At 39.8% G+C, this 1,134,115-nt stretch overlaps 15 protein-coding genes across 84 annotated transcripts; 8 read left to right on the top strand and 7 right to left on the bottom strand.

The window, feature by feature from the left end:
- Window positions 1-43,635: 43,635 nt before the first annotated feature.
- On the bottom strand, window positions 43,636-62,198 carry RRM2B (ribonucleotide reductase regulatory TP53 inducible subunit M2B). Its single transcript, XM_055800983.1, has 9 exons — window positions 62,066-62,198; window positions 57,358-57,513; window positions 55,659-55,775; window positions 54,563-54,696; window positions 53,421-53,515; window positions 50,913-51,046; window positions 47,636-47,740; window positions 46,414-46,527; window positions 43,636-45,933 (listed from the first exon to the last, which is right to left on the bottom strand). Exons 1-9 carry the CDS (start codon window positions 62,117-62,119, stop codon window positions 45,781-45,783), a joined length of 1,062 nt encoding a protein of 353 aa, XP_055656958.1. The 5' UTR covers window positions 62,120-62,198; the 3' UTR covers window positions 43,636-45,780.
- A 6,893-nt stretch (window positions 62,199-69,091) lies between these two features.
- On the bottom strand, window positions 69,092-158,450 carry UBR5 (ubiquitin protein ligase E3 component n-recognin 5). Of its 13 annotated transcripts, none has more exons than XM_055800963.1 (60): window positions 158,109-158,450; window positions 138,778-138,822; window positions 138,196-138,277; window positions 137,937-138,013; window positions 137,017-137,136; window positions 133,749-133,938; window positions 131,451-131,610; window positions 124,582-124,731; window positions 122,390-122,601; window positions 117,727-117,843; window positions 117,537-117,647; window positions 116,583-116,737; window positions 114,546-114,663; window positions 113,503-113,687; window positions 112,601-112,710; window positions 110,932-111,044; window positions 105,673-105,816; window positions 105,467-105,578; window positions 105,107-105,261; window positions 104,011-104,208; window positions 102,669-102,879; window positions 101,994-102,038; window positions 98,582-98,708; window positions 96,937-97,088; window positions 96,461-96,556; window positions 95,901-96,024; window positions 95,473-95,570; window positions 94,454-94,602; window positions 93,943-94,034; window positions 92,847-92,993; window positions 92,633-92,751; window positions 92,426-92,552; window positions 92,196-92,325; window positions 91,807-91,967; window positions 91,023-91,262; window positions 90,674-90,797; window positions 89,836-89,947; window positions 88,598-88,729; window positions 87,455-87,716; window positions 86,836-87,100; window positions 84,432-84,643; window positions 83,781-84,011; window positions 81,865-81,938; window positions 81,107-81,279; window positions 80,894-81,007; window positions 80,116-80,336; window positions 79,396-79,516; window positions 79,177-79,284; window positions 78,675-78,918; window positions 78,007-78,118; window positions 77,325-77,469; window positions 76,864-76,994; window positions 76,529-76,589; window positions 76,037-76,212; window positions 75,545-75,629; window positions 74,091-74,246; window positions 73,589-73,702; window positions 72,068-72,212; window positions 71,417-71,502; window positions 69,092-70,279 (listed from the first exon to the last, which is right to left on the bottom strand). In XM_055800963.1, exons 1-60 carry the CDS (start codon window positions 158,168-158,170, stop codon window positions 70,067-70,069), a joined length of 8,451 nt encoding a protein of 2,816 aa, XP_055656938.1. In that variant the 5' UTR covers window positions 158,171-158,450; the 3' UTR covers window positions 69,092-70,066. The 13 variants fall into 13 exon arrangements, with proteins under 13 accessions (XP_055656938.1, XP_055656941.1, XP_055656940.1 ...); XM_055800966.1 differs by having other exon boundaries at window positions 77,325-77,460; XM_055800965.1 differs by having other exon boundaries at window positions 79,186-79,284.
- Window positions 158,451-158,475: 25 nt separating this feature from the next.
- Window positions 158,476-321,310, top strand: ATP6V1C1 (ATPase H+ transporting V1 subunit C1). 3 transcript variants are annotated; one of them, XM_055800980.1, is made up of 14 exons: window positions 158,476-158,491; window positions 298,024-298,056; window positions 303,365-303,547; window positions 305,972-306,039; window positions 307,212-307,297; window positions 308,278-308,372; window positions 313,071-313,162; window positions 314,233-314,331; window positions 315,830-315,898; window positions 317,280-317,372; window positions 317,461-317,554; window positions 318,056-318,153; window positions 319,357-319,483; window positions 320,696-321,310. In XM_055800980.1, exons 3-14 carry the CDS (start codon window positions 303,416-303,418, stop codon window positions 320,789-320,791), a joined length of 1,149 nt encoding a protein of 382 aa, XP_055656955.1. In that variant the 5' UTR covers window positions 158,476-158,491; window positions 298,024-298,056; window positions 303,365-303,415; the 3' UTR covers window positions 320,792-321,310. The 3 variants fall into 3 exon arrangements, with proteins under 3 accessions (XP_055656955.1, XP_055656954.1, XP_055656956.1); XM_055800981.1 differs by lacking the exon at window positions 158,476-158,491 and adding an exon at window positions 299,240-299,385 and having other exon boundaries at window positions 298,037-298,056; XM_055800979.1 differs by lacking the exon at window positions 158,476-158,491 and having other exon boundaries at window positions 297,947-298,056.
- On the top strand, window positions 183,564-186,333 carry ODF1 (outer dense fiber of sperm tails 1). The gene is made up of 2 exons (XM_005231035.2): window positions 183,564-183,805; window positions 186,021-186,333. The coding sequence occupies exons 1-2, from the start codon at window positions 183,564-183,566 to the stop codon at window positions 186,331-186,333; spliced, it is 555 nt and encodes a 184-aa protein (XP_005231092.2).
- Window positions 212,702-237,093, bottom strand: KLF10 (KLF transcription factor 10). Of its 3 annotated transcripts, none has more exons than XM_005230981.4 (4): window positions 236,674-237,093; window positions 216,086-216,325; window positions 215,106-215,982; window positions 212,702-214,190 (listed from the first exon to the last, which is right to left on the bottom strand). In XM_005230981.4, exons 2-4 carry the CDS (start codon window positions 216,314-216,316, stop codon window positions 213,931-213,933), a joined length of 1,368 nt encoding a protein of 455 aa, XP_005231038.2. In that variant the 5' UTR covers window positions 216,317-216,325; window positions 236,674-237,093; the 3' UTR covers window positions 212,702-213,930. The 3 variants fall into 3 exon arrangements, with proteins under 3 accessions (XP_005231038.2, XP_055656952.1, XP_055656953.1); XM_055800977.1 differs by lacking the exon at window positions 236,674-237,093 and adding an exon at window positions 218,288-218,423; XM_055800978.1 differs by lacking the exon at window positions 236,674-237,093 and adding an exon at window positions 218,122-218,240.
- AZIN1 (antizyme inhibitor 1) lies at window positions 239,918-265,705 on the bottom strand. 2 transcript variants are annotated; one of them, NM_001291600.1, is given in 12 exon segments: window positions 239,918-240,590; window positions 241,192-241,406; window positions 241,575-241,693; window positions 242,266-242,431; window positions 243,522-243,596; window positions 244,606-244,687; window positions 246,595-246,729; window positions 250,252-250,424; window positions 250,711-250,884; window positions 252,947-253,144; window positions 259,620-259,757; window positions 265,586-265,705. In NM_001291600.1, coding segments are annotated over 10 exon segments (1,353 nt in total). In that variant the 5' UTR covers window positions 253,049-253,144; window positions 259,620-259,757; window positions 265,586-265,705; the 3' UTR covers window positions 239,918-240,478.
- An 18,658-nt stretch (window positions 321,311-339,968) lies between the features above and the next one.
- On the top strand, window positions 339,969-369,205 carry BAALC (BAALC binder of MAP3K1 and KLF4). The gene is made up of 3 exons (XM_055800984.1): window positions 339,969-340,134; window positions 361,404-361,573; window positions 365,117-369,205. Exons 1-3 carry the CDS (start codon window positions 339,969-339,971, stop codon window positions 365,219-365,221), a joined length of 441 nt encoding a protein of 146 aa, XP_055656959.1. The 3' UTR covers window positions 365,222-369,205.
- Window positions 369,206-385,591: 16,386 nt separating this feature from the next.
- FZD6 (frizzled class receptor 6) lies at window positions 385,592-420,589 on the top strand. Of its 3 annotated transcripts, none has more exons than XM_055799851.1 (7): window positions 385,592-385,703; window positions 386,347-386,744; window positions 408,330-408,526; window positions 410,943-411,960; window positions 414,023-414,171; window positions 415,440-415,868; window positions 416,376-418,426. In XM_055799851.1, the coding sequence occupies exons 2-7, from the start codon at window positions 386,565-386,567 to the stop codon at window positions 416,530-416,532; spliced, it is 2,130 nt and encodes a 709-aa protein (XP_055655826.1). In that variant the 5' UTR covers window positions 385,592-385,703; window positions 386,347-386,564; the 3' UTR covers window positions 416,533-418,426. The 3 variants fall into 3 exon arrangements, with proteins under 3 accessions (XP_055655826.1, XP_055655827.1, XP_055655825.1); XM_055799852.1 differs by lacking the exons at window positions 385,592-385,703; window positions 416,376-418,426 and adding exons at window positions 385,999-386,154; window positions 419,919-420,589; XM_055799850.1 differs by lacking the exon at window positions 385,592-385,703 and adding an exon at window positions 386,000-386,154.
- Window positions 420,590-427,875: 7,286 nt separating this feature from the next.
- On the top strand, window positions 427,876-434,640 carry CTHRC1 (collagen triple helix repeat containing 1). Its single transcript, XM_055798700.1, has 4 exons — window positions 427,876-428,294; window positions 431,280-431,501; window positions 432,777-432,993; window positions 434,191-434,640. The coding sequence occupies exons 1-4, from the start codon at window positions 428,148-428,150 to the stop codon at window positions 434,331-434,333; spliced, it is 729 nt and encodes a 242-aa protein (XP_055654675.1). The 5' UTR covers window positions 427,876-428,147; the 3' UTR covers window positions 434,334-434,640.
- A 647-nt stretch (window positions 434,641-435,287) lies between these two features.
- On the bottom strand, window positions 435,288-452,581 carry SLC25A32 (solute carrier family 25 member 32). Its single transcript, XM_055798699.1, has 7 exons — window positions 452,331-452,581; window positions 448,990-449,140; window positions 447,821-447,906; window positions 446,562-446,722; window positions 440,375-440,488; window positions 439,664-439,809; window positions 435,288-438,042 (listed from the first exon to the last, which is right to left on the bottom strand). The coding sequence occupies exons 1-7, from the start codon at window positions 452,497-452,499 to the stop codon at window positions 437,907-437,909; spliced, it is 963 nt and encodes a 320-aa protein (XP_055654674.1). The 5' UTR covers window positions 452,500-452,581; the 3' UTR covers window positions 435,288-437,906.
- Window positions 452,582-452,695: 114 nt separating this feature from the next.
- On the top strand, window positions 452,696-479,079 carry DCAF13 (DDB1 and CUL4 associated factor 13). The gene is made up of 11 exons (XM_055798698.1): window positions 452,696-452,855; window positions 454,694-454,893; window positions 456,217-456,324; window positions 458,092-458,178; window positions 459,051-459,206; window positions 459,919-459,996; window positions 463,895-463,977; window positions 465,902-466,066; window positions 469,248-469,383; window positions 477,112-477,275; window positions 478,145-479,079. The coding sequence occupies exons 1-11, from the start codon at window positions 452,786-452,788 to the stop codon at window positions 478,230-478,232; spliced, it is 1,335 nt and encodes a 444-aa protein (XP_055654673.1). The 5' UTR covers window positions 452,696-452,785; the 3' UTR covers window positions 478,233-479,079.
- A 20,442-nt stretch (window positions 479,080-499,521) lies between these two features.
- Window positions 499,522-983,382, top strand: RIMS2 (regulating synaptic membrane exocytosis 2). 50 transcript variants are annotated; one of them, XM_055800436.1, is made up of 43 exons: window positions 499,522-500,115; window positions 563,426-563,458; window positions 563,856-563,942; window positions 591,999-592,209; window positions 622,985-623,295; window positions 701,449-702,374; window positions 751,938-752,146; window positions 753,493-753,612; window positions 755,447-755,546; window positions 756,324-756,447; window positions 761,506-761,552; window positions 762,722-762,834; window positions 770,652-770,699; window positions 778,878-779,008; window positions 781,125-781,296; window positions 781,837-781,990; window positions 790,044-790,070; window positions 797,317-797,385; window positions 811,494-811,650; window positions 815,944-816,060; window positions 826,712-826,777; window positions 827,361-827,468; window positions 831,196-831,261; window positions 833,690-833,752; window positions 838,255-838,329; window positions 840,768-840,839; window positions 842,336-842,515; window positions 843,659-843,768; window positions 844,616-844,648; window positions 850,750-850,803; window positions 852,449-852,493; window positions 862,403-862,492; window positions 872,439-872,468; window positions 881,910-881,942; window positions 886,989-887,089; window positions 907,125-907,297; window positions 908,331-908,594; window positions 926,812-927,053; window positions 976,527-976,668; window positions 978,007-978,119; window positions 978,838-978,939; window positions 979,857-979,996; window positions 980,438-983,382. In XM_055800436.1, the coding sequence occupies exons 1-43, from the start codon at window positions 499,946-499,948 to the stop codon at window positions 980,654-980,656; spliced, it is 5,847 nt and encodes a 1,948-aa protein (XP_055656411.1). In that variant the 5' UTR covers window positions 499,522-499,945; the 3' UTR covers window positions 980,657-983,382. The 50 variants fall into 50 exon arrangements, with proteins under 50 accessions (XP_055656411.1, XP_055656408.1, XP_055656422.1 ...); XM_055800433.1 differs by having other exon boundaries at window positions 881,907-881,942; XM_055800447.1 differs by having other exon boundaries at window positions 872,436-872,468; window positions 886,989-887,044.
- Window positions 983,383-1,019,811: 36,429 nt separating this feature from the next.
- On the top strand, window positions 1,019,812-1,038,043 carry DCSTAMP (dendrocyte expressed seven transmembrane protein). 2 transcript variants are annotated; one of them, XM_027777615.2, is made up of 4 exons: window positions 1,019,812-1,021,455; window positions 1,027,227-1,028,286; window positions 1,033,138-1,033,458; window positions 1,034,165-1,038,043. In XM_027777615.2, exons 2-4 carry the CDS (start codon window positions 1,027,264-1,027,266, stop codon window positions 1,034,246-1,034,248), a joined length of 1,428 nt encoding a protein of 475 aa, XP_027633416.1. In that variant the 5' UTR covers window positions 1,019,812-1,021,455; window positions 1,027,227-1,027,263; the 3' UTR covers window positions 1,034,249-1,038,043. The 2 variants fall into 2 exon arrangements, with proteins under 2 accessions (XP_027633416.1, XP_005231033.1); XM_005230976.3 differs by lacking the exon at window positions 1,019,812-1,021,455 and having other exon boundaries at window positions 1,021,462-1,028,286.
- Window positions 1,038,044-1,040,533: 2,490 nt separating this feature from the next.
- Window positions 1,040,534-1,075,865, bottom strand: DPYS (dihydropyrimidinase). Its single transcript, XM_005230975.3, has 10 exons — window positions 1,075,473-1,075,865; window positions 1,071,438-1,071,596; window positions 1,069,182-1,069,361; window positions 1,067,846-1,068,035; window positions 1,061,124-1,061,280; window positions 1,060,003-1,060,144; window positions 1,057,895-1,058,037; window positions 1,047,681-1,047,888; window positions 1,044,886-1,044,991; window positions 1,040,534-1,043,398 (listed from the first exon to the last, which is right to left on the bottom strand). The coding sequence occupies exons 1-9, from the start codon at window positions 1,075,740-1,075,742 to the stop codon at window positions 1,044,917-1,044,919; spliced, it is 1,524 nt and encodes a 507-aa protein (XP_005231032.2). The 5' UTR covers window positions 1,075,743-1,075,865; the 3' UTR covers window positions 1,040,534-1,043,398; window positions 1,044,886-1,044,916.
- An 8,970-nt stretch (window positions 1,075,866-1,084,835) lies between these two features.
- On the bottom strand, window positions 1,084,836-1,133,694 carry LRP12 (LDL receptor related protein 12). Its single transcript, XM_055799466.1, has 7 exons — window positions 1,133,314-1,133,694; window positions 1,106,020-1,106,076; window positions 1,098,613-1,098,748; window positions 1,096,920-1,097,122; window positions 1,091,140-1,092,241; window positions 1,090,184-1,090,316; window positions 1,084,836-1,088,054 (listed from the first exon to the last, which is right to left on the bottom strand). The coding sequence occupies exons 1-7, from the start codon at window positions 1,133,390-1,133,392 to the stop codon at window positions 1,087,191-1,087,193; spliced, it is 2,574 nt and encodes an 857-aa protein (XP_055655441.1). The 5' UTR covers window positions 1,133,393-1,133,694; the 3' UTR covers window positions 1,084,836-1,087,190.
- Between the last annotated feature and the right edge of the window lie 421 nt (window positions 1,133,695-1,134,115).

The following is a 1,134,115-nucleotide window of genomic DNA, read 5'->3' as shown; positions in this document are numbered from 1 at the left end:
GGTCTCCACATCTATTTTTCTTTAGAGAACAGACTTTATAGCCACAGGGCTAAGAGAAACTTGTCAGTAAGCCATTTTCATTGTCATGTGTCAAGGAGAGCTATTTAAAGCATTAAAAGGAGTGGACATTAGAGAGAGGTGCTCACCCCCTGCTCTGTACAAATGGCAAGGTTGTACAGACACGGTCTCTCCTGCCTGCTGCCGAGATCAGAGGGTTTTCATAAAGCATTTTCTAATGAAGCTTTCAGAACAGCCCCCAGAGCCTGCTGCTTGAGACAGGCAAGGACACCAGCACAGCACAAACCTGCTAAAAAGGGACATTTCGATCCACAGAAAATCCAACTTATTAGCAGGTCTACCTCAACACATACTGTAATTTAAAGGCCATTATTGCACTATTTAATAGGCTTTCAGCTAGTCACAGTAGAAATCAGTTCTTGAGACAGATTTCTCATTTGGAAATAAACATAATTCATTAGAGAAGCCTCCTCTGGATATGTATTTGTACAAAGCCTGGGCTGAAATGTCAGTGTGAATGCAGCGCTGTTCAGTAGGAAACTCTATTTACCAGTTATTCAGAAGAGTTTGGTCTGAAGAGACTGTATATACAAATGTGTTAGGCATTTCTGGCAACCCTCCTTTGAGTGATTTCTTCATGACTTCTTATTCTAAACTGGAAATTTGTAAAAGATAGCAAGGCAAAAGTCTCAAAGGATGTTTAAAATGTATGCAGAAGTGGATGGCTCAAGCCCCTCCACGTTAGCAGAAGGCACAGCAGACGTCCCTCATCATGACTGGCACATCATGTCAGGATCAGGATCTGAACATTGTCCATCTGTTTTGTCAGCCAGGGACCTGGGAAGGAAAAAGCCTAGTCTGTAAGGAAAGGATTTCCACTCTTCCAGATCCCATCGCCATGGGATGGGCTGTAGAAGACTCCCAGTCAGCATAGACCATCTCCAGCCACATGGCCATGGCCAATTCTCTCTGCAAGTACCACTCAGGTGACCTTGCACAGCTAATGACATATGGATAAAGAAAATGACCCAGGAGGAGGAAATGTAGAATTTCTGAGAGTAAAGGAAATTATTATTTGGCTCACCAAATAACCGTTGACCCTTTTTGCAGGCTTTTTCACATCCTGTGTTCCAGACAAACAAGACGTATGTACCACCAGATCTTACACATGCATGCACTTGGCAAATCCCATGTTGCATCCCAGCCTGCAAGGTACCTTCATGTGCCACAGGCATGAGCAAAGCTGTCCACCAAGTCAACAGCCACATCAGAATGTGAGAAATTTGTGGCATGGCCCTATAGCTAAGGGTGGCAAGATCCTCCCTTTTGGTCTCCTTTGTGCATATGTCACCAAGACACCATCCTGCTGGAGTTTTTCACACCACTTGGAGATTCTTGGTGCCTATCAAGCCCTCAAATAAAATCTGTGGCCACTCGTGTGACATGGGCTTTCACACCATCCTGGCCATCTGCACCGTACCATGGGCATCTCACACATCCAGAAGTATGTGATGTCAGCCAAACTGCAGCCCAGGGCACTTCATTTCAGGCCCCTGCAAGCTTTGCCTCCTATCTTTCACTGTTGTATCTCTATTGCAAAGGCAATGTTTGACTTTATGTTACTAAATGAGAGTGATCTCCACCAGCACAAGCATGGGTCAGGGTTGTTCGACAAAACTGTTTGGTTTTCAGGGGTACTCTGACATTTCACCAAGGCTTTGTTTTCCTTTTGTTGTGAATGGAAACTAAAATGCAGGAATAACAGGCTCTGAATGAAAGAAAAATACATCTGTCACTCATGTTCCTCTCCTTGCAGGATGGAAAACCCTCAGAGCCCGTCGCTGCTGGGTGGGGAGCAGTCCTTCTCCCATCTGCCTCCCAGGTTGCTGCACCCAGCTGTGTGGAGACCTCCTGGGGCCACCCTGCACTTACAGGGCGTGCAGGGCTCTGAACACCCACAGAAATGTGTGGGATTTTGGGGTGGCTTGTGCATCCACATGCTTGTCTGAGGAGGCACAAATGGGTTTTAATATTCTTCCACGCTGCAGGCTGGAGGAGGCAGGTATGGAAGGGGAGAAGGAGCACTCTGCAGAGGTCCCCTCCTTTCAGCAGTTTACTTTATGCCCATTGTCGCTAATGCAGTTGTTTTCCTCCAGAATCTAGGATGCAGAATAAAGACTTACGAGGATAAAAATCCCATTTTCAAAGCTATGGCAGAGGCAGTCACTTTTCAGAGAACTCTCTGCACTGCAGAGACAGTTCTGGGCAAGCCAGCTACCCTCTGGGGCTTCTAGCTGGTGGGCCACGTGGAGCTAGGCTGTAAGGAGACACTGCTCCTTTGATCCCAGTGAGGGATGCTCTCCCTTGCACTCCAGCTGAGCTTGGTCCACAGTGCCCCAAGCCCCGCAGCAGCCCACCAGCAGTATGAGAGAACTTCCCAGGCCCTGCTGGAGACCCCTGAGGATGCATTCATGGGGGGGCCTCACTTCTGATCTTGCCCTGTCAGAAGGAGAGAAATAGCTGTCATTTAAAAATAGAAATAAAGTTTCTACAAGGCCAGGGCACACATCTCCCATTTGCTTGTTTAAATTACTTCCAGCTGAAGAGGCAGTCCCCCCCGACAGCTCTTGAGTGATAGGAACTTCATGCTGAGAAGGCCATGTGAGCTTTGGCAGTGTTCAAAAAGATGCTTTAAAACTAACACAGATCTACTGTCTCATAGGAACAGCCTGAGGCGCTCCCTTTGCAAAGGGAAAAATGTGTCGTGACAGGGCTACCGTGCACGTTTACAATACTAATGCTGCTCAAAGAGAGCGCAAAGCATATGCATGCGTATGAGGAATCCGATTCATCTGCCAAGTACTGCCATAATCTTCATCGGATCACATGTTGATCAGCCAGTTGCGGTCTTCAGAAGGGACTATCCCATACGTTAGAGATGCTGCGTACAGCAAAGGCTGGCAAAATCAAAACAATCAGTGAAACAACTGCCTTCCTAAATTTACATTAACTGAACTGCAGTCTTAACAGTAATTTTTCCAGCTTCACCAGACCACACTGTTTGCAGTCGAGTGCTGCCGAGCTCTGATCCAGAGACACCTTGCTCATCCAGTACCTTCAGTCCAATGCATTGTTGCATCATTAGAAGAATCTGAGAAATAGGGGAGATCCAGCTTTAGAAGCGCACATCTGTGTAGCACACTAGCAGCACCTCTATCCTTAATAAAATTTCAAGAATGTGTCCTTGAGGCCCGCAAGAACTACAAAAGGAGTTCAAGTTTCCTTCAGCTAATGTACCAAGGTGTACATATGATCTGGGAGATTATTGATACAGTAACTTTCATCTGCACATCACGTTAATAACCCACCATAACATGTGATCTCAGAAATCCCCTGAGAAAAAAAATTCAGTCTGCTCTGGGTAGCACCTCATCCACTTTCGATATTGTACGACAATAATAGTCTGAAAACACATTTTACACAGTTATTTTTAAGACTAAGTCTCAACAATTAGGTTTTACTTTTATCAGCAAGCCCTAGGCTTTAGTAAAATATTATCATCCTTAGTAAGTAGCTGTGTACGCACTTATTTTACCAGTTCAATTATGCCAGTTACTAAGATAAAATGAATATAGTTACTGAGAAAACATATTTAGATTTTCAATTTTTTGCAGGGTCAAGAAACCTTCTCAATGTTCTTATGAATAAGCCATTGATTTTATTGACTACAACATATTTTGATAGCTTTCATCCACAAACTGGTAAGAAAGATTTTTAGACATCAGGAACAGTTCTCCTAAACTAACCGTTTTGCTAAATGTCAGAGAGAGCATAATTGTCACTGGAAAACAGCTCTTCAAAAGCGACACCACATTATTAGCTCTCACACTGACCTGTACTGGTTGTTGGATGAAAATTCCTCTCACACTGAAATACCCTTGACCCTGTGCAAGGGTGGTAGGCAACATGAAACTAGACTAGTTCTTCTACCTATGTTTCACCATTTGCTTGGATACAAAATCCTCTGTTATCAGTTTCCCTGAAAATCACTCTTAGCAGTAGATTAATGTTGTGGGAAAGTAAAGAATTAATTTACTTACTTCAGTTTGAAGACTGACAAAACATTTTCTAGGGTTGGAAACACATGTATTCATCTGCAGGACTTCCTCATTTTCCCCCAGGCCTACGCACCTTTCACTCTTTAGGCAAGACCCTCATCTTAGAGTGGTCACAGCTTCAGGAGACACCCTGATGTACCAGTTTTCCCCCTGGGTTTCTGGCTAGGTTCAAGCCTTTCCCACTCCCCTGAGAATTTCTTGTGATGCAATAACAACTCAATGCACCATCAGCATTACCTACTTTAAATTATTCTTTCCAGTGTTCAGTGTTACTGGCAGCCTCCTCCTGTCTTCAACTATTGCTCTCTGTTCAGCATGCAAAGATGGAGCCACCACTTGGCCAGAAAATAAAAATTTCTAATAACTGTTCCAACACATCACTTTACACAAGTTATCCATCCATTGTGAGGAAACACTCCCTGCCCTTTGTCACAGTCGGGTCCAAAATTGTGGGCGCCCTGTTGCATTTCATTCAGCCGTAAGCACTGGCAATCGCAGCTCACACAAAAAACATGCAGAAGAATGATGCCAATGATTCATTACCAGTAAGAAAAAGAGCCCAAGCAGGCTGCTGGCCAAAGAGCAGGGAGCAGGGAGCACAGATTGGAGAGGCAGCCCCTACTCCTGCTGCTGAGGGCTGTACAAGTGAACCTCATCATCTGTGGTGCACATCATCAGACACAAAGTAAGATCACTGCTCAGCATCGCACAGCTAAGGTGGGGTGCAGCTGGGAACAGAGGCTAGACCTCTCAGCATGCCATATCTGTGCTACCAACCTGGTTTACGTCACAGATTAGCCAAACGCTTACTGCTCTCTGTACGTTACCGGCCCACTGTACGGTTTGGCATTCAAAAAAAGAACAGCGTATCAATGGTGTGAGGACAAAACCACATTATATATATCTGCCAGTTATAAAGATCCATCTTGTGAAATGTTGGATGTCCGTAATTTGCACAATATTCAACTGGATCCACGGAAGTTCAGCATCTCCCTTTAAGGAAGTAATAAACCATGAAATAAATACGTAAGTAGACAAACACAATGTGTTAGCTGGTGTCCCAGCTGCTGGTGTCCCACTTAATGCCAGATGATGTTCTGAATCTATTCCCCAGTTCTAGTACAGTAACATGCATGTGCTGCAGAATGGTGCATGTCAAAGTGGGAATTCGGGCCTTTTACCAAACCAGGGTGCTTTTTCCAAACATTGTCTGAAAAAATCAGATTCTATTATAAGGACAGGAACTGCAGGAAGAAAGCATTTTCATTGATGGCTTGTTTACATATAGGATTTTCTCCATGAGATATGCTCAGGTAAAAAAAAATAATTGTGCTTCTGTAGTAACTATTGTGTAAGAAATAGTTTCTTGAACGGATTCTTAAAGAGAGGTGTAAAAGCACAAATGGAGATAACTAACACCACAGCTCTGAGACATGAAGCCATTAACCCCAGCAGGGCACTGAGTGCTGCCCAAAGTCATCATCGTTAACTATTTCATTGTCGGCCACTGGATGAAATACAAAGGGAGTGAAATATCATTTTGATGTCAAAAATAGATGATGTTTGAGAAAGTGAACCACAGTGTGTTACCAGATGCTTGGAGCTGAAACTCAGTTGAGAGGGGAGCACAGACCCTGAGAAGTCCAGCAGTATGCACGTTCTGCTGTCTTGAACTGCAAGAAGCATGCTGAGTTCAGGGAATCTGAGAAGGTGCTTCTGCTCGTTTTCACAGCTCAAATTACCTCTGTGATTTAACACATACTGCACAGTACAGGTGTGTCACCAAGTGCCACTTCAGCCAGAGTTAAAACTTGGACCATGAAAGAGTTTATTTCTCACTACATACTAAATTTCTCCAGTTAAAAGCTTATAAGAAAATTTGTAGGTCTTTGGCTCCAAGAACAGCTACAGATATGGTACATACAAACCCTTCCTGACTGCAGCACTCTGATTCCTGTGAACTCCTGTCCATCATTAAGGAACAAAAAGCCCCCAGACTACAGTTTTCACAATTCTTTATTGATTTAATAGGAGAAATAAATGGTTTTGGTAGGTGCCTTAGGAAGAAGAGCTGAATGATGATGGAGTGACAGCTCTGTGGATTAACAAGAAAGTCACCCAAAGGAGAATTGAAATAAGTTATTGAATGCATTGCCCTTTGCTCCTTCCTATCATCTTTCAGTTCTGATCAAGTGTTGCACAGAAGAGCATCCCTAACGTTCATAATCTAAATTTGATTGTTGAGTACATGCATCAAATTGATTCTGCTGTACAGAAAAGAAAGCAACGGCCTCCAGGCAGGCTTCCCGCTGGGGTATAAATGGAGCTCAGCTGCATCCTGGTTTGTCTCGGTGTCACAGGGCAAGTGGAGAGGTGGCACATCACCACCACCCCCACGCACAGACTCCTGCCATCCCTGCTCTGAGGGAGCGACCCTGACAGTCAGGCAAGATGCTCTGTTCTTCCCAGAAACACTTTTCACATTTCCTGCCAGCTGGACACCGTGCCATATGAACGGGCTGTAGAGGTTGAACTAGTCACCACCTGTAGAGTCTTCTGTCGCTTAAAAATAACACATGCTCAGGCAGAAATTGCTCTTCAGCTTCCTGGGGTGTAATTTTCTTCTGCTTGAACTATGTATTCAGACAGGTATAATTCTGATCAGAGTCTCAATTTTAGGTAAGCTATTCATCAGGTTCCTTCTCTAATTCCTTTTCTTACACTTCAGTGAGGAACAGTGATTTGATTTTTTTTCCCATGTTATGTCTATTAATAATATTTTCCTCTCAACCTCTCTACGCCATGATCACATACACATGCTTTGCAAAAGCCTGGTAACAGGACATCTATTCTCTGCCATGGGGACACACTACCAAACAGAAAAGGAAGCTTTCCCTTGCATTTCCAGTTTTGCACTAAAAACCTTCAAAAAACATTCAGAAATAATCATTTTCCTTTTCTCTTTTGTGTTCAGCAGTGTCAAAACAACAACTATATGTGTGGGGCAGTGGAGCTTTGTGACAGCAAACAGGCAGAAAATAGTATTGGGGGCCCTTTAAACTGAAAAGCCCCATCCCCATCAGGACTGTTTTGAGAGTCTCTTGGCAGGTACTGTAGCTTAAAATACTCCGTATAGGAAGATGTCAATTAACTTTTCAAAAAAGATACAGCCTTGCAGGCACTCTTTGTCATTGCCAGCCAAGGATGGCTCCCTGCATGGCCTGGGGGACTGCAGGCAAGGAAGCAAGCTGCCTGCAAGTGCTCAGGAGTGCCAGAGCAAAGGCAGGGAGCCAGGCGGTTGGCATTCCCCACAGCCAGAGCACATCTCTCCTGGCTGCTCCACCCTGCTGTGTGACACTGGGAGGCACCAGAGCAGAGATCAAACCAGTGGATGCTTCTCAATCCACTGGTCTTGAGATGTGGGAAAAGCATGAGGGAGTGGGAGGCAGGAGAAAGATGGGAAAGAAGAGAGGGACTGATGACTTCATTTCTTCTTTCTCCAGATACGTTCTTTACAAACAGGAGTGGGGAAGCAGAAGTGCAACAGCAGCAAACACCTTAGAGACCTCGGTGCTGAGTGAAGTTAAATTGTCAAGAAAACAGGGAAATGAGGAAAACTAGGTGGCTGGGAAGGTATAGCTGGGAAGCAGAAGAAAAGAGATGTTTGGTGTGAAGACAGAGGGGTTTGTGACACTGAGCCCTGCCTGTCCCACAGCTGCCTGGGCTCTGGCTTCTGTTACACCCAGGGATGTAGTTGTGCATGGTACCAGACTGGAGGCCATGAGAGACAGACCTTGTTGGTTTATTTCACATTTAATGGGGAGGTGGGGGGTGGGGGTGGTGGTGATGGTGTGATCCTTTTTTTTTTTAGAAATATGTTCCTCCAGCACAGGAAAACAAAGAATTTGTCAGAGCTCTGGGCCAGCGAGTAGCTGAGCTTTGCTGTTAGCTCTGCTTTCTGCGTTCCTGCCTACAGCTGTTAGTGCTACGCTGCTGTTACGTTACTCATACACTGGCAGGTGCAGAGGCTGAACATGGAAATAGAGAAGCTAGGAAAGAAAATTATTTTCAAGGTGGCTTCAAAAATATTTTTATCATTCTCATATAGAAACTTCCTCATCATTGGAAAGAAAGAATCACATTTTAGAAAACAGTAAGGTACAGTTCAGAGGTCCATACACAGATACTTAGATAATATGCAGCATAACTTATTTTAGAATCCAGCCAGTATCTACTCTAGGAAATAACAGCTGAATACAAAAGTTATGTGTGACTGGATACAATCACTACCTATAGGCAGCCATTGATATTTTTAGTAGTAACTAATGAAAGTCTACCCTTGATGCTATCACATTGAACAGTGTTCTTACCTAGCCTCAGAGGCACGAGGACCACAGCTGTCAGGATGCTGCCAAGGCAATTTGCTTGATGCAGAGTGAATGTTACACGCCTGCGTGCACAAGCACACATGCACCCAGAAGAGCTCGCTGGGAACCCAGGCTTAGATGCAATTAGGAACAGGAGCGAGTTTGCTTGAAATATATTTATTTTGATTAAAGGCTTTCAGTTTTAACATATCTCCATTTCTTTTTTTATCATATGATCTCACAGATCACGCTACTGGTCCATCTAGTCCATTAGCCTTTCTCCAGTAAGAGGTCAACATCAGATATGATCTCTCAAAGGGCCGGTTAGGGATACCCTGTCAAAAGGGGCACTGCCAGAGCTGCAGCAGCCACTACAAGGACAAGAAATGCAAGAGCCTAGAATGAATTACATGCAGGTACCTTCATGCACACGTGTCAAAACAGGGCAGCATTTACTATGATTTCATAACAGCTATTCAAGGAAATAGTCCAAGCTTCATTTAAGAAGAAAACAAGAGAGCAAAGGGATACACTGGGACTTTTCTCCTCCTTTCCACTTCCCTCCTGCTCTATTCTGAACACTGTACATAAACCTGCATAAACAAACTACACTTTTCATCAGCAATGCAATGCTACAAACACGCAACCATATTGGGACCTGCGTGTCTCATCATTTTTTTGCATTGCTCCATTCCTGTTCATGAAGGTTGGGTGCAGTTTGCCTCTCCTCGTGACCTGTTTTTCCATGCACTCTGACTATGCCCTTCTAGCACAACTCACAGTTGAAAAGTTCCATTTGTTCCCACAGAAATTTCTCCAGCCTTTTAAATCATTTTCACCATCTCCATTGCCAACACTTGAAAGTTTTTGGTGTATTTTTTCACAAGGATTACCAGAACTGAAAGAAGTATTCCAGATCAAGGTTTTCCATTAATTTATGGGTTGGTATGGTAATCTGGAGATTTTTGTTCACTCTTCAGCCCAGCATTTTGCTTACTTTTTAATATATCTTTTTTTCTTTCTTCATTAAGAGCTAGATCAGATCCAGTCCTATTAGTGGGACTATTTATAAACTACAGAAGTGACTTGGTAATTCCTACTGATTTGTAGTCCTACCTATGTGCCTGCCCCCTCTCATGGTCTGTAACTTCTGGGACAGTAGTATTTCACCTATCCAAAGCCTAAGCTAGCACACCATTGCCTACCCCTTCATGACTGTTATTGTTGAGATGGAGTGGAGGTAAGAAGCCACAATAATCTTTTTTGGGACAGTCAAACTGTCAGATTGTCCTTCCTCCCAGAAGAAGTCCTACATCTATTTGCCCTACCTTCTCCTTTCAGCAGAATACCACAGTCAGCCATGAACACCCAAACCCTGAACACAAAAATGACAAACTCAGCAGTGTAAGTGATTTATAGCTAGTTTCTGTTACCTTCAGAAGACAGGACAGGTCGCATTTGGAGTGCAGCCTCTTTCACTGCCTCCTGCAGCTGCTTCTGCTTAAGAAATTTTGTGAGGAAACACTCCTTGTATGGACTTTGTCATCCCATGCTGATTTTGTGGTGCTAAGGTATTACAGTGATGGGCACCTCAGAAATAAATCAAAAATTATTATTTCAGAGTAAGAAATTATAGAAAGACTATTAAACCAACTGCTGAAAGTACCGCACGACAAAAGCATTTCTACTAACAGCTCTTTTCTGCACTGCAGTTCACGCGCTATGGTGACTGCACTTCTCCCCCTTCTCCAGGCTGTCCTACGGACTCGGGAGTTGCTGGCTACGCCTCAGCACCTTAAGTAATGAGTTGGGCAGCTGAACACCCCTTGACTGTACCGGTAACTCCTACTCAGTTGAGGCAGAGGGTGGCACTGCCTGTGCTGGAACTCCTGTTGACTGGTCAAAGGAGGGAAGAAGAATGGAAATAATCAGTTATTCCCTGACAGCCCTGGAATGTTCCTCCTACCAGATCATTGTCCGAGTGGTAACCGAGTGGAACAATATGTTGTTCCTGGAATTTTTGGGAAAATTAATATCTCAGGTTGCAGTTGGGATAGAAATTTACTGATGACTAAGGCCTTCATCTCACAGTCTTATAAGCAGAGGTCCTTAAGTGAGACCCTTTTGAGCTCTTCTTGGACCACAGTGGGCTGCGACCAGCATCTCCCTCTGAGTGGGATATCACTCAGGGCTCGCAGACCACCAAGCCTTGGATACTAGGGGGACCATCAAGGAAAGCTGATGATGGGCCCTGGGCTGATTCCTCTGCTCCTCAAGGCTCAACCCTTCACCCACTGAGGAATGCAAAAGCATAAGATGCATTTCACTGAACTCAAGAGCAAACTTTTAGCAGGTATACCTTTGCTGCAATATATACTGCAGGCTCGAAGTAGTTAGGTTAGTTATATAATTTTGTGATTTAAAGCAAATGGATTTGCTGCTAAAATCTTACAAAATGTGAATAAACTTTCTTTTTTTCTCTCTGTCTCTCTCTACCCTTCAGATCTAATCTGTTGTCCAAGTCTGAGACTGGGAACAGATCCAGCTGCATCTAAACTGTGTGAGAGTTTAGAAAACAAGGGGGTCTATTCTGAACCTCATGACTCAGCAGAAGGGTCTCCCTTATTCTTTACTCCACTTTCTATATCACCCCCTTTATAAACTGTTGACCAAGACTGAGACTAAGATTGGATCCAGCCACACCTAAACCCTGTGAGAGTTTAGAAAGCAAGGGGGTCTACTCTAAACCTCATGACTCAACGGGAGGATCTCTTTTACCCTTTCATACCCTTTGATCTTATTAAACTGTTTCTACCTCTATTCTAATTTGATTTCAACTTGATTTATCTCTGTGCATTTACTCCATGTGATAAGTAATAGAGTGAAACTTGCCATCAAATCTTGTGTAGTCACATTCCCACATATTCCTATTAAATCTGCTTCACTTCAAGTCTTTGGTGGTAATTCTTTAGGAGACTGGACCCAACCACTCTTTTTGTGACACTTGCACACTGGAGGGAGAAGTTTCATGTTGAAAGACATGGCAAATTGATCAAGATAAGAGCACTGAAATGAAATTGCCTTCAAAGTTACAATTTTTTGAAAACCTACCTATATTAACAAAGACTTCTGAGCAATAGGAAAGACACATAAAAAGTGCATTATAAACATTTAGAAAGTATATTACTTTTCTTCTGTTAAAATGTTGCTAGAAACTGAAAAATAAAATAACCTTTAATAATTCAGCTTTCAATTTGCCAGATTTTAGAACACAAAATATCATAAACATGGTGATCTTTGCAGATACAGGCAAGTTAACGCTAAACCATCAAAATTAATAGATATTTCTCTTTAATAACATTTTTGCTTAACTGATGTTTTGGTGGGATTTGCAGGTAATGTTTTGTGCTATAAAACGCCCACTAATTACCAAGGGCCTAAGCCTTCTCCAAAATAATCAGCAAGATCCAGAGACCAGCAAGAAAAAGACTTGGAGTGCCATTTTCATATGTCAGAAAATAATCCCATGTGTCTGGGAGTTCAGTAACCTGCAGCTACCTCTGGGAGGGAGGATTTGACATATAAAGATATTGAGACATAAAACTTGTAGAAATCCTGAAGTGCTTCACCTTCCTTTAGAGACTATACTGGGAAGATCTGAGCTGTCAAGGTAAAATTTGAAACTTTTCCTACATTTAAATTGGAGCAGACAGGACTTGCAACATCAGGAATATTGAGATGCTGGGATTCCAGCACAAATGAAGAAACTCCAGGTGTTTTTGCTAGGAAATCACTAGAAGGAATTATTGCAGCTTTATGAAATTTTATAGTAAAGCTGAAAATATTTCTTATGTTATTGAGCAACTTTGGTAAAGTGCTAAATGCCTTGAAAACTTATTAAAGTGATGGCACTTTTGACTTCTTAGTATGTCTCAGGATCACTTCATACTTTAGCCTAAAACTACAAAGTAGCTTTCGCAAAAAACAGCTGGAGCAATACCAAAGACAGTTCCTATAGCAAGAGTTCAGTCGAAGATTTGATGGAAAACAGTGGGAACAGGTGAAATCTCATATTCAAATCTACCATTATTTCCTCGGAACAAACAGATCTAAAAGCTCTGTATCAAGTAGCAGATAGTAGCAGTTATAATCAGGAAAAAAAATTATCTCAAAACCACCTGCTTCTACTAAGATGTTAAAAAATCAAATGCATACATCAGTCTGGATTAGCCACACACCACTAGGGACTGGGTTGAAATACTAACGAAGACAGCATCCCCTGGCTTTGATTTAGGTAGCCCTTTCAAGTTTAAAGCCAGTCTATCCACAGGTTTTAGTAAGAACTACTGCCGCATGCCAAAATTACCAGTTTCCTTGTCTTCACCGTTACCAGCCACCTTCACTGCGGTGCAGAAACAAGAAACCCTGTTTCAGTGGCAGGCCGAATTCATGAGCAGATTGAAATATTCTTGTAGATCCTGCTTCTAGATTTGCCCAGAAGCCAATGAACATTTTCTGGTGAGCTCTGCAGTTTCCTATCAGCAGTTGAGTTCTACTGAAATTCCCACCAAGGCTTCCTGTGCACTCCATCTGAAACTGTGACCAGAAGGGAAAAGACCACAAGGCACTGACACAGGTTTATATGAAACAACATTTCATCTTTAACAGTCAGGATAAGGTATAAGAAAGATCTTCAAAGTGTAGAGGTCAAGACAGGTAGGGAAAAAGTCAAGAAAACCAGGAATAGGAGGAAGAAGCTACCCTGCACAGCAGGCAGACCAGTTTGCAGGTGTCTTCCTCAGAGGAACACACATCTCCAAGACATCTTCATGGGCCTCAAACTGTGCTGCTGAATATTTCTGCATGTCTCCAGTAGAAATATCTTGCTGCTTGACTTCTCTCTCCAAATGCATCCAACATGCTGTCCAGTAAAACTGTGACTTACTGGCTTTTTTATATAAACAACATCAGAGTTATGCTTTCATTTTTCTGTTTGTCTGAAGAGCCCAGAGCAGCCTATTCTCTCCTGCAGGTGGGACCCCTCCCAAGCCATCCTCCACCATTCTTCCTCCCTGCATCTTCCATCTGCCTCCCACAGCCTCTTCTCCCCCCTCAGTCTGTCTCTTGGCAGTAAATCATTCACCATGTCGACCCATGAAACCACCTTGTAAAGGGTGAGCAGAGCTGGCAGTACTGCCATACTGGAAGAAGTGCTGATTAGTGCCATCACCTCCTGCGGACAGCAGTGGAGACGCTGGAAGAAGTGGTGCTGCCGTGCACTGGTGTGGGGCATCGGGCGCTTTGTTTCCCGATTTTTGAACTTTCTGATGTGGTGCCCTGAGCAGCCCCTGCAGCGGGGAAAGTGGCTGACGGTCCACAAGCTACCACACGCACACAGAGAGACAGAGCTTTCATTATGTTGCAGTAGGATGTTTCTATAAAACCAATGGTCAACGACCAGTTCCCTAAAATGCACCAGAGGAGATGCACATGGGAACTGGTTAAGCAAGCATGGCAGGGGCAGCCAGTAACAGATCACCCAACGTGTGAAAACCAGGACAACAGCAACCAAAAAAACCCAAAGAACAAGCAGATGAAGGAAAGAGGAGAACACCAAGAAACTGAGTGAAATGAAAGACACCAAGGCAAAAAAACCAAATGTTAATCTACTAGAGGAAGGTTAGGAGAAAAAGAGGAGACAATACATGACTAGAAGAGGTTGACAACAAATTGCCAGGGACAAACAGAAAAGAGTAGAAAGACTGAGGGATAGGGAGCAAGGAAGAACGTAGGAGAAAGTAATGAGTGGGCGAGTGTGTGGTGCAGAGAGAAAACAGCCTGAATATAGTAACCAAGGACCAAAACAATGTGAGAATTGGTGCTCCAGCTGGGATAATCTCAGCTCTGCCAGAGACTGGATGAACTGTTGGGGGGGGAGGGAGAGTAGGGGAAAAAAAAATAAAAAAATAATATAGACAAGTTGGTCTTATTCTGTCTCAGGGCATTGTAGCCTTGAGAAACATTTCCAAGCAAAAATTATGTGGAGTGTAGGAGAGGAATATCTTACATTTACAAAATCATGACACATGCTGTGAGCCAGGCAGTACAATAAGCAGCTTATCTGAGTAGACATCAGCCTGTTTAACATCTGTGCTTCGCTGGGACTTTAGATCCCAATGAAAATGGGAACTGAGTCTGTACTGGCCAATGCAGTGCAAAACACTCTGATTTCATTAACTGCTGCTTTTTCAGTTGCCCAACAGCATTGAGCCTCCAGCAAGTATAATCTTCCTCACAGAGAGATTCAAGGAAATGCACCAACTCAACAGAAATTACAGTCCAGGTGCCCTGAATCTGGGGGCTGCTCCAGCAGTTAAATTGCAGTGTTTGGCAGCTCCTCAAAACAGCTAGAGTTTAGTATGTCTTCCATGGCATGAAAATCTCTCACAGTAGAAAAGTTTTGTGGACACAGGAGAACCTTGAAAAATGTTAGCACCTAATATTAGACACAGCACAACTGCATCCCAAGACAACGAGTGAGGATCAGGAAGCCAGCCAGGAGGTTGGCCTGTTCCAAGAGCAATATGTAGGCAAGGGTCTTTTCCATCAATCTCCACCCTGGTCCATATCACACTTGTTCCTCAATATCAAACACGTCTTCCATGCAGTGGATGGAAGGGGTCCATAGCTGCATGACCAAGTGGTGGGTGCAAAGCTGAGGTTTGGTGACAAGGCCAGGTAGCCAGGCAAGTAGCAGGACTGGGCAGCAGGGAGGGGGATGTCAGGGCATGGGCTGTGGGGCAGTGGCAAGAATCTGGCCATGATGCTGCACCTTCAGAGCCCAGCATGTCACATGCTAGTAGTGATTTCCAAAAAACGTGTCTGTGGCAGAGGATGGTTTGGTCTTGCTTGATCTTTGCAGCTCTCCCTTTGGACCAGGGCACAGTGGGCCACTGCATGAGGGCAGAGCCTGATAATGCCAACAGGAGTTCTGGCATTTGCAGTGGTGCCAGTGGGAAACGAGTCTGGATATTGGTCTGTTACAGACCTCTGCTACACCAGTTCTTGGCCTAGGAAGGCTACCTGTTTCTGCTGACCCCCACGGAGGATATGCTGGAGTTGCCCTGTGTTAGGAGCTGTATTTTCAGAGCTCTGGGTCTTCCAGGCAGATGAGACAGGCCTGCACATCTTGTTTGCTTATCAAATGCATTACCCAAGAGTTACTCATCAGGGTGTGGATTTCAGATAATTTTTTTGCAAGATCTGATGGCTCCAAGTTATTTATGTGAAGTTCTGTCTGTGTCAGCTGTACTGTGTCTTTTTCTTTTTTCTTCTTTCCCCTATCCAATCCCCGAGATGGATGTATCTGCCTCAGAGCAGTGAGCAGGGCTGTTTTTTCCCACAGCACTCTTGTTGTTACATGCACAACAGAGTCCGAAGAGAATAGACATCTCTAGAAGACATATCCTAAGTCAAGCTCTCCTCAATCTACAGCAGCTCAGATAGTAAGCTGCTGATGATCAGTCCAATCAGCCATGGCCAATAGGAAGACTTCAAACGGGAAAAGGTGCAAGAAAAAGGCTACCAGAATTGTCAGAGGAGATTAAGAGAGGTGTCCTTGCTCAGCCTAACTGAGTAAAAGCTTGAGAGTTGACAGGATAGCTTTTTATAAATATCCCCGGAGGAAGGGGAATACCAGAGAATGAAAAAAACTACTGAAACTGGAAGACAGCTTTGGCAGAAGAAAAAATGGTTATAAATTGGCCACAAATACATCTAGGTTGGAAACTGTGTTATTAACCAGTGGAGAGTTGAGGATCTGGGACCAGCAAGACTGTGAGCAGCGGCCTGAGGCAAAGCACCTAATCTCACGGCCCGCATGGTTAGGAATACCCCTTCTGTCCTTAATCCATCCCAACAATTTAAATGCAAGGAAATCAGGAGGGGGAAGATGAAGCTCTCCCTCTAAGTCAGCTGGGGAAAAAAGCAACAATCTTCAAACAATATAAATTAATCTCTGATAAATGGCATGCACTGACAGCTCCTCTGTCACAAGGCAGAACTGAAGGAGGCTGTGACCATCTGCTCTTCATGCCCATGGGAGCATGAAAAGGCATGAGATGCAGACGTTTCCCCAGTGGGCACTGCTGTACAAAAAAAACCAGCCTGAGCCACATGAGATGGTCAGGCATCTTCCACGCACATTCAAAGCAAAACAGAAACAGCTCTGGAAAATCTGCATGTGAAGTGGAAGGCAGTTAACTCTCCTTTTACTCACAGTGCAAAGTCTCTGAAACAGAAAACAGCTGTGAGACACCCACAATAACCCTGGCAGACACGGCTGTCATTTGCCAAGTTGCACACAGGTTAGCACAGCGTGGCCACACCACTGCGATGAGCCCTTGAGTCGGCCAGAACCTCAGGACACACTGCCTCACCTGCGCTTTAAAACAGGCACACCAAAATGCCTCTGACATCTGGCAGGATGACTCAACATGAAACAAAATAATAAACTAGAACCAGGCAAACAGTTGCTGTCTGTAAACAAAAACCAACAACAAACAAACCCCCATAATCGCTGTAAGTAAGATGGTTGAGTAAGACCAGAATACAGATCTCCCCCAGCCCATTCTGGCCTCAATGAGGAAGTACCCTGTTTCCTGACCATCAGCTTTTTAGTCCACACGGTCCCCTAAGAAGGTCCCCTCCTATTCATCATCTCAGAGGCCAAACTGTGGGTCTGTTCTTCCCCCAAGTCCCCCAGTCCATCCACACGTTTTGGGTCCCCTGTTCACTGGCTCTCCCTCCTCCTCTCTACCCCATTGTAAACTCCCCATGCTACTCCCAGCTGGGCCACCACTTCCCATCCCCAGGCATGGAAACTTGACCTATTCAACCAGGTTGCGGTAAATAGACACTCCTCTCTGCTGCCCTGCCATGCCTTTTTTAATAAAACGTGTGGTACACGGTGTCCACAGGTAGGTATGAACATTCCTAACCTGTTTGTCACTCATTTACTAACACAAGAACTTCTCCCTCAGGCACATACTCTTCCTAAATCAAAGCAACTGAAAGGATAATGTCAAATAATATGACTGCAGATCCATAACTTGTTTGGCATCTGTAGTGCTTAAATATTTTTTTTCACATTTACATTCATAATTTAAGAATTGACTATTCTTGCAAAGTCTTTTTTTCACCCAAGAATAATAATCTTACATGAAGATACTCATTACTGCTTCCAATCCTTCTGCCAACTGCTCTTGAACTTGCCTTCATCCTTTGTAAATATTTGAAGGGCAGCTATCTCTTTGTAAACAAAACACTAGGCTTTCCCTGTTTGCCTTGGCTAGGGTAACTGTGTTTATGAATGTAGCTAAATTTTGCTTTATGATTATAAAACACCCTCAATATTCATCTTGCTGCTAATAAAACACTTTTTTTTTTTTTACTGGGAAGCACAACAGAAAGACAATGACAAAAGCTCCAAAGTAGCATCCTTTCATGGAATCAGAGAATCATAGAACCATGTAGGCTGGAAAAGACATTTAAGATCATCAGGTCCAACCATTAACCTGGCACTGCCAAGTCCTCCACTAAATCACATCCCTTAGTGCCACATCTACACATTTTTTAAATACCTCCCTCCAGGGATGGTGACTCAACCACCTCCATGGGAAGCCTGTTCCAGTGTTTCACCACACTACCAGTGAAGAAATTTTTCATAATATCCAGTCCAATCCCTGGTGCAACTGGAAGCCATTTCCTCTTCTCCTACCACTTGTTTCTTGGGAGAAGAGACCAACACCCACCTTGCTACAATCTGCTTTCAGGTAGTTGTACAGAGCAATAAGATGCCCCCCCTGAGCCTCCTCCTCTCCAGACTAAACCACCCCAGTTGCCTCAGCTGCTCCTCACAAGACCTGTGCTCCAGACCCTTCACCAGCCCCGTTGCCCTTCTCTGGACACGCTCCAGCACCTCAATGTCCCTTTTGTAGTGACGGGCCCAAAACTGAAGGCAGGATTCAAGGTGTGGCCTCACCAGTGTTGAGTACAAGGGGACAATCACTGCCCTGGTCCTGCTGGCCACACTCTTTCTGATACAAGCCAGGATGCCATTGACCAAATTCTTGGCCACTGCTGGCTCATGTTCAGCCAGCTGTCAACCAGCACCCCCAGGTCCTTTTCCCCCAGGTAGCTTCCCAACCACTCTCCCCCAGCCTGCAGCGCTGCCTGGGGCTGCTGTGACCCAAGTGCAGGATGTTGAACCTCATACAATTGGCCTCAGCCCATTGGTAGATGTTTGTGATGTGACTGTCTCTGCAACTCTGTCTGATAATATTGAACTGTTGTCATTTCATCTATTTTAATATTTTTTACAACTAATAGGGCACTGAATTTTGCTTTCCAAGGTTGTAGAAACATCCAGAATTAATACAAACAAGCTTTTAACATTTAGTATCTTCACTACAAAGAGCAGTAGAGACGGGTCCCACCAGTTCTCTATAGAGAAGAGACATGGCAGCCTGATGGAATGTTTTTTCTGAAGGACTTTGCAATGTGGTAAATGTGGAGGCTGAGCAGATGAAACAGCTGCATTGTGTAGCTCACAGCAGACATCCTACAGTATTCAAGGATGTTTCATGGAACTTCTGATCCTTTTCAGACACCAGCTTGTCTACACAGCCTGAGTGACCACAGCTGGAGGAGCACAGGATGGTCACATGGGCTGGGAGCTGTGGGGCTTGGCATGGGGCTCCACAGTTTGGGATGCACCAGCCTGAACCCACGAACTTTCCTGCCCTGAAAAACCCAAACATGGGCACACTATTTGGGTCCCTCATGTTCCTTCCCCCCACAGGGAAAGGCTGTGTTTCTCCCAGAAAGCAGAGCAAAACCATCAGCCTGGTCCACATGGAGACAGCAGATACAGTGCATACAGTCCATGATACTCAGCCCTTCGTGCCATATGGCAAGGTAAATGGGGAAATGCCATGGGTTCCACTCAGGGTTGGATTTAGAATGCTTTGACAAAGCAGATCAAGCCTGACGTAGGTCTCTTGATTTCATCAGTTGTCTGCAGACAGCAGTCACTGCATAGCGATGTTGTAAATAGCATGAAAATGTCTGATCGACCACAATAGCTGTTGGAGCAGCCAGGGGAGTGAAGGAAGAACACATGTAAGCTTTCAAACCCTGCTTTTAAGACAGATTCCCCCTTTGTGCAAGGCTCTCTGGAATGTGGATGGGGGGTTATAAATCAAGAGTCACCATCTCAGTTTGGCAAGATATATTGTGACCTTTCAGTTGGCATAATCTCCGCCAACTTCAGGATTACATGGACCTTGGGATGCTGGTTGACAGCCAGCTGAACATGGGCCAGTAGTGGCCAAGAAGTTGGCCAAGAAGGCCAACAGCATCCTGACTTGTATCAGAAAGTGTGGCCAGCAGGACCAGAGCAGTGATTGTCCCCCCCATACTTGGCACTGGTGAGGCCACACCTCAAATCCTGTCTTCAGTTTTGGGCCTGTCACTACAAAAGGGACATTGAGGTGCTGGAGCGTATCCAGAGAAGGGCAACGAAGCTGGTGAAGAGTCTGGAGTGCAAATCTTGTGAGGAGCAGCTGAGGGACCTGGGGTGGTTTAGTCTGGAGAGGAGGAGGTTCAGGAGGAACCTCATTGCTCTCTGCAGCTGCCTGAGAGGAGGCTGTAGGCAGGTGGGGGTTGGTCTCCTCTCCCAGGTAACGAGCAACAGGATAAGAGGAAACAGCCTCAAGTTACACCAGAGGAGGCTTAGACTGGATATTATGAAAAATTTCTTCACTGAGAGGGTGGTCAAGCATTGGAACAGGCTATTCAGTAAGGGGGTGTGTAGAGTAATGAAGCTGAGTTATTTAACAATACACAGCTATGGGCTGGCTTCAGGGGCGGTGGGTTGGCTGATGTGGATAAGGTGCAGCTGTGGCTGGTTCCTGCTAAGTAGTTAAATAGCTCTAAGGGGTATGGAAGAGGAGTAGTTAATGAAGAGAGACTTAGGAGAAGCAGAGGGAGGAGAGAAGAGAGTGCCCTGGATGGAGGAGTGACAAGGAGAAGGATGCAGCAGAGGCAAGAAGCAGGATGGACTGGCCTGAAGAGTATGAAGAAACAGCATGAACAGTAGATGAAGGGTTGAAGCCTTGTGGGGGATTGGTGGCCGTGCTGGGGCAAGGTGTGCTAACTATTTATTGAGGTTAACCTGGTGTGGGATGGTAAAAGCCTTGTTGCAGCCAGCTAGTTTTAAGAGTGCTGCAGCAGGGTGTAGTCACCATCCCTGGAGGTGTTTAAAAAGTACATAGATGTGGTGCTTAGTGACATGGTTTAGTGATGCACTTGACAGGCATGGGTTGGACTTGATGATATTAAAGGTCTTTTCCAACCTAAATGATCCTGATTTCTTGAAAGATGCCTCTCTGAGTATCTATGTATCTGTGGACAAGATCATAACAAGAGTGTCAGTGATAGATCCAAGTTTGTTCACATGAGCTCCTGCCAGCCTCTGAAGTATAACTACTGCAACTACATAGAGGTTCCTCCTAAAACATCATCAAAACCTGGCTGACTTTTATGATTATCAACATATCTACAGAGAGAGGAACCCAATTTATCTCCAGATGCGTACTCAGTAAGATGTAGTGCATCTGCATATTATTTACAGCTGAATATTCCAGGGCTGCTGTGTGGATATGTGATAACCTTATGAAAAGCCTCAAGCTGACTAACCAAAATACGGAGAGGCGTGATTCAAATGTGGAATTTAGCATCTGTGCTTCTCTTGGTAGAAGCTTACCTCTGGGAGCAATCCTTTCCCTGCAGAGCCCCTGTGCCAGGGCCATCACTTCTGAACTTCTCCCCATGGCAGAACACCTCTGTTTCATTTCTGAACCGAGTTGTGATTCTATGATGGTTTTTTTTGATAGTGTATTGTATGGAGTGAGACAGAAAAGGCTTCCTTGGAAACCAACATCAGATTATTAACACAGTCAGCTGGATAACTTTTTAGGGCCTTTCTGTGTCCTTTAACAGTGTTCTGCTGCTGTGGATTTGGCTTGTTTGATCAGAGGCTACAAAACACTAGTGTTTCAAATGGACCTGCTATTTTCAGCTGTTAGTGCACCTATCAGTCTTTGCATTTACCCTGCCTTCCACCCTCACCAAATTCAGTAACATCTGCAGCTGACACCCACTGGGCTCTGCAGCCACTTCTTGGGCAGCATTCCACTGAAAATGCTGAATGGAAAATGTCCTTGTAAATATTTTAAAAGGGGGGGAAAAAAGTAGAGTCTGTGAAAACAGGTGTGGAATGATAAAGCATTTTTTTTTTTTCTGAAACACTACAGTTATAATTAATTTGTAAGTGCATGGAACAGTCAACATTAGGAGCTACTTTTGCCTGGAATCAACAGTTCTGGAATTACTTTTCTTAGTTCCACTCAATCTTTTCTAGAAACTGAATGCATATGAGCTAAAGAAAAAAAAAAAAAACTCATACACAGTACAGCAGCCATTAAATTTTATTATAGTAGCTTTGAGTCATTACCATCTAGGGAAGGGGAGATGCTTAATCTAAGAACTGAAATTAATTTGTTTTATATTGTCCTTCAAACTGGAAAACTACTTTGGAGTACCAAGATTATTATCACATTCCCAGAGCGCATATAAATGTCACTTTCTGAAAGTCAAAGTTGGAACTGTAAACCACAAAAATCCAATATTGCTACCACAACTTTTATTACAGCCACATATCTTTATATTTTAGCTATTACTGTTACACTATTAGTTTGTTACTTCCTAAATATCTGCGGTGTGTTCAGGATACAAAAGAAGATGAGGTGTCTGTCTTGGGGGGGGGTGGTGTATATGTTTAGACAGATAATAAATCACACTGGGAATAGAAAGGAAGTATATTTAAATCTTGTGACGAGGGGAAAGACTGCCCTGATGTATTTTAGCTGTTCTATTATAAGCCACATGGTATAAACACTATTTTGGGATAAAAGCTAACAGGGGGAATTATTCCAGAATGCCTTTGAGAAATGGTTATTCATACACAAGCAGCATGTCAGCTCACTTCTGCAAGCTGCCTGTCAGTGTCTGTGTGTATCTGTGTATAAGAAAGGAGAATGAGACTTCTTTATTGGCCTGGGACATCCAGAGAGAATAGAAACTGAGACTGGGAGCCAACACCTGAACTCAAAAGGCCATTAATGTTCTGCATGTTCTTTGGCTGAAAGCTGATACATAAATATTTTTAATTCTGATTCCAAATATCAAGGCTCATATGTGATGACAGGAGAATTAAAATAAGACTTTGAGCTTAAAGCATAGAAATGTCACAAGGGCTTTAAAAGCGCTGTTCCTTGTTGCGAGACAGGTAACAGTTAAATGTTTTTTTCGTGTAGTGATTAAGACTTCTCTCTGTCACCCGTCTTTATGTAATCCTACTGCTACACAGTGGTGGGCTGATAGCACAGAAGCATGTGTAATCATTGCTACAATGCTGGGAAAGTGAATCTGAAGTGTGTGGGAAGAAGTGCTATGGAAAGCGTATCACACAGACAAACCAAAGAAGGCAGTGTGGGGAGGTAGAGATGGGCTAATGCCACCAGTGCCCCAAGAATTCCAAAATGTGCTGGAGAAATCCTATCCCAGCTTCTGCAGCACGGGAAGGATGAGATGATGCTGCAAAGGGCACATCTTCATGGTTAGTAACTGCTTCTGCTTTTAATAACAGCTACTATGTTAAGCAAAAGGAAAGTAAATTGCAAGTAATTTGCGTTAGGCTGGAGTTAGGAGAAAACTTTCAGCTACCCAGACAGAGTTATATAAGGCTTCGGGAGTTTTTTTCAGATCACTTGCCAGCTCTAGAAAACAAGTATTATTTGGAAAGGCCTTACTAGCCCTCACTATTAAGTTGATGGCTTCAGATCCCAGGACGACGGTGCCATACAACCCGTGCATCTCCTAAGGGTGCTGCCCAAGCACTCATCCCCCAAATTAGTGGAAGGGGATGTGAATGGATGATTGTTCCACCCACTTCAGGTGGCACAGGCTTTAGTTGTACGACAGCCCCACACAGGTCCCCTACCAGTTTCATTGCTCTCATGCAGCAAAGCTCTCCTCCTGTGTGTCACCTGCCATTTTCAACCCCCAGGAGCACACCAAGGGGCATCCTCATAAAGCTTTGACACATCCATCAGGGAGGTTTGCAGGATCACATTTGCTGTGTGGACAGAGGTCCTCCTGCCCATGCCCATCCCCATCCGCATGTCCATATCCTTCCTCCATTCTCCCAGCCCTGCTGCACAGCTGTTTCAGGCTCCAGCAGGGAAAGGCTTCACCTGCAAGGATGATGTTGTCATAGCACTGGAACATTTTTGAGCTGGCAAGGCAGCTATATGGTTGTCCTCACTTCCCACTCTTCTAAACCTTCTCTCTGACTTTTTTTTTTCTACCTTAGAGTCAAAGTGCAGCTGATTTCTCAATGAGACCCTGTGAGGAGGGAAGCCATGGCCAAGGCAAGCAGGTCTGGCCCATTCCCAGCCTGAGTTCTGGTGAGGTGGACATGACCCACAGCCCTTGTGTCCATCCCAACACCCCATGCACAGAGACTTCCCCTCCATGTTCAGCTACAAGAACTGCCTCTCTGCTTCTTCTGCTCCTGCATGTAGCCTGGGTGAGGCAGCTTTCCAGTGGGGCTGGGGAGACCTGCCAGCAGCGCTGCAGAGAGCAACGTGACCAAGCAACACTTTACATTTGGAGCTAGATCTGACTTCTAAAGGCTTTTGTTGCTGCGTATGGTGTATTCAGCAGACTTCAAACCACCATGGAAACGTCTGTGGCTGCTTTTCGTGCCTCCTTCTCATGCCAGCTTGTTGAAGGCCAAATAATATCATAAATTCAAGGAAGGTAATAAGCTTCTGAAAATGCTATGGCATAAAATGTAAATACTACTAACATTTCCCCTATTAAACTATAGTTTTTGCTGTGTATGTCTAAGCATTTGGAGATCTGGTTCTGACCAATGTCATGAAGTTCTTACTATGGAAATTGCTGGGCTGGGGAGTGCCTGTCCGTAGGTTGTGCGGGATGTCTCCACCAGGAACAACATCAGGTCTTTGAGCTCAGCCGCTGCTTACTGAAGGTAGATCACCTTGGGAAAATCAAGCTGGAAGAAGGCAGGGGACAGCAGGAAAGCACAAAAATAAACCTCAAAATAAAAGAGATTCAAGAACAGGGTGAGAGTAGGAGAGGAAAGTAGGGAGGCTGAGGAAGAGGCTTGCGGCACAGAAAAGAGAAAGCAAATCATGATCTGCTTGGGTACCTACCCAGAGACAGAGGGACTTCCAAGGCAAGGGCAAGGCGTACGTGTGGGCCACTGTACTGGGGAGGGTGTCTTGCTCTGGGTGCTCAACATGCTCTGTCTCCCCAGAAAATCAGCCTCCAGGGGTTCAGAAACTCTGCATGAAACCGCTTCATCTGCTTACACTTAGCCTGACTGCAAAATCCGTTTGAGTGGGGATTTGTCTTTCTTCGTTACCCTTTTACCTCCTTTTAGGACTGAGCTTCCAGGAGGGGAGGACACCAGGCTAACAATGAAGGGGTGTTAATCTTGATGAAATCCTATTAAAGGGAGAGAGAGAATGTGGTCATAGAGTGGCCTGGCTGTGGGCCCTACACAGGTAGAAACTGCATGTATTGCCATCAGCCTAGAGTGGATTTATGTTCCCGCATCTGAGGTTTGCAATTTTTTTCCCTGTTCACTGCAACACCCTCAAAAAAAAAAAAAAAAAAAAGAAAAAAAGAGAGAGAGAGAATGAGTGTTTATGCTCTTTGATGTGAACAATTCTCTCTGGCTAAAGGTCAGTGCTGCGAGCAATGGTAACTCCAGAGAGGTGCTGAGCACCGTATGCAGGACTAGTCTGTGAGCAAGCATGCTATGTTAGCTGTCAGGCTCCAACAGCAGCACCCTGGTCCTCCAGGCCAAGTCTAAGCCTTCTTCATTAGCCTTAGCTTTAGCTTTTTTTGAAAATATAAAAGTATGTCTTGATCCAGAGGCTTGCAATATTTCTGAGGGTGTTTTCATCCGTAGACCCTTAGAGCAAGAGTTCAGGCGTTAGTATGACTTCATGGGAAAACTCTCCCTTGGGTCTGTTCCCTTGGTGTTAATTATAACTGGAACTCATTTCTCTGCTAAGCTTGAAGTTATACTTTAAGCAAGAAAGGTTTGTAGGTAAGTAGAGAAAACCATTAACAGATCCAGGAGCTACAGAACATGCAGCCTTTTTTTACATATGGAGTGGGCCATGTGGGGGCAAGTCACTGTTGCAGCATAAGCACCCAAACCATGCATGAAAATTAAATGGAAAAACTGCAGGTTTATTGAGAAAAAGAGAGACAAGAAGAGGCCTACAGTTTTGGGGTGGAGCCCTATCTTCTCCCCACTCCTCTCATGCTGGGTGTGCTCTGGGTGGAAAGATGGAGGAGTCGGTGGCACTGCACAACCTGTGTTGCCCTTCAGCCCCTGTCCCACTGCACTTCCACCAGTCCCCGAAGAAGTCACAGGAGGAGGGTGCTGGAAAGAAAAGAATGAGTCTGAGGATACAGAGAACTAATAGTACAGGAAAATCCTGGAAAGCACGAGGTAAATACTTACCGCAAAGCACGGAGTTGCCTCCCACTCTCAGCGACTGCATCTCACATTGTATTGTCTTTAATCATTACTCAGGAGCTGTGACATGCAGTAATCCACTTCTTCAGCTTCATTTAGGGCTTACATGACACAGTCTTATCAAAATAGAACTATCGGGACTGCAAAACAAACACTTAATTAAAGCTGAGTGTTTCTAATTAAATCCAGCAGGATGAACACATTACAATGAATGTCATTTCCAATAGTGTCCCTAGAAATGACAAAACAAAGTGGCTGTGAGGAGCACACCCCACGGAGCACCACCACACATGTTCACGTGGTGGTTTCCGTGAAAGACATCTCCAGAAGCTGCTGGCAAACCACATGCAGCCTGGCCTCCTGGAGCAGCATCCCCGAGCCACCGCCACAGCGGGGTGGCACTTGTCACAGCCAGCACTCTTTTGCAAGAGAAACTGGATGAAGCAAAAGAGGAAGCAAGGGGAAACGATCTGGGGATGCTTTTCAGCTCCAGCTGAATTCAATGAGAGTATTTGCATGTCGGTGGGACTCCAGTCCAGCTCGTAATCAGAGGCATTTTGGTAGAAGTGGCAAGGGACTGCAGTTAAGGTTACCCGAGTGTTCTTGTGTGAGCACCTAATTACCAGTCACACTTTGCTTTCTGAAAGGTTTGACCTTCTAGGCTGTACTTTAGGGCCACACCAGGCACAAAAGTTTATCTTGCATGAAAACTTGGGTCAAGGACAGGGAAATTATTTGCCCTTACAGAAATTCCATGAACTTTTCTGAGCTGTTTCATGACTCATTTGAGTGTCTCTAACACACTGATTTCTTTAGGATTTAAGAGTCAGTAAGGTTTTAAAATCAAAGAGCAAGGTACTAGGAATGCAGTTAAAAAAAACTGTTGCTGAAAAACAAACAAAAATATAACAGGGTGGTCCCAAAACCTGCTTTCAAGTGATGATTCTTGCTGCTAAACCTAACCATACCTGGCTGTGGCAGCCTTGCACACCAGAAGTGCATTGCACTCTCCACAACCACCACTTTCCATGTTTGGTAAATTAAATGTCTACAGCCTGTACTAGGGAAGAATGCAAAAACATGAGTTAAACAAGCCTAAACAAGCACTGAGCTGAACCATACATAGCTTGTTCTCAGGAAATAGGAGTGTGTCCATAGGCTAGAATAGCTGATGCTGAAGAGATGGGAACAAAGGCAGGCCTTTGGGGGAATTCCTTCAGAAATCCTTTCAGGAAAATACCTGAAATCATGTTTTTTTTTTAAAAAAAATAATACTAAAATCTGGTTCTGTTTGTCAGGAACCAAAGGCTGAGCCAGCTTTAGGAGGAATGAGTTAATGGTGAGTAGCAGCTGGTAGCAGCAGGGTGGTAATTTTTGTGTGAAACAGCCTAAATGCCCTCACACCCCCAACAGCATCTCAATAGAAGGCACTGGAAGCTGCCTCCCCAGCAAATCACGGATTTTGGAGAAAACCAGCCCAAGGTGCCAGGTGCTCCCCTGGTCTTAAGACATTTGTAACTATAGAGAAACTTGTTCTGGGCAGTTTGAATTCCAGATGCTTTTTGCCCTCTCTCCCTGTTGAATTTTTGTCTTTTTCACTGTTTCAGGGGGAAATGCCTCATCTTTTTCCCCTGTGCCAAGGCTTCTTCTGGTAGTGACCAACAGAAATTAGGTCTCAGCTACCATGGCTGGAGCAGGCGATGCAGAGCACTGCTGATGCTAATAGGAGGAGCCAGTGTCTTGAGCAATGCCATCTTTGACATTTATCGCTACAACTTGTGGCTTGTGATGTACCGCATACTGACGGGCACAGCTGGAGGACTGGGAAGGACTGCTGAGGCAGTGGGGTTTTCCACCACAACCCGTGGGGAAAGGCAAGAGCACCAAGGCTGGTCAGCTTAATCAGAATACTCTTCAAAGATAAAAAATCACAGTGGCAAAAAGTTAACTTCTTAACATGATTTCTGCATTCCTGGCAAGGAAAGAAAAGGGTTTTAGAATGGTATGAAGGAAGGTTTGTACTAGACCAGCTAACAGTGAGGCACTGGACTTCACTGTCTGGAGTGATGGTGAGATCCAGCACTGGAAGGTGGGTTATCCTGCCAGGAACAGGCTTGACTATCATGTCAGGATAGATAGAAGTATGATTCAACCTGCCTTGGCCAACAGGAATAACTGGGGTGATCTCTTGAGGTCCCTAGCAATCCTATTCTTCCATGCCTAGCAATTGTTATCTCCTTCTGCCCTTTTTGCCTAAATAATGACAACCCTACTCAGCACTGTTCATCGGCCCATCACTCCAGCCTGTCCAGATCCCTCTGCAGAGCCTCCTGCCCTCCAGCAGATCAACACTCCCCCCAGCTTGGTGTCACCTGCAAACTTACTGAGGGTGCCCTCGATCCCCTTGTCCAGATCATTGATAAAGGTATTAAACAGAACTGGCCCCAGCACTGAGCCCTGGGGAAGGGCACTTGTGACCAGCCACTGGCTGCATGTAACTCCATTCACCACCACTCTTTGGGCTCAGCCGTCCAGCTTGTAACCCAGCACAGAGTGCACCCACAGAAGCCATGACCAGCCAGTTTCTCCAGGAGAATGCTGTGGGAGAGTGTCAAAGGCTTCAGTAAAGTCCAGGTAGTAAACATTCACAGCCTTTCCCTCATCCACTAAGTGCATGACCTTGTCACAGAAGACCTTACATGACCTTGTCATCAGGTCAGTCCAGCAGGACCTGCCTTTCATAACCCCATGCTGGCTGGGCCTGATCCCCTGGTTGTCCTGCACATGCCATGTGATGGCGCACAGGATGACCTGCTCCATAACCTTCCCTGGCACTGAGGTCAGGCTGACAGGCCTGCAGCTTCCTGAATCCTCCTTCCGGCCCTTCTTGTAAATGGGTGCCATATTGCTTGACCTCCAGCCAACCTCTCTGGTTAGCCAGGACTGTCGATAAATGATGGAGAGCGTCTCAGTCAGCACTTCCACCAGCTTCCTCAGCACCCTTGGGTGGATCCCACCCGGACCCCATAGACTTGTGTGTGTCCAAGTGGTGCAGCAGGCCACTGACCATTTCCCCTTGGGTTATGGTGGCTTCATTTGGCTCCTTGTCCCTGTCTTCCAGCCCAGGGGGCTGGGTACCCAGAGAACAACTGGTCTTGCTATTGAAGACTGAGACAAAGAAATCATTAAGCACCTCTGCCTTTTCCTCATTCTCCCTCGCATCCAATAAAAGTTACAGATAATCCTTGGCCCTCCTTTTGTTTCTAATGTATTTGTAAAAACTTTTTTTGTTATCTTTTATGGCAGTGGCCAGCCTGAGTTCTAGCTGGGCTTTCGCTTACCTAATCTTCACCCTGCATTGATGCTGTATTTGTACTGCAGAAAAGTCTTGCAGCAAGATATTTATAGGAAGTCCCTATGCAGAAGAATACTCTTATGCACTGGAAACAGATTGCAATGCAGAGTAAAACTAAACATGGAGAAATAGTCTTTATTCATATATCCTATAGCATAAACACCCACAAAGCTGTCAAATGAGGCCAAACCATTTTTTGTTTTTGATAATCAGTGGGCAGCAATGCTATGAATCCCTACCAGGAAGACAGGGTTTGACCCACAGTGGGGCCTGGGGTCAGCATGGGATGAGCCTGGTGGGAACAGGGCTACTTTCAACAGTTCCCATGATCCTCTCCCCAAAACATGTTGATCCATGATCTTTAACAGCCATGGCAAGCCTGGGGAAGCAGTAATGCATTTTGGCATCCCCCTGACATGCCCTCACAGACTCACAGAGTGGTTGAGGTGGGAAGGGACCACTGGAGGTCACCTGGTCCAAGCCCCCCTCCTCAGCCAGGGCCACCCAGACCAGGCTGCCCTGCACCTTGTCCAGTTGAGCTCTTGTTTCTCGTGTCTTTATTAATAAAACGTAATTTTTGGTTAAGTCTGAGTATGGTGCTAAACCAACAAAAACATCTGGGGAAGATGTGTGGTGATGAAGATTTAACAAGATTAAAAAGAAAATGCCATAAATATTTTTTCTTAGCCTGGTCATATGGGACACACCAGAAAACATCTGATAGGCTGTAAATTAAACAAAAAAGGCATAAACACATTTGCAAATATATAAAATATGAGGAAGGGGGGGGGAAGGAATGCCTTAAATAACATTCAAACCTGACTTTCATTAAGCAGCAACTGAAAACACCATTTTTCCAACACTGCAAGAGTTTGGCCTCAGTTTTCCTCAAATGGGTTTGGGCATTGTTTGCCCTTTACCTTGCTCCAGACTGCTCTCTTGCAGACCAACAGGCTACAGCTTTATTTGGAAATCAAAAGAGTGTCGAGACATTTTCCTGAGGGATGGCTTGTGCTCACTGCCTGGGATGTTATATTGTTTTAAGAGTCCCGGGCAGAGTCTCAGCCCAAACCAAGTGATGCTTTCCCAGACAAGCCCCACAGGCTGGGAGGTAGCGCTGCTCTGGCAGGTGCTGCAGATGCAGCCCCACTCTGGGGGTGAGACGCTGACAGTGCAGGTCCGGGCTGCCCCATGCCACTTGATCTTAAAGCAGTTAACGGCCATGGGCATGTTTAATTTACTAGCATAGATGTGGCCTGAAGGTCTAAGCTGGGGTGGGTGAGCTTCACAAAGACAACAGGAATCACACAGCAACACAGTGAAAAACATTAATCATGGGGATGAGAAAGGTGGGAATTTCTGTGCTTATTTATCCTGAGTAGTTAATCACAGCACGTTACTAGAAAATCAAATGTGTCTTTCAAGACAAAAGGGTTCATGTAATAAGCAGGGTTTGTGGGACATCATGGGAAGCAAACCTTAAAGGCTTCAAAACACACGTTCTTTGTGCCACAAAGACTTGGTGTGCAAATTATTTGCTTTGTGCTGGTGTATTTGAAGAGCTTCCCAACGGCTGTGGGGAAGGGCTGTTAGCAGACCCCATGTGGTAGCCATGTACCTTGGCTCCCAGCAAAAGAGCTCCAGCTTCACACCGCCACCCTGCAGCATCAACAGCTGGCCTGTGCTCTATGAGTGCAAGCCAGCAATGTAGCCAAAACCAAAATTTGACTCACTGTATAATTTCCTTTAGGAGGTACAAACCTGCTTTTAATGAAAATTTAATGTTCTGTGACTCATAACTCCATTGATGTTTATAGAAATCTTCATGGCGGTGACATTTATTACCAAAGTAACAGGTACAACCTTGGTTATTTAGAGCCAGCTAGAATTATCTTAATGAGTCCTCTTGGTTATTTAAAGCCAGTTAGAATTATCTTAATGAGTCCTCTTGTTAGGAGTTCTTGAATAATCTTATCTTCTCTATACAACAAGAGCAGTTCACACTTAGAGATGAAAATAGGTCTCAATCAACCCACAAATTCCAATTACAGACTTTATGGGTTTGGACATTGCCTCGAGACTAAGCTATTGAATATTTTATTAGCAAATTGCAGTGATAACCCTACAACTGTGTTCAAAATTATTTCCTTTTATGTATTTATTTCCCACCATGTTATTTCCTTCAAAATACAAGGTGTAATTTTCTCTTCTCTTTCACAGTGTGTTATTTTAGTCCAAAACTGTTTATCTTTCTTTATGTCTATTTGCACCTCAAAAGATTACTGAAAACAATCCCCCCCTTCTTTTCTTTTTCTTTTTTTTTTCTTTCCTTTTTTTTTTTTTTTTTTCAAATAGTAATTGACAAAGAATAGCTTTAGTTTAATACAATCGTAGAATTACTAGTTTTGGGCAAGACAGCATTAGCAATGTTCTTATCCAGTAGAGTTGTTACCGACCCAGTGGAAATGTGACAAAACCAGGGAAGCTCAGATTTAATCCTATGAATTGCGTCTAAAACCCTCCTTACTGAACCTCTCCACATTTCCTGTGGGGAACTCACAGTCAGACCAACACTGAACTGTTGAATCATATTTCTCGACACTTCTAAAGAACCTGGATCTCTTTGCCCTGTTTTACCCAATATTTCAACTAACACAGTTTTACTTAAAAATACCCTTTTTTATTCTGTTGGTAAGATATTTCAGAAACAACTTAGGTGAAAGTAGTAATAAAAATCAACATTTTTGCTCAGGTTAACTAAAGGATTTTCCTTTTGGCATAAGTTCTTTTAAAAATAAGCAAAAATTCTGTGGCTTTTCAAGAAAGATGCTGAAGGGAATTATTTCATACTTTGCTTGTCCCATGGTTTGCATAATATGTTTTTACAATAACTCAAAAAAGGGAACTCATGGAAGATGAACCACAACAACTTTGATATTTGTTTCACATGAGTAGAAAATTTATTTGAAGTCTGATGGGAAATTAAATTATGGATGTTAATGCAATTCTATCTTGTTATCTAGTACACATGGTTCTTCGAAGCTTAATCAAATACAAGTATTGAATTTTTAAAAATGGATGCTATTTATTAACAAATAAATAGAGATTTTGCTTTAAGTTGCAGTGGCTTTGCTATTTTAAAACCTGCCATGAAAAGAACTATAGCTCTTTAATGCACTTATTTTGTTTTACCATCAGGTATTTTCAAATGGCTTGGTCTAGGTAAATAGCAATGAGGATGACCCTAAAAGCAGAACTAAACTGTCATATCCCCAGCCTAAAGGCAGTAATGACATGACCAGCTGAGACAGCCAATCCCTCACTTTTAGACTCCTCTTTTAGACAAGAACTTTCACTTATCTGAGACCCTTTTCAATTTACCAAAGTAAATACACTCCTGCAAACATCCCAACAACATCAGAACTTCTGTGCATGCCCATGCTGTCCTCCTAGAGCTTGCTTTACCAGTTAGCAATATTAGGAGGAGGGAGTGGGACTGGGAAGGAAAAGGGACATGCAGCAATAGGAAAGACATTGTTTGGAAAGAGGATATTTTGGAGGAAAAGGTGGTACGCTGAGACTGTAATAAGAACCCTCCAAGAATTCAAATACATAACTATAACACTACAGTTTTGTAAAATGACCCTGTAGTAATGCATGTGATCTTTTAAAAAAGCCTTGGATTGAATTTTGTTAATTGAATGGAAGCTCTGCATGGAAGAAATAAAACCCTTCCAGTAACAGCCCCAGCATCCATGGCCTTCTCCCGCAGCTTACACTGGTGTAACAAGAGGTAGTCAGGTATAGCTGATGTCATTTAGATGCATTTTTTTTTCTCCTTCTACAGCACACTAACATCTCTACCTTCCAGGGTGCGAGGACTTGCAGATTTTCCCAAAGATGTGACTGACTGAAATAGGGATCACTAACCCATCGCCTGCAAAGGATGTCCCAGCTCCCCTCCCAGTCCCAAAGGAGGAATCCAAAACACAGGAGCCCCTGAAGCCACTGTGCAAAAATGTAGGGAAGAAGATCAAGAGCCATTCCTAATACCAGAGTGTGATACACACTCAGCAAGAGAAAGATCAGGTACATAGTGGGCTTCCTGGTGCTGAAGTCCATGCGAACTAAAAGTAAGTTCCCTGAGCACTTCTCACTGTGCAGAGGCAGATCTTTCCCAAGTGGTGGGTCAAACAGACCAGGTAAGGCAGTTATGACAGAGCTAATGAACTGAGACATGCAGCAGGTAACAGGAGAGAGAGGCATAGCCTTGAATGACCCAGGTTAGGTTTGTACTTCAAAAAGAGATTTCAGGTTGCCTCTTTTTTTTTTTTTTTTTTACCCTTTCTTTCTTTCTTGAGAAGCATCCTTTGCTTTGCATGGCAGAGAGGACAAACCATCTCCTGAACTATTACCTACCTCCCAAGCAAAGCCATGAGACATGGAATAGAAAGACTTCCTCCAGGAACAGCTCCCTAAGAGTCATGAGACTGTATTCAAGATCTGGTGTTCCTCAGAAGCAACCTGCAGCTGGGGATCTGTCAAGTGGTTGCTGAAAGCTCAGCTGTGACAGCCTTGGAATTGTCATCATAAACCATTTCTGTTTCTGGAGGTTCTTCATTATGAACTGGTACATTTTAACGCCAGATGTTCATCATCTGCTCTGTTTTCCAGTATGACTTTGGACCAAAACTGCACCCAGGAGGTCTCAAATCGAGTCCAATACCTTGCGGTTGAACCCGAGTTGCTCTTCAGGAAGCCACCTCCACAGGTTTAAAGACAAGATTTGGTGCTGAGCCAATGTCAGACATGTAGGATGTAGATCCCTATGCATATAGGGGATGAAACAACTTCCAGCACTGTCCTGCAGCCACCTGCAGTGTTTAACCATCAGCATCCTCCCCGGCACGCATACGGCCCCTGCTAGCCACATCAGCCCCTTCCCTGCTGGTGCTCTGGTACAGCCCAGGGACCAGTCTGGAGTAGAGCCTGCTGCTGGGGGAGACTGGCAAACCCTACCGCCACAGTTTGTGGGGGTGGAGGAGAGAAGATTGCAGCCATACGGGCACAAGCTGTGCTGTCTCATGCCCACAGAAGAACAGGAGGAGAACGAGCATGCTAGACAAATGATGGCAACACAGTGGCTACAGAGCAACCACCACCGCAGTTACCTGTTACACCCAACACCTGCAGCTCCTACCCAGCAGTGCTCGGGGACCTTTCATGATTCATTTCTGGAGCTTTTGGCGCAAAAAGTGAATGACTGAACTGCTCCCTCGTGCCACTTTCAGGGATGGCAAAAGTTCACCCAGGGGACCCCAAGGACTCTAGAAGACCCCAAAACACAACAGCTGCTTCTTTCTTCTGGCTTCAGTGCTGAACATCACGGGTCTTTCAGCAAACCCAGGGGATTTATAGGTTCAAACCTGCTGTGCATCCACAAATGTCCCACTCTCCATCACCTTTTTGGAGGACTCCTTACCCTGGGGCTACAGTCCTGTACACCACACATTGTGCAAGGTTGCAGTCTGGATGTCACCCAGAAGTTCAGGAGAAGAATATCGTGTATCCCAAGGGAACAATGTTGCTAATGAAGTGCAACTTTCCCCTGATTTCCTGGCATTACAAGTTCCATGAATTTTTTTCATCAGTGGGCTTGATTTACAGCAAGAGTCTAAACTCGTGTGGCTGACACTCTACGGGTTTGGAAGAGAGCTGTGCAGATGTGAGGAAGGTGTAAATTAAAGTAGATCACATCAAGATTATTCTAATTTACCTCTTCTGGTGCTTGCAGAGTTGGCTTCCGCTGCAGCTTCTGCCTCAAGCACCCCAGCCCATAAAGTACACTAATTAGGCTCCTAATGCCAGTTTCATGTTAATAAGGAGGTAGAAACACAAACGCAGTTTGGGTGCGTTACTGTACAACTCTGCTCATCGGAGAGGGTCAGCACTACCTGACAGCCCACTGCCCCTGCAAAGCAAAAAGGTGTGTGTGAAATGCCCCAGTGCAATGGCACTGGCACCCACCTGCTTCCTCAGCAGACTGCCTCTGGACAGAAAGCGAGTGCTTTTCTTCTAGGGAGAGTGCTTTTCTTCTAGGGAATAATTCAGTGGCCCCAAAACAAGAAGGGAGTGGACAGCACCCACCCCAGGGGCCATCAGATGGAGGGGCTGGTTTCCATCCAGGGCAGCAGCAGGGAGCACTGCTCAAAGGGGTGAAGGGAGGGAAGGAGATGTCAGGTTTCTTGGTGCCGTTTCCCTCCTGTGGACACAACTCTTCACTGGCTGTGCCAGCCCTTGAGCAGGAGGAGCTGCCAGCACCCCGGAGCAGCTGGTGGCCACCTCCGCATGGGAGGGTGCTGCATTGGGCAGGCCAGCATCCCCGGGGAAAAATAACCTGTCAATCACTAAGGGAGAGTCACTGGAGATGCTCCTGCTATGTAGGAGTAGATGCCAGAGAACAGCTGAGCAGGGGGCTGGGGTTTATTTTTAATTTTGCAAAGTAAATTTGCCTTCCGCATGATCCTCTCATTCTTCCTCTCACGGCACACGTAAATAGAAAGACAGTCAATGGCACGCACAGGTCCCAGCAGACTGAGCCACAGCGCAGAGCTGCTGCAGAGCTCAGTGCTTGCTGTGGCTGTCTCACAGGCACGCCTGCGCTTCCCACAGACATCTCCTTCTCCTTACACCCCTCTAGAAACACGGCAGGGTAAGCGCCCGTAATGGAGCCCACTGGGTAAACCCACAGGCACTTTCCAGCCTGGGCTGCTCACCTCTCCGTGCGGGTCAGTGCTGGCACCCGGGCTCGCTTAGCAGTGCCCCGTTAATCGAACACACAGTCCTGGACCACCGCATGTTTGTCCATGGAGGAAAACCCCGGGCTGCAAAAACCCTTCTCAGGTGGAATCATGTTTTACTCCTGGAAAGTTTATTGGCAAATGTACAAGAATTCTCAAATGCACTTTATGAAGCTGTAAACGCTCCCTGCCATGCAATGGCCCCGGGAGATGACGTGGGTGAGGTTTACTGCAAGCCTTTTAACCGAAGGAGCCCTGGGCTATGGCGCAGGCTGCTCCAAGGGGGGCTGTAGGGGAGGGTAGCTGCAAGCACAGGGTGGCTGAGCTCCTTCCTACAAACATCACCAGCTGCCTCCAGCCCAAGCCTGAGGAGCTGGCAGCCGGCCTGCCCTGCAGAGATGGACAGATCCCAGGAGACACTTGCTGCCTCTGAACCAAAATCTCTCATCTTCTTGTGGTCTTCTGTTCCCACCTTTCATTGCAAGAATCTGAGAGTTGTCATAAAACCACAACAGCTGGTGCTGACAATTAATTCACTTTAGAGAAGGTCTTCAAGGTGGCTGCTGGGGAAGAAATTAATGCTGTTTAAGCCAGTCTTTGTCAGCTCCCAACCTGCTAGCAGGCACCAGGCTGTAAAGATGTACTGCTGCCAGGTTCTGCTTGCAGGGCTGGATCCCACCAGCACAGCACTGCTCGGGGGCCAGCATGCTGTGCTGGTGGCTTGCAACTGCATGGATTTCTGGGTGGGTTTTTTTTGTTTTGTTGTTTGTTTTTTTTTTAATGGGTGTTTGTTTTGGTGTAGTCTGAAACACTGCTGGCCCTCAGGAAATGTAAATACTTGCCCAGGATGGTACAAACCCCACCTCCATCCTAACTTATTCTCCACTTCACCTGTGTATAGGTATTATTTTATGCAGAAAGAGCAAAGAATGGGACTTTATAGCTGCATATCGCACCAAAGCCACAGTTCCTTCCTCTTACCCATTGGGTATTGACTGGGTCAAATGTTTCCAGTGGCTCTGCATGATGCTCACCAGCATCCTGGGTGAGGGTCTGCCTTCCCATCTTTGAGGTCTACCGGAAGTGCTTCCCACCCCAGCCACGGCCATCCTGCACAAGCAGCATTCACATTGAACATCACTGATGCACATGCAACTGTCATAAACTTCCGTTTTTCAGCCCCACAAGCCAGAGTAAATGGAGAAAAAATAATAATAATAATAAAAAATCCCTCTCCTACTCCTGGGCAAAAATTGGCCTTTTTGTGAGGCTGAAGTGAGAATAACCAGAGTCTGTTAATTGGGACCTACAGTCAGCTGTAACAGGGAAATAAATTAGCAGCCATGACACAAAGGAAACAGAAATGGCAGCAATTGCTCTCAGTTTTATGGGGTTTGGGTAAGACCATTTGAGATTAAAATACAATCAGCATGTGCTAACCACTGCCCCTTACATCTAATGGATGTGGGAGAGAAAGATTTGCTTATTCAGGTATCATACCACAAAGTACAGCAGCTCCAAGAGTACATGTAGATTAATATTAAGTGGCAGAAGAGATTTAACACACCTGTTCGGAACCTCATGTTTTTAAAGCATGTAAATCTAATGGGCCCAAGGTGAATAAAACCAGACAGCAGAAAAAAATGGAAAAAATCAAGACAGAATTAAAAGTACAATTATTTTTTAGCTAGAATTCCTATCCAGTGATTTTCTGTTGCAAACAGACATTGCAATAGGCCCCATCCTACTGTGAAAACATCTGCATTTATCTCAGCAGCTGCACACAGCGTTTCCCCATGAGTTTTGTCTAGCCTCAGCAGCCTATCAAAGCCATAAAACATCCTGCCTGTGCCAGATGTAGGATGCGCATCCCAGCGATGTGACCGCTGCCTTATAGCTCAGGAGGACCGGGGGGGGGGGGGGGTGGGCAAGGAGGAAGGCTCAACACCTCTGCCTAGCCACAGGGCTTGTGGCATCAGCTGGCTGCTATCCTTTCAAAAGTGGCTCCAAAGGCAGGAGACATCTTTGCTTCACCCTCAAACTCTGCTCAACATGGGAGAAGCTGGGAAAACGTTTTTGGACCTTACACCTTGCGCATCTAACAAGGGAAGTCAAGCAGACTGGTCCAGCTGCACGGAAGGGGTTTTTAATAACAGGAATCTTGGAGAAACAAACAAAGAAATGCTTTTTCCAAGGTGTTCCTCCAAAAATGTGGCACATACAGTAGTGGCTGCAGGACAGAGTACTGCAGGCCCCCCTCCACATGTGGTGCCATTAGCCTGCGGAGGGATGAATAAACAGGAGACGGAGGGTACTGCAAGGAGTGAGGCAGCTCTACCGGGGCTTGTCGTAACACCCATCTCCGAAGCAGGCAATTACACACGCTATGAAGTCATTCAATAAACACATTCAGTTCTGCAGTCAGCCTAATAGGCTGTAATTTAACTCTATTTCACTTCAATTGAAAGAAAAAATAAATCAATAACTGATAGACAAGCCTCTTCTCAAGTGGCAGAAATGCTTGTTATTGTAGCTCTAAACCAGTACTCCCTTGCACCGTGGCTTTTATCATGCTGTGCTGCCCCGGGATCCCACAGCCAAGATCTGAACAGCCTTTACTCACTAACCTGGCTTAAATTCGTTAACAGAAACTCTTCTCCATAGGCAGAAGGAACTCGCCAGCTGAGATATATTCCAAAGAACCCCCCTTGCTTTCCTGGAGCCTCATTTAAAGTCCATTCTAGCCTACAGCTGCAGCAGCCCAGATTTCCTCCTACCTGCGGAGCTGCGATGTCTGAGAGAAAGGCAAGTGTGGGGGGAGCTTCCGTGCATCAGAAGGTGGCTGAGATGTCCCTGGACCCAGCTCTGGTCTGGAGTAGCTGCTGTACAGCTGCCTCTCCCGTCCTGCTCTATGCCACGAGGAACAGGACACTTCAAAGCAAGTCTGTGCTTGGAAGAAGTTATCTCAGTAGCAAATAAACCAGGAACGTCCCACAGAAATGTTTTTAAATGTTAGCAACCTAGTAATGAAACACTCAGTTTGGTACAGAATCTTATTTTTTCCAAAGCTGTAAATGATCTCTTTCAGAATCCTGCGTCCACACGGAGTTGCCCACATGCACTGGCCCTGCTTCAGGGAACAAGGGTCTCGCCACCAAGTGGGAGCTCAGAGCAGGGAGCCATGGCCCTTTGCTATCGTCACTGCCAAGTCCAGAGTGGCAACAGCCATTGGGGGGCTGAGACTCTTGGGGCTCAGGCTCCCCCCAGGTCTGCTCTGGGCTCCTTGGATTTAGCACTGGCAGTAACTTTTCTCAGTGCTAGTGATTTTCCACGCCCTCAAAGGTGCTTCTGCCATAACTTCCAATTGAGCAGATGGTACCACTAGTATTATTATTCAGTACTGTTAGTGAATATTTATTCATCAATATTTGTGCTGTTCACCATTGGGTTCAGTTCCCCAGAGTCGGGGTGATGGAGCCATCAGGAAAGCAACTGCAGAACATGAGTGACCACACAAGTCCGTGTATGATGATGGGTTTTGTCGCACAATTGCTGGCACCTAAGCAATGAGGAGTGAACCAGCTGTCACTCCCACTGTCATCAGCACATCTTTTGCCTGTCATACTTTTTCTACCTGAGGCACATCACTGGCCTCAGAAGCCCCCAGCCCTTCCCTGGGTGGTCCCAGTCTCTTAGCAGGTGGCAGATGTGCCACCTCAGTCTGCCTTCAACTCCCCATTCCAAACCGCCTGTGCAAGCAGCAGCACAGCCCACCCTGCTCTGCGGGTGCCCCACGGCGGGGGCCAGCATGGGTGACCACCACCAGCCAGCCCTGGGCGGGCCCTTTGGTAACAGACCTGCAGACATGGCACAGGCGGAGAGCCCGAACAACCCCCTGCATCGCAAGGTCACTGGCTGCGGAAAGGGTTCTTGCATTTCCTTATAAAACAACCCGAGTATCATCGCTTCTGAACCACATCCGTGAGCTAAGGAACGACGATGGGCAGCCAAAGTTTCCCTGCAGCTCAGGTTCAGGTTAGGATGCGGTGCCAGAGGCTTTCCCCAGATGAGTGAAAACTATTTGCACATTGAGACTTGTTCTTAACGCTTCTGCTGGATCTGCCAACTGACGAGAAAAAAAATAACCCACCAACTACCTTGCCATTCACCCAGAGCCTGCAGTGTGAATTTGGGAGCCTCCTTGTTAAAAGGAATAATTTATGGATGACCTGAAACAGGACCTTGCTTGGGGGGCTTGAAATAAAGCCCCCCAAAACCACACCAGCCACATGAACGTGCAGCCTACTCCAAGCCCAGGCTAGGGCGAGCAAGCGTGCTTCTTGTCAGCATCTGCCCCGGTTTCTCAGACCCTGCTTCACCACAGACCTTTCATCTGGTGCTGGTGCTGCACACAGGGCTCAGCAAGAGCCGAGCCCAAGCCAGGCAGGGCTTCAGCCTGAGCTGCAGCTGAAAGGTCACGGCATCACCACGCCAGCCATCACGCAGAGTGGGCAGAGAAGCAACCGTGCAGAGCTGCTTACGGTGTCCCAGCAGCTTCATTTCTCTGTGTAGCCACTGAGTGGGAGTTGTGGGATGACATTTAGGAGGGGCTTGTAGTGACAGGCTTTGAGCAGAACATAGCAAGCCATCCAGCAGTCACTGTGCCTGGCACAGATTTTTTCTGACATTCATTGGGCACCAGAGGAACAGGAGCCAAAGTTGGTCCCTGCTGGTGAGGTCATGGAAGCATCCAAAAAACCATCTTTTCATTAATCTCTCGATCCCTTTTCATCATCTGTTGTGAAGATCTCCTCCTGCCTCTGCAGCGAGAGGCACTCGCTAAAAGAACAGGCACCACCGAGGCCCAAAGGTGACCTGTCCCCAATAGCAGGAGTCAACACCTCACCCCGATGCCAGGCTGGTCCATGCAGCTTGCTGTGGCAGCTCACCTCCTTGTACTGCAAGCTTACTAGAGACGCTGCAGCAGTTACCTGGGGACATTCCCAGAGTAACACTACCCAAACTGCGTACTATAACAAAAAAAAAAAAAAAGGGATTGATGATATGGATTTGTGTCTACAAACCCACCAGCAGCCACACTACAGCCAGCACTGTGCTAAATGGTGCAGGCAAAGCAGCAGCAGTGCCGGGGGAAGGACATTTCCCAGGTAAGCCCTTCAAGCAGATTTGGGAAGAAGACTCTGCAGTGCAGGAGACCCCAGTCAGCACAGCTCCAACAAGGAGCTGCGATATTGGCAGCAACTGCTGCCTGTCATAGAAATCCCATGTCTGTCACTTTTATTTCATTAGAAGGGTCAAAATGCAACAGGGAATTCCCAAACCCATCCACACGGCTACACTGAACCATCTACAATTCTTCAAAGCAGGTGTGTGCGCTCCACACTGGCTGAACACGGCCATTCCTGAGATTTACCTGTATTTTAAGCTGATAAAACCCGCGCTTAAGATTTTGGTTAGAGGGCTTGGGGGCAGCCTTGGTTCCTAGAGCCAGATTACGTACGATGGGATGGGAGAAGAAGCCTCTGGCTGTGCCACTGCTGTCACCCGTGCCCAGGCAGCGAGGAGCAGGGCAGGCAGCAGCCAGCAAACCAGGAATAGCAGCAACAGCAGTGTCCACCTTCACCTTCTGCTCCACGGAGAGGGTTTGCTGAAACATGACATTTAAAGGCTTCCCCCTCAACTCTGCTTTTGCGTACGTGTATGCGTACGTCTACGTGTACCAGACGCGTACATCGGGATGCACGTACACGAAGTTTATAGATGCACGTGTGTATTTCTGCAGAGCACAGCGCGCAGAGCGGTCCCCCGTCGCACAAGCCTCCTCCTGGCAAACACATCCAGGGCCACACGTAATATTAACACACCAGCATCTCCAGTGACCGTTTCTCTCCCAGAAGGAGCTCTAGAGAATGCAGCGACAGAAACTTTGGTATTAGCTGACTCAAGGGCTCCACCAGGAGGTAAACCAGCCCGGATCACCCCTTCGGAAGGGCTGGAAGGAAGGTGCTGCTGGGGCAAGCTGGGCAGGGAGGCCAGACTTGCTGCGGAGCCACGTTCAAAGGCTAGGGCAAGGAACTGACGTGGTGCAGAGCCAGCCCGCCAGGGCTCCGGCTGCGCTGCCACGCACACCATGTCCTCATCTGCTGCAAAAATCTTACCAGTCCAGCAACACGGTCTCCAGGCTGTCAAAAAACAGCAAGAGCTTGCTAATTGTCCTGCCTTCGCCCCCTTTGCTTTCCCAGCAAGGGCTGGGCTCACGACGGGCAGGCAGGGCTGGGAGCACGCTGTCGCTTGCGGCTGCTGCTCATCAAGCCCTGGGCTTTGCTACAATCCATGTGTCCGCTGAAATGAGAACCCCGGGAGCTACGGCGGCCGTTTTGGATGTGAAAAGGTGGGATTCTACCCGTGAGCCTCAGCTTCCCTTGCAGCCCCCAGAGACATGTATCTGCTCACCTGACCATTGAAGACATGTCCGCCTCCCATGAGACAAACCACCCCGAAGCACCTTCTCTGTCCTGCTGGCTATAATGCGAGTCGTGCACCAGCCTCGCACTCCAACCCAGAACACACAGACTATACATTGACAGGATGCACCGCACCTTCTCTCCCACGCAGCCCCATCAAGCCTTTTTAAGCGTGATGAACCACATCATGAGACACGCAGAGCCAGACCCAGCTTGCCCACCAGAGCGCTCGGAGGCACATGGGTTCTGCCCAAGACCCAGCACTGATGGAAGAGGAAGCAACCTTCTGCCCTTCCTGCCTGTCACCAGGAGGCACAAAGGGGAGCAGGGACCAGACTTTTGACCTGACACCCCTGAGCGCACAGGTGCCATCAGGTGTGAACCTCTGCCAGCTTGGACCCAGCTGGCCAGCGCTTGGCTGCTATGTCCAGGCACAGTCAGGGTGCCTGACCCAAGGGCACAATGCCCTTGATATATCAGATACCATCCCATCAAAATCGCGTTTCTGGAGTGTCTCTTCTTTGAATCGAAGGGTCTCCCAAGAGATACACCCTTGAGCCAGAAAATTCCAGAAGGAAAATACATTTGCTTGCTCCCTAGACGGCAAATCCCATTCCCAGGAACAAGAAACAGCAAGTCGAGCGCTCACAAAGTGCAAGACAGCGTATGGAGTACTCGTAACTTTCTCCCACAACCCAAAAGCTGTGAACAGCAACTTACTCCAGCACGGCCCAATTTTATCATTTCAGATTTCCCAAGAAAGCATGTCACTAGCAAAGGCATGCTCCTCTCCACTTTCAAGTTTTATTGAAACTACATATTTTACACACAAATGGAGTGGGAGCTGTTGTACCAGACTTTGGTATCTCATATACATTTACAGAACCTGAGCACATAGCAGTTTCATATTTGGATATTCTCTATACTCTCATCTTAATTCACAACAGTCAAACAAAATGCATTTTTAGTACTTCTAGTGACATAAAAATAGGTTCCATTCTTCCAACAACAGACCCATTTACAACATTTTCTCCTTCTCCCCCATCAACAAAGTATTTCCAAAAGGCGTTGGATTTTTCTGAGTCCATAGTTTCCTTGCAGTTGCAGGATGTTAGTGAGGGACACCAGCTTCAGCTTTTCTCTGTATTCTCCAGGCTCCCTCTACCCCTCCCAAGTACCATGTGTCAAATGATGCAGGCTCTTCTCTAGGAAACAAAAAACCAGCTGTCCTGCTTCCATGCTCATTACATACAACCTTTCACTGAGACCAAACAAAAAGAGTCCATTTTGCTGCTTATTTTTTACACCAGAACAATTGTTCACTAGGAACTATGCGAAGGCAGCGGACCTATTTGATGGAACAAGGGTACTGAGGGCTATGCCTGATCTGGGCTAGCAGGGAAATATCACTTATACCACCCCATCACTGATAACCCTGGGCTGTCGGTTCCATCTCATGCCAAGCATACTGAAAGCAGCACAAGATGTCTGCAACAATAAAGAAAGACTGATACAAATCGCTAAACATTATGAAAAAATGCTTGGGTTTAACAAAGCAGAACTCTTTGTCTAGCTGATGTACACTCACTTTGCCTTTGAAAAAATTGAGCACATCTATTTGCAAATAAAATTCACCTACAAGTGAATAGTATCCCTTCCATCGCAAGTACCACTGCAGTACGTCAGCCATTTTTCAATCGCTCCATTCTCTGCATTGACAACAAAAAAAGTTTTTTTTTAAAAAAAAGCTTTCTGGCACACATTGGAACACACCAAAATCCAAACAGCAGTCCCTTTGTAAGATGCTGCTAATCCATACTACTTTGTTTTTGAAAGGTACAATACCTTCCTCCAGAAGCTCTTCTGTGACAATGGTTTCAATGGCTCACATGAAACACACAACCTGAAGCACCTCCATACGTTACCAGTGCTTCCTTACAGCCCAAGTAGTACGTTTGTAGCACCTCAAGGGATAACCCCTTGGAATGATAGGCCTGCTCACCCTATCAACACACAAGTGAAACTGAGAATGAGAGAATCACCCAGCACAACAGAGGGAAGAGAGGAAACACCCAGAGCTGGCTGTTCCAGTGTCCGATGCCGATCGCAACTCAGCGCAACTACAGACTACTTAATAAGGCACTTGTTCAGAGAAGCAGGGACAAACAGGCAGCACAAGCCAAAGAACTACAGGATGTCTTTCTTCTCCAGTACTAACAGGCTTGCCTTTTCAAGGACCATTCAAAGCCACTAACCTGCTCAACAGCAGCTGTAAGACAAAAATTGTATTTGCTTTAAACCCCTACCAACAGCCATCAGTTTTGCAACTAGAGTAAAAACGTTTTCAGACAGAACCCAGGTTCATGGGCAGATCAAACTGTATCCCTGGGTTTAATAAGATATTGAAGTTCAAACCTTATTAATGTCTTCCCACACTCACTTATTACCCTATCTGCAGCAGGACGAAAGAGAACAGCTTTTACTCTAGACCAAATCTATAGCCATGAAAATAGACTGTGAAGATAATTTATAGCAACATATATACATAGAGTGTTACCTCATCTGGTTTTTAGATTAAAATACTCTAACATGAGGTAAATACGTAGCTTGCTTTCTTAAAACAAAATCTTGAAAAAGTAGTAGTATCCAGGTCATTTTTAAAGACAGCAATCACAGCAACTGAGTCAAGGGAATCTTAAAAAGGCCATAATTTTAAAAAGAAGTCATATAAATTTTTTAAAAAGGACACACACCCCCCCCTTTTTTTTTTTTTAAATGACATGGAGAGAAACATATTTACTCCTCAAACAACATGAAAACCCAGGAAACAAATTCCAGCAGACTCCCATTCCAGGACAGGAAATGAAGACAACTTCACAGCAGAAAGTGAGATGAGAAGAGGGAAACAGTCACCATTTTTTGCCAAGTTATCAAAAATCTGCATCCAGAGTGAAGACATTGTCCATTGTTTCTGCCATAACAGCAAAACGCTGATATTCTGAAACCCGCTTCTCAAAGAAATTTGTTTTTCCTTCCAGAGAAATATTCTCCATGAAATCAAAAGGGTTTTCTGCATGAAAGACCTAAGGAAGGGAAACACTATTAGACCGGTGTTCTGATAGGGGAACACTGCTTTAAAAAACCCCAACAAACAGAACAGTCAAACCCTTTCAAACTAGATCATCCCTTGCTGTAACGTGCTGTAGAATCTATGGACAACTATCCAAGCAAATTCAGTCCTGTCACTCCCCAGGAGTTCGGTCCATAGTGAAGTTCACCCACGCAAGGTGCTTATTATCCTTCGAGCACCTCAGCACTTGAGCACAGCATTAAGTTTCCCATTACAAACTTGCAGAGCAACTGAAGGGAAACAATGGCCTAAATTGTTCTTGCTCTTTCAAATAGTGAAGCGTATGTATTAATACTGTGGTTTCGGCTGTCACTCAAAGAAAGTGCAAGCGCTAAATAAGACCTGCTCCCAGGCACATTAAGCACTGCTCTGTGCTGACAGCTTTCCTGGGCTGTCCTGGCAGGCCAGCATTTTGGACGATTGCACCTCTTACCTTTGAGAACCCAAGTTCCATAAGTAACCGGTCCGCAACAAATTCAATATATTGTTTCATCAAAGTGCAGTTCATTCCAATCAGACCTACAGGTAACGCCTCTGTTAGAAACTCCTAGAAGTTAAAATACAGACGACATTTAGAGAAATGAAATTTAAGAAGGGAAAAGGAGAGAAGATGCCTGTGCTTCACAGTAACACATTTATGATATTCCAGGCTCCCCAGGCAGTTGTCTGAATAAATAACTTGCATCACTAAAATCAACAAGTGTCTTCTTTTTTCAGTAGTTGTTTCTATCTTCCTTTATTTTTAGCATGTTTTTCTGGAAAAGGCACGAGAATTTTTATTACTGTCCCTCTCACCTGCCTTTCCCTACACCCCTGGAACATCCCAAGTTTCAATGTAAGCCTGAGCTTCAACTTCAATAAAACCGACAGACCATACTAGTGGGAGCAGGAACAGATCCGGAAACCTCCAGTTTTCCTCGGGTTCCAGCCATTATAGAATGACAGACCAGAGAGGACAGTGATATATATATGAGTGCTGAACCCAGCCATGTGTATGTTTAGGCACCGATGCAATACCAGACAGCATTGTAAGGCAAAGCTGGGGCATTCATCATCATCACAGTAGCTAGATGACAGCAGAAAAGAAAGAGTAAACTGCAATCCTGCCAAACACTCAGCAGTGCAGAAACTTGTATTTGCAGATGGGTGGTAGCACTTCACGTGAAAGAACCTGACAGCAGCCTCAGAAAAAGTCAGAGCCCAGCATGGTACACGTGGCCAGAACAGACCCTGTCTTCTCCAGAGGACAAGCAGGGATGTGTACACAGCAGGGAGATACAACAATCCTGAAAGGACAGAGGTAAACAAACTCTTCCGTAAGAGACAGCTGTGGTTGGACTAGGCAATTGCCGTAGGTCCCTTCCAACTGGAACTATTCCATTCTGTACTAAAGATGGTCTTTCCTCTTTTCCATTATTAAGGACGAAATCAGCTGCCAGCTTCAGCTTCTCCCAGTTGCTCAACATCTGAATCAGAAAGTCCCTCACTCTTATTGTAACCATTATAGAAGAGGGCCAGGATGGTATAATGCATCAGGGATCCAGGCCTGAGTCAAGTATCAAATATGGAATCTCAAAAGTTAGAAATTAATTTGTTGATTTCTGCACATAAGACTGGTCCTGTGCTGCCCATGGTGCTGTCACAGCTGGGCTTACCTGCTCAATTTCAACCGCATTAACAATGATCTCACGGACCCGTTCTTCTGATGGTCTGTTCACTAAATAATGGAACATTAGGCAAGCAAAATCACAGTGCAGACCCTGAAACAACAAAGAACAACGGAAAAAAAAGTAATTTTTTTCCCTCCTCCACATAGTTTGCACTTACGCTGGGGCAGCCTCATTCAGGTTGAAGCTTCCTAGCCTCCTGCTTCTTTGACAGTCTTAATGTTACCACGTGTAGCAGGCATTTAATTTACAGCCCAATTAGTAAGATCTGAAATCCAACACATGCCACCTACGCCAAAATAATGCTCAGCATACATATTTCTTCAGGTACATATTTTTGAGAGCTGCTTTACTGTGAGGGATCCCACAAAGAACCCTGCTGGGTCCCTACCTCTCAGAGATGGATTTGCAGAAAGAGTCCTACGTCAAGACCTGCAAAACTACCTGCTAGTTAACAGACTGTTTACCTGCTCTCTGCTTTGAGATTTCTGTACAGAAATACTTGTTTCGAGTTCTTTTAGTAGCATTTCTTCCCTTGCTTGTCCTCACAGAATTTTCAGAAAGGAAGATTCAGATTAGAGTCACAAAATCCAAGACCAACAAGTTCTTTCTCCACACAACGTGCAGTTACCGCAAGGAATGTGCCGCCACAACATTCATAGGGTTTTGACGCTTCAGGCTACGGTGCCCCAACTCAACCCACCTTTACATTTCACCTAGCTATCCTGTACAGAGCCCAGAAAATTGTGTTCTTTCCCAAGATTTCCAGAAAAACCTCCAGTCTGGATAACTGGATAACATCGCATCAGATGAGCGATCCCTCACAGTCCAAGGGGGGGTACCACACAGCTGCTCCAAGAGGTGCCTCAGTCGCTACTTGAGCTTGCCTGGCTACAGCTTGAGCCTCTGGTTTCAGCCATAGCCAGCGCTGCTAGACTAAAGGAACACGGTGCTACCATCTCTCCTCTCAACAGCAAGGTGGTAATTACAGTCTACAAGCACCATGAGGGCACACCCAGAGTGGTAACCCATCAGAAGGATTTGGCAGACTATGGGCTACGAGTGCTATTGTTAACGAGGGTCAAAACAAAAACCAAGCAGCAAAATCTTTTTCAGAAAGGCTACAAAGTGTTTGTAGTGATTCAGGTCATGAAACAGCCCTGAAATAACATAACTGGGGGAATACTCCCCCTCTAGGGACAGCATTAGCTGCCTGCTGCAGGGCTTCCTGCGGTCCTGTCCAGGGCACCAGCACCAGCACAATGCAGGACATGCCTGGCTTCTCACCCAAACCAGTATGCTCCGTTGACTGGTGCTCCCAGCGGCTTTGCACCTTTAAGAATCAGAGATGCACCAGCTCAAAGAACAGCCTGGGAACAGAGCCTGCAGCTCAAAAAACATATTGAGCATTAACCACTTATCTGATCAGATGCATCAGAAAACAGTTCATGTAGTTTTCCACTGTGGATTCTTTTTACTGCCACTGCTTTTGTAACAGCATTTCCTGGTTTGCAATGCAGGTGCTGTGTGCACCAAGCCTTACCCTTCATAACAGCTCTGCAGTTGGAATTACGCCAGCGGAGCTCAAGAAAAATTCAGTCTTTTGGTGCTCAGCTCTGCAGAGAAGTACAGTTACAGTGCTGTATAGAGGAACTATATAGAAATGATCCTTCTAACAAACAAATACCTCCTCACTCAAATGGATCAGTTCATGATGACTCAGAAACAGGAGACACAAAGAAGGTCAAGGCTGAAGAGCTGTTTGGTTTTGCTTACTGATCATATCACTTTCTTCAAAAGTGTCTTTTAAATTAAAGGCATCTTGTAAGATGTCTCCTTTCAAAACAGTTTATCAAATCCATGGAAATTACTTCCATTATGATAAAGCTCTTGATTCTTTTAGACCAAGTCTGTTAAGTTCAAACCACTGGCATGTTTATACTGTACACAAAACTGGTCTTTCCACTTTTTCAGCACTGACAGCACCATAAGTTGTGCGATGCCTTAAAGACAGGCCCCAACTGTAAGCAACCGCTGCCAGCTGGCAGGCAGCAGCACAGGAAGCAGTGAGAAGAAAAGGGCACTTGTCAGCACGTGGCCTGCCACATTCAGTGTGCTGACACACAGCCCCTTAGACACATCACATCTTCAGCTAAGAAGCACTCCCCTCCAAGGCAGCTCTGCAGCTGCCCCTCCCAGGAGATTCTATCGCTGCACAGGAACACCAGAACATGGAGGGGAGCGCTACCTGCTGCTACTGCAGCAGCCCACCACAGCTGGCTAGACGGCAGATGCAGAAGGCCGTCTGCAAGCTCTGGGACCCACAACTAGGGGCAGATGGGGAGAGGTACAGGAGACCACTTGAACTCGACTGCAGCAGCTAAGGCAGAGAGCAAGGCCGAGTCACGTCCTAGCTAGGTCCTTGCCCAAGCCAGCCCCCACTGCAGCAGGAGACTATGCAATCCCACACCAGTCCTTAAGACAGCCAGGCCTTTGCCTCCCTTCACAGCACAGGAAAAGAAACATCCCCTTCAATCCAAAAAGTCCACCCTTTTGATCATACTATGCATTGAGGTACTGCTAACAGTTCTGTTTACTCCCTTTAAAAACAGGGGGACACAGCAGCACCTAAGACTGTAAGTTCATTAGTAACATTTAACTAGAGGTCTCCTTCTTTCCCCTTTTCACAAATATTCTGGGAATAGCCTGCTCCCTCGCAGGACTCCAATCTTCATACATGTCAGTAGTTACAGCTCCTCCGTCAGGCTGCAGGAACAGGGTCAGGCACTGCTCTGGAGAAAGTACCTCTCTTCTCTGTGCTGCCTGGCAGGTGATGTTAAAGCAGTCACAGAAGGATTACTGCAGGAGAAGCTCTAGAGAGCATGGCCTGCAGTTACCTGGCAGGTAACCAGGACCTCTGTCCTACCAGGACAGTGGACCTTCCCTGGAAAACCCTACTGCTGACGCTGGCTAGCAGAGAACCTACTCAGACTACTACAGCCTCCTTGGCCTCCACCACTGTCAACATTAAAAAGGCTCCGTTGTACCCAGATACACATCCATCCCCTGCTCACTGCTGGATTCTCTTTTTCACTGGTTCCTACCCAAATACTGCCTTCGGCTCTCTTTGCCCTTGCTTCAACCCTCCCTGCCACCAGAGGTGGGCCACTCTGGCAAGACTATGGGATCTTAGTGAATATAATGCTGCCCTTCCCCTGGAAACTCACTTTCCTTCCCAGACAGTATGTAGAACATGACAAATTACCTCATCTCTGCTAATAAGTTCATTGGAGAAAGTCAGTCCAGGCATCAGGCCCCTTTTCTTCAGCCAAAATATAGCAGCAAAGGAACCCGAAAAGAAGATGCCTTCAACTGCAGCAAAGGCAACCACTCTCTCACCTGTTTAACATAACACATTTTCAGTTAGACACAAAATAGCGTATTGCTCATCAGGAAGATGCACTGTTTGCAGCAGACAGACCAATGCTGGAGAGGAGTAAACCCCTTTGCAGCACCAGGTGCCGTATCTGACCGCATCTTTTGGCACATCCTGAGGCATACAGGGTATACACATGTAACAGCACTTAACCACAGGCAACCCCAGCAGAACTGAAGAACCAGGGCACCCACTGAAACTGTCACAGGTCAGAAGGGAAAGAATGTAACTGTCCAAAGTGGCCATGACATTGGTAGTCCTTCATCGCCTTCTCCTAAAAGGCAGGAAAATGGCTGTATGACTAATAGACAAAACTGAGAGAAGAGTCAGCCTTCTATAAATTAAACAGAAAATCCTACACCTGAATTTCTGCTTGTTGAGAATCTACACAAAACCATATTCTTGCAAGAGTGGAAGACCACAGACCATAATTCATCAAGAAGAAAACAACAATTTGTGATATCCCACCTTTCATCAAGGGAAAACACAGCATTATTGGTCCCAGTTCTCCTTACTCTCGACAGGAATGTATTTCTTCAGACTGCAAGACCATCTGACTGCTTGGTAAAGACACATCATTAGATGTGCTCTATTTTAAACAGCTTCAAAAAATCCATGAGTATATTCTAACACAAAAACCTTTTGCATTAAGTGCTGGTGCCTTCTTCCAGTGAGAACTGCATAGAATTTTGTTTAAAAAATAAAATAACCCCAAAAAAGCCAAATGTCCCACGTCCTCTATGGGATGCAAATGCCATCTGCTGGTTCATCTGAAGAAATTCAAGTTAGAAAAAAAAGCGTGAAGAGTGACACGATCTTAGTAACTTCTATGACGCTTCTAGGGGAATAATTTGTCTGGCAACACTAAAGATCTCTTATGTTACTTCTAGAGAGGACTGGAGGAAGGCTGCTCATACAAAATAGATTTAATGAAGCACAAGACTGAATATTGACACAGTTTTTACTATATTCCACCTGACTAGCTATAATACAAATGAATGCTGAAACAAAAATTACCCACCAGCAGCACCACATAACGTGAGCACACGCTGGGAGGCTGAGACTCCACAGAACAGATACAGCAATATGGCAATTGAACTTTCAGCATGAGAGACCACCCAAAGCTGTGGAGACCCACTTGCAGGCCAGGTCCCCAAGCTGGAAGGAAACACCAAGCAAACAAGCCAGCCAGCCACTTTCATATATCGTATCTCATAATCTGGAAGACCTGGCCCCCTCAAATGTTTTAGACTTCAGAAGTTTTCTCAATAAGATGAAAATCCAGAAGAGCAGAAATATACTTTACAAAAATGTGGATAGGATGCATGAAGTTGGGGACCAGGGGGTGGAGGGGATATTGTTTTTTGGGTTTGGGAACCTTCTGATTCTTGGCATATCCCACACTGCTGGAAGCCAAATGAAAGAGATGAAGATGAGGCTCCACACACAAGAAGCAAAGGCAGACTGGGAGAAAGTGGGATGTTCCAGGACAGGAGAATCTACAGCTACAAAAAGAACCTCGCTCAAACAAGAGCTGTGAACAACAAATACTGCAAAATAATGATATTCAGGTTTATTTTGTTCATCTCGCTGAGTCTTTCCATCTCCTATGCTTTCTCTAAGTATAGAGGATATTTGGTTTAGAAAATTCACCAGAGTCTGACCATTATTCATTTCAGCTACAACACACCCTTCAGAGTCAACATCGTAAGCTGCATGCAAAACCCTGGAAAGGACACCCTGCACCACACTGATAGAAGCTGAGCCAGTGTCACAGCTCTGAAATGAGGTACAAAAGCTAGAAACCTGGTCCCAAGAGCAAATCAGAAACACCAGAGACAAACGATTCTCGAACCCTTTTTTGCTCAGGCTCAGTCATGCTGTTACAAAAAAAGGGCTAACATCACACAGGAATTTGTCTGTGTGAACATGAACACAGGAAAAGCCTGAACTTGCAAGACTCCAGCTGCCCAGTTCTGAGCACCAGAGTACAAAATAGGAGGCAACTGGGTGAAAAAAACCTGTAACTCCTAGAAAACAAGGTCTACAAGCAAAAACTGAAGAAACTAGGCTTATTTGGTATAAAGAAAAAAAAAGACAGAGAAACCCAAAGCATTTTTCATAACATGATTCTAGTGAGCACTGTCATTACTACATCACTTTAGCTGAAGATAAAAACACGCATGCTCACCAGAAGTTACTTCCAGTTCTTTAGTTAAACCAGAGACCCACACGCCACATCTGTGGAGAATTTCATTTCATGTCCCAGGGATGCAGCTCACTCCCAGAGGGTTAGCTTGTGACATGTGCAACACAAGTTTTTAAGAAGCTACGCACCAAAAGTGGATTCTCTGTCTTCAATCCACTTCAGAGCCCAGTCTGCTTTCTTCTTGACACAAGGCATTGTTTCAATAGCATTAAATAAGAAATCCCTATAGAAGAAAACAAAGAGAAAACATCAAAATAATAAGAAGGGATTTATGTATATATCTGCTCTGGTTGTCCCCACTGGCTCCACCAGGCAGAGGCACCCATTACACTAGACTCTGAACTAACCCAAGTAAGAAACCATTCCCACCCAAAAGGGGTGATGGTCTCCAATAACAAGGACACAGGGAGGCAGATGGGCAGTAAGCAACAAACCCAAGGTCTCAGTGGAGGTGAGCTGCAGATAGGAAGTGAACTGAAATGTCCCACCCCAGGAGTGCCCACCCATCAGACCATGCTGCCTCTCAAGACTCCAAGCCAGATGGCAGCCACTTCCTAGACACCGAGCTAAACCTCATCCTGCCCAGCTCCACAAAAGGAACCAGATAATTCCCACGGGCACAGGCTCTGTTCCTGTGCTAAACACCTGAAAGGAAATCTTGCATTCCTCCTACTATCACCACGCAGGATGCCACCATGGGCAACCAAGCTCTGCCTGACCATCACCACGGTGGACCCTCTAAGGGAAAGTGCTTCTTTTCAAACGTACTACTATTGAAACCAGGAAGTTCTCCAGACAACAAAAGTGATGGGGCTTTCCAGAGAACCCAGTATTTCAAAAAAAAGCAGTTCAAGTTGTATGAAAAAGCACCGACAACAAAAAAGCTGAAAGGATGCAATATATTGATTACATAAGTTAGAAACACCTGTTGGATCATGAGCACTCAGTTCCCCAAGGCAAACCCTTTGCTGATGTCAGAACAAGCACCTCAGGAGCAAAATAACCATAAGGAGCTTGTCCCAACCTTTAAGAGCATTTCACATTGCCTGCACTTCCTGTACTCAAAGATCCACACAAACATTAATGACACTCCCACGCATGTCTGTTGGTCAGTAATAGTCCTCTCCATCCTGGGGGTCAGGCAGGCAGGCCTTGAAAGCTTTAAGGAACTACCCCCAACTCCCCCAGTAAGTCAGGATGAAAGAGAAGACAGCTGCTGCTGCCCAACAGTGGTGCCACTGGACTAGGTGACAGATTTCTAGAGGTTTACCTTTTCTCAGGGTCTTTGATGTAGGTGTCTATCAGCAGGCTGTACATCTCTGAGTGAACGTTCTCAATGAGAATCTGAAAGCCATAGAAACAACGTGCTTCTGGGATCTGCACCTCCTGACTGAAACGTGCCACCTATCAAAACCAGAAAGCACAGCAATGAGTACAGTAAAACCAGTCCTGCGTGACAGTACTCTAAGCTTAGCAGGAGAGACAATCAACCTCTACCACAGAGAAAGGATGGGAGCAGTTCAGCCCTGCTTTACTCACAGGTCTGTCAACAGGACAGGTGTGGTGCAGAAGAAAATAAAGCAAGCTAGCTATAATAAGTAAACACACCTGCTGTGCATATTGGATAGAGAGCTGCAGTGAAACATGAGGGCACACATACACAGGACAACAGCAAAATATTGCAATAGTAAACACTTCGTACTGAACAAAGCCTCAGACTTTTTGTTCATCGTTAAAAAAAATAAAACACTATGACATAAGATGTGTTTCTGCAATATATGCACATGAACTACGACATATTCTGCATGTTACAGACATTCAAGATCTAAACGGGGCATTTGCAGTCAGATACCACTGATAAGCTGTGATGAGACATTCTGCAGCCCAGAACTGATTTCAGCAGAAAGATTTCCCCACCTTTTTAGCAGCACCCACTTGCAGCCCTAAAAGATTCTAGGACGCTGTTCAGTGAGAGTAAGATAGATTTTACCAAAATGAAGATGACAGAGCATGGCACAGCATAACCCTTCCCTACTTCTCATCTAACACAAGTATGGGAAGAAGTGTAAGGTTCTATTAAGTCACTGAGAAATGCAGATCAACACAGCCAGGCAGAAGGGTGAACTTAAAAACTGTGTCCAAGAGTGATGTGATTTGGAGTCTCACTGACCACAGTAAACCAAATTTAACTCAGGCACTGGTCCCAGAACAACTTGCTTACTCCCCTGAGCAAAGGTGAAATGATGGGAAGAAAAAAAAAAGTACACAATTAATAAACTTATGCATTAATGTGAGAAGACCCAAAAGAAAAGCCAGTAAGCCAATAAAATGAGTAAGTATTCAAGCCCTCTGTAAAGCCTTCTCACCAGGTTTTCATTTACAATTCCATCACTGGCTGCAAAAAATGCCAGAACATGAGAGATAAAGTATTTTTCATCTGCTTTCAGCTTGTTCCAGTGAGGAAGGTCCTTTGACAAATCAACCTAATGAAAAGAAAAAAGAACGTTATTGGCCTTTTGAGTTTGTCATTCTGTAAGAACAGAAGCAGCCCAGTCAAGTAACTAAGGCAGAGTTCTGGCATTTGCTCTCAGATCTTTATATGTAGAGGATTTAAATACGCGTGACTGTAAAAGACAGCAGACACACCACAGTACTGACGTCTCCCTCTACAACAGTAACATCAACGTGCTTGCTTTGCAGTTTACACTATTGTAATTTGGAATAAAAATCAGTGTCTATTGAATTATGAGAAAATGAGATTTTGAGAAGCGTTTGTATCTTCCTGTCATGAGCACAAACACACACCAGCAAGCAGAGCTCACTCTGAGACACTTAAACTCTACTTGAAATAAATGCTGGTACTCCAAGGAACTTGTACCCAGGTGTGCCAAAAGAAGGACCGAGGGGACATTTGCCTTTGGCAGATGTTTGCCCTCCATCCTGCCAAAGAACGTGCCAGGGTGAACACTGCAACTGCTCTCGTCTGCCAGACTGAACTCTAGCCACAGTAGAAAACCACAACCTCCCTCTCATAGGTCTTTTTTGTTTCTTTGGAGGGATTTCTGAACTGCAGCAGCAGTTAAGTAGGGCCAGATGTGAAAAATACAAAGGCAATACATAATTACATATGCATATATGCGTGTGTGTATATAAACACACAAACCAGTTCTACAGTTAACTTTCCAGTTCATTTGGAAATGCACTGACAGATGGCAGGACAGTGTAAGAAGGAACCAGTAACATGGTAAAAGGGCGATGCTGGTAAGGCAGGATTTAAATGCCGTTTCTTAACAGTTTAAACCAATCTCTACTGCAACAGGGCACAAGTCTCCCAGGCAGGCAATGGAATAGCATTTTCACGGAGAGTTGCGCCTCACCATTCCAGGATGCTTTCTGGTCTATTTAGACCCTGCCAGCGCTTGCAGCTCACTCCTCTGCAATGGCAGGTCACTGCTCACAAATGAGCAAAGACTGCAGAAGCTTCAAGTTGGAACAACGAGCTCCGCTGGCAGGTAACCTCTCCAGATCACTGCAGCACTCAGAAGCCTCTGCTGCTGCAAACGTAGTGACCTGAGGACTGCTGAGGTCTGGCTAACCAGCAGCCTCGGGGCAAACCTTACAGCCTGCGTTATAACACAGGGCAAGCATCTAACCAGGGAAATCAGGAGTCACTTAGAAGCATTTTTAGAAAATACCCGATTACCACCAACTTTCTGGAAATTAAGTGCCTAACATTAAAGAACAGCATTCACGTGAAATTTCCCAGGGCATCTTACACAGTCGAGGAGTTAGTTGCAGATACAGAGCAGGGTACGAGCTATCTGTCCACAAATCAGAGCTATCTAACTTAGGCTCCCTCTATAGCCAGAGAAGCGCCCCAGGATGCAATTCCAGCTTGCCCTAAACCAGCTCCGCCGAATTGCCCTATGGAAGCAGCTTTCCTCATGTTTGATGCAACTAACTCCAACCCTTACAACACAGAAGCCACCACCAGCAGAGCTAGGAAGGAAGCCCCAGGACCCCGGTCTGAGTGCCTTGTGCCAACCCACCGGCCCCAGGGCTCACCTCTTCTGCTGTCCAAAAGGAGGCCTGCGCCTGTTTATACATTTTCCAGATGTCTGGGTACTGGATGGGGAAGATGACGAACCGGCGGGGATTTTTCCTGAGGAGAGGCTCCTCATCAGGGTCCAAGCCATTTTCAGGCACGCTTGGAGAGGAGCTCTGAAGATAAAGCACAGTTCTGGTTAACGTTGCCATTACTTACTCCTCCTCTTCCCCATATCCCAAAGATGTGGTCCAAAAGCCACCCATGTCACTCAGGCACTCACCTGCCCACCCCGGGTGGATGCTCTACTCATCCCTGGGATACCTGCGCCCTCACCCTCCATCTGTGCTCCCACTGCTGGGGTGGCAGCACTACCCGTCTGCCCAGCTTCACCCAGTGCTGCTAACACCAGCCGCCCCTCCCAGCTGTGCCAGCACCAGGAAGCGCCCGACACCTGCACGCTGCAGAGAAAGCCCTTCCCACCCCAAGGAGAAAATCTGCCCCGGGAGACGACATCAGTCACCGCAGCACTGCACCCGGGGAGATAGGTGAGAGGTCACCGCACACTGCTGCCAGCCAGCATCCAGCACAGCTCTGCGAGGCTTACCACCCAGGTTACCTCCAAATCCAGCCACCTGGGCCTGGATGGACTTTCTTAAAAATGCCAAGAGATCACAGCAACTAATCCTGTTGGGTGGAAGAATAGCCCTGTGCCTCAGTGAGCCTCTGTGTGGATGTTCATGTGTGCAATCCTGTGGTGGGCAGAAGGCAGCCTGCACATCAGCACAGCTCCAGAGGCTGCTCTGGAGACTGTCCCTTGAGCGCCGATATGAAGCTCTGTGCCTCTCTTTCCAACAACAGGCAGCAGAAAAATCCCTGCCTGGTGTCACCCATCCCCACGCCGCTTCCTCTGTCAGGGCTTCCAGAGAATGCCTGTGTACAGCTCTTCCCCAAGAGAGTTATCAGCCCACCCGAGGTGGGGATGGCTGGTGTTTAGGACAAAGTCAGTGAACAGCAGCATGGAGAGGGCATTCTGTGAGTAGGGCCTTCATGTCACCTCCAGCCGGGGACATCTGCTCCTAGGATCAACACCAGACAGCAATCCTGCCAGGCACATCACCAAGCACCTACTGAAGACAACCATTGTGAAGAGCTGTCAGGACAGCACATAACAACCTCTCCAGAAGGCCTGGTGACTCACACTGATCAAAAGTTTAGCCAGCAGGACACCTTTCTGGGTCAGTTCTGAGATCCTGCTGACAGTGCCGTAGAGGATAACTAACCACAGGCAGTGTATGAGGTACTATATATAATGCAGCAGGGAAGGGGAGCAAAAGGTTTTAAATACCGTTGCTACCGCGCTCCTAGGAGGTGCCAAAGTCCCTTCCCTACCCAGTCTGCTTGTAGCCACTCACACAGTAAAAAGTAATCTTTTACTTCAGTTTGGGAAATACCCTCAAACAAATAATTCTGCTCACGTTTAACAAACGCACACACATGTACACTGGATAGCTGGCCTATGTACCACAGATACACAAAGCAAACACACCAGGAAGCACCTTCTGGGTTACAATTTTACCACTTTATTATATTTTTAAGTATTATGCAAGTACATCAGATTTCCCAGCATCATCTTACGGAGTCTCTGCTGAAGGCCACGAGAGCGCAAAACCTTTTGCATTTGCCAGGATGCAGAGATGGTTGCAGTAAACCATTGGAAGTGCCGCAGAGAGTCTCGGCCCGGTGTGTATGGCACCCTGCCTTAACACGCACCTTCTCCAGGCCTGCCATGCAGCTAGCCCCTCCGTCTGCTTCTGCACCAGCCATCATCCTTGGAAAAGGAACCACTGCAGAAGTCTTCCTCGTTAGCCCAGCATTTTCTTCCTATGCTACCTGAGGACTATCCCCAAGTGTTTATATCAGCAGTTACTAACTTCAGCCTTGCTGTTCCCAAGTCGTTGAAAAGCCAGCAGGCAGGGCCCATAACACCAGGAGATAACTTGAAAAGTACTTCTGGCGTACCAAAGTGAAGTGGAGCACAGGAAAAGCCAAGTTCCAGTATGGCAGGAAAACCAGAGACCAGCACAGAGACAAGGAGCATTTATCATTTTTCCAATGGCCTTTAACAGCTGCCACGCTGCAGACCACAGAGAGAGGGATCATCACACCAGAAATACTGTCTGCACACAGTGAGACAGAAATGCAAGAGAAGAAAAGGTCTGTGACACAGTGTGTACACTCTGGGAAGCCCTGATGGCAGGACAGCAGAAGGATAGCTTCCTGGAGCTAAACACTCCGAGTGATGGCATGACCTCGAAGAGGACTACCACACAGTTCTGGAAAATGGTACAAGTTTTTTTTAAAAAATAGGTGGCTTTTTTAAATGTTAATAAAGGAAGGGTCGGCCCACAGAAACTACACCATACTGGAATCTTCTCCTCAACCTATCTCCCACCTCCCCTAAGCCCTTCTGGGGTAGAGAGGAGTTTCACAAGCAGGCTTGATTTCTTAGTTGACAACCAGACAGCTGCTGGCCCCAAGACAGTCCAGTCTCTCCATTTTGGCTTCCATCCCTCTTAGCAAAAGTTTTATCAAAAGCAATACTCGTTACCTTTCCTGTTTGTTAACGCAGTACATGTCTTGGTACAACTCAGCTGAAAATTCATGGAAGATACTACTCCAATTCAATTTGGGATGTACAGCACATTCGGAGTGCTGCCAGGGCTTCAGAACAGCCACCACCTTGTGCTGAAGGACACAATGCATTCCCAGCCCTGCCTTCCTGGCCCCGGGGGGCACTGGCAGAGGTACGGGAAGCTGGAGAAGGTAACAGTCACTAGGGCAATACACCTCCCGCTTTCAGTCTGCACCCTGGATCTTTTCCCTGATCCTATGATGGTTCACAGAACGGTCAACACTCATCATCATAACGAATAGTGTCCAGTTTGTAATGCAAATGTGCTACTTGCCGTTCAGACAAGCACGGAAGAGCTGAAGCTAGCAGGCACAGCCCAACCTCTGCTCTAGCAGAGTCGGCCAGAGCAGACTGCCCAGGACCATGTCCCGCTGAGGTTTCAATATCTCCAAGGATGGAGATCATGCAACCTCTATGAGCAACCTGTGCCAGCATTTCACCACCTCGACGAAAACCAGAGTGTTTTCTTACATGCAAATGGAACCTTCTGTGTTTCAATGTATGCCTATTTCCTCTGGTGCCATTATGGAGCACTACTGAGAAAACCCTGGCTGCATCTCCTTTATTCCTTCCATCAGGTGTTTACACACACTGATGAGATCTTCCAGAGCCTTCTGTTCTCCAGGTTGAGCAGTCTCGGCACTCGTGGCTTCTCTTCATGTGACAGATGCTCCAGTCTCCTAATCATCAGCCCTTTGCAAGATGCACTCCAGTATATCATACCCCAGTTATTCTGCAACTGTTAAACTCTTCTGGTGGTGACAATTAATTCAACGGACAACAAAGACTGCCTGGTGGTACTGAAGCTCTTTCCATTAATTTTAAATTCAGCAAACTAGGAAACAATTAACATATATACACAGGTACAACCACCATCGCACAGCAACAGCTGTTGGCCTATGCGTGCAAGTATCTCAGTTATATGCCCTTTATCAGTTGTTGCCAGAGAAAAAGCTCAAGGCCCATCACGATATGTATCCATAAGCCCTCTCACACCCAGGCAAGAGGTGGCTCTGAGGCAGCCCAGGGCGGTGCAGACCATGCCAGCGGTGAGGCTGGTTAGATAGCCGGCACCCCGGGAAGAGGCAGCACCCCATCGCACAGCACGACGCTGCTGGTTCCTTACGCTCAGGATGCACAGGATGGCCGTTTGCCTCCGGCAGGCCAGAACGAGCTTCACAGTGGGTACAGCATTCTGCTGTTCACAGGGGGGAACGTTTTCTGGGATTTTTTAGGTTTGTATCTAACACAGCACAGCCCAGTTTCTGGAAACTTGAGTACTGCTGAGACACAAAGGTTCGGGAAGACCACGTGGGGCTCTGTGCCATGAAGATCCGCCACCCTCCCACACCCCTGCCTGCCTTGGCAGGGTCGCGCCGGGGAGAAGCCCCAGGAGGGAGCTCAGGCACCCCCCGGGGCCGGGCTCCCCTGGTCGCGGCTGGGCAGCCAGCCCCCGCAGCACCCAGGCCTGCCCCGCGGGGGGCTGCGGGCACCGGCCCCGGGCAGGCAAAGCCCGGCGCTGCCCAGGCCCCCCCCCCGGCGCCGGGGCCCGAAGCCCGGCCGGCCGCTTTTACTCGCCACACGCACGTTCCAGTGGCCTCCGCGGCGCCGGTGCCCGAGGGCTGCGACCCGCCCAAGCCCTTGCGGGGCAAGGACGTGAGGGCGACCCTGCGCCCTTCCCAGGGCCGTCACGGGCGCCACACGGAGCCGCACCAGCAGGTCCTCAGGGCGGGCGGGGGTGAAGCCAGCGCGGCCGGGTCCCCCCGGTGGCAGCCCCGCGCTCCCCGGGGAGGCCTGGCCCGGCGGGGAGGCGGCAGCAGCTGCCGACAGCCGGGCGGCACAGGAGGCCGCGGCGCCGGCGGCCCGGACAGGGCCCCGGACAGGCAGGTGGCGCAAGGCCTGGGACGCGGCGCGCAGGGCTGGGCTGCCGCCGCCCCGCTGCCCCCCAGAGCCGCCCGCACGCCCACACCTCCCCCGGGCGGCGGCGGCTGCGCGCCCGGGACACCCGCCGCAGGGCCCGGCCCCGGCCTTACCCGCCCCGGCCCGGCCGCCTCCTGCAGGACCGCTGGCCCCCGCCGCTCGCCCATGGCCGGCGGCGACTGGGCCGCGGGAGGGCGGCGGCGGGCGAAGGGGAACGGCCGCGGCCGCTCCTCCCCCCGGGCGGGCGGGCGGGGCGGGGACCCCGCGCCGGTGGGCCCAGGGCGGGGAGGGGCCCGGCGGCACCGGGCGTGCGGCGGCACCGGGGCCAGAAGCAGGTGCCCGGGGCCGCCCGCCGGGCCGGGGGCAAGCGGCGTACGCAGGTCTGTGCCCGCTTGCCCTGGGCTCGGCCCCCGCCGCTGCCGGGGCGGAGGCAGACAGAAGGTTGCGGGAGGTGGAGCACTGGGTGCAACCGGTGGGCTTACTGTGTAAGGAAAACAAAAAAACCCAAACCCAAAGAATGAAAGAAAGAAGCAACGACCCCAAAGTAAGGAGAAAATCCTGGACAAGCCTCTGAGAGGCGATACCGGAGGCTGCGTGGGTGGGGGTAACTGTTTGGCCGCAGACACCTGCTGAGGCAGCAGCTGTCACAGAGAGGTAACCTGAAGTTGGCATGGCCGCGTACACATGGGCACTCAAAGTGTACAAAAAAGAGCAACCTATGTAAGGAAAAAAAAGTTTTTTAATCCACCCTGAGCTAACAGAATACCCTTCGGTAATTGCCTTGCACACATACCCAGCTGCTGTGACCGGAGGTGCTTGCGTGGGTCTGCAAGCACTATAATTGTGTGTGGCAGTACCATGGACCTTGGTTTCTGTCCCTTCTTGCAAGTGGGCAGATTTCATCCAGAGCTGGAAAACGCCAGAGTTCAGTGGTTTCCTTTTCCTTCCTGGTCCCAAAGCTGCCCAGGCCCTTGGGCCCCTTTCCTGCAGGCGTGCGGATCATTTACCAAAACAAACAGTCCACAGGAAGAAAAGATAGTAAAATCCCACCCCATGGGTGCAGCCCGGTTTGTCATGAAGACCCACAATCAAAGACACAAACCTAGAAGCAAACACCAGTGAGCAAGAACTAGAAGTTTATGAGTACCAAGACAGTCAGACAGGACTGAGCTATTCTTTAGAGGCCAAGACAAATGCCCAGAGCCCAGCATGGTCCCATCAGGAGGAGGATGACAAGCTGGAGTCCTGGTGTTCCTCAGCAGAGACGAGTCCAGGGACACCGTGCACCGTCCCTGCAACTGCTGCCTAGTGCTCCCCTCTCCAAGTACCGGCCAAACATCTCCAACCACCCTGCAGCCAGAGAAGGTACGTGGTGCACAGGTAGCAGCTTCAAGGGATCCTGGTATCCTTTTACGGAACGGGAAGCTTCATTTTTGTTAGTTCTCTATCATTTTCAGGTTTTTTTTTTTCTTAAAGGCACCTGGTTGCCACAGTGTGACTGAGACCTCCCCTCTCCCCATTTCCCAAGCGTGGGAAGTGGGAGCCGGGCCAGCTGGGCTCCTCCAGACTGTATCTGCATCCTGTGGCCTCTTTACACCAGTGAGAGGAGCTCACGCCTCACTGGGGCAGGGGGTAAGTAAAGTTCAGGGGCGAGATCTGTGCAGCACAGGTGACCGTGTTGGTGCCAAGCATGAGAACAGCTTTGGTTTTCTTACAGCGAGTTTTCTAAGGAGCAGAAACACACGCCTAAGCAGCACGTTACTAAACAGCACACCAGAAACACACAAACAGTAAACGAGAAAAGGCAGTTTTACGCTAACATCTGCTGTTACCTGACCTCTGCTGAGTCAGCCTTTAAGTTTTATTACCCAGAGATACCCATACAAGTTTCTTAATAATCACATCCAACAACAGGTCCACTTGTTGGCATACCGAGTACCAGGGATTCCAGTTTTTTGCCCATAACATAGGATTATAGGAACACAGATTGATGTAGAGCAAACCCAACTGAACCATTAGCACTGACAAATTTTATTGGTGTGTGCAGTGCAGAGCATGCTGATGGTTTAAGAGGGAGATGCATGACTTTCTGTGCCAAAAACAAGCAGCAAAACTTAAGCATACTAGTCGTATTAAATACCATTGACCTGCCTATCAGTTGTCTTAGCTGCCTAACCTGGTATTTCTGGCTGCTGTTTCAAAATTCCCCAAATAAGGGATTGGTCTGCTGAGTATTTGACAAGTTTTAAGAACTACCACAGATTAATATAATTAGCAATAGAAAAGAGTTCCAGTATTTGGGGATAACTTCTTGAAGTCACACCTGCGCTTTTACAGATGCACAGTGAACATCTACTTACATGATGCCTAAAGATTAATATACAAAGGAAAAATACTGCAAAGGACACATACCACAAGGATTAAGAAAACACCAGTTGGCTCTTCTTACGCCTCCGCAAAAATCTGCCAACTTCTTTGTTTTATATAAACTAATTACATCATGTACATAACATAATACAGATGAAATACAGAAAAGCACTTGTGGAACTGTAAAATAGGTTACAAGCAGAATAAACATACATGTGAAATACAACATTATGCACAGTTTTGCAAGATTTCGGATTACTCAGCTGTACCTGTGATGCTCTATTTAGAACAAGCTCCCCGATGGGTGGTGGACGCTATATTCATTCCTTAGCGCCTAACTGCCTGGTGGCGTGGCAGCCCTCCTGCCCTGGTCCCCACAGCCCCTCACCTGCATTCACTCACAACAAACCTATGCGCTAGGAGCTGGGGAGGTGTTTCTGCGTGGGGGCGGACTCTGATCTGCAGGATCACGTCACATCCACTGTCATGTCCCAAAAGCGTGGTGGCACTGCCTGGAGGTGCAGGGCACTCCACAGCGGGGAGACCCGTGGCAAGGCAGCACGCCAGAACGGGCGTTCCTGCATGATGGCCTATGGCTTCACAACAGCGCTCTCGCTCTGCTAACTGCAATTAACGGAGATGCAGCAAGCACCACGCACCTTTAGCACACTGTTGGACAGACCCAGACCTTACAGGCTTACTACTAGCACAGTTTAGCATTCCCGAAACTTGCTCTGTCCAATGGAATAATCCACTCAAAAAAACCCTATTAAAAATAAGAAAAGCCAGTCCACATTCTCCTTTGGAAAGACATGAATGAGAACAATCTGGAAGTTCATGCTATATTTAGTAGTTCTAAAAATAATAAAAGCAATCAACGCCCCTGTAATCTATGCTAGCAACAATTAGAATTTTTTGGGTAAAGTACTCTTTCATGACAAGGCCAAGTAAGTTCAAAGTATGCCCCAAAATTTTATCTACTAAGGCATCCAATATGCAGTTAACACAGCTTGAACAAGAATGCCTCTTCCCTCCCTCCCCCAGAAGACATTGCTTACTTTGGGAATACTTAGCTACCTTTTAAAAATGCTTTATAAATACTGTATTTTAGATGAGAAATGCCATTTCAGGTAAATTGCAAGATTTTCATTTTTACAGTGAAATCTGCTTTTTCAGCTTAAAACTGTTCACTGTATGAAAATCAATTTGTGAACAATTTCATTATGTCCAAAACAACTACCTTCTTAAAAGCGTCTCCTTGCAGGGAAACCTTATCACAGGTTGTGGCAGCTACCTGTTTTCCAAAAGGTTCACACGACGATAGTATTTAAACCTACGCATCAGTGTTACCTGCCATCGTTACTGGACAAGGGATACTGACAAGTTTCACCATTACTGAAAAAAGTCCTGAAACGCTTGGGACTGCTTCTTGCTATACTAAATGGTGTATTGCTATTATATTTAATGACAAAAAATACCTTTATATTAAGAAAGCCACTGACAAAGAGGGGGAAAAAAGTCTCACTTACAGGGTTGTGTTTCAAGCAGGACATGAAGTTATCCTCTTAAAGACAACTCCACAGAAATCCTTACAAGATACAATGAAAACCCCTCTGTGCTTCTTGGTCCAGCAAATCTGCTCAATGACAAGATACTCAAACGGCTGCAAATAAAACCCACAGAACCAATTTCCAAGGAGAAAAGGACCCATTGGTGCTCCTGATGATGCTAGGAAGTCCTGCTGGGCAATGACTACGCTTTGATGGAGGCCAGATTCCAGCTGTGAAGTCTGCTTGCATCCTCCCCACACAGACCACATGGGAACTTGCAGCGCTGCGAATTCAAGATAGTTGCTGAAGCTTTTGCATGACCAATTCACCTACACATTTCTATCTATGTGTGGACATTCAGACCTCGGGATAAGCAAATGCCACACCCACTGAAATCCAATTAATCCAGACTTGTGGAATTTTCTATTTGATTTTGGCAGACCCGTTACTAAAAAGGCAAACTGAAGAGTTTAGAAAAAAGGTCAAATCATATGAAGCTTGAAAAGAGAACGGGAATCAAAGCTACTAAGCTAGGTGTCTGTAGTTAGCCCTAGAGAGAGGAAGCCAGAAAAATGGAAGCGTCAATGAAACAGAGTACAAAGAAAAAGCTCAGAATGGCTTTTACAGATTCGCACACAAAGACATGTTCCACAGGTTGTAAGGGCAGTATAAAAGGGAGTTAAGGAGAACAGCAGTAAGCTTCCTCTGATGAGGTTACTACTGAACAACCTGTCACGTGGTGTTAAGAATGATGAAGAGATGTACTGGATTAGGGCTCCCTGTGAGAAGCAGAACCGCAAACGAGGTGGCTGGCAGTGACCAGGGTACACGTCCCACCTGCAGGCCAGCTACTGAGGAAAGGCTCACAACCTGCTCTCTACACACTGCTCTCACCCGTGGAAGTAAACTTCCGAAAAAGAGCAGGACTGTATACAGTTGTGCAAATTATATGAAGATATGCGTAGGTTAAGAGATTAGGAAGATTTCCTTTCCTCTGCCTCCCTGAGTAACTGCTGCTGTACAAGAAGGGTGTTGCCTCGGAGTCACAGATTTGCCAGTTTGCAGCTTCTCCACTGCATGTTATCTCACGACCAAATGACTAACTTGCAGGAAAGAGGAGTCACTCCCAAACCAAAGAGATGGGAAAGGCCACTTGATGACAAGTCCATACAATTTTTCAGTTCTGGAAAACTAACAAAGCTGGTGCAAGCGATGTCCCTTCTGTGTTGGACACAGTTAGCGAAGGAATAGGAACTGGTGCCGAGAATTAGCCATAGCAGTTAGCACTAAGGTGTTGGTTTTCCCTAGATTCAGGATAGGAACTAGTCTAGTAGTTGGTGATAACGTTTTATTAGTAGCTACCTTTATCTCCTATTTCAGCAGTTACGAACAGCTAAGAGTTTAGACTATTAAAAAATGTAAACAGTACAGAATTTTCCTTTAACTAGTTTCTCTACCACATCTTGAAAGTGAACTAACAGAAGGGCTTAAGTCAAAGGGAGATGAGGTGTATGATTTTAATAAACATTTTTCTTATTAAAATCTTGATATAGTTTAAATATACCATACAGAGGAAAAAAGCTATTTATAAAGCTACATACACATTTCAAGTCAATGACGACAGCATAAATCATTCTAGATTCCCTCTCCACTTACCAGAATGCCTTGTGTGTGTATATATGGTGAGCTACTGTGAGTTATCTGCATATTTTTGTCTAGCTATACATTACAGGACTTAAAAAAATGTTTAAGCTATATACAGAAATATATATACATATAACATATATTTATATGTTATACATACACATACACTTATATACATATACACACAATACATATATATATATATATATACACACAGTACTTTACATTTATATATGGCCTTTCATCCAAGGGCCTTGGATACTTTTTAATACATCAAGTCTCACAAAGCTTTGTGAGGCTGGGAGCTTTATTTTACAGACTGTAGATTTGATGCCTATTCTTAACAGTTTCTTTTGTTGCTTTCTACTAACTTCACACATTTCAGTTAGAGGCATTTTTGGTAATGGAAATAATAACACCAGTTAGAAATCCAGGCATAAGGTATATGTTGTTTTGTACCTTTATAACTATCCTCCTCAGTATGTAAGAACAGCCGTAACAGTATAAATTTTCTCTATACCAATACACCTATTACTAGACTTGTGTAGCCGTACTGCTTTTCGTTTTCATTGATACTAGCATAGAAAATCTGTTACAGTTTTGAATTTAAGCTACACTGGAGGTCACAGCAGGAAATCCTGAATAGGCTCCAATCCTTGTACATTGAAACTATCCTTTTCTAGGATGATTGATTTAGGAAGTGTTAGTACATGCGTAAGTACATCTGTTTACTTGATTCATTTGCAGTTTAACTACACAAGCCTGAAACAGTCAGCCTTACTTAGAAAACATGATTTTCAGCAACAATTTGGCAGCTGGTGATCAGAATTTCCTATCTCAACTGCCCTCCATAACTCTAGCAACTAAATAAATGATGAAGACAGAGGCTTTTTTGAAAATCACCTGTAGGTAACTTCCAGACATCCTCAGCTAGCTGACAGAAAGGAAAACCCAGTAGAGCTCTGGCAAAGGTGAACTCCACTCTGATTTGACGGAACATTACTTTAGCTCTTCCCAACAAAAGGAAGGGAAAAAATAAATAAAATCACTAACATGGGTTGGAGAAGCAAGAAAGCGGGAGAACATCACCACCACAAAAGCTCTTAACCTTCACTACTTCAGTCTGCTAAGCTTTCAGAAATTTCTTTTGACAGAGAAAAAGTAGCTCCTTCCTTTATTCATCACTTTCTAACCCTAAAAAAATCTCTTGAGCATTCGGGAAAACAAGTCCTAAGTTATGGTCAAAGACTGCCCTCCCCAAAATCAACCAACCACTTCAAAAGTGAACATACAGTAGAACCCACTACAATGCAGTTTGAGAATTTTATTCTAACCTAATTACCTTGAGGTTTTTCAGAACAAGCCACTTTCCCTTCAAACCAATTCTGTGAAAAGAAGGGGTTGCCTGGCCTGTTTCATTCAGGATTCTCTGCTAACTGTAAAATGTGGGCTGAATGTCTTCTACAGGTCAATTTTTCAGTTACAAAATTCAGATTTTTTATGAAGAACTATATTTAGTGTATGCTGTTAGCTGAAGTATAAATGGCTAAATAAATAAAAACTATCGTTTCTTCAGTATGACTTGGTATTTCGTCTGTAATTTCTTTATTAAAAAACTGTAACAAGATACTTAAAAAAAGGCTAGATACAAAAGAAGTTAAGCTGCTCACGAACATTAAAGTTTTCCAAAATGTATCTTCAATAATCATGATCTTATAAACATTTTACAGTTACCAGAAAGTGCCCAGGCTGAGTTTACATAGTTAGATAACGTAGTACAAGTGTCAGGTTAGAACTGGTAGTGGAACAATCTCCTGACTGTCTGTTCACTGAAACAGGGATACAAAAATGTTGATTGTGAACTATGAAATACTGTGCATTGGCCTCATCATATGTACAAAAAAACCCCAAAAAACCACCAAACAAAAAAACCCCCTAAAGGTACAGATTACATGCAAAATATTAGTGATGGTATCTGATGTGCCAGAGTTCAATGCAATCAGAACAAAAATCGCAATGAAAGTGGTTTCATAAGTGAACGATCCCAACTCTGGGATCTGAGCTGTCAGGAACTTTTTACAAGTTCAATATACATGACACACAACTGCAGCCAACCACAAATTAAACACCATAAAAAAAAGTTAAAATAAAACACAGAACATACTTAATTCTTTATTTTGAAATTCCCTACTCCCTCTATACAAGAACCTTTGCTGAAACACTTTCCACAAAGGCAGCAGTGAATTTTCAGAACATTTTACATATTTTCCCTCAGCAAAAAGATAAATCACAGTGTAAATTATATTGTTCTGCTGTCATCTTTGGCTGGGGTTAGGCAAAGGAGTTAATGACTAGCAAACTGTTGCAATCAGATATTGCCAGTGCTCCTTAGGCCTTTACATTACAAATTTAGTACAGGAATGTTTGCATTTAAATCTTTAAAGTACCACCAGGGGTATGACAGCATTAACTTTCATAAACTTTTATAGACAAATGGAAAAATCTACAAAACTTAGCTAGTAATATTACACAGCAATACACACTTTTTATACTCTACACAAAACCAAAATTCTTGGTCTTAATGGCGAGTAACAATTTCTGTTTCAAAATCTGCTTAGAGGAATAGAGTGGGACATAAAGGCGAGAAATGCAAGTGTTTGCTGTAGGAAGATGTTGGTCATCTGGTGGTCTTATTGTGATTGATGGCATAGGCTGGAATCCCTCCTCACTGGCAGGCAATGATGGACTTGAGGTCCAAAAGTAAACCTGAAAAAAGAAGACCGCATTTAAAATTTTGCTGTACAAGGCTAAAATTAATACTGCCTACATGTTGTGCAAGGACAGCTTACAGAAGAACTGCACAGTTGCAGCAAGTTTAATAACACCATCTTCTGTTCAATATGCCAACTAAATTCAGTAGTCACACTATGTGCTTTTGTAGCGGCTTCCTCCTCTTTCCTCAACTGCTCATTATATTATATACTTCCATTAAAGCTGATGAAAGCATCACTCAAAATAACCCTGTATTGACAAATCCTCAGTAAATGAAGCATCCCCAAATCCATCTGGGAAGACGGTGACTGCTATCAATACGAAATGCATCAGAAATCTCTCAAAAACCAGTTAGTGACTACAGAATATAGTACTTGTACAGACAAAAGGCAGCAACAGAGAATATTTTGGTTTATTGTCTCAAATGTGCAATACTGACTTGCAGAGCAGTCACTACCAAAGTGTAACCACAGACATTCCTCAACAAATGTGCTCTAGATTTTCCGCTTTTCAGATTAGTCCTTGTTTCCTTTTAACAAACTGCAAAGGAAAGATAGTACCTTAAGTAGCAGGAAGTCAGAAGCACATAGTTTTCAGAAGCGTACAACCAATACAATTTACAGGCAAGTCTTCCAAAAATGAATCCCCCTGAACAGTATCTTGTTCTTTCATGCTTCTCATCAGCTATTCGTAAAGGCCTTTGAGGAGGAGATAGTATCACTACTGACACCTTACAGAGAGGACACAGGTGTTGCCCTCAGGATACAAAGAAGTCAGAGAGAGTAGGTGATCCACAGGAGGAAAACTAAACCTCAAATCCCTACTAGCCCACACCACAGGTGACCAGTTACTCAGCTGAAGAATAACTGTGCAGAGGCTGTAACGGTGCTTCCATAAGAAACCTGTGAATACGGGTAATGACACAGCATGCTTACTTTCCATTGCAAGAAGGTCTAGGATTCACGTGTGACGTTTCCAGAACTAGAAGCCTAATCAAACCCTACTACCCTGCTCTGCTACCATAACTCTTCGCAAACAAAAGTCTCTACAGATAGATACAGTTAAAAACAGTAATGATGCCAAAGTTATTTCAGTTCTTCTGCACATTTCCACTGGGAATGGACAACTTACTAGATCTTGTCTTTCTGTCATACTCATCTTCTCAACTATGGACCAAAACCAACGCTTGAACTGCAAAAGCTTCTCAGCATTTTCTCCTGTGTGAAATGAAAAAGACACATCATTTCACTGGTACACTGGAAGAGAGAGATCTGGTTTAGATGTACTAAGTTGGATCTCTGCTACAATCTCATTCATAAACTCCTGATATTGGAGACACAAGTAATTTCAAAACTAATACACGTATTTTTGAATGTAAAGGCCAACTCTGACATACCTCAGTACAACTCCCACCCCCTCTGTCCCAAAAATCCTAACAGCAGCTAAATATAGTTTAAAAAATATTTAAAGAAATATTAGACTGCATCCATCACATGTATAGTTCTAAATTTAGGTCAGAACCTTCAGAAGAAAAGATATGCTATTAACAATACCATCCTTTCATTTAACATCAAGTAACAGGGAAGTTGGAAAATGTGCTCCCCCCACCAAACTGAAGGCAAAGATTTTTAGAAGTATGTAAAAAACATAGTACTAGTTTTATTAGGACTTTCAGCCAAATTTTAAGAGGTAGTTTAAGTTTAATGGTGGTAACTACTCCATACACAACAAACAGTGTTAAACTATCCCTGCAACTCTGTTTATGAATAAGTTATTTCATACCTGACTCATCATTGAAAGAGGTAAAGCTGATGAGCATCTGCACATTTACTTCACCACAGCCATTCACCAAAAGTCTGAAATCTTCTGCTGTCAAATCTTCTAATGAATTCTTTGGAAGTACATCCAGGAGACCTTTCCTCATTGCCTTAAGTTAAAACCACAAGATTCACATTATAGCCACATCACTTCCAGACTGATTTTAAATGCATTACTGAAAAGTTCCATGTGAAATCCCCTATTAACTCAAAATTCATTATTCTCCTAGCTGTTCTCTTCTTTCAAAGTTTTACCACCTGAGATGCAAATTCTCCCAAAAAAATGCACCAATCTGTTAAACCCTACCTACTATTGCAAAAGAAAGCAGTAACAGTTTGAACTAGTATTTCACCAGGAGCAGAAGCAAATTAATTCTCTAATGCTAAAAAGATCAGGTATTTTGCTGAGTTACGCTGAATTATGAAAAACACATCTTGCATATTACTTTTACTTTTCTTCCTCAGACACTCACATGCCAACTCTGCTTTAAAAATGTTATACACACACACCCCCTTTATACAAATAATTAATATCCTGAAAAGCTTGGAAATGCCATATTCAAATGGACATATATGAATACATTTGTTTTAGTAAATGCCGAAATGAATTACAAATGTCATGGTTTTCAACTCTTAAAGTAAAAAAGAGACAAACTATTAATGTAGGCAGACACTGAGATCAAATCACTGAATTCCAGGAACACGTTTCTGTGGGACCGTTGGACCTAAACTGCACAGTCCGCTAGCTATCTCAGAAGTGCAGCAGGAAACAGTCAGCAGAAATGACCAAATTTGAATGTAGTATCATATGACAGAGTGTAAGTGGTTCCAAGTACTGGACCCTCATTAACTGTTCACAAAAATATATTATTCCATAACTTTTAAAATAAAAAAGTGCTTCAAAAATCACATTTTTAAAAATGTATTTTTATAGTCAATTGTTAGGTTTCTTGCCAGGCTAGTAAAACAACACCACCACTGCATGTTTTGTAACTGATTTTTCCTTTTGAAACAAGGAGAGAAGCCAGAAGTCCAAGGTGATTTATGTAAATAATTTGAAATTTCTTTTCAGTCTTTATTTAGAAGGCTAAACAAATCTATAACAAATTATTAGAATGAAGTAGCTGCTAAACACAAGCAAAAATTCCCAGGAGCATATGTACCACTTGAGCAAGAAATTAACATACATGTTTAACCAGTGAGCTCAAGTTTAGAAGAAATGATCTTTCATTCTATAAAAAAAAAGAGAAATTGCTCGAAGTATTCAGTCTTCACAGTACTGCACTAACAGCTACACAATTAAACACTTTAGAAAAATGCAATATATTAATCTAGCTGTCAAGATTTCAGAACAAATCTCATTAGCAATACCATAATGAGGAAAAGAATTAACTGACTGAAATCTTACAGATTTTTTATGCTTTTGTTTTTGGTTTGTTTGTATTTTGTTTTGTTTTTTTTACAAACTCTCCACCAAAAGACTTACATGTAGAGGCTGTTCTGCTACTACCAACATTCGGTGTTCTGCATATTTCCGGACATACTCATATACATTCTGAGGAGTGACGGGTATATTTACACCGTTGGAAATAAGTTCAACCTACAGGAAAGTAACAAGGACAATTTAAGGGGTTGAGGGGGGAGGGAAGGGAAGGAAAAAAGAAAATGAGATTTTTACAACAGCCACAGTATGCTGCACAGTCATTTATTGCTTAACATATCTCTAAAACCAAGCAAAACTTACTACTACAGGTTAGCTTTAAGGACTCCCTAGGACTGACTACGCTACCAAGTTATGGTAGGGCTGACATCACCTTCAAGAAAAAAACCCCACACTTCACTGTCTAAGGAAAACACTGTATTTGAATCTAGGAAGGGTAAAACATCATAATCCACGCTCTTCTCAGATGACAGGAGATGCGTGCACTACAACATACATAAACTGTCGAATTCTGAAACTACAGAGCCACAGGTGTAGCTGTGCTTACCTGTCCTCCACCCTCCTCCTTACACAAGTCTATTGCGAAGGCCAAGTCCATGGCTGCGAACACTGCATCGGCATCTGTACTCTGGGAAGCGAGGATAAGTTGCCGAAGGCTTTCATACATAACAGGATCAAAAAAAGCAAAGTCATGCCAGTTCACCTATTAAAAAAAGATAGATGTTTGAAACTAGATGTTGGAAACATACCAGTTGTTTAAGAATATATTAAAAATTACACGATCCTTGCCTAACCTATGCGCTGGCATGCAGCAGTGCATAACCCATGTAACAAAGCATACAAACACCTGGAAATGCAGGCAGTCCAACTCCTGTTTGACAAAAGCCTGCTTTTGAAGGTACTTTAAAATACCCAACTGAAGCGCATTAGCAGAATTTAAAGACGGACCTGTAAAGCCTTTCCTGCTATTAAGGGCACAGAGGTTATAAAGAAAATGTATAGTGGTTTTCTTTAAATTCTTCCACATATCACCTGGATCAGAGATTTGATGGAGGTTGGCTGAAGTTGGAAACAATTTGCATTAGTGCTCCAAAATGTTCCCCTCCACTAAGTCCATTTAAATGCCTGATGCCCCGATAGCCGCACACCAGTATCCGACAATTCAAATACCAATGTTTACTTGCTGCTTTCTACAGTTCCTTGATTCTTTGTTCTTTATCAGCCTGGAGAGAAATCTACTAACTGAACTAAACCTAATATTCTTTGATGTATCCAACATTTAACTGGAAAGAATACTTATTCAAGAAGAAAAATATGAAGAAAAGAACTAGAAGGGAATCTCTCTTGGAAGACATCAGGGGATATCTGGAGGCGTGTCTTTCTGCCATTAACCCTTTTTCATTAAATATCCTATGTACGCTGGATAACTGATTATGTGATCAACTTTGTTTTTAAGGAAATTTGGTTTAAGCTTGCTGCATCAGACAGAACTTTACAATGCTACTGACAAATGTGTGAAATGTGCAGTACATAATTAATGTTTACTGGGGCGGGGAAATATTTTTGCTAAAGTAGGTGATCATCAACCTGAATTAAATTATACCTGAGAAAACAATTTAATTACAGTTCAATTCAGTGAGTTCTCTCAGGTATCCAGGAAAATGCTGTTTGGTAAGCCGAGATGCTATAGCCTAGTACTATCCAACACCTGAGTCTTCAGGAAGACAAAAAGAGGAGACAACAAGCTGTTCTGAAGAGTCAAAGGCTAACCTATTACAAACCATTCCATCTTAGTCAAATACTTGACTTCTAGTGCATATACTCAGCTCAAATTCTAGGTAGTGAAAAAATGAATACTTCTCAAATTCAATTTAAAGGCATCCTTACAATTCTAATATCAACTCTGCTAGTCAGTACATGCACCTTGGGGGAAAAACAGCAGTTTTTAAAGATAAGATTTCATGTAATTGAAGGAGATTAAAATTTCTGTGTTCAACTTACCTTTCTGCCAAGCAGAACTTTGATTACGTGTCTATTTAATGTGATGGGACATAGTTCATTCTGCAACAAGCACAATCCTAGGATTCTGAAAATAAATGTTCGGGGTTTGTTTTGGTATGACAGAAATTACATTGGAGATCCTTCAGCAAACTCACATTTAAAAAGTCAAAATATTCTAAGCATCAAGCTGCAGCTAGCTTTGCAGTCCTATAAATCCCCAAAAGAAAAACATGGACATACAGAATTTTAAAAAATACTTCCTGCAGTATAGAACTTCCAGATTGTGAAAAAATGATAAAAATAAAAATGTAAGGGGAAAATAAATCTCCAGTTGACATGTGCAAATCCCCCACTATTTAGCTCCAGGTGAGAAATACTGATCAGAAAAGTAGTAAGGGAAGTTTTTGAAGTTTGGATCATTGGTACTCTCCCTGGTATTTTGTATATTTGTTTTTAACATTTTTTCAGACTAGAAAGTTAACAGCAGCATACCTGCCAATGTTCCTGAAACAATTCAGCCTTGCTTCTGTGTTTTTACCAGGTCTTGGTGTATAAAACCCTCGTTTTCCAGGTTGGTAGAAGAGTGGTGCATTATCATCCCCATCATCTGTATCATCTAATTCCATATCTACTACACTGCGGCTGGAACCATGTCGCTTTCTATTTTCCTGTTTTGGAAGCAAGAACAGCAATTAACAAACTTACTTCTAGTAGCTAACACATATCAACAAGCTATTTGGTGACAGACCCAAAGATTCAGGTTCCATTGGTTAAGAATGACCATGATATTGCATAATGGGAACATCTTAAACTTTTGAGTAATTACTGCTAAATCTTTTCAAAAGAAAAAAAAGGTAGCTTCACAAGATAATTAAATGGAACTTTGTCTTGCATGATAAAGGAAGGCTCCGGTTGCTTAGGCTTTTAAAATTAACCAATACAGCTGGATCTTAAGTAAATTTGATTTGTGCAACAGTTCGTTACCTGCACTTTATCTGAAGAGTCTAGCAATCCAAGATCCAATATACTGTCAGCACCATTCTCCCTTGACAAGGGGGGGGGGGGGGGGATGGGGTGTGAAAAAAAAAGAGAAAAAAAAAGAAAAAAAGGACAGATTTAATTTCACACAAAGAAACTGTCACATTCTGAAACTAGAAAGATTAGATTAAAAAAAAGTCAACAAGTCTCTTACCCAAAGAAAAATATCTAGAATAAAGCAAGGAATAAGTTGCATGTATCAGAGTTAGATGTAGCACATTACAAGTGCTTTGGCCACAAAAATAAGTTTTCATTTCTTATCTGAATCCTTGATACTTTACCTGCCATGTGCAATAATGAGTTCCATTGCTTCATCAACTCTTGCTCTAAGGGAATCTTCACTAGCTAGTAACAGAAGCAGCTGAGCAGGGGACAATTCCAACAACATTCCTGTGATTTTACTTGCAAATGCCTGGGGATAAAGAATGGTATGTCTTACTATTCTCCGCCAGTTCTCTCATTTTCAAATATGGTTTTATGAAAGTTTTAGTATTTCAAATACAGAATGGTTTTATGAAAGTTTTAGTATTTCAAATACAGAATGCATTACAAGATATCTCCTAAACTAAATGACAAATCACACAAATAAAATCTTAAGAAAATGCCAAAGAATATAAAAACAGACATACATCTTCAAATATTTTCAGTTATGTAAAACAATGATGGACAAGGAAGTTAATTGTTAAATTAAAAGATTACAAGAACAGCGTATCATTAAGTGTATAACATAGATAAGTCTTACTGGTTGCATTGCTTGCACTCGAGGGTAGAGCCTTTCTCCAAGGGCTTGTCTGTGTGCTGGAAGAGGGTCAGGGTCATCGCTAGGATTTCCTTCTGATGCCGGTCTAAAAGGCCGTGTGTCAATGGAAAGCTGTCTTCTAAAGTCCCTTAAGAAAATTAAAGCAGTGTGTACTCATTTCAGAGGAAATATGCAAATATCTCCCGGAACAGTATAATTTGCACACAGATTCAGAATAGCATTAGCTTTTATGCTGGAATAGTAGTGTTGCTCATAGCTGCTTGGAGAGAATGATTTAGAAACAGAGAATCAAAATGATCCAGAGATTTTAATACTACTAGTATTTTGGATACAGCAGTAGCCAAAGACATGCCACCAAAGGCAACGTTGTTTCTAAAATACCTCACAATTTTATTCCAGTACACAAGTTTTTATTATTCTTTTAGGAGGAGAGATTGATGGCATATGGTTGAGACATAATCTATCAATGCTAAAGTAAGCATAATTATTCTTTACAGAATTAAAATATATTTTGAATTTCAAGAAATCACCCTGTAAATTTCTCCTGAAAGTGAAAAAGACAGACACCTTTAATTTGAGGAAGTAAAAATACCTTTCCTGAAGATAACCAAGGCAATTATTCTATTTGATGAAGTATCTCTACAAATTAAAATACATCACTTACCTATCCCTATCTCTCCGAGAACCAGCTCGTAAGCCACTACTTCTCCGCATTTCTCTCTCTCGCTCCCTTTCCCGATCTCTCTCTCCCCTATTTCGCAATCTCTGCATCAGACCTGAAGGAGGAAAAACCTCATAAGCTTAAACATCTTTCTATTTCTCTCTCCTACCTAAGTTTCAGTGCAAGGAAGACAGTTTTGGAAGATAGCTTGAAAGGCATTGATGAGACAGAACCACTCCACTTAAAAGTAGTGACTTGGCACTCGCCCAAACTTAAGAAAGGAACCTGAAGTGTTTGTACCAACTTATAAATGCCATAATACCTCAAGAGCTTATATATACTTTCAAAAACATTAAAATGTATTTGTGATAAGCCAGATGGAACAGTCGTATTAAAATGTGTAAGCTCTTGCTAGTTAAAATCATGACAATTATTACCTACTAGAGAGAAAAATGCTCAAAAAAGCTAAGAGCATCTACAGCATACCCATTTCGCAAAAAACAAGAGCTTCGCGTTTCTGCTATTTCCTTGCCTCAGAGAAGTAACATGCACCATTTTCACTGCTCTCGTGCTGAGCTAATGAGAAATCTCTGAGACAATACCAAGTATTTCAATGTAAAAAAGCATCCCAAGCTTTTATGAACGTTGATTAACTGCTGTGCATCACTTACTTGTATGGGTACCCTTGTTGGCATTCTGAATACAATCTAGATTTGGCAGTTTCTCATTTGACAGAAAAGCCTGTGCAATAGCAGTATAAAAGCTCCGTGCTACACCGCTGCCTTCTCCTGGCTCATCCTTAAAAGTAACTTTTACTCTGTGTACAGCCATCGGAGTGGTAGCACACCTGCGACCAAAATGATTGTTGAGCTGCCTCATGGTCTGCTGAATCAGAAGATCTCTGTCTCGGTCCACCTAGTGAAAACACCAAAAAGTTTTCTTTACCAATCATCATACAGAGACTTTCTGCTTCATGAGAAGTTTATGGACACTTCCACATAGACTCAGAAAATACCAATAAGACTGTGAAAAACTACAAAATAACTGCAACACAGTTCACAAAGCAAGGTTTAAGACATCTGCTTGCAGACTCTGAAATACAACTTCTACCAAGCTACCGCAACGTGTGATAACTCAACTATTAATGAAAACAAATTCAGAAGATAAACTAACATTTTTTACCTCCAACGTTAAATCCCTGGATTGCTGGTTTCTTAGTTTTTCCATCTCCCTGCGGAATTTTGATTCCTTTACTTCAAAGCCACCTAATTCAGTCAAGATCTTAAAAAAAGCAAAACAAAACAAAACACAAAAAACCCCAAAATCAGAATAATGAGGGAGGTTCACAATTTAGTTGTAAGAGGAACTGTCCTTACACTGGGAAATACATACCGATCCAGGCTCTGCCCCAACATCTTCCATGAATACTCTACCAAACAACTCTAAAGAAAGGCGCCAACGTCCCAGTAACATGTCATGAGATATAACCATGCCCATGAAGCTACACTGTGGCCTGACAGAAGGGAAAAAATGACAGACAAGCAAAATTAAGTTAGATTTCAGACACATTTTGTGTACTTCTGCTTTTTCTTACCCTGTGCCTTCAAGTAAGTTCTTTATTTCTGATAAACAAAACAGTATAGTAAGTTTGTGGACAAAAGCACACAAAGGTGCTTAGTTTCAGCTGAAGCAAGTCTTGCTTCTGAAGAGAAACTACTCTCAAAGCATGTAATTCACTGCCACGTGGAATTCACTGTTATTGATCTCCCTTCAATTAAGACCTTAATTTTTTTTTAAAAAAAGCTGTAATTCAAAGTGAGGGCAGTTAAATCCCTAACCGCATAAAGCATGGTCAGCATCACCTGACACAGATGGCAAGCTGTCACTTCCAATTTTTAAACTTAGCTACCCAGGACATCATAGTAGGTCTGTAGCAAGACATCAGGACTTGCTGTGCATTCAGCTGTTCATTTTAAAAACTATCAAAACACAAACCAAAAATTCAAACTGAAGTAAGCTACCCATTTTAATTTCAGAAGACTTTTTCAGAGTCCCAAGTATCCTTTTATCAACTCAGTAATACTTCATAGGGTCATTTTTAACTCAAACTACCTGAAAGATGTGAGAGGTGGCCCTTCACTTTCTGTCAATCCTATTTCTGCCAACAAGCTGCTTTTCAGTTGTGCTGCAAGATCATGAGCTGAAGGCCCTGGCTTTGAACTCTCAGATTCTTCCGTAGGCACGTTTTGTTCCTCCCCTTCCTTCTTCTGCCGATTTTGCATGCTCATAACATTTTTTAAGTTGGCTGCGTAAGACATTTTAGTTGGAAGAACCTAAACAAGGAGAAGTAAAATTTAAATGCACTTTCAAAGCAGTCCAGAAGGCTTTTTCAGGAGATTATATAAATATACGTAATTTTTAAACCACACAAAAGTGAGCACTGTAATTGACCTGTTAAACACAGTAACTTCAATCATTTCAACAACTATGAAACACCATTTTCCCACTTTATGTTTGCATTTCATATGCTTGACATTTAATGCTTAGTTGGTAGGCAAGTCAAATCTACTGGGCTACAAGGAGATTTAATTCTTTTTATCACAATTACATAATTGGCATTTCAAAATTAACTGGGGATTGTACTGCAGCCTTTAAAAATATTGCCTAAAATCTGCTATAACCAGTAATCATAAAAGATCCTATGTTTAAAAAAACTTATTAAGTATATTTTTCATTAGAAAGTCCCAAGTTTTCACTTACTAGGCTTTTAAGTTGTTATACTGAAAGCTACTCAAAATTCTCTGTGAAAACATTAGAGTACCTTTTTAAAGAATGAAGGTACTAGCTTAAGTTACCCTGTAATTTAAAATAATAAAACCTTTAAACCTACCTCAAGGCAGTTTCTATCCACTGTAACTTCCATTAAGCATTTCCCACTGTTGGCAGAAGATGAATACAGACCCTGACTTGGTCGGCCAAACAGATCTTCTTTGCGAGCATTTGGCTGAAAATTAACAAAAGCATTCTGGGTAAATAATATACTTCAGTTAGAAACAAAAAAGCAAACTGCAATTTTCTTCCAGAACACCATCTCTGATGTCACCTGTAATAGATGGGGCTGGTCTGCCAGGGGGATGGCCTCTGCCAGAGGAACCTCAAAAGGATTGGGTGGAATGCAGCCAAGGAACGTCATAGAGTCTGACCGTCTGAAAAATGGATGGTTTTGGCCAGTCTCTGCTGGTAGGGAGTCATCGTCTTTGTCGTTGAGTGTAGCACCTAAATATCAGAAAATATTTCGATTCAATTTTCACAGTTATAAAAGCAAAGGATTTAAAATACCGAAAATTAATATGCTTCCCTCTTAGCTATCTGACTGGAGGAGTATCTCTGCAAATGTAATACTTCTACAGGGTACTTCCACAAATCTCATCTTTTTATTGCGTTTTTAGTCATCGCTTTTATTCTTTTTACTGTAACTAACTTTACTGAACATGCAATCCTACACTATATGTACTTAGCATAGAATATAGATTCTACCATTTTCAGGAGCAGTTTAACCAATAAAAAAACCAGTTTAATTCCAATTAAAATTTTAAATACTGTCATTGTGTTGAATAGTAAGTAAAGGCACAAATGCTACAGTTTAGAGAGAGTGACACAAAAAGAGCTCCAAAATGAGAACAGGCAATGGCAGAAGACATTTGGTAAATTAACAATGCTAAGAAAATCTTACTAAACCCCAATTTTAATGCAACATATACAAGTAGCAAAATTTATTCAAAGTCTCAGCTAGCTGAAGGGGAAAAAACAGTAAGAAAGTGTTGTATTTTGGAATACTATAAAGTGTTTCTGTGTACTAACTTTGATTGGTGTCATCATCATTTTCATGTTCTGAATCTTCATTGTCAAGACCCAGTTCCAAAAGTTCTCGAGTTCTTTGGGGGGGAAGAGAGGCATAATAAAAAAAAGAGTCAATCCTTTTGAAGAAAACATTAGGCAAAGCATTTACATCTGTAGCAATTGATAAAAGCAAGAGTATCATCAGTAAGTGTACTTGAGAGCTATACATAGAACTCATTCACTCTAAAATATAAGTACTGTAGAGGAGTACTCTACATACTCACTCACTACATTACTCACAGTTACCTTTACAGCCATTTGGCCATCTATCAAGTTTGATCTAAAAAGCCACAGCTTCAGACAGTGATGGGTATGCTTGTTTTTAAAGACTGTCAATATAAAAACCCGAGGAACCCTGCATTAGTGGAAGAAACACGTAAATGAATGCTATTCTAGAATTTACTGGTGTAGAATATGCTTAGTCCTATAAAAATTATGTCACTGATCACACATCAGAAGGTAAATTATTTTCTTAATATGTAGCTTGCAGACCTCACTGTATTATAAAAAGGATCGAGAACTTTGACTAGTATTCTTTTCTGGCTGTTTGTGCATGTTCTGAAACTAGACGAAGACTGGTAAAATTTCATTTCATACAGGCTACTGAAATACCATTTAACAGAAGCAAGTGACTGTTTGAATTTGAACCACTCATGTTTAATGGAAAAGGTCTAGGCCTTCTAGGTTTATAAGCATTTAATGGGAATTTTGCAATTCTTTGATGAAGAGTCATTTGACAGATTTCAGTATGTGAATTCAGATGTGATCAGTATGTGAATATGAATGACAGATTCCAGAAGTATGTTACTGCCTGGAAGAGGCTTAAAGTCACAGCAATAACTACTCAAGTCAGCTGGCACAAAAGCTCCATCAGTTACTGTACTAAATCATCCCTACTTGTGAGAAAACTACTGTTGACGACAACATCCTCTGGTATACATTTTGAGGTCATAACAAGCCTTACATTACACCAAGATATATTGAACATAACATTCAAACTAGAGCAGCAGTCCAGCATATATCTAAAATATCAATACCTTGTATTTTCCAGTTACTACATTTGTAGAGAAAAGGATGTAAAAAAGTTGAGCTCAGCCTGCAACATCGAAAATTAGGAGCAGGAAGGGGCAAAGATTTACATTCATTTAACTGTTGACTAGGCCTGTTCAGGCACATTACCTCAAAACTTAGTAAGAAATGGGAACAGATGGTGTAGACTACCAAATGTGGATATTTCTACGATCATCAATGGCCATTTCAAATCAAAGAACATTTCTAAAAAAAAAAATCTTAGAACATTTTAAAAAGTAATAAATGCATCTTGTAAAATGCTATACTATAAGTAGCAGGGATTTTCAATTTAGGGACATTTTCAGGTATTGATTTCCCTATGTGCTTTAAATCATCAGGTAAGTCTCAAATACCCACAACCAAATGGAAAATAGAACTATTAAGCCCATCATACCACCCTGACATTTTCTCCCATGTCATTCTAAGGAAGATCCCACAGAATTCTAAACAAGTTGTTATCATGTTAAACGTGAGGAGCAGACTGCATTTTTCAACTGAGAAATTGTCCCGAGTACATCTTTTAGAGGCACGGCCATGGAGTTAAAAATCAAACTTAACTTTCAGTGGTAAGAAAACCTTTTACAGCAATCAGCATGAAATGATTTGAACCGCAACAGGCTTATCAATCAAACATACATACATTATATACCATTATCTGTATTATTTTTATAATATGAATCTTACTACACAGATATACAGATACATGCATATATTTATATGAGTTTCTGAGTAACAATGCCAATGACAAACAAAAGGGCATACACCACTTCTGCAAAGTTTTTGTTTCTATGAGTCAGCCTCAATACCTTTTGCGTTCCAGCTGAGGAGTATCCAATGTTGTCTGTTGATTCATTGCTTTAATCCAATAAATAAGGGCTTGAAAAACATATGCTACGTGCTTTAGTGAACAGACATCTAGAACAGGAAGGACATCTGAGTGCTCATCATTGTGAGAACGCATCAGCGACAGTGCGTAGTTCAGGAAATCACCACGTGCTGACATCATTCCCTGACGGGCACTGAGTAAAGTGGCACGTCTAGTGAAAGGATTGAGTAGAGAGATTAGGCACCACAGCAGAATGCATCCTTTACACATTAGTCTCTGTGTTTGAAACATGGATGTAAAAATAAAAAAGACCCAAACAAACAACAAAAACACCAAAAAACCACCACCACCCAGAAAAAACACCAGTGTGATGGTAACAGTAACAATCAGTTTTATGCTTTCCTGTAAGTAGCTCAGGTGCAGTATATTATAGAGACTTAATGCTCAAGGATGAATCTAGTACATCAGAATAAACCAAACAGCGGCAGCAACACATAAAGCCAACTTAAACCAAACTAGTAACTACACTGCTGCATTATAAAATTAGATTCCTAAAATGTCAACGAACGAGAAGAGGTGACTGTAAAACTGGTAATTCATATTGCATGTAGCAATCAAATGATTTTCATACCTTCTTCCTTCAAGGGTTCTTAAGCTGGCTTCCTCACGGGCTGTCATCCTTTCCCTTCTGGCTGAGTTCTGAGAAGCATGGAGAGGATGATTTGGATGTCCAGGATCACCAGCAGATGCTAACGCAGAACCGTAACGCAGTTGTGCTTCTGTAGAGTCCATGATACTAACCATCCAATTCCAAGTAGGAATAAGCTTTTCCTCTACATAATTCTTTAGAAAACAAGATTTAATGAGTTTTGCAATCAGTAGAACTAGAGGATAAGAATGCAACCTCAACATAAGCCTCCACCATGGATTTTACAGTTACACCTGCTTCCCTACAAAGAGCCTGTAAAACCACATTCAAGAATGACCAACAGTCAGTTTCCAAAAGCTCTACTGACACTGCTGATTTACTGTAGGGGTATGCAGCTCTCGTCACTTAATACCTTGGCGTCTGTAAAGCATTCTTACCATCCCTCTCTCCCTTTTGGGCACCTCTTCCACTCCTCACCTTATGACCACCCCACACCACCCAGGTGTGCACATCTTGGAGATTTTGGTCCAACTCTTGACTTTCTAGTAGTTTTAACAGCCCTCAACCTGCTGTGGCATTCACCAGCCAGATCTTTCACCATTCTTCACCCCTTGCAACTTACTCAGTGAAGATGACAAAGGTAAGACCTGCACAGAGAACTATGCCTGCATACAAACATCTCCTCCTGGTCCAGTCTTCTCTTCACCTGTTCCCAATGCTGGCTCTGGAGCCTGCTTTTCTTGCCATGTGCTAACTCCGCTGATCTGTTGTTGTGGTTTTTTTTTATCCAACACCCGTCTGTTTTCTTCATTCGTTTACATTCGGGTCTTCAAAAACCTCCCTCACTCTTCAAATGTTCTTGTACCCACTAAACTAACAAAATGCTGTCTCAACCCCATGTCTTTATCCAAACAAAATCTCTACTGCCAAGCTTTCGCATACCAATACAAATCTCTTGCTACCTCAGCTGGACAGCTCTCCTGTGCACTCACCTGGCAAAAACGTGAGCTTTGCAAAACTTCTCTACTCAGCAAAGAGAGTATTTTCCCACTAAGAATCTCCTGAACAGAACTTAATTTCAGCCTCCTTCATAATAAAACTACGTTCTCTTATTTCTTTCCCTGCATATTTCCCCCAGCGTTCAATCCCATAATACTCTTTGTAATGTTCCTCTCCCAAATCAGAAGCCTTTTTCTTCCACTACACTGTGAAAATACAGTCATACAAATACTTTGTAGCTCAATTACAAATAAATACATTGCCATCCATTTTTCACATCCCAGGACGCAGTACTAACAGAAAACAGCATCGCTTGATTTCTTGAGCTCCCCAAAGCAGTGGTATTATTCTGACAGTTGATTTTTGTACAAAATACAGTACAGATCATTTCACTCTATATACTATGCCCACATACATGCAAGTTGATACATACTTTCTGAACACACTGAAGTTCCTCCTGTGTTGTTAAATCTCTGAAACTTCTTTCTATACATGCCAGATACCAGTCTTCCCTTTCACATATTTTCCTCTAAAAATGCATTTTACATATACTTTCAAAACCCAACAGTCAAGAGCACTGTACCCAAAAATACACACATAAGAGGGAAAGGATGATCACGTCCTTGAAAGAAGGGACAGTGAACAGTACATTTACCTGTACAAGTCTTTTATCTCATTTAATTATTTGGCCCTTAATGATTTTCTTCTTTTATAGACTCAACAGCTCATGTCAGAAAGAATAGAGCAAAAGATTTCTAGTAGAGATCACTAGTATCTCCAAACGAGTCAATCCTGACTCAACTACTCATTAGACACCAATCAAACTTGGATGAAAAAAAAAAAAAATCAACAGAAATTCCTTTTTTGAAATAATACATATATATGAAATATGAACAATTTAATGGAATTAATAACCATAGCTACATCAGCCTATTACTGTCTCTCATATGAGGAGAGGCTGAGAGAGCTGGGACAGTCTGGACTCAAGAAAAACTCAGGAGGATCTTAACAGTGTGTACAAATACCTGATAAAAAGGTATAAAGTATATAGAACCAGATTCTTCTCAGTGACACCCAGTACATGCACAAGAGGCAACAGGCACAAACTGTAATACTTGGAAAGTCCATTTAAATTCAAGAAAAAACTTTTTTACTATGAGAGTATTCAAACAATTAACAGGTTTCCCAGAGCAGTTGTGGAGTATCCTTGAGGATACTCAAAACCTAAGTAGACACAGTCCCGAGCAGCCTCCTGATGACCCTTGCAGGGAACGTGGACTAGATAATCTTCAAAGGTCACTTTCAACCTCAACAATTCTATGATTTCACTTAAAGAAACCAATTTTATTGAAATTATCTTTCTCCACAGAGATTTGGATGTTCTTACCTGCAAGTTAACTGCATCTTGGTAAGTCAGTTTCACTGCAGCTGGGATCTGGGAGTATACTAAATGATTGTACTTCGGAATTAGGCCCATCAGATCAGATATCTGCCGTATCACAATACTGTATGCTCTTGCCAAACTGCTTGCAGATGTTAAATAGCTGCTTGCATTGCTGGCTTCAAGTGCCGCAGCAGCTGCTGCAGCACTTGTACTGATGGTACCGCTCCGACGTAGGTTTGATGGATCAATGTAAATCAAGCCCGCTGAACTTGCTAAACATGAAAGAAAGTATGACGTTAATGAATGTATTTAACCTTTGCTATATATTTTCTGTATTGACCAATATGAACATTTCCAGAAATAAGCTTGTAAATATTACGGACATCACAACTGTAACTAGCAACAAATTACTACCTACAGTAAGCATACTCATGTCTTCTTAAGAACTACAACAGATCCTTCCTTTTTTTAAATTCAAAACCAGAACTGGAACAGTCAAGATAGGTCAGCACTGTCCTTCTAAGACAAACAGATAAGGCTTCATCCTTATGAGAACAAATAAAAACAGAGGAAGGAACAAAAGCAGAGTTAACTGACATTCATGCATGTAGTTTACTCAGACTTGCCTGCTGGGGCTGATGTACTAGAAGGAGCAGTGCTAGCAGTCCTCTGGTTTTGGGTATTACGTACAGCCCATTGCATGGAACGGGGAGCCTGGGCAGCACCATTGGCATGTGAGCTATTGGTGGTTCGTTCCAGAGGCTCATCAAGCATGAAGGTCTCCTGCTCTATGTCATCACTCTGACTGCTGCTGCTATCAGAGTCACTGGAATCATTTGACTGAGAATCATCTTCAGAAAAAAATGCTGGAACACTGCTAGCTCCTGTTGAGGAAAATAAGCAATACAAGTAACTGAAAACTGCATGTCTATGCACGTTCCCATGTATCACATCAGCATTGTGAACTTCTTCCATGAGAAGAAACCACATGCACTAAAAAGGTTCAAGGACCCCTACCAAAAATATTCAGTTGTCCTTATAAGATACTGCTAATTTTCCATAGGTATCATGAAAAGGCAGTAAGATTACTTAAACTTCAGAAGATAAACAAAGAAATAAATTTATTTTAAAATTCTTCACTGATTCTGCCCCCAGGCAATACATTCTAAAAAGTATGCTTCCAAACTGGACAGTAGAGCAGTCACTTTCAAAAAGCCTTAAAATGATTGGCCAGATTTTGTATTTTGTTTTAAACCATATTTAACTTCTACACTAAAAAAATGAATGAAAACATTTCATTTCATTTCACTTCCCAATCTCTGGCTAACACATACAGAAGCTCCATAAGAGCAAAAAAGACAGGCCACATCTCAGCGCACCTCCTTGTCCAAAAAGTCTGCACCAGACCTTACAACTACAGGCAAATTAAAAGCAAAGGAAAAACAGGAAACGTGTGGAAGGCAGAGGTGGGCGGGGAAAAAGCTGGGTGAAGAGAATATAAAACAAAGAAAGTGAAAATAAGATTACAAGGGAAAGGTACTTGTTAAAAATGTCATAACTAGGTAATTGTCACTCTGTCCAATCTAGTTGTGAAGTAAGTAATTTCTCCAATATATTTCTGGAGTGCTGGATGCAGTCCAGATCCAAAACCACTTCTGCCGCTGTTAAAGCCATATATAATCACTAACACATTTCTTTTTCAAGTACAACTTAATCCTAATATCTAAATTTAAACAGCTATTAAACACAAGATGATGTGGTGTACCTGCTTCTGACCCAGCAGTAGCTGCAGTGACAACACTTCTGCGCCCACTAGCATTGTCCTGATTACTGTGGTTACTCTCACTGTCGCTTTCTGTTTCAGCAGCAGCTAGCAAATCCAACTCCATATCACTGCCTATAAAACCAATATACAAAACACCTCATGTTTAGAAAGAAAAATAGAATGACTGTAGTGACTCATGTAAGACACATTCAACAAAACCCAGAGCCTCTTACTATAGCAGAAGTTAATGGATATGCAGGGAGAGGTCACAAAAGCAGTGCAAACGTGCAGCAATACTTGGAGCATATTTTCTTATTTTCCAGCAATTAGCAGCCTCTGGGCCTCTCACTCTGTACTGCACATATACATTCAAAAAACACACTGAAAATTAAGACTTTAAGGATTCAGAATTAGTCAGTCAAGCCAAAAGACTCCACAACTCCTCATACACATGTATCAGGACAATTAACCATATGCTGTTTCAAACAAACATCTAAGGAATACCTGAAAAAAATCTAATTAAAAAATACAGACTTTGTTTTACGTTTTGGTAATTAAATGTTCTGAATACACAGCAAGTGAATAAAGAGATTTCCTGTACTGTAAATGAGTTGACTAGAAACACAAGGCACAGTCGGAAAGAGAAGATAATTTTTTCTCATCATAGCTTTGGGCCACCTAATCCCAAACTAACTAATAAAAGTCATATTAATGGCAAGAATTTTCATACATAATAGATTGATTTTGTCTACAAAGTATTGAATCATAGTTAACATTTTGTGATTGGTTTAAAACCTAGCTCATCATGATTCAGATCCCTTTTGAGGATGACCACTATTCTGTCATTAGCCATACACGAGCTAGGCTATTTTCTTAGTCCTTCGAGTAGTTTATGTCAGCAACATTTTACAGCGGCAAATACAAAAGGCAAAAAACCCAAGCATGTAATAACATTTGGATTGTTTGGGTTCTTTTTATCCTTTGGTACCTTAGTATTTTCTCTTCATTCAGAAAGAGAAAAATAATTTTAAAAAAGGATCATGTACTTGCCTACTATGAGTTACCTATAATTTTACTCATCTCCTTTTGTAAGATGCATAGTCCAAAACCCTTGGATTTCTCTCTACTCACACAAGTCTCCCAAATCATTATCACTGGTGACTCCAAAGATGCCTTTTGTTTTTGATGCACAGTTTGCTCATCCAAGCAGTAATGCGCATAATGTGCATTATACTTACCATCTTCATCATGCTCATCATGCTGTCCTTCTGCTTCAGCATTTTCTTCACCATGTTCTTCCTGTTCATCATGATGGTCTTCTTCACCAGCTACCCCCTCAACCACCTCAACCTGGAAAAAGCACTGTAATTTTATGCTAGAATATCTTCCATATCAGAAATAATCTACATATTTTCAAAAACACAGTGCAAAATTTAAATAAAAAACTTAGAAACAAAAAACCCCACATCTAAGGAAGATGACCTCACAATTGACGTGAACAGAAAATGAACTTACAGCCACAGTAGTTGTATGTGGTTGTACAGTCCACAGTGCTTGGGGGGGTGGGGATCAGGCCCACAAATAAACCACAGCTTTGGACATTAGATTTCAATGCTGAAAGGGTAAACTTGACTATAAACCCTAGAATTAGTATCCAAATATTGAAGAGCTCCCATGTTGGTAAAAGACCCTCTAGTTCTCTAATAGAACCTACATAATAGCAACCATATGCTGAAAGACTTAAAAACTTTTTTAAAAGGCAATTATAATGCAGTGTATGCTTATATATAAAGGAAATGACAGATGTATTTATTAATATTCTAAATCATACTTTAGTTTAGTCTATTTTTATTAATTTATTAATTTTAAACAACTAAATAATGCTGAATACAAAACAACTACAAAGCTCTTAAAAACAAAATACTTATGGCTTGGTAGGACTTTGTAACTACTCAGTATTTTTTGCAAATCAGAGGTCTTGATGCATAGCTTTTTGGTTCAGACGTTAAAGCACACGCTAATTCATTAGGTGCCGTACTGAGAAGAAAAAAAAAATACAAAGAAAGAACCCCTGACCTCTTCCACATCTGCTGAAACAATATCATCTTGTTCTTCATCCCTGCCACGAACTGGTTGTGACTGGCTGATTCGTCTTTGCTGGGGATTCCTTATGATGTAGGATGACTGAGATTGACTAGAACTTAACAGGAAAAAAAACAAACAACAAAACATTTGGATCTTTGGACATCACTATAAACCTGAATTACTGAAGAAATTTGTCAGTAGGAAAGTACTTCCAAAATGCTTGGCCAGAATAAGAAGCCTCACCACACTTCCGTTAATGAAAAGCTAACAAAAACCCAAAACAAAACCACCTTTAACAAGTCTTTGAAAATAACGAATGGTGAGCTTTAGGATATTTTACCTGCTAGACTGGTCTGATGATGGTCTGGGTGGTAGAGGCTCCACAGAAAATAGTTCCTCGCTTCCCTGCATAGCATCTATACTAGTGCTAGCAAGAGTAAAGGGTGCTGTAGGACGTGCAATTCCCATCCTGACTGGAATAATTAGAGATTCTGCTACATTGCACAACTCTTCAACAGCATAGGGCAATAATGCCTGGAACACACGTTTACATTTTCCAATTGGCTGTGGAATAAAATTGCTAGGAAAAAAAATATGGAAAAACATAGGTCAAGTATGGCTTTTTTCCCCTGAAAAAAAAAATTATGGTGATACCTTTTTTTTTCCTCCAAAGAGTCAAGACAATTATCTTTAACGGATACATATATTCACGTGTACCACTACAATATGCACAGCTACTCAAGTAATTTAAAAACATTTGTCATTCAATAATTTGAGACTAAGGCTGGATATCTAAATTTATTACTGACACACAACCACAGATTCTAATTTTAACATGTTAAAAACACCTCTACTTACAAAATTCTTAACATTTTAAACAAAGATTCAGCATGAACATTTAAGTTTAACAAGCACTGTATTAAAAAGCCACATGACATAACAGCAGCTATGGTGCAATCTTGAGGTTTGCACCTTTCCACACAATGCTGCCTACAGACTGCAAATTAATTCAGATGTTTCTGCCTATTGTTGATCTGTATCAACTCATTTAACAAGAGAATACATTTTTAAATTAAAAAACCCAAACCACCACAACCACCACATGCACACCCCCCACCACTTACTTTTTCTTTTTGGAGGAAGCCATTTCCACACTAAGAATGACAAACACTCTTGCCACAGAACGCAGGAACCTCATTGTAACAGCAATAGCTTCTTCTCTGCGTCCTGATGTATACTTGTTTTGTAATTCCTTCACCAGAGTACCCAGCAAAGTATCCAAGAGCTGTAGAAACAGGTCATTAACAACCCAATAGTGTTGTGTAATTTCCAGGCATGAAACAAGACAGATTAAGATTCAAAGGGAGACCAGAGCCATAACAGTATAAATTCACAAAACCGCAAGTAACTTGAAGATACGTGCAAATTAGTCTCCAAGCGTTATCACCCGAGATACGCTATAGCATCACATTATTCAGAAAAATCTATACAGAACACAGCTAAGAGGGCTTACCAGAATGTCTGCCGTACACTTGACAATAAGGCAGTGTGTAAAACAGTCCAAGCGAATAGTACCACTTTGCTGATTAAGGTAAACTTGCTCTTCAGGCAGAAGATGGCCTATCCTACTGCTTGCACTAAGACTTGGAAAAAACAAAAAGGAAGGAAATAAATTTTATATAAGTCAGCAGGTCTCAAATACCAGATCAAATTTTATATTGACAACTGTGGGTAAATACACACGGGTCTTTATTTTCCTGGGAGCCAAACATAATCATGGACTTCAGGGCATTCCAGTCCTGCAAAACACGTTCCAAAGCAAGCTGGGCAAAACGAGGAGGTTCTAGATCATGATCAGGCATATCAGAATCTAAAGAGACAAAAAAACAATATAAGAAAGAGGCACTGAAATATGGAATCTGCCATCTATTTCACTGAAACAGCTCTTACCCTCAGGATTTGCAGTTTTACGATTACGATCTTCCCTAATTCTAGGTGGTCTGTACTGGCAGTGTTCCACAGTTTGCCTGGCAACTGTCTGTACTAAAAACAGTAGCAGATGTTCTCCCCTGTAATGAAAAATTGATTAGTGGAGACATGACATACCACATATTTAAAAATAATAAAAATTATTCTCCCCTAGTCATTACAACTGTGTGCTTGCCTGCTATTTGGCATGGTAACGAGATTTGTGGTAGTAAGCAGGCGGTAAAGGAGATCAAGGCGAGCAGACTTTTGTCCAGCAATTAATGTTTTACACTTGCACTTTTCCCAGCAATCACAGTATGCTGTTGGAGATGTTCGTTTGAGCCTACAAGAAATAGAAAAAGTGAGCTGCAACACTGTTCAGTAATATACTAAATACCTTCTATGCAGGCTGAGGGCATTAGTGTACACATTAAGATTCCTGCTAGAGTTTTTTGTTTATTATAGTAGCAAGATGCCAAAACCCAGTGTCAAAGAGAAATGCAGAGTTTATTTATGTGGCAACACTTTACATTTGCTGTTCTTATCTCCTACACTCATTTTAAAACAGCAGTTTCACTACAGAGCTTTTCATAATGCCTTAGTAAAACTCATCCAATACCATTTACTCTTTCCCAAAATAGCCTCCAGCCAAGAAAGTTAAGTTGGAAATCCTCACAACATGCAGTAAAATCTCAGTAATTTTTACAATGCTGGAGAATATCTTTGTATCTGTTAGCTTATTATAGCTAGGATATTAATGCTGCAACTTTTATGCCCTGTAACAGCAGCACAAAACATCTGCAACTTCAAAGCTTTGCCCAAGCTGATCATAGACTTCTTGACTATTCATTTGACTGCTTGCCCACTTTTCCCTTTATTACAGTTGACCTTAGAGATTAATATGCTACACTTCTTTCTGGAAGTTTATGAGAATGATCTGTCATCAGGATTCACTGGCTTCAGAAAACCCCTGGAGGTACCCAAAATGAAAACATGGTATTGTTTAGATCTATTATTCTTAGAATATTAACTTCTTTGAGGGTGTCAGAATTACTAATTTACTCTGAATTCCACAAAATGAGAAGTACAAGGCCGCTTCAGGTTACTCTTTCAATTCTGACCCTTAAACGCTACAGAGCAGCAGAGGAAGATTTTAAAGTACTTTATTAAATCTTCTGTTCTCTAATAACTGAACGCTTCAACCAAGGAAAAAAAAAAACTATTAACTGTCAGTAAACAAATGAGACCACAAAATACTGATTTAATTCTAAGAAACAGGACACAATACTTACTTGCAGTCATGTCCTTTGTGACAGACCCTTGCACATTCTGTGCAACAACAAAGAGATTCCAACAGGCCACATGTTCGGCATTCAAATATATCCTAAAAAAATTACCAAAAATATTACGCATAGTTTTCTCTCTATGGCACTTGCAATCTCACAGCACTTCAGGTTACAATAAAACCTTGTTCAAAACGATGCCTTCACTTAGAAGTAATTAAATTCTAGAAAGCGAAACTTTGTTTTAGTTAGAATATTCAGTGTTTTCAGAGAGCTGTTTCCATCAGTATTTTTGCCAAAGCTAGCCAGAGGGGAAAAGGCACACCCATAAACAGCCACATTCTGACCAACACAGCCAGCTTTGACAGTACAAAGCAAACAGGGGAGCAGTAACCATACCAGACTTAAAATTTACAGTCATTAAAACAATGCAACTTTAATAATTAGATTAGTAGACTAACACAATACATGGTTGAAACACATTCCTATTTACTTAAAGAAAAAAAAAAGCGCGCCTTACTTGGTTAATATGTTCTGCGCCAGTCCACGTAAAACTGCATGTATCATTACAACACAAAACATACAAAGGAGAGTCATCTGGATTTGTACCAGAAGGACAAACCATTCCCATAAACACATCATCTTCTTTTTCACTGGAAGTTGCTTCAGCTAAAAGAACAATAGAATGTCAGTGTTAAAAACAACCCCTCAAGAAACAACAAAACCCCACCAACAGAATCCATACTTAACAGATGTTTTTCATTACAAAATTCCATACAGAGTCAGAAGTTTGAATGAAGTCTCTGTCACAGTTTTTCAAAAAAGCTTTCCACTTGTCACATTACACGTATTTCTTAAAGAAGCTGCTGCAAATTCCTGACTGAAAAATACAACCACCAACTCCTTCCCAGTTTTAAATTCACAGATATTCTAATCAATTCAGTGGACCACCATTTTGAAAAAATAAAAAAATAATTTATGGGCAATATTCTTACAAGGAATACACAGCCCTATAGACCTTGTTACACCACATGTCTCATCTGCTTAAGTTTCTAGTTAAGTTCAACTTCACATATTTCTAAAATAGTTAAATACCACCATCGAAAGAGTCATAAAACGTGTATAGGAGTCTCTTCAGAAACGGGATCTAGACTGGTATACTGCTTTATCACATAGGGTTTTTTTCTAATTCAAAGAAGTTCCAGGTGATACCACTGTGCTACTGAAAAATAGTACCTCAACGCACTGATGTTTATAAAGCAATGAAATACTGAAAAGACCATAAAGAACACAAAACCAATAAAACTCACAGAAGCCTATCATAATATATACACCACAAAAGAGGAAGATACTCCATAAAAGCAAGACTTCCAAAACATGCAGTAATAAACAGTATTTTGGAAAAAGGTGTTTACCATCATCACCAGTTGCTAAAGCACATGTAATTTCACACACACAAGAAAGCACTGTTAATAATGAATCTGCACACATGCCAAACTTCAGAAAGAAATCACATGATAATTACTGAAACTGGTGTACCTTTAGCAATTTTCTGTGCAGTTTCTAGAATTGTAATTGCAGCAGGATATGCCCGGCCACTAACTGCTGACATAAATGGTGTCATGCCTCTTGCATCCCTAGGGAAAAAAACAACAGAAAAGTTAAAATACACTAAAATTTTTTGTTGTAACAGCAGGGGTAGGAAACAAATATATGAAAACTTAGCACTGCTAACCTTGTGCAATCAGAAAAACCACAGAACAAACAAGGACTCTTCTATTTGTTTTACTTCTGTGAAATAGACCTAATTTTAAGGGACGTCAGGACACAAATACAGCCAATATTCTAACATTCTCCATTTTAACTAATGCATCTTTATATAATCTTTACGAAAAGGCTTCTATGTAGTCAATTTCAGGTGATACAATATTACAAAGGATAGTGAGAATTCATACAAAAATCCTTACTTAGCTGACAGCAATTCTCGAAGGTAAGGTTGTAAAACAACACTATCACATAGCAATTTCAGTATGAAATGAGCATTTGCCTTCCGATCCTTTGATTCCACTACAGATGGTTCAGTAGAAGGACCTGTAATAAAGAAAAAAAATTGCAGAGAAACAGTTTTTCCTCAAAAAATGACTAGTTATTAAAGCAAGTAATTCAGTATTTCACTGGGGTGATTAATCAGTAGCTTGACTATTCAGTGGTTTGCTCATTTCAACAATGTTTTACTGAAGTATTGTAAATTTCAGTTCCAAATTACATTCTGAAATACAGGAAGGAATCCCAATTTCATACTGATTACCGTATTTTTACATATTTGTCATTCCCCAGGTAAAAATATTTTTTACATAAAAGACAGCATGGCGCTTCATTTACTTTCTGCACACTTCTGAAATTCTGCTTCAATCCAATCTTCATCTGATCGGAGGCATTTTCATATGCAGAAAGTCTGTGCAAGCAGAGGCAGCTTTTGAGATCATTTTCCTTCTAAAGCATAATCAGATAAGCAATATGTCCTCACCTGGTATTGTGGAGGTGCTAGGTCCTTGGCTGGTGCCAGTCGCTGCTGTGGTAAGAGATCCCACAGCGGGGGCCAGGATAAAATCAATGTCACCATCTTTCAGTAAACAGAACAGCAGGATGTATATCAATACATAAAAACATCCCTAACAACATGCTCTTTCTGCAATGTCTAACACACTGCAGGTTTTCTGTACTTAGCTGGTACTCTTTCCTACAAATGGGCACATTCCTAGATTAGTAATGTAACTCAACGTTACAAAACACACACTTCACAGAAGTTTGACACCAGCATTAGGAAGACACATACTGGATTTAGAAACAGCTGTTAAGCCTTCAGTAAACTCTTAAAGCTACCTCAATGACATTAGGTATTTCAGTCTCATGCCGAAATCTAAATGGTTCACATGAAAAGTTGTTGGTTCCTTCATTAAATCTCTAATTCTACAGTCTAATATGACACATGAACAGACTTACCCGGATCCATTGCAGGAGGATCTGGAACCCAGCTGGGAGGAGCTATTGGTGGAGAAACTGGGTCCTGGTGATCACTTGATGAAGCACCAGCTTCATGTCTGCCCAGTCCAGCAGCTCTCAAGGATCTTCTCATCATTTCCCTTAATCTCAAACTGAATACAAAACGAAGGTAAAAATACTATCTCATTTTCATTTAAGTAGAACATTTTAGAGCAGAATTTCACACTGAAAAAGGAAACCAAACTCTTTATCATCTCCATTTTTCTTCAGCATAAAGAATGAGCAAAGAGGTGGTTTCCATTCCTGTATCCCATTTTGCTGCAACAGAATATAACAGCCTTGGAAGAAAAGTCAGCCAGCAATGTATAAAGACAGGTTTGAGCCCAGAATGTAACCCTAGTCATCACAGTACTGCCTCTTGCAGGAAGCAGCAGCTAATGGACATTACCGCCACTATCTGACATTCCTTCTACCCCAAACTCATTGCCAGGGGTGTTAAGCTTGTGCAAGGATTTGCTCTTGTTGCAGCTGTTTTCTGTTTTTTAAAATCTAACTGCAAGAAGAAATCAATGGAAAAATAAAAATAGGGCTTAAAAAAACTTCTTTTTGAAAATAGTTATTTCTTTGAAGTTATTTAATGTGAAAGTAAATGTGAGAGTACTACTTTACAGGGTGCAGTCAGTAAAAAATTTCAAGAAATTCTGTATCATCTTAAGAGAGAAAGGTGGTAGACCCAGTGTGATTCAAACAAAAGAGGTGCAAATGTAAAGGTAGTTTTGGGTTTTTTTAAATGCACAAGTTCCTCTTGTAAGTAACGTCTCCTGCAAAATATGGGAGGGAATCTTCAACCCCTACCCTTATCTCCCACATCAAAAAGATCACAGTGATGAGGACTGTAGCTTGGGAAGGATGAAGACATGATTTCACGTCAGTTGCTTTGACTACAGAGCTGAGTAATAAAATTGTACTATGCTCTCATCCATAGTGCTGTGAACTGACTAGAAGTCAGTACAGATACTGTCAAATTCCCTTGACATGAGCACCACTCAATTACCATCATGGAAAGAGGAAAAACATAAATGTCATCAGAAATCAGGATTCTGTCACCATCACGAACCTATCCTTTACAGCCACCGTGATAAAAAGGACTCCCACTGTAACAATGATTGCTTAGGATAGGAAGAATCAATTTGAGTTCCTCCTCACTGGTGTTACGTTGATCTCAGTATTATTGATCTGTGCAAGTGATAATTTCCCTCAGAAATGCTGTTAAAACAGCAAGCCTGACCACTATTACAGTATGTCTGCAATACTTAATTCTCCTTGGTAAAGACTGCTAAAGCTTATCCTCAAATCCCCTTTCCCCACAAGGAGGAGCATTTCTACTTTACAACCCATGAGACAATGTCCCAACCCCAGAAAGCAGAATTAGTTTAGAAATATCCCAACATTAGTTCTTATACCAGAAAAGGCTTCAAAAAGACCACCAGAGCTCTAGTATGGTGTTTGAAGAAGTCAAATCTGGCTTTAAACTAGCAATAGAGCCCATTGTTAAACTAGACTGAAGGAACAAATTAGTAAGAGATTGGTAATTAATATGTAAATCGGCATACAGAAAAGAGGAGGAAAGCATTAGTAAATCTACCTTCTGCTGCTTGATGATCCTGCCCGATTTCCGGGACCGTTACTCGACACAACAGAGATTGCGTTTGCAATAGCTTCAACAGCCGAGAGCCTTTCAGCGAATGTATTCCTTTCAGAGCGCTCTGCTTCTGAAAAATTAAGAAAAGTGTTACTGCCCAAATTTCACTTGGGAAAATTATAAGGAAGAAGTATGAAGTATGAAATGTCACTAATCATAAAATGTTCCCTGCACTTTTTTTAGTAAGATTTAGAGGGACACAGTAGGTTCATACAGAAATTTTTATTTTGGATGAGCTTAACCATGATTCTGACTGGGTTTGGTTTCTAAAAGGCCATCAAGGAAGGAAATCCAAGGCACCCAAATTGCAGAACAAGCTTTCACAGATTTCAGTATAATCAAAAGACAAGGATCTGTCGCGTAGCTCATTCCAGACGTTTGCTGAGTCAAGGCTTCAAAAGTAATGACAATGAAAAAAACCCCAGCACACTTCAAAATGAGCAGCTATGAACAATGCAAAATTCTGGGTTTGTAAGATACATGCTCTCCTTATGAGCATGCTCAGGAAAACTGCATTATAATAAGATAGCACAAGTAGTTTACATCAGAAAGAATAAGCATTTGTTCTAACATCTAAAACCCTAAGCACCATAACACCTAAAGGTCCTAGTCATAACGAGGACTGAACTGTGCCAAGTGCTATACAGAATATAAAAAAATTGCCTAGTTGCACAGTTACAGTACAACTTGAGGCAACCATCTGAATCAAAGACTTAGTGTAGATTTATCTATCCACAAGACAATAAACAGATAAAGCAGTGAAGTCAGCTGTACAAGGTTTGCACAGAGCAACAGTCATGGCTTCTTTAGGAGCTACTGAAAATTAAAGATTACATAGACACTACACAGCAAATTAGGAATCACTACAGTCATGGATCCAGAAAGAACTGAAAGAGAAGCCACTTTCAGCATGATACAGGTCAGGCCAGAGGCAATTTTCCTTTTAACACAGTGAAAGACAAATTTTAGCACAAATTAGAAGGAAAAGGTGTATTTCTGGAAAAAGAAAAAAAATAATCCATAAAGTGAGTCTGATCATTCTTACAGGACATGTCTAAAAGCTGCTATGGCTAGTGCTCACTTTCCATTTAAAGGCTTTTCAAACTGACAGCCACCACTCTTTGCATGCATAGTTTCTCCACTGACAATACTAACACTCGGATAATTCCTTCTGGGTTTTTTTTCTCCCCAAACAAGAACGTACTATTAATACCTTTAACTTTTGAGTTCATAGAATAAGGTAATTCAGTGGTCTCCGTCAGCTTCTATAGTATGCTACTTTTTAGATCTTTCCACTTATCACTACCTGAAGTGGCAAAGATCTTAGATTTTGCTTGTTCTCAAGCATGTGCAGGTTTCTCAGACAAAAGTCACCTAGTGCCTACAGCAGAGAACTACCAAATACTTAACAGAATATTACTTTTGTGCCCCTAGTTCTATACTAGTTGACCTGCAGTTGTAAACAAATTGCCATTGTATTGGGCTGTACTCGTTTCTAAGGTCCACTAGTTCTCTTAACTCATGATCCATCTCATAGTACTTCTGGACCCCTCACACAGGGGGTCACAGATCTTGAAAGCAATCAACTGTTCTCTGCAACAGAGAAGTTTCACCTATCCCTCGTCCCACTGTAAACTGTAACTGAATTTTCACTGCTCCACTTAAGAAGTCAGTATTATTTTTTGGAGATCCATCAACTGTAAATGTGCTGGTTCCAAGGGTAATTTGTGGTTCTGTTGTCTAATGAAACTTGCCCTTATTCTCTAGAAAAAAAACCTCAGTTTGCATGTGTTCAATAAAGTTATCTGAAATTGAGTATCGTAATTCTTTAATGATTTTACACGCCTTAGACATTTCTTTTGGACCTGTCTTGGAATTCCAAGATCCGTTCCACTGGCAAGGCTGAGGAGATATCAAATCACAGAGACACAGAGCAGCCTTCTCCCAGCCCTGCAGGTCTCGAGCCACTTTTCCTGCAGCTCATTTATCCAACACGAGGCACAGGATCTGACAACAAAAAAAGCTTATCCCTGCCCTCAATATTCCCTTTGCAGCAGGAGGAAACCATACATAGAAGGGCAAAGAAACTCAGACAGGTACTAGCTGGGAAAGGGCACTATGTTCTGTAATTGTTAAAGAACATTGTATCTGGAGTCTTGAATTGAAACCTTTACTCCTAAATCAAACTTCTTTTACAGTTCAACAGAACACTGTATAACTTACAGACAATAACATCAGTCACCACTGCCCTCCAGATGATGCACAGAAAACAAGCTTGTCCTAATATCCATCGCTAACAGTAACAGTGGAAGGTGAATGTGATTTGAATCTAAAGATATGAATTCCCTTCTAAAACAATTGTTGCGAAGGGAAAGAGAGAGGCAGAGGGGTGTTAAAAGTGTATCAGGTTCACGTTTTTTGTTTTTCAGAAAGGTAAATTACATCCAAATGAAGTTACTGAAAAAATGTCAAGGTTGCAAAGACAAGCACTCAAATTAGGAAAAGTCAGATTAAGTTTGCCCATGCATCCTTATTTCAGCCTCCTTGTGTGCTTATAGTAAAACAATCTTCAGTTACGCAACTGGGTTTTGTTTATTTGTTTTGGGGTTTTTTGTCCCCCACCCCACCCCGCAACAAGACCCCTGCCTCAATCAGTGCACAGGATGGACGACACACTGAAGATGAAGGGTTGCACAATGAGCAAGCTGTTTATGCCTTGTTTGCTCCAACATTTGGAAGGCGTGTAATAGGGCAGCAACAGCTTGGCAAGGAATGGGGGGAGCATTGTCTTGTGTTTAATGTCACTGAACATCACTTTGGAGAAATGGAATCTATTTCTGCCACATCTAACAGCACACAGAACTTTGTGAAGCAAGTTTTTACAGATGATCATGATACATTCTAATAGTTTCTGGACACCTAAAAGGTGCCTGACTCACAGAAATAATTAACATTCACAGAACAACTGAAACTACTATTAATCCAGCTGTAGACTAAAGTGTTTTGAGATAACACCTAATCCAAAAACTGAGATCAGACCCTAGACTTCTCAAACAGAACCCTCAAAATTAGTTAATAGCTTTGAATACAGAAAAACTTCAAGCTGTAATACTTTAAGCTATAGTAAAACTTCAAGCAAGAGATGAGAAAGCTGCAGCGTTACCCCCATTTTATAAATAGGGATACAATGAACAATTAAGGTCTATATATGACTAAAATTCAATGACAGCACCATACAAAAACCCCACGAGGAAGTTCATTCATTATTCAGTGCAGGGTTTGTATGGTGTGCAATAAGTAAGGAATGGGGCCACACACTGGATGATGAGGATAAAAAGAAATATTGCATAGCTACCCATTCGGTGAGCACCGTCCATCTTGTGCACTGAATGAGGTAGTCCTGTGGAAAAAATAGTATGACGGTGTAATTAAAGACCATTTAACAACGCATACCCATGTATAGCACACGGGTAAACTTAATTCTGGCATTTCCTAATTTTTGAGTGCTTGACTTAGCAACCTTGTTCTGTTAACATACTTTTTACATAACAGTATTTAATAGACATTTTTAAATGGTGTCAGTAACTGGCGTTAACAGAAGGTCATTCTTTCACATTTCTTAATACACGTCAACTGCAACTAGCATTTCTTACTGCAGGCATTCACATATACTGTAACACTTGAAAAATACTAAGTACCATTTCTTTTGTAAGTTTATAGTGATATAATCGGGATACTAGTGACAAAAAGCTGGAAAATACTTGTTTTCATCTAAAATTAGCATGTGGATGGGAAAACTTTGTCTTTTATAATCAATAAAAACAGGTTAGTATTCTAATTATTGCATTCTTATAAATCCTTATAAGATTAACAAAAACGTTGTCTTAGCACCTTTGAAAGGCTAGGACACATTTTAGGTGCTAAATTTTAAGATACCCATATATGAACAATGCAGCCTTTATTTCAAATGCTCTTCAAAATACATAAAAAGTTTACTTTCAAAGTATTTTCATTATACTGTTGAGCTCACCCTCTTCCTCTTTTGTTTCTTTGTTGCTGGTTGGAAAGCACACAGACACACAAGCATGCAGAATATTGCGGTTTCCATCGCATCTATGGCCAAGGAACGTCTGCAGCATTTGTGGATTCTGATCCAAGACAACTGCTTGTTCAAGATTCATCAGGTATTGTCTGCAAGCCTCATAGTCACATCGAAGTATGTGCTGCATTAAAGTTTGTTTCTGTACTCAAAAGAATACAATATTTTAACAGTTTAAAACACAAAAGGCAAGACATACAAGTTTCCCAAGTACTTATAGTTTTCCATTTCTGAAATTAATAGGTCTAAATCTAGGATGTTGGCTGGAAGTCAGTGCAGGAACTATTGAGAATATACATTACCTCAATTATAGCACTGTTAAAAACAGAAAACAGCATGCATTCAGGCACAGACAAGGTAAAGGAAAGGCTTAAATAGCAGAAGCTATCAGGCTCACAGAAGTATGCCTCTGACTTCATAGCTGGGTTCTTAAGAGATTATTTCATGGCTGCATGTAACACGGGAAAAGTGGTACAACTGAAAAAAACTAAGGGGTCTACATTAACTAGCTCTTACATATTTGTTTTAAACAAACTATATACATACTGCAAAGTGAAAGAACAGAAGCTGTTGAAAGTCTGGGAGGCTCATCTCTGATATAACAAGGTTTTCAAGAGTGATGGAATAGTCCACTGTGAAATCAACCTCAGTCTAACAGGTACACAATACCTCCTGGTGGCAGCACAGCACACAGCAGATCTAACTAAACTGCACCAAACCGCTGATAGGTCTATACAAGTATGATACATAAATTCACACCAGAACTATTCATACAGCACCACAGATGAGTACAGAACTCTACAGGCAATTCAAGTGGGAGAAAAAAAAAAAAAAACAACCCAAAACCCCAAAGCCTTTGCTTGACTTGATTTCCTAACTTATGGTCCAAATATTTTTTTAAAAAAATGTAAGACAATAAACTATTGCATTCACAAGAAAACAAGTTGCTGGATCCCTCAAAAAAACTGTGCAACCAAAAAAAAAAAAAAAGTACACTGGTAGTAGACATCAAATAATAAGTTTTAACAGTAATGCCAAAAAATATTAGTTAAAAGCCTGATTACAGAAGCCATGCACCCCCAAAATGGATCTTAATTTTACTACGTAAATTTGTTTGTGCTTTCATGTTTCTACAAGAATTTTCTGTTGAAATTAGTTTCTTTGAAATAGTTAAAATACAAAATGGTATTTAAACACAAAGCTGCTTTAAGCATTACTTTATGAAAGCAAGAGAAAAAAAGCACGTAACTCTGTAGTAAAGAAAATATCTTACCTCAACAGCCATAATAATAATAGCAGCTTTCTTTTTGATGGTCGAGTTAGCAGGAAGATTTGTTAAGGAATGAACACCCATTCCAAGACTACTAATAGGTGGAAGATCAAGCCAGTCAGGGTCTCGTATCCCACCCATACAATCTTTTGCCATTGGATAGATTGTACCATTTCCATCTCTAAGAATAATAGGAGATTCCTACAATTGGGGGGAAAAAGTTTTATCATTAAGCCTCCACAATTTATCCTTCCCAAAAGGTCTAGTTCTGCTTGACTGCCAACAACACTTTACCTAAAATTCCCATTTATGCCATTGTCCCCTATCATTACAAGTGGCACAGCACAACAGATTCCCTTTCTCAGATGCCTGAAATGTACTTAACATAGTAAATACTAATAAAAGCATCTTCTTTATGGTATACACGCATCACAAAAGATTATCAAGGAAACAGAGAACCTGTACTTTAAGCTTACTTAAATGCTCCAAGTATGCTTGGATATATGGAAACAAAACATTCAAATTCAGGTCTTTTGCCAAAAGACCTTCAACTATCCTAAGTGAAGTAAAACAGTTACTAAAATGGCTTAGGTAGTTTTTCTCAGCCCTCCTCATGGATGCCTGCACAATGTAATCAAGCTGTATAATCACATAAGATAAAATAAGATACTTAACGTTGGATAGTAGAAAGAGTTGCGTAAAACCTTAATGTATCATTTTCAGTATCCAATACAGATTTATTTTTTTTGTTAACATATCCATTCTCACGAGCGGATTTTCATCTGATCTAATTCCAAAATATAGCTGGATAACAAGTTTACACTAACAGGAACTACTCTGCCAAGTTTTTTTTCATCCTTTTTTACTTTTCGTTCAAGGTAGAATTTGAGTAAGATTATAAAAAGTGCTTAAGCAAGTTAAGATTGCTATTCCTCTTGCACCTTCAAAATACTAATGGTAGCAACAAGTCTTTCACAACCTACTGGAAGAACTATTTCTTTGCCAGTCTTTGGAAAAGCCTTACAAAAGGCTGTACAATCCCATTCAAAGATGCTGGAAGTGCAGTGAAGTTAGATGATTGAGATACAAAACCACGAACCTGTCCAGCTGTAAAAATAGCAACACTTCTCTCATTCTGACCCAGGAATGCAATGCTGCTAGTAGGGAAATTATTCTCTTGTTCAGCCTTTCCTGTGGCAAGGTCAAATATGCAGTACCGAACCCAGTTGCCAGTTTTCAGAACAGCATGCACCCCTTCAAAGATACAGAAGAAAAAGGTTAATGTCTTTTACTGATGGCATCCAGTAAAAAGAACCTCTGACTATAGCACTTTTAAGGAATTACTAATATCAGCTGAAAGAACTGTACATATTAGTTTGACAGTAGTTGCTTTCCACTAGGAAGAGAGTGAGGTAATAAAGGATCCAACAGAGCATCTTGCAGTGTACGCCCTACTTACCTTTTGAATCTACATTTACTGCTAGGATCTCTGTTTTTTCAGGAATACACAGCTTTTTAGGTGTCCTTTGAAAACAGTCAGGAACTTTTGGAGTGCCACCAGTTTTTACAACCTGAAACGTATGTAAAAGTTTAAGATGCAATTAAGCATACAGTGCTGACATTTCAAAACACTGATAGTTCTCTCGATGTTTCACAAAGACATACCTGCAATTCATCTATTCTGAGCAGCCTACAGTCTTGGAGAAGAGAAGAAGGATCAGGATCTGAATTAGAAGCGCTCTGACAGTTTGCATTACTGGAGGTGCCTGGAAATTTCACAGCAACATAAGCACCGTCCACTTTTAGCACCTACAAGCAAAACACATTACAATCTTACCAAAAGCTTTGAACAGAAACTGTTTAGGTTGATTTGCTTCAAAATAAACCAGATCTTTATCAGGAAAAGAAAAAAGTTCAAAATAATTGGCAATTAAATTCTACAGCCCTTGGTCATCAGCCTTGCTCTTTTGCTAAAATTACTGAAATCTTAAAAACCTAGATTTCTTAACGGTGCCATAGGCATCCTGAATTACATCAAAGGTCCCTCCATTTCAGCATCCTATGTCCAAGACAAACCAACGCCGACTAGAGTAGCTCCTACTGATATTTCCCTGGTACCCTTCCAGCTTCCACCCACTACAAACAGCAGGACAACCTCACATTTAATAGCCTAGATAGACTCTTGTCTTACTCATTTGTCCAATCACTTTTGGAAATAAACACTATTCCTGTGGCAATGAGTTCTAAACATTAGCTAACAACTCAACACAAAAAAACCCCAACAAACCAAAATAAACCAAAACAAAACCAAAAAAAACCCCACAAAAACCCAACTACACTGAGCCTCTTACTTCTTTAAGTGCCCGTCAGCTCTTGTACTTTTTTTTCTTCGGCCCCATCTAAGTTTTTAAAGCCTCTGTTGCAAAGTCTTAAGTGGTCACTCCTCAAGATGACTGCGCACAATGCAAAAATGAAGCGTTGGTTTAACAGGTCTACTACCTGTTCCTCACACTCGATAAAGTTCTCTGCTCAGTCCCTTAGGACCGAAGGATACAAACAAGGCTATCCAGACATATGCCATGACTTCATGGATCTGTGTCCCTCTCTGCCCCTCAAGGAAATGGAAGTTACTGAACCCCACACTGACAGAGGCATTTCCGAGACTGTAAGCCTCTCTCCAGATGCTGCTATTAGAACCATCAAAACAGGTTTCCTTGATACAGAAACATCCTATGCCACCACCGAACAGCAAGGCCCTTTGACTTTCCAAAAAGAAAACAAAGCTAAGAGGGAAGGGAGCAGAGGAAAGGATGGACAATGTTTTAATTTTGAGTAAAAATAAGATCTAGATCGCTGTATGCTCTCAGTCTTGATCAAAACCAGACACAAGCAACCACCAATCTTGATTAGGCCCTAACTTCTCAATAGTTTCTACACAGAAAGCACTTACAAAGCAGTATTAAAGATCTAGATGTAATCAACTTAATAAAAAAAATCTCTCAAATTTTCAAGATATTGTAGGTAATAAAAATCCAGCCATTTCTATGTTTCCCAGTTGCTCTAGGGCTAGATGCAGCCTATCAACAATGCTAGAGAAAACAACAAATATGAAAGTCTTAGCTTTTTTTTTTTTTTTTGTAACAAAGATTACTGTGGATAGTCAGAGCACTTGCTCCCCATATGCTCACACTTCACTTTAACAGCAGAATTCCTAGTTCTAATAGTAGAGCATCACTGATGGCTGTAATACTACCACCCAAAAATTTCAAAATTCAGATCTAGTCAAAATATTCATGAATATTAACTTCGATTTAGACTATACAAATACAGATTTCTATTGAGACTTGCAAGACAACACTAGAAAAAATTGTGATTTGGTCAAAAAAAAATTAATCAAGGTACATTTAGATGTTTTTCAGGTAATCAGACTAACTTGTACGCCTGAAATCACATGCTGATGTTTCAACCACAGCTTTTAGTCTGACTACATGTAGAGTTTTATTTTTTTAATGACTGAATGTTGCTACAAAAACTGCAAATTTGGGCTGCTTGTGAAAACAGAAGATTCTAAATGGTCAGCGTCTAGGAGGGTGTATAAAATTTTGTTTATGAACTTTCAGATTTATAATCTAGCCAACAGGGGAAAGAAACACACCTTAAGAAAAGGTGAAATCCCCAAATATTTAACATATCCTGTCTCCATAACTGAAAGTTTTCTTCCACATGCTTTCTGTCTGCTCTTAGTGTTATCACCTACATCACTTTTTACTTATATCACTTTTTTTTTTGTGTTCAAAGAAATGCTGATAGTTTTTAAGGTGCTGGAACTCTGGTGACTCTTTCAGAGTCCGCACGCCAAATACTATTTTATTTCCCATTCTGTGGTTGGAGAAGAAAATCATGTATCTTAAAAACTGGAAAATATTTTTATTAAGATGTGGTTGAGAAGAAATTCAGCTCTTCAAAGGGTAACTAAAATGCAGGTCTTCAGTTAAAGAGTTACTACTATAGTTATTGGCTATAGTAGTTACACAGAAAAAAAATAAAACTATCCATTGATGTAACAAGCAACTAGGAGCTTGACTGAAACATTTGATTGCAATTGTACACGGAAAGCTCCAAAGCACAGATGTGGTATAATGGCCTGGCACTCAACAAGATAAATAAACATCAACATCAAGCTTAAGTGACTGAATGAAATAATACAATGCAAAGTACAAGTTAAGGAACAAACTACTCAATCCAAATTTATGTTTCACAAAACCACTAGTACTTGATAAGCTTTCTGGGCACACAAACTGAAAAAGTGGCAACACACAGAAGTCTCACCCCAATTGAGGATAACCTTGATGAACAGTTTGGGGAGGCCTTGGACATTGCTAACGGAAAGCCTCAGACCAAAACAAACCATGGCTGCCAGAGAAAAAAGCACCTTCAACCCAGGTTCCCTACCCTTTTGTTCTAACAGTGGTTCCAGATACCATCTAAGCCACTCCAGAAGAGGAGATCCCGAAGCTAATGTGGGTAAGCAGAGTATCCCAAGTTGCACGGGGTGGGCAAAACCAGCTTCTAACCGTCTGATGTGAGTGAGCAGTAACAAAGGGTTATTTCAGCCTGTATCTCTTCTAAACTACACTGAAAGAAGACTGTGAGATTTCTCACCAATGCAGACAACAGAAGAGACAAGTGCCAGGCTTACTCATTCCATCAGGTAGATAATCTTACAGTCATTACCTCTCCTTCATCTAATGATGGACTTAAATTGAAATAAGGTTGGAAGATAACATATTCCAAGGAGAAAGACTACAAAGTCCAAGGGTGCAAGTAGATTTACGCTTTCTTAATTTCTTCCAAGACTGCCCACCCAAAGTAAGAACTTTCCCACTCTTGCCACACCCCCTGGTCATTTGTTGCTGCGGCACCATATGCAATCCACATTTACAAAGTAGCATGGTAAAAGGCTGGTTGTATGATCTACTGCTATCAGAATAATTACAGTCATCTTAGATCTCAGCACTCAGGGGTGGACTGCTAGTCTATCAAGATCAGTAAGAGCCTGGGGAGAAACAGGCATGTTAGAACTTGACACCATCTACCTGCCCACCGTTCCAAGGACAGAACGTAACAGTGGTCTTTGAAGGATTTTAACCAAGCAATTTTTGGAGACGTCAAAGTTGTTGTGTACATCCAAAAGTACAGGAACACATCTTTTGAAAAACAAAATTATTTCAGGAACACAGGCTGAGCATCAGTAAATCTGGGCCCCTATGCCATTTCTAAATTCCACCCCCTGAAGCCTAAGTGAACAATTATTTTTTTGTGTGTAAAACAAAGAATTATCTATTTAAAAGGTGGCAAACATTTTGATAGAAACTCATGGCTATCACTTTATTAATCTCATTCTAAAGAATGTAAATGTTCAAAATTTCAGATGCTCTTACAGGTAAAAGGACAGAAACCAGGTTTTTGTTCCTCTTACTACAGAAATAAATCATTACGTAAGGCAAGATTTTTGTCTTCACAGATCAACTCTAAAGATAAAGTGTTACAAAACTGTAAGAGGAAAAAAGTGAACAACCATACACATCACTGCAAAAGGACAGCATGCTTTACGAAGAAGAGAAAAAAGCATCTTTGCCATAAATGACTGATACAGAATAGACTCAGCACCAATAACTCTATTCAGAAGACAGCCCACTGACTGGTTTTAGCACCTCAGTGAAAATACCAAATACAAAAATTAAGGCTTTTCTCTATTTATTATAGCAGTTCTTCTTGATGCAGTGTGAAAAGACAGACACCTTTACAACTGTATATATACACAGTAAAACAGTCTCTGTCCTGAACATCTTTGGATCTAAAACAGGAAGGACAGAGAAGGACAATAGGGGCTTTCCCAAAGCTCATATGACATGCAAACAATGGTTTCAGCAACTTCAACTAGATCTTGAAACCTCATTTATAGAAACTGAAGTGTTTCCATGAATTAAGTTGCTCCATACTCCCTTTTGCAAAAATGACCTGAACTTGATAATCAAAACTCATTGTGGGTCTCCTTCTTTCCAAGATACCATTCAAGGCAAATCTTCCACTCCTGCACAAGTAAACCCACTAGGTCGTAACCATTAGGTTAGAAGGAAAACAACTCTGACTAATTCCAACTGCCTTCTGTTGGACTGTTCCTCTTCTGGTAACTGGTTTGGGTTTTTTTTCTATGAATCAAGTAGAAAGCAATTCAACCTTTTCATTTTGTGGAAAACCTTTACCTGTTGCTCTTATTTTTGAAAAGCATAGAGACAGAGAACTGTCTAGATGACCTAATCCCTCCTAACATCACACAACAATGTGAAAGAAGAAATGCACCATTTTCTTCTACAGCACTCTTAGTCAGAGCAAACATTTACTAGAGAGAAAATGAACAACTTACAAGGACCAAACAGATTTTTTGCAGTAATAAATCAAACAACTTTGGAGTTGTATTAATGAAGCATGTCATTTCTAATCAAAACATTTCTGTTCTCTGGTTGCCACAACATTAGATTCACCCGAACATTCAGCTGATGTGTATGTAGAAGTCAGTCAACACATGTAACTCTTCCCAATCCCATTGGACATGTGGGAGCTATTGCTCAACTCACCAAAAATAATCTCCCAGATAAAACCACATCTGCTTTTCTTAATACTGTGGTTCAACCTTAAGTACCAGAATGTTATTTTTTAAGATTCATCACGTTGTATTCGCAACACATTCAGTCTGTTACTACCACTGTGTTAAGGACAAATAAAAACGCAACAGAAGTCATACTAGTCAGAAACATTCTCAAGCATCCCCAAAACCATGACTCTTAATAGTCAGCTTATCTAAAAGAAAAACTTTTTTTCTTCCCTCCCCAAAGTTGGTGGGACAGTGTACTTCAGACAAACCTTGCCAACAGGAACATTCTTAACATCTTCCACGAACACAACTTCCCTCAGAGACCACTGCTCTTCATTCACTTTCTCCTCCTCTTTTGGGGCAGGAGTAGATCGTCGTCGCTCTGTGACAAAAAAGTTATCATCAAAAAAAAGGGCCTGAAATATTTAATCAAAGCATCAAAATGCAATGTTCAGTAAACACCAAACCTTTCCCACCAGAAAGATTATCAACAATCAACAAGACGTTAACAAGAATCTGACTTTAAAAAAGTCAGAGCTACCCAACAGCATACCATACCACCTTCATGTTTTTTCTATGAAATTAGCACTCATAAAGCCTATCTGATCAACAAAGCAATTTTTAGGGACATTTGAGCAAAATAATTACAATACAAGAAATTGTTTTGGCAGGGCTCAGATAGCCATGCTGTAAGTACAAAGGCTGACATTGTATGACCCCTCATTCAGCCCTGCTACAAGTACTTTTTATCACCCTTATGAAAAGTCTGCTTGCCCACTACATACGGATTTTTTGGTAAACATCTAGAAGAGTAGCAAATGAGACAGAAAATAGCTATATGGGCTAATAGTAATTGCAATACAGTTAGATTCGCTGCAAAGACGTTATCTGAATCGTTACTATAGTACATTCAGGATCAAATCTAAATACATAATATGGCTAAATTAACACTGACAAGAACCTTTAATGTCCTGAACTGAGTATATAGTATAAATAATAATACCAACATATTTAAAGAAAGAAGCAGAGAACTGCTAAGCTAACTGTGAAGTTAACTTCAAGCAGTTAAAAATCTCAAGAAAAATTACAGTCAGTAAGAAATTACAGTTGAAAAAACTGCAAAAGAGAAGAAATAAGTAGCAAAAGATTCTACTAGTGAAAGTAGACAGTAGTGCAGACTGGAGCATACAGGATTCTCGCTCACTGAATGAGGCCATCTAATTCTCTAGACACTTCTTAAAACTGCAGTATGTGAACAATTAGAAGAAACAGGAGTGGAGAAGAGATTTCTTCAAATGATGGCATTGTAATTAACCCTTTATGAATGCATGGGGTTTAAACACAGAAAAAAATGCTTAAGAGGTCAGTTACATGAATTTTCATGCAGCCTTTTAGGTTTGTAAGTACAACTTGTACTACAAAGCTTCTCTCACTGCTTTTGTATGTTAATATTAAGAACGTCTAGTTTTAGACATTTAATATAATAGATCATGAACTACTGCTTTATGCTCTGAAGTTCAACTGCAAGGAAGCTGTGCGACAACAGCTTAATCTTAAAAGGAATTTTCCAAAACAACTTCAACTTCTGGTCTGTAATGAAACTCGCTGTCACGCTGCAATTAAACATAAACAACTTTATCTTCAGACTCCCTCTTGTTCACCTCCTGAAAGATACTTTTAATTCTGAGAACTGTGATATGCTTGCACAGATTTACCTTACAGCAAGTAGTCACTGCTTATACTAATACATTTTAAATGTAACACTGACAATTCACTGCTTATCTGAAGACTATTACAAAAGCCTTTACATATATTGAAGTTCAGACTGAAAGACGGAAACAGATTCTGAAGTTAGTAGAGAATCTTTCTAAGAACTGCCTTCTACAAAAACTTAATTACACAAATATTTCAGCTTACTATGAGCTACACATTACTTACTATATGGCATTGATGCACTGCTTGCTATTGAAGATGCATCACTACAAGTGGAAGCTGGGGATGGTGGAGGACCCATCTCAGTTTTCACTGGTTCCTGTTTGCTTTCAGGTCTAGAACAAAAGGTATTACTTAGAATGAATAAAGAAAAAGGCAAAATCTTTCTGTGACAATGGACAAAGTGTCAGTGTGTCCCAGTCATGTTCCTTTAATAATACTTTAATGAAGTAACTCCATACTTGCATACAACCATCCTAACTGACAAGGCTATATAACTGATGTTGGGAATGGTGCTATGCTGCTTAATCAGGGATTAGCTTTACAATATTAATTGAGCATAGATACAATATTACAGTAAACAAACATCCTTAGATGTACTTAATTTGGAAGGAAGAATTATTAGCTTTATACAGTAACCTGAAACTCTAAAACTGCTAAGCTGTCTCAAGTTTTTCTTGAAACTGCAAATACGTTTTAAAACATTTAAATGGCTATTGTCAACCCAACGCTATTTTTTTTCCCAAAAACTCTGGAGGGGCTGAAACAGCTGTCTCAGTGCCATGAAGAAGGGCCTGAAAACAGTTCCATAACAAAACCATTTTCAGTTATTCAAATATAACATCTTGGAAGCTTTATGAAACACTACAAGATGGTCTTCATTTAATATTCCTTCTGCATTTCACATTTCCATAGTGGTTTCATGGCACTGAGATGCCTTTCCAGCCGCGAGCTTTTCTGCACATTTAGCAAAGTTTACAAGCAAGCTAGAATCTTATAAAGATGGCAAAAATTTCAAACTGATAAAAACCTGACCTTCCTCCTTTTCAATTTTTAATCAATCACCAACTCAAGAGATCAGCAAATAAATGTTTTGTGTGTATTTCATGCATGTTCTCAACACTTACTTTGCCTCAGTAGTTTTGCTAGCTTTCTCCATGTTTTTCAAGCTCTCGGGTGACCGAAGCTGAAACCGACAGCTGTCATTCATGTTCCAAACAGATTCCATTAACACACCCACTTTAGGAATTCCAGCACTGATTGAAAAAGCAACTGCTCCAGCATGATAGAGGGGGTTATTTCTTAAACACACCTACAGACAGAAATATTTATTTCTATGAGAACAATGGATTATACCAATGGAAATCATATATGCATGCATTTTCTTGGTGACACATGCAATAGTCAAAAAAACAAGAAAACGTATGGAACTAGATGAAGAGGAAAGTCAGCATGATGTACTATACACACTTTGCTAGGAAAAAAAGGGGCTGTTGTGGAATTCACAGCTGAAAGCAACAGCTTTAGCAGTGAAACTGTTTAATATATAGTATTTAGCTGCTCAACCACAAAAGTACAAAGCACAAATTCAGTACAAAGATTTATTCCTGAACCGATCAGAATGGATTGGGAACCAAAAGAAACATGCTCCCTGGGAAGGAGCTGTTTTGTCTCATACTAGTTCTAATACTAATTCACAAAAAGAATCTTACACCTCTGTATCAGCTATTAACCTTTTCCGTAAAGAGGCTTCAAACCAAAAGGCCTATCCCACTGCATAAATAAATCAAACCCAGACTTTAATATTGCAGGCACTTAAATGCCAAATCATTTACAAAGCTATGTACCCTATTCAGAATCGCATTTCTATACTTACTTTCTCTCAAATACAGAATCGGTAGGTAAGTTAAAACAGAAATACTTTGTATGAGTACAGCTTGTTCCTCCATGTTTGCAGCAATAACCACACTTGTGAAACATCACCACTGCTAACAGGGCACATCAATTTACAGTCATAAAATTAAAATACGGTATTTTAATTCCATATTATTGATACAACTTTTGTGCATAACAATAACAGAACCTAATTTATTTTGGTTTTTTTTTAAGTGCAGACTGTAAGCTCATCACATAGCACTGTAAAAATGACACTTGTGACAGTTGCACTTGCCTGGGTTCCAACGGTTATGTTTGGCATAGAGGAGATACCAGCACTAGACTTCGGCTTTTTATTTTTTGCTCTAGCCTTTTCTAGCATTTTTTTCCTTTGGCTGAAAGGAACTACACCCCTGTGGAAAAAAAAGGCATCTTGTTTTAAAAACAGGCTATGAAAGAAATGCTTTTTTTATAACTTTGAACAGTTTATTCCTTCTGCTTAATGTAGTCATGATCAAACATGCAAGTCTGTGCCACCTTCTCCAAAATCTCAAACCACCGTAGAAATGACATTTTTTTCTATATTCAGTCCCACTTCCCAAATCTCAAATGGTCAATTTATTAGGAGGAGGAGGAAGAGGGAGAGCATCTAAAATATGTCATGCCAAATGGCATTCCTCCTTGTCCAACATGCTGCTGGCTCTGTATTGCTCCAGTCACAGCTTTCAGGTTGCAGATTATCCCCTCTGAACTCGAGAATATTTTTCCCATGAGTGGTGATAATTTCCAGAACTTTCAGTCATTAAGGAACAGGATAAACTTTTTTTTTATTTTTAAATTCCAAAAGCTTCACTTTCTCTCTGGGGACATGGTTGAAGGAGTCTAGGACTCTTACAACAGACTTAAGCTGCAAAAAGGTGAAAAAAGAACATTTCTTTTGTAATTGGATCCATTCAGTTTAGCTGAAAATAACACCTACGTACACAGTTAAGCATGCTTATTATTTTGACACTTCATGTTTTAGTCAGTGGCCTATACAGTTAGATGCTTTTATTTGAAAGTCTCCTTCATATTAAGTAAACCATGAAAAGCATTGGTCCTGTGCAACACTGGAAACTGAAATCCTGTCTAGTGTACTGTACTACAGACCACTGTACCTAAGGATTATCAATAGTAACAGGAACGTCTGTCTACACCAAACTGTGCTGCTGACATTTAACCTCTCTCAGAAAGGACATGTTGGTTAATAAATACATTACTTTCAAAGATCACATATAAATGCTAATAAGCCTTTTTATATATTGCACCAATTCTAAAATTAGTAAAGATGGCAGGTTCTAGTAGCCAGGTATCTCCAATGTTATGGCTTATTAGTTTCCATACTAAGACTAATCACTCTATGTGTCACGGTATGTCACCTGTGACATAACAAAACGGCCAAGAATCTGAGCGCTGTAATTTTGAGATTTGGGACTAAAATAAAATATATCTGTGTAAGTTTACAAGCCTAGTTACAATTGTACTTAAATATTTTTCAGAGTTATTAGAATTTAATGAGAAAGCTGTTTCACAGAACCAATTTTCAATGCTCTGATTTCCAACTCATCATCAAGTATTTAACTTGAGTTTTGGGCCTGATGTATAATGCAGTGACTACTGACACACTAACAAAAATAATGCATACTGACAAAGCATTAGTAATATTCAATGAATTCACTCAAATCAGAAATTAATTTCAGAGCTCTTTTGGGAGTGTTACTTTTGAGGGTTTGGTGAGGGGGTCTGTGTTTTTTAAACATAGGCTTCTTAATTATCAGATTGTTAGCTAAAATATTTTAATTAACATTTCATATTTTACAATGTTTAGAAGTGTTATATTTTAACAAGCTCCAGAGGGAGCATCTGATGTTATTTCTCTTCTTTAAGATCTGGACCACAAACTAATAGACCAAATTTTCTAACAGAGCCTAACAGAGTAATATGGACATCATACATGGGCAAGTTTGTTCTGTATTTATAATCTGAAAAAGGCCTGAAAGGCATAAAAAAAGTTATTCTCTCATACTGTGTAGTACTGATATACCTGAATGCTAAAGCATTTATACAGACCTCCTAAAAGAATAACCTTACTCTCTTAAAGATGTTATAATTGGATCCAAAAGCTTTAGGCATTAAAGAGAATAAATATACTTTTAAAAGGGAACCTAAGCTCAAGTGCAGAGTTACAGAACTCAGAACAACTGTGGATCGGTAGTTTTGCAATGTTTCTCGGAGCCAAGCATGTGAAGATAGTGGATCTGCACTGATGTACATAAACACACTATTTACTTACCACCAATATAAGTTGTTCTCTAGTTGAGCACACGTATACAGAGCACAGCAATGTAAAGAAACAATTCTTTCTCCCTGAAGCTCTGAGTATGTCTGTGCAGTGTGTTCTAATTTAGAAGCTACGGAGCTTAAAGTTTCATCTACCCATGTAGCAACCTAAGGAAGAAGAAATCAACAGAGAAGGTATGGGGGGAAAAAAGGAAAGAAAAGTTGCACCTTAGTTGCACCCTTTAATGTAATATTTACTGGTTTTGAAAGAAAAAACACCACCACCAAAACAAACAAAAAAAACAACCACAGAACAAAAAACCAATGATTCCCTTTGGGATTTTATCTCCTACCACCTTTTCTTTCCCCAGAGAAGAGCTTTTCAGGATTTTTTTTCCCCCATCTATTTTCAGTCCCCAACAAAACAAAAGAAGTTAAAAAAAAAAAAAACAAAAAACAACAGAAGTGTCATTAACAGTACTTCAAAAAGTGCACATACTTTACCAAATCAGTTTCAAGTTTACTCTTAACTGGACAGAAAAGTGTATTTAGATAGCTTGCTTTACAGCACTGGAAGCTTCACAGCCCTTTAGTTCTTCTAGTAAATATATACAGAACATTAAGGATCTTCTCTATGCTTAAACCAGTGTCAGTTTCTACTGTTACAGCAAAAAGCCAAGTATTTCAGATAATCAGGTAAAACATAGATCTTTTCACTGTTTCAGCTGTAAATCAGCCAGATTGCAAAAAGGTTAAAAATAAAATAAAATAAAATAAATTTTTTACAAAACACCAGTTGGGTTTCTGTTCTTTTTTTACATCTGTATAGAGGAAAAGTAGAATGAACAAATGAGTTAAGTACTTTCTACTACTGATGAAGCTGAAGAATCAACTTGTCTGTAATATACTACAATTAACTGAGCAAATCCATCTTTGCCAAACTCAGCAACCAGCACACATCTCATACCTTGTTATTTTCAGTGGCAACAGTTGCTCTAATACTATTTGCAGAAAGGAGCACTATCTTTTCATTGGTTAATCCCAAGAACATGGCTCGTGGATGATGTAGCGAAGGATTCTTTGGAAACAAAAAAATATTTCAGATATTCAAAGCATATAAATCATAGCGAAGGCAAGCATTTAAAGATGTAGAGTACCTGTGCATTTCTGTAAGGCTCTGATTCACTCCACTTCCATTGATAGAGTTCTCCTTTACTGCTAACAGCCACGAGCTCAGAATACAGAGCTCCAATAGAAATAAACTTTGTTCCATCCTACAAATACAGAAATATGAAGTCTAAGAAAGCAATATTATAAATACATATGTATCAATACATAAATGCAAAAAAAAAAAAATCAAGTTTTTTTCAGCACTGCCATGAACGTTGAACTTGAAAATACAGATATAACCAGCTTGTCTCAAGCTCAGCATGCTCACACACACACACACACAAAGAGTGCATTATTGCTTCTGACAGAGTGAGGTAAGAAATAAATAAATATTATTTTCCTGAAGTGTAGCAATAATATATACACGGCATTTAACTTGGACAGTTTATTAACAGCTCCCACAATATTTTAAGAACACAACACTACTCATAGAATTAAAACCAGGAAGGTCTCTTGACATCTGACAAAGTTTCCCTCCAAAATTCTTGTGTTTTGAAATGAACAAAAACCAAACATAATTCCATTATTCCATTCCTACATATACTCATAAAGGTATCTTCCAACTACCCAAGAAATCAATTATCAAATTCACTGCCTCAGCAATGAAGCAATTCTTATCTTTCACTTCTGAAGGCAAACAACTACAAGATTAATTTAAAAAAAAAACTCCAACAAAACCTCATCATGCTACATGACATATTAATGCAGCTGTATGACCTGATAACGCTGGAAAAGCTTCTAATTATGGGTTATTCTTCCCGCCTCCCCCTGCCCCTTCTCCTTTTTAACATTTTACCAAAACTCATACGGCATCTCTCTGCTACTCTGATCCTACAACTTTTCTCAATTGCTTCACCCTGGCCCTCACAGGCCTGTTTTCCCCCCTCTTAGATTTGGTTGTGTATCAATGTTGCAGCAACTACAGAACAGTTACACTCTCACTTTTCCCAATCTCATATACCATCTGACCACTTCCCCCTTGCATTGTAATCCATCTCAAACTACAGACCTTTTTTTTCAGTGACTTCACAAAACATTTGCTTCTGTTTACTGCAAAACATTTGTAAGGCCCATTCATCCACTGCTCCTCACCAAGTGCAGCTATAGGACACCCATGCTCTTTCTAAACTTGTTACTGGTAACAACTAAAAGTTCACTTAAGTGAGAACACAGCTTTTAAAGAACTAAAAAACAAATACTACAAAATCAAATGCTGTCTTCTATAGCTACAAATCTGAAAGACAGGTAGGTACACGACAACTGGTCTCTGTAGCAGACATCTCCCAGATCAGTATCTCCAGCTTCCTCTCAGAATAGAATATGCCACATTTGACCAATTCAACCATTGGAGGGGAAACTGAATTCTCTCTCAGACCATTAAAGCCCACCAGCCAGTACATATACCTGTTCCTAAAATTAGGAGCTTTTTTTTTCAGCTCCAGAAGCTTAGAAGGGGCAACATTTTAGTTTCATATATCTGGATCCACGCTATTTTTTTACTATTTTCATGCCCAGAAGTGCACACTTCAAAAGGTGTGAGTGTGTCCTTGAGTAACACAGGATTCAGTACATCTCTTACCAATAGCTCAAAATGTTTTAACAGTATTTTGGGAAAGAAGAGAACGAAGGCAGCAGGAAGGGACAGAAGCAATCACAAGTAATTCTCTTTTATACACTGATAATGGAATGTAGGATTACTTAAATCATAACAGAATTATTTTGCTCTGGAGGGCATCTACCAACACAGCGCAGAAGTAGCACGAATGCTAATCTGTGTCATGATTAATACTTGTCGTTGTGTAAATATTGCATATTTTGAGAAAGAACTGCCATCAGAACCTACTGTGGTCTAATGAGATGCATGCCTACTTCATCAGCATAAATGAATCTCCAGAAGTTATCTGGCCTAATGCCTTGAAGTTAAGTATGGAAAGCAATTAATTTTTGCTCCAAGACAGTATCATGATTTTTAATCTTGCTAATATGTTTTACAACTTTTTGTAAACAGTTTCATACCACAAGCTCGACACTAGAGACCTGCCATTCAAAATTTTTCTCTTCCTTCCATCAAAATACTAGCAATTGCGATCTAAATGATACAGGACCAACACTAGACACACCTCCATGAGGCCATTCAAAAGGCTAACGGCACAAAGATGCACAAATGACATGACAGCTCTGGTTCTGCAACCAGCATGTAATGTGTTCAGCTATAAATTCCGACTTCAGATCAGAGAAATTACACACTCAAAGACTATGCAGATTACTGACAAAATCTTATTATCTCAATAGCTAAACAGAACACACCTATTTGAACAAAGTAAAGACTCAGTTTGCGCCTAACTACAGTCTAGCAGGAAAAAAACGAGCCGTACTTGACATACTACAGAGTGGCTCTGACACACATGGCAGAGTAGATTGATAGTACTACAGTCCAACAAGATTTGAACTATCAGAAGAATTCGTTCATTGACTTGAATTCTTGAGCAGTTGATTTGACTTATTTGGAGAAAACTCAGTATCTATGCAACATGCCTCAACATCATTAGTCTCAAATTACAGGTGAAACCGATGCATTTGGAAACACTATCAGCTTCCCAAAGTTCCATCCTTTCCTCTCAGATTGGTACTTTACCTCCCATAAATGCAAGTTTATCCTCATTGGGGACTACTATAGCTCTGTCTCAAATGCTGAATGTCAAAATCATGAAAAATGAAGGAAAAATACTTGCAAACAAGATTGGTTATTCTGTAGCGATTCCTCGTGTTCTTTAATCTCCTCCCTAGCTTACTGTCTTTTCCATTAACATTTCAAGATCTCCTCTCCAATTTTCAAAATGGAAACAACATCCGAACTGGCCTCTCAGCTAAATCATCTCCCTCAGGATTCACCCTGAAGAATTTCTGTTGGAAAATACCACCAACAAAACTTCAGAGTGGGGCTACAGCAAGAAAGATGCAGAACAATTTTCTGATGAATGTTCAGCTGAAGGACAGGATGAAAAGTTTAATTGCTTTTGGATAAAGATAAAAGGCCTTTCCAGTAAGACACCTTCATTTAACTAGAAGCAAGGGTTTATATGAGTGCATATGCAAGCAGGTATCTTGGAAGAAGTTCAATATATTTAAACTGGACAAGCATTGAATTACGTATCACAACAAGTTAATGCCATCCAAAAGATGCCCAATAAAAGACTGCAATAATTGTTCTAGGGTAGGGTCTGATGAGTTTGTAAATAACAAAAAAAAAAAATCCAGAAAAGAAAAAACCCACCTAATTTAGTAATTAAGTTTCAGGGCCTGAGAGAAGAAGGGGATTAACAGGAAAAACATTCCTGAAGTAGTAAAAAAACCAAAACAAAACAAAAACCACAAATGTAATGGCCATAACAATGTTACAGAAACACAGCTGTGGAAATAAAAAAGATAAGACAGCATTACACATCTAAACTACATTTATTCTTTGATGCTAAAACCCCTGAAATCTCACCCAAGCTAAATGACTCTCTCATTCTACCATTATGACAAAGGAAAGCGGACATAAGCCACTAATTTTCACTGACACAGGAGTTCAATGTTACTGGCTGAAAAAATTCACATCACACTTTAGACATAAAAGTTCTAGTTGGGAGAGCAACTATTAGACAAACATTGTTTTTAGAAATCTTCATTTCTCAGTTTGAATGCCTGAATGAAGATGATAGCAGCTAAAGGCAAGCTGCTGTAAGCAGAAATAAGTCTCTAAATTTGCATCCCTCTTCAAGCTCCCTATCTATATTTAGCCTGAAAGGAAAAAACAAAAACATACAGAAATAAAGCATGACATATCAAAATAACTACCGCACAGATACTGCAGACAGACAGAAATGGAAACACTAGAAAGACACCCCCAAGTCCATGAAATTTACCAATTCCATTCCTGGGAAGTTTTTTTAGTTGGTTAGGGTTTGGTTTGGTTTGGTTTTTTAAAGTCATTTCCCAAAGCATCTAGGTAATTAATAAAGAAAACGACTATAGATACCCAGTTAGCAACATATAGCCGGTGTCCCTGCTATTCTTATATCTCATGTGGGAATTCCTTCTTGTCTTGAAAATGGAATTAGGGTTACAAAGAAAACCAGCTAATCAAAGCCAAAAGGGATTCTGAAGGAGCAACCAATACTCATTTAAATTATTGGTCAACTCAAAATGTAATGGCAAATACATGTCAACTTTCACTGTTGCTGCTTAAAAGCCCAATCTACTCAAACTGAAAGTATCTCTGGGAATAATAATGTTAATCAGAAAAAGGTCTCCTTGATGAAGGATAGTTTAAATTGTTTCATGACTTCCCTATTGCCTATTAAATGCTTTGAGCACCTAAGTAAAAGAAGAAGAAAAACAAAAACCCCCATGATGGTATGATCTAGAGCAGTGCCTTCAAAACACATGGAGAAGAAAATTAAAACAGTAATAACTGAAGCACAGCTATAAGGGTGTAACTAGTTATTTGTAATTTTCTTCAGTGCATAATAAAGAATATGCTTTGTTATATTATCTCACATACACTGAAATGTGATATTCAAAAAGCAAACACAAAGTATTTATTTCGAGAAAATAAACACACCTATTACACAGCATGCAAATAAAATAGTAAAAAAACTTCCATACCTTATCTGGCCACCACTGCAAATCTTCTCCTAAAGAAACAGGACTTTGAACAGGTGTATTCTTCTTGTCCAGGTTTGGTTCCCCTTCCTTACTTGTAGAGCCTCTTTCATTATCAAATGAGGCTCCATCAAGCCACCTTCGTTCACGCAAACGTAAAACGGACTCACGTTCACGCAACAGCTCAGAGTCTCTCTCTAAGGGAAGAAGGAGAACTGGTATGCAATTGGGTCACACCAGTGGGATAAAAGTAAGCCACTCTCTAGTAAAGACCCTTCAGGATGCAACTAACAGCAGTTAAAAAAATCTACTCACACAGATAAAAAATAAAGTCCTGACATGCAACATTCAACATATTAACCCTTTCAAGCATACATACTTTAGAATTACTAAACATAAAAATAAGCCAGAAATAAAGAAGTCTTACAGTTTTGTGCACTACAAAAAAGTGCTAAAGCATTTTCACTTACATCGTAAGAGGCCAAATACATTTAACATTGCAATTTAAAATTTTATAGTACAATATTCAGAGTTTTGCAGTATCGTTTTATCAAAGTAGTAACAACAACAACAACAAAAAGAACATAAAGATTAAAGTCTATAGAGTCTGTTAGATATCTTTATGCAAGCCAAAAAAGAGTATTTATTAGAGAGTTTCATAACAACTTTCCCAAAAACCCCAGTAACTGGAAAAGGTTAAAGAAAGCAAGCATTAAAAAAAGGCCTTGTATATGTTTGATAATCCAACCCCTTTTGTTTAAAGCAATATTCCATAGGACTGGATTTATTAAATTAAAGTGTATCTGTTTTGAGTAGATCAAATGAAAACTTTTTCAAGAGTCAGACAAGTTTTAAAAAGGATCCTTGTAGGAAAATGTTCCTTACCAAAATGCTTCCCCTCCAATTGGCCTACAAACTGTCTAAAGCCAGTACTCTGCAGTTCGCTCATGCAGATAAATTTTTTAAATCAGGTAATCAAACTAACTTTCCAAGAGTCAACTATGCATGGAAAATAAGGAATATAAAATTCGTGGTAACGTCTTATATAGAATAACCTTAGAAAAGGAAAAAAAAGGAGTAATTTAGAAGGAGTTACGTCAGATGCTGAATATTCGTACATGCACATAATGCATTTAACCTATTAAGTACTTCACTTATGCTCACAAAAATCAACTGGAATTGTATGTATGAGATGACCACAATATAGAATAGTTTCAAGAAATTATGCCAAGTCTTGGGTCTTTTGCTGTATTAGACAAATGGGAACCTTTTTACATAAGCCAAACAAGACAGCTTGTCCTACTGATGTATTTCGTAAAGTACTGCACTTACTTCCTATCAAACATCACACTGACCCTTGACTAACAGTTTTGTAACAGGAACTTATGTGTTCAGCAATTAATATACTAAAACATGTTCATGAAAGGCAACAAAACTGTACTGAACAAACAATCACAGCAGAGGTTGGATTAACAGTTTGGAAATACTCTAGGCATTTGCGCAACAGCTTCAAAAAGATAGGAAATTGCTGCGTGGTCTGTTACAAATCTTTTAAGTGTAATACACTGGGGGGGGGGAGGGGAGGGGGAAGTAAAATGCCTTAACACTGCTCAAGGAAGTTTTTTTATCAGCTGCCAATAGTTCTCCTTATCCAACTACAAAAATGCTTCCAAAAAGGTAAAATTTACATTTCTTGTCCCTCCTTAGTATTTTAAGTTCCCCATACCATAAAGGTAACTTCTGTCATGGAACAATTAAGGAAATGTGAAGAAGAGTGAACAAAGAGCAACCCAAAAGAAAGGAGGAAAAAAAAATTAAGAATGCTGCATGTCATCAATTGTTACTCATTTTTGAGCCAAATTAAATATTTGTAATGCAATTTATGTATTAGTAGGTACTTACACTACAGTTTAAAACAAACTTAACATGCAAAAATTTTATAACACCTTGAAACACCAATGATCAACAATGAGATTTAAAATACATGATTATCAAGGCTCTTGCAGAACTTACCTGCTAATATTCAGAATTCATTAATAATTTTGATGAGTAACAGTCTATTTGTCTACTCTACATTTGAAAACATATCACAGTCTACTTTCACATTAAATCAGAATCTCAAGCACCAGTATGTACTACCACTAACTTTTTCCACAGCAAACTACTTATTACAAAGAAAAAATGTGCAAAATTACCTCTGGATGAGCCTAGCCTGGAAAGTGATGAGCGCCGAAAGGATGGATAACCAAAGTAACTAATATCTTCTGAAAACATAGCATCAGCATCAATAATGACACTTGGGTGAGCAGAATGTATGTCAGCATCCAGAAGAGACATAAGATCCTCTATAAGAGGAGACAAGGGTCTTAAGTGAATAATCAGCTACTTAAAACATCAGCTAGAGAGACCATCAACTAAACAAATATCAAAGCAAAAAAATCCTATCTATTAATTGAATTTCTGCTCTTCAGATTCACCAGTGCAAACTCATGTGCCTCCTATGCAACCACATTTACAATCAAGCTTGGTAGACTAATGAACAAAACCAGTTTCCCTACAAGAACTGCTGCTCTGTCACTTACCTAACTACATTTCCCAAACAAGACTTGCCCAAAACACGTTTTTCTGTAACCCAGAAATTCAAACTTTAGCCTGTAACTTGAAAGAACTAAGTGCTAGCATAAGATAGATACATATACATACATGTGCACACACGGTCATGCACGTAATGCAGAACTCCAAAGATGACTTTGAATTAAGGGAGGGCTGATGGTGAAAGCTACCCTTCACAAACCCACATCTTTGATGTCAAAGAATGTACATTTCTCCACGGAACATTTCTTTCACAGAATGACATACTGGTTTAATTCACAGGCTAGTAGCTTGCAGCTCTCAGTACAAAGCTTTAAATGACAGCTACATTAAGAACAACATTTATCTGGAAAAAGCATCATTTTTAAAGCCATGCAGTTTAAAAAAAACCAACCAAACACCAAAACAATGACACTTAAATACCGTGACTGCACTAGCTTCTCTGTTAGAAAACTTGAGTTTCTCTGAAGTACTGATCATTGTTGAAGTATAAAACAATCTCCTTCTATTTACTAAACTATAGCTACTACCCACACACACAAGAGGCTACTGAAAATTCACCTAATTTATTGAAGTCCAGCAACATGGACTGACAAGATGACTAAACTTGACTAGCATCTTGCTGCTACAGAGACAGTCCTACTTTTCTCCTTGGTCCCTGTGGCAGGCACCTCCTTCAGGCAAAGTGGGATTTCTGAATCTACAAAGTAGCGCATTCATCTGGCTTGAAACGGTACTTCATAGGGTACAGAAGTAAGGTGGGAAGCAATCTTCAGACTGACTTTACTGGGTAGTCGAACAGAGCCCCAAAGGTGGTGCCTCACCATCTGCAACAAAACAGACTGAACCCTACTGCTGCCAAAAGAGACAGTTCTGCCCCATCCCAAATTTGCAAGCAAATGTGACTAAAAAAATCAGGCTCCCCAAATGAGGTTTCAGCTAACCCATGCAGGCACACAAACCTCACCACCATGCAAGGGAATGTGAAGATAGCTCTTTCTGGCAGCAGGACCACCTCATCCTGCTTAAACCACTTGTGAAGCTAACACAAGGCTATACACAAGAATCCCTTCAGGAAACACAAGAGTAGCACATACAATTACACCACATCCAATTCTCAGCCTCTATGTCATCGTAGGCATAAAACAAAATGGTGGCTAGAAATCAAGGTTTGAAGTTAAATTAAAGCATTCTTAACAGTAGGAACTGATTATTGTGGGTCTTTTTCTCAGTGTCTGGAATGAAAGGCAGAGGGGATGGCGGGACAGACTGACACACAAAGGAGAGGATATACAAAAACTGAAAAGAAACCAGAAGTCCACACTTACAGCCAGTATCAATTCACTTAACAGTTGCATTTATTCAAACTGTTACTCAGATACATGCACATCAGAATATTCATCGTTAAACTTCTAAACTCTCACCTCCAGGAAATGTAATACACACCAGTTACTACCAGCTGTCCCCAGAAAAACAGCACTGTAACTAGTGAGTGCTGTGGCTTTCAAAGCAAGCAAAGACCTGCACAAACACTTTCTACATTAAGTAAGTAATCCATTCAAGTGTATTCTGAAAGCTTCTGAAAGCACAGCATTTGGGACTCAATGGTTCACGCAGTACGTTTTAGGAAGTCATACTTTACAGACTGCTTGGAAATCCTAGTGAAAAAAAAAAAAAATCTGACTTTTAGTAAGACAGAGCCTGTTTGCCAAACTTCAGATCAGAGTTGCTTTATCCTGCCTGCTACTTCACTGTTTTCCGCTGGCTTTCTGCAATGGTAAAGCAGCAGTACACCTCACCTTAAGAGTGTCAACTTCCAAGTATCAGACTTCCAGAGCTGGAAACACAGCTCAGACTCTGTTCTATCTCCCAATATTCACATGCTGCTGCTCTTCTTCCCTCCTCCCGCACCCACGACAACCATCTCTTCCTAGGTAAATGCCAACCTCTCTACAGTCTAGCAACTCGTTCTCATTTTTTGGGGTCACTATCCAGCCGAAAACTGCAAAAAAAATTGATCTCTTTTTAGGAACAGGACAGGCCAGTACAGAAAAGAACTCTCCAGCCTCATTCAAAACAGACAGTATGTTTTTTTCAAGGTAAACTAAGCCAGAAATTCTCTTGACAGAAAATATATACTAACTTGTCACACACACACCACCTTGCACCATGCTAGGCGTGCTGAGTTTAGTTGTGTTTCCAAAAAGGAAAGTAAAAATTCAAGCCATCAGACTTAAAAACCAAAACTATGTTGTTTTGGCTAAACGTGCATTAAGGTGAGTGAGGAAATTAAGCCTTTTCTTACTTTCTTATTTCAGCTTCAAATCAGATTTTAATTTTATTCCAATATTTCTGCAAGAGACCCCCCTTCTTTCATTTCCCATACCAGCAAACAAAGGTGCTAAAACCAGTAAGGATAGAAGCCAAATCCTCTCCCCTTCAAACATCACTGTAATTTTTTTTTAGTGCTGTGAAAACACAGATACCACAAGGCTACATCCAGTTTAAAAATCCAGGGGAAAAAAAAAAAACATTCTCTATGACTTTATTTTCCTGTTCTTCAGAAAAATCCCATGGGATGGTATCGTTAATCTCTTGTGCTGTGTTAGACCAGAATCAGACCACACCCTTCGTATTTAGATGTGATAATTCTCATCAACCTATTTAGGTAAGAAAATACCTACGATTCGCTTGTAAATACCCTTGAAAATATCCCAACACGGGGCAGACAGGGGGAGACACCAACAAACACACACACATACACACACACACTAAAAAAACCCAACTATTTTCAGTATGCACATAAGCACCAATTCAAGTACTGAGAAAATTTTTATTTTCAATAGCTCTATGCATGGCATAATCACTGGATTCATTAACTGAAGGTGTTGCCTAGATCACTTCCCATCTCTAGCTGAGCACACATTAAGCCTTTTCCCTTAAGAGAGCAATCGTAAGTTCTCTCCCTCTTCTCAGCTGCATATTTTTATTAAATAATCAAGAATTCAATGTCTTCAGTATCTCCACCTCTTTCAAGTTCAGATTAAATGGGCACAACTCTGACAGTGAAGGGAGAGAAACATGTATGTTGGTTTCCTAGGGAACCAAACTGAAACAGAACTCCAGAATTCATTTCTTGAATTGATTCAGGTTTTTGGGCAAAATATTACCCAACCTGAAGTTCATCTTAAAAAAAAAAAAAAAAGCAGCGCACCAACAAAAGCACAGAAAAACCATACACCTAATTGCTTTCCCTAAAAAGCAAGCCACTGAACTATCCTACACCATGCTCCGGTTCACATCTCCTCTCACTTCAAGCCAATACAATTAAGTACTGCTGCAACCAGCTTGTCTCTCTTCTCTACTTAAAAAAAAAAAAATATTTTTAAACAAGCTTATCTCAATTCCAGCATCTAAGGCAATCTGGATGTTTGCAAACCCACATTTCGCAAATCCCACTAGCAAGAGCCCACTGTATCATGCAGAACTTAACTGAGCAAACATGCACACGTCTCAACTATACAAACAACAATTTTAAGTTATACAGAATCTCTATACAGAAGATTAACACAACATAAAATCCAGAAGCAGCCTCTAATACTAGTTGATATGAGCTGGAAAATTAATCCACAGACATTCAAGTCTTTTCTATGCTCAATGATCTTGTTCTGTGTAGTTTTTACCTTGATTATTTTCCTTATGTACTTGTTATACATCAAATGAAACCACATTCCTGCCTGCTAATTATCATAAAACAAAAGAAACGGGACTAGATTAGAGAAGTCAAAATCAAAATACGTAAGGGTCCAAAAATAAATTTCTAAGAGAGACTTACTGAAGGCAATCTGCACAGAAAAGTAAAGTTCTGCTCTTCACTTGACATTTTGCAAAATTTAGGAAAAACAGAGACGTGGGTTTTGTTTCCTTAAAAAAATTCAGATGCATAACCTTTACAATACTAACTGGAATTATCACAACTGATACATTCATGAAACTATGATGTATTGAACAAGAATTTATTAATTTCACAGTGGTTGGAAAGTACCTTAACTTTTTAAATTTTATTTTTACTTTTAAAATCACATGTACTTTACTCTCAGTGATTCTAAAAAAGCTTCTCTGTCTTGGAAGGCTTAGAGGAGTAACCCCTAAATTTAAGGGCCACAAAGCACTACTCATGCAGAAAGGAGAAAGTAAAACTTAGCATATGCTTATAATCAAAATGTTCTGAGGCAAAAGCATTCTTATCATTTACTTTTTTTGTGCTTGGAAGGAACAAAATCAAAAAGGTTTGAAGTATAATTTGACATAATTAAAAAAAAAAAAGAAGGAAAAAAAAAAGGTAGAAGTTCTTTATCTTTCAGAATAATTCATAAAAACCTGACGAAGAATTGAATACATATAGCATTTATCAGTTATCTAGTGTTCTCTTTTATGAATTCTGATGCTACAGTTCCAAAAGAGCATCCAGAGGCAAGATGATAGGTGAAAGAAGAGTGGTGCAAAGCTTCTAGAGCAAAAGACTTTTAAAAAAAAGGTTCTACATAGTTCTGAAGGACAGAATGTTGGTATTTTTCCAGAGATCTATAGGCAATTTCTCTGGCCATCAGGTTTTCCTGAAAACTAGCCTGCATGGTTATAGGACACAAGCAAGGACTGGCAATTTTTACTATTTAATGTACCAATAGTAGAATCATGACAGCACTGACTAGTGCTCAGCTAGACTTTTCCTACTGCTTTGATCACATTCAGATATCAAATTAATTATTTTCTATGCAACAAACTTATTTTTGCCCATAAAACTGAAATGAGACAGAGACGGCTTAGCATGTTCCACAAATTGTGAACTACATCTTTAACGACTGGAGTTAAAACATATCAAGTTCATTTCAGTTGTCATTTCCACATCTTTTTCAACAAGAACTGGGGAAGAGTTATACAGTTTCTCTGGGGAAAAAAATACTGGTATTAGGAGGTTGCAATCCCTTATATCTATAATTAGTCTAAACAGGGGAAAAGCTTTACAAATTAAGCCAATGACAAAACTGTTTGCTGGACAGCTAGTGAAGACAGCAAAACTACATTCTACTTTAACCTATCTAAAATACAAAAGACTCACAGACTGCAGCGCTGGCACCTTCAAATAAAAGTTACCAGTCATGGGTTGTCAGGCAACCCCCATTAACTGATCCTTACGATCTCAAGAGCTATTAGGAGAATAGTTAATACTGTAGAAAGCTGGTTAGTATGGTTAAAAAGAACTGCTGTAAATCATTACTAACAGTGATTTATCTTCTGAAGGCCAGTTCTGGAGGAATGCATTTAGGTATGCTTAAAGTAAGAACTCCTGCTTTGAATACTTGGAAAAAGCTAGAAGAATTTACTTTCTCCAATGCATCTGTCTAATGCTATTGAGCTGATCATTAAAAAACGAGACTCAGATTAAGGATTTTTCACCCCTTTCACCAGAGGATTCTCGATTCTACAGCAAAATAAAGAAGCTTGACAGATGCAACTAAAACTACAAGAGGCAAAATGAAACACAAAGCCTTTGCTGCAGAACAAAAAAACCCACTTTTGTCTAATCACATGATTGACAAGATAAAGATGGAGGAAGCCCATGAACCTTCCTGGTGAACCAGATGAGCAGAAAAAAAACCCCATTTATTAGAAAAATATCAAAATGTCATTTTGACACACAGAAAGAAAAGCTAATATGTAGTCAGAGTTTAGATGTGTTCTTTTCATGCAGTGCACCTAACACAGACATCAGATTTGGCTGCTGTGTTTTCAAATATGTTTGCTCAGCAAGAAAAGACTACCTAAATTATTTAGCCAATGCAAAAGATGACTTAAAGTCTTTTATAAAAAGCAATTGTGTGGGACAGACAATATTTCAGAATTAACTGGGCTTCCATTACAGCATTTTACCAGTGCAGCCAGAATACTACAGCATCTGAAGGGAACTTGAGATGAAGAATAAATTCTCAATCTAACTGTAACAACTGTAAGCTGTTTTGCCTTTATTTGAGGCATTTTGATTAAAAAAGCTTTACAACTTTTGGTCTAAAAACTCCTGAAACTTAAAAGAGTATATGCTAGTAGTAAAAACCATGCAAGCCCCTAGAAGGTTTTAGAATTAGCTTTTATAAGCAAGCCATACAGCAGTCTCAGCATCTCACTGAGCAGCAAATACAGACATTAAGTAATGCTGATGTTACAAACCCTGGGATCCTAAAAAAATAACTTTCATGCCACCCATGAACAGGGTCAACAGTTATTCTTCAATGCCTAACCTAATCCCTCAAGGCGTCCCAGTGAACCTTTGTTTGTATGTGTTTAGACTTTGCTCCTATAAGCAAGATCTGTCTTCACTGCCTACCTTGCACAGCACAGAGCACACTGTCAGTGCTTAAATACAAAAAAATAAGCACATATTGGCAATTTCTTATCAAAAGCTGCAGATACAGACCTCCAGGAAGATACGATTCACTTGCTGTGTCATCCCCATCATCTCCATCTTCATCATCACGACTCAACAAATTATTTACAGCAAGGTTTACATCAAGATTTGTTCGCTGAAGTTCCCGAATAATAATACTTCTGGACTTTCCTTGTAAAACGACTTGTGCCTGTAAGAGCAGAGTGTATTTGGTTATTTTCAGCTCACCAACCACCATTCATAAGAATGTTTAATTCTAAAATAAGTAATAAAATAGAAAAGTCAATCACAGTACATACAGACAAAGGTTCACATAGATTTTCCACAGTATCTTGTACTAGACAGTCAGCCTTCTCTCAGTTCACATTAGGCCACTAAATTCCAACTTGGGTGCTGAATTTCCTAATGGAATCTTAGAATCTAATTCCTGAAATGCTTAATACTGTCATTAAAAGATAAGAAAATCTGGTTTTGAGCACGTTCCACATGTTTCTATAAAAGTGTTTAAACTTACTGTGTCAATCAACAGTTTTGCAACCAACTGTTGTTCCAAAACTACACCTCAATCCCTGTCTTTCTGACACTGGTTTCTCTTTCCACTACCCTGCAACATGTAACCACCTTACTTCCTTGTCTTCCTCATCATTTTGTTTCTACAGGTTTATCTTCAGCAGTTTCTGCAACAAAACATTCTGCATTTGCAGAAAAAACCTTTCCAAATGTTAAACAGATGCAATGAATTTACAAAAACCAGAAGTATTCTGTCTATTCCATTAAGCCTACAACTTGGAGCATTTTGTTCTTCCAGACAGACCACCCTCTACTGAATGCCAGAGAAGGTCGAGAGTTCTGGAAGATGACAAACTGTGTGAAGAAGGTAAGAAACCAGTACTGAATGTTTTCATAACACAGTAAAAATGAGACACCAATTAATGTTGTCCGTTGACACGCAAAAGAAAGGGACATTTTAACAGCACACAAAAGGTAAACTTTTTGTCATAATATTCTATGCCAGAAGTTTACAGATTGTCAAGACACAATAGAATCTATACTACACAGACCATCTGTGAAGCTCTGTTCTATCGATCTGCTTTAGAGTTACCCCAAAAACATTACCCTAAAATGGTACCTTCTGTTTTAAAGTATGCTATTAAAAAAACAACAACAAAACAAAAAAACATGCAAAAGAACTTTGCTTCCCTTGCTGTGATAAGTCATCACCAACAAACCATACACTAAGAGTACAGAACTGAACTCTCTGAACCAAGGGATATTAGTCTGGTTTTCTATTTCATGTAAAATATCAAGGACATCAGTAAACACAAAAAATCCTGGAGGTGAACAACCCCACCACTCCACAGTCGGAAGAGACAAGAGGTCATCTAACCAAACCACCTTCTGAAAGCAAAGCTAACTTCAGAGTAACCAACACCTCCAGTATCTTACCTCTGTGATGGCAGAAGCTCCCAGCTTTTACTGCGTTTTGAATTCAAAAAGGAACTAGAAACCAGCCTGTTACTCGTGTGTCTGTAGATACCTTGCCTGCTAGCTCCTATCTTGTGCCAGTCATGATACAGGCCATTCAAAGTATGCAGGCAGATTATCTTTGGCCTAGCAACTGACAGCTGTATTCCAAATGTAGACCAGCAACTTGTTTTGAACTAATAATTAAAATGCATTAACTATTCACATAATTTGAATGTATTCCTTTCTTCAATCATGGAGAAAAAGTCCTAACAAACTCCACTTAAATCACACAATGCAAAGTCCATCAGTTTATTCAGGCTTTAGTGCATTAAGAGGCAAAAGCAGAGCAATTTATACCCAACATTCATCAGTTACAAATTAAGTAGAGGTGTCTGTGAAGAAAAAATTAGTGTTTTGAAGTATATTTAATGTCTTCCATTTAAATCTAAAATGGATCGCTTCTTATCAAAGAAAAAAAAAAGTCAACCTGCCCCTCTTCCTTATACTCCTTCAAGAAACTTAACTTTATTAGCTACGTGCTTAATATGATTCTAAAGTACCTTTTTTCTCTCACCAAATCTTCCATCTGCAAATGAACAATGCATGACATTCCTCATCTAGATTAAACACATACCTCATCTTAGTAGAAGTTTGGGAAACAAAACTTCTAGAATCCAAAAAAGTCTATCATGCACACTACGCATTTAAGAATAAAAGCAATTCAACTAGAGAAAGTCAATCTTTTCAATTATATGCCATTACTCCTTGAAGAAAATGAACTACTATTACAACACATTCCTGTTCACATGCTATGAGAAGCTCTCCAGGTTTTTGGCAACAAGCGGTTTCCAGCTCACATACCTGTGAAATGAGTTCCTCTGGAATGACTGATGCTGGAATCACTGGTTGTGGTTGACTCCCCAGCAGCCCAGATCCTCTATCACGTCCTGTGCGTATAACTCTGGTCTGCCTTCGAGAATCTCGAGCTCCAGCAGATGATCTACCAGAAGATCCTCCTCCACTTCCACCAACCCCTGAACTCCAGCGACTTCTAAAAAATTTAGATTTTTTTTTTATATATATTACAGCATACTTCAAGAGCTAAGTCTTTAGTTTTATTAATAACAACTTGTAGACAGTTCCTGAAAAATACTGCAGATTGACTTCATAGACAAACAGTATGAAAGTATCTCTCAAAACCAGTAAGAACAAGAGCAGCAGGCAATTGCTAAAGTTCTGAATTACACAAAAGGATTACAAAACAGGACTCCAAGTGGACATTGCACACTTTCCTACTCATATAGTTGTGTGGGTGTATACATACATAAATACGTGCACGCACCAATTCCCAGAGTTTCTAAAAGCAACAGTATCAGAAGCATAACATCTAACACTCAACTGTTAACTTCCTACTATAAAAGCACATATGCAGCAGCTTCACGGTCAGTGATCTCTGTTTGACAGAGGGTCTTCTAAACTTTCAGAGACTTGATTTACATTAAGAAATTTCTTAAGATTACACTGGAAAAATCAAGTAATCTACTGCAAAATAAATCTTACACTAGATAATTCTCTGATCCTCATAGATGGTCTTCAAGAGATACTCTACTCTGGACCTACTCCTATCGGAGCAATCAACATCAACTGTATACATTGCAAAAACATGCCTAGAACAGTTTCTTCATTTCTATGGTCAGTACCAAAACAAGGGACTAAAAAGGCAGTGATATGTAGAAACAGACAACTCACCACCTTTACAGCCTTCCACTAATGTTAACACAACAGAACTGTGTCAACTGAATCTATTTGCACGTAAGACTAGATACTGCAGTTGTCATGAAAGGCTAAAAGACTCTAGTTTGTTCTTCAAGGTTAACTACACTTCCTTGTACAAATCTACCTTAAATGACACTGGACGTGGTATTATTGCTATCAGTATTAGCAGAACTTTCCTGCTCTCAACCACCCTAAACCTCAATTTCCCTTCAAGAAGAAAAACACTTCAAGTAAAAAGAAAACAGAGCATGTTCTCTGAAACAGTATCTAATAAATTCATGGCAAAAGTATACCACATGTAGTTATAAAATCTAATTGAGTAACAATATTTACCTAACATTTTATGGTTTAAGATGATGACTAAGATACTTTTTCTGTTGTTGCTGGTTGGTTGGGTTTGTTTTTTCTCCTGACAAGACCATGCATTCACAGAATAACTCAAGTTTCTGCCTAAGACGAGGCCCTATCACAGAGGCCATCTACATTTTCAGGATTCTAGCCAGCAACCACACAGACAATGACAAGATAAAATACAATTCAAGAATGGCTTTGAGAAAAGTCTTGTCTCATGAGTTAGAAAAAGAGCCCTAAAAAAAAAAATAATACTGAAAAGGGAGGGGGGGAACAAACCCGAACGAAAGAATGTGACATTTTAAATAAGACAGTTAATCTCTTTCTAAAGGTGGGAAGGGGGCTGAGGGGAAGTCAAATTCTTCCTACACAACAATTCTCAATTCAACTCTCAGCAGGGAAGATGTGGGTTTAAAGAAAAGGTTACATATTAGACTTCAATACTTATTACAGAAGCGTTTTCCACTTCAAGTTATGAACTATCAACCACAGACTTAAGACATTAACAGTTAAAACCATTTCTATTCATATAATAATTTAAATAGTCCAAGTGTGTCCTAACTTGGTCCTGTTATAGAGAAAAAAAAAATCATAAGGGCACAGGGCACAGCTATTCCTTAATAGCAGTCTAAACCTAGAGTAAGTATTAATACAGAACGGAACTCTTTCTGCTCGCCTACTTGTTTTCCAGATCTCTCCACTGCCCACCAGCATGCTAGAAATTTTCTAAATCCAGTGATCTAATCCAAGGGCTTCAACAGTTTGAATGTTTTTTAGACTCAAGTTTATTAAGTATTCCCTTAATTTAACAGAACAGTTACAATGTCTACTGCTGCCCTACTAGTTCAGTTGACCTTCAACCACCTAGTTCTGAAACATGCTAGGGAAGAAATTAGGAATTCTTCAGGGTTGATCTCCTAAGCACATTGGTTCAACCAATTTTAATTGGTTATGCTCATGTAAAAATTACAAGGGGGGGCAGGGGAGAAGTCTTACACTTGTCTTACACTTTCCATAGTAACTTTTTAAACGTGACAATACCAGTTTGCCTTTAAAGTTTATCACGTGGATTTTAGGTTCAGATGCACAAAGTTTTCACAGAAAGCTGGGGGGGGGGGGGGGGGGGGGGAAGGGGTGGGTAAGGGGGTGGATTATCTTTCATGCAACTAAGCCCCAGCTGAAATTGGTTTGTTTGGTAACAAACTACAAAAATACTTTTGTGCAAAAGCTGTAGCTCCTCCCTCTTAACAAATCGTTCAGATGCAGAAACCACAGTTTGTAAATGCAATTCTCCTTATTACATTTAGTAACCTTAGGAAGCAGCACCGTTCAACAAGTCTTACAAAAGCATATAATGAAGAGGTCGCTGTAATTAGGTAATAAAGATTAGTTTACATTGCTATATAAAGGGACACCATCAACTTCAAAGCTAATGATAAAAAACCTGAATCTGTTTAGTACATTTAGCACACAGTACTATTTTAAAGGTTCTGAGTGACAACCTCTTCCAAATGTTCCCTTCCTATTACTATGTATAAGATCCCAACTAACAAAACAACTCTCATTACTTGGGGCAGAGGAGAGGAAGGCACAATAAAACTGAGCACACAAAGGTCTGCAAACATAAATAATGAAGACTTTTCCTGCATAAATGCACTCACTTTATGCTGCTAGCCTATCATGGTTTAAATTGATAGTGTCCCTCTAAAAAATTGCTTTTCAAAATCAAGGAACTAAAAAATGTTCAAAAAAAAGACAACACGGCCAAAACCAAGTTATTCTTCTCATACATACGAAGAACGCTCCACATCCTAGGTACTGAAGGGTCACTTGAATATCTGTTACTTTAACCAAATCAAAGGTTTTTTTAGTATACCCTGCCTACACAACTGCTGTAATTATACGTTCCCTTATACATACTGCATACAATTTATATATGTGTATACACATATACTCAAATATGGAACAAACAGATTGCAGCCTCAATCCTATCAAAACTTACCCAAGGGTGTTGCCTGCCAGTCTGCCCAGAGTTTCAGAACCAGACAGAAACCATGGGGAGTCACTAGTCCTGCCTGGCCTGGATGTCCTTCCTGCCCCTGAGCCACTGCTCAACTTTGAACTGAAAGTAAAAGATGGTAAATCAGTCACAAAACAATCCCAAATGGGTTACGAACAAAACCTGGAATCCCAGGTCTAAATTCTCAGGGACTTAGTCTGGTAACATACCAGCTTAAGCAACACCCTTGGGGAATATTCCAAACTAATCTAACTGTATATTAAGAGGTACACTGGAAAAAGAAAGTGGAAAGCATGCCTAGTAGATCTTACGTGTGTCAGCAATCCATAACAACACAGTTGCAAATACATATTAAGCTAATTAGCAAAGTGAGTTAGCCACTGCGCTACATTTTCAGTTAGTGTATAGGCACAAATTGTATCACCAGGTGTTCTATCTGAAAACCTGAGCCTGAGTATGCTACTTTGACATTAAGAGCAGTTTACATTCAAATATGAACCATTAAATAGTCCTATTAAGGGGGACTTACCTGGACTGAAGACAACAGGTCTAGAAAGTGGGCCTCTCCAGATGGGACTACTTTTAGAATCGATTCTACATGAAGCTTAACAATTTAACACAGTTTCTTTCACAAGGATTATTTTTGGTGGGGTTTGTTTCTTGACATTAAAGAGATCCTGTCTCACTTCTTTTGGAATCACATCTATGATTTAATCCTACACCAGTTTGTCAAGCTAGGCTGTTTGGCTGCATCACCATGACCATTATGTATCTACTCAAAGTACCCATTCCAAAGACAATCTAGTTTAAAAACAAACAAAAAAAACCAAAACCAAAAAAAGCAGCAAAGCCGCTTATCCAGTTCAAAAGAATGATTTAATATGAAGGAAAGCATTTCTTACCCATCATTATTATCAGGTTTACCCAATTCCAATCTGTCTGGTTGAACTGAAAACCCAATCCTGCAGACTCTACCATCCTATATTTAAAACAAGAAAACCAAGTGTCCAAAATTGAAATGTAAGACAAGGCACAGAAAAAATAATATAAACAAAAACAAGTCTTCAGTTACTGAAGAATGCTCATCAACTTGTTGTTAGAAGAACTAGTATTAACTGTATGGTTTCAAGTTTGTTATCTGAGCAGATTTAAGTAATTTACCTCAAGAAGAAATGCAGCATGATTTGGTCCCACCACACACTGTTTAATAGTGGCCTGTTCCAATACATTCAAAGGGGGGTGGCTAAAAACAAAAAGTAAGCATGTATAACATCATTAAACTTTCAAAGCCTGAAAAAAAATAAAGAACAAGTGGTATACGGGAGGAACAATGCGCAGTGACAGTTACCGATATAAAAACATACAAGAATGACTAACCATGTGCATTAGTTGAAGCAACTATGATGTATTTCTGGTCATTAAACACAGGAAATGTAGAACAAAACCTTAAATGGTAGTAAGAGTTTTCATTTAATTTGATCAGCAATAAACAACAGGGGTTATAATTCAAATTAAGAAGCCATTTCATAAGAAAGAGAGTATTTAATAATATATTTATCACAATTGAAAACCTAACATTTTCTTCCTAATCTAAGAAATGTGTTACCTGAAGCATTTCTGAACTTCAGTATTAGTACTGTTGAGGCTTCCTAAGGCTGTATCTACAGTGCAATCATTTGCTTCTTGTTATTAGAAATACTGTACTTTCCTAAATAATTTACAGCAGCATGCAATATGCCTTACCTGTTTAAATTATATTTGTTCAGCTTTTCCGAAACTTCTCTTAATCTGAAACAGTAAGAAATGAAGCTGTTGTTTGAAAGACAACATCCACAATACACAACATCCACTTAAGGAGAATATTTATGACTTTATGGGAACAACTTACCACCGCATTTAATAAAGCTCGATATAAATACTACTTGGTGTTGGGAGTCATGTAAGAAGTGAATGGTGTTCAGCTTCAGATCAGGTTTTTGGGTTGGAGGTTTGGCTTTAGAGGTTTTTTACTTTAGGGTTTTACCCTTCCATCTACTATCTTGCCACAAAACCCATGTTTTCTTGCATTTCTATGCATTTTGCCAGTGACTACCAAGAAGCACTACTCCTGCTTTGTTACCACCATTGACAACTTTATACACAAAATAGGCAGATGAAGCAATGAGCCTTCACTGCAGATACACTTGTGTTTCCTCATATAAGCTTGAATACAGTATCCCAGAGCAGACAGGAGTATCATTTTCTAGGAAATCCAAGTATGTGGCACATCAGAGCCAAAGATATAATAGTAAGTTGCCCAAAACAGAAAAGACAGGGGAAACAGATGCACAAAAGCCAGGGTGAAAAGGGACGTACAATTAAACTTTGACTAGTAGAAGAAACAGTTCTAAGAAACTTCACTATATATAGGGTTATGCAAAGCATCACCTTTACTAAAAGGGAAAGAACTTTTCCAAAAGTACTTCCATCTCACTTTTGCAGCCACACCAAATGGTACATAAGAATCCAAAAAAGGGCCAACCCACAGACCACTCCTGCTTAAAGCATATGGTGCCAAAAGTGGAAACCAACACAGTAATTTCTAAGGTAATTCCTAATCCATTTAGAAAAGATCCTCTCCAGCCAGTAAAGATACTCTCATAGTATAAGGTAGGCATTTCAGTTAAAACTTGAGCTCCTTTCTTCCCACAGATGACAAGAAAGCCAAAAAAGCCCCTAAAAAGCTTCAAATGTTACTTGGAATATTCGCATTATATCAAGATATAAAATCAAGATGAAACCTGTAAAAATAATGCAAGGTCTTCCTAATTAAGAAAAAAAAATCCCAACTTTGGTACCATGTTCATCCTAACACTCTACAAATCTCCTCCATACACAGCAACACTTTTCTAAACCTATCAAAAAGACGTGCACTCCAGCACTGTTCTCTGTCTGAATCCACGTCTCCAAATCCTTTCTTTTTACTCGCTTCACTTCAGTTTCTACACACAGACTGCTATGGACAACAGACTTCAGTTACTTGCAAACCCTGAGCATGAGAAAGAATACAGATCAGAGGTCCAAACAGCTAAGTCTTAACGTTATCAACAGAGTTTCACTCTAAAGCACTTGTCTTGAGGGAAAAAGGGAAAGAAAGAAAGATATATGTCTGTTTGAGAAACAAGGTAATCTACACTGATAGAAGTAACTTTCAAACACAAGAAGAAAGGACCACAGCGAAAGGAAAGCTGGAAGAAAGTGAACATGCTTAGAATTGCCTTTTGCTATCCAAGCCAGGCTGCTGGTTTGTAAGTAGACAATTTCACACTCCCGATTTCCAGCCACAGCTACTTCACACAGTCCAAGAGTACATACATAGATAAGGTTTCTGTGAAGACAACCCACAAAAGGGAAAAAGAACACAAACTTCACATGCAATCTGCATGAAAGGTACCCCACAAGAGTGAACTACAGTGGGAGAATGTGGAATGAACCCTGAAGATTAATGGCATACACTCCACAGCTTACCAGATGGTTTTATAAAGCAAGTGGGGATCTGCTGCATAATATATGACAAGTTACACATCTCTGAAGTTTCATGTCTTAAGTATATCACCTAACAGTTTCCCACAGGAATCCTGAGCAGTTTCCCATTAACATTTCTGCTCCTGGCAAGCATGAGTAATAATTACAGAATAGGAAAGTTCTACCTTTAAGTTCATTGCACCGCCTATATGAAAACCTGACAACAAGTGAAGTAGCACTTCATTGGAGACAGTTACTAGACTAGTCTACGAGCAACATTTAAAGCTTCCTTATCTGAGCTTTGTGTCGCAAAAGCTGAGTGCTACCGAAGAAATAGACATTTTTCAATTTAAAAAAAAAAAAAAAAATCTTTGTTATTTGTAAGAAAAAAAAAGTAGTGATAGGGAAAAAACATGCACAGAAAAATAAGACTTGCATACTCAGTGAATCTATTAGCAATATCAATCTCAAAACAGTACGTCTGTCTGCAGCAAGCATACATCAAAAGAGCTCTAACATTATTGAAAAGAGGCTGCTGTCATTTAAGGGGAGAGAGCAAAGAAGGATATAAGTGATGATGCTGAAAGTAAAACACTCTCCTACAGAAATAATTTTTTTTAAAAAAAGTAAAAACTATCTCACTCCCTGAGAGTTGCATCTCATATGTAACTGCTATAATAGTAAAATTACCATGTACTGCCTAATAAGCTTAGAGATCCGTGAGGACTTAAATTTGATGCAGACCACCACTCAGTGAAAAAGGAGTAGTTCCCAAGTGCCACATCCCTGCTGGGTTGCTGGCTTCATCCCCACTCCTCACCATCCCGTGTGCTGCCACCAGCATTTGTGCAAATGCCAGCCACAAAACTAAACCAGGAGGAAAACAAGAGTAAAGCAGAAAGATGTGTTTGTACATTCTATATGGAGAGTAAGTCTGTGCAAATAAAACTCTAAGTAATTACCTGCAGCAAAAACATTTCTTGCAGCAATCTAAGCCTTTCTACTTGCACACTTGCATGGTATTGTACTACCAACTCTCTAAAGGAAAAATAGAAAAGGCGTATTTAAGATCAGGTTAATTTTCAATATGATTCAATAATGTCAACTGATGGTACACTGGAGGAAGAAGTACAGGCAGAGATGATTTAATCAGCTCTAAGGAAGGTCAATACTTCTACTGAGGCCTTTCTGTGGTAAAACAAACTTCTGATATGAATGCCTGGACAGGCTGAGCTTTGAAAAAATTCTCATTAAAGGCAATTTCAAAGGATGAAGGTAGAAGCAACATGTATTTTGCTGGAGAAACACACTAGCTTGCCACACTCAGACAAAAAGTTTAGCAGTGATGGCTCGCGTGTTAAGACACACATTCTTTAAATATCCCCATCAAAATTCATCCAAAAACAGCTGTGAGGAAAACAAAAAATCAGTTTGTCCAAGCCATGTACAGATTGCTTTGATTTTAAGTTTTGCAGCTACAGTTTCTAGCCTCTCCAAACTGATCAGAATAGAAAGGAATTACGCTCACACTAAGCAACTGAAGAGGCTCCAGGTCAGGACTGCAGGAGCTCAGACTTCAAAAGCGACGCTTTTATTCATCACAAGATACTACCTCTCTCAAAGTACATTTCTATTTCCAGAGCACTTTATCAGAGGACCTAACCTTCCAGCACATCTTGTTTTATAAAACCAAATTAGGCTCAAAAATGCAAGAAAGCTACAAAAAAAAATCCATTTCAAAATACTAAGTATTTAATAGAAAAACTGGGCTTTGGTACATTTTAAAGTAACTTTACCCTACTTAAATAAATGCTTAAATCCACATAAGCAGAATTTTGTTTTACAATCTGGGCTTTTACCCAATTTGCAAGAATAAAAATTTTCTGGTTTTAAGTAGGCAGGCTGTTCTGAGAAATTTTTTTTTTTTTTTGTTACACACTATAGACTTCTGTAATACATATTCACCATGCTCAGTTCCCTGCAGCAGTCCTACCTTGCTAGTAATCCTGCAGGAATATTCATCCTTCCAAGTATTTCCATCATGCCAGCAACAGATCACAGAGCAACAAACAAACCATGAGACAAAGAGAACTTTCTTACTGCTATAAGATTTCAGAATAATTCAATGAATGTATGCGCATCCTTCTCCTCATGTGTTTAAAAACTAACAATTACAAAAATAAAGAAAAAAAAACAACCACACCTACATCATCTACACTCAGAGAACACCAGGAAGACTTTTCCAAGCAGGCGAGTGACATGAAAAGCATAGCACACTGTAAATTGAAATCTCATGTATCAAAACTTACATTTTCCCCTCAAAAACTTACTTGCTGTTGAGCAGAAACTGTATTTACAGGTGCTAATATCTAAGATGACATTTGGCAGCTTTGATCAAATAACAGTACATCTAGCACATTTATTTCTAAGTATTAAACCAATTTCTGCCATCTCAGAGATAAATTTCCGTAACAACATGAAGAAAGCTACTTTTCATTTTTCTCTGCAACTGTAGATTTTAAAATGTCAGCTAGGTGTTTAAAGAACACACAGTAAAAATCACTGAAATTAAGCAATCCAAACAAAGGATTTAACCACAGAGATGTAAAACAAAATGTTCGCGTGTTGCATGTCTCCAAAAGAAAGGAAGTCTTTCTGTACTCAGCAAGAAACACTACAAAGTCACAGACACAACAGTCAGAAGATTCTCTTGGATTTTTTCTGAGTTTGTTCCTTTACAGCCTTAAAAAGTTATTTGTACACTTTGAAAGTAAAACACAAGACAGAGGCCCCACCACAAGAGCTTTCCTCACATCAGCACCACATGGTGATTTTACAAGTTGCAGAAGATGAAAAGGAAAGGTACATTTTCCAAAAAAACAGCTTGCTATGATAAGCAACTTGGAGTAGGGAAATTAAAAATTAAGCTAATTTAGCCTTGGCAGATTCTTCTAATTATCAGGCCCCTTTAAGACAACTTAGTATGTCAACGAAGTCTATAAGCCAACAAAACTATGAGACCTTCACACCAGAGCAGAAAGAAGTGTACAGGAACCAATACAATGCTTTTCTAAGGGAAGACTAGCAATAAGCAGATATCCAACAGGGGGAAAAAAACTCACCAACTCAAGCCCTAGAAAACAGTATTGACGCACCTATCAACACTTTAAAAGTAAATACAACCCTCATCTCCCTCCCTCAGCTGAGACCCTGAAGTGCTCTGAGCACAGCCAGCCAGCCCCAAGGAGGCAGCTACGTGACCAACTAACAGGTTTTAGCCCAGCAGAGCTGCACAGCCTCCAGATCAAAGCCCTCTCACACTGGCCTATCTTGAATCACGTGGAAACGAATTCCTGTGCCTGTCTATCAGCGTCATGAAAACAGTCTCAGAAGTGCATAAGACAGACACCAATGAGAAGCTTGAGCAAATATGTTATCTTCATGTTCTGATCCCAGGATGTCTTCGACACCATTATTGACATGAAGTCACATCCAGCTATCTTCCATGCCATAATACAGCATACAAAAGGATCCTGTCCCAAACACCTTTCTCCTAATGGAATAAATGAAGAAATAGAGGTGAAAAACCACCTTCCCACCAATGAGTTGGAGAAAAGGGGTGTGGGCATGAGGGAGTAGGTGGAAAAGAGGAGATTAGAGTGTGCTTTAAGTCAATCTGGGTAGTAAGAAGGGAGTATTCATTAAAAAAAAAAATGCTACAGTACCACACAAAAAAAGCAAGTAGTAAGATTATCTGCATAAAATACAAAGTAATGCACATAAGAAAAAAAAAAATCCCAAGTGCAAGTACAAAATGACAGCCTGCAAGGTAACTAACAGTTCTCAGCAGTGGCGTGGAACTATGTTTAGACTGGAATACACAGATCACTGAAACAAGATGACAAAGTCATTGCTCCACTCAGTCAGTTATCAGGTGTACCGTGGCTTACACGGTGTCCTCTCCCCATTCTAAGAAATACAAATTAGGACTATTCGGCTATTACACACTAACCAATACCTACTGCTCAGGAAATCCCCGAGCTGCAAATTCTTTGATGCTAGAAAAGCATCACTGTATGTTTGCTCTATCCTAACATTCTTCTGCTGTCATCTAGCACTAGTCACTGCCACAAACAGGACGAAAACAAGATAGACCTCTTGCCTGACTGTAACAGCTACTCTTATGTTTCATGGTATCAACCAACATGGGTTTATAGAATATGGCTCCCAAACTTTATTTTCCATTTTGTAAAGATTGTCAGTTTGGTTGATAAAGGTAGTTCTGACTGTTTAATAGTCCTCTGTGGAACAATGGTAACACTGTGCTGAATTAGTAAGCACTAGTAGAAAGCTAATATGGCATGCGTCAAACAAACTATAATCTCTTGAAGATAGTTCTCTGCAGTGTTCTGCACTGAAAAGTCCTCAGGTAATACAATGGTTGCAGAAAGTAAATTCCTTTAAAGCAGACCGTTATTATCTCATGATCTAACAACACTGGTATAGATAATGACCTATATCTAAAGTTAGGTACAAGCTAGACCACAACAAGGTTGAAGCAGGAGAAGAAAAACTAACAAAGATAGGATAGTGGCAATGACATCAGGTTAAAGATAGATACCCACCAACATCTAATATTCAGGATTAAAACACATTTAAATACAATTAAAGCATATACTGCAGAAGCAGGCAAAATGACTTGACCACCTTCTTCACCCTGCATAAAGCGTAAGCACGTATTTCAGTTCTAGTTTTAAGAAAGCAAGGCAGATTTCATATCACTGTATAGGAGAACGAGGAGAAAGCAGTGGACACTGTCTACCTAGACTTCAGCAAGGCTTTTGACACTGTCTCCCAAAGATCCTCACAGAAAGCTCAAGAAGTATATATGCGTGAGCAGACAGTGAGGTGAACTGAAAACTGGCTGAACAGCTGGGCCCAGAGAGTGGTGATCAGTGGCATAAAGTCTAGCTGGAGGCCAGTGACCAGCAGTGTACCCCAGGGGTCAATACCAGGTCCAGTCCTGTTCAACACCTTCATTAATGTTCTGCATGATGGGGCAGAGTGTACCCCCAGCAAGCTCGCTGATGACACCAATCTGGGAGGAGCAGCGGGTATGCCAGAGGTTCACGCCGCCATCCAGAGAACAGCAACTTCACGACACTTAACAAGGGGAACAGCAAAGTCCTGTACCTGGAGAGGAACGATCCCATGCATCAGTACATGCTGGGGATGGCCCAGCTGGAAAGCAGCTCTGCAGAAAAGGACCTGGGAGTCCTGTCGGACGCCAAGCTGAACACGAGCCACCACGCCTTGCAGTGAAGAAGGCAAATAGTATCCCAGGCTGCATTAGACAAAACTTTCCCAGCAGGCTGAGAGAGGCAATCCCTCTCTTTTTTCAGCACTGGTGAGGCCACCCCTGGAGTTCTGTGCCCTGTTCTGGGCTCCCCAGTACAAGAGAAACATGGACACACTGGCCATAAAGATGATTAAGGAACTGGAGCATCTCTCGTATGAGGAGAGACTGAGACAGCTGGGACTGTTCAGTCTGGGGAAGAGAAGGCTCCACAAGGATCTTATCAACATATATAGACACCTAAAGGGAGAGCGCAAAGAGGACACAGTCATGCTGTACCCAGTAGTGCCCAGGGACCAGGCTAGAGGCATGGGCACACACCGCAATGCAGGAAACTTTTTTTTACTGTGAGGGTGACGGAGCACTGGCACAGGTTGCCCAGGGAGGCTGTGGAGTTCCTGTCCTTGGGAGTTATTTAAAAGCCATCTGAATACAGTCATGGGCAACCAGCTATAAATGGCCCAGCTGAGCATGAGAGTTGGACCAGATGACATCCAGAGATGCCTTCCAACCTCAGCCATCCTGTGATTCTGAGGGCTTTTTGCCTTCAGGATGTGATCTCCACACATTTCACTTGGAAGCACATCAACAAAAAAACCCATTTTTTGCCATTGAAAACATAGGAGCTCATGTTTTGCTATAGAATCCCTGTAAGGGCAGTGGCTTTAGAAAAGAAGTTACGCCAAGGAGTCAGGGAAGTGTCTGAGAAGTAGTATTTAGACCCTGAGCAAAAATATTTGCAGGTACTAAATTATCCAGATGGAAGTACTCTCCTTTTCTAGCAGGAACAGCAAGACCAGGGGACAGCCACCTGTAGGGCTTGTGAAACACAGCATTAAGTTTGCCAGAACCAGATGCCTCTGATTAACGATGAATTTCTAGGCAGGCTGGCTGACTGGTTCCTCTAGTTCAAAATCTACTTAAATGATAAATCTGAAGAAAGGGTGTAAGTGACACTGAAAACATCACCTTCTGAATAATACTTAAAAAAACCTCCAAAACCAAAAAACAAAACCCACAGTGCAAAGCACAAGCATAAGCCAGCTCAAGAGGAATACAAGGTCAATCACACTTTTTAAACAAGCAAACACCCAACCCCTGTCCTAAAATAGTTATGACGCAGCATGGCACCCCTTTTCTGAAAAAAAAAATTGTAATGAAAAGTCTGAATACAAACAGAAAGAAACCACAAATGGTATGATCCTGACAGGACCAGCCCACAGCAGTTACAGCACACCTATATATGTCATTTTGCACAATATCCAGAAGATTTGTTAGTACAGTAGACCTACAGCCACAGGTTGCATAAACGCCTAGTGGCATTTCTGCGGAAAAAAAGAAAAATATACTACAGGAGAACAAGTCAGCCTCAACCTGATGTTATTCTATGACAGCAGACTTCCAAAAATATGGGTCACAGATTCAGGCAATACAGGACAGGAATCTGTTCTCTGGTGTAGAATGCATCAAGCCATCATTCTGTGTTCCCAGATTCTGTTCAACTGCACAAAGTCCTTGTAGCTGCAAAAAAAAAAAATCTGTTTAACATTTAGCAGAAGGCTATTCCTTCAGCCAAAAGACCACTAAAAGCTAAACAATTGGATCAACCAACTCAGTTGGGTGTGAGTTATGAATCTTAAAATCTTTAAGCTATTTAGCCACCTATCATTATATTCTACTGTGATAGCAAATGCAGATAATGGGAATTTAGAACCCCATGGTTGTCTTCAAGGATACTTCAAAAACACTCACATAAAATAATATGAGCCAGTATTACTGTGTTGATCAACATATGAATGCTAGCTACCAAAATGCAGCTAGCAAGCTGTACACTTGTTTGGCTAGAAGAAGTGGCACTTAAAAGGCCACATTTAGACAAATGGAAAAAAAAATCCTATTTTTTACCATCAGAGCATTGCTGTAGTGATTCCACACAAAAATAAAATAAAAAAACCACACACAAAAAAACCCAACCCTGCTATCAAAATAAAAATCCAGTCATTGTAAAATCTTAAAGCCTTTTTGTGTTCCACAATGATAGATTGTTAAAGCTCCTTCAAGAGTTTATTACAAGCCACCATGGAGGCTGTCTTATTTACCAGCACACCAGCTTAAAGCCAGGAGAGTCAGATTCTGGTCTCAGCTGAGGCTACTGTGGGAACTCAAAGCATAATCTCTCCATCATTTTCCCTTTCGTTCTTGCTATAAGCTTTTGGAAGCCACAACCACTATGGGCAATGCTGGAAAATGGCCTTTGATCAGAGCATTCAAATGCTACAAAAATATTTTTAAGAGTAAGGACCGTCACATTATTAAGTAATTTTTGTCTTGGGTGGAGAAAAGCAACAGTGTATTTTGTACAAGTGCACAAACAAGACAATTCTAATTGCTTTGCATTAAACTCCATCATGCTTATTCACATGCTGAATTAGTTTTAGCAATAGGGAAAGATCATACAGCATGTCCAGTCCTTTCTTTGCCAATTCCTTCAATTTCAAGGCTTGAAGTCTTAAACAAAAACTCGGTATCACAGTATCACCTGCATTTCACTTTTTCAAACTTCTTAAAAACTGCCTTTTAAATACCATGGACTCCTCTCCTCACACTGCACTGTATACTACTAAACATACATCTTCAAAACCTTCCTCTCAGACACTGCATCTCTGATTTAGATAGGAACGGAACGAGGCCTGGCATAGAGAGTAGTAGAGAGCAAGCACCATGGCAGAAAAAAAGCAGCCAAAACACTTTGTCAGATGTGCACTGCAGGCAAAATAACTCAAAAGAAAACCCAGCTTTTGAGGTGCACAGCTCATCACAATACTTTTTTCCATTGCCTAGAAACAGATTCTCTCTTTTCCATCTGTCTGTACCACAGCAACGAAACTCCAGGTGCCTCCTCCTCAGCATAACTGGTATTTTGGTTCCTCTACAAGAATTTATGAAGCAGCACCTTGCATACCTCCTGCTTCACATTTTGGCTACAGTCATACTACTTCAGGTAACAAACTTGCCAGATATTCTGCACCATGAGAAAGAAACAAAGCTTTGGCTATTAGAGCCTGTTATTCCCCGACTCCGTCCCATTAAGAGCACTGCATACATTCTGCCTACCCAATCTGCTCCACAATGACAAGATGGTATGATGGTATGATTTGTATCATTGGAATGTTTTATTAAGTACCTTCCTTGCTCTAGAGACAGATACATTTTGCCAGAACATTGTCTAAATAATGCCTTTAAAAGGGGGGTGGGGGGGTGGGGTGGCGCGGGGAAGAGAAAGAAGGAAAACTGCTGTTACTAAAGCATTAAGTATGGTCAAACAAAGAAAAAGAAAAGGAGTTTCACCAACCTAAGAGATTTTCATTAAAGGTCAGGCAACAATAACTCAGTTATATTAAAAGGAAAAACAATATAAAATGGATTAAAAGCCATAAATTCTCTGCAGAAGAAGACAACTTCCTATTTACTAGAAAGGGGGAAAAAAAGCAGCTCTGGTCATTTTCAGGCTGGATAGAGAACAGCAAAACTTCATACCATAAATGAAAGAATAAACACTGAGAGACACATTTAAGAAAATCAATTTTGCAAGATGAATGAGAAATTAAAATGATACAACACTTATTGAAGGAAGTGATAAAGCCAAATTACTTCAAATGACAACAGAGTAAGGCCTACAGCTCTCATTCAACTGCATTCACATGGGTAAATACGTATTTTCCAGCTAAGTTTTTGGTAAAAACTCTATAGCAGAAACATTTATCCATATTAAAGTAAATGCCAGATTCCATGCTGGAAACTATATAGTGAAATAATTTTTAGTAGAATCAAGAGATCCCAATCAAGATCAACCTCATTTTATTGGAACTACCTATGTATATAAAGAGAGAATCTATCCCAAAGGTGAAAAAGTGAGAGTCTGAGGAAACTTAATGGAAAAGAGAATGAAGCATACTGAAAGACTGTAAGAGATTTTTAAAATGCTGTTTTAACACAGGCTTGGCTTAAACTAGTCAACTACTACTTCTTACTCTACAACTTACTTAGAAACTTTTTTTACTTTGTATAAGTAAGGTAGTAGTTGTTAAAAATTGCATCCAGCTTAACTAGAGATGATGGCAAACACACTGCAGAAAGTCAGAAACTGTGCTCTGTGCACAGAGCTTGGTGGTATTTCTGGGCTATTTTCTAATGACCAGGAAAACTACAGCTGCATGGGTACAGTCACCCTGGAATACTCAAGATATTCCCACTGTGCACAATACTGATTACTTAAGAGTAAAAAGCAAAAAAACCAACCTAACAAAAACACACCCTCTTGAGTGTGTGTGTGTGTGGAGGGAGCGTGCTGAAGACAAATTCGTAAGATTGCTGAAGTCTCCAGCAGCCTTCGTGCTTTCATCTGTTGAGGTTACACTGTTGTCACAAATTAAATTGGCAGACCTCACAGCTGGCAATAAAAACAACAACAGTGAGAAGTTCCAACACAGTTAATGTACAAAATAGTACCAATCATGTGAATGTTTTCAAAATTTCTTATTCTGCATTCTTTAATGAACACCATGTAAAATGAAATCAGAAACATAAGAGACCCCAAGCTATTATGGGGCATCCTTTCTGATAAAAGGTAGTAACCAGTTTAATCAAGAAAAGCTGTCCAAAACAAAACTGAAGAAAAGACACATTTAATCTCCATTGTGGATGTAAACAGTTGGAGAAGTCTCTAAGAAACATCTTACAGAGTAACACCACCAGACTCGGGATTACAAAAGTCTAGCCAGTGAAACAAACCACACAATGCTATGTTAAAAAATCATTTTTAGAACTGCCACAAAATAATCATGCTGGGGTGTTACAAAAGGGTGGCAAGCAAATATTCAAAACTTTTCTGTACCCACACGGATCAGTACTGTAGAACACATTGCACTTTAAAGCACAGTAGCTAAGATTTCCTGAAAGACAAGGTGAAGCACATTTACCATAAGAAATTCCCCTGACAAGCGCTGGCAGTAGCAGTGAGACTTGTGAGATGAAGACAAAATTTTCAAAGACAGCAAATTCTATAGTTACATCGCTCCTCAACTGGAACCTAACTGGCAGTTTTACATAAATGAAGATGACCTCTGTGCTCACCTTACGCCCTTCTACTCAGTTTTACAGTATTTTTGGAGTGTTTAGAATAGGCAAACTTCATACCTTTGCATCAGAGAGGTGGTACGTGTTCTCTCTCAAATGTAACCAAAAGCTCTTTAAATTAAAACGGTATAGTTAATTTGCTTTGGAGGGGAAGGGTAAGAGAAAAAGGAAGCAGTGTGGGTTGACTGCTTTTTTTAAGCACAGAAAGGCTTCAAAAAGTAGAGCACAGAGTTTATTGTCAAAACAGTTTTATGTCAGAAAAAGAGAAGAATTAAGGATACTGAAACCTGGATAATTATTGCTGTAGAGGACTAACCATCCTCATTTAAACTGACAAGCCTACAGATTTGGACAAAATACACGTACACCTTGAAAATTACATTTGCACACTTATTTCAGTATTCTTTCTCCTAATTGTTCCTCCCAATTTAAAATCCTCTAGCTTCTACAACTAGGACCTGTCCCCATGTTTTCCCTGGGGCATATACAGGTGCCAACTACTGCAGTCTTCTATGTGAAATTATTACTAACAGCCAAATGCTTACTGGACCTCATTGAATTAGAGCTTAAAAAAAAAAGTTTGTGCAACTGAAAATCACAAGTAGTTTTTGTTATCAGTGTATACAGTTTTCTTCTGCATAAGTGGCTGTTGAGCTGATGCAGGGAAAGACAAAAACCAGCTGGGAGCTATAGGGAGCATCTTGCAAACTTAACGACCTAGACTGCTGTTAGTGTAATCACTACACTAAAAGCTACCTTGAAATCCCTTCTCCTTCTTTATGGAATTTTCAAATACATACTATTGTCTAATTCATTTAAGTCACAGTTAACCATGCCATAACTGTAAAAAGGCAGCCACAACACACTGCAAAGCTTGCCATGCTTAGGTAGATCCTTGGGTTTTTTTCCTCAGTGTTAAGTAATTTTTCACATTGATGTAATTGTGTAGGAACAGTTATCTACTTAAACTTTAGAGAGCTTAAGAAAAAAGCATCATACCCTTTACATCTATTTTATGGTTTAATTACATATGTTTAACAAACATCTTTTTACAAAAGTCTCCTCTAAATGGCAACTAGAACATTTAATAAATATGTACTATATAAAAATCACCTTAAAAGTATACTATTGATCATAGATTTTACCAGAATTAGCACATAATGTTGCTGACTGATACCTTACTGTTCTTAAAATCAGAAAAAGCTGGTTTCTGACAGCTCTGACTTGCATTGCCAACCTTAAAATACAGCTAATAGTATCTTCCTCCATTAATCTTACTTTTATCATTGGTCTAACAACAGATATGCTCAAACCTCATAGATAATTTGAGAAGGAAAAAAGGCAGCATTTGTGCCCCAATTACCATTTTACTAAATTCCTTGTGACAGGTCGCAACTACTCTCAGCCCAGATCGCATTCACAGTACAGTTTCACATTACAGTAGCCAAAATAAACTTGCTGCTCTCAAAATGGAAGGAACTCAACCCTGCTTCCTCTTCCCTGTTCTTCACTCCCAACTCACCCTCCTGCAGCACTTTTTAAACCCCCTCCCTTTTTTATCCATCTACTCAGATGCTCACCCAACCAGGAGATAAACCATTTCAGTTTCCTAATCCATAAAACTCCATTTATTTCACTTTGCCAGGGTTAATTTGCTAAAATTATATAGAGCTAAGTCAGTTTACTGTGTAATCAGGCACTTAATAGTGCAAAAGTCAGTGCAAGGTAAGAAGTAAGAATAACAAACCTCCCCTTCCAGACGAGAGCAACCAGTTACAACATCTCAGTAAAGTTTCAGCATGAACATTCATGGACAATTACATATGTAATCTCTAAAAAGCAGTGTCTGGGGTGTAGCAAAAAATTATAACCAGAAAAGGAACCTGGCAGAGCAAAGTCCAAAAAGACCTAAACTGTTGGCCTGTGTATAAGTAACCTTTCACATTCAACCAGATACGAAATTACGCTTATGTGTATGCTTAGCTTCCCAAATTATCATCCTTAAACAATACTGAAATAAAGATAAAAACCTTAATGCACTGCTGCTCAATGTACAAATCCTATAATGGCCCGCCTGTATAACCACAGTGGTGGTGCAAACCTTCTGATACAGCTAAAACTTTTTATTTTTAAAAAGTGTTTCAAACTAGGAGTCTGACAATAATAATAATGCCATGATAGTCATCCCATTCCCTCACTCTCTTCTAAAAGAAGTCAATTTAAATTTTGTTATGGTTTCAGGAAATGAATCCTAAGAAGTCAACACTTCTCCCATTACTAAAGTCCCATCAAGCAACTGTAACTCAGGCAATTAAAATACTACATCAGCAATGGTTTCTCTGTAACTAAACCATCTATTCCTGTTTGAGGCAGGCTAACTTCACTTTTGCTAAAGTAGATTAGGCAATTGTTTAAAGTGCACCAAAATAAATCACTTGAGCTAAAAGAAGTACTGTACTATCTGCACACAATTTGCAGGTTTTCTATCTAAGAACAAGTTCATCAATCCCTTCTTTCCCCCAGCTTTGAGCAGCAATGCAGATTACATGTAACAGCAGGGAAGTTCATGCTCAGGCTGCCCTCCTCTCCGCAAGAGGACAGGTACTCTCCCAGCATGCCTGCGGACTCGGAGAGGGAGTTCAGGGCTAAACACTTGCATTAGCAGGAGCCAGCTCTCCCTCTCCTTGCATGGCTCCCACAGACATGTGGGGCCGGGACACCAGTTCCACATCGCTGCTGACTCCTTTCACAGAATAACACCACACCCTGCGCCAGCTCCTTCCAGCAACATCTGCTTGGGATTTTTACCAGATTTGTTCATCAGTAAATGCAACAGGGAGGGTAAGAAAATCTGCCAGAGTAGCAGCCCACATATCCACTGATCACTTGCCTATTACCTTGAAATGATGTTTTCATGTACATAAGCCACGAGATAGCAAGAACATACACTTTTAGTCTGTGTCTAGGTACTTTTTCCACATAAATTGATTACCAGAAGGTGTAAACAATGCAGGAAATTTAAAGTACACTAGCTAATTTCTCAGTTCAGGCATGGCCTAAAGTAAGAAATATTTGAGTAACAGAGAGAAGTATTTAATATATCATTAAGGAAACCAAACTCACGTAAAATTGAGATAATCCTTTCCTCCCTCGAAGCTGACTGTACGTAAATACGTGCTGAAGCTTCGAACGAACTTTTCTCAGTCACAATACTTGTTTCAAAAAGCTTACTGTGGGAAAACTTACTACATACCATGTCTTAACACTCATCCTAAATTCAGAATACCCTTCATTTAACCAAGTTCATTATGTCTCATCTTCAAGAAAAGAGAAAAACAGCATATTAACATTGTGTCGATGACCACTTCAGAAACAACATCTTACCCTATGCTAGGACTTAAATGGCTTAGCTGACAAGAAATTTCTTAGTATACGGTAAAAACAAAGGCAAAGCCTTGAGATGAACCCTGTCCCTGCAGGTTAGTTCACGTACGGAAAGCCATTCCTGTAAGGTGAAAGACTCCCCTTCTTGTTCTACTGAGCAGCAAGTTAAACTGCTCCTGTGAGGTTTCATAATAGCCAAGAAATGGTTATTTGTCATGGTTACACCCACTTCCTAACACAACACAAAGTAAAAAATATATTAAGAAGAATTTACTAAGACTAACTTATCTATGAAATTGTGTGTCAAACTTCCTTCAGAAAGCACAAAGTCTCCAACCCTGAAACATGCATGAAACAGGTGGATAATCAACGAAATACATCTAATACCCACTGCAAGAGAAGCTGGGCATCTCTTTTTCAAAGATTAAAGCCATTGATTATTTACATCCCAAATAGTTTATGGAACTGTTTCTCAAACTGCAAGCCATACCTAATTTTTCTCCCATTAAAACTTACCATATTCAGTTCACAGAGAACAAATTGCTTAGAAGAAAAATTCCAAGTTACCTATCTTCCTAATTACCAGAAAAAGCTTACCTACCATCAATTTCAAAAAATGAATCCTAATACAACTGCAAAACTAAACATAACCTTGTCCTCTACAAGCTTTGCGTGCAGCTAGCTTCCAGACATCTCAGTGAATACCATGAACAAGCCAACACTGCTTCAAATTATTTGAGAGAGGTCTAATAACTACCATCAAGGTACAGTATGAACTAGTGGTTTAGAAAACACTAGTTAAGAAGTACTTTCAGATGATGAGTAGGCATGCTCAGGAACCAACTATTTGCGGTTCTACAGTTACTTTTTCCTTTTTTTCTTCAAAGCTTTTTACCATTCTCCAAGTTGCTGCATGAATAAGAGGTATAACAAATTCCACAGAAAATCAAACTGTAAAACAGAATGACACAAACTGCACCAACCAAACCGAAAAAAACCTACTTCCTTGAATTCCCGAGACTGCTTAGGAACAGAGCAATACTTCAGAAGTATGCTTTCCAAACACATTTCACCCTCTTCACACATCTATGCTGATTATTAAAGCATAACTTATCAACTTATCACAAAAATATGAAACTGTCCTGTATTCTGAACACACAACGATTGCACCAAGACATCCCTCATGTTTAAAGATGCGATTATTCCTTACAGAACATGGATCCATTACTGAAAGAAATACTATCGATCACGTTCTACGTACGCTACATATGAAAGCATACAATGCAGAATTAGGGTCCCAAAATCGGAATTTGAGAAGGAATTGTCATTCAGAAGGCTGACAGAAAAAAAAACCTAACTTGGGCTACTGAGCACTGTCTGCAGCACAAATTCCAAAAAGCCTGTAAAGTGTGAGAAGGGAAAGAAACACCACAGAGAAATGAGATGTTCCAAGTTCCTAACTTCTATAAGCATGTATATGAGAATTTATTAACCTATCTAGATCATGATCTACATTGACAAAACAGTAATAAGCAGCAATGCTGCTGATAAAATTGAACTGGCGTTTCCAGCATATATGTGTGTGCTTCAACCCTATTTATGAATCATTCTGATTTCACTGCATTACAAGTTCTGATACACAGCTACCGCGTTTCTAGTAAAATTATATTTATGAAATAGAAATTTATGACTTGCAGCTCTGATCAAGGAGCCACTTGTTTTTTCAGAATAAGTCACAACTTAATAGCACTTGTGCAGCTCTCTCCATATATTAATTACACGTTATGAAGCTTCCTGTATCAAACAGAAGTTGTAAGAACTGCTTCTGTGGTAAGAAGGGAGAAAGGAAAAAAAAAAAACCCAACCTTAAAAAAAAAAATTAGGAAGCGTTATGAAGACTGAAGGGACATTATATTTAACATCAGTAAGTCAACAAAACAGGTGATGATAAAGAAAAAATCAGATGAGCTCTCTCACTCCAAACAAAGTGTGATAATTACATGCTAAATGTTTTCTAAGGACCTATCAACATAAAAAAAAAAAAAAAAAGAAAAACAAAAACCACTGGGGTCCTTTCAAGTTCAAAGTGCTAGATCTTACCCTAAATCAAAACAGTACAATGAAGAAGCAGAACTCCTAGTACAGCATCACCTCTCAGTTTGACACTCTAAAGAGAGATGATGTATGCCAAACTTGAACGTATTACTGTGGAGAAAGCCACTCAATCCCTTAGGAACTGGTAGGCCTCCTAGGAAACAGGAACCTGTTGTAAAATGTATTATCAGCTTAATGGGGGGGGGGGGGGGGGGACGACGGACGGACACTCCACACTAACACAGTTCAGGTTTCAGACCTATTTTATCATCAGGAGTTTCTTTTCCCTGTTTAAGGGCACAGATGATGTAGTTTGGCAGAAATGTTATCTTTACAATGACCTATTTTCCTCATCATAAGTCCTGAAACCTCAGCTGTGTTTTAACAGAGGCATCTCAGCAAAGACTGGTCTAGGAAAAGTGATGGAACTACAAGTAGTGAAGCGAGCTGGACCCTCACCTATTCTGAAACCTGGTAAGATCAAAACCAGAACAATCTAACTAAGCACCCATACTTTTGAAGGTTTATAAATACTATTTATAAAAATCAAGTAGTATTTTGTCTGTAGTGTAAAAAATAATAATGTAGGTTTCTATCCAGTGACGATTAAAGATCTTGATTTATTCACACATAAATCTCTAAGAAATTAAAAACAAGGAGGTACACATTTCTTAAGAATTTCCATATAAAAGAGCGCGAGTGAAATTGACAAGCTGTAAGGCGTACCATTATTAATTGCTACAGAAGACACAGGTGACAGCCACAGAGAGCGCCGTCACGCACGCGTCAAGCAGCGAAGAAAATTCGGGTCGGGGGTTGATTTTCCCCCAAGCATTCCACTTTCTCCCCAGCCCGCAGTGCCTCCCCCCCAGCCCAACACAAACTTGGCCGCCAGGTCACCAAGCAGGCGGCACAGCTGCCCCGGCTGTCACTCCCGCCCCGGCCCAGCCGCGCGGAACCGGCGGCCCGGAGACGGGCCCCGCCGGGGTCCGGCAGCAGGCGGGCGCGGCGGAGCGCACCGGCGGTACGTGCGCCGGTAACACCCCGCGCAGCGCTCCTTTATCCTCGCTCCCGTCATTCCCTCACACGCACCGCGATCCCCCATCCGCATTGTCTGCCTCGCTCCATCTCTGATTAATATGGACACGTTTCTCGCTCCTCCTCGTCCCCGGCCGGGGATCCTCGGGAGCCCACTTCCTCCGCCAGGCGCCGGGACTCCCCCGGCAGGCCGCAGTCCCCGCGGGGCCGCGCAGGGGCGGCGGGCCCGCGGCGAAGGTCACGGTCCCCCACCCCCGCGCCCTCGGGGGCCAAAGTTTACGGCGGCGGCTGCCCGGAGGGGCCGGCTGCGTGCGGCGCGGCCCGCACCGCTCCTCGACGCCGGCCTCTGCCGGGGGAAAGCGCCGGGGCCCTGCGGCACGGCGGCCGGGGTGCCGGCGGCGGGGGGGGGGGTGCCGGAACGTCCCCGGCGGCCGGTACTGCCCGCTCCCCCGGGGCGCCCCCGCCGCGCCGCGCTCCGGCCGCTCCCCTCACCCACAGGGGGCCGAGCCCCGGCGGGCCGGCCCCTCCCCTCCGCCCCCCCGCCGCACGGCCTGCCCCTCACCGGTCATTGAGCTGGTCCTCGGTGCCCGGCAGCGGGTGCACCACGAAGTGGATCGAGGTCATGTTCCACGCCGCCGCTCAGCCCCCCCCGGCGAAGGGAGGCGGGCGGGCGGGGGCCGGGCACACAATGGGGGCGGGGGGGGCGGCGGGGGAGGGGGCGCGCGGCCTCCGTCCCTCCCCCGGGGCCGCTCAGGGCCACCGGTGGAGCTCTCGGCTGGCCCGCCGCGGCGCGCGGCGCGAGGAAGCAGGAACCCGCCGCAACGGCGCTGGCAGGAGGCTCAGCCCGCGCCGCACTCACGCACGCGCCGCCATCTTAACTTCCAGCGGGCCCTTCTCCCTCCCTCCGTGCGCCGCGCCGGGGAGGGCGGGGCGGCGGCGCGCGGCCGCGGTGTAAGCTTTGCGCTGACTGGCGCGCGCGCCGCCGCGCGGCGCCTCTTCACTAAGCGCGCCGCCGATTGGTCAGGGAGGCCTGGCGGAACGCGGTGACGTCATGCGCGAGCGGCGTAAAAGGCCACGTGCCCGGAGAGTGACGCCTTGTCGGGCGGGGGCGGGGCGGTTCGGGCGCGGGGCTCCCTGAGGCAGCGGACGGAGCCGTTCCCTTCCCTTCCCTGGCGGCCGAGCTCGGCGGAAGCGTGGCGGCACCGTTTCCCCTCCCGTCAGCCGGGCTCTGAGGGGGCTGGCCCGGCACGGCACGGCCCAGCGCCGCTTTCCTGGGCACAGGCCGCAGCGCCGCGGCCTTGCTGAGCGCCTCCCCGGCACCCGCGGGGGCTGCGCGCGCCGGGCCGTGCCCCGTGAGCGGCGCGTGGCTCGGCTCGCTGCCCGGCGCCCTGCGGGGGGGGCACGGCCGGTGGGGGGAGGGGGGGTGTGTGTGGCCGCCCCTGCCCGCAGGGCTGTTCCGCGGCGGGGGGGGTGTGCGACAGGGCTCTCCCCGCCGCCGCACGGTGCTGCAAAGCTGCTGCCCTGTACCGACTCGCTAAAGCCGGCTGCTCGCTTTGTGGTTCCTACTTACGAGTAGCGCCGCTTCCCCCCCCAACAGCCGGAGTTTCCCACCCTTTCCCTGCGAGGCGGGTGGTGGATCGCGGTAAAAACTTCGTTCCCGAGCCAGTGAAGTACTCGATGGAGCTCTGGCTGCGCACCCTCCCTCTGGACAGGGTTCAACTCGAGCGTTCCAGGAGAGTGCACCTTGCAAATGGAGTTGTTTTTAACAAATCAACATCTCGATTTGCTGAAAGTTGTGTAACAAAGTCAACAAAACAGCTATTAGTTTCTCTAGAAACTAACACCTTAGCCGGGATTCTACCAAGCTTTGATTTTTTTTTTTTTTTTTACTAGGGTTTGCAGCCTGCTCTTGCTTGTTTTCAGGAAATCAGAAATTTAGAAAACGGTCTTGTAATTTTTCAGTATGTGAGGAACACTAGCAATCACATCATAATGGTATAAAAAAAATTCTAGAATCTATTTCTGTAAGTTAAATTTATTTTCTGAGATTTAATTTATAGAAGTCATAGTTTGTTCCTCCACTACCAAATCTAAGGAATTTTGCAACTTGCTCATCTTCTATTCCTCTTTCTTCCCTGGCTCCTTCTCCACTACAGCTGAAAGGAGCTAATTCAAGAATTAGCTGATGTAGCTTCTTGCAGCCAAAAGATCTGGGGGTGTGTATTTTTTTAAGTGCAACTATCATTAACAGGAAATGCAATAAAGAGAAGAAATACTCAGTTGATGTGTTCTAGCTTTCTCATTCTCACTGTTTCCCCAAATGTTCTGTTATCAAGTGACAGTGATATTCAAGTGGATTCAAAAGCACAAATAAGTAATTTAGCTTATCCTAGAAGGAAAATCCCAATAGTTTTCTGGAAATACACAAGACATGGAGAAGGACTGGTTCTGTTTGATAGTGAGTCAGTGCAGTAGCTGTGCTTTTAACAATGTGTAGATCCATGATGGACCCTTTTTTTTCCTCTTAGGACAGAGCTAAGTCTTTGGAGTATTTAGGTCTGCATTTGATTGTCCCGAAATTTGTTAGTTTTCTCCTGCTTTGTCTGTGGGTTTTGTTGTTTTGCTTTTTTTTTTTTTTTTTTAATATCAGTCTTCATGCTTTTCCTGAAAACATTTGTGGTGTTTATTGCAATAAGAGATTTTTCTAAGCTGTCTTGACCTCAGTCATCTTATCAGAATCACTAGTGTGTTTTGATAATCACCTGAAAAACCATGCACCTCAATTTTACTGTTGTTTCCCAGACAAAAAATTAGTGTTTGCCTTTGACAGTCATTCCTCTTTTCCATTGAACTGTAGGAGGATGGGCCACATGAACTCCTGCAGTAGGTCTTGTTGCATCCCTGGGAATGCTTTCAAGAATTTTTGGTAGGGTTTGGGAAGCTCCAGATATTTGTTTGCTCTTGGGATCAAGATCTAGTCCTCCAAAGTGTTTACATTTCCAAATAACAGACTTGTTCAGTGGAGTTCTCTTAGGGGCCAGGCATAAGGAAGGGTTTTCTATTACTCTCTTCCTTCTGCCCTTCACGTGCAAGCTTTAGAGGTTAATGGGTTATGGAAACCTGTTGGATAAAAGACAGGAAAAGAGCTGGAAAAGCCCAAAGAGGGCTCATGTCTGTTAGGGCTCAGCATTCTGCTGCTGGCATTTCCAAGTAATCCTTTTCTGTAGCTTTATTTACATTATGACTGAACCCCAGTTTTAGCCATTGCCTATGGCTGTGTCAATGCAAACACTCAGCATAAGCAAAAAAGAAAAAAAAAATGGATTCTACTGGAACTTGCACTTGCAGCCAGAATAAACTTAAGTAGTGCGAATGTCAGCTTTTGTTCGCACAAAGAGTTTATGCTGCTGTCTAGAATGGCAGGTAATCCTAAGTGTAGATGAGAGGGCAAAAACCCAAGCTGACGATATTGTTAATCTGACAGGTGTTTGTAGCACGGTGGAAGTTCCAGCATGCTGTCGGAAGCACCCACACTTCTCGAACAAGAATGCAAGGCTGCATCTTACCGGTTGACTTTTGGAGTACCAGTAAGTGGTAACGCATCGAATGCCTGCGTTGTCCGCTCATGAAGGTAACAGAGTTTGATGGTCCTTTCATTACCTGAACTGACTCCAAATAGAATTGCTTGCTCATAGTAGAACCTCTCGTTCTTACACCCCCTGTTTTTTAAGAACTTAAAAATAAAACTTTTCCTAAGTTTTGTAGATTGACTAAGCCTGTTGGATGACAACATCCAATACCGAAATGGTATTTAAAAATCCATATTTACCAAGTCATGAAAAAAATCAAGAACTGAACTAGATTTTTGTTCTTTACAAAATATATCTTAAAGACAGGACTTCTGTCTTGGCCTGAGAAATTTACTTCCCTGTGTTGCACAGCTCCTCGGTGTATAGATGGTGCTATTTTCAGGCCTAGTGATAAAGCAGCAGCTTCCTTATGAAGGTGCAGCTATAAATACACCAACACCCAACTAGCCAAACAAGTTCCTTGCTGGTATACTTGTCTGTGCGAGAGTTTTTGCCAGCTTGGAAATACCATATAAAATAACTGCTGTGGGATCATTGCTGTTGTGTCTGAAATTAAGTTGTGATGAGAGTCAGCATTTCCTGAAGTTTTCAGACTGGTAGAAGCGCATGGGTTGGAAGGAACCTCTGGAGGGCATCTCCTCCAGCCTCCTGCTCCACAAATGGCCAGTTCAGTAGACCAGGTACTTTCCCATCAGAAACAGCTTCTGAATCACATGCACCAGGACAGACTTACTCCTGACTGCTCGCTAAACTCCCTGGGCAGCTGCAGGCCTGGTGCTTTGCACAGAAGACTTAGTCCCCAAAGGGATGGGAGGGTTAAAGTAGGTGGACTATAAGGGACTTTGCTCTGTAAACAGTGCAAGCAGATGCTGGCAGGTGCAGCGGGGCCTGTGGCTGATGGGGCATGATGAAGTCAGGGAGGAGGCCCTGAGCAGGAGTAAAGGCTTCAGGCAGCTAAGAAGAGCCCCAGTATGTGCTTTCCAGGCTGTTAACTCCAGATGTCGACAGAGATGACATAAAGCTGGCAGCAGAAGATTGTATTTTGCTGTGGAAGAAATGAGGCCAGCATTCCTGGAAATGTCAACAAGAATGTTGTGCACAAAACTGCAGCTTCTAGATTATTCCCAAGGCTGCACAGAAGTTCCTATAGCAAGCAACAAAGTACGTTGCAAAGGAAGAAATTTTGTTTCCAGCACCTTGTGCCACAAACTCAAGCCAAGTTCCTTGGCTGCCTCTTGCTCTCCCTCTGTCTAGGTGCAGCGTAAGAGCAGTTTGGGGCTGGGAACGTCAGGTTTCTAAACCACAGTGGTGTGTTTTGCAACTCAAGTACCTGCATAGTTTGCAAGTTAATACTAGAAATCAGTTCCAGCTGAGGAGGGCTGCGCTGCCAGCCATTTGCTTTCTGCTGTCCTGGGCTATGTTTTGTCATGCTCATCTCCCACATTGTCATAGCCTGATTTTTTTTTTTAATGCATTGCTTATTTATGACAGCTGAAACTTCATCTTGATAACAGGTATTAAGTGTTTATAATCCTTTATTTTCTAACTTGCACCTGGCTGTCAAGTGAAGAGGTTGCTGTAATAGAAAAATAATTTGTCTTGTGTGCGAAATGATTATGGTCTTTAAGAAGTATAGTTTAAGGACACAAAAGAGCAGGGAGCTTAATAAGGTTCAGAACTGATGAAAACTTGTTTCCCATGGATTTTTTTCTTGCAGTGGGTTCTTTGGTGTCTAGTGGTGCACCATTTCTGTCTGCCCTATGGATTCTCCAGCAACTAAAAAAGGTTGAGCTCTGCTGCAGTCTTTCCCTTAGGTGCAGTACTAATCAGTTCTCCTGCCTCCTTTCTGATGCTCGGGTCAATTAAGCTAACAGATCTCTGAGACCAGAACCTTGTGTCAAAATGTGGCCCAAAGAGACTCAAATGTTCAGAAGTTAATATGGTAAGCTAGACACTGACACACAGCCTGCTGATACAACACTCGCTACCGCACACGGACTGAAATACACCTGTTTAAAATAAGGCAGTACTGCAGGTGAAGGACTCCTGGGCTAGAAATAAGGATTCTGCGTCTGTTTCTCCTTTCTTTAGTGTGAAGTCAGGGTACTTGCTTCTCTTTAGGGGACTTGGCACAGTTATGTCTGGGACCAAGGTGAGATCTCTGCCAAGTACTCATTGGAGTTTGTACATCCACCAGTATCTGGCAGACTGAGGTTTTGTTTTGATAGATCCCTCACTTGACATTGCTCCTCACCTTACTTGCATCCTTCTCCAGCTCCCACAGAGACACTTCTGAACACCTCTTCCTTCTGACTAGGCATTCAGGACATCTCTTCTTGTCCAGGCCCAACCACAAAGTTTACGCAATGGCTTTTGTATGTGTAGACCAGACCTGTCTGCTGACAAATGCAGCTGGGTGCCACAGGAAGAGCTCAGCAGGCATCCTGGGCATGGTGCAGGAGCTGAACATCTTGGGAACAGAGGCTGTGGACAGCCGCTTTGTGCGACTGTCCCTGGAAGGCAGCACGGGCAGAGCTCATATGGACAGTGTACGTCATGGGTCTATCTCTGAGGCTTTGTGTTGGCTGTGTCACCTGGGCAGGTGCCCCTGTGCAGGCAGCTGAAAGGCAGCGTGGTGCTCATTTACATCAGAGTGGCTTCTGTAAGCTTATGGTAGGGAAAGACAGAATTTGTTTGAACTTCAGCAACCTAAAAGGCGGGCATGTGACCCTAGCAGGTCATCTGGGTTCCCTGTGGATTGCCTTCTCCTGCTCATGTGACTGCAGGCTGCCAAGGGAGTCTGGATGATTAACTGGGACAGAAAAGGGGTTTTATTTCCCTGTTAGTTCCATTTGATTGGTTTAGTTACTCTTGCCTTAACCGTATTTACCTTCAAAGGTGGCAGTTTCAAAAAAAAATCACCTGTATAAATTGTGAGGGTGAACTGCATTCCCAGCAATACTTCTGTATGGCCTTGATTCATGTACTGCTTCTGAAATCGTTGCAGAGTAAATTTGTTTCTGACAGGGAAAGAAGTGGAGACCTTCCAGGGCAAAAGCAAATGAATTGTTCCATGGACTCCGATGGGACCAAGATTTACCTTTCGGTGTAGTAGCCTACTTTATAGCTGCTGTTCCTCTGCCATTAAATAGCCACCTGTCGTGGACGGATATTTATAATATAGAAAGAAATAGTAGGTAGTTGTTGCATTTGTGTTTAATTCCACTCGAAAAATTGTTGAAATTTTAAAAGTTGAAGAGGAGCCAACTGTAACATAAAGCAATGGGTGCTGAGTGCCCAAGAATCTGCAGTGCTGCAATTTGAGGGGATTTGTGTTGGCCAGCTCTAGGTGTGCCTCACAGACTGAACATCCACAGCTTCCCGCTCTTTGGGAGCACAGGTTTCCATTTGGTTTCACCAAAAGGAGGCCAGGTTGTGTGGTCTCAGGCTGCTCTGCAACGTGACCTGGAGGGTGGTGAGAGGGAGACGAGTTTTGAGCCCAAACTGCCGATTTAAATGACAACCTAGGCACACAGAGAGAAAACTGAGCTGCCCATGAGACAGCTCTGAAGCAGCTTCCATTTACAGCTGGCATTTTAAGCAAACCAGAGGCTGTGTCATTTGAGAAGTGCTGTTCAGGAGAAATTTGGCCTGTGCAGAATGAGTGTACGCAGAGGCTGCAAATTCACCATCTCTTCTAAAACAGCTATTCCACATTTCAGCAGCCAGAGGCTCCTGCCATGGGCAAGCAGGCATGGTTTCAAACACAGCTCCCTGCGAGTGAAAGCATTCTCATCTCTTGGACCACCCCATTCCCTTTAAATAATGGACTTTGCTTTCAGGAAAGATCTCACCATTCTGCTAAAAAACTTACGAGATTTTTTTTCTTCTTTGTTTTTCCCTCCTTAAATCACTGAGGACATTTACATACAACAGAACAGCCGTTCTTTAACTGTTCCTCCATGTCATTGTAGTGTATTCCCAAGCTGAGAACATAATTGCAGCAGGTCATCACAACCAGTCACAGAAGAGATAAAATGTCAAAAAAAATAGATGTTGACTTCATGCAAGAAGAGGCAGCTCTAACAGATGGGAGTCCCATGAAAGAAAGTTTTAGGAATTTTATGCTGCTGGAGATTCAGTGCTGAAAAGGAAAAAAGTAAAAAGAAAAGTGCAGTGGGGGCAGTGGTCAGTAGGAGATGCAGTACACAGAGACCTGTGTTGGGAACTGTTTTGCCAGTTCACATTTAGCTTCAGTGAAACTAATGGAGGAAAGAAAATATGAATAAATAGTTTGGAATGTTTTTTTTTCCGTGCTTTGTAAGAGGAAAGGGACTTTGATGGATGAACATTTTATTGTAACAGCAGTTACAGCACTTGTCTGTTGTATGTGTTGGTGCATGTATTTATATAGATAGGTAGGTAGTTTACGTGCAACTGCAGGCAGATTTGCAAATACAGAATTACTGGCTACTAACTGAACTTACAGGTAGTTCCACTTGCAATGAATGTTGCCTACTGCTACAAACCGAGGTGAACTGCGGTGTTTGTAAATTTATCAGCCTTTAATTATTCGGGCTGAATGTTTAATGCGGCGTATCTGCCTTTGTCTAATTTTTAACAGAAGTATCAAGCAAAAGGTTTAGCTATTACAAAAGGTGATGATAGAAAAAGATGGCCTTTAATCATATTTGAAACATTTTATTGAAAACTGTCATGCCACTAGAGTCTGAAGGAGGGCAGTCGGTGTATTATCACTTGCAGGAAACGCCAACGTTCACCTGAATTTGGGTTATGAGCACTGGGCAAAATTAAAACTGAATTAAACATGCCAGGTAGAAACTTGTTAGCATTTGACAGGTCTGTTCGCTCAAGATTACATACCTACACTTGTTCTTTTCCCCATACAGCTTGTACAAGCTACCTAGACCCAGCTAGATTTGCCTGAAGGTTTCCCTTATGCGGTGCCTTCCAGCTGGCAGAGGAGGGGGCAATGAGCCCTTCTTCTGCCCCTTGGCTACTCCTCTGCACAGAGCGCCTGCTGGGCACAAGTGGGAGATGTCTCCTCTGTCACCTAGCTTTTGGGACTGCAAAGTCAAGAGCAAAAGTGCATTGTTTTGGGATGCCCCATCTAGAAATGCTGTAAATTTTTGATGCAGAAATTACAGGTCTCTGCCTGAGGAGTGTACTGAAGTTTACAGTATGTAAGGCACTGGGGTGGGAGTTCAGATAGGCTTCAGTCATAACAACAGGTGAGTTTACTGTTAAATGCGTATCTTATCCGTTTGGCTTCCTATTTCCTATGATTTATTCTGCTGCTCTGATAAACTATGATTTAAAACACACTGACATGCCAGTTCAAGCTAATAGCCCCTTCTCCTACACTGAAACACATCACAGCAAGTGGAAGATGCTGTGCTTTATATCTGTCTCCCAGGATGAGGGAGAGAAGAGCTGAGGGCTGTGGGGCTCAGCCCGCAAAGACCGACACGACACGCTGTCAGCTGAACTTGCGGTGGGAATCAGGTCCAGACAAGAGATCCCTGAATTTAGGTGTCTTATCGCCCACTTCAGTCAGTGGAGGCTTAGTTATGGTAATCAGTGGAGATGGGGCGTGATTCAGCTGATGAAATGTAGGTGTCTGTCCTCTGGTGAGCTGAATCCCTCATTGCAGTGGGAGGTGGGACACTGAGCTCATGCTGGCGTGTCGACACCCCTGGGTACAGTCTCCAGCTGCTGGCATTGTGTCTCCAGTTTAACGAGAGGGGCTGGCTGCACCCCCCTCGCAAAGGCTGGAGCTGCTGAGCCCACCGACTGCTCTCAGCCTGTGTAGGGCATGCTTCAGCCCCGCTGTGCGGGGTGGCTGGGCACATCAGACCTTATTTAGGGTAGTCAAAATGGCACCGGGAAAGAACACCCAAGGCTCTGCAATAAAGAAACAACATCAATCTGTTAAAATTATTTTTACAACCTCAATTGACGAGTTCAGACAAATAGACTTAAGCGAGCCTTCTCAGTATATGAAATGTTAGTATCTACCACTTATTTTTTCAAGCTATGTTTTAGATTTTGTTTTCGACACAAAAGAGTCATATAAAATTATGCAAATGAGCTGCCAAACGCAAGGCATTATGCAGATTTGTGGAGGCAGGCAGCAGAGTGTTAACCCTTGGTGCTGCAGCTTGCTGCGGAGGGAGCGCTGCCACAGCAGCTCCGTGGGAATTCCTTTCAGCCCTTGCACTCTTTAATTGCAACGCTCCTGCGGCAGGGCCCGAGGTGTGAGGCTAACCCTCCTGCACACACCCCCTTACCAAATGGGTTTAAGTTGACAGTGGAGGTGTATTTGCTGCGGTGTTCACCTCACTGTCCTGCCTGGCATCTCAGAAAAGACAAGCATCGTGGCTGTCATCCGCTGTTTCATACAGGTTGTTTGCAGATTACTTGAAGTAACTGTCATGGGAGAAATATCGAATTGCTTTTCAAATGTCAGCAGTGTGGTAACACTTTAAAAACAATTGAGATTGTCAGCTAGAAGTCCTCCTAGCTTGCTGGGCTGGCTGGTGAACACAAGGTACGGTAGCAGCCTTGACTTTCTGGAGAGAAAGGCTATTAAAAGAGCTCCATGTTGTGCTGATTTGTGGGTTCAATAGCTCATTATCCCATCCAGCTATAAAGGTGGTGGGAATAACTCTCATCCAGGAACAGATGGGTTTTGATAGAAATCCAAGGCCTGATCTGCTCTGGAAGTTTGCCCTGATCTCTGCAGCCGATGCCAACAGCTGACATAGCCACATCAGTGCAAGCACTAGTGCTGAGCAAGAAATCCATGGGTTATGGCAGGGCAGTATGGCAAATGGCAGGAGCTGGCAAATCCCCAGCTCACACAAGGGTGTAAGAGCAGCTAATCTCTGATGGAGGTGCCTGATGCTGAGTTAAAATAGTCTTGGTGGCAGCCAAGCCTGGAGAGGGAGAGAGTTCATGTAGGGTGGTTTTGGAAGGGCTGGGTTTGTGCCTCAGGTGGGATGCCAAGCCCCGTGAATACGGGGTTTGTTCAGCATCAGCAGGGACAGATCCTGCTGAGGGCAGGAAGGAGTCTGGCTGCAGCACAGGGGGACTCGGTTCCACATTTCCTCCTGCACTTCAGTTGCTCATGGTTCTCTCTAAGAGAGCTCGCAGAACAGCACAGGTGCCAAGGAAAACACCAAGGCACTTGGCATTCACATTCCAGTTGCTAAATGAGGGGAGGGGAGTCATTTTTTCCCCTCTGCTATCTTTGAAGATATGTGTGTTTGTGTAGTGGATGACTTCAGTAACAAATAATGCTCTAGGAGATTGGGATAATCTGGGTTTCTCTCCTGCATCCCCTTATACCCAAAGTCTTTTGAGTTTGCTCCGCTTACCAAATTGCTCCCTCGCTTCCTTTCTAGTTAAGGGTGTCATTTCAAGCTGACTGAGCCAGTACAAAATACTGAATAAACACTGCAGTGTGTTCAAACCTGGATGCTATCAGTGAATTTACAGACTTAAAACCTATGGCCAATTTTAAACTGGATACACATGCATGCGCACGAAGGTTAGCACAGTTTAGCTACTTTGGTTTTGCTTGTTTTTAAGAGCATTTTTGGCTCAAAAATGTGATGTCTGTCATGTATTTGGAAAGAGTTGTCCAAAGCACATGATCAACATCTGTTGGTTTCGGATACGCCAGAGGAGCTTAGCAAGCCTAATAGATGCAGAGATCAGAGAAGCCATTGCTCCTGTGTATTCGTTTTTTAAAGATGGAATTGGAGTTTTCTTATTGCTCAGCAATTTGAGCAATGAGCTGGTGATTTGATTAGTGAAAAAAAAGCAAGAAACCCACCTACATTTGTTCAGGTCTCTGTTAGTTTTGGAGGGAGTAGCTAAAAAGGATATAAATCAGACACTGCTGCTGTACTGCACTTGCCTTGCCAGCTTAAAAGAACTAAACTAGTTTAAATAGGCAGAAGTACTGTTTTATAATGGCCCACATCCCAAAACAAATCTAAGCACAAAGACCGTGGAAGGAAGTTGCTAGGAAACCTCTACAGTGTGCTGGAGAAGTTTTGCAGCGCAGGCACCTGTAAGAGAGTCATCACCACCTGCCAGCCTGAGCATTTCCCAAAAACTGTGGTACAAAATGGTAGTTCACATTCATTTCCATAAATGAAGTATCAGGAAATGCCTCACAGCTCATTTGAAATCAGTGCAGCTTCAGGGGACTGTAAGTCATTCCCAGAACCATTCCTGAAGATGCGACACCAAGGTCCTGTCCGCACTAGCCATGAAGCCCTGACTTCTGTGTTATGCAAGGTCTGGCCAGGCTGCTTTGCTAGCACGTGCCTGCGGTCATCTTAATTAGGTTCTTAGCAAAGATCTTTGCTTCCGTGGGCTCTAACCTTGCCCATGCTGAGATTTCAGTAAGGTAACTAGATTTCAATAAGGTAACTTTAAGTAAGATTAACCCTCTGGAGGCAGGGTCACCGAGTCTCATCTCTTTTGCACTTAGAGGGTGGGTTTTGCCAGCAGATTTTGTGCGGGCATGCTGCCACGCAGGTAGTTTTTCTGCATGGGGATGTTCCAGAAAGTGAATCAAACGAAAATGTTAAAGCTGCAGGTCCACAATGTCAACATGCACACATTAAAGCCCCCATTTCTGTACCAAGTAGTCATAATTATGACATTTGAATTCTCTTAACACTCATTTCTTTCCTATGGCTACTTCATAGCTGAACGCATCCATTTAAACCTGTTTCTATGAGGAAACTGGTAGCTGAAAGGTTGGGGAATTGTCAAGGACACATTTTTCATTCATCACGAAGTCATCTGTCAGTGCAGCTCGTGACTGGGATAAGAGAGATGAAGGCATCAGGTATTGCTGGGATTACTTGTCTGTACACTGCCTTAGTAGCTTTTCCCAAAAATGGGTGATGTGGGGCATGGTGGTGGAGTGGTGGCTGCCGTGGGCACGATGAGCAGAGCAAGCTGGCCATGGTTTAAGAGTCTTCATGAAATTCCCTATGTGTGGCAAGCCCCTGATGGTGCAGCACTGGCACATTCCTGCCTGCCACCACCACTCCTTGCTATGTCATAAAAGCCTGCCCAGCACGTGCCCCACTCCCCCCTGCCCACCAGTCAAGATGACTCGTCATGGCTAAAAGCCATTAGCACTCAGAAGGTGGACCCTGGGATCTCCACCCCTCCAAAGATAAGCCATAAGGAGAAACCAGGAATGCATATTAAGCCTGAGGATGCTCCTTTGAAGAAAGATTTGTTTTAAAACAGAGGGGTTTGTTACATGGTAAAGGAGGCATTCAGGAGATGCAACGCTGATATGCGATGCTGATGTGTGAAATGTGGCTGTTACAGGATTTTCCATTCTGGTTTATCTAGTCCCTTGACACATAAAAAAAGGAAAGATCCAGATCTTCAGTTTAACTTGAAAAAAAGCTCTTAGGAAATCCTTTTTTACACAGCATATAATTAATGTATGGTATCAACCCTGGACATTCCTGACAGGTTTGAACTAGCTCTGCGCTCGATGGTCTAGCAGTGTTCGTTAGCTGTGTCCCGTGTCATGCTGTGGGAGGAGGGGCTCCAAAACATTCTGTAGTGGCAGAAACTCAGTTGTTAATTTAAAGAAAAGCCTTTTCTTCCGATATAGTTTCTGGAACAAGAAAACTGTGCAAGAGCTATAACAACATCTGGAGCTTTCCTGGTTCAGAGCAGGTTTTCTGCGTTTCAGAGATATACGTACATGCACAGAAGGCATTCCCAGTGCTGTTACTGGCGTAAGGTTACATCCAAAGACTCACAGTTCCCATGCTTTGGGGCTCAGAAAGCAGCACCCGCCTCACCTGCTCTTACCACGGTGATGCCCACACCTGAGCTATTTCCCTGCACCTTCCTTGGGGCCGGTGGGGAGAAACAGGGACCCAACAGACTCAGCTGTACAGCTGCTGGTGGGATTAACCATGCCCTAGGTGAACCTCTCTTCTCCACAGGCAGAGGAAATTTGGAGGGGAGTGGGTGTGTTTGCTGTAGGGGTCTGAAATGAAGTGAGCGAAGCCCACCAAGGTGCGTGCTGACGGCAGCCATCGGCCATCTGGCTGTGCCCCCTCCCAAGGCAGCGCTGCCCTGGCTGCTCGGTGCTGAAGCAGTCACCTCTGGCAGCCGTTCATCCTGCCCCTCTGACAGGCACAGCTTCCCTGAAGTGAGGATGTGCGTCTCCCATGAATCATCTCCTCAGCTGCTGACTGAGGTCCTTTGGACCTCTCACATCAGGACATGCTGTGGCAGCACCGTATCTCCAGCTGGAAATGAGCAAGGGTCTTCTCCAAAGCCTCCAACACAGGCAGGGCTGTTGCAGGCAGGGTGCCAGAGCAAACCCTTGCTCATCGCAGCAACATCCATGTGCATAGGTAATTGCCTCTTCCAAAGCAGCAACTCTCACAGACCTGAGCCTGGGAGGTGCAGAGCATCTCCCACTCTGCCTGACACGTGTGGGCCGTCTCAGAGATCAGTGCTTCTAAAATACGGTGTGATCGTGATCATTCATCAAAGCACAGGCTGAATTTTAAACTCTTCAGTAATACGAGAAGTTACTGTCTGACCTGTCTCACACCCTAACGGTGCTGCCAAAGGAGGAAGGAAAGAACTGAAATTTGACGCAGTGGCATACGGAGGGACTCGGAATTCATCTGAAATGAAGATGATGAGAACAACGGTTTTGTCTGGTCTTTGATCCCTTTCACAAATAACATCTCTGGATGTGGTTAGAGAGGGCTCATGCTGTGAGCTGGGCTTTTTGTAGTCACCTCTGACTGGGAAGTTCTTGTCAGTTGGATTTGTGCGTTTTTCCAGTTTATTTTGTAATACAATCAAATTACCGCTTCCACATCATGAGAGATACTTCACGGGTTTCTTGGGAGAGGACACCAAGTTCAAGGCTAATTTTTTTCCTCTCAAAGAATTTTTCCAGTTTTCATTCCTAAACAATTTAATTTGATAATTACCCACAGAGGATGAAATTAATTTCAAACAAATCTTGGGCAACAACTTCACAGAGACATCTTGTGTTCTTCCTCCTCCGCATGCAGCTGCGGTTCAGTGACATGTTTACCTGTGCTACCATCCCTGCTCTGAAGCTCCAGCCCCCTTTGGTAAGAGCCATTGCGGCTTCATGTAGCCTGGAGAAGTTTAGTTGTAGCTTCAGAACTGGCTTCTTTTGAGGTTGATTCCATTCTTGTGCCCAGGTGTTCCCCAAACTGGAAGCCAACCATGGAAAAGAGAAAAAAATACACTGAAAGGAAAATCCCTAAGCTGAGGAGCTTCATGTTTCATAATACCTAAATGGTGGAAGCATCTCTTGTAGAGTGACATGTCAGGATGTACCTGATGTCCAGGTGGAGGTTCAGATCCCTGTGACTGGCCCTAAGCTAGTCTTTCCTCACGCACACCACTGTTGCTAGAACTGCAGAAACAAACTACCAGACACTCTTCAGTTTTAACCACCAGGTTATTTACATCTGCTTTGAGGATACACTAGATAAAACTTTGAGGCCCTGGGATAGACTCACTGGAGTGACACAGGCTGACACAGCTCCCGTTTCACCACTGCAAAAGGTGGCCCATGCTTGGTGTCATGAGGTAGGACCTGTGCAGCTGCATGGCTCATCCTTCTGGGCCACAGTCATTGCTGCACCTTGCTGGTAGATCTTTGTTGCAAACAAGAACTGCTCATCCTTCTTTAAACAGGGAACAAAAACTGGAGAAAAAAGGCAAAATTAGGGTTGGAGTTTTCTTGTCATCACCAGAGCCCATGCCTTTTTCCATTCGTGCAGAGACAAGCTGTCACAGAAATGATGGGAGGCTGGTGGTGAGAACTGACTGCCAGAGAAGGACATCGTTTGTAATCCAGAGTGTCCAGATGATGTTGGTGAGTGGTACAGATTTATTTGGTAACTCATCTCTCATTAAAACTGACAGATTTTTTTCTTCCTAGCAGGATGGATGAGAGTGGAAATATTTCACATAGTCACTGATTTCACTGACATATGACAATTAAGAAGCACTTTAAATCTTTTTCAATTTGATATGAATCCCGTAAAATAATAAAACGCCAGCATCTAAACAAAGATCTTCAATAAACTTGGTTTTGAGATTTCTATTATGTTCCAGTTTGGAATGAAAGGAAACTGAAATAACCAGCTTTCCCAGGGAAGCGTGACTTCTGAGATTTGCACAGCTCTAAGCATCCTTGCATAAGCCTTCAGGAGCCCAGTGATCCCTGCTGACAGGCAAGGCTCCTCCTGTGCTCAGGGATGCTGCAGCTGGTCCAGCACACCTGCCACAGAGGGAATTCTCATTCATATCCTATCAGATGCTCAGGGTCGTCTCCCAGGTGGCAGCACCAATTGCCAACACCACATTTTGGGGAGGTACTTTCTTAAGTATGTGGATGGAAATGGAGAGGTCTTCACCAGTTTTCAGGTAACCTGGGCACATCCCTGATGAGTGGGTAGGCCTTGCCTTCATCCTGCAGAGGAGCAAACAAAAGGTGGCCTTGGCACATACAAACTATTTTCTGTTGAAGTGAACACGGGTGTTGGAGAAATAAAAGTCCCCGTTAAGAAGAGTTCTCTCTTACATGGCATTAGCACATTGATTTCTACTCCTGCAGCAAAGCTGAGTTTCATTTACAGAGGACTGTCCTGAACAGAAGCAGATGCCAGACTATTAACTAACAACATAAAGTGCCCTTTTTTATAGCAAATAACATTTTGTTCTTTATTTACATTTAGGTAGACAAGATACCTAAAATGGAAGAACGAGACCCAGCAAATACACTTTGTGCTGAACTGTGCAGGCACAGACGGCTCTTAGCACTTGTTTTTAGATGAGAGTTTATACCCCCGAGGTGAGTTGTGCGCTCCTGGGCAATACCCACCTCTCTCAGTCGTTCACCTGAGAGCTGGAAAGCACGGACAGCAACCATCTTCAGCTGCTCCACAATTTACATCTCTTCTGGGTGCCAGACTCACCCATTTGCTGAGCTGTTTGAACTAAATGGGAGTAGTAGGAATGCAGTAATGTTGGCTAAAAACAAAAGCTGAAGCAAGGGCATTTTCAGAGCAGCTTTAGGGCCTGAAGACTACTGCAGTCCTCCTGTTTGGGCTATGGAAGGGTGATGTGGGTACCTGGAAATGACTCTGTGACAGAGAGAAGACATTCCAATTTATCAGCAGGCTGCTCTCTTTAAGCATTGCAGCAGCTTTCAGATATTACCTTTGGGAAGAGTAGACTGGCTTGATGGTGGGAGAGAGGAGCTCTTCCATAGCGTCACCCCCTCGGAATCTGCGTGATGGCAAGCAGCTGTGGCAAGCGTGTCTTCCGAGCGCTCTGCACCGCCCCATCAGTGCAGGAGCATGGGCAGGGGCGGCACTGCCAGGCTATTGCAGATGTCGTCGCACGAGAGGAGCAGCGAGCAGGCAGAAAGCCAGAGCTGGTGGGGAGACGCTGGGACATTTTGGGGTCAGAAGAGGCTCTAGAAAGCACAAGCTTAGTGAGTGAGCATGACTGACATGCCGTGACAAGTACACCATGGGCTATTGCTCTCCAAGGTGTAGTGCTGCGGGGTGTTTCAGTCAAGATCCTGTGTACACATGGGATAAAGCATCTTTAGCAACTATGCTGGATACCGTGGTGCCTTGAAACATGCTGGGGAAAGATCTGTCACTGCTTTAATTGTATTAAAACACGCAGAGCTGGAGTGAATAATACCATGAGCAGGCCAGTAATTAATTAACTGGTTTGCTGTACAAGGGAAGGGTAACACTAATTTTCTTCCATCTGGCCTGTGTAGACCAGACCTTGTTAGGAAGAAGAACATTTATTCATTTTGGTGTAAGACAGCATGGCCCTGCTCTCAGGTCCTTGCTGCTATGTGCCAGTGGGAGAGCAGAAGTGGAAGAGAGCCTGGGATGTTGTGGGAAGCATTATCTGAAAGGAAGACAACTTAGGACAGCACTAGGAAAACAAGGAAAAGAAAACTCTTTTAAAGTTGACGAAGCATCAGTGTGTCTGAGCAGCAGAGTGAGAAGCGAGTCAGTGTAGAATATTCAACGAATCATTTAAAATTGAATTGAGGGAACTCAGCTGCTCCATTATGAGTTTCAAGCGGAGAAAGAATTCCTTGAGGAAAGACGTAAAAAGCAGGTTTTGATGTAACATGAATATTTTTCCCATGAAGGTTAAAGAGAGTTAAATAAGTTGGTGAAACCGAGAAGATATCAAAGGATTGTCTCATTTACATAAACAGGGTGCTGAGAATCCAGAAATACCATCCCAAGGAGTTAATTCTACAGGTTGGTGTGGGAAGTCAGTGCCACTCCAGAGAGCAGGAGGCTGAGCTGGAGCCTGACACCCTGGGTCTGCTCCAAACCTTTCGGCAATACTTGGCTGGACACATAGGTGCGTAGTTACATGGCTAATTAATTCTGTTCCATATGGAAATTAGGAGAGGGGAAAATGATCGTTATTATCCATTTGAGAACATGTTTACCTGATTTCAGTGTGTGCCTGCAGTGCTCTGTATGAAATTGCACTCTCAGTCAAACGTCTGTCTTTCTGTACCAGAGTTAGTCCAGACTGCGCTTAAAGTGATATCCTTACACCACACTTAATGACGTGGTGGGGGCGTTAAAAGATTCTAGCTGATAACTGTAAATCAGTATGTCAGACACTGACAAAACCTGCTAGGTCTGAAAATATATTGGCCAAACTCTGAACAGATCAATACTTGCTGTACTCGGTCTGTTCTTGCTCAAAAGCAACCAAAAGAGGCTTTGAAAGAACAAGCTAATTCCAGGCATTCTCTTTGGAAGGGCAGGGAAGGCAGCAGTGCTTCCAGCCCTTAGGGTTAGATTTTGGGGGTTGGGGTTTTAGGTTTGTGGGTTTTTTGCAGGTTTCGTTTGGAGTATCTTAAAGTCCCCCTCCATAATCTCCCCTGACAAGGTAGACTCTGAGTGGAGGTGTCCCTGGCTCTGTGCTGAGGACAGGGAGGGGCAGTGACCCCTGGCAGTAAGCGGTGGCCTGAAGGACATCTTCCAGTTGCCATCCCTCCACTCTGGTTTTCAATTTAAAAGAAATTCAATTTAAAATTCAATTTAAAATAAAAGTTCTCAGCTTCACGGGTGTCAGGAAGCTCTTCCACAGCTAGGAATGCTCAAGGGCTCAGAAGCAACAAGCCAAAGAACTTAGGCTGGTTTTGACTTCACCGTGTTGGAATGTTGTTGCCTTTAACGTCACTGTGGGAGTGAGTTCAGGACAATGTGTGAGACTGACAAGGGCCAGATCAGAGATGGATGCTGTGGTATATGCACTCCTTCCTCCTCCTCCTCCCATCGGGTTAGATCTGACTGTGCAAGGTCCCTAGGAGTGCAGCAAACTCGAAGCCAGAGGATGTCCTGTTCCACTGATAAAAGACAACTTCATAACAGCATTTGCAAGTGAAGTTTGATCGTGGACTCACTTCCTTGACAGCCCCAAATATGTTTGATTGCCTGATCTTAGAAGAAGTCAAAATTCACCTTGACTTCCCTGGGCAGGGACCTGATTAAGCTGAAGCTTGCATCACACCACAGCGGTTTTACCCTGGTAAATCCTCATGTCCCAGTAACACGCAGCATCCACGTATCAGCGTGTTGGCAGCAACTCACACACTGCATTTACAGCACCGGGTGACTTGCAGTGAAGGAGCAATGCTAAAACCCCTCTTTGCTAGGTGGGTTACTGAGACTACCCCACCAGCAGCCGGAGGAACACACCGAGGGGCAGAAGTCCTTCCTTCCCCTCGGGAAATGGAGCTGAGCTGGTTCTTGAGATGACAGACAGCACACCTTCAAGGCAGAGTTGACCTGTGCTCAAAGCAATTCCCATCCATCCACCTACCTTCTCGGCCATTTTTGGTGCCCCTTTCAAGTGGAGCCAGCCAGGCAGACCCACATAAACCTGGGTGCCACTTCCCCGTGCCTGAGAAGTCACTAGCTCCGCAACGGTGATGTCAGCCAAGTCAGCTGCACGTGGTTACTCCTCCAAGGCCTGCCTGTAATTACCCCCCCATGCCCAGAAGGGCAGGCAAGTTCTCCCACAGCTTGAAGGAAATAATTACAGAGCAGCTCACCTTCCTGCAGCACAGAGCTCTTCCTGATACATCCCAGAGGCACCAGCAGCATTACTCATGGTGGGTGACGTTTCCCAGCGTGATTCTCACACCCTAGCTCCACCTTCCCGCCTGCTCCCATCTGGAGCTGGTCAAGCCCAGGACAGCACGTCAGTGCTGGGGAGGAAGGGGAGGAGTGGACCTGGCTCTGGCTGTGGGAAGCAGCCCATCAAGAAATGCCTGTTTAGCACAAGGCAGACTAGCTTGCCTCAGGAGTGAGCTGCTTCTGTAGATTAAATGGCTCCTTGTGAGTCAGGAGCCCAACCCTTTATTGCAGAGTTGCATATTTTCAGAAATGGCTGAAAAAGTAGCAGGCATTTTGGAGAAGCTGTTTCACGCTGGTGTGGCCCCACTTCCCATTTACTCGGCTGGTTCCTGTGCCACCTCCACAGCTCACTAGCTCCGTACACGGAGCAGCTGGAGGTGGCCCAGCGTGGTGCTGACCTGGATGAAGTGATCTCCCACCCTGATCCTCCCCTGATAAGGGAGTGAAAGGCTAAGGCTGGTGATCTCTCGTGCCAGCTTTGCTGAAGAGATGCCTTCTTAGCAGCTCCACCCAAAATACTCTTCATTCTCCTAACCTGGAGATGCCTTGAGTCACCCTCGTTGCCCTGCAGGAACAGATGCAGGTCTCTGGTGGAGACCCAGCAGCCTCAGAAAGTCTCTTTACCTGTTTATGTTGATACCTTAAGGCACAGTACCTGCCTCCAGGGGGTCGACCTCACATCCACGCCAGTTGTCCTTGTCTGGTGATATGTGGTGGTAGCACACAGCTGAGGCACTGCCCTCACTCCAGCCCATGGGTAGGCAGGAAGAAACTGGGGAGAGAGACCTTCATCCCTCACCTGCCTCTAATCCTGCTCTGTGGAAAGAGGTGAACCCCCTCCCCGTGATGGAGTCTGTGGCTACCACCTCTCTCAAAAGGCACCATGCAGGTGCTTCTTGTTTGAGCAGTCAAGCACAACAAACACTGTGGTGAGTGGAGTAGCCTCTAGCCTGCTGTCACCCCAGAGGCTCATGGAAGAGCCTGTGGCCCTGCGAGCTCATGCCCGCTCAATGACAAGCCCAGCACATGGGCTTGGCAGGCTTTTTGGGGCTGGGGGTGTTGGAGTTTGACTGACTGATGAGTTGTTTAAGGTACCCTTAGGTGTCTCACCGGTCGCCTACTCATGGTGACGCTGCAGAATATGCCAGGTACAGTGTGATCTTTTCAGAGAGAAGCAAGACCATGAGAGAAGGCTGGGAGAAAAGGCAGAGAGAAGGTAGAGGGAGGCAAGACCCACATTCTGGATGGTTTGGAGTGTTTAGCAAAAAACGACAGGTAGTTTATGGGTCACCTACACACTTCTCTCCAGCCTATTGAGGTACGTCAAGCCAGGGCTCAGAAGGACTCGCTAGTATCTCCATTTATCACAGGGTCCCAGACTGCTGATTTGGCATCTCTAAGGAAAAAACTTGCTCCATCCAGTCTGCTGCTGTTGTGGTATCAATATCAAGTCACACATTTCCCCCCCAAAAGAGTGGTTGGTGATAAACCTTATCTTTATGGTTTACCCACCTGGGCAGGTTGCTCACATCCCAACCTGTCCCCCCTTTCTCTTACTGTACTAGGAGCAGGTGACATCAGTAATTCAGGGATTTTTTACTGCTAACATTTGCTGGTTTGTATGTACCAGGTTGAGGTGGGACCTGACTCCTTTGAACCAATGAGGCTGTGGGGTTTTCTGTAACACCAGCACTCAAGGGGAGTGAAAGACTGGAAAGGGATACCAGGCAACCCATCCGCTGCCATCATTTGCCAGGAAAGTTCAGTCTTTCTCCTCTGAATGCTTTTGAGGTCCCTTTCCTGAAAATGACAGCCACAGACAGTAAACTCTATGGGGACAGTACTGGAAACGATCATGTAGGACTGAGAATGCTGAAACTACATTTATAATACTTGGCTGCTGTCATCTGCGGGCAGTGGTAAATGCCAGAAAGAGGTAGCAGCTGCCTTCCAAAAGTGTTTTCAAGCACGTATGATCAAGGGAGACGCTTGTCACAGGCAAAGCAAGTGCACACTTCTGCTCAACCCCTAGGAAGTCACAGTAAGGATTATCACCATGTAGATCTTTATAGCAAGACCATAAAGCATACAGTGAAAAATAACTATTGTTTTCTAGTCTAGCCGCCATCCATCCCTTACAAGTGCAAAGTGAATGATTTGCCTGGGGAAGACCGAAGACTTAAAGTGTGGGGGTTTTACCTAAAAACAGCATTAGAAGCATGAAAAAAGCACAATGCCAGCATAAAATTCTTGCTTAGCTGCGGCAGTAAAGGGAAACAAGGCTACAAATTGCTTTTAAAGCCATGTATTTCCTTTTGGTTTAAAAACTACAGCCTGGTTTTCAGAGCATTAAAAAAATGCCCTGCCTGCACGTAGGTTTTTATTATTTTTAAACACTGATTGCAAATATAAGTGCAGATATGCAGCTGGTGTGACAGTGCCCTTGGGAATGAGCAGCTCCACATGCAAGTGTTATGGGAAGTCTCTGTAAACCCAGTGTTGCTACCCCTGGGTTGATTCCACAGAGGGCACTCGCTGGCACGGTGCTTTATCCTACCGCAGGATTCCCTGGCAGGTTTCAGGACACAGTAAGACAAGGAAAAGCACACGCTGTTCCCAAAGCAGGGTCACCACGTGCCAGGAGTGGTGCCGCACGCTGCGCATCAGCCTGTGCTGGTGGGATGGGACAGGGGGCAGAGGGGCAGAGCAGCAGAGCAGCAAATCGCTGCTTGGCTGATTAATATCCACAGGCACCTACTTATCCGAGCGGAATGTGGGGTGATGCCTTCTGATTTTATTTTGGATGCAGGTCCCTCTGGTCGGTGCTCAGGGTAGTAGGCCATGCTGTTGCTCTCCAGGTCTGGGAACAAACTCCCTGTGTGATCATGCCTGGGGGAAAAGCTCACATCCCCTGGCGTAAAGATGCATCCCAAAGGATGAAGCATCCTGTGAGCACCCCTGCCTGCAAAGCCTCCCCGCTCTCCAGTGAGGTGCATGGTGAATCCCCAAACCCCCTGATTTCATGCACCAGGGAGGTTTAACTTCAAATTGTTTTCAACCCGTTACTTTTCCTGTGGAAATTTTATTTTGACACACGTCCTAGTGTTCAGCATCTTTGCTGCATAACGGCTCCTGGGGTCCATACGCCCAGGGCTCTGACAGGGAGATTTAGCTCGATGCTCTGTTCGAGCGGTCTGCTCCAGATCTTGTCTCTTCGGATGGGACTTGGCAAACAAAACTTCCTCTGTGAAATAAAGGATTCAGACTCTCACCATGCAAGAGAGACCTCCTGAAAGACTCTTTCATGTGGAACCAAAGAGACTAGAAAGTGTCAGAGTTTTAAAGACAAAATACTGCTGTCAGAAAGGTATACAGACTTCATACAGGAGGGACCCTTCACGTGTTGACAGCCTTTGAATTCAGCTTTTAAATAAAAAATTTGTCTTCATACTGAAAAAGTGATGCCTTTTATGAGTAAGAAAGCAGCCTTTTTTTTTTTTTTTTGGTCATGAAACTACCATTCAATAAAAAATAAGCTGGCTGCTTTGATTTATTTGAAAAGCTAAACTCATATTTCACCTTGGGAAAACAACACATCACCCAGCTCACCAGTTTGCAGATGCCTGAGAGACCAGGGTGTTGGTGCTGCCGAGGCTGGGATCAGCTTTTGTGTCACAGGCCAGTCTGCAGGAATACGGTTTGTGTCTTGGGCTACAGCACTTAGCAGAGATGATGGGACAGAAGCTGATGGTGGGTATTATTGCTGGGAATTGGGGTATTTGTAAGTATGTATTAGGCATTTGACTTTTAACAAAGGTTTTTCATTGCTAGTATGTGTAAATGTAATTTGTTATGTAAAGTTATCTGCATGTGTTAATTTATTCTTGCATGTAACATACCAATGTTTGAGTGTAAGCGGTATCCAACAGGAAGCCTCACGTGGTCTTGTGCAACCTGGGATGTCACCTGTTTCCCTTTGTGGTCCTTGGGGTCCCCTCTTGCACTCCCTGCTTAGCCGCCGGCAGGTCCGGCTCCCTTCAGGCAGGCATCCCTGCGGGAACAGCCCCTGGCGCCAGCTTGGCTTTACCTCCCTTGATGCTTCAGGGGATATTTTCTTGTCTTGGACTACTTGGGCTTTTGGATACGGAGAATAATTGTGGAAGGCATTTCCTCCATGGGAAGGTGCCAGCAGGGTGGAGCAGCTCCCGGGTTCCCAAGGGGTCTTCTCCTGCTCTCTTAAATGCACAGGGACTACTCATTCTCACTGGTACTTGATCCACTGCAAGCCTTAAAGACCAGATTTCCCCCAAATACAAAGCACTCCCCACTCCTGTAGTCTTCTCTTAGTTTTTCTGGCAGTACTAAACCCAGGAGATTTTGGTGCCAACGCTGCCTGCGATTAAAGTACACCACAAGCACCTTTCAGGGAGCCAGGCAAATCCCTCCATGCCATGAGCATCACTAACACTGAAACCTATGCATGTCATCCTCAAGAAAAACTGATACAACAGCCTGACAGGACACGATGGCGTCAGGAGTCCTCAAAACAGGAGCTGATGACTCGAGCACCCCTGCCCAAGCTCACTGAGCAAGCAAGCAACAGATCCCAGCAGACAAAGGATCTGCAAAGGTAAAGCTGTCAGCTCAGATAAGTGCTTGCAGCGGTGCCCTGTGTACGGCACGTGCCCTGTGTCCTCTGTAAAATAATTGCAGGATGCAGCATCCTTTTTGCTGTCTTCCATCATCTGAAATCCTCATGTTGTCTATTCCTGCCAAGGCAGCACCTTGTTCTGATGCATGAGCAAGAGAAAGCTGTGGAGTAACATCTGTAAGGTGGGGAGCAAAGACCTGGGTCTGCTTTTCTTAGTGTCTTGTTTGCTTAACATGGTGTGAGAGCAGGGACATAAATATTTTTGAATTTGCATGTTCTGAAAATGTTCCCAGAAGTACCTTAACTGCAGATGACTGTAAGGGATGCAAAGAGAACTTTCCATTTCTGGACATCTTTAACCATTTGCTGTGTCTTTCCCATAAAAAAATAAAAAAAAAAAAGTAACAAGCACAGGGAGAAGTTCCTGATGGGGACAGCAGGTTTGCATTCACATCTGAAACTTGTTGCCACTGGAGAAAACCCTGTGAGAAGAGAGCCAGCAGGATGGGGAGGCAGGGTGCTCTGCCAGGGAGAAGTTGTGCGGGAGCTGTGGTGAGCACCTTGCCTTTCCCTGGCACTCACTGGGGGAACTGGGGGTGCTCCCTGGGGTGCCAGCACCCCGCAGACCATCCTGATGTGTATTCGGGCCAAGGCTTCTGGTCACCTTTGCCTAACACCATGGCAGTCCGTGCTGGGCATCAGCCAACAACGTGTGTAGGCATCGCGCATCCAACACCTCATGCAAAGCACTTGCAGGAAGAGGGAAAATGTAAAGAGCAACTGTAGGTCTCCTTGATTTACATCTTTTCTTCGAGGCTGTGGTGAACAGCAGCAAAGGCAGTGAGGAGGGGGAAGGCTGCAGAGGGCTGTGGTTTGCAGCAGGTTGCCAGCAGCCCCCTGCTGGGTCTATGTTTCCCTTCTCCCAAGGCAGTGGTGGTCAGGCCCTGGGAATGGGAATCCCCACGAGTTTCAAGAGGAGACCAAGCTTGAAAACCTGAGTGGAGACGTGGACTTTATTGATGGGGATTTCTGCCTGGGAGCGGGGAGGGGTGGCTTGCATTCCCTCTGTGCTGGTGTGCCGGGGCAGGAGAGCAGGGGACGGTGTGAGCAGCCGTGCTGAAGGAGTGTTGTGCTTGAAACTGCACCCAGGTCATGCTCCTGATGGCCCATGGCTCCACCGCCCAGCCATTGCACACATACCCCCCATGCCCCAAGCCCCCCGGCGTGTGCCCCTGCCACAGGCTGCCCTGGTCCCTGGGTGGGAGCTGCAGCTGTGCACGGACCTGGGCTGCGCTTCCCATGGCGACTGGAGCTGTGACGTGTCAGCAGACCCATGATGTCACAAGGTGCCAGCTGGAAGGCTGCAAGGGCACCTGCGGCTCTGCTCACACACTCGTCTCCAGACAAAACTCTCAAGGCAGTTTCCCCCTCCCCCCCCCGCCACAAGCACAGGCTGCCACGGACGCTTCTGCCCTGATGCGCTTTGCTATATGAAGATGTCGCACAATTGCCTTTTGGAAAAGGTCAAGCAGGATTTGAGGCATGTGGAGAGAGAGATAAAGAGGCAGATGGAGCTGCTGGGGCAGTACCTGCAGCAGCTCCACAAGTTGCTCCCTGTGCCCTCCCCATGCAGCCCGGTGCTGTGCTCCTGCTGCTCGCGCCAGCGCGATCCTCGCCCCTGGGAGAGAGGGTCCCTCACAGCAAGGCTGGACATGGAGCGAGAACTGAGCAGGTAACAGATATTTGCCTGCTTTCTACGGGCATCGGCACCCTTTAAGGCAGGATGGAGGGAGGGTTAGCATCGGCATCAGGAGCAAAAGTGGAAGCGGAGAAGCAGGAAAGGAGACAAATAGCCGTTTCTGGAGAAATGAGTTGAAAGGGGAATGGGAAGGCACGGCTTGTGCAGCCAGGCAGCCCGAGAGGAGCCATGCAGGCAGCTCCTGTGCCAGAAAGGGTTTGGGCCATGGCATTGTGATACTAACCATCTCACAAATTGTGTCTACAGTAAAGTACACAACTAGATCCAAAGCTGTTCAGCTGTGGAACAAAGTCCATCTTCAACATCAATTCAGTTTAAGTCTGGTAAACATGTACTTGCCTTCATCAGTAGCCAAAATGTTCCTGTATGCAGCTGGGTGCAGCACTGATGCACCACAGACATGTGTCCATACTTTCATACCTTATACAGTAGGAGGAATAGGTGTCAGGATTCCTACATCTCTATTTTGACCACTGGTGTGATGATTTTATTTTGTTCATGGAGTTCAGGTTGGACTCTAGTTGACACAAACCCCAAAGGTAGCCCCTACAGGAAGGGAGCTGTCGAATGATAAAATCTTAACATTAAGGCACAGCCAAATGCTGAGAGACCCCAAGGGCTAAGAAGTCCCTTGGCCATCAGCAGCGGTGGGAGTCTTTTGCTGCATTTGAGGCATTGGTATTTTCACCCCAAACTCAAGATTCTGTTTGAGTTCTCTTGTGTTGCGCCTGGAGATGATGAGGTCTTCACCCTGGCAACTGTGACGCTTTCATTACCCACAGAGCAGCAAGTACCATCACACAGCTTGCCATGTCTGTGTCACCTGCTGCGTGCAGCAGCATTAGAGGGAAAAGGAAAACAAGCTTGACCCCCCGAGTTAATTTTACACTGACTTCAACAAAACCGAAAGTTGCTGTGAGGTTACTTTAAACTTACCCAGCAGCTGCAGCTCATGCAGGGCTGTTGAGCAGTGAATTTCAGATCCCAGGTGTTACAGGACTGGTGTCTGTGTCCAGATTTTCACCAGCACATCGGGATCCAGAGCTGGGCAGGCACAGCATCCACTTGCAGAATCATTGCACAACAAAATCCCAGTGAAGAAATGGAAATTCGGTCTCAGTGGAAGCTGGGGGTCTCAGGATGGGCCATGGGATGCCAAGGCATGCTCTCTCTGAGTGCCAGGCTCCCCAGCACTGCCACACTCGGGACAACTTACTGGTTGGAACACAAGTCCATGTCACTGCCATCTGAAACCACAGCAGGATTTCAGCCCATCACAGGGGGAAATTCAGGCACCCCCTTCCCACAGAAAACACTGGGAAGGATCAGCTTTCATAAGAACATTTATTCTCCTCCAACCAGCAATATGAAAAAAGGCTAAAGGGGCAGGTAGAAGAGCCAGCTCACACAGACAACGCACTCCAAAACCACCACACCAGGTTGAATCATTGCGAGCTTTAAGTAGAATTGCCGGGATGGGTGTACCTTGCTAACGAACCACTCACCACTCATTAGGGATTTCTCCCCTTTGTGGTCATGCCCGTTCCCTCATTGTTGCCCTATTTCCTTTCCCATCATTCCCATCATCTCTTTGATTTGGTGCCTTGTGCCCAGTTTAACTGTTTTAACTGAGGTGACCCTTCCATTGCCTGCTTTACAAATCGTCTGAATAAAGGCCAACCTCCTGGGTGAGTAGAGTCACTGTTTGACAGAATCAGAAACCATTTTAATGGCTCAGGGAGGCTCCAGTCCACCTCTGCAGGAACTTTTTAGATTTTTTTGCCAGATGTGTCTCCTATCCACCGATTGCTTTAAACAAAACTCCTAACCGGAAAATGTGATGTATTGTAACTATCCATTTAGAATGTAGGGCAAGGTGTAAGATGGGCACACACGGCTTTGTGGGCATATGTACATGTGGAAGAGGAGTGCTGGCTTCTCTGTATTTAGGTGAAAGAACTTTTCAGCTCCACGATTAGCCCATCTCAAGAGGGGACACTGAAATAGTCCTGGCTACTGTGGTGTGCAGGTGGGAGCTCCTTCTGATGGCGCAGACACCACCTCAAGTGCTGTGCATCAGCATGAGGATGGATCCAATAGTTTCCTATATACTTCTCTTGTCCTTAAGATGGTCCACCCATTCATCTGTGAGTTGGACTGAAAGACTGTCATCTGATTTTTATTCCAGAATGCGAAGAAGTCTTAACGGGATGTCAAACTCTTCCCATGATCACAAGTTTTTGGCTTTGATGGATGTGAAGGATTTTGACTCCAAGGAAGTCACTGTAACAGTAAGAGATGGGAAGGTGAAGGTGTTAGCGGAGCACAAGGAGGAACGCACCACTGCAAGAGCAAAGGAGTATAACTACAGAAGCATCACAAAGGAAATCAGCCTGCCGCCAGGGGTGAGGGAGGACGAGGTAACCTACTCACTGGGACCCAATGGCACTGTGAAGATCGCAGCGGCACACAAGCGCTGCCCTTATCTCCTGAGCTGCTGAGCCACAGCCAGGAGCAGCAGCCAGGCACAGTCATTCCTCTGCTGCATCCCTCCTACCCGTCCGCTTTAGGTCTAACGGTGTGCCAGCAGGTCTTCAGGCCTCTTCCAGAATGAAAGACAGCACTCTGAGCAGATGTGTGTGAGCCTCATTTCGAAGGGGTTCGGTGGGCAAAAAGGGGGATGCCAGCAGGAAAATGCAAAGCTGGTTTGGGGCATGCTTGGCTTGGTCGCTTGCCTGGGTACCAAAGGCACAGCTGGAGGCCACGTGGTTCAGGGTGGCTGTCACTGTGGTGTACGGTATCATGGATTTTTGAGCCTGGAAGGTACCACTTAAAATCAGGCACATTTCTGTAAAGGAACTTCCCTCAGTCCCGCCACTTCTATTTGAGCTGTAGGATATTTCTGGGAAGAAAACCTTGATAATAAACACCTCCAGGGGAGGAGCCTCCTCCCAAAAAAACCCAAGCTGTGCCATTTGTCCCTTTGGTTTGGCTCTTGCAGAGGCTGCCCAGCTGAGGTCAAAGGACAGAGATGTTTGGACTAATGCAGCGGGCTTACCAGCTGAGGAGAGAATGACTAAAACATTTCCTGCTATAGGAATCAATAGCTCCAAATGAATAAGAAAACTTTTCTCAGTTGGAAGAGGAGAATTGTCAATATAATTTCTTCCAAGTAATAATATAGAAAAATTTAAGGTCCAGAGTGGGACCTCACATAGCCACAGCCCTTGCTCTCCCTGAGCACAGGTATCAGCAGGATGGGGGTGGCACCAAGGGACAAGGAACAGCCTTGCAGGGAGGTTGCATTTGCTGCCCTGGCCTCAGCGCTTGGGCATGCACTCCTGCAGGAAGCAGCATTCGCTTTGACTGCAGAAAGGCACATAAAAAGACAATATGCCCGATGCCTGCTTTTGCAAGCTGCCTGTGCCAGCCATCTCTCCAGCAAGCACTGCATGGTTGAGGCTTCGTGAGCCCCTGGGGCTGGAGGGAGGAAGGTTGCCCCCTCTTTTTTGCAGTGCACTCCCCCACAGCAGATTTTTCTGGTGGGGAACCTCATGCTTTAGGTTGAGCTGGCACAGAAACAAACCTCCAACATTAATCTGTCAGTGGAGAGGGTGGATGGCCTGCGGGCTGGTGTCGCGCAGGTGTGCTGCCCACTTGAAGCCCCTCAGAGTGGGGTGTCGTCCCCTGCCATTAGCCTGGCTGAGAAACACAGTTGTTTACTGTCAAACGGGGGGACATGGCTCCCATGGGACCCCCACACTGCTGGGGCAACACACCTCCAGCAGCCAAGGGGTCCCCGGTGCCAAGGGCTCCCACCCTCTACTGCAGCAGGGATATTACCCTGGAAACACACCTGAAGGAAACAAAGCCTGTCCTTTATTTTGAGCCTGCAAACAGCCAGCCTTACTTTTGTGTGAAGGTGGTGAATCAGGGGGGATGGGTTACAAAGCATTGAGTCAATGGCTGGGAGCGCCATGACTGGGGAGACCCCCAGCTCTGCTGCCCCCTGCTCCTCCCGGCTGGAGACATACTCCAGCAAGGAGCAAAGCCATCCCTGCTCATGCATTCAAAAGGCTCAGAGCAGTCTTCTGCATCGATTTGATGCCATTTAGACCAGGCTGGCAAAGTCAGCAGCACCTCGGCCTCCTGTTGAGCGAACACAGCCCCCTGGGGCAGCCCACTGCAAGCATCTCCCCAAAACCAGCACCACTGTAAAACCACTCCTGCAGTAAAACGTCCCAGCAAGATGTTGAGGATCAGTTTGACTTGACCGTAACCAGCTCGGTAATTTAACTTTGGTGCAAGAAATGAGCTGCTTCTGGCATGTTTTCAGCATCCAGCTAACGCTTAAAAAATAGCTGATAATAAATTTTAAGCTTTATGGACTTGACGTGTAGCTGGGTCAGTATAGAACCATACAACCATGGGGTGGTTTGGGTTGGAAGGAACTTCTAAAGGTCATCTAGTCCAACCCCTTGCCAGGTGCAGGGACATCTTTCACTAGACCAGGTTGCTCAGAGCCTCATCCAGCCTGGCCTGGAACACTGCCAGGGATGGGGCATCCACAGCTTCTCTGGGCAACCTGTGCCAGTGCCTCACCAACCTTGTCGTAAAAATTTTCTTCCTTATGTCCATTCTAAATCTACCCTCTCACAGTTTAAAACCCCTTGTCCTGTCCGTACAGGCCTTGGTAAAAAGTCTCTCTCCATCTTTCTTATAGTCTCTTTTATATACGGAAAGGCTGCCCATGCACAGGTAGCCTGATTCTGCTGATGTTGGTCGAGGATGTGTAGAAATAAACCACACCTCAACTAGGAGGCTGCAAGGGAGCCTCCCATGAGAGCAAGCACTGGGATGGGGACTGGGGATGCCACGGACCCCTGGGGAACACCATCTTCTTACAAAACAGCCCATAGAGTAGTAAAACCGGAGCCCCTTTGGGATGTAGTCTTGGCACTTTGTAACTATTTCTACAGAAGCTGTCTAAGCGTGCGGAAAAGAAAACACATTTCAACACCTCCCATCTACCCGTGACTTCAGACTTGCAGAATATACCGAGTCCCGCAGCGATCTCAGGGCTGGCTATGGCTGCTCTTATCCTTATTGCTCATCCTTAACACATGCTCTTCACACTTTGTTCCTAAGTTAGGCTCCTAACACCAAATTACACTCCCGAGTAACAAGGCTATTGATGGATATGACTTCATTCCCAGATTTCAAGACCAGAAGGCACTGCCAGATCATCTGGCCTAATCTCACGTTGTCTTATACCACAAACAAACTGCCCGAAGCCCGACTTCCAGGAAGGTGCCTAGTCTTTATTTGAAGACTTCAGCAGACTCTCTGTATTTTGCTCCAGTTGGTTATTTTCTTATAATTAAATGTCATGCCTTGTTACTAACACAAGATTGTCTGGCATCATCAGTTCTCTTTTTATTTTTTCTCTCTGCCAGATGACAAAAGCCCTCAGAGGCGGACTTCGTAGTGATTCAGTAGCAGCTATGAACTGTTCCTACATTGTCAGCAAGTCCCTTTTCAATCTTGGAATTCTGAAGTTTCTCACTCTAAGACCCAATGTACAACTCTTTACTATTTTTAGCTTGTTCTTGCCCTCTTTTTCAAGTTTTCGGTGCCCTTGGAGAAGGTGGCCATTGGGACTGGCTGCAGTAATTCCCTCTCCCCCCCTCAACATGGTACTGAGGTAGAAACACAGCATTGGGTCTTTTGTCATCTTCCCAAGATGAGGTTCTGCTGGCTGGCCACGCCACGCTCAGCCCCCCAGCTTGCTGCAGGGTCCCCCTGTGGCCTCTCCTCCTTCTCCTCACGCTGCAGACACGGGGAGGTTGGCATGGCAGTCCAGGGGACATGAACAAACATTCACGGTGAAGTATGCTTCGGTTATTAAAGTACAATTTAGGAAAAACTGGGGGTTTTTTTCCTTATGTTTGTATTTTTCCTTACAGGAATGAGCTACAAAGAGCCATTTTTTGCTAATGATTAGGACTCCTAGTGTTTACATTCAAAGAGGATTTGAAGGCTGAGGGGGCACATCTTAGGGGGAATTCTGGAGAAAATTCCTAATTAATTTTATATCCTGTCAAATGCTAGTCTGGGCTGGTAGGAGCAACTTTAGGACCTTTTCTGTAATAGAAGCAAATCACTCAGATAGTCACTTAGCTTTGTGACTACCTCCATGCTGCAAATACCTTGGGACATACCTGAACACGTTCTCAAAATCTGTACCTGCCACATAGTGCTTAACTGAGAGTTTGCTAAGTGAAAATACCTTTGGAAAACCACCATTAATGCAACACGCCACACCCACACATCAGCATCTCCCATAAAATAAATTCCTTTGCCACTAGGTGGCAGATATTTTTTTTATTTATTTATTTATTTATTTATTTATTTATTTATTTATTTATTTTAAAATTTACCACTGTAACTTTTCTTAAAAGCAAACCCGATGAAGATGGTGTTACAAGGCTGGTATGAGGCTGGCACGCACTGCAGCTAGTATTTTTGTTTGCAATGCTAACAGCAAATGAGACGGGCAAGAGAGCGCTGTGGCTTGTGATGTTGGGCATGCAGGAGACCTCGTGACAGACCACCACCACGTTAGGTCTCTGCACTGGATTACGTTGACCTTTGATCCTGCAGCTCTTCGCCCTGGAACACAGCTCCTGGATAAGGCAAGTTTCATTTGCTTCCTACCGCAGCTATTACCCAATAGGGGCTTCCAGGGGTTAATGTATACTGCAGCACATTGTTGCAATCAATCATTTTGGGGGCTGATTTGGAGCATCCTCGTGTAGCAGATACCCTCTCTGAATTTCCTGACATGAGGAAGGTGCCCCAGAGGGTGACTTGGCTCTGTAGTTAAAACTGTTAGCGCGTTCTTGAACTCTAGCCTTACTGGGCATTTATAAATAGCCAGAGCCCTAGGAATTTGTAACAGGAGGTCATATGAGGATGCTAGCTCCAGACCTCTCTTCAGTTACAGATTTCTATGGGTTTTCCTACAGCCAGGCAGTGCTCTTCAGGCTTAGTTTGTGTAGAAATGTAGTTTCTCTCCTCATTATTGCAAAACTGGGGAGAGCAGTACCTTAGTGGGAAGGTGCAAAGCAGTTGGTCCCAGCTGTCACCTCGCGGCACCCCGGTGTGCTGCTGCTCCCAAGCAACGGTCCTGCCCTGGCAGAGGGTGGTAGCCAGCATGGCAGAGCTGCTCCTGCAAAGGAGCAAATTATCGCCCGTTGCAGGGGCCAGCCCCATGCCTACGCCTCGGTTCCTCGTCCTCCGAGCAGCGGCACGGCAAGGCTTTGGGACTGGTGCAGCTGCCTTCCACACGGGGTGAGAAACTTCATCCATCCGTTTTATTTGTGCTTAAAGTTATATTTAACCATTGTCCCTACTAAGCTGTTGGCACTCCAGACTCTTAGATAAACTTTCCAAGCCTGTTTTCTGTCATCTCCCCTGGAGAAAGCACTAAGAGTTTAGAAGACAGAGCAGGACCCCTGGCTTCAAGCCTGCCTCTCTACCAAAGACTTGGTGGATTTCTTGTCATTCTGCACCCTGCACTTGTCACCTCATTAATAATCCTGCACTGAATTTAGGTTAGGAGTAAGCTGATCCTTCCAGCGTGACCATCAAGGAGCTGCCACCTCCACGTGCGAGCGTGGGCGCTGGCCCTTGCTCTTCCTCTTTCCCCCTGCAGGTCCCTTCCCTAGTCCCTTGAATAAAAGGTTATTTTTCCATCTCTGCCTGCCTTCTAACTCTCCCTATCATCCCGTTTGTCCTCCTCCACTTCAGCTACCATAGGTTGGGCCTTTCTTTTGGCGAGTGATGTGTGAGGTTTTCTTCTCTTGAAAAATGGAGCCAAAATCCCAGTCTAGGTGAAAAACGCTTGGCTGCCCCTGAGGTTATCTTCCTGCTTGCTCTATTATATGTAGGTGGTGTGAAATCATACCCATGTAATTGTCCTTCTCAGTTTCAACATTAATTACAAATAATACGTGGTCTCTCAGCTCTTTGGCCCCTTGTGCTGGTCCCTAACTTGGGGCGTTGCATGTAGTCTTGAAAGGCCTACAAGCAAGAATAATGCTATAATTAAAAAAACTGTAAACCATTAATTGAATTGCAGGGAAAATCATCATTCCCCGCACCTCACTAGAACAGATTTTAACTTGCCGGTAAAATAAAATGCAAACTCTTTTTATGTTTGTTTGTGGGTTGTTTTGGGTTTTTTTGCATAGCTTTGTGCATCCATGCCTGCATGTGCAGAAAAGCCTGCAAAAGGGAGAACGGCCAGGGCTCTGCCTCACGGTCACACGAGTGGATGTGGCACTTTAAAACATACGAAAAGAGAAAACAAAATCTGCCCCCCACTGAGGTCTGAGCCCCCAAGCCCAGGTGGGTCCTGGGTCTGGGCTGAGCTCAAGGGCTCGCAGCAGCTGGCACACATGGCCAGTGGTGATGGTGCTCACTCCATCCCTTCGCACCTCCCCCTGCCCCAGGCTTGTCATCGGGGGGGTCACCAGCTGCCCCGTGCCCCATGTTTGTGGGGCATAGGGTTGTCTGCCTGCAGACACAGAGCTAGGAACACCACCCAGAGCATACAGACTGTGGCCTGATAAGCAGTTTGAGGAGAATTTGAGCCAAAAGTTATGTCAATGGGGAGGCAGAGAGAGCAGGAGAGCTTGCCAGCATGCTCACAGCCCAGCGACGAGCAGCCTCACAGCAGGCAAAGTGCTGCAGCCCTGCGGGAGCCGGTGCTTTGGGCTGCCACTGGGACAGACCCCTGCCAGAGCCCAGCACTCGCCAGCAACGAGGGAAGGCTCTGTGCTCAGTGGGGGAACACAAGAGGGATGGAGAAGAGGGGGGACTGGGGCCAAGCAGGTGCACTGAAGATGCGAAAGCCTGAGCAGAGTCCTTGTCAAAGCATCTCCAAGGTGCTGCAGAGGCTGTTGCCTCCTGCTCCGGCCAGGCAGCCATGTCCCATGCTGAGCAGCAATTCCCACTGCTGTGTGTGTGCCTTGGCTTCTTCCTCTCTTTGGTTACCTGCTAGAAGTGTTTAAATATAAGGAGAACATACAGGATGCAGTAGAGGTGACAAGTGTAACAGATGTGAAGTTTGAGAGCAAGTTGGGAGTAAGGAGCACATGCAGATAAATCATTAAAATCAAAGAGCATCCTTTGGTGGAGAGGCAGCAGAAGAGAACAATTGAAAACAGCATGTTAAGTAGCAGGCAATAAAACCCGAACATAGTGCCAGTCGTGCAGCCTTGCTGAGGTTTTACTGACTGCAGAAAACAGTAAGGCTGCAGGACAATAGAAACGAGAGGGAATCAATAACAATGCCAGCACTCGGGGCCTACTCGTGGCAAGCCCTGATCACTTTATGTTCCCGGGACATCACCTGTGCACAGCAGAACTGCACCATTACTGTGAACACCTGCAAAGTTAATCCCCTTGGAGTAACGGAGAGATACTTATACCCCCAGGAGTGAGTGCCACTGCTCAGAGCCAGGTGCACGCTGAGTACAGAGAAGCCCGTGGTGACAGGGCTGTGAGCATCCACGTCGGCAGGGCCAGGCAGGGTGTTTTGGCCACAGCATGCTCAGAACCATGCTCACACCACCTGTGGTCCATCACAGCTCGTGATGGAAACTCCTTCACTGTGCTTTCAGGTGCTCCACTGAATAGCAAAGCATGTGGAAAACTCTGTCATCTTGGGGAAAGTGTGAACAACTCACCAGCCCCAATGAGGTCCCCATCCCTCCTTGGCTACTCTGCTCGGTGTGCCTAGAGAGCCGGGCACTTAGCTCCAAATCCAGGGCTATCACCCGTAGAGATTTATGGATATTAATGCAGCAGCGTAATGTGATCCTCACCCCAATATTTAAAAATAGCCCAAGGGACTGGCCCACACAACCTCCAAGCCTTCCAGACTAGATCGGGTGCCCGATTAGCACAATGATATTTTCAGCATGGTGCAGCTGACTTCCTGGTAATATGGTGGCCGCCTTCTAGGATGGGTATGCAAAGTGTGCACCAAGAATGACGCTCCACATTAGATTAAAGCACCAAAATAAAACAGAGGAAGCCCTCACTGTTTACTCCCTAGAGTAGTTGCTAAAGGACTAGGAGCAATGCCTGTACTGTAGTAGTAGTCAACCATTTACATGTACTTTCCCTGGAAAACAGAGGTAAAGCCAGTCACGACGTGGCAAAGGCTTGCTGCACACACAAAGGGAGAGGCGGTAAATAGGTCGGTAAACACTGTCCAGGGAGGGGTCCCTGGGGCTGGGCATCGCACCGGTTCTGAACAGAGCTTTGTGCAGGCTGCCCATGGTCCCTGGGGGCAGCGGTCCCACTGCTGGCAGTTTGCACCCTGCCTTCATGGGAGCTCCTAGAAACTGATACTCATCCTCCTGGCTCCCAGGCACAGACAGTGCAGGGATGCTCATCCAGCACTTTCCAGGCTTTGCAACTCAGTGTTGCCGAGCTTCTTCAGTGCTGGCCCACGCAAGGACGTTAGTGATGAGAAGAGCAAGTTTCCTGCTCCCGGGTACCCACTTTGTGTGGCTGCAGGTCGGGTACCACACTGGGAGCCCACTTAGCCTCTCCTCCCGGGGTGCCTGCTGCCTGCTGCAAAGTGGAATAAACTACCTCAATCCCACCACACACACGCAGAGCCCTTGCACAGAGGAGCTAGTGAGTGCAAACATGCCCCTGTGTTCAGGGGGCATTTTCCAAACCCCAGATGAATTCTTAAAGAGGTGCTCCATCACCCTGGCAGCAAACAGAGAGGACTGAGCCAGAAACTGATGCAGTCCTCGATGTAAGCACGTGCTTGTGGGAACCACAGCCCACGGTGTGTGACCGTGTGTGGGATGCAGCTAGATGTTTTGTCGCTCTTACTTTATTTTGCTTAAACCCTGGAATTGTATGGGAGGTCTGGGAGAAAACATATAGCCATGGCTTGCCAGGGCTTGGGTGCCATGCGCTGTTGGGAAGCAGGAAAGCCAGTGCAACAGAGCCTGGCTTCAGCCAGAGGCTCACTCTGGTAAGTTTTACATATGAGATAAATTCTGGTTTGAAAGAGACTTAAAAATTAATTCGTGGAGGTCTGTGTTGCCAGGGAGCAGAAGGATGCGTTGCCTCTTGGTGTGTCAGTTAGCAGCAGGCAGCTCTGCAGGCAGCACAACCAAAACTTGCCCTCTGACAGCCTACATGAAAGGAATTTATTGGTCACAGCCTGTCCCCAGGGTGTTGGTGACCCTGGAACAAAAGCTGCACCTTGTCTGCAGACAGATTACTGTGGCTCCTGCTGCATGCCAGGCAGCACCCCGGACCTGCCACGTCCAGCAGCTGGAGGCAGAAGTCACCCAGGAGGAGGAGTGGTGACACCCAGGCTATGCACAGACATGGGACAGTGCTGGGACCTTTCTGTTTTTCTGACCTTCGGGGATGTTTTAATGCTAGGACAAGGGTAAGGTTAACCAACTCTGTCAGAAAAAAACAACAGTTTCAGATCAGAATTCCCATAGAAAAGCCAAGCATGGGCTTGAGGACATTAGAGTCCTTGTGTCAGGAGGTGCTGCATCCTCAGACTGCCTGAGGACCATGTTAAGTACCTTATTTTTTCAACAGAAGGCTTATTTGTCTGAGACTCAGCATGGTGTGGTACAGAGAGTGCTCAAATCTGTATTTCACCTGAGGAAGAAAGGCCATGAATGAAATATTAAAGGAGCAAAAAGCAGAGGTTCCAAACAACTTCAGAAGGAATCAGGGTGAGGGACAAATTTAAAGCAAGAACATTAAATTACATGTTAGGAGGAGAGCTGGTTTTGGAGCAATACAAACAGGGAACGAGTGTGCAGGGAGATCCCAGCAAGGACGGCACCAACAGCCTGCCCCCGGCACAGGAGAGGCATGGGCGGTGGGACACATCTGCAAGCAAACCCAGGCTGCACCAAAAATACTTCACTCCTTTGGCAATCTCTCCTCACTAGAGCATGGCAAGACCCCACATTTTTGGCCAGCCACCCATTTCCAGGGGTGAGAACGTGTTCCAGGGGCCTCTTCAGTCCCTGGTGGAAAAGGCAGTGGCCTGTGGGCAGACCACAGAGCCATGCGAAGGCAGGCGGCGAGTGCCCAGAACATGCTACCAACAGCTTCGGTGGGATGTCCCCCTGCTGCTGCTGTGTCACAGCAGTAGTGGACTCCGCCCACCAAATACCGGAGTTGAGCACAAGATTTAGCTCGGTTCAAGGATAACCAGCTGAGATGCGATGGTCTGAAATGCAGCGTAACCAATTAGGTGACCTGATGGTTCCTGCTAGTCTGAAAGGCTCGTTAGCTTCTCCTGAACGTACATTCACCCTGGGCAGTCCCGCTGCAGGGCGTAGGAAGGAGCTTGTATCCATCCCCTGCCAACAACAGTAGCTCAAGTCCCAGCATGGTTCATTTACTGTAAGGGAATTCAGTCTTTCTGTCTGTCTTTCAAATCAGATATAAGCGAAATTACTAGTTAAACACTTATCTTCTTGCGCAACAGATATCTCCACACAAGAAAGCTCAATCAGCTCTCAACTCCTAAATCACCTCAGCGCATCTTGTAGCCCCCTGTGAAAGCCTCTGGTTTCTCTAGGGCTTGCATTCCAGCCCCTGAGCTCTTTTCTTCCAGCGATATTGGGTCATTGTGGGGAACCGGTGTTTTGGAGACATGTAAATCTGAGGCTTGGGATCTGTGCAGGAGCGTCTCCTGATGACACCCCGGAGATCTGGCTTCACCCTGGGGCCAGCTTGGAAGAGAAACGCTCTGCGGCACCTTTCCTTCTCGTCTGCTTTTTTTCCCCTCAGGGAGACCCAGGCTTTCCACTTAAATTCAGGTGGCTCTCTAGACCTCAGCTTATTTTTTCTGATCTATTAACAGCTTTTGTACCCATCGACCTCTTGCACTTCCAATTTACAGATGAAGAGCAGTTCGCTTCCAACACTTCATGTGGGTAGACCCATGAGATCTGGCAGAAACGGCAGCTCATCTCTTATATTCATTACGCTGGAGCAGAGTATCACAAATAACAAATAGGGAGATGAGCTTACCTCTAATAATCTAACGTTTTTAGAATATTCCTTTGATTATTACAGAGGGAAGGATAACTAAATGTGTTTGAACAGACAGAGGCCCTCTCCCTTGCCTAGCATTAGCATCAATCTCTCTGACATTATTTGTGTTAGTTTTCTCCTGGGTATAGAGGTTTAACTGGATTTCAAATGTTATCAGGAAGACTCAAAAGGTAAAGGCCAGATATTTTTGTGCTTGCTGGCTGGAATGGTTTTTATTCCATCTCCTTGACTGTGATTACAAAGACACTCCTTGCTCCTTGAAAAGTGTTAAATTCACAACTGCCCACAAAACCATAAAAAAGTAATTTATTGCACATCGCTGAACACCCTCAAGAGGCCTGAAGTAACATTAGCATTTTTATAGGAAGTGCTGGTATACCCTTTTGCACATACCCTACTTGTTCTTTTGTTGCTACGTAATGTTTATGAAAGGCACATCAAAGAAAGAAAAGCACCCCATAAAAGAGCCAAAGCCAGCTAGCAGTCTCCAGCAGGATGCAGTGGGCCACACCGACTTTCACATCAGCTGCCATGAGACATTTTAGCTCTGTTAAGTGCTGAGTACTAAAGGCACGTGATTACATCCATGCTGGCTGCATGGGGCTGGTTACACCTGACCAGAGAAGCCTTGACGCACGTCACATCTTGCTGGAGTAGTGACACCAGGTAGTGGCAACAGGAGAAGCGACTCAGCCCGTCAGCAGGCTCTCCAGTAGGTTTTAAAACACATGTGTTTCAGCTGAAATAAAGGTGGCCATCACCAGTGTCACTGACTGGGCAAATAATCTTAAAATATCCAAATAAAGGGAAATAAAGGACAAAAGCAAGCTGCATAGGTTTGTGCTTTCTGCCAGCCACACCCGTAAATCCCACAGTATTTCAAATTTAAAACACCAAGATAGCTGGGCTTTTAAATTCTTCCATCCCCAAAGAGGTAGTAAGAGAGTTTTGTATGAGCTAATATAGATGGTGCAGACTGAAAGTCACTTGGCATTGGAGCAAAGCAAGAGGATTGCTTAATTTTTGGCTGAGGTTCTCAGGAGTTGTAAAAGTTACATTAGCAAATGGATTTGTTACTTTATCAGCTGACGTTCCCTCTGATCAAGCTTCTTCTTTTACTCTTCCCCTATTTTTCACTTGTTTATTTTAGGGCATCCACTCCTGCTACAGAAAGGCAGCAGGTGCCGTGTGTGAACTACTCTTGGCACAGAGAAGCCAGCTTAGAACTTGGATATGGGTATATTTGCAGAGAAGGAACATACATTTGCAGCAGCACAAGATGATATTCTGCTTAGTCTATGGGCCTAAAAGGAAAAAATAGTTGTCCTTTGCCTGGACCACCTGGCTCCCATTTTTTGCATTGAAGAATTGAAGAGAGCCAGCTTTTGCAGCAGGCTGAATGTGGCCGTCCGCAGTGCAGGGAAGTGCTCGTTCAGCAAGCTGCGGGCATCCGTGTATCACGGAGCACCAAGTTCACCTTGAGCTTCATCACCGACTCCAGTGTTTGCTAAGAAGCACTGCGGTTTGTGGTGCTCCGCTCCCAGCTCTGCTGTCCCAGGTTTTCAAGATGGCTGGGACAGAGCTGAAATTCCCAGAGAGGCTGCTTCGGCCAGACTCTGCCAAGTGCTGACCATCATCAGCTAAAGTAATTTTCTCTCCAAAGCTCTGCTGTAGGTGCTGGCAGGGCCTTTTCTGCAGCAACACCTCAGTTAACACACAGAGAGGAGACTGCAGATTTGGTCCCAGGCCACCTTCTGCGCTAAAAGGACCAGCCTTGTAGCCCATGTCTTTCGGGGAAGCCCACCAGGCAACAGCTGGCAGCGGGCAAGCCCAGAGCACTTCTTCTCCCTGGCAGGAAGGGCAGAGCTGGGCAAGTAAAGCCCCGCAGCAGGGAATGGACAAAGTACTCCCGACTGCAGCCTTTGGGCAAGGATCCCACCTGTGTTTGCCATGTAGGAGCACCTACACCAGATGCAGAGCTTTCGTCGGGAGGGCTCACTGCCATCCTCCAGAGCTGGCCTTCCCAGGTATGCGGTGACCAATGCAAACAGGAGAGTGCAAGCATGTCTTCTTCACTGCCACTCCAGCAGCTCTGGCGTTTACCCAGGCAGTGCGATCCATGGGCTGGGGTCCAGGTGTGCACAGAGGAACATCCCGGGCTCTGTCCCCAGGCACGCTGCAGCTGTCCCCCATGCTCTGCTCAGCGCTGACCCAGCCCAGACATCTCAAATTCCAGCTGCTCAACACTGGGGCCAATTGTCTCCCCGCACCAGTTCCTGCTGAAGGCATCATAGGATAGAATGATATGGAATGGTATCATATGGAATGATATCATATGGAACGATAGAATGGTTTGGACTGAAAGGGTTGGAACGGACCTTAAAGATCTCCTAGTTCCAACCCCCCTGCCATGGGCAGGGACACCTTCCACTACACCAGGTTGCTCAAAGCCCCATCCAGCCTGGCCTGGAGCACTGCCAGGGATGGGGCATCCACAGCTGCTCTGGGCAATCTGTGCCAGGGGCTCACCACCCTCAGGCTCAGCATCAGGAGCTGCAGACAGCAAGTGGGGTGACCTGGGTTGTACATTAAGAGAGGTACAGCCCTCGCTGTGGGGCTCTGTATTGCCCTGGAGGTACCCACCTCCCCCATGGGCTGCTTCAGTCACTGAACTACCCTCCTGCTGCTTATGTGCTGGCTTAAATTTGTTCCATCAGTGCAACAGCAGGGAAATCAGTGTCATCGGGGGGTGTGAAGGTCTGCCTTTTCATCTTTTACTAGCACAGACTTTACTAGAGAATTAACTCTGTGAACTCAGGCATCCATATAATTATCAGTGCTCTTCATGCCTTTGGGAGTCAACCATAGCTCAAAAACTTCCTCTATAACAAACTTTCTTAAAGGCTCTGGTTGTATTTATGATCCCCCAAATGCCCTTGGAAACTCCACAAGAATGATAAGAATCAGGCCGGAGGCTTTTTGTCAGCTTTAACTAATGAAAAACCCACTTCATGAAATAGAGTGACCTTCTTTCCAAAGTACCATGGCCGTGTCCCAGGCACCAAGGTCTAAGTATGGGTGAGTTCACAGTTTATGGCTCCATTTTCAAATTAGTATATTCATATTCAGAAAAGTGGTGTGGGTTTTTTTTTTTTAAAGAAGAAATTCTCAGACCAGCTACAGGGACTGAAAAATAAACCTCCCAGGCTTCTCAGTAGAGCAATATTATTTTTTTTTTTAGCTTGCCACTGAGTTGCCTCAAGTACTGCCATCAGCACAGGAGCCACTCAGAATTTAATCAGATCAGTCCAATCTGCTAAGAATTGCTATTTGCCTTTCTAATGTCAGAATAAAAATTAATACAAGGAGTTTTTCTCTTGATTTTCTTCTGAATTGCAAAACAGGCCATCACATGGCAAACCGAAGGGGAGGAGGGAGGCTGCCTCACTTCAGGCATCCTGCTCTGAGCTGCAGGAGGGCTGAGCACTGCAGGGAGCCCCTTTCTCAGCAAGACATGACAAATGCTGTTTTGTCTCACCACAGTGGCTCATGGGGACTAATGTGCAGGCAGAGGCAGTTGCAGCAAAGATGGGGAGTGAAGCCTTGGCAGCACAGCCTGTTACCTGCCTTGCACAGATGCTGTGTGTTACAAAAGCCCCTCTCAGCCCCAGCCACTTTTTGCTTAATTTTAGGATTACTGGGGGTGTGTGATATAAATTGGATTACCTGGAGGGGGTGGGGGAAGAAAAGAAAGAGAAATTGAAGACATTGCCAAGATGCAACTACTCCCAGCTGTGGGTTCTGCAGGACCTGCCTCAAAGCTGGGAGGCAGGAGGTGGTAGGTGATGTTAGAGGAGCCCCAGGCAATGGCTTTCCCAGCTCAGCAACAGCAGAAGTGAAGCTGCTTCGCCTGCCTTTGCTGTTCTCTGCTTCCTGCTTGACAGGCATCTTCAGCCCTTCTTCCCCATCGCTCCCTATGCCGAGGATCTCCCTATGCAGATGTTCCTGTCAAAAGGTCTTAGATCCCCGCTGGAAGAGTTCATGCCCCTGGTTTCATAACTTTGAAAGGGGAAAAAGGAAGAGCAGCTACAAGAAAAACAACCTCTGCACAATGATTCTTCCCTACGTTCCTTTCCAGAGCGCGTGATGGACAGGAGCGGGGATGGCACTGACCTGCAGCCCGGCATTGCGGCGCCAGCCCTTGCCCCCTCCGAACACGGCCAGCATGACAACTGAGGCTGCAGGGCTGCCAAGCTGGAGAGGGTGCAGCTCTTGCCCTGGCCCGTCTCTCTCTCGGGCTCTTTCCCAGGGGTCTGAGTCAACTAGAGGAATGTGTGGGAGATGCCAACATGCTGAAGTAGAGCAGAGTAAGAAAACAGCAAAAGGAAAACAATATTTGGCTCTATTTTTTTTCAGGAAGCTCATTAAAAATGCTGTAATTAGAGAAGGAAGCAGAGTTACAGCTGAATTCGTGATTTCTACAGTTTTTAAGCTTTGCATAGTCCTAGCGAACCGTATTTTCGAACCCCGTGAACCACCGCTCCAAAATATCAGCATGCCTGGAGACATCCCCTCCTCTACCCTATACCTTGCACTCCTCGGGGTTGTTGGAATCCCTGTGCCCCTGCCTCACACTCTTGTCTTCCTCCATCCCCCCCTTCGGGGCAGCAAGCCTCCTGCACTGCGGTTAGTACCCTAGCGCCCGCGCAGCCTCCCCATCCCCAGCAGCTCCCTGTGGACCTTTTCCTCCTGTAACTCCATTTGCCCCACCACCACGGTGGCTGGAGCAGCTGCTGAGCTGGGGCTGGGAGCTGCTGCACCCGGCCACCACCACGCACCACCCACCACACACCACCCAGTGCCCACCACACGCCACAGACGTTGCCCAGCAGGACACTGTTGAAGTGGTCCTTCTGCACACCCTTTCCCTGGCTGCTGCCTCCTTCCAGGAGGCCTCCCACATGGCACAACCCTGGGCAGTCCCGGTGGCACAACCCTCAGTGGTCCCCGTGGCATGCTGTGTGACCCAAAGCATGGGGGCTACGTTGGGGACAAAGCCCACAAGGTAGTGAGGGGACCTGAGAGCTGCTGCCCCGTGTTACTGCCGCTGGCAAGGAGCCACAGCTGCAGCCATGAACTCATCGCCATCTCCCAGGGCAAAGAGTTCAGGCTCCAATCACCACATTCATAGCCGTGGTTAACACAAGCATGGTCTCTTTTAACCCTGCATTAAAAATAGCAAATTGCCTGAAGCCCTGCCCGCAAAGGCAGATTTTTGAAGCCTTAGAAGATACTTCATGTGTCCTACATTGTCATGTAGAAAAGCTGTCCCTTTCAGGAGCCTCTCAGCAAGCAGCTGTGGAAGTGCTTGCTCAGAATAAAATAACAGAAATAAACTATTTTGGACATTCTTAAAAAAAAAAAAAAAAGGTGGGGGAACAGACTGGTGTATGTTTTTCTCCGAAACACTGAAATACAAGCTGGCTCAGTCAATCCTGGCTCTGGTGTGCTGGTATTACAAGAAGGTAGAGCTGAAGGGAACACCACCTTTAGTCTAAGTGGTGAGTGGGAAGAATAAAATGGATTTCATTTTCTTCCTGTGGATTTAGGGTTTTCTGAGATTCCCTTAGAAATTTGATGTAATGAAAATGGCATGGCGTGGTTGAATTTCTGACCCTTGGCCAGCCAGGAGGCAAACCAAGGCCAGAGAGCCGGGTGAGCCCAGCCAGCTCCCAGGTGGCACATCCTGGGCTGCTTTGGAAATCCCTCCTTCAGACGACTGCTCATTTTAATGCACCAATGTCTCAGGTAGCAAATGCCCAGATCTGAAACCCGCTGGCATGAGTTCTGGGCGAGAGGGGTGCCTGCTGCCTGGTGGGAGCCAGAAGGGTGCCAGAGCAAGGGGGACTTTCTGGAGGAGGTTTTTGCACCAACTACGGTCCTAGCAAAAGCCACAAATTCTTTTTGCAGTTTCAGGTCACATCCAGTAAATTCAGGCTGTTCATTTTGCTGCATCCAACATATCCCTGGGGCTCCCCCAGGGCCCAGGACCCCATTTCATACCTCCTCTGCAATTAAACATCTGCTTAGAAAGCAAGTGACACTGCAGAGCTACATTTGTGTCTGCAAGAGTGAGGTTTATGCTGGGTGCAGTATCGTAAGGGGGATGTTGCCCTGGGAAATATCAGTGTTTGTCAAAACTTTAGAATCCAACCCAGCGTATCGAAGCATCCCGCTTCCTCTTGCACAGCGCACCTGCAACGCTGGAGTCGAATTAAAGCGGTGGCTCGCTGACTGAGAAGGGGACAAGGAATGAAATTTGCTAGATCAACACTGAAGAGACAGAGAAATAGGCAGCAGAGAGGAAAACAGGGAGTATTAATGTGTAAGCAAAAAGTACCAGGAAAAAATGGGCCAAAAAGCAAAAGAGTTAATTAATAGCAACATTTTATTCGACTTCGGTGACGCTAAGAGAGAGTCCTGTGGCTTCAAACCCAGCACTGAAATTACATGGCAATCGGTGCTCAGGGCTGTAAAGAGTTCCTGTTACATGGGTGTTAATTATGCTAATCAGCAGCAGGGCACTGCCTTGGTCTTAGTGACCAGTGCAGGTGGGTGAGAGGGTGTCCCCATTCCTCCGCTCTCCCTGCGTGGCTTTCTCCCCCTCCCCAAGCTCCCCTGTGAGGTGCTTTAGTGCAGAGGGTCCATGTGGGGAGGGCAAAGCGCAGCTCCCTCCTCCCCATCCCCACACCCAGGAGAGGAAGAACCAGGGAAGTGAGAACTGCCCTGCGCCCTTGAGCTCCGGTGATGCTCGGTCCTCCTGGCTCTCCTCCAAAACGGCAGTGATCAGCCCTGCCAAGCAGGTCTAGCTTGGCTGTCAGTGAGAACTTATACACCAAAGGCTCAGAGCTCAAGGCAGGTGAGACTCCAGGAGAAAGAAACCCCAAATCATTGCCAGTCAGACACCGACACTGACGCCTGGCTCCAAAGTGCAGACTTACCCACCACAGGCTGTCCTGCCCGGCACCGAAGTGAAGCAGTGGGTAGCAAGACTTCTGAAACCTCGTCTGAAGATGCCAGACCCAGCAAGCCCTGCTAAGCCTCGATGGGACAAGGCAGTGCCTTCCCAGGAGCTCCCAGCCGCCACAGCCTGCATACCTCAATGGCACTACCTCAGCAAAAGCAGTGGTTTATTTTATAGACTACTTAAGCCAACCAATGACATTAGCAGCGCGCAGAAATAAAGCAGATTGATTCCTTATTGCAGGGAGGATTTTTATTTGATGGAGGAAAACAACACCTTTCAGGACAATTAGAAGTTTGCTTTAGTGTTGGAATGGCTTTTAACTGTAGGCTTCAGTGCTTTCAGGGAGCAGGGCCTGGATTTCCTAGATACATGTGATGGAGCCAAGACAGCACCCTGTTATGCTGCTGAGGAATTCTCCCCAGCAGCAGTGTTGCAAAACTAAATCCATTAACACTTCATTGCAAAGTTTCTGTTGATGGTGGTGGTAAAAGCCACTGAAATACCCTGGCAGGAATGCCTTTTTTTTTCTTTTCTTCTTACTTATTGCCATGGTTTAACTCCAGCCAGCAACTAAGTACCACACAGCCACTTGCTCACTGCCCCCTGGGACCCCCAGCAGAATATATAATAATAACATAATTCCAGTGGCAATAATAATAACAACAATAATAATAATGATAATGGTAATAATAATGATGAAAAGGAGAGAGAAAGAGAGAGGAATAAAACCCAAAAGGAAAAAGCCCCAAGTGATGCCCAATACAGTTGCTCATCACCCGCTGACCGACGCCCAGCCAGTCCCCCAGCAGCGATCGGCAGCCCCCGGCCAAGTCCCCCCAGTTCATATACTGAGCATGAGTTCTATGGTACAGAACATCCCTGTGGCTAGTTTGGGTCAGCTGTCCTGGCTCTGCTCCCTCCTGGCTTCTGGTGCACCCGCTCACTGGCAGAGCATGGGGAACGGAAAAGTCCTTGATGCAGAGCAAGCACTACTCAGCAACAACTGAAACACCAGTGTGTTCTCACACTAAATCCAAAACACAGCACTGCACCAGCTACTAGGAAGAAAATTAACTCTATTCCAGACAAAACCAAGATACCTGCTAAAACCAACAATAATTTAAGCACATACAAATTGGGTGCCCCCCCCCTTTTTTTTTTCTCTTAAAGGCCAAGGGTAACAAAGGCAGCCAGCTATCTTAACTTTAGGAAACAATACTAACTGATTTAGTTTCCTCAAGTGAGGAATCACTTTGATTTCCCTCCTGAAACACACTGATTTGGGTGATTTCTTAAAAAAAGTAGTAGCTGAGGAGCTGTCACCCAGCTCACACTATTTACTCACCAAACCACTGTCCATTCAAAGCCTGAAACAGCATGCAAATAGTAGTGAGCATTTTTTCATATGGTGTCTACTTATTCAAGAGGCATTATTACTTAAACGTTTGAGATCCATTCTCCCTCTTCCCCAGATCCAGTGCTTTATGAAACTAGAGACTAATAAATTCCTAAACACATCAAATTTCATTAGGTGTACAGGTATCCTGCAAACTGGGACATGTGCCAAACATCAGCACCATCTCTTCTCATCATCTCATCTCTACGATGAGAGCTGTGAGCACTGAATCAAGGCACCAGCACATAGTCTGTGTCTAAAGTGCTAAAAAAGCTCATCACCTTCCAATCCATGTGCCCTGTCTAAGCACCTGTGTAACCATGCCGTGACATGGTTTTGTGACAAGCTTTTGGGTTTTGACCCAGCGTCAGAAGCAGGGACAGTGTGAGCACAGGGCAGGGGTGTGAGGGCAGAGCTGTGCTGGCCACCCGAAGGACTCCAGCCACAGACCCCCCCGCACCGAAAGCAACAGGCACTGGTGCAGTCTGACCCCATCCAACAGACATCGACCATGTTCTGCAGGTGGGACATTCAAGACCTCAGGTACTCTTTGCCTTCTTGGCAAGGAGCCCTTTGCTCCATGCCTGCCCAACTGCATCCCAGAGCAGTTACAATTATCCAGAATTTAACTGTCAAAAGCCAGGGAGATGCACGAATACCTGCTGTGTGAGCAGGCCACGGCACATTGCTCATGTGTCCTCTTGGAGACAGCTCTGGCAGTGTTCAGTGGAAGTGGAGCTTTTGTTGCTTTCCGCTGCCCAAGCCCAGCCTCAGGCAGTGGTATCTCCAGCCTGTGGAACCACTAGGCCAGTCTGCACGCTCAGCAGTGCCCTTGCCAGCCATGCCCAGGCCTCACCATTATTGCCAAATAGCTTTTCTCGTTTGCTTGTTTCCCTGCGGCACCGCCACCTCCCTCGTTGCGGTACGGTGGTGTGAGAGCCGAGAGCCGGAGGGGCTGAGCGGTGGAGAGGTTTCCTGCTGGCAGCCCAGGACCTCCCGACAGAGGAGCCGGTGGGGAGCGCGGTGGAGGAAGCCCGGCAGCCCCACGCCTGCGCCGCCGGCAGTGGCTCACACGGCGGAACCTGACCGTACCGGCGATGAGCCGCCTTGGTGCAGGCAGCCAACCCTCGTGCCGTGCCAGCGAAGAGCTGGGGCTGGCTTACCTCCCCTCCTGGCACCCAGAGCCAGTGCCAAGGCAATAAATGACGGGGCCGTGCCCCCCGGGGGGAGCTGCAAAGGCCAGGCCAGGGGCGAGTGGCTGGCAGGCTCCATGGTGCATGCTGCTCTCTGCAATGTCAATGAATCCTTTCTGAAAAAGCGTGCACACCCCTCTGGCGCTTCCCTGCTCCCTCCTGGGAGGTTTGCTGCCTGGTGCCTGGGAATACACAACCCCCCAAGAGAAGCTGGAGTCACCTTCCAGATCTATCTGCATCTAAAATATATTTCCTTTCTTTCTTTTACATTTTATAAATAGTCCAGCCTTCCTGCAGCTTTTTTCCTGGTCTGGTGACTCATCCACGACTCATCATACTTGTTGCTTCACTTAAATAGGGTATTGAAATGTCTTTTGCATAAATGAAAAAAAAAAAAAAAAAAAGATCCCCCCCAGCTGCAGATTAGCAACTAACCACTCCAGATGTTCTCCTATGGAAAGACCTGAAATCATTCCTGCTGTGACATGGCTGGGAGGGTTATTAAGACACAAGCGACGCTATCTAGGCTAGATATCTGTAAGGGCTCACCCTTTCCACCCGCTCCGTTCCCCTCTGGGTACTTTCAGACAGTAAAAATTTCTTTTTCCTTCTTTGTTCAATGATGAGTATTTTTGACCCATGTGCTGGGCTGAGAATTTCACAGGGATGCCACAGTTTCCCTTTTATTTCAGAAAACAGCAAGACTCTTTTACCAGTATGGTTTCCAGCGGAAGGGGATGGAGGTGACCACACTGCCTTCCTGAGCAGCCGCAAGTTTGCTGGCAGTGTGGGAAGCTCACAGGTCACCTCAGCCACCGCCGAGCAAGGAGGTGAGGTCCCAGAGACACTGACATCTCCCAGGCTTCATGAGAAGAAGAGACCCAAACTTCAGCTGAGCAGGGCTGGGGGCTCGGCGAGTGCCGATGCTGGTGGGGAAGGCAAGCCCTTGGGTCAGGGTTGGTAAGGGACGTGGCTGGGCAGGGGGACAGCTCCAATGCAGGGTTCAAGCTGCTCCAGTGCCCCCGCCGAAGGCTCCCACATAGCGGGGCTGCTTCGGGTTCCCCATTTCCCAAGCTCTGTTCTGGAAGGCCAGTGTGGAGCCAGGAGCAGCGGGATGCAGGGCAATGAGGGGATGGGGTGCCAGGGTGACCACTACCTGCCAGGTCAAGGTCTGTGATGCCAGTGGGAAGCACATGGCCTAATTCCCAGTGGTGGGAGCTCCCTAAACCTGTTTCCCTAATTCCCAGGGGCAGGAGCAGCTCTGATGTCCTTGCCCACCACGCTCCTCGGGCCAGCGCTCCGTGCCGCTGCTGCACCGAAGGGAATCCCTTTGGCTAAGCTTGCCCTCACTTCTGCCTTGGCACTCCCTCCCCCCCGAGTCAGGATTACCCGAGGAATACTGATTACAGCTGATCAAGAGTCATGTCTTCGTTAAGCTGATTGCACAGTTTGTTCGAAGGTGGCTACTCTGTCCTTTAGCCGTGCTGCAGCTTCTGACCGCCTTTCTATTTAGTGACTGTTCCTGCGATGTGCTGCGGCTGGCGGCGTGACATCCTGGCTGACAGGCGGTCGGGGGAGCTGCTTTATTTGCTTCATGAGGGTTTCATTAACTTTTTGACCACCCTGTGTTGTAGGCCATTAATGTGCTCTCTGTACTCTATATTTTCTTTGATACCACTCAAGTTGCACGCGATACTCTCTTTCTCTTCTCATTCTGGGGAGGTGGAGGCTGAACTTCCCAGCTGCCTGCCAGGCAATTAAACATTAAAATCTGTTTCCCAAGTAGAAGCGTTCAAACTGCCTGAGGTTGCTGTTCACCGTAAGTTCCCCATGCGAGTCCCCTAGCGATCGCTGCAAAAATCCCAGCCCTCACAATTAAACAATGACAACTGTATGGAATTCAGCCCGGATGGCATTAATGAAATGAGATGATTGCGAAGGTTTTAAAAAAATAAAAATAGACTTGACAAATGTCAGTTCCTCCTGCATGTGTTGGAAGCAGTCAGGAGATGAGCTGGGCAGAGAGGAGACACTATGTGACTCAACTCTTCAGAGCCATTTAGGTTTTGCTGAGGCCCTGGGGAATTTTTAGCTGAGGCAAAGTGTGCTTGTGCCACGCCGCAGCTATCAGTGCATGGGCAGTCTGCGCGACTGCTGCATCGGTTTCTTCGGGAAGTTGTTGCCATGCGAGTATCTTGACATCTACCAAGACCTTCCGAGTAGTTGAAGCAACAGTAACAGCAGAATTATTCTCACCAGACAATTACTTTGACTTTCAGCGTAGAATACACAAGCAGTTACGAAGTTTCATCAAAACTGTGGTATCCTAGCAAAGATTCTTAATTATTTAATGCATTTTTTATGATTATTACCTGATTTTTATTACAGCACAGCAAGTGCATGAGCGAGTTTAGCCCCTGTCTTGTCGTGAATATAACAAGATGGCCAAAGATGTGTTTTGCTCTAGTTTTCTATTGTGGTTTAACCCCAGCCGGCAACTAAGCAGCACACAGCTGCTCACTCACTGCCCCCCAGCCCCACCGTGGGATGAGGAGGAGAATCAGAAAAAAGGTAAAACCCGTGGGTTGAGATAAGAACAATGTAATAATTGAAATATTATACTACTAGTAATAATAATGATGATGAAAAAGGAGACAACATATAGAGAGAAATACAACTCAAGAAAGGCAAATGTTGCCCAATACAGTTGCTCAGCACCTGCTGACCGACGCCCAGCCAGTCCCCCAGCAGCGATCGGCAGCCCCCGGCCAGCTACCCCCAGTTTATATACTGAACATGAGTTCTATGGTATGGAACATCCCTGTGGCTAGTTTGGGTCAGCTGTCCTGGCTCTGCTCCCTCCTGGCTTCTGGTGCACCCACTCACTGGCAGAGCATGGGGAACGGAAAAGTTTTTGACTTAGGGTAAGCTTTACTTAGCAACAACTGAAACACCAGTGTGTTATCAACATTGTTCTCATACTAAATCCAAAACACAGCACTGCACCAGCTACTAGGAAGAAAATTAACTCTGTCTCAGCCAAAACCAGGTCATTTTCTTATTGCCAAACTATCACATTTCCTTTTGGTAACAACAGAAGGCGTTCCAGATCCCCATATCCCTAGAAAAGGCATGGAAGCTCCATGTGACATGCTCGATTACATTACAAGACATATTCCAAAACCATCTGTTCTAGCTGAATATCACCCCCCTGACTACATGCTCCAGGAGGAGCAAAGATTTTTGCAGAAAATCTCTGACACAGAACAGGGAGTCCGAGCCCATAATGCACATATTCATTCATTCATCGTTTCTCTTGACCTAATTTTGTGCTCTAACTTTTCTGACAGCTTGCGAGTGTTTCCTTGGTGATCTAAGTTTGTTGCCAAAGCAGACAAATGATTCATCTATTTACAGTAAAAGCGGGGAGCTGCCAGGGGAATACCTGATGCCTCTGTGCAGTATGCAAGCCAGGCCCGCTGATGACAAAGCCCTTCCTCTCGGCTCTTCGGGCATGTGCCATGTCTCCGTTGTGGCACCTACCCTGGCACCAAGGCTGTATGGACCCTCTGCCAGGATCAGGGACCGGTTGGTTAAGGGTGTCTTGAAATAGCACCACTGGATGGTAAAGCTCAGGAGGAAAACCTCAGCAAGCCAAGCTCTCCAGGCAGGACAGGTAGACAGGCTGCCCTAGTTCTTGTCTCAGCTGCGTCTGTGGCTCCAGACAAGCTGCCCCAGATCAGGACCCCTCTTCTTTTAAAATACATATTAGTTCATTCATAGAGCATCTAAGCCTCCCACAAATACTCCAGCTGTAATGGAAATTATTATTCCCCAAACCACAAGGGAAAATGCTTGCTTTTTCCAGCCTTCTCTCTGTCCTCTCCAAAGAGATTAAAAATCCCCGAGCACTGGCAAAGGCACACTTAGGGCATGAGCAAGGTGCCCCGGCACCGCAGTGTCCCCCCCCCCACATAGCTGATCTGGCCTGGTTTAGGAAGGGGGTGGGATAACCAGACCCTGAGCCCCTCAAGACATGCTGCTCAGACCTACCCAGGGCAGGCAGGCACCCTCTGCCCCCCAGACGGTCCCCCACCTCCCCCAGCATCCACTGACTGAGCAGGCGTACCAAGCCTGGGATTACATCTGGATGCCATGGCTCACTCCCTCCTTTCCCAGCGTAACTTGTTGGGAGATCCCAGTCGCTCTCCCTTGCCTGCTGGGATGGGGAATGTCTTTTGCTCCAACTCACGTAATTGATGTCACCACTGCAGCGTCCTTTTTTTTGTGTGCGCATCACTTTGGAGATCAGCACTAAGCAGCAAGATGAAGGGTTTATAGATACTTCTGAAATCTGCTTCCAAGAAATCTATGCTGATCTCATGGATTCCTTTGGATCGGCTCCCTGGAGCGGGGTTCTGCACAGGAAAGGAGGGCAGTGGCTGCCCTGGCAAGCCCCACCACAGCCATCACCCACCAGTGTTGGCATCCAAGTACTAACCATGGGGGTTTGCTCAGAGTATTTTGGTTTGCAACCCCCGAACAGCTGGTTTAATTTCCAGTTGGCTTCTGTGGTTAAGCTTTAAAAAATGGCACACGAGGTAAATTTACAATTACGGCTCTGCCTTCGGCTGGAACCAGTCAGACATGCACTTCTTACTGTTAAATTCTGTATTTAGAGTGAGAAGCCGTATTTTATTTAGCTCCCAGCAATGCCAGAAACAGGCTTTCCTCTGCAGCCTCCCCAGTGGTGCCGGCAGCGGGTGCTCTCAAGGCATGCCCCACGCACACCTCTAGAGCTGGAGCTCACACAAAAAGCACTAACAGCTGCATTTTCTTCAGAAAGCACCGGCAGCGGAGGTGGTGGCGGTGCAGAAACTCCCTTTCTTCCCCTTGTGTTGCACAGCAGCCTGAGACCGCTTGCCTGGGAAATCTGATTTAAGTTCAGCTCCCTGCTGAGCTAGCGGGGGTTCAGAGCCCATCCATGCACTGCAGAGGAGAGCCATGGCCAGCTTGGTGTGGGCACGGTAATGATGCGGCGTGGCACTTTCTTTATGCCCCACATCACAGAACTGGATTTAAGGTTCAGTATGCCAGGCAGAGCTGGTGAGGGGACCTGGCTTCCTAGCCCAATGGCTAGTTGCAGACGTGGAAGGTTTTCAGACCCAGAGCTGTCGCAATGTTTTACCTTATGCCCATGAAACGTAAAATACCTTGAAGCAAGATGGCGGGGCAGGACTCACACTGCTGGGGAAGCATCTCTTTTGCGTTGGGCTGCAATGGCATATTCCCCCCAGGAACAAGCAGAAAGGGCAGTGACTCAGGTTTTCCCTGCACAGGGCACTGTGTCAAACAGGATAAGGTAAGGGAGTGCCCCTGCCTAGAACGCCCCGCAGGGAAGGGCAGTGGGGGGCAGTGAGTCAACAGCCCCACGGTTGTGAAATGTGGGGATCCCTGCAGGCAGGGGAGTCAGAGCAGGAGGCCGAAGAGCCCCACGGGAGCGGTACTAAGTGGCCATCCCCTGCACGCAGGCAGGCAGCAGAAAGCAGAGAAACTGTGCTGGGAAGGTAAACCCTCACCTCCCTGCCCTCTTTCCTGGGGGGGGCTCCCACAGGAGACAGCTCTAATGGGGCGGGCAAGCCTGGAGAAGAGTGACAGTAAGCGCACATCTCTGCCAGTGCTGCTGCGGTCTGGCTGGCCCTGGGCAATGCCACGCTGCGGGGCGGCAGCTACCACCTCCACCTGATGGAAAGCGGGGCAGGGTTCCATCCTGGGGGAGACAGCACAGTTCCATCACCAACAGAAAGGAGTATTTTTCACCAGTGTTATAACGTCCCACATAAGCACATTTAGTTTTGGGTGCCTGAAGAAAAGGAAGGGAATGAAGAGCAAGGAGAAAAAAAGAAAACCAAAACAAAAAGCACAACGAAACAGACCTTTAGGGTAGTAATTGCAGGCTTGAAATTCCGCTCCTGTGGGCCTTACAGAGCTTAAATATCAAAAGTTAAGAGATAGCTTTTCATTGGTCAGGACCCGTTAATGACTATATTCTGTTTTGAGGTTATTTTCCTTGAAAAAGGGGTAAGTTCTGTTACGAATTTAAAAACAAGAGGTCTGCATTAAAGAAAATTGATTTTATTGTAAACAAAGTATAAAGTACAACATAACAAGTGTGCAAATCTTTAAAGTAGTCACAAAAAGCATATCTAAAACACTATTTAAAAACTGTTCACTTTCTGGTATGTGTCCTCAACATAATATGGTAAAATAGAAATAGTGAAAGTTGATGCATGATTTGTCACAAAAGCTACAGTTTAAATTCTAGGCTGGTGTCTTTACTGCCTCATTTTACTCTTTGAGTCACAACTTTCTAATTTAATACAATACATAATATATCCATTTCATTTTTAGTATAAACCATCTTTAGTATAAACATGATCAAGAAGCCCAAGACTCCTGGGTTTCTTCCTTAATCAACCCGAATAGTTTACAGTTACAATGTTTCTCTTAAAAGTGCACTGTATCAGTTCATGAAAAATGCAGTGGTACATACTTTGTGTGAAGGTATAAAGGAAACCATAAGCAACACAAAAGCAGAAGCATCATGATGCCCAATTGTAATAATCACAAAGCTTGCCAAAGAAGCTGGAAAAATATTACAAAGCTGATGAGGATTCAGAAAAGTGCCTACCCTCCAGCTGCCCATGCGGTGCCCCTGAATGCCCACCCCAAGCCCCCCTGGACAGCAGTATAAAGCTGGGTGTGTTACACACCCCCAAGCAGGAGGACAGGTCTAAGATCTCCAGGAGCCTGGCACCACATCATTGCTTATGACAGGGCCAGAGAACGGACAGGAGGAAAAGATTCCTACCAAGAAAAGGTGGCAGAAGTAAGAAAACCCATTTAGATTATCTTATGCGAGTGCGTCCTGGGCTGTCAAGGCTGTGCCCGTACATTGCTGTCTTCCTGGTCTGTGCTGTACTGAAGACTGACAACTGAAAGTTAAAAACGGAGTTGGTCTCTAGTGTCAGCAGCGAACCTTCAGTAACACTTACATGTGACTGATCTAGAGCATATAGGAATAATTTTCAAAACTCAAAACTGGCACCATATGCGCTGCTTTAGACCCTTCTCTCTTCTTACCAGTGCAAAAAACACTCGCTATTCCAGTCAGCCACCAGTTCTCCCTGCAACATTTTCTGTGACGGAGCACAGACTGCCTTTGCTTCCCTGCTGCATGCCATCAGCAGCCGGCGTGGGGGAACCGCAGACCAGGAGCAAAAGCCTTTTTTCAGCTGGCATATCCCAGCAACAACAGTTAATCCCACTGTCTTCAGAGTAAGTTCTTTCACTGTGCGATTGCAGATGTTGGCGGCACAGCAATATCGTTTAACTTGCTCACTTCCATTTGCCAGTTTGGTAACTTCTTAGCCGATAAGTGGCGACGTGCGTGCTTCGTTAAGTGGTCGCTCCTCATGAACCGCCGCTCACACATTGGGCAGGCAAATTTCTTCTCCCCAGTATGCGTTCTGCGATGGCGAGACAGTTCATCAGACCGTGCAAACCTTCTCTCACAGCCTTTCCAACTACAACTAAATGGCTTCTCTCCTAAGAGAAAAAAAATGACAAAGAAAAATACCCCATGAGTACTAAATGAGCAACAAACACCACTGCCTTGACTGGCAGGATCTGACTTCTTTAAAGAAAAGTTTCTGTTACGATGGTTGAGCCAAAAGTCTACACAACTATTGTTTTTGTATGTATGAAATGTGAAAAATCGTTCATATGCCGCTATGTAAACATGTGGATTTGCTACCCTCAAGGCTAAGTAGTACAAATGGTTAACAATTCTCTGGAACCAAATAGTTTGAAATGTTCTTTACCTCCCAGACAGTCGATTTTAACTCTCAGCTCCCCATGAACTGCAGATTACAACAACTTAGCATGCCCAAAACTACCCTCTGAAATGCAACCTGCAATAATGTTTTATGTAACAGTACTCTGGTAGCGCACTGTGAGCCTGCGTGGAAACAGATGTGGCTCTTCCTGCTACTGCGATTAAAAGCTGAGGCACAGAGAAGTTACTCACTAAAATAACTGAGGTAGGAATAGTTCGGAGTGGATCCTTGTATTCTTTCATAAAAGAATCTCATAAGTTTTACCCACTTCTAACGAAGGCATCCTTGAGGCAAAGCCTAATAAGGCGTCTTTAACTCTGGAAAAGCATACTCTAAATTGGGCAAGGCCTTGCTTCCACACTAGTTAAGGAGTATTACTGAATGCCTTCTGACATGAAGCAAGTCCAGCACAAACAAACTGCTGAGTCAACTTCCCCTCCGGGAGATTTCCTGTCAGCAATCGGGCAGTATTATAACGCGTGCTGAAAAAAACCCACCCAGTATTTCATTGCTGCCCCACAATTTGTTCCATGAACAAATCCATTAATCGCTAGAACCTTAACAAGTTGTGTATACAGTTGCAATTTTCTACATTAATTTTTAACATCCAGCTACAGTGACCAACCTGTGTGTGTTCTGACATGAGCCTTCAAATGGGAGCTCTTGAAGTAAGTTTTCCCACATCCTGGGTAGCTGCAAATGTGACTTCTTATTCTTGAAGAATCAGCTGGAGGAGTGGTTTTTGCTGCAGAAGGGACAAAGCCAGGAGCAGGGGCAATGGGAGAGAGTCTCGTGCCATTTGGACTAATCATGGGAGCCTTTGTGCTCTGCACAACTGGCTGGGGCACAACAAACATGACAGCACCTTTAGGAACTTGGGTGCCCATGAAGACCATGGGCTGACAGAGAGCCGGCTGCTGGCTTGGCGTGGCGTTGGGCACTACAGCCGTCACAACATTGTTGTTTGCAGGTAATGGGACCATCTGACAAATCACTGGCACGGGGGGGGCTCCGCTGCCTGGGGCAGGGCACGGCGGTGCCACTGCCACTGCCTGCTGTGCTGATCCAGGGACAGGCTGATGCCTGCTGACTGAGGGCTTTCTCAAGGGCAGTGGACCAACAGCTGGTTCTGCAGATTTTCCTTCTGCCACCGGCAGTTCACCGCTCTCATCGTTGGCTCTGCTCGGCACCACAGCAGAACACACCAAATGTTCTGCTTCAGCGTTTTGTTTATCATTTGTTTCCGTTGAAACACTGTCCTGGTATTTCAGCACGCTGGCTGTTCTCACTGGGCAGGTTTTGTGATTACAAAGCTGGGCATCAGCTGTGTGGCGAATAACACTTGTCGCTTGAGCTTTCAGAGGCCCGGCTGCTGGAGGCCTCTCCACCTCTCTCCGAGGTGCAGCAAGAGAAGGCCTGGCAGCCTCGACCAGGGACTTGCCGACTGGATGGACCACCTGTGACATCTCAAAGTCGGAAGGGCTGTAGGGCGGGGTCAGGCACTGTATGAGGACAGAGACACAGTTAAGGGGGAGCGTGTTAACAACACATTGCCACACTAATGGTTAAAAACAAGCATGCACACGTACAAATTCAAAAACTTACAAATGCTGGTATCACATTAAAGTCTGCTGCTCCAGGAAGCAAAGTCTCATCACTCTCTTCTGACATATCAGATGCTGGAGTTACAGGTCTCATTTCTGCATGTTTTTTGAAGTCTGATTTCCAGTTGCAACTCATAGAAATAAGGGCTTCTACAGCTTCGTAATCGCTTTTTTCAGGAGTATTGTTCCAGAAATACCTAGTATCTCTCTGTTCCTCAGTCATCATCTCCATTTCACACTCCTGTTTTGGTTAGAAGGAAAAAAGGAAACTTTAAACCTGATGCCAAGTATGAATACTTTGCAGTTAATTATAAGAAGGCATTGTAAGAACCAAAGTGCAAGATAAATACAGTTGGTCGCGTTGGGGTATGCCTGTATTTTCCTGCCCTCTTTCTTATTTATATAATCTTTTAGTGAAATTGTTAGTGGGGAAATATGGACATCTGGTGCAGGTTATATATTTTCTTGAGACAACAGAACTCCTCCCCAGACCCTAAGCAACAGTTTAAGTTATTCCATATTGCAAGTGTTGCGTCCGAAAGCTTAACAAAAATCCTCACACACACACCCCGGCCACAAAAAAGGGAAGAACACAAGACTTCCTCCTCCATTCCAGCCTCCTTCCAGTTTTGGTTTAAACACTGCCCTCAGTATTGTGCTTATTTTGACACGAGAAAGGACTGTATTGGGACTGATGCACATCTTCAAAAGGTGTTAGCTACCAAAAATGTTCCAGAAAATACTCAAAAGGTGTCTCTCACACAGGTGTGCACGCAAGGGAAATCACCCACTTGGACGACTGGAATGTGTATTGGCTATCAGACGGATGCCCACGCGGAACCGGCCCCCGCAGAGAGCCGCCTAAGCCGCGCGCTCCACCGTCACCTGCCACAGCCCTGGGATTCTGAGGGACGGCGCCCGCCGCCGCGGGCCACTTCCCCCGCCCCGCCCCACCGGGATGGTGCGGGTGGAGAAGCCGCGTCCCCCAGCAGCTGCATTCACGGGTAAGACGAATCTTTTTACTGAGACCAGGCCACCCCCGGGCGCCGGGCCGGCAGAGCAGCCCCGGCCGTCACCAGCAGCCCGGCGGCGGCGGCGGCGGCCTGAGGGGGTGGGCGGGGCGCAGGGGCGGGGCGTAGGGGCGGGGCCTGCCCCCGGCAGTTGGGCGCGCGCCACCTTCACCTCAGCGCAACCCGCCGGCGCTCCCCGCCGCCCGCCCCCCCGCGCCCCGCCCCCGCCCCCGCCCCCGCCCTCCTCTATTGGCTCCCCGCGCCGCGCCAGCGCCCATTGGCCGGCGCCGATCGGGGCGCGGCCGGGGGCGGGGGCATGTGAACAAAGCGTGATCGGCGCCCGCTCGGCGGCGGTGTGGGTATTGCCGCGCGCCGACCTTTCACCCAGTTCCCCGCCAGCCCGCCCCGCCCGCAGGAAGGCAGCCCCTCCCCGGCAGAGCCGCGCCCCGCCTCCCCAGGGCCGGGCGGGGGAAAGCCCGACCGGGGCCGCGCCGCCTCGCCTCGCCTCGCAGCGGGCGGGGGCCGGGCGAGGGTCAGCGGCGCCACACCCGGCGCCTCCCTCCTCGCCGCGGGGGAAGGGAAACGGCGTCCCCGCGGGGAGCGGGTCCGCGGCTCGGCTCCGCCAGCGCCCGCGGTGTGCGTGGGGGACGGCTGGCTCTCCCCCGCTTCCCGGCCCCCGCACCGCCCACCCCGTCCTGGCGGCGGGCCTTGCCTGACCCCGCCGCGCCGGGATCCCCCGGCTGCTTCCTTCCCCCTCCTGCCGCCACCGCCCGGCACATGCGGCCGCGGAGCCGGCCGCTCCCCTGCGCGGGGCGCGCCCGGGCACGCACACACAGAGGCTGGCCGGCGGTGCCAACGGGTTGCCGGCAGCTCCTCTCCCTCCCCTCCCGCGGCTCTCCGCGCCCGCCTGCCCCCCGGGTGCTGTCCCCCGGCTCCCTTTCCCTCGCCCGCTGCCCCCGCCGCGACTCCCCCCTCCTCCAGCCACCGCCTCGGTCCGATCCCCTGCCCGTGCCGCTGTCCGCTGTACCTCCTCTCGCCCGCACCGCCGGCCGCCCCCCGGCGTCCCTCGGGATCCCCCTGTCGCGCCGTTCCCACCGCTCCGCACACCCCAGGGGTGCTACAGTCGCCTTCGCCGCACCCTCCCCCCCCCACCGCGGGGTCCGCAGGCCCGCCGGGAGGGGCCGGACACTCACCGGTGGCGGGAGCCGAGGCTGACCAGAGCCCGCGCCGCCGCCGCTCTCCGCCCGCTGTCTTTATTTTCCTCTTTTTGTTCGCCGCTCCCCATTCAGGTGGCAGCTCCCCCGGCCCCGCGCGAGGAGGGGGGCAAGGGGGTGGGCGGGGCTCCTGGCCGCTCGCCGCCAATCACCGGCAAAGGTGTGTGAGGCGCCCACCAATGGACGCCCGGCGCCCGCGCGTGATCGGCGGCTGCCCCGCGGCGTGGCCAGTGTGTCAGCGCGGCGTGTGCGCGGCCCGCGGTAAGTCCCCGCCGCCGCCGGCTGAGTCAGGGCCGCCCCCTCCCCCCCCCTCCATGTCCCCCCCGCGGGTGGGAGCGGCGGGGGCGGCCCGGCGCTTCCTCGCGCATGAGGTCACGCGGCGCGGGGGGAGCAGCCTCCCCGGCGCGGCCCCCGCCCATCCGCCCGCTCCCCGCCGCGCCGAGGTGAAGCGGGGCCGTGGGCGGGTGGCGAGGGGGACGGCCCGGCCCGGCCGCTCCTGGGGCCCTTCAGGGCGGAGGGAGCTCGGTGGCTGGGCGCGCACGGGTGCCCGCGGCCGTGTCCCGGAGTCACCCCTGGCCCCCGCCGGGTGGAGGCCGCGCGTGTGGGGGGTTGCTGCCACGCGTCGGGATCCGCCCGGGTGTGCAGGCCGCAGCCGGCCGGGGCGGCCCTTGAAGGCCCGGCAGGGCCCTGGCCCGCTCCCGAGCGCTGCCGGCGTCAGGGGGAGAGCTCCGAGGGAAGCCCCGGCCCCGCGGGGCCTGCAGGCGGGTCGGCGCCGCAGGCCCGGGCGCGTCGCGGCTGGGCGGTGTGCCGCTGGAGAGCAGCCAGGCCCCTGGGCTCCTTCGCCCGGCTTCCCGGCAGCCGCCGCCCGGCTGGCCTGGGCAACCGCCGCCGGTTAGCGGGGTCGCAGCCGGGTACGTTACGCTGCAGTCTGCGGCGCTCCAGAGGGGCCAGAGCTGTTTGGTACGTTCTGCTCGGTGCAGAGCGTAAGGCGGATTCTTTTTCCTGTCAGAAAGCTGTAATAAAAGCAGAAAAGGTGGCTGCGACTGTCAGAAGTGGGATCCCGAGCCAGGCTGCAGATGTTGAGCGCTGCTTGTGCCAGAGTGCTGTTCTGCTCTAGAAATACTGTTGATACTTTGTTAGGGTTTGGTCCCATTTCTCCTATTTATTCAGCTTCACTTTAGAGATCTCTCCTCTTCCTCCTGTGCAGTGCAGCCTCATTTGCTCAGAGCATTTTTCTTTATGTTTTCCTTCTTCTAAGATACAACTGTCCCCTTTTCAATGGTGTCAAGGTCTAGTCTTTTGTTCTGCTTAATTCTTCCCCTTGTCAGGCGATCCCAACTGATAGAAGGGGTCTGACAGGAGGCTATGCCCTCCTGTAACTTGCCTGGAAGTCTCCCAGAACGCTCAATTATGTCTGAAAGTGGAAAAAAATGCTGCAAGAATAGAAATCAAGCAGTTTCTTCAGTCTGAAGAAAGAATGAGAATATAACAGTTGCAAAACACGAGCACAGAGTAAAATATAATTTAAAACAATCCTTAGTTCAAAGACTTGTGTATTGATAGGGGAGTGGTAATTCTATTCTCAGGAAGTCACTTTTTTTCTGATATCACTTTAATTCTGGCATTTCCACCAATGCATTGTACAGCTGGAATTGCTGTTAATTGGCTTCACACTGGTACCCCTTACAAATCTGGTGGTGGGGTGCGCTCTCCTGCTGTGCCCCCCTGCACCAGGCTGCCTCTTTCCTCACTGCTGCAGCTTCCGCAGTTGTCACGTCTGAGAAAATGTGCCGATTGATGGCGGGAAATCTGCATCTCCCATCTTCTGTTTCTGTTATGTAACCTGAGTATGCCTGCCTTTTGGCCAGATTTTATAAGATCCCTGCAGGGAAACTGATTGGCTTGACTGCCTTATTTAGAGGAAATTCCCAAAAGAGAATGCACTTCAGGATGAAATCCAGATCCTTTTCACTAGTAGCAGCAAACAGTTGTTTACAGATTAATCCACTGAATCCCACACCTCTGGGTGTCTTACCAGGAGAAAATGTGTTTACTGCGTGTTTCCCACTGAAATCAACAGGAAAAAATGTTGATTAAATGGTTGCTTGACTCCCGGAACATGCTCTCCTTTGCCAAAAGGTGCTACCGTCACGCGAAGCACGGCTGGGGAGAGACTTCTTGGCTCGTAAGTGCATCTGTCTGCATCCGCTTGGGCTGAAAGAAAGCTTGCGGAACTCATACACAATAGCTCTTGGTGAAGTTCTGTGTTTTCCGTTCATGGCAGGTTCTGTCATGTTTTTTTGTGCTTGAAATTGTTTTTATTTAAAATGTTTTGAAATAGCTTTTGAAGTGTATTATTGCCCTAAAAATACATTTGCAAAACTTGCACCAGCTTTGCAGTTTAGCCCTACATGATAAATTCACCTGCAAAACTTACAGCTTCTTTCTGTCTGTACATCGGCAGAAAATGAGGCAGATTTTTGTCACTTTTTTTCACCCTTACACGTGTGTAATGCATATACACAAAAGTTCTACTGATACAGTGAGAGCTTTAGTGTTAAAAATCCAGTTGCCAATGTGAACTAAAGGTCTGTAACGTGAAATAGTGTTACTGGTTTTAGTTTGCTTGCCATGGGAGGATGTTGGAGGTATGTGCTGGACTACTTGTGGAAGATAAGGTGATTCTGCAGTAATTTTCTAGGAAGTAGTAAACCGCTTTTTGGGGAAAACACAATATAAAATGGGAAGATGAAGAAATTAGTATAGCGACGTTTGAGCTGGATCACATGCCTTTTAGGTTTGTCGTAAGGGTAGTTTTTAGGGGACGCTGAGTGAGACTGTTGTAAATACTTTGGAGTTTTGGCTGTATCTCTCTCAGTTTATACAACATGAAGTAGGATGCAGCCCAACAGAGACAGGTACTTCTGGACTCAACTGTGAGAAAATAATGAAGGGCTGACTTGCAATATCAGCTCCCGCTTCAGGTGGCCTGTTCTGTTTTGTTCTTTTCCTGCTCTTACTTCTCCCTCCTCCTGTCCTTGCTTTACCTCCTTGTCCACACTCACTTTGGCTTCTCAGTAACACCTCTTGGCTCTTTGCCTTTGTTGCTGTGGGTCCTGCAGGATCACCCTTGCGGCACCCCTTCCAGTGGTCGTTCCCCACTAGCCCTCACGGCTCGCCTTTCGCAGTTGTCAATCTCATGTGCCCTTAGCACACACACCACTGATTAATATTTAATACTTCTTAATCCACCTTCCTTCCCATGACATCCATACTGCTTTTGCTACATGAAAACCTTTCCCTGTGGCTATTCCCAGTGCGCCTGCCAGAGCCTGCTCCGCACCACCTACGGCCATTCATACCCGGCCGCCCCCTCACCATTTCTGGATCCTTCCTATTGGTTTCTCCCATCCAACACCTCCAGCCACTCCAACCCAGGTGCTCCCAGCTCTGCCTCCCCAGCTGCCATCTTTCTTTCCTGCATTTAACCAGCTCCTTTCAACTGTAATTTTCAGAGCAACCTTCTGCAGCTGCTCTTCTCTTCAGTCTGCTCTCCTGGTCACCCAGGAAGCCTTCTGCTCGTTCTCCCTCCACCTGTTAGAGTCCCTTGTCACCCCTGGGGTTTGTCCCCACCGTGCTAGTGCTTGTCTGTTGCTGCCACTGTCCAGGTGCACAGGACCTTCTGGCCCGGCACATTTTGCCTTACACGCTGACCAGCTGCCATCAAAGTGCACAGAATGGCTGGGACCGGACTGGGAGGTCAAAATTCTTCCTACATTTCACCTTTTCAGGGCCTTTGAGCCAGATCTTCAGATGAGGTCTGGTGCTGATTGTGGTATTTGACAGGGAGTATGGGCTCTAGAAGAGACTGCCTGGTGGCCTGCGAATGACAGGCATGCAGCTGCGATGAGGACTTTGTGTGAGAGGGGCTTTGCTGTGCCTGTCCTCCACAGGCAGGCTTGACTCATCTCAGCGGTGTGTCCTGTAGCAGCATTGCTAGCAGCTGGCCTTGGCCTGGGAAGGAAGCAGTCCTTGGAAGTGGGGAGACTTAACTGCTCCTTGACTCCCATACCCCACAGGAGCCTGGTGTCCTCTCACAGACCTTCAGCCCCTTCTGCGTGCACAGCCAGGAGCCGTGCATCTGTGCTGAACTGCTGTACCCTCCCTTCTCTTCTCCCCCAGCACTGACATAGCCTGCCCTGTGCTCTGCCTGTGAACTGCAGGGCAGAACTGTCAAAACCACCCCTCCCAAAAATAATCTCTGCTTCAGAGGCTGGAAAATGTGACGGCTCATTTTCATATGCAGAGCAATGCAGTGGGTGTTTGAAAGCAGCTGAGGCTGAGGGGGTGGCCAGGGAAAGGCAGCTCTGCAATGGCAGGAAAGTGGCAGCCGGGGAACATGAGAGGAAGGACGGAAGGAGGGGAGCAAACCGAGAATGAGGAGGGGGTGGAAGGAGGGCCGGAGGCAGCAGACGGTGAATTCAGGGCAAGAGAGGATTGTGCAGTGTGGAGTTGTTCTCTTTTCCTTGGCACACCTACTACTGCTCGCCTTCATTTATTAATAATTGGAAAAGTGTCTCTGCTGCTACAGACAGCAGTTGCAGAGCTTTATATATCAGATAACTGGGGTGGTGGAGCATGTAATTGGCAACAAGGCAGCTTGTCTCCTTTTTTGTCTCCTCTTAAGTTCTTTTCCCTTCTTCTTCATATTCCATTTTCCTTACACCTCCCAACCTTAGGAAAAAGCTGCTTTGTCCTGGTTCTGCAATTGCTTATTAGAATACCAGGTGAAAATAAGAACTTTCTTGTCATTAAGACTTCAGTGTATGGATTTTAGTTTGCTTTAGCAGTCTGATTGCCAGACAGAGCAAGCCCTGTTTGGCTGGAAGCACCATGTTCCTCCCCAGCCCTACATGATACTAACCCCAGTTTCTGCGTATGTGCATTTTACACAGTATTGCTCACAGCCCTTTTTCTCTGGAGCATTTGTGGCTGTTCCTGAGTCACCACAGTTCCAGTCCTGCCGTGCCTGCTCAGCATCGTTCAATGGAAAGCTTCAGAGGCTGTTAGCCGCGCTGATGTTTGCACTGCTGCTATAGGGGACAGCCTGGCAAGGGGAAAAAACCCCTCAAACACCCCTAATGAAGCCTAGGACAAGGAAGAGAAACTTCTTTTTGGCAAGTGATCAGTTCTCAGTGAAACTGATTTTCTCTGGCAACCACTGAAAGCAGCTAAAGCATCACTGTCAGTTCACATGTATTTTCCATTCAATTTCCCAGAGAAGCTGGGGATGTGGTTTTCTGCTGCCCAGGAGAAAATGGACATGTCTGGGTTTTTCGTTGGGAAAATGTTTAGGATTTTGACTTTTAAGCACTTGTGGGTTATTTACGTATGCCTATTACACTGTATCTTAAGTTTAAATTTCCCAGAAAACCACTTATCCAGCCTGCAGGTCATATTCTTCTGATGTGGAAAGCTAAATTGTCATGGGATTGAGAAGATAAATTAGGGAAGAGAATTGGCAACATGGCTGTTAAGTCACTGGCCAGCTGTGCGACTGCAGTCCTGTCCAGCAGTCTTAAGGATGAGGCTAAGTCAGGGGAAACTCCAGTCTCCTGAATTTCACCCTGCTCTTAAGAAACAGCTCTGTTATCTGTGGCTTATCACAGCTTTGGCATGCAGAATTAGAAGGCGTTTTAAGTTGCTCCTTTATCCTAAACTCTTGGCTTCTCCATATTAATAAGCAAGAGCCGTTTTCCACTTCTTGTAATGGGACCTCAAGGGGTACTTTTAACCTCAGGTGTTAGGTGTATACCTGTTTCACAGAAAATGGTGGGATAGATTTTAGAGCAGAAAGAACCTAGGTGAATAAATGATTGCCTCGGTTTCCACCGAAGATTGTGAGAGTGTTTCTGTTCAGTTCTTTCCGTGCAGGATCAGGTTATATGCCAACCAGAACTTTCCTGGGGTCCTATGGCTGCTACAGGAACTCAGTTCACTGGACAGGATGATGGTACCAGCTACAGTCCTGCTTCCCATCTGTCGTTTTGGAAGGTCAGCCAGAACAAGTGTCTGGTCAGTGCAAACCAGCGAAGTCACATACTCACTGCATGTCTTAGTCCAAGCAATCCTGGGAATCTTCTATAGTGGAAATGAAGAGTTAATATCGGAATGATTTGTTGATTCTTTCCATGTGGATCACGGATCATGCTTCCTATTCCACTTCCCGTGGTGTGACCATGTGTTTATTTTTGTTTAGTATCTTGAGTGGTCTTTCTCCACTTCTGCGATGCTGGTGATTTTGTTGATACCTCTAGTAAAAGGCAACATTGTTGGGTCCTACGTGTGATGTGGAGATAAGCCATTTCACAAGAACATGGATACCTCTGGAGAGCTGTGGAAGAGTATGGCAAAGTGGCATTGTTTATTTGCAGACAGAGCTTGGAAAATACCAGAAAACGCTTTCAGCTTGTGAGGGTGACATATGGGTCTGTATGTTCCATCACTTTGAATGGTGCATTTAATATATTCAGCATTTTCCCAGTGTCATGATTTATTTAACTATTTAGTATAAAACCAAACTGATCAATTTGAATTTCTGCTAAACTGTCATCCAGTAAGATGAGAAGGAGATAGCCTCTAAGCATTGTAGAATGAGCTTGTATAGCTTACAAAGCCATCTGTGTGTGCTATGGTCAGATAAATGTTTTTCCCAGCAGAAGCATTAGAAACACATTTTTGTGCTTTTTCATGCCAAAACAGAATTTACTTACTACACAATGACTTAGTGGCTGCTGCATTTCAAGGGTTCTTCTGATGGGCTAACCTTGGAGGTGCTAAGGAGATGAGATGGTGGTGTGGCCAGGGCATCTCTTGTGACATACCAATATGGACGGTATAGAAGTCAGCAGGGACAGCTTTGCCTTTCCTCCTTACACAGGTAATGGTATTTCTACACCTGCCATTATAGGTATTTTGATAGAAGTCACGTGAATGAAGGTCCTTCTTTTCTTTAAACCTATCTACCTTTAATAATTTTTGAACTATTGGCTAGTTTCAGCCATGAGATGGAGATGTTAGTAACTTCTGCAGTCCTAATTAGTTGATGCTAATACTTGATCCCAACCCTACTGCATATTTCTCTTAGTTCATATTCAAGCAAGCAAATAGTCTCTGCACAGGAAAATGCAGGTGCAAAAATGCGTGTAGCATGTCCCGCATGCACCACAGACTAAACTGCATCCTGTTCGGTTCCCTGCACCCAATATGCTCCGCCCATATGTGTTGGCTGGTCTTCAGCTCTCCCATATCCCGCTGCCGTCTCTTGCCAGATGCCTGGCTCACATACCATGCCCGTGGCATCATGGTATGAAACACCACTGGCATGTCGTTAAGCAATCTACTTGCTATTAGTAATTGATTTCATTTTTTTCCCCCTTAAGATGTCACAGGAACTAAGGGCAGAGGGCACACTTGAAGAATATGTGGAGGTCAAGGCCTTGTGTTTCATTTAAAGAGACATCGTAAGATTTGCAACTTTGCTGCTCAGATAGTCCCTTGGCAGCAATATAATGATTGAGCAATACTACTTTAAATTTTTAAAACAAGAGTCTATGTGAAAGCCAGCTTTGGTGCTGGTCAATGCGAGTATCTCCACTGTGATCTCAGATCTTTGTGAGGGGCTACAGAGGAGATCCCTGTTCACTCTTCAAATGCACAATGTGCAGAGATGGTGTTGGCTTTGTCAGAGACCACAGGGGGGGCACCCCCATCAGTGGGGTTGCCTTCGTGAACAGAAAAACTTGCCTGAAGATTTCCATCAGGTGTGCCAAAGCCCTGGGCTTTGCAGATCCCTGTGCGGTGGTTTAGCTGGAGATCGTGCAGGTTATGCAATGTGCAGCCCATCCCAACCACCTGCATGGCAGCAGGGTGCTGGCATCTCACCGCTCCCTGAATTCTCTGTGTGGCTCACTTTGCTCTTGCAGCTCAGTTTTGGGGACATGCACCTCATTCCCACAGGTCCCCATGGGAGATACATACTCTGATCTTGCAGCTCACTGTTGGAGAGAGTAATTTCTGTCCCGCAGCTCGTCCTTGGAGACACACTGCACCTTGGTCACACAGTCATTCACTCTACAGGAGCTGCAGTAACAAGGAGAGGGATACTGTGGGCCCTCTTTGAGGTGACATGCAGAGCGGCACCTGGACCTCAAGGAAGCTCCTCTAGAAGAGGGCACTGGCTTGTCCATAGTAGACAGGGCATGCTTTACTGATAGAATCTGCGGTGCAGACTGAGCCTGTGTAGCTGGTTATGGTACCCACGACTCTGCAAGTGATTGCCAGCCTCCAAAGGGTGGTGGTGATTCTCTGGCTGGTTGAGATGGTGACCCAGTGAGTGATGTGCCAGAGTTAAAGAGCTGGCAGGCAGGCAAGCAACTTTGTAAAGACCTCCTCGAGCTGAATCTTCCTGTGACTTCTGTCTCCCTGGTCCAAGATCTCCCCTCCATGAGGGGAAGAAGGGATGGTGGTTCAGGTCAGTGCCTGGAAGGGTCGATCTATAGGCACATTTCTCTTGCAAAACAGCCATGGAGGGCTGTGGAGGGTGGCCTGTGCGAGTGAGTGCGCTGGCGTGGGAGACTGAGGAGGCCTGGGGGGTGGGAAGTGTACTGGCATGCTCCCGCTTAACCGCTCCAAAGGACCCTTGTTGTGAGCAGCTGGGAAGCGAGCCGGTTTGCACTGTTTGACCCTGGGCCCAAGGTTGTTCACGGGTTCAAATAGCAAAGTGAATATAAATGTACCCAGAGTCACTATGGGTGGAGTTCATCTAAGATTAGGTGCTTATAACACAAGCATCTGTTTTTATAGTTCTTTTTATAGACAGTGGAGCGCTAGTAAATATAAACCACAGGGTTCAGGCATGTTTCATTTTTCCCTGATGTGGGATGAATTGCACTCTGAGTTCTGTTGACTCCATCCCCTGTGCCGATAACGGGAGCCTGGGCAGCTGCCACAGGTGGGTGAAATCTACAAAGTAGGTGAAGTGAGGCGAGGTGGATCCCACCGTGAGTGTCTGCAAGGCCAGCGAGAGCCATCAGCTGGGCAGAAGAGAGTTTCATGGAGGGGCAGACTGAGCGAGCTCAGGCCTGCCTGTTTGCTGGTTGCTTGGCATGCAGGCATTCACGTGCATGGCTGCAGCTCAGACACAGCACAGACAGCCCTTTGCTGCCAGAAGGCTTGGGTAAAAACTGGGAAGAGAGGAGATACTGTGACGGGAACTCAAATGCAGGAGAAGTTGAGGAAGCTTGAGGGTCTTGCAAGGGCACAAAGGAAGTGGAGAAGAAGGGATACTTTAGATTTTGAGATGAGGACGGTTTCAGGCCCTGTAGGGAGCCAGGCTCTCCCAGAGCAGCTGCCCCAGGGGACAGTCTGGTTGCCTCTGTCCTATGTCAGAAGCTTCCATTCTCCCCCATTCCCCCTAGATGTGTTACACAGCGTGGCAGCTGACTGTCACCATCTCTCAGAGGTTTTCTCTGCTGAGGGGCAGTGGCTGCTTTTTAGAAATGTACTTGTCCACCATGAATCTCTCCTTAGGCCCCTGGTCTGTCTTTTTGGGTGTAGCCATAAGACTGGGGTCAAAAGCTTTGTGATCCCTGTGGATTTCAGAGCTGATTCAGAAGTGTAGCTTGTATTTAAAAATAATTTTTAAAAGTCAGGAGAAGGCTTGCATATAACTAGCTCCATTCCCCCAGGAGAGAATCTACAGTCATTTCTTACTACTTCCAGAAATGTAAGGTTTTGTGAAATGTTTTTTTCCTGTTGCTGGGTTAACTTGAGGTGGGTTTTGCAGGTAAGCTCTGTTTCTACACTGAGGAATGGCTGAAGTTTGGCTGTCGCGTTCATTTTCAGCACTTCAGAACTTCCATGAAGCCTTTTCACAGATGCTGTTGAAAAGTAACCATCTGTTCTGCACTAGTGGCAGGATAAAATGATTCTTGCAAAATACTGTTTTGTCTCTCTTGGTTTAGGGACCAAAAATGCAGATATTGGTCAAAAAAGAAAGAGAGTGTGATTCTGCAGTTGTCAATCCCAGTGCAGGGAACTGTTCTGAGCAAGGACTGAGAGGCAGAATGTGAAAAAGAGATCCCTACCAGAAGAAAGCTTGCATCCAGTTGTTGGTTTCAAAAAGCACTCCTGAAGACCTTCTTCATTTATTTGATGGCACTGGTTGTAAAAGAAACACTGGTTGATGTTGTAACATCTGTGTTTGTTTTGCAGCTGAAACAGTTTTAACTATCAGAAAACAGCTACATCCTGCTCTGCACAGTCAAGATCATGCGCTTACCAGGAACCATCTTCAGAGCCCTTCTGAAAAAGGACGTTTCCAGCATCCATGTGAGTGTGGGTGGAGGAGAAAGCAGTGAGTGAGGGTTCGTGGGTTCTTGTGCCCACAAAAGGCTTTATCAGCTAAGATGGGTCACATTTTCCACACTTCTATTCTGTCTGTGTATTCAGCCTTCTGCTGCAGGAACCTGGATGCACAGGTGGTAGATGCCATCCTCATGGGTCCTGTCCACGATCAGTGAGCACTGGCTGGGACCAGTGCTGGAACATGAGTACAGACAAAAGGAGGAAGGTGGAAGCCCTTTGGCTTCCTTTGTTCTCAGGAAACTTTGATGTTAACCAGAAATCCATGTCAACCTCATGAGACCGTCTACATTATAAGCTGTAATGTATAGTTCTCTGGAGCAGCTAACATCCGTAAGAATTCTCCAGAAAGCTTTGCCTGCCCCTTGGTCGGGCAAAGGACTTTAGGTCCCTAGAAGTGGGAAGTGCTAGGAACTCCTAAAGCTGGTGTGACACCCCCTTCTTCTCCACCCCAGTGTTTTCTTCCCTGTGTGAGCTGTGTTGTCACATATCGTCAGTCTGTCACAGTTTAGGTCTGTTTCCTTACATGCAGTGAATTAAAGGCTCAGATTTCATTTAAGAGCAACTAGATGTGTTGTGAATGCTTGCAGTCATAGTGAAATCAGTGATGTACCATCCTGGGCAGCATACCTATGGAAGACAAAGCTGAGGCACATGCGTGCGTGTATGTGAAATAAGACTCTGTCTGGAAAGCATCTGTTAAACTAAAGAAAGACAGTGTAGCAACCCATGCTGAAGGAAGCTTTATGCAATTACAATGGCACAGATGATACAGCAAAGCCATGGTTTTTAGGAGCAGACCTATGAGTGCCCCTGCATGCGCAGGCCTGTCTCCCCTCTTTGGGATGACTATTAATAGCACGGGGCCCAGCCAGCCCAAACTCAAATGGTGTGTGGGTCTGTTTGGTTACTTCAGGGCTGTTTGGCAACTCTGGGTAAATGCCCTTAAATAATCTTGCTGACACTGTGTGTCAGAGAGCTTGAGGGTTTAGAAACTTTTGGGTCAGATCTGCTCTCGTTAAATAAACAATGAGTATTGATTAGATCATATGACAGACCAACCAAGCAGTATTTCAAATATTGCAGCTCATTGGAGTTCGTTTTTATGTATTTCTATACTGAGGATCCTTTGAAATAATTCCTTTGGTGAAAGAAATACAAAGTCTTTTACTCATGCAACTCTGTATACTTTTATATGCCTGGCCCTGTGCACGCGGATAGGAGGATTTTCAAGGCTGCTTAAAGGATTTGGATGCTCACTTTGTTTGGTTTAGTTGGAGACTTGAATCCCTTAGGCAGATTTGAAAATCTCAGCCATAATTCTTTGCTTATTTTAGTACATCAGGGCAAGACCTTTTCCCTGTGAAAATAATTTCTAAGTACTCCTTTCTTGCTGCCATAAAATAAAAATAAGTGGAATTAAGTGGAATTTTAAGAAGTGTTTGTTTCTCTAGACATGTCCATTTATCTTACTCGTTTGCTCTTTGTTTACTGAGGAGGTTCTTAAGTCACAGTCTGTCTAGATTTCACAGTGAGTAGAGTAGCAAAGAGCTTGTCAGATTTAAACATACAGATTTATAAAGGCCTTTTATTATTGTTGATGATACAGCTTAAATGTCCTGGAAAGGTTTTCTTATCTTAAATTTCTCAGCAGTACAGCTATGTATCTGGCCTCAAATGTATGTCAGGAAAACACCATATGGCCCTGCCAAATGCAATACCTGCGTGCGTTCACACACATGTATTGGTTTGCAGCAGTGGGAAAAAAGCAAGGAGTGAAATATGTAAACAGAGTTTAGTAGGTGAAAGGCTGCAGGGGCCGCGTGTGCTCGGTTTATGTGGGTCCCAGGCGGGAAGCTCTCATGTTGCACAGACAGTTTTGTTCCGGCAGGAAGAGGAGAGCACAGCCTGTCTCCGTGTTGCTTCACAAGGCAGCTTGTTACGCGAATCCCCGTGTCTGGCAAGGTGCTGTATATCATCCTGGTGCCCTCCCAGCTGCTCTGCTGCAAGTAAACCCTTGGCCCCCACCTCAGAGGAGGCCAGTGCAAGCAAGGGGCTTCTCTTCACATCTCCCAGTTGTTACCCATGTGGAAGCAGCTGTGGTCAGGTGGACACCAGCCTCCTTGCCTGGTTAGCGGGGTCACACAGCATGGTTTTGGGCTGCGCAGTGTCAGCGTTGCCTTTCTGAGCTGCTTGGGTGATGGAGGGGGTGAGCAGATGGACTGCAGTATGCTGGAGCAGGCCCAAATGTGAGGAGAACAAACCCATCCTCAGACCTGACTTGGATTTTCTTGCCTCTTTTAATATTGGGTTTAACTTCTGGTTTAGGGTGACATTTTCCAGTTTTACTCCCACCAAGGAGGGGGTTTCCTTGGGAGTAACACACTGAAATAAAGAACTCTTTGGAATTTGGTTTTACTCAAGAGTGAGCAAGGGACTGGCTATGCTCTAGGGTCGCATGAAGGAAGATGCGAATGAAAGGGTTTAGACAGGTTTTTAAACGTTACTTTGCCTTCCCTGCGAGTGTTGAAATGCCATGGACCCCGGATTTTATTTTGCTTGCAAGTGCTGGAAGTGGTGCAGGTGTTTGGAAATGCTTACAGATCATTGGTCCCCAGCAGTTAATCAAAGGCACTTTTTTCCCCCCCATTTCCTCTCTGGCTTCAAGAAGAGCTGACAGGTCAGACTTCAAGCCCTAGAAGGACCGGGCACCCCACAGCTCTCTCTGCGACGCAAAATGCTGAGTACCAGCATGGAGTGAGTATCTGCCACGTGCCTGAAGCACCAGCACCTTCTCCTATGTTTGTATCCTATAACCTTGGGGTTTTTTAATTATAGCCTGGCACGTGGCCCTGGTGACCGAAGCAGAGCCTGTGGCTGTCCCAGATGTCTGTGGTACCTGCGTGGGTGTAAGCCCCTCCAGGACTTGGCGGCCAGGCTGAGGATGTGCTCCCTTTGCATGCTCCCAAACACCCTCTGGTTCGACTCTGGTTGATCAGGAGCAGCCACAGAGTGTGCTGGAGGCGTCAGCCCCTTCCCAGGGCCCTGCTCCCTCGGTGCCCGCCGCAGGAGCACCCCCACTGTCTGCCGGGGGCATGGGGAGTGGCGGGCAGCTCCTCTCCACTCCGAGTGGGAAGGTCTCTGCTGTGGGCTGGAAGCAGTGAGAGCAGACGCAGGGAGTGACAACGTGGTGGCTGCATCCATCATCCTTCAGGAGCGCCTGCAGAGACGGTTGCTCATCCACAACTCGTGCCAGCTCCAGAGAGGCCCGAGATGGGAGAACCACCATGTCACCCTCTGCTTTTGCTCTTTCTCTGTGGGTACAGGATAGCCTGTGAACCACAGCAAAAGGGCCTTTAGGAAATCTACTGTGAAACCCCATGATCACTGATTTTTAAAAAAACCACAAAAGCTAGAATCATTTAATAGGCCTGTTTGTGCTCATCCACAAACAATATACAGACAGTGTAAAAACTTTACATTAATTGTGAACTAGGTACCAAGCCAAACACTATGCTTTCAGCTGGAGCATCACAGTTCTGCTTTTATCAGTTTGCTCAACTGGGCAAGAAAGCTTAGTACAGAAGGTGAATTTCTTTGAAAAAAATAACAATCATCTACTTAATGCTGAAATGTCTTCTGACTTGCTGTCAGGACCTTCAGCTAGTTTGAGCTTGGCTTTTTCCAGACCAGGCTGCTTTATATGTCGTGGCACATGTCCTCAACTTCACCCTTCCATTGTATGCCTTATCTGAAACCCTGCTCCTGGGACTTGCAGTTGTTCGTTCAACATTCAAAATTAAACGATCTCATTTGAGTGCATAATCAGTGGGATGCTGGGAGCTGTACTGGGTAAAGAAATGACTGGTTTATCAAAAGTCTGTCTTGGGGACATGCTGCAGCAGTGTCCCAAAGCCCAGCATTATGTGTGTGTGTAAAATATAGGTACAGAGAGCTTGCAAGACCAAGTGTTTTAAGGTGAAGTTGCTACGGTATGAGACAAACCCCAGAAGCTCGAAGGGACACTGTCAGTCTGAGTTTGGGGGATCTTAAGTAGACAATGGAAAGGTAAAAAAAGTTCACACATAGAAAGAAAATGTCACGTCATATGGGAACGAGCAGCTGAAGCTCAGCCCGCAGCACGGGAAGCCTGCCCCAGCTCCTGGGAAATCCTGGCACTGCCAGGGGAAGGTGCCAGAACGGACTGCTAGAGGCTGCGGCGTGGTGGTGAGCACCAGTGGCCCTGTCCGCTGTCCCCACCCTTCTCCTCTCCCCTGCCACCCGTGGCACATGCAGAGCGGTGTCCTGCAGAGCTGAGCCCTGCCCTGGCAAGCGCACGGCTCCGGCCAGCGCGGAGTGTGCCTGTGCCTCGGCGGCTCTGCGTGCTGCTGGGCCGCGGCCAAGTGCAGGGCTCCAGCGTGCAGGCCGTCTGCGTTCTTCACGAGGAGGCTTGTGGGCACCATCTCTTCACGGGTGCTTTAGCCTTGTGTGAGCACGTGTTAGGACGCTTGGCAGGTGAGACAGAGTTCCCTCCTCTGAAACTTCCCCAACTCCAGCATCCTCCAGGGTTTTACATCGGGGCAGTTGTTTTTTCCTGCCAGAGCTGCATCTGACATAACTGGTCTGCAGGTGTAACAGAGGTTCGACGCTCTGAGCTGGGGGAGCGGGGGGGAGGGGGGGGCGGTGTTGCCTCATGGTTGCCAGTGACTGCTTGGGTCAGGAGCAGCTTTGCGTGGCTGTGCAGGGCTGGTACCCAGAGCCACAGCCCTGCGTGCTTGCAGCCAGGTGAGTGGCACCAGCGGATCCAGTCCTGAGCACTGGGGTCTGGAGCCAGACCTGTGCGTGGACGGTGGGCAGCGAGGGCACTGTTGGACTTTACGTGCCTGCCCTTCCGTAGCCGGGCTGTGGATGACTCCTCTCAGCCCGTTAGCAGCCTTGTTTGAGGTTTGAGATGGTCGAACCCCACAGATATGCCCAAGCATTCAGGGCCCCGGGCTCAGGGGACAGGAGCTGCACCCCAGCCGTGCAGGTGGAGCAGCAGCAGCTCACGGAGGCGGGTGCAGATGGCGCCGCCGTGGGTGCAGCGGGGCCAGGGCCGCGGGCTGCCCACCGCCGCTGGGGCAAGGGTCCAGCCCTCCGGCAGCACTGGCAATGGGAGAGCCCCTGCTCCAGGGAGATTGCAAAATGGATTTGGCAGGAACAGAGGAACAGCATGCCAAAATGCGCTAAGCTAAACCAGCTTTGCTCTGCGGATATTTTTCTTTTTTTCCTCACAAGCCACCAAATGAAATGCTGCTTTGGGAGCGGAGCTGTAGCTGGGAATCCTGTTCTGTTCCTGCCTTTCCCCCTGCCCGTGGCAGCCCAGACCTTCCTCACTCTCGCAGGATCCCACCAGGCCCGGCAGCTGCTGCAGCAGCACCACAGAAAAACGGCTCTGTGGCTCCACAGCACTCGGCTCGCTGGCCCCAAGGGATGAACGGCTGGGACTGCCCTGGGAGAGTGGCTGGGCCTGTGCCCCAAGCCTGGCACGCTCCAGCCCAAGGGGCCTCTCCCCCATGGGGCTGCCGGGTTAGCGGGGACCCCCTAAGGCCGCCTGAAGGGTGTTTTAAAAGCAAACATTGCAAAGAATTCTCTGGCCTTCCTCTAGCTAGCAGGGGGAAAAAAACACCCATACACTGGAAATCTATTCTGGTCTCGCATGCATCTCAAGTGGAAAATTTCAGCTGAAGTGCTGTAGGTTGGCGGGGTTAGGGGAGGTGAGCGAGGCCGGCTGCGCAGCAGGGAGGGATGGCTCGGCTCAGTGGCGCGGGCGCCCGTGCCTGCCACGCGGGCAGGGCTGGCTTGGGCAGCAGCTGCCGGCAACGCCAGCCAGTGTCTCTGGCGGGGAGCGAAAGGCAACATGAACCCGGGGGGAGCACGGGGGACACGGCAGCCTTCAAATGGCGTGGCAGCCACCGCCTCCGCCGTACCTCCCAGCCCAGAGAAACCTGTCCCTGGTTATCCGGGTGCTGAGGGATGTCTTTCCTCCTTGTCCTCGCCGTCCCCCAGCTGCAGCCACTCATGGCAGTGCAGCGGGCGGAGGGCATGTGGCAGGAGGCTCATCGGTGCAGTGGCCCGCGGGGCCAAGTCCCCGGCCCGCAGGAATGACATGGAGCGTGTTGCCGCCAGCATTGCGCCCACGCGGGCAGCCTGGCCCTGCCGGCAGCACCGGCCTTGGAACGGTACCAGTGCAGCCGGGCTCGGGTGGGCAGCCTGCGGGATGGCCACTGCCAAGGGGACATGGGCCACCACCAAGGGGAAATGGCCACCAGCGAGGGGGCACGGGCCACCGCCGAGGGGATGAGGGTGGCTGCGGGCACCTCGGGGTCAAGGACAGCTGGGGAAGGAGGGGGCTTTGCTTCCTCGGCCTTCCCCGTCATGCTGGTGTCCCAGGGCCACGCGCCTCGGCTGGGAACTCGCTGTCGAGGTGTTTGTGGTTAGAAAGTTGTAGTAATTTGTGGAAATGTTCATGTGGGCGTGCGAGACTTTGTGTCCCCCAGCCCCGTGCTCCAGAGGCCGTGTCCCACGGCCGCCCTCCGGCTGGTGCCATCGCGGGCCGGCCAGGCCCCCTGCCCCGCGGACAGGACGGGTTTGGAGCCTCGGGCACCTCGGGACTCAGAAGCCGGCCCTGCCCACCCCCGGGCCGGCGCGGCCCCAGCCGGTCAAAGCAGGTGCCGGGCGGTGGCCAGCGGCACGGCCCCAGCCGCGGAGGGGGCGGGCGGCGCGTGGCGGGATCCAGGACCGCGGGGAGAGGCCCGGGAGGTGCCTGGTCCGGCCGCCGGCCCCGGGCAAGGCCAGCCATCAGGCCCCGCCGGGCTGCCCACGGCTTCATCCCGCTGGGGCTGGGAAAGCCTCGGGGCGGCGGCGGGCGGCCGGGCCGTGTCCCCGCGCTCCGGGGCCCAGGGAGCGGGTCGGAACGGTACGTGGCGGCTGCCGCGGCGGGGCCCGGAGCTGGGGGCGGGGCCCGGAGCGGGGGGCGGGGCCCGGAGCGGGGGGCGGGGCCCGGAGCGGGGGGCGGGGCCCGGAGCGGGGGGCGGGGCCCGGAGCGGGGGGCGGGGCCGCGCGGCTCCTCCATGGCTGCCGGGCACCGCGCGCGCCCGCAGCGCCGCCGCCGGGGCCGCGACTCGCACCGGGGCGCCGGGCTGGCGCGGGGAGGCCCGGGGCGCGGGCGGGGCGGGGGGCGGCCGGTGTGCGGGGGGTGCGGGCACACACCCTCGGCCCCGCCGCCGACCCCCCACCGGGCCGAGAGCCCCCAGCTCGGCCCTGATGCCCCCTCCCCCGTGCCGCGGTTTCAGATGCGGCAACGCCTACGGGAGGGCTCGCCGGGTAACTCGGGGTTTTTTTTAAAGGGGGTTCACGATGGGGGGAGCGCGTCGGCCCACGGCGCTGTGGCCCCCGCCCCTGCTGAGCACGCACCGCTGCTGCCCGGCGCAGCCCTCGGCCAGCGCCGCACCCGCCTGCCCCCGCCGCTGCTGCTGCGCCCTGCGCCGCCCGGCCCCGCCGCCGCTGCACCTCACTGCGGGGGTTCCCGTTTCAGAAGCGTGATAAACTTGTGACACAAATACCGGAGCATTTTTCTTAACGGTACAGAGAAGGGTCATGCTCAGAGCTTGTGTAGTTGAGCAAAACGTGCAAGCCCGCCCTAAAATCATGCAGGTACTCACCAAACCACGCTATACATTCTTGAGCCTGAGAGAGTTTTCCCTTCCATTTTTGACCAACCATCTCCCCTTACATTGAAGGAGGGCAGTAGCACACATGCCATTACATGATGTGCGTTTGACAGAGGTTGTGGTCTGCACTGCTGCCTACTGCAGCGCTTCAGTCAGAGAACATTAAAATAAAGTATTATATCCCACAGAATTTACAGGGGGAACGGCAACATTTAGCAAATGACCTACCTGTAACCGGCGGCTGCTGGCGCTCAGAGCGGGGACGATGAGAAGCCGCTGGTGGGACTGAGGGCTCCTGCTGCTGCCTCCCCAAAAGCTGCTCTTTTCTGACTCAGGCTGACAAACGCAATTAGCTTTGTCCTGCGTAGCTGACAGGTTAATCCTACTAATGCCTCTAATTCAGATTAAAGACTGTGCAGTTGCAAAGAGATTTAAACATAAAAATATAAAATGAGAAAAAGCTCATTATTCCAAGGATAAGGACTGTAACAAGGAGGGGGTCCACAGCGCTGTTACTGCTCCCCTGCCTTTCCCAGGTAACACAGAGCACAGAGGTGCCTGTGTTCATCAGGTTTTTGGGAATAGCCCCGCAATCCTGGATTAAAAAGACCTTCACCCGCCTTCCCTCGGTAGCTGCAGCACTCTCAGCAGCGGGAAGCGGTGCCTGTCGGGCACGGGCCGCAGGCAGCATCGGAACATGCCGCTCCCTAACCAGCAAGTACTTGAAACGCACAGCTCTCATCAGGTCCTACAGCAATAAACAGTAGCAGATTGCTGTAGGGAATTAGATGCTGCTCCTTACTTGAAATTTAGAATTTTAATAAAAGGAGAAAATAAAGAGTTCAGAGAGCGAGCAAGAAGCCTGCAGTTCAGCATAGTGCTTCAATTGTAAGGAAAAATTAAATGTGTGTCATCTAACACTTTCCCGCAGCACATGAACTTTCAGCTACAGTCAGACCAGTTAAGACAAACCATCCCTTGTCCACACCCACTTTTTTCTCCCAGTTCCTTGTAGTGTGAGGCAGGCAGCCGGCAGGGCAGCAGGGCACCTGCCCTCAGGGGCAGGGCAGAGCACGGCTGTGCCCCTCCCTTGAGCAGCAGAGCCAGGGCCCTGCTGCCGTTGAGGCTTCTCTCCAGGGCTGGTGGCTTTCAGCTGCTGCCCAGTGCCTGGGCAAAGCCCCGAGCCCACCCCCCACCCCTCGCGCACAAGGAGGCCAAAGGCATCGTGCCCCGTGGTCTCTGTGGGAGTCAGAGCGCAAAGAAAGCCCCTCTGCAAGACTGAGCTAGACCAGAGCACGGCAGTTACCCACCATCAGGGACTAGAAGCAGGTGGGTTTTTTATCCAAGAGGCAAGTTAGAGCTACAAGCCCGATTTTTTCACTGCACGCTTTTAAAAGCATGTGCTTCTGTTTAGTTTTGAAATTTTTAATTATTTTAAAATAAGACCGGAGTTCAAACTTACATAAGCTTACTCTGAAACGCATTAACAGGCTGCTCCTCCGCCTCCCAAAAGCAGCAATGAAGAGTATACATGAAGAGGCAACACGTCCGGTGGCGGATCCAGGGCACCCACGTTTATTTTGAGCCAGGGTCAGGTTAGCCAGTTGTGCAGCTGCTTAGACACACAATGAGAAGGTAGAATCATCTGCACCTGTTCCCAAGGAATAACTGGCAGCACCAGTAACAGCATCGGCTCGGGCTGCGGCCCCAGCTCTTCCCTGGGAAGCGGTATGCAGTCTGCAGGGCTGGAGCAGGGAAGCACTGCAGGCCAGAGCAGGTGGGATGTGTTCGGCGTGCACCATGAGTAATTGCATTACACACTGAAACACAGCACGTATCAGTATCAAAGAAATCCCAGCTACGGCAGCTAGCCGTGCCAGCAGGGCTACAAGAGCAGTGGTCTCAATCAACAGAAGAGTTGCAGATCCACACTGAGCATGACAGAGCTACTTTAGTTTCTATATAGTACTTGGAATCATTCAGCTTCTACATAAGAGTAAAATTCTGAACTGCAATTACAATATAAATAGTAACACTCAGCAAATCAAATTGAAACATATACTGTGTTCAAACTCCAGGTTGTTTTTAATGGCAAACTCTCTTCAAGTACAATGAATATTTCTGCTCTGACCACTGTACCGTTTATAGAGGACTTTTTTTCAACTGATCTGTAAGTTAACATAAAACTCTCCCTAAGGCTGCATAACCGATTTCTGTTAAATTACCTTACGCAACTGTAATTTCTATTTAATCAAAAAACCATGCAGCAATCTATGTTTTGTCTAGAGAAAGACCTCAACTGGTAGACTCAGGTGTGTATCACTTCTTGAAACATGGGGATGGCTAGTAACTTTAAGTTTAAAAAAAATTAATCTTTACTCCCTTTCCTACTTCCACATTTAATTCCAGTAATAAATATTCCTTAGACTGTCTTCAAAACATAAGCCATTTTATACTTCCTTTAGGGGCCTGTAAAACTGTTCTCATAAGTCAAATAGAGACTTTTCCTTACTTTCAAGTAGAAGCTGATCAAGTTTTATAAAATTTGTTTTACAGAGCCAGAAGTTATGATTTCCTACCAGGCAGCACTCATGTAAAATACACTAACAAACCAAAGGGTAGAAATTTTACCTCCAACTAAAAGGTTAAAGTGTCCCCTTTGACTGCAGGATCCAGAACTTAATGCACCATTTCGAAGCCCTGACACCCCTCTCCTCCTTCCCCCGGTTTTGAAGCAGAGGAAGTTAGAATGAGAAAGTAAGAACAGGACCAAGAAACCAAAAGGTTCCAGTAACATAATAAAGAAATCCTCTGAACAATTTCAGCAGTTCCAGTTACTCAATATAGATGGCATATGTACTTCTAGGAGTGTGCTTTACCTTTAGGTTGTGGATATATTTAAATATAAGTCCAGCATGAGAAAGCATTGAGGTTTCTGAAGACTTGTGTAGCCCTTCTCTTCAGTCAGCACTATACAGAACTAGCTCAAGTCAAAAGTTAAACTCTTCAATAAATGCCATTTAAAAAAAAAAACAAAACACACAACCCAAAAAAACAACCCCAAAAGCTAAAGGTTCTGTGGCAACTTGCAGAGCTGGACTAACCCATGCTGCCTCAGGGGCACTACATGCACACTAGCCAAAGGACTATCTCTCTCTTCCATGCACATCCCTATCTATTGCAGTTTGCTGTTTGGTGTCAAGAGCTGAATCTAAGGTCATACCCCCCCCCCCAAAAAAAACCCCACAAACCAAACCAAAACCACACTCACACCACACCACAAATTGCCTTTTAGCCTTTCAGAAACTTCTATGACTTGCACTTCATATAGGTTTATCAACCTTTTTATGGGTTAACACAAAGCTGAAATAACGGGCTAGAGAAAAGGCAGCTTCTTGAAACACCCATGTATACATCTATTTTATAGCTACCTCTTCTGCCTAGCCCCTCCCAAAGTTAGCCTGAAAAACAGTAAAATCTACACAAAGTTTTATTGCAATCATACAAGGGATACATCAAGGGTCAAATACAACAAATACTATGATGCAATTTTACATTTATTAAACTACAGTTCAAAGCACAAATTTACACATTCTAAATACACTAAACATCTAATGAAGTCACACTGGTCTCCCACTGACATTTGATATATCTGGGCGAAAGACAATAACTTTACAAGACTTTTCTAACAGGAATCCTTAGTATAAAAACTGTGTACTTGTATGTAAACTGTTGAAGAACCCAAGTGATGGGTTTCCATCTCCACTAAGTCATCCATTTTGTTGCATATTTAAACGCTCAGGGGTTGAATGAACTTGATTTTAAATTTGGACACCATTATCTAACCCTCCCACCCCCCGGTGAATTGTAGCTGTAGCTTGTTTTGCCTGGTCCCCATTAGCTATTACTATTTTTTCAAGTTTTGAAGAGAATGAATTGAATTCAAGATTGTTCCATTTCTTCCACACTGGAATGTTGACCAGACAAACTACAGACTTGCAACTGCAGGTCTAAATGAAGCGTTAATGCCTGTTTAAGCTGCAGTGGAAAAGCGGTCTTCTGGGCTCAGCTGAATGCAAGAAGGCACAAAGAAGAAGTTCTTCATCAATGTGTCTGAAGCAATTCCAGCATCTTGCATCTCATCCCTGCGGCACAGAAGGATGAGAGTTGTAAGAAGGTGCTTTTATGTACCAGTTCACATCAGAAACCAGCCTGGAATACAGCATTTGAAGCCTACTGCTCCTGGACAGGCCAGCCCCAGCCTCAGCGGAGGGGAGGATGATCAGCTATGCAAGCACTTGACAGACACAGAAAGGCCGTGACTCCGCTGGCAGAACTGCAGGGCCCTGGCTACCTCGCTATTGGAACAGGCTACCCAGCTCTCAGCACCACAACAGCACTGCCACCGTTGCAGTGAGCTGCAGTTACTCCTATTGGGAAAGCTCAAAGGTTGATGGTCAAACAGCAAAAGGCCTTGCAACTACCGCTGAACTCTGTCAACGCGAGGTATTTTGCTTTCCTTTGTCAGCCTTAAAGCATAGGAGGCATTTTGTCACAGCTCTCACTTTAGTCTTAGCAAAGTCAGACAACAGTAACAAAACCAAACCCACAAACTAAAAAGGCACATTCTTGCCCTCAGTTGCATCTTCCTGTATTTGCCATCAAATGCAATTTCTATTTGGCTGTAAGTGTATGCTCTTGAGGGAAGCGAAAACAATCTTGCCACTATCAAGAGAATTTTCTTACCAGTCACTGAAAGACATCATGTAGTAAATCAGTGGCCTCTGATAGTCGTTAAAGGTAGACTGTTCACCTAAGGTACCAGAACCCATATTATCAAAGATCAGCCAATCTCCAACGCTCAACTCGGGAAGAAGACAGTTTTCCACAATTTGATCAAGCTCATCACAGGATGGACCCCAAAGGCTGCTTGCGAACAGAGGCTCATCTTCCTTGTATTTCTATATGGAAATGATCCAGGTAATTCAGGCTTCAGTTTATTGAATAAGAAACTTTTCAAATATACATAAGGATAATTTTATAGATAATACAGTTATATGAAGTGTTAAATATATATAAAAAATATAAGGATAATTAAGGACTATCCCTGAAGATTTAGAAGTACTCACCTTGTGAACCTCTGGGATAGTATTCAGTTTCTCAGACAATTTAGTTGCAAAAGAACCATAAACACCATCGTTTATGTAATATGTAAATACTGGTTCATCATTATTCCTGGTTTGCTCCACTGGAATAAAAATAAAAAAAAAAAGTTGTCTGGCATGCATCTTTTTTTGGTCATAAGTAGTCCTTTTGCAACCTAACTCATCAACTGCGTTCTCCTGACAAGGGTGTTCCACATATACCAGAATTGGAGAATTACGCGCAGAGTAATACGTATGAGACCAGATTACAAATTCAGTTGTAACATTAAGTGTGAGGCTTAGCAAAATTAATACTTCCAGTACTAATCACTGTTAAGAATATAAATCCAATTTCTACTTCAACAGAAAAGCAGCTCGCTCTGTGAGTTTTTTTATGTTCTTCTAATACAGAACCATCCAAAACACCTTCCATAAAGCACCCTATATAGGTTTCACCATTGAGAAGTCAAACCTAGTAAGGAAACAAGAAGTACCACATAAATGTAACAAAAAAGGGAGGTACACAGGTAACATCTGGTCAGAACCCAAACGGTGGATTACAATGCTAGCGTAACAGAATGCATTAAATATATGTGAGACAAACTAGCTCATCGTGATTAAGGGAGCAGTTATCAGTACAGATTCATAACATGTAAAAGATAAATACGACTCTTACCTCCAGAAGGAAGTAGTTTATCATACTCAACAGTCTTCTTCGCAATGATGTTAACTGCTAGTGTAAATGCAGATGAAACATAGTAACATCCAGGCTCTGCAATCACATTAACACCAGATTCCTTAGGGAAGTAGACATCCAGCAATGGCCTGATGACATGATTAACCTACGAAGTTGAAGCCAGAGGCAAGACCAATGAAACTCAGCTTATGTACGTATCAGATGCACACACACACTTTCAGTCAGCAACAGTTCTAGTAAGCACACCAAAAACTACTGTTCATCTATTGTCTGACAAGTGCTCTTACCAAATGTCCAAAATTCACAAAAGTGTTTAAGAAAATAGGTCATTCTGCTAAGCACTGAAGACCGAGTACCATGAGTCCAAGCACGACACAGTCCCTCCTCCCAAAGTTCAAGTTGTGGTACCACTCAAGACTGCACAAGTAGTTTCAAACTTGCACAACAGATAACAAAGCTAGGTATGAATCCAGAAGAACAAGGAAAGGACCTTTTTGTGATCAGTTCCAAATACTGTTGTATTAGAAACAGAATGAATTATTCAATACTGATGCTCAAATCTTAAGCCAAATACTTAAGATTAACAAGTATTTTATTTTGAAGAAGTAGCAGAACAGTTAGAACTAAGAAAAGCCCTGATTGCTGTTAGAAACTTTTCACTGAATCACTTTCAACGTCCTACATTCAAGGAGTTTGTCTTTATGACAACATACAGTGTAAACAGGTTATTCTGTTTTATGTGCCACTGCATACTAAAGAGCCCATTTAGGCCAAAACAAAGACTTGCCAAAGCAAAGATAAAAGCAAGACTTCTAGTCTTCAGTTCTAAAACAAAGTACTGGAAACTTTCATACAGTAGCAACATGGCTTATGATCAAAAGTATGCTAAGCAATCCTGGCCCAAACCATGCAACAGAATAACCAGTCGGACAACAACAGCCAACTGCCAAAAACATTTAACTAGTGGTGTTAAAGCGGATTAGGATAGTAATTTAATCTGTGACGTCCCGAAGTCAGTATTCACCCAATATGAGCAGTATTAAAGAAAAATAATTATCACCTCAAGGACTGATTACAGTACCCATGATACAGAAAACAAACCCAACTCTTTGGATGTTATGAATTAGCCTAACATGAAATTTAGAATAGGTTTCAGCTATCAGTATTAGTTGCAGTTTGAAGGTTACACTTCAACTTAAGTCATAATTAGTTTCAACTTCCCATGTATTGCATACCTCTTCCAGCTGAAGTTCTGAACCTGTGAAGCCCCCACCAATATCCAACATGTTCATCTTAAAGCCAAATTCTTCCTAAAATGCACAGGCAGAATGTAAGTACACAGACAAGTGTAACTAAAAGCATCTTTTGTTCCTCCTTACTGCGGTTCTTTTCTATGTACTTCATACTTTTGAGCATATTTAGCAGCAGACATCTAGTGAGGGAGTAACAGCATTGTAAAAGTTAGTATAGCTCCATTAAACCTGGTAGTAATAGCATTGTGATGTCAACAGAAGCTGGTTACACAATTCTTAAGTCCCACAGCAACATCAACTCCTATCTCGTGGGATACATTACATTCAGTGGTTCCTGAACAGGGCAGCGCATTCTCTCAAAACGAAGTTTTAGGAATTCACGGATATATATATAATGCAAGTCTTTCAGATAGTGCTTATGTGACAAGACTGCTACAATGAATTTGCACAATGGTCAGTGAGAATTTCAGTTCTGTTGTCCTCAGGCGGTACCAGTGACAGTCAGTGCTCTAACTGCTGTAATCAGAGTAAAAAGCCCCACAGTCTTTATTTAGTTTGTGAGCTTCTCGTTTACAGGAAGACAGTTAGAGAAAGGAATTTTGCAATTATGAGAGATACACATAGAACATGTGAGATTCACAACAGTCATCTGAGGCATCCAACAAATCCATTCCTCTTCATCCAAATTTGGATATCCCCCACCACAACAGGACACTTATTTCTTACAATGCTTAGTTAATCGCAGAGATCACATCATCAAATTAGTGGTTGCATCACAATAAATGCCAGCATACAAATGCTTAGTATTTTAATATGAAAAAGTGTCAGCTGGGTATTTGCAGGACTGAGCAGTGGGACAGTATTCACCAACCTTTGTCCACAATTAGTATTATAAAGTTTGTTTTACCTCTACCACGCATCTCACAATGGAGTGTTTAGACCCTTACTGGAAGTTCCATTTCCTGCCATGCTATGTTTTGGAAATTATCTCACTGGCTTGTTAGTGTAATCAGAGTAGAATGGATTCTCTACTGTAGCAACTGCATGTGTGTATACATCTACTTACAGCCATGTCAAACACACACCGAGCATCAGATATAGCATGAATGTACGTTTGCAGTTCCTTGCAAGAGCCTGAAACATGAAATCTGAAAGAAATAAAAATACAGTTAATACGCTGGACTGTGTGGCTTTCAGACCAAGCAAACTGTTCCACCACCTAGAACGGCAATGGAAGCAATTCATTCCCAAGTGGCTCAAGACAAGCTTGCATGATAATACAGTAACTACGCAGAGAATAAGCTCGGTTGATGATTGCCTTCTATTCCACTGGTTTTTCACTTGAGGCTGTCTTGCCTTTAACACCAAGAATGTCCTACAATATTCTCATCTTTAAGAAATGACAGATTACTGAACCTTTCAGTCTTCACTATCGAAGTGGTTAAAATTTGTTCTTCAGTGGGTGCCAATGCTACACATTACATATACAGTACACCCTCCTGTATACTGTCTCCCCTCTCAACCTTCTTTGTATTGCCTTGCCCGTATACCCTCTTCTCCTGGGCCATCCAATTTTCTCCTCATAACTAGGGCTGTACTATGCACACCATCTCCTCTCTCCAACATTTGGGAGAGGATGAGGAGAGGTGTGTCCCACTGCTACCCTGTTCTGAGGCCTGTTCACCCCCAGGCCAGGTCTTAAGTTTCACAGCAAAGCCAAACAGGCTGGTGAGCAGGCCATCAGAAGCAGAGAAGTACTGATGCCTCCTGCAAGGTCCTGAATCCCCTCTGGTTCCTCATCCAAAAGTACTGCCATAATACTGGTAGTAACTGAGGTGCCAAAACAGGCACAAACATCCCCATGGACTTCCTAAAGACTAGTATGGTCTGTTGGTTCTGGACAGACCATACACACACCCCCCTGAGCCATGATGCTCTCTACACCAAATCTACTCTAAGGAATGCCATCTTGAGGCAAAAGTCATTTTTTAAACTTACTCGCATGAATCCACATGTGGATTTTTTTAAATTCTTTTTGGTTTTATAAAGAAAAAGCATAAAAGCTGTGTGATTTTTGTAAGTCAGTTTAGACATCATATAAAAGAGGTACATTTTCTCAGTAGTAGTAGTATCATAAATTTTAAATATGTTTGTCATTTATAATGATTATAGTACATTTATGCTTTAATTTGACATCAATTTCAAACAGATTTACATCAAAGCAATTGTGGTTTAAATCCCCACAATCTGGCTTCCATTTAAAATATTTTACTGTCTTGGCACACCCTCTTACTTGTTTGGTTGCTTTCTTAAAACATTCATGAGTGAGTATGTGGTACATTAGTAGCTGAAGGTAGACAGAACAAAGACATGTGCATGCATTTTTCCTCTATATAGTAAAAATCTTTGTTAAATTTCAAATTAAAATACCACAGCTCATTTGGCAGCTCTCAGAACACTGGGATTCATTCCTACCTCCTACAAGCAAAAAAACTTACCCCAGTATTTTGTCTTGATGTGATCAGAGTGACATAGGACCCAACTCTTAGAAAATCCAACCCAATGTTCATCTTGCTCAAAGTCTGCCCAAGCTATTCCATGCTATACTAGTACTTATCTGTTACGCCATTTATTGCTGGACAAATACAAATGAAGTTACCATGGAAGTTCAAGAGTACAGTTAGAAAATAGAAAAGGCTTTTAAACTTTGCTTTCATGCTTACAGAAGGATTTCTGATACTCTATTTCAAATTGCTCCGTCTGTAATAGTTAATTTGTCTCAATAGTTTTTGCTTTTATATTAGTACTTTGCTTGCAAGCAAAAACTCACAATCCAGAAGTTGGGGTTTGGTGTTTGTTGGGGTTTTTTTTGGGTTTTTTGTTGGGTTTTTGTGGGGTTTGTTTGTTTTTGTGTGGGGTTTTTTTTTGGTGTGTTTTTATTTTTTAGAAAACCTCTAAAATAGTACCGAAGGGGGAAAAATTCTTCTCTATTCTACATCTTGAATACATCATGCAGACATCTACTCAGCCAGCAGAGAACAATAAAGTTACTCACTTGACACCAACTATTTGGACTCCCAACTCCTTAGCACATTCCATGAGATGCCTACAGTTCTTCATGGTGGTGCCAAACTTCATATTCATCTCCTCATCAGCAGTAATGTCTTCTGTGGCAATGTGCAGTAAGAGCCTAAGAGAAGGGGAAGATGATTGGGGCAGTTGGTTTACATCATCAGCACATGTGAAGCCTGAAGACTGTCAGAAGTGTGTTGATTATGTTGTCAGTACTCCTGCTCCATCGATGGATGAGTCAAGTGAACCTAATAAAAACAATCCTGTACAGAGAAAAAACTAGCAATTAGGGGCTAAAACATGGAGCCAACAAGGACAAGGGATTTCGAAATGCAGCAACTGAGACTCTTTTGTAGCAGCAAGAGTCTGCTGAGTGCTGTAATGAAAGAGAATGTTACCTTCTAATAAAGTATACTTCCTCATAAATCCATTAAGACTGTAATATGCTTTTCCCACCTCTGTTCTCCTTTCTAGCTAAAAGGAGAGCATGGAGATTCCCCTTCAGTCAGTCATGTACCAGACTTCATTCAACTCAGCATCTGGAGAACACCAGGCTGACACATTAAAAGCACACCCTGGCCACATCCCTCCACCTCCCCTCCTGGCTAAGCATGGGGACTGGTGATGGAGTAGGGTGTCAGCCCGCTCCCTGTCCCTTCCAGGACACCTGTGGGGCAGGGAGGCAATGAGTACCATCTCTTACAGTCTTATGCAGCGAGACGGCTTCCTCTCTCTGATCAAAGCCTCATTCTGGACAGGTCTGGCAAACTGCCATGCCAGTGTTGACAGTTTTTTTACATTAAAGTAACACTTGAGTGGCAAAGATATGTTCACACCAAAAAACCTCACTCCTTCCCCACACCACAATAAGATTTAATTAATTAGCCGTGTGGCAAACTACAGAGAAATTGTGTCATGACATACAGGCAGCCTGCACAGAGCACGTTACATTTAAACTCTCTATCTTGGTTAACTAAGCGGAATGAAGTAGTTCTTCTTTAAGACAAGCAATAAGCAAAACTTAGCCTAGCCACTACAAAAATACATGCTGGCCTAACAGCTACTTTAAGTTCTAAAAGCCCTTTCCAGATGTCTCATGATTCTTTTTTTTTTTTTTTTTAAATGTATTTTGTAAAGAGAAAAAAATTCTGAAATTCTCACTCAGGTTGCCTAGCAATCCATGTTAATTTCAATTTACACCACTCCACCTTGAGAAACTGACTAGCCTCTCATTTCCTGCTTCTCCACTAGCTCTGTTCAAGGAATCTGTAGCCAAACAGTATTTTGTAAAGTATTTGGAAAAAGTGCTAGATAAAACAAAAAAAATTTCAAAACTTAAACTCTTTAAAATGTAAAGAAGTTTCAAATCCATAATACTGTGGTTTGTAACCTCACATTAAGGTTAGACAAAAGCATGTCTTAAAGACATCCAACATTAAATTTTATTAATTGTTATAGCACCATTTTAAGTGAGTCAAGGTATTTTTCTAGTGCAAGCCACTGAAAAAGCATCATCCTGATTTCTAGAAATCTAGTAGGACTCTTCTTCCTATGTTTCAGCCAGTTAGAGCACAGCTAGATGATTATGTATTTGGGTTTGGGGTTTTTATTATTATTTTTAAGGAAGCACTGATACTTATGACCATGCCTCTGCTGGAGCTCCTAGGACACCAGCAACCTTAGCAGTTAAAACTTTGCCTGGAAAAATCCAAAGGTATAAAGAAAAAGACTATGTGCTCCTTTCTAACATTTCTCTTCTTTATTAAAAAAAAAAAATTGCAATCATTCAAGTTAGTAAGATTTCCAAAGGCAGAAACATAGTAATAGGTGGAGGTCTTTAATATGAGTTTAGTGCAGAAAGTTGTAAGAATTTTCAGAAAATGCAGAGAATTACAGCTTTTCTAGCAGGATTTCCTCAGGCAAAGCGTAGTTAGCTTCATCTACAAATAGAAACCTAGCTGTAACAACCACACACAAGAACAAGGCAATATAAAGGGTCTGACTTTTTGAATCTATGTCAAGGAAGAGAAAGAAGAAACTAAAGGCTGTCACTTCAGCAAAATTTTAATGATCTGAGGAAGAATTTTAATAAAACAAGCAAACAAATCTCTACCCGGTAGGAGAGCTAGGGATCAGGTTGCTAAGAAGATTTAGACAGCAAATTGCAGTTTTCGTAGAAATTAAGTTTCTTGTCCTTGGTAAACAGGAACTTTTTCAAATGTTATGCAATGGCATCCTTGAAAATAAGTAGAGTTTATGTTGTTTTTCTCTAGCTCATGAAACTCCTTTATTCTGTCTCCCCACTTCATAATTTCTCTGGCCCAAGAAAAACCTGCATCCTAACTTCTCTTGCTGTGGATATTACCATAGACAACACCTTCTAGAAGAGACTGTTAGACTCAAGGAAAGAAATAAACAGAAAAACTAACAGAACAGTAAAAATACCAGTGATAACTGGTAAAACACTAACTATGGAAGAGACAGCTTTAGCACTGCTAAGGCTTTCAAATGCATGGGGTATGTCAAGGCCAGAATTTTAACACACAAAATTATCTGTCATACATAGCATCCTTTGCACAGGAAGTACTCTCCAGTATGCAATGCACTGATAGGCTTCCGTGAGGATAAAGTGTAATCACTAGCAACAGCAATTGTAACCTTCAAGGCAGTCTTAAAAAGAAAAAAAGAATAACTAGGTGGGATGAGCAGAGTGTCTTTAGATACTGAACTTGGTAGAAACTCCCTAATTCTACAGTTACGGCCACAGAAGACATGGCAGTTTAAGGACTGTGTAGAACCAAGGCCTTTGTAAAGGATGTCAGGAATTCCGTTTCTTAGTGCACTCTGATGACATCTGAGGGAAGCTATGCTTCTTCAATCACTGGAAAGCACTGACATTCACATAGGCTCTTCACTCCAAAATTTCTTACAGGTATGGCCCATAGCCAAAATATTAACGAGGCACACAATGCTTCATGACATGAATGCGTATCAGTCCAAGAGATACCACAATACATTGGCAGCAATAAAATTCTCCTATTTAACAACCAGAACATCAGTTTTGACCACTTCTCTACAGAAAGCATCTGGGCCACTACCAAAGTGACTAATAGAACTGGAGTCAAATTTCTCACCATTTTAATAGGGGGGAAATACCTGTAGGTGTATTTAATAGACTTACATCTAGGGTTTGGGCGTGTTCTGTAACCCAACACACCATGCTCATTTGCCAATAGTCTCAGCCCTGACTTCAGCTGGAGCCACTAATATCCAGACAGAGCACCCTGAAAGAAAACACTGAAGCCACAATAGAGCAGGAGGAAGATGTACTTGCAGATGATGAAGTAGTGCCAGACTTCTGAACTTTAATCACTGAAACTTTTACATGAAGATTGCCCTATGAAACTTGCGCAAGATTTCTCCCAAAACAAGGGCCTTACTATCATAGTAAGAAGCCAAGACCCAGTAGGGGAAAAAGTTGAAAGAAAAGCTACCTTTGAATCAGACAACGGGAAGAGAAAAATAGATACAAGCGAGTTGTATTAAAGAGGCCACGGGTCTTGCTCGCAACTCGTTCCAGCATACAGGCAAAATTAAGTTTCCCCCGCATAAAAAGCAAAACCGTAACTCTGACACTTACTTAGCATTTGGATGATTACGTGCAATTTTCTTCAGCTCAATATCATTGTCACAAGTCATGATGTTTATCCCAGCTTTTGCTGCATACTTTATCTGAGATGCTTGCTTGCAAGGATTTGTATATATAATGTTTTCAGGAGAAATGCCCAGATCTTGTACCAATGCCATTTCAGACTGAAAGAGAGGAGCATATCAGAGTTCGGCACAGCCCAGTGCACTATATTCACTGAATTTTTTACATGTGCTCTAGTACTGTATTAAATAGTCAAATACACTAAAAAGAAAATTATCCACTGCTTCTAGGGTAGAAATACAGATTTTTCAACAGCTACTTACACAGCAGTTCACAATTTAAATTGTATTATTTATAACCATGACACCTAATACCAAAAAGCTGATTTTAAAACAGAAGACATAGGGAAGAAAATAAAGCACACGGATACAAAGAGAAAAAGCTTACTTTACTGGAACATGCGAATCCAACACCAAGGGTTCCCAAAATTTCGAGTACACCTGGAGTAGCATTGCATCTTACAGGATAAAATGGTTTTATTGGTGCCATCACGTTCTGCCATTGTATGTTATTCTTTACAAGCTTTCCAAGATCACCAACATAAAATGCTCTTTTTCCAGTCTAAAAAAAAAAAAAAGCAAGAATAGGCAAATAAAATTTCTGAAGTTGTGTGTTGCTGTCAAAACATAAAACAACCCATGATACCAAGTCTTCAAGAATTATGTACTTTTTTTTCACCCTGCTACTAACTTTTAGGTTTGGCCTTGAACAATGCTTTTGTTTTTACTTTCACCTAGCAACCTCAACTAGTTTAAAAAAAATATCACAGGGAATACCTACCACTTCAGAGATATTATGAATGCTATTTAGACAATACTCTGAGATTCCTGAACAAAAGATACTACTAAAATGCCAAACGCTGATTTTATCTAAAAATACAGATTAGGTTACAATCTCTTCCCACTCTGCGTTTTCAGACATCTGCAACTTTTTGGAGGAAGAAAATCCACTGGGATGAGAGCTTCCACAGTCTCAACAATTTATAACTTATTATACATGGAATTAAATAATGGTAGTACATTAGATTTTATGTCTATCTAATAGCTCATGTTACGGAACATTTGTTGATAGTATTTTAATTCAGGCAGTCAAATTTGAGACTGTTCTCCACATCTTGTGAAGCACAAATTTCGAACAATTTTAAGAACCAAACTCAGTGTGTTAAGGTTACAGAGTCAACTACATCCTCTTTAAGAAAATGCACAGACACTTTTCTGGAAACCGTTACAGCCTCCCTTATGCATCTGTTACTATAGCCTTTCTCAATATCAAGTCATGATGTGGATGCAGTGGATCGAAATCCGAACAGATCATTCTGTATTCGTTTATAATGTGCACTCGGTAAATTCCTGTAAATGAATGGCCTACTGTTTACCAATTAAAGATCATCACAAAATATATGATCTATCTGAATTAAGACTGTACATCAAATGTTAACTCTAGCACTTGACTTTTGCAGATATGAAACTATGTTGTGGCTTATTGTATACAATGTCTTTATTTCTTTTTAAAAAACACAAATAGAAATTCCATCGGGTGGAAGCATACTGACCCCCTGTACGGGTCACCAGCAGGAATGGGATCTGGAGCTTTAGATCCATGGCACAGGCCTCTACCCCTTGAGCTAAAGGAGTAAATGAAAGCAGCAGGAGGCAGCTATCCTCTGTGAGCCAGCCAGTGGTTGGAGACATGACATGTTGCCAGTAGTTTACCTATTTATTTGCTAGACAGAAAAAGAATATTAGGAATCAGGATTTGGGAATCCTACACCTGAGCTCAGAAGGCCATGGGATTTAGCTATTTGCTGTACTATAGTTGAGCACTTGCATTTGAACATCAGTTCTGATAAACCAAGGAAAAGTCAACAGCTCATAGGTATGGTATATTATAGATACAGGATTCACTTAATGAAACTTCATTCCTTTTTTTAAAGCTCGCTCTTTCTACAGCCTTGTCTATAAAACAAAGGCTACACCTTCCTGCCTCTTAAGGAGTGAGTGAAGCCTTATTCAATAAAACTACTATTGTATGTACAAAAGTATTTGTTTCTTTCCAGTAGATTGCTAAACCTTAACAGCTTTTAGACCAGTTTATTTTCTTGAAAGAAAAAAGGTAGCACACCTGACAATACGCTCGTACCCACATTTCCAACAGGGAGAAGGGTAACAGGACGATAAATGATCATACAACCATGATGGGCCACAGAAATTTTAAACATGGCTTTAAACTGGCTCAGCATACAGGTTTGTCTAAAATTCAGCACATTTTTAGGAAAAGAGCAGAAAAAGAAAATGTTTCTAACTCCGCGATATCCACTTGCCCAATTTCAGGTTTCTTGTCTAAGCCCCGTTTATAGTAAAATCTTGATACAAGATGAGAACCTGTATTTAATTACACTAGCAAGACTACTTTTCTGCTAGCCACACTCAGGGAGGTAACAACTGTTGCCCAAATTTCCCCAACAGAATTCAGCCAGAGGCAAACAACCATCAAAGAATTAGAAAACTACTTTATAAGGTGAGTTTTAGCTGACTGTTCCTCTCTTGCTGTCAGCTCAGTGCTAAATACCTTGACCTAGTTTGAAGACTTAAGAGAACTAAACCAGAAGATTTGGAAAACTTACATGAGTGTGTTCATAAATACAGTTGTCGATAACATCTGCAAGAGTTGCTCCTTCATCCAACAGACCAATGGAGTAATTTGCATCCTCAAGAAATCCTTTCATCTCAGCCGTATTCCACAAAGCCGACAGTCATAAACCAAGAAACACAAGGGATGGGCTTCCAAGCCTTATATCCGGGTCCTTAAATTATGCAACAAACTGTACAAAGAAAACACAAATCAATAGGAAGAGAGGCACAATGCATACTATGACACTGTTTAAAAACTGGAAAGAACTTTCTAAATACGATGTACTACAAACAGTAACACACACACACTCTCCACAAAAATCAAAGACACTTTTACTCTGTTCACCCTCCATTTGCCAGGGATAAGGATAGAGCAATTCTACTGAAGCCAAGAATAAAACAGAAGCTATGTACCTTACATCTGATACCAATTTAAAGATGAGTAAGAAACCACTGATGAAAAGCTGTTCTTGAGAAGAATCCCAGACCGTACGCACAGTGGTCTGTGTTGAGCTTACGCAAACTATGAAAATACTGCAAGTGTAGCATACCTGTACAAACACCTCCTGTGTTCTTAAGTATAGTATTAGTATTCAAGTATGCATCTAGAAGACTGCCTGGGTAACAACATTTCTGAATTTGTTAAAAACCTATAGTGCATTGGAGAAATGTTAGCATTGATATTTGTCATATTCACGTACTTGTTAACATTCCGGTTTTTGGTTAGATACCAATTTATAACCATCGCTTTCACACACTGTATTTACTAGGCATTTGTTTTGTTGTTCCGTTCATAAGATTACCTACAACACTTAAAACTCTTCACTTCAATAGCAGTTAATAGAAAGAAGCCACTAGCTAGAAGTAGTTTTCAGAGTGACAGTCAACCTCAGGAAGTGGAATTGGTATTAAAAGAAAAGTAACAGTTATAGCCTAGGTTTATTTGCATCTTTTTTATCCTCAGACTTTCACTGCAAGATAGATTTTGTTTATAAGCAGCGTTTTCCAAAAGACAACCTGAATCAATTAAATCCACAGACAAAACACTGTTAAATATAGTCTTAAACTATGGATTAAATAGTCTCAAGTAAAAATCAGTAGACAGCAGAAAAATGTCAACCAGTGATTATATACTTTCAGCCGCCTTACTTGATGAATACAACAATCTGCCATTTACATTCTATTAGAGCAGGAGGTCTTGTTTAGAGGTCTCCTTTATTAAGTTTATAGCTACTGACTGACCAGACTGGTTTTTGTCATTTCAACTGTCATCTTTGACTAACACAAGACTGATCAAAACCAGGCAGCTAACTAGATTCCTTCTTTACATGAACACCCAAGCCTTTTTTTTTAATCTCAACAGAAGTTGCATAGTCTTTGGAAAAAAGAGTTGTTTTCTAAGGCCAGCTGTACTTGGCAATTAAAAATGTTGTGAGAAACCAGAAACATTACAACTGAAGGTAAAAACAAAAAGCTTCACTAAGACTCTAAAAGCCAAGATGATAATTTTGGCTTCAAATGGTCACAAGGCCATGGTATTAACACTGTTATTATATTTCTTCCACCACCTCTCTCCAGTAAAAAATCCACAACTTGCAACATAAGTTTAGTTAACATTGTTAATAATACTAACAAAGTTACTTTGCTCAAGCTGATACTAAGACAACTAAGCAGCAGTTGCTCTCGCTTGTCATTGCAGCAATAATGGGAAAAGAGCCAGAAGAGTTTCGTATGCTTTCTCTGTAACTCAAGTATGCCACCTATGTTTCTTAAGAGAAGTATTTACTCCCAGGTGAATTTATGTGGCAGCAAGAATTTTCAGCTATATTCAGAAGCTTAATAATAAAAACATGAATGCTAGGTAAGAATACGCTTGTCTCACACATACAGTGAGTCATATGCTTATTTACGTGAATCCTTAAGATCTAAAACAATCATGAAGGAGCAAGATAATTATCACATCGATGTAAGGATTTAAGTAAATTACAATTATAAAACAATGACTAGGCGGTAGACACTATAATACCTAGGAAAACATATTCAGTCAGTCACACCTCAGTTTAAGTTTGTGAGTAACAAGCTAAAATTCCTTTAAAAAAACGCACCACCAAAAAAAAAAAGACAAGCTTGTGAACCAAGTTTGACTTCGAATCAGTGAAACAAACATGAACACCACAGTCACGTTTACAAAGCTACTGTCACCCTCTGAACAGGTACTTGAGCAGTATCCTTGATTTGCCAGCTGATGAGCACAAACTCCTCAACACATTCACCTTCATAAAATATCCAAGATTTCCAGGCACAGAGTACCAAAGAGGGTTGGTTTGGGTTAAGTTTTTACCACTTAACTCCCCAAAAGCAACAACAAAAAGAACACTTATCTGGTGAGTCAGCTTCAATGAAGGTAATTTCCTAAATCAGTTGCCTTGTAGTTCATTCACCCAAAATCACTTATAGTCAAGAGACAGGGAGGAGAAGGAATGCAAGCTAGTACTGACTTAATAAAATAGCTTGCAACAAGCCATGACCAACCTAGTACAACCTCTCCTAGGCTGTTAAACAGTAATTGCTTTTTCCAAACATGCCCATGACATCTAGGCTTCTTCATTTAGCAAAATTCACCTAGTCAAAAAAAGCTAGTGCTAGCCTACTGACTTCTGCCCTCAGTCACAGCCTATTATCCCTCTGCAGTCTCTCCTGCTCTTTTCAGTCTTGTTGAGAGCAAGATAGGAAGAGTATTCTACAGAGAGAAAATTGATATTCCTACCAGCCCTGCTACAGCACCAGCACAAAACAGTGCATACTTAGGAAACATTTCTTTAAGGAATTAATACCTGCAGTAGGACTTGGGATTGTGCTATAATCTTGCTCTGCCCAGCCTGGCTCTCCTCCTCAGGAAGGAGGAGGATCAATGATAAAATTCTTGAAAGATTAGATGAATACATGCAGAAGGAAACCGAGAGGATGGTTTAAGACTTTTTCTACGTCTGTAAGACAAGTCAGAAATCATTACAGTATAGAGTTCAGTCCTTGCTGACTTGCTGGAAGTCATGATTTGACAGACTTAATGTGGTAACACCACCCACTTTACCACCTGAAATGTTAGCCTGCACAATGCTCCAGGACACTTATTTTTGGGCAAACAAAAGCTGTCAAGTGGTATGAGACTTCTACATAGACATGCAATTGCTTTCTTTGAAGTAAGCTTTACATCCTCAGGCTCTTTAGGGCTTAACACAATGACGTCCCAGATGAAGAACTTTTATCTTAAAGTTTACGTATTTAAATACTGCAATTAGACATCTGGAATAGAAGATGAAAATGCTCTCAAAAGTGACTAACTAAACACACACTTGTCATATGCAAGCAACCACAACAAACTCAATTGTGTAGTTCTGACAATGTAAAGAAAAAAAATAATTGGCCTGAAAAAAAAAGCCAAAACACAAACCCCTTGAGGTTTGGTTTTTTCATTAAAAACTTCCTCTGCAAAGAGCAAAGTCTCTGCAAGCAGAACGGGCTCCCAATAATGCTCTCCAACTGTCTTCGTAAGCAAAATAAATTTACGAGATTAACAATTATGCTGATGCAAAAATCATAAAGAGGTGAAATATATTCATCTCTCATGTCTTATAATACTGTGGGGTTTTTTTAGGGGTAACATCAAAAAAGTATAAGTATTTTGTCACTAACATTGGGAATTAAGTACAGAATAGGTATACTGGAAAATTGGAAACAGGTCCCCCAGTTTCAGTGCAGGAAATGCCTATTTCTACTGGGAGTATCTTTTAACAAGATATTCCAAGATGCCATTTCACTGACTTACATCGTTATCATTCAGTTAGCTGAATGCAGGCACTAAGCAACTGATGGGAAATGCTAAAGCAAGTCTCTTTCTTTACAATGGCAGTGGACACTTTTCATTACCCAAGTTGCCTCTCAGTACAAATTCCACTCAGGGTCACAGCAGAGTACCTGTACAGCTTAGGTTAGTTGCATCCTACCATTCTCTCAGGAGTATTCCACACAGTTAAACAAGCAATAAAAACTCAAGCATCTCCGCTGAAGCAAACAAGCAAAGGGGGTAGATACTAAAAATAATTTCCCATCTGACACCTACAGGAACCATGCTTTCAAGAACCTCCTTCTGTTTTCTTGAAATTTGAATAAATTATTCAAAGCCAATAAGCTAGCAAAGCTTACAAAAATGAGCACTCTTGTTAAGCGCATGTATTCTTCTGTGATACCATACCAGCACTTCTCTTTCACAACAGCGCAAGCAGTTACTTCCCTATCCTATCCTCTTGCTTAGCCAATGTTAGTATTTGGCCTCCCCATTGCTCCCCCAACCCCGCAAACTCCCAGCCCTCCTGTTCCCAGATTGCCATCCAGCCCCATGCAGACAAAGTCAAGACAGCACTGAAGGCTAGCCCGTCCAAATAGCTACTGCTTCCACTTGGCATAGACAGGGATCGTTAATGGATCAGATTTCCATTGCTAATTCCCTCCATTTCCCATCAACCAGATGGGGCAATAAATAGAACAGATTTTAAAAGGAGCAAGACTTCAGGCCACAGTTGCCAGACTGCTCAAGAAGTCAGAGCTTCAACAGCAAGACAGAACTAAACCCGAAGTTCTTCCTTGGCCAGTGTAATGCAAGGACAAAAGTGGGAGGGAAAGAATTACAAGAAGGAAGCAAGTTTAATGAGAATGTAAGTACACCTTCAGACAAGATTTTTATTTGAGTTCCATTGGAACATAATATTATTTTATTTAAAAGCTCAATTGACCTTTTTCCTATTAAATTACTTCGCAAGTTGAACAGAACTCAAACTACTAATTAGCTGGCTAACACATCTTAGCTGTGTTTGAGGCAATTACTTGTGCTTCAGAGCACCAAAACAGGTGCAGATTCTCACAGACTACTACTACCTACATCACCACTACACTCAATACTGAACTACTTATTTTTGCATACAGTATATTATTACTGAATACAGAATAGATCCAAGCCCAAAATAAACACACAGATCATCTAAACATTCAGCTACAAATACAGTAAACCTGGAGGCATTTCCATTCTAGGACAAGCTATACCTTGCACTATTTGCCATGCAGAGAAAGAATAACCTCAATGGAAGTACCAGAACATCCTTCTCCTCAAAGAAAAAAATTTCAGTAAAAGCCAGAATTCCTTCAGAACAGTTTTAGACATTAAAACACACTTATAGTACCTTCTCTAGGTACTTCCTTCTAATTCTTCTACCTTTCCTATCTTTTTACTACTGTACTTTAATCCTGTTCAAGTGCAACATGTCATGCAAGAGTTCTACCCAAGTAAGACCAAGCCAAAAGTCAGAAACTGAACACGAGAACAGTTTTTTCAGAACTTTTGCTTATAGAAATCATGTGACACCTACAAAATAACAGTGGTATTCAGGGATTTTTTCATTTCATTCAAGTGAATACAATCCATTGTATTCACTTGAACAGACCAGTCATCTACATAGAACCAGATGTATGTGGTTAATTCAGTAAGTTTCAAACAAAACAAAGAACATAACCTCTGGAAATAAAGCCAGAAATCACGATAAACTAAGCTCACCCTGTGCCTCCCTTACTGCAGTATTTTCAAAGAACAGGGTCATCTACATCAAGTGTCTTATTAAAAGACGCATTAATACAACTGCCATTTGGACTCTTTGTGGTCTTTGAAGAGTACCTGGCTTAGTCAGATGCACTTAACCATTCTCATTTTCAATTTTTACATTAAAAAGTGTTATATAATTTATAGGTACTAAACCAAATAAAAAATGCCTTCAGCTAGACAGCAAAAAAAGTAAGCTGGTTTTATGCAGTATTAACTCAGGTATTACAAATGCATTTAAGGCTATTGTTAAAGCCACATAAAGCTATTGTTTTATGTTAAGAGAACATGATAACTACAGACATTCCAGAGTTTTCTGTGCTCCTTAAGATCCACTATGCATATTTATTTGTTTTCAGTTATCATGGGTCTTGTTTTTCTTTAAAAGATATTTGCCTCTTAAAAATGCAAAGGCATTTATAATTGGTAAATGTTTTCCATCCAACACAGAATTCCACGTTCTACTGTAGCTCACTCAACTACAACTATTTGTGGAAGTGGAGAGTAATTAGCAAATAATGGAGACAGGTATTTGTGAAGGCACACCCTTCATGATCAATGTTACTGTTTAGAATAGCAAATGTTAACTATTTCAGTATAAAAAACCCTAAGAGATCACACAGTACCCAGCAAATCATGATTTGATGTTAACAGTCATGCAGTGCCAGTTCATGACTTCAGAATTACGCTGAGACACTGAAGTTACAGCATTTTATTTTAGGATTTATGCAGCCAACAGCCCTAATTCAGAAAAGTAACTAATTACAAAGTTTACTCACACATGTTTAAGTCTCAGAAATTCATCAGATAACTATTGAGAAAAGTTTAAGGTAAGTAAAAAATTATAGCCCCTCCCTTGAACAAAAGCTCCATATAATATGCAAAACACTATTTTCAATATTGATAATCTACATGAAGACAGTTATCTTGCTTTTCAAAAAGCCAGTACATGCTGGTTTTATTTTTGGAAGGACTTCTCCTCCTACATAGATATGAAAAGAGAAGGAAAAGAGACTTACATGGACAAGTTAGGAGATGGAACCCTACTATCATCAGCTAGGTTCCCAAGGTGGCTCAGCGTTGAAGTCGAACTGTTCTCTATAAAGCACTTCTCCTAAGCCCTCTGGATAGTTGTAAACTTGATCAGAGATTTTGCCCTGTGGGAGAAAGCATACAAAAAAAGTTTCATAGCCAGAACAAAATAAAAGCTTTATCTTAAAGCACATAATAAATGTCTTTTCAGTAATGCTTCTAAGGAGGTTTGTAGCACCCCACCATGAAAGTTTATAATCACCTAACGTGCCCAGTTTTCAAGAACGTATGCAAACTCTGAGCCAGATCAAGTCAGATGTATGAAGAACTACTAAAACACATGAATTGGGTACATGAAACTGCTTGTTTGTACTTGTCTTTCACAGTCTGAACTGGAAGGTTTTCAACACTAAAGGCAAAAAGCTCTACATGATCCTGCTTTAGGGTAGTACGCCTTAATACTGGACTACCCTTGCAGAAGTGGGTAGTTTTAACCCCATAACCACTGTGATTCCTTCCTCCCCACACACTTTGTTTCAATTTCAGAATTCCCTTGCCATGTTCTTTCTTTGTCTGCTGTAAATGAACACAACATGTGGGTGAAAAAGCTATGTGGGTGAAAAATAGTGCTTTATATAGTGAAACTGAACACCATACAGACAAATGCAGAGATGAGCAAGACAGTAAAAAGAAAGAAACTTATGGTTGCCTTCAGGAATGAGGAAACATTTCAGCTGGCCATTAAAGGCTATCAAAATATGCTGCTTTGGTGTTCTGTGTAAAGTACAAGGCTAGCTTACTCAAATGAAGGTAAAAAAACATTCACACAAAACAGGACAGTGAACATAAAGCAGTCAAGTACACATTAACCAATCCCGCTGATAAGTTATTCCTTCTAAAAGGAACTGTCATTTTCATGGAATTAAATACAGTACAGAACTGGTGATGTGTAAACCCAACATACAACAGAACTTCTACAAGTTCACTGTGGTCTATGGCATGAAACATGGAATGTACCAACCTACTGTAAAAATAAATCTTTGCTACTCTCATTATTTAGATGAGACTACAAGTGCCAACTATAAAAACCTGGCTCCTGGGAACCACCTAACCTAAATGATAATCTTTTCAACCACATTACAGTTAAGCAAACTGCTAAAGTGTATTTTCCAACTTATTCTTGCTATTAGAAAACTAAACTTGTATACTCTATAACTGAATTACAGAGTGAATGCAACTTGAGGGAACTGTTCCACAGCAACTCCACAGAGCAATCTCTTCAGCGTTACCATACAAATTAGCATATAACATTAAAAATAAACCTCAGCACTTCAAAATTAATTGAGATATTAAGGAATTTTGTCAGCTACAATTAATGTATATGCAGTATATTTAATCTTACCCCTCCCTTCCACTAAAGCAGTAAGTCAGTAATAACATTTAGTTCTCAGAGTAGGCATACAACAGTTTCAAAAGCTGGCAACACTTTCCTTCTGTAAAATTAACTAGTAGCTCCACTATTTTCTAGTGCTGTTCTGATTATACTCAAGAACTAGTACAAATTTTCCACTGATTATGAATTCGGTTTACCTTCCCAGTAAAAAAAGTCATTAAAAGCAGGGTGCTTCCAGGGAGACTGCATGACATTTAACACAAACCTTAAAAAGACATGCTTCAGACAAGTATCACCTGCAGTACTATTCCAATCAATATCTTCACATGTCCCAAGAAGGAAGCATGCAGCGGAAGTTCCTGTGGAGCTGGAATGAAAACCGATCATTCTTTGCGGCAGCAGTCAACTATGAGCTGCACTGAGTTCCAATTGCCCTTCAGAATTTCTTCTAAGTGATAATTATCTGAAGGATCTACACAGACATACAGAAAGTAGTCTGACCACCCTCTTTTGTGCAGGTTTGCCAATATTAAATATTCAGAGAGGAAAATGGTATGATTTGAGCTTTTCAAATCATAGTAATTTTGCTCTGCTTTAACCAGCACAAAGTTTTAATTTACTGGACTGTGGCAGAGCAGGGCTAACATTCTAAGCCGAAGTGTATTACATGTCCGTAACCCATACGGACAAACGCAGTTTTGGAGAAGCGGCACATGGGCACATGTGATCGGCCACAATGAAGCATTCATCATTCAATGGTCTTAAAGTGGGTATAAAAGCGTTCTGTGTTCAACAGCAAGCTTTGAGTTGTGGTAAGAATAACAAGGCAGCTTTGCCTTTTAATACTCAAGCGACACCTATATGCATGTATTTATATATATATACACACTCTACTAGCAGGTGCCTCAAGTTTGACTGCAGCTCAACCAGCCATGCCGTACTTTGTACTTCAATAGTAACATACCCTCAAGGAACAAAATAACCCCACAGTCATCGACAGCGTATGGCTTTGCCGGAACAACCCATCACCGCAGCAAGCCCTATGAGGGCCAGCAGGCCAGTCAGGGCTAGGCTTTTTCCACCTCGTGAGCCCCCTCAGCATGCCATGTCTGAGGCAGGCAGACCTACAAAACCAGGCACCATTTTTTTTTCTTTAAAAAAATATTAAAAAATTCACTGTGTCCATTTCTGAATAGAGACCTTTTAGTGACCCGAGCTAAAATATCCATGAACCAAGCCCTAAAATTCTACATGATGACAACCTTGCACATTTACACCAGCTGCCAGACTTGGAGGCATCAAAGTCACTCCGGCCCACAAAAAACTCAGCTATTCTTCTGTTACAATAGGCCTTTTCCAGACCAGGGCCAGGGCGTTGTGGCAAGGCGGTCCCTGGGGGAGAGCAGGCCCTGAAGGAAGCGCAGGTCCATGAGGAATTCTCCATCAACCACACTCTTGCTCCTGCACTACATCAACAGTATTTTTGGTCTGAAGTTTGCCATTATACCCAAATTAGTCCATTACACAATTAAGCCTCCCTTTCAGGAAGGGATGGTCTTAATTCCCTCCCAGAGCACACTGTCTCTCCTTTAATTGGAGATGGAATAATTTCCAGACCATACAGCCCAGCATTGCTGCAAACACACACCTGCACCAGCCTTCCAGCACAGGGAGCAGGCAGAGGCACAAGCTGCTTGCCTGGGGGCAGGCTGCAGTGCTGAAAGGCGGTAGAAGCCTGCCTCTTGCCTACAGTAAAACTGTCCCCACAGGAGAAACATTCCCATTGCTGCTCCCCACCAAATGACATTCTCCCCTTCCCAAAGTCTTGCAAAGACCCCTCTTTTTCTGGGGTTTAACAACCCTCCCCCAGAGCTCAAGGCCCAACGGGAAGGATGGGGGGCAGCACGCTGGCTGGCTGTGGGGGACAGGCAGGGAAGGGAGCTCACCACAGCCTGAAGCACACGGGGAGGGGGCTGCCGTGTCGCAAGCATCAGCAGCATTGTTCACACGGTGACAGGAAGGAAAGAACTAGACTGGACCAGTCCAGACTGGAACAAGCCCCTCCCACCATCACCACTATTCACAACCCCCACCTCCCCCCAGCACTACTGCCTCCCGCATTTATCGAGGAAAGAATAGCGGGCAAGTGCAGTATCCTCAGAGCCAGAAATCCAGCAGCCCGGGTGAGGGCAGAAAAAGTGGGGCAGCACCCCACCCCCCACTCCCCTGCAACCCACTGTCACACAGGAGACCCAGCCACGCATCTGGCTGGGAGGGTTTGCAGGTCTAACTTTGCTTTATTGGACACCACACGGTGTTTTCATACAGAGTGGCTGTATTCAACTGGGACTACACAATCAAATCCTGCTCAGTCACCGGAGACTGCTGCAGAGGTACAGTGAAACGCAGCACTTCAGCCTCCTGGCACATATCAGCTGTGCAGCCTTTCGCACTGCAGGAGATTCACTCAAGAGAAGATTTAAGCTCACTTTCTTCCCCCTTCACCACAACTGGGGTCCCCCCAGCACAGACACGTATCCTCCTGGGCTCTAAACCAGCCTAGACTGCCGACTGGAAAAGACCTACAGTACTGCCTAGGTAATGAGCCATTAAAGGCATCCTCCTCGGCCACACATTTGCGCCACCCCCCTTGCACACACGAGCCCCCCGCTCCCACACTGTACTTCCAGCTCCCCTACAACCAGTACCAGGCACCTCTGCCAATCTCTCACCAAACAAGGAACGGCAGAACAGCGAGCACACACTCACTCAGGACACCCTGACATCCAGATGCACACATGCTCTTTATACACACACCCCCGGCTGGCAGCCGAGCAGTGGCCAGACCCTCTTCTCTGTACTTTCCAAAAGCCACCAGTACAGCAGTGGCTGACTGGACAAGTACCAGCCGAGGCTGCCAAGCCAAGGAGGTTGAAGCTCAGCCAAGACACTTCCAGAAGAACTGGTGGCACACCAAACCTGCTACTGCTACACTAACAGTCTGACCAAGAGGAGGGGGAAAACAGTTGTCCTAGAGATGTCCAGCAAACACCACCAGCAAAGCAAGGAGACTGCTAACAGGAGGGAAGGGCTTTACTCTTCACACACGGGAGGACTCCCGTGGCCCCTCCGTATAGAGGCAATTTGCCCTGTCATCCCCGCACGTGTCCGGGAAAGTGTCACTTGTGCAACGCCCTTACAACTCGTGCAGTGCCCTGACAGCTCACGGGGCTGCTGCCCTGCTCCCTGGCGTACCCCCTGCCCCAACCACCATGCTGAGGGGGCCGGGGCAAAGCCCCGCGCAGGTGCAGCTCAGGTGAGGGGGAACAAGGAGCGTGACAGCGGGAGCCCGGGTGGATAGTCACGGTTACAGACGCACAACATGGCCTCTGAGAAGCAGGCGAGGAGACGTTGCGGCCATGCCACCAGCACTTCTCCAGCCTCTCTGCCCCCATCAGCCAGGCCGGTGCCCAGGCATGCCACGCAGCTGCTGCTCCCGGGCCTGAGGGAGCCTTCTGCGTGCGAGGGCACCCGAGGGCTGGGCTCCGCCGAGACCTGCATGGCAGTCGGTGCCACCGAGCCCGGGCAGCCGCCACCGGGAGACGGGGTGACAGGCCGGGCTCCGGGGCGGCCCCCGTCCCCTGGAGGGGTCCGGGCGAGGCCACTCCTCGCCCCCTCGTCAGGATGGGGCGAAGTGCGAGCGGCAGCAACGCCCGGCAGAAGCAGGTCTCCCGCCGCGGGGCACTGCCCCGGCTGCAAAGGGGGAAGACACCACGCAGCCCCCCTCCGCTGCAATCCGCCATGTTAGGGCGGCCGCCGAGCCCCCGCTCCCGCTCCTCACGGAGCCGGCGGGCCCGCCGCCCTCCCGCGCCCGGCGGGGTTGGGTGAGAAGGGGGAACGGCGGCCCCGGCGCAGCCCTCGCCTCAGTCCCCGGCCTCCCTCTCCCGCCTCGCCGCCTCTCACACGCAGGGCTGTCCGCCATGTTAGCGTGGCGGCCGCTGACCCCCTCCGCCAGCCGCCACCGCCGCCCTCGGGCGCGGGGGGCCCCGCTGCCCGCCCGCCGGCCCCCCGGGCGGCGGCCCCGCATTGCCCGGCGCCTCGCTGCGTGCCGGGGAAGAGGGGGAGCCTCGGCTCTGACTCATCCCGCCGCTCTCCATCTGCCGCCGCCGGTGGCAGCCGGTCTCGCCCCACGCCGCCGGGCGGAGAATGGGCAGCGGCAAGAACCGGCCCCATCCCCCTCCCCGCCCGGCACCGCCACGGCGCTGCCTGCCGGGCGCCCCTCCGCCCTTCCCGGGTGCCACGGCCACCGCTCCCCTTCCCCTCCTCGCACTAGGGTGTGAGGGGAAACCAGGGCCTGTCCCTCCCCGAGCCCCAGGCCCCGGGAGGGGAGAGCGCCTTCCACTCCCCCGCCGCCGCCGGTGCCAAGGGACGCCCCGGCCCGCTCCGCGGCTCAAGGTGGGCGTCGCCGCCTCCCGCCTCCCTCCCTCCCTCCCGCCACTTCCCCCGCGGGGAGAGCCCCGGCCCGGCGGGGAGACCGGGACCCCCGGCACCGGTACTCACGTGAGATAACGGCCCGAAAGATTTGGTAAATCGTCTTCTCTTTTTAGGCGGAATTTTTAAAGAGGGATGTGGGAACCTACAGCAGAAATACAGGCGGCGGCAGCGGCGCCTTCCAGGGCCATAGGCTGCGGGGGCGACCGGCGGGGGAAGCGCAGCGCTGCGCTGGGACGAGAGGGCACAGGCAGAGAGAGACAGAACCGGACCGGGCCGGGGGCGCGGGGCTGCGGCAGCGGGGGGCGGAGGCGGGAGCGCGGCCACCGGGTGGCGAGGCGAGCGGCGAGAAGAGCGGCGAGGCGAGAAGAAGGGGCTGCCGCCGGCAGCGCTCTTATAGGGCGGGCGGGGAAGGAGGGACCCGGCCCCACGCGTCACCGCACCGCGGGGCGGGAAGCGCCGCCGAAGCCGCCACCCCGCAGCCCCCCCCCTTCCCGCGGCGGGCCGGGGCGCGAGAGGCGCCGGGCGGGCATGCGCCGAGCGCCGCCGCCGGGCAGGAGGGCGCCGCCGCCCCGGGCCCCGCCGCCCAAAATGGAGGCGGCGCAGCGCCCCCCGCGCCGCTGCCGGGGCCGGGGCCGGGCCGGGCGCAGGTGCGGGAGGGGCGGGGCTGGGCCGGGGCCCCGGGGGAGGCGACGCGACCCGCCCGGCGGGGCTGGTACCCTCGGTGGCTGGCGCCGTGGGTGCTGCGGGGGCGGCGGGTCCCGCGGTGGTGCCTGACAGGAGGCAGGGCAGGGGCCGCGTAGGGCGCGAAGGCGCCCGTCAGGGTCCGGGCAGGCCGTTACCCGTGCGTGCCTCTGTCTGGCAGCTCGAACCTGTGCCGCAGTTGATGGCTTCCGCGAAACCAGGGCCCGTCCTGTGCCACTGAGCAGTGAGCAGCGGGGAGGAGAAGCCGGGTGCCCGCCGCCGGCTGGAAGCCTCCGTCCTGGGCTGACAGCAGCCCGGTAACTCGCGCTGGCTCACTGAGCGTGGGCAAGCTGACCTGGCAGCCTCCTCTTTCACCAGTTTTGGGACTTCAGGGGTCCTGTAAGTAGAATCACGAACTGTCGGATCTAGCTGGCCCATGTCTCTCACAGAGTTCCACTGAAGCACTGGGACGTCTTCAGCACATCCCAACGCCTTCAGTCCTTCCGTGATGCCCTTGTGAGGAAGCGCGGCTCAGCTGCAAGGGGAGAAGCAGCCGCTCGGAGATCAGATGCCTCAGTTAAAGGTCACAAAGCTCTTCCATGGCGGAGCTGGGAAGGATCCCTGATCTGCCAGCCCCAGTCCACCCTGTCAATTTCACCAAACCACACAGGGCTGGTTTTTCGAAAAAGACCTCATTGCAGTAGTCACAATTCTTTCCGGACACTAAAATACATAGTTATGTAGTTCACCAAGAAATAACTTGTTCTGGAAAGTAATTGTTAATCTCTGGGCACGTTCATTTTATTTTTTAAAGGGTATGCTAGTACAGTTGGCTATTTTTTTCCCCAAAACAAAGCTGGGTTTAGCTTTATAGCAGAAAGAACTTAGAAAAGCAGTGAATAGATGCACACCTGTCATCTCTTCAGAAATAAAATGAGGCTGAGGTTCCACAGCATGCAGGGATGGAGTTTGTTTACTCTTTTCATCTGTTGTCACCTTCTCTTTTGCAAGCGATTTTAAATGAGGAGGAAGTGAACTGACAAATACATGCAGTTTCATTACAGTGTCTCATCTTTCCTGATAACAGCCCTAGCAGGTTATGAAGTCAGTAAAAGCAGGCACATCGATTAGAAAGTAAGAAGACCTCTCACGTACATTTGCAGCCAATCCCTGCATTAAGGACTAAAAATGGAGTGGTTTACACTGCTGTTTTCTCAGGTATATTCTGTATCGTACCCTTCATCAGTGACTGACTTGTTCGTTTGGGTTCCTATTCCAGCATGCAAGTGTGGGAGGAAGAATCAGAATATATTTAAAAAAAAAGAAACAAAACCAACCCAAACCAAAAAAGCTATAGAGAGATAGGAAGAGAGATCTGGGCAGAGGTTGGACATGGCACAATAAATGTGAATCATTAACAGGCAAACAAAAGAGGAAGGGTTAGAAGGGAGGGCAAAGGTTACAGTGATATGCACAGAGAAGCAATCCAGAAAGCTGTATTCTTTGGGAAGGCAGAGTTTTCAAAACACGTTTTTGGAAGGAATTTAAACTAGAAAAGGGACTTGACTAGTTTGGAGATGTTTAGGTGCAGCCAAAAAGTCATCCAGCATGGAAAAGGCAAAGAATAAGTCAATACTAGTTCCATGTAGAATTATGTATTTTATCTGTGTTCTTAGATGTCTTCTGATGGTAATATCCAAAGATATCCCAGTGATATATGAATGATGTAACTGGCACATCAGTTACTGCCATTTCATCTACATTCATCTTCCCAGAAGAGTTTTTGTTTTGGCAAGTAGGGGATGTTTTTAATGTTCGCACTGGGATTAAAAAAACCAGATGGACTATTTAAGAGGGGAGGACAGTCACGTAGGACAGGAAGAACTTCAGTTTGATATGCAATTAATTGGGGGCACTGTCAGCTATTTTTTAAATGTATGGAGGGAGGGAGGATTTCCTGCTCATACAAAGGAAGCAACACTTGAAAACAGAAACATAAACTTCATCCTTTCAACTCTACTAAAAAAAAAAAAACAAAACAGTGGCACACAGTTTGGGAGAGCACAAGACTGAACTGTGTAGTCATTATATACACAATGAGAAAAAAATGATGGATGAATACTTTATACAGTGTTTCCATACCACTGGTGATATTAACACAGAACTAGAAAACTGATGCCACAGCTCAATGTTTCTATATTTTTTGTACAGTGCTAAACAAAACAGCAGTCCTCTTTTTGTCTGGAGAGACTAATATAAAATTTCCTTCTACGTCATTAACACTTCTCTACACTCAGTTATAATACTTGGATTCCTAACATTTGATGGCTCCATATGCAGGTTTCATAGATTACCAGAGTAACAATTCACATTTTGTTCTCCAAAGGTAAAAAGGCAGCAGTGCACAAAATACATGTCCAGCCTTGAGTTCCCCTTACTTCCAGCTGTGAGGCACTTCTACCACATTTCCTTCTTTTTTTTGCCTCTAGGCTTTCCTTTCAGCACAGTTCACAGTTGGATGTAGACAAAGTGAGGTGTTACCCTTTGACGCAGATTAACTGGAGCAGGAAAGACACCCTTCCCCACCTCATCTTCTGGAGTGCAAAAAATACTCACTGGTGAGGGAGCCCAGCGGTCAGGAGCTTCAAATTGCTTTGGACAGGTGTCTGAAGGCTGCATAGCCCCATGACCTTCCCTGCTAATCCCAAGTATTTCCTTCTCTTTATGTCTTCCTATGGGCTACTTCTTCTCCCCTCTGGTTCTCCCATTTCCTTTCCCTCTCTGATGCACCCTCTATCACCAGACATCAGCAGTGGGGTCAGATTCCGCTCCTGCAGTGAGAGAATGAGATTATTTCCTCCTCCATCTCCTCTTCCTCTTCCCCTACTGCTGCCAACTCCTGCAGCAGTCGGTGTTTTTTCTTAAAAGCCTCAGGTGCAGGAATTATGTGATTACACAGGAATTTCATCTTCCATTAAGAAGAAAATGTCCCTAGCTTCTGAAAACTCAGCGTGGCAGAAGACAAATGCAAACAACAGTCCATCTTCAGATGGAGGGAAAAGGTTACTTTGATTTCTGAATGCTTGAATGTGACAGTATGATCCCTGCCCTGGATACTCTCACACACAGTGGCACTCAGTTCCACATATAGTTGACAATCTGTAGTCAACCAGCCGGAGCATGAGGCCGTTGTGGTGGGAGGAAAGAATCAGTACAAATTGCATTTTTGTCAGAGCTGCTCGGGGCAGGAACGCCCATGCACAGGGCAGAGGCATGAGAAAAGAAAAATGAAGGCTGGAGATCCCTCATATCCACAGTACTGTAGAAATGCTAGTGCTCCAATAGTCCCTCTTTTTAGTAAAACGACCTGTATAAATAGGACCTTGTGGAAGTAATATCAATTGGTACCCTGATCTTTAGACCTTTTTCATTGCTGCATACTTTGGAGCTATCATTGTTCCTGTCCAGTTGACAGAAATACTGAAAACCAGCTGGAGGAGTGATTCATAATTATTAAAAGCGCAGAGGTGATGAGAGGAAAGACATCTCTGCCTTGACTCACACAGAGCAGTCGCCTCTCACCTATATTTACTGAATGGTTTGCTGGATCAAAACAGCATTATGGGATGGAAATAAGGTCCCAACTTTCTAGTGTAGATTGGTTTCAGAAGAGTGAGTTTAAGCGTAATTTCTATGGAGAATAGTTACAAAATAGATCTCATACTCGTGCTAAGTTGTTTACACAAAGTTAATGGAAACAGTGGCTCAAAGCACTATATAAAGATTCACAAATAAGTTAAAGTAAATTGAGGTTGTTTTACAAAAATCAAAGGTAGAAGGAAAGGACAAAAGAAAATTCAGTCATGGTTTAGGAGTATCCAGCAATATACTATAAACTCTTTCCAGTCCAGTGCTAGAATGTCTTCACCTCCAAAAAATGCAGACTGGATGGGCAGAGACTAAATGAAAGTGACTGTGAACTAAACATCTGAGCTATTAAATAAGGACTATTGAAGAAAATATTCAAATATGAGCATTACTTGGGAGTCTAGCCACCTGCATGCCTACTCCACCTTAACTAGTAAAGAAAACTCAGAAGTTTTAAGTATCTGCAACAGGTTATAGACATTTTGCTGTTAGGAAATGTGCCCCAAGTCCAGCCCAGATTAGAAATGACTCGTGTTCATTGCATGATAGATACGGAGTTGGTATTAATCACACCCATTCAAGTTCCTGCTATCCACTTGTCATGGATCATCACTAAAACCTGAAGGGATCAGCTGGAGGTCGAAGGTTAGGCCTCCGTGGAATGGATCATTTCTCATTACAAGTATCTCTGGACTGGAGAAGAGGCATGGCGTTTCCCTCTGCAGATAAACAGGAGGTGGTGGTTCCCAGAAGAGTGACCTAGTCAGCAGCGGTAAGACTATATCAGCTTATCTTATTTGATATATAACATGTCAAATCTTACATATTTGGATGCCCAAACACTAAAGCAGGATAAAGTGGTCTGTGGACCATGCAAGGAGGTTAAAAATATGCATATCATGTGCATACTGGTGGCTACTGAACAGGGAGTTCTTTTTTATTAACTTTCAGAATGAATACTCTGTGGTTGGTTGTTGCATTTCCAAGGAAGTTTTGTTCCCAGATATTTATTCTCAGCCCTGCAGTTCCTGTGTAAGTAGCCCTCCCCAAATGTGGTCCTAGCTCTATGCAGAGTCTTTTCAGACTGCTTGGCTTGCTAGTTGTTCTTGTCAGTCACCTTCCAGCTTTCTGAACACGCACGTGTTCTTCCTGTGGTTTCTAGGCATAGTGTCCCCCAGCAGCCCCCAGTTTTTCTGAGCTTCCCCTGGCTGGTAGGGCATTCTGTCAAGAGTGAAGACCCACAGCCTTCAAGAGGAAGATTTCCAGCTAACCCCTGCAGAAGCACTTTCCACTTGTCAATGTCTTTCATCACCCTCCCAGCTCTGAGAGGTGGCGGTGATCTCCCCCTTGTCACCCAAAAGCAGCGAAAAGGAAGTAGTCTCTTGAGATTGCACTTCAGCACTGTCTGAGATGCCTCCAAACATGTGCCTGCATTTTCTGTTTTATTGACAATGTTGTCTCACACATTTTGGGGATGAGAGAACCACAAGCCAAGGCAGAGGCCTTTCCTACCAGGGTGAAAGGGGCAGGACTCTTAGACAAAACCCTAGCAAATTCTTTCCACTGCTTTCAAAGCAAGTGACAACAAATTTGAGAAAAAATACTTGACCCATTTAAGATAAATCCTGTTTACTTTGCTTGCATGAATAGAGTTGCTAATGTTAGCAGAAGAAAAAGGAACAGAATTCCCTCTGCATTTGAATTTTCTGTAACACATGCATTTTTCCTCTTAGAACTTGACAGACCTTTTCACAAAGAATTTTCATTTTTGCCCCCATAAAGACCAGAAAACCCGTAGATAATAGGCTAGCAATAGAGACCAGCATGGACTAATACCCCTATAACCCAGTTAAGAACATACAGAAGGATCTGCAGGATCCATGTCAGGTACATACAGGAATGAGCAGGCTCAGGACCCTTTTTTAGCCTTTTATTCTGTAAGGCATTTACATTCCTCAGCTGGATTAGGTCCACATGAAGAAGGCATACACTGAAGGCAAGGAGTGATAATGGAAATTCAGAGCGCAGGGCAGCTGAGTAAGCTCCGTGGCAAGCAAAAAATGAAAAAAACTCTTACCCATTTGGTTATCAGACCACTGCAGTAGTGATGCTATTGGTAGTTGGGGGCCTTCAAACAGGTCGTCTGTCAACATGCTGCTTTGTTGTTGTTGTCCCTAATTGTATGCAACCAAGTTTGATCTCTACCTCTAGGAAACCATGTTTCTGTACCTGCCTTTCTCTCTCTCGGGGCTGGCCCTTAACTCTAAGATTTGTAGCTTGCACGTTTTTTTCCTAGGCTCAGCCTTTCTGTGGTCCTCAAAAATGGGGAAAGAAATACCTTTTTAATTTTGTTGCCATTAAGATCCCTGATCTTGTTTAGGACTTTACCCACCATTGGCTCAAGAATGTGGGGATATGTCTTGGACCAGACATAACATTGCTGGAAGCGAAACAGTAGCTATGGATATCATCTGCTCAGGATACTGCATCAGTGCTATCCCCTGGCTTTGCTATTGCCAGCCAGATTTGCAGAAGCAATAGGAAAGTTAGCAAAGCAAAGCAACCAGGGCTGGGTTATCTTTATTATACTCTTTTCCTTGCAGCTGATCAAAATAGTCAGTTCATTCCAAATCTGACCAGCTTGAAAGCTGAACATGAAGCGAGCACCAGGCAAAGCCGGAGGAGTGTCTTCTGATTGGTACCCAATCCTCTTGTCATGCACTGTTTTAGCAGCAAGTATGTACGGCTCAGTGTACACACTCAAAGCAGAAGACATTAAGTGCTAAGCCAGAAAATCTCAACTAGTTTTAACATCTCCAAAACCCCAAGACAAGACCCCAAGGAAGACATTGTGCGGGGCAGTGGGGTCATGCACATCCAGGAAGCCCGCAGGACAGCGGGGCTGCAACCGAGGCCCCACTGGCTTGCTGTGGAGTGATGAGAGCTGAGCTGAGCTCAGCCTTCAGCCCCAGGCATCCCTCAGGGGTTCCAGCCCTCTCCCAGCCACAGTGTCCTGCCAGGGCCATGCCTTTGATGCTTACCTCCCTTGCAGAGAGCTCCTAGGTCAGGGGACAACAAAACACCCAGCCTCTGCAGGAGAGAGATGGTCTTATTCGAGGAGCTATTACTGGTAACTGTAAGCATACTGTGGTGGCTGCTCCCTGCCTACTTACCCTGCACCTGCTCATGAAAAACACCACTGGAACTAGTCTTGGGCTTTGCCTGGTGCTCCAGGACTGGGATTTGGGTTTTTTTATTAAAGGTGGTTTTCCAAAGGAGCAGATAATGGCTGTTCATTATTGGGGGGGGAAAAAAAATCTTTCTTTCTTATATATAATTTTCTTGCATACTTTAGAATTTGTTTCATCTCTTCTCTACTGCCTAGAACTGTGGGGCAGGGACCCAGCACAGCATCTAGGAAGCTGCTTCTATCCCACAGCTGAGCTGGATGTCCACATCAGCTCAGGAGCTGGAGGGAGAGATGGCTGCCCAAATGTCATCCATCATGGGAAAAAAATGCCTAAAACAGTGTGTACTTAAGGTTACCACCTCCCAGACAGTCCTTTGCTCAGAACATCCCCATATTTTTCTAGTTATGGAGCAGGGCTTTGGGCTTAGGTTTACTCTGAGAAGCCAAATAAATGTTTACCATTTTCTGTAATAGAAGCGGAGTTTAAATGAATGATTATAATAATATCTAGGGACTGTGTTTCTGAGATTTTACCACATGTAAATACAATCATAAGCATAATCAATGTCAATGACTTGCGTTTAATTCTCAGACAAAGTTTGCTTTTAAATACCACACCAGATTTGACATGGCCAATGATAAATGGAATGCAATTAGTTCTACTATTTGCTTTGATGATATGCTAAATTATTTCTTACAAGAGACCATTTATTATCCAAAGCTAATGGTTATACTCTTGCATTTAACAAGTCTAATATATCTTAAACCATGGCAAACTGATAAGTTTCAACTTGAGATATTAAAGTCTAGAAAAAAAGTCATTCCATGAATGAGTTTCATTAATAAATCCTTGTCAATGTGCAAGTCATCATTTTCACAAAGAAATCTTAAATGGTAAGAATTTTGTATGTAATTCTCCTCATTGCATAAAGACAAAAACCTTAATTATTCTCCCTCTTAGTGATTTACAGTCACTTAATGAATACATATACTCATAAGGAAAATGTCTGAATTTGAATGTTCTTATGGCATTTTAAACATAACTCTTCTAATTGTTGACAAGTCAATTATTAATTCTTTTTCCCTGAAATTTATCATGAGATTATCATGGCAACTGCAAGTTAATGAAGAGAGCGTAGTCTCTGAGAATACAAACATTTGACCTTTCAAATTGTTAGCTCTTATTCTGCAACATTGCTTGCCACGGAGCTTACTCAGCTGCCCTGTGCTCTGAATTTCCATTATCACTCCTTGCCTTCAGTGTATGCCTTCTTCATGTGGACCTAATCCAGCTGAGGAACGTAAATGCCTTACAAAATAAAAGGCTAAAAAGAGGTAGCAGCAGAGCACCTGATCGCAGAAATCACATTCGGACTAAAAATGTAACTGCTTGGAATTAAGGAAAAATTACTTGCCCGAATTTTACCATTTCTGCAAGGTATTAAAGCTACCTTGTGAATGTCAGGCTTTGATATTTTGATGCCCGTTGAAATTCCATGCTGGCAAAAGCAGGGCACAAATGAAATACCAGATCTCCAAGACTCTGGAAAGTCTTCCTGTAGAGTTAACTGCTACAGTGGAAAGAGTATTGAGTTTTTTCATATCCCACACTACACTAACAGCCTCCAGTCTTTACAAAAAAATAAAAGGAGCAACAGAAAATTACCACAGGGACTTTAAAAATTCAACTGTAAATTTTATAAAATAATAACATCATATTTTTCACTCATATTCAGATTTCTTCCTATTTGTTAAAGGACAGGTCTATCCCACCTTGGGTTTTTTTTTTTATTCCCAGTTTCAAAATAATGCTGGCACAGAAAATTCTGGTTGTTATTTAGGGAAAATTCTTTCCTTTCTTAACACGAGGGGTTACAGAAGGAGGCATTTAGTTCCCCTTTCTGTGGCTACCTTGAAAATGACAAGGTAGGCCATGGGCCACCTACACTGGGGCGCCCTGCCCCAGTCACACACACACACTTGCTTACCCCCTTCCAAACCCCCTTTGCTCTCCCAGTCCTTTCTCCCTTTCCATCCACCCACACCTGGCTGCAGCCCCACCAGGCACATCTCTAAGTCTCACACTCTTCTACAGTTTCCATAATGTTTCTTCTTTCTTCTATTTATCTAATTCCTTGGGCATTTTTTTTCATCCTAGTACTTTCCCTTATTTTCTGAGCTCCATGTTTTCTTGCTTCTTGTTGTGCAAGAGACTCCTCAACAGTTTAAAACAGTTTAATCCCTCTGAAGATGATAGGAAGAGGTGATCACTGGGGATAAAGGCAAACTCAGAAAATGTACTGGTGTTTCATGATGAACATTCAAAACCACCCGAAATAACCATATTGTTCTCAGTACAGTCTTAAAATTAGCAACCACGGGTTATCCTTTCTGCCAAGGACTACGCAGAAATGCGGATAAGAGCATCTTAGCATTCTTCCTGAGGGGAAATAGGCTAGACATTCAAATCATCCTTCTTACTCTGCTGTATATACAATGTGTTCCTAAATCTGTTCACCTTGAATAAAACTAGCGATGACAACAGGGAGATTTGACATGGGTAATCCCACCACAGCTAAGACACCGCTGTGTTTGGTACTTTCTAAAGCTCTGTCTCCAACTCTAGAAAGTTAACTCTGCTCTGACTCTAAAGCTCTGTCTTGTTACTGTCTTCGTAAGCTGCCTGATTTCTAAATTCTGATCAGAAGAATATTCTCATCATCCTGTCTCCTGCCAACCTTTTCACCAGGATAACATTTCCTTGAGGTTCTCCGTCTAGATAAAAGAGCCCTCAACCAACTCTGCGTGACTGAGCTAGGGCTGCCTGAAACAGCAAACGCTGCATCTCCGCTGCAAAACTCTGTAGTACGTATTTATCACTCTTGCATTTATCACAGCAAGATTCATAAAGATTTTTGACAGATGATACATGACTTGAAAACTTCAGTTTTCCAACAGAAATACCAGAAAGTGGCAAACAGCTGCTTCTTTTGCAGTTTGAGGGAAGGCTACAGATATCGGTAGTAGCAGTCTATCCTTGCAGCAAAGGCAATCCATCATACTCACTATACCTTCCCCCAGGCTCCAGTCAGATACAGCCCTGTGATTTTAGCACTCCAAAGTCTCTGTATTTCTCCAGGGTAGCACCTGTCTTATTCTAGGGAGTCCTGTTAAAAGTCCCACCTGCAGCAGGTCTTGTCTTCAGCATTTTCTTCAAAGTGAACAGGATTTATTTAGCAAATAGAGTCCTCTTATTTGGTGGGAGGGCACTGGGTAAAACTCACATTCTACTCATCATTTTTTTTCTGCAGCAGAGTGGCTGCTTGCACTGAGATGAGGTGTCAGCAGAAGCTCAGCGATCATCTGCTCCATTTAGCCAGACAGCAATGGCTTGGACCAGCCACAGCACACACTGCCTCCTCCCTGGCTGGCCCTTGGCAGGCTGCCATGGGCAAGGGGTGTTAGGGGATATGGAGACAACCTGGGACTGTGGAGAAGGAGGGAGATGAGGATGTGGTATGGTGAGCTAAGATTTCTGCAGTGCAAAAAATAAGGCACAGATTGTGGGAAGCAGACGTAGTTACTGCTGCTGTCCGTGGAGCAAATTGTCTCTTCCTACCACACCTCAGATGAGCTTCCACGGGCTGGCGACACCTCAGAGCTGTGGGGCCCACGTACTGTTTCCATTTTCCAGAGTCCCATATGGGAGATTTAAATCACACATTCACATGGCATCCTTAATGACCCAATGAGTGAAGTATAAAATAAAGGTAATAATAAAGTGCTGCAGTGAAATCCCTTAGGACGTTGATGAGAAAGCATGCAGCTCTGCTTCCCGCAAGATGGGTGCTGATTTCTCCCAGTGGCGCTACCAAGCTGTCACTGTGGCTGCTTGCTTTAGCATGAGATGCCAGCTGCACAATACTGTTAGCATTCCTCATCAGCCGCAGCTTATGTCTTTCCCTGTGCACGATGTTAGAAAACCAGGTCATGCTCTTGGCTCATCCTCCTCTGATAACTCCTCTTTTCTTCCTTTGCTGGGAAGCTGAGCACGGTGTAATTAGTTTTCACTAATGTTCAGCTCTATGTGCAACTGCTTTTGGCTCAAGCCAAAAATGAAGTTTTCACATAGTTTGCATGCCCTAATAGGAGGGAAACTTGAGGCAAAATTGAGAGGTACCCATTTTCCTCGTGTTATAATGATTCAGCTGATATTTTTCAAAAGACCACAAAGAATACTAATGACATGTTAATCTTCCAGTACTTACAGAACAGAGGATAAATAAGTGAGATTCCAATGAAAATAGAAAGTTACATACCTACCCGTGCCAGATAACAAATGACACTGCAAGGCTGTCATAACAAGCAATGTGAAACCATGCCCTTAAGCAGAAAAACTGCCCGAAGTTTTATTTAACTGCTCGGGGTTTGCAGGCAGATCAGAATCCTGATATTCCAAAGAAGCTGCAAGGGGAAATAAAAAGGGAAAAGTCAACCCAAACCCCAGATCAGAAGTTCAAGTTTTCATATCAAGGCAGTGGAAATGATGGCTTTTAAACCTGTGAGGAATAAATTTTGAGAGGACTGTATGGAGCGTGCTACAGAGAGATAAAGCAACAAACTTTACTAAAGGTCAAGTGATTCTGTGCTTTGGGTAAATACATAAACATAAATGCCCTTGAAGAATTATCTGGATGGTACAGTGGAGCTTGTATATTGGCAGAGTAAACATATCAGTAATTAAAGCTGCATTAATGTGCTTGAATGATGCTCTGAAAGTGTCGCTGTAATGGCAGTCACAGTCAACTTGAAGCAACTAAGCTGTGAGAGGAGGAGCTATGAGCTACAGAGGCTCCTTGCCAGGAATGTGCTTAGACTCTGATGTGCGGGAACACTATTAAAAATAACATGATTTAAATAATAATAATAAAACCTCTGCAATATTAGCATTTACCACAATAATTGCAAAATCAGCCAAATTACATGCAGTATTTCAGGAGAAAAAAATATGAAGCAGAGAATGCATTAACAGTCATTCACGCCCCCCCTTCAGCTGGTGAGCTCTTTGGAAAGAAGCACACCAAGTTTCAAGAAACTGTACTGCGTTTTGTATACCTTGGGAGGCTGGGAAAGATCAGAGGGACCCTGAAGTTGGAACTGATGACACTGCAAAAACTGAAATTCCTCTTTTGCAGTGATTTAGGTTAAGAAGTCCTAAACATGGGGTGTAAGCTGTCCAAACCTCTGCAAACAAATATGGATCCATTCATTCAATTAGGTGAAAGTTACAGCTCACTGGAGGAAGAATATAAACCAGAAAAGTTTGCAGGTGGAGTCAGTGGAAATACTTGTGCTTCTAAGGAGAAACATTTTCCTGAAGTTCCTCAAGCATAGGCAATCCTAGCTGCCCAAATACAGAAGCTTCAGATACATTAATTTTACTATCACAATTACAGGAATAGGATTTGACCCAAAAGGCCACACAACAGTTAAACTGGTCATAGCAGCTACAGATACAATAAATGCTGAAGTTCAAAGTATGCTTCAGCTGTGTGGTGCTAATTGCAGATACAATTGTCTTATTTTTCAGTTTCATCTCTTGCGAGCCATTAGGTTACAAATAGATCCTGAAGAAATAACTCATTTTGCTAAGTCCAATGACATATTACCTCTTTCCTGTGGTGGTTAAGTTAATAAAAGCTATTCTGGTGGTATCCACAATCAGTACCGATGTGATAATGAGTGTCATCTCAACCCTCTACATTGTATGAAAACATTGCTTTGATTTCGTAATGGGGCAATCACAATTTCATACCTACATGAGACAAATACTGAGGACTTAATGGCTACAGATGATGCACAAAGAATTAATTCAAAGAACTGCAGCACAGAAATCCTTCTTTGAATCTTTTCGAGATTTGAACCTTGAATGTTAATTGTGCTTAAAATGTAACTTGCAGCAAAGAGCATTTTACCACAACTGGGCTTTTCTTACGCATTGCAAAAAGTGAGATAAAGAAACTTCTCGGACACTTTTAGGCCCAGATTCTTGCAGCCTATGTTCTTTGGTGATATTTAGACTATGTAAATATGGGCAGTATAAGTGGTGGTCTTATTTGTAATGCAGCTACTGAGATGTTAGGAAGAAACCTAAACCTTGCAGATGCCTCCTCCCATAAAACAAATGGTGTCTCCTTTATCAGCAGAGATGCACAGTTTAGTACCCTCTAGTTAGATATTATACTGAAGAGGATCATATTTAAAAAGCTGTGCTCTAGGAATAAACTCTGCAAATGAAAAAAGACAAGCCACTATTTTTTATATGTTTTAATACAAATTGGGGGAGGGGGATGAGAAAAAGATTTCCATACTCACAACATATTACAATAAAGGCACTTTTAAAAACATTGCATAAGATATTGTAATAGCTCTGGTTTGATTCACTTTTCATGCCTTACGATTTTCTTCACAGATGGAGGGACACCGCTTTCCTATGCTGGCCCTCGGCCAGGTGCTGCTGGCACTTTGGAGGTCATCCTGCAAACAGTTCACATCCAGGCTCTAGCAGACCATTGATCAGTTACTAACACAATTGAGTAGACACTTCCAAGGCAGAATAAAGTGACAAGAGCAGAGGAGGCAGACTGTAAAAATCCAACCAGCCATTGTAACACACACTGGAGGACAGCTTGAGCTTGCATATTAGCTTGTTTCTTTGTCTTTCTCTGACAGATGACACTTCTATTGCATAGTAAATGAACAACATTATTTGGTATTTTGTGTATGATTAAAAGCTAAGAAAAAAAGCCTAAGTCCTCTTCTGTTCTTATTTCTTGCACCTAGTGATCTAAAGTTTTCACCAAACTGTTGCACTAATATTCTTGTAGTCATGTACCATGAAGTGGGAAAAGTAGAAAACAGAAGAAACATAGAATCACACTATATCCTGAGTTGGGAGGGACCCACGAGGATCATTGAATCCAACCCACGAGGATCATTAAATCCAACTCCTGACTTCACACTGGGCAACCTAAAAGTTAAACCATATATCTAAAAGCATTATCCAAATGCTTCTTGATCACTGACAGGCTTGGGGCTGTGACCACTTCCCTGGGGACCTTGTTCCAGTACAGATCTCTGAGATTATGACCCAAAAGTCATGCAAAGATACCTTTTGTTGACAGCAATGTTGTGGAGAGCACAAACCTTTGCTGTGGTTGTGCAATTGTCTTGCGAGGGCATGAGGGGATAATAACTAGTTGTGTAGCAAAAGCAGGTCTGTGGGACTGACTTGAGGCCCCAGGCTCTGAACACAAGCCGGCATGTTGGAGCTGCTCAAGTAGAAGACTTTGCTTCAAAGCTGGTGGAGGCACTACCATGGTAACACCTGCAGTCGCTGGATCTGGCCCAGAAGGTTTGGCTCCGGCACCCATGGCCCATTAATGTTTACACAGCTTAATATATTACAAAGAAAAAGCAGTTCTGCATGGGTCCTTTGTCCTGCCGGTGAGGAGGAGATTCTTTCCACAGTTCCATCCATGCTGGCATCTTTTGTAGGAAGAATGGTTTCTAGAGCATTCAGGTGTCACAAAAAATGTTGTGGAAAGAGCCTGTGATCTTTAGGGTCCTGAAAAATGTAGTTGTAACAGAGCAAGATCTGCCTTCCTTCATCTGCTTTTTCATATAGAGAATATTTTGTACACAGATCAGCTTTATTTGCCTCTGGCTTATCACAGTTCTACAACTAAAGCATCACTGCCTTGAACGTTATCCATGCATTGAAGTCCCTCTACCCACTCCCACGGGCATACACGGCACTCACCTCATAGGCATAGCCAAATTGAAAAGAAAAATCCATGGCCTGTCTTTTTAATAAAATAAAATGATGTGGCCACTTCCCTCTCCCTGAAGATATATTTTAAACAAGAAAATAACCTGATGAAAATATCCTGAAAAAGGTCAGGACAACAAATGACCCAGTAAAGTGCCTGGCTGTTTGGGCAGTAATACCACTGAGCAAAGAACCGCCTTCTCACTCTGTGTGTTGTAAATCCTGTCCTCAGTTCTTAAAGTGTTTACAAATAACCTTTCAAAGTAGAACATAAACCCAGTTTCTGCATATCCATGTTACAGGCTACAAAGAAGGGCTTCCTCCAGGAGCAAGCCTCGCTTCTCCATCATCATCATAAATTACCATAAGTGCCTACACTTCATAGACTGTGCCTGATGGTGAAAAGAAAATGTTATTACTGAGAAGAATTTTCTGAATGTTACTGACATTATTTTTAAATGCCATCCCAAAATACTTATACAGCATGGTCCTAAAACACATAGGGCTAGTACAAGTTGTATTTGCAAGCAGAGGACAATTTTTGCATTTGTGTACTTCTAGAAGTGAAAAAGAATTTGGACTTGGACCATCACTTGTAAGTTCATAGCTGATCCTTTAAGGACAGCGTAGTCTTTACAGAGCAATTGATCACAAATGGCTATGCACTTCTCCTCTGAAATTCAGGTCCTTTTAATGTTCCTCAAAGTGTCTTTAATGTTCAGGTGATATGGAAATCATCAGTAGGCAGACATGGAAACGTTACTGATGCTGCTTGTCTCGCAGAAACCTTGTGATGCCTTCGACTAGGGCGTGTTATAACACAGACGGTTTCAGTCTTTCCTTTTATCTCTCCGACTAATACACCAGCATGACAGAGCAAACACTTCCAGGGCATCATAGGATGTGACGTATGAAGCAGGACTGATGCTGTGTGGGCTTTTGCAAGCTCCAAATGGCCAGAGAGCTGCAGCTCAGCCTCCTCCGGCCTCGTGCACCACACTGAAGCTTGCTACATCTTTCCATCCTAACTGGGTTCAAAGAAAGGCCAAACCAAACCCCAAACCAGGCCAACAAGGCCTATGTGCCCCTACAAGCTTATCAGCACAGCTGAAGCTTTTCTTTAATATCTTGTTTGCTTGTTTATGCAAAGAAATCTGCAGTCGCTTAACAGGCTTGGCATTGTGTGTGACTCCCTGCATCAACAACTAGGTCAACCAGCAGGGTAAAGCACTGTACGCGTGAGAGGCTCCTTCAGCTCAGCTGGTGCCTGCTGATTATATTTTGGGAATTAGCTAGGTAGAAGAGAATGTCCTCCGGGCATGTGCTACCCTGAAACTTCAGTCCATTTGCACGAGTCATTTGAAACCACTTCTTGTCCCCAGCTGAAAAGGGTGCTAAATCCACAGCAGTAAAGAGAGACTTAAACAGTGGAAAGTTCAGGGGGTTGCTCTTCTCCTTCCCTTTTTTCAGTACTTGTAACTACCCAGTAATCAGTGGCAGCACCCAACACTACACAGGGCTTGTGCTGTGTTCAGCGAGTATCAGCTTTCCAAAGTGATGTGGATAACTCTTCGGTAAGATAAAAGTGAGAGGATAAAAACCTAGGATATTTTTACTAGGACTATTTTTATTTGCTGTGTGAACATAATTCCTATCACTGCCTTAGGTGAAGACAAATAAAACTGCAAAGATGACAGCTACCCTTACGTCTAGGCAGGCAGAACTCTCTATCCTGCCAAAGCGTGGGTTTGCCTGTTCCATCTCTGGCGGAGCTGCCTCTGTTGTAGTGCCATCAATGTGGAAACACTGCTTCAAGAACATATTTTTGGCCGTCACTCAGAAACTGCTGCCAGCCCTCTGCAGAGCCTGGGAGACCTTTTACGCTGTGAGCTTGCCTTTAAGGGGAAAGTCCTTACAGCATAAAACAATTTCCACATCACTCTTGCAGCTCAAATGTTTGGACAAGCTGTAAGTGAAAAAAACACACCAAACCCCAACAAATCAAACTGACAGCTCTGCAGAGTCCCACCTGGGACATACCATTGCTCTAAAAGCTAAGGAATTACACCCAGCTTCATTTCAAACTTACCCATATGATAAATTTTTCCTTGAACCAGGATGCCAAAGAATTTGTGGCTGCCCAGCAAATGCAGAGATCACAAATGGAGGGAGACTTCTGTCCTACCTTCTCCTTTTTTTTGATTGCGTAAAACCTCATCTTCCATATTACCCAGAATTTGTAAAACTGCAGCCAAGTAATCTCTCTACAACCCCTCTCTGCCCCTCCTTTTGCACTGTGCCCAGCCACCCATACACACCTGCTGACAGCACCTAGCCCTGTCCCAGGAACTATAGAGTCAGAGGGGCTTAAAGGAGGCTTTTGAGAGGTCATGAACAACCTCCTGGAGCTGCTGTTTGCACAAGGATAGCGGTGGAGGTTGCCAGGGGACATGGTTGTCCTGCCCAGACAGTATTGCTGTGCAGTTGCACCTCAGCACATCTGCCCTGCTCGTTGAGGCACGGTGGGAAAAGATCTGAGCTATGGGGAGTAAGCTGGGACTTCTGCAATGTGCTCACAGCGTGCAGTAGAAGTAAGCTGGAACATGTTTTTAAAAAGCCCTCCAAGTGCGGAGCAGGGGTGGCCACACAAGAAACATGTGCAAAATGGTATTGCACTTTGAATTCACACTCTCACTTACTTGACAAGGGCTTATTTCCAGGGTGGATAAGCCTGAAGATGGGAAAGTCTGCTTAAGCACAGAAACATGAATAACAGAAATGCATCAGACAAAGGCAATATAGAAAAGGTGTAGTGTAGGTTTCTATTCTCTCATGATGCAAGGAGGTGAAGAAATTTAAATGTGACACATTCAGAAGTGACATGGCGTTAGTTTGTTTCTCATGATGGATAGTTCAGCTGTGGGACTCCCAGCTACTAGATCTTATTAATGGCAAAAACTCTGCAGGAGTCAGTCAGGCATGAACACTGACATAAGTGTTCAGACTTGGGACAGTTTGCGATTCTGAAAGCAGTCAGGGTTTACCCCAATCCTCAGCTAATCAAGATTAGAACATTTCTTGCCCCTTCCTCTGCTGACTGCTGTCAGGAGGAGGATAGAGAAGTGAAGCCATGCGGCTAATCCAGCAAAACTGCTGCTGTTATATACACATGGATGTCATATTAAGAAATGGTGTGGCTTTGTGATACTTACAGCCTTGGTCACAGTGGCATTCCTTTTAAACAGTTTCTTACACATTTGTGTACTTTACTTCTTGCATAAATTCATTAATAACTTGAAAGTGTGTGCTGGTTTTGGCTGGGATGGAGTTAATTTTCTTCACAGCAGCGTGTATGGGCTGTTTTGGATTTGTGCTGGGAACAGCGCTGATAACACAGGGATGGTTTCATTGCTGCTGAGCAGGGCTTACCCAGAGCCAAGGGCTTTTCTGCTCCTCACCCCACCAGTGGGCTGGGGGCACAAGGAGCTGGGAGGGGACACAGCCGGGACAGCTGACCCCAACTGACCAAAGGGATATCCCGTACCATGACACCGTGCTCAGCATAGAGAGCTGGGGGAAGGAGAAGGAAGATGAGGACATTTGGAGTGACGGCATTTGTCTTCCCGAGTAACCGTTACACGTGACGGAGCCCTGCTCTCCTGGGGGTGGCTGAACACCTGCCTGCCAGCGGGGAGCAGTGAATGCATTCCTTGTTTTGCTTTACTTGCATGTGCGGCTTTTGCTGTATCTATTAAACTGCCTTTATCTCAACCCATGAGTTTTCTCACTTTTGCTCTTGTGATTCTCTTCCCCATCCCACCAGGGGAGTGAGTGAGCGGCTGTGTGGGGCTTAGTTACCAGCTGGAGTTAAACCACAACAAAATCAAAATCCAAAAAATGTCAGATCCAGTGAACGAACTACCCAGTGACAGGATGGGAGGTGGAGGCTTCCAAGAGTGTTTGTTCACTGCCCTTTAAAAACAGACAAATGTCTTAGAGTACAGGTATGTTGTGGCCTTAGGTATATGGTAATTCTCAATCATTATTAGCCTTGCATGCTTCCTTTCCACAAAAGGACACTTCTAAGAAAATTATTCTTATATATATGAATTCTCTGTAAAAATAGCCTACTCTGAGTATTAAGAAGTCAAATTTTAAAAATAATCCCACAAGCAGAAATATCCAGCAGTCTGCGCATATCGCCAACTCGGCAAAGGACATATCAAGTATTAGATCTCATTCCAATTCCCCAGTTTCCCTGCAAGCAGCACCTCTTATCAGATCACAAGGGCTGGATTAATCCATCGGGCTCGCAGAGAGACATTAAGACCAATGGGATGTGTGAGCTACCAAGGCAAAAGGTCTCTCTGCAAATGCAGTGAGCCAGCCGCAGTGTCGCAACACTTGCTAAGGGATTTCAGGAGCCTGTGATTTTACATGGTTTTTCTGCCCAGCTCTGCAGTGAAGGGATCTCCACATTCATTACAGAAAAAAAAATCATGGGCTGTGTAGAAAAACTCAAAGATGGGGGTCATTAGTGGCATCAGAAAGGAGTAAATATCTCTCAAATGCAATCATTAGATTTTTTAAGAAAAATTATTTACTTTGAGGTTTTTGGAGCTGACAACACAGCAGTTTGCACATTACTATCAGTATTTTGGTTCAGAGCGGTGAAGCACAGAAACACGCCCTACTCTTTCCGCCTGGCCAGCCCTTGCTCAGCCATGATGCTCAGCAGCATCTTCACACAGACATGAGATTCACTTCACTATGGAGATGTAAATAGAATCATAGAATCATAGTATCTTAGAATCACAGAATGGTTTGGGTTGGAAGGGACCTTAAAGATCATTTAGTTCCAACCCCCCTGCCATGGGCAGGAACACCTTCCACCAGACCAGGCTGCTCAAAGCTCCTTCCAAGCTGGCCTGGAACACTGCCAGGGATGGGGCATCCACAGCTTCCCTGGGCAACCCCTGCCAGGGCCTCACCAGCCTCATAGTGAAGAATTTCTTCCTAATATCTAACCTAAATCTACCCTCTTTCAGTTTAAAGCCATTACCCCTTGTCCTATCACTACACGCTCTTGTAAAAAGAGCGTTCTATTAAACAGGCTTAATTGTGTGTGAAGCCCCTGGATGAAAGGCACTGAGCCCGAAGAGTTCTTGCACTGTTTGTTATGGTGGCACTCTCCAGCTGATCCATGCTGTTTGCAGAGAGCTGAAGTTCCCTCCCTTGGGTGGCAGACCTCTAGCCCCAGTCCGCAGGCCCCCACTTCTGTTTCACCTCACTCCACACTGTCTTTGGGCAAGGACTCAGCCCGGGGACCCACAGAGGTCCCTTCCAACCTAAGTTATTCAGTGTTTCTCTCTGGATATCTGAGTGGGCTTTGGCTTGTGCTTCTCTGAATGCTGTAGAAACAAGGAGTGGAACAGGTCCATGCTGAGCAATTTGCAGTGTGAGGTTAAGGAGGTCTTGCAGCAAGGCTGCCCTGTTTCTGCCAGGGGTTTCAGTGTAGGTCTGGCTGTCCCCCTCAGCACTGCATGACTGCTGCATCTCATACGGGCACTACAGGCACATCCAGCCTTTCCCAACACACTTTGGCCTCATGGCTGTAGCATACAGTAGCTCCCACCAAGCTGCTGTATAAATATAATTCCAGATATTTGCAACTCATTCAAACCCGGTGATGCAACTAGAGGATCAGATCACGGTAAGCTGAACTCTTGCTCCTGGTACCCTGGAAACCTGTGAGCCTCTGGGCCAAAGGCTCACAGGAGCTGTTGTTCCTTAGGAAGAGTGGTGAAAGGAACTCAAGGGCCATCTCCAAATCAGGGCTACCACAGCACAGCAACCAGAGTGGTCCCTCAGTCATAGGGAAGCATTACTTGGGGTGGCTTGTGGAGGAGAGAAGCAGATCAATGTGCAACATGTGAAGAAGAATCTGCAAATAGGAAAAGCATACCGAGAAGAAAAAAAGCAGATGAGAGGGAAGAATTCAAGAGCAATTAACATGCTCAAAGAATAAATAAACCACACAAAACAGCATTAAAGAAAGGGAAAAGTAGTTACTTTCCTAATAATAGTTTGTTTTATAAACAGTTGCTGCAGTTAGCATAGGGACCTTGTTCATTTGCAAAGGAAAGGCAGTGATACACCAAGCACTTCTGCAGCAATACTTGCTCTGCATTGCCAGAAGCACTGTCTGCCAAAAAAGTATCTTTTTTTAAAACATGTGAAGAACCAAAGCTTTCCATAGAGTTATTGTCCAGCTAGATGACCTTCCCCTCCATCCTGGCCAAAGAGAAGGCCATTTCTTCCCCATTGGCATTTATGCCCTTCCTGAGCACATTTTTACCTGAAACACAGGTAGTAAGACAGCATTTAGACAGTTGGTTTCAAATATAATGATTCCAGCTTGAACTGTACCCTTTCGGTCCTTTTTGAAGCTCTTCTGTGCTCATTTTCTTCCTTTTCTTTACTGGGAAGGGCATCCTTTCAGCCAGCCTTTGCATGGTAGGAACCAGCAGTCCTACTAGTAGAGTTGCATTTCAAATGCAAATCTAGATTTCTGCTGTTCATGAGAAAAGACAGCCTGGAGAAGGCAGCCATTCCCACAGTGGGGCCATTCTCACCCCTGGGCTAGGGGCTGAAAGCCTGGGTTTAGTCTTGGCTCTAGCACTGCTTTAGCGGAAGTAAGTCAGGTCCCTTCCCAATGCTTCATTTGCCTCACCCATAAAACAAAGATATTATGAGTGAAAGTGGTATTAAAGTGATACTACTGCTGCTGTTACCGTTATTCACACTTCTACATCTCCTTTCTCACCTGCAATGTGTTAGGCATTACCTCACATGAAACTTGTAACTGCATCTACCAAATTTGGTTGTTTGCCATCCAAGTTGTGCTTTAGGCAAGAAAAGGTGCCTCCTTATCTTACAGCTGCCTCAAATTCATGTAACAAGTGTCAACGGTTCTAGCTATCTCTCTTGTTCTCAGTGCATGCCTTATCTTAAGAAGATTGTGTTTCATATTGTGCTTTCCAAATTCAGGGAATTCAGAGCAAGTTCATATCTATCTTCATTGTTTAATTGAAACACAGCCGATCCAGTTACCAATTCACCCAAGCAGAACAAATGGGATTCAATGAATTTGACATGGGAGAATCTAGTACGTTATTTAACCCAAATCCAGAAGAGCCTAGTAAAAAGAAAGACCTTAAATATTTTCAGCTGCACAATAAACAAAGGGGAAAATGGTGCAAAGGATGGTGATGGCATTAACTGAAAGGTGCTTATTGTGTTTCTGTGTTCCCAAGTGTGAGCAAGAATAAACCTGTACTCTTTGTCTGAACATTGGAATACACGTGTAGAATAGACTTAAAGATAAAATCACCAGAGTGCCACTACTGGATGATCACTTATCCTCGTAAGTAAGGAGTAAGTGCTACAACAAACTCTGGTGCTTCCTGTGAGGTCATTTCATTCTGGTAAAGAAATGAGCATCTTTCCATCAAGCAGTATTTTACTGGGAACAAATGGCCTGTCCGGACTCCCAAACTCTGCTATGAACGCACAGTAACTCACCTTTAAACCAGTGTTTTTTACCTCACTTTGTCTAATACACAATGCTAAACCACTAGCCTGGCTGTGTTTCGGGTCTTCTTTTCACAGGAAAAATCAATATACTGCTACAGAGCAGTAAAAAATCAGGTCTGAGATGACATGGCTTGTGACTATTAGCAGGTTGGATGGCATGAATGTTTGTTTATCTGGCCCTTGCTGTTAAAATTCACCTCCTGCACACAGACTGCAATTTTGACATACTTAAATTGTATCCCCAGGGTGTAATCTTATTCTATACATTCAATGGAAGCTTTGCAGCTGAGTTAGTTTGGCAAGATTTAACTTTTTATTTCTTCAAACACAGCAAAGCCAACAGCCTTCTCTTAGACTCAACCACCATTTTCAAAACCAGGCTTTGTTTCCATATCTAAGACTTAACTACTGCCCATTTCAGAATACAATCATCACCTTAACCTTAACCCTAAGTTAGAGGAACCTCAACAGTCATAAGAAAACTCCCAGAATTTGAATGTTATGCTGATACATGTACTGATACAAGTACTTAAGCAAAGACGTAAGACAAAGCAGCATTTTCATATGAACATCAGCTTAATTCTGAGGCTTTTTCACAGAACCATAAAATTCTTTAGGTTGGAAAAGACCCTTGAGATCATTGAGTCCAACCATTAACCTAGTACTGCCAAGTCCACCACTAAACCATATCCCTAAGTGCCACATCTACAGGTCTTTTAAATACCTCCCTCCAGGGATGGTGACTCAACCACTTCCCTGGGCAGCCTGTTCCAATGCTTCACCACCCTCTCAGTGAAGAATATTCCTAATATCCAATATAAACTTGCCCTGGCACAACTTGGGGCTATTTCCTCTTGTCCTGGGAGAGGAGACCTGCCCCACCTGCCTACAGCCTCCTCTCAGGCAGCTGCAGAGAGCAATGAGGTCCCCCCTGAGCCTCCTCCTCTCCAGACTAAACCACCCCAGGTCCCTCAGCTGCTCCTCACAAGACCTGTGCTCCAGCCCCTTCACCAGCCCCGTTGCCCTTCTCTGGACACGCTCCAGCACCTCAACGTCCCTCCTGAAGTGAGTGGTACAAAACTGAACACAGTATTCAAGGTGCGGCCTCACCAGTGCTGAGTACAGGGGGACGATCACTGCCCTGGTCCTGCTGGCCACACTGTTTTGGATATAAGCTTGGATGCTGTTGGCCTTCTTGGCCACTGCTGGGCACACTGCTGGCTCATGTTCAGTCAGCTGTTGACCAAAGCTTGCCACCTTTTTGGGGGGAGAAAACCTAATTATTATGTGATTGTTCTCAGGCATTTCTGTGGTTTCTAACACATCAACAATCCTTGTGTCTTTGCTGCTGCATGGACCTCCATGCCCTACCTCCACTGAGACAGCAGACTGAAGGATCTTGCTAGCACACCGTCCCTCAAACACTGCTGTGCCACCCCCAGGCTCATCTCCAGTGAGCCTGGTCTTATCCCTTTCCCCCTTCAAGGAGACCTGCTAACTCCAGTGCAAAGATCCTTTTCCCCCTTTGAGACAGGTGTACCCCATCTGCTGCTGCCAGCAGACATGGTGTCGTGTAAACTGATCCATGATCAAAACCCCCAAAATTCTGCTGGTGACACCAGGCTGGGAGCCAGGGATGGATCTACATGTTTCTTCCCTCAGCGCTCCCTGCAACTGGAAGGGCAGAGGAGAACACTGTCTGTGCTCCTGATCCCTTAATTGGTCATCCCAAGGCCCTGACGTCTCTCTTGCTTGCCCTTGGACTTCTTCTTACAACTTCATCGCTGCCTACCGAAAAACCAACAGTGGATGATAATAACCTGTGGGCTGTACCAGGGTGGGCAGCTTTCTCTTCACACTTTTAACATGGGCCCCAGGGAGGCAGCAGACTAAGAAGTGGGTCCGGTCTGTGCACGGGACCTTCTGTTCCCTTCAGGAGACAGTCTCCTACAACAATGTCCTGTCTTTTTTTTTTCTTTATGGAAGTGGGTTTGACGCAGGGCATAGAGCAATTTAACCTTGGTGACTCCTCCAACCCAGATGAACCACTGTCCTCACCACCATTCGGTTCCACTTGCAGAGCCTCGTACCCATAGTGCAAGGGCACTTTCACTGATAGGCAACATAACAACTGATGTGTTCACCTGCAGCTTATGTAAGATTGGGAAAATGGAGCCTTGTGTTTCTGTTTTTGTGAGTAAACCTCCTGAACCTTCCTTCCCAGTGACAGCCAAGCCAGAAAAAACATCCCATGAGAAAGCGAGTCTAAGATGGAGGACTTAGCCGAATCTTTGGAGACCATAACAATGCTACAAAACTCTTCAAAGTTTTGATGCTTTCTGCTTCGTCCAGGGCTGGAAATATCAGTTCCAAGCTCAAGAAACACTAGACAATGGAGGGTTTTGTTAATTTTTCACCAAGGATCCTACTTGCACCTGCACATCACCCTGAGGCCAGTCTTTCCTGAGTTTTTCCTGCAGGTTGCTTCTTTAATGAACAGGATCAAAAAACCCCGAATAACACAAAGATGAACAAAAGAAGCCACAGGTCTTCAACTCTAATGAAGATTTAGTTGTGCTTTGGACAGAGTCTTGGCTGGTTTTAACTGACTTTGCTCATTCTTGCTGTACTGTCCATATCGAGCATTCCCAGTATTCTGCCGGGATTTTAGCATTCCTTTACTCCATCTGTCCATTGGTAAAAAAATCCACTGTGAGAGGAGAGGGAAGAATTTCCACTGTCACTTGGGGCATATACCCAATATACTTGGGGATCTAAATTTACCAGCAGGTAAATCATTGCCCTTTTGGCAAATTAAAAATAAACAGACAGAGTATGCAAATGTCACACAGTCCAAGCAGTTGCCTTGGAGGTATGCAGGGCAAAATGAGACTTCAGCTCCTGGGAACCTTGAGTGAAATGTTAGCTTTGCTGCATGTCTGTGATGAGCCAGACATGCTATCATTCAGACTGTGAGAAATGTGGGCAGAACTAGGAAGCACACGATGAGCCGTACTAACATTGCCCTCTATCAGAAATTTTAAGTAAAAATAAAATTTACATGATTTATGAGTTTTGTATTTGGCAGATATTTCTGTTGTAGTTAGCATAAGAAACATATAACGCCATATAAACCATAACCATATACATAATTTTATTTATGTAAGGACATGATTCCATGGAAGTGCTGCACAAATCAGCTATACAGCTCAGTGCTCCTGGACCTGAGCCTCTCGCTCTCCCACTAGCTCTCTCCTTGCAAGTGCTGGCACATTTGCAGCTGCTGAGTAGATCAGGTTAAAGAACTGATTCAACAGAAAAATATTGAGGAGGTGGAAAAAAGGTTGGTTTTCAGCCACATGACTCCACTGTGTGGCCGCAGACTGCTTGTGCTGGTGCAGCATGGGGCAGAAGGGGAGGGAATGTGGGGCAGGACCAGCAGGCAAGGACGCGGAAGGGAGATGATGACTTTGTAAGCTGGCTCTGATGTCCAACAGTTTCTTACCAAATTATGCCCTAAAAATTTTTCTAATATAATGCCGTGAGGGGGAAAATATTTGACCAGGATCATTTGCGTGAAAGGGAACTGAGAATTTAAGATAATAAACTAAATTATTCAAACTGGTTTTTTTAAAATATTTTTTTTTAAGGAAAAAATCTCTAGGATGGTTATATAGGAGTTGAGACGGCTTTTGTTTCTCCTGTCCAAACCACTGTGGTTGTAGCCTGTATTATCTCTACTCTAGCCAGCAACTTCTGTGTTCAAAGGTACCACTACAAAGGCACAAGGGACATCCTGCTTAGTTAAAGGAGCGCTTGCAAAGCTGGGTGCCAAGTTATAATAGTTAGGACTTGTCGTGGTTTAACCTCGGCTGGCAACCAAGCACCACGCAGCCACTTGCTCACTACCCACCCCCCACCCACCCCCTGCCCCAGAGGGATGGGGAGGAGAATCGGAAAGGAATGTAAAATTCAGGGGTTGGGAGAAGAACAATTTAATAGGTAAAGCAAAAGCTGTGCAGGCAAGCAAAGCAAAGCAAGAAATTCATTCACTGCTTCCCACGGGCAGGCAGGTGTTCGGCCATCCCCAGGAGAGCAGGGCTCCGTCACGTGTAACAGTTACTCGGAAAGACAAATGCCATAATGCCAAATGTCCCCCCCTTCCTTCTTCTTCCCCCAGTTTATATACTCAGCATGACGTCATATGGTATGGAATATCCCTCTGGCTAGTTCAGGTCACCTGTCCTGGCCGTGTCCCCTCCCAATGTCCCGTGCCCCTCCAGCCCTCTCGCTGGCAGGGCCCAAGGAACTGAAAAGTCCTTGACTTAGTGTAAACATCACCCAGCAACAACTACAAACACCAGTGTGCGGTCAGCATTGTTCTCCCACCAAATCTCAAACACAGCACTGCACCAGCTACTGAGAAGAAAACTAACGCTGTCCCAGCTGAAACCAGAACAGGACTGCATTGTCATTCATATCTTCACAGTCTTTCATAAAATGCAGGTTGCCAATCTATTACTGCTGTGGTTATATATTGCTTCCATTTTTCAGAATATACAGACATATAATTCTTTTAAATTCTACTCCATGATACTGAAATTACCCTAAACAGAATTTTAATTCAGTGAAGATTCACAGTGGGGTTCAGGCATTTAACTCCTCCAAAGTGACATCTGGCATCACTGGTGTCCACAGAGCTTATTTGTGGCTGCTCCCACAGCTCCCAAAGCATCCAACCATTCTGACAGACCGCCCTGGCCTCCAAGACTTCTTCTGCTGGACAAATTCATAACTGTCTGAAATACCGTGCACCCTGTGAAGCTCTGCTGGCATAGCCAGGCCAGCTGAGCTCTGCCACAGGCACAGGTGTCCTGGCCAGAGAGGATGCTGCCTGAGTTCGTGTTATTTGAGAGTGGGACTAACACAAAGCCTGATGAAGCAGCATATGGATGGAAGTGCTGCACAGCTACAGGGCTGAATGTGTCCGCAGGCATTGCTGATTGTACAGGGCTACAGCCTTCCCAGCCCCTTCTGACCCATCCAAGCCTGGAACTAGAACTCAACAAGAAGCCTCCATCAGCTTATCTGTACAACAGAGCTCTAAACCAGAGGCTCTGAAACACAGATGCATGAAAGCACTGAGCTTCCTGGTGCCCTCTTCCATAAATCAGGTGCTCTTGCAAATATCTTGGCTCCAAGTCCTGCATCAGTAGGGTACTCAGGGACTCTCTGCCCTGCACTGAACAGGCAAGGCAGCCCGTCCGGGTGGAGTGCGTGCATGGGATCGCAAATGCTCTTCCATAATGGTTTGGTTTGGAATAGGGCTTTGGATGTGGGTTTCAAGTCCGTCAGAGTATTGCCTGCCCCAGAACTTTTTAGACATGCTGGTTTAAGACTTCAACGTCAGTTGAGGTAATTGAGAAATTTAAAAAAACCTGTAAAAATCAAATTTATTATCCTCCTCAATTCCTTGATCTGAAGCTGATAGCCAGGGAGGCAGTTTTAAAACAGAGAAGCAGCTAGGGAAGAGACATTTTGGCTCCTTTTCAAAGCTTGGCTGAAGAAAATATACAATTTCTGCTCCAGTTTGCAAACATCTTTTTCAAAAGACTTAAATTTCAATCTTAAGGCTTGTATCTCCCAGGCAACATCAAGAAAGATTAAAATGCAATGTGCTTAGATAGGTATCTTTTATTAAAATGCTTTCAAAAAGCGACCTCCAGGAAAAATAAAAGTAAATAACAAAGTAATATGGGTCTATTTTCTCTCCACCTTCTTTGAATAACTTTGGGAAAACAACAGTATTTTTCCTCTCATTATCCTACCAGCCAAGCTGATGGAGGCTGGAGGACAGGGTCTTATACTGCAGTTTTCCTGTGTTACACAGAACATCACAATCTGACCCCATTGTATTTCTTGTTTTTCAGATGTTTCAATCCTGTGCAACTTGATACTGGCATATGTGTATGTATATGTATAGCAATATTTTTCTTTTCTGTCTTTTCATCTACAGATATTCTCAAGCTTTAGAAAATATAGCTTTCCATTTTTAGAGCTTCACCCCTGCAAATTGCATATAAATATCTTTATATTAGCACCTTTATCATCAGAATAAAAAAAAAATCCCACTGACACATTAATAAAACGGTAAGTAAAATTCTGATAATGATAAAACTGATGATAACATTCACATTATTTTCAGAAATCAGTTTGTTGGCTTTTGTTTGTATAGTATCTGAGGAATGTGGGCTCAGAGAATGCCAGAAGGTAAGGGAAATCTATACCATCTCTGCCAATCTCTTTTGTATATGTCATCTACATACCAAAGAAGAACACATAGCTCTGCAGAGATCACTGCAGAAAATTTGGCTACAAATCAAAACAAATAAACAGACTGGGTGAATAACCAGGATTCAAATAAAATCTGTATTTCCCTCAAAAATGCTCCGAGCTATCAAGAGCCACTCCGCTAGAATGAAAAGCTAAAATTCTTTCACCATGTTCATTTTGGAAACATTTGTCGCTGTGAGGGAACGTGGAATGGCAACCTTGAGTCACAGATGAGAGGGCTTTCACGGGACAGAGTCCTTGGATGGCTTCTGACAGCAGCCTGCAATGGGCTTTTTGGCCGAGGCTCCCGTGCAGCAGGCATGGATTCCCCAGCTAGGGACTCCCCATCACTGCCTGGGTCATATAAACCCTGTGGGGCTCTTCTAGCCCTGGATAGTGTTACTTTCATCACCAGGATTTTCAAATGGCAGCAGCTACTTCCACAACCCATCTCGTGTTCTTATTTTCACTCTCCACATCTAAAAGAGAAAACACTTCACGCAGCTGGTAAAAGATCAGGTCTGAGCGCAATCCTGCTCCCTGCCACCCCTTGCCTAACTCCGGGGTAAGCTTTCTCAGTCCTAAGTGGTTTATCTGCAAATGTCCCTGTGCACCCTGCTGCACACTCATGTCAGTCTTTTGCCTGTGCCTAAGTTTTCCTTATGAGTCATTCAGATATTCAAAGCTGAATACAGGCCTATACAGAGAGCTGATCCAAACTCACCTTTGACATACATTTGGGTTGTAGAATGAGATTTCTGTGCAATTTGAGATTTGAGAGAATTCTTTTTAAAAAAATACAACAGAAAAAATTGAGGTCAAAAAGACACATTACAGTTCCCCCCTCCCTAAATTAAATTTCATTCTCAAGCCAGTACTATTTCTTTCAGGCTTCCAAGTCTCCATAAAAATATCCCTGTCAGGCCAGATGGAGCAATGTTACAGGCAAGTACGTTTATAAAAATATTAGTGAACATATCTGTTTAATCTGCCATATACCCACTCATATTGTAGCAGCTCTGGTTTTAAGTGTTACTCTTTACAGTATTCTCCATACCATTTATAATTACTGCACACCTGGCTTGGATTTCTCACTGACAGTTCGCTTCAAAACCATGTTGCAGCCTACTATTACTGTGCGTTTGTTCTGAGGGTGCTAATATCCCGATTATCTAATTTGTGTTAATTCTTTTTTTCTCTTTTTGTTTTCTAGTGAAGAGTTGCAGATTGCCTGCAGACCTGCTTTGTACTTCATTCATCTCAGTCAACCAAATGGCAAATATTTCTGTAAAACTAACCACATCCAGGCAGTGGACTTTAAGTGGCAGATCTCAGGTCCTTGTTCTCAGAATCCTGCCCTGTGGTTTTACAAGTATGTTGTCATTGTGCAGATTAGAAAAGCTTGCTATTCTTCTGTTAAGTAGTGATTTTATAGTATAATTTACTAAATACTCTGTTTATTTATAGAGGTTAATGCCAAGTTTCCATCTGATAGCTTGGAGCTATGGATCACTCAAAAAAATCTTATCTTGTTCCAAAAATAACATAGATAATGTCTTGCATTTGCTAGTGTTGGCATATGGCGTATATTGCCACATTTTGAGGAAATGGCTTGCAATAATAAGAAAATGTGTCTATTGTGAAGTTCTACAAGAATTTCCACTGAAAACTGACAATGTTAATAATTCAGCCATTAAGAAACAATCTTTGCTAGAAGTTGTAATGTGGGCATCTAAAACCAAGTTTGCCCACTTTTAAATTCAACAAGTTTCTGGTTTACTAAGTTATTTTAGAGCATGTGTTTTTATACTGGTATGAGAAATATCTAATGAAATTGTACCAGCATGACCATGTCAAGAGTATTATAAATGACTGCAGGCACTTCAGTAACGGGAACATTTTCAGAAGCCTCTGGGATTGAAGAACAACCTAAGTGGCCAAAGGAAGATTGACCTCCCACATTAGGCATTGTTTAAGAACATTCACACTTTGAACTTGACCAAGCAGAGTTCGCAGCTGCCAGATCCATAAATACTTAAGGGGGAGAAGATCACTGGACTAGAGGCCAAGAGACATGAAGCCCCATCCTTTGCTGGGCTGGGCTGGGCACGATGCAGTCACCTTTTTTGTATCTGTGATCGCATTTGTGCGATCCTGCTCTGTGCCTCCCCCACTAGCCACCCATAGCTATAAGGATGGCCCCAACTCTCACCTACTTGAAAAAAAGGAGAAAAATAGGAATAAATTGTTTGGTTCACCAAAACCAGCAAATCGAAATAGTTTGCTTTCTCTATATGGTTCCTGCTGTCTCCAGACAATACTGTGAATTAAGATGATAAGCAGTTTCACACAATAAAAGGAATTGACTTCGCTAGTAATACAGCAGTTTACAACCTGCTATTTTTCACTTAGCAATTACTGTGTGAGGCAAGAAAAAAGGGTGTCAAAAGAAAACTGCAACAATTTCTTTTTAAGTCCATCATTTCCCACTCTTCAGCTGCATGCATATTGTCTTCTTTCCTAAGTCCTTCACTGCAGACCTGTAGTGGTAAAGCATTTAAGTCCACATAGACTGGTATACTAGTTTTGATTACTGAACTACCACTGCATTTTCCAAGACCATGTGTTTTCCAAAAGCCTGTCCAAGGAAAATGAGCCGACCACAGCAAGAACATGTACATGCTTCCAACCCTGCCTATCCTTCTCTGCCCTAAGGGCAAAAATCCTCCACAATATCTGCTTCCTCGTGGTGAATGAGGCCACTCTGCTCCATATGTGGTTTTCCCACAAATCTAATGAGCCCGAGATTTATCAGAGGTGGCTGGAGCCCACCAGGCCCTCAGGCGGCCGGTGCAGGCTAGGCCCTGAGGTGGCTGATGCCTCGTCGGTGCCCACCGGCCTGAGGGGGCCGTGGAGGCCGCGGGACGTTGGCTCGGAGCCCCGAGAAGGCTATCGGTGCCCGTGACAGCGGCGGCGCCCCGGGCGAGCCCTGGCTGTGTGGCGGGGAGGACCGAAGTGATAATCGCGCTGGGCCCAGCCAGCCCGGGTCTCGAACCCGCCGACCCGCAGCGGCGAGCGCCCCCAGAGGGCCTGTGGGTCCGCGCGCCGCTGCGTCAGCACCTCGCGCTGCCCCGCCCCGCTCCACCGTCTCGTGACCGGCGCTGCGGCGGCGTCAGCTGACCCGCTGCCTCACGTGACCCGCCGGCGGGTGTGCGGGCGGCGCGCGGCGGCTGCCGGCGGGGGATGGAGCTGTGAGGGGTAAACGCCGTCGGGAGCCGCCGCTGCCGGCGTGGCCGGGCCCGGGGCGCGGAGCGGGGGGAGGAGGAGGGCCTGGGCTGGGCCGGGCCGGGCCGGGCCGCGGCGCGCCCCAAGGGGCTGGGGCAGCGCTCTGGCCTCCCCTGGCGCTGGGCCTGGCGCGAAGGGCCGCGCTGGCCGGGCCCGGCGGTACTGCAGGGGCCCGCCAGCCGCCGCGCCTCAGGGGCTCTGGCAGGCCTCGGCACCGCCTCGGGGGCTGCCCTGCCGCCTCTGCCGGCCTCCCGCGCCGGGGGTGAGGTAGCCGCCGTGCGGTTTTTATCGTGTGGAGGACAAAGTGAAAGCGCGGCCCTGGGAGCCTGCGCCGGGGGCTGCCGGGGCAGCTGCTGCCCGCCCGGGTTAGGTGAGCTGCCGTCTAATCCCCGTGATCCAGATCAGCGGCTCGGGGAGGAGTGCGGGTCCCGGCTCTCCTCACCGTGTGCCAGCCCCAGCTGCCACCGCACCAGGCGTGTGAGCTCTCCGTTGTGAAATCTTCCTGGGTGTAGCCCTGGCTTCCTCGTTGTGGCCGCTTCTCGTTATGAAATGTGGAGGCGGCGAAGGCCAATCATCAGGAGAGATTTCTGCGGGCGAGTTTGAAGAAATAACATCTTGGGGACTTAGTGCTGGATATTGGGCGACTTCTAAGTTGTGTTAGTGAACTAAGCTTTCCTGTTGAGCTAAATAGGAAAAAAGAAACAGTTGTCCCCTCCCCCAGCTGCATTGGTTTTGAAAAATGCAATGCAGGGTGTCGTAGCTGAGATTCTGTTTTGACATCACTGTATGTCTTTTCAAGTATGGCCCTGAAACAGCTGTTTAGTGGGTTCTTTACTTATAGTATAGTATACTGCTTGAGTGTCTTCTGTTTGGAAATCCATTTTTCCTAATAACATAGAAATTAAACAGTATAAATTATGAGTAGTAATGCAAAATACATGCTGAAATAATATACCAAACTACTTTTGGGCATTAGAGTAGTTGGTTCAAAAAAAGGTACTCTAAAGGAAAGCTTCAAGGGTTGATATATTTTAAGCATTTTATAGATGAGTTGTGCTTATCTGACTAGCAAAACGTCTTGGCAATGTGTTTATGTTACTTACATCTCTTTGTAACAGCACATGGAAGATTATTACACCTCAAAGTTATGTTGCAGGTGTGCTTAGGAGCAAGTGTCAAGGGAAACTCTTATGGGATGCTACCCAGCTGTTGAATCTGAAATGAGAAAAGTGTGTTCTAATGAATTTCTGGCATTACACACTTATAAATGAAAACTTGCATTCATCGTGAGTACTGAACAAGGTAAAAATGGGTCAAAGCACTGCTGGTCTTGCAAGGTTAAATACTTATTTTTTGAGATATGGATGGTTTGGTCATTTGGTATTAAAATAGTAATGTTATTAATCGTGGAATCATAAGTAGCAAGGTAGCTAGCTCAGTGCTGTATATAAAGTTGGAATTCCAGAACCTGTTCTTGGAAGTCCTGAACTTTGGTTCAGCATGGTCTATAGAGAGATTGTTGTATAAACTTTTATTTTTTATTTTGCTGTCTTATTTTTTTTCTTTCTCCACACACACCACACCCCCCCCGCCCCAGTTGTATAGCAAACACTTTTTGCTGTGGTTGGCCAGAAAATGCTTACAATGGCATCTTCAAAAGCCGTTTTAATCCTTAACAGGGGCTCTACCCACGTTCAGCAGAACTAGAGCCATAGTTTCTACTCACTTACTATCCTAGTTTGGTAGGGAGTGTCCTGAATGGACAATGCTTAGGAAAAAACCACCACCTTGACAGCGTTAGCTTGATTAACTGTACTTGTGCTGTAGTATTGAATGTTTGTAAATTGATAGATTTATGTGTTGTAGACAATTCCATTTATGTATACTCGTCATAAATATAATAAATACTTACGAATATTTCTTAAGCGTGTATATCAGAAGCAATTGAAATAACAAAAATAGCTGATAATGGTAGGTGAGACCATACTATGACAAACTACTCACCCATACGTTACAAAAAGGTGCTGGTCATAGAGGTACATGGTGTAAACAGCAGGTCATTTGTCCATTCTTACTGCTTATTCTAGGTTCTATTTGAACACTTGGTATTTCTTGCTTTATTCTGTGGTCCTTGTCTTTAAACTTCATGGCTTTCATTTAATAGTAGGTCAGTATGTATTTTTTTGGCTAGCTAGCATTTGTTTCTGTTTTTCTTACCATTCTGTAGCATTTCGGTCTTTACTTCTTATTTGTTATTCCCCATAGTTCTGATTTCAAACTCTGTCTCCCCCTCAGATAAAACAAACATACAAACAAACATTTAAAACTCTTCTACTGAGCTTTTTTCCTTGTATGTATTTGACACTACCTCCACTGAGTAGGTACCTGAAATGGGAAATTGTCTTACTTCCCATGGCTATTAGAAGTTCAGGAAAACCAACCACAGACAAAAATGGTGGGGGAGAAGTCCACTAGCTTAACGATTCCTGGGGGCTACAACTGTTCCGCCTGTGCCCCTTCACTCTGAGCAGTAGAAAAAGACCCTCGTTATTCAGTTGAACAATCCATTTTTGCCTCTGATATTAAGGAATCATGAAGTGCTCTAGATCATTGGATTTTAAGCATGTTAAAAAGGTCTGTCAGGTGTTTGTAACTTCAGGCTTGTTTAATGGTAGACTTGTCATGTGAAGTCTGAACTGTTGGTCTTCAAAAACTAACTTTAAAAGGTTGGAAAACTGTATTTATTGAAAGCAGTTATTCTTTGCAATGAGTCTATTACAGATTTTTTTCTTTTTTTTTTTTTCCCTCCTTGGAAAAGATGTTTAGACTTCAATGGTGAGCTGCTTTTCCCAACCTGTAATGCAGGGAATGAGACTGTGTCATCGTAAACATGTAACTGTTTCCTTAGCTGATAAAATCTCTGGAAACTTTAGGTGTATTTGTAGAGGCTATTTATGTTTTAGTGGAAAACATGTGAACGTTATGCACCATCTGTCTTACTGAATAGGATTATGGATTTCTATGTTACAGCTCTTCTGTCTTTCACTTGCATATTTGCATGCTGCTGCTGGCACCATCTAAAACAGTTTATTTATCCAACATTAATTCCAAAGCCTTTTCTAGTCCTAGTCTAGTAAAATCCAAACAAAAACCAATTTAAAGCTTAAACACTTAAGAGTGTGTGTCAGCTGTAGTGGTGTCTCCCTGTGTGGGTGAAGTTTACTGTAAACTTGGACATGTCTTTTATAGGGCCAGAGTTTAGTGAAGTGTAGGAAGAAATGTGCAGTGGATTCACTGAGTTTGGCATCTATTAAGGAAGATAATGCATCACAGTAGTCTGAATAAGAGGAAATTTAGTCTAATTTCAAGCTGTTGATAATCAGTAGACCTCCCATGGAGAGCCATTATGTGAGGTGATCCAGCTGGCACTAAACAAAGAACCCTTGTAACATGGTGATGACTGATGTTGCTTTTATTTTTCATGATACCTTCTGATATCAAAATCATCAGTACAGTATGACTAAGGATTGTTACAGTATGCACTTGGAGTATGAGGGACCTGAGGGGCTGTTTGCATGGGTTTCACCCCCCTCTCTGATCCTGCTGTTGTGAACTTTTCCCCCACAGTCAAGGCCACAGCATGAGGGAGGAAGTATATGCAGTCCTTTCACCCATCCTTCTCAGAGATAGGATTTCTTTTCTCATCCATACTATTTCCAGAAGCAAAGAACTCCTTATCCCTTCTCCTTCCAGCCTGTTTTGGCAACCTGCTAGGGGAGAAGAGAGGGTAGTGCCAGTGAGGAGAGCACAGATAACTTCCGAGACCTTGACTTTCTGCTGTTGAATAGAATCAGCTGTGCAGGTGTGTGGCCACAGCTCAGGAGAGTGCCCAGAACCGTGCTGGGTCAGGCTGGAGAGGCTTTTGTGGAATGGGACATGTGTCTGATCTTGTAAATATTCTGATCTCTGTTATCTGTACCTGCCTTGGCATTGTCTGTGTGATAATTCAGTGCCAGACATCATGGAGTGTATGGTATCGAGAACCTTGATAAGTGGATGTCATCATCTCTTGTTATAAACAAGGCTCCTTAATTGAAGGAGGATGACTGTTATGCCAGTGACTAGATGTGCTTCATGGTATTAATTTAATGGTTGGTTAACTTTCTTCAGCTTTAGGCTTTCTGAGTAGCTGAACAAAAGAATCGGCTAACAAGCCTTTCTTTAGCTGATCTCTAACTTCAACAGCCTTGATAACTTGTTGACCTTAGAAAGATTACAGAAATTAAGGACCTATGTGTGTTGTTTTGGGCAAACTTTGCTACTGTGTATTAATTCTTACAGATACAATATTTGATTCTCTCTCTAAAAAAAAAAAAGTGCTGTATTCTGTGCTCATTGTGAAATTTAGGTTAGTCTCCACTCTTTCGATACTGCAAATACAAAATACGACATTTACATTCTGTCAAGGTATGCTTTTGTTTTGTCCTTCACTCCCTTACTAAAAAAATCCAGTAACTCTCCACCAGTTTGTTCTGTTTCTTAGTGACAGAATGTATATACGCTTCTTGAGCTCATTTGCAAAGCAGCTCAACATAATTTGTATTTAGTACCTCTGTCTGGACTAATGCCGGTATGTGTGATGTTATTGAAAGTCTGTAATGTCAACAGGGATACCAAGACTAGAAAGTATCTTCCTTTTTGTTGAAGTCTTTAGCTTCCAGGAGAATCTTCTTTGCTTGAAAGAATTAACTAAAGTTTATCACATTTAAATGGCATTTAGTCACTTACTACTACTTAAAACACTGTCCTAATCTGAAAAATGATTGGAAAAGCTGCAACGTCGGAGTTGAATTTTTTTTTCTCCTCTTAGATGTTCAGAAAACATTGTCTGTTGTATAGGTGCTGGAAAATATATATACAGCTGTGGAAATACGTTTCGGGCCTGTTTTATTGGATTTATTTGCAGTTAGATTGTTTGCTTATAATCTTTTTGTGGAATTGCAGTCGAAAGATGCTGGTGCTGCACACTCAGCCCACTTTGACTTTCAGGATGGGTGGTTTAAAAAGACTTTGCAACTGTGCAAATGTGATTTGAAAGACAGGAAAAAAAATAATTTGGAACCATGTGATATTCTTGGTAAAATCTGTTACAGTGGCTGGAACGGCACGTTAATGACATGGAATGAGATGTTTTTCTTCAGGCAAAGCTTTGAATCCTGAACTAATGGCAGATGTTCTTTCTTCACCCCCCCCCCCCCCCCCCCCCCTTCCCTTCTACTAGCATCTTCCCTCTATCTTCAGAAGCAGAAAGCGTCAAGATAAAGACAGAAAAATGACTGAGTTTTGGCTGATTTCTGCTCCTGGGGAAAAAACCTGTCAACAGACATGGGAGAAACTACATGCAGCAACTACAAAAAATAACAATCTTTCTACTAATTCAAAGTTCAATATTCCGGACTTGAAGGTACATAGGCCCCATATCATGTCCTAAGAAGTGTGTTTCACTTTGTTTCTTTAGATGAAAACTGTAGATGGGGAATACTTGCAGATGTTTTAGAGAGAACAGCTGATTTCTTTTGATGGTTGTATGGATAAAAAAATAATTTAGACAAGTTATCTTTTTTCTGAAATTCTGTGTTAAAAAATTATTCACTCTATAAGTTTTAAATGTTCAGTGAGCTAATACAGCAGATTTTTTCCCAAGGATTATAGCAGTTAGCTGAGTAAGAAAATTAGAACAAAATGGAGACTTGTGATCCCAGTATTCAGATTATATGGTTTCCTTTGTTTTTTTGTTTTGTTTGGTTTTACTTCTGAATTGTCTGCTCCTTTTCTGGCTGAGATGCAGTGAAAAAGCTCAATTTAAAATACAGGGGTTGATCAAACAGCTGCTGCCTTTCCCTGTCCAGGAGTAACATTCTTTTGTTAGAATAGTGGATGTGTCTAGCTGAGCGTTCCGGTTTGACCTGCTAATACGTGTTACAGAAAATGGAAAGAAAACGGTTTGAACTGTTACTGTGAGAAGCAAACACATATAAAATCTGAAAGCAGATTAATACAATTATCAGGTTATAGAAAAGTTATGAGTCAGTGTATTCATTAAGAAAAGGTCTATCCTGTCATTGAAATGTTTCTTGAACAAGAATTGTGAGCTCAGTTTAACTGAGTGAAAGCTCATCGAAGCTTATCAAAATGAAGAGGAAAAAAATGCTACCAGTCTGTCTACAGGACGGATCAAGTTCACATGGCGTGATGCCTTGTTCCTGTCTCTGCTAAGGAACGAGCCCGGGGCAAAAAGTGCTTCAGTGTGTCTTTTAAGAGGGTCTTCCAACTGCCATAACTTACGTTCACTTTTAGGCTGTCCTGACTTATTTCAGGAGATGTACTAGAAGAGATAAGAAGAAAGATCACAAGAAATGTCTGTCTTCTCCCAGGACATCCTTAAACATGAGTCAGGATGGCTTTCAAACTGTAGGGTGCCTACAGCATTTAGAAGAGTTATCACTGAAAACTGATGCGGCTGGTTAGGGTTATAAATGATTGGTTTTGTTTCTAGTCTACTTCCTAAGACGGGCAGAAGCTGAGTATACTTTAAATACGATGGAAAATAGTCTGGCTTCTGTGGACCTGGTAAAACTGGTTTAAGGAGTGAGATCCTTTAGCTAAAACTCATTGAAACTCAGTGATTTAGTCTCTGTTGAACAGCAACCTTATTGCTTAAGACTTACTTGCCCTGTGGCTTGTGACTAGTCAAAACATTAGCTTCCTTGTTCTGCGTATAGCTCCGAAGAAGGTGGGGCATGGAAGGTGATTTGGTTGTGACGATACTTAATGTGCTCCTTTCTGCTTCAAGGCTAGAGAACAGGAATCACGTAAAGTTGAGTGGTCAAATACATAGAACAAAAATGCTACACTAAAAATAATGTTAATGGCATCTTGTCTAGATAGAAGATTCACTTATGCCTAATAATAGATCAGCAAGAAATACAAACTAGTAGCTAAAATATTAAAGGTAAGAAGAGTTGTCTTTTTGGAGGTATCTCCAACTTCCATTGCACAGAATGAACAAAACATTGAAGTACTTGGAGAGAACCAAAACCACTTACTATGTGACCTGCTTAAAAATAATCACCCTTTGGCTGTTTAACTTGAGGATAGCTATACTGTTTTCGCTTTTTTTGATGTCTTAGACCTATTTGAGACTTGTTTATGAAAGAGCTAAACAGAGTATTTTACTGTGCTGTAATTTTCATGTTTGAATTTGTGTAATTTAAAAATGTCTAAAATGGTAAGTGTCATCCCTGGCCCCAGAAAGTTATATGTGTTGCTCTAGATTATTACATGAAATTAGGGAAGAAAATGTTTTCTGGAGGGGAAGGAATAAAGAGTGAAAGCTTGTAGGCACACCAGATACTCCATTACTCCAGATGCAAAAAGTCCAGACTTCTGTTAGTCTGACTGCTGCAGTACTCTTTTTATCTTCAAAGTTTTTAATGTTCTGGTTGCCTCCAGCACTAAGATACCTGATTACAGAAACTACAGATTTGATCTAAAGTAGTAAATCAAATGCTGAAGTACTGAAGCAAGTTACTTCTGGGAAGTGCAGCCAATTCGGAATGTAAAAGTTGTTTTAACATGTTTTGGATGGCTGGAATGCAGGACTGAAACTGCACCGGAGTGAGTTAGATCTGATACAGTGCTGCTTTAGGGGTATCTTTAGCAAACGAAACAGTCTGACTTTGTTAAATCATCAAGTCTGAAATCTTAGAGTACAACATTTTATGTAGTTCTGCAAAGCTACCTGTTCAAAAGAGTTAGCTTTTATTGTCATTTGGTTAATCTTTCTAGGTTTATATGCGATTTCCGATGCATTTTTCTTTCCTTCTAGGTTGGCACACTGGATGTTTTGGTTGGTTTGTCAGATGAGCTGGCCAAATTGGATGCTTTTGTGGAAGGGTAATAATTTATTTTCACTAGCATACAAAATATTAAAATAATGATGTGATGGTTTGCTGAGTCCTAATAATATACAGGTTATTTCCAGCTTCCAGCTTTTTTGTGTTTTGTAGTGATCCTCTGCAGACAGTGAGCAAGCTAAGATTTCAGAAAGCTAAGCAGCTCTTTTTCCTATATCTGTACTTGAAAAAAAATCAAATCTGAATTTCATGTGGAATAGTGGAACATTATGCATTGATGAAGGGTGGTTCTCCCTGTAGTAGTGCTCTGTGCTGCTGGGTCTTGGAGAGCTGTTGCGAATTGGGCCTGACAGCTGCAGGAATTGATGATGAAATGGAGTAAAAACTGTTCTTTTAGCAAGTTGTAGTGCTATTTACAGACTTTGAGAAGGTAACCACATTGTTTCCTAATCTACAGAGATGATTAAACAGTATTTATATTGAAAGGCAAAACCTATTAATTTTGAAGAAACTGATGGTCCTTTGAAAGTGATTTTGAGCAAGTTTAAAAAATTTTCACATAACCAGAACTTGTGGAGCCATCTTCTGTTTCAAGGAGAGAAGTGTTAAGTAGCTGGGTTTAGATAGAAAAGGAGACTATTTGGCATGGCACATGTGAGTAGTATTAAACATATCTTTTCTAGTGAGGAAGGCAGGTCTTGAGTGTCAGATCTTAGATCTCTCCTTAAGAGGGCTTAAGGCTAGGGTTTCTCCGTAGCTCTTCCGTTATCTCTGGTGTTTCATTGTCATGGTTGCTTTGTGTTTAATCTGGATTCTTGGTGATTTCTACCTTGCTATCTATTTTTTGGAAAGGAGTTAAGATTTTGAAAGTACTGCAGACTTCAAAAAAGGGTTGCAATATAGTGAGATTACACCTGGGGTCAACCACTGTTACCTGGAGGCAAGGGAAGTAGCCTCACCTTGTTGAGAACTGATGAGTAGCAACACTAGAGAAGGATTTAAATAAAGTTCTGGCATGTGTTTGAGAAGTTGCTCTCCGTCAGATACTGAGCCAGGTTTGTGCTCTTGGAAAGCTTGCGTGTAATGCAATCAACTCTTCCTTTTTTGATCCAATCTCAGGCAATTTCAGATCAGTTTCATAAATGGTATTTCTCAAAATGGCAGGGTTTTTTCCATTTCTTTTTTTCATATCTTCTATCTTTCATTTTTCAGTGTTGTAAAGAAAGTGGCCCAGTATATGGCTGATGTTCTAGAAGACAGTAAAGATAAAGTGCAGGAGAATCTTCTGGCTAATGGAGGTAAAGTGTTAACCATGATATGTGTATCCCAAAAGTGCAGGAGGAAAGGCAGTGATCCTGAAATATACTGAGTGCTGCTTCTCTGTATGATGTTCTGAAAGCCTAGTTTAGACATGGAAGTACTTTTTGTTTCAGGGCAAGTGACTCATGAAAAATTGTAGAATTCAGAATGGCAGGAAATTAGATCTACATGTTAAATACTCAACAGAAACATTTTGATACTTTCGGGCTGTATTTTGTCATCACTGGCCTCTGGTGGAACATAAAAATTACTGTTACTGATCACTGTAAGCATTCTTTGTATTTGTCTGTCATCTGAATAGGTATGATTTTATGTAAGCTTTGTTGGAATACTCAGTTCTCAAATTGTGATAAAATGTCTTCATAAAACTAGTTGTTTCATGGAAATACTTGTTCATTTGTTATAGTAGAGAGTTGCACTGGTCTCTAAATCAATATTTTGTTTTCAAAGTCATTTCATAAAATTTAACACAACTTGTGTTGGTGCAAGAGGGGCTTAAATGAGTGGATTAACATGAAAACAAGTGCAGTGGTCCTAATTAACACGGTTATTCTTAAAGAGGAGCTTGGAGTAGTCTTTCTCATAGACGGCTTTACAAAACTGTTGCTTCAGATGACCCACATAATCTTTGCAGCCTTTTTTCCCCTGTTGTAACACTTCCTTCTCCCACCCTTTTTTCAAACACAGCAAAAAATAGTTGGTCTTGTCTGTACTTACCCAGCCATCATTGACATAATAGTAAATATCGTTTAGGGTTTACAGACATGGAGAAACCAATATCTGAAGGCAGAGGTCACAGATAACTTGATTGCTAATTTTCAAATTTCTTAAGCAACAGGGTCCATACATGTGAAGGTCCACAATCTGTTACAGTTCTCTTCTGTTACAGCAATACTACATGGAAAATAATACATCAGTCTATAGTCTATCTTAACAAAATTGTTCTTTAAAATTTTAGTTGACTTGGTCACCTATATAACAAGGTTCCAGTGGGATATGGCCAAATACCCAATCAAGCAATCCTTGAAGAATATTTCAGAAATTATTGCAAAGGTAAGGTAGTTTGGTTTTTGTAAAACTTTTATGCTTGAACTTGAGATACTTATGCACAAAACTTGGTACTCAAAGCTATTTGTCTATTTTTTGTTAAGTTCATGTGGCTTTGGTAACAATAGTAGTGAACCTGGTGGCAGTGTCTGTGTTTTAGTAACCAAAGGGTGTATTAGGATGGGGATAGGATTTGGAGAGTGTTCCCTGAAGGCCATCATGCTGTCTTTGCCCATTTTTGTTTCCTGAGATAGCTGAGTTAACAAATACATAACTACCAGATAATGTCACTTACATTTAAGTCTTGCTGTACTGACATGCCATTTGTCTGATGTTTTCAAACTTTGTGGGCTACTAGCAGTGAACCAGGGAACAAACCTACCGTCTGAAAGCTATGGCGCTCAGTTGTGAGGGGGGAAAAATAAGCCTTCAGTGTTAGGTGAAGGAAGGCTCATTTGAGTGTTGTCATGGATTTTCCCCTTGTCTTTACCTTGGTAAAGTTTTTTTCACTTCAGGGGTTTAATTTGTTTTGTACTTGCTGTGAGCATAGATAGGGTCCTCAGCAGTGACTTGCTGTATTCAAACAGTGAAAGAGTTCTCTGTAAGCTACCCTTGCTTTAACGTCTTCCAAACTTTTTCAGTTGTTTGGGTTTTTTTTTTTTCTTTTCTGTAATCTGCAAACTGGCTTTTGGAATTATCTGTGTCAATAAAATACAAAACCCAGGAAAAAAAACCAGCTGCTTCGGGTACCTATAGAGATAGTTTTTGGTGCTGGGTATGTGGGAACTATAATCAGGGTGGGAATGGGGGTAAGTGCTGGCAGACTCATGCTTTGCTGTAACTGTAGGTTCTCTAGATATTAGTTTCTTTCCTGAAACTATTAGTTTAATTTTTTTGCAGAGATTACAAAATCTTAATACATGACTGAATTAAAAGGGGGGTGGCGGGGGGAACATCTTCAGCTGTGTTTTGCCTCATTTTTGGAGCTTACCTGTTGCCATAGTATAGAACTTGGTTTTGTAGCAATTAAGTTTGTTGAAAAAAGCAACAAACAACATGAAGGAATATGTCCTTTATTGAAATACTGTCAAGGATTCAATGCATGCTATCTTGTGTTCTGGAGTTTGCTGCATAAACCGTCTGCTCACAGCAAAGTTGTACTCCAGAACCAGAACTTGAAGAATGTAAGCCAATTATTTAACTTAATCTGCTTTAGGGACCTTTTTGTGTTACTAGACTGGATACTAAATGCAGAGGAACAGGTGTGCCTGAATCATCTTGTTTGAGGGTTTCCATTTCTCTGCATGTTTAGCTGTACCTGTCTTCTATACAGACAGCTTCAGGGATACCTATGTAATTAATCTAATTTCAGATAGTTTGAAAAATGTTTTCAATTATGAGCCACAGATGTGTGTCCATAAAGTGGAGAAGAGAAGGGAGATGACTGAAATTGCCTTATATGCTTGTAAGAGTGACCCCTAAGAGATAATGTCGCAGGACTTGAACGAGTTTTGTCTCAAAGCAGAGTCCTGACATAGTTAACATCTGCACTTTGGCATGTGGTTAAACATGAAGATACAGGAAAATTTATAAGCCACATTAATTAAAATCCGTGAAGCTTCTTGAAACATTGATGTTAAAATAACTTGAAAAGCTTGTCATATCACAAGATACTACTTTTCCTGTATGGTTTTACATTCTCCTCACTCACTACAGCAGCAGATTCTGATGTCTGCCAAAATGAGAGTAATGGCAACTGCAATAGGGAAGTCTGTCAGTTAAGGAAAATTATAGCAGTGTTGGAAACAATATAAAAGGAAATCTACTGAAACTATCCATCAAGTGGTTTTAGCTTTTAACTTTCAGAAGTGTTGTGAAACCCAGTGTCAATACTGAAGACCTCGAAAATGGTGTCTGTGCCATGTGAGAGCTGTCACTTAATCTAGTCATTCTTTGTGTTTGAAATTATAGTCGTAAGACTGTTACGCAAGGAGACAACCTCAATACCCTTAATGGCCTAGTCCAACATTTCCAGGAACCCAGCTGTCTGCTAAAGTGCAACAGCTCAGTTGTATAGTTACAAGAAGATGCTTGTATATTGCTGATGGCTCTGTAAGTGGTTTAAATTTCTGCGTTTTGGGATGTGTGGAAATAGGCCCATTATGTTAGAGTGATACTTTCTTTAGCAATGTCATGAGTCTGCCTCATTTTGCAGTGATGTTTATGAGTTATCCACCAATTCTGCTACTAAAAGGAAGTTTGTATTGCCGCTTCATTTGGCAGTATTTCCAAGAGCCCTGCTGTGACACTGGGGTTTGCAGCTCTGCGTTCTCTAACATTTTAATAGGATGCAAAGCTCATTCTTGTTTATGGTAGACTCCAGTCAGTGCAGCAGGAACTGGCTTTTGTCTAAGCAGTTGTCTTTTAAAAGGCTACTGACTTTACAAATGAGAGCAATTAGAGTATTGACAATTAGGAAATGATGAATGGAACTAGTTTGTAAAAGCAGTGTTTGGTATCAGTGGATTTTGCTTTTTGTCATTAAGCAATGCATAGTTAGGCTGTTGTTGAAAGTTTGGATCCTTGGAAAAGGCAGAAGGGAGAGTTGTTGGTCTGGGAAAAAGTCCAAATGCAAAAAGTTACTGTCTTAATAGCTTCTGATTAATTTTTCCCTTAATGCTGTCTTTGAGCTGTAAAAACAACAAAAAAAGTGCCACTTCTCGTAGTGTACAAAAATTTTAATGAGTGTGTGCTTTGTGATGCCTGCTGAAGTGCCACATGCTTTGCTAAAGGTTATATCAGTCAAAGTTATTAAACAACCTTAAATACTCATCTGTTTAAAAATAAATTGTCTTATTTTCAGGGCATTTTGTCTAAAACATTGCTGTATCTGTAAAGGGTGCAAGCCATTAACGTGTTGCCAAATGAAACTTCATGTTCAGGCTTTTAAAGACTCAGAATTTCTTACTACAGACAAGTAAACTTTTGTGTTACTATAAACAAGTTCACTATATAACTAAGTGATATTGCTTTTGAGAGACTTAATTTGTTGAAATAAAATCATATCTGGATCCCCAGTTGAAGTGTTCTGTGCAAACAAATTGTTTTGTCAATGGCCTATGCCCAAATAAAGGGCGAGTCCCTTGATTGTGTTCGTATACTTGTCCCAGGGAATTTTTGTATGCTTGTGCCTACATACCATAGTGAGGAGGCAGTGAAGGAGGGAGTAGCAGGATTACGATGCCAGACCAATGCTGTAGCACATTCTTTTAGTTATCCAACTGTTACTGAATGTATTGATTTTCAAAATGCTTCCTTGTATGAGGTGCACCTTAAAAACAGTATGATCGGATGTTTAAGACCTGTTAGTTGCTTTATTTGGTTTTTTGTTCTTACACTTGCTTCCAAGTTTACCTAGCTGGGAATGAATCATTTGTGATAATCATGCTAATTAATCCAGGGCGATGATGAATTTGGGAGGGAATGGCTTACTTAAACAGCAATGGCAAGCTGAATATCAGAATCTGAGTCTAAACAGTAAAGTAGTTGGGACTTTGATATGAAAGTTTGAAAGATGATTGAAGGCTGCTGTGACAGTAAATGTAGAATGCTGCCTCTACTTGATTAGACAGATGTTTTTATTGTTTGAAATTGTATTCAAGTCTGAAATGTTGTTTATCTGTCTACCCTGGAACTGGCCCAATGGAACTTCACACATTCCAAAATACATAAATTTTTACTAAATGAAGAAAGTCTCTATAAAACAGATTTTTCCTTTATAGTTGTGAGCCGCTGCCAATGTAAAACAGCAGCATAAAAGATGACTTTGTGAAGGGAGATGGTGATATAATTTATTGTATTTTCCTTTGCAAACATATGAAATGGGAAGTAGCTCTGGGAAAAAAAAAAAAAAGACATAATTGTGGTAATATTTAGAACTGTAAATAGTAACAGCCACTTGGAATGAAGAGATGATGCATTTAGTTGATAATCTGTCTTTGACCAAGGCTATTCATCTCAAGAAAAGGTGCAAACTGCAACGGGCAAAGACAGTGCAACGGTTTCTTTTGAAGTTGTAGATCAGGGGTCCTCAAACTATGGCCCGCAGGCCAGATACGGCTCCCCAGGGTCCTCAATTCAGCCCCTGGTATTTACAGACACCCCTGCCCGCCCCCCACCCCCCCCCCCACCCCCACCCCCCGCCGGGGGTTGCGGGGGGGGGGAACCAAGCAGCCTGCCACTTCATCCGCGCACCGGCCCCCTGGTTAAAAAGTTTGAGGACCCCTGTTGTAGATGATGCAAAGCAATAATGCTTGGGTTACTTAATTCTTGATTTGCTGCTCAAAACTGTACCATCATTCTTGTCACTGAAACTCTGAGAGGAAAAGTATAATGAGAAGTGAGGTAACAGCTGGAGGAAATGGTACCCAGTGTTCACAAGTGTACAGCTGGGTGCAGTAGTGTGTCCAGCTGATGCCAGAAGAGGATGTGTAATTTCTATTGTTGGCTGATTTTCCCTTAAAGGAATTCTACATATTAGAGTTTTCTGAGTTTTGAGTGAAGTTTGTCAAACACTAGAGAAATAAGCATTTTAACTTGTGTATTTTTTATTAAGTTCTTCTTGGCAGATCTAAGCTTTGAAATTAAGAAATCATTTTAAAACTATTCTAGTTCTTGAGATACTGTTACTTTTCTGTCTTCAAGGGAGTAAACCAGATTGACAATGATCTAAAAGCAAGAGCCTCAGCATACAATAATCTGAAAGGGAACCTTCAGAATCTGGAAAGAAAGAATGCGTAAGTCATGTTGTTTTTTGCTAATGTAGCATAGGAAAGTTATCTACCCATGAAAACTTAGTAATGCGTGAAGAGGGACAAGCTCTAAGCTTGATGTATTTTTAAGGTGTTTATCAATCTTGAATAGCAGCTGTCATAAAAGCACGTTTATTACCAGCTGTCTTGTTGGTAATAGCTCGCTTGTGATTGATAAGCAAATATGAAATACACAAAAGCATGTACAAATAGTACAAATTGCTGGAGCTTTTGAGAGAAGCTTGCTGTTAAAATCGTGCGTAACACTACTACTTCAGTGTCTGTCTAAACAAGGTAATCTTTCCCTTTTCTGCAATTTATGTTTCAGGCATGTCAATATTACTGGATTTCTTCCCTCAGAATTAACCAGCAGAGACAGCTGTTGCATACATGCAGATAATAAATTAAACAAGGACTGCATGCTGTCTTGTCACGTACCTGTGATGATTATCTGAAATCCAGTGGACGTACAGTAGTTTGCGCAAATATGGTTGATTAATTTGACCCAACCCTACCATTACGGTTAATGGTACGAGCCTGCTGGCCGATTCAGAGCCATGGGTCATACTGATGATAGCCGTTTTATGAGTGAGCCATAAGTTATGTGTTAAGCCATGGTAATTTGTCAGCTAAGCCCTATTAAATCTGTGTATTTTCTTAGTCTTTTGTGAATATGAGGTAACAAGCTGCTTTGGATTTTTATTGAGGTTCTGTATGTAGGTCTGTAGTAGGTTAGTTGTAAGTTGGGTTCCATATACTAGTCTTCACAATTAATGATTTTAATGGTTGTTGTGTTTTTAAAGCGCTTTTTAAGAGAGTTTAAAAGGCTTCTTAAATGAGTGAGGTATTGGGAATATGGAAATGGCGCACAGCAGTGGAGCTACTGATAAAAACTTTCAGTGACTTTAGACAGTAAGATTTGAAATACGTATGAGGATGTTTTGTTTGCTCTGCTAATAGCAAATGCTTAGGTAAAATACATTTTAGAAAATGTTGTCCAGATTAATTCAGTTCTTAAATATGTATTTACTCTGGTTATCTTTGTTTTTCTGCAGGGGAAGCTTGCTAACCAGAAGTCTGGCTGATATTGTAAAGAAAGAGGACTTTGTACTCGATTCAGAATATTTGGTCACGTTATTAGTGATTGTTCCGAAGTAAGTTTATTGTCTGTCCTAAGAGCAGAATAAAACCAGAAATTTGAATCAAATGAGAGATCCCACAACCTTGTAAAATTTAAGAAAGGGCATCAAAATTTATTTGGAGTTTTCTTGGATGAACAAACACAAACGTTTGAATGGTTAGTAGAGGCAAATGAGCCTGGGTGCCTGTGTTCCATTGTTCATGGGAACTCATCATAAGAAATGCTGAGTGCTCGTGAATTTCTTTAAGTAACTGGAGATTAGATTTATATCTCTAATATTAGTTGGTGACTAGTCATGTTGCAGAAGTTACTTACAAAAATAGTAAGTACTGAGCAAAAACATGACTTGTTTTACATTAGAAGGCTTAATGATTTAATTATCCTTGTTAGGACTATGCTGGTTTTCAGCCCTTAGTGAGCAAAGTGAACTCTTTACTGCTTTGCTCTGTGCTTTTTCAGATTACTAGAACACTGGTTTTTTTACTTAGGTAAGTCTCTACCAGTGGAACACTGCTTATGTCATGTCAGAGGTTTTTTGGGGTACAGGTTGTTCCTGTCTGAAATGTTTAAACAAAAAAACCCCACCTTTTCCCCTGGCCAAGGAAAATGGTGATGCAGATGTCCTGAAGACTATTGTAAAATGAGAAAATGGCACTAGACTGTCTTTTTGGAGCTGTGAACAAAGAAAGCTTCTAACTTGTGAAGATGGCCGGTAGGCTGTTTGTCACATGAAGGCAAAACAGTTTTGCAGTGGCTTTAGCACAGGAGTCCTCAAACTACGGCCTGCGGGCTGCATACGGCCCCCCAGGGTCCTCAATCCAGCCCCGGTATTTACAGACCCCCCCGCCGGGGGTTGGGGGGGAAACCAAGCAGCCGCAGATGACTGCCTGCCACTTCACCCGCGCGCCGGCCCCCTGGTTAAAAAGTTTGAGGAACCCTGGTTTAGCAGAAAACAGGTGGTTAGTGTATCTCAACTGTTATTTTACCTTTGACTTTGTTTTGGTGTTGAAAGGGTGGAACCTCTTCGCCACCAACTACAGAAAGGCAGGGCTTTCAACATTCTCAGTCCTTCAGACAAATGCAGGACTTTGGGGAACCCATCTTTAATTGTGGGAAAAGTTTTCCTGTTAGTAACTCAGAAGAGCAGAGTTATACAAGGAGTTTCTGATAAACCTAGACAGTTAAGTCCACTTGGTCCCCTGCACTTAATGATGACTAATATAATTTCACCGTTCTTCGAGTTCAAAAATTTCATGCTTGTAAACTTATATGAAGACTGAAGATAAAGTATGTTACTTTTGCTATCATTAAGATTATTGCTAAATAGACTATAAAACCAGCACGAGGACTGTCCCTGATGTCTTGTGTAATTCTGACAACCTACACCTGTTTGGTGTAGGTGGTGATTAAATGTTTTTAGTCATTCAGTGTTATTGGAAAAACTTGATCCATTAATTTAAGATTTCTTACTGCAGTACTGAAAGTCTAACCATAACCCGTGTGTTCTGTAGGTTAAATTATAACGACTGGGTTAAGCAATATGAAACTCTAGCAGAGATGGTTGTACCACGTTCCAGCAAGTAAGTTGTTAAATGCTACATCTCATATTTGTATGTGCTGTATTTTGGAAGTGTTCTTTATCTGTAGTGACTTTGAATTTTAGTGATTGGTCAAACACTTGTCAGAATGTCTAGCTTTATGGTTTTATCTGATCAAATAATTTTGTTGTGGTTGAGGAAGGATTCAAAGGAACTTATACTCTAGGGTTAACAGAATTATCAAACTAACTTAGGTGGGGAAAGTAAAAAAATTGAAAAGTTAATCTAGTTCAGGCCAGGCACACTCAGCTTCAAGCTAGTGCATGGTAGCGCTCAGCAACAAATACTAGCTGCTAGCCTGTAAGCTTTATGCCTGTCTTCAGAAGACTTGAAGCAAGTTACATATACTTTTTTGGGGCTGTTCAAAAATGAAGACCTGAAAGTGTAGATGGCTTTCTTGTGTGCAAAGAAAAGTAACTTGCCTCTTCCGGGCTAACAAAGCCCCTTGGTACCAAGCTGGTGCTTCGTGTCTGTGATGGGCAAGACTGAGGCCTGGATTTGATAGTACTGTTAAGCCACTTCAGCCGTTTTGTAACCGCGTTGAAAGTAAAGTCAATGTGTAGCACAGAGAATTGATGTGTTATTAATTTTAACTGAGGGTTTTGATCAGGTAGATCAAAATTACCAGCTTTATGCCAGTTAAAAAATCTGAACTTCTTCTGGTTAACTTCACGTTTGAGTTGCATCAACTTAAGCCTAGTGGGAGATCTGCTAATAGTTCTTAATTATGGGGAAACCATGACCTAGGGGTACCTTAAGAGGCATCTTGTTAAACTGTTGGATAATGCTTGTATTGAAGACAGTCTGACACTGAGGAACAGTCTAAATCTCTTCATACTTTTTTCCTAAGGGGAAGTCTCAAAATAAGCAGTATTGTCTTAAACTATAAAATAGTAAATCTAGGCGTTGACTTTACAGCATAAGAAACTCTTTCTTACCAGCCTATGTCTTTAATTTGTGTCCTTTTCTCTTTTAAATCCCTTTCCTTTTTCTTTAAAACACACATTTCTAAGAATTCTGTAGTCCAAACTTTTCAGTATTAAACCAGCTTTAGTTCCTTTTTCTGTAAAATAATTATAACTTGAACAAATACACAGACATGTATGAAGTGTTTCTGAGTGGTGAGGTCTCTCAATATGAAATGGAAACTGCCAGCCTTTACAAAGGGAGTAATTAAGAGCAGTTGCTGAAGTTCCAATTACTTTCTGTACGAGGCGTTTAGTTTGGGAACTAATCACATCCGATTATCTACGTTTTTGTTCTTGCCTAGTAATGATAAAGTACAGCTTAAGCTACTGTACATCAGATCTGTGGTGACTTGAACCTTATTAATTCTGACACCTGCTGGTTTTTTTCTGTGTAGTGTACTCTTTGAGGATCAAGACAGTTACCTTTGTAATGTCACCTTGTTCAGGAAGGCGGTGGATGATTTCAAGCATAAAGCCAGAGAATATAAGTAAGGCTTGTTTTGTGTGTGTTCTGTCTCTCATGCTTTGAAGGATCTCTAGATAGCCACTTTTGATTTTATTCAATTTCACCTGCAGATTTATGGTCCGTGATTTCCAGTATAATGAAGAAGAGATGAAAGCAGATAAAGAAGAAATGAATAGACTGTCAACTGACAAGAAGAAACAGTTTGTAAGTTGGTATAAACTAGTCATTATAGAAACATGAGACATCTAAGACTTGTTATTGCTACATTACCATTTCATGAACTTGTGATTCTGAGAAAGCATTGCAAGGATGACGTGAGGTAGTCAGCCTGCTATGCAGCTAATCTGCTCAGAGATAATTGAGTTCCTGGTAGCACAAATGCTTCCTACTGTGTTGAACCAAGTGCTAACGTTGCAGCTGATAATATATTAAAGTTTGAAAATAGACAAGCATTTGAATGAAGTAATCATACTGAAGAGACAACGGAATTCTCATTAAATTTCTCTTTACTTAGTATTGAAACACCCTTGAGCCATTATGTCCATAGTGAACTCTGCCTTCTAAGTCGTCTGTATTATAGTACAGATATTGAATATCTGTATATCAGGTATTGAATATCTGAATATCTGCTCAAACATGCTTAATGTGCTGATCTTTTTCTGAAGTTTGAATAACATAATTTTTTTCCCCTCTTCCCTTTCACAGGGCCCTCTGGTTCGGTGGCTGAAAGTTAATTTCAGTGAAGCTTTCATTGCATGGATTCATGTGAAAGCACTACGAGTTTTTGTTGAATCTGTTTTAAGGTAATGAGGTAGACCTGAATTGTGCTTTTCTTCTTAGACTTTGTATGAATTTGTCTACCTTGGGTTTACTGAACCGAGGTGTGTGGATGCCACTTCTCTAGGAAGGGGGAAACAAGGAAGTAGGCAGTAAGAATAGCTGATGGCAGTAACTCTTGTTGCCAGCTGTGGAATATTTGAGATAGATAACTGTGTATCTTTCTCCTTGAATAGTCTTTCCACCAGTGCTTTAGGAATTATGGGTACTCTGTAAGTTGCAGCAAGGCATTTCTGCTGATTCTTAGCTTGCTTTGAGGTGCTTGTAAGAAGACCTTACTGTATCTTCTATTTAAGTGGGAAGTATGAATAGTTCAGAATAAAAAGTATTCAGGCTTTGAGTAGTATAGCTTGACATCTTAAAATATATGCATTTTCTTTAAAATGTGGCTTTCTAAGAATTTTGCCATCTAAACTTTTCAGTATTAAACCATTGAATATTCTAACTGTAAAACTTTGCTGCTTTTTTCTTCATATGTATCCGGAAGTGTAGTTTTTAAGTTGACTTAAGAACAGCTGTAGTTGTTCTGCAGAAGGAAGGACCTGGATTTTTTTAGAGTTGGAAGGACTTCTGTCTTAGAAAATGGAAAGGGGTTTTTTTTTAGTCTTTTTGATAACTAATATCAAATATTGTTTATAAAGGAGACAACCAGAGGTGAAAAAGAAAAAAAAAAACAACCACATTAACTTGTAATCTAGCCTGTTTCTTAGCTGCTGTGGGATTATTTTGATGAAAAAATTGAGTAAGGAAGAAAGCTGAACTTGATTTGAATATTAGCAACTGTTTCCGCACACCTAGAAAGGAGGATTGAGTAGAGATTAGATTATCCGCCTAGTGGCAAAAGCAAAGTCTTGCAAGTAAAATAATTGTAATGTTCGAAACAGTCCAAGACTTCAGGTAACTTTGAGAATTGTGCTAAGTACTCAAGGATTTAAAATAATTTTAAAAGCATTTACACTTATGTTTTGTTATTTAAAACCTGAAGAAACAAGTTGTCCTTTATTTGATACCTTATGAATTACAATTTTTACAAAACAGAATGGTCTTGCCAAAATAAAAATGAGCAGAACTCCCTCTTCAGCAATAGGATTCTTTCTCAAAATAAAATTCTGAATAATAAAAGAAATCTTATTTCAGCATTTTCATAGTTTTCTGCTTGACTTCCTCAGGTATGGTTTGCCAGTTAACTTCCAGGCAATGCTGCTTCAGCCTAATAAGAAAACAATGAAGAAATTGAGGGAGGTTTTGTATGACTTATACAAACACCTTGACAGCAGTGCAGCAGCTATCATTGATGTAAGTATTTTTGTAACTGCTACTCCCCTTCAATATTAGGTTCAGTTTGTTTAAACAAAAAAGCAGTCTATTGGCATTATTAAAAAGCTACACTTCTCCATATTGTCCATAGTTCTCTTACAGTACAGAAAATTGTCTCCTTATAAAAATGCCTATTTTTATAAAAATTGTATTTTACATTTTTGCAAAGTAGATGGTTTTTGAAGTTGCAACCAATGCATTTGGTGAGCTGTCTGGTATAAGTGTCTCATGTAATTTCTTCTTACTGCATTCTTTCTTGCTACTGATGGGAGGATATCTTATAGACTGCATACATACTCATATCCTCAAAGAATTCAAACAAAGTCAACTTTGATCTGAAATTAGACTTAAGGAACTTGACCATGTGTCTTTTTCTGAGTCTGGAAGGAATACACAAGTTGTCCACAGTCTGCAGTAACAGTGGCCTTAATACTGAAACAACTTTTTTTTTTTTGGTTGCATTGCTATCATTGTTTTTAAGTTAACATAGTTGTCCTTCTCTGCTGAAGGAGGCTGAATTGATGTCAAGATGGAGTCACCCTTTCCATCTGTAGAAGCTGTTATTTTCATGTTTAAAACTGGTTTGCTGGGAGGCTTATTTTACTAATTTGTTTTGTATTGAAAAGCAGTGCTTTTCCTGGTTAAAGATTAACTAAAGATAGACCATACAATGAGTTTATCTGAATTTAAAAAGGCTAAAAATAATCTTTCTTAATGTTGTATTTAATGTGATGTTTTTCCGAAGTATTTCCAGGCCTTTTTTGGGGAAGGGGGATGTGAGGCAATTAAGGTGAAAATTAAACATGCTGAACTTCATGTAACTTCCTGGATCATTCAGCACCCTGTAACATTCTTTTCATAAACTGTCTGTTTAGAAGTAGTAAACCATAATTGCAGTACTTAGCCTTCCATTTAGTGGCAGTGTGTTTACTACAGCAACAGATGAGGATTTACTGATACAAAACTACTTGGATTTTGAAAAAGCACTTGTATTTCATTTTGAAAACTACTGCTATTAATTTGTCAAAGTTCTATCTTTGTGTGTTGCTTGAACGGTTACTTGAACATGAAAATTTAAGCCCTGAAGTCTTGCCTAGACTGTTTGCTTCTAAAACATATGAATGTTTCATCTACTTCTGAACAGGAGTCTGAATTGTAAGGGCATAACTGGTTTCAAAACTTTATTTACAGGCAACTATGGATATTCCAGGCTTAAACCTCAGTCAGCAGGAGTACTACCCGTATGTGTACTACAAGATTGATTGTAACTTGCTGGAATTCAAGTAAAAGTTCCCTAACGTGACAATCTTTTCAGTGTTGGTGTAAACAAACAGAATTGAGGTTGAAGTACAGTAATACTTCTAACACTCTACTAATCCTATGCTTGCTTCTTATGTTAGGTGAATTTAACACACAGTGGTCCATCTCTAGACGTTTTCTTTAAAAAGAACAGTGTAGGTAATCTGCTTTTAACCAATTATGTCTGTAAATGTATATTGAGAGAACTGAAATATTTATAAACAGAGTGATTTATTTAAGGAAAAGCTCATTCCTCTTTCGTATGGTGGTCTGTGTTAATTACATTTACCATTGTTTATTAAAAAAACTTGTTTACAGAAGAATAGTGTAAATGTTCATGGCCATTTTGTTTATTTGATTTAGTAGATACAATTGTGTTAACGTTGTTGAACTGTGATGTAAAGTATGTAAAATTGGTATGAAATTGTGCTTTCTGAATGGTTTAAAATTACAGTTGAAGCACTGTAAACACAGGAAAAAAATAAACATACCTGTGCAAATGTGTCACTTTCTTGTAGCACGTATAACTGTAAATACTTGTGTTTAAACTGAGGCGATGTATTAAGTCGTAAAGCCGATGCTGCATCCTGCATGCAGTGGTACAGAAATACAGTTGACTTCAGCACAAATACTTTTAAGAGTTGCAGGTATTTCTTTTGCTTTGTGCAGAAATGCTCGAGTATGTTGTTTGGCCACCAAACCTTGTATAGATGTTTTTCATGTTTGTATCTTTGACTCTAAAGAAAACAAAAGACAGTTATTGGCAAGATGGGAGTAACCTAGAATGCTAACAAGCTAGGCTAACCTGGGATTTTTTGAATTTTTTTTTTCAGTCAGTTGAAGCTTGAGGCTACTTTATGGCTTTGAATACAGCACTATTAGGTGCTCGCTTTTTAATTTTGACTGCATCCTTTCTGCCATACAGGGAATATAACATATGTACATAGAGAGGGGTTGTTTATTTTGGTAGCAGTTATCACAGCTATTACAAGTATTTTACATACTCCAGTTGCTAAGTACTTGGTAAAAACTGCAGTACCTTTTAAAACCGACTTGAAGTAAGACTGAGACTGGAGGAGCACTGGTTTGTCAAAATTAGCATTTGGAGTACTGTAACCACTGGATTTTTTTCTGATTTGGTCCCTAACTGAAAATACCAGTACTGTGAATCTAAGCAGTATAGAGTTTTCAATTACAGAATCTCTAATCATGGACCAGAAGCACTTTTGAGGAATTTGTTGTCTTTGATAAGTCAACATTAAGATCTAATCATTAGAAGACTAGCTTTTGAGTGCAGGAGTTGTATCTAGCTACTGATAACGACATGGGGTCTGAAGTCTATAAAAAAAAAAAAAAGTACTACTGTGTAAAATTTGTTTTCTCTTCTTACTATTTTTTATGGGTAAGAGGGGAAAAAGTGATATCAAGTGGTCAGTTGTGCTCACACTCCCATGCTGTCACTTCCTTACAGAAGATAACAGCCGCTTGCTTTATTGACCAGGTTGTTAAAATTTGTGAGGAAGTGGAAGGGGTTTTCCTGTTTATCACCCAACTCCATCCCTTCCACTGTACCTGAGATAAACTACTTGGTAAAGAGGGGTGGGGGTTTTTTGTTCAATGGAAGCATTTAATCCTGCTTTCCTCATCACAGAAGGAATCAGGCTAAACTGTTGTCTGTGTTCTTCATCTTTGTTCTCTAGCGATTTTGTTTTCAAAGCCTTCCTACAAACAAGTCCAGTATAAAAGCTTAGGACTCCAGTAAGTACTGTACAAGCTGCTGTGCTGGGTTTTTTTCGCCCTGTTCAAGGTACCTAGTGCCTGCACATCAGCACTAGATTCTTCTTGAATGGAAACAAGACGCAGCTGGACAACAGAATGACACCACCCCCCAAGGTGAGGGCAGCAGTCAGTGAGCTGAAAGACAGGTTTGCTGCTCAGAGGGATGTGGATATAGGGAGAGAAACGGGCTCACAGGCACTGTGTGAACTTGAGCAAAGACAGCTGCCAAGGCCAGCGTTTGGGGAGGAATAACCATTATGCACCAGTACAGGCTGGGGGCTCACTAGCCAGGAAGCAGCTCTGCAGAAAAGACCTGAGACTGCTTGTGGAAAACAAGTTGTACCTGTGGCAAAGGCCAACCATCTCCTGGGATGTTGTTAGCAAGCAGGTAGCCCTCCTTCCCCAATATTTGGCACTTACGAGGTTGTGTCTGGGCTCCCTGGAGTACCACAGTGGAGGAAGTCCAGTGGAGGCTACCTAGGCTTCTCAGGGGGCTGAAGCGTGGGACACTGACATACTCTAGGAAAACTGTGTCTCTTCATACTGGGGAAGAGACAAAAGAGAAAGCAAGGGGCAGGTGGTACAGGTATTTACAACTGCTTGAGCAGAGGATACAGAGAAGATGGAGCCTTCGGATGTGCCTGAGCACCTCTGAGGTACGTGGTAATATGATGAGAAGTGGAGGACACAAGTTTGAATATGGGATATTCTCACTAGAGGCTGTGGTGGGTTGGCCTTGGCTTACTGCCAGATATGCACCCAGCTGCAGTCTTGCTACCCCTATTCAATGGGACAGGAGAAAACAAGGTGAAAAATCTCACGGGGTGAGATAAAGATGAGATTGCTTACCAATTACTGCCACAGGCAAAACAGACTTGACTTAAAAGATTTCGTTTATTGCCAACTAAAATAGATTTGGATGGTGAGAACCAGACAAAAAATAAAACAAGTTATTCCCCTTCTTTTTTTCTGAGGCTTAGCTTCGCTCCTTTATTCCCAGCTTCCTTCCTTCTGCCCAGTGGCACTAGGGAGTGGGTGGTTATGGTAAGCTCACAACAGGTCCTCTTGGCTTCACCTTCCTGCTCAAATTTTTCCCCTGCTCCAGCACGGCTCCTTCCACTGGCTGCAGTCCTTCAGGATCAACCTAGTCTAGCACGGGTCCTCTATGGGCCACATGCCTTTCAGGGCACATCCACCTGGTCTGATTTGGGTTCTCCAGAGGCTACAGCGTGGGCATCTGCTCTGGTGTGGACTTCCATAGGCAGGACAACTGCTGCTCCACTGTGGCCCACTCTGTGGGCTTGAGGGAAACGGCTGTAATGCATTTCCTTTCAGTGGTACATCCAGGCTGGAGTTACCTGTGGCTGAACAGGCAGAATTGCTGTTTATAAGGAAGGGAAGATTATAGAATATTAAATGTTAGTGACCAGCCATGGAATAGCTGATGTCTGATACCATTGGCTAGTGGTGAAGAGAGATACTTTGGATACAGGGGGTGGGAGTTAGTCTGTGTTAGGGTTGATTGATAGAGAAAGGCTAGAACCAAACCCAAACTGTTTATACAGTTTATTATATTTCTATGGTTCTTAAAAATTTCTGGCAAATGGAACAGCTTGAACTGTGTAGAAATGGAAAATTTTCCTTCTGTTTCTGAGAAGCGTGCCAGGTGATTAAGGTAGAAAGTAATTTATGGAAGAAACAATGTAGTCTACTCTAGGATGAGGAGTATGGGAATTTTTATTATAATAACAACAGATCATTTGTGTCCTAATAGGAAAAGCAGACATAATCGGATTGTCAAAATTTACATGTCTGTAGTCAAAAATCTGAGATGGGGAGACAGCGGCTGCACGGCAGCAGTATCTAAAATGGCAATGTGCTAATACTTTAGTGAATTTAACATAGATCTTGAAATGCTGATGGATACCATTTGAAAATGGACAAATAAAACTTAGTAATGAAATTGTGTGAGAAAGCAATGCCTGTGGTGAGTTCCAGGATCATGAGGACTGGGGAGAAGAAGGAGCAGAGAGCTAGGCAGAAGCAGAGGAGATGTGGTAGCTAAGAGCTTATAAAAGGGGCAGTTAAGCAGATGCAGGAAAGAGCTAGTAACTCTCATTAACGAGCAGGAGGGGGTGTGGGTGAGTGTCCCCCCAAGGACAAAGCGGGAGGGAATTTCAGTGAACTTAAGGAAAATGAACAACAAGCGAACATGTTGGAAGAAAACAAACATCATTGCCTTTAAAGAAGGGCAAGAAGAGGATTCGGGGAGCTAGTCTAGTCAGCCTGACCTTGACGCCCTGGAAGATGATGGAGCAAACTGTATTAAGGACAAGAAGGTGACTAAGGGTAGTCACTGGATTTGTGGTGCCTCACCAACCTGACAGCCTTCTACAATGAGATGACTGGCTCAGTGGATGAAAGGAGAGCAGTGGATGTTGTGTACCTTGACTTGCAGCAAGGCCCTTGATGCTGTCTCCTACAGCATCCTCATTGACAAACTGATGAAGTACAGATGAGGTAAGTGGACAGTCAGGTGGACTGAAAACCAAGTGAACTTGATTGGGCTCAAAGGCCTGATACCAGTGGCATGAAGTCCACCCACGGGCCAGTTAGTAGTGGCGTACCCCAGGGGTTGATACTGGGACCAATATTGTTTAGCATTTTTATTAATGACTTGGGTGATGGGACAGAGCACGCCCTCACCAGGTTTGCTCGTGATAGAAAACTGAGTGGCTCATACACCATATGGTCCCCACTCAGAGGGCTCTCGATACACTGCAGAAATGGGCAGACGGGAACGTCATGAAGTTCAACCAAGGCATATGTGGAGTCCTGCATCTGAGGAAGAATAACCACATGTAGAGTACAGATTGGTGGCCAACTGGCTGGGAAGCAATCTTGCAGTAAAAGGACCTTGGGGGTCCTTTTGGAAAAGTTGAGCATGAGGCAGCAATGTGTCCTTGCAGTGGAGAAGGCCAACAGCATGCCTTAGGAAAAGCATTGCCAAGGGGTCAAGGAAGGTGATTAGTCCTCTCAATTCAGAACTGATAAGACCACATCACAGAATTACAGTAGGTGAGGTTGGCAAGCACCACTGAAGATCTAGTCCACCCCTGCCCTGCTCAGGCAAGGTCAGCTAGAACAGATTGCGCAGTGCCGTGTTCAGTAAGGTGCTGAAAATCTACAGGACTGGAGACTCCACAACCTCTCTGGGTAATCTCCTCCGGTGTTCAAACACCCATGCAATAAAACTGCTTTTTGTTTACACAGAATGTGTTGTGTCTCATTTTGTGCTCATCGGGCGCCACTGAGGAGAGTCAGGCTCTGTCGTCTTTATACCCTCCCATCAGTTATTCATAAACATTGATAAGATGCTCCTGAGACATCTTTATTTTCTTGGGCAGAGGGTGGTGAGTGCTCCTGCAGTATTCAAGCACTTGCTTCTGGGGCTGATTTTACTTTAAGGAACATAGTTCTTGAACATGGCAAATCCGCAGCGACCAGCAGATAGGAGATCTTTGGTTTTGTTTTTTTTTGTTGTTTGGTGTTCTTTTTTTCATATAATAGCATTTTGAAATGCTTAGGTTTTAAACATCTGCATTAGTTTAATTTTTATAAATTGATGATGATGATCTTGAAAGCTTTCTGGAAGATAAATGCATCTATGTTCTGCTGAACTATTAGATGTAGAAAAACATTTTGTGCAGTGACCGATTCCTGAGCAGAAGTGTTTAGAAGGTAACTTCTCCCCAGATACCTGCATATGTGAATTTGGTTTTTTTGGCAGAATTCCCACAGCAGAAGGGGTGTTTGAATTATGTTAACAAATGCAGTGTTTATCTTCTGCTCAACTGGGACTGGATTCTTAGAGTGAAAGACTAACATTTATCAGCAGCTTCAGTATTTGTCTCCAGGTGGACAGCGTGTAGTTTATCTTATACTGACCTAAATATCTTTCAGAGCACAGTGTGTGAGATGAGTCATAAGCAAATGGCATCACCCTTCACTCTGTGGGGATGGGATCCCTGCCTGGGATCTTTTAGAGTTTCTTTATAAACAAATTAACTCTGGCACTTTCTGTACTACGGCATTAACTGGAAGAACTGCGGATAGAGCCAGACAGGAATACTGCATCTTGCAAAGGTCTGGGCTGTGTGTATCACCAAGAAGCTTACATTTTGTAGGGTTAGGGGAAATACAAGTGTAATATTTGAATTCCTGCAGCTTCGTTGAATTGGATGTGTTTTTCCTGAGGTGATTTGAGTCCCTAAACAGGTCATTGCAATGTTATATTTCCCTGAGGCTTTGGGGCTGGATGGTGGTGCCGGTGGGACCTGTGAAGCCATGGCTGTGCAGACACTCTTGGAGAGCCCTGCACCCGACAGAGCCAATGGGAAAACTACGGGGGAAGTGAAGTTAAGCAAAAGTAGGTGCTGGAGAGCCAGCTTTGGATAGACAGCTGCACTTTTAACGTTAGAGAGTTACAAAAGAAGCATGAGCATGCGCAGTGTCGTAGGGCTGTTCGCTATTTATTGGCCCCAGTATTGCTCTCCTAAAAAATGTGGTGGTTTTAGCTTTCGCCCTATGTAGGTAAACTCAATAAGAATCTCTCCTGTCTTACGGTATGTCTGGTTGGAGTCTTCAGACATGAAATCTTCATTTTTCACCTCCAGAGAGCGATCTTGACCTACTTTCAGAAAGCTGCGGGGCTGAAACTCGCCCTTTGCTGGAGGGTTTGGGTTTGAACTGAAGTGTTTGACGTTTTACTGATTTCATTTCGTGGTCGCACAATACCAAGGAAAATTTTAATATTGTCCATAATTATTATGCTCTGCTTCCCCATACTCCCTAGAGATCCATACGGTGCCACGCGCATACTTAGTCTCTCACTGAAGAGATTGGCGTGTCCTGACAGTGCAACAGAATTCTGGTGGACTCAGGATTGCTACTTAAAATTGTATGTCTAGTGTCAGGTATATTATGGGAATCAATATTTTAGAATAGGATTCTTTGACTACACTGTTTCCTATTTCTGTTGGTTTTTACCAAATATTACATGAGGGGACCCTAACCTAGGGATCTTGTGCTTTTTCTATCAAAGCAAAAGTTTTCAACTTTCAACCTGCTGTACCAATTCTTTTTGCAATATATGACCCTGCTTCACAATCACAGCAAGAAAAGCAAAAGACAGGGTGATCCTGCAGCTGAAGGCTGCAAATCATTGTTGCAGGCTTTTTAATCTTTTTTTGCTTTTTTTAAATAGATTTCTGATTATTTTGATGTGTGAAAATATTTCTGTAGTTCCTGAGCTATGAAGTTTTCATTCCATGACAAACTTGGATTTTAAGTTAAATATTCAAAAATTAGGGTTTTAATAACTTCTAATAAAGCCTGGCAAAGGCTTGCCTTTTCCAGACTCTTCAGGAGAAATTCATGGCCTGTGGGGACAGAAGTGCTGTGGACATTATTATATGGTGACTTTATTCTTGCGCACATCCGTTTTGCTGTTCTCTGCCTTGTGTCGGTAACAGTGTCAGCCCGAGGCAGACCAGCCCACTGGTGCAGCTGAAACCCACTTCTTCTCCCACGGTACCGATTACCTGCTTCGGATAACAGAAAACAGAAAAACTGTTTTCAACTTAACTTTGCCTGTGAACATGATGGAGAAAGCAACTGTAAGAACAAACATGGATCTGGGATACACGGAACAATCTCACCCAGTAAGGACCCGTTTTCCACACCGGAGCAGCCAAGGGCAATGGCTCAGCCCCCTTTGCTCCCCAGTCTTGTTCTGATGTGTCATATCACCGTGTGTCTGTCACTTGGTCATTGCATGGTAATTGCATGCTCCTTACTGAATCCCTTAGTTCTTTGTCCTTCTGCTACTCCATCTTTCCTGTCTCCCCCTTGCTCTCTTCCACCGCACCCTTCCCGTTCTCCTCTTGCATTTCTAAACTGCCAGTCTACCAGAGGCTGCCGGTCTGAGCATTTTCATGTTGCTAAGCAATATTCTTCCTCTCTTCTCTGCAGCCTGGATTTCTTAGAAGTATGCAGTATCTGCAATCCCCACTTGGTTGCCCTAAATTCAGATGCATCCTTGTCTTTATCTCCTATAGCTAAACAATAAATTCACCCATGTGAAAGTTTGTAGACGTTGGTATAATTTGTCAATCTAAATTTGTCATTTCACTCTCTCTCCTTACAATGACTTGCACCCAGAGCGCCAAACAAAGGTGCTGTGTCCTGTGGCATGTGAAGCCAGCTGCACGCTGCACGCACCCGTACCGTATCGTGATACAGGTGTGGTCAGTGACAGCAGAGATTCAGGCTCTCGGTCATTAGGGATGCCAAGAGCCAGGAGCAGCCGGTGCCCCCCCAGCTGTCACCCCTGCCGCCCACCGCAGCCGGCAGGCCCAGGCTGCCCTGCCCGCACAGATGTAGGGCTCCATCTGCGGAGGAAACTGTGAGTAACTAATCCATGCGTTGAGGCCGTGTTGTGGATAGACTTAATGGCCACACGAGGCAATGCCCCCTGGCAGCGTTTTGGTCTGTAGTAGAGTTCCTTCTGGAAACTGCAACTGAGTAAATCCCAAGCTCAGGGAACGTTCTCGGTGTGAACGAGCAGACTGCCTGCGTTAGGTGACATCTGGAGAAGGCTGGCTTTCAGCTAAAATAACTGTTTAACCTCTGTCTCCTCGCTGCACCCAGAGTAACCTGATTCTGGCTGAGATGCAATTTCTCTAAGTACCCTGGGCTGATAGCCCTTCTCCTCTGGCCTCTCTTCTTTACTCCAGTCTTTCCCCTTCCCTCAAGGCAGATGAAGCAGCATGCTGATTTCATCTGAAAATAGGCTTCTCCCATTTTCTGATTGGTAATGGCACTAGCGATAACAGGCTTGTAGCCAGGCTGCAGTTACAGAAGGCGATATGGCCGACCAGCACAAAGTGCTCATACCACTGTATTTAAAAACAGGCTTCGAAGCCTTTACAACAGTGACTAAAGCTGCGGTCATGCACGAATCCCTCCTCCCTTTCCCGGATCATTCCTCACAGGCAAATGCTACTTGCACACAGTGGTATCAGCGTGCAATCTTGCACAAACCTCTGGCGCTTCTCTTCCTGAAAGATGGGAACAGAAAAATGTTGCTTTAGGAGGGACAGAATGGAGTTCACCAGCCTCCTCTCACAGCTGTATCGATTTATGGCGAGCAGGATTCCTCATGTTTTTGCATGAGGATCTTCACAGCCCAAAATCATCAGAGGTTAATTTCCCTTCTCCCTTGCCTTGAGGTCTGAGTCTGATAAGACTCTACAAATCCCCAACGTTTCTTCTCATGCACTGGCTAGCATGAAAGGAGATCAGAAAGATGATCATAATTATTTTACCTTAATTTACTCCTTGATGTCCTCTCAAGGGAAGAGCTCTGGTGCGGTGAGTTCATCTCCTGAACCACGAGAGATGACTAGCAGGAGAGCCAAAGTGGAAGACAGCTAACAAAACATTCCCGTCATGGTGGGACAGTTTCTTCCCAGACAGCTCTCTGATGGTTTTGTACATAGGTAACACAAACTGTCGCCCATTTAAAACCAAGCAGCGACAGAAGATAGGGATAATTCTTAGGAGAAAGTGATTTTCAAAGCTGCCAAGCTTTTATGTAACATATGTGTCATATTCAGTCGTGACCGTAGCTTTCTTTTGATGAAGACTGGCGAGTGAACGTGTTTAAGGCCAACAGGACAGCTATGTGTAGCAAAACTTACAGAATTTCAGCAAGTAACTTCTGCAGGTGGCTGGAAATGGCTCACTGACCTAGTGCTTATTTGCTGGTAAAACACGTAGTCTTAAACAGCCAAATAGATTAACACTTCAGCAAGCCACAGTTATATTTAAATGATTGCAGAGCCACCCTCTCTGTTTAAAAATGAAAATTAAAGTTTGTCTCATTTTTGGCTCTTCTGTGTTCGCATGAGTTTTCAGCCGTTTGAGATCAGCTGTATCCTAGTGAACCAACGTCTTCCCATGTGGATATCAGATGGGATTTGCCAGGTTAAAAAGCCAAAAAGTAGATTATAAGAAAAACCTAACAGGAAAGCCATAGTGGTTTTAAAAATAACAGATTTTTTATTCAGCGTATAGCTCCTCTGCTTTGTGCTGTTGAAGGAGAACAGCAGTATCACAGTACTCGAAGCAGCACTGATTAAAATATCAGTGTAAAGTGAAATCTAGTAACTGTTTACATTGAAATTTTGGACCTATGAGTAAAAAAGCAGAAACTTCAGCTCATCATTCTACTACACCACAGCAAGAAAGTTATAAATCAAGTTAGTTACATTGAAATGGGTTTTCATAACCTAACCAATACCTAACGAAGAAGCTTTTGAAATAAGAACAACATTGAAACATTATTATTTGCACCCAGATCTTTGTTCAAAATGTCTGTGCTGACTAGTCACAAAGAAAATGTTCAGTTGACAGGAATTCATCTGGGGCTGGGACACAACCTTCTGGCTGCTGAGAAGCTCCTATATAGTTCTGGTTTTTTGGTTAGTTGTAATCACAAACAGCTGTTTAAAGGGGAAATAAAGCAGGGCATGGTGTCAGAGTAGGGACACCTATCTTTCACCTGCAAACAATTCCCATGGTAAGGCAAATCCTCGAGATTTTTGAAAAGATGTGGTGTTTTATGTGGAACTGAAGGTCTGAGCAGTTACTGAAGAAGATAAAGAAAAACTTTTTGACAGTTAAAAACTGGCATGAACTTAGGTACGTGTGAAGAAAAGGGATGTGTGGAGATTGTCTGATGAAGAATTATGGAAAATGTTGAGAGAGCCAGGTACGGGGCTCAGATACATGGGGGTTGGACTAAACAATCTCCAGAGGTCCCTTCCAACCTGACCATTCTGTGATATTTATCAGCTATCACATTTCAGTATGCGTGGCCTGGGTTATAGGGCAGGTGAGTAAAGCTTCTTCCAGAGGGTTTTTCTTCAGGTTTGGGCCGTCGGACTGCTGCCAGACCTGACAGCTCCATCCGTGATGAGGAAAACCAATGAAGGCAAGTTTAAACACAGCCAAGGAGCCTGGGAGTCCCTGGAGGGGACAGATGGCTCCGGCTCAGCAGCCGCTGAGGAGGGCGACGCTCCCCCAGCTCCACGTGCCCATGCCTCCTCAAGAGCAGCCGGGCTCCTTCACAGGATAGATCTTCCTCCTGATAGACTTTTTGCTTTTATATTCTATGTCCTAGTTTGTGTACCAGTGTGGCATCCCATACGATGTGTGTATGTTTACTTTGGCAGCAACCCAAAGGCTGGAATATTCCCTTTTTGCAGGTTTGAGAAATGAGGCACAGAGATAAACTTCCAAATTTCCAGACACGTTTAGACTTGTAAATCCATCCGTTCTCAATTTAATTTAAGCCCAAATATTCATACACTTAAACATCATCTACTCACATTTAGACACAAAGTATGGCAAAGCAGAGAACGATAAAATTAATAATTTAATAGAATTGCTCAAATAAATAAGAATGCAATTAATTATTTTAGGTCATAAACAGATCAAAATCAGTTATAGTGCTTCCACAATACTAAGGCAGCATGTTACCACTGGAGAATAGCTAGCTATTCTAAAAGAGATCATCTTCATTTTCCTCTCCCAAATGGACTGACTTCCCACTGCAGTGTGTTTGGCTAAGGCGCTGAAAGCAGTAGCAAATTAAGCTGAGGCAAATGAGTCTGTATTAAGTCAAGCACCCCTTGACACGTCACCGTTTACAGCCTGGCACGTCATGGCAGATGGAGATCAGCACCACCTTACGCTCATTCACAGATGAGTCAACTCTTTAAGACACAAATGAACGGACCTGCTCTTAACAGAGGCAAAGAATCTTAGCTGAAGAGGAAAAACCTCCATCATAGGAAAAGGGGTTGATCATTCAAGGGAGAGGGAAGACGCAGCCTTTGCAACACAGCATTTCTGTTCCATCCTTAAGTGAGAGACTATTGCTTCTGGCAAACCTAGCTGAACCGGCCGGGAGCTACCACCAGCCCTGCTCCGCTTCTGAGAGGGAAACATGTACCCATGTTGTCGTCATTCAGAGAAGGAGTAGAAGGAAGAAATAAATGATCTGCTGAGACTGGAACGGATAACAGAGATATATTTTGAAACTGATGTAAATCCTGTTTGGTGACGTGCTGGTGAGTCACTGGGTGGGTGGAAGTGATTTTGCATAATAACGGTATCATCTGCTTTCCCCTCTTGCACTGACATACGACAGCAAACACAGGCACTGTGCAGCAGCCAGTGAGTCAGATGCTGTGTGCCAACCTAAAAGGGCTGAAACTTCAAAATATTTACAGTTGCATTTCACAATTTGGTGTAAAAAGGCATTGGGAGAGGGCACTGGTGTGGTACCACTGTTTCGGTTTCCCCTGGGACTGACCACATCACACCGAGGGGTCAAAACTTTGGAGGAATCTTAGGAAGAAGCTGCCTTAGACTCCACAGTGTTTAGACAGAATAAAAGAGGACATGAACAGGAGGACAGGCTCTTTTAGAATTAACATTTATAAAGAATGAGGTTGAATTCAGAGTAATTGTACCAAGGTAAGTTTTCAATTTCATTTTTTTAAAAATTCAGCAGAAGCATTGGAGTTCAAAGGAAGACTTGTGCATACAAAGGCTTGTGCTGAAGCTTAGAAATATTCAAAAGTGCTTATTGAATGGAGGTGATCTTTATTTCTTATTTTAAAATACTTTAATTATTACCTAACAAAACATGATTTAAAAAATCAGTATGATTGTTCCTAATTGAACTCTTACCTAACACGCTGGTAACACAAACGTAATCAAAGCCTGTCCCTCTCCTTATTTTCCAGCTTCTTGGCACTGCAGGGAATGGAAACAAAGAAAAGAAGAGAGCAAAAGATTGTATTTTGTCAGGTTTATAGTTGACCTGTACATACAGGACCCTGTATGTATAGAATTAGCAGTTCCTCAACTTACAGAGCTTTTCTAATACAGTACACAACTATTGCAGTGTTTGCCCACTTTTTTAATTGCATTTGGGTTTCCCCGTGCTATTGCTTTAGACTGCTAGAGCATCTAGTCTTAACAAAACAAATTAATTACTTATAAACAACTAAAGTGCAGCAGTACCTGCTTAATCTTGTAATGCCCACAGAGAGAAGAATGCATCTCAAGTAAAAAGTCAAAGCTATTTTAATTAAGGTTTAGCTATTAGGGCCATAAAATTTCAGACTGACTCTGCCAGGAGCACCTTGAGTGATAAATGTTTACCCGGTATGATACTTGGTTACGTGAAATACTGACTTCATAACTAGGTTTTATGATTTACTTTCTTAATTAGGGACAAAGTGTAGTTTTGGAACAGAGTACAAGGTAAACAGATTTTATGTGAAGGAGCTCTGCAGAGAGTCGGGTACATGAGGATAAATCCCTCACCATGCTGTGCTGCTGCCCAATTTCCAGTCTGAGGTTTCCAGTGCCTTTATGGTCGGTGCCAATGCCAGCTTCTGCAGCGGTTGATGTGCACCCTTTTAGTGATGAATTCAATAGCTCTTTCCTCCGGTGAGTGCCACCCACAAATTCCCTGTGTGAACAATTTTGAGCCTCTCTCTGTATTATCCTTGCTGCACTTAAGGCTTAATATCCTTGCTGGATATTAAACTTGATCTGCTCTACTCAGGCTCCTCAGCCAACAGATACTTAAACACTCTCAAATAAAGCCTGGCACACAGCCAACAATTTTTCCCCCCAGAAAATAATTTTATTTGTCAAGCTGCCAGTTTATTTGGACAGGTCTGAGCCACAAAAGGGACTGGAGGAAGACCTTCTGCCTTCTTTAAGAAGGACGAGATGGCTGTCACAGCCTGACAATACTTTGTGGGATGTGTTTCCACGGGTGGTTATGGAGCCCTTCAAACACTCCAGTGAAGGGAATGGCTATTTAGAACACCCAGCAGCTCTTGATGTTACAAAGCAATATGGCCAAACCTTCTTTATCGCACCCATTTTCACACGTCCTCCTCTCTCAATCTCTTCAAACTATTTGAATTCACAGGAAAGCATTTCAGCAGACATTTTCGCCAAGGGCAAATACACCTAGCCATTAGGAAGCATGCTGTCCCTGTAGCATCCCACTTCCCTGAAAACCCAGCATCCACCATCACCCAAGGCCACATCTCTGCCTCTGTTCAGTGGTTGCGATCCACTTGCCATCCCTGACTGCAAATGGGTAACACTGTATTCCGAGTGCAGCAAAGGGCGCCGACCCTCACTTCACAAATGAAGCAAGATATTCTGGTGTAACTTTAAAATATTTGAACATGCAATATTTTAGAGGTTAGATGGAGGCAAACCTAAGATTCTGTCTTTCCACATACTGATTTTGGAGATTTCTTTGCACACAGCACACCGAAAAAACATGATGGATGCTGCGCAAACATGCACATCTGGCCCAATTTTCAGTCATAGAGCATCAGTAAGATGCCACGCAGTGAGGACACTTTGATGTCTGCTACATAAGGTTTCCACTACTTGCTGGGAAAGTGAACATGCTTGTACAGATCCTAAACCTCCTGCTTATGCAAAACTTACAGTTGGTTCACTAGGAAACATTTGCTGTTTGCAGGGGAAGGAGACAGCTTAGCATTAAAGTTCAGCTGTGGGCCAAAGGCTGAGAAAGCTGGAAAGCTGAAATGACTGTGAAATTTTCATGATAGTACATCATCACGGGAAATCTCCGTGCTGCCGGGGCACAGTTATTTACCATTAGGAATCCGAGAAATTATTCCTTGGGGGGTTTAAATCAAATTTCAAACTAAATTCTCAGCCTCAGATGGGGTAATTCAAAGCCTTGCTCTCTGAATATATGGATTTGGGGATTTGAGGTTCTGTTTCAGAGTCATCTTTAAACATGAAAAAGATGCAGTGGAGGAGTGAGTTAATTAACTTCTTCCTATTTATGAGCTGTTTGGAGACTTCTTATGGAACGTTCAGCTGTAGCTAATATTGAATATCACCTATATATGTTCAAGAAGCTGTGAATACTAAATTGATAACTTTCTTGGGTTTAATGACCATATGAGATAAAAGCATGCTATCCTTTCCTTGTTGAAAAAAAGGCATAATTAATGCACAATAATATGGAAATTATATGTTGTACACTTGAAAAATGTTTGAGAGAAATATTTGAGCAATCAAGCCCAGACAATTATATTTTCCAAGAACTCATAACAGTAAAGGTGAATGTTTTATCATTTACTTGAAGCAAATACCTGCTGTCAGGAGGAAAGCTGACTCAAATACACAGCTTTGGAGGCAGTCTTGTTTCCAGGCATATTGCAAGCTTGGAGTGATGGTGTCAAATGGATATAACACAGCTAATTAATGTCATTTCTCCTCAGATAGACAAAACACCTGAATAGGAAGAACAAGTTTTAAATAAAAGCTCTTCTCTCCCCTCTAATTATGCCCTTGAACCACAGGAGTCCCTAGGGGAGTGAGTAAACTGGCCTCCTATCTGCTTTCTGATGTGAAGTGAACAGGTTTATGAAAAAAGCTGGTTCCTAGAACCAGATTTAATTGGTGTACTTGCTAAACACCACCTAACGGAACAAGAGGAGATAGCACCCAAAAAGCTTAAGACAGGCAAGACATGTTTTTCCCAAATCTCCTATCATTTCTGCTGCACTTAACACTGAAAGCAAATAAAAAAGCTAACATACAGGTAGTGACAATCACTGGGATACAAAAGAATTAATTTGACCCAGTAATTTTGAGGGGAAAATTAATAATGGGTCCTACCACAATTCCATATGGATTTTATGAGGAAGAGTGTATTTTAATTATTTTAGAAAAATTATAAATGTAAAAACCCTGAGAGTCCCTTCCCTTGCTCATCCCCTGCCCATCCTGTCCCTTTGCTTCCTACTCCTGTTTCTGAAGTAGCACATTTTGAAGCATATGCAGAGCAGACCCTACTGAGTGTGAGGGGGAAAAGCGTCGCTGCACAGTGTGCATCAGGCAGCACAACACGGGAGCAGCTAAAATACAGTCCAAGCTCTACTAATAGGATCTCTGGGAGATCATCCTTTTATTAATGTTTACAGAGAGAGGTCACATTTTTTCTGCCTTAATCATCTCCTGGCATGAAGGTAACAGCATGACAAATTAAATGAGACCCAAAAATTGCATTCTTAATCACACTCCTGCTAGGCTACACCACCTCAGGTGCTGAAGTAAAGGAATTAAGACAAGTTCTAAAGATTCTCCTCCCAAGATTTCTGCAGATTTCAGTTCTTCACTCACACATTGCCGTCAACCTTTTCCTGCTCTACACCTGTTGCTTTCCACCCAGCTTCACAGCAGATTAGTTCATGTCCAATTACACCACTGGAGGAGATGGACTCCAGTCAAGGATTCATCTGATTCTGGGTATTTTCTGTGTTTCTGAAGGTAGATTTCCTTTTCTGTCCACTTTCTTCCCTGATATGACTCAGTGCAAAATTAATAATTTCTAATTAAAATTCTGTTATCGTTACCTCACTGTATTAAAACCGCTGCCATCAGTTTCGTGTCAGTCAATATGCATTTCATTTCTGTAGGTTGTGGTGCTTCATAGCTGCAGCACAGGCCCACTCATGCAACTGCTGTGTACCTCGGGGGTTGCTCTCTAGCTCAGGAGTGAATCAGAAGGGCGCAAATACACAAACACTGTGCCCTACACACTTGCTGGTGAGAAGTAATTTTCTTAATTAATCAGAATGCATTTTGATACAAAGGTACCTATGATTGATTCCATTTGACTCTTTTAACAAAACAATGCAAAACTCTGTTTTTCTCCTAGTCTCTTAAATTAATTTAAAACACATCAAAGAATAAAAGTTCTTTTAGCTGTGGGAAAAGTTCCAGTTTCAAAAAGCAGTTCTCAGTTCCACTAGGAATTCATGAGAATAAAATTAAAGTATTTACTTACTAGACCTAACAAATGTATTTTGTTTGTATTAGTCATGCAAACATTTATTTTGAAGGATTTTTTAAACTCATTTGAACCTTGTCGAACCTTAATATTTGAGAGAGAAAATTATCAGGTCTTACTGTTGTCCAGCTGGTTTAATAAACCTTTGAAAAATTACACCAGCTGCTTAAATATGAAAGCAGTAATGGTTATATTATTACTTTTCTGCAGTAATTTGCTCCGTGTTCCACCAAAAGCAGAAATTTGAAAGCTGATGAAAAGTACAGCTGTGGCGCAGTCACCTCTGTAGGGCTCAAGGGAGATGAGGGTAGTTCAATATAATGCTTTAAGACCCTACTTTTACAGTCTAATTCCTCTCTGGTGGTGGTACTAGCGACAGACTGGAAAGAGAAGCCTTGCGTTGTTCTCTTGCCAGTGGCTTTTCAAGGGTTAGAAAAGTGCTAGGAAGAAAATGTGTCGGGAGATGAAGTTCCTGTAAGTACAGCTAGAACTGACATTGAAGCGATGTGAAAGCACACGTGCCAGCAGGCAGCATCCTGCCAGGGCCTTCCAACCTTTAAGTTAAAATGAAACAAAATAGAAAGACTCCCCGGAGTTTCTGTTCCAGCGCATATGTTGCTTAGGGCTCTTGGTCTAGAAAGTTGCTTCACAACGTTACAGTGTGAGACACTGACTGTGTCACTTGGGGTTTTATTTGGACACTCGAGCATGTCTGGCAGTTCTTCCCAGGCCATGCCCTACGCCCACCTAGGGCACACACAATTCCTGGGACATGGGATGTGTGTTAGACCTCTTTGTTGGCTTCAACCACCACTATATTCCATTGCCCTGGGGACTATCTGCTGGTAGGGCAGTCTGATCGAAATAAAATCTCTATCGGAACCTTCTTTTTATATAAAAAAGGTCTTAGTAATTCACAAGAATATGACTGCAGTGATGAAAAAGTAGCTGCTTCCTCTCCAATCACTGTCCCGCTGACCCTGGGACCTTGCTAGAACAAGTATGTGGGCAACAAACCTCAGCATCCCTCATATGTTGTGAGGGATCTTGGTAGATCCCAGTGGGAAAGTAAGATTGCCGTTGAGTCAGTATTTGGCTGGGAAGGCTGCTTAGAATCATCTCAATAGTCATTTGCTTCGGGAAGTGTAATGGGTGATTCAGCAACTGGGGCAGCAGTCTCCAGCCTGAATCACTTCGGAAGCAGAGCATGGGACCTACCGGCTGGGATGCAAAGTTAGGGCCTGTTGGATCCTCTTAAAGGTCTTGTACCAGCCTTGAGGAACAAGACCTTTTAGATTTAGAGAGTTCATGCTTCTACTTGCAACTCTAATAACACAGGACAACCTTTCTCCAGGTTTCACTGTCTGTACCCTGCTCAGCCAACAGCTGCGTGTAATGGCGTGAAGTGCAGTACGCGTGGCTTCTGTGCCACTCTATAAGTTGTCTCAGGGGAAAGAGTCACACCTGCTGCTCTACTACTAAATGATTACAGGAGAGAAAAATTTCTTTGGCATCAAGTCTCCCTCTTGTGATATGATTCCACAGTGCTTAATGTTCATGGGGCTTGCTCCAGCCCTGACAGGGGCCTTGAGAAGTGGCTAGTGCAATACGAACTGCAAGCACCATCAATACGACTCAAAGCAGTGCCAGATCTCTGCGTCTGCCATTTAGATTACCCTCACTAGCATAAACTATAGCCCGTTTTGCAGGAATCTCATGTTCTCGGTTAGTGCATATACAAGAGGAAAGAGTGGAAGTTTCTCTGGAGTCGAGCGCTCAGTGTCGCATCTTCGGTTCCCAGTTCCGCAGCAGCAAACCAGCTAACGGCGGAGGTGGAAGCAAGGCTTTCCCGGACGCACCGAGGAAGGAGCAGGTGGCCTTATGGAACGGGGCGCAAGACCTCGTCAGGGTGCATGCACGGGTGCCAGCCCCGGCCGGGAGGGCTGCCGCGGGATGCCAGCCCACCGCCCAGCCCTGCCTGCACCAGCCCCTGGGCGGGGGGGGGGCGGAAGGCTCCAGCCCCGGGCGGGGGCTGCTCCCGCGGGCGCCGCAGGGTCCCCGCAGCGCAGAGCCGGGGATGGGGGGCGGTGGGTGCCGGGCTGGGGGGCGGTGGGGAGGGAGAGAGGAGAAACGCTGGAGGGGAGGGAAGGGGGGTAACGGGAGGAGAAGGGGAGGGGACAGCCAGGAGGGAGGGGGTGCCAGAGGAGCTCATAAAGCCGGGGAGGAGCGGGAGAAGAGAGCGGAGCAGGGGGGGAGCGGGGCCGGCGGTGGGAGCGGGGCCGGCGGGGGGAGCGGGGCCCGGCGCCGCGCTGCTGCCCAGGCGGCGGCAGCGGCAGCGGCAGCGGCAGTGGCAGTGGCAGTGGCAGTGAGCGGGCCGCCGCCATGGGCTGCGGGGGCAGCCGCGCCGACGCTATCGAGCCCCGCTACTACGAGAGCTGGACGCGGGAGACCGAGTCCACCTGGCTGACCAACACGGACTCGGAGAGCCCGCCGCAGGAGGGCGGCAGCGCCGAGCCCGCCGCCCGGGAGCCGGGCGCCCCGCGGCCCGGTGAGTGGGGTCCCGCCGCCGCCGGGGGGTGTGTGGGGCTGTGATACACAGATGTATATCCAGTGCCCGTGGGTGTGTATATCCACTTACCGACCCGCTTTACCTGCCGGCCGGACAACGCCTGTTTCCACCCCGCCGAGAAACGCGGGCGCAGGCCGGGCAGCTGCGGGCTTGTCTCCAGCAGAGCCCGGCCGGCCCCCGGAGACCTTCTCACGGCGGTGCCTGGGCACGGGAGAGCCCATAGATGCCATAAACTCTGTCATAACACCACCAGAAGGGGGGGAGAACCTGGTCTCTGAGGGTCTTGCTCTGCAATACACGGGTCTTTTTTGCAAAACAAAGTCATCTAGCAAACAGGTTTTAAATGGGGAAGGGGTAGGGATATGCCAGCCTTCTTCCACGCTACCTGAAATGAGGATGCTGGAGAGGAAACCTGTTCAGGGGGTGGGCTGTGTGGGAGCTGGCTTGCAAGTACAGATTTCCCGGTTGCTGTCAGTGTGGCACGTTCTCAACTGCGCGCCCAAGGTGTTACGGTGGGGACAGAGGTGGGAAAGGCGATGAGGAGCTCTGAGCTGGTGTGGGGTATAAAATGCTTTCAGAATTATGATGTGTTGCAGTGGTATCTCGAAATCTCAGTCTAGGTCCAGAAATTTATTGTGCTGGATGTTGTACAAACAAAACCTGAAAATGGTCGCTGCCCCAGGTGATACTAGTTTGCATATAAAGCAGTAAATGCTTATAGGCAGCTTCAGAGGGAAAGGAGCAGCTTTGCAGACTTTTATAGTGAGTTGCGAAGCACCAGGAAGGACTCATGAAAGCGCAGGAGTGAAAATTCACAAAGGTGGGCATCGCAGGCTGACTGGAATAGGGAGACAATGACTGTGCTGACCGAAACGTGACAGGGAGGGAGCAGAGAAGTCATAAAGGGTCCATGTTGTACTCCTGAAGGCTAAAGATAGAGTTTGTAGTAAACACATGTGAAATTATGAGAATGTGAAGGTGAGCTGGTGTATGAAATGCTGTATTAAAGAAGTTTCTATAAGGAATTCAAAGAGGTTCAAAATTACACTGGCCGGTAAGCCTGAGTGACAGGTGACAGTCTTGTCTCCACCAGTGAAGGCTAAACACACTGAGTGTTACTTCTGTACCCAGGCTTAGCGTTACCTTAGCCACATTACTTTGAGTTGGTGCCTAAACAGAAGCCAGATAGTCCAAGACTTGATACTGAATAGGAGGTGATAAAGAGAGACATCGGGAGACAGATGAGAACACCAGAGGTGAGGAGACGAGGACAACACTCAAGTCCAGTAGAGACTGATGAGGGGAAGAGAAGCTCTTTACAAGGAAACCTTGCAGAAGAGATTAGAGAGGAAGAGAGCGAGGAGGGGGCAGGCTAGCAGGAGCAAGGGAAGGATGAGCACCACTGCAGGAAGGGTGAGATTCACCCTTCAATGCAGCCTTGGTGGCAGCAGCTTAAGGAACCTGCTGAATGCATGCTGGTCCTGATTAGTGCCCTGAAAGTTATGAAGTACTTCACTGAGAGTTGTTGGAGGGTAAGGCTTGAGGTAGGAAAGGAAAGGGATAAGGAGAGGTACTCCAGGGACTAGAAGAAGCAGGTTCAGTGAATTTACAGATGAAAGGGAGAGGAAGCAGCAGTTGGAGGGGCAAATGAGGTCAAGTATGAGCTTAAGACTTGAAGCGGAAAACATGCCTTTATTGTGAGAACCGAAAACCACCTAGAAGTGAGAGACAAAAGGGAAGAGCAAAGGAGGGGATAAGAGCAGGATGGGGGAGATGAGGAGATGGGATGTGACAGTGGTGTAAATGGAGGTAGGAAACTTCTGTAACTGGGACACAGAAGGGGAAGAGGCAGCTGCGGAAGGGAGGGACCAGCCAAAGGCGGCTGGGGAGAAGAGGATGAAGTTGTTCTTTGTCATTGTTCTATTGGAATAAATTGGTGAAATTCTGTGAAGAGAGAGACGTGGAGGCAGCGTAAAGGAAAGATTTCAGGAAAAAAACAAAAGCACTAAAAGGTGGCTGTGATTGTCAACATGTTTCAGTTAGGTGGAAAAAACACCATCAGGCACTGGACATCAAATTGGAAAGAGGGGTAAATCACTCAGGGGTGAGATAATGTATGGTATACAGGATCAGCAAACATATCAATGAGGAAAGGGTTAGTAATTACAATATTTTAATCTTGGTAATCTCGTCCCACCCTAAAATTTCATTATATCCTTGTCTTTTTGTCAGCCAGCATATTTAGCTTTCTGAGTCTGCTCTTACTGGAACTGTATGTATTTGTAGCCAAATGTTTGTATCTTTACTAAAGCATTTTGAAAGCTAAAATATTATTAAATTAAAAAGGAAGTAATGAGGTGGGGTTTTTTTCCCCTTCACTTTTCCTTTCTTCCTATTTCAACTGGTTATTTCTTAGAATATTTGTTCACTTCCTACTTTATTTTAAAATTCATTTTAATAAAGTGTATTGCAGTCCCCCTCTCCCTACTTTTTCCAGGAAGACATATATCAGAAAATATTCAGTTGTTATAATATAGCTAAATTAAGACAGATAACTTTCCCTAGGTTCACGACAAGTCGCTAACAGCCACAAATACAGAATTATTTAGGTTGGGAAAGACCTTTAAGATCATCAGGTCCAACTGTTAACCTCACACTGCCAAATCCACCACTAAACAATGTCCCTAAGCGCCACATCTACGTGCTTTGCAAACAGCCCCAGGCATGGTGATTCCACCATCTCCCTGGGCAGCCTGTTCCAGTGCTTGACCACCCTCTCAGTGAAGAAATGGTTCCTAATATCTAATCTGTTTGTTGTGCCTCCCCTGGCACAACTTGGGGCTATTTCCTCTTGTCCTGTCACTCATTACCTGGGAGAAGAGACCGACCCCCACCACTCACGCAGCTGCAGAGAGCAATGAGGTCCCCCCTGAGCCTTCTCTCCAGACTAAACCACCCCAGGTCCCTCAGCCGCTCCTCACAAGACCTGTGCTCCAGACCCTTCACCAGCCCCGTTGCCCTTCTCTGGACACGCTCCAGCACCTCAACGTCCCTCCTGAAGTGAGGGGCACAAAACAACGCAGGGTTCAAGGTGCGGCCTCACCAGTGCTGAGTACAGGGGGATGATCACTGCCCTAGTCCTGCTGGCCACAGTGTTTCTGATACAGGCCAGCTTCTTGGCCACTGCTGGCTCATGCCCAGCCGGCTGTCAGCCAGCACCCCCAGGGCCTTTTCCCGCAGGCAGCTTCCCAGCCGCTCTGCCCCAGCCTGCAGCGCTGCCTGGGGCTGCTGTGACCCAAGGGCAGGGCCCGGCACTGAGCCTGGTTGCACCTTGTACAACTGGCCTTGGCCCATCACTCCAGCCTGTCCAGATCCCTCTGCAGAGCCTCCTGCCCAACAGCAGAGCAACACTCCCCCCAGCTTGGTGTCACCTACAGACTTACTGAGGGTGCCCTCGATCCCCTCGTCCAGATCATCAATAAGGATATTAAACAGGACTGGCCCCAGCACTGAGCCCTGGGGAAGGGCACTTGTGACCAGCCACTGGCTGGATGTAACTCCATTCCATCACCACTCTATGGGCTCAGCCAGCCAGCTTGTAACCCAGTGAAGAGTGCACCTGTCCCAGCCACGAGCAGCCCTTTCCTCCAGAAGAATGCTGTGGGGGACAGTAATAAAGGCCTTACTAAGGTCCAGGTAGACAACATCCACAGCCTGCCCCTCTTCCACTATGCATGTCACCTTGTCACAGAAGGAGATCAGGTCAGTCCAGCAGGACCTGCCTTTCATAACCCCATGCTGGCTGGGCCTGATCCCCTGGTTGTCCTGCACATGCTGCGTGACAGTGCTCAGGATGACCTGCTCCACAACCTTCCCTGGCACCGAGGTCAGGCTGACAGGCCTGTAGTCCCCTGGATCCTCCTTCTTACCCTTCTCGTAGATGAGCATCACATTGGCTAACCTCTGGTCTATAAGTGGTAGCAGCTTGTTGCAGTACACTGCTGAGGCTTTGACAATGATCAACAGGGTAAATTGATGTGGATGAAGAGTAGAAAAGTAACAACTTCATGAAGCACTGCAGGTGGTGAAATTGAAAGCCATCTGCTAGAAGATAAGCATACATCCCATTCATAGGGCAAGTGGCTTCCACAAGTCAGAAAAAAGGAAACGCAGTAAGCCTATACAATAGAGCCATTTTGCTTAAAACCATCCATTGCTATGTGAGCAAAAAACTTTTCACAGGATTCAACTACTGCGTAGGCTATAGCTAGAGAAAATAGCAGACTAGGTTTCTGCTTAGTGACCGTTCCTTGATCCTTGCAATCCTTTGCACAAATTGCTTTCTCTTTAGAGGGTCTGGTTCAACTAAGTGGAAGCATTAGGACAGGTAATGACTTTCTGCATAAGTATGAATCTGCAGGAACTGATAAGTCCCTAGGGAAGTCACCATGGGTTACAAGCAAACTGTGGGGAAAAGATTGAATTAACAAAAACTGCACAAAAACTGTCAAGTATTTTGGACAACATTTGCATAGCCTACTGGGTTACATTGGCATAACTTGCTGAGATAGACAGATATATATGTAAGGGCTAGTACCTTAATATGCACAATTTCTTCCAGAAACCAGTACCAGTAAAAGTGCTTTATAAACCTGTTTATTATCAACTACAACAAAAAAAAATTTTTTTGTTTTAAAATAGGCTTTAAGTCATCTTATTTTTATGTCTTTCCATTTTTCAATGACTAAGCTGTTGCATTAAATTATATTTTTTTTATTTTACTTGAAAATGCCTCAGAGTGGATAAAGCAGCATGTTGCTTAGTGGTCAGAGACCTTACAATCATGATTTACTGCATGGGCTGCAAATGCCTTATGAGAGATCTCTTCTTGCTGTTTTCCAACAGCAACCAGCACGGTAAGACCCTAGTCTTGATTGGAGAATGTTACTGAAATGCAAAAAAAAATAATTAATTTTTAAATGAAGTCATGACCAAATGAAAAATAATTTTCTTGTATCAGAACTGAAAAGCTGCATATTGATTGCCTCAGTACTCACTTGTTCAGTTTGCAACTAATAAAACATTTGTTTATTTTTTATCGTTACCTCACTCACAGTATCAGCTAAGGCTTTAAAAACAAAGACGATTGGGTTTTATTCTTTGTACTTTGCACTGCCTCTATAGTAAAGTCTGTTTTCCTGAATCATATTAAAGAAAAACATTATCCAAGTTTCACACAGGCTCACCTGATGTGCTTGGGAGAAAAAAAACTTGCTCATGGCATCAACAAATGTACCTGCTGTCTGTGGTCTGCCAGGAATGAAATCTGCAATTTAGGATCAGTTTGTTCCCTAGTGAAGGCATTTGCAAAATAGCTATGAGATGGGAGTAGAATGGAGACCATTGTAAAATAGATGAAGAAAATCAAAGGAATACAGGAGAAATTGTATTGCTATCTAGCAATCTGCCTGGCTAACAGTTTATCTTGCATAGTTGCCTTTAATATAGCTGTGCATTTATGAATAATTCTTGCTCTTTTTTCCTGGGGTTAAATGAGTGGCTTATGCTGCTGCTTTACTATTTTCTGATGGCTGACAACTGGGGAAGTTTTATAGACCAGGTTCACCTCTGCAGTTAGGCTCTGGTCAAGACTCAGTATGCAGAACACAGGGCTGCAGAGGTAACCTTTCATAGAGAAGTTTTTGTAAATTGCTTTTCCATCCTTTACAGTAGGAGGACTGGCCACAGCCGCAGGCACAGAGCAGGGCTGTGTGAGCACCAGTTGCCATAACAACAGGGACTGGTGCTGGCTTGGACCACAGCTGCAGTCATCTGCTCTTTTCATTTACCAGGTATACGTGAAGTTAAGAGCTTAACAGAAATGAATAAGCAAGCATCAGGTTGTAGATGAAGAACTTGGTGCAGCAGATGGTTTCTTGTTAATAAGACTGCAGAGAAGTATTTAATAAAAAATCTATTTTAGGTTAAGAGCCAAAGACGGATCACTTTTGCTAGTGAGTAATATGAGTGTATCAGGAACTCTTTTGTGCTCTTATGCCCATTTAGTACCATTCTTTTATTAATGGGTTGGTTCAAAATCGGGTATGTTTAAGAAACAGTTATAGCAGTGATTTTGACCTGATATTTTCAGGAGATAACATTATAACGGTTTAGAATTACAGTAAAATTGAATAAATACAGACTCTTCCTGGATTGTAGACGTATTACGGTAATTCCCTATTCCACCATAGTCCAGACCTTGGATACCAGCTTTGCGTGGCAAGGTTTTGGTAGCGGGGCGGGGTGGGATGGCGGGATGTGTGTGGAGCTGCAGGGGTAGCTTCTGTGAGAGGCTGCCAGAAGCTTCCCCTGTGTCTGACAGAGCCCACGCCAGCCGGCTCCGAGACGGACCCGCTACTGACCAAAGCCAAGTCCATCAGTGACAGTGGTAGCACCTCTGGGGTAATGTGTTTAAGAAGGAGGGAAAACTGTGCAACAGCCGTTTTAGTTGGAGGGAGGAGTGAGAATACTGAGAGCATCAGCCCCGCAGCCCCCCAGGCCAGTGCAGGAGGGGCAGGGGGGCTCCAGGCGCCGGAGCAGAGATTCTCCCCCAGCCCGTGGTGCAGCCCCCGGTGCGGCAGGCTGGTGACACAGGGAGGTCCATGCTGGAGCAGATCCCCACGTGCAGCCCGTGCAGGACCCCACGCCGGAGCAGGTGGGTGCCCGAAGGCGGCTGTGAGCCCATGGGCAGCCCACGCTGGAGCAGCTCCTGGCAGGGCCTGTGGCCCCATGGCGAGGAGCCCGGGCTGGGGCAGGGCTGCTGGCCGGGCTGTGACCCCGCGGGGACCCACGCTGGAGCCGGCTGTGCCTGAGGGGCTGCGCCCGTGGGGGGACCCAGCTGGGGCAGTTCGTGAAGAACTGCGGCCCAAGGGAAGGACTCGCATTGGGGAAGGCCATGGAGAGCTGTGTCCGTGGGAGGGACCCAGGCGGGAGCAGGGCAGGGTGTGAGGAGCCTCCCCCTGAGGAGGAAGGAGCAGCAGAGGCAGCCCCATTCCCACAGCCCATTCCCACAGCCCCATTCCCCGTCCCTCTCTGCTGCTGAGTCGGGGGGGAAGGTAGAGAAAATCAGGAGTGAAGTTTAGCCTGGGAAGAAGGGAGGAGTGTGGTGTGGAAGTGTTTTAAGATTTAGGGGTTTTATTTTCTTATTATCCTACTCTGATTTGATTGGTTATAAATTAAATTAATTTCCCCAAGATGAGTCTGCTTTGCCCATGACGGTAATTGCTGAGCGATCTCCCTGCCCTTACCTTGACCCACGAGCTTTTCAATGTATTTTCCCTCCCCTGTCCAGCAGAGGAGGGGAGTGACAGAGCGGTTTGGTGGGCACCTGGCATCCAGCCAGGGTCAACCCACCACAAATGATATAGAATTTGCTAAAGGATCCCATTTTAATATTGTTTCTGGGTTTTAATTATAAGATCTCTGCCATTTCAGTTGCCATTAGCCTCTGTATGGAGGGCGGTACTGAGAACACCTTTCTAAACCACCCCAAAAGAGAAGAAAATAAAAAACCAGCATGTGGGATGTTTCATAGAATAGGGAGAAAAAGCTTTTGCGTCTAATTTTTATCATCTGGCTTTCAGAAACCAGCCTTCTTATGTGTCTCCTCCACTTTGCGCACCAACTTTTTGTCTATTAGCATTTACGTGGATGAGTAATAGACTCCTTAAACACGGAAAGTGCCTCTGTAGAGTGGGTTTGCGTAGGTGCTTCCATCTGCACAAGAAGAAGATACGGTTCAAAGCCCTCTGAAAATCAATTTCTTAAAAGCATGACTTGGTAGGGCTGTTCTTCAAAGGGTTTCTTTCCAAGTGGCACCTCATTTTGTACCTCTGCACCTCTGTACCTCACTGCACCTCTGAAGACCACCTAAGTAGCAAACCTTGCTGTCGGTACTGGAAGTACAAACTCAGTACGAAACGTGGAAGTAAACCAAAGCAATGGAAAAGCCCAGAGCCCCCCGTGCTTCAGAGGAGGTAATCATTCCGATATGCTTTAGGGACTTCTAGTCAAACTTTTCACATCACGTCTGTGGGAGAGGGGTGGGAAGTGTTGCAGGATGGAAAGGCAGTAATACTGATGCATCACCCAGCTGTATGCCTCCCCCAGAAATGGAAAAATAATTATTTTTGCCATTACAAAAATGACATTTCTGCATCAGCTTATGGATCAGGGAATTCTAAGGAACCTAGACAGCAACAGAGGAAAATAATAGAATTAAATTGATGATTTCTGTAATAAATGATCAGTGTCAACCCGCTGACCTGAAACTACTCAACATTGCCATTCCTTATTCCACACATATCCTTAGGGTTTGCTCAGCTTAGAACCCAGTCGAAAATAATGGTATTGGCCTAAACCAGTGTTTGCTCCACCACAAGACAGCAGTGAAATTATTGGAAAAATTTGGCTCAGCTGATAAATCCAGCTTTTGGTAATCATATTTTCCAGCTGAAACATAGCCGTTAATTCTTCCAATCCATACATTTTCATCTTTGCTGCCATTTGATAGTTTAATACTGTCTTAATTTCACATAGGTAAAGGTGCCATTTTAGAACAAAGGCTGAAATATAGATTGGAAGCAACAAAATATTTCAACATATTGTCAGAGAGCTTTGGCATCTTCATTTTATGTCTCTTAGTCATCCTACCCCACCCCATCCCACCCCCCAAAACTGAACATCTCCTTATTTTTAAGTATGAAAAAGGCCCTGTTGATATTGAGACCACCTGTGCTTAAGCTTTTTGCTAAATTATGAGAGTAGGATTGTTAAAAATGCAAATTTTGTTTGAGATAACATATAGGGAGTGTAAGTAATTTGGATGGGACTGTTACTGCTGTTTTGTACTATGGCCATTCTGTGTAATTATATGCTTTGTGGGTGTTTGATTTGTTGATTCCATTAAAAAATATCACTGAAAAATGCCTCCTCAAAGGTGGTGGTGGTGTCTCGGGGGGGAGCAGCCGCCCCATGCCCCTGCAGCAGGAGGGGAGGGCAAGGGCTGGGCAGGGCTCTCTGGCTGCCACTCCTTCCTCAGCAGCCTCTTCGTTGCACTTTCTACCTCTAGGACTTTCTGAAAAGGTTAAAAAAATCTATATATAATATTTTTAAATACATTATGGTAACTACCTCAAGGCCTCTAAGTCTCTGATTAATTCCCATTTAGCTAATGGCCAACATTCTTGCTAAACCCTTCCTGCAGTCTAAAGCAGACCTACTAGGATTGATCACCCACAGTTTATGCCAGTATAATCATTCACCCACCGATAAAAAAAATTGACTAAAAATACCATGTGCATGAACACTTGAATTACATGAAAGTCTTTCCTGACTGTGACAATACTGAAAGGAGAAAGGTTATTGAGCATCAGTGGACATGATTTGCAGGAGAGATGATTTGGACCTTTCTGTTCAGATGATTTTCCAGTGGAAAAAGCTCTTGTTGCAGCATTGAAATCTTTCCTAAGAAAAATTTTCTTAGTTGCTGAGAGCCAAAGGGCTGTCATTGACTGCAGGAAGAGCTATTGCCCTTTGCCTCAGCCGCGGGCAGTGAGGGGACAGACGGCGAGAGGGAGAGTGTCTGAAAAGATTTGAGCAGGAAACTGAGTGGTGGTTTGTGTCAGTGACAGATCCTGCCCGCAGGATGCTTGGAAGGAAATTGCTCTGCAAAATTACTCTTCTTGGAGAAAAGCTTTCTCTTTTTTTTGTTGTTGTTGTTGTTGTTGGTTTTTTGTTGTTTCTTTTCCTCTTTATATTCTTATTCAAGCCATTTAAAAATTCTTTTTTCTCTTCCTCAGGATTAAATTCATACTTTCTGGCCAGTCCTAATCCTGTATTTTCTAGTTTAGGAATGTATAGTTCAAAACTAACACTTGAAAATGGAATTAGTGTTAAGTAAAGCCTCCTTCCAGTCGTGAAGTAGAGGTGCAATGTATTTCATACAGGAAACAGTTCAGAGTGCAGTTTACCTCACTGCCTATTCATCAAAATTTCCAGAACTGCAATATGTATTGCAGTAATCCAATATTTATTTAAGTGACAGAAATCTGTCTTTTCTGTATCTGTAGTCGAGTATAGAAATACATTTCTTAATAGAAACAGAACTGATATTGCTAATCCCACTTTTTTACCTCAGGTATTTTTGCAGTTCATAAATGAAATAAATTGATTGCAGTTAAAAAATCTGAGAATCAAAGTTGGATTTTATCTTAAATTGAAATACGGTAATAGTTAAAACTTAGAAATGGAATGATTGAAGCCAGGAGTTTATTGTAAGGCTTTTTGTCTGACTCGCATTAAGTAGCAGTCTTTTCTAGACTATGGAGGTAATATTTTGAAGGCTGTGTGATTGTGTGAATTTCTCAGCCATGGCCTTGCATGAAAAAAGTGGCTTGGTCCTTTACTATATGCAAATAAATAATGCATGCCTATCCCAATGTTATTATCTGATGAGAACATGCATAATTACTTCCCTAGACTGTCACACTGCCTTTTCTGTTTAGGAAAAATACAGATTCAAAGTAAAACATACAGGTAGATGGGGGAGGGACATTTTACCGCTTAGCATGGGCAGCTGTAGACTCTAAGGGAGGATTTTCCATTCTAAGGTTTTTCTGAATCCGCCGAGCCCCTCCAGATTGTTTCTGCATTGCTGTTTGCTTGACTAAGCCTTAAATTTTAAGCAGCTGATGAAAAATAAGTAATGTTGAGCCTATCATTCCTCCTGGAAGAACATGGATTCAGGCTAGCCTGTTCAGATGGATGCTAGCTACTGAGGAGCAAAATAATCAGCCAATCCTCCATGAATTGACCGAAATATTTTTAATTTTCTTTTTTTTTTTTTTACCAGTTTCCTAGCAATACATATAGTTGCGTTTCTGTCTTTGTACATTTCATCTGAATATTGTCTTCACACTGCAACTGTCATTCTTGTAATCTGCTAGTATTTCCCAGGTGGGCCATCAGAATTGTTTCAAGCACTTGCAGTGCTAGAAGTATGAATTTCTATCACTTGCATAAAGCTGGTGCCGGAGTGCCTTCTGAGTGTTTATGCTATCTGTGGAAAAGATGAAACAAGATTCATGGATTTATCTAGCAGATTGTTAACAGCTGATGGCAGTAGGTTTTAACACAGCTACTGTCCGCATTTTAGGATGAACACTAAATTTGAGTGATAACTTTTTCACCTGCATACAGGTATCTCAAGCCAAAGCATTTTATGGCCACAGTTATACTGTGAGGCAGTTAAGTCATCAGTATCCTTTCATATATTCATAGACTGTAAGGCTGGAAATGTCACCTGGCCATACAGCCCACTGGTCTTTCCTGAATTAATTCCCATATGGAGCATACCTTTGGGACATTCAAACTTGATTTACAGCTTTCCAGTGGCTGACATTTTGCCTAAGCCCTTGTGAGTTAGGCCAGTAGCTAATCACTCATTGTTAAAATACATGTCCAATGTCTTACCTGGAACCTTTGTTTTCAATTTCCAGCTGCTGAACCTTGGTAAGAGAAACTGAAGAGTCATTTCACCTCGTTTCATGTACATGTAGATGCTTTTCATAAGGATTTCTGTTTAGTCTGCCTAAATATTTTTGCTGCTCCTCCGTAAGAAATGATACTATCTACTCATCTTAAAATTCCTTGTGTGGTTAGCTAGGTAATGAGAATGATAATAATACTTTCCATTTCTGTGTTGGAAATTAGTCTAAAACATAATGAGTGATGTTTCATTACTACAACCCGAAGGAGAAGGAAAGATCATGTGAACGTCTACAGATCTGAGCCACTGTTCAGAACCTGTCTTCAAGCAGGGTAGGTGCAGTTGTGGGAAGGATGGCTGAGAGAGGACCAGCACTCTGCTGCTTGTCTTCCATCTCGCACAGTGCTTTCCTGTAATGGGAACTTCTTTCTTTGTATCATGAGGAAAGGGTCAGACAGGAATGGAGCCAAAAGCAAGCGCCTTTGGAAAACAGGCTGACTCGACTTAGTTTGGACATCCATGATGTAAGGTACTGTGCATGGGAGGGAACATATTTAAGGTGAATTTTTCATGGGCAGTACTGAAACAGCCTGCATCTTTGCATGATCCCAAAAAGCACTTTGGAGGTTTGCTATTTGTTATGTTAGTTTTTCCCTTTGGAGGAATGAGTGATCTGTTTCTGGCACATCATGTGGCACTGGTAAGTAACCCATTCTGTCTCATTTTTTTCCCCAGACATAAAATGTACTCAGCCTTCAACATTTTCAAAAATGTTGCCAATTCTTATTTCACAATATAGTGAAAATTCAGGTTTTTTCTTTCCAGTTACTAAAATTTTCCATCAAGCTCTGTTGTCTTTCTGCCATTAAGTCTTTCCCTAGCACCCTGATTACAATTCTTTCAAGTTTACCTTTCCTTGCTGGTGACACCAACTCCCCCTTATTCTGCTTCTGGAGACTATTCTCCGCGTAGCATCCTTTGTCTTGAGTCTTGAAATGATCACACATTGTTAAAGAGCGTTGCAGTGTGCTTTTCCTATTCGGAATAAGTTACATATTCACCTTTCATTTCATAGATGTGGTTGCAACATTTTAAAGTCTGTTTACAAGACAGCACTACCATGATTCTGTATCATGATATGAAATCAAAATATACCGATATGCAAGGATTTAGCATCTGCCTGTACCTGGGAAATTAGGCCATGTAAGGAATATCAAGGTTTGCAGCTTTCATGCTGCCCTTTTTTCTGTTCTACTTGTCTGCTAGAATATTTGAATACTCTCTAGTGGAAATCTTCATATTATTTTCATAAATATGACTTTCAGAGCTATTTATGCTTACTTATGCATGCACATGTTAAATGCCAGTTTTTAAATCTTTTAGAAATTCCTGTTATCTAACAAAAAGGAGCCTCTTGCCTCATTTCAAAACAGCAATGGTAAATGCTTAGAAATGAAGTGGTAGGAAATAGGAAAACAAGCAAACCTGACAGCCAAAACTGTCACAAGATGTAGCGCTTGGTTTCCCAGTTTTGCTGGGACTCCAATGTGCATATAGTCATTTAAAAGCATTAAATATATTCATTGTGAGCCAGTCGTTTTAGTACTGGATTAGACATTTAATACCATAATCCTACAGAAGAACATAATTCCATAAGGCTCCCAAATGTGGCAAAACCATGGCCAGATCAGGATCTCAGTGTCTGATTCGCATTCTGCTATTAGCTATTGTCTCAGTCTGGCCATCTTGCATAATAGAGAATTTCCTCTTATTTATCACCTACTTCTCTCAGTGCTGAAAGTAAAGCAGATACCTTCTAAACAGAGAACGAAGAGGCTGTTCATGGTGTAGGGTGAGCGGGGTTCAAGTAAGCATCCCATGGAAGTCGGGTGGCAGGCACCCAGCAACCCGCTCCCCGGGGCGGGCTGCGCGCTGGGGCATGGCTCAGCCCTGCCTGGCGGCAGTGACGACACTCCAGCCATATGTCGGGGGCTTCATGTAAGGAGGACAGATCTCCTCCCTCTGCCTTTTCCCCAGCCTGTGGGGGAACCATTTCTGTGGCACCTGGAAAGAGAGAATCCACAGAATTTTGATGACCAATACAGAATCTGTAGAAGATGCAAATACGTTTGTTTTGTTTTGCTTTGCTGTCTAAAATTCGTATTGCATTGGAGTACAGATAGATCATTCTGGATTCTCTGAATGTCTAGGCAGCAAATCTATTGTATTGGCTGATTCAATAAATACAAAACATTGTTTCTGATGGCATTTTCCTGCTGCAGCAGGTCCTCCCTCTGCAGAACTTCTGGATCCTTCATCCTGGCTTACAAACCTGCTCTGCTATGTCTGAAAGTTTCTAAATTCTTTCTTGTTAGGCAAAAAAGCTATTGCAGATTTCCTGAACATCTGGCCTTATCCCTGAGACTACTGCTTTGGAGAAAATGACTAAAACCTGACTTGTGCCACAGACTCTACTCCATTAATTTTTGATAGGATTCATACTAGGTGTTACTTCTGCAGTAGGGTTATGTACCAGCACTCAGGCCCACAGCTGTGTAGATTTCCCAAACGCAAATAGTTTCAAATTGGAAAACAGGTATAGAAAACAGCTATTTCAGTACTCTTTATACTTATTATCACTCTGTAGCATTAAAAGCAAGAAACTCAGTAACTGCTGTAGTTTAACCCCAGCTGGCAACTAAGTACTATACAGCCACTTCTCACTCCACCCTGCCCCAGTGGCATGGCAAGGAGAATCAGAAAAAAGGTAAAACTCACCAGTTGAGATAATAACAATTTATTAATTGAAATAAAATAAATATTAATGATGACAATAGCAGTTGTAATGAAAAGGAGAGAGAAGGAAAAAGGGAATAAAAACCCAATGGGGGAAAAAAACCCCAAGTGATGCCCAATATAGTTGCTCACCACCCACTGACCGACGCCCAGCCAGTCCCCCAGCAGCGATCGGCAGCCCCCGGCCAAGTCCCCCCAGTTCATATACTGAGCATGAGTTCTATGGTATGGAACATCCCTGTGGCTAGTTTGGGTCAGCTGTCCTGGCTCTGCTCCCTCCTGGCTTCTGGTGCACCCGCTCACTGGCAGAGCATGGGGAACGGAAAAGTCCTTGATGCAGAGCAAGCACTACTCAGCAACAACTGAAACACCAGGGTGTTATCAACATTGTTCTCATACTAAATCCAAAACACAGCACTGCACCAGCTACTAGGAAGAAAATTAACTCTATCCCAGCCAAAACCAGGACAGTAACAAATACATACTTCCTCTGGAAGCAACTGCCTGTTGTGGTAACGTTGCTCAGTCATCTTTACTGTGAGTTTTCTCAGAGTCATTGTTACAGTGCAGTTTCTTATCATGCAGGCATTTTCTAAAACAACATCCTATGCATTATTCATGAGACAACAGCCACGATGATAAATAAAAAAGGGTGTTGCTGAACCAGAAAATTGAACCTTACTGGTTTGTTCCAAATATAGGAATTTAGCATGCTAATTGGCAGCTACCCACTTTAAACAAATACGTGCTTGTTATTCAATAGCAGAGCATGGCACCGCACCGGGCCCACAATACTGCCTCAGGTCTGTATTTGGGTCAGAATTCATGTCCAATTTTGGTCATTAGCTGCTCCTTTAAAATCAGGTAGGAGAATACTGTGGCAAGCACATGGGGAATAATTTTCTCCACAAAGGTCTGATCCTTTTGGCTAAAATTAACTTTGCCTCTGGACTGCAAGGCTTTGTAGCCCTCCCAAGTTTCTTGACAGCATTAGTTGTTGCATATTGCTGGGTTTTGCTAGTCACAGAACATTTCAGTTCATCTTGAATCTTACTAAGATATTGCTCTTTGGATGAGGTCTATGCAGAGATCCAGGCAGACCTACCTTTATGCTATCAGTGGTTTGAGAATTTTCCATAGTCCTGATAACTAAGGGCTACCTCTAAATGTCACAATCTGGTTCCTTTCTCTGATTCTTGAACATTAGGAAATATATATTAGCTTTGTAATACATAGATAAGGTCTAGCAAAAAGCCTTGAGGAAGTCATACCTTTATCTTTTGCCATGAACAAACCTGCCCCTCCTGGTTCTTTTTTTCCTGTCTGTCTGTGCCAGCTGTCAGTCCATGATGCTATTTTGTTTTTCACTCCAGTTTTACTTTCACAATCTGAATTAATTATGTCATTTCCCCCCTCTTCTTATCATCCTTATTTCCTTACTAAAATGTAGTTAGAAAGAGTTAAATACGAAGAATAAAAATTTCCTCCCCTCTTTATAAGATGCTCTCATAAAGGGTCATTTGAATTCTCAGGTGTAACCAGTCTGTATGAAGAACTACAGCAGCGTCTATGCATTGTTTATCCTTGGTTTTGTTATCCCTAGTGTTGTCATTATAATAGAAGAAATCAGAAATACAAGTTTAATGTCTAAAATTTCCATTCTGCATTTTAAATTTCCTTTGACTTCTCTGTGATGAACATCCTATTTACTAAAATGATTCTTTTTAAAACTTCCTTAGACTGCTGCCTCCCTGCTTTTTTTTAAAGGTTATAAAATATGACTTAATCATGCTTTATTTTTAACGGACATAAGCTTGCAAATCCATGAGCAAATTTCAGGCTGCTATTTTAGGTATGTATCTTCTAAATTACTAAATACCTGAGGGATGCTGCTGTCTGGGAATTTCTGAAAACTTTTTCAAAATTTAGAAATTACTAGAATGGCAGACACAAGAACACATGCTAGAACATACTAAGAGGTCTCATCAAACATGGTAGGAGATGGGACCTGGTGACTTGCTCCTAGAGAAGTGAGGTGCAGCCTGCCAGGAAGATAAGTGAGGCAGGGAGGGAGATGTTGAGAAAGAGAAGTTAGGGCATAAGTATGCTACAGCCAGCAGAGAAAAAAGGGCATCACAGACAGTATTTCTCTGAATGCACTATTTTAATCAGATTTCCATGGTATTTTGAAACTGAAAGATGCCTCTAAACAGTACAGAACAGTTTACTGCCTACAATTCTGTTTTGAAGGAACCTTCTGTTCTTTACAAAATGGTCATGTCCTACCTGGGATTAATACTTGACTTACTAGTCTGAAACACAAAGAATCATGATGATAACAACTATGGTTAATTAATAGAGACAATTTTAGAGAATTAAGGTAACAAGCATTGACGTGTTCTGAGTCTTCCTTCTAAAAACTGTTCTTTGTGTTTGCTTGGGCACACTGAATTTTTCATTACGTTTACAACAGAGAGAGTAGGATGTTATCCCAGAAAGGCTGGAAAAACTTGATTTCTTACTAGTAGTCTGAATATTCAACATTAGAATCTTGTACTTATGAGTAGCAGCAGTTCTTGGAGGGTTAATTTTATTTATACTGTTTATATGAGCTGCATAAAAGTACCAGTGCCTTGGTTTTTGTATTAGCAGTGACAATTGTCATGTTCTATTCTCTTTGTCCTCTTCTAGGAGTTTGTATTATGTTTAATATGCCTGTTGTTCTCCACACAGGACACATATTTCAGACAGATTTGTCCTGTCTTGCTAGTCTTCACACTTATATCGAGATGCATCTGATTTTAGGTAGTTTTCTGTTCATTACATATTGATAGAATCATAAAACTGTTCTTAAATGCCCTTCTTTTAAATTGTGGAACAGTTAAAACATATCCAGATATGCTAGGGACGATTTTTAGTTTTGATTTGTAAAATTCAATAACTGGAGTTGGTTTTTGTCCATATCCAAATTTCCCCAAACTTTCAATTTTTTAGGAATTTTGTACAAAAGGCAGTATTTTAATGCCAGCATTTTGGTGGGGAAACAGAAAAACTTGGGCAAATTTGGTTTTTCAAAACCTATTCAAATTGTGCATGTGAAAATATACAAACTAAAAAATTACTCAAACAGCCATCATTTGGTATAAATCATCAAACTTTTTAGTGAAAGAGATTTTAGAAAAAAAGCTCCTTTGTATCAGTCAGTCATAACACATCTTACCCTGGATCAGCAGCTCTGGGACACTGTTTTTGCTGTAACACGAAGGGAATCTTTGGTGAATCGGGGCTAAATGTATGTCCCCTGATGTAGGGGTAGCTGGAAGCAATGTGAAGAAATCCTCCAAAGGATTTACACAGCTCAGCAGGGCAACTCGGTGAGGAGAACGAGTGTAGCTGGATGAGCGGGGTCTGGTTGGATTTTGTTTCATTGGATAGCGCACCAACCTAAGCTGCTTTCTGCTGCTTGTTTCAATTGTGCTACCTCCCAAGTTGTGCCAGTCCAACTGCTTGCGTCATTGGGCAATGAATAAAGTCTAGGGCTTGATTTCAGTTTAAAATAACCCTTTTTGTTCCTGATGCTGCTATAAAAGCATTCGTCAAACTGCAGCCTAAAGGATTTCTATTGGCTTGGTAAGAAAGGCAAGAGTTAGCTTGCCTGTGCAGCCTAGCAAGCCAGTGAAAAGGAAGGTGACAGTAGGCATTGCCAAGGGAGGACAAATTATTTTAAGCACATTACATACTGGAAAGATAGACTTGGATTTGTGAGCAATGGGGCTGCTGCTTGGGTATTCTCCGTGTGTCCATTAAAAGAGAATTTGTGCATGATCCTTGTAACTAAACCTGATTAGTTGCAATGAAATACCTGCCTCTTGTCTTGGGCAGTCCCCCAAACACCACCTAACCATTCCGGAGGGAAATGTCACCATCCTGTTGGTGGGTGTTTGATAATCACCCAGAAACTCAGGTTTTGGAAGTGGAACCATAAGAATATTCCAGGCTTGCCAGTTCATTTGCAAATAGAATACGTGTATTTGACAGAGCATTGTTCTGGGATCTGCTGTTTTTCCTGACCTCAGGAGGCCCACAGTCTTTTGGCAGGGGTTGTCCTGGCAGAGAACATGAGAATGAAAACAACATTACTGAACCCATTTGTTCAAAGTTCTACTGAAGCTCTACAGTGAAAGACCGAGGAGGTTATTTACTGAACCCATGCTGCGAGGTCGGTGTATCTCGACAGTCAGCTTGGTTTAAATGACACCGAGGCAAGAACCTGAGTACTGCCATCCTGCTAGCTTGCAAATTCCAGATTGTACAGAAGAAATTTAACTCTTATATTTTTGTGTACTGTGGCAAACCCTAAATACCAATGCAAAAATATTGGCTATTTTAAAAGCAACCATGTGTTCCTAATCTTTTTAACATCATCTCTGTTTTGGAATCAGCATTTTGTGTAATATATATAGTCTATAACATAGGTGTCACTTTATGAATTGCCAACAAATCTCGTGCTCTTACTCTCATTACTCACGCATTTGCACTGTAATTTCTGCTCATACATGAAGAGCAAGTCGCTGAAGTCTTTAAACTGTTGCCCACTCTCTAAATCATCTATTTGCTAATGAAAGAGAAATCTAAAATAGTTTCTTAACTTCAGAATAGCAAACATATTCAGAATAAAATAAAAAAGCTTTTTGCACTAGTATTGGTGACCACTAGTTCACCCATACAAAAATATAATAGATAGTGGAAGGCTCAGATACTGATAACTGGTTCATTTCTGACAAGCATTGCAACAAAAGCCTCATCCCTGCAATGCAGAATGCAACAAGGATGCTTGGACTGCAAACTAACAGAGGACAAAGAATGAACCAGATATATTATTTTCAGTTTTGATATTTTCCATCAGCATCCAGAAATGGACTGATGTAAGAAAAACTGTTCTGTGCAAGACAAAAAGATGCAACACAATCTGATAAATGAACAATCGTGCTCAATAATAAAGTGGCTTTTCAGCTGACAGCTGTTTCAGCAGATAATTTGGTTAGAGACCAGATGGTGAAAAGCAATTCAGCAGGATGACTCCGCAGAAGGAAAACCTCGTAATTCATATATGTTTGAAATACCCAAGATTCAATTAATGGAATTAGTATGTAATGCCTAGAGCATTTTGCCTGTTCAAAGCTGTGCTCAAGCTTGTTTTCACAGCTCCAGTGCAAAGGTGAAGCAGTAGACTTCGGCATGACTCCTGGCTTTGGAGCTCTGACTCGCCCGTGGCTGTTTGCCCCTCCATCTCCCTGCCTGACAGCTGATTTTGTCTATGATATCAGTCTATGCCACTGCCTGTTCTGCACCAAGTCAGTTTTCTGCCGCTCCGCTGGCACTGTGAAGTGGTAGGAAGAGATAAGGCCTAAAACACGAGCAGGTGTGGACTTCGGGGAGATGCAGAGAGGTGAGGTTTACTCTTCTCTCACGGGAAGTTGCCTGTAGATTTTTAGATGGGAGAACAACATTAGTTTTTACATCTAGCAGAAAAAGGCCGTTTCCAAAGACTGAAGGTTTTGTTCTTGGCGTGTTTTTTGTTTTTTTGTTTTGAAATAAACTATAATGTAATATTTTCAAATTTCCACTGAGAATTTTTTCTACCAAAAAGTAGACCGTTTAGCATTGCTACTTACCACCACAAGTTAAACTGGCTTTGAAAAGCTCTAACACCATCTTCTGACTGCTCAGGGAAATGCAGTGACTGCTTTGTATTTGGACTCCTTAAATGTTACACAACTTTAGATGTTTTCAGAATCAAGACTTTGAATATTTGGTTGAAGCTTTATTGATTTCAGTCATTGCTTTTGCTAGCTGCTACTGATACTGTTTTCTACTAACAAAGGAGCTTTTCTTACAGGTTTCTGGGAAAGAATTCAGGACTTTTCTTCCTTTTTAATAGCCTTAATACTGTGCTTGATTTCCCGCCTGATTCACGGCAGGTTTTGGTGACACAATGCACACTTCAAGCAGCAATGAATTGTCACCGATTTTCCTCATACTTACTTTTCACTTAGCATCTGTGACTCCTTGCTTACTCTTCCAGTTTTGATACCTACATTGCCAGTCAGTAAATCTGTTTTTTTTTCTTTCTGAACACGAAGCTTGTTGCAAATGAGCTTTGCCAAAAATAACAGAGAGCTACAGTCATGCAGCCCGCTTGCTGTTTGTATTTGGATTTCAGGCCCAGTGTTGCAACCAGATGTTTAGTGCTCTGATTTTTGCTAATGCAATAAGATGAGAAAATTCTTTTAGGCTGGCTAATATCATGTTGCACAACGCAGGCCTTATCCACACAGCTAGAGCAGAAAGCCAGTTACTCATTTGTTGATTACTGATAGTTGAAACAGTATGAAATACATTTCTCCTGAATTTCTTCCCTCAACTTCTGATCCAAAAAAAAATAAATGTTCAATGCCACGAATACAGCAATCTGTCCATCCATATTGGTCTCATCTATCACGCTCACATCTAACCCCTCGTTTCCCAGAACTGAAACAGCTTTAAGGGGAGCCTCTCTGGGTCCTTAGTTAAACCCTTGATCATGCAAGCAGCTGTGTGTGTGGAGAAGCCACTGGGGGTCTGCAGGTGACCAAAGGGCTACTGACATGCTCCACTCATTTATTGGTTTTCCATGTTTTCTGAGCTGGTGTTTCACGAGGCAGTGGCCTATAGGAGAAAGGCCAAATAATGAAAAGTGTGAAGATAGAGATGACAAAAGGAGGCAGACTGCTCTCACCGTAGTACTGTAACATGGCTTCCGTGACTTGTGCTATCACAAAGACGTGGTGCACTAGGGGGAAGTCAGAACCAGTTATAAATTGCTCCTCAGTATTAATTGCACAATTTCACCTGTCCCTACTAGGTATTCTGGAGGACGGGAAATCAGCTCAGACAGGTGTAACTACAGCATCAGCAACAGCTGGAACACTGAACACCGAGAAGAGGAACACCTGTGGGTCTCAGTGTGCGAACCCTATGGTCCACGACACCGGAGCTACAATGCAGAGACAGAACAGCTTCAGGACAGCAGAGGTAAGAGTATAATTGTGTTCCTTGACACTCAGCACTAGCTTCAACCAGGTCAAACTTGGTTTTGTGACCATCTGCCTCGCTAAAGCCAAACTGTATTTAATGCCTTGGGATAAGAGAAAATGCCTGCAGCACAGCCATGGCATGGTGGAGACCAGAACCTCTGCCAATGCCTCATGCCCGAACAGCTGCAAAACTGATGTTTTATTTGACAACCTGAGTAACACACACACACTTGTTACAGCAAAAAAATCCCCACAGTTATTTTTTTCCAGCTCAGTCCAGCTGGGTCATGTATTGTGCAAACAGTTTAATTATCTGAAAGGGAATGGGTTTTTCCTTAATTGGTGTTTTGCTGAAATTATGTGGGCTACATGAACCCTGGTTCATTCAAAGCTGGATGCAAAGCCTGAAAAAGCCCATGGGAGTCTTCAGTAACCTCAGTAGGCTTTGGGTTAGATCCTCCCCACTTCTCCCTCTCACCTACACGTTGTATACGTTGTAGAAGGATCATCCAGTGCAACAATAATGTACGAACACCCAAGGCTCTGGGGCTAGGGCAGAGCCCACACTTCTGTCCTAGCTGCCTACCTGCCTGTCTCTCACAGGTTTCCTTCCACCTGCTGCCCTGTTTGTGTAGCAGCTGCTGAGCTGCTGCAGATTGAAGTGATCAAAAAACTACAGCTAGTTTTACTACTTCTTTGGTTTCTCAGATAGGAAGACGTCTCAGCACAGTGTGTGGTGGAACTGCTAACCCCCCCATAAGAAGCTGTCCCCTCTTGGCAATCACATCCTTGAGAGACACAAATTTAAACCCAGGGGGACTGAGCAAATGAAAAAAGGAATTTGGATTGCACTTCACCCTGCATTTGCTAACAAACAAGACATTGGTACATGTGTTTATTTTATACCTTCACTGTATTATCTTCTGTGCTGCTCTACTACAGAAGTATTCCCTGGTGACATGGATCCTGCTGTACCTTTCCACGAGATACTGCAGCTCCAGCTGTATAAGGGCACATTCCACAGCAGCATGACATCTAGAGCCACAGGTCGGCTGTAAATGAAATACCTAAATGCCTGCCATAGCCACTAGCCCACAGAGAAAAATTAATTGCTCAGGCTGGATGTCATTGAACAGAACTAACATAATTATTAATCCAATTTGAAAAAGACTTGGCCACATTTGAGAAATAGTGTGTACCTGGCATATTGTTGGAGAAAATTGTCAGATTTTGTAAGCATTTGAAAAATTGCTTCTCTGTTAGGCTTACTAGATGGGCAAATTGCCACAGCGTATTAGTAATGTGAGTGTTGACTGTAATGGGACTACTCAGTGAAGTATGGGTTCCTGACCTGGAGCCCTATGGCTTAGAATGTATCCTCCTGCCTTTTTCTAGCCAAGATACATTCAGTAATATATGTCTGTACCCTTGCAATCAGTGCAAAGAAAACTTCTCATAGTAAGTAGGGGCATTTATATTATTCTACACATCTAATGCAGGTTTATAAGAAAGGAAGGTAAAGCAGGGGGCTACAAAGATGGTTTGGGGACTGGAGCATCTCCCTGATAATGAAAGGCTGAGAGAGCTGGGCCTGTTTAGCCTGGAGAAGACTGAGAGGGGATCTTATCAATGCATACAAATACCTGAAGGGCGAGTTTCAGGAGGATGGCCGGGCTCTTTTCAGTGGTGCCCAGTGACAGGATAAGGGGCAACGGGCACAAACTGCAACACAGGAGGTTCCACCTGAACAGGAGGAAAAACCTCTTTGCTCTGAGGGTGACAGCACTGGGACAGGCTGCCCAGAGAGGGTGTGGGGTCTCCTTCTCTGGAGACATTCAAAACCCACCTGGATGCAACTCTGTGCAACCTGCTGTAGGTGATGCTTGTTTAGCAGGGTTTGGACTAGATGATCTCCAGAGGTCCCTTCAAACCTGACACTTCTGTGGTTCTGTAGGTGTCTAAACTTTGTATAGTCAAAAAAGCAATTAATTTTCCTACAGTGAAAGTGTAAGTTAGGCTCCAGCTCTGGTTTGACATTCTCAGTCTCTGTTTCTTCATTGACTGTTGAGGGGAGTGTAAGATGAGCAGGTTTCCAATTTAGACACCTAAAGTTTAGGTGCCTAGAGTTGAGAATGTGACTTTCCACCTCAGCTCAAAATGTGCCCATTTTATTTATCTGAATATTCACATTGAGTACAGTTTTTCTTTTATGCTGTCAAATGCAACGTGATGCAGCACACGGTACTCTCAGGAGATGTGGGTTCTGCCATCAGCCTGTGGGGTAGTAAGGGGTAAATTGCTTTACCTCTCTGTTTCTCAGTTTCTCAGATATCAAGCTGTAAAGTATCTGACTTCCTTACCCCGACCATCAGTTTTGTGACAGGGTACAATGTGTGGTGTCGAAAGTGAAAAGGTTTGACACAGGCTGGATCTGGGAAAAATTAGCATTGTCTCATGAGGGTAATGTCAAAACAACTCAGAAATAAAAGATGCTGATGATGAAAGGAGTCCTAATACCAGTGAAGGCAATAGAATGGTCAGGCACCCCAAAAGTAAAGGTGTACCCAGATAATGTCACTGGCTGACAATAACCTGGTTTGATTTTCACGATATGTGTAGTCTTTGGAGAGTCCTTGAGTGAACAGGACCACTAAGGGAGTAGATAGCAAAGGAGAAAGTGTATTCGGGCTGTAGTAAAACACAGCAGCAAATAAATACCAGGTTTTGCTCTCAAATAAATATGTACTTTCCACTCATGTCAGCGGAAGTTCACCAGACATTATTCCACCTGGCGTTGTTACCATGTGAATGATGCCTAATTTCCATGGCATTCTTTACAGTTACAAATTGTCTCATGAAACACTAGAAATGCAATAATGAAACCCAGCTCGCTCAGTTCTGTGTCTCTGTCAGCCCAGTTCTGAGTGTCCTTTGCTAGACCTATCCAGTTTACTGCACAGTATAGTGCATTGCTTATGGCAATAAGCAGACAGACTAGGAGATGGAGAAGGATAATTTTAAATTAGGATTGCACTTGCATGCCTCACACAGACTGACTTTTTATAATATTTGGAAATAATCTGAAGAAACTCTGAAAAGTATATACTGTACTTGGGTCTTATATGCAGGCAGAACTAAGTGTTATTTGAAACTGTATTTCCACTTAAGAAACATAAGAGAAAATTCTGTCTCAGGTGAGTCATACTCAACTCCCAGTGACATCAAAAGGAACCTCTCGTTTCCACTTCTGGACTGAAACCAGATTTATTTGCTTCGCTTCTAGAATACACAAGTGCAGATACGATAATTGTAGCCGTGAGGGTTGATCCAAAGTCTACTGACATCCGCAGACTTTATAGCAGTTATAAAAGCTTATGTCCATGCTGAATATGAAAGTTGCTCCGCATCACAGTACTGCGTGAGGAATGCTAGAGGCATTCTCTTTATTAAGTAGAACTGTTTTCATAAATTGGGAGGTAATTGTCAATGACTCTTTATCCTGCCAGTGTAGAACTCACTGTACTGTTTAAAACTTTCACAGAGTAAATGGGACACACAGAAAATGTCCACAAAAGAAGTCAGCATTAATGTTACAAAAAGCATCAGACAAAGTGACAGAAGGAAAACAAAGAATTGTCTCAATTAACGAAGGAAATTGCGGGTGAGGATGGACCTAACAATGCTTCGCTGCACTTTAATTGTCATCAGTCGCTGGAAATGTGATGATCTCCAGATGTTCCATGTTGAATACGGCAGGCAGCTGCTGCTGAGTGCCTTCAGAAACATGTCTTGTAGAAACCGGCTGCAGACACTGTAAGACGTTCATTCGTTTAAAGGAGAGGCACTGCACAGACGTACGCCAAAATTCACGCCAGTTGGTTTATCACTAAGTCCTGTGTTATCTCCTTGTGTATGTCCTGTTCTGCATTGCTGTTGGGATGAGGCCGGATGATGAGAGGTACAGTTCATCGTGGTTTAAAACAGGAAATGAACACATGAATCTGCATTTTTAGTCATAAGGGGTTTCGAGTGTGTATATCCAAACCCACGGAGCTCATTTAAAGTACTTGCATTCATAAAACTCAAACCCAGAGATCTCACAGGTGGCTTCCACTAGATCTCTTTTAAACTATATATATTGGTTATATATAGTTAAGTCATATAGTAACCTTTCTATATATTAATCTTTTAATTACTTAGTTTGAATTTATTTTGTGTATTGGACAGAATTTAGCTCTTAAAACCAGTAAGATGCATATTGATCAGCCTTACTTGAAATTCCTAGTCTTAGCTGGGAGGTAGGGTTCTGGCTGCTTGGTTATTTTATACGTGCCCCTTTAATTATGTTGAGGCCCAGACTGATTTGGAAAAAAGCGATCATTAATATTACATGAAAATAACTCAAATTCTTAAAACCATATTCCAATGTCAGCTCCAAAAATTAACATTATTTGATCAGATATAGTTGATTTCCTGTGCAGAACTTATTTGATTGCAATGAAAGCATCCTGTATCATAGTACTCCACATTTTTCATACATATACAGCTAAAAGGAATATAAATGTTCAATGTAGTAAAGTCCAGGAATTAATTCAGTGTATTACTTCTTAATATAGGAGTAATAATATATATTCACTGGAACTTTGTACATTTATGAAGATAAAAGAGGTAAATTTATTTGCCTCCCCCATCAGACATGGATGAGTATCCTTAGAAGGCCACTAAAATAACTATTCAAGAGTAGTTCATAACAAACAGGTGGCGTTGGGGAGAAAATCCGTGTATGAACTGTAAGAAGTCCTTTTTACAGGTAAGTGAATAAGTATAAATAGAATTGTAGGACTGAATCCTAATTTATTCCATATTAGGATCATTTTAATAACTTGCTGCTAGGTGTGTGAGTACTTAATACTTTCCTTGGAGTACAAGTCTATGCAATAGGGAATTGTTTATTAATTATTCAGACAGAAAGGCAAACTGAAATCCAGAGTCAGTGTGATATTTTTGCATACAATAGCATATGTATAAGAATTATTTATTTTTAGATGCCCCAAAAAGGGGCAAAGAACTTGTGCTAAGCTTTGTGCAGGTCAGTGTGTTACGTGGTAAGTGATCTTGTGCTGCACATTTACATAGAAGAATGAGAAATGATTGCAGATAGCATCGTATGGGTAAGACAATGGCAGTCTGCACATGTCCTTCCAACTTGTGGCTTTCTGCCAACTTACTGGCAACATCATAGGACAGGAAGGGACTTGCCTCACTCTAACAATAAACAGTGGCTGTAGCAGCTCAGCAATATTAATTTAGAAGCGGCTAGCCATTGCTGGTGGCTGTGTACCCAGCTAATTGAAAGCACATGTTCAGGATTCTGCATTATTTCTGTAGAGCAGAAGATGAACCATTTAAGATCTGTGCCAAGGCTTGTAACGTGCTTCTGTTTCAGTGGATTTACTGGCAAAGAGAGTGCAGTATAAACCCATATGATACAGGGAAGCTACAGAGAGTGATTAACGATGCTGATGTGTGAAAAGGTAGAGGGGATTTTGAAAAGGTGAAGGAGAAGGTTCATTGTGTTTAAGTAGCTGTTCCACAGACAGTTGCCTTGAGTGGATACCGCATTAGGGTGACTAGATGCCAGAAGAAAGCAGACCTGGCAGTGAGATTATTTACTAGCTAAGAAATTATTTTCTAATGCTGCACTGACCAGATGCATCCGATGGCTTGGGTCACACAACAGAAGCACGTCTTCAATGCTGCATAGTGCATTGGTATGAGAACCGGTCCTCGCTTTGTGTCAGCAGTCAGCAGGGAGGCAAGTTTTGAGTCTCGTATTCAGAGCATGAGATGTGACAGGATGGTTAGCAGCAGGCGGCCTTGCTACATAATTATCTGGGCAATACCATTGACCTTGTTTATGTTGACCACATCCCCCAGCAGGGTGGCAGCTGTGGAGTGGGGAAAGCTGGCTGCCCTGCGTGACCCCTCTGCCTGCTCGTGAGAACTTCACTGAGCTACTTCAAGATCCCATAAACTTGTTTATATCCTGAAACTTAACTTTAGGGCATTCAAATACTGGATCCAACTTCTGCGGTAAAAACCATGTCTAGTTACAAGCAACTTTATATATTCTTCACATGTAACACATTACTGTTCTTATTCTTGTTAGGTGGTAACTAAAAAGAAGTTACATTATGTCTTAGGTGAAGTCTTAGTTCTTGATGTGTAAGCTTCAAATGACCTTAATAAAACTAAGCGTGTGTTGTGGAAATACGGATTGTGCCTTTATACACAGATAAGGTTATAGTTGTGTTTTCTTTACTTTCCTTCTATAAGAGATAACTACCAGTAGAAACAACCAATTTTTTTATATCATAATATACCACTCTGTACAATTAAGAGTGACAGAATCTAGTCTATACTCCTTAAGTAAGTATAAAGTCCTGAAAATAGATTTCTGTGCTCGTTTTAGTAGAAGAAGCAAGCTCAAAGCATCATCTGGACATCTTCACTCCAGGTGGCCTTCCTAGGAGTGAAGAGTCTTATTTACAGGGTCTGTTCTTCGAGTAGCATCTTTCAAATATAAACAGCTCAAATACAGGAAACAAAATAGCCATGTTAGAAGACATAGCCTTTTAGACAAAGGACGTGTGGACATCTCTGTCTTGTTACATGACAGGATTTTTGAAATGTAATTTTCCCAAAAAAGATATTATGCCAGTTAATTTGTTTGATGTCCCTTGGCCGCACATGAGGATTTCTGCAGCTGCACTGAAACAACACGTTTCTGCTGGAATTATTTGCCAACATCTGGTGAGTTTTTATGATTTAACTGAGTTCAGGTTTTAAGCAGAAACGAACTTACTTTGTCCTGTTTCCATAATTTCAACACAATGTATAGATAGGATTTTCCTCTGATGTGTATATACATGTAAAATACATTTTCTTCCACTATGTGAGAAATGGAATCACTCAAAAGAAAGTGGACCATTGGATAAAGAAGAGAGAGAATTTACAGTTACCAGTAGACATCATTAGGCAAATTCATCTTCTTAAATAGCCAGTGCAATTTTACCTTTCAGTATTTCTTCATGCTGTCCCTTACTCTTCCTTAAAGTATTTCATCATTTCATCGTTACCATAGGACATCGGCTGGAATCACACAATTTTACCATGTGACAGAAACAATCTTGTACTGAAAGAATAGGAAAGTATAATTATTGTGTAAGCAATATATGACTACTGAGTTAAACATGCATTCTTGTTAGCTCAATAACTGAGTTTGCATACAAGACAGAAAACAGATATTTTTAATTTTCCTAGTATGTTCATAGTCATATATATTCATATGTGCATGTCTCTGCATGGTGTACATTGTAATGGCTTTAGTGTGTACTTCTGTTCTGCAGTTCTGGCATGTTTTTTCTGCAAACCTTTTACTTGTGTTTCTAATTCTGACACCCAAATGTAAAATGTTTCAATGTTTGAACTGAAATCTGTTTTATATGCCTTACGAGAAGAATGAGCTAAATAATTTGTGCACAGAAATGTTGTTTGAAAAAGCGGGGTTAGTTTTATTTGGAAATAATAAATCATCTATCTAAATTCAAACTAATTAACAGGAGCATTTTTGTACTCTGTTTTTATCTGCAAATTATTGAAGATTGACCTTGAACTTTAAAATTAAAATTAAAAAAAAATTAAAGTGTCTGTTACTCCATGGATTTTACATTCCTGTGCTTGTGTTTGATTCATCTTTAAGAGCTAAAAGCTAAGACCAAAAACTGTGAAGGTATAATGCATGGTTCCCACCTCCTCTCTTCAAGGAATCAGAATATTTCTGTATCTGATGTCCTCAGGCTGTGGCTCATGGACTGTGTGGTCACATCAAAGAAGCTAAAATACATATTTTGCCCATAAGAAATTGCTGCATTTGTCAAAGAGAGCTTATGAGGTCAACATGAGAGGAATTGTAGCTCTGTAATTATAAATGGGAGAGTTTGTGGTTGCTGCCATGGCTGAAGTGGAAGACACTGGGAATCTGAGACATTTTCTCTAGTAAGATATCATTACTGGAGGGGGAGAGGAGACCAAGAACTGAGAATTACAAAGCCATTTCAGAGTTGTCTCTATAAACAGCAAATTCCGTTCATGCTGGGGTAATCCTTCCACATTATGCAGCCTCAGGAAGGTGCCAGCTGAAGCACTCAGCTATTTCTGGCATCTCACTTGAAGAAAGTCAGGAAGAGATCAGCAAAAGCAATTGGCAGCCTCGGAGGCAGTGTCCCCCAGGAGAGCCTGAGGAAGCCCCCTGCTCTGTGGGGGACAGCACTGACGGAAGCATGCTACTGGTCTTCCTTTACATTGACTGGGATGAAGACAAGAAGAAATGGACTTAAGGGGAAGTTGAAAGCATTAATGCTAGAAAATTAAAAAAAAATGAGGATCAGTAAGTATTTGACAGATTGTCTAGGAAAGTTTATTAAGATCACAGTAGACTGATACCTGTTATGTGGTGCAGGGACAATTGACTCTTCACTTCATGTGTTGTCCTATCAAAACCCACCGAAGCCACAGTTCTACTCAATTTCCTAGAACCTCTTGTTCTCCAGAGAGGTCTTCCCTGAGATAACCTGTGAATAAAAAAGGCATTTCACATACAGTATTAGACTTCAGCTGCTCAGGGCTCATCCACATATGACTGTGGGAAAAGGAATGACATGCCCATAGCAGGCACAACATGCCTATGTAATGAAAGCCCCACTCCCTCTTGGGTGGTAATGACAGTTATTTGTCCTTCCTTTCTTGTCATTTTTCCCAGTTGCACCAGAAGATTAATTACTGAAATTACTGTGTAAGAATACAGGATGAGGTAGTCCTTGTCCCAAGGGACACATAGTGTTCCCTGAGACAAGACATAGGAACTGAGTATGAACAACAGCAAAATAAAAAAAAAAGCTGGCTAAGGAGAAGGACAATGTTAGCCATGTAGGAGTATTCTGCTGGTGAGGAATGATTTGAAGTTTTGGAGAAAATCTGTATGGCACGGCAATAGATGAAGAAGGTATATATTCAAACATGGAAAAAAGACAATATTTAGTTCTGAATCATGAGAAAATGTTCAGTACTCACGTAACATCTAGAGGAATGGCTACAGAACATGCTATATTCATCAGAAAGGCATTATCAAAAATGCTACTGCCAAAACCCAAGTGGGACAATGTATAGAGTCAGTTAGAGTGCTTCAGGATATAGCTATATCCCCTTCTTCCTGCAGAGAATATTAGGCATTTCTGATATGTTTGGTATGGACATATCCTCATCTTCTTGCACAAGATACTGATAATTGCTGATGTGTTTGAGACCCTCCTGTAATGTGATAAAATGAGTGGGCAATGAGTCACTGCTAACAAAGGTAGCCAAATATGAGAGGAGGATTAAAAAGTACCACAAAAGACAGCAAGAAGCAACTCCTGCTTGAGGGCCTCACCACTATACACAGCAGGTACAAAAAGCTCTTTTTTATTTGTACCCCAGTGGCATTTCAATATAGACATGACTTTAGTGACGGCTGTGTGTTTGGGTCCCTGTTAGAGGCAATATTATCTATGGTATTTAGAGTTTCCTGTGACACTGAAAAAAAAATTATGAATAATGACAAATTCTAGTCAGTACCTGTGCAAAAATTAGGGTTTTTTTTCTTTACGGCAGCCAAGTACAGTGCTGAAGAAAAAGGCACAGACCTGCTGCTAGAGAAATGGCATGGCCCGTGCTAGCAAAGCTGTTAAGTGCCTATTGAAAAGCTCCATGGTCTCCTGGACTCCAGGAGCAATGGATTAGCAGCTGGCAGCCTGGTTCACATCCAGCAGGAGAATCAGTGAGGGAGGGCGAGTAAAAGGGACATGGTTTATTCTCCCTGTTTACCCAGTGCAGGTGTTGTAAATGTATGAGGCAACTAAAATACACAGCTAATAAAACGCCCCTGCTCCTGCCTGAGCTGGAAAGCACAGGGTGGAAAAAGTAACTGCTGTGTTGTTTAACCTGTTTCATGGAAATAAACTAGTAACATTTACAGATAGCACTTCCTCTCCCCAAGTTACACTAAAGTTTTAAGATATTTTCCCTTAGTGCCAGAAAGGGTTACTCTTGCTGAAATACCATCCCCGTCCCAATTGCCTATGCCTAGGGTGTTGTCTGACAAGTAGTTTGTTCTCTTTGATTCCTGGCCAAGATGCTGACACAGCAAGTGGTTTGTTTCCTGTGGAAAAGAAAGAATAGTATCAAAGGAATGGCTTTCAGATGTGCCAGGAAGAAAAAGTATTTTGGGATGCGAGGAAGCTGTAGACCAGTCAGGCACGTAAGACCCCAAGGGAACTTGGCGAGCAGCTTGCTTTGAATTTGGGGGTCAGACTGTGCCTTGCAAGCAGAGCCCTCTTTGAGAAAGGGGGAGCTTGTTGGAAGCAAAGCTCCGAAAGCAGGTGGGGTTTAATGGATTCTATTTCTCTCATGCCTCTGGGGAATATATGCCAAGGTGCCATTTCTAAAATTAAAGCTTAGGAGGTGTTATGTGATCCACAAAACCATGTACACAGTACATTTGCATTCCACAGAGAGGCGAATTTGGCCTCATATTTTGAAGAACTCGATACACTGCAATGTTTGAGAATTAAACATTCAGTGTCCTCAGGCTTAGCATCCCCCATTCCACTCGTGCCTTCTCAGGTGCCTCCTTTCCAGATTTTCTCAGTGAAGGATGTGGAATAGGTGCCAGAAAGAAATAAGATGTGGTGGTCTAAGATGTGGGGATACAAGACCTCTTGTTCTGTCCTGTTATCATCCTGGGGTTTTCAAGTCCTCCAGTCTGATTTTCAGATTTTTTTTCAGGTTCCCTATGCGTATTATCCAGAGTTAAAAGCCATTCTCCTGCCCATGAGTAAATTAACGGCAAAGTTGGATCATTAACGTAGGACAAAAAGTGAGCTGAATCACCAGAAAAGACATTTGTTGACATATGCCATTTTAACAAGATAAACTGTAAGGTTATTTGCAAAAGCTCCTTGCACAGAAAAACTCAGCAAACACTAAAACACAGGAAAAAACTCTAATCTTAATGGTAGAACTAGGATGTTCATAAGCAAGAAGGAAGAAAATAGAATGTAATACTTTGGCTTTTCTTTTTGGAGAATTGACCATTTAAGTCCTGACTGAGAAAAGTGGGATACATCTATAAATCTGTCCTTGCTAGGCAGTTTGAAACAAGCAGTTTTAGACTGCTATAGGTACCTGCTTAGGAACAAAACAGGGCTGAGGGACAAAGAAAGAGAGTGGTGCCACAGGTCAGGGCTGAGGGACCAAGAAAGAGAGTGGTGCCATAGGTCAGGACTGAGCTGTGCTGCCAGTTGCATTAATTAGCCTTGCTTGCACACTCTTGCTTGCTTTATAATCAGGATTATTCAGCTTTAATTTAATTTCCATTAACCTTTGCAAAACACCCACATGTTTGGATACATGGAAATATGTCTGGGGCGTTACTGCGTGGACAGAAAGAACAATTTGCTCACAGTCAAAAAGCAGCTTAAGAAAAGGCACCATAGCTAATCATCCGGCTATTCTTCATCAGCTATGAGAAGCTGTCAAATATAAAAGGCAGGAAAATATTTGTGGTCATTTGTATCTGCTCTTACCAGGAAATAAATCTATTGTGCTTGTTCATGCAAGGCAGACAGAACTTTCCAGGTCACGCTTAGTAAGCAGCTAAATGTTCGGTTTGCCTGACTCAAGGGCTGAAAGGCTGATTTGAACCTAAAACATGAGGTGCTGAGTCTTGCCCATGTCCCTAAACCAGCCCTTCTGCAGTGCTGTGGTATCTACCTTACCGTCACATTAGTTCCCTCCCCCCAGAACATTTTTTCCCACTTCCTTCAGAGTAGTAATATGACATAATTTTTGCAGCACGTCATTAGACACATTATTGTATTAGGGAGAGCATAATATTCAGACATGGACCTGGGGAAGCTAAAGCTCACGATCAAACCCGCCACGCAGAGGAGCCAAGTTAGCTCTCTCTGATCGTACAACCTCAGCCACAACCCCACCCAAGCAGTATCATTACCTCTGGGAACTGCTGGGATGTAGGGAGTTTGCTATTAATGAACAGGTATAGCGTTCTATGCAAATGATATCGTTATTCATGTTTCTGATTCAAAACCATCTTTCAGATGAACTAACATGTTTAAAATCATTGCTGAGGCAAGTATTTTACACCCCCTCCTGGAATGCAGTGCTTTGCTGCTCTAGCTGGGATTTCACACCTAGCAAATGAGGATCTTCTGTCCCTTGTCTGTGCTTGATATCATGGCAATCTTTTGACAATTTAGAAGAACGATTAATAAATACAAGAGAATAACTTCCAGAATACATACTGGGCCACATCTTCCAGCAGGAAATTGCTGTTATCACTGCTTATCTCTGCATGCTCTGTTTTCTTACAACACATTAATTACTTGCATCCATGGTAAGAGAGCAGCTTCTTAAGCCTGCGCTATATAGGTATTTTTCAATTCCTTCTAACAAGCTCTCACTGACATTTCATGTTACAGATGCATTTTTATCACGGGGTGAATCTACACTGCCAAATCACCTAGCTCCAATACTTGCTCCTGGATGCTAGTCCCAGAGCACCTGCTCTTCACATATGCACATGTGCATGTTCCTGCCCAGGGAACATGGGAACAAACCAGCCAGTTCCCTCCATGACAGAACCTGGCTGCCCCAGAAGCTGCTCCTTGCAGGCAGCATGGGTTATGCTGTGTCCCTTGCCTTCTGCCTTACAGAGACCTCTACCACCCCACAGGTGTCCCAGCCTGGCACACCCACGGATGCCCTTGCATGATGCCCTGGGGCACATCTCCCAGAGTATCGGCAGCAGGATATAAACAGCTTCTGCAAGCTGCAGAGCAATCCCTTAATTACTCTAGGAAATGTGTTCTCACACATTGTGAAAGCCAGTTCCTATCGGCTCCTCCTTTCCAGCTTCCTGGGGAATGCCACCAACAGCTTTCCAAACCCTTCGTGTTTATGTCTCCATCTTCCTTCTCCAGGCAGAAAGACCACACACATGCCTTGTTTCTTCCCTAGCTCAGCCTTCCTGGAATCTTGCGTTTGTTCACACACATTGCACAGCAATACACCATTCTTTCTAGGCTTCTATTCATCACACATTTCTGTCCACCTTATGTCCACGGATGCTCCCCCCTCGGCTATACAGTCACTCTGCTCACCCTACAAGAACTACCCCATTGCATCAGCAGCTACAGCCTGGGAAAACCCAGTTGTTATCTTGTGTCATTACTGCAGGCTCGGGCATACAATGGGCTGTTCAGAAAAATGCCACAGGGCTCTCAGAAGGGCTCTCTGTGTCGGTGGCTGTACTGAATTGTAACTGCCAGTTCTCTGAGACAGTCAGTACAATTTATAGGGGCTAAAGAAACACATTGTATATACACAGCTAAGAATTTATTATTAGTCTAATAAAAATGTTAACAGTCCAATAAATTAATTACTATCAGTGCAGTTATACAGTGATATACTAATACTGATGGTCCAAATTGTCCAGTAATTACAGCCCATTCCCAGGAATGATTCCCGTTGCTCAGCACCCGATCACGCTGCCTGGGGCCGTCCTCATCCCATCAGGCCCCTCTGTGTCCTAGGACCAATGGCACTGGTCTTCTCCAAGAAGGAAGGTGGGGAAAGGAAGGGGGGTGGGGTGGGCTGCAAGGAATATGATGTTAATATTCATGGTTTTTCACCTCATCTTCTCCAGGAGGGGTATGACTGATGCTGGAGGGCTTGGGTAGCTCCATGGGTATGCAGTGTGGATGCAGCCAGCCTGCTCTAGAAGGGACTAACCTTGACATTTTGAAGATAAGCTACAATAGGGCTGATGCCTTCAGAAGTATAGCTGCCAGCTGCCCATAGCACATTTTGGATCGGGACAGAATGGGGACTAAGGACAGTCCATACGATACTCCTCACCTGAAAGGCAAAGTTTTTCATTTCTCTCCTCTCATAAATTTGTGAAGTCTGGGTTACTTTTAATTATATACCTGGGAAAACAAATAAACTGATCTTTCCAGAACAGACCATGTGTTACCCCTTTTTGAGCTAAGTGACTAGTACAATTTACGTCATTTGATTTAGAAGGACGTTTTGATGACAGATCCAGGTATCTCTGATACATTCCTGTTTATTTATAGACAGGATACAAAGTCAGGTTGCCCTGGCCATGGCAGGATGCAGTGATGAGAAATAAATTCTCTCATGTCTCCAAGCACTTTTGTGACCAACATTTGCTGAGTTTTGTCTCAGCAATTTCTCCCGGCCACATCAGCACTGCTTCTCTGACTCAACACCCTTCAAGTTAAGCACATCTCATGACAGAAGCAAGTGATCCATGCTCACAGCCTCTACGTCCTCCTTGGAAGATCCTGCAGTGATTCAAAATTTGCCTTTTTCATACACCAGAGAACCTTCCCCGGCTGATTTAAGCACACGAGTTACATTGCAAAAAAATGACAAGTTACCCCAGGGATGGTCAGTCACCCTGTCTCAGGTGGGAGGTTGGTCATTCAGAACCAAGGAGTGGTAACTTCTCAAATGCATTTGATTGCTTGTAGTTATCCACTTAGATTAACAGATAGGACTTTCTTACTGTATCAAGCACATTGTGGCCTGGAATTCCACTGTCATGGGTACAAATAACTGAGAGCTTTTATGTTGGATGCCTTGGAGGCAACTGGAAGGCTGCTCTCTAAAAGGAGGTACTGCTGGTTCTTATTCACCACATTGATCATCACCTTATGGATCTCTCCAGTGGTGAAACAACGATCTGTTCTTACTAGGTCAGGATATCTGATTTATGTCTGCTCAGTTCATTGAACTGTTTCTTTTCAAACTCAAGTGGCATTTATCCCTCATACTTGAACAGGCAGTGCTACTGAATTCTTAGTTATATTTCTATCCCCTCAAAAATTTTTTGGAGGTTTGCTTGAGCAAACCCAGGTGACCACTTTTTTGACATGAGTAGTACAATAAATAAATATATCTTGACATTGCTCTCAGACTGCCTTTTAGACTCTTAGAAAGGTAATAGCACCTTCCACTTCTGCTGGCCATTTGGGATGTCTTTGAGGTCAAACGAATTTATTACTTCCTTCTTCATATGACAGACAAGTTCAAGCTTTGCTTAGCCACACCAGTGCAATTTAGTATAAATTGTTTCTACTCTATTATTTTCTTCCATATAATTGAAATAGCAATTTAAAACTCTGTGGGGATAGGTCTACGCGACATCTTTCTTCCTCCATTGACTGACTGCTTCGGCTGCACCTACTGACGATAAGTTTTGTTCGAGTAACAGATTTTCACTTCTACTAAGACCATTGCATACTACGCTGTCTACTTTGTTAGCATAAAGGCTTTAAAATGAGCATATCTGGACATTCTCATGAATCTCTTTATGCTGCCAATGTGGTATAAGGTGACTTAACTGTGGGCGAAAATCAGTGGGTTTGTATTTTTTGCAAGGTTTTTGTTTATGTAATTTTATACAAGATAAAAAAATTTGCTTTTCTGTGTTTTCACAAGTGAAAACAGCCTCTTTCTTTATTCATTCAACATGTATTAAGCTGCTGCTGTTCTCTCACAATAGCCCATAAACCTTTACCACAAATTAGTGTGAAAGCAGAAAGCTCCAGTAATGCAAGTTTGATTTTCATCCCTTTTCATGCCTTTCAAATTCAGAAACAGGTTAAAACCAGCACTTGAACTGACACGGCTACAGCTCTTGAATATAAAGCAGCTTTAGATTCTTCCAAATTGGTTGAAATTTGAGAATTCTTTCCTGGCATTTGACAGTTTCACCCACACAGTTCATGTAGAGCTCAAACAAAAGCTTAGCTGAGTTATTCTCTTTACTTCCAGGAGTGTAGAAACCTTGCATTTGCTAGTGGCTGAAGAAAAGACAATGCAATTGGCAGAGATGTGGAAACATGCATATCCTGCCAAAACAGGCGCAGAGAGGAGAATGGAATGAGGGAAACATATGAATCATGGAATTACGGAAATGTCGGTCCATTGGATTAAATCCTGATTCTAGTTATATCAATGTCAATCAATGAATACATTAAAAAAATTTATATGATAACAGATTTTGTTCTTTGTTTTCTATTAAAAATGTTAGTACCTGCTTTTAGTATAAATTTTGCAACAACACTTGCTTAAACACCTTCACCTGAGTTTTGCAAAGGAAGTTGAATTAATTTGGTACAAAATATAATGAGGCACGTGGTAGCATAATGCAAATGCAAAGAGGAGAAAAGAAACAAACCACTATCTTTGTCTGTGATTACTGATTTTAATTTATTTTCAGTCCCTTTGCACAGGACCAAATAACTGCTCTTGAGTGGTGAAGTTCCTAGACACTTATTTTCTGTTCTTACTTTATGCTAGTTGTTATGACATTTGATGCACAAAGATACAGTAAAATTGGATTTATGACTCCAAGGCCCAGACTGAAAAATCCTAGCTACATTACTCCAATTGCATCTCCAGCAGAAATTGAGCTGGGCGAGTTAAACTGATTTTGGTCTTGTCTATCCATTTTGCTCTACTGACATTTTGAAAAGGTCTCAGGAGCTGCATTCCAGTGCTTTTGGCATGGAATTACCCTTCTCTTTCTGACCTCTGCAAACAGTGCTGCCATTTCTGGATGTATTTGCTCCCCTTTTTAGAGACTTGGACTGTTCAGTTGGCCTGGTTGCTGAAGTGCTGTCAGTGTTTTTAGGTCTGTATCAGCTACTAGTCATGATCAGTCTCTTCACCTAGATGCTCAGTAGACCTCTGGCTTCTACTGCTGTGCTGGGATGATTTTGCTTGTCTTTAGTTTTCACCATGGACGTCATTGCTCCTACAGCATGGTACCACTGCAGAGTTGGACCAGACATAGCACCTCATTGCAAACTTATCCATAATGCAACCATTAAAAACAATGCTCCAGAGGAATGTGTACTTCTAGCGTATCGATCCCAATGGAACCTCTCAGATGGTCCTTAAACTGCCTGAAAGTTTGAGTAAAGGATCATCAGTGCATGGAGTGACCACTGGTGGCACAGGGTGACTCACCATGGTAGTTTGTGCCCAGGTGGCCCAGCACAGGCATGAATGCAACTTACAGCAGTGCAGGACTAAAATTAAGGCCCCGAGGCAGACTTGCAAGACAGTTAAAACAGATAATGAACACTTAGCCATTGCCAAGTCAGTGTGCTCTGCTACTGTGAGGATCTGAACTGTGTTCTGTTGTGGAACAGGGGCATCACACCAATGCACATGAGTGCCTCTGTGGAAAGAGACATGGGCATCTCTATCATTCAGGGACAGTTTGGGTCCTCTGAGGACAAAGCCAACCATAATGACCAGGCTGCTGTTGGCAAGGAAGGTCAGAGAAGTTTCCCATGAACTGTAAGGTCTCTTGGTCTTCCAGAAGCTCTCAAGGATCCAGGAGCTGATGGTATGAGTGCCTTCCCCTTTCCCTTTGTAAAAGGGAATGCTTTATGGATACTTCTCAGCCATATTTCCAGTTTGGAAACTAAGACCACAGGCCTTCACAAACCAGTGCCCTGAGAAGCGCGGGTTAGGATTCCTGTGTCACAGACGCATAAATCCCATCTCACATCTCAGTGTTCTCTTTTCTTATTGCTTACGTGCCACATGTTTGCTTTGCTTTGCCATTCTGGATGCTTCGTAAGACCCTCAGCAACTGCCCAGGGCTGAGCTTTGTAAGTCCCATCCCTATCCAGCAAGTAAAGTCTCACCCAGCCTCCTGCCTGCCCTGCTCAGAGAAGCAAAGAGCCTCTTGGTCTTTCTTCTCTGCCTCTCATCCCACTGCCCAGGAGAAGCCTGTCCTTCTGTCCCTTCCCCCTTGCCTCCTGGCCTTCCCTATTTGGAGTGTTACTTTTTGGCTTCTGGCCTCCTCTTCCCCTTCAAGTTGAACACATCCAGTTACATGACAGAAAATCCAAGAAAGAAGATGAAGGCACAAACACGGAACCAGTACACTTTGTTACAAAAATTGTGTAAAAATACGTAACGGAGCAGTGGTTAGTTCCTTCCCTGACTCTCCTTCTCTCAAACCATCTGTCAGACATAGCTGATGATATATGTGAATTACCAAAATTATGCTATGCCACGTGGGAAGACAAAATTGAATGTTAATTAGATGTAGCCAAGAAAATTAATTTTTGTGCTTAGAATCAATTCCCTGCTAATGAAGAATTGTTTTCTGTTGATGACCTACTGAGATTACTACTGACACATCCTAAAGCCTTTTCTTTCTCATTCCTTATTGGTTTTGTCTAACTATTTCACACTTCATTTTTCTGCCATAATCTGTATTTGAGATGCTTTCACACTCACACAGATGGCTCCACAATCTTTCTAACTACAGATTCCTAGGTGGAAAGGCTTCATTTCCAGACATTGACTGATGATACAGTGGTTGATCCTAAACAGTAAGGGTTAAAAGACATGGAAGGAGACTGAAAAAATGAGGTTTATATAATCTGTAAGTCTTAACAGTGGTCAGCACTATCTCCCAGGACATGGTGTAACTGGTTCCATAAGCGTATTTTGCAAATCCTAGTTTAAAACAGTAATGCTGACACAAGTCCTAGAGTGCAGCAGATTTTATTAACCTGAGAAATGAGTTATGTGATTACAGTTACCCTAAGATCTAAAGTGTGACTCACTTTTGTATTTTGCATTGATCTTGGGCAAAACTGTATTTCTCAGCTGAAAACATATTTAGTATTCTACATGATGTTTTCATTTGTAATAGCTTGGGAACACCTGTGAAGAAGCTTAGGAAAGGTAGATCCATTCATTATTTCTGAGTATTAAGCCACTAAGATTCAAATAATTTTACTGGTATCATAAACAGTGACAAAAAATCTGACAGAAAACAACTTGCTGCCCTATTTGTAAAGATGATGGATACTGTGATCATGATACTTTCTCCTTAATTCTTGCACATTAACATAACTTTACTCCATAGAATTTCAAACTAATGCTATTAAAGGTAAATATGAAATTGTGAAGGAATGAAAACCAAAAATTTGTACTTCCTTATCTGAAGTTTATCAAATGTTGAATCTGCCTCTCCAGAAATCCCACTGGGAGGAGATGTTGGGAGGATGAACTTAGAGACAGACCTGTGTTTTTTGTACAAGGCACTCTGTTACATAGTTCCCCAGAACTTGGGAAGTCCCCCCAGCACAGGACTGTTACGATAGAAAGATAGTATGCATCAGCTGGGTATGGGATGGGTATAATTACCAATATCCTGGAACAGCGCTGTGGATGCTCATTAGTCTGCCTTTAACATGTTGATTAGTACCTTTGCAATCACCCTGTGGTAGTTAGCACTTCAGCTTCCAAAACTGTTGTTTTCTTGTGTCCCTGGCATCCTCACGTTTCAAAATGTCTTGAACTACCAACTGAAAAAAAAGCATTTGAAATGTGTGTGTAGTCAATCCCACTTTGCCAATTGCACACCGTATTGATAGGGACGGTTCAACTCAAGTTAACACATCAGTGTTTTGGAGGGAGCGAAGAAACAAGCTACATCACAGCTTGTTCAGTCAGGACTTGCTGTTGGCGACACCTGTGCCTTGCTCGCTCGCTCTAACAGAGTGCTGGGTTTGTATCAGTCTTTCCCTTTGGAAATGACTCATGCCCTGTAGCACAGACTTCCTTTCCCTCAGCCTTTGTGACTTTGTCCCAAGTAAGTAGTGCCCCAGCTGCAGAAACGAGATAAGAGGGGCTCCTTTGGGAAAAATGCTTTCCTTTGCTGCTGCTGCTGCTGCTGCTGGTGCTGCTGCTGCTGCTGCTGTCACCCAAGAAGACAGGCTGCAGATTGATCAAGAGTGAAGGTGGCTGTGAAAAGTCCATAAGGAATGAAATATCCTTGATCGTTCTTAGGCAAGTTTACTCTTTACAAGCCTCATTTTCTGTTTAGTTTACACTGTGCTTTATAGCCAAGGTTAGGTGAGGTAACCTGTTGGGAAAGGAATACTATTAGCATAATCACTGTTTTATTAAAGCAGCGCTATGAAGGCACAGTGTTGTCATTTACAGACAAATGAAAGATGAGATCCTTCTAGCATAAAGGAAATCAACATCTTCTTACGTGTGGGTGCCACAAACCACACAGCCATAATATTTTGAAGGACTGAAGTCTAAAGAGGTCATACTTTGTTCAGGGAAGAAGGTGACACGGGTTCCGAGTACCCAGTAATGCAGGTAGCACACAGCAATGCACAAGCCTTCTGGCTTTCTCAGTGTGCTTCCTTCTCCTGTTTTCATGGCTGTTGGGGGTTGGGGAGGTGTTACAGTTTAAATGCTTGATAGAAAAAAACATATGATGAAGAAAAGTTTAAGCTGACACAGCTGCATGAGATTACAGAGGTGCTCGGAAGGCACTAACTCGTCAAAGACTGGATTTTCTGAATAACTAGGAAATTATTGTGTTCCTCAGTAAACTGTGTGTTCCTATTAAGCTTTTCTCACAAGTTTATGTGTTCAATTAAATGGTAGAATTTTGACTTAGGAAACACATTCTGCTTGTAAACGGAAATGTTTTCCCTGATTATTATTGTAAACTAGTAAGTATAAATTATATCAGTGATGCTGTTTTGTCTAGGTTTTTTCATTTACAAAATGCATTTGGGAGAAAGTACAAGAATTATACTTTCAATTTTAAGTCTCACAGCAGGATTTATTGGTGCCATCTACTGGCTATTTAGTCCTTTTAAATTTCACCAAATTATGAATAATGCGTTTTAAATGTAGAACAATAAGAACATTATGAACCTTATAACTAAAACAGCCAACATCAAACTATGTAATTGGTAAATCTGTAATATTTAAATTACATTAAGTCAAACTTCGGTACAATGTTCCAACACTGCAATTCAGTTATGTTAGATGTGCCAACAGGAGAAAGCTCGAGCCAGTGTACAACTGCTCACGTGCAGGCTCCAAGCACTACAGCCACATGCACACCCCTTGTGTCTGAGAGGTGGGCTTCTTCCTCACAGCTGCTGACCATTTTAGATCCCTTCTGCCTAGTGCATGAGCACGTGGGGCACTAACATGTTCACACAGAAGGTAAATGTGGTCACGTTGCCATTTGCCTTTCCCAGGTGGGATGTCCCCACAAAAATTTGAAGGAGAAAATGGTGCTTCAGTTCACAGCCCAGGCAAGCTGCCAAGGATGGGTTTAAGCTGCTCCGATGGAGCGTGGGCGTGGAGGGGATGGCACACGATCTGTTCCACCACACTGGTGGTAGGAGCCAGCAGAGCTTGGAAGAGAGCTGCCACTGGCCACTGCTGAAACCCCCTCTGCTACATTTGTCAAAAGGCATTGGAAGATGACCTAGGATTTAAACAAGGCTTTAAAACACTTAGAAGTCTTTGTAGTAAAAATTGCTGAACTATAATTGTTTGAAGCAGTGCCAGAGAAAGGTCAGCAAATTAATATTACATTAACTGAAATGTTAACCATATCTCCAGTGCCAGGTGAGCAAAGCACTTACACATCCAAGTAGTTGCATCCCTAATCAGCAGTATATTTGAGCACATGCTTAAAATACTTAATCATACTTAAAGGTACTTTGCTAGATACCAGTGAGAGTGCTCACATTCCTCACTCTGGTTAGTCAAGACCTTTACAGAGCTAGAAACACATGTATTTAGATCACAGCTTTGAGAACCAACCTCTGGAATAACTTGCTTAGCAACTAGGCTGTATGCAAAGAAAATAAATTAATAATTTTATATAAGAAAGGGCTCATCCTTCCTTTTCTCTGCCTTTTCCTATCATCTAACAAAACCATGAGTCTTTAAGGAAGGAAAACAATCTTATTTGGCCATATCTCTTTTTCAGAGACTTAATTTATGTATGAAATCCATTCCGATGGAACTAAGCCTTCATGTTATATAATGCCATATTTATACAGTATGATGCTAGCTGAGCTTACCACTAAGGCTGTTAAACTCCTCACAATACCCTGTTTTCAGGTGTTTGTTACTTTGACAAATTTCTGCGGTTTGGCTGAAATTTCCACACCTTGGATTTTTGTCTAGTTGTTTCAGCAAAATTTTATATTGTTTTCATAAAAATCCTGTAAGCCATGCTGGTTTTCCCATAATAAACCTATAACAGAAGCTTGTCTGAAAATTTGTCAACCCTACGTACTGGGAAACAGAGACTTTCCACATGGTATAGATGATCTACTTAGTTCTGCTGTTGTTTCCGTGAAAATGCCTATAGGCTTAGTCAATGAACTAGAAAGGAAAGAGAATTCAGTAGAAGTCTGCTGGAGAGTGAATTCGCACGGAACACATCCTATCTCTGCAAGGTTTCGGTGTGCCTGACAGCGTTCCTGGAGCGGAGAGCAACTCAGCAACTTCAGCAAGGGCTGACAGGAACTTCCCTGGAACAGCTTCTGCAGATGCAGAGCAGGGAGAGTCCCCCTTGCATGCTCCTGGTGCTCTCGCTGCCGGACCTGCAGTGTGGCCTCTCAGGGCTCATGGAAAGAAAACCACAGTATTTCTAGGATGAGAAAAGCTCCTGAGAGAGACTAGGACAGCCAGCTGAAAGCTGAAAAGTGGAGCAAAGACAGAGGATAATGTAGGTGAGTGTTGTCATACAGTAGTTTCCACAGCCTGCAAACAACATTTCATCTAACATCAGTTGCTCATTTGTACAGCAATTTTAATTCCAGCTATCAAGTTACTCCATTTGCTCAAATGGCAGAGCTATGTGGATCGGTGGCAGGTAGGTATAATCTTCCTCATGATCCACAGAGGTGATAAAAGGATTTCACATAAAGGAATCTGGAGGGGTTTTGCGTTTCTGTAGGGTGACACAGGGAACGATACACAAAATATTTGCATGGAGAGAGTTCGAGATGCTTGTGGTCCTCTGAATAACTATGTGCAGCTTCACGCTCACCACCATTCATGGATGGATTCTCTGACTGCACAGGCTATCTCGGGGCTCATTAGCAGAAAGGCAGCGCTGCCTGAACGCCGCCAAACCATTTCTAGATCTGGTTTGCATGTCTCGGCATCTGGAGTTTCCTGTTCCAGTCCTGGAGCGCGGAGCAAGTTGTGTGGCTGAACAGCGGCCTGATGAGACCTCGGGCGGCTCCGCGCAGAGACGTGGTCACCTCTGCCTGGAATGTTCTGCAATTCTGTAGTTGGGTCTCACTAGCTGGGGCCTGTGTTTGTGCACCCACCCAGTGTGGGGGGTCTCAGGCAGCCGCAGGCACAGGAGCAGCAGGAGGGCAGCTCCTGCACACGTCCTGGGGCCCGGGCTCTGGAGGAGCTCCTCCATCCTCATTTCCCTTTGTTCCCACCGCAGCACCCCCACCTCAGATCGCTTCCCTTCAATAAATCCAGTCGCTCCACGTCGACTCCCAGCACCCGCCTCCTCCCCATCCTCCCCTAACAGGTGCCGCACGCCTCATAGCAGGGGCACTAGTTTGCAGGACCGCGGTGGCACCGGCACAGCTCTCGCCCCCCGGCAGCCGTAGCATTTGTACAGCGTATCGCAGAGTTAACATCGAGTATTTTTACGGACAGCCATCCAAGCGCCAGGCATCGCTCGGCCGGACTTTGCACGCCGCCTGCATCCGTGCGTCCAGCCCCGGGGGCTTTCCCAGCGGGGGCTGTCTGCCCCGAGGCGCGCTGCCGGGGCGTGGGCAGCCCTGCGCGCCGCGGGACCCCGGCCCGCTCGGCGGTGGCGGTGGCCGGGCGGGTGGCGGCCCCAGCACCGCTCCCCCCCGCGGGACGGCGCGGCCGCGAGCGGACCCCGGCCCGTGCCGAGGGGCGTGGCGGAAAGGTGCGGCCGCCCCGCCCCCCCCGCCAAGTATCGCGCGAGTGCCCCCCCCGCCCCCCCCGCCGCCCGCCGCCCGCTGCCTCACGCCACATCCTGTCGGTGGCGCGGGGCGGCCGCGGCCATTAGCAGCCGCGGCGGGGAGCGGGCCGCTGCCGGGCGCGCACGGGTGAGGACGGCGGTGGCGGCGGCGGCGGCGGCGGGGGGCGGGTCCCGGGTTCCCTCCCCAGTCCCGTCCCAGGGAGCGGCGGCCGCCCCTCAGTGCGGCGCGCGGCGCCCCGGGGCGGCCGCCTCGGGGGAAGCGTCCGCCGGGAGGCGGGTCCCCGGTGAGGGGGCGGCGGGGGGCGCGGCCCGGGCGTGGCGGGGATGCGGCGCCGAGGCCGCGCCCGGCGAGCCCCGGCTCCTGGGCCGACTTCTCGGCCGGCTCCCCGCCCGGCCCCGCGGGCGCCGCTTGGCAGGGTGGGGCTGGGAACCGAGCGCCGGCAGCGGGGCGTGGGGAGCAGCGGTGGCTCCGGGGCCCGGGCGGGAGCGGTGGCCGTGGCCGAACGCGCTGCTCCCCGTGGGCGAGGCGGTGCTCCCCGGGACTGGGCGCAGCGGGACCGTGCCCCGGCCCCTGCCGGGTATGTGGGAGCCGGGGGGGACGCGGGCGCTGCGCCGGTGGAGCGGGGAGCGGTGCGGTGCGGCGTGGGCCCGGCACGAGCCGCCCGCCTTCCTGCAGGCGTCTGGGGAGGCCGAGCTCGGCCGTGGGGCGGCTGGTCGCGGCCGGGTTTCTGCTGTTGATGCCTCTGCTCTGTCCTTTCCCGGTTCGGCAGGTGCGGGCTCGAGGAAGAAGGGATTTAGTAAAATCGCGGTCAGCCAGAATGGGGAGATACCTGCAGCGGCGGTGAGGAGTCTGATCGTCTGCCTTACTGCCCGGCCCTTGCCTTGCACCGGAGCCGGCAGAGGAAGATGTGTGTTTTTATCCCTGTGCAAAGCCGGTCTGCCTACCTGCTGCACGGAGCTACCTGCTGAAGTTGGAGGTCCTGACAAAATGGGAGTACTTGCATTCTCTGCGACTTGCAGTTTACTTCTAACTCTGGTGCAAGGGCACAGTTTATTCACGTGTGAGCCAATTACTATTTCTAGATGTTCAGGAATGCCATACAATATGACTTTTTTCCCAAACATTATGGGACACTATGATCAGGACACGGCTGCTCTCCAAATGGAGGTAAGTTCTCCCACCCCTGCTGTAGTATGGAACAACATTTTTTTGTCGTTGAGAAATGGTTTTTGACATCTGTCGCACTGAATGACAAAGCACATAATGTTTAGCGATTAGATGTTTCTTTTAACTTGTTGGAGTGTGTTACAGCTGCTTGGTTGTATAAGCACTCTGTAAAGGGGCTATAGGCACCGTCCCCCCTCCCCACCCCTGCTTTGAATCCTGTGAGAGGAATGGGTGTAGCTCTTCAGAGCTCTGTGGCAGAGCTGATCACATACAGCAGAGGCACCTGACTGATACACACAGGAATTCCTGAAATTCTCAGCGAATATAGCTTACGATATCCTGGCCCACCTGAACTCAGGTAGTGCAGAATTAATGTTTAGAAATTGCTCTTTTTTCTTCTTTTAGCTTATGTTTACTAAGGAGAGGTACCTAAACTTATTCTTAGCACAGCTCTCCATCGTGGCTTTTGTATTCTGTTGTCTTCTGACTGGATGCTGAAACTTGTGATTGAAAGAACAACTTTCCTCTTTTTTCTTTCTTTTGTCGTCTTTTTTTTTTTTTTTTTCTTTTAAACTGAAAACAAACACTCTTCTTACCTGAACTGACTGTAACATATGGCTCCCTTGAGAATATGCCACCTTGTGGAAAGGCTTTGCCGATAGCAACAGCTGTAAAGGGCTAGGGCCTCTCTGGGTGAGAGGCTTGTAAAACAAGTTTTAAACCTGTTTTAATAATGGCTTTTCAGTGGTAAGAGGAGGGGGAACATCTTAACACAGGTCTTGAAAAGCTTTTTTACCGTCTTGTGCTGTGGAGAGAGTGAAACAGAAGTGAGTTGAAAATTAAGTGGTATCTGGTTTAAGAAAAATTTATAGGTGGTATTGGAGGTGGCTACTATTACTGAAATCTTATTTGCATATTCTTTACAGAGCTTGGAGGAGGAGCTTGGTTCAGTAGCCAATTTTTTTTTTTTTTAGTGTTGCTTGGGATAGTCAGGATTCCCTGTTTGGCCTCTAGCTGCTAGTCTGGAAGGGCACAGGCTTTGGTGTTGCATCGTGTTTGCCAGCCCAGTGTAGATGTATGGCAGAATTCTGGTATCCAATGTTAAGAGACTTGTATGCAAGCAACTGAATTCAGCTGGAGATTTCATATAAATTGTGGTCTTTTAAATTGAAAGGCAGGCTATGGGCTTCAGTTGTAACCTGTACAGTGAATTCTCCAGTCACTGTTTGTCAGGAATGCTTTCTACAGCGTCTGTCACTTTTATCTTGTCAGGTATGCTGCTGGTTCTTACTTGGTGTGTCTTAACTACAACTGTTGAGCCACCTTTTGTCAGTATTCATGCCTTCCAGTCATGATGCTGTTATGACAGAGAGACCACAGAGATGTTTTATTAGGTTGCCATGACTGACTTTTCTGAACTGTCAGTAGCTTGTGCCTAGTTCATGCCTTCTGCGTGGAGGGAGTTCTGTCCAGAAAGGATTCGGTACTTACCTGTTCTCATAGAACTATTTCATAAAAACTGCATGGTAGTGAGAAGTTTTGTTGTTTCCCCTCTTTTTCCATCCTGTGGCCCTTATAACCACCTCTGATCAGGGCAGTGGTTGATCAGTACTCAGCCAACTGACTGAGTGGCTATGCAGAGCAACAGTGTCTATTAGGGTTTGATTTCCCTACCCTGTTTCATTTGATTCCTTGTGTCCTGTCATTGCCACTGTCTGGCCTCTAATTTGGTATACCTCACTACTCTAGTGTTGCGCAGACATTTCTAAACTACCTAATGTGTGTGTGCTATCTGCCTGCCTTTTATTTGTGATTCAGCAGTGCTGATTGACTCCTTGGCCAAACTGAGTTTTTCAGACGGCTGCTTTACTGGTGAAAGGGTAAGGAAATTTCCTGCCATTCTGTATGTAGCTACTGTTTAATCTGTTGCTGGTGGTTAGATGGGAGTTAATAAGGTAAGCTTATGGTGCTTCATGGCTGGGCCTTTTTTCTGAGGGAGGAGGCCAGGATGTACTAATGTCATTTATGCATTTTTCATGTGATTCTACGTGGTATTCAGTAATGACACCAGTATAGTTTGCCCATAGTTGATTGCATACAGGGAACTGTCTCCGGATTGTCAAAGGGTTCTGCTTTTCGGGGAACTTACTGTTGCAGCAGGGGAAGAGGAGCTATTGAGAATTGGGAGTTGGGCAGAGAGGAACCTAATGAAGTTCAGCAAAGGCAACTGTGTAAGATCCTGCGCTTAGGGAGCAACAGCCGCTGTACCAGCACAGGTTGGGGGCTGACCTGCTGGAAGGCAGCTCTGCAGAGAGGGACCTGTGAGTTCTGGTGGATACAGGTTGCCCATGAGCCAGCAGTGTGCCTTGGTGGCCAAAAAACCCAAAGTGATCCTGCGGTGCATCAGGAGGAGTATGGCCAGCAGGTTGAGGGAGGTGATCCTCTCCTGCTCTGCCCCAGTGAGGCCACATCTGGAGTGCTGTGTCAAATTCTGGGCTCCCCAGTTCAGCAGAGCCAGGAAACTACTGGAGAGGGCCCAGCGGGGGGCTATGAAGATGGTGAGGGGACTGAAGCATCTCCCTGATAATGAAAGGCTGAGGGAGCTGGGCCTGTTTAGTCTGGAGAAGAGAAGACTTATCAATGCATACAAATACGTGAAGGACGAGTGTCAGGACGGCCGTGCTCTTTTCAGTGGTGCCCAGTGACAGGATAAGGGGCAACGGGCGCAAACTGCAACACAGGAGGTTCCACCTGAACAGGAGGAAAAACCTCTTTGCTCTGAGGGTGACAGCACTGGGACAGGCTGCCCAGAGAGGGTGTGGGGTCTCCTTCTCTGGAGACATTCAAAACCCACCTGGATGCAACTCTGCAACCTGCTCTGAGTGAACCTGCCTGAGCAGGGGGTTGGACTACATGATCTTCAGAGGACCCTTCAACCCTGACCATTCTGTGACTCCTGGAATATTGTTTGATTTCACTCTGCAGCCATCAAGAGGCAGCAGGTTGGGAGGTGGAGGAGACTTCTATAGTTTTAAGAGCTTGAATTTTTCTGTAATTGGTAGTCCAGACTTCATTCATACCAAAGCAAGAATTTTAATAGCATGTAGGTTGAAACTTTTTTCTTTTGATCATCAGTAGGAATGCTTAAAGGCTTTGGTTTTTAATTTCATCTCACTCTTTCCCCTCCCCTCCCCACAGCCTGTTCTCAAGACTGGGCATGGTCTTAGGATGTAAACACTGGGTTTTGAGGTTGAGCCTCGTAATATTTTCCTCACGTTATCTTAACTGACTTTGAGCAAGCTGCTTGATTGTGCAATCCCAGGGCACATGGTAGAGACTTCTTCAACCAATACAAGCATTTTGTGCAGAAGGGGCCTTGATGTTAGTCCTGGTTTCTGCTACAGTCCCCTCTGGAAAATTCTTCCTGTTACTTATTTCAAATGTTTACTCCCAGAAGGAACAAATATTTGTCAAGGGGACAAGTCTCACCTGAAGGTGAAGTTCACACTCCAAAACTGGTAGCCCTCTATGTCTTACTCTCAAGGCTCTGCAGGTGAGTTCTGCTGTGGGAAGGTTTGTATAACTAGAAGAGCTGTGCTTTCAGTCTGCTGGAGTGCAAAGGCTTCTGTATAGTTTCTCTGCTTTCTGGAAAGGTGTTAAATTGGCATTTCTGAGTGGTGTCCTCGTAGTAATCCTCCAGGAGAAGTTGATGTGGAGCCACTGTCTCAGGTGGTGGTTGTTCTCCAGGAAGTAAACTAATCTGTGGTTTTGCATTTCTGCCTCATGTGTCAGCTCTTCATAGTGATGTGCTATAAACCGGAACACTGAACTGATTAGAGCAGGAAAAAAGACTTAACTCAGTCTTACAGCCTCTGCTATGGGTGTTCTGGCTAGTGATTATAGTCCCTCTGGGTTTTTTTCTGCAATAGAAAATTCATAATTTCCAGTTCCTCCCTCCATCCCCCCTACTTTATTTTTTTATTCTGAGCTTTCAACCTGGCAGATTGAGTTTAGGCTACTTGAGTTTTACTTTATATTTGGGTTAGTTTTGTTTATACAACAAATAATGATTTTAGGAAAGTAAAACTGCGTGACTTTGTGGTGTGAAGCTTTGTGTACGTTAGCTAAACAGCAGTGTGACAGTGGAATGTGATTATTTGCAGATGATTACGGTATCTCCATCTCAGAGCAGGTTAACAGTAACGCTGCTTGTGTTACTACTAGCTCAGATTGGGAGACCGAAGGTCTGGGGTTTGTCTGTTGAGGAAAACAGATGAACACAGAATAAATAGTTGGTTCATTACAGCTGTAGTTGAATAGGTGTAACTCCCCCTCGTGGTCATCCACAAAACCAAGTCACTTCTAATTCCGAACTAATTCCTGCTTTAACTATCCTGGAATAGGTTGTCAACATAAGGCATTATTCCAGCAAGGCAGAGAATATTACTGTGTCATAACTTTTTGTTCCTATTTCTTAATGTGTTCGGCTGTTCTGGAATGTGTCCACCATTGGCAGGCCCTTAACACTTCCTGACACTGGTAAGATCTATGGGTCTGTAGAAGTGCAAAGGCAAAAGGCTTGCCAGCGAGTTTTTGAAGCAGACTATACAAAACCCTGGAACATGTCCGACAGAGAAAAATAAAGTACCTGAGAGAGACTGGAAAAATGATTCTGTAGTGAGTTTTCCGTTCACTTCTGAGTTCATGACCACGTGTCAGAATGTGTGTGTATGTCTATGGAGAGTTCAGTGCAACTGGCTGCAGCAGGAGGAGAAATTGTATGAGAAATAGGGTTGGTTTAAACTAACAAAACCAGTTTAAAGTGGGTCAAGGAGTACCTTTAAAAGCTTAATACTGAAGTTCTGTGAGTTGATTTTTTTTAATGTAATCGCTTAATTTCCTTCCACTAAATACAAATTTACAATTAATTCAATATGAAAGTACTTGCAAAAACTGGAAACCTGGTGTCTGGCAAGCTTAAATCAGTGTGTATATATGTGTATGTATACACACAGAGAGGAGGAAGCTGTCCACCTTTTGTAGGCTGGGAGTTTTGGGGAAGTAAGTGCTATTCTTGCAGAAGGTTGTTACTGGGATGTTCTGCAAAATAACACAGTTGTGAATTTACTGAAACCTCTGCAGACAGGCATCTTGCCTCTCCCTCTTACCCCATATGAGCAGTGCTTCGTGTAATATGTGAACCACTAGTACTTAAAACTTGAAGTTTAAAATCTTCAAATTTTGGTAGCTCGGGTTCAATTAGGAAAACAATATTATCTATCTGCTTGGAGTTATGTTTTGTCCCTGATGCTGCCTCAGAGCCTATGTTGGAGAAAGAGTGCAAAGGTGTGGACTCTGATCCCATGGAACAAGCACAGGGGGCTTTTTAATTCATGCTTTGCTTTAAATGATTTTGCTGTTTCTTTACCATATATTGCCGGTACTAACAGGCAGGAAAGACGTGGAAAAAGTGGAAAATGTAGCCTGATGTACGTCACTTAGTTACAAACTAAGGTAACTTTTCTGGGTTGTCTAAACAAGGTGATGGTCACAAAAGATTTTGGTGGTGCAACAGCTAAATTGCTGCTTGTTAAATGAAGGCTGGCAAATGCCAAAGTTTTGGGTTTTTTTATGGACACTTCATATGGATCAGGGGAAATACAAAGCAGTATGACTGCTGTGCTGGGTAAGTCTGTAGAAATACAGAACAGTTGGACATGAATAATTCTGTTTTGAGCATCACCATGTCACTTGTAGAAAAGCTTTGGCTAAGGGGTCAAAAATACATAAATTAGACACATCTGTGTCATTTGTACAATACGGTGGAAATTTGAGACATGTATTTTTGGTTTTGTGCTCTCTTGCGCTCAGGTGTTCCAAAGAAGTCTAAGTTGTCTTTAGCTCTTGCAGTAATACATTCATAAACCATCTTTGCTGATTCCTGTGGGTATGCTAAATTACAGCCACTAAAAAAGAGTGTGTTAGCTGTAGTACTGAGGCCCTTCATCTAGTGTCATTAGTTAGTGCAGATTGTCTATTTCAACAAGGCCAGCAAATGTGTGTAATCCTATTGTACTAGTGTACATATAGTGTAATCCTATTACAGTGGCTTCAAGCATATCAGTCATCTGCAAAATCTAATGCTGCTTTGTCTGAACAGCATTCCTTGTCTAATTGATAATGTAAGTAGTACTGCCTTGCTCCTTGTTCTGAAAGGATGCTGCTTAGAATGCACGGAGGTCCAAAGTAACACATGCTTCATGAAGAGAGGGTATTCAGCCTCTGGTAACTGGGGTTCATTGAGACTGCTGACAGCGTGATTCCCAGAGCCTCATCTTTATCCATGTTCGGAGGCTATGTTTACGCTACCAAGTAACCTGGTGTTAGAGGAATGGATCGCTAGGTGAGGTTGTTAGCACATTTCTTACCTGTCTGCTGCATGAGACTGAGAGGTTTCAATCTGGACTAGATTTACACCAGTCCTACTGTGCATGCAGTCTGAAGTTGGCCTATGGAAGGCTGTCTTCCAGATCTTTCTCAACAGCAGACCTTTCTGGAAAACATTGTAGTACACTCCTGTTGGTGTCCTGCAGATTACTGTCCCTTCTGCAGTGTCCTGTCTAGTGTTCAAGTGTAGCTGCAAGCCCTGGTGTTTTCCAAGTCTCATTGTGCAGCCTCCATCTCGGACACAGTCTTCTCCATGTTCATGTGTGAAGTGTGCTCACTGGCTAAACCAAGGCACCATAAATGTAGAGTGATGGGCTTAGTCCTGTGGCTGTAGCCTACTCCAGGACGCCTGTGAATGAACAGAGTTGTACAAGCTTTCCTAAAGCTGTTTATGTAGAGGAGCAAAACCTGGATGAGCTACTGAGTTTGGAACTGCTTTGCCTTCATTGACAGGGGGCAGTTAGGGCTTGGGTGGGAACACATCATCCTTGGAGGTGGGGAAAGCCAGTAGTGGGTATAAAGCTTTCAGACATAGAAAGGTGCAATTTCAACATCATCTCCATGTTTTACGGAAGTGGCTGTTGCCCTGTGGAGCCTTGCTTCACCTGGTCAGTAACAATTCAGATTAGGGAGGACAAGTCTGCTGAGGGCGATGTGGCGGCCATGATTTCAAAGGTCATTCTTCAGACTATCTTCCTTTGAATAGCAGACAGGTGGACAAAATGGTATACCGTTGTGTGCAGGTGGCCCCCATGCTGTTTTCCCTCTGCTGTCTGTGAGCTACCAACATGTGTGGGATCAAGCATCTCATTAACAGCTCACATCCGCTGCATTGGCCCCTGGCAGCTCCGGCAACTGCAACTTTATTGTCTTGCAAGCCTTGGTGAACCACCAAGATACATTTGTGGACATCTTTGTAAGGCTCATGATGCTTATGTCTTCTACAAATCTAGCCTAAGAATGGAAGAGGATTCTGATGCTTTCTTTCTGAAGAGAGCTTTGTGATGTTTGTGTGCCTTCCTGCAACTGGGAGATGCTGTTTGTCCATAGCGCTGCATGGGTCATAAGGCTGTATGGAGCCCAGGCCCTTGTTGCATGGAGGTAGAGTGCAAGTTTAGTTTCACATTTGTGAAATGGATGTGAAGTTCAGGATGACAACTTGGATGCAGGATGCTATGCCTTTGTTGATAAAGACCACAAAAAGCAAATTGTCCAGGAAAGGAGTACGTGGGATAGGGCATGTGGCCAAATGTCAGTGCTTTCTTTTCCAATTTGACAATGCAATGATTAAGGGGGTGGGAGTGTCTGCACCACAAAGCTTGCTGCCTTTTTCTCTGTCACCAGTCCTTTAGGGCAAAGATGGTTGCTTTGTCTCCCACTGCCTTTTTGAATGTTCTCTGTGTGTTGTGTGCAGCTGTGATTGCTGCATCACAGTAGTAGTTAGGTTGCCAGAGGAAAAGATGCATGTGTGCCCTCTTCTCCTGAACTGCATAGTGGAGATAAATGGAGACTTGCTTTCCACTTCGCTATTAGAAGAAGGGGAGGTGAGCAGAGAATCGTAAGAGCCGTGTAAGCAGCTACTGTAAATGGAGGGAGAGAAACTTGCTATGATATAGAGGCACAGGAGACAGGCCTGTATAATCAAGCTTTGCAGCACAGAAAGGATGACCTCTTACCAAAGATATCTGCTCCTTTCTGTCCCTGTATGAGTCAGACAAGAGCTTCCTGGGGAGGAAAAAAAAACCAACCAACAACCAGCCATCTCTCCTGTGCTTAAACTTCTGGTAAATCAAGTTCTTTCAGAGAATAACCACATCCTTCCCAGTTTGGCCCACGCTGTATTCCCAGGAGGGCCTGCACAACCAGATTTCTTCAGTCTCAGTAACTACTGCCACAAAGCCCTTAGTGGCCAAACTCTCCACACGGTTATCCTGCATACAAAAATTAAAAGCAGCTTAGCTTTTCAGAGAGAGACCGTACCTATCCAGCCTCATGATGGGCTAGCAATAGCTGGTTGCCCAAACTCTGTGTCCCAGATCCATACTGTTTCACATGAGCTAATGGTCTTGGTAGGAGGTATAAGGTGCACCGTTTTAAGCAAAGCTTAAGAATCCAGCTGGGTGGGGGGTCTCTCTGGAGAGTATGTCTGGAGCTACAGACAAAATGTTATATGCTGAAAATTAACGTGGACCACAGATCATAAAATGAAAGGGCAGAAGAAAAGGTGGCCTTCAAGGTTTTATAACAGGAGAAATAGGGAAGATAATGGGGAGCAAGGCACAATGGCCAACAAAATGAGTACTGTGGGCTAGCAGTAAGGAAACACTGGCTAGTACAGGCACTCAGAGCTGGGGAGAACAGGAGGTGTCCCAGCAGTTACCTTGCTGTGTTGAGCATGCTGCCTGCCACCCTCCTTTGGGGTGCTTAGGTGCCTGTGGGTGGGGGTGAATAGCTGTTAATGGTAACGATGTTGGTATTCTCAAGGATTGGGCTGACATCTTACAGGCCTTCATGCATCTGCTCTACTGGTTGACGCTACAGTCAATAGTTTGGCAGTTCTGGAAGAAAATGGGAGTCTCCTGTGGAAATTGCCATGCCTGTCAATGTGTCTAAAGCCTCCTGATCATTTAGCAGTTGCACAGCAGGGTGGGCCAAGAGCTGCCCTGATCCTTTTCCATGTCATTGGTGGGCCTGTCGGTGACTAGCCGCACAGTATTGTTTCTTTGCCTTCCCCAGTGCTACCTCAGCCATGAGGTGCTGCAGCATCGCCTCAGGGGTGACTCCCCAGGCTGCATGCTGCCTTTTGCCTGCAGCAGTCTAGGAATGAGATGCCAGGGGAAGGGGTTGCGTGGAAGGAAGAGTTGCCATTGCATATGCCTGTTAGGAGGTGGATGCATCCTCCTCTTTATCAGAGGCATCTGTGAAGAAGAAAAGCAAATGTGAGTCTTTGCCCGTGAGGTTACGGTATAGTAACGTGGCTTGTGAGCTCCCTACAACCCCTGGCTTCTCAGGGGTGAAGATTTCTGCAGTGTGATGGAGGTGCTGGGGATGTACCTTTTTCTTACTAGACTGGCTTCTGTGAGGGATGGGTGAAAGCTCACACCAGGTTGTCACACTGAGTAGAGGTAAGTTATTTCTGTGTTAGAGCAAGCAATGAGCTGTTGGGAAACTCTCTTTGATCTCACTAGCAGGAGGAAGCAGAGTGTTTAAGGTGTCAAGGATTTGGGTGGTGATTTTGGAGGGATAGAGGAGAGACTGCATGAGGCAGTGTGTGCAGAAAGAGGTTCCTGTAGTAACATCATTAGCTTTGAGAACCCTTTTTTGTATTTGGATATCTTGCGTTTGGGGGAAGGAGGAGGTAATCATAAAGTAATGGGGTAAAGGAATTAGTTTCCTTCCTTAACGGCTGCCTCATTGATCCTTTAGAATTTGGATTTTTTTAAAAAATATTATTTAAAAGCAAGTTGTTGTTTTTTTACCTCTCTGGTTGTGTCTCAGAATAAGTACCAATTAAGAGTAAATAGAAGTTAAAGTAATTTAAATAAGATGTTTACGTATGTCTACAGAGCAAAAATCTATAACTGCCCAGGTTATAATTGTTTTAGACATTTTATCTTCATAAAAATAAATAACAACAAAATTGCCACAGGAGAAATACACCTTTGTGGAAGATAAGAACTGTTTCCTCACAAACACTTAGGAATGAAGCATCATATTTTTTTCAAAAAGAGATTTTATGCATATCTTTTTAAAAATCTTAAGTACTGCTTTTCCTATTACAATAATGATCGACTCTGGATAATAATATTTATTTATAAATTTTTTTGAAGCTGTAGTGAAGATGATAGCTATAGACGTGATTTTAAAGTGGAAGACCTGGTTTTCCATTTTGCGTGCACGCTGATCTTCCCAGAAGCAGTGACTTTACAGAAAATTACTCTGAATCAAAAATTACGGCACATGGTGGATGCTAAGTATATAGAAAGTTGGCTACATGGTGGAAGCTTCCCAAACACAAACAGACTGAGGCTGCCATCCACTTTTCCATTGTTCGTTTGAACTTTCTCTGGTTTGTGGCTCAGACTCTCAGGTCATCTGTTTCTAATGCTGTGTCTGACTTGTGTTGGTCGGTGCTCCTGTGTTACAGAGAATTCATTCAGAAGATCCTGTCTTTCTTGTCAACCCATGTACATGACAGAAGGAACTTGTGCAGATTTTCTAGGGACTAGAAGCCATTCTATTTGAAGTTCGGGAAAGTGTTTGATACTGTACTGCATTAGTGGGGAGGAGGACTGGTTGTCCCTTCCAGGCTGAGTTGGCAGTGACAGGTAAATCTCTGAACTGCAGATGTATGGCTTTCTGGCACAGAAGGGTCTCTTGCTTTTCTCTGTTGAACCTGTATCACCTTATTTAAAATACTTAAATAGTAAGGATCCCCACTTGCTCTCCCATGAGCATACCAGTCACTGAGCTATTGCCTTAAGCTCTACAAGACTGCTTAAATTTTTATTTTGCAGACTGGCAAAGGAAATGTGTGAACATGGATCTGTGAGCATTCTGAGTAGTCTGTTGCATAAACTCTGCCTTGGAGCTTGGTGTTAGTTGCTACCTTTTGGAGATACGTACTGTTTGATTACTGCTCCTCTTGAGCATTTTCTTCTGGCTGTGAGGTTCTCTCTGCTTCCTCAGTTCTGTGAGTGGTGTTGTGGGGTGCCTTTCTGTGTAGACATTGGAGAGGGAAACTGCTGTGTGGGTTTTGTCAGGTGTCTGGAAGTTAGGTATCGAAAGTTTCTGTTGCAATACCCAGTCCCCTTTGTGGATCTGACTGTTGATTGCTTTACTGCATGTCCCAGAAGACTTGACAGAAGATCATTCCTGTCGTGACTGAGATTTTCCTGATTTAGTTTACACATGAAGTAGGCAAGGAAAAGAGTATGGTGCAGGGTTACTGCTCTGGTAACTTGGGTGGTGCTGTTCCGCTAAGTGTGTCTCCCCATTCCGAAAGACAGGAGGAAACATGAATCCGGTCTGACTTTTTTTGGAACCAGAGCAATAATGACTTCTACTGGAATTCCCTTCAAATGAGCTTTTTTATAGATAACGGGCAGTCTATCAACAGTATCACTGGTAATACATGGCAAATACAAGAAGAATTTTAAGATTATTTTGAGGTTCTTCTGCTACCATGGTCCAGATGTAATGAAGCTCTGTCTAGACTTCACATTTGAGGGCCAGCAGTGTACTTTCCTTCAGTTAATATGTATTTGTCTGTCTTTCATGTTTTGTATAGTATATATGGAGATAAAACATATGTAATTGAAAACTCTGTATAAATAGTTCAATTCCGTAATGCCTGGGAAAACTCTCATGTTTGTTTTGGACTGTAAATTGCAGAGGCTGAAATATCTGTAATTTAGGTTAAGCTATAATTTAGGTTAGAACCACAAAATGCAGTGAATTTTGCTAATAAGCTATTTTGGAAAGTATTGGAATGCTTGTTTTTTAGTTTGCTTCAGAATAACTTCTTGGTGGGATGTAACATCCCTGTTTATATTGTTTCTAAGCTTTGCTATAGTTAAAAAATACAGGGATATATGTATTTTCATTTTGTACTTAAAAATACTTAAAGGGAAAACACGGAACTGAGTTATTTAACTACAAAAGGAAATTCTGTAGTTGCTAGTTAATGCAGAATGGTCTGGAGCCCATAGAAGTAAAAAGCAGAATGGTTTCCTTTATCTGTGTATGTGTCTGTGTATACTGGCAATGGCAAGTTTAGCACCCAGTTGTGGTGTTGGAATAGGTTTTTAAAGTTGTTTGGGTTGGTTTTAAGTGCATGAGAGCTTTGCTGCCCTACTGTCCTTTGAAAACCTTCCCCCATGTGCTTTGTCCTTACCCTGGTTGGATTTCTGATTAATATTCCCATCAAGTTTGAAGAGCTAGTGTGAAGGTTCAGATCTGAATATATGTATCACAATATATTGCATGTGTAGGGGTGAATGATGGTGAAGAGTTTGCAAATATACTTGTGATTTTGTTACAAATATATTGAACGTTTAGATGGTGAGTAATTCAGCTCACTGAGCAGCTGTACAGCCTGGGATCTGAACTGATGCCTGGGTAGTTTACCTGGAGACAGGTGATGCAGTTCTGGGCTACCAAGTCTGCACTGCATAGGCATCTGCCTGCTTGCTGGTTAGTCCCCCAGCCACGGGAGTTTACGGCACAGCATTTTATAAGATTGACTGCAGTTGCATTATGGGTATGAGTCTGATTCATGGCCAGGGCAGAAAAAGTGCTCCTGTTGAGTCACAAGGTTCAGAAAGGATCCCCTTGTTTTCTAAACTCCTCAGAGAGGAGTTGTCTAGGTGTGACTAGATCCAATCCTAGTCTCAGACTTGGTCAACAGTTTAGGTCTAAAGGATTACATGTACAGTTGCTCATCAGAGTCAACGTTTGCCTGTCAGAGCCCTCTCAGGGACTTTCAGTGAAACGGTTTTGCAGAGTTGAAAAAAATAATTATTTGTTAAGGTGATAGATACAAAAAAAATCTGAATTGCTGTTGATAAATACACTTACTGCAAAAATCAAGCTCGAGTTCAGAGCTTAGTGCTTTTTGTTAACAATACTTTCCCAGGTAACATCTGATGTAGTCAGAGGCACAGGCCTTACCAAAGAGGTGTCCCTGCTTGGGTAGGAGAGTGGTCTAGGCCCATCAACCCATCTGGTAGTTGGAGTTTTCATCCTCAAAATGGAGGATTCTAAATGCCATATTTAAAGTCATGGCATGGTGAGACTAGGACAGTTATTGTGTGCCCATTGGCCCTTGGCAAGGTTTGTCAATTCTGGAAGGCCAGTGGGGCCCAATGGTTCAGCACGGTGTGGGGGATTCGGTACAGATGTATGGGGGTCTTTCTGGCTTTTAATGAAGCAACATCAGGCTGTGAGGCCCCCCCACCTCATCCCGGGTGTCACTCAGTCGATTTGAGTGTTAGACTGCACCCATCACATCTGTTGTGAGGTAACCGTGTCACTCCGGTGACTACTCATGGTAACTTCTGACATTGGTACCAACACCTCGGGTGTTCCACAGCTGCCATCTGACTTTGCCTTGTAAACAAATGATGATGCTCCAGGTGCTTTGTACTACTGTGGGAGGAGCAGGCTGCTGGGAACAGTTCAGCCTGTCAACTGTTGCAAGTGAAGCTGTCCCCATGCTTTGTTCTGAGCCTTTTGAAAGTTCAAGGGCGTGTGTTGCCTTTGCTGTTCAGTTGAAGGATAAAGATGAAAGCTTGTATCTTTGCTAGCATCTTTCACGGCAGAACAGCATTGTTTGGTCTGCTGGCTTGTTTACTATGTTTCTCATTCCTTTTTTTTTTTCCCTCTTCTCAGTGCCTTGACCTCCAGATAGTCCTTGAGTAGGAGACTTAAACTATTTTGTCTTTCAAATTACGGGGATAACCTCCTTTCTACTCTGATGAAAGATTTCATTTTTATCTCTGTAAAAAAAAAAAAAAAAAAAAGTAGTTGGATAAGCTCTTAAATTAAACATGACTGCATTTGCCTCAATTCTGCTGTGAAAGCTGCGGGAAGTAACGTTGCTTTGTTCAAAAGCAGCTGACTGAAAGCCAAATTAATGTGCTTTTGATGATTGATTTTTTTTTTTTACCTCTGTCAAATCAGGATGCACTAATGATGCATATTAAAATTATAGGTATTCATATATAAAATATTTTATTCTTATCAGTGAATTTTAGAGGAAATTTAGAGTTGTAGAGGAGTTACCCATGTAATTTTAAGTCAGTTTAGAAAATACAGATTGACTGATAATTGCTGCTGGCAGCAAAAGTTGATGATTACCCACCGTTCAGGTAGTAACATGGAGTATGTGGGCCCCCAAAATAGTTCATACCATCGTCATTAGTAGTTTAAAGGATGGTTGACATTGCACTAATGCTTGAAAGCTGCACCCACATTTCTGTTCTGCAGCTCTGCTGTTAAGTATCAACTTCTAGCAGACATGTAGCAACAAGATGCTGACACTTAAACTGCCTTAGCCTCCTGCAAAATAGTTTCTAAATCCTTACATACCAATTTTAAACTGTCTTTAACTTGCATTTGACCTAAATCCACCCATGTAACTTCCAGTAGGAAGAACCTAGTCTTTTCTCAACATTGCTTTGAGTCTAATCGATCTTGAAAATTTCATCCTTCATTTTGTTTCATGTGTTAGTACATTTATTTCTCATAATGTAATTAATTGTGCACGAATTAGAAATTGGAGATTCTTGGCAGCTGATTCACTGTGGCCATCAGCAAATTACCACTCTTGCCAGCCCATCTAGGACTTGTGTGAAGGCATTCATCTCTCTGAGTATGATGGTGATCTCATTTGCATCCAGTCGAGAATAACTATTGAAAATATAGTGTAGGATTAAATCAGCTGTGCCATACTTGTTCGATGTTTTTAATTGAAACTGATTATCATTATAAAAATGGCTAAAGATACTGTGAAGATTAGTTGTTAGCATAGCTCTGTGAGTATGAAGAGTAATTACTGCCTGTTCTTTTGAGACTATTTATATACACCATGAGTGACAGTGGCTGTATTTCCTAAATATCACATATGAAAGTGTATATGTAAAATATATTGTGCTTAGGTTTTGAGGTTGTACTCTAATTCTGTAGAGACACTTACTGGATAGTAGTTGTATTTAAGTCTGGCACTGTAAATTATTAATCATTAATTGTTAATTAATTAGTATCACTAAAGTGTCCTGTGAGAAGCAAAGGAGTTGGACTTGATGATCCTTATGGGTCCCTTCCAATCTGAGATACTCTGTGATACTAATTATTAATCATTTAGGGTCTGTGCTATTTCCTGTGAAGCAGGTAAATAGTTTCATGAATAACGTTGAGACAGTTGGTTTAACTTATTTAACGTCAGTGTTAAGTAGATTAGCTAAGCTCCATGTTTTAACTTGGTTGTTAGACCTCAGTGGTCAGGAGAGTAGGTTGTTACTCCTAAATAACTGGCTCCAATGGCTGAACAACGGCTCCGATCCTCTGTGTATCTCAGCAGTTCAAGGTATTTCCTGTCTCTTACAATCAAGGTTTACCATAGCTGGTATTAACAAAGACCTTGATATTTGGATACATGGTTTTCTATGTTATTTTAAATATTTCTGTGACATTAGTAAGCAGAGTACAAGAGAACATTTTCACTTTCTTGTTTTGACATAAGTTAGTAGTTATTGTATATCCCAACCCAAGAGATGTCTGATCATTTCTGGTAGTACTTTTCTCTGCGATAAAACTGAGATGAGGTAGGACAGAGCATCTGCACTGTCTGCCTGGCATAATGAGCTTGTTTCTGTTGTGTCTTGGGCTTGTAAACCTGCTAAGCCCAAAACAGAGAAGCATGCTGAGCATGAGATTCATGTACAGGTCTAGGTTGCAGTTTACTTGTTGGCAAAGCCTCTTTTAAGAGCATGTTTGCACATAGCTGTTTGTTCTGTACTCTGCACCATTTGTTTTCACTTGTCTCAGTTGTTTGTAGGACCACACCATAACTGGATTTCTAAGATAGTAAATCCTACATTCTCTATGAAGTATGTCTATGTTATATTTTCTCCAGAGGCGAAGCCAAACTAAGGTGTTGGTGCATTGTTCAGTGCAGAAGATGTTCCTCTCACTGGCTAGTGATGTTCTGCTTGCTTTGACTGTCCAACTTATATTCACGGTCCGTCGTGGGTTCATGATTGCTTCAAGGGGTTCAGTTCAGACTGTTTGGATGGGGAGGTTTCTGTACAGGGCACATGCCCCTCGTGCTCTGCAGTGACATTGCAGTGGAGAGTTTGCATCTCACAGTCCTCAGTTCTTCACTGCTATTGCTTAAGGCAGTGCCTCTGCTGTTGTTACAGACTATGTCATCTTTGGCTTGACAGCTGCCATGAGTTTGTTGGGGTTTTTTTGGTAGATTGTTAGTGTATTCTAGTTTGCCTCATATTTACTGGGTTTTGTTTCCCATTGGCAGGAAGAAGAAAATTTATATTTTAGAACTTTTGTTGGCTTTTTTTTTTTGTGAGGCTTCATTCTTGGTTTTAAAAGAGTCTGTTTTCACTCTATTTTTAGCAATTCCATTACCAAATCTGCAGGTTTTCATCTCTGTTCTTTATGAGATAGAGCAGTGGTTGCTAATGCTAAAAATGCCTAGTGCTTAAGTTTCCTGGAAAAGCTTGTTTTGTGTGACTGTGTTACCTGCACTTCCTGAACTTCCTGAAGAGGAGAGGGCTATGGTACTAAATTCTGAGCTTAATCCCAGACTTGGATGCTCAAGACACTAGTGTGTGCATGCAGTTTACCCAGCTAACCACTTGAGTAAAAAATGGTTGGTAGTTTGACACCCATGGTCAGATAACACAGCCTTGAAGCAACCGATTCTTACTGTCAGTGAGCTTGTGATCTTGGCTTTACACTCTTTACTTACAGGCCATGCAGCTGAAGGAGCAAATACTTTGTTTTTCATAAGATTTTGCTTCCATGGACTGTCAGGAAATGCAGACATATTATTTTCTATAATGAAACATTTCCAAATTGGCTAGCTGGAAGCAAAGCCCACATTTAAAGGTACCTAATTGTTTGCGGAGTTCCAGGCACAATTCACAACCTCTTTTGCTGTTCTTAAATGGTGAAAGTAAGCAGTTTCTGAAAGTAAATCTGTACTTTACAAACCCCATTTGTGTTTGCTTGAAGTGAAGTTTTACGCCCGCCCACCCCCCCTCCCCCCTGCAATTTTTTTGTTGAGTTTTTTTGCCTGTAAAATCTCTTGCAGTTTTTTGAGGGACTCAATACCTTTGTTGAAAGGGATGATTTAGCCAGTATATTATACTTCCATTTTCAAAAAGGCTTTCACATGGTTATAACCTATGTTTTTTAAAGAAGCTATGCTGGTAACCCAATGGGAATGGGGACTTTCTTTTCCAATGCCTGCCTAAAGAACAAGAAGAAAATTAGGAATACATTTTTTTTTTCACAGTGAAGAGTATGAAATCATTAGCTGATAGTTTCATTCCAAATAAATGACAACAGTGGCTCCCCCTACTCATCGATACCAAAATTTCTGATATACAACTAATTCATGAATGATGTGGAAGAGGGAAGGATAGTGAATTTGCTGAGGAAACAAAATTGACTAAAGGATTGCAGAAAGGTCTTGTGATAGATAAAATTGAACAATAAAATGGTAGGTGAGATTTAGGGTTGGTAAATGCAGAATAATGAATATGGGGAAAAATAACCCCCATCATCCATACAAGTAGATGAGCATAGTATTACGTTAGTTACTGTCACTCAGAAAAGTGTCTTTGTCACTGTGGAAATGTGAGGTCAGTGTGCAAAAGTAGTTAAGGCAAATAGAAGGCAAAGTATATTATGAAAGGAGTAGAAATCAAAATTTAAAACATTATTATGCTAATGTGTAAATATAATATGTAAATAATAGTAAGATGCCAAAATGACATGGAAAAAGTAGTGAGTAATCTGTTAGCTGTTTGTCCAAACACAAACTAGGCTGCAAAACAAGGAGCTACAATAAACAAATTAAATGCAGTATTTTCTCAGCAGTGCCTAATTAAATTATGCAATATAACTTACTGCTCTAGTATTTTACAAAGGGTATACGTGTCAATGATTGAAAAAGGGATTAGATGTGTTCTAGGCAGAAAAGAGATCTGTTGGTATCTTTTCAACATGGTGGTGGTATTACAACCTGCAGCTCGTTTCCTAAACTGTTGATTGTAGGAAATGGGGAGGGATGTCAGCTTGTCTTAAACACCCTGCTCTTGCTACCAGCTGGGGTAAGAATGGAGTGGCCAGCTAAATGGACATTTGGTCTGACTCAGAAGGTCTGCTTGTGTTTTCATAACATCACACTTCCTGCTTTTAACTTGTCTTCATATTTTCAGGTATCAAAAGGTAAATCCTTTTAGCAAGCTGAAGGAAATGTTGTAACAATTACTCTTGGCAGCCAAGTTCTTGGTTTTCTACTGTGATTATGTTACAGGCTGAGCATAGCTTTCTTCCTAAAAATTTGCAGGTTTTGTATTTATCTGTTAAGGCAGTTTTGCATTTAAATAAAACATGTTCTTAGAACAACAGTGTTTAGCGATGACAACATGCTGTAGTAGAACTCTTGCAAACACTTGATTTTTGCTTGTGATTATCAGCCTTTAACATAGCATTATTGCGTAGTGTTTCTTGTGATATTTTAGCTTTTAAGTATCTTCATGTAACAGAAACTCTGTTAAAATGATAAAGGTTGGGTATATATCCTGACTTTCTTCACCAGACGTTACTTTGTTTATACTAATTTTCTGTATCACTGGAGCAAGCTTACAATTTGTAGTCTTCTTAGCTATGTTGGAAAATGCTATTTAAAAATTGTTGTTTACTTACCAAAATAGCTAGTAAAATATCTCTGTAGATAAAGTTGGTTTCATAGATATGAATTTTGGGGGTTTAATTGTTACTTTCTAGAGAAATATTGCTGTTTTACCTAAGTCTGCAAAAGTTCTTGACTGGCATCCCTAAACTTGCTTTAGAAAATGAATTTTATTTTTATCAACTGAGATGAACTGTAAGTGACAAAAAGGAAGGTTTCATAACAAGCAAAACAATTACTACAACACTTAATTTCAAAAGTAAACTCATTTTTTATGGGAGTTGTATATGACTACCCAGGCTATTATCTTTGTTTTATCCCAAGTGCCAGGAAGAACAGAGCTAACATAAATTAAACACCGGAGCAAATACAATTTAATTGAAAAGAAAGTAAGGCTCATAATTATGCAATGGGAATTTAATTCATTTAGAGTTAACTCCTGACTGTTTCTGGGTTTTTTTCTAAGCTGAAACCACATAGTATTTAGGAAACTTATGGAACTCGGGCACATTATACCAGAGCTATACTTCTCCCCTTGTCATAAAATACTCAAGTCTTGGGTTCCTGCAAAGGCAGCTCCAGAGCAGAGTGGGGATCAGACTTCTGTGTGCCTTCTGTAATGGCATCTGCAGATGCAGCACACAGCCAGAGTGCTCTGAAGGATAGTGCCAACATATTTTTGGTTTTTCATAAAGCATTTTTATGTTATTCTTGTTCTGCCTTATCTTCTCTTTTTTCCCCCTCCGCCCTGTGGATTCCTGTGTTTATTACAAAGGTCCTTTGAGGATCTGTAGGTATTCCATTTTGAAGGGGAAAATTTTTCCATGTCTTCTCTTTTAAACTGCATGCTCAGTAGCAAGACTTGGTCTTTGGGTATGGATGTATATATATTTGGGATACTTAAAAGCTGACGAAAGTAAGGATGCTATTCTGGACTCAGAAGTTAATCCTTCCTTTACCAGTCACTGGTTGAATATTTGAGAGACATAGCTGTTAATGGCAAAGAATTAAATAAAATTATTCCTAAAGAAAAATCTTAATAAAAGCTTTACCTACTTCAAAAATTTCACGCAGTGTTCCTATTTATCCATACATTTCAAAGTGTGTTAAAAATTGTTCTAGCTTGTGATGTGTGAATTTGACTATTTATGTAGGATATGGAGATTCCTTCCTCCTGAAATACAAGAAGTGTTTTGTCAAAAAGCCTACTTGAAAAAGATACAGGCTGATGTGGTCCTGCAGGTGGATTTCACCCTCAACTGTGGGTTAGTTACCTCAGAATGGTGTTTAAATTAGCTTGTTTTACTCTCATGAGCTGGATCAGGAATGTGTACCTGGCATGGCAGACAGGATGGTGAACGGCAGCCTGCAATGGATCCAAAGGCTGGGGCTTGTTCAAGAACCAGCAGGGTCAGAGCCTTTCAACACACGTATGCCCCACCAGTCACTCTGTGCTTCCTTTTTGCTGGGCGGTCTCTGCAGGCTGGGTGAGCGGGATGGAGGAGCCCATCCGTTGTGCACATCCCACCGGCCTGCTGCCCCAGCGCTTTTACCTGGGTCAGATGTTGGCACACCGTGGAGTGCTCTGTGTCATGGCCATGCCTGGCACCTCACGGCCCTAGCTCATCTCTGATCCGGTATCCACGTGCCCAGAGCCACCAACAGGTCACTAATGCATGGTTGGCTTCTTCAATTTGATTTCTGCACGTGCTTGCTAACATGAGGGCCTGCTCGCGCAGCCCCCCAGCACCTCTGCTCCCTTCTGTTGGCCCCGCTGCTTTAGACAAACAGCCCACTTGGTACAGGAGTGCGCCAGGTGATGCTGTCAGTGTGTCATTGCTTGTTTCCTTCAATAAGCTGCCCTTATAACGATGTAGCAGTTGCAAAAATGACCAACAACAACTGGTTTGTCTGAAGTATGCACACACAGGAGTATTTCAGCTAAAATAATTTTCCCTAATAATAAAGCTGATAAAATGTAGAGAAGGAAAGTAGGTGGTTTTTTTTTTTTTTAAAAGCCTGTCTAACAGTAAGTAATAGATTGAATTAATTGGGGGGACAAAAGATGCATTAAACTTAATTCTGTGAATTCTCTAGTAAGAACAGTCAGCTCACTGCCTGGTGCTTGGTAATGCAGGTGGAGAAATTCTCAGTCGTGTAGTTTGAAATGCAATGTTTCAGAAGTGGGGAATAATGATATTTGGATCTCGTTAATCAAACAAACCCAAACCTCTCTAGCATGAGAGATGAGTGCAACACACCATTTAGGATTGAGAATGTAATTTAACAGGAACTACAGAGTCAGACACAGCTTTGAAAATCTCAGGGCACTTATTTAGAAGCTGACTGGTGAACATAGGAATTTAATGTCTTGCCCTAATTTTTAAAAATCTTGGGCCTTCATAATACTGTTCAGATTTCTAATATTGTCAAATAGGAAAAACCAGGTTTGAATAGTTGCAGATTGGCCAAGATTCTGGGGGAGAGGCTGTGCTAGAAGTGCTAAGGGAGCTTCTCACTGCTGGGGCCACCAGGTTTTGCTCTTTCATAGCTGCTGAATGAACACTATTTTCTAGTGTGGTTTTTTATTTCTAACCTACAGGGGAACAAATGTGAGCCCTAGTGACGAAAGTTAGTTTTGATGCCTTGAATTGCCTTTTTAAAGTTAGTAACCAAGGCCTTTTTCTTCCCCATAGCCTTTTCTTACGCTTATGAATCTCCACTGTTCACCAGACGTCCACACATTTCTGTGCAGAGCCTTTGTCCCTGCCTGCCTAGAGCAAGTTCACGTGATTCACCCTTGTCGGAGTCTCTGTGAGAAAGTGTATTCTGACTGTAAGCAGCTGATGGACACTTTTGGAATCACATGGCCTGAAGAGCTGGAGTGTACCAGGTGGGGTATTTTTCATGTTGGCAAGCGGTGAGGGTGATACTTCGTATTTGGCCTAGACAGAGTTGAAAATCTGGGGCAGAACGTTAAATACCACCTTGCTGTAGCTTCCTCATCACTAGTGACTCTTCAGTACTTAGGCATAGGACTATTTTTTTATTAAAGCTTTTTCATTTTTCAAATGTTCACCTGCATTTTCTGCTTGTGACTTTCTTGCAACAAGTTCTGCAGCAGTTCTTTCCAGTATTCAGATCCCTGGAAAAAAATAAACTTTTTGCTGTAAGTTTTGTAAAAATTAAAATGTTAAATGTTACAGCATGGATTTCGCTTTGGTTTCTGATATCTAAACTAGGGATAGTCATACTTCCTTCATGGGGGTTTTGTAAGAAATTGCTCATAGACTAATGAAATACAAAATACTCTGTATTAGAATGGACACAGAGCATTAAATAGTAGATACCTTATCTTACTCTTAACTGTTTAAATGTGCAAGTTCAATATTGTGTTGCTTTTCTTGTACTGCCTGCCAAAAGTATCTTTTTTTTTTTTTTTAAACATCACCTTTTTCTCAAAGATGTTCATGTGTCTGTTCCAGAGAGAAGACAGTTAATATTACATTTGGGGAAAAGATGAGTCTATATATATTAAATGGAAACTGCTGAAAACACTCTAGTGTAATCTTCTTGAAATTCTGACCTTCAGCTGCAGATATTTATAAATGATTAAGGCCAGATGGTTTTTGTTAACACACATCAGAGCAAGAAGTACAGGAAAAGAGCAGAGAGTAGAAATTCAAATCATTTTTCTAACCCCCATGCAGCTGCTAATCTGTGATAGGGCTTGAGGAGAGCTGGGACAGTAGTCCTGTGCCATGATCTCTGATAGAAATCTGTATTGGGGTGAATATGACAGATGACATTAATGCCATTTCCCTTAGCTCTGCAGAGAAATTGAGGTTGTGGGGTTTTAAAACAAGAAGACATGCACTTTTCCTGTCCAGTGTGCGCTTCTGTGCGACAATAGTGCCGCTCAGCACAGCAAATGTCTTCAAGAATTATTATGAAAAATTCAGAAAACTACAAGTGAATCCAGTTATTCCATATATCTTTCAAATGACATTTTAAATCAAATTACAGTTTTGCAGGAACTACTGCAGCTCTAAGTTGTTCTGTTACTGCTAGCATTTATTGAAAAGGAACCTGCTGTGTTCCTGTGTGAAATGATGTCTCCCCAACAGCTGATACGGAGAAGTCCGTGTAATGCAGGATGTTCTTACAACAGCAGAGATCCTGCTGCTGGAGCCCACGGAAGAGGAGCTAGCGTGACGTTGGGCAGTAACTGGAATCCTGAGATTCACTCTTGTATTCTTACAGACATACATCATGCCTATTAAGACACGGGTGAATAAAGTTCCCACTGTTCCCATGCCTACTGGTCTTGGCCCCATGGTTAATGAAAGAATCTGCTACAGAATCAGTTTTCTTAGGGATTAGTCTGGATTTATTTGGATGGCATGATAATGCAGAGAAAAAAAGAACTGAATTTTTTTTTAGCTCAAGCTGAGCTTGTAAACTGACATTGAGGGACACTTATAATAGTGTTTGTTAAAAGCTAGAATGCAAAACTTGTTCTTTGTAAATATATGCTTAAACTTGGAATGCATATAAATATAAATCTCATTTTGAGTAAATGCTTGCCTGTTTGACTTATACTTGCATAATCTAGTTTGAAGATATGTCCAACACTGCTAATTCACATGAAAGTCACATACTGTGTCCAAATAAACCCTTGAGCAGTTGGGTCATGGGCAATTTTTAAATTAACATTATGAAGCTAGAAAAAAAACCTGGTGAAATAGTGATAAATTTTTACAATGCTTCTATTTTCTGCTTTTGTCTTTTTCAGTTAGGTAGTTTTATTGTTCTTGACAAATACTACTGTAACACAAAAAATTATAATAATGATGTATAGTCACCAGTTAGTTCTGGATACTGTCAGCCTTCTTTCTTTGTTCCTTGACTGAAGCTTGCACTTTGAAAAGATTGCTTGTTGTCTGTCTGTTGTTAGCCAGATTTAAAAACCCCAATTATTATAAATATTTTCATGTACATATGTAAAAGTTTAGTAGCATTTAAGATTCTGAAAAAACAATTACAATTTTGAGTAGCGTTTCATAAGCAATAGAATGACAGCTAGAGAACAACGGTTAAATAGCTATGTTTGAATAGTCTTCTAAACTGAAAATACTTGAAGTCTGTCTTTTAAAATGCCACCTGATTTTTTTTTTCGTATAATGTACATTTTGCATTATCTAAAAAATTTAACAGTGCTTGGAATCAGATTTTTTCTTCTTTCTAAGAAGTAATAATACTTGAAAATGAGGGTATTAAGATATGTCTTCTTCTGCTTATTTATGTAGACTAGTCAATTGTGATGAGGCTTTTCCTGCCACTGCTGCTGTAACTGCAAATGTACATGGAACTCAGAAGACCCCAGGCCAGACCCGGAGGGATTATGGATTCTGGTGTCCACGACACCTACACACTACCAATGGACAAGGCTACAAGTTTCTAGGAATTGATCAGTGTGCACCCCCATGTCCCAATATGTACTTCAAAAATTATGAATTGGATGTTGCAAAAAGCTTCATCGGAATAGTTTCAATCTTTTGTCTTTGTGCTACGCTTTTCACATTCCTGACTTTCCTGATTGATGTTAAAAGGTTTAGGTATCCAGAGAGGCCTATCATATATTACTCTGTCTGTTACAGCATAGTCTCTCTAATGTACTTCATCGGATTTTTACTTGGGAACAGAACTGCCTGCAACGAGGCAGACGATAAGTTAGAGATTGGTGAAACAGTTGTTCTTGGCTCCCAAAACAAAGCCTGTACTGTCCTTTTCATGGTTTTGTATTTTTTCACTATGGCAGGAACTATATGGTGGGTGATTCTTACAATCACTTGGTTCCTTGCAGCAGGAAGAAAATGGAGCTGTGAAGCTATTGCACAAAAGGCCATGTGGTTCCATGCAGTCGCGTGGGGAATACCTGGTTTTCTAACCATTATGCTCCTTGCAATGAACAAAGTTGAAGGGGACAATATCAGTGGAGTTTGTTTTGTGGGTCTGTATGATCTGGATGCCTCCCTGTACTTTGTGCTTTTGCCGTTGTGCCTTTGTGTTTTTTTCGGTCTCTCTCTTCTTTTAGCTGGTATTATTTCTTTAAATCATGTGCGGCAAGTCATACAGCATGATGGCAGAAACCAGGAGAAGCTAAAGAAATTTATGATCCGAATTGGAGTTTTTAGTGGTTTATACTTGGTGCCACTTGTAGCACTTCTTGGATGTTATGTCTATGAACTGGTGAACCGGAAAATCTGGGAAACAACTTGGGTGTTTGACCACTGTGACCAGTACCATATTCCTTGTCCTTATCAGGCAAGTAGCAGTTTCCTTTATAAATAATATCAGAAAGTTAATTGACAGAAACCCTTACGCATCACCATATCTGCCGTGCAGTTCTTAAACTATGCTCGCATTAAGTCATCAGTTAAAGAACATGCAGTGATTAGTTGCTTTTTAAGTCAAAATCGGTGGTATGATAATTTTGCTTTGAAAATTTTCACTAATCCAGTTGATACCACTCAGCAACTGAATTCCAACTCACAGCTCTAAAGGGAATATAAAATCTTTACAGTATTTGAACTTCATTTTACAAATTGCTTTGGGGGGAGGATCATTCTTCACAGTATCTGTTCCTAAATTTGGGTGCCTAGCTCAGCATCAAAGTACCGAAGGTGAATTTTCATCATTTTCAGTTGAAGCTGAAATAATGATTCTTGAAAATTGAGTCTAAATTGGATTTAAAATGTTGCTTATAACCACAGATTTAAAATCACTTTCATCTTTTTTTCTTCAAAGTGTAGAAGTGTGAAACACTTGAAATTATAAAACAGATTTCCAGTATGTTTTTCTACAGTAGCTGTCATTTGCAAGCTATTTTCATTAAGATGAAGAAATCGTTTAAAAAACCCAACGAAACAAAAAGCAAATAGAAAAAAACAAACAACCCAACAACACTTTAAATTGCAGAGGTGTTTGTATTTAACATTTGACTCTTTAAAAACCAACTTCCTTGGAAAGGCTTTTAAAGTAAATCTGCCCACGTTCAGTACGCTGTGGATTTGTAAGTACATAAAACTCCCTGCAATTGCAAGTAATTTGTGGTTTGTTTCTTTCCATTTAAGAACAAATATAAAAGATGACACCATCACAAAGAGAAATGCAAGTGTCTCATGTCATCTTTCATTGCTTTGCACTTACCATCTATGTTTTTACTGCAATAAACTTTCATTAAAAAGAGACACATAAACACAGGCATTATGGAATGATACAGATTGATCTTTGTGCATTCTTAAACATCCTCTGTATCCTCTGTATTGAACAGAGGATTGAACAGTCTAAACTGAGAGTAGCACAGCTCACGGACTTCTTGGTTATTTTTGCTTCCATTACCATTCTTAACAAGTACACTTTGTTTTTAGTGGGTTTTACACAGAGCTCTGTATCAGCCTAAACAGTCCAAAATACACGAGGTGGAAAACAAGGCTTTTATACTTTAAAAAAAGAAAATAAAATCATTTTGTTGGGCTTAAATATAGCAGCTTGGCGTAATAACACAGAAAGAACATATATTCTCAGCCTTTTAATTAACCTATTGGAAAGAGTAAACAGCAACAGGGAATGCTGCATAAAGGCATACTTAATGGGATCTGTCCCTGTAATAAACAGCATGGGCTAACTGGAGTAGCTTGAAGTGGTATGCTTGGCCTCGGCTTACCTGAGCTAACTGGTGGACTTTTATTACATTGGCCAGATCAAAGCCAAATAAAACCAAACTTCATTTTAAGTAGCTAATCTTGCCTGGCTAACAAAAATAGTGAGTTTCGTAGATGGGACTGACAGATAAGCCAGGTAATGTAAATTAAATTTGCAGCATGGCAGCAGAAGATAATAATCTCTTACTGAGTTAAATGTCTCTGCTCCTATGATCCAGTTCTGCAGATAGGTGGATTAATTTTGCAATAAACAGAAAAGTACCGTGTAGTTCCCTGCAGCTCCTTGAAGATGCTGTCTAATCTGATTAACTCCCAACTCATCCACTTACAGTTTCTTTTAAGTTGAAGGGATAAATCTTACACATACAATCTATCTCTGAAGAACATGGTTTCTAATACTGTTATCCCCCAAATTACCTTTCCTTTCAATTTAAAAGAAAAATATTTCCTTCTGACTAATCTCCTCTGTGTATTCAGCTGTAAACGTTAACCAGCTCTGACTTGACTGTACAAGTCCTAACATTTGTCCACAGTACAAGCCTCAACAAAGAACAACAGCCATAAAGGAGAAAGTCTTTTTTACATCATTTGTTTTTCTGTGTTTAAAAAATAAATAAAGTATATTTTCTTCTTTGCATTTATTATACTTTATTATCTTCTAGGCAAAGGCATTGGCAAGACCAGAAATATTTTTATTTCTGATGAAATATTTGCTGACGTTAATTGTTGGCATATCTCCAGTCTTCTGGGTGGGAAGTAAAAAGACCTGTTCTGAATGGGCCAATTTCTTCAACAGAAACCGCAAAAGAGAGTAAGAACAACTTTTTTTTAATTCCTGTTTTTTAAAGTGTATACTTCAAAAAAAGTTGGATTTCAAACGTGTTTCTCTAAATATAAGTCAGGTAATCAAAATGTTGTCCTTAGACCCTTTCTTTTTTGTACTCTACATGCTGTCTGTGGGTGTCTGCAAAATTCCTTTGGAGTCTATGGAAGTTTTACATATGCAGTGACTTTTTGATAACATTTTCAAAAGATAGAAAATATTTTTCTCTGCTGATTTGTTCTTTTCCGTAGAGCAGAAGACATACTGTTGTGTTTAGCGTCAGCTATTACATCTCTGGTTTCCAGTGGCATGAGAAAAGATATTTTCAGCCACCAATTTAGATCCTTTCACGTGTTTTGACTACTTCATTTGGCCCAGTACTTAGCTGTGTTTACTATCATACAATAATAACATCCAGTGTTTTTCGCTACCACCAGGCTTGTCTTATTTTAAAATTATTTTTCCTTGAACCCTTCTTAGTATCACTTCTATTGTATTAATTACTGGTCCTTATTTTTTTCTGAGACAGAGTAATTCTGTTTTATTACTTAGCTTTAGTAAAGTTTTATATCTATGGATTTAAACAGATTATAAATGTCATCTCTGTTTCTTGTACTTGCCTTTTATCCGTTCCTTTTTATTCCTTGATAATTTCTTTTCAGATTACATGTGTTACTTTACGAATTTTGTTACGGTTTTAGATCTTTTTATTTCTTTGGATTTCCCAAGGCAGCAGCCCTTAAGCTCCTTTTATTTTACATCTACATTCCTAGATGGTGAGCTTATAGCTTCCTTTCCCTCTCCCCTCTTTTTCCATTTCCTGTATATTTTTTCTTGTGTTTCAGATGTTAACTGCTTTCAGCTATAAGAATTTAAAAATAATGAAGTCAATTTTATAATGCTTACTGTTTTTTCACTTGAACAAGGTTTACGTTAAAGTTAACTTGGTAATACAGCTAATCCTGCTTTCCTCTCTTAGATGATTAATCTACTGAAGTCATTGGACCTACTTGCAGAAGTAAGAAATGTAGAAATCTGCTTTGTTTAATTGTTCACAGGCATAATTACTTTGGAACCATTATGACCAGATTTTTTTCTCCTCTTTTTACATATAATTTTTTTTCTCGTGTTCATTAACATCCAGCCCAGATTGTATCACTCGTTGCTATTGTTTCACGTTTTTGTGTGCAAAGCTGTATTACATTATATCTAAGGTTATCCTCTTCATTCAGTTACATGCTTGTATTTTCTTTCAGTCCAATCAGTGAGAGTCGAAGAGTGCTGCAAGAATCATGCGAATTTTTCTTGAGGCACAATTCCAAAGTTAAACATAAAAAGAAGCACTACAAATCAACTTCACACAAATTGAAAGTAATTTCGAAGTCAATGGGGACTAGTACAGGCGGCACAACAAATCATGGAACTTCTGCAGTAGCAATCACTAATCATGATTACTTAAGCCAAGAAACTGTTGCAGAAATTAAAACCTCTCCAGAGACATCTGAGAAAGAGATAGAGGCAGACGGAACATCAGCCCGAAGAGTCGAGGAAGGTGAAAACAGTGGAGATCAGATGTTATCTAGTTCTAAACTGACTGTGGATCAGGTGGAAAAAAGAAACAAAGCAGATAGCACGTGTCATATGAGTAGCTTGGCTGAGAGCATGAAGAGAGTAGGTGAAGGAAGGTAAGGCTCCTTAACTTGATCTTTTGCTAGTTTATGCGTATTACCACTATTTTTCTAAGTTTTCTGTTTCTCCTCTCTTGAGGAATCGGTATACTGTCAGTATACTGTTAACCCTCAGTAGCTGTCAAGAGTACTGTAATTCTTAGAAAATATTTCATATGGACATGTACCTTTAGCATATGGGCTATTTTATATTTTTTGTAGGATTCTTCTTTTCCTTTTAAGCGCTGAATGCTGGGGCTTCAGCTTGTAGGATATTCTTGTATCATTGAACAGTGACCCTCTAGAAACCTGTGGCTGCAATGCAATCATTTTGAGGGTGGCAAGTCTGAAAAAGAACAATGGTGACCCTAAACTTGGAAAAGTATACAGAACTGTATTGTGTTCTCTTGAAAAGAATATAGCTTAAGATATATTGTAATTTCATTGCTAAAAAGGTATTTTCTTCCAGTGTAATGCACTGTACTTAAAATTGATTCCCTGTGTTTTATTTTTAATTACTTGCAGAATAACTCCTAAAAATGATTTTCTTGAATCTCCTCCATTACAAAGCAGCTGTTCGCAAATACCTGATGTGTCTCAGTCAGCTTCCATATCACTACTTGTCTACTCAGCTTCAGACACCAAAAGAGAGTTGGATTCAGGAAACAGTTCAAACCCTTGAAAGACTGCAATTTTATATGAACGCTTGCAACGTATAAAACTGATATGGGTTCTGTGTTACACTGGAAATAACAGATATTCTGTGCCTTATTAAAAAACACGCATATCTTGCTTTGCACTTAAAAAATGTAACTTTTGTTGTGGGGACAGCTAGCAATAATGTACTGTATTTAATCCGATCCAGGAATAATGGAAATTGAAGCTCTGTAGGACACAGCTGGATTGACTAGCAGTAATCTAAGAAAAAGATGAGAGAAACAAGTATTATGCCCAGTATAAAGAACACTTTGTAATGAATTGCATTAAAGTAATGTTTAGAAAGCACTGTTACTTTTCAAGGCATAAAAGTTCCATCTGCATTTTTGATGCTTTTCGAAACTTGTTCATTTTTTTCTCTTAGTTTACTGTGTCTTAAACAGCAGTATCACTTGAATAAGCGATACACAAAATTATAAATACTTTCTAAATTATGTGTCATGATGTATCAATTATAGCACTGGTTTATGGTAGCTTGTACACCGAATATGAAAGGGAATCTGGGATTACAGTGATTTATTTTGTACATAAAAATGAATTTTGTAAATAACTGACTGCATAAGGTCAGTGTTTAGAACTACTGTTTTATATGTATTGTACAAACTTGGTAAAGTTAACATGTTTCTGTTAGGTTGTTACTAAAGTCAGCAGTCCTGTGGTGATCAGATAATGTTACTTAGTTCTGAGTAAAGCAGATTGTACCTTAGTTATATATGCAATGTGTGCCATACACTGCGCATTTGGGGCAAGACTGGTCAGACATCTGTGCATCCTGTTACAGGGATAATATGTTAGAGGCAGCACTACTTGAGAAAAATGCTTCTTGGAGCCCCTCCTGGTGTGGTGTTCCAGTGCATTGTGCCAAAGAAGAACGTGCTTCAGATCCCTGGCGGCTTGGGGGCCAGAATCTAAAGTATATATTGAGGCTTTTTTTTTTTTTTTTTTTTTTTTTAACTGAGCTGCGGTGAAAGTGTATGTTTCACTTCGTTTCTATGCAAGTAATTTAATTTTTTTTTAATTCTGTAGAGAAACAGCTTGCAGAAAACAGAGTTATTAATATACAGGGTTGTTTAACAATATATTTACTTAAAAGAAGACTTTAATACTTTTTCTACAAAGCTTAATTTTCTATATGCTACAGCAATATATTTTCTTTAAATTAAAAAGGTCTTAATACATATAGCTTTTCTTATGATAATGTGGGTCTCAAGAGCAAGTACTACTGATGTGGATAAGAATTTCTTTGTTTGGCTCTTCAGAAATCCTGGCTCCAATGAAGTCGATGTGATTTATTACTTGGGATAATTTGGAGCCAGGGTTTCGCTGTTTTCTAAACCTAAATGTTAATGCATTTTTAAGACTGCGCACTGCCCTGCATTTGATTACTAATGAGAATATTTCTCAATATTTTGATATGCAGAGAAATTATTGTGTTCCATTTAGGCAGCATTTGTGGTGATGCTTTGAACAGTCAAGCAAAATTGCATAATACAGAGGTTGTGTAAATGCTGAATCAACAGGAACTACAGTTCTGATAAACCGAAGTTACTTGTTTTATCCATCATGTGTTAAAAATAGAATGTATTTACCTTTATATTGTGGCATCTGCATTTTAGCATTTGTAAACTACTGCCTTCAATAGGATGCAATTTCCTTTATATTTTCCCCATTACAAATGCACAAAATTCTTGCTGCTGAGAAGGCCAGTGAGAAAGACGTGACAAATCTCCTGTGAAAAATGCACACTAACTACCCTTCTTTCTTGTAGTCATGTTTGTAAATGGGTGACTTTATACACATGTTCAGTAGTTTTGTTATTACTGTCTTTGTTGGTAATAAAATACACGGTTGTATAGTAAGAGCTTCTGAGTTGATATTTCTTATTAACTAGGTGCAGCATGTTAGTTGCTTTATCACTGTAGTATTTTTGCACCTAAGACACTTTAATGTATTTTTTTATAGAGCTGTGTGAAGGTAATAAGTATTGCAATGTTTTTATCCCACCTGTGTAAGTGAGAAACCGAGACAGAACAATACTGAGAATTGTTCACGTGAACATGGAGAGTTATGAAGGAGTGAAAAACTTGAACTAGTTCTTTCATCCTAACATTTAGAGCATTCTTTCTTTCATGACCTCTAAAGACCTCCTTTATATTACATAGAATATGTGTTTCCACTCTATGCTCTTGCTGCAACCCTTTAAAAGTATTGATACTCATTTTTTATTTATTTAATATTATTCCCTTTCTTAGGTAGTTCAGAAAAAGTCATGCTTTCGTGGTAACTGGTCTAAAGGAGATAAATACAAAGTAATTTTGAAGTTACAGCATTGCTGTGGGCTTAAAAATAGGTACGTGTTCAAAGAACTGTGAAATACCAAGCGGTAATCATAACATTCATTGGAAGTGAAATGCATCAGTGGTAGATTGAGACTGTAGCACATGTGTGTTCCAGTCCTGCCGTACCAGAAATAACGTACAGACTGAATTCCCAAGGTGACCTTTATAGCTAAAAAGATTGTGATCTCTGGATGCTTTAACCCTGAACTACCCAAGCAGTAACTGGAAAGTTACACAACTATTTGGACATCCACAAAATTGATGGGGGGAAAGAAACTGAAAGAAGAGACACGGAGATGAGTTGAAGTATGGAAGACTGCCTTACAGTGATGGACTATAGAGAAGCTCGTAACAGTTTCTCTTAACAAAAAGTGTTTGGGTTCTTTGCTTTCGTCTTTTACCTGGCCAGAATTCAAAATGAAGATAGACAATCCGTATTAAAATGGCTTTTCTTAAAGAATAACTTATTACTGGAACATCTCCATCAACTGAAGTAATTTAGTTGAGACTGGCTATCTTCTGGAAGACTCACTATAAATCCAACAATTCAGAAGATTGATCCAGCTATTTTAGTTGTTTGCTGCTTTTGTTTGCAGAAAGCTAAAATAAAGGATAGTGACAATTTCTCCAAGCCCTAAAATGTGTGCCAAATGGTCTTTTACTTCTCTTCTTTCCCTTAATGGATCTGTCATAAATCACTTCAGAGTAGGCGTTAAACTAAGTTTTCATGTTGCATAGGAAACCCTTCGAAGGACAAGATAAATTAAACATGCTAAATCATACTTGACTGGTGATATTAACAGCACCTGAAATTACCAATAGAGTACTTACAGGGTATGTGTTGTGTCTACTGTATTTTACTGTCTTATTTTGCTAAATTCTTTTAGTGAAAACTGGGGTAAAGGTCACCTAGAGTATAAAATGATCTATGCACGTATTTGGGAAAAAGAATAGTTTTTATGACAAATTTTCAACTGATTTACAGAGAACCGTATGTCCTTTTTCTTTGCAGGATACAGAATATACTAGGTTTAAAGATGGTCAAATCCTGTTGAATTTCAGAAGCAAAATTAAAATACGAAGAGTTTAACTTCTTTAATAAAAGTAAGTTCAGCATTCTGCAAAGCACTGAAAAATGCAGTAGCTGAATAGCATGAGGAATCGTATTTCCCTTTGAAGATTGACCACCCAGTCTCAACGTGCGGTTTCAGAAGGCTGCACATCAAAGGAGAAGCGCTATGTCCCTCCCTTCACGCTGGCCACTTGTGGAATCGGGCTTTGAAGGTGTCTGAGCGCTCTCTGTTTGGCTGCGGTCACTGGTACAGATCTCTGCCAGTGTTAACCACTGGTATTTGCAGCAATTCAGATGCTGGCACCAAGGGTATTTTAGAGGTTCATGGGAATAAATGTTATTTTCTGTGCATTACCTTTTTCTTTGTGATTATTCTTTCACTCTTATTTTTGTCCCTTACCATACTTAATTATTTCTTTTAATGGGCTAGAGTTTAACTGTAATTAAAAATGAAGAAGTTGGGCAACCTATACCACACCTTCATGAGCTTTCTGCTTTGTATCTCTAGAAGTGGAGCTCAGAGTATCTTTCTCGTGTACATCTGTGAAATCAGTTTCATAGATTTTACTTCCTGTTAAGAAGCACTTGAGATGCAAAGTATAATTAGAAGCTTAAAAACATGCCAGGACATCTATATCTGAGCTCTTTATTAATGTTTATTCCCTGTATTTCAACTTTGTTTATAGAAACTAAATATAAAATAAAAATTTGCTTTATTTCAGGTCTTCCTAGTTAAAATAATGACAAACATGAGATGTCTTCAGACATACAAAGATCTGTCTTCATTAAATGGCTCACTGCTGGTTTCTTAGCACAGACAGGAGCTGGAGAGAATAGTTTCTGGGAGAAGAGTGGTGTGGAAGAAAGCAGTTGTGGAAGCTGGATGAGCACTCGGGACTGGGCAGAGGTGAACCTGAGGGACACTGATCTCCAGGCTGGAGAGCGTAGTCTTGGGGATGGCAGTGTAGTCAGGAGACTACATCGGGTCTTTTAAGTGATATTTTAGGTCTTGCTCTTGACATACAAGTTGAAGAGAAACAGCAAGAAGAATTTTACTCCTATTAAGTAGGTTTGTAAGTTACAGAGGTGATGATGGGATCACTAGATGTGGCCACTAAAAGGATCTTAACAGGAAAAAGTACATTCTGTGTTGGTCATGTATGAATGACGATCAAAGTATCTAGATTTTTATGAAGATAAGGTGCATCCCAGTTTATCTTCCCGATGTTCTGCCTGACCGCATGAAACTGGATCACAAGAAATTAAATGGGCACAAAAATAAGGCACTGCCAGATAAGGTCCTGGAGGAAATGGCTTGTAAGTTAGCTAATTAGTTGATGTCTTAAGCTAGCTGGGAAGCTGCATGCTCTACAGGCCCAACTCTAGCAGCGTCATACCTACTATCCGAGAGTGTATGCGAGTCTTGAATGACCCAGCCAAAGACAGAGGGTTTGAGGATGCTGAAGCAGCTGTGCAGGTTTCTTGGCACTGGGTTTGAGTCACCGATGTTGCCCACGGGACACAGTCCTTTCTGGGACTTGCTGTCCTTCCAGATTCGCAGGGCTGCAATCCAGACTTCCGACTAAAGAACGAGTGGATGCGCTACAGGGCTTAACAGTCCAGACAGGTATCATTCCGTGAAACATGAAGAGCTGGCGCTGACAGAGATGTGACATGCCACTGGGCGGATGAGACGCAAATATTTTGGGCTGGCTGAAGTTGGGACTCACTGTGGAAATTAACCGGAGCTATTTTTCTTAAAATCTGTTAGTAGTAGGCAAGATCATCCTGAGAATGGATACTGTGAGAGAAGCTGATGGTCAGGATGATGTTCCCTATGGAGAGAAACGGAAAGTCACCAAGCCAGTAGGAAAACCCAAGAAAGCACGCCCAATAAAAAAGAAGAGAGGACTTTGCCTTTTAAACTCATATAGCCTCAACAGCATTAGATATTTTTAGGGCCCACGTACTGAAAGTTTTTCTACTTGGCAATGGGAAATTGTGAATTCATGAATGAGATTTGTAAACCAACCAAGAGGTGCTGTAACTACAGCAAATCACAAGGACAGAAGGAAACCACGCTGGAAATGAAGTCATGCCTCACAAAAGCATAGTTAGATGAAGCACCTGCTGTAAAAAAATGTAACTCAAAGAAGGACTTGAAAAGACAGTTTTCTTTACAGGAACCTGGTAGGTCCTCTGCTGTTCTGGCCAAACACAGTTTCATCTCCATGTGAGCCAGGGAGTCAGTGTCGTGCTTGATCCTTTCCAGCGCCATCGCACGAGTCAGTTGTTGATGCAAGTCAAATAAGATTTCTCTTTCAGCATATAAAATAACTTTAATGCAAGAGTTTGTCTGTTGAGGTATCGTTGGGGCTAACTATGGGATGACCCCACTGAACTGCTCGTGGTGAACCTCCCTCACTGTGCCCGAGCCAGGAGCCCCTGTAAATCCATCGGCCTTTTGGTGACAGTGGCTTATCAGCAAACAGACAAGGCAGATGCTGCCCAGAAGATCCACAGCCCTGCTTGCAGCAAGCCATGGTGCCTCTTCACTGAGGTCAGGCCACCTGAGGGGGACAGCATGGATGTGAGAAGCACCAGGTCTCAGGAGTGCCACGGGCTCCAGGCTCCACCACCATGCCAACCAGGCAGAGCCACAGCAACCATGCATGTGCAGATACATCACTGCTGCTGTGGCTCTGCCCCCCTCGCTCTGCCTCTCCTCTCAGACAGGAAATTTTGTGCAACTGTTGAGTGTCCTGGGCCAATTCATTTTTATCTGTGACCAAATCCTCTTGCTTCCACAGGCTTCTGTGTATTTTGTGCGTGCTATCTATGGTGGCTATCGACCTCTGGTTTCTGTGAGCCGCCCTGAAGCGCTACGCAGCCCTTCCGTAGCCTGCAGCCCGCTCCTCATTGCTGCCCTGCTTATCCTGAGGAACTCCTTTTCAAAGGGCTTGCTGGATACAAATAAAAATATTAATTTCAAAGTCCAAGCCCATTCCTTTAATTTTTGGGTTATCACTAATCTGAGGTATTATCTTCCAAAACTGGGAGGGCAGACCTGTGGCAGTGCATGTGATGGATGGTGTAGAAAACCCGAGATTGTTCCCTTCATTGAAGAAGCTTTCCCATCTGAATGGAGCATTGTATTTCACCTCCTAGTAACTATTTACTAGTGCAGGATTCAAGGGAAGTCAGCTTTTCAGTTCTGCAAAAGGCCTTTCTATTCATAGAGAACTAATGAGGCAGCCAAGTCACTTTTCTGCCATTGACTAATTCACAGCCATTCTAATGAGCAATTGTTTCTCCCAAGCCTCCGCTCTCCCCTTGCACATGATGATTCACCGGAGGCCTGGTGAATTTCACTTAAAGCTGGACTGAATTAATTTTCCCATTCCACCATGTGCATGAGTCCTTGAACCATCCGATCTAACTGGACCCGCTTTGGCCAGATGTGCTCCAGATGCCCCTTCCAACCCAAAGGTTTCCGTGACTGCAGCCAGGATTGCACTGGCCACCCCAGGAGACAGTCTTGCAGAGGTACAGACCAGACGCCTCCGGAGTCAGAAGGCTGCAGCCAGCAGTCAAGGAAAACAGGTCTCAGCGGGGGATTTTCATCATAAAGCTTACACTAAGGAAACGTCCGGGTATCCCGAGTTATCCTTTATTGGTGAAGCAGGCAATTCTCCCAAATGGTTTTATTAAAGTTTATCTAACTCTGCCTGACAATTGGCGAGTGGCGTTTAGTTTCAGATACTCGATGCTTCCATTATTATTGTAAAAGCCACAGCTATAGGGAAATGTGACTATAAATGAACTGATGGCTCGGACAGAAAAAAAAAAAATATATGCCTGGAAACCCCAGCAGGCTGTGAAAGGAGCTGTTCCCACAAGAGGTGTCCAAGGTATGTCCCGGTCTTGACTTGTTGGTAGCAATGTTAAGAGATTTATCTCCATAGAAAACTTGGTTAATCTGACTAGTAAAAAAGTGTTAATCCTTTCTCTAGTGTTTTCTACTGTGCAAAACCACAATGTTACCTACAGTAACATTAAGAACCGCCACAGGCTTATTCAGAAGTAAAGAATTAACACTTAGCTGCCGGATTTTTCTTGCACACTCAAAAAATGCCACCCTCCTGTATACGGCCACAGGAATCTTCTCCCGCAGACAAGCCTCTGACAGGTTAGCTTATGCTTTCCTAACAGCTGTGCCCCTCTTGCCTTTCTTCAATGTGATGGACTCAGTTGTTATGCTCTGACCTCTGCCAGTCCTTTCGGGCTGTCATTCAGATTCTACATGTATTTTTTTTCATGGCTTGTGTAGTGAACTGTCAGCATGACTGGGCTGTCGCCTGGAGGTGCAGAGCCTCAGCAAGTAGAATATTGATACGACTTACGCTTTTAAGCTTTCCTCAAAGGCAGAGACATCACTAGGTATTATAATCCACTAAAAAGTCTGCCCCAAAGTGGTTTTTAAGATTCAAATGTTCATATATGTACCTGCAAAGCACTGCTGTGACTATAATGCCATCCTTATCATTTTATGTAGAAGCTACTGGAAGCTTTTCTTAAGCAGGAATATCTGTGCTAGTAAAGTAACAAAACAGAGGGAGAGAAGTTTTGGATTATTTTAAAATATTAAGCATGCCATATAAATATTTAAATTAAAAGATATTAGAAGAGATCAAGGCCACGATCCCATCGATTTTTATGCAGTTCCAAAGTTTATTTTGTGGAAGAAAATGAAATCTGTTTCTTAAACCTGTGATAAATTTCCTTGCGAGCTCTTACTTTGGTTTTCTCCTGCAGCAGTACAGACGGCTCTTTTGTCCCCTCCGTCAGACAGGCAGGCTGCAAAGAGCCATTTGAGAAATTCAGCAGTCTCCTCTGATCTCAGCCTTTTACACTGACTTGCAGCCTACCCTAAAATATCAGTAATTAAAGTGAGCAAGAGCTAAACGATGAACTCCACCATTAAAAGCACCAAGGGTAGATCAGCAAAGATCCCGAGCGTTGCGATGCTGAGCACGGCAGTGCTAACCCTGAGCGCTCTGCTGCTTACCCTGGGGCGTGCACGCATCCCCCAGCACACGGCAGGTAGGACTGCCAACCACAGTCAAAATCCCCAGGCGTCACCAGAACAGAGAGACGTACAAAGCGATAAGAGTTAACAGCAGTTGAAAAGTCCAGGTCTTGGCACTCACGTTACTGGGCCTCTTTTGGCTCAGGATGCTCAGCCCTGAACCTTCTGCAATATTTAGACAAAGTCTGGTTTTCCTGGTTGTGAAAAGCTGCAAGTAATGTAGTTCCCATCTGAGAAGAATCTGTTTCTGAGCAGTTAAAGCATCTCCTCCCTGTATAAGGAGACTCTTCTACCAGACCTGGGTCTGTTCTGCCAGGTTTGGAATATGGACCGGGTCTTTCATTCCCAGGCTCTGCATTAACCATGAGCCATGGGTTCCCTTGATAAAATGCTCCTAATCTTTCCTATCGCAGTTGTTTCACTTTGTGAAGACCAAGGAGTGAATAGCAATTACTTACTGATTGAATTCATACCAGTGCTCTAATAAACGGTATTCATAAACTGGAAGAGTTTTCACCAGAAAGGTGGAGAGACCCAGCGACCCAGTGGGCAGCCCCTTGAATTTAGACATTTTATAGCTGAGGCGAATGGAAAGACATGGGTGTATGAGCACTTTCTCTTCTCCAGGCTTGTGTGGCTGGTTTTTTTTTGGGATGCTGAGAGGCAATGTGAGGGGAGAAAGCAGCTCAAATTGCTGTGGGGAGAACATGCTTCTGGCACCAGACTCATGGTGTGAGCATCTGCTACGTGTGGTGCAGGTGGCAGCGCCACAGTGACCTTGCATGAGCCTGCCTAGGTTGTGCAGCAGCAGACTGGACATGTGGAAGATTGTAGTGTCATTTAAAGGATGGATGTGTGTACCTCAACATCTGTGCTGATATGTTTGCCACCCGTAAAAGATAAATTCTATATCATATGGTAGTATGGGTAAGATGAAGGAATCCACTAGCTGATGTAGTACAGATCCTGAAGATGCTCAGGCAGGCTTATTACAGCAGCTCCTTTTGTCTGGGAAATATTTAGGGCAAAGTAGGTCAGTAGTTCTGATTCAGTTCGAGTGTCTCACCAGCATTCAGCAATGGGTGCTGTCCTCAGAAGCATTTAAATACATCAAAAGCCCACAGAGCATAAGCCTAGCAGGTGGCAAGGCTTGCTCGGACCAAAGCAGGCTAAGGACGATGTTGATATTTCTGTTTTCCAGGCTGCAGGTCAAATGAGCATTGGGAACGGCACAATACACTTACTAGAGCTCAAAGCAGATGTCCCACCATTATTTGCTAAGACCTTCTCTTACAGCGTTCCTTAGCTTGCTTCGGCTGGCAAAGGCAGCCGTTTGGGATTTAAAAGCTTCTCACTCAGACCCGAACTCTAATGGTGAGCAAACCCAGGCAGAAAAATGCATACGGAAGTCTGTGCAAATTGTTAGCTAAAATACCGAGTATCAGGAAGGTGTACAGTGCTGCTGTGCTGTGTGCTGCAGCTGTGGCGCCTTGCCTGAAGAAGTTAATTCTATAATACAGGAGTCTGGCAATGTGGGAAGGGACGAGCCTTAGCAACAGCCCGTGCTGATGCTGTTGGTATTTTTATTACCCCAGCCACTTGGTAATGATGCCTCTCTGAACATGCATGTTACACAGAATTCAGACATTACCATCTCTCAGTATTGCCCCCAACCTGGACCCGAGGCAGGAGGGGTTTCGCTGACAGCAGCACACAATTACACAGTGAAGCATCTGCGTGTGCATATTCGTGGATGCTCACTGAGGCTGTCACAGAAGCAATTGTTATAATTAAAGATTTACATCATTCCATAAATTTTCCCAACTGGTTTAGGGAACCATTATTGTTTACTAGCTGTTTTACAAAGTCGGCTGGATGTATCACTACACTCCTTCACAAGGTGGGGGCCCACGCCTCCGCAGTGTGGCTGACACCAGTCCCGGTTCCCAGGACAGTGTGTGACGGGGTTGATGACAACAGTGTGGCTCGTGGTGCAAACCTGTCCTCGCTGCTGTTGTTCAGCTAGTACGGATGTGGAAAGGGGAGAAAGACAGAAGTGGCTTAGAGTGCAGAGGTAACTGTAGTCAGAACAACCTGAAGTTGTTCTGTTATAACATGTTATGTTATAAATATGTTTAACATAAACATATGTTGGTGTAAACAAAAATCTGGTTCTGTGGGGTCTATCGTGAATGACTCAACGTCTTGTAATGTGCATTCCTCCAGGAGAATTGTATGCTTTTGTTAAATAATTCAGAAAAAAAAAATATGTATTGAAGCTTATCTCCCCCTTCTGGAAACTCTACCTCTACAAATCCTGCGAAGATTGCAGCATACAGAAGTTCTCTTTTGAATGTTTGTTACTTGCATTTTTAACGCTTAAGGCCACACAGCGTGCTTATTTTATAGCGCTTGCAGTTCTAGTATGCCGAAAAGTGAAATACGATTTTAAATGAAAGCAAAATGAGATGGTTTACACTGGGATGCCGAGGTGTTTCTAAATGGACAACGTTCAGTCAGGCAGTACCGAGGTCTTCCGTAAAAGTCCACATTTCGCTGCTGTTCAGGCAGCTTTTGTGCCCTTGGTGTGGGCTTCTGTTAAAATGCCATCAGGGGTTTGCCCCCAGCTGCTCTTTGCCACGCGCGGTCCATCAGGCTCCTGCTGCGGCGCCACGGGAGCTGCCGGCAGGACCGCGCTTCCCTCGGGAAGGTGTGACCGCCGGGAGGCCGAGCCCCGGAGGCTGGGGAGGGGGATGCTCGGTGCTCCGGGGGGGTGACCCCTGCCGCGCCCCCCGCAGCCCGGCCGTCGGCAGCGCCCGGGGAAGGCTCCGCGGGGCCCGGCCGGAGGGGGCGGGAGCCCCCCGGCCCCCGTGCCAATGGCTGCGGGGGGATGGCTCTGCCTGGACGTTCCCGCTCGGTTACAGGATGGAAATTCCCGGCCTCCCCGGGGAGGGAGCTCGGGCTCCGCGCTCTGAAAGGCTCATTTATCCCCGCGCTGCCGCCCAGAGTGGCGGACACGGGCCCCTGCGCCGCCGCCTCCCCCGGCCCCGGGCGCGGCCCCCGCGCCCCCCGCCCGCACCATGCCCCGCGCCCCGGCCGCAGCCCCGCCGCTGCTGCCGCTGCTGCTGCTGGCGCTGCTGGCGCTGCTGGCGGCCCCGCCGGCCGGCGGCTCCGAGAGCCCCAAGGGGAAGCAGAAGGCGCTTCGCCAGCGGGAGGTGCTGGACGTGGTGAGCGGGGCCGGGCGCCCGGGGCCGGGCGGGTGGGCGCTGGGCGCGGCGGGGGCGCCGGGCGGGGCGGCCGGGGGAGCCGCGCGGTGCTGGTTTGTCGCAAAAATCGGGGAAAAGCGCAAAATGCGCGGGTTTCCGAGCCCCGCCGCTGCCGCCGCGGGCCGGGCGGGCTCTGCCTCTGGAGCTGGGTCATTACCCCTCGCTGTGCTGAACCTGGGAACGCTGAGAAGGGGCTGGGCGGGCTTTGGCGGAAGCCGCTGGTTTGCGGCGGCTGGGTGCGGGGCTGCGTGGTCTCCGCAGGGCTGGGGGGCTGCGGGGCCGGGGGCTGAGGCCGGCGGGGCCGGGGGCTGCGCTGTGAGCTGCCGGCCGCCCTCTGCGCGTCGCGGGGGTAACGCTGGGATCGGTCTGGGGAGCCTGGCGACATCAGCGGCAGATGCTGTTCAGCTCCTGCAAGGCGAGGGGATAGACAATGGGCTACAAAAAGAGAAATACCAGGGCTGCTCTTCAGCAGCCATGAGGTGCTGCGGAGGCTGTATCCGCACGCTGACCGAACCCGCTTTTCCTTGGAGGGGCGTTAATGCCTTGTTCCCTTTGGCAGCTGGGGCTGCATACCGACCGCTGTTTGCAATTCCATTGCAACTAGAAACCTTAGTGCCTCGGGACCATCCCATCTCAGGGATGGAAGAAAGGAGGGAGATTTTCCAGCCCTTGGAATGTAGACAGCAGATGTGAAGCTATTTCTGTGAGCTTCTGGGCTGCCGTTCACCTCCTATAGGAGATCGGTAGCATGGCCGATTCTTCTGTGGTCTCCACAGAGATCCCCCAAAGGGATGTGCTGGAAGCCCCATCGGTAGCAAAGCTCCTTCCCTTTCACACCACCTCATTACGCTTTCACTTCTGCAGTGGGAATTTAATTGCATCGAGAATAAGGAGTCTGCACACATGGAGGAGCTTATGCTTTCTGCTGGAGCAGTATTTTGGGGGGCCCCATTTCTCTTGCCTTGCTCCATGCTTTCGGGTGCAGCAGAGTGCAGGTAAATCAGTGGCGGCTGAGTCAGGCACAGCCCAGTTGTACAGACTGCTTCAGCTACGGCCCTTCCCGTGCAGATGAAGGCATGCCCGAGGGGGATCCTGCCTTCAGCAGAAATTTTAAAAGATGTTTTATGCATTCCCAGCTTCAGAAAGGATGAAATTTGCTTCATTTGGCAAGCAGAGATGAATTTAGTTGGAGCAGAGCCCAAAGCCCAGGTAATTCACTCACGTCAGTCAAAATTTTTGGCTGTGGAATGGCGGAGCAGCTCTCCCTGGAAGGGAGCTGTGTGGCTCTGAGTGCAGCGGTGGCTCCTCTCCAGGGGTCTGCCCCTAGCCCTCGCCGATTTCTATGTCCATCCCATGTTCTGTTTTTGTGGTGTGTAACCATGAGCAAAAGCCAGAGCCAGTCACTGTTCCAGATAGAGCCCAAGGGGAGAGTAGTGGCAAGAGCAGATAACTGGTGCTGTGTGAAATACAGATCTCTTTGTGTCATTCTCGTGGTCCCTGGGCTGGTGTGTGCTTTGCCAGGCAGCCTGCTCTCCAGCTAACTTTTTCAAAATGTGGCCTTCCTGATTTTAATATTCCACTCTTTCCAACGCCATTACCAACAGTGTTTTCTTTGGTGAAGGTAGTGGGGGAATGCCAGCATGATTAGTCCAGCTCTCATCTTCTTGCTAGACCTCTTTGTACAGTCACTGACTTTATTTATGGAGTGGCTCCAGCCGAGCCTGTGATGCCCATGCTGGTTTTTGCACCAAAGCATGGGAAAAGGAGCAACCCCAGAAGAAGAAAGTTTGCCAGTGTGACAAAGGAGCGAGAGCAGGGGCTGTAGTTTGCAGCTTGCAGTGCAGATAGTGGCATGGCTTGCAGGAGGGGGAATAGCTGGAGGATCGTTTCTTTTTGAAACAGGTGGGGATTAAGTGGTTTGAAATGGATGAAGGGAAATAGGTGTGAGAAAGGGGAAGAGCAGAATGTAGTTATCTGTGAGGGTCTGGGGTGAAGACTGGAGGAAGCAGTTAGTCACCAGCTGGGAAAGAGCATTTCAAGTAAGAGCCCTGCCACCACCAGCCCCTGCGGGGTCCTGCTCAACGTTCCTGTGCCAGCTGCACACGCGGGTGCCCCCCAGCATCCAGCACCCAGGCTGCTGGGCCAAGGAGCTCTGGGCTGCACAGAGCTACTCCCCGGGGAGGGCAACCCCAAATCTCGTAAGGTATGAAGGCAACGTGTGTTAACATGTAGTTTGGGAGAGCAACATTTGACCTTTCCCACCATGGCAATGTTAGGGAGGACGTTAGCGTGCCATCCTCCCATGTGTGCCTTCCCACTGCTATGAACAGGGATTCAGAGTTCAGGATTATCCCAGGGTGCAGCTTCCCATCTCCACATCAACATGGACATGCTGTGTGTGCCCCCCGAGTCTGACTTGTGTGGTCTGACTATAGCAAGGCGATTCTGTCCCAGAGGAGTGGTGGCAGAAGAAAACTGGTGTTAACCTCTGCTCTGTGAAATGCAAAAGTTTCTCTACTTCAAGAAAAAAAAAAAAAAAAGGAAAAAATAATGGCAGCTTATTGACTAGAACAGTTATACAAGTAATGATGGGTTAGGAGAAAGGAACTGTTAACATACAACTTTTTGTTTCTGTATAGGAATGTTTTGAATCTTCCGAGGTTTCTCAAAAGGTTTTAATCCTTGGGCTAGGCCAGTTTTTAATTCTAGGACTTATGCATCTTTTCAGAAAATCATTTAATTTACAGCAAATTCTGCTGGCACTGCTTATCGTTGACATTTTATTTTTCCTTTTTTTTCCCTCTGTGGAACCATTTTCTTGGTGACCTGGAAATAGCCCATTAGTCTGTATCACGGCAAGTTTTTTTGTTTTGTTGTTGTTTGTTTGTAACTTGGTTAGCCTCAGAATTAAGGGACGGAAGCAGTAAGATCTGTTCTGCATTTCAGTACAATGGCATGTGCTTGCAAGGCCCCAGTGGCGTACCTGGACGGGATGGAAACCCGGGAGCCAACGGGATCCCTGGGACACCTGGGATCCCGGGACGGGACGGGCTGAAAGGGGAGAAGGGCGAGTGCATGCGCGAGAGCATCGAGGAGTCCTGGACGCCCAACTTCAAGCAGTGTTCGTGGAGTGCGCTTAATTACGGCATCGATCTTGGGAAGATTGCAGTAAGTTAGCTTCGTCAGGGATGCTGCGCTTCACCAACCACAGCAGGCTCTAGATCTGCCGCCTCTGTGGCTGGGTAGCACTCATCAAAGATGGCCTGTTGCATTCTTTTTCTACAAATAAGGGTGAACTTCTCAAAGGTTTAGCTACTTTGGATCCAATCTCAGCTGTTTTGCAGCGATGTGCCCTTTTTATTTCTGTAGTCGTGTTTCAAAAGAATGATGCAGCTGGTGTAAGGGTATATTTAGAAGCCCAGATCTATTACTGTAAGGCTGAAAGTTACACCACCAAAAGTACCTCCACCTTGCCCAAAACAGGGCAAGGGATTTACCATGTCAATCCTAAGGAACAGGAGGGATGTACATCTTTAATCTGTTAATGGTATCTGTCTTTGTAACTCCTGCTTCAAAATGGTTCACTGAAGTTCAGTTGCAGGATGCTACCACAAAAAGCATCGGCATTGTTCAGGAGCAGCATTACCAAGCGTTGTCCAGACTAACCCAGACAGGCTGTCCTCCACTGCAGCTCTGGGTATAAAAATTTCCAACACAACAGTGCAAGCCTAGAAGAGGGGAAGAAATCATACCAGCTACGAAGCAATGCCCAGGCTGGTTGGAGTAATTTAACTGCTATTGCTGTGGCTAGAGTGAGAGTCAACTTTTCTGAGCAGACACCTCTCACTGCATTGCACTGGCCAAACTATCCCTAGCTCCCTCCCCATGATATCCAGCATTTTGAAGACAGAGTAACAACGTCTTAAAAATCTGAAAATGTTTTTTTCAGTTGTGCAGCTTTTGTCAGGGTTTAAATCTCACAAATCTTGTGATAATTGTTAAATCCAAGATTTCTGGTAACAGAGACAGAAATTGTACTGTCCTCTCAGACAAGGACTTGAGCGCAGCTTTCAGACATCTCATACCCCTTTACATAAACCCCAGAAGATAACTAGGTTACCAATTTAACAGCAGGCATTATCTAAATAAAGTTAAGAATTTCCATAATACCCCTTTGCCATTACTATCTATGAGGTGGTGTTTCTGATTTGCAACTTTGCACTGTATGGTATTTGCCAGGCTCTACTTTTATTTTTTTTTCTCCCCTGCCTCCCCCCCCCCCCCCCCCCCCCAGCAGAAAGGACTAAAGAGAAAAGCCAAAACATTCTAAGATAAATATAAATATATTACTAAAAATAAATATATTTCCTAAATGTAAATATATAGAAAATAAATAGGCTCAAAACCAGAGGTTGCTACCAAAGTACTTTTGTCTCCTCTTAGGAATGTACATTTACAAAGATGCGCTCGAACAGTGCTCTCCGCGTTCTCTTCAGTGGATCGCTTCGGCTAAAATGCAAAAATGCCTGTTGTCAGCGCTGGTACTTTACTTTTAATGGAGCAGAATGTGCTGGGCCGCTTCCTATTGAAGCCATAATATATTTAGATCAAGGGAGCCCGGAGCTGAATTCCACTATTAATATACACCGAACTTCTTCAGGTATGTATGGCGGGACCACCTGAACAGAGATGGAGCAGAAGCCGGTAGCAAATCTAGTTACCAAATGCAGGCAGTACAGTCTGCCTTAGAAAGTAAAAAAAAACTGAAAGAAGAGGCAGAAAAGTGGCTGGCTAACACTTGTTACTCTTACTTTGTTGCCTCACAGCAGACTATCAATAGTAACAGTATTAGAATTATTTATTAAGCACTTTATTACTGTGGTATTTGTTGTGGTACTTACATCCTGTAATTTAGAAATGGAAGAGGTTTCTATCCAGAGAGTTCTACTGATCTCTGCTACAACATGAATACAGACACATTCTGTGCTGTGTTAGCATATGGAGAAACGGCCTTACTGCCAAGCAGACAGTGTCATCCTGGCTTAAAATACTGATAGTTGTACATTATCTGCATAAAATGAGACTTATTTGCCCTGGAATTTCTCCTGTAATTTCAGGTGATGCACAAAAGTACCCCCAAAGTGAAGTCTCTAGGAACTATTATTCAGCTGCTAAGCAAAAGGCAAATTAGCGAAGTCATTCAGCATAAAAGGAGGTGACACCAGAAGGGGACTAACATCAACTCTGCTCAGTTTTCCTCTCTGTACTATTTCATGACTGCATGAAATCTAATGTCTAGAGCTATGATAGTTTTTTTTTTCACCAAGAGATAGGACCCACCTGTCCTCATTAACCCACCTCCAACTAGTGGTGCTAGTGGAGAAAAACAAAGGGGCAGCAAAAGTGGAACTTTATACAGAAGCAGTAAATTAGGCGTGGAAAAGATTACAGGGTGACTATCACCTTTGCAGGGCTTACCTGTGTCCCTGTCCCCCCCTCCCCATCACTGCCTTAGGGGGCTGGATGGGATTGAAGCCATATCCCAGGTACCAGTTTGTAAGTGTGGACACTTCAAGAAGCAGGTGTACCTCCCATTTAGCCATCCTGTGGATTGTGATCCCCTTCAGGTACTGCAACAGAGGTCAAGAAGCAGCACGGATAAAGGCGGTGTGTGACTCTCTAACCTGCTGCTGCATCTCTAATAGTTTTGTTTTGTTTTTTTCTAAAAATGCTATTCGGGTTTAACTAAACAGCATGAGCTTGTAATGAACTGTTCTTAAGTACTTGTGTCCACCTCCAGTTGTGAAATACAGCTGATTCTGTCTGATGAAGTAACCCGATTTTTGTGTTTAACCAGTGGAAGGTCTGTGTGAAGGGATCAATGCCGGCTTGGTAGATATTGCCATCTGGGTCGGGACTTGCTCAGATTATCCACGGGGAGATGCTTCTACTGGATGGAATTCAGTCTCCCGAATCATCATTGAAGAACTGCCAAAATAACTTTTCTTCCCTTTTTATAACCTCTTTTAAAAAAAAATTTGTACAATTTTCTTCAGAATTTATTTCTATAGAGTTGGATGCAAGTATTTGACTGAAAGGCACCCAACTCTTGCATCTGTAGTCTTTGCCTGGCCTTTTTTTGCACATCGCAGAGGCTTTTTATAATAATCATTTTAGAATATAAATATCAAACCCAAGTTCATTAACTTTTTAAATTCCTTGTTTGATGTATGAAACTATACCACCACCATTTTAAGAATTAGCTGTAACTTTTTTGTATCAAATAAATAAGACCTTTTACAAAAAACCAAATAATCCAGGCTCTTTTATTGATCATCAAACTATTCAAGATATTTTATATGGTGTTACGATACACAGCTATTTTTTTTTTGGAAGACTTCACAGAAAGTTCTAAGAAAGAAAACCCAGGACTTGGCTTTAGCCTTCAGAAAACTACTCCCGTAATGTGACTACAGAATAGGATGCTCTGCTGCTACAGTCTTATGTCTCTCAACAAACTCCTGATGACTTAACTGCAACCTAAACGATGCGGTGAGTGTTAAATATCTCACTCTGAATAACTAAGTAAAAATAAGACTATCTAAACGTGATAGACTGGATTTCAGTATGAATATCTATTATCGGTCTCCACTCTTAGCATGCAGATACTAAATAATTTTGCAGTTACAAAACTTCATTTTATGGCTCCAATAAAATAATTGTCCTGGATTTAGCCTTTCATATATAAATATATATGTATATATACATATATACAATTGCTTTGGTGTTAATTAAAAGCTAGATATATTAAATAGTTTGGAAGATACAGAAATAAGGTTGAAAAACTTAGGCTTTCAAAAAAATATACTTGTAAAGTGAGAGAATAATGTCACAGCTATTTGATTGCAGCCACCAGACTGGACAAGTGATAGTATTGATCATGCCAGCACAGCATTAGCTTCAGTGTTTTATTTTCTTCCAAACGCAACAAGTAATATACTCAAATATTCTTAAAAACTGTACAGAATCTAAAGGGAAACACTAGTCGTGTTTATATTACAAAATCAATTTTACATTAATGAAATAAACCCCCCAAGAAATAGTATGTACATCATACAGAAATCTACCCTTTCTGGAAATCAAAAGGAAAAAAATACCACATTTGAGATAAGGAATTTATTTCCGCTATTTAAGATTAAATCTCAGTTTTCCCCCCCCCCCCCCCCCCCCGAACCGGTTATAAGATTTCCCCCAGGCATATCTCAGATTGTAGGTCTTGTCTGCAGCTTTTGTTAAGAATGCTAGGGGAACACACCTGCACCTAGGGGAGCATTCAGGGCTTCCCAGCTGTAAGCTCATGTGTGATATTGCTGCAGGCCAGCAAATTATACAGCTGGTATTTTGTCTCCGAAGAACTGCACTGTTTTCATTGGCTTGGATGATGGGTTTTAAGGTATCTGAACACAAACAAGTTACTATGAGCTAAGCTATGGTGTGAATTTACAGAATGTCAGTTAACATACAGTAACTGATTGTGTATATGCTTGTAGCCTTTCCTTGCATTTATCCTGGAGCACAAGTAAGCTGTTCTGGGCCTAGAGCACACTAATCCAGGGCAGTAATTGCACAACTTTTATTTTTTTCTTATGATTTATTCATATGTCTTAACAATATTTTTTGGACCCTGGGTAGCAGTTAACTCTGCGCCCCATTAAAAGACACAAAACCAAGTAAATACCTTCCAATGGCAGAAGTTAGGAGCTGTTCAGGATCCACACAGTAATTTGCATGGTAAACTTCTAGTAAATTTGATCTTCAGCTAAATACACATAGAAACTTTCATAATAAAACCCAAAGCCAGCCGTAATGTCCATGTATCCTTTTCAGATGAGATGATCAGTAGAAGGGGTGGGATTGTGGAGGAGAAAGTGTAAATTACTGATCAAGTTAAGTATAAACAAAATGTGCTAGGTAGCAACAGTAACAGAAACAAGCATGTGCATTACTGAATTAAGACTTAAAATACTGCACAGTTTCTGTAGTATTCCAGATTTTAACCAAAAATTGAAACCAATTCTCTAGTATGTTAAATTTTTATAAAAAAGCCTTATTTCTGCTTTAGGTTAATCTTCTGTTAAACAGAAGAAAACTGTAGGAAACTTCAAGTGATTATTCAGGTGTACTGCTGGATAGTATTCTCCACTCCTTATGAAACTGATTATTTCCCCCTACCTGCTGGATAACTACCTCCTTTGCTAACTTATGTCCTCCTTAGTTAAGTGATACTTTCTAGATACTTCCTAATACCTTCTTGCTAAAAGCAGAAGGCAGGTGTTATGGCAAATAATGTATTTTGTTAAAGATGAACTAAAAAAATAAACTCAGATCTCCAAAAAGTACGTATCACTGACAGCAATTATTGGCATGAAAATAAACATCATTATTACAAAAATTTACTGAGATGTGCTGTAATTTAGTTTATCATTAAATTAGCAATTAATATATTTTTATAGTCTTTTCTTTAGACCAAATCAGAAGACATTAATGGATTGTTTTGGTTTTTGTAAAGAAAGTTCTGCACACAATATTTTTTAGAGTACTTACGGAATATTTTTTTTCCCAAAGAATTTTACTGAAAATAAGCATGGTCATATTTGTTATTGTGGTTTGAAAACTGCATCACTATGGGGTTACTGGAAAAAACGCTCGTTTTTAAAATGTAAGGCTACTTTCAAATATGCATTTACTTTGTAATATCTGGTTAGCTGTATCAGTAATGGAGACAGAATCTCACTCAGAGACAGAGGGCAGGGAAAAGACAGAAAATGAATTAAGTAAGCGGCCAGCAATGCACACAACATACACTTTGGTCTGGTGCTAAAAGTAAGCCAAAAACCACAGTGCAAGTCTGTCCTGGTATGAGACAAGAACTGGGTTTCATCAGATTGGCAATTATTCAAACCCAGGAATGGACAGCTGTTTTACAAAACAATTTGAGTTTCCAAACGCACCCCACCGAGGCAGCATTTTTGCGTTGTTTGAGCAATGGAATTTGGAGCATTCCATATCCTAAATTCTGACAAATAACAGAGGTGGATTCCGAAGACACTGTTGTAAACAACTACATATGTACTTTCTTCATGAGATTCGGGTAAAGATTTAAGAAAGTTTTGACGGGCCCCAGAGTTACTTTCATATGAAGTTTTCCACTTCTGTAGGAGCAGAATCTGACCAACTTATCCTGAGACGTGTCAAAATAGTTTAGTTCGTTATTGCAGGCCAGGATGAACCGAATTGCTGCACAGCTGCCTTCACCCACATCATAGTGCTATTATTGCACAGTTGCAGAGGCATCTGTTTCAAGCAGACACAGCCATCTCAGAGAGGAAGGTGGCAATGCAGGAACATTCAGCAGCAGAGATGCTGATTCTTTCCCCAGAAAGAAGTAGATTCTTTCCCCAGAATACTAGATCAATTCACAATGTCAAAAAAGACTGCTGAACTACATCTCTCCCAGATCATAAATACAAAAAAAATAAAAGATAGATTCCTTATGAACACAAGCTTGTACCTTTAGTTTTTTTCTTTTCTAAAACCAATTAAAAAGCCAGACACATTTTCATAAACGACAAAGGTAATAGAGCAGGCAGGAGTCACTCTGATCACATTGGGAACAATTCCTTTGTAAAATCCACGAATTCCTTCTCTCCTTTAAAGACAGAGAAAAACATGTAGGTTTAATTAATGTCTTTTAATAGGAATCAGACAAAACAAAACCTGGCATTTTTTTTCTCATGCTCTCACTAAGAGCGGTACTTCAGGTTAGGAATAACAATTTCACAATAATTTCTTACGACAGTGTTTAAAGAGCCATAATATATCAAATCTCAAAACATCATTTTCTTTTCTGAATATACAGTAGCATTCTGTAGGTCTGTTATTTAGCCTAGGGTTTAGGTGGGTTTGGGTGGTTTTTTTTGGTATTGTCTAAGTAGGAGGCAGTTTTCTGGCCTTCTTCATGACACAAGAACTGGTTAGAATAACTTAAAATTTCTGCAGCCTGTTCCAAAAAGCATTTACATATTTAATCTCACTGAAGCCAGCAGAGCTGAAAGGCTTGGTGGTTTTGGGTCATATAACAGCAAGTGAGCTGAGGGTCAACATAACTAAGGAAAGTCAGCACTTATTTTCAGAGAATTAAAGCACCTCCTCCAAAACTCTGACTCCACTGGCCAATAAATGAGAATCTAACTTCTCCCAATTTGAACTAGAGTATTCATGTTAGGGCTGTTAAAAAGTTTCAAAGACTTTTAATCTCAGCTCCCTGTGTTCCAACGAAGCCTAGGATGCCTGGAGTAGCCAGTATAGTTAACATCCTGGAAAGTGCTTGGGTGTGGTTTACACTACCCTCCCCAGGGCTCTAGCCTGCATTTGTTTCATGAGAACAGCAGTGGCCCCAGATGGCTGCATACATTCACAGCTTATCAGAACTAATAAGCCTTCCTATTGACTGCGGGCTGAAAGGCAAAGTGCTGAGACATCGGAGCTGTTTTCACTATGAATTGTCTTCCGTCAAAATAGCTGTAGTGCCTCTGAGCCAGGAGTGGTCCTGGTAGCCTCATTCAGGTGGCACCGCTTAATACCCTAGGAGTCAGCTGACTCCATTTATGTGTCTTTAGTAATATGCTGCAAACCAGAAACAGTGTCCGCAGCAAGATTAATATTGGTTGCATACTGCAAAGGTGGCCGGCCACCCTTAGTAACTACAGAGTCCTGCCCTGTGAAGCTGAGGGGTTAGTGAGAAGATATGCATAGGTATGAGGTAACCTTCTCTAAAGGTCCTAAGGAAAGCTGGGAATAGACTACAAATGCAGTCAAGCCCCAGGGTAACCTAAGGACATCAGTATAAACAGCTCTGGCTAGCTCACTTTCTCCTGTCAGGAATTTGGATTAGCTACAATCCCCAGCAGCACAACATTCCTGTCATATGGAGTATCTAAAGCAGTTCAGTTGAGGCCTTATTGTTTAAGAGCTCCCAAACAGCCAACTCAATGTTATTTTTTAATCTGTAAGTGAAATTTGCCAGGGAAGAGAGAAGGGAGACAGAATCGTAGGAGCCTGTAGGCTAGCAGTGACCCTTCTTGTATCTCCTCCTCTGTCCTTAGATTATTGCTATTAGTTGCATTTTGCGTAAAATGACTTTGTACAGCTAACATTTTGTTTGCTGTGAGCTGCACTGGTTCCACAAGTCAACATGGAAGCCAGCAAACATAGTTCTGATTCTGTACAACTCACTTCCTAAGAGGTAAGTTTTAATCCTGCATGCCTACCTCCATGTCCTGTGGATCACATCAAATACACCAGAATATGTATTATGTTGATCTTGAAGACGAGCTCGCACAACCTGATAGGGATATGTTGCTGACACAGCAAATATTTTGGATACAGCTGCCATCATTATGTATTCCACAGTGTTCTGAAAGCAACAAAAATTACCAGGTTTGCCTTAACTATGGTTTAAATTAGCCAGTTTCCCCCAAATCTTACTTGATTTTTAAATGTCAAACTAAACAATACTCTAGATTTTTCCCCATTAAAATACACACATTTTAAAAAAACCTGCAACATTTACTATATACAGTACTTCATTGTAAAATGTGTGTTGTGCCCTCTCATTCCTATGAAGTGAAACACTTCTTCCAAAACTATTACCTTTACCCAACTTGCACCAGACCAGCTTTCTATGTAAGTGTCTAAGACCACCACCCACATTTCCACGAAGTAAGACAAAAAAACCATTCCCCCCTCCAAAAATCTCAAAATGCTTGCCAAAATAAGGAATTAGTTTCCCTACAGGAAAACAGTGCTAACCAGTTGCTTGTTTCTAAAAAGTGAAAAAGTATTATTTCCTTCTATATATTCTACATTCCAATTAATATATCAATACTTTGTACTTTTGACTGTTCTATGACCTAGACAAATGGAATAAAATGCCACTTATTCACATGCTACTATGCATTTTTTATTCTCAAGAACCATACCAATTTTGTATCTGATACTCTGTTTCTGTACTTGTTGTATCTCTGTTTCAAATCCTCATATGCCATGAACTGAAGAGCTCCATGTGAAGTTCCAAACAGACCAGGCACAAATCCCTAAACAGGAATAAACCAAGGTTAAACAGCAATGCACAGAACCTATGCTACTTGACAGAGCTCAGCTTACACACGTACATATATTCTCCATTACTTCACAAATTCAGACTGCATAACTGTCATTGTGAAGTAGGACTCAAAGTTGATTCTGGGTTGGTATTCTTAACAGCAGGCATCACACAGAAGCGTAATAAATGTTACTTTTCTCCAAATAACATATAGGCTAAAGACACTTAATGAGTGAGCAAGATAAAACAAGTGGTCTAGAGACTCCACGTCACAGAGCACAAGCACAGGTCTTAAAATGCTGGTGTCATGGATCAGGATTGTAGGAATACAAATCACATTGCAGTCCTGCAAATGTGTTGCTCACTGCCTGCCCCTTGCCAGGGACTGGCACTAAGCTGTTGTAGTTCCCACCTGAGACTGGTAAGGCAAAGACAGAAACTGACATCTCAGTGAGGAGGCCATCAGGATTGGAGGTACAAAAAGTTATTGTGATAATGTCCTGAATAGGTAGGTATATGTGTGCATTTGTGTGTGTGTATATAAATGTGTATCTATGATATATATCTGTTTCTATATAAAAAAAATGTGTGTGTATATATAGAGTCATAGAATCATTTAGGTTGGAAAAGACCTTTAAGGTCATCCAGTCCAACCATTAACCTAGCACTGCCAAGTCCACCACTAAACCATGTCCTTAAATGCCACATCTACATGTATTTTAAATACCTCCCTCCAGGGATGGTGACTCAACCACTTCCCTGAGCAGCCTGGTCCAATGCTTGCCCACCCTTTCCAATTATTCCAAATATCCAGTCTAAATCTTCCCTGGTGCAACTTGAGGCCGTTTCCTCTTGTTCTATCACTTGTCACTTGTGAGAAGAGACTGATACCCACCTTGCTACAACCTCCTTTCAGGTAGTTGCAGGGAGCAGTACGGTCCTCCCTGAGTCTCCTTTTCTGCAGACTAAAGAACCTCAGTTCTCTCAGCCACTCCAACACCTCCATGTCTTTCACACACACACATACACACTTGCACAGTGGAAAGCTGAAGGGCACAGATGGAAAGCTAATTCATACAAGGACTTATGGATGATCCACATTAAATAAATTAATCTAAAATTCGGATCAGTTTGAGTACGTTCCTCACCCTGCTCAGAGCACATCCCAAGGCAGCCCAACAGAGGTGACCGAAGGTGTAACACAGCAGTCTGGGGAACGTTCCCCATTTGTAGAGGCAGTAATGGACAGTAAGAATGTAATATGAAAATATACAGAAACCTTTTCTCTCAAAAAAGTTGACATGAAGGGGGGAAACTGGTATTTTGGAAGGCAGGAGTTCCTTCAAGAGCAGGACTAGCTCAATTGAAAAAGAGCTGATAGCTGCATGGGTTCTGAGAAGCACTAATTCTCTTTTTGAAGAGTTGGTCACTTACACTGGAAAAATACAAATAAATGAGGAATTAATCACCTTGGTCAGACACTATTTAAGGGAGCCAAAAGCTTGCTGAAAAGTTGCAAAGGGACAACTATAATGGAGTAAGTAATCAAAATGTGGGTAAAAGGGCTCAAAGAACCAAAATTTTCCCAAAAATACTGCTATTGAACACTTCAACCTTATTTCCCATGATCTGTTCAGATAAAACAGGAAGTAAAAGATGTGGGCAGAGAGAAAACTCTCTATGAGACTAAACCAGAAGCCGAGAATGCTGAATAAAAACTCACCAACATACTACTAAGAGCCTGGAGAAAGAGAAGAAAAAGAGAAGAGATCCTGGTAGGAGCCCACTAGAATAGTTTAACAGGACAAAATGATAAATTACTTCATGAACTCCTAACTTGCAGAAAAAAAAACCCTAATTCTAAAACAACAACAGACATGAAAACTGTGCAAAGCTTCTACCACTTCAAAGATCAGTTCTCTGCATGCTATAGATTTCTTATGTTCACAATATTACAGCCATTCAGGAAGTGGTTTTTAGGATCTCTTTGATAAATGAGGATGAATTTCTTCTTGCAGTAGAAAATAATGGTCATGAACTAATTATCAGTGACCATGAACTGACAAAATGCATTATGAGCTAGCTAAAGTCCCAGAAAAAACATTTCCCTAGATGAGAACAAGTGGAATTAAACCAAACACCTATCTTTTGTCAACTGTGAGCTTAATCATAGAATTTCATAAAGTTTGAAGCCAAAGGGCCACAACAGAGGGAAAAGAACAAATTTGGTTTTCAGAAATCCTGGATCAGAAAAGAAAATTAACCAATTTGCTTAACAAATTTTGGAGAAAACCAAAATTATCAAAAATATCAAATAAAAAATTATCTGGGTCAGCAAGACAAGGAACAGTATGAAATTTATGTGTAGTGATAGCACGGAAAATCTTCACAAACTTTTGTTAAAAAACAGAGGAAGTAATTGCTCTCTACTTGGAAAGAATTAGAATGATGAATTTGTATCATAAGAGAATGAGGTAATATTTTCCCCACCAACAAAAGAAGAATGTTAAACAACATTTAAGAATGCTGAACTCTTACATTTAAGCCAGCAGATTTGGATAACTTACATCCAAGAGTCCTAAAGCATCTACTGATGATACTTGCTAAATGAGTACCAGCACGCTCCAAGTCTTGTGCTGATGGGGAAAGCTTCCAAAGACTGAAAGACTTTTAATGCTGGGCCAACATTAAAAAATGCAAGAAGGGCGTTGAGGCAACGGTTGGCCAATGTGCCTCAGTAAAATAAGAGTTGACCCAGGCTTCTATTGACCATACCAAACAATGTGTTCCTATGGAAAAATGTTTCAAAGCAAAGTGATTTCTTCACAGTAATGAAACCTCCTGGCTGAGGAAGTTTTTGAAAGATACTCCTACTTTATTTTCTCATTCTTACAATTTCACACAAAAATCTTGCCACAAAGTTTGATAGAATTTGATATTTATTTTTCTTCATGACTTCACATGACTGTGAAGATAAATTGTAAAATAATTTCACTTAGTTTTTGTTATTTTTCACTTTAATATTGAAAACATATCTTTAGAAGAGCTTTGCCTTGAGGGCTTGACAGGATCAAAGGTTTCCTCAAAGAAGTCCTGTCTGAATTCTCCTTTGGAGGATTAGAGCAATAGACAGAATTAAATATGTAAGGATAGTTTAGTGTCATCTTCACTTGGGTTCTCAGTGTGCCAAAGACTAGTAGTATCAGAGTGCCCTGCTCTGACAACTTGTGCAGACAGACACTGGAAATATGCCATTATCTCCCTATGCATCTTGATTGCATGATGAAAAATGATACTATCTTCATGTGAAAGTTACTTACGCTTCTGTCTCTGTAGAATCTGGGACTAAAGTTAAAATCAAGATGGCCAAACCTCAGTGGATTTTGCCATATACAAGTACAAAGACATAGAAAGGCACTTAGCTCACAAGCTTCACAGATGCAGGAAGGAAAATAGCATAAGGAAAAGCATAGAAAAATAAAAAAAGCTAAGTGCCTTTGACTGGACTGGAAAAAAAACTTTATCCTTGGAGTACAGAATCTTGCCTACCAAAGGTGAAATGACAATACAGAAGTGACCATTTTATCTATTTCACTTGGTAACGAGCACACATTACTGCTAGGATTTTTCTGTTATTGTTAGCTATTATTCTCCATCTTGATGACTCTGTATCTTCCTTTAATCTCCTTGTTTTCCGCATTCCTGTTTATTTTACTGTTGTCTGTCAAGCACTGCTCTATTTCTAATTGCTGCTGCTGCATCACCACTGAAAGAGAACAAAACTTAAAATATAAATACAGAAGCATGGAGACCAGGATGAATGTTAGTTGCATTCTTGATCGATGTTTTAGTAGTCAGCCGCTCTAGACTAGACATCTAACTGTTTCTCAAGAGCTCAAAGATATGTTATGGTTTTCTGGAAGTGTCAACTCCTACAATCTTCTGATTATTTTACAGTGTTTGGTTGCTCCTGCCTTACGCTTGAAAAGAACAATACAGCACTCCTAATGTGGAGACGGTTGCATGACATTCAACTTCATGGCAAAGTAATTTTTAGAGCTCACATCTCCAACATATCCATAGGCATGTTCAAATTAGATAACTTCAAGCTGGTTTTTTCCCTCAGCCTGGTGTGCAGCCAAACAGCTCTCTCCCTAGTATCTGGGGGACAGAAGCCAAAGGACAATGCCTAATGGATGCAGGGTGGGGAAGATCACTGACTAGATGATTACTGGGATAATGGGTGAAGGAAAGGCTCCTGGTCTTTTCAAAACTAGGCCAAGGTCAAGAAGAACAAGTTATTGAGGAATACAGCTTCAGATTGACTATAGTTTAATGAAGGAACAATACCCAAGAGAGCTAATAAGGACAGCTTTGATCCCTGCTAGAGACTGATCAATCCTGACATTCCTAGTCTAGTGCCCCAAAGGACTGAAAGGAATTGCTCAGACCAGTAACAGCACCTTGTGCAATAGAGAGCAAGATAGGGAATTGCTTGGACAGAAATACCATTCTTTAGAAGACTAATCTCAAATTAATCAGAAAGAAACAACTTCCAGATTTTATTCCCAACTTGTGATGGTATTCTCCGACATTGCCGTATTTGCTGTAAGGAACTCTAGCTGAAATTAAGATTATGAGGAAAAGGAAGACACCTGTGTGCACCACAGCTCCTGCAACTCAGGGCAATTACCAAAACTTCAGCCATCAAATTTCAAATATAACAAGAAAGAAAAAAAATGAAAACTCCCCCAAAAATGAAAAATGGAGGAAGGCTAAACTATGGACAAGTCAAAGATCCACTTGAGGAGGTGCCATTTTCCCCAGTATAGACAAGACTGAAAGAATCCTGAGGTTGCTCAGTGTACATAATTATGTAGGTCACTCATGACCTATTTAGGTCATCTTCTTTGCCGATTTAAGCAAGTAATTCGCTCTTTCAAAGAAAGTACCTGGTTTAATTCCCCACTTGCAGATTAACACTACAAAGAAGTGTCTAGTGCCAAAGGCAACATGTGCTACATGCATGAATAATCTGAAAAGTAACTCAGTGGAAGGACATCTTAAACCCTACCAGATGTGAGAAATTAGAACTTATCTACACAGAACAGAGCAGACATCCACGCAGGCAAATCAGAAATCCTGACAATTTCAATTTAGGAATAAATAAGGTGCCTTGTTCCTGGTGTCAGAATTTGGCTTTCATTGGTATGTGTCATACCAGGCTTTCAGCACAGGAATGATTATATTTTTTATTGCAAATAAAAGAAGTTAATGTTCAGTAATCAGGACAATTCCTAAGAGACAGTGTTCTTGTTCTATGATGGCATTACTTGCAGGAGAAGAGCCTGACTGAACTAAAATAGGTTTCTTCACACCTTCCAGGCACTGATGAATGCATCTCGATATCATGGCCTGAAGGAAGGAGGGGACAAAAAGTCCAAATCCAGTTGCCATCTGTTTCCCTAAATTAAAGGGAATAAAAAACCCACACATACGCAGACCATATTTAGAAGTCTGCGAATCTTATGGATCTAGAGATGACAGATTACAGACCTCAATAACTAGAGGGCAAATAAGCAGTTGTGAAACCGTCCATTGTGGAAGAAAAAATTAGCAACTACTTTAGTCATATGTTCTGTTCCACAAGATGTCAGAAAGACAGAGATAAGGGATGAAATGGAAGAAAGCACTAGCAGCAAGACAGATTACACTATTGCTGCCCTTCTTATCCAAATTCTAATTATAGGAAGATGCCAAAAAATTAAAAAGCAGCTTGTAGTTTACTCTCATTTCAGCATTATCACCCAATAGAAGACGGCTTAGCTATAAAGCTTACACTCTATTTTTCAGTGATTACTTACATTTCACCAGGATAATAGCTTTTCTTCTGATTAAGCCTTTTCACTGCAGTTCTTCATTGGGAAAGATGACTCACAGAGTAAAAGTGAGCGAGCTAATACAGAAAATGACTTGCATTTTTTTCTGTAGACAAGTATTTACAAGTCGCACCATGCTACTGAGTGGTGCCAGCCAATCCTGGAATTTTTCTTAAATTTTATTACCTTATATAAGCCACGTATGCCCTCTGTCTTGTATATCTTTATAAAAGCATCAAACATTCCTCTGTATTGCCGCTTTGATGGATCAACACCAGCGTTATACTGTAGCACAAGTCGTGTCTTCGTTACCCATATTGGGTTTGTAATGCAGAGAGTCATGGCTCCTGAGAACAGATGGACGTTACACCAATTATTGTTGCAACTTGTTCGGTCCAATGTAACAGGCTTCTACAATGACAAAACTACCTGTCCTAGAAAAGTACTCCTATTACTTAAAACAGGTGAAGATTACGTGCACTATTACTCCCTCCCTCTGCCTTCAAAGCTCATAACCAAGTCCAACCTGCTCCTGCTGGGGGCACTTCTGCAGAGCATACGACTTTTGCATACTCCTAGTACATCCTCTTTTTTTGCCTCACCTTTCCACAGTCAGTAGTGTAATCTGTAGTAGATAGGAAACATGTAACTTCTTAATGTACTCCTGATTATCTGCGTTACTCTTTGGGTATACAGTTGTTCAAAATTTAACAGATACCTCAGTCATGAGAAACCTGCTAATCGTATTTGACAGGTTAACAGAAGCAACCTGTTAGAGCTTTGTCAGTTATTCAAAGTACAGTTATAAAAGAACCCATTACTATTTTTCACATCAACAATATGCCTTATATTTCAACATTAAATGAATGCTCCAACATCCTAATAAAAATTCTTCTCTGTTGCCTAGATTAAATATAACAGAAAAGCATGTATGAGAACACATTAGAAACAACATTAAAAGTCTTGCGGATAGAAGTTGTATTTTTTATTTCAGATCTTTAGTTTCTAAGAAAACTTGAACCATAAAGACTTTCGAAGATCAGTGACCAATCCACTTATTCTACTAACTGCAACAGGCCTTCTCTTTTCCAGGTCTAAGTGTTAAACATTTAATGAGTTACAAGCTGATAGCAGCAGATTTATATAGTTTTCTTTTTGGACTCCATCTAGTACTAAATATGGAAAATGCTTCTACACAATGAAATCAAGGTCAAAGGGTACTTTGAGAACTGCTATTTCTGAGCAAAACTGAAGAGATCACAGTGATCCATCTACTCATCTTAGACATCATTAATTTATTTACAGACCATAAATGACAGCATTTGGACTCAAACACTTACACTTGCCACCTGTAAGAAAAAGCAGCGCTGACACACCTGTGTGGCAGGGAGCAACATATGGCAAGGCTTGAAGCAAACATTAATCTTCTTTGCATTTAAACTCACCAGCCTCTGCAGCTGACACTAGGTGTTCGGTTGCACCGAGACTTTCCAGCTTTCCTTCCTTCTTGTAAGCTTTGATGGCATTGTAACTGGAAAATGTGAAGTATTTTGGTAAAGGTGAAAACAAACCTCTACCACTAAACCCCCCCAAAATAAAACAACACCTCACTTAAGATCATGAAAAACATTAGGTGGTACACAGCCTTTGAAAACAGATATTTAAGCACACTACCTTTGTTTAGTTGATTAATTGGTCTCTGAGCAGTTAGCTCTTTAAAGTGAACTATGGTGATACATATTTAAATTGATGAAGTATTACTGTCAGTATCAGTGGACTGCAGCTTGAAACAGCTATTGGATCTCAAGAATTAACTTATTAAAAGAAACTGATTAGATAGCCTCCTTTTTATTAACAGCAGCACTGACAGGTATCTGTCTTCTAGCTCAGAAATACGTTGAGCATTCTTCTCTTGATCCAGTTTCCAGTCTTTGTGGATTGAGAAACTGTCAACAGGTACTAAAGCGTCAATAGGAACCTACAGCAAAGCTTGAGGACTGAAGTACCATAACAGAGTCTAGACAACCGACAAGCAAGGTTTGCATAGGCATACTAACTATTCCCTGAAGTGTTTCAGTTAATAAGGATCAACAGTAAGTCAGGTCACAGTTACACAGCTAATTAAGTAGAAAATATTGAGTATTAAAAAGTGGACTTTACAAGCAAAGCCCATCAACTCACAAGAACAATGAAAGAACTCACTGTCACTAAAACGATTAAAAATCAGTTAAACATTTAACTTTAGTAGAAAACTTTATCATCTTCTCCAATTCTTGACACATTAGTTTAGGTTTTTATTTTTTGTGAGGTTTTAAGCACAGTTTATTAGCACTTTTAGAGGATTCTTCATGAATGATGTCACCATCTCTCAAGTTCCTTAGCATTTTCACAGCATCAAGGGAATGCACTGTACTTGACAAAGTAACAGGTCTCTGACTCAAATTGCTTAAATTCTAAAAGAACAAACCATAATAAAGGGCAACAGACTTGGACGTACTAAAAGAATCACAAGTTCATAAGCCACATAGCACAATTTTATACCCCCATAGAAGATGCGGTTTCTATCTGCACATCACATTGCACAGGATATGACACATTTTACAGTTCTACTTACAAGAAAAAGTAAAGTCCCCAGGAAGCCCCTGCTCCCAACATGTTTGGAGTTACCCCTTGATATAAGCCTCGTAGTCCTTCATGCTTCCAGACAGTGGTCATACAGTGGAGAATTCCATTGTACTTTGGCCTCAGTTCCAACCCGTCACTTACTATGAAAGAAAGAAATTATACTGAAAAACATTTCAGGAAGCATGAAGTTCAGCTGTGTAAAAGCCAGCATAGAAGTACATGAATGAACTGCAAATCAACACAAAATATAACTGATCAGCTGTATTTTAAAAGTATTCTCTTAAAAGTATGCAAGAATTGGGGTTTACAGCTTTGTAAGGGTAGAGTTAAAGAATTAAAAAAAGAGGAAAAAGAAACAAAAAAAATAGAAAAAGAACTTACAAGCTCTGCAAGAGCAAAGTTCCCATCAAGGCTAATGAATAGACAAAGCTAAATAAATGCATTGCTGTGCATTTTTTGTGAGCAGCAGCTTTGAACTGAATGTTTTTGTCTTTTCTTTTTAGTGCCTCAGCAATTTCACATCATATTTCAAGTGGTAAGTATGGGGTCTTTGAACAACGCATTTCTACAAGGAGTTTAGACACACTCTAAATAACAACTCTTAAATTCAATCTTCCTCTTTAAAATGTTCTGTAAAGATCTGAATATTGTCAACAGGGCACGTCTTACTGATACCAAAGTCAGTTTTTACCAGAACACTAAAAGATTTCCATCAAAAATTCCTGTGTTCTCCTTCTAGTCTCACTGAACGGATTTGCAGAAAACACCAAATGCGTACTCTTTTCCCACCCAATAACCAAACAGCTGGTGTCCAAATACTCAGAAAACATCACTGTCAAAAATTAAAAACATATGCAAGTGTTTGTTTGACAGATTTCTTTAGAACACAGATGTTGACACTACTTACAGTGGTAGCTACTATTGTTCCTTCTGTAACAGCAAGAGAGTACGTTGGTTATTGATGACGTAAGATAAGATGCATGGTGCCATGACAAGAGATGACAAGCTAGAACAGGGTGAATTCTGACCAGGCCTTTTTCTCCATCAGAGTGGTCAAATACTGGAACAAGCTGCCTGAAGAGGCATCTTTGGAGCTACTCAAAACGCTTATCAGACAAGACTCTCCAGCAATCCAATCTAAGTAGACTTTATCTGAGCAGGGGGTGAACTCCACAGATCTCTTCTGTCCTAAATTAGCCTATGATGACAACATAGGAATGGCTTTCTTTTTTAATGTAGGCACAAAGCTAGATTGCGGTTTTACTGAAAATTAATCTCAAAGTTTTACAGTCAGTGTAGTTTTTTTATCCCCATCAGGATAAATCTTGGTAGTCATGAATTTCAGATGTGTTCTGTTCAGTGCCACATTTATTATTCATTCTCCTTTGAACTTGGTGCGCAGTATGTTTTGACAGACTTCAGGACTAAAGACAAAATGCTTTTTCTCAGCACACTGTGACAAGGCCTCAACACCTTGATAATCACTCAAAACTAGAACACAAATTAAATGCCTCTTTTTTTCCCTCCTGAACGAGCACTGCTAGGCCTTTCCCAAAGACCTTTCTGATTTTTTTTTACCATGCTGCCATTAGATCAGGTTTATAAACAATGTGGGAAATCAGAGACATGAATGCAAGTCTGTCTGATGCTGCTGCTCAGAATCTTCACAACACTGATTTCTGATATCAGCTCTTACTTTCTGGTTGAAGACAAAACATAGGAATCGTTATTTTCAACCCAAACAAGCATGTGAAAGTAAGTGACCTCCCGCGGCCACCTAACCCGATTCCCTGCTCAAGACAGACCTAATTAGATCAGGTTACGGAGGGACACGTCCAGTCAGTTCCTGAATGTTTCCAAGGCTGAAGAGATTACAGCCTCTCTTAGGTAACCTCTTCCAGTATTTGACCACTCTCACAGTGAAAATCCTTTTTCCTAACAAATAACTGGAATTTTCCATGTTCCTGCTTGTGCCTGTTTCATCTTGCCCTACAATTATCTCCCTCAAAGAATAATCTGGCTTCACCTTCTCTGTGTCTTCCAGTCACGTAGCCATAGACTGCAGTAATATCTCCCCTCAGCCATCTCTTTGTGAGGGTGAACCGATCCTGTTCTGTCAGCCTGCCCTCCTACGGCATGTGCTCCAGCCTCTTCACCAGCCTGGTGGCCTCCACTGGAATCATGCCAGTATGTCAATGTCTTCCTTGTGCTGATGAGCCCCAAAGTAGACACAGTACTTCAGATGTAGCCTTACAAGTGCAAAATAGAGAGAAAGGAACACTTCTGCTAACTACATTCTTAGTGTAGTTAACAGACCAGGATGTGCCCACACCAGGATATGCAAGAAAATGTTTAAATCCCACTTTGCAAAAAGTCTGTTTGGAAACATAATCCCTCAAATTTTGTAAACCACCTTTGCGATCATCATTTGTTTCTGAGATCTTAAATAGCCATGTAGCCGTTTAAGGCTACATACAGCAAAAAGTTTTAACCACTATAAAAGAGAATATGATAAAAGGGTGATGGGTTTCTCATAATAACAGAAAAATCAATAGGGAGAAGCTGACATGTTTCCCTGGGGAAAAATCAATAGGGAGACGCTGATGTTTCCCTGTGGAAAAACACACAAGAGCTTTCTGCAAAACCTTTCTACTACCACTGCTGTTAAGCACTACTGTTAATAACCAAGATTATTATAAAACTACTGTTATGCTTGAGTCTTGAAAATCTTTGTCATAAAGGTGAACTTTGAACCCTGAACCTTTGAATCTGCCTCTTAAGAACAGAGGATCTTGCCGTGCGCTATGGCACTGGTGGCCGTGAGAGGGAAAAGCCTGGCCAGCTCCCCGATCTGCCTGTGAAAGCCTGAGGCACAGAGCATGTTCGTAGTCCCTGGCGACGAGGGGAAGGTTGGCGGTGGGACAGGGGGGAAAAGAGCGGCAGGCCGCCCCTTCCAGCCGCGGGGCTGCCCGCCCGGCCCCGCTGTCACGCAGCCGCCCGCAGGCCTGGGCAGAGCCGGGCAGCCTCCCCTGGCCTGCACCCCGCGCCCCAAAAGGAGCCGGTGGGTCTCTGGCTCGAGAACGGCGGCCCCGTGAGATTCCCAGCGCAAAGCACCGTCTGCCTCCGCAGCCCCCAGCCCCGGGGCCGGGCTCGGGGACTCCCCCTGAAAGCACACCCGCCGCCTCAGCAGGCGGGGGCCGGGCCCTGGCCCGGGGCGGGGGGCGGCCGCCACCGCCGCCTCTGGTGGCCCCGCCCGGAGCACCGCGGCCTTACGGCGAGGGCCCGCAACCGGCCCGGCCCGGGGTGCGCGGGTGGCCGGTGCGGCCTCACCTGCGAAGCGGATCTTGACCAGGTCCAGCGGGTGGAGCACCAGGGTGGAGATGACGCCGCCGCTCAGCCCCGCCGCCAAGTTCTCCAGCTGCACGTGGCGGAAGAGGGACCGCACGGGCGGCGGTGCCGCCGGCTCCCCCACGGCGCAGGCGGGGCCCTGGGCGCTCATGGCTAACGGCGGCGTCGGAGCGCGGCCCGGGAGCGGGGTTCCCTCCGCCCCGGTGCCTCCGCCCCGCCCCCCCGGCCCCGGTGCCTCCGCCCCGCCCCCCCGGCCCCGGTGCCTCCGCCCCGCCCCCCCCCGCCCGCTGCAGATTGGCAGCCGGGCCCGGCGGCGCGCGGACCTGCCTCGCGCGAGCACAGCCCGCCCGGCGCATCCGGTCACGTGGCCGCGCGCGGGGGTTGCGTTTCCCGGCCCGGCGGGTGCGGAAGAAGCGGCCGCCTGTGCGGAGGCGACGATGCGCGTCAAGGTGCTGAGCCGCAACCCCGACGACTACGTCCGTGAGACGAAGCTGGACCTGCAGCGCGGTGAGCGCGGCACCAGGGCGGGGCCCGGCTCGGCTCGGCTGCCCGGCAGGGCCGAGGGCAGCGGCGGGGAGGCCGGCAGGCAGGCCGGCAGGCAGGCGCTGGGGTGTCAGCCGGCCCTGGCCAGCAGAGCTGCCCGCGGGGGCAGGCTGCCAGCCCGCTGCGAGCCGCGCGGGCCCCGGCAGGCCGCTGGCTTCCCCCTCCCTCTGCCCGGTCGGAGGCGGTAACGGCCGGCGCGCGCATGCGCTCGCGCGGCGCTGCCGTGAGGTGCCGTGAGGCGCCGGTGGGGCCTTGGGACGCTGGGCGGGCGGGCGGACCCTTCTCGCCGTCCGTTGAGCCCCGCTGCCCGCCGGCAGGCCCGCGGCTGTCGGCGCCAGGCGGCGGTGTGCGTGCGGTGGCCCTCGGCGGGCCTCGGGGCTAAGTCGCCGTTCCGGTACACCGGGGTTGCCCGTAGTAATCTTGTAGTTAACACTGTTCCTTTCCTGTTACATTTCACCCCATTTCTTCCTTATCCTTTTTTAAAAACTAGCGAAAACCCTGTAGATGTTTCACATTTTTAGATGCAGCAGCTCTAGCCTGGTAGGTGGGATGATGACTGTCCGTGTTCCATTCTGCTCATCCTCTGTAGAGCTGACCTTACACAGTCGTGTGGTTTCACCTCTATAACATCACAGAAATGAGGTTTAGTTTCCACCTAGTGTCAGGAATAAGTCTGTAAAATTGCCACCTTTTGTCAGAAAGAGCAGGAGTAAAACTCTGGGCATCTTGGATGCACTAAATCAAACTAATTTGAGCACAACAGTAGATCTGTATTAAATTGCATATGTTTAATTTGTTTGAATTAGAGGTAGGTGGCTATGTTGTGCAAAGTAGTACCATAACTAACCTTTTTCTAGTTAATTGTGGTTATATACTTATAACATGGAAAAATATTATTGAAGTTACACACTGAGACAGTAGCTGAATACATCTTAATTTTCTAAGTGGGATTTGTGTGCAAGATGTTAAATTCTCTGTCATGTTATGGAGTGATACCCAACTCCATTTGTTGAGAGATTTTAGAGGTTTTGATATGCATTAAATAGTCTTTGGAAACTAGTAGACTGAACCAAGTATCAATTCTTAATGAACGATCTGTTGTCTGTTGCTCTGCTGACTTTTCAACCTTTTTGCATGAAATGCAATGAAAGAGACAAAAAAAGAGAAGCACAATGTCAGTATCCGCTGTCTTTCCCATCTTACTGTAAGATGTATCTATGCAGGCAGATGCAGAGAGAGCCTTGCTTGAAGTTCGCGGTAAACACTCCCGCCTGGGAAACCAGCTAATGTTAGCAGAGGACCTAGCTAATGAAACCAGTGAGTCTCATTTCAGAGCCAGGGCCGGCTTGCAACTGGCTTACTGGGAAGAGAGCTAGGTTGCCTTTCTTTGTGCATGTCCATGTAGCTGTGTCCTTTCTGTGTATGTTAGAGTTTAGTGGTAGGAGATTGGTAGTGTGGGTGGTTGTTTCGGGTTTTTTTTTATCTTTGTGGTTGTTGAATTGGTTATTTTTTATAACAGTTGCAAAATATCTGCAATTTCCAGTTTGTGTGTATTCATTATCTTCCCTTGAAAAGGATACCACAAAATTTCAGTTATTTCAGACTCTATTAACTTCACACTTAAGTGGGCATACTAGTGATCCCATGGAACAATTTCAAAACAGTAGGAATGGAAAAAATCTTACTGTTGCAGAAAATTCTCCCATGGCAGGAAAATTAAAGAGAAAAGCTTCAGAATTCAACTTGCCGTGAACTACACTACATAGCATGGGATTTTAATGTGTGTTTTGCTCTTACTGTAGTTCCAAGAAACTATGACCCGACATTGCATCCATTTGAGGTTCCACGAGAGTACACAAGAGCTCTTAATGCAACAAAGCTAGAACGTGTGTTTGCAAAACCCTTTCTTACCTCACTTGATGGACACAGAGATGGAGTTAATTGTATGGCCAAACATCCAAAGAGTTTGTCTACAGTGCTGTCTGGAGCTTGTGATGGAGAGGTAAGCTGCATTTGCAAACCACAACAAACAAGGTACCCTTCTTCCTTCTTCTCTTTTTTCTTTTTTTCTCTTTTGTATGTTTTTTTTAAATTATTAATTATTTTATTTTTAAATACCCCCTGCCTACTTTTCTTTTGTGTCTTGGTTTAGCATGATACCCTATCTTCTCTCAGAAGGTGCGACTTACCCAGTTTGGGGCAGTGTTTCTCAAACTGCAAGTTGTAATCTCCCAGCACACAAAGGCAGTAGCTTTCAGCTATTCAGCTGTGAGCAGAGTGTGTGACATTCAGTTCCTCAGGATGGAGCAGTGAATGTTAATGTTTACAGTCCAGTGTGATTGTTTTTTGCTGCCTACAGGATCCCCTTCCTCCCCTTGAAGAAGTTAGGATGCTGCAGACTAAGAAGATTACATAAAGTCAAATGAGCCAGGGGGAAGGGGAACAGAACCAAAAACTTTTTTGAATAATAATTTATCATATTGCCTAAAAAATACTAACCTGTATTTGTTAGGTTATTTTACATAAATACTACAAATAGCAAGCAAGGGCACTTTAATCTGAGTCAGCTGCAGAAAAAAATTGGCTTTTTTCTGTCTTCTCTGTCCTCTCTCACTCCTACATTGTTCATTGGATAGTACTTGTATATTTTAAAGGTGTCTTCTGGGTAGCTGGTTGCTTTCTGCTTTTTATAGAAGGTGAGTATGTCATGCACTAGTTAGTAACATAACTAGTTACTAGTTAGTAAGGGAGATTAACATTTTCAGAGAGGAGGGAAATACATTTATAGGAAATGTTGGCCAGATTTCTTTCCCGATGATAGAACAAGTAAAACACATACAAATATAAAAGCTGACCTCCATTTCTTTGTTTTTTTTTTTTTAAATGGCCCCAAATGCTTTGAAACCAAAACCTCTGTGAGAGGTGCACATCTATATAAAATGTAGTAAGCAGCAGGACTGAAAATGCTCCATTAGTTCCAGAGGCTATTTCCTTGTGCTTTTCTCTTTAGAAGGGTGTGTTTTTGCTAAAATTATCACTGCTGCTATCTTTTAGCCAGAATAGTTCAAAAATAGGGGAATGCAAAAATACGGTAAGTATACAGCTTGGGTGCAGGGAGGCGGTAAGAAGGAAAGAGCTGCCTGTTTGAATGGTTTTTTGCAAGAAGAAAGTAATAGTTTTTTTAACATTACAAAAAATTTGGCCAGTGTTCAAGCCAGCTGTTGCATTTTGTTTTAAGTGTGATGTCTTGCACTTAAATTTTGAACTGCAATTGTGGGCTATAGAAAACTTAAATAACAACAGAATGCTTTTCTGTTTTTAACAGGTTAAAATTTGGAACTTGACCAAGCGACAGTGTGTTCGTACTATACAAGCCCATGAAGGCTTTGTTCGAGGCATGTGTGCTCGTTTCTGTGGTACATCATTCTTTACTGTGAGTATAATGTGTCATCTTAGTACAGTGAAGCAGTACAGAGTGCCTGTTTACCATCTGTTTTCCAGTGAGCAACTTACTCTCTGCCATACAATATTTAAATATTACATAATATTTATTAAATAAACTTATTAAATTTGTCAGTAAACCTGACAATTCTATTTCTGATGAATTTTTTTTTTTATGCCGTGATATGGATGTTATTCAAGACTATGAAAGGGATAAACAGCAGAAAATTACTACTGGATGGTTAGCTAATTAAAAGTGGAGTAAACTAGTTTTCATTAAAGTAGTAGATAGATTATGTTCATTGAAAGATGTACAAACATTAAAAAGTAACCATTTGCATATACTATGATTAAAGATAAGCTGGTTCTATGTTAATTAAGCTGTATTAACATATATCAATTGCAACTGAATCAGTTGCATGGAAACCATCTGGAAATAGTATGTCTTACTGTTTGTATTAAAACAGTTTAAGATGATACAATAAAAATAATTGGTTTTGAAGACTAGAGTGTCCTGAGGGTTTGCTTCTTTTGAGCAGTGCATAGAAGAGCAGTTTTCACTACATATATTTATCTTTTCTGAAGTACATACCAGGTCATGAGGATAGCAGTTAAATGTTTTTTTGCTATGACTTCCCTTGCATCCTAAATGACTCCAAATTAGAATTCCCTTTTGGCAATCCTTCTGCCTGAAAATGGATATGGGGAAGAAGAAACAGTAATAGCTTCCTCTCCTGACAGCACTAAACATATATAGCTAACATTTTTTTGGCCAGTTTACCTGATCCAAGCCACTGCACAGCCATGCAAAAGCTTGTGCTGGCAGAGTGCAAGTGGTGGCATGGCATTAGGAATGGGCAACTGGAGCAACTGAGATGGAAAGTGCTTGTTAATGGTTTACAAGCTCATCAAAATGACTTCCAGAAGATAATTTGCAGTTTAAGGTGCCATTTGATTAAGAATCACAAAAAGTAGCCTAGAAAAACAGTCATAGAGTTCTAGCTCATATTCTTCCTATTTGGCCCTGCAAGTATCTCTTTTGGAAACTGGAAAAGATTCATGGATCGAGGTGAGGACAGTTGACCAGGCGAAGGAAAGGTGGTGGTGGGGGAAACAGTGACAAACAGGAAATCAGTTGCCACCTTTCACAAGCAGGCAGATCCCCAGACAGTCTCTGAGCAGCGGCCACTTTGGAAGTCAGCCCCTGCCTCCCCTTTCTTCTTCCATTGCCCCAGTTTTTATTGCTGAGCTGGATGTTATATGGTATGGAATGCTCCTTCTGCCTATTTGGGTCATCAGTTGCACCTTTGTCCCCTCCCAGTCTACTGCCCACACCTGGCCTGTTGGCTGGTGGGGGTGGTGGGCAGGGATGGTGACTGACAGAGTGTGTGTGGGGAAATGCCTTGACACTGTGCAAGCACTGCTCAGCAGTAGCCAAGACATTGGTGCCTTATCAGCACTGTTTTAATCACAGATCCAAAACACAGTGCCATATGGACTGCTATGAAGAATGTTAACTCCGTTCCAGCCAGCGAGGTACGTGTACCTTCTCAGTTTCTAGTGAAATATTATGACAAGGAGAACTAATCTTCAGCTTGGAGGTGGAAAAAGGAACAGTGAAGGCAGGAGAGAGCACTTCTGTGTATGTCATAGACCATTCTCTTTTGAAAGGCTGCCTGTACTTGATTGCAAAGCACACCTAGTAAAATAAACAGAATGCAGTTATGTAAAACTGTACATGCTTTCTCCAATGTTTCAGGTTGGTGATGACAAAACTGTGAAGCAGTGGAAAATGGAGAGCCCAGAATATGGAGAAGAAGAACCTATTCATACAATTATTGGAAAGGTAGTAAATCTCAGTTTTGATTTTTCTCACATCTCTTCTTTTGAATTAAGTTTGAACTGATTCTTATCTTGCTTCTGGAGGAGAGAGAAATGGTTTGATATAACCTGTTATCAAATGGGTTGTAAGGCGATGGCATCAAATTTTATAATGGCGTTTTAAAAATATCTTCACATTTTTATTGCATTTATTTTACATTTAACCAATAAGGAATATCTCAAATGCTATCAGAGACTGCTTAGATCTGTCTCTGGTAATCATCCCTTTCCTGCAAACTGGACAGATCTTTCTGTAGTCTCTTTCTCTTCAGATGCGTGTTGTCAGTGCTTAGTTGCATTGAATAACTTTCTTCCCTTGTCAATACCTCACAGCCTTTCAATACAAAATTGTAACTTTATATCTTTTTGACAAAAGCAGACTAAAAATACATACTTCAGCACTTGCAATTTATGATAAGCATATTTTAAGAACAACATTAAATGCTTTTTATAAATAGTTTGAAACTCCTTGATTATTGTAATGCCTGTGGAATCTGTTCAGGTCCCTACTGAAAATTTGTAGTTGTACCCTTTGAAGTCAGCTAGGACTTTTAAGTGGGCTTCTGATGCTGACTCCGTTGTAAATTAACAAGAAATGTGTGCACGTTAAGTCTGTACACAGAAAGCTAGTCTATTGTGTAAGGGTGCATCTGATAAGACCTGGTTTCTGGTAGCAGTGGTGACTTGGTTTTCAGTAATATAGATGAATAAAACATGACAGACTCAGTATGCATTGAGTTTGTTGACCTTTTTGTAACAGAACATACTTGCATATTTATGTACGCAATTGGTTTTGTAAATTGTTTTGGTTGAGTTTTTTTGCTTTTCCTTTTAAAGACAGTGTATACAGGAATTGATCACCACTGGAAGGAAGCTGTTTTTGCCACCTGTGGCCATCAAGTGGACATTTGGGATGAGCAAAGGACAAGTCCCATGTGTTCTCTGACATGGGGTTTTGATAGCATAAGCAGTGTAAAATTTAATCCCATTGAGGTAATGTTTCTGTTATATATTCTAAATCAGTGTTTTTCTTGGTCAGTATAAAATCTTAAACTCTATTAACACCATCTTTAAAGGCTTTTTGCAAATTTAGATTTTGATACATGTTTTAACATAATATTTAGGGAGGTGTATACATATACTTCTATGGCTATGTTGTTTTGGAATGTAGTACCACTTACTTTCATCTTCTTATCTTTTGTCTCTGTTAGTGGGGAGGAGCAGAAAGAAAAGTAGGGTGATCTCTGTTCTGCCCACAGCAGTACATGTCCTGTACCTCACTCATACAACGTAGCTGTTACGTGGCTGTGGAGATCTCATGTTCCAGTACTGTACTCCCTGTGACCAAAACTCCCCCTCCCTATGGCAAAGCAATTGCATTCAGTCTTTTGCAGCACTTCCTATATATCTCTTGGCTGGGCTGTGTTCATAGATGAAATGTTTCCGAGGAATTGCTTGTTACTTTGGAAGTAGAGATGACTTGGTGGATCCTGAATTTTACAGGGGAAGCTATTTAAAATGTTTGTGCTGAAAAATTAGCTGCACAGAAAGAATGATGAATAATTTCCTTGACTGAAAAAGCAGCCATTTGACTACCAGCTTTGTGAAATAGCTTAAATATCTAGTGTAAGCTATTAGTTTTTAACCATACTCTAGAAGTGTTTAGAAGACCATACACACTGGTTTTGTTGGTTTCTTTTTTTAGACATACCTTTTGGGAAGCTGTGCTTCTGACAGAAATATTGTGCTGTATGATATCAGAAAATCAACTCCATTAAAGAAGGTAATATTTTTCTTTTTAACAGAAGCTTATGGCACTAATAATCATACTAAATATGTAAATAGTCTGTAACTGTTGATGATAAAGGGAAGCTCTGAACTGTGAGTTCACTGAGGTTTCATCATCTAATTTTGAGTCTTGTAACAGAGTTTGAATTAATGTTGGGATTTAAACCATGTAGAGTTAGCAGGGCCCTTTTCTGCATTCAAATGGGCTGTCATGCTCACTCTGTTGTAATTCTTGATAAAGTGCCTGACCTGACAGCAATTTCACAGTAAGGACTTTATGTTCCTATATTGCATTCTGTCTGTGTATGTGTGATTTTTTTCATTTATTTTTTTTTTTTTCTTCTCCTTGCCAGGAGGAAACAAGGTAATTTTAAGGCATTTTCTTTCTACCATTGGAGAATCTTGCTCTGCAGTTGAAAAGGTTTTTTTCTTTTGCGTGGAGATAAACCCTTCCCTATGCACCTAGTATAAACACTTAGAAATCCTTTGCAGTGAAATCAACATTGTATTTATATGTAGAATTTACCAGTGACGTGAAGATTCCTATTTATTTTTAAGAGAATGTGTACTTATTTAAAACAAGAAACTAGTAATTCATACACACATATTAACCTTGATCAGTTTCAGTGGTTTTGAGCCCTAGAACTACCTTAACAATTTTCTTTTTGAGATACAATATTCTGGCTTGTGAATATACACTTAAGTGTCCTTCTGGTATGTTACGTAATGTCTGTAACAACACTGGTCTGATATATGCTAGAACACTCTAATGGTTCTTAACTTAGTTACAAAATAGGAGTGTTGTTGGCATTACAGTATTTCTTTCCCTGTGCCCCAGCAATTTTTAATGAAGTTTCATTTGGGTGACTGAGTGCTTATAAAAAGTCAGTGATGCCAGCTGGAGACCTGAATGTCAGAGTGAATGCAGCCAGTGCTGTAGATCTGCAGTTACAAGTTAAAAGGATGTAGTTTGAGCCTTTGTGAACTGTTTGAGTCTAACAGAATTTTACATATACACATATACTAAATAATAAAAAATATACGCACGTGTATACACATATATATGTGTATGTCATGTAGTAAGCAGCATGCTTAGGTGCATTTCTTGCTGTAGGAGTGGCACATTGATGAATACTTTCTTGCATCTGTGGGTGCAGTCTGGGTTTCCTGCTTGGGATAGGGATGATTTTTCTGTGGAGGCCTGGGCTGGATGTCCATTTCCACATTGAGAGCTAAGAGATCTGTAACTCCGAAGAGAAGGGTGCTGCTTAGTAGATCTACCTTACCTCTGTGTGGGCACTGGCTTCTAGCACTTCTGTGTTCCTGGTGTTTGGTCAGCAAAGCAGCTCACACACTGCCCCAAATCAGAACTCAGTGGGAGTCACTTCCTTAATAGAAATAGAGTACAATCTTCCACATCATGAAGCAGTAGCTCCCTTGCCTGTTTGTCCTGTCTGTGATTTTCAAAGTCTTAAGTTTCAAAGAGGGATGGATAAGATGGTGAGGTGCTGCCTAAGTGCAAAGTAAGACCTAGTCTAAAAAGGCTGGGAAAAGACGAAGGGAAGCACTGCTGCTGCATAACAAGGGGAAGATGTTTTAATGGAAGTTGGTACACTTTAGAAATGTGTTCTTCGTTCTTATGCAACATGTGGGATCACAGAAAAGCTTAGTGTGTTTTAAAGATCAGCTTTAGCATTTAAACAGCTGTTGGGACTGTGTTGTCTATTGCTTGTAACATTCTTAGCTGTTCATCTCAACCAAATACCTTGTAGGTAGTAGAGGAGGACAGATTAATTATTTGTATTTTGTGTTAATCTCAAAATCTCTGGGCTGACAGTCTTTGTAATCAAGTGCTCACAGTTAAAATAACTAAACCAAGACAGCCAAGTCTTCAGGGACTTCACAACTTTGACTTGTCTCAATAAGGATTTTTTTCTTATGAAATGACTAAGTGTATCTAGAATTGATTTAAAAATGGTGTCAGAAGATGGCTCTGCTACAGATTTAGATCGTTCTGAAAAGCCATTATTAATGTATTTACAGCAACTTAAATCACTTCCAGCCCAGGCTGCATTACATGGTTGTTACTGAATATAATGCTAGAACTGTACAGAGAATCCTTTTCTTAGGCGCTGTCTTAATTCTGAATGCCACTGCTGAAATAAACTAAAGGCGTGTAAATTTCAGGGAAAAAACAGTGAAGCAAGATGCTGAGCATTGACTTTGACCAAACCTGGCCCCTTTTGAAAGAGATGGATTTTTCAGCAGTATTAGAGTTATATTTCATGACATGAAATTTATTATACATATAATGTTTTAACATTAATCGTATACTCATTTTGTAGCAGCTGAAAAACTTGGGCAGGGAAGAATAAAGAACCCTCTTTATTAGCTTGCCAGATATGTGCAAGGTTTATTACTAGAAGGACAATATAGAAATCTGAGCAAATTCTGGTTGTCATGTTACTGTAAATACAGGGCCTTTCCATGGCCTATGCTTTCACTAAAATCGATTTTTAAAGTAGAGATCGCTTTAGACATCTGATGATTACATTCAGGTGTGGATGCATGTAGTTTCTGAAAATGAGTATTTTGCAGTGCAAACTTGATATTGAACAGGATAGTGTCACCTAGGAAATGAGGACTTCCAGAGAATGAGAATCATGGGAATATGCACACATAAAATCACAGTCTCTTTTTAGGGGGGGATAGGTAGATGTCATCACTATTAACTTTGAGATTGTGTTCATTATTGTAAAAGTTATATGTATGTAAATTTATGGTGTTTGGTATAGTAAGTTGAGAACAAAAATGAGTTTGGAGTACCATAGTGTTATCCAAATGTCAGGATTTTGCAGTAGGATTGTGGCTGGCCTGGAGCATTGTGGAAAATCCTTTTTAGAGATGTTCAGTTTGTTAATAAGTTGCTCTGTAATTATACAGCTACTTTGTATCAGGCATACCACTTGGGATTTATTTAAATACAATGGTTGAAAGCTCCTCCAAGACTCTGCGGAAACCAAAGTTTTTTGTGTTGTATGGGGTGTCAGATGACCTCCTCCCTGCCTGCCCTTCTCCCACAGGGGCCTGGCTGTTACTGCCATAGCTATTCCCCAAGGCGACTGCATCCGACATACAGCTTCTTAAGGCCTCTTGTCTAGTCTGCTGTTAGCAAAGCAGAAGGGTCTCACTAGGCTGTCATCAGCTGCCTTCCTCCTGCTTCAAGGCAAACTGGCCTCTTTGTAGCTGTACGCTTACTAGCAGCAAAGAAATCTTATGAATCTGTAGCAAATGATTCACTGCTAATACGGTGATAGTGGTGAGTAGGTAACAACACAGTAACTTCTAAATGCGTTGCTTGGTACCTCAGCGAGAAATGGCAACTGTCCTGGAGAATTTATGAACTGCAATTTCGGAGATAAAATAGTGAAAGGATAGTAATAACTGGAATACTATAATTGCTTTGCAAATGCTGGTTCACAGCGTCAGTTAATGCCTATATCCCTTGAAATAACCATTTAATTAGGTGTGTTTATAGATGACTTAACTAAAGGTTCCTGTAAACATGATGAAGTGAAATTTTTCAGAAGTTGCAGGTTTACATGTTGACGACTAACGTGTTTACATGTTAAATGACCACTTAGAAGAATTTACTTCTAAGGTGACTTACAGAGGAAAGTGTAATTGCTGTGTAGCACAAAGCAGTGAGCATATGATGAAGGACAGGAAGTGCCTGAGTTCTAATTCTAAGGAAACATTCTGTTGTGTCACTGTACCTCTGCCATAATTCTGCATCTAAAAGGTGCTTGTCTCGTATAGGTATAGCAATTTTTGAACTATAGTGAGTCTTTTACTGCCTATAACAAGGTATCAATGTGTAAATAATCTTTCAGGTTATCTTGAACATGAGAACAAATACACTGTGTTGGAACCCCATGGAAGCTTTCATTTTTACTGCAGCAAATGAAGATTACAAGTGAGTGTGACCTTGCTTTTTCATAATCCTGCTAGTTATATGTTTAATCTGTATCTTGGTGATTTATCATGCTAAAGTAAGTTTTTAAAGAACTTCTTAAATGCTAAATTTGAATCACTTAAGTAATAGTGTAGAGAATTATAGTCACTAATTTAAAAAAAAAGAAAAAAGAATTGATAGTAGATTGCCTCTTTCTGTATTTCAGTAACTAGGGGGAGGGAAACAGTGTAACAGAAAAAATGCAGCTGAACCAATGCAAGTGTAACTTGCAACAGCACCTGGAAAATAAGTACTATTGGTCCAGTTTGAGGCAATATCAGTGTTTTATTTTCTTGCCAGCTCTTGTAAAGCTTGATATATTGTACCGATCAGCTATTTTGATGAGAACACTTCTTAAAAAAAACACCAAAACCCTACAAAACCTAATCTTTTGTGAAACAGCTCCAGATACTGTAGTACTTATCCTTTCAATGCCTTAGAGCAATTTTTTACTTTTGAACAATACTATTCATGTGAACACACCTAATCTGATACTGAAAAGGCTGTCTGTTCAAAACTAGGCCACTGCAAAATCTGCTCCATATCTTTTTTTCCAGGAAGTCAGTGATCTAACAATAGATCACTGTTTTCTTCTAGAAGATAAGAATTCTATCACTTACCTTAGGGCTGTTTTTTCCAAGGAAATGGGATATGGCCCAGACCTTAAAAGTGGGTGTTGTATCTAATGTACTGCTTTTCACTTATTTTGGTTATAGTATGGTAAAGCTACCAGGCTGCCTGACTACCAAATCTGTTTGTTTACATGGGGTTTTTTGTTTGTTTGTTTTGTTTTTTCCCTTCTTGCTAAATTAAAAGTGGTAGCTGTTACTGTCAGGGCAACTGTCCCGTGAGCTAAAGCAGTTTCTGTTTGCCATTACACTCATATCAACAATGCACATGCAAGTGTTAGCTGATTATATGGAGTAGTGGTTTTGAATATCATGCTAGCACACTTTTTCTTGAGGCATTTAAAGGAAAAAGCAATAGTTGCCAGTAAGATAGTGAGCAAGAGACACTGAATTAATTCAAGTTATGCATTCGTCTGCAGCAGATCTTAATATAGTAGTTCTACTAAACAGTGTATCTTAAACGGGTTTCAGTAAATGCTTTGCCTGTAAAGCATCTTTGCTTATTGGCACTGGACAAATTAACGATCTGCTCAGTTGTTATGCCTTGCTGTGTATCAGCGGGCTTGTTGATTCAAAGGGAGTACAGGTAGACCTCACCTGAGCTTTGAAGTGCTTAAGAGAAAACCAGCTGTGGTCCAGCAGTTGCATGTTTATTTTTAATGTAATGCTTTTCTACAGATAGTGTGCTCTGCTGAACCAGTATCTCCATATGTTGAAGAATCAGGCTTTCTTTGGACTCTTACATTGTCTGGCCTATAGGCAGTTGGGCAGTGGGAAAGGGTGCCAACCAAATGAGAACTTCATAGTAGACTGAATTACTAAGAGTTCCCAATATCTAGAATCCTTGCAGTGTTGATAGGCTTGCCATAATGATGCGGAGATGCTTGTCCAAGTTTGGGTTGTATACTTGTATCTGAAGATGGAGTAAAGGAGGACAGTGTGGTGGCTGGAGAAATAGGGTTGGTCAGTGAACAGGTGGTGAAGGGAATAGTCGAGACTCTGTTATTTGACAGTGAGCAAGAAACCTGGATCTGATCCAGTAACTAAAGCCTCTGGTGAATAAACTTTTTCCAAGCCCTAAACAATGCCTCATTCTTTCTTTTCATGTGTTATGAGCAGTTTTGAAGAGTTCCCTCTGCAGTATGGGTCTATGCTGAAGTGTGGTTTATGTGTAATTAAAGTAGCTGTTCAGCAAAAATGTACTATTTACTTAGGAGTTGTTAAGGTATTAAGCTGTTGGTGTATTTATTTTAAAGCTTATATACTTTTGATATGCGCTTTCTTGAATCACCTGTGATGGTGCATATGGATCACGTGTCTGCTGTTCTTGATGTGGATTACTCACCCACTGGGAAAGAATTTGTCTCTGCCAGCTTTGATAAGTCTGTCCGCATTTTTCCTGTAGACAAAGGTCACAGCAGGTGAGTGACTTTACACTGTTTTCTCTTCCTGTTGTTCATTCCAGTGACCTCCCTCCCTAGCCCTCAAAATTCTTATTTCATTCATTAACGTCTTCATTGGGGCATTCATTTCCTGTGAATACTGGTCATGTAGTTGGCAGATAATTCTGGAGTATGTATTAGAGTAAAACTTCTGCTTAATGGGTAGCAGTATTTATGCAGTTTTGGATTAAAATTGCAGTGGATTATTGCTCTTGGGTGTACTTAGTTGTATTTTTCCAAGATGATTCCCATCTTATTTCCCTCTGTATATGTATTTTTAATGTTTTTAGGTCACTTTGTACTATATCTGTCACCACTTAAGTTTGCAGTGCCCTACACCATTGTAGCATTTTGTTTTCTAGGGATGGCTTCATCCTATATGCGTGATTGCTAAAGACATTACTTGAAAAGCATTGTTGTATGAATTCCTGAGGATCAGTTTGGGACACTTTTGTGATCCATTTCAGTACACTTATTACCTTTTGTTCATATTTTGTTAACCAGGTTTTGATTCATGTGACAATGCTTTGAATACAAGTCACTTTAAATTAGTTTCTCATGTAAGATTTCATGAGGCAGTGTATTAAATATTTTGCTGACATTCAGATTGGATCTACAGTGTCTCCATTATTATTTTTTTTTATGTTCAGTTTGATGAAAATTGAAACAAGTTATCAGATCTGTCTGGTATTATTTATTTTTCATAAACCTACCTTCATTATTCTCTGTTGTCAGTTCTTCCTCTTTTTTTCTTAACTTTATTTTACTTCTAGTTGCCTTCCGCTCTCCAACCTCGCCCCCCTAAAAAGTTCCTACTAGGTCAAGTTCTAGGTGGTTTGAGGAGTGGAAATGTTGAAATATTGATTGATAGAAGAGTATATTTTTATATTGATTGATGCAGTTATGTATGCATTATTTAACATAACTGTTTGTATGGTCCTATAATGCTCCTACATTAAAGATTGAGAGGGACTGTTTACCTTTTCTTTTATAGCAAAACTACAGGTAGTTTTCATTTTCTTCCTGTTTTGCAATAGTATTTTAAATATAATCGGGTAGTGGAGTTCCTTTGTGGGTTTGCTTTGATTTTTTTAATTCTTGCATTATTAAACGATATGGTTAGTAGCTCCTGTGTGCTACAGACTTTCCTTTCTATGGAATAGTAATGTTCACAAAAGTGGTGGTATGCAAAATTAAAATACATCACTGAGGGGAAGTTTGCAGACCCCATAATGCAGCAGTAAAAGGCTTTATTCCACACTATAGCAGATTGTTGCCAAGGCCTATGGAATTTTCCTTTTTGTCCCCCCCTTTTTTTCCCCTCTTCTGTGTGATGGCCATAAATCTAGTGAGGAACAGCCTTATAAATGAAGAGCTAGCCTCATATAAGCTGACTAGAGCATTCTGGGACAATTCAAATTCTTCAGAAGCTGGGCATTTTCAGAATTGCAGTTTATATTAATCCCATGGAATCGAGAAAAGTCTCCAAATGAAAGATGTGATTCCACTTGGAAAACTGAGAGGGCAGTTAAGAGCATCTATAAAGAAGAATTCTGATGGTGTTCCAGTTTTGACTTTTGATCTCCTTCCAATCTGAAGAACTTCTAACTTCTATTGCCTTCTATTTTATTTTAAAATGAAAATTTAAATTAGGAAATTCATTACTCATAAGAAATAACATTTGTTATGAAGTGGATTAAATTTAGTACATTCTTGGTAAACAGAACTGGTTGTCTGTGTGAATTTTTTAAATGACAGATCGAGGTTATTTGGCCATGTTTTGTGTTTTTCCTTTCCCTGAGAATGATAATAAGTTGTGCTGATAGCAACAGGAGGTGCAAAGGCTGAAAATTCAGAGTAAGGAAAGAAAAAGTACTTAGTTACCCAGAGGTGGGTGGAGAAAAGGTTTGTTGTTAGGCCAAATAGTAAGATGAAAGTAAACATAGAAATGCTTATGGAAATGCATATGTGCATACACACTATTAAACATCAGCATCAGCTGATGTGAGTATTAATGTTTTCTGAACATACTTGTGCTCAGTCTTCCACATGGTTGTTCTTGTTGAGCATCACTTGAGTGTGAATTACAAGAGGTGGTTAAGCTTAGTAATGCTTATTTAAGGTGATACATTGATGACTTCTGTTTTTCTTGCAACGCCTCCATCTCAACCCCTGGCCGGTTTTTCCATGGCTCTTAAATAGATGTTGTTTCCATATTCCCTTTCCATTAGTACTTGGATTTTACTTGTAAAAATAACTAAGTAACTTGTAAAAATAGTTGCCAGAAAGGTGTACTTAGTCCTATATTTTTATAGCAGAAATAAAATAATAACTGTATGAATAATATTGTTCTGCTTGTTTGGTACATACTTAATGAGAATTAGATAAGAGATTCATTTAAATAGTTTTTTAAATGTAACATAGAAAAACTCAACAGGTGCAAGCACTTGTTAAGCAGGAGTCTGATCAGCAGAAACTAAATGTAGTTAAAGCTTTAATAGCCTCACTGCTCTTCTGAATCCTTTTCTAGTTACTAGCTGACACTTACTGAGTTCTTGTTTGCAGGACTGGATACTTTTCTTTCAGTTTTTAGGGTTTTAAAATTTTTCTTGGGAGTCCTTTAGACAATGATAAGGCAGTCTATGTTTGAGGAAAGGAGGGGAATTACCATGAAGAGTAGCCAGCCTACTGCCGTGTCATAAATGGACAGCTGGAGGTGTTTATTTTCTCTTTTCTTTCTTGTTCATAATGGTGGTGCCAGATTCCTTGGCATCCATTCTTCTGCAGTCCCATTCTGTAATGCTTAAACTGTGTTACAGCATATTAATGAAAATTATTTGGGGGATGGTATGCATATCATATTGTATATCCATGGCATATTTTGCAAAAAATTATTCTTTAGCTATTTACTGTAATTTCTATGAAAGCACTTAATTAAAAAGCATCTTATCCTAGGTGATCCTTTATCAGTCTAACCATCACACTTCATTTGAATCTATATATAAATTTAAGATCAGCGCAGCATTTAAAAAATGTCAGGTTTTTGTGTTTTTTTTAAACAGAAAATAAGTTTTGTCTTGAACAGGATGTTTTCTGCTATTTGAGAGGTAATGTTGGTGGGAAAAGTGATAGATCTTTTAAAAATGTTTTTCTGCTTTAGGGAGGTGTATCATACAAAACGAATGCAGCATGTCATCACTGTAAAATGGACTTCAGATAACAAATATATTTTGTGTGGCTCAGATGAGATGAATATTCGTCTGTGGAAAGCTAATGCTTCTGAAAAACTGGGAGTGGTAAGTTGGATTTTGTTTTTTTGATATCACAAGATTTGTTTTATTTTTATTACAACTAGTTAGCCTATTCAACTTAAAAATGTGTTTCTAGAGGGAAAATGTAAAATTATAGTTTGACTTTTGTCTTTAATTTGAAAACTGGTATGTGCAGTATAGCTCATTGCATTTACTGCAGCTTATAATAATAAAATTACATCCCTCGTTATTGATACACAAGGTGACTTTTTTTGTGTGTGTCTTGTTTAATGTTACCAATAATCATCAGTTCTGACTAAACTAGATTATTTTACCTGGGTGCTACAGGTGAACGCATCCCTTTACACCAGAGGAAAAAGCAATGAAGTCATTCTCCTGGAGCTTAGGCTTACTGCTTTTAAAAATTTTGACTGGCATGCGACTGCTTCTTATGCAGTTCATACTGTGATAAGCATATGCATTGTAAAATAGACCATTTGCACCAATGCATAACTGAGATTGTCATTAACCTATATAACTCTCAGATACTAAGTGGGCAAACCAGTGTGGTGTCTGAAGTCCATTTCATTCAACGTAAGTCTGGTTGAAGTGTTCCTAGTAGGAACAGCATCAGTCTAATTAGATGCATCTTTTTGGCTGCGCTTGTTCACATGTTTATGTACAGACAAAGCCAGAATGTTCTGTTATAGTTACCACTTGCCTATATTTGCCTCCACAGTTGTATTAAAGTATTGAATGACTTCGGAGAGTGAATTTGATGCTTTGTCTGCTGGGAGTAATTCATTTATCTACCTTATATATTGCTACAGTATTTTGGAGGTGCTTATATTGCTTTTTCTGAGCCCATCAGCATAGTTGTCTCAATGCTTGGAATTTTTTTCTGCTTTATCTTGTGGAAGATTGAGGGGGAAGGAGAGGGAAGCTGTAATTCAGGGAAGAGTGTTGTATGGTTAAGAGGATGGATGTATCGCGTAGTTATGTCTAGGGCTGCTTGTGGTTACTTGAAGCTCCATCAAGTTACAGTATCTACATAGGAGGGAGGGGGAGCGCGGCTCAGACAGGTGGCAGGCGAACCGGAGCTGTAGGAGTACTTAGGGCTACAGTGCAGAATGGGGTAATTCATGGGCTGTTCGCTCTGAAGCACTGGGTATGGAGTAGCACAGCTAAAACAACGTGTGTATCTTTAGCCGTGGCCCACCATAGGTATTTGGAAGTCCTGTTATTTTTCTCATCTTTGTTGTAGAGCTATAGAGGAAAAAACCCCGCAACTTTGTAGCCTGTGCAGTATTTGTGGTTAAAAACTACTATTTAAGTTGAATTTATTTGATGGAATATCTCTTCTTTTGTTGAGGATGCCGGAGGTTTTTTTTCTGTTCTGAACTGGTACTTGGGATTTTACTATGTAGTGCTTCAGTCAAACATCTAAGTATCAGTCCCATGCTTGCTAATTTTAAGACTCCACAAAGCTCATTAGAGACTTGACTTTTTCATTCAGCTTTTATGTTGAATTTGCTTAGAAAGTCCAGTGTTGAGCAGAAGTATTACCTGTTTTCCTGTTTTATCTATATGCTCATGGCAGTGCCCTTTTCACCTGGTTTTACAGTATTAACTGAAAGTTTCTCTCTTTTTTTCACAATATTCTTAGTGAGAGAGCATGTGGTCTCTCTCTAAGATGATGTTCTATAACGATTGTGTGGTATTTTTGACATGCATCTTTACTCTGCCCTTTGTGTGAAGGATAAGTGGGTAAAAATAATGTTGAGAATACATTTTCATATAGAATGATTCCTAATACATTCAATTGTAACCAGAAAATTCACTTTATAGAATACTAGGTGGCATTGGCTCCTCTTCTTATGAAAAAGTAAGGGTACTTGGCTCTGCGAAGTCATAGGCAATCCCAACTACTCCTGCAATGTAGAAATATTACATACCAAAAGGACAAATTAGTTATTGTTTAAGTATTCAAAATGGAGAGTGGTAAATGACATTCTGCTTTTTTCTGTAGTATTTGCATCGGTGAAAACTGAGCATGGATGGGTCTAGAAAAGGCACTACCAGTTATGACTGTTGGGTATTGGATATAGTCTGAACATTAATACTCATGTTTCTTGACCGGATGGCAAATCCTGTATAAAATAGCCCCTTTTCCTTTTTTGTTGTTGTTTTTTTCCTCCTATGTTGTTACATTGCTGCTGCTTGACATGCCTCTTGAGGCTGTGCCTGTGAATCAGTTCTGCTGTTGTGGGACGATACAGGTGCAGCTTTTGTAGCATGCACGGGTTCAGGGTTTGTAAGAATTTCTGTCAAAGCTCTTAGGCTGTCAGCTCCCAAGAGAACTAAGTCAATAGCGATCTATAACACACAGGTCAAGTGGCATGTGTTTTCTTGTTTATTTGGGGTGGTTTTTGTTTGTTTGTTGGAATTGTGGTTTAGGTTTTTTGTTTGGTGTTGGTTTTTTCACTGTCAGAAATGAATATCATTTCATCGTTTAGAATACAAAACTTGCCATCCTATCTTAAAAAAAGCACCTGCCAACCTCAGAAGACATCTTAGGGAGGCAAAATTATTTAGAAATACAAGAACTTACAAGAGATGTAGTGAATTACGTAGAAAAACTGCTTGCATATCACATGGATGATGCTAATGAACTTGTAAAGAATTATAAGAATAGAAAATGTTTTACATCCCTATATCTTGTGCGGAAATATGTTCAAGCATGATGCTGTGGAAGCCTTGAATTTCACAAGACAGAGTGTGGATATTGAATTAGTAACTGTCCAAAGCTGCTATAGTTGTTAAAGTTTGTTGGTGGCAGGGTGTGTGTGTGGTTTGTTTTGTTTGTTTTTTTTTTAAAGGACTATGAAATTTTGTATTTCAGATTTTTAGAGGGTAATTCTTGCTAATAGGACTTAAGAGTGTAATCTTTATGGCTTATCACATTCTTGGATACGCCTTGGAAATGTTGCTTGGATTCAGGCAACTGTGCCAATCCTTGTTCGATCCAACCTGGTAGTTCCTGTGATTCTTAATGTTTCAACTGTTAACGACTATTTACCAGGTTCCACTGTTTTTTGTTGGTACCTGCTCCTTTTTTAGGGATTGGTGTTCTTATCTTCATAGACATATGCTTGCTTATTTTATAAATGTCCAGTTCTTCCACAGTCTGTAGCTATTTTTTGAACTTTTCAAATATTCAAAACTGAACATTCAGTAATTCTGTCGGAAGTGTCAAAATATGTCTTAAATGCTTAGTTGCTTGGTCTGCTATTTTTCTTTGCCAAGAAGATTTGATTGAATGACTCATCCAAAGGTCACTGTATTTCTGATATAATGCTAACATCTTGTAATACATTGTATTTTAAGATGGATATTTTTGGGGTGGGGATGGATGGATGGAAACCAGCATCCTGAAAGAGAAAGAAAAATGGTAATGAAACATTTTTTTCTTTGGTGAGTACTTAGCCTTACTTGTTTTTAGCGTTGCTGGGTTCCCAGGAAATTATAGTGAATGTATAGTACTTATGTTGTGACTGATGAACATTTATCCAGTTGGAAAGTTGTACTTTCTGAACCGTGGCTGCCCTAGCAGTCATCTGTTCTGACATGCATGTTTCTTTTTCTTTTTAATGTATTTGGCATCACACTCATTATTCAAAATCAGTGAAACATTAAAGTAAGAATAAAAGTCTGGAGGAGCCAGGGGCATGCTGTCTCTCCACTCTGCTGACAGTTAAGTCTCTGTGGCTTTTACGTGGGTGTAACAAAACCCAAATCTCTCTGAGTTACTGCAGAAGTTGTTTTAAAATAATTTGCAATGTTTAGGTTTTTAATAAAAACTGATTAAATAATAATGATGATTAAAGAGAACTTAACAAGTGTTATTTTTAAAGCAGTAAACATCTAACTCTGCATGTCCAGAAGCAAAAGACTCAAACAAGACTTTCAAGATACTGCAGACTGTACATAAAATTACATTTAAGTATGTTTGAAGCTTTTTGTGCCTGCGTTCTTGGAGAGGTTTGTGATTTCTGAAGAGGTAAACGACTTCAGTGTTTGAGGAGAAGAGGAAAACAGAGCCTCATCTGAGTGAAAAGGCTAGAAAAGCAGCAGTAATAGAGTAGGTTTCAGTTACTAGACTAGAATTAATCCAATTAATATGAAGAAAGGGTATAGACTGGGGTTTTTGGATTGTAGTGAAAGCAATGAACCATCAGTAAAACTTCCTGTTCTTCAATCTATTGACACGTTATAAAGAAGCCTACACCTGCAGTTCTTAGAGTGCAAGTGCATAGTAACTTTACTTCTGTAAACAACAGCTGTAACATTTGGTACTGTTACATTTCCAAAGTAGATGGGAATGAGAACAGAGCACTGGACAATTGAAGAAGAAAACTTTCTGCTTGGGAATGATTTGTATTTCAGTAAGTGTAAAACTGGTGTGAGGAGTGAGTGTAGCAGTAGTGGAGCATAGGTTTGCTGCTTTCTTACAAGATGCAGAAATAACAGCTTTTGAGTAAGGCCTGAAAAATCTAGGAGAAAGTGCAGTTACAAGTCCTGTTTTTGATCTAGCAAAGTGCATTAGCAGGAGTGCATCAAAGCTATCCAATTATATGCCCTTTCAGTCTGTTTGTAGTATACAGTTCCATTTTGTGAGATAAGGCTGATAACAAGCACTACCAGATACTGTGTGACATGGCATTCTCTTTGTAGTGATTTTGTGTTTGTGATTCCACGCACATGTAACTTCATCCTTTTAGCTATGATTTTGTGCTCTACATCTACATTACCTTTCTTGTGTTGTCATCGATTTAAATGTAAAGAAGCCTAAGTTTTTGGTCCAAGGAAACGAGGAATAATAAACTTTGTGCAATAAATTTAGAAAGGTGTTTTCAGCAAAGCAATGGAAAAAACATTAAATAAAGACAAGCCATGGTGTAGAAAACTGCTGGGATATGTTTGCATTCTAAAAATATGTTGCATCTGTGCTCTGTCTGCCTTAACCTAGAAGGGTGACCTGGACAGGATAGATAAACAGCCATTTCATATTCTTATGCTGAATTACAGGTGTCTAATAGTGCGGAGTTTTAAATACTGCACAGTACAAATACAGCCCTCTTTAAAAGGAAAATTTTTTGTTAAAGGTGATTTTAGCTCTTCAGTCAGGGCTCTGGCAAAATGCTTGCCTTCCTTCTGCTTCAATGGGAAAAATAACCAGCCTCTATCATTTGGAGGCAGGAGAGAGACATAGGCAGTTTACTTGAGGACACATTTTCTTATTGCTGACAACTTGGTTGCATTTTAGAGTTCTTTTTCCCCCTATTTCACTCTAGATATTTGCTGTGGAGTGGCACAAATCAGCTGTCTTTCTGCCACATAATTTCTGTTTCCCTCATACAGGAAAGAAGTTGCACATTCACTTTTAGAATGTATGCGAAAAGGGTTATACTTAATTTTGAGCCTGTCTTCCACTCGTGATGTCATATAAATACTAACATATTGTAGTGTGTTCTGGTGTCTCTGTAAACAAGATTTTTAATCCTGGTAATTGTGCTGTTTATAGCATCTTCTCCAGTTCAAAACAGAATGGGAAGTAATACTGTTTTCTTCAGCTGTTTACACTGACCTTTATAAAATCACTTGCAAGAGAGAGGCTGGAATTCAGTGCATTATTGCAGTTTGCGTTCTTAGCTATCTGCTGTCTCTCATAAATAGGCAGAAACTTGTCATTACTTCAGAATTTTCTTTTACTATCATGTAGATGAAGGTGTGCTTGGCACAGCCTGGTATATGGGGTGTTAGCATTCAGTAGCTGGACAGAAAGTCACTGCCTACATGTCTTTCTGTATAATACCACATAAAAATAGAATCAGGCTCAAACATAACCACCTCTTAATCTGTATTAATTTTTTAAATAAGATATTCTGGATGTATCTTTAATTTACGGATTTACCTCTTGCCTGCAGAATCGTCAAGGTTATGCTAAATCGACAGCAATTTGCTCTTCTTAAATTAAAGGAAAATAATTTCATTTAATTAAAATAAAAGCTATTTAATTTGTATTATGTTAGCAGTTTTCTGCAGAGTAGGAACACCTGGGATTTATTGAGAGTGAACCAGCTATTCATCTTGGCTCACTGGAAGGAATTTCAGTAAAGGGCTGGGGGAGGTAGTTTTAGTGAGTTAAGATCATAAAATTTACTCACTTGCAATGTGAGACGTCATGACAAGTATAAATAAAGCAGAAGTATTTGTTTTTTACGAATAAGAGGGTATGACAAAACAGAGATTAAGAGCATTATGTATGCGATGCCTAAATAAGAATTTTTTGAGTAATTGAGCAACTCTGCATTTGGTACCTGGTTTCTTTATTGTTCCAAAGGAGAAACTCCTTTGCCATATGTTTTAGTAATACTTGCTTTCAAACCATTGATAGTATTTCAGGCCAAAAATACCTGAGTGTGATATTTACTTTTTCAGGATTTAAATATTCTAACAGAAATCACTTCAAGAAGTGACCTCTAGAGTGGAGAAGAAATAGCCATTGCTGATTTAAAAGGGGGAAAAAAGCAGGCTTTGTGATAATGTAGGTGGAATTTCCAAATCCTGGTATGTGTAATAAAGTTGTGGGGTTTGTTACTGCTTTTTTCCTTTTCTTGTCAGTGTCTGAAACTCAGGTTCTGTTTTTTTCTTGAGAAAGTGAGAAATTAGTGAAACTGAGTCATTTGGAAAGCTGAATAAATAGAAGTTGCCCGAACTATTAATTTGCTTTTAGTACTTCAGGTGCAGGTAGTAGTGGATGAAATAAAGGTGGGATGGCAAAACACTTGTGCCACTGCTTGTTTGAAAATATGAAGGGTTGTAAGATGTCTGAAATCTTGGAGTTACAGAGTGTATTTTGGGTGGGAAGGTAGGAAGAAGAGGATAGGATTATCCTCTGTTCATATTTTAATATTCAACAGATTTTCTGTTTATGTGAAAGCTCACTAGTCTGAAATGCAGCTGAAATTCCCAGAGATCTGAGCAAATCCAAAGTACATAAACTGATATATGCCCTTGTGAAGCAGTGCATGCTTTAAACAAAAATACAGCACAATTTTTTTTTTCCTTTTGATAATTAAGCATTAAGACCTAAGGAAACATGCCTGGTAAAAAAATAAAATAAAATAAAAATCCTCTGTAGGTTAGCCTTCAGGAAAAGGCATTTCTCACTTCAGTGGTGTTAATGGTGACTCAGACATAATTTTAAACATGGATGAAACTGAAGTGTTTTGTGGTAATAGTAGCTCACCTGTATTTCAGGTGTTTGTGGTACTAAGATGTTTTTAGCTGCATGATGAAAGTTGAAATTTGGTGTGTGCCATGTAGTTAAGGTAATTCTTGAAATCTGGTAGGTGCACTGTGCTTGCTAATGGATAAAAGTGCTGGGTAAGATTTAGGCCACCTAAAGAGCTGTGTGTAAAGCTGTTCATGAAGACAATTCATTTATAGTATTTGTACTTACACTGGGTGGTGATTAAAATGTCTGCAAATCTTTGTTTCACAGCAAAAGTTGATCGTGATTATAGGTTAGGAAAGCAGGCGGACTCTGATCAAAGAGGTTTTACTGTCAGCTATATGTATTCTCCTTTTTCTACAGCATATTAAAACCTGGTTTTCAGGGAGTAAATTCAGTTGCTTCACTGAACTTCGAAACTGTGATAATGTTTTGTGTCTTGTCTCTTTCCGCGCCCCCCCCCCCCCCCCCCCCAGCTTGCACCACGTGAGAAGGCAGCTATGAATTACAATCAGAAGCTGAAGGAGAAGTTCCGGTATCACCCACAGATCAGACGGATCGCTCAACACCGTCACTTGCCTAAAAGTATATTTTGCCAAATCAAAGAGCAGCGTATCATGAGAGAGGCTCGTCGGCGAAAGTATGTCTTCATCTTCTGGCTTTGTTTTCTCTTGATCTTAATAAAATGCATCACTGCTCTGCTGTAGCAGCAGTGTATGGGAGTGGTAGAGCTAGTGTGTGGGAGGAATGAGTATGAGCTACTTTCAACATCTGAATAAGTGATCATGAACTACTGGATTGATTAATATTTGATTATAAGGAAAATACAGACAAGTGCCAGTATTGGTGAGGACTGGCTGCTTCCCAAAAGTACAGTGAAGAAATGGAAGTAAATACCATGTTGGAAGGAGCCACAATACTGTTAAGCATGACATGATGCAACAATGCAGTAGAAACAGAACGGGCTGTTTTGGTGTGTGGGGGGTTTTTTTGGGGTTTGGTTTGGGTTTTTGTGTGTTTACGTTTAGGGGTTTTTTTTAATGCCAAGCTCCAGGGTGAATGTTTTCTGTCACCTGGGTCATTGCCATATTGGAATTTCTAGGAGCAGAAGGTGGCATACTTTGCTGTAGCCATTAAATTAACAGTAAAACGAAAAAGGGGAAAAAGGGGTGGGTTTCAGTCATCTTTCTCAGCTGAAAGCCTCTACAGACTTGAGCAGCAAATCCTGTTGACATGAAAACCAAGTAAGCTGAGCTTCCAAGAAAAGGCTCAGTTTGAAACTTTTCTGAATTAGCCAATGTAAAAATTATTTTTCAAAGGGACAAGCCTTCTTCTCAAAGGAGGAAGTACACTGCTTTCAATTAATAAAAGCAGAGCAATTCTTCATTTTTTTAAATTACTTTTTTTAGTTGTAGGATATCTCCATTAGTAGCTCGAGGAGGAAGCTAGTATTTGTTAGATCTTTGTGCTAACTACTGAACTCCATGTTTTCTTGGTTTTTGTTTCTAGGGAACTGAATCGTCGTAAGCACAGCAAACCAGGATCTGTGCCGCTTGTGTCAGAGAGGAAGAAACATATTGTAGCAGTAGTGAAATAATTGTTTTCACATGTAGAAAATGTCACAATAAAAGAAAATGTCACAATTGAATTGAATCCACTGTACAAAATTTGATGGATGCTGGTAAGACAGCATATGGCTCCAGAAATGTGGCTTTTATTTTGAGTATATGCATACTCTGATTTCTCAAGTCGTCTGCTTTGGGCAGTTGTAAGAATTGGCCCTGTAATCCTTTATTGCCATTTGCCTGTCTATTACTGGCCCAATGCTGTGTGTTGCGGTGGAGTTTGACCCTTTTGATGGAAAGTGGAAGATATCTGTAATTCCAGTCCTATTCCTTGGTACCACTACTACAAAATAAGGATGAATTAGATTCAGATTTGTCAAAGGCAAAAAAACTTGGTTCTGTGTAGACTTATAAAATCAGTTGTCCTTATGCTGGTTTTCTTGGGTTTTGGCTTTTTGGTGTTTTTTTTAAATAAACAAATCTAATAAAGTAAACAAGTGACCTTAAGGCAATGGACTCTAGATCTTGATTATTCCAACTGACAAATATACTGCATTATACTTATTACAGTACAATATATTATTTTTCTTTTATCCAAAAGGAATTCAACAGGATTCTTGGACATCTGTAAACATATTTAGTTTTGTTCTGTTGCCTTAACTATTTTTATATGACTTGACAAAACTTCAGACTGTTGAAGTTGCTAATTTTAATGACATAGTTAAGCTAAAGAAAAAATATACTTATTTAAAACTTCTAAAATCTGGATGCAAAATGACGTAAACTGTATGAGCCAGAGAAACTTCTTTACATGAGACTTATAAGGCTTCTATTTTAAGTTTATGTAAGACGAATAAAAGCTTCACTTTTCACAAGGTACCTGTAGCCCGAAATTCTTTTACTTTTCGGGAAATGCTCTGATTCTCTTCCAGTGGGATAAACTTATCTTTTTTCTGAAGATATTAAGGTGATCAGAGAACTATGCTGGAGTTCAACTAGGCCTTCTAGGCTGAAGGCTTGTCTTGCAGAAATATGAGACCTGTAATAACCATAATGTTGCTTAAGATGTTCCATACAAAAGGATTTTTTAAGCCTTTCCACTACTATGCAGTCTGTAACTACACTCCCTCCTACCCTGAGTTTATGAAAAAAAAACCCAACAAAAAACCAAAAAAACCCCAACCACAAACCTCTATTAGAGTAAACTTTATAGTTTAACTTTTTTTTAATCTGGAAATTGAGCACTTTGAGCACTTGCCTTCATATAGCATCCTGTTTAATGTATCTATTGATGCTAACAGCCATATGCATTTCTAGTTCTTACTCTTTCACTTGTCTTTTTCAGCACTGCTTAGGCAGGATTCCTGGATCGTCATGGCAAAATTATGGCTGTTTGGTGTTAAGAGGCCATAATTATCTCGTACTGTCTGGATGACTTACCTTACAGGGTTGATGCAGGAAGAGAAGCAGACCTGAAGAGCTATAAGTAGGATGGTGAGAAGCAGTGGAACAGATCAGGGAATAGACTGGTGCTGGCTATGTGCCAGTTGTACTAATAGTGCACTGTGCCAAATACAATTTTTACTTCCTGAAACACTGAGAAAATTGAGGGAGAATGTGCTGTCCAAAGTATGGCTTGTGACACAGCTGTAGTCCAGCCTTGCACAATTTGCAAAACCAGACTAATCTTCTGGAATGTGATTAAAAAATTTCAGCCTTGTCGGTTTAAGCTTGGGTTGATGTAGTTACTGTTGAGTCATGATAACCTCTGATGTGAACCAACCCTGCTGCTTGGAATTTATTGTCTTTGGTGAAGAACTCTGAATGTAACCAGAGAGTTTTCAGTTCTGAAGTTCATTTGGTTACAGTGTGGTATTGGTGTGGAGCTCTACTTTATGAGCCATGTCCAAAGGATCTCTTCATGTTCAAAGACCTTTGTGTACTATTGCTTTCAAACAGGCCCCCAAGTGGAGCAGCTCAGAGGATCAGGATTCGCTAAAAATGTTACTAAAGGGATTGTAACAGCATGCTGGAAAAAGGAATTGTAAAGTTAGAAGGATACTTGGAGGTTGTGTATTTGGATAGGAATTCCTTTTCCAAATTTCATGGGTGTGGTCTTACACAGAGATCTCAGTCTTGTCATCAAGTGGGGCACCCTCCTATCATTCCAATAGAAAGTCTGTTTTCCAAAATTGAGTCTTGCTGTGACTTACAGAAACACGTTAGGTTGTAAAACCAGTGTAGGTATGGGCTGGGGCTCTCTGGTTGGAAGTCAGTTGTTTGGATTTTGCAGGTGGCATTTGCAGTCTGTCTGTTCAGAGGATCCCTGGCCATGGATTTGTACACTGTTGGGCTGTCTGCTATTGATTTCTCCCTTTTGGAAACCCTCAGGGTTAGTCTTCAACACTTCTTGTGGCCATCCACCAAAAATACATAATGCCACAGTACTCAGAGTAGGGTTTTTAAAACTACTTATTTAAATACCATAGTTGCCAAGTGGTAGCTCTGCTTGCAAGAAGTGCTCGTACAAGTCTGTCACAGGCCATCGCTGAAATGATTTAGACATTCAATTAAAGGAGCTGGACCTCTGTGCCTACATACCTGCTGATTAAAAAGGGGTAACTTTTTTGTATATATTCTTATTTTGGGAAGGTATTACTTAAAGGCTGTTCTGAAGAAGTAACTTCTTTGATACGGAAATACTTAAATCAGTATTAATGATACAGAAATATTTAAATCAGTATTAATAGCCTTTATGAATTTTAGCTGTTTCATGATAAAGCATTTGTGGAGTCATCAACATTTTATTTCTGTTTTATCATAGCCAGGCTGTGTAATGATACAGATATATAATTAAAAGAATTTCTTTTATTCTGTGTATATTCTAGATATATAAAAAAAGCTAAACTTTCACTCAGGTTTCTGAGTTGTATATGGACATAGATAAAAATTTCAGATTTAACTACAAAAATTCCACAGGACTTGCTTTGCCATTGTTTATGTGTGTGTATTCTTTGCTCTGTTCACGGTAGCAGAATGCCCTGGCTTTTGGGACTGGGGGGAATTTTTTTCCCCTCCCAGTCCAGAGGATCCAAGGCTGCTGTAATTCTGTATCTGCAAGCCCACAACAATACAAAACGGTCCCTGTGTGCACGCTTAGACACAGTATGAACAACGAACACGTGGCCAGTCACACATCAACACGGGGAGAGAGCAGTGCCTTTCCTGGCACCTGTGTAAACACAGGCTGCGCTTGGGTGTTACAGCTCCACTCTATTCCTTCTCTCCAGGTAGCCGGGACTGAAGTTCACCTGCTGGGGGTGCACCTGCAGTATGGGTTTCCGGTAGGTGCTGTGAGTCTGTGCAGTCACTGGCATCCAGCCTGTCTCTCCCAGTTGCTGGCCCCTAGACCTTCAAGTCCCTCAGCTATTGTCCTGCTCCAGTAGCTCATCCCTATTGCTTTTGTCCCACTCATGGGCTAGTCCTGCTTGAAGTTTGCTAGCATTGGCACGTACATGCATACAAGACCAGTTAGCAATAGGGTGTAGCAGGACTATCAGAGGGACTGCAGTGATGGTGCATTGAAGCGTAATCGGTAAGCTGTCTGTCTGGGACCGGTCCCCTGGATCCTCTTTGTCGTTAGTCTTCCTCTGCTTGTTCCTCTCCAGTCTACCTTAGTCTCTTACTTTGCATACCTTCGATGCTTTCCTTAAGCATCCCGTAGTAAGTTTTGCATGTTGCTGCAATCCCCTTAAAAAATACTCCATAATAAATTTTACGCAGTCCCCAAATTCTCTGTTCTGTCCCTAAATTCTCATCCCCCTGTATCCTGTAAGAAGTCTTATAGCCCTTTAGTAATCCCTCGGTTTGCGTGGCTTTTTAAGAAGTTTTCTACACTTGTTTTAGTGGGGTTTGCGCCGGGAACAATGACCTGAATTGTTTTCACTTGATGGTTTTAGGGCTAGTGAGTCAGTGTGCATTTTTTTCACTAATTGTTCTGATCCTTGCCATGGCTTTGCGGTTAATTTGCTTAGCATTTAGTCAGGTAACCTAACATGCTCTGTTACATGAAAATACCTACGCAGTGCCTTCTGGTCCTAGTTACTGGACCAAGAATGTGGTGCCTGGAGTAGAATTCATCTTGCTTAACCTTAGATGTTTACAGTACAGGCATGGTGAACAGCTTTGTACACCTGATCTCACTCTGTACTCCATGGAGATAGTTATTTTAGGGGATGTTTCTCCTATACTTCAGACATTTATATTATGATTTAAGCTATGTGTTCTTTTATAATTAACATTGTGATATGAAAGGTGGCTAGTTAACTTGGGAATGCCTGTTTGGGTTTGGACAGAATCGCATACAGAGGTGCTTTGGCTCAAGATGAGCAAAACCAGCGACAAGTGAACACCGTCTGGAAGGTTCTTGTCTGCTATTCGGTGTCACAAAAGTCTAAAAACGTTTGAAGGGAGATGAATGAGGTTCTGTAACTGAGGACAAAGAAACTCCTGTGGATAATAGTTTGTGGGAAACTTGAACAGCCCAGTGTTACACTAGAGAAAGATGGAAAGGTATTTGAAGAAGTGGGACTTTAATTAGAAAGAAAAGGCTGTGATGTACTCACCTAGGACTTCAGGGGCTTTAGAAGGTATGAGAATAATTCTAGGACAAAACCAAAGATCATAGTTGAAATACCACCAACTAAAAACTGCTGAAAGTGTTGTTCCTTACTGTATTAAATGAAAAAAAACCCACCACCAAAACTTCCTCCAAGTTGAAGATCATGTTCTTTATACACACTTTGAAACAAACTTAAGGACGTATTTTCAAAGGTGATGAGTAATTACTGTTACACTGACTTTAAGCAGAGCTGCTGTTTTTCAGTGACTTGAAAGTTTGATCTGGTATCTCTATGAATTTTAGGATGTAAGTGGAAGATCTTGGGTTTTGAAGTTTTTCTATATGAATACATCTTCGTATACTTAGTGATTTCATTTTGTCCAAGATTGGAGCAATTTCAGCAGATACAAATGATGTGTTCTCAGTGGGTAGCTGGTTATGATGAGTTTATAGCATGTTGCATCATGTTTTCTACTTTTAGGGCTTGTGTGGGCAAAACCAAAGATCTTTCAGCAGACAAAGGAGCCTTACTGATTATTAAGAAGATAAATGGATGGAGATGGTATTTTGACCGTTATTGTAAAAATGTGATTAAAAACCACAATATGATAGGAAACCACAGATTTAATATAGATTTAGTAGACATGCTGCGCTCACATATTTATTACAAGACTGATATCCAAGCCTCTAACTTGTATTCAAGCAGAGTGGAATTATTTGAAGATGTGACTTTTTTCTAAGAGCCTTATTGTGAAGTAAGACTTTTTTTTTTTTTTTTCAGCAACCTGAAAAATACCATTACTTTACAAAACAGCTTATGAAAGCTGTCATGGCGTAAGGTATGAGCGAACGGTGGGAGGTAGCAAGGGACGGCGGATTTGTTACATCAGTTAAGAGAGGCCATTGCATCAAACACCTGCATGAGACAAGTCCACTAGTTCATGATAGAGTCAAACCTCATCAACAGCTGCAGAGTCCCAGCGCTTTTGCTGTCAGGGGCAAACATCCCTGGGTAGCTGGGCAGCAGCCTTTAGGCATGACTTGTTTCCCTTTCACTCTGTCCTGCAAGAACAGCTGTTTGCTGGTTTTCTGCACTTAGAGATATAGGATAGAGATTAAATGGTACCTGAGGATGAAACCACTTGTTTGTATTTGTAAAATTGGTTTGATCAGAAGATACAGATCTTTGAGCATTATGGTTTTCATTCTTTTCTGTTTTCGCTCTTTTGACATCCCTGCTGCCCTAAACAGCACCTCAGAAATTCTTGCTTTCTCTATAGTCATCATTGACTTGGCTGTATCATTTAAAGGTATTTCTGTTTTCTGCTTAGCAAAAGCTTTCTTGAGGTGATGTCTACCATATAATACTATCTGGTAGAACATTACCCTGAATCCTTCCAGAAATGAAGATTGTTAAGCTCTGGAAGACCTATGGTCACTTTAATCGTTTGCAGATGCCTATGAATCTACACTATGGTGTGCAAAGTGTTTGAGATGTATTGAGGGAAAGGAAACCTGGTCCTAAAAATGCTTGGAGGATGAGAAGAGAGGAGAGCCAAAGGGAAAGGATTATTACCAGAATATAACATGGTTTTGCAAACTGGCCAAAAGGGTGGGGTTTGGCATGCAGGAGTCGGGGGAGCTGCAAGGCACAGATGGAAGAGGAAGGAGCATGTCAGCAGTTTTCTCACTCAGTTTGAGCAAAGATGATAGGGGAAAATCAATCTCTCTTACGCTATAAGAATGTAAGGCGAAATATCTAAAATGCCTATTTATATTTTTTTTTCCCCACAAATGGGATAATCCAGCATTTAAGTCTGAAGGCAAAAGATGCATTGGCTCAGCTGGATATCTAAAGGTATCATATTTATAGACCAGCTATTTCAGGAACGGAGCCTGTGTTCTTTTGCATCACTTAAGGCAAAATATAACCTTGGCAAACAAAACCACTGGCAATATTTGAAGTTGCATCATTCTCAAGTGAGTATTTAACATCAGAAAATGTTAGGACATTCGTGATAAGCCACTGTTTTTACATAATCCTGTCAGTTATGGCTGTCCAGTGGCTGCGGTACAATGTCTTGAACAGAAAATGTTCACTATCACAAGTAAAAGCAGCATGGAGTAGGTAACTGGATTATGATATTGATGTCAAACTGTGGAATAAACTTAATACAGTAATTGGGTGACTAAATGTGATTTGAAACTACGGTTTAATCAGAATAGGGTTTTTCATCCCCCAGGAATAAAAATAAAACCAGGAATCTCACTCAGTGACGGTTCTTCAAATGATGGCCAACACATAGTAATTTGCTTAAAAAGACAAATACCTTTATCGGTGTTGTGCCTTATTCTGTGGAGTCTTTTATGTAAACTGAGCCGTGTACATTGAAGAAATGTTTTAGTGAATTTTGGATGGAGTCAAAATTAAATTGGGTAGTTGTGCTAAGGGGTGCATTTATGGTGGCAGACATGGAAAAATGTGGCAGAACAGATCAGAACTAAATACTCAGAAAAAAATATGTTTGAAAAGTTTTGTTAAAATGTTTGGTAACTGAAGACTTTATTCACAAGATGGGGAGAACTGAAATAGCGTGCAGTGGGGTGCTAAACTAACCAGTTAAGTATTTCATCGAGAGATGCCTGGAGGAAGAAACTGCAGATCGGTCAGGTTCTCATTTTATCTGTCTTAATTCAACCCACTTTTCATATCAGAAGCATGTTCAGCTGCCTTTAAGCTGTACTATCAGAAGCCAGTGCCTTCACGGTTTTCAAATTTTCTTGCAGACCTGCTGCTGCAGTGATAATTTGCTGAAAATGTCCATCTGGTTTGCCTGGCTTTGGGGATGCCAAAGTTGAGGCATCTTGGGCCACCGTGTAAAGGCATGCCCAGTCCAAAACCAGGGCCCGCCTATGGTGTGCAACTACATCTTTCCGAGTAACCCAGGGGAATACCAATGCTGAAAGCAGTTTTCCATCCATTCCATCCTGACCTGTATGTATATGTTTAATGCATAGCTACAAAAGACTCCGAGCTTGTGGAGGGCATTAGATTTCCCCGCTGGAGGCCAGCCATGGAAAAGCAAGGCTTTCCACTGGAGTCATTTGCACACAGATGCAATCGTGCAAAAGCTGCTGGTTTAGTAAGCGAGCTAATAACGCTTCTCAAGACTTCCCTCTTACGGAGCAATACAATCATCTGAGGTCACACTGGTTTTCACCACCTTTTGTTTTTTCCCTTTCTGACTTCAGGACATTTTATTCAGTTCTGACAGTGCTTTGCGGCATGTTTTTTATCAGTGTCTCCTGGAGGCAGATACCATCAGCAATGTCCAGACCTACATGTGCGTAACCTGACCACAGAATTTCACTGTCTTGAAGATCTGTTATTTCCAAAATGTGGTAAATTCAGTATTAACTCCAAACTAACTTGTTAGAGATCTTGACCCATCTGGTGTCTTAATGAAAACTGCAAAATTTTCTGGGTATTGTACGGATTCACTGCAAAATTTCAGAGATCCTCTTGAAAGCTTTCTTGAAAGTCTGCGCTGTCTAGGTATGTTTGATATGTGCTATGTGTTGCTGGTCTGCACTGGTTGTTCGGTGACAGTGCATACCCTGAAAAATATGATCAGTGTAAGATTAGGCTGCCAAAAGAAATCTGTTGTTCTTAAAGTACTTGAAGATGCAGCAATGTTGCAAATCCAATTCAGCAAAAGTATGTAGAAGAATTTTTTGGAGAGGACTGTGGTGCTATGTCAGTTTTACAGTCACTGTGAACGTGTCTTTCAGATAGTTTTGGTAGGGGTTTTTTTTAAGGTTTTTCCTCTGTGTTCTACAGAGGATTCATTCTCTTGTGCTCAGTTCAAGATTTAGAGCACCTTTCTTGTGTCCCTTTTGCTGCCTTCTGAGCAGATCTGATCTGTTTTACACCACACTATGCCTTCCAGTTCTTGATTTTTAAGCTACTTTCAGCTTAATGCAAGATTATTTTCTCACAGTTACTGTCATTTTAATTACCCAAATTGGTTGTATTTTTCAGGTGACAGGGCAGTTTCAGTATGCGGTGAAAAGTCTCCTCTTCTGGTGGTAATAATATTTCCTCATTTGTCTTTTTATTAATTAATCCTAGCTGTGATTAAAATCACCTGCAAGCACTTTGTGGTTGGAAGGCAATCCTCAGAAGCTGCCTTTCTTCTGCCTGCCAGTATGGTTGTCTTTTCTTCATAACCATTTTTACCATTTTTAATGGCATTTTGGCCTGAGCGTGTGGGAGGTTCTGCTTTGCCAGTCCCTCTTTGATGATGCCACTCTGTAGCATTGTGGTGACCCACCCCTCCCTTTTCTAGCCATTGAAAAATACCTGAAAATTCTTAGTTCTACTAACGTATTATACCAAAGATCCTCAAAGTTTGTTTATATGAAAGCTGAAAGTTATGCCTGTCTGTGAAAAACTTGTTTTTTGAGAACTGACATTTAAATTCCATACATTTGACTGATTTTCTTATTTGCTGCTTCTGCAAGTATTTGCTTTAGATTTATTTTCACGGTGGCAGCACGTATGTCATACATGCTGTCAGCACATACAACTTGGACGCCCAAACATTCAGAGGAACAAACTAAAATTTCTGTACGTTAAAACCTGGAATGCCTGTGTTTCTACAACCAGTCTGATGTGATTTTGCAGGCAGAAGAGCATGTTCTTGCCATCAATGGATAATTTAGTTATCAAAGTTGGATGAGTTTTTCATCGCTGCTGCTGTGTGAACAAATTCCAGGTCCCCAGGTCATGTTCAGCCTGTAATTAGTTGTCCCTACTCTCCCATTCATGCCCGGCCATGTCAATGAGGGCGTGCTGCTGCTAATGAGGTTCTATAAGATGCTTTAGAAAGTGGTTTTGTATTGTAGTAGCACTTGGAAGGTTTTCATCCTCACCTACTACCTTGAACTGTGTATCTGCTCCGTTGCTGTTAATTGGCTCTTCGTCTGTCTCGCAGGGCTCTTTACATGGTGTCACTCGTGATCAGTGCAACTCTCCCTCCCTCCAGCTGGGGAACCTGAGTAGTTCATGATTTTGTTATTGTTCTTCAATTTGATACAGTCTGTTCCTGACCATCTGTACCCACTCATGCTGAGAATATCAATACTGTAATTTTCCATCTCCCTCATAACTTGAGCTGTTTTTCCAGCTTGCAGCACTGTATGTACATGCCAGGATCTTATACATAACATGGAGTGACTCTGGAGCAGCAGCCCACCTCAAGGTTCGAGCTCCTTGCTGAGGCAGGATTGGACTGGTGCTTGTTGCACGGATTCATTTGGGACTGTCCGCTAATCTGAGGAACTGAGATGGAAATTGTCATGGAGACAAAGTGAAGACTTAGCCAGTAATATTTTTAAAGAGAAAGGTGGTCAGCCTTGCATCCAGCTCCCACGCTTGAAGAATTGAGAGAGAAATTTCTGTCTGGCCTCTATCTTTGATGTACCCAGCCTTGGTAGACCTCTCAGGAGCTTACATAATCCTGCTGACATAACTCTTTGGATCAGAGTCTCCTAAGCAACCCAACAGCAAGGTACTAGTTTCAGAAATGGGGAAAAATACAGGTTTGCCTCTGTGTGGGGTGTGTGTGCGCGTGTGTGTGTGTACTCTGCATAATTCTGGCAATTTGTATTCTGGTATACTCAGAATTAAGCAGGTTAATTTAGCTATTCCTCTATTTGTTCATATCTGGTGCTTAGAGGATTTTGAAAATCCTATTCTCAGCCATCAGCTAATTTCATTTACATAGAAAAAAATACTACAACGGTTACATGTTTTCTGGTGGGTTATTTTGTTGGGTTTTTTTAAAATGTTTTCTTCTTCACATAATGTCTTGAGGTAAAATGCTTCTAAATGGCATGTGATTTATTTGATATATCTGATATATCAAAGATAAATCTGATAAATCAGGTCCTTTCAGTATTTAAGTACTGCTTCAGGTCCTGCAGACACCTATATTTGTGTGTGTGTGTGAGAATATGAGGGCAAGTACAGGTGCGTAATGGATTATACCAAGAGTTGTCAGTGATGTTATAAACCACAGGAGTGAAGTTCAGATAGTTTATGGTCCAGTTAACACAAACTCTCAACAGAATTAGATCTCCATAAATCAAAATTTGTCTGTTGCTTATTTTCTATATGTGTTTATGACTCATGAATCTATGCCCTGTAGAAATTTCTATTCCTTCTTGAGTCATGCAAATGTTGCTTCCTATCACCCCGGCTCTTGCTGTCCCCAGTGATCAGCTCTGTTGCACCCTGCTCTGTTGTCATGTATTTTTTACTTCGTGTAACATCACCATTTTGGGAAAAAGAATGTTGTGTTGATTCTTCTTTTTCAGAAATAAGGTAGAATTCGCTGTATCAAAATTGAAGAAGTACAAAAGGCAATCAGTATATACATGATGTAGAACCAAATGGGAAAAAAGTGAAACACAAACAGAATACTTTACGCTACTTCCTTCATGCTACCTTCATCCTGCTTCTGAGAGTGAAGGTCTGACCACAGCAAAACATCATTGATAAATATGTGTAGGCATCATCAGATAGAGAGACAATATATTCCTCCCTATGAAAGGGCTTAGTCAGGTACTGAACAGGTTTACCTTTTCCTTTTTTAAGCTGTTCTGTGGAAGAGTGAAGCAAAGCTGAGACGTTTTTGCATATGCTTCTCATCCTATGTACTGATACAGAAAAATACATGACATGAGGCAATGGAATTAAATAGTTGCATTATAAATACATTAATAGAATGTTTGAAAGCCTAAGATACTACATCATGTGGACAAAGTCACAGGAGGCAACTTTCTGACTAGAAACGAGAAATGGATCCTTGTGAGAGAAGCAAGCAGCCATGTGTCCAATATGTCCTGGTTGCTTTCAGGATGTGAGTCGGCAGTGTTGTCGCTATCTGGCCCGCAGCCGTCTGCTACTACAGGTTAGATGCAGCTTTTCTGTTTTAAAATCTTAGGCTGCATCTGCTGAAGGATAGAAGAAATTTAACTTTTTCTTCTGTAACAGAAAGGCTGAGGTGTTGAGCAAGCGAAGTGCTTTCAGTAATAGATTGGCAAAATCTGACTGCCTCTTTTGAAGTGAGGTTGTCAATGTTCTGCTGCAGGTAATGGCCTGAGTGACTTTTTTTATTATTTTATTGAAGTGAGTTGTCTTTGAATGCAGATCAAATGTCTCATCTGTTGGTCAGTGAAGGGCGACACAGCTGGTGAAAGGGCTGGAAGCAGTGTCCTGTGAGGAGCGACTAAGGGCTTTCGGCTCGTCTAGTTGGGAGAAAAGGAGGCTGAGGGGCGACCTCATTGCTCTCTGCAGCTTCCTGAGGAGGGGACGTGGAGAGAGAGGTGCTGATCTCTTCTCCCTGGGGTCCAGCGACAGGACATGGGGGAATGGTTCAAAGCTGCATCAGGGGAGCTTCAGACTGGACATTAGGATGCGTTTGTCTGCCGAGAGGGGGATCAAACACTGGAACAGGCTTCCTAGAGAGGTGGTCGTTGCCCCAAGCCTGTCAGTGTATGAGAGGCATTTGGTTGGTGCCCTTAATAACATGCTTTCACTTTTGTTCAGGCCTGAACTGGTCTGGCAGTTGGGCTAGATGATTGTTGTAGGTCCCTTCCCACTGAAATAGTCTAATCCATTCTAGTCTGCTAAAGACATTGTTGGTAAAGCTTGCAACCTGGAGAACGGATCCGTGGCCTGTATAGTTAGGAAAAACAAGGAGGGAAACCCCCTAGGTCACCACTTTAAATTATTATTTCCTTGGAGAAGGCAGGTTGCCAGTTTCATTAAAACTGGATGACCAGAAAAACAATCCATTTTTGATGCCAGTTTGTCAAATGCTGACTTGTCCTACACTCCTTTTGGGGTGCAGTGTTTTTTACATAAGAAACAATGCTTTATTTCCATATATAACTCATTTTTCTGTATCTTTTATGACTGAGTTTTGGACGTGGGTGTGTTACACATGTTTTTTGAACTGCTGACAGCCATTAATGCTTTTGAAAATAATAGTGAATGACGGGTGAATACCTATGAAATCCATACTGTCACCAGCAAAATACTGTCAATTGTTATTGATGGTTTCTTGCTTGCTAGCCTTTGAAATAGCTGGCACGGGGAGAATATGCACATAGAAAGGTGTGCACTCATCAGAACAGCTTGTATTCAAAACAGAAATATAGGAAAGAATGCACCCAGATAACTAGCGGAAATTATTTAGATATTTACTGTTAACATACGGGTGGAAAAACCCCCAGATTATTAATCTAGCCACTCTTATGGAGAGAAGTACAACAGGACTGAGACAAGCGTTGTAGGGCCAGGGCTGCATTACTGAAGTAACTATAAACATCTGACCCTCTGTGCAGCTGGAGGCCTTCTTGCTTTTGCACATGCAACAGGTTTATTGCCCCTCTAAATTAACGTGTTGAACAAATTCAATGCACTGTGTGGTCAGTGCTAGAAAGCTTCAATGCCTGCTCATTTTGCTCTGTGGAAGAGCATGTAAATTTGTTGTGGAAAAATTGCCTGTGCAAAAGTAGAGATTGGGCTGGGAAGCCTTTCTGTGCAAGTGCATCTTGTTTGGGCTTTGTAGTATGTCAGCTTTGTAGCGCTAATCTGAATAGTAGCATGGTGGTTGATGAAATGCAGGGTAAGCAGTTCTGGCTCAGTGTTGTGTGCTTCCTAGGTATTAGGGTAGTTACTGGTTCTGTTCTTTTCCTTTCCAATTCATAAAGCCCCTGCTTTTGAAAGTGTCATACACTAATTTTTATAGTGGATGTAGTCCCTTGTATAAGAGACAAGGCAGGCTTTAACAGCTGATAGTTTGAAGTATTGTCTGACTATGGGATTCCTTGCACAGTGAGAGTGAAATAACTCCCTTTAAATTCAAAGAAAGAAATTCTTTCTTTTTAATACCTCTTTGAAACGCGAGATGAAATGTCAATAATTAGCTCATATTTTATTACCCTTTCCCTTCCATCCCTTCCTTCACAAGATAGTTCTTCATAGAGAATTCTTTTTTTCTGTCCACTGTGAAAACAGATAATGTGTCCAGGCTGCTTCTTCTACCTCAGTATCATCAGGAAAAGCTGGAAATAAAAATATAAAGTTATCTTGCATTAATGTTCTAAATATCTTTTCTGTGTCATCAATCCTAACATACACTTCCACGTCAATTTGTAAGATAGTGTAGCCTAGGGAAGATAATGGTTGTACTCAAAGGTTGTCTATTTTCCTAGACTAATAGTGCTAGTAAAAATAGCCAGGCTTCTGTGCACATGAATCCCTTCTCAGAACGTTTTGATTTCCTACTTATTAGGACATTGTTATGAATGTAATTATGTTAATGTAGCTAGTGAATGAATCTTGTTTTAATCATACTTGTGCTTTTGAGTATGGCAGAATCCTGGTCCGGAGAGCAGAACACAAAGCAGGCATCGTGTTACTATGAGTTTGCTGACTCTTATTTGGCCTAATGCAATTTTTCCCTTAGCCTAGTAAAATGCCAAAGCTGATTAATGTTGATTAATACTGTTCTTCATAAACTTTTCACGCTGCACAGTTTGATTTTATCTGAGGTATGTCAACTAGTATCATGGGGAGTTTTTTCAGGAAAACAGTACTAGAAAGTGTCAAGTAAGTGCTAATGATCTCAATACACAAGAAAGAAATCGCTTACCAATTAGACTTTAGCTTTTGTCATTCTCGTGCCTTCTGTCTCTGGAGTATAAAATGAACTTTCACAAAATACTGGCTCCTTTCTTCATGTACCAGAGCTAAAACTGTAATGAAAGAGTGTTTACTTGAACAAAAAAAAAAAATGCCTGTACCTTTATGCTTTTAGAAGCAGTTTAGTGTGCTACTGCTTCTGCCTTCACCTATTATTTGAATTAGTTGAACTTCCTGATTAATTTTCTGGTCATTTGGCAAATGTGAAACCTAGATAGGTAGACTTCTAGATAGAAAATACCATATGCTTAGGTTTAATTATCATCCCTTTCAGGCATGTTTTCATTATCAAAGCTGCTGTATTCCAGGTCTGTGAGAATTAACCTTAGTTGAAAACCCAAACAGCTAAAGCCCACTAACTGCCTTTGGCTTTTGAGGGAAACAAGCAGTCAAAGCAGTGTTTTCTTTCTCTCACCAACAGAGAGGCTACAACTTAAATCGGGTGCAGTGAAAAGAGGACCTCAGTAATGGGCTTTTGTGTGGATGGATGTTACCTTGAGAACTTCCTGCTCATCTGTTACTTTGAGAAAAGCTTAAACTTCTTTTCCAGCAATGCTCCTCTGCCTCCAAAACCCCCTCTGTCTTTTTTTTTTTTTTCCTTCAAAGGTCAATTTAATCCCATCTTACAATAATGTCCATGGAAAAAATAGTCACCTTCCACTTATCTAGTGTTGCTACCTGTATCTTACTGCTGTCTCCTCATTTCAGCCCACTGCATTTGTCTGAGTTACCCACACACTGCATTTTGTCTGTGACTCTTCGAGCTTTCTGTGGCAACAGGCTGTTGTCTGTGCTATTTTCTCTATCAGTATCTAGGGCACTAGACTCTTTGTACATAAGTAGGCTTTCTAGACATCACTGTAATAATAATAATAATTCAGGATATTATTATTACTGCTTTTAATAGTGAATAATGAACTGAGAGACAGAATGACATAGTAGACTTCATAAAAAAACACCAACCAACCAACCAACCAAAAAAGCCCCCTGCTATTTCTTCTCAAGCAGCTTGAGTTTCAGACAGGTAGGAGTAGTTAGGGAAGAGAGATTAGAAGGCAGCAAACAAGGAAGGCAATGCTGCATCCATACCTTACAGGAACACACGATAAAGTTCTAAGCACCTTCTGTGCCAATGTGAGCCTGTGCTTTTTCAGTTGAATAATGTCTATATACTTGTTATTTTGGATTTTGAAACCCGTTTAGTATCTGTCAACTCGAAACAGTTAAAAAGAAACCAAAGTGCCCAAGTTGGGGACAACTTTTAGTACCAACGAAGGTATTAAATACCAATGCATGGACTGTGAGCAACCAGTATAGACCCTTGTATGGTTTTGGATTCTTGAAAATTAGCTGGACAATGGCTACACTGCTGAAAACAAAATCTTTGACTTATTGCTGTGAGGGCCTGTTAGAGTACAGGAATTAACTTACTGCCCAGTTACTAACTACTTAGTTATCACATTGGTGGCACAGGTCAGGAAGCAAACAGCAATGTATAACTGAAGAAATTTCATTACACAGAAATATTCAGCCTTTCAAAAATCCCTCCTTTGAGTTTCAACAAACTGAACCACAATCAAAATAGAATTGCCAAATTTAGGCAGAAAATATTAAGTTTAAGATCCTGTGAAGACTTTTACCTACACCTTTAGTTTGGCATAATACGTGTTACACTTAGTTCAGTCAGAATATTTCAAACTGAGCCTGTAAACAGAATTTCATGAATGAGACATGATAATTTTTTAGAAGTGATCATATTTATGAGCTTATGAACTGTATGTCTGTGTATAATTGCTCTGGAAAAACCATCCCAAGTCCTAGAAATAGTGTTTATCAAGTATCCCATTCAATAGATTCATAGACTAGTTTGGGTTGGAAGGGACCATTAGAGGTCACCTAGTCCAACACCCCTGCCATGGGCAGTGATTGATCTCTTCAACTAGATCAGGTTGCTCAGAGCCCCATCCAATCTGATCTTGAACGTTTCCTGGAATGGGACATCTGTCACCTCTCTGGGCAACCTGTCCCAGTGTTCCACCACTCTCATCGTAAAAAAATTCTTCCTTACCTCTGGTCTGAATCTACCCACCTTTAGTTAAAAACCATTACGCCTCGTCCTATTGCTACAGGCCCTGCTAAAAAGTCTGCCCCGTCTTTCTTATAAGCCTCCTTTAAGTCTTGAAAGGTCTCCCCAGAGCCCTCTCCCACGTCTCTCAGCCTTAAAATGGAAAACAATGCAACCGATCTGAGCCTTTCTTCAGTTTTCAGCCAACTGTGCTTATAGAACACCTGCATGCCAGGGCCTCTCCCACACTGCATTTCAAAACACAACCTGGATGCTCCTCAGTCCACTGAGAGAAGGCAAATCGACCTCTTGCCACCCAAGCTGATTGATGAATAAGGCTGAAACTCCTCCATACCCTAGCAGCTACCATAATGCTGATGGCAAGCCCCCACTCCTCTAATCCAAAATGTTTTTTCTAATGGTACTTTCTGAGCAGAGAAAGGGTTTGGGAGTGGGTAGGTTTAAGTTATGCTTTTCAGCACAGCTTGAGGACTTCCCCCTTCTTCTGAGTCTGTGAAGATACTGATCACACACGTGGAGATGAAGAAAAAGTGGGGGGACTAGCTAAAAGACCACTGTTTTTCCATCTACTGCAGACAGATCACTTACAGCAGTGAAATTGGGAGGGGCTATTTTATCAAGTATAGTTGATGTAGGGGTATAGCAGGGCTATATAAACTATGGATAACCCTCTTTTATGAGAAATGAGAGTAACAAATGAAAGAAACTAACTTTTACCCACAATATCAAGCATTCTTCAAATTACTTATGGGGAAGTATCCAACTAAAATAAATTTGCTTGGAGCAGAAAAAAGTTGCACAGAGAGTAAGCAAAATCCTCCTGAAAGCAACCAAATGAAAAAGTAGGTGATGTTATAGAATATAATTAGCTTCCTCCATTAAGACAGGGGAAAGCTGGGAAATGTCCAATACTGCACCAGTAAACCAGTCTGTGATGGTTTGATAGCACTTAGTGTAGGACCTGAGACTCACAAATTGTTGCAGTATACATTTTTGTCCTTCCTCAACTGGAATTTGAGGAGTGCCTTGCAAAACACCTCTAGGATGAATCCTACAGGGTGCATTTCTTGCTGGTTGTACATCTGATTTGATCTATCTAGAGCCTGAGTACTGGGGGTTTCCAACCAAGAACATGTTTTTGATTTTCTTCATTCACTGATCCAGAACAGAATACTTAAAGTTCCTTGTATGTCACCTAAAGTAAAGATGTTTTCAAAGTGAATGTTTCAACTTGGGACAGAAATAATGGAAAGAATTAGTCACACTGGATTTCTGCCTTATACAAAATATTATAAAGCCCATGTTAGTGTTACCTTTTCAGGAAAGAATTATGCTTGGCGTGCTTGAACGATGAATCTACCAACTCATTTACTCTTGTAGTTGCTATGAGGAAGGAAATGGGAGTGAGTATAATGAGACCTTTAATGAAAGACATTCTGTGGTGATATATAAAAGCAGGTTACAATACCACTGTTTCCTTGGGAACCTCTCTTGTCTAACAGAACTGGAAAGGAACATAAAATAAAAAAGAGGATCAGCAAACTTGTGTTAATAAGCTTGCTGGTGTTAGTACATTTAGATGACTTAGAGAAGCCACCAAAAGAAAGTAGCATGTACCTTTAATATATGACTGGAGTGAATTTTCAGTTGCAGATTATACAGTGGAAGAACAATTTCAGCAGAAGAATGTAAAACAGGGATGGGAATCTGCTTTTTTCGGAGTATGGTAGTAAGTATGGAACGAGAGCTGAGATGAACAGGAAGGGCAGGTACCTGGAGACGTGAATGTGAAGGTCAGAATTCATAGATGTTTCACTGCTGTGGAAATCACAAATGAACGCTATTTAAAAATAAGCTTAATAAATTATCTTACTAATTGATAATATTTTGTCTTGTTGGTTGATTGTAGGTCATTGTTGACACGATTACTCTGGAGTAGGTAAAGAAGTCTGTGCTCTGAATATGTTTTCATCAGTATGTCACCTGGATAATGTAAATAACAGTAACAGCATCAGCAACTTTGTGCAGGCAGACAGGAACGTGACCAAATAACATTTCAATTTAATTGCAGGAAAATGCAAGTAATCATAGGTGGAACTGATGGGGAGAAAGGAAGGTAGAAGCATAGAAAGGTCAAGTTGAGCCATTTCTTCAGTGAGTCACAGGATGTCTTCTGCTCTGAATCTGCTCTCTCTTTTCAAAGCAAATAGCTAGATAATATACAGGGATTACAGTTCCTGTTCCTGGATTTGTTTGTTTATAGTTACCTGCTTAATGGTACAGGATTTAGTGAGAACAAGGCAAATACCAAGGAGAAAAGAAAGCTCTTGAAATTCTACAATCATGCTGAGAGCAGGTATTTGTAATTTGTGGATGAAAAATCACAGGCGCGTTGAAATGATTACAGAAGCAGGCACTGTAAATCCAGGAAGTTCAGAGGTAAATACCCATCGGAAAGAAATTCAGGTGAATGAAGCAATGCATAAAGAACTGTAGTGATGTCTTGCAACCAAAATGATGGCCAGAATACTGCTAGCGTTTACAGTTGAGATGTGGCATGAAATATTTTCAAAACAACTGTGTAACCTGTCAGCGTGGAGAGATTGCTTTCAGGTGGTCTGGTTCTTTTTAATTATTCTTAGAAGCGATTGAGTGATTTCTTTCTTTCCTCACTTCCTCAGGACAAAATGTAGTTTCCCAAAGGGATCAGTCCAGTTAATTCTTCCATTCAACATTTATAGATTGATAAGGACTATACTATCTTCAGTAATCTGATGACACGCAGTTCTACATTTCCTCCTCTTTATGACTTCGATGCTAGATTTATCTAGTGCCTGGAAGAAACAAGGAACTGGGTGAGAGCCAGCTGGCTGGAATCCAGTCCAAAAGGTGAAGGTGATGTGGACTGGAAGAGCAGAATGCTTTCAGGACCTGATGAAAAATCACACAGTTTATTTTACGAGGGTATCTGCTTAAATATAGTATGCTCAGTTTCTATACAATGGTTTATGTGTCCCACAAAGGGTCTATTATACGTAATTTTACATAAAAAAATGGAATGGGCTCCTTTCAGCTAAGGATGCCAATGACATTTCTTAGACAAAACTAAAACTTGATGAGTATGTGTGTGTGATAATAGGTATGGGTTAATGTGAAGACTTGCTTTACCACAGCCAACCTGTCATGTCCTTCTGGTGATCTGTTCTTCCAGAACTTGTTTTCCCAAACAAATGATGTCTGCAGCCCAGTATCACACACAGAACACTATAGCTAGTGGATCTACATCCTAGACTTTATTCCCTGTGGAAATACAGCTAATGAAGACCAGGATACTTTCAGGAAGATGACTTTTGTCCCAGGCCTTTGCATCTGGTTATAAGTTGATGTCACAGTCCGTTAGAAATAGCGTCAGCTCCAGAAACGTATGGTCTGCGGTAGAGGTTTCAAACTGTCCAAACTAAACCTTACAAAACCTCTTTATTATTGCTACACACACTTACGTGATATCCAACACCGATGTGAAAGAGATGGTATTAGGAGACATAACTCCTGCGAGTAGGTTGAAAACACAGATCTGGATCGAGTTATTTCTTCAGTGCTTTTGTATAGGTTATTTCCTGTTTATTTGGGCTGGATGGCGTTTTGGCCATTGTAGGAAATTTTTTTTTGCCATCAAAATGACTGCTGAGGTGAGGGATTTAGAGTCAGGAACAGTGTTTTGAGAGGTTTGTTCCACCACCATCCGGTTTCCAGGGTGGGAGGAGAACTTCCTTCACCGGCCTTGTCTCCTCGGTGTCATGCTCCTGATCTGGCTCAGCGGGATCTGTCCAGACAGACGCCGGGGAAGATCTCACACCTGGGGCTGGCAGAAGGGCACTCTAGCAGGGCGCTGTGGGGGCGACTGTGGAGCAGCAGTCCTGCTGGGCCGGGCCCGGTGGAGCCGGAGGGCGCCGCTCCCCGGTTCTCAGCCCGAACCGCTGACCGCGGCGTCGGGCCTCCGAGGGAACGGGCTGTGGCCCTCTTCGCCCCTCGTCTTCCCCGCTGCTGCCTCCTCAAAGGGGCCGGCGCCCCCCGCCCTCCCCCCTCCAAGCTCTTTGGCGCCAGGGCTGCTCCCGGGGACCGACCCCTCCGAGCCGGTGCCCCTCTGCGCCCGCCCCCCGGGCAGCCCCGGCGGCGGGAGCGGCGGCGGCGCAGGCTCTCCCCGCCTTCCCCCGCCCCCCCCGCGGCCGCCGGGCTCGGTCCTCCCAGCGCGTCGCCGGCGCCTTGGCTCCTCCTTGTCCTTCCTCGCGTGATTTTTATCGCGTCCATTTTTTGTGCGGGGATAAATAAATAAATAAGGGCCGGTGCCGCCCGGCGCCCCCCGCCTCCCAGCCCGCGCGGCGCCGCTAGGGGCGGCAGCCGGGCTCCGCGCCCCGCGCCGCTCAGGTGGGGGAGGCGGCGGGGCGATGCGGAGCCCCCGCCCGTGACTCCGGCTCCCCGCCATGCCATGGGTTAGGCGGACTCCATCTCGCAGCCGAGAGGGCACCAGCCAAGCGAGGCGGCGGCAGGAAGCGGCGCGGCCCGGCCGAGGAGCGGCGGCGGGAGGCGGCGGGCGGCGGGCGCGGCGCCCCGCGGGCCCCTCCATGGACGGCGGCGAGGAATTATGAGCCGCGGCCGGCGGTCGGGACCGGCGCTCGCCCGCTGGGGCTTCCCCCGCTGCGCGCCCCGGGGCGCCGGGGCTCCGCTCTCGCACGCCCCCCGCCTCGCCCCCACTCCCCCCCTCCCCGCCCCCGGCAGCCGCTGCCCCCGTCTCCTGTGTCGTGTCCCGTCCCCCCCCTCCCCGTCCCCCCGCCGCTGGCTCCGTCCCCCCGTCCCCGCCAGGAGCTCGGGGTTAGGATAATCTCGCTCGCACCCAAACCACAGCGCTCCCGCGGCTAATCCTGCCCTTTCCCCTCTCCCTCCCCACCCCGCCTCCGGCCCTTCCTCTCCCGGCGCTGCCCGCTCCCCTCCCCGCTCCCCCTGCTCTCCCCCTGGGCCCCTCCGTCCCCGTCCTCCCCGCTGCCCCCGGTGCGCCGGCGGACCGGGCAGGTGGGTGCGAGGTCGGGGCCGCCGGCCACCCCGCCCCTCCCCGGCGGGGCCGTCATTAGGCTGCCGGTTGATTACAGGGTATTGATTTGTATGTGCTTCTCCCGGCGCCGGCGGCGGCCGCTCCCGCTGGTGCCGCCGCGGCCGCTGGAGTTCGGGCAGCGCTTCCCGTAGCGGCGGTGAGCTCCCACCAAACATGTCGGCTCCCGCCGGGCCCCGGGGCGGCCCCGCTGCTCCTCAGCCTCCGCCGGCTGCTCAGCCCGAGATGCCCGACCTCAGCCACCTCACGGAGGAAGAGCGGAAGATCATTCTGGCCGTCATGGACCGCCAGAAGAAGGAAGAGGAGAAGGAGCAATCCGTGCTCAAGTAAGGGCGGGCGCATCCCTTCCTCGTCCTCCCAGCCCACGGCCGGGCGCGGAGGTCCCTTTCCCGGGCTCGGGGGCTGCACGGCCGTGGCGGCCGAGAGGAGCCGGGCGGCCGGGGGCGGGCAGGGGCGTCTCTCGCCCGCCGGCCGTGCCCCGGCGGCTGGTCGGCGCCGGGCGGGTGTGGGGCGCGGCGGGGGGGACCTGCCGCCGCGGGAGCGGGCAAGCACGGGGCCGGGAGGCCGCCGGGGCGCCGCGGCCCGGGCTCGCCGCCTGCCTCAGCCGCGTTCCGCCGGGCGGGCGGCAGCGCGGCGGCCCCGGCCCCGCACGCCCCGGCGCTGGCGGGGGCAAGGCGCCCAACATGGCCGCACAGGTGCCGTTCTCACCCGGCGTGTGCCATCAGGAGGAAGGGGGGTGGGGGGTGGGTCGCGGCGGCGGTTGGCGCCGCCGGAGGGGGCGGATCGGCGGCATCGGGCCCCGTCCCGGGGGCGCGGCGGGCTCCGGGCTGGCGGCGGCGGCCCTGCCCGGCGCTGGCGCGGCCGCCCGGGGCGGAGAGGGACCGCCGGGGCCTAGGCTCCGGCCGTCTCGCTGGGTGGGTTTGCCACAGCCGCCATCTTCCCCCGACAACGTGTCTGCCACCCGCCCCCGCCCCGTTGCTCTTTCCAAGCGTGAGCCCCGGCGCCGGGGGAAGCGGAGCGCCCTGCCGCCCTCTCCAGCACCGGGAGCTGTCCGCGGCGGGGCCCAGCTCCGGCCCCGGGAGCTGTCCGCGGCAGCACCGCCCTGCAGCGCTGCGCGGGTCTCGCCCCGCCGCCGCTGCCCGGGCGCAGCGGGAGCCGGGGCACACGGGGCAGCCTGGGCTGTTCCCCCTTGCGCTGCGCCCCGGCTGCCAGCGGCGAACCGGTCCCGCTGGAGGCGCGGGGGTCCCGCTGCCGGGAGCGGCTGGGTCGTGTCCTGCCATTACCGGGCTGGGAGGCACCGAGTAAACTCCAGAAAACTCTTCTCCCTCCGTGGCGGAGGAATCGCGCTGACTTCTGAGGGCTTGAAAACAAGCAAAGCTACTGCTGTGGTGGATGTGACTTTTAAGTGTGTGGTGAAGCTGAAGCGTTAGCGGTTCTTTTTACACCAAAATGAGTGTTGTGTCTTGGACACGCCAGCTGCAGCTGGCCCTCCGCGGTACCTGGAAGCTGTCTGCTGGGCTTTTGGTGCTGACTTTGGAAGTCTGCTTCCAAGCATTGCATTATTGTGAGCGTCCTAATGAAAACTTCAGATACCGTTTGTGTGCCAGCTGCTAAACTGTGAGGCGATCTCCTAAAGACATTTCAATGCCTGATTAAAAAGATTTTTTTATTGAGTGAGCATTTTGAAGAATGTCAGTGTAATATGAGCACTGGAAATAAAGTGCCATACCTTGTTTTATCACTGCCTCTCAGTCTCATGCTATACAATTTGCTTGCTAGTGTGATCCTTTCATTTTAAAGCAGTTTAGACTCCCCTAAATTGCTAAATTGTCTGGCATATTAAAATAAATGCATTTTTTTGTCTAAAATCTCTGGCCTCTTAACAATCAGTAACAAAGAAGGAAATGGAAAATTATTGAAGTTGCAGTTTAAAGATATAATAATACCACTACAGTTTTAAGGAAGGCTTCTGGCAACTTTTGTTGTGGATGATAATATTTGTGATCCAATATAAAGTACAATTTCAGTATGATACTAGGATCAGCTTGAGCTGTTAAGCTTGCAAATGAAGAATAAACTGTTCTCATATAATAACAAGGTACAGCCAACTTAGGAAATGAAACAAAACTGTTTCCATTGGTAATCACCAGAATCTTGGAAGCAGACAATGGACAAAAGAAAGGTCCTCATCAAATCCAAAGATAAACTATGAACTAATTTAGTATCTCATTATGTCTCACTGAAGATTCCTCTCAAGTTCTGTGCAAGCCTTGAGGGAAATGGTATGGTGTAAAGTTTGTACACAAAGGATAGCCTGAAACAGCGCTCTCAGGAAAATGCTGTTGTCAATGGAATTCGGATAGATGGCCCACAGTATTTTACAGGATACTGACTGAGAAGTGATCTGGTGTCAGAAGAATAACTCACCAGTTTCATTTTTCTTAAAGTGAAGTGGCTCCTTGAACTATCAGGTCCATGTTTATTTCGAAAGTATCTACAGATTCATGAAGCACACCCTCCACCAAAGTCATACCAGAACTTGTTCTGGGTTTTTATGCAGATATTACTGAGTTTAATTCTCTTGACAGATGTTTTCCTCTGTCAAGAGAAGAGAAGGAAGAAGAAGGACATCCCCACCACCCATATTTATATGAATGAACTACTGTTATTGCATAGAGATAAATATAGAGCTAAATTTTGCAGTCTCTGTTCAAGTGTAATTCTCCTGGAAGGCAAGCTCCTTTTGAAGTGGAAGGTATTTTTGTCTGACTAAGCAATAAAATTGTGTCATTTCATTTAATGGAAAAATATGGGAGGATAAAAAAAAGATGCTAAAACAAGAGTTGACATTTAGAGATATTATCACAAAACTGTTCAAATGTTGTAGAAAGCAGCAAGCACGGATTTCCTCTTTTTTTTTTTTTTTTTTGATAATTTATGGTGATTGAGTGACAGTATGAATGGCTAGTCCCTGGGTTCTACTTCCTTTCTATATTCTATTTCTATTTTGTGCTTTTCAGATTCTTATGCTATGCCCATCACTGTGGTATTTGAGCATCTTCCAAAAGTGCATTAAGTAGTGTGACTCACATCTGTAATGTGGACTATTTATTCTTTTTCCCTTCACTCCCTGGGGTAAATATGTGTGGATTTAAAATAGATACATGACTTCTTCACCTTATGCTTCTTTTACTCTTTTTGAGGAAAGAAAATGCAGATGGTATTGGGTTTTAATCTGTAGCAACTAATAGTGATCAGGTCAGCATGAATTCTCGCCAGGAGTTCTGGAACTTGATGGCATGGAAAGCAGAAGCTTTCCAGATTTGCTTTCTCCTTTGGCCTGGTTTGGTCTGTGAAATACACCTAGCTACAGTTGTGCACTGTGTTCCTGTGAGAGAGCTTCTGCTTTAAAAAAGAGTATGGACAGAAAACTCAGCTACTTGGACTCTCTCTCTTCTGGAATTTTTGGGACCCCTGAAGTGCATTTTGAATGTCATGTGCTAAGAAGGTGCCTTTTTGACAAGGTTATTGAACATATATTTTGCATAATATTTAATATGCATAGTGCATGACAATCCGCGTGAATTTTTGTCTATACACTGGGTGCAAGCCCTTCTCTGCTGTTACAGAAATATTTATGTATTTTCAACTTTTATCTTTGTGGATGTTTTGGTCTCTTTGATATAGCATAGAACTTTTGATCATGGCTTTTCCTTTACATGATGCACTTCCTCTTACGAATTCTAGTTTTCTGTGTATAAGCTTTCAAACAAATTTTAGATAGCACATTTCCTTCATATGGTTTGATTTATGGTATCAGTTTTGTGCTTTTTTACTATTAATTTGTAGTTTATATAAAAGGACTGGCTTGAGAAGATGCACGCAAAAGAACTTTTAGAAGATGCTAGCATGTTGACATTATTTCTAAAGACTTATGTTTCAGCCTGTGTGATGTGCATATACACTTTTCCACTTGCAGTATCGTGAGTTTCCAGCTCCTTTGTCTAGCTATTCTAAAGACAAAATGCTGTCCTCTTAAAGTCAGTCTTTCAGGTCTGAAAATACACAAATTCCAGCTTTTCACGGGTGTAGACAGTTTGGCCCAGTAGAAGACAAATGTTCCCAAGTGAAATTTCATTTTGAAATCATCCAGCTTATATTTGCAAAACATATTTGCAAAGCATCACAGGTTTACTGTGAGGTCATTATAAAATAGCTCTTTTGTATTTGTGTGTGGCTGAAATCAACTGGCATTTTCATCTGTTTTATCCAGGGAGAGAAGACATGGACACATGGTGGGCTAGCTAGAGAATGGCGACTTCCCATTAGCCACCACTGTCAAGTCCAAAATAAGTTTTAGGAAGGTACAAATGACTGTGGGCTTGTGTGTGCTCAGTTGCTGTGTCAGTGATTGCACAGCCATGGTAAAAATTGGGCAGCTACACTGACAGAAACAAAATCTCTGACAAGCAGGCTTCTAAAACCTAGATTGTGTGGGCTCCGTATGGCACCGTCAGTGAGATGGGGCCTGGGATGCTGGGCCTGGGGGACAGGAAGCAATAGATTGGTGGCTGTGAGCCACAGCAGTGTAAATATCTGCCTCACAAAGCTCTTGTACTGCTTTATAAATAATTATCCTGATTTATAAATAATCAACTGATTTACACTGCTTTAAAAGCAATTGTATGTTTAGGATTTGGATTTCAAGGCTGGAGGAACAAAAGAGGTGTAGGTGATGATTTTCAGTTTTGTTTTTTAAAATGAGAAGTATGTATATTGGAATTTCCGAAGATTATAGGGTAGTGCAAAAAGATTTTCTTTTGGCTAGATAGTAAACTAAGACTCCAGGCAATGTTGTTTAACTTATGCTTTCATAACTTTATGTTGTGTTTTGTCTGAATCTGAATCCAGGGTGTTGATCAGAACAGTTAGTTGCTACACCGCTCATCATTTTGCTCTTGTTTCCATGTATTATAAAGTAAAATATGGTCAAGGTGACTTTCAAAGCAATAACTTTATGCAGTGTAAAATAAGTGATAGTGGAAGTTATATGAGAATATATAGTTGAGGAAGATATCTGTCCCTTTCCCTGCCCTGCCCTCTTCCCTGCCCTTCGCCCTTCCTACTCCCTCATTCTCTGCTCCCTCCTAATATTCTTCATTATCTTTCCTTTCTTTTAATAATTTGTACTGCTTTTTGGGCCTCTCTCAAAATTGTCATTATTCCTTACTCCTCTCTCATACTACATGCTGAGACATTTTATACTGTAGATAATATTCGTCTGGATGTTACATCTTGTACTGTTTGCTCTTTGAGAAGACCCGGTGTTTACAAGTGTTCCCTAAAACATCTAGCACACTTTTGGGCACTGTCTACAAATAATAGCAGTAGTACTTCCTTGTAGTGACTAAGCAGAATGTGTTTGGAGATTATACAGACTGGCAGTTACACTAAGTACTGGGCTTGCTAACGTTAACGTTGAGTAAAATTTCAGAAGACTGCAATAGTGCTGATGTTACCGCATTCAAGAAGTACAAGCAGAATGGTTCAGATGTGGAAGGCCTGACATCATATGGGGCTGAAAAATAGAAAAGCTGATACAGGATTTATTTAACAAAGAACCCCCAAAATAGATTTTTAATGCCAGGCAGTGTGTGCTTTCTGAAATCTTGTCAAATAAATCTGCTTTTGCACTTCTTTGAAACAAAAAGAAGAAAACATTTAATTTTGCATCTAAAAGACAAGAGTGCAGATCATCATTTAGGGTGCTGGGACTGTATCCTGGAAAGCGGTGACTGGGTGAAATGCAGTGGTCTCTGTAGGTGAGGTCAGGGGACTGAATGGTCCATTCTGGATTTTGCCTGCATGCATCTGTAAGCTGGGTAATGTCTAAATAGCTGAGAATGTCAAATAATTGATTTTTCCATTGAAACAACAGCTTAATCAGTGTATATATTGTAAGTGCAAAAATACACAGAAGTGATAGGTTACTACAGAACTGATATAAAATGCATTCTTACTCTGCCAATGTACTTTTAAAATACTTGAAGCTTATTCAAAGTTCCATAATAAGGAGGAAAAAATAATGTAGTAGTTTGAACTGTGAAACTTAATCCAGTGGAATGTGAAATTAGCCATGTACATGAACGTTCAGGTTTTATCTGTAAGGTAGATTTGACACTCTTGGGAATTGTCTTCAGCTGAATGTCACCTCTCGTCCCTCTGCTTTACTGGCTTCCTTGAAGTTCTAGTGTCACATTCTCAGTCAGTAAGAAGGCTAGGAAAGTTTCTGGGACCATTAGGCCTGCCTCTTCCAAGAAGGATCTTTTTTGTATGGCTGTCTTTCCTTTTGCCCCAGCATCTTCTCTGATGGCGTTTTTGACAGGGACTTGGGAAAACAAAATCAAAAATAACACAAGAAATGATGAGTTATGGTCTCTTCTGTATTTGTTTGTCTGTAACAGACATTACACCTTAACAATGAGCCCTGAGGTGGGGATGATTTTTTGAGTTAAGATTAGATCATGTGGGCTGTCTTAGTCATATGTCTTACTATATCATGGTTAATAGCTAAAAGTTATCATAGACAACCTAGTGTCTTTAAAAGTGGGCAGGAGTCAGTCATCTAAATTTAGACTCATAAGCAGGAAGAATCTCTTTAAATCCTAATTGTTTAAACATGGCATTCAAAACCAGTTGTCTTTCAGACAAATTAATTCCTATTATAAAACTTGAGTTCAAATCAAACCACATTGTTTTCAGTGCTTACTGAGTTTAGATTTTGTCTCTTTTTCAGGACTACATGGTGTAACAGGAGGAACTGTTGCATCCTTGAAGTATAACTGTCTGTTGAGGGCATATTACAGTTTATCAATAAGAACAGTTTATGTCTAATCTGGTAGTGTTTTTGTAAACTCAGTATATTCCAGCAACTGCATCTTGTGATTTGTTAAAATTCTGGTGATACAATAAAAACTGCAGAATCAGTGCTGTGCTGAAAGGCTGCTTCTGCATGATATTATGTTGTGACTGTTTCCTCATGTTGTTTCTCCATGGTATTGCCTTGAAGCAATCCCTTGCAAAGGGATCAGTCAGGACTGAGATTATAAGAGTTAATGTAACCATAAAAGATTGTATGGGGGAGTAGTAGTGCATTTAAGAAGTTAATACATGTAATTTTTGGAGAGTTGAGTTCAAGGTAATTTATACAGTTTTCTGCTGTTTTCATTGAAGGTAGAAGACAGTTCTTTTATAGTCTTGAATTCAAATATCGGCTGTCATCACATTTCTCTGCCTAAACATGTTTGAAGAGTGATCATAGCTGCATTTCGATAAACTGAAATAAAATTAATGCATTTTTGTAGAGGAGTTTTTAATAGTCAACTTTATGTGTCTTTTGGAGTTTGAAAGTTTTGATGTGAGAGCCTAAAGAATATATTTTATTTAGGCTTTCAACTCTTTTATTAAAACCACAGTGAGATATCCTGTTCCAGCAGAAATTAGGGAGAGCTGAACCTGTGTTTCAAAAAAGTCTGAGTGCTTCTGTTTAGGAGATTCACAAAGAAAATCTTTAAACTTTAAATAAAACATTAAAAAGTTTTTTTTCTTTTTACTGTCTCTGTGCGGTTGGTTCTTTCTTCTTAAATCTCATATGGAATTGCTTAAATACTTCCTGATGACTTATTCTTTCTCCATTTAACAGTAATATTTTTAAGGTGAATGGTTTCTTATAGCAAATACCATATTGTATTTGTACATAAAATATCTCACAGGTTGTATAGCATTGCTAGGTATTTGATACAACGTGGCATTTTGGTTCTATGTATTTGAGGGCAGTCTTTCTTTAGATTGTGTATTATCTTAAGCACTTGAGGGACATCACATGTTTTGACCTTTAAATAAAATTGTGAGTTAGAAGAGTCAGCTTTTTCTGGAAAACGTTTTGCAACCATCTTTCATACAACTTTTCAGAATGAGTACTCCGGTGTGTTAGAAAGAAATCTTTTACCATATCGTGTTACTCTTACTCATGGTGCTTTTATACATTTTTCTCTTTACAGAAAGGATGAGTGAGAAGTAATGCTTTTAAAGCTGTTTAAAGCCCAGATAACACATAGAATAATAGAAAATAGGGCTGGTTGGGACCTCACGTGGTTTTCCAATTCATTCTTTGCCTCAAGGTATGACCAACTATAAGATAGCAATTCCTGACGCTTATTTGTCTCATCTAGTGATTCCCAACTGTGAGGGCCCACCTAGCCAGTGAAATAAATAGGCTTCATGGCTGAGGCAAGGGCACATAACAGATGACACACAGAATTCAAGCTAATCAGCTCTGCAAGAGCTGTACTGCCTACACAAGCAAAAGTGAGGAGTGTGCCAAACAGATTTTAGGGTAAACCTCTTGGATCCAGTATGAAACTGTTACAGTTTTTTTTTCAAATGATAGTTAACTACTGAAAGGTATGAGAACAACGGATCCAACTACTGACCTAACCAGAGCTGAAGATTCCTTCCACCCCCTAGGTAATTTGTCTCAGTTACTCAGAGTCACTATCCTTACCATTAGATTTTTTCCCCCCTACTGTTAAACGTAAATCTCTTTCCTGCCATTTGCTGCTTATTCTGTCCTCATGGAAATGCAGAGCTGTCTGCTACTTTTGTTTGCAGTATATTTATATATTTCACAAATGTGAACTTATCTCCTCCTGTAAATTCTCGTCATCTTTCTGTAGACTCAACAGGTCAGATTTTCTAGACTTTTGACGATTCTTGTTGCTCTTCTTTATGTACTTTCTGACTAATCTTTTTTGAAATGCAATGTCGAAAACCAGACACAGTATTCCAAACAAGTGTATGGGGAGAGCACAAGGATAACACCATGTATCTTGCACAGAGCACTTTCCTTGTACAGTCAGTGCCACGTGTGTTTGGGTTTTTTTTGTTGTGATAGAGCATTACAGACTCGTGGTCAGCTTGTGATCTACTGTAACTTCAACACGCTTTTCTGCAGAACTGCTGTTGAATCAATTATTCCTCATTTTGTATTTTGAAGTTGATTACCTCAGCTATGCATAGTATTTGTCTTCATCCCTGTTGTATTGTATTCTGTCTGTATCAGATGCCGCTTATGAATTTTGCATGAGAGTGCTTAAATAAAATGCACAAACAGCCCTTGGAGCAAGAACAAGGATTTGCCTCTAGAGAGTATCCTAATCACAGAGCTATTTAGACTTTCTCTTGCTTGTCCATACATTCACATTCCTGACTGCACAGTTGCACAACTTCACTGGTAAGATGCAGAATAATCTTGTTCTAGTTTTGCCCATAGCTTATTCATCGAGGAAGAGAGTGCTGTGTTCAAATCTCCTCAAGCTGAGCAGGATCTGTCTACAACACAGGTCTTGCACCTCCTTGGAAAGACTTAACTGCTACACTATCGTAAGGGAAGTAGTTGCATCTCCTGCTATATTTATTGAGTTGATAGAAGCTGTTGGCTGACTCACAATAAATTTGGCAAAGAAGTTGAGGTCCCAAAGATACTTAATTACTAAGGGTCTAATGCAAATAAGTAGATGGTAGTGGAAAGGGATTGTCCACGCTCCTAATTGTGGAAAAGTCTGTTCACTGCATATTACATACCAAGGAGTCCTTATAGAGAAGAACCAACCACAGACATCAAAATAAATCAATCATAAGCTGTGAGTCCTTACAAAATCAGACTTCCTTCAGTTCAGCACTCATGTAACTACTCGGTTAATGAAAATGATTGTCTCAGTTTTGGTATATTTTTCTTTCCTGTGTTCCAACATTTAGAGCTTGGGTTAAGGACTGAGCCCAGAAAATCTCTGGGATTCTTCTGACCAGATGTGAATATCTACAGTGTAAGACATCTACATCTGAAATTGCTTAGATTCAATTTAAAGCAAAAGGAAATAAAGAAGTGCCTTTAGGACGTGATCTATATCATCTTGAATTAGACATTTCAAATAGGCTGGATAAATTGCAAAGCCTATTTCTGGCTATCAGCTTAAAAAGAAGATGGAGTGAATGTGTCAGTTGTAAAGGTCTACCTTGTAGACATCTTGTGCTAGGTAAGTTGAATCTCACCCTCAGTTCTGCCTTTAAGAGTAACTCTTCACTATTTGGTCTTGGAAGAATGCCATAGCCAGTTTCCCTACTGGCACTGAATTTTGTGGTTCTTTAGATTTTTTTTCTAGAAGCCTGTTCGTCAGTCTGCATCTTTTACTTACATTTCAATCAATTAGTAATTAGACCATGCTCATTTATACATATCTTTACTATTTGAGACTACTGCTGGGAACCTGAGTATGTTTCCCTTCTAGTCCAAGGTTATTCTTGGGCGTTGGTATATTTTTTATACTGAATTTGGAAAACCTTCGAAGAATGAGATCTAAAAGAAGGCCTTGGAATACAAGATCTTTTCAGCATGTGGGATTAAACATACCTATCAACAGCAGTACATTGCAAAGAAAATCTTCACAAGCCATTCACCAACAAGAATGATTAGTGGATATTTTAAGCCAGAAGATAGAATATTATAGATGAAGCTAAACTGATTGCTAGATGAGAAGTTACAAACACAGGATTTGTCTACTGCTTGTAAACTTCCACTAGCATAACACTAAGACCCAATGAAAACTCCATAAACTCAATTTAAGTTGATAATGTCTTTCCATAACTCACACACTCTCTCTTTTGCTATGTATCAACGGAAGTTAGAGAGATTTCAGCAAATGCTTTGAATATCTCCCATGCTTTGAATTTCTTCTTTTCTGCCAGTTATCCACTGCTTTAACAATATTTATTTAGCTACTGTGTATTTACTAGTTGATAGGTCACTTTTGTAGTAGTCTGTTAAAAACATGCTAATGAATTGCTATGCATTCTGAGTTCAGCAATTTCTTGCTTTAAAAGCCTGGCTAAACAGGTATCTGTGGAATACGTTATGTGGTATAGAAATCAAATATATTTTTGCTGAATCAGGCCCTAAGACAGTTTGGGAACACGGGTTTTGATTAAGCGTGCTTTCAGTAATTTGGTTAGTCATTGCGATTATGATGCATTTCATTCTGTGTAACCGACTGCTGCACAGTAAGTGACAGCTGAACCATGTGTTATCTAACAGCTAGAAAAATAGCATCACTGTCACGTTTAGAAGGCTGAGGATTATACTTCTATCGAATACGTGTTTTGTACTAAAGTTAGAATGCTTCGGGAAAATCTTACTTGTTTCAAACTACTTGTAGCATTACGGATATGAAATATCACAGTAAACAATATGAGTTGTTTAAAAATAAGAACTAATTTTTAATCTATAAATAGAATGAAGCTTCTTATTCTGGTTTTTAATAATTTATTAGCTTTTTGGATTGGTTGTAAAATTATGCTTGTGGATGCTTTGCTGATAGTCTGATTTACATATAAGTGCTATTTTTGAGGAGCTAAATTTAACTGAATGGGAAATAGTTCTCAAGTGCTGATATTACTTCCATGCTAATATATATCACATCAGAAGACGTTTGAAGTGAAGCAGTAATTTTAATTATTCTGCTGAACTTTACCAAAAATGCCAGGGAAATTCAAGTTAACAGGTCGTAAAGTTAAGCAAAACCCCAATAGGATTGAAAGAAAAGTGTATTTTTACCTAGCATCCACATTTCTTTTTAAAAACTGTATCTTCCGTGTTTAAAAATGTGTATCAGAAAATCCAAGTATCTTTTTTCCTTTCTTGTTTATGGTTTATCTGAAAAAAAGCTGTAGAGGGTGCTGTGAAGGCAATGAGCCAAGAAAAGGTATTTTCAGGGTACAGTACTGAGAAAATACTTGGTATTTGAAAGTGCTGAATTATTCTGTCTGCTACATATCTGAACATGTAGCTGGCTAAAGATGAATGAAATTTAATGGACTATAGCTGAGCATTGGTGTGCATTTATGTATTTTGAATTTAGACATGGTTGGAAGATCAGTGGTTTTAGCTACTTCGTAGTGTTTATGTGAACATGCCTTCTGCAGAATTTACTGAGCCTTCTTGTCTAAAATTTGGTCTGCGTTATGTATGTGAAAAGTCTTTATAACACAGATATTCTCTTGTATAAAAGAAGCTTTATTGGTAGGAAGACAAAATAAAGATTTTTAGTTAGATTTTTAACTTAATATGAATGGTCATGCTTGTTCTGCACAAAAAAAAAGTGATAATAATTGTAGAATTAGGTCATGATCACACTGACACGTATGCCCCAACTTAACTTCTCAGACATAAATAACTATTTCTTAACTGAGTAGGACAAGTTATTTGCAAGTAAGAGATTGATTAATTAAAAGTAATATGGCCTAAAATAGTGCCTTTGTTTAGACTTTATACATTTGCCTAATAACATTTCAAAGTAATTTTTTAAAAAAGCATTTACTGAAACTGGAGTTTCACTATGGAAGTTGAGTCATGGCTCAATAGTTAATAATCAGGGTTTTTTTAAAAATTATTTGTCAACCATTGTGCATATAAGGAATATATTATATGCTTTGCAAATTACAACTACTCTTTTAATATGAAAGGTTTTCCTGAAAGTTTACCAGTAAAATTCATTAGTTGAATCGGTAAATACGTAAAGGCACTGTTGTATATTTTTTTGTTTTTATTATGAAGATAATTGAATGAGATATTAATTTTATTCTTACATTAAATAAGAAAAAGTTGTTTAGAATTGGTAGCATTTTGTTACTTTTCATAGCCACAAGGTATTTCTTTGAAAGGGCTTAGGAGTGTTTTGTTATAGTAATCCATGAACAATTCGTGTTTCAAAGGGACTGCTGTTCCTAACACAAGACTAAGCACTTTCTTAATAACGATGACCTGTTTTAAAACAGGTCCTGCTGCCCACTGGCACTGCTGGGTGTTCAGTAAAGCTGCCAAAAAGAAAGATGGTGGCTTGTGTTAAAAGGGGCAAATTGCCATTATTTAATGGCACCTTCTGTCTCGGACATAACTTTTGTTCAGTATTTATAAAGTTACTGAATGATGTTATCATGATGTGGAAGGAGGTTTAGGCAAGAGCTCTACTGTGCATTTCCATTGCTTAGTATGTTTGGTTATCATTAGTACTCTTTTTAGGGATGGGTTGAACATCTGCATAATAGTTTTTATATTTACATTACTGAAATGTATTCTAGCCATAGTTTCAGTTTAATGACGTTTTTCTTCAAAAAAATTCCCTGTGTGTGAAACAAAGGGAGGAAAGGATTGTTACTGAACTCTTGCCCATCAGCCTGATTATTCTTTGCCCTTTAATTCATAATTAAGTTCATACTGCCATAATAAATGAAAGCTTAAAGAAAAAAAGAAGAATTTATACAGAGGCATGTAACTCACTAGATTCATAACTAAATATCGTATCACTTCTTGTTCAGTATGGAGTCAGTATTTGTGCTGGGTTTACACGCCCAGGTTCTGGGTGAGGTTGCAGAGGTGGCTTCTGTGAGAAGACATGAGGAGCTGCCCACATGTCAGAGCTGGTTTCAGCCAGCTCCAAAATGGATCTGCCCCTGGCCAAAGCTGAGCCCATCAGCCACACTGGTGGCATCTCTGCAGTGACATGTTTAAGAGAAGATCAAAAATGCTGTGCAGCAGCTGTGACAGAGGAATGAGAAAAATGTGGGAGAAACAGCCCTGCAGTCCCCCAGGCCAGTGCAGGAGGGGCAGGAGGTGTCCCAGTCACCAGAGCAGAGGTTCCCCCCAGCCTGTGGTGCAGCCCCCGGTGCGGCAGGCTGTGCCCCTCAGCCCAGGGAGGTCCACGGTGGGGCAGATCCCCACCTGCAGCCCGTGGAGGACTGCATGCCGGAGCAGGGGGGTGCCCGAAGGTGGCTGGACCCACACTGGAGCAGCTCGTGGCAGGGCCTGCAGACCTGCGGAGAGAAGAGAAGCTCCTGAAGAGCTGCACCCTGTGGAAAGGACCTATGCTAGAACTTTCTTGAAGAGCTGCAGCCTGTGGGAAGGATCTATGTTGGAGCAGTTCATTAAGAATTGTATCCTGTGGGAAGGACCCCATGCTGGAGCAGGTGAAAAGCATGAGGAGGAAGGAGTGGCAGAGGCGAGGTGTTATGTGCTGACCACAACACACGACACCCATTCCCCATCCACCTGCACTGCTCGGGGGATGAGAGAGAGAAGATTCAGGAGTGAAGCTAGGCCTGGGAAGAAGAAAGGGGTGGTGGTGGTGGGTGTAGAGGAATGAAGGCAGTGGGTTGGTTAGCATTGATAACATGCAGCTGTGACCTTGCCTCGAAGGCAGTGGGTTGATTGACATGGATGATGTGCAGCTGTAGCTCGTTCCTGCTAAGTGGTTAAATAGCACTGAGCGTGGTGGGAGAAAGGGGTTGGGTGAAGGAGGAACAGTGTGAGCTGGTTTTTGGAGGAAGGTGAAACAATATGGGCAATAGAATCTGACTGATGGTAAAAGCCTTGTTGCAGCTTACTAGTTTGTGCTGCAATGGGGGGGGAAGGTGTTTTTAGTTTTATTTTTATGTCCACTGTCCTACCCTGTTGTTAGTTGGCAATAATTTAAGTTAATCTTCCCAAAGTAGGGTCTGTTTTGCCCGTGATGGTAATTTGTGTGCCATCTCTCTGTCCTGATAATGACTCACAAACTCTTCCATCTCATTTTTCTGTCCTGCCCTGCTGAGGAAGGGGAATGAGAGAGTGGCTTGGTGGGTGTCTGGCAGCCACCCAAGGTCAACCCACTACAGTATTTTGCAAATACATTTACAAAGGCTAACTTAAGCCTAGTGACACCACTCTTCCTGGATTCCATGGGGAATCAACACAGCAAGAGAAACGGGCTTCTTCAGAAGGCAGCTCTGAGGAGCCAAATTCAGCTCTAGAACCCTGGGGCAGTTCTCTGCTGTCAGCCAGCCCAGCTGCTCCTTCCTGCCTCCATGACACCACCACGGCCCTGGTGCAAGTGTTTGTTGAACTGTCTAGTGAAACTGCTTCAGGGAAGTTAAGCTAATGAAAAATATTTTCCCCTTCATATTTTGGCAGAGTATTTTTTTTTAAGCTACAAAAAGGCACTGATCTGGTTTACTGTACTGTCCTGCAAGCTGCTGAGCTAGCACACCTGAGGGGCTGGAAGAGATTAGTTACAGTACTTTGGGAGTTTTTGGGAGCAAGGGACTTATTCCACCATTGTTTTCACAGTCTGCAGTGACTAGTCATGTTGCAATTATTGGGGGAAAAACAGTAGTCAGTATGTATGAATAATTTCTGATTTTGAAGGTGCTGTTTGAAGTCTATGAGTTGGTGCAGCCAAAATTAGTGTTTGGAGCTTTTCTCACAAAGAAAACAAAGAAAATGCTCATAAAATTTTGCTATTGAATAACTGGAGTTGGAAGACCATTGTTGGTGTTAGTTCAGATAGAGCTGGGGTTTGTGTCTCCATATCAAACAGCACGTGCAGTTTTTTTTCTCAGACATTTTAAAAACCTGATTTTCTGACATAATGGAATAAGTTGGTTCAGCTCATAGGATGTGGAATGAAAGGAGAGAGGAAATACCTTAGAAGAAGCTGGCTAAGTGAATGGGCTGTAGAAAGCTGTGTTGTTGCATTTTCCAGTGTGATCTGGGACATAAATAATGAAAGGTGTGTAGAAAAGGTCCTAGTTGTAATTGCTGCACACACAAGCTCATATATTTTCACATCTGACCAGACACTGTTTATTTTGTAAAATAATGGTAGAGCTGCTTTGCCCCTAGTATTTCAGTTTTTGTATGGAGATAAGATCTTCTGATCGTTCAAATTATGTGGTGGCTTTGGCTCTAAGTTTGTCTGCAATTTATTTGAAATACAGGCTACATGGATATTTTAGAAAAGAGGACATATATGTAATTTTGTTGTAATTTAATCTGTTATTAAAACTATTTTAAATAATGAATCCTGTAAATGACAACAATTATGATTGACTTTCACTATGCTAGGGTCATGAACTGACGAACTACTGGGAATTTGTGAGATTGCAACAAAGAAACAGAAAGTGTGAAGTTACCATTGCTGCTGTCTATGCCAACGCATAAGAAAAAGATAGATCTTGCATCAAATAATTTATTTTTTTTCTAATTGTAATTAAAGAAATTGATTCTGCTAAATTATAGACTTGCAGACTTACCTGTGCATCTGATATGCAGCATCATTGACTTAATTGAATTTTTTGAAAAAAAGACTGTTTGAGAAATATAGCCATTAAAAATATTACTACACTATTATCGATTTGCTGAATGCCTACCTCGCCATCTTATTTTTAAGCAATGCTGTATAGAGAGGGACATTTCATTCTTTCACAAGAGGAAGAAATCTATTAGGACTAGGACCATTATGTAGGACTATTAAATATTCACGTATTTTGTACTACTTGGTTGCTAATATTAGACTAGGATTCATTAGGAGCTACATTCTACTGTTGGTTGGAAAATATTTGGGGGTTTTGGGTGTTGTTTTTATCTTTTTTTTTTTTTTCCTTCCCCACCCCCACCCCTTGGATTGCTATAATAGTAATTTTTGATCTGCATTTTATTGAAAAATACAACAGCTGTCCCCTTTCTTATGCCTCCCCTCCAGAATGCTGGTAAGAATTACTACAGAGGCAATGTGTTAACATGCAATGTGTTAACATGTGTAATACCCCAAAATAGGTGGGGTGGTCGTCCTTTCAGAATCAAAGCCCACTCTTCTGGAATGATTTGCAGCCCCCAAATATGAATAAACTATACATTTTAAAAATGTCATATTCACTCAGAAGCCAGCAATTTTATTAAAACTAACTTCCTTTTGAACATTTTATCTATAAATATCAGACAAATTTCTGGAGTGTATAGTAAGCTTTTACTTTTTTCACCGGTTTAATATTCAGACTGTCTCGGTGGCTGGTTTAACAAATGTCCAGTGTCTGACTGGATTACAGTGACTCCATTACTGGTTTGTGCTGCTGGCTTGAATCCCTGTGTTACTGTAAAATGAAATGCTAAAAGGTCTTTCCTCCTAATGCTGTATGCAAAGAAGATGCACTTCTGTAGAAAATGAGGATAGAACTTCAATAGAGATTTATCTGAGATGATAATGGAATTATTCTGAAAAAAGGAATATATTATGGAGGGCATGTTCATCTTAAACAAGCCTTTTTTTCCATCCATGGAGTGATATATTTCTTCCAGTGCTCCAAATATGTTTTAAATTATATAAGTGCTAGTTTAATATTTTTGATTTTACTTACATTTAGGTTATACAAGATGGGATTTTCCAACTTTTGTAATTTTATATCTATTTTATATATAAAAGTGTTCTGGGAGATGACTGTTCAAGTCTGCCAGTTCTATAAATTTTAATACAGTTTAATTTTGATTTATACACTTTCCAGAACTCATTTTTTGTAGGAGGAGCTTGTAAGAAAATATGTGGGTTAGACCATATATCACTGGCAAATAAAACACTTTGTAGCTTTTTTGTGATGCTTTCCTGAAAATTTTGTTTCCATAATAAAATGATTGAGCCTGATTTTGGTTTAACTCGCATTCTTTTATTCTGTTATAGATCCGCTGATGTCATTAGATCACTTCTGATTTAATCCCGTTGTCAAAGAAAAAAAATTAGGCCCAGTATTTCTCATCATTTATGTCAAAACCTATAATGGCCATGCGGGAGTGAGAGACTGCAGGCAGCCTCGCTCCTGCCCTGTAGATTTAAGCCATGAATTTGTAGTTCCTGAGCTGGTGTTGCTGCTGCCTGCGTAAGAGTGGAGAGAGCAGTGATCTGAAGTCAGGTGTAGTGCCTGTCCTGGGGAAATCTTGAAACAATTAAAACCCCATTCTATCATGTTGGAATTGTATTCTTTGGTCTCGAAAGGCTGCTTCCATTCTCACTTGATACAGGGGGTCCTTACTGTACTGTCATAATCACTGTAAAGGCTTCCAAATTTTCTTACGTTTACTGTTAATCCTGCTTGAGCTAGAGGTGTATATATTGAAAGCATGGATTATAGATTGGCTGCTAATATTTAGTTGATGTCTTTGTTATTCTCACACAGAAAATGTTTTCTGGTAATTTCTTTGAAGATGGATAATGTTTTCCCTTCTTAGAATTGGATAAGCATCATGTCTAGTCTTCCACTAGATGTAGATAAGTGGATAAAATCTAGAAAAATAAATACAGGAAAGTGAGCAATTTGCCCAGAATGCCCTAGCAAAAGAGTAAAATGATGGTTACCCTTTATAACTATTGAAATTAATCAAGCTATTCACTGTACCCATTACAAATGAATATACAAAGTAGTGAAGTTAGCAAGCCTCGTAGTGTCAGCACTTCCTGTGTTCGCTGTTGCTTCTAGAGTTTTTTTTTCCTTTTTTAATTTTTTTTTTTTTTTAAATTTTAAATCCTTTGTTAATTTCAGGCATTTTTGGCTAAGTTGCTACCTCCAGACATTTTTGTGTAACATCAGTTTGCTACATATGTAGCAAGTATTGTGCTTGCAATAAAAAATAAGGGACTTGAAGGAAATTGCAACTTGATATCTATGCTTATGACATCATCTTGTAGATAGGTACGGCTTTAGGTTTTTATTTGTTTGCAGTAGATAAAGGGAGGATGATAGGGCTTTCAGTGGTTCTTGTTCTCTTTTTCACAGTCAGTTAACTAGCCTTTAAAAGCATGCTCACAATCTGAGTTACTTGAATCAGTTGTCATACAAATTTTTCTGGAATCTAAAAATACTTGAAGAATAATTCTGATTTAAAGCTAAAAGAAAGCTATTTAATTATTAGAATGCAAAGTAGAAATTATGCATGCATTTGGCTATTATTAAAAATATAAAATGTCCTCTGTATGTGTGTGCATATATGATTTTTATGAAAAATGACAATTATTTTTGAAAAATAAGCAATAACAGGTCAGTTCTTTTGGGGTCTTATTAAGAAAATCTTTCTGATTGAAAGGTTTTTACTGTCTGTACTACAGTATGAAACACTTTAACGCCATTTTATGTGTAGTAGATAATATGTAAAAATAGTTGTCGTATTGTCTTGAATTATCTTTGTCCTTATATCTCTCTTTAGTTCTTTTTGGTGACAAATCCCTATATGTCTATCGCTAAAGGAATACATCTTCATGGGTGCTAACAAAATTAACTCCTGCCTGTAGTTAAATTTATCCAGTTTAGTCAAGTAAGAATCAAAGTACAGAAATTCGAAAAGGGCATATTTAATTAATGTTATTTCTAACAGTTGGCGTCTGATAGCTGAGGCTTTTTTTTGCGCTGTCAGCTGCACCATTTCAAACTGAAGTGCTGTTTTTAATTTGCTTGTGACAGACAACTGTGCCAGTCAAAATGCTAGAGCATGGATGCTATCAGTTTCTGTTCATTTGCTTATTCACTTTCTTGCTTTGCTACAACCTACTTGTGCTCTCTCAATCTGTCAGACACCCTTAAAGGAAATTGTAGTCTACATTTCTACACTAGTTTTGTTTTCCCATGTTTCCCTGTTTTAATAAGCTGTTTTATCCAGCTTTACTTAGAGCAGATTGATCTATATTCTTCAGAAGATGGACAGATTGAGTCAAAGCGCCTGTAAGAATGATAGCCAAATGCTGAACGTACAATGAAATCACCCAGCCCTGTTTCTGACTGTGCTGAAGAGGGCTACAAAGCTGTTTTCAGGGCCACGAAGGAGGCCTGCTACGTGGGTGTTTCCCAGGCAGAGGTGGAGAGAGAGCTGACCTTAACATTTGTTAGCAAGTTTTGGGATTGTCTGCGCTCTCAGAAAGAAGGAAGTGATTAGCAGCAAGAGCAACTCTGACTTAGATTATCCCTTTATGCTCCCAAAATACATTTTCACAGCCTTGAACAAATGTTGCCCCTGAAGAAGCACAAGTAGGTTTTGTTCCTTTCTCTGGGCTTTTAGTAAAAATAGAGCAAACGCACATTATCCACGAGACTCATATCTTAGTGTGTTCATCTCTGTCTCTTTCAGCTCCTGTTATTTTCTGTCCTTGAGGAAGGATGTCATTATTGTAAGGAGTTTTCAATGGGAAGGTGGACCATTCATTTTAAGGGGCATATGGATCTGAGCTCAGTCTAATAGTTGAAAATAAATAGTTGCAAAACTAGTGTTCCAAACTGGGAATACAATTCTCAGTACTGAGAATCCAAGAGTTTCTTGGAATACATTTCCCAGTATCTGCAGCTTGGTACATATTCCAGTTCTCTGGATCCAGACATGCAACTCAACTTCAAGGTTTTGCTCCATAGTAGGACAAAATTAAAGTGTATACCAATTCTCTCCAGTTCCCCTGTGTTCTAGTTTCCACAAAAGGAAAGCATCACTGTGTGCATCAGGTGAGAGCTACGGCATACTGTAAAAAATAGCTGGTTTGGGTGATTCAGAGGTGAGGATATCTGGGTCCTGATGCATGATGGAAGATTTAAGTTCATCCTTGGTCCTCTCCTGAATTCCATTACCTGCAGCGTGCATTGCATTGTAGTATCTACTGTCTATGTAGTATAGCAGTATCTATAGCAGCAAAATCTGTAGTTGGCCCTGCAGTGACATTTTTAACTAGAACGTGTGATGAGGTGTGTTCTCTGAGGTTATTTTTGTTTGACAGGGAATTTTATACAAGATATGTTTTCTCATCTTCATTAGAAAAAGTTGAAGTAGTCTGATCAGGAAATGATTAAAGCATGAATCAGAGTGACAGTGTCCTCATTTGAAAAGAAAAAGTGCAGCCCCCTGGATACTTAAGGTTTTAAAAGCACTCTTTGCCATCAGTACAACTGTGCCTCCAGGAGAAATGAAGAATCCAGTATGACCCCATGACTGTGCACTTGATAATCATTTCACTCTTAATAATCTAATCCGTCCATTGTAATGAAGCAATTAGCTTGCTGCGCCCCTAGCTGTAGTCTAATAGTGAATAATGGCATTTATTCTTATTTTAACAGTTTTACTGTTGAATACGATTAGGTGGGGTTTATCTGACCTGTCCTTTCAGGCCTTGTACACAGTAGAAAAAAAATCTTTTTATAAGTCAGGCTATCTGTTTTGAAGACATTTATGGTGGATGAATTTAGCTCACTGCCATAAGTTTCTTTGGGTCAGAAATAAAGGTAATATAACTTTGGAGAAAAAAAAGGAAAAAAATAAAATTAAAAAGGGCAAGGAAAGGAGAAACCACAACACTAAATCTGGCTTCTATTAGTTCCTCTGGTTTCATTTGAAGTGATCAAAGAAGTGATCTGTGACAAAGTATTACTCATTCGTGATCTCATCAATGAGCCTCAGAATCTTCCCTGAATTTTTCAATTTCCTTTATGGTCTAACACTTCATTTCAGTGTATGTTATCTTTCTAGGGCTCTCTGTTTAAAATGGGAACAAAAATTCCTTGTATATTTTTAAATGGGATAACAGAAAGATTTTATTTGATGTGTAATATTTAAGGATAAAGTAAAGGGTTTTTTTTAATCTGTTTTGACTTTGAAGGACTGGGTAACACTTGTTTTCTTATTTCATTCACTGTCTCTCTTTCAGACTTCCTTTTACTCTCCTTTTTTTCTCTGCAGTGCTTACTCCTTGTAGGAGCTTTCTGTGATACAGACTGGTTTTGTCCAGTGCAACCATTACTCTGCTCCTACAATTACTTTTTCTGTGTAGGAATGGCATGCAGTGTCAGGTACAGCATTCAGGACATGAGGAGAAGGAAGAGTGTCTGGGTTTTGCTCAGCGTAACTGCTGAAAGGCAGATCCAGGTGGAAAATAGCAGGAAGTTCTTGAGAGGAGAAGGCACCTTTTTTGTGTTGTAGAATTTTCAAGGTTTTATTTAAGCTTTTATTTATTTTCAAATTCTACCAATAGAATTTCCTACTGCAGTGTGCTGTGCAGAAGTACTATGACTATGTATGTTCTTGTGGGCTCCTTGGGATGTTTTCGCATCATCAGTAAGGTCTGGGTGTACTTACGGCTTCATTAGACCTTCTTGACTTTTTGCTGGGATTTGCATGCTCATCGAGGCAATGAAAAAAATCTTTTCAATTTTTGTCAGGATTTTTTTTGACAGAACTTTTCATGTGCTGCTAGAAGGCAGACAAATTTTGATATCTGGATTCTGCTGGAAGAAACCAGAATTTCTGCTAGCTCCTCTCCCCAGCTCTTTGGCAGCCTCACTGGCAGGCTGGTGGGAAACCATATTCTGCATCCTTTGAGTTGTTCAGTCCCCGGTTCTTCAGCAACAGAGACAGCTGGGGCTTTCAGGACCCTTAGTTCTGGGCAGCATGTCAGGTGGCTTGTTGTAAAACCCAGATTCCCGATTAAACTGGGTCAAAAAAAAGTAATTCTATGTTGTGGAAAATTTCTGAATTTTTGGTGTTCCAAAAATTCCATAAAAAGGAATCACTGCTAAAGTTTGAACCTTGTATCTTCCCTTTCTTATGTGGCTTTTGAATCTCCTCCTGTCTGGATTTTTTTGGTATTTCAGCTGAACGTAACTCCTTTCTCTCTTTTATTTTTCTCTACTCAGTCAGTTACAGAAAATTGTTAGAGACCAATGTTTCTGCTTTAAGAGTGCTTTCACAAATATGAATGGAAATACTGAATTATTAAGGATGTGTGATATGACATGTTTCTTGGGTAAGAAAAACAATGCAGCCCAGCTAAACTGTACAGTGAGAGATTATTATTAACTCTGATTACCTCTGTCTTTACTGGGGACTGGAGTCTCCCCATTAACTACTAAAACTACATAAACCAACCAAGTTTTCACCCCGAATGGGCATGACATACAGTGTTAAACTGATTTTTTTCTATTTATCTATTTGATTAAAATCACTTGCTGAACCAGTGCTTCATCATTATATAAATCTGACCATATAGTGGGCTAAACCTCTGCTATAAAACCTCTGATATTATCTATACTTTATAGTGTTTTAAGATTCTTTTCTGTGTATTTAACACAGCCAACAAACAAAATGTACTTCTAATTATTGTTATCACTTAACAAGTAGCCTTCTGTTGTCTCATTTAGAAGAAGAAACTTGTTTAACTCCTCAGAAAACTAAATTAGTCCCATGCTTAGAGAATAATAGAGAACAAATTTAATTGCCTACCTATCCCTATTCCTCCTTATCTAATTGATATTGTTAGCATTTGGGGGCAGCTCACAGGAGTTTTTGTTGATTTAGAAGTGCATGCCTACTCTGGATTATGCTAAGATTTGTGGTAACTATTTGCCTTTCTGCAAGTTTTTTTAAAATGTAACTGTGATTGACATTCCCCAAAGGAACTGCTTTTAAATATGCCTCTCTGCTTTATTAATTTTTTGACAACCCAGAAGAGAGCTCATGCTGAGAACATATGAAGAAACAACAATAAACATTTATAAATGAACCAGGAGAATAGTAAATAACACTTAGAACTAATGCCAATTTCAACTGTAAATTTCTTTGAAGGCTGCATCTTTGTTAATCAGTTTCTTTAAAAATAATTTGAGCTGATTACTAAGTCAGACACATGGTGGTTTGGGTTTTTTTTTTTTTTCATTTATCACTAGATATTATTCAAAGAGATTAAGACAAAAAGTAAGCTGTATTTCATGCTTTTTTTCACCTGTTTTTTAGGGTTTTTTTTTGGTCACTGTAACCGTCAGAATTTGAAAAATTTTGGATCAGTTTTCTGAAAAAGGTTGGGGCCTGAGAATAGCTCCCTTCTGTTTCCTGGTTTATAGCTTCCTCCACCATCTGAATGTCACATCGGGCTCTTCTCCCAGGACTACTTTACTGGCACGTTTCCACAGGCTCAGGCATCTGCCACCTTAGTCAGGGATCAGTCTCCGAAAAAGCAATAGGTAGCTACACAAGGTGAGGCAAGAGAATAAGAAGAGGAATGTCTGAGCTGTTCACAGATAAACAGTTTGGAGAAAAATGCAATTTCTCCTGTTCTGTCTGTGGACTTTCCTCCAAATGATGAAGAGTGAGTGTCCTAGTCAGAAAAGTATTTTGGAAGATGCTTATTTGTACTAGCTGGTGATGTGGTCTTACCCTTTTATTATAAGACTAAATTACAGTCTACTGTCACTTCCCATGCTGGTATTGAGGAAACTATTATGGTATCCTAAGAAAAATTGGAAGATTTTATTTTCTTATTTTCTCCCATGTTTGTTTAAAGTTCCAAATTAAAAAAGCTTGAAGCTTGACTTGTGGGTGAAGCCAATTGCTCATCTGCACTTGGGAAAGTATAACTGCTTCCCTCTCTTTTTCACCGTTCTTGCCTCAGGCCTGAATGAGTTTATGGCATGTTTTTCCAGAATTGTGTTTATTCTTTGTTTCAGGCTACATGTGCAAATCTGTGTGAAAGCATGAGTGCTATGGTGCCGTTGCTGTTGATAAAATAGCAAATAAGACCAAATTTGCCAAGACTGTTTCTTACAGATGGACAGTCATCTTCTTGGAAAAGTAGGCAGTTTTTTTTTTTTAAGATCCTTGAACTTGAGGAGGATTTTTTTGTTAGCATAGAAATCATTTGCGGTGTGGTGATCAGTTTTGATGTTCTGAAAGTTTTTTGGTTTCAGTCTCTGTACCTGATATCCATGGCAGACTGAAAACATATAAAGAAATTTGGATCAAAGTGGGCTTTTCACCTTTTAGCTTGATACCTTATTCACATTTTGAACTCCCTGCTCATTCTAAATAAGAGTTGGACTTTCTGGGGAGCGTTATGTGCCTGGATGGTGCCTGACCATCAAAGGCTCAGTGTCCTTAAAGATGAGAAGTCTGTCAAGAAGATTTTCAGGGCTTCTGTCTGTCCTTCAGAAATTTGGGTTATTTAAATTCTCATTTTTTTCCCCAGTTTCTGTTAGAAAATGACAGACTACGAAGAGTATGAAGTCCTTCTAGTATGAAGGACTAGATGATAGAAGATTAAGCTGAGTAAAGAGAAATTTGGAGAATTCTGAATAAAAAGAAAATCTGGAATTTCCTCATGTCCTTGTTTTGAAAAGCAGGCTCTTTTCATTCAAGTACAAAGTAAAAGATTGCAGAAGACCAGTGGAAAATCTCTGGGTTTCCATGAAAAAAGCTTTGCATTCTTAGAGGCTAGTCACTGCCCATTTGTTCCAGACAGAGAATGAAGAAACAGTGGATATCAGATATTTGTCAAATGTTAACATAATAAAATTTTAGAGCTTACTTTTTGAGAATGTGAATTGAAATCAGGGTTCCTATTTAATTTTGTGTTCATCTGTTGTCTTCTATTTGGTCTACAGAACATCTAGGAGCAAGGTCACCCAAATGGTTATATGACTGTCTACCAGAAATATTTTGTGCTATATTATGCACGTATATTTTAAAGGACTTCTCACCACTTTCTGAGAGAATTTTAGGGAGGTTAGAGAGGTGGATGTGGGTTTTTTCGTGGTTTTTTTGTTTGTTTTGTTTTTCTATTTGTTTGTTTTTAAAGTGGCACAGATCAGAAAGTCAATTGGTAATATAGCCATGTAAAATCACCAAGCAAGTTTTATCATGTTTTTTTCTATTTACTATAGCTATGCCTATATTTACCTCTTGTTTCACCCTTTCTCTTTCCCTTACTTTGTTGAACCAAAGCTCAATGCTGCTCAAGCCCTGGCAGATTGTGGCCAGTTGTATTTGAATGACTGTTGGTCTTTCCAAAATGCTATTTTGCCACCTCTGGAATCCCTAGAGACCTAGCTACACTTGTATATTCTAGTATTTTGGATTGGGTGTGCTGTTTTACCTCTGTCAGATTAAGGAACAGGAAAAGCCGTTCTTGTTTTACCCCAAGTGCAAAATGCGGAGCTGGGATTGCTTTCATAGGCTTGCAATCTCTGTGATAGACTAAGAGATTAATTTTTCCTCAAATGCTAAAATAATTGTGGATTAAAAATTCTCAGTTCCTGAGGCTCAAGTGCCTCAGGAACATTAGGAATTCCAGTTTGTGTTAAACAGAGGGTCATATTACATTAAATATTCTTACATTACAGAGATTTTTAAAGTATCATTTCCAAAGCTAACGTTACAAGATGATACAGAAAGCAACCACATTTACTAGTATGCATGTCTGAGACAACTGTCACAGTTAGGAATTTAGTTTAATGTTGCTAGGACAGTGATTTGTGAAGTGTCGAAGAAAATAAATGGAAAAGGATACAGCAGAGTCAGGGACTGAACAGTCTAAGGGGTAAACTAGAGGGCTTCTTTAAAGAACATAACACACGAAGAAATGTTATGTCATCTCCCAGACTTTGCAAGATATGCTATGGTAAAGGCCATACAAGTAGCTAGTGCTGATAGGACACAGCATTAATTCATGAGACAAAATAGTCATAGATGTGTAAATGCATGCTGAGAAACAGTCTGCCAATTTTAGACTACTGTTATCACTTTACAAGAAGGCACTGCAACTGAAGTGATTTTGCAAATCAAATATGTTTTGTGTTTTGTAATACCTATCAACTGATCTGTTTACTAGGCATGAGTCATGTAGCTTGCAGTAAAGTTTGGTATCAGGTATGTAGCGCTAGCGCTTGTTATTCCATGGGTTGATGAGGAGTAATAATAGAATTAAAAACAATGTGAAACCTGTTGGATAAAATTTGGGATATACATATGGATTTGTTTTATTATTTTGAAAACACAGTAGCTGGAATATCATTTGCTACAGAATGATTTTTTATTCAAGGGAAGTGTATAGAATATAGCAGACATATCAGACAAATTGAGGTTTTGCAGAAGAAGCAAATAAGACTTTGTTTTGGGGACACAGGGGGCTTTCACTAATTCAGTAAATTATAGTCATGAATACCAAGGAGATTAACAACTTTCAACATCAGGGCTGTCATGTGAGTGCATCCTGAGACTCTTAATATTTTCACCACAAATAGTGGTGAGTAAAAGAGTAGTATTTTTCAACTTCCACAGGAATATGATGTACTGTTTGCTGTTCTCTTCAGAAACCTATGGACAGACAACAGTAAAAGAAGGTTAAGACAGGCATGTGGTTTAGTGTGTTCATAAGTATTTGAAATTACTAAGTAATTATTGATTGTTCATTGATAAATGTGCTGGGAAAGAAACAGTACACTGCGCCTTTCTCAGAGTCTGCTGCTTGTACAACTTAACATATTGCAAAGGTCAGAAACATGAACTGAAATAGTAAAAGAAACTATTGTCTCCATGATTTATAGTAACCTGACTTAGTAAGAATATACAGTGGAATTTAGGAACTAATCTTTAAATACTAGAGATGTGTCTTTCCTCGCTCTCCCCACAGAATGGGAATAAAAAGAATTTTTTTCTACATCTTTCTAGGTTTTCTATAAGACTTGGAACAAAACCTCATTTGTTCCATCTTGACAGTTAAGGAGGCTGAACTGCACAGGTTTTACAGTTCATTGCAGAGTGGGGAATGATCTGGATTACCTGTGCCTTGTAAATCTCTTTGAATTTATTTATTAAATACCTTGTTTTGTCTCACCTTCTCAATAATATAAAAGACAGACAAAATGAGGGTTTTTGTGAATGACAGTCTAAATGATTAAAATGTACTAACTACCAAATTGGTCCGCCTTGACCCATATCTATGCTGATATCTTTGAAAGTGGCCAGGAGTGAATGTTTATGAAAGAATATCTCAACAGGCATTTTTATAGCTATACTTGTTCAGAATTTTTTTTTTTTTGCCAGAATTTAGGACTTACTGAGCTTGGTATTGCATTCACACCACTGAGCATGAGAAGCACTGATGATTTGTTGTGTGAATTTCTTTTAATCTTTTCTGAATCCATTCATACTGCTGGTTTCAACAACATACTGTGCATCATGTTCCCAACGGAATGGATGAAAGCAGTGTGGAAGAAAAAACCTTCACTTTTGTTTATTTTTAAATTTGCCGCTGAGTAACTCTAGTAGGCACCACATAGCTCTACTACTCTGAGGAAAGTAGTGAAGCCTGATTCACCTTGACCACATTAATTGTGTGTCGATAGACTTTTTTTATACCCTCCCTCAATTTCTTCTTTTGACAGTTTAGACAATCTCAGTTTATCTCAGTTTGATCTTTGGTCCTTAAAAGGATAATGTATAGATTTTCCAATATGGAAATAACTCTGCTTCTGATCACCCTTATTGTCCTTCTTGCTAGTTTTTTTTTTTAATAAATGTTATTTTTTCTGAGGTGTGGTAACTAGAAACGAGAAGTTAAAGATACAAACATACCATATTTTTACCAAGTGATACAGTAATGTCTTTTGTAATAAACCCCTAAAGTTATTGTTTTTGGGTTTTTTTGACCACAGCTATACATTATTTATCCTGAAACATAATAGCTAATTTATTAGTGAGCTTTATATCAGTAGCTAAATTTTTTTCCCCATGTGCATTACTTTGTACATACCCATACTGAATATTATCTAACATTTAGTTACCTCTCTGTTCAGTCTTTTAAGATTTCTTACAATTCTTGTCAATCAGCTTCAAATTCCAGTAACTTCGTACCATTGGGTAATTTTTTCACCAAAGTTTATTTTTTTGTATTTGCCTTGCATTTAGATGACAATATCCAAGGTTTGAGTTTCAACTGAGAATGCACTACACAGAGGATTAAACACTTTTATTTTAATTAAATTTTTTAATGTCCCATATGAAGGTTTTATCAGATTTTTTTTGTCCTGAGTACAGATAAAGAATTCCTGTAGTTTAATAATTTTACTGAATTGATATCAGAAGTTGATTTGAATGTAAATATGACCTGCATTCTATTGTTCCAGTTACTGAACTTAAATCTTTTTACACCTCTGAACTGCAAGAGAGAGTTTTCTTAATACATGTTATTAATATATGTAATAGTTATATATGCAAATGTAAGAGAAATTATAAAAAAATGTGTCTAAATGTTATTATAACCTTATGTAATAAAACTTGCCATCATTTTTGTTTGGTATTTTTGTCAAGAATTTATAGTTTACCTTAGAAGGAGTAAAACAGTGCTAACTGGAATGTTGAGAATTAGAACTAATTCAGAGAATATATATATGTGTACATGGTCATAGTACAAGATTTATTTACTTAGCTCGAAATCTAGTTAAAATGGTATATGTGACTATAATTTAGATAACAGAACAGATGGAGTAGTGTTCTTGCCAGGTGTTAATGTTTTGAAATTTATTTATTTAAATCTTTAATAGCCATTTCCATCTCTGGTTTTTTTTTGTAACATTTAGAAAATTTGGCATTACAGTGGTTTCTGATCGCTTTGGGAAGCTTATAAAACACCTACTCTACTGTGTTTGCGCTGTATTTTGGGAGTGCAGTGTTTGAAAAATGTACATGGCTTCTACAAGCCAGAGGTTTGTACATAACACACAGAAATACCTATTGAAGACTATTTTCTAAGTTTCACCATTAAGCTTAAATATCCAAGGCACCTTTATAACCAGCTATTGAAAATGTAGATATTTTTGTGTGTGGGGTATATGCACATTAAAGATGCGGAGGTGTTTGAGGGAAAGGGGAGAAATGCCAAGTTTCTACCGGTATATACATATTTAGTACCAAATGCTATAATTAAAAAATCATTGATTGTTTTGCTTTTAAAAGGAAAACTAATGATTAGTCTTCATTTCTGTTTTTTGTTGGGTTTTTTGGTTGTTTTTTTTTTTTGGTGTGTAGCTGAATGGAAGATGAGTCTCTAGAAAGAATGAATGATTCTTAGGTCATGAAGTCCAAACTCTGCCTCACAGACAAGCATGTCTTAGTAGCCCATTTCATAACTATTTTATAGATAAAGCTTGATTAGTTTAACTGTATTTTGCTCTCACTTTTCTTATTGGAAGGTATGCTGTTATACCCCTCTCTTTAGAGCCAGCAGGAAATCAGAAGATGGTTTCTGAAAGCAGTCCCAGCCAGTTTATAACTAGTCCTTAACATTTTTCTTCTTTCTGATGTTTGCTTCTACTTTTACTCCATTTTTAAATTTCTCATTTTACTACAATTCAGATCTTTCTTCCTGTTTTTTAAATTAGGCTCTCTATTCCCTAATCATCCTACTTTAGGTGTAAGTTCACTTTCTTGAAGAGGGATAAACAGGAGTCTGTGTGGAGTTTTACAAGGATCATCGAGTTGGCATTAACTCTCCTTCCTTTAGCAGAAGTGGCTGGACTGGTTCTTTCTCCTGTTCCTCTTTGCTTTTATTCTGAAAATGATTGGCCATTCCTAGTTATTCTGTGGGCACGAATGCCTTTTGTGTATTGGCTTCTTAAATGCATGATCTTGTACTTAGCACAGCTGGAGGTAGCAGTTTGGGAAGGAACTGGGAGCATGGAGACTACATGAGTTTGTATACCAGCAACACACTTAATTAGAGATATATTTAATGCTAATGAGTGACGGTGACCTCCTGCTCTGGCAGGGCAGGGGCACGGCCTGGGAGCAAAGCTGAGGGCCAGGGTTACCATTCCTCTGCACAGGCCTTCAGTGAGGAGAGATGGCAGAGCCCCAGAAGAGGTTGGGTTGATCAGGGCAGTCTGGGTGGGGGTCGGGAGGGGTCCCCACCTCATCCCCAGTAGAGAGCTGTGGGATACCTCACCACTGCCTGGAGCCCTCTGCGCTCCCCTTGTTGCTGCCAGGGCTCCTCAGCGGCCCCTGGCTACTCACTTATAGGTGTGGGGCGGGAAGGAATGCCCCATTCTGATTGGCTGAAGATGCTGTGGCGACTGATGATTGGCTATCACTGTGTGGGCTCAGTCTGCCCTTCTGGAAGGCTCTCCGCAGGCTGGTGGCAGTGTGGGGCTGTGGGTCCCAGGCTGGCCCTGGCGGGGTTACTGGAGAGTAACAAACCACTGGTTCAGTGGTCCCAGCCCGTGTGACACCGCCACACCGACTCATCCCGCTGCTGTTGTGGTTTTCCTTCAGGTCAGCTGGTTTATATTGCACAAAGCATTGATCCACCCAGGTTCTAGTGGTGGGCCTAACTTGGTGGTGTCAGCAGAAGTATGCGTTGTGCTCTTACTTTTATGTAAGAGATTAATGACAAACTTTTAAAAAATTCTTCCCAAAATAGATTCTAGAGGAGCTTTACCATTTATGAGTCTTCAGCTTAATGCTTCGCCTTTAACGGCATACAATGACATCTTTTTGGGCCAGTTGCTGACTGGTTTAATAAATTTTCCTGTGGCATAGCTGAAAAGTTTACTGAAATCTAGACAAGTGTTACCACCTCCCACCCCCCACCCCCTGAGAATAAACAGTTTTTGCTGAGGAAAGATTAAAATGACTAACTTTTTAAACTTTAATCAGTCTGACTTTATCCTGCAACTGCTATGCAGACTTTAGGCAGAGGCAGGCGTGAGCTGGGCCTGTCTGCTGAGCGCCTGGTAAACACAGAGTTGCTTTTGCAAGCAGAAGGAGTGGTAACTTTCCAAAAGTAATCTGAGCATTTAGAAGCCCAAGAATCACAGAGACATTTAGGTGAGATTTCTGCTAGCATAAGTAGTGGTATAAAATGTAATGAGCAATTTGCTGTGCTGGCGAAACTATGAATGGAGACACACTTAAACTTTTTAAGCAGGATGGCATGTTCAGTAGAAAGGACTATTTTCTTCAAGTATAGCCTTTCTCTTACAACAGTTTTTTTTTTCATCAGTGAGATTTATTTTTTTTTCAGTTGTATACTAGGATTCCTATCCATGAAAAACATTCCTGATGTAGGCACCCAGTGTGAATTAATTTCCATTCTTTTGGACATGTTACCATTCCTCTCCTGCTATCTTCTGTGTGACATTTGCTATAATATTGCATTCACTTTTAAGGTCCCATGGTCAGGAGTAAATTGATGGATTAAAAGTTTTTCAGGGAACTATGAAGCTATTTAAAAGAACCTGGGAAAGGAGCAAGAATATGAATTCTTTTATTTTTTCCTGTTATTACAGGGTTTAGTGATAGGAAAAGGGGAAGAATTTTAGAAGCAAATCAAGGAGAAGTAAAAAGAAGTACAAATTCTTAATAAAATACTCTGGGAATGAGGATTCATCAGTTTACGGTGTAGTCTATCACCGGGATTGCCAGAACTCTTGTTCAAAATAAGACTAAGCCCTACATGTGTAGGTGCACTGTAAAGAACAATACTGATGGCCAATGGAACAGCTATTTCCTTTTGGTTTATGATTTTGTAGTTTCTAATATTGACTGAGTAATTTTTGGAATGGTCTCAAGAACTTTGTTATCCTTAGTGATTTTTGTGCAGCATACTCCTATTCAGCCCCATATACTTTCCTCGGAAATGCAAATGAATGAGGCACATCCTGGATGCCATATGTTTGAGTTGGAACAGCTTCTCCTTGTTTTGAACCCCTTCTATTTTCTTTTGCTTGTTTCATTTGTTTCTATATTTGCTATATTTATTTACATTTTACTTACTTTTGTTTTCTTTTCCTGGCTGTTTGTATTCACTGGGAAAGTTAATTTCTTGTAACTTTTCCCTGGACTTTAGTTCATTTTCTTCAAGCTGTATCTTAAAAAAGTGTTCTGGCTTCCGGCCTTGCTTGGCATGCAGGATAGCATCCTTCTGTCAGACAGCCATTCTTACCTTCTTGGATGTCTGTCTGAGTGAAGAAATGTTAGAAGAACTGTAGTGATTGCCAGACGTTTGAGCTCAGAAATAGGAAAGAACTTCAAAAAAGTCTTGAAACTACTTGTCTGAGAGTTTCAGTAGATCATTTCCAATCTGGCAGTTCAGGTCAATCTAATTAGAATGTCAGATGGGCTTCTCTCTGGACTTGTGCTTGGATAAGAAAGGAATTTTCAAAATTAGTCTAATACCTAGTGTGTATCCTCTGCAGAACTGGTCTCCATAATGTCATTTTCACCTTATTATCATGCTCTTTCCCATTGCACAGAGGCACTAGAGGAAGTTCTTCCTCTTCTGCTTTGGTGGGTTGAGTCTGGCCAGCAGTTAAGCACAGCTGCTTTCTCCCTCTCCTCTCCCATAAGACAGGGGAAAAAATAAAAGGAAGGGGAGAAGATCTGTGGATCAAGATAAAGACAGTTTAATAGGTGTCGAGAGAAAGACAGTTTAATAGGTGAAGCAAAAGCTACACATGCAGGCAAAGGAAAGGAGTTTATTCACTGCCTCCCACTGGTAGGCAAATGTTTAACCAATTTCTGGTAAGCTTGGCCTCAGCACACAGAACAGTACAAATGCCTTAACCATGACTGTCCCTGCTTCCTTATCCTTTCCTTGAGCTTTTTTTGTGCAGCAAAATGTCATATTGTATGGAATATCCTTTTGATCAGTTTGGATCAGCTATCACAGTTGTGTGTCCTCCCAGTTTCTTGCCAACTGCAGCCTACTTGTGGAGGGAAAGACTGGGCAAAAGCCTTGACACTGTGCAAGCACTGCTCAGCAATAGCCAGGACACTGGTGTGTTATCAAGGCTGTTAGTCACCCATCCAAAAAAACCCAGCACCATACAGGCTGCTATGGAGAAAACTGACTCCATCCCAGCCAGACCCAGTATACCTGCACAGCTCGCGTCTAAGAAGCTCCAGTACAGAGACAGGAGAATGGGGGATTATTCAGAATCTAGTGGTGGTGTATGGAACAAAGAAACCTTTTTCTTTAACTTGTGACACATGGCTACTCACGTGGCTGGGAGACTGTAGCAGCATTCCCTCGTTCTACTTCCTGTTCCTCAACTGTTCTCATTATGAGTAATTTTTTCACCACTGTAGCCTCAGGTGACCTTTGTCTTCCATTCAGACATTGGTAAGTGATATCACTGATGTTGATGGCAGATTCATTTGATGCCCTTGTGCTTCCACTGTATTTTATCCTCTGGCAGTAAAGTCATTCCTTCATCTCAGGACAAACACATCTTTTCTGTTGGCTGCCATTTTTGCCTGAAAACTAAAAAGACTCTTATGGATGATTCTCCCTATATGATGTTTTTCTGACTAAGATTTCACTTAGAAAGGGGTCAAGGGTAAGTTCTAGTACATTCTTTAAGATAGTTCTTACCTTTTTTAATGTATATTGTTCCAGAACTGAGACACTGCTTCACTTCCTGGATGTCACTTTCCATCAGGGTGTCTAGAATAATTTACAGTTTATGTAAAGTAAACAAAATTCTGTTGGTTTTCTGTCTCTGAATCAGAGGTACATGAAGACCCTCACAGCAAAGGCTATCAACATTGTTTCTTGACTGGTGTGAAAACACTAAGAAATAGCTAGCCACACTGAGGGTGAGGGTCAACGGACTGAGGCAATGATGTATCAACTGCAAAGGGAACCCATATCCTTTAGATCTGCAGATCAACCACTCTTGTTAAGCATTAGGCCTCAGTGACGTCCAGATGTGATGCAGCATCTGGCAGAGAAGTTTTGCCATAGAGCTGTGGGTGAACAGCACAGGAAATAGTGGAATGCATATGAACTCTCAAGCTAAAAAGGTTGATCTTGAGTGTTTAAATGTGGGAACTTGTCTATGGGTTACATATCTTGAAGAATTTTCTACTGGTGATAAATAACCTTCCTTTTGCAAACGTTCAGATTGTAGCAGCAAGAATAACTGAAAAGTTTGTTGCAAATACTGAATTATGTGATGAGAACAGGATTTGAATAATATACATTTAATTCAGTATGGGGCAAATGAGATCTGAAACGAGAACAAAAAACATTGAATAACTGCTGCTTAGCTGAGCTATGCTAAGTGTGCCACAAAATCTTTGGTAAAAACAATGTGTGATCATGTAATTATTTTAACACATGCATAGAATCTAAGTAGAGATCACAGAAACAACACTAGTTTTCTAATATATTTTTTAACTCTTCAGTTCTTCATTTTATAAACAAAATTTTAAAACTTTTATTTTAAAAGTGATGATGTGCGAATATAGCACGTCAGATTGCATTGCACTGATCCTTATAAGGATGGAACCTTTAGAATGACAACTCTTATCTCTGTTAGAGGAGCTAATAAAGTATTAGCAGTGACTGTTCATTGGTTTCTGCCTGGATGCATAGAAAGAATATGATGGGATATGCTGCCAGTGACTGTCAGCGGTATTAGCAGAGGAATGTTTGATAGTTGTGGGTTCTGTTTTTAGCTGAGGTGGGAAATAAGTGTAACACATATTAGGATTTATAAAGGATTATAATGCATCTCCTGTAAGATGCCTGATCCCAGCAGGGAGCTCAGGAGAAAGAGCCTTTTTATTCTCATTTGAAGTGTCTGGATCAAAACCTGATATGACTCATAGAAGCTCAAAGCTATCATTTCAGATACAGTTTTGTTCAGACCAGGTTAGAAGATACTCCTTGCAGGTGAAATGTTTGGAGGATTTGGCTTCTAAAATCTAAGAAATCTCTTTAGTATGTGTGATCTGAAGTTACTCTCAAAGTTTGGGGGTTTTTTTTGGTTTCTATATGATGTTTATATGTTAAGGTTGTCCTTCAAAGTATATTGCACAATATAGTATCATCAGATTTTTTGGTTGTTTTTTGAAAATAAAGCATTTTTTTCCCTTGCAGCTTTGTTTATGTAAATAGAAAAACCTCTATAGAGTTTATTAAAGAAACACAGAATGAAGTAAAACCTGTGGTGTGGAATGTCAGACCAAATAGTTGAAAAGTGACAAAATTTTCGGCAAACCAGTGTTTTATAATGGTAACTGCATGGTCATCCGTACCTATTAATAAAAAGGAATATTCGTTAACCTATACTTACCTGAATTCATATGTGTATATACTTTTTTTAAAAAAATATAACATCTTGATTAATTTTGGTTTCTTACCATAGGAAAATATTTCATGAGAAAGTATGGCACATGTGTTGCTATGAAATAAAATCCAAAAACCTACTCTAAAAATTCAGTAAAGTTAATTTTACAGGGACTGGTGCTCTCTGTATGAAATATTGTGTCTTTGCTACAGTATATGAGAACAGTAGAGGCTAAAGGCAACCCATCATGTGGTTAGGCTTTGAAAAATGGCTAAGTGAAAATGATAGTATGGAGTATCTGTGGTTAAATCTATCACCTTTCAGAATGCAAAAAAAAAAAAAAAAAAAGATAAAGCAAAACCCCTGAAACAAAATCTTGGTGCTTCATAGTTGCTAAACTTTGAATTCTAGGAATTTTAAGTTGAACTCATGGGTTTTTTTCTCTTATGTTCTTCATCATAAAAAAATTCAGATATCAGGAAAATGAATTTCAGTAAAGAATTCTGCTAAAAATTAAAAAGAGGTTAAAGGTTATGTAAAATATAACACAGTGAAAAATTAGCCAGTAAAATGAAATGAAATTTGTTGCATTGTCAGAGTAATGATATCTTGGAGATATTAGTGGAGGCAAAAATTAATGAAAATGTACTTATTAAACTAGGAGTGTGATTTACAAACACAAAGAGAACATATTAAGACAGTAATTTTAACTTTTTATCTTTATAAACTGTAAACAAAAAAATGCTGTTCTTTGTGGTCTCTGGCAGCACTGGGAGAACTCTAGAACAGCTCTCAAGTGCAAAGGAATTTTTTTTCATTGTAAATATATTTGTGGAAGAATCAGAAGATTGTTGTCTGTGAATGTACACTTATAGTACAAAAGTGGTATGCCTCACATATTACAGAGAATTGATACTTAAATTAATAAAAAGAGAACTAGTTTTTAACTGCACTGCTGACATGTTTTTATGTCCTGAAGTTAGCTTTTATTGAGAATAGGTAGGATAGTTTGCTTAAGTATCTGTAATCGATACATGAATTGTTTATACTTTATGTAACATTTTCTTTCATGTTATTAAGGAGTACAAAGGAGAGAAAAAGTGGGAAATACAGTAGAGTTATTTTTATAAGTATGTTAAGTGAAGCAGGTATAATCTGATTTGAAGTTAAGAGAGCATCTAGATTGATTGGTGTAAACATGGAATAAAATAATTGACTTGCTGACTTAATATTTTTATAAAATTTATCAGTGTTATTTTCCATGCCAGCTCTGTATTACTTGGGAGTGTGCTCATGTGAACGATGGAGTGTGGACCAGGAATGGTCATTTCCCGTTGATGGCTCCTGGTTAGGAGGGCAGTGCTCTACCTTGGCTGTGATGCACTCAGCCTGCCTAAAGCACAGAATAAACCAGCGTTTGCTGGTATATGAATTTGTAGATTTTCTTTCTAAGATTCTAAATAGTCTCTTAAATTGTATTGAAAAGTTTTTGCAGTAAACCAAAAGATGACCTCAGTTATTTTTTAGCGATTGAAACTGGGATTTAACTTTCTAAAGTATACTTAATATTTATATAAAAATTAAATAGTGTTGTATTTGCTGTTTACTCTTTTATCAGTGTGAAAATGGATTATTTGAATATAATGTTCACGTTGCACCAGTTAGTAAGATGGAAGGCTTCAATACCTGTGGTTCATCTTTGCTAGATCACAATGCAGTTGATCATTAGGAAAAATAAATTCCAGTTCATTACTTTATTTGTTAAATCGTGCCGATTTTTCTCAAATAGAATTGTGAAACTAATGATTTTGCTGCTTGGTCTTACAAAACTCTGGAGTCTGCAAGGTGTGCTTCTAACCTCATGGTGATTACCTACCTTGTCTGCATATGGTATTGCTAAGTTGTATATTGCATTACTTTCCCCTGTTTTTTTCTGTTTTGTGATTGAAAATTCTGATTTGGTGTAGGAGAGGACATGCTGTCTTATACTTCATACAGCGTTTAACACTCAGGAGGCTCCCAGTGTGCAGATTAATAATAATAGACTGGCCGAGCTGCGATAGAGGAATGATACTCTGTCACATTTGAGGGGATGAATGAGTTTAGCGAATAGTTTAACAGCATAGCTTTATATTGCTGAACAGCTAAACAAAATTCAAAGTTTTGAGAAGAGAGACCTGGGCTTGCTTAATCCTATGGAAAGGATGACCACAAAAAAATCTCTTAAAAGCTTTTGATTAAGTAACAGGGAAAGAAGGAAAACAATTAAAACATGTAAAAGTGTAAAATGCTAAATAACACTTTTTCCTTAACAGTACCTCTTAATGATCTCATGCTAGCTAGGGAGTTTTTAAGAAAACTCTCCTTCAGAACATCTGACAGTCTTTAGATGTCCCATTAGGAAAAAGAAAAGGACTAGACAAGATGGGCTTTAGCTACCATGGTTAGTTTGATTCTTCTTGTTTTTACTGACAAACACACATAAAGGAAGGGTAAAACAAAGCAAGAAAAAAGACGTATATTTGTGCTAATTTTTATTGGCAATTCACTGCTGGAGGAACAGAGGCAGAGCACGAAGTCTTTGTTAGCCGCAAGTAGTTAAGACATTAATTTCAGCTGTTTTACTCATCGCTGGCTCGTGGGGGTGCTACAGCCACGAGGCTGTGGCTGGGAGGGAAATTTCTGGCCTGGTGGTGGCAATAGGGGGGAAACGAAAGAGGAAGTAAAAGGCAAAGAAAAGAAAGAACCTTCGAGACACGGTTTGAGTCTTGCCTTCTAGTTTTTTTCCTGTGATTTACAAGTAGGTACTTGAGGTGCCTTGTTTAAAATTTTAGTCGGGCTGGGATATTTCTTAGGATCAAGCCCATTAATGCTTGTTACTATTATTTTGGTTATTGGCGATGAAGGAATGGCAAGCTGTCCTGGCAAATGATGACTAAACAAATAATCCAACATAGCCCATTCTTCAGCTGGTATTTTTTGCATCATTTAAGGCTGATTTCTGACATTCTGATTAGTTCACCATTCACCATTAACACACTGTCTTTTGGTAATAGAAGTATTTTTTGAAACGAAAGGGTTTTTTTGGGTGACTAATTCACTTTATCTGCCTCTTGTATCTTTTCCTGTCCATATCAATTGTTCTAAGATAGTTGACATTTCAAGAATCTTTATACTTATTCAATATTCAAGATTGATGATTTATTGCAAGAATAGGATTTCTTCTTGTTCAGCATCTTATCTTGAGTTCGTTAGGAATGAAGCACAGTTGCAGATGAACAGAGACTTCAAGAGCACATTTCCAATACAATAACCCAGCTGATATTTTAATTTGAAGTTTAGGTCTCCAAATCTTGACAGACTGTTTTGTAAACTAGTGTTAAACTTAGAAAGCTTTTTTTTTTTCTTTTTTTTTGTAACCACAGTTGTTATTGTAGTAGTTAAGATGTCACAGCAACCTCTTATTCAAGGCAAAGAAAACATTAACATTGGCGTAAGCTGATATTTTTAACCCTGAGAATTCCTTCTTTTTACTTTTGTACATGCAAATGAAGAGTAAAAGAATGTATGCGTTAATTTTAAATAGTGTAACAATTGCTTCCTGAAAGTGGGGTTGTTCAAGTTTTTTGCTGGTTACCATTTAGTATTGTAAAAATTTTCAAAGCAAAACTGAATACATTCTAATAGAACTAAGAGCATTCCATAGAAAAATGTTAATTCAACCAGAGGTTTAGAGGGGAATAGTTCTGCTGATTTATTTATTCATGATAACTTCTAAATATTCTACTTACCAGTGTCATTATTTCTAAGTAGTCTTCTGTGTTAGATTCATATTGAAAGATCAGTATATTTGTATGTGAACACTAAATCAGCATGAAAATGAAGAATGACTTGCTATTGTAGGAGAGAATAGAAACTTTTTTACCTTATTCAAAAAAATAATGCTAATGAGACAATAGTCACTATTTGACATAGTTAAAGATTTTTTTTTTATTTAACATTTTAGGCTTTCTCTTCAGAAAGAAATTCAAAATTGCTGTTACTAGTCAGTTCTACTCAAAATGTTTCAAGCAGTCTTAGATTTTATTCAGCATGCATCCTAATACTTCATAGTTAAAATGCTCAGTTATATATTTTAAAGCTATGAGGAGCTTCTCCTAAAGAGGAGTCATTATGACCATATGGTCTAACTTCTGATTAAGACTGTAAAATTTTTTAGTTGTCTGTGTTAAAAACTTTGGCTATGAGAGCTAGCAAGATATACCTAGTCTGCTATATCTTCCCCTTTTTTTTGGTTATTAAAATCTGTGGTTTGAGGACTAGCAGGATTTGTCTCCTCTTATTGCAAAACTAAATAAATATTGATTATACCTAGTAATCATGCTATTATCAATACACATCACAAGATCTCTTGTCTTCCAAATGTGTATTAATGTATGCACATAGTTTTTCAAATATTTGGTCAATAAGAAAAGTCAGGAAACACTCTTTCATATATTTTGTCCAGATGCACATTTCCTGGGCATGATTCATTTGCCTACTTTAGTCCCCAGGTTTGAATGACTTTTCATGGTGGGACAGCTGTTGGAACTGTACTTCTCTTGTTTTTCATTAGAAAGGAAGACATCTTTAATGTATCAATTAATTGAAATGTCTTGGGTAACTTCTGTGAACTGAAGAAGAGGAAATGCCTGTTTGATATCCATGAACATCAAGATGGTGAATTTACCACTTTTGTACAGTATGCTTTGAAAATAGTAAAAATAATTAATAAAGGAAAATAGCCAGTCCGCTTGTTGCTACTAGTGGTAAATCCTTCGAAAAGCAAATGTTAAGAATGTGGTTTATCGGTGCACTTGGCAGGGTTAGGTATGTGGTTGGACTTGATGATCTTAAAGGTATTTTCCAACCTGAATTCTTCACTTTGTCACTTAGTGACAGCTTGCTCTGTATTAAACAAAGAAGGATCAATGGCATCTGTGAGAAACCACCTGTCATGTTCCTTGATATAGTTGCTTGTTAGACGTGTTTTGCTTTAGTTAAGAACAATTACAGGAACTGTGTTTGCACATTCCAGTACAAATATTTATTACCCTATTTAATTGTTTTTTACAGCTAGTACATTTTATAATAAGTTCCAAGAATCACAAAAATGGAACATACATAGATTTTGCTGTTTCAGCTGATAATTTTTCTCTCTTTTTTTTTTTTTTTTTTTTTTGGACAGAATATACTCAAATGAAAATCATTACTTTTTTTTTACACTAGTACTTATCTATTATTTAGCCAAATGGCAAATCTTATTTGTACAGAAACTTCTTTGAATCCTTATTCAAATGTTTGCTTATGTAAACTGCATTAAGATTTGGAAATTAACGGGCAGTGTAATGAATGGTGACAGATTAAAATGTAATATAAAAACTAGAACTGATAACCTGTTTGTGGAATGAACCATTTGAAATAGAATCAAAACAACACTGATACTAGCAATAAACAATTAGTGTGATACTTTGCCTTGAACAGCCATGCTTAGCTTTACTAAAGTGAATAATCTCTAAAATTGCCAAGTTTACTCATGGGTTTAGGAATATATGTAAAATCCAGTTGTGTAAGAAATTTATCTTCTGACAGACATCTAACAGTCACTATGCAATGAGGTATTTGTTCTGAAGGTCTAAGTTTGGGCTCTAGCATGTGCACAGAAGCATCTTAGCATGAAGAAACAGGAGATTCAGCTTGTCATAATACAAAAACTAGTCAGAGAAGTTCCTAAACTCTGTCTGGTCATCATTAGAGATACAGTGAGCTCACCTTAGTAAAGCCTATGGCTTTGAGTCCATTGTAAAGCACAATAAATGTGGCTATATTTAATTGAAAGCATCTTAGGTTTTATAAGCAAATGAGAGAAGGTAGTCTGAATACAAGCCTAGGTAAGAGAAGATAATTTCATAGTATAAGATTGTGCAGGTTGGAAGGAACTTCCTGAGGTCATCTATTGGTCCTGCACAAAATAAGATCAAGTAGGTGAAGTTGTAGGTGAAGGGATAGCATCCCTAATTCCTTGCTACCAGTTGGACTTCAATGTCTGATTGCTATGCCTTGATTGAGCCTGACAGTTCAACAAATTTTTCAGCTGTTTGTCCAGTCCATGTCTTCTCAGTTTAGCTATAAGGGAGACCGAGCCACAAACCTTTACATTCACTTGCCATACAACCAGTCATCTCATCACAGAAGGCAATCAAGTAATTTAGGCATCTTCACATTGACCTTCTTGTCCTTCATGTGCTTGGAAATGGCTCCCAGTAGGATTTGCTCTAAAACCTTCCACCCAGGATGTTTGAGACTCACACCTATAAGAATTAGGTGAAAAGTCTATTCATTATCACAGATGTTGAGCCTATGAAGTTATGCAGAAAACCTTGGAGGCTGATAGGAGAGCAAGTGGGAGAGCCTGGCTCTGTAGCTTTACAGTTACAAACTTCATCTGGGAGAGTAAAAAGGTTGGGGTTTTCATTCCATTAAGGTCATTTCTGGCTGGATGTGCTATTATCTAAAAGATTGATACAATGTTTATGAAAAGAATGAATCCATTCAGTTAGTTTCAGTTAGGTTCTGACTTCTCCAAGAATATTCTGTGAGAAGACAATTCATGGTGCTATTGCACATAATTTCGAATGGGTAGAGAGGCCTCAGTCAGGTACCCAAACTTGTGGAAGAGACAGAAGTTCAGAAGAGCAGTGTCCTTTTCCTTCTGTTGGCTAGATCTGTACAGTTTCTTTGTCAGTTTTTCAAGTGTCTGGATTCTGTTTTGAGGATATCTAACTTCATTAACTGTACTTATTGCATAATTTAGACATTTTAAATAGTTTTCTTGGGTTACTTTTTAGGCCTTGTAAGAATGCAGCACAGTAGTCACTAAATCTTGCCATTAGTCCTTGCCTGTGCAGGGACTTGTGTAAAGTTAAACATGGTCATAAACATTTGCAGTCTTTGAGCATGACCTTCAACTTGAAAACAGAGCTCTCCAGCTCCCTTTTGCTATATGTATGGACTATGTATATATGTATAGAGGCTTCAGGGAGTTGCCTGGGGCCTCCATGTGCTATCATAATGCTGAGAAATAATATTTTTTTGTTGCAATCTAATGGGCAGCTCCTCTGTTTCTTGAAGCCTATTTTAGACTTGTCTTGTTTAAGACCTGTGTATTTGCTTACCTGACAGCCATGTCTATGTTATGGCCACAACATATGAATATGTCCCTGATATAGTAAGAAATATCAAACAGAAATGGATAAGTTAGTGCTGTTATTTTTAAAGGAGACACCTGGGAAGTCTAAGGCTATTGCAATAAGATTTTTGTCTATGAGTGCTAAAAAGCTCTAAGCTATCACTTGTATACAAGGATAGGAATTCTGGGATATAATTCCTTCCAAGAATGAGTATAGAGAATTTGCCCTTCTTTCCCAGGGGATGAATGATAATGAATTTGTGTTTTGTTTCTTTTAAAAATGACTTACAGTATTCACAACCAATTGATTTAAATTTAAAGAGCTGTATAACCTTTAAGTAGTCATTGACATTTCAACCAGAATGTTTTTTTTTGTGTAATTATTGTGGAGATGACAATTTAAGATCAAATATGTTAATTGTAATAGTGTCATCACACAACAGTGTCATCACAGATGCTGCTATTCTGCTTCATTTTATAGAAAATTGCTTACATTTCCTGTCTACTTGAAATTTCGTAACAGAAAAGACTACATTGGCCATTCCACAGATATCATATGGTTTTTTTTTTAAAGTATTAGTTGACCATCTTCTTTAGTAATTCTCTTAACTTCAACTAGTATTTAAGAAAGTGGTTAGCATTTCCCGAATATTTTTAATGACATTTAAACACATTTAAATGTTAAGTGCTTCTTTTACCGGAGCTTAGGTTGAAGTCCAAGTTTTAAAGTAGCTGCCAATAAAGACAATTATTATACATTTTGTTTTAATTATTGTTGGTTTTTTTTTTTTTTAATTAGTGTCAGTGATGCACAGAACAAATATCCTGGTTTGTTTAAACGAAGGCTGAGTCCACAATAATTTTTTTCCTGCTGTGGTAATACCTATAATTAATAATACAATGATTATAGGAATTTTGACATTCATTTGTGGTTTCAGTAACTAGTTTGTGTAATGTTTATAATCAAGTCTCTTGTTTACATCCTGAAATCATACACAGGAATGATACAAGACATCACAAATAGAGTGTTATTAGTATCGATCAGTTTGACCACAGTGCTGTGTCATCTGTGGCTGATTTAATGCTGATTTTGAATCATAGTCTTCTGGGTTTTTGGCAGGCTTTATAGCAAATTAGAAGTTCTGAAGCATCTCTGTTGGGCATTCTATAGTTTTCGATTTAATTAAATGTGAAAGAGATAATTGTCTTAGTTTTTATTTTATACTGTTACCTCATTTTTAACAACAGATACTAAAGTGATAATCCCATTCTGTTCTGCAGAGGTTCTTGTGTTGTCCTCATCAACGTAGTATCTTTAGTCTTTCAGTCATGCATTAAATGACATGACTAACATCTGTTACGTTTGGTTTGTTCTCTCACATTCCCTCCCTGGGGGAGGAATTTCATGTGCAGTTAGTGGGGTATATTTTAACATGTGGGTTTTTTTTTTTTTTAATATGTACGTTTCTTTGTGTTCATATTAGGAGAGGTGAGATCAGTGCAACTTGCAGCTAGAACAAAAGACAGGGTTATTTAAAAGTCGAGGATTGTTGTAGGAAAGCTGTCTCTTTTCATGTAAATTAAAACCATTATTATGCCTGGGGAGTGAATCGTTGACCATGATCTTTATCCTGGACATGCTGGTCACAAGATGCTGAGCATTTTGAACATAAGAAATGAAACTTCCCACTCGATGCTCTTTTCTGTTGAAAATCAATGCAGAGAGTAGAAAACTAGGCTTACAGCCCTTATGGTGGAAAAACGTAGATGGGAATTTGATAATGGCTGATAGCTTCTTGCAGAGGAATTTTGCTTTACTTGGTTGAGACAGGTAATAATGGCAGCTGCTAAATATGGGCACCATAAAGATGAAATGGAATCTGCTGACAAGCTAGGAAAGGAGAAAACAGCTGTAGGTGCTGTATGTTAGGCCATTATCAGGAGGAATTCCAAGAGAATTCTTAAATATTTGAATGAGTTAACAGTTTGAGGATATGTATGTTCAACAAAATAGAGATACAAACATTTCAAAGTCGTCTCTTCTGCCCAGTCACTTCATCTTGTTCAGCTTCCAGCAGCTGTTCTTCATTCCTGAAGAGATCTTGTTCAAGTAGTGAAACCTGGTTATCCTTATAAGTGATAAAAATCAACACATCCAGATGCTAAGCTGGGCTTTGAAGCATCATAGAAAAATTAGGCAAGATTTCTAAAGCTATGATCAGTGTAACTCTTGTGCTTATTTGCAAGGATATAAATACATTTTATTTATAGAATGCCATTTTATTGAAATCAAAAGAGCTTGCTATTTCCTTATAGGAACTGTGGAAGAAGGCAGAGTATTTCCATCACTGCTCTCTGTTCTAAGAACATTTTCAAATCAGTGTTATTCTGTAGCATTGTAATAACAGTAAAAAACATTATGTGTAATTAATTAGTAATCTTATGTGCTTTTTATAGGTCACTCTAGAGTGTTTTTATTTTGTACAGCAATGAAGTTGCTTCCATACTTTCATTTTCTTCCAGGTATGATCTCTTCTTTGACCTGCATTGTAAGGCACTTTATACAAGTTCTTCAGAAAGTAGAAAGATACTTTTTTACATAAGTTGGAAGAAATCGCTATTTTCTCCTTCTGAAGCTCTGTAATGTTATATTTTTATAGTTTCATCTAGTCTTATTGAATGTAGCCTTTTTTTTTTGCACAGTGCTACTTTTTTTAGTCACTGCAGTCAATGAGATAATATTGCAATATTTTTAGCATTACTTGTATTACGGCTATTAGAGATGTTGAAATGAAATAATTTTAGGCAAAGTAAAAAAATTACTTCTATAGTTTTGGCTGTGCAAACTACAGAGGTTTGTTTGACAATGCATGAACAAAATGGACACATACAAACCCCATATCTTTTTAGATAATGTTATTAATTGTTATTTAAATATCAACTGTATAGTATACATCTGAAATAACTTTAATTTTTTGTGGTGGTATTGTATTAACTTAAAATGCGCCCTAAGCATAGAATGCAACCTTTATTTTTTCAGTGCCTGTTATTATTTATCCTTTTTAAAAAATGTTTAAGTAACTGTAAAAATACATAATGTTCATTTCAGATATATCTTGGAGGGGATGATGAAAGGCTGCATGTTTGGATTCACACACATAGAAAAATTTCTGAGTGCATAATAAGAAAAGGGAAGAGTGGTTAAGTAGATTTTAAGTTGGAGAACGGACCATTATGATCTGACTTCATCACATATGTAATACAATCACTTTGAGCAAGTATTGCATCAAGCTCAAGAAGGTGAGGTTGAAATAGAAATATTTAGAAATGCATCCAATATTGACTTAAAATTGTGAAGTTTCACTACTGTTATGACTAATATGTTTTAATATCCCCTCCCCCCCCCCCCCCCAATTTCTATTCTTTGAGAACAGTTTTTTTCAGTCTGTGTCAATACTTTGTTTTTATATATGTGAGGAAACAATCCCAGGCTTCCAGGCCAGATGGCAGTTCTATTCACTGTACAGACCAATCTTTATTATCTTCTCATGGATAGCTATTTTTCCTGCATCAAGAAGACTGCATGGTTCAGACATAATGGGCCTGGCTACAAACTAGTATGTGTACACTAGTATGACCAAGGAACTAGAGTGCCAAAGTAGAAAAGAAAATGAACCAACTTCACAGTAGTCAAAACACTCCTTGAAGTGTCTCTGTCCTGTGTATATAGAAATGGATAAGATTGAAATCAAGTTACTGATTTGATCACTTTTCTAATAAGGTTAAAAAATCCTGAACTCGGGTCTAACTGATATTTCCCCAGGCCTCATGACATTCCTGCCCATCTTTTCTGAACTCTTTAAGTGGTTTTGCTGGTCATTCTTTTCACCCCCCTTTTGCTGTATGCCATTTAGAAAGAAAGGTTTAAGTAAATCTTCTAATTGTATACCCTGTTCATGAAATTTGAGATTCAGTTTAGCTACTTAGGTCCTTCTTCTCCTTATAGCTTGTATCACTTTTGAGGGGAAAAAAAGGGTATTATTTTCCAAATGAAAAAAGTGAGACCCAGTTTCAAAATGTGTTGTTTCTGCAGCTGAGACAAGCACATCCATATCTTTGTGCATTTTCTGTTCTCCATCAGGGTCAATTCTTCAAGGAAGAATACAGTTGTGACTAAGAATCCTGAGTTCTTGGAGGAATAGGCCAGAGAAGTTAAAAAAATACCTGGAATGTTTCATACAGACAAGCAATGATACAGACAGGCCTCACAGGGCTATGATGGAAGATCCTTCTCTGTCTTTGGTGAATAGGGATTGTCTGTATTAGTGATAGGAAGAAACCATTGTGCTTTCCAAGACACTGTTGCCCAAACCCATTAAACAGTTCTAAATTTTGTTTCTCAGTTAATACAAGTATTTCAACTATATGAGAGAGTGTTCAGTACCGACACAGGACTATTGCATTTTTTTTTTCAGGAATGGAACTAAGAAAAATTTTAAAAATGGTCACATATATTCCATACTTTGTTTTGATCCTAGAAGGTCATGATTAGACTTTCTACTAATATTTATATTTAGACCAGACAGAGTTTTAGAATGCAGTTTTCTGTTTCTGTTGGCTAAAGTAGTATTTTAATTAGCTGAGATGGTAAGATTGTCTCTAAAATTGTGAATTTAAATGTAGTTGTGAGTCACGAAGTAATAATAAAACTAGTAGTCAGTTGTGTCTAGTGGATTTTATTCTAAGCTATTTGAAGAGTTGAGGAAATCTGATGGAATCTCTTTTCTGGATATGCTCTTAGAGAAGACTAGAAAAGAGTAAACAGAATCCCCTTTTAAAAAGTGGGGGTGGTGTGAGTGCAATAAGAGCCAGAGAATTAGAAGCATATCAGACCACTTTAATTCCTAGAAAAACAGTGGAAGAAATAAGCAAAGATCTTGTAAGTATCTAGAAGATGATAAAGAAATTAATAGCAGCCAGTGTGGATTTATAAAGAACAAATCATGCCAAAAAATCTAATTTAATTCTGCAAGAGGTTCAGATTCTGTAGACAGAGAAGTGACAATAGATTGCATATCTTGACTTGAGGAAGGCTTTAATATCATCTTGAAGAATATATTCCTAAGGAAGCCAGGGCAGGTGATACAGAGAAAACTGCTGTAGAGTAGTAATACATACCAATGAGTAACAGTCTTAAAGTTTTACTTAGTATCTGTTGATGGTCTTCTGTCAAAATGGAAAGACGTACCAAATGAAACTCTGCTGAAGTTGTCAAGCACATTCATTAATGTTCAGAATGATGGAACAGGGTGCACTTAGAAGCATGTTAGAAAAGAGGTTTAAAATGGTTTTGACAAATTAGACGTATGGTCTAAAATTGTTGAATGATATTCAACAAGGGCATTATTCAGTAAGTACTATGCTTAGATTTACTCATACATTTAAATTGAAGTTAGCAACTGATTAGGTAGCAATTCCCAAGTGCAATATCTAGATTTTAAGCTGCCTCTTATGCTGAACATGAACTTTAATTGTCCATGTTGTTATGGAAAGGATATTTGCCATCATAGGTTGCATAAACATTACTATGTCCTACAAAATTGTGCTGCAGTTCTTCAGTTCTAATCAGCACCAGTAAATGCCCAGCTAGAATGTTTCCAGTTTTGAAAACTACAGGTCAAAACAGTGGTGGCTTAGCTGACAGCAATTCAGGTGATGTCTGTACATGTCATGCTGTGAGGAGGTGCTGAACAAATTTGATATGCCTTAGGACAGAAGACTGAGGGGAACTTCAAGATTTTCAAAGAGATGAAAGGCTGCTGTTCTTCATGCCCATCGTAGATGATGGGACAAGAAGTATTGAGCTTAAATTGCAGTTTGGGAGATTCAGACAAGAGAGAAGTTAGTAGGTCTAATTTTCATTACATGTTGAGTGATTTAATGTACTGTTTTCTCATTTGCCTCTCAGATGTGACTGTGTGTATTGAACTTGTGCTTGGAATAAATGATGACAAATAAGAATAACCATAACTGAAATGTAGTAAACTCATCCTTCCATCAGTAATTTCTGCAGTTTGGAAAACTCTACTCCTTCTACTGATTTTGGGTAGGTTTTTCATACATGAAGTACATTTTTTTTCTCTCTCACTGTCTCTTTAAGCAAAACCACATGTACCTCTTTCCTTAGAAGAAAGGGGTTAGTATTTTCCTTATAACACAGCAGCATACGAATTCACTAATTTATGAACTTGAGAATCACTTTTATACTTGTTTTCTGCAGATTGCCTTTACTTCTCATTTATACTACAAGTATGGATTTAAGAAAATACCGAGTTTACAAAATTTAGTTTCATACTCCCAATTATAAACGGATACTAGTGTTGTAGCTTTGCAAAATGTGTTAACTAGTGAGTTTTTCAAGGGTGTTTAGCATATGCTACGTTTAAAATCATAGGACTATTGTCTGGGATGTTTTTGATGTCACTTTGTATTTTCTAATTTTCATTTATATATAGTGTCTTTGTGAATGGCAGTTCTATTCATTTTAAATGCACCCTAATTGCAAACAGACATGAATGAATACTTGTAATTAGCTGGAAATGAGAACAATGAATGTCTGTATTACAATAAAGACTTAGGAGTTAAATGATCATCCAAAACTGTGATGTTCTGTTATTAAACACTTAGAACATCTCTTCACAGAATAGTTTGAATAACATATGTCTGTGAAGAATGATGCTCAAAAAGGTTAAGTATTTCTGTAGGCAGCATTCCATTTATGCCTCTAGTACAGGTGTAGTTTTACTGGAGGAAGAATGTGAGATCTGAAGAAACTGAATTTTTTCTATGCCTGCTTTTCTGCCAGAAGTGCCTTTAACATATGAAGGACAATCCTAAATTTCTGAAGTCCAAAACTAATTACTCTTACAAAGAAGTAGTGAGCATTCCAGATAACATGTATGTCAGGGAGAGGGTTCTGAGTTCTTAATTGGTTCGTAAATTTATTCCAAGGAAACAGAAAGCAAAGGGGGCAAACTTCAGATCCTTCTTTATAATGACATGCAAAAGACACTGCATCCTTTCAGAAAGTTTAGGTGTTAACTTTGAAATATTAATTGTTGAGAGAATACTGTAGTTTTATTTAATTAGAGTATGATGTTCAACCATACACTTAAAATTTTCATTGGTATTTGGTGAAAATGTTTAAAGGCTACCAACCTAGACACTAGATTTTGCCTCTGAGTGTTGGAAGTTTTTTTTGCAGCCTGACTAGGAAAGTTAATCTTAGGAAAAAAGAAGAAAATAAAGTCAGATTGTAAGACTCTTACAGTTTCATATATCATATTTATATATTATATATATATAAAAATCATATATTTAAAAAAAAATCTATGTTAAAAGCAATCACACAACTGAAATTTTTCACCACTTCTGGGAAATTGTCTTGATTTTTATAGAAATTTCTACTACTATCAGAAACCACTGTGGTGTATTTTTGAACCAGAAGAAGAATTAAATTTAATGTTTGAAGAACTTCTATAGATTTAGAGTACACTCTATGTAAGATCTTAGAGGTTAGATAGTTTGCTCAGAGGAATAGTTATACTTGTGTGTGACTAGTTCTATGAAACCCAATTAAAGAAGTGTAAATAAACACAACATTTACTAAATAGTACCACAGTTTTTGTTTGGTTATGGTTTCTCACTTTTGGATTCCAGAGTTCTTTCCTGGAGCCTATTTAGAGAGTAGATGTTTTGCTTTCTTTCAACAATGGGAATAGTTACACAGATCAGATTCTCATTTGATTCTTCATTCTACAATGCAGAGAAATATTAAAGTTAATAATTTCTTCTGGTTTTGCTGTGAATTTTCACCAATTTACTGAATAACCTGTAAAAAGACACTAAAGGTAATCAACACCCAAAGACAAAATATATGATGTCACTACAGCCATGTAATTTAGTACAGTCTGATTCATCAACCTGCATCATACTCTGGAACATCAAATCTAATGGACCCAAAACATCATACTTCTCAAGTTTTGGTGTAGCAAGGTTTTAGTAGGTTGAGTGAAACCACAACTCACTCCACTAGGAAATGTCTCAGTTAGATTCAGCCACTGGCCACTGCAGAGGTTCATATGTGGCAGGAGTTAGTGAAAATTAATCAAAATGAGACAGTTTTAGCTTTTAAAATTATTGGTATTCTCAGCCAAAACAAGGTATTTTGGAAAGGCTAAGGAATTCTAGTCAGAGGCCCTTACATCTTAGTTTGAAATAGGTAATTTTCATTAATTTTTATAGCAGATCATTTAAATGCTTTTAAGCTTCTGCTTAGTGTGCAATTTATGATATGGAAGCTATTTGAATGTATTTTAGTTCCACGCCAAAAAAAATCAAAATTGTTAAAGATTAATCTCACCAAAGTGTTCGTTCTGTAAAAGTGGTTTTTTTTGGTGGTTTTTTTTTTTTTTTTTTCCCTTAAATGGTATTTCCTTCAGGAATTAGACCAGATGACTTGATTTCTGTTTCAAATGCTTTTACCAAAGCAGTTCCTCTTTTAAGATAGGTAGTCTTTGAAAATCAGCTTTAAAACCTTACAAGTTGAAACTAACTGTAAAGAGGGTGGAATGTATGCAAATTTTTCGGTAGTTTCAAATCTGGCTGTGTTCATAGTATTGGATTATGTTCATCTCCTGAGCCCAATGGCCGGTCACTAGATAAAAAAAATTGTGAACAATTACAACACTTCAGTTTAACTAGCATCTGTGATAAAGAATTAGAATCACTTTCCTTGCTAGTTGTAAATAAGTCTGTACAACATAAAAAATAAAAATTTCCACATAAATTATCTTTTAAGATAACAAGACTAGGAAAGCCTTGTTCATACAACAAAGAGTACAAGACGAGGAGACTCAGAAGAAGAATCAGAAAATGTCTAGAAAAATTTGGTGAGTTCCAAGTATTATGTAACTTTAATTCACTTTAAAATAAAGATGCAAATAGCAAACAAACCCCAACAGAATATTGATCAAAGTAGACAGGTAGACAGAAATAGCAAACCATTGTGTAAAAAAATAGAGTGATATCTTTTATTTCTTAGTGGAACATTCATTCAGGCTTATAAAACCAATGGAAAAGAACACTTCCACTATTGTAAACTATATTACTATACCTACTTATATAGACAGTTTATGATAATATTCTGTTTATGATTCTAGCTCTTCCATGCATCAAATAAATCGCAAGACAACATCTATTTTTAAAGGAAACCACTTGTGGTTTCTTTCAGGAGTATGTAAACTTTGCATTGTATTTACCTCAAATATCTCATCTAGATAGATCATATCAATCTCATGATAGATGAGATTATATCATAGTAGTTTCCAGTGATTTCCCAGATATAAACTAATAAATTGTATAGAATATGTGAATATAGAATTCAAAGTGAGCTAAGAGTATTCCCATTTATATTTTTATTCAATTAATTCTATTGTCAGAAAAAACCGGTATTTTATGACTTGTGTTTTTCATGCCATTTAGTAAGCTGGTATTACTGATGAAGTACTTAAACTGCCACTGCCGCTGTTTGTTATATGATAGTCATTCAAAGCTTCATGTGTGAGTGGATGCAGGATATAAGTCTGCCCTAGAAAAGGACTGTCTGTAAAGCTGATTCTGAAGAGGCAGAGAACAAGAAAAAATTAATGATATTTGTTATTTCTATTCCCATTATTTCTTCTGAAAGCAATCCTTCTCTAGGATTGCCTGCATTCTGGAAGAAATCTGAATCCATTTCATGTGATTAAATGTCACAGTCTGAGAAATACTAACTTACTATCTGTTGTGTAGTTAAGCTCTTTAGTGTATATTATTTTCAGCTGGTGAATATACTATAGTTAATAATGTTATAAAAACCTTATTTAACAGGCAAAATAATGTATCAAGGCCAAAGTAATTACTAATGCATTTTGAATTAATTACAGATTTTAAATGATTTTGTATTCACCTGCTAGCAGCTGAGCCCAGGGTTGCATATTTCACTGTAGCAGCTGGTGACAGTACAAGCATCTAGGAAAGCACTTTCTGCAGGAGGTGCTTGGAATGCCATCTACTGTTGAAGAAGCAAACAAAACCCACCAGAACCCCTAGCAAAACCTGCTTTTTTGGAGTAGTTTGTTCTAAAATGCAACTCTACTTACATTGTTACATCTGTACATGTATTACATCTGAGGCCATCTTTTTGCAGAATATTTAAAATACATTGTGTAAATACAACTAATGCTTTGAAAAGGGATCAAATGTGTTCAATTTCAGTATCCTAGCTTTTTTATCAGTTTTAAAATTAGGCTTTCTGCTTTGTTTTATGAGTTCCCTGAGAATTTCAGTTAGTTACAAAACAGGATAAAGCGTAAGTAAAAACTAGTGTCATCTTGACAATATAGGTTTAGTAGAAATTAGATCAAATAAGAAAAGTTGCAATCCAGACACTGAAATAAATATCTTAAAAATCCTTATGGTTACAATTTTTGTTTAAATGGAGTGAAGTATTAAGAGAAAGGCCTTTCTCTGGACTAAAAAAAGCAATTTATTTGGTCTTTTAAAAGAAAAAAACCTGTAGAACAGCAATTAAAATGGTATTTGATGATTTGTTACTGAAGTTCACTCTGGTAAAATTGTGCATGGAGATTACAGATTTACTCAAGCTTGAATAGTCTTGTAAACCTTTGTGTTGCATTGGGATATATTTATGTCTGTATTATTACTGTCAGTGATATTGGTAAATTTGTGCATTTTAGTCACGAACAAGACAATGTATTTTACAGTTGTCATTATAGTCATCTTCATTTCCAGAAATATGGCTTGCTTACTTTATGCAGCTACTGTCGTATGTTTCACACATCCTGTAGGCAAGACTACAAAAGCTTTTTTTTTTTTCTTGTTACACAAAATATAAGATTATGGTGGTGGTCGTAAGACCTAAGTGCTATTCCAGCTTCCTATGTTTTTTTTTTTAAAGTAACTTGAGGTGTAAAAGTAGAGTATTTGTCTTAAGGATTGTACTGGAGGGAAATTTTCTTTCTGGTTGATTATTTGTTAAACTGTTCTTAAAAATGTAGGAAAATAAAGAAGGAAAACCAAAATCTGGCTAATTCAAACTAACAATGTTAATAAAGTGAAAGATAATTAGAATTTTCTTAAATTTTAATAGATACATTCGAATGAATGCTAGCTGTCAAAAAATAATCTTTGGAGGTTGAGTTGTAGTAGTATATGTCACTCAAACATTTTTCAACGCAAATCTCACATCAGACTTGCTATGGGGTCCCTATAATTACACAGAATTATAAATAGTAACAATTTTACATGACAATTGGACAGTTTTTCCTGTGTCCCTTCTTTGAAAATGAAAGTCCAGTATTTTTTTCTGATTTGAGTCCTGCTATTTTAGGTTGAATATTTTTTTTTTTTTTGGTAATGTCACCTGCCTCCAATATCGACATATCTGCAGGATTTATGAGAGTAACATTTACTAAGTTGGAGAAAAAAAAATAAACCCAAATAAACCTGGGTTGTTTTTTTATCAACAAACTTAAATATATATATGTTTTTACAGCTTAACCAGCTAAAATTTTGTTAAAATAGTTAAAAATAGTTTTAAATACCCTAAACATCTGGAGTGAAGGCAGTTACTGCTTATGTAGAAGTCCTGAAGAAGTGTCAGGGACCCATGTGAGGCTTTTCAGCCGGGATGTAGTATGAACACTGAGATTACAGAGAAGTCCGGACTTCTCCGAATGTGTGAGAGAGACATTAGTGTGACAAAATACACTGCAGGACAGATGACAAATGATTATATTGTCTCACAATGTAGCTTCTGAAAGAGAAGAAAATGGGTATTTTTAGGAACATAGCCTTTTTTTGTCTAGAAAGGAGTCTACTGACAGGACAAACTGATTAAATTCAAGGAGGCATTTACCTGTGTCTCATGTCCTTGAAAATGGATTTGGAAATTCATTCTAGTGAAGATTTATGCAATGCTAGCTGCTCTTTAAATGAGCCAATAGAAACTGAATAGGTAAACTTCTATTAAAGAAATATTTACTAAGGCTCAAGGACTCCTTAAAACTTGCTTGCTCTTTTTAACTGCTGCCTTTTACAGCCTTCACATGCATTGATTGGCTCTTTGTTTTGCTCTTACTGCATTTCTAACTCAGGCTGAATTTTGATATTACATGTTGCAAGTTAGCTGGTCTGATCTTCCAGCTATTATATGTGGTGTCAGAGATGAACACCTAACAGGTAATGGATGTTTTACCCAGAGAATATCAGACTGGTGAAACTCCTAATTCAAGAAAGTTAGTAATGTGAAAACCTGAAAAAAAACTTCTGGAACTTTAAGATTGGAAGACACTTCTTCACAGACTGTATTTTCTTCTGTTAATGTTGTTACACAGGCTGAATAATGCTACTGTCATTTAGCTAATTTTATTGTCCCTCTGACAACTTCACTTGATCCAAGACATTCTATTAATTATTGCTTTATAATTTTTGTTTTTCCTATTATTTGTACATGCCTCATTCCCTCAGCAGACACAAGATACCCAAGTGGGAAGCAGCTGGCATATTCCACATGGCAACCAATTATAATGCTGATGGTTACAAATTCTCACTTAAACTGTGATAACCAAAATACTCTTTTTTTTGCTAAATACATGAAAAAGCTGCAGTACCCCAATTTAAATAATGTGTTAGGTTTGGACAAATGCTAGATTTTAACATTAACCTTTTAATATCACCTCCCTGGTCGAGGCCTCATGCTTGCAATTTTGGATAACCTTCAAAAGAGAGCATTGATCCATGAATTAATTATTGGAACTGCTCATAACATAATGGCTACAATTCAGTGTAGTACTTATTTATTATTACAGTTGTACGACAGTTATTTTCTCATGTGCTGATTTGTGATTTTGACAATCATTTTATCATTTTACTATCAACATCGTAACAGAAAGGGGAAAATCTGACCAAGCTAGGAAATGTGTGAGAAGTATGGGAGCTCTCATCTGTAGAACACAGTGTCTCTGTCTCTTAGTCCAGAAACAAATAATAGGAAACATTTTTGCCCTAATTCAGTTCATATCCTAAGATAAGCAGAGTCTGATTTATTATGCTGGGTCTGAAATAATCAAAACATACTGTCAGTGTCTTCAGTTTTAGTACTGAAAGTATAGGGTTGTTGAGCACTATGTTTTCAGTTGGAGTGAACCACATTTTAGTATATATTTTCTAAAAATATTAGTGTCAAAAATTCACTTTGGAGCTTGTTTTTTTCTGGAACCTGTGATAAAACCATCCCATTTCTAATTATCATCTAAATGTCAGAGTAGTCCTAATCTTACAGAATTTATGTTTATGGGTGATGTTCATCTGGGGTTCATGCAGGGAGCTCATTCAGCCTAGACTATTATTATACAGTAGCATGTATAGGTCTGTGCTTATCCATAAAGTGTGTATGGTACTTGTTGTTTCTCTTGTATCTTCACCACCACTTCAGTTTGGACATCAGGGATGTCTATCCTTTTCAGCTTGGATTTAGGTAGGTTTTAAATTTATTCTGTGTTACAAGTATTGTTTCTAGGCCAAGTACCCACCTTCTACACCTGCTTGGTCACTAGTATCAAATATCCAGTTACCTCTCAGTGACTGATCTTGGAGATGTTTTTGTGGAAACTGCCAATACTTTTGTTACAAACAGGTCAGAATTAGTCAGGAAAATCACCTATACACATCTTCAAGAAGATTTTCCTTTCAAAAGACATTATTGTCTAAAATATGATCCTTCTTAATTCAACTACCTTTACTCTCTAAACTAATAAAAACTTGGAGCAGTCATCTAAAATGAAAACTTTAATTTTGGTCAAAAATAATTACACTGAATGTTCTAAAGTGAATGTTCTTATAACATCAATAGAATAATCAATGCAGAGAATTAATTCAGTTAATATGGAAATATTTTACAGTTATCCAATTAACACGGCATTTATATTCAACCTCCTTAACTCTCTTTTCTTGGAATTAAACATACTTATGTAGTGTAACTTACTCTTAAAGAGGTGTCCTCTTTCAAGGAAGTAGTTGATTTTATACAATTTGACTGTGTGACTGTGTTAACTCCACTGCTTTGTGTGATTGTAGTTGCTCCACTGTTTTGTCAGGAATGGGTGCAGGCAAAGTTATATATCCTGTGTATGTCATATGTCTTGATTTCTGATGTGTGAGCAGGTAGTCACTAATCCTTTTTTTTTAAGCTTGTACCTTAAGTTTTAAGGTACAGAGCATATCATTGAGATACTGTTACAAAGATTTAGAAAAAGAAGAGTCCACAGGAGGCAATCTAGGAAAATGGATTAATGGGCCTTGCACTCTAAGGCAGGGTGGTGGAAACCTCTGAATGTGGCTGGAGCTGGTAATCTTCCCCCCTTTTCAGCAAAGTCCCTAGTTAGACCGAAAGAATGGGCATCCACCCCAGTGGTCAGGTAACGTTACACAGTGGTAACAGATGCAGTTACACACCGAATGCCATTTTTGGTGAGAAAGAATGTGAAGCAGGGGGAGAGGGAACAGAGGTTTAGAATTTTAGCATTTTTTTTTTAATCCTATTTTATTTTCAATGCCATTTTCCAAGGTGTATTGGAGAGGAAGCTTTTCTAAATATTTAAAAAATATTGGTGGTGGTAAATATTTTTGAAATTTTATGACGTTCAGGTACTATGAGAATATATAAATTCCTAAGAAAGACGGTTAAATAACTTCATCAAAATCTTTTAAAAGGGCTGAAGACTGAAATCATTCACTGTTGCTTTCTTACCAGCTTCCCATGCAGTCTTCAGCCCAGTTCATGTTGGGTAATGCTAGATTTTTTTTGAAGATTGTTGCAAAGTATTAATGTAGTAATTGCACTATTAATCTGAAAAATTTAATGGAGGGATTCAACACTGATCTCCTTTTTACTCTTTTCCTTTAATGTGTGATCAGGGTTTTGGAAGGTAAGGGATGAACCACAAAATGCAGAACTCCCAGCCTGTTGATGAAATTTAAATTTAAAATAAATGTTAAATAAAAGCTGATCATTTCCAATGGCAAGGGTAATTTCTTCTCCTTTGTAAGTATGGCAAGGATTTACTTGTAACCTGAGGTTTTCACAGACTTTGACAGACATTTGTTAAGCAGCATATGTTACCACAAAAGATGAACAAAGCTGTTCATCTAGTGTATGCTTGGTATCTACGCAACTCAGTGTATTAAAGTAATTTAAGTTGCAGTATTTTTGATCTGCTTATAAGTTTTTTTGGAATGTCTTTTATTTTAAACTGTGTGCCCTAAAGGATGTAGGTCTCTGGCTTTCAGATGGGTTAGAACTTCTTTGTTCAGGTGATAGAAGCATCGGCTTGTAAAAGATGGCTTCAAAAATATCTCCTTGATAAGCATTTGTTAGTAATAGACTTCTCAGAAGAATTTTTACTTTTATAGCACCTTTCACAAACATCACAGAGACACCCTTTTTTTACTACTTATAGGACCTGACTTTTGTATAATCCTTTTACTTTTCAGAACACTCTATAGAATGGCGTATCCACACTAGTCCTGTGAATTAGTAGTATCTCCGTTTTTAGACATCTGTGCAAGAAATAGCAGTATCTAACTTAAAATACATAAACTGAATTTATAGTTTTGCCTTCACTCTTTGCTTTTCACTAGGCTTGTATTGAGAAGTTATTGAAGAGAGAGAGAGAACCCTTCAAAGATTGTGTGTTGGCATCATGACTCTTGAGAGACCTGCTTGCTCTATACTGTCATCTGGGCTAGTGGGGTCTGGAATGCAAAGAATAACAAATGCAAATCCTGAGAACAGTATTCAGTTTAATTCACTATAATGTATGTGGATGTCAAGTAGTTAGCATTCATGCTGTTGTTTTAATTTGAAAGATAGTACTATAGATTTTTTTTAATATATATAACTATAAATGTATATTTGAGACAAAATTATTTGCTGCAGTCTTCTCTCAACTATTTTCTATATCTTTACTGTGAACACAGCTGGAGGTAAATGTCAGCATTGTATCTGTAGAGGAAGCAAAATGTGAAGATTTTTTATATAGATCTGAGACTATCCCTTATTGTTCCTCTATGACTTGCTTTAGGAAAACCAGATAGTTCTGCACATTAATATTTAATCTCATATTAATTCTTAATCAAGTTTAGTGGAACATGCATTGCCTATGGAGACTACTGCACATATATTCTGCTTTGGGGTTTGTGCTGTTAACTCCATGTTCTCTAAACTTAAATTTTCGTACAAGTGTCCCACACTCTGGACTTCATAGGCAATGTATTTAATAAAAACAGCTACAGTAGAAACATCAACAACTTCATTAAATTGATACCAGCAACATCAATTACAACATTAAATGTAATAACAAATAAATATTTGGATGTTTTTGTTTATGGATGAGGGAAATCAGAATCCCAAACAGAAGACCTAGAAAAAACTTCCAGCCTGTCGTCTTCTAACCATCTCTCTCAGGTGGTTAGGAGATAAGGAGAGCATAGAAAGCTACTGAGCAAAGGAGTGTGACTCCTGGCCTGTAATGTTTTTAAATGAAAGTGGCATAGAGTGTTATATGCTTTATACTCAAACTCAATGTTTCTATGAGACATCAGGTACGCCCAGACTACTCCTACATATCAGATCTCTTGGTGCTTGTAGGTCTGTGGATGGCAACATTGTGAATCTTGAGAGCACTGTTGGGTCTGAGATATAGATATTAAGATGTTTATCTTTGCCAGGGATGGCTGATTCTGCAATCTGGATTTTCCTAAACTTGACTGGGAAGAACTAGATACCGATTTCATTTATTTCATTTCAGATATCTGGGAGATGTATACTGTGTTTTATGGGTCAGTTTCATGGATTTAGGCACCTAAATTGTGCACAGATGTTTTTGTGGCTATGCATCCAATTACGTAAAAGTAGAGAAGAGGTCTGATAACAGAGTGCTCGTTCGTTTACCTGTGACCAACACATCTTTTGGGAAGAATGCCTTATGATTTTGGGATAGGAGATTTTAGGAAGGAGGTTTTACTGATGGCAATAGATTGAAGAAGAGAAAAGTATTAGGAGTTTAAAGGGCTAAGAATAATTTTTATGTTAATGTTTTCATTACTTTTTCTCCTGCTTCTGTTTTTTTTCCCTGTTCTGCTTTCCTATTCATTCTCTGTGCCAGTGGGACTAGCCATAATCTTTGAGGAAATTTTTAGTACACGGATAGGATCTAACATCAAAAAGTGTTCACTGAGGCTTGAGACCTAACCTAATGATGCTAGCTCCTGGGAAAGATCAAAGGGGTCTGGTACTTGCACTGTGTAGACTTGCAGAGGAACACAGGAGGAATGGTGCTGTGAATGTTTCAAAGGGCAGAGGTTCCAGATGACAAAGTGCAAGGTGCAAAAATTCTTTATTCTTGACAAGTAGAAAATCCTGGCTTTTTTTCAAGTGAAGCCATATATGGAGTTATGATCTGTGCAAAAAAATTGTGATAAAAGCTTCAAACTCTTCAAGCATTTTAGAATTAATTTAGTGCTTATGCAAAGTGTTGAGTAAATTCCTATGACAGAATTAATCAAAATTGATAATACATAGTAAAGTATTTAATATTCTGCACTGTTGGAATACATTGTCCCAGTCACTGTTGATCCAACACATTATCTGCATCCTGTTGGTGGTTTTAGTAAATAGGTATCAATCAGAAATTGTTTCTAGTGAATAGCTAGAACTGGCATTGTTCTTGGCAGAGTTTTGAGAGGATAAGGCTGAAAAGATGTGGGAAGGTAAAATGAAGACAGGTAGTCTGGAAGAAGCAAAATACAGTCATACTGCTTGGGATTTTTCAGTTGGTCTGTGAGCAAATGGAGGTTTGGGGTTTTTGTCAATCCAACTTCATTTAAGCAATTATCAGTTGCTGATTTTTGAAAAGAGGGAAGAAAGCAATGCATATATATGGTAGTACACAATCTAGTAAAACACAAAGTGGTAACCAAAGGAAATGCAACTGTATACGTGTATGTAGACAAGGTTTCAGACTCTGGAGTCTCTTCAGTCCTTTTCTGTCTAGAAAAAGCTATTTAAACCACTGCAGTTTTAAAAACATGATTTGTTTATTTAATCTAATATGTTGTTATTTTAGTTACTACAAGTTCTACTCCTACTTTAATCTGATTGAAGAGTCTTTTGGAAAAAGAGTAGTAGGCATTATCCTGAGGTTTGCTGATTTAGATCCAGTATCTCTATTCTCTGACCTTGAAAGATAGATACCTGTGGCTGTACACCTGAGATGTTCAGGCCTGTTGATCCATAAGGGCAGTATTCGTTTAATTTCATATGGTAGAATCTATTTTACAATAGATTTTTCCATAGTTTCTTTTCAAATTATAGCTTGCCCTCTATGGTTGTTATAAAGTCATGGAAGATAGTTGCCTAATCCAGGGACTGAAGGATGTATGGAGAGTGCTGAAGGAATGCGTCACAGTTATATAATAATGGAAGCTGTTGTCCTCACATAACTGCAGTGTTGGAAAGTGTATAGTGGATGAGACACAGAATTGAAGGAGGAGAAAAGATTATTTCATATACTGTTACATAAAGATGCTAGATCCTCTTGAAAAAAGTGCACCAAAGATTTCAAATCGCACACTTAGAATTAGTGTGCAGTATTGCAAGTTTGATGTCTTTCTATTTTGATCTCAATTCCACATGTGAAAAAAATTGATCATGGTCACTATCCGAAGGAAAGATGTTGATTGTAATCTGATTATGGGAAGCACTCAGGTTTTCTTTGTTTAGTTCAATAGAAAGATTCACAATGATATAATAACTTCAAAGTGTCCAGTAAATGTTTGGAAGGCATATATGGAGAGGAATTCAAGAATTAGCTGTATATTCAGTTTTCGTTGTCCATTTGCCAGGGAGGTGATATTTACATTGTCTAGCTCTAGGCATACGACTTAGGAACTCTGAATCATTGTCTGAGACTGTTTCCTTCTCACAGTTGACTGTATTAGAGCTTTTAAGCTCCTAATATTGGGAGATCTGAATTGAATGTCCTAAGCTGCCTAGTGAAAAAAGTATGGAAATGCTTTGATTCCCTGCCCATCCCACTCCTCTGCTCTTTCAATTTCCTGTGTCAAAAACCTAGCAGGGAATCTCTTGGCTGAAGATAATATTATGATTAAGATGCATGGTAGAGTGGAGTTTTGACTGCATGAGAAATCTGTATTTTCATAGTTCTTGACTTTGGAGTATACTCGCGTGGTGGTGGCGTTGTAGTTTTTGTGTTTTGGTTTTTTTTTGTTGTTGTGTGGGGTGTGTTTTTTTTTTAACTGGAACATTTCTTTGTATATAAATTTCTAAAGTGCAGAAGATGGAAAACCATGCTAGAAGACTTTTTACTGTGTGCTGCATATTCAGTTTTCCCTTTCTGTAATCCATTTTGGAAGGTTTTTAATGTATCTTAATGTCCATTTATTTAGTTCTTGTGTAGTCACTGAACCCTTTTTATAGAGGTATTCACTGTGATATCATATGAGGGAGGACATGTGGAGCTATTTTGATGAGCTTTAATTTTCTGTCCAACGTTAAGTATCCACTGAAATTGGGAGCCTGCACTCCCTGTTTAGTTAGGTAAGAGAGTATTCTCCATAGAGACATTCAGAATATCTATTTAGGAACCTTTTTGGAGTTTTTTGAATATATAGGGAAGCTAGATCCTAACTTGATATTTAAGATCAAAATCTGCAATTAGAGGATGTAAATACTCCTATGAGTATTTGTCTCCGTTCTTGGGTTTGGTGGAGAGGAATTGCAAACATCAGCTTGCTCACTCAAGTTAAAGCATGTATTTCAGATAGAATATTTTCCTAAAGGCAATGGACGAATTTTAGTCACTACTATACAGACATACTGTATGTATTATCTAGTTATTTCTTTTAGGAAGTCCTGGCAAATTTTACTCAAGAGTAAAATTCCTTAGCTTTCTTTCCTTAGTTTTTAGAGTTACATTGTCGGCAGGCCCTGACATCGTTGTAGTTTAGTACATATAGTGTAGATTTCCCTTTAATTTATTAGTTTATGATATTGACTATTAAATGGCATGTTACATGTTACAAATTTACCTTGAATTATGATAGTCAATTTGGTTGTAAATGAAAATTAAAAAAAGTAGATTATAGTTAACATAATCAAAGTACTTTCCTTTGCATTTATAGCTGAATGTATTGCTGGAAATGTTCTAACAGGATATTCTTTCCAAAGAATTTGAAGGCAGTTATAGAACATTACTGATTTAATTTTGTAACTAAAACCTGTAGACATTTGGCATTCCCCATTTTTAATCCTAAACAGAAATAAGCACAGAATACATCTTAATGTAAATATACAACAAATGTTAAAGAAAATCCTTTTAACTCAAAGTAAGAACTTTCTCCCACCCATTTGATACAGATTATAGAGCTTCAGGGTAGTTGTTTTACAACATGTTGCACTCAGTTGTGCAAACTTATCTTTTTAGGGTCAAAGAAGAGCAAAAACCACAGCTGACACAGTAAGTAAAATATCTTAAAAATGCAATAGGCTTGACTTTTCTACCTTTGCCATGTTCTGCTTTCCGCACTTTTGATGGTATTAGCTTTCACTAATACCTGGTAGGCTGCAGTTAGTTTGTCATCTGCTTCCTGACTGGCTTGTAAGAGAGCTGCCTGCAGCTTCTTACTTCATCCACATGTTAGCTGGATGTAGGTTCTTGCTGCCTGCTTGTGAACTGGTGAACTGTAAAACTTTATTTCCCTTACATCCTTAGTGGCTGACTTAGTATTGCAGCTAACATTCCCATTGGCTCTAGCTTTTCCGCCTGTGTATTTCTATTAACATTGGATAAGAAAACATTTAAACTAGTGTGGTTTTATTGGTTATTCAGTCACATTATTTGCTTATTTAAACAGGTGGTTTCCCTTTAGTGGGATCACTGAGCTGGTAAATAACGTTCTTCAACCACAGCAAAAACAGCAAAATGAAAAGGAGCCCCAGACGTAAGTAAGCTGCTCTCTGTAGACTAAGTAATGTCTGTATAGCATTAAAACATACTGGAGAGTATGTTTAAAATAATTGCCCATTTAGAACATCATGCTGAGGGCATTTTACAAGCTGAACGCTGTTTGTTTTCCAACCCCTCATTTGCAAAGGGAAAACTGAAAATCAGGTTGTACTCTCCTTATCAGTAATTTAAGTGATTACATTAGAACACAGTCTAAGGAGTTACTGCTACTCCATTTACCTTTTTAGGCAAATGTTCCATACATGAAACTCCTGGTGAAGTGGTGTCTTGTCTGTGCATGAAGAGCTGGAATGATAAGACATGTAGTATTATATATAGCATGCCTATGCACATGCATGGTATTTGTGATATTGGTCATGCATAGCATGCTATACAAATCTACATAATATGTATGAAGAGCTTTTTAAGGACCAGGAAAATATAATTTCTTTTTTTTTTTTTTTCCATTCTTCTTAAATATCTGTAAAGTTTCAAAACTTTAGCAGATATAAGGTGAAATCTTGGGTCTGTCAAAGCTGAGGGAATTTTGACTTTGATGGGGCCAGTATTTCATGCATGGACCTTTCACAGTGCTAAGCCAGTATGAGAGCAATGTGAAAAATTTTACTTTTCTGGGTATCTGAAAATTTTAATGTTTAACAGAAACTGGCAAAGCTAGGACTTTCATTCTTAGGGTAAACTTAAAGCATGTAGCTGGAAATTATTTTCATAAAGTGATACTAAAAATACTTATTCCAATTTTTCAAATTCTTAAAATGTGACTTCTGATATTATTTAAGCTATAAACTGTTGAGTTGCTGTTTTTTCTTTCTTCTAAACGAGAATGCCTTGTAAGTTCACATGATAAAAAAATGTTTGCTTTTGAACCTGTGCATAGCTGGTTTAAAACATGCATATAACTTGTTGTTAATTGTTTTCTGAGCAGAATCAGTTTTAATTTATTTTGAAATATATTTATTTAAGTGGGGTTTAATACTTGAAGGCCATGAAAACTGTGAATTATATTTTGAGAATACACAGTAGAGTAATTTTAACAAAATTAAATGGAGAAATAGGCCATAAAATTGATATTTTGTAAAGCAATGTATTATTCTGAGCTCTGATATCCTCACTTGAATTCTTATTGCATATAATATTTATAGTGAAGTTTATTGGTTATTGTTAGATACTGGCAATATTAACATTTTGTTCACAACACCTCAGTACCTCCTTTGAATTCCCAGTTTCCTTAATGCAGCAATTTTTTTCTTCTTACCGATGTTGTACATATGAAGCATTTGGCTTTGAAGAAATTTGAAATGTTATATACTCAGTGTAAACAGTTGAGTTATAGTTGCTGAAAAGTATTTATAAATGGTTCCTGTTATTATGGAAGGATTTTTTTTGAACAGTGATCTCTGGGAACTGGTTTTGTTTAGTGTTTTTATTAAATAATTAAAAAATTAATTAAGTTGTGTACTCATTGAATTTACAGATGGCACAAGGCTGGGAGAAGTGTAATATCTAATAGCAGGTTTATATTCCAAAATTATCCTGAAAAATCCAAACTATGGTTATGATGCCATTCAAAAGGATAAATGCAAGATGGTGTAGAGACAGTTTATGTGGTTGACATGGGATAGTGAAAAATGGTGTAGGCAGAAGTTCTTTTGCAGAGAATCTGGGAGCCATAATAGTATTTAAGTTGAGCAGGAGCCTGTATAATGAATGAGATAAATATAATACTGGAATGTATAGACTCTAGCCTGGAAACTCTGTGAGGAAGTTTTCACACTGCTAAGCTTAGATAAGGTCTCACCTGGAATAGTGTGTCCTTTTTTGGACACCATCCTTCAAAAATGATGGGAGCAGTTGGAATTCAGTGGAGAATGATAAGAATGAATAATCAGATGTCTAAGAAACATGGAATGTATAAGGAAAGATTGAAACATATGAGGTGATTTAGCCTTCTGAAGAGAAAATGCCAGAGGATGAAAGAGAAGGATAAATCTTTAATTTGCAGAAAGTTGCTGAAAAATCTTAGAATCATGGAATGGTTTGGGTTGGAAGGGACCTTAAAGATCATCTAGTTCCAAGCCCCCTGCCCCTGCTGTGGGCAAAGACCCCATCCAGTAGACCAGGTTGCTCAAAGCCCCATCCAACCTGGCCTTGAAAATTTCCAGGGATGGGTCATCCACAACATCTCTGGGCAACCTATTCCAATGTCTTACCACCCTCACAGTAAAGAATTTCTTCCTAATATCTGACCTACATCTGCCCTCTTTTAGTTTAAAAGCATTACCCCTTGTCCTATCACTACAGACCCTATTAAAAAGTATGTGCTCATCTTTCTTATAAGCCCCCTTTAAGTATTGGAAGGCCACTATAAGGTGTCCCTGGAGCCTTCTCTTCTCCAGGCTGGACAACCCCACCTCTCTCAGACTGTCCTCATAGGAGAAAAATGAAAGGAAATCATCTCCGTGCTTCTGGTGGTGAAGCAGAAAGGAGTAAACTTAAGTTGTATCAGGGAGGTTTCAGCTTGGTAGGGAAAACTTTTTAATGGAAAGAAAGCTTAAAATGCTTGCATAGTTTGCCTAGGAATTGTGTGGAAGCTGAGTCACTGAAAATCTTAAGAAGTGGGTTTGGCAAAAAGCTGTTAGAAGAGATGCAAGTGTAGCTGATCCTGTGTTGGGGCAAATAGAAAGGACTAAGTGACTTTTTAGAGTGCCTTCCAGAGCAGTTTATTTGTGATAAATTTATTTATTTATTAATGAACAGGATTTATTTTTGTGATTACTGTAAACTTTCAGGGAGGAAATTGAACAGAAATACTAATGTTGCAACTTCTTTATTTCCTTTTTTGACTTTAATGGCTTGCAGAGAACTGTTGTATATGGGAACATTGGGACACTGGGGAGCAGCATGGAACTGTATGTCTGAGAAATGTTTACCACTGTCCATACATAATGGGGCATTTTCCACTTGAAATCACTGTCAGTATCTGGGTCTGTAATGGATTTCAAGATACATGTGGCTGTCCAACTTTGCTGATGAACAAACTTCCTTACATTTAATCTGGGGAGGACAAAATGTGGTGGGAGAGGGCACAAAAGGAATCACAGTAGTGGTTGAAAACATAAGGTATCATGTTGCAAATTTCAGTTTTGCTCTGGTGAAAGTATTATTGAAGAACAGTTGACCATGTGTCCTTACGGGCAGAGGCAGGATTAGTCTGACACCCTTGGGCATGAATTCTGTACCACAAAATCACAGAATGGCTGATGTTGGAAGGGACCTCTGGAGGTTGTCTTGTCCACCTCCTCAGCTTAAGCTGGGTCACCTAGAGCTGGTGGCTTGTGTTCTTGTCCAGATAGGTTTTAAGTATTTCCAGGGATGGAGACTCTAGAACCTCTCTGGGCTGGAGATACATGTGCTAGTGCTCAGTCACCCCTACAGTGAAAAGTGTTTCCTGATGCTCAGAGGGAACCTCCTGTGTATCAGTTTGTGCCCATTGCCTCTGGTTCTGTCACAGGGCACCACTGAAAAAAGCCTGGCTCCATCCTCTCTGAACCCTCCCTTCAGGTTTTTGTGTATATTGATTAGACTCCCACATTAACATTTTCTTCTCTAAGTTAAACAGCCCAGCTCTCTCAGCCTGTCCTCATATGAGAGATGCTCCACTCCCTTAATCGTCTTTGAGGCCTTTTGCTGGACTCTCTCCAGTATGCCCATGTCTCTCTTGGCCTGGGGAGCCCAGAACTGGACACAGAACTCCTGGTGTGGCCTCACTGAATAAAGGGAAGGATTGCCTCCCTCAGCCTGCTGGCAATACTTTCGCCTACTGCTGCCCAAATTACCATTCACTTTTTTTGCCTCAAGGCCTGCTGGCTAATGTTCAATCTGATGTCCACCAGGACTCATTCTGAGGTCCTTTTCTGCAGAGCTGCTTTCCAGCTGGGCAGTCCCCAGCATATACTGGTGCTTGGGTTGTTCTTGCCCTGTTGCAGGACTTTGCACTTTCCCTTGTTGAACTTCATGAGGTCCCTGTCACATCATTTCTCCAGCCTGTTGAGGTCCCTCTGGGTGGCAGCACAACCTTCTGCTATATCAGCCACTTGTCCCAATTTGGTGTCATCTACAAACCTGCTGAGGGTGCACACTGCCCCGTCATCCAGATTGCTAATGAAGATATTGAGCATAACTGGACCCAGTATTGACCCCTGGGGTACATTGCTAGTAGCTGGCCTCCAACTAGACTTTGTGCCATTGATCACCACTCTTTGGATCCAGCCGTTTAGCCAGTTTTCAATCCATTTCACTTTCTGCTCATCCAGCCTGTACTTCATCAGCTTCTCTATGAGGGTCTTGTGGGAGTGTGGAAAGCCTTACTGGAGACAGGGTAGACAATATTCACTGCTCTCCCCTGATCCAGTCATTTCATTGTAGAAGGTCATCAGGTTGGTCAAGCATGGCTCCTCCTTGGCAAATGCATGCTGACTACTGATCATTTTTTTGTCCTTCTTGTGCCTGGAAATGGTTCCCAGGATTAGTTAAACCATTGATTTCCCAGGGATGAAGGTGAGGCTGACCAGCCTGTGGTTCTTTAGGTCCTTCTTGCCCTTCTTCAAGGTGGAAATGACATTTGCTTTCCCTCAGTCACCAGGCACCTGTCCCAATTGCCATGATTATTCAAAGATTATTGAGAGTGATCTGGTGTATCTGGTCTTCCTTGATGAAGAATACTTTTATCTCCAGCTCCTGTGTACTTCATCAAGAGTTTTATCTGCAGTGTTCAAGATATTTCCATGTTGTCATCCATACAGTGTAGAAATCCTTAGCTGCCCCCTGAAGCAACTGCTTTTGATGCTCAGCAATTAGTCTGTCAATTTGTATTTCTTCAGGTTTATATGACATATATTTTGTAAAAGGTATATTCAGATTGTTCCTCATTAGGATTTGGTGGTGTTCTTTGTGCCTAAGGGTTTGACTTGGAGTTTATATTTTTGTTTTGTATGAATCTTGGAACATTATGTAGTGATATCAAGCTCCAATCAAAAGAATTCTGATGCTATGAGACACTGAAGATTCATCTAGTCTAATATCGTGTATTGGCTGTGCCCTGCAATGGATATTTAAGAATACACCTGAGGAGGGCATGCATCATACAGCCACTTGACCTCAGATATTTTAGTGGCTTCCTGAGGCAAAGGCTGCATGCATATTGCTGAATTTATTTCATGGCCATTAGGAATCTATCTACATAAGTATTTTCAGCCTCATTTTAAACCTTTTTTTTTTTTTTTTGGCTTCAGAACTTCATGAAAATGAATTCGACAATTAAATTTTCTGCTCTATAGAAGAGTTGTTACTCTTTGTTTTCTGCCTGCTGCCTATTAATTTCACTGGGGAGTCGTAGTCTTGTGTTATGTAATTCCTTATATACTTTGTCTATACTGTGCATAACCTTTACACATTTCTATTATATTCCATGCAGTCTATTATATTTCATACAGTTATTCCTTTAAATTGAAGAGTCAGAGTTTCTCCTTCTATGAAAAGCACTCTGTCTTCTGATCATCCTTGTTGCCTTGCCTCCTTTTAAAAATTCCATTAGGTCTTTTTGAGTTAAGGGTGACCAGCATCGCTCACAGTACTGAAGATGTGAGAACTCTGTGATTTACACAGAGGCGTAGGGAAGAAAGTTTCTAACGTTTGCTGCTTAAAGATATCAAAATACTGAAAAGATGATGGGGGTGTTTTGCCTTTTTCCTTGAACAAATTTGTTTCTTTTCAGGCTGAAAATGAGTCTCTGGTTGGTTTGGATGCTTGCTAAGAACTTTAAGAGGACTATCATTGACTTTGGCTGCAGGAAATGATCCTTGCTTCTTTCTTTGATAATTATGAGGACAATATTAATAAACAGTAGACAAAATAGTGTCAAAAGCCATTAGGCATAAAGCCTTTTGTACCTAAATATTTCAAAATAAATAGATTAAAATATTTAATTGCCTTTTTGTACATTCACTAGACTAATTCTAGGAGTAAAAAACATACATTGCTTAGCACAACATGGGGGATTTTTCTGGTAAAGATGGCTTGTTAATAAATAGTTATTTATATGTTTTTCTGGAAGTTATGCTGTCATTATAGGGAATGACTGTAAAATGATACTTAGTAAAACCTTATTCTGTATAATTTTCTGTGAACTAAATCATTTTTTTCTGTTGGTAGAGCACTCCAGCAAACCAGTAAAATTTTCAGTAAAATGCCCTCTCCTGTAGTCCTGAAGAGACAGATCTTTTTATTTAAATTGATTTCCATAAACAACTGTAAATTAAATAAATTATCCAAGAATACTTGATTTTTACATTTTAGTACCTTTGCTATTCGAAATGTAAAGTAATACTGATTTTTCACAATATATATTCATTCTCTGTGATCACACACATAGTTTGGTTATGATATCCTGTCCTGATGTTATAAAATTATCTAGATGTAATGGAAAAGTTTTCAGTATATAAATGTGTGTACTGTAAAGAACAGTTACTGTACTTATAGAGAAGAAAGTGTCATTATTCCACATCTCCTTTAAGATACTATTGCATAAAGTTGTGCAAGAGCAGAATAAATTCTAAGATGCAACGCATATGACATTTTTTTAGTTTATGATGCACACTCAGTCTTACTAGTCCCTAAAGTCAGCATTTAACAAGTAGACTTTCTTAGATTAGATATGTTATTTTCTTCATAAAATTAGAAATGTCTGGTAATGAAATTTTACTGGATATTTTAGCGAAGAGGGTCCCCCGTGGAGAGTCGGCCAAGTCACGACAATCACACCAATATGGCTACATGCTGTGCTCACTTTATTAAACAAACAGGTCATATTTATAACTTAAACCAACCGCTCACACGACTCCACACACAGGTGATTGGATAAAGTTTCTGGTCACGCGGGTGTCCGTGTCGCTGACTGGTGAGCATGCTGCAGGCATCTGATCAGAGTATGCCGATGAGAGCGTGTTGATTTCGCCGTTCCCAGGACTTGCTCCGCACCTGGCTTCTTGTTTGTGCATAGCTTGTTTTCTTTCTCACACTGCTTGTTTCAAGGACAATTTAAAGTTGCTCTGCAGCCTCAACTAACAGGCCTGGCTTGTCCAACCTGGACAACGGTAACATATGTCCTCGGTCCTTTAAAAATCCCTCTACATTTTAGTCAGTGACTGAATTAAAGCAATCTTTGAAATAGGTTGCTCCATTTATAAGAATCTCTAATGAATTCTAGTTAAAATAGATTGGCATTTCTCAAATATTGACATAAATCAATGGATCAGTATTTTTATATTCTAAATTTACTGTGTAAACAATATGCCTGCCAACCACTAGGTAGTTTTGAATTTCTTCAGATTATTTACCTCAATTGTGATAGCAAGGCCAAGTAAATAATTATTTAATAAATTCACACTGTATATAGTCAGTGGTTTTATTTGCAGTTTGAGTAATTCCTGTTCAGTATGTTTTTTAACAGAACCTGTTGAAAATAACACACTCCACTTGAAGGAATATTTTTTTGAATGAGAAAAATATGTCTCTGCCGGCAATACACTCATGAAATTGGAGTATTGAAAAATCTAGCACACTAGTGTGTTTATTTTCATAGGTAATAAGAGGGGAAAAAAACCCAGAGTAAATGAGCTAAAAATAAAATCATAATTTGCCATCTAAAAAAGAGAAACAGGGAGACTGAAACTATTTTGAAGTAAAATATAAATCCACAAAATACCTTCTTAAACATGAAACTGTTTATGTCTCAGTAATAAAGTAAATATGAGGTACCTGAACAGCTTCTGTTGTGCGATTCTGATGACTAATCATGGCTCTTACTGTTATGAAACTATTAAATTTACCATTTGCAGCATAAGATTGTGGTTTCCTGACTTGTAAAGGTGCCCTGATTTTTTCCCCAGCTTTTTTCCTTGTAGTATTTAATACAAGAAAGACTTACGTTAGTGGGATTGTTCACAATGTTAGTGAGGCCAGGATAGCAGTCGTGAGTATGTTGGAACTCAGTTTTATCAGAAGACAAAGATAAACATGTTTGGGATAGGTAAATATAGTGATCATGAGAAATATATTTCCGTATTTAACTTGGAATCCAATGGATCTATTTTAATCCTAAAATACAGACAGATTTGCAAGTCTGCAGACAAACCCACAGAATGTGATAGTCCAAAGAGAAGAGATTTCACATTTTTGATAAATTTTTCATTCATTATTAATAAGATTTCTTAAATATTCAGGGACAAAGTGAGGAACCTATTGTTTAAGAAAATGTCTTTTTGTGAAAGAAAAAAGCAATCTTTAAAAAAAATCAGGGAGTATGGTATAATGAGGAATTCCTTGAGGATCTGGGGTGAAAAAACAGATTTGCAAGTAGAAAGAGAACACAACCAAAAATACTTAGTTGGCCAGTAGTTAGTATTACAGGCAAAGAAAAGGTGTAAAAAGCCCCCCAAACTGAGATAAACCCAGTGTATGTACTTTCCTCAAATAAGAAATTGGATAAAATAGTAATGAAAGCAAATAATTCAGCTTTTTTTGTAAGGGTAGGGCTGAAATGGAGTTACATCTGAACTATTTTGTATACTAAAATCTCTGGATATTTTGTGTTATGCAACATAGTAAGAAGTAAAAAAATTGGTATGACTGAAGAACAGAATGTTTCCACATGTATATACATATAGGTGTAAATAAACCTGTTGCTATCTAGACAATACATAATGTAATATGTTGTAACATACTTAAAGCAACTCCTGAAAGCTTTGTGTGAGAGTATTTTCTCTCTGTTACAATTTTTGAAATTTCTGAGAATTTCTGGATGTCACAAGCTGTGGTGCTACTAAATATGCTGACAAGATCCGGCTTTGAATTGCTTTCCAAAAGAGATGGACAGTACCCCTAGAGGGATGACAGGTTGTCTGAATGAGATAAGCAAATAGATTTAGAAAATGCTGGCTTAAGCTTAACTTAGACACAAGTGATGCTCATACTATAATAAGAGGAAGGCATGTTCAGCATGCAGCTGAATCAGTAAGCTCAGTCTCAAATGGAACCTGCCTTCTTGACAGTGGCAAAAGGGGTTCTTGCAAAATGTAGAGATTATCCACTTATTTTGGCAGCGACCGTAATCATAATGGATATTTTTTTCCCAAAGAAGAATTGTGCATTTCATCTGTAAAGAGCTGATGGTAAAGATCGTGCAGCAAGTGCAATTTGTAGGATGTTTTTCAAAACTTGTCTTAGGAAGGTCAAAAGTTCTAGAGAGGATCATGTCACAGCTGCTGCACTCTACTGGCTATGCAGTATTCTTAATAACTTAAAGTATTTCTCCTTGAAATGACAGGGCCAAACTACATTTTATAAGTAAAAGTGATGTGAACCTTATTTGACTTGCAATATTACTAGTTCCAAGACTTCTCTTTATATCAGAAATTATTTCAAAAAATCACACAAGATGTTTTTGACTTGCCAAACAGAAGTCGAACCTTGCTTTCCTTAATGTTTGTGATCATCATAGATTGCAAATGTTTATTTACATGTGTAGCAACACATAGCTATTCAGTGTAGTTGCTACCCCACCTCTGGTGCTAAGCAGCAACTTCCCTCAAGCTCCTATGTCTGAAGGGTATGAATATCCGTTACTGAGATTTTTGCTTCCCTCCTCTAACATGCTCGTACTTTTCCATGTAATTTTCAGTTCATCACAGATACCTGCTCCTTTATCTCCTTTTTTGTACCTGTCAGGGACTAAGCTGGCAAAGGAATGGTTGTTTTTGCTAAGGTAATCTGACTAAACCTTGCTGGAAATATTAAGAAGTGTTTCAGTTTTTACAAAGGGCAGACTCACTTTCAGGGTAGAGCATATATGGAAATGTAGGTAATAATGAATTGTTGAAAATACAGATTTACATTGTAGAGACATCTGGATTTTTATTTAGAAGTGAGTAGTCAGTGCACCTATAACTGCTGCTATGTGTAGAGTATTTTTCGTGGATTATGTCTCAATTTTTAACCATTCACAGTATATATATATATATATATATATATATATATATTTATTAATGTCAGTTTTGAAGGAAATCCGCAATTGCAGAAGTAACTTCTTAATATTTTTTTTTTAACTGATGAAATATTGTCATAAGCAACATATTCTTAGCTTTCACATAGAGCTTCTATTTTGTTAAAATAATCTCTTAATCAAATCCATGGTGATGACTTGGCAGAGACTAAGCAAAAGAAAAGAAAAAGAGAGTATCTTCTGGTGCTTATGTTTTGTTTGCAGGTTGATACAAAGTATTGTCAGCTTTTTGCTGCTTTTGGCTTTCTCTTCAAGCAGGGAACATTTTCTGCTGATACTTGGGTAGAAAATAAAGAATACAGGAAGTGTTATCACACTGGTGAATTGTGGCAAGGTTCATGATTCTTTTTGTGAACATAATGAATACTGAAGTCTGAATTTCCATGGAATTTACATTATCTATGTCACTTGTCATAGCTTGCTTTAAACCATCCTGTGCCCTCTAGTAAATTTTTCTTACTGATTCAGTATTCTCATTGGGACTATGGGCCCAGCACACTTTATCATATGGAAATACAATTAAGGTGCTTGAAACTGAAGGGAAGCTTGGGAGCTCAGCAGTTCTACAGCATTCCAGTATAGACAGAATCCTAGTTTGAAACCCAAAGGAGAAAACCATATGGTACAGCCAGGTTGTGCTTGGGGTAGTGTCTGAAGGCTTAATGGTGTAATTTGGTGTCATGGTTTAACCACAGTGGGCAACTAAGCAGCACACAGCTGCTCGCTCACCCCCACAGTGGGATGAAGGAGAGAATTGCATGGGTTACTACAGCTTTTGATCCTGCTACAGTTTGAAGAACAGAGAATAATGGTGATAGTACTTTCAATAACAACTTAAATAGGATGAAGATATGGTAATTAAAGAGGTAACAAACATCCCAAATTCCTATGAGGAGATGTGCTTCTTTTCTTGTAACATAAAACATAGTTGCAAAGCTTTTTATTTTTTTTGACTGCATGAAAAATGTGTCTTAGAAGTCCTTGTAAGTAAAAAATATAGCCATTTAAGAAGGATCTGAAATCAGCAACAGAGTATAAAGTTGTGTGTTTATTTCTGACTCTGAAAGCTAAAGAGTTGTTTATTGTTTCCTTATACACTGACCTCTGACAGAAATAGCCAGAGTGCACAGATTTATGTACTGTAGAGTAAACATGCAAATAGAACCCCTGCAGTGTGTGTAGAATTGAGATCTGTAGCATGAAATCATCATCACTAACTATGGGATTTCTGGCCTCTGGTTAGTTAGGACTATTTCTTTTCATAACAAAAAAAATATTTTTGTAGACCATCTTTTCCAAACTTGATTTCCCTTTTTCTAGTTCAAAGATTTCTGTGTCCATCTTTCTCTGTCAAGTTTTATCTCCCAGTGTATTTTCTTTTGGCTCTCTGTGCTTGTCCACTCTATTACAGCTTTCTTCCCCATGGACATCAGTTACTGTTGCAGTATTTTCTGTGATTCTAAACATTTTAAATTTCAGTTAATACTAGTGGATTTGAAGAACAGCTCAACACATTATAGGGTTGTCTGCACTATCTAGTTTAAAAATGTGCTAAAATAGATTCTTATTAGAGAATGTTCTTTTTTGTTGAGGGTTTCAAGAGAAAATAAATTTAGTGGTCAGAATCACAGAATCAAAGGATATCAGAACTAGTTAATGATTTCAGTGGAACTGATATCTATCTGTCTGTCTGTTCCCTAGAAAGATGCTTCTCTAAGTCATGCTACTACCCTAGAAGTACTGTAAATGGAGGGTATGTTCAGGAAGCACTCACACAAGACAGCAGAGATATGGGTGTTTATAAAATATTTTTATGGCACAGTTAACTTGGGCTCATTTTTGCTTTACAGTTTCTGTTTTCTAATGAAAACTGCTGACTTGAGCTCACCTCCTTAAGTAAGCTTACCTGCTATTGTAGGCTAAGAGCTACTTTCTCCTGGGATGGTTCTCTAGACCTTTTGCATGAGGTTGTAGATTAAAGCAGTCCTTTAGCATGTCTCCTCAATTTATTCCTCCTTCTCACCTTCTTTTGACCTTTTTCATCTCTTAACATTTAATCCACAAAAATTCAGAATAGCTTTTACCAAAGTGGAATAAATCCACAGAATATTGAGTATTGCACATGAATAGGGGTAGGACTAATGTAGAGAAGATAACATGTTTGGTTTTTGCAGAGCAGTAGCTTTGTCCCAGGGCAATCCCTGTTTTTTTTTTTTTTTTCCATGTAAACTGATAGAAAGACAGCGTGAACAAGATACCTTCATTTCTTTTGCTGTATGTGTTACTGAGTGACTGGAAAATTTCTGAAAATACTAGGAGGCATTTTTAAATTATTGGTTGAATGGGGAAGAAAGCTGACCAAGAATCTGAAGTCAGAGATGTATAAAAGGTTATTTAGAAGTCAAAATAACATTTCCTGAAACATTCAGTGTTACTTTACTGAAGACTTTTAGTTATCTGTATCAAATACATCAGACTTCTTAAATCAGTAGTGACTGGTGTAATAAAAAAGGCTTTCAAAAGGTAGTTTTAATGAATGGTCATTTGAGATATAAAAGATTCTAAATATTTTTATTTTGCACCAGGGTAGAAATAGTAAGGCATGAAAAGAGCATAATGAACAATGTTGAATAAATATTCAGGAGAGAGGAGAGATTTAGTGATCATGGTTGAATAAATTATAACATTGTACCTGCATAATTACCCTCAAAAAGTTGGATCAAATTCTTAAAAAGAAAAAATGAGGTTCATAAACCAATAACCAATTTCAGAACTAGGAAGCAGGTTCTAAAACAGTTAAGTTTGTAGAAGTGCTGGCAGATACCTTTTAACTCCATTGGGTTTCTTTAGTACTGAAAGATGTTTGACACTTCACAAAGGCTACCTGTGTGGTTTAAGCCCTACATCTTAATGTTTACTATTGAATGCAAGTACTGAGAGTAGTTTGTACCTGTGAAAATGACTTCTACAAATGACCAGTTGCAGGCAGTGCTGAATGCTACTATGAAGTGTTGAGCACTTCCAGCTGCTAATGATACCAGTGGAAACAGCAGTAGTTTTTCATGCTAAGTTTCACGTAGCAGTTGCTGTTTTTGCTTACTTGCAGGTTGAAAGCAGAACCAGACCTGTCAGTCATCAGTACCTGGGGAATTCCTGTCCCCTGGAGTCAGAAAACACAATTAGACTTGCTGGAAATACAATTAGGCTTCCCAGCTGCAGAGCTTTTTGGAAAAAAGTTCAAATGTTTGTTACATGCTTTTAAACTCACAACTCCTTTCAATAACATTTCTGTTTAATTGATAGCTGTGAATCAGTGTTGTGTTTGTCTTTGGAAGAGTTTATTCTCTGTTACATGCTTCTATTTTGATGTATTTGTGGTGGTTGATTGTATCACATATTTCAGAGTGAGTGAGGTCTTGTTTTATTCCTTTTATAAGGAATAGTTGGAGTATTTGGTCAATTCATTAGATAAAAATACAATGAAGTATTTATTCCTTAAGTGAAGAGGTGTGGAGGGGCAGCAAGGCTAGAGGAAAGAAATGTCTATTTATCTTTCTTATTTAAGGCAGTAAAGGACTGGTTTAGGAAGGCTGACTACAGGATGTGGAGCTCTGCTGTGTTTACCTAGAGAATACATACTAGATGACACAGTTGTCCCTTATCACCAGGTGCAGATTTTTGTGGTGTGGTGGTCGTCCTCACTCTAGCTCTGGTTTTAGAGATTTGAGGATGACTGAACAGATATCCAAAACATTTCAGGTATGTTCCAAAAGGAAGCATGGTCCTCAAAACATTTAGATAATGAAACGCTCAGTCAGCTTTTCTATTTTACAGAAGAATATATCTTTTTAATTTTTCAGTATAATAATTCCCGTTTGCTTTGCTCACAGGTGGCTTTCCCTGATCATAGTAGAAGTAATATCAATTTAACACAAGGAGGAAATTCACTTATTTCTTCCAAAAGATGTTTTTCTGATTATGTTCTGCATAGAGAGAAAGTTGAAGTAAATTCATAGTGATGTGGCTCCTGGAGTATCTTGGACTCAGAACAAACATAGACAGATGGTGCCAGGGTGAGTCGATCAGAAGCCTGGGGTGAGGATGAGTACTACTGGGTACAAAGTCTCATCTATGAATAATATTAACAGACGGTGAAGATTGTCACAGAGCAAAAAAATAAAAGCAACCTCACAGAAACAAAAATTCAGTTTCTCTTGGGGCCTATTGGGAATTTTGTTCTGTCACAAACATGATTCAATGATTCCAAAATTTGAAAGCTTGTCAGTAATTGCAGTGATTCTTTCTACATGTCACCTTTTCCTCATCCTTTAGGAACATTTACATCCATCTGTATATTCCCTGCTTCCACAACTGATTACTTAGGATAGTTTTGTTTTAGAAAAGGGATATTGGTTCAGCGCAAGGATATTCAGCAGAGAGAATTTGGTTTTTGTCAACAGGAACACAGTCAGACTTATCCTCCTAGGTGTGCTTTGCCTATGGATACAGACTGTGTCAGAAAACAGTTGTGGACTCCTCCATGTCCCAATTATGCACCTAAGAGCAAAACATGTTTTATTGTTTCTAGTGCGGTGTTCACAAGCAGCACGAAAAACACTAACATTTGTATGACAAAAATCTGATTAACAGATGACTTCAGAAAGAGCAGAACATTGTCTGTTTCAAGATTAAATGTGTATTTAAGGTAACAAATGTATTCCAGTCATGTTTCATCGTATTTAGTGATGACCCTGCATTCTCTTCTTTATAGTATCCACAATGAATCCATTAAGAAAATGTTACGTTATCTGTTCTGTTGGAAACCGTTCTCTGAAAGAGTTACTATTGAATTTGTGGCTCCATTATGTATATTTATTAGCTGTTACAATATTAATTACCTATGTACACAAAATAAATATTCTTTCCTCGGTTAAACATGTAACATTGATGAGTTGTGATAATCCTAGGATCACAATTTTTATCTCCTCTGGTGATTTGTTCAAGTATTTGCTGTTACTTCTTAGCCAATGCCTTTGCCTCTCTTTTGATTCTATCTTTAGAGGCCAGGGAAAGATGAAAGAGTTTTGGTGCCCATATTTAAAGAAATATCCCACTTCCAATGCTGGAAACTTACTGTTACAAAAATCCTATTGTGATAACTTAGTTACATTAGCAGAAAGAAGAATTGGAAATTTATAGTATTGATATTGTGTCTTGAATAGTAATATATGGTAAATCCTGGATACAAAAGACTTATGTAAAATAAGATCAGTAATTGAGTGTGGACATCTCAATTTATTTTCTTTAGGTGGAATTGACCATTTTCTGCAGCAGGCATGATAATATATTTTTTTTCCTTCAAATTATATTCCACAGTGTCTTTAATTTAGGATGGTAGATTTGTTGAAAGGCCATGGCAGTTGACGATACCTCAGTGAGAAAGGACACAAGGAGAACAACACTATAAAGTAAGGTTTTCCTTCCAAGTCTGATTTGCAGTGAACATCTGAGCTGAGCTGAACCCACTCAGGGGTTAGGTCTGTAGATCTTATTATTTTAAAAAAAAGACTTCTCAACAATTTACATGTTCACATAACAATATAGTAATCTATGAGCCCTGCTCAACAATATGAAAAAATAGAATGCATGAACGTGGGAACTATTATGCAGGAAAACAATTGGTTGATGAAGAGCCAAACTAAGACTTGTTCTACTTGTTTCAGTGCAATTATGCTAAAAGAAATGTGAGTAGAATCTGTCTATATTTACTATTTCTCCAAACAGAAGTACTCCCGGAGAAGGCTTTAATAAACTTCTATCAGAAGTTTGGCAGAGAAAAGTTTCAAGCATTATAATAAAATAGATTGTCACAGAGCTGTCTCTGGGATAGTTTCTGACCTTTGAGTGTCACAGTGACCTTGCTTCCTCTGCTAGTATACAGGGCCTGCTGTCACTGCATAATTTCACTCTACAGGATTATGAGCAGCAGAGCACTATCAGTAGGCGTACTGATGGCCTAACATTATTCTCTTACAACATGCATTTATACCCACTAGCTCTGAGCTCTTAACAGTTAATTAATAAGCTTTAATTAGGGGTTAAAGTATTTACATATAGGATTTAATTCTGAGGTACTCTTTGGCACTGATTTTTTGTGGTTGTTTTGCACAACTCCAATTATTTGGAAAACTCGAGCATTATGTCTCAAATAGTATTAGAATAATTACTATTTATGCAGTTTTTGTGGCACAAATCTCTTTTCAATCATTATCAAACACTGTTTATCTAAAATGGAGAAATACTGCTGCAACCTAAATTGAGATTGTATTTTACTTCTGAGAAGTAAAGTTTGAGTTCAGTGCACTTTTTGAGTAAAGGGAAGGTATGGAGGTGTGGGTTTAGGTATAATTAGCGTGGGGAAAATTGTTCATACACTTATGAAAATTGTCTCCTGCAGGTGAGATCATCTCTCTCCCTTTGTGAGTTCCTTCCTCATAAAAAGTCATAATTATTTTTATATTTTAATTTCCATTTCAAGACCCATTTATTTTGTTTCTTTCTAGAAGAGGTTAAATGAGCATTATGAAAAGAATTTGTTTTGGCTTTGCTTCCTGTTGCTTTAGAAATATGAACAGTATGGAAGATTACAGTTTTCTGAGAAACTGTTTCAAGAGGATCTGCCCCTATAGCGCAGCTAGCAATGTAGTTCCACTTGTGATACTTTTACAGTAAGAATACTGATACAGTCAAGACCAAGATGCACCACAACTAATTACTACAACTAGTTTTGGTGGTGATAGTTTAGCATCAAGCATTTTGATGATAGTTTGCTTAGATGAAGTTGAGACAACCATATGGTGAGCACAACTGAGACTTGCTTACGCTAGCTTTCCTAGCATTGCTCAAATTTATTTCCTGTTTGTTAAAAAAGGAAAATCATCAGGATAGGAACAATCCTGTCACAGAGGTAAAAAGATAGGGGCTACTTAATAATTGAAAATGCTCATGAATGTTGTAAACAATGTGGAATGAACTCGTTCTAATCATGATACTATAATGTCAGGAGGTGTTACATTTCGGAGCCAAGACAGTCTGACCTATTATTTAGCATGTATTTATTTTGGATGTGTGTGTATTTGTCTAATGAAAAAGTAATTTTGCCTTTCATAGTAAGGATAAAAAAGTTTTAACACAGTAACTTAGTTATTTGGGCATTTTTAAAACTTCAGGTGTGAAGTTAATGTTTTCCTTTTGTAAGTCAACTGATGATGCAAATAAAGTAACCCGAGTGACTGTGAGAAATATTATCTCTGCTGGAGATGCCCTTTATAAATGTAATAATGTTGCAATGTGCTTAATTGCCAGCAGCTGAATTAGCCTTTTTATAAGGTATATTTGGTAAATATTGCATACTTATAAAACAAAATTTAGTATAAAGTAAATAAAATTATGATTTATGAAAACAAGTCAAATATAAAATGTGAGACTTTTTGTGAGTGAATTATTTGGATAGAGGAGCAAGTAGTATACTTTTAATAATGAGACTGCTTAAATAAATCAAGGTCTAGTAATTAAAAAGTATATACGTGTAGCCCAACTTTTTAAAAACTGGTATTTATTTATCCTAAGACAAACAGTATCAGAAAAAAGTGTAGAGATAGCCAACATGCAGCTATATTTCTGATGTTTTTAGACTAATATAACATCTCTGTTACAAAACATATAAATCAGGTGAATCAGGAAGAAACATAACAGTAGCTATAAAAATCAATGTGTTTGTTAAATATAAAAAGTTGAGTAACAGGATACAAATAGACTATAAAAGGAAATTTTTATGAGAGCCAAGTGTATTCCTCAGTGATTTAGATTTCAGGTGAGAAGTTTTGTATTGGGAACAGAAGTCTGTGTATATCTGTGTCAACTGTGCATAGAAAATATCCAAATAGGAGTCTTCATTTTTACATAAAGCTCCTAAAATAACGAGGGTGCTGCAATAACTGCAAAATAATCCTTATTCTAGTTTATAAAGTAGCTTTCTGTTACAAAATAAGTCATGACATGTTATTCCCCTTCTATTTAGCAAGGAGCTGAGTCTTCTTTCTACCTTTTTACTTGGGGGTCTGTTGTGGCTGATGGAAGTCTAAGAAATTTTGGGTTCTGGTTGGGGTTTTCCAAAACCCAGAGTACTGCAAGGTGGTGATAGCTGAGAGTGTCATGATTCTAAATGTATATGATGCTACCTTTGATGTGCCTATTTACAACAATATACATGCCACAGATTTTTCCTGTCCTTTGTGTCTTCTCTCATAGAAATTAAGGACAGATGCTGGTCATCAGCAATATGAGACTGAATGATGAAAGAAAGACTGATTTCTCCTATGCAGAGTTTCTGAAAACTCTACTACCCCTTTTCCAAACTGCTCAGCAGCAGCAATATATGATAATATTATGGTATCAGTACAGCTGAAATTGAAATAGTATTACCTGTAGTAAGGTGTCTCTCTCTGATTGTATCCTTTATAATATACATTCAGTAAAGCTTGAGCTCCTGATGCATCTTTACCCTTAAACCTGACAGTTTCAAAAGTTCCCTTCTGTCACTATGACTTTTTCTGAACTTGAAACCCAAATGTCTTTGAGAAAGTTGTTCTTTCCCACAAGAATTGGCAGAAATTGTTTAATTGAAGTTGAAAGTAGGGTACACAGAGCGACTGCTTACATCTTGTTTCATAATGAGTTAGTAAAAGCAAAGTTGACCATAATTATCTGTAATTTTTAATCTGTAATCTTGTAACTTTTACTTACTATAACTGGAATAAAACATAAATGAAATGACAGTAAAATGCCCATCTTTAAAGATCCTATTCTTCTGCTTTGCCACATACACTTTCTGGCAGCCTACTTTTACTGGAAGTTCAACTACTTGCTCCTGATCTTCATTGTCAGCTGAGGATTAGTGTTTACAGTTTCAGCACTTTACCAAAGCAGCTCCTTTGGGATAGTGTGGATTGCAAACACAAAGACAAGGCCCATGGAACTGGAGATAAAATATTTTTAATTGAGAGAATGCAGTTATGGAACGAACTTGGAGAGTTTCCCTGGAGAATCAGGGCCTAGAAGATTCCCTTTTTCAATTACAACTGGCATGGTTAATCTTACTTTGAATGAGACCTAAAATTACCTGAGCAGTGTTGGCCTTGTCACAAGAGTAAAGAGCAGAAGGAAAACTTTAGCTATTGTGCATAACAGTATAGATTCAATTTACTCACTTGACCCTTGAAAAGAAAGTACTGCTGATATTTCCAGTATAGGTGGAGAAGGTACTTAAGTTGGTGGCAAAATTTGTTAGAAGAATAATGAAGAATTTTTATGGAGAAAGACTGAAAAATTTAGCTAAATATTTTTATTTTAGAAATAAATGAGAAAAACACAGTGGTAATTGATGGATTCATAACGGTTTAAAGAAGCTCTTTTACAATTTTTTTTCTGATACAGGAGCAGCTAATGAGAATAAGGAAAAAATACCCCAGTATAATCACCAAAATATTTGTCTGAAAGTTGTGGAAACTTCTGTTGTAAGTTAGGATTTTAAATAAGAAACAGAAAAGGGTAATTAGAACCTTGTCAGTTACATTGAAAGAGGGGTATGAACATATTCAAAGGTGCAAAGTAATTTACATCTGCAGTTAATGAAGGAACCTTCCTTACTTATAACTGTCAGTTATTGTGAAATGAAGTAGCTTTGTCTGCATGATTTGGCCATTGATAAACTAGTGAAGGAATGTGTTATTCTATTTTTAAATGCCCCTCATTTATCATAAATAAAAAAGAGTGTTGAAAAAGATCTAGATGAATTGCATGTGTTACTGTATTCTGCCTGTTTAAACCTTAGCTAGGACTTTACAGCTTTTTTTTATGTTACAGATTGTAAAAATACAAAACCTCAGTTCAGTTAAAGATTAATTGTAACAAACAAGAAGAAAAAATTAGTTACAAAGATACCACTTCTTGATTTCATCTTGCAATTAGCTTGAACTGCTGCAGAAAAGGTAGAAACAAGTATCTTTCTGTTGTTCTGAGGAAACATGAAAGTAACACATACAGCCAGGAGTTACCTACTTTTTTCCTTTATATACATATTGTCTGGCTTTATGTTGATGTCATTGAAAGCACACAGAAATATGGTAATGTTAATTGGGTCAGTCTTTAATTGGCCATGTGTTCATCTTCTCCATGTCCACATTTTCCTGTAGCCTTGCACAGGACTGTTGTACTTAGCTATTGTTCACTGCTACCCTGCCAGCAAAGAGCAGCCTCACTGCTGCTCATAAACAAAGTTAATAGACAAAGGCTGCAGTTTTATTCAATACTGAGCATTATAAACAGAGAAAAATAGATGAGGTAATCCTCCCAGATCCAGCTAGACTTTTTGTCTAGCTGGTATGTAATCATTCATGGAGTCACATTCTACTCAGTTATTAAAATTGAGTGGGTTCCCCCCGCCCCCCATCCTTTCTTGTCTTTTTTTTTAGAGTTTCCGAGTGTATTAAAATAAACTAGATTCAATGACTTGACTTTGTCTGTAGTTATCAACTTATTTAGGATCATACCAGGTTAATTAATTAATACATTATGACATCAGGAAGAATGCAGTGAGAGGAATATTTGCTGTTTTGTGAGGGAGCTCAAAAAAGCTGAGAAGAAAATGTAGTAAGGTGTGAACTGGAAGCCTTTGTAGAAAGCCCTGGTAAATGGGGAAAAGAGAGAATGGAGCCAGCACAGCCTGAAGACCTTATCTTGACTGTCTGTTACTTCTAGAGTGGCTTGTACAAAGTACACACCAATTAGAGAATTTTTGGTTCTATTCTCCAGTGTAAGGCAAATGCTGTTAGGGCCTATGTAATAGGACATCTTTACCCTGCTCCCTTGCATGACAAAGAGAGACTGAAACAGAGGTCTTAGTTTTGGATGTTGATTAGCTTTGCTGTAGTTGGCTTTTCCCACTTGAGTTACAAGTGAGAAGCAGCACCAATATAAACCAAGGGCAAAATCATTTAGCAACCACACTCCCTTCTTTCCATTCTCTTAGCAATTTTTCTTTTCAGCATTTCAAGCACAGTAAGTGTAATTCACTTGCATTTAGAGTAGATATACTCAGAATAAACGTATATGTTTTTACAATAGTTCTTTTAGTGAAATTGTTGGAACACATAATGTCCCATATGTGTTGACTACAGTAACTTATTTTAACTGTGTCTGTGTCTTTTTAACCTAGGATCCAGATTTTGGCCACCTTGTGTTTTTCTTGTGAATTCAGTAAAAAAATTGTGTTGATAGAGAGATAATTCTGTGATTGAGACAGGTAGTATTTTTCTTAGTGTTGAATGAGGTTATTTCTTTTGTAAGGAAGTCTGTCACCATGTTTAGGGCCTCCTTATTCTGTGACTACTGTATTTCATATGCTTGTTAAAGATGTTCTGCAGTTAAAATTTCATCACTGTTGCTTTGTTCCTATTTCAGGTTAATGAATATCACAGAATAATTAAAGTACCTGTTCCCTAAGAAGTCAGAGAATTGGAAACATGAAAATATTTTTTTTCTGGTTAGCTCTATCTGTAAAACAACTCAAACCATATATAAGTGAAAAAACTAAGCATTTCAGAGATTTATTTCTATGGACAATTTTAGGAGGATTTACTCTATGTTTAGAAAAAACCTTACACTGAAATCTCTTGCTCACAATTTGACCATTTGACTGCTGAACATGGCTGTTATTGTCATTATATGGCTTATATTTAACCTTCTTGTTCTAAACAAAATACTTACAAAGCTAGCAAAAATCTCTGTATCTGTTACTTTTTGGTTTAGAGTTGGAGAAAAAAAATGCACTTCCTGCCTGAAAAAAACACCAGTGTGGAGTTCATTTTCCCCTACGTTCTTCGCTTGAACAGGTTAAAAAATTTCAGATTATTTATACAAAGTCTGACAACTCCCAAAGCAGAGACTATGTACAGTTTTGAGATAAGCTTGAGAATTACTGTTGCTGCATAGATTGTGAAAATCTGGGATTCAGGGCAGGTAGAAAATAAAATCTAGGCCTCTTTGCATTTCAAGTAAATATGTAAACATATTGGATTTTATGGTATCTTCTGTTTTCTAGACATTATATCTGAAGTCTAAAAAAAAAAAAGCTGGTATTTTCAGCAGGAAATCAAAGTAAGTGCCTCAAAAGAGAAGACATTTATTTAGGAAAATTTGGCTAGCTATTTTCAATATCTTGGATTTCTCCTGGTTATTGTAAATTCCGGGCCATATATTAAAAAGTAGCATTTTTACTCTGCAGTTGTGGTTTTTAACCCTTTTCACCTTGCATTCTCTAAATATTTCTGGGTAGATTTTTTTTTTTTTTAACTAATATTTAAGATTAGATATTTCTCTTAGGTAGATGAATCTGAAGTTAAACATACTGATAGCAGAAAATAGCTAATTATTATTTTTTCGAGGATACCAGACAATTAGAAATAGTACATCAATTCTAATGAAACAGTAGAAATTTCATTTTGCTGGCAAGAAAGTTGAAGTGCTGTGGATTAAGTGAATGTTTGTAGAGATCTCTGCTGACATCTAGTTTCTGTCAATATTTCATTTTTGCTGACATGAAAGCTGAAAACTCTGAATTGTGAATGGCATCAAGACTGTAGTTCTGTTATCTGCCTGGGTATGATAATCCATTAATTTTAAACAGAATTGGATGTGAGATTCTTGTTTGAAGTTAGGCTTGTGTCTTTAATCGCTTAATAATTTTTCTTTATCTGCTAGATTTAAAGCAGAATCATGCTCTTCTGAAGAGGAGTTTTATGTGATGCCCTTTCTCATTTCAGTTGAATAATAGGGAAACTGTCATTTTGCCATTAAGAAAAGCTCAATTTTGCATTGCTAAACATAGGGTTGTTTTCTGGGGTTTTTTTGTGGGGTTTTTTTGTGGGTTTTTTTGTGTGTTTTTGTTTGGGTTTTTTTTTGTTTGTTTGTTTGTTTTGGTGTTTTGTTTTGGTTTGTTTGTTTGTTTTTTTGTTTTTTAACTGCTGGACAAGTCCAGTTTGTCAACATCCCTCGTGAACTGTGGACCCAGATCTGGACACAATATTCCAGGTGTGGCCTTGCCTGTGTCAACTAAAGGGGAAAAATAACTTCCCTTTCTCTGGTGCTCATACTCTTGCTGATATAGCCCCATATGTAATTTGTCCAGATTGTAATGAGAACACACACACCACTGGCTCATAGTTTCATTTCCACCCTCTTTTCCAGAGTTTCTTGACAACAGAGCTGTTGTTCAGCTGGTTGTTTCCTATCCTGTATCAACACATTATATGTATGAGAATAACATCCATTCAGATGAGAAGTGGGTGTACTTGGTGACAGGTTAGCTGGAACTATTGTAAAAGTAGAAAGCTAAGAGTGTTTAATACAGTACAGGGAAGAACATTGTATGTTACCAGATCGTCATTGCCACCAGGCAGAAAAATTGTTGAATGAATGGGACTTGGTAGAACTGAAAGCGAACAAACACTTTTTGAACCCTGGATTCCAGCCACATCTGTGCTATAAGCCTGGGAATAGGAAATGAGACACGGGCTACAATCAGTAATAAAACTTTGAGAAAAGTTTAGCCAAGAAATGAGAAGTGGCTGCTACACTTCCATGTGGCCTCAACATCATGGATACTTGCTTAACAGTCGCCTTTCTAATGGCAGATTTTGAGCAGCTTTAGAAATTACAGAAACATTTAAGTGAACTTTTGGAAGGCAGGAATGGCTATGCAACTTCTTGTCAGTACTAAGGATTTTTTTTTTTGTTGTTTTGTTAAAATGTTGAAAGTTTTGTGGGCATTTCTGGAGGAGAGGAGAAAATAGAAACTTCTGCACAATAATAAAAGACATCAGACTATTGAACTTGCTTTTCTTTCTTGCATTTGGCAGTAGCTCATGGATCATAAGAGACCCACAGATTGCTGCTTTTGAATTGATATTGAATTTCTCATTTCCAGAAAGGTGTGGAAAACCAAAAATAAACAGAATTAAATTAACTCAATTCCAGAACAAAGCAAGTATTCCAATAGAAACTATTTCTTGACCTTGACAGAGCAAGTTGCTTTTGACACTGAAAGTCCTCTGTGTGACTGTCTTTGATGTGATGTTTTACAGTACAAAAAAAAGTCTTGACTAGTCATATAAGCCTCATGAACTTCACCACTGTAACTTCCAGCAGATAGGATTGTGATTCAGGGAACTCATTCTCACAAGATATGAAAATAAGCAGAACTTAAATATCAGTCTTCCAGCCTGACTTTTCATTATCATTAGGTCTTTGCATAAACTCATACCAACTTGTCCTTTTCCCCTAAAATTTATAGCAGTTATGAAAGTGGACACTTGCATTTTTGGAAACAGTGTAGAAAAGGAGAGAGATTTTGCAGCATTGTCAAAATACACACATACAAGTTTCACAGATAGGCATTGCTGAGTTTTCTGCTTAAATGTTCTGTTACTGTATATTTTGATGTAATTATCTAGATTTACAACCAAAAATACCCTATCATGACTAACAGTGAGATTTCTATTATGGACAAGCATTTTGGCCTAAAATGCAGCTCATCTGCAGAGCCATTTTTTTCAGTCTCAACACAGATCTTGGCTGCTTGCATTAACAGAGGAACTCACTGGAGTATAGGGACTGGAGATCGTAGTCTTGGGATACCTGGGTTCAGTTCCAGGCTCTGAAGTTTGCCTTGGCACTGGTTACTTTCAAGCCCCTGCTATCTAAACTCCTGAGCACTCCCAGGCAGCAGCGTTCTAAGTAGAGACATGAGTGCAGACAACTTGAACAAAATGGAGTTTTACTTGCATTGCATTTTCTGAAAAATATATGTTACCCAATTTTTACTAAATGTGTTTTGAATACCTGCTATTCTAAACACCTACTTAGCACTGTATGTTATTAGGTGAGTTTTTGGCTGAGACCTTTGCAGGGTAGATGATAAAAAAAGATAGTATTATTAATCTATGGAAGAGATCAGAAAGTTTTTTTATGGACTTCCTGAAATGAAAACTTTGTATTGAGTTTCAAGTACGCATATTAATCTCAAGTGGTGCTGCCCAGTAAGTAGGACACACGTTGTGTGTAACTGATTATTTAATAGACTTTTGTTTTCAGTGTTTAATTTTTTCTGAAAGCTATCAATACATGTAGTATTTTTCTTGGAGCAGGAAAAGCTGAACTATTTTGGTAGATGAGTTGCTGTTTGCTACTCAAACAAGGATTTTAGAAAACTACTGTATAACCTTGAAAAGTTTATGATTTGAGGTAAAAGTTGTGACCTTTACATGGATTCTTGTGCCCAAGAGGAAACAAAAGTGAAATTATTTCAGTACATGAGGCTTAAGAATTGGCAAAAGGCTTGTGCTTTTTATGCATCAGTAAGGCTGGTAAGCAAATAATCATACAAACAAAGGCTGTAGATTATAAGGAAGTCACAAAACTGAATGTAACTTAAAATAAACTTGAAGTTCTGCATAGATAATATGCTTTAAATGAAGAATGCAATGTTTGGCAAAATTAAAAGGCAAGCAAGGTCTCGGAGATTACATGTGTTATTGGTGGCAACAGGCCAGGCTAGGAACTGCCAATTATATACCGTAGTCAAATGTGCCAGGTTTCCAGATTTCCAAATTTTGTTCTCAACTTCATTCAGCTCTTTTTTATTAGTAACTCGTGTCTTGCCCCATTCGACAAAGAGCAGTCAACACTGGATTCTTTTTGAACCAGTGAGCAGGCAGAGGAAGGCACTTGCCCCTGATGGCATGAATGCCTCTTGAGGCAAGGATGACCCTCATGTCCTTTCTGTGGAGGCCAGAGACGTGGCCCTTCTTACTGCTCTGCTGCAGACCAGAAGGTGTATGCATGTAGGGGAGAAGGGCTCAAAACGAGAGAAAAACGTTCAGCTGCTACGTCCTGAGGACAGCGTGTTGACTCAGAATTGAACTCAAGTAACAAGAGCAGGTAGATTAGAAAAATGACACACTAACAACATGAAGTAACCCTGCTTTTCCTTTTTCTGGAGAAGAGTCAGTAGCAGTTGAGAGCTTGAGATGGCGTTTTGGTACACAGAAGAAGAGGCATGCCTCCAGCCTTCTGTCTTGCCTCATGGGGAGAGGGAGCTGCCCGTTTGTTCCTACAGCTCCTCTATGGTATAACGTAAAGTACATTCTTAAGGGAGTTTTCATGAAAAAATGAAGCAACTCCCAACAATTCTTGCCATAGGTGTGACTATTCATGGTAAATAATTGTTTGAGATAATTTTTAACAGACTTGGTGTAATATTTGTTTTGATAAGAGCCTGTGACACTTCTGATGAAATAATTTCATATCAGATTATATCCTGTATATATATATATATATATATATATATATACACACACACATATAAAATATATATATAAAGTATATATTTCTGCATTAAGGAAGTTGGTCTCCTATATTTTATTTTTTTCCAGGAAGTTATTCTTTGTTCTGTCTTAGGCTTCATGTGTGTTTTTTAATGAACTCATCTCAAGAATCTCTGGAAGAATCATTCTAAAGAAAAGGAAATCTCTTTTGCACTTTTAATGTTTTGTCTTAGTATACCATTTTAATGTTTTAAAGAAAATGCTTTGTTTCAGGGGTTTTGCTTGTGTCTGTTCAGGGAGCTATAAAAAAATGCTTAAATTAGATTAATAATTTTCAGAGTGCTAAATTTTTCAGTCTCTATTAGCAAAATTAGGTGAGTTGAATTCCATGCTAAGAATTTAAAGATCACTTTTCAGACCCTTTAAATCACGAGGATAAAAACAAAAGAGAAGTAAAAGTTCTTTTTGTTTTCTCTGTGTATTTGAATCTCTTACAATATGCTGTGTTGCATTTTCCAGCTTTTTTTAGCAACTACAGGAACTAAAAAGTGATAACTTTTTGCAATGAAGATTATATTTCCCATGACATAATTCACCTTCAGAAATAAGATCTGAGGAAAAACTGCTGTTATAGAATGTGAAATGAGTCTGTAACTGTGGCTGTAATGAGACAGTTTTAACTATCATATATGGAGATTTGATTATTGTGGGTTCAGAAATATGGATGAAGTAACATACCTGAAAGAGTCATTGCAGTTCTGTATGCACGTGGCAGCTGACTATGAATGTGCTCCTAGCCCACTGGAAATGGAAGGCAAAATGTGTGTGAATGTTAAAATACTGTCCCTAGACTTTATAACTAAGGTAGTCTTCTACCTTAGGTTTGGCATGTGATGGCAGTACCTATATAAAAAGTGGCATAAATGATTTATAATACCTTGTTAAACTGAGGCAACTTGTTATGGGCTTGCACCCAGTGCTTGAAAAGTGATTGAAAAAGCATTTTAGAATCATCATTCTGTGCAATATTATTAGATAAATGATGATAAGATATCAAGTGAAGATATTTGCATCTGTTGGAATTGGGCAAAAGTACACTTAGAAGAACAAATTAGATTTTTTTCCCTGCTGTTAACCAGTTTATGGTCTAGTGCCATGGGCTCTTGGATCACTCAGCCCATGTTTCCTACTGTTGTATTTTGAGCTAACAGCTGGTCACATCCTAAAGCAAAGTTACTTCTTTGTAACAGCTGGACTGTGTGCTGCATGTTATCAGTGTTGGGTCTTCTCCTAGAGTTTAGTTATAATGAACTAGAAGTAATTTTTGAATGTTACACTTCTGGAGCATCATAAATTAAATATATTTGCTTTACTACAATATTTGTCTCTGATTTGTGTTTTGAAATTTAGTGATTGCGAAGTATTTGTGGAGTTAAATAAAACAACTGTTGATGATTTCTTCTCTTTGCAGAAAATTACATCAGCAGTTTGAAATGTATAAGGAGCAAGTGAAGAAGATGGGTGAAGAATCACAGCAGCAGCAGGAGCAGAAGGGTGATGCCCCAACCTGTGGCATCTGCCACAAAACAAAATTTGCTGATGGCTGTGGCCATAACTGTTCATATTGCCAAACTAAATTCTGTGCGCGCTGTGGAGGAAGAGTGTCTTTACGGTCAAATAAGGTATGAAGTTATGAAAATTTATTAACAACCTTCTCTTAAATGCAATGTCTCTTACGCATTACTTATGCACCCAAATCACATAGCTGTTGAAATGGATTTCCTTTAAGGAGGTAATGATATCTACTTTAGGGGCTTTTAAGACATCTGTCCCCATTTCAAATAATTCCCATTTGCAGATGGATTTGCAACTATGGCTTTTAAGTTAATACATGCCACATTTCTACTAACAGACTTATGAAAGTACAATTCTTTGATTGGAGGATTGAGTCTCTGTGTTGGAGACAGGGGCGTATGTCTAGTGATGCTAATATTGAGACACTAATTATTACAAGTTATAGCAAGGATTTTTTCCTTTTCTGCTTACCCAGTCTCTTCTGTACAAGATAATTGTAAAATTAGTCTTAAAACAGTATATACAATATATGATGGAGCTTTAAAATCTTTATTAGCTATTATACATATGCACATATATTATGTATATGTACATATAAATGTGCATACAAAGGTCAAAATATTTTTAGGAAAAAATTAAATGCACTAACAATATGGACTTACAGCTGGTATACTGGTATTTATTGTATAAGAACAGGTAAAACAGCAATCTGAAATAGATATTTTAGACTTGAGATGTTTTATGCTGAGTATCATCTGATGTGAAAAATTTCTTACTGTTTCCTTTGTTGACTCACTTTATAGCTTCTCTTTCTGAAGTATCAGTTTGAACTGTATGCTCCAGTTCATTCTGTATAAAATAAGATTCTAGTGTAAGTATCTCTCTAATCACCGTGAACATGAATACAAAAGACAGACTGTGGTAATCTCCTATGTACGATCTCTTTTGTGCCTATACATATTACTCCATGAAAATTATTTTTATTCTACTGGAATTTACCAGAATTATTTCTTTTCCATTTTCCTTAGTGGATACAACTTCAGCTTCTTGAAGGATGACTTCTAATAACTACCTGTTTTAACTTGGCTAGATTTTCTTTGGTCTTCATAGACGTTTTTTGACAGGTTATATATGTCTGATTTGGACTTTATATAAAGTGATTCTTAAACTGTCTGAAATGGTCTTTGATGGAGCTGTTAGATTTGTTTGTGATCTTTTCCTAATATCAAGTTTGAAGCCAAATTCATGCCATATACACCAGACTCGGCTACTAAATAGTTTACTGCAGACAAGCAATAGCGATATCATCTCAGAAGATGCAGAACTGCAAAGAACACTTCTTTTTCAAGGGTCACAAGGAGGACTAGATCTTACAAGGTTCATGGTCATAAGTAAGAGCAGAGCATGGAAATAACTAATGGTGGTCAGAGCATTAGATTAGGATTCTCAGAGTGATTGGATGACTTTTATTCTTTTTTCAGTTTAGTTACAGTGTCTGAAACATAAGCATAAAATTCAGTTCAGGTTGTACAAAAATTATCATTATGTGAGAGTTTTTTCTAGATCAAACAAATAAAACTGGTAGCGCTGCTTCTTCTATACTGCTTATTATCTTAGTGAATGAAGTATTCAGCCAGGATGGGGGCTTAAATTTCATGGGAGTAGGGGACCTTGAACTGTCATCTTTTATGTTTTTGAAAAAATTCAGATTGATTAAAACAATAAATCACATGACAGCAAACAGTAATTGTTCTTAGTAACTTAGTACCACTCATACAAAATATACTACTCTTAATTCATATTGATTTATATAGGGAAATGCACACTGAATGAGGCTGCAGACAGCAGAATGAGGTTTATGCAGCTGAGAAATTTACATGCTAAAATATTGGACAAATGCAGCTTCCAGATAGATGCAACTTTGTGTGCAGTGAACATAAATTTCGACAGCTCAGAATGCTGGTTCAGTAAACCAACATTTCACATATAGATGACAAAACCAAGACTTGTCTGAAAACTTAATTTGATGCATACTGCATACTTTCTTTCATGATGTTTGGCCAGCTGCTATCACTTGCAGCCACTCGAATATCCTTCTCTCTTTGTCCTTGAATATCAAAAGTAAGAGATTTTCAGCTGTTCTATCAGACCCACAGCAACTGCGTGCGGAACACAGAAGGTGTAAGTAGAGAACTTCTCTCAGCTCTCCCTGGTTCTGTGAAAGCTTTGCATTCTCGTTATTTCTCTGGGACTATATTTGATTTTTCAGAAACGCAGCACACTGCATTTCTGTATTGACACCTCATATTCTCTTGATTCTTCAAAAGAACACTGTGATTTTAGAACAAACTATGTGGTTATGATAATTCCCTTCAAATGACAACTGCACAGACTATTTCTGTTATTAATTTTATTTATTTGAAACTATTTTCATTTGGTAGCTGTTTAGACTCTCATTGAACAACAGATGATGGTCTCAATTTCAACAGAGGCTAGGCATGTTTGAACTCTTTGCTCTGTTTCAAAGCTTACAAAAACACTATATGGGTTATTAAGATCCTGACACAATGAAGATCTGAAAACTTTAGGCACTGAAGATGAAAAAATACTGTCTTGAAGACTGGCTTTGGCTCATGCAGCCAGATTGACCTCCTAACAGATTTTTTAAAAATAGGATAAGGTGTAGCTATTGACTCATTCCAGATATATTTTGGGTTAATGGAATTCCAGTCATTTTGCTAATGTTTCTGTGTGTCTGAATATTCATGGAGATAAGGCCTTTCCCCATAAAACTGATACTGAACAGAAAAAATACCACTGAAGTCTGACTGATTGATTGCTTTTTTAGCATCAGTTCTTTGAGAACTGAATTGAATAATTTTTTAAATGTCTTTGCTATTGAAGTGACTGACTAGACTGTCTCTCGTGGTCAGTCATGTTACTACTTGCATAGCACTGCTATGGGCTCAAGAATGTTTGACAGCAATGTGGGGGAGGCAGCTGAGAGGCTGGAGGTAGTCTTAGGTGTTCAGTAAAGTGTGACAGCTTGTCTTGAACTTCACATATCTTTATATGTCATAGCCTGTTTCTTAAAAGAGACTTCATCCTGGAGTTTATTCAACATAGGTAGATTACATGAAGCAATTCTTAATTACTGTTGTGATCACAGTGTGAATGACAGGATTTGGAGTCTGAACTGCCCTTTCAAAGCCACCAGTTTTTGGGATTACTGCTTTGTGTTAGAAAGCTTATAGTTACATGGTGAAGTGTTTGAGACTCTTCATTATGCCATTAATTTCTGAGAAGAATCTTTAATCTTCTTTTAATACATAGCTTATAAATATGTGTGTGTATCTCTCTATCTAGCTTATAAATATGTGTGTGTATCTATCTATCTATCTATCTTACTTCAATAATTGCCAAAGTGGTGCTTGTACTTTGGGATATCATTTGAGGTAACAGAGAGTGAGACTTCTCTACTGATAATATCTTTGATACATGAGAATTACTGATTAGCTATAATTTTCACTAATATAGCCTGAGGTTTTAGGAAATGAGTTTGTATGTTCTACTTGCTTAGGATCTTAGAATGCATTTAGTATGTGTTTTATCTTTTCTGTGATTAAAGTTAAGTTTGGTTTGGTTTTTGGAAAATCTTGATTTGAACACAAAGCAAGATTTAGCAAAATGAGATGGTGACGGAACAATATTACCAGATCAATATTTATGGGCCAATAGTTTCTAACATTAGGACCTTGTGGCACAGGAATAGGTATTAGAAAAACTGTCTCAAAACTCTTAAACCATTCTTTCTAAAATATGTATCAGTGTTGTAATAGGAGTTTGTTTCTGTCTTTTATTTTGAGTCATCTTTATTATTGGTTTGTATGTATGCTCCATTATGTTGTCATCTGAATTTACTTTTGTTGTATGAATCTACATTACTTCTTGTGTATTATGGTTTTACTCCTCATAAGTGTTTTAAAAATCCTCATATATTAGTTGGAAACTACCTAGTAAAAAAAGATTAGAACATAATTCTTAGTGTTGAAGAAGTGCAGATCATCTGTGTGTTTGCAGAAGACTATTAGAATCATTAATAGGTTAAATTGTCTATATCTAATCATCACATAATTCGGCTAGACTGGAATACTATGTTAGAACAGCATGAAAGTAGTCAGGACAATGGATAAAATTGGGAAAGAAATCTATATGAATGACAACACAGAATGTTTAAATATATAGACATGTACTGTATGTAGGAGAAAGTTATTTAGAAAGGGTAATACAGCTAGATTTTCTTCATGAGTGAGGAAGAAGTATTGTAGAATAATTAGGTTGGAAAGGACCTCTGTAGGTCGTCTCATCCAGCCTCTTGTTCAAAGAATATTGAATTATTTGAGTCTTCACAGGGCCTTGCCCAGTTGAGCTTTGAATCTTCAAGGGTGGAGATTCAGCAGCCACTCTGAGCAGCCTGTTCCAATGCTTGACCACTCTTATGATTAAAAAAATAGAAGAAAGATTTCCTTAAATCTAGTCTGAATTTCCCATGTTCCAACTTGTATGTGTTGCCATGCTTCAGTATGTGTCTTTGAGGAGAATACTACATGTAATACTACTTGTCAACAAATGAACATATTATGGGTCTTGTGTAGTGAAAATTATAAGGAAATAGCACAAATTCTGAGTGTTTTCTTGAAATATTATAGGCCTTATTTATAGTTTGTGTTAAACTTTCAGGGATAGTGTTGCAGTGCGGAATATGAAAAATGGAATTTAAAACTGAAGACATTAAAAGTTATTAAGACACTAAGGACTGTGCTAGAAACAGGCACGTAGAACAGTCAGTTAAGCTAGATCAAAGCTAGATCAAAGTTAAGAATCAAATAAAAAAGATACTTCTAATCTAAAAATTTGTTACGTTACAGACCTTACCCTTTTAATAATTTTGTATAAGTTTTAACCTCTTTTACTTAATATTTACATTTTTCATTCATTATCAATTTGTTAAAGATGTTCCTAGATGTTCTAGTTGAAATATCATTGTGTCTTTTTCCCATTTTTTGTGAAACTGCTACCTTTGTTTTTTTTTCTTCAGTTTAATGTATTTTAAATCTTTATTTTGTGCTATTTATCTACTGTGTCTTGTTAGAGTTTATTTAATTTTCTCAAGTTCTCTTGTTTAAAATTTTATTTTTAATTGCTGTTTGCATCCTTAAAGTGGGGAGCTGGACTATTCTGTCTTAATTGTTCTTTCACGCTGTTACTTACCCCTTGCAGCTGCGAGACATTCACTGAGAGCAAGCTAATCAGGCATTTCCAATTTGAAAAAATTCTTAGCCTCTGTGCTAAAAATACCTGCTTATGGATTGTGTTCCTCTTGCATAGTAGAGTATATTCCTTCAGAAATGAGGACAAAAAATTGAAGCACTAGATGTTTCTGTTCAAAATACCTATGAGCACTAATGCCATTCTTATTGCAGGGGGACAGGAAGCTCTGCTAGGAAAACAGCAGAACACCTGGTGCTGTGCAGATAAAATATGTCTCTGCACAGAGTGGTAATGCCTAGAAGTCCTGTGATTTAGATAGCTTTCAATTATATTTGCTATTTGTGTAACTGAGAATGCCACTAAAACGCATAGCATCTTTGAAAATCCTTTAATCATAGAGTAAGTTGGGTCAGATGGGACCTGTGGAGGTCATCCAGACAAATCTCCTGCTCCAAGCAGGATTAACTTCAAAATCAGACCAGGTTTTCAGGATCTTGTCCAACTGAGTTGTAAAAATCTCCAAGGATGGAGGCCTCTTTGGGCAACCTCTTTCTGTGCTTAACCACTCCTGTGATTTTGATTTTTTTTCTTATATTCAATCCAATCCCTTGATTGTTGCATTTTGTCCATTAGCTGTGCATCTTCAAGAAACCTGTCTTTGTCTTCCCTGTTGCTTACCTTTAAGTAGTTGAGGAATGCAAGTACTTTCCCTCTTCCTGCACCTTTCCCTACCCTAGACTTCTTTTGGCTAAACCAGCCTGTCTCCCCCAGCTTCTCCTTGTATATTGTGTGCTTTAGTGCCCTCACTGTCTTGGTTGGCCTCTTGTATACTCTCCTGTTTGTTTTTATCTCTAGTATTGGGGGGAACCTAAAACTTCTGTAAGAGCACAGGAGCACAATGTTACGTGTCATATAGGTATCCGAATAACAAAGTTATAAAATGAGTTGCCACCATTTCTTGGTGAGCAGTTGTATTTCCAACATCCCTAAGTGCTTAATTGCATGCCTGGATTTAGTCTGTGTATTGGCATGTGAAATTAAGGTCCCAGAAAAAAATCATCATTCATCATTCACAAAAATGGGGAATAGTTTTGACTGAAAGCATTTTGAATATTTTTGTTCTCTAAAGTATTATTCCATTTACAATTTTAGGCAGCTAAAAAGACAATTCCTTCAAGGAAAATAATAATCAATGGGAATGTTTGTATTTAATATTTATGGGTATGAAAAAGAAAGTATAAATGGTACAGATCTGACATGACATGCAGTAAACACCTGTGACAAACTGTCTCCTTATGCTTTAAAACTCCAGTATTTTAAAGATCTGTTCAGTGACTGAACATGCAGATATGCCATTATACATACCCTGTATCTGGCTGTAGTAAACAAACATTCTTTATTTCACTGGACCCTTTGCAAATGCAAAGGGTTGATACATGCTAATTACTTGCAATACTGGGGCCCAAGGCATGTAGAGCTAAATTCTGCATCCTTTTTATGAGATGGCCCATTTGTTTTATTAAGGTAATTGGACATGATGCCCAAATTATTTTTATGAAAATACTTTTCTTTGTGCAGTTATTTTTTGTACAATTATTTTCTTTGATATAAAATCTTTTCAATTTCACCCATGAAAGGATTAAGAAAATTATTAAAATGACATATTTTTCACTAGATCTTCTTCACCGCTAGGGGAAATAAGGATCTTCTTCACCACTAGGGGAAATAAGGAAAATATATGTTAGTTCCTTTGATATTTGCTTGTTTATTTTACTAACAAATACTACTGCTTGCTTTCAAAATGAAAGTGACTCTTTCCTTCTTTGTCTTTTTTTCTGTCCTTTCTTGCTTTCGTGGATATGAACTCCAGGAGGACAAAGTGGTTAGAGCCTTTTTCTGTCTCAAGTTCTTTTATTTTGTGGGTAGACTTATTTCCTGGCCAGCATTTGCTTTCATTTACACAGGTGTAATCCCTGCTGAAGGCAAGGGGAGTTACTGCCATTGAAATGAAAGCGATGTTTGGCATGAAAGGCTTACCTGTTTTTCAGATCATTCACTAATAATCTGTGAGTTGTTGTGAACAGTATGCATGATGTTCTTTGCAGCGTTTGTGAGCATGGCCCTGCTTTTCCTTTGGTTTTGCAATATGATATGTGCACAGTTTAAAAAAATTAAATAGGTAATTGTCTTGTAGGTGTTGCTCTTACAAAAATACAAATGAATTTTATCAGTGGCATAATGTTATCAAAATAATTTTTGCACCCTGTGGTAGTCACGTTTGTATCACTGAGATGTATGCACTCAACATATTAGCTTGTAAATTTTTTTAGCATGGTAGTTCAGTTTTGATTTTTAATAATACAGTTAGATACCAGTAAACATTAAGAAAACATATTTATTCTAGACATCTAGGAATATGCAAGCAATGTCATAGAGTTAGTAACTAATAAATAAATTATTTTCTAAATGGAATGGTATGTAGGCATTCCTAAAATGTAGTGCACATATTGTATTGAGCATAATGTTGAAATAATGTAAGACGTTATGCATGTCATTGACATTGTGTATGTCTTGCTATTATTACACATACAGTAATATTTTAATCTGATTTTATTTTGGCTATGTGTAGAAAAGATAGTATAAATCTGAATTTGAGAATAAACCTGGATATATTTCAATATTTTACCAACTTAAATGTGATTTTTTAAATAACAGAATTGAGAAAACTACCTGAGCTAGTCTTCCGTGAAAATCTCTAATGTATTCTAAAGAACTGCAATTGCAAAAGCAACTTGCTCTGTAATGCTTTGCAAGTAAGTTTCTTAGATGGAGTGAAGAAATACTTTACCCTTCGTATGCATTTAGTGAATGTATACACAGCAAAGTCTTTTTCTATAATAAATGGAATTTTTTCTTCCTGATAGCAGTATCAAGGCTCACATTTAACTCAAATGTATGGTTCCGAAATGCTTTGCTTCATACAGAAGTTGTAAGCCATCTGCTGCTGTTACCATTTAGGACATTCTGTCACTAGCGTGCAAGTGATCTTTGTGGTGGGCCACATACTTGTCCCCCAGTCTGTTAGAGGATTACATAGTTTTCTTGTGGTCTGTATCATTAGATTTTTTCACAATTAAAAGCCTGTGAATTCACAGAAGTCATGAGGTAACACCAGTTCCTAGCATACAGAGGTACCTGTAGATGTATAAAAGGTAGATCAATAAAAGCACAATTTTCTTCTTGAAGAATTTACCCTTTAAGTATAATCTTGTAATTGATGCATGCTAACAGTATTCCCACAGCCAATCCAGCAACTAATGTCTGTGAGGTACTCACCTATATGTAGCAGTACCAAACCCTAAATTCACTTGGAAAATAATGAAAAAAAAAAAAAAAAGAGTGAAGGAGGTCACAGTGATAAGGTTATGTGATTATCTAGTTTTACCATATACATATGTATGGGAGGGAAGGGACAGGAATTTCTCTAGCTAATCAACTAGTTAGATTTTTTCATGAGTAATGATGGTGCCTCAGGTTGCTTTAGGTAATATATGTTTCTGCTGATTTTGAAATAGATGTTTTAGAAGTTATGAAGACAGAAAGAACAAGTATTTTGTAACCATAGAATAGCAAGTTCAATCTACAGTGCTCTTCTAGATAAAGCTATAGATATATGGTGATTGGTGGTAGTATGCTGACCCAAACAAACCATGTGGATTTGGAAAATGAAGTGTATCCAAAGCATCAGGTCTGTGAAGAGTTAGAAAGTAGAAAGACATTTTAGTATGCTCCCTGTAGAAATCCTGTCACATCTTTAGATAAAGATTAAGATTATAGGGAAAAGCTGGGACAGCATATCTGTTGGATGATTGGGATGATCCTATTTATGGTAGTGGTGTTGGACATGAATTCTGTGTGTAATGTTGAAGTTACACCATTAAACATGCACAGAAGGGAACTTATATTACATATGAATAGCACTTTGGAGTATAAAGCTCAATGTGCCTTTTTACACATAGAATGTGGGAGCGACTAATGAATTTCCAAGTCCTTCGTTAGTCTAGTATCACAGTATATAAAGAAGTACTTTTGCAAAATGGAGACCCAAATGTGCCAGAAAGGAATAATTTATGTTGTTATAAAAAAGTAAGATCATCTCTGAGAAGGCAACAGTTAATTTTTTAATTGAAAAATAGTGTGACTAGTGAATTTTTTCCATCTTCAGGATTTTTTTTTCTTTAAGTAACAAATGTCCATTTTAAAGGATTCCCTGCATTTATGTTGCTGTTATTCAATCAAAATGTGACTATGAGGTAGAGGTATGCTCTTTGAGAAACTAGTCCATTAAGGCTGATTGAAATGAAGTTTATTTCAAAGACTAAACATTCACAGGATCATCTTCCTTTTACTTAAGATTTTGACATATTCCTAACCAAAGAACTTTAATAAAATGAGCAACACCCTTAGCTGGAGTAGTGAAATTGTGTGGCTGTATCATTGAAAATCGTGGAAGGTGTGATTAAAAAGATGAGGAATTAAGAAGTGCAACATAGTTTGTGTAAAAACATACCTTCATTGCAAATAGTAGGAAATCAAAAAGTAGTAGAATATTTTAATTTTGACTGAATGTTATCCTGAATTTTAATGGAATTGCTTACTATGTACCTTTGCCTGGAGGCAGCGGCTTTAAAGTAATCACTAATATTTTTGGAGAAAACAAATAAGCAACCTAATATAGGAAGTTTTTGGCAATAACTGGCAGGAGAAAACGTAGTTCCTTCTAATTTAGGTTCCTTCGGTTATTGGTCTGGGTCTGGCTTTGTACAAGTTTGATAAAATCCCTGTACAATGTTTAGTTACGGACATTTGAGGTTTAAATACATCGATTAATGTTTTGTTTTTCTAGTGTTGTTTTCATATCCTTTGCTTAATAACTATCTCAGGTACAGAGATAAAAAGACCGTTTTTATGGTTCAAGTTAGATACAAGTTAATTAAATGACATGGAAACATTATTTGCAAGAAATATTGTTTAGGTTGGTGCTGCCCTGTCTGAAAGACAGAGTAAATCTCTTTCTGGATTAGAAAATTCCTGCTGCTGATAGTAAAATGTGGATTTTTTTCTCCATCCCAGAGGTTAAGATGCAGTTGCTTATTGTCTCCCATAAAGCCAGAGCCAACTGAAGCAAAAATATGATGTATGTATGTGTTTATGGTACAGAGAAAATGTGTTTTTTAAAAGCTGAAGGAGGAAGAGGACTTCAGAGAAACTGATTCCTTTATATTCCAGCTAGTGAGAAGAAGTCTTATTGTTCTTGCATTTTCTTCATTCAGTGCTAGGAAGAATAGTTTCCTGATAAAACACTGATGGCACTGGAACCTGATCTGAGGTCCATCAGAGAAAGTGGAAAAACTGAACTACTTGGTATTAATCTCACAGATTCTAACACAGACCTGTAACTCAAACTGGAAGAACAGAACATCTTTTCATAGCTATAAACATAGCTGCAGCATCAGTTTCACACTTCTCTTGCTGGTCATGATCTGGCTTTTAAAAACTTCAATAAAATCTATGTACAGTGTTTACTTATGTACACTTGAGGTTTAGATACATCAGTTCATGTTTTTCAAGTGACAAGTTTTAAAGTGACATGAAGTGGGAAGTTTGGTGGCCTTGCCTTTAGAGTTTCTGGTACATTCTCTGTTTTTTCATCCCTTTGAGTGAGTTCTGGGAGTTGTTCTTAGGGAACCTGTTTTAAATGGCTACAGGTAGATCAAAGGCTTCAAAAGAACTGTCTATAATTCTGTAAAGGATAAACCTGAGGAGCAATGCTAGGGAACTTCCTCCTTGTTGTGTCTTTATTTCCTGTGCAAGTGGATAAAACATTTGACACTTTCCTTGAAGTAAGTCTTCTACCTTTGTAATGTTATACATTTTGAGATACTTAAGACACAGACAAATAGCTTGTCTTTAGAAGTCATCTTCAACCTTCACCAGTGTTAAGAACCTACAGAAACTTTTTTTGATAAAGTCTTCTCAAAGACTCCTCTAAGCAAATTCAGAATTGAATGTATTTACTGAATAGTTTCCTGCATTAATTTCCCTAAAAACTTGACTGACTTTGGAATTTTATTTGAACTTTAAGCATTAAATCAAAGTTTAATATTTTTTTGAGATTCCTAGATAGAGTTCAGACATGAACCCCATTTTTTAGCAAATTAATCTCATAAAATAATTCTGTATAAAATTGCATTAGAAAAGATCAAAAGTCATTATCAAAGGGCATTATTGTCCTTCCTTTTGTCTTACTGCAGTTAAAACTTCCTATTCTGCAGTTTTCCTTCACTATGTTCCAGAGTAATGAATATTATTATCCCTGTCATTTTGTGGAAATTTCACTGTTAAACAAGAGAGAAAGTTTTTCTCATTTTACTTCTGTCATTCTGAACAGGTCCTGGGCTCAGCCAAGAATCCTATTGTTTCTAAACCATCTGTGTGGCAGGTCTGTACCTCCACAGTGCCCTAGCTTTATTACCTGGAACTGCACAAATGTGACAAATATTTGTAGAAACCATAGGCTGCTCCTCCTATCGCTGCCTTCTTGCTATCGGAAAATATCTGTTTGGGTAAACTCTCACCCTGTTCTTGATACTTGGCTCAGACTGACTTTGTGTCTTATGAAGAAACACGCTCTGAGTCTCATCAAGATTTTCATGGGCTGAATATGCTCTAAAGGATATGGAGTTTTTAACAGAGAAATATGTTAAATTCCAGATTACTGAAATTTGAAAAAAACACCCTTTTTTTGCAAAGAGACTTACAAAACCAAAAGAATATTTCCTACACTTAAAATACCTCTGAAAAAACCTCCTGTACCAGCTATTATTAAGGATCGTTTTCTGAGAGATCTCTCTGCTGTGGGAAGCTTGATGATTTTCCTCAGCTCTTGAGTATTGGCTTTCAGATTGGGATCTCTAAAAGTAATTTGGAGAGCTGGTAACTTAGATCTTCCTGTCTTGGGCCACTTCTCCTAGGCTGTTCTTTGATCCTATTTCTTATGTATCCATTTGTCTAAGCTGCTCTCCTTTATCTTGCTGTGTTCAGAGCTCACTCTTGTTTCCTTCATCACTACAGAATGTACCTCCAGTAGCAGAAGGTGCTTTTAACGAGCATGGCACTGAAAGCCCATGGGTTTTCTCCTTTCTGTTTCTTGCAGTTGGATTGTAAAACAAAATAAAATGGACTCTGTAAATATATTTAAATATAAAATTGATTCTTTTTACTGTCAAAATTACTCTGACTGCACAGTGAAGTCACGTTCTCTACTCAAAAATATTACCTAGCATTCAGTTTTGACTATTTTCAAGACTGTCATTATGTGACATGTAATAGAATATAGTCAGTATACACACATCTTATTAAAGTTGCAGATTTAAGCTTGCCTGAAATACTGATGAAGACCACACATAGTAAGTGCATCCTACTGATGGTTAAATTGGCATACAAATTTTTCCCTGAATTAGATCCCATGTCTTGTTAACCTCAATGGCCTTACTGCCATACTCTGTGCTGGCCATCACAGTCGAGGAACAGGGAGATTACACTATGTTGTAGTCCAACTTCATATTAGCTTCTGTGAGCTGCTGGAGAATCTGGGGTACACAGGGAAGGAATGAGAGTTCTTTTTTTTTTCTTCTTTTCTTCACCACAATGCCCTTTGGCTCATTTCTTCTTGCACAGATCGATGACATAGCCTCCACAGTGTTCAAGGAAAGGGGGATATGGTCCTAGGAACTGCCAGTCTCCTTTTCTAGTTTCTCTTGTATTTGGAAGTTAATTAGAAAATAAAAATAAAACAACTTCTTGACACATGTAGCTTTAGAATGGTCTTAACTAGTTCAATCTGATGACTGCCTGGGGTTTTATGTCTATGTAGTGAGACTTTGCTTTTGTTGGCAAGCTCCATGCTTGAAGAGCGCACTCAGGTATGTTTCTTGCTAACTAGAAGATTAAGTCTGAAAATCTTTTTACAGTCATATATATTAGATGAGCAAGGGACTATAAGCCCAAAAGTTTGTCTAATTTTTTCACCTACAACAATTCATGTTAAAAGTTCCTCCTATAAACCTTGTCCTGTACGCTATGGTTTTGTAATTTTATAGTACAGAAATCAGAAGTAGTTGGTTTGATTTTAGATGGTACTGAATTTCTGAAAAGCATTAGAGTTGATTTAGAGAGAGTCTGGTGGAATTAGAGGGCTGGCTTTCATTTTACTAACAATTTCTCCTATCCTGATAGCACTAGAAATTTATCTTCTAATGTAAAATTGTGCGAAGTAGATCAATTTTCTATTTAAAGTTTTCTTCAAGCTATCCTGAAATAATCTTATCCTAAAATGTGAATGGAAGAAGTATAATAATAATATATACTTTATCACATCAATAAATTTTCACTTTCATTTTTGTTCACATTAATAGAACTATTTGCAATTCCAAAACCAGAAGATGAAACAGTTCTTGAGCAGTAAGTTATATTTGCCACCTGTTGCAATATTCAGAAACCATATCATGTGCTATTAAGTTCCAGGTGTAGACCTTTATCAAAGGTAGCTCAGCAAATTCCTTGTTTCTGTCCCAGGTGTGTAACAGCACACCTAGGACTCTTTGGACACAGTTAGACATTATGGCACAGCAGGGGATGATATAAATGTTTAATTATCTAGATTTAGCTTCAGTGGCTGGAAACCGCTGCCTATATATATAAATAATGAAGACATTGCTAGTAATAGAGTAAACTGGCAAACCTCCCAAGGTGGTTTTTTCCCCACTCCCCCCCTCCACTGTTTACTTAGAGCTTTATTTACCTAGTGTCTTCAAGGAACATTTTATTGATAGGTTGAGGAATTAAATGAAAAAGGCCTTGCATTTGGTTCAGTACTGTGTTTGCTGTGTAGATCTGCTGTGTGAAAAAATGAATTTATATGGCAAGCATCTGTTGATATATCATCTATTGGATGCACAGGCAAGACAGCATCCAATTCAGCATAGTATGAGTGACTTTTTGTAGACAACTTCAGCAGATGTTGGACTTTAGTGCTTTCATGGAGAAATGTAACTAAATGTGAAAAATACTGTGTTTAAACAAGATGTCACCTATGAAGTGTAAATACGAGGGTATTTGAAAATCAAAACTTACTTGGTTTGAATTAAAAGGTGCCTTCACTCAGCATCAAGGAGATCTACGGAAAAGCCTGGATTTCAGGTAGCTAATTCAATTTCAGTCAATTCATGTGTGTGAATGTTTGTAGTTTTTTGAGAGTTAGTTCACAAGTCCTTCTTACAATTTTAGAATGGCAAGAAATAAAATACCTAAGCTTTGTAAACCGAATACATAGAAAATTGACAGGACTTCTGTTTGATGTTGGGGACAATATGCTTTCACAAAATAAATCCCTAGAGTGTTTTTATACTGATATAATCGTAGATGTATCTTTATTGACTGAAGTTAGAATCTTAGTCATTTAGTTTACTATGTATACAGGTACACCTCCCATTTATCTTTGAATGTTTAAACTTAGACAGTGTTAATCACTAATGCTCATTTAACCTGTTCGTCTTTCAGTTTCAGTGTAATTGCTACATAACTTCAGAGTCATGACCTGTTTAATTAAGGTGTTCTTGCTCTCAGATACTTGGTCATGTGACTATGAAAGACAGTATTTATTGTTGTTAACAATTGGGGTTTCTTACAGTTCTAGGTAGGCAATGTATGGTATCTTTCCAAGAGATAAGAACAGCTTTACCTCTCCATTGAAGATAGGATTCAAATGATTTTTTCTCCCACTCTGTACAATTGTCTAGTTGTCTGTATTCAGTATTAATTCTTTTTTAAACTATAGCACATGATGATTATCCATATTTTTTAACAAATTATTTTTGCTCTGTATGTGGGAATGAAATTTCTCTTAATCTGCTTTAAATTATTTTTTAGTTTCATCTAATCCTGGTTTTGCTTCTTTTTGTCATGGACATTATTGGGAGAGGCCAAAGAAAACTTTCACTATAGTGAATGTATGGCCTCAGTCATTTGGGAAAAGTGTAATTGCTTGCATTATCATTTACATATTTGTTTTGTAGCAAAAAGTGAAAATTGGCTCACAATTTAGCCTATAGCACCAGACACTAATCTCAACTTCTCATTAAAAAGGTCTAAAAGATTTATTTTGTATTCAATAGAAAATGCGTTATTACTATGGACCATGCTGGAAATAGATTTTTTTTGTGGTAAATTATGTTTCTGGACTCTTTCTAGATTAATATGATTATTTTTGTTTCATAGCTTATTCATCTATTTATCTTAACTGGTTATTTATAAAAGACTTTGAAATAAAATAGCTATGGTCCTGCAACATTAGACTTCTTTAATTTTATTGTGCCAAAAGCATAATAAAATACCATAGCTATTTTTATGGTCACTAAGATTCTGATACTTCTATTGTAGTTGTGTCACAAATTTTAAATTCAATTTTAAGTAATAATGAATGCAATCCTATTAGGCTTTTCCCTGTCCTATAACTTTTAGTTTTGATTAACATTATTTATTAATCTTTCCTTCTTATGTTTAGTACAACACTACTAACACAGATTATCTGGGGATTACTTAAGGAAAACCTTGTGTAAATGAAATACGCTAACCTTTTTAGTAAAGATAAGTGATGCTCTTTATTCTCAGTGATTTTTAAATAGATATTAGGTCTTAATCAGAAATGGTATGCTGCAAGATATTTCAATTCAGAAGTTCCATAAAACTTCTGTGATCAGTCACTGTTTCAGATCTTTGTGATACCTTTGAAAAAAATGTGCATAAATAAATAACTAGAGAAGTATGCATATGATTTGAAAGCATACAGTGTCTAAGCCAACTGAGAATAATAGTACCATAAATCTGGATGTACTCTGCAGTGATGAAATTTGTAAGCATAGGAAACACAACATTACTTCCTTTAAGGATGGTGAAGACATCCCTGATCCAGATCTGTTGCCCCAATGTGCTACCTTGTTCCTGTCACTGTGATAGTGCTGTCAGTAGGTGAGATCCTGAGGTGATCTACTTTTCTCAAGCCTCTAATTAGCCTGCAAAAGTTTTCTTCACATCTGTTCATGTGGAAAAACAGAGCTAGACGACATGCACATATTGTAAATTTGTAATTTACATTGTAAATACACATGCATGCTCTCTCCTGTTTTTCCCTCAAGCGTGCAGTAGTTCTCACAGCTGATGCTGAACTGAAAAGAGTGTGTCTCTAGTCCAGAAGGAGAAGAGTTGTATACAACTCTACAAAAATCTGTGAGTTTTCTCTTACTGACCTCTCCAAAGCCCCTATTTCTCACCTTGTTAAAAACAGTCCTGTCATATGAGAAGGAATCCAACGCTGAATTTTGGACATTAATGGAATTTAAACGTATTTTGTTTTTAGACAGCCCTGACATAATTTGGACAGTTTTTTAAAACTACTAGATATGAAGCATCCTTTTTTACTCAGAGTGGAAGTACAACTATTTCCATGTATACCAAAATCATTTGGTCCAGATCTGGTTATATGCTTCTGTTTAGCTACAATAAACTTTAAAAGCAGCCCTTCATCAAGTTCATGACATCATACGAAATGTAAAAAAGCAAGTCAGGTTCTTCTTGCCTGTCATTTGAAGATTCTGCAATGAGATCTTTGTTGTACCTTTACAATTGTGGTTGTCCAGTGAGGGAGCTGTGGCTGTTATCATTAAAGCTTGAGGATATAATAAAGTTACTGAGACTTGTCACATAGATCCCATCATTTACTAGATTTTCTACAGTTAATTAGAAAACATTGCAAATACGCTTCTTAGGCAAGGAGCTTAATTGTTACTATTGTAAGTTCAAGTGTTTTTACTGTGGAATAGAAACTTTGTTGTCCTGTGTTACGGTTTAACCTCAGATGGCAACTAAGCACCACACAGCCACTCAGTCAGTCCCCCACCCCAGTAGGATGGTGGGAGAATTGGAAGGGTAGAAGTGAGAAAGAAACTCATGGGCTGAGATAAAAACAGTTTAATAATTAAAAAGAAATAATAATAATACAAAAATTGTAAGGAAAATTGGACAAAAAAACCAAACCGAAACAAAGAGAGGAAAATAAAACCCCAAAAGGCAAGTGAAGCAAATGGAAACAATTGCTCACCACCAACTGACCAATGCTCAGCCAGTTCATGAGCAGTGGGCCCCTGTCAACCTCATATGGTACATATGACATTCCTTTGGTCAGCTGGGGCCAGCTGTCCTGGTTGTGTCCTCTCCCAACATTTTTTACCTCCAACCTAATTGCTGGTGTGGCAGTCTGAGGAGGAAAGGCCTTGATGCTGTGTAAGCACTGCTCAGCACCAACTAAAACATCGTGTGTTATTCACACTAGTTTCAGCACAAATCCAAAACATAGTCCAAACTTCACACAGAAGTAGTACTGATCTAAAATTATTATTTTTTTTTCCTGAAAGAGGTCTTTTGTTCCCTCATTTGTAAATCGGTCACATGGAATCAGTCTTTGAGAGATTTATCTCTTTGAGGCAGTTTAGTTGAAGCTGGAACAATTTTGTCTTTGCAAACGATTGAAGTATGAGGAGCCCTCAATCTTTCAGAATTTCTTTTTTACAATTTACCATTTTTAAAAAATCTTTTGAAGTACTATCAGTGTATATAATTGTATTTTGAGGAATGGGCTGGATTTTCAGTTCTAGAATTGTGATGGTAAACTGATCTTCATAAGCTCAGTCACGGTCATCCATTACATAAAACTAGAAAGCAGTTTACTGGCATGCTGATCATCTGTCATCCACTTTGATTTAAACATATTAAAGCAACTAGTGTCATAATTGTAAAAAACAAAGAACAAAACCAACAGAAAGACTACACAAAACTTTGTCAGTGCTTCTGTGACTTTTAGATTAGGATTTCAAACACTTGATTTCTTTGTACTGGCAGATGCAGGAAAAAAGCTTTCAAATTAGGGAATAAAATTAAAATTCTTTAAGTATAATTTTAGTCAATTACAAAATAATGAAACGTTTTATTGGAATACTGATTCCAACAGTAATTTGGGTCTTGAAAGTTCCTGCTACTGAATGCTCTGATAATATAAGCTGTGCAACAGAAATACAAAGAAATTATTTGAAACCAGCTATTTTAAGGAGAACCTGTATACTATTGAGGTGGAAAAATCTTAGGGGGCGGGGGGTGTGGGGGGTGGGGTGGGGAAGAAGAGGTGAAACCAAACCAAACTGTTCTAAGAATAAAAGTAGTTTAAGGATCTTGATCTGTGGCGGATGTTCATTGTTGACACAGGATTTTGCAAATTCAGAAAGATACAAAGATTTGCACTTTAAAAATTTGTAATTCACAGATTTTAAGAAGTCCTAAAGTATTTAAACTTAGGTTTTTTAATAGAATAGCTGACACTATAGCATGAAAAATTTTATCAGAGAACACTGTAGCAGGGTGGGGGTCTTTATTTTCAACCAAGTATTATACAAAATATATACAAAATATATTTGTAACCAAGTAAAAATTACTTGGGTATTAGATCAATACATTGTTGAACCAGGGCCTTTAAGCCTTTCCAGTATCTAGATCTGAAATCTCAAAGAAAAGAAAAATAAAATGAAACAGGAACCTTTAAAGAAATCTGGCTAACTTTAGGAGTTGTTTACACAAATGCCAGAAGTATTGAGGGAAGACTTCAAAGTTTTTGTAACAACTTTCCAAAGCCTTTTACTGCTGGTGCGTTGCTGTAGTGTTGCTGACGTGGGACATGACTAGAGCCCACTAGGGGGAGCCAGAAACATTTGATTACGATATTGCCAAGTCAGTATTTCAGATGATTTCCGTTTCTACTTTTTATCCAAATCTAGGAAAGTGTAACATAATGCTGTGTCCTTTATGGCACATTCTAATCTGTATGTCATATAGGTGTCATGGCTTGTTCGTGCCCCAAATCCACAAAACGGGAGCTGTCAGCTGTGTAAGGCAATTATTTGAGGTAGAGCAGGCCACCAGTTTACAGATAACAGCTAGGGAAGAAAGCGATGGCTTTATCAGAGAGAAACAGACCACTGTCTTCACTTTCAATAGAGTTAAATGTGGGTTAGATCTGGTCCAAAATTGGGAATGAAAAAACATATAACTTCACATCCTGAGAGGATAAAAAAATTCTTTCATAAAGAAACCATTGTGTCAGGATTTAATCTCAATGAAAGTGCCTGTTTAACCACTTTTCTTTCTGAAGTCTGAAACATTTAACCTAGCCCAGGCTGCATGTAGTGTCTCAGCTGACTTGCTTCACTCATCGTTGTCTGTAGTGTATGCTGAAAAAAAAGAAGGGAGAAGCAGAAGCCACATGGAGATGACAATAGTAAAACGCACTGTTTTATCAAGGTAAATTGGTAAGAGCTTCCAGCTATGAGATGGAATGTAGCAACTGCACAGCTTATTCAAAAAGATTTCCTAACAAACTACATGCTCTTTGTTAGGCAAACTGCATGTCATTTCTAAAGCACAGACACAGATTCCAGATCATGCTCCTAGAAAACCTTTTGTCAGGACTAAATTATGTTTATAATTAGGTAATCTTTCAAAAGCCCACCAGTATTTAGCTGAAAACTGAAATCATAGTGTGAATGCTTTCTTGGAGAGAGATTACTAGCCTATTCAGTTATTGGTATTCTTCAAGAGACTTAATCCATTACTTGTTTCCTGTTCTTACTTCATCTGTATTCTCGTGTTACGAGTTTTGAAAAACATGAAGGACTCTAGGTATGAGGCTTTGCATTGTTCTGCTTTCTGCTGTCAGTTCACATACACATAATGTGTATGTAAAGAGCTTTACCACCTTCTATCTCTCTTTCCCTGCAAGTGGGAAGGATGCAAAAGAACAATAAAGCAGGAAGTGGTTGTTAAAATGTAGGTGCAATTATCTGAGTGACATGTGAGTATTTATTTTAAGGAAGGCAGTGTTTCTCACTAATAACACTTTCAACACCTGCTAATTTTTGCTAGCAATGAAGGAGAAGCATTCACCTAGCTACCTCAACAGGCTGCTGAAGTAGCAGAATGACTTCGCATATGTAGAACTTGTAGATATTTTAAAGGAAGAAATAATTATGGAAGCACAGAGAGTTCAGTACAGAGAGTTATCAATATATATAAAGTAGAAACCCAAATGTGTTTCCTAAGGGGATGATTTGACACTGGAATAAAAAAAAAAAAAAAAAAAGCTTTATTTCATTGTACATAACTTCCTTTTTCCTTTCGTAAAATATAGTTGTTCTCTTCACCATATTGATGAGTAATATATACCTGAGTGTGTTGGATGTCACTAAGTCTGTTGCTTTTTTACTTTTATTCTCCTTTTCTGTTTTGAAATTAATTAAACTGACATGCATGTGAAACATGTTTAAAATCTTATATTTTCTTACTGTTCTGCAAGGGTTAGCTGTGGCTGCATCTCATGAAGGCATAAGATGTGTAGGTGTTGTAGCAGCATGCAACTCAGTGTGGGTTTCCAGCCTGGGTAGCACAGCACAACTAGCTGCTTGGAAGAGGTGACTGTCCCACCCTACACTGCACTGGTGTGGCCCCGTCTTGAGTAACACGTGCAGTTTTGGGCACCTCAATATAAGGATATCAGACTACCAGAGCGTTTCCAGAGGAGGGAGACTAGGATGGTGAAAGGTGTCAAGGGCAAGACTTATAAGCAACAGCTGAGGTCATTTGTCTTGTTCAGCTTGGAGAAGCCCGAGGGGTGACATCATCGTGGTCTACTACTTCCTCAAGGGGAGCAGCAGAGGGAGAGGTGCTGCTCGCCTCTCTCTGGTGACCCAGTGATAGGACATGAGGAAAGGGAATAAAGCTGTGCCAAGGGAAGTTCAGAATGGACATTAGGAAAGGGTTCTTCACTGAGAGGGTGGTGGCTCACTGGAACAGGCTTTTCAGGGAAGTGATCATGGCACCAAGCCTGTCAAAGTTCCAGAAGCATCTGGACAATGCTTTTAGTCATATGGTTCAGTTTTAAGTAGTCCTCTGAGAAGGAGGGAGCTGGACTCATGATCCTTATGGGTCCCTTCCAACTTGAGATATTCTATAATTCTGTATGTCTTTTTTTTTGCTTGAGCTTTGCAGCTTGCACTGAAAGCAGTGCTGCTGTTACTACATTGTTAAAAGTCTGGGCAACAAGTTTATGTTAAGTGGAAGAATGTTTATGTGGGATTCAATACAGCAGTAACTGCATGATAAGCATCCCAATTTTTCTATTACCATTCTGTTACATTTCATTACAGTTGGATCTTTCATTTTTCTCAGACAATTTCAGTAATAAGTCATGGCAGGGATGATGTAAGTGGTGCAGTTCTGTTGACTTCAATTTAATGCCATCTGCATACAGACCCCAGGCTTGTTGTGGTCCTGTAACGTTTTCTCCCTTTTTGACCTCTTGATGTTGATATCAGTCTTGCAATACTAAATAACCTGTGAACACTTAATGCCATTCATCTTTGGACAGTTTACAAGTGTTAACTAATGAATATGCTCAGGACCTCTGTGCTGTAGATGATTTGTTATTTTTATTAGCTGGTTCCTTAATGAAGCTGTGATGTTACTACAGAACTTTCAATGCAAAGTAGCATAAATAACATCTAATTGAGACTTTCAGGCAACAAAAGTCTCAAAATCAAATCACTGTAAGATATTTGAATATTTTTACCACTGCCTTTGAAAATAAAAATCCTTGTGAAGTAAAATAACTTGGCATTGTTATTTGGATGATTTCTATTATGTGCCAAATCTGGTGGAACACAGTAATTATTTTGCCTGGACTAATTATTATAAAAATATTTAAGAAAATGTTGTAATAATTTTTTCTTAAATAAAACTTAATATTTTCAGACATCATGGATTTGTGTTTTAAACTGTTAGCGTCAATCACTTTGCTGTAAAACTATTGAAAATTAGTAATTCTAACGTCTACTTATATTACTTTACTCCAACCTTAACTGCCTATTTGTATTCTTCTACCAAAAATTTAGCTATCTGTTCTCCATCACAATTTTTTTATGTCAGGGAAATTGATCTAACAACAGTCTTTGCAGAAAGAATTACTTTTTGAAGAATTAAGGGAACAAATGGGCAAAACCAGTTGGATTGAGGAGTCCAAGGTACTCATTTGTGTGCAGAGATGGCTGGGGATTAGAGTGTAACAATTAACTGTAACTTCTTTGCAGAAGATTAAATGATTCAAAGCCACCTAGAAATTACTGGTTAAACTGAATAGTGAAGATTAATTGAATAATGATATAGAGGGGAAAGCTATAACCAGCTTTCTAGCTGAGTCCCTCAAGCATTAGTACTGGGGAAGATCTTTAATATTTTCACTTCTGGCCTTGTCATAGAGAACAAGAATGTTGTAATTAAATACATTGGTGACGCAAAGTTGGATGCTTATCAGTACAGGGGAGCAACAGGATACTGCATAATAAAGAACCAGAAAGCCTTGTGAACTCCAGAAGTAAAAGTGAGTGAGGGTAAGTAGCACTCAGTGTAAAATCAGGAATTTAAAGACTAATAAGATTTTCTACTCTAAACTACAGGCCAGAGACTCCTGTGTCGCTCAGTCCTGCTCAACAACCCCAAATTCTGCTTTCCATAGCAGGTTAGCTGTGTCCAAGCTGTTTGTTAGGAGCAGTTCTTACTCCATGCTGTTCTCTTAGCCTGTATGCTGGCATTGTCTGGGAGATGCTGGTTAGCAAAGGCCTAACTGTGCCAGGAAGCATAAGAATTAGCAGGCAATCATGGGCCAGCACCTGGCCCTGTGCCATAATTTTTGTCTTGCTAGTATAGACATAGCCTGAAAGAGCAAAATCTATTTGGTCTTGAAAAATGAAAGCAGAGAAGGAATGTGATTGGTCTCTATAAAAACATCAGGCAGCAAACACCGAGGAGAGAAAGGAGCTATTTAAACGAAATGACAACATTGATACAAGAATAAATAGTAATTAACTATCTTGGAATAAATGAGCTCTGGAAATTAAAAACCATTCTTTCCATTGTAGCTATGGAACTTGGAAAAGCATTTTGAAAGATTTTTGCCTGTTATTTCTAGTTAATTTTAAGATGGAATGTTATTAAATTATAAAGTTGTTTAAAAAATGCTGTTGCCTGAAGCAGCAGGCAGCTGAAATCAATACATGAGACCTCTTTCTATCCAGTATTCTTATTTAGTGAGCTTAAACTTGCTGAAAAAAGTGACAGCAAATATTTGCTCAGTTCTCTTTCTTTCCTAAGATTGTTACAAATCTGAAACTTTAGTAGAGGTGTAGCTTGGTCAACTGTATATTCTCAATATATTACATAATTATGCAAGTTTCCAGGGTTAAAGAAAGACTGTGGAACCATGTTGTAGATTCTGTTCACTTACGGCAGGTTTATTTCATGCCCAAACTGCCTGCACTTACTTAGTGAGCCCTTATGGCCCTGTGGAGTACTGTGTGGGCTTACAAACACCATTCCAGAAGTAGTGCAGCTGTATTGGCTGGGACTTAACATTCACTGGTGTGTCCTATGTCCAGATCACACCTGGTTTCACTTGAGCCATTTCAGTGGAAGTTTACACCATCTAGTTCTTCACGAAATCATGAAAGCTCATGAAGGAATTGTTGATGATCAATATAGCATGATGCAGGAATTATGCACTATTTCCATTGGCATTAATAGAAACACTTTTGACTGGACAATGTTGAGTTGTGCCTGTACCATAATGAAAAAAGCACATTAGTGACTTTACAGACCTTGAAGAATATCAGTTACGTGAACCGCTTCTTTTCATACAGTGTACTTTAGGAAGGATGTGCTCTAGCTTATATTAACACATCTGTGCTTGTGCTTTTTTCACATAGATAATCTGTTTCCTATTCAAATGTCTTAATTGTACTTTTGGTTGAAAAAAAATGTATATACAAAATTGCTGGTATGTGCCTTAAGGGTAATAAAAAGTGATAGGAGAGATGAACTGTCAATTAGGATGATAAATACAGTGTCAGTACAAAAGAGTGAGTATACCTTTTTAAAATTGTGGTCACTTAAATATTTTTCTCTTATATTTAAAAGATAGAATCATGTAACTAGATCCTGTATCAAATCCATGCACTAGAAAGTTTATATTTATTTTATGCTGACTTGGTTGTTTATGACCATCATAACTTTTCATACATAATATATCTATTCACTACAAACTCAAGAGTTTATAGTGTAGTATAGTCACCCTCTCAGTAAACAATTTTTTTTTGTTCGCAAATACACATATCCTTTAAAATACATGTGAAGATGTTAGTCTCATACCAGTATTGTAAGCTTACCCACTTCTATTAACTAGCATTGGAATCCTTGTGGTATTTAGTACAATTTGGGGGCATGGGTATCCATGGGTCATTAAAGATATAGGGCCAATAAACATCACAGCAGTTTTGGCATTTGGTCAAACTGATTATAACTTTATTACTTACATGAAAGTGAAAGTCGGTACCATAGCACAGACTAGTGGCATAGCAAAATACTGAAAAAATAGGTAATCTTTAGAACTCTTGTAACAGTCACAAATTCAGAGATTAATTTTGCTCCTATGGTATACTTCATTGACTAAATGCATTGATTTCACAGAAGGAAATAGTGTGACACAAAGGGTGAAGATATCCCACAGATAGAGTTGGATGAAAAAATTAGAGTTGAATGGATAAATACTAAGATATAACCTCTGTTTTCTATGGTGCAGTATCAGAATAGAATAGGATACGGTAGGGTAGGGTACGGTAGACTATTTCAGTCGGAAGTGACCTACAATGATCATCTAGTCCAACTGCCTGACCTATTCAGGGCTGGCCCAAAGTTAAAGCATGTTATTAGGGGCACCAACAAAATGCCTCTTAAACACTGACAGGCTTGGGGCATCAACCACCCCTCTAGGAAGCTTGTTCCAGTGTTTGACCACCCTCTTGGTAAATAAATACTTCCTAATGTCTAAACCTCCCCAACCTACAATCTTCTGGTTGTAGGAAATGTTATCATGCAGTGTCAATAATTTTATTAATTTCTTTTTAGAGGATATGAAATCTTGCAGATTCATTTTGCTCTGAAAGTGAAGCAGTAAAATTGATTGATATACAATAAAAAACTAAACTATCTTTAAGGAATATTTCACAGTACTGTAACCACTGCAAGTTTTTGTTCTCAGTTACAATCAAATAAATCCAGAGTTGTTCTGTTGACCTTAAAACAGTTACTTGGGATTTATTTTTATGCAGAAAAATAGTTACCAAAATGCAGTTGCAAATGATCATAGAATCATTCAGTTCGGAAGGGACCTGGGATATATCTAGTCTAACCTCCTGCTCAAAGTAGGACTGACATTGGAAAAGAAAAGAGAAAAGCTATTAAGTTTCAAAAAAGAATAGATGCTTGGAAAAAGAACAGCAGAAAACCAAGATTTCTTTGAAAAAAGGTAGAAATTGATGGTGGGCAGGCACTCATGTTTACATGATGATGACTTGTCTATACAGTCAGAGCAGTAAAATGAATTGGAAAAGTTTCTGCTTCATTAAAAATATATCTGGACTTTGCTGTTTGCAACATGTGAACATGAAATAGGTATGATTTATTCCATTCACTCCAAGGTAATGATATATTTTTAAAACATATAATATATGTTTTAATATATATATCCAAAATAATGATATATCTTTAAAACATATAATATCTGTTTTAATATATGTATATCTTATATGTAATATATATATAAAGATATAAAGATATATCTTTAAAACAGGTCTTACTAACTGCAAAAGATGGATCAGGGGTCTAGACCTGAATCTCTAGAACAGTGTCTCTATAGATAAGCCCTAAATCTTCTAGCCGTTGCAAAAGTGTCTGTGTTTTCCAGAAATATGAATGTTGATGATTGATAATGCATGTTATGTATAAGTCTTACACAGTTGTTGGCAATTGCTTTCATTGAAAAGGAATATCAAACCTAAAATTTTTAAAGGAAGCACCTCATAATAAGGAATAAAATTTTTCCCTCAACAATATGGAAATCCGTACTCTTAGCTGTAAGAGAGAACACAGATTTCAGATGGGGTGTGGGGTGGGGTGGCACAGAGGGGAGGGAAGGAAGGGAGTTATTGTTTTTCGGAGCAAACATGAGCCATTTGTTGGTGGTGTATAGAACCGAATAGATAGGATTTTATGTTTTAGCTAACTTCAAGAAGGTTCTATTGTAATTCAAAGAGCTTTGAACTTTAATATGCAGAGTACTTAAAAGTTTTACTTCTGACAGGGACTGCTGTTGCTGTTTTACTGGAAAACTTTGGGTTTTTTTAATGTATTCAGAAACAAACCAATAACCAGAAAAGCAGTTCAATCTAATTTTCTAGGGAGACAATATTCAAAGTGACCCTAGAAGTCCCAGAACCAGGAGACCCACTTAAACTTAGAGTTCTTTGTAAACACTGCTGTATTTCAAATAGGCAAAGTGGGGAAAGATCAGCAGAAATTGGGACTAGAGGTAAGGAAGATACCGTTGGGCCCTACTTGTACTAGGGCCACATTAGCCAAAGATACATAGATTTGCTGTATAATTGTAACTTCTGTGACTGCACAGGGCAAGCTGATTAATGTTACTGAGTGCCAATGCTGATTCGGCAGTGTCTATTCCAAGTGAACATGGTGACTAATGGAGAGGTGAAGTACTCCATCCTCAAAAAAACTTCCTTGGTACAGGATGGCTTCAAACATTGCACTGCTCTGTGATGTAATGAAGTTGTTTTGCATCTTTGACAGACTGGAGGGAAAAAAAAAAAGTGTACTAACTGTAGTGTTAGTAAACATCATTAGTTACCTTGATGCTGGACCCAAGCAAAGAGTTTTCCTATTCTTCCATTTGTCTCCCCCTTCCTTTCAATGCTTATTCTTGTTGCCTTGTACAATGTTTAAGGAATTGTATCTTACATAAAATATGAGGAGAAAAAGACCCAAAATAAATATATTTAAGCCAAGTGAAATTTTCAGAAGAACGCTAGCAGCAAGTACAACAGTTAATATAATGCTAATATGTTAGGTGTTTCTGCCAAGCAGATGAACTCTAAGAGATTTGGTAAGACCGTAATAATAAATCTTACTGTCCTATGGAAACCTTCCAGTCCGATTTTGCACGTCGACACACCTGTAATTCAAAGTAATGTTCTGAAGGCTGATGAGGATTTGGTGTAATTATATCTTAGATTGTAGTGTCTAAGCTATCAAACTCAGGCTGATATGTAATCAAATATACTGTGCCTTTTAATCTAATCTTAAATAAAGATTTCCATTTGGTTCTTAGAAATTAGTGTTAGGAGAAAAGTGAATATTATTTTGTAAGGTAGCTGTCTTTTCACATAATTTATATGAATATATTAAACCAATTGTCATGCTTTATAATTTTTATTAAATTAGATATTCTTTGCTTTAAAATGGCTGCAGATGTAATTTCTTTATAAAAATATTTTCCATTGTATTGAATTTAAATTGGTATGTGAAATGTGTTTTGAAGACTTTAATAGAAAAATAAAAAAAAATATTTAGGACAATACAAAGGAGTGGGTTTTTTTATGCATTAATTATGCCTGATGTGTAGTTGTGAAATGACTGATTATTGCAGGTTTTGCAGAATTTGTTTTTGTGGGCTTGTGTAATAAAAAGTGCTGGTATTATGTGACGAAAGCTTTTGGGCGGTGTTAGCAGAAGTGAAAGCATATTATGAATAATGTAATAAATGGTGAAGAAATCCAAAATGAGTTAGAATGTGTTCGTTCCATGCATGGAATTAATCTTTGTGAATAGAAAGCACATGGAAGATTTGAGGTAAATCTGTCTAATCCAAATTCGGGATAGTTCTTTTCAGTGTTGTATAAAAAATACATTTTTCTTAAAAAACCAAATTAAATTAAGAGTTAACGTGCAAATGTCAGGCTAGATATATTTTGTTTGGTTGTTTTCACACTACGGGAGAAATTTGACAAAACCTAAGCAGTTCTTATTGTAGGCACTAGGTGGTGTTTCAGCCTTTTTTATGGAAATGCAGCTCTCGGTACAGTGCCACTAGCACGTTAGATTCTAGTTGTAAACTAGTACATAAATAATCAGAGATGTTGGAAAGCAGAGTTTTGCCCATGTTTTCCTTTTCAAATTGGCAGCGTTCCCATTTTGAGAAGAACTGACAGCCACAAAATGCAACACTGATGTTCGTGTACAAAATGTGTTCATGACAGTTGAACTCTATAGTGGTGGTGAAGAGATTTGAAAATGGATGTAGTAGGTGGTGTGCCTATTTTAGTGTGCAGATTTCTGATGTAAGGGATTACCCCTTTTTTTAATTACCGTTTTAGAAGGGAAAATTCTGTGGTTCTTCTTTGCAGATATGTCAAAATGCACGTATTAAGTATGTAATCCATTCGTATAGTTTCCCCTTCCCTTCTCTTCTGTGCTGCTGTCACGGTCATGTGAAATGCACTGCCCTGGAAGGGACTTGGCAGGTACAGAGCTGCTCTGCATGTGTGTGAGCTGCTGAGCACTCTGTCACAGGCACCTGGGGGCAGAAGGAGAAATCCTGTCCAGGAATATGCCACCTTCCCATCTGTGCTCTTATGACACTATCTTACACGTATGTCTGTCATTTAATTGAGAGTTCTGCACCGTAAATTAACAGTATTTTTAAAACTGCAAGAATACTTCTATATGCTATGATCAGATGGAGAAGTCAGTGTAGCCCTGTCCTAACTGAAAGCTTGAATTGCTTGGTGCTCATTGAAAGCATGTACATTTCTATGTGTGCGTGACCGTCGCCATTCTGCTCATTGTCTGTGATTATTTGAAGCTAAAATTGTAACTGCTTGGGTCAACACTGTGGAAGTCTACATGTTGAAAGTACATTGGAAGTAAGGCTTTATCAGAAGTGTTAGCTATAAATATTATGAATCTCTCTTAGAAAGGCAGAAAAAATCTACAAAATACATTAATATATGCATTTTTCATGCTGTGTGTTTGAATTTTTTTGAAGATGAAATACTTTAAGTAAATTGTTCTCTTTCTTTAAAAAGGTCAGGAGTCAGGGTAGGTCAGGAGTACTCTTACTGATTCTACTTTTAGAGGATAGATACTTAATGTTATCCATTCAGAAGGACCTCCATTCTGTTGGGTACAAGGGAATAATACTGGAGTGTATTGTACTGGGACAAAATGTGGCTGTCAGCCAAGGACATAGTTGCTCAAGTGTTTAGGCTGTGATATCTAGTTTCTGTAACATTTTAAACATCTACTAATAGAAGGAAAAATAACACACACAAAACTTTTGGGGGATTTTATCTTGTAGTCATTCAAATCATTATATATGTGTATACTTCAGTAATTATTTTGAATCTGGTCCTTGCATTGCACTGACAGGTATATGGATAGTTTAGAACTTCTTTCAGCTGTGTACAAACCAAGCAGAAATATTAAAGGCTTTTAGTTGCTATTGATTAAAGAGCGCAAAAGTACTTCTGTCTTTGGTGCTGAAATTTCAGTTCGGAGCTTTCATGTACTTTCTAACGTAATTAGCAAAGGTAACACAGGCCTGTTCTTGAATTTGTATTTGGGTGACGACCAGGCCTGAAACATACACAGTATTGATCTTTGTTATCAGGACATCTAACCTATTTCAGACAGCAAGCTGCTACTCAGGGAGTCTCTTTTTTACCCTCAGCGCTTTCATAGCTTGTTCTGTTTTGCTGCAATAAACAGACGTGAGTTCTCACAGATGGAGTATCAGCACTGCAAAAAGTTAAGAAGGAAGTTTACCAGGGTGGGCTGTATTGCCACCATTAAATGGGCAAGTGATGCCTCCTTTTCCTGCCCCAGCCTGGCAATTTGTGAATAAGGCAGTCAGCGAGTTTAATTTGGGTACGAACCTTACATCCAAGTAGCCTTCTATATGAAGCTTTTATCAAAACATTTTTGGTGAGGCTTGACTAAGCAACATGACCCAAATTTTCTGTTAGATAACTGCCTGGAGAATAGACGTAAGATACAGATTGCAGCTTCTGAAACCTTTTCTGGTGGACTCAGCTAGATGTATTGTGGCGGTAGAAACTACATTTTCCATGTGATTCAACCATCAAACTAGCTTCATTTTCAAATCTTACATTTACTGCCATTGAAATGTCGATATGCAGATCCTTTTAATTTCATATTGCTACTGTCTGTGGTTTTCACTTCCATTATAAATGATGAAGCACAAATAGATTAAAGTATTTTTGCATTCATATTTTTTTTAAAATTTTCCTCTAAGGTTGTACAGACATATTTTATTGTACTGTGGCTAGATTATTGTAATCTTAATAGAGAGAATTAAAAGACTATTCTTTCTGCCTTCAGAAATGGAAACAATGAATTGATGTATGCTTGATGAAAACTTTGTATACAGTGTTTACAAGCTAACAGATTTTCCGTTTAAATATGTCTGAACAGGTAATGTGGGTATGTAACTTGTGCCGAAAACAACAAGAAATCCTCACAAAATCAGGAGCCTGGTTCTATAACAGTGGATCAAATGCACCACAGCAGCCTGACCAAGAAGGTATTAGAGGTCTGCAGAACGAGGAGGCACCTCAAGAGAAAAAAGCAAAGCTGCAGGAGCATTCGCAGTACCAAGGACCATCAGGTGACATATCCACACAAGTTCTGGACAAAAACAGATCTCAAGGGCTCACAAGACAAGATTCAATTAAGAATGGTTCAGGAGTAAAGCATCAAGTAACAACAGACACAACATCAGACAGGTAAGAAAGTATTTAATGTTTATACTGTAAGATCTGCTGAATTTATGCTACAAATATTATTTTGCATTTTAAGTTTTATTTTATTTTTGTTCTGTCGCTTATGAGATACATACTGGGCTTTTTGAAACAATACTAAAAAGCTGCAGCTGGTCATGGACAATGTGTGGTTATCATTCCTTCTCAGAAAACAATATGGAAAATGACAGATGCAATGTGACAGAGCTTGTCCATGGGCTTGCAGCTTTGTTCAGTCATAGTCGTTACACTGTACATAATGTTACCATATTTCCTTTGTGACCGCTAACTTAATAGCAGAATTTTAGCAGTCCAAAATAAGACTCAAAAAAAGGAGGTGAATGGAAGATGGTGGGTGTTCAGACTATGGATTTAAAACATCTGGTGGTAATTGCAGTATATAGTTTTGAAGATGGTGAAATCTGTGTGATGACCTGAGTCTTTTCACCTTTCATGGTTTCTCTGTTTCTTGCTGTTAGTTATTGTCATTAGTATGAAATTTTTTTCTTCACTGGTTTATCTCAGTGTTACTTGGCATTGATTGAAACTGTGGCTGTTTCAGTGCTCATGTAGTAAGATCCAGTTTAGCCAGAGGCTGGAGCTGGAATTTCCCTCCCTTTTTCTTGATGTGATTGTACCAAAAGGCACCAGAAGGCTCTCAACCTCTGCGGCTACGTTTAACGGAACACAAAAGTAAAAACCATTTCATTGAATAAATTTAATTTCTTTCTAAGCAAGACCAGAATAAAACTTTAAATACAGTGAGAACAGAAAGAAGAGAGTAAGCTTGCTCACATGTTTCCATGGAAATGATACCTTCTCTCTCCAGAGACCTCCACCTGCCTTCAAATTTGGCAGCCAGAGCAGTGTAATCTGGCAGCCTGTTACAGTTTTGTTATTTCTTTTTTCTTAACATTAACTAAAAGAACCAGCCAGCAGAGAAACATGTTAGATGGGAGATCATCATGACAAATTTTTTATTCTATTTTTAAATCAATTCTATGCAGAAATTGAGCTACTCTAGTATGGCAGACCATTTGTGTAGATAAACTAGTTCTAGGAGAAAACCATGGCTATTCAAACTGTCCAAAATAATAGGGAAATAGCCAAAAAAAGTCTCAAACATTTAGAAGTGGTTGTTCTTTATCTTGCACAATGCCAATAGCAGAAGTAAGTAGAAAGTGAGACCTATATTTTCTGTTTTACTTTTCATCCAAAACACATCAGTTTTGACACAAAAAATGATTAAAAAATTTTAAAACAGTGAAACACTTGTGGAAAAAAGTATTGCTAGGACTCTATGCTTGGGTTCTTATGTTTTGAATAGAAAGGGAAAATGTAATTTTTTATCAATTTTTTTCAAAACATATAAAGCTTCCTTTGATGTTGCAGCAACCATTACTTAGTAGTTCTTTATATCAAGTATCATATATCTCATCTTGGTCACCTGGACACAAGTTGGTCACAGTGTAAAGGGCATCATTCACTCCTTGAATCTCAAGAACATCAATGTAATTTCTGTCTCATTCCTTGCTATGTCTTTTTTGGTTGTGCTTTTTTGGTTTTCCATTCTTGAGTAGTATGCACCATATTTTTTCCCTGTTTTCTTTAGTAGTATTATTCTTCATTAAAATAATATGATCTTTTTCACCCATTAGATTAGTATTCTGTTCACTTGATGGATGCAACAGTCCCATTTGCAATCAATGGATGCCGAACTGATCAGACAGACAGATAGGTACTTGACTGTAGATCTTTGACTGATCTGAAATTTGTTGCTTTGAAGAAGTCTGGGATGATTTTGGATTGCACATTCACCAAGAACGTTTTTTTTTAATATTGGATCTATTACAGAAGAAAAGAGAAGTCAAAAACTATTTAGGAACAAGTTGTACTTACCACCAGCAGAACAGGTTTTCATTATTAATTTTTTTTCTAGTTCATATCCAATATTTATAATTTGCCTTACAGTGTTTTTACTGCTTTCTGTGTAGTAAACGCATGGAGAAGGCAGAGGCAGCAGGCACACTGTAGGAGCCAGTGTTAGATTACTTTCAGTAGCTGACTGTCTTTGACATTGAGGTGAGACTAGCATAATCTGTATCACATGGAGATTTTATGCTAGGGCAGCTGAGAAGTAACCACATGTAGTGGTTTTCACGGACTTAACCTTGTGAGCAGAATATGTATGCTGATGCAGTGTAACAGTAAACTCCCTGAAAACTGCCAAATTATGTGAATCAAAGAAATGCAAAATATTACTTTATGTAGTCCATAGACCCAGAAGGTCCATTCTGAGGTCTGCTGTGCACAGATGGTAGATTTATGACTGTATGCACTGCAGTACTTTGATTTGTACTATCCATTTTCACATTAATTCTGGATTGTACAAAAGGGTCCTTTTTATTTTATTTTGATCAAAACCATACACGTACTGTATTGTTCCCAAGACCTATGCCCCTCATCATTCAATACATTGTGTTTCCTTCCTAGCAGCAAAATTATTTGAACAGACATAATGTTTTTTGAGTCATTTTCTAGCAGGCAATCAGCTTGTGAAATGGTTGATTTCTTCATTCCAAAGCCTAAGCCAAAACAAATGTTTATAATGTGCTATTAAAATGTGTACAGTGCCCTAATAAAAGCTGGAGAACAGGGAACATTAATGCTGATACAAAGCTTTTTTATGTGTCATTCTCTTTGCCTGAATTGTTAGATCTTTAGGTGGTGTTGCCATGCTGGAGTTGTAAAATAATTATTTTTCTTACTCTTGGTAAGATCCCTTGTAAAGTCATTTAAAACACATATAAATTCAGTGTTTTAAACCATATGGTATTTCACAATACTTTTTAAGCAATAGCTCTCCTGAAGTGGGAAACAGCCCATGCGTCTTCCCAGTGCAAAGTTATGATGACATAACTATTTCTAATCTAATGCCTATTTGAAGTGATATTATGAAGTTCAGGTAGATGTGAACAATTGAGTGTTGTGGTTTTGTGTGTGGGGTTTTGTTTGGTTTTTTTTTTTTTTCCTTGGTTTTTATTCCCCCCTAATCCATCCTGTATGAATCCAAAATGCTTTCAAAAATTTGAAAATGTTAACATTGAATTTTCAATAATTATTTGTCGTGCATTCTATTAGAAAACCTCCCCTCAAGGATATTTTTCATGAGATTCAATGCAAAACCATAATGAAAATATTATGAGAAGTTTTGTTTTCATGTTTCATGAGTCAATTTATTATTGCTGCATCTATCAGAGGGTGAGCCATGTCAAAAAAAAAAAAAAAATTGCTTCTTGGTATTTTGAAAGACCATGATCGGTAAGATCATCATTTGAAGCAAGACTAATGAATAAAGCTTCCTGAATCCTTTTCAAATTAACGGTAAGGATATGAGATTAAATCATAAAAACCAGAATGAAAACAACAAATTGAGAGTGAGCAGCTGCAGAGTTGCACAACAGCAGTATTTATTTTCCAGGCCAGCAGACACAGATAAAATGTATCCTCCTTCCCTCTTCCTTCCCTTCTCCTTTCAAAGATACATATGTATTTTGGGGTTTCATTTTCTATCATCCCTTTTATCTCAGGAAAAAAGAGCATTTCTATGGTGGTTTCCACACACTATAGTGGGTTGGAGGATGTATTTTATTCTGATTAAGAACTGCAAACAAGACTGTTGAGGCTACTTGGGTCTGAAGGTGCAGGTTTTGCGCATATATTCTTTATAGTGTGTATACATGCATTTCCCACATAGGAAGGTTTTATTCTATTACATTACCAATGGCAGTAGTTGTCCCCTGCATCCCTTTGCTTCCGTTCTTGGATGGAATGCCAGTATAAGTTGGCAGTGTAGTCTCTGTCTTTTGAGACTGCAGTTGGGGCTGTCAGGGTGCAAACAGAGAAAAAAAGAGACCAAAATAAAAGGGAAGAGGAGGAGACAGGAAAAAGCAGGCATAAGCTAGCTGAGAAACATCAAAGAGCAGCATGAATTAAATAAATGAAAATGTGTGTCCATCTGTTTCATGTTATATCTTTTTCAAATGGCTCTTCTTTAATTGCTGAATTATGATCAACTGATACGAGAACATCAATGATGGTAGTTTAATGCAATTTAAAATATGACAACATGATATTAAAGAATCAGTCAATTACATTTCTTTCTGAAAGGCTGAAAACTGGCTGTTTCCCAAGATTATTACTATTTTTCTTCTTCAACACTTATGACACAGCACTGTAGTACAGCCTCTGATTTTGATTGTTTGTAATTCTGAGTACCTGATTTGATACATCTTTAGCCCACATGTGTTAAAAAAATGTACAATCTGTAGTTGGACCTATGGAAACTAAGCATATTAGAAAGCAATTGAGTAAAATAGAGGCATTTTAACTTTTTTACCTGTCTTTCTACCTGATCATGTATTTAAAGACAGTGAGAAATATTCAAATAATTGTATAGAGGCAGTGTTTAAAATAAGAGTTGGTATCTAAAAATAACTAAACTTTTAAGAATTTTTTATGTAAGATTTAATTTACGTGATTTTTTTTAACATTCTTGACCACTGCAGTAGAGAAAAAATGCAATTGTTGAGAAAGCATAACGATATTCTTTCACTTCATGAATAAGTCTAATACTTTGTACAAGTATTTTGCAGGTTGAGTTTAAAATTGAATCAATATGCTTTTCCATGCATGACTGCGAAGAGCTGTCGCTGACTTTCCCTGGGGCTAGAACAGGATGCAAAATTAGGGAATTAGAGGTATCCTACAGTTTTTTTTGGGTTTTTTTTGTTTGTTTGTTTTTTAACATATTAACTAAAGAGTTAAGTTGTATGGGATTTGAACTGCATCTAAATAAGGTTTTATCTTCATCTTCCTGCTGCCATTCCAGATTTTTCACCACTTTGATAGTCCTTGGAGCTGTAAAGTGAAACCAATGTCAGTCTCAAAACTGTACTCTCAGTAGTTCTGCTTTTGTTTCTTGTGCTTATGTTCCTTTTCATTGTATACTTTGTATGATTCTTGATGTAATAGATTAGAACAAATGAGTTAGTTACTTCATGGAACTCCTCTTTTAATTATTTCATTCCTCTGCACAGAGGTTTAGGGAAGTGCACCCACATTTCACGGCTATTCCGGTTTTCAGGTAGAAACTGAATTTATGCTTATCTGCTATCTCAATCTGGAATGGCATAAAAAGGAAATTAATCATAATGGCCGGGGGAAGGAATAGAAATTTATGGGAAGAGAGCCAGAGAAAATGCAGTATTTAATTATTGAAAAGAAGTACCTTGGGTCCAAGAAAGTCAGAAATACTTTAGTGCATAAGTTTTAATGAAATAATTAGACACTTATGACAAGGATTAAGCTACACCTACTTATGGGGATGAGTAAGGAGTTTGGTACCATCTGTAATGCAGAATCTCTGTAAGAAGCTCCTGAATGGTACTGACATTGTCTATTAACAGCCCAGACTACCTATAGCAAGTATGCTATGTTTCTACCTGTCATTAATAGGTTGCAATGGGTTGTAGCATCTCCATTCTGTTCTAACTTCTGGAAAAGAGGGGGAGCTTTTGCTCTCCATTGCCTTTGCAGAACTGTCTGACTTCTGAGATACAAAACTACTTGTACAATTCTGTTTGTCTCCTAATGTTAGTTTTGTGGGTGTCCCACTCACGTAAACAATGGCAATGTTAACACAACATTCAGGAATATGTGCAACCGCACTGTAACTTCAGTGTGTTTTTTCTGAGATGTGCATTGCTTCCCTTCCTCCCTCCCTCCCTCCCCTTTTATTTTCCCTAAAGTAGCAGAACAATCAACGAGCTAGGTGTTCTTCATTTTTTTTTTTATGATGATGTTTTATTAAATGGAATACTTTTTGTTTTAAAGCCAGCCTTTGTCTAGCTGTAGGAACTGTACTGAGTAGCATTGGGCCTCTGACCCAATGGTAGATACAATTTGGGATCTTTTTTGGGAGAAAGCTAATGTGTTTGGGGAAGAGAGAAAGAGAAGAGGAAACTTTCCTAACTGTAGCAGAACTAAACCACCTTAATAAACAGGCTAAACTGGCTGTGTTTCTTTTCAAACACTAAAGAGTGTTTTAATTAAACACATAAGAAAGAGATTGAATTCCAGCTTTAAGTGACAATCTGAACTCAGCTGCAATCATTTGCTGAAGCGAACAAATCTCATGTTAGTTTTAGGGAATTTCATTTTCACAATTTACTGTAGAGTGCCTTTTCAAAAATAATTGCATTGCAAGATGATGTTTGTATTTTGCTTACTGTTACTGATTACTTGTTTTTTTTCTTAATTATGCATATTTGTTGCATACCACTTACTGAAAACTAGCACTTAGTGTTTGACTTTTCTTGCACTTATGCAGAATGAGCTCAGGGAAGTCTTGATACTCAGTGCTGATCTTTGGTATCTTTGAAGCAGAGTTTGGCCTTCTATTGCAGTGTTATCCTTCTGTATATCACAGCTATGTCTTTAACTGTGCTAAAAGACCATTAATAATCTAAATCTGTAAACACAGATCTCAGCTGTATCAGAATATTGTACATTTTTTATTAAATATTAACTGCAACTAACATTTATGGAATTAAATGTAGTTTTGCTTTTAGCTAAATTGACCCTAAAAGAAAGCAATAGTAGAAAAAAAATGAGGGTAGTAGCATTTTTAATTTAATTTTTTAAATTAATAGGCCAGTATACTTCTGGGTTGAGCATGTCTTCTTAAAGTGCTGATTTGTTGACCTTGAACAAACATCAATGTTAGAGCTCACTGTGTGTTCATAATCCTTAGCTGTGCTCTGTTCTTTGGAGGCTAATTTCTCTTCAGAACTATAAATAACAGATTTTGTTTGAATTTCATATTTAAAAAAATAGTGTATAAAGGTGAATAAGTTACATCTGTGGAGTGCAGTTGAGGGAAATGGCTAACATTTAATAAAGGACTCTGCTAACTCAAGCTTGTATTTTCTGGCAGCAAAGTGGTTCTGGAATCTGCAGGAGGCAGTTCAATGAACGGCCTTTTATTTTCATACTTTTTACCATAGCTATATAGACTGAATTAAAATAAAAAAAGAAAATGACTAACTGTTACTGGTACAAATTCTTCCTTTGGCTTTTTCTTTGTGCTTCTAGAAGTCTCAAATGATAAAGCATTCACTTCTGTAGTGCAATTTAGTTGTCATTTATCTTTTACATGGCAAGTTTAATGATTTTAGTAAATGTCAATCTGTTTTATTAAGTCAGATCTGAGGAAAAGTATAGCTAAGAAATTAATGTGATAGGACCAGGGTGATCATATTTTTATAAATAAATATTATATTATTAAGCAATACCATTTTGTTTTCTACTTTGTCTTTAACTTGATTGTTCTTTCTGCCTTTTCTTCAAGCCAAATCCTTGTTTGTCCCTTTGTCTAGTCTAGAATGTCTTTATCTAGTTATTTATTTATTTTATTAGCCCATCTTCTTTTGTGTATCATCTCTTTCTCACTGGTATGAGTTCTTACCAAATTCTGGGTAGATATTGGAAGTGTTTTGAAAGATATGCACATAGTATTCCTTCACTTAATGATTGACATTCTTATATTCTCTAAACCAGTCCTTTTTCTTTCCCCTAGCTCTAGCTCACCTCTCTTCCTCAATTTCCAACAAATCTGCAATGATTCATAAGTGTCTTTTCAGGTTTGTGGTAAAGTAAGTGGATACTTCTCTCCCAAGCTTTGAGAAATCTTAATTTTATGGCTTTCAGTAAAAACAGACTTCACTGCATTCTTTACTAACCAAAAGGAAGACAGCCATAGACATTTGAAAGTAATAGTTACCTGTTCCAGAAAAGTAGTGCAGTACAATGTCATTTCAAGTTAAGTAGAAAATGTAGGTGACCTGAAGTCAGTGACTCTTAACTTAAAGTGGAGTTTTAAAACCCAAGGTAATATCTATGTATGATAGGCAGTGGGTTGTGTGTATGCAACTTATATGTGTATATGCTGTGCTGTGCAGCACTGTGCCCTGTAATCATGCCCTGGTGTTTCAGAAAATGACACCAGGCAGCACTGTGCTTCCTGGAAATGCTATTAGGGACCTTAGTGAGTATATCATCTTCATAGAATAGAAGGAGGCTAAGTTGCTCCAAAACCAGTTTTCCCAATTTCTGGTCCACTGTTTTGTCAGCTGATATTACATGCTTGAATGGGTCCCTAGATGTAGTTTGTCTGCCAAACTTAAGTTTTTATTATGCAGCTTATAATAGGACAAACCATGAACTGTGCTGCAGAAAACCTTTTCTTTGGCAAAAAGAAAACAGCAAGGACAACAGTTTTTACGGTAATATTTTGATAGAAAGCAAAGCATTTTAGCTGCAAAAGGTTTTATTCCGTAACGACTTTGAGAAAATCCTGGACTTTAAATAATAGACTTCCTTGGTGATAGCTTAAAAAAAAGTGGAAAAAAATAGCCATCAAGGCAGATGAGATTAAAGCAGAAAGCTTCTGATTTTCTTTGTGATTCCAAATAAACTGGAAAGCTTCAGAGGGACATTGCATTCCAAAGTTCCAAATCAGTGCACAAACCCAAGGTTTATTCCCAGAGGTAGATTAATTTTAATTAAATGTTCTTGACTCTGGCGTGAGGTGCTGGGCTGACAAAAATGGACTGACCTGCCTTAGTTGTATCTTTATGCTTCAGATAGGACTGTGAAAAATATTTAAGCTTGAAGAGGAATCAAAATTAATTCAACAATCTAATCTCTTGAATATAAAAAAAGCAACAACTCAATGGTTAGTTCAGCAATTTTGCCTTCTCATGATGCTGAGATAATTGCATTTAATTCCTAAAATGGACATGTGATGATTCATCTTCCTGTACCATTTATTAATAGGGATTGGAACAAAAAGGAATTCTTGAAAGAAATTCAATTTAACTTGGGTTTGCATTTCTTAAAAAACCAATATATATTTTGTGTGCTTCCCATGTCTTGTAGCTCAAGTAAATGCAATGACTGGAGAATTTATTTTCATTTGGAAAATATGTATCAACATCTGAAGAAAGAAATTAGATCTTTGAATAAAGTTGAAAGCAAAAATAATTTAATTGCTACTTGGCAGATATATTTTTTTGATGCATAGATTCTTCTCTAAACAAGACAAATAAAGAACCTGAGAATCAGAGTGAGAAGGAAAAGAGGAAGACATGTCACATAATGAAAAAAGGAGGAATATTTTGTAGATGAGACTCACTCAAAACAAACTCTGGAGCTTTGGGTATTAGGGCTGGTACTAGTACTGTCTCAACTTCTCCTCAATAAACTTGTTTTGGATGATGATAGACTACATTGCGGTAATGACTAATGCACTGGAGTAGATCAGGACCATTCATTCCTACCTACTTTACTTCTTCTAACCTTCAATTAATTAAGAGCATTTATAACAATGCTTGTGTCCTATTTGTGGGTATTCACAAAAGCTGTCCGTTATTTTCAGAGTTATGCTCAGTGAAGCCAATTAAACCAGGAGATTTCCCTCAAGACAAGTGTTTAAAATATTGTGCTTTGTGTGGCATACAGGTACCTCTTTTGGAAGCATTTCTTGCTCTCTGAAAATGAGATTTATTTGGAAATTCAAACTGTGGTATATCAACAAATGTCATGAAGCCTTATTGTTCTGATAACAATCAATTATATAATTAACCCTAACACCCTCTTCAAAGCTTTTAATATAATGTCAGCACTGCCTTTCCTCAACTAACATAAAGTCCTTCCAAAGTAAAATATTTACACTGCCTTAATGCTTCTAAAACCCATGCTCCATGACATTGTCAAAGGAAATGAATTCCAGAGGTGTGTGATCATCAGAAATATGTTCTTCTGGTACTCCAATCAGTTGAAGATAGGAGCAACCCAGGAGACTATTAATCTTATAATGACATGAAAGGAAGATAAATTAGTTTCTTTGAATTAATTCCCAAGATATGGAAGACTCCAACTTTTATCCGGTGTACTGAACAGCAGAAATTAATAAACAATCCAGTGTATAGATGTGTTCTCTTAGCTCCTATTTCACAAAATGAAAAGGCTAATCTTAATCTTACTGTCATTTGGAGAACAATCTGTCTTCCAGTTTACACATATATTAGCCTTTGTTTCCATCACAGATCACCTAGGCACATTGACACCCAATATAAGTTTGGAGGCCTTTTAAGGTCCAAGTCAGTCATCTGAAAGCAGAGATACTGCAATAAATCTCTTAAGATGTTTTCCAGGTGACTAAAAGGAATTTCTAAAATTAATGAAACGCTTAATTTTACAGGGGATGAGAGCCAATTTCTGCAGTGTATAACTACCATGAACTTTAAGATCAATGTAATTGTTACTTTTTTTAATAATAAGGAGCTTTATGATCAACCTGTTCACCCAAAGAAGTGTTTGTGTGAAGGATCTCATCCAAAGAGGATGATAACTGTGTATCTCACAAAAAGAACATTATCTTTTTGCCTGAGTGTGTATATTGAAATCATTACTGTGCTGGGTGCATTTACATTGTTGGTAATCGTCAGTGGACTGTTGTAGGATTTAATTTTTGCTGTCTGCTTTGTGCTAATCATGTCCTCTCTTAAACTGGTGTAATTTGGGGAGTAAGAGATATATGTATGAACTGCCTGTGAGCACCAAGGGAATCAACTTTCACCTTGAATACATCATCCCGAGGTGGAGAGGAAAGACAGCTATCTGAGAACTGTTAGGGCATGTATTTTCAGCTTCTGTTTTTAGTATTTTACATTGTTAATAATGCATAATAATTTGTTAATAATATTTTAAATCACCCTTTGTTTTTTTGAAAGGTGACAAATTATAATTTTTTATGAAAGTGATGAAATCTCTTTTGTAGCAGATAAAATTTTCAATGCATTGTTTCAAAAATCAATCAAATCTCTGTTCTAACCCAGCACTTCTTGACTAGCCGACACATCTCATTGGTGAACCATCCAGAACTGCTAATGAGGCATAAAGCAGAATTCATGTACTGTAATGAGGTGCAAAGAAATGCCAATTGATTGTGAGTCAGCTGAAGGTAAAATTGGTTGAAATGTACTCTTCTAAACCACACGTTGCGCAAGGTGCAGCATCTACTGCATATTGAGCCTGCTGTATCAACGTGTATTATCCGTACTCTGCTTATTCAACCAGAGTGTAACAGCTTTCTGTTCCTGTCAGGTAATGCAGCTATTCCTTTAGTCAGGGGGATGAAATCTCAGTTAGACCTTTAACTCTGATTGCGCAGTTCATCCATCTTAATAGTATTACTTTAATACTTAAAAAAATACTATTTGTATATTTCATAACACTTCTATGAACATGCACAAATGTATATATACTGAAAGCTTAGGATGTACAGCCATTTCAGTAAACTGTCTCTGTGGAAAGTGGGGAATTAGTTATAGGATCATTCTATGACCCAGAATTTACAGACATTATTTGTGGAGAAAAACAGATGTGTTTCTCCCATAGGAAGCCTGCCAGTCTTGCAGACATGAAACAAAATTAGCAGTATGTATGAATTACTCTAGTACAAACTAGAATCATGGTCTTGCAGGTTGAAGTAATTTCTACATTTATTAGACAAATAGGTTGGTTCTTGTTTGTCAAATTTCTGCCCCAGCAGCTTTTTAGATAAATTATGTCTTAGGTAAGGGCAGTGGGTCAAACCCCACATAACTCTAGATTTTAGGGCTTCTTTTTTAATATGGGAGATCTACCATGAATAGGAATTTTGCTAGAAAACATGCAGATCCATAAAATGCCTGGAGTATATGCTTGGAAAATGCATGGGTGGGAAAAAGGGAGAGAATGTGCACACCTGGATTTTTTTTTTTGACATGGTGTCAGACCACAGCCAAGGCAGAAACTGGAAAGTGTTCTCAGATCCAGCAGTAGAAATGCAACCACAGAGTTATATTCATACCTCCTAAATAAGGTACTTAGACAAGCATAAGAACATTTCATTAAACCTATTTTTGGGCACTCATGCAATTTTTGGTCACATGAATTATCTTTCACTGTTGATTATACAGGAAGAAAAAGATGGATAGACTTATAAACTACGCACCTTAGTCATCTTTATTTAAGTGGAATGAATCTGGATGTCTTTGTTAATAATTTCAGACACTGATTCAGACAATCTTAATTTAACCTCTGAATTTACCTAAAATCAGTAACATCTTAAAGTTTTTAAGCATAGAATTCCCTAAGCAAGGAATATTTAGAAATGCCCAGATCTGGCAAGTGAAGCAGAAACTAGGCACTGGAGCTTTGTCGTGAACCAGAGGTAGGCAACAATGTTCTTAAAACTTAGGTTTTTGTGAATGTGTCATGTAGCATATAATGTTATTGTCTAAATAGCAGAATCCAAAATGCTTTATTCCACCTCTGCTGGGAAAAAAACCTCAATCTCAGTGCTATACCATTTCATGTTTTTAAGTTACATGATGCAACTTATTCACCATGTAAGTTGTATATTTTGTGTAATATTCAGAAGGGTGAGAAGAACAGAGATAAGAGAAAAAATTAAAATAAAAGATTTTGTGTAATTATTTTCAACAATTCTATGACTTTTGATATTGAAATAAAATTTCCCATATTGCCTTTCAACTAATATATTAAAGGGAATTCTGCAGAGAGGTTTGAAAAGCCATTATCTATACTCAGCTAAGGAAATTAACCAATAAGTTGAAGTTGTCTATGTTAAAGATAGCTTAAAAATAATTGTACTGGGAGGTATACCTGATTCTGAGGAATATCTACTGATTCATTTCAAGAAGTATTACTGTTGTGGTATAGTCTATCATCACTAATAACAAAAGGATTTTAAATGATAGTTTTCATATTTTCTCTTGTCCAATTTCTTTGGGTTTTTTCCTCTATCTTACTCATCCTGGAATGTGCAATTTGTAGGGTCAGTGCCAGTTTTTGTATGTGTCCATACTAGGCCTAAACAGCAGGATTTCCCAAATGAACATATGGCTTATTTCCTAGTGTCTGCATGAGGAGCAAAATCAAACCTATCATTGTGTTATCTGGGTTTTAAAAAATGTAGATTTTTTTAACACTGAAGCTATTTATAAGAAGTCATCTAGCGTTTAACTTTCACAAGTCCTCATTCTTTCCTTTTATAGATTTAGAATTTAATTAAGCCATAAGTGGTCAAAATAAGATAAAATCTCAGCTTCCAAATATTTTATTTGTAAAAAGTATTCTTTCCAAACTAGTAAGTATGCAGGTAAAATCTCAGGTTTAACTTTCTTGCTGCCTTTTAGAAGGTTGTAAAGCTGTATTGAGCAGTGGATCATGATTATTTCTGTCATTTACTTAGACCATGATGTGACATGGAAATGTGAGGTTTGGTCTCGTCACAGAACTTCAGCACACCTAATTAGGGACAATTGGCACTTTCCTGCTTAGAAAGTCCAAAGCTGGTCTGGAATTTCCCTTTTAGGCTGATGTAGTCTATACTCCTTGACTTTCTTGAGAATCTATATATGTCAAGGTTAATTTTGTCTTTCATTAAGAAATAGACATTTGCTTGCCTTTTTCCCCCATTTGTGTTGATGACATTAGTTCCGAGAATTTTCAGAGATGGGAATATCCAGATTCCTGTAAAGCTGCAAAATGTAAACTGACAGCTTATATTTGTATTTTATCCTGAATGTAAGTAGATTAATCAGTGTCCTCTTAACCATTTGGAGTGTTGTGGTACTTGCTGGGTGAGTCCATGACTGAGGAACAGTGCACAGACTGCTTCCACTGGCACTAGAGCAGTTCCAATATTTGAAACGTGCTAGAGGAGTAGTGCTGAACTGCGCTTTTGGGCCTTGATCCAAAGTCTATTGGCATGCAGTGTTATCCCTGATTTCACTGGAATTAGGCTACTAAACAGTTGCTGCTACAGGCAACAGTAGCTCAACACACTACACACTTTGAATAGCAAAGTTCTAGTACCCTAAGGACAATTAAGAGAATGAATTGGGGTTCACACCTCTTATCTGGAGCACTGACATTTTTCTTATCTGTAACCTGAACCAGCTCAATTAAGCTTCATTTCCTGAAGTATTTAATGGATAATGTACTTACAAGGTTTGTGATGATTAATGATTTTTGTGAAGCTTGTTCTAAGGATAAGTTATTATTATTTCATTACTTGGTATTACTGCTGGTGGAACAGGAGACAAACTTTGGTGCGTCCTTTATGCACGGGATACCATTAGCAGCAAGTCCAATGGAAACTGAGGAATGAAGGAGTTAAATACAACAGAGAGAGGTGGTTCCATGAGCACCAGAATCAATACAGCCTATAATGGTGTCATTTTTCTGTCCTGTTTCTTCTGTGATGTGCTGGAGGATCACAATAACTTAAGAACCTTTTCCTATCACTTATGGTAATTTTGTCAAAGTTAAGATGGCAACGGTGTGGTTATTTACTGACCATACTCTTAACTGTCTTTCTACTGCCAGTCAATGGGTAACCGCTCAGTTCTAGCCAGCCTTCCTCTGCGCCCACTGACTTGGGTCCTTCTCCTCCTGTGACGATGGTAATTTTCACACAGCATGCTGGAATTAAACTATTTTAATATTTATACCCTATGAAATTAACCAGTCTCCTCAAGCATATTAAACATGGTGATAGATGGTAATATGGACAGAAGAATGGATAAACAGACTGTCCAGGTTTCTAAGTCTCATATTCTTGTTTAAAAGCTGTAGCTTAGGCTAAAAGGAGAGTGTAGATTACTATTAAATGGCTAAATGGGAGAAAGATGAATAAGGACATTCAAAAGAATTATATGAATATGGATAGAATGGCTCAAAAATGGAAGCAAGGAAACAGGGAGATGTGGAAGATACTGAGGTAAAAATGCAAGAAAGAAGAAACAATATTTGATGGCTGAGCATGAGGATGAATTAACTTTCTTTTATGTTACTGTGTTTTGTTAGTGCATATTTTCTGTAACAACGTTTGGTCTCTTAGCTGGAATTTCAGTTCCTTCCATCATAGATCTGTGACCTGCCTGGGAATAAAATCAGTATCACTTTTCCATTCTCAATGAATGTTTAACTCAGTGAATTAAATAGTTCTTTCAATATTTAATTATTTTTCGGGAGAGAGAACAGTCTCAACAGCAAAGACAAATTCCCTTTGGAATAATCAAGAGGGTGTTGATGAGGACTTTGTGGGTATATTTGAGGAAGCCTGAAGGAAACTTGGGACTCAGTTTTCCATGTTCCCAGACACTGTTCTAACTGCCAGGCTTCCCATAATAAAAAGAAGGGTGCTTTTTGAATGACTGCTCAGGCGCTGGCTCAAGGAGAGGATTCATTATTGCAATTCTTGGGCAGAGACTGATGCTTCCTTTCAGCCTGGATTTAGGTACTTTTATCCTTTTTGGGTTGGGGCCTTATTTACATCCCTCTCTCTGTTTCCTATCATAGATATTTAGGATACTGGCTTCTGTGACTCCTATTCTTATGTGATTAAATTTGAAGTTGTAGATTTTGCCTTAGTTCTTGCTAAACTTCTCTTGTGCAACTGAACCTTTGAACACTGATGTGATGAAGTACAAATGAATGAGTGCTTTACCCCAAAAGAAAATATGGTTGCATTTCACTTGCAGCAGTAAAACGTCCACCCGTGAATTTAGTTTGTTTGTTCTTTAAATTTATGTCCCACCTTGGGACATCAGTTTGCTAATCTGAGCCAAAATGAGTAATCTTATAAACTGTAATAATATAACACCATCCAGTGTGCAAGGCCATTGTTGTTAACTTACCCATTAGCATTTGTTCAGATATTTTTGTTTTCATAATGAGAAATCTTGAACAGTCAAATCTTTTTAATCCTAAATATTTAGCTAAATGCTTTGGTAAGGGCGTATTGGAGAACAATGGTACTGCATTACAGGTATCTATGTGCTATTAATTACCCAATTTTATTTAGTGTCTAGATGAAAAAAATAGAGGCTTGACTTTCTGTACATTTAAAAAATCTCACTTTTATCCCCAAACTCCAAGTGACTTATCTCTACTATTTTCTTCTGTGATTCCATCAAACTATACTCATAATAGCCAGTAAATTAGAATGGAATTCAATCCAAAGTTATACTAGACAGTATCTTTTATCACAGAAAAATCTTTAATTTATAAACTGTTATGTATAACTTTAATTAGGTTGCATGACTTTACCTAGTTTAAGCTACAAATGTCTGTGAAATTACTTTTCTGTTGGCAAAAATCAGGAGTAATGCCAATAAGTAATGTTTGAGATAACATATTTGTACGTATTGTTAACTTTCTTTATACAACAGGTTTACTTTAAGAGCTTTCTGAATTCTGGAATCAAATTCAAAGAGGTTTAATCTTATATTTCAAATATAAATGTTTTATATAAATCAAAAAACATTAACACATACTTGGGAGCTTTCTAGAATAACTTTTCTTCCACACTACTTGTAGCTGGAGGGTGTTTATTAAGATTCAGCTTGGCTAGAGAAATAGGTATCTGTATGGATGTCAGTGTAGCCTGGCTTAATGGATCCAATGGTGCTTTCACAAGCTTGTCTTTTCATTTTGAAATAGGCTGTCAGCCATGTCAGGTAGTTGCTTAGACTATCTGGTACTTGTTTTTCCCATTCTGTGCAATATCTTTAAAGCACTTTGTGTTCTTGTCTATGAAATCCTTTGTAAAACTGATGTAGAAATTAAATTTGTTATTATTGTTAAGCCATAATTAACAAAAGCATGTACATGTATATGCAAATATAAACACACACAAAAGTATAAAAAAATCACTATCAAAATTATTTGAATCAGGCCCTCAAATGTTAGGAAATGTCAGAATCACAAGTGCTTGAGTACTGCTTGGCTTACCTACTGCATGTTGAAGTACAGTTAGGGGTGTTTTAGAAAAGCAGCCTGTGCATATTGGACCTCTTTTTCTTCCTAAGATGGATATTGGAGGTGTAGAGTGAGTGACCTGAAGAAGAGGAATAGAGATCTCAAGTGTAAGGAAGTTAAATATCAAATAGGCAAAATAATTAACTCTGGTCTTTTTCAGAATTCTTAAGTGAGGCTTTTAATCTGGGAATGCTGAGGATATAATTTCCTAAATATTAAAAATGACACTAAATCACTGTGCCCTTCACCACAAGAATTTTTTTTTTATATAAAAAGTACTGACACATTTGAAGGTCACTAACAGGATTGGCATAAGGTAACTAGTACCTGTACTGTTTTGTTCTGAAACGATATTAATGTAGAGGAAATAATTTTTTTTTGTGGTTCCACTGACTTCTTTTGATTGTCAGTTCCATCGTGGTTCTGAAAGGATGCGTACTTCAGTGGGCACAGCTGACTCTGCTTGTCCTCCTTCCAGCCTCTTCTTGCTAGGCTTCTTTGTTTCTTTGATTCTTCTCTGCCCAAACAATTATATTTTGAAAAAGGTGGCAGTAACTAACAAAAGGGCTTAGTAATATGTCTGCATTATAGGGTCAATACAATAACACAGGCCACATAGTAAATATGGAAAAGTATTGTTTATTGGCCAAAGGGTCTCTTGGAGAACAATAGAAAGGTCAGGAAAGAAAAGCAATTCTCTTTATTTTTCTGTGCTTTTTTTTTTAATTTAAATAAAAATCACATATTTCTAATCAACAGCAAGTTCAATCTTGATGAAAATTCCAGATGTCCAAAAAATGTGTATTTGCACAACGCCTCTGTCATTATAGTGGAATTTTTCTGCTAGTAGCAACTATGGAGTATTTGTCTTTAAAAGTATCCTTTTATCTTTTCTATATTAAGTGTTTTATTTGCATGAATACCTGCAGAGTACTCTTCTTCCTTACCCCAGAATTAAATGAAAAAAAAAAAAAAAGTTTTAAATATGTATCCCATTTTGTCAGTAGAACAGTTTTACAAATAAAGAATGTATGTCATAACTTCCATTTTAAATACCTGAAAAGGAAGACATAGAAAGGTGAATGTCAAATGTTCAGACCTTGGTTGCAACTACAGGAGAATTTTGGCCTTGTATCAGCTCCATGGTCAACATTGTCTCTGAACTGTTAAGTGGTGCATATGACTAATAATTATTTCAGTAACTTGAATCATTTGTAACAAGATGATTCTGTCTTGCAGCAGATAAGAAAATGTTGTCATTTTCATGGAATGAATGTAAAGGCAAATTTTATTATATTACAAACATGAATTCTCTGTAATGTAGGCAAGGTGATTACCAAGTATTAAGTTTTCATATTATTATGGCAAGATAGCCATAAATACTCACTGGCCCCTACTCCAGGATCTCAACAGTTACCAGCTTTGCCATACATATAGCCTAGTACTTTTTACCACAAATTGTAATACATTTCTCAAATACAAATGTTTCTATAATGCACAGTATACAGTAGGTATAAAAACAGATATTAGAAACTATTTTGTGTAGTATTTTGTAGGTTTTCACATGCATTTTGGGATTAGAGGATATTTTCTCTTTTTAAAATAATTTATTTATTTTTTTTAATATTTAACAGGGGTATGCGTCTTCTGTATCTCTTTTAGAGGGACCTGGAGATGAATTTTTACTATTTCTTTTTTTGTTTGAAAATCTGAGTTGTAGCTGCCATCCTTCTGGCCAAAGAAGCCTGGATGGGTACTCCCTTCTGAGCACATGAATACAACACTTTAATTAGCTGGAAGGTTGCTTATTCCTGTATCTTCTGGGATTAAAATCACTTTCAGTGGAAGAGCTTTAATAATGGCCCTCATTTTATGTTGGTTTATTTGGAGATTTTGTAATTAGTGCTAAGATGTTAAAAGCTGTAAATAGAAAATGAGGTATTTAAGGAAAATCTTTTTAATTGTTATTTTTCAATTTGACAGTGATAGAATATATTCTGTAATGTTAAGTAATGTCACTCTCTGGCACAAGCATTGAAAGAAAAGAGGAAAAATGTGTTTTGTAGTCATGGATAATTATTTTCTGTGCATTTAATAGTATCCATCATGCATATTATGCTGCAGAATCTCTCACTGTGTTCCATTAGATGACTGATTCTGCTTCTTGCTCTTTGGCTTTCTATACTGCATGTGTACTGGAGATGCAGGCTTCTTAGGACAGTGGGTTTTCCTGGAAGTAGATAGGTATGGAGCACCCAAAGAAGTGATTGATTTTGCTCAGTTCCATTATGACTGAATCTGTGCAATAAACTTTTAAAAGATGCTGGACTTCTTATTTTGAAATGTAGTACATACATAATGCAGCCATCCCTTTTAGTGATTGTTCAGGCTTGTGTGATAAATCATTGTCTTGATGCTGTGTATTCAGTACCTAACAGCGTAGTTATGTATAGAATGTATACTGTTTGCTTCAGTCATGAATTGATATTACATTTAAATGTTTGCACTAAAAAACCTGTTATCTCATGTAACGTATGGTATAGCTTTTCAGATATGAGACAAAAGGTCTATTGTTACAGTCTCAGTGCTACATGTTATTTTTTATATGAAGAATATTTTTAGAGTGCTCTTTCTGTCCTGTAGAGCTACCTTTACATTAAGAAAAAAAATTAAAAAAAATAGAGCTACGTACATGGTCACTGATATTAGTCATTTTTACAGGGGAGGGAAGAAGGAGGAGGGGAAGATGCAGAAATCCTCCTCTTATTAGACAGTAGTAACAGTGTGAGGATGCCTTGTCCTCATTTTTTTTACTTCTGAGATTTTATTGCTGGCAGCCAGATGTGCAGAAACTCCTGACGACAGCATCTATTCACTGCGTGTTTTTAATAGGCTTAGAGAAATATGAGTAGGGTACATGAAAGCAGCTCAGCTTCACACTTCAGCTGGGAATGCCCAAAAAGCTTACTGCTGTTTAGAATTCTTGCTACAGTCAGGAGAAAGCCGCACGGGTACTAAATCTTCTACGACTGTATTAGAAGAATAATGACTGTACAATTAACTATCAGCCCCTGCTCATTTAGGCACAGTTTTTACAGAGATCAGGAGAAATATGGAACTTGATTGGCATGTTTGCATTTGATGGTGTGTGCAAAATAGATGACTTTTAAGACAGGTGGTGAAGAAAAATAGAAGGGAAGGAAAGAGAAAGAAAATGCAATTTGAGACACTGCGCCAGGTCTGCAATTCTGTTTTATCTCATTTTCATGGGGTTTTCTCATCCCCTCCAAATATTTTACAAAATGATCTTTTTGGACAAACGTTGAACAACACTAGGTGAGTAGAAATGAAACATTTTTGCCTTACCATTTCTATGCTTATGCTGATAGTAATTTATTTGCATGTGTTCCAGTGGGGTACTTTTATAATTGCACTCTTAGATATTAATATTTTTATGGTAGCAGTGAGTCTCTTCTGTTAGTGCTTTTGTGTTTTATGTAAGGATTTAGAGGAGAACTCAGTCTGCAGAAATACAGCTAGCAAAGATAGAATAAAATATTTAAGATGGTTATGTATCTTTCAAATACATTAGCTGCCATTAGAAGCTAGCATTATTAGCTGTAATCCTTAAAGCATATTAAATATTCATAAACAAATTTGGCTGAGAAAATGATTTCTGTGTGGATGTGGGAGTGAAAGGATTAAATGCTCAAAAATGTGTCTGCTTAACCATGTATAATTTGTTGGAGGATGTAAATTAGTAGTCCTGCATACCTTGTGCAAAACAGGCAGAAAGCAGTTTCTTATTTTTAGAAAACAGATTCTGTGTGTGATGCTTTTCAATAATCTTTTTAACTGGCCAAATTACAGCTAATCAGTGGATGTTTTACAGCAGATCAGTCAGCTCAGTAGTCTATCTTTTTACGAACAGCTATGGTTTTGTGGGAATTAGAAATGATAGGGAGAAGTTGTTTATTGGTGTGAGATGGTTATTAAATTGGTTTCTTAGGTTTTTTTTTGGGGTAAGCTGAATTAAAAATTATTCATTTTTGTGGCATTACTCAGTAAACATACCATAATACTGACGTTTAGAACTTTTTCATACTGCTATTCAATATCAACAGTAAAAATAATGAAGAATTATATCTAAATGAGTATGAGTACAGTTCAGGGAGAAGAAGAATCCTGTAGTTTTTTAAAAAGATAGTGCACTGATGGAAACATTCTGGAAAAAGGGTGGAAGTAATATTGCAGAGACTATATCCAGCATTTTAATCTTCTCTGTATACGTGGGAGAAATCCCCTTCAAATGGGATATTATTGCTTAAATACAGTGATATTTGCACTTAATACTTCAGAAAACTGTTACCATTTTATTTCCCAGAATATTCTTGCAAGGATTCTCTCTGCTACTGCTGATGTTTTCTTTATGAATATTTTACTATTTATTTAATGTTACTGTTTTCAAGTTTTGATGTCTTGGTTATGAATTTCTAATTAGGCATGCAAATAATGGAGGTAGCTTTAGTAATCATAATCACTTTAATGAATTCAGATTTTTTTAGATATATATGAAATCTGTAGTCAATGAGATTTTTCTCACATCCCTTTGATGTACTGTGAAATCTTTGAAGCTCTACAAAATGGAGCAATAATTTATGTATTATCAGCTGTGATTCTAAAACAGTGTATATTTCCGAGAGCATAGTTTCAGGCCTGCAGCAACCAACAAAGCCCTTAGCAACTGTTCTAATCAGCTACAAAGTCCTGAATCTGGTTTTGCAGGTCAAAGTGCATGCTTTTTGCAGATTAACATGCATGCATTTTGTTATTTTTTTTTACAGATACATGTGCATGGTGCTTTTAGGCATGTATTTTGCTTGTAAGTCTCTGGCAAAAGCTGCACATGGTATCAGTTTCAAATCAAAAGACATCAAAGAATTATTTTATTGCATTTGCTGTGCCTGAGATTTAGAATTTTATTTCTTCTAAAAGACTGGCAAACAAGGATTGTTAGGAAACCCAGCTTCCTACCTAGTATGGTCTGTCTTATTAGAGATTAGAATAGTTCTATGTGTATAAGGAGCAATGTCGTGTTTTTCTAGATACCAATGCTTTTGGCCTCAAGAAAACATTGTGCAATTTTTTAACAATATGCAGCAGTAATCACGAGAGAGTAAGTCAAGCTTTCTGTGCCTTCTGAAGTTAAAGTTAGTTGAAAGTTATTTAAGGTTATTGAGTAAAAAGATTCTGTCTTCTGAATGAGTATCATTATTTTAAATTTGATCTTGATAAAAGGGCTTTGAAGAAGCAATCTATAGAATAGTCACTAAAAAATCTTGCTGATATTTTTTTTGGAGGCTAGTACTTTTTGCTGTTTTACTGACCTAAAAAAATCTATTTTATTTTTTCATATTAAATCAATGTGGTGTTTATTTTATGTGGATTTTTCACTTAAAGCTTTACACAGTTAATGTAATGCACTTGCTAAAAACTAATTGTTCATGCATTAAAAGTTAATGTTTCAGAACTGGTAAGGAAAACAAAAATACCTCTAGCATGTAAAAGGTTCTGTTTTCATGAAGTATAATGTGGTCTGTCTCTTCAGACTTTGAAGTTAAATACTTTGTCAGACTAAAAAGAGATGATCCTTTTTCTTTTTAAGGTTTTTCTTTCTGTTGTTACATCTAAGAAGTAAAAGTCAGTCCAGAAAGATAACAGCTGACATTAAGCACAGAATGATTAACTGCTGCTTACACAAAGTAATAATGTGAAGAAAACAGGTTAATGCATACTACTAGTATAGTAGATAATGGAATATAAACCAGAAAGTCATAGGGAACTAAGTAGTATGCATATTACTGTAACTGAAAATATATTCCTATTAATTTTCACATCACCTGTTCTTGGTGTTCTTCAGTTCTTCTGAAAGTTTTGATACACTGTGATTTTGTTGCAGGAAAGCCAGTTTTCTCAGTCTTTGCTTTCTGACGTTTTACCAAACATTAACAGAAATGTTTATTAAACTGTTTTTTATAATTTCGCATAGAAACCTTATATGAGTTGGGGTTTTATTTACTTATTTTTGTGTTGCAGTAGCTGATGTGAGAGGACTCAAGTGATATTAAACTCTTCATGAGTTAGACTGATTTTAACATTTAAATCAGTTTAGTTAATCTCTGCTAACAACTTCTGTTGGAAGAATATTGCAGTTCCATTCTCTTTTGCCAGCTATATAGCAATACTTTGCTGTAGGGTGCTATTGTGAGTGTAAAAAAGAGAGCTGGTTTACTGGGCCTTCCTTCTGGTCCTGCATGTCTGTCTGACATTACCAACTCCAGCCAGCTGAAGCAGTAAGAGCTCTAACCTTACCTCAAAATTGTGTTTCACCTATGTTGGGGATTGTAGTGCAATTTCCTGTGTAATGGGCTGCTTTTTGTGAAAAATGGTTAGAATTACCTCATGTCGGGAAGTCACAAGAATTGTTTGGCATCCTTAGCATTTGGGAAATACCGAGTTTTTGGGATAAATTCTTCATGTGTCTGGGAAAAGAAATCAGGAGACCTTTTCTGAAAACATATGAAGTGCTTACATTACATCTGAATTCTAAAACAGCATCTAAAGGAACTTCAGTGTTTTTGCAGTCTGTATTTTTTTTATGACTTTCAGTGACATGCTTTTCATTCAAATGGGTAAAGACAATGAAATAAAGTTTTAAAATGTCTTTACAAACCTTTAGTTATCAGTTAAGCCGGATTTTCTGATTGCCATTCTTGTTTTAGCATTTATGATACACATACTGTGCTGTCAGATGCTCTATTTGTAGCAGCATGCTTTGTGAAGTCACAGTTGCTTTGGGCAATATTCAGATTAACACATCACTGCATAATGGTGAGTATCCTTTGTGACTAAAAATGATACAAACTGTACAGAGCAGTATCAGTCCAATTTTACCATTGCAGTAGATAATAATGGCTTTTCTCTGAGAATGGAAAGCAGTGGTTTTACCTGGTTTCTCCCACAACACGTTACTTCTTTGCTACAGCTATGTGAAAGTGAATTTGTTGTCTAGGTTGGCCACACAGGGGCATAAGATAACTAATATATTCAGCCCCAAAATAGTACAAATGTTGTTCACAAATTCTATGTACAGCAGAGATTTAGGAGTGGTCCACATTTTGAAATTAGACACACTTCCTTTAAAAAAGTAAACTATATTTTCTTTCATTAAATTGAATGCCAATATTTGTAAAGATTCTTAAGACTTTTCACATTTTCAATCCATTGATAACTATCTTTTACATAAATACATTGATTCTCAAAAAGTTACTAAAATACCTAATAAATATATTTATATATATACTTCTAAATATACCTATGAGCTATTTATTAATCTCCATTTTGTAATGAAGCCATCATGTGATGTCAAGAATTACTGGCACAGACAATTGCTGTTTGTCATGGTGCAAGTAATGATTACTTTGACATTGAGAGAAAACATAATTTTCTTTTCCTTGTTGGGAAACAATTTTGTAGATATATTTCTGTGAAATAGATTTGAGTTTTTTTTTCTGTCTGTATTATTTCAACAAAACAAGATGTTTGCTATAATTCTAAGAGTATGTTGCATTTTCAAATATTATAAGTCTAAAAGCCAAAGATAAAAACAGACTGGTAGTCTTAGAACTGAGAGTATATTGCATATATTCTGACATACAATAGAGAATAATAACTGAAAATGCCTCTCTTCTTTTTCAAAACCTAGCTTGTCTATGACTACATTGAAAAATTTAGTCTGTTGGGATTTTCACATCTGCTCTCTTTTAACCTCGATACTAGATTCATATAATCCTGTTTTAAATAATTTTCTGAAATTTGCAGCTGATGTGCTTTAGCAATTGAAAAACCATGCAATGTTGAAAAAAAATATTCCAGAACTTTTACTTGTATTTCTACTATGTATTTTTTCTTTAGTGAGTTAAAGGCATAGCAAAGCTATTTCCTCCCCTGGATCTTAACTGTTTTTGTTTTACATCAGACAATTCACAACAAGAATTCCAAAACTAAGCGAATACCAGCTGTAGATGTCTGTATTATTTGAGAGGCGTTATCCATGTCAAATGACCCTTTTTTTTTTTTCCTAAAATTGGAGGCATAAGCCATGTCCAGATGAACCCCTATATGCATATATATATATATATATATATATATATATATAAACACTTCTCTAAACAGAAGGGGGAGACTGGCTGGGTCAGCAAGTTGAGATGCTCTTAGAGCTGTGCACTTGGCCTTTTTTTGCACCTTTGCTATGCATCCCTCTCATAGAGTGCTCTATGTCTTTTGGCCCTTAATTTGTTACTTTGGGAGAAAATGGGACAAGCAGCATGAGTTTTTAAATCTTCTCGTCTTTCTATTTCCCTTGAAGGAAGCAACTGAATGTACTAACTTGCCTCAAAGCTATTTCTTTCTGAGCAGTTCTGTATTCCATCCTGTCTTGGCAGCTGTTGGCTTTTGGGTTTGTTTTTTAAATCCCTATTTCTAGGAAAAACCATCCCTGTAACATCCTGTTACAGATATTTTCAGAGAGAGAAAAGTAAGAGATTTCCTTACAGAACCATTTCTCTTCTCATCTCTTCCAGCTCTGGAGAGAGATCCCTTCTGTTACTTCCACCTCAGTTGCTACAGATTTAATAAGGTGACATATGCTTCCTCAATGAATCTCACAGAGCTGTGGATATTTGTAGCCATAAAAGGCTTCTCTCTATTCTCATTGTGTATCAGCTGCTGTTGTCTGATGATGGTAATAAAATCCTAGCCGGTATATGATCTTAACCTCCCACCAGGAAGAAAAAAGAGGATGGGTCAGAGGTAGATGATTTGTCTCAATTCAGATAGTATGTTAAATTGACAAATTTAAATAATCCTAGATTTGGAAATGATTCAACATGCCTTAAAACTCCTTTTTTTTTTTTTCTTCTCACCTGAGAGGTGAGAGCAACAGAAATCTAAGTTATATTTGAGTTTCCAAGTACAACAGTTTTGATCAGAACATATAAAAAGAATCTCTTTACATTCTTGAATAACTCAGATAATTCCTGTCATTCCTCAGACCATCTGCATAAGATGTTAGTATTAGCTTCTTTTTCTGGAAGAAGAAAAAGCAAAGGCCATGTTAGTAAAATACGACTAGTGATTTTGTGTGCTCAACTTGAAACATTTTAGAGATTTGCTCAATGACAAGAACCCAGTGGTTTATGAAAACTGCATGTTCCAAATGGACATCAAAATCAAAGTTGCTAGTTATGAGCCTTGATTAGGTGAAAGATACATTTGGGGATAGATTGAACTGTGATGACTGAAACAATAACTAGCCCCAGCTATCCATTTTACCCTTCTTCAGGGTGCTGTCATTCTGATAAAACTGTCATAAATGCTATACAAATTTGTTCCATACTGTCTCAGTTTAGAGTTTGGTATATTGGTGGGAGACAAAGTCAATACACCAGACCTTTTGCTGTAGCTGGTCAGACTCATATTCATAAATATTTCAGTTTCTCCCACTGGTGAGAATCTTCATCAGTCCTGCTTTGCTCAGTACCAAGTATGTAAAAAAATGGTTACAGCACTCATGTAGTCCCTCACTTTGTTTTCATTCATTACCTTACCCTTTTAGCTCTTTCCCTTTTGGGTCAGCAAGTTAAATCATGCATACATCTATGACATAATGTGCCTACCACTGGCACTATTCATTTACCAGGTCAGTAATAGTAATAAAAATGCATTGCAGAAACATGGGGCTTCAAAAAGCAATATTTATTAGAACTAAGATAGGTCTTTGCATTCCTTGATAGAGGAGTTTTGCCACTGTTCCTGCAACCATTACTGATGAACTGAAACAGTGGAACAGAGGAAGACCACTTCTGTTGCTGTGGGCCCTGCTGTTTCTTGATGGGTTTATTTCTCTTTTTGATCTTTTTGGCATAGTGTGATTCTGGGTAGGAAGAGAATTAGAAGGGAAACCTATTTAAACCTCTGCTATCACAACTTACAGGTGGACAGAATACCACAACTAAAAGTGGGAAGTTTGGCTGTGCAGGTGTTGTCGTTTAACTGCAGACAGCACCAGAGTACCAGGCAGCTGCTCACTCACTGCCCACCCTCCCCCAGTGGGAGGTGGGGGGGAGAATCAGGGGAAAAAAGGTAAACCCCATGGGTTGAGATAAGAACAGTTTAAAAATTGAAATTAAGTCAAATCTACTACTACTACTACTACTTGTGTTGGAAAGGGAAGTGACAAAGAGAGAAATAATGCTCAAGGAAAGAAACAAGTGACGTACAATACAGTTGCTCACCACCACTGACCCAGCCAGTCCCCGAGCAGTGACCCTGGACCCTGCCTACCCAGATAACTCCCCCCCCAGTTTATATACTCAGCATGACGTCATATGGTGTGGAATATCCCTTTGGCTAGTTCAGGTCACCTGTCCTGGCTGTGACCTCTCCCAGTTTCTTGTGCCCCTCCAGCCCTCTCGCTGGCAGGGCATGAGAAGCTGAAAAGTCCTTGACTTTAGCAACAACTAAAGCCATCGGTGCATTATCAACATTATTCTCATCTTAAATCCAAAACACAGCACTGCGCTTGGAAGAAAATTAACTCTGTGGCAGCCAAACCCAGGACAGTAGGTCTGGTTAAACTGGGGAGGATGGAAGAGCAGCTACACTGCTTCTTTCCTGTCAGGTGAGACAGGGCTGTCCTGCTAGTTACTAACTGTGGCTGTAATGTCCCTTTAAGATTTCTTAGGAATGTACTCTTGATTTTGTGCTATAAAGGTAGAATGAAGCTTTACTCATAGAAAACACTATGTTTCAAATCAGTTCAAGAGAGGTTGGTATCTAGGCCTCAGGTGATTTACAAGATTCTGAGAAAAGGAATGAAAAATATGATATTGGCCCCTGAAAAACTGTGAAATCCAAGATGAGTATTGGTGGTAATGGTATCATTTTAGCTTTATCCTGAGATAAAAGGTTTGAAGCAGAAGTTGGAAGTATTTCAAGTCCTTGGCTTCTCTTCAGCATGTGCTTTGCAGTAGGGAGGCAAAGGCAGCTATCTGGTAGCTGCTTTTGGGTTTCTGCTTTTTTTTTTTTCTTAACCTGACAAGAAATAAGAATGAGAAATGAAATAAAAATGTTTTGTATTAGAGAAAATATTGTGTATTTTGTCCCAAATTTGTTTGACAGGGATTACAGATTGAATTGCCAAAACATTAATTTTATTTGTTTTAGAATAAAAATTTATTTGGATTTATTGTACAGAAGTCAGACTGAATTTGCATGGTGTCTTTATGTATTAGAATGAAACATGTCTTGATTAATACACTTTATCCTCCCTGCAATTTTTGACTTATCTCTCTGATAAAGATATATTTCCAAATTCCTATCTTCTGGTATTCAAGATAATACTTTATTGTGAAACTTCATCAATATTTTCAATAAATTATTTTTTAGTCCCTGTCTTTCAGATAGTAATAGCCATATATATTATAATAGGAACAATAACCTTTACTTGTTAAAGGGTGCACAAAATTAAGTTGACAAGCAATGTAATGCAAGTATGATAATTGTTTTAAAATAGTTATAATTTTTAATCTATAGAAAAATATGTAAAGTCACAGAGAAATACTCTATAAGCAAAGAAACTTAGTGTGTGGTTTAACTATTGTGCATCACAGATGGGACCTTATGGTGTGTACTACGCACACATATTTTTAAGTAGATAACTCATTTCATTATTAAATATGTAGTAGAATAATTAAATGAATATTTATTGAAAATTTTAGTATATTTCTCCATGTGACTCATTCAGAATAGTGACTTCAGAAGATGATGAATAAAACATTACTAAAAGATGGAACCTCAGAATTTCAAGATGATTTTATGCTCTAATTATTGATTTATTATCTCGACTCCTACAAAATTTATTTGCAAGTGTAGATATACAAACATAATTTAAAAACTATGATACATATATGATATTTAGATATACAGACATAGTTTAAAAAAACATTTTCATTAAAAACTTCAGCTGAAACAGCAGGCATAAAATCTCTTCTCTTACCCTTTCTTCTTCTATATACCAATGTTTCTCTTTAAATGTCTTGACTTTCCTAATAGCATTTTTTATGTTGTTCCTCCTGTGTCTTCAAATTGCACTCAGAGCAAGTGCATTTTGCATGGATGTTGGGACCCCAAGGGTAATCACTGTTTTATTCACTTGAGGCGTTCTATTTTTCAGTGCTAATGGTGGCATTGTTCTGCTGTAAAGTTACAAGAAAAATGTGGTTTTTAGGGAAGACACAAATTTTATAGTTCTTCTGTATCACGGTGACTCTAACACTGTTTGATCATTATTCAAATAACCTACAGTAAAAGCTTCTATGTGCCCTGTTTAGGCACTTAGAACAGTAAAAGCAGCTTCATCTCACTGTCATGCTTTTGCAAGTTTTGGAAAAGTGTCAAGGAGGACAGAAAGGATTTTAAAATGCAACAAGAACTATGACATTAAAACCACAGCAACTCAATTTATGTGCAGAAAGGCTTGCTTGTGCTTAGCATGGATCTTTAATGTTAAAGTATGCTCATTTGTAGGACACAGCATAATCATGGTGATTATAAGCTACTCCTCGTGCTTTTAATAGTAATTCAAATCTCTTATTTTGGAATAAAGCATGAGAAGAAGGTATTAGTGTCGTTCAGTCAAAGAACTGCAGGGTGCAGGGGTCTGAATTCTACACCTGCCACTGTCAACATCTCCTTTCTAGTGCCAGGAAAATCATATAAACTTCACTGCTGCAGTTTTCTGGGATATATGTCATATTTAATATTTAATGGGAGTCTCTGAAGTTTAATTTATAAATATTTGCAGAAGTCTTCATGATCCTGGGTTTGTAAGTATGCACAAGTGAAAGGTCAAATTAAATTTGCATTCTGTTGTCTGGGAATCTAGGTTAATCTTTAGGTTTTAGCTCATGTGGCAGACTAACTTAAATATCTTAGAGATACACAAGGATTTTGTGCCTTACCCTTCACGTGCACCAAGGATGCCCTCTATGTCATACCAGCTGCAAATCGCATCATATTACTAACTACACTATTTCCTTGCATACTGTCAGCTACACAGCTGCTGTGTCCTCTTTGTCTTGAGACAGGTCTTTCAAAAGGTTTTCTCATTAATTTAAGACTTGAACATAATTTCTCAATTTTCTATTCATATACAAATATAGCAAATGTATTTGTATTTCCAAAGAAATTCTTAACAAGTGTGATGATGTGCACTAAGCATATTTGATAATCATAGAATCATGTGGGTTGGAAAAGACCTTTAAGATCATCGAGTCCAACTGTTAACCTGGTACTGCCAAGTCCACAAATAAACCATGTCCCTAATGCAATATAATAGAATATAATTTATTTAATGTAATGTAAAATGTATAATTAATAAAATAATATATAATATATCATAATAGTTGTCAAGTGTAACAGGGACACTAAAAAATTGGACAACTGTATAAGATGCACAGAGACTATGCTTACAAGATTGCACTGCTGTACAGAAGTACCTTGTTCTTCTCTTAAGCACAGAAAAAAGATCCTTAGCTCTGCAGGGGGTGTTTTGTGGCCTTCTGATGGTGAATGGGGAAAAAAACTGCAGATCTGCATTGTTTGTGGATTTTATTGTTGCAGTACTTCCATGCAACTAATGCAACTTTACTGGGTTTTGGTCTGTTGATGTAACCCACTGTGAGTAAGTCTACATTTTAGAGTTCGCAGCTAAATATAGAAATAAACACAGGTGAGAAATTTGTACATTTCCTACTTACCTTTAGCTGGGAAACCTTTTGAATAATCACTGGTGTCTAAATGCTGTCTCAGTAATCACTTTTCTACTGAAGCTATTCAGGGTACATAAATCAGTATTTCATTGTGATCACGTGGGTTGATATCTGAACTGTTCTTGTGTCATATAGAAAAAAGTCTGTTGCATAATATCACCTTCAATTCGAGCAAGTGAATATTTAAACAACAGTTTAGGTCAGATGGAGAACTAGCTTCAAATCTACTGCTGCTTCAGCTTAAGTGAGATGAGCTAACTAAAAAGAAGAAAGAAAAAGATATTTTTTAATAGGTCTTTGGCAATACATCAGCTTTACTTGAATTCTGGGAGAGTCGTTATAACAATTTCAAATTTGGAGTGATGTGTTAGTGATATATGGTTTCGTCTCCAGCAAACAGTTAGCTCATTGTAATTGCCATGAAAATGTGTGGGAAAAGTACACTGAAATCTAAAGAGTGCAACAGTGTGGAAATAAGATAGGAAATGGTTTATCATATAGACCTGTTCACTGAGTTGCAGTGTGTTATTTGTATCTCTTGCTTATCTGTATTTTTCTCCTTTTCCTGCTTCAGTTCTCTCCCCTGACAAGAAAATGCTGCAAAATAAGTGAATATCCTTATTAAATCATGCATCCCTTATGTAATGCAAAATTTAAACTGTGGCAATAGAATGGAATATTTCATTATCTTAATGTACGTAAATAACAGATTTCATAAATGTTCAGTTCTTTCCTAGTTAGTTTGTATGGGGATGAATCTCATTCTGCTGCATAACAAAAGCGCTTTGCTCAAAGTTCAACATCTTTCCTGCTTATATCATTAGCTAAAAGCAAATAACTTATCTTTGTTTCAGTTTTTCAAATGATTTTGCACTAACGGCCATTGATGGCTCTCTTAATTTTCCAGAAGAAAGTGCACTATAAATTATAATCAAAACCAAGGTAAGGTAATATATTCTCAGGCAAATCTATTAATTTCAGATTTTTATCAGCACTGTATGGGATTAGTCTATGTACTGAGCAGATCTAGAAAGAAAGTTTTATTTTCTATTATTTTGACAAGGTTTGTACTTAACCACTTCTATGCAGTGTATTTTTAGGGTGTTTTAGCAAAGACTGAACTGGATACACAGAAAAAATACAAGAAAATGCTACAATGATTAATTTTAATGCACTCTATAGTGATTGCAAATTGACTAATGCCAGCATGAAACTGATACAGTCATAGTAGGGACCTTTGCATATACACCACACACCCGGACTTTGCCTGTACTCAAAACATGTCAGGAAGTCCAATTTGGTGAACTGGAAGAAGAGGTTTATGAGAGCCGCTGTGAGGAAGGATACTGTCAACATCACAGCAGAAGTCTGTATTAACTCTGCAGTGAAAGCATAGCCTCCATTTCACCTGATTATATTTTCTGTCTCTATACACTTTGTGCTGATTAGCTGCACTTTCTGCTGCAGGGATGCTGCATTTTATTTGTGGTATATAATCATGTATAATAAGTAAGGCAGGTTGAATATTTAACCAGGAATGATACTACATTTATACAGATATCCATGTACTATCATAGATTAATTTTGGTTCCATAGTTAATGTTAAATCCTTTTTTTCTTTTTCCTTTGGAGCAGAAAATGTAACTGTTGCTTTTGTGAAGGAAAACAAAAAACCTTAGGTATTCCTAGCATTGTCTTAGGAAATCTAGATTTGTCTGAGTATCTTGAAGCAACTTTAATTTTGTAACATAGTATTTTAAATATGTACATACTAGGTCTTGTTTTTTTCCAACTCTGTACAAACAGTGGGAGGAATAAGGTACTAGTTTAACCTTTTTCAGTTTCTTTATAGCTATATGATCTGCTAATGAAAAATGAAAAAAGGCTAAAAACAGCTAACTAAAGGTTGCTTTCCATGAATCGTTATTGATCATCATTAGTCAATAGAGATTGTTTTTACTCTGGTGGTTTAATTATTTTAAGTTATACATAAAGAAAGAATTTATTTTTTTAAGGAGGATTACAATATCTACTGTTGTCCTCAGGAAATCTAACACAGTAAAAGCACTGCACATTTCTGCCATGAAAAAACTTGTACAGTGTTCCTCCTAAGCATCCTTACACTCCTTCCCTAAACCATCTTTCTGTATGTTGATGAGAATTTTGGCTTCTAGTGAACTAATTGGAAAAAAGACCTTTATATTCAAATTCTTAGTGATGAACATATGTTTATTGTATGTTACTCAGGAACTAAGACTGAGATAACAGGCTTTTAGAAAATAGCAGTGAACTTTAAATAAACATCATTTGTAGAATGGAAATTTAATATTTTCCCACATAAACCCCAGAGGTGCCTTTGTTGGGACGGACCATGACTGGCAGGTTGTCACCTACCTGAAAAGTTTTGAACACCATCTTAGGTTTTGTGTAGTATTTCTAACTGTGAAATTCAAGGTGGAACATGCTGTCCTAAACAACTCTGAGGCACTGGCACTTGGATCACTGTGCATAATTCTGGACATACATTTTTAGCAAATCTAGATTTCAGAAAAGCCATAAAAGGTGGTTAAAAAAAGCCAGAATAGAATAATGAAGAGAAATGGAAATATGTCTAGGTTTAGCCAGAGTTCAAAGGAGACCAATGAGCAGCATGTATAGGAATTAATTATTTAAACAGCAAGAAGGGAAGAGACTTATTTAGGAAATTAAAAATCCTGAAGTGTGATGTGATCAATAGAAGGTTTTGACTGAATGCCCATGCAAATTCTTTAATCTAACACATTATAGAAAAAATCACATAGGAAATGGTTTAAACTTAAAAAAATTAAGAACTTCTGAAATTAGACTGAGAAAACTCTAGAAGATGTACTGTAGAGAAAGATCCTTCATTGTCATGGAAACAAACTAGATGATCTAATAAATGTTTTCCATCTCTAGCTATGTTCTATTTCTGTCATTTTTTTTCCCAGGTGAAGTTAGAAAAAGGAGGCATTTTTTATTATTTTTACTGTCTGGCAATACAGTATGGTATACTAACAGCTGAAATTTCAGTACTATCGCTGGAAGTTTATCTTTCATTACATTTAAGTAGGAGTTATTGTTTCCAGTACATGAATGCCTAATTAAAACATATGGACTAAATACCATTATTAACAGAGCAAATACTATTGCTACTGTCTCTGTTGTTTTATGCATCATGTGAGCATCACTTCTATTATTTTGCGAATTCTACTGTCTTTCAGTCCAATGCAAGTAGAAGAACAGAAACTAAAATTAATTTTATTTAGCCTTTACCTAAATTATCCCTTTGACAAGAAACACCTTTTTTCAGAAGAATGGACTGTGTTTGTATGTTACATTTTACACAAAAGTTCTTATAAATTATTTGCTTGCAATGTTATCTAAGGAATAATATCACAGATAAAATATGAACTTCTTCCCATAAGGTGAAATATTAATTTGACCTAGCACCAATCTAACACCTTTTTTTTTTCCGAAGATGTAAATGTTACCTGATCATGTGGGAAGTTTGTAGTTAAAACGGTATCAGAAATTGTGTTTTCTTAAATTCCAATTCTATATTAAGTCTTTCTTTACAAGACTTAATTCAGAAGTTAAGTGTATGTAAAAAGAAAGAGCAAAAACCTCGAGGGACAGAATATATAGGTTCTGAAGGCATTTTTAATGCTCGCTACACTTATCTGCAATTTCTAAGTTTTCAGCAGAAAGGTTTTACCCTTTGCATTGCTAAAATAGTTTTCAGTTGTATAAGGTATTTGAGGCAGACAGTATATTTACAAACACATGAAATAGAGCTTGTATCAAAAATTCAAAATCTAGAAGGAATATTTCAAAAGCTAATACTGAGCTTAAAAGACTGTGTGAGGCACCAAGAGCATTGTAGGCTGCAGAAGGAAACGAGACCTTTGCCCAGCTCTGTCTCAGCTAACTTCAGATACTGATTAAAGCACCATAGGCTTCCTGTGAAATTGGTGGAGAGACACAGATATTTTAGCGCAGAAACCAGCTGACATATTTCAGGCAGCTACATTAATTTAAGTGTTTTGCTAACCAGAAAAGGTGAGGTAGTAGTAGCTTTGTCTTTTGGGGGAGCTGGCATCTACAGAAGGATGTGAGTGCAAAGGCTATAATTGCTATTCCCTGAAAATTTCCTTGCTGCCTAGATTCCACCTTCATACCCCTGGCTCACATTGCATTTTACATGCTGAAGATGATTAACCAGTTAATGGTAATTATGAAACTCAGAGTATTCTGAGAAAGAGAGTGTGAGACTAATATTAATCACCTCATATGAATACGACTATTAGATGCACCCAGATCTTGAATCAGTTGTCTAACTGAGGTCGGTGTATCCTTGTTACAGTGATCTGAGTGGTTATTTTGGCATTATAAGGTATGGAAATATTTAATGATGATGTAACTTCTAAAGAAAACAGAAGTTGCTAAAGAATAAATATTTGTTCACAACATTAAGAATTTATTTTTCTTTAGGTAAAAGCAGTTCCTTCTACTTAGGCTGTAAGAAGATTCATATGCAGAAAAGAACTATGTATCCTATTCATATGTATCTCAAATAGTGTGATAGAGAAATGCTGTCCTTTTCTTTCCCTTAGTGGTTGAGATGTAGTGTCTTTATAAAATAATTCTTATTCTTTCATCTAGGTACTGTGGTTGTTGATAGTGCTGCTTAAAGAATAAACACAAAAATTTTATTATGTAAAAATTAAATTAAATAAGTAATAGAAGATTAATGAAATTCAAATTACCACAGCTTGAGTCTGTGAAAACTAAAACTTTCATTAAGGCTACTCAAATAAATCTATTGAAAAACAAAAAAAGCTTTGAACACTCTTTTAAGTAAAGGTCCAAGGCTGCAGCAGTATCTGCTGGTCCCTGTATTCTTTGACAGTGGTGGAACCTTTTAGAAGGTAAATTTGTTAGACAATTCGCTGCAAACACAGTTCAATGTGGTTTGCCAAAAATGAGCTCTATATTGTTATCCTTTGCCATAGAAGCAGCTTATTTCCAACTATATTAATTATGAATACCAATACTTCTCCTCAGAGTTATTTTTTCAAAAGCCTTTACTGTTTATTTTGAATATAACACCATTCAAGTTCCTGCACTTTACAAAGATAGTGTGATTTCTAAAGTGAAAATATAAAATATAATTTTACACAAAAAAATTATCAGAAAATATTGCATACTCGCAAAAAATCGTCATATTCCCATAGAAAGTACATTTTTAAATAATGTATTTCAGCATATTAAAATTTCACTTAAATCTGTTCTACATTCATGTTAGTCTACTGATAACCTCAGTGCTGCCTACCTTTTCTTCCCCGCGGCTTTCAATAGCAGCTGTTGCAGCCAAACCCTTGAAATGAAAAAAAATCATCAAAAAATATAGCCACATTTCCCAGAAAATTAATTTAGGCTCTATGCACCAAAAAAAAAATTAGAATACTAATTCATTAAAAGTAATAAGCAATGCTTGTGAAATATTTGTCTAATAAGATGGTTATATTGATTCTTATTGTCTTTAAAGAATAGCCACAGGAAAAAAAAATACTAACGTTTAAAATTAAAATCAGATTTATCATTAACTGATTATTTCTGATCTAATTTTGTCTCTTGTGCTACAGTCTCCAGAACTTTCTCGTTTTAGAATTTTTAAAGTTTTTTGTGACGTAGAAACCACATAAAATTTAACTGAATTTCTCTGAAATACTGTGAGACAATCACAATTCATTCAAGTAAAAAACATGCTTTGCCAAATGCTGCAGGACACATATCCAACTGCATTGCCAGTCTGACTGGTTCCTGATAAGCTTTCCATTCAGTCATCCAGAGACACAATGTTAGACTATAAATTATTATGAAAATCCATCAAGGATATCTTCCAGTGTATATCTATATCTATAGACGTATACATATATACAAATTTTAAAATACATTTAATAAAGAGCACAATTTCATGACTGTCCTAAAGAAGAATTACTATTTTTGTCTATTTGGCTTACATCTTAAAAAAGAAATGTGTGCATCTTTTAAGTTAAATAATTAATTGAAATCTGTGGATAAGTACTTAGGTAATCATGGTAAATCATGGACACCCACATTTTTATGACTAAATTTACGTACTGCTTGCAGTTTTGAGAAGATCCTACCAGTTTTGCAGAGCCGAGCTTCTTGTCACCTAACAAACTTAATAGTATGGTATGAGATTCCAACGTGAGGCAGTCTTTGATGAAGTAGGCGTGCTCAGAGACACACAGGACAAGCAGAGAGCCCTGAGGCCAGCACAAGACATGCTGACTGTGGACAGGCTCACACAGAAACACAGCTTAGTTGTAAGAATATACAGCTGTGGCCTGGGCTCTTTTGCCCTCCTGCTAGTGAAAGCTATAAGGACCTCTTAGAAGGTGACTACAGTGAAAGATGCATAGGAAAAAAGGGAAGTATTGTGAGCATCAATGGCTCAAAACTGGATCACAGAGACACCAAGAAGAACACTCCAGGTAATGGCCACTACTCTCTGGAGGCACCCAGGAGGTGGGGGATGCTCCAATCAGAGATACAACTGAGTCAGTGGAAGCAAGAGATGAGGGAGTGAGAGCAGATCCCCAAAATGCCAAAATACCCAAAGGATTTTCTTTGCTGGTGACATGGATGTCCTGCTTCACCAGGGCTGTGAACATGGTGGAGTCTTGGAGGAGGGCCACCTATTTGTTGGCTTAGGTATCCCATATACTGCTTAGAAACATAGTGGGTCAAATTCTTAGATTCCTAAATCTTCTCATTTGCTGTGTAAGAACTGTTAGTGACTAACTTAATATTTTGGTTCCCACTTCATGAACTACATACTTACGAGGAAATTGTCATTGTCCTCATACCCAAGTTCTGGCAGAGGCAAGATTTTCTTGCTTCTTATCTTTGGCTCTGCACCACTAGCATAGCTAGCTCCTATTTTCTGATTTTAAGATATTCTTGATTAGAAGGTGGGGCAAATGGTTACACCTATTTTTCTTTATAGGTGTTATGGATAGTTATTTATGCACAGATATAATAAAATCTGGCAGCTGCACTTTTAAAAAGGTATTCATTAGCTCTTTAGAGTAAGAAACAGGTAAACATTCCTGTTGAAGTTTATGTCCTGTAAAAAATGTAGAGCTTGCAACATTTCAAGCAACAAAACAAGTATTAGAAGCAGTACGCTGTAGATGGATCTATAAAATTGGAGAAAATAAAGGAATTTTTTAGATTAATTAAAAGCATGTGTGATTAATAATTTATCTATTATTTTATTTTACTTTAATACATTGTTTTGTATATTCCCTGTGTTTTACATGAACTGTTAAGATTTTGATAACCATAGTTAAACATCTTCTTAGCTGTTGAGATGTCCTGCATAAAATTTACTTGCTAAGCACATTAAGCAATATGTTCTAGACACTTTTTTGTGGAAAGATGCAATATTAGAAAACATGCCAGGCCTTTACTGATGGAGAAACTGAAGGAAGAAATGGAAACCAAAACTATTATATAGTGCAGAGATAAGAATTGTCCAGATTTTTGAGCAAATGGGCTGAGTGTTGTATCTTAAAAATGTCAACAGATCACAGTCATAACTTGAGGGCAGTTTGTTCTGTTTGCTCTTGTTCCCTCTCTGCTATTCAAAGGAGCTCAAAGGAATCTTGAACTACCAGGGGTATCTTTCTAGGGATTCTCAGAGGTAGTGACGTTACCAGGGAGGTTTAAAGATAACTGTTCGACTTTAATCTACAATACTAAGACTTTATGTGTTATCATCAGGTTTTTTCCCTGGTTCTCAGCTCTAGGTGACGTGGTAAGTTAAGGTTCTGGCAAGAGATATTGAAAGATACGGAGTTACCTTGCTTCTTTTTTCCTCTGTTTAGTGGATTATCAGCCAAGTCTGGGGGGGATTCTCAGTTGGAGGAAGGAGTATTGGTCAGAGTACTTTGACATCCCATAGCATGAGATCGGGCTTAAACCTTTGAAATTTTTTCTGTACATCAGCAGCAGTGCAGAGGCACATGCTGTTATTATCAGTTACGTGTTAGCCATTTGTCCCTAGATTACGAGTGACAAGGCAAGCATCAGCAACAACAGAGACATATCATGCAAACCTTTCCTTTTATAAAAAACCCTATGTCCTCTGTTTTCACTATTAGCAGCTTAATGTCTAAATAAAAAAGAAACTATCTCTTGACATTTTGTCTAAACCTCTCTGAATATTTAATTGCAATCGTATGTGAAAAATTTCCATGCAACTCTATTTGAAATGATTTATGGCCCTGTGTAAAAACATATTTTACTATTACTTTGTCTTCCATAAATAGATTATTAATTATTAATTACTTAACACATAAGTAGATTATTATTACATAAGATAGTGCAGATATATAAGATGATAATTTATGAGCTAACTAAACACCAAGTGGAGGATAAAATTTAGAAAGAAAGTCATGTCCTCAAAGATCTGAGACAAAGGGAGATAAGAAAGGTTGTAGTAAAAGTATGAAAGTGATGTCCAGGTAGAGATAAAACTGTGCTATATAGGAAGAGGGTGGAAATGTGCACAGTAGTAATGTGGTCTGCTTATGGACACAGCAGGTCAAAGCTGTGAATATAACAGACATCAGGGTCATTTGATAGATCTTTTTTCCCCCAGATATTCCCACATTAAATGATCTTTATGTTTAGTTCTTGTGAACATAATATTCTTCCAATTTTATTTTTTTATCTATATAAAAAGAATTGATATGTATTTATCAACAATAACATGAAAAAGCAGCAATATTAATTGAGCAGAAGCAGGTGAACATTATTTCGCTTTTGAAGCAAGCTTTCTGAATTAATTTTAACCATTTATCTTGCTAATAAAATATTATACACAATAATGATATTCAATTTTTTTCCTTAGACAATTGTTTTGTATTATGTTCTTCTTTCCTAATGAACAAGATTACTGAGTTTCAGAAGGTTTTAGTAATGCATTTTGCAGATGGAGTCACTCAAGAAGAGATATTTTAATTCAACCAAGTTTTCCATAGCAGGCATTTCAACTAATCTTGTTTTTAACATTAATTTTGTTTTAAAACAAGCCTTTAAGGCTTTGCTATCTTACCTGAGAATATGACTTTAAATCTAATTTCTTACTGAAAATGTTTCTTACTGAAATATGTACTACTGTATATTTTGTATTGTATGTACTGCATGCCTTATGTTCAGTTTTAGCAGTCCAAGTGAGTAGGGGGTGGATATAACTCAGTGCATTTTAAGGACCTTGCCCAGATGGTGGGTCTTGGTAATTCACCAACCACAGGTAGCTGTTTTCTTTGGTCCTCATCAAAATATTTATGATGATTCTCATCAGTTTCTCTGTGTGCTTATCAATTCATCACATAAAAGCTGAGACTAAGGGGACAAATGTCTTAAATTATATATACTGTTCAGAAAATATTGATATTTCAATCATCAGTTTTCATTACAATCCATTGTAATCTTTCAAAAATCATTCCAATTCTAAAGTATTGCTGTTAAAGGAGCACACCTCATCATTTAGTTTCCATGTATTAGATCTTGTTACTCTTTTTCCTAAATCAAGAAGGTGCCTATTAGGAAATTTATTTCCCATTTGATAAGCTAAATAGACTGTATTAATTGAATCTTCAGTGGTATGTTCCTAGTGGCTGAATTCTACCTATCTGTACGTCCTGGAGTTCAGTCATTAAACCAAAACACGATCTTCAGAGGCAGTTGCAATATAACTTTATAGCAATAATGGAGGTAATACAACTTCTGTAATTAATTCAGTTTCCTCAATTCCTTATGTATACACTAAAGCATTATATTAGCCTCTTTGCTCAGGTGCTTTCTTGAAAATTGGAGTGACCACTTTTCAGTGCGGAGTATTCCATCCTAATGATATGACTTACCTGTTTTTTCCTAGCTGTTAAGGTTTGCATTTAGCTGTGCGGCAACATGTCTTTTGAAATTATCCCTTTCGTTTAGCCATTCAGTCAGTGTCATGCTGACAAGTTCATGCTTACTTGGGAGATATGTAAATATCCATGTGTAAATAACTATTGGCACAATGCTCCCAGTGCTTCAGGATCTTGAAAAGCACTATTAAGACATCACCTTGGTCTTTGTGTAGCCCTTTTGAAGCTACTGGGTACAAACTTACAAAATCGGTATCATTTGAAAGTATAAGGCAATAATTACTAAAATTAGAAATTTCCTTACTACTGATAGAATGGGAAATATTTATGATCATCACAATCTAATATCAACAGATCATCTGGCTTCCTTCCAAACCACAGAAGAGCAATACTTACTGAACATTCCTGTCTGTCAAGTGAAAATTTTCCATTTCATAACACTCATGTAATTGTTAAAATTCCTGTGCTCTTAATATACTTGCAGAAGTACTTCATATTTTTTTTTGTTCTCATCTCATCTGACAAGGGATTTTCCTTATATATTTTTGGTTCCATTACTAGATTCCTGTTAACTTTTAGCATTATGTTAATTACTCTCAGCTTCCTCTCGTTTCCACTTGTTATATTTGTGTAACTGCTTTCACTTACTGCTGAACTAAAGGCTAGCTGTGAAAGTGTTCACTTTCTGGTTCACAATTTTTCCCTCAATTGATTTGGATCTTGATTTAGACTTGTTTTCAGCTTTGGGACATAGATTACTTTAAACCCCATTGTATGTATATTGCAGGCTTGGACCTGACTGTGAATCATATAACAAAACAAAGTAATTGGGACTGTTTGTACCTAGGGTGTTACTGTGTTTTAGTTCCAGTTCCTGATCCTCTCAGGATGATGTCTGTAAAGATTCTCTTGTGTTAATGAAATATTTTTTTTTCCACTATTGACAGCTATCTTTGTAAAAATTTCTAGGGACATTTTGGCACTGAAAGCCTGAGGCTTCCAGTATGTGTGTTATATATGCTTATAGTAATGTCTCCCTATTATGAAAAAGCTTTTCTGTTACTCTATAGATCAGTCTTAGTGAACTTGTTATTTAGTTAGGTAGTGTGACTAGATCCTTTGTGGCTAGTCTGAAGCTCAACAACCATTATATGGAAATGGTACAGCTGATTGATCCCCTGTCACATGACACAAAGTATGTGCATACTAGGTGATGCTCATGGGTGGCTGGGAAATTATAGTAAGCTTGTAGTCTGTCTTCTGTTTTTATATGTTAAAACATCAATTTAAAAACATTTGAGATAATTTCACAGAAAGTTCTTCAGTGAACAACAGGTAGCTAAAGGAACTAAAGGGAACTAATTTAGTAAAGTGAATTATCTGACCCCATTTAGTGGCATGAATTGTATGAAGAAATGAGTCTTTTTAGAGATGGTGCATTTATGTTCCAAATCCACAGCTAGACAAAAGTTCACTTCCAAAACCCGATCAATAATGTCTTCAATAATAGTCATTAGATCTTAGTGTTCTGAAAACATATATAACCTTGTGGTGGGTTGACCTTGGCTGGATGCCACATGCCCACCAAACCACTCTGTCACTCCCCTCCCCAGCAGAACAGAGAGGGAGAAAACAAGATAAAAATAAAACTTGTGGCTCAAGATAAAGGCAGTTCAATGAAGCAATACTAAAAGGTTGCTTGTGTGGACCCAAAGGTAAACAGAAGATGTTATTCTCTACTTCCCATCAGCAGGTGATGTTCAGCCACTTCCTGGGAAGCAGGGCTTCAGTACACATAGTGGTTGCTCTGGAAGACAAATGCCATAAATCACAAATGCCCCCCCCCCGCCCCCTTCCTCCTCCTTTCTCAGTATTTATATCTGAGCAGACGTCATATGGTATGGAATGTCCCATTGGTCGCTTTGGGTCAGCTGTCCTGGCTGTGTCCCCTCCCAAGATCTTGCCCACCCCCAGCCTGCTGGTGAGAGGGGGAATGCTGGAGGGGCAGCCTTGATGCTGTGCAGCACTGCTCAGCGGTAGCCCCAACACTGGTGTGTTACCACCCCCTTGCTAGCTGCCAACACAGGCACAGCGCTCTGAGGGCTGCAGTGGGGCTCAGCCAGACCCAATGCAGACCTGCAAAGGTGTTGTCTGGCAGTGTCATTGATTCTGATATGTGTCATCAACAGTAGCAGAAGCCCATCAGGCAGTAATTGTCTTATATTTTGTCTTTAGAAGGCAGTATGGCATTCAGTAGTGTACCTATTTCTTGCAGATTTTTTTTTGTTTGTTTTCATTAGACGCTATCAACAGAGATCATCAAAGATCATATCTATCTCGTGGATATTTATAGTTCTCTCTATGGATGTTTGTTTGTCTTGCTGTTGGGGGTGGGTAGCCATTAAAACAAGTATGTCCTGTAGTTTACTCCATTCCAGCAAATAAGATACGGCTACATTCTTGAGCAGTTTTCTTCACTGACATCTTGGATAGCCTTGTCTGACAGTTTAGAGACTTTGAAAGACCTTGCTTATGCTTCTCCACTAGTGAGAAAACCAACCCCTTCTTTGAAGTTAAAATTGGTGGATTAAAATGCAACTGCATGCAGCGTTTGAATCTCCAAAACTTTGTTCCTTTGCACAATTATTACTTAAAGCTGCCTTCTTATAGCCGCAATAATATCTGGCAGATATTCTGCAAGACTGAAGTTCATGATGGTTTACTGCTCACTGTATGACATACAGACAGTGTGTCCCTTAGGTCACTTACTTACTTCCCTGGTATTTGCACACTTTCAAGTCAAATAGCCTATTTTTCTTTCTGTCCTTTTCCTTTAGGCTCCTGCCTACGCAGGAAAAAAAACCAAAGCCACAACAAAAAAACAACAACAAAGCAACAAACCACCAACCTTTGCATGCCCTTAATGTGAAAAAGAATCCCTTTTTGAGAGAGAGAAAACAAAGACCTTTAAAAACTAAAATGAAATATTTGTACCCTATGGGGAAAAGTGCAAAGGTGACTCCATTTAAAGGTTTTCCAAATGAATGAGATAATGTAACAAAACTTACTAGAACACATAAATTCTTAGTATATAAAAAGCTCAGCCAGGCAGGGCTATAGTTACATCTATTTGAAGCACATTCTATGTTGCAGTCTATAGAACAGCTCTTTGTAGCTGAATTCACCCCTTACTAAATATGCTTACTCTGACTTTATGTTTTATTTCTGATTTGGGGAAAGCTATGTTACAGTCTTTGTTCACATGAAAATCCTTTGGTTCTTGACTGGGTTGTGCTGCTAATTAGTGTCTTACTTTCAGAAATGTATAAAGGTTCTCAAAGGAGATCGTATATCCTCAAATACAGCATAGGGTGAAAGGTACTAGAATTGAGTCCAATCCCTTACAGTGCAGTTAGAAACGCAAAATAGATACTTTTGAGGGGGTCTATAAAATACTGCCTACCACAAAGCACTGTGGGTTTCTTTGTTTGTTTGTTTTAGGCTTTTTGCTTTTCTTTTTACACTTAAAAGAATGGGACCTATAATGGGAGATTTCAGGAATGACCAAGAGCCTTACCAGTATCTTATATTTTTTTAAAAGGAGTAACAGCTGTAGGTAAGAATGCCAAATGACCTTAAAAAGTAGACCATATTACATACTCCAGAGAAAGACAAAAGAATAAATCCCTGCCAATCTGACATAACTAAAATTCATTCTTGACCTCAATTGCATCAGTCTACCCATGAAAGGGTAAGGAAGATGCAACAATAAGACAGCTGAGATTTTTTTTTTTCATACCATCTGGAGCATGCTTGTCCTCCTCTCAAAAATCTGTTGCTAGATAGAGCCAAATTCTCACACATCAGTGAAAACTAAAGTCTAGCAAACCTGAAATGAAATCATGATTCTGGAAGAACAAGAATGTACTTGTGAGCACTGGAAGTCACAAAGCACAGGACTTGTTAAATAAGATGGTGGAACAAGCAGGATCCAAGCCTTCTGTTTCAACATTTCCTTGTATGTGGTAGTGAAACAGACTTCTATGTGCTCATATCTCAAGCTTAAATTTCTATATCATGGTCAGATGACACCTTGTTTAAAATTACTGTTCCTGTTGTAAACCAATGTAGGTTTCATGCCTTTTCTACCATTTGGAACACAACCCCAGAAAAGTACTTAATAGATGACTTTTCATTTTTTAGTGTTTATTCATGACTCATTGTTATCTATCTCATCTCATTACAGCATTATCCTGTAGCTTAAGTTGTTCTTTTCTCTCCATGTTTGTCCCTAATTGCATATGTAGAGTCATAATATTCCCTCTTGTCTTTAATTTTGTATAGATAGGTAAGCCAAAATATTTTAGTATGACTTTTCAGTGAAATTCTCCATTTTGGTAGTCATTGCAGTAGGTCTTGTATGTGATTTACTTTTTTTCAAGGTAAGTGACCAGAAGTGTACAAGGTAGTCTAAACCGAGTCTTACAGCGCCTCCTGCACTGATATCAATACTTTCTGTTGCTGAATGTAAGTTTTTGATTAGTCCTAGAATCACAATTGCCTTCTTCACTATACCACACCTTTGTATTACAATACATTCATGCTGTGATTTGCCACTGTATGAACATGTATATGCATGTATCCTGCATTTGATTTAGAAACACCTCCTTTGCCTCCTCTAGCAGCTTCAGTCAAGGACCACATAGTTTTCAGCAGAAGTTTTTGCATTTCTACAAGATTCCATTTTTAAATATTAATTTTTCCCATTTCTATTATTGTGTTTGATTCTGTATGTTTGGAAATGTTCAAATTCAGCTGATGAGCATGGATGGTTCTGGGCTGAGCATTTCTGTTTAGTTTCTGCTACACACAATATAATTTTATAAAACAACACTTAAGGAGCCAACTTTTTGAATTAAGACAATCCAAAACTGTACTTCAAAGGCTCAGTTCAGGTTGGTTCTAAAATTGTAGTTTGGTGGGGTTTTGGTTGGTTTTTTTTTTTTTTTTTTCTGTTAGCAAGAAAGGATGCTGTAGATTTCCATGTCAGAATCTTTATGATTCTGTAACTGAAAGGACTAGAAATTTACCTTATTAAAAAGTTATGGATTTGCTTTTTAAATGAGGGCTGAGGTCCCTTTTTTTCTGCTTAACGTATAAATCATCTAGTATTCAGCTTGCTTGAACTTTCCTAAGAAGCAATGAATCCATCAGTTAATGGAGGTTAAAGCATGGTCAGCTACACAGAACTCACCATCTGCTACTTTAGTGGCATAAAGAGTTATTAGACATCCCATTGGAAAGCAAACATTATTTAGAGAAATTAGAACAACTATTTTGGCTACATAGTTACCACTTATAACTGTGCACCTAGTTTAATGGTATAGATTATGATGCATAATGGTAATGTAAAAGTCTGCTTCCTTGTGCCTGTTGAAGTACCACCTTTGTGTTTTCTTTTCCCACCCTATTGACTTTTTCATGTTGTGAGATCATACAGGTCAGAGCTTTGAGTACCTCAGTGTCCCGTCTCTGACAGTGATGAGCAACAGAGGTTTAGGGAGGATCATGAACAGCGGTGGAAGTGTAGAACATCTTAGCTGCCAAGAAACAGATGTTCAGGGACTTCTTGAGGTATTGTTATAGCATGTCTCTGGTAGCCCTGTCCTCCCATTTTTTAATAATTTTCTTAATCCAGTTGGTGTTTTGGCATTCATGGGCTACTATTGCAACACCTGAATTATGTCCTTTGTGGAAAAAAACATTTACTTTTTGTTTGTTTTAAAATCTGTAATCTGAAAATTTAATCAGATACATGCAGTTTTGTGAGATACAGTGATTATAATTGTCTCCTGTTTATCTTTTCCTTTTCATACATGATTTTATGAACTGACACCTTCCATCAGCCTTCCCTGTTTCTTTTCAACATTTCAAAGCATTATTTCTACGCTTTTGACCACTAGTGATCATGAACTGATACTTCAGAAAATTTTCCACAGTGCCTCTAGTTTTTGAGTAGATTATAGCTAATTTATGGTCTTTTACAAATTAAGTCTGGTTAGGTTTATTTTTTCCCTTTTTTAAAAAAAACCCATGTAATAATATCTGCCAGCTTATCCAATCATTATTGTAAGATCTCTATTGTAATCCTTAGCGGTCAGTTTTCATTGTATTCTAAATAATGTTTGTGAAAACTGTCATGTCAGTATTTGTGTCTCTTCAGAAGTCATCTATAAATATACAAAATATTATCAATATACATCTTTTGTGTCCACAAAGGAGAAACAAGAAACTTGGAACTCGGGTATGTACATTTACAGTTCTGCAGCTATTACTGATCCCAACTTCCAAAGTTCACATAGGTCATCGTAAGTTATCTAACAAACATTTTGCTCAAAGAAGAGCAATCTTTCTCTGATTCTGCTTTCTTGAATGCTTGCCTTTTCTGTTGCCTTTAAAGACCTTTTTCTTGAGTGTTGAGTTTTTTCTGGTGACTTTCCCTGCACCCTACAACCATTGACTCGAAGGACTGTATAAACCCCAGGTCTTTTTAATGTGTAGTGTGATGGAAGTGGAGAGAAAGGTAGGGAAGCAGAGTTTTCCTTTAAGTGCTTCTTTCCTTCAAATGTGGCCCCCAGATACCCAGTCCCTGGTAGTAAAAGTGCTTCTTTGAGGTCCATTATGCTTAGTACTGTATGTACTCAGCCACCTTTGTCTACTTTAATAACCTAATTCAGCTTCTACTGAGATCAATAGAAAGTCTCCCACTGACTTCACTAGGATATGGATCAGACCCTGTTGTTAATTTTCTCAGAGTCTGTTACCTTTCTTCAGCTTTATTCACTAGTTTGGTGATTTCAAACGTCCAAACGGAATTCCAGCTTAATTTGCTTAGTTGCTGTATCTTGGATTTGCACAGTTTTTAAAAATTAATAAAAATATGTAGGAGAATGAGATAGGATATGTAGTATGAATCTTCAAAACTATGGCATGTAAACTGCCAAATTCCATCTCCTACATCCAACTTCAGTTCCTAGTAAAATAAATAAAAAACCTGAAGGCATCTGTACATTTGCACGGGGCCCTAAAACAAATTGTTATTTTGAAAGTAGGAAGAAAGAATATTGTGTAACAGATTGTTTTAACAAAATTGTGTAAGAAGATAAAGAAGATGCATAGTTTACTGTGCTCTGCAGAAAAGTTCAGTGCAATCTCTTAAGCTGTCTTACTTTAGATCATCTGGGCATAAACACAATTGCATGCATTGAAAAGAGATGGAATGACATCATACAGTAGCTTAGGATTAATGGTAATGTTCACGATGGGAGACAAGTGAGTTACACATGGATCTGTGTAACCTGATCACATGCTACTTTTTTATTAAAGTATCTAGAGATTAATATTCTGTTAATTAAATACTTTGATGGTGCTAAATGAGAGGTGTTGCTAACACCAGAGTTGAAAAAAAAAAATAAAAACAGGATGAGCCCTAGAAAAATGCCATCTATAATGAATTGGATATGAAGAAATATGGCTTTATAAATGCAAGTGACTATCTCTGTGCAGAAAGATAATGAAGTGCATGCCTAACTTTGAATATATGAGTCATCAATTAGCCTGTTCAGAATGCAGTTTAGAAGACATGTCTTCCACAGCTGAAGAATTTTTTTGACCATTCTCACGTGTTCCATATTCTGCCTTGCACATTCCCACCTCTAAAGACACAAATTACCGTCATTTTGGGCAGATGTGCTGCAAGTGCTCATTCATCACTCCTTCAAGTCAGGCAGTGCATCCTTGAACAGCATGTTGGATGACTTCTTACGGCATTTTAGAATAAATTAATAGCAGTTGAGTCAAACTGAAAGCAAAGATACTGAGGACCCTGTACTTTCTGTGCTCCCATTAGGGGTTCTATTGGGCCACAGGTTTTTGTTCTATTACTTGGTATTGGTATTTGACTATGGCAAGAGAATATCTGTTAATATGGGTCAGAGATAATGTGTTAGTCCACTTCTGCATTATTGGACTTCTATTTACTGTCATGAAATTACACTACAAAAGAAACAGAATTGGTTTGACACTGTTTTTCCTCATACATCTTAACTGTATAGTAGTTACAAAGAAATCTGTGCCCTGATTTACTTTTTTGTTGTTGCTTATGTATAATTTGTTAGTTATGTTTCTGTACAGTATATATAGAAATTTTTTTTTACCTTTAAAAGTTTGGGTTAGAGATACCGCCTGATTACAAACTGAATTTTTACTAGTTGTTCAGACCTATTTTTACCTTCAATGCCCTGAAACACCTACACCAACTGTCTTTGAAGGCTATGTAATTAGCTCCCATAGGCAGCTAGAGCTTTTGTTTGAAGCTTCATTTAGGAGAAAATCCCTTGTGTACCATTTTATTATTTTTTTTTTACTTCATTTGCCAGGCTGAATTACAAACTGCTATACATTTATAATACTTATGCAGATAAAATAGGTATCTCTTACCTTCTCCTGTTACTTGTCTGGGTTTTTTTGACTAATGGTAGACTGCTAATACTTATACCTTTTATAGTAAGTGTGGCAAAATGGTCACTGCTTGCTGAACTATTATTTTTGGGAAGTAAATTTTTACATGAGTTCACACTTTAAATTAATTAGTCCATCATGTTTTCTGCTTGGTAAGGTTTTCATGTAGCCTCTGGGTTGCATGTGGATATTCCTACACATGAAAACATCACTGAAAAAGTATAATTATATCTTTTGTCTCTTATTTTTTTTGGCTGCAGAGTGATTTTTTTCACTTGATAAGTCTCAGTATGAAGGACAAAAGACATTAAACATAATTTGTGAAGACATTTTACTTTGCCCACATTATTTTTGAATAGCTGAATGGTTGAATAGGCTTTTTGTCTCAGGCATGAGTATGTTAAAATACAACATTCATGTAATATAGTATAGAATGTAGTCAAGCATAATATAGCACACAATATAGGATTCCATTACCAAAAAGGTAGGAGTTTTTCCTTAACAGAAGAAAAAGAGGAATTTTAATCAAGCTTTTACTGTTTTGGGATTTTTTTCCCTGTAAATTGCTTTTCAGTGAATTGCCACTCTTAGGAGCTTGAAAGAACAAAATGTAGATGCTAAAATTTTAGCTGAAGCTGATGTTATTTTGAGAAGAATAGCTGACTAAGGTTGCAGTGAACTGTGAAAGTACAGTTGAGAATGTTGAGAATGATCAGAATGCAAAATATTTCAGATTTCATTCTACTGTAACTACAAGTTTTTCCTAATATGGAATGACTGGATTATTTGAAGAGCTAATCTGCATATACTGTATTTAAATTGAGCTGTGCTTTCCTTACTGAAATATTATTTTCTCTCTGAACAAAATTGAATTGTATTACCAGAATGTTCATTTAACGTATTTGAAATTCAACATTGAATCATGTACCTGTTCCCATTAAATGGCTTATGAACCACTGTACATGCTGCAGTGTAACTAGAAATTGATCTTCATTTATCTTTAAAGAAATAATTTGTTATTTAAATATTCCATATTATTTTTTTAGTGTTCTTATAAAAGCCTTTACTTTTCAACAGTTTTATTTATCTGATTTTGACATAAGTTTGGGGGTTTGGTTTTGTTTTTTTTTTTGATGGGCTCTAAATATATATTATTCTGGCTTCCATAATGTTTTATGACAAAAGTTAAAATTTACATTTCTTTATTCAGATTTTAGCATTAAAGATGGACTATTATGGAGTTTAATTTTTTTTTTTTTTTTGGCTTTCATTGCCATAAAAATGTGAATTGCCTTAGAAGTATAATATAAATTTTTCTACTGTGGAAGTCTGCAGACAAATAATATTGGGGTATATTTTGACTAAGGAAGGTTTATCTGAGCTGTTTCACAGGTTTCTGAATATTTGTCCTTCTGATCCTTACTTCTGTTGGGTATAAAAGTAGCTGCTTACATAACTTCCCATTTTCTCCTTCAAAAGCCAAATAAATATGTAAATTTGGATTCTGAGGCCTATATAAGAATGCAGATATCGAGTTTCAAGATATAAGAATGCAGATATCGAGTTTCAAGATATCAAGTCCTTTTAGAACAAGAATAGTGCCATAGTTTCCTTGCATGAGAGTGTGTTGGAGTTAGGAAAAAGGTGCTGCAGTCTGACTGAAGGGTGAAAAGTAAGTGGAAGTTTAAAAATGTAAACCCTTTGATCTAACTGGTTTGGCTTGGTATACATTAGATGATAACAAAATTGGTCTTTCTTAGGAGCATCACATATAGGAAGAGTGCAAATGATAGACATTTGTTTTCCTTAGCAAATTTGCAACATATCTCCTTTTATTTAATAACTTGAATAAAGAGAAAAAACGGTTGCAAGATGCTTATTAAGGAGGTGATATTGCAAATCTGATAAGGGGCAATAGCTAATATTTGATACAGCTCTGAGTATTATCAGCTGTAATCTCAGTAAATAAAAATTATAGGTGGTAATACAAAAAAGATTGCTTAATGACCAGTGTGATTTCCAAGTGTCTACTTAAGCATTGCTTGTTTAGGGGATATCCTTTTCTTGACTCACCAGCTGAGAATCTCTTAGTCAGGAAGTGCAGAAGTTCAGATCTCGTAATAAAGCAACACAGATTCTATTGAAATGGAATTGACTCACGCAAGAAATCCTTCTTCTCTCCTGCAGTGTTTAACCATGTGTATTTAACACAGTCCTGCATTTTGGCCTTGTGAACATGAACCAGTCAGTCTGTCAGCTCACATTAATGCTTAAACTGAGTAAAATTTCTTAATGAAGGCATTCAAGTTCTGGAACAGATCCTGTTAGGGAATGGAGTTTTAAAGACTGACTACAAAAGATACCTAACTCAGGTCAGTAGCTAATGATTGTTGCCTCAATGTCTCTCAGAAAAATAAATAGTTTATACTTCACTAGCAGTTATTTGGTTAAGAAAATTGCTATAGTCGATAGCATTTAAATAGAGCTTTTGTAAATTGGCTGGAAGCGTTCTGTTGGAGTGGCTATTGTATTTGGAATAATAAAATAGTGCTTCAGCACGCTATTTGAAAAAAACATATTGGCAGGAATATCTCACATTATCTAAAACCACTGACTAAAGTTTATTCCTTTTTTTTGCTTTGGCAGATCAGTTTAATAAAATAGAAAGCTGATGTGTCTTCTGTGTTTAACAAAAATCTTGAATTTCCCATAAAACTTTGATGCAGTGGACTTCACTTAATTTTGTCTAACCTGTCAATAAATTGTCCCAGTAATCTGGATTGTTTCATGAGGAATGTGTATTTTTCTCAGTGTTCAAGGCAACGTGTGCTCACAACCCAGAAAGCCAGTCATATCCTGGGCTGCATCAAAAGAAGTGTGGTTGAGGGAGGTGATTCTGCCCCTCTACTCCATACTAGTGGGACCTGACCTGGAGTACTGTGTTCGAATCTGGAGTCCTCAGTACAAGAAAGACATAGACCTGTTAAAGCAAATCCAGAGGGGGGCCAGAAAGATGATCAGGGGGCTGGAGCACCTCCCCTGTGAGGACAGACTGCAACAGTTGGGGTTATTTAGCTGAGGGGAGAGAAAACTCTGGTGAGACCCTATAGCGGCCTTCCAGTACTTAAAGGGGACCTACAGGAAAGATGGGGAGTAGCTCTTCATCAGGAAGTGTAGTGATAATGAGGGGCAGTGGTGTTAAAGTGAAAGAAGGTAGATTTAGATGAGGTATTAGGAAGAAATTCTGAACTGTGAGGGCGGTGAGCCCCTGGCAGGGGTTGCCCAGAGCAGCTGTGGATGCCCCATCCCTGGAAGTGCTCAAGGCCAGGCTGGATGGGGTTTTGAGAAGCCTGGTCTAGTGGAAGGTGTCCCTGCCCATGGCAGGGGGTTGGAACTGGATGATCTTTAAAAGTCCCTTCCAACCCAAACCATTCTGTGATTCTATGATTCCATGATTCGCTTTGTACATCATTTAGACTAAATTAAATGGAATCATCCTCATATTTGTGGACAGAGCCTTGAGGGGTTCATAATTCAAGTTTAGAAACTGAAAAATTCAGTGAATAATGCAAAATAATTCTAATAAATATCTTACAAATCAGAACCCTCCAGGAGCACTTAAACAATATTCTGTTTCTTTTCAGTTTACAAAATATCTTTAGGCTTAGGGCCATTTTCCAGTAAAATTTTATGAATGTTTGATGAAAAGACGTAACAGAATATTTACCTGCTCAGAAGTCATGAAGTCTTGTTAATAAGGACTAAAAATATGTATTTTAAGTTTAAATACATTTTCTCAAGATACATCTATCCTATAATAACTTTTTATTAGTCTTTCAGTGTTTCTGACATTTAAATTATTTTATGAAGCCACTTACTAAAATAAATTCAAAACTCTCTGAGTTCTTTTGAAAAAATTCTTTGAGACTGTTTTGGAAAATAAGCCAAAACCAGCTGAGGCATTATCAAGGGAAAAGGCCGTGCTTTCAGATCCTGCTTTAAATCTGGCAAGGTCTGAGTCAATCCTCTTTTTGTCTGAAAGTTCACATGGATATTTGGAGGGCAATGTCGTCACCCTGGCTGTCAGTTATTGAGAGAGAGAAAAGAACATTCATGCCAGATGGTCTCATCCTTTTTATCAGATATGTAACGGTGACAGACAGCATGTGAGTTAGGCAGCAAGAAGAGAAACGTGAGGGAGGAAAGAAATATAGATGTCAAAAAGATACTTTAAGTCTTCTTTCTTGTGAATAATGGAATAGATACCAGTGCAGGGCCGGAATCCTTTGTGTCTGAGGAAGCAAGGTACGTGTTAATTCTCGGCTTTACAGTGTACGGAGATGCAACATTAATACAATAGCGATGTAAAGATACACTATATTTTCTCAACTTTAGTTTTTGTTCTACAACAGATTTTATGTTTTTCTAAGACTAATTAATCATGAAAGATTTCAAAGTTAAAGATACATGTATAGATTTAAAAGTTAAAGATATGTGTATAGATGAACACAGAACATTGTTGCGTTGTCAGTATGCTCAGATTAATTTTCCTCTGTTAACTTGAGAACTGTTGGTGTTTTGAAATGCCAGCTTCCTGAGTTATTACATATCCAATCCTGAGATGACATATATTGATTTTGAAAGTTTTTATTATTAACTTTTTTGGTAAAATATTCCTATATCCTGATTCTTTGCTCTGGTGCTGCACCAAGTCTTTCAGCTATCCAGCTGCCCCAGCCTTTTAGTGGAACTCAGTTAAAATAAGAAAATCTGTGAGATTGTTTACCATGGCATATTTTCCTCGTCATGTAGGATGGAGATTGATTATTCAGTTCTTGCAGAGTACCATAACGGTTCAAGTCATATCTGGGCTACATCAAGAGTAGCATGGTCAGCAGGTCAAGAGGAGTGATTCTCCTGTTCTACTCCACCCTCATGAGACCCTGCCTGGAATACTATATTGAGCTCTGGGGATCTCCAGTACAAGAAAGACATAGACCTGTTAGAGCAGGTCCAGAGTAAAGCCACGAAAATGATAAGAGGGCTGTAACACCTCTCTTGTAAAGAAAGGCTGAGGCAGTTGGAGTTATTCAGCCTGGAGAAGAGAAGGCTCCAGGGCAACCTTGTTGCAGCCTTTCAGTGTATAAGGGAGCTTATAAGAAAGATGGAGAAATACTTTTTAATCAGGGCCTGTAAAGACAAGACAAGGGGCAGTGGTTTTAAACTGCAAGAAGGTAGATTTAGATTGGATGTAAGGAGGAACTATTTTATGATGAGGGTAGTGAGTCACTGGAGCAGGTTGCCCAGAGAAGTTGTGAATGCCCCATCCCTGGAAGTGTTCAAAATCATGGCTTTGAGCAATCTGATACAGTGAAAGACGTCTCTGCCCGTGGCAGGGGCACTGAATCTTTAAAGGTCCCTTCCAACTCAAACCATTCTCTGGTTCTATGAAATACTGTCTGTCCTGGTAGTAAATAAGCAGCCTGTGCAATTCTTACACAGTGAAAACACCATCAAAAGGAGACCAAGATGCAGAGGGATCCTATTAAACAGATTAATTTAGTATTGTTTCAATGTATTTTGACTTTTCATGTCATGACAAGTTATATAAGCACTGGCAAAGTATTATCAATCGACAGGTTCTTGAACATCATCCAGATCAGGTAAGACTACATGTAATATTACTTGTTTTAGTTTTGGATCAATATGCTGTTGGTCTCAATTCATGATGCTGCAGCTGCATCACACATAACCCACCTATACCATAATGGTCCTAAAGTTAGTGACAGGTTTTTTCTTGCACTCTGATCCTAATAAAACTGGTTTTTCTGTCACTTATTTCACAGGTTAGAGCAGGGCTTCCCTATTTGTATATTCCCTATTTCTCTACACAATTGGTTTGCCTTTGTGAGTTTGGTTTTGTTGGGACAGTGCTTTTGGTATTCGTTTGGGATTCATCTCATTTGGCTTTAAAAAGCTGCGGTGTGGAAGTTTGTATGTTAGTTGTCTAGTCCTCCTTTACACTATATTGAGAGAAATAAGCACTTCTACGGAAAAATTAATCTTGTCCCATGATAGACATCTACATTTCCTACATTCTGCAAGTGCCATTTTTTTCTAGTTGACTCTAAGGCAGTGTTTGGTGACTTAGGGAGCTTGCTCTGGAGTGCTTAAAATACCGTTTTCTCAGACTAGGTGAGATCACCTAGCCCCTTGAGTCTGAGGATTGGTGTTCTATTTGTTTTAAAGAAAATTTAAAGTTAAAAAATGTTTTGTTTTAAATAATAATGTAAGACAGGCAGCAGTTCTATTGAAAACCACATTGATAATGTCTTTAGGCTGCTTTTTTGCGAGGTTTACAATTGAGTCTTAATGATGACAATGATTGCTAATTTGAATATCCTAACACGTAATATTTAGTATCAGAAAGACATTTCAATTTCATTTAGTATTTTTGGAAACTGCTTTATATAAATGAATGATTGCTCTGATTTTTCACAAAGCATTGTCCAAGAGATGTAGATGCCAGTTCTTAGCCATGAGGGCCGTGATAGTTTATTCACACTTTACACAGCGTGATACCATGCAACAGATTCATAAATGCTAACTTTAGCTTGAGTTTATCTCCCTCAGCTCCCTTCACAGTCGATGGAGAGATGTAGGTTCTCTAGGGGATGATTTAGAGAACCTAAACTTAGTTTTCTGCTCTGAATTGCTCATTAGAGTTGTCTGCCATTGACTGTAGAGGGAGCCTGGGGAGAGCAGAGTCTCTGAGCTGACTTGAAGAGTGAATATCCCCATGTACATAGACAAAATCTAATACTCTGTAAGCACTTGTAGGCCGGTGTGCACCCATTAAGGTGTATGTTGAAAATTAAGGTTCTTGTCCCATATTGTGTAGAGATAGTTAACTGCAATATATTTTCTTTGCACCTTTAAAAGCAGTATCACAATATAGCATGTCAGATGGAGTAAAATCTATTAATTCTAGAGTAAAATATGCCATATTTGGTCTGTATTTTAAGGTATGGAATGATACGGTTTCTGGTACATGTGTTATTTAGTTTTCTAGTTCTGATTTTTTCTAGGTATGCTGAGTTTCAGAGGAGATTTCAAACACACACACATACACACACATTAAGTTAGAGATCCAATTTTACTGCTACTGAACAGAGCAAAAATATATGTAGTCATGATTTTTATCTTGATATGAATTTTATCTTTATGTAGTCTTGATAATGTTTGGCATAGTATTTATACACTTTTAGGTATGCAAACATGGTTACGAAAATATTATTATATAGTTACCTCATCTACATAATAAAGTAAAACAAAAATATAATCCTTGTGTATGCATTCTTAACGTATTTTGTATTAAGCATGTAAATTTTTCGATGCCATTTGGCAGGAAAATATAAATTAAACTATTTTAAACAGATAGGAATAACTGGATTAATGCCATATAAGGCACAATGAGCAAAATGATAAAGAAAGTCATTCTTCCCATTAGCAAGACTGAAATTTAATGTCCCTTTGATAGCATCAGTTTTATGGTCAAATCTAGTTGTGTAGTGACTTTGAGAAGGAAAAAGGTTTTATTTATGACTGATCTTTTCATCACATTTATTAAATCCTGAGTTAAAAGATGGTCTATCATGTTTCCCTGTAATTAATTTTAAACAAGCTTACAGAAGCAGAATTAACATTTTTCTTTCCCTTTGTTCTTTTTTTTTTTTCCTTTCTGGGAAGGCACTCTGCCCAGAATAAAATACTGTAAATTGTTGAGTGATTTGGTCTTTTGGGGGCAGGGGGAGTTGTTTTTTAATATTTCACTTAATTAATTGAAGACGTCCATGCTGAAACTTGAGTCCTCACTTTCAGGACTGTATTGTAGGTATTCTTAAAAAGATGCTCCCTGGGGATTTATATGAACATTTGTGGGATACTATTTCTTTATACAGGCTTATAGGTATGCTGCTTACTTTGGCAGAATCGTGTGAGTCATTTTTTGATAGACTTGGGAGCATCTAGATTCTGCATATCGGGTTACTGTTTGTGAGTCAGCAAAAATGAGTTGCTGATGACCAGTAATTTGAAAGAGAAAGCAGATGCCAATACCTGTGGTTCCTTGAGGTGCCCTGTGCTTATGGAGGCACGGTACTTTCTCCGTCCTCACCACTGAGTCTCCCGTCTGGATTCTGCAGAGGCAAGGGAGCTGCAGGTCCTCACATCGCCCTTTACATACTTGTAGGGAGTAGGGTGGGAGCAGTCAGGTGCAGCCCCAACAAATATCGATGGCCTTAAGATTACATGTTGAGTGCCTGAGGTATCTGTGCATCAAAGAACGCCAGTTACTTTAAGGTAAGTAATTATTCTCTTGATTTTTTTTTTTCTTTTTCCTTCTCATGATTATTCCTACAAACAGGCAAACTGATTAAGTCTCTGTATATGGGATAGTAAAAGGGATTACGTGCAAAAGTGATGACTGCAAAAGCTAGCTGTAAAAACAAATTTTGAATTTTTTTGTTGTTAACCTGTACTCTTAGATATAAACTACCAAAGAGTCTGTCTGCCTCTTCCTGTGAAATTTTTATGTATCTCCCTGATCTGCAGTGGCTAGATAGTAAATAGATAAATTAAATATTTGTTATTACAGACACGGGTGGAAGAACTAAGTACATTTTGACACATCCAGAGCTATTGCATAATATCTGGTGATTCATAGAAATACAAAGATAATAGTTTTCAAAGATCTCCGACTCCTTTTGACGTTTTAAAATGTGCGGTGATCCTAAATATTCTTGGAATATAATGCTCCTGAACAACTGATCCAGTACCTTAATTACTGAAAATACTTTTCATATTTGGGTGTCTGCACCTTGGAAAATAAATAAAAAGCAAGCTGCTTATGTATTACTGTATATTTTCCTCAGAAGATTTTATTTTCAGTGGCTTTTTCTGAGAGTTCTGCTGAAAACCTGTGTGTTTGTACAGGGCACTGAATTGTCTGGGAAGAGCAGCTCTGATTAGATTCTTCTGTTATTTCTTGGCCAGTTAATTATGTTTCTTAAGCACAGTCACAAATATAGATTGAGGCATATTGCTTTTATGGTTTATTCAGTGGACTGCATTGCATATTTTGAATTGGTGAAGAAGCATGTCTTTGTGATACTGAGTGTGTAGTTACATTTTATATATTCAGTGACCCAGTATTCTGTAGCATTTCATATGAGCCATAAGAGAAAATGAACAAAGACTAAATGCATGAGTCATTATTTGCTGAAAGGATCGTGTATTCGCATTTTTACTGTGTCCCTCAGAGTGAACTTGTATGTTTTTTGTTTTGCAGAGACTGAAGTTTTTTTCTAGTGAATATCAGAGTAAATGTGCAGTTGTCTCCTTTTGCTGTTCTTTCAACCAGAAAGTACAATGCATGCCCAGCATGTACTCTCTAGTTCTGATAATGGCATGAAAAGTATGAAGCTTTATAGAATATCAACTAAATACTATGGTTATTTTAAAAAACTGTCCCTTTCCCTGCAAAAAACCCTTAAACTTTTCAAAAAAATATATGCATTAGTAGACTATAAAACCACTTTGACACTAGAACAGCTACTACATATACTCATTTCATGATATAATTAATTTTGTGGAAAGACAGGTAAAATGTTTTAAATAGTCTGTGCCAGATGCTTGGAAATTTTAAGAAAGTAATTATAATAATCTAATTATTATAAAAAATAATTTTGTTTCTGAATATTAGAAAAATAGAATTTATTTGCTTTTTGGTATATTTACTATTCTAAGCTGATAATAGAAGTTTGTCCAGCCTCATTGGCTTGGACATAAGGGATGCTATGGATTTAAAAAGCCATGATGTGTAGAAAAATCAAATTAACAAGTTCACTGAAGTATGATTTTCAAGAGAGAAAATGTAAGTAAAAATTCCCAAGGCTTTCTAAGCCTGAGTATCATAGTTCAGGGGCATACTGAATTTTGATAATTGAGAAATATCCATATAAATGTCTTTGGAGATGTGAGAAATGTGGGTGCAATACTCCAAAGGACATAAAGGGGCATCTTTTCTTCTTTCCCCCTTGGGTTTTTGATCCAGCAGTCGTGTTATGCCCTGCACAATGTCCCCATTAGATCATGACAAGAAAAGCAGTTGCACTTTTTAACTAGAAGAGCATAACATGTTTAAGCTTACCATTATTTATTAGAAAAGTATTCTATAAGTACGTGTAAATTGTTTTCTAATTCAGAAGTAATGTAATCTGGGGTTTAGAAAAAGATATTTGAATTCTAAAACTTGCCATGTTTGCTTTTGTGTTCATTGTTGAGAACATAATGGAAATATCTATTTTACTGAACAGAATGTGGTAAAATACCAATATTTAGATTTATATAAAGGACTAAATTTTGATCTATATAGAGTGGGCCAGAGAGTTCATAAACATGCACTTCACTGAAGGTTTTGATGTTAGCTGTTTAAGTACTGAAAATTGGCTTACAGTGAAACTGTCTCATGGCATTGTCAACACTCCACTAGATAAAAAATTTGATTAAACTGATGGCACGATTGCCCATTGTCTCAGCCAGCTTTCATCTCACTGACAGGTCTCTGGACGTATTTTAAAATCTGACAATATCTGATCTATTTCAATACCTGGAATTACAATTGAAGTTATGTCTGTCTGGACTTTTTTGTCCTTCTAAAAATCAGTCCCCCCCAGTATTTAGTTTTAGCTGCATAAAATGAAGGCTAAAGTTATCCATATACAGACTTTTTTTCTGACATTCTTGTTTTCATCAGAAGATATAGCTCAGTGTGAAATTTAGCAATGAGAGATCTCTTTTTTTTTTTTTTTTTCCTTAATGGCCTTTTTTTTCCAGATTTAGGTGTCTGGATCTCTTTAAAGGATGCCGCATTATTGTTAATAGTGATCTTGGTAGGACAGGGTCACAAATGATGTCAGATTAAGCTTTATTATAAATGCATTATTTTGCATACTTTAATTTTTTTGTCTTTTTTTTTTTATTATTATAGCAACAGCAAGGAGCAAATAAGAAGTTTTCGTGAACACAACTACAACAAAAAAAATTCAGAGATACGTGGAGTAATTATTGCCTGTTGTCAGTTCTCCTTTTGAAAAATCCAAGCTTTAAATCTTGTTGAAATCTCTTGAATTCTCTGGATATGACTAAGTATGCCTCAATTTCACTATTTTAATTTTTAATAGGCTTTGAAACTTACTGGCTTCTGATAGTTATCCTGACTGGGTAACATTTTTATTATTAACCACCACTACAAAACATATGACAGGAATATCACCTCTCAATGAATGGGTAACAAATTCTCCAAAGAGAAGGCAATACATATTCTGTAGGCACACTACAGAAAATTGCTAGTTATACTAGAATAGTTTTCACTCTTTAGCAAAACAAAGTCTTTAAAGAAAAGATACAGTAGTTGGAATAGAAGTACAATTTTTGTTTCAACCATTCACTTTTTTGTTAAATTTTCTACATTTAATATGCCAAAAGAATGTTCAGACTTAATAGGTTTTGCCATATTACAATTCACTCTGAAAAAAATTAAACATACTGTAGACAAGCCTTATTATTTTAAGTAATATGTATTTTAAACAATTTTTCACATAGATTGCTGAAGGTCAGACTGCTGTTTGTCTGGGTGTTACAGAGAATTTATAAGTAGGTTTTAAATCTCCAACAGAAGCATTTCTACTGAGATAAAAGTAATGAGAGGAAAATAGTTTTTCTGGTGAAATGGTCTGTCTTAAAGTAATGGTTTCGGGAAAAGCCTTGAAATACGGACTCAGATGTTAGGCACTTCTGAGAATCTCAGACTCCTAGCTGGAGTAAATGTGGTGATATCAGAACCACTAAATAGGTCTCATAATGTAATGAAGAGAATCTCACTTACAGTAGGCGCAGGTTATGCTGCACATGCTCTCTTGCTTCTCTTTCTATTTCTTTTCTTTGCAGCTTTGCAGATGTATGCTTCCCTTTTTTTTTGGTCTCTCCATTCCTTCTTGTACTGAGGGCATAGAGGAATAATCTGAAGGTGGTCACATTCTGGATGTGCAGTAGCCCATCCATTGCATAACTACTTGTCTGAGATTTTCCAGAAGTTTGTCATATATCCCCTTCCTCCTTTGCATTATTCATCGGAATTCCAAATAAAGGTTTTATCTTTTCAATGGACCTATTTCTTTTTCATCCATTTGTTGCTAAAGTAACAAATTCAGAAGACTTAAATGTTATTTATAATCAGAGTAAGTGTGCATTGGTGTTATATGTGTCGTGACTTCCATACAAGAGAACATGGACAACCTGCATTGAAACTGCCTCATACAGCTGCAGCATTGGAGGCTTTTCATACCAAACTGCTGCTTAAGTGTTATACTGGTGATCTCACCCTGAACTTGTGTTCGAGGCTAGGTATCTTCCACTCTGCAATCTGCAGCACAATATTGCATAAAAATAGTGAAGACTGAATGTTAAATCATCTAAACTGTAAAATAATTGTTAGTCATTGTAGAGTAATTGTACCACTGTTCCTTAGTGTACTACTTACTGTAAGAAAAATGTGCAGGTCATCTCAAACCAAGAATTCTGGGAGTCTTCTAATTTAAATTACCTTTTTCAATCTTGCTATTTGCTTTGTATCCATTTCTGAGATCAGTGTGTTTCAATTGTATCTCCCATGCTGATCGTGAATCTTTCCTTGAGAAAAGCCTCCGTAACTCCAGTTCATATGAAGAGATACAGTTCAATCCAAAGTCTGCTTTTTTGTTGCTTACCTCAGAATGGGGTGTCATAAAAGATGACCTGAAAAGATAATATGATCTCTCAGGAAAAGGCTCTGAAGATAAATGCTTTAAAAATATGTTTGATTGGAAGGCCTGATGCAAACATTCTTTAATGGAAGAGATCTGATTTGCAGTTGGACACAATGATGGTACTATGCTTGAAAGCTGAATGCCTCTTGTTAAAAGGTGGTATAAGAATGTGTAGGGCCTGAATCCCTGGTGTTGATAAGGTTGTGATTTTGCCATAGCTGCAAGATACTTTTGATTGCTAAGAACAGGAATATGTGTGGATTCAGGAAGAGTAACTAAAATATGAAATGCATATTTTTATAAGGTGTATTGCTTTTTATTTGCTCTTTTGCCATCTTGTCTTACTGTCCTCAATATGCCAGTCAACTATGGATCATGTAAAGAACTGGAAAGTTTAATGTATAAGCAGAAAACAGTTTTGCAATAAAATTGATGTGCAGGTTGTGTTACTGGAACAAACCTATGTTTGGTTTTTGGGCATCAGAAGAAATTAATCTATGTACTAGAATATTTGGAGTATTTATATTTTGCTGTAGTACATGAAACACTAGCATAGTTATTGTTAGAAAGCAGTTAACTTGACAACAGATGGAATCAGGAAAGGAAATCATGTCTGCGTTGAAGTTCTCTTTAATAGTCAGCTAGCTTCAGAAATAAGTCCAGAGGACTAGTTTTCTCTTTTATATTACTTTGGAAGTAATATATATTACAAAACCCCTCTTATGCTATTGCTTGAGCTTGGTCATTGGATCAGGTCATAAAACTCCTCTTCACATGTCCCATCAAAATCACTTGTGATTCTTCATTTCTGAAGGCTGTTCATACGAGTATTCTTATAGGGACACCTAGCACCAATGTACTTGCCCTAATGTTACTCATGCAGTCATTCCCTTTTTTCATGAGATAATCATCCCAGAGATACTTTCAGGCACCTCAAGTTTACCATAAACAATGAAATATGGAGACTTATACTCCTACTTGTTAAACTCTATCAAGGAGATTCCCTGAAGATTAGAGTTTGTGAGTATATATGATAAGGCCCTTGTGATCTTGAATTCTTAATCTTGGCCACCCACAGATTTTTGGAGTGCAAAAGTGTTGGGCTTTTTATGTTTTTTTTTTAAAGGTGCGGTGTAAATGATTGTTGTCATGTTGCTAGTCTAAGGGTGATTTGGACATATGTTTCTCCACTAACCCTCTCTTTTCCTTTGAGTTAATAGACAAGGAGGTCGAGGTATCAAATGCTGTAGGCAAGAAATGCTGTCATATTCTAGACTAGAAGACTCTTTGTGGCAATATCCATTCTAAGAAGGAAGAGTAAGGGGCAAATAATTCCTAATCATAGGAAGCCAGAAGACAAAATTTATGAATAAACTAGCAAACTTATATTTGAAAATTTGGGAGTGGGAGTGGGAATGATAAGAAACACCTTGAAATCAGGAATATTTCTGGGCATATGTCTAGGCAACTGAACCAGAGTATCAGTTTGTTCCTGCATGGGTACTTAGCCTGTATACCCATGAAGTCCCAGGTCCTGTTCAGTGTACAGGAGCAATGTACACTTCCTTCTTGTTTCCCACAAGCATTGTTATTACAGAGAATGTAAGTAATGACAGAAACTTAGATTAAGAGTATCCTGGATTGCATTTATTTTGTGTCTGTCTTTCCTAACACGGATTTTTTGGTTTGATTTCTGTAGACAATATTTGTAAAGGTGTAATGTTGATTTACAGTTTTACCTTTTCATCAAATCATCATTAAGCAAAATTTTATTATCTTTTTGAATACAACTTCCTTCAATTTAGAATTTATCATATTCTTCATTCTTTCATGGGTTTCTTTACCCAACGTATCAACTAGTGCTCAATACTGATTGCAAGATATACAACTTCTAGATAAAACAACGAAAGCATTTTACTCCATTGAAATGCATATCTCTGTGTTTGATTTCAGCTCCCCTCTATTTATAAGATAATAACAGAGTAGTCCTGAACAAGTTCCCAGTCCAGGTTCTTGCAGTATTTATAGGCTTCTCTGTTAGTCCCTCTGATTATACATGATTTGCATGAAGCGCCAATCATCTCACTGTTTGTATTACAGTCTTTAATCACTATTTTATGTGATGAATAGATCCATTATCCCTGATAATCCAGAACTGAAACATCAAGTCCAGTATAAGTGGAAGACTCTTTTTTTTTTTTTTAATCCAGAATTTATGAACTAAAAAAGTACTTTCTGCAGGCAGTGAGAGGACCTGTGGTCCTACAAGTATTAGACTGACCTGAACAGGAAATGGCTTTTGATTCACTAAGTGTTCTCTTAAGGCTACTTGTTGAGAAAGAGAGAACGCAGAATTTTGTATTAAGTTGGATTAAGACGAATTACGTGATTGCTAGTCTTTACCAGCCTTGCAGAGTCCTCAAGTATTTTGCTGGATCAGTCTTTGCCTGTGAGCCTGTATCTTTGATGATTCTTGACAAAGAGTTTTCAGAATGTCTGGCAAAATGTTGGATCTCTTGGCTATGAACATGTTTTCCATGTTAAGTTTGCTGTCTTGCAGAAATATGTGTTGTTCTTAACAACTTTAGAAGTTTGACTTCCTTTTCTCTTATTTCTTCCAGTAGCGTAAAAACTTTCCACTTGACATTCCCTTAAGCCAGTGCTTTAAGGAAGAGCTATGGCAAAAGTATGCATAAATAAGACAGCTACAGTCAAAGCAGTGAGGTGAACCTAGGTGGGTATTTGTATCTAAAAGTCTCTAGGGTTGTTGCACTTAGAGGAACTATGAACTATTCTGCTGCAATTAGTGCTGGTGCAGTCTAACTTTGTTGCGTGTGGTAAAATTGTCTAGTGGAACAATTGTGACAAGTCACAAGAGCAGTCCTAGTGCAGAATAAATGATCAGCAAGATAAAGCAGCAGTACAGAATAAACTATAGATAAAATGCTTCCCTGTTAGTTTAAATGACCGAGAAAGAGAAAATAAGTTGTAAAGTTCTTCTGTTTTTGAAAATAAATTTACACTTTAATACTGTTTTTTTATGACATACAATATCCTTTTAAAGTCATATGTAAAGTTCCTACTGTCATGTAAACTGATCTAATTGATCATGTAACTGATCTAATATAAACTGATTCTGTTTTTGCTAAACTGGAATTTTTCTTCATGTGCCCAATATTTTGTTAATCATGGACAAATGCTAGCTATAAAATGCTTCTGTATCATTAATGTCAGTTTTCAGCCTTTACACTATTGATCAGTAACTGCACCTGAATTCTCCATTCAGAGATAGTCTTTAATGCATTATTAAAGGTATTTCTAAACTGGTCTAAAAAACCAAAAAGGGGCTGAAGGAGAAACATCTATAACCTCTAGCACAGTAATATCTTTCTGTCCACTTTTCACAAAACTGGCCCTTAAAAACCCATTTTTTTTATGATTTATTGATGATGGTAATTTTCTCAAGAATTTATCTGTATTTTAGGTGTTTATCTCTGTGGCAAGAATTTTCCTACATGAGTATAATTATCCACTCCCTTTCCCCATCTGCACCCCCACCCCCACCGTTTCACTACTACCACCTGAAATTTCTATGTATTTGTAAATCAAACCCAAAATTCCAACTGAGTACTACTGGTTCTTCTTGCCTTGCTACTGGACTTACAGCTGTAGGGAAATGGCCAGATAGTGGAAAGGTAAAATTCTTTAGGTTGTGCTATTAATAGTGTATCATCTGTGTAAACCCAAATAATCTAATCCATTGCATTGGGAAATATCACCCTAATAATGAGGATAAATGAGCTTGCTGCCACAGTATGGCCAAATATAAGGAATATAATTTGATATTTTTTTTTCCTTCTCAGCAAAGTTTCAGTTATATCCAGCATTAATTTAATATTTTGGAAAAAAACATCCTGTGGAGGAAAGACATCAAACTACATGATCGTGGTTATCAGTCTCTCATTATTATATATTAATCTATTAATTTTGTAACTGTTTTGTGTTAGTTCACCTGGATATGCTTTTCAAAATTGCTATATACTGTGAAAGATTCTTTGCCAATTGTAAAAAACAAGCCTGTCCAACTATCCATTTTGATTATTTTTCTCTTATAAAATTACAGAAACTTGATCTTTGCTTTATGCTCCGTTAACTCTGGCACTCAAATGTTTTTTATGGTCTCTTGCAAAGTTAGCCTGGCTCCCCAGCCTGGTGTCCAGTTACTCTCATGCTTAAAGTGCTTCAGTGGGCATACATTTAGCCTGTCTTTTTGCTTAGCTCAACAATGAAAATAAAGGTTAACTTAAAAAATACTACCCATCCCAACAGTCTGACAATAACAGTACTGAAAGTGATGAAGTTATCACTAATCTCTAAAAGCTTTCATGAACGTCTTGATAAAATGTTTTACATCATGACCCCTTAATTGCTTTTGTCCTGTTCCAATACTGTGTTTTCTTAGCCCATTGCTCACATTCTACTTAAGACTGAGGTATTGAGAGCACTCTGTAATTTTTATAATAGACTTCTGTTATTGAAGGTACTGAGAACCTCTCTGACTTGAACAGTTCCCTCTCAGTGTTTCTCAAGTATTTGGCAATTGAGTCTAGTTGGTCTTGGCTGGCCTTCTTTTCATTAGTTCTCATACCTTTTCTAGAAATGCTGTTGTTGAAGGAAGAAGTGATCCATGTTAGATCCAAAATCTTCTAATACATAGTCCTGAACATTAGGTAGAATTTCATCATTTGTATCGACTTTGGAGAATCCTACTGAATACTAGCTTGGATAAAGGGTTGTGCTGGTGACAGCAACTGTAAAGAATGAACTAATTGGATGCTTATATACACATGGACTTACAAAATGAGCATTCATTTCTCCTGTGGAATATAAAAAGCTGGCATCTTATTTTCTTTTTCAAGTAATACTGGAGTAATTAAGTCTATCTTCATTGCAGTAGAATGCAGAATACATCTCAAGGCTTGATTATGTTACAAGACTAGGTTTATTTTAGATGTTTCATTTTCAAGTATTTTTGAGTTTATTTTAGGTGTTTCATTTTCAAGTATTTTTGATTCTCTCACAATTTTCTTGGAAGAAACACAGTTTTATATTTCAGTGATTTTTCTTCATGGCCATTGTGTTTCTAGTAGTTCTGCAAGGACTATTGGACACTGGTTTGCTTCCTGCTGGAAGAGGTTGATACTTTCCTGTGTATGTTCTATACTGCCGTCATCTTGATTGGATACTACCTTTCCATATAAAAGCTGCTAGGCAGCCAGGGTTACCCTTTTCACTTCCAACTATTCACTCCCACACACTTTCTAGAGTAGGTAGTGATCTTCCATATGGATTTTTACAAAGATCCAGGAATGAGTTTTCTTCTTTGGAAAGCTGCATGTTGAGCGTCTTTTATGGAAGACTTGCTCTAGTGCAGACATCTGTAAGAGATGATCAGAAATGAAAAGGGGGGAATATTCAGAGCTGATCTCAGCTCTGCAGGAAAGCAAAGTCACTCTGGTAGAAAGCATAGAATCATAGAGTCATTTAGGTTGGAAAAGACTGTTAAGATCATCAGGTCCAACCATTAAGCCAGGACTGCCAAGTCCACCACTAAACCATGTCCTTAAGCTCCACATCTCCATGTCTTTTAACTACCATCAGGGATGGTGACTCAATCACTTCTCTGGGCAGCCTGTTCCAATGCTTGACCATCCTTTTGGTGAAGAAAGTTTTCCTAATATCTAATCTAAAGCTCCCCTGGTGTAACTTGAGGCTGTTTCCTCTTGTTCTGTCGCTTGTTATCTGGGAGAAGAGACCCGCCCCCACCTTGCTACAGCCTCCTGTCAGGTAGCTGTAAAGAGTGATATGGTTGAGCCTCCTCTCCAGGCTAAACAACCCCAGTTCCCTCTGCTGCTCCTCATAAGACTTGTGCTCCAGACCCTTCACCAGCTTCATTGCCCTTCTCTGGACACACTCCAGAACCTGTACATCCCTCCTCTAGTAGTGAGGGCCCCCAAACTGAACACAGTATTTGAGATGCAGAGTTGTGCACTTCTAAGTGGAGCAGCAGGTCACTAACCGTTTCTTCCTGGACTGTGGGGAGATACCGAATTCAGGGATCTGAACAGGGTATCTGAAGGTGGTTCTGCTATCTGTTGATATTTCCAGAAACCGGGTTGTTATTACACACATGATTTTACTACATGGTAGCGTGGTGGGAATCTTTTCACATAATGTCTCTGAAAACCCAGGCAGCACAGGCATGGTGGACATCCCTATCTCCTGTCTGAGCTCTGGGATCTAAAGTGAAGGAGGTCAGTCTAGGCAGCTGTAACTGTTTGGTCCTGGACGTTTGGGTTCACATTTGGGATCACATAAGGACTGTGAATTGCAAGCCCGGTACTTAAACTACCGTGGAGCAAGTCACATCCTACCAATATATAATATAGGTCCTGTAACTTTCATGGTGCTAAAGGTGTTTGCTTCTGTGTTGGTTAGAGTTAGGTGCTGCTTTAAAAATGCACACATTTAATCCCTTTTCACCAGCATATTGAGAATGACAGTTGAATTGGAAATTCAAAATTTTATGTACCATGGTAATTTCTAAGAGTTATTGAATGCACCTGTCTCATTTCATAGTTGTCCAGCTGATGTTCCTTAGCATAAACACGTTTAGCCTGCCAGCTTTGTCCTGGAGAAGCTGCTGCATTAGTCCACTGTTCATGATGAGCCACCACTGATTAATTCACTGGATTTAATAAGGGGCCTTTACCTCATATTACTGAAGAAAGTGGACATTTTCACAGCAATTATTTTCTGCTTGCTCTTTTATGAGGGCATCAAAACAGCTCAGTATGACCTATTTAATCTCTTCCACACTGAATATGAACCACAGAGATATTTTAAAACTGAAGTTCATTGTGTGATATCAGATATATATTGTAATTTTGGATACAATAAAGAGAGAAAAAAACGGAAAAGAAACACTGACTCATTCATTAGTGAAGTTACAGTTTTAGGAGTTCAGCCACCCAAAACAGCCTGCAGAGGTGTTATTAGGCAAAACAGTTCTCATATGACTGTCCATGTTGCTTACTGTTTGATCATTATTAAAGTCGCTATATTTTTTATTAAATGGTGATAATACCTAGTAATAATGGGGTGTTTCTTTGAAAGGAAATTCTCCTTTTCATCACACTTAAAGGTTTTCTTTGAAAAAAACAGGATACTTTCAACTGCTGGGAAAAACACCTGCTGAACGATACCTGTGGTAAGAAAATGAAACACTATAAAAAGATTAGACTCCAAATTAGATGAAATGATATATAGACGAAGTGTATTATGATATATTCCCTGTGACGGCCAAGGGAAAGAACTTTGGTGTCAGAATGCCTTTTCTAGGACTATGAACTCACTGTTATAGAGGTGGAGAAAATCTGCGTTGCTGCTAAGTCTGTAATTTCCCATGTCATGCCACTTTAACATAGTTTACATTTATTACAGTCAAATTTGGCTGGAGTATGCTGCTTTTTATTAAACATAATTTATTTGTAAGCTCGTTTGCATAGACAAAGGATGCATGGCTTGTATAATTGTGGAAAAATGTGTTTATTATTATTTAATGCAAATGAGACCGTACACATCTGCTATTATTTTCACATTCTCACGATATTTTGAAAGTGAGTTCTGATCACTGTTGCTAGGAAAATTAGTCCATTGATTTTAATTTTTTTTTAATAGTATATAAAAAAGAGTATTTTCAGTTCTACAGTACGTTTGTCACATCAGACTGAAGTAGATACTACAGCTATTTTAGCCCAACGGTTGAAAATTATGTCAAAATTTGACTTGTTTCTAACTAAAAATAATAGATATTACATAATGTCATCTAAGACCTAGAATACAAAGAAGATGCTGGAGGTAGTAGCACAAAATTTGAAATACGTGAACTGCACAATTTTAAAAATAGTTTAAATTCAATGCCTTGACCAGCATGTACATTTGTAGGCAATAGTACTGTAGCAAGGCACTAATCAGCTAAGTACCGTAATCCTCCTTATAGGGTAAATTCTTACTTGACCTCTAGCTATATACAGCACATGGTAACAGCATTAAACTATAACACTCCTCTCATGCTCTCAATAGCTTCCCATTGGGTCAGCTCTCTGACTTGAATTGCTGTTGTTTCATATACTAGACTTTTTTTTTTCCCTAGATGCCTTATATTTTGTAATTGCATTTGGAGGGAAGGGAAAGGATTGTAAAATATATCTAAAAAATTGTGTCTCAAGATTAAGAGACTGTTCATATGTTTTCACTGAACCTAGAGGATTAGATGAAAGACCTAGCCAGAGCAGAAATTGATGTATTCTCATGAACCCGAGGCTTCCTACTTACCAGATGTGCAGTGGCTGATCAAAAGGTAAAGCAGGGAAGAAAGATGCTGAATGTGTTGTGTGAAAACAATGTGTAACGCTCAGCATTTTTTGTTCTTTGGGGATGATTAGGAAGATATTTTTTACTTTTAGCAAAAAAAACCAATTGGAAGTACTGAAAACCTTTTTATTGTACTTCAGATATGTGAGAATAGGATCTTTAACAGTCTTGTATTTTTCTTTAAATTATTATTTTAAGTTGTGTTATATTTTCTGTGACAAAAATATTTGTTGAAAAGTTGGATTTCTTTTCATAAAAATAGCAAATGAAGAATTTTGAGATTTTGTTGTATTTTATATTATTTGAAGTCCTTTTTAGTAAGTTCAGTATTGTATTAACTTTTCTTATGTTTTAATGTTTCTGTGACCTATTATTCTTTTAACACCCCGGGTTTTAAACTCATTTGAATCCTGCTGTATGGCAACTCTTAATTGATTCCACCCTTCTGCAAATGATTTCTATGGTGTCCGTACTGAGACAGGTAACTAGAATGCACATTCTGACCAATTATTCTTGAAAGCAATATAATCCATTTAGCATTGTCTTTATGATTAGCTTTAACAAGAGATTTTACTGAAAAAGTAGGTGAGATAATTCTTGTTTATATATTACGTGGAAAAAATTAGCAAAATTAATTTTGAAAATGTTTAAAAGTAGAAATCAAGAAAAAACTCAGGACGTTTGACATATTTGTAAAAAGTAAGCATTTATCAGTGTAGCTGAATAATCAGTAAGATGAAAATGTAATTGTTATTTTTCTTTCTTTGCTGTTTTCTAAACCCAAATTATATGATATAAGGGATACTGAAAAAGTCAAAATAAAGGAGGACAAAGCCATTTCTACTGGTAGCCCCATTTTCCTATCTGTGATGTTCTTAATGCAATAAAAAACTATGAAATGAATTTTTAACCTAAATATTTGTAGATTAGCAAGGGATACTTAAAATCACTAGTTTTGTTCAGCAGTTCCTCATTTTTCCCATGTATAACTCTTTTCCCCAAACAAATTGAAATTAGCGCTTGAAATCTGCAATGCTGAATTTTTGCCAGATTCCTTGCATAGAAAAGAAGTGATTGTGACTGAAGTAATTGTATTGGTTTAGATGTCTCTGTGATCATATCAAGTCCAAAGTGAAGCTGTTATCAGTCGTGAATTTTATTATGTTAAATGTTTTGTTACTACAGATTTCCTTTCATTACATTGCAGCCTGCAGTCAGTGAATTTATATTTTCAGATAAAATCTAATAGAGATCAACATCTGCAGTATCATTGTCATGCTTCAGTAAATTGTATAATCATCATTGTAAACTTAATTCATTATTGTTTGCAGATATTTAGCTGGCAGGTATTTTAATGGTTCAAAATATGTTTGCTATAAAATAAAATGTGTAAGGCATGGTGAAATGAGGAATGAAATAATGTCTCAGGTGAACTCAGTGAATTGCTTAGATATCTGAGTGTTAGATGTACTTCAGGACAGCCTGTTTAAAACTACATTGGTCAGGAAATATGTAAAACCCCTTTCTTTTTATCAGAGTAGGCTGTTTAAATGAATTAGCTTGCAAATCGTGCATTGAATGCTTACATTCTTTTTTTTTGGGGGGGTGAGAAACCAAGGAGAGGGGAACAGACAGATCAGAAGATTAATTTAGTATAAAACTAGACAGCATAGAAAAGCTGCAAAAAGAGATCTTGATAGAAACTGGAACTGCTTAGAAGTCAGAAAAAGCTATTTTTTCAATAAGCTGGAGCCATAGCTACTTTGGAGAGTGCAAAATGATTCTCATGCACCATGTGACTCAGCAAAAGCAAAAGTTATAAGCAGAAAATGAGAAAAAGAGTTAAATTAATACCAGCTAGTCTCTTAAAAACACTGCCAAAGTAGGTAAATATTTTGCAGATTCTTTGGTATGTTGAAGGAATTCTGTGGAAATGCTTTCGTAAGAGTACCTAACGGTGGGAGAGTAGGACCCTCCCTGAGAAAGGCAGCCAGATGCTAATTTTGCACAGCAAGTTTTCTGGGTTCATTGCACTTGGGGGAGTTTTTGTTGCAATGTCTGGAGTGTGTTCAGCTCACCTTGCAGCCTAGGAACTTTTTTGCAGCTTGGCATGGTGGTGTTTTATCTGCTCCCTATCACTGTTCTTTTAAAAGTGCCTGACTGTCGGTTGAATACAACATATAGAAGTACAAAAGTTTAGAACAGTAGAACTATATGGTCACTCAGGAACCAACAAATGCTGTTTTCCTGACAGGCTCCATATAGTAAAGGAGAGACAAAGCTGAGCTGAGTGTATTTGCTGAGGTCTCTAACATGAAGCCTTGACAAGAGTTCCAGTGCAAAATGTGAAGTTCTATCTACTCTGAATTATTCTTTCATGTACTGAAAGGATCACATTTTCGAAACAATTAAACAAAATTACAGTACGAGCAGGAGAAATATTTTCAGTTTTAATTTTCCAGTCAAGTTTATTTCTTGCTAATTTATAGGAAATAGAAAACAAAATACTAACGTATTGTCTAGTAAATTATAATTAGGTCTTACAAGTAGGTGATCAATGTTCAGTTTTCACGTAGCTGATGATGGTTCAGGCCCACTGAGCCCTTGCTATTTTTTAATTGACCCAAAACTATTTATTTGTAAAACTTTCCAAGTAATTATCAATGAATTCAGGTACCCATATGTCTGAACATATCTTTAGAATGATATTTTCTTGAAAGTTTTCTCCATTCAAATGTGTCTTCTATTGATCTGAGAACAAGATTGGTAGCCAGGAAGATCTAGTTTTGACTGTGATATAAATACCTTACATATTACAATGGTTTTGAATATCCGTGGCTTCTGAAATGGGATGGAAACTTACCTTTAAAAATCTCATTTTTCTCAGTATGCTGGGGTGAGTTTTTTAAAAAATCTAAATCAAAGCAGAAGAGTATTTGCTCGTCAAGGAAGAATGCATATGAATGTCAAAGACTTTTAAGCTATTTAGTTCCGTTAGTGAAATCAGAACCATCAAAGCAGAATAGCTGTCTTATATTCTTCTACGCTGTATTTTAAGTATTTACTTCCTACTGTAGTGTGGGGAAGTTGAATAATTTGACTTTATGAGCAAGAGGTCAGGTTACAGTCAAGCTATTTGCTTTTTCATAGTACTAGTGATATCTGTAGTGCACTGCAAATAAAGTTTCCATCAGTGGAAGGTTGAGAGATGTGTGTTAAAAGACCAAATGTCATATATTGATAAATAACAATACAAAATAAATACACAGTGAACATTAGTAGAAAACAAGCTTGTTTCTATATCTGAAAAAATAATACTTATAGAATGTGCCTGACAAAGAGATTTGTGCAAGTTCTAGAGTTTTCTAACAGTAATAGAGATTTTACTTTATTATTCTTTCATAGAAGCAGTAATCACAATGGCCTGAAAGATTTTTTGGTGGTGTGGTAAACTTTTCAGAATTGGTGGTAATCCTGACAAGAAATATATCGTGCTTAGTTGAGCTGGCAGCTGGAGGATGCATATCACAGCTGTTGACACACATTTAAAGTTCTTTTCACTTTTAATGTTCTGGGAAAGTCTTGGAAAAGGAGGAGTAGTCATTTTCTGTGGTGTGTCTAGCTGGAGGTACATGAGGAAAGGCTTCTGTTAAGGTATCTTTAAAGTAGTTAATGGTGTGAAATAGATTAGACAAAGGCTCATGAAGGTGAGTGAGAATTAGCTTGTGATCTAAAAATAACAGCAGATTTTTAATAGTAGTGACTGGCCATAAGTTTTCACTGGTACTGTTCCTCCTCCCATGATTTAATAGCACCAGTTTAAAATGTATGGGCATACATTGTACAACTGTGTTTGTAGCAGGTATTTTTAAAATGGAAAAAAGTCACTAATGGTAAAGGGGGGCTAATTGTGTTGTGACGACCACTAAGGAGAATGACAGGCTTGAATGCCAAGTGGTATGATGACTGCTGGGCAGGTTGAGCCCTCATCTGCCAGCAAGGTGTCTGGTTGATCAGGTATGCAGGTATGGTTAATTTATTTCTGATGGATAGGATTACAGCTTCTGGCATTTGATCTTGGTAGTGAAGTTAGATCCGTTCAACAGGGATGAAATTAATTAGAAAGGGGGTTTGATAGTGCCAATCAACATGGGACAGGAATTAAATTAGTTAATATCATCTATCAGGCTGCTTTCTCTGGAGCAAAACATGTTTTCAGGAAGGTACTTATTCTTGCATGTGGGCTAGTAGCTGCCATATGCAGGGCATCTGTGTAAAGTTTTTTCCTTCATGAAAGTTTGGAATAGATTGAGGACCTAGCTGATCCTCGCATTACTGTCAGCCATAGACGGCATTGCTATATTGATGTCTTGCCAGAAAATGGAGGAAAGGCAATGACTGCTTGTGGTGAATGTAAGAGAAAGGTTAGAAAATGTTTGTGCAAGGTGTATAAAAATATAGTGCTAAATTGGCACATCCTCTTCTCATCAACATAGTTCAGGCTAGAAAAAAGGCTGATTTTTTTAGTAAATCCTGTGCCAGTTCCTCAGATGATACCCTCGGCAAAAAGTCTACAATGAGCATTTTTACTCATACAGAAATTCCATCTATTTCATCCCCTGAGCCGTGCCCCCCATGACTTTATAGCAGCAATATTGCCAGAAGAGGGTTGTCTACTACTATTTGTGTCCATATGAGGACACTGACATGGAGTCATATATATGCACACACAGAGGCACATGTGTGTATATATAATCACCTGTATGTAGCTAAAACATTTCTTACTATTCTGTTGTTTATATTACTATAGAGACACATATGCAGGTGTTTAATCCTGAAGAATGTGTACACTTAGTCTGCTCCAAGGCACGTGTGAGATTTGTCAAACCAGATTCTGTATGGTTTTGTGTGTTACATAGTTCATGATGGAGCTGATCCTATAAACCATTCTCATTGGAATGTTTTGATGTCTTGGAGGATCAAATCTCTGCAAAAATCTGCAGCTGTGAATACAACTTGATCCATATGTAATATAGACTGAGTATACACAGTGTAAGTATTAACAGTAGAGTATGTGTACACATATTTGTCTCAAATCTTGCAATGAGATTGACATGGATGAATGCCGTATCTGTTAAGTGCCATTTATTCCAGTTGGATTTGCACAGAGTAAAAAGATTTTGCTTATATGGGGGACAGAACTGGGGAGGGGAAATTAGGCACATTTTTATTAAAAGCATGGCAGAAATTTTCAGCAACATAGGTAATTTGCTATTGGAACAACTTATTTTAGGATGTGGCATATTTTTCATCAGCTGATGAAATTTAAATGAAAAATATGTATCTTCTTTAAAGTAAGTTTCTGCATCTAATTTTTGTTGTCTTAATGAAAACTTCTTTGTCTCTCCAGTCTCTCTGTGTACTGCTGGTTCTGTTGTCCTAATTGTCTGTTCCCGTTGGCCATTCTGGTTTTAGACTTACAAAACTGTTTATGTCAAATTAGAACAATTCAACTTGAGTCCCCAGTAGCAGAATCCATAGAGATTTTGTTAAACTTACAGAGGTTATGTTTTGTGCTGGTACTAATATGACACTAATAAGACACATAGGACATCTGAGCTTCACCTAAGCAAACAGGCATCCAAATGATGCTTATATTACTTGTCATGCTTCACAGGAAGAGTTGTATTTTTGCAAGATTGAATTAGTTTCCACTTTTGCAGATGCCATTGTAAGGCTAAAGTACTTTAATATTTACAAGGTAAGACTGGGTCCAAATCTTTCAAGCACATTTTAAAGAGTCTGTATGGTACCTAAGACGGGATGACAATTTGCCAGTCAGCCCCCTGTGCACACTCTGCTCAGACAGTTGCAGTTTTCCCTTGCTGAGCAGAGACCACATTTCCTTTCTGGCTGTGACAGTGCGTTTTCTCTACTGCTAGCTAGGCAGAGTTCTTCCTACTTTTCTGGACACCAAGGAGGGCCTGGTTTTCCTTCTCCCCTTAACTAAGTTGAAGACTTTCCTTTCCTTATCCCTTCTAAGACAACTGTGGCAACAGGGCTGTGCCTTTGCTTTCCTTTATCCCATCCTTCCCAACACAAGGTAGGATCTCCTGTTTGCTGCCTGCAAGGCTGCCCTTCAGGTTTAGTGGCCATTTGTGAGGATAGAAAACATTTTCAAAAGGATCTTAATTACAAGGTAGGACTAAGTATAAGAGAAAAAGGCTGATAAAACAAAAATAGGTTTACATACTTATTTTCCTTACTTAAAGCTTTAGCTGATCTATCTTATCTCAGAGAAGGCCCAACTCTTAGTCTTTTTTATCCACATCTGGGATCTTTGCTCCGGTTTCCTGCAGGTATCTCCTTCAGATTCATCTGGGGTCAAAAACTAAATACAAATCTGGACATGTCTGGAAGTAGCATTTAAAATGCTTGTTACCCTGTTAGGATTGGTAAAGGAAAGAGCTTCAGATCTGAAGCTCCAGTTTGTTTTTTGCCTGTGAATCACTACTCCCTATTTAACCAATCCCTTCTAATCAAGTGGCAAACAATGTTGAATCAAACAAACAGAACATATAAAGTTCGTAATATATTCCAGACACATCCTCTAATAAAACATTGCATATAATAAAGTCACATGCTTCAGTCAATAATTTGTCAGTGTCAGGAAAGAATATCTGTGGATAGTTCTTTTTTTACTTTCCTGTGAAGCCTCAGAAGTTGTCTATGGCTAGATATCTTCTATGACAAAGAGTCAATGCTTAATGTGGTACACAAATTCCATTCTGGAATCTGGTTGGTGTGTCTTGCTCAAATGCTTGGACTAATACTGTTGACATCCCTATATATTTTTTGTCATGTCAGACAGGCAGGACTTTGAAGCTTCTTTCCTTTTTATGCAACACAAAAAAAGTTTGGTTTTCTGGTTCAGACAAGTGCTGCCACTGGGTCTTTGTCTGTCCTGTGTTCTGCCCTTGGCACACATTTTAGTTTTGTGGGAACTGAAATGTATGTTTTTAAGCAATAATGGCTGCTAAAAGACCAAACTAACTGAATGATCCATCTAGCCTTAATTTCCATAGTGATTATAAACCCCTCTGAAATAGAAGTATACGGTCAAGTTACATTGCTGTAAAAATATTACAAAGTATTATAAAATTTTGGTACTTGTAAAGCAGTTATGACTACAAAGCAGTGTAAGTATTGTGTTCTATATTTTATAGTGTTGTATTAGTATTTTTCCTTTAAAGCTTTTTTTGATTTAACCTGTGCACCGTAGACAGATTTGTAGCATGACATGTTTTCTTTAATTTAGTACGGAAAAGGTGTAAGCACATTCACAAAGAAATGCAATGAGTTGATTTTTTTTTCCATCAGCTGATCCACTATAATTTAATTAGCATTAACTGTACATTTGTGCTACAGGATATGTTGACAAAATTCTCTTTCTTCTGTCTTGTCATGATTATTTAGGAAAAGAAGCCCATCAATATCAAGAGAACAGAACAGAAGATACGACCAAAGGGACGAGAGAGACGAATACTCACAGTATGCTACATCAGACAGTGCGATGCCCAGGTCACCATCAGATTATTCAGATAGGCGGTCTCAGCGTGGACCTCAGTTATATGAAGAACCTGAACTGGGTGATTATAGAGATTCCAACAGAAGGAGTCGCAGACGTTCCAAGGAGTATCCGGTAGAAGAGGAAGATGCACAAAGCAGGGAAGAATATGAAAGGCAGCGGAGGGAAGAGGAATACCAGGCACGGTACCGAAGTGATCCTAATTTGGCTCGTTATCCAGTCAAACCGCAACCATATGAGGAACAAATGCGTATCCATGCTGAAGTGTCCCGAGCACGTCATGAACGGAGACATAGTGATGTCTCATTGGCAAATACAGAGTTGGAAGATTCTCGGATGTCTATGCTGAGGATGGAACGACCATCAAGACAAAGATCAGTGTCTGAGCGCAGGGCTGCCATGGAAAATCAACGTTCATACTCTATGGAAAGAACTCGAGAGGCTCAGGGACCAAGTCCCAATCGTCAGAGGACCACAAATCATAGCCCTCCTACACCTAGGAGGAGTCCGATTCCTCTGGAACGACCAGACATGAGGCGCTCTGATTCATTAAGGAAACAGCACCATTTGGATCCCAATTCTGCTGTAAGGAAAACAAAACGTGAAAAAATGGAGACCATGTTACGGAATGATTCACTCAGCTCAGACCAGTCTGAATCTGTCAGACCTCCACCACCAAAGCCCCATAAAACAAAAAAGGGAGGTAAAATGCGCCAGGTTTCATTAAGCAGCTCAGAAGAAGAATTGGCATCCACTCCAGAGTATACGAGCTGTGATGATGTAGAGATTGAAAGCGAAAGTGTTAGTGAAAAAGGTAAGATTTCTAATTTTTTGACTGTTTCAGTATATGTTTCAGTTTCCATTCCATTGTATGTTTATTTCACCTATTAGAATTGATTGCAACCACAAATCTACAAGGCTTCACAGGCGACTCAAGGTTGCTGTGATGGGGCTTGTTTTCTTCTGATTTTGTGTTTCATTTACTTAATCTAAATGTAATGATTTACATGGAAAAGAACACCACAGCTACTAGAAGCATTTGGATATGTTAAAGGAAAAAACATGCCTACTGAAAAAACTTAATTAAATCTGCAAAGTATCTAAAGCTGGGCTGTCATATAAGGCCATGGTTTCATGTACATTAATACCTGATTTGCGTACTCCTGGATCACAATGAGTGCATATTTGATCTGGATCAAGTGTGGGCACATGACCGCATTTCTGTTGAATTAACTAGAACACATGATACAGAGCTTATGCCTGTTACATGCTAGCTGCTGCAGGTAAAGAAGCATGTCGTCTTCAAAAAACCCTGTGTGTATGAAGTTAACCTGTTAAAGGCTTTAAACAAATTTAAATACATTTTATACCAATGGACGTTTCTTTTTGCTGTGGGGCTATGGTGCTTTTTGGTTTTAGTGCTTTTTAGGATTCATGGTGTTGGAGTTACTCCATTGTCTGAAAGAAAAGCTGAGTAATTGAAATGATTCTCAACCTAGCCAAAGGTAATGCCTGTCTTAAATATGAAAGCATCAGGGACCATCAGTTTAAACTGAATCAAATTAATAATATTAGTTCGCTTACCTTCATGTATGTCGTTGGTCTAAACTACAACAGTTATGACCTGCATTATTCTTATGCTAGTGCAATTCTCATGAATGTTCATTTGCTGATGTGGATTTGGTTAAGAAAATTTGCTACTGTTTGTTATTTATATTGCTGAATAATTGGTTCTAGTAGTTAGAGTTAGTGAAACATGATGAAACCTTGACCCCATTACTTTGCCTGATGAGTAGAAAAGATTTTACCAACTTCAGGGTGTGTGCAATTTTCTTCTTAGTAGCAAATGTGAGGAAAATACACCCAATCAATACATGGGAAGTAGTTTAATGAAACTCAGCATAGGAAACATAATACACTGAATGATATACGAACACTATTTTTTTTTGTACACATAACATATAAAACGCATACATTTAGAATTACAGAATTGTTTAGGTTGGAAAAGACTGTTAAGATCATCAAGTCCAACCATTAACCCAGGACTGCCAAGTCCACCACTAAACCATGTCCCTCAGCGCCAAATCTCTGTCTTTTAACTGCCATCAGGGATGGTGACTCAATCACTTCCTTAGGCAGGCTGTTCCAATGCTCGACAACAATGCTCGTGAAGAAATTTTTCCTAATATCCAATCTAAACCTCCCCTGGTGCAACTTGAGACTGTTTCCAGTTGTTGTATTGCCTGTCACCTGGGAGAAGAGACGTGCCTGCACCTTGCTACAACCTCCTTTCAGGTAGCTGTAGAGAGCAATAAGGTCTCCACTGAGCCTCCTCCTTTCCAGACTAAACAACCCCAGTTTCCTCAGCCACTCCCTATAAGACTTGTTCCTTAGACCCTTCCCCAGCTTTGTTTTGCTGGTTCTTTGAACACACTCCGACACCTCCATTTGTTGTAAGTGAGGGCCTCCAAACTGAACACAGTTTGAGTTCAGTTTGAGTTGAGTATTTGTGGTGCAGCCTTAACAGTGCTGAGTACAGGGGATGATCACTTCCCATGTCCCAGTGGCCACATTATTTTGGATACGAGCTGGGATGCTGTTGGCCCAGTTGAGCACACTGCTGGGTCATGTTCAGCTGGCTGTCAACCAGCACCTCCAGGTCCTTTTCCCCCAGGCAGCTTCCCAGCCGCTCTTCCCCAAGCCTGCAGCACTGCGTGGGGCTGCTGTGATCCAAGCGCAGGGACTGGGACTTCTCCTTGTTGAACCTCATACAACTGGCCTCAGTCCGTCAATCCAGCATGTCCAGATCCCTCTGCAGAGCCTTCTTGCCCTCCAGCAGAGCAACACTGCCCTGCAACTTGGTGTTGTCTACAAACTTACTGAGGGTGCACTCAATCCCCTTCTAGAGATCATTGATGAAGATATTGAACAGAACTGGCCCCAGCACTGAGCCCTGGAGAACAGCACTTGTGACCAGCCACCAGCTGGATGTAACTCCATTCACCGCCATTCTTTGGGCTCAGCCAGCCAGCCATTTTTCTAGTCATGGAATAGTATATCCATCGAAGCCATGAGCAGCCAGTTTCTCCATGACAGTGCTGTGGGAGACGGTGTCAAAGGCTTTTACTGAAGTCTAGGTAGACAATGTCAGCAGCCTTTCCTTCATCCACTAAATGGGGCACCTTGTCACAGAAGGAGAACGGGTTTGTCAAGCAGGACCTGCCTTTCACAAACCCATGCCGGCTGGGCCTGATCTCCTGGTTGTCCTGTATGTGACACATGATGGCTCTCATGATGATCTGCTCCACAACCTTCCCGGGCACCGAGGTCAGGCTGACAGGCCTCTAGTTCCCCAGACCCTCCTTCCTGCCCTTCTTGTAGATGGGTGCCACACTGGCTAACCTCCAGTCTTCTGGGACCTCCCTGGTTAGCCAGGACTGTTGATAAATAATGGAGAGCAGCTCCCTCAGTACCCTTGGGAGGATCCCGTCTGGCCCACAGACTTGCGTGTGTCCAAGTGATTCAGCCGGTTGCTGACCCTTTCCCCTTGGATTATGGGAGTTTCCTTCTGATCCCAGTCTGTCTTCCAGTTCAGGGGGCTAGGTACGCAGAGAACAACTGGTCTTGCTATTAAAGACTGAGGCAAAGATGGCATTAAGTACCTCAGCCTTTTCCTCATCCTTCATGGCAACGTTTTCCCCGCTGCAACCAATAAAGGATGCAAATTCTCCTTGGCCGTCCTTTTGTTTCTAATGTATTTGTATAAACATTTTTTGTTATCTTTTGTGGCAGTGGCCAGCCTGAGTTCTAGCTGGGCTTTTGCCTCTCTAATCTTCACCCTGCATAACCTTATGACTTCCTTACAGTCCCTCCTGAGCTGCCTGCCCCTGCTTTCAAAAGTCAAGTCTCCTTTTTTCCCTGAGTTCCAGCCAAAGCTCTCCGTTCAGCCAGACCTGTTGTCTTCTCTGCTGGCTCGTCTTTGGGCACATGGGATCAGCCTGCTCCTGTGCCTTCAGGATTACCTCCTTGAAAAATATCCAGCCTTCATAGACCCCTTGGCTCTTCAGAACTACCTCCCAAGGGACTCTGTCAACCAGGCTCTTAAACAGGCCAAAGTCTGTACTTCAGAATTCCAAGGTAGCAGTTCTGCTGACCCCCCTCCTTACTTCTCAAAAACTACCATCTCATGATCACTACATCCAAGATGTCCTCTGACCATTGCATCACCCACAACGGAGTTTAAAACTTACTATACAAACAGTGTAGATTCTCTGTCATCATCATAATCTTACATAATTTATCACTTTCACTTAAGTTTGTATTTTAACAGTCAAAACAAACAGTTGTTGATAACAATAATTGATAGTAACGTTCAAATCATGTCTGCACTGTTTTCTGAGGTAGTGAATGAAGCTAAACTGAACATGTATTTTATAAGTGAATGAATGAAGCTTGTAAAATTTTACAGGAAAAAAATGCTCTCTTTTATGTTTTGTTAATCTTGACTGAATTACTGTAAGCAGTTTTCAGGACGTATGGAGTGTAGCTATGTCAGCACGGCCCAGTGGTGGGCTGTGGCTGGAACAGGTGTGCTTCACAGCCTTGTTTTTCATAGAGGAGCAGAACAACTGCTTGAACTGGGAAAGAGGTCTGACCACTTCTGACTGTGCCTGCTTCCAGCCTGTAGCTTAAGGGTCCTGTTTCTGCCCTTGCTGATGGCCTGGGAGGCAGTGACTATGTATAGAACAGGCAGCCATCCTGGAAGTAACACCTGTACCTCGAGGCAGAGTCAGCAGGTGCCAGCCTCAGCATCCTTGGTCACATTATTTGATCCCAATCTGCCCCATTCATACTTGTCCCCCACTCTTTAACCTCTGCAGTGAAAGCTCCAGAAAAGTATTTGAATGGATTTGGGAAACTTGGCTTCTGCTAGGCATGGGGGAGAAGATAAGACATCTGCTAGGATGAAGAGAAAGAATGTGTCTCACCATGTGGACCCAGCCTTCACAGCTGCTATGGTTGCACCCACAAAGTCCTACCTCATTCTTCTTATTTTCATGTATTTCTCTTGCCATGTAAACCAGCCTGCACTCAGACTCCCTATAAGCAAGTGATTTCTTAATGAATACTGCCAAAGGGAATTCAGCACATAAACCCCCTTCAGTCTTCCTGGTATTGCAATGCATTATTTCCTTAATTGATAAAATAGTTAATTATTTTAAATGCCTTCTATAAAAATGGGTTTCTCCTCCTCCCCAAATTACTTGCTTTCTGTCCTTCAAAAGCTCCCCAGACCTGAGGATTTCTCAGCTGTCCTTTTAAGCCACATATGCCCGTTTGGCCAAAGATATAATGCTAAATGTAAAACATTTGGCCTTGGAGTGATGAAGGGTGGCAATGTTAGAGTGAGAAACTGGATGCAGTAATAACGAGTTATCTAAAAGAGGAGTATAATTTGTTCTCCATCTCTTTTTCTATGGAGTACCTATATCTTTTCACAGATTCTGCAAATAAATATTAACAACTGCTCAGCTGTGAGGAGCAGTCTGGGTCTGAGCTGCAGGATTAGCTGTTTGCTGAATTATTTCTGAGATTTCACAAGTCCCTGACATTAATTTTAAGAAACTAGTCAGAAAATTATGAATTATCTGAAAGTGTAGGAAGAAGTATTGTCACATGCTCTTTAAAAGGGCTGAAAGTTTGCCTTTTGAAGCTTATCTCCAAAGTGAAATGTAATGATACATTTATATGGTTGGTACATATATATGCATACAAAATGAAGATAGCTAGTTCACTTTACAAGTCCAACAGAGACGTGAACCAGCTGCTGGATTAAGAGCTCTGGGAAGAGCATCCATTATTACTGGCTGCTTGTGACTTCAAGTATTTGGGTGTGATCTCATTTCAGTAGCTGTCTGCTTTAAGGTAATTTTTAGCTTGATTTTAAAAAATGTAATCTGATTGTTTTCAGGGAGGGGACAAGGCAACATTATTTTTTCTGCATGTTTCTGGTAATGCCCAGAGAAACCATTGCCTTGGAATGCTACTGCCTCCTCTCTATGGGGGACAAGGGAAACTGAGGAGAGCAAGCTGATGAACACTCAAATGATAGTCAGGCACCCAGTAGACAGCCATGTGAAACGTGGGCATGGTGCCATAGCATTGTAGATGGAGATTCATCTGCAGAAGGGAAGAGCTAGATTCTTAAGATACTGCATAGTTTTTGTAATGTAACTATATTTGGACCGGAAAATTCAGGTCATAGACTAGGCTGAGGACTGGCATATTGGAATGGGAGTCAGGAGGATGAGCTGACAAGGGGAAGAGGTTTAGGAACTGCAAAACAAAATGTCATTGAGTGGCTGGAAACCAGCGGATTGAGATGGAAACTGAGGCTGAAGAAGAAGAGGGGAGAGCAAAACTGTTAGATAAGTAGGCTAAACCGGTCACCTGTAGTTTGGGAAGAACAAGATAAAATGAAGAAAACAGATCTGATAAAGATAACTGGAATGTGAGAACTGGAGCTTCCTGAGCAGTAGGTAGTTTAGAAGATTCTGAGATTGGCTGAGAAGCTGAAGCAGCAGTTTGGGAGAGATGGTGAATGGTTGGGAAAAGGACTCCCAGAGAGGACAGGAGGAGGGCTGCACTGGGCTTGGGAGCCTTGGCAAAGAGTGACTGGGCCTCCCTGAGCAAGGAGCATGGGCCTGGCAGCACTGACCTGAAGTGCCGATGGGGGTTTGGTTAGGTGAGAAGTGCAGGACTATGGTGAGGAGCCAGTGGTGCGACAGACCAGTTCTTTCTTTAAAAGATCAGGAAACAATGCATGACAAGAGTGTTAAATGGACGTAACTGAGATTATAAATGTGTTTTCTAGTAATTTAGGTTGTGCCAGGATTAGATATATTTTACAGATTGAATTTTGTGCAAGTCTTAATACCTGTTAGAACTGTCTTTAGTGACATAATCGAGTAGTAATTTACCAGATGGCCTCTGCCTTTTTATGTGCATAGAACATGAACAATTCTTACTTATTGTGCTATCTGAAATTTTCTGAAGCTCCCAAGACTTTTTGCAAGTTATCTAAGGGACCTTTCTTTACTCTTGATGTGAATACCAGGTTTCTGAAACTGCAAAGACAGTGTCTCCATTTGCAGCACTTGTTGCCAGTCCTAGAGATCAGGGTAGCAGATAGTGCAAGGCTGTATCTCCACAGCAGGATTCCCTGTCTGTGTTAGGAAATACGCATTGCAGAGAGGGAAAAAAAGAAGGTAACTGTGTGTTTTGGAGCAAATATTAGGTATTTTCCCTAATACTGAAAGAACAAAATTGCTTTAAATGTTAGCAAAATAAATTTATTGAAATGCCAGTGCTTTTATGAAATCATAAATTTTAAATGGCAATAAAATGGATCCTCAATCAGTAAATGTAAAGACCATAATGACTAATTTTTAAATGTTCTAGATTGTTCATTTCACCAATTCTTTCTCAAAACCATGTCAGTTTACTTGGTTCAGTTTCAATCTCCCAGAAACACGGTTTGTAAGAACAGTTGTGTTAATTGCAATAAAATTGAACATTGAACCATGGTGCCTACAAAGCCCTAGACAAAATTATGTTTTCTGTGGTGTGCAAGTTAGGCCAAGCTATCTCCATTACTTGTCCAATTTGAGTGTTTTCTGTTTTGAGGGAATATTGAAGTATTTTTTATTTGCCTTTTTTAGTTAGATGTTTGTCAGTGCAATGGTAAGGAATAGGCCTTAGGGCAGGTTTGAAAGGGCCTCCATAATTTTTCAGCCAGCATGAAGTAGATGTGAAGCAGAGTGATACAAGCTTGTTTTGTGTGTCTACAGGCCTTCCAGGCAGTTAGAAAATCAGATGCTACCACTGCCCATATATTCCTTGTGGCAATACCGTCACACCGGCAGTCCACCAAAGTGCCACTTTGAAGAGACTTGCCACAGCCACACTCAGGAGAGCCAGTGCTCTCTGGGGCTGTTGTACCCCCACTCAAAACATAGGCAATGGAGAGGTGGCCTGTGCTGGAGCTGGGGTTCCTTTTGCTCCTTCCCCAGATATTTGGGGGTCCTGAATGTCCTACAATTCTTCACAAATCTCTCAAATGCCAGGGTTCCAGCAAGAGTTCATCTCTACATGGAAAAAGAGAATTCATTCAAGGAAATCTAGGCACGTGATAGCTCTAAATATTGCTCTAATTTGCTCTAAGTATAAAGTAGGACATAGTAGATTTTCCAATGGTGGTAAACAGTTCAGGCATACACACATACCATGCTCCCAGCCACCTTGCAGAGCACCCTGTGAGAAGTATCTGTTTGCACAGATGGTGGCTGACATCTGATGTGGGTGGAATCTGTGGTGGGAAAGGCAAATGTGTCTGTGTTGTACCAGAGGTGCAGTTCTTACGTATAGTGCTTGCTTTCACTGTTTTTTTTTATTAAAACATGAAAGCTAGATAGATGCCCATTTTTATTTTCAAAAAACTCATATGTGTAGAATCACAGAATCATTTAGGTTAATAGAGACTGTTAAGATTATCAAGTCGAACCATTAACCGAAGACTGCCAAGTCCACCACTAAACCATGTCCCTCAGCGCCAAATCTCTGTCTTTTAACTGCCATCAGGGATGGTGACTCAATCACTTCCCTAGGCAGGCTGTTCCAATGCTCGACAACAATGCTCGTGAAGAAATTTTTCCTAATATCCAATCTAAACCTCCCCTGGTGCAACTTGAGACTGTTTCCAGTTGTTGTATTGCCTGTCACCTGGGAGAAGAGACGTGCCTGCACCTTGCTACAACCTCCTTTCAGGTAGCTGTAGAGAGCAATAAGGTCTCCACTGAGCCTCCTCCTTTCCAGACTAAACAACCCCAGTTTCCTCAGCCACTCCCTATAAGACTTGTTCCTTAGACTCTTCACCAGCTTTGTTGCCCTTCTTTGAACACACTCCAGCACCTCAATGTCCCTCTTGCAGTGAGGGGCTCCAAACTGAACACAGCATTCGAGGTGCGGCCTCACCAGTGCCAAGTACAGGGGGACGATCACTGCCCTGGTCCTGCTGGCCACACTGTTTCTGATACAGACCAGGACGCTGTTTGCCTTCTTGGCCATCTGGGCACACTGGTGGTTCATGTTCAGCTGGCTGTTGACCAACACCCCGAACATAACGTGGATAGGAAGACTCCGATAGTCTTATATACTTTAGCATCCCTGTGTTGGTTGACTGAAAGCTGCAGAATGCAGGCTGTGTGAGCAGAAATGTGTGTGTGCAGGACAAGGGGTTAATACACTGTTCTTTGTCACTAAGTGCATTGAAAACATGGATATATAACCTTGACTTGGCTGTGTTATGGTCATTTACAAAAATATGAATAACCACACTTTTTCATTATACAGGCTAAAAAGGTCCCATGTCTGAAACAGCTTGCAGAACTTGCTCATTTACTGCAATACTGAAACCAATGTGGTAGAGATACAGTTATTTTTCCACAGAGAATAAAGTCTGTTTGGTAGCAATATATTCATCACAAGTTAAAAATGTATGGTAGCTGATGGTGTGAGGAGCAGAAAGCAAACTTTCTGAGTGCTACTGCAAGAATAGTGCATGTCTTACATGAGCAGAGATGCCAAGCAAGTGGGATACAGTCCCAGTGCTCTCACTTTTAAATTTGAAGAGCTAAGGGACCTGATTTCAATCTTACTTGTGTCATTTTCATAGAGCTTCAACAACTTTGGCTTCAAAGTTACACTGAGCTAAATTAGATCAGAATGAGGTCATTGTTTCTAAAATTTGCTTCATTCAGGTTAGAGAGTTCCTGAAAGTCTAACTTCTCTGGAACAAATTATACTAGAAGGCAAAATTTTAGGACTGAGCTGCAGCACTTGACTTGAACACAAGAGACTTTGAAATTCCACACCGTTTCAGCATGAAGATATCTTAGAATTCAAAGTACAAAATTTTGAATGGTCATAATGAAAATAATTGAATATTTAAAAATACTGGAATGTTTGACATGTTTTATTAGAAGCCACATTTGACTCACAAAATTTCTTATTATTACACCTAACATGGCAGTGTAAGAGGTTATGTTTTGCATTTATAAAGAAACATTTTTTTTTTTTGTTCCATACAGACCTCTACATCCTATGTAAGGGAAATGTGATTTTAATGTTTAAAGAGTTTGTCTGAAAATTCAGAATTCTGTTTTTCTATTTAATTTTCCTTTTTTCCACTCAGCTTTCTCTGAACTGCCTCTATTTTAAGTGCAAAGACAAGGAATATTGAGAGATAAGAAATATTACACTTTCCTCATATGTTTAAGAATAAACAAATCACTGCTTTTAAAGTACTTCTTAACAACATTGAATGAGAAGTTTCTTACTACTTACAAATATTAATATTTTTAATAGAGTTTTCCTACAAAAGTATTTGTCATAGATGGATAGATGGTAACAGAACTAGAATGTTTAGAGTTGCAGAGATTTCTAATAGTAAAGAATGCTTTTTTATATTTTTGCCAAACCTTCTCCTAATGAGACACTTTGTTCCTTAGAAGATAAAGGGAAAAGATGTGATCTTCTGGTGCATTTAGAGGAATCTACTGCATAGTATTTCAAATTTACGCTCACTTAAACTTGGCATAAGCCAATAATATCCCTCACAGAAAGAGCCCTGCCTTTTCCCAATTCTTGGCTGCATATTCACATCCTTATATCACTCCTTTCACTCTGCTGGCAGAAGCATTCAGGCAGGTACACACTGCATCAAGCCAGGAAACTTTTTTGCGTAGCACTATATTAGGCAAAAAAATGGTAAATATTAATATTTGATAAAATGATATTGAATGTCTTCGTAGATATTATAATGCATGCTGAAAATATGTATGTAACTGATTATGCCTCATCAGAATCTGAGGATAGATAAGGATTTGCTGTAGTAAGGAAGAAGAAATATATTCATGTAACAGTCAGAGAAGATAGAATATTTTCTCATAAGTAAAATGAACATGAATGATTTCTTAGCAGTTTGATTCCAACAAAAAAGTCGAACACCCAATTTTATTGATTAAAACCTTGATTAAATTACAGTCTGAACCTTCTATATGCAAATGTACACAAACCATTAAAACTGTAATTCTTTAATCATTTTTCCTTTTATTCTGGGACTTTGCTGGAACTACAGCTGTAGCAGCAGTGTTGTGTGGACACCAGATTAATTCTCTCCTGATATTATGAATTGGAAGAACTATGAATTATTATTATTTTAGTGCATTAGTTGTGGTTATTTATGGTTCCATATAAGATTAAGTTGATTAGTAGAAAAACATGATGTTTAATATTTATAAGTTAAGGGAAGTTTTTGTCAGTGGAACTTCTCCTCAGTTTAACTCCATGTTTTTAACACTAATGACAAGATGTATTTTGCCCTGGAAATTGTTAAAATTGTCTGTTCTGAAGGTAAAGATGTATCTTTCTTTTTTTTTTTTTAAGTTGAAACTGTAAGCATTGAATTGTCTGAGTAACCAATCTTAAATCATAAAGGGCATTACTGCTTTCTCTGAGCACTTTTTTTATCTTTTTCAAATATAAGTAGAAACCAAAAGAAACTTGTTTTGTAGTTTCAAAATAATTTCCTACTATCCTTTTACATCTTGGCAGCTGGAATATTTGCTGAATAAACTCAATAAATATTTATTAGCGTTTTACTGTAAATAGCAAAAAGAGGATAACTATCCATGCTTGGAAAGGAGCTCTCATCCTAATAAATGCAAGGCTTCCTATGGAGGTAGTTCTCATCTTATCCAACCTGATTCACTTATTTCTAATCAAAAATTCAGTTTAACTAAGTTAGAAATTTGGGACTTGTGGTCTGAGTGTTGTATCAGAAATAAGTGCTACTAATTTGTATGGATTTGGCAGAGATAAGCCAAAATGAAGACGTGCTGGATTCCATATAAAATGTTTCAGTTCTTTACAATGCCATGATAGAATAAAAAGGCATCATGGAATTTTTCTCTGAAGTTTTCAGAACATTTAGGTAAATACTGTGATATTTGTAGTCTGTTCACAGAGGAATCCCAGAAAGCAGAAATAATGTCAGCAAAAAAAAAAAGATATGTAATGTCTCCAGTATACATGGAACATGTATTTTTGAAATTATAATTTCTTCATACTTTGATGAAACCATTATTCTTCCAGTAGAACAAAACACTCAAAGCTATCTGTCACAGAACTAATGACAGGGTTAGACTCAGTGCCGTTTTAAATTATGTTAGTACTTTTCTATGACATATTTAAAGTGGTTCTGCAGGTAATTTTGCTACTACCCCAATTACCTATCAGAAAATAAAATGAGTGTTGCCAAATATTTTTAATTAATTAACAAAATTATTTTTTAGTTGGGAGTATTCTATCAATAATATGCTATGCTTTTGTTTACATTTTCTTTAAAAATGTAAGCATCTTTCTTGTTCTGCTGTTATTTTTATGTGTATTTCATTAAAGACAGGATGATCACAAGGGAAGAAGTAGAGAAACAGAAGTGGAAGGGGAATAAGCAGAATAGGCTGTATATATGTCATTCACCTGGAAACTGGATTCCTAGGATATTCTGTTCTTTAGCCCTGTTGTCCCAGGCTACCCCAAAATGTGCCATCCAAGACCTGAAGTTAGTCACAGAAGCTGCTTGAGATTAAATTGTATGTTGTCAAATCTGACAGCTGGAAGCATATGTTTGCCAAAGGAAAGCATATCCTTTCCATCTTTTCCCAATTCTCTCCTCTTCCAAGCCTCATCCATTGCAATTCACAGTCTAGGCACCAGAAATATTTGGCATGAATAATCTAGGTAAAGTGGCACCAATCTCTGTGTCCTTTAATGGGTCTGGCTGTAATTTCAACTACAGCTGTTCAGGGGCTGCTATGCAACATTGAAGCTGGTCCTGTGACAAGGGCAACAGCAAAAGCGTGAGGGGTGAGGCAGGCAGCTTAGGGCAGGAACTGTCACAGCTACAGTCCTACAGAAACCTGTGCCCACTTCATTCAGAGCCCTCGGGTGGCTGAGTTTTTCAAAAGGATGAAACACCGCATCTCCCCACCACCCCATCAGTGAAAATCAGCCTGCTCAATGATATGTACCTTTGAAAATCATACCACCTTCCTAGGAATCTGCTTATTGATTTAGGAAACAAATTTCACCCTATTAGTGAAAATTCTAGCCAACTTTCTCTAACAGTAACATTTAACTTAAACTCTATAAATGTGTTTTGAAATTTTGGGTGTCTTTCATTAATTTCAAGGGATCATTAATGCCTTTCTCCTGTGATGGTCCACTGTTTTGATATTGATATGATTGATATTAAAATCCTAATTTTAGGGGAAAGATAGAAAAAATGTGGTGTAATGATAATGACTTTTCTGAAAATTGAGAAAATATTACGTAAAACTGGTTGAAGAGAATTGGGTCATTGCAGTCTATCAAATTGGTGCTTAGTGGTTCTGTTGTAAAATTCCACTGACAAATTTGTTTTGCCTTGGGATACAAAGTACCTACATCTCTTCTAAGAGTGAAGTTTTATGCTGACACATGTGCTAACATTTTCACCTTTTCTGTTGAACTAATCCTATTTGTCATGGAAAGGTTAAAGACTATTGCACAGAGAAAACAAGAATAATGTTTAGCCCAGCATTGTTTGTTCTTGGCTATAAATCATTGCTTTTTAAATTATAAAATTCTCTACATGGCTTTGAAATGTGAAAACATTTGAAAAATATAAATTATAATTGATTTCTGAAAATATTTTTGATAAAATGTGTCATGTTGTACTGTTAAAATAGTTACCTTTTGGAACATACAGATGTGTAAAAGACAAGCAAGTCTGCAGTCTTCTGGTAGATGATTATGGGTGGGTATTGTTACATGGTAAAAGAACCATTACAGGGTAAAAGAGAGAGGGGAAAATGCAGAGAGATCACGTAAAAGTTTGAGTGTTCCTTGTGGCAAGACTGCCATTATTTGCACAGCAGCCTGCTCTCGTTTTGTATAGCCCACCAAAATCTTTATTCAATGGTGCTTTTTCCCCTTACTGAATTTTTTATCTTTCTTGTACATTGGTTTTTTTCCTTCCTTATTTTTTTGTGAAGCCATGCAGTTCAAGCAGTGATTTGATTGATTATGCTGCAGCACTTCCAGGCTTTCAGACTTGAAGAGACTTTTAAAACAGCTTATTTCAAATTAGTATTTAACTTGCTAAATTGTCACATGTACTGTGGGAAGTCACACATATCTGATTTCTCCATTTCAGCTCATTGATCAAGTAACTTATTGTAAAGGAAAGTTTGAGAAGCATTTGTGAGCATTCAGATGTAGGTTGTGAAAGAAGGGTGTGTGGTAATGCAAGTTCTGGTTTATGTCTTTTCTGTTTCAATAGAAAAGTGAGCTTAACAGCCTGTATACATGCAGCATTGTTCTCTATATTCTCTATGTTAAGATATTCTTTTGAGATGTGTAAAGACAGATGAACTGAACAAATCCATACATAAAAAATACCTGTGTCACACACTGAAGTTTAGACCAGATTGAAGATAGCAATTCTTATTGAAATGTACTTTGATCAGTGGTATTCCTGAGAAACATTCTATAACTAGTTCCTGTGCTTACACTTTCAGGCTTTCCGAACATTTAGATTGTGAATATCTTTTAGGGCCATAGTTATATAATCTGTTTACTTGGAAAATGGAAATATATGGACATTAGTTACATAATCTAAATAAGAATAAAATAAAAATTTTCATCGCAAATCTCCATGACTATTTACTGTCGTGTATTTATAGGACACTTTTATATACATCTATATTAACAAGGAAAGGCTTAGTGATGCATTATGCAGGATGTCTAGATACTACGTGATACCCTATCTAAGAAGGGACCATATACAGTATTTTTCATTTCATTTTATAATTTTTAAGAATTTTAACATTTTTTCTGCATTTTATACTTTGGATCTAAAATTTTTTCTAAGCTCTGGTCTGTTCATACTGCGAGTTGCTAAAAGCTGAGTTCTTTTGAAAATCTTCCTGTTCTGTTTTCATACTGCAATTTTAATACACTCCAAAGAACAAAATTACAACAAAAGGCATTTTTTTAAGCTAGCATATTGGTGAGTTGAAGGAAGTGAATTTGTTCTTGAAAGGTTTTGACTGATGAGGGCCACCAGTTACGTTTGAACTGCAGACTAATCATCTGAGAACAATTTAAAAGGCTACTGTTTTCTGTTCAGTGTAGAAAATTTATTTATGAGGCTGAAAGTTCTGTGTTTTCAGACATACCTAATCCACTGCCTCATACCAGTCGCTAAAAAAGCCAAGGCTGGTTGGTGGTTGAAATCTTCATAGATGTCATTCAGAATAACTAAGGCTAGCTGCAGCAGGTTTTCTGCTATTTGTTCTGTGTATGCAGTATTGCAAGAAAAAAATAAATCCATTCAAACCCAGGAATTTAATTGTAAAATTATAAAATTATTTTGAAAACTAAGGGAAATAAAGTGGCTGAACCATTTTAGTCCTTGTTAAAAGCTGAGAAGACAAGGAGTGCTAGTGTCTCACTTTAAGCTGTGAGCAAACAAGAGAGCACAAGTTTTTGTCTTCAAGCGTGGTTCAGGAAGGTGAGCTGTGGTGAGCCAGCAGCTCATTACCATTGTGAATGAAAGCCCCATTCCTCATCTGCTCTCACGCTCGCTGATCTGGGCCAAGTCCAATATTTACATCACTTTTAGCAAGCCAGTTTAGGTCACTATGCTGGTACAAAACTAAACTGTTACAACAAATGAATACTTTTCTGTCACTTTAGTGACCTGAGGAATTACTGTGGTGTTTTGCACTGTTACCAGAACTGTCACAAAAGAGCACAGTCACACTGCTGGGAGCAGCATGAAGAAGAGGAATGAGACAACCATGTCCAGTGACAATGAGCTGTCAGATAACTCAGCTTTCTAATGAACGACATTTGCACTAAGCAATAAATAATAGTTTGACTTTCAATCCACACTGGCAACTTCATAGGCAAAAGTGCAGATTTTAAAGGGTGATGCATGTGACACCTTGAGAGATGATAGAGTAGGTAAAAGCCTCCTGGAACTCCTATTTTACTAAAATTGAAACCACATATCTTCTCTAAAGATAGGGCTGCAGTGTAGTCTGAAGTGTGACTGCAGCTCACCTTGACAGATGAGGTTTTGAGGGTGGTAGTTAAATTACCGATAGAGCTGGAGCTGCAGAGAATGCTGACTGCTGAGAGCCTGGCTAAATATTCACGTGGTGAGTCTGTGCCGAGTGCTGTGCCTATGTCCTCATTACTACAGAGGCTGACTACTGGTGTACAGATACCCTGTGAGATAAGCGGCTTTTCAGCCCTGGCCTCTGGAAGAAGATGACTTCGCTAAGTAGTAAGCTTGGGCAAATAAGAATCTGTTATGGCACCTTTATAAGATCAGAAAACGCATCTATGAAAATGGCAATACTTTGTGTTACTGCTATAAGTTAAGTTCACAAAGATACATGGTTATTGAAAACTTCATACCAGAAAAAATGTATCATATGCTAAATGCTGTTGCCTTTTTCACTGATAGTTTTCTGTAAGAAAGGAAAAATGCAGTAAAAATAGATATACAAGGCATGTTTACATGATTCCCTTTCATCATTCTCTGATCCTGATTTTCTGTTGCTCCACACCCTTTTTATCTGTACAAAGTGACTGAAAAGTGGGTGTAAAACATTACCATTCTGATTTGCTAGCATTAACACCTTCCTTGTATTCACTTCACGGTAGATCAGATGACTAGACAACATGCATCACACGGGAAGATAAAAGGTTTATTTTTCAGAAGTGCTAAAGTCTCAGTGTGCCTATGAAATTCAGTGAGAGCACAGAGTGCTTAGTCAACAGCTTTGTTCTTTTTAAATATCTGGAAAGAGACTTGTACACAGTGCCCTACCTCTTTGAGCCATTTACATTTGTGTAGTGTGAGTGTGAAATCCCATCACCCTGTGAAGGCAATGACCTTCAGTGACTGCGCAATCACATCACTGAGCATTTTACAGAGCTGAGTGAAGCTGAAGTTGGCTTTTAATTGGCAACAGTAAAATGTACTGTAAGAAGTACCATGAAAGTCCGTTGTAATTATATAATTTACTTGCTATTTATAGATAATTTTGCAGGTTACCTGGGCTTGTTCAAAAACAGGTTGTAACACTCCCTGACATTAAGACTTCCTCAGACTTCCAAGTTGGAGATTATTTTATCTGTGTTTTCTATCTCAGTGAGACTAGGCTGTTTGTGCTGCAGTTTTCCTTGCTGGATTTGTGCTGCAGGCTGATTTTTTTTTAAAAAAGTTACAATTCAGAAAAAGCAATCCAACTATTTTGAAGGGTGAGTCCAGAGGAAAATGTCATTTTGTCCGTGTTAAAACATTCAGACACTAATTTGAAGTGGTGCATCACCTTCATTCTGGGGGTGTGCATTTCATGTCACTGAAAACTGGCACAGTTGACCTGAACAAAGGTCACAGTTCACGTGGGTGTAGGAGAGAATTGTTAGTATTCAGTTGCTATTATCGGTCGGTCTACTGAGCTTGTTGAAGCTCCTGCGTATAACAACAATATATAGGGACCTTTCCTAAGGAACTATTAACTAGTTTTCTCCTTGGTACTCATAGACACAAGAGGATTTTCCCTGTAGCAGCTCTGGACCAAGGCAGTATGGAAGCACAAAAGAAAGACCACAGATTTTGTATTCTTGTCATATCTTCCACGCCCTGCTGACCCTGGGAAAGAAAAACAGATGACTTAGAAAATGGACTAAATGTAATTTCAAGGGGAAAAGCACTAAACTAGAACAAGAATTCTGTGGCAGAAACAGGAGATGGAGAAACTGTCCCTGGGAGTAGAGGCGTGAGACGGAAGTCTGTAGGAGTGAGAGGGGGCTGCTGACTCTGGTGAGGGCAGGCTGGGGCTGGGGAGCTGAGAGCGGAGAAAGAGGGGAGGGCTAGTGCTAGCCAAGGGGGAATCTGGAGCTCGTAATGAGACTGGGATTGGTATTATTAACTGTGCCATTTCTCAGGTTTTTGAGCACTTGATTTTATAACTGTATTTGCGTTTCTTGTTCTTTTCCCTGTGTGGTTTGTCATTATTATTATTTGAATACTAACATCAAAAAGATTAAACACCTAGAGAATATAACTGAAGAGAGGTGATACAATTTTTATTAAAATTAGTTTATTGTGATGTTCTGCAAGTACATAAATCCATTATTTATTTAGTTCTTTCTTTTATCCTACTTGCTCTGCTTTTCTCAAGTACTTGTTTTTTAAAGTAGAAGAAACTTTTAGCCTAGTGCCTTTCTGTTTCTCCTAACTATTCCGAAGAAGAGCAAAATGTTTTATTGACCAAGGTATCTAACTCCCTTATTGTCACTATAATTATCTGAACTGAACAGCTGGTCCAGGGTTTCTACAATAAGCATACTCTTGTAGGGCCCCATTTCCTTAGTGGTCTTGAACAAGTATTGCTTTTACCTGACTCCAGCCCCTGCTATAAGGTTTTTTCATATTAGGAATTGTTACAATATTCAAAATGCCTTGTGCTTAATGGGAAGTTGAGATTGAGGAATGAAGAAATGTGCAGAACAAAATGAGATTCATTCACCCATAATACTTCAAGAGAAGCTAAACACTTCTCCTTCTCTTTGTACAGTTGATGATAGATCCTTTCTGACAAGTTGAAATATGCTCCAAACAAGAATTTATACCAAATGATTAAAGAGATTTGAGTGAGAGCTCTATAGTAATTTCTTGTTGTGTTAAATGAAAATAGTATAATACCCTCTCCAAAAGTAGCTTTTTCAGCCAAAGCTGTGTGTTAATGTTTTGTTCCCTGTGGAACAGGTTATTGTGGACCTGTGCTTAAACCAGGCTACTCCTTATATTGGTGTGGAGGAGTTATAATACGTTAAATATTTTTCAGGTGGTACTTTCTGCAATTTAATAAAGATCATTATCATAATTTATTTTGACTTGTGAAAATATTGTTCCTTGGTTAAATTCCTGCAGTCAAGGCATCTGGTACAGATGCACTAAACAGCATTATTAAGTGATTTCTATGGCAATAACAAGCCACAGAAACCGTCTCTCCTGTTCACCATGACATGGTCCTTCTTAGATTATAGCAATGGGATTAGCAAGCTCATAAAGCAGAACTTCAGGTACTGCATTCTATGAAAAGCAATTCAGTATCCTTTTAGTTTGTTAATATATTTAACCATTCTTCTTTTTGCTGCTTTATAGTTTTCTGAGGTTTTGTTGCTGTTTGGATCCTTCTAGCAGGATGTTTTTTCACCAGCTTCCCTTTGAAAACTTTGCTGCTGCAACAGGGGAAGTTATTAAAGATTTATCCTTGTATGAGAACAGCTAGTACAGTTGGAAAATCTTCTAAAATCATATTTGTCATGAAGGTTTGTAAATAATTTTGAAAAGGATTGTCTAATAGTGAATAATGCAAAGGAATTCAATGAATTGCAGAAGATAAATTGATGGATTTGCATTTCCCCCTCCATTTTAAGCTTTGGATCTGTATTCATTTGTAGATCTTCACTTATTGTATTTGTTTATTTAATATGTAACTGAAGTTACATATAGAACAGCTCCCTAAAGCTCTGCTGTTCTTGAGGGACAGGGTAGATAGGCTCAGTGTGACTCACGGCAGATACAGTTGCAGTGTAACAGTTGCGCAGGTGCGATTATACTGTCTCAAATCAGCTTGTGATGTCCTAGTGTTAATTGGAAAGGTAGATATGCTTTTGCCTCTCCAGTTTATACTTTATTGGGTAAGCCTTGCTGTGGTACAGAAATATTTGGGTTCCACAAGTATATGCCAAGTACCTGGCATTTTCATTTCTACACTACTCTCAAATGTTCTCACACTGGCCAATTCATCAGATGGCTAGCTAAGCCCGCTTTGATGGCTTAGGAGTGCACAGTAGGTCTTTTTCAAGGCCAGGGATCTGGCCTGCCTATTAGAGGTTTAAATTTGGTATTATGTAGCATAATCCACCAAATGCTTTGGCTATTATATTCCCTGTAAAAATAAAGCAGATTTTGCTGAACTAGACAGCCCTATCAGATCATGTACTTGTGAACTATTTATGATAAAAACATAAGCATAAAGTGGTAGCTGCATTTCCATATTACAGGCTGAGGCATACTCAAGAGGCCCCTAATCCTTGACTGCTGCTTTTAGGTACTATTGCAATAGAACTAATATATTGCTGTCTAGAGTCTAACTTGGTCAACTGACAGTGCTTTACTGAGCAGGAAAGCTCTGCTTTAGTATTTGTGTAGTAATTCTGTTGTTTTTTCTAAACCAATTTTATATCACACAGAATTTAGAATGAATAATTACCATTACAACATCTAATGCAGCTGGCTATTTATCACAGTCCATTCAGTGTCATGCTGTTACTTTGTTATTGAGCTCAATAACTTGTATGACTGAAGAACATCTTGTGTTTGATCAAAGGGCATTTCTTGAAAGGTATCCAGCGTTCATGTGGAGAGACAAGAATCTATGATATCTCTTAATAGTTCATTTCAGTAGATGATTTCTGTTGTCATTTGAGGTGAGGATTTAGATTCCAGACATTCATCTAGCCTTGCATGTGTTTTAAACCTTCATCTTTAAAGATATAGAGGCTTCATTTCATGCTTTTTAAATCATCCTGGTAATGTCACTGGTATTAGTCATAAAGCATAAGTTTCTGCATTTGCCTAAGACTGCGTGGGAACAGAAACAGAGAACAATACTTCTACCTATATGTGATCGGGGCTCCTAAGATTGCTGCAAATGGCAAAACTTCATCTTATTAAGTTTGGATCTTCATTACTGACTATGAGGACTCAGCCTAACTAAAAAGATAAAATATTAGTTTGATCACTAAACAGATCCCCTAACTGCTTAGCTCTGAAGTTTAGCTAGATGTCTTTCCCAACTTTTAATATGAGGAGTTTTGAATTTAAAAGATGTGAAGACATGAGCAGAGAATATAACCTTGTGTTTTAATTAAAGAATTAAATTTCTGTTTGAGAATATGCTTTGTTATGTACTACATATGAACTGGCTGGTTTGCTTTAGGTTTTTGATATAGTCACTTAGATGTCGTAAGCTAGCAAACCTGTAAATAGATTAATATTATTTTTTTTAAAGTATTAAAAATAAAAGAAAATTAATATAGGAAAAGATCTATAAAAAAGAGAATGACAGGTTTTATTGGAAGAAAATTTCAAAACCAATTGCATTTAGATTAAGTACTTTCCTGCTATTTAAGATGAGGGTCCAAGAAGCCAGAGAACAATGGCTATGTCTATCATTATCATTCAAGCAATAAAAGAATATGTTATATGATGCTATGATTTAACTATTCATTTTATTAGAAAAGTATGTTTAGTGAATTTTAAATCAGTAAGGGGAGGCATTCCTAGAACTACACAAGGAGAATATATGGATTCTAAAATTAGACTTAATAAATTACTCATTAAAGTTTTATTATATATTTGAAAATTGGAAATTTACTTGGAATTCTTTAATTTGTAGCTGCTTGAAGTTCAATATCGTATTTTCCTACATGCAAGTCTAAAACCTGTAATAATTTGAGTTAACATGTTCAAATAATATTTAAAAGGGGAAAAAATGCAATTTATGGTAACTGTGAAAGCCAAGTCTCAAAGGAAGAAAAGAGCTAGATTTTGTCATCCATTTCTTGAGGAATGCATTTGTCAGAGTGAGAACAGACGAAGTATTTTTGCTCTTGGCTTCAGAAGAATTTGTGTTCTTTCACATTTTTCTTCTCCCCAAGCTTTTATTGCTGAGCACAATGTTGTATGGTATGGGGTATCTGTTTGGTCAGTTGGTGCCAGCTGTCCCACCTGTGTCCCCTACTAACTTCTTGTGCATCCCCAGCATACTCACTGGTGGGTTGGGGTGAGAAACAGAGAAAAAGTCTCTTCCCATCTCTTGCAGGATGAATGCTAGGCTTTTGGGGGCAGATGAGATCCTGTTGCAGGTTGATGCCAGGGAGGGTTTGTGCTGAATTTACGTACCTTCCTGAAAGTGTGAGCAACTGTAGTAATTTTTGAGATGCATCAGGTAACACCAGCCTGAAGGAGCAGAAGCTGGAATGGTTTGTAAAGGTATTCTCTATCCTAAAGTACTTGCAATGAACCAAAGCAAAAAATTAGAATTTAGGTACGCTATAGTTACTCAATAAACTTCATCATATCCTCTGCAAGGCCTTTTCATGTAGAAGTAACATACTGAGACTGTTAAAATAAATGTGGCACCAAGAATTTCAAGTTTGCTAAAAAGATCAGAATGTTCTGTGTCTCTAAGACTGAGGTATTTTGTTACCTGGATTGGCTTGAATTGTTAACAAGATGCAAATAAGTATAATTAGCACTTGAATGTATCCACAGCGCTAAGTGCTAGCCCCTGCTGTACTCTGAATGAGAGGGGCATTTCCCAACCCCAGCTCAACAGCCCTCTCCACATGTTAGTGTGACTGATAATAAGCTCAATAGAGTGGCTGGTTTTACTAGCATGATCTCAGTCTGCATAAATACAATTATGCCCTTTCGAATTGAGGGCTTGTTCGTGCATCTTTGGCAGAGGTGGTAGAAGAAGTAAGAATGTAGGACTTTGCAGCTGACTCTGTAGATCATGTCCTGGATGGGTTTCAGGACTAATTTAATTAGGCAGCAGCCCAGGATAATCAGGGTCGGTGAAATTGCCCGGTTGATTATTTTGCATGCTGAGCTTGCTGTTGCTGCTGCAAGAGAGGTTAGTGTTTGGTGCAGTGGTTGCTGAGCAATCTCCTCAAGCTGCAGTGACAGCTGTGGCCTGGGGGATATGGGAACAACAAACTTGGCTCTGAATGTACTCTCACTCTCATCTTCAGCTCCATCTCTTCTGCCTCCCTCACCCTTACTGTGGAACATCACTAGCCTTCAGTGCAGAAAAATTCAGTTCTGTCTGCAAAGCTGAGAAACTGCTTTGGCTCTGTGCATATCTGCTAATGGTGCTAGCCTCCTGCAGGGTAGTGGGTGAAAGTGCAAGTAGATGTCTTTCTAATGAAGTTTATCAGATCATAATCTAAACCAGCACATCAACCTTGTTCCCTTTGACTCTGTAGATGACACCTATTATTAGGACAGGAATAACATGGGTAAAGGTACTACTTTACTTTCACTGTTGCAGGAGCAACACAGCTGTGGGGCTTTGATAAAGGGTTTGCTTTCACAGAAAAATAAATCTATCAGTTATTGCTATTGACATCGATAACACCTACAAACACATAAGGAAATAATTAAATAACTGGAAAGTGAAACTTAAATAATGAACAACTCTCTTCTTTCGTATTCTGTAACATCCTCAGAAGGAAAAAAAAATTCCCACCTGTTAAAGGGTCTCTCACAGGTGCTAATTGTTGCTTCTGGGGAAAAGGAGAGGCATGAAATAAGGTGTTTTGACTCATTTTCTAATGTTATTTCTTCAGTTTAGGATCATGGCACTGATAAAAAAAGGAAGAGAAGCGATAAAGAAATAAGTTTTTTCCCATTGGTGATTACTTTGGTGCAATAGGTACAGGACTATGTAAACATATTATTTGAGAATGTATAGGATTTAATCTCCAGACTTTAGTTTGAGGTTATACTAATTGTCTTGCCTTTTCTCCTCCTTTCCTTTTGTTATCAGTGTGGGCAATATTGCTTACTCTAGCTGAGCTTCTCATACTGGTTGTGATGGTGGTGATTGCATGAAGTCAGTTCAAAAGCTGGATGACTTTTGGAACTGGTTATACAGAAGCCGAGGAAATGACAGAAGAGAAGATTGAATGTGGTGAAGGGAGAAAATGTAACAGTGATTGTGACAGTTATTCCTGAAGGCTGTTTCAGACTGACCTAGTTGACCACCTCACAGGTTTCTGGTCTAGCCTGTGTCAGTAATCAGCAGGAACAGCCGTGGCGTGAGTAATGGTGAGTTAAACAGCCTAAAAGCAAAGGTTTTGTTTCCCGGATGACAAGCTGAGAGCTGCAGATCCCTGAAGGCCAGTGGTATCTCTGAGTTGCTCAGCTAGTGAAATCTAGACTCCACTGCAGTCAGCGGGAGTCTTCCTATGGCATTAAGTGTAGACAGCTTTCAGTCTAAATGTGGAGAGGGGCATTATCACTGATAATAAAGCCACCGCAGTGTCCAATTCTAGTGTAAGAAATTATGTTCCCTCCATTTTATTTTGAAATAAATTTATACTTTAATTTGAAGAGTTTATGCAAACATGTAGACATTGAGATTATTTTCTGTTGAATTCATCTGCTCAGAATATTTTTGATTCCCCTGAATTTAGTAAGAAATCTCTCATATGCATCAGTTGGAATAAGGATTTATGTTTTAATTAAAAATTTTAGTCCAGTTAATCGAAGCACCTTTAAGTTAACCTGTTTTAACAAGTGCAAATCCTTAGCCACTTTCTTGCAAAGATTAACGTTTACAGCCGAGATTTTTCTGGTAGAAGCCAATAGAAGCTGACCATGACAGTAATACAGTTTGTGAAAGTGTTAGGCGGTCATTTGACTTAGATTTCTTAAGAAATCTTCTTTTCAAGTAAAGAAGCATAAAGTTGAAGCCAGCAGAAAGTTATAATAATTGGGCACAAGCATGTGTGAAAAGGATTGTTAAGCAATAGAGGAATTTTTAAAAATCTGAATGGCAAGTGCACATTTACATGGAGGATCTGTATAATACTTGGAGTTTATTGTGCTTGGTCTTTTTAATCCTACAAAACTTTGACAGAGAAGTAGAGAAGAAAGTATTCTGCTTGCTTGCATGCCTTCAATGACAGTGTTTATATTTTCCTAACTCTTATTTTGAAAAAGTCTTGAAATCAAAGAGCTAGAATGCTGAATGAAATATTTGTTGTCTTTGAGAAAATTTTAGTTACTTCCTTTAAGAAGACAAAAAAAAGTTCTGATTAATTAATAGTACGATAAATATTTGTTAAGCAAATGGTATCAAATTGACATACCAGATTGTCTGTTCTCAAAAGTCTGTGCAGCTGTGGCTAAGTAAAGCATTTTTACCTCTGCCGTGAAAATCATCTGTACATAATTATATATTGCATCTGTGCCCAGACTGCAATGTTTTTGTAAAGCTATGCCTCATCTTTGATTGAAAATTTTAGTCGCCTTTTCAAGTACATTAATATTATCTGTAAGAGAAAGTATTTGAATTAAATTTATACAAATCCTCTTATATGAGGGCCCTAATGAATTATCTTAACCATTTTTGGACAGTTTCATTTTATTAGAATATTTAGAAAAAAGTATCGTCACAAATGTAATTTCAGTAGTGCAAGAGAGAAGTATATCGGTGTAAGAGTAATAATCAGGGAAATTAAAACTGATGGTGGATAGCAGATGCACTTTTGAAGGCCAGGGTTACAATATCTCTCTGATAAGAAGGTTGCAAGAATTACATCTTTTTATAGCATCACACCTATGACTAAGCAGTAAAAAGCATTTAATCTACATTCTTTTTTCTAAAGTAGGTTGTGTCATAAAACTTGATTTCTATCATGATATAATGTAGAATTGTAATACAGTTGAAAATTGTGCATGTGGCGTGTTCTGCTTCCGTGATGTGCATTTCTCATGGAATAAAATGCTCACAGTCTGAATAAATTATAGAAATAAAAAGGTAAACAATGTTTGCTTTTAGCCAGACAATGCAGTAGAAAATAATAAAACAGTGTTTTGGCACAACAAATTCTTAAGTATGATAAACCTGTGATAATGTGATTGTAGACTTCAAATTTTTAATACTGTATTCAGTCAAAGTGACAATGAAATATTGCATTTAATCTAAATTTATCTCCCAGTTTTCTATCCCAGAATTTATTTTGCAGTTGTAAACATTTCTATCTACAGGGACTTTTGTTTGTTATAACTAGTTTCTTGATTCAGCTTATTAAGACACAGCCTATGCATTCTTATCTTTTGTTTAACATTGCTTGCATTTCCAGAAATAGTTCATTTGGGATAGGATACTCTCCCAAGCCTGTGAGGAGAAGAGCATGACACGTTATTTGTTAAGTATGGGAAGGATAAGAGAACACAATCATTATAATGTAGTGTTCATGCACTGAGGTGAACTTAAAAGGGCAGGCTTATTATTTGTGACCTTCTTTCTATCCTATAATATGTCTGAGTGTTGATGATTTTTGTTATGAATGCAAATTGTAAAGATTTGCCACACAAGACAGTTGCAGTATAACAGTTGTAAACTATGGAATACAGTTGAGGGAAATAACTGAACTGAAAAAACAAAACTCCTTAGTACCTTTATAAAGTCTGTAGGCAAACGAGAATTTGTTGAATGGTTTTGAAGGCTGCCTTTATTACCAGGTGTATCTAGGATGTGGAAAATCTGTAGTCAGTGAAAAATTGTTTTCCCTCTCTGTTTGCTTTTCATGTTGTGTGACATCAATAAACAAACATCTGCCTTACAGGAGCCCCATAATCCTCTATAACTCTTTGGGATTAACCACCTTTGATCTGAACGTACTTCTGTGTCTAATCTTTAGTCTTTTTTATGTACTGGGCTTTTCCCCTGCTAGTCTTGGTTTGAACATTGCCCTTAAGAAAACAGACTTAATGTAATAACTGTGTTTCAAGATGTATGTAACACTATTAAGACGATTAAGCTGGAGCTTTTGGGGAGGGGAAAAAACAAAGGCGGCTGTTTATGACCTAACTATATTTCAAAAAATCATTCTGCTACAGGGTAAGATTTGATCAAGCAAAGTATTCATATTCACAAAAGAAATTAAGATTGCATTCTGGAACTGAAAAACTTGGCATGTTTATATCATGGGCAAAAATTCATGTTGGTTTCCTCACAATTTGTTCACAGTGGATTCATTTCCATGGTATTTTGGTGGTAAAACATTTGGCAAGTTATTTCCTAACAGTGATGCTAGCATGGTCCAATGCTATGAAAAAAATTTGGATAATGGGATAGTCAGAAAGCATCTGCCAACCTGAGGAGGAAAGTCATACAGCAGACTCACTCTTAGCTTTTTCTGGCACCCTAGTAAAGAAAAGGGTAGAAAACCGTTGGAATGGCGAGCAAAAAAAAAAAAAAAAGGGGGGGGGGGGGGGGGGGCGGTAACAGCGGCAGCAAGAAAAAGGAAGAAAAATGACTGTATGGAGGACTGTGTGGACCTGGCAAAAGGCATTTGCCACAATAAGAACTGGGACACAGGGCTGATCTAGGTCTGTGTAGCAGGATAGGAGGCCAGTAAATCCAGGCTAACACACTAGATTTGCACGTAAGACTACAGAATTGCAGTGCAGCAACCAGTGTGATCGTGAAGTTAATGCCTATCATTGACATGAGTAGGACTGTCAAAATGTCTAAAAGCATTGCTAATACAAATCCTCTAAGTTCTCTCATGGTTTCTCACTGCATGGTCACTGTAAAAGAAAAATACAAATGGTTTGGTTATGGAACTTTGAATCTTTTATTGCAATTTCAGCTTCTTAAATACTGTTACATTTTCCTGAAGTTCAGTTATGGTTTGGTCAACAAATAGGATGGGTTGACATAAGTTTTGGAAGAGAAAATGAATTGTAGTGGGGGCGCATCATATTTTCTACTCTGAACATTCATCCTTTTGCTTGTGTGTGTCAGATTAAACTAATCCCACCTCCAGCTCAATGACTAAACTAGACATGCAAATAAGCAGTTTTGTATACAAAGTTTAATGTTTGAATGATAATGCTTTGAGAGAATTTATGAATGAAAATTTGAAGTTTATTTCCCCTCAAGACTGTTAGATGCTATACTCTTAAATAAATATACACAATTTCTACTTTTATGTTCTTCCTTACCTAATCTTTCAAATTTGAAATATTTTATGAATGATATGTAGGATTGAGTGCACCCTCAGCAAGCTTGCAGATGGCACCAAGCTGAGTGGTGCTGTTGACATACCTGAGGGAAGGGATGCCATCCAGAGGGACCTGGGGACTTGGACAAGCTTGAGAAGTGGGCCCATGTGAACCTCATGATATTCAAGACCAAGTGCAAGGTCCTACACCTGGGTCAGGGCAGCCCCCAGTATCAGTAGAGGCTGGGGGATGAAGAGAATGAGAGCATCCCGGTGGAGAAGGACTTGAGGGTACTGGTGGATGAAAAGCTGGACGTCAGCTGGCAATGTGCACTTGCAGCCTAGAAAGACAACCACATCCTGGGCTGCATCAAAAGAAGTGTGGCCAGTAGGTCAAGGTGGTCCTACCCCTCTGCTCTGCTCTGGTGAGACCCCCCATGCAGTGCTGTTTCCAACTCTGGAGTCATCTTCAGAACAACATGGACTTGTTGCAGTGAGCCCAGAGGAGGCACACAGATATGATCAGAGGGATGGAACACCTCTCCTATGAGGACAGGCTAAGAGAGTTGGGGTTGTTCAGCCTGGAGAAGAGAAGGTTCCAGGGAGGCCTTACTGCAGCCTTTCAGTACTTAAAGGGGGCCTATAAGAAAGATGGGGGCAGAGTTTTACCAGGGCCTTTTGTGATTGTGTGAGGGGTAATGATTTTTAACTAAAAGGGGGTACATTTAGACTAGATATAAGGAAGAAGATTTTTACAGTGAGGGTGGTGAAACGCTGGAGAAGGTTGCCCAGAGAGGTGGTAGGTGCCCCATCCCTGGAAACATTCAGGGTCAGGTTGGATGGGGCTCTGAGCAAGCTTTAGCATCTAGCTGAAGATGCCCCTGCTTATTGCAGGGGGGTTGGATTAGATGACCAACCTTCCAACCTTAACTGTTCTGTTATTCTACATGATTTTCTTTTTGAAGTGTTTTGAGATCAGTGTGAAATTTGCTATGTTGTTGTTAGATGAAGAAAATAAGCAGGTATATACAGCAGCCCTGATGAAACTGTAAATAAATGTTAAATATGACCAATATTTTATAAAATATAAATTTTTATATTAAATTAGTCCATTAAGACAGAGAAATATATCTGTTAAGGCCTTAACTGCAAACATTGAAATTGCAATACAAATAAGTTTTTTATTATTTCAAAAGGAAAAATGTAAAAACAGCAAATTTAAGAATGACCAGAAAAATCCAATGTTTTACAAATATCATAAAGCTACTTTTCCCATTTCCTAAGCAACTGAGTCATTAGAAAAGATGCAGAATATGTACTATGCAATAATCTAAGCTTGCTGTACAGTTTATGTATATGTTTTTGCTTATACCTGGTATCTCTGCAGTGTTAAACAGAACTCACAACGGAAGAAATAGAAAGGAGAGACAAAACAGAGAACTTGACGGCAACCCAGCATTTTCCATTTCTTAGTACTTTTTTTTGTGGTCGTCATGATTTATAACAAAAATATTTTCATATATAATCCATTATGTTAATGTTAGTGGTAAGTCCTATTATTATTTGATTTATATGCCATATAAGTAAATTAGAACATGGAGGAAAGACAAACTCTGAAGTTACTTTCTCCTTCAGTGTAGAAATGCAGTAAAGCAGCAAAGCGTTCCTAAAGGTTATGAGATTGTATTCTTAGCACAGTTTATTCATTCAATATTATCAGGGTTTTTATATCTTCTTTGGCTACAGATGAAAATGCTTTTTTTCTTCTCAAAGATAACCGTAAAATTGACATTTTAGTGAAAAGACCTGTTATCCCTATTAAATCTCTTCATTCTGACCCATGTTTTGCTGTGCTTCTTGTGAGCACCCTAGAGACATGGGGCAGGAAGATGATTTGCTTCTCATTGCTAAACATAAGAAAGTTCTACTTGCTGAGCAATTTAAAGTTAGAGGTGTACAAGCGTGAAGAGGCTTTTAAGGTGCAGCTTGATTTTCCTGTGAAAACAGCAACAAGAACAGCCTTTTAAATTGCAATATGGGCAGATCTCATCCAGAAATCTCAGTGTGGAGCCCCACATTTTCATAGTCCCTTTCAGCTGAGCAATGACTGGAAATCTCAGTTACGTTCATTGGCAACATCTGTTTTTTTGTCTGGGACAGTCACCTTTGCCTTTTTCTGGTGCTGATTGATGAAATTCTTAGTTTGCAATTAAGAGTTGTATAACAGTTTCCACTTATGCCAGTTTCTAAGAAATTAGATGTTTGATTTCTTTTACCCAACATGCTATTCAGGCATTTCCAATACCGCAAAGGAAATGTGTGAAAAATACTATCGACTGAGAGAGGAAATCCAACATGGGAAGTGTATGTTGTATCTAATGTTGGCTTATGGGAAGCTCTTCATTAAAATATGGAACTTGCTTTAGAGAAGTGTTTTAATATATGCAAAAAAGTGCTTTTGGCACGTAGTTGAAAAATATTTCCACTGGTAGGAAAGAATATAAAAACTGAAATAACTTTTCAGTTTGAAATGGTAATGTGTACTGGTATTCATTATCCTGAGTCATAAATAATGAACATGGCAGAGCAAAGGGCATAATATGAAAGTCATGAATTCAGAAGTCAGCTGAGAATTTCTCTATTTCCTATGAAGGCATGTGTATGGATTATAGTTACCTTTTTTTCAGTAAGTATAATGTTAATGTATAATGAAATCTAGGAATTTAATGAACTCATTTATACCTATTACTCCATATTCTTACAGTAGCTAACAATATTAAATAACATGGTAATAAGAAACATATGAAATGTGCTTCCAGGATTAAATATTGAAACAGTATGGTAATATTTTAAAATGCTGACTGTTGATAGAAATGGTGAAGCAGACTGATAATACTATCATTTTTCTCTATCAGTTGCATTATGTTCTCCATAGGCTGCACAGTATAGTGTACATTTTTCAGAAATTTCTAATGAGAAACAGGCTGGGGACTTATGTACATTGTGTGTGAAAGACCTAAATAAAAAAAAAATAGTTGATGTAAAACTGAGTAACAAAGCAGTATTCAATATCTGAAAAATGTTTATTGTTCTACTGTAAGCAGAACTTTTTCATGATGAAGTTCTGGAACAATTCCTTTAAATGCATCATTTTGTGCTTACAGATAGACCAAAAGGTTGGTGAATATTAACATAAGGCTCTTGTAACAATGCTGTTTTACACATTCCAGCTTAGTACAACCATGTGACATTAGTCCCCCAAGGTGAATTTTTTCAAGCTACAAAAATAATTAGTCTTGACAGATGAAGGTGAGGTATTCTAATTTTTATAGTATTATAAACATTGCAAAATTAGAATTTTGTATATGAAGAAACACATTTTTTCTCTCTATTCTACAAAAAAAGTTTGTCCATGCGTATGTTTAGTATATTGTAATTTAATTAATGAGGATACTTCTGTTTGTATGATCCTCATTTCTGTAATGTTAGCAGAAAACAAAACAATCCACAATCAAGACTTATAATGTATGCATTTAAAGGTGCTATATTTATATCAAACAAAGCCAAGTATTTTCCTAAGCCAAAAGAAAAAAATCTACTATATAAATGCAATTTGAGAAACGCTAACCGATTCTTACTTACATATATATTTGCAGTGCCAGCTGACAACATTCTGGCTGATGTCAAATACAGACTGAGAACAGTATTTTGATGTTGTTAAATAGGACATGGTACCTGCTAAGGTATAATGAAGTTTTTTAAAATATTGAAATGAATAATATCCAAACTGAGTAAAAAATTATGTATGTATACTCCCAAACATCACAGCTGCAAGTACATTTATTTTTTCATTAATACATAGGCTCAGTAACTGAATTTAAATTAATTGTATGTGATACAGCTGCACTAGGCGAACTTTTGATGTAATTTCTTTCTGTTTTCCTAATTATCCTACTTGACTCAAAAGCAAACAAGAACTGTAAATAGAAGCTTTGTAAAAAAAGTACTGGTCTAAAAAATCAAGATTCCTCTTGAAAACTAAATTCAAAGTGTGACAAAATAAACTCCTACATACCAGCCTGAGGAATCTCAGCCTTAAACATTCACCTTTGAGAAGGCATTCGCTCCTTTGCAGAATCAGAACCCATCTCTTGGTAATCTCTGATTACTTCTTGCCTTGAACTGGACTCTGGATACAACATTGTTGTGTTTAAGAATCAAATATGAGTTAAAAAATTTCAGTACCCAGATTGCGTGGTCAGCTGTACTTTCCTGAAACATTTGCTTTGTACCAATATCTTTGATTACCCCATGGTCCTTTTTCGGCAGGTATCTGCCTTTTTCATTTTAGGGAATGAATGGTATCTGGAAAAATGAGACATATTTATTCTTTTAGTTCTTGAAAGAGCCTGGATTATTGTAACTGTCCATTTTTTTCATGGTCCTTTGCAGAACGCTCATCACAGTAGTACTGGAGCTGCTCACATTCATTCCCTTCTGTAGGTGGAAGAAAGCTTTATTATCTTGATTTTATGGACTGGAAATCAATGGATCACTGTCAGAACAAAGTTTAGCATTGAGATTCCTTGCAGTTTGAGCTCATTGCTCATTACTTTTATGGGAAGAACTGAAGATTCACATTTCAGTTAACCTTTGTTATAATTGTTACGTTCCAGTTGGGGGTCACTTGCCAAAAGTTTGGTTGAAGTGGTGTTCTATTCAGGCACAAAGCATTTAAACAGAGCAATAGATCTAATTTTTTCCAGCATTCAGTTCATTTCCCTCTAACCCCCAGGCTTGCTTCTTTGACTTCTGTGTTCTAGTCTTCCTTTGGTCTGCTTTGAGTCTTGTAAGATTTTGCAAAAATAAAAATCTTTAAATTCTCAAACTGTGATACCCGTTTGTCTCTCTTCTATTAGCACTACTGGCATTTGTTCATTCCTCTACATTGACTTCACACCTCTTTTGCTATGTTCAAAGCTTTCCTAAATCTACTCTTTTAATGATTTATCTATTCGAGCAGATTAAGTAATCCAGCCATTGCGCAAGGTCAGAGCTGGGAACAGGGCCTGAAGTCTCCAGTGTGGAATATCTGCCTGTGTTACACAATGTTTGAGAAAGAACAACCCACACTAGTACTTGCTTGTGCTGTCTCTGCCTGCTGGTTCTTCTGATGGGTGCCTTTAAGCCAGGGGAGGAACTGCAGAGTTTTGACATCCACCATACCCAGTTCGCTGGTTACACAACAGTTCTGAAAGTGTTTATTCCCAGAATAGACAGCTTCCACAAAAGTGAAGAAGTGCATGAATCTTGCAGAGTCAACTGCTTTATTATGCCTGTCATAGATGAGGTAGCTCCCATTCCTCAATGTACCCAAGCTGTCAAAATGAGGTCAGTGGTCACTTTGGTCTTCTGCTACACTGTGGATTGGTAACTCGTAACCTATGGCTCACAGTAAATTGTTGCCTGAAATGCTTCCTCATCTTGTTCAGGGCCACACAGAAGTAAGTATGAATGCTGCAGCTGCCAGGGGCAGGTCTATGGCACTGTCTGCAGCATAACACTGACTCAGGAACTTTGCTCAAGGTTTGGTAAAGGTTGGGACAACTGTTGTAACTCAGCAAGTTTGTATCCAAAGCTATCTTTCACTAGCATTGCATTCACCTATTTAGCTCACATGTCTGATTACGTGATGTTGATTCCATGTGGCAGATTTTTTGGAGATAAGAGTAGAAGTTTCTGTGGTTATAAAGGATGCTTTAGTAAAAGACTGTGAAGGATCCTATTGAACTTCTCCCTAGGAACAGGAAAACTCCTACCAAGGTTTTGGTGTGTGCAGTACCTGGAATTAAAGAAAAAGCGCATTAATGTTTTTATCTTTCCCCCATTGGGACACTTACACTGGGAAATATATGAATTCCAGGGAGCAGGGGATTTCTGTATTATCCATCTTTTGTTGCTTCTGACTGTACTAAAAGAAATAGCGTATTACTTACTATACTTTGCTTATAGAAAAAAAGGATGTTGTAGAAACAAAGAAAATGATGAGACTGATCTTAAGAACACAGTCATTTATGAAATGTGGAAGCCATTTTTTGCATAAGATCTCATTTGAAAACAAGGAGAAAGAAAAGAGACACAAAAGAATTGTGGCAGAGGAGCAGTTAAATTCTATCACTGTTTTTGTTGAGACATGTAGTCTGCCAAAGTTGTTATTCCCAAAGCATATCATACTTGCCAGTGCTTTATCAGATTTGACAGAGGATGATCTAAAAAAAAGTAGGCAGGAACAGCAATGTCACCCTAAAAAGCCATTAACTGCTTGTGTTTACAGTGTATAGCTATGAGCATAGCCAATCCTACATTTGCAAAAACCTGCGGTATCTCTTTATTCAATAAATCAATCCAGAAATGGGAATTACAAATCGCAGTCCATTATGAAATGTATAGTAATAAATATTAATAGTGTCATTGTTTGTATTTGCAGTATTACTAATCAAGATTTCATTTGAAGCTAATTTTATTTTCTGTTGATAGATAAAAATGGTCCCAGTTTACTTGCATAATAGTAAGCAGCAACAGAAGAATACTGAGGTTAAAATTATTTCTCATCAGAGTAAATTAAATAATGTAGTATATGAGGAATCTTTTAAAATTACAAGTTCAGGTAATACAATATTCTAATAATAAATTTACTATCTTGTAGCTTATTCAAGGTTTTGCTTTTTTAGAAAACCTTGACTTGAGCAAGGACCATGTTTCTTACAGCACGGCAAAGATGCTCTGTGGTATTTTTTCTGTGCTGAGCAGACACAGGCAGAAAATAAGAGTGTTTCAGGGAATTCAAAGAAAAAAATGCTGAGCAGTCTTTCAAGGGACTAATGGGTGCATTTCTGAGTGTTCACTGGCAATTTAAATCAGGAGAAGGATCCTTTGGTTTTTTGCAGGTCAGCTGGCCTTACCTGTTAAGGTCACTGTGGTGACACCTGTGCCAGCTGGATCCCACAACTATTTTTTTCACATCTGAATCCTGTAGAGATATCAAGAACGCATGATGAGGAAAAGAGGCAGCTTCTGCCCTGATTTCTAGTCCCTTAACATAAAAGGCAACAAAATTTTTTTCCTTAACAGTAATATTTGAATAACAGGAATCCCCTGGAACTTAATTTCAACAGGTTTCTGGCGCTTTTAATCCAAAATAATAATAAAAAAAGTTTATCTAATTTTCATATTTCCTGTTATGCTTCCCTGTCAAGGGCTTTCAGTTTCATATTCTGCAGAGATGAATAAGTAGTTAATAAGTGAAATGTATAAATCTCTGAAGAGGCCAGGCAATGGAGAAAACACGATGCATTTGCTGCTAGTCTTCTTTAGGTAGTAGCAGGTTAGCACAATAGCAGTTTGCCTGAAGATAAAACTGATGTGGAGAGTCACAAGGCAAATGTGAAAAGCCTTTTATATGAAGAGCTGTTTTAATCTGGATTAATTATATTGTCAAGTAAAGTGCACACCTAAGCAAATGAGCAACTGAAGCTAGGGAGAAGAGGATGCTTTGAAAATGTTTGCACCACAAGTGTCTTACACAATTATATCTGAAGTTGCTTGGTGGCTTTTAGAGCATTTCGCTTTTTTATCCTTGATATTTGTAACAAGAATGAGTTATTAGCCTCATTTGGAGCAGTATAATTTTAGTGTTTATAACAGAAATGTGCAACTTCCATTCTCTGAATATAGTTGTTCACCTGGAGAAAAAGTGTAGTTGAGGTTCATCTAGAGTATTTTTTTGCTTCTGAAAAACTCTTTTGGTGTGAGCTACACAAGTTACAGTGGCGGAAAGACTGCTTTGTGCAATGAGCCTCCAAGATGTAGGACCTGATCCAATTTATGAGGTGAAATTCCCTGCTGTTTTTGCAGCCATTGAGTGTTAAAAGATGTGTGGATGTGACACTTAGGGACATGGTTTAGTGATGGATTTGGCAGTGCCAGGTTAACAGTTGGGCTATATGATCTTACAGGTCTTTTCCAACCTAAATGATTGTATGATTATGACTTTTTTTCTCCTCAATTGTCCAGAAATTTAAAGATGAACAAGTACAGGAGGTAAGGGAATTTTCCTCTAAAAGTAGTGAAAAATACCAACTTTTTGCTTAAACTTGTTCTGGAAATATTTAGCCTCAGGAGATATATTTTTGGATTATTGTGATTACATAAAAGCAGGAGACTGAGATTAAATCCCTTATGTGACTTTTATTACAGCTTCAGCTACCGTGAAAGCTATAATTATGGGAGTAGTTCTTATTGACTGTGGGAAGGTCCCAGAGAAACATGCTTATTTATGTATTCAGCTAAATGAAATAATTACAGAGCTAACATCAACCAACTATTCTTTTGTGAATAACCCATCTTCCATTGTTCTGTATTCTTTTGAAATCATGAAGACATTGAAAATTACAATTAAGAAATCTACTTTTTATCATTAGGATTCAAAATTAATTTTGGAAAGTGAATGTATTTATCTTTCTCTCTCTATATATGATTTTAACAGTCTTACCCCTGTATCTCTTATATAGCTTTGAGCAACATGGTCTAGTGGAAGGTGTCCCTGTCCATGGCAGGGGGGTTGGAACCAGATGATCTTTAAGGTCCCTTCCAACCCAAACCATTCTGTGATTCTATCTCCATGACATTTTACTAACTGTATTGGTTCTCTTTGAAGAACATCCTTAGAAAATTTGTATTACAAAGGAGGTTTCCATCCGGTCCGTATATGTAGATATGAGTAGTCCTGGATGGATATTGAGAAGAGGATATTTTTTTTTTTAATCATATAATAAAATTTAATGTTTCTTTGGTAAGTAGATTTTTGTAAATTCTTGTCATTTACTAAGCATGAGTATCATAGACCTAGAAGAAGTTAGAACTATGACCCTAGAAATTATTGAAGAAAAATGAAGTCCAACATTTCTGAAATTTGGCACTGAAAATTGTTTGGAACATTTCACAGGTTTTGCTTCTATGTCTGTATTCAGCAGCTCATTTAAAAGAGGGTAATTGTAGCATTCACTTCATTTCATTATGCAGACAGGCCACAAAGAATAATTCCTTGAATTTAACCTCGGCTCCAGTAGAACGAACATACTCTGAGAGCACTAGAGAAATACACTCGGGAGACAAATAATTTTGTATTTAGATCTGCATTTAGATTACATTCAGTAGCTAATGAAAGAGGTCATTAACTGAAGAAACAGATATTGATTACTTGCTTATTTAATCTAAACCCTTTGTTCCGTGCACAGAAGATGGTTGTGGTCCTGGGGCATATGGGGAGTTTGCCATCAAAGGTTATACAGTAAAACATTTGTATAGTGACTAAATTAATGCTCCATGGCAAACTAAGTCTCATATCATTCTTATCTTCTGAATATTTCATTTTGCAACCTAACCTTCCTCTTAAGGTAACACATACGTGAATTTTCCTGCATGTGTATATGTACATATAGACATTTAAAGGCACAAAATAAAGTTGATGGTGCCAAAATGTCTTAAAAAATAACGTTGGTCATTGGTATTTTATTTTTGCACATCTGTTCTTTAAACTGTAAACCCGATATAACAGGTCATTGCTTTAAATGGATTTGATTATATAGTCAAACCTGTGCATAGAAGGCATGAAACTAAATTAGGCAGCTCATTATGATTGCTACTTCTGGAATCCACTGGGTTTTCATTTTTAGGTTTTCTGTTCTTTAAGGAGATCATTAATTTCCTCCAAAGAAGGTAGTTTGACAAAAATAACACGAAACCACACTCATAACAATAGGTGTTTTTACATATACCAAATTACTTTCTTCATTGTGACTATTAAAGGAGAGATCAATAATTAATGATCCAATTACTAGTTTACAGAGACTTTTATTGCAGTGTCAAGGTGATGAAAAACTCTCTCACACTGGTTTTTTTTGCTGCCACTACAGCCTACTGAATCAGCAGATGCACTGCATGTTTTAGACCATTTACTAAGGCATATGTGCTGCCAGGGGTGCATGATACTTTGGTTTTAATACTGTGGTTAAGCTCTTGTTTCTTGAATCAAGCGATTTTAACAGTGAAGTGAGCCTATATTGCGTCTGCTGCAGTTCAGATGTCAGTTTTGAGATGGTAGCAGCTTGAATTTGTTAAAGATTACACTTGTTTAGACAATCAGAAAGGCTGTTATTCGTATTCCACATGTGAAATGTTAGATCAGCTTTAAAGAAAAAAAAAAAAGCAGCTATGATTTGTATTGAAATACTGTATTTCCTTGTTACAAATAATTTAATCTTAAACTGGTGATGTATACCACAGTAGTTGTATTTCACTCTTGATTATTAGGTAGACTTAAAATTTGCCCGTAACTTTCTGCATAATGCAAACTTAGAATTATGTATAAGAAAGTCAAAATGCCTAATTGTTCAAGTATAATACAGAAGTGTTTTTTTTAGGGTTATTTTTATTTCTATTCCTATTTCTGTTCTAAAATGTGTGTTTTCTCATCAGTGATCAAGACATTTAGAATGAATTTAGCTTTCTTTTCTGTGCCCACTGAGGGCTTGTAATAAATTATTGGGGATACCACACTCAAAAATGTGGACTGGACCTTTTTCTGCATTACTCCTTCCCTCCAGCTGCCCTTATAGGATGACAGCTATGTCCAAGGGTAGAAGTGGAGGATATTTCTTCATCCCAAACAAAACCTAATAACTGAACAGAAAAAGGCAATGGTGAACTGGAACTTAGCTACTGCTTTGATGATTTTAAAAGAGTGTTTCACTTAAAAATTTTACATTTCTATATTTTAAAATTATTTATTATTGTTGTTGTTGTTTTTATTGTATTATTCCATTAGATACACAGATACATTATTTGTGTATTAGTTATCTCATACTGAAAAACACAAGATTAGTATTTCTTAATATCACTTTTTGGTAGCAAGATGTTAGTGACCCTGACTGGAAGTAGTGGAGAGAAAGGAATAAGATGTGATCAATGAAACAACTGGCTGATCCTCAGTCATAATATGTGGGTGGCTGTTGCGCTGATGATGGAAATTGATTCTAGATAATGATGTGCCTATGATAGGAGGCATCTCTATGTTAGTAGTGTCTCCTCTCATTAGGATTATCTCTATGTGACTTTGGGGATAAAAATATAGAAGACTATTATGTATTAATATATTTATGTTTCTTTAAAACTAAGATGAGAAGACTTTTGTTTCTTTCCTGACATGTTCACTATTTCAGCTTTACTTATGTTTGATTGTTCTCTTGATGAAATTAATATAGCTCTGTCATGAGTACAACTGACACACCACGTTTGTGTTCTTGTTGTGAATTTGACATCACATCTCATAAAGAATCCATTCCCTTGCTGTCTTTCATCATTTCCTGTTGTCTTCACTTGGTAAATTTGAGGCTTACTTAGTAATTAAGATATACTGATTCAAAGTAGCTTAGGGTTATTTTCTATTTTCTGTAATAATTAGTGTTGACATCAAAGCACTAAGGCTTGAAAGTAAATAAGTATGCAATATATGGGTTTAATTTTCCTGTGGGTTTTTTTTTTTTTCTTTCTAAAGTTTGAACGTAAATAAGTACACAATATAAGAGGTTAGGTTTTCAGCATTTTTTTTCACTAATAAGTATTAGAAGGATCTATGCATATGTATACCTGTTGAGAAAATAAATATATGTTTTTATTTTTTGTATTAACTTTAGCTCTTCTAGTAGCCTTGAATGTATTATTTGAAGAAAACGTTGATATAGACTCCCTGTCAGCAGATGCCCATTTCTAAAAGGAGTTAAAATGCCCCTGGTTAATCATTGCCTCTCAAAGGTAGAGAGCTAATATGTCTGTCCAAGATGCCCAAATAGAAATAGGTTCATGTTTAGGATTCAGTGCATGTGCAGTAAATCCTATGCCCCTGAGACTTCCAGATGCCAGGCAGCCTTGTTGGAGCTACTCTGACAGTCTTTTTGCCAGTCACAACTTCAGGATGTAAAAAGAGTATATATCTGTTTGGAAAGCTGAATATAAGTCAGCACAAAATGAACTGCATAAGTAAATATGTCTACTAATCCTAAATAGAGTTTTCCTCAAGCTACTTATTTCTTCAGTTTAACCAAGCTTCCTTTGGCAAATGTAAATAGTGTGGTAACGATAAGAAAAATCTAATGGAAATAGGTATAATGAGCACATAAGACCTAAACCTGTTTCTTAAACATTGCAGCTGTTTCTCACAAATTTTCATAGTGCTCCAATTATGATCTGGGTTCTCTTCCAGGGTGCTATAAGGCTCATTTCCAACTGGCTTGTCAGGTTTTACTGTCGCCTTGCTGTTGGCAGCAAGACAGTTGAATTTGCCTGGACTGTTTTCACAGTCTGAGGAAGGGATTTGTTGTGCAGATTGGTGCCCAGCTGTGCAGCAGCTCCAGGACAGCCCAGAACCATTGGATCTTCTGTGCTTGTACAACAGAACTGTGCTTCCTTAAGCAGTTGTTTTGCAAGGTGACTCATTTTTCTGCACTAGTGATTTGGGAAACATAGGGTTTTTTTCCTCACATTCCGGAAGCCAGTTAATTCCTATGTGGGTTATAGCCAAGAGTGTGTTAACTTTCAGTAGACTAGTCTGTGAAGAGAGGTAGGCTTGTTCAGCACACCTAACTAGGCTACCTACTTTTAGTTAATGGAAATATCATCACAGAGCTACAGAATGAACTACTGAAACAAGGGCCAGGTATGGGATTCCTTAATGGTATTAATAGGTTTTGTTCTCCCTTGAGTTACTAATAGTGCTTGTTTCCTCTTTAAATACCTCTCTTATTCATGTGCAGGCAAGCTGGTATTGCTGATATTGGTTCCAAGCCTGAGATGGTAAGGAACTTGCAGTGAAGCTGTCAGTTGGAGCTCTAGGGTGGAGGGATGTGTAGTAATGGCAGATAAGCAAGGAAGATGTGTCAGGTCAGCCCATGAACATACGTATGGTCTCTGTGGATCTGAATAGGGAAGAAAAAGGCATATCCTTTAAGAAAGGACTAAAAATTTAAGCTATTTAGAATAATAACAATAATGTAGTAAATTGTTTTTGATTATTTACTTCTGGGCACGATCCAGAAATATTGTCTTATCTAAGCTTTCCCAAATGTGTTTTTCTTTGTATTCTGCTGAAGGAATTTCATTTTCCAAGCATAGGCTCAAAACTTCCTATAGAGAGAAGAGAAGGAGAAATGGAAAAGTGAAAACACCAGAAGTAGGGTCAAAAGTGTAATTTGGGGTAAACATTTTTCTAAAACAGTCTTGAAGAAAATCACACAAGAGAGTATTCCATAGGATATCATGCTTAATTACTTCCAATGTTCCCTGATCTTACTAGAAATAGAGTAGTAGGGAACATATGACGAAGGTGTGCAAATCCGAGAAACTTCATAAGATATCAACTGGCAGTGGTGGACTGGGCCCCCAGTATGCAATGTCGGGCTGTTTCCCATGGCTTCTTAACAGTACCAGTCCATTTTCTTGGTGACCCAGAGTGTGAGTTTGTGTACTGGATCACATGAGAGTGGCCATGGTGTGACATATAGGGTCACACTTCAGGTGTCATATGAGAGGCGTGGCTGTAAGTCTATGAGGTCATCTAGTACGTGCACTGTGCTGTGACTGGGAGCATATCTTCCATGGGAGTCTGGTGAGTGTGGACTTCCATTTAGAAATTATGGTATTTCTTTCTCTCTTTTTCTTTTATTTTTTTTTAGCTCTAGCCCTCTGGTTTTAATATGCAGTAGCTTTCTACGGGAAGTAGACAATATATCATACAAATGTATTTGCCATATTGATATGCTTTCTCTCAATTTATTTCAAGGGAAGACATTTATCAAAATATATTTGACTAATAGAGTAAGCCTAATTTTGTTTTAGGAAATGTAATTTTGAAGAAAGTCTTTCCTGTAATTTAAATCCTTCCAGCAAAACATACTTGGGAAAATACTTCCAGTAAATCTTCTATCAACAGTGATGCTAAGTCTCAGTTTCAGAAAGAGGCAGAACAAAATGGTCATGCTGAAACCCTTTGACCCTTTACATTAGGTAATCCTTTCTGCTGAAAGTAATATCCTTTCTGTTGAGAAGTATTAGTAATGGTTGAAAACAAGGCTACATATGTTTTGAAGGTAAATCAGGGTCTTCAATTTTAATAACATTGTCCCCTAAACAGCATCACTTAAAATACCCCCAACAACCAAACCCCTCCAAAATCCCAAGAGGTTTTTAAATTCTTAATGACTGACCCATGTAGACCAGAGAAGTTTCTTTGGTGGCAGTATCTCTAGTCAGTGCCCACATGTTCTCCATGTCATAATTTTTGCCACATGCGTATGCATCATTATGTGTTCTCCCTCGTCCCCCAGTTAATTCTCTCACCTGCCTTGTGGGATGCAGCAATCAACTGTTTAGAGTCTTCCAGCTGTGTAGCTTCTCTTTTATGTTTTTCTTTCTCAGCCATAAGAACTTCCAGTGTTCATGGATGTTCACCATCAACAAGGGCAGTTATGCAAGGTCACACAAAATCACTCGTATACCCTTCATCACATGTAGCGATCCTATAAAACTGCAGATCCATATATCAGAACTGGGATTCCATCTGACTAAATGTAGACATCCACAAACTAGGCATCTACATGCAAGCTAATCATCTTGATTTCTTTTATAGTGATTGAAGAAAACTAGATATTTTTTGAGTACAATTCATGTCAGCCTTAAAGTGGATGTATAAAATACGTCAGATGAATGGAGCCAAGAGTAACTGGTTTAGATATAGAAATTTAAAACTACCTGAGATGAAGTCTGGGTGTCTCTACTTTTCAGGTGAGGGACACTTTACAACATCTGCTAGTATTCTAAGCTCCAAATCAGAAATCTCTGCTGAATTGTGCATAGTAATTTTCATAGTGTAGATGACTGTCGAGTTCCTGTGCAGAAGTGTGATTTTGCTACTTAATCTTTGACTTCTTTTAAGATCTGCAGTGTTGAATCTCACGAGTGGGTCAAGGCCTGCTTTATAGAAGATCTGATAAAAGATCTCCTAGATCTTTTGCATTCATTTATATCAGGCATCCTCAAACTTTTTAACCAGGGGGCCGGCGCGCGGATGCAGTGGCAGGCAGTCATCTGCGGCTGCTTGGTTTCCCCCCCAACCCTCAGCGGAGGGGGGCGGGGGGGTCTGTAAATACCGGGGGCCGGATTGAGGACCCTGGGGGCCATATCCAGCCCACGGGCCGTAGTTGAGGACCCCTGATTTATATGATTGCTTTGAGACTTCCCAGCCCCTAGCAATTATTCTCTTGAGGCCTAAGTGTAGCACTTAGCACAGGGGTCACAGATTTACATAGTCAGGGCTAAATGCAAATATCAGTGTGGTCTACAGTTTCCTTATCACTAATGAAGATGTTACATTTTTCACCTAATTACTGCATTTCTCTGTCTTTCATATATTAGAAGTCAAGGCTGTACTTCATATCCTTTACATGAAGAACAGCTTTTCTCTTTTGTATTGTTAGGACCAGATCCTTCAGACATTTTCCTGGGCTGTTGCATGTCAAAAGCTGACAAATTCAGAGGAATAATTATTTCTAAACAAGAAATGTTGAAATGTATGGTAGGAAGTTTCAGATCCTGTTGTAAGACCTGCAAAAAGAAGCTTCCATTTGTCATCAGTGCTCAGACTGCATTAGTGATGCTGAAAAATATTTCTGTGCTTTACAAGTGCCAGGCAACTTTGCATTTGTTCCTGTACCAAATGCTAGCATGTCCCTGAAGTGTCCAGAGCTGACAAAACAATTGTTTAAGCACTCATATAATCACCTCCAGGCAATTCTGGCTGTGTAACTCCTCTTTGGAGTCACCCACTGTGTGGCAATCTAGATGGATAGTGTTGCAAACAAAGAAAGTAACCTGCTTAATGTAAGGTTCTTCATCATCTGTAGTCCACTTTCCACTTCTCTCCAGAGCTGGTATAGGGCTTCACTGGAAGCCTTGCAGTTCAGAGGAGGTTCAAGTGACATGGGATGTGCTCTGCTCACATACCCTTATGCTGAAAGTCAGCTTGGAGGGGAAATGTACTCATTCAGTTGCATAGATAAATTGTTTGTAGTTTTGAGTAATGACACATAAACACAACTACTGGGTCATGCAATCAGTATCTAGTATGTATTCAGCACTGCAGTATATAGTCAGGTAGACTTATCAGTTTGAAGAACATGAAGCTATATATGACCTGGCCTGACCTTTTTGGCAATGAGATTTGAATTTGAGGAAACATTTTTGTTTTACTTGGTTCAAAGCAAGGTGATGTTTTTAATTTACTAAGGGAAGAACTTTACAGTTCAGATAGGTCCTGGTTTAGATAGAAAGGAAGCAAATCATCCATGTATCCTATGTGACGGTTTTGGACACCTTAGAGCATCCTGAAAGACTATGTGTAGAATAGCCAATTAAACTGAGCATCTTATGTCTAGACTGTTTGGAAGATAAAGGGTTTTGGACTTGACTGTGTACTTGGACAATACTCAAGAAAGGGTAGACACATACTGTGTAGGTTAGATTAAAATCCCTTAATACCTTTTAAAAGATACTTAGTTACCGCATTTCTGGGCAGGAAAGCTGTTCTAAGTAGCAAAAAATACATAATTAAACATTAAGATATAAAGGGAATGGAAATTGACTGGAAGTCTTTCAAATATATGCTGTCATTCAAGGTTCCCATTGCTATGGGAAGTTCCTGTTCCTGCGGATTCCTGCGTGGAGAAGAAAATCTTTTCCTCTGCCTATTTGGTTTCGGCTAAAGAAAATGTACTAAGCATGTAGTTTACATTACATTACATTACAAATGTTTCCGCTTAACACCATTTGTACAGAAAGTCTTGGTCACTGATGTGATTTTTCTCCCAACCTGATTTGTCCATGCACGCTTTCCATATACACAGAGAGCTCACTGACATTAATAAGAGCAGACCTCACATATGTCCTTTCTTGAATCCAGCTGCACTCCTGAACTCGAGGCATTTGAATGCTGTTATAATTACATTAGCTAAGATTGTCTTGCTTAGTAATATGTTACTTCCTTTTTTCCATGAAAGATGGCTTTGATGTTATAGCTTATATAATTTATCAATGAGGTGACATTTTTTCCTGAGTCATTCCTGCTGCACACCTTAAATGCACATATTCTCAATAAAGCATCTGCTATTGCAGAAGAGAAATATCTGAGAGACCAGCAAGTGCGTTCTCTGGCAGTCAGAACTAAAACTACAGTGTCTTTGTCATAGAAAGACTATGGTTTAACAATTTTTCTTGTAGGGAAACAAAGAACTATATCTTGTATGTATTACTTTTAATTTTACAAGATTTCACAGATCATTTACCCAGTCAACATTTTAATATTTATAGAACTTGCACTGAAAAATTTATGTCCAGTGATTTTTCTCAAGTCATTCATTGTACCTAAAAAAATGTGGGTGTACGAAGCATTACATCTCTCATAGAAATATAATATTCTACAGTGCTTCCAGACAGTCATCCTGAGTATATCTTTATAAGGTAAAATATTTTATTAATAAGTTTCATTGTATTTTATAAACTTCTATAGTATTTAGGCCTGTCATTTAGTTGACTTGATGCAGTTGTAAGGGCAAAATCTAGATGATCTACAAGGGTTTTAGCATTTCTGACCTCTATGGCAATTTTTTTTGAAACATATATCTACATATTTTAATGGAAAAAAAGAACACAGATACGAACAAACCAGTCTTTGGATGGAGTTGTTGCTTATATTATCATTTTAATTTTAGAATAATTGGCATTTACTGTGAGACACAAATTAAAAAGAAAGTCAGCTTTCTATATCTTGACTGAAAAGGAGAAGGGAAAATAGTAGAGCAAGAAGTGGGAGCGCTTTGATCAGGCAACAAGCTCAACTTTGCATGTGTTCCTCCATGCAGGTTTAGGTTCAGGGCTTACTGTGTGGTAAAGAATAAACTGTTGCTGCAAAATAACTGGATCTTTTAGAACGTATGCAATGTCTATGTGCCAGTGCCTTAGGTATGCTGGGCTAGATGTGTCTAATCTTGGATACCATATAGCAATGCATGGGTGAGAGGACTCTTGGAAACCTTTTTAGTAAGCAGAAATCAGTTACATGAGCAGATGAGCCGGGGACCTACGTTTAAACCAGGGGTCCTCAAACTTTTTAACCAGGGGGCTGGCGCGCAGATGCAGTGGCAGGCAGTCATCTGCGGCTGCTTGGCTCCCCCCCCCAACCCCTGGTGGGGGCAGGGGGGGGGCGGGGGGTCTGTAAATACTGGGGGCCAGAGTGAGGATCATGAGGGGCCGTATCCGGCCCGCGGGCCGTAGTTTGAGGACCCCCGGTTTAAAGACTCGAACACAGAAACTGGTCCAGAGATCCTTTTAGTCTCCATTACCACTGCTAAGGTGAAGAGTGAAAAAGAGAATATATGATACCCTGTTCACATGACATATTGAAAGAAATATTTGGCATTTCTAATTGTATAAAATCAATCCAGTAGATTTGCCTTCCTGTGATAATTTTGATATTTTCTTGGATTCATGAACAAATAGTTGGGGCTGTGTGAAAATAGTAATTTAGGGTATAGGATCCTCCTGATGAGAAGAAGATAACCATCTGAATGAGTCACAGAGACCTCCTCTATAAGCAGTGGAGGAGAAATTAGACATTTTGGATATGATAAAGGTAGGATTTATCTCACTTGGAAGTACACATCTAAAACAGGCCAAATGTTCCACACATGAAAAAGTTCTGTTTCCCTTCATTGATTGTGAAAGGAACATAGGCTGATTAATTCAGTTGTACAGATCTGTACAGTAAATATCCAAAGTCTGGGTAGAAGAATTAGTGGTCTTTAGATTCAATTTGAGAGCTGTCTGTAAAATTTCTCTAACAGGATACAAAAGCTTATTTTAAGGGACCTTTTTTCCCCTGAAAGTAGAGAGAAAATGAAAGTTCCATAGTAGGAACATAATCAATGTATTTTATTTTTACAGTGTAATGGGAAGTTTTAAAAAAATTTGAGGTATCACTCTCAATAACTTAAATAATATGTGATATCACATATTGTTGCATGCATTAATGTATGTACATTACTACTTTAGGTAGCTCTATTTAAAAAATATACAAAAATATCCAGAATTTCTCTAGCTGAAAGTCAATGTATATGTTTCAAATGTGGATGTGCATATGCCAGGCTGTTAGAGCCCAACACTCCACAACATTTTCTCATATAAACACCTATAGGATGAATTTATATATGTACAGCACACTGTACTGTACAGTTACTGTCAAGCTAATTTAATTTCTGATTTTGAGTGTACGTCTACATGCACATATTGTGGACATGCAAGTAGCAAGTGAATATTGGACCAGTTTTTGCTGACTAGGTATATGCACATTTACAGTGGGAATGGGTATATGGTCAGTACATCTCAGGGGACTCAGCTTTTGAATAACTTATTTTCCTGTTTTTAAGAAGTTATTTTCTATGCAGACACACAAGTGAAAGATCAGTTTGATAGGAGTCCTTTCTTTCAGCAAGCTCACGCAAAACTGTATAACTAATATGGGGAAAAGCAGGAACAGGAGAGCTGGCAAAACCATGATGGGTTTCATAAGGTACAGGTGAAGTTCTACGTACAGTATCAAACAGCAAGGATGTAACAGCCATACTCCTGTACTCCTTTCTGGTAGCTTCTTTTGGATTATAAGTGGTAGTTGAGACTGTTGCTGAGAATTTTAAAACTCTAAAAAATACCCAGTAATCTGCAATGGTACATTCTTAATGCCTAATGGTAGGTATATACATTTAAATTTAGTAATTTCAATGAAAATATACTATTTCTTGGAAATAGAATAAGTGAGAATAATCAGGTTTAATTGTTCTGCTTATAAAGCTCATTTTATTTCAGTGCTCTGCTCCTTGAATTAGGTACCACATTATAGGGAACCAAATTCCAACTTTTTTAGTTAGACTTTGGTTTTGGCTACAGCAGTTGTATTGATGATACAGGAAAAAACTGCTGGGAAAAAACAGTATGGGCTCATGGGCCTTTGGTTCATGCAGTTAGAGCTGAGAAGTCATTACTGTAATGAGATGAGTTTTCCTCATTTTAAAATATATTTTAAAACTAGGATTTGTAAAACAGGCAATATGTAGACTGGAACTTTTGCTATCTTCTGGATATTTCTAAACTTATATTTATGCAGTAAAAGCTAGATCTTCATGACCTCACTGATGATTTCACTCAGTTCCCCTGAAGCAATGTCTTTGGATGTAGAGGTAAGACAACACTGGAAATTCCATGGCAGAAGTACCTTTTACAAAATGTTATTAGCTTTCAGATATTTCTTTTCCCTTTAGCAGGATAGCCACACTTTTCTCTGTAATATAGTCAAGATATTAAGGGTCATAAGAAAGCAGTTTCAGTGTGACTTTCCCATTTTAAAACGTTAACTTCCTTTCAAGAATCAAGAAGCAGAGTTAATACATTTACAGCAGGCCTATTTATTACATAGAAAATATGAATGTATTAAAGCTGCAAAATCGTTCTATAAGGTCCCTTTACCACCGTTTTTATGAAGTCAAAGGGTATTTAATATGCTACAATATTTCTTCAAAATCTAAGGGACTAGGCTCAGAGTGTCTTTTAGAAAATAAATCCTTTGTTATTTTTTATGTTTCCCTCCTTAAAATGAAAGGAGGTTCCATTTAGCATATGCAATATTAGGAGAAAAGAAGTGAAAAAAGATCATATTTCTCATTGTACACAATATCCCTCTAAGGAGACTATATTTTACTTTTCTAAAGCATGTATTAGCTTTTTGTGTGTTAGTTTTATGAGGCTGTACCTTCACATCCTCCCTCTAATGTTTTCTAGACAAGTGTTAAGATTTCACCAACTTATTGATGTAATTTCAGAGGAATAAGTTGAGTAATATCAAAGTGGGATCCAAGTAATGGAAATAGAAAAATGTCATTTGTGGTCTGTAGTAAAAAGAGCAGAACTACTTTGGTTTAGTGTTCTTATGGTCATGACATTTGATAGAAGAGTCAATATGTTTTTCTGCATACAGTAGTATCAAAATATTATTATGTAGCACATAGTAACAAAACATTTTTCATGTTAGTATCAATGGTGAGAAAAAAGAGAGAGAAATGTAATAATGCAAAATGTGTGGGCATATTTTAAAATTTAAAGTACCCACATAAAAGAGAATGTTTTATTAAAATACATGAGTCATTCTCCAGTTGTGTGGACAGCAGCATTCATTTAGACCTTTTCTATAAAACGGGGTTTTAAACCTTTCTTCCTACCACGTGCCTGTCATTCAGGTTAAATACTGATTCTATAAATATATATATATTTCATCAAAACCTTGCGCATTTATTCCCAGTTATGGGGTACTTACTGGAATTTTCCCTGATATTTAACCAGTAGACATTTCTCTGGTCATTTCAAGCAAAGTTAATATGCTTTTTATTCTAAAAATAGTTTCTATGTTTGTTTTTCTTATCAATCTGTCATTTAACCTTCCTTAAAATATCATCTACTGCACAGCTGAATATAGACTACCATTGTTTTAAGTATTTTATTAAAGTGATGAGAATAAACACTGGTTTATACATATAATACGTTCCTTAAGAGAAAACTATTTCTTTAGATTACGGAGAAAACTATTTCTTTAGATTATGATGAAAGCTCATTCCATATTCAAATGCTATCCTCTCTGAAAATTCTGTTACAAATACAATACAGCTTGCCTTTTTATTTAATTTCTTTTAAGTAATTTTATAGGAACAATAAAAAACTCTAAAGCAATGCTGCTTTACACCGTACATAATTTTATGCACACGTAGATACACACAAACGTACCTCCTTCCTCACTGTATTTCATATTCTGTGTACTCTTGTTGGAGCCTTAGCTTTTCTTAGAAGCACTTTGCAAGCCCTGCTGGCAGAGGTTATGAATCAGATAGGATAATCAGAAGTCTTTACAATTTTACTGTATCTTTGTCTGTCCTTTCTTTCACCTTTCCTTTACTGCACTATCTTGTCTGTCTGATTCTCGCAGGAGACATGGATTACAACTGGTTGGACCATACGTCTTGGCATAGCAGTGAGGCATCCCCAATGTCTTTGGTGAGACATGTGGAGCCTTACCATTTAGTTTCCTTTATCATTTCACATTTCCTTTGATTTATTTACACCTTTGCATGTTTTCTTTTTTGTATCCTTTTTTTTTATCCCACACCTTTAGGGTACAGTCAAAGGGGAAAAAGAAAAACTAGTGAGCAGGCAGTTTTGTCGGATTCTAACACCTTAACCGAGAGGCAAAAGAAAATGGTGTGCTTTGGTGGCCACTCATTGGAAGAGGACTTGGAATGGTCTGAGCCTCAGATAAAAGACTCTGGGGTAGATACGTGTAGTAGCACAACTCTAAACGAGGAGCATAGCCATAGTGAGAAGGTACTGAGATTCTGGAGCCTGCATTTTAACCTGCTCATTTGGTCTTTGTTTGCTCTCTGTCACTCATTAAAATAGTGCATAAAATAAAAGATAGGGTGTTTCTAGAGACAATGTAGCATTTCTTAAGGTGCAGAAAAGAAAAACAAATGAAAAGTCTCTGCATGCTTGCAGCTTTTACTGTTTGGCAGCCTAAGAAAAAAATTGAGAGGCATAAAGGAATGTCGTTATGGTTGCATAATAGCATGTCATGGTATTACTTTCAAGTATAAAGTAATTAACAATAAGGATTCTACTGATTGGCTTATTTGATTTACTATGTTCAAACTCCTGGGGCTGAAATTAAATTAAGTTTAAACCCCAGGTGAAAAAGGGAGAAAATTGGGTCTCTCTGCACAGAAAAGTTGTTTTTCTTTTTTCCCTTTCACTGTCATGGTTGTTCTTTTGTTTTGTTGCCATGCCATTTTTGTGCAGTATCGTGCAGAATTAAAGGCTTTGCCATCTGCTTTGGTATTTTATGTTTTTGCTTTCTGTTTGGTGGAGATTATGATAAATCTTTTTAGAGTTATTAGTTGTAGTGGGAGCAGATTTGTCTGTGCCTGTTAATTGTGCATGAAATGAAGCACGAAATAGTGTTTTTCTGTGATAAAGTACTATGATTACACAAAATAAAATGTTTAAATTTTATTAATTATGCTAATAAACAAGTATAACTGTGCCCATGTTTATTAATGAAATAATAACATTCGCTGTAACTATGCTTCGTATCTGAAGTAATTATTCCAAGAAAGAAACAATACATTGGAGTAATGATTATACCTTTTAATGTATTCCATAATTTTTAATATACTACTACTGAGAGAAAATAAAACACTGAAAAAATTATCAGTGTTAGAGAAAACTGACATATTTGGAATAGTGGAAAAAGAAGAAATGTCTTATATCAATTTTCTGTTTTGATTTAATCTTCTTTTTTTCAGTATTACTCTTATACTAGACCTTTACAGTTGGTTTTGTCAGTACTCAGGTCTGATTGTCAGTGTATATAAATGGCTATGTATAGTTGTCTATATCTACCTAATCAAGATGCAAAGATTATTCTAGATATTTACAAATTAGATTTATTAAAACAGATACTGTTAGGAAATATTAGACATACATTGTCATGGACTATATATGCAAATGAATCTTTTCCAGCACAGTTTTCTGTCATTCGAGTATGTTAAATATTAGTGTAATCATAATACTTTCATGACATTTAAAAAATATATCAGGAAATGAAAAGTATTACAGAAATATTTTTCTTTAAAATCATATTCACTGTATTTTCCATTAACACCATATGATAGCATCCAGTAACTTGGCAACCATCCAAAGATGGAGACCGTCTCATTGGTCGGATTTTGTTAAATAAACGACTAAAAGATGGAAGTGTGCCTAGAGACTCAGGAGCAATGCTTGGATTGAAGGTTGGTAATGAATAATTTTGGAATTAACAACTGGCAGTTAAACTAGCTACCTTTAAAATGAAAATATTTTCATATTATATAGAATATACATACTGATATCTATAATGTCTTATCATTCTCAGAATTACAATATAGAGACATCTTAGTTACCAAGAGTAATTTTATAGGGTCCAAGCTCAAAAAAATGTATTTTTCTGAAAGACTAGACATGTTTTCACAAGTTTGCTGAGAATGTCTGCTCTGCAAGGTACTAATTGCATCCTTGCTGGGCAAGCCAAACCCTGTCTGCTTGCTTCCGTGTTGAACATTGCACCATGGTATAACTTCTGTTCCCCAAAAGAGGGGAGAAATGTGAAAAATAAATTATCTCTTTTGAAGATCAGGGGGACATCTGGAAATTAATGAGACATTTAAATCCAGAGCAGAGTCTGCCAATAGAAGAGCCTGTTTCTGGTTTTTTTTTTGCCTCTGATTGTCTGTTTTGCTACATTTTAAATACACAAGATGCAAAATTATTTACTATTTATTATATATTATCACAAAGTAATGTGTTTGCATCTTTTTCGTGATGCAGTACTCTTTGAACACATTATGAAGCTATTTCCAGCCCATATCTTGATCTCAGTTTTGTGTGATATTATTTGCAGTTCCAGCAATACTAGTACAAGAATACGAATGAATTCCACACAGTAAAAGAAAGAAGCCTGTATTTATTTTGTTTCAGGATACTTGTGAGAAATAATTAAGTTTGTTTAATTCTCTGTTCTCTACTGAGTGTGGCACTGACTTTGGGTGTGCAGATTAGGTATAGTCATACACTGTAAATAGGGATTAAATCAGAGTGGTTACTTATACCAACATGCTTTGCAAATTTTTTAATTTATTAATGATTTGATAATTATATTTTAATTAAAAAATTAAAAATTTAATTTAAAAAAAATGATATTTTTAAGTCAGTGGAGAAGCCAGTTGAACATCGCTTTTGGTATGTGTGTTACTGTCTTCATGTCAGAAAATGCAAGAGAATAGATTAACAGTGCCATTATGAAGTACTTTTTGTCTGAACTTCTATGTTTAAAATTCTAAAATCTACTATATAGATGAACTCTTTACTGAGACTCACAAATAGTTTAGATTTAAGAATAACTATTATTAATCTCAATAAACATCTGAAACTCGGTAGTTATTTCTGACCTGAATTTTCAAATATTTACATTATTGAAAGTAACATAAATAGGATTTAGTATCACAAATTTTAAATCCAAATATGAAGATGGTTAAGAAACCTTAAGAATTTGAAGAATATGCAGTTATAACTGACTCTGATAAGGGAATTGCCTGATTCAAAGATAAATATTAAGGTCAAACCTGTTGAAGTTTCCTGTAGAGAAATCTTCAGCATGAGAAATATTTTCATCTGATGTGCCCAGCCAGAGTAAATTTGATTAACTGACCTCTTAGTGTGAACATCATGAGTTCTGTTACACTAATGTATCTGTTTTCAGTTAAAAGGTATCGAAGTAAGCAGTTCTATCAGCAATACCTTACATTTTTGGCTCATAATTTATAATACAGTGTCATACTATACACATATTTGCTGAAGTTTAAATGCTTTAGCATTTTGCATTGGCATTGTGTTTAAATTACACAAAAGCCAGAGTAAGTACAAATGTAATCTGTCATAGCCAAAATTCTGTGATGTTTTTTTCAAGTGTATCTGTCTTACCTGGGCTACCTGAAGACAAAGGAAATAACTGAATTCTTTCTGTTGCCAGAACATTTAAGTCATTTAAAGTAATTTTCTTTCTATGAAAATACTTCCTCTTTGAAACAGGTAGTAGGAGGAAAGATGACTGAATCAGGTCGACTCTGCGCATTTATCACCAAAGTTAAAAAAGGAAGCTTAGCTGATACAGTGGGGCATCTTAGACCAGGTATGTATCTACTACAGATCTATAAGCTGAGTTGCTTTTCTGAAGGTGATAACAAGTGAGGAGATCCAATTAGATGTGAAAGTATGTTAAATATGTGTGATGAACAACTGCAGAATTCAACCTGACAGTTACTAGATTATTGACGTTACTGCTTTTGTGAAATGTTCAAAATCATATTTTAACATTTTTATTCATGTTTTTATACTCAAAATAATATTCACTGATGTTCTGCCCAGTCGTTTTGTGGTGTATATTTAGAGCAATCCAATCTTTTACAAATGTGTGAACAGAACCAGCTTGGCTAAGAAACAGCTTCTATCCCAACATGCAAATCATGGATTGCTAGATTGGAGAATGTACAAGAAATATTATCTATTAACATAACAACTATCTGGACCTTAAATACTAAACTTGTAGAAGTAAATGGATCTTCAAAGTAGTAAGTTAACGAGTTATGCTGTTTTAAAGATCTGCATATTCTAAAGAGCATGTTGGGATTTCTGTAAGCCACAGATGCCAAAACAAGTAAGAGCGGTATCTATCTAATTCAGTAGGGGTCCTACTGATGATACCATTGTTTCACTGAACTTTATGTATTTGAAACTGTGCTGCAGAAAGGCTTTAATACTCAGAATTTTCCTGTATAAAGGACTCTAAACTTGTTCTACAACCTAGGTTTCACAATTCAGTAAACTGAGAGTAGAATGGCTTAAATTGTCATTGTAAGCCCAGTCCACAGCAGACTTCCTAAGCGAAGTGTTATTATTGAAATTATAGGTGATGAAGTATTAGAATGGAATGGAAGGCTACTACAAGGAGCCACCTTTGAGGAGGTGTATAACATCATTTTAGAATCCAAACCTGAGCCACAAGTGGAGCTTGTTGTTTCAAGACCAATAGGGTAAGTAATTTCCGAAATTTTGGTATTAAACATGATTGAAATGTTGCTAAATTTCACTTTTAAGGCAAAGCATATCAAACAGATTCAGAAACATTTTAAACAGTAAAACTGTATGCAAAAGTCTGTAAACCAAAGAATAGCTAGATTGATAGATTAGGCCAGTAAGTAAAAAAAGCTGGTTTGAAATCCTGTATTCTCTGATGGAGTCCCAGGCAATGTCTAATAATATTGTCAAAAGTAGGTTCCCTTCTGTGGTTCTTTAGCTGGTGATCCAGCCTATACCGGCATTGAAGCTGTGGTTATACTCTTTATTGTTGCAGTTCTTGACTCCTGATTTTGTTTCTTAATTTCAATTTTTATATTATATATATTAAATTATATATTAATATTTGGTCTATGAACTGATGATGAACTCTATTTATTGAGAGTCTGAAATGTAGAATTTTGCACAAAGTACCGTATGCTAATGACATAATCAATATGCTTTGGAAAATCTTGAATAGACATTCTCATCATCTTCATCTATGAAATCTATTAAATTACTGCTTGTTGTCTAATACAGAACATATCTAAAGGTTTAGCTAGTATTATGTAGCGCTTTTTCTTCGGTGCTTTACTTACTAGTTTACTTAACTTTCAGACCTACTTCTCAATGTCAACTTAATTTTTTCTTGCATAGCAATAGTTGCTTTGTTATATTAGACTATGAATACTTCCCCTTCTTCGTCTGTTCTTTTTCTTCCAAGTTCCTACAGCCTACAGTCACATCCATCCCTTTTTTACTTCTCCACTGGAAGTTCCATAGCTGATCATACCAGGGCTGTGAAGAGGGGGATGCTTATCACTGAATTTGAATCTGCTTATAGTTGTTAAGAACTTTCTCTTTCTCCCCACAGAACTTATTATGTATATGACACAACTGGACAGGGTGTTAACTAATCTCCTGTAGACTCCCTTTTCCATATGAGGTTGGACCAGGTGGTCTTTCAAGAGCCCCTCCAACCTGAGCTGTTCTATGATTCTATCATTATATATTAATAAGTATATTTATCCCTTTATTTTTTATAAGATACATACAATCATCTGACCTTTATATGAGAAAACACGGGTAACATAACTAAAATTAAGAAGTACTACAAAAAATATGTGGAACCATATAATCTGAGGATGGAATTACAGTGAAGATAAGTTGTTATCAGTTCAGCTATAATAGGAACTTAATGTGTTTGACACTTCAGGAATTTAATGTGTAGAAACAATTTGGTTTGACAATTTTAAACAAACTTGACAATAACAAAAACGATCTTTGCAGTGAGATGAGACGTTATCTCCTACACATATATTGAATTTGCAACCCCTTTAGGGTAAAGGCTGTACCATTTGTCCTATCCTTAAAAACCTTTGCATAACTTGGGAGTTGTAGGTATATTAGTAATGCTAAGGGACAAATTATATTACTAGAAAAATATTCTCTCAGAAAAGGAGGTTTCAAATTAATTCCATACAGGTGTAAGATCTTCCATAGTTAATCTCAAACAGAAGTTTGTAGCAAAAGTTTCAATAAACTGCTCATGTCTTGAAAATATTCAATATTTTTTTTCTTTCTGCATTCTCTTCATTGTGCAAGACCTCCTGTACTCTTTCTTGTGCTTTTATATTTACTGTTTGTTGTTTACCTTTCTTATCATCATGTCTTCTGTTACGTTACCATGTGCTCCACTTGTTTTTGCTAAAGCAGCTCATCTGCAATTCCTTAAAGAAAGTGATTTAGGCTCTTAAGATGCCTTCTTCAGCACCACAGTCTGAAGAACTAAGCCAGATCGGGGCTAAAAATGTTGTTCTGTGTATTTGATCCGTCATGTCTTTTTGCAGCAGATGTAAAAGAGGGTTTTCACCTCCAAAACTCCAGTTACTAATCTAAATGGGTTTATAACTGAAGTCTTGTTGATGAATACTGTCTGCAAGTTGGTAAGGTTTTAGATACTAGTAAAATGTATGTAATTCTTTGGATTTTGATATTGACAATATAACTTCAGAAGTGCTTTTCCTGAGATTTAAGCTGATGGGAAATACCATACTATCTTCTTAGTTTAGAAGATTTCAGGTCATCATCAAATGAACTATAGAAATTAATACCTTATGCTTGCCCAAGGAAAAGTAATGCCATAGGTCTGTGTTTTGCCCCAGAGAATAAAGTTTCAATGTATTTAAAATAATTAAATGTTCACATTTACCAGAAGTCAGACCTGATAATTATTTAAATTAGAATAATAGATGCCCACTTGAAGGATTGCACTTTTGCACTGAGGTATATCCTATTACTTATAGAGTGTCATGATGGTCTCATGATAACACACCAACTCATGCCAGAAATTTTCAAATAGTTACTACCTATTAACTTAGCTGAGAAAGAGAACCTGTTGTCACATTCCGATATCTGAATACAAAAACAGATTCCAGTAAACACGATTGTTAGTTCTTCTTAATTTTATTATGGACTGATTGCTATGAAAACTGAAGATGACAGGCAAAGTTAATAAAGGAAGATTAAATGAAAAGGTCCCTTAGAAAAAAAAAAAAAAAGGTCATACCATTTTGGCATGCAATTTATCCCTTTTTCCATCTTAAAATAAAAATTGAAGGCCATGTTGCTATTCTCTGTTAGATGTCTGTCTCTTATACACAAGAACTTACCTATTTTCTGCTTTCTACATCTCAGAAATAGTTTTTTTAAAATGCGTGTTATTTTCATAGGTACTACTGTTTTGAATTTTGAAGAAATAATGAATTGTGTTTTATTAATTGCTCTATAAAATTTGCTTGCAGTGGAACATGTCTTAAAATATAAAGAGATGCCGATAACTACTTCTTCTCCTGCATTTGTTTCATCTTAGTGAGAGTTCCTTGTAAGATGTACCATTCACGCTACCATGAAATACTGGGATCTGTATGATTTAGGAGCATCAATGGTAGTGTTCAAAGCTTTCAGATTTATTGTTTCAGCTATCTATAGAAAACTCATATTCCATCTGTTCACAATAATACATGTTTTCAAAGTTTTCTTCTCAAACTCATACAATACAAATGAGTTTGAATTTTTTTTGAAATTACAAGTTAGGCTCAGGAGTATATTTCAGACTAAAGTAATAGGTGAGTATTGGGTCCCTTTATAGATTCTACATATATCAAATATGTAAACTTAAATATTAACTTCTTCAATAGCCCTTGTAAGTTTCTGACAAGTTTTGCTTACTAACAACAGGGACAGTGATTTTTCCTTGTCTGCAGTGGGCACTTAGAGCAGTTGGGCGCCTTCTGATTCATTTGAATTATTGAGTACTATGCATCAAGTCACTTGGAAAGATTCCTCAATCTGTTTAGTAAAGCAGTCTTTCTAGTAAGTCTTGAAAAATGTTTAGAAAAAGAATACCAAAAGGAATTAGAGACGTTTTATTTACATATACAGTACAGATTCTTTTTTTTTTTTCATTGTATCAGACATTTTTAGCTTTCGCTGAAAGCATTTTTAACTTCTTCCTTTTCATATACCTTTGCAGTGGGTTGACCTTGGCTGGCCACCAAATGCCCACCCAGCCACTCTCCCACTTCTCCTCAGCAGGACAAAAGGAGGAAATAAGAAAAGCCCATGGGTCAAGATAAGAGTGGGGACATCACTCAGCCATGAGTGATCATAGACAAATACTTTGTCTGTATTTGTCTCAATATGTCATTTGAGCATCATGGCCAAAAAAAGCTTGACTTGGGGATGATTAATTTAATTTATTAGGAATCAATAAGGGAACAGGATATTGAGAAATAAAACCAAAACTAAACCCACCTTCCCCTCACCTCCCTTCTTCTTAGGTTCAAATTCACTTCTTTGTTTCTGGCTCTTCTACCTCCCCCCTCCACCAAGCATTGCAGGGGCATGGGGAATGGGGGTTGCTGTCATCCCCCCTCTCCCTTCTTCTTCTCTGACCTTGGTTTCTGCAGGGATGTTTCTCTCATAATTTTTTTTCTTCACTCTTCTCTCTCACAGCTGCTGCACAGGTTTTTTTTTGCCCTTTCTTAAATACATTAACACAGAGCCACCACCCTCTCGGCTGATGGGCTCAGCTGTGCCCTGCAGTGGGTCTGTTTGGAGTTGACTGGAATCAGCTGGGATTGTCTGTGCCTGGCACAGGGCAGCTCCATCCTCTCCTTACAGAAGCCCCCCACCCCCACCCCGTAGCCCCCACTGCCAGCGCCTGGGCACTGACACCCTGTGCAACTTTGAAGAAACCAACTGCACTGAAACACACATCATGATTTTAAATATTGCTCTTACTGTGACTCAGAGCTGAAGGTCTTCATCTTGCTTGGTTTTGCTCAAATACCTCCAAAATTATTTATTAGCATATTGATAGTTTTTATTAGCATACAGTAATGTTTGCCCCTCATAGGAAGAATATGTTCCTCTGGGGGCTGGGTGGGCGTAATGAGGTACTTAGTCATTACAACTGAGTTCTTTAAAATTACGTGGCTGTATACACATTTAATACAAGTGTTGCAAAATCTCATGTATATGCAAGTATGTGATTTTGCCAAAAGAACTTGCACATTTTACTTGGTCATAGAAAAGATAAGATTGTCCAAATCTGGGATCAAGGATAGTGCAGGCCATATTAGGGCTGGAAGTCTAGTAAGTTTGAGTGAGAGTCCAATACATTTAGTTAATGCATAATGTCATCATAAAGTCTACCGCTCACAGTTGTAGTCTACCATTAACTCTGAGATTGTTCTTTTTTTATTATTATTTATTTACTGAATTATTTCATCTGTGACTGTGCAGCCTCTCTCCTGCATCCACCAAATCACTTGTTCTGTAGGCTTCAATTTGCCACTGAAATTATTTACACTGGATACAAGATACATTTTCCCGATGGCTGAAGACAGCCAGCAGATCATACGTCTTTCGTGAGGCATTCCATGATGGCTTGAGAAGTGTTATAGTATAACTGAAATTTTAATATGTTTGTTAGATAAAAGATCAGCCTGTCTTAATTTTCCTGATTTCAGGGACATACCCAGAATACCTGACAGCACACATGCACAGCTGGAGTCCAGTAAGTTTCAATTGTGGGGTAGGAAAATCTTCTCTCTCTTTTATGTAAGCACAAATAGATTGAAAAATGTCACCTATAGTCAGTATAGCTCTTGTCTCTTTGTCCGTATTTGTCTCAATATGTCATTTTACTGTATTATCTATCTACCTTTGTTTAATAATAAACTATCAAAAGTCAGGATATTTTAATTTGGGCTTGACATTTGGTTATAGGCTTAGGCTATTTTTGATTAAAAAGAAAAACATGGTTCTAACTAATATATAAGAGCATTAATAGTAATTTTTAATTTCCTGTTTTGTTGTCTTGCATTTCAGTTGAACGTTCTAAACTAATAATGGGGATAAAATGTTCTTTATTTACAACCTGAGAGATAGCCTCTTTGAAATTGGAATACTTCTACTTTATTAGAACCATTCAGCACTCCTTAAATTGGCTAAGCCAGTATTTCACATGGGGAAAAATAACTTGTTCTTTGGCTTAGATCTGATAAGATGAGTTGCAGCCTGGAGTTATTTTTTATCATTGTTTTAGAACTCTTTTATAATAGAAGCCATGAATAAATTCAGTGGAATAAACTTGATTATAATAATACGAAAAAATGCTCCAATAATTTTTCACTGATCAGCCAAGTCTTAAAATAAAATCCATTTTATGTTTTGTGCGATGTGGATTGTCTTTTGTATTTATAAAATGACTTTACTTTTACTCTATGTTTTATATGTCAAAACTTGTCCTTTGACAGTTTGCAGACCTTGTAGATTTGAAACAAAATGCACAAAACCCGTGAAATGCATCTTGATGTTTTGTAAAAAACTAATTAAAAATTAATCTGATTGTACAAGATAATAAATCAGAAAACTGTATTCCTCTGACCACAGTAAAGCATTTACTTTACTGTTTAGGAATTATGGGCCTTCAACTTACTGACATAATTATAGTCAGAAATATCTGAATAAACTATTTTTCATTCTATAAATAAAAGGTTTTGATTGCATCTGGGCACCAAAAGATTGTGTATGATTATTTGGTAATTTTAAATGGATGAAAACATTATATTTATGACAAATTTATTATATATTTGGTTATATTTCTACATTTTTTATTTAAAGACTGTTGTAAAAAATGTGTATGTGCCACTATTTATAAAATATTTTTATTTATAATTACAGGTTCTAGTTCATTTGAATCTCAAAAAATGGACCGACCTTCTATTTCAGTGACTTCTCCTATGAGTCCTGGCATGTTAAGGGATGTTCCACAGTTCTTGTCTGGACAACTTTCAGTATGTAAACATTTTATTGATCCTTATATGCCTTTTGCAGCATAAACTGTCACTGCAGAGTGCAAGCTACCCATAACATAGATTTCCTGTTAAACTAGCTAAATTTTTGATAATGCTATATATCTCAGTGTAGGCAGGGCCACAGTTTCATAAGGACATTCCATTTTATTTTTGGAAATTTTATGTATGCTGAGGTTTTTTATATATATATATATATGTATATTTACCTAGTAAGCTAAACTGATAGAGTAAAATTTTCTGAGACATCTAATCTTGTCCTCCAGTTATGTTTGTGCTGTTGGGTGTATACAATTTTACACTTTTTCAACTGTAACAGTTACCTGTACAGTTGGTAGATTTTATTACCTGTGGGCTTGGACATTAATATTGCTTATTACTTATGCATTAGCTTTCATATATTCCTTTCCCCTGATATCCCTCTGATTGCTCACTAATGTATTCTTTGTACCAATGTTACTTTTGTTCTTCACTTACATTGAGAGCAAAGTTCATTACATGAATGTTTTCTTTAAAAGGGCAATTTTTCGTACCAAACTGAAGAACCTGAGTTTTGTACACCTTTCTGTGTCATTCACAATTCCAAAGTGTGATTTTTCAAAAGTGCTCAGTTGTGGCTGGTACAGGTTGAAAAGGAAGGGAAAATAGAATGAAAGCAGTGCAAAACTGGTGTTTAAACAAGTTTGCAAATGTCAGATTCATGTTTCTTCCAAGTTGTTTCTGTTAAGATAATGAGTACACCATAAAAATACGCATAAAACCTAAGCAGACTGTTTATAGGTCTCACAGAAATGTTTTATGGTATCGATAGAGGAGTGGAAGACATATTTTTGTCTGTTCAGCAGTCATGTTGAAATGCATGAGACATTATTTGTTTTGCTCATCAGACCAGCCATCTACAATACATAATTTTAATTTTCTGTAACTGTTGTACATAACTACTTTGAAAAACTTAATCATCTGGATAAATGGAAAACTAGAAATATTGACTGTAGAGTGCAGAATGCTTTGCACAAAATACAGTGTCATGGGAGTATGAACATGAACTATCAAAATACACAGACGGGGGTTTCTATAAACCAATTTAATTCAACAAGACGGCAAAAATTGTTGATAGTGGAAACGGGGGAAAGAAATCTCTTTTGGCTAAGTCATAAAAGATTAGGCTGACAAAAAGTTTTGATTCCTAGCTCCCAGCATGAAATTCAAGATCCAGAGTTAGTTGCTCAGATGTCCAATGCACAGACACTGCAGAATGATAGTCAAAATAGAAACCACACAGAACTGACTTCCTCACTTTCTCAGTTTCAAAAACAAAATCTTCAGGAATTTAAGATTAGTATTTTTATTAGTAAAGTCAGTAAGCCCGTTGATTTTGTGGTTTGATGGGATATTACAGTTTGGGGTACATGAGAATGGTATCAGGAGATCTAGAGATATATTCTGATTTACTGACAATAACAGAATTTACAGTGTGCTGTATCTCAGAATGGCATATAAGTTCAGTGTTAAGAAGATACCATTCCTATTTTTAAATAGTTTTGCCTGTTTCAAGATACAAATGCCTTTATTAATAAATAATTTTATAGCATTTCTTTCCATTTAAGGAAACCAAATAATGTTAGGAGACTAAGATCTTTCCTAAATTTGTCCTCTTTGTACTCCCTTATGTACTGTTTGCAGTTATATACAATACTCCCTACTACACAGTATCCTTGTTTCCCTCAGAATGCAGCTGGTATCTGAGAACACACAGCTCCAGTTAACTGACACTGGAGTCAGAAATGTTCAGTAACTCAATGTAGATGCCTAACAGTAGTAGACAGTTTGAAAATTCAGAAACTTCTCTTACCTCACCAGCTAAAGAAAAATTGGAATTAGTGGTGTTTCATGTTAGTCATATTAATAGCACAACCCAGCTCCTGCTGCTGTTGGCTCAAGGCTTTGGGAGGGTAGTACCAAGCCTTTTGCTTTGCAAGGAAGGCTGGCTGTCACAGTGTCTGAAGATGGTGTGGATCAATAGCAATGTGGCACCTAACTGGGAACATTGAAATGTGTAGACTAAAATGTATTTTTAGAAAAAGATGACCTGAAGAGAATTGAAAAGAATTGATTCCTTAGGTCAGGAGTTAGCAGGGCTCATTGAGAGAACTTTAAATTAGATTCGAAGAGGGTAGGGAATAAACCCAAGCTTGTTAGAGATGAACCTGCGAGTGGCATGGCAGTGTTTGAGGTGAGATCCATAGTACAACTGAAGTGCATCTATGCCAACATCTGAAGTATGGACAACAAACAGAAGGAGCTGGAAGCCATCATGCAGCAGGAAGACTACGACATAGTGCCATCATGGAAACATGGTGGGATAACTCGCATGATTGGAGCACTGCAATGGATGGCTACAAACTCTTCAGGAGAGATAGACAAGGAAGGAGAGGCAGTGGAGTAGCTCTGCATGTCAGGGAGAGTTTTGACTGCCAGGACCTTAATGATGGTGACAATAGGGTTTAGTGTTTATGGGTAAGAATCAGAGGGAGGGCCAACAAGGCAGATATCCTTGGGGAGTCTTTTGTAGACCACCCAGCCAGGGTGAAGAGGCAGATGAAACATTCTACAATCAGCTGGAAGAACTTGTTGCGATTGCTAGCCCTTGTTCTCAAGGGGAAATTCAATTTACTGGATGTCTGTTGGGAATACAACACATCGGAAAGGAAACAGTCTAGGAGGTTCCTGGTGCATGTGGAAGATATTTGCCTGACACAGCTGGTCAGGGAGCCAGCCAGGTGAGATGCCCCACTGGACCTGCTGTTTAGAAAGAGGGAAGGACTGATGGGTGGTGTGGTGGTCGGGGGACATCTTGGGCATACCAATCACAAGATTAATAGTTTTCAATTCTCAGAGAAGTAAGGAGGGGGGTCAGCAGAACTGCTACCTTGGAATTCTGAAGTACAGACTTTGGCCTGTTTAAGAGCCTGGTTGACAGAGTCCCTTGGGAGGTAGTTCTGAAGAGCCAAGGGGTCTATGAAGGCTGGATATTTTTCAAGGAGGTAATCCTGAAGGCACAGGAGCAGGCTGATCCCATGTGCCCAAAGACGAGCCAGCAGAGAAGACAACAGGTCTGGCTGAACGGAGAGCTTTGGCTGGAACTCAGGGAAAAAAGGAGACTTGACTTTTGAAAGCAGGGGCAGGCAGCTCAGGAGGGACTGTAAGGAAGTCATAAGGTTATGCAGGGTGAAGATTAGAGAGGCAAAAGCCCAGCTAGAACTCAGGCTGGCCACTGCCACAAAAGATAACAAAAAATGTTTATACAAATACATTAGAAACAAAAGGACGGCCAAGGAGAATTTGCATCCTTTATTGGTTGCAGCGGGGAAAACGTTGCCATGAAGGATGAGGAAAAGGCTGAGGTACTTAATGCCATCTTTGCCTCAGTCTTTAATAGCAAGACCAGTTGTTCTCTGCGTACCTAGCCCCCTGAACTGGAAGACAGACTGGGATCAGAAGGAAACTCCCATAATCCAAGGGGAAAGGGTCAGCAACCGGCTGAATCACTTGGACACACGCAAGTCTGTGGGCCAGACGGGATCCTCCCAAGGGTACTGAGGGAGCTGCTCTCCATTATTTATCAACAGTCCTGGCTAACCAGGGAGGTCCCAGAAGACTGGAGGTTAGCCAGTGTGGCACCCATCTACAAGAAGGGCAGGAAGGAGGGTCTGGGGAACTAGAGGCCTGTCAGCCTGACCTCGGTGCCCGGGAAGGTTGTGGAGCAGATCATCATGAGAGCCATCATGTGTCACATACAGGACAACCAGGAGATCAGGCCCAGCCGGCATGGGTTTGTGAAAGGCAGGTCCTGCTTGACAAACCCGTTCTCCTTCTGTGACAAGGTGCCCCATTTAGTGGATGAAGGAAAGGCTGCTGACATTGTCTACCTAGACTTCAGTAAAAGCCTTTGACACCGTCTCCCACAGCACTGTCATGGAGAAACTGGCTGCTCATGGCTTCGATGGATATACTATTCCATGACTAGAAAAATGGCTGGCTGGCTGAGCCCAAAGAATGGCGGTGAATGGAGTTACATCCAGCTGGTGGCTGGTCACAAGTGCTGTTCTCCAGGGCTCAGTGCTGGGGCCAGTTCTGTTCAATATCTTCATCAATGATCTCTAGAAGGGGATTGAGTGCACCCTCAGTAAGTTTGTAGACAGCACCAAGTGAGGGGGAGTGTTGATCTGCTGGAGGGCAGGAAGGCTCTGGGTGCTGAGTCCTGCACGTGGGTCACAACAACCCCCCGCAACGCTACAGGCTTGGGGAAGAGCGGCTGGAAAGCTACATGGCAGAAAAGGACCTGGAGGTGCTGGTTGACAGCCAGCTGAACATGACCCAGCAGTGTGCCCAGGTGGCCCAGAAGGCCAACAGCATCCTGGCTAGTGTCCAGCAGGAGAAGGGCAGTTGTTGTCCCCCTGTACTTGGCACTGGTGAGGCCACATCTCAAATGCTGGCTTCAGTTTTGGGCCCATCACTGCAAGACGGATGTTGAGGTGCTGGAGTGTGTCCAGAGAAGGGCAGTGAAGCTGGTGAAGGGTCTGGAGCACAAGTCTTCTGAGGAGTGGGTAAGGGAACTGGTTTTTTTTTAGTCTGGAGAAGAGACTCAGGGTGGGAACTCATTGCTCTCTGCAGCTGCCTGAGAGGAGGCTGTAGGCAGGTGGGGGTTGGTCTCTTCTCCCAGGTAACAAGTGACAGGATAAGAGAAAACGGCCTCAAGTTGTGCCAGGGGAGGCTTAGATTGGATAATAGGAAAAAATTATTCACAGAGAGGGTGGTCAAGCACTGGAATAGGCTGCCTAGGGAGGTGGTTGAGTCACCATCCCTGGAGGTGTTTAAAATAAACAGGTCAATGCGGTGCTTAGCAACAGTGATTTAATGATGGACCTGGCAGTCGTGGGTTAATGGTTGGGCTTGGTGATCTCAAAGGTCTTTTCCAACCTAAACCATTCTGTGATTCTGTGATTGGTAGGGCAGCTGTGGTTAATAGGCTGTGAAATACAAGAGCTGTGGGAGAAGTAGAGATACTTACAATTTGGGTGGAGGTCTGAAGTGTTTGAATAAATACTTGGATATATGCATCCTTATTCAGACAGTGCCACAGATTCTTCAATGGTTTTTATATTGATAGTGGTTTGGAATCTATTTGTTTATGTGCACTATGGTTTTAGCTAGTGTAGCTGCCCTGATGCCTCTCTGTTATTCAGGGATGTCTGTCTCTGTCTGGTTTTCTGTTTTCCTCTGTGTCGGCATTGGTCTGTGTACCTGTTTTCTTCTGCTGAGGTTACAGTGACACTCCAGAGCTGGCTAATAGGATTTCCCATGAAGCAAACCATCTCACATAGCTAGGAAGTCTTCTTTCCATCAATAGTTATTCTATCCAAAAACATATTTAATTGAACAAATTATGTACAGGTACAGTAAACTATTGCATGTTATAACTTACTAAGGTATATAAATAATTTATCCGGTTTCTGTGCAGTTTATGGCATTTTTGATCCACATTCTTTTTTCAAGGGAGTATCTGACTGTTATTGCAATTAATGTTTTATTATTATTTGCTTTGTCTGGTTCCTATTTCTGTGCATTTTCACTGATTTTTTTTCTTATATCATTTTTTTATAAGTCAGAATTCTTTGTGTGTTGGTGCTCTTCACTTCATTACTGCATTCTGGCTACTTTCTAAATACTGCATGAAAAGTATAACTTGGAATGCTTTTGCAATAGTTAGCTTTAGAGACTGATAACATGACTAGAAGACTGTGTAAATGGATACAGGTATAAAATTACAATATTTCATTTTTGTACCAGTGGAAATTATAATAGAAAAGGGAAGTAATTTATAAAAATAATGTATTTCCTTGAACAGCTGAACTACACAACCTCTTCAATAGATTTTCCATACATATTGAGTTTATAAAGTAATAAAAATACAGACATATTAATTATAGTTGCAATATCTGTAGCATATTAGAAAGCGGATAGTGTACATTGTGAAGGATATGCTATGTCAGCATATTGGGGGGGATGAGGTCAAGTATGAGACATGCTTTCCTTCCATCTTTCACCTTTTCCTTTTTCCCTTTCTTTTCTCCCCTTTCTACCCCTACACAAGTAAATTGCTGTTGCTCTGATCTCAAAACCTGGAAAATTCTAGGCAGTTCACACAATGTGCTTATTGCACTCCGTTTTCCAAGGCAGAATATGACAGGTGAGGGTCCTTGGTTCATGGTAGGAAATATTCTATTCATTTTAGGACTGTGATATTCTGGAATATCTATATTTCTCTGGTAACACAGAAGAGAAACAAACTGAAGATCTACTTTTATTGTGTGTGAGTAGGTCACATTCTGGCACATATACATTGACCTATGCAGTACTGCCTTTGCAGAGTGGAGAGCAGTGTGCAGCTGCTACACCTCACAGAGCACAGGAACACATCAGACAAAACCCGTGATCCAGACTGCAAATTATCTTATATATCCTCTTGCTTTGGTGTGAGAACAGATTACTTCACACATTTTATGGAACAGATTTCACCAGCATCTGTGCATGCCAAGTAAGCAAGGAGGGTGGCAGAAACATCATCACACTGCCTATTTCCATACTTTGAGTAAATTTCTTACAGAAGTCAATATTGAATGGCAGCTTCTGTCCATCACTTTGAAATAGATGAATAATCTCAGGAAAACCAAGCAGGGAGGTAAAGGAGATTAAAATGTGTCAAATTGCTGTCGTTGTGACCTACTCCCTTGCTCCTGTTCCCTCACTCACTGGCCCTCTGAGTTATCAACATGTGCTCCTGTTCCTGTCCATTCCCCGTGCTCCATCCCCTTTCTGTGCCACTCCACTAGCTGTTGCCCTAAGTGGAAGATGGGAAGTGTCTGGCTGGAGTTTGCAGCTAGTCCAGGATGTTAAGTAATGTTGCCTGTATTGATGTAGTCTTGATGTAGCCACTGGAAAGCCACAAGGCTGTGTGTGGTCTGAAGTGTTACATGACAAAAATAAATTAGAAATGCGTCTGTGTGTGCAGTGCAGCTACTTAAATTTGCTAAATGCTCTATATCCCATTTCAAGAAGGGTTTTCTGTACCTACCATATGTTGTTTCCATCATGATTGCTAGAGAACTGAAATACATCAATTGTACCTTTCCCCATGTAGTGCTAATGCCAGATAGCACTAACTTTCTTTTAATCATTTTTTAAGTATTTAGGAGGGCTTTTTATAGAAATGCCTCTTAAAGTTGCAGAAACTAGCAAAAATTTTACTTTACTTGCTTTACTTTAGAAAGAAACCAAAGCTGTCAGTGTGTGAAATGTACTTTCTGTCTTTGAACATGCAGCTACAATCTTCCTGAAAGAGATGATCAAGCTGAACTTATGTTTCCTACCCCACTTTTAAATCACACTTTGCTGACCTGGTCCTTTTGTTAATGTTATTTCTAAATCTATTGTAAATGTTATCTGTAGACCTGCAAAGTGAAATCCTTGCTTCTGAGGAATCAGTGGGAAAAATTCTGCTGACTTCCCTAAGGCCAGAATTTCCATCACAGGGTTTTGATATGATTTGGTAACAGATTTGCAGATTTAATTTATGCATTGCATTAAAGTACTTTGTGTTAGATAAATACGTTGTTGGTGTAAAGCTATTTTTAAAGTAATAGTTGTGTGTCTTCGTTTTTACTTTTGGTCTTTTAGTTTCCAGCGTGTTGTCCTTTTTGGTTTTGTTTTATTGCTTTTTCTTTAATTTTGCTTACCAGAGCCAAAGCCTTAGTAGAAGAACAACGCCTTTTGTTCCTAGGGTTCAGGTAAAGACTTCGTCTGCCTGACAGAAACTAAAGTTGTGGGTTTTTTCTTTTGTTTGTTATGGAAAATGCATAGTAGGAAAATTACATTATAGTCCATTTCCCCATATTTTTAGCGTGTTGCTTTAAACCATATTAACAAGTTTCATGTCATCTTGTGAGCAGCTTGTAAAATTCTGCATGGGGATTAAAATACTAAATTAAAATTTAAAGAGACAACTAGTTTTTGTTTGCTGTTTACCCAAATATTAAAGTTATACAGGTTTCAATAGTGATGATGGCTATGCATCCCACATACAAAATGTGTGTACTGTTTAAGCAATAAATAATTTTGTGCTTGAGGTCATTATATAAAGATGAATGTCTCTTTAAATCATTCATTATCATTACTTAATTCATCCTTTTTTGCATTTTCCAAGTAACAGTAGCGCCTTGAGTGGAAGACAGGCAAAAAATTTGTACCTTGTTTAAAGAAAGAAATTTCTTGTGTATAAAACTTGGTTCTTGCATTTTAAAAGTATGTCAAAATAATCAAAACTCTATATAAAAAATGAATTCCCCCATTGTGTTACTAAACTTATTTAGCTTTGGGATTCTGTTTAGGTACAAGTTGTTTGCCTTTTTTCATTAGGAAACTCCTAAGGTACTGTAGGTTAACGCAAAAGTAGGTTTTAGTAATACGCTACAATGCTTATCTTGCTTTGCTGCATGTTTTTCAATTTTTTTGTAAATAGAATATTATCTGCTTTTCTTACAAAATATCTTTATGGAGATGTTAATTTTTTGAGTGGGAGCTGTATAAATGTTTCTCTTGTTTAATCAGTTGCCCAAGGAAAGATGTTAAGGATGATCTAAATGATCAGAATGAGGTGGCTAAATTTTATATTGAAATGGAAAAAAAAAGATCATATATATATATTTATAAAGGAATTCTAAATAAAAATGTAGGAAATGGTTTGTTTATGACTCATATTTGATAAAGTAAAATTTTTTTCACAATGTATTATTTCCCAAAAGTAATCCTTACAACTGCTTAAATGTAAATTCAAAATAAAAAAAAAAAAACCACTAAGAAAAAAATTGAGATTAAAAAAATAGTGTCTTGATAGTGTTGTTTTAGGTTAACATAATATTATTTGCTGGCTAACATAAACTGGATTTGTATTAAAAATTAAAAGCATCCTTTAGCATGATTAAGAAATTTGGCTTCTGTTCATGGTAATGAAGTCAGAGGAGCACAAATTAAATCACAAGTTGTTAAGTAGTTCATAAAGGTAAATATTTTATATTACATAAGTAGTCTTATAATACTTACTTTCTTTTTAGATATGTACAAAATAAATTAAGCACTTATATGACAATTCATTGTTCAATTTGAAAAGGAAACATCTGTCTGAAACCTGCATATTTCATGAAATACTGTAATGTAGAAATAACATGTAGTAGTTCCTTATTTTAATCACATTATATAAAATAAAGATATGGACATAAAAATTGCCAGTTCTACTTAGACTAATATCCTCTAAAGAAAAAAGAAATTACTTTGAATTATGGTAGTCATTTGAATAAATAAAACAAGTGTAGTGCTTGGTAGAGAATATCCAGCAAGAGATGAAAGCGTATGAGGCTTACTCTCTCATCTCTGGTTGGATTATTTTTGATATTGTGGATAAGAATTGTCTTTAGTCCCAGTTTCTGTGTCTGTGGAGTCATTGTGGACCTCTCTAGCAGTTTTTTGCAGAGCTCAGTGACAGTCAAAGCTAAACATAGTGCTTGTGACAAGAGTTCCTGAAGAATTCAAACTTGTGACCTTGGCAATATCTTTATGACTAGACTGAAACAAAAAGTACCCCATCTGCCCACTTTTAGTAGGGATGGTAGATAGTTTTAAGTGGATTAATTCAAGATATGTTTACAGTGTGCTCTGCAGAGAAGAACAGAAATTCTCCAGTGATCTTTAAAGAAGGGTATTAGAAGCAGCCCAACAGCAGTGCAGAACTCTGATTACTTTTTGGCATGAGAAATTAGCTAACTTGGAGCTCTGAGCTGTTTATGGTTGTCAGGAAGTATACATTACATTGTGGGCTGTGTGATAGCTGTGTCTGTAGAATTCTCTACAAGAAGGAGGATCTCCAAGCATTCTGTTTATACCAGTTTGTTTCATTGCTCTCAACAAGAAATGCACATCTTTGTTCTTGCTTACATCTTCTTTACTTGTTAGTCTGAAACTGATCCTGGTGATAAATGTCCCAGATGCTGGCACAAGTTCCTCTTCCACTCTTCCCTCCATGTCATTCCATTAATTTTCTAGCCCTTACATCAGTAGATGATTTAAAGCCCATCAGTATTACTTTATCGGGAAGAAAACCACTCAATGCCCTTCTCTCCCTACCATGCACCCTTCTCCTGAACTTTTACTAATTTTATAGTACTTGGAAATGTGCATATTTATTTCCTGAACTTTTAGATAGAGTTTAGCATAGCAGCATTTTTCTAACTTACAGAGTAATGCTTTGTGATACCTTTGTAGGCAGCAATCTGTTCTTAAATTTGTGTCTTCCGTGCAGTATCTCTTGTTTACTTGGTGGAGCCTCCTTTTGAGCCAGAGTTGCCATGAAACTACTGTTTTTTTCTAACTTCAAAAATTTCAGACATCCTTTTTGCTTTAATACAGAAAATCAGTATATTTGATCATGTATAAAAATCTATGTGTGCGTCTATCTGACATTATTGAAATCAAGATTAAGCCACTAAAAAATATTTTTCTTAAAAAAATCTAGATTAGGGCAGCCTAAATACCTGCATAATTTTCTGGCCTTCGTAACCTAGAAGCTCTTCAATTTGTCAGCCTTTTCTTGTATTTTTTTCCAGCCTATCAGAGAGCAACTAAACCAGACAGCAATAATAGTTTGGTTTAGCAACCTTAGTAGACAGGATTTGTTAGAGGTATGTTTAACAGCATCCAAAGCTCACCTCAGCCATACTGAAGACTTTACCACTTCAGGACAGTTTCTGCATCTGCAAAATCTTAAATCCAGAGATGATTGCTCTAAGTATTTTTAAAATAAACTGAGAATTTTATTTGTTTTCAAGAGATCCTGCTCATGTATCTTGTTTCAGAATAATGTAGAAAAGAAAAGTTGTATTTCCATTTTAATATATTATACTAATAAACAGCTATATAGGTTACATGGAAAATTATCATGTACAACAGAAGAACAAAAGTGCCTGGCCAGCTGTCTCAAACACAGTGATGTTTGAGTAGGTGGTGGTCGTAGAAATCTCCAGGGTAGAAAGCTACAGGGCAGGCGGTCTCTCCCAATGGCACAAGTTTTATCTCTGTTCCATGAGATTCATGAAGCAAACCTTATATAACAAATACAGTGTAGCATAGAATTAAAAGCTTCAGACATTGCCTGTTTTTAAATCTAAAGTTCTCACTTAAAATATGGCATGCCTGTATGTGCTGTACACAAGACAATGTTAGAATTGCATAGCTAAGCAAACAGTCAAGCATTCATGAGATAGGAATATAGGAAGTGGCAATAATAATATTATCCAGAATTTCTTCACTGATTTCCCTTATGCATATGTATTACAGTATGGGTTCTAATTACATGATTAATTCTTTTTTAGAACTCTGACCTCAATCAGTGCTCTGAATAAAATTTCTAGTTAAGATGAGATCTAAAAGAAAAAGAATGAAATATAGTAAACTGAATTTATGTCCTTAATTTATGTAATTTATGCTAGCTTCAAATAAGTCTGAGATGCCTTGGGGAGGAGCTTAGACTTGTACAGTTGAAGAAAAACGCTAAGTACCTCAATATCTGCAGTGTGTGATCCAGTGTAAGTAAAGGACAGCTATCCCCATTAACTCTTATTTGAAACTTAGGCTACTCAGAGGGTGAGTTGATTCTCCAGAGGGAGCCATCTTCTTCTGACGCTACAGAGGACCAAACAGGAATACTAGCTACCAGCATCCTCATTTCTTGGAATGCAACACCAGCAGTCAGCTTCTATATACTCTTCTATGTGTAGGAGGCTCATTCCAGAAACAGGACGTCTTTGGTTTAAGCCCTGTTTAGACTGAAAAGATTGAACCTATCTTTCAGAAAAGTGCCTTATCATCAAGCTATTGTACATCTCTCTCTTCTCAGGAGTATGGAATCTCATCTGAAGCTGAAATACTGTGTGGCTGGGAATATAATTGTGTGGTGATAGCAAAGAAACAATTTTAGTCTAGCAGATTCCAGACCTGCTACCCAGAATGTGTATTGATCTTGCATTAGACCACTATTTGTTAAAAACCAGAAAGAATCCTACAAAGCTGGGACCAGACTATCCCTGTTCACCCCTGATGACTACCTTCATCACCTGATGGCAAAAGAGTTCTTGTTTCTTGCACTCTGCATGGCAGGTATTGTTACCTGGAAGCCTGTCTCAGGGAGTGCAGCAGATGCTCCATTCTATGGATAGCAGACCATCTCACAGTTTCAGGATGCATTGAATTTAGATGCCTGTTTGCCTGAATGTAAGTTGCACTGGAAGTTTAGTCAAGCGTTAGGTGCATATCTGCTTAGGGAGGGAAAGTATATGAGCATGTGTGGCAAATAAGTTTCCAGGACTTCAATACTAAGTGGAAAGATCTTTAGAAAGCATTCAAGTTGGATTACTTTCTAAGTGAATTTTAGGTGCCTACATCCTAAATTATGTAGGTAGACAAAGTCCTGTTCTAGAAGTTTTTGATAGGTGTTAGCCTCCATGTTAGCATCAGCCAGCATGGCTTTCCTGTGGCATATTTTATGTGTTGTAATTTTAACCTTCCCTTTCCTTCATTTAGACCAGAATTGCATTGCCAAAGTTTCTTAGATGTTGTAAGCTTTTAAAAGTGCCATTCCTGCCTGTTTAAAAAAAAACAAACAACCACCTGCTGAACGGAGGATTTGTAGGTTCTGCTCTGCTTGTCAGTTGCTTAAGTCTTTCAGTGCTGAGTATTACAGCTGTACATTCTTGTGCAACTTTCACTCTGTAGATTGAATAACTTAATGTTCTTCACTTTCTGGTGTTAGGAATCTTTCTCACATACAACTCAACAAAGCTATAAAAGAAAAAAAAAAAGATAAACTATGATCAGAGTCTGAGACAACCAGCTTTTGTCCGGGCATAATACACACCTCAGACTTCCAATTTCAATGCTTTACTTAGCACTACAAATCAGGCTCCAGGGTGTCATGCCAGGATCCCAGACAATGAAGAACATGCAATTTGTAAATACCTTTTAAAAAAGGCTTTAAGAGATCGATCCCTCGATGCACAAGACCTCTGGGAAAGAGGAAGGAATGGAATCCAGTCCTCTTAGACTGCACCTGGTTGTCTTAAATGGCTGTCCTTTCTCTCCTTGTGAACAGAAAAGAAAAGATTCTTGTAGGAAAATACCATACCATCTGAGTATTTTCATAATACTTAGGCACAGGAGAGTCAGAATTGAACCGGTCCTATTCCCAAACTAATTTTCCATGTTCGGTATGCTAGTCTAACTCCTTGTTTCTCATTTTCCTTTCCAATTTCCTGCCTTGACTTTTTGTCAGATTTTCTTTCATCCCAATCTCTCTGTGCAACATATTTTGCACCAGTCACAAAATGGCTCGTTCTTTTGTCACCTTATTCCATTTCTCTCATCCAGTCTGGTTTTGCCCCTCTGTTCTTCTGTGGTCCCTGATATTAGTGGCTCCATTTTTCCTGTGTTTCACCAAGAAGCATCCTGTATAATTTACTTTTCCAGTTACTCTAAAGTGGTTTCTGATTTGTCCCTTCTTCCTTCTTCTAACCCCATGAGAATGCACTCCCATCCTCCTCTCCATGGGGCACTTGGTCCATTCACTCACTCCCAGTTTCTTCTTTCTTCTTCTTTGCATCCAAGTTAAATGACTTTTGGTTTACAAGTGGCTGTGCTGTACCTTGGAGTGCTAGCAGTGTGAACACAGGAGAGAGAGTGCCTTCTGATCATAAGTCTGCCTCCTGGCCTCTCCTGTAGGAAGCCAAATGACAAAGAATTACAGGGAAAATACGCACATTATGTACAAATTTTTCCAATGTTTTTCAGAGTATCAAGAGAAAAGTAGAAGATACAAGTCAATCCAAATTTTGAGTTCTTGTTCCAAAACACAGATGTTAGAGCACTACAAAAAAATTGGTGTCAAATTATTTAACTTTCTGCTTAAAGTCATTCTCCAAACATTTTGACTGAAGTTTTCTTGCAAAGAATCAGTTTGAAACAAGTATAGTGAAGAAATATTTTGCCTGAATGTGAACACATAATTCTGGTTATATTTTTGGCACCTGTGTCTAGATTATCTCTTCACTCAGTCGCGGTTTGGGATGATGTCTGGATCACAGATATATTGTATTCTCCTTAAGCAAGGATAATTTCTCCCAAAAAGCAGATCAAAATGATTGTCTTGGGGTGTGGGACTAGCCGAGTCTGCCCTTTGCCCAAGGGCTCCCCAGTAAGCCTGCAGGTGGATACATTTAGTGTCAGTGAACATTTAGGTTGACTTGCACTTCAGAGGTCATTAAAGCTTTGCTTTGGGTTCATACAGTTGGTGCAAAGCTTTCTACTTGTGATCTGTAGCTGGATGAAGATCCCTCGTAGTCCAGATTTAGGAGAGTTTCACATTAGGAAAAAATACTGACAAAGCCCCTTGCTTTGTAGGAATGTAGGAACAGCATCTAGAACTCTCTTACATCTGATGTATTAAGGGTATTTTATCTCACGCAGTTTTCTGCTTTAGTAGCCACAGAGCCCTTTAACGGTTGGTACCAGAAACCTGTAAAGTCAGTAGAGGGCCAATGTCATGATGACAGAAGACAGGTATCCTCCTCATTTTAATATCCATTCAAACACTGCTGTTTGGTGGCTACAGGAGCTGCAAGATGTAATGAAAGAAGTACACTGCCAGCACTAATTGAGCTGGTGTGTCTTAGTATAATCTCACTTATTGAGACATTAGGAATGGCAGAAACCTAAATCAGCCTCTTGTTTATGGGTCAAAAGTCTTAAGAATTTCATCAATACCTTTCTTTAAGTGACTGAAATGTTGAAGATGAGGAGCTATGACATCAGCTGGAGACTGTCTCTGAAATGGTGTGAGATGAGCTCCACAGAAAGTGCACCTTCCCCTGGCGATGTTTACCTTAGTGGGGGCATATTCACGCCTAAAGTTGCACTGCTTGGTTAGATGTGAAGTTGGGCATTATCCTCCTGGATTCCCTGAAGTTCAGGCAGGGTCAATGTTGTCTTTAAATGTCCTAGTTTGTCCTCCTCCATCTCAGGCAAACTCCCCATGAAGAGAGCCTCGTCTCCCAGCTGTAGTTAGTGATAATGCAGTGGTACCACCATGTACTAATTCCCTGGCTATTTGGAAAGTTTTTTTTTGTCATAACTGCATGATTTCCCCTTCCACAGTGACTGCTCTAAAGCAGGTATATCCTCTCCTTGAATAATTATTTGCAGCTATAGTATTCAAACTGAAATAGCTAAATAGCATCTTCTAACGGCTGTAGTAAAAAAAGGATATCAGACCATGTCTAAGACTGAGTAATAATAATTTCTGCAGATGATTAGTAGTAGCTTGTTGTTGCTGAGATGGACTGTGAAGAGGGCTGGACTATTGAGCCTCCCTCTCTTACAGTTTCTGGATGGCTAATATGATTTCAGCATGAGTCTCTGCATCTTGAAAAACATTTAGAGATTTGAAAGATTTATGGTCTCATCCTATAGTCTTTCCAGCACAACAGGACGTGAAAGAATCATTCATTCATTGTGCATAAACTCCTTAGAAATGTATATATATGAATACCATACATGAGTAATGCAAGTAATAAAATATCACGGCCAAGAGAGAATAATTCTAACCAGAGCACCATCTGAAAAACAATTAGTATGAAATAATTACTTACTGTAAAGGATTTTTAAAAGAAGAGTTACTCCTGGTGCATACTGAAGCTATTATAGTATAAATTTATTTTTATGCTTTATTATAAATACAAAGTAGAACGTGATATTTTCTGTTTAAGTAACCAATATAAGTAGACGCTTATGAGCAAAATTAATTTTAAGGATTAATATGGTACTTTTATGTAGAAATTAGTTCACTAATTAATATTTTCTCATTACAGATAAAACTGTGGTATGACAAGGTTGGTCATCAGTTAATAGTGACAATATTGGGAGCAAAGGATCTTCCTTCAAGGGAAGATGGGAGGCCAAGGAATCCTTACGTTAAAATTTACTTTCTTCCAGACAGAAGGTAGGGTGAACACAAAGACAAGGAACATTCAAGTAAGAATTAGTCCGATACTGAGATGTCAGGCATAGCTGAGTTTACGGGTCATATGTATATGGAAAAATCTTACAGTTTGGAGTTTTCTTTATTAAACATGCTATTTAACAGCAATGGGACTTTGAACACTAAATACAAACTCACTGTCACTGGATATTTTATTAAATACCAAGTAAAAAAAGAAAAGTAAACATATGTCATTACATTGGGATCTGTTATCTGCAAAGAAAATTTTTAGTGTTTTATAATGCCCTTTCCTATGACAGTTATATCATATGACTATATGTTGACAAGAAAATTTTCTGTGACTGCATAATTTGCTATATCATTGATGACAAAATCTTTTGGGATGGATTGTCTTGGGCTCACCAATATTTGAACTGTTGGACTTGATTTTTAGTTTGTTCAAATTGCTGTAGTGTGTTTGGAGATGCTGAAGCTGTGCCAAAGTGAGAATCAGGCCTGCTTAAATTATCTTATCTGTTTTTTCAAGATTAATAAAGGTACCAAAAATGTCTCTGTTCAGAATGCTTCACAATGCAAGGTGTAATAACAAAAAATACTTAAAAAGAAAATATTTAATTAAATACTTTCAAGTATCCAGGTACAAAAAGTTACATAACATTATACTTTAATATGCTATACTAGTGTTTCCCATTTATGTGAAGTATTCAGAACTTTTTCTTTAATTATTATATGTTTTCTATCACTTACACAAGAATCAGCAATTTGTCTTATTGAATTATGGGTTTTTTCTGACGTGCAAATTAATTTTTCTTTCCTTAGAGGTAAAAGCTAAGTAAGCAAAAAGATATTTCTGGTGTAGTAGAAGGAAACATGCTGGAGGTAAAATACACTTAAATAAGTCAAGCATTTAATTAGGTGAAGATACTGAACTCTCTTTGATTAAACAAATTTCATTGGAAAAGCTTGTCTAATGTAATTTATTTCAGTTCTCAAGGGTAAGCAGTCTTTAGTATAATAGAAATAATTACACTATTTGTTTTAACAATGTGTTTCAATGTATTATTTCTTAGTTAATCCAGCTTCTAAGTAACAATTCAGAAATACAATAACTATATTACAGTTGTAAGTATTAGCAAACGGACGGTATCTGCATTGTCATATCAATAAATTAGTACCACAGCTGCATTACGCAGCAATCAGCAGGTTTAAAATTAGGCATTGTTATGAGAACTCTTGTCAGTATTCTCAGTAGAAGGAGCATGGGTGTTTTCCAGTGAAACTTGTTTCCATCAGAAAATATTAATTTTTTCAAGCAGAAATATTCTGCAAAACACATTCCTTTCAACAGCACCCTGGAGCCAGAGCCAGGAGTCCTGTAGCAGCCTTGTGCAGATACCTCCAAAACACAAGGCTAACCTTGTAATGGAGATCCACCTTCAAGCCTGGGTGGTTTCTTGGGGTAATCCAAAGGATTTGGGGAGCTTTTCTGAGCTTTTTCCAGTGTTGCTGGGAAAAGACATATAACTCATTCTCAGGGCTCCTGGTTTTCCACCTGTGGAGCCCATAGTCAGGAAAACCCTGCAGAGAAGGCCCCACACTGCCCGCAGCTCCCTGGCCATTCCTTCTTGTGGGTCAGCCGCTCCCTCTGGCCTTGCAGTTTAGGAGTCAGCCGCTGTAGGACTGGAAGCTTGACTGAACCAGCTGACTCATTTATCTGAGATGCAGAGGTTTGCTATGCCAAATATTTTCTGCATGTTCTCTGTCAGACTGCGCCTCATGGAAATCTCATTTACAGAAGTATATATTTGGCTTTAGAAAATGCTTTTGCCGAAGCAAACATATTAAACCATACCTGTTTTTCAGGGAACTTCTTGTAATTTGAATTGGCACATGCACTGGAAATCACCTAATTTTGGTTTTTAATATGGAGCTATGAATTATCCTCAAAATATGTTCTGAACTTTCTTTCATAATAAAGGACTAGTCCTGACATTGATTATAGTGTCCATTATACTACAAAACTTTCTGCTGATTTAAGGTTTTCTACTTTCCATGATATGCTTATTACAGTATAATGATCTTTTGAACATTTTTAATATGTAATTGTTTTTTTCAGTGATAAAAATAAAAGAAGAACAAAAACGGTAAAGAAAACATTGGAACCTAAGTGGAATCAGACATTCATTTACTCTCCAGTTCATCGGAGGGAGTTTAGAGAACGAATGTTAGAAATTACTCTTTGGGACCAAGCACGAGTTCGAGAGGAAGAAAGTGAATTTTTAGGAGAGGTACACAATTATTGGTAGCTACTATAGAAATACAGCTGCTCACATATTCATCTCTAGATAGAGTATTTTTGAAAGAAATTATTAAATATAGCAAAGCAAAACTCTTTTAAATTCTTATAATTGTCCTTATTTCACTTAGTAGTAAACAGTGATCACTTACTACATAGTACTTTTATTAAATTCTTTCTGTGTTTGTTCTGTTTTAGTAACAACATGCACATGGTTACTCAATTACTTTTAGAATTGTTTGTTAAAATCCATATTATCTATAGGTGTTTTTTACCAAAATGTTGGAATGTTGCTGACTAACTTGCTACAAGATATTTGAATGCTGTAAATGTTGTCATAAGATACTAAACGTTTTGTGAAAGATTTTTGGTATATCCTTTCATATTAATTGCAAGATTTTTATAAAACTTCAAAGTCCTTAACAACAGGTGAATAATAGAATAAAATTTATGACATACCTATTTTAATATATGCTGTTATGTAATATTTTCCCCACTTTACCCCCCCCCCCCCCCCCCCTTTTTTTTTTAGATTCTTATTGAGTTAGAGACAGCATTACTAGATGATGAACCTCACTGGTACAAACTTCAGACCCATGATGTCTCTTCATTGCCACTTCCCCATCCCTCACCATATTTGCCACGCAGACAACTCCATGGCGAGAGTCCTACACGAAGGTTACAAAGTAGGTTCTTAGTTTTACACATGGTGTATAGTCCATTTTAATTAATATGTAAAGTATATTAAATTCTTGTAGATGGGAAGCTGTCAGAACTTGTTTGTTCATTGTAGCTGTTATGAATTAGGTCAGTTGTGATTACTGATGAGAGTATGATGGGCTACAAATGGTAATACTGAACACTGCAGCAGGCAATTTTTTTCTTATGAGACTACCCACTTCAGAGCCTGAGCTTGAGCAGATTATCTTGATCTTTTGCAATGTGCTGGTTTTATCTTGAAGTTCTATCTTCTATATTATGTTTATCATTTCATTGTTTAACCAAAAGCAAATGTGCAGGCCCTTTCTCTTCAGCTTATAGTTCTTAAAAATAAAGTGACCTGTATATAACATCATATGTAACTAAATTAATATCATGGCCTATTGCCTTGTTTTGATACTATTTCATGTGGTTACATTCACAAATGGAATTTCTATTAAAATTCTGGTTTTTATAGTTTGGTACGCTTGATCCATGGTAGTTTGATATTATCAGTAGACATTTTGAAAATAGAATTTACACAATTTGCTAACAAGATGGATACATAAGAATAAGACAATAAAGGGTAAAAATCTGTTTCTTTAATACTTCGTTGTTTCTCTAGTTTAATTAACAGTAATTTAAAGCTATCAATTGAATTAACTTTATATAATATCTGTTAACAGTGATATAAAAAAACTAAAACCACAACAAACCAAAATCTATTTCTAAGGATTCTGTGAGGTTTTTTGGGTCATTTATGTGAGTGTGTGTATGCATATGTTACACACAAACTCACAGAAACACACGCATGTGTAGCCACATAAACAAGCTTGGAGATTATAAATGTTCTACGTGCTTTCTTTACTAAAGAATCCCTTGTATATAAGTATTTAAAGTATTTGACAGTTTTTTGTGTCTGTGCAGTGGATGGTTAGAACGATTAAAATGCTCCATATCATAATATACTGAGATAGATACATTAACAGAGAGCTACAGTGCATAGCCTTTGAGCTGTAAGATTATACTTATCCACAAAAGGAGGAAAAAAATGGTAGTTAACAGGTAAGGAGTTCTGTTTCAATTCAGTCCTCTTCAGTCTTTTCAAGTACCATGACTGTTGTTTATGTGGTTTAAAAAGTATTTTCCTTCTATATTTTCTGCCATCTGGTAAACATTTTAGGAAGTTTAATTTTTCATGTAGAATTACAGACCAACTGGACATTTTAGCTGTTTTATATGTGAAGTTAGGGAAATTCCGGTTTTCAGGCAGTACTCAGTCCTGCAAACAAATCCTGCTTGTTTATAATAATTCCTGTCTGTGCCATAAATAACTTCCATGAATAATGAATAAAACAGTAACTGCTTTATTCTGTAAAAGTTTATAGCAGTACTTGACTCAAGGTTTGTTCAGTAATACTTATTCAAAAGTTGAAAGTCGATATACTAATTCTAATACATAATAATATTAATATTAGCACCAATACTAACACTAATACTAATGATGTGCTCAACTGAAAAATCTTATAGGCCTGTCTGGAAATGTAGAGGAAAGGACTTATCAAAACTTGTGGTTTGGTGAAGCGCTAAGATTTGGTATGGAATTCCTGCTTTTCATTTAGGTGAAATTCAAGCATTAAATCACCAAGGAGGTGATTTAGCCTGACTCTTCTTAGAGTGGTACTTTGAATAACTTGAGGTTCTAGAAACTTCAGCCAAATAAGCAGCGTCAGATGTTCACTGTGATTTCTGGAGAATTCACATACTTCTACAATAAACTATGCTATTTGAATTTGCATTGACATTGGGATCTCATAAAGAAGGATTTTCTCTACTGTTCTGGGAATATGTGCACTTCTTGAACCCTTGTGGGTCATAAATAATTTTCAGGTTAAACAGGTAGTTTTACATGTATGGAACAAGGTCTCTTGGAATTAAAATCCCTCCTTTTTGGGGACTGGAAAAAGATCCAAATGAAAATTTAGCATCTGGTCAGGGTTCTGCAATGGTAGCAGAATCCATTTAGCGATTTAAAAATAAGTTGTTTTTTAATTGGTGTCACACCACTGAAATGGAAATAAAAGTATTTCTTGGTGGCCAGAGGGGTGGTGGAATATCCCATTGGAGATACCCAGCACTCAATTGGACAAGGCCATAGGCAATGCAATATAAGTTGGCTAAGGCTGAAACAGACAGTGCACCACACGGCCTCCAAAAAGCTCTTCCCAAACTAGACATCATCACCAGGGAACTGGTAAAGAGCAGACAGCATGTCTTATGACTCTTTACCTTCAGTAATTAATGTATTTATAATATATTAATAACATATAGAAGTCTGGTTATTTTACTTTTTTTTTTTTTTTTAGGTTTCAAAATAATCTTGTTAAACTTAATATCTTAGTTTCTTGTCTCTGAAGTGCTTTTCACATCCTTCAATAACAACACTTGTATATGATGAAACAGAAGATGTTATCCAGTGGCACATGATGACAGTATAAAAAAAATCTCAAGAGTGAAGGCATATCTTGCAAGTTTGTCTGTCTTTTTCAAAGCACATCTTAGAACACTTACTGTGCTGTTGCACAATAGGCTGATTTCAATTTCTGGGGTTGCAAAATTTGAGCAGTTCAGTCCTCCCACTTTCTGCTCGTTTCTCTGATGCCTCTCTGTACAGAATTAGTGAATATAATATGTAGTACTTTATTGCATGCCTCCAAAAATTGTTAGTGTCAGAAATAACTAGAGAGATATTTTGAATTACGAGGTGGTTTGTTGTTTGTGTAAATACACATCTACACATCTAAACATTATCTTCATGACTACCAAGTACCTATAAATATATATAGTACCTATAAATATATATATTTGAAGACAATACTTAAATGTGATTCTCTGAAGGTAGTTTAAAAGAACCACCTACACTTACCATTTACTTCTATTCTCTTTTTAATATCACTGAATTTTAGCGTTCCTGAAGAAGAGCGGACTGTCAGCCCTGCAGACTGAACTCCTATATTTACAGATTGCCAGTAGCAAAGTGCAAGCTTCCCACAGAGCCCCATATGCTATTTTTTTAGGAACCAGCTTTCAAAGAGAGTAGCTTAGTTTCTACGTATATTATCTCTCAGTGTCTTTGAGTGGGCATTATGTTGTCATACAGACTGATCTAAGCCAGCTGTCCACCTTCTCTTGCCCAGTCCAAGAGGATCCATACAATTCATGAACTTCCTAGTGATGAAGGATCATTACCATGCTTTTTCCTTAGTGTTTTTTGAAAGACATCTACTTAGAAACTGGAACTAATATAGAATTTAGGATTGTAATTTACTAGGTCATTCAGCTAATTAGATTTCAGATTTTCATAAGCTGGCTGGGCTTTATCCAATTAGTATATTTTAAGTTTTTTCTAATGTGAAATGTGAGATACTTTGTAGGTCTGTTTTACTTATCTTGCTGAACTTTAGAAGTGAATTTTAAAAATAATTTCATTTTCTCTAACATTTGACATAAAATCAGCCATACATTAAGAATTACAGATGGCTTTAACTAGAATTACAGACAAACAAGTTCTTTTGATATTGCCTCTGAAAGAGATAGTAAACAGAAAATTAAGGATTAATTTAAAAAATATTTGGGGATTATTATTGTTGGTAAAGTCACAATATTATTGTTCCATCTCATTAAGAGGTTTACTGCAGATTATGTTGAACGTTGAATGTGCTTTGAATGTTGTATTCACAGTTTTTAGGATCAATGGGACAGAATTTCTTGTTAGTATTACTGTTTATTGAAAACTGATACAGAAATCAAGCAGGGTTTATACCATGGGATTGCAAATAAAAAATTACTTCCTTTCCATGTAGCCCAGAATACAGAGACAACAGAAATCAAATTGGATCTGACAATTCTTATTCAAATCTTTTACAGTTATGTCCATGTAATCCGTGCATTCATGCAGTGTCAGCTGGTACTGTTATATATATACTTGGTTATTGTGTGTTTTGAAGAAGAATTGTTTTTAGTTTTATGTTGACTCTGGGTTGTTGTTTTTTTTTAAAGCAGATTTTGTTATACTTCAAGAGTTTTAAGAATTTCCTGATGATTTAGGATTAAAATGTAACTGACACTAGTTTACTAAGTCAGATTTTGCAGCTTTAAAACCAAGCTGTCTGAATTATTGATCTGCAGACCACAGGAGTGGGTATATAATGTATATAACAGCTATGTGTCCAAACAAGGTTAAAAATGTGAATATAACAGTAAACCCAGACATTTTCATGTCTCTATTTACAGCATAGTTAGGTTCAGCAGTGGAAGAAGAGCTTTTAATTGCCATGAGAATGCACAATATGGTTTAAAGAAATGTGAAGTTTTATATTTTGGGCATCCTCAGTAATGAAAAGTAGTAAAACTATGTGAGATAAACTCCACTGAAAACAAGGTCTGAGAGGTTTTAGAAATGGCAGTGTTTGGAAATCACCATATAGAGGTCCAAAATGGTGGATCAAATTGTATTTTTTCAAGAACAGAACACCAGAAAAATCAGTCAAGATCAAAATAATTGTAAATAAATAGACTGTGAAGTAGCTTTCCTTTAAAGGGAAATCGAGATTCATTACTTTTAGAATTTAAGTCATCTATGACCCCATTCACTGAGTTTCATGATTCTTAAGGCATAAAACAAAAATCTGGAGGGAGACAAATTGCAGTAATGTGTTTTTAAACTCTGGGAACAAAAATTGAGTATAGTTCTACAAAAAAATCTGCATATACTGTGCAAAAACCTATATATAACATTTCTTTTCTGAATTTTATTTATTTATTCAGATGGGAATAAAAATTATATAACGCATAAGCAAAGTGTTTTGAATCACATGAAAAGTTTTTGTCATCTTTTGTCAGCTTTGTACATTTTGCTGAGTCAGACCATATTTTCTGGGTCAATGCTGAGACATTAACATGATAAAAATTATTACATCTGAGTGAAAAAACAAATTGATGGACTGAATTCACAAATAAAGGACCCCGTTGCTTATTAATTTTTGAAAAACTTTTTTAGATGGACTTGTCATTGCTGGGTACATTGCTGAGGGTGTTTTTTTGAAAGTTTTGTGGTTGTACCATCAAATCAAAGATAAGTTGAATGTTAATTCAAGCCCTCTCTTCCATTATTTAAATGTTAAAATTTTCAAGTCTATATTGTAGATCATTAAGACATACACTTAGTAGTACCAAAATCATTAAAGTTTAATAATAATTAATTACAATGTATCTGAAACTTTACCCTGTGAAATCTGAGCCCCTGCATTTCAAACCTCAGTCTTCCAAAGAAAGCTATTGACTTCTGTGGAACCTCATTGCGCTGCAAAATCAGGATCTTGCTGTCTCTGCAATTTCCTTTTAGTTTGTTGTGAGTATGGTAAATCAGTATGATAATTTTAAATCGATGTCACTGAATCTTACTTGAGTGAATTACGATAATGTTGTTCACTAGTAGGTAAGCAAATTGTACTGAAAGGAAACATGCATCAGTAACTTTTTTTTCAAATTATAATATGGAGCATTTTATTGTCAGTGGCACAGATTATGAATGATGGGTGTTATTATAAGAATTTTACCCTAGAGAGAAAAAATAACACTTATTTTTCTCTTTCATGCTTCTTCCTTAATTTTTCTCTTTCTTTCATGGAGCATAGGCCTTGGGCATGTTATCTTTGTTTGCATGCATTGATGTGTTTGTTCATAGAATATGGGTATATATACCAGTATTGTATTTATTATACATATATGATTTATTTATTATATTATTGTACATCTATGGTTTATTAAATACTTTAATTAAAAGGTATTTAACATGATACAGGGGTGTCTGAAAAGGCCTTAAACTATCAAAATATTTTTCTTTTCCCTAAGAAAAGAAACTTAAATAAATTACTAATTCTGTGCTGTTTGAAAATTTTTAAATAAACTTTATTAAATTGTAATTGAACTACAAAAATACTTAAAATACTGTTTTGAAGTAGTTTAAGGGAATTGATTATTTATAACATGGTTGCTCAGGTTACTTGATAGAATCATGTTATTAGACTAGTCTTCTGTCACGTAATGATGACAGAAGAGCAATGTTCTTTTTTGAAATAACTCGGTGGGTAGGGTAAACTAACCTTGCTAGGCATTTGATACATAGCAAGTCAGGTGACCTTTTAAAAAGATTCTAAAAGATCTAGGTCCATACAGTAGCTTCCTGTTTTGGCTAAAGGTAGTGTGTTGTTTTTTTTTTTTCAATTGTTAAAGCATAATAAGCTGTTGCATAACAGTACAATAATTCTGATGAAGTTTTCAGATGGGTTTAATACTAATCTGACTTTTTCCTTTCTGTGTTGTAACCATAGAGAAACAAACATGGCTTCTTTAGTCTTCACTCCCATTATAATATCAGTATTTTTAGATTCTTGTGCTCTTCAAGAAGCTCTACCCATTTGCAGATCTTTCCAGAAGTCAAATTCAGAGTCTATCAGTTTTAATAATATAAATAATTTCTTGACTGTGTTAATTGAGTATTTTGTAAATATTTTTCTGAATGGCACTATTGAACCTTTGATTACTTTCTGATGTTTCTGGAGTATACTAGAAAACTTCCCCATACTCCATTTGTCATAATTTTGTAGCCAGAGAAGAGTTAATTTTTCATTAAATTCATAACTGGAAAATATTAGTACCAAAGAATACAAATATTAGTAAAGTTATGCAGCACAGTTCACATCTAAAGTTTGTAAATGATGCTGAACACCCCCATCCCACCGCCACCCCCCCCATTACTCATTTTGAAATTATAGCCTAATGGAATGCCGGAGCTGGGCCATAACAATGAATTATGCTTATCAAGAAACTCAATTTGCAAATATAAAGAATTTGAAAATATAGAGAGTTAGAAATTGTAAGTAATAGATGATTTAGTGAAATGGTCTACAAGTTAAAATAGTTAGTACCTGGCTGTCAGAAAAAAAGTTCAGCTTGCCAGAAGGTACCCAGTCATCCATTGGATTCTTAACAGCACCAGTTATCAAGAAATTAAAATTTTCATTTTTCCCCTAAAACTGACATATCTTTTCATCTGAGGTCCATCATTTAGTCATGGACTGTTGCTTAAATATTTAAGACTGTGTCTGTGAGCTGCTCAGCAATAAAAATTAAAAACATTTATAATGTCTTGCTAATGGCAAGAAACTATTCATGTTATTCTGACTTCCTGGTTTCTTATTACCTTATGGAAGTCACATTTACAAAATCTGCAGACACAGAGTGAAAATTCATATGTTCATAATTGTCCAGATATTTGCATACTGTTATATCGTCAAGTTTAGAAAACCTGGTGTCGTTGGAAAGCTAAAATACAGTAACCAGCCAAACTCAAGGAATGCAAACAGTAAATGAGATATTGTGAGTATTTAATCATTGCGCTCACATCAGGACTCTTAAATTCACTGGTAGCAATGATATGTAGATAAGGTATTTACGCATGTACATATTTACCGAATCAGGACCTAGCTGGAGACAGAAGATTGACTGGAACATCACTTCTGAGTCTGTTAAATTTAAAGTAGGATTCATAGCTACAGCTCAGGAAAGTGCTGCTAATACCTTCCTTCTGAGGTGCCAACAGCAGCGTGCAATAACTTTAAGGTTAGTAGCTCATGTTGTATGCTTAGCTGAACACACATTTTGGTCTTAAGATGCTAAACACTTGCTTATAGTAAATGTGCAGTTGTATTTCAGAACTGGAAATTACTATAATAGCTCTACTAGTCCTCTGTGACTACTGAGTATAAATGTTGATCCAGAAGTGACTGGTATTTTTGTGGTTTAATTTCTCCTAGCTGCTTGAGTTTTATTGTTTTGAATGAATGAGGCCTACAATATCAAATTGTTCAACCTCCAGCAGCAATTATAATGAAGTTTAAGGTTCTAACCATCCCTGTTACATGTATTGATTCATGTATTTTTTCCTGACACTACTTCATTTCAATATTTGTTTTCCAGATAAAGGCTTATATTCATATAATTCAGGTAAATTTTCAGCATGTCAGAAATGCTTATTGCTTCCATAGACATGCAAAATTTAATTTGATATTTTTTTGGTGTGCTTTTTCTACCTATTGTGCAGATGCTAAATTGCTTAAATGTTCCTCGGCTTTTCTTGTCTGTTTTTGAGTCATGAGTCTGTCTTTTGTTGGCTTTCTTTCTGTATTCTTAGCATCTCAGTATTGATATTGGAGCAGTACTGTAACGCTATACTTGCTTTGCTGCCTTTATTTTAGGTAGAACTTTGGTAGGTAAACTGTAGTGAGCTTTACTAACTATAGTAGGAAAATGCTATTTTGCTTAAGCTGTTTTAAAGTGAACACTGTTGTATTACAGCTATTTGAGAACTAGTGTAACTATTTTTAGAATACAGAAATGGGGTAAGTGAAGTACTTATCAGAATCAATATTTATACTGATTCGTATTTATACAGTTTCTTATTGATTTAAATCCCCAGTTACAAATTCAGTTGCTGTATCTAAGAAGTTTGCCATAAATAAATCAATAATGTACAGTTTTTACAAGTTTAAATTTTGTAGTGCATTTCATGTGGCACTTTTTGTAGTTCCTGCAGTTTTAATTAGGGGAATCACTTTGAGAATTGGTTCATCTAATTACCTTTTAGTTATGTTTAAAAACTGAAACACACATTGCTAAGAAAATAGATCCAATACCATGGTGGAGAGAAACAAAACCCCACAGGATGTTTCTTGAGTATAGTACTACTAAAACCCAGTTTCCATTACATTTCCCTTTAGTCTCCCATGTTTCTACTATTCCATTCTCTCCTAAAATAATGCCACGGTCTTCTTATGATTTATGGTATCTTCACATTTGCTGTGGTGACTATGGACTTGTGCACCTGTGGATTAGCCACAGATTTTAGCTTGATAATGTTTCTTTTGCATTAAGGGATTCTGATTTGTATTTCTTTCTTCTATCCAGCAACCATTTTCAAAGATCTGTGGGAACAGAATTAAATTTCATATTTATATCCATCTGTCAATTTAGATGAAATTGGTTAAAAACTTTAAAAACCCACTATTATGTGCAGAAGGATAAAGTGACAGATTGACATGGAGGCAGCAGGACTGCTTGAGAAATTAGCTCGTGCTAAGAACCCTTAGGCAGAGACTGGATGAATATGAGAACAAATTCTTAAGACAGTTGTGAGACTGATTTTAGAGTTGCTTATATGTCAGTTTTGAACATGGAACAATTACAGGCAGTACTAAGTTACTTTAAGTGGTTGTGAAGGCCTTCCGTGAGCTTCAGGGAAGGAGCTCCTAAGCATGCTTCACTACCCCTTGTTCCCCCAAGGAGTCCACAAAACCTTGTAAAAACTCCCTGCATTGTAAGGAGCAGGATCCCCAGCTCAGGAGCCCAGTCTGCTTTCTTTTTTCCCTTTTTATTTTTTTTTTTGTGTCTCACAAGAAAATGAGAGAATTCCTGAGCCATAAATCTGGCATTTCGTTTTGTATCTAAGCTGACACACCTTAATTTTATTTCTCATTCTATCTCCTGTCCTAGTCCGTTCTGATAACTATATTTGTTGGTCATATAGGCTTTAGTCTTCTTTTGAGGCCTGTACCAGAAATATCAATGGGCAATAGATGAAGTGCAGGAGATATTATATCTTGCATTGTTTCCCCTGTATATTAATAATAGAGTGGAGCACAGCTCTGTGCCAACTTCAGTTGTCATGCAGAAATCAGAAGATAGTTCAGAACTCTCCACAGATTTTGGTTGCTTTGCAAGAAAATATTTATGATTGCATATAGTTTCATTCATTTGGAAGAGTTCCAGTTATTTAGAATGTTGTTAGGGAGAGAAGTGCAATTCTGTCTAAGTTAGATTAGATTTACTGCAGTGGGAAGGGACCTACAATGATCATCTAGTCCAACTGCCTGACCACTTCAAGGCTGACCAAAAGTTAAAGCATGTTGTTACAGGCATTGTCCAAATGCCTCTTAAACACTGACAGGCATGGGACATCCAAAGAAGATGCTTTAAAAATTTCTTCAATTATTTCCACATTATTTTTATTTAGAAGCTGTTAAAGCTTTTCATGGCCACCAACACTGCAACCCATGAAAATTTAACCCCCCCCCCAAAAAAAATAAAAAAGTATTTGATTCATAAAATGGAATAAAGCATCTCATATTTTTCTTTACATTATTGCTAGCCATGAAGATGAAAAATGGAAAGCTTTTTGCATAAAGAAACTACTGTATTTTAAATTCTTTTCTGCCTAACAGAAAGTAAGAATATAAACACGAAAAACAGGAAAATAGTAAAAATTTAAACAGAAAGTACTCTTTAAATGGAAATGGAAAATAATGGGCCAGATACTTTTTAGGTGGTGGTGTTTTTGGCCAGCCCTGCAATGAAAGCTACAGTGTAAGTGCTGTAAACTTCCAGTTCTAGTGTGTACATGCTCCTGCAGAGTGGGGTGGTGGCTTGTGCAGCAGTGGTAAGGAAGGAGTAGGTGGGTGCAGGAGGGAAAGAGGATAGTGAGAGTTGTCAGGTTTTGATGGGGAGATTCTCCACTTTCACGAAAATAAACTGTCCCTGGAAAACAGTTTCATTGATAGTTTAAGGCTATTAAACCAAAACCTGCTAAAGTGAATAAGAATATATCTTTTCATTTCCCTGGGGCTGGAGTTATGCTTAATTAAGGCATTTTTTTAATGTGACTTAACTAGCTAATGGGTTCTATTTTGCATTAGCATGGGGTCTATTTTGCCTTCCCTCTGTAGCTGTAATAACCATTAATCCTGTGGAAGGCCATATTTACCGTCTGTTACCAGCCAGTTATCAGATAAGATGGTGATAATGTCCCTAAGAATATTTCATTAATAAGCTATATGCTAGTGCAATGGCAGTGAGACTTAATTGATGCCATTCCTCATGTTTAAAATCCATCAAAGAAAAAGTTAATTATATGCAAACCATTGGCACCAATGTATTTATTTGATGCACCCAGTGTCCTGGATGTTACATGCTTAAACTTCTTACTGAATCTTGAATGGAGTTTAGAATGGATTTAATCTTGCTCTTAAAATAAGTGCCATATTTTATAGCATATTTGTAAAACACTTTAAGATATTCATTAAAATACCAAGTAACAGTTTCATTAACAATATTCATTTGGAATAATTTTTGAGAGACTTCATTGTCACATTTCCCAGATAAAGTATGAATTGTTCTTTCTGTGTTTCGTGATCAGTGGTTCAAATTACTTAGATAATGAAGTGGTATTTTGAAAAGATGTGGCTAAGGTGGGACTGAAGCCTAAATCTTCAAATTTGCATTGTCAGTATGTTAAGAAGAAACTTACTGTCTGAAATTAATATGTAGCAGATTAAATTACTCTTGCAAAAAATATAAGCGATATTAAACTAAGCTGTCAGGAATTATACCGGTATTTCAAATTCTCACTTCAGTAAAGGGTTTTGACTTGTGCATTTTCTAGTTTGTGCCATTTCTAAAGTTAATGGCATTTAAAATAGATATAATCTGATTCCTTTGCAGAAGTTACATATTACAGACAGTACTTCTTGACATTACATATTTAATTGGCGTTCTTTCTTTCCTCCATCCTTCCTGAAAACATTGATTTCTAAAGATAAAGCCAAGTAATTAATTCTGGTTTAAATTTGCTTTGACTTCTTAACCAGCATTTAAATTTACATTTATAAGTAAAAGTTAAATACTCATTAAACATGATTATTTTTTTGTTGGTTTAAGTCTGTTAGAGTTGGATTAATGTAGCATCTGCTTGAGGAGATAGAACACATGATCTGATCTTGAAGGGATTCATGCCTCATCTTACAGATGAGACATATTTAACGTATATCAGCTATACAAGAGACTCTCCTTATTGCAAGTAGCAAAGTCAGTTGGAGAGAGCCCTGAAATCTGTTTTTTCTCTTTACTCTACTCTTTACTGCCATCCTTAGAGCGGGTCTCAATCCTGACCTGTTCATTTCCCCCATGCCCCAGCTTTTCCCTGCAGCTTGGATGGGAATGAAGACTGAACTCTGTGTATAAAAAGAGAAAGGGGTTCCTAGATTCTGGTGAATTTGAGGTATTAGGAGATTCTGGAAAAGGTTGATGCAGTTTGAGGGGATAGAGATGGAGAGAGACCCCTGTGTTTTATACCTGTGGACCACTGAAACTTCTTAGTCTCTCTTTTCTGCTGGATGTATCCTGTGACTACTACAACATTTAACTTTAGCTGCAAAACTTTAGTGCCTACCGTGACAACAGCTGGCTATTTTAATCCTCAAAGATGCAAATCTTTTCTCCAGAATAGAGACTATAATATTCTAAAAATATGTTAAAGCAGATGCACTTAGCTTTAAATATAAACATAAATAAAAATCAACCTCGGTTGTAATTAATTAGATTCATTCATAAGGATGAATTAGATGATGAGTAAATGACATTTATTCAAATCACAGTTGATTAAACCCTCTTACGTCTTTCATGATACAAACCCTTCCAAACATCTATGTGATAAGCATCAGCAAACTGTTCAGTTGATTTCATCTTCCTGTTCCACAATCCTCGCTCTCTGATACAGCCTGAGTGATGCTATTGGCACCTCTGCATAGCAGCCACAGTCCCACTGCCGACTAAGTACCAGGGTTACCAGATGCCAGAATCACATTGCTCTGCGCTCCCTTTTAGGGGTTTCTGCCTTTTAGATCCCAGCCAGAATAGTAGGGTTCTCTTGCTTAGTGTTTGGTCACAAATATCGTCCTTCTTATTTAATGACCTGATTTTGAATTAGCGGCTAAGGAGAACGGAGACTTAATCCTCCTTGCTCACTGATATGTACATCACCACACCAGTAGAAGGCTCTGCTGAAAATGGCAGCAGGAACAACATCACAGGTAGAACGGATGCTTGTTCTTTGGGAAGCAAGAGATATTTTCAATGGGCCTCTGTGATACTATAATTAAGAAAATAATCAGATTGAATATTGTCCTTGTCAGACTTAATTGCTGCTAGAAACCTGATTCTAAGTCTATTAGGAGGCTGAAACCTTTTCCTTCACTCCTGCCCTCATGTTCTAGGTTTTATCAAGTGCTAATTGTCATCACTTCCTTGCTATTTCTTGTTTTACAAAAAGAGTTTACTTGTCATTCCTTGAATTCAGAGTAACATTTCTCCCTACCCCACCCCACCCCACCCCTCTGCATTGTAGCATGGCTATTTCTAAATTTTTTTCAATAAATTGAACTAATAATTCTACCATGTAAGAATTGCAGAGTGTATGAAACCAAAGCATGGCTTTCCTTGTACTGATTTTAATTTCCTATTAGTGAGGAAAGTCCCAAACTTTACTGCAATTAAATAATAATAATTAACATTGCTCTACTGGAACTGCATAATGCAATGGTAGGCTAGATTGTGTTTTCTAAGAATTAACACATAGCACATTGATACCATTTTCTAGTTGAATAATTTTTAACACTGCAATTTTTATCCCCAAAGAGATAGTCTGCAGTCAAGTTTCTAAGTTTATACGCGCTCATCTTGATTGCTGCAATCACTTTTGACTTCTCGTAAAAGGCACAGAAGAAATAGAAAATGTACAAACAAATAAGCAGGATCGATCAGGAATACCAGATGGTTTGCATATGCAAAGGAGCTAAACAATGATATTTCACCTCAGAAAGAGATGACTGTGGGAGAATACAGAATGCTGATTCAAGTTTCTCAGAATACAAAAGCTCGGAGGGTATTGTCTGAAAGAATGTAACAGACTTCACTTTATTTCTATTTAAGACAATACAAAATTAAACTGCAGAACTTACTGACATGGCATATTATTGAGGCCAAGAGAATACTGAGATTCCAAAAGAAATGAATTTGTGGAGAATGGGTTGATTAATTACTTACAGTAAACAGCATAGCTTAGAAGTCTTAGTTGCCAGGACCTCTGCCTGCTGAAAACTAGAAGGGTGCAACACAGAAAACATTTCCATACAGATCTTGTAAGCACACTCTTTCCATTAAAGAAGGACCTTGCACTATCCCCTGGTGGGTAGACAAATGTTAGACAGTCTGACAAATGACAGCAGTTCTTATGATTCTAATAATTTCTATTTTTTTTTAAATTGAAAACTTTATTTTTGTCAAAATTCCTCTTAGCACTTCTTCTCCCAGTTTTCTGTTGGGAAAGCAGGGTAGGGATCCCTCTGGGCCAGTCACCCAGATAGAAAACTAATCCTGCTTTGTCCTGAGCATCTTCAGGTTTACTCCCAGTTTTTAGTGGTATTTTTTTGTGTGTGTGTTTTCAGAATAAATCATCCTATGATAGGAATAAAAAAAATCTTGCACGTGATAGAAGGTTTGGTGACAATTGGATTAAAGCTTCTTCCTTCTAGTTACCCACTTTTAGATGGCCAGAGAATGAGAACAGACATACCGTCTTGCTGAAGAACACGTGTTTTCACATTTAAAACAAGTAAATGAATATTATCATTCACAAGCCAATGCTTAATCCTTATGTCAGCAATCAAATGCTGTTTAAAAGATGCCACAGAAGACAGAAGTCAAATTAAACTAAACACAAACTGACATATGTATTTGTCTTAGGTGACCTACGTTTGTTTTGGCTCTAATTGTGGATGTGGAATCTGCTTTTGCAGTGAAGCTCTAGCTATTTGGATAGGTGTACTCTTGCAGAGCGTTTGATAGTTTGCTTCCTCTAAAGTATCACAGAGAGATTTTGTTTTTTCAGGACGCATTGTGTGCGTGAAGCTGCCTATTCTGATAATGCTTACTAATACATTAAAGAAAATGTTAATCCATTGAATATTATTACTATTGTTATTTTTTCTGGTGTTCAAAGACTTTGGGGAGGGATGCTGCCTTGTATATGAGAAAGTGGAAGGTGAACAGTGTGATGCCAGTTTCTATATGAAATGAATACACATAGATATGAAGTACATTAAAATATTTCATAGAAGCAATTTTTCAGCATTTCATTGAATATTACATTAAACATTTAACTGAAAATAGTTGGTACACTAATATATTTGCAATAATATAGCATTAATAATTTTCCTTATATGCTTATATTAATGCTTCATTGTCTGGTATGAAATCCTTACATTATTTATGTATTATTGGCTGAGGATAGTTTTAACTTACAGTAAGATAAATTATACATTTCTGATTATTTATTTATTTATTTTTACTTTTTTTTTGTCAGGGTCCAAAAGAATCAGCGACAGTGAAGTCTCTGATTATGACTGTGATGATGGAATTGGTGTTGTTTCAGGTATTGCTAAATTTACTCTTCTGCAGTCAGTAGAGATCTTTCTTATTTATAATATATTATTATGATTTTTGTAATGTTTTTCTGGTGAAAAATAAGTGAAACCTAAGTGTGTATTTTTCCAACAGACACAACATGTGTATTATGGGTAATGCATATTTAACCACAAAAATTACTAACGGGAAAAAAATCAGTGTGTATTTCCTTGTTGCTTTTATAAAATGATAAAAATAGCAGAAAAGTATTTTTTTATTAAATGTGAATAAGAGTTTGGGTTTTTTTGGTTTGGGTGTTTTGGGTTTTTTTTTACAGAAGTTTAGGGTTGATATATCATTTAAAACTTCATGGTAGAATAATACCACTGACAAGAATCTGAAACCTAAACATTTAAGGCAGGGCAGGAGATATCTTAACAGATAATCTGATTTACTAAGAAGTATTGGAATTGGGAATTAAATGAGTGTTTGAGATAAAAAATTGTCATGTGAAAGATTATTTAACCTCCTATTCTAAGAGAAAAGGTAATACTGTAATCATAGCCGAAAACAAAAAAATCAGAGAATCATATGCTGTTGCTGCCTGCAGCAGAGAATATATTTAGGATGCGGCCATGCCACCTTTTAACCAGTACTGATGGCTACTGGTACCAGTGCAGAGCAGGCTGCACAGCTCAGTGTGTACTCTGTTACCCTGCTGCTCCACTGAGATTTTTAATCCACTCAGAGTAGTCTGTGTTAGACAGTGTCTGGTTCCCCTGCGTCAGGTCTAGCTAAAGTGTACATATACAGTGATTTGTGTACCTTACTCAGCAAAGGTGGAGCAGTATATGCTGCCTGGTCTATGCAGCAGTTGTAAGACCATGATCAGCTGGTTAGTCAAAACATATTCCTGCCACGCAGCCACCCGGCAGCATATGTGCAAATTTTATGCAAGGTATACTACATGCTGCTGGCAGGCTAAGGAAGGGTATGTAGGAAACAGGAGCCAAAGGAATACAGCTAAGCCTGGAGATAAGATGTAGGAAAGGAGGTAGAATAAGCAATCCTGGATATTGTAAGATGGGGTGCAGCCAAATATTGATAAATCCAAACATTTAGCGAGGTACCTAATTTATTGAGTTTATACAGCCCTGTCTTAAAAAACTGGTACCAGTCTGAGCTCAGATGCATTTCTGTGTTGTCATATAGTCAGCCCTGTATTTCCAGATATTTTATGGTTATCTCTTACACTCCACTTAATTTTTAACCCTGCTATTCCCTTGCCATAAGTCTTGTGCTTGCTGGGAAAATGGGATAATGGATTTTTTTTTTTTATTATTATTATTAAACATCATGTAAATTTTATGAAGAAGCCCCTTTTTTAACTAACAATGTTGTACAGACTTTGTGCTACTACCAAGGAAAATCTTATTGTTGGCATGTTTATTGGCTGTGGTTCATTGTAGGTCTTTTGCTAGAGTATCTAGAAAGCAGACATTTTTAAGGGCAAGTTGTCCTTGTTCATGTTGGAACAATCTAACCTTGCAGATATTCCACAGTAAAACTCATTGTATCCCAAAGGATTATTTTTTTCTTTACTGCATGAGCATTCACATTTTTGTTACCTCTCCTCAGAGGTTTCGCGCTACTCTAAGGCTCCAGCAATTTTACTGTAAACTGAATGAATGTTGTGGATGGAAGACCACTAAAACATCTATTTTCCTTAGATCGTTTACCTTCAAACAGTGTTAGGCTCAGTTTTCAGATTAATACTTTAATTAGAAGGATATTTAGGATCACTTGGTATATTCCCACCCCCCTGTTTGCTTTATACAGTCAGAAGACAGGAAGGATACGTAGCCAGAGTTGTGTGAGGTGCTGGAACCAGAAAGGCAGTGATCCTTAGAAGTCCCTTGTTTCTACTTACTGGTACTTTCAGTCTTAGGATGGTTAGCTTTCTCTATGTGCTTCATAGTCACTGAGGCTTTCAGATCACCTGTCCTTCCAAAGGGAAGGATTTTCATATTCCTGTTGTCAGTTAAATTAGAAATATATCAACCTAACTTTGGAATGTAATAATAAAAGAAGGATAAAAGGGGGTTTGATGGTATACATTTAGAGAGCCCAGTATGATGCCATTTTGAAACTGAAATCTTTTTATTGTCCTGGGAAAAGGTACCAAGTTTTACAGAAGTTTTACCAGGTGCTTGAACAACAGTGGGATTCTTGTGAAACACCTAGATTTACAATTTTATGATTTTATAAACTCCTCTTTTGTCAACTTGAAATGTTATGGTCTTTACAGTTCAGTGAATGAGTCTACTTCCCTTACCTGAGCTTTTTTTGATGTACCTTTAGTTCCTTTAGGATCTTTTAACTTTTGGATTTCTGCTGACAATTCTACACAGTAGATGCATTTTAATTCAGGCTGGCTGTGTGGGTGGGAAAGTTTGATGTTCTTTTGGTTTTTAAATATTTATTTCTTGCCTACCTTTGTGCTGCTATAACTATGTTTGCAAGTCCTTTGATTTATCCTTGCCTTGTCTTACCATCCACATCCTTCTCTCATTTAAGGTTCTTCTATTAATTTGCAAACTCATCACAATCTTGAATTAAATATATACTTTCTTTGCACGAAGCCATTTGTTTCTCGTTGTTTTCTTTCTATCTTACTTACCCCAGTTCTTTCATTTTGTGTTTCAGGTTTTATTTAACATGACACTTCACTTTGCTCTTTTTCCTTCTGCCATGTAATTACTCTAGCACATCATGTTTGTTTGCTAACATATGTTGGGTACTCTCAGTGATCCTTTCCATAAAATTAATGCTTATTCAAAATATTGGACCTGCAAACTAAACTCCAGAAACTTTTAATAAGAGCAAGAATTCCCTTTGGTTCCTCTTTAATTTACTTTTATTCAAAACAGTGGACTTGACCTTTAAAGGTCCTTTCCAACCCAAATCATTCTATGATTCTGTGATTCTATGATTTCGTGAAATCCATGGACCTTTCTTGATCTCATGATGTATTTATTTATAGTTCATTGAAAGACATATGCTGTCTGGCTTGGCCATGTTTCTGATTGAAAGAGATTTTCTCCACAACACCTTTCTGTGTAGCTTCTCTGGTATTGGTCCCATAAGGTCAATTGACTTCATCTTTGGATAAGCTGGTGATAGGTAGAAATCCAACATTGGAAGATCTTGCTTAATGTACATCTGTAAGCAAGATTGTGTTAGATTGTATTTGCTAAAACAGAGGGAACTTTATAAGGGACAGTCCATTGCATCATCATCTATTTTTAATATATCTGCAGTTGCTGTTTCTCACTGCTGTGGTACTTTGGATAGGCTAATTTAATTTCCTGGTGATAAAATGCTTAAATTACGTCTATTTACTAAACAATTCTTTTCTTTTTCACAAAAAGTTGGAACATCTCTTGGAAAAAATATTCATAAAAGCTATCACTTCTGGTGGCTTTGATTTTATCCTACTTAGACTCAATAAATTTCATTTTTATAACAGAGCGTGTTTTTTCAGTCAACAGGGAAGGCTTTTAAGAAAATAATGATAAAGCAGGTTACAAACTTCAGGTGTTTTTTTTTTTCTGGTGTTATGTGTGTTCTATGCCAGCTACTGTCAGAAAGGGTTATAACATATTATGTATTTTAAAAAGTATGCAAAAGTGATTTTGACAAGATTTTAAAATAGCTCTATTCATGTACAATATACATTCATTTCATTGGGATCAAAAACATAGAACAGAATCCCTATTATATCTCATCCCTGCTGGATTTAATCTTAGCACAAGACAGCAGAAGGAGAGGCACTAGTAGTTCTGGATTTGTGTTTTAGTTTGCTTGTACTTAGCCTTCAAATCATTTAAAGCATTCATTCTGCTGTCATGAACACTTTGGCCCTTATAAACTTGCCTATCTATCATCAGCAGTTCTGTGTGGAAGCACATCAGCATCTTCACATACCCCTTAAAATGCTTTTATGTGCTTATTGATAAAAGCAATATAGTATCTTTATATTGATTTTAGAAAAAATACACAGCACTTTACAAAACACCATTTAAATTACCATAACACTAAATACAATTCAATGAAAAGCAGGATGTTGTTTTTTTTCTTTCTATTGACCAAAGTTGAATGGGCATTACAGTAAAGGAAGTTCATTGAATATAGGCTATAATTTCTAGTTTTCTTCCCAGGTACTTCCTTTTAGTGTATGTTGAACCTGCTGTAACCTGCTGAGTACAAGTAACCTACTGAACCTGACTTTATGAACAGAGACACGTGTATTGTCAAGACCATTTAACCATAAAAAATCTCACTTATCATTGTTGTAATATAAATTATTAAGTGAGATATTAATGCTTAAGATTCAGCCCTACACCCATATCTCATCTGCACTATATCATTTTATGAAACACTTGTAATCTGAGATACGTTTCAACAGATGAATCCTGGAAGAACGTAAGGCAGTGAATTCTGCATAAACTGCATTGCAAGTCTCTGCAGAGAAGAGCTTTTCCAAGTAAAAGAATGCAGTCTCCAGCCTTGAGAAGAAAAATATTTATAGTGATAAGTTTTTCTGATTGTGCAAAAGATAGCAAGATGTTTCAGGAGCAAATAAGAATACAAATAAGATATTTATTCAGAGGATAGTTAGAGCCAACTAGATTAGAAAAAATAGTAACAACCAGTAAAGAAATTCTTTTTGAACCTACAATAATGGTTCTGTGTTTGAAGAAGAATGAAAAACAATTACTAATTTTTGCTTCACTTCTCAAAACACCTGAGGAGTTCTTTGTTCAAAATAATTCTTTCACCATCATGTAGCAGCCTTCTCTGCAGAGGAAACAAAAGTCCTTCTGTCTATTTGCTGATAATATGAACTGAATTTTTGTACCTGGATCCTGTTGGTGATTGTTGCTCAGAGCAGATACAGAACACACAAATGCCTTGGTTACAGTTTGAAATCAACTGCCCATTGAAAGACATCTTACAGCATTAGTACATAGATTGGCTGACTTCTACTGCTACTGAAATAAAGGATTTCATTGTAGGTCACCAGCTAGCCCTAAATGGGAGTCTGTAGTGTCCCAAAAGCCTAGTAACTACAGATATAAACATTGACAAGCTTTTAATTTTATTATATGTTGATATCCATTCTCAGGCTCCACCCTGCTTGTGGGTTCTTCCTTGAGTAACAAGTAGTTTAGGGTTTATGTGTCTTGAAAATTGCCCCCAAATTTGGAAGTGAAATTCAAGCAATATTAAAATTGTCCTTATGTTTACTCCTTAGGTCAAGGGGTCATTTTCCTTGCTTTTAAACAAATGAGGTGTATATTATTTACAACTTTATGCCTACAGTTCTTAACACAGGAATTTTTGTTATCATCCTTCAAGCTTTTCCTTGTATTTTAAGTTTCATTTTTAATGTGTCAAAGGCAAAGTTTAGTAATACTTTTACTATTTTTTTAAAAAAATATCTTTAGTATCATTTTCTCAGTTCAAAAAACATCTCTCTTCAAATTCTCTCAATGAATACATTATTTTAAAAAACTAGTTTTACATTCCTAAATATAAGCTGTATCACTCCACTGTGAAAGTAAAGATGTAAATACATTGAAGTTTTACTTTCAGATTATCAGTAATTACCAGCAGCCTTCTCTTCTTTGAGTAAAGTTAAGCAAATATGAACTCAGTGTGTTAATTCATGTTCTGCTACAGTCCTCATACCCACAGAGTGACGAAGGCGTCTAACATACTGGAAAGCTGCAAAGAAGTTGCATTCCTATCAGAGAGTCTCTTGATGGATACATAAGCACACATTGACATATGTTGAATATAAGAATATATACATACATTGAGAAACACATAAGGGAAAGCCTAGTTGGGATAAATTACAAATGTGGTAATGAGCACTTCTAAGGAAATATTCTGTGAAAGGACTGATAAATTCTAATTGACAGTGTCAAGAGGAAGCTAATTTGGGGGACTTGCTTGGACAGCAGAAAATATAAATGGACAAGTACTAAAATGAGGGACAAGTACTAAAATGAGAAGAAATACAGATGTATAGTTACTGTGGTTTTTGAAGCTTTGTACATCATACTGAGTGTAGGGACAGCACTGAAAATGCAGCAAGCTCTGATTTATTACTGTATGGGAATGCTCTTCATACACATTAACGATCAAAAGAATTGTCTCAAGTGTAATGGGCCCACACATTAGTGCAGTAGAGCTAAAAACACCTTTTGAGTGAGTAACTATGTAGCAAGTAATTTGTTGTTCCTACTGTAATGTTTTCTGGTTCCTTTCATTGTAGATTAATTCTTCCCATATTTGTAGCATAACATTTGGATGCAAAAAAGGTAACCTGTGCATAATGTATCTTCAATCTATAAACTATTCAGGTATCAACAATTCAATTTATTTGAGCAGTTACTGTCAGCACTTTTTCTGAGGACATAAAAGTTCTGCATTTAGATGTTCAAATCACCATAGAAGCTGTGCACATAAAAGAACTGAACTGTCACCAAAGTGCCCATGTGTGAAATCTAGGTATGTTAAGTATTTGTGGCAATTTGATTATAATTGTTTTAATTAATGCTTGTTCTAAGCCCAACCACAGTGAGTGTTAAAAATTAAATATCTAATAAAGAGAGAGCTTGATGCCTCAATCAAGTACAGTTGTTAAAGTGGAGAAAATGCCACTTAGCATCAATGTCTGAAACAATGCAATTATTTTGCCTGTGATGAATTGCTTTTTTAGAACAATTTTCATACAAAAAAATTCTTGCAAGTTAATCAAACAGCAAGAGATCTAAATTAAAAACTTGATTAGTACTTTTTAGTTGGTTTTTCTTAGAGTTATTTTAGTGCTGTTGATGTGAACCTCATATTTGGAAGTTTGTGATTTTCTGTAATTTTGTGCCTGAAAGCTTCTAAATTTTGTAACAGCTCATTAATACTAGTATCTGCTGAACATGTATGCTGCATAGCATAATATTAGCAAAGTACAGTCATACTGTGTGTGTGAATGCTTAAAGTCAAATGTATTAATATTCTTTCCTAAAACAGAGAAAATTAAAACCTGCTCAGAGGAAGCTATGTTTAGCGTGCCTTGTAAAATCCCTCATTTGATGTGTATCATAGTTTTTAATGAAACCCTCCTATGAAAAAAAGGGTGGTGGCATTGCAGTTATCTTTGTCATGTGCCCATTTTTTAAGTGTCCGCAGCTCACAATTGTTTATCGCTGATTATCTCTGCACTGATTATCAGGTTCTGTGTGCTCTGTGTAGTGATTTAAGAGGCTTGCCATAGTTATAGAGCCTTTGATTCTATGGTAATGGCTTAATATTTATAGCTGCAAGCAGATTCCAATGTTTAATCTATTTTTACTACTGCTATAAATAGCTATCATCTGCTTTGCTCAATAACAGCTTCTTGGTCAAGTTGCGCTTATGACCTGTTTTTACTGTCTATAATTTATTTCTACAGGAAAATATTTTTACTTTCTTTCTCTAACCTTATTTCCAGGACATGTAAAATTTTTGAAATTGGAAGTTAAATCCTACCTTTTCCAATCGAGAACGTCACCATAATTTTTTGAATGTCACCTGTCTTGAGAGAGACATGAATGTTTCAACTCCTGGACATGCAAAGCCAGTCATGTTCTAAAGAGAATTAAATTCTCAAGTTAGGAGTACCAAAGTTACCACTTCATATCCTATGGTCAATCAATCACCAATAGCAGCTTTAAAGTCTGTTGGGGATTTAGAACTCCAGTGTTGATTGCCGAACATATTTATTACAGTTTGGCTGCTTCTGGGGTATATGGATTGGTGCTAGGCATGCTGTTAAGCCTCCCAAGTAAGCTTTGTTCCTGAAGCTTTGTAACTGAGGAGCTGGCCCATTGCTTTCTCTGCATCTCTTGTGGCTGCAGGCACAGATTGCTTGTCTTTCCTCTGAAGCTCATGTGTCAATGAAAGGCACAAATTTCCTATATACAGAAGTATTTTGTTTGGTAAATAGTAATTGCAATAAAATCCACTGAAATTCAATGAAAGTATGAACAAGTGAAAGATGATTGCATCAATTATTTCAGTATCAGCAGAGTCTCGATATATTTAATCTTGTGAGGTTCATTTGAAAAAAAAATTCTCAGGTACTTTTTACATTCCTGCCGTATCCCACTGTATCCAAGGTGGTTTCTTAGACTTTCCGAATTTTGGGTTGAAATTTCATACCAGTTGAAGTCTCAAGGTAGAGTCTAGTATGGGCTATCTTTTTCATCTGGTTTCAGCTGGAGATAAAAATCAGTGAATAGGTGGCATAAAGACATGGTGCATCCCACTGGCTGGGCACACAGTGTGTGCTGTCTCTGTGATTCAAACACAAATTTCATTCCAGAACGGTAATGGTCATGATAAAAAAGAAAAGATATAATGAACTATACTTTCCTTTTAACTATGTTGTTCTGATATCTATGTTTAGAAAGTAAAATAAATATCATACTAGCCCTGAAGCTTGGAAATCTGCATTTAACACAAAAATAAAACAGTAAATAAAAAAAAAATGAGAATTTTAATAAAAAATCCAATACTTCAAAAGTTTTCTCCACATAAATAAGGAAAGCTTGCCTTTAAATAAATATAAAGACTTGAAGACCAATGAATGATCAAACTGTGATATATGGAGACTAAGTGCCTTCAAGACAGATACTGTAACTCTGAATTATCTGATCTGCCAAAGGTGGCTTTAGGCAGACTTGCTTAAGTCCAGAACTGATCAAGAAACTTTCTAAGCTCTTACCTTTTGGATCTGAAAATTTTGTATTTGATTATAATTTATTTTCTTTGAAAGTGTTTCTCAGAACTGGCATAGTCTGAGTGACTAGTTGGCTAGCTCCTACATAAGCCTAGCAGTTTTCTTAGATTCCCAGAAAATGAAAAAACAGTTTTTATTTTATCCCTATTCGATCCTTTTAAAAAAGACTCTAAGATACATAATGTCAGGAGAACATGCAGGGCTTTGTATCCTGAGTGGATGGAAGCATCCTCCTTGCATCCTTGATTTTGGCACCTAAGTCCAAAACATGCATCTTCTGTGAGCTCTATCTACGTGGCTGTATAAACGTGTAGCTTTTTGTATTGTTTTTCTGAAATACCTGACTTTCCTCATGCATTCATGCAGTTTAAATATTTTCCTTTACAGATTAGATTTTGTTCTGGCTGTAAAATACTGGATTCATAATAACTATACTCAAGAAGCCTAAGAACCTTACTGGATCTGTCCTTAAACACCTTTCTCTCCACCTTAAACACATATTAATATTTTCTCGTATTGCAACTTTATAGAATAAAAGTATTAAATTCTACCAATAGTCACAGAAAGTTGTGTTCTGTGAAAATCTGATACGGTTCTTTTCAGTATGAGACAGCGTTCTATGTTGCTTTGACTGCTAGCTAGTGAGATAAGGCAGAGCACTACATCAGCTCTATAAAACTGAAGGATGACTTTGGACTTCACTCATATTAGTGGGTTGCCTTACTGAAACTGCTATTTTGCAGTGTGACCTGCTGGCAAAATAAAAGTTCGTAAGTATAGTAGTTTTGTTTTCAGTAAATTAATTATAAATTTTGAGGTTTATTTTCTGGCAACAAAGCATAGACAACATTAATCTGTTTCTTTGAATGCAGCTAGCATATCTAGTTTTGTTAATGAAAAAGTATTAGGAGTGATGATAGTTTCTGCCTTTTAAAATTGTTATAAGGAAGCACTACCAGTATTAGTTACCAGAAAGCGTTGCATGTCTACTTCCAATTTAATATTAACCACTTTCTGATCAGAATTATACTCAACAATTTAATTAGTCATGTATTTTAATTTATTGCAATAATAATGTGGAAGCGGTCAACTACAATAATAAGTTAGAGTTGGAGGAGGCTTTTTGTTTCAAAGTAATTAATTTGTTGATGTATACAGATATAATAAATTTAAATATTTTGATTTACTAGTACTCACTTAGGGGAATTTTTTAGACAGAGTAGGATTTTGTTGGTGTTTTGTTAATTGAATTCCTTGCCCTTCACTATGTTCATTTAGGTAGAATACATTGTGCTATTGCTCATTCCTTTTGTGCTTTGGTGTGTGTACTTGCCAAATATTTTATAAAACTGCTGATTTAAATGGTAGATTCTCTTTTAAAGGATTTTCCAATTTCTTCATACTACTGCTCCTCATGTTTTTCATCTCCAAATGTTACAAATATGTGTGCAGAATACCAAGAACTATCTCTGTGTTTTTGATATCTACAGATATGGGTTATTAGGATAACAATAGACATTACTCTGTCATGTGTACTTGTACTGAAAATCTTGGGGTTTTTTTATTTCATCATATATAAGTTCATAATAACTTGCTGTTTACTTATGTGTGGTGGGTTGACCATGGTTGGATGCCAGGTGCCCACCAAAGCTATTGCTCCCCTCCTCAACTGGACAGGGGAGAGAAAATCTAACAAAAGGCTTGTGGGTTGAGATAAGGACAGGGAGAGATCAGTCACCAGCTACCATCAGAGGACAAATAGACTTGAGTACATTAATTTAATTTATAACCAACCAAATCAGAGTAGGATAATAAGCAATAAAACCAAATCTCAAAACCACCTTCCTCCACCCCACTCTTCTTCTCAGGCTTAGCTTTACTCCAGATTTTCTCTACCTTCTTCCTGCAGCAGCAGAGAGGGATGGGGAATGGGGCTGTGGTCAGATGCTGCCTCTGCTGCTCCTTCCTCCTCAGGGGGAGGCTCCTCACACTCTGCCCCACTCCAGCCTGGGTCCCTCCCATGGGACAAGTCCTACACAAACTTCTCCAACACGAGTCCTTCCCCTGGCCTGGCAACCCATGGCGAGGGACCCAGCGTGGGTCCCCGCGGGGTCACAGCCCGGCCAGCAGCCCTGCCCCAGCCGGGGCTCCTCGCCATGGGGCCACAGGTCCTGCCAGGAGCTGCTCCAGCGTGGGCTGCCCATGGGCTCACAGCCGCCTTCGGGCACCCACCTGCTCCGGCGCGGGGTCCTGCACGGGCTGCACGTGGGGATCTGCTCCAGCATGGACCTCCCTGGGCTGAGGGGCACAGCCTGCCGCACCGGGGGCTGCACCACGGGCTGGGGGGAACCTCTGCTTTGGTGCCTGGAAATGGCCTCCTCTCACATATTCTTATTCCTCTCTCTGTCTGCAATTGCTGTTGCACTATTTTTTTCTCCTTCTTGAACACGTTATCCCAGAGGTGCTACCACCATCGCTGATGGGCTTGGGATTGGCCAGGGGTCTCGGAGCCGGCTGGCATGGGCTCTGTTGGACAAGCTTCTGGCAGCCTCTCACAGAAGCCACCCCTGTAGCCCCCCACTACAAAAACCTTGCCATGCAAACCCAGTACAATACGTTTTCAGATGATGCCTTTCTATTCTCCCCAATTCTATCAATTTGTATTTTAAAGTTTAAAATCTTCTTGCCACTTTAAGACTATCTTTAGAAATTAGTTTATTTCTTATTGCTACTTACAACACTTTTCAATTAATATAATCAGCAAAAATAACTGATAAGCCTTTTTCAGAGTTTTCAGTTTTAAATGAAAATATTAAACATGGTCAGAATAAGTTGTTCATTGTGAAATTAGAAAAAAATGTGGGTTATATTGTAAGGATGCTGTTTGCAAGTAATCACCTATTGTCATAGTCAAAACCCAAGCCTTTGTGAATTGTCCCTATTTCGGTTGGGCTTCTCTGCAGAAAATATGGATTTGGGGTATTGTTTTATTTCATTATATGGTATCATATCATAGCATAATAACTGCTCATGGATTCAGTACATTTCTAGTCTATCCAAAAGCAGTCTGCAGAGCTCTCACTTGTGGTCTTAACTCTCAGAATTGCTTATAGCTCTTCTGCTCTGTGGGGCAGCAGATAGTGGTCTACAAAGCTCCTCACAAGTGTCTTGCATTCCCTTGGTTGCCAGTTTCTTACCTGTAGAGATTTTTTGGTGACATCTTATCCAGAGTCTTCAAAGAACCTGCAAAATGATCCTCTTCATTTTCCTGCCTCTCTGTGCTCTGCAGTGCATTTCATGTTCTTTCTGCTTCTGGGGAAATTAAAATAACTAACGTGTATGTCTTTTCCCCGCTTTCTCTAGAAATGCTGATTTTATTAAGTAGTTCACTGTGCATTATTTTTTTATTGAGGACAATATTTGTTAGTGTATAAAACTGGCAAATATCTCAAGGATTTGCTTAATTAAGAAATTTGTTATTGCTTTGTTAAAATTTTTATCTTAATATTATTGAGCTTCCAGCTGCTACTTTAACTTTTTCTCTTAGAGAAAGAAAAAGAATTCTAGTCTATTGATTTCCAGACTGACTTACAAAAAATTTATTCAGACATCTATACTTTACTGGTTAGTGGAAAACACCCTGTTTCAAACATAGATAAAATTCCCCCTGTGCCTCCTTTGGTGATTTCAGCCAGAACTGTGTTGCACTGCTCCTTACAATTTTTATCAGTGTGTATGCTAATAAGTGTACTTCACAGATGGGATAAAATTCTGTAGTTTATTACTGACTCTCAGCTGTGACTACACATAACGTGACTTGATTGCTTTGAAGCGGGGAGAGAGTATGTGATCCTCGACATTGTCATATTAATGTAATGTAATAATGATGTACTATTTTTCCCCATATGTACACACAGACAGACACACAAAAAGCAGCTTGCTCCTAAATATAGGAGGAAGAAGTTATTCATGAGTTAGTGTTTCACATATATCCTTGGTCCTAAGGCCACACAGTAAATATGAATACTCAGTTGCAAGTATTGAACATTCTTGGAACCATAAAATGGTATGAATTAATGAGGTTTTGCTTAGGTGCTTACTGAACATTTTCCAGGAAGAACAGTCTGGAGTAGAAGACCAAATACTCCTGGACTTTCAGAAAATTCCCATGGGAAAAGATTTACACTTTTATGAGCCAGAATTTTTCCAGTGCCAGGTGGATCTCTCTAAATATTCTTAGTTGGTTACTGTCCTCGGAACAAAAAGTCAGTTATATCAGTTGGCATAGCCACCAGGAGCTGTCTGAAGACCTATTTCTGCAAAACACTATCATCAGATTAAGATTTGCAATTCTTCCATCTCTTATCATCATATATTAATTTGATCATCACAAAATTTGTGGAAACTTCTTTGAAATCGGTGTATATCTAGCATCTTTTTTTCACAGAGAGTATAGTACCCTGAGACAGTGAATTTAACTTTTTGAATTAGATGCAGACAGTCACTTCAATACATTCAGCTTTCTAAAATGATTTTTCTCAAAGGCCTGTGTGAAATGTCCATGTGGTAGCCTTTTAAGCTATTTAAACTGGAAAGGCTTTTGCTTAGGCAAGTTGTGCCTTCTATTATCCCAATTCAAATTTAGGTCCAAGATGTTAGCATGTGTCTGCATGGCCTTAGCTCATATATTTGTGGAGGATTCAAGTTTAAGTTCAGAACATTGGGAGCGAAATCGATGTCGTGGAGTCATGGTTACTTTTTTCTGAAATACAAATCTTTCTTGAACCCAAACTCTGGATTTAACACCATAGTAGTTTCCCAGATTTTTAAACTGAACTTTGGAGTAGTTTTTAATTGTGGACATTTCTATTTCAAGTATGTTATGTTCAATTGTTACACTACAACTTTAATTATATATGCAATAAACAATTCTTTATGCTATTCCAAGGGGAAAATTCAGTTTTATTAGGTTTATTATTGTGTCTCATATTGACCACAAATAAATGGTAAATTTGGATATTTTGATTATTATAAATTCCCAGTTTGGTGCATGGCAATTTATTTCGATACTTTCAAAATATAACTCCAGAAACTATAGCTGTATTTAAATTAAGCGTAACAACAGGAATCAATTTTACATATGTATTTTTTATTTCAAAACCCAAGAAGATGACATGGTACCATTTGGATCAAATTCTGCCTTTTGTCATGCTTCTAAATACTACAGATGTGGTGGCAAATGAAAAAGTGCAATTTCAGATTCATTGAATATTTGCATTTCTTTTTAGATTATCGACATAATGGGAGAGATCTTCAAAGTTCAACGCTATCAGTGCCAGAACAAGTTATGTCATCTAATCATTGCTCTCGATCAGGGTCCCCTCACCGTGGAGATAGTATAGGACGGACTAGATCATGGTCTCCCAGTGTCCCTCCCCCACAAAGGTAAACTGTTATTTAATGCGGTGTTGATCCTGTAACAATACTGGAAAGAATCTTCAGACTTTCAAAATGGCAGTGAATTAGCTAGATCTTATGAAATAATGTAAAGCTGGTAGTATTTTTTTTACGTTATACTGAATTTATACATTACTGTGCAAAAATTCACCTGATATTGTGTTATTTTTCATCAATACATTCCAATCTAAGGAAAGAAAAATGTTTCTCCATATTTTCCTTTTTCAAGAGCTATTTAGAAGGTGCCATGTTTTATAGCATGTGATGGTTTGACATTTTCTTAGCATTCATTTGTCAGTAGCTGTTTTCAACCTTTTTGTCTGTGTAGAATTAAGGTTCTGGGAGAGCCATACTTCCTGCCTTTTCTACTGTTCTTTTCAAACTTTTAATACATTGAGAATAAATTGACACACATACAATTTTATACTGAAAAATATCAACTCTTCATCTTATAAGGCCTCTGATAACTGTTTATCTTGTGAACCAAAGATCAGGACATTTCTTCCAAAAGCTAGCCATTTTGGGTAATAACTACTACTTGGTTGAATATAGTGTTCAAGCCAGAAATAAGAATTTTCCTGCACGGGTAAGTTTTGTTAAGAGAAGGCAGAAGGATAGATGTAAAGGGGAATGAAGCCTGTTTTCTAACATTTTGTCACTATGTATGGGTAGGTTTCCAGCTGATGTAATTCAGCTGGAATAAAAGAGGAAGTTCTTTTCTTTGCCCATAATGTTCACCATTCCTGTTGAATACTAAAGATCTGGTAGCTAGTATTTTCTGTCAGGTACATGTGTCTGTCCCTTTCTTCTATAGCCATTCTGATTCTCTTGTGTTCTGCTTTCTTTTCTGTTATCTTTGTTCTTTATGTTAGCTTAAAATTCTCTTGCTTTCATATTCTCTCACTTAGGAGTTTACTTACAATTTCCTCTAACAGACTAAACGATATGCTTTTGCATTAGTGAGGTATTAGGATCCCAAATTATCTCATATCGTCACAGACAGCTAAAAGGCAGAAACTGTAAGTTTCTACTTGAAACCTAAACCTGTATGTAAATACAGCCTAACTTTGAATGAAACAGAAACAGTAGACACAGAGGGGCCTCCTCAGATTTCTACTATACTGATTTCAGTCTAAGTATTTGCCTGTGCCAACTCTCCTGGGTTTATTTGTCTTGGATGTAGACATACATGTGAGCAAAAGAAAAATCTCTTTGTGTGTGCATTTCTGGTTTTGTGTGTGAGTGCGTGTATGTGCATTTGGCTTGTTACCCAAGCTAGTAATTAACACTTGTCTAACACCATTGAAAAACCTTTTCATTTTCCTGTGGTTTTGTATTTCTTCACATGTATGAAATGTTTCTTGCCTCCTGAGTTTCCTAAACCTGAATTTTTAAACATAATTTTGAACTTACAGAGAAAAATGTTTCAGCTGTTTCCTATAATGTCACAATCAAACGCATTATTTATCTAATGTTTCCCTGCCCACACAGCAAATCATTTCTTTGAGGAATTGTCAAGCCCAGAGAACTGGGTTGCCAGCACCTGAGAGTTTGTAGAAAAGAAGGATAATCCTTGGGTTACAGAAATGTACTTTTTTAATTCTAATAAAAATCCAGGTGTACTTGGCAAAGCTATAAGCATTATTAATCACATTTGCACCATGTTTAGTTGCTATACGTGTACAGTTTATAGACCTGTTCTAGCTGTAGTAAGCATGCTGCATACCCAGAGATCTCCCAGTTACTGATTGATGCCAATACAGGCAGTTCTTGGGCCACAGAAGTGTAAGTCAGAGTTATAGCTTAGAAGTCATTTTGCAGTCTCAGTCCTTCTACCAGATTTGGGTGATAAACTCCACCAAAGCCACATTACATAGCAGCTGACAGGAAATTGTTACTGCTCCTGTAATGTTTTCAGGTAATAAATAGATTGTTATTCTCTCTGTAGATCAGAATGCAGTTTAGACTGTGGCAGGTACTGAACAGCATCATGTTTAGGTTTTTCTAAGACTGTGCATTTGAAAAAAGCGAGATGAAGGTAACTGCAGAAAGTGATTAGGCTGAGATGATGTGGTAAATCTAGTGGAAGGCTCGTTATTCTCTACTATCACCACCTGCAATTACACCTTTTCACCTGTTACTTGTTATCTGGTTGCTCTATACATGTTCTGTCAACTGCAAGAAAGTTCTAAAGGAGTGAAGACATATGTTGTGAAAGCAACTTTTCTTATAGAACAAGTTTAATTGGAGAAAGTATGTCATTTTCTGTCAAATAGTGAATCTGGCTGACAAAAGCATTCTTAGCAGAGTGAAAGAGAATTGAAATAGTGGTAACACTTTGAAGCAGAAGTACAGTTGTGTAGGATGTTAAAAAGCAGCATGAAGTCGGAATTGGATATAATACAGAAATTTAAAGAAGAAATAATTTATTTAGAACAATAAAGCAATAACACAATCTTATTGAAAGTGATTTGCACAGGCAGGATGGTACTGAGTTTTCAGGACTAAGGTTTATAATCAGATTTTAGACAGGAGTTCTGATTGGGCAGACAGCAAAAGTCAGATCTCTGGGAAGCTTTGCAAAGAAGTGACACCTTGAGAAGGCTTAAATATTGAAGTCAAAAGAAAAAAATAATAAAATAAGACGATAATGCTATAGACAGAAAAAAAAATCAAGTTATATTTTAATTTTTTGAAACCTGAACAAAAGGAGAGACCCTGAGGAAAAGGATCAGGCAGAAACTAGAATTCAGAAAGTAGTAGTGAAAATTGGTTGTTGGGAATACTGTTAACAGTTAACTAAAAGCAGCAGAGGAGCCCTGTCAATGTCCATTTTAGAGCACAAATATACATGAGAAAGTCCAATGGCAGGGTAAGGGCTATACTAGGTTTTCTATCATCTTGATATAAATATGGGGGTTAAAATAGAAGCAGTTTCAAGAAAGAGTAAAAGGCAGAATTATAGTAACTTTTAATATGGCAAATGTAAAGTTTACTGGCCAGACTAAACTTTTTATTTGGCTTTATGAAAGCCAGAGTGGAGAAATGCTTAATGAGAAATGAGGTAGAGCTGAAGGCAAATGTTTATGTGTAGTGCAACATCTTCATAGCACTTATATGCAGAAATAAACAGCAACATGGCAGTGACAGTGAAGCTTGCACATACAGGTTAACACTAACCAGGGACTCGCAAATGATAAAGGAAAAGGATGACAGGTACCAAAAGGGCAGACAAAGTGACAAGGAAGGACGCAGGAACTGAATGGCATAAGGGATTGGGGGGATAAAAATAATAAAAAAAAAAAAAATAAAAAAAGAAGAAAGCGGCCTACATTAGAGAAGACTGCAAGAAAGGACCGAGGAGGAAGAAGAATTTATTGGTCTAAAATTGGAATTTGTGTGGAGGGAAACATGCAAACTTATTTTCAAATATATACAAAACAATTATGTTTTAGATATCCAATAATTATTACAGTTAACTGTTGTCTTTCTATCTTCCTATTCTCATGGATCTGTTTAACAGAGCAGACGTGGTGAAGTTAGTGTGTATCAGTAGGTATTAATGGTTAAACTGAATCGATGGACAAAGCTTTGGTCTCAAACAGTGCAAATCTGTAAAGGTGGTTGGTGCTTTTAATGGAGCCTGCATTATGTGTGCTACTTATACCCAATTAAACAGTTCTGTCTTTTTCAGCTTCTGTGCTAGTGAGATTACAGAATAAGCTTTCCAGTGCAAAAAACCCATCTGTTACTTAATTCAGATGACAATGTTTTCAGCAGACTGCACTCTGCCATGACAGCCAGAAGTCCTCATTGTGTCTTACTATGGTTTACAAGTTTACAGTATAGCCAAACTCAAGAGTTCATGGGAGATTCTTCACAGTGTATGTTTCAGCTAGAAAGGAAATTTTCCTTGAAGGTATTAGTCTGGAAAGACTAATGAAATCTTGCCTAAAATTAACCTTTTAAATTAAACAAGCAAACAAACAAAGAACACTAAAAAAGTTATCCTCTCACTTTCAGAACAAACATTAAACAAAAGAAAAAAAACACCTATCCCTAGCCTGAACTTAGCACCTTTTTCTGTAGGAGAAAATGTTTTTACCATGAGATGTAAAATTACTTAAAAGTATGCAAAAGACAGGTCAGCTAACATATCTAATGACCACCATGTTTGCTAATAATTGTTTGTACAAACCATTATTGTACAAACCACAAACCAGTGAGGGGTGGTGGTCCAGACACACCCAGAACTCAGAATCTGATGTCTTTTATCCTTAGTCGGAATGTGGATCAGGGACCACGAGGGACTCGATCTACTCCTGCGCATTACAATACCCTGAACCGAATGGATAGACACCGTGTTATAGATGACCACTACTCCCCGGACAGAGAGAGGTAAATATCTGACTGGAATTAGAAACAGCTGTAGTCTACACTCATCAACATGAATTATTTCAGCATGGTAGCTACTAAAGTAAATAGCAAAATTACTTACCTAATCCCACAGGTGAGCATTTCCCTACTCATTTATCCAGTGGTTACGTGACATACGTTAAAAAATATTCAGTGCACACAAGGGTGACAAAACTGTCAAGTTAGTGTATCTTTGCCAAAAGAGAACTTGAAAAATCTATGAGAAATTCTACAATATAAAAGACAAATAGCTTAGTTGTCCTTTTTTATAAAAATATTTGTAGGTACTATATTAATACATTCTTCAAGTGCTGAGTATCTTTAGAAAGATCTAGCAGTAGATTTGGTAATTTTTGCTGATGAATAAAGAGGCATAAAAATTAATAGTTTCAGCTCAGTATTAATGTAATTATTCCATTGGATACAGTGCAATTCATGGACATAACAAAAGTATGTTCTACCACTCTGTTGGTCTTTTCTCAACTTTATGAGCCGTCTTGGGGGGGTGGTGGGGAAGGTTATGGCAATGTATGTTAGAGTGAAATCGAGGTCTTTGTGTTTAGAGGCACATCTTACCATGACTAATGTTTTGCCTAATGGAATTTCCCAAAGAGTGAGCAGAGCTGTAACAGCCTTTATGAATTTGAATGATGTAAAAAAGAATTGCAGACAATAATTGGCTAATGTAGTTCATTTTGCTGATCTAATTGTGACATAAAAAAAATTATAAGATCTTTCTCACCTCATTGTCTTCAGGTCAGAAAATCAAAAGAAAAAACATTTTTTACCTTTAATGCTGAAAATCTTCCAGCTTCTTATACCTGCACATTATAATCAGAAAGGCATGACTGCTGGATATTGTCCCACTTCATAGTTGCATATAGTAGGGAGTAATACATTTTGCAGTCTTACTGAGTGCTGTCACTAGAATTTGAAGTTAATACTTTTATAGATTATTATTACAGGTTATTCCTCAACTATCAAAGCACATAATTGGTGTTGCTAGCTGCAGTACAAAGAATTCAAGAAATCCGTGGCTTTTTGTTAACAATATTGACCAGAAAAGGTGAATATGTCTTAAAAGAACTTAATATGATTGTCAATGGTTGTAAGGAATGTAAGACAAAATTATTCAGAAAATAAATAAATAAATTTCCTAATTAGGTAAGTTAGAAAAAAGAGTGCCAAAAGAAGAAACAAAAAGCAGATCTAGTCAAGCAATTTCTAATTGAATTTGGCAAAAAAAAGTCAAATGGACAAAAAAAATTAAGATATTGAAAAGCAATCACGTATTTATCATCCAGAATGTAAACTGTATTCATTAGAAGTATAATAGCTCATAGGTGAATGTCTTTTTTGCATTAAATTATTTAATGGTTCTATTTTAGTTACAGAGAGAAGAACACTATTTAGTTGGCTCATGAGACTATCTGATTTTCAGACAGAAGGCAGTAACTTAAGGATTCTGAGCCATTTCCTTAAAAGAAAAGAACATAGTGCTTTTGGGACAATACTATGTTGAGTTTTAGACCAGTCATTCTTGAAATAGGATCTAAACTTGTCCCTAGAGCTTGTGTATGCCTTACCGAATGCTCACGGGTTTGTTCACTCTGCCAGTTTGCTTGCTGGCTCCCATACAAATACATAGCAGTGAAAGGTGCCTTGAAGTACAGCACTACAATCTTTCCCCACCACTTCAATCATAAAACTTGTACTGGACTGACTTGGCTTAGAGAAAGAGAACTGGTTTTTCAGAATGTGTCAGAAAAACAATGTCAGAAAGTCGTTGTTGATGAGATTTTTGAATTCTCACTTGACCATTCTGGATCAATAGGTATTTGCTCGTTAGGTGTGTTCTGAATCTCTGAACGCAGGTTTGTCAACTGTATTTTCCAAAACACACAGAGAAGTTCTCCTGATTGTACAGGGTGCGTGGTTGCCTGTGTAATCAGATTGTTGATTAGTTATGCCTTTATTGCAATATACAGTTTCTGAAGCATATTGGTTTTAGGCAACACTCAAGAGAATAGAAAAACACTACTCCCAAACATTTGTCATATTTTACATTAATTGTTAGTTTGACAGTGGTTTTATGAAAGGAAAGATTATTAGGCTTCAAATTTTGTTAGTAAATATTTGTGATACTGTCTGTGCCACCTAATAAAAAACAATGGTGTGTACTAAGTCACTAAAGTAACTCTTTAATGATGTTGATTCTGAAAACGGCTGGTAACTGCAGGCCCTTTGGAGAGGTGGACAAACTGAACTTTGTATAGGCTTATAATCTCCCTGATTGTCATCCTGGTTTTGTTTCACACTTACCTCTGAAAAAAATCACACTTTGCTTTCCCACAGCTCTGATGGTTTATTGTTTCCATGGTCCATTTATCCCTTTGAGCTATTTGAAAAAAATCAACTTTGAAAACCTGGTAGACATGCCCAGTTGCTAAGCTAAAATATGACTGAGAATATGAATAAGAAAATGATTTCCTTCTTTTTCTAGATAATTCAACATAAAATTCTCTAAGATATATAGCACTAAGGTGCGAGTTGAAACCATACACAAAAATGTCTAATGACCTCAGGCCTAATGGCAATGCAAATATTCCTTGAAAACTGAATGCATAGTTAGAAGTGAAAATAAAATTATTTTTAAAATAAGAAGAGACATAACTTTTTTAATTTAATTTGAGATAATTTTAATTTCAAACACCAAGCCTTTAAATATGTCAAATGTTTCTATCAAATCATATACTGAATTTTGTTGGCAGGGTAAAGATATAGTTAAAATTTGTATCTGTTTCTGTATTATCAAAAATGTCAGATTTGTAGTGTATAATCATAGGTCAAAGTGGGAAATATATAATACTTATATATTTACTATAGATGTATTAGTTAATTCTTTTCAAAATGTGAGGTTTTTTGCAAGTACCCACCCTCTTTTATGAAATAGGCTAAATTTGTAATGGAAAGAAATATGAATCATACAGCCCCAAGTTCCATAAGATCTTTTATTTGTGACAAGATAAGCTTGTAAACTTCAGTTTGACATGTTTTAATAAACTGTCTGAAGCAGACCTCACTTCAGAAACTGAAACTGATCAAACTATAGAGAAAATGTTGGAAACAGCCAGATTTGACCTCTGAATTTTATATTTAAGCTATTAAATTAATCAAAGGTGAATTAGAGGAACAATGTGAGAATCTTAGTGTAGGTCCAAAACAAGACATCAACCAAAACCATACCCGTGTATTACTTTCTGAAAGGTACATCAGCAGTTAACACAGACCATGACAGCATACAGGGATTGTACTCAGGCCCACAGCTCTAACCAGCTTAGATACTATTTAGCAACTATTCTAACTTATTCTTTATGCTAGATGTGCTCTCTCCAAGGCATGAAATTGCTAATGGCAAATTTAGCATAGATACAGTAGGCCAGAGCATTTAGAGAATGCCTAATTCAGACTTGCACTGGAAACATCTGAGAAAACTAAAGTATAAACGTTTTTCTACTAGTCACTTACAAGAAAACAAGAAAGAAAAATCATATTAAATTTTGATTCTGCTATCCCTTCATTGGGACTATTGCACAGTTTCCATTTTGAAGAACAAAAGTTACTATCTGCTCTGTTAAAGTAATGGGATAGTCATAGACACAACTATTTAAAGAAATACTCTCCATTATCTTTAAATCACTTCAAAGATGATATCTTGATATGCTGGGACTAGCATGACTGCCACACCACTATTACTCACAGAAGATTTCATTAACACATTGAAATACAGACTTTCTGTTGAACACTTTTCTTGTTTCATGCTGTTGACAGTTGGTTTTAAACATGTCTTAAAAGTAAATGCCAAAATACACGGCAAAAATTCTGGTTACTATAATCAAACCAGTGAAGACCAAAATAATTCACTACCATGAGTCTGCTGTGTATTAGGTAAGATGTCATTTAATTATCTGCTTCCATTATTTAACACAAAATTAAATGTGGCAAAAAGCAATATAAATTCTGCATTTCTAGAAGTCATTTTACACCGGCAGTTGCTTTATCTGTAAGAAACAGGCTCCTAATCCAACACTGTTAACAGCTCGGTGCTGGATTAGGTCAAACTACGAAGCGTTTTTTGAGATATTGCACCATACTAAAACCAGAAAACTTAGCTGATAATTTTTTTTCACACTCTTTACTAAAGACACAGCTGAAAAATATGTAATTAACTAGTCATTTATTATTTAGTTAATATTTTACAGTACAATCATTTAAGTGTATATGACAGATATAAAGACATTATAGAGTATAAAAGGTACCTGATATTTTATGTGGAAATTTTGGGATAATATTTTCAATTTTTGGTTGTGTCGGTCATATTGATACATACCCATATAGGTATGCAATGTCATTGTTTCTTTGCTTCTTCAAACACCCAGTAAAGTAAAAGAAATTCATTGATGAAAATTTGCTTATAGCTGTGTTATAAAATGTATTCATCAACTTCAATCTCAATAATTGCAGCATTTCCTTAAGTTCTCCTTTCAAAATTTTACCACGTGCATTAATAGTATATTGCATTTCCTAATTATTTTGCATATTTATGCCTGCAATTGCAATTAAATAACATACTAGAGATTGTAGAGTAGGGATTCCTCTAGGTAAGACTGTCCTACACCTTCCATTAACAGATTCTGGTTTCAGTTACTTATACTGTTGTCAAATACAATTTCCTCTCCTGGGGCTTTCACTCATGAGCCCTCATGGGCTTAACTGCTGAAGGGATTGCAGTCCATGCACACTGCTGTTTTAGCCTTGCAGTAAGGATGGCATAAAGGAGAGTGTTTTCTCTTTAGCTCCTGTTATTTACAGTGGGCATATTACTTCACAGTGAAATCACTGTTGCACCATTATCTGCACCACCCACCTGGTGCCATGCAAAGAGTGGTGGAGCAGGAATGCAGAAAGAGAGTCTTGCAAATGTAGTTGCATCTGTAAGGACTCATGATTCGCAACCTCTGAGCCAAATTAGACAAGTAACAACAACAAAAAGACATAGACACATTCCTCAGAATAAAATGCTCACACAAAATGCCCATGTTAAAATAATGCAGTTCTGATAAAAGACTTCAGTGTTATGCCCTTTGGAGCAAGGACTTACATTATGGGGAGCACTGTGATAATGTGATCTTCTTGTTGAAACTCATCTTGATTAAATATGTGTCAGTTCACAAATTCTCTGCTGATAATTGCTATTTTTTCACAGCTAAAGTCTTAGAACTGGCAATTGCAAACAGCTGGAATATTTCTAGGATTTCTTCTATACCGGGAGATAAGCAGGAATTTCTATACAATTGATGTGACAAAAAGCATTCATACCATTATCAGTGGGAAAATTGTTAATGTTTATATGTAAAGTAAATTTGTTCTCTCCTTTAAAAACCCTAAACTATTAAATACAACTATTCTGTGAGTCTTTTATATGAAATGTAGCAGGGGAACTCATATAACCACTGTTTTATTCTTGAATGGCATTTGCCATTTTCTAAAGGTTGGGAGCTTGACTTCATATTTTATTTATGTAGTTTTTAGGTGTGATTACCCAGGTGTTTACGAAACAACATGGAAAACATTCTACCACAAAGCACATTAACTACTGCTTTGTTCATATGAGAATCCAAACCTTTAGAACTGTATCACTGGCCTCACTTGTTTGGAAAAAAGTAACTAGTTGTAGTAGTTGCTTACCCTTGTTGGAATGAGTAAGCTGCTAATAGGAAGTATAGCACACATTTTCCCTGAAACCACATCATTTCATTAGTTCCAGCCTCCTCCTCCCTTGATCAATTCTGCCCTCAATGTCGCAGTACTAACTTGATCCCAGGCCCAGGTTGTTACTTCATTCCTTCCCACAGTACTTACCCTGTATTTCACATGCCAACGCTCTCTCTTTTCTCTTCTACCACTTTCAATGGCTCTTTTTCCCTTAAATTTCTGACTAATCGAGCCAAAGAATGACATGTTTCTTACTCTGCAGTCTGATTAAGAAAATTGCCATTTTTTCATGTTGCTAGATTTTCAGAATATTGTAATTTGAAAAGTTCGGGCGTATTTGGTTAAAAGCAATTTCATACCAGTAAAAATATATATTTATTTCTTAGTAATCTTAATAATTTCATACATGTAATAATTACATACATTTGATTTGTGATTTCAACTGAAAAAAGTGTAAAAGTTGCTACTAAAAATAGAGGATAGTAGTGTTGCCAATGATAAAATGTATTGGTTATATTACATTCAGAAAATACTCTGGAAAAAGCTGACTATCAGAATAGATAAACAGTTATAGGTTGATAGAGGTTTCTTGTGTGAACTGATTTTGATTCATGCAGGCTCTAACAGTGGAACAGAAAGTCCTGTATTGTATTCAGAATTACTCATGGGTATTCCAATAAGCACAAGACTGTAGTACTCCTCCAGTACTTCATCCTTTCCACAGAAATACCTGGGAGTCAACTTACCACTCTAATAGGGAAGTTGGAATGTTATCAGATTGTGGGACCTGGTACCAGACAATGAAAGGAGTAGATTATCTTCTAATGCGTTCTCTTTACTATTGAATAAAATATCCCAAGCAGCAGAGACCAGGTTAAACTCCTCTTGCACAGTAAGAAGAACAGAAAGGCGTGCCATGGGTGCTGCAAGTGAGGCATTCTCTGTGTGTGCGTGCTTTCAAGCATGCTTCTGAGACTGTTCTGGTGTGTCAAGGCAATCCAATTGGTCACTGAATCACTGATACCTGTTTTATTACCCTCATGGTTCACTGAATTTTTATGAAGGTGTAAGGAAGTGGACAAATAGGTGAGTGATATCAGAAAATTCTAAGTTATCATTTTCTGTTCACTTTAAAAAAGTGAACTTATCATGTTTGCCTATATGTCTGGAATCTTCTTGTCAGAATAGTGGAAATCTGTTTTCACCTCAGGCAGGGGTGTATGTGTGTGTGTGTGTACATCATATTGCAAAACCTATAGCACTGCCTTATCAGACTAAGTTCATTATTTTAAGATAAGTGAAATGAGTTGCTGCTGCAAATTTTATGTCTAGGCTATCTGTAACAAAATATGTAATGTTTGAGAAATCTGTGAGGATGCAGACTAATATTTTCATTTTGCCATACCATCATTTGATATGCTTCTGCCATCAACTACTATAGTGTAGCAAGTAAGGAATGTGTGGTAAAAGGCTAGAAGTCTAGATGAAGGTTGCAAAAAAAAGAATGTATCTTGGAGTTCTTTTGTATTTTTAAAAATCTGCTATATCTAAACCTTGTCCATGTCTCCCTGGTCTTCCAAATATTCCCATCCACATTGCATATGAGATCATGACTTTCATGAACGGCTCAAAAGACATGTTTATTTTAGAATCAGATCTGGAACATTTCTGGAGTTCTTTTGCACCAGCAATGCATAACTTAATGATTTTACTACATTATTATTTATTTACATTATGATTTTAAGTGTTTTAGACTGGCTACTAGCCAAATGAAAGTTGCCTATGTTTCAGTTTTGGACAGTGAGAATTAAGTATGTCATAATAATTTTTGGTGTTATGTTAACATATTTATAAAAACATAAAGAATTGCTTTTAAGCTAAATACATTAAGTATTAATGATAAAGAAACAAATAATGGAGTATTGACTGCATGCTCAGAAGAGAGATCGTATTTAAGCCTTTTGCTCTGCCTGTTGAAATACATAAAGCACAGAAAAATATGCTGCCTCATAATGTTCATACTATCATATTTCGACCTTTGTGATGTCAGTCATTCTGTCTTTCATAGAGATACAGCATGCACTTTTCCATTCGTTTTTACTAACCATGCATATTTTATGGAAAACTTTACTGTACTTAACAGAAACCATTTCCAGATGAAGAGAGACACATGCTTACATGAATAACATCTCTAGAATTACTATTGTTATATAGAGTTATTATGAAAATGCACAGTTAGGTTATATATTTTTAATTTATTATTAATGCCTTGTACTCTAGTAAGTTACTGCATTAATTCATGTATAGAACTGATTTTTCTTCTTAATGATTTCAGACATATTTTTTATGTTACGCTTGTAAGAACATTTTATAGTGAGTTATTATCTATTACAAGTTAGATAGCAGGGATAACATGGGCTCTAAAGAATAGGAAAAAGTATGAATAGCCAGTAATGCCAGAGGATGAGGTAAAGTATAAGCTAAAGCTTAACTCGCTTCTCTATATAAACAAGCAGAGTTCTGGGTGATGAGGAAGCATATTTCAAACTTGTTAAGAGCTATTACATATCAAACTGTATAAGCAGTTGTATCTAAATGCCGGCTTACTCTGATTCTGAATTGCTGAATAAAATAAATTAAAAAAAATATTAAAAAAAGGTTGAAATGCCTGCCATACATGAACAAGCAAAATCTCAGAACTTGATGAGAGCACTTAGAGCTCTTTGTCTCTAGAAGTGTTAGGACAAAACTTGATACCAGAGGTTGAGCACTTAAATTAGTTTAGTGGGGATATGAAAAGTAGTTGGGACTCAAATCCTAAGTAGAACATTAACTGATGGTGTTTCATTCACATACAGATAAGTGAAGGGAACAGTCTGGGGTGTTCCTTATGAACCATCAGTTAAGCTGCTTCCAAATAGCAGTTTGTTCCCATGAAATTAATGTTCTGCAACACATGTTCTCCTTGAAGTCCTAGTTTTGTTTAAAGCTTTCCTCTTTAAAAACTGGTTGAATATATTATATTTATTGATGTCATATGTTTGAAGGACTGTCAAGAAAGCTTGTCAACAATTCACTGGAGAGATAAAAGGGGAAGTGAAAGTGAATTGTTAACATCAAAATGTCACCTACCAGCTGGAAACACTTAATTGCTTATTAATACTAAAGTAGTATTTGCAAGAGTTTTGTGGTGTTAATTCCAGGGTTGCATCTAAATCATAGAAGAGTGTATTTGCGTGGGTATAGCCTGGCAATGTCACCACACAGTGGTGAGAATTAGCTGGTATGTGGTTGTTTGCTATCATTCAGATCATAGCTGCTGTGGGGTAGACTTCTACATTTTTATTTGATTGTTCTTCCTGTGGGTGTGCATATATTTTAAGGCAAATTTTAAGAACATGATGGAATTCTTTTAAATGCTTCTTGGCAGCATGCTGACTGCCAGGCTGTTATGGGTAGACTGCTTTTGGCACTCAGGTCTCTGCATTAGTTTGATAGCCCTAATACTTTTTGAAGCCTGCAGTGTAGCTCTATGATTATTTTCTTAATTTTTAGTCCTTCTTAGGATCTCATCTTCAAGATTTCAGTGCACTATGTCAAATTTGGCCCTGCTGAATTGTGTACGGCTCCTCATTCTTGTAACAAACTGCAAAGTTTAAATTGCATAATCACTGATTTAAGTTAGACTATTTTATAGTGGTGCCTATGCTTTTGCATTTATTTTTCAAGAAGAAAGCACAAAGATCTCTTGTACTATATTTAATTAACCTAATATGCTAATAGTATAAAGATGATACATTTTATCCCCATGCAAAAGAGGCAAATAAGTGTATGTAATATAGCTACCTGTACAATGTGTTTGATTACTAGAAAATCATTAATTGTAAGCAAATGAAGATAGGAGAAATAAAAGTGGAGGATAAACATGAGATTTTCCATGTTTGTTGTCAAATCAGTTTCTACTTCCACTGTGGACTTTTGTGATTAGACATCCCTTTGAGATACCCCATCTTCAGAGGAGCTGTAGACCAGCAACTCCTTTGCATTCTAATAATTCCTTGTAAAGTAGAAGAAAAAAACTGTTTTCAAAACCATTTTCCCTGTACTGTGTGCATATATTTATACTAAAAGAAAATAACATTCTTTTGGTTTTGATGGTTGGAAATTATCTAGTGCTGTAACAAATATGTTTCAAATATATAATTTTTGACATATTTTCAAAACACAAAAAAATATAAATATCTATTATTTTGAAATGCACACATTTGGGTTTTGGCATATTCTGTTACAGATGTTGTATCTGTTCATTAATTATTTAAATAATAACAAGGCTTTCATCTAAATTCACCTTTTATCATGATAGGATAGAGATTGGGAAAACTTACACTCAGAAATGGGAAAACTCTGGAGCTAGCTATGTGGGGACAGACTTCCCAGTGGTGGTAGCCTTTCAGACAGACTAGGTAAACCTCTGCCAAATATATTATTCAAACTGAAGTTATCACTGCCTTCAAGCAAGGGAACAGACAATCTGACTTCTTGGGATTGCTTTCAGAGAGAGATCTGTAGGGTTTTTTCCCTTCTAACTGAAATAATGTAGAAAAATCCCAAATTTTAGCTATCCACTTGATACATTGTCTCCCACTGTGTTCTCAGAATAAATGTGTGAATTATGTAGACAATTTTACCCTTAGAACTGTATATCAGATTTGTAATTTTGTTAATAATTTCAGTGCTCTATACAATGCTTTTGTACCTCTTGTATTCTCAGATTTGTATGTGTTCTGTTGTGTGTTGTGTAGCATTCCTTCTCCATCTCATTGTCTCATTTGTATTTTTCTTTCTGCCATCAATTCAGTCATTATGTTACTTTACCTCGTTCCCGGTACACCCAGTCCACAGATCACCATTACAGAGATGCCAGGTACATGTTTTCCTCTGTGTGACTCTGTGTGGATAGTGCATGTACTTCTATGTACTTACGTATCCACTTCTGGTTTTATTAGTCTATGTGTAGTGGTGTTGAATTAATACCAGCATTAGCTTTCTTAATATAGTGTGTAGACAAACACTGGGTAATTCTTCATATGTTTCACTTTTTAAACATCTTTTCACTGCCAATAGTCTATAATTGGTGGTTCATGAAGTTGATGCTGTGTTTACAGAATTCTAATTATCTTTTAAAAAGTCAATAAAGAAAATCATTTAAATCAACAAATGCAAATACCTGCTAATACTGTGATTTTCATATGTAGAATGTCCTACATGTATGGCTATGTTAAAGGTAACAACTGATAAAACTGGAATGAGACACCTTTCTCATAGTCTCAGCTGCAGGCCAATATACCTTAATTTTAAAAGCAGTTTTGCAAGGTTCACCAAAGTTCCAGCTGAATTTTGTTCCAGTGTTTTGTTCTGTTGCTGACATTACTTGCTTTTCATGTTGCTTTGTCCTCATTTCATCTTTGTGTTGTTTTTCATTGTGTTCACCCTTTATGTTTTGGCAGCCAGGATTACACAATGTATCCTCTGTTTTGTGAAGATGCAATCAGATTACTTCGCTCCCGTAAGATGTGCCGTACCTATTCTGAGGGTGCTTACTATGATCTTGAGAGGTATAATTGATGTGGAGCATATCGTTAGCTCTGCTACTTTGACAGTTAGCTCTGCCACTCTGATAGTACTGTGTTTGGTTTCCAAACTAAGAATGTGATCATGTAAACACATACAGTGAAGATGTTTTATAATACTCCGTGAGTATGTATGCATCTAAAACTGCCTACTCAGGGCTATGGGTAAATCCCAAGAGAAGCTGAATAGCTTTACAGAAGTCAGCTTCATAAATTAGGTTATATGGATATTATATGTGTCTTTGTGTAACCCTTAATTTTGCTGGAATTTTCCAAAGTGCTTATAGTACTTATTATTCTCTTTGAATTAATGAGGAAAAGCGTATCAACTTTAAAGTTCACAGAAACAGAGTATTTCTGAAATCTCATACTTGCTTAACTGGAAAACAGAGTGAAAAGTGAAAGTATAAGCTTATGTTGTAGATATTTCTATACTGCTTATTCTGTAATTTATGAGCGCTTGTATAAATTCACAATACCTGTGTGTGATTACAGAACAACAGAGTTCCTATTTATATATTAAATATATGGCAGAGAATTTGAGCCCATAATAATTTCTATGAAATAATTATACTTGAAATACAGTGGCTTTTAAGAGATGCAATAAGATGTTCTAGTATAGTACTGTGATTAAGATATTTCCAGAAATATTGCAAAACAGGAAAAAGTCAACATTGTTGTGTGTGAGTAGAAATATGAATATCAATCTGATAAACTAAGCCTATAAAAAGGAAGTGGTGGCTTCAGATGTCAAAGAGTAGATATAATGGCTGATACAGCTATTGCTTTACAAGAGGGTCCATATAAAATTTTCCATAGCAGGAAGATACATCAAGAACTCTTGGTATATTAACTTCATGGCTGCCCGCTGGATATGAGTTCCTCTGAGAAGTTCGTTAAGGTTTGCTCTGGAGTTAGATCATATATAAGCATGTTTTTATTAAGTTATAAAACTTTAGATGTAGAAACAAAATAGAATCTGAAAATTTTATAGTATCACAGAAATATTCCTTCCAAAGAAATACTGTTTTTTAAAATTCTCCAAAACCATAGTATAATAGACATAATAACCTTTAGAATTCAGTTAAATGTTTGTTTTGAAATGATAGTTTTACATGAAACCTAATATAACGTGTGTAACTAGTTCAATCTGCATGTAGAAACTTTAATAAGGAGACAGATTTTTGGTTTGTTTTCTGAAAATATAGTATGAAATGTGCTCCTACGTATGCTATTTCAATAGTTAATTTTTATATACAGTTTTTGGCCTTTAGTGATATATTCACCTTTGCATTGGTTTATCTGAACCTGTTTCAGATTGCTGGTTGTATCTGTGAGTATTCAGGTGTTGTTGGAAGTTGGAGCTGTTATCAAGTTCCTCTTAGTTTGAGGATCTTGATTTGCAAATCTTAATCTTTGTTTCTACAGAAGTTAACTTCTCAAAATAAAGTAAAATCAATGAAAGTAAAAGGCAAAAGTGACATTACTGCATAAAGATGAAAAGCTGGATTTTAAGCAATGAGATGGAGTAAATCTTTTCCAGAGCTTTACTGAAGAGAAGGCTATTAACACTAATTCCTCCTGGGGTCAGAAAGGAAAATCTGACATGAAGTGGAATATCTCTAGCTCACTGTTAGAACAGTATCTGGAGATTCCTTGGGCCTAGGGACTGATCCTGGGTTTTCTGGTCCTCCTGAATCAGGCTGCCTCTGGGTAATGTTAGCGTTCAAGCTACTTGAGTTGTCTTACCAGATACAAACTACTATGAGTATCTCCCAAACACTACCATTTTTCCTAGTTTTTAATCATTTTTGTCTTTCCATATTCTGACAGCAGTTCTTTAGGTATTTAAGGACCATTTTAAAAATAATCTTTATTCTTTATCCATTGAAAAATACTAAGTCATTTCCTCTTCCTTATTTTGTTGGGAATATATTAGAAATTACTTTTAAAACAGTTTCCTTATTTACCTTTACACTTTTCCCCAGTTTAATGCTTAATTTACATTACATTATTCTTGTAGCTCAAGGTGTCAGTCCTTAGTTCCATCTGTTTAAAGAAAGCCACGTTAGCATACCAAACAACCACATCTCTCCATGTCTTTTACTTTCACTTTATTAAGCATGTGAAATAACTTTCCAGTTTCCACTGTTCATCAAAATAGCAAACATTGTTCTGCACAGTTTAGCACTTCAGCACTTGGAATAATCTCTCATCTGGGACAGAGTGTTTTGTATCTCATGTCACTGAATCCCCCAGTGTGGGTGTCCTGCAAGCAAATACCTTACACAGATGCATCAGTCAAAACTCGTTGCCACCTTTGTTATTCATGGCTCTTTTCACTGCTTCTCTTGTAGTCGTTCACAGCCAGCCCATTGACTCTTGTTGTCTCTTCTAGCAGATTCTTCTTTTTATTTTTTTTTTCCCCACAGAGTGACTACTTGGTTTTCTTGTATCTTTGCTGAAGTTTGTTTTGGTTACTGTTTATCAGATTTGATAGTCTTTACTTCATTATTTCTAGGACACATTTATGTTATTAAAAACCTTAATTTCTGTGTTGATTCTTAGGCTATGGCACTTGTCATTTTGTCTTTGTGAGAGTTTCCCTATTTTGAAGAAGCGTAAGTAACTGTTGCCTTCCCAGAAGAAAGGGAGGCGGCATTGGCAAAATACTTCTTGTCATTCAGGATCCTTCATGCCTAAGAAAGCACATTTCTTCAGCACCGGCCTAAGAAAGGCAATAAGCACATGTGCAGCTTCAGTGACTCCAGCGCCCTTTGGACCCAGGGCTTTGCAAAGAACACTCTGCTGCCCAGCTCCAGTTTTCCTTGACTCTTTAATGGGATAGTCAGCATGGCAGCACTAGCTGGTATCGGTTCACACTGCTGCAGCTACTCAGATTGAATATATATAAAACATCATGACCAGACATGTGGAGCTTTACTTAGGTTTTCATTCACATCCCTCAGTTCACAACCCTATAGAGCTATATAGGCTAGTTCCTAATTTGACAGTCACCCATTTAAGGACTGGCTGACATAAAGGTGATGTCAATGACAGGGTAATGTTCTTAAGATTTTTATGCTGTTTGCTTTTAAAAATAAAATATTAGCAGTTCCTCACAAATAAAAACCCGTTGAAAACCTCACTGTATGAAATTCTTTCTAACGTATCTATCTCAGAGCTCAGCTTAGCCACTGAGAACACCACACTATGTGCTATTTTCATTTTTTTTCACTTAGCCTTCGAGGTTAGTGTTTGGAAGTCAATAAAAGCTGGTTTGTGCACATTTTATGCAGGATGTGAGGTTTATTTCAGGCAGAATTTCTGTTGCTTCACTTAAGGAAACAACATTTTGCTTCCATTTTGTTTTCTGACATTCATTTTGCCAGTCAGAAATTTTATAACGTCCATATCCTGGTTTTGTTGAAATTTGTCAGTTGCTCAAATACTGTTTTCCTATTGATGTGACTTTCCACTCCTATGAAATATGTGTGCATTGACCAAGCGTTCATAATATGTTGCTCATTATTTCTGAATGTAATTTGAAAATAGAAGTTTAACTTGACATATATATGAAAATATAAGTTCAGAATATTGTAGATAAATGTGCTCTATGTTTGTCACTATTTTAATAATACAGTGAGGGAAAACCATGAAAGAAGCACTTTTAAAATGTCTGAAATATCTGTGCTGTTTATTCCATATTCAGGAGGACTAGGCAGGAGAGAAGAGTGCCTAATTCATATTATGATGACACAACCTATACTCCTGAAAGGTATTTTAATTTATACAGTTAAAATAGATTAGTAATACATTTTTTTTCAAGTGTAGTCTAAAATTTTTAATTGGCCTAGACTAATGATATTTAAATTTACAGTGCACTTTATGCAGTATTTCTCTAAATAGAGAACAACTAATTTCCATAGTTTTTCAGTACATTGTTTTCTTTTAGCTCTCCATTAACTTTGGAATTTTTTTTAAGTATAATTCTTAACTTGAACAATTTTTTATTCATTAGATGTGGAAGGAAAACGGAATAATATAGAGGAGCTAAGTACAACTGAAGGCTTTTCCCCCACTTAACTGCAGCATATTTCTAGTGTCTAACCTTTTCAATCACTAGGAGTGATTATAGGACAATTTAGAATCCTCAATTTCATTCTTTTAATGACCTGAGTCACTTAAGTTCCTCAGCTTTTGACATGTTATTGCTCCTATTGACTTAAAAAAGGACTAACTGAATGCCTTCAAATTGATGTGCTAGGACTGAAAGTACTTATTGTTCTTCTTAAATTTTGATATGCATGTAGTGTATCACAGTGAACATAATATAACTAAAATCTGCTGTGTAATCTGAAAACTTTTGAAGTGACTCTGGAAATAGTTATTTGATAACAGCATTTCATGTTTAAAGAGCTAGGCAAAGTCCAAAAAGAAGGAACTCTGAAGAAAGCAGCAAACTGATATTCCTCTTCCTTTGTACAATTAGTTCTTTTCTGTTTCTCTGTCCATTTTTAAGTCAGTGTCTGATTTTTGTCTACATATGGGAACAGGTGAAGGAGGGATTATTTTCTAACTAATAGCAAGAAAAATTGATTTTATTTGATTGCTATGAATAAATACAGTCACATTTAACAAAAATAATAAAGTGCACTGCAATTTTAAAACAATTTTTATGTATTTATGGTGTCTATAATAAAGTATTTTTAATGAAGAATTGTTCTTGAAATATCAGCTAACTGGACACAGTGGCTTCAGTTTTAAGGATATGGATGACTAGGGAGAGTTAAAGATACACTTGTCATTCTCCAACTGTATTCTAATTTAGATTGAACAAAACCTAAATCTAATCTAAAACTAAATTAGATTAAACTAAAGTAACTTTCATCCAGTCATTGATCTGGTTACAAACCATGCAAAAAAGTGTCATTGCCCATACCATTAAATTTGACATAGAAGAAAGAAGAGCAGCTGACTGACAGTCACATATACTGCACTCCATACTCTCTTCCCTCAACATAATGACCAGGAGGTGTGAGGTTCTTCAGTTTGTAAACATACTGCAGTACTTCAGATTCTGAAATCTGAGAAGTTTGGGAAAAAATAGAGTCATGCAAAAAATACTGCTGTGATTCCCAGGACCAAATTAATGATAACCCTTGGATAAGTGTATTCAAGCTATTTAAAAGTTCACCCTGCAGACTTTGGCTAGGATTTTCAGTAAAAGGAAGACTTATATTCAAGTTGATAATATGGTGGTCCCTCAATCTTTTCTGAAAATCCCTGCATTGCTTCTTTTTTTTTAACTCATTACTCACTGTTATGTGGAAATCATTGAATAGTGGGATTATTGCAGTTCCAAGGCTTTACCCAAGCACGATCGTGAAAATATGGAACTCTAGAGATCCAGTTGAGACTCCATAGCCAAATGTTGGATGATTTGTATATACTCATACCAGAGTATTGGCACATAAACAGCTTATCCCCTGCTTTCTGAAATGCAAGTAGCAGTTTTTTTTCCCATTCTTTCTTTTCTCAGTGGTTCTACTTTAGATAAAATATTTCTACATGTGTTTTTTGTTGTCTTCAACTGATTTGTTGAAATGATGCTGCAAATGTTTAGGTAGGCCATGTACAGTACCTGAAAGATTAATAAAAGTATAAAATGTAATTAGTTTTTATTGTTTGATCTGAGTGAAAGGAGTTTTCTTCTGCTTCCTAAATAACTGCAAAAACCAACCACCCTATTAAATAGAAAAAAACATTTTTTGAAATTAAAATTGGTATTTTAAACTATTGCTGCATAGAATGCTATTTTTGTTAATGGTATATCTCCACAATTACTTTTTAATTATTCCACAAACTCAGTAGCCATTAAAAACATGAAGACTTTTGTGTGAGAAAATATAAGGGATCAGTTTAGTCTGTATGGAACTGAAATTCTTGCCTAAACTGCTGAAAAGAATAAAGGTGAAATATATTAAGAATTATATTAGGAAAAAATTGAACATAATTTGCTTTGGTTTAAACAATATATGTTTTTATTCATACCTGAGAGAAAATAGGAAAGGTACAAAATGATTTGGAAACATTTGGGAAGCTTCCCATTTTATTGAGAAGTGGTTATGTCATATGAATTAAAGTGTTATTAATAATACATATGTTTTTTTATAACATTTCTTTATTTTGACTGCATTGCAAAGGTGGTACAATGGTGCAAGTTCATGGGCAGATCATGTAGTCAATGGTTCAGCTGAAAAATATGGGTAAGTAAAGAGTGTAGTGTTACAGATACAGCTAAAATGTATTTCTAATCTTTATAATAACAGTTCATTTATAATTGTACCAAAGTTATTCCTAATAAGTATATTTTTCTTGATGTATTTCTTTCTTGACTCAGGACTAAGACACATTTACGTGATAGTCTGTTTTCCAAGATTAACCTGTTTTATTCAGTTACAAACAGGAAAAGAACATTAATTATGTTTGAACTATTTCTATTTCGTTTACACTGTTCAGAGCCGCTTTAAATGAAAAAGGGCTTTTTGACTGATAACACTTGCCTACAGTCAGTGTTGGGGAACGTGTCTTTGAGACCTAATACTTTTTGCATTTAGAAATAATCCCAATTTTAACTGTCCAGCCTATCTCTCTATGTGATCGCTGCATAACATGCGAAGTGCTATGTGCGTTACAGTCTGAAGTTCTTCCCAGCTGCAGTTGGCTCCTGGTCAAGGAAGCACACAGATTTTCCTTGCTATTAGTTCTTTGACTTTACTACTTCTGCCTCATTTTCTTCTTGCTCTTGCAACAGTTTTCTTCATTTTTATTTACTTCTTTTGTGAATGTGCACAGAGCTTGCTTCTTTCTGCCCTTCCGCATCTCCTAAGTAGGAGATGGGCTACGCTGGTGGCATTTTTTTTGACTAAAACAAACATATGGTATAGGTCCAATATGCTGGTAAATACTGGAGTTCTTAAGTGAAACTGCCACAGAGCTACCAAGAACTTTTCCTTGATGAGGACTAAGAGTTAGAAAACTGTATCTCAAAAAAATTTGTGGTGATGTTATCCAAAATAACGCTGTACAGTGGTGTCTCAAATGCTACAATTTTGTGCAAACAAATTCATAAAAACATGTAAATTTTGCATGAATATTAAACTAATTCTTAGTAGTAAATTAATTACTGACTATACTTTGAATTTTCTACTTCTATTTATTCCTTTGTGGTGGTACAAGTCAACATATTTCTTTGGAGAAATAGTTACGTACCTAAAACAGATCACTGGAAGGCTATTAGACTGTATTTGGCTGAATATAACAAACCATATAAAATGATGCTATATATTGGAAAAGAAGATAATAGCAGGGATTAGTCACAGTTCACCTGCAGTTCTAAGGCTATTTAAATAAAATTGTGATTCACATTTGTCCTGTATATGTTGACTAGAATAGGAATTCTGTTTAAGGAATTCAGAGACTGAAGGAGAACATAAATGACTTTGTCAACTTAAAACTAAAAAATTCTGATATAAACCAGAATTAATCCTTCAATATTTTAATGTTTCTCTCTTTGCTAGAGGAGAGGTAAGGGTCTTTTGCCTCAACAGTAGTGCAGCCACAGAGACTTACTTGAGACCATATTTCTTCCCTAGCTTTTTCAACCAGAGCGCTACTATTTGCTGCCTCTTCAGTTTTAAGTGTTTCAAGTATATACTTAATTTGTGCTTATGGCAATGGCCATACTTATTAGTTCTTCCTGGGAAGGTGCACAAGCATACTGAAAATGGACAGCATTTGAAGAAGGCTGAAAAGTGCTTAGTGCAACCAAACCTTTTGTATTTGCTTTTGATAGTCACACTAGATAGTTCTGGTTTACTTCACTTAGATTTAGTACTATATAGATATTAATGTAGGTAACTATTGGGGGGAAAAAACAGACTTGTAACTTGAAAAAGAAACTTACTTGTTATTACTCTCTGTCCTCATTTAAATTTAGCTCCAGAAAGCTGTGGATAAAGAAATAAAAGACAAGAACATTTGTTGTAAACCAATATGACTTTTAGGTAGACCATAAGGCATAGAGCATACTTTAGTTGAATGAAGACTACTGGAATGGATCAGCTTCTGTTAAGGTCAATGGATTTGCAAAATGCCTTGAACAGAAGCAGTATGCTATCTTGTTAATATGTAATTTAAGAGCTTAAAAGACAACATAAAGTCTAACATAACTGCTTATTTTGAAATAATCTGATTGGACTCCTGGCCTCACCAAGTGACAGAACACTTGTTGACTTCTTTGAGGTCAGAATGACACATCTATTCTCAAATGTTAAGCAGACAGATAAACACATTTGCAGTACTAAGCCCTGACTGTGATAATTTACTAATTAAATGTCTGCCATATTACTGGTCTTTTAAAATGTTGCTTAAAAAAAAAGAGGCTAACTAATACAGTGTACCATGTATAAATAAAGTTATATTTAAGGTCTGAGGAAGAAATCCCACACAAAACACCAAGAACCAAGTACTTTTCGAATTCTGGATTTAATACTGCACTGTACAAAGGTGTATTTAGGTACCTGCTTAATTTTAAGCCTACAACTAATTCACTTGATTAGACTATAAAGTGCTCTGCTGAACCACATTTCAATGTTCAAGCCCTACTAGGAAATACTTTTCTCATTGCTTCTCTCTGAAGCTTCTCTATGCATTACCTGATACACCACTTACTCTTCAGTCATGAAATACATGTTCATTAAAACCCTTGAATGTTCATACAGTGTCATTGTTCATACATTATAATACAGCATTCAAGTTGAGTGGGTGAAATATTGTGCTCTGAAATAGCAAAAAATGTGTAATAAAAGTTAATATAAAATTGAAACAGACTTTGAAATATTTCTAATATTTTTATTAAAATTTACATTATTATCTTGGAGAGAATTGCAGCAGTTATAGAATTGACCTGGGGTGGAGGGGGGGGAGAGGATTTCAGCTCTCTTCTTTGAGAGTTTTGAGTTCACAGCTTTTGAATGCTAATCAGTTTTATCATGATCTTCAGTTAGTCATCTCATGAGGATAGAGATATGTGTTGCTGCAGTGTGATTCTTTAATATGTGTCAGTTGAGGATCTATATTAAAGATGCTGAAAGCTGGAAGTAGTTGGCAAAATACAATATACTATAAAAGGCAACTGGCTATATAAATGAAATTGTATGTTACAAGTACCAGAAATAATAATTTAAAAGCAAACACTTTGCATACTACATTATACCAAAAATCTAAGTCTCTGAGACTTTTAAATTAGAAGGAATACCTCCAAACATTTCATATTAGAATAAAAAAAACATAATAAATGTGAATATGATAAAGTTAGTGAAAACTAAATAAATTGGTAAGACCTAAGGCAACTTAAATGTTGCTTGCATTCATTGGTTCACCTCTGTGTAAGGAAATGGTAGCCTGCAAGGTTCATTTTTTGAGAAAATGACTTGGAGTAAAATACTTGTTCTTAAACTAGTTAAAGTTAACTAGTGAAATGAAATTAGTATTACTATTAGCTCATTTGCTGTTTTTGCTTTCATTTGAATGCAGTTACAAATAATGTTAACTGGAAGAAGCCTTTTTCTGAAATGCATTCACTACTTTTTGTTTAGAGGTTTTCTGTGAAGAAGAATTCTCTTGTAAATTTTTACTGTTTTCCTTTCAAATATACAAGTTGCTTTTCTATTCCTCCAAAATACACAAAATTGGGTCTGATTTTACAGAAGAAGATGTGAAATATTTCAGCACATCATTTCAATCTTAATTGTTCCAGAATTGGCACTACTCACTGGTTTTATTGATATTTGATTGCAATAGCTAGCATAAACCTCTGACTGCATCCATAGAATCATACACTAATTTGGGTTGGAAAGAGCCTTGAAAAAAAGTATCTGGTCTAACTCCTTACTTAAACCAGGGGTTTGTTATTCCTCAGTATACCTATTAATGGTGAAACACATTTTGGAGAGTAAATCTCTATAGATACAGATATATGTTCTTTTTTTAAGCATTTTTATAATTGTACCATGCCATCATGTATTAGCATGATTAGATAAGTCTACAAGAGAATCAGCAAAGTGACTGCACTGCCACGTACAGATATCTAAGCAAGCTGTAAGCAACTGAGTTTCTGTAGCTGTAGCAGTATGCTATGTGTGGAGCACAATGTGCCTGGGATCACAGCTGAGTTCTCTGCTTTGTCTGCTATAGCTGAGTTAGCTAGTAGAAAAGTAGTTCAGATACTAGCATGTTACGGTTTAGTCATGCCTGTGACTGTAATGTAGATACACCTCTAGCTATCACATACACCACAGTGTAACGTGCATGTGAATAGATCATATGAGTGTGTGCATGTATATGTATAGATATTTATGTCACATATATAAGGTGTGATAGAATATTACTGCAGCAAAAATATCTTGCTTTGCTTCCTATTTTTGTTTATTTTGCAAGAGTACCTAAAAGCATTGCATTCCTGGCTTTAAAAGAACATAATTTTATATTGTATCTTTATAGGTATAGATGAGTGATTTGGTGAGAGATCCAGTCACCAGTTTATCTAGATATTTGGCAGTATACTGCTCCTTCCCATTTTCCCAATTGTCCATTACAATATTTATGACTCATATTTTAGCTTGCTTGATACTAGAAATCTCAGTTGTTTGTAGACATGCTTATCTATATTATGCTAACAGAGGATCTTGTGTCTGTGACTAAACAGCAAAGTTCCTATAGCTAGTAGAAGAATAACATGTCCAAGGATTGAAATCCAGCAGCCATCCACAGACACTGACAGGTATTACCATTGTGTATTAGCTGGAGTTTGGAATTATGATAATTAGAAAATGTATCACTGTATATTTTTTTGTTGTTGTTCTGTGCTCAGTGTTTCTAGATGAAAAAGGATGCGCTAGGAGCTGAATTGTAGTGTATTGTAATCCTACAGCGGTTCTATTTTCATTTCTTTTGGTTTTTTTGTACAACAACCTAGTACTAAAACTGATTGGCATGATCTTATAGCTTGCTTTTTTAGTCTTGCACACAGTAAAAGAATTTAACATGGGCTTTCAAATAAACTGTTTTCAGTTATTTTGGGGAAAAAATAACTTCTATTTGTGTTGTAAGCTGTTATGATTGCTTACTGTTGAAAAATGTTCGCCTTATTTAAGGATTTATACATAAGTTTAGATCAATGAATGTTGCAAATACTTTTTATTTGTTAAGAAAAATAACAAACATGAAAAATTAAAAATGGTTAATTTTCTGCATTGGGAAAAGAGTTAGCTTTTGAAATTTCCAGAACATGAATATAGAACAAAGCAGATAAATCAGTAGTTAAAGCAAATGTTGTAGCACCTTTGGTTAGATACTGTAGTTACTAGAATATACAGTGGAACCTAGATAGTATGGAATTCTAATTCTAATTCTTGATGGGTTTGAAATATAAAATTAGATTGTGAATACTCATAGAGCTTTCTGCATGGCGGCTTACAGAGAGCTCATTTTCAGAGTGATAGATGTGCTTGGTTAAGAAACAAACACTTATTGCTGTGCTTACTCCTCAGTGTAGGGGAGACTTATGCTCACAAGTCTTGTAGACTTTGAAAGGGGAATAGACCACTTTCCATGCATGTTTTCTTTAGCAACGGTAGAAGGATGGTACGACAGGAAACACTATATGGAGGAGGTCACTATTTGCATTTCATTAATTGTATTTTTTATAATAAATGTCTGTTAGCAGAGATAAACAACTCTAGCATACATTAAAATATTATATGGCTGTTGAACACTAAGACTGTTATATATCCCTCTCTAAAAATCAGTAATTCATATAATATGAATTATAATGACAAAAGAGGAAACTTTCATCTAGATAACTTGGGAGCATAAGCCCTCAAGGATGTTATCTTAAAAGTTATGAACTTCTGTTTTAATTCACCAAAGTGTTTTAGAAACTTCCCCTCCGTGCTTATGGCTGGATTGTGATATTAATGCATAGTTGTATACTGTGATAGATAAGGAACTTCACTGCCCAAGCAGATTATTTGAGTTATATTTTTCCTATGAAAGGGACAGTTTGTTTCTCATGAGCTGGATTATATAGGACTTGTGTTTACTGTTAAAAGGACAAAAAAAAATTGTGAGGACAAAGAACAGACAGTAAAACTGTTGGTTGAATTGTTCTTTGTGTGTGACCTAAAACCACACAGTGATGCCTTGAAGTGGAAGACTCAATAGGCTTATATAGCCCTCCATTTGCTGCGGTGGGTGCTGAGAGATTTGCAGCACATAGCCTGTAACTTGAGAGTAACAACTCAGTTTCACCTCAGGGTTCCACTTAGTCTTCAAATCCTTCAGTCTACAAAACGGCAGTGGTGCCAGAGCTTCATCTAAAGGCAAAAGGTTGCTGCCAGAATCCATGTTCTCCTTCACTTCTGGGAAGTGCTGGTTGTTTTTCCACTTGAAGTAATCTAGCTGCAGATTGTGGCAAAATGAATATTTATATTAGCTGTCAAATCTGAAATTTCTGAGGCCTTTTATCTGTTAGCATAGTGGTTAGTTGTAGTGGCTCCATGATGCTCTGCAGAACACAAAACCTGCCGACTAAGCCATTAGTATTGATCCTCATCGTAAAAATGTCTCCGTGCCTTCTAATGCAGGCAATGGGTCAGATCCTTAACTTCCTAAAAAAGTACCTTTTTATACTGCAGGTAAAGAGAATGAGGCCTTAGGAAGTGTTTATGAGAACCATGTGGTTGCTACTCGCCTGTTCCTCTGCATGTCCTACTGGCTATTGGAAGGAGCAAGTAATAGACAATGAAATGATACTTCTTACCGTGTTGCCCGGTCCCTTCTGCTGTGTGCTGCAGCAGTCCCCCACTCACTGGCAGGAGGAGGGCTGTTGTAGTTCTCTGTGTGAAAAACCCAAGGAAAGTCCCTGTGGGATCACTAATTTTCTTAAATATGTGGGTAAACAAGGTAGGGGTGGGTTGTCTGGACCTTGGTCATGTTCTCCTTTGTAATTTTGTTGATTTTAGGAATATTTTTTTTCTTGGAATTTATTCCCATAGCCTAAGAATTTATTCCCATGGTCATTTTTTAACCACCATGCAGATGGCTGACACCTTTCTCACCTTCCATAGCACTGAAACCTCTCTTAAACAGTTGCCTAAACTAAAAAACCTTCATATCAAAGCTAAGGTTGTGTTTCTTTGTCTATCCACAATGTAAAAGAAGCGAGACAGTGGATGTTTTTGCTGATGAAGCTTCCCATTCAGAAACAGAACTGATAGAAGAAGAAGTGAGGTAATTTTGTTGTGGTTTTGTGCCAGGCTCATTGTACTTTTCCTCCAGTCCTTAGTGCCTCAGCTTATAATTACCATTATGTGTCTCACTGTGGTGTGTTTGCTTGTTAGGAGCTTATAGATGTAGGTTCATGATAAATGGTATTATTCTGAACCTGTCTGTGGCAATTCCTTCATATGCTCTGGGAGTCCAATTATTCCCTCATGAAAGGCCTGAAGAGACATTAATTTTAATGAATCTTTTATCAGCCTATTCAGCAAAGTTAGCCACCCAAGAGACAACTATACTCTGTTTCAATGTGATTTTCAGAAATAAAATGCTGTTAATAACATAAGACTCTTCATAATGAGGCTGTGGTCTCTCTCTCTCTTTTTTGATACTAACTAAAATTCGGCTTTTTATTACACTTAATCATCATCCAGTTGCTCTTTGTATTAACTGACTTCATTGTAAAATGCATGGCTTCACTCAAGGAAAAGTCCTGAAGGGTACACGTTCCCTATTTGTAAGCTGTAGCTGTTCAGTTACTCAGGGAGAGCTGGGAGGAGTGTGAATTTAATAAGTAGCTCCATCAGCGTATGGATTTTACTTTTTAAATTACCTTGATTTTATGTATTTTAGGATATTGCTAGCAAATATTACTCCTTGCAAACAGGCCAATTACACTATGAAAAAAGGTAGGGCTTGATTGATTTCTGAAGTAATGTCATGATTAATTGCCTAAGATAGAAGGAGAGCAGGCTGCTTGATCAAGAAACGCTTTTATACTCAGTCTGATTTCTCCCTATTGCATTTCTAATGGTAACTTTCTTCCATTGCTGTTTTGGCACAGTTCTTTAGGCTGTGGGTTAGAAAACTGGTTTTTTTATTACAAACCAAACTTTGTCTAGTTGGTGGAACCTCTGCAAGTACTAATGATGTAGATTTTCATCTGGCTACGGTCTGAGTATCTCATATGAATCCATCACTATAGCCTAAGACTATATTTTGACAGACCTCCTGAGACTAATAGTAGTTAACATAGTGCTACATAGTAATTACAACTACATATAGGAGTACTACCTCTTAAGATAATGCATTCTGTAAAAATCTAGTCATGTGAGTAAAAATGCTCAATTAAACTGCACAATTAAATGAGTCCTTAGCTTTAGTGAGACTTAATATTACGTCAGCTATTCTTTTCTCCCAAGGTTGATGTATTAATTAATGAAATAACAATATTTTTACCCAGAAATTGTCAGGAAACAGACTATTGCATGGATAGTCATTACTGAGACATTGGAAACATTTCAGCCCATTAATCAAGAGTATGGAGCAAGCCAAATCATACATGTATAAAAAACCCCTACGTTATCAAGAAGCGAACTCAGAAAATTCATCACCCCCCAAAATGTACATAACAAAATTATTTGCTCCAAACCATTATCATGCAGCATATTTTATAATTAATAGAAAAGCCAAAGGTCAACTGAGCTGCTTTTTGACTAACATTACAGGAATTGTGAAGCAGCAGATAGACAGCCATATCAAAGATCCAGATCAACAGAGCAACGTCCTATGCTAGAGCGGACCAACTCCCGCTCCCGATCCACAGAGCGTCCCGACTCAAACCTCATCAGGTCGATGCCTTCATTAATGACTGGAAGATCTGCCCCTCCTTCACCTGCCTTACCGAGGTGAAACAGACAAATCAATCAGACTAATCCCCTTCTGCCCCACCAGCTCACCGTTTTATTTTCCAAGTAGCTAATTGGTATCGCCTCATCCTTAGCTGATCACTAGTAGCACTAGATACTAACCCTTTCAGTGTCAACACACTATTTATATTCTACTCAGGATATAATGGTGTGGCTGTCATTGCAACTTGTTTGCTAACAGTATTTAACTACATTTGTTTGTGATTTCTCATTTATCAGGATTCCTGGATGGTTTCCCACATAAAGCACCTCATAACTATCATATGCTTCTTTTACAGAATGAGAATTTTTTTGTGTTCATCAGACATCACTTATGGAACAACCATCATAGCAACATTAAATGAAACTTCCCCCCCCCCCCCCCAAAAAAAAAAAAAAGTTTCTTTAAATGGGCACTACTAACTTTGTTTATTACCATTTCAACCACCATTTCTTATGACTACATTGTACTGTGCCATAGTCTGTATTGTTCCTGTTTGAGTGCTATACTTTACTGATTGATATTTTGAGGATTTCTATACATTACTCGTAGCTTAAATAAACATAATACAATAAAAAGATGAGTTCATTTTCATCCAGCTGATTTTCAGTAAAGCCTCTCCTTATTTTAGAACTTAAGAATAGGTTCTTTTGTTTTCTGAAAGTCAGAGTTAGTAACCTCAAATCCCCAGTGAGAGTTAGAGTCAAATACCAGTGTCTTTTCTCAGTTTATTACTTTGTTTGGATAAATCCCTGTAATCTCATTGCCACCCAATGGTAATTTAACCAAATACAAGATGAGTAAAGATTGTTGAATTTGACTCGTGGAAACTTTTATATGTATGTGGGTATTATATCCATATGCACATGAATATATACACAGAAAATATTTTTTGGCTTGACTGTGCAAACAGGCATCTTATGGATGTTCAGCCTTAGTTTGGCTTGCTTTTTTCTTTTTCATGGAGAGATTTTTCTCCTTTTAATCGGGTCTTTTTCTGAAAAGAGATTATAGTTTCAGTATGGGACTACAAGGGTCCCAAATGATCTAAAGCCTACTTAGTCATGTTATCAGTTCTTGGTGTATTCAAGGATGAATCTGTCATTTAATGGTTATCGTTTGTTTTGATATGTGTTTCATAGGTCACATCCTCGAACGGGATCTGTTCAGACAAGTCCATCAAGTACTCCAGTAGCAGGGCGAAGGGGCAGGCAGTTACCACAGCTCCCACCAAAGGGGACGTTGGAGAGAAGTAAGTGTATGGTTTTCTTCTTAATGACATCGCAAAATTGCTGATAAAGGTTGAGTATATTTTTTATTTTTCTTTTGGCATTACAGATGCAATCTCTTGAGTTTTTGTGTATAGTATTAGGATTTGATAGCACTATTGTATTTTGCACTGTATTTTCTTCTATTATGTTTTAATATCAACAGTACTCTTGACTGAAATGAATCATCAGCAGTACAGTACTCATCAGCTGCAAAATATGCATGAACCAAGATGGGCTAACTATTAGCATGGTCCTGTTCCTTTTGAACTCAATAGGTGTTCTGTCACTGACTTCAACAGGCACAGGAAATGATCTTTTATATGTTGTTTAGTGATAAAAGTCTGGCTCTTTTGGGAGTTAGGAGCATAGCCGATCACTTGTGGGTTCACATGGAGCATATTTACAGATCACCAATGTAAAAGCTCTGTATCTTGAAACAGGGAGAGCAAGAAGAGCGGTAATAATCTTTAAAATAGGAAAGGTCAGCAAGACATTTCATGATTCATGTTTTTCTGGTGCTGTGTGCTTATCTTTATTGTCTTATAAAAGCACTGGTCAATGGAGAAATTTTCCAAAATTTTTAGAAATACAGGTAGAAGTAAAACCGCATTATTTTATGGCAAATACATTTTCACCCTTCCGCTTCAGATAACTAGACATGCCATGCAAAATCAGTCAAAATGGCCATATGCACTCCTTTTTTTTAATCCTTCTTAACATGTATGTTGTACCTTTTATAAAACTTCTGTTGTTTTTAACTCCTGTGCTTTGGTTCCCTTTTTTTTTGTTTTGTTTGTTTGTTTGTTTTGTTTTTGTTACTTTCCCTAGACAATGGAGACAAGGAGATAGAATCTTATGAAGGTCTGTACAAAAAGGAGGGTTTGTTTTTCACCTGAAAGTCTTTTTGAGAGGCTACATAGGGAAAAATAAACCCAACTGCAATTGATGTTACTTGAATGCACAGATGTAGTCAGAATTATTGTCATAATTATTTCGTCTTTTTTGTATGCAGACCTGTGGCTCATAATTTGTTCAGGGTTCTACATGAAAAAAGGACAGTATAAATAATACTATCTAAATACAATCATCATTAGAAAAGTACCTAGACATGTACCCATTTATAAATAACCAAGGATTTATACTGCAGCAAATAAGAGTATTTCAATTAACCTACATATGTACATACCTTTCCAGGATTAGCACTTCAGGCACATATTTAAATTTAAGCATTTGAGGCTATTTGCCATCTTTAATGTTAGCCATTAATTTCATCAGAACAAATTTTTTATTGCAAATATGTTATAATGTTATACAGTTGCTGAATTACTAGGTGATTTTCAAATAATATAGGAGCAAAAATGAATCAGGATAGTATTTCAAAAAGTTGTAATACTTTTGCTTAAAATTAAATCCCCTTATATTTCATACCATTAAAAGCATTTAAGTTGCTTAATAGCAAGCCACAAGATATCAATTGCAGTCCTTGGTAATACCACTGAGGGTCTATATATAGTATTAATGTATCTGTTTCATCAGACTTTTTAATTTAGTATTTACAGTGTTTATAGTTTATTTCCATTTTGGAAGTAAAACTTAATGAAAAGGAAACTCTCTTTTCTCAGACCATCACTAGTGTATTCATTTATTTGTCTTCATATGTGTTGTGAAATGCTTATATGAAATACAGTCTAGATATGCCAGGAAATAATCACATCTAATCACATGATGTTTGCTGTCATTGCTGTATATGCTTTTATGGTTTACACTCTTCCCTGCTCTTTGCTTAGTATATCTATCTAGACTGTAAGCTCTTTAGGGCAGCAATTGTGAAGCACTGCATATTTTTACTGTGTTTGATTAGGGAGGGTAGCAGTCTTATTTACATCATAGGGTTTATATACAGAGGAATATATTAAATACAATAAAATAATTATTTTTTATAGGAGTGCTAGAGTTGTTTGCTCTGGTAAGTACTGCTGGGACTTGAGGACCTTTATTTGTTTTTACTTGAAGACTGAGTTATATTTTCCTGTACCTCTGTAGTAGTCTTTTGGAAAATCTGGGTTGTGGAAAAATGCCAAATCCACAGATACTGGAGTTTTAATATATCATCAATGACTCAACATACAGTAGCTAGACACATTTCATGTTGAATTTTACATGTACAAAGGTGGTAAACACTGTAGTTAAAAGCATAATCCATAGATACAGCTTTCACACAATATTCTATATAATTTTCTGTCATGAATTAAGAGCTCATATTCTAATAACAACATAGTTCTACTTCAAGACTTTTTCTACCCTTCTTTAGGATTTTCCTAATCCTTTTCTTTAAAAGGAATAATAATTTTCTTTTAAAGGGATAACACTGTAGAGGAACAGCAGATTGCCTAACTTCTGTCAGCAACAGGACATATTTATGATTAATAGCATTTTATTATTGTGGGGAATTGAATTTCACAAAAAGTTATTTTAAGAAAATAAGGTACGAGTGATAAAAACTGAAATTCATTAGAATCGAAAACATTGACCATAGTAGAAGGGGTTTATGTTATTTTTTAGCAAATAAAGCAGCAATAAACCTGAAAACTTTGTGTACATTTGAGTAGATTTCTATGTGTTATTATAATGCCCTGGTTATAATCAAACCAGTTGTCTGTTGTTGGGAAGGCTGTATGGCTATACTGGGAATTGTCATTGTCACAGAACAGTCCTTTCTGTTCTTACAGAAGCAAATGCTTGCCACCTTTCTGTATGTATCGAGGATTTTATTTTTGACCAGATTTAATTAAAATCTTACTGAAGAAAAGAGTTAGTAAAATATACATTACAGACAAAAAGGAGTTGGAAGTCGTCTCTGTTTTGTAAAAGAGAAAAAGAAAAACTGTGTTTGTAACTCTTACAGCAGTCTCATTTAGTCTATATCTATTTGATTAATCTGGATTTGTTCCAGGGTTGAAACTGTGTATCATTTCTTTAAGTGTAGTAGAAATGCAGGGACTCAAGTAGAAATGAGGAACTAATTTGCAGTTTGGGAGATTTTTCCTTATAGTGCACCACTCAGTATAATGTGGAATATGGCATGCTTATGGCTATGTGATATTACAACTGGAAGGGAAGAAATACACAGGAAAAAATACCTCTGGGTAACTGCTATCCTGATTGGAATCAGAATTAAATGACATCGATTTAATGTAGATTTAGTTTAGTGAACTGTGTCATGTGTGGTTGAAGGTTTTTGCTCCGGGACATCTAGGTTTCCCCAGAATAATTTATTTCAAAATTCTGAAATAGACAGAGAAGTTTGTTTTTAAGAAATATAGCTGTGAATAGCTATGAAGAACCATTCCTAACAGTAGCATATTGCCCTATATATAATTTTCTCAGTGTCCCACATGCTTAGTAGGAGAACACACAAATACTGGTAGCTACATTACATTTAGAATTGTTAATGGGCATGACATTTTGGCTAATTCCTTGGCTTCCCACAGCTGTGTTGCTGCCAGTATCAGCTTTACTGTTCAGAAGACTGAATAGCTGTGAAACGCATGTTATTATCCTATCCAACCAGAATATACCATAAGCATCTAGACAGTTTGGGTTTTGCTTTAGACACTGTTAGTTTAGTGTATTTTCACATTAGATGGCTGAAAAACAGTTCTGAAAAGAAGTATGAGACCACTTAAGGTTTTATCAGATTTTCACTACTGAAGTGCCAGAGGATATCTTTTCTTAGATGAACTTTTGCTTGCATATTTTTTAATTATGCTAGAGAGATCTTTTTTCTAATGAACATGTATAGGAAACAATAGTACTAAACTGAACTTTCTTTTAGCAGCGAAAAGGTTATGTACTCTTAAATGTTCTGTATTATTAGCACTATCAACAATAAATGACTACTGAAATATTCATAACTGTTAAGGGTTAACAAGATTTTTTTCATTCATGTACATATATAATACATTTATTTGTTCCTGCTTGCCTTGGTAGAAGGATGAACTCAATGACTAGTTGCTGCTAATTAAAATAGAACACCCTAAAGTGGTCTTGAAAGTATTCAGTATTAGCCTTTTCAATTTGTTGTTAATTACTAATCAGAGAGAATTATTTCCTTATATAGATTTTCCCTTTTCCTTTTAAAAATAAACAGAACCCTTTCTTTCTTCATCCCTACAAAAAGAACCCTAATCATCCAACCAACCATAAAAACTAGAAAATTGTCAGGCCAAACAAATGTAATAAAAGCTTTAAGTATAAAAATGAAGTGCTCAGAAATTTAGCAAATAGTAAAGCTTAGTGAGGATTTGCCATTCTATTTATGCTCTGAGGTATAGACTTTAATTACATGCTCTCAGAATAATCTTGTGTCTTGGGAAAGTTCTTTCAGAGGCTGTTGAAAGTGGCATTAGTGCTGATTAACTGTTCCCTCTTAATTCAGGTATGAATGATCTTATTCCAGAATAAAATTACTTTAAAATGGAATTAACAAGGGTAGATGATTAGGTTTAATCAGGGATAGGTATCAGCCATAACTCCCATTTTTATATCTCTCAGATACAATTTCAAATATTCAAAGAAACAAATACCAGTACTGTCAATTGTATTGTTGTATTGCAGTATAGAGTGCAAGTTGCTGAGCCACTCTGATGGTTGGGAAAACACAGACACTATTGACAGAAAGACATGCTGTTTGTTTTAAGAGGGTTTGTCTTGTTCAGAAAACAATTTCTCTGTTAAATGAGAAATCATTTTGCAAAATGAGAACGAATTTTAATGTGTGTTTTCCAGTGCCCTGTCTTAGTTTGGTGGGAGACAGAGAAAGGCTATTACAATGCAACTGCAGAGAACCTGCGTTCACACTGGTCGTAGTTCTATCATACTCTATCAGCTGTGATTTCACAAGTTTTTAAAAATATATGACATACAGGCAGTCTGCTTTGTAAAAGGTGGTTGATCACATGTATATAATATAGGATAGGAACCTGGACTATCTTCAGCTTGGCTAGGAACCCAATGACTTGGTCAAACACAGCAGTATAAAAAATGAAGGTACATATCTTTGCACCCATCCCCTTTTTGTGCAGATATCTCTGTGGTACTGACTGTCTGTGTTAGACACCTCTGTGCTTGCACTGGGTAACTTGCTTTACATGCACTTGGCAGGAAAGGAAAGAGAATAGCTTAGTTAACATCAGTAACGAGGCTGCCTTAGGATAATACATGAATCTGCACTGGGGTTTTGATTTCAACGAGGAATTTGCAAATATACCTTCGGGATTTACTTGTGACTGCTTGGTTTGCTCTCCTGAGAGATGGAAAAGTCCTCAGCCCCTGAAAGATACTAAAGTATTTTATTTGCATTGGTACCATTTCCATAGAATAACTTTAACAAATGTTACCTGTAACCAGGGCTTAGAATGTTTACTTGAAAGGTTCTGATCTTTCAGCGGAAGTAATCAAAGTAATCATAATGTTCTCTTGGATTGGCAGAAGTAGGAATTAAACACTTCTTTATTTATGCCAGTTGAAGATCTTAGCATCTAGGTCTGAGACTACACAGGACATAAAGAAAAATGAGTAAAGAATCATACAATTGTCTTTCTAACAGCCATTGTTGCAGGGTACCAACATGCCAAAACCATTTTAGTTCAAATCTAGTCGAATCAATCTCTTAAAGTCTTTGGCACACCCATTATTTTCTGTGACAGAAAGCTTACTGTATAGATGATGTCTCCACTGAATATTTTAAATGGAATATCAATGTCATTATTTCAATTGGAATTTAAATGTCATGATTTTATCACAGAATTATAGAGCAGATATCTATGTAGAGGTGTTTCCCTTGCATTGTATTTGATTATAGCATATATCTCTCTCCCTATTAACAATAACCTGTTCGAACAAGTAGTTTTTTAACTACTATTACATGCTAACTAAACCTGAACTCAAATAATTCAATGAGCTATTTAGTTGCACATAAACCTATACAAGTAATGAGAGACGTGGAAAAAATTCTTGGAACAGAGAACACAAAAATTATTAAGTAATCCAGTTCTGAACCTTGAAAAGCTGCAGTATATTGCATCACATCAAAACAGTGTTTAATGAATAACTGACATGTAAATTAAAGCAGGCATACGGTACACCAGTTATTCAGCTCAACAGTCTTCTATATTGTTACTGTTGCTACCCTGGTATTAGATGAGCTTTGCCACAAAAGAAAGTTATGGAGCTTTAGTAATGACATAAAAGAAATAAATTTGTGTTGCTTATCATAAACCGTATTATCACCATAGTTTCCAGCTATTTCAGTGTTCCCTAATATTTAGATGTGTTCTAGGCAACTGTAGTTACTGACGGAAAAGTGTCTTTCTTTCTGAATTCTAATTACTCTCAAATCCAGGTAAAGGAATATCATCGGACAAACTGAGGATTTTTTTTCTAAGCTGGAAAAACATTTGTATTGTCTCTGCTTATTATGGTACTGAGTAGGCTCACTTGCTTACAATTTATACACAATTTTAAATATGCTTTTTTGCAAATAGAGGCTTGGACTTTTACTTCTAGAGAAACTAAAGTAAAACCAAGCAGAAGATGCTTTTTATCCAATTATCTACCAATATATATCTGCTTTCTCTGCTTTGGTACTTACTGTCTGCTTTCCAGTGCTTCAATAATTTAATAAGAAATTGGCAACAGGGGATATTAAGGGCTACATGTCATCATCATTACTTGCAGAAGGATCTCATTGGAGTAAACCAGAGATATTAATAAAAAATAACTCAAGGATTTATTTAATTTTTGATTCACTCAAAGATATAATTTATGCCACAGACTGAGGTATTTATGTTATTGTGAATCTTTTGTTTGACATTTATCTTTTATTTGAACAGCTTGTAACAAAGCATGCATGTTTTTGTCTTGCTTTTTTCCTCCATCATACCTTGCTTATACAAATGCAGCAGAAGATGAAGAAAACAAGCGTCCTGGCATTCAGGAATCAGAGGTCGAGGCAGGTCTGTCTGACCACAAGTATCTATCTCCTTTAGAAACATTTTCCCCTAAGCATGTAGGGAAGCTTTACCAGCCAGCTTGTAAATATATTAAAGTAAAAATCCAGGCAATAATTTTTTCATTTTATGTAAGAATAACACAAACAAATTCAATATAGCAGAGTTGATTTATCAGTTTGTGAATGCTTAAAATAGTTCAACCTACAAAAAATCACCTAACTTTTTACTTTTTTTTATTCCTCTTTATGAAAGCACTCTGTACTTATGACCAAATTACAGACTTAACAGATCTGGGTCAACACCCCTTAAATGTGGTACCCTCTACTTTGCATTGATACTTTTTACAAGCAATGAAGGACACGTAACTGTATCATGACACTTTTTTTCCCCTAGCTTGTGTAGTCGGACTGATGATGCTGCACAAATATAGTAGGAATCTGCATTACGTGGAAATACTTTGACTATTTTGTATACTGTCCCTCATTCTACTTGGAAGACGGTTCAGTTGGTAGAAAAAGGAAGTTAGTGTGGTGAGAAATGATAGATGATGATCAGATTAAACAGATGTAAATATTTTTTTCAACTCAGATACTATGTGATTAAAATACACAACTTTACTTTCTAATTTCAGAAAACATGCACTGTGCAGGTTCAAAGACATGCAGGGCTCTAAACATTTTTTCAACCGTCATTTTTCTGCTCTTAACTTTTTTTCTCAAAGGAGGAATCATAAAAGCATAAATGGGCATTTATGTGCACTGTTAATAGGTTACAGTCTGTTATCCCTGTTAATAATTCTCTGTGCCAACACATCAACTGCAGCGGATGTGGAAGAGCAGCACAGATAAGCTTTTCTGGTTATAAATATTTGGGGCTAGACCAATGCTAAACTTAGCTGCCTAAAAGAAGACAGTACGGTACATACCTCAAGGCCCATGGAATGAAGCCCAGAGAAGGATAATGCACTGAGGGTATTACTGCAGTTATGTGAAGAGAATTAAGTGCTCCGGAAGGGTGGCCCAAAAAGAAAAAAAAACAAAAAAGACAAGCTGAGCAAGAAACACATTTAGTGCTAGCTGGTAGGAAAAAGTACTAGCTAAACATAAGTATGCCTAATGCCATCCCCGCTTAAAAGTGTAAGTGCCTGAATCACAGTTTATTTGGAATCCTGTGCCCTGGACCCTACTCCTGTTGTTATTTAAGGGGAAGGAAATATGGATCCCTATTTTATTCCTATAAAAAAAGTCAGGAATAATTATTGTGATAGGGCTCATTACTTGTTCAGAGATCTGAATAAACAGAATAATTTCAAGATCTGGGAGGTGGAAAGTAGGATTATTATTTCTTTTTAATTGTAGTTTTCACTTAAGCTTCCAAGGTATCCTTCAAGATCTTTGCCTTCCCATTTTACATTATAGTTCAGTTTACATTTTGCCTGCTTTTGCAATGGTTCTGTCTGTAAGTGTGTGTTGGTCACTGCTGTGTGTACTGTGTACTGTTCGCTCTGTGTGTTTTGTGATAACTCAAGCATAGTGCATGGAATTGTGCTGCCCTAGTTTGCAAAATATTTGTGTGCTATAGTGACATTGTTCATCATAGTTTCTGTTCCAATTGTTAATTATCATTGTCTGTTTTTAATGTTATAAAGATTGTGAGGAAAAACATCAAAACCCACCTCTTAATGGGCGAAAAGGCAAGTTGATTATGATATTGCTAGTGGTTTGTGGGTGCTTGAAAGATTTACTTATTTTTGCTGCATGTGTGTGTGTTGCTGAGTTCTACTAGCTCAAAATTAGTAAGTTCATGTATGTTCAATTTTAATGTGTTGTTTTGTTTCTTCATGTAAAATGATTATTTTCAGTGTGGTTTTAAAATCTTTCTTGGGATCAAAAACTCAAGATTTTTGGCTTTTGATTTTTTTTTTTTATACAGCTAACTGTATTACTGAAGGTGTAGTTTACACCACCTAGATGTACGATCATGTTGCATATTTAGAACTAGTGGGATAGTTTCTGTATTTTTACTCATTTAGGAATTTCCAGTCTGCCTTGGCCTAAGAGACCAAGCACAGCTTGCAAACATCTACAAAATTGTCTGCATGGTCTTCCACTTTTTACCAGGTCTATATATTTTAAAAGTTTGGCACACTTTGGCTAGTCACAGGAGGGCAGGACCATTTTAGTTAGCACATACTGGCAGAGAAAGGCTTATGTTATTAGAAATCATCTCTATTGTCTAGTCCTTACTATGTTCAGTATTCTCTTCTATTTGAAGTGTTGTAGAAATAAGCTTAATTCAAAGCACTGAAATGTTAACAGGGAAATTTAGATTTATTATCTAAAAAAAAGAACAGGAAAGTTGCAGTGAACTGCAGCTTGCTTTGAAGTTTTCTTTGTGTTCATGTTTCTAAATAGCTTTGATAATTTTGAAGGAAACTGTCACTATTTTTCCATGTACTTCTAAAGCCATATTACATTTAGACTTTGTCTCATCAGTATCTTCTGTGAGTGAATGAAATGTCATCTAGATAGTGCCTTGGGTTTATTAAAACTTGGATAGCCACTCTTAACATTTCCATCTCTACCAGGAGCTCACATGGGGAGTAGCCCCAGTTACACTGTTATAGGCAATTCCTAGCCTTCTATTCCCTAGAATCCAGTTGCAGAGGGAACACAGGTATCAGGAGAGCAGGGGTTCAGTTTTGCATTGTGTTGCAGGGAAAACCACACTGTTTTTAGTATGCTGCTTATTAATCCAGTGTAGACAGACTGAATGAAGTGTCTGCAGAGAGGGCACTGTGTTGGCAGCCCAGCTGAGCAATGCACTGGGTCACCGACCTTACACTAGTGGCTGTGCCAGCAGAATCCTGAGAGAATTTGAATTCTGGTAGTCTGCTGTTGTAATGCATGCTAATTACCAAATAGTTCAGTGTCTCATACTTTTAAGATTCAAAACCCAATCCTGGTAAAGTTGGAGGCTTTTGCCACTTGACTTGATGAGGTTGACAAACCTAGAATCAGTGGTTAAGTCAGGCTAAATCTGTTTTTCTTAGTTTATCTTCTAATTCTTCAACAAAACCAATATTTTATATACTTAATTATAGTGCCTGAAAGATGTACTTTGCACAATAAACTAAATACTACTAACCTGCATTTAAGACAGGTTTTTTTCCATATATTTATTAATTTGTCTACAGGGTCCATTTTATGTTTTAGAAGTTTTTTCTGTAGAGCTTCTTTACTCCAAAAGACTCGTCTGTGCCTAATATTATTTGATTTCAAATATTTATTACCAAACCCACTATCTCTTTCAATTTTTCCTCAGGTCTTTTGCATTTCTCTTTCATGTATTTTGTAAGACACCTTTTGATCATTTGAGTTTGTAAGAAAAGGCTCCAGGTAATTCTGTCCTTTACTGTCTTAATTTAGGGTGTATAAAAGAGGACATCGTTACCAAAGCAAAATTTTAAGCCTTTCAGGTTATCAGTTCCCTCAGTCATTAGAATATTTTACATAATTACACAACAGCTTTTTCTATATTATGGGAATCACAAAAGCTTGCCAGTTCTCATCTTCCAGCTTGAGAAGTGTCTGGAACCTGTTTGTATCTTGAGCCTATACCAAGAGAAAACCCAAGTCACTGAGTCCTCCCCTTTCTATGCAGGTTTCTGCATGCATAGGAACCCCACTACTCTGTGAGCAGTCTGGATGCCTGGAGTACTAGAATTGAAAGTATGCTGTATTCCAGACTTGTTGCACAGTTTAAACACTATCTAAAGAATTTACGTGACTGAAGTGCAAACTAGGCAGAATAAAGGGAGCCCGGTCAAAGAAGTGACAACAGATGGACCGGCTTAACTGACTTTCAGAAATAGTGTATACATATCTTTTTTGAAAAACAAGCATGTGGCTGTCATGCCAGAGGGAACTCTTATCCTGCTGGCTGATCTGAGCATCTTCTTCCATCTAAGACTGTTGGAATTCCTGGAAATGGGACTTACATTTTGCCTGAAGTACTAAACATGAGTGCAGTGAGTCTCTTGTGTGCTCTCTATTCCCCTGGCCCATTGACTCTAGTTTTCATTAAGAGACCATGAAAGCTACTGAATTTTACATGAAAAATTATATACTGAATATGTGTTTTTTGGTGTGCTATGAGAATACTTAACATATTCATATGTGTTATGAGTACCTAGAGTAATACTACATTTTAATTAAATTCTAGTTCAAGCGAAGTAGGGTTTAAGTAAGGTATAGACCTGTTTGAGACTGTGGTAGTTGTAGACAGGCACATAACTGCAATCTGTATGCTGGGAAATTGGTGGTGGTGGTGGGGAAAATGACAACACAGCAACACAAAACAGTAAAAGTAAATTACCCTTGGGATGCAAATTCTTCAGACTGAAGAATGTACGTTCTGCTGAAATTCTTTATGATATAGATGACTATTTTACAAATCTAGCTCTAAAACTACCAGGGAAATATGACAGATGAGAAACAGTCTAACTATTTACTTGTCCATAAATAGCTTCAAATTTGACTTATTTATACAAAATGTGAGGTGGCATCTTTCAAAACTACATCCCAATATAAAGTAACATTTCTAACACTGATACATGACAATGTGATGTCATTTGTCATTTAGTGAAACTAGTTTGTCTAGTTACTAATCTAACATTTTATAAGTAATGGTGAAAAATAGCACAGGTATTTTGCTGTGGACAGCATTTGCATTAAAGATGCATGTAAAAATTGCATGTAAATTTGAGCAATAAGAAAACATATGTTATTAGTTAGTACTAATTGATATGCTGAAGAACCTAGAGCTTTCTGAAGAAACAAAACTATATTTTTCATTTTTCTGTAACCATTTATTGTATTTTCTTTACTGGTTAGTTTCCCCTTTAAGGCAACAAGTGCTTAAAACTACTGGCTTATTTTCAGAACCATTTTTTGAACTGAATAATTTTTTCACATTTTAGAGTTGTGCCATAAACTTCAATCTTAACTGCACTTAGCAAGGGTAGAACATCTGTGATTGCTTGCAGAGCTTTTGTGTGTTTGTGAGAGAGAGAGACAGAGAGATAGAGATGGTCATATAATAGTAAATTACCTTTCTGCATAGAAAATATTTGCTATAATCTTTTTCAGTAAAGAATAAAAATAACCTGGAAAAAAAACCACCCGTATACCAAGCTAAACCTTACATCTTGCATTCCGCAGGGTAGATTTGTAGGCTGTTCACATTTCCTTGTGTGCACAGAGCATTCCCTAGCACCCACAGAAGAATGCAAACTGAGCAGAGACTATGAGAGAGGTGCAAAGCAGAAGCTTGCATTTTGCTCCACATTTATGTCGGCCATTACTTGCAATTTGCCTTATTTAAACTCATTAATCATTAGATTCTGGAGATATTTTGACTTTGTGTTTACCTTTCATGGCAGTATGAGGCAGGTCTGACTAAAAACCTGTCTAGCCCTGTGCCTGGTCCTCAGCAGACCAGTTGTGTATGCTGGGGAAAAGGAATATGAGCAGAAAGAGTGTGTAGTACTGCTTATCCAGGATACTGGCCCCCAGTCTCCTATGACTTGTATCTCAGGAGTATACAGAAACATCAGTGGTATCTTTACATGGTGTTTTTGCTTCCCTCATAGGCTCCCTGCACCCTTTCTCCCACGTTAAATCAGTACTGCCAACGTAAACCTGCAGTGATTATCCAAACCGGTGACTCAGTAGAGCTGATCTTCTGAGATACCCAAAATATGCCTATTGATAACAGGCCAGCAGGCCAGCTGTATCACACTCATTTCTAACGTGTTTCAGGCATATAACCAGAAGAGGGAGCAAAACTGCCATATTTTAAAAACATACACGCTACAAAACAAACACGCAAATCCTCTCCCTGCCCCAAACAGTCCTGAAGAAAAAGTCTTGATAGTGGCTTAAATATATTTACTTTGTGATCTTTAAATATACTTTACTAAATATTAATATACACGTATTTAATGTACCATTAACTGACTGCATTTTTTCTTCTGACTGATCTGGTCCATGTAAGTTTTTCTGGTGTTTCTTTGAGTTTTAAAACTCTATGATATGTAGAAAAGCAGCAGCATGATAGTTTGATTTTTAGCTAAAGGTAGGCTGTGTTTACTGAACGATACTGCAACAAGTATTGTCTGTGACCTTGCTTGAGTACATTTACAACTTTTCTTTAAAATAAGCAGTAGAAGATTCAAATGACTTTATTTCCCATATACAGGGATCTACTAGTAAAACATTTTAAAAATAAGCTTAGAACAGAATTGATGGAATTTGCGGCTAGGAAATATGATGAGAAGAGACTGCTACTGGACTAGACTTGTTAAGTGATTTACATCTACAAATAATCTAGCCTTGAAATCAATTGGAAGAAACTTTTCTGGAGTAAAGGAGTAACCTACAGTGCACTATCATTTTTGTTATACTAGTAATAATAATATTAAATGAAGATATGTGGCAATATTTTTTATTGCCTACCTAATGACTTCCATTAAAGTTCTTTTAATGTATTCCCACAGCAGCCCCAGCGAATGAAGCCCAGGCCTTTTTTTGCAGAATGTGTAGTTCAGTAAGGAAGATGAAATCAAAACAATAAATAATTCAGATATGTCAGAATTTTTATTGGAATGCTGTATTAGTTAAAACCATGATATGTGATGCTTACATAGCCATTTATGAACAACAGTTTATTTATTTTAGAATGTTATTAACATACCCCAGCGTTCATTAATTGATTTGACACAAATTTGCCAACTACTTTGATGTGAAGGGGTGTGTGCGCGCGTGTGTGTGCTGTTTGGCTCATAGAACACAGAAGGGAGAGGTACTCTGCCTGCCTTCACACTGCCCACACTTTACCAGCATTTTGGGACAATGCTCTAAGATGCAAGACCCAAATTCATTTCACTCTTTGGAGGAAACACAGATTATCATGTCTCAAATGAATGCCTTGAGCTGCAATGTATAGAATCATTCTTTGAATTATTCTTCCAGTGTATAGAACAAAAAATGTAGGTTGACTGTTACTGTGTCAAGAGGAAGCTAAGAGTGGTGTCCTCAGGTTTGCTGTAGCATGTTATCTAGAGAGACAAGAGATCTTGCTCTAAATTTTGTCAGAAAAAAGACTATATGTGTTGTTATTTGTCTTCAGATACTTGACAAGCCTAGTTGCTGTTACAGCAAGGTAGGGGAACATCAGTGCTATTTAACTGAGGCATCTGAAGGTTTCTCTGGCGTAGGAGCAGCAGCAGCCTGGCATGAAGCCTTCACTGCTGACTTTGTACCACTTGGAGCTGGCCTTGATGCCATTAGCAGCATGCTGGTGGTGCAAGGTGGGGCTGGATTCATTCCAGAGATAATGTAGTACATCTGGGATGATTCATGTATCATGACTTGAAGCCATTTGCTTTCCTAGTAGATGTTTGATACAGCTGAGAACATTTCTTTCTGTGTGAACTCTCAAGACTGATGGCTTTTATTTTTTATTTTCTTAGGGACTTTGTTTTGTAAATGAAAACTTGTATTACATGAATTTAGCCTTTTCTACCTCTTTAATTAATACTTCTTCTTGTATTCTTAATGCATGAGTTAAAGATCTTAAATATGTGGTTCAAAACGTTTCTCAGCTTTTGACAGTTTATCCTGCATTTCTAATGGCTTGTTGTTGTGCTGCTTTGTGTTTCAGAAGCACTAGCCAAATCCACTTTTGACTCATTTTTACAGTAGTTGTTTCCATAAATTACTAAGAACATAATTCCTTTCTGAGCATTCATCTTACAAAATTAAAAATAAAAAGGGGTTCTGAAGATTTTTCTTTTGCAGGATAAGATGACTAAATTAACTATGTCCTAACGAAAAAGTGAAGACTTTCTGATAAGCTAATTAAAAGTCTAAAACTAGAAATGCACTGATAAAAATTGGTTCACAGAAGTTTTAGGTGCTGAAAAGAATATAAAAATTGAGTGGATTTAATAAAAAAAAAAAGAAATTAAAGTAAAAGAGAAAGTATATATGAAATCTTTCAAGCAAAGGCTAATTGTGAAAGGGCCATTACTGTCTGTAGTGAGGAGGAAAGAAAGGAGGGAGGTAGCATTTGCTTAAGAAAACCCATCATTAGCATCTGGTATTTTGCTGCATCATCTTGTACTTCTGCAGTTTGCTGCATCATCCCAGTTCTACTGCAACATTCCTTGTGCTAAGTTGGCATGTTTAGAAATTCAGAAAAGCTGGAGATATGCAACTATTCTTACCATATATTACTTCCTTATTTTTAATATTTTTCTTATTGAATATTCTAAACAAAAATGGAGGAAATGTTGGGGTTGTACTTAACACTAAATCTACTGGAGTGCACACACACACCCCTTGCAGGCAGCACAAGTGAGTATCATTCTCAGGAGGGAAGGGTACACAATCAAGTGTCATCCTGAAGGGCAGTGGGGAGAGCCCAGCTACATAATTCACTGTGGTGGGCAGTGCCAAGGGGGTAGGTGAAACAGCTGCATCTAATGAAACAACTACAGCTAAAGATGGGACCTTCCATACTGATGGGAAAAATCTGGATCAGTGCACTTGTCAAATCCTTCCAGCCCCAGCGATGCATCAGATAACTAAAATATTCTGACTTGAGAATCTCATATTTAATATAACCTATGAGGTCCTTTTGTATAAATATTCAGTAAAGTTACACCTTCCTTTATACATAAGACAAAACTGATTATCACAACATAAGACAGGCTGAAGTTCATTTGTATGAGAAGTGAGAGTGGTAAGAGGTGAATGATGAATTAGAAAACTGTATGGTTTCTGTCCAAATATTTACAGTTTGACTAAAGTTGGCTCTGGTTAAAACAACAAAGGAATAGATGGTGGCCCTTTGCCTTGGGGGTGGGGGCAAAGAGATGTTAGAGATATAATGCATATTTATCAATCCAGAGAGGACATGGACAGCACTGACCTTTAGCATTTTGCCTATTCCTCAGCATCTCTTACTAGTTCCCAAACAGAAAGCTGTAATTTAACAACATATTTTCTTAGCTTTGTAGAGCACGAAGATGGAAATGGAATTAGAAAATGGTGAAAAAAAGGTTAAATGTTAGAGTACATCTAATGGATATATCTATTTTTATTTCTCAGTTCAAATAATAACCATTACTAGCCAAATTCTCGTGATGTTCTAGAAGTCAGTGATGCTTTTCACTTGATCTGGAGTACCTCCAATCTGCATACACTCAATCTGAGAGTTGCACTTAACTGCTGATAAAATTAAGCAGCCATTTGAATTTAATGCTGACATGATTTAAGAATTACTAAAGCTATAGAAGGATGGTCATTAGAACGTTTTCTGAAAGTGTTTACATGCTCATACTATCATGTTCAGTATAAACACAAAAAAGTAGCCTGTCTTGCTAGGTTTTTTGTTTTGTGTTGTTTTTTTTTTTTTTTTTTTCTTTTTTAAATTTAACACATGGCAAAAATATTTATTCAAAGAGTTATATTTTTATTTGATATTTATTTTATCATGCTTGTCAAGTCAAGTGCGATTATAGAAGCACTTCCAGAGTGATCCCAAGTGGGTTAACTATTTTCTAGATACTTAGCTCTCAAGAAATTAGCAAGGCTTAAGAAAGCTTTCCTTTTGGTAGGGAACTTTGGTATTGCAAGTGATTTTGGTGACTGAGCAAACTCCAGTTTTTAGATTCAGAGCTGAACCAGGAGCTCTGAGAAAACTCTGATCAAGAAGGTCCTGTCTTCTAAAACTATCATAAAGCTAGTGTGGAAATCACTGTGGGCTTCCTGATTATTCTTCAGTATTTACACTGTTTGGTATATATCCTGACAAATTCCTGTGTTTGAGAATACTGTCAGCCTACTTTATATCTTATTCGAAGTATCTCCACTATTTGACCTAAATCATTGTCTAATATTTTTTCCTAGCAGTGACTAACCCTTAAATTCAAAAGTAGTTTTACTATGGTCATTGATTTGTGTGTGTGTGTGTGTGTGTGTTAGTTAAGAAGACAATTCTGGACTTATCCAAGAAAAAGGAAGCATAGACGGCATCAGTAAATTTTGTATTGCTAAATGTGTGTTTTCATAGAGAAAAAGAAGGAATCATATTTTTGTTAGGAAGAAACTATAAGATGTTATTTCCACAGTTGGAAACAGAATGTTCATTTTCAAATTTCTTATTTAGTACTTACTACACATGTTACTTCAAAGATGACAGTTTCTGTTTCAGCATGCATATCTGTGGTGTCATGAGATCATTATATTGATGTATTACTTGAAGCCTACAAATCCATCATTTTAAAAAATCAAAGCCACCTTTTATAGGACAGCAGCCTGTCATAGAATAACAGACACAGATAAGAAGGCTGCAGGATGCCTACAGACAACGTTTTTACATGTTTACATTTTGCATGTCAGATACCCCTCAGCCTCATTTTAACAAGGCAAAAAAATAAGCTAATATCACTTTATGTCAATTTATTTTTAATTTATAAGATTAAAAATATATTCCATAAGTATTGTGTTCTCCATCACGGGCTATTTCTGTGACCACAAAAGCTGTCATATCTGTGGGCAACTGCTGTTAGGAACTTTGCACTTTGCGGGATCAGGAAAATAAGCAGATTCTTAACAGCCCAAAACAAAAATGGAGTTTAGGGTATTAAATCTGTCTAGTTAATTGGTCTAGATTTGGGTTTGGTATGAGATAACAAAAGGTTTGAAACCTATAGTGTTATGTTAAAAACCTACAGTATTATGCTAACCACCCAGTTTAATTGTGAGAAGATGAAGAATTAAAGTGTAGACCAAAATATCTGACAACTTCAGAAAGGCTAATGTCTTGCAAGTCTAGAGAATGGAGTCTCTGTCTGGAGGAGAGTGTATGTGCTCCTATTCACAGCTCTTTTTCTGAGCGGTTAGGTAAAAAATGCTGGTTTCAGGGTACAGGATCTATAATTACAAGAGAGGTTTTATTGAGTAATTTAATCTGCCTAAAATAAAAACTGAATTTAAGTCAAATCCCAGGTTTAGAAAGTAAACCCAACCTAGTTTTGTCTTAACAATTCATACTTAAAAATACTTTGTCAATTTAAAGTAAACACACGTGATTGCTGTTTCAGTTGGTTTTGTTTTTGTTTTTTTTTAATTATACCTTTGCAAAGACTTTTTTACCAAAATATTGTTAACTTACTTTTTAATTTACAGAAACACAAAGATATTGTAAGAAGCTATAGAATATAGAGTGCTAACTTTTAAAAATTGAAGTAATTATTGTGTAAATAATCTCCTGGTTTTTTATTCCAATTGTTAAATATCAAAGAGAGCGGGATATTTGACAAATTACATCAATACTAACTCTTGTATAGTATGTTCTGTTCCATGTTTAAGATGTTTACTAATTGTCTCTACCACAGGCCTCTAAATTAAACAATCAATCTACATTTTTGTTAATGATAGTACATTTGTTTAGATCAAGTTGTCCCAAATGGTATTAGGTGTCTTACAATGTAAATTACATAATATTTCTGATTTTTTTTGGTTTATGCTAGAAGTTACATGGGAGGACCAGCAGAAAAAGGTGAATGGTACAATAACTGATGACAAACCATTGCCGAAAAAGAAACACCATTCTGAGCCAGGTTTGTCAGGGTTTGGAAAACCACATGAAAGCATGAGACTATAAAGACACATTTCATGCTTTTGTAATGTGTGTGTGCTTGATGTACCCTTCTTTTTTTCACTTTGGTGTGAAATTTTTAGTATGTAGAGACCGTTTAGATTACATAGTTCTGTTTTAGAATAGCCAAAATAGATCTGCTTTTGTAAACAATTGTGTTAGAATGCACATCATTTAGAAATGAAGTGTTCTGGCACAATATTAGGCTTAGCTTGCTTTTTAGTTTTGGATTTTGTTATGGTTTATCTGCGTGTGTAAGCCTCAGGAATCCAAGTATGAGTTATGCTGTGTCTTAGTTGACCAAACCAAGGTATCTGCTGCATGTATGGTGTGAAAGCCATCTTCTAAAGACTTGAATCTAGAACCTTGCACCATCACACATGGCAGAAATAATGTTCTGATGTAACTTTTTTATACAAGCTGCATTTTATATCTCTGTACGTCTGGAGTTCTTCAATCTAAGAGAACTCTTCCTTCCCCCATCTTGTACATCTGAAACTAAAAACTATCACAAACTTTCTTCCATCCCAAACTTAAAGTTCTTCAACTCTATCTTCATTCCTATGAATTCATAGCAATAAGAAGTCAAACTAGTGATAATGATGATGATAATAGTTTTGTTCTTTCCTCTGAATCAGACAGGGAAAGGTGCCAATCATATTAATTTATGCCTTGCAAAAGGTGCTGTGATATTATGGTGATAAGCACACTGTAAGGAGTAGAAAAGGAAAGGGAAAAAGAAAAGGAAAGAAAAGGAAAGAAAAGAAAAAAAAAGAAAATATCTTTAGATTGCAGGTTTCATCCTGTATTTAAAGGCTGCTCCACATCTACTCAAGTGAATGAGAATTTTTCGGTTCCAAGAATATTCAGGTTCAGTTTTGGGCTGCGATTCTCTCTGCTGGGCATATTAGTTTTCTCACTCAAATAACAACATTTTTCCCAATGACATGTTACAGTTTACAAGATTGGCCAGCTGTGCCACCTCCTAAATGCTGTAATCTCAGTTTTAGCTCACCTACATGCTGATCATTTCCAAGTTTTTTGTTGAAGCTCAACTATTGTACAGCTGAAAGTGCAAGAGTCAGTACTGAAGAAAAGCAACAAAATCTGAATGGATTCTGGAACCTAGGAATTAGGGAACCTAGCTGCAAAAGGCCAGGCCTGCAGCTGGATTTCTTGTTTCTTGACTTTTTAATGCGTCAGAGGAAGTTACAGGATAAAACAAATCCTGCTCATCAGTCAGGATCGGTGTAATGTCTCTTCTTTTCCAGCTGGTATTTTAACTATTGAATGACATTTTCAAAATGTAATGCCTGCAGATATTCACTGTTGCCTTTCTAGGGCGAGTTCGGCAGAGTAATATCTCTGCCCAGACTCTTCCCTTACATAGTAGCTACATGAGAACATTATCTCCATCTCCCAGCTGAAGTGGGCTTAGAACTGTGATATAGGCAGTGACATGTTCATAGTTATTAGCAATAATCGTTTAGAGCCACCTTTACATTTTTTTAGAAACAGGAGCCATATTTTGTTAGATGGCTGCTCTTGAGGCATTCTAGATTTTGAAACATAAGTGAAATCTTGTAACTGTAAGACAAAAAACCCAGATAGACTAGAAGTCAGAAACAAACATGAACACTAAAAGTTGTCACCTTAGAAGTGTTTGATATATTAAAACAATATTTATCTGATGTTTAGCTATTTTTCCCTCTGGAACAGTACCACTACCTCCAGGGCTGCAGGGACTACACAGAATTGGTTTGCAAAGCCACAGTTGCAATAGCCAAAGTCTAGAATAGATACAAAGTTGAGTAAAAAATTATGTTCTACACTCTACAGTCCTAGGCCTTTCTGTGGGGGCTGGTGCCTGGCAGGAGCATAAATTCTGCTCTGATTTACATTATCAGTAATGTCTTCCATGGAACGTTCACATGGGACAATGATACACGAGGCAGAAATATCTGAGGTTGTTCTGAACACTGCAAGGAGCACCAAATAGTGCGCACCTATACTCCTGGGATGCTTTTCCAAACTGATTTTCTGTTTGTCAAAAAGCCCTACGTACTAAAGTGTTAGAAGTGGAAAAGTACCCGTGTAACCTCAGTGCAGCTTCCAGGGTTTGCTTCATCTGCTACACGTGGCACACTACTGCCCCCTATAGACAGCCTTATATCATTACAAACACTGCATTTTCAAGGCATAGCAGTCAGAACATCTGGAAGGACGTGTCATAACACTGTATTCACCCCTGGATGTTGATATATATTGTATCTGTGACCATGATCTAACAGTGAGTGATGCAGCCTGGTGGAATCTACCTAAGGAAGCTTCAAATTCCTTGAAGCTTTCCAGTATGGTGTTCACCCTCTGCTCAGGACTCACCTGAGAATGCTTTAAATGTTCTGTTTGCACAGAAAACAGCAAGGTCATACTAATGCAGCTTAGTCCCGTCCCTGGCTTCAGTTGGCAGTCTGCAGAGCGAAGCAAGAAGGAATACGGGCACCTCATATTGCTGTTGCCGTGTTTTGGTTGCCGTTTCCAACAATTTTTTCTGCTAATAGCCTGTTACGGAAGCTTGTCCCCTTTTTAAGTTCAGTTTGTCTGTTAAGAATTTAACCTAACCAGTCACATGGAAATAGCCATGGCAGTATTACAGCTAAGAAAATTAGTGAGAAAAAATTGCTATTGATTACATAAATACCTTGAGTGGAGAACTGAGACTGTGAGCAAATTGTAGATAAAACATAAATAGATAACAAAATTTCAAATAGCAGAAAAAATAATGGTAATACTGTATCATGTGAAGCATTAATATTCAAGAAATATGCATGACTAGACATAAGATTAGCATATTTGTTGGAGGACAACTTAAGGGCATTAAATAAAGTAGTAAAATGATTCTTATGTTTCAGGATTTTCAATAGAAGACACTGATAAAATTCCTGTTCCTGAATACAACATATTTTCTTAACAATGCCTGTGATCTCCAAATTCTGAGGCTATTTGCAAAACTATTGTTTCATATATTACAAAAAAAAATCAATTATATTTGTGCAAAGATTTTGAAGGACTAGAAGGGTAAAATTGCAGAATCATCAGTAAGCATAGTATCAAAATTCAAGCCATGTCTTGAATGTGTATGCCCTTCCTCTAGCCTATGTCAGCACTCTGTCAGAGAATACTGGCCTTCTCAGGACACCACCAAATCAAAGAGTATGTGGAATAGTTATTTGTTCCTATCTAATATTATTAAGCATTTCTACTTTCAGCACCCCTGCCTCTGAGCTATAGTAGATGGCATGTGACAGAAAGTGAATAGTGAATAAGGCTCTAGTCCTCTAATGACATCTCCTTGGTCAGTCAAGGAAAAAAAAAAAACCCCAACCTAGAAAAAGCACAGCATGCAAACATTTTCACATGTTTTTTGCATTTTTATGTGTGAGGCCTTAAGACATGAAGCTCGAGAAGAGGTAGGCTACGGCTAGGGAATGTGTCTTGTACTTACAGAGATAAGGTTAGGCAAGATACTGTTTCTTAAAAAGCAGTTATTTTCATCTAGTATCATCGCTAGTCTATTGAACCCATCAGGGTTATTTAAAGGGAGAAAACACATAATTTAGGGTATCAAGGCAATGATACTCACGTCTGTTACCTGTCAATTGTTTTTGAAGTGTTCAATCAGTCTCACCGTTCAACGTTTTGGAAGCTGAATGCAGTCTAGCAAACTGTGTCACCATCCAGAGATGATACAGGTAATGCAGAAACTGCCTTCATGAGGCAGCAAAGGAAACACTATTGATTTTCCCCTGTTTTTCCTCCTTGGACATAGTAGATTTGATGATTATTATCTGGAAACCATCCTGTAATGGCTTCATTATTGTTGCCTGTTGAAAAGATTGCAGTGTCATCAAATATCCAACCTGTGCCACAGACAATTTCTAAGCAACATTCGGAGAACAGAACATGGGAAAGTGCTGTCAGATTTTAATATGAATGAACAAAATGAGATGGAATAGTTGAAATGGATTTATATATCTTGGAATGGAATGAAGTAAAAATTGAGTGTCCTTGTAATTATTTGGGGAAAAGCCATATTTCTTGAATATAGTACTAAAGTTTTAGAGGAAGCATAACAACGGCAGGTTAAGCACATCAGAAAATGCAAAGGTAATGCATGCTTGCAAATGGTAAGTCTTTATATAGGGAGACTGGCTTTAAATTTGAAGGGAATCATGTCTTGTTTTATCTATGGAACATTTATGTCTCTCTCCTGGGTAGAAGTATTCTTTGACTGTTCCTTGACTGTACATAGACAAAGTCTTTCAGAAATGATTTCGCTGTGACTATAATATTGTAGTTTATCTCTTGACATGGAATCAGTTGAAGCAGTAAAACAGTACTAAAAAATAATTCAAACCAAAGTGGTGGTTATTTTAAAAGAGTTTGTAGTTAGAATTGGGAGTATGATTGAAAATTATAAAAAGGGAGATATGGTTAGTAATGAGGAATGAAAGAGGCTGGAAAAGACAAAGTAATGATGGGACACAGAGAGAGAGGAGAGCACACTTGTACTTCATATAAATGACATCATGAGCACTGAATAAGTAACAAATTATGGTTAAAGAAGTTAAAGAAGGCTGGTATAAAATTGTCAGTTTGTGAAAAGGAGAGGGGCAGAGTGGAGTCATGGACTAATTTATGATTGCTGAAGAGGAAAAGTGACTGGTAGTTTTTAAAATAAATGGGTTAGGGAAGGGAAGGAGAAACAGCCCATGGCCCTGATGCAAGTTTCAGTATGCTGTGAAGGGCTGGGGGGGAAGGTACAGAAAAGGATCTTATGAGTGTGCTGTGGAATCTGAAAAGCAGCAAAGTGGGTAAAATCTACAAAAATAATTACATATTGAATCTGTGAGGATCTTTTAACTTGTGACAAGTGAGAAGTAACGTAGGTTGAATATATGGTATGACTAATTGTTGTCTTGAAAAAAGAGGAGTGTTTACACACTTTCCAGTGACTCTTCTTGCAATTAATAAATGGTTTATTAAGGCATGTTTGCACACTTTCCAGTGACTCTTCTTGCAATTAATCAATGGTTTATTTAAAACAGCTATTCCTCTAATATAATTGCTTCTTCTAAAATTTGCTTTCTTTTTTCTTTTTTCTTTTTTCTTTTTTCTTTTTTCTTTTTTCTTTTTTCTTTTTTCTTTTTTCTTTTTTCTTTTTTCTTTTTTCTTTTTTCTTTTTTCTTTACCACTTTGAAAGACAATATGCCTAGTCTGTACCAAAGTAACAAAGAATTGGATTCAAGACAGAAAAGGGGACTCTGTGGATGCCTATCTGTGGATAGGAATTGCAGTCCCAGTATAAGCAGGGCACGGAAGTAGTCAAATATTGCACTTCGGTGTCCTAGCCAAATTGCATTGGTTCAGAGTATAATTGTAATTTACGATAGATCACAAATCGTGAGGTGGCCTGAAATATCTTGCAAACTGCACGCCTTTCTGTATATATCCTTTTACTGCCTTTTGTGGTTTGAAGTTTGCACCATTCCTGCAGTGATCTGTGTGATCTCCCAGACAACCTGATTCTGTAGATGGTGAAACTTCTTGACATCACTAGGATGAGAATAGATTTAGAATAGGAAGATGTATGATTTAGGATAGCTCATCTGTCCTGCATTGAGAACAGAGTTTGTATTTGTATCTAGGCTGTTAGGTATCTTTTCTGAAGCAGTATTGGTGTTTGACTACCTAAATCACCTAACTTATTAGTGAGATTCATTATCTTTTCAGGATTTATGGTACTTCAAATCCAGTGTGTAACTATAGTGCATTAGCATTTGGAAATGTTACTATTTTGTATTTTTTCCCTTTCAAAATTATAATGTGAATTTTATTCAGAGAAGCAAAATCATTAAATCTCTCTCTGGATTCCTCATTTAGTTTATCTCCTGAGACTTATGAAAAAGTAATGCAGTCTACATGGTTTCATTTGATTTATGCAGTTCCAGAAACTGAGAATATTTAAGATTTCTTCTCATATGTTGTTTTCTACCATCTTCTCTATTATCCCTGTCTTTGGGTAGGAATAACTCACATTTTCCATATTCTTACTGTCTTTACCTAGGGTATATTATATATAGCATATATAATGTAATTGCAAAATTAAATGTATTGCTTCTGTCTTCCCTGTATTTTCGTTGTCCGAGTTAGTCCTCTGCTTGTCTTTATGAGGAAAAAATGTCAGTGTCTGTCCAGTATAGGGCTGATTTTGTGTGTGTGGATTTACACTTTAAAATAAAGAGCTCACCTTTAACTAGTAGGGAATTTAAAAACAAATAATTCAGAAGTGTGGAACAGGCTCTGTATCTATAGGAAGGATAGCTAGAACATGTGGCTTAACGCTATCAGAGAGATTTGCAGAAAACTGATTTTATTCACGCCTCAATGTAGTCGAATACCCTTTTGCTCTAAATCTGCTTTTATCAAATATTTCTGCTCTTAATTATTCTGCTGTCTAATCTTCCTCTTTTATTTGTAGCCTTAGCATTGCAGAGTGCATGGTGTCAGGGAACACCTTATTGAGAGTTAGATGCATTGTCATCCATCAGATCTAATCACATCCAGACTAATGACATGTATCTATGGCACATACAGACTCCATGGGATATTTCTATCTTAAAGTCTCCTCCATGTTTTAAGATGATAACTGTTTGATTCTGCTATTGCACATCTTATTTTGTAAAGAGTGTCCAGAAATGAGGCTTTCGAATCTGGAAGTCACAGAAATTTCTGAGACCTTGTAAGCAGTGGAAGATCTTTGTTTCTAAGGAGAGGAGAAAACTGAAATTAAGAAAAGCCTTGAGAAAAAAAAAAAAAAAAAGTAATTAACTTACATCTCTTTGTCCTATGCTGCTTTTAGACTTTCAGATAGGCATGTCTGCTGTGTAAGGTTTCAAGCATGTTTTTTTGAACACCATGTTCCTAAATGCTTCTCTTTAGTGAGTGACATACTTAAAATAAAAAGTTCTGTCTCAAATCATGATCAAATAGATGGTACTTGTTTTGTTCTATTCAGACTTGCAGTACAATACCTCATTTTCATTTACTTTGTAAGTTTATTCATTGAGAGTCTCATTTGTTTCTAAATCTGTGTATAATACCCTTACACATACCGCTCTCACACATCAAGATTAACAATCACTCCAAATAAATGCTAGTTCCACAACAAAGCAATAACTATGCAAAATAAGACTGCCTATTGACACGATGTAAATTTAACAGAATTTTATTCCATGATTTTGTTCTTAGATTTTAACGTATCTCTATCAACAGAGATCTGTTCTAGTGGATTACAAACTACAGAGCAAGAGCATTTCCAAACTACTGTTTGGGATTATGGCATGGCTTCTTAATGAGGAGGAGATTGATTCACATAAGTGCTATTGTGTTTAGATTAATTGAGCTATTAGTACTTCCTTCTTGTTGTTGTTAATTGAGAGAAGCTGGTACATTACCATGCCACAATTTCTACTAATTCATTAATATTTGCAACAATAAGTACAAAAATATTATAAGCCATTATCTCAAGAGGTGAGATAGCAGCTGAAAAGGTGCCCACAGTAAGAAGATACCTATTATCTTTGATTTTCCTCTCTGGCTTCTATTAGAATTATTCTTGTAATATATACAATCAGTAAAAACACTGAAAAGTATTTGTAATTAACAAATATTTGTGTTTGCCACTTTGATGTGTAAAATTTTTGTTCAGAACAAATACTTTGCATGAGGACTTTTAAAAATGCAGTTATTGAAAAGTGTTGGTACATGTGACTGATATGCAATCAAACACTAGTCATTTGGTTGTAAAATCTGGTTGCAAAATCTGTGTCTGTGCTGAGCCCCATTGACACTACTAGAATGCCTTGCATTAATATACCAGGCATATTCCTAATTTGGAAATACTGTGATTCCAAACACCCTTTGCAAATTTCTTGAGAAGGATTTATCTTAATGCAGTATATGTCTCAAAGCTATGCATTCTTATGGATATAAAAAATAATAAATGAAGTATAAGGGGCTCATGATAGAGGCCTAATTGTTTCTGGCAGTAGGAGTGCTTGCTTCAGGGCTATCTATATGTGATAGAAAACATTTTCAGAAAATTTTGAGTGCTTCAGCTGGGTTTTGGTAGTGGTAATAATGATTTATTTATTTAACAGATACAGCAATTATAGCAACACTATATTAATACAAGCTGTAATACTCCAGGGAGATATAGAGCTTTGTATTTGCTTAATTGTATTTCATCCTATGGATTCACTGTACCTGCCCAGATAAAAAGATATTTATATGCCTTTTCTTTTTTTTTAACTTGTGAATACATAGTAGCCTTTATCAAAACCGTCAGCTTTCCTTTTACATACCTCATATATAGCACTTATGTATGTTCGTTGTGTAAGCAAATTTAATTGCCTAAAAATGCATTCTAAATACATAAATGTTACAAGCTACTTCTGTTTTCAACAAAGTTTTGGTACAGTCTTGGCATTTGATGGTAGATAAAAGTTCTAATCTGCCAGCTATAGAATAAAATTGTTTAACTATAGAACACAGTGGTTATCAGATGAACTTCAGTGTTGTTTTTCATTTCATTTTATTGATTTATATTGCTTATTCTAATTTTGCATTTTTCAATGATATCCTGGTATTGAATGTAAAATGTGGATAAAATTATAGCATATTTTTGTGGTGTATGAACTTTTCTTGAATTCTTAATCTAACATCTGCGGTGTTAAGGAATTATGAGCAATGTTTTGTGACTCATTAACAAACTGCAATTTGAAATTAGACCAGGGCTTATAAATATATATGAAGGGTTTTTTCATTATTATTTCTGATGATTTTTGGAAGAATGCATTTGTTCTGCTAGTGATGGTAGCTTCACAGTTCTTTGCAATTATTATTACTTCTCAAAATTAATTCCTCACGTCCTTTTGCTACAAATAGTTTTTCAGTACAGAGAATGGCACTGTCCCTCAGATGTTCTTGATGTCTGAAATGGCAGTGTGTGTTTGAATGTGAAGTAATAAAGTAAGTAATGAGACAGTTGCTTTGGCATTTAACTTGCATGCATTTGGAGTAACTTAGACTTCTGTGAAATATAGAGTAACTTTTGGTTCTGAAAAAGTATCTGTTGAATTGACCATGAGAGTTAATAGCTATACATTCTCTTTTCTCATGTTCTGTGTTTTGGTCTTGATAATATTGCCTTTGGCAGAGTGTTACAATAATGCAGTCCTTTCCAGAGTGTGTTATGTGGATTCTGAAATTCCTGAGCTTGTATATCCTTTCAGAAAAAAATAAAATAAATCTGTTTTCCATTTTGGATATTAAAGTTTGGTTCAGCATAAATTGCAACAACTTAATAACTGAAAAATCTAATAATAGACTTCCCATTGCCGACTTTAAATTGAATGTTCAGTACCTGAAAGAGAAAAATAAGACTCGCCTTCAAGTAGCTAACGTTCCAAAAAGTTGAACAGTCATGAACAAAAGTATTTATGCTAGTTAACATACCTTTTACTATCCAGCTTTTTCTTCAGCTTCATTACAAGGATTGACTTTGCTGTCAGTTATAACTTTTATTATTTCCTCAGCTCCTATACTAATCCTGTCTTTGCTGTTCTTTTTCAACAACAGTAGTTTAACCACTTCTTCCTCAGCTTTCTTTTTCCTTCTGGTGTCTGTGTTATTTTTTTCCCCATTTACTAACTCTGCTCTGCAGACTTCTCTCTAAAACAATTTTTGGCCCTTTCCCTCAGTGTCAGTTTTAACCTTCTGAATACATCCTCTCACGCCCATCTCCTTTGTCTATGTCTGTACATTACACGATGTGATCACAGAAGAAGCGGAATCATCAAGGAGAAGAAACTCAGGTCTGTCTCTTCTACTGCTTTTCTCTGTGTTATTTTTTTCATTTTACCTTTCCTATAGATTTTATCACAGCTCACCTCACATACTTTTCACTGTCTTCCCTCTCAATATATTTAAATATTGGCAAACTGTAAGAATTTAAGATCCTTTTGTAATTTTTATTACCTATAAACTAGGTACTCTACAAAAAGTGTTAAAAGGTAACTGATGACACAAGCGCTATACCTTAAGACTTCAAACTGATATGATTTCTATCATATCAGTTCTTATTTCCCATCTCCATTATCTGTAAATTAGCCTTTAGACTTCCAACTAGCACATGAAAACAATCCATAATTTGATTTATCTTTGTGTTTGAAAACTGCTAAAATGATTATGGAAACTGATATAACTAGTTATTTTTCACCCTGAGGAGGAAATAATTTCAGAACTGAAGAATGTTAGTAAGTAAATTTCAAACTTAGCTTCATTGAATAAAAAATAGATTTTCTTAGAAGTAGAGTTAATGATCAAGACCCATTCTCTCATACCAAAAAGTGTAAAACGTAAAGTTTTGATAACAGGAGAAAATGAGAAGTCAAAACATTGATGGAGCTCTAACTTAGCTGTATTGTTCATGGCTTCTCTTTCATGTTCCGCATTACTTGCGGTTTCATCTTTCATATCAAATTTTAACCTACCACATTATTGAATTTTCTGTGTATTTTATATTACTGGCAGAGAACTAATATCTAGAAAGGCATCCTAGCTCTGAAAATGCAGTAGTTGTTCACACTTCCCTGCTTGTTCAGTTGTGGTACCCCAGAACTACAACAAAATTCCCCATATTTAAGTCATTTAAATACACCTGTAACATTTAAATGTTACAGTTGTGTCAATGCTCTAATTAACTTCTTGTGCCTCTGCTATTATCCCAACAAATTAGAGAAGCCATTTGGATGCCATTTAGCTTCTAAAATCTGAAGCAGTTTTTGTGTACATTGCCTGGTCCATTAAACTTAGGAGGTATTTAGTCAAACATATTTGGTCTTTCTCTGCTGTGGCTGGCTCCTTCAGAGCTCCGGTTTACCTTTGTTACTACTCTTTCCTCATCAGTCAGAGATTATGGAATCTTGCAGACATTATTTGCTGTGGTTTTCATATAAAACAAATTTTAAGATCGAAATCACTTAAATTACAGGGGGGGATGGAAGTTGAATGTGGATAAAGAAGAAAACTGGTAGTATGATCTGAACTCCATCTTCTGTATATAACCACTATCAGAAATTAATAAACGATGTTGTAGAAAGACTGTTTACTTACCTTGTGCGTATGATCCATTCCCAGTTCCCATGCAGTGATTCTGAATATCTTTCGTTACAAAAATGACATTAGAGGATTTGTGACCTTTTTCCTATTTGTTCATAACAAAAGAAAAGGAAAGGTTTGGACCTTTTTATTCAAGAGCCTTCCTCTGAGTTATTGATTGACTCAGTATATTGAATCAAAATATTGAATCAGCCCATCTGATTCTTGGGGTTAGAAGAAATCAGACCTTAAAATGATATCTATTGTCTCAGAAAAACACATATTTTCATCACTTATGTTTCTTGAATATATGTGAGGAGGCAGTATCTGTGTATTATTAACTTTTTCGGACTTTCCAATTCAAATACACTTTTGCAAGACACTGTTTAGCTTACAGTGTTAAATAAATGTATTAGGCACTGATAAATTTAATTGTCTAGCACAGAAATGTGAAAGCATGATCAGCAATACAGTTTTAAAGGTTATTATTACTTCCCTTAAATTCAGGAGCAATTCGTTTATTTTGTGGATAGTAACGTATGTTCAGATATACATTTGAAATGGGTACTCTCATGTTTTACCTCAGTGAGAAAATAGCTTGCACATTTCAGTACAAAGCAATTTAAGCACCTGTGTGTACAGCTAAAAGCAAGGGTGACGTTTCAAAGGCATACCTTTAGGAGATGTTTTCCCATTGTTTTAGAATTTGCTTTGAAAAGTGTGGAAGTAGGATTACCCATTTGCAGGTTTCATTTAGGAAATGGTTTTCACAGTATTTACCATGCCACCAAACATTCACATGAATTAAAGGATTAGCTATTGGTTTTACGTGTTATTAGACCAAAAAGTGTTGTGAAAACGAAATATCTGAACATGTGAATATGGTATGGAAAGAAAAATGTTGGCATTTCATTTCTCTGGATATTATAATCTTTAAATGCAAAAATGAGAAAATTTTATTCTCTGAAAAATACCTACATCTTTTTTTTAATTGAAAAGTCCTATAAGAGTGCCTGCAAAGCTCATGCTGTATATTTCAAGCACAAATGCAAGTTCAGAAAGCTAACAAGCAATAATATTTGTATGTAAATTTTGTTATCTGGCAGCAGTACAGCTTGATAGCATCCTTAATGACTAAACCTTTTTTCCTTGAGTGAAGAATGAGTTTTGCAATGCAGAGTTTTCACAATTTGTTTCTAAAATCATATTTTGGAAATAATTTAATATATTTTATAGGATTTAAGTATTTTGAAAACTTTTTGGAAGAGATATGCCTGTTCACCTCCCTGTGTATTCAGTATGAGCAATGGAAGTAAGCCCCTGCCTTAGTGATGAAGCAGACGTCTTTCTGTCCTTCAGTAAGATGGTTCAGACGAACCAGTTACCATTGTGTCAACGATTACTTGCAATTGCAAGTATTACTTACTGTGGTCTTCAAATGTATGAGATACAGAAAAAATTCTTAACCTTGCAAAATTAATTTAGCCTTAGATGTGAGCGGACTCAAGTAACTATACCCAAAAATAAATCACTGAAACTATGGAAAGGCTGATCCATGGCAGTTTAAAGGTAGTCAGTGTACATGTAGCAGAAATAGTGCTGGGTAATTGATTCTAGTTTTATTCCAGGATGAGAAGGGATGGAGTAGTGATGCCCAATCATTGCTGCTTTCTAAGGAGGCAGACAGAAGGTGGAAGATGGAGTAGTGGGAACAGCTTCATTTCTGAAGGGCCGTGAAAGGCAGGGAAAGAGGTTCCAGTTCTTTTCTGTGACTTCTGGAGCAAAACTCTCATGTTGAGAGAACAAAGGATTGATTAGAGTTTTCGCTAACTTTGAGAATGAAATTCAAATAGACAAGGACTTTCAAATATGGGTTTTTTTGGTGGTTTATATAAATATATATATTTTAATTATTTTTCTCTGTGATAACATGATTGCTGGGGGAGAAGCCTACAAAACCTAAAAAACCCTACTAAAGATGGGCGACCAAATTGGAAGAGTTTGTAGCCCTGGACAGTGAAGGGCCAAACAATAGAATGGTCTGGCAAATAAACCGTTGGAGAAAACAAGGGCAAAAAATTCATGTGATTGAGAGAGTTTAAGAGATCAACTGCAATAGAAGACAAGGAGCACAATTATTTAGATTTCTTCTTATCTTACCATATCATGAGGTTTCTCAAGCCTTCCAAGAGTGAATCTACTGTTATATACTTACCCTTTATAAGCAGAACATGACACCCCTCTATATTTGATTTATTCTTATAGTCAGTATTCAGTGACACACTTCCCTTTAAAGAAAGGATGCTGCTTTGTTTTGTTTCCATCTTTCTTATGTGGAAAAGAAATTTCTGGATGGAATGTGCAACATTTTAGGAGAAATATGGTTAAATGACTTGTGCATTTCTGAAGGCTTCTGTGAAATTTAGACAGGCGTGTTTAAAATCTGATGCCTTAGACTGTGACTGAGACATTTAAAGAGTCTAAATCTGTATTTGGTCAACAAGAACCAAAGGGATAGGTAAACTCCAAATTCAGTTTAATTGTACTTAGCATGCTAATAGATGTATCATATTGGATGGTTGTGAGGCTCTTTGTCCTTATTTTTAATTCTGATTAGAATTAAAACCAGAAACCAAAGGCCTCAAAAAACAGTGCCCAAAGTAACCATCTGTACTGAACCACATAAATAAAGGCTGATCTTCAGTCTGCTGAATGAAAAATAGTAAAAATATTGGATTATATAATTAAAAAATCAGAGTATATTTGCCCAAAAGACACAATAGCATTACATGTATTTTTTTTATCAGTAAAGGTTGCTAGTTGAATGTGTAGTTCTCCTGAGTCTTACACGCAGGTGCGTACACCACTGTTGGTTTTGTGTGCTTTGGTTACATCTCTGACCATATTTCTCATTACTGAGATGCTGACAAAGATGTCTTGCATTCTTAGGATTGCTAAAGAATCTCTATTAATAGCTGTTCGCTTTTCTGGAAACAGAGCCATAGTTATCCTCAAATGGTTGTGCCTATGTTTTCAAGTGGCTATAGCAGAATGTGAACTATTCTGTTCTTATACTGTGGAGTATATCAGTGGTGGGAACACTGAGGATCCTGCATGCTTGGGGAAACAGGATGTTGGAGAACTTAACAATAAGACTGCTCAGGCTTTCAGAAAACAAAGCAGAGTTTATAGCATGGCTGATCTGAATGGGTTTTTATGAGTACACAATGTAAGGGCCAATTGATCCCTCAGATATTTTTCTTTTGCCTTTCCAAGTTCTACTGCATATCATTCATACAGGGAGGATGTGCCAGAATTCTTTGGAGAAGTGAAATGGGGCGTTTCGTCTAATACTTGTCTTCCTGCTTCTTTCTTTCTTCCTTTTTTCCATGTGAGTGCTCAGTATTTTTCAAAGACCCCCCAAAATGTATGTACACCTTTGTATGAGGCAGCATGGACAAACATCACAGAGTACCTGGCAAAAATCACTTTGGAAAAGAATCCAAACACCATAAAATAAAAGCTGGTCATAATCCTAATGATTACTTCAATAAATGTGTGAAATATTCCCACCTTGCTTCAAAAGGCCTCTGTCCTTTACCAGCTGCACTCGTCTGTCCCTAGTGATGAAGACCTGGGCTGACCCTGTCAATTTATGAACCTGTGATTCTAGAGATTCCTTAACTTTCTAGCTTAGATCACCACACCATCTTATTAAATTCTTTTACTAAGCAGTGCCATGTATTCTGCAAATAATCCAAAGTAACATTGTTAACATGGTTTAAGCATTGTGATAAAAAATTGTTTAATTGGCGAGAAATGTCCTCTGGGTTTTAGTCTTTGTTTAGTGTGTCAAGCTTGAAGCCAAGAAGAAAAAAAGCCCCAAGAAAACCATCAAGCAATTCTCAAATAGAAAACAGGAATGCAAAGGCATGCTCCCCCACTAGGATGCTGGCTAACTGGAATTGTCTTCAGTTTAGCATTCCCTTTTAAGGGCAGTTATTAATGCTTCAATCTCATTTAAACAATACAAAAACACTTAAACAACCTTTAATTTGTTTTCTTGTTCCACATTTCTGAAGGTGTCAGCCATATTCTTTTCAGACTGTGATGTGGATCACAGACTTCTTGGAAAGGCTTTGTTTGCTGCAACGATAACTTTTTAATGTTTGCCACACATTGGACATAGAGCCCTGAAGCAAAGTTCAACAACCTTTTATATCACACATCATCCGATATTGTGCTAGACCTGTAGCAGTTAGGCAGTTATATGTTTTACACTGTAGACAGCCAGAATGGCAAAATTAAGAGCTAATTTCTTAAAAGTGGAATTGGAATTGAATGGCTCTGGAAATAGGAGGAAATGTAATCCTTTGAATGCAAAACCTTTAACTGACAAGTTTTGATCAAAGCACATAACTTTTAGATTTTGCTTTTAGGAGACAATCTTGTTTCCTTTGCCTGTTTTGATAAGATTTTTGTTTCAAGTTTTTGGTTATTTTTCAGTGTAAAATTTATTTTCCTGTATTCTAATAAATAGCATTTCAAGAGAAATCTCTAGTAAGAAATTTGGCTAGCATTTTTAAAAGTACTTACCAAAAGTTAGGGTCCTATGTATACATTTGATTTTTAAAATCAAATGTTATTTAATCATTTGCACTACTTTGAAAAACCAGGCTCAATTTTCAATAAAGTCCTTAAGAAGCTAATTTATCCACTCCATAAATACAATTGCTAGTCATATTGCTAATTTTCAGTGTTTGCAAATATGAAAAATAGAAGCATAAATTATTTTATGTCATTTTCCTGTCCTATACCTAAATTCAGAGACAAACAGGGGTTCCACGTCTGCCTGTTGTAGTAAGATGTATATCCTCCAGCATTAGAGACTGCAACTTCTTTCGTTCAAAGCAAGGAAGTCTAGGTTTATTTTAGGCCCCAGCCTGAGCTGATGCAAATCTTTTTGTTCTGGATCCCAGATGAAAGAACTATCATGTACCAACCTGTTGAACTTGCCCCTGGACAGCTAAAAATCATTGCAGGGGAGACAGTTCAAGAGACAACCTAACTCTAATTAGGTCTGGCTCTAACCTCCAGTTTGTGGCAGATACATATCTTCCAGATACAGTCAGATTGTTAGATACCCATTATATATATTAGTACTTGTTAGATAGACCATTTCGAGACCAAGGGGATGTGGCTTTGTCTAATATTTTATGAAATGTCAGTGGTCATTATAATAGCAACGTCAGCTATCATGGTGGAAGAAGTCTTGAGAGAGGATCTCTCACCATTTCAATCACTCTATCCCGATAGTTCATCTCTGTATTTCATCAATGAACTTCAATATCCCTATATTCTGATTAAGCTGAAAACGTATTGCTATTTTCTGTAATGTACAGAAATGTCTCCTTCATGAAAGCATTCATGTTTTTCTCCAAATTGTTTAATTCTGAAAAAATATAGTTCTTAAATTGAGATAATTATGCCACAGGATACAGTATATGCTTTTCACTTTGTAAACCAAGGTTAATTCAAGGGATGTAGAAAAATATTGACTAATGTGATGATATTGAAGAAATCATTTAAATAGAAATAGACAAAGATTTTTAGGCATGACTGGTGCCTTTGTAATTTTGTATTATTCAGTTTGAAACATTTTAAAATAATCTTAAAGTGATTTATTGATTTTCAGCATTTTCAAGATACTAGGTCTCTTTATAGCTTTTTCAGTTTGAGCAACTAATAACTGGGGGAACCAAAAGCATTAATTACTTTAGCATCAACATTCCGAACCTGCTCTGAATTCTTTTAAGAGGTGATGACTAGGCCCATAGCTGCTGTGACAATCTTTTCTGTTGAGAAGTTAGCATTGTTTTATGGGGTCAGTGGATAATACTGATATTGTTCAGTTCTGCTGCTTCCCACCAAAGTGAGATCTTACTCAATTCAGTCTTCTGTTCTTTCTAATACTCCTTCAGACAGTTCTTTACAATGCAATTGAAACCTCAGTTTGGAGAGTAGGACCCACTATGCTGACCTTGATTGGAAAAATCTAGAGAATTTATTTATTGTAGAATTTTATAATAAATGTCACAGCACTTCAGTTACACTTTTAAAATTCAAGAACCTAATAGAATTAATGCTTGCTAATACTATGGTACTATTTTCTAGAAGTCAATTTGGAAATATTTTTCTATATCATTTTTAAACATGGAGCAAGAACAAGTGAAAGTCGGGCAGGTTTCAATTTTCCCTTATTTTGACAATGTCTTTATTTAAAGACTCATAGGGGAAAGACAACAGACATGTCAATGAATGGACTTCTAGGCATTTTAAAAAAGGAATTACCGTATAGTATTAGATTTCTGTATTAAGAAGATATTTCAGGCAAAGTAAAGATTTCTTTTCACCATGGGTATGAAATAATTTAGGAATGTCATCATTCTATCTGAGCTCAAACTCAAGCGTATTTTAAAAACTGACTTCATTTTCATCTATTTTGCATTATATTGAATCAGTGGTATTGTTATCAAATCTCTTTCTGCTTTAGAGAGTAATGAGGCAGTAGAAGACAGTGTGGTATTTGTAGTGTTTATAATGGTGATAGCAGTTTTAAAAAAAATATAACTGAAAGCTTGAAAAGAAAACACAACTATCTCTATTTCTGCTGTTTTCCTAGCAGTATCCACAACCCACACAGACAATATAGGCCAGGCTACCCAAATGCCAAACCAGAAGAATTCAAAAGGCCTTATTTATAAACTGTGCACAATATGGGGCAGGAGAGGCCAGGGAATGGGAGAGGTTTCATTTTGGTACCCACTGGTTTACAAAAGTGTAGGCTTATGACTTGCCATATCTGTTTCCCATTAATTTGCCTAAGTTCCACTAGGAATTGCCAGCAGAAGAGCAGCCTTGATCCCACACAGGATGGGATGCCAGATCTTATCAAAGTGTGACACATTATTTATGCTCTCTGCAGGAGCATATTTTTCTTTCTTACACATCTACTTTGCTCCAGTATGATTTCTTCTTAAGTATGACTTTATCCTCTGCTTTGATACCCAACTACAAAATGGTATTTCCTTAAAAAATAACAGCTGTTTCCCTCTTCTTTCTGTGTACTATAAAGTAGATCACAATTTCATGAGCAACCCTCAATAACCAATAATTCTGGAAAAATATTTAATTCTAAAAATGCGTGCTATTTTTGGTTTGTAGCTTGGGGGTTGTTGCTCCATATTCATGGGATTGTTTTAATTGAATTTAATATCATTTTGGCTTACAGTAAGAAAAAGAAACAGAGAGTCTATTTAAAAGTTAATGGATTTCTAATTAAAGTAAATTTCATTTGACTTAAAATTCTTTTGCATTAATTACCAAACTTGGATTTCAGAGTGCAGTATTTATGGCCTGCCAAAGTATTTGATAGGGATCCAATGTATTTTCATTTCTTTGTAATAGAGGAATGCCCTGAGCCATTTACAACCTTTGATATGCATTCAGAATATTTGTTGGCATCAGTTAGCTGGATTTAAGTGCATGAACTATGATCTGAGTATTGCTGTTAATGTCTTTTGTTCTTCATCATTTTTTAACTCTAAGACAAGCTACAGTAATATCATTATTAAACCTTTTAACCTGTAGAAGCTATGAGAATTGATTAAACCACTGAAGATTTAAAATAATTACTGAAAACCATTCTGACACATTCAATTTTTATGCTTAAACCAGTAGACTGCATATTGTGTGTGCACTGCATAAAACATACAGCACAAGTAAATTTTTTACTTTTATTTTTGTGTCATCCTATTGAAGGAAACTGTAAAGTAACTATGTCTGACACCTGCCTTGCTCTCTTTTGTGTTGAGCGTGTTCATGATTCTGGAAGTGCACAAAATACCCCTGAGTTCCCTCCAATAAGTCTTCAATAAGAGTGCACAAATGTATACACGAGCATGCAGTGAATATGCCTCTGGATGTAGGGCACCATACTTGGTTGGTTGACTAAACTCATCAAATTAAATTAATTTGGTGGTTTTTCTTCACTTTTCATTTTTAATGCATGATTTATATTACTTTTATTATTATTTCTGCATTTTCTCTCTCCTCCCCTTTTTGTTTTACATATTACTTTCATTTGTTTATAGAAGAAAAGAAAGCAGATCCAGAGAATGGGGATACAGGTAGGGTGACTTATTCAAAATTTTTTCATGTTTTTGACCTTTAAATTCCTTGATCTATTATGTTTAAGCAAATGTGTACCAGGGACTTGGATCACAGTTTTGATGCATTTTGGGGATTTCAAAACAGACACTAGGAAATGGAAACTAAGAAAAGGCTTTCCCAAATGTATTTCCCTTGCTTTTTTTGAAGGAGTCATATTAGGGTGAGAAATGAGAAGAGACCGGCATCAGCTAAGGAAGGCTCTCATACACCTCAAGAATTCTGTTCTGTCTTCCCCACTCCAGGCACAGTGTGCTCACCTGCATACTGCCTTTTTCCTCTCTGTTACAGGTTTCTGACTTCCAAAATCTCAATGTTTCTGTAGTTCCCTCATTACTAGTTTCCCCCCAATGCCTGAGCTGCTGTGCCTCCCAGATTTTGTATCCCTCTTGTCCATGCCTATCCAAAACTAAATCTGTCCTAATATTTTAAGAGAAATTCCACTCTACTTCCATACCCCAGATTTCCCTTTTAGTCTCTGTGCCTCAGAAGCCTCGCTGTACAGCAAACTCCTTCTCCAAACACATCATCATCACCAGTATCTATAGTAGCTAGAACAGTTTAGTAATTCCCACTGGAGAAGGCAATGAGAGAAAGAACACAGATGCCAGTTGTTCTTATTTGTGTTTTTTAAATAGATAGGTCTGCCTTAGGCTGAGCTGGGTGATAAGGCCATTTTGATGTCCTTTTTGTCTCTGGTGTGGACCAGACTCTTACCCTTAAGAACAACCAATATTTGACCTAAAGAGCAAATAATAGTTGTTAGCTCCAGGCTGAATTAAATGATTGCTTATCTCTTTGTGAAAATGTGACTCTATCAGCACTTGAGGTCAGGAAAAGTTAGATATTAACTACACCACTGATTACAGCCCCTTAACATTTTTAGGATGAAACAAACATTTAGTTTTCAGTTATGAGGAAAACTTTAATGGTGAAGCAGCTGAAGCTTATCTTATTTCAAGTCAAAACATGAAGATAATGGTTTGCCTTCAAAGCTGGAGCTGTGATTCCAGTGCCTGTCCTGAGTCGTGTTGAAGGAATTATACAGCTGCCACCTAGACCATCGCAGGAATTACGCAGGTGCCACCTCAACAGGGCTTGTCCCTAAATTCTGCTTTAATAAAAGAATCTGAGTTCCTTCTTTTACTGTGTTTAGTATGCAACAGTAGTTACAGCTCGAGCTGGGTGCCTCTGAAGAGGGGCTCCACCTGTCAATTGTTACTGACCTTTATAGTCTTTATAGGTTGTTTGATTTCCTAATGGCACTTCTGCTCATCTAATCCTGTGTGAAGTGTCTGGGGTCTCTTCCTGATTTGCTCCTGCAGCCTCCAGTCACCCTTTTTGTCTGTGTCTTGAGATGTTTCCTTATCTTCTGTTACAGAATATCCTGTAGTTAAACTTTTACTTATACCTCCTTATGTGCTGCTTACATTTGCATAGATAAAAACAAAGGTTAAACTCCAATTTGTGCAGCCTAAGGCTTAAGATACTTAGGCACTAAAGTGCTAAGCCCTCGCACAGATTAGTGTCTCCATGCAGTCCTTGCAGATCCAAGGGCAGGTTGCAAGGTTGCTGTGCACAGCACTTGGGCACCTTATGCTGGCATTTCAGGACTGCGCACTGTAGTTGTGCTGATTTCCTTCAGCACACTCTCTTCTGAAAATATGGAGAATGGCTGGTATTAAATCAGCACTAACTGTTCGTCAGCTGGGAATTTCCTTGTGCTGATGAAAACTCCTCTGAGCCACGTTCAGGCCACGGGCTTTTTAATTTTGGATAATTGTTCAAGATAAGCAGAACTCCAAGGTGTTGCCTACAGTGTAATGATCCCAGTTATGTTTGATGAGCAAAACAAGGCTTTGTCCTTCCATCAGTCTTTCTTAATTTTTTTGTATTCCTATGGCTGAAGTTTGGGTGTCTCACTGGACATTTCAGTTGGAGGCACAGACAGCTGCTGTCTAGAAGCAAAAATTCTGGAAGGGTGTTAAGGCAGAAGGGTACACATGAACTCGCTTTCGCCTGGCCAGAATTTGGTTGCATACACGTGTACAACGTGGCAATGCATGAAAGTATGTCAGAAGTATCTTTAATTTTTCTAGTACCAGTCTCTGTGGTCTTGAAAATGTGTGGTGCTGGGCTCTGGCTAAGGACCTGAATAACACAAGTGCTCAGTCAGCCTTGTGCTACCAGTGTGAAAGCTTATACCTCTTCATCTTCACCACTCTTGATAATAGCTAGATCCAGGTTACTTCTGATTTGCCTACTCACACTCCAATACACCTCCTGATTACAGGGGGGTCCTTAGTATAGGACTGATGTTCAGCCTTGGTTACCAAAATCATGTTAGGAGCTGGAGCTTCCTAGTGCACCTGGACAGTTAATGAGCTCCCTGGAAGTGCTTTCTGCTCCCGCTGAACTCCCAGACAGGTTTCAGCGAAGTACAGATTTGCCAGCAGCAGTGGAGATGATGGTAGCCCTGCACTTCCACCACTTGGCGTGACACTTGTGCATGCTGGACCACATGAACGGGAAGTGCCGTGGCACTCTCCCAACCTTCCTATTCTCATCCCGATCACGGCTGCATCTGGCTTAAGTTACGTCAATATTAGCCTGCAGCAGCCAGTAACCCTGCACACTCTTTCTGCATGTCAGTTCCATGCAGGGTAGAATCAAAGCTGATCTTCTGCGTTATGAACTTTACACCACCCTCAGGGTTCCCTCTTTTTGCATATAACGGAATTCACTCACTTGTTAAAGGCAGTTTCAAAAATACATAGCAAATTCGATTTTCTTTAAATTAATTTTTATGGGAATTGAATTTTTTTTCCTAAATTTTGCCATCTTCGTTTTCTCTTGAGACTAAAATGAGCCACCAGTTTTGTTTAATTTGCTACAGAGGATTTACACCAAGGGGTTATGTGTCCCATTTTCAATGGCAAATTTCAGAATGCTTGGTTTTGCAGATCGTCGGAAATTGGATTTGTAGAAACCTAACTTTCACTTTACCACCTGATCATAGATAAGAATGAATATTTTCACAAGTAATTGTGAAATTTCTAATTTGTGCTCGAGAGGTATTATTTCATCAGTACTTGTAATTTCCTGAAATTTTGCAGAATGTCTGGTGACAAAGAACACGTGATGATTTCATAAGAAAACTTCATAAGAAAAATTGACAAAGTTTACCTACTGGTGAAAAATATTCCTTTGTTACATTACTGAAGAATGACAGGCAGATTTGCAGAGTGTTGTGATTTCAGCAAAGGGTGATTTCTTTCTTTGAGCAAAAGTTATTTTCCTTCAAAACCACTTATGTGTTACTGCTGTCATTGAAAAAGAAAAAAATATCATTTTCCAGTTTAAAGTTTCTGTTTTTAATAGAATATATCTTTAGAGCTTTTAAAACTAGATCCTTAAAAATCACTGCATCTTAATAAGAAAGTGGCAAATATTGCTATGGGACCTATAATGGTTGAGGAAAATTGTGATAGGAAAAAGTAGCTGTATTTTATTTCAGGAATTTTCATCTGCTGCTGTCTTTCTCATTTTGTTTCTCCCTATGAAACACGTTTTTTTCCTCTTTTATTCATTTTTCTTGGTTTTCATTTCTCTTAAAAGTTTTGATGAAATCTTTTCAGTCATGTTGTTTGCAGGCAGTAAATACGGAGAGTTTGAACACAAAAAGCAGAAGCCAGAGGGTTTATAGCTAACAGTACAGTTTAGCCTTATTGCACTCCCTTTCACTCCCTTCCAGATTTCCTGTGAAGTGCTACAAGATTTAGCTGACAGGTCTGATAGTATTTGCTACTGCCATTACTGTTGTAAAAAAAAAATAAAAAATACAAAGCTCAGAGGCCCTGTGCAAAGTCCTACTTTACTGTTAGATTATGACTTAAAACTGAGATTTGGAGTTTAAATCAGGTTTATATGTACACTAATATTCCCATCTCAGTTCCATAAACAAAGTCCAGCTTATTCAATACATAGGATGTTCAGAAACTTCCGTTTATGACTAGTGGGATTCTGAAATTTTAATCCTAGACAGCTTTTGTGTTAGAATTATGGAAAGTTTATGACAAATGTCAGTCAAAAGGAATACTTTTTAGCATTCTGTGGCTAATGAATTGATTTGTACCATGTAAAGTGGAAGAGAATCAAGCCTGTGTGTGTATAACGATAAACTATATTTTGTTTGCAAATCTTTTTCTAACATTATGGGCTGTTGTCTTCCTCTCATTTTTCTGTTTCTCACCTTTCCACCTCAGCTTTGGCACTTAATTCCTTATGATTTTACATAGTAAATTGTAGTGTTACAGTACCAGTTGGTTGAAACCAGCTGCTGCCCGAGTCATAAGTAAGAACCCATCCCTAACGGAGACTAATCAAGTATTTGCTCCAAGAGTAATGAATCCTGAAATCATTCTTGAAGTTGCGTGTCATTTGAATGTAATAAGCTGATGCCACTGGGTGGCTCTTTAACATTCCTTTAGATATCTTTAAATTGTTTTGAGCATACTAAGAATATGCTCAAATGGTAAACGGAAGGTCTGCTAGCCTGTGGCTGTTACTTCATTAGTAATTTGGCATACCACACTATAACAAGTGCTGAACCAGGATCTCCACCCAACATAAGCACGTTGTCTTTGCATTCCTTTTTTAAAATGAAAGACTAGTTTCTCTTGACTCTTTTGGAAATAGTAAAATTCTGTTCTGTGGAAACATTGTGCTTCATTTACATTCATTTATTCCACAAAGTTAGTTTCATTTGAATTGTGTAGATAGGACAACAGTTTTTAAGATTCTGCTGAAATACTTATCTACTATTTTCCTCCTCTTACAACTTTTCCATTTGCTGCACAATTGTAATTCAGAAAATAAAATTATATATACCGTAATTTAAGTAAATCAGTTTTCATCTCTTTTTGTTAAAACTTACATGAGCATAACTTTAAAATTTGAATTGACTGCTTGTGTATTTATTTATTTATTTTCTTTTAACTTAACAGGTGCAATGGATGTAGAAGAGAGGAATCGCCAAATGAAAATGAGCAAGTACAAACAGGTAGCAGGATCAGATTCCAGGCTGGAACAAGATTATCATTCTAAGGCAAGGGAGTTTTGTTTTGAAAAGCAACAACATATGCTAAACTGAAATAGCCAATATCCTTTCAGAAAGTGATAGATGAGTGGGAGGTTGTTTCTTCAGTAAAAGTTTCTTCTGTGTCTATAACAAGATTATTGGAAACATGCAGCAAAATCCCTTAACAGAGTTGTCTTGATTATTAAAATTTAAGGAGGGTAAGTTAAAGAAAATAAAAGTGGCAGTGTAATTATCCATTGGAATGAACAATAGGGACATGACTTAAAAACTCAGAAAGAAGGAAAAAAGAGGTTTTTTGAGTGACAGATGGAATGACAGGTATTGAAACCTGTTCATGGCTTTCATATAGTTGAACACAGGGTTATCTTGATCTATTGAAAACTGGAAGATGTAGTGTTACTTAGTTTAATAGTGGCAGTTTCTTGGAAAGGTATTTTGTACATGAACAAAAGCTTCTATCCCAGCTGTGGCAATTTGCCAAAGATCTGATTCGTTATGTAGTAGTATAGCCCCAAATCTACTATCCAGAATTTCCTGCTATATGGAACAGGGTCATGTCATGTACAGTGTGTTAATTAAAATAATCAAGGTATTTTCAATTTAAACTTCTATTATACAAAAATAATTCAGTGTCCTCTAAAAGACTTCATTAATTGAGGTCAGACTGCAAGTGGAAAACACGAGACTTCTGACCTATAAAAGCTGGCTGAGGAAGAGAAGTCTGTTTTAGTCTTCTGCTTCCAGGATGTAGTTCCTTGCTGCAAGGACTGGCAAAGTTACTCTAAACTGAGCCATTAATATTCAAAGACAAAGAAATCATCAGATTTTCAAAGTATTTTCAGTTTTGCAGATAATGTAGATGAATGTACATTTCAATGTGGGAAAACAGGAAGAACTTTAGTGAAGCCCATGACAAAATGAAAAACCCTATTAATGAAAATAGTTAGAACGGACAAAGCAAAAAGAAAACAGTGAAAATGGCTTAAAATATTTTAAAAACTCTGTAGAAGTGCTGCATGATTATTTGGGTATTTTACAAATGTAGGGTTTACCACAGAAGGCATAGGAATTTTTATTAACGTGTAGGAGGGATTTGGTGTATTGTCATGTTTAGATGCTTCTTTTATGTTGACACCGATGGCAAAATTATACTCGCATGTGTCATTGTTGGCTTTGAAAGGTGTTACCTTTTAGAGATGAGCGTAATACTGTGAGCAGACCTCCTCGTAAGTGTTATGATTGTATGTACCACAAAAATATTACTTTATGTATTGTATGTATAACCAGACTTATTCTGCTAACTTTCCTGCTCCCTCAACGCTTGACTGAAATTTGAGTCAGAAGTTAGGACTGGTATGGAGTAAAGAGAATAAATGGGCTCTCATGTGAAGGAGCTGGATAGAATATAACTACACAAGGAAACATTTCCTACCCTTGTTTTTCCATTTCACCTACACCATATTATTGGGCCTCACTCTACATCTTTTATCTTTTTTATTAAAACTTTACCTTCAGTATTATTGGAATGTATTAAAGAGGAAAACTATAAATGGAATTATTTTATGAATATGGTGATTTATTTATTGCACACATCGAACAAATTTTCTCCAGAAATAAACAGTTAATTTACTCTTCTGCCAAAGTGTAGTTGCAGTATTTGAAAATGAGTTATTTATTCCATCAATGAACTTGTGGAACTAGGCAACGAATATTCACATATGTATTAATTCGAAATGCAGTCTTAAAATGACACTTAAAATGGTGTAATGTCAAAGCCATATAAGAACCGTAACTCTCATAAACCATATGAGAGTTCCATCTTCACTTTTTTACTACCACTGGTTCAATTCCCCTTAATTAAGTGCTTATATTATCTAGAGACAGAAAATGAGTAAGTACAATTTATCTACCTGGTTTCTACAAAAAAATATTCTGGAATCATGAACTGAAACACATCTTTCAAGTGCTGACTGAAATATGTTCTGTGTGGTACATGATGACTGATTTTTTTAAACCTGTCAGCTAGCACAAGCAGGCAGTCAAGCATAACATGCCTGAGAAAAATGTCATTGAGTAGGCACTAAGTGACATTCAGGAAAAGTAGCACATGGAATTTTCTTTTACCTTTCTGTTCTATTTCTTTCTTTAAATGGAAGTCAACAGCAACTGTATGTCTCTCATGATTACTTTAAGTTAAGAAAAAATATCCTTCCTTGCTGAGAAAGCAAAATTTATAACAGTAAAAGTTACATTAAATTTTAAAATATGAAAATAGACATCAAGCATTATACCTCTGGGTATGTTTTGTTCTACTTCTGGAAGTCAGCACAAGAAGCTTTAGAGGAAAGTACATACAATTCTATGGTACATAGTCATACATTAAGAAGCTTGTGGCAAAGTTTACTTCCCGACATCTGTATTCTTAGAAGCTGCTGAAATATAAAATTGATTTTCCCTTAGATTTTTTCTCATGATTGTTAAAGTTCCAGATTGTATTTTTATTATTCGTATACATGCCTCATTATTTTTTGAAAACTAAGTATTCCATACTATTTTGTATACATGAGCTTGGAAGGTACTATATTGTGTAGTAGAGTTATTTCCTTAAGTGCAGAAGTTGCTGAAGTATGATTTCAGCACAGATACAAGGAAAGCAAGCAATATATTTGGTTTTCATATTTACATCTAAGGAGACATGAGAGGAAAAACTGTGTGGGCATTAGATAGAAGTATTTCTGGTATTGGAACAATTATTTCTGAATATTGAGTACTAGTAAACTTGTACTAAAGTCTGAATTGCAGTGCTGGTAGATGTTGACGTGCAGGAAACCCTGAGTTTTGGTAATGCAGGAAAGCAGCACAGTAGCACGAGTGTTCCACCAGGGGGGAAACAGCAATTTACCATACAGTGGGTCTGCAACACTGCTCTGGTTTACATAATTTTCTTCAAGAATCTTTATAGGACTGGTTTAGAATTTTGCATAAAAACTAAGTGTTTCAGTTCTTAAGTGCTTAAGCAAGATGCATTGTGAGGAGGAAGGGGCTGAGGTGGGAGCCCAGAGAAGCTGAGCGAGCAGCCTGCTGGGTTCATTTTGTTTGCATTTGGTTGAACTGTTGGAGTTCAGTTCCCATACTACCTCATACAACCTCTCTAGAGCTCTCTGCCTTGTTTCATGCTTGGTGCTGCTGCAATTAGCTCCTCTGGCAAACAAATTGATAGTGCTATGCTTGGTGAGTAACTCCTGCCCCTGGCCATGCTCACCACTGCTCAGATTCAGGAATCCCTGCGAAGGATAAAAGATGCGAGGAATCATGCCATTCCTCTCTCCTTGCCCCATGACTGGAATGTGCCCAGTGGATGGACTGGGGAGAGTTGAAAAGCTTTATTCTACTGAGAAAAGAGACAAAAGGTACTTCTTGTATGCAGAGCCCTAGAAGTGTTTTCAATCAATGTGAAATGAATGTAGAATCAAGAAAGAATTAGAGAACTCCATCAACTCAGGCCATACTAACCACCAGAAAAGGGCTTGAGTAACTTAAAACATCGAATGCCAAAGTAAAGGGGACTGGATTTATGTAGGAGTTAGAATAGTGAAAAATGCTTGTTTTCTTTAGGAACAAAGGTGAAGCAGAGACTGGCAACTAGCTGACACACATTTAAACCTCAAAGTATCATAAGGCTTATTTTATTTGTTTTATTAGGAGAAAATAATGACCTACAAAAAGGCAGAGAAATCCAGTTATATAATACAGCAATTAGTAATAGTCAGTAATGTAGTAATTAGGAATGTAACACATTAGAGCAACAAGTAACAAAGTTGGGGTAAAAGAGGTAAACCACCAGATAAAAACTCAAATTTTTGCAGAACTGGTGACAAGATTATTTAGCCAAATGTAGAAGAGAATATCAAATACAGATTAATACAGCACACCAAAGAGGACTTGCCAACTCCCCCCTTAATGATTCATATTGATGATAAGACTGAAACTTCCTATATCATCAGCTGTATGTAATGCTGCATTCCCTGCTAATCAACCACAATTCAGGTTTTAGGTATGAGCATAATTCTCTGTGTTTGGTGTAAGATACTTAGGTATGAGCGTAATTCTCTGTGTTTGGTGTAAGATACTAGCAATATCAGCATACTAGCATGCTACTTGGTGATCTTCTAACCTGTTAGCAAGATCAAGACAAACTGAGCTGTGGAAAAGAAGAGTTAAGCCTGCGCTCAGTTGATTTGGATAGTCTAGATGCAGCTGAAATGCCTTTGGAGCATACAGACCCTGAAAAGCTGCAGTTCTTCAGGCTGAGACACTTTGATTCAGCAATGAATCAAGTACTACCTTGTGGGTTACCTGTGTGAGAGAATGTGCAAAAGGTAAGAGCTGTAACACTGGAGGTGGAACAGGTTGAGTTTGAATACATTGAAAGCAGATCTCCTTAACTCTCAGTCTTGTCACAATGTGCAAAAGTGTCCAAGAGCTGCCTTTTCCCTCTGAAACCTGCAGTAAGTAGTTGTGTCATTGGTACAGCTACATGTGGTATCTTTTGACCTGTGTTGTTGATTGAAACATTTAATGGTGTTTTGAGAATGCTTTTGTCTCCTTAAAAATCAAAGCAGAGCAGTACACAGAGCAGCAAAGATTGCTAGCAGAAACACTTGCCACTTTTCCTCTTGAAACCCTGGCAGAGGGGGAGTTTAACAAACATCCAAGCTAACAGGACGATGACATTGTTGATATTTTTGCTGTATATAAGCTGTCGTTGATTGATACTGGTTTCAAATTGGCAATTGTTTTTGAAAATTTAAGCTTAGAATTTGGGAGCTCTGAAAAGATCATGATATGCCCAATAATAATTTGATAATTTAGAATAATTATGAATATACCTCCTTGATCCTATAATAGTTTCTTACAACTTCCGTTGTTAAGGATGTGACTAGAAATATTCAAAATAATAAAAAATGGAGGCTATGTTAGATATCCATATTCCCTCAAAACAGGGCAGAAATTGCATATGTTTTGTATACCTTTCTTTTTAACATACCAGATTAAATTTTAAAATTTTAGATATCTGAGTAAAACCTGGAAAGATTAAATAATTAGACTAGAGCTATGCTAAAAAATAAAGAAGGCAAAAATACACACACAGATTTTCCATGCATTTAATTTGCATAAAATACCTGTAAAACTAAGGGCCTAACCAGTAGAATTTGATAGACATATAAATGGAATTTACTGTGCGTAGTTTTACAGGGTCCCTTTATCTTCCCCTTCCCCACTTCCACGCCAATAAACTCTTTGTTTCAGGAGAAAACCAAACACCAATTAAGCTAACAAATAATTTTCCATATGAGGAAACCATTTCTTTTCTGTCCCAAGGCTTTTCTGCTCTCCTATGGACTAGTCAATAATTGTATTTTTGGACAAAAGACTTGATAGCTAAACCAGCTGTCTGGGCTGCAAGGACAGGTCCTGTCACTCTCCACAGCCTGTGAGTGCTCAGGTTGCCCACTCTATCATGATCATTTTTGATATGCAAGGAATGTTACTACTCAGTGGCAGAAAGAATCTCTCTGGCCCATAGTGCTGATAGCATTTATATTTTTCAATCAAGTATTTTATTGTATTTTTAATATAAAAAGTTTGTGGAATAAATTGCTAATGTTGCAGTTCTGTTTGCTATAAACGCAGGGTTTAAAACGCAATTATATACTTTAAAAAGTAGCTAGATGAAATAAATTCAGAATTCAAGATCTGAGCTCTATACACATGATAATAGAAAACATCTCTTCTTTTACCAAACTGTATTTTCCTGAGGGGTTAAAAGTAATTTAGTGAGCTTGAATAGATGTGGATTGGTGTGATTTCTAGTATTTTCTTCTTTAGTCAGATATGCAAACTCCCAGAAAAGTTTTCTGTTGCTGTCATTTTTCTTTTTTATTTAATTCAAGTTGTTCTTTAATTTAGTTTGGTTTTGATGCTTTTCAAATTTATTTTTTAATCTTAAGTATCCATGTCTCTATTAGAGATTTAGGGTATTCTTAAATGTGATACTGTGTTTAACATAAATACTGCATTAACATATCATGATTACAAACATCTGAAAGCAGACTGATACTGGCTGTCTTTATCTGTCAGTGGGTCCTTTCTGTTGTCAGCCATTTCCTTAGCTCTTGTGTAAGCTTCTATTACTGATCGTATATCTAGAAAGCAGAGGTTAACAACATTGTAAAACGTTGTTTAAAGGACCTTAAAATTTTACAGTGAATCTCACAGAAGAAAAAATGACGCCTGAAAATAAAAAAATAAAATCATCAGTCTATTTTGGCTCTGAATATTCATTAGTTATTGGAGTTTATTGGAAAAAGGGAACTTTCAAAATAACTATGCTTTTTCATTTAAAAAAATAATAATACTATGTGCAACACAGTCTTGAGATTTACTCTTACAGCAATGAGTTAAATATTCTTTTGCAAAAAGCAAATATTTTCCAGAGAAAAATCATTTTTTCAAACACATATATACCAAATATACGTCAAAATGTGTATCAAAGGTTTTCTATCATAGCCAGATTCAATGAAGTACTTGCAATCATTCCATTTATAATCACATTGTAAAATCATCTGGGTGCTGTTTTGACCAACTTCCAGCCAGAGCAATCACTGCAATTTATCTTAAATCCTTTTATCCTTTTTGTAACAGAAGATATTTTCCTTTCAAAACTGCTTTGTACATAGATGTGAATAGCTGAACTGTTAGTCTATTTTGGTTTATATTTCTGTTTACAGCTTTTATCTGGATTTAAGCTGTAAATTCCAAGATGCTATTGAACTGAGTAACAATTAATGTATAAAATAGTGTGACTGTGCTCAAGTTAATTATCTAAGATGTACTGAAACTGATGGTATGCTGATAATACATGAGAAAATCTATGGAAAACAAGAAAGAAAATTAACTGGGAAATATGTACTAAATATCTGGATGCCAAAGTGTGACATTCAAAAACAGAGAATATATGAAGTTAGTTGAGTTGCTGCAACAGTCAGAGAGCTCCAAGAAATGAGAATGATAATCCATGATAACATGAAACACACCGGACTGTAGTTTGTGCTACTTAATTCTGTGCCAGGCCGAATAGGTGCAAAAAAGATGTTATTCACATTTGAAAGATATCAAGGATAGAGCAGTGGTTCCAGCCAGATGGAAACAAGATTGCTAGATCAATTTGCTAGGCTACTGACCATGAAAAACCAGGGAAAGTGCGGCACACAAGTAGAAAGGATAGACCTGAAGTCCCAGTGCAGTGCTCACACGGAGCCTGCTTAAACACGTAGGATTCAAAATGAAGAAGCAGGAGCTTTGCCTGCCTGCTTCCCAGGGGTGGTTCGGAGGCCACCGGGCACTATTAGACTTGGAGGCAGGGAAGATGGGTGGCCCCTGGCCTCGTGCGCATCCTGCAGCAGCTCCAGAGGGTACCCCGGGGCGGCCAGCAGTGAGCCACTCCCTGGGGCTCAGCTGGGTATTCCTCAGATGGAGGATTCACCCAGAGTTCACTGTTATAGTTTGTAATTCTGACTGTAACGATGAGGCCTGTTAAGTGGTTTTACCAATGTGGATGTTTTCTTTGGTTCAGTCTCTGGGAGTGCTCATCTTTTTTAATGGGTTGTTTTATTTTTTTTTTTATAGTAGTCCCAAAGTTATCAGCGGAGATTTTGCCAGTGTATCAACTTTTTCCAAACAACAGATTTGTGGTTTTGAGGAATTTTTGCCATCTGTCATGCAAGAAAAGATCTATATACTCGATCAGACTTCCCCAAGGCACTGCATATTTTTTGGTTCTTTTTTTATTTTTTGTTCAGTATCTTAACTACATAATCGCTTGCAATTAATTATAGCGAATATAACTATGACTTCAAGCATCTGTATTGCAACTAGTGTATATGAAGGATTTGGATGGATATGTAACACACCACTGTTATTCTCCAAAAGCTCATTGTGCACAATGGAGCTAATCAAAGTAGGGTCAGGACCTTGGAGCCTCCATGTAGGGAGGTTGTGCTTTTGTAAAGCCTTCAGCAACACTTCTACTGAGAATGTTACGGAAACATGAAATTACCTCTGTGGCCCTTCTAACCTATGGTATTTCTGACTGTCAGTTCTTGGAAGTAAAGACTTCGCTTACAAGAATTAATACTGATTTAGTGTTAGGCAATAGACTATTTTCTTTATTATCATCCTGCAGATGAAAAACATTGTTTTACTAGAGATTTCACTGACACTCTGGAATCAGCAAAAAAATAACAGGAAGAAAAAAAAAAAAGCAGTTGTAAAAATTTAATCCTTACTTCTGAACAGAGTAATGATGTACCCATAAAGTGTTCATTTTTGTAATACAAAAAATAGGATATTAAAATTATTGCAGCAAACTTATTCAAATAGTAGTATTCCAAGATAGTAAAAAATGAAATTTTAGACAAAATTATCTAATAAAGGTAAAGACTGCATAAACAAAACCTCTTTCTTTCCCCCTAAAAAAGCAACTTGCCATACGTCTTTGCCTTGAATATATACAGATATTTTGTCTAATAACCTTAAGTATGATGATGAAAAGAAGTTTGGAAACTGCTTCTTCCAGAGTCAGTTTATGTTGAGGAAAAAAATTCATCTCATACAACAAAACATACACAATTTTTTCATGAAGTTCAACTTGTGTTTTCACGGTAAAATTTATTTGATATATCTTTCTTCTTCAAACTATGTAAAATCTTTAAACGGTGTCATATTTGTTTCCTCATATAGAGTATCTTAGACCCAGTAAATTTCAAAGAATCAGGATGTAGCATCCTGTTTCTGTTCTCTTTTGAGAGACACATGCCATCAGGTAAAAAACAATTGTAGTGATTCGTAAACTTCTGCAGTTTTATCTGAAGCAACTATCTAATTAATAATATCTGCACCTTACTTAGTTTTAATGTGATTCTAATTTTCTAAAAGCAAAATTAGAAACACTATGACATAGTTTTCTGTATCTAAGAGACAATAATGTAAATTCACTTCTGGTAACAAGGCTGACATTCATTTTCAAGAATTGCAAAGAAGTACCTCGGGTGTGTTTTAGGAGGCAATTAGAAACATTTCCTTTCCCACTTCTAAGCTAATTTCTAGTCACATAAATTTAGGAAATGCTCTGCTAAGGAAGTATTGGTAAAATGAAAATCAAGGTTTCTAATAATTTGTAGGCATTAAAGATCTTTAAAAACATTCCCAGAAGTTTGTGACTCCAGAATAGTTTCAATATAGATAACTGTCTTGTGAAATGATCCAAATTTCTCATACAATTTCAGCTGAATTATTTTTTGTTTCTTTTCCAGAAATGTTACATATTATTACCCTACTGATAAAGTGTTTTATGTGGTAAAGGTGAAGTAAGTAATGTTCATAGGTGTTGCATATTTTCTATAAAAGTGAATTTGAATTAACCTTGCAAGCAAGCAAAGAGATAAATTATTATAGTATTTACAATGTGATATGACAGACATTACAGACATCTAATTACTGCCTCTTTGAAAACTGAAGCAGAATGACTGAAGAGAAAAAGAGTTCAATTTTTTTTTTTCCCTAGGAGCAGTTTGCATGCTCAGGATCTCCCTGCAGCCTTTTTTCCCCTAGTTGCAACATAACAAGGGTGAAGCTGCTGAGGAAATACATTTTAGGGAAAAGTAATGTTTTCTAAGCAGTTTAACTTACCTATGGAGGGGTAAGGAGATGGTGATATCTACATCTTGCGGATTTGTTTAACCTTTAACTAGAGTTGAATCAGCAGAAAATTTGTAGGCAAATTATCAGCTGAGCTCATATTTTTCTTATTGTACAGGAATTTTCCAAGATGTATCCAAATAATTGGAGAAAATAAGAGATTAAGAAAAAGATATTATGGGACCTTCCCTCAAATCATGCTTGATTTTTTTAGGCTACCTTCTGATATCTATGGATTTAAGGACTTAAAAAGTGGATTCATACAAAGATATATTTATATCCTGCTCTTGAGCAATTGTGTTACTTATGGTCCTCAGGCACTTCTGCTTATAGGAAAAAGCACTCACCGGATGGCCCATGTGTCAATCCAGCTGTTCTCTTCAGCATGAATTCCTTTGAAGGTGCTGTGTCTCAGGAAAAAAAAATGGTAAAAGTCATATTTAAATGTTACATAGAGAAAGCAGGATTAAGGTGGAAGTTCATATCTCTGTTCCCAAACCATCAGGTACGCTGAAATACTTAACAGGATTTTGGGGTGAAATAAAGTGTAATGAAACAGAAATTCTGTGGTAAGAAAAGATGGTTGCCTTTCCATCATTTTTTATTTGTTTTTGTTTTTATGAGAGACCCGAGGGTCTTATGAGAGATCCAAAACAATTATGGAAATGTACTTTAAAATCCAGGTTAAATGAGAACTCTAAAATGCATATTGTTTGGCTTCCTAGCTTGTGTTTGCAAAGCAACACAACATCTTAAAGAAGCTCAAATTAGGTAGAACAGCCAGAGACAAAAGAGGATTTTTTTAAAAACAGTAATCCTGCCTTGTTACCCTCCTTACAAAATAAGCTGTTGCCTGGATGGCGGGACTGCACAAAGTGCAAGAAATTTTGAGTGCAGTGGTGGCAGAAATGGCATGTGAACCACTTAAGTAACAGAAACAAATAGAGGAGGTACACTCTGATTCTGTTTATCCAATGTAAGTAGGATTCGCTAGAGTTAGAAGAGCAAAAGGGAACAGAAACAGAATTAAGAGTTATCACTGAAACTGAACCCATTGAACAAGTGAGTTAACTGTGGGCAGGCTCACCAATTTGTCCCAAGAAATGTGCTAAAGTGCAGCAGGAGATAAAGCACTGGAGATACTGTTAAATGCAATTGCACAGTAGATGGTGAAGCCCTTGTGTTTTTCCAGTCACCCTGCCTTGAGCAACTCAAATTTTTTACAGTGAACAGTGTCCATGGTGATGTATCTTCAGGAGACTTGGCACAGTGTTCTGGAATGCTAAAGGATTGGTAATCTCTATTTTAAATAGATTTTCTTTCTTTCATATAAAATAGTCAAGAAGTTAATGTGTGGCAGTAAAAAAGATGCTCAGAATTTTGAGATCTACTTCGAGAATTTATTTCCCACCATCACGAAGCCAGACTGTGGATCTGTTTCTGTAAAGTGAAGCTTGGTGACTGACTCTGCCCTCGTTTAAATAGCAATTAAAAATCGGGAGAAGGTCAGCAGTAAGAAAGGGAAATTGGATAGCAAATGTTTCAAATAATTCTTAGAAAGAGCTTGGTTGTATTTTCCATTTTGCCTGCTTTCTTGAATTACTTCCACATCAGAAAAGGGGGACTGATTGTTAGACATTCTTCTACCCTTAATCCTCATTAAAGGGCTCTTCTTTTGATGCTCTTATTTATTTAACTTCATATTATGTAAATTCATATTTCTTCGAGATGTTGCTTTTGTTCAAAAATTGTTGGGAATATTCTGCCTACATGAAAGCATTCTGTGGTTCACCTGTAACTTGTTAAGGCATGTTGGAATCATCAGTTCTTCTAACAAGGTGAAGTGTATCCACAGGACACATAAGATCTATTAATTCCAAATTATATAATCAATTATAGCTGTTTCACCCTAGCTGTATGCTATGCCTGGACCTCTCTTCTACCTCATTTAATCTAACAGAATCAGCTAGAACCATGGAAAAGATCATCTTACTTTAATATTCAGGCTGTAAACAGTCTTCTTAAAAATCTCAGTTACTTTCCTGGACAGATAATAGAAATCAGTTATCTTTGTTTTTAAAGAAGATGTCTAGTTATATAGCACACACATGAAGCATACTACTAAAGGAGCAGAACAGTGGTGGTAGCCTCTTGTTAATATGAATTGTCACGTCCCAGAGTCCTGTCCCAATGCCCTGATTTTCAGTAGAAGCTCTTTATGTGAGTGGTGACTTTAAGGTGGCTTTTGATGAGACATGATGAGACACCTGCTCTGCCATTATAAACCTTAAATTTTTGCTCCAGTGTGTAACACATCTTGGATTGCCTTATAAGTATTGTTCTTAAGGTGATGTTTAGAATTGTTCCTGTCTTTTACAATTTACAATTGTAAATTGTCTTTTACTTTACCTTAAACAACAGGTTTTTACCTACTGTGTTTTTCATAGGAGAGGTGGGATTTTAAACAGTGTCTTTGTGATTTTGAACAGTCTTTGGAATACTGTGGTAACTATATATACCCCGGCAGAAACTTTGCAGTGCTCTCTCCTTTCAGACTTTCTAAAACTTGGTCCTGACTTAAGGTAAGATTAAATAAGAACAATTAGTTCCCTAGACTGGATGAAACTTTCTTTGTGAATTAATTCTGCATCAGTAACAGCTTAATTTCAGAACAGATATTAGTGCGGCTGAAATTAGAGGTTGTCTTGATTTTCCAAAAGAATCATGTTGTATGGAAAAGAACATCAGACCAAGAGACTACTTGGTGTTTTGAAACTGACTGCAGGAACAGATTTTTTTGTAGGAAAACAAACTTGTTGACAAGCTAATTCTCAGGATCACTAAAAGGCCCAAATACTTCTTCAGAACTGCTTTGCTGCTTTCTACTTTACAAAATATTTGCAGGTCCTTTTAAGTTCTCCTTGATGTAATCCCCGAATATTTTCTATTGTTCTCCTATATTTATTTCATATTGTGCACTTAGGGAGTTCTTATAAAAATTGCACCACATGCCAACATACGTGAAACATGATTTTTTGTATTTTGATTTGTCTTGCCTCTGCACTACCTCCCTTTAGATTTCCAGTTGTCCTCAGACAGTGATCCATTGGTGGCTTCTGCACTGCTGCTGCCCTTGCAGTTTCTTCTTCGTCTCCTGGATCACCTTGACCCATAGAGTGACAGAGTAATTTGGGTTGGAGGGGAGCTCAGAAGCTGTCTAGTCCAACCCTTAACTTAAAGCAGGGTCAGCTGTGAGATCAGTGCAGGTTGCTCAGGGCTTTATCCAGTCAAATCTTGAAAATATTTAAGGACGAAAACTGCCCAATTTTTCTGGGTGACTTGATCCACGGCTTCACTGTACCTATGGTAAAAATGTGCCTTCTTAAGTCAGTCAGAGCTTCTGTGAATTGCTTGCTTTTTCTTTTTGACACCCTTGCTGTATGACCTGGCAGGCTGCTGTTCGCTGCTCCCAAAGCCATCACTTCTCCAGGCAGAACTGCAGCCCCTGCAGCCTCCTCTCACAGGGCAGCTGCTCTAGCCCCAGCCATCCTGGTAGCCCTCCAATAAACTCATTCCATCTTATCGATGTTATTGTTGTACTTTGGGTCTCTAACCTGGATACAACATGATAGATGTGGTCTAATGACTCTGAAGGGGAATAATTACCCCCTTTCGTCCATCGGCTATGTTCCTGTCAATACAACCAAGGCTGCCTTCTTGGCTGCCAGGGCCCACTGCTGACCTGCTGGATCTTTTTTATTGTACAGTTTTCATTTACTAGTTTAGCAGTTGGATGTTTTTTAAAGCAACATGGCTTAGTTCTGTAGTGAAATCAAGTTTTAGGAACTCCTTTGCAAGACAGTATATGTGAGCGTAGGTTAGTGAAATCGCTAAAAAGATGGCACCAAACTGCTGAAGGAAAGATGTGAGAACTTTTGAAGTGAAGTAGGGGTTTTTTTCACATGTTTGATAGAAATATTGATATTCCTTTTTACCTACATGTTTCAATTGGTGGCCTAACTTTATTGGAAATTAGGATGGTTTGGAAGGTGGGTTTTGCAAATGAGGCCACAGTCGGTTATTTATATTCAAGGTAGAAGTAGATTGGAATGTTCTGAACAATGGGAAAAAATAATGTTGGATAAGGAGTGGGAGTAAGGAATGGATGTACAGTGGTTCCCTGTACATCCAGCTAGATTTACTGGTTCAGGCACCGTATTGCTGCTCAGAAGTAGCACCACCATGTGTAGCTCTCTCTGTTATGCTAATGCAAGACAAGAATGCCAAGAGAGGAATAGTAGGACCAGGGCCAAGAGGTCAAGGTGTGCCTAACGCAAAACAAGAGCTGGCTGAAGGGAGAACAAGTTTGGAACAGTGCCAATGGGACTCATCAAAAGAAAAATATAGGGTTAAGAAAGCAGGATCCAAGTATTAGGAATAAAAAAGGAGGACGATAGGATAGGATCCAGGACTACAAAGCGGAAGTCACGATCAGCAGCCAAGAATGACCTGAGCTAGAACTGGTTGCAGCTCCATATTGAAAAGCTCAAGGCAATCATGGAGCTTATTATATACCTAATACCAAGCAGCGCAAGGATTAATCTCCCTGGTCAGTCCTTACATCTCCCAAGGGACTGGTGGATGCCAAGCGCAGCTGATAGCTGAAGCAGGGCTGTCAGAGGCTGACCTGGCTAGCTGTACCTCAGTTGTCTGGGCGGACCCTGACTGGAGTGACAAATGTAAGCACCGATTATTGACTTGGCTAAGTATGAATCACAGGCAAAGGCAGATTCATCAAAGCCTTCATCCTGGGTTTGTGTGTATGCAAGTGACAGATAAACATGTATTCACTCTACGTATTCATTTGTATATGGGATTTTGTAAAAAAATTACTTAGAATCTTTTACTTTATATAAATGTACTGTAATTGTTGTAAATATTAATAAGTATTTCATTTTATTTTTAATGGCAGGGTTCATTAGACAGCCATTAACAAAGGTTTTAGAAAGAATCAAAAAATCCAGTAACATTGATTCAAATAATGTGTACTAACTAAAACTTGCAATGTCTTTAGAGGCTGTAAACTTGCATCAAAAGCTACAGTTGAAATTACAGAACATTTTATACAATTGCTGTGCTCTGGCTGCTTGAGAGCTTTTGTCAGCGAGGCAAAGAACTATTGAAACAGTCCAGAATGGTTCTTTAATCTTCTTGTAGTAGCACAATGGACAATTGTCTGAAACATCTTCCCAACATTTTGATCAGTAAAAACACTGACCAGATTTGCATGTTCCTATGTAAGTGCTAGCAAATAAAAACTGATGAGTAGACTATATAAAAGAAGAAAAAAAAAGAGATAATAAAATAGAAAGACGGTTGGAAATCACTGACAATTTCCATTGCCTGGACAACTGCATGACTGCATAGTCCAAGATGGAACAGTGGTAACAATAGATAAAAGCAATACGAAGCACTTTAAAACTCCCTTTGAATTAGAAGTACCAAAAGAGTTTCTTTGAAGAACTAAGTATCGAGCAGATGTAGCTCTATGTGTCAGTCATACAGTGGTAGTTCACAAAGGGGTCAAAACATTTGCAGAGGTTGTTGTATTAGGAAGCAAAGCTTTTTCAGTGTTAATCTTGAATTTGTCACTACAGGAAACTAATTTACTGCAGTTACAAGGTATTGGCACAAACACTTAACTGGCACTTTTCTAGTGTCTCCAGCTGACTTTTTTTCTAATGCTGAGGAAAGTGTTTTTAGAAACTTGAAGATGACTTTGATAGAATCTGTAATAATTTTATGTAATAATGATAACATTAAATTTATCCCATTCTTCAACACAGCAAAACAGGACAAAATTATCTTACCATTAAAACTACAAAAGTGACTTTTAATCAACCCCTCTGCTTGCAGCAGCCTTCCTATTGTTGAAACAGCTTGAAGAGGCTGGGTACTCTTACTGCTTTATGGGTCATAAAGGCCAGAATGCTGCCTTTATTATATGAGTCTTGATTGGGTTGGAAATGAAAATTTAACCTTCTTCCAATAAAAGAGCCATATATTTCCAGCATGGGGAATGACAGGAGATAATTTTCCTACTGCTGGGGCTGTTATTTAAAAAAGAAAAAAAAGAAAAAAAGAAAAGGAATAGTATTTAATTAACCTGCGCAGTAGGCGGGTACACTTCACCACAGCCTGGACCTCCTGATTGTCCAACCCAGGGGACCTATCAGTGTGTGTGAGGTTCCCGTACTGTTCTTGTGCCCATGCTTTCTCCTGAGGGAAATTGGACCATAGAGGATAGTTGCTGGATCTGATGATCCAAACCTGTGGCCATGCTACAGCCAGGATCCAGCCATGGGAGCTGCAGTTCCCCAGCAGTGTGCATTCAGATGGTGCAAACTCCTACAGCACGGTACGTAGTACAGCCCTGCAGAGGGATGGGAAATGGTAGCAGTGTTTCAGATATAATGGGTGGATGGAACTTGGTTAATGATGACCTTTTCAGTCTAATAGTTGATCTTATCATACAGTCATTTAGAAAAAAGGAAAATGAAAACAAGGAAGTGTATAAAACATATGAAGATGTAATGCCTTGGGGCTTTAGCCACAATAACAGAAGAAATAATAGTGCAAAACTGTGCAAAAATGGTTGTGTTTTACAGTAAGAGTATATGATATGAAAGAACTGAATACTTTTTAAAAATCAATATTCACATAGTGGAGGTGCCATTTTACTTTTGAGGCAGAGAGCAAAGGAGTACATCAGAAACTGCCTTATACACAATTGCAATTTAAGAAACAAATGTAAAACTGAATGCCAGCATGGCTTCTGTCAGACAAGCAGTTGTGTTTCCTTCTGTCTTCTGTGTTGCAGTTACTGAAACACTAACATGCAATACGCTATTATAATCCATTTCCTAAACAAAATTGGATTAGGTATAGGTCAAAAGTAGACCTTAGCAGCAGAATAAAGAGCAATTTGGAGCAGATTTAATGAATGACTATGAGGTATCTGAGCTTTGTCCAGCAAGAAATACAATTTAGTTTCAGCTTCTAGATATTACTTTGGTAGGCAGCTAACAGATGCTGAGACTGTAACTCAGACAATGTGTAAATAAATCTTTTAAAACCAAACATTGTATATTAATACATTCGGATTTCATGAAAGGATAAATTAACTTTTCCAGTTTCATATCTAAAGCATCCTGAAATAGTAAGGGTCAAATAATATTTCTATGCCTTCTCACCCAATTGAAAACTTTTGATAGGATGTACCTTTACATGCAACTGAGAAAAAAGAGACAAAGTAATGATCTGATCATCTTTTTTTACGTTATATTTCCAAAATTATTTACGTTTAAGTTGCTTTTCTTGCCATAGCAATTCTTAATCTTCACTGTATATCACTAGATTATTACTATTATATATACATTAGCTTTAAAAACCCCAAAAACAATAATGTTGTTTCATTTGTGAAAATGTCTGATTTGTTATATACATCACATTGCTATGAAAAATGTTTTAAGAACCGATGTTCTCCAGGTGTGGAAATGAAACAGACAGAACCAAACCCACAGGTTTTTGAAACTTTCAGTGTGCTGAAGAATGACTCTTTAGAATAACTGTGCAATGTTGATACTGTTTGCTACTTAATGCTGCTTGCATGTATTTAATTTAGAAGGGCTCATTTCCAGATAGTGCTTGGCAAGCTCAGTGTGGGTTCTGCAGGCTGAGGTCTGTTATTCGATGAACCAGCACAAGTAACTATCTATCCCCTAACTGGAATGTAATTAACAATTCCATCAGTTATTTACATCTGACACTAAGGACAGCCATGTTAGGTCTGTAAGGCTAGCGGTGTGCCCATGTCTGAGGTCACTAGCCACTGGTGATATGGCAGCTGTTCACATAGGCATACACAACTTTGCTGTACATCAGCTTTGTTGGGAGCCAGGAGCAGCGTAGCCTTGGCAGCAAGAGTTCAGCATGGCAAGTACATCTGCTCGGGAGCCTTGGCAAATACAGAAGGCCTGAGGGCAGCTCTGTGCTGCCTTTGCTATAGTGTGTGATGGTAGCCCAGTACAGCAGGCTGTACTCCCAGTCTTTGTAGTTTTAGGCCAAATCAACACAAACTATACACATAACTTTGTCTTCAATGGAGAACTGTTCTAGGGAGGGTTAGGTGGGTGGAACTGATCAGATCAGACTCAGTATTCAGACATTTCGCTAGGCATAGTTGTTTTTTTCTTCTCCAAAGGGCTAAGTAGTTGCTCTTTTAAAAGCAGATGCTGAAAAAGAAAAATCCTTTTATTCTGGTATAATGTTCCATTATCTCTGATGATAAAGACAGCTGTTTAATCATTCTTTGTATGTGCCAAGTGAATATATCAATAATAATAGGTACTGTCTTCTTTATCAAGCAAAAATATTAATGGCACCGATAAAACCAGTCAGTAAATATTACAACATTTAAACGTAAGCACAGAAAAACCCTGTGAGTTTATGGCTAGCTAAGTGCACTCTCACACTTGGAGGGTGGGGAGGGGGTGAGTGGTTTGTCAATGTCTCACACTTGAAGGGTGGGGAGGGGGTGAGTGGTTTGTCGATGAACTCTAATACTGTACAGATCAGTATGAAATCAGGAAGCTGTATATAATTTTACTGTATAAACCAGTACAGATCAGGAAGCCAGCCGCAGCGTGTGCAACCATTTTAGCTATGCGTGCAGTTCAGGTGGTGCTTTGGTCACCATCTGCCACAGGTGCACAGTGCAACTTGCACAAGCATTTTTTCTTGTCTTTATCTCATTTCCCTGTCTTAAAACGGGCAAAATAACTTACTGTTTCTAAGTGTAAAATTCATTTGGGGTAAATAGGCACTCAAATGCTATTCTGAAAGGCTATTTGGACACTGCACAGTCCTTCAGAATACTTCTCAGTGTAACATGCCTTGCAAGAGAACAGAAGCAAATGATGTGTCTACCTCATGAAAGGCAGTTATTCTAGAACTATAAAAAAAGAAGCAAATTTGATAGCTAAACCTAGACACCCTTCTTTTCTGCAGTACCACACAAGTCTGCCACGTTACATTACAAATTATTTCCTCCAGGTGGCTCAGTCCAGTGTTGCCACCCTCAGAGTCCAGCAAGCCACTGATGTATTATACAGATTATTTTCTCCCGTTGTTTTCTTCCAGTCCTGTTTGTGCTGCTCTTCACGTCTTTCCATACTGTCTTCTTTCTATGTCAGTCAAACAATTACCTGGTGACCATCAACAATTGATATTGCAGGACTATATTTCTGAAAATCTTGCCAAAATTTTGACAGATTTCTGTATACACAGGAATGTCTGTATATGAAGAGGAGAGGGAAAAATATCTTTCTGCTGTTTATTATATCTTCACATAGTGCAATGCAGAGTGGCACAGACTTAGCATTAAATTAGAGCTAACTTGTTTAACGAGAAGAAACAGCCATAAAATTTTGTTCACATCTAGTTTGAATACCTCTGCACAACACTGCTTTATGTTGTCTGTGCTTACTGCTGATCACCAGTCACTTGTCAGTTCTGTTTGGAATATACTGTTGACAAGCTCGAAAACCGTTGTAATTTTTCAGTTTCTGAGGCATTTATACACTGTCAGCACAAATTATCTCTAGCCCTGTCCCATCTTTTCAGACTTCGCAGCCCAGCAGTTCAGCAGGATGTGGGGTTGGTTTGCACAGCTGCAACACCACTTTGTCTTTTGCATTGATAATCTCACCTATTTACTTTAAAAAGGTATAATTGTTAACGTTGCTCAAGTGGAAGTTCTTGTAAATAGGCTAGCCCCCAAAAGAGATGTGTATTTTATAGAATGTGCCAAGCACATTCTGTCTCCTGTTCAATCTTTCACGAGCTCAGTAATCATGGGCAAGTCACCAAGTCTCTCTGCTTTCCTTTCTTGCACTGGTGAAAGTGTTATGGTAAGAGTATTCTATGATGGTTTAGATGTCTTTTCTAAGGTTTGTGAAACCTTTGAAAGAGTTAGAAGTTTTGTACAAGCCACTCTATGGGTGAGGCTGGGGAGCTAATACCTTGAATGGGATAGCAAAACAGAGTAAAATGAACAGAAACCAAGACATAACTTGTATTCTCTACCAGTTGAGAACTTCATTAGAAAAATTCAGGCAGTCTGACAAAGGCAGTTAAGAGAGCATCAGGGACCAGCTCCACAGCTGATTTGTGGTAATATGTCACTGACAACACCTGTATCTTTGTCCCTTTGCTGTTACAGTATCGGTCAGGACGGGATCCTCAGCGAGGCTCAGACAACATTTCCAATAAGTCTTCAGACAGCGATGTTAGTGATGTCTCCGCTGTGTCACGGACAAGCAGCGCTTCACGTTTCAGCAGTACAAGCTACATGTCTGTCCAGTCCGAGCGTCCAAGAGGAAACAAGAAAATAAGGTGAGCGTGACGAGCTGTAGTGCCAGCCATAGCCAAGTAATTTAAGTAACTGAACATTTGTCAATATTTGTATTTGAAGGTATTTTTTTGCCTGGGTTGAAATTTGCAGGGAGTTTGTAAAATGGTGGTTTAAATGTCTTCTTCATCTAATGCTCTTTGAAGACTTCGTGGTATTTGTTTTTAGCCAAGTTTTGTCATCTTGGGTTATAATAGCATACATTAAAATAACAAGCATATGCTGTCAGCAAGCATTAGACACACTTAAACTTGCACTTTCTGAAAAAAACATTTTGTAAAATACTTAATATGGCTGAAAAGACAGTTTAACTTGAAAAGTCATGCCGGCAATGTCACAGGCACCTTTTAAGCCAGAGCTGATGAAGTTTTATAGAAGTCTTATTTAGTAGTTACACAGATTAATTCAACTTATATAATACATAACACTAGTCCAGTTTAACTGTAGGCATACAACTGTTGCACTACTCTTCAACAAGATGTATATAGTGTATCTGTTAGCAAAGCACAGTGCTGCCTTTGCCTGTGCCCTGCGCACACTCAGAGGAGCTTTGGCTGTAGAAGGAATGAAAGATCATTTTTCTTGCCTTCTGAGGTGTAACCCACCTGCATATCTCAGCAAAATTCAATGTCAGCCTATATTAATTCTCAGAAAATTTTCCTCTTGAGAGAAATGGTGCATTTGAAAAGATTATTTAAACATCTGCTTATATGAGCATTGTTAAGACCACATTGTTTCTGTCATACAGTCATGTATACTTTTCTAAATGTGATGTATTGCCACGCAACTTTTATTCAAAAAGGGACTTAGACACCATCCTAAGACAATGTCCCAAGGATGTTGAGGTCTTAGCCAACATGATTTATCTTGTGACTGCTTCCATCTGTCAGTTTTTATTTAATTTCTTTTGCATTTCCTTTCTTGTGAGTTCATGCATGCTCTTCTCCATGACTTTAATTTATTCTTTTCTTTTCTTTTTTCTTTTTGCATGCCTCTTTCAATTTTTTTTTACTTCAGAAGGAAAAGGGATATAGAGGGAAAACAAGAGGGAGGGCTGGAAGGGAATGAACAAGGTGGAATATTTCCTGAGGAGGAAGAAAAAGAGGAGGAGGAGGAGGAGGAGGAGGAGGAGGAGGAGGAAAAAGCAAAGGAGCAAGAAATTAATGAAAAAGGGGAAGGGCAAGAAGTGTCAGAGAACTGTGATAAGCAGGAAGTCAAAGGATCAGGGCATGATGAAAAAGCTCAAGAAGACCAAGCTGAGGAAGGGAAAGAGAATGACAGGTAAAATATACGTCTGTTTCTATAGACCTATTCTTCTTCCTGTACCAGAACCCTATTTGTCTTCTCCTTTTTTTCCTTTTGCTTAGCTTGTTGTCCATGTTCTCTGCAGCTTTTTTTGGTTTCAAACATGATTATTTCATTTAAGCAAGTTTTACTCTCAGCTTCTGTGAACTTGTTCTGCATACCAAATGATTCAGCATACTAACTTGACTCATTATTATGCACGCAGCTACAGCATATTCTTTTAAATTTGTTGGGTTTTTTTTTTTAATTGGTTTAGACCAATTGGTTTGGGTTTGAATATAATAACCAATAGAAATTTTAAGATTCCTCATTATATTCCCTGCTTGAATTATTATTTCAGAGGAAAATCCTTTCTTGAGTGATATCTCATCAATATCAAAACCATCTTTACTTTCATGTGTGGCAGTACTAAAGAAGAGAATTTGGATTTTTTTTTTTAAATCCTCTTTGTGTAGGCTGATAAATGTGCATATTGACTGAAATCAACGTGGATAAGCAGAGTTTTCCATTGGTTTTATTCCATGTGAATAACTGTCATGGGTTTCTGTATTGTGGAGGGGTCATGTACCACTGCTGCTGTATTGTGTCCAGAAACATTTCAGCACAATTGGCTACAGTTTTATCAGATAATGTCCTAGATTCATACATTTTACTACAATTCCTTTGAACCATGACTTTTAATGTAAATGGGTGACATTTTGTATTGCAAAATCCATGTAATTTGCATTAAGAGAAATACGATATTCCTTCTTTCTTCATTAGCAAAAATTGAGTTTGAGATTTGCTGAGTATTCTTGAACCCCCTCTCACCTACACAAGAATGGCTGAAAATCTCAGGAAAAAAAAAAAAAGTTTAACCTGCTAATTGTGCACAACCTATAGGTAACATGCCTGTAAAACTATGCTCATACGTACTAGGGTAAGCACAGAGTGCTCTATGGCAGTCCACTTTCTTCCTTTGCTACAAAATTATGTGTGTACATGCCTGTACACACACACACACACGTAGACATGCACAAAGAAAAGGTGATACAAAAAGAGAATAAAAATGCACAGCTTTCCATCTGGGATGGTATAGGCCAGTATAGCCATACTACTGCTTTTATATATTAAGGGCCATCATTCCTTCACTCATGTGAGTGCATTTTAGAATTCAGCAAAAGTTTAGAAACAGTTGTCTTTAAGACTACCTTGGCATACATATTCCAGGGACTGCTAATTGGTAATGTGGAAAAAGATGTTTTAAAGATTTTTTCTCTCCCGGCTCCCACTAAGTTCCCAGTTTAGTGGATCTGGAAGTCCTGTCTCTCAGAAAGCATGACCCTGTTCCTGGTTTCCAGCTTTCACTCAGGTTAGTCTTCAGCCAAAATGCTTTCCCCACAGAAAATAAAGTCCTCTGAGAAACAACTTCTTGTTCCCCATGCCAGCCTGTTCGTCTGCTCCGTGCCCTCAGGAAGAAGCAGCAGAAGTAGGGAGTCCCTACCTGCTGGAGAAACAAAATATTTTAAGTGACTGCTCTGCAGTGACACTTGTTTTTGTTAGATTTTGGTTCCCAGTGTGGAAATCAGCCTTTGGTATTATTTGCCCACTTTGCATGTTTTGGCTACTTTCAGTATGTAAATTGTGAATAAAAAGGGAAGTTTCTCTATATCCACCTTCTTTTTCCCCATGGTACAATAAATGCTCATCTTTTCAGTATTGTCTGAACATGCTTCTAGGGTAAGAAACAAACTGCAAAGTACAAATTGATTCCTGTATAAGTACAGGTATAGGTACATCTATACATTCATATACAATTGTGCATGATTAACACATTGAAATACCATGACTTGTGAATTCAGTGCACAAACCTGAAGGCAGAATTGATCCAAAGCATTGTTGTAAATTCAGTGCCGACTTCTCACTTCTTTGGCAATTTATAAAATACCTTATACCTTGCAATTTATAATAATAATAATAATAATATATATATATATAAGATATATTTTCAGACATGCCACCAATATTAAACAGTCACCAAAATGTTATTTAATAATTAAAAATATCAATAGGTATTGGAGATACCCAATAGAATCAAAGCAGCCAGTTCATCCATCACAGAACAATAGTAACTTGTCATCTAGTTCCTGAGATCCTGGACTTCAAGAAAAGTTATATTGCAGACGGGAATTTTCAACATACATTTTTACTTCAGAGGTACATCTTTAGTTGAACAGCAGTCACCTTTCCTCTGGGCAATCTGGAATGTGGGGGCTGCTCTCAATCACTCCAGCATCAAAAATTAGCTTATTAAGGACACATCATACCTCTTGATGTCACTGTGCTTATGTACTTTATAACGCTAACAGTCACATTAAGGGCTTCAATCTGCTGAGATCATAGGTGGGTTCAATGTAACTTAAATGACCGTGAAGACAGATATCATGGATCCATCCCATGCCTATTTTAAAGAGTCCCTCAGTGCAATAAGCTGCTTTAGCTTTTGGAGCACTGAAGCACAATAAATCAATAAACCTTTTTTTGGCAGAAATAGCTGCAGCATCAGATTTTGCCTTCATTAAACCTTGTAAAACTAAACCTTGGCATATGGTTGACCTATAGGGAAAACATAATTATGTTCTTTCTTGGCGATACGTGTCAGTAAGCAGAAAGCATGGATCAAGCTTCCCTGTTGCAATTTTTAAGGATGCCTTATGTACAGTTCCCTGGCATTATATCTTATTCCAGCCCCCTGATGATTTCAAGGAGAAAAAAAAAGCCCTCTTAGTTCTAATATGTGATTATTCTAATTTTTATTGCAGGAAATCTGTTTAAGTCTGCTCTAAATCTTAACCTTCCTTATTTTTCTAAATATCAATCCTAAGCATTAGTTCTGATAATCACAATAGATTTGTTTTATCATATGAATACACAGCAATTGTAATCACAGAGCAGGATCTCACTGTGCTACATGCTGTTGAAATACAGAAGAAAAATACAACCTCTGTTCCAAGCACACAGAATCTAAATCATGAGATGACACATGAGTCTAGAGAGGGAAACACAGAGGAATTGAGAAATGTTCCACATAACACAAGATCGGGGACATCTTGGCAACAGGGAGTACTAAGAGGAGATTTGAAGAAAGAAAATAATTGTGAATGTTTCTGGAGAACTCTTTTCAAGCATTAAAGTCAATGAGGAAAAAACATGAGGTGCTTACTAAAAATATATCTAGTGGATGATGGGGCAAGTCTGATGAGCAGCAGGAGCTGTTCTTTCAGTCTTGAATGTGAGAAGATAAATGTGATAAAGAACAACTGCTAAAATACTGGAAAATAAAGATGAATTATGTACAACTAGATAAAAGAGAGTATAGTTTTTTACTGATGTATGGAGAAAGGTGACAGCCAAACTGAAAGGCTATGAAACTTATCTTTCCTACAGTGTCCTGGAAGGGGTTAGGTTAGGTAAATTGCCAGGGCTGGAGAAAAGCATGGCAGTAGCTGGCATCTGAAATGGTGAGAGAGTGGACAAAGTAATTAGCTGTGTGGGTGGACAGAGAGGGTAGAGATGTGAAACAGGAAGCATGCACAAGTCACAAAAAAGTGGACCTAATATGAAGCCTGAATTAAAAGGCCTGCCCAGATAACCATTCTGAATGACACACATGATCCACACGACTGGGAGAAGGAGACAAGAGATCTTGGAGTGAAATACTGAGTTTAATGATATTTTGCTGAGATGGGCGATTCACAAGGAGGTGCCAAAGAAAGGTTTTAGTGTAGGCAGGAGGAGACAAGGGAGATGAGAGGGAGTGTTCACTGCAGAAGGGATAATACTTTGATGTCATTGATAATGAGACAATGCCTGAGGGACAGGGACAGAGGAGACAGTGCTACAGCCCTGTGGGACTGTCACAGTTAACTCGGTGGGCAAAAAATGAGAATCTACTAGAGCACATTTTGAATGAGAGGTTAATGAAAGAAAAAATTGGGAGTGTATGAACTGTGGGAACTAAGGGAAGTAACATTAGAGCATGGTTAATTGTAGCAAAGCAAAGCAGGGAACTGCACTTCTGAAATCTTAAGAAATCACTTAAGACTTTGGCAGTTTCAACTGAATGTAAAAAGGGGAAGACAGTTGTTTGGAAAGGGTTTAAAATGGAATTGGAAAACAAGAACTCAAGAGATTTACATAAAACAATGTGCCCAATTAATTCAGAGATTAAAAGGAGAAAGGAAATGTGGCTGTAGTTGCAGAACTGATGAGAGCAAGAGCAGAGGTACTGCATTACTTCTGAAGGGATATGCTAAAGCATGTTTCTATGATTTGGGGAAAGAGCCAGTGATGTGGCTAGAGGTAAGAATAAGGAGAGAGGCATGGGGGACAAGGAAAACAGAAGATAGCATACTACTACTTAGGCAAATCAAACATTTGAGGAAGGGGTCCAGTGATAAATTTCTGCGTCTATGACAGGGGCAAAGGAAAGAAAACAAATGTATAAAGAGAAGAATGCAGAGACAGCACAGAAGAATCAGTCATGTGTTTTTGCTACGTATTGGGAGAAATCAATGACATCCCATGTGAAGAAAAGAAGTGACTGCTAAAGGACAGTAGAAAGAATAGAGCTGATTAAGTAGGAAGATGACACAACTGAGGAAGGACAATTTGTAGTAGAAAAAGTCAGCTGGGGTGTAATATTGCAGAGGCACTTGAAGATGCAAGAAACAGAGTGCAGGATGTAGTTTTAAGTAATGAATTTCTTCAGATACAAATTTTTTTCTCTTCCTAGCGGTTCTTCATGCTCTCTGTGCTCCTTCCCTTGTTGGCTATAAAGTTTCATTTCAAATTCACTTTCTAGTTCTTATATGTCATTCAGTCATTCAGTCAAAAAAAATCTTTAAAGAATTTAATTTGTAAGTTTTAAAACTGATACCTGATGAGTATTTGTTCCTTAGTTTTCCATTATATTGTAATCTTGTTATTTCAGTTCTTATGAGCCTTCGACTGTGATTGCATCTATTATCAGTTAAATGCAGTGTTTTGCAAAGCTGGATGAAAACGCATGTTAATTCAGTCTGTGCAAGCTCTGTCACAAGGGTGGAAGCTAGTAACATTTTTCGAAAATCTATATTACGGTAAAACTATCCAAAACTGCAAAAGATAGAAAGCATCTAGAATCCATTTTCAATATGCACGTGCTGTTTGGTCTCTTAAAGCTATTTCAGAATTATTGTAATGATTGCTCCCACTGCACTGCTAGATGAAAGAAGTTAATTGTGCCTGACCTTTCTAGCCAAACAGGCCATGTGTTTGTAAGGGAAAGTTGTAGCCTGAGACTCTTTCCCCACTGCATGATCAGTCCTTCAGCAAAATTGCAGTATGGGCAGTCCATGGTCACAAGAGGTCTAGCTATATAGATATATACACATACACAGAGATAAGGTTCATCCAAAATAATTTCTGCTATGAGGGGAAGAGATAACTTGGATACCGTTATGTTAATGTTCATGTAATTTTTCAGGCAAAGCACATCAGCAGGCAGCTTCCTGCAGCTCTTAACCCAATATGTTGTTCTAACAATTTTTTTAACATCACAACAAAGTGATCTTGCCATTCCTGGGTTTAGAATGGTAGGTTGCAGTACAATGTTCACCAGCTCTTCTCAGCTGCAATATGTCCTGTTACTCAGGACGCTGGGATAGGTATGATGGACAGAGTCCTTGAGCAAAAAGCAGCAACTTCATTTTGTGTCCTTCTAACAAAACTCTTCTGCACACTTCTGACAAGGTAAGCAGAGAGCTGCTTATGTATTGCAAGTCTGTGAAATCAGAGGACCAAAATTTTTAATTTTTTTTTAAAGCAAGATTTCATTAGTATTATTGGGCTGGGTAGAGTCTGTTAGCAGTTCACAGAGAATTCTTTCCCCATGTGAAGCACAGATTCAAAGCCACTACTTTCTGACGTAAGCTTTTTATCTTTAGTATTCCACAGTGAGGCAAATCTTCAAAAGCTGTAAATTTATATAGCTACTGGGTCTGTAGCAATACATATAGTCAATAATTTGGCCATTTGGTTTTCTACACTTTTGTAGGTGACATGCCGAAAAAAATTATCTGTGACTTCTGGAAAAATGTTATGGAAAAGGAAAAAAAATACCAATGTTTCAGAAAGGAACTATATGAATTCATGTATTTGTTGCAAAATCTGTACTGAAAGTAGAACACAAATAATTTAAAAAATCTAGCAAAGTCATCTGTTTCTAAGTTATTTGTCACCATCTATGAAACCCTTGGAGACCCATTTTTTCCTGTTATTTCAAAGTACAAAAGCTGTATAGACTCCTTTACAACTAGGAAATGTATTTTGATCCACTGGGAAATAATAAAGTGACGAATTCCGAAGTACACATTATTAACAGGTGAACAGTGAAAATACCTCATTTGAACAGTCTGCAGCTTTGATATATGGTGCCCAGCAGGGAACTCAGACATTTATTCTTTGAGAGCAACACATTATCATTGAGATTACTTCCCTCTCCATTGAATGCGGCCTGCTCTTTAACGTCTGTTAAGTCAGCTCTGACCTGTGATGCAGAAAGCACTGATGTACTCCTGTTACTAAAGGTTATTTAAAACCTGTGCATCAGTAGTTTGAAAATAAAAAGAAATGAGGTGCAGATGGAAAGCTCTGTAGACATGCAGGAAAGTAGGGATGAAAAGTAAAATTAAAATGACAATTTGAAGCAGCTATAACTGTTGAAATTAGTTTTTGCAGTTTTGCGTGTGTTAAAAAAGACTCATGAAGATATTTAAAATTAGATTGAATCATAAGCTCTTCAATAGACAGAATTTTTTATCTCAGTTTTTAGAGGAGCGATCACAACAGGTCTGTGGATGAGAATAGCAATAGCAATAACTAAGGGTGATGTAGAAACTTGCAAAAACAAGGAACTGAATGTTGGAGCTCATCAGGCTTTTCTTTCTTTGATATTATGATTCTGTGGTTCTGCCTTAGCACTGTATGTTTTTACTATTTTTACCTGAGTATTGTTTTAATATAAAAGTGAAAAGATTCTGTAATAAAGTTTCTTTACTGATGCCTCTAAATGTACTTCATTAAAAATAATTAGTAAGTTTATCACTTAGCCTGCTAAGAAACAAACATAAACTCTTTTTTTTACTTCATAAAAGTATTTTAAAAACATAGTTACTGGTTCTGTGCCAGTGCCTTTGAAACACATTGCCAGACCTATCTGGCACGTATGATATTTTAAGGAAGGGTCAGGGCTCCCGTGCTGGTCTTACCATTGCGTACTTAATACCTATGGTAAGATGACGTGCCAGTAGTTTGTCATTGCCATCTATCTGATTTTAATGTTATTTGACCAAGCATCTGAACATTTTGGTTCAGTACTATCACTGTACCTGCATGGTGTTAAAAATCCTCTTAGTCTATAAGGTCCATAAGGTGCTACCTAAACAAGCTGGGCCATTTGTCATTGGGTGGCCGCTAGCAGGAAATAACCCTGTGTATTTCCCTACAAATGCCACCGGGAGCCCAGCACTTTCCAGGTCGTAGCCGTAACACAAGCATGATTCATATGGAGGCCCAGGGTAAGCAAGAGGCGCCTTTGCTCCAAACATGCATGGTGTGCAAGGGGCACATGGCCTCAGCAGGGAGCTCTGGTCACAGACCTGTCCTGCCCAGGTCAGCAAAACAAGGTTTGCAGGCTTGTGTTCAGGAAGTTGTAAGCCATGTCTCCTCACATTTTCTTTTAATGATGGTCTTAACTTTTCTGTATGCTTTTCTGATTTCCCCCAGAGGCACAAAGTGACTCAAAGTCATTTTGTCAAAGTGACAGAAGTCAGGCAGGCAAGATCATGATGTCCCAGATAATGTCTCTTTGGTTGAAGTAATTATGGCTTCAGATCTCTTGCTCGTGTCCGTTTAGCTCTCAGTCCCAGAAGATCAATTCAGAGAGATGCTATGGGCTTGTGAGATGTTGGCAGTGCTTATTCTGACCCTGATTTTTCAGAGTCCTCAAGCAACCCGAGTTTACAAGGAATGAAGGAAACGTCGGAGTTGCTTTATTCTTTAGATGCTCGCTGCCACACACATGCACATACACAGTACAACGAGCATGGGCACATCCACATTTCACAGCACTAATCAAAGCAATCCAGTCTTTCATGAGTGAAGTATACATGCAGCTGTATACTGCTGCAATATATTCAATCCATATTGAATACAGCAATTTATTTAAATAAAGCCCTTTTGGAATATCTGACCCTTCCCTGTCCAGCTCTAGATCTGTGATGCTATGTGATTTTTCCTTTAATGTAATCTCAGTTGTGCACCCTGTCCCTTTCCTGTACGTCTATCTTCCAAAGTTTTCTAGCTGTCAACGTGTTTTATAAGTAAGAAAATCTTCCTTATAGCTAATCTCAGTTTTGCAAGTAAAGATGATAAATCATGGTTCCTCTTACCCTGAGGCAACACAAGATGTTTCTTACCTCTATGTATTTTCGAGCATTTATGCCTTCAAGTCTGAAATTTTTCTCACTCTCCCAACTTGATTTTGCATTATTTCTCTGGTGGTTTTACGTCTTAAACACACAGTAGATTTTCAAGTCTTGCTTATCAATTCACTGCTTGCTTTTCATTTCATAGAGCTCTTTTCAGCCCTTCTTCAAGGAGCAAATCTGGGCAGCACTAAGCAAGCTTGCAGTGTAGCTTGTGACTTATCCAGCACTGTTAATATAGAAAACAGAATGACCCCCCTCTCTTCTTTCTCTGTTGGAAGACTGTAATTCAACAGTACATTTGAATAAGCACATAGCATTTAACTTTCAGATTAAGTACGTGCAAGGTGCAGCTATGTGAGAAGCACTCTCAATTAAATCAGGTTGCTCCCTGTCAGTTTTAATTCAGCAAGCTTTTTGTTAACATGCTTTTACAAATGCAACTGCTTCTTTGCCAGGTTGGGTTAAAGATGACGCTTTCTAACTCAGATTTTGAATGTTATTAAAAACTTACTTTGTCTGTTTAGAACTTACTTTATTGCCAAGCCTTCAGAGCTCATATGGACTGCTTATATTTACAAGTGAATATGGCAGCTGACTAATGCAAGACTTTTGGACTTCAGTGTTCTTGTTAGCCCTTTTTTGCATTCACACGTAGTAAATGGCTGGTTTAGTTCACTGTATCAAAGAAAGGGATATCTTCCAAGATTCACTACTTTTAGCAGGGTAATAAAACTTTTCTGTAACTTTTTAAAGGAAAACTTGAAAGTTTATCAACAGTAGATGAATATGAATATAATAATGTTCATTATAATGTTAATTTAATTTAAATTAAAAAGATGCTATAATTTTTTAAATTGTTATAAATTGTATTTTTACATAAGAAGTAGCTGATTATTCTCTCAGACATGGTGAGAACTTTCATCAAAAATCTCTGAAGCTCTGTGAAGAATTCAACTGCTAGTGTTTGGAAAGAGTCATCTGTTGCAGTGGTTTTTCTGCATCACTCATTTGTTGTGGCAATGTTTGGTATGTAATCCAACGGTCTGATCCCAAACAATTTTGAAATTTGTTTGTATTTAAAAAAATGCCAGGCATAATATAGGAAAAGATATACATCATTAATTTATAATGATGAAGCAGCGTGCAGAGCTTGATTCATTAATTTATAATGATGAAGCAGCGTGCAGAGCTTGATATCTAGCAGAGTGGGGAAAATCCAGTTCAAGTCAACCTATGTACTGTAACAGGCAAGGTATTTCCGATTTGTAATGAGAGAGACCTTTGAAACAGATAATTCATATAAAAATATTGTTACTTTTGTTTTGAGATGCACACACAAGTTTTCTTTGAATAGTAATATACATAATAAAATACATTACAATCACTGCTTTACTGTTTCCCACCAACTTTCTTGTTAGAATTTCAATAAAATAAACCTAATGTTTAAGTCAGTCCAGTAGCTATTAGAGATTTTTATAACAAATGAGTTAAGATGATAATTTGTGACCATGTGAATCTCAGGAGACTAAGTCATTACAGTTTGGAACCTGCAGTGTCTCTCTCTGATGTGAACTGGCAGATTGGAATGTGCACTGGCCGCAAGCATTGTTCCCATGAAAATGTTATTTCCTACCTCACAGCTGCCCCCCTAATGCTGCTTTTGTTAAATTTCTGCAGCAAATTAATGAAATGAGACCCTCTCCAATTGAGTTGAGGTCTATTAAGAATGGCAGTAGAATTCCTCTCCTGCTTGTAAAAAGCTGTAAACAACATCTTCAGTGGGTCTTCCAGTCTCACAAGAGTAACATGTTAGCAAATATCTATTACACAATTGAAAAATTATTAAAATCCTTTCCCTAGGATATCACAGCACACAGCTGTACCCCACACTTGGCAAAGTGGATTTTTACTGTTGCAAGTGTTTTATTTTCAGTAGGGATCATTACCAGAGAACTCAGCTAAATGACAGAGAGGTAGTAATATTGACTTTGCACTGGGAAAAAAATGAAACCTGCAAGATCTGCCAAATTACTTAAGTGTGAATCTGATTATCCAATACATACACATTTGACAGAGCAACAAGATTGTATGTTTTCATTTCCAGCTCTGCTGTAACAATAACTGAAAAATACAAACAAAATCCTAAAACATCCCACATACAATATACAGTGGATAGTACTGATATCTTGTCCTTAACATTTAAAAATAATAATATTGTAGACTGGAAAAATATCTTTGCTTCTTTGTACTGGTTTTAGTGAAGTGTATTTGCTGGTAAGTGAAAAAAGAATCAAAATTGTCATAATTTTAGTCTATCATTCTTACTTGGAAACAGATGGATTGCATTTTTATTTATTCTTTGTAGAATAGGTCATATTCTATGTAATTTGTTAGTAGTGATGGAGTCATTGGGTGCAAGGATTCTGTACTGCTCCCTGTGCTGCTTTCTGCCACGGACTGATACAGTTCAGGGCCAGGGCTGGATTTAAAAGTTGGGTTTATATAACTTTAGCAGTACTTTACTCCTGCAGAACTCCTGCTGATGTGATACCATCTTTCCGTGTTAGTGAAGAGGGAAGAAGAAGCTTTTCGACATCTACCAACACAAATTATTTGTCTTAGCAGTATGTTAGTGAGGAAGATGCTGGAAGGAAGAGCAGGGAGAGGAAGACAGGAGAAGATGCTGGTAACAGTTATGGGTTGTGGGAAACAACCACTCGGTTCAGCAAATCACTGGCTAAACTACAGGGCCGGAGTTCCTGTTGCTGGGGCGTATTTTGAGCTGGCAGATAGATTGCTATATTATTTAACAAATGAGACACAGTGAAAGAGAGGTATTTACCTTACAAGAGTGAAATTATCATTCTGATAATTCAAGGAGAGAAAATGAGACAGTGGCAGAGGATGTCTGAAAGGATATGATCTGTGTTTTTTGAACGATTGTGGTGTCCTAAGTTTTGGGCATGTTGGGCATGTTCGTGATTTGTATTTCTTGTCTATGGAGAAAGCCTAAGTCAATGTATTTTCCTAGTTTAGCCTTTCTCATCACTGCTTGTTGGATTGCTTAATGTACAGGAAGAACAGGCAGTACTGCCTTGTTCAGCAGTGCAGGATGCCCACAAAATATCTTAATAGGGTTCTTTAACCTATGGGACTTCATAATTGCTTTTTATAGCAGTAACAGCTTTCAGGGGAGTAATTTTCTTTAGTTCCTCCATCCCCATTCTGGTTGGTTTGCCACATATTGTAAATTTCAAAAGGCATGTTATCATAACATAAGGACTCCCAGGTGTCAGTGGTTTTTTTTTAGTTTGTGTTTTGTTTTGTTTTTCTGGCCTAAACAAAAGGTTCCTGAGGACAATTGGCACTTACTGGACTAATCAGCCAGTTGCTATAAAAAGTTTCTGTTTCTGTAGGCACAACCTGACCAGCTAGTAAGATACCTTCCAACTCTGCAATGGATTCTAGAGCTGCAGCTGAAGACTGCAGGTTTTTAACTATGACTTCCCATTTGGTCTATATGAAACAATGAGGATTCAGCATGTCTGCAACTGCTTCATGGAAAATATAACAGCAGCCAACTATATTATCCATCAGCTCTAAAATTAGTATTTTCTTGTAAGATTATTAAACACTTTTAAAGCACTAATAAGTCAGTCAGAAACTGGGAGAGGTTAGATGAAGTTTCTGACTTGGTTTTTACTTCTTAATATCCAAAAATGTTGATTAAACCAAGTTTTTATCTGGAACCTGTTTGCCTAGGATCTGGAGCACAAGCTGCCCAGGGAAGTGGTTGAGTAACCATCCCTGGAGGGGAGTATTTAAAAGATGTGTACATGTGGACCTAAGGTATATGGTTGAGTGGTTGACTTGGCAGTGCCAGTTAATGGTTGGACTTGATAATCTTAAAGGTCTTTTACAACCTAAATAATTCTGTGATTCTAAGAGTTACCAGCTGTACTGTTGGATATAGAGTAGCTTCAAATCAGTTTCTCTACCTTTAGGGCAGGATCGTTTTGCATGGTGAAATCTTCCCTCTCCTTAACCCAAGCCTCACAAACAGTTGCTTTCCTTCTTGGTCAAATATCAAGGAAGTGGTTTGTCTAAAGCAGGAGATACCAAAACCAAAGCAATGCCTCCATTCCCTGCCTCCCTTCTCTGATGATATCCTTAGGCACTTCAGGTATTCCCCTCTGGCTATGCACCATCTCCAAAAGGGATCGTTTTCCAAGTAGCCAGTCCTAGGCATTGTGTTTTGGGAGAGTTTCTCTGCCAATGTTTTTTCTAATCTTTCTGTAATTCAGCACAGATATTGACAAACTGGGGAGAAAACCAAGAGTTTCTGATTAACTACTATAGTGGAGTCTGGAAAACCTTGACAGCAAATTTGATTCCAGAGAATAATTGCACTCCTTGTTTTGAAAACAAGTGGGTCTCTGCAAGGAGAGCTTGAAGATTAATGCCTTTAAGAAATCCAGAAACATAACATTGTATTTTCCAGAAGGCTGTGTATGAATAGCAGTTTTGTACTTGCTTACTGTTTTTCTTTAAAATCACTCAGAAAATTATTTATGGGCTATAATTGGCCTGATGAATATCAAAATTTGAAAACAATCTGAGATTTGTAGTATCATCAAGGAATTTGAGGCTATACCTATATCAGTAAGCTAGACAGGGCCAGGACATGGTCTTGATCATCCATATCGTGTAAGTAGTTTGAGTCGTCCTTGGCATAACTTTGTGGTGGGCACACCAATAAGGTACCCCTGCTTCAGCCCAGGCATAATTCAGGAGATGGCATGGGCCAGGGTCTGTTTTCCCCTTTTGGGAAGGATGTAAGCTAGCTGTGTGTAAGCAGGTTATTAAGGTCAGAGAACACCCCTGAGCCATTTTATTTAGCTACTATAGGAGTGGCACAGGGGTCTTCGATGACAATAAGGACCATCTTAAATTTCCTGTCATATGTATCTGTCAGCCCAGCTCCCCTCATCTGGCTAGCATGGTGCGTTGTTAAGGATAATATCTGGTGCTTAGGGTTGTCATACTCCACCCTTGCCCTAAATGACAAATATTTATAGATGTCTTACTCTAATTTACTTTCTCATGTCTTATTTTTCTCTTCTTTGTGTTGAAGAACTTCTTGCTTTAGCTTTGAGAACATATTCCTCTAAAATTTATCCATAGTGTACGTGGCCACAAACAGTTAAATTTAAGAAAATGTACAGTAAAATACATAGGAAGCTGACATGCCCAACTTGACCCTGACTGTCTGGAATAATTATCACTTGGGAAAATATAAAAATACTGAACACTTGATTTTGCTTTACTTGGTGATCAGATTTCAGAATTTGTTTTGCACTTAGCCTTTATTAATCTTTTGATTCACATTTGAGCACTCCCTCTGTTTGTTTGTGAGGTTACAGAGGAATTCTGTATTATAGGAAGGGTGTACAAAATTACTTCTCGCAACTGAGAAAAACCAGAAAAGCAAGTGATTGAAGTAGAAGACTGAGCAAAGAAATCTTTCCTTTTTCTCTGTTCACTGGAAAATCGAGGCATCTGACTAGATACTTACACAGACAGAGCCCTGTCTGCAGTTCTTGGTGTCCTCAGGTGGTTTCCTGGATTTAGGGGTAAGGAAGAAAGCATTTCTGTGTAAACTTTGCCCATCACCCTGCTCTTGTTGACCAGCTGGTCCCCTTAAGCTGAAGTCAGTGGCCTAGCTGCCACCGTCACTCCGCTGTTGCTGTAGGCTGTGGGCTGTCACACAGCTGGGGTTGTGTGAGATTTTCTAATGAGGTTGATTATTATGCCATTATGCACATGTGATTGGGACTGGCATGGTTTATCTATTTATCTATCTTATCTATCTACCTATCTATCTATCTATCTATCTCTATCTATCTATCTATCTATCTATTCCCCCCCCCCCCATCTGGCCACATATTCTCTTTGCAGAGGATATTTTTAAGATTAATATCTTATAAGGCACCTTAAGAACAGTTTTTAGTGCTTATCTATTCATTGACTCATATAATCTCATAAATAACTTCCATTTAATGTCAGTTTTAGAATATTGTCCTACATATTTGGATGGGTGTGCATGTGATTATTTTTGTATATGTACATGTAAAGAACACTTGTAGTAATTGCCGTTTTCCTTTTAGGAGAAAAAAAATGCAGGATTTATTCTCTTTTACTCTGAAGTCCTTATTTTTGTTATCTCAGAAAGGAACCAAACCTGGCCTACAACACTCACTTTTTCTGAGAATAATCCATTTCTGGCACTGTAAAAATGCAGTCTGGGTAGAAGGACAGCTTCACTGGCAAGGATACCAAGCATATACCAAGAATTGAGTGAGGGTTTGGATGACCAGAAAGGATTCAGAGTGCCAATGAAGGATGTGCTCGTGACCACTGCAGATTTACTGTGGTGTGCTATAAGTCACTCAGAACTCTCCTAGTACTTATTTTTCAGAGCTTTTTTGTTGAGAGAGGAATTGAGAAAAAATGAAGCCACAGCTATGGGATGGCTTTCTCCAGGAGCTGTTTGCTAGTTGGGAGCACAGCACAGGTGTCTTCTCTGCTGCTTTTAGAGAGGGGAGGGGGAAAATGCTGAAACCTTTAATTAAAGCAATTATTTTTAGAACTGTACTGGAAAAAATGGTTTTGTGAATGAACTTTCAATATTAGCCATTTGTGCGAGTATTTAGTATTCCACACAAATCTAAATCTAAATCCCTTTTTCCTTACTTGAATTATTTCCTACTTTTTTCAGTTGGTCAAAAGAACATGACTGAATGAAGTTGACCTCATTGTTGGCAGGTGTACACAGCAAAACTTCATTTTGTGATACAGAAGTCTTTAAACAGCAGCCAAGTAGCAAATTTTTGTAATGCATAGTACTTTCATAGTTACCTGCATAGTGAAATTACAGCAACTTTGTTTGCATGCCAACCTTTTTAAGCACATACATTTTTTTAATAAGGGTAATTACTGTAATCTATTGTGCTTAAATAGAATTATACATCTTGGGAAATGACACACAAAGCACCTCAAAGGCACATTAGACTCAGGAAATGTGAACTTTCTCCTCACTGTAACTTTTAGGGGGAAACAGAATATTTCTGTTTTCACTGCTATGACATAAGACCTTTCTTAAATGTTAGATTCACTTAAAAGCAATGCCATAATTACTGTTTTCTATAGGACGGGAACCCACTAATTTTCTGGATATCATTATTGAAAAACAGATCATTGGAATAGGTTGCTCTTCAAGCTGTGCAAGATGTTACTTCCCCTATCAGTCTGTGTGTGCAAATGAGCTCCTACATGAAATAACCTTTCCCCACAGGGGCATTCATAAGATCTCTCTCCCAGGACCTTTTTTCAAAACAGTTTTAGAAACGAAATAGCTCTAGTTTTCTACTCCTGAGCCAAATTTGAACTGATTTTTTTAAATATTGAAATGAGAGAGACCTGACCGAAAACACAGTCACATTAATCGTATTTCCTTAGAGAACTTGGGTTAAAAATAGCAGTGCTGGATAAGTGGCTTTAATTTTCTGATTCTTAGAAGAATTGTGCATGAGATAATGTTGAAGATACTAGCTCTTCCAACCCTGTTCTTCCTAGATCTCTAGTATTTCTTATGCAAGGTAGCGTTGAAACAAGAACTGGTTTCTGTGGCATCTCGTTTCTGTGAAGCAATCCCTAAAGGTGGTAATTAAAGAAAATACAGCATGTATATGACAAGTGTTATCATAGTGCTAAAAAGACCCAGAAATACAGATCCCCTTTTTTTGTCTTCCCTGCCTTCCTCTTTACCCACATCCTACATTGCACCTTCCTTAGTGACAAATGTTTCAATGTAAGCCAGTGTGTACTAACATATCACAACAAAGAAAGTTATAAAGAAAAAAGCTTTCAAGTTACCACTGTGTTACAGACTTTTGTTACTGTCTGTCCAGGCAATGCCACTCTGTCTCTCTCTCAGCTTTGTTTTGTGCCTCTCCATCTGTTGATCCAAACTCTCATCCATATTTTCCTTATAACTTCCTTGAGAAGCGCACTCAGTATTTTATTTTTTTTTTACTTGATGTTAGAGGTCCTCCTCTTCTACAAACTAGCTGTTATGTTTTCCTCTGGGTTATGGCTTAACTCCAAATGCTTTCATGCACAGGCAGCTGTCAGCTAAAGAGCAGAGCACATTATGGGGACAGCTCCTGTATTTTAAATAGTTGTATTGTTGTCCCAAATCTGATGCCTCACCCCAATTCCCCTTGAATAAGTGGGAAGAAACCCAGTGATCTCTTAACTTTTGAGAGCACTGCACTAATTCCGTATGTAAGTTTTTATTGACAGAATATGTGTTGTAAAAACTTCATAAAGGATCAATAAAACCTTCCTTTTTTGAAAAAGATTCAGACCATTATAGGTAAGGGAAAGAAGTATGGCTATGCCCACTAAAATTTGCTTTAGGGCCATTTGCTGAGCAGTAAAGCTCAAGGAATAGCCTTTGCATATTTTTGAAAATCTGTTTAAAAAGCAAAAACATTTCTTTGTTAGCCTTTATATACTGGTATATATAGTTTATAAATACATAATTTACAAATATAATTTCCTCTGCTTTCCAGAAATATTCCACTGTTTTGTGTCTGTATCTCATGGGGACTTTTTTCGTGAGATGCACTGTACTGAATGGCATAATAAAGGTCTAGGTTCTGTGCAAGAACTTCACTGGAATAGAAACATTCTCTATGTATTTTCAGGCCCAGATGCACTCCAGAGTTTCCAGGTCTGGATGTTTGTCCAGACACCTACCAGTTAGATGTCAAGGCAAAATCTGGATAGGTACTGCTGTCATCACTGTACATCATCATTTGTGTGTGAAGGAAAGGTCCCTTAGCCTGGACCACTGGGAGGTCAGGTCCCCTGAGGCATGTTGTGAATCCTGCAGCAGATAATTTAAATGCAGCCATGCAGAACATGGAGACACAGTCTATAAATTAGTACAAAAAGTATATTAGAAGTAAATTCCATTTTATCAGTAATGCTGATCTACGTCACGTAGCAGCCAAGTGTATATATCTACACATATATAATACATGTACTTGTTGCTGAAGAGAGGGAGCAAAAAGCCTATAGCTGTTCATTACTGTGGGATGGCTGGGCTATACCAGATTACTGAAAAATATCCTTTAAATGTCTGGGTGTTTAGAAACCAAAGTTAGGCTTCAGGCTGATACCCTTTTCCACTCAGTAATGAATCAAGTATCTTTTTCTCAGAGGAATATAGATTGTGTGTATATATGTGAGAAGAAGAGGGGGAGAGCACTGACTGCAGAACTTAAATTTCCAAAGCAAAAATTGTATATATGATATATGGATGTATGAATTCTTTGATATGCTTTTGCTGGTGATGTGTTTTAAGACAATCAGTAAAAAAGAGCTTGTTATTTAAAAAAAAATTTTGATGAGTCAAGTATATTTATAGGACACCCAACAGGAACGTAGAATTGTAGTTGCTCCTTTTTACCTCTCAAAAACCAAACCCTTCCTGTGTGAATTAGCTGCTTTTACCCTCTAGCCTCCCAAAACCTTCCATCTGAAACCTGTCCTTTTCTGTCTTCCCCTTTTTACTCTTCTTTGTCTGCGCTGTTTACCCATCCACTGGCTGACAGTGTCTTTACATCCAAAATGCAAAGCAGACAGATGGGAGCCTCAGGAAAGAACATGACTAAGAGCACCAGCATCAGCGGGGACATGTACACGCTGGAGAAGAACGATGGCAGCCAGTCGGACACAGCAGTGGGCACCGTTGGTGGTGGTAGCAAAAAGAGACGCTCCAGCATTGGTGCAAAGATGGTCGCCATCGTGGGTCTCTCGCGAAAAAGCCGTAGCACGTCACAACTCAGCCAAACTGGTAGGAACTGGATTATTTTTCCCCTCTCAATTTATCATTTAAATGTACATAATATGTGTCTGTTATGGTGTAATCATTTGGATATCCTGTTGACACTGCCTAATCAACAGTATTCTACAGAATGAAGAAAATGGTCAAATTCTTTTTTCTCTAGAAATTTACTAAACTTTTTTTTTTTTTAGCAAAGATCCTTTTCAGGTTGGACTGAGGCTATAATTTTCTACTTGCTGGAACCTGCTTAATGCACTAACTCCTTGCTTCTCAGGAGCCAACATGAGCTGCTGTACTTCTGTTTGGGGGGAATCCTCACTGCGAGTCTGTGATGGGTCACTGAAATACTGCAAAATTCCTTTGCTTTTGTCACAGATAGCATTTGTGTATTTCAGTATTTTTTTCACATTTGAACACGCAACCTTATTTTAAAATGAAACCATTTTCCCAAACAAAATGATACATTATATTTTATTACTTTAGTACAACTGTTTTATTGCTTTTTAATTCATGTTTTTTCAGCCTACAAATGTATTCACTATCACTATAAATTTTGCTCATTTCGGTTATCTCAATTAAGATTTGATACTGAAATATTCTACCTAGGAAAAATGGAGAAGTTTTCTGCTTTGATGCCTAAAGCATTTAAATTCTTATGCATTTTTTTCTATCCCTCCTATTTCAGGGAAAATCCATATAATGCACTCTGAAAAGCTCTCATTGTCAATTAAGGAAGCTGTATAGGACAAGCGTATTGTACATGGAAAAAGATTACTTGTATTTAAATAACATATATATATTGTTTAAGCAATTTAAGTAGTTATGCACATATATATATTTATTTATATTACAAGGTATATACATAAGATATATTGTACGTTCAGTATTTAAGCAAAACTTTTGTAACGTTGTCATATGGTTCAACTCATGTTTATAGTGTTCAGCTGCATGTGGTCGCGTCTGAAGGTCTCCATTGTGCTAACGACCATTCAGATATTGATAAGATATTTTTCAGTTCTCTGGAAACTTTGCAGTTTATATCGTGAAACCAAAGTGATAAGAGTTTTAATATACAAGTAAATGGCACAAAACAATGATTTGCAATGTCAGAAATTGTGGCAAATTTTGTAAGTAAACTTTTGTAGAAGGGGGATTTAAAGTACCTGGAGGTAAGGAAAGGAAGGATAAGGAAGAGTGGTAACCATGCAGAAGGAGGAGTACAGAAAGAGAGCAGGGATCTTGAGTGGGCATCTCACTGAACATGATATGAGAGAGGAGGGAATGAAGAAGAGGGGAAAGAGCGTATACAGTGAAAGCTCTGAATATCATGCAGACACTAATGACTCCATCAGTAGGCAAATCTTTGCGGCAGTTTCATGTTTTACCAACTCGCTTGTGGGTTACAGAAATGGCAGTGGCAGATACATTTCTGTTTTCTCTGAGTTCAAATGAGTGCATGGCAAAAGATGAAGTCACCTTTATACAGAACTGGGAAATGTCTGGTTGGGCAAGAGAAAAAATTAGCCACTCGCCCACGTGGAAATCTAAATTTTACTTATGATAATACATAGGTATATAGCTGTATTGATGTATTTGAACATCAAGTCAAATACAATGCACTGCATTACTAGTTCTGATCTAATCTGGTTTCATACTGTAAGAGATCCCAAATGAAGGATGTCAGCTCTTTGTATGCTGTTCAAGTATGTCTTAGCACTAGAGAAAAACTGTATTGTGTTGCTTGCCTAGATTTGATTTAAAAACCATGCTGTCTTAGTTATTTGGAACTTTTAATCTGAAGTTTTTCTCTCTGTTGTATCCAATCAGCTGCCCAACAACTGATTAGATGTACAAGTCAGGGACAAATAAATGTAACTCTTTCAAAAGTACTCCAGGTCTCTTGACCCGTTGACTGTGAATAGGGTGTTCTGAAAAACCATTGAATGAGGAGCCGTATTTCAGTGCTGCTAGAGGAACAGCAGAAACCAGGGGAGCCCACACAGCTTTCGCCAGCAGCCCTTCTCCCTCGGCTGCTCCCTGTGAGAGGTCTGTGCTCAGGGCTGGCCTTGTCTGGTCCCAATGGGAGCAGCCAGTGTGTCTCCTGCTGCCTTCTTCTGAAAAGACCCCTCAAGTATCAGCTGGATTTTGTTACATGGGTGGTTTTGTAGACCCGTTACTGCACACCAGCCCCTACTGCCCTGTTTGACAGTGCTGAGGAGCTTTGTCTGGTGGCTACATGTGGCTGCACCTAACGGGACAGGGACACGCACCATTTAAATATGATGGGTCACACAAGCACGCTGGTCATTTGGCCAGCAAGCCTGTGGCCACATCAGCTGCTGGATGAAATATGTGTACAGTGCTGTGTCTCCAGTGGCACAAGGTGATGGTCTGTTGTGTGCATGAGGGGGAGGTCACATCATGAGGAAGTGTCTTGCATGTCTTAAGCATCCATCAGCATGTCTTAAAGAAATTATTGGACACCAAAGTTATACATGAACACTGGAGGTTTAAAACTTGCAGTTAATGTATTTAATGAATTTAAGAATTTCCCTGGTTTATCTCATCATGTTCCTGTTTTCAGATGGTAAGCACCTGCACAAGGAATCACGTATTGGTACAAGGATTGATACAAGGGCTGGGATCAAAACACTAATATGCTGTAGATGCCCTGTAAGTACAGTTTTCTGGAACTGAGAGGCAGGGATACTCAGGTGGCAAGACACTGGTACTGCATAGAATCTGGTCAAAATATTAATGGTTCTTAGGTAGTTTCTGAAGAAATTATGTCGTTCAATGGATCAACTAAGTGTCTGCTTACACACCAGGCTTGAAAAAGCACGCTTGTATCATGCAATAACAATACTACTTCTATAGAAAGTTGTGATCATATTTGTAGTAACTAGGCTTTTATAAACTGTGTGCTCATATGGAAGTCAGTGAAGTAATGCCTGTCAGTATCTCTGATCATTTTTTCAAGTGTTTAGTAAAACATAATTGTATTTCAGTTGGTTTTTCATTCATATTTTATAACTAAATCTAAACTATGCCAGAAAGTGATTTTGAAAGTAGGTCATCATTACTGCTTTCAAGACTGTGGATCAGACTTACAATAAATACCTTAATGTCCATTTTTACAGTCTTTTCAAATTAATTTTATGTTATTGCTTGTTATTTGACATAGTATTAAGAAATTGACACTCAAAATACACACAACAATGTATTTTTTATTCTGGTCTGTAATTCTTTGCTTGTATTCATGTAGGAACAGTTGTTTGGGCTTTTATGGATAAAGAATATGTTGATTTTTTGTTATAGGTGGGATTAAAAGGAATAACAGTAATAACAATAATAATAACAATAATAATAACAATAATAATAAATAAATAATAATAATAATAATAATAATAATGCTTATCACCTAACAACAGTATTTGGATTTTATTCAATAGCTATGGCTAGTGTATATTCTCCAGAATACATATAGTGTTTATTCTTTCCAGAGAGAGAACTGAATACATCTGAAATATGACAAAAACCTGAATGATCAGTGCTCTTTTCTCCTCAGACATATACAGTCTTAAATGCCTGGACAGTTGCTAATCCAGTAACTCTGCTGACCAAGCCCATCAAGGATAATTTATAAGAGTAAAATAATAATTCAAAAAGCTGAAAAGATCAGACCTCATAACATAGGCACTAGGAACTGATCTTTTCAGATTATCATACCAAGACAATCCAAGTGTGTTTTCATATCCATTACATGAAAAGATCTTAAGTGCTACCCTGTGGATCACTATTGTCATGGGAAAAGAAAGAGCAGAAATAAATGCCAGTATTAAGACTATGGAAATACAGAAAACATGAATAAAAATAGATAAGACATATTCTCTGGTTTCCGTTTGGGCTTAAAGGAGAGTTGTAATTTATTTTTTAAAAGTTCATACACCTTTTCTAACAATGTGTATCATTGCTGTGGTATTTCCTATTATTTGATCTAATGAAAATGCTGAGTGTGAGAATATACAGGCTCAGTATTTTGTCAACCGATTTATTTCAAAGCAATTTAAAAAAAAAAAAAAAAAAAAAAGAGCCTGGAAATTACTGCAGCTTCTTTAACCTTGGAATGAAGTTAATGTTGCATGACACAAAAGTAATTTTACTTAAGATAAGACTTTAGTAAAAGACAAGACACTATAGAGTGGCGAGGTAAATTAGAATTTATTTTAGTTCTGGTTCCTGTACCTTTTCAGGGCTACATAAAAAAAACAACCCAAAACTAAACGAATACTCCCTACACTTGAGTCAAGCTATTGTTCCTAGAAGCTAGTATTAGGCAGGTTACAAAGAGTTTATGTTGTAACCTTCAGGTCTTGATTCCATGGGCATTCCTCTTAGTGGAAAAGCTGGCTTTCTTAACAGAAGAAAAAATAATACAAAATGCAAATCCCAAGCAGCATCTTAACAGTGTTTGCTTAGCTATTCATATCTGGAATGTATTCCTTTTCCTGCTGGACAGCCCTGAGGGAAATGATGATCAGGCTTCCATGAAGCTGCAGACCTGTAACTCTCAGTTATATTTCATTAACAACTGAATCTTTTCCCCCTTCTGATTACACAGCCTGAGATCTCCCTTTCGATGCACTATCATTACACTTCCTTACATGCACTGTCTGTGGCAGGTGCATACTGGGTGTCATGACTTCCCTTATTTAGTTGACATTTCACCTTTAGCTGGGAGAATGTTTTGTCTTTTCATTAGTTAGCCAAGACCTATTGTGTTTGTAGGCTGATTGTATCCAAAAGCCCAAGCAGTTTAGTTTCTGCTTTCAAGAATATTTTTAGAATATGGACCACACCATGGATCATACATACTAAAACATTTCCTGTGTGTATGTACATTCAGTTACATGTATAGAGTCCAGTGCACTCTCAGAGACTGTCCCATGATGACTTCGGGTGCATGATCAGAATAGATGGCATCTATTAAAATAGATGACAAAACACATGTAACATCATGACTTGGGAGTGACCAGTGTAGTAATGCCTGCAGAGAGTTGTAACCATGTGTTTGAACAGAAATAAAATGCCCTTGTGTGGCTCTGTAGAGCATTACTCTGAGGTGCAGTGCTCTGGAGGGTCCTGTACATGTAAATCTAGCAGATGATGCTGGAGGTCAGCTTCCTGAAGGATGCTGGAGAAACCTCCTGACCTGCAGTTTGTCTGTGGCAACATGTAAGCTAATTACTCTTTCTAATAGGGGAATTCTCCCACGATAAAATTGTATGAAAGTACTGGAAAACTATTGGAAAGCTATGCAAGGTCAACCAAGACACAGACAGGTACTACAACCTATTAAAATCTCATTAGAACCAAAAGGCTTTGTTTTTTTAAGGACCAAGACAAACATTGTCCCTTCTTTAACAGGAAGAGAAACCGCAGCAAGGTGCCATACGTGGCATGAAGTTATAGGGCTTTAAAAGGAGAGGTTTGGGACAGTGTGTCATGGTGTTCTGAGCTCTCTTAGCATCCTTTGTAATTTTGGTGGGGTTAAACTATGGCACTATGTTCTTGAAGTTGTATTTCTCTGTAGCAAAAAGCACAAAATCAGTTGATTCAGTGCAAATAAAATGAGGATTGCCCTTGAGAGACTTGAATAACATTCATCAAAAAGAGGCAATTCCATTTTAACAAATTCTGGAGAGGTCCAAAGGGTAACATCAATGAAAAAAGGTTAAAAATTTTGGAATGTATATGTTTTATAGCTATATCTTTTCTTAGAAGAAATGTAGGAGAAATAGGTCTCTCAGAGCAAAAAAGCTTGAGGGGAAGTTTATTTCCTCTGTGCGTTAAAAGCAAAATTTTGGATTCTGTGTGGTTTTTAGGGTCTAAAGTACTGTTTTCATAAGTAGATTTGTCTCAGTTATGTCTGTCATGAACCAACCGTGTGGGCTGTGAAGAAATTTCCTCAGTTACTGGAATAATTGAAGGGAATCTGTTGGGAACATTGGTCTTGGTCATGTATGGAATTTCTCAATTCAGAGTTCAGATTTATATAAAAAAAAAAAACTTCTACCACACATATAGTACATGTGTTTCCTATTGAAAAGACGATGATTAATCACTTCCAACAGTGGTAACTAAAGGAGAAACTACATTGATTGCCTCTCATTGTCTCAAATGAGATAGAATGTGGTAAGCAAACAACTTTCTGAACTAAAAGTGTGTTTTCATACTATATATTGATACTTTCTATCTCTAGAATTAATTTATGTGGCCAAAACAGCAATTGAAATTATCATTCACTACTTTTAATCTGGCCATGCATTTTATTAGTTTTTTTAATCCCAGAATTCAGGTAACTTAAAGTAAGCCATTTCTTTGGGGTTTTATTTCCTCCCCTATTCCAGAGACAGATTGCTAATGTTAGTAAATTGCTTTAATGTGTAGTATTATACTTTTATCAGTATTCTTGATGTGTAATCTGATTTAGTTTCAAAATAAACCCATATTACATTGATAGAAATATAGGATTAGCAGTTGGCAAGAGATTAAGGCCAATTTGTCCTGCTGATTAGTTGAGAATTGTGACCTGAATCCTTTACCAAAGAGAAAGAACCGTTATAATAAATACATTACCAAAAACATTAATCAGCTTTTACTAAAGCTCTGGAGAGTATGCTAATAAATAAATAGACTCTCATTGCAAACTAAAAAGGCCGACTACACAGGCTTTTAAATATATTTTACAAAAGTGATGGATTTTTGGTTTTAAATCGTTCTCTTCCACGTGTAGGAAGATAGGAAGAGACTAGGAAAGAAGATAAGGCAGTACAAAATTTATGCAACTCCCCTCAACAGATTTTCTGTAGAGGAGGTAGGTATATATTTGAGTCCTTGTATTTTCATAAAGCTTCTGCGAGAGATGGATGCAGTGAAAAGAAATAGATAGTTAGGTGTCAGAACTGGACTCCAGGCAGTGCTAGCTGTGAGCTTACAGAAGTCCTCTGGAAGACACCTCACACACAAAGTGTGGGAGACACCTTTTGCCATATATAAGCAGAAATTCCAGGCAGATGAGAAGGAAGTCCTGTGATGAGACTAGGAAGTAAGAATAAAAGTCTTAGTTTGGGAAAAAAATGTGCAGATCATGTATGCCAGCTGAGTGGTACTGCCCTACTCACAATTTACTCACTGAACTTCTTCTCTGTAACATGTAGTTACCAACTCAGAGAGATGTACACCTGTGAGATTTCCAGCTGACTGTAGTAGAAGTAAAACTAAATCCCCTGGTTGTAGGCATTTATATTTATTTATATTTAAAACCTCTACTTAAATTTCCAAAAAGGATTTTCTGTGTTGCCAACTCTTCCTTTAAAAAGGAACTTACATTTCCACTTGATCTCATTAATAAGAGGGAAAAAGGAGAAAGCTATAAGTGAGATCAGAATGTTTAGCTTGACCTTTCACAAGATTTTTTCTTTCCATAATTAGAGGTAAAAATAGAGAGAAATGTAGGGTGATCTTTCTCAGTAAGAATACTGCTAAGCTATCTTTTCTTATTCAGAAGAACTCTCGTAAGATCCCTGCTTAAGAAAAAAAAAAATCTGGTAAAAAAACTTTAAAGCTATTTTATTTCTGTTGTTCTTTGTGTTGTTACATAAGGAAAACCCACTACAGTCCTTCCTGATTTAATTCAATCTGGAGAACATTTCTATTTTAGGCTATGTAAGAGCCATTCAACAGAACAACTTAGGCTTTTCTTAAGAAAGTTTCCGTTTGAAACCTTCTTTTGGGATGTTATAATCCCTTAGTTAACATGTGATATAATGGATGTTAATTTCTTGTTGGATATTCTGTGAAAGAGGGCTCTGACTTCATCCTGCTGAAACTTGAGTGTGAAAAAAAGAACTTTATAGAGCAATTTCATACTTTCACCCTGGAAATTGTTCAGTTTTCAGTTCACCTGAAATGCCTGGAATATTTACCTGTAGTTACAGTTCTGTGTTTCTATGTAGTTTATACTTTAGGTAAGAAAATTCAGTTTTGCGTTTTTCCAGTTGAAATAATTTTTGTAGTATTGTCAATTTTTTACATCGCCACCCCAGTGACTACTGTTTGTATTGTTCCAGAAGGATAATATTTATCTACACACTCCTCTATGAACTACCTTCATTAAATAATAAAGTTCTGTGAAGGGAGACTTCCTTGGTTCTCCAAATGCCAGCAGGAAGAGGGCTGTTGTACTTTGCTCTTGGACAGTTATCAGAAGCATGGTTTCAACACCAAAAAAAAAAAAAAAAAAAAAAAAAAAAAAGATATAGCATTTATATTTAAAGATATAGCATTTATATTTACAGATTCATGAGGCTGCATAGTTTTTTAATTTAACATTTCATAATAATACAGGATTTCCTTCCTTGTACTTTAATGAAATGCAATATTAAAGGTTCTTTAGCAAGTCAGATCTCAATATTGAATTAATGTCTTTACCCATGCAATCTATCAGCAATACTATTAATACCCTTTTGCTAAATCAATTTTTTTTCTAAACATAGAAGGTAATTTATAAAATAATTACGTGAAAGTAAAAAATCATGAAAACAGCCCCAGAAGTAAAGATGGCGTTAGAGGCATGCTTTGCAGACAGATTCAAAGTGGCTCTTTGGCCTCAACTGATACGCAACTTCTGTGTGTGTTGCAGTATTTAAAAAGTTCCATTTTACTGCACTCTCATATTGCCCATTTCAGCTGGCTGCTGTAAATCTGCATTATAAATGAGTAATCTATGCTCTCTATAGGATCAAATGGGGAGGTAAACGTTACAGTGCTTTTGCTTTTAAACACTGCACAAGATATGCAGCTCAGGGGAAATCACAGAGATGCTGAGAATACAGTTGTGTGGGCTCTTCATGCTTATGGACTTTTTGTGCTGATGTCCCCCATAATGATGGGGGACGTGCCAGCTAGGCACCTCCTGGCCACTGAAGCTGGCTTTGTTTTCCATGGAAGAAGTGTGATGACACTATCACTCAAAACTTATGTGTGCCACTAACAGAAAACTGTTACAGGAGAAATTATATTAGAGTAATTTAAGATTAGCTAAGTGTACTGGTGAAGATTCACAGAAAATATACAAGCAACCATTGGATCAGGGAGCTGAACCCTTTACTCACAAATTACCCTGACCATTAGCCTACAGCCACAGCTCTCTTAACAATGCTTTATTTGGCCTGTTGGTGTCTTCCTATTTTTCTTTTTCTGGGTGCTGGCAAAAACTTTGGTTTGCAAAATAGTGCATGGCAGGTATGTGTCAGATGGTGTGTGCCAAGTGCCCTCCAAGAAAGTGGGAAATATTTAAATTCTTTCCCACAGCAGAGCAGCTCTGAACCCAGATGACCCTCTTGGCTGCAATATAAGAGAGAGATTCAGTTTCTGCCACTCTAGAGATGTAATAAAAGAAAGCAGTGGCCAAAACTACATTTCTTGAGCAGAGTCCCACAGCTGCGGTTTGTAAAGTTTACCGGAGCTGTCACTGAGGCAGAACGTGCCGGACTTGTGTTTTCTGAATGCTGGTGTAGGATGGGTACTTGCCATCTCCATGTTGGTGAGTCTTCATCTCAGCATGCATGGAATCAAAACTAGAGGGAATATTAGGATTAAAAAGCTGATTTGGGACACCACCAGGGCTATAAGCAGGATTTTTCAGTTTTATTTCTTTGAAACAAGGTGTCGAATTCCTGTTAATTTTAGGCACTTGTATTCATTTTCAAACCATTTTTTTTATTCATATCTGACCTTTGCAGTCTGTATAGAGAAGTGAGACAAACATGGGGGAGAATAAGAGAACAGGAAAGGGAAGTTACCTGAGACCAGCAGAAGTCAATAGAGAGACAGAATCTAAGCCTAAAACTTGTGAAGTCCCTACTCCATGCTTTAGCAACACAACAAAAAAGAATTTGTGACAGTATTTTTTTTTGTCCTTCTGGGTGTATATTGTGCTTCTTAATTATGCTGTTGGGCAACTCCAGGTTAATATTTTTTATTATTATTTTTTCAATTAATGAAGTAAAGCACATGCTTATATTAGTGATTACCAAATGCTTTGGCAATGAATAGTGAGGGTTTTGAAGAAATCACAAGTGTGTCTAAATTCATTGGAAACAAGGATCTACTTGAAGGAGTGCACTGGCGAGCCATATATATTTTTGCTGCAGTTTTTGGTATTTTAGTGGTTTACAGCTGAGGAATTCCTCTAAGATTTTTCTTAAGTGTCAGTACAGGTTTTGTTATTGCATTTTGATTATTGCTTGAACAAAGTGATAGGGTTTTTTTTCTAATATTCTTAGGCATATGTGAGTTCAGGTAACTCTCTCTTCCCAATCAGGGAATATATTAAACAAAAAATTGTAATTAAGAACATGTCACAGAACAAGAAAACATGCAAGTTGTTCTCAAACCATTCAAACATGGAGCATGTTTAGGAAAAGGTGAATGAATCCTTAACAAAGGCAAACATTTATTTTTCCTCTTCATCAGCTAATAATTTTTGTATGGTTCTCTGTGTATCAGCATAAGATGGATAGATCCTTTGGGAGAAAGCAATCAAAACTTTGTCTCCTTAACACTGGGAGGAGTTTCTCCTACGCTTGTGAGCACTTGTGTGAATGACATTGCATTTTTTTACTGTCATGATCTTTTCTTTATAATATGAAAATTTAAACTATATATGTTATCTTACATGAATTAAAACTCTGCTCCAAAAGTTACGTTCAGATTTTATCCAGTTTTGTAACAATAGTATTCTAATATTCAGGTTTTGCCATTTTCTACGTAAAATTTGGTGCCAGTAAAAATTATTTTTAGCTCAGTCTATGAAATCACATTGAGACTTAATTGAAAATATTCAGAGTAATAAGTAGTCTTCTTGTTACTATTTGCTGCAGTAGGACTTGACAAGAAGAAATTTGTACTGTGAAGGAAATATTAGTTCTCCATGATTAACTAAATTAATTAAGTTACCAACATTATTGAGGGGGTTTTTATAAGGTGGATATCTTAAGTATTTTTTAAGATGTAAAATTAATGCAATATTTTGTGTGAAACTTACATTGTTAAGGCAGTGCTATATTTAAGTAATATATTAAGTGGAAAAGATAATATAGTAACACCTTACAAAATAAAACTGATTTTTATAGAAACTCTGTATTGCAGATTTTCTAAAATCTGTAATTTACATGTTCTAGCAAGGCCATATTCTACTTATGTTTTAATACAGTGCAAAAATGAAAATCTATGTACATCAGAAAAATTGTTTACAGATCTGTTTTAATTTAAAAACTGAATTTACTCATTGATTTATGAATTTTATTAGTAACAAGTACTTTATTTTGCAATAAGCATTCATTTAAAACATTATGACCTGATTAAATGTTAACATTTGATATTTTTGACACCAGTTCTTAATATTATTTTTTTTTTAATATTTTCAGTCATTTCAGGAGTATGCAAGGTTGGGTAGCATTTTTGAAACTTTAAACTCAGAGACTGGAATCATTATCTTAGGAAAATTCATGCATCCTGAAAGGGGCTTCAAAACTAAAATAGAACCACTATAGAATTTGAAGGTCTAGTTAGAAGCACTGCCTATATTTCACAAAAATGTGCTCTTTGTTGAATAGGTCAAAGAACCTCTTCTCCCTGCTGCCAGCTATATTTCCTTGTTATGTCACTCTTTCTGTTAGATGTGTCCTCTTTGTTTCACAAGTAGTACTGAGCTCCCTGCTGGTCTTGGCCATACCTGCAGAGCAGGCACTTCAGTTAGCTCCTCAGTGGAGTTTGTAAGCAACTGAAAAGTTGTTTCAGCTCATAATCTCTCTATACCATCAGTTGCATTACTTGACTAAAAACTGAGCTCCCATCCGGAGGATGCAAAGTTGTTGAATATGAGTATGTGTAACTTGGAGGGGAAAAAAAGGTTTAGACAGACTTTTTATTATTTCCCTGTTTAAAAAACATTCTGATTTTATTTTTGAGGTTGAATACTATTTATGAATGTTGGAAATTAGCTGAGTACATGTGTTTGCTATTAAGCATATGAGTAGTTCCACTGAAGTCAGTGATACATTTGAGGGATACCGACCCTCATAAAAAGAGGGAAGACACGTGAATCCACTTTTCACACAAAAGCAACCTTGTTTTCTGCTTCAGCTCTTTTTCTTTGCTAGGACCACTAAAGGATGAGAACTAGAGAAACCTGTCAGCTGTCTCGGTGCTGCTGTTACCACACTTTGTGGTTTAACTTCTCCATCTTATCAACAGCGAAAGTCATACCTTCATCAGTAAAGGGCAGAAATGCCAGAAAGCATAGAAAATCACTTTCATTTAAATAGGTGAAATACATAAAAGTCTGGAGAGAGCTGTTCACTTGCTGTTCCATCAGCTATCCGATGGCTAAGACCGTGCTGCCATAGCAGTTACCTGTACAAGCACCACTTCTCAGCTAGTGCGCTAGCTAAGAGACTGCTCACGTTCTGCTCATGCACTGACAGAAGCCATGCGCCTGCAACAGGCACCCATGAGAGGTCAGGCTGCATACAAATGAACAAATCAGTCAGTTCAGCAGCTTCCTTGCAGAGAGGTCTGTAAGTGCTCAGTGCACAGCAGAAGGCTTTAACTTGCATGCCTTTTGCTATTCCGCCTAAGCAAGTGCCTTCATGCAGCGTGCTGGCACATTATAGGAATTGTTGAACAGAACCCCACTGGGAAAAGGATTCTTTGCAATTTTGAAATGAATTTTCCCAGATGGTCCAAGCTGGATCTTGGCTTTTGCCACCATGCTTGTCTCTTCTCAGTGGGGAGATGAATCTAAATGGGTGCCAGTTTTGTCTGTGTTGCATGTTCTCAGCTTTCTTGTACTGAGGAAGAAACTGTCTGATTTTAGCTTAGTGCCATCCTATACCCATCTGGTGTTTGAATATAGATAGTATATATGGAAAGGAATCTGAAGGTCTCCTGGACACACCTTTAAAGCTAACAATCTTACAATCACTTCAGGTTACATCTGTACAGATAAATTAAAAGACCAGGTTCTGTCTCTGGTTCTGATAGCAAGATCTGGCTGATGTCCATATGGCTAACTTATCTTAAGCTTTCCTCAGAACAAGATCACCTCATCCCCAAGATCTATTTGAATTTTCCCACGCCCATGCTGTCTCCTGAACTGGTTTTGGGGAAAGTTCTGCTGGCTTGGGTCAAAATAGTGGCAAGGGCTGGGCTAAGAAATCACGAGGATTGTTGTAAGTCACTGTCCTGCCCCTGTAGACTTTGGTACTGTAAATATAGCCTGACAAAACCAGTTTCATGCAGTCACTCCTCCATGGTAGAGGATTTATTTGCCTGTGTGCACTCTCCATAACATCTTGCAATTATATAATGCCTTAGTTAATTTCATCTACATTTGAATGAGGTAAGATAGATTAACACAATTAACACAAAGATAATTAAATTCAGAAGATGGATGCAGAGCAATGTGCTCATAACACTTACCTGCACGTAAATCCTACTGCAGCCTCTCTCTCCACATTAGTTATTCTGAGTTTTATAGCTTTGTGTTTGTTTTGGTTTTTTTTTAAGGTATGTATAGAAGTGTGGACAGGGTACCAGTGGCTGAAATCACCATTGGTGATCACACAGGTGAAACTCATTAAAATCCTTGAACTTTTTTTCCATTTGATTTTTTGGCATATCACCAAAAATTCTGTTCTCATGTGAAAATACTTTGTAGGCATCTAATTAGCCATTTGTAGCTAATTTGCATTACTTCCCTTTAGCAGACTTAACCATGTTTTCCATTTCCACCTTCAGCCCATCAGTTTCTGCTTTTTGTCCACCTCTTATCCTGAGTTACAGCATCTCTGTCCCGTGTCTAAATACCAGAGAAGTGAACAGTTTTTAGTTTTTTTGTTTTCACCACAGAGGCAGTTTAGATCTCACTAAAAGTAAGTAGCCTTGACATGAAAGGAGACATGAAAACAGTGATTTCCTAGGAATTTTCTAGATTCTGGAAAAAAAGACATAGTAATTAAAAATATTAAGAATAAACTGCTCTATCAGTTCTTATGAAAACAGAGGCCTGTAAGACATGGGGTCTTAACACAGCATGAACAGAGGGTACTAATATCATAAGATAATACAGATATAAAGGAAGGCAGTAAGGTATATCTGACTAGGAAAAATGTACAGATCTAGGATGAAGGACTTGGCATCTGCGGCTGGTAGCAGACAGCCTGTTGAGAAGATCTCCATCAAAGGCGAACCACTGAAAGCAGAAGTGATTGATGAGGGTGAACGGCAGCAGGAGGCAGCAAGGCAGGCTCTCATGTGCGAGAAACAGCCAGGAAGTGAGGGAAGCAGAGTGTGGAGAAATTCAACAATTATATCAGTGAAAGAAGGAGAAGTAGGCACACGCAGGAGAGGGCTGAATGACAGCATGGGTCTGGCTGTGGGAATCATGAACAAGGGAGTTGGAGGAAGAATAGCAGCTGGGGAAGAATATAGCAAGAGAGAAAAAGCTTTTATGAATGTGAACTGTGTAAGACTGCTTGGAGTGACCAGGACAATCCTTCTGAGAAATCAGAGTACTTGAAACACTCAGACAGAAATTCCTTTTTTCCTTAAGTGTCATGCTTTCTTCTCTGTTCCTCACAATCCTTAATTATTTTTCTGCTACTGCTTGGCCTCAGTAACAATTTATTCTTAGTGTATCACCTATTGGTTTTTAATATTAAACAGCTATAGAAGTATTGTAGTTTCTAATAAGCAAAAATAGTGATTGAAAATCACTGCTTTGTTGGGAACAGGAAATCAGATTACAGTTTCACAGGCATGGGCCTCAATGCAATAAATAAATAAGCCAGCTGTGCTAAGTTTTCTATTTATTTTGAATTAAAAGTTCATCTGGATTTTTATGTTACTTTAAGATGTCTTTTCCAGTACCTTTTTGAAGCATCTCTTTGAATTTGGTGATGAAAAGTAGAGGGAAAATGTCCGAGTCTGAAAAAAATTAATTCAACACTCTCAAAGAAAGCAAGCCTGGTTTAAGTATGTATTTGAAATGTATGCACTTCCATCAAAGATATATGTATATAATATACACATCTATATTTTCTATACACATATTTTAAGTTATGTATTTCTTCCTAACCTCAATTGTTCTACAGATATTAGAGGTATGGGAGCCTACACTTCTCTCATCGATAATCTCACCTCTCTTACTCAGCATACTGCAGTTCTTGATCAAATCTCTTAAATCTCTGGAACTCTTATCTCTCCAACATCCCTTCCTAGTGGGACACAAGCTGTGCAAACCTGAGCTCAGGTTCCATCACAGGAGCACTGATTTGCAGCTCTTGGCAGCCACTTGTTTTCATTAAACCCATAGGAAACTAATACCTTTAAGATCTCTGTCTACTGTGGAACTTGAATACAAATGTTCCATAGGTTCAAAAGTTAGTAAGGAGAGAATGTCCACATGGGCAGACAGCACAACTATATAAGAACCTATTCCTTAGATGTCTAGAAATGACACCTTTCATAACCCAGCAGCTGCAGTTAACCACCAGGCTGAAGCACTGGGCATTGCTTGGTTCTCAGTGCATCAGCTCAGGGTAATTAATATTTATAGTATATTTCAGTCCTGAAATGGAGCATTTCTCATCTTCACAGCCTGTGCTGAGCACAGAATTGCCAGCTGGATGTGTGAATTGGGTTGGATGCTTGGTCATGAAGTTTGTTACATCTTTCTGAGGGATTATGTTGTGAGTTGGGCTCTTGGTCATATTTAAAGCCAAATCTATGGGTGTGAAGCTGGTAAATTAATTTCTTTCTAACAATTAATAGCGTATTGTAGACATGCTAAGTTATTTAAAAATTTAATTCATGCAACATACAGCAACTAATAGCATCGTGCCAATAGGATTTTTGGTCCTTTCCTGCATGGGCTTCCTGAGAGTGAACACCCTTGCTCTGGTGTTGGCAATGGCTAGCTGGATTAATAGACTTCTGTGTTTCTAATTTCTGTAATTCTCCCAGTGAAAACTGATATTTTCTGTTTGTGTGATAGATATTCTGATTTAACTGCTTCATTCCCATCTTCCAAATTGAGACATGAGAAAGTCACCATGTAACATTGCCTGCACTGATGCTTTCTCTGGCAGCCAAGCAACAACTTGATTTCTCTGACTTTTCCATGCAAGTTCTTCAGCACTGTGATAGTTCTTCAGTTCATTTTGTAATAAATTTGCAGTAAAAAGGGTATGGGATCTGTCAAAAGACAGCTTCAGAGACAATCTACAGATCCTTCTTTATATGCAGATCATGTGCAAAATTTAATTTTGCATTTCAGGCATGAGTGAAGAAGGCCATAGAAGTGATCTGAGACAGTAGAGTAAGATTCACATGCAGGTGTGGGAATGATTTCTTAGTAATGGCTATTACTCCCACCCACTCCTTACCAGATTGAAAACGCACTAAAGCTTTGTTATGCAAAACTCTAAGCAGGAAGACAATCAATTGAAAGGATGAATTAAATAAATGAAATTAAATACTCCACCATTGATTATTCCTGGAGCTGTTTTTTCCTGTTACTTTCTTCAGCAGTTTATGACTGATCCTTGCTTAGCTTCATAGGCACAGAGTACTTATTTTTACTAGACAGGAATATGACTCAGGAATGATGAACAGATATTGCTGCTCTCTGGGCAAAAAGAGATTAGTCTTGACCTGCCTGTAGAAAAAAATGTAAGCAATGTGTTTTTCAAGGCAAACACCATTTTATAGTAACTCCTTCCCCAAAAGGAGCCAAGTCCTGTTCTCACACCATACAGTTCTGTGCCTGAATACGCACCTCTCTCCTGCAGCACAGGATATCTTGGTTTCTCCTGTATGTTGTCATGCCTTCATGTACTCAGTAGTTAAAACAATCTTCTTTACCTACTGCTCTGACAGACTTCATCTCTCCCTTTTTATCCCCATAAATGTAACCTTGGTGCCCTGAACTTCAGCATTCTTTAGGATTCTTCCTCTTATCCTTACTCAGTTTTGTTTCTCAAGTTACTTCTGTTCCTTTCACTCTGACAGCAAAGCTAGACGCACAGATAAAATTTCCTAATTTTTATTCAGTGAAAATGCTGTTTGTTCACAACTGTGGGTAGACTATGGCAAGGAATGTATTATCAATACCTATTTATACATCATTTATGAGTACATTCCTTTGTTTCATTACAAAATAGTCTTGCACACTTATAAACTAGGTAAATGGTCTCTTTTACAATTTTAGTCCCTCAGGCTTGGCTTACATCGTTGTTCAGTGACTAGGAAACAAAAGGCATTTGAAGAAAGTGTTTCCTCCCTATGAAAGGAGCGGAAACGAAGAATGTTTATCATGGCACAAGAAAAGGATTGTTCTCTCCCTCATTCACTCTGTTAACATATACATGTGCAGCAGTATACCTCATGGAAAAAAATATTTAGCTTATTTTAATTCAGCAAGGGAGGTAAGATGAACATTCAGAAAAGAAATTTTTGGGGAATACTGTTTTGTGATGGAGAAATGAACATAAGCCCTCAGGCAGGGTAGAGCTCAGTGGAAGTAACTTTCATTCCAAGATTAGTCCTGTGGATGGCTGATGCATAAAGAGTACGGAATGACTGATTCTGCCCACCCTACACCTCCCTTATGTCTCTGGCTCCCTGGCTCCTTTGACAGAAATTTGGCTTTCTGCACTCTTAGCACTCTTCCCACTTCCTCAACATATGTTGAGCCTTCGTTCATATCATCTGATGGACATTAACAGTATACCAGTAAACTTCTTTCTTTTACATCTGTACACCCTATTTTGTCTTACAATACCTAAAAATAACATTTTAGTTTTATCCTAGCCATTAACAGTTGATGTTTTGATACCTTTCTGAACATTATTGTATTTTATTTCATCTGGTCATAATAAATGGTCAGAATTAAGTGATGTTGCAAGTGATTACATAATATGATGTTAATAATTTAGAGAACTACTGTGTTTCCTTCTATTTTGTGAAAACAAACAATACTGTATTTGTTCATAAAAGCGATAACTTGCAGCAATAGAAATACAATTTTCTGGCAGTATGCCTATATTGTATCGGCAAAGGCGGCAGGCATAAGCAGAGTTTTACAATACAAGTGTTTATGCCAGTGAATGCCATGTGTCCCTTTTAAAGCATTTTTAATACAATAACAAAACTGTTAGCATAGAAGGATAATTACAATGTTACGTCTCTTTGTTCTGAAAATAAATTGCCAATAAAGACAGACATTTGAGAACCATAAAAGGAACAGGAATGCAATTTCATTCCACACTCAAATTAATCATTTAGAGGTTCTGAGCATGTACATTATCTTTTGGTTTTGCAGAAGTATTTAATACAATGTCAAATAATAAATGTGTGGTCTTGAGAGTGCAGCTTTTGAAAGAAAAGATCACTAGAAGTATCTCAGTTACGAGGAAGAACAGTTGTGCTCCTTACTATTGCATTTCAGAGCTCTTTTAGAAATTTGTTAACCTGTCATATGACCATTTACCCAGATTCATCATATTCAGTACTTACGATGACAATATTATGCTGTAACAGCATCATTATTTCTTACCCCAATTAATCTGCATTTAACTGTTTTCTCCCACCACCTTGCTGACTGAGAAGATCATTTTGCAGTCAGAGCCAGATATTCTCATTAGGTAACTTTCCAAAACAGGATTGTTGCAAAGAATCAGATCCTGAGGCTTACCGTGCTTTTGTAACTCTAGTAGAAGTACATGAAGCAGGGCAGTTGACACAAAGCATCTAATACCTCTTGATGAGAGGCTGAAAAATAAAAATATTAGGATGGACACCTGCAAATGCTAGGTCTCTTCAAACTTGATGGAGTCAAAAGTCCTGCAGCATCAATGACTGGAATGCCCCCATCAAAGTCCTAGGTCAGATTTTTATTTAAACTGAACTTAAAATAAGCTTGGGCTAAAAAATCCTCTCTAACAAAACAGTTGCTTTCTAAATAGAGTCAGTTATTATATATCTCACAGAGAAAAAAATATTTAATACTATGATTCTCAGCAATTTTCTTTCCTTTTCTTGGGAAATAAAGGTTTTTCTCCTATAGTGCTGTTTTAAAAACTAAAACAAGTTTATTTTGTAAGTTTCAATCATCCTATATTTCAGTTAATGATAGCTTTTTTGCAAAGTCTAAATTAAATTATTACTGTTAGTCAGCATCAACTGGGATGAAAAACTACAATTTCTTCCCTCCTAGCTTCCATTTGTCCTCTTCAGATTCCTAAGGAGGAAGAAAAGGTTCACAGACTCTCCTAAAAATAAAAAAAGTTCTGATCTCTAACAGAACTACATTTGAAAGTGAAGGATCCTTTTCTAAAAATACCCTGCCCTAACCTTTTTCTGTTTGATAGATTATCGCAGCACTCTCCAAACTATCAAGCTGCAACAAGGTCTTTTACCATCTCTTACCAACACACTCTTCATGCCAGTCCCTCTCCTCATCTTGCCTCATCCAGGGCCTGCTCTCTTTTCTCTTGCTTCTTCCTTTCTCTTCTTCTTCTTCGGCTGCCCTCACTTTATTGGCTCTCAACCACTTAACAGAACCCACCACAGCTGCACCTGATCTACATCAGCCAGCCCACCGCCCCTGAAGCCAGCCCACAGCTGTATATTATCAATTTTAATTAACCCAGCTTCATTCCTCTACAATAGATTAGGTACAGCTAATACTCACTAGTGGAGTAATTTCAAAAGGAAGAGGTAGTTCTTGAGGTAGCCTTGACACAAAATCCGTAAGTCTTCATAATTTAAAAGTGTCTCTTTATGTAGCTTTTGGGTGCTAATTCGTGTGTTTGAGTTAAAACTGCAAATCAAAGATAACGATGTCCTCTTATAAGATAAAACAGCCTTCCTGTGTACATAAAACAGCCTTCTAACAGTTACCTTGCATGCAATGCAAAGATGTAGGACCATAGTGAGAAAGCACAAGCGAAAAAAAGAAAATAGTAGTCTGACTAACAGAAAATCACAGCATCAGAATCACAGAATAGTTTGGGTTGGAAGGGACTTTGAAGATCATCCGGTTCCAACTGCCATGGGCAGGGATACCTGCAAAAGCACTTTTGATGACTGTTGGTATCAGACCTGCTAAATCTTAGGTGCTGAGCAAAGGCTCCCCTCCTTTGTGCCCTTTCACTCCCTCACAGCAACTGGAGGTCATGCTTTGCAGTGTAGCTGTTGGGTCTCTGTCCCATAAGTGCACCTCAGCTGGCAGACAGAGCTGGTCAGAGAGTATCACCTGGAAGGACTTGCTTCCCTGCACCTCAAGGAGCACATGGTAGGGACTCAAGGCAGTGGAAAAGGCAATGACCACATCACTTGATGCTTTAGTTAGCTGAAAACCAAGTCAGATTTCCTATAATGTCAAATATGTGTGTTATCTGAGCATTTGGTAGGAGCCCAGAGTATAACCAAAGCCTCTGTGGTCTCTGTAATGGAATCACAGTAATAAAAATAGATACATTTACCTGTTAGTTCCACCCAATCCAAAGGAATAAATTCAGTCCATTCCAAACTCAGCAGTGGCTCTTCAAATCTCAGGAGACAACACTCCCAGCACAACCCTCTGCAGCTGCCCCTGTCTGTGTCCTCTGTCTACTTTCCCCTGTCTGTATATATTGCAAATTTCCCCACGTTCACAATTTTCATGTGATTACTGAAGTTCCTTTTCACAACTAACTTTTCCTGTTTCAGTCTTTTCTCATTTATAAGAAAGCCATCCTTGGTCATACCAAATTCAAAAGAACTACTGTACCCGTTGCTTGTCTGCCAGCTGGCCTGTTTGTGTAGTTGCCTATGTCAAAAAGCCTTTTCCTAGGGTGCGGATCTTGCAAATTGCAGTCCAGGAGCCTTTATGTCCCTGCAGACTTTCATTAGTATCACCAGAATTCTGCAGGCATTAGGGTTTGTGTCTACAGGTTCCTTTACGTGACTTGGGATAAAGATTTTACTGGGTACTTAGCCACAGTCATCCTTCCAATTCAGCCTCATCTGGCTGGCCTGAACTGCATGAAAGGAAGGTTTCTTCCAGTTGAAATTTGGCAGTGATGATCAGTGATTTCTCGTAGTCCTGCATCAAAATTAATTGCATAATTTGCAACAAATCCCAAATCAAAGTCTTTCCTAGTTAAACATATATATTTTTGACTGGCATTTGTTGGCGTGTGCCTAAGAAACAATTAGTCTTTTCTCATTCATTTATACATTACCTTCACCTAACATGTCAGTTCCCTCTCCAGGCCTGTTTGCTCTGATGGATCTCGTTACCTGTTTGGCAACTTCTTAGCCACTAATTTTCCTTAATACTGTCACAAAATTTTGGCTTGTCTTCAAAGACACTCCCAATTAGGAAGTCTAAAAAAGTTTCCCATTTTTCTCTACCATCTCATTTTGTCGTATGGCAGTAAAATGGTCCAGGTTTAGAATTTTCTGTCTGTGTCAATCATACATGAGCTGGAAATAGGATTATCTGATACACCTCAGTCCTGGATGCAACACAAAGCAAGCATAGAACCTATGTCAAAATCTGTATCCTGGAAGAGGCATAGGTCCCTGATTTCAAGCACCCAGCACTGGTCACTGCTGTCTCAGACCACTGTCTGAACACAGATTTTTATGTGTTGAAGCTTTCCAAAACAGAAGGGAAATATTTTCATCACTCTTTACATCTTGGAAGTTGCTCAAAAAAATTAAAGTATATTTCTTATTGTCATCTCAAATTGAAAGTGTGGTTTAGTTTTCCTGCCTCTGTTTTGACTCCACAAACTCCTATGGGGTATTTCTGCGAGCCCCACCCCCCCGCCCCAATATAAAGTTACAATTAGTTACAATTATTGGGAAAATAATATAAGAAAGCAGAACTTAAGATACTGTTATTCTGTTGTATGTATCTCTGCTGGCCCCACAGCCCTCAGAAAGCACACAGAGCCAGAGGAAGTAGGGAGAGATGCATCAAAGGTGATGAAAAGTATAGAATAGGAATTTTCTGTTCAGAAAAAAATGACTGAAGGAGATGATTGAGGGCTGTGAAGTCAGGAATACTGTGAAAAAGGTCACTACAGAATGACTTATTCATTGTTCTCACAATGCAAGGACTTGGGCATTGCAGGCAATTACCAGACAGACAAGCAAGAGGAAGTACTGCACAGTACAGATTTAAACTGTGGGACCTGTTCTGTAGGATACTGTATGGACCTGATGTATATATTGACTCAAAAAGAGATCAGATAAATTAGTTGAGCTGGACCTAGAAATGGCAATTAAACACAAAAGCCTCTAACTTGGAGAGCCTCTAAATCAGTGGTGAAACAGCGGGTTCCTTCCTACACTTTTTTTTTCTTACATATGTTCCTTAGACATTGGTACTAGCCATGTTGACAGAGAGGATATTGAATAATTGGACTTTTGTTTTTTCCTGATATGCCCTTTTTTTTTTTTTTCTTTTTTTTTTTTTTTTTTTGTCCATATTTGACTCTGGCCTGGGATGTGAAAAAAGCAGTCTGATTATTACTCTGTGGGTGCTGGAAACCAGAGCTTTTGTGACTTACCTAGCATGGCAGATTCAGCTCTTTAAAGACACACCTTTTGTTTTCTCACTCTGAAGACTTCATCCATTATAAGTTTTATTTGACTTTTTGCAAAAGTCTGAGTGGCTTATATCAAAGTTGGGTTTCATTATTCCAGTTAAACAGCTTAACATTGTGTTAAGCCGTTTCTTTAATCCTGTTTAGGAATAGTTACCTTTTCCCTAAGAACAATGTTCTAACTATCTTTTTAGCTTAATTCTAAATGATTTTAAAGTAAATAGGTGCATAACTCAGCTGATTTCTATGCTTACCTGACATACTTCTATGAAACCTCAAATGTAATGTTTATCTAGAGAGGTTCGTGGAGTAACTCCATATTTGCACAGATGTAATCAAAGCCAGGAGGTGGCCTCATGTCTTTAGTCGACATTGGCACCAACAGTTTAACTGTGCAGACTGTATCTTTCTGTTACGTGTCACATTGCACAGAGTAGAATAAGGTTTAAATTCAGATTTAAAACATTCTCTAAATATTTCAGGAAAAAAATGTTCTCATATGGTCGTTTGCCATATTTGTGCTTAGAGAACATTTTTCCTTCTTTTTCATGCGTACAGGACTGAACTCATCTATATATTAAATGACCCTGAATCTAAAGACATTCCCCAAACTAAACACAAAGATATTGAGATTATTAAACATGGTGGGACCGAATGCGAGCAGGCTATAGAGAAAATCAGAAGATGTTTATTAACTAAACTATATTAAAATACGAACTAAAGGCCCACATTGTGAAATTAAGAAAAGAGTCAACTATCCTTGACGCACTACATAATAGGCAGACGTAAAAAAATTGTATTCAAATAACTCATTTGCATCAGTGAGTTGCTTCTATTCTAATTGAATTTTGTAGAGCTCTCTAAACAAGAATGCTGGTGCAGAATCCTGATGAAAGTCTGACATTTGTTAAATCCACAAAAGATTATTTTAGAAAGTAACAATAGCCAGTATTCATACAGAAGAGAAAAAAAAGGAATTTTAATTAACAAAATGTGTATTTTATTTTGTGTCTGAAACAAAAGGAACAGGGTAGGGGGGGGAAGAAATAAGCAAAGAATTATTGGCTTGACTTTTAGGGTTCTGAGAACCCAGAGTTCCTGACAGACCCCTCCAAAAGAAGTGGGAGGGAGAGTTTCTCAGCTCCTCTGCAAATAGCTTATGTTCTATTCAGCTGAATTTTGTAGAGAAAGACTTAACAATCATATATTCTTTATAAAAACTCAGTTGTATTGATTATGTAGGGGTTATTTTTAACATATTTATACACAAGATTATTTCAAATTAATTGTACGTTGTCTGGCAAACAGATATGGCAAACAGATGGGCTGTTGTCTCCTGATTGTTGTTCTCAGTCCATCATCAACTCCTACACTTTCTGCAGTATAAAAACATAAAAATATGATATAGATGCCAGTGTGTGTGAATAAACACAAGATAGCATTTTTTGTATGTCTGTCTGTGTGTATTTTTATATATTAATTTAAATACACATATGCATATAGACAGACACAGAAATGTGTGCTACAAAGGAGCAGTCACAGCGTAGCTTGGCATCTCCGTCTGCACTGGGAGGTAGGAGGCCACCTGTCCAATCTGTCTGTAAACTGGCCCTTGGGCTTCTGGGCAGGTGAGTCAGAAGTTGTATGTTGTACCACTGTGCACTCTGTTGAGATCAATCTTGATGTGCTTGTATTGTACTAGTCCAAAAAGGTTTGAGAACCTCCTTTACATAACTGACAGCCACCAGCAGTATCGGTCATTGGGGATTCTAACATCTTCTAGGTTTGGTTCTATTCTTTTTGTAGCTGTACATAGTTACTGGCTGAGTCAATAGGTTTTCTATTTTCAGTTGACATTGATTGTTCACGTCTCCAGGGCCGAACATTCATTCATTTTCCATAGTTGGTACTCTGGCATTGCAATCTGCTACAATCAGATTTTTTCAAATTTTTGTCCATTGACTACTAAGGGAGCTTAGGCAGCTGGCTTCAAGTAGGCTCCTGCTTTCAATGTGCAGAAGAGAAATGAGATGAATCTTGGTCTATGTCAGTGCCACACAGCAAGGCAGGGTCACAAATACCTGAGCTGACTCCAGATAAACAAGTGACATATTATGCAAAACTATTTAGCATGGCCAAACCCAGCACTGATGTAGTTTCCAGTACCCAAGCTGGGGCTAAAGTACCAGCTCTGTTGTGCTGTGTAAGTAAACATGTTATGTCACACCGCATGGACTGTTCAGATCTTTTATTTTCTTTCTTTCTTTTTCTTCCTTTCTTTCTTTCCTTCTTTCTTTCCTTTTCTTTCTTCATTTCTCTTTCTTTTCTTTCCTTCCTTCTTTCTTTCTTTCCTTTCTCTTTCTTCCTTTCTTCCTCATTCTTCCTTTCTTTTCTTTCTTTCTTCCTTTCTTTTCTTTCTTTCTCTTTCTTTCTTTCTTTCTTTCTTTCTTTCTTTCTTCCTCTTTCTTTCTTTTCTTTTCTCTTTCTTTCCTTCTTTCCTTCTTTCTTTCTTTCTTTCTTTCTTTCTTCCTCTTTCTTTCTTTTCTTTTCTCTTTCTTTCCTTCTTTCCTTCTTTCTTTCTTTCTTACTTTCTTTCTTTCTCTTTCTTCCTTTCTTCTTCTTTCTTTCTTTCTTTCATTAGAAACTCTCTTTTCTTCTCTAACCCAGAGAAACACCTTTGCATTTAGATGAGTCATTTACCACTAGCAATGGGGGCTGCCATGACCCTTGAAAAAGAATGCAGTTACTGGATTTTTACTGTTTGTACTACAATTCTTTGTTAGAATGATACTGGTGGTGGTTTTTTATTTAAAATAGCTAATACAAGGAAATAAAGAAAAAGGCACACATTTCACTTTCTGCCGAGGAAATCATAGTCCTCACTTCAGTAAGCCAATCTGAATTTACACTAGTGAAATGGAAACTGATAGAAACTATATCTTAATATTTATAGGTAGGCAAAAATTAGTAGGAATATTATTGCTAATACCTTTGAAACAGTGTATGCTGATGGAGATTGTCCAGATGGCAGGAATTTTTTGCTTCTGACTTACTGGGGATGGTGTAAATCTGGTTCCATTTCTTTCTGTTCTGCAGTCTGTGCCTTTCAGACCGTAAACTCTTTTAGGCATGCACTCAAACTATGAGTTCATACAGTGCTTTCTATATTCAGGCCCAAGCTTTCTTGGTCTTCTAGCATTATCTTTATGCAAACTTTGACTAAATATGACAACAAAAAGTAGCCAGCTGAAGCTATAGGACCAACATTTTGAAATACAGACAAATAGCAAATAGAGCACAATCATAGGAAAATTGATCAAAATTGGGAATATTATTCACAGATCCATGCTTTTCGGTGGTTTTGTAGATGAGCAAAGGTGGCTTGACCTTGACTTCAATGATGCCTCTCCCACCTCCCTTATTTTCAGCCATTTACACTTTAGGTGACAGCCTTAATTATACCTGAAAAATAGTCAACCACATATCTGAGAGCTTTGGAAAGTATGATATTTTTAGATCATCTTGGATGGGACATCATACCAGCTGGAGGAGTAAATCTTATTTCTTAAAGGCAAATGTAAGTAAAGAAGCTAAAGTTGTTCAGCATTTTGCAGGATCCAATGCAGGTCATGCACGTTGCCAAATATATATCGGCACATCTGGTTTGTAATCAATATTAGCTAGTACTACTGCTAGTAGTAACAACAGTAATAGTAGCAATGGCATACTAGTCTATGGAATTATACTGCTTTCTGTTTGTTAATCTCAGTCCTCAAATATTAAAATGTGAAAAGATATCCAGTGAGGCCTTACATGTAATCCTATGTGAGTGAAAAGTTTCTAAGAGTTCCAGGTTATGCACACCTATTAAAACTTCACATATGATGTTTTGAATCACATTTGAACTCATTATAAGTTATAGCATGGCTGGTTGGCTTTTAAACAGGTTTCAATCAGCTAACATTTCATAAGTTACTTGTAGCATAGTGACTGAAGCCAAATAAGTTGTTTTGCAAGCTAACTTCATATTCCATGTCCAGTGGGCATAGTTACCCAAATCCATACTGTGATACTCGCCTAACCTCCAAAACAGGCTTTTGGAAATAATTTCTGGCCCATTTTAACTCCTGAACCAGGACTTCATTGGAGATGCTCTAGAACTTCAAACCAATGCTGTGCAGGAGACTCTCCTAAAAATGTAGCAGTGAAATGATCTAGTTCCTGTGCACCAGAATGTGTCTTGATATTGTGATTGCTCATGTAGACACAGCTGTGGATTACCAGAATGAAAACAAATAAAAGAGAAAAACAAAATTGGTTTTGAGCAGCAATGACATTTTGGGATTCACTGATTGTATGATCATGGCTGAAGAGACACTACTATGACCCAAACACCATGGAAATGAGCACAGTGTAATGACACATTCCTCTGCCAGCAATACAAACAGTGTGAAAACTTACAAAATAAAATTAAAATTTGTGATTTTGTCAGTTAAACATGACATCAGTAGATAAAAGTATATGTCTTTCCTCTCTGTCATTTAGACTTTGCTTGGAGAGTATTTTAATTGTTATTTCTGGATGGATCCCAGTGCCCACCAATTGACTCAGATTCTAGTCAGTGAGTTTATAGCTGACCTTTAAAATTAAGGTGTTTCATTAGTGAACTGAATTCTCTAAATATGGTCCCCTTGTAAAATCCTCATTAAGACTTAAAGTATTCACACCACATATATCTGCACCCGTAAGAAGTGACATTCATGTCCTCATAAAATAATGTGGCTTCCACTGGCGTTCTGGCGCTTTCAGGCATTCAGAGATTCCTACCTGCCAGGTAGCACTAACCATAAGGATGTGAGTGGAAGCTAGGCTGGCTGACTAGTGGAGCTGGTTACCAGTGGATTACACAGTGCAGGCAATTTGAAAGAGATTGATTTTCAAAACAGATGTGGCAAGTCTCTGCAGGGCTTTGGATAACAGAAGAAGCCTCAGAAAACCACTGTTTGGTTGTTCTGCACTGAAATAATGCACAGGACTGTAGCATGGAGTTTCCAATAAATTAGTCTGTGGTCTCAAGAAAAACAGATAACCTAATAGGCACAGATTTGCAAAATCATCCCCACTTAGTATACATTATTATTCTAGAGGTTATGCCAAAATTGTGTTACAGACTTAGAAGACAAATGTCTTTTTACAGAGCTGATGTTTGGACTCACCAAAACTTTCACCACTCGATGATAAAGTAATACTCTTATCTGGCAAACATATTGAACCAGAACTGCATGTAGCAGCAATGTCTCACAACATATGTACTCTCTAGACATTGCAGTCCTTGAGTGCAGAGAACAGTGCGTGGCAGGTACATACCTTGCTTTCCATCATGTTTTCATTTGTCATTTTCACAGGTTGTTTGCAAAACACATTTCATCTCAGTAGGGATTGGTTTTTGGTGGGTTTTTTTTCTACTTTTTTTTAAAAAAAAAAAAAATACAGGCATAAAGATCATAGGGTGCTTTTCCACAGTGTGTCTTCTTAAGTAATACCAGCAGACCACTGTATCGACGCAGGTGCATTGACTGGGTGCATTCCTTGTGCAGTACAGTGTGCTCCACAGGCTGCTGAAGTACCAGCAGTTCTGTACTGCCTCTGTCCCTTCTGTACTGAAGACTGAACTATAGAGGGAAACAAATCATGTTTCATGAAGTGACAGTTTCAGAAACTAATTACGTTATCCCCATCTAAGAAACTTTCAGTAGATTACACAGGCAGCTGAAATAATAAGATTTGAGAGTATACATGAATAACTGCAGCTTGTTTCTAAGCTGATGGATCTGATGAATTATAAAGAAGGTTAGTTACTCTCAGAGACAGAAAGATGGATTAGGATCTAGAGAGAGCAGATAGCCTCTGTGCAATTAGAAAAAAAGAAAAAAAACCACTTGGGTTTGTTTTTTTTACAGCTTGATATTGTTTCTTTCTCAAAACCACCTTTTCCTTAGAAGAGCATGTATATTTTTATTTCTGTACTCTTTTTCTCACACCCTGATAAAGCATTATGAACTAACATATTTTCCTGTGCTGTAAGACACCTTGTGGTTTGCAGATTGCCTTGTGATCACAAAGGTGTGAAATTATTCTAATCAAAATGGAAATACTCAGCTGTATAAAGCTTTTCTGCTCCAATTCTGACCTCTTAGTCACTTGTGCGCTAGCTACACTGCATTGCTGCCTGCTAGCCCATTAACAACTCCCATTGTCATTTAGAAAAATTATGACTTTATTTTGGTTTTGTGGTTTTATCGTAAACATTGCAGGGGAAAGTTGAATATATTTTATTTAAATAAGAACAGGCAGCTTTTACATGTGAATAATACTAGCATTAAAGCAAATGAGACTTACTTCTGTAGATTTTCTTCATGTTCATTGAAGAAGGCATAATAAAGAAGAGAATGCCAACTGCAGGACAGGCAACCCTACTACATTTTTTTTAAGAAACTAAAACTGGTATCTCCATGGCTCTAAAAGAATCCTATGTTTCCAGGAAGAAAAATCTTACTGCTTTTCCAATTCTACCTTATAAAACATTTTTTATGCTAATATTTCTCAATTTCATTTTATGAAATTGAAATCTGTGGTTTTGGAAGAGACATAATGAAGCAATTTCTTTCAGCTCTTCAAATCTGTCTTGTCTGAAAATGTGCAGATCTTTGAAATGATTCCTGCAAGGGCTAAATTACTTGCAGGTAGAGTTGCACTGGCACAGGCTGCCAAGACATTTGGAACAGTGGGAGCATTTTTCCAGTGGAGGAATACTGGAATTGGGTACCAGCAAATTAGTCCCAATGTGGACATGCAAAACAAGCGGTTCTAGGAGAATCCTGTTTTGCTGATACAACCGTACTTGCACTAACAGCTAGGGAATTCTCACAGAACAGTTGTGTCAGTCAGCAAAGCTATTTTGGTAGAAATCTGTACTGTGTACCTAGATTAAGATTTGGGGTGGAGTTGTCCTTAAAGTAGAAAATGCCAAAGGGATTGGGGGAATGGAAAAATATACTGCTACCACATAAGCAGATGGAAAAGTGTGGTTGCATTCTCTGTGACTGCTTAGTAGGGAATGCTCAGAAAATCCAAAATTTATTGATAAAAAAAAAATAGAATTGAGAAAACATAGAAAATAGAATTTAGAAACAATGTAGATCATTATGCCATGAAACTTCAAGAAGAGCTGGAGTTTAATGCTGCATGGATTGGGAGCCGTTGCCCTGGGACAGAGTTCATGATCATGTTAGTCATGATCAGAAAAATACTAAAGCAAGAATAGTGAATTGTTATATGATGGGAAACAGTAAAAACAGTCATTACTTTGTGAAAGACCTTGTAGCTTTCTGGAATCTGCCCCTTCCAAGTGCTTGGCTGGAGTTGGCACAAGCCCCTGTATGTAGGCATAGGGACAGCCAGCACTGTCCTAACATTTAGCAAATTACAGTAAGTAATGGCTTGTTACTGCCTGTTACAAGTTTTCATACATAAACACTATTTTACACTGACTGGGCAGTACTTTTATTGATCTTTTCAGTGATTTGTTTTAGCTTTCTAAAAAAAAAAAAAAAGAGGGGGAAAAAAAAAAAAGGTTATTTCAGTAATAACTGCAGTCTTACCTCCCGGTGATACTTAACCTGGACAAAATCCTGGAAATTCTTTGAATAATAACTTATTTGAAGAATAGCATTTCCTCCATGTAATACTGGTGATATTTATTTTCCCTTTTCTATCTTCCCATAATTAGATAAATGCTGAGTTTTCAATCGGGTTTTTTTTTTTGAACAGTGAGATACTTCAGCTAGCTCTTTTTCTGAGCCCCTTGATGTTTATCAAGTGTTTCTTTTGATGTGTGTTGGCTGTCTCTGTTTAAGGAAGGCTGAGGGTAGGAGAGGAGGGCAAAACTCAGTTAAATAAAACATGGTCTAGATGGCACCTCAGTGGGAGGTGTGTGGGACTGTCCCTCACATTACAAGAGGACACCATTTGCCCTTCTTGTAGTGACACATTGCACAAAGATTTCTCCTAAGTGGAAAGTCATTAAAGGGTTTGAATTATACTTGTAGTATATTATGCCTAATAGTTGACAGATGTAGTGCAAGTTAAAGATAATTAACCTCTGTAGAAAGCTAGGCAACTGAATTGTCTTTTCCGAAGACAACCATGACCGAAATAAATTCATCTGTATCAAAGAAATCTGTGGGCAATGATTGACAGAAAAGCAGACAAGATGCCAAAGAAAAGGGCAATAACTCCTTTCCAGTCCCACTCCCAGAATACCTTCCTCAGCTGCGGGTTTAAAAGGGGGTGTTCATAAAACTTTAGATCACCTTTCCATGGTGTCTGTGCTGGAGAATTCTCTCCAAAATGTGTACAAGGCCTTAAGAATCCCTTTACAGCAATGTGTGCTCTTACCTTATGCTCAGGAGCCAGAGCAGGCTTTAGGAGATAATCCATAACATAGGCAATAATAAAAAATATATCTGCACAAATAATTTTGTGTTCTTCAAGTCCAGGAAATTATGACCTCTGGGTTCAGTACACAGAAGTAGCAAGAGGAAGTAAAGAAACTTTTTTTTCTTCTCTCGCCCCCCCCCCCCCCTCCCGAAGAAAGTTATGTTTTCATGAAGGAATCATCAAATCACTATTTCTTCAAAACATTCCCATTTAAAGTGCATTCCCATTTAAAGTGTAATAATCTGTGTTTACTGGGAGCAGACTTGCTGAAGTATACCCAGTTACAATCTAAACATGGATAAAGATGAACAATAAGTTAATTTCCATATTAATGTTTTTTAATTACCACACATAGTATATCTATATAAGCATGTTTACTAAATTCACAATCCTGTTATTGGCTGGTTGCATTTAGTGCAGGTTGGCACTGAAGATCCAGTGCCACAACTTCATGTTACTGATGGTTTTTAGTATTTTTCAGGCAATACAACTAGTAAGCGATTGCTTTCCTAGTTTGGTGGATGAGCCACCCAAATATTTCATATTATATCCAACTCTACAAATAGAATTGCCTCAGGACGGTACATACATTTATAGCAGATGTTTGACCTTGTTCTGCTTGGCCTGGATTCTTACAACATAGTGTTCTTTCAGCAAACTATCAGAAAATGTTAAAGAAATATGATACCTGTGAGTCTCATGCTTTGGCTTGATATTTAGCATTGAGATGGGAGTTTGGATGCAGTTCCTTTAACAGAAATTTGATTCACTTGCAATTGGTAACACAAATCAATGAGTAGCAGTTAAAATGCTAAGAATCAGCAAAACAACTGGAGACGTTGTCAATGTCAGGGTAGTAAACTTGTTTTCTGCAGACAAGGCATGTGCCTACATTTTCGTCAATTAGATTATTTGTATAATGCAATCATTAGCAACTGTTCTAGGCAAGCCTCCCCAAATCCTAGAATCCTGACGATATATGGATTTCTCTGTTCTCTGTCTTTTTCATTCTTCCCTTTAAACCTTTATTTTACAGAAAGAGAACAGGAGAGAGAAGCTTATTGAGGAAGCTTGGACAGGATCGTGACCCAGTGCTTTGTCACAGATTTGCTGAATAGGTGTTTTGTATCGCAACCTCTATTTGGGGTAATTTGGAATTAACTTTGGCTTGTGGAATATTTAAAGTGATTTTCTTGGTTGAGGCTGATTTTATCAATGCCAGTAACAGGATTTTCTATATCCTGTGCAACACTAGCGAAACCATCAACTTGTTGTAATTGCTGTGGATGCCAGGTCTTGTTCAATGCTGAGGGATGGAGAGAAGTAGGGGTCCTGGCACTGTGGCACAGCCTTCAGGGCACAGCCAAATTCCCACTGAGACCACACATCACCAGTGAAGTGCCCCATTAGTGTCCTGTTTGGTGCAGCACGTTGACCACCCCATGATGGCCGTGTCACGGCAGGACGTCAGGCCTCTATGTCACAGGGAGACTCCCAGTTTCTGCTGAGGTCAGAGCATAGGAAGAGGTGGCGGAGGTGCTCACCCTCTTATGGGGGAAGGGAAACAAGAGCAGACTGCTTGAAAGGTTGCTGGCTTCTAAGCGGGTGTTACTTCTTCCACAAGGGATACTTCTAAAGGGAGTACTTACAGAAGGAGTATTTCTAAATGGGAGTGAAAGTGATGTTACAAATGAGTTGCTACTCTGAATAAGCATTCTATAGTTTGTATTTTTGTAAATACCTCCAAGTCATCCAGCTGTTGTTTTACCTTTCTCTGCATCCTCAACTTCTTTTTCAGTTTCATTCAGCTGTTTTCATGAAACTCATCCGTAGTTCAGCTAAAATGTAATGAACATGAATTTATTTTTTTGGCATCCAACTTCTGAAAAGCAGCCATGAATTATTATTTAATCAAGCCACTGACATTTACTTTTCTGCCATATCTTACACTGATAAATATGTTGAAGGCTGTTATTTTGTCTGCTTTAGTGTTTATAGATAGAAAATACTATAGTCATCAAGTCTTTTAAAGATATCTTTAGCAATTACTTCAACATGTTTTATTGTTTTTGCCAGTTACATGATGATCCTATATTACAGATTTATTATTATTACTATCATAATTTTTCTCAGAGCTCTTTGCTTTATAGTCTTTTAGTATCGTCTTTTTACAGTAAACTGTAAACAGAAAAAGTTCACCCTGCAACTTGAATATACTTTAGTATGACAGTGCTGGTACAAATGCAAAGGGTAGCTTGAGAGGAATTGCTACCAGTATTGCAGGCTAAGCAGGTGTCCACCTCCAAGCAGCGTGGCTCAGCAGGTCCCTGTGATCATGGCCTGCCTATGGTCCTGCTCGTGGCATGGGAGGGAGGTGTTTGTATGTCTCGGCAGCTCACCTTCTCCGTAACCTGCAAAGAGTCACGGGTACATTGGAAGGTGACAAACTTTGGCATGTGGCCAGAGAAACATGAACTGACATAGAATGACCAGCTACATACGCATTTTGGAGTATGACCTGAAAGAGATGTCTGAACGATGTCAAAGCCTAGACAATTGCCCTGGACATAATTTGTAGCTAGTGCAGAGGAGGAGAGGATTCATGTTGTTCTAAAATAAGTGCCACAGGAAACATATTTTATTAGGAATACGAGATTATACTTACCTAGAAATGAAAATATTGTGCATATTGTAAATATAACTGTCAAAACTCACTGTTTCCCCATAGATCGAGTGATGATGGGTTCCATCCCTGAGTGCTGAAGTTCTGATTAGTTTTCATTCCTTAGCAAAGCATGCGAGTACTAGTGCTGGCTGTTTATAATCTCTTATTATTATCCAGGCACAAATATTACTTTCCAAATATCAACTTAATGAAATATGCTCCGGGGGTGTGACTATACATGTTCTTCGTGGAGAGTTTCAGATGGCTTCAAACTGGCATTCTGTCTCCAAAGTCTGTTAGATCAAACCCTAAATATCATTTACCATTATTTTGGGGGATTTAAAGACCTTTGAAAGAAAACTGAAAATAGTACCACAGTTACTAACATCACTGTTTGAAGGGCCATTAAGAAAACAACAGCCATGTGCAAGGTTTGATATTGCTTTTGCACTGTCATGAACTATAGGGGAATAAGTTACTGATGCTGCAAAAGACTGTTACAGTAGCTAGTTCCTCTTCTTAATTATATCCAGTGCTTTCCTAATTTTTTTTTGGGGGGTGGGGTGGGGGGTGGTGTGCCAAATGCTATATGCTCCATTAATATAATGTACTGGATAAACAGAAAAGAAAGGTAATGTTAAGCAGTGGTGTGGAACGTAGAAAAGTAAAACTGATATTTTTTTTTAAGAAAAGTGTTGTAGCTATGAGCAAATCCTGTGCATTCAGAAAGGATACACCTACATTTGCTAAGCAGGCAGGTGTGCTTCAGAGAAAAACAGCTTGGCTTGATGTAGACAGATGAAGGATTAACCCGTGGCTTGTGGGGCCAATTCCATCACCGGGAGCAGAAGCAATGGGCACAAAGTGAAACACAGGAGGCCCCCTCTGAACATCTGGGAAAATTTCCTCACTGTGAGGGTGAGCGAGCACAGGTTGCCCAGAGAGGTTGTGGAGCCTCCAGCCTTGGAGACACTCAGAGCCGTCTGGACACGGGGGTGCAGCCCGCCCTACCCAGGTGACCCTGCCTGAGCAGAGGCGTTGGACCAGATGACCTCCAGAGGCCCCTTCCCACCTCAGCCCCCGCTGTGGCTGCGTGATTCACTCCTCCTCCGTACGGCCACCGCCAGAGAGCGGACACTTGCCCGTCGGCTGCAGGCGTGTCACGCCGGCCGGGCGTGCTAGCAGTGGTCACCGGCCTCAGCCGCCCCCGCCGAGCCACCCCTCCCGCCGCCTTCCCCCCGCGGGCAGCGTCCCTCGGGTCCCCGGCCGTGCCCTGCCGCGCCGGGGCCACCCCTCGGCCGCGCGGCGAGCGGGCGGGGAGGAACGAAGTTTGCGGGCGGTGCCTGCGGGGCGGCCCGCCGCTACCGGCCGGCACCGTTTCCCGGTCCTCCCTGCGGCGCGGCCGGTATTTACGGCCGCCCGCGGTGGGGCCGCCCCGCCGGCGAGGCTCGCACGACGGGCGCCCCCCGCCCCTCGCCACCGGCTGACGGGTCACCCCGCTGATAGGCGGCCCCGTGCTGGCTGCGGCGGCCCGCCCCGCCGTGAGCAAGCGGCGCCGGCAGAGCAGGGCACGGCGGGGCAGAGCCGAGCTCCGCGGCGCACAGTCCCGCAGCGCTCTCCGCCGCCCGCTGTCCCCCGCGGCACGGAGCGCCCGCGGAGGGCTCCGCTCCGCGCCCCGCCGCTGCCCCGCGCCGCGCCGCCCGCCGCCAAGACGCCGCGCTTCTTGTACCGCGCCAAAGGCGGGTGCCGCTCGGCCAAGATGGGGCGGCAGACGGCGGCCGGCGGTCGCGCCATGCAGCGGTCGCAGAGCCGGAGCAGCCTGTCCGCCTCCTTCGAGGCGCTGGCCGTCTACTTCCCCTGCATGAACTCCCTGGAGGAGGAGGACGGAGGTGAGGGGCCGGGGCCGGCAGGTGTGCGCGGGGTGGGCCCCCGCCCGCCGTCCCGTGGGGGTCCGGGCGGCCGTCGGGGCGGGGGCGGTCCCGGCAGCGGCCCCCGCCGGGAAGGGCCGGGGGTCGGGCGGGCGGCGGAGCGGGGCGCGGGGCTCGGTGCGGGGACCTGGCTCCCGGAGAGGCACCTGTGCTGAGAGAGGGGCTGGTGACACGGGGCTGGCCGGCGGGGGGCGAGGTGTGATTTAGGTGATCTTCGTCGTCCCATTGGAAATGAAGTTATTAGCTGAGCTTTGTTGGGGGGGGAAAAATGTGGTTGAAAATGGGGGCTTCCCACCTTCTGCTCAGTGCTGCACTTCCTCAAGGGTGGCTTTCCGACGCTACATGGCTTTGCTCAGGTATCCCTTGTCTGTCGTTACAACATAATTTACAGAGAATGCCCGATCTGAACAATTAAACACTGTCTCTGATTAACTTTTTCTTCGGAACAGCAGTGTAGGCAGAAGGCGGTGTGTACAGGTGTACCTTGCAGGTCTCACTCTGTTACTCGCTGGTAAACTGTGTGTAATTTTCATATATTTATTGCAGGACCATAACTTTACAGAACAAAGAAAAGAAATGCAATGGGTTTTCTCTATAACCGTGGCAAAAAAGCCCAAGAAACAACAACAAAAAACACCAAAAAAACACCAAAAACCCCTAAGGTAGCTATCAAAAAAACCTGGAAAATAGAAAGTTCCAGTTGCTATTCAGGATGTGTGTAACAAATGTACATGTCGAGTTGCATGGCACCAGACCCTACCCAGGACAGAACAAGTGTTTCATGAGTTTGTTTTGAAAACACCGGTTTCATAAAGAAAATTATCTTGTGGTTTAAATATGTTTACATATGGAATGAATTGAGGGTCTTCCCAGTGTTTATCAGTACTAATTAAAGGGTTTTAATTTCATTAAGATTAAGGGACCATATTGAACCTTCAATATATTTGAGCAATATCAAATTAAGATACCAGTATTTGTCCAATGCTGCTAGACAAACGTGTACAACTGTGTGTGTACACCATTCATAGTCTGTATTTAAAATATCATCGTATGCATATATCGCCTTCCACATCTCAGGTGGAGAGCTGAGCATCAAGCGTTTGTCCGCAGTCTTCCCACTTAGCTTTTCATGTGCAACAGTCCCTGAAGTACCTTCTGCAAAGCTGCATTCCTTTTCTGGTGCAAATGCCAAGATGTGGTCCCTTGCTTTTCCCCTGGACCCTGCTCTGAGGTTGACCAGGTTGTCCCTTTTCCATAGACAAGAGGCAGCTGCATCCTGGGGTGAGATGTGCTGTCCTTCAGTACTCTCATCTGCTCCCTGCCTTGGAACAGTGAAGTGAACTGCAAAATATTGCCAGTAGACCACAGGGTAGGCTTCAGAGGGCATTTTTAATCTTTTGACATGCTAATAAATGCTGTAGCTGAAAACACACGTTTTTTTAAATGCTGAAAATATTATAAATAGTGCTAAACACACTTAGGTATTCTTTAAAGATTTTTTTTTTATCTCGATCATTCCAAAATAGTTGTCTTTTCAGGCTTGATTATTAGTTAGAATACTTGCATTAATCTTGTGTGAAACCAGAGTATTGATTTGTTTTGTTCTGGTCTGTTTTCTTTACTTCTCTAGAAAACACTTAACTTATTCCTCCGTTGAGATCTGTCTGTGTTTAAAAGTGTTCATTGGTTCAAAAAAATAAGAAATATGTGGAAATCAGTAGAGGAATATCTGTAAATTTAAGGGTAATTATAATCACTTGCAAGTGATTTAAACAGAAGTGTTCAAAGAATTTATACTGATTTTTTTTGCATGTTGTGTTGATATGTTACCGTATCCTATTTAGATGTAGGTTACACATGAAAATGCAATTCATATGATTCCAGTGGGGAAAAAAAGAGATAATTGCTATGCAGTTTTTATGGAGCTGAGTTTCTGCTACTGGAGATTTCAGACATACCAGGTTACATAGGGAGTGACAGGCATGACAGCTAAATCTTTTCCCATGTCCTGTCATTGAGATAAGAAGGGAAAAAATGTGATGGGCTTTTTTGCTGGCAAGTCACCTCTGCACTCAAATTGGAATTTTTTGTCTTCTGAGTGCCTCTATGCAATTATATTTATGTACCGTCAGTGCCCTGAAGTGGGTGTGGTACGTGCATTCCCATGTTCATGTACTTAATCTTTTTTTACATCTTTTTTTAATCTGGAAAAGATAGATGTTAAACCCACTTCATAGGTTATCCATCCTCAAGATGTAGTTAATTCTGCATAAGATGGGGGGGTTAAAAAAGGATAGCCTTCTACACATGTGCTCTTACATTTCCCACTCAATCACATTTTTGATGTAAGTAGAAAATCTGACCTGTTGAGGCATTTATTTATGATACTTTCTTGAAGGCCTTTGTTCATTAACTGCTGAAATGAATACACTGGTCCATAGGTATATCTTTGGGTATGAAAGAATAATAATACTGTCAAGTTCAGAAGTAACTGAATAGTAAGTGACTCAATACTATGTATTAATCAGAATAATTTTAGAAACTGTTTTTGACCATGATGATTGAGAAGATCCATTTAGAGTGTCAGTTGGTTAAAGAAGGAATCTTCTTAAACCCAGGCATCTAAGCTGTAATGTACTGAAGAAGTCGCCTGTGGAAAGGCTGCAGTTTTCCAGTTCGTAGCCATGAACTTGCCATGAGGAGGCCTGAACTTGCCATGGTCAGCCAGTTTTGCAGCACAGAGAACTGCTATTCACTCTACCTACAGTTAGATGAGTCCTTCAAGTTTATTCACATTTGTTATTTTTAAAAGGAGTTTATTATTCTTAGCTCTGTCCAGTAAAAGGTATCAAAAAATCAGTATCTTATCAATTTCTTTCTGGCATGTGTGCATATGCACACACGGAAATAACATGTCATATGGTACCAGAGTAAATTACATACACTGTCAATGTATCAAGGTTACTAAAAAGTGTCTTTTGCATTTTTTGTTAGACTCATTGATGATAAAGTATACAGCCTGCATAATAAAGTGAGAATTGGCATCAAATAATGCTTGGAACAGATTTAAATTATGTGGAAATTGCTGAAGAGGTGTGGGGACAGAGGGCAAATCAGTACATATCTGTGTGCTCTTGAAGCATCTCAAATCTCACATTTTTTTCTGAAATCCTGGCTTTGTTGAAATTAAAGGAAAGTTTGTCATTAAATTCAAAAGACTGGGGAATTTTCCATGTAAATGTGTATGACATCCTTTAGGTGTCTATGTAGTCATACTGCAAAATTTCATGCACATAATATATTTTAAAGTAGCAGATAAGAGTTTATTCAACTTTCCTGTGGACAACTGGAAGATGTGCTAAAGAAAGTACAAGAAGGTTACTGGCAAAGAATTACAGTTATCCAACAGGCACTGAGAAATGAGAGGCTCAGATCACATGTGTTGGTCACTAGAAAGCCTACATCTGTTTTTATGAGTGGGACTGTTAACTTGGTGCTTCCTCAAATTACACTGTGTGTATTGTTTGCTGTAATAAACTTGCGCTACAGTTTCCTTTTTATACTCTATTTACATTCACTTCTGATTTTCATTTACCCTGCAGTGTTGATACAAACTGTTAAATAGCAGGTTGCCAGGAGTACAGCTATGGAACTGCTAGTCACGGCAAGATCTGTGTGCAGAGCTATGCCCTCCAAAAGGAAGTATATTTCAATTTAATGTCATTTTTGCCATTTTTGGCATTTTTGGGTGGTGGTGAAGCTATTAGATTCAAGGGGAAACCCAAATGCATTACAGGTGCTGAAGAATAACTTCAAGAGATAATTTATGATAAATTTAAGACATAAATTAATTCAGAAAGAACTGGAAAGCATCTTGGTCTCCCAGTATATTAGAAAAACAAAAGGCAATTGAAAAAAAGAAAAAGCCACAGAATGTTCTTCAGTCCAAGACAATCATGCCTAAAATAGCATGAATTACTGGTGTTAGCTGAGGAGAAGTTACATTACAGTTTTGCATATTGATGTTTACTGAAAGAAGTATCTGAGTGTTGCTGAAGGAGTTCGGTGGGAGTAGAAGCACTTTACAGGCTTCTGTCACCTGGCCGGTAACTACTGGGAAAATTGCTGGAGGGGTTGTTCAGTTCCACATGGACTCGGTAGGAGTGTTGCCATTGCTGGTAAGTGAAGGATATGCTGAACTGCTCAGTTGAGCACTGTTACTGGCTTCAGTGGCATTTCTCACCAATTAATCATTGCTCATTGGAAGAGCTGGAATAAAGCCCCACAGTTCCTGGGTTCTATTGCTGTGGTCGGGCCGCCAGATCACACTGTCCCTCTGGAGATCCCAGTGGACAATAACAAGCAGACAATAATTTAACCAGAAATAGAAAATGGGGGAAGTAGTAACAATAAATTCATTAATGCAGGGATTATTAAAGTGAAGAGAATCCGGCACATGAAGTAGTTCAGCTTTAACATTATCCACTTAAAAAGAGCAAAGTACTAGTAGGAGTATCAGGCAATGAAGAAAGTGAGAATAACTACATCTTCTTGGGGGAATCAGCCTACTTTCTGGCCTTGGTGGTAAAGATGACCTTGTTTACATGGGATGTACATAGGCAGAACCAAGGTGGGACATGAAAGAAGGGCATACTGCCCTGTAACAGGGTATCCACTGCAAAAGTTGGAGCTTTAAAGACCTTGGCTTGATTGATGCTAACACGCCAGAGAGTGTCTGCTGTGCATCTCATGCAACAGTGGGGTGGCTCATCTTAGAGGATAAAAATCTCTCCAAATATGGGATAATAATCATTCCACACAGAATCTGTACGACATTTAAGTTTATAGTCAATAATCTTTTTATGTTTGCTGCTAGGGCACTGCTCAGGGGCTGAGCTGAGTCAGCCTTTCCATCAGTGTGGCGGGGTTGGGTCTTTCCCAGTGCTGCAACTCCTCAGGCTGGCTGCAGGCTGGAAGCAGTACAGAAGTCATTTCCAGCAATTTGCATCTCTCTTTCCAGTCCCAAGTGTTTGTACCAATTGCACTCAGGTACTACACTGATGAAGTAGTTGTAGATGCCAAGGTGGATAAGACCTTTTAAAAAAGAAGCATAGAAAAAACCTATACTGTTGCTGGCAAAGTACAGAGTGTGACAAACAAGACACATGTATTCTGGGAAGCACCTGGAAAATCAACAGAAAAGTAGAAGAGCCTGCAGAAGGATTGACATTCAAAGTACAACATACTTCAGCCTGACTATATGATAGAAATGCCCAACAGAGTTTTGAAGCTGTTTGTGTCTTGTATTTGTTGTATTTCTCTTCTGAGCTGCTAGTTACACTGCAGCATGTACTTGCAGAGCTAACAGGTAACTCGGGTATGGCTGTAAGACTGGCAGTGAAGCTACAGTGTGTGACAGATTTAATCTCTGGTGGTACCTACATAAACCTGAAAAAAACTTGTCTCACATCTACATGCTGTAATTGTCATTTTTCAATGGCAAGGTCAACGGTGTAATCAGAGCAGAGGCACACTGTGTTGCCGTTGTTTCAGTTGGAGAGGTAAATGTTTAAACAGCAGCAGTTTGAAATTGGGTCATTACAGTGCGAAATTTGCTCAGTTTTGGTAACTGTGGTTGTTAAAATAATGATATTTGCATAGTATCATTACTCATCTTAGACAAAGCTAGGAGGAGGAACTGTTTCTAATTTGTATAATCTCAGTAGCCATCCAACTACTTGGCACCATCTATCTTATTAAGCCCTAATAGAGGGTGTTGAATTGTTTCAACACACTTGGTCCATCATTCAAAAATGCTGCACAGATCTGTCTGATCATGTATGTAATGACTATACTAAAGATAATGAAGGTTACAATAAAGAACAGTGTTACTGTCATTATTGCATATTTAGAAAGTATTTGTCAATTCATATAATACAAAAATTAAAAAGCAATTCTAAGCTTCTCAATATATACACTCTTCACTGTTGAAGAAGTTTTAATCTGCTCTTGGCGCTTGGTGGAATAATTGTTATTACTAAGTTCATAAGAGTGCTGTACATCCAGAAAACTGAATGTAAGTATAAACATAAAAACATTATCACTCAGATGGTTTCTTTTTACTTAAGATGTTCATCCTTTGTCATTAGCAAAATCAAAGACTGGGTTTAAAGATTTCTTGCAGTGAAGATGTGTGTGCAGCTATTTAGCAGTTCCTTTATGTAAATGTTATATAAAATTAGAATGCAGTTCCGCAAAATTGCTTGCTCTATTTCTTCAGGATTTTAATAGCTTGGGGATGAGACTGATTTCCTACTGCTTTGCATTTTTTGTAGTCACATAGATTGTTGTACAGGCAGTACAAAGTGGATATGCAATGCTACTATTCTGTTTTGACACATGCACAAAATATGCACAAAGTCAGACCTATTATGCTTGAATGAGAAGAACATCTATCTGTGTGGAGATCTTAACGGGTCCAAATGAGGGTTCATCAAAACCTGTTCATTCAGGTCACTTGGCATGTGGAACATACAGCTGTGGGGTGCAAAGCCACGTGCTTCTTCATTGTCGTATCTCTTGTGTTGAGTTTTACAGAGTTGTGCGAGGCTTTTGGCAGGTGCGTCCTCTGACTACGCTTAGAAAACCAATGGTCTTATCAGTAACAGAAACAGAGGCTTCTGCAAAAGTGCTGGAAAGGCCTGAGTGGCTCTGTGCAGTTGTGTTCCTGATCCACATCTCACTGTCAGGAGTTGGCCATTTCTAAATAAAGTAATTAGGATAACATTAATTCTGCATTTGATGTCTGACATTTTCATATTGCATAATAACTAAACTTTTTTTAAGATCCCATGTTTGAGGCATTTAATGTGCAAGAGTATTTTTCCAAGCTAGATTCAAACCTTTATGGATCTCCACAAGGTGTGGTTGGACTGGCTAGTCAAGGGGTAGTTTACTAGTTCAGTAAACCTCAATATAGCAGCTGACTTGGAAAGATATCTTACACAGATTTGAAGAAAACATTTCTACTTGGCCCCGCAGTCGTACATTTGAAAAAAGTAGCATAAACGTAATAAAGATGTCCCAATCTCTCTTGGGCCAGATAGGTGATTAAAATATAAAAAAGTTGGTATTCTTACTGTATTACAATCAAGATCCATAATCAACATCTGTAAAAGAAGGGATGCAACCAGATCTGCGTAGCCAGTTTGTGGTTATATAGTCAGAGCCAAGTAACCAAAACAGAAGTGGAAATCACATTGGTACTAACACCTTTCGTCCTTACAGGTGCAGCTATTTAGTTTTAGTTCCCTGGGATGGCTCCCAGTCTGTTGGCTGTCTGTTATCAGGGGTAAATTCTTTGTCATTGGAGTGGCCAAGCAGCAAACCTCCGTGCTGTGGTTCTGTAGATACGTAATCAGGATTTTCAGGGAGTGTTACATAGTACAGGTATTGAAAACAAGCTCTAAGCTGTCAGTGATGGCTATTTGTCCTTTTTGTGTAGCGTGTTCAGTAGTGATTCTGAATTATAATACAGGGGATACTGGAATTATAGGGACATTAAGTAATTATTATGTATGTGGAAAACCAGCTCTTTGTTAATACTTAAGTCTTGTAAAAATGTTTCAAAAACTTTTGGGACCACAAGTGTTGAAGAGCTTAAACTGATTGATGCCCCACACAGACAAAAGCAGTTTCTATTGTTTGGTGCTCTGAAGAATTTGCTGAAGGGTCGGTTAGGACTGGAGAATGGACATCAGTGCAGCAGTGAAATTAAAGTGGCAGAATACAACTTTAAACACATAATGAAGTGGGAGAGATTAAGGAGCAGGTGCCTGCCTTAAACCACAGCATTGCTTGGGAACAGCGTGTGGTAAACTGACTTCACATCACGTGGCATGGCCGCAACAAGCCACGGGGGATCTTTTCCAGACTGAATGTATGACCAGCCTTGCCATGACAGGGAAATGAAATGCAGACAAAGGGTTCTGCATTCTGGCCAAAGCTTTATATCCCCGGAACAACTGGGATTTGTGATCCCTGCCTCTGGGTCCTGTATATGGGAATTCATCAAGGATGGGACTCAAAAGCTTCTATACCAGCCTTTGAGCAGAAGCTCAAGCAACAGTTTTACAGTTGATTATTTCGTTCAGTTCTCACTTTCTTTCACTTTTTCTTAGACACTGTCTTAATTAACCTTAATCTTAATTAACCATGCTTCCAGTATGGCCAGAGGAAAGAGAGAGAAGAAAACAGAAAGGCACAGGACAAGACTGAAGTATTTCTGGACTGAAAATGAAAAACTAGGGAGGCCTCTCAAGAAATTGTAAAAACTTGGAGTGCAAACTGAGGCTGTCAGTCCCAGCTCTCTCAGACTTTCCAAACCTGGCTGCCCCCATACGGAAGAGCTTCCCTACTCCCTACTGAAGCCTTTGGGCTCTCAGGGCAGGTCATTCCCACCCCCATCAGAATTTCTCAGTGTTTTATGTTCAGATCTTCATGGGAGCAGGAACTGGAACACAGGTCTTCCAGTCTTCCTTAGAAGTGCAAAATATGGGAAAGCCCCTGGCTACAGTTTTCTCCCTGGACTTGCAAATGCTCTTCAGGCTTCATAAATGCCGACAGCATGCACTGTAAAAAACCTTCATCAGAAGGACCGTAACACAGCGCTTCATAAGCTGGTTGTTAGTGCTGGTCTTGAGAATCAGTGAGATGGGCTCTGAGTTCCTCAAACTGAGGTGACAGTGGAACCTGGGTTTCCCAAATACTGCTTAAATTAGTAGACCGTAATCCATGTCTGCTCTTTGGTGTCTGTGGGTGACACAAGGAGAGGAGCAGCTTATCTGTGTTCCCAGCAGTGCTTCAGCAAGAGCTAAATGCCTTGTTCAACGTGGCTGAAACCTGGGCTGTTCCAGCCACAGAACTGTGCGGCTGCAAGGGAGTGTCAGACCTGCCCCGTCCCCCTTTCCTTACGTAGGATCAGATGTCTCAGACTGTCTCTGATGATTTTATCTAGCCTGTTCTTAACGTGCCCAGAGCAGATAACCTGGATAGGTAAAGAGCTTTACTCTTGAAAAATGGTCATTCAAAGGCAGCTTATTCTCTTGGTGGATCTAAATCGTGAGTTCAGATGAAAATACTGAGGCAGTTTTTATGCAGCCTTTTTGGCGAGATGGAGAGAGCAGAGAAGAGGCACCTCAAGCACTTGAGTGTGTTTCTGCAGCCACAGCTGCTCTCTACTCAGCACAAGTCCTACCAAGACATCCCGTACCACCTGGGGGCTGGCACAGCCCCCTGCCCCTGCCTGTGCCCCGGCCACATCCTCTCGGCGGTCTGTGCCTGGTGCTTGCTGAGAGCAAGCTGAGCTCGCACTCTCCCCACTGGAGGCAGATTTCATCTGGCTAGATCCCAGATCACGGACGGTAATCTGTTGCATTCAACTGCAGTTTTTGACTCTCCCTCATCTGATACGGAAGATGGTATCAGTAGTTTTGCACCCCTAATTTGCAAGTGATTTGTACTCCCAAGTTGTGGGACCAAATAATTCCATTTGTAATTTAGAAAGTGTGGCCTGTGGAGTCTATTTGCAGTAACCATATTAGTTAAATTACCAGTGTGATTAACTGTAAGAATGAATGTGCTTTCATAAATGCCAAAGCAATTATTTCTGGTAATTTATTCCACTCCTTACAATATGGCTGCAAGAATCTGCACTAGTATTTTTCAGATAATGTATTCCATATTTTGCGATGGCGACTTGAGAGAAATTTCTTCTTTCTAGGGCAATTAGATTATACTAATTTGGAGAACATTTTCAATGTTCTTTATTAGAGTTCAGTAAACTCAGAGTAAAATGATTTTCAGTTTAGGTGGTCAGCAACATACTTGGCAACAAAGTATGCTACCAGAGTCTTGTTGCCTCATCCTTTTTGTAGGTATTTGGTAGTTTTTGGTAGGATTAAGACCAGTCTGCATGAAGTGAGTATATATGTTTATGTACTTTATGATTATAAAAATAACCCCCACTTTTATAGTGACACCAGTTGGATGTTTACTTCTGTGTTAGTGTTAGATGCATTGCCAAGTTATCCATTTAGCTAGAGATTAGCGTCACCTCAGTTCGGTTCATTCAACTGTATGTTTGTTTTCACAAATGTTTTGGGGAAATGATCTGTCTAAAAAAAAAAAAAAAAGAAAACTTTAAAACATATTGTTGGTTTATTCTTTTTGGGCTGTGTCCAGTAACAGAATGCAGCCACACAAGTAGTTGAATTAGCACAACAGAAGAGGTTTTTAATTTCCAGGCAGGAATGAGGGAAAACAGTTCGGATTTACTAGAGTGGTAAAACCTTCAATCAGATCTTCTCCCAGCTACAGCTTAGAAGTATGGCACCAGAGGCTATTTTGAGTTGAGTAACTACTTTGCATTTTCATCACTACTTGCAACCTTTGAAGTATTTTAACGCTGAATTTCTGAAACACAAATTACGAATTATGTAAATATTATCTTGTCTTTGCTTTTAAATAGTTTGAGGAAATGAGGGGTTATTTTTGATTTATTACATTTTTGCAGGGACCAATGCATTGCTAGTATTGCGGGCATTCAAGTATAGGTATTTCTTATGTGTATTATTACACATTAGTTTAGCCAAGCTTAATCCTGAAAGAATATTCATCTCTAAAGCAGTGGCACAGGAGTCATGCCTGTGATCTGGGTCTTATTCTATACTTCTATTCCAAATTGCCATTTTGCTGTTAAAATCTTCAGTTCTTATTTTAGGAAGCATCAAAATCATGATTAGGAGCCTTATTGCTAAAAGGTCAGATCCTTCTCTTTTGAGACCATCTGAGAGTTCTGCCTGTTTCTGTTGAAAACTGGAAAATAGTTATTCACACAGCCTCCTTTCAATCCTCCTTAAATTCAGTGTGAAAGTAAAAATAATTACTGTTTACCTTAGCTGCACTTACATAAAAGTTGGATATAGTATGCATGCCTAACTTTCACATTGTATCGAAGTTGTATCTTCTCAGCTGTTGGCCTGTCTTCATGTGAACCAGAGCACTTATTTCAGTCAAAATGAATGCTGGAAAGTAAATCTGCTGAAAAATAAGATTCAGAGGGATGGTAAGAACAGCTACACATGTGCCTCTATGAAGACTTGAATGGCAATTTGCATCAGTTCTGCCTTGATTTCTCAGTAAACTGATGTGCAACAGATGTGTTGATTTTTTTGTGTGAGTGTTCCGCTAGAGTGAAGGCATACAGGCTTAGAATTCTAATTCAGAAAAAAATGTGCCTAATAAAAGTTACTCAATACTACTTTACATATCACATATTCAAACGCATATTTATCCCAAACCCCAAACTTTTTGAAAGAGTTGATACTAAGAGGTTGAAGAATCATGCAAGACAGAGATGTTCTGTTAAATTTGCATGAGAGAATTTATATTGGCAACAATGAACCGAGAATGACCACCATTCAACAAGACTGAGTGGAAATGAATGCTTACTAATCAAAAGAGCTCTTACAAGGGAAAATTAATGTCCTGTAACAGTACTTGAATGAAAAGAGCATGGAGCTTCAGGAGGTATGTGCCTTTCACATGTAACTGCGATGCAGTGTACGTCTTCTACAAAACTATAGCACAATTTCTTCCTGGCAGTTTTGTGGGAATATTTCATTGATATGTGTGATTGGATTTTAGAACAACTGTGGACCAGTGCTGGAAGTTAGCTGCCAGCTGTCATTATTTTAATATAAATAATAAATCCAGAAGATGATTGGAACAGTACAACCTAACAGAAATGAAATTGTTTACTTCTGCCTTTCATTTTTCGTATGTCATATTAGCCTTGTATCATTTTTATTTGTGTTTATTTCACCAGATATTGATGGCCATTTTCAGAAATAGTTTTCAGAAATTATTTCATTCTGTTGGGTACTAAATACATGTGGATAGCTGAGGTTCTAGAGGAAAATTATTACTTCTCTTATTTTTATATACTGATTAAAAGTTATGGTCTTAAGGAATGCGTAAAGACTTGTAGTAAGCAATATGATTTGAACCAGTCATGATACTGCTACAGAAATGTCTCAGTACTGCTAAAAATTGTAAAGTTATTAATCTTTCTTGACAAGGGGCCAATGGGTTTCAAGGTGTTTGGGTGTCTTATTTCCCACTTCACTAAAATTCCTGTGTTCTGTATCTGACCTAATATCTCTCCTAACGGGAGGGCCTGGCAGACTTCAACCCACACTGCAGCCTGTAGGACAGAGCGACACTGAGTGTGGACATTGAAATTGATGTTCCTCTCCGATTCCCTGTCCCAGGGTGCAGGTCCTCTGCTCTAAGCCAGTCCCTGTGCTCTCCGTGGGATGTGAGTCCTTATCCCAGGACAATCTCCTCTCTTACTCTTTTCCTTTCTGAAATCCCTAAAGTTTCACTGACCCCACAGTTCTGACCTCTGGTACATGGCGAGCCAGAGAAGATGTAAAGGGTAGCAGGGGTTACAGACAACTGCAGAGAGAGAGTCCCTAAGGTATTGGTTATTATCCTACCCTCATTGTATCAATATTTAAGAATCCTGTTACTGTTTGGCATCGTGGACATTTAGAATTATTGCTCATCTATAATATTATCACTATATCACTCATCACAGAGCTGAATATGGGGATATTGAACAGATAAAAGAAATCAGAATGCAGCATTCCTTGCACCATTGCAGGGAACAGCATTTAAAAATCAGAAGTGACATGGAGTGATCATCCTATTCACAAAAGAAAAACTGAAGCTTCATCCCTCCTCATTTTGTTTTCTTTTTTTTTTTTTTTTTTTTTTTGAGGGGGCTCTCGGTGTACCATCTGGCTGAGGTCTAGATCAAAATTCCTACAGTAAAATGCTACTATATTAAGTTTTGAGTATTTTTCCCTCATTTGATATCCAGCTATCTGTCACTTTGCTAGTTTAACAACTAAAATTAAACTATGCAAGCAGATACAAAAATTGTTACTCTTGGAGGTGGTAATGAAGTTTCATATTGTGCATAAAAGTAAATACTGTAATTTTTGGATATAAAGTTAAAGCAGCTAGTGAAATGAGAAAAGCATGAATAGAGAAGAAAGCATGGGAAAGGTTTTTGATTTGTTGTTTGCTGTCCTTACTAACGGATGTCTGTAACTTGATTTAGCAGGTAATGGCCAAATATTTTTAAGTCAAATCATTCCTCTGAATTAGAACATTCCTCAGACACTGCAGGTTTTGACATAGTGGTAAAATTTTAATTGAATTTCTAATAGAGAGGTGTTCATCCAGAGAAAACATATTTTAAACACACTAGACCATGGATAGCGTAAATCTGGTTACCTCAGTGGGCAGGCTTGTGTTGTGCATATGCTGTCTGCCCTTGGAAAGCACGTGGTGACAGAGCTAAGGCCCTGTAAAAGAGATTTATGATGATGCTTGCCTATTATTAAAAACTAAAAAACTAAAAAACCAAACAAACAAAAAGGTAAGTTTTAAAAGGAAGTTTTGTTGTAGGTCATTAATTTCTGGCTCTGAGTGTCTCCACCACGTGGAGTGGTGGTGTGTTGTGGTGCCCCACGGGGCCGCCCAGCTGTGACAGCATGGTTCGATGGGGGCTTCTCTTTTTTCTCTGCAGAAGCAGGGGGCAAGAAGCTGCGGAGCACCGTCCAGAGGAGCACGGAGACAGGGCTGGCTGTGGAGATGAGGAACTGGATGACCCGTCAGGCCAGCCGGGAGTCAACGGATGGGAGCATGAACAGCTACAGCTCTGAGGGAAAGTAAGCAGCAGTCACAACTGTGGTTACCTGGTGTTGATCTGTCTAACTGGTAGTTAGACAGAAGTGCAGTGAAGGCTTTAGGTCCTGTTTAGTCAGAATTCCCTTCACCAGCTACTATCATTGATGGACTGAGCCCAAGTCTTCCCCTGCGACTGAAAGTGCCTCCCACTGTTGAAAGCAGGAAGGATGAGGATCGTTTCTGCCATGCCATGAGAAAGGCACCTGGCTGGTCAGAGCGTCAGCATGCAGTGTGGCAGGAGGGGAAGCAGGTGGAGTGCACTGGGTAAAAAACAGAACAGGATGGGTTCTCATCTGAAAACTCCTAGCATATCTGCTTTGCATTTCCAGAGCGTTTTCAGGTGTCATTCATTGGGCTCAAGAGTTTTTCAAAGATTCTGCTAATTAATCCTGTAGAAATGATCTGGGCAGAAGTAGGAGACTGCCATGCATCATGCTTTTCCTAAAAGCCCAAGTTAAAGACTTTTGAGTGGTATGGCCAAGACATTGCCCAGAAAAATCTTCTTGTGGATAGATTTATTAGTGGTATGCACAGCACTGGATAATACAACTATACTGGACAATATATCTTACACGTCCAACTTGATGCACTATATGCAATTAGATGGACGTTTATTTATGGCTGGTCATTACAAATCTCATTATTTCTTGTGGCCTTGTAATGGGTCACAGATAATTTATGACAAGAATTTGAATTTTAAGTTACTTTGGTCGTTTGCCACAATGCATTTCAGTTCCATTATTGAATAAGTGTCATTCTCAAAGACATTTTTCACAAAATGTTTTCAAAGAATACTGATTTTAAATGGTGATTTTAAAAATAGTGATCAGTATTCAGTCTAATGTAATAATTTCACTGGATACATTTGACATTCAGCCATTGAGTTCACATTGACTGAGAAACATGAGCAACATTACCTTCATGCAACTAATTTACTGGTAAGGGCATGTATTAGTATCTTATAGAACTAGGGTCATATGAATACTACAGTAATTAACAGTGGTCTTTAATATATTGGGAAAAGGGAGCATGATGGAAAAATATTACTGTGGAAATTAGATTTAGTGAGGATTAGTGCTTCCTTCACCTGTTTGTTTGTATGCTGGAGAATGAATTGCTGTTTGTGGAACACAGTGAAGTTTTGAAAATTCCGGTAACTGTTTTGTAATCTTGTCAGTGTAAATAAGTTCCTTGTGAGCAGTAGTAAGAGGAACATAAATGCTAAATGCAAAACATCTAGAAAAGAAAAAAGGGCAAAATCAAGTGTATTTATTTGTTGTTTTTGTTTTTTTTTAAAAAAAAAAAACACTGTTTTTTAGTTTGATCTTCCCTGGTGTGAGGTTGGCTGCAGACAGCCAGTTCAGTGATTTTCTGGATGGACTTGGTCCTGCCCAGCTTGTAGGACGACAGACTTTGGCAACACCGTCAATGGGTAAGTATTTATGTCCTATAGATATGATATAATCTACTGGGTCTGGTAATTAGAACACAGAAATTATCTAGATTCTAAGTCTTTAAATACAGATTTCCCCTGTGGTTTTGAACAACTTGGTTAAGACCAAAACTATAACCTCAGCCAAAGTTGAATATAATTGTGGATGCTCATTAAGACGCTCAAAAGTAGAAAGGTGCTTTGAAAAATTCAGGTTTTTTCTTCAGTTTTCCATCTTAAATTGTGGCTAATGAGACCAGTCCTTTCTCTGAATCAGTTGGATAATATGGAGTAAAAACGGGAATTAAAGTGCAAAGTATTTGTTATTATTGTGCTTACAAACTTTTTTATATTTACAAGTTATCTTTTCGTACCTCATCTTAAACTAGAGGCATGGTGAAGAGATTTCAAGCAATTTTGCAGAGCTTGATATGCTTTGTACTAATTCCTTTGCTGCCTTTTTAAAATCTGAAATTCTTAAGACAGAAAAAGAATTTAATTTGAAGTGATAGGGGCATGGGAAGTGGAACACAGATGTTACTGTGAGGTTTTTTAATGTTTTACTAATGTAAATAGCAGTGAAGAGGGTAAATATTAAAATCCAGATTATACATATTGGTGGAATGCAGAGGAGACAAAAATGCTTATATATATAAAAAGAATATAGTTTTTCATATATTTAGGTATTTCTGAATTAGGATTTCTTTTTGTTGTCTAGGAGATATCCAGGTGGGAATGATGGACAAGAAAGGACAACTGGAAGTAGAAATAATCCGAGCCCGTGGCCTTGTTGTAAAACCAGGTTCAAAGACACTGCCAGGTAAGGAAGAAAAAATCTTAGTGACAAGAATAGAGTTCTACCAAAAATAATCCAATAAGCACCTAACTTCTGAGGATTTACCCTTCAACATAGGTAAATGCTTAGCAAATTCATATAGGAGTAGATTACAGTATTGTACAGCAAAATACATAATGTATTGAAATGGTATACAAAATATCAACCAATGCCATGGGGGAGGGGGGGAATCAGACTAATGTCCGGGCTACCAGAAGGCACAAAAGTATTTTAGTAATAACAAACACATCCTTGGTTATGGGGTCAGAAAGTAAGGTATAGGCTGAAGATGTGATACAGGAATCTTAGGGATGAAGAGGGAATCAACAAGAGGTATGGAGCAGGTACCTACTCTAAAAGTAGACCACTATTTGATACTTACTCCTTATTTTATAATCTGGTGTCCTATAACACTATGTGAAAAGGACAATATAATGGTATTTTTAGCAAGCTCTTCTGCCAAAATAGAAATTGTGTCAGTCTTCACTGATTTTCACCTTGTAGATAATTTAAAATTATTAACAATTTGGAGCATTGATCCAAATCTCACCAAAGTCAATGCAAGTAATTCATTTATTTAACAGGCTTATTTTGCATACTGTACAGTATAAAGATGCTATGTATAGGGATATCTGATTTTTCCAGGTCAAAATCTGAATTACTTTGTGACAAAAGAGACATATAAAAAGAAGTAAAGAAAAAATCAGAACAGGGAGAAAAGTAAAGAAAATGCATGGATGCTTTGCATGTGAATAAATGTTAATACTGCTTGTGGAGATTCTTTTATATAAGTTATATATGTAGTAAAAGGCAGGTTTTATCATATGGTGATGCAACAGTGCATCTATATGCAAAAAATCTGGACTTCCTTACTTACTGTTGTTCATTTTCTTTCTTCTAAGCACCATATGTAAAGGTGTATCTATTAGAAAATGGAGTCTGCATAGCCAAAAAGAAAACAAAGGTAGCAAGAAAAACGCTGGAACCACTTTATCAGCAACTTCTATCATTTGAAGAAAGTCCCCAGGGAAAAGTTTTGCAGGTAATTTGCATCAATATTCTTCTGAATCTGAAAACATCGTCTGTACAGTTTTCACTGAATGGGTTCCAAACTCCTTACTTCATTGGGCAATTTCTGCTATTTCAAGTACTGGTTGAGCAGATAAATACTACAGTAATAACTGTTGATGCAAGTAGACAATGCTGTGCATAAGTTAGCTGTAGATTATTTTGCTTCTACAATATGCATGGGCTCCTCCTCTCACCGGGCTTCCTTTAGTGTCATGGATAACTGCTCTGTTACTGCCCAGGTCATTTCTGTCACTGCATCGTGGTTAGTATACACAGAACTGAGCTATGTCAGCAGTTATACATTTCATTCCTTACTACAATTAAATAGACAGAGATATTTGATGAATGAGATTGAAGCTGTCATCATTTGTGCTGAAATTTTTCTATTTTCTTGTGTTTCCTTTGCTAACAGATAATTGTTTGGGGAGACTATGGACGTATGGATCACAAATCCTTTATGGGAGTGGCACAGATACTTTTAGATGAACTGGACCTGTCCAACATGGTGATTGGGTGGTTCAAACTCTTCCCTCCTTCTTCCCTAGTAGACCCAACTTTAGCTCCTCTCACTAGAAGAGCTTCCCAATCATCTCTTGAAAGTTCAACAGGACCTTCGTATGCTCGCTCATAGCAGCTGTGAAACTGTTGTCATAGCAACCAGCGTTACAAAAAAAAATAAAAATAATTACAGGTCGCAAACCCTGGTAACACTGCATGCTTAATGTTGTGTCTTCTGAGCCTGTTTCTAGGGCTGCAACGCGATCCTGTGTTCTCAAGGAAGTTGCACACATTGTGCCCTACAGAAGGCCCTCAGGTGAAGGACTGAAGTCATGAAGAACTGATAGGTTTGGAGTTCAGGGACACTCAGTTTTGGTCCAATCTGAAGCCATGGACTAAACTAAAAGAATCAATCTGTTTCATGCAACAAAAGTCCTTTTCAATGGCATATCTGTTTTGTTGCTCCCATTTCTTTATTTATCTGCCCTCCCCTCCTAAAGCTTGGTTATGCCACAGAAATGGAGTTACCCTCCCATGAAGCCATGTTACAAGTCAGTGGATTAGCAGACATTGGAAGAAAAGAAGAATGCAAGGATGCTGGAAAAGTCATTTGAAACAGTTGCTCGAGATCTGAAAACTCCTGATGCTGAAAAGGTTCAAGACTTAAAGTGGCAGGCTTCGTACCTCCAGCTATAAATACAGTGAATCCCCAGATATGATGGACTTTCTGACAAATAAAGTTCTGTGAATAATACTGTACTGTATGAAATTAAAGAAACTTTTTTGCATGGACACAGATTTAGCTGAACACTTAAATTATTTTCTTGGGGCTGCAACTTGCAAAAAAAAAAAAGAATAAATCAGCCATTTTCAACAATTTATATTATTTTTAAAAATAAATTTCACTAGTGCATGGTTTTAAAGGGAAGAGAATGCAACAGGGTGATACAAAGACACACCACGTTTATCATTCTTTAAATCAGTCATGGTCTGTATTTTTGCAGACGTATATTAAAAATACAAAAATAATTTCTAGCAGATATTTAAAATTCTGTTTATGTGACAAGAAATAAGTGTAATATATTAAATTTATTTAAATGTAAAAGGTACAAGCCTTGTAAAGTTCAACATAATGTGCAAATTGTACACTTCTTTTACCTCCTCCTTTCTCTCTCTCTTCTCCCTCTCCTCTCCTTCCTTTTGCTCTTTCCCCCCTCTACCTCCCAGGATGACCATCATATTCTAAAATGGCTACCTTTTGACTTATTACTCTCTTATGCCCCGTATTTGGTTCAGGGTTGCAGATTGTTCTGCATTTCTGAATTATTTGAGAAAAATATTGTTTAAGAACTTTTTTTCAAGCATGTTGAAAAGGATTTTGCAACATGGCTTGGGAGTACATTAATGTAATTCAGCATGTATTTGATAAAGAAGATATTTGAACTTTTTGCAATTTATTGTACAGTGCATGGTAACTTATTTTCATTTTTTCTCACCTTCAAATTGAATTCTACAGCAAAATACTGGAATCACATGGCCATTGTAAGATGTCTTCAATAAATTTGTTTTCAGCACCAGCATCTTTCATTCAAAGGTTGAACTATCATTTCTTGGAAAGTTTTTGGAAAGAGGAAAAATTAAGTACCTGGTTGATTTTTAGGAAATAAATTGAAACACTTTTATTTGCACTAAACCAAATTAATTGCTACATTTTTGAGATTACAAAAGCAACAAAGGTTACTAATTCGTACAGTTCTTCTGCTGTAAAGTTCAATTTTCATAAACTACATTTGTGTTGCAAAAGACATAATTAGGTAGTATCAGTCTGGAAAATATCGGTCTTTGGTTCATAAAATAGCCTTAAAGAAAGCTTATCAGTACCACTCTGACAGCTGTTTCACACCATTAGCAGAACCCTCACTGCAGTCAATGGATCTTCAAAACCTGTTTTTTTGTAGCAGACAGTAACTACCGTTGGGTGGTGCTACAAGTTCAAGCTTCTCATTAAATTACATTATTTAAAGGGAATGTAACTGGCTAACATTTAATAACAAGATATCCTTTTTTTCTGGGTCTTTGTATGCCTTTAATACCTATTTTAAGGTTTAATATTGAAACCTTGCAATAATTTTTGAAATATACATTACATTTACCTTTAAGGCCACACTGAATTACTCTGATTTTATTTTAAAATCTGTTGAAGTTTCCCATTAATAAATTGTACATGCCTCATAAGAGGGCATGTAATAACAGGATCACTTAAAATGCCTTTTACTTTGTGCAATATCACATAAATCAAGATTGTGTCTTGTCTTTAGAGTTTATATAATGGATTATTGTTAAGTTGATGGACAGACTGGTAAAATTGTATTTATTAAAATAATTTAGACACCTGTCTACCAGCAGCAAATAAATACTACTAACATGCATTCTACAATATCCCCTAGGATATTAAACAAAAATACATAACCATTTTCCTGATACTGTGGGATGTGCTCACACATTCTTGTATGCATAGTCCTATAAAAATTATTTCCAATTTTAAAATCAAGGACATGACGCATGGAAGGTTTGTACATACTTGTCATTATGCAGTATTTATTTTAAAAAAAATTAATGTATTTTTTTTAATTTTCACACGTCTGCAACTCTACTTATGGTTTAGTCATGTAAATAGCACTATTCCAGTGATCACTGCTGTCTTGTACATAGTACATTTTAAAAAGGTAAAAGGAATTACAGTTGGGGGCAAGAAAAAAAAAGGGCAGATTAGGCCTGTAATGAACACCAACTAATGTAAATCAAACTCATTCTGGTGATGGTATTTAACACTTTAAATAAAACATTTTCTTTACAGAACGTGTGTGCAGCGCTTTGTTGCTTTTCTCCGAGATGGCCAGCAGCATCCTTCAGTGGAGTTTGTGGCAAACAGCACGTGCTGCTGAAGAGCAAGCAAGCTTTTCTTCTCGTTTTTATGATACAAAATGAAATGCTGTTTTTAAGATAATACGTTCACTGCCAGAGGTTTTTGGACCGTGCGTGCATCCAGGCTGGGGGGGACGGTGGGAGGCTGGGTCTACCCATCCCCCAGCCCAGCATCGGGCGCTGTGCTCCAGCCACAGCCCTGCTGTCACTTGCCCGGGGCTCCAGGGCTGTCACTGGCTCTGAGCTGCCCAGCCTGGCTGCCAGGACACGCTGGCACTGCCATGCCAGCGTATGCTACACATGCTGGGGCAGTGAAGTGCTACCGCCAGCTGCTGTGGAGTGCCTGTGCCATCTGGTTAGACTTCAGCATCTACAGCGGGGTGGCCATGCTCGAGGTGGCTGTTGGGGATGGTTGTGGATCAAGGTCCCGTCCTGTTCCTGGGTGTGTTGGGAGGGCACTGCCTGGGCTCTCCAGAGCCATGCTAGTCATGTTCCCTGCCCAGGTCCGGCTCCTGCTGCGGCTTAATTCCCTGGGAAAGCTGTAGGGTTTTAGCAGCTGTACTACAATATTCAACAGTTTGGACTGTAAAAAGAGTAAGCTTGTAACCTTCCACCCTGTCCCTAGATACTGCCTAATATTATCTGGTTGGGGGTTTTTTGTTGTTTTGTTTTGTTTTGTTTTTTTTAATGATCAGGGCACATAAGAGTTCAGAGTACTCCGCTGGCAGCAGCTGCTGGGGCTCGTGCAGCCCCTGCGGCAGGGAGCAGGCAGTGGTCCCACACCTCTGCGTCTGGGTGAGGGCATGGGGTTGGAGATGCGTATGGAGGTGGTGGAAGGGGAGGCTTTTCTCTCTACCTGTCTCCTCGGAGGCAGCATGAGTGCAGGCAGTGGTGACTGGGCAAAACACGAGCACTGCCACTAAGTTGGGTACCCATGCCTTGGAAATCTGCTGAAGACCGAGAGGCTGGCTGGCAGTTTGCACAACAAAATGTGTGTATTTGATTCCAGGTATGAGGTACAAGAGTACTCTTATGAGATAAAAACGCTAAGACAGCAAGGAGGTGTATTTTGCACAGAGTGCCAGTGGGAACTGTGAGGAAGGAAACTGTTGTGCTGCATCTGAAAGCGGGGTGCTGGGGGAACAGACCCAAACTGCTGATGTGTTAAAGCACAAACATCTTCTCTTCTGCTAACGCTGACATTGCTTGTTGCAAGGGTGACAGGGCAGGCAGGTACTTGAGTTGGAGCTGGGCTGTGAGGGCCAATGAGGCTGCCCCGTGCCCTGGCATGCATCACCCCCAGCACTGGGGTGGGGTGGGCAGCAGGGCAGCAAACCCACTGCCTCCCACAGCTGAACAGGCCAGAGCTTGGTTGCCTTTGGCACTCTTTAGAAATAAACGCAATTACACTCAGCAAATACTTGAGAAGACGCCCTGATACAGCTGTACAGGTCAAAATAAGCCCCAACATACTACTTTTCTAAAGGGTCCTTTTCTTCTTTGACACAGTTTCTCAAGGTTGTTTGCTGCTTCCAGTCACCAGCACCTTCTTGCCCACCTCCACTTAATTTCAAGCAAAACAAAGCTGTAGATCATTTTAATCTTAACAGTGCCGCTTTACTCATGACTGCTAAACATTGACTCAGATGGTTGATTTATGCTGTTATTCTGGGAAGTGTTTGTGCCAATAAAAAACATGGTAAAGCACTATGTCGCCCTAATTGTGGGTCTTTTCTGCTTCCATGCCTTTACTGCAGGTCTTCAAGGCTCAAGTAGTGAGATGTTCTTGCCATGAGCATGAGGCCAGCACGTGCTAGCCAGCATACAATTGCATTCTTGTAGCCTCCCACTACTATCAAATAGCTGCTCACAACTGTATAACTAATTAAAATATACTAATTAAAATGTACGTGTTTCTATATAGAAGGTTAAAGACCAATGCTTTAATATAAATTTTAACAAAGCATTAGATTTCACAGTGTCCTAACAAAGTTAGGTAATGCTGGGGGAGAGGAAGTCTAGAGCAGTTGCTATTTGTTTCCTTAGGTCATACCTCTGTGTAATTGTCACCTCCCTGTCACCCAAGCAGCAAAAAGCAGACACCACAGCTCTAGGTCTCATGACAATCTTCAGACAGTGACTAACCTCTCTGTCCCTTCCTTGGTAAGTATTTATGGTGAGCCTTTACCAGGTGCAAGCAGCTATGTCAAAAAGAAGATGCACATTTTCCCAGGCAAGAATGACCCACATTTAGGACTGGTTAATGGGAGCTAGCTTTAGTTGGCAAAAACTAAAGCTGTATGCTACTAATACCAAAGATAAGCTAACTTCTGGAATTATTGGGTTAATACCTGCCTATTTTAGATGTCTTGTTTAGGACAGGATGAATCCTCTGGGGAGATCAGATTCTCTCCCTCTCCCCCCATTGACCACAGAGGCTGAAAGTGATGACTGACTTGGGCTGAATGTCTAACTCCACAGCAGCCGAGCTTAGGAGAAGCAGACCCAATCTCCGCAGCCAGGAACAAGAACAAAGACTCCATGGTCCTTCATTAGCAAGTTCTATCTGAACTGCCTGTATAATTATCAGGTCTGAGGGAAGCAGGCAGTCGATGAGTGATGAGGAAGGAAATGGCTGGGAATTAATTTCCCAGATCTGACACACTGCCCTGTCAGGTGTCCTCAGTGCAGCCCCAGGGAGAAAGAGAAGTAGCTGTACTAATTAAACCAGAGGGCATTAATGCCCCAAAATATATTTGATGTGAGGTCACACAGAAAGAAAAGAGCATCCTAGATCTGCAGAAAGTGTGCAACACAGGAGCGAGAAAAAGTTTGTCATAAACACCTGTCTTCTGTGACCGTTCCTGCAACCAAGAATAGTTTATTAAGTGCCATCCAGAATCTATGTATTGCTGAACTGGTGTTAGCATCAGGAGGGAATGGGTGAGTGGTACTGGATGCCTCCACTGGATGTGGAGGTTTAGAATACTTCAACAAGATGGGAGAGGGTTTGGCACTGGTAGACTATTTTGAGGCCAAGACTTACGAGCAGCAGCTAAGGACACTTGGCTTGTTCAGCTTGGAGAAGTCTGAGGGGTGACCTCATCGTGATCTACAGCTTCCTCAAGGGGGGCAGTGGAGGGGGAGGTGCTGATCTCCTCTCTCTGGGTGACCACTGATAAAACTCGAGGAAATGGAATGAAGCTGCATCAGGGGAAGTTCAGGTTGGACATTAGGAAGAAGTTCTTCACTGAGAGAGTGGTGGGTCACTGAAATAGGCTCTGCAGGGAAGTGGTCATGGCACCAAGTCTGCCAGAGTTCAAGGAGCGTCTGGACAATGCTCTTAGTGATATGGTTTAGATTTAGGTAGTCCTGCGAGGAGGAGGGAGCTGGACTCGATGCTCCTTATGAGTCCCTTCCAACTTGAGATATTCTATGATTCTATTATTCTAGGATTTCTCTGGACCGCTGTTAGCAGAGCTAATGTAAGAGTTGTTAGTCAAAGTCCTTCTGTCTAGCTGCAGTTTTGGTAAGGGAACGATCAGTGTTTTAAAGACAATATTCATATTAAGATGACACCATTCACTGAAATGAAAACAGAACAAAATACCAATACTTACTAGACTAAAATTCAACGAACAGGTCCTGCTATGCAAACAATGCATCTGACACATGAAGAATAGACCGGTACTACACTTGCCGGTGCATGTCAGCCTAGTTTGAACACTAATAGCAGCCAAAATTATTATCTTTCTGATGAGAATAAAAAGCAGAGTTGGAGAAAACAGAGACATGAAGTAGTAATGTGAAATTATCGAAGTAACAATGGGCAGATACCATATGGATCTCTCATTTTGTTTCTGGTTAATTAGCACTTTAGCTGCAGCATTCCTGAACAGTGGCAGACAGCTCCCTGAAGATCAGTAAGTCATATCAGGCACCCTCCCCCAGAGACCAGCACACTGAGAGTGCTGCTGCATGGGAAGGAACTCAGTTAAGAAGCTTGGGGACTTTTCAAATGCCTTCTTACAGTCTACAACACACTGGAAACGACACAAAGATCTTTCTTATTTAAGAGTTTCTCAGCCCATATTCTGATTCCATACCAACTTCCAAGCTGTGATTTTCTGTTTTGGAGTCTGAAGACCTGCTGGAGTCTGAAGCAAGACCCACTTTACTCTCAGATCTGCTAACTTGGACTTTCAGAAGCCTGAGATACCACCTGCCACATGCCTGAGGTGTCAGTGCACATATTTACACAGCTGCACAAATGGACAAATGAGTCCTGTCCTTTACTGTGTTTCCACTGTGCAAGCCCAACAGCCTAGAAACCAGTAGCTCTGGTTCTCAAGGAATGGCCCTGGGGTAATATGGCACTTCACCAACAGATAACTTTATTCCTCACTGGCGAAGTCAAGTTGGAGGAAAGAGTTTTTTACATATATATATCTCCTTATGTAATCTGGCCATTGAAACAAAGTGAGAGCTAAGAAGAGTAGAACTCAGTGAGCCAAGAAGTTCTGGCATCACATGGAGGGAACCAGACCACCAAATCATCTAAAAAACCAACTGCATCTCTAATCTGTCCCCTAAACACATGAGCCAGGTACTAGGCAAGGAAACGTTGAGTGGAGACACAGAGGTGACGTGTTCCTGACAGCACCTTAAAGAACCTCAAACCAAAAAAATCTGTTGGCACAGGTCCCAACTCTGAAAAGTTCAGTAAGATGAAAAGGGGGTGAAAAAAAGAATCTCCTTTGCAGATTTCTTTGAACTACATTAATTTCTCACCCAGGATTTTTTGTTTTCAATTCGTATGCTGAGCTATCAGTAAAGATCACAGTGTCTGTACAGATGTAGAGCTAGTTTTCTTTAGTTACACACTTGGGTAACTAAGAATTTATTTTTATATAGTAATTGTTTTCTTTACCTGCTTAGGCACAGTTTTTACTGCCTTGTTTTCTTTAAGAATGATCCATAAACTGAGAGCAGGACCGAGCTGCCTCCCCATGACCTTTCCACACCTAATATGTGTCTGGTTTATACATAAAATGTGAGCAGATGCCTTAGGCAACAGATTCAGAATAATCTGGCATATAGTTTTCTCCCATCCTTCCTCAGCAGCTTTGCTTTCTTAACCAGTGATGATTAACAAACTTAATTGTGACAGCTGGGTGTCAATGCAGTTCAACAAGCTGCACTTACAGCCTGAGATGGATACTCAGGCTGTCTTCAGACATCTAATTTAAGTGAAACTCAGAGGGCCAAAATTAAGAGTCTATTTAATTAACTCAGTGGAAGGAGACAGGAGGGCCTTCAGGGTAATTCTAATTTAGGATCCTCTGGAAAGCCATTTTGAGCACCTTTCACAATCAGTTGCATAGGAGGCCTAAGACAGTTCAGCTTCCAAGGCAGGCCATGCAAATAGCTCCCAAAATGGCAATGCCACCCTCTGGATAAGACATAAAAGAATAACTGGTGCTTATTCCCTTCAGTACTTTCTGCTCCTAGAAAACATCTGGGAAAGTCTTTCTCCTGAGACGTGAATGGCAATGAACTTGAATGTTGTGAAGGCAAAAAAGTAGGGAAAGGAAAAAATGTACCCACTGAAGCTTCTCCACCCTCTTGTACAAACCTCAGTACTTTGGACTAACACCTTGGCCTTGGCGACCACAACGTGAAGATTGGTCATATTTTTGCTCTCAGACAGCTGATTAAGTTTCACTTGCAGACAAGCAACATGCCACCTGGCTGCTGGAGCCCTGCAACTGCAGCATCCTAGTGTCCTGGCCTTGCCTCAGCTGCTGGATCTTGCTCCAGTAGGTCACAACTGCATTGCCCCATAAAACACACCAGCTCCAGTTCACAGGCATGTGGACCCAGTAGCAGACAGCTTGCTTTGCATCCATACACCTGAACTCTAGTCCTTCTTCCCTTCCCTTCCCTTCCCTTCCCTTCCCTTCCCTTCCCTTCCCTTCCCTTCCCTTCCCTTCCCTTCCCTTCCCTTCCCTTCCCTTCCCTTCCCTTCCCCAGATCAGTTTGCCTCTCCCAAACTGCTGGGAACAAGGAAGGGCTGGCCTGTGCTACCCCCAAAGCGTTTCCTGGGAGAGCACTATCTGCCATGGGTTAAAACCATAGCGAGGACCATGCCAGCGATGGCACGGTATGCACGGTACAAGCCAGGGTTTTAGGGTATGGCTTGTCCTTGCTTACAAATGCAGCCTGGACACCTTTGCATGCAGGGATGCAGAGTCAGATGTGAATTCAAGCAGATAAGCAAAGGATAGATCACTCTTTTCCAAACTGGGAACACGGCACCTTTCCTGCCAGATTTGAAGCCTGTTCCTTTACTCCATGTGGTCTTAAATAAATGCAGATTTGTTGAGAGAAAGGCTGAATTCAACAAGAACTTCAGGAATGAAAAGCTGTTCTAAGACAGGCTCCTAGGCAGTGTGAGCAAAATCAAAGTTTTCAGCCCCAAGTGTACAAGGGCCAATTCTCCCTTGTCCCAGGAAGGCCAAGCTACATGGAGTTAAAAGGAACATCTGGGTGGTGTTGAAGAGCCACAGTGTGCTGCTGCCACTGCAGGAGAGATGGAGGTGTGGGAGCTGGAGGGGGTAACAGGAAAGGGCAACCCTGGCCCCCATCAGCAGAAAGGGTAAGAGCCAGCTGGCTTGCTGAGGAACTGCTTCAGGAAAAGTAAGCAACATTCATTTTCCACCTTCCCAGAAGTCTGCTGTTCTGGCCAAATATTTACGTTGCTCAAGTTTATCCTACTTCTATATATGTGCAAAAAGAGAACAGACTCATGGCCAATTAATCACAATTAACAAGGATAACATGAATTAACCAAGCAAAGTAATTAAAACCTGAGCAAAGGGGGAAAAACCCAACCTACTAAGCAATTTAATTCATTCTTCTCCATCCCTTGCCTGCAACTAGGGTGTCATCTTGTCTAGTTCAGCACCTGTGATATTGTCTTATAATTGTTTCAACAGGTAAAAGAAACAAACCAGCATGCAGATGTTTTTTCCGACAAAGAGCCGTCATTGACCTTGATAACACAACTGCTTCTAACTGATTTTTTGGAAGGGATGCAGTTACTTGAGTTTCAGGTCTGAAGCTGATCTCCAAACACCACAGAGAAGGATAAGCTCTTTTGTTGGGGTAGGTTATCCTGCTCCTATTTACCAAGGAATGTCAGGTACTTTCATTTGAAGCGCTTAGCAGGTGTACTTGTCAAACTGAGGTGAAGGGAGAGGCTGGGATCAAGGATGGTGACTCCCATGGTCTTCAAGTCTAACCTTAATCTTGCTGCTGATCTGCAGTGTTTAAGGATGCCAAATAATAGTGAAATGAGATGGCATAAAGATCACACGTATGAGTCTCCAATTGGCACTTTTTCCTTTCTCAAGTTCCCTTACACTCAAATGTGATTTGGGGTTTTATTTTACTATCCTCTTATTGTGCCTAGGTCATAACTGTTAATACAGCTTGAGTTGGTCAAGACAAATTCTTCTCTGAAAAAAAAAAAAAAAGAAAAAAAGAAGTGTTGCCTTGCGTGGAGGCCAAGAAGAAAAAGGCAAATTGGAAGGAAACAGCTCACAATTCATGAAGAAAAGGAAAGTTAAGGAGTAAGTGCCTGCCTTGCAAAGCTCCACAATGGGCCATTGTCAAATGACGCCAAATCCCATACATCATCTCCCCTGGAAGTGAACAACAATGAATTTGTTTTAAGAAGAACTATTACCCAAAGCTCTGCAGGGGGAGAAGAAGTTGAAATAAGCTGTGATGCAGTTGTCTCCCACTGAGACTTTGCTGGAACTTTCTTTTGTTGGGAGAGGAGCTCAAGTCAACCTCAGAGGAATCACTTACTGGGAATGTGAAACCACACAGATCCCGTGAGATCTTCAAGGATGATGCTCACAGCTGAGTTAGATGGTGATCAGCATGTAGCCAGGGCAGGGTTTTTTAGAAATGTTTAGACGCCTCACTAAAAATGAAAATGCAGGTACCAAAAGCCACTAGTGAAACAGTGGTGAGGAGGAGCTGGAAGAACTCTTGGGCTCTGGAGTGATATGGAGTGGCCATGAGCTGTGGGACAAGGCCTGCCCTGTAATTATTGCTCCAGTCAGCACTGGATTGTGTTACACCCAGTGAACCCTTTCAGTGTCTGAGAAGTGCCCTCTCCCAAGTCCTCCACTCCCCCAGAAGACTGGGACTCCCCAGGACAGGTAAATAAACTACCCATTGGTATCTGCATAAAAGAGACACATTATCTCCCATTGATGAGTGTTCCCGTGAGAAGGGACTGTTCCAGCTTTTGCATCTCATGGCACTGGACAGATTTTGTGGCTGTTCATCCCAGTTAGAGATTGGGCTCTCCTCCAACCCTGGCACCAGGCTCTATTCCCTGCTGCATGGGTTGTGTAAATGCCTACCTGAGGTTATGCATGCTCCATGGGTTACAACGTTAACTTTACTACCTCCCCTAGCTCCTTGTGCTGTGTTTTACAGTGCCCTCACCTAGGTACTAAATCTCCCTTGGTACTAAAGCTTGAGGGTGCTCTGCTGTGTGGCAGGTCTCTAGGGATAGGACTCATCTCAAGTTTCAGAGGTCGGCCAGGTGGACACATGTATCTGGGAGGTTCGTTCTGGTCACCCTGTATAGGCTGTGGAAATGGTACTTTCAGAACCCAATTTATATGACGTTTTAGATGTCTCTAAGATGGAAATGGATCACAGCTTAGCTGTACCTATTCTTGTCACTGGCTATAAAGGGAATAGCTCAGATGTGCATCTGTTCCACTGAATCCCATTAATTGAGTCCTGCAATTGACTCAAATGGGCCTTTGATGGAAGCTGCCTGTGTAGCTTCGGTGCAGAAGAGGCACTGCTGCGGCATCCAGTCTGAGGCCAGCAGAGACACGTACTGAGCACTGCAGGACGGCACTGAAATAACCTCAGTGGGGCACGGCAAGAGGTGCCTTAAACTAACCCAGCAGAGACAGCGAAGATATTGCTGGATATGTCTGAAGTTCTAGGGGTTCAGGAGTTCTTTCTGGGGGGGTAAGAGCCCTCTCCCAAGGACAGGTGGCTGCAGCTTTTCTTTTCTCAGGTAGCTAATCCTCAGGCTGTTTTTTAACAGCCAAAGCAGCTGTATTGCTGTCTTTCACCTATAGCACAAGCCCCAGATGCTGAAGAGTGAGACTAAGATTCCCCTTACTCCTGGAAGACTTCAAACCCAAACCTCTTCCTGAGGAGGAAAGAGCCCTCAAGAACCAGCTCTGAGGCATCTGATGGAAAAGGGACTTTCCCAGCCTCTGTGAAACTATGTGGCTGGGTAGCCAAGGCAGAGACCAACAGATGTGTGGGAGTGCTGGTTATGCTGAGGGGTTAGGCATGCCTGGGTTCTGGTCTAGGATCTGAGGAACCTCTCTGTATTTTGGATTTAGGCAGTTACTACATAAAACACACATCAACACCCTTGGGTAGAGACTGTCCACCTCTCACAGACCACCTTAGAAATAGGAACTGGATTCAACTTTCTTTTCCTCTGCTGCAGACTAAGCCCCATGTCTCCACCATATTTTCAACAAGTGACATGGCCTTCACACATGAGCAACCTATATCTGTTTTCTGAAAGAATACTTCTTTTAATCTCCCTAAATCTTCCAGTTTCTTCTTTCCGATACTATCAGCCATTATTTTAATCCTAAAGTCATGCAATTTTATCCTTCTGATGCACGTTCACTCCAGTTGGAAAGAATGATATTCAGCAGGAAAACCTGCTACCGAATTTTTGTCTCAGTGACAGTCAGTATTCAGTCACCTATTCAGAAAACCCCTTCCCTTTTCCAAAGTGTCAGGCTACTTGCTTGAGAAGGAAAGCTATCAGAAGGAAAGCAATTCAGAGAAGAGATGGAAGACATAAGTAAAGCCACGGTACCGTCTGACATCTCTAGGGTATATTAATGAAGTTTCTAGCTTGATTTTATTTTGAATCTGCCCGATGGGCTCCCACTTCTGAATGAGGTACCCAGGTTCTGTATGCAATACACATGAGGAGCAGTTTAAAATGATCCAAAACACCAAACACAACCCAGAGAAATGGTGAAGAGAAGGATTTCACTTCAGACAAGGTCTCCTGACACTGTTGTCCATTTGTAATTCTCAGCAGTAGTCTGTGTTCTGCACCTGAAGGACATGACCTAAATGATAGGGACACAGGTCCAGAAGAGGCTCACAACAAGGTACAAAGATGTGCAGTATGATTACATATGCACAACATACACATCAACCTGGGTTTCTCCTCTTGTTCCAGTAACACCAGTGAGACCTGTGGCTGGGAAAGGTGTTGATAAGGGCCAAATTGGTAGACGCAGTGCCAGGAGGACACAGGGCTGTGTTGTGGTGCTTTGCTAAAGATCTGGCTTGTTGTAAGGACTGCAGGAATCACTGCTACACCTGCAGGCTGAGCCTGATTTTAGTGGACCAGTTTTGTAACACAGACCCTAGCCTAAAACATTGTATATGGCATTGGTTGAGAAACACATGAAAATGGAAAAAGGGTTTCTTTGTGAGTCCTACAGACACTAAGAGGCCAGTCAAGTCCGAGGAGATGACAGCACCACGGTCTAGCATAGAGCACAGTTAGAGGAGAAGTGCCTCCTGAGGGTGCTCCAGAGGCGTGCAACTGAAAAGACAGTGAAAGAAAGAAAGCCAGAAGACACTGGGGGTATACACGATCTGTATTCCCTAAAGGTCTTCCTATATGCCACCAATAACTCCTGGGCTTCCCTTCCAAATTTTCAGAGCTGGTCTACTCAGGAACAAAACTTCTGCTAATAGACAGGTCTCCAGCCCCACAGAAAAGGCTTAGCAAGACCAAAGGCAAAATGCCATGGCATTTGATGCTTTTCAATGATGGAATGGCACCTTTTTTTTTTGCTGAAACTCTGGAATATTGTAAGTTAATAATGCCACTAACTCACTCACTTTCATCGTCACTGTGAGTCTTTCAAGTCTGGATGTTGCAGTAAAAGATAGCCTCCAGCATGAGAGGAGAAGGGTGGCTTCATAAAGGAATTTCAGAGAGGGGTTCCGTGGCCTAAATATACCCATCCCTTCTCACATTCACCTCTTTTCCATTGCACTCTGAGGAAGAGGAAACGATCACGGCATCCAAACCAGATTTGTGCAGGTATGTTGGTAAACAGCAAAGATAACTGTTACCTTGGAGAGCAGATTTGAGCAGGTATATTTTTGTTATTACGTATTATCTCTAAAGCAGCTGAATGCCATTATTTCTACCTGTGCTTCTTTCTCTGGCCATCTTCTAGCCCTGCTATTAACCTTCAGCTGAACTGGCTATTATTTTACTTGCACCTTATTTTGAAGCCTATCTTGTAGAAAAGATGTTGCATAAAAGAAGGAACTGGAACTTGCAAGTTAGCCTCTGTGATTTCAGTATGAGCTGAGAACTCAGAAAACCAACCCAGGAACTCTACTCTGTTTTTTAAAACAATTTATTGTTTAAACTTGAGGAGCCCACCCTGGAGATGTCTCTCTCAGATCCTTAGTTCACCGAAGTCAACAACAAAATTCCTGTTGACTGATGCAGTTAAAACTGTACCCGGTGGACTTCTGTCCATTGACTTTTATGGATTTGTCACTTGGGAATGGAAAAAAGTATGCAAAGTTGTTTTCTTTTATATGGTGACTATGAAGATGAGCAATACAAAAAGACACTTTCTTGAATCTTTTCCCTCTAGTTAAACTCTCATTTCTGTTGAAACTTATCTTTCAAGTTTTAGCAGAGAAAGGAGGGTAGGGTTCGGTGCCAGTCCGGGTGAGGAGAGGAGAGGCCAGATTCAGCAGTGGTGTAACATCAGTTTGCTGGCTCCACTGCAGAGTTCGAATAGCAACCCTTAAACATGCTCTTGGGTTAGGACAGCACACTGTAAAGCACTTCCATAAAAGTTTTATTACCTGCTAATAAACCAGCGTTGACAACAGCTGTTGAGTGTAATGTATTATCTCTACTAAAACACTGGATTTCTCCAGAATTTAACTAGGTAAACAAAGTGTTACAGTGAGAGGGGCAGATGATTTCCAGACTGGCAAAGGACAGAGCCACCAAAAGAAGCAGTCAGCTGAGGGTGACTGATGGGAGGAAGATTTGCAGCCTCTGCTCTGAGTCACTGGGGGCCCTGCAGAGCCCCAGGAAACTGGTGGGAGATAACGGGCTTGCCCTATGCACTGAAGAGTGGCAGGAAACCAAAACATAAAAGGTTTTATCTCCACTACAGCCTCCCATTTCCTATGTTAAAAGGTTTGCTCCCTACAATAAATTTCAGTTTTAATGGTGCTCTGAATCTTTTTTGCTCTCCTTGGTCCAGGAAAGGGAAAGTGGAGAGTTATCAGTACAGTTTGTTCCCTGCTAATTAGTTCTGAAGGCTCTGCCTTGCCTGGGGAGAAAGGGTTTACATTCTCCTTCTCATCCTCGCTGAAAACAGTGGTTTTGTACTGGAGGATTAATTTATTCTACTGCAGATCACAGCATACTCAAAGAAAAACAAACAAACAAACAAACAAAAAAAACCCCACAAAAAAAAAGAGCTATACATTACATGCTTGTGTTACTGGCACATGACAGCAGACCTGCAGGCACATGCACAGCCCTTGCCTGCTTGGCTGCCTGTTCACAGCAGTGTCAGCAAGTCTTACTCCCAGGCACATGATGTGCAGGACAAAGATGAATTTCAGGTTGGATTATTTCACTCTTCAAGTGCAAGGCTCTGTGGAAAGCACAGCTGCAACCAGGCACTCAGCCATCACAGCACTTCTTTGAAAAGCCTTTTGCTCAACTGTGCTACATCCACTGGTTTTTTTTCCAGCTAGAACAGAGCATTATTCAGTGATGGGCTTTTATGTCACTCTCTGAGCTTCTGCTGTTCTACCTTCCCCTGATGTTCAGAATTTTGTTTATGCATGTATATATGCATGTTATACTGTATTTGACAGACAGAAGTCAGACGTATGTATACACAAGCACAATGAAAATACCAGCATACAGACAGGCTATGGAGTGAAATTAAGCTGTTCAATGGGATCCTGACACCTGCTCTTCCATCCTCTGGCTCTGATGGCACTTCTCTCTTTAGCAGATACAAGTGCATCGCTGTCCCACTTAGCCTTGTTATGTGACCACTAGACTACATGGTTTTGTATTTTGACTGTTTTCTTGGAAGAGAATCTATATTTTTTTTTTTTTTAAAGTATCAGTACTTATAAATGAGACCCATGAAACCATGAGAGTAAAAGAAAGGAGAGAATACAAACAAAAGAAACTTTTGCAGTCTGCTCAGGCTGCACTACTTTCTGCTCAGTTATTCATCTCACACACAGAGAAAGCTAAATCTTAAGGTCTACAAACCACAACATTAAGATGGTGCAGTTGTTTCACAAGCACTGACCTCTGCTAATTGCAGCAAACAATTTGATTTTCACTTCTCAGCAGTGTTTCCCTGGTTCATGAGGCAAGAGTGAACGTGTACAACACAGAAGCAGTACTGGCCTGGATTTGAGCTCTGGTTTTAACTTCCAGGGGCTAGGGGATCAAAAATCTCAGAAATGCAGTCATAGTATGGACATTCAATGTTTAAGGTCTTTCAGACTGATAAATATCTGAGCTATAACATCAATGGCTGCTTGGCTCAAATTGCCTCAGAGCTTTGCTCAGAAGGCAAATGCCAAATCACTGCTTTCATCACTGAAAATTGCGTATTTCTACTGACTGTGCAAGGGGGTTTTACCCCTTCGTCATCTTGTTTACATGACTAAAACCAATTTTACAAACTCTTCTCTCAGCAAACACTGAACTGAAGTTGCTGGAGAGAAACTTAGGGCTGGCTTTATAGCCCTGGGCAGTAAAAGCTTCCTTGTACCCACTAAAATAGTAGTAATGCAGTCATCTCCACACTGCCTCTGGATGCTGGTAGACTTTAAACCACTTTTGCTATTTCCAGAAAACATCTCAGGAGCAGTCTTGCATTAAAACCTTGGCTCCAGAGCTCCCAAATACAACAGAAATCAATAGAACTATTTGTGGCTATTGGGACTTTTTTAGGAACTGGATGCATTCATGAATTGTTAAGGCTGAGACGTGAAACATGAGATTTCAGGAAATACTGTCCACATATTCCCTTAGTGCAAGAATATATTTTATGATGTTAATAAAATTAGTAACAAGTCAGAAAGTAAAGAATTTCACTGAAGGAACCAAAGCTCTCTGTCCAGAGGGAAGGATAACTGATTCAGTTTTCTGTAAATGAAGAAGTAATTCTATGTGGATAGATCATGAGAAGTTTCAGGATTGATGTGGTGCCTGTAACGGGAAGGACTGTACTCAGTGACTCTTTCTGGGATGCCTGCTTTTTACAGACTCCTTGTGAAATCATGGAATAGTCATTGAAGTCATATCTAAGTACACGTAATACATTTCCGTGCACCTCAGTTCCCTATTATTATTATTATTATTATTATTATTGTTATTGTTATTAATGATGATTATGATAATAGTAATAATAATGATAGTAATAGTAATAATAATAATACTGTCATACCTCAGAGCACAGAATATTTCTGTACCTCACTTTTGTGCATAGAGGTGGCTTCCCAAAACTGGAATCCTATAAAGGTTGTTATACACATTATTTTCTACCCCTTTTCCTGCCCACCCTTCCACTGCTCCAACGGGTCCTAAGGTTGGTAGTTGTGTTCTGGTGTCAGTGGGCTTTCCAGCACCTGGAATACCTCTTTTAACTCTCTGGAGGAGTATGATGTTCATGGTCACGGTTTCCTCCCCCTCACTCCAAGATCCTCCTGGGGTCATCCTTTACTAACATGTTTTTGCAACTTTATTCTTTCTTCACTGGTCTGCAGCTGCATGTTGTATACAAATGTACTGTAAATTGTGCTTTTTACATAAGTTAGCTACTACTTGTTCTCTTTCCTACCCCTTGTCCTGGTTTTGGCTGGGATAGAGTTAATTTTCTTCCTAGTAGCTGGTGCAGTGCTGTGTTTTGGATTTAGTATGAGAACAATGTTGATAACACCCTGGTGTTTCAGTTGTTGCTGAGTAGTGCTTGCTCTGCGTCAAGGACTTTTCCGTTTCCCATGCTCTGCCAGTGAGTGGGTGCACCAGAAGCCAGGAGGGAGCAGAGCCAGGACAGCTGACCCAAACTAGCCACAGGGATGTTCTGTACCATAGAACTCATGCTCAGTATATGAACTGGGGGGCCTTGGCCGGGGGCTGCCGATCGCTGCTGGGGGACTGGCTGGGCATCGGTCAGCGGGTGCTGAGCAACTGTATTGGGCATCACCTTTTTTTTTTTTCCTTTGGGTTTTGCTCTTCTCTCCGTCTCTCTCCTTTTTGTTACAATTGTCAGTGGTGGTGGTGTTATATTTTATTTTAATTATTTAATTGTTTTATCTCAATCCATGAGTTTTACCTTTTTCCCCCGATTCTCATCCTGCTGCAGGGGAGGGGGAGTGAGCAAGCTGCTATGTAATACTTAGTTGCCAGCTGGGGTTAAACCATGACACCCCTAAAGCCAGTTTTGTCCAGTTCTGGATCTGTATTTCTTTAACTGATGATTAGGGAACTGTTTATAGCTAGAGAGTCTCCAATGACAGCCTGCACCGCATCTCCTATAACCCCTTGCCTGTGCTCCTCTATGCTGTGTCCTGCATCCCTACTTCTGCCATCGCACCAGGTCTGTATTTCTCTGCACTGCATCCTAGGGTTGGAGTGATGGATATCTCTTTCAGTGCAGAATCACTGCTCGTTACCGCCTGGTATTCACCTAAAGCTAGGGCTGTATTACACAAAGTATAAGTTACTAGCCATAGACACCTGAACAGTTATCAGAACCTGCTGTCACAGCTAAAGCAAGTAGGCCAGAGCTTCAGGCAGGTCAGGGAGAGTTCAGACAGGGCAAGCCTGACCAGCCTCAGTCCTGAGGCCTTGCAGACTCATGTCAAAGCTTATGGCCTGTTACAGGGCTACATGGCTACAGAGTGCCCTGATGTCCCAGTGTTGTGCACAATCTGGGGGCACGCTGCCTGTGTCAGTGTAAGCAGAGTAAAAGCAAAAGCAACAGCAGAAGTAGATGTGATGGTTTTTCCTGTTATGAAAATGCATGACCAACATTGTGCTCAGAAACTGCCTCTGCTGTAAAAACTGAAAACAAAAATGATGCTGGGAAAAAGAATCATGTGAAGGCTCTGGAATGACTCCCCCAAAACTGTAAGTGCCTCCATAATCTAGGGGGAGCAGGCAACTTGGGGAAAATACCTCAATTACCACAGCCTACAAAGTCCTGAGGCAGTAGGCTTTCAGTTTACAGCAGTTTGCTCTGTGACCTCTCCTCCCATGTTTACACATCATGATTTCCAGCTTTGCTAAGTCAGCCGTGAAAAATGCTATAAAACAAACTGGAGGAAGATTAGGAAAATGCCTCCTCCAAAACATAGCTCTGAGCAGTCTAAAGCCATGGTTTATCTCCCACACCCACATTTTATGTAAAATGTGTCTGGCTTAAGGAATCACTTTTACCAGCCTCCTTAGGTGGTGAGAGCACCCTGTGCTTGCCACCCTGGTGGTAGCAGACAGGGGCTGGCAGGCAGGAGGCTTGGTGCTGCAGCAGGAGGTGGCTGGCAGGGCTGGAAGCTCTCCTTCACGCTGGTGGGAAGGTTTCTGAGTAACACGGAGTTTCATGCTGTAGGCTGGGGGCAGCTTCTTGTAATACTGGGTATTATATATTTACATAACAAAAATAAAGGAATGTAAGAGCTGAATACATGATATCCTGGTTTTAATAGGAAGGAAAACCACAGCTACGTTGTGCAGCCAAACATGTTCTGCAGCCAGACCAAAAATGCGAAGATTCCCTCTCTGAGCCAGCTATTGTGTTTTAAAGCAAGGGGACAAAGATTTACAATCCCCACCCTGATCTGTGAAATCTTGTCTTTCTACAGTGTCAGGGTCAGATGAAACACAACTCTTCCATAACTGGTGTTTCTCCATAGACCATGAGAAACATCTGAAACCAAGTTCTTGTCACTGCAATGCTTGCCATAGCCTACCTTTGACTCATCCGAGACAGATCTGTATCTCCCACCACAGCAGTCATAGCTATCAGCAGAAACATTTTTTAAGTTCCTCTCATTGTGTTATTTGTCAGACACAACCATTAAGGAATCATTAGCAGATAAATGCTACTCAAAATCATGTTCTGATGCCACTTGAAGGGCTTAATTCAACTTTTACCTACACCCTTATATCTTTATGTTTGCCTGAGGAACTGCACTGCACAGATTACTCAGTTCCCTTTAAACTTAAAGCTAAGTTTTTCCTGTAAGTTAAAGGAGGAAAATCATCCCAGAAGAGGCCTTATAAAAACCTGAGCAGAGAGCTGACAAGAGAACTGGCAGAGAGAGCTTGTATGAGCCATCTGCAAATGCCCTTTGGTAATTATTTTGGTATCAGGAAAAGATGCGTCCACTTCTTGTTCACAGAATCAGCATGTGACCCTTTGGAATGATAACAGGTCATTTTTACCCATGCTATATTGGGTTTGATACTGGGTTTGAACAACTCCTTGTTCCTCAAACTGAGGTATGTAGATCTGTGTGGGATTTCAGGTCAAGTTAGGCTGAGCTGTGTCATACTGCCCATAAAAGTAAGCTGTAGTATGCCCAGGACTCATTAGTCCTCTGATCCAGTAACTAAGTAGTTGTGTGGACCCAGGGCTGGCAGAAGGTGGAGCTGGGAATGCATGGGCACAGAGTAAGGTCAGGGAGGAACCACCTCCCCTGGCAGCAGCTTGGACCCAGGCTGCAGAGCTGCACCCTAAGGGCACATCAGCTCTGGGATTTCGGTGCCGTGCCAGGGATGTGTGCTAGCTTCAAGCACCGCACTTCAGAACTGCCCAGCCAGAGCAGCTTGCATCTATCTCCTTCACAACAGAGCAGAGCTCTGGTGCACATTAGTCTCTGTTAACTGCTCTATAAACATTGAATCCCCCATCATGTAACCGCTAACAGTTATTCTCACTGATCGCAGGTGTCAGCCAGGTTTTAAGCAATAAACTTGCACTGGCATCTGAAGGTTTAAGGGCACCTGCTACTGCCTAAGTCCTACCTGGGTCCACAAACTAGATGATCCTCTGCCTACATTGGCAGAGGGGCAAAAACGAAGAAGTGTTTTCAGAATATATTACCCATACTCTATTTTATCTATATATAGCTATATATAGATATCTATATATATCTAGAGTGTCCTCTGTTCTGTGTGTAACAATCTGGCCAGAGAGAAGCACCAGGCCAGGGCCCTGCTACACAGCTGTGGAGACCCATGCTCTAGGCACTGCTTCCACAAACCCTGGATTTACTTCTGCCTCTGCCTCTACACTTAATTGTTCCCACTCACTGCCTCAGCCTCACCACATACACAATGGCTTGTTCCGTGCCTTGTAGCACCACGTGCTTACACGTCAGTAGGTCCTGTTGCCTAGAGTTAAGTCTGAAGAGCAGATGGTCTCCAGCTGTATTATTGTGTGCTCTGGTTTCATCCATCTTTCCAGAGCCAAACCACGCCTGTTCGAGTAGGGTAACTCAGGGTGGGTGGGAGGCTGGCAGGAAAGCGCTGAGCCACAGTGCAGAAAAGTAGCACCATCACTGGAGGATGCAGCCTTTTCCTACCGAAAACCGCCACACCATTTCTAAGCATGCAGTTATACACAACATTCCCCTAGAGGGGTGGGGTTGGCCATGGTTTTGAAGGTGAGCCGTTCTGGCCACTGGGCTATGTAAGAAACGCGATGGGAACTCTGTTGTCCCAGTCGATTTTATCTTCTTGGCAGAGGGTACCCCTGCAGCCTCAGCTGGGAAGGGAGCTTTGCATCGCTTGCCTCCATGGGAAGAGCGGTGTGATTAAGGAGTCACTTACTGTTCCTGCTGAGCAACCTCATTGGTGTGTGACTGATCTACGCCACTACGTCTGCTGTGCTTGACACATAAAAAATGTGAGTTTAAGCACTTTAGTAAGCTCTGTTAAAAACTAGGCCATAGCATCTGACCTGACATTTCTATCATTATTTTCTATACTTAGTCCATATGTGAAATTAATAGATTGTAATAGACTTATGATCAGGTGCTGTGAAAGTGAAATCCACGCTGAGATTAGAAACCCATGGGCGTGATCCATTGATTTTGGTGATACTTGCTCTGAAACAGTACAGTGTGTTCTCTGCTTGTAGTCAAAGAAAGTAGAAAACCTGCCATTATACTGCTCAGGCAGCATGTCAGGTGCATACTAGGAATTTCACTCACTCTCAGATGAGACCTGAAGCAGAAATAAGCCACATCTTCTCTTGCTTTGACATGGCATCACAGCAAACGCAGCTTGGGACACTCCATGGTTCAGAAAATATTTTTGGATCACTCCCAGCCAGCTGCTGTTATAACCTGCAGTCACTGTGCATCTTGCAGCCTGAGCCACTACAACTTCTTCTGTGTATGAACATCCACTTTCTAAAGCAGTATGCCACTGTCGGAGCCTCAGCCTGACCCTCAGGTTTTGCAATGCTCAGTGGTTCATACATATTCCCAGAAACAAACCTCTAACCCTTTGTCCTTGGTTCGGTGGGTTTAGTCATCCCTGCATCTACAGCTTCAGTAGCAGAAGTACTTTATTACAAGACCAGTCAGAATTTGAGGAATTTCTAATAGTAATACTACAGAATGTGCATTTATAGAAGAACTTGTAGAGGGAGGTGTAGCTTCAGTTAGCAATAATCGTGTTTGCAATGTATTTGTTTAAAACACATAGGAAAACTGGAATTAGTTCGCTTGTTGATGTTCCTAGATGTGTTGAAGGAAGAGAGTGAAGGAAGCACAGAGCATCATAGAGTTATAACTTTACTAAAACTGTGCATTACCGACCTGGAAAATGGTTTTTGTATTGTAACTTGAAATGAACTAACTTAAAATATCTTAAAACATCCAAACATCCTTACCTCTGCCCTGAAGAGATGAAATCCCAGAGCCATCCCATTTGTCTTGAGAGGGTGCTGGCATCACTGCATCAAGCATAGAGAGGGAGGGAAAAGGACAGAGAAACAAATTATGACTCTGAAGAAGCAACTATTTTTTTTTCCCCCTTTCTCTTTCATGGGCACAAGTGCCTACCTGCAGCTCTGAAGCACTTCTGTGGGACTGATTTTGCGCAGCCACGTTCTTTGGATGGGAATGACTGGCTTACTTGTCTTTCCCTAAAAAAGGATCCAGAAACAAGGCATTGTATGTATCTTTTGCCCGGTGGCCCAGTGGAGGGAGGCTTTCTGTGAGTTCCTTGCACTGTCTAAGGTGATTTAAAGTAAATTGTCTTTTTGTTCCCCAGAAAATGCCTCAGCACAGGACAACTTGAGGGAGGGCTGAGGAGCAGAGAAGCAGTATGTTCTGGTGCCCCTGAGGCCAGTGCGTTACAGCCACAGCAGTAGGAGGCAGCATCACACTGCAGGGCTTGGACACTGTTGTCAGCGTGTCAAGTGCTCAGCACACCCCTAAAAGCAGCCCTCCGCGATGGCTCTGGGGGGCTGTACTTAACACGTGCTTAGCTGCAGCTCCTTGTAGATCTGGTCCTGCTCATGCAGCTGCTGGTTCCCACCCTCCCCAGTGTGGATACAACTATTTGGGCAGAAACATAGCTCAACCGGAAAAATAACCATTTTCTGTTACGTGTTATTTTCAGCCCAGATCATTTCCCTGTTCATCACCTAGACTCCCAAGTGTGATGTCCTCACTTGGCTGTGAAGTGTGAGGATCACAATAAAAGGAAGGAAAGAGTATCATCATCTATTGGCCTACATTTTCCTGCAAAGCATGGGGACTAGTGGATGGATTCATTTGAACCAGGCGGTCACCTGGACTCCCTTTACAGCATATGGAAGGACACAAGTAGCTGCACCATATGACTTATTTCATCCCAAAGCAGTCGCAATAAATTGTACCCTACATGTATGCATTGTCTATAAAGAGAATTGTGAGTGGCAAGTGCACAAGCAGAGATGTAAAAGCAGATGAAGCCAGTCACACTCCTACAGCTTCTCAGGACCCGGAGTCATTACTGGAAGGGCTCTTTGGACCACAGGTAGTAAGGTCCACCTAATTGCTTTGAGGTGCTCTGATTTTTTTCTTGACAGACTAGATTAATAGGATTTTCATGCACCACCACAGGCTGGGGTCCAACTGGCTTGGAAGTAACTTTGCAGAGAAAGCCCTGGAAGTTTGGACAAAAGGTTGACCGTGAGCCAGCAGTGTGCCCTTGTGGCAAAGGAGTCAATGTATCCTGGACTGTATTAGGCTTAGTGTTACCAGCAAGACAAGGGAAGAGATCCTTCCCCTCCGCTCAGCACTGGTGAGGCCCATCTGGAGCGCTGTGCCCAGTGCTGGGCTTCCCAGTACAAGAAAGACAAGGACATACTGGACATACTGAAGCAAGCTCAGTGAAGGGTCACAAAGATGGTTAAGGTACTGGAGCATCTGTCCTACAAGGACAAGCTGAGAGAGCTGGGGCTGTTCAGTCTGGAGAAGTGATGGCTCAGGGAGATCTCATCAGTGTGTGTAAATACCTTAATGGGTGCGGGTGTAAAGAAGAGGAGCCAGACTCTCTCTCCTCAGTGATGCCCAGCCCAGGGACAATGGGGGCATGCTGAAATAAAGGAAATTACATTTCAGCATAAGAAAAACATGTTTTTATTGTTCGGTTGGTCAAACAGTGGAGCAGGTTGCCCAGAGAGTTTGTGGAGCCTCCATCCTTGGAGATATTCAAAACCTGGCTGGACACAGCCCTTAACAACCTGCTCTGAGCAAGAGGCTGGACTAGATGATCTCCAGAGGTGTCTGCCAGCCTCAGGTACTCTTTGATTCTCTGATTTTTTAAAGACTTGGATTTAAAATATTTTTTCTTTACATTTCTGTTGCTGGGAAGCATTAAGGTTTTGTGGATGTCTCAGTGACACATCAGTAACAGTCAACCTGGTTCACTTCACTTAGCTCAGCTGTATTTTCTGGGCTCAGAATAGGTGAATTGAGGTATGTGTTTCATTCTTACCCTTATTTTGCTGATGAGCAGGTTTATCTCCATTTTAATACATGTGTTTGTCTGGAAATATCTTTGGGCTTTAAAAGTTAGCAAAGAGTTCATAAATAAACACTGAACAACATCCCTTGCTATTTTTAATGTTTTGCTATTATGGAGTCTGGTGGTAAAACCACTCAAATTTTTTCAACTTTTAAGGAGAGATTCAGAACAGACCAAAGCACTCAGAGCACGTTGGCCAGCAAAATAATGTTTGCATTGCCAGAGCAGCACAAAACCAGCCAAGCCTTACTTGTCTTTAGTTCCCAAACGTCTCATTTCCTCAGCATACTCTGTTATAAAGATCAGTACTTTGTGAAGGGCAGAATAGTTCTAGTTGATGGTCAGTCAGACAGGAGAAACTCCCAGGTGTCAACTACAATGTCATATGAGATAATCAATGAAATAGTCATTGTTTAGCATGTTTTCTAAACCTAATTGAGGCATAAGATTACTCTGACTTTAAATGAAGTTTGGATGATCTGTGTTTTTGCACTACCAGACTCATCTGAGACACGTTCAAGACATGTTTTTCAAGTACCAGAGTGAGGATGTGACAGTCTGAATGGAGAGGCAGCTAGATGGGTAAAATCTGACTGGATAGTCAGGCTCAGAGGGCAGCGGCTAATCAGCCATAATCCGTCTGGATGCTGTAGAAGTAGAGTGCAAGGGTCTATCCTGGGACCTGTTTCACTTAAACAACTTTACTGATGACCTGGGGAAGGTGAGGAGTCTGCTCAGGTTTGCATACACCACCAAACTGGGGGCAGAAACCAGCCAATATGCTCGAGGGCTGTGCTGCTTTTCAGAGGCACCCAGCGAGGCTGGAGGAATGGGCCAAAAGGAAAAATTCAGCAAAGGCAAATGCAAAGTCCTGTACGTGGAGAGGAGTAGTAGAATCATGAGATAACAGGATAATTCAAGTTGGATGGGACTTCAGTGGGGCTCCAGTCCAGCTTCCTGCTGGGGAGGGGACTTGAAAGGGTACAGATATCCCTGTCTCTGTCCCAGTGAGCTGGTGGGACCAAGGAACACTGCAAAGCTTTTCAGCAACCGCAGGCAGCTCTACAGGGCTGGTACTTACCACCCCCAAGCGGGTATCGCTGCCCTGAACCCCACAGTACCACTGAGATCCAGGTCTGTCCCATGCTCTTCATGGACCCAAAGGGTGCAAACTGTCTGCACAGTAATTTTTAGCTCCACAGGGACTCCAAGTTGATGGACTTGGACTGGCTTCAGAGTTTCTGTGTTGGATGAATGTGGCTTTATCCAGACATCCCTTTTTCTCCAAAATAATTGAATTGGTAGCTCATGAATGCCTGTGCCATGCTGCTCTACCGGTTGCATTTGTGCTGGTGAAGGATCACTCCGTTATTTCCCCTCTGGTGGCTGGTAGGTGGCACGGCATCACTGCACCTGTGCTGCAGCCTTGCTGGCTCTGCGCAGAGCCTCAGCCGCCTCTCCAGGCTGAGTTTGTAGTGGATCCAAAGCAGTTTGCATAATACATGTTTGGATAAAACCTAAATACCTCTGTTTGTTACAGTGTAAGTGAAAAGTGGCATCCATATTGACTTCAAGGACAGCAGGACAGACTGAAAAGTCCTCAGAATATAAGCATTTCCCATGACAGCTGTCAATGATTTATAAACCCTTCTCCATCCACATTGACAACTAGCACATGAATAATAAAGAATGCACTTAAGACAAACCATTATGTACAATTACTGCTTCCTCAGATTATATTACTCAGAAATGTAGTCTATTCTGTTGCTTAACTCTGCTCTGCTTGTGTTAATAGAAATGACTACTTTTGTCATCAGTTGGCTAAACTAATGCAGAGCTTGGAAAACACATTTCCTGAGCTAATGGCAGGAACAAATAGCCACAAAAGAGTGAACTATTTACACGTTCCTCCTTTGGGATACAAAGTTCAGAATAATTACCACAAACACAAAAGATGCTGTACTAGAGTTTTAATTAAAAACAAAAACAAAGTAAAATACACACAATTTTGAGTTTGGGAAACAGAAACAAGTTCCATTCTTTTTTGCCACACAGGCTAATAACCGGTTTTAATGTGATACATTTGTATCACTAAAGCCATTTATTCAATTATTTTTGAGTAAAGAACTTAAACTTTTAGGGAAAAATCCGCATGCCATTTTGTAAGGTCTTCCAAGTATTGGTTAGTAGTGTAAAGGGAGGGAAATAAATAAACAAAGTACTTCACATTTAGATACATGAAATCATAATATTCTGCAAAAATTATAATTTTACAGCTATATTAAAAATATTTTTTAAGCTTAGGGTTTGGGCAGAACACATCCTGGCCAGCTGCATGGAGTTACACCTGCAAAGAGTGAAAGAAAGTACCTGGAAAGACGGCATTTCAGTTAGGCTGCAAAAGGGTCCTAGGTTTCTTCTGACACACACCCACTCAGAGGCACACCCTGCCACTCTGAAATGGAAAAAAACCCCACCATTAAATGCAAAGACATCTGAGAGAGGGCCATTAAAGAAAAGCCCTAAAGAGTAGGTAGGTATTCTACTGACAAAAAGTCAAGTAAACTTCAAATAAGCACAGTTATTACACAGCTTTACACATGGGTGAGGCAAAATTCTCTGAATGATCCCTTGGGAAGCCAGCTCCTGTCTCCCAGTGCAAGCCCAGCTGTTGATAGCCAAGGCAACATGTGAGTTTTCTTTATGTTATATGAAAAAGGAGAAATGTAGCCTGGACAGGGAAAAAAAAATTTAAAAAACCTAACCAAACCAACAGCCAAGTAACCAACCCCCTCAAAAACCCACAAAACTCCCCAAACCCAAGGAAGAGAGGGAGTGCTCACAGTCCCGAGCATGCAAAGCAAACCAGGGGAGAGGGTAACCACCCCCTCCTTCCTTCCTTTCTTTCCGCCCATTCTGTCATGCTGTCTTGCCCCAGGGCTATATGGTCTGTCCTCCGCAGCACAAGGTCTGCTCTTTCTGGTTTTTTCTTCATAACAGACACACAAATTGAGGCTGGGAAGCCTGGCCGTACAGTGGACAGTAGCTGTGGGGCTGGGGAGGTAAGGGAATCCCCAGCCCTGTCTAGAGAGGGAGATAGGTAGGTAAATGACCATGCCATGAGAGTGAGCCAGGGCTAGTGGCCAAGGCTAAAGTTCTCCTTCCTTCCCTCCCCTTGAAAAGTTCTTAAAAATAGCTAGTTCAGTTTTTTTCCCCAGTTCTGCTGCCTTCTCTATAAGTGCCTCCTCTCCCACTGGGCAGGAGTAGCACAGGAGAGCACTGGGTTGGTACTGGGGAGCTGCAGGGAGCTGGCGGGGCCGAGTGCTGCAGGAGTGCTGCTGTTTGGCCTTTCGGCTGGTGGCAGAGAGGGCAACATCTGTGGTGAAGCCGAAGTGCCAGGTGGTCCCATGATGCATGTAACAGCGCTGACCCTGTAGCAGGGTTCAAGGAAATCTGTCCACGGTGGCAGATCTGGCTTTCATCATTTCGTATGGACACTGAGACAAGCCCATGTTCAGCCATTTCCTAATGTACCCAGGCTGAGGAATACAACCACCATCTCTGCACGGCAATTTTGTGTTACCTATCCTATTTATCATATTTCCAGCTGAGGTCATGAACTGCAAATGCTATTTTGATTACTGGACTAGCCAAATCTGCAATTTTTTTGCCTTCATCTTGAATTGAAATTCATGGAAGTGGTGACACAGGACTAGCAACAAGACATCTGTGAAGCCCTAAAACACCTCTGCTTAAATCTCTGGGCAAGGGCATGGCCAGACCAAGAAAGTATCTGGGTTGGCTGGTAGCTCAGCAGCAGATCTGGTGGGGACAGGAACAACCACATGACAAGGGTTTCTTTTATGGCTTCATCTTGATGTGGAGGATAGAGTATGCAGAAAGGAAGTCTGGATGTTTTAGAAAGGAAGAAGGATATGAGAAGGTATGAGAGGCTCCATGATTTGAAGGAAATGCCTTGTGTGTGCCATGGGGTCTCCTCTGGGAGAAAGGTAAAACCCCAAAGTACGGTCAGGAGTGGGGAAACATGGAGGCATGGAAAGGTGAATTTTTTTTTCTTTTGGCTGGATCTATGGTTTGTTTGGGTTGCAAAAGAAAGGAATAATTCAATAGTTTATTAGAAATGTTAACATAGTTTCTGTGGCTATGAGACACCATGTGTCTCAATTGAAAACTGAGTTTTCTGCTTGGATGGAGGACTGGAGCTGTAGGAAAAAGTCCAAGGGTGGTGGTGTTTTTTGGGGTTTTTTGTCAAAAAGAGAACAAACCAATTGGCTCAAACCAATTACCTCCTACTTAAATTCCATTGATGTAAAGAACTAAGCCTTTTCTCTTGGTAAGGACATCAGGGCTATGGCACTTAAAAAAAGAGAAGTGTCTCCATTAAACATGTGAAAGGAACTAATTGTATCTTAAGAGAATGAACATTTAGCAAGCTACAGGAAATGAAGAGTTAATACATAATGGACTTAAACAGTTACTCATTATACTGGAGCAAGATTAAACTCTCCATCACATTGGCATTCTGAATGAGTGGTAGCAAATCAATTTGACTAAAGGTATGACAAGGTGGTTTTTTTCTTTCCTAATTTGAGTTGTACTGTCTACCTGATGGTTAATTAACTAAGATACAAATCTTACAAAACTTCAGTGAAACGGGGGATATTCACTGCCTTTTACTGAGAAGACTTGATTGCATATCCTTCTACAGACATTGCACGTCATTAACATTTAAACAATCTCCATAGAAAGGATAAAAACATAGAAAAATCTTTCAGCTTAATTGTGATGAGGGGGGAAGATCCATCCAGAACTGGTAAATCAGGAAAAGGAAAAGTAACTACAGTGTATTGAGCATCTTCCTTTAATCCCATCCAATTGACCTGAGCATTTATAGCATGCCAGAAGCAAAGAAAATGCAGCAATTCTGTCATAGCACTGATATTTTCTTTGGGAATGTTGAAAAATACATAATAGGGCATTCGTCAGCTAAAAGCAAGTTTTTCAGCAAGAATTATTGATTTTAATTATGGTATGGTAGAATTTTTAACATATGACATAACCTATGTTTCATACTTGGAATGTATCCCAGTCTAACTCTCTTTGCAAAGTACTTCTCATCTGCTGCAGGTCCCCATGGTGGTGGTGGTGGGGAACCAGCCTCAGGCTCTCTCCCTGTCCTGCTTCCAGGAGGTTTCCCTGGTGTCTCCAAACAATCCTTATTAGCATCATGACTATGTATGACTCAGTGTATTTCAGCCCATCAGTAATCATAGTTCTGCACAAACGTGTCCTCAAGACAGCTACCTTTCCTATAAATCTCTCAGTTAAAATCAATTTTTTCCTGGTGCTGGCATATGATCTGTATTGTCCGTGCACTTGGAATAAATCTCAGGCTCTGGCTGTCTGACTTCAGCTGGAAAGCAGTTTTCCTCAAAGCCTCCTCACCCCCCTGTTTTCTGTCAGTCAAATGCCCTATTACCTGTGAAATCTTTCATGCTGCAACCTGTTGGATAATCATAAAACTGATGTTTCCCCCAATTCTCCTATGTTTACAGAGTGTTTTGTAGTTCCGAAGTGGCTTACCTCATCTTGAACACAATCTTTGCTTGATTGCAGGCAAGGAAATGGCTGATGAGCTGTTTTCTTCCTAACAAAGTACAAATGTTGATAAATGCTAATTGAAGTTGTGATTACTGAAGGATAATATACCAGAAGCCTGAATGTTGCTTTCAATGGAAATGCAGAGGAAGTAAATATGCTGGAATAGAAACTCCTTTTCTTATAAATCAGATACTTTAACATTTAGTGTTGTTTTCCATATTTCTCTTTATTAGATGTATGGTAAAAGTGCTTACCTGTAACATCTTTAATAATTAATTGCTCCCATCATTGTGCCAGGCTTATTTCAAAACTTAAAATGAATTGGTTTAAGATCCTGAAAAATTATATAACCACAGAAAACTTGTTCTGTTTTTCCCCTCTTCGCAGACAACTAGCAGTATTATCCTGTGCATGCTATGATAAATAAGAAACAGTTTTTCTTTTAGTTTTACACTACACCAAGTCTCTCTGAAAGTGTCATGTGGCTAATCCTCTGATTTTATTAGCAAATTTTGGGGTCAAAAAAATCTCTGAGAAGGTCAGAAGAAAAGCAGCATCCCATCTTTCCATTTTTATCACTGGCAGCTTGTGGCACATGAAGGCATGGACCCCAAGTGAGATTCTTTACTGCATACAGAAGTGCTGGCTATACACAATCACTTCTCCACCCAAGTTCTGCCTTGCAGTATGCCTACATGCAGCAAAGCACCTTTACAGCCAGCTCACACTCCACCAGACTGTTTACTTCCTCCATGCTCACCTGATGAGATCTCTTCTTGCCCGATACTTAAGCTGTGGGAGGCTTTGGGCAGCCCCTCATTGCAGACAGGTGTGCACAGACCTGATTTGCAGGTGAGCTCCGAGAGCCAGATTTGGTGCTAGTGGCTTCCTCACTACATTTTAAGGCATAATCACTCTGCAGCCTGGCACCCAGACAACGAACAAAGCCTTTGCTCAGAAAGGGCCCTTACAGCATCTTACTTTTTTACTAGTGTTGTAACGTTATTTTTAAATAAATAATTAACTTTTCCATATTTGAGTTATCTTCTTCCTTCTGACAAGAACTGTCATGAGCTGCAACTTCCAGTTGGTAGAATGTGTGCCACCTCTCTTTGCTTATTTCCGTAAAGAATAATTTAATTGACTCCAGTAAGACAAACCAAATAAGCTAAAATAGTAATAATAATAATAAAAATCCATTACAGAAACTATAATGGGCTGATGGGAGTCTTTCCCATCTCACTTTGTCATGATTCTTATTGTGGGTCCTTCCTAGGATAGCTCTGCTCATAATTGTCATCTCACTGTGCCCTTGGGTCTCCTGCAACTCAGGGTCCTGCAGAGGCAGAAACAGGAGCATCATTTTAATCGTGCTGCTGGCAAGTTCCCTTCTTGCAGGGGCACCTGAGAGCCTGCCTGCAGAGAAGGACTGGCACAGGGAGGGTCAAGGTTAACTTTTAGGGCCGTATATATGCTGATTACTCCCTTTCGTGTTCTAGCTTTTCTTTCTTCTTCTTGCTAGAATGAAGGCACCGCTACACCTTTCCACATCTATGCAGAAGCATTAAACTCCAGCTTTTTGCCCTAATTAGCTGGAGGAACTGCTGAATAATGCATATTCTCAGTTCCTGAGAAGTGCAGGCTCAAACCTTCATTGGTTTTATACCTCTAGGGAGATGAACTATGCTGTTGATTGTTTAATGGCTAGAGAACTGTCAATATTTTTGTAGCTGATATAGGCTGTGGCTGTCTGGGAAGGTAGCTTGTCTTGTAAAGTTACAGGACAGATGGAAACCCGTAACACTATGTATTAATGTCTAATGAAATGCTAACTATTTTCATAACTCTGCAAACTTGTATGTGTTGAGGTTTGGGGTTTTTTTCTAATGTTTTATGGGTTTCATTCTATGCCTTCCCCTTTGTTTTACCAGCTCTTCTTCCTCAAACCACTCTATTTCTATACTGGTTTTAGTATCATATACTCATTGTGCACAAGAACTAACTTTATTGCATCAACCACTTCCTCCCCCTTTTCTTTTAATTTAAAGAAGCCATTCTTTAGCTAATCATGTGAGAGTCAGAAAACAGAAGACCAAGAATTCAGTCTTTGGCCAGAAGTAGACAACACAAGGAAAGGCTTTGGAAAGAACTGTGTCAAGTATTGTCTTGTAAGCCTTAGGCTGTTTTATTTTTTTAATGTTGGGTTTGTGTGTTTTTTTCTTTTTTTGTCAGAAGGAGCTTTCTTATTAGTCACTAACAAAACCCAAACATCCAAGACTTGAAAATAATACTTTATTGCAAGTTTCAATGAAGTTAGCAAAGTTAAACTCCTTCAAAGTAAGAGAGGTACAGATGGAAATGTCAGACCTATTTTATAGCAACATTGCCAGATGCTTTGATAGATCCATTATAAATTCTGCTTATATAATTCTAAGCAAAGATTGCTATCCATTTGCTGTTCCTTGGCTACATTATTTCTTTCCTTATCTCACTGATTCTTTTCATAGCATACGGTAAGGAATTTATTAGTAATGTATCAGATTTCCTGGTAAGATACAGTCCAACAAATGCTGTTATTACATTTTTCTCTTTTTTTCCATATAACCTTTTTCCTTTATCACTTAAGCAGTCTCTTCTGTATGGTCACCTTCACTGGAGCAATGCTGACTTCAGTTATCTGGAATAGCATATATTATGGAAAAATTAGATTAGAATAGTTTGGTGTTTCATTACAGTGTAGCTGTCTGGAGCAAAACCTTTTTGTGGTGCATCATATTTGTTTTTCATTTCCTTAGAGTCATTTGAAAGAGCCAGTTTTTATATGTCTGACGTATCTTTTGCTTTGGTGAAAAAGGTAATAGGGTATTGAGTGAACAATAGGATGAAAACACAAAGGAAAAAAAAAGGAATTAAAAAGAAGTTATCAATGTATGAATAGCTTGGGGTTTACTTTAAGCTGACAAGAATGATCTGGAACCCACTTCTGGAAAATGTACTTTGTGAGTATCCTCAGGTGTCCCCCAACTAAGCAGGAGCTTACATACACAGCTTCTTCAGCCTGAGAACTTGCCTTGCTCTCCCTAGCCCATGCCCATCATTATGGCTCGGTGGAGATTACTTCCCCTCTCAGATTTTCTGCAATAACCTCTTTTGCAATCTCCAGTTAGTCTCCCAGTGTTAAAGTGATACCACTTATTTTAATTTTTTAAATAATGTACTTTTTCTAAGCAACATGATTTTGAATTGAGTTAAAGTAGGAATAAATGGGCAGCTGGGTACGTGACTCTTAAGGAGGGTGGAAATGCTTAGGCCAAGGACTCACATGAGTACAAAACAAGGTGCATGACTGCACCAGGGGAAGCGACAGCCTAGAAGTGTGTATCCATGAATCTGCCCAACAGCTCAGGCTATGGAGTGAAGGGCAGGAATCCCATAGGCAGCCATAACCCAGAAGAATTTATTTCCCAAAAAGGTTGTTCTTACAGACCCCTTAACCCAGGATCTCACAGAGGCTGCATCCTCCTTTTTAGTAGAGCTAGTTAGGCAGGTGCATCTCATTATGACTGTGAAACTGCAACCAGTACTCTTTTAAATGTTGATTTTATGTTTCATTTGAAATGCCTGTTCTCTCTGCAGTTGGAGGTAGCAGCTGTAGATGGCTGCATAATTTGTTGGGAGTGACATCTCCAACACAGAAGAGGCTATGAAACATAAACAAAGTAAAGCAACTTACAGCTGTGAAGAGAGGCATATCCAGCTTTCATTAAAAGAAGTATGTGACAATTCTGTGCCTTGGGCAGTTACTTAGTGATATCTGTTGGGCACTCAATCAAGACTCCATACAGAGCTATAAAGATCTCATTTTCCTGTGACCAAGTCAGGAACATCTATGTGGCCATCGATAATGATTATTCAGCTGAAAACTCCCTGCTAAATTGCTTTCCTGCAGGCTGTTAGGAACCTTCCCTGGCTCAGCTTGCAGGAATAGTTCTTTATAGCAAGCGTCAAATTAGTGTTTTCATACTGAGTCAACCACCACTTTTATATCATACAAAGATTGGCTTCCACTATCAGTATCAGATACAAGTTTCACCCAAGCTCAGCAGCGTTTGGATTGGGGTTTTCACTGGAACCCATCAGAAGTGAGCATCTGAAATCCTGATTCACTCTGAGAACCATTTACTCATAGCTGTTGTGTTGCTGGCTCCAGACAAACTGCTCATCCGGTGGAGCTCTGCTCACTGTGAGTAATCATCTACTGTCATTATTTCATTTCCTTAGATGTTTAGAAAAGAAAAAGTCATTGTCTTATTTTAATCTAGATTTCTGCTGTAGCAGTAAAACAGAAACAGTAATTAAAACCATGACTCAAAAACAAGAGCACAAATATTTACAAACTGTGATCTTTGTTTCTTTCCTGGCACTCTGGAAGCCAGCTGCAAGGAAGGACTATTAGTCGCTAGCTAATCTTCCTTAGGCAGAAGCAGGCAGAGCATAATATTGAGTGATTTCAATGCGACACGGTGTTCACAGCTCTGAACTTGCTTTGTTCTTGCAGCACACAGATTATGTCACAAAAGGAAGCAACCTTCAGCGTCCTAAAGACAAACCCAAAGAAATATGCATCCAGCTTGCATGTTACAATAGTTGAAGCACAGCGTTATCAAAACTGTGTTAATCCCAGCATCGTTGTCTGTTGAAATGCATTAAGGAACTGCCAGAACAGTAGGATCTTGAGCAGTGACATTTTTAATACTTTTTATGTGCAAGCAAATTTTGCTAGTCACTCTGCAGGGAAGAAGAAAAATGGGAAAAGAGGTCAGAAATGTACTAATTCTGAAACCATCCTCACTTTTTTAGTGCAGAGGGATCTGTACTGCACTGGCAGACAGAGCAGAAGGGAAAAACAGCCATCACCGTACTGTTGGTCAGAGTCATAAACTGTCGGTTCTTCCCATTTCACAGTGGCCAGTACCAGACATCATCAGCAGGGAGGTCCAGGAGCCAGGCAGTCCTGGCAGCTGCTGTTAGCTAGAGAAAATATTCTCCCAACAGAGGCTCGTGCTGTAGTTTGTGACCCAGTGGCCTCGGCCACCCCCAGCCAGGAGGCATCCACCTTGGTCCAGAAAACAAGATTAACAGTGGTGCTGACACAACAGTTTGTGAGGGTGTGTTGTGAGTGGGTCACTAAAATATTCTGCTTTAAAAGAACTGCCAAAAAACCCCAGTGACACCAGCAGACTTGAGAAGTGCTGCTGGTTCCAGCATATGGGTTGGGAAAGACCAGCAGAGGCTCTTTATCAACATGTTGTATCGCTGAAGGGAGCTATGGCCTTGGGTAATTGAAATGTCAGGGCACTTTTCAGGCTGCAGGATTGATTTCTGCATTGTCTGTATGTACTTTACAGCTTGATTTCATTCTCTAGGAGGGACGAGGACCACTGCCAGTTACTGCCACAACTTGATTCAAATTGGCAAGTATGGTAAAGGCTGTCCACAACTCCTTGTTCTTTAAAATGTAAAAGGTGGGAAAATTATCCCACCCAGATGACCACAAACTACTTACTTTCTCATACATACCCCAGGGGGATGCAAAAATTCCTTCCTTCCCCTCTCCTCTTTGGGTCCAGGTCTTTAGCTAAACACTGCTGACCTAGCCAGCATTTGGGTTATTATGAATGAACTTTCAGTGTCAGAACTGGCTGGTCATGGAAGAAAGGTCCTGTTGCACACTCACACTGCCTGTAATGGTGCCGGGGGAGCTTTTTTTCTTACTGGAGCCCCAAAGGGTTTATGAAGTGCTGCAAAATTTCCAGGGCCAAGAGAAAAAACCTGTGCTTATAAACTGTTTTATTTCACCATATAAAAAATGACTAGGAGACAGACAGCATCCCAGGTGAGGACAATAGCGCCTTCTCTAGACTGCATGCAGAGTTGAAGAAAGTGATTAGCAATGAACTCTTGATGGATGTTCAATGAACTCTTGGTGGATGTTGAGAAAGACTTGGGTCTCTTCAGAGATCTTGGAAGATCTCCATGGGATATGGCACAGGACAGAACAAGGGCCCAGGAAAGCTGGTTGATATTACAAAAATCACCTACTCCAAGCTCAAGAATTATCCTTCACAACTAAATCAAGCAAAGGCTGCAGGAGGACAGCACAGATGAGCAAGGAGCTCCTGACAAAACTCAAACATTAAAAAAGAAGCATGGAGGAGGTGGAAGCAGCAAAAAGGGGCCCAGGAGCAACAGGGACACCGTCTGATTGTACAGGGATGGGGACAGGAAAGCCAAAGCCCACCTGGAGCTGAATCAGGTGAGGCAGGCGAAGGGCAGCACAAAGGGCTTCTACAAGGTCTATCAGCAGCAAAAGAAAGACCCGGGGAAATGTGAGTCCACTGCTGAGTGCAGTGGGGGTGCTGGTGACAAAGGACACGGAAAAGCCCAAAGCAGTCAAGGTCACCTTCATCTCTGCCTTTACAAGGAAGGCTGGCCTTTGGGAATCCCAAGGCTCTGAGACCAGAGGGCAAGTCTGGAGTCTTGGTGGAGGAGGATCAGGTCAGGAAACACTTAAAGAAAGGAAGTCCGTGGGACCTGATGGGAGGCACCCACAGGTGCGGAGGGGGCTGACTGATGCCACTGTGAGGCTACTCTTGACCGTCTTTGAAAGGTCATGGCATGTGGGAGAGGTTCCTGAGGCCTGCGAAGAAGCAAATGCTTCTCCCATCTTCAAGAGGGGCAGGGAAGAGGATCCAGGGAACTAGAGTTTGGTGAGCCTCACCTTTGTCCCTGGGAAGGTGATGGAGCAACTAATCCTGGAAACATTTCAGTGAGTATTCAACATGGATTTACAAAGGCTAAGTCATGGTTACCCAACCTGATAGCTTGCAATGAGGTGACTGGCTTGGTGGATGAGGGGAGAGTAGTGGACGCTGTTTATCTCAACTTCAGAAAGGCTTTCGACACTGTGTCCTGTGACATCCTCAGAGACAAGCTGATGAAGTATGGGTTAGATAAATGGACCATGAGGTGGACTGAAAACTGGCTGAACTGTCAGGCTCAGGAGGTCTTGATCGGCAGCACAAAGTTCAGCTGGACAAAGTCCACTAGTGGTGTATCCCAGGGGTTGATACTGGGGCCAATACTGTTTCAGATCTTCATTTATGACCTGGAAGGAGTACACCCTTAGCAAGCCTGCAGCTGATACAAACCTAGAAGGTTATGCTGCCATTCGGAGTGGCCTCAGAGGCTGGAGAAATGGACCAAGAAGAATCTCATCTGTCACAGAATCACAGAATCACAGAATCACAGAATCACAGAATGGTTGAGGTTTGAAAGGAACTCGAGGTCATCTGGTGCAAACTCACCCCCACTCAAGCAGGGTCACCCAGACTATACCCAGATGGTCCAGAATCACCATTCTGTGATACTGTTAAACATCTGCTATATACTGCTATCAAGGCTGAGATGCTGGGCTTAATGGAGACTTGGTCTGACTTAATATGCACTTACCTGTATCACTTTACAAAATTTTCCCTGATATAATACTATGAAGGATATGTTCTGCTAAAAGATCATTTCATTCATTTATCCCATAATGAACAGAGACTTGCTCCAGTTACAGATGGTCCACTGTATCTAATTATACCCTTACGTTATGCATAATTTAGATGCTATGAACGTTGTGCTATGTTCATCTTGCTGCCTGCCAGCTTTTGGGACTTGTTCAGTAGCTGCTTTTGAAACAGCGACGGTATGGCTGCTCTGTGGAGGAGAAACCTGGTCTTACAGTGAGCCATTGAGACCTGCTACTTCAGTGCTATCAGTACCTGCTGGAGAACCAGCTGTCTGGAAAATTACATGCAGGGACATTTCAACCAAGGGCAAATAGATTGTGCACATGCCATCACTTAAGTAGTTGATGATTGGGCTGGGCTCTGCAAAGAGACCAAGAACAGAGCTGAGCCTGGTGTACAGCCCTGGATCTCGGAGTCTAAATGAGAGTCAATATCCAATTTACAAGTCCTTAGGTGTAGTAGGTAGCACCTCTGCAAAGGTCCTAACTACCTTTGACACTTCTGAGAAAAGCAATGGATACATTTTATTCCAAAAATGGATCTGGAAGTTTAAACATAAACAGTAAAACCATAATCACAAATTACTTCTGAAAACATCTGTAAGAGACAGTGTATGGAGGATTTTATTGGAAATGTATCATGGGTGCTTAGCAGATTGTGTGTAAGGCTCCTCTTACTCTTTCTGTTGCTGCTGTCCTTGTAAAGCAGCGTGTCAGCCTTTGATTTCCTTTAAAGTAAATCTGTAGCCCCCCTTATCAGATGGCCCTAATGAATGAAAGGAATGACTGGTTCAGTGGATCAGTTCAATAATTGGTAGGATCTGTGTGACCTGTTCCATGTGGAGAGTATGGGTGTCCAGAATTATCTTCTTTCCCTACACACAAATATGCATACAAACTGTAGTGCCTGCAGAAACCAATAGTTTATTTAAAGTAAAATTTTAAGGGCCAAAGTTAAAGCAAAATAAGATTTTTACGTATTTCCAGAAAGTTGTAGGAAGTGTGATCTTACTTGGCTACTGAATGAATCGGAGGTTGTTAAAAGTCTCTGCTGTGTCTTGTGTTCCCATATCACTGTGATAATGAAATATCTCCCAGATTTTCAACTCTTTTTATGTTTGAACACAAATTAACACTTCTCACCATTTTTTTGTTAGTACCATGAGCAATAAGCAAATGCATTTGCCACATCCAATAAATGAACATTTCATTTCTCTGCAGGAAAACTACTGTCTTGCAAAAATGAGAGTTTATATATCTGATTTTTCAAGTTACAAAAGCTGTAGGGTATTTTAGACACCAACATAAATCCCTAAGTTATTCTGCAGTCCTTTATGCAGACAAACTCTAGGAAGACATACTGATTGCACTCTTTCTTTAGGACCTCAAAGCTACTACAGTAATAATATTTTGTTGTGGATTTTTTTTAGTACTGGGGTAGAAGGTTTTACTTTTGATAAGTGTGTAATATTCACTTATCTAGAGCAAATGTAGAGTATGAACATGGCACAAGTACATGGTACTGTGGCAGTAGAGATCAGAGGCAAGTTTAAATGGATTTGACATCTCAGTCTTGACTGATTAAGAATAAACTAATTTAGACTGGAAGGGACTTCTGGAAGCCACCTAGTTCAATTCCCTGCTCAAAGCAGGTCCAGCTAGATCATGCTGCTCTGTTGTACTGGGATCTCATCACTGGACACAGCACTCTACATGTGGCCTTACCAGTGCTGAGATGAGGGGAAGAATCACTTCACTGGCTTGTGGGCAAGACTCTGGTGATCAGCTCAGGGTGCCATTGGCCGCCCTTGCTGCAAGGGCACATTGCTGGCTTATTTTCAACTTGTTTTCCACAAAGAGATCCAGATCGTTTTTAGCAAATCTGCTTCCCAACCAGTCAGCTCCAGCCTGTACTGGTGCCTGGGGCTGTTCCTCCCCAGGGGCAGGACTTGGCATTTTTCTGATTTTTTTTTTTCATGACATTCTTGTCAATCCATTTCTCCAGCCTGTCAAAATCCCTCTGAATAGCAACTTTACCCTTCTGAACATCAATTATCTCTATTAACCAAGGACTTGTATATAATTTGAGTGCCTTTGCTGGATATTTAAGGTGGGTACCATTCTAAGGGCTATATTCTGAGATTGTCTACAGAAATACTAACACAAAACTCAGTAGGAACTTGTAAAAATAATTAGAAAGTCAAAGGTATATGGGCACTGAATTGCTGCTAGTTTCAATGGGAAGCACCAAAATAGCTTAGATGTTCTAGACCTAAGATATTATTCAACATAAAATTAATACTTTGAAATCTGGGCCCAGAACTCATTTGCTGATATCTATTACTCTGCCAGAAAAAAGGTGGGAAGTGGCACTTGCAAATTATATACTATTTTGGTCTTGTGCATAAGTTACTTCCTCATAAATCTTTGTCAAACCCGGAATAATTTCAAAATTGTAGTGTGCCTGACTCACTGAGGGAGGGCAGGGGAAATGAATTACTCATGTGAAATTTTTTATTGTTGCCCATCTTGGTTCCTCACCAAAATCAAGAGACACAGAGCACTGTGAAGATCCTTCATGCGCTTTACAGAAGGGCCTGTAAGTAATGCTTTAGGGTTAATACCATGGAAATATGGATACTAATTATGAACTGAGTTAGGTGTTTTAAGGTGAAAGGACTTGCTTTAAGTTACTTGTTGCCACCTTACTGATTGGAGGGTCTATTCCTAAAGGTCGTGAAACAATTTATTCCTAAGCTTTCCCAAAACTATTTATACTGATCTTACATGTAGAAAGGACTATGTAACCTCTCATGTTCCCTTCCATCCCTCATACTGGAATCTTCTCTATCTTGTGGAGCTGTTTTTGTCAATAAGGAAACTACCATCTGGGTTTCCCAAACTCTGCCTCCATTCCTGCCTGCGCTTTAAGGGAAAGATAAGTCTGTGTGTCTCCTGCATCAGAGCTTCCAGATGTAACGCAGCCTATAGCAGTATACATGATAAAATTTGTTTTCTTGTTCCTTGTGCTTTCCATAGCTATTTTCTACAGCTGCCCATGACACATTTTCTGTGTCCCTCTCTGAATGCCCAGCTCAGTCAAATCCCTGTGCTTGCAATGGAGAAACATAGGGAGAAGCTCATCTCGTGTAGCTTTGGATAGCTCTGCCTAAGTAATATGAATTCTTTTCATAGTCAAGATAGAGAAAGAGCGCTGTTAAGGTGTGACCCATCTTATGCGAGGGCAGACTTCTAAAACAGGTCTGAGGTATGGCGTTGGGTAACTGCCTTTTTCTCCTCATTGATGTAAAGACAGGTAGCTCAGATGTGGACATTACAGAATTACAGAATAAAAGAATGGTTTCAGTTGGAAGGGACCTTTAAAGATCATCTAGTCCAACCATCAGAACTGTAGACATCTGATATTAGATGACATTTAACCAATTTGTGGCATCCTAAAGACCTGATTATGTCTTGCTGTATTCAGAATTTCCTGAGACCTGTACTTTAAATACATGAAAAAAAAAGATATCTCGATCACTTTTAATTTTGTTTGGTTTTGCATGTGTATAAATTGTTGGTTTATTTGCATTGCAGTGTTATTTATTTCGAGTTCCTATGTGCGCATATTTGGTTAGATATTTTAGTCCTTGCCTGTGTTTATTGTGTTTAGTACCATTTACTCTCCTTCTCCCTGCAGCAAAAAGCAAATAATCTGAACACAAGAAATGACAGGGGTACCAATGATGCCCTGGGGATAGTTACAGTAACGTTGCCGGATTTTTGATTGGGCTTTTATTTCTTTGCTGGATGCCCTGCATTGACCAAAGGAAATAACATGGGTCTCCCTCCTGTATTTTTGCCTTTTACTAAACCATAGTTCAGCACTGTATTTTTTGATGGTATCCAAAAAAGGGAAGTCATTCTCTTACATTTCAGCGTAACTGATCCAGGCTAGGAGAGAATGCTGCTGAAACTGCCAAAAAAGGAAATATTTGGTTTTATGTTCTTATTGTGTGCTTTCTCTTCCTTAATTCCTGTATAAATCCAAACAGGATTTATGAGGCAAAGATCAGTGTATAGCTGAAGCTTTAGTATCAGTGGGATACAAGTTTCCCATTTAACCTAATGCCTTTCTTATTGTGACTTTATTTTTACGTATGAGGATCCTGTGCGCTGTGCAGGGCGAAGGGCCTGCCGAACTGCCGTGCTCCTCCTGAGACCAGCTGGAACGGTGCTGTGCAGGGGAAAGTCACATCAGAATTTGTGTGAGGGCGCAAAGCCTGGGTGGTACTAGACAGTTCTAACTCAATGGGACTTGTAGTCCCCAGACTTTGTCTGAGTTAGGTCTGTGTCAAAATAGAAAGTAGACTTAAAGATCTGGCTCTGTTCATCATGTTACGCCAAATCATCTACAACTCTATTAAAAAAGCTAATTTTTCAGTAATCCACATTTTTTATCTCACTATATATATTCTGGCAACATCTGCTTCTTCCATTATATTAAGAACCGGCAAAGAGTTTGCACAGGTGGCTAATCCATATCAATATCCAATGTAGGCCTGCTGATCAACTCTAATCAAGCAGTAACCTGGGTAGAGAAGGTTTCAGAAATAGCGCCTGCAAGTATAAGGAGTTTCAACCTATTGCAGTTGGACTAGATGATCGTTGTAGGTCCATTCCAACTGAACTATTCCACTCTATTCTGTTCTAGTCTAGTCTAGTTTAGTCTAAGTCTAGTCTAAACTGGCAAGCCATCATCAGTTATGGGGTGAGCAAGGGACTAGGATGGGACCAAACTGGTAGTGAAGATGGCCCTATCTTCTTGGACAATGCATACAGAGGAATTTCCATAGCAGGCAGGGAAGAAATCATGCATGGTGTGAACAGGTACTGCATAAAAATGACATAGCTCTAGCCCAGGTGTCATGGCTGAGCTGGAAAGACATTTTCTAAGGATGCTTGAAGCTATGTCATTACCCTCTACTTACTTAAAAAATGAGGCAAATATCTGAAATATCACAAGCAGGATCTTAAAAACTCTTTAAAAGTTTCCTCTTTTTATTTTAAAATGAAAACAGAAAAATATCTTTTAATTATATTGCATTCATTTCAGTACATTGCAAGCCTTAAGAAGTATGGCCCAAACTTCTTGCTGGAGAGGCTTCTTTTGAGAATTTGTTGTTATAATTACTCCTGCTAGCATGCCATATGGTAGATGAATATCACACTCCAGATCTGAGTATTTCCCAGAGAGGGAAACTAAGGCATAGAGAGGTTCTCCTTGGACCCTACAGAAATATCAAGTTCAAAGGCAGAGCTAAAGCACAAGAGTTCACAGCTCCCCTCTGTGGCATACATCAGGAGAGACTATGGTGGAAAGAAATTGGCACTGAAGAGCAAGAAAGAGCAAGAAACTGCTTTCCAAGAATATTTTTTCCTGATGCTACATAAATAATCGTAGCAGCCCCCACATTAGGTCATGTTACAGGACAGAAGAAAAAATGCTTTGCTTCAGACTGCAATGGAAATGAAAGTTTTGTTCTTGTCAGACTCCTGTTAGAATTTGTTAGAACCTAACAGCTTCAGGAGAGCTATAGTGATTTATGTTTTCAAGAGGAATCATTCCAGAATGCTCTCAAGGTTTACTATTTCTTTAAGCACTGAATTAGCCTCTTTAGTCAAGCCAAGGATTTATTTCTACCTCTGAGCCAGAGTGTTATTTTCCCTTCCCAAGCATTCACAGCTGTTTAAGTGCCTGCTGATACAAGAACTTTCATCCTCCACATTTATTTTTTTTTTAGGTTTAGCATGCTTTGTGTGCTGAATATCTATGTTTGTTGCTGATATCTTATGGGGGAAAACCGAGGTGTCAGACAAGCCACAGAGATGCACGCTGTGAGTCTGACTGACCCTGGCAGTGGCTGAGCTCAGAGATGGGCTCTGCGGGGAATGGGAATGCTGCCTTCTCAGTCTTCAGTGATCATGCAGAGACACCTGAGCATCTGTGCCACAGGCTCCAAAATTCAGTGGCTCCTTGTGATGCCTTTCCTGCCTTAAAACTCTGGGTTCATGCAGGTTAGGGGCAAAACAGCCATGTATGTGCCGAGTACTGCAGTGATCTTATGCAAAGGTTTGAATCTGCCCAGCAAAGGAGACTTTTTGATTATTTTCAAGTTCTGTCTATATTGTGAAAGTCTCCAGCCTCCTGGTCCAGAAGTATGGCTTTTGTTAATTCTAAGGCTTCGTTCTTGACTCTCTCTAATTCTTAGGTGCAGTCATGCCAAACTCCCAGTCACGTATTGCAGCCATTTACCAAATGTTTATAAACATTAACAGGACCGCACCATACCCATACACACAAACACACAAAACCATGCAGAAACTGTGCTTGATAACAGCTGTGAAATCAGCACTGCAAAATGCAACTCAAAAGGTGTTATTTTCTCACATGGCTGTTTTTGCATAATTTTACATAAATGCTAGCTTTTTTGCATTTGATTTTTTATGGCTTCTTAAATCAAGAAGAGAACTCCAGATCTATTCACTGTACGGGGCAATTTTTCTTACATCTACAAAGAAGATGCAGCAGCACATACTGTTTAAGGATCCAATCTAGGAAGTTCAGGATTCATTGGCAGGGTTTGCTGGCTGTTAGATCTGGTTCTGCTTGACTCCAGAATTATGAACAACTCATTTGTATTTAAGTTTCCTAAAAATACCTCATTAATTTCTTGTTCCGTAGGAAGAGGGCAAAGCAGACTGCCCACCTAAGCAGAGGACAGCTATGCTCATGGCAAAGCTGGAGTCTGGTGGCTTGCGTGCTACCTCTCCTCCCCATTTTGCTTGCACTTTCCCAAACGCATGGAAACTTCTACATACTTTGGCGACATTAATTAACTGATTTCACTCCTGTGAAGAAGCCACTAATTGCCATTACACTCTGTTTACAGCTGACTTCACTGAGGCCCTGGAGGGAAGCAATTTTCCCAGCCTTCCCAAGCAGAGTGGTGTGCCAGGGACTGAGCCCACCCTGACAGCTATTGCCCACCATTAATGCCTGCTGAAGCAGTTGAGCATTGAAAACCCTGAGCATCTTCCAGGATAGTCCTCAGCACTAGAAAAGATCAGACCCAAGTGAAGCCAAGGAAAAGCAGCACACTGAGCACAGCAGTCCAAGAAGGTCCCAGCTGGGATCTGATGTCTGCTCCAGTCACCCTCAGCTCCTGTTGCATCCAAAGCCAATAATGGCATAACTAATAATTAATTACAATGAGAGGAAGGGGAAAATGGAGCAGTGAATGTTAGCAGAATTCATAAAGTTAAATGCCAGTAAAATACAGTATGTGTACAAAATAATAGTTTAGTTCCTGACTACCTGCTGTGTTCAAGCTAAACAAAAGACAGAGTAATATCTTCAGGATTTTTTGTGCAAACAACTCTTCCCTATTTAAGATAAAATTGCAACAGTTTATTTTATTTAATTAGTATCTTATTTGTTCTAGTACATTAAAAGGCTAATATGCATATAAATTGCTCTTACATCTTTGGACAAATTGCATTATAGATATTATATTGCAAAGGAAGGAGGAAAGATGTGAGCACTGAACTCTCTCCCATAAAACTGAATTGAATTTCTCAGAAATACTCTAATTTACAGTATGGGCATGCTGGTAGGCAGAGGAGATAGTGACAAGTACAAGCAATGAGGGTTAAAGGTGTATACGGACCAATTTGTAGCTGTGCTATCCCAGGAGATATCCAAAGAAGGAATGATGCCTCTGAGACACACTTTCTTCCCACTGTGCTGACCTACCTCCAGCTGAAAAAGGAGAGTTTCATTCCTCATCCCTGGGCAACACACACATCCTGCTCTAACCCTTCCTCCCTCCCTGGCTGCTGCTCTGGCTGTTCCCTGCAGGTTGAGCTGTATTCCCCTGCATTGAGGTACTGATGGGAAATTTCCATGCTCCTCTTTTCCTTTCCTGGTGCCCCTGTAAAGCAAAGCTAACATCTGTGGGGAAGCACTGGGTGTTACACTAGGCTTGCATCCCTCATACATATACACACACATTTAGGTACATATGAACCACTGTGTCTGTATGGCAAATAAGAAATCAAGTGTACAAAGAGTAAAAGGACAAAAATACTTCGAAAAGATACAGAATACCTTTTGGAGTCATCTCTTCCGTGTTTAAATATGTGATACTGGGGATGAAGATTAGGGTTTCACGTGGGGTGGTTCAGCCCCCCTGTGAGTCAGACCTGCATTTTTTGCAACATGAAGTATTGACCAGCCAGTTAAAAGCTCATCATTGTCATTAGTGTGGCCCTGTAACTAACAGTATTTTTGTTTTCCTTTCCTTTTAGTTTGAGCCATCACAGTGTCAGTGACAACCAGAAGAGAATGCAAACATTTGTCTCAATAGCCCAGAATGCATGGGGAATTTTTATATCCAAAAGGAAGCCTGGGTGGAATTATCAGGCGCAGCTTTTTGCAGTTTGCTCTGCAGTTGGCTTCCTCTCCAGCTTTCTTTTATTCCTTGGCATGCACTTCTCCCTGGAACACCCTTTGGGTCCCTTACTGATTTCTGGATTCATTTGGATCTTGCTTTCTATCATGCTTTTCTGTTTCAAGCACTTGCGCTGCTTTAGTGTCCTCTTCCTTCTTTCTTGTGGACTGAAAAATGGCAGAAATGCTCTTCTTACTGCTGGAACAGGTGTTGTGGTGGCTGGCAACATCCAAAACATTTTTCATAACCTAAAGGTTCTGGCAGACAGTATAACCTGTCATTTAGAGTATGAGCAATTTGCTTTGATAGAATATTATGTTGAGGCAGTAAAATGGATTTATGAGGTGGCCAAGCTTCACACTGAACTACTTAAAAGTATAGTGTCGCTAAGGCATGAATTCACACCATCTTATTCAATTTCAGATGATGCATTAAAACAAGAGCTAAATGACACAAAGCAAGAAATCCAGAAAGTTACTAACCAGATAACTTTTATGCTGACTATACTTCCCTATATAGGCCAGAAAGTATTGCCTATAGTGGGGATTTTTCTAGCTTCTTTTGGAACTGGTCTCTTTATCAAAAAATTTGTGGGTTCTCACAGTGCCAGATTTAAGAATACTTATATCACAAAACAGTTCATTGCATTTGATGAACACCAAAAGCAACAGCAAAGACCCTGTCTTCTGCCACTTAACAAAAAAGAAAGAAAAGATTATGTGACAATTCCATCTTTCTGCCTCACAAGGAAGGACAGAAAAAAAATGCAGGTTTTTTTTCTCCCTATAATTATTCATTTTTGCATCTGGCTTCTTTTTGCTGCAGTAGATTATTTGTTTTATTGGTTAATTATTTCTGTGAATAAACATCTCCAAGAAGTACCAGATCTAGAGATTCGACTCAACCTCTTTCAGCAAGTAAGTACTTATCAGTACTGTATATTTCTTAGTTTAGTGTTGAAAAATTTCCCTTCATCTTCAGCTGCTGCAGGAGCAGACACAGAGCCAATGAGCCATCAGTTCTTTTGTGGCATTATCATTCATTTGTTTAAAAAAGGCCTGTTGCCTTTACAGATACGTATGGTTGGAATCAGACAGTTCTCTGCACTTTCCAAAGTGTCATCATATTTCTAGAGAATGGTAACTATAGGAAGAAGAAGGGATTTGCATTCCTCCACTTATATATGTGGAGAAGACTAGAGCTTAAAATTGAGAACTCACAATACTGACATTTGTGAAGCACACTTTTATAGTCAAATGCTACTGTGACACTGACATAAAAGATGCCTACCTTTCTTTAGCTGAGCAGCCTGAGGAGCTCATCATTTAAAAAAGCATGGCTGCATGCACATGAAATAATAACATGTTACCGAAATCTCAAGGTTCTTCCAGCAAAAGCAGCAGTGGCATAAAGAACCATAGAGTAATTAGGTTGGAAGGGACATCCAGAGGCCATCTAGACCAGTTTCATGTTCAAAACAGGGCCAGCTTCAGAGGCCGATCAGGGTCTCATCTGTGAGTGTTGCTAAAGTTGGAGATTTCACCACTGGAGTGTGTGACCCATGTAATGCTGTGCAGGCACAGGAAAGCTGCACAGTTTGATAGCTTACAAGATCAGGATTAAAACATTTCCCAAAAGCATATAACCCTTTGTTACTTTCAGGATAAGAAGATTTCAGAGGGATGCTTGATTGTTAGTACAACGTGTTATACATGCTCTTTCTTCTGTCAGTTTTTTCTTACTCAGCATTTTCTATTACTTCTTCTTAGAGCTCGCAATAATGAGAATTCATTCCCATTTCTCCCCATCTCCAAAAAATTCATCAGCCAAAAGCAGTTCCACAGAGTAAGATTATTAAGGTGAGCAATGTAATAAGTGTGTTACTTGAAATTACAAGCAAACAGAACATACAACCTTTGGGAGAGGGACTCTCATTCTCACTTTTCCGTATGTGACATTTTGAACCTCTGAACTGGCTTCTTCAGCCAGGCCTCATTTTCTATGACACACTGCTAAATAATGCAGGTTCAGCTGATGATATTTTATATTGTATATCATAATATCAACGTCTTCCATGGGATAAAAATTAAATTATTGACCAGTTTTGTCTTAACAAATAGTAGAAAAATTCAGTATGCGTACGGCAGACATAAGCCAAAGGTTCCCAGGTTGTATCAGTGGAAAACCACTTTTCCTAGAGGATGGAGGCTGCCAACTTCTAATTGTTACTTGAGCTTTCCTTTGAGAAGGTAGGTGCAAAAGCTATTGGATTCACTGTAACTGTGCAATCAGCACGTATAAAGTAATCCAGACCCATCCTGAAGAAGTCAGAGCAAAAGCAGAGAGGCTTTCACCATCTGGTCAGTCACATGTGAGGTATGTGGAGGAGATATTGTTAAGCATGCTAAGGGGCTTTATACCTCTTATGGCGCTGCACAGCAGCTGTGATCTAGCATCACCAAACCAGCGTGTGAAATGATCCTGGTCCCTTGGGATATGGTCCTTGAGAGATAAAGGGCCCAGGAAAGCTGGTTGATATTACAAAAATCACCTACTCCAAGCTCAAGAATTATCCTTCACAACTAAATCAAGCAAAGGCTGCAGGAGGACAGCACAGATGAGCAAGGAGCTCCTGACAAAACTCAAACATTAAAAAAGAAGCATGGAGGAGGTGGAAGCAGCAAAAAGGGGCCCAGGAGCAACAGGGACACCGTCTGATTGTACAGGGATGGGGACAGGAAAGCCAAAGCCCACCTGGAGCTGAATCAGGTGAGGCAGGCGAAGGGCAGCACAAAGGGCTTCTACAAGGTCTATCAGCAGCAAAAGAAAGACCCGGGGAAATGTGAGTCCACTGCTGAGTGCAGTGGGGGTGCTGGTGACAAAGGACACGGAAAAGCCCAAAGCAGTCAAGGTCACCTTCATCTCTGCCTTTACAAGGAAGGCTGGCCTTTGGGAATCCCAAGGCTCTGAGACCAGAGGGCAAGTCTGGAGTCTTGGTGGAGGAGGATCAGGTCAGGAAACACTTAAAGAAAGGAAGTCCGTGGGACCTGATGGGAGGCACCCACAGGTGCGGAGGGGGCTGACTGATGCCACTGTGAGGCTACTCTTGACCGTCTTTGAAAGGTCATGGCATGTGGGAGAGGTTCCTGAGGCCTGCGAAGAAGCAAATGCTTCTCCCATCTTCAAGAGGGGCAGGGAAGAGGATCCAGGGAACCAGAGTTTGGTGAGCCTCACCTTTGTCCCTGGGAAGGTGATGGAGAATATAATCATGAAAGCCATCTCCACACATGTGAAGGGCAAGATAGCTATTAGGAGTATTCAGCATAGATTTATAAAGGCTAAATCATGCTTGACCAACCTGACAGCTTTCTATAATATGCTCACTGGATTGTTGGACAAAGGGAGAGCAGTTGGTGTTGATAGTGCATATATTAAAGCTTCCAATGCTGTTTTCCACAACATCATCATTGACAAAATGATGAAGCATAGGCTAGGTAAATGGGGAGTGACATGAACTGAAAACTGACTGAGCCGCCGGACCAAAAAGGTTCTGACTAGTGGCACAAAGTCACTTCTGATTCCCCCCAGGAGTAGACACTGGAACCTATATTGTTGAAGCTCTTTATTAATGACCTGAACAGAGGAACAGATTGTAGCTGCTCAAGCTTGCAGACAATATAAAACTAGGATGAGTGGCTGAAACACCAGTGGATTGTGCTGCCATTCAGAGGGACTTGAAAAGGCTTGATTGGGCCAAGAGGAACCTCACAATGTTCAGCAAAGGAAAATGCCATGTCTTTCAGTCCTTGGAGAGAAATAACCCCATGCACTATATGTGTTGGGGACCAACCAGCTGGGAGTTGGCTTTGCAGAAAAAGGCCCTGAGAATTCTGACGGACACCAAGTTGACCAAAAGCGTGCAGTGTGCCCTTATGGCAAAAGAGAGCTATCCTGGGCTCCATTAGGCAGAGTGTTGCCAGCAGGCTGAGGGAGGCGATCCTTCCCTTCTGCTCAGCACTGGTGAGGCCCAGTACAAGACAAGCATGTACTGGAGTGAGTTAAGGGTCAAGAAGATGACTAAAGGACTGGAGCATTTGTCATACAAGGAGAGGCTGAGAGAGCTGGAGCTGGAGAAGCGATGGTTCAGGAGGATCTCATCAGTGTATATAAATACTTGATTGGCTGTGGGTGTAAGAAAGAGGAGCCAGACTCTTCTCAGTGATGCCTAATGCAGGGACAAGAGGCAATGGGCCCTAATTAAAGGATATTCCATTAAAACATTAGAATTTTTTTTTACGCTTCAGGTGGTCAAACACTAGGACAGGTTTCTGAGATTGGTTGTGCAGTCTCCATCCATGGAGATACTAAAACCCCAACGGAACACAACCCTAAGCAACCTGGTGTAGCCTCAGCTATTCTCTGTGTACTGCTCTGTGTGGGTTTACCTGTGTTTCTGCCCTTCATACCTTGAGGACAGCCCCTTATCATGGCTTGCCTTGGGTGTGACGCAAGTCAGGGCAAAGAATGAGCTTAGACCCACCATCTGTGGACAGAGAGCCTCAGCTTGACCCTGTCTGGCTGATTCATGGGTCCTGTATTATGAATTTTCTCTTTTTATGTGCCGTGTTCACTCCTGAGGAAAGCTGGTTGACTCTCTCAAAACATAACATTACTCCATCATCAGATTGTTTCTAGTTTCCTAAGGAAGGCTAGTCACATTAAAATGTAAAATTAATCTCAACAGATTTGTCATAACAAGCCTCAGGGCTGCTGATCTCAGGGAGTCTAGAAAGCTGGCTGCAGGAGCAGGACAGATTCAGTGACTTCTTGAGATGTTTATTCTTGTATGAACAGTGATGTTCTCCATGCACTTTTACTCTTGTTTCATACTGAGTTCCTAATGCAGTTTTTCCTTGCTTACACATTGGTTCACCTTAGGGATAAAATGTACTGAGATAGATTGGAACAGGATAATGTCAAGGAAAAGCTAACAGGCTGAAAATGGGCATCATGCTTTGGGTACCCAGTTCTTCCCAATGACCATCTAACAGAAGTGCCTGGCCTTTGCAGGGTGGTTAAAGAGCCACAAGGAAGAGCTACATATCCCCCTGACAGTCAGAAAAGAGGGCTGGGTCATTCAGTGTCCGTACAGTATTCCTTCACAGAGCAGAAAGTTGCCTGCAAGTATGAAATACTGGTCCCAGCAGCATGTCTAACCTAGTCCTTCTCATTCAGCATTTCAGTCCGCAAGCAGTGCAGATATCAGCTCATCTAAGCAAGGACACCTATTAGAGAAGGAGAGGTGGCTTTATTTGTGTTACAACCTCATGGTCAGAGCATCTGCCTAGGTGGGTGTGGAAGCACTGCTGATCATGTACTGAGCCACAACCAAAGGGGCGGACACACTATTTCACTCTGAAGGAAGGACCCGCCAACAGAGGATCTGAGCAGGTTCAAGGGAGTGGGAATATATTAAACCGTTATAGCCAGCTTAGCTGAATACTTGTCTGTCAATCAGAGCCACTGAGAAGGTAAGTTCTAAATAGTTCAAACTGTGGGATGGTCTTCCCAGAGAAATGGTGAAAATGTAGCCTGAAACATTTATAAACAGCCAATGACCATATTGTTATGAGCATAGCATATATAGGCACTGGATGGACTAGCTGATTTATGGTCCTTTGTAAATTTGAATGTCCAATGGGAGAAATATTAAGAAAGGAGGGAATCAGTACTATAATAACTCTTTTTTCCCCCTTTTTTTTGTGCAGAGGAATGAGAACAGCCTTTTCCCTGGTATGAGAAAGCTTATTGCAAAGACAGATCCTTTCAAGATCTCTTTGTTTAAGCATGACTGTGTCCCTCGGCCAGAGCTTAACCTGTCCACGACATGGATCCAGGTTGGAGTCATCATCTTCTTCTTAATAATTTTTGGATTATTCTCTGGCCTCTTGACCCAACTTAAAATACTTGTGACAACTTCATTTTATCCTGACATTGAGATGAAACGTATACATTATTTGCATGCAAAGTTACTCAAGAAGAGAGCAAACCTACAAGAGAAAACTGGGAAGAACATGTCTGCTAGTACGGTAAGCCATCAGCTCTAGGGGAAAAAAAGTCTCCCTTTCTCAGGGTGGTAACCAGACCCAGGAAATACTTAAATACTTACTAATTTCATTTATGTGCTAATAGTGGTTCCCCAGTGCTTTCCTGCACAGGGACCAGGGACACATTGCCTGTTGGTGAGACTACATCACATAATTGTTTTGTTCTGTCCTTTAGCACACTTGCATCAGACATGACATAGGCACACCCAAATTACTATGTGCTGGCAAGAAAATACTCCTCAGACTTAGAGCTCTACAGAGAAGAAACTTTTTTCTTCATGAACATATGCAAAGCACCTCCGGCACGAAGAGTATTCCTGCAATCTAGGCAGCAAGTGTTGGGTATAAGCTGCTTCTTAATGTTGAGAAAGATGTTCAGTTATTTGCCAAATGGAAGGTGATATATTTCTGTTTTAAAATACAGTGGGAGTGCAACTGGAAATACCATTAGGAAACAGAACCTTCTGTCCGCAAAATCTTGTGCCCTGTATATATATGTATATATACACTAATGGAAATAACAAATACATGTGCATATATTTATGGCAAATCCAGACAGATAGCTGCAGACACATATTGTTTGGTTTGGGCTTTTTAATAGCCTTCAATACTTACTATACAGGATGTCAGTGTCTGGTTTCTAGCTTAGTAATATTATGATCATGGCATCATATTTCTGTCTTTTCAGGTCAACTTTTGGTTTCCAATACTCAAGGCAAGAGAGGCAGTAAGGAAGAAAGAAAGGAGTGTGGCAAACGACAACATGGTGTGAAAGACACCAAGTGAATGTTTGTATAAGGCTGGGATGCTCTAGCTCCGCAGGGGCCTGTGTTTTGCACCCATCTTTGCAATGGAATTTCAATTTTAAAATGTAAAAAAAAATGGGATCAAAATTTAATCATCAGTATTTTGGAAAAGTGTGGAAAAGAAGCCATGAGAGATAATGTGCTATCCACCACAGAGATCTCAGAGTTGCAGAGTTTTCATCTTGGGGTATGCGTTGTCTGATACTGTAGAAATCCATAGAGGGTCTGTTCTTCTGTGTAAAAGCAATCAAACAGTTTGGAGCTTTTAGGACTACAGCACAAACCTCTTTGGGCTGAGGTAACAGAGGACATAATAACATGTTGTGGTATAACCACATGACAGCAGCAGGTTTGTCTTCTTCACATTGGCCAGGCACTGAAGATAGAAGACACAGCTGAGTCTGTCCATTGGCTTCTGGGCTGCCCAAGAATCTAACTAGAGGCCTTAGATGTTTCTAGGTGTTTCTGTCTATTTCTCAGCCCTCAACTGCCCCAAAACCTTCAGCCTGGTTCTTTCCCAACCCTAGCTTCATATACTTGCTCCTGCCTCTGTAGCTGTCTTCTGCAGGGCCAGTGCTCTATATGCCCTGTCAATATTCTAGCTCATGTGAACTCTCCCTCCCACCTTACTTCTCCACTTACTTTTGCTGATTTCTCTCTCATAAATTTCTAATCCTAGTCTCCCACTCGAAATTCCTCACTTGGTCTTAGTCTCCCACTTTCACTTATCCATAGACTATATCACTAGTGCAGATTGTCCCGTGATCATGAGAGGTAATGTAGCATGTGCTGAAGTCAGAATGCTCACGAGAGCTAGAATACAGAGGAATCAGGTGCTGTGGGTGCAGACAAGCTTGTTTTGAGGTATAGGGACATATGAGCAGAGGTTGACGATGTTTTGAATCTTGCAGTCTGAGGCAGCTTGCACAAGTGGCAAAAATGGGCTCAATTACATTGCTAAAGCCACCATTGACTTCAATGAAACAAAACTAAGCCGATACTGAGTGCTTCATGTATTCAACTAATATCAGTGATGTGACCTTCATATGACTCAAGAACAAATGCTAAAAGCATAAAGACATAGGAATGGCTTGACTGGCATGGCACTGGAGATTAATGTAGAGCTAAAAATCCACCCAACAGGCAGTGTACTCTTGATTTTCAGCAACAGGCAATTTCTTTCTTTAGGATACATAACAGCAAACTGTTCTGTTCCTCTGTAACACATGCACGGTCCCAGGACAGCCATTGATTGATGTATCTGTTATCTGGATGAATAAAGACTTACTTAAATCTTTGCATAGCAAATGTCAGAAGTTATTTTCCACTTGAAACACTGAAAAACACCAAGTCTTTTTTTTGTTGGGTCTCCCAAATAATGCCTCATTCTCCATGGACACAGGTGGTTCAGGTTGCTGATGTGCCAACAATCTGTCTCTAGAAAATGAGGTGCTAGATTAAAGCCATGCATTATCGAAGGTTGTGCTGAATAGTCTGAGTGGCCTATGTCCTCTTTTGCTAGAGTGGGACAGCCCTGGGTAGTAGCAGAATGTCATTTATACATCCCAGGTACTACTGTCAAGGACCAGCAGCAAGAAGCATTCTGGTGAAAAAGAAGTAACATGAAGGCTGCTCTAAATTCGTTTTCACAAAACAGACTAGCTGTCTGGCTACTATTGACAAGAAGATGTATTTGTTCACTCTTGTTGTCATTGCAGAGGAAAGAGAAAGAGTTAAAGGTCAGCAAGAGCTGAGCATTTTTGGCTGAGTTCTGACAAGTTCATTGCTGGTAGGAGTTGGGCGTGCTACTTTCAGCCCCAAAGGACAGGCTGGTGAGAAGCCCTGATCTACTGATTACAACACCCAAAGACTGGGACAGCTCTGATTGATAGCACTATCACAAAACTCTTATCTGCTTCACTTGGCATCAGGAGGTGAAAGTTGTTTTGGAGTTTCTTGCCTTTCCTGTTGGATGGTGTGTTGCCACCCAGCATACCTTTTCTCTCTGTTCTGCAAGCAGCAAGTAAAAAGCTTTGCAGCATGTTGGAATGGTTCAGCAAAATGACTTAGATGGGGGTCAGTGGTTGGGAGAGATACCTAAATTTGTTAGGATTTTGAGATCTTGAGTAGACTCTCAGGACGATGGCATGTCTGTACTTTGTATTTACTTAAAGAAATTAAGCCTAGTGGGAATGACTGAATATAGAAAAAGAGCTATTAGTTTTTGGTAGGGTAGGTGATACCTTGCAGGCTTTACAGAACAGTGTTATACCTGAATGCTGGGGCTCCCACCGCTAAGTGGCTGGGCAGCTTACTGAGTGTTGCTTAGCTTGCCCCCTCAAATCGGCAAGAGTCATGGCAGTGATAAAAGCCAATCCTTTTGGGGAAGCTAATTGTAATTCTGTACAAAATATTCAGCTCTAGTAACATTTTACCTAGATGCTTGACCCCACTATCAGTGACAAAAGACATGGAAAAGCCCAAGGTACTTCTTTGTCTTAGTCTTTACAGGTATGACTGATCTTTAGCTATACCAGGCCTCTCTGAACAGAGGGAAAGTCTGGAAGGATCTGTGAAGCATGGCAAGGTTACAGAGCACTTAAACACACTGGACATACTTAAATCCATGGAATATGATGTGAGGCACCCATGGGTGCTGAAGGTTCTGGCTGGTGTCATTGTGAGGCAACTCTCAATTATCTTTGAAAGGCTATGGTGATCAGAGAGGTTACTGAGGACAGGGAGAACGTGAATGTCACTCCCATCTTCAAGAAGGTCAAGAAGGAGGATCTGTGAACCTATGGGTTTATCAGCCTCGCATCAATCTGTGGGAAGCTGATGAAGCAATTTCCCTTGGAAGCCATTTCCAAATATAAAGGCCAGGAACTTGAGGGGAATATAACCTAAACATAAGAAAAATATTTTTTTCTGTGAGGGTGATCAAGCACTGGAACAGGATGCCCAGAGAGGTTATGGAGTCTTCATCCTCAGAGATACTCAAAACCCAGCTAGACATGGCTCTGAGCAGCTCAGAGCAACAGGGCTGGAGTAGATATCTCTACATGTGTCCACCAGGCTCAGCCACTCTGTGATTTGGTGACTTTTACACAAAGCACTGCAGAAAAAAAATTAGACACACACAGCAAAAGCTTGTGTTCATTTGTGAATGTGCTGTGTCAGCACCAGGGTGCCACCTGACAAATATTGTTGCCATTACACTCATACTGGAGTCAGGCACTTGAGTGGACTGATGCACTCTTTGCTTCTGTGACCATACACATGCACATCTGTGTGCTGAAGGTGAGTGGAATGGCAGGCAAAGGACATAAGTTTGCTCTTCCCCATTTCCCTAAATCTGGGTTACCAGGGAGAATGGCACATTCTGTGCATTTATTTTAAATTCTAAAACAAATTCACCTTTGGTACCTCAAAGACATTTAGGTTTATCTCAGCGGTAGAACAGTTCCTACCCTGATCTACCATATTAGGTCTATTCCTTCAGCTGCCTGGTGGTCCTCTTTAGTTGCATGGATGAAAAGGCAGGTCTGTCTCTACCCCAGCACTACACAGAGATACACATCTCATTCTCTGCAGACCTTACTGGGCTTCTGTTTTCTCCCATTTGTTTCTGCCCTGTGAGCTGGGGAAGTCTGGGGGTTTGTTTATGTTCAGCTGTCTTCTCTCCAAGTTGTTCAGCTATTCCTTTGGCCTCTCTGTTTACCATAACCCTCAACCACATGACTACATTGTTCTTTTTTTTTTTTTAAAGTCTGCAAGTTACAATAAAAAAACAGTATTCCATCCACAATTATTTCTGTTCCTCTTCTTGCCTGCTCTTTCCTCACATTTCCTACATTCTATTTTGGCTCTTTTCCCTGTCTTTGTCATTCAGTCTTCTTTCCTGTTTTGGTATGTTTTCTTCTGCTCCAATAGATCATTATTCCCCATACATAAAAGCATGTATTTTTTTTTCTTTCTGCTAAGCACAAGTGAAATACAGGTACAGTGAAATTAAGAATTTTATCTACTAATTTATTGGCTTAATGGAAATTTTTAGTATCTTTCATGTTACTGGGTTTGTCTCTAACTGCCTCTCTAGGGCTTGTAAGAAATGCACTCTGCACACAGAACAAGAATCTGAGAAGTCTGGATTTGGCTTTTGATTCATTCATCCCTTTCCTTCCCCCAGCTCACAGCAGAGCTCACAGCTTCCTTTTTAAACATCCTTCACTAGTGTAGAAGCTGTTTGATTTACTGTGAAAAATCCCCCAACTGGATCAAATCTGGTTTGTAAAATTAATGAAAGTCTGACCTGATTGTCTCGTGAAGGTAATACAGAGAGACATGCTAATGCTGCTGACCCTCCTGAAGCACAATACAAATGAGGGCATTTCCTTTCAACAGCCGTGTTTATGGAACTCTCCTTATCACCACCCCAAAGCCCCGAACTTGGCTTGCTTCACAGCCAAGCTACAGGGTGGGGTTTTTTGGTTGGTTTTTTTTTTGGCTGTGCTAGTTTTCTTGCTGCATTCTGTGTGGGCAGCTGGGTCAGAGGATGCTGGGTTTACAACTGCTTTCACCCCAGTCCCTGCTCTGTCAATATGGCCACAATGACTCACTGTGTTTTCATCATGGTTTAAATAGTGCAGAGGTGCTTGCAATTAAAGAAGAAACGAACAGGCAAAGCCTTTCCTTTAGTTCTGTTTTACACTGCAAAAGTGGAAAGTAAGGATCAAAGGATCACTCGCTGCTGCTGATGAAATAAAGCCTGAAAATGAGGATGTTCTTGTCGACTTTATGGGCACAGATTTCAAAGTACGTGGACATGCTCGACGGGTGCTGCTGTGCATGCAAACTTCCTTGTCGTTTCATTCCTGATACATAATACCAGCCCTGCCCTCCAGTGGCCCAGTAAAGCTACATGTCCCACTATTGCTGCTCTCTGCAGAGATCCCCAGGTATTCCAGGCTGAAGAAAGAAGCACTGCAGGTGTAGGTGCTTGCACCGCAGCCATCAGCTCTTCACAGGCAGTGAAATGATAGCCAACAGACGACCGGGCAATAAATACATACTGGCTATAAGAGGATTTCTCTAGCAAATGATGGGGAGGGAAGCAATGTTAGGTACGCCAGGATCAGATCTCTCAAATTCCTTCTCTGCTCCTGCACCTGGAATCCACATCTCCAGGGTGAATGGAGTACTAAAGATCCCAGATTTCCTTCTGGTTGGGTAGAGTGATAAAAATAAACAGAGTTTTTTCCTTACTTTAACTTTGTGTTTGAGTCTTCAACCTTTCTATATAAGAGAGAGGAAAGCAGCAAAATCCTAAAGAGAAGTGGCAAGGAGAGGCTGTTCTGTGTTTCAGCCTTAAGAAAACAGATTGTGAGCTTCTCTGTACTGGCAAGTATCTCTTCAGAGAAAAAGGGGTTTAATGTAGCAATGCCTCCTCTCAAACAGAGGTAGTCTGCTCTAGCTGAGTGACCAACGGACTGAAGGAAGAATCAAAGAGAGCAAACATTTTTCTCAGGAGGCGCTGTAGAAGCTTGAGGAATCGTGGCTAAATGGGACAGGATCCAAACAACTTGGAAAAGCGATTGTTGTCTTACTTCCCCATGAAAGGCTCAAGGAAACTGTGTGGGTTGCAGGAGTCATCTCTAAACCAGCTTTCCAACCCAGTGTAGGGTACCTGTTGTCTTAGGACAAAAGTTATAGCACAGCCCCAGCAACAACTTTTGAGAATGAGTAAGTGATAGCTGGGATGACTTTCTAGGACAAATTAAAAAGTCCTGTGAGAGTCTAAAGATGAAGGCAGGACTGAGAGGGCACTCAGTGCTCCTTCCAGTGCTCTAGTTCAGGACCTGTGCTGATGTAAATGTGTTTTATAATCCCATTTGCATCCCAAATTAACTATGTGCCTATTAGAAAAAAACATCCTACTGTATTTGGCTTTCCTGTCACTCATTACTGGTTTTGGGATAGGGACCTGGGAAACTCCAAAATTATAGCCCTGAGAAGATCCCACTATTAAAGTGTGCCCCTCAGAAGTGGGAAAAAAACAAGGACTGCGGAGCTCTGGAGCCTGACAGTCTCAACTTCAGCAGTAGTGCCTGAATAGCACAGCTGAAATACTTTTGATGTCACACAGTTTCTCAGGGGCAGTTACTTGGCACCTTGTGGCTAGAGACAGGATTCAGGTACTAGGGCCAGCATGTGTCATGGCAAAACAAATACTCATAAATATCACAAACCTGACAGGTTCAACAATTTGTTGCACTGAAGGATGTAAAAATACAGAAAATGCTTTGGTGTAAATCATAGTTCATAATATACAGGTAATTTTTTTTTTTTTTCATGAGAACTGCACAATAGTTAAAACAGTCATTGGAATTAAAAAGTAGGCATTTGGTAAGAACAAAATCCAAAGGATACCCACTATAAGGAGAATAATCCATGGTACAGAGCCATAAATAACAACACAAGGATCAGGAACTCTTTGCTAATTGTACAGGAAAAAGCTTCCTCATTTCTAAACTAACAAAAATCTGTAGGAAACCTAAAGAGATTATACATTTATCAACAGACAACACACTTCCATGGTTTGGAGAGCTCAGTTTACAAAATGGGTGTTTATATAACTCATAAACCTACTTGCTGTTATCACACTGTGAAAACACCTGTTTTGAGAAAAATCACTAACTTTGCTCCTTTGGGCTTTCATAATCTGCAGTCCTTTGTATCACTTTGATATCAGCAGGTGTCCCAAGAGCCCAAAGGACATTTGAAAGTCTTGGGCATATCCACAGTATCCAAAGGACTGGCAGCTTCTACTTCTGGGTTTCATTTCTGTCATAATTGAGTCATTTTAGCCTTGAGTAACTCACTTAAGCAATACTGAATGTTAAACATAAAGCAATGACATATACTCAATCACTTGAGTGAATTTAGAGCTTTGAGCATCCATAGTTCTCACAACCGTAAACTTATTCTAATTGTATTAACTTGTCTCACAGGTACCTGATGCAATTGCACGGCTTTAATAATTGTTAAAACCTGAAGCCTTGCATGGAAGACTCCACACAAATATAAGTTACTGTTAAAAGTAGCTGATCCTTTCTCTCCCATGCTATTTCCCCTGCTTTTCCCAAAATTCTGTTCTTCTTTGAAGGTAGCAAAAAATGAATTAAAAAGAATGGACATGCACTCTTGATGAGACAAAACATAAGAAAAGACAGGCTTCCTTCACACCAGAAATTTCTAATTCTGAGAGGCAGAGATGGGCTAGGTGGAAGGTGGCTGCAGAGCAGACATCTGCACCATAGTCACACACAGTCTCTTTGTAGTTAATGGAGACAACCTGGCATTGCAAGAAAACCACTCATCTCATGCCAAAGATGAACAACACTGGACAGGTTCATCTAGCCTGTTTCAGATCTTGATGCAGAGATGAATAAAGTTTCAAAAGCACCCTTTTCTCTGTTGATTACAGAGGGAGACTAGACAACAAACTCAGATGCAGACAATTGCAGTATAGAAGTCTACACTGAACAGTGAACCCCATTCCCTTGTAATAGCCCTTGTAATAGTGCTGGATGCCTGGTTCTGCTGTTCTGCCACTCCAAAGAAAACCTGAGAAATGGGAACTCATGCTAGCTCTCTTCTGAACATTCCCACGATTATCCTCCATCATTTTACAAAGATAATTCTCTTTTGCTATTTAGAGACACAAGAACTACTGACCTAATAGGAGTTTGTTTCTCATACAAGCTCATACATCACTGTATGCCTATGAATATAGCAGGAACTACAAGTCTGCTTTCCACTATAAAATTTTAAATAACAGTAATTATCATATGCTTTCTGTGTCTGTCTTAAAATATGAGTCTTTCTGTGCCTATTTGACCCATGGGTTACACAGAAGTATGGGTTATACTGTTTCTATACATAGGACAACAAACTCACTGTACAGGTGTGTCTGTGTTGGCCTTATTTCTCTCTTTAAATATTCCCCAGTGACAGCTGCTTAAAAAGAAGCGCTATCATGTATGGAATTGCAACTTCAAACAACATTCTAGGTTTATGCGACTTCAAACAACATTCTAGGTTTTTGACACAAAACCTGCCTAGACATGGTAACAGAATCATGCCTCTAAGAATACAATTACCTCTTAGATGGGAAATCAGATAAATTGAGTAAATGAGGTGCTTTTTCCTTAAATTAGGAATCCTGTCCTACAAAACCAAACTATTAGTCACATCAGGAAAAAACTCACATCTTCAGTAAAAAAAGTTTTTCTTTAAATAAATGTATTATGCTCTTGCCCTGGTGATCCCACTTCCTAAACCTTCAAATTACCAGTGTGTGTCTCTCTATAAAGCCAGAACACAAAGGAGTATTGCAGGTGAGTTCATCAGTATGGTTATCAAAGCTTTGCCTAGGGTGTAGCAAAGGAAACACTCAAACACACTAAAAAAATGCCTGACTGAGCAGCTGGCAGGGACAAAACGTATAAACTCCTTTAAAGATAGAGACAGGGAGATGTAGCAGCAGATCTAAAATTGTGACAGTTCCCCTACATCAACAATTTTCTGTACCTGACCCCATACAAGAAGAGAAAAACAAAAATCCAAATTCAGCATCTGCTATCAGAGTTCTCCACATTGCTAAGCTCAACAGAGATCTTCCTAACACATGAAATTAGAGAATTAGGATTCATCTCCTGTGACCTAACAGAGCAATAACGTAGAAAATGTGCTTAAAGGTCACTTCTCATTGTTTTTACTTTGTGGGTTAGTTGATACCTTCTAAAGATAAATATTAAGAAATACCATCCCCAAACTTACCTACTTTTAAGAACCTACAGAGCTGCTGCCACGTTATAATTGTAACTATTAATTTATTATTACTCCATTTTCTAAAAAGAATTTTCCAGTTCTTATAACAAAATGCCTTTTAAAGAGAATTTGTAATGACAACTTTCATGCAGCAAGCCCAGCATAATGTTTATTGGTTACTGGTGTTCATTGTTGGCTCTTGAGAAGTTGATTGTGGATTGATTGCTGGATCCAGAATGCACTGCTTCAGTGGGGACAGCAGGGTTATTTTCATTTGCTTTTATCTACAGAGAAGAAAAAGACAATATGATATAATCTTCCAAAAGAAAATCGCTGCTTTGCAATTTGTCACTCAGAGAGGCAATAATGGAGAAAGAGTGCTAGGAGCTAGAAAGAATGATTATTGCTCCCTCACTCTATTGCAGCTTTAGCCTTTAGTCCTCTCTGTTACAAAAGCTTTCTCCCTTATGACAGAGGAAAACAAATAGGATGCTGCACTCTTGCTGCTACTGATGCCCTGATGAGGTTCACTGCGAGGTAGCTTTAAAGGAATGATACAACAATATGTGGAAAAGCTAACTTCACCCTCCCACCATTGCAGGTTTGTTCCTGTCCCCATATTAATAACCACTAAGAACTGACTCATTTTATGTGAGGTAGGAACTGAGGCTTCATCCATCTACTGGGAAATCATTTCTCAAACTAGCTGACCACATTGGTGGTACATATATGCACCCAAAAACTCAGCCTGGATTTTACCATGCTTACTGCCACCCACTGTCCCCCCAGCCCATACTAATCAACGCCCCTGCTGTAGCAGACAACATTTCAGCTGCAGTTGGCTTACAGCATGATGTCTCAATTGTGCTTGCTGAAGTTCTTTTACTTTTTCCTGAAATATTTATTCTGATTGTTAAACAGTTAGAGAGTGGGGTGTTGTTGCCTAGCCTAGCCCTTCTCCCCACCTGCTTTATCCTACCCATTTGTTGCACTGCACTGATCCTCACTAGGTTCTTCTGAGAGACAGTTCAACTCAGCCAACAGAAAACTAACCCAGAAAAAGGAAGCTGTTTTCTGCTGATTTAGCAAGTAAATTAGCTCATGGAAAGATCTACTGAGCACCAGGGCGTATATTGTTGAGGGACTGTCAATAACCAAGCTACACACTGTGGACACTGGAGAGGAGGGAAGAGGAGATGCTGGATGTTATTGCTCTGTTAGCAGCACTGAGCCTTACAGTAGCTCGACCATCCAGCAGAACGCTACTGGCATTGACTGCAGCACCTCTCTTGTGTGAAGACAGCTGTTGTCTTTGCAAAACAGATCTATCAGCTTAACACAAACAGTACAATCCATGGAGAGTTATTTTCTGTAACACAGGGACACTAAAGAATTTAATTTTTCACATCAAGCTGGTTTTTGTTTTTTATCTGTAAATTTGCAATCCAAACATTTTTGCTTTGTTTATACTCCTGGTGTTAACTGAACTCAGGTTTTCTATGGGCTTTCATACCCATATCTCAGTCTAGCAGTTAAACTCCATTTATTTCTTTTGAACTTTTAAAATTAAGCTCTGTTCAGAAAGAGGTCCTCCACACCTGGGTTGCCACACATTATCATCAAATGTGAAGATACCAAGACAATTCAGCTTCTGAGAGGGTTTATTTCAGCCAAGCCTGTCACAAGCTAGATGGCCTGCTACACTTTTGTTTTCTTGAAGTTTCAGAGAAGCATTACGTAAAGTAGTTCTCACTAATCAAAACACAGTTACCTGCAAGAGCCAAAACTGGGGAATGAACCTATTATTTTGGTGCGACAGGTGTTCCTGAGACCGTGCCTGTATACGGTGCTCTCTTAACAGGAACAGGCTGACAGACCTGCAACAAAACATTTCAAATCTTTCACCATTATTTGTCTTCACCATGCAATTGCTAATTGGACACAATCAAAATAGCAGTCCTCTGATAACCCAGCTTTGTATGTTATGCATCCCAACAATTTTGTCAAACGTCTTTCTTGAAAAGGTCCCTTACACTGGGATTAAATTGTTCAGTTCTCAGTTTTCATCAGGAGCTGGGTGGCTTAATCTGTTCAGCACTGTAACAAAGCAATTCTAAACCCATTTTTTCAAAGAAGCAACTGATCATGTTCCACCTTATTTTCTTGATGCTTCTCCCTTCCTTAGTCCAACAGGCAGAAGCCCTGAGATTATGGTACATAATTAATTCGGATATGCTGGAAAACAATCATAAATCAATGAATCTGGTTGCTTCTGTATGTTTTTTAAATCTTGGTTCAGCTACTTCAGGATATCCCAGGAGAGAACAGGTACAGAGGAAATACATCTGAGCTGCTTTCAAGCTATAAGCTTGTTCTTTGTTAGAGTAACCACATTTTCCAGTGATGCTCTTAATATAGGTAAGAGGTTAATGACCATCAGTGAAACAAAACAAATCCTGCCTTGTGTGGATATCTACCATCAACCACCCCAGTTGCTGGCTACAGGAGGTTGAGCTGGTTGAAAAATCACTTCTTAAGACACACTACACTTGATGTTTTTGTTAAGAGAAAATTCTCTCTAGCTTTGATGGGAAATGGAAACCGAAACATTCACCGAAGTCCTTCAGAAATTCTATAATTATCAAATTCTTTATAAATTTTAGTTTAGTTTTGATACTAATCATCCGCTAACAAAAGATATAAAGCTTTAGCAGAGATGCCAGGATCTGGAGCAACTAAAACTCAGTTAGGCTTAAGAAAGCACCTAATTATTAATAACTGCAACATGTTCGCTTACACAGAAAGGAATGTTCCAAGTTCTTGTTGGTGTAATGCCATACAAATCTGTTTTCAATAGCTAGTTTCTATTACCATTACCTGGTTTTATTTTGCATGAAAAGTCAAAGGGATCAACATTGCACAACACAGTGCTATAATAAGAAGCAGTCCTCAGAAAAGTATCAATGTCCAGTGGATTAAATAGACTCATGGGCACATACAACTTTGTGCATGATGCATATCCCACTGAAGATAGATCCAAAGGACGATTTTTAAGAGGAACACTATAGAAGGAATCTATCTAGATTAATGTAGAATGAATCTACGGTAGGTGAGTAGTTCTCACTATATAGCCTGTGAGACCATCTTATCTGCAGCTGGCCATGGAATTGCATGACCTTTGGAGCAATTGTTTCAATTCAGTTACATGTTCAGTGGAAAGGGAAGACCTCTTCTCCACACAAAATCACAGTTTGGACTACTGATTCACTTTTTGACTAGATCTGGGAAGTCCAGGCACAGATTATTTTCTTTGCCCTTCCTTTCCCCCAGGAATATATAAAATTTGTGGACAGATTTAAATGAGGAATAGAGTTTCAAAATAAAAAGCAAAGTAGAAACAGCATAGTGAGATGCTAACATAATGCAAGTAATTTACACTGACTTGTATTGGTACAAAAAAAAAAAAAAGAAAAAAGAAAAAAGAAATAAAGAAAAGAAAAGGAAAAAAAAAGTGTTCATTTATCTTTGGAAAGCCCAAAAATGCAATAAACCATTTTTTGTTCTTAATTCCCAGCGGAAACCTTTGTGCTCATGAGGGGAATTCCCTGCCTATCTACTGCATTATATGTATCAACTCACAGACAGCCCACCAGCTCCTGTGAAACTGTGGTCTTTGGAGGGAAGACTCACTCAGCCACTTCTATATGCCTTTCTTACTCCATCAAGACAACAGCAGGAAGCAATATACAGAATTATCTTGAAAGCATTTCAATGGGCCATATCTCACATGGACACTAGTCTGATTCAACTTTTAGATCCATCAGTGAATCCCACTGATTCAGGTTTTGATTTTAAAATATAGTTAGTCTGGGTGGTTTTGAAAATCCTACTCACACTAAGTAACGCTAAGGACACAAAAGCATTCTTCATGAATGCGTGTATGGTAAATAGGCACTGAAAAGTCAATCTTACTGTATTTTGCAATATGTCTCTCAAATAAACCCCAAACAAACAAAAAAATAAAGCAAGAGCTTGAACAGAGCTATTTTGCTTGGTCCAGCAGTGCACTTCACACACGTTCAGGTTTTAACACATTCTTACTGGAACAGAGCCAATTGTTCAATATTCTACAGGGGTTTGCTCCAAATATGTGATCCATAAAAGAGTTAGAAAATTATTGATTTCTTCCTCAGTGTAAGATTTCTTCCTGCATATGATGCTCAGCCTCTCTGATTTTCAGTTAAATCAGTAATTAAATGTATTAGTTAGATTACTCATGAGCAAAGCTTTGTCCACTTTTATTGCAAGTGGGACATGTTTATTTTGTGAAGTACCCAGGTTTAGTCTATAAGCTGTACAGACTACCCTAAGAGCAGGAACTTGCCTGTGATATTTTTCTGTAAGATAGAGAGTAATAAAAATTGAGTCTTTTGTTTCATTTCCTCCCACCTTGGCAGATTTTGATTAGTAAGGGAAATTACTACTGAATCCCCAAAACTCTCTTCCCAAGAGCTAGTTATCCTCATGTTGCACAAAGCATTACAGAGATTTATTAGTTTAATTAACCTGTTCCCGCTGCCTGACTCGTTTGTAGACATATGGAGGGAATGGTGGACGGGAGACATATTTGCCTTCTCCTGCTGTGACATTGAAAGCTCCGCCTTCATAAACCACTTTGCCTCTTGAAACTGTCACAACTGGGACTCCATGGCAGACCATTCCTTCAAATATATTGAAGTTGTTGGCCTGGTGATGTGTCTTTGCAGATATTGTCCTGTGTTTACAAAGCAAAACAACAACTAAAATTACTATGATCCTTGCATTTTACTTCATTATAAAATTCTGAGAAATTGATACAGGAAGGAAATTTAGCAGCATTATTAAACTATGACATTGTACAGTACATCATGGAACAGCTGTAAAAATAGGATAGAGCAATAACATTTCATTGAACAGTAATTGAATTTCAAAAGAATGAAGAGGGAGTCAAAAGGAAAGACCTTTGCAGCCTTGAAATGCAAAATTTTCCACTAGAAAGAGATGAGTGGGAAAAAAATCAGATTGTAATATTTTATTTGGATAACATTATTTCATTCAGCCTTGTCAAGCAAATACCTATGCACAAGAAGGTCAGAAGCTCTCACTTTTTAGCTAAAATGACTTGCAATTTCAGGTTTGAAAAGTATGGCTGCAATATTCCAAAGACTGATACTCACAAATAGCACAAAGACTATTTCACTGGAAAGTCAGTAGATGGTAATGAATTTTGGTAACTCTTAATGTGAGTTGGACTGATCCAGTGACTGACAGCCCAAATATCTCGATGCTGCCAAACAATAACGACAACATCACACTTCTACTTACCTTTCCTCCAAGGGTATTAAGCAAATTATAATCCTAGACCTCAACAGTATTCATTGGAGCTATGGTAATATTGCTTTGCTTATGCACAGACTTCATTCTTTATGATCACCATTTTTCTAGCCAATTTCTCCAACCCTAACTGGCTACATTAAAGGCAGTGCCAATGCTAGAGCTGACATTAGCATCTGGAAATGCAGACTGTGTGTACTTCCTTCACTATCTATTTTCCCTGCTGAGCTACTTGCTATCTGCTGTATCTAATATGGGTCACATGATTTTGAATTTTGGTTTAATTTATTAACTTCTTGTTTCCAATTTACGTTTTTGGAGGGTTTTAAAAATAATTTGGAGAGTTTCTATTTTATCATCATCTGTAATTTCTGAAATGAAGGAAGCTTCATGCCTTTGGCTAGCAGTCAGAATTTTCCAGAATAAGTGCTAACATAATCAAAACCCCAACATGCATATATAGCATTAACAGTATTCCAAAGTTCATATAATTTGAAAAAGAATTATCAAAGTCAAAATAATATGAAATATAATAGATTAAAATACTGATCTATTTGGAGAAGAATTTTCTAAACTTTAGTTAACATCTCTATCAAAATGAGAAAACCACAAAACCCCTATATCTTTCTTGAAGTATAGCCATTTTCAAAACCAATCACGTATCAACTATTCCAAACAAATACTTATACAAAGGAAAAAAGAATTTTTGGAAGGATACTTGGTTTTCCTTTCATATCATTCTGTTGAACTAAGAGAAATTGGTTTTATTAAGGGCTACATTTAAATATTGGTGGCAACTCACTTTTTAAAGGCTGTATACATAGAAATTCTATGACCAATCTGCCCAAAGGAATAAAATCTCTTCCTTATTCAGTACACCTTGGACAGAAAACTTAGACATGTCTGATCACCAGTATCAGCATCATCTTGTAGATTCACGGTGGAAAGAGTGAGCACTAGGAGTCAGACCTCTTGTATTCACCAGTCCTACGAATACCATTGAACAACTTCATCCATGGGTGTTATAATAGCCCTGCAAAGAGCTTGTTGCTTATTGCTTTACCCTTATGGGCCAAATTGCTAGAACAGTAAATAAGAACAACTGTAACATAATTATCTTTAGCATTCTCTGGGTATACATCATATCTGTTAGCCCAATAGCACTGGGACACGAAAAGAAAAATTAAAAAGGTAATCTGATCAAACTAACAAAAAAATCAGCAAGATCCTTCAACTCAACATGTTTAAATGTGCTAGAGCAGGATCACTAGAGGTAAACACGCCTCAGAGGTAAGTACATCCTTCATAAAAAGATATAAAATGAATGGAAGTTAGCACATTTAAAAGTAATATCCGTTTGTACAGCTAAACCTTACAATATGACAAAACATATTTCCCAGAGCTTGTCTCAACAACAAACTTGTATAGAACTCATTTATAACTTTCTGTTGAAACAAGCCTTAGGTCGTGCTGCCCTTTCTGAAGGTGAAGCACATTCTCCCTGGTGGAGATCAGCAAAACTTGTCTGAGATTTAACCCTTTGACATTATCAATGGCAGTGAAAGTTTCAGGTAGCAAGTAAGCAACCAATGAAAACAGAACTAGACAGTGTGCTTGGCTCTGCAGCTCATAACAGCAACCTTATGCAACAGACTGTTTACTGCTGTATCAGCCATTCCAGCAGCAGGCAGCTTGCTAGGAATCTTAGCAAAATTCCAATGTTTACTCTGAATGTCTGAACACTACTGACCACTCCACTAATGGCAAGAACATCTGTAACTTAGTTATAATTCAAGAAACCAAGACTGCCACCACAGTGAAGTATAACATAACAGCTGTCTCCAGCACCCTAAGTGATGTCTGACGTAAGGGATTACTCAGCATGAGAGAGCAGCTTCTGACTCCAGGCTTCAAAAACCTGTATTGAGTTTTTTTAAATAAAATTTTAAAAATTCTCTAGTTCTGGTTATAAATTACAGTGGCTTTTGTTTCAAGCAACCCTTTCTCGGAGACTGAGATCAGAATGAGTGCTTCAACATTTAAAGAACATTCTCCTCTACAAGGAGGATACTGCAAAGACATCAGACTCTGCTTTGTTCCTACTTACATCAATGTTTCCATGTAATTCACTTAATCTGCTTTTGATATATAACTGTGTTGCAAGGAGGTTTTAGGATATCAGTATAAAAATTGACATGCCTCTAGTACCAGAGGAAAAAATGCTTCTGAAATTGCCTTTTTTCCAACGCAATGCTTCTGTCCAATGAATTTACAGTCAAATAGCAATTATTTTAGTCTAAGAGCAACGACCAGATTTTCTCTGACTGTGTGAGCATCCAGTGACTAGTAATGGTCTATGTGAGAAACGGCTTTACAAACACTTGTAGAATATTCTATCTAAATAAACTACAAACTGAAGTTTGAAATTTAGAAAAGAGCACCAAATTAGACTAATGCAGCAAGCTGTAGGGTAAAATTCAAGACTGTGCAGGTGGTCAGCTCAGAAATTATGTCCTGAAGCTTTGTTGAGGAGTTAAAGGTCCAGTTTTCATTTCGAGTCAAACACAACCCAGCAGCACCACAAATATGCCTACGTCTCAGTCAAAGCCTAAGATACTAAACAGTGAGTTACAGTCAGGCAGGAGGGGAAACTGGATGAAGGGAAACCATTAGAGTTGTCTTCTACCCCCCATAATGCATAGAACATGAAGCCACATCAGCCTAGTGAAGGTGGATCTGTTGGACTAAAGTGAACTCTAGAACCTAAACTTTGACTGCTGTGAGGATTATCACTTTAATTTTCAAGGTAGGCATAAGAAAATGAAGAATTTCTTTAGTTTCAATGGAAACTAGATGCATACCTGTAGTTTTCTTAAAAAATTCCAGGTACAGGAATATGAAGGAATTCTGTAGTCGACCACCCTTAGGCAAGAACAGCTGCTCAACATTTCAGTAGAGGACACCTATTTTATAATTAATTAATTAATTTAAAACATAGTAATAAAGGAAGCAAAAATGACCTGAATCCGTTGTTTAAGAGAAAACAACTGCTTTGTTGACAGCTGCCATAGAAAACAAACTTATGTAAGAGTCAGTATGTGATCTGTAAGCAACTTCTTTCAGTGCTTGCAATGCAGTATCTCTAAGCTTTTCGGAGCTGGGGGTAGGTGAGAAATACCAGTTTGCTGAGGATAGTATCAGCCTTTGCAAGTTGCCTTTTCACATCACCTTCAGATGTGTTTGAACTCTCCGTATTGCTAACTTGCTTTTCTAAATTCTGGAAAAAATAAATAGATGGTTCATCTTTCATTGCTGAGCCACCACTCACTTAAGTTGAACTTTTTTGATGCTAAAGAGTCAGTTTTATTAAAAAGAAAGGTAAAGGAGGAGGGGGAAAAGAGAGGAAAAAGAAGAAAGAGAGTCTTAAAATCTATGTGCAAAAACACTAGCTATAAGCCCATAATGTGGATTAAAATCACTGTGGCCTCTTCTATATTAAGGAACTGCAGTAACTGCACATGCAAATACATGCAGGCAACTATTCATAAAGTTGTATTCCTCGCCTTTTTAAAAATATATACATGTTTAAGTAAGCATTGCTTTTGAGTAGCCATATGAAGTGAGGAGATTTGTGTATAAAATAACAGATGCAAGAAGAGGTAGGAAGTTAATGTTCGGGAGCTCCAAGTCAAAGTGACTTATCTGAGGGATGGGATCTTTATTTCATGCAATCATATCTCCTAAAATTCATCATTTTAAGGTAGGTAGAGAATTACAACTATATTATTTTTTTGATTATGTTAAGTAACTCATTTGTCAACAATACCATCAGTCTGGTCTTACTAGTCACTCCAAACTGATATGGGATGGAAGTGAAAATTGTCAAACTGTATAATGGGCAGGAGGGAAACAGTAATGAGAAACTAAGCTCACAGAAAAGCATAAAAAGAGAGGAAAATACAAATTAGTCTATTTAATGACTAAAGAAGATCTGGAAGTGATTACCAGGGAGAAAAAGGCAAGGTTATATAAGAAGAAAATAAGAGGTTTGTGGTTTTTTGGGGGTAAAGTTTCTAAGATTCAGTTCTCTAAAGAGAGCAGCTGACATTTTGCAAGACAGCAAGTTACTAGGGAAACATACATCATGCTCTCTCGGAGAGGTTTATTTTGTTACAGTTCACATAACCACAGAGTTGTGGAGGTTGGAAAGCATCTCTGGAGATCATCTATTCCAAGCCCGCTGCTCTGATCAGGGTCAGCAAAAGTTGGTTCCTCAGGGCCCTGTTCAATCAGGTTTTAAGTACCTCCTAAGACTGGGACTCCACAATGTCTTTGGGCAATCTGTGCAACTTGATAATCCTCACAGAAAAAAAAATGTTATTTCTTAAGATTAAATGGAATTTTCTGTATTTTAACTTGTGCCTATTGTTTCTTTCTCCATGTTCCCTTAATTTGAAATTACAGGCCTTTGACAGGAACTGTGATGCTAGTGAATTAGTGTACATTCATGCATGCACACACTTGCACTTGTGAAAAAGAATATGGGGCTATTGAAAGTACCAGAACATACTTGTCCTGTGCAACACATATTTGTATGCCACATTATTTCATTTTGCCTCATTGTGTCTAGACGCAGTTATCTGTATACTCAGTATTCAAAATCATGTTCATTCATCAAAACAGTAAAACAGTTGCAGTATTATTTGTTCTAATCATCTGCTAACATCTTGGTTTCTTTCTCTTTCACGTTACAAAAAATTACAGCTAGTTGCCTGGCGAAGAGTACTTAAATGTTGTGACTTGTCTTCACTTGAGCATCTGAGGCTGAAAACTTGACTACAAATGAGATAGATATAGGCTGCAGATTTTGGTTCTAACAAATGCAAAAGATTTGTCCATGAACATATCTACAAGCAAACAAAGGCATCAAGGGATCATATGCCAGCAGACTGGAACACTCTGACTTCTCTGGTTTGCATCCAGTGACTGTTTCCCCTAAACCAGGGGTCCTCAAACTTTTTAACCAGGGGGCCGGCGCGCAGATGCAGTGGCAGGCAGTCATCTGCGGCTGCTTGGTTTCCCCCCCCAACCCCCGGCGGGGGGGTCTGTAAATACCGGGGGCCGGATTGAGGACCCTGGGGGGCCGTATGCAGCCCGCAGGCCGTAGTTTGGGGACCCCTGCCCTAAACCAACACTGGAAACAGGGGCTACAAACCATGTCTTCCCTAGTCATATGATAGAAGCTATATTACAGAGAACACAGCCTTTTCCTCCCTCTCCTCCTCACCTGAGGTCTCTGCGTTCCCTGCCAGTCAGGGATCCCCCTCCAGCAGCCATGTGCTCGGGGCTGCCACCCTCACTGCCATGCTCAGGGCTGAGCCCAGCTCCACTGACCCACATGGGGCACACTCTGGGCCTGACAAAGAGGGCCACTCCAGCGGAGCCCAAGGAGGATGGGGTGAGAGACTTCTACCTGCACAGCTGGCTCTGCCTCTGCGTTCCAAAGCAGCTAAAATTTAGTGAGTGGAAAACTGGTGGGTGAGGCTTCCCAGACTGCATGCAGTTATAATGAAGTGGCGGGACTTGGAAAGTTTAAATCCATTTGAGACAGGTTTTTTTATCACTACAGGTCTTTGATCTTGACTTTGGGGCCTGATCCAGGGCTTATTTGCAAGACTCCGACAGACTACATTGAGTTTATTGGGCCCTAATACTTGCCAGGAGCTGAATATCTCTTCTGAGATCTTTAGCCCTTTCTGCCCCTACTTACAAGGGATGCTTAGCTCTTTCCATGGTCTGAATTGGGTACTGCAGTATTTAGAATCCTTGCTGAGCATTTCTGAAACAAACCCTAGAGATTTTGTTTTCTTACTTGCTTTCAAATATCTAAAGGTGTCAGCTATAAAGGACACTGACTTGCTGACAGGTGATGTTCTCCTCTCCTTGCTTACTCTGCCCCCTCCTTCTGGAATAGTCTTCACAGTTACTTTTGTTTCACAGACTTGGGCTGTGACATTATTTGTGTGCAAAGAAGTGTGTGAAAGAAGTCAGTGAACATTCTTGATCAAAGCACAGATTAAAATAAGATGGTACAGTGAGTACACATTTGCTGCCTACCTGCATTTTCCCTAGGAGCTCTCACAAAACAGTCCTGTGTGCACAGGATGCATTTGGGATGCTGAGGGTGTTGAGGTCTGCAAGATGATCTTTGGTAGCAAATGGCTTCAATAAAGCAAGAAGTCTCTTTCGTATTTCTGTATTTTTAATGAATATGCAATAAGGAGGCTAAGAAATACATATAACCTGGAAGAACTCATAACCTTTCTTTTCCAATGCTGTTTCTGACTAATTTATACATTTAATGCGTTTCTTTCTAATAATGCTTGCTTTCATGTAGAACCTGCTAAAACCAGTACTGAGAAGCTTTTAAATACTGTAGCAAATCTGACAACTGTTCATATAATATTTTCTGCAGGAATTAGCCGAAAATGCTACAGAAATAGACCAGTCAGTGAAGCTAACCTGTAGAAGGAAAGCCTCAAACAAAGTGGCAGAGTGCTGGAAGTGGAACCTCGAATTGCAATTGCTCCTAGCTTTCAGAGCTGTCATGTAGAATTCACTAGGTTTTTATAATCTAGAAAGAGAAAATCCTGTGTGCCAAGATAGCACCCAACATGTTACTATTGTGGAATTATGTGGGAGGGGAAATGTAGCCAGTTTTGTAAGGATATACATTTTAAGAGCTTCACTACCTTTCAGAATGACTTCAGAATCTTCCCTATAGACTTCCTCTGACAGATTGTGATAATACCAGTTCCTCACAGCAATACTTCAGCAACTGTCTAACTCTTCAGGCTGGTATCAGCCAGTATTTGGAGACTATAGCAACACAGCATCAAATCAGAACTGGAAAACTGCATTTTCCTCTTACAAGATTTAGATTTTCAAACAAGAAAAAAAAAGTCATGCTCAAAAGAGGAAAGACTTAGCAAGAAAGAGGAACAAGCCTACTGTGAAACTGAAAATCACTCCCCAGAGTCAACAAAGCACATGAGCCTGCATCTTGTGTAATATCCTAAATGGTTGAAGTCCATTATCTAGATCTTTTTTTTTTTTTTTTTCTGCTGGGCTGTTTATGCCCTCTTCAGGATTTATAGTGAAATGAATAGACAAGCACTAGTGAGATTTATATATACTTATTCATGTAGTTCACACAATTGTACCTGCAGAGAGGCATGTTCTTAGCAAAGTCATAGGGATAAACACTGGGAACAGTACCAGATCAGGAAAAAAGTATTGGATGAACTTAAAATTAGCTTGCTCAGTAAGAAAATACAGTGTAATGCCCCTTCACAGCTGCAGTGGGTAAAAAGGCAATTGGAACACTCAGGAGAGGGTGAAGGGAGGCAGAAAGAATGTTTGGGAGGAAAAAGCATAAATAAATACAGGAGCTGACAAAGCACCTTGAGAACAATATCAGAACTCTGCTATGCTTCTAGATTCATTTGTCACCAGGGCAGAGTAGAAGTGAGCTCAGAAAAGAATCCCTCAGTTTGTTGGTTTTTTTTTTTTTAATTGGAGTTCATAGCTCCATTGTCCTGAAATAGCTCATCTCAAAATATGCTTGCTCAACATGCCAGAAGGCATAATGCACATGAAAATGTCTCTGACCCAGTGCTGGGCAGGCCTCTATGTTTATTGGAGTTGACACTCCTGAAACTTCTTTTGCTGGTGCTTCCAGTTTTTTGTGGGACTTCTGAACAGCAACTTCTATGTCCTCAAGCTTTGCAGCTTGAAACACAGAATGCTTTTCCTCTCACTCTCACATGGTTTTGGTATTCATTAATTACTGAAATGAGGAAGAACTCCATCATCAAAAATTCAAAACCCAGAAGACTAGTCAAGAAAATTTTGGTTGTGTAAGGTAAATCTAGGATTAGGGTATTTTTTTCCCCGCATTTGGCTTCCAATATTAGATTTGCCTGGTTACATTTCAAAACTTTCCTCTACCATAACAGGAGTCTTCAACTCTTTTTTTCAAAAAAACAAAGGCTGAAAATCTAATGCCATCTGAGTTACAACAGCTCAGGCTTTAGGAATACCAAACACTGTGATAAATTTGATGAAAGCTGCCCATACTGTCATGCCCAACACCCCACAAAGCTCATCTGGGGTTAGTGATTGCTATCTTCTATGGATTTACTGACTATTTGGATGACACTGATGAAGAGATTTCAAGGCAGGTCAATGTGTGCCTTCAGCACAGTTGCACGCTCACACTGCTCACTAGAGCTAAGCCCAAGACAAAAGCACCAGCCCCGCACACCTCCTGACCTGCTGCTGCTTCTGTGTGCAGGGACGGATGTGGTCAGATGTAAGGCTCAGATGTTAAAGTGCCTCCAGATTTAAGCTAATCTGCTCAGCATTTGAACAGTGGAGATGCACTTGCACAGCCCATAGGCATCTCAGCTGCGAAAGACAACTCCCCTGGTGAACTGGCTTTGTGACAGCTGGCTGCCAAACCATTTCTAGGCAGTTTAAACAAGACCAGGATGAGCACAAGAGCCAGAGCAAGACTCAAGATACATAATTATTGAGATATTTATAGTGGCCTAAGTGTGGAGCTGGCTGATGGTGTGAATATCAGCTGTAATGCACAGTATGCTGTGCAAGCCAAGACTTCTAGAAAGACACTGCATGCCCTTTGTAGCAAAAATGTGCCATGGCATCAAGTCATGCAGGGTGAGACATCAGCATACCTTTTGCGCATCTGTTGCTGGTGTGAAAAGCTCTGTTCTAGCAGACTTACTGTGTATAAAGTCAGAAAACTCCTTAAATAATAGCATAAGCAGGCACATCTTGAGCTTCAAAACTAAGCTCACTCCTGACTCTACCACTATATTTGCTCTATCACCTAGGGAGAACATATTAGGGGGGTAAGACCCCACACTTTCACCACCCATGCTGACCACCTTTGAATATTTCTGAAGTAGCTGTAAATTCAAAATAAGCTTATAATGGGTCGTTCTGTAGGAACATAGGCTCCTTTCATGCTCTTTGCAGTCGGAGAAAGATAAACATACTCCAGCACTTAATAGTTACTCTTAAGATCCCAAAGTGGTTAATTTTCCTCTTAGGATACCAAGCCCAGGTAGCATAATGTACAGACCTTGTTATTTTTGCACTTGGTCAGCAATTTAAGAGAATATTTTTAAAATTCATCTAGAGATCAAAGATCTCTGCTTGCACACACTATTGTAGGAGACAAATAAGCTCTAAATAATTCACATGAAGTGCTGTGGAAAAACACTATAACCTCATCCCAAAGGCTTATTGCCGTACAGAGGTTTTGATGTATTTTTTCCTGCAGAGAGGCTGGATGGGAGGAAATAACTACCAATACATACCTTGTAGCTTTGGGATCCCAAATTACAATGTCAGCATCAGAACCCACTGCAATTCTCCCCTTCTTTGGGTAAAGGTTAAAGATTTTTGCTGCATTTGTGCTGGTAACAGCTACAAATCTGTTTTCATCCATTTTTCCACTGTACTGTAGAAGAGCACACAAAAGCAAACATTACTTTTTTAAACAAGGAATGAAAAAAATGTTCTTGTTGTTGAAAAGCCTTGACTGAGTGACAGACAAAAATATCATATTGAAGAGCTTAAAAGAAATAAAAATAACTGTTTGTCTCAGATACACATACTGCAATGTACATTCACTGCATACAATGACTTTATCTTACTTTACCCCACAACAAAGGGAAAAAAAAGGACAACTGTAAATCCAAATGCTCTTGTGGATCCAGTTTCAAGTCAACTGAAACCAAGTTTTTTTAGCTGGTTTTCAATTTGTAGTCCTGCTCAGCAGTTTCCTCAGGAGACATAACATCTCCCAAGTATCTAGGTTTTGGAAAATGGTGAGAGAGTATTAAGGAGGGTCTAGAAGATGATAAAGCAGAGTCAAGGCACAGTGTGTAATACAGGAAAGGTGATTTGCAAATCTCTTCAGCAATAGCACTGCAGTTGTACTGCTCAGTAAATGTTTGAGATCAAGTAGTATAAAAACCAAATCTGCTGATGTGACACATCAGCAAAACAGGAAATAATAATGGATATGCATGTGTCTTGGGGCTGTCCACTGCTACACAGCTAATTTAATCCAGCCTCCATGACTGTTATTTGCTCAGAAAGCCAGCTACACTGGCAATAATATTGTGCGTAGGTCAGTCTAGGAATCAGAATGTTGTAAATGCATGTTTGTATGGTGGCCTGTGAGCAGCCATCTGAGAAGAAAAGCATAATGAAAGTCTTGAACACCACTCTTCTAAATAATGGTGTGTGGGAAGGGAGGGAAGCTTTCCAGACAAACTCTCACAGCTGTGTATTTTACAAGTAAGAAAAGGGAATATAAGACTGATTGAAGAACCTTTTGAAAAATTACCTTGCCCAACTGGATACACTGTTCAAAAGCAGCACAGAAGTACATATTCATTTCTCCTTTTCATACTCATCACAAGCTAGATTATATTCCATTTTACACCATAAATAACCACACTAGAGCTTTGCCACAGGTGAATATAGGCAGAAATTGGCTTTGTACGCACCAACTGGAGCTGAATCTCAAATAGAGATAAACAAGAGATTCTGAATCACATCCTTACCAAGTCTGTGAGGTAGATAATTCTACAGTGACCAATAAATATGCTTCACAATGCATTACCAACAAGACTTCACTACTGCAAGAAAACAATATTAATTAAAAAGTCAAACTAGAGCCTCTAGAACTTAAAAGTATTGTATTAGCCAAAGCAATCATAAAACCCAGATAGCAACAGGTCCCTCACCAGATTGCCTCACCTCCCCCTTCATCAGACTACCCCATGTCAAAAAAGCCTGGCCAGTAGCTTTCATATTTACATTTGATTAGAGCCTGAAGGGCTCTAATACTAAGAAACACCAGGCATTCTTGTGTTGGCACTGAGAATCTGAAGTAAATGGGACCTGAAGGTGCTTATCTCATGATATCACAGGACTGAGCCGTACATTAGAGAAGCATTTCTTATCTGTAGCTTGTTTCCTCTGGCTGAAAACACAAATTAGAAGCTGACAGGCACACACCCAGTGCAGAAGCTCCTCCAACAGCTAAGTTTGAGACATGAAAAAGAAAAAGTACAGAACTGACCAAACTGAACTTGCAGGCATCTCTTTTACTTTCATCTGTTGAGAAACACGTTTGAAGTAAATAACTGTGCACTACTGTTGAAACAATAGCAGTCCTTTGCTGCTAAACGATGGAAATTATTCCCTAGTGCTATATTTTAAGCACTGAGAATCTTCTTCTGTCTCTTAGGACCACAAAGTGAGAGTTAGTAAGGATTCTGTTATGGTATTTGATTGAAAGAGTTATCCTGTCATAAGTACACTTGATAAAATGGAGAGTTGATAACTGCTGAGAGATTGTATTGTTGGAGAAATCAATTACCTCCATGTTCAGACATCTTGATATACTTACAACACCTTTTTCCCATATGACTGACATCCTGTCTTCCACACCATTCACTCCATTAGGGATTTTTGTGAAGTCATCCTTCCCCAGAGCTTTTTGGCATATATCAAAGGTGCAATTGTCAGTCCCTGTCACAGATAGGTCATCACTACAGGGAAACAAAGTTCATTATGAAGCAGAGCATGTGCAAGACAGTGCCACATAAGACAGGTTAGACCAACCACTGCAAGGAAAAACTGATATTCCTTGCCAGCCTGTCTCCAGTCCAGTCTTCCAAGAGCAGCTCCACAGTAACAGTCAGTTCCCCTGTGAATTAGTTGCCTCTTCAGAAATCCCTCAGAAGAAACCAAGCACCAAAAATAACACTTTTACTTTGGATATGTCAAAGGTGTCCCACAAATGGAGGACTTTCCCACTTTGCCTGGACCAAGGGGCTTGGTTCCATCCCCACTTAGGGCCATTTTAGACTATATCACTCCATATACCCCATGAAATTACTATGGATCTGCATAACCATCAGCCAGGGTTCAGGCACACTGTCACAGGCTCTTTGGTCAAATTCAACCCTTTTGTGGAGTTAGTAAATGTGGTAATGAATACCAGTAAACTGCACATTTTGTTAACTGCTGGTATCAAAAAAGAAAAAAATCCCGCTACCTTCTGAAAAAGATGTCATGAAGTAGACAACTTATATCTACCTTCAGAAGTCAGCAGGCTTAGTTTTTATGCAGCGTCCAAATTTCAAGTGAAAAAGGCAGCTGACCACAAAACCCAGACCCCTTAGCTGCAACCCTACTTTCTACACATTTCTCACTGACTTCCAGCCTTACTGTCCCTTTGGTCATGTTTCAATTTTTGCTGCAGTATTAGCAAGGCAAGGGTTATTGATTAAAATGAAATGGAGGCAGAAGGCCACAAGAGTTCAGAGAAACAAAATCTGAACACTTTCTAATTTCTGTAATAAAAATACAGTTTTCATCTGTGGTTTCACCTTCCATTTCTCCTTCCTGATAATGTAATATTCTGTAATTAGAAAATCTCCAGGGCATCAACCTGTTATTCTATACTCCAGACAGAATTTGCTGAGTATTTGGGCATCAGCTGTCACTGCTTGTTCATCTGCTTACTTGGCCAGTAAGTTCATGAGAAAACCAGGAGTAGATGGATCTGGTCTCAGTGGAGGTCCCATGACATATGCTGCAGCATGAGCCCAGTCTTTATTCCAGTAGTGGGTGCCATCAGTGCCAAGACTAGCAGCAATAGGCTCTCCATAAACCACCTTTCCTGAAAATTGTAAAGCAATAGCATCATCATCAAACAACAAAAGCATGCATATCCTGTATTTTCTCTGTTGTGGATCTTTTTGGTGCAATGGATTTAATTTTGAATGAGTGTTTCAAATTAAACACCAACATATGGAAGGACATAATAAACTAAACTGTAAGACAGCATCTCTCTTTTGAATATTTTGCTGGTGATCTCCCAATATATTTCCTCATAAGAACATTGCTTGGACAAGTTTTTTAATTAAATTGTTGACAGATATATTATAATGGGTTTTACACATTGTTTACCAGGCATGTGATTGAGATTTCAAAAGGAACACATTCCTCAGTTGCATTAGTTATGCTCAAGATCTATATATTCCTTGATAGCACCTGTTTGGCACTCTGAAATTATTGACTATGTAACAACGTAAGTTAATATATACAGCATACAGACTTTGCAAGGTGGTACTTCTAATTGTCAGGCTATAATTGTTCCAGGAAGAACAATATAGAACAATATGGCATCAGACATAACCTAAGGAGGGTAAAAACATTTCCCAAATCAAAAACTATAAATAATTCAATTTTGAACATTATTTCCCAAATTTTAATCTTTAATTCTTTGCTGCACAATGTTCTAGATTCCTCAGAAGAGGACACCAACCTAGACTGGCTGTTAGTCTTTGGATAGAGCTAAAATATTTAAACTACTTTTTCCTCCTAGGAAACATGGGCTTGAAACTCATCAGAAAAAGATGGAAGATGAAACAAGATGTTTCACTCCCTGAGGAGGTGGTCCAGCCACTTTGCAGTTCTGTAGGTGACCGGTGGTAGTGCCCTGACTGTGATGGTCACCAAAGAATCAAAGTGAGCTGGGACCTCACACACCCACTCATAGGCTGCTTGGTGCTGGTTGAAGGCAGCCTGTGGTGGATCCTAGCAAGAGCTTTCTCCCTCCTCTGATCCCTACAGACAGTGGTTGTCTTGCTATGGATCCTAGATTTCACTCCAGGGACAGTTTTTATTAGAACTGTCACTGCATTACCCCAGCGAGGGCTCAGCTGGTAATTGCTTGGTGATGTAAGACAGGGACCTTTCTCTGGTTTTCTCTGCGTAAGCCATACATTCATGGTACTGTTGGAAAAAAAAACAACAAACAAACAAACCCAAAAACCACACAACTTTTGCAGTTTTCTCTCTGTACATTAGATTCTGGTACTTCTGTGAGCTACTGGATTGTAACTGTTACACTAGCATAGGTAGTTACTGAAGAGCTCAAATCTTTTCAAATGCACTTCCCACTGGAGTAGTGCCATTCCTTAAACCTGTGCTAGGCTTGCAGAAAGGACTCATACCGTTTAAAACCCATCCTTCCACAGTTATTTCTACAAGGTTTCAAGACTTGCTCTGACATCACTGTACTGTCCATTTATTCCAAGTACTACATAGTATTACTTTTTCCATGACCTAAAGACTCCCTATTAGCATTATTCATTTGCTGTATCCACCTCAGCAAGCTCTGACATGTTGAATGTGCTTGACTCATATTGACAGCTTGGCTTGGAGCATTCTAAGCTCCCAGTTCCACTTACCTACATACATTATAGACTTAAACTTGGGCTCAGAGGGAGACCACCATCGGTTTTGGGCTTAAAGTAATGACTTAAGCAGTTATTTACTGTTCTTTGCAACTTATTTTCAAAACTTAAAGCACTGAATGTGAGACCACCTATGGAAGTCACATACATGACCACTATGTGAATGAGAAGATTTAAGTCAGGTTAGTGTTTTCCTAATTCAGAGCTGCTGCAGGAATCAGGGGGATCTTGGCCTTCCCTGGGCAACTCCACAGTATTTGAGGGCAGGTTGCCATAAATCTAGATATATGCAGAAAAAGTCCTGCATATATAATCAATCTTGTATATTTACCTATTAGACTTTTGACAGATTTATCATGAGAAAGGGTCAGTAGAAAGGGGGGGAAGGGGGAAGTGTGGTGTGGTGTGTGTCTTTCCTACTGCATCTAAACAAGCTAAAGAAAATTCAATCCGATGTAAAGCTGAACTTTATGAAGGACATAGCTATAAATGATAAAAGTTAAAATGATAGGAAAGGAGTAAATGTTTAACTTCTATAAATAATTTTCTTATCTCAGTTTCACAATATAAAAATGAAAAGAAGTCTCCAAGCTCACAGTCAAATAGGCTGAGTTGATTCTAACTCGTACCACAGCTGAAGATAATATTTCTGCAGTTAGATTTTGACCTGAGCAGCTCCCCTTGTTCCCATGAGTTAGAAGGAGTACAAGCCATTTCCTCAAGCGATTTAGAGTCTGAACACTGCAGCTTCAACAGACTACATCTGGACACTTCTGCTGACTGTGCAATCTCTTGCATTTCGTTTGGACCGTGACCAGCCAGACTGAAAGGTGCAATAATATCAAGACTCTGATTTAATCCAAATAACAAGGAAATTCTGTATTAAGGCTCTTTTAGCTCAATTGACAAAAAGGAAATTCTGCATTAAGGTTATTCTAGCTTCTGCCTATAGGCACAGAAGTGGAATAATACAGTAATAAATCAGGTCTTTCCATTTGTTGTGTTTTCCTGCATTCAGTAGAAACAGTAAGCAGAAAGTGTTCTGCTGTTTGGTCTTTCTGACATCTCTGAGCTGCTGGGAAATAGCTGTGGATATGGTGACTTCATCAAATGCCCAAACTGGCTGGCAAGAGCTATTTTCACGTAAATTACTTTATAACAAAGAAGACGGGCAATTGCAATTTATTTTACCACCTACCAAAGCTAAAAAAGAGTTATAATCTTGAGAAACACCAGCTAACATTTACAGACTTGAAAAACTGGTCCTTGTGTGCTTATTCCAGTAAAAGTTTCAGAAGCACTTAAGAAAAGGCCATATGGGGCAAAGATACACACTGACTAGCTATAATCTGAAAGAAGCAGAACTGCAAGGCAGGGTTTATTGATTCAGGCATAGCATTGCACCAGTTAAGCTATCTACCTGAACCTGAGCTGTCCTGCATGAGCCAGGTAAAATGCTGGCATTTTTGGTTGTACTCCTGTGCTCAGAATCAGCGTAAGAGTCTGTATACCCACAGCTACGGACATACCCTTCTTCTCACTAAAAGACCTAACTTGTGACTGATTATAGGAGGCACCAAGTTTCTAAGTCTAAGTAAGCTTCTTGTCATCTGACAAAGTACATATTTTTATATGCACTTTTTAAAATAGGATAAACCTTTATAGAAAGTTGACTTTCTAGTAAGATTCTGCTCTCCAGTTCTGATCTGCGCTAGAAAGTCTTATTTCTTTAGTTGTAACAGCCCAGTTAAATGGGCAAAAGGACATGATCTCTAGCCTTTAGTACACAGAATGAAAGTATTTTCAAGGGGGAGGCAGTGTAAATCTTATATCCCTAAATCACATCTTATTAGCCTTACTTCCCCATAGGTGTTATTGACCGAAGGAATGGGTGACAGGGCCGCATTTGTTTTCCCCAGTAACTTCACATCAGGTAGTCCTAACAAGGAGAGGGAGCTCTGCTGCCTGACACTAGCTCTCTACAGCCTTGTCTCCTTGTTGTAGGGATACACAATAGCAGTAAGCAGATCCTCTTTGACTTCCCAGTCAAGGGAATGAGACTGTCATGCACACAGAAACGTCAGACTGCCATTCTATGGAAGCAGACAGTTCCTCTATCTATTCTAGCAAGATTCAAGATCATGTTTTGCACAGGGGTGAAGAAACAGCCCACTGAGACGAGCAGGAACACTTCTCAGAGATGTGTGGTCTTTGACCCTCTCAAGCAGAGAACTAGTGAACCACTGCTTTTGGCAAACAGACTGCTAGGCCCAAAAAAGAACAGGATGGGGGCATGAGTCAACCTGTCCCTCTCCAACACAAGCACAACTTGGAAAGTTTGGATTTTCTGGTGAATATTCAGCAGCACTGTAGCTGTTACTGATGTACATGAAAAACATGCTGCTACAATTTGGAGATTTCCTTCGGTGAGTGGTGTTGCTGAAGATCAGAGCAGGCACAGATGGTGGACGTTGGCATGGAGGGGAGAAGGAAACACAGTCACTCATGTGATTGCCCTAAAGTTTGCTTATTCTAAGTATAAGAACTAGTATCCCTTTACAGTCTGTATGACTGATTTTAGCCTTCAGGGTCTAAGCCATAGCTCACGGAAGAAAACAGAATTATGCCTACTGTCTTCCACAAACTGTATCAGACCTTCAGCCTCTAGCTCTACTATTATTTTTCACCTTGTGTAGCTAAATGAGGGACAAAGAAGAACTGGGCTCTGACTTACATTTTTGACTAGGAAAATCACCATTCCAGAGAAGCAATGCTTCAATTCTGGTATCACACCGTCACCCAGAAAATAGATTATGCTCACTGAAGATCAGTCTGTCCCCTTCTGAGGTCAGTGATGGAATAGGAAGGGATATCAATCTTCTTTCAACATGGGCAGGCACAAATATGCACCCTCACACTGTACTTCATGCTAAGTGCTTGGAAAGGAACATGAACAATTTCACAATTTTAAACAGTAGGAAGCTAGCATCAAGAGATGGAGAAATAATCTTGAAAAGATGAATCAACTGCATTAGAGTGAATATTTCAAATGCTTGAGAGCCTTCTGGTATTTAAGAGTTTACACAGCTTTCACATTAGAGTGGTTTTAACCTGTCCAAGCTGAGTATATTCCAGCAAAATATTTGGGGTTTATTTATGTCATTCATAGAATACTTTGAGAATTTATATTTATTTTTTTTGTCTGGAACTCCTTGCTTTGTATCACCACTTTTAATTGAGGAATGGAAAATAAATTCTACTGAAATTAACAACGAGTTTCTCATTACCAGAATTTACATACATCAGTCTCATTAAACACTATAATCGTTGCAACTACCTTTGTGGTACACTAGCTGTCTTTCAAAATTTCTTAATCAATCCTAGATTTCTGTTCCCTAAACAGCATACCTCCATGTAAATAGAAATTAATTATGGACATATGACATATATTGTTGTGCACAAAGGCAAGCATTGATGATTCTGATTGCTTCAACCCAGGAAGCTATAAAATCCGATTTGCACCACAATAATCATAAATTGTACAAATGTCTTCTTTTTACACATTGAAGAAGTGTACATATATCATCAGTTATCACACTGACACTGCAGACTATTCTTACAACACATGCCTGAAAATATTTTACAGTATTCACTATCAGCGTAGAATTTTTTCCTTGAATAGGGTGTTATAAAACACCATCACCTATCTTAGCACTTTTATGTTCACAGACAGTGTTTCATCTTTAATCTGGGTATTTTAACTATTGTTACAGCTTCTTGTAGTTAATCTTGACACTACACCTATGAATGTACAAATAGCAGTACACTGATGAATATAATCCACATTACCAGCAGCACTGTCATCTAGTGGAGGAATCTAATATAGCACAGTACCAAAAGATATGTTATACCAAAAAAAATATTCCGGTAGGTTCTTTTATAAACCTGAATTACTGTAAGTCTTACTAGAAATCATAATCAATACATACTCCACATAAACATATCTGTCTATATTAGCACAATGATATCATGCTTGTTTTGATTGTACTTTTGACAAGCTTTCATACTGTGCATTTTGATATTAATAATCCACCCCCCCTGTGTAAACCTTATCTAAAGTACAAGAAACAATGAAACTGAGGTCTATATGCAATTCATGTTAGATCAGATGAACACAAGATGAGATGTGAAAAGATAATGAGGACAGATATCCCACAAAGTTTTAGACCCTCCAAATCGTGGGCTCTGTTCTACTCCTTCCACCCATGTAATGTCTCTTCACAATGCTGTGGTTCCACAGGCTGCTCTGGATGAACTTACAGATGAGGAGGTAAAACATCCTTAATTCCTACAGCCTTCAAGCTGCTTCTAGTCTGCCCAAAACATAGTCAAGAAGGTCAGGCTCCCTTGGCTGACCAGATGTATTTATGAACCCTGCAGTGCATGACCTGAGAAACCCTTCCCTGGGGGGAACTGAGGTTTTCAGACACTGTCATCCTCACCGTGATTTCTAAGCGCCCAGTGAATAGGAGTCCTGGTCATGTCATGACATTGTCTGTAAAAACTTGGTGTGGTCTCTGTTGTAGAATTTCTCATCTAAATAGCTAATAAAAACTTGCAGACTGCAACTCAAGGGAGGGCAATAGCACAGCATATATTGTCTTGGATTGGTCACATCATTTTTAATGCAATAATGCTGTCCTGGCCATCACTTTGATCATGGAAGCACAGTATAAAGGAGAAATAAGTTCCCTCTGGCAGGGGAGAAAAGCCTCAAACGCAGTTGCTGTTCTTCCACATCGCTTCTCTCCCACTGGGCCCCACAACACTCACACATAGATTTTAGACATCCCGCTCCAAGACATTCACCCATGGTCTGAGGGTTATGCACCAATGACATGTAGGACACTGATGCTGTTTGGTTTTCCATGACACTTCCTCCAATGCCATTGCCCAAGCATAAAAGAATTAGGACTTTTTTACCTTCTCTTCGTGCATTACTTATCACCCTTGCTGCAGATTTACTCATCACATGGACTACAAAAAGGGGACAGTTTACAGCATTTGCTATGGTAATTGCTCTTTGCGTAGCTTCAGCTTCCACTTCTTCAGGACGACATAGCTCATGCCCCTCAGGACCAGTTATTCCCATTGCCAGCATCTTCTTTGCACCCTGAATACCACACAAAAACATGTAAAAGTCTGTTAAAGTGCAACCATGGTGTCTTGAACATGCTACCAGACAAATGGATCTTAAACCAGCTACTGCAGCCAGTTTGAAAAAAAAAACAACCAAGGTGGTTATGATTTTTTTCAAGAGAAGTTACTGTTATGTTATCTGAAATGCAATATTTCTCTTGATAAACACAGGTCTCAGAATACTTAAGTGACTTCAAAGAACACACTCCACTGGCTTCCAGGGATAAATCACCACTTTTGAAAACACTAGCCCTCTCTCAGTATGTGCTCTTAAATGATTGCAGCCAGTAACTGAGATGACAGTACTAACACCTCACTGAAAAAAAAAAACAACAAAAAAACCCCCACAAACCAAAACCAGATCCTCACTAAGAACAAAGATACACATCCAGAGCCTCTGAAGGAAGCTCTAAGGTTTTAGGAGGCATAAGATTTTGTCCCTACTATATTTCAGGAACTTATGTTTTGCTGATTTGGGATTACATAGCAATAAATTCATTTCCGTTATGGGACCTGGGGAAGAGTCAAAGCACTATTGACTAGAACAGCTGAAGAACTCAAAGGCATCAGTATAGTTACACTCCCAGTTCCTCCACACAGCACTAAGATGGCACTAACAAGTGTGATGAGAAGCTAGCTGTGTAAAGGGAAGTTGAGACCTTTGTGCCCAGTCAGTGAAGCTTTCTCCACTTCTGGATTTGTTCCTGTTAGATGAGTCCACTACGTTTGGAGAGACCTAGGGTTTCCATCACATGCCTAATGTCTAAATACCTGGCCAAGCGTTCCCCCTCTGACTTGGTCGATGGTCAGGCTCTGACTGTTGTTTTCTTTGTCACTCAAGTATATATATTATATTGCAAGTATAAGACTTATTATAATAGGATCATTTCCTTCCTGTCTATCCTGAACCCAGGAGTTCGGGTTACAATTTCTTAGCCTGCCATAAGCATCCTTTAAGATCATGGACAAGATCCTCATGTCTTCAGTTCCCTGGAAGTAAAATAGGGCAGAAAAGCCTTTCCCTGTGACACAACGATGGTACCAATATATTTACTGAAGTGCTTAGGTAACAGGATCATTTATATTCCTGACTTTGATGGACAAAATGTCAAGTGCCTACCTGTGCAATTAGTTCCCCATTCTCTGCATGGACTTGAGCAACTGCTCCAAGTTCCTTACAGCAGGAAAAGGCTGCAAATAACTCCTCATCATTGACCATGTATAGATCCTTATAGGCCATGAACATCTTGAAGGAGTTGACGCCTTTGTTTTGAACAAGACTTTTCATTTCTTCCTTCACCTGAAAGACAGTAATTTTCAAAAACCTGCCATATCATTTTTTACCCATTAATAATTTTGTATAAATAGATCGTAAGTATTAAGGGTGAGTCTTTGTTCACCCATCAAACATATGTTCAGTCCGAACAGCCCAAGTCACATATTTAAAGACTGACTTACATTATTCTTCTTGTATCAAATTGATTCTAAAAGTGTATCAACCAGTACCACTGCAGTGCAGATATTGGAGGCACAAGCTAATTGCAGGAAGGGAAATGCTTTTTACAAAAGGCAGTTAAGCAGAATGTTATTCCAAATAAACCTCCTGATGATGAAAGAACCGAGTCCAATATTACAATCAATGTATCCAACTTAGTACCAAGGCAAATAACAGAGTGACAGAAAAGGTCTTGTCTCCTAGAGCCTTGCCCTGACTCTAAGCACCACACAGCCTTTCGGAATATTTTTTAACAAACAAACTCTAGATGCAAACCTGCTTTTTTTCTTGTATGCGTGCACTCCTTGATAGGATTCTCTGCTTCTGCTAGGGTTTGTGAAGCCCAGAAAAACATTATCTCCCAAACAAAGAAAGAAAAATGCAGATTTTAGCCCAAAGGTTTTTTGTACAGCTGGTTAGCTAGAACCATCTGTTACCTAACTTTGGCTCTCGCTTCCCTGTGAAATGGTAGTAACAATAATATATGTGTATCTGTGACACTATTACAATTTCCATGGGCTGAACTCCTTTCAAAAAGTAAAACATTCTTTTTCATCTCTCTAATAATCTGGTTGGATGTGCCCAAGAAAGGTGAAAGATTGATATAAAACTCAATGAATTTTTCTGGACTTATCCAGAGGAGGGATGGGTGCACATCTTGAGTAGAAATTATCAAAACCATAAATATCTGACATAAGGCCCTGCTCTGGCACAAATATAGAGGCATGTAATTTATTTTTTTCTTCATCAATTACTATGACTAAGGGAAGGCATTGTAAAAAATATATGTTTTTAATCAATACTTTAAATCCTGAGGAAATGATAGCTAATTAGAAGGGCATGAAATATCAGTGGTTTTTACCTATATCTTTTACAGCTACAAAACATCAGACCTTTATTTCTTTCAACCTTGGCCTTTAAAAACAGTTAAATTCTTAACATAAACCAGGACATTTCATTGGTTTACACCTCCTTAGTTTTAATGACTTTTTCAGTACAATTCTGCTGTTTTCTACTAAGGCTGTTTCAAATGCACATTCCTCAAACTTCACTGGAGAATTTATTTTATGCCTTTGCTTTGAACTAGAAGTTGCTGTCAGTCTGTTTACTGCTTAGTGCACAGAATGCCAAAGATGAGGTGTCTCCAGAGTGAAGGCTTTGGTTTATGTATTTTAAAAGTTAAAAATAAGAGGAAGTATTCATATTTAAAAATAGAATTTATTTAATGTATCTATGTACCGATGCACATTCTCTGAGGATCCAAAGTGGTGGTGTAAAACATGGGTCAGGTTCAGATAGATGTCAAGCACCTGAAAAGTTAATTTATTCTGTAAAGCTTTCAGGCTATCAGCAAACATTCACTCAATAAGGACAATTCTTCCATATGTAAATTCCCAGAAGAGTTTTTAGATAATCTCACATTCAAGTAATTATTGGCTCCAGTCCTGCTTTACTTAAGGAGATGTTACTGGAGTCACCTAGGAACAGAACACTTCTTTTAGAAATGAAATTAAGCACCATATTTTTCACGTATACCCTTACTGAAAAAAAATGGTAACTCCAAGACTCAACAGGAGCATAGATTATGAAGTGTTTAAGTAACAAAAGGTAAAACTTATAAGACATCTCCTGCCACCTTTGGTCTTACATAACTGCTTCTTTTTCCTTTCACTTTGTGCAGCATTATCCAAAGATATAGACTGTTGTAGACCTGCTTTTTCAAATACATGTACTTTTAGAAGGGTGTGGACTATTTCAAATGTAGTTTTTACACACACAAATAATATTATCCTGCCAGCAAGCTATATTTAGCATGTGAGGGCTAATTCAAAGCAGATGTGGTACCAGTTTATGGAATTGAAAATCAGCTATTGTATCTACCTTCTTGCTCCACCACGTCACTGCCACATGCAGTGCATAATCACAGCAGACTTTTGGGTCTGCCCAGCTTCTCCATGTATCAAAGGCGTCAATAAGGGAACAGCCTTTCTGAGGGATGGCAAAGTCAATGATCATAGTGGTTCCTCCTGATATAGCAGCCTGAAAGCAAGAAAGTTAATATGTAGCAATCAGACGGAATGCAAATTTCCTCCCACCCTCTCCAACTCCCTGTGCAACAATTAATCTTGATGAACTGAAAAGCGAAAAGCCACTGAAGTTTCCCTGATTAATGTTTGAACTTGCAAAATGATTGTGAAGATCAATTTCACCTCCTTTGAGAAAGATGTTCTCAAACAGGTATTCAGGAGAATCATGGGGAGATTCTCGGACTGAAAGAGAACTTTTCACACATGTACAAAATCTTATCAGATTTGGGAGAAGAGTCTGCAGCTTTCATGCACCTGTGACTTTCCTTAAGCGGGTGGGCTCACCAAGAAAGAAGAGCACCACAAGACCATCGTCAACTTAAGAAACACTTCCTCAGAGTCTATGTAGTTGAAAAAACAAGCTTGTGTGACAGGAAAGTACTAAGGGGCACATACACAATTAAAAACAAGAAAAGATATTCAGTTTGAAAAGCCACTGTGAAAATCCTCATTTTTTAAGACCAAAATTATTTTTAAAGTGGTTTAAAGTTATTTTTATTACTGACAGGGTATCATCTACTAAAACTGCATAGTAGTTTTTAAATAGGATGAGGCACTTACATCCTCCATATACATATTCACAAGTAAATACATCAATGAGAATCTTACTTTATGTATGTTACGAGGATCAAAAATTGCTTTTTAACCAATAGTTTTCACTGTCCTTTACACACAATTGAATTATTACTTTTTTTTTTCCCCCTTTGAAGGATCTTTGTTAGTCAGTCCCAAAAAACAGATCCTCAGCTAATAGAAATTGATCCAATGTAGAAATTCCTTTGCTGTAATTGTTGCAATCTACCACATTAGCCAGAGAAATCCTGTCTATTTCTCTGAACAGCAACCCTTTGCACAACAGGTACAACCAATTTAGATAAAAATATACACAGTTCAAATTTATGCTATATTACTCTCCTTATTTCTAGATCAGTAAGTATCTTCCTTTACTTAGCACTCAGAAGCAAAATTGTAAATATGTCACTATATTTTGCAAAAAAAAAAAAAAAAAAAGAAGTTTGGAAAGTGATGTAAACATTTGTGAATCTGTGATGAATTCAGTAAAACTTTCTCTAAGAGAAGTTGTTCAAACTGTCAAATTTTTTCAGCAAGACAGATTGACTTCTTTTTAAACAGGATTTAGAATTAAAGAATATTTATGAAAGTCAAGAAAAAAAAAAAGTTATGGGTTTCACAACTCCACTTTAAAGTCTTTTTTTTTTTTCCCTAACACCTTTTTTGCCCTCTCTTTGTTTTGAAGTATCTGTGTCTTTATTTATTCAACTGAATGGGTAAATCTTAGCTAATCATTGTAGCATATTTTGCAATAGTTGAAAAACAACTCTGTCTCCCTGATTCTCTTGCCAAAATATTTGTCAGATTATGACCTTCAGTAAATAGCTCTGAACACTTTCTGCACTTTGACCTGGGTTAAGAAGGTCCACAATATATAACTTTTCAATATCTGATCACTAGGCTGGATCTAGACTCTTCTTCTAGGCACCAAACTGACTGTTTTGTGTATGCTGTCTCTATTTTGCAGCTTCCCTGTCCAGTGCCTAAAAGTTATTAAAAAACCCTAAAAAACCTGTTACTTTTTTTGGGCAAGATAGCACACAATTTATCTCCCCTACTTTGGGATTTCAAAGTGTAAGCACCTACATCTGAGTTAGTCTGCATCTTTGGTTCTCTTTAAAGACAACAGTGGCACTTTAAGAATGAGATCACTCACACCTTAAGAAACCATCTTAAGAGAAAGCCATAGCCATTGCTGTTTCTTTTACGTATTTTCTCCTGTCAAATAAAATAATCTTCTGGCTTTAAGTCACATTTGTTTGATTTCTCTTGTAATGTCAGATTTCTAAATACAGTGTTGATAATTAGTTTACAAAAATGGTCTTCACAGAGGAAAAAGGATTGTTGCAGAAAATGACAAAACATGTGTGTGTGTACTGTAAATCATATAAACTAAGTATTCTAGAAATGAAATTCTGCACTTCATTCAGCCACAAAATATACTTTTTGATGTCTGTAGACAAGCAGAACAGACATTGTGGACTTTATTTTCTTCTCTCCATTTATCACAAAAAAGTAGTGTGAAGAACAAAAACTGCTTGAGGAAGCCATTTCAGGAACTACAATTTTTTTCAAAAAAATATTTCTTGTCTCTATGGACATCTGAAAAAGTCAGCATTGTTAAGCCCATATAATAATAGATCCCCTTATTTCTACCAGATAGCTATGGAAGAGACTTAGTTTTGGGAAAAATACTCTGGTGATCAAATTTATAATTCCTTTCCAACTATCAGCTCTGAAGGTGGAAATTCAACACTCTAGCTTCCCTTTTACATCTTAACTTACATTAACTTGGATAGACATGTTATGTTTGACATCACAGCCATTCTGGTATGACAGAAAAGATCTGCTGTGATGAACAAAATTTGTTGAAGTTTTGCAGAATAATTACAGTCTGTAATTAGGCATTGTAACTTCTGTGCTCATTGAGAAGAACACTACTAGTGCTTAAAACTGTCCAGTGTAAAATATTTCCATTCAAATAACAGCAACACCACCAGCAAATCTATCTTGAGTTGGAATAAACATTGTTATTGAAAGAAATACACCAATAATTTAAGGATAGCATAAAGGTAATTTGTAGTCCTCCTTCCAGTACTCTGGGCTCAACATTAAGAAAAGCCAAATCCTTGTTAGAGTATGGAAATGTACAATTACACCACTCAGACAATCTAATTCACACTCTTATGACATGATGGTGTAAGCAAGGAATGAAAATTTCTGTTAGAGTCAATCTAAGTAAGATGACAAATTTTAAAGGTTCTTAATAGTTATGTAGTTATTGCACCAAACCATTTGTTTAAAGGACTTGAATTTTTTTTATTTCAACTAAGTCAGAAAGGTACATCAGTATTTTGCACATCAGAAAAAACTAACATCAGTGAAATCCATTTCTTTAGAAGAGATGCACTATTGCTTTCTGTTTTTTGGCAAACTCCAGTTCTGCTGTGAGAGGGGCAGGATATATGTAACAGCTCGTCTGATGATTCTGGCTAACAGACAAGCCAAACAGGGCAATGTGATCCCTTCTGTGATCAAAGGATTTCAGCCTGCACAGCTAAGCTCTTAGAAAAATACCTTACACATTTTAGGGAACTCTGTATGAGTGGTTTTATTGTATGGAGATGATGCATAATGCTGTTAATACTGCTACTACTAGTAGTACTGCTAGTAGTAGTTCTTGCTAATGCAGGGAATGTAAGATCAGCTAAAAAGATGGGGGGGGAAAAAAAACAAACATTCCAAGTGGTTAAACCTGGAAAAATTAGATAGTTTTAGAAAAAATATTTGAACTGGACTTTCAATGAGAGACGTGGTAAGGTCCAAAGTGGATGGTGGGCTTGCATTCCCCCATGCTAACAGGGTAGAACAATCAGATTACCACAGAAGTGCTCCCAGCACGGAGGGGAATTAAAGTGTTGCTTTAGTTAACCTTTGCTCAGAAAAGTATGAAGCTTGTTGCATGTACCAGTGCAAGCTGTAGTCTTGTGGCGGCAGCCAGTGTAAACGACTACACTTGACACTTGCTACCTGCAGCTAGGAAAGTCTCTAAAGGAACCCAAATAACCTACTAGTTGAAAGAGGACCTCTGTGTACTCCACCTGTTAATGACAATGTCCCAGCCAAGGGACAGTAACAGTTGCCTGTGCTTGATTCATGGTCTACTCTCTCTTTCAGAAGTAATATTGAATAAGCAGTAGACATCCCTTTCTGAGAAAGCCCAGATGCACACACAGACACGCCTATGTGCACTCACCTTGGTTCCCGTATAGAAGTCATCTTTTGACCTGCTACCCATAAAAGGGAGCTGCATGTGTGTGTGAGTGTCAATGCCTCCAGGGATCACCAGCTTGTTGGTCGCATCTAGCACAGTGAGTCCAGTAGGTGGCTCAGGGTTTAGGTTCAGTCCCACTTGCTGCACCACTCCATCTTCCACGTACACATCAGCCACCACAGAGAGGTCATCATTCACGACTTTTCCCCCCTTGATCAAAAGTCTCTGCCGAGCCAGGGCTTGGTGTGGCATGGGAGCCTACAAGGTGGGAATGAAGCCTCAGCTGAAAAAGTTGCTCTTGCCTGAGAGTACTTCACTGCCCGCCCTCCTCTCAGAGCAGCAGTTATCTCCCAAGGGCCCTAAACACACACCACGCAGTGCTCTTTAAACAGACATCAGGGGAATGCCCCCCCCCCCCCCCCCCCCCCCTTGGCAGCTCCACCTACTACCCCCAGCAGTGCACCAATGCCCAGCACCCAGCGAGCCGGCACGCAGGATGGTGGCAGAGCCTTGGCTTCAGGCCCTTTCTGCTCTGGACTCTGCCTGGACAAAGTGTCACCAGGCTTTCAGGAGGGTCCGGCTGGGTTCTTGTGGCACCACTCCAGCCTGCCCTGTGTGCCCTGGGGTTTGAAACATGCTGGGCTGCTTTGAAAATGTGGCCATTCATCAGCTTGTGATGCCCAAAGGTGACCCAAGCTCTTTGCAACAGGGTTTGAGGAAACCAAGTGTGACTTGAGCTCTCCACAGAAGTGGTCAGGGAGCCCAGGGGTGATGTGGGGTCCCTGCAGCAGGGACAGCGCAGGGCTGTGGTAGTCCAAGCATCGTACCCACCTCAGTTTAGCCCTTGCAGGCTCTGCTGCCACGGGACTGAGGGGACTGAGTCACCACACTGGAGGACACCAGCCATCAGGAACTGCTCCTGAGCTGTTTCTCTGAAGACGATTTGGGACACGCAACCCTCAGGACTTAAACACAGCTCCCTCTCCTGACTTCCAACACCACTACCTGGACAATACACTGGCTGAGGGGGGATTTCTGGAGGCAGCCCAGGCCTCTCCTCAGGCCAGCAGGAGGCTGGAGCACCAGGGCCATGCGGTCGCTGTCAAAGGACCAGGTGAAAATCACCCTCCAGCAGCTACTGCATCGCACCATCCACACCGCCGCTTCTGCCCGGCCTGCTCCAGCCGGCACTGCCTGCTGCCCCCACACCACGGCCTACACCACCACCCCCGCCGCCCCCGCTCAGCCTGCTCCGGTTGGCACTGCGCCACCCACACAGGCCCCAATCGCCTCCCACCGGCTGTGCCCGACCCCTCACGCCTCCCCCACCCCAGAGGCACCCCTTCGAGGGACAGGACAAAGGGAACGCTGGGGTCCTGCAGTGGGTTTCATACAGGGCTGGCGTGACCCCGGCTGGGAGAGGCAGTTCGTGCGTTTTGAATATAGACCTGGAAAAAGAGGTGGGGAAGTAAAATGAAGGTGGCTAGAAAATGAGCTAAAAGCTTGCAGCACAAGGAGGAGAAAGACTGCTGGGTAGAGGAATGAAGCTGGGTTAATTAATATTGATAACATACAGCTGTGGGCTGGCTTCAGTGGCGGTGGGCTGGCTGATGTAGATAAGCTGCAGCTGTGGCTGGTTCTGTTAAGTGGTTAAATAGCAATAAGGGGGGCAGCTGCTAATGAGGAGGGACCTGGAAGAAGTAAAGGGGAGAGCGAGTGAGCTAGCCCGCCCTCCCTCCCTCCCTCCCTCCCTCCCTCCCTCCCTCCCTCCCTCCCTGGTTGAAGAAGGACAAGGCAGCAGAGGGACTGGCCTGAAGAGTATGAAGAGGCAGCACAAACAGATGGACTGTTGAGGCCTTGTGGGGGGTTGGTGGCTGTGCTGGGGCAAGGTGTGCTAACTACTTATTGAAGTTAACCTGGTGTGGGATGGTAAAAGATGTTGTTGCAGCTGACTAGTTTTGAGAGTGCTGTGGTGCTGCTGTACACCATCCCAGAGGCACCTGCTCCTGTGGACTTTTCCCATTTCTTTCCTCCAGTAAGCTGGGGTTTGTGTACTCAGAAGTGGTATGGCTCAGGCCTGTCCCTGAATCTGCTGAGCACCAGCATCTTCATCCCCTCAACCTCTTCCAGTTTTTAGTTCAATGGCTTCAGGAGACAGAATGCTGAGGGCTGAGAGAGGGTGCACACAAATGCTACTGAAATGGCACTTGGACAAATGACACTAGATTTGGAAAATGGTTGCCTTCCCATCAACATGTCAGCTTTTTTCCTTCTCTCCCAGGGGGTAGGAGAGCAGTACCAGATGTTTGCCTTTGTATCAGCTTCCCCCCAAAATGTCTTGTCTTCTGACTCACTTTTGTGCAGTGGGACAGAGACCCACTGGGATTCATTGCACCACACAGCAACAGAAAAGGTCAAAACCTGCTTGGAAAAGCAGAGCAGAGAATGAGAACAATGAAGTGAAATGCCAGAAGGCTCCCGGCACAGCTGTGTGATGCTGAATGGGCAAGAAAGGGCAACCTGCACCTACCATGTCTGCAGCATTTAAAGCCGGTAAAAAGACAAGGGTCAAGGTACTGTGATGGGAATTCAGGCAGAAACTCTGGCTCACTAACTACAGTGGTACTGATGAGCCAGGAACAAGAGTTTCAGCAACATGATTATTGAGATGAAAAGCTAGGGAATAAAGATGCAGGAGGGAAGTTGAACTATGGTGCTCGAAGACAGCAATTGGGAACATTAGAGAGTGAGGATGGAAGTGGTCCACGCAGGCACTGAAATGGGGTAACGGGGCTGTACTTTGAATCTCTGCTGCTGCTGGGGCAGTAAACCCATTTTTCCGCCATCCTGAATAGCTGGACTGCTGGGGTGGTGAATGTGTCTCAGATGCAAAAGTTTCACTTTGTATAGTGAAAATGACCTTAACTGCTAAGTAAGGAGAGGGGATGGCAATGCCCCAATAGGTATGTAATGATTTCACGTGGAAAAGCATCAACAAATTATTCAGTATTTATCGGCAAAGGGGCTACACCTTGAATCTCCCAACTCAGCGCCAAAACTGCCAACCTAAAATAGTCACTTTCTTACTATTTCTCCCTAGCCAATGAATATTTACTTATTTCTATGAAATTAGTTTCTACGCGACAGACCTAGATAATCACCTTTGAGTGTGCTCTTGGGCTAGTGGCAGTGGTAGACTGCTCCTGCTGAAACCCTTCCTCCAGACTAGGCAGAGGGAGATTTGAAGGCAGGCCTGCCCCATCACAGCAGGCTATGGTAGGAATGAGGGTATTCAGTTCCCTTTTCTGTGTGTTAGACAGGAAAGAGTTGTCATGGTTTTGATGCCTAAATGCATAAAGAATACCATGGCTCAAAATTCTATTTACCTCTGTTTCTGAATGGCATCAGGCTTGAGCTCCATTTCACGTCCTCTAATTTCCTCCTGGACAATTTACTTTGTGGATCCTACTTTTAAGTGACTAAACCTTCCTACTCGTAGCTTCATGCCCAGCTCGGAGCTGCAGGTCCCACAAACTGGCAAGGTAATTTGGTGTCAGGTCTTATAATGATGTGCCTAGGAAGACTTAATTTATCCCACAGGTGGTTTAGAACATATTAAATAGGTTGTTGGTAGATAATGACATTCTGCCTAAGAAGTCCTCTTATTTAGTCCATTTGGACCAGCAAGATAATCCCACATCAGCTGCATTTATGTATATTTGGTAAATATTTGGTATTTCAGAGCTCAGCTGTCCCTGGAATGAATGGCCTGAAATACCACCCGTGGGACAGAAATAATCCTTATAATATCATGAGAAGACAAGTGGCTCCATATTCTTAGTGATCACTAAATATATGTTGCTTCTGCAGCAAGGCTTCTGTCTCCTAATTGGTTTTGTAACAGTCACTCACCCACAAAATACTTCACTCTTTTTATCCTTCTGTTTGCATAGTTTAAACCAAATCTTTGCTCTGTAATCAGTGGCTGACTCTGCACTGTTGTACTGGTTTGGGCTGGAAGAAAGTTAGCTTTCTTCACAGCAGCGTGTATGGGCTGTTTTGGATTTGTGCTGGGAACAGCGCTGATAACACAGGGATGGTTTCGTTGCTGCTGAGCAGGACTTACCCAGAGCCAAGGGCTTTTCTGCTCCTCACCCCACCCCACCAGCGAGTGGGCTGGGGGCACAAGGAGCTGGGAGGGGACACAGCCGGGACAGCTGACCCCAACTGACCAAAGGGATATCCTATACCATACACGTCATGCTCTGCACATAGAGCTGGGGGAATAGAAAGGACGGGGGAAATGTTTGGAGCGATGGCATTTGTCTTCCCAAGTAATGGTTACGCGTGGTGGATCCCTGCTTTCCTAGAGATGGCTACCTATGGGATGTATGTTCACTTGCCTGCCAATGGGAAGTGGTGAATGAATTCCTTGCTTTTTTTTTGCTTGCATGTGCAGCTTTTTCTTTACCTGTTAAACTGTTGTTACCTCAAACCCATGAGTTTTCTCACTTTTACTGTTCCAGTTCTCTCCCCCACCCCACCAGGGGGGAATGAGCGAGTGGCTGTCTGGGGCTTAGCTGGCACTGTGCACACACATCAACTGTGCAGAGAAGTTTCTCTTCTGTTAAAAAGCATCATCCTAAAATAGTACACAGTAGTCCAATGATTTGAGAGCCATTGCAGAAAGTCATCAATTGTGACCCTGAACTTGAATCTTACGCTAATGCTTCTGTGGTCTGCAGCAAAGCGAATAATCCTAGAAATCTAAACTTTGGAATGTCTTGTTTAGCGTATTTATCACAGAAGAATGACCAAAGACTTTCCTCAGTAACCTAATGATTAACTCAACTGCTTGAATTTTAAGGTGAAGAACCCTGAAGAAAACCCAATTCACATGTATTATTTACCAAAGGAAAATAATTCAGCAAGTTAAGCAATAGGTTTGCAAGAAACGGATGACTGAAGTTTGGAACAATCACAAGACCTTGAGGATGTCTTCTATAAGTCTTTATAATGAAGACACAATCAGTTTCAAGTCTTCTGAGACACACATATTCACCCACCTCCCCCTGGAACCTTCAACTGCTACCTCCCAGCATAAAACATTGTTAATTTCTATCATCTGCTGTAATTATCCCATTTTACTCTTATCCTCCCCCTTTGCTTCCATTTTCACAGCCTTCCTACCATATCCTATTTCTGAAAAGCCCTTCTGTCATTACTCAGCCTTCAGCTCTTTCTTAACCCAAAGATTCTTACATGTATCAAGCTTCAAATAAAAGTTGGTGAAGCAGAGATGTATCTCAAAATGTAGGAGATGCAGACAAATAGATTTTTGGACAAACAATAAAGACGTTTTGTGAAGGAAACTAGAGACTGACAATGAGCAGTGGGGAGAAAGCTCAGCTAATGAAGATGCATTATTAATTGTATTTTCCATTTTTGACAACTTTCCTCTAAGGAATAAAGACGGATCATGAACCAGATTTTCAATGCAAGAAAATTAACAGAAAGGATACTGCTTTTACTAATACTGGATAAAGCACTTGGTTTTGGAGAATCAGTGTAAAGATATGTCCGTTTGAGATGAACTCTGGATTCGCAGAAGGGAACAAATGGCTATCTTTTCCCATATTCAGAAAGTCATAAGGGCTTTGAATACTCAGTAGGCATTTCTCTGCAATTCCTATAAAGAATCCATAACGCCCATTTAGCTGGGATTTAATTTCACACCCCTCTTTTCTGCAGTGGGAATTTAATGCTTATTCAATAAAATCAGATGGTCTACATGTACCTGCATCTAGAAAGTCTTCATAATTGTGAGGTCAGGTGTCCCTCATCAAAATTTCACTAGTACTCTGAACAACCTGGTGCCGACTTCATTCATGACATGGATTTTCAAACACAAACAAGCGGTGATGTTTTAAAATCTCATCTCTAAAGGCTTCTTCAGTTGTCAATGCTTTTCAAAACTAGCAAGTACACCCTATTGGTTTCCCAAAAGAAAACGGGTAAAAAAAAAAGATCATGACAGTAGTTGAATGCTGTAGTTCCACATCATCTGTACAATAATAATCATCTCTCCTTAGCATAAGTACTAAGCCACATCTATGCTCCCAGTGCCAGTCTTTTCCCAAATATATTGAAAGTGATGCTGCAGCCCATTAGCACCCAGCCTCCGGTCCCACATCTGTGACACAAAGGCAGGCAGTCAAAGCTCTTGCGTATGCTGAAGACAATGCTACTTTTTAGAACAACAATGGGTACTGACTGTTCTCTCTCATTTCCATAAGACCAAGTGCCTTTTGCTGCTTGAACTTGCTCAACACAAATGATGTATCGCAGACAGTACAACCAAGGAAAAGAAAGACCAGGAACCCAGCAGAGGAGCATAAGTAACCCCAATACCCTCTTTTCACTCTTCATTTACTGTGGTGGCTTAATAAGGCTGCAATAAAATGGCCACCTTCTAAAAAAACTGTGAGAACGCAAAGGCAGTTCAGCTCAGGCACTGAAGTTCTAGGTCTCAGGATGTTCTGGGATGGGGTGGGGGGAAGACTCATCAGATCTGCCAGGTGTTTCCTGGTGGATAAGCCCAGCCACAGAAAGCCAGTTCCTAGGTGGGGTTTTCCCAGACTCTAACAAACATAACCACAAAAGCACAGATTAGTTCCTTTTGGAAACTGTTATTTTTACTAATGCATTATCTAGATAGAAAAACACCACAAAATACTGTTTATATTGTTTTGGCCAACTGTCAAACTCAACATCTCTCTCTTGAAGGAATGTGAAGTCAGAACTATAAATGCTGCCCAACATGTCAGGCAGGAGAAAGCAAAACTAAACACCTCTGTTCCTTGCCATAGCACTGCAGAAATAAAATGTCTGTTTATGGCTTTCCCCACTACCCTATATCTATCTGCCTCTATTTCTCACCCGGTGCACCAGAAGCACTTCCTCTAATTGTGGCTGTCAAAGGTCCTTCTTAACTGACTGTAGGAAAAATGACAGGTTTAGAACAGTAAATTTTACCAATTGTTCTTGCTCAATTTTCTACACCTGGAGAAGCAGCTAAAAATCACTTGTGTTTCTGTTGGCATACATTTAGATGCACAATTACTCGGTTGCAAAGGTATAAATGTGATTCTGCTAATTATTCTCCCTTACCTCTGTAACAAGTCAACTATGCTGTGACAAAAATCTGAGATTTCTGCTCTAGACTCAGATACCTGCCCCTGTTAGTATCTACAATGTACCCTTATTTCAGGGATCTTTTCCTTATGTTTGTCCTTTATGTTTTGCATAAGAAACCAGTACTATTTGTTCGGAAGTATACCCTGAACCAGAACCCCTTCTTTTGTACATTCCTGATGTGACATGCCCTACCCATTGAGTTACTTTTCTGAGGTCTCCTATGCTTGCTTAGCTCAAAAAAAAAAAACCACCAAAAAAAAACCAACCAAACCTCCCCCCAAAAAAACTTTTAATTTAATAGATTATAATTATATCCCTTTAGAGTTTCTAGTCCATTTTATTACAACTCTCTCATCATTCAGTTTCAAAGTAGTGATGCATCTTTTCATCTTCATTTTTTCACCTCATGTTCCATCCCTCTCTTGCCTGCACAAGCAGCACACAGGGGGACTGTAATGTGGAATAATCTTTCAAAGTGAATGCAAGCGAGGCGTTTCAGATTGGATCTTTGGTACTTTAATATGATGCATCTTGCTCACAAGGAGGAACTAATGCTGAAAGTTAAACTCTTTGCTAGATTTTTGGGGAGTGTGTGTGTGTTTATTACAAACATTAATTTGTGCCTAAATATTCACAAAGATTAGCTACATTTTATTAACGTTGGCTTTCCCCAAATGCCTTTTCTCAAAGTGTGACTAGGAATCACTAACCTAGACTGCTTATAGGGCTACTTCTCTCATTTCCTCCATCAGTGATGGAGGAAATCTTGTCTATGCAAATTATTAGATAATACTTCAATTTAGTGAATACTACACTCTCTTGCCCCAGATTACTATTCACCAGACAGACCATAGTGTGGTATTGGATGTGAATGAAAGCATCAAATAGACAAATACATGGACAGGAAAGGAGTGATGTGCTATGAAACTTCTCTAGATCAAGTCCAGTAGTTATGGACTGTAGTTTACTTTGATGAGGGAAAGGTAATTACAGTAGTCAAATTTCTAAAGTGGGTAGAAGGGAAATTGTTTTAACCATCCATCTGCTTACCTCTCCATACTTTCAGTGGCTTGTCAAAGCGACAAGACAAGCTTCTCCCTTGTCCTTTCAGAACATACCCAATTTTGGGCAACTGAATTGTAGCTGATGTCCTGAAGGAGTTCATTTAGCAACTGCTTATTGTCAGAAACCCTCAGGTGAGAAAGAAGATACAGCCAAACACACACACACACACACACCCCCCACCACCCCCAAACTAACACCATACACCCCACAAAAATCCTCATCACAACTACAGGAAGATTAACACTGCTGACTTAAAATGCTTTATGGGAGATGGTGCAGTACTTCCTAAGGACAACTGCAGCAGTCAAATAGCTGCAGGAGAACAAAACAGGCCAGTAAACATTCACTTTTCAGAAAGGAAGAAAAAATTCGTCTCAACAGGAAAAGCTGTAATTTAATTTGATCTGCAGCAACTATTTAATGTAAAGAGACTGAAGAAGTATTTGCATCCCAAACTTGACCTGTGATTCCCCTAGACTGAAACCAAGCTTGCCACAAGTTCTTGCTTTGGCATCTCAATAGGAAGTGGAACTCAATAATACTGTAACTAATTCCAGCATCCTCTCCAGGAACCTGTTTTGAAAGAAGAGTTATCAGCAATAGTTGCTGAACTTGTACTGAAAATGGACTTGACTTTGGAAACAAAACAAGCCCTTGCAGCATTGGAAGCTCAGTCAGCACCCTTAATGTTTCAGTGCAAATCAAATGACAAGGAAAGTGTGATATGTGAAAATGAACAACGACAGACTCTTTCCTTGCTTAGAAAGCTTTGCATAAGGAGAAAACTCACCTCACAATAACCTACATTCTTCAAAGCTTTCAGATGAAAGTGATGTATTACAGAAAATAATTCCACAGCGAATCATTCAGACTTTTGTTCAAAATGCCCCCCGCACTGTTAGTATAGCTAAATCAAGAATCATTTAAACAAAGTACTCATTCAAGCACTCCAGAATAAAGTGTAGAATTAATGGAAGTCTCAGTAAAAACAAACAAAACAGACCACCACCCACTAATACATTAATCAAAAGAAAAATTGATCACACTTTGAAATCACTAAGAAAAAAAAATCACTGCAACAAATTAGCCTCATACAAATATGAATTTTATTTACAGTTTTCCAAATTCTCAATCAAATCCAACTTCTCAGTTAAATGTGTAGTATTTCTCCTTTAAAACAAATTAAACATTGTGTTCTTTTTACATCTGCAATATGGAGTCCATAGGTACATGCTAGTTGGGGCATCTGATGGAACAAATTGAGATCACTGTGTGTGTTCAACACCAAAAGCCTTCTGTGAAGACTCTTTCTTCAAAAATGTTATCTGCCTCAGGGACAAACATTTCCATAACTACTTTCTAATGAGTTAGGAAGGTTTAAAAACCCAGTATTTTATACCAGGACATACTGTTCACATATATTTCAGGGTGTATTATCATGTTCATACTGCAAAGTTGCCTGCTCTATAAGCAATGCCACTGAAATCAGACTAAAGATTACCCACAGATTTAGATATTATTCAATGTGAATAAAAATGGCCATTGATGACTTTTACTTGAGTATATGCAATTATGGGCCAATATGTACCTGATCTGGTACCAGTGTGATGTGACCTGTTCTGAAACTTGAAACCACATGGGTCATTATAATAAAATCTTTCACAACTGTATTGCACATAAGGTTCCTCAAAAGCACAAATCTACATAACTGTGTCCTGAACTCAGAATTTACCTGCTAAATTTCATGAATAAAATCAATCAGATGGTAAAATTGTTTATTTTTCTCATCCCAGTGTCTGTGAATGAAGAGAAGAGGGAGAAGATATATACTTTGGAATCCATTCAATTATTTGTTTCTTCTGCATGTGACTTGTACTTCGGAGATGAGGATTTTAAAAAAATAAAATAAAAAGCCAGACAGACCTTAGATTTATCTTTAAAAAGTACCTCAAAATCATAACAAAAATTCAATTTAATTTTGATACATATTAAAACATTTTAGTCAGTTCTGCCCGACAGCATAACACGACAGAAATGCACAAGACTTTAAACATGCTTTAAAATGACATTCAACAAAGTATTTAAAATTTAATAAATAGCATACAATCACACACAAATACATTTCATACTGGATCTTTAAGCCTACTAAAAACAGACTGGCAAAGAATAAATAAAACAGTAGTTGACATTTTTGTTTTAAAAGGTGTAGATTCTTGTTGTCACGCAAGTAGCCACATATTAACCTGCTTATCACAAAATTGGAAGTTATGAGCTTTTTCTCCCACTGACCTGTTTTGCTCCAACATGTAATATCATAAGAAAATACACTCAAAGGGATTTTTTTTTAAACAACCAGTCTGCAACCAAGTAAACCAGTTTTTAAATACAACGAATAAATAGGGAAATCGTAAAGCAAATTCAATTGCAACAAAAATGCAACACCCCAAGAAAAGAGCCATGGAAATATATAGCCATTGCAATATTAGACAATAATAGTACTTAAAGTGATAGTGCTTGTGCACTAAGCTCATTAGAGACCTTATTATGATTTAGTGCAAATCCCTTGAGTCCAAACAAGCTTTATACCCTACAGTATTAGGGAAAGATCTATTACCAGTTGGAACTTACTCTGTAGTGTATTTGTACATATTGGATATTTAAAGAACCAACACATATTGTAATATCTTCGGCCCTTTTTTACTTCAAATCGAAAAGACTAACAACTGGGGATTTTAAATACTATTTGGCTGTACCATATTAGACTGCAGTTTAGGAAAGTCAGTGCTATAAAAGCTTTTGCCATCAGTTTATCTATTATATTTAAATTTCACAAATCATTACATTTTGTACTTCTGAAAGAAAAAGAATGCTCCTGGAGAAAGTTTCTCCTCCCTTTAAATAAGTTCACATTATGATGAAATTCAAGAATATTTAGACAAAATGTTGTATAAACTCAAAGAAAAGTACATATTTTACATTAACAATCCTTACCAGTATTTAGTATATTAAGTTATAAGTATGCTGGCAATAATACAACAGAGTCAATTCCTAAAGTAAAATAATTCTGTACAAATTCACCTGTTAATATGGGGTTAAACAGGCAGCCAAGTAAGTCTTGAGCAGCCCTGTTTCTGGTTTGAACTACAGTACCAGGATAAACTAAATTTGAAACTAACTGGGAAAACTTCTGTTTAAAGAGTATTCGGATTATACTGGATACACACACGCTGTGCTTTCAAAGCCATTAAAATGTTTCCTCTAATAGTTCCATAACATCATCCAGTATAAGAAGTTTAATCAACCACACAGGCTAAAATAGTTTTAACATAATGTTGTCCTGGATTTTTTTAAAACTAAAAACTAGTTTTAACTGTGAAGTACAAAACAATGACAGATATTGCTCCAACTTGTACACAATCTTTCCTAAACAATCCGTACCTAGCAGAGTAATAGTGCCTCATCGTCACTAGTTTCATTTTTCACTGTTGCTTCTAAGCAAGTGTCAGGTATCTGGGCAGTGTGTACGATGCCACAGCTCTCACAGGGGCCATCTCGACTGCATGACCTTACACCGTGATGTGTTGCACTGTAAGGCTGTCTAAGCCCTGGTCCTTGATCTGAGCTGAGATCAAGTAGAGGTCTTGAACAGTCATTCACGTCAAAGTCTGATGCTACATCAGAGACTGGAATTAACATTTCAACATCATCATCCTCTTCTCTTCCACTTACCCCATTATCAAGCTGTCTCAAAGGACTTTGGTTCTGATTCACTGAGCTTGATCTCCCTAAAGTAAAGCGTACCCAGCGTAAGCCTTGAGTCATACGACTGAGCGCACTAGTGAGCTGGTGACGTGCGGGACTTGTGCTTGGGGGCTCTACACTTGTCACTTCTCTTCCACTATCCGTGTTACCGCTACTGCTGCTCTGAGCAGAGGAACTCCCACACGCTCCGACTGTTGCTTCTATTGCTGTTGCAGGAGGGACTTTCTGAGGCAAGGTGGCAGCAACACCACCAACTGCTCCTGCTGTGTCTCTTCTTTCATTTTCTGTGTCTGTATCATCAGATTCAACTGAAAACAGACTTCTGTGAGTATTATTTCTTTCAGCTTCTCTACTAGTACTTTGGCTGGCAACATCGTCTCCATCCGCTGAGACCAATGCCAATGATCCAGAATGCCGTGACCTTGCAAAATTAAAAATTCGATTCCAAATGTTACTTGATCTGCCAGCAATAGGAAGTCTGATTGAGGTAAATCCGAGCTGAGATCGCACTGCCAGCCTCAGGTTTTCCAGAACTGAAGCCTAAATGAGAAGACAAGCAACAATCAAGTGTTGACAGTATGTTGGCACTATTCTAACAAAGGAACAACTACTGTGGAAAACAGCATATAACCACAGGTTATATGTAGAGTCTTAAATAACTAAAAAATGTTGCATCTTTAATATTAAGGATCTGGTGTATGTAGCAATAGGCTATTTCAAAAACCAACCAGGCATGAAAAAGTCTAGATTTTCTCCAGGAAAAAATAATGAACAGGGAAATTACGTGGAAATACATATGAAAGAAAAAGGGGAATGAAAGAGCAATGAAGTATGTAAGGTACATTTCTGCCCAAATTTAAATAAAGGCAAAGTGCAAACCAAGCACTATAACCTGGATATGGAATACTAATTACAAAAAAGTACATACACAGATTCAGTGCAGACCCAGCACAGCAGGTATGCAAGGCAAGATCTGCTACACACAATCTTGCGAAGAAGATGAAGTACTGTGGATTTTAGAGCACAGTACATAGAAACATGCCACAAGAACTTTAGGATTTTAAAACAAAATCTTCCAGAAAGATTGTTATTAACAGAGGTGACCTTTCCTTATCCACTACCATGGGGCTGCCAAGGATAGAGACTAAATTAAATATCCTCTCTAGCAGAGGCTTGTAGTTTGATTTTCTTTCCCATTCTGGCATAATCAGTTAATTTCAGTTTCAAAATGCTTTAATGCTTGTTTAATTAAAATTATCTTTTGTGTTCTAAACCATACACTCCCCAAATTCGGTATACATTTTCTAGTCACTCAGCTATAGAACAATGCATGCCTGAATTCTTCCACTTAAAACTTTGTAACTTAAATTGTAAGGTAACACAAGCATATTAACACCTTTGACTCGGGGGTCCCTTACTCAAGCTTACATAAAAAAACAGCGCCTCAGCTAAGTAGCTCAGTTCTCACATACTAGGGTAGAAGATCTGTTGTTATGCCCATGATTCTGAAAATACTCACTGATATCTTTAATTACTGGATCAAGTCCATATTTCCATCTTTTAATGAAGATTATGGCGAAAATATAGAATATCCATCAGAATAGCCTTTCCCCCCCCCAAATAAACACTTAACATGTATGCATATATTTCACTTTGTTTATGAACACTGAACTTCAGTGTCCTCATGCTGTCACCTTCAGTTCCCTTCCACAATCCTCTAAATGCCACAAGGCATACACAGCACAGTATCCAAACAATACTTCACGCACAACCTGTTCCAATAGTTCATAGAATTATATTTGAGTTCAGTAGCCTTACTTTCAAAAGCTACTGGAGAGACTACTATCCATCCTTGAAAATCCATCTCTGACGGCATGTATCAGTTTTAGGCGGAAAGCATTACATACAGATCAGAACAACCAAGATTCCTCTAGCTTGACACTACCGACTTCTAGGAAATCTCAACTAGGTATCTTCAGTCCTACACAGATTTGCAATCTTAAGATTTATATATTGCTGAAAACAAAGATAGTTGAACGCAACCTGACTTGACTCCCTTGCCCCAACACTTAACCATATTAAAAATTGAATTTGAGCTTTATAATTTATAGAATTCAATTTACATTTCAAGCTTTTAATCTTCAACTGATGTTCTTTCCTCCGCAAAACACTTATTTTAAACAATGCAACTTCATTGATTAAGTAACAGTAAAAAAAAACATTATCATGGAGGTGTCCATGTTGTAGAATGACTTTTTCATTATTTTTGAATGTGACAGCCTGCTCCCCACTATTCTGTATTTTATGGTAGTTAATATCGCAGTATAGCTTCTCTTTCCCAAATTTCAAAGTGGTATCTTACAATCTTGACTTATACAACAACATCAATACAGACCACAAAACTACATCTACCAATCTATTACTTTTCACGCAAGAGGGATTCTATAGTGTGCATTACTGGCATTCAATAAGAAAAAAACATGCAAAGAAAACTCTGTGGTGCTACCACCGCGTGATTTTGCCCTATGGCTAATCCTTAATATTAGCATTGGCCTGAAAGGGAGGAAAGGAAATGCTACAGAAGAAGAAAAATGCAGATAAAAGTTAAAATATCTTTATTTCAGTCTCCTTAAAATTTAAGTGGTTTGGCTGCTATTTTGGAATCTTACCTGATTTGGTGAACAAACGGGAAAATCTTCAACTGGTGGAATTAAACCCTGGGCAATTAACTGTCCATAGGATGGAGGAGCTTCTCTTCTCAACAGTTCAGCCTCAACCCTTGACAAATGAGTTTCAAATGATCTTTCAAAAGGAAAAAGAAATTTCATAATATAGAAGATGTATGTAAATATATTTCAAGAGTAAAACTACATCAAACTATTAAAATCTGAAATAGTAAGTTTCAGCAGTTAAATTGTTATTGATTTAATTGACAAAGAATATACAGTAAGTCCTTGCAGTTGTTCCTATGGGTCTGTCCAACTCAGAGAACAAGAAAATCAACCCAACAATAAATTCCTTTAAAAAAAGGGGCTAAATAGAAAAGGCACCACAAGAGATGCTTATATTATTTTATAAAAATTGAAGAATATGTAATCCTTGTATGAGACAGTCTACAATAGAAGAAACATACTGTTAAATACAGAATTGAGAGATTTAATTGCAGAAATGCAGATTTTCCACACTTCCTTTTTGGTAACAAAACCAAAAGCCTAATAGTTAAGTGATCAGAATATACTTCTGTCCCCTTTCCTTCACTGAGAGGGTGGCTGATCACTGGAACTGGCTCTGTAGGGCAGCGGTCACAGCACGAAGACCGTTAGTCTTCAAGGAGCATCTGGGCAACGCTCTTAGCTATATGGTTTAGTTTTTGTTAGTCCTGGGTTAGAGGTTAGTTAGAGGATCTGGGCATTGGACTTTATGATCCTTATGGGTCCCTTCCAACCCGAGATACTCTATGACTTTGGTTAACTACACTCTTTTTACTGTCAAAGAACACAGAAAAACGCCTTTATAAATCACATGCAACAATAACTGTGTGTCAATAAAAATGTTTCAAATACAACAATAAAAGATATGAAAATATTAAAAAAATTAGGTTCTTGAGACCATCTGCTCTACCTACCTTCGCTCAAACATCCTGAGTGAGTACAATTTACAAGTACATCCCAGTGCAATGACAAGCAGCAATCCGCAAATAAGACTCCCAATGACAGCGGCAGTTATTACTCTAGTGGGCACAATGACCGGGCAATTCTCTTCATCACTGCCATCACCACAGTCATCTTGAGAATCACAAACCCAGCTCTCAAACACACAGCGGTTATTTTTACAATGAAAATTTCCTGGCTGACAGAAGAAACAGTTTTTTTCATCTGAACCATTCGGGCAATGATTCTGGTAGTTACAGCGATCTGAACGAGGGTAGCAAACACCGTTTCGAGAGCAGGGAAACTCATCTCTTTGGCACATGGTGCAGTTGGTTTCATCCCTTCCATTTGGACAGTGCCAGTAGCCATCACAGCGTTGCTGTTCTGTGTAGCAACCCCAATTTCCACCGCATGGGATTTCCCAGGGCAAACAGAAGCCATCTACTTGATAGGTGGCATTGAATCCTCTTGCAGCATTCACTTTGTCAGCACAAAAATGCACTCTTACCTGTCCTGAGGATGAAACAACTGTGAGGGGAGCATGAGAGTCAAATGCTGTTAGCACACGCAACAGCCTCCGTGGATTCTCCTCTAATCCATCATATATTTTGACATAGTCTCCATAACCTGTACCATCAAGTTTAAAATCAGTGAATCGCAAAATTACTTTGCGATGGTCACCAGTGTCTATCAGCCAGGTGCAATTGCTTCCAGGTGGATAGAAGTCAGGATAGTTGGGAGAACTGAAAGTACCATAAAAGTATTTTAACCACTGCCCACATGTTGGCACATCACAGTCTATTTCATCTCCTAGGTCAAGACAATCGATGTTACCATCACATTTTAAAGATTCTGGAAGGCAAGTGTAAAGCTTGGTGAAGCGAGAAAGACACTGGAACTGATTGTAAGCACAAGGTTGAAAGGATGAAGCTGTTGGAGGACTAGCCTTGGCACAGATTTCTTCATCCGAGTTGTCTCCGCATTCATCCATATTATTACATTTCCAACTTTCTGGAATGCACTTCCCATTAGCACAATGAAACTGGTCACAATCACAATTTGGTTCATCAGATTTCCCTGAAAGGAAGAAAGAGTAATTAAAAATATATTTTCTTTTTAGAATTCATATAATTATGGTTTGTGTCACTTTCTGCACCAGGTAGTTCAGAATGGGAAAACAACTATTTAAAGTCTGTGTAAATCACCACAACTTTCATTAAGTTGCAAGACAACACATTTTTTTCAAGTTAAAATTCTGTCAGCACATCAGCATGAGCCTCATCCTTAGCTTCTATCAGTCAAATAACTTTAGCCAAGCAAGAAAACAACGTTCATTTATATAGTGACTGCAAAATCTGGCTTCTAAGGTGCTAAAAGTCAATCAGAAAAATGTTTGTCTTTCTATCACTCAAAATACAGAAATATTTTGTCCTGCACTACCAGTTACCTCCTCAAATTCTTGTAAAAGCAGTCAAAACTCTCTCCTGTTTTCATAGGTTCCTACTTTGTACCAGAGGATCTATGGCAAAAGAGAAGCTGACAGCTCAAGATTATCTATTACTACCAAAAGGAAACCTCTGTTCTCACCTCTTCCCACCGTTTGCTCCTGCGCCTCCTCCAGCAATTAAGGAGTGCAGCAAACTCAGAAACACATGCTTGCTTGAACACAAAATTATACGTTAAAAGTTAAGGATCCAAGTAGTGGTCCAGAAAATATGGAAATCTGGGATTTTTGGTCTGTTTGGGGTATTTTTTGCGTTTGTTTTTTTGTTGTTGTTGGTATTTGGGGTTTTTTTGTTTAGTTTGTTTTTTGTTGGGTTTTTTTTAATAGTCTGGAAAAAAAAATGTCAAGAGACACCTTTATGTAAGAAAATGTGGACTACTGGCTACTACCATGCTTGTAACATCAAGAATGTATTTTTTTTCAGGCCTTCATTTATTCAAGTTCCAACCACATTTAACCACAGAAGCATAACTGGGAAGAAAGCTATTTCAGCTCTGCAACAACATAGCTGAGTCAAATAGCGCTGTATCATTTAAAATCACTGCAATTTCTAAACACCATGGTACAGACTGTAAAATTGGTTATAAAACAAACTGCCATGGTCAATCTTGCAAGGGGAAAAGGAAAAAAAAAAAAAAAGGAATTCTGCAATGCAGATGGTGCAACACAGCAGTAATTCAGGAAATACACTAGACAAATATATACTAAATATAAATACCACAAATACCACTATACTTAGGGTTTTAAAAAAGGAACAGAAACGGCAGCATGAACTTACTGAAATACAGACTTTCCCAGGAGAAGTTGGTTCTATCTTGTTTTACAAGAGAACAATTCAGATTGGAATGGATCTCTGGAGGTCACCTAATCAAATCATCTGCTCAAAGCAAGACTAACTGAAGTCTGATTGGGTTCTTCAGGGCCTTGTCCAATCGAGTATTTTCAAAGTTCCACTGCTTAACCATATGAAGTGATAAAAGTCCTCATATCTAGCCTGAATTTCCCTTGCTGCAACTAATCTGCTGTGATAGGTCAAGCCATATCAGACCTCTGTTCCCCTTTTTGCTATTTTAGTATCTTAGAAAGCATTAAAAAGAAATACTCTACCTTGAAACAACCTTTTCTTTAAATAAAAAAAAAAGTGCAATGTCAACATTTTAAAAATGTCACAAATGCAAGAGCGATAAATGTTATAAGCACTGCTGAAGAGTGTTTAAGTCAACCAATTTGCTGACAGAGAGTGAAAGGAGAGCAAAACCTGAACTACCAGACTTGTCTTGCCTACACTGAATGACCGTGCTCCACAGGTGGAGGGCAATATAGCAAAATATGCATGTGTCATCACTGAACTTGTTCAAGTACTGATTATACTCTAGTCTAATGCTTCTACCTTGCAGAACCTGGGAAAGGTAAAGTAGAAAGCTATAACATGGAGCTGTAAATATTAATAGCAATTGTAGTAGCAAAACAGGATATGATTTCAACCTAAACTCTTCCTTCTGCAGGCTTTGAAACATCCCTGAAAAGAGATGCCTACTTGATCCTGATTTTGCATTTTTAATCACCAATCCTAAGTCATTAAATCAGCAAAGTTTACAAATGAATCAAAAATTAGAGTCATTAAATAAGAGATGTGCTAATAAGACTACCTTTGGAAGCTGTACCACAAAGTACTTCAGGGTAGTACACAATAATTAACAGAACCCATGCGCAGGTGTAGCCAAAGGACTAACACCATCTTTCCATGCATTTGCAGTGAACACAGACCTCTGTACTTTTAATAACTCTATTTTCCACTCCACATTACCATTAGTAAAGTCCATCCTATTCTGATACCCATAAAGAGGCTGAAAAATTAGAAACAGTGGGAAGACAACAAAGGGGAGACAAGTAAAGTGACAAGGAGAAGTTGTTACTGTTTTGTTTGTTTAAAAAGGAACATGAATATTTACCTGAAAGATATTATTTACAAGAATTCAAACAATTCACATGGTCCATCTTCCTCATCAGATTTTAAACATGAGGCTCTCTAATGATCCCTTTTGTGCCTGTAACCTGTATTGTTTCTATCATTCCAGCACAAGCAGGGCTAACTTGCATCCATGTAACCAAACTATTACTATTATTTTCCATTTTTCTAAGATCACACACCACCTTTGAGATTAGCCTTAACACCACTGAATTAAAAAGGCTATTGAGGCATTAAACTGAGTACTACTGCATCATGCTAATGAGAAGAAATTAAACAACATAATGGCACAGTTGAATGTATAGCAAAAATGTTAGCATTCCATGAGCCTCCTGACACTTGAAAGCAGAAATGATTAGATCATTATTAAAGCAGATTTGTCAAATCTTCTCCTATACACAGGTCATTTTATAACATTGGAATACCACTCTGATCAGATCACTGAAACACTATGCTTCCACCTCAACCACAAAATACCTCCTCCTAAGTATCCTATCGAACATAGGGACCAAGGCAAAGTTTCAGGAAAGCTTGTTTTTTTAAAAAAATTGGCAACCCCCCCAAAACAAACAAACAAACAAGCGCCAAAACAAAACAACAAACCCCAACCAATTTATTTTTCAGCCATTTAAAAAACACAGGATTAATGTCTTAACTACTCTAAACTGAGTACTACTGTTATCACACTAACAAGAAGAAAGCAAGTGACAAAGAAATTCTTATTGTTGAAAATGTTACAGCTTCTTCCAAGAGGGAATACATAATGCAACTATTTCAAGATTGGAGGGAAAAAAAAGGGGAAAGGAATTTCAGAAAAAACTCTACTGGCCTGTGGCCTGCCCCTGCCCATTCCATACCCTTACCCAAAACACCGTTCTTTCCCAAAGCCTCTCAGACAGGAATGCTGCCTTTCCTCTGTGCCTACAAGGACAGTGAGATAAACAGGGCAGAAGCCGATGCCTCACGCAGGTTAACAGTGTGCAGACGTGCAGCTAGCAGAAACAGTAACAGAGGATGACTGATTAGACAGTGGCTTCCCCGCCCCCCCCCCCCCCCGCCATCCCCATCGTCTTTTTTGGTGAAACAGTAAATAAAACCCAGGTAGAACATCGCCCTGAAAGCTGAGCCAGCGTTAAATGCAAGGCTGCATTACCTCTCCCAGACTTGCTAAGCTGTGATAAGCCGAACCATAGAGGGAACTTTTTTATAGGCTTGAAAACAGGTGATAGGCAGGGATAAGCCCACCCGGAAGCTTCAGGTTTGTGAAACACGCTGACAGGGTGGAGGAAGCCATTAGGCGGAAAGAGCACAGAACGGAGAACACTAGCAAATATGGCTTAGGCTAGAGGACATCAGGCCTTGTTTGACTGAATCGTGGTGGAATAGTTTTGAAGCTGTGTTGCAGTGGATGGGTGTAAGAGTATGAATTGTTTTATAGAGGCGAGTAGTTAAAAGTTGGCACACAGAGTTTTGGAGCAAGCCAGAGTGGATATGGCAAACGCCAGGAGGGAGCAAGGCAGTGTGAAACCATTATGAAAGCACAGAAGAATCTAATCCAGTATTTGGGATGATCAGGACATAGAACACCCTAATTATGCTATTACATAAAATTGTAACAGTTCTTAAGGCCAGAAAAAAGTTTGGAACTAGTCTTTACCCATGACCGGCTTCCTTCTCTCTCTTGGCAACAGCTACCAGAGCAAGAACTGCCCACAAAGTCTCAATCTAGCACTACTGGTAACTAGCTTGTATCACGTACTCAAATTACCTGAGTTTTGCATGTACAGAACCATGCGTGTACTTGGCTAGAGTAATCATATTAATATGTTGTGGGTTTTATTATTTCTTTTTTTAAGTTAAAGACAGTATACACTCTGTAGATGGGAGAAAATGATGCAATTTGTATAGGAAAATCCTGCCATTTCTTCCCTCTCTTGCCATATTTACAGTACTCAGAAGTCTACCCAACTATTTAAACAAACTAATTTTAGTCCGATGAAGAGATTTCAGATCTTAAACTACGTTAAAAAAAGCCACTCTAGTTGCCTAGTATTAATAGTGAACCATTTTCCTCCCATAATTATTCACTCTTCTCATTACTGTAATCACTGATTCCCACTTTGAATATTCAGGTTGTACACAGGATCAAAATTTTGCATAACATATTTTTCCTGATTTCAATAAGCCTTGAACTGACTACAGTCTACCCTGCTACAAGGAAGTAGTTCTCAAAACAACTCCCCACCACCACCATACTGTACCGGGTATCATTTGAAACATACCAGCAAAGTAGGCTAATCTGAAGCCTTTTCTGGAGATGCTATCATCTGAATGAAACCTGATCCAAACATGATCCTGTGAAGAAATGTACGGTGATGGAATGGAGGAGCCACATGCTCTATAGCCTTCGATATTCTTGTAGCTTCCAATTGTTAACCAGTCTGAGCTGCATCGTCGTGATCCCTGAACATCAAAATCTTGAAAGCTTAAAGAAAGAAAAAAAAAGTCAAAATTGCTACTGAATTGGGTATTACACAACCAAGCTGATGAATTACTCCACATAAACATGGAAATTAGCTCTGAATTCTTTTTTGGTCTGAAATAAAAAGAGCAGCTTCTCTATCCATGTAAGAATAGGATTTAAACTTGTGGTGATGATACTTTCATGAGGACAACAAGAATCCATTTTGTCAACCAAAATATTCATCCACTACTTAAAGTAGTTCAGTTTTGCTACAAAAAATACATTAAGCCTTCATCTAAAAACAAACAAACAAACAAAAGAAATTCTGTTCATTACATTGTCTTTGAATCTTATTTAATGACTTTCATATACTACTAAGTGGTTTTACTTAACTCAGATTTCATCAGAACTTTAGCTAATGCTACACTTAGCCAACGATAGGACTTGACATTATAAATACTGCTAAACTGTTCAAAACTACGATTTCAGGTAACATTTTCTCCCAGTTGCACTACTCTGTTACCCAACAGGTATGTCATGGAATGTCACGGTATGGCTACAACTATGCCATTACCATGCATTATGTCTTGAAGTATGAAGGGGGAGACAGTCTGGGCAAAACAGGTCTGTACAGACAACAGAGCAGTAAACCAGAAATGAAATGTGCAATCTATGAGGGGGGGAAAAAACAACAATGTGACAGGAAAACAAGGGTAAGTTTTAATAAAAATTAACAGTATGAAAAAGTTACAGCATTCTAACAGATGAACAATTCTACCTACTTTGCATTTAGACCGATTTAGTATTCAGTAGAAAGATTGTTTAAATTAAAAAGCAGTACTTTAAACAAGTAACTGATGTCAAAACAAATACTTCATAACAAAGAACTGCTTCTTAGGTCAGCAAGTTTGTACTGAAATACTGAAGTAAATCTGCAACTAACGCAGTTTCATGATCAGCCTATGAAGCAGTACTATTTCTATCTTGAAGCTAAATCAAGCCTAGATTTCCCTTGTGGCAGTAACAGGGAATGAACTGATGAGAACTTAAACCTATGATACAACTTTTTTACATTACTTCTTTAGAAAAGTTACAAGATACATGAAACTGTGAAGAGCTCCTTCCACCAAAAACTCAGCATTTCCAAAACTGCAATCATATCCATTGCTTTAGTATTTTACCCTGCCATTTTTAAGCACACCATGAGACTTCATAGCAATGAAGCATTACAGAATTCCCCTACATGTTCTTTATACAAAATACTTATATTTCAGGGACATTAAAAAGAAATCAAACAAATGAGCACATGGAAACTTTTTCTAGTCACCAATTCTCTAGTTGAAAACAAATGCTACATGGCTGAGTGAGAGCAAATCAGATAAAAGGAAAAGCAGAAATCAAAACAGAAATCCTACATTTACAGGAAGAGAAAATTAGTACATACATAATTAGCAGTTAAAAATGTCTAGTCAATACTTCAATCCACATGGTTAATACCAAAACACTGGTACCTTATAGTAATAATCTCTCCTGGGTTTGCATGGATGTACCAGCTACAGTTGATTCGGGCAGGATACTCAGAGGGCCACCCTGGACTTGTGATTGTCCCACTTGGTGATCGAATTTGTTCTGGAATATCTCCACAAGCTAAAAAATACATATATATTGAAAGCAATTTGATTTAATTCCATATTTTTTTAAAGCCAGTAGGACACACACAAAAAAGTCAATCTGCAATAATCAGGGAAAATATCACACTGAGTTAGATGACGTGTAACAACAACGTCTAAAGGAGTTCATAATGGAATATGTCGGCCAAAAGATGTTTCCCAGTGTTGCCGGAGCGGAAGTTCAAACTCACATCCATCAGTACTACAGATCAAAAAAGATTATTCTATATAGACTTCAACTACTTTAATAATAAAGTAAAACATTTTTTATTTCCTGTTTTTAGCATTCACTAAGTTTCAGTTCAATTTAACCATGCATCTACATCTTATACTGACAAAAGCATTAGAAGATGAAAAATAAATTAAAGCTAAATAATCAAGTAGCTGAAATTTTCCGTCTTCGGAAGACCTGGTGCCTAGTCATCATTTAAATACCCCCTTTCCAGCCCTTGGCATGGAAACGATCTTCCTACACACGATTCCAAATGCTCAAAAGGCAAAGAGCACTTACTGCAGCACACTTCATTTATAGATATTAGAAGTTAGGTTCACAAGAGATTACTCTCAAGAGGGACTTGCATAACTACATTTCTGATAATGGACTAGAAAGCTTGTATTTATAGGACTAATTCTATGCAACTGAAGTAACTCGGCCATTTGTATTCTTACTGTATTATAGTTGTAGCTTTCTGCATTGGCCTCAATTCAGCCGCTTGTTCCTTTCAGTGGAGTGTTCTCAGCTCTGCTGATTTTATTTCAAGTACTGTATTTACTAGTTTTATGGGTTTGTTTTGCTGGTTCTCCCCCACCACACACCTTTGCGGCCTTTCATCCAACACCTGTCATACACATATAGACAACCTTCACATAAACAGAAAGGCCACAATATTCTTGCTACAGAGACTGAAATTACAGAGAAGGTTTCAGAAGTCAGAAAACACATTAAAAATAATTGTAACATAAAAGCACAGAGGGCAATTTCCTCACTGCTAGTCCAAAAGTTGTGAGCTCTCAAATTTTACTGGTAGCACAATCGCCTACACACAGTAGTTTAAACACAAGCATGATTACAAATGAGGAAGCATTTTCACTACTGTGTGATGATCAAAAGCTTTTTTTAATTTGTTTTTAATATGTATTTGATTAAAATAAGAAATCAGAACTGATGCAGTGAACAAACACGTTGAAGAATGAACTGTATTTGTAATAGTGCAAATATTGTAATAATGTAGTTTGTAAACAGGTTATTAATTTTTTTCTATTTTTATCCGCAATCAAGCTTTTAAGATAATTTTTCAAGACTGAGAACCTGAAATTATTGTCTAGCTCTAACACAATAAAAAGTTTCATACAAAAATTATTACTTCCTATATGGCATAACAAAGACATTTCTAAAAATAGATTTAAAATGATTAAAAGATAAAAATGCTGGCGTATGCCTGAATTTTCTATATTAGCTTAAATACAGAAATCTAGAAACAAAAATAAAACTCAGTAAATATATTGTTTTCAAGTACAGCTGTAACAAAACATTGCTCTAAACAGTTTTTCATGTTTCTTATCACAGCTTCACTCATGCTGCACAGTTAAGTATTAACATACTTTAACCATAGAACACAGGACCCATCCTAATACCTAGGGATAAAAAAAGTCTCAAAATATAGAAAGATATTATTTTATCTGAGTATTCATTCAACTATTCACTGGAAACTTTCTTATTTTATTTTTGCGCAAACCCTATAGGTGGTGCTCTAACACCATGGTATTTTGGAACACTGCTCCTGTGCAAATGCTCTGGATACACTTTACATCTGCTCTGACAAGAAATGGAAGGACTGGAAAGAAAAACTTGTTATTCATAATAAAACGCTGAAGTAAAATAGCAGTTTAAACAGGTTTGAAGCAAAAACAAGTGTGAAAGTACAAGAACGTGTAAAACATTTTGTACCAAATTTACAGATGTTGCCATACACTACTTGGTCATTACTAAAATAGTGCTCTCAGCTTAAAGGAAGCTGCCTTCAGGTGAAATTTATACTACTGTAACACTCACCTGGTATTAGATATTTACCAGCTGATATATGAGATTTTGTCACTGAGATCCTCTAAGGAAGCTTTTATATTTGCCTGACAAAGAAAAACCTTAAACTAGAAGATAGAAATAATCCATTCAACACATGTTCATTCAATTTTAAAGTTCACCTCCAAAAACTTAAGCATGCTATAAATATATATGTACAGCACGTGTTTGTTGAACAGTAACCTCCAAACACTGCTAGCAACCATAAATTACTATGCAATTAGCTTTGCAACTTCTCCTATGCTGGCACAGCGCACCCTGACAATTATAATCTACTCAATCCAATCCCTGTAGTAGTACAAACAGTAATTTTTACTTGTTACGTTAGCTTGACTGGAAGTAATTCCACCGGGAAAGCCCTTACAACCAAGGTGGTACTTTCAGAGCAACATTAAAATGTCCAGTTTTACTCAAATTCAGGTTTTTAAGCTTTTGTTTGCAATACCAGCCATATTCCTATATTGTCTATATTCTTTTAGTTAAGATGCCTTTTTCTCCATTTCCAAAGCTAACACTGAAAAGCTGAAGGCAAAATATGACCCTTTCCAGCACCATCCAATATGGAAAGAGAGAAGCAGACTAAGGAGGGCATGAAGCAGCAAGAATGATCACTGGCACCAAAATACAGGGTGGAGTGAACAATACTGCACTTCTGCTGCAGAAGAGAAAAGTAGAATTGAAGGAAGTGTCCATATGACAGTGTGGGAGTTCAAAAAATAAGAAGGAATGAACTTGAAAATTACAGCTTCTTTCAGGTTAGCTAGATAAGCTAAATGAACTTGCATACTTGGTATACGTTCGTGCACTGAAATCTCTTACTTCTAACTCGGGAGACAACAGAAATCTCCCATTTGCTTAAAAAGTGTATAAAGGTCCAGATCAACTGTGTAGAAGCTGCACTTCAGAAGTGCTGTCATTTTGAAAGAGGATAATTTCTCAGAGAGATTGTTAAAATCAAGTATAACCTTTTGAAATAGAACAGTTTTAAAAGGAACCTACTTTATAAAGGTAATAGCAGGCCTTTTAAAATCCATTCTTGACCCTCTACTTAACTAGGATGTTTCTTCTGAAGCTTTTGAGAATATAATGTAACATACATTTTATTCATGTGTTTGTAAACATGAAGAATTGTAGGCACCATCAAAAGGGCATGAGAATCAAAAAAACAATTCAACTGACAGCATGTAAAACAGAAATGTAACAATAGAGGCAAACATCTTTACATTGAGTTGTGGAGAATTTGCTCTTCTAATTTCAATTGATAGTGGCCCTGCAGGCATTTGTCATACGGGTCAGTTACATTATAGGAACTTAAAATTCCAGGAAAACTAACTAGATCTGGAATAATTTATTTATAAGTATTAAAAATATGTAAGAAAACAGCAGAATGAAAATTAGAGGAGGCAGAAAAAAATGAGATGAGTTTTCAAACAAGGCAGAAGCACTGAAACTGAGAAGGTTGCACTGTAGAGAAATAAAGACACACAGTGATGCATGCCCAAGATGTTTTCAAATCTCATGTTGGTGGCTGTAAGATTTCTGGGTGGGAACAAAACCCTCCTGCACAACCATTTCTACGTGGATATTGTCTCTGCTTACATGCCTCTCAATTCCCCTATACTCTTTAGTACAATCCTGCTCATCTATCTCCTACCTTTATTTAAATTCTTTCCTTCGTGAGCCTTTATTTTATTAACAATCTATTTGCAATTCTGTTACTTTGCTGTAACTGTTCAGTAGATTGTAGCCCTGTAATTAGGACTGAAGATGTTTCACAGACTAAACTGCAGAATAATTGGAAAAAAAACACCACAACTGCTGAGAGGATAACCTGTGCACATGGTTTTCTGGTGTATATGGATTCTCTTATGGACTTTTCAGAAACACATGTAACAGTTCACCTTACTCCCTTCTTCCTGAAATTTGTGCACTGCCCCACATTACAGAATGTAACTGTAAACTACCTACGGGATGTTGACTGGTAAACATAAGAGAGGCAATGAAAACTTTACAGTACCAAATTCGACGTGCAAGTTATAACAAGAAAATAATTAAGAAACCTATGCAAAAATTCTGTAACAAGGTCTAGAGAAGTAAAGTACCTGTAGCAACAGTGAACAACATGTCAAGGAAAAAAGTCACTTCAGAAAAGCAGGGAGAGGGAGATTAGGGATTTATCTTCACAGTAATGCCAGGAGATTAGTTGAAAAGATAAAAGAATTAGCTTTCAATGTGAACCACAAGATGATAAGGTATGCATTATATTGGACATGGTAAGGACATGAATGCAGCTGGATAAATGATCTGAAGGTGTTTAAAACAGCTTAGAGTAAAAAGAATAATGTTGTGATAAAGTCTAAACCATGAATAGGGAGGATAATTATTGCATTTGTAACTCTCAAGAGCCACTGAAAGTCTTAGTTGGAGAACTATGGGGGAAGAAGCCACAGGAATCTTTGCCTCCAGGTCAAGCTGAAAAGCTTTAATTTAAAACACTCTTTGCTCTGCAATACAGAGACATAGTCAGTAAAATGAAATCATCATAATTTTTTAATTGTTTTGAACAAATGTCTTCAGTGGTGTAGAAGTTCTTTAAAACAGAGGTGGGGGATTGGTTTTCCAGTTACAATAATTAGGGTGCAACATACCCCAAAGACAGACCTGAAAATATTTCTCAGTTTTTCAGATTTTAAAGGCAGAAACACTTACTCTCTAGTGATAGCTTATATGTAACAGACAACATTCCATTATTGCTGTTGGTAGAAAAAGCATGCTCATATATTAGAGGTGTACCTGTAACTTGGCAGATATACAGCAGAAGCATAAATACCAAAGACCACAGAGGTCTGTGCTATTAAAACATAATTTAGTATGGTAGGTCATGTAGCCTTACAGTGGCAGCATGACAGGAAATCTACCATCAAGACAATAATTTCATTTTAAATCCCTTCTCTGTAGCAACTGTCCAAGAAAATTGCTTGCTTGGTTTCAACACCAAGTTAAAGTTGGATTCAGAAATACTCAAAGGCCAGATGTCTTTGGTTCTATTTTACAGAAGCTCTGCTTAAAATTGTTCTGATAAATATAAAGCTGTCCAGGTATGCTTGATGAAATATATGATCTGCAAGTTCAAAAACATGTTTGGGAGACCCAGATTGTTTCAAAGCAACTAAAAAAATCATCTAAATACATCCCCATATTTTATTCTTGGGCCATACATCTAACATTTAACATGTACATAGAAAGAACTATAAGGAAAATGTCACTGGGTCTGTCTACAGGCTTTCTTCAGGTTTTCATTAACAGACCACTCTCCATCCCCATTATTTCAAAATTCTCCAGTGAAAAATTTTCACTTTGTATGAAGACAGAAATTTTAAGAGTATGTTATTTATTTATCCCCAGCTGGAAAACTTTTAGAACACAGCACCATCAGAACTGATTTCTTGGTGTGGTGTTTTGTGGGGTTTTTTTGGTGGGTTTTTTTTGTTTGTTTTTGGGGTTTTTTTTGTTTGTTGTTGTTTTGTTTGTTGTTTTTATGGTTTTTGGGTTTTTTTTCTTTTGGGGGGTGGGGGTGGGGTGGTGTTGTGTTGTTTGAGTTCTTTTTTATTTATTTATTTTTAAATAGAAGTCCTCACTGGATCTTTCTTCTCAGTAGTTAAAGGTCTGTCTACCAGCTGCTGTTATCTTGCATAGAAAGTACATCGTGTTCTGCTCTTCTTGGCACTCCTTATTCAAGCATGCTGGCCAAAGTACTGAAAGCAGAGTCAAAAATTCCATTCACCTCTTGCCCAGCAGATGCTTTCCTGCCTGTATTGCGACCTGTGACACGACTGTTACAGTAAACAAAGGGGTAAAGGGTTGTTAAAACATATCATGAAAGCTGCATAGCTAGGTTTTAGGCTGGGTACAAGTAAGTTTTACAACCCAATTCCAGCAACAATTGTTTCAACAGTGGCAAGTACCTGTGTGGCTGTTTATTATTTATACTGGACCACAAATGTACTATGCATGATACTTGGTGCATTACTGTTGAAGAGCAGCAACATTCTCCATGATGCAGCATAAGAACAGATAGCAAAGATCTTCTGTAATTACACTCTTGCCAGTATTGGAGTGGCAAGCAATAAAAGGGGAAAAGAAGGTTGCGTAGTGTAACAAAGACCATCCACTGACCATATATTTATCCAAAAACTTAACTGTGTGCACAAGCAGCAATGTAATGCTTGAAGTGATACTGCAAGGACAACTCCAGCAAGATGTGTAAGCTGTTTTCAAAAAAGGATGAGTTTGCATTTTGACTCTTATTTGAGAAGGGTATGAAAATCAGTTTGATTTCCAGGGACCAGTGGCAGCTTCCTATGGAAAGAATCAGGTTCATATTCTTTTAAACACTGTTCTTCTTCAGCGGGTATCTCCCCGTTTGCACATATTCCGAGTGCCTGTATCATAAAACACAACCAGCAGCTTAGCTGACACTGCTTAGCATCTGAAGAATGAAGACTATATACTGGCATTGCCTAATGCCTTAATGGACACACAGTCACATCACTAACACAGAACAGCCCCAGCTGTGCCTGCTGCCCAGGAGAGTCTGAAGACTGATTTACTGGAAGAGAATGTAGCAACCTTTGAGCAATGCGTGCTGCTTTTATACCCCATATTCTCCAAGCACCTCATCAGTTTCTCAGTTTCACAAGTTCTAAAATTCTTTTTTTCTTCTATTAAGGAAAACACGCAGCCAAGTGTACAGTAGTTTCGGTTACTGCTTCAATCTAATCAGGTGAAATGCATAACTCCTGGATTTATATTATTTGATAGTAGCAGCATCCAAAATTACATTTCAATAAATTTCATTTCACAAAAACTTTACTGTGGAAATAAAATATCAATTCAACTTAAACCAACTTTTCTCTTAGTTCAATGTTTGTATGGAAAAATAATTAAGCAGTCCACTTAGAAAGGCATAATCTGTTCATAAGCATGCAGGTATCAATTTTATCTTATGAGAATTTTTCCATGTTCCAGTTGCTTCATTCCTTATTACATGCTGCAAAAGGCAGTAATAATTTTTATAGCCAAATATCTCTTCATAAGATACCAGGTGGCTTTCAATATTTACTATTTAAGTCATGCATGAAATTTAAACATTACAAAAAATGACTTACCCGTTGACACTCCTGAAATATGCACATTTTCAGAATGTTCTGCAAGAGCACCATTTCCTAAAATTAAACATAATGAATAAGCTAATTTCCAAGATAAAATTTGTAAAAATTCTTCAGATACCCTTTTACAAAACAGAAAGAACAAAACTGAAGTTATTTTAATTAATATTAAACATTAAAGGTCATATGTTCATTTTATGATCAAACTTAAGAAAAAAACTAGAGAAAAAAGTTACCACACAATGAAAAAAAAGCATCATTAGTGTAGCAAAGAGTAGCAGAGGGCTTTGAGAAAGTTCAGGCATTTTAGATGGTAGACTTTGCATGATTTTGCATCAATTGCTAATTTCTTTTCAAGAAAGGTTTATTTCAATGCATCTTCCCCACCTCCTCCTGCATCAAGATCTGTAAGCAAATGCTACGCAAATAAAGAAATCCAGGGGAAGACATCCATCTGTCTCACAGTGAATTGCAGCCTATACCCTTTATCCAGAAAGATGTTTCAGATACAGCCAGGAACTAGGTACCTTTAAGAGTAACTCCCCGTCAGTGTTCATTAAAACTAAGTATACTTGCAAAGATGAACAACAAGACCCATGCGGTCATCAAGAGTTAGATCGAAAAGTTACTCCTCCAAATCTCATACTCCTTTGCACTCCTCCAAAGTAAAAGTCTGCTAAAACAAATATGTTTGCTTTACAAGTATGTTTGCTTGTACAAGACAGGTAGTAGCCCTGGTATGTGATATGAGAGATCAAGTTGTGTAAGTTGTGTAAATGCACATTTCTCCCACTGAACAGTTCTCATTCTCCTCTCCCTTACTCAACACCCTTTTAACCTTTACAACAATTATTTAATAGTATCTTCCAGGTATTTTGGGAGGAGAAAGTTACTTTCATAAATAAGCTCCTTCAAACATAGGCAGTGAATCTACAATGTAAAACACATCACTAAGCAATTTTTTTGTAAACCACAACTCTTAATCCCTCGAAGTTTTATTGAAGAATACTGAAGATTTGCCGTGTCACACAGATTTTTATACATGTGCAATCAGTTGTTCTACCAGCACCACAATGTTAAGTGTGATAAGTTTGGATAACAAGAACCTTAAAGACATAAAGAACACTCAAATGACTTTTATATCAAGCTTAAAGACCGTTAGAGTAGATCTAGAACATACACTTAAGCAAGCACCTCAGTGCTCCTCTATTACAGTGGTCACAAATAAAAAGTTTCCGAAATTTCTCCCAGGGTTGACAATAAACGTACAAGGACACAAATTTTACTTCCTAATGACAGAATACAGTTAGAAACCTGGTGATCAAAACTGGTAGAAAAATAGCAAGTCTAACTTTTCTTTAAACAAACAAGCAAACAAAATTCTTGGGCTCTTAGAAGTGATGTGTTTCCTCCCCCATTTTTAATGTACTAATTTGGCTGCATATATTTATATACCAAGTTTCTTTGTCTCAATTTTGTAAAAAAATTCCAGTGTAACAATTCCCCTCAATGTTCAAGACAGAAGTATTCTAACACAGAAAACTATTTCAAATGTTGTATTGGTAAGCAACTATTATCCAATTAAACTCTTTTTGGAAGTAAAATATAACTGTATATTATAGAAAGGTATTCTCCAAATAATTTCTCCAATTTACATATAAACTGACATGCTAGAGTTTTGCCACTGATTTTGTTTCTTCAGTAACACTTAGCTCTAAATTCACAGAATAAACACCATCTTTGCAATAAAGTTATTTTGCTTGTAACTGATCCCACAGAAAGACATTTCTCATTGTCTTGTTTTCTATTATTTCCATCAACATAAGGAAAACATTAGCACATTTCCAAACCTCTTGTTTTAAGTTAAAAATAGCTTACTAGTATTTAGTCTTTCAAATTACAGTAGGGATCATTCACTGTTTTTGCATTTTCAAAAAGGGGTTATTAACATATACAAATATATCTGTAGTTGTTATTGAACACTGAAAATGAACAAACATTCAGAAATATGAAAAACCTCAAAGTAATTGCACTGAAGACAGTCAGTATCCAGGCACTCCGTTGATACTCCCAGAATCTGAATTCCAGACCAGCTGCCTATACATAAACACCAGGAAAACAAACCCCCCCAGAATTTTAATGAAATAAGTTCTGATAAAAATACAGTTACAAACCATGAAAATACTAAAACAACACTGAAGTAATGGAAAGAAAAGCAATGTACATATAAAAATTGACAAAAACTATAAACCAGTAATAACAAGAAGCATACCAAAATGGGAACTCACATCCTAATCCTGTACACATTGACTTAGAATTAGTGTGTTAAATTAAGAAGAAAACTTAAGTCAATATCCAAACCTGGAATGCTTTAATGTTTTCCATCTAAATATGCATTATGATCTAACAATTAATCTATTGATATAAAGTGATGTCAAACTAGCTTCAGTAATTAGTCAGAAGCACTAGTGTGATGATGAAGCCTCAACTAAGATCCAAATAATACAGCATCAAAATAAGGCAGGTTTTTATAAAAAATTACTTCCTTCCCAATAATCCTTCATTACATGAAAAATGAACCTTAGAAACCTCTAAGATTATTACTTCATTTTTTATTGGAAACTGTCACTGAAATAGAGCGTGTTCAGATGCCATTTAAGCGTTACTAACTGCTGACACCTTTATTAAATTTTTAGGCAATGATCCTTATATGATCTCAACAATTATGTCACATGGTTCCATATGCACTGAGCCCACCACAACATCAATATATCAGACAACAGATCAGTAATTTCCATTAAGATATGGGAACATAATTATCTCTGAAATTCCTGTTAGTCTATTTAATACAACAAAGCATGAGTATATAGAAAAAAAAATTCATCACAGCATCACTTCTGAACATCCTGGTCCCAAGATCCATGAGCCCTATACTCCTATATGGAGTCTGGAGAGGACAATAACACCATATGGAAGATAAAACCCATAGCCTTCGAAGGTATTTCACTAACGCGAGTTTCATCACAGACAGGAAGATAAACAGAGGCCAGGGAAGTGAGACTGGCAACAAGGAAAATGTTGCAGCAACACTCCAACCAAACTGCTGAGGAAAACTGTAAAGGGAAAGTGTGGGAAAAACCCAATGCTTTACACTTGAAAAATATAACATATTTGGCAAAAAAAAAAAAGCTGCTAATTTCTATATATTTGAAACCCAGACAATAGCAGTGATGCTCGGACTAACGTGGAGGCTAATGACAACATAGCAGCCTCCATTTCAGGACGTTACCCCTCTACATCCCTCCTTCCCCATAACCTATGCAGCACAGCTCACTACCAAAACAGGATCAGACTCAAAGGATTGTCTGTATATAACTTCAGAGAATAACATTAAGCCTACAGTCCTGAAATGAGCTTCTGCTTTAAATTTTACGCAAATTCATGCAGTTTTCAAAAAGCATAGCCAAAAAGACACACCACTAGCCGCCCAATAATTGTGTCCCTCTTGGTCAAAACATTCAGATTAAACAAGACAAACTTCTGCATACCAGATACATGAACCTGTCGATTTCAGGCAAAGAACAAGAAGTTTATCTAAATATTGATATATTTGAGATAGTAAATGACTCTTAAATGAAAACTGTTTTAATTCCATTTTGGAATTACTAAAAATAGTAATTTGAACACACAGCAAATGGATGAATATTGTAAAAGTGCACCAAAAAAATTTGGTACATGTGAATTTGTCAACCATGATTGTAAAATCAAATTTTATAGCTTCAGTTTGGAAGAACATCATGCATCTTGGGACTCAGTTAAACCCAGATTATGTTTTACAGAGAAATTAACTTGACTGTTGAAATAAAAACAAAAATCCATAGCGGGAAACACATTTAAGTTACCTTTATTTTTGCTGTTAGACCAAGTAGTCATCATCCACCAAAAAAAAAAAAAAAAAAAATCACGTACACATCTCCATTGAAGCTAATTTCTTCTGTATCAAGATTAAGCCTCTGCCATTAGCTTTAACAGCCAAATTACGAAACCTCTACAAGCAGAACTGTATAAATTGAGGAACTGCTGTAACTGAATAGCTACAAAGAGAGCTTTTTCTAAACTACCTTGAGCCAAAAGGTACTGTGATGCATAATGAATGATATGTAAGCAGACTGGACAAGCTATTTCTCTTGAACCACAATTACCAGGAAGAAGAGATCAACACCACTTCCTGTACATAATGAGTTTCCAAACATCCTTTAGCATGGTACATGTTCAACCTGCTTTACTTTAGACAGTGTACTTCACGACCAGGCTTCCTTTCTTCATCCTACTCCCAAAAATTCCTGTCCACTCTACCTCACAAAGTGTAAGCTGAGTTTTTTTTACACTGCCTCTTGTCAGCTGAAGTTACCTTGCACTGATCTTCACCAAATTGTGCTTCTAACTGAGCAAGTGCCGACAATACCACCAAAATAAGAATCTTACTATACGCTGCCATGAACAAATGGGTGCTGCCTTACATATCACTCCACTAAAAAGCTACTTAGCAATAGTCCTATGATGCCCTAGCCCAAAAATAGCAATATCCTTCTTGATATAGAGATATCAGAGCTGAAAACATCCATGATGCCTCTGTAAGTCTACGCATGTTTCTTGGAAATGACCCTTTTTGCTAGCCCATCCTGCAGCAGTCTCAGCCAGCAGCATTGCACTCCCCACTTCCTGCAAATATCTAAGCACAGTTGTGCAGAAACAAGCTCCACCTGAAGGTGCCATGTGCCAGGCTGAACCACAGTCACACACATCTTGCTGAGTCTGTGGGAGAAGCATGCAAAGGCTAACTGCCTAACCGTCACACCTACGGTTAACCTAAGGTTAAGATGTTACAGCTCAGAGCAGCGCATGTGGGAGACCAACAGAAAAACAAGTACTACCACCCTCCTCCAGATAAACTACATGATGTTTAAAGATCCCTTCCAACTCAAACCATTCTACCACAAAAACACTTGTTCAGCATGCAACCCAAAATATTATACTGAATTATTTACATGCAGGTCACATCCAGTTAACAAGCTAAAAAAATTAGGTAGGATCCTCCTCAGCCTTTTGGCTCATTGTTTACAACCTCCTCATTTCCTGAGCACTTTGCACGTATATCTGCCAAAACTACTGTGCATTTAGAATTAAGTGAATTAGCTGCAGGGAATTAATGCTGTAACAGCAGCAAAGAACTACATATCCATAGGTATATGGCCAAACTGCTGCCAAACTCTCCTGTACTGCAGAAGGAGTAGTACACAGTAAACAGACTATGCAACTAAAGGGAAAAAAAACCCCACCACTTTCTATAACCTCAAATGAATATGAGCGTATGAAAATGACTAGGTTTGTTTTTTCATCCTTTTATAACATAGAAAAGTATCTGAGAACATGGTTTCTCCTGTACTGTCTCTTCTGTCTGCGCAAAATATGTTCTCCTACTACTGCTAAACTGTACTACAGAAATTCAGACTTTGCCTTCCTCTGAAGACAGGAAAAGAGCTACATATGCAATATCAAAATTGCAAGAGACAAGGAACTGAAAGTGGAACAAACAAAGAGAGAAAAAGAGCAGTCTAAGCATTTGAAAGTTACCCTCCCAGAACAGTTCATGAAATAAACAATATTATTGCTACAGGGAACGATTCAAATTAAGGTGCAGCAGAGCTCTGAGTACACAATCCATTGAAGCCAGGCAACTTTGTTACACCTCTATATTCAGTAACAAAGAAAAGCAGGGGTTGCATTCCCAGATGCCCACAGAAACCAGCCACAGCCTTTACAAGTGACACCATTTTATTATTTCCTGCCTTCTGATAGCTTAGTTTGCAATCACGGCATCCTTTTGGTTAGAAATATGCATGAAATCAAATTAACACATTTGTGCACCAATATGTATTTGTTTTAACTATTCAAGATAAGATTAATGATCCACAGTAGTCTCATATTTCTATGTCTTTATTATTCTTTTTTATATAGCACATTTCATCTTTGACCAGAATTTGTCCTACACCCAACTACTGCTTACTTCCTTAAGAAAGAGCAACACATACTTTTGCATAAGTTCATACTTTTTACGACAAAAGGCAATTAAAAAAGCATAATGGGAACAGACAGTATTGACTTCTAGGCATTACTGATGAGTAATCTCAAGTTTAGCTGACGAATCTTTGCAAGAGTTATTGACAAATTCTTCATTATTTATTTTTAAATCAACAGTTTGACATTAACTAGTTTTGTGCAGTTCTTTTCCATATTTCCTTAGGGTGAAGTACACTGGAATTTCAGGTGGCCATTTGTAAGACCATGTTACACTGTGCAACAAGATCCTTCAGGTAAGGGAAGGATTAAATAGCCATTTCTTTTAATATAAAATCACACATGCAATAGAGAAACATTGAGAGAGACTTGCTGCTGTGCAGGCATCAGTCAGAATTCTCTACTAAAGGCAACCTGAGCAAGAGTGACAAGATTTATTCCAAATCCCTATAACAGAAGAACATCTGCTACAAAGATGACACAGTAAATGTACCTAAAATTTCAAACAGTGAAAGCGACTGTTCACACGAAATGAGAAAGTGTTGTATACTTGAATACTACAATGGCATAATTAATTTCTTTAATTAAGAAAAGAATAAAAATGGCTAAGATGAAGCTATACTGAAATAGTGGCTTATTTAAATGTGCTTATGATACAAAAGCAGGAAATAAAATTTCACTGTAAAAACAGATAAAGTACAGAAATTGTTTACAATTCTCAATGCTGTTATTTTATGCAGTACCATTTTTATTTTATACCAACTGTGATGCAGTTTTACTTAGAACACTAAGACAAAACTACAGAATCAATTCTGCAACAGAATTGTTTTATGTAGGTTTTAGATTTTTATTTTTACTTTATACAACAGTATCTACCATATTGTGTTTAGAAAGTTATCTCTTGGTTATAAAACAATCAGCATGGTGGTGACAGAAGTCTGCAATGTATAGTTAAAACCCGTTGTCCAACATTGCATTTTTGTATAAACCGCCCACTACCCTCCCTTATACTGTCCTTTCCTCCCCACAGAGGAACTTTAAATGACATGTAGCTGCATGATACTTTTGGAAAAAGGTCTTTATTAATCTCTTGGTGAATAAAACAATAAAACATAACCACGAAGATTTCCAATCTACATTCACTGTAGAGAGCCTAAATCCAAAGTTAATCAGTACTTGAGTGAACAGCACATACCTTTCTTTAGTCCTGTACTTTTTATAACACTGACTTAAAATCTCCAAATAAAAATATTGTACTACTTTTGCATTATTTAGCATCATAACATTATTCCCTATAACTAAAAAAGTCTGTGTTTGTTCTTCAAAAATTGACTATTAAAACAAGTACTCTAAAAATCAAAGTTCACCACATAAGTGAATGCTTTGAACTTGAATATAGAGGGATCAGGTCATAACAGACCTCTTATCTTCTCTACCAAAACATAATATATGCTTTCTTCCTGATAATTTTATGGTGTTAACTTGGGATTTGTATATATTAGTATTTTATTTCAGATAAGGAGTATGCTCCTGAATCTCCTGATCTGCTCTACTTCACGTTACACTGTGGCCTTGGAACCAAACTGGATTCCTTTTAGATGACACGCTCCTACTGGTAATGGGTACTCAGTCCTCTGGGCCACACTAGAGCTAGTCCGAGGAAAACCCAGCGCAAACATTAGATTTTCAGTGTAACTTGTTTTGATCCACACCACTCCTGTATGGCTGTGGGACATGCCAACATGGACACCCTCAGCTACCCAGCATCACAAGTGTGCTCTCTGCTCACCACAGCACCAGGGCTGCCAAGGAGGCTCCACCACAACTTCAGGCAGAGCCTTCTCTTCCCAACTTCAGCTTCAGAGTCTCTGCAGTCATTTAGTGCGAGCAATGCAAGTTCTTTCTGGATTCATTAAGCACTGCATACATTCACTAGTATTACAGCAACTGTGAATGCTGCCACAACACACAAAATAAAATTTACAAAATTCCATATAAACTATAGTGAGATGTTAGCAAAATGCAAATTTGACATAGATGCTGCCAGTCACATAACGCTGAAGTATTTGAAACAGAGCACCACCAGGATACATCAAGCAAACATCTGGAAGATGCTGCAGTCTACAATGTGAGCTCTTGCATTCCTGTTCTACAGGTAAGGCTTCTCAGTCACTTTCCACTCTTCTTTCTCCATCCTATAGGAAGTGACAGCTCTCCCTTGTTAACAATCAAACATACAAAGCAACCAGTGGTTCTTTACTCAGAACGGTTTAGCACAGCACAAACCTTTCCTCTGGGTGTACCAGCAGGAAAGGCTCTCACAAGAGAGAGAACAGGAAACACTTTTGAAAGAGATCTTTGCACACCAAATTACCAAGATAACCCAAGGTTCCTTTATCCTTGGCTTCGTAAGAGAAGCTAGAGTAGTAACTATAGCAACTCTGATTTAATGCTGCAGGTGGGGAAAAAACATAAGTAAATTTGGTCACACCTGTAAATCTCACAAGACAATTTTTAACTGAAACTATTGTCATCAAAGTACAGAATTTTAACTTAGTAACAAACTTAAGGATTTTTGAGTGAAAGTTTCAGCAGAAAAAAAGCTAGTGCTTCTCAGTTATAGTTTGAAAAGGTGGGGGACTGAAAAGACCCTGACTTTTTTTTTTATTCTCACTCAAAAATTCCGCAAACTATTTATAGACAGCTCTAATAGACTTGGCAGCAAGCAGTGGAAATTGGAAATCTAGCAGAGACACTGGGCTCAGCTTCAACAAGATTCCTGATTTAATGCACATAAGTAGTTCTGTTCATGTCAAACCCTATACTTCTGCCCAGCCAGGTATAAAGGAAGTTACATGACTGACCATTACCTGCAAGTTGTACATGTTCTCAGGTGGTAATCTCGTGCAGCATTTCCGATTAGACAAAGCAGAAAAAAAATCAGACTACTAAAAACTAAAACTACAACAGTTCGAACAGTGAATACAGTCCTCTAAATGACAGCTAAATCTCAAGTAACTTTAAAAAAAATAATAAGGAAATCAGAAAAAAAAGGAGTAGACCAGAAACTGGGGGGAGGGCAAGACAGCTCATTTAAGGATGGGTAGGCAGTATAGTCTACCTCCTTTATAAGGCTTAGGCGCCTATTCTTAACTGACTAGACCCTCTCACCAATACGAACCTACCAATTTCCCTTCCTATTTTGAAACATTCCACTGTTGTATTACTTACAAACCTAGAAAAAAAGTTTCTAGTAATTTTCAACAGCTAAGTTTAAAATAAAACTGATTATTTTAACAAAGGACTGTTCAAAGCCTTTGTACATGTTCAACTGTACATGTAACTATTCTTTTCTTCTGAATTTCCATTTCAAATACTGTAAGTATTTCACATTTGAGAAGTGCCAGACTAGGGGAAAAATTCAATGTGTGGGCTGCACAGTACTTACAAAGTAGGGGGAAGAGCATTGCAGATTTGATTCATACTCTTCACATGCTCTGTACTTTTATCTACTACAGTTTCTATACTGTTGCACTAAAAAACCCGATTTTGCTCCACGCAGGTTTAGATTGATTTCCCACCTTTAATTCCTTATAACTACAGGAATAAATGGCAATATTCAACGGTCTACATATGGCTGATAATAAATATATATTAAAAAACCCCCAACCAAACAACAAAAACCGAACACCTACAGTCAGCCAGAAGATTTCAGGCCTCTATCATAAGTCAGATGGTAAAAGCAATGCTTCAGACCATATACTCTTTAAGATATAATACTGCTGATTATCCTGTTTTCTTCAAATGATTTGATTCCATTCTGTCTTGAAAAAGTGCTAAAAGAAGAAACAAAATCATTACTCAAACTAATCATTGCAGCCATCGTAAATTATTATAAACTTGCAGGAATGAAAATATTATCTGCTATTACCCCACAAATCCCTACCAGGAACCCTCAAAACATCTAAGCTTCTTGTTCCAGGTGACAGCATGACTCAGACTTATAACTGATTTTTTTCCAAAAAAAGACTTCAGTAGCGTAGGAGTACTTGATATTGGGGGGAGTGGAGGAGAATCACGAGGATTTTTGAGAAGAAGGAAAACACTGTTCCACTGCTGCATTTTTATTATGGGGCCTAAATCTCATGTGACCAACAACTCAAAACGAGAAAAACACCAGTTGTGTTAGAAAGAAAAAAAAAAAAAAATAATCATTGCCTAAGACACATCCAGAAAATAATGCTTTCAAAAACCAGAAAATCTCAGTGGATTCATAAAATAAAATGACAAAATTATTTATTTTAGGTCTTTATTCAACAGAAGGGCTAAGATACTACAATTCAGGTAAAAATCAAGGAGGAATTTTCATACTTCTGATCAGAGCAAAAGCAGGGGATTGAGAAATCTAACCATAATTTCCAGATTTGCTAGATTCTTTCTGGAACATTGGCCTGAGAACCAGAGAACACTGGAGTCAAAAAGTATATACCTGCTGAGTTTCAATTCTGTCTTCATGAAGGTAACAACAATAAATTAGCATTAACTGCAAAGCATCCCAGCTGCATTCACTGTGATGACATAATTGAATTGAATGCGGCTTATTTACTGGAGAGGGTGGTGAAGCAGTGGTGTATTTACATGCACATTTTGCACATACATCAAATATAAAAATCATAAAAGCACAGCATGTTTATTGCATCTAGGAAAAAACATCCTCATTTGAAAGATAAAACTGTGTTGTCTTCGCTTCTCACTACTTATTACTAGAAATAAAACTTTGATTTTGACAACCTTTTATACTCTTTAATGTGTTTTGGTTTCTTTCTGATAGAATGAGAAAGCACTGCAGAGTTCCCAAGAAAGCTTGTTTTCTTTAATTTACAAGAAAAGTTCACAGAAACCAAAGACCTTAAAAATACTTGCGCAGACTTGTTTATGCACAGTCTGTCAACCTGAGTATTTAGACCCCTAACACCTATTCAGACAGAACCTGAACTTACACAAAAAGTCACGCAGTCTGCCCAGCTATCTTCCAGTAATACAGGACAGAGACTCTGTCCTTTATTAATGCTTCACTGAACTAATTAAAGTGTAGAAGTAACCTTGCACAACATAACGCAGCATGCCATCATTCATATGGACTGTAACAACACAAGCAAAAAGCACAAAGGAGGAAAAAAGCTCCTAAGGCAATGCACTTCTTGCTTTTGCCTTCAACATCTGTAAAACAATGCTTTTTGTTAATCTCATGCAAACACCCACGTGCAGAATTAATTATTTATTATGAATAATTTGATCTGCTCTACTTATAGCAGTCAAGTGGAGATGTCACTGAGTTGAGGGAACCACAACATGTAGATCTTTCCATTCTCACTATTGAAAAGACATTAAGTCCACACAGCTCTTTCTCTACTGTTGTCAGCTTCGACATTTCAATCACTATGATAGAAAAGGCTATTAACTAGCTACACTAATTTTCTAGACTTGCTTAAACTATGCTGTTTATTAAATATCTTCAGGACTCAGGAAGATTAAGAGATGAACTTGCTACAACCTGCCAGTCATAACATACCGCATTCCTCAAAATGCACTGTGAATTGCTTCTAGTCAAAAAGGACAGATAGTAATAGAAGACAGATTGCCTGCAAGATATGAAATTTATTTTACTCAGATTAATAACTGCATTAATTAAGAATCAGATCTTAAAATAGCCAAGGCATATTCCTGGTACAAACATGTGTGTACACATACTTGAATGAGTATGCCTAGCACCCATCCAAGAATTCTGTGCATGGCAGCCTTGCTACTTTTACATTCTTTTGTTCAAACAAATTAGTTTCATCAAAGCAAACAAGGGAAATATCCAGTAAAATTTATAATCCAGTAAAACTTATTTTCTCTCCAGTGTTTTATGCCACACCTGTGTACACTTACAGCTACTGCACCAATTCAAGTAGTTTATTCTAACATAGGAAACTTCAGCAAGCCCCACCGATATTTTAAACAGTCTAGAAGTAGTCGACTGTGTTTATATAATTAAAAAAAACAATAGACAAACAGATGTAAACCTCTAAGACTCAAACTGGCATTTCTTTCCACCTCTTCTTCTTTCCCACCTTCCTTTCCACGTTATCTGCTATTAACACTGTGATTCTTGTCCTGTAAGGGTGATGCTGGTGCTGTATCTCACACATTTGCACCTGTAGTACACCTGTAAAAGAGTTTAACAGCTTTTTATTTCAAACACAGAAGAGTCAAGAAGGTTTGAAGAAAGCAAATATGATAGCTTTGTGTTTCCCACTGACAGATCTACACAGGGTACGGGAAGCACAGAGGAAAGAATGGCTAAACTTGAGTAATTTTAGTAAGTGATAAAGCTATCACACTAAAGAACCACTGCAGATCAACAGGACAGAAAAAACAAGCAAACCAAAACTTTGACTTGGATCTGTCTTGTTCTAACAACTCCTCATTGTGCCTCACCTTCCCTCTCTCCCCCAAATCACTCAGAACGTAAGTCCAAAATTCTGAACACCAAAGGTAAAAGCTTGTCCCTTTCCCAAAGTGAAAACTCTGGGAAGCATTCAGGGAAGTCTGAATTACATTAATTGTGCTAGAGGTAGCTATAGAGGCAGGACAGCTTATGTGAAAACAGTGGTAAAACAGTAATTGCAATACAAAGACAGTTAACACTGCCACCTTTATATGCAATGAGAAGAAGTGCACATCTGATGGCCAGAATACTTCTTTTCACATTGCATAGTACTGCAGGGTACCTGAGCCTCTTGCCGTGATTATTCCCAGTACTCAGAAAAAACAAACACAATTTTCCACTATCAGGAACTAGAAACAAGAGTGTTGGATAGTACTATGACTCCACAATTTCAAAATGAAGCAAAGAAATCCTTTCTGTAGAGCTGAATAAGCATTTGACTTGACAGCCAGTTCAGGCACCTGCAGTTAAGCAAAGTACAGTATGCTTTCAATACAGCCATAGTGTATATAATGTTAGTCAAAAAGAAAGCAGAAAAAAGTTTGTTCTAGAACACTTAAGTATATGTTTTCGCAGCTGTCAAACATCCCCGATACACACAAATTACCACTGGAAGGCTTTAAATTTGTTAAAGTAGACACACAGCTAATTTACTATATGGATTCTGGTTCTGTTTTTTTGCAAGGCAAGTTATTTGTTACAGAAATTAAAAGAATACAATGACTTGTAGGTATCATAGTGTACCATAACAGCTGCTTGTATGACACTAAATACACTTGCTGTACCTATTCTCAATAGAGCCAGTAATAAAGTCTCACATTGTACAGGTTACAAAATCCCAATTTTTAGCCCTGACCCTCCATCAACCACAGATGTACCCCAGTGCAGCAGAATCATCATTTCAATCTGAGCACTTTGCAAGAAATTGGAGGTGTCTACAAACTTCATGATACATGCTTTATTTGTTTATCTCAGGGTCAAATAAACCCAATTTGGTATCTAAATACACTCTGAACCTTCATGTTTTAGGTGCAAGATCATAGCAACTCAAAAGAGCAATTAATCCAGTAAGTTAGTTGAAATAGGCACATTGACAGAGCTGTGAATTGGCCCATTCACTTCCAGGTAATGTGACCATCTTAATGAAAAAGCCCTACAGAGATGAATGACCAAGAAATAAGCTGTCTCCTTTCACTGAAACACAGCCATACTTGGGACTGTACCAGTCCTCCCAGCTTCAACGCTGCCAGCATGAGGCTGCCGATTTCCGATACTCCTCCTCTTAGGCTTACTCACATGCCAGTCCCATCAGCAGAACTAGGAAAGGGGGTTCACACAGGCACATGCTCCCCAGCCACTCCAGGTCCTGGGATATTCACCAAGAAAACACAGAAAGCCTCATGCTGCAGTATGTTAACAATCTTACCAAAACACCAGCTCCCTCAGGGACAGAAAGGCAGGTAACCTCTCTCTCTCTCTCAAGAGGTCCTAGGACAAAAGCATCAATGGGAAGAGAGGCTTAAACATAGTAAGAGGAATGAAGACCTTGGAGAACATGATCTAACAGGTATTCCAAAATCCTTATCACCACCTACCCTGACATTCATATTTATAATTACCTTCCAGTATGTTAGCCCTATACCTAGTACACCTTGTCTCCACTTTTGCCTTGACACAAGCTCTTCTACTCATCTAATCTTTTCTTGACCAAGAAAACATCTTACTATGCATGTTTACATGAGTCATTCACTTCCTTCCCAAGAAGAGTCTTAACTTTTTTTTCTGCACTCCAGCCTCCTAAAAAAAAAATCTTACTCAATATATGGGATACTATATCAAACCATGCTGTGACTCTTCCTCTGAAGAAATCCCTGCCAAGAATCATTGAGATAAACAACCAGATGACTGAAGGTCAAGTTACATAACTGCCCTCCCCTTTGTCCATCCAGCTCACAACCCAATACTCCAAAAGCCACTCCAGTTGTTTTGTTTGCACATATTCACTGTTATCTGGCAATATGAATATCAACTTGAGCCCAGTTTCCCATGGGTCACACAGCGTAAGAGCAGTTGTGTGCATCTGTACATTCCCCACAATTCCAAATACTTTGGACTACTTCTACCACATTTGGCAGAAGAGTAACAGCCCTCAAAATCCAATTAATAAGAACTTCAAGAAAATATTATACATTTCTACTTGTGTTCCAACGTTTCCATTGCAAAATTTCTTGTTACTATATGTAAGAGATGCCACACAGAACACAATAATACAGGATAAAACACATTCTACCTGTCTGCTTCCAGTAAGAGATAGCTGGTCTGAAGGAGCTAAGTGGCAGCAGATCATCACTAAACCTTTTAAAGCAGTCTGCATCCATCACTTAAGAAACAACAGCCAAAATACACAATGGGCTGTGTTTCTGATGAGCAGAAGAGGACTGGCATTTTGGGGATGAGATAAATTAGTCGGTAGTCACATTTGTAAAGACAGACAAGGGCAGGAGTTGAATTGCTAAATAAGGTAGAAGAGACACACTGCTCTCAAAGTAGCCTATATCGAGTTCCACAACAAAAACTCTGCAACTGCATCTTTCCCAAAATGGTGTTGTATGCATTTAAATACTTCAGGACCACTCATCATCCTTTTATCTTCCCTCTGAGGGACAGACTAGTCTGCCTACACCGAGAACAGACTTCCCTGAAGAGCAGTTCAGATCAGTAAGTCACATTCCTGTTGCCTGCCTTTTCCCACACTGATTGTACCGTAAGTTAAGCCAAACCAAGACTCCCCACTTCACACTCATGCAAAAGCACAGGACCAGAAGCGTGGAGTAATGAACTCTGTTCACACACAACCAAGGATCAGCTGTTTATTTTCTGTGCTTCAGCTTCTAGCCTGCTAACAACAATACTTTACATGAATACTGTCAGTGTGAGTGGTTATTATTCTATCTTAATACTAAAACCTCAGATAATAAAGAGTTTTTACACAACTATACAATGAATATTTTAAAAGAAAAACATGCATTGAAGGTTTGTTTCCAAGCACGTCACATCAGTAAAGCACAGTGAATTTAGATGAGAGTCAGGGTTATAGTATTTTTGTGGTATAAGCCTATTTTTAAGAAGAAAGCTCAGTACCAGCAACTCACTGCTTCATACACAAGTGTTCTTTTACAAAGAGATGCCACATATGATGCAACAGTCAACTACAGAAAGAAACTCAAAAGGGTAGCTATTTGTTGGGGTACTCAGATTCAACCTGTGTATGAACAAAACAGAATAATTTCTTGAAGAATGCCTTGGAAAAATAGCTATGTAAAAAAGATACTAGTTTTTTATGTTAATACAGTTTACCAAACTTGACAGGCAGTTGTATTCTTTTAGATGTAGCTTCTTTTCAATTTGCATGAAAAAAATCGTTACACTTGTGCATTAATGAAAGCAGATTACATCCCTGACAATTCCTTACTGGCAACTCTCCCTAATGAATAATAATATGCTACAGTTTAAGGGCACTGGTTTCACTGTGTGTTGACTATTCAAAAAAAAGAAGAGGCTATCACTACAAGAAGTACAGCTCTGGGAAAGTATAAAGGAAGTCTGGAATATTTCATATTATCCGAGTTTTCTATTTGTCATCTTTTATTGACAGTATACACATGTAGTACTTTCTAAAATGAGAAAGTACATTTAAATTTATATTGACTGCAAAACTGAAGGGCAAGGCTTATTTGTGATAAAGTAGACACTGTGAAGACAGAAGACTTGCAAATTATTACACTGTTTATACTTCACTGATTATTATCCACTTGCCCATTTAGTTGATTTTCTGTTCTGGATCATCCGCAGAAGTACTCAAAGGCTCAGCACTAACATTACGAAACAACTTTTACACAGATTCAGTCATTACCAGTGTTGCAGCACCAAGACAGTGATTTCTGGAGAGACCTGTGTATTCACTCTTGAACTATTTTAGCTGGTTCCATCCCCAGAAGGTAACTATTAGGCTTGCTGCAGCAGTTAAAAATGGTGGTACAGATGTCATTCCTGTTGGCCTTAGTCCTCTCAAAGCAAAAGAAACTGCATAGGTTTCTAATGTGGACCACCTACAACAGAGACAAATGTCCTACAATAATCTTGGGCGGGTAAAACTTTCAAATGCAGATTTTTATGAAGATAATTTTGAATTAATAAACACACTACGTAAAGCTCCTAAGGTCTAAAGTTAGTTTCATTGCTTATTATCAAACTGCAAGTAATAAATCTACTGCATTTTTAAAAGTGGTTCATTTTGATTTGACTTTGACCTTACTGATGCCTGGAGTAGAATTTAAACTTACCACAACAAAGCACTGCAAAGTCAAGGGTGACTGTGGATTAAAATTCCACACCCTCCCCCCTTCCAAACGTCTATAAACATATTCAAAGCAAGCACAGGACTTAGTAGCACTTACAAAAGATCATACACATGTTGGAAAACCAAAGGTTTACCTTTATTTTGTCAACTTCCACTGACACAGAATTATGAAGTCAATTACTAACTTCACTAAGAAAGAGCTAAGACAACGGTTCACAAAACTAACAGGAGACCACCTTAAGCATGGAGTGTCAGTCCTGTCTCAGGAAACAAAGTTGTGGATTAATGACAGAAGTTCTTAGTCTACCCTAAACAAATATACAAATCCTATCTCTTGAGAAATTTAATTGAAGACTACAGTACTTGCTAATGTATTTTTTTTAAGAAGACAATAATCACGACCATGCTACAACAGGGAACACTTCACACTACTGCAACAGAAAGGTTCTAAGGCTCAAATAGCTATGGGTTTCCTTTTTAAGGAATGTAGCTTGAAGAGGAAAATGGGCAAATTAGGCTTCAATGCACTAATTCAGCTGCAAAAGAAAGGGTAAAAAATTACATACACAGGCAGACATTCCTCTCTATTAAAAGCCAACCCGCTAACAAAATTCAGCACTTGCTCCTACACCCTTTTTAAAGGGAGGCACTGAATTTTAAAATAGCAAAAAATGTGACATAGCACGGTGACAAGTACAAGATCAATGTCAGACATAATGCCTACATGTTCAAATTTCTATTTATCTGCTTTTATATAATCTAGCAAAACGCTCATTTAAGTACATGACCTTCCCATTTAATTGCAGATTTCCAGATATAGGGAGAAAAGCAGACCCAGAACAATGGAACCACATGCACTGCAAAACACAAATTCTGATTACATGTCTAAATAAATTAAAATATCTTCAGACACTTCAAAAATACATCAAAGCACACAGTATTTCAGCACAGCCATGAAGGAGTTGCTTAATAAGAATCTGATGCCATGATCCTTATGTTCATAGCAATAATTTATAAACTATGTTCAACAACTCACAACTTTAAAGCTAGTTCTGACCTCCTTCCCATAAGAGTAACTCATCTCCCCAGAAAAAAACAACTGTTTGATGTGATCACTTTAGTTGAATAACGCACACATGCCTGAGAAACTGTGCATGCTTATTTCAAATTAGGTGCTTTGAGCATTTTATTGGCTCCCAAACCTGCAGTATAGTCAGTAAGCAGGACCTCAGATTTTAAATTCAGCTTTATTTTGGTCATTAATAATTCCTGAAAGCTATTGCATTTTATGCCAAATTCCTTCATCTCCAATGCTCTAAATGACTATATCCAGAATTCAGATCCACCTCCTTTGTAAAGCCACAAACCAGGGACAGTCCCAGAAAACTAGTGAAAGATTCAAATGTAGAAGTCAACTCACTTGATTCCCACATACATCTTCCTGGTCTCCATGCTTTTAATTAACATTTTAATATAGAGGTACAGATGAATATTTCATTATATTAATTCCAAAAAGTCAGTATCGAGCACTACTACAACTTTCTGTTAGATAGGACTGCAGCTTTAGCCACACACAGCCTTTAACTTTTCACTGGGCAGCTGTGACTTGCAAGGGAGCCATCTTTGGGAGATGTTATCACATAGAACAGTTTGCAGCATGGCTGTTCCTCCTAATCTGCACATTTAGAACACAGGATCTCTTACTCCAGAAAAACTCCTCATGAACCCCCAAAGGCACCAAACACAAGCTATATGGTTCCCACAGATAGTGAGGAAAGCAGTGGTCCTCACTAAAGGAAGAAGTGAAAGGTACAGTCCTTCTCCCAAGCCTTATTCATCTATACCGTAAAGGTGAAAGGAATGGCTGTACAGACAGTAATGTCCCAGATTTCCAAAATGGATGAAGAAAACCAGAAAATTAGTATTGTGGACCTAAAAAGCGAACAGTAACACTGTCACTCAGCTTTGGTATATTGTATTGCCATTTACATGAACTGTGATACCACTGAAGATTTGTTACAGTGTGCACAGATGACAGATCACAACAGGGAATTCGAAAACAGGGATCGGAGCAAGACAAGCTAGACCAACACCTAGGCAACAGGCACTGGAAACAGCGTTAGCTGGATCAGCAGCTACAGGGAGGTTAGTAGTAACTGGACTCTAGAAACACACAGCTTCCGGGCACATCAAGCAGTATAGCTGCTAAAGAACACACAATTGCCAAATGCCAGTATCAGCCAGAAAGAGGAACATGCAGCAGGGTTACAAAAAAGAAATGTTTCAAAACACTGACAAAAAAGCCTTATGCCGAATTACAAAATGCTTAAAAATCTCTGTCAGTTCATCCACTCCTTTTCCAGAGCACAGGTAAAATGCAAGAATCTAATGTTTCTGTAACACTGCCCTGCCTGAGAGGGCTTGGAAGGCCTGAGAGCAAGACCTCATGCAATTCCTGAGCATCTCCTGCACTCAAACCCCTTTACTTGCTTGCTGTTACTAAGACTAACATCTTAGACTGATTAGATGCTCATCCAGCCACCGTAACACACCTTAAAATAAAAACACTGGTTCCCTTCCTCCCTTCCACTTGCACAGCCTCTTAAGCAATCACTGCTCTCCCAAACAGCTTGGCTTCCTCTTCTACACCAAAGAACAGTTCTGCTACCTTTAGCTATGAATGTGCCTTCCCAAGACATCCCAAAATCTCTCCCTTCCTTGCCATCCCAGCTCGCCAATCCTCATGAATACCTCTAACCACAGACACTAGCTGAACTTCTGCCACGGAACTGGTTGCTCTTTCAGTACCTTTAGATAGGAAACATGAACAAGGCAAGGTGCTCTGACAAGGGAACCCATTTCAACTAATTACACAACTATCCAAATTCATCCCACTCAACTTCCAGCTGCAGGTCGCTGTGATCCAAGAGACATGTGACTGATGATTTTATTATTCATCTTCCTGACTCACAAATAGGCATCTATTTCAGAATATTTAAATTGATGTTTACATCATGGAAAGGAGAAATTTTCTGTCTCCATACTCTTACATCATTATCAACTGTGGAAAAAAACCATGTACGCTCCCACATCCAGTTACAGATATTTCCATACAATTTAGACACCTATTTTGAGTTAAATCCCTGTGCACTCTCTCTGAACACTTCTTTAGAAGAGAGCAAATGGAAAAATGTAATTGCTTAGAAGTATGAAGAGCAGACTGGAGTAAATACAACAATTTGTGAATAAAACTGCACACTAATTAGGACTGGAATCATTCTCTCTTTGGAAATTACTCTGTTGAGCTCTATGTGCAGGAAAAAAGGAGGGGAGGGCTAAAGCCTCCACTTAAAACTATGTGTTAAGAGGAATATTCCTATATATGTGGATTTTCTTACCGCATGTGACCTATTCATTATCTGTCTCAGTCCCAGTCACTACAACATCCGTAACTGAAGCTTTTACTTTTTTTTATCTGAGATACTCAAAATATAATTTTGTAGAAGGAAAACACCCTACCGTAGTATACTAATTCATTGGATTCTAACACACTTTGTAAAGTGTATAAAATAAAAGATGCTAACCAAAGTCTTACGAAAATGCATATACAGCTAAAATCTAGAAGCCAGAGCACATGAGTGTAAGTGTGCACCTCCCCTCTACAAGACACATCAAGACTTCAATATTCTTTTCTAAACTGCTCACCTTCAGTTACTAACAACTTCTTTCTAAAGGAGCAGTTCCTTAAATAAGATCACTACATTTTTAAGGGACATCATTGATGAGAACAAACTTATTACTAGTAACTATGTATAAATTAGGCTAAACCCAATTTTTATTCCATGAAAAAAACTATTCTCACAATCTATACTTTCAGAAAGCCCTACGTATATCTGATCCCCGCAGGTTCAAACAAAGCTGGAGTAATAAAACCAAGCTACAGAAGCCTCTAGCAGTTATTTTTTCCTAACTTTTAAACGCAAGCAACTTCATTATAGACTTCCACCACATGCCAAGGTGTGCTCACACTGCTTGTTAGATGATCACTCCGCTGTTTTCTGGCTGCTACTGACTTTAAAAGTCTGCTCTGATTACGCACAGTCAGTCCCAGGGGCTTCCACTTAGTGGAGGAAACACCTCAGAGGTTAAGGGAAGGGTTGTCATGAGCTACAGATACAGTCAGAAGGGTGGAAACATGCAGTTCACATGCTAATACATAGTTCAAGTGTACTTTCCACTTGGAGAGAAACTACTTACAAACTTTTTGCAAAGCAATGAAAGTGAACAGTTCACTGAAGAGTGAGGAAGTTCAGCTTTCTTGCACATCAAGAAATTCCACAACCAACTAAAGGTATCTGGGAAAGTACTAGAAGTCACAAGATGCTTAAATGAAAAGAAAGCCCATCTTACGGCAACTCAAGCTACTAAACCAAATGTTTTTATGTGATGCCATCTCCCACCTGCCCTTCAAAATATGCTCTACTTGTAAGCATATTTTTTTTTGGAGGGTGGGGGGTGGGTGTTGGAGCAGCTCTTAAGCTTCCTTGCTAACTTACTTTTGATCCAGTAAGAAGTAAGCCAGGAGGAAAAAAAAGGATTCTGCACTTCCCCCCTCCCTGGCTAGTTTCAGAAACTTATTCCTCACAAAACACGAGGAAATTACACAGGCATTCCTAAAATTCACAGTGTCAAACAGAATAGCAGGAAAAAACCCCAAACAAACCAACCCTAGCAGAAAACTACTACATATGTTCTTGCCTTGCTAAAAAGACATCAACACGTTAACAATATAGCAAAAATTATAATATATCCAAATCTAAAGCATCTGTTCAGAGAAACAAGTCAGAACCACCATTCAGAATAGTGCTTTTGAAAGTATTTGCACTGTTCTGTCAATTATGCTAAATCTAGTAGTTTAAACTTAGATACTCAGAGGAATCAATACTATATATTTCAATGCAACTGTAAACCTCTGCATAATAAAGCATTAGTAAATTAACAACTGCAGTGAAAAATCAAATGGAGAAAACAAAAATGTAGTCAGACAACACAATTCTTCGGAGTACGGCATCACATAGCCTGCTATAAACCACTTTGAGCATTTATTTCTACTTAGGGGATAAACACAGGAACCCAAATCAACAACCAGCTTCCATCAGTATCAAATGCATTGATACCCAGTGTTTTCTTACAAACATGTAAACTAAGTAGACTGAATCCTGCCAGCCAAGTGACACCTCAGCAATAATCGGTACTGCAAAATATTACAGCTAGTAATTCTGAAGTGCATACAAGCCAAATAAATCCCTGGTTGTTGACAAATCACACTCTCTGTTAATGCCTAGCTAGATATCTCAGCTGTTCCAGTGTTTAACATCATCATTAACTATCTGGGACAATGTAAGTGGAACACTGAAACTGGAAAATGCAGACATCTATGAAAGCAAAACCACACTATTTACACAGTACAAACAGTACTCGCGATTTTTTAAAAATTGTAAGGAAATTAGGGAATTATACTTAACAAGTATGAAAATAATGTCTACAGCTTGGGAAACTGAGGTGTATAATAGAAGAAAAATGATGTGTGGAGGGATTCACTTAACATACCAAAGATACTAAGTTTACAAATTTGAGATGTGTTAACAAACCACAAGACAGATCATAATTGCAAGTTTTAGTGAGGACAAGTATACAACAATATATTTAGGGCTTAGCTGAAAATAACACCCATATTGTTTACATCTATTTGATACTAAAATAGGAGTGACTAGAGCAAAGGAATCAAACATTCACCTGGAGGGCCTTTCCAACGCTAACCCAGCAGAGTTCTTCCACTCCTAGCAATGACAAAAACAGACAAAAAAGCAGTGCTAATTACATGCTTTGCTCTGATGACAGGAATGAAGTCAGATGGCTTCTGTCCTGATTCTGGTTACAAGTACCTCTCTGCTCTTCCTCTGGCTGATGATGTTCTCATTTAGCTCATAGTAACAATCATACCAACTGCCTTAGATTAAGTTTTCAAACTTTTTTGCTCCAAGGTTGTCTAGGATGTGGATTTTTTTCTTCTCCCCTCAAACGAACACTGCTTTAAGCATCGTCCACTTGACCTCATAGGTACTTTTTTGACTACAGACCTAAATGTAGCTCTGAACAGCCAGCTGAATATGTATGTACTTGCACAACTTGACATATGATCGAGTTATTAGACAATATAAAATTCTATGGCATTAAAATTAGGACAGTTTCACTTCAAGGACTACAAAACCATTCTAATAAATTAAACGCAGCAGGTTTGCCAAAAATACGATTTAAAGCTTAGCAAAATATATCGTTCAGTATATTACAAAAGTATCACTAAAGAGTGACATTCAAGAGTTTACGGTACAATCATTTATTAAGCCAAGCTATTCCTTCAGGACAATCTGTTCTGGCTTTATAGTTCAACTTCTTTATAAAATTAAATAAACTGGCTGGCAGACTTTATTTGCTTACATGATTCAGGCTATTCTTTCAAACAAGGTGAACAAACCTGAAGAATTATTTATTCTTCCTCATACCATCATTAGCAAACTGACATGTACATGAAATCTCGGTCCTGACCAGTGAACTTATATGACAATTTTACCCATCTTGTCTTAAAACCAAATGAACAATTAATTATACAGACTCTTATAATCTCAAGCAACATTTGTACCACAGAAACCTGGAATGTTTCTAACCCAAAACTTAGTATTGTAAATCTTATGTAAGTGTAATATGATTTCTTTAATGGGACAGAAAAATGTCAACAGCATTGCAGTCTCACTGGTAATTTACACATTGTTTCAACTACAGTTTTTGGGAATAATCGTTTTCTGATCTCTGCTGATGTTTCTCAGTCAAGTGCTTGAAGAAGTACTCACTAAAGCCAAAACCATCCTGGAGATAAGGAGAATTAAGACTGATGACTATCTGCCTCCACTTCTACCTTTGAACTGTTTCAGTCTCACAGTCCTACTACTGTAAATATTTTTCTTTGAAACTAGTTACATCTGGTGAAGCCAGAAGCAGAGAAATTTACCTACTGCACTACTGCATTGACTACTACCAACTGTACAGAACGCTGTAAAAGTTCTCTGTACTCTTGTGTTCAGTGGGACAGAAATATAAATTAATATATCAGGGTGACAAGTATAGTTAAGCCTAAAAAAAAAAAAAACACCTGACTTTCCAGAAATCTGAAGAATCCAAGTACCCATGCTTCCAGACTTCATTCCAAAGGAAGGCATGTTCTAGCTTTTGCACTGTGCCACCTCAGAGACTTTCCATAACTCAACCTCTGCTCTGGAGCACCAATCCCTCTCAAACTGGTCCTAAAACTGTTGCATCACAGCACCAGTAAAATGTGGTGCTTAGGGACACAGTTTAGTGGTGGACTTGGCAGTGTTAGGTTAATGGCCAGACTCAATGACCTTAAAGGTCTTTTCCAACCTAAACAAATACCATTATTTTAAGATTCATTTGATTTCCAGTTACTAATCATCAAACCTTGGTTTGAAAAACATTACCCTCAAAACCAGGACCAATTCCTCAAGTGACATTTTCCCCCTAAAAAAACCCCACTACTCTGTACCCCATATAGTCTTGTTTTTAACTCAGATTAGGGCCTTTGAGATATGCAGAAATGCCTTCATATCACAGTAAAAGCCATGCCAGGATTATATAGACACACATAACAATCAATTATTTCTTGGATATAAAACTCTCAAGCCAACAGGAAGGCCAGACATACTAAAAACAAATACCATTGCTCAGCACCCTACCAAGCTATAATTCTCGTTAGTCAATGCTATTCCAATACCTCCACTCATCAGTATTCCTCCTTCTCAAATTTTTATAATTATAGTCATCATCAGAAGGAAGGTTTGAAAAATTCACTAACTACAGGGAAACAGAGAAACATTCTCTGGAGAGCTCAATGCCCACATATCAACCTTCATGAATTTAGTACTTTAATTAGTGGAAAATTCTAGATATTTCAGCTGTGCCACTGCATAATGGAAGGCAACCAAAGTGATGCACCACTGCCTTTCCAAATGCGCATTTACCTTGAGTACCGCCCACTGTATTCAAAGCCTTAATATGCAACAACATAATGACATCTGCAAGGCTCTGCTCAGGATCAACATCACAGTCCAGAGCTCTGCTATCACCAGTGCCTTGATCAAATTCATGCCAATATTAAATTAGTTTAGTTTGGAAGAGCTAAAAACAGTTGTACAGGAAGGTAAAATGCTTTAATAGGGCATAGTTGCCATTCCCACTTCCTTCTCCCAAAAGAAACAAACGGGAGAAACCAAAATGACAGCTAGAGATAGGGCTACGCTACACAGTGAACGTTTGCTTTTATTTTGGATGCTCTAACCTGTGGAGGAGGAAGTTCCTTTCCTTCAAGCAGTGAAACTTGTCAGAACTGCAGACAATTGTAACAAAAACTGTTAGGAGAAATTAATCATGAGGATGAGGCAGCACACTGATCGAAATGGGAAACAGCTTCTCCTTCCCAGCAGGGGTAATAATGGATGGCGATGTGTTTCTCAGCAAGGCAAAAGAAACTTACAGAGCTTTCGTTCTTGGTTGGACTTTGGCAAGCCTTGATTAAAGGCTATGAAAAATGTTATTCAGCAAGATTTTATTTGGTTGTTTTTTTCTCTAACTAAGGATTGTCCTTGTGGTTTAAATTTTTACAGTGGAAATACTGAAAATACTGCCTGCCTAAGTTACAGCATCACAATCTGGATCTATCTACTGAAGTCAGGCTGATAAGGTATATCACTATTACCATTTTAACTTTTTACTTCAATTCCATGAAGTATAATAAAACAAATACAGTTTGTTAATAACCTTTACATAAATTAAATTTCTCAAGTACATTAAGTATGCAAACATAAGGACAGCTTAATATAGCCAGACTTGAGATTTCCCCTACCACTTCCTGCTCTATCACTACCATACGCTTTCCAGTTTTGCTTTTGACATACCTAATTTTTAAGTCTATATAGATATTGAAACACTTTGTGCATTTAAAGGATTGGTCAGTACCTCACTTTGTCCATGCGAGTAGGGCCCCTGAGAAACTAAACTATACCACTGTAACTATCCAGTTACAGCTACTGGTGTAACTGTGGCTGTTTGAAGGAGCCTACCTTACTTTCACTCATGTCAATATGAAATGGGAAATTTTCTTACAAATTACAAGAAAGAGGTACATCTATACTTAAGAGCTTGCACTGATCTTTGCAGCACAGGCATGTGCTGGACAAACAGACAAACCTGAAATATCTTGGTGTTCCAGACTCGAGTTTGTTGTCCTAAACAGTAAAAGAGATTCAATTCCATATGCTCAATCACGTGGTTAAAGCAAAGGCATCTACTCCAGAAACTGCTAAACCACGGCCCCTGTTGCTGTCCTCCTCTGGGCAAGGCACATGTCCAGCTCTGTGCCAAAGGCTGCTTCTCGCGCCGGGGCCCACAGACACAACCTACGCTCGAGTTCATAAAACAAACAACTGTGTGAGAAAACACGTGACAGCTCTCATTGTCCAGTATCCACGTTTCGATCCTTCACTGTAAAAAACAGCGTAAGGACATTCCCTAACACGTTTACGCAAATATTTTCCATTAGCTGTTCTGTGTAAAGATGGGTTTACCACCAGCAACGAAATGCTGTTCGGGTGCGAGCTGAACGCCGGCTGAGCAGAAGCAGAGGTCCCTGGAAGGGCTTCAAGGCCTCTGCTGATGTGTCACAAACTCATCGCACAGCGCCAGCCCCCACGGCCCGGCGGCCCCCCACGGCCCCAGGCCGCATCCCTGCCAGCCCGGCCGGACGTGGAACATCTCCCAGGTATCCCCATGATCCACAGACAGCGATTATTCGTGACTCAGAGGATTTGGGGGTGGTTTGTTTGCGCGGCCCCACGCCAACTCCGGAGTTCCCGGCAACGTACAGCTGCGAGAGAGAAAGCCGAGGGCAGCTGGGCCGAATCCCAGCCTCAGTTTTCAGGACTTCCCTGAGGAGATTTCCGCCCACCCCCACAGGCACAGAGGGAAAGAGAAAAGCCAAAAGCTGTGCGAGCCCCGGCGCAGCCGAGCTCGGAGGCGAAGCCGGGGCGGGAAAGGGGAAGTACGCGGGCACCCCGGCAGGGCCGCGGCGGCGGCGGCCCCGGCAGGCGCCGGGGCCCGGGCCGGGCCGAGGGACCCCGCCACCGCAGGCCGGCCGGGAGAAAGGCCGCTTTGTTCCCCCTCTTCCGCGGCGGGCAGCCGCCTCCCGGCCCGGGAGACTGAGGCAGACGGGCGGCGTCACCCCCCCAGTACCTACCGCAGCAGGAGACGACGAGGAGCAGGAGCTGCGCTGACCTCCAAGCCGGGGAGCCTTCTGCGCTCCCCCAAGGGGCCATAACACCAGCCCGCAGGGAGGCGACGAGGAGCCGGACCTGCTGCCGCCGCGCCCCCGACACGGAGCCGGAGCTGCCGCCGCAAGAGGGGCCGGCCGCGCCTCGGCCCCTCGCCCACCGCAGCTGCCGCCTCGGGGAGCGCTAGCGGCCCGCACACCCGCGCCTCATCCGGCCGCCCGCGGAGCCATGAGCCGCCTCCGCCGGCCTCGGCCTCCTTCCCCTCGCGCCGCGCCGCTTCCTCCTCCCCGGCTGCGCCCCGCCGCGGCTGCGCACTGGCGGCCCGGGCGCATGGAGTCGCTGCCGGCAGCCGCGAGCCGGGCGGGCGAGGCGGAGCGGCGGCCCCCAGACGGCGGGGGAGGGCCCGGGCCGCCACGCTCCGGCGCGACACCGCCCCGCCGCCGCCGCCTCCTCCGTCTCCGCCTCCTCCGTCTCCGCCGCCGCCAAGGTTTCGGCCCGCCCCGCCCCGTCCCGGCAGCCGCCGTCACCGGCCGAGGCCGCCTGCGGGTCCGCCGGGGCTGGGCCCCGCAGGCCGGCCTGTCCCCTCGGGCCGTGCCGCGCCGCCGCCCGCAGGAGATGCCCTCCGCGAAGGAGGACTGAGGCGGCGGAGGGAGGGTGGATGTCCCGCCGCTGCGGCGGCTGGGCAGCCTGGGCTCCCGGCTCACGGGCGAAATAACCACGCGGCTTTGGGGCGCCCCGGCGCTCTGCCCTGGAGAAAACTGCCCGGTC

This window comes from Falco peregrinus, chromosome 3 (assembly GCF_023634155.1).
Source record: "Falco peregrinus isolate bFalPer1 chromosome 3, bFalPer1.pri, whole genome shotgun sequence".
Classification (NCBI taxonomy): Eukaryota; Metazoa; Chordata; class Aves; order Falconiformes; family Falconidae; genus Falco; species Falco peregrinus.
Note: the sequence above shows the minus strand (reverse complement) of the source record. Positions and strands in the feature narration are given on the sequence as shown.

What these genes read in the sequence shown, in the direction of transcription:
- UBR5 (XM_055800963.1), bottom strand. Translation starts at nt 158,170, where the DNA reads ATGACCTCGATCCACTTCGTGGTGCACCCGCTGCCGGGCACCGAGGAC. An exon ending in CAGAGGAACTCATTTCACAG is followed by an intron (nt 131,611 to 133,748) that starts GTATGTGAGCTG and finishes CTGCTCTTACAG; the next exon opens with GCACAAGTCGTTTTACAAGG. An exon ending in TTGGGGCAGAGCCTGGATCG is followed by an intron (nt 79,285 to 79,395) that starts GTATGTATTTCC and finishes GCTTTTTTTAAG; the next exon opens with ATCTTGACTGAATTAGGTGG.
- DCAF13 (XM_055798698.1), top strand. Translation starts at nt 452,786, where the DNA reads ATGCGCGTCAAGGTGCTGAGCCGCAACCCCGACGACTACGTCCGTGAG. An exon ending in AATCAACTCCATTAAAGAAG is followed by an intron (nt 459,997 to 463,894) that starts GTAATATTTTTC and finishes ATAATCTTTCAG; the next exon opens with GTTATCTTGAACATGAGAAC. An exon ending in GCAGCAAATGAAGATTACAA is followed by an intron (nt 463,978 to 465,901) that starts GTGAGTGTGACC and finishes TTTATTTTAAAG; the next exon opens with CTTATATACTTTTGATATGC.
- FZD6 (XM_055799851.1), top strand. Translation starts at nt 386,565, where the DNA reads ATGGGAGTACTTGCATTCTCTGCGACTTGCAGTTTACTTCTAACTCTG. An exon ending in CGGCTGCTCTCCAAATGGAG is followed by an intron (nt 386,745 to 408,329) that starts GTAAGTTCTCCC and finishes TCTTCCCCATAG; the next exon opens with CCTTTTCTTACGCTTATGAA. An exon ending in GAAGAGCTGGAGTGTACCAG is followed by an intron (nt 408,527 to 410,942) that starts GTGGGGTATTTT and finishes TTATTTATGTAG; the next exon opens with ACTAGTCAATTGTGATGAGG.
- KLF10 (XM_005230981.4), bottom strand. Translation starts at nt 216,316, where the DNA reads ATGGAGATGATGACTGAGGAACAGAGAGATACTAGGTATTTCTGGAAC. An exon ending in TTAATGTGATACCAGCATTT is followed by an intron (nt 215,983 to 216,085) that starts GTAAGTTTTTGA and finishes GTCCTCATACAG; the next exon opens with TGCCTGACCCCGCCCTACAG. An exon ending in TCATGTCAGAACACACACAG is followed by an intron (nt 214,191 to 215,105) that starts GTTGGTCACTGT and finishes TTTTTCTCTTAG; the next exon opens with GAGAGAAGCCATTTAGTTGT.
- RIMS2 (XM_055800432.1), top strand. Translation starts at nt 499,946, where the DNA reads ATGTCGGCTCCCGCCGGGCCCCGGGGCGGCCCCGCTGCTCCTCAGCCT. An exon ending in GAGCAATGCTTGGATTGAAG is followed by an intron (nt 753,613 to 755,446) that starts GTTGGTAATGAA and finishes TCTTTGAAACAG; the next exon opens with GTAGTAGGAGGAAAGATGAC. An exon ending in GTCACAACTCAGCCAAACTG is followed by an intron (nt 927,054 to 976,526) that starts GTAGGAACTGGA and finishes TTTTCTCTGCAG; the next exon opens with AAGCAGGGGGCAAGAAGCTG.
- RRM2B (XM_055800983.1), bottom strand. Translation starts at nt 62,119, where the DNA reads ATGGGCGAGCGGCGGGGGCCAGCGGTCCTGCAGGAGGCGGCCGGGCCG. An exon ending in GAATTGTAAATGAAAACCTG is followed by an intron (nt 54,697 to 55,658) that starts GTGAGAAGGCTT and finishes TGGTTTTGATAG; the next exon opens with GTGGCACGTTTCAGTCAGGA. An exon ending in TGGAACTTGGGTTCTCAAAG is followed by an intron (nt 45,934 to 46,413) that starts GTAAGAGGTGCA and finishes TCCCTTCCTTAG; the next exon opens with GTCTTTCATGCAGAAAACCC.
- SLC25A32 (XM_055798699.1), bottom strand. Translation starts at nt 452,499, where the DNA reads ATGAGCGCCCAGGGCCCCGCCTGCGCCGTGGGGGAGCCGGCGGCACCG. An exon ending in AGTGTCAGCTGCAGAGGCTG is followed by an intron (nt 446,723 to 447,820) that starts GTGAGTTTAAAT and finishes ATCTGTTCTCAG; the next exon opens with GAGCCATGACTCTCTGCATT. An exon ending in GAGTATCAGATACAAAATTG is followed by an intron (nt 439,810 to 440,374) that starts GTATGGTTCTTG and finishes TGTTGCTTTCAG; the next exon opens with AACACTGTGGAATACATAAT.
- ODF1 (XM_005231035.2), top strand. Translation starts at nt 183,564, where the DNA reads ATGAAGATGTCGCACAATTGCCTTTTGGAAAAGGTCAAGCAGGATTTG. An exon ending in ATGGAGCGAGAACTGAGCAG is followed by an intron (nt 183,806 to 186,020) that starts GTAACAGATATT and finishes TTTTTATTCCAG; the next exon opens with AATGCGAAGAAGTCTTAACG.
- LRP12 (XM_055799466.1), bottom strand. Translation starts at nt 1,133,392, where the DNA reads ATGGCCCCTTGGGGGAGCGCAGAAGGCTCCCCGGCTTGGAGGTCAGCG. An exon ending in CCTCGTCGTCTCCTGCTGCG is followed by an intron (nt 1,106,077 to 1,133,313) that starts GTAGGTACTGGG and finishes GTTTAATTTTAG; the next exon opens with GAAATGGTGCTCTTGCAGAA. An exon ending in CTCAGGATGTTTGAGCGAAG is followed by an intron (nt 1,090,317 to 1,091,139) that starts GTAGGTAGAGCA and finishes TCCTTTTGAAAG; the next exon opens with ATCATTTGAAACTCATTTGT.
- AZIN1 (XM_055798150.1), bottom strand. Translation starts at nt 250,812, where the DNA reads ATGGCACCAATAAAACCATTTTATCCTGTAAGATGCAATGCTACTCCA. An exon ending in CTATCCCAGAGGTTCACAAG is followed by an intron (nt 241,407 to 241,574) that starts GTGAGTACTTCT and finishes ATTTCCATATAG; the next exon opens with AAATACAAGGAAGATGAGCC. An exon ending in ATGATGTCTTTCAGTGACTG is followed by an intron (nt 240,591 to 241,191) that starts GTAAGAAAATTC and finishes TCTGTGCCGCAG; the next exon opens with GGATGAGATGCAAGATGCTG.
- CTHRC1 (XM_055798700.1), top strand. Translation starts at nt 428,148, where the DNA reads ATGCCCCGCGCCCCGGCCGCAGCCCCGCCGCTGCTGCCGCTGCTGCTG. An exon ending in TCGATCTTGGGAAGATTGCA is followed by an intron (nt 431,502 to 432,776) that starts GTAAGTTAGCTT and finishes GTCTCCTCTTAG; the next exon opens with GAATGTACATTTACAAAGAT. An exon ending in TATACACCGAACTTCTTCAG is followed by an intron (nt 432,994 to 434,190) that starts GTATGTATGGCG and finishes GTGTTTAACCAG; the next exon opens with TGGAAGGTCTGTGTGAAGGG.
- BAALC (XM_055800984.1), top strand. Translation starts at nt 339,969, where the DNA reads ATGGGCTGCGGGGGCAGCCGCGCCGACGCTATCGAGCCCCGCTACTAC. An exon ending in GCCGGGCGCCCCGCGGCCCG is followed by an intron (nt 340,135 to 361,403) that starts GTGAGTGGGGTC and finishes TGTCCCTACTAG; the next exon opens with GTATTCTGGAGGACGGGAAA. An exon ending in ACAGCTTCAGGACAGCAGAG is followed by an intron (nt 361,574 to 365,116) that starts GTAAGAGTATAA and finishes AAACTTTCACAG; the next exon opens with AGTAAATGGGACACACAGAA.
- ATP6V1C1 (XM_055800980.1), top strand. Translation starts at nt 303,416, where the DNA reads ATGACTGAGTTTTGGCTGATTTCTGCTCCTGGGGAAAAAACCTGTCAA. An exon ending in CATAAAGCCAGAGAATATAA is followed by an intron (nt 317,373 to 317,460) that starts GTAAGGCTTGTT and finishes TTTCACCTGCAG; the next exon opens with ATTTATGGTCCGTGATTTCC. An exon ending in TTTGTTGAATCTGTTTTAAG is followed by an intron (nt 318,154 to 319,356) that starts GTAATGAGGTAG and finishes TGACTTCCTCAG; the next exon opens with GTATGGTTTGCCAGTTAACT.
- DCSTAMP (XM_027777615.2), top strand. Translation starts at nt 1,027,264, where the DNA reads ATGCAAACATTTGTCTCAATAGCCCAGAATGCATGGGGAATTTTTATA. An exon ending in GACTCAACCTCTTTCAGCAA is followed by an intron (nt 1,028,287 to 1,033,137) that starts GTAAGTACTTAT and finishes TTTTTTGTGCAG; the next exon opens with AGGAATGAGAACAGCCTTTT. An exon ending in AGAACATGTCTGCTAGTACG is followed by an intron (nt 1,033,459 to 1,034,164) that starts GTAAGCCATCAG and finishes CTGTCTTTTCAG; the next exon opens with GTCAACTTTTGGTTTCCAAT.
- DPYS (XM_005230975.3), bottom strand. Translation starts at nt 1,075,742, where the DNA reads ATGCCACACCAAGCCCTGGCTCGGCAGAGACTTTTGATCAAGGGGGGA. An exon ending in CTCATGAACTTACTGGCCAA is followed by an intron (nt 1,060,145 to 1,061,123) that starts GTAAGCAGATGA and finishes GTTTCCCTGTAG; the next exon opens with TGATGACCTATCTGTGACAG. An exon ending in TGGGATCCCAAAGCTACAAG is followed by an intron (nt 1,047,889 to 1,057,894) that starts GTATGTATTGGT and finishes TTGTAAACACAG; the next exon opens with GACAATATCTGCAAAGACAC.